This window comes from Petromyzon marinus, chromosome 19 (genome assembly GCF_048934315.1).
Source record: "Petromyzon marinus isolate PM22_M1 ecotype Great Lakes invasive population chromosome 19, UKy_Petmar_22M1.pri1.0, whole genome shotgun sequence".
Taxonomy (NCBI): domain Eukaryota; kingdom Metazoa; phylum Chordata; class Hyperoartia; order Petromyzontiformes; family Petromyzontidae; genus Petromyzon; species Petromyzon marinus.
In genome coordinates this window covers 10,795,955-11,758,405 of record NC_133685.1, presented here as the reverse complement: position 1 = coordinate 11,758,405, position 962,451 = coordinate 10,795,955, and the positions used below count along the sequence as shown (strand labels likewise).

The 962,451-nt window shown below is 43.1% G+C and overlaps 17 protein-coding genes, 2 long non-coding RNA genes and 117 other non-coding genes across 174 annotated transcripts; 10 read left to right on the top strand and 126 right to left on the bottom strand.

Moving 5' to 3' along the window:
- Window positions 1-20,444: 20,444 nt before the first annotated feature.
- LOC116943723 (uridine phosphorylase 1-like) lies at window positions 20,445-38,242 on the bottom strand. 2 transcript variants are annotated; one of them, XM_032956838.2, is made up of 8 exons: window positions 37,419-38,242; window positions 35,579-35,633; window positions 29,640-29,757; window positions 28,791-28,952; window positions 27,051-27,165; window positions 25,795-26,004; window positions 25,210-25,356; window positions 20,445-23,547 (listed from the first exon to the last, which is right to left on the bottom strand). In XM_032956838.2, the coding sequence occupies exons 2-8, from the start codon at window positions 35,623-35,625 to the stop codon at window positions 23,363-23,365; spliced, it is 984 nt and encodes a 327-aa protein (XP_032812729.1). In that variant the 5' UTR covers window positions 35,626-35,633; window positions 37,419-38,242; the 3' UTR covers window positions 20,445-23,362. The 2 variants fall into 2 exon arrangements, with proteins under 2 accessions (XP_032812729.1, XP_032812727.1); XM_032956836.2 differs by lacking the exon at window positions 37,419-38,242 and adding an exon at window positions 37,280-37,403.
- Window positions 38,243-54,662: 16,420 nt separating this feature from the next.
- Window positions 54,663-71,180, top strand: KYNU (kynureninase). Of its 2 annotated transcripts, none has more exons than XM_032956831.2 (14): window positions 54,663-54,772; window positions 56,245-56,436; window positions 57,451-57,577; window positions 58,383-58,465; window positions 59,483-59,544; window positions 61,145-61,216; window positions 61,761-61,835; window positions 62,776-62,922; window positions 63,563-63,661; window positions 65,775-65,848; window positions 66,385-66,437; window positions 66,598-66,683; window positions 67,710-67,934; window positions 69,009-71,180. In XM_032956831.2, exons 2-14 carry the CDS (start codon window positions 56,247-56,249, stop codon window positions 69,123-69,125), a joined length of 1,410 nt encoding a protein of 469 aa, XP_032812722.1. In that variant the 5' UTR covers window positions 54,663-54,772; window positions 56,245-56,246; the 3' UTR covers window positions 69,126-71,180. The 2 variants fall into 2 exon arrangements, with proteins under 2 accessions (XP_032812722.1, XP_032812721.1); XM_032956830.2 differs by having other exon boundaries at window positions 54,733-54,829.
- Window positions 71,181-76,726: 5,546 nt separating this feature from the next.
- LOC116943728 (prostaglandin E synthase 3-like) lies at window positions 76,727-89,853 on the top strand. Its single transcript, XM_032956843.2, has 8 exons — window positions 76,727-76,883; window positions 80,702-80,812; window positions 81,278-81,347; window positions 81,526-81,624; window positions 83,550-83,639; window positions 85,004-85,060; window positions 85,379-85,427; window positions 89,546-89,853. Exons 1-8 carry the CDS (start codon window positions 76,861-76,863, stop codon window positions 89,563-89,565), a joined length of 519 nt encoding a protein of 172 aa, XP_032812734.1. The 5' UTR covers window positions 76,727-76,860; the 3' UTR covers window positions 89,566-89,853.
- Window positions 89,854-101,367: 11,514 nt separating this feature from the next.
- On the top strand, window positions 101,368-118,179 carry LOC116943724 (rho-related GTP-binding protein RhoN-like). Its single transcript, XM_032956839.2, has 6 exons — window positions 101,368-101,767; window positions 103,076-103,394; window positions 108,406-108,496; window positions 113,712-113,821; window positions 114,517-114,624; window positions 115,572-118,179. The coding sequence occupies exons 2-6, from the start codon at window positions 103,131-103,133 to the stop codon at window positions 115,923-115,925; spliced, it is 927 nt and encodes a 308-aa protein (XP_032812730.1). The 5' UTR covers window positions 101,368-101,767; window positions 103,076-103,130; the 3' UTR covers window positions 115,926-118,179.
- Window positions 104,772-137,808, bottom strand: LOC116943731 (uncharacterized). 2 transcript variants are annotated; one of them, XR_012942214.1, is made up of 4 exons: window positions 137,555-137,808; window positions 136,390-136,444; window positions 131,803-131,983; window positions 115,017-115,884 (listed from the first exon to the last, which is right to left on the bottom strand). It is a non-coding gene; the product is annotated as an uncharacterized LOC116943731 (long non-coding RNA). The 2 variants fall into 2 exon arrangements; XR_004402993.2 differs by lacking the exon at window positions 131,803-131,983 and having other exon boundaries at window positions 104,772-115,884; window positions 137,555-137,801.
- A 321-nt stretch (window positions 137,809-138,129) lies between these two features.
- SLC35F5 (solute carrier family 35 member F5) lies at window positions 138,130-161,524 on the top strand. Of its 2 annotated transcripts, none has more exons than XM_032956827.2 (15): window positions 138,130-138,305; window positions 143,837-143,951; window positions 144,656-144,824; window positions 145,665-145,808; window positions 146,109-146,177; window positions 147,049-147,136; window positions 148,236-148,429; window positions 149,348-149,429; window positions 150,013-150,100; window positions 150,220-150,284; window positions 151,399-151,503; window positions 153,596-153,755; window positions 154,272-154,362; window positions 156,448-156,602; window positions 158,515-161,524. In XM_032956827.2, exons 1-15 carry the CDS (start codon window positions 138,215-138,217, stop codon window positions 158,588-158,590), a joined length of 1,692 nt encoding a protein of 563 aa, XP_032812718.1. In that variant the 5' UTR covers window positions 138,130-138,214; the 3' UTR covers window positions 158,591-161,524. The 2 variants fall into 2 exon arrangements, with proteins under 2 accessions (XP_032812718.1, XP_032812719.1); XM_032956828.2 differs by having other exon boundaries at window positions 138,172-138,738.
- A 412-nt stretch (window positions 161,525-161,936) lies between these two features.
- NUB1 (negative regulator of ubiquitin like proteins 1) lies at window positions 161,937-200,359 on the bottom strand. Of its 2 annotated transcripts, XM_032956826.2 has the most exons (16): window positions 200,245-200,359; window positions 187,063-187,172; window positions 179,772-179,905; window positions 179,099-179,260; window positions 177,731-177,798; window positions 177,419-177,489; window positions 176,982-177,131; window positions 175,397-175,488; window positions 174,703-174,809; window positions 174,122-174,308; window positions 173,353-173,460; window positions 168,771-168,923; window positions 167,796-167,990; window positions 166,166-166,255; window positions 165,365-165,524; window positions 161,937-165,029 (listed from the first exon to the last, which is right to left on the bottom strand). In XM_032956826.2, exons 3-16 carry the CDS (start codon window positions 179,895-179,897, stop codon window positions 164,860-164,862), a joined length of 1,839 nt encoding a protein of 612 aa, XP_032812717.1. In that variant the 5' UTR covers window positions 179,898-179,905; window positions 187,063-187,172; window positions 200,245-200,359; the 3' UTR covers window positions 161,937-164,859. The 2 variants fall into 2 exon arrangements, with proteins under 2 accessions (XP_032812717.1, XP_032812715.1); XM_032956824.2 differs by lacking the exons at window positions 187,063-187,172; window positions 200,245-200,359 and adding an exon at window positions 181,843-181,948.
- Window positions 200,360-200,762: 403 nt separating this feature from the next.
- LOC116943710 (uncharacterized) lies at window positions 200,763-306,807 on the top strand. 9 transcript variants are annotated; one of them, XM_032956801.2, is made up of 36 exons: window positions 200,763-200,897; window positions 239,185-239,227; window positions 240,641-240,732; window positions 251,302-251,359; window positions 253,828-254,039; window positions 255,038-256,043; window positions 256,238-257,704; window positions 258,810-259,031; window positions 260,860-260,894; window positions 263,314-263,375; window positions 264,485-264,630; window positions 266,136-266,237; window positions 268,147-268,432; window positions 270,045-272,793; window positions 273,370-273,884; window positions 274,774-275,103; window positions 275,791-275,977; window positions 276,777-276,951; window positions 277,243-277,421; window positions 278,684-278,845; window positions 280,250-280,453; window positions 281,755-281,891; window positions 282,282-282,429; window positions 284,221-284,366; window positions 285,074-285,249; window positions 286,904-287,039; window positions 288,347-288,632; window positions 292,169-292,305; window positions 293,064-293,169; window positions 294,244-294,451; window positions 296,821-296,954; window positions 298,395-298,550; window positions 299,225-299,374; window positions 302,250-302,371; window positions 303,558-303,695; window positions 304,399-306,807. In XM_032956801.2, the coding sequence occupies exons 4-35, from the start codon at window positions 251,352-251,354 to the stop codon at window positions 303,672-303,674; spliced, it is 10,206 nt and encodes a 3,401-aa protein (XP_032812692.1). In that variant the 5' UTR covers window positions 200,763-200,897; window positions 239,185-239,227; window positions 240,641-240,732; window positions 251,302-251,351; the 3' UTR covers window positions 303,675-303,695; window positions 304,399-306,807. The 9 variants fall into 9 exon arrangements, with proteins under 9 accessions (XP_032812692.1, XP_032812693.1, XP_032812689.1 ...); XM_032956802.2 differs by having other exon boundaries at window positions 200,803-200,902; XM_032956798.2 differs by lacking the exon at window positions 200,763-200,897 and adding an exon at window positions 204,091-208,192.
- A 12,241-nt stretch (window positions 306,808-319,048) lies between these two features.
- Window positions 319,049-328,789, top strand: PSMC5 (proteasome 26S subunit, ATPase 5). Its single transcript, XM_032957084.2, has 12 exons — window positions 319,049-319,339; window positions 321,084-321,155; window positions 321,273-321,342; window positions 321,970-322,067; window positions 322,178-322,234; window positions 322,429-322,659; window positions 322,803-322,929; window positions 324,374-324,564; window positions 325,021-325,119; window positions 325,857-325,967; window positions 326,614-326,700; window positions 327,966-328,789. The coding sequence occupies exons 1-12, from the start codon at window positions 319,298-319,300 to the stop codon at window positions 328,017-328,019; spliced, it is 1,239 nt and encodes a 412-aa protein (XP_032812975.1). The 5' UTR covers window positions 319,049-319,297; the 3' UTR covers window positions 328,020-328,789.
- A 565-nt stretch (window positions 328,790-329,354) lies between these two features.
- LOC116943837 (thioredoxin domain-containing protein 6-like) lies at window positions 329,355-347,610 on the bottom strand. Of its 3 annotated transcripts, none has more exons than XM_032957082.2 (18): window positions 347,462-347,610; window positions 346,099-346,140; window positions 345,694-345,751; window positions 344,951-345,054; window positions 342,036-342,107; window positions 341,463-341,579; window positions 340,757-340,853; window positions 339,662-339,744; window positions 338,353-338,445; window positions 337,331-337,485; window positions 335,982-336,241; window positions 335,169-335,313; window positions 334,882-334,989; window positions 333,719-333,870; window positions 333,151-333,295; window positions 332,366-332,604; window positions 330,580-330,990; window positions 329,355-329,440 (listed from the first exon to the last, which is right to left on the bottom strand). In XM_032957082.2, the coding sequence occupies exons 2-18, from the start codon at window positions 346,129-346,131 to the stop codon at window positions 329,373-329,375; spliced, it is 2,340 nt and encodes a 779-aa protein (XP_032812973.1). In that variant the 5' UTR covers window positions 346,132-346,140; window positions 347,462-347,610; the 3' UTR covers window positions 329,355-329,372. The 3 variants fall into 3 exon arrangements, with proteins under 3 accessions (XP_032812973.1, XP_032812974.1, XP_032812970.1); XM_032957083.2 differs by having other exon boundaries at window positions 330,754-330,990; window positions 347,466-347,605; XM_032957079.2 differs by having other exon boundaries at window positions 347,466-347,604.
- Window positions 347,611-347,904: 294 nt separating this feature from the next.
- VPS8 (VPS8 subunit of CORVET complex) lies at window positions 347,905-377,967 on the top strand. Its single transcript, XM_032957078.2, has 45 exons — window positions 347,905-348,171; window positions 348,534-348,602; window positions 348,720-348,847; window positions 349,896-349,992; window positions 350,579-350,611; window positions 351,410-351,464; window positions 352,680-352,804; window positions 353,287-353,373; window positions 353,756-353,823; window positions 354,616-354,769; window positions 355,295-355,354; window positions 355,987-356,094; window positions 356,494-356,574; window positions 357,402-357,572; window positions 358,706-358,780; window positions 358,900-358,935; window positions 359,992-360,082; window positions 360,447-360,493; window positions 360,623-360,712; window positions 361,156-361,202; window positions 361,715-361,937; window positions 362,364-362,453; window positions 362,856-362,907; window positions 364,344-364,386; window positions 364,597-364,669; window positions 365,539-365,658; window positions 366,822-366,893; window positions 367,858-367,977; window positions 368,698-368,837; window positions 369,431-369,515; window positions 370,017-370,115; window positions 371,065-371,154; window positions 371,407-371,456; window positions 371,733-371,880; window positions 372,137-372,226; window positions 372,594-372,654; window positions 373,580-373,680; window positions 373,915-373,996; window positions 374,221-374,303; window positions 374,465-374,545; window positions 374,875-375,044; window positions 375,411-375,570; window positions 376,195-376,251; window positions 376,621-376,698; window positions 377,113-377,967. The coding sequence occupies exons 1-45, from the start codon at window positions 348,103-348,105 to the stop codon at window positions 377,266-377,268; spliced, it is 4,215 nt and encodes a 1,404-aa protein (XP_032812969.1). The 5' UTR covers window positions 347,905-348,102; the 3' UTR covers window positions 377,269-377,967.
- Window positions 377,968-379,117: 1,150 nt separating this feature from the next.
- Window positions 379,118-394,967, top strand: TMEM41A (transmembrane protein 41A). Of its 3 annotated transcripts, none has more exons than XM_032957093.2 (6): window positions 379,118-379,414; window positions 383,150-383,307; window positions 384,504-384,657; window positions 387,516-387,677; window positions 389,453-389,591; window positions 392,572-392,782. In XM_032957093.2, exons 2-6 carry the CDS (start codon window positions 383,204-383,206, stop codon window positions 392,607-392,609), a joined length of 597 nt encoding a protein of 198 aa, XP_032812984.1. In that variant the 5' UTR covers window positions 379,118-379,414; window positions 383,150-383,203; the 3' UTR covers window positions 392,610-392,782. The 3 variants fall into 3 exon arrangements, with proteins under 3 accessions (XP_032812984.1, XP_032812983.1, XP_032812981.1); XM_032957092.2 differs by having other exon boundaries at window positions 379,247-379,414; window positions 383,153-383,307; window positions 392,540-394,967; XM_032957090.2 differs by having other exon boundaries at window positions 379,248-379,414; window positions 392,540-394,967.
- Window positions 394,968-395,987: 1,020 nt separating this feature from the next.
- LOC116943840 (uncharacterized) lies at window positions 395,988-474,714 on the bottom strand. Of its 4 annotated transcripts, XM_032957087.2 has the most exons (15): window positions 473,556-474,713; window positions 468,966-469,090; window positions 457,869-459,400; window positions 430,359-430,542; window positions 422,894-423,085; window positions 419,176-419,334; window positions 418,431-418,589; window positions 417,791-417,899; window positions 417,233-417,342; window positions 416,497-416,613; window positions 416,199-416,237; window positions 414,468-414,575; window positions 412,020-412,524; window positions 406,761-406,828; window positions 395,988-405,516 (listed from the first exon to the last, which is right to left on the bottom strand). In XM_032957087.2, the coding sequence occupies exons 3-15, from the start codon at window positions 459,370-459,372 to the stop codon at window positions 405,192-405,194; spliced, it is 3,579 nt and encodes a 1,192-aa protein (XP_032812978.2). In that variant the 5' UTR covers window positions 459,373-459,400; window positions 468,966-469,090; window positions 473,556-474,713; the 3' UTR covers window positions 395,988-405,191. The 4 variants fall into 4 exon arrangements, with proteins under 4 accessions (XP_032812978.2, XP_032812979.2, XP_032812977.2 ...); XM_032957088.2 differs by lacking the exon at window positions 468,966-469,090 and having other exon boundaries at window positions 457,875-459,400; window positions 473,556-474,714; XM_032957086.2 differs by lacking the exon at window positions 468,966-469,090 and having other exon boundaries at window positions 473,556-474,712.
- A 6,510-nt stretch (window positions 474,715-481,224) lies between these two features.
- On the bottom strand, window positions 481,225-537,199 carry LOC116943842 (uncharacterized). Of its 4 annotated transcripts, none has more exons than XM_076068168.1 (20): window positions 535,823-537,199; window positions 527,570-527,646; window positions 509,903-509,956; window positions 507,900-507,935; window positions 505,869-505,928; window positions 504,199-504,240; window positions 502,449-502,520; window positions 498,336-498,404; window positions 496,888-496,974; window positions 495,913-495,946; window positions 495,711-495,748; window positions 493,875-494,009; window positions 491,701-491,854; window positions 491,366-491,541; window positions 489,875-489,997; window positions 488,962-489,000; window positions 487,837-487,935; window positions 486,442-486,639; window positions 485,946-486,061; window positions 481,225-485,200 (listed from the first exon to the last, which is right to left on the bottom strand). In XM_076068168.1, the coding sequence occupies exons 1-20, from the start codon at window positions 536,406-536,408 to the stop codon at window positions 484,972-484,974; spliced, it is 2,424 nt and encodes an 807-aa protein (XP_075924283.1). In that variant the 5' UTR covers window positions 536,409-537,199; the 3' UTR covers window positions 481,225-484,971. The 4 variants fall into 4 exon arrangements, with proteins under 4 accessions (XP_075924283.1, XP_075924282.1, XP_075924284.1 ...); XM_076068167.1 differs by having other exon boundaries at window positions 527,570-527,655; window positions 535,823-537,195; XM_076068169.1 differs by lacking the exons at window positions 527,570-527,646; window positions 535,823-537,199 and adding exons at window positions 514,729-514,839; window positions 515,903-516,101.
- Window positions 537,200-543,778: 6,579 nt separating this feature from the next.
- Window positions 543,779-584,869, top strand: ESPL1 (extra spindle pole bodies like 1, separase). Its single transcript, XM_076068151.1, has 29 exons — window positions 543,779-543,987; window positions 545,379-546,539; window positions 546,934-547,047; window positions 547,911-548,031; window positions 549,245-549,390; window positions 549,797-549,990; window positions 551,132-551,377; window positions 552,274-552,427; window positions 554,781-554,922; window positions 555,280-555,419; window positions 555,939-556,073; window positions 556,579-556,698; window positions 558,477-558,648; window positions 560,300-560,446; window positions 561,129-561,285; window positions 565,991-566,100; window positions 566,613-568,244; window positions 568,793-568,957; window positions 570,127-570,376; window positions 572,836-572,990; window positions 574,983-575,128; window positions 575,607-575,729; window positions 578,382-578,549; window positions 579,082-579,279; window positions 580,708-580,812; window positions 580,951-581,066; window positions 581,318-581,401; window positions 581,947-582,111; window positions 583,189-584,869. The coding sequence occupies exons 1-29, from the start codon at window positions 543,916-543,918 to the stop codon at window positions 583,388-583,390; spliced, it is 6,840 nt and encodes a 2,279-aa protein (XP_075924266.1). The 5' UTR covers window positions 543,779-543,915; the 3' UTR covers window positions 583,391-584,869.
- LOC142925171 (uncharacterized) lies at window positions 568,158-570,326 on the bottom strand. Its single transcript, XR_012942252.1, has 2 exons — window positions 570,213-570,326; window positions 568,158-568,971 (listed from the first exon to the last, which is right to left on the bottom strand). It is a non-coding gene; the product is annotated as an uncharacterized LOC142925171 (long non-coding RNA).
- A 3,060-nt stretch (window positions 584,870-587,929) lies between the features above and the next one.
- On the top strand, window positions 587,930-661,247 carry ZMYND11 (zinc finger MYND-type containing 11). Of its 12 annotated transcripts, none has more exons than XM_076068156.1 (17): window positions 587,931-588,150; window positions 602,492-602,715; window positions 618,622-618,729; window positions 636,291-636,429; window positions 639,101-639,262; window positions 640,406-640,483; window positions 641,097-641,117; window positions 643,635-643,727; window positions 645,573-645,660; window positions 645,950-646,005; window positions 649,484-649,561; window positions 650,101-650,219; window positions 651,641-651,875; window positions 653,063-653,182; window positions 654,616-654,921; window positions 655,277-655,462; window positions 655,654-661,247. In XM_076068156.1, exons 1-17 carry the CDS (start codon window positions 587,959-587,961, stop codon window positions 655,780-655,782), a joined length of 2,334 nt encoding a protein of 777 aa, XP_075924271.1. In that variant the 5' UTR covers window positions 587,931-587,958; the 3' UTR covers window positions 655,783-661,247. The 12 variants fall into 12 exon arrangements, with proteins under 12 accessions (XP_075924272.1, XP_075924271.1, XP_075924270.1 ...); XM_076068155.1 differs by having other exon boundaries at window positions 636,270-636,429; XM_076068158.1 differs by having other exon boundaries at window positions 587,934-588,150; window positions 636,270-636,429; window positions 653,114-653,182.
- Window positions 661,248-665,989: 4,742 nt separating this feature from the next.
- PTPN23 (protein tyrosine phosphatase non-receptor type 23) lies at window positions 665,990-697,843 on the bottom strand. 3 transcript variants are annotated; one of them, XM_076068153.1, is made up of 26 exons: window positions 696,580-697,843; window positions 692,767-692,841; window positions 689,643-689,770; window positions 688,848-688,924; window positions 687,545-687,594; window positions 686,350-686,481; window positions 685,693-685,773; window positions 685,093-685,224; window positions 684,914-684,961; window positions 684,185-684,241; window positions 683,479-683,540; window positions 682,624-682,703; window positions 681,544-681,658; window positions 681,170-681,235; window positions 680,294-680,439; window positions 679,186-679,277; window positions 678,387-678,591; window positions 677,959-678,113; window positions 677,137-677,288; window positions 675,683-675,862; window positions 672,191-674,855; window positions 671,244-671,428; window positions 670,351-670,455; window positions 669,565-669,703; window positions 667,970-668,089; window positions 665,990-667,285 (listed from the first exon to the last, which is right to left on the bottom strand). In XM_076068153.1, exons 1-26 carry the CDS (start codon window positions 696,973-696,975, stop codon window positions 666,620-666,622), a joined length of 6,309 nt encoding a protein of 2,102 aa, XP_075924268.1. In that variant the 5' UTR covers window positions 696,976-697,843; the 3' UTR covers window positions 665,990-666,619. The 3 variants fall into 3 exon arrangements, with proteins under 3 accessions (XP_075924268.1, XP_075924267.1, XP_075924269.1); XM_076068152.1 differs by having other exon boundaries at window positions 665,990-667,288; window positions 696,580-697,842; XM_076068154.1 differs by lacking the exons at window positions 687,545-687,594; window positions 688,848-688,924; window positions 689,643-689,770; window positions 692,767-692,841; window positions 696,580-697,843 and having other exon boundaries at window positions 665,990-667,288; window positions 685,693-685,813; window positions 686,350-686,468.
- TRNAF-GAA (transfer RNA phenylalanine (anticodon GAA)) lies at window positions 696,976-697,048 on the bottom strand. The gene has a single exon. It is a non-coding gene; the product is annotated as a tRNA-Phe (tRNA).
- On the bottom strand, window positions 697,809-697,881 carry TRNAF-GAA (transfer RNA phenylalanine (anticodon GAA)). Its single transcript has one exon. It is a non-coding gene; the product is annotated as a tRNA-Phe (tRNA).
- Window positions 697,882-698,783: 902 nt separating this feature from the next.
- On the bottom strand, window positions 698,784-698,856 carry TRNAF-AAA (transfer RNA phenylalanine (anticodon AAA)). Its single transcript has one exon. It is a non-coding gene; the product is annotated as a tRNA-Phe (tRNA).
- A 4,736-nt stretch (window positions 698,857-703,592) lies between these two features.
- Window positions 703,593-703,665, bottom strand: TRNAF-GAA (transfer RNA phenylalanine (anticodon GAA)). Its single transcript has one exon. It is a non-coding gene; the product is annotated as a tRNA-Phe (tRNA).
- A 488-nt stretch (window positions 703,666-704,153) lies between these two features.
- On the bottom strand, window positions 704,154-704,226 carry TRNAF-GAA (transfer RNA phenylalanine (anticodon GAA)). The gene has a single exon. It is a non-coding gene; the product is annotated as a tRNA-Phe (tRNA).
- A 1,609-nt stretch (window positions 704,227-705,835) lies between these two features.
- TRNAF-GAA (transfer RNA phenylalanine (anticodon GAA)) lies at window positions 705,836-705,908 on the bottom strand. Its single transcript has one exon. It is a non-coding gene; the product is annotated as a tRNA-Phe (tRNA).
- Window positions 705,909-706,396: 488 nt separating this feature from the next.
- Window positions 706,397-706,469, bottom strand: TRNAF-GAA (transfer RNA phenylalanine (anticodon GAA)). The gene has a single exon. It is a non-coding gene; the product is annotated as a tRNA-Phe (tRNA).
- Window positions 706,470-707,517: 1,048 nt separating this feature from the next.
- TRNAF-GAA (transfer RNA phenylalanine (anticodon GAA)) lies at window positions 707,518-707,590 on the bottom strand. The gene has a single exon. It is a non-coding gene; the product is annotated as a tRNA-Phe (tRNA).
- A 1,046-nt stretch (window positions 707,591-708,636) lies between these two features.
- Window positions 708,637-708,709, bottom strand: TRNAF-GAA (transfer RNA phenylalanine (anticodon GAA)). Its single transcript has one exon. It is a non-coding gene; the product is annotated as a tRNA-Phe (tRNA).
- A 1,047-nt stretch (window positions 708,710-709,756) lies between these two features.
- On the bottom strand, window positions 709,757-709,829 carry TRNAF-GAA (transfer RNA phenylalanine (anticodon GAA)). Its single transcript has one exon. It is a non-coding gene; the product is annotated as a tRNA-Phe (tRNA).
- Window positions 709,830-710,876: 1,047 nt separating this feature from the next.
- TRNAF-GAA (transfer RNA phenylalanine (anticodon GAA)) lies at window positions 710,877-710,949 on the bottom strand. The gene has a single exon. It is a non-coding gene; the product is annotated as a tRNA-Phe (tRNA).
- Window positions 710,950-711,996: 1,047 nt separating this feature from the next.
- Window positions 711,997-712,069, bottom strand: TRNAF-GAA (transfer RNA phenylalanine (anticodon GAA)). The gene has a single exon. It is a non-coding gene; the product is annotated as a tRNA-Phe (tRNA).
- Window positions 712,070-728,706: 16,637 nt separating this feature from the next.
- TRNAF-GAA (transfer RNA phenylalanine (anticodon GAA)) lies at window positions 728,707-728,779 on the bottom strand. The gene has a single exon. It is a non-coding gene; the product is annotated as a tRNA-Phe (tRNA).
- A 1,017-nt stretch (window positions 728,780-729,796) lies between these two features.
- On the bottom strand, window positions 729,797-729,869 carry TRNAF-GAA (transfer RNA phenylalanine (anticodon GAA)). Its single transcript has one exon. It is a non-coding gene; the product is annotated as a tRNA-Phe (tRNA).
- A 1,017-nt stretch (window positions 729,870-730,886) lies between these two features.
- TRNAF-GAA (transfer RNA phenylalanine (anticodon GAA)) lies at window positions 730,887-730,959 on the bottom strand. The gene has a single exon. It is a non-coding gene; the product is annotated as a tRNA-Phe (tRNA).
- A 1,017-nt stretch (window positions 730,960-731,976) lies between these two features.
- Window positions 731,977-732,049, bottom strand: TRNAF-GAA (transfer RNA phenylalanine (anticodon GAA)). The gene has a single exon. It is a non-coding gene; the product is annotated as a tRNA-Phe (tRNA).
- Window positions 732,050-733,066: 1,017 nt separating this feature from the next.
- TRNAF-GAA (transfer RNA phenylalanine (anticodon GAA)) lies at window positions 733,067-733,139 on the bottom strand. Its single transcript has one exon. It is a non-coding gene; the product is annotated as a tRNA-Phe (tRNA).
- A 1,017-nt stretch (window positions 733,140-734,156) lies between these two features.
- Window positions 734,157-734,229, bottom strand: TRNAF-GAA (transfer RNA phenylalanine (anticodon GAA)). Its single transcript has one exon. It is a non-coding gene; the product is annotated as a tRNA-Phe (tRNA).
- Window positions 734,230-735,246: 1,017 nt separating this feature from the next.
- TRNAF-GAA (transfer RNA phenylalanine (anticodon GAA)) lies at window positions 735,247-735,319 on the bottom strand. Its single transcript has one exon. It is a non-coding gene; the product is annotated as a tRNA-Phe (tRNA).
- Window positions 735,320-736,336: 1,017 nt separating this feature from the next.
- On the bottom strand, window positions 736,337-736,409 carry TRNAF-GAA (transfer RNA phenylalanine (anticodon GAA)). Its single transcript has one exon. It is a non-coding gene; the product is annotated as a tRNA-Phe (tRNA).
- Window positions 736,410-737,427: 1,018 nt separating this feature from the next.
- TRNAF-GAA (transfer RNA phenylalanine (anticodon GAA)) lies at window positions 737,428-737,500 on the bottom strand. Its single transcript has one exon. It is a non-coding gene; the product is annotated as a tRNA-Phe (tRNA).
- Window positions 737,501-739,608: 2,108 nt separating this feature from the next.
- TRNAF-GAA (transfer RNA phenylalanine (anticodon GAA)) lies at window positions 739,609-739,681 on the bottom strand. The gene has a single exon. It is a non-coding gene; the product is annotated as a tRNA-Phe (tRNA).
- Window positions 739,682-740,698: 1,017 nt separating this feature from the next.
- Window positions 740,699-740,771, bottom strand: TRNAF-GAA (transfer RNA phenylalanine (anticodon GAA)). The gene has a single exon. It is a non-coding gene; the product is annotated as a tRNA-Phe (tRNA).
- Window positions 740,772-741,788: 1,017 nt separating this feature from the next.
- TRNAF-GAA (transfer RNA phenylalanine (anticodon GAA)) lies at window positions 741,789-741,861 on the bottom strand. Its single transcript has one exon. It is a non-coding gene; the product is annotated as a tRNA-Phe (tRNA).
- Window positions 741,862-742,878: 1,017 nt separating this feature from the next.
- Window positions 742,879-742,951, bottom strand: TRNAF-GAA (transfer RNA phenylalanine (anticodon GAA)). The gene has a single exon. It is a non-coding gene; the product is annotated as a tRNA-Phe (tRNA).
- A 2,108-nt stretch (window positions 742,952-745,059) lies between these two features.
- TRNAF-GAA (transfer RNA phenylalanine (anticodon GAA)) lies at window positions 745,060-745,132 on the bottom strand. Its single transcript has one exon. It is a non-coding gene; the product is annotated as a tRNA-Phe (tRNA).
- A 1,017-nt stretch (window positions 745,133-746,149) lies between these two features.
- TRNAF-GAA (transfer RNA phenylalanine (anticodon GAA)) lies at window positions 746,150-746,222 on the bottom strand. Its single transcript has one exon. It is a non-coding gene; the product is annotated as a tRNA-Phe (tRNA).
- A 1,017-nt stretch (window positions 746,223-747,239) lies between these two features.
- On the bottom strand, window positions 747,240-747,312 carry TRNAF-GAA (transfer RNA phenylalanine (anticodon GAA)). Its single transcript has one exon. It is a non-coding gene; the product is annotated as a tRNA-Phe (tRNA).
- Window positions 747,313-748,329: 1,017 nt separating this feature from the next.
- On the bottom strand, window positions 748,330-748,402 carry TRNAF-GAA (transfer RNA phenylalanine (anticodon GAA)). Its single transcript has one exon. It is a non-coding gene; the product is annotated as a tRNA-Phe (tRNA).
- Window positions 748,403-749,419: 1,017 nt separating this feature from the next.
- Window positions 749,420-749,492, bottom strand: TRNAF-GAA (transfer RNA phenylalanine (anticodon GAA)). Its single transcript has one exon. It is a non-coding gene; the product is annotated as a tRNA-Phe (tRNA).
- A 1,017-nt stretch (window positions 749,493-750,509) lies between these two features.
- On the bottom strand, window positions 750,510-750,582 carry TRNAF-GAA (transfer RNA phenylalanine (anticodon GAA)). Its single transcript has one exon. It is a non-coding gene; the product is annotated as a tRNA-Phe (tRNA).
- A 1,018-nt stretch (window positions 750,583-751,600) lies between these two features.
- TRNAF-GAA (transfer RNA phenylalanine (anticodon GAA)) lies at window positions 751,601-751,673 on the bottom strand. The gene has a single exon. It is a non-coding gene; the product is annotated as a tRNA-Phe (tRNA).
- A 2,108-nt stretch (window positions 751,674-753,781) lies between these two features.
- On the bottom strand, window positions 753,782-753,854 carry TRNAF-GAA (transfer RNA phenylalanine (anticodon GAA)). Its single transcript has one exon. It is a non-coding gene; the product is annotated as a tRNA-Phe (tRNA).
- A 1,017-nt stretch (window positions 753,855-754,871) lies between these two features.
- Window positions 754,872-754,944, bottom strand: TRNAF-GAA (transfer RNA phenylalanine (anticodon GAA)). Its single transcript has one exon. It is a non-coding gene; the product is annotated as a tRNA-Phe (tRNA).
- Window positions 754,945-755,961: 1,017 nt separating this feature from the next.
- Window positions 755,962-756,034, bottom strand: TRNAF-GAA (transfer RNA phenylalanine (anticodon GAA)). The gene has a single exon. It is a non-coding gene; the product is annotated as a tRNA-Phe (tRNA).
- Window positions 756,035-757,051: 1,017 nt separating this feature from the next.
- Window positions 757,052-757,124, bottom strand: TRNAF-GAA (transfer RNA phenylalanine (anticodon GAA)). Its single transcript has one exon. It is a non-coding gene; the product is annotated as a tRNA-Phe (tRNA).
- A 1,017-nt stretch (window positions 757,125-758,141) lies between these two features.
- On the bottom strand, window positions 758,142-758,214 carry TRNAF-GAA (transfer RNA phenylalanine (anticodon GAA)). The gene has a single exon. It is a non-coding gene; the product is annotated as a tRNA-Phe (tRNA).
- Window positions 758,215-759,231: 1,017 nt separating this feature from the next.
- TRNAF-GAA (transfer RNA phenylalanine (anticodon GAA)) lies at window positions 759,232-759,304 on the bottom strand. The gene has a single exon. It is a non-coding gene; the product is annotated as a tRNA-Phe (tRNA).
- A 1,017-nt stretch (window positions 759,305-760,321) lies between these two features.
- TRNAF-GAA (transfer RNA phenylalanine (anticodon GAA)) lies at window positions 760,322-760,394 on the bottom strand. Its single transcript has one exon. It is a non-coding gene; the product is annotated as a tRNA-Phe (tRNA).
- A 1,017-nt stretch (window positions 760,395-761,411) lies between these two features.
- TRNAF-GAA (transfer RNA phenylalanine (anticodon GAA)) lies at window positions 761,412-761,484 on the bottom strand. The gene has a single exon. It is a non-coding gene; the product is annotated as a tRNA-Phe (tRNA).
- A 1,017-nt stretch (window positions 761,485-762,501) lies between these two features.
- Window positions 762,502-762,574, bottom strand: TRNAF-GAA (transfer RNA phenylalanine (anticodon GAA)). The gene has a single exon. It is a non-coding gene; the product is annotated as a tRNA-Phe (tRNA).
- A 1,017-nt stretch (window positions 762,575-763,591) lies between these two features.
- On the bottom strand, window positions 763,592-763,664 carry TRNAF-GAA (transfer RNA phenylalanine (anticodon GAA)). Its single transcript has one exon. It is a non-coding gene; the product is annotated as a tRNA-Phe (tRNA).
- A 1,017-nt stretch (window positions 763,665-764,681) lies between these two features.
- TRNAF-GAA (transfer RNA phenylalanine (anticodon GAA)) lies at window positions 764,682-764,754 on the bottom strand. Its single transcript has one exon. It is a non-coding gene; the product is annotated as a tRNA-Phe (tRNA).
- A 1,017-nt stretch (window positions 764,755-765,771) lies between these two features.
- On the bottom strand, window positions 765,772-765,844 carry TRNAF-GAA (transfer RNA phenylalanine (anticodon GAA)). The gene has a single exon. It is a non-coding gene; the product is annotated as a tRNA-Phe (tRNA).
- Window positions 765,845-766,861: 1,017 nt separating this feature from the next.
- Window positions 766,862-766,934, bottom strand: TRNAF-GAA (transfer RNA phenylalanine (anticodon GAA)). Its single transcript has one exon. It is a non-coding gene; the product is annotated as a tRNA-Phe (tRNA).
- A 1,017-nt stretch (window positions 766,935-767,951) lies between these two features.
- Window positions 767,952-768,024, bottom strand: TRNAF-GAA (transfer RNA phenylalanine (anticodon GAA)). The gene has a single exon. It is a non-coding gene; the product is annotated as a tRNA-Phe (tRNA).
- A 1,017-nt stretch (window positions 768,025-769,041) lies between these two features.
- On the bottom strand, window positions 769,042-769,114 carry TRNAF-GAA (transfer RNA phenylalanine (anticodon GAA)). Its single transcript has one exon. It is a non-coding gene; the product is annotated as a tRNA-Phe (tRNA).
- A 1,017-nt stretch (window positions 769,115-770,131) lies between these two features.
- Window positions 770,132-770,204, bottom strand: TRNAF-GAA (transfer RNA phenylalanine (anticodon GAA)). The gene has a single exon. It is a non-coding gene; the product is annotated as a tRNA-Phe (tRNA).
- Window positions 770,205-771,221: 1,017 nt separating this feature from the next.
- Window positions 771,222-771,294, bottom strand: TRNAF-GAA (transfer RNA phenylalanine (anticodon GAA)). The gene has a single exon. It is a non-coding gene; the product is annotated as a tRNA-Phe (tRNA).
- A 487-nt stretch (window positions 771,295-771,781) lies between these two features.
- On the bottom strand, window positions 771,782-771,854 carry TRNAF-GAA (transfer RNA phenylalanine (anticodon GAA)). The gene has a single exon. It is a non-coding gene; the product is annotated as a tRNA-Phe (tRNA).
- Window positions 771,855-772,871: 1,017 nt separating this feature from the next.
- Window positions 772,872-772,944, bottom strand: TRNAF-GAA (transfer RNA phenylalanine (anticodon GAA)). Its single transcript has one exon. It is a non-coding gene; the product is annotated as a tRNA-Phe (tRNA).
- A 1,017-nt stretch (window positions 772,945-773,961) lies between these two features.
- TRNAF-GAA (transfer RNA phenylalanine (anticodon GAA)) lies at window positions 773,962-774,034 on the bottom strand. The gene has a single exon. It is a non-coding gene; the product is annotated as a tRNA-Phe (tRNA).
- A 3,325-nt stretch (window positions 774,035-777,359) lies between these two features.
- Window positions 777,360-777,432, bottom strand: TRNAF-GAA (transfer RNA phenylalanine (anticodon GAA)). The gene has a single exon. It is a non-coding gene; the product is annotated as a tRNA-Phe (tRNA).
- Window positions 777,433-778,449: 1,017 nt separating this feature from the next.
- On the bottom strand, window positions 778,450-778,522 carry TRNAF-GAA (transfer RNA phenylalanine (anticodon GAA)). The gene has a single exon. It is a non-coding gene; the product is annotated as a tRNA-Phe (tRNA).
- Window positions 778,523-785,868: 7,346 nt separating this feature from the next.
- TRNAF-GAA (transfer RNA phenylalanine (anticodon GAA)) lies at window positions 785,869-785,941 on the bottom strand. Its single transcript has one exon. It is a non-coding gene; the product is annotated as a tRNA-Phe (tRNA).
- Window positions 785,942-792,197: 6,256 nt separating this feature from the next.
- Window positions 792,198-792,270, bottom strand: TRNAF-GAA (transfer RNA phenylalanine (anticodon GAA)). The gene has a single exon. It is a non-coding gene; the product is annotated as a tRNA-Phe (tRNA).
- A 1,049-nt stretch (window positions 792,271-793,319) lies between these two features.
- Window positions 793,320-793,392, bottom strand: TRNAF-GAA (transfer RNA phenylalanine (anticodon GAA)). The gene has a single exon. It is a non-coding gene; the product is annotated as a tRNA-Phe (tRNA).
- A 1,050-nt stretch (window positions 793,393-794,442) lies between these two features.
- TRNAF-GAA (transfer RNA phenylalanine (anticodon GAA)) lies at window positions 794,443-794,515 on the bottom strand. The gene has a single exon. It is a non-coding gene; the product is annotated as a tRNA-Phe (tRNA).
- A 1,042-nt stretch (window positions 794,516-795,557) lies between these two features.
- TRNAF-GAA (transfer RNA phenylalanine (anticodon GAA)) lies at window positions 795,558-795,630 on the bottom strand. Its single transcript has one exon. It is a non-coding gene; the product is annotated as a tRNA-Phe (tRNA).
- A 1,048-nt stretch (window positions 795,631-796,678) lies between these two features.
- Window positions 796,679-796,751, bottom strand: TRNAF-GAA (transfer RNA phenylalanine (anticodon GAA)). Its single transcript has one exon. It is a non-coding gene; the product is annotated as a tRNA-Phe (tRNA).
- Window positions 796,752-797,800: 1,049 nt separating this feature from the next.
- Window positions 797,801-797,873, bottom strand: TRNAF-GAA (transfer RNA phenylalanine (anticodon GAA)). The gene has a single exon. It is a non-coding gene; the product is annotated as a tRNA-Phe (tRNA).
- Window positions 797,874-798,921: 1,048 nt separating this feature from the next.
- Window positions 798,922-798,994, bottom strand: TRNAF-GAA (transfer RNA phenylalanine (anticodon GAA)). The gene has a single exon. It is a non-coding gene; the product is annotated as a tRNA-Phe (tRNA).
- Window positions 798,995-800,043: 1,049 nt separating this feature from the next.
- On the bottom strand, window positions 800,044-800,116 carry TRNAF-GAA (transfer RNA phenylalanine (anticodon GAA)). Its single transcript has one exon. It is a non-coding gene; the product is annotated as a tRNA-Phe (tRNA).
- Window positions 800,117-802,272: 2,156 nt separating this feature from the next.
- Window positions 802,273-802,345, bottom strand: TRNAF-GAA (transfer RNA phenylalanine (anticodon GAA)). The gene has a single exon. It is a non-coding gene; the product is annotated as a tRNA-Phe (tRNA).
- A 1,048-nt stretch (window positions 802,346-803,393) lies between these two features.
- TRNAF-GAA (transfer RNA phenylalanine (anticodon GAA)) lies at window positions 803,394-803,466 on the bottom strand. The gene has a single exon. It is a non-coding gene; the product is annotated as a tRNA-Phe (tRNA).
- Window positions 803,467-804,515: 1,049 nt separating this feature from the next.
- On the bottom strand, window positions 804,516-804,588 carry TRNAF-GAA (transfer RNA phenylalanine (anticodon GAA)). Its single transcript has one exon. It is a non-coding gene; the product is annotated as a tRNA-Phe (tRNA).
- Window positions 804,589-805,077: 489 nt separating this feature from the next.
- TRNAF-GAA (transfer RNA phenylalanine (anticodon GAA)) lies at window positions 805,078-805,150 on the bottom strand. Its single transcript has one exon. It is a non-coding gene; the product is annotated as a tRNA-Phe (tRNA).
- A 1,048-nt stretch (window positions 805,151-806,198) lies between these two features.
- Window positions 806,199-806,271, bottom strand: TRNAF-GAA (transfer RNA phenylalanine (anticodon GAA)). The gene has a single exon. It is a non-coding gene; the product is annotated as a tRNA-Phe (tRNA).
- A 1,048-nt stretch (window positions 806,272-807,319) lies between these two features.
- On the bottom strand, window positions 807,320-807,392 carry TRNAF-GAA (transfer RNA phenylalanine (anticodon GAA)). The gene has a single exon. It is a non-coding gene; the product is annotated as a tRNA-Phe (tRNA).
- A 1,048-nt stretch (window positions 807,393-808,440) lies between these two features.
- On the bottom strand, window positions 808,441-808,513 carry TRNAF-GAA (transfer RNA phenylalanine (anticodon GAA)). The gene has a single exon. It is a non-coding gene; the product is annotated as a tRNA-Phe (tRNA).
- Window positions 808,514-809,561: 1,048 nt separating this feature from the next.
- On the bottom strand, window positions 809,562-809,634 carry TRNAF-GAA (transfer RNA phenylalanine (anticodon GAA)). The gene has a single exon. It is a non-coding gene; the product is annotated as a tRNA-Phe (tRNA).
- Window positions 809,635-810,682: 1,048 nt separating this feature from the next.
- TRNAF-GAA (transfer RNA phenylalanine (anticodon GAA)) lies at window positions 810,683-810,755 on the bottom strand. The gene has a single exon. It is a non-coding gene; the product is annotated as a tRNA-Phe (tRNA).
- Window positions 810,756-811,803: 1,048 nt separating this feature from the next.
- TRNAF-GAA (transfer RNA phenylalanine (anticodon GAA)) lies at window positions 811,804-811,876 on the bottom strand. The gene has a single exon. It is a non-coding gene; the product is annotated as a tRNA-Phe (tRNA).
- A 1,048-nt stretch (window positions 811,877-812,924) lies between these two features.
- TRNAF-GAA (transfer RNA phenylalanine (anticodon GAA)) lies at window positions 812,925-812,997 on the bottom strand. The gene has a single exon. It is a non-coding gene; the product is annotated as a tRNA-Phe (tRNA).
- A 1,048-nt stretch (window positions 812,998-814,045) lies between these two features.
- Window positions 814,046-814,118, bottom strand: TRNAF-GAA (transfer RNA phenylalanine (anticodon GAA)). Its single transcript has one exon. It is a non-coding gene; the product is annotated as a tRNA-Phe (tRNA).
- A 1,048-nt stretch (window positions 814,119-815,166) lies between these two features.
- Window positions 815,167-815,239, bottom strand: TRNAF-GAA (transfer RNA phenylalanine (anticodon GAA)). The gene has a single exon. It is a non-coding gene; the product is annotated as a tRNA-Phe (tRNA).
- Window positions 815,240-816,287: 1,048 nt separating this feature from the next.
- Window positions 816,288-816,360, bottom strand: TRNAF-GAA (transfer RNA phenylalanine (anticodon GAA)). The gene has a single exon. It is a non-coding gene; the product is annotated as a tRNA-Phe (tRNA).
- Window positions 816,361-817,408: 1,048 nt separating this feature from the next.
- TRNAF-GAA (transfer RNA phenylalanine (anticodon GAA)) lies at window positions 817,409-817,481 on the bottom strand. The gene has a single exon. It is a non-coding gene; the product is annotated as a tRNA-Phe (tRNA).
- Window positions 817,482-818,529: 1,048 nt separating this feature from the next.
- Window positions 818,530-818,602, bottom strand: TRNAF-GAA (transfer RNA phenylalanine (anticodon GAA)). The gene has a single exon. It is a non-coding gene; the product is annotated as a tRNA-Phe (tRNA).
- Window positions 818,603-819,650: 1,048 nt separating this feature from the next.
- Window positions 819,651-819,723, bottom strand: TRNAF-GAA (transfer RNA phenylalanine (anticodon GAA)). The gene has a single exon. It is a non-coding gene; the product is annotated as a tRNA-Phe (tRNA).
- A 1,048-nt stretch (window positions 819,724-820,771) lies between these two features.
- On the bottom strand, window positions 820,772-820,844 carry TRNAF-GAA (transfer RNA phenylalanine (anticodon GAA)). Its single transcript has one exon. It is a non-coding gene; the product is annotated as a tRNA-Phe (tRNA).
- A 1,048-nt stretch (window positions 820,845-821,892) lies between these two features.
- TRNAF-GAA (transfer RNA phenylalanine (anticodon GAA)) lies at window positions 821,893-821,965 on the bottom strand. Its single transcript has one exon. It is a non-coding gene; the product is annotated as a tRNA-Phe (tRNA).
- A 1,048-nt stretch (window positions 821,966-823,013) lies between these two features.
- Window positions 823,014-823,086, bottom strand: TRNAF-GAA (transfer RNA phenylalanine (anticodon GAA)). The gene has a single exon. It is a non-coding gene; the product is annotated as a tRNA-Phe (tRNA).
- A 1,048-nt stretch (window positions 823,087-824,134) lies between these two features.
- On the bottom strand, window positions 824,135-824,207 carry TRNAF-GAA (transfer RNA phenylalanine (anticodon GAA)). The gene has a single exon. It is a non-coding gene; the product is annotated as a tRNA-Phe (tRNA).
- Window positions 824,208-825,255: 1,048 nt separating this feature from the next.
- TRNAF-GAA (transfer RNA phenylalanine (anticodon GAA)) lies at window positions 825,256-825,328 on the bottom strand. Its single transcript has one exon. It is a non-coding gene; the product is annotated as a tRNA-Phe (tRNA).
- Window positions 825,329-826,376: 1,048 nt separating this feature from the next.
- TRNAF-GAA (transfer RNA phenylalanine (anticodon GAA)) lies at window positions 826,377-826,449 on the bottom strand. Its single transcript has one exon. It is a non-coding gene; the product is annotated as a tRNA-Phe (tRNA).
- A 4,413-nt stretch (window positions 826,450-830,862) lies between these two features.
- Window positions 830,863-830,935, bottom strand: TRNAF-GAA (transfer RNA phenylalanine (anticodon GAA)). Its single transcript has one exon. It is a non-coding gene; the product is annotated as a tRNA-Phe (tRNA).
- A 489-nt stretch (window positions 830,936-831,424) lies between these two features.
- Window positions 831,425-831,497, bottom strand: TRNAF-GAA (transfer RNA phenylalanine (anticodon GAA)). Its single transcript has one exon. It is a non-coding gene; the product is annotated as a tRNA-Phe (tRNA).
- Window positions 831,498-832,545: 1,048 nt separating this feature from the next.
- On the bottom strand, window positions 832,546-832,618 carry TRNAF-GAA (transfer RNA phenylalanine (anticodon GAA)). Its single transcript has one exon. It is a non-coding gene; the product is annotated as a tRNA-Phe (tRNA).
- A 1,048-nt stretch (window positions 832,619-833,666) lies between these two features.
- TRNAF-GAA (transfer RNA phenylalanine (anticodon GAA)) lies at window positions 833,667-833,739 on the bottom strand. The gene has a single exon. It is a non-coding gene; the product is annotated as a tRNA-Phe (tRNA).
- Window positions 833,740-834,788: 1,049 nt separating this feature from the next.
- Window positions 834,789-834,861, bottom strand: TRNAF-GAA (transfer RNA phenylalanine (anticodon GAA)). Its single transcript has one exon. It is a non-coding gene; the product is annotated as a tRNA-Phe (tRNA).
- Window positions 834,862-837,031: 2,170 nt separating this feature from the next.
- On the bottom strand, window positions 837,032-837,104 carry TRNAF-GAA (transfer RNA phenylalanine (anticodon GAA)). Its single transcript has one exon. It is a non-coding gene; the product is annotated as a tRNA-Phe (tRNA).
- A 2,170-nt stretch (window positions 837,105-839,274) lies between these two features.
- On the bottom strand, window positions 839,275-839,347 carry TRNAF-GAA (transfer RNA phenylalanine (anticodon GAA)). Its single transcript has one exon. It is a non-coding gene; the product is annotated as a tRNA-Phe (tRNA).
- A 1,608-nt stretch (window positions 839,348-840,955) lies between these two features.
- On the bottom strand, window positions 840,956-841,028 carry TRNAF-GAA (transfer RNA phenylalanine (anticodon GAA)). Its single transcript has one exon. It is a non-coding gene; the product is annotated as a tRNA-Phe (tRNA).
- A 1,048-nt stretch (window positions 841,029-842,076) lies between these two features.
- TRNAF-GAA (transfer RNA phenylalanine (anticodon GAA)) lies at window positions 842,077-842,149 on the bottom strand. The gene has a single exon. It is a non-coding gene; the product is annotated as a tRNA-Phe (tRNA).
- Window positions 842,150-843,198: 1,049 nt separating this feature from the next.
- TRNAF-GAA (transfer RNA phenylalanine (anticodon GAA)) lies at window positions 843,199-843,271 on the bottom strand. The gene has a single exon. It is a non-coding gene; the product is annotated as a tRNA-Phe (tRNA).
- Window positions 843,272-844,320: 1,049 nt separating this feature from the next.
- On the bottom strand, window positions 844,321-844,393 carry TRNAF-GAA (transfer RNA phenylalanine (anticodon GAA)). The gene has a single exon. It is a non-coding gene; the product is annotated as a tRNA-Phe (tRNA).
- A 1,608-nt stretch (window positions 844,394-846,001) lies between these two features.
- On the bottom strand, window positions 846,002-846,074 carry TRNAF-GAA (transfer RNA phenylalanine (anticodon GAA)). The gene has a single exon. It is a non-coding gene; the product is annotated as a tRNA-Phe (tRNA).
- Window positions 846,075-847,122: 1,048 nt separating this feature from the next.
- On the bottom strand, window positions 847,123-847,195 carry TRNAF-GAA (transfer RNA phenylalanine (anticodon GAA)). The gene has a single exon. It is a non-coding gene; the product is annotated as a tRNA-Phe (tRNA).
- A 1,049-nt stretch (window positions 847,196-848,244) lies between these two features.
- TRNAF-GAA (transfer RNA phenylalanine (anticodon GAA)) lies at window positions 848,245-848,317 on the bottom strand. Its single transcript has one exon. It is a non-coding gene; the product is annotated as a tRNA-Phe (tRNA).
- A 1,048-nt stretch (window positions 848,318-849,365) lies between these two features.
- On the bottom strand, window positions 849,366-849,438 carry TRNAF-GAA (transfer RNA phenylalanine (anticodon GAA)). Its single transcript has one exon. It is a non-coding gene; the product is annotated as a tRNA-Phe (tRNA).
- Window positions 849,439-849,926: 488 nt separating this feature from the next.
- On the bottom strand, window positions 849,927-849,999 carry TRNAF-GAA (transfer RNA phenylalanine (anticodon GAA)). Its single transcript has one exon. It is a non-coding gene; the product is annotated as a tRNA-Phe (tRNA).
- A 1,048-nt stretch (window positions 850,000-851,047) lies between these two features.
- Window positions 851,048-851,120, bottom strand: TRNAF-GAA (transfer RNA phenylalanine (anticodon GAA)). The gene has a single exon. It is a non-coding gene; the product is annotated as a tRNA-Phe (tRNA).
- A 489-nt stretch (window positions 851,121-851,609) lies between these two features.
- Window positions 851,610-851,682, bottom strand: TRNAF-GAA (transfer RNA phenylalanine (anticodon GAA)). Its single transcript has one exon. It is a non-coding gene; the product is annotated as a tRNA-Phe (tRNA).
- Window positions 851,683-852,730: 1,048 nt separating this feature from the next.
- Window positions 852,731-852,803, bottom strand: TRNAF-GAA (transfer RNA phenylalanine (anticodon GAA)). The gene has a single exon. It is a non-coding gene; the product is annotated as a tRNA-Phe (tRNA).
- A 1,048-nt stretch (window positions 852,804-853,851) lies between these two features.
- On the bottom strand, window positions 853,852-853,924 carry TRNAF-GAA (transfer RNA phenylalanine (anticodon GAA)). The gene has a single exon. It is a non-coding gene; the product is annotated as a tRNA-Phe (tRNA).
- A 1,049-nt stretch (window positions 853,925-854,973) lies between these two features.
- Window positions 854,974-855,046, bottom strand: TRNAF-GAA (transfer RNA phenylalanine (anticodon GAA)). The gene has a single exon. It is a non-coding gene; the product is annotated as a tRNA-Phe (tRNA).
- Window positions 855,047-856,095: 1,049 nt separating this feature from the next.
- TRNAF-GAA (transfer RNA phenylalanine (anticodon GAA)) lies at window positions 856,096-856,168 on the bottom strand. The gene has a single exon. It is a non-coding gene; the product is annotated as a tRNA-Phe (tRNA).
- Window positions 856,169-857,217: 1,049 nt separating this feature from the next.
- Window positions 857,218-857,290, bottom strand: TRNAF-GAA (transfer RNA phenylalanine (anticodon GAA)). Its single transcript has one exon. It is a non-coding gene; the product is annotated as a tRNA-Phe (tRNA).
- Window positions 857,291-858,339: 1,049 nt separating this feature from the next.
- On the bottom strand, window positions 858,340-858,412 carry TRNAF-GAA (transfer RNA phenylalanine (anticodon GAA)). The gene has a single exon. It is a non-coding gene; the product is annotated as a tRNA-Phe (tRNA).
- Window positions 858,413-859,461: 1,049 nt separating this feature from the next.
- TRNAF-GAA (transfer RNA phenylalanine (anticodon GAA)) lies at window positions 859,462-859,534 on the bottom strand. The gene has a single exon. It is a non-coding gene; the product is annotated as a tRNA-Phe (tRNA).
- A 1,049-nt stretch (window positions 859,535-860,583) lies between these two features.
- Window positions 860,584-860,656, bottom strand: TRNAF-GAA (transfer RNA phenylalanine (anticodon GAA)). The gene has a single exon. It is a non-coding gene; the product is annotated as a tRNA-Phe (tRNA).
- A 2,171-nt stretch (window positions 860,657-862,827) lies between these two features.
- TRNAF-GAA (transfer RNA phenylalanine (anticodon GAA)) lies at window positions 862,828-862,900 on the bottom strand. Its single transcript has one exon. It is a non-coding gene; the product is annotated as a tRNA-Phe (tRNA).
- Window positions 862,901-865,071: 2,171 nt separating this feature from the next.
- On the bottom strand, window positions 865,072-865,144 carry TRNAF-GAA (transfer RNA phenylalanine (anticodon GAA)). The gene has a single exon. It is a non-coding gene; the product is annotated as a tRNA-Phe (tRNA).
- A 23,482-nt stretch (window positions 865,145-888,626) lies between these two features.
- On the bottom strand, window positions 888,627-888,699 carry TRNAF-GAA (transfer RNA phenylalanine (anticodon GAA)). Its single transcript has one exon. It is a non-coding gene; the product is annotated as a tRNA-Phe (tRNA).
- Window positions 888,700-894,229: 5,530 nt separating this feature from the next.
- TRNAF-GAA (transfer RNA phenylalanine (anticodon GAA)) lies at window positions 894,230-894,302 on the bottom strand. Its single transcript has one exon. It is a non-coding gene; the product is annotated as a tRNA-Phe (tRNA).
- Window positions 894,303-894,789: 487 nt separating this feature from the next.
- On the bottom strand, window positions 894,790-894,862 carry TRNAF-AAA (transfer RNA phenylalanine (anticodon AAA)). The gene has a single exon. It is a non-coding gene; the product is annotated as a tRNA-Phe (tRNA).
- Window positions 894,863-898,999: 4,137 nt separating this feature from the next.
- LOC116943843 (pre-mRNA-processing factor 40 homolog A-like) lies at window positions 899,000-929,596 on the bottom strand. 3 transcript variants are annotated; one of them, XM_076068148.1, is made up of 27 exons: window positions 929,462-929,596; window positions 928,254-928,352; window positions 927,721-927,861; window positions 927,072-927,140; window positions 926,693-926,723; window positions 926,459-926,481; window positions 926,265-926,345; window positions 925,433-925,543; window positions 925,211-925,331; window positions 924,916-924,943; window positions 922,234-922,593; window positions 921,901-922,003; window positions 921,030-921,094; window positions 917,459-917,623; window positions 914,987-915,095; window positions 914,301-914,451; window positions 913,530-913,663; window positions 912,532-912,646; window positions 911,941-912,032; window positions 911,227-911,343; window positions 909,516-909,653; window positions 906,758-906,853; window positions 904,743-904,829; window positions 903,859-903,964; window positions 903,677-903,738; window positions 902,961-903,116; window positions 899,000-900,234 (listed from the first exon to the last, which is right to left on the bottom strand). In XM_076068148.1, exons 1-27 carry the CDS (start codon window positions 929,462-929,464, stop codon window positions 900,103-900,105), a joined length of 2,895 nt encoding a protein of 964 aa, XP_075924263.1. In that variant the 5' UTR covers window positions 929,465-929,596; the 3' UTR covers window positions 899,000-900,102. The 3 variants fall into 3 exon arrangements, with proteins under 3 accessions (XP_075924263.1, XP_075924264.1, XP_075924265.1); XM_076068149.1 differs by having other exon boundaries at window positions 903,865-903,964; XM_076068150.1 differs by having other exon boundaries at window positions 929,471-929,562.
- Window positions 929,597-962,451: the final 32,855 nt, after the last annotated feature.

Sequence of the window (962,451 nt, the reverse complement as noted above, 5' to 3'; positions counted from 1 at the left end):
CCTCAGGAGTGAGCTCTCTACTCGAGCGAGGCAGCATTGGAGGCTTGGTTTTAGCTCAGCTCAAGGCTCACTTTTTGTCGAGGAGTTTCCACCAGTAGCGGCGTGAGCAGGCAATTGCAAGGGATGCACCTTTACCTTCTGTTACATACTGAGCATTGCTTGACGACGAGATTGGTGCCAGCAGGTTCTGCACTACACAAGACAGAGGAAAGTGGAAACAAATGACGCAATGTACAAGTGTTTCAGTTTATTTTGGTATAGCCCTGTGAGCCATTCGGCTCTTGAATCGGGTGCAACCACAACAAACAAAAAAACAAAAACACGAACAAGAAAAACATCTTAAAGTGACTATGTGTGACTGTGCAAAGTGGACACCTACGGACCATCTTGACGTATCGTGATGATGATGATGTTGTTGAAATACTGTACCGTAGTGTGAATTTAAACAACAGACATCAGTGGGGGAGGATCGAACATCCTTGTGCAGTTAGACATTGGCTGTTAATAGAAAAAAAATGGGCTTAGGCAGAATATTCGTTGAAGGGATGGTAACCAGTGGTTGAGACTTACGCCTGAGTGACAGCCAAGAGAGATGGATGGGATGATGTGATCAGCACGTGTTGGAAGTGCCCGCGTGGATTATTCCAGAGATGGGCAAAGGGTTAGGGAGGTCGTTCATCCAGCAGTGGAATGATCACGATTATACTAATCGAGTTTGATTATGCTCCTGTATAACTACGACAATCCTAAAACTTATTAAAAAATGTATTATTTGGGCGGCCAAAAATAATTACAGTCCTGCAGAGACTCATAGGTAAGGGTCAGCCTTGACATCTGTGAAAAATAACTTCATAGCTCATCGGATTCCTCCAGTCTAAATACAGATTCTGAGCCTAAAGTTGTGCATTGCTTTACAAATACTGTATCGGGAATAAATCACTTTCATCAGTGAACCAAGGAATTTGCCTCCCGTGGAGTGTGACGCTAACGCCGATACAAAGCGAGGATTATTTCACAATTTTTCGTCACGCTGGTCAGTGTGGGTTCAGGCTGGGGAGCGTAGACCGTTGACGTATCCCAAAATACAATGGAATTCACTACACTGCCCTCTGCTGACAATATATCCTCGCAGCAGCAACGCACGTTTTATGCATGGTGATCACCCGTGCTCGCACTTTCCATGCTTAAACCTGCTTAGCTAGAAAAAAACATCCAATGAGACCCACCTCATTCAGGCGTGATTCGATCATACGCTACGAGCACAAACCGCACTAATATCGGGTAAAATTTATTTTTCTTTCTTCAGGAGCGGCGTGGTCAGCACAATGGAATTGCAATATTGAGGTCACCCGTTCGATCTCTCAGACTGGCAGTTGAAACAATGGGCAAGTTTTTGTTGTTTTCATCCCATCGCCTCTGTCGACCCAGGAGTATAAATGTGTACACCACAAGGCGATCGGCAGGTTGCTTGTAGTGGGATAAATTGTGGGTAACTCCCAACTCTTCCAAGGAATCTGGTCAGCTTGGAAGAGGTAGAAATGCCCTCTCGAGCTCTCTCTACAGCAGTGCTTCTCAACCGGGGGTACGCGTGGACCCGTGGGGGTACGCGTGGACCCGTGGGTGTACGCGTGGACCCGTGGGTGTACGCGTGGACCCGTGGGAGTACGCATGGACCCGTGGGAGTACGCGTGGACCCGTGGGTGTACGCGTGGACCCGTGGGAGTACGCATGGACCCGTGGGAGTACGCGTGGACCCATGTCCCAGGGGGGTACGTGAGGTGATTTATAAATGTGTGACATTATATCATGCATGAGAGTCATTGGTGAATAATCATGGAAGAATCTGCCAATATAGGATAACTACGAGAAATGTAAAATCCATATGGTAACCTAGAACGATATAAACTACCTTTCTAATCTAATTGATCGTAAACAATGCGGTTTCCAAGAGTAACCAGCGAGCACGAACATGTTACGTTACGCGTGCTGGAGCGTCCGTTGAATTTTTTTCGCTTGCAGTTACTCGCTAGTTAGGAAATGGACAATTGGTTAAAATATTTGCATTCATTTTTCATGCTTTTATTTCTCAGAAGCACGACATTCAACGAGGGGGGCACAGTAGCCAAAACAAGGTTGAGAACCACTGCTCTAGTGAAGGCTTCTTCTGCTAGCAGCTTCGCGAGCAAGCAATTTCAGGGCTAAACCTTTACCTTTCATATACTGCACGTGTGTGTGTCTCTCTCTTCTCCTGTGTGTGTATCTCTCTCTTCTCCTGTGTGTGTCTCTCTCTTCTCCTGTGTGTGTGTCTCTCTCTTCTCCTGTGTGCGTGTCTCTCTCTTCTCCTGTGTGTGTGTCTCTCTCTTCTCCTGCGTGTGTGTGCGCGAAAGAGGTGCAGCCTGAAAACCACTAAGATCTTGACCCAAACCCTCTGGTGTATCTACCCTCTCTGCCTGTGTTTGTGTTACCCTTTGTATACGAGTAGACGAAATTGATCTCCCTCGCTAATTCAATCACAAATATAAGAAATGGTCCTTTTAACTTAATGAAAAGGAACTGTTTGACATTTGACCAACATGCCTATGGGACCTTTAAGAAGATCTCGTGCTAAGAAAAAAAAAGGTTTTCAATAGATTTTTGATTAACTGGTGTACGGCCACCGAAATAGCAGCATCAATTTATTTTACCAGTCACCCTCATCCATACACCAATTACACTACCGGATTGCTCCTTGCCAGTTTAGTCCAAAAGCGAGCTTTTCCCGGGGCATCAAGAGGCTTCATTAATCTACAACGAACATTCATTAACGGACATTAATCACAGTAATGCGCCAATCACTGACAATTCTCCACCTGAACATACAATGGCCTTTTGCGGACAATTTCGTGACGCGTGACAACCATTGCAGCTCGCTTGCGCGAGCAATCTTCGACACACGTGCAAAATGCACTGCTGCGTATTTCAAATCGTGTGTTTACGTTCACACTTCTTCCGATGACGTTTCGCAACCGCATTTGTTTGGCGCAATGCATCCATTCTGTTTAAACTCTGCCATTATTTACGTCTTGTTATGGAAAACTATGCCCTGTTTTGCCAACTATATATTCCTATGCTGCAAAAACGGGGGGGGGGGAGGGATAGGCTTTTCGTGCTATTCAATGGGCCGGAGCAGAGATTGGGACTGTGCCACCCAAGGTCGTAAAACTTTAGTAGGTTGACTGCCATGCAATAGTCCCATAAACATCATGTATGGGTAGTTGTGACCCCTGCTGTGTAAAGGATAAAAAGGCCGCGTGTAGGATTTTCCGTAAGTGAAAAATGTCTTGCGCAGACATGTTCAGGAGACACAGATAGTGATGCTGCTCCGTGACATTGTTGATGGATTCTTCCTCTCAAGACAAGATGCAAATAGCATGCTTGAATTCATCTCAGGAAAAAAATACAAGTGTATATTAAATCAAATATATAAACGCGCAGTCATATCTAGTCCTTTAACCCTTAAACGATCCATATCCTGTCCCACCAGGGTCATGGAGTCATATACAGTATAATATTTCGCCTGTACCGTGAACTATATATTATACTGGAAGTTATATATAGCGGGTCACTTAATAGGAAACCAGGCTGAGCCCGGCATAACCTATCATTATTTCTGCTGGTATTTGTAAGCACTAATACCTGTACTTGGCTTTATTTCATAGACTAATGGATAGGATTAAAGGATATATTATTAGAGATTACGGCTATTATGAGCATTTAAACATCAAGTGATGTACTAAACAGTGGCACGGCACTCAAAAGTCCATATACACTGCGCTCTAACTTAATAAGTGCTAAAGACTTCTAACAGCCAAAGACTCGGCCATATTGTTGCTTGCTCATGCCACTGCTGGTCACTCGAAATGAATGTAAGTATACAGCAATGAGTTACTCATTCATTAATTTACAGCCCTTTTTTATTAATTGCTGAATGGGGCCTCCCCAAAGCCAATGTTGTTGGTCCATTGATTGTTATTTAACTATACTTCACCGTGCAGGTCAGTGCATGTTTATGAAGGTGGCGGGAAGGGGGCAGCACAGGTTCAGATATAATTTACCACTGATGTTAGCCATGGTCCGGAATCACACTCGGGTTTGTGGGTTCATAGCACATTGCATTCATCACTGCGAGTCCCCATCCCGCATAGATTTTCACAACCACGATAAAAAAAACAATGTGAAAATAATACATTTTGAACCACATTATCACAGTTTTAGTTCTAGATGTATATATCATGGCCACAGAGATCTACATAGGGTTTGAGGGAAAAACATCCACCCTAGCATTTTACACGACTTATTTTCAATTTACCTCTACCTCCCTCTGTCCATCATCAGTGCACATATCTCTTGAGTCCCCCTCTCCTTCAGGCACATTGTCACCAACGCCCACATCTGAGCCACCCATGCTGCTAGACGTGCTGCCGTATTCACACGTAAAGGCCCTCTGTGAAATCTGAACCACTGTGAGTAATTCATTATCCGCCAGAAGCTCAGAGGTTCCAGACTAAGTGTTCATCCTTCCCTCTCGGTGGCTTTGGCAGGCTTAATAAAAAAATGGTTCATAATCTGGTTGAGGGCTTTTATCTAAAAATGTTGTGTTGTCCAACATGTTATACGGAAAGAGCATTACACGTAATGTCCTACTTGTTTGTCTCTATTTAAAAACTACATTTAAAGGGTTGCTGCCATGGTCTCTTTATCGTTATTTGATGGATGAAGGCTTACCAATGCTGTATTGGTTGTATGGGTTATTTGTCCATACTTCATTACACTTGGCAGTGATGTTAACCGTGGCAAGAATTCGAACTCATTGCTGGGTTCATGATACAGTTGGCTGACCGCTGTGCCACCCACTGTGCTCTATTATTTTAATTTAATTACCGCATTATACTGAAAGTACACTTATACAACGGTACAACAAAGGGACAGTGTGTTCCCCGTCACATGACCCCCATAAACATGAATGCACATGATCATACGGGTGTTCTTCAATATATATTAAACTGTGGCTTGTCTAGTCCTTAAGCGTAGGCTATGGCGGTTGTTATTCAAGTACAAAGCCCACTACGCGCCCGTATGCATGCATTAACAAACATTCCCAAACATACCCATGTATCCGCTCCATGTCCACACTGCACAAAACGGTAGCACACTGATAACTGTAACTACTACCACTAATACGGATGCCCTTGAGCCAATGGCCCAAAAATGGTTTACTGGTACCACCCAGGGTGGCAAAATTCTAACAACGATTTTATTCAAAGCATTTTATATTTAGATCACAAATATGCCTCAAAGCAAGGTCACCGTGATAGCTTTAAATCGAAAGAGATTGTTAAAAAAGGACACTGTAATATGTTTAACAGAGAATAACATTTTACAAATATTCTTTGGGTCTTTCGGTAAAGTCACGTAGATAGGTTTAAAGAAAATAACAAAAATAACTAAAAAACTACGACGTTTCGATCGCAACGCAAGCGGTCGTTATCAGGAGGAAAAAAGAGAGGAAAGCTGCTGAGGCAGATTGTTTTAAAGGTTTGAAATGGGCGTAGCCCAAGGGTCATAAACGAAGTGGGCGGGGCTATTGAGGTTAATGTGAGAAATTAGCATGTTAATGTAAGATCAGAGGAAGACCTCCACAACGAGCGCGCGGAGGTGGCTATGTTAACGTGAGATAAATTAACATGCAAATTTCACTGAAATTATGTCATATAACATCACTTATATGACGTCACTTCCACACTTTTATGGTATCGTGTGACATTGGGGGACGTCATTATTGTTAGCACAAAAAAACATTTGACATTAGTACATAATGAAAATCCCAAAAGTTCCAAAATTGCCCTCACCCAAAATCTTATTTTTTTTTTTATTCAAAACTCGTAAAGAGTGGATAATGGTAGTCATTTCCACCCCAGGTCATACTGACCAATCTCCCTAATCCTGGCTCATGGGCTAATACCGTGTGCATCTGTAAACTGCGACTGTTATGAATCATTAGAAATTAAAGACCACATTTTAGGTCTCACGCATATGTACGTGGGAATACACGCACAGTCACACACTTGTACAACATTAATCACGTGCGCACTCCTACAAATACAATCATATCTACACATAACCATTTACTAAGTGGTTATGAGCTATCTATGGCTCTTAAGGCAATGTGTCTCAGCATATTTCAATAGTTTGAATAATTCAGGCTAATGTATGCCACTACAATTTAGTTCTTAATTAGTTGTTTCCAGAGTGTTATTATCATTGTTAAATCATATTACTGTCATTGTCTTTTAGAGGAGCGAGCAAGAATGATCCTTTCTGAGCCTCAAAGCATTTTAATAAAGTGTAATAATAGTAATAATAATATCACAAACGATTCTGAGATGATTCAGAATCTATGTATTTTAAAGTTTGGTATAAAAATGCCAAAAGCTTGCAATGTGAATCAACGACCATTTTCATGGTTGTGTTGTAGCAGTTCATTACATAGACTTTCAACAATTAAAGCAAAACGAATACTCACAAAAAATAAGTGCACCTAATTTCGATGAAGGGGGGAGGGGTAACGGTGGCATGCACTGCACGATGAAGCTAGTGGTCCGTGTATGATTCCCGGCAGTGACTAATGGAAGTGGCAATGATATCTGCATTATTCCTGCTCCCCGCACCCCCGTCTTTCATCAACCCACACAGACTAGGTTCGCTAAGTTACGGTCAAACAACTCCACGATTACATGATGTGTAGATGCCTTCATCCAGCAGTAAATTGACGAACAGCTGTAGATTATTACAATTGGGATGAACAAATTCAAATAATTGTTGATGTTTTTTTTATATAAACACACTAAATCTAAACTTCTATAGAAATTCAGTTCATTATTGCGCGAAATTTTGTGGAAATATTTACAAAAACTGGACAATCTCATAGATATGTAAAATAATCTTAAAAATTGTATTCAATTTATTTGCAGCTAAACAACCTTGCAGCATGGGAGGCCTTTATATAGCAATATGTTGACAATGAGCCGCACATATCAAACCAAAGCAGGCGAGGTTCAGTGCAAAGGGTTTACACTGCTGCTTTAAAGACGAGTCTGTGGTTCATTCATTGCACTACTGGTAGATGAATTACTTTCACCATCAGCATCTAAAATATGCCATCGTGCAGTGCACAAACCCCACGAAGACAAGACGAGGTTTTTTGTAGCCTCTAAAAGCTTTTTGGGGCCAAGTAAGGAGCCAATGTGGATGCTAACTTGAATGAATATAATCGGTGGGATATGGTGGAGGGGTTCTAGACAGCACTCATATTTAGTTTACAAATGCTGTACTATGTACTCTACATGTGCACATGCAGAACCTCAAACAGGCCTATGACGTATCTAAAAAGGAGTCCATACAAATCGATATTCAGGTTAAGGCGAATCTATATATTTTTTTTATTACGTTCAGTAAAAACATGCAATAACTTGTAGGTAGCTTGTCTCCACAGGTGTGCCCATGCTCAGGTCACATCCCTCTTTATGTCCCTTTTCCCTGTCCCATCTTAAATCTTCTAGAACAGGGGTAGGCGAACCTGTGGCTCCAAAGCCGCGTGCGGCCCTTCACGGCCTGCTTCGTGACAATATGTATGTGTGTGTTGCATTACGGCTCTTAAAATGTCGAGTGTTTTGCGCTGACTTCGAAAAGAAAAATGCCTCTCATTGGCTGCAGACCCTCCTGTGCCCTAGAAGCTTCTCCCAGTTCTCCTCTTCAACGAATCACCCCCCCCCCTTCCAATCAGTTCTCTCATCACCGCCTTCAACGGTCCCTCATTTGCCTTTCCCATTCTCCTGGACTTTTCACCCCTTCGAATTCCTCCAACCAACCCGGTGCACACGCTCGGCGCTAAGCCAATTGGTGCACCGTGCACCCCCCACACACATCATCCCGATCGCGCGCATTCCAATGTTGTCCAGCCGACAGCTGGCGAAGACAGCGGCATTTATTTATTTATTGCCGGGTTCACCGGCGGCCTTTCTTTAATTATTTCGACAAAGCCCACCAGCGGCATTTATTTCATTACTTCGGGTTCACCTTTCGGCGACCCTTGGTTACACATTACACCTGCGCATGGCCATGTGCATGCACAGAGGGAAGCGGTCATGGGCCTCCCCTAGGTCGACTCGGCCTCAAATGAGTACCTGGTGCGGTGTGTAGTAAACACCGCCCACTGGGGAGACAAAGGCGGCCGGGCATCGTGCTGGCCACCCACCCCCTCGTGTGCCGTGTCCGGCCTTCATAGATGCTACTCGGTGACCGCACTTGCCCCAACAGGCTATACGGGGGATCTTTAACTGTGTCTTTGCACAGAGTGAGCATATGTACGAGTATGCTGGTATGTACATCTGCAAGCTCTTGTTGTAAATCCACTGCTGGATGAGGGCCTATCCACACTGTTGCGGGTCATGGGGGTCATTTGACAGTGCTTCACCACGTTGGTCAGTGGGGAACATCGATGTGGGGTCACGGAAGTACAATACAACAATGGATGTTCGTTCATTGCCCTATGCTGCCCTGCAGTAGCCTCTATAACAACCTACATGGTGGTCCTACAACCAAGGGACTATTCTCGCTCAACGCTGCTTAGCTTCTGAGATCTCACGAGATCGCGTGCATTCCAAGTGATTTAGTCGAATGCCTGCTGGCATGCTGGCACACGAATAAAGAATGACCAAAGTACACATGTGTGTTATCCATTATAACACAAAACATTCTCCAGTCATCTTTGAAAACACGTTAGTTGATTTTGTATTGATATATCTGCGAGCGATATATGAATTCTACAACTGCCCAGTAAACATGGGCCAATGTTGGCATGTGGTTGGAACCGTTGGACCAACGTTGGCCCAACATTCCACATTTACTGGGTGTATATGGTGTGAATGTGTTCATGTAGAGTCTGTGCACATTCACACACATTCAGTTTCAGTTTCATTTATTAGGTATAGCACTGTGAGCCATGGGGCTCTTGACTCGGGTGCAACCGCAACAAACAAAAACATGAACAAGAAACATCTTAGAGTGACTACGCGCAACAGAAAAATCCAGGAAAAAAAACAGCAAAGTCTTCCAGAAAAAAAAGCACCGTATATCAACGCTGTGTGCAAAAATCACAGTGGGATGCAAGTCAAACAATAACAACCATAAGGCAATTTAGATTAAAGTTATCCGGCTAACTCTGTACTTCAACAAACAAACATGGCTAAAGCATACGTTTTCGAAATCACCAAAACAAAGCTATAAAAACAATGTAACAGTGATCATAGGAACTGTGATTCAAATTTAACGCACGTGTACTTTCGTTTATACCAAAGAATACGGTCCAACGTTTACAACAGTTGGATAAACAATAAGAGGGAAACCTGAGCGCATGTTTATTTGAGACAGACGTGAAAATACATTTGATGACATAATCCACATTGCCATTGCCTTACACTCTTACACCACATACATACCTCCTATTTTAATGTAATAATAACAGTTCCTTTGATGAAGCGCCTTTCATTGAACATCTCAAATCGCTGCACAAGACATCGCAGCAACCATTCAGCATAAAAATAACTCATGAAACTAAGCGTATGCAATAATACTCTAAACTAAGCGCACAACTTCAATCTATCTGTGATGAACGCTGCACTTTCCGTCATCTTCATGCAGGGAGCGCTGCAAACCTACGCGCGCCCCCTACATGAACGACGGAGGCGCAGGGACAGACGTTCGATTACGTTGGAATCGATCTGCATACGGCGGTCTTCTCGCACGGCCAGCTCTATGTCGCCTTATCTCGATCTCGCAATCCCAAACAGGTGAAAGTCCGCATACGAACCCCCAGCAAGGCCAACTACTTAATGACGAGAGAAAATTCGCACGAAATGTCCTTTTCAATGAAGTCTTCCAGATGTAAAATGATATAAGCTTTTAATGAAGAAATACAATTATCTAATTCAAAACATAAAACAATTCAAAGATGTTTCATTTTAAAACTTCAAAACGGAGCATCGGGTGCTTGCGTGCATGCGTCGTTCGTGTGCATTTATTTGTGACTTTCCTGGCAGAAGGCCGTAAATGGTTGTGAGGGGTGCCACAGGCGCCCCCAAACGTGTTCAGACGTGTTTTAAAATTGTCCACAGACTCGGAGAATTTGAGATCTCGTGGAAGGGAGTTCCAGAGTGTGTGGGCTGCTGCTACACGGGACGCAGCTCAGTCGCCCATCGACCGAAGCCTCTATGACCTGGCAACGCAGAGACGATCTGCATTCGCAGATCTTAAAGTCGCCCAAGGGGACGTGTGGGTGCAGCGCGTCTCTGACGTAGGCTGGTGGAAAGGTGGGGTTAGAGCTTTGTAAGTTCGCAATAGGATTTTAAACTGAATCCTCTATGAAACTGGAATATGTATGTTGAAATTGTTTTACACGGTACGTAGCCAACCGTGCTAATCGAGTTGGAAGCGAGTGAAGAGAGGGCATTTGTGTGAGGTCAGGATGGAATGAATTTCCGTGCCATCTAATTCAAGTCGTGTCCTGGTGTGTGAATCCAACCCCCCGCCCCCACCGATAATTTCTAATTTTCTGGGTATGCCGCTGATCCTCGCTATCTTCAAATCAAATTAATCCACATCCTCGTAAGTAATTTTCGTTACGAAACCTCTACAATAGCACTACCACTCTTTTGTGCACCATATTGCTAGCGTCATTTCAATTCCAACTGCATTCATCGGCCCTGCATAGTTGAGAGCTACACACAACATATGACAGAGTCGGCAAGGTAAGGTAAAAGGTAAAAACAACGAGCCTACCTTTACCCTACCTTTTACCTTACCACAATACAATCAATCTACCCTTACCTTTTACCCTTTAGCAAGGTAAGGTAAAAGGTCAAAAGCAACGAGCCTATCTCTACCCTACCTTTTACCCTTACCCCATACGAATTACCCGATTACAGGGTAATTAATGAGGTACTACACATGAAAAATGTTTATAACAGGTAAATGCTAGGTACAGCGCTTTATTCATCTATATATAAGGGAAATTTGTGAATATGTGTGTCTGTTCGAAATGTTTAACATACTTCCCAACATGCAACAAACTTGAAATTTGGCATGTAGGCAGCTTTTCAGACTGTACACAATGCAAAAATTATAAAAATAGACTTTTGTATTTGGGGGGGGGGGGGGCGCAATAATGGATACATTTTGCACGGCAAGTGAGCAGTGACGTCACATTTGTGATGTCACCCGCATGCGGCAGCGTCACGCTGTGTGCCTGCTGACGTCACGCATCCCCCCCCCACACCCTCCGCGTAGGCCGTGTTATTAATCCAAGACAAGAATCCAAGTCTCGGGCGAAGCCGGATAGTAAAGCTAGTATAGAATACTCTAGATGATTCCAATTTTAAATGGAGGTCATGGACTGCGCCATGGAGCTTTTAGCGAGCGGTAAACAAGGTATTTACCGGGTAATACTTCGCGCTACCTTTACCCTACTGGGTAATTCTTCCGCGCTACCTTAACCCTACCCTTTACCTTACCCCTTAGCATGTCGACACATTTACCTTTTACCCGGTAGAAAGGGTAAATTACCTTACCTTGCCGAGGCCTAAGAGCGGCCCTGACTCCGTTTTTGAAAACATTGCCAAGAAGTGATTTCAATGATGTAAAGGTAGAGGGCGCTGCCCTGGACTTACATGCTTATGCCAGTGTTAGCAGAAAGGCCTCCACTAAAGGAAGCTCTAGAGAGCCCCCCTAGAGAGTATTTGGTATTTTCTTCAACGCTGACCAAATTTCTTAGAAGATGTTGAAGTGCCCATAATTTTACCCACGAAACGCAATCTGCCGATTGACGTACCGGTGTAACTATTATGTTGGGTGAACAGAGGCCAGTGGTTTGAATACAATTTCCATTGTTTTAACTGCCTCACTGGGAAAACAAACTGGTGACCTCTGGCTTGTAAGTCCAGTCTGTGCTTGGCCATACCGCACCTGCTAGTCAGGGTGGGTTGGTGAAGTGGAGGAACCCAGGATTGGTTTAGATATCAGTCACCTCTGATGTTAGCCTTGGCCAGGAATCGAACTCAGGTCGCCGGGCTAATACAGCAGTGTGCTGACCATTACGCCACCACTCTACCCCTTTGGTGTCATTGTCATTGTCAAACTAACAAGTTGAAAGTTCTGTATACCCTTTATAACAAATCAAACGAGGTTGCCATAGCATAGCAGTATGTACTTCCATTCCAGGAAGCTATTTGTCATTCAATCCATCAGACAAGGCGACTGGTGGTGATGCCTGCTGTACGCATGATACAAATCACACAAGCTACATTAAAGCAAAATTATTTTTGAATTGTTCTCAAAAGACGGCTTATCTACTCCACATTTCAAAGTACAAAGTATAGCTGATATAAGTTATTAAAAGTACACCATTACACGGTCATTTTATTCAATTAAAAAAAAATTCTTTGTGTTTTTTTAATGCAGATTTTTTTAACATTCGTGCCACAAAGCGCAACACAAGTGTAACATGTGATGGAGTTTATCATCTAACAACGGATACATGGAATACCCCATCGCTCAAAAGTGGACTCCCACCAAAATCTCTAGGCCCTGTTCTTGCAGACGGCAATAATGAGGGGCTGGGAGGATAATTGCCCGTTCAGCCTGGGATGTGTTGCGCATTCGCATGCACACTTGCATGCGAATGCGCTGCGACATGCACAGAGACAAAGGAGTCTTTGTTTATAATGCACTAAGTTAGACTATAGGGGCAACTGCTACGAAAGATGGCCTTCTAATACTGACAAGCTGCTTGATGACAAGTCTGTGGAGCCTACAGTGACTTATCTATTTGTCTGTCCTAGCACCGATGTGAAAACATCTGCACACATTTTACGTATTACTTACCTCTCGCGATTCCTAGAAATCACTCATGCGGCCAGGTGTACATATTAGTAGATATACACAGATGTCCATAGGTGGGAATCAGTGGGGTTGTCGTGCAGTGAGATGAAACAGCATGTTATGCTTCTTCACAAACACCCAAGCTTATTCTTTGCTCACGTTCTTGTTCTGTAAATTAGGAAGTTACGTACCCGATGACGTAACTTTTTCGCATTATTGATGAATATCTATGAAAGCCTCAGGCTTCAGACTACTTTTTCAAGAGCGTCAACAAGCCAGGCTCAGATATACACATCAGCGACACACTCAGCAGAACTACACCAGCAGATGGGATGTCCAGAGTAGTGGCTGAGCCACACACCATCTGCAGCGTGCAATGGGAGCAAAATGACACAGCACAGATCAATCAGGCAGAGTGAGAATGTCACTGACCAGCAGTTGCGCCAGATCGTGCAGCTGTGGTGCCGCTGCAGCGGAGCCGCTCCAGCGGAGCCGTACCCACCGCCACGACGCCGTCACCGATGCCTCGGATTTCCCGCCACTCTCCCGGGGCCGGTGCCTTCTCAGACGTCCGCGTTTCGCCCACTGCACAGTCGTGAGGCCGCCGCAGCAGAGCCGCTCTGCCGAGGCCGTGCCCACCGCCGTGAAGCTGCCACCGGGGGATGCCGACGCCGACGCTGCGCCACCCTCGCCGCCCCACCCCCCTTTCCCCCCCTTTCCCCCCCCCCCCACACGAACGCACACACGCCCCACGTAGAGCCGGGAGGGGAGGTCACCCGGCCGATAGGTTTTTTTCCAGAAGTCCCTAATGGGATCGAACTTCATGGTTTCCTGCGGCCGAGAAATTAGGGGATCTTCCCCCCAGAGCTGACATGCACTGCGGCGCCGTGACCTAATATTAAAGTTGCATGGTCACGGCAGGGGCGGTCGGGCCACTACGGTTGGAACCACACACACACAAGCACGGGTCAGTGGACTGGTAGCGGGAAACCACTGCGGTGACGTCACCAGCGCTAGGATCCGCACATCAAAGGACACGGGTGCGGAACATGGGGGCGCCACGGAATGCCTTTGTGATAGGTAGGATAAAAGGAGGCGATTGAGGCAGTATTAGAAAGTCCTTCTTCAAGATCATCGCGGTCCCGGGAGCAGCAGAGTCAGCCGTCCGAGACGTCCGTGGGACGCACCCCAGCACTGCCAGGCTCGTACCTTTAAAGAGACAACTCGCCACCTCGTCCCCCTACAGCGCTCAGCGCAGCAGGGTGGAAGTGAGTGCGAGGGAGAGAGACGGAAGTTTGTGTTTTAAATCCAGGGTAGAGAGCGGGGCGAGCGGTAGGAGAAATTGAATCGAAGACCTCCGAGGGATAGACTAGCATCCACTGACCCACACCATCCCACGTAGATTAAACTGGTTACTCGCAGCAAATAAAATCGCTAGCAGGGGGGATAAAACTGCATCGTGCGGTCTTTGAGAGTGTGGAGCATGCTTGGTGTCCACGCATCTGTACGATTGTCTACAGTAGCGTTTAGCGCTCGCGTACCTGCGCAATCACTTACAATAGTGCTTAGCGCTCGCGTACCTGCACAATCACTTACAATAGTGCTTAGCGCTCGCGCGCCGGTGTGACTGTGTTGCGATCGCTCGCCTGCACGAGTGTCTATAGCGAGGTAGCGAGCGACGCGCCAGGCGTGCACATATTCGCGCGGCGGTTTAAACGGCCCCTTTAAATCAGAACGCAGGGATCCCCCTTTAACCAGCGTAGCGCGCTGCAAGCGTAAAGCGCACCGCCCCGCTAATAGAAATATGCCAACGCGGGCAGCAACAAAGTCAGGGGTACAGGGAGGCGAGGGAGTGGAGGCCGGTAGCCCGGACCCCACAGAACTGCCGGGAGGTAGCGGTACGAGCGTCACGGGGAAATCGGGGGACAGCGACCCCGACAATTCGGTGATGGCGGGGGACGGTAGCCCCCACACAGCACACTGCAAGAGATTAACGTCTGCAAGCACCGATGTCCATTCTTCTGAATGGATGGCCAGAGACGAAGAGCGAAACGTCGATCATTTGTCAGATAATATTTAATTCTTCGGAGACAAACTAAGTGTACAGAATGGGATTCTGTAAGCTCGGGTCATTATATCCAAACCATTGTGGCTGAAGGTGTTAGCACGTACACATTCGAGCCACGTTGGAGAAGCATGCTCCAGGCAGGCACGCAGCACTCTATCCTGGCCAAACATGCAAGGCGAGATCTAAGCCATAGTCAGCGACTGTTATACCTGTGACGAGCATGCACATGTGGAGCAGTAAGAATCTGTGGGGGACGCGGGCCCCCGGCTCCCCCTCCGGGGGAGGGCTGATCTCGGGAGGGCTGCGGGCTCCGGACTCCTCGCTCGTGTGAGAGCTGCCGCTACTCAACTCCTCGCTCGCGGGCAGAGGGCTACCGCTCTCCGGCTCCTCTCCTCGCCCCTCGGGTCCGCGGGTCCTGTTTGGGGGGCATAGCTCAGGGCTGGCAAGAACAGGGTTGTGTGAGCGACGTCTCCGCTCACGCAACCCCGCGTACCACTCGCACGCGCTGAACCGGGGGTCAGGGGTCAGAGGGCAATGACGTCCTTCGCACACGCCTCGCCACCGAGGGCAGGCAATGGAGATTGTTTAAAGGGCTGCGGAGCGGGGATTTGGAGTTGGGTTTTAGGGCGACACACCAATCGCACGCGCGGGACGGGGGGGTCGGGGGTCAGAGGGCAGGGACGTCACTCGTACACGCGTAGCCGATTGGGGGGGGGTTGTTTTGGAGATGATTTAAAGGGCTGTGGGGGGCGGGATATTCGGGATTGTTGTTAGCCCGCACGCAGCAGGGCGGGAGTCCGGGGTCACAGGACGAAGCGCGCTCTCGCGGAGTCCTTCGGGCGCGGCGTTTCTTCTACCGTGACACCGCGCGCCGACCACACGCGTTACGGCGAGCGCACACACCACCACACCCTTTCCTCGCGCTCGTAGAAACCACACGAGGCTGTTATCGATCACGAACGATTTATTCCCGGCTTGCTCTGCGAGCTACTATTACCAGAATCAGTCCGAGTCAGCAGGGCAGGTCTAACCTATCTCCCGATGGTCTAAACCCGATCTACCTCGTCCCCTTGGAATTAAACTCCCTAGGATCTTACACTAAATCCCAATTCTCTCTTGCGTACTCACGGTTCGGCTCGGATGTACGGGAAGTCGTGGAGAGGCGAGGCTGCACGAAGTCCTCGCCGGGAGCGGGGCCTGGCTGTGCTGAGACTCGTCTCACGGACGATCCAGTGGCCGGCAAGGCGACTACTCTGATCCCTGACTTGAGAAGAACGCGTGACTCCCTTATCCCTACCTTCTCTCGCCTTTTATTGTTCTCTACATCAAAGAGAATTCGGCGCTGATCCGCTGGCCTTCCCGGCCAATCAGGTGGCTCGGATTTCCCGCCACTCTCCCCAGACCGGTGCTCTCTCAGACGTCCGCACTTTTACCTTCTACATCAAAAGGGACGACCGCGGGGCTGCTGCATTGGTGCACAAGCACATTTTCCCAACCAATCAGAGGGCCGGCCCTGTTTTCCCGCCGTTCGTGGCTCCGCCCCCCTACCTGCCTGCTAACCCGTGTGTGTTGTGGGTGTTGTGTGTGTTTTCTACCCGCGGTGGCTCAGCAGCCCCGTCGTGACCACGTGATTACCACCCAAGTCATGGCGCCGCGGTGCAAGTTAACCTCGGGGGAGATCGCCCAATTCCCTGGCCGCAGGAAACCGTGAAGATTAGTCCCATGAGAGGGCTTCTGGGAGAAAACCTGTCGGCCAGGTGACCTCCTCTCGGGGCTCAATGTGTGTGTGTGTGTTCATGTGGGGGCTCTATGTGTGTGTGTGTTCATGTGGGGGCTCTATGTGTTTGTGTGTGTGTGTTCATGTGGGGGCTCTATGTGGGGTGTGTGTGTTCATGTGGGGGCTCTATGTGTGTGTGTGTTCATGTGGGGGCTCTATGTGTGTGTGTGTGTTCATGTGGGTGCTCTATATGTGTGTGTGTTCATGTGGGGGCTCTATGTGGGTGTGTGTTCATGTGGGGGCTCTATGTGGGGTGTGTGTGTGTTCATGTGGGGGCTCTATGTGGGGTATGTGTGTTCATGTGGGGGCTCTATGTGGGTGTGGGTGTGTGTTCATGTGGGGGCTCTATGTGGGGTGTGTGTGTGTGTTCATGTGGGGGCTCTATGTGTGTGTGTTCATGTGAGGGCTCTATGTGTGTGTGTGTTCATGTGGGGGCTCTATGTGTGTGTGTTCATGTGGGGGCTCTATGTGGGGGTGTGTGTGTGTGTTTATGTGGGGGCTCTATGTGGGTGTGTGTGTTCATGTGGGGGCTCTATGTGTGTGTGTGTTCATGTGGGGGCTCTATGTGTGTGTGTGTTCATGTGGGGGCTCTATGTGGGCGTGTGTGTGTTCATGCGGGGGCTCTATGTGTGTGTGTGTTCATGTGGGGGCTCTATGTGGGGGTGTGTGTGTGTTCATGTGGGGGCTCTATGTGGGGGGGGTGTGTTCATGTGGGGGCTCTATGTGTGTGTGTGTTCATGTGGGGGCTCTATGTGTGTGTGTTCATGTGGGGGCTCTATGTGTGTGTGTGTTCATGTGGGGGCTCTATGTGGGTGTGGGTGTGTGTTCATGTGGGGGCTCTATGTGGGGTATGTGTGTTCATGTGGGGGCTCTATGTGGGTGTGTGTTCATGTGGGGGCTCTATGTGGGGTGTGTGTGTGTTCATGTGGGGGCTCTATGTGGGGGTGTGTGTTCATGTGGGGGGCTCTATGTGTGTGTGTGTTCATGTGGGGGCTCTATGTGTGTGTGTGTTCATGTGGGGGCTCTATGTGGGCGTGTGTGTGTGTTCATGTGGGGGCTCTATGTGTGTGTGTGTGTTCATGTGGGGGCTCTATGTGTGTGTGTTCATGTGGGGGCTCTATGTGGGGGTGTGTGTGTGTGTTTATGTGGGGGCTCTATGTGGGTGTGGGTGTTCATGTGGGGACTCTATGTGTGTGTGTGTTCATGTGGGGGCTCTATGTGTGTGTGTGTTCATGTGGGGGCTCTATGTGTGTGTGTGTGTTCATGTGGGGGCTCTATGTGGGTGTGTGTGTGTGTTCATGTGGGGGCTCTATGTGGGTGTGTGTGTGTGTGTTCATGTGGGGGCTCTATGTGTGTGTATTCATGTGGGGGGTGGTGAGGCAAGAGCAGTGTCGGCCCCGTCGCTCGGAGGTGGCGGCGTCGCGGCCACGGCGTCGACAGAACGGCTTCGCTGCTGCGACATCACGAATCCATGACGTTGCACAAGAGACCAACATGACCCTGGCAGATCGTCAACAGGAGCTTTGCAGCAACGTTGGCTGGGATTCTCTGCTGATTGTTGACCACTCAGACTTCTGTGAACTGTCGTCGCTGTGTGCCGAGTCGAAAGTTAAGCAGTGTAAGGCACAGTTTGCGCATCATAGCCAGCCAACCACTACTTAACTTCTATGATGCAACGAGATACATTTATGGTCTTGGTTTATTTCCCCCAATTTGCAACGCCCCTTGACTCAACCTGAGCACCACAGAAACAAACTTGGCAATCCGGTGATCATGGCCTTGTCATGCAGCACTCGTAATCCATCTTTCCACTCTTCGGCGAATGCCAGTAATCTCTGCCTTTCTCCATCCAAAACTCCAACTGACTCCTTGCCATTCCCATAAGCTAATTAGATTCCCTCAGCAGATCCATCTCTTTTATTTCTCTCATCCTCTCATTGATCCTAATCCACTCTCTCTTTACCCACATCTTTGACTCGCTCAGGCTCCAGAGGTTGGTGCCTCTCCCCTGAAAAAATGGGAAGCAATAAAAAGATTAGTGCAGTGTATTTGAACCCATTTCCCGAGTTTTAGTTCCCAGCTACGGTTATCATCAGTGGAGAGTGATATCTGAATATGCCTTGGCCCTCCTCTTCACCAACCCGCACTGACCAGCATGGTGAAGTATGGTCAAACATCTCCCACAACTGACACGGTGTTTAATAGGCTTCATCCCACAGCCGATTGAAAATGCGCTCGCCACAAATTAACCGCAATACTTTGCTGATCTTGCCAAGGAACATAAATCATCACGCAAATTCCAGTCATCCTCGCAGCGGCTTTTGGCTTACCATCAAACAAAGACGGTCACTGCATTGCACGCTTTTAGATGTGCTTTTGCGGCCATCTGGAAAGCTCTTTCGATATTAGGAAGCCACTGGACCTATGCACTTTAAAATCTCGATTTAAAACGAATTTCTTAAGAACTACTTTTTGTGTTTAGCTTGTTGTCCTTCCTCCACACCTCCAATTGGCATGGTTGTCTACGTACGGTGTTAATTAAGTTCAACATACGTACATGCATCACAGAGATAACCACTTCTCCACCAAGCACACAACTATTAACCATAATTACAATGTTAATCTTAACAGCCACAATACTACGAACAATAATAATCCGTTAAATGAGATAACAAAGATAACCAACAAACAGCATCACCCTTTGGTCTTCCATTTTCGTCCTCTTTCGGCACCACAGCATCAACCACATCACAAAATTTATAACACCATGAATATTAACAGCGACAGACCACACCTGCCATTTTTTTCCCTTCACGTTTTTTAATTCAAAATGTACAATATAATACATGTCATTACCAACATCACATTGTGCTGTCAGGGTCACGGGGTGAAACGAATCAATCTTTTAGAACTCCCTCCATCATCAAAGCGTTATATCACACCAAGAAATAACTCCAGAGGATGACACCATGGATTTACTTCTGGAGTCTCTTTGAATTAGAAAGTCTATCTTGACCGACACTACATTGCACTCCGTTCTTTGTAGAAAGTGTCTCCCTGCATGACACACATGAATGTAATACTTTAGCTACGAAGTCTGCATCTTGCCAAATTAAGTTAAACATTGAAACCGATCGTATTATTGCTTTGCGCACTCATGAGCGAACTGAGACCATCAACAACACGCACCTGAGAACCCAGGGTAAATGGGCGACTTCCCAAATTAGAACCCAGCCTCTCAGCAGTGTTGTTGGCTCAGTGTTTAACATGGCCATTACGATTAACCCGAGTTACTAAGCCACCTGTATTGCTCTATACACAGAGTGAACAATGTATGGATACCTAACTCACTCCTGGGAGGTTTGTTCCGTAAAATTAGTTTTCTCTCAATTTCTGTTGATTATTTCAGTGGCACATCTATAAAATGGATCACCCTGTGCTGTTGGAATAAAAACTGGGTTTGCACGACTGCAGTACTGTACGTAGCGTTTACAATTATGAAGTGTTTTCAGGTTACACGACTTGTTCTTGTTTTAAGAATATGGAGTGAAACCTGCAGTACAAGCTGAAAACACATCAATCGAAGCACATCAACAATGATGATGTTAAATTCAGTCGTGAAAAGTCTTAAGCAACTGGATAGGAGTTTTATTCAAAACAATTTGATCAATACATTGGCACATATTAATAATGTCTTTGAAAACGAGGCAATTTTTTCAGGTCGTGGAGGGTTAATGAAGATTATTTTTGCATAAAACTACCACGTCGCCCAACCGAAAAACAAACATGAATCATTGCATTGGCTACGGTTTAACTGAATCTGATAACACATCAGACAGCTATAACAACAGGTTTTCGCGAACTTACAGAAAAAAATCCATTGTGTTGAGATATACTCCGTAACGCATCCCCCATGCAAATGCAGGCAATACATAACCAACATACATGCAGCCCCGTACATAAAGTGAGGGAGGTGTCACGCCAAAGATGACATATGCATGTACCAGACAGTACGTTTTGTGAAAAGGCCTTGAAGCACATTGAAAGCAAAAGCTTTAAATCTCTCCGGCTATATCGCCAAGGTTGATGGACGTTTAATATCTACTTTAATAAAAACGTACACACATCCAGGTACAGCAATTGATTTCGCTCCACTGTTGTCTGCTGTCCACGTCGTATCCCCAAAGGCTGTTGTGCATGGTGGTCACCCATCCAAGCAATATCCAGGCTCACATCTACTTAGCTTCCGAGATCAGACACTATAAAGTACAATGAAGGTAATTTGGTCGTAATCGCTTCAATAAAGCTAATAATGTACAGCGCTTTGTAAAGCCAGGCATTGGGAAAGGACTTCCCATACCATGCTGTGTCAGTCGTGGGTATTGTTTGGCCATACTTCACCAAACTGGTGAGTGGGAGTTGAAGCGAGCATCCCTGACAGGTGAGGATATCACACGGATTTGACGTTAGCCGTGGCAGGGGACATTGCAGAGGACATTGGGAGAAGTGCAATGTAGTTTACATATATTACATAAGATAGAGTGCCACGATAAATAAATAAAAAAAGCTTAATAATACAGGTTGGCTAAATCCGTCGAGAGAGGCTTACTGAGTATTCATCAGTGAATGCATTTAATTTTATGCCTGTATCGGGTGAGCAGCCAAAATACAGTGCTTTTTGCTATTTGTAGCGTATCTCTATTCAGTTAACCATCATTTAAAAATCATATTACCCCGAGTTGCCTCCAAAGTGTTAATTGTTGCGTTCATAGGCTGCCTGGGTAGAATCAGTATGGAAAGGCCAACGCGGGCAAAGCAGGGAATTTAGGGTGGCGTTTAACATTTGACAAGGAAGGTCAAAAAATGCATTACTTTGAGAAAATTACTGCTGTGGAATTTGACATCCCAAAACGCCTTCATGGCACAAATAGAAACGTATCAATGTATCCATAAGTACATTCTGAGTAAAATGATTAACCTCCACGTGTCTTTGCCTCACTAGCCGATATTGCAAAAGGTTTATATTTGAGAGCTTGACTACTGTAGGCACACCATTTAGTCCGTTTACAAAAACAAGTGCCCTCTGGAGAGACGGAGTATACTCTATCTACGCTGCAAAACAAAATCATTAAAGTAACCCCGTCATGAAACTCGAGGCGAGTTGCGGTGACAACAACAGGAATATTCAGAGGTGAATGGAGAATAACAGTACAGTAGCAAAGTATGTTTGCAGGGAAGAATCGAGTTGAAAACTAGAAAACGAAGCGTCGTCACCCACAAGACGATGGAAAGGGTGCCAGCATTGGCACAAGTCCTTCATTTTTACCATTTGCATCTTGCCGTTCAGCCCTACATCAATCTCAATAATAGAAATTGGAGTAAGTAGTACTTGGCAATATTAAATAGAAAATCTATGTTATACTTTAAATACCACTGATTACATACATCCAATGTAATAAAACTTGTTGTCACACTAAAAGTCCGCAACCATCCCAATATAAAATCAAGTGTGCTATGCACCACGACAGAAGATTATCGGTCGTATATTAGTGCAGTCCCCTATATATATGTACATATTAAGATATTTTCAGTTAATTCATGAGTGTTTATATGTGGGAGGAAATTAGAGCACCCAAGGAAAAACTCACGCGTGTAAGAGGGAAACACTCTTCCCCATACACGGTAGATGGAATTGCTAAGAGCCCGCATTAACTGCACTGCCTTCTCCTGGAAAGCCAGGATATGGCACCTTGGCACTCACGGAAGTTTCACAACATTGCAGCTTTGCAGGATAAATAGGTAAATTCTGGGTTAGAGGTGACCGCCACCACCACCCTGCTGTCTGTCTGTACACATAAAAAATATATATTAAGTGCATAATTGTTACATTTTTGTTTTGTGCAAAATGAGCCATCCATAACATTCATGGATGCTCTTGTTAATAACATCAGACAACCAGAATTATGTGGTTTAACAGGCCTAATTTTGCCAATGAGACTCACAAATTCAAAACCAGTCCAGAATTTGCCTGACAAAATGGTGCAAGTAGAAATGTTACGATATTTTTTTCCATAAACAGACAGATTGCTGTGTGTTTAATAATTTATCTCGAGCTCAGTTTTCAGCAACTCAATCGGAAGGTGGGAGGACGGTGGATCACTCTTTGTCATCTTGAATCAATTAAGTACAACACATTTGTGGGTTTATCAATTGACAGCTATTTTAAAGTGGTGGGCATCGCAGGATTTGGGACATTCAACACGGGGTGACGTCACCGCAGTGCAAGCCCAGCGCAATGCGGTGCCGGCGAGTGATGACAACGATGTCATCATCAGCGGTACTGACCGTGATGATGATGATGATGACATCGTTGATGCAATGAAATCCTGAGCTTCAAATGCACGTGTTGAACACTCACGCATAGAAACTATTTCTTGACGCAATTTACGTGCAAAATGTGTTCAAATCGAACTAATCAACGATTTAATTCACCAGCGATGACAGATTCACCAATTCTTGCAGCTGCAGCCGTGCGCCTTTAGCCGTCAAGGTGCTGCGTGCCCGGGTGCGGCGCAGTCTCTTCGTTGCTTCTCGAGGCCGGAGAGCCGCGTGCGGATCAGCTCTACGACGAGATGCTGGGGGCGGCGCGCGAACTCAGCCAGGACGTCGTGTGGACTGCTCACCTGGTCCCCCGCCAGTCGATCGAGGAGCGTCACGCACACCACGCCCGCTGCCACAGCAACAACCACACACAGAGCACTACTATATATGTGCAGTGCTCTGCTACGAAGCACACAAGCTGCACCTCCCCTCTTATAGACATCTGTCAATACGCTTCTAAATGAAGGCATGACCTCATGACGGTATATTAGCCATAGCCGGGTTTCATAGCGCACGAACGAATTCTAGCCTGCTCCCTCTTTCTCGACCTAGATTGACACCTCCTCTGATGTGTTTTCCACTTGTGTCACTTATCTTGACGCCAACTTTTTAGCCTTCTTCATTGCATTCTACGCCATCTCTTCATATCGTTGATTATAGCGCAGTTCTCCAATCCAGAATTTTGGAAAACATCTTATAATATCGACCAGAGAATCTCCTGGCCAGACTTTCCTTCTGAAATGTATTTTCTCACTTCATGCAATCAGCGTAGCTATTCTATTTATGGCGCATTGGTATCTACGGATGAAATGTGCCTTAAAAAATATTATTCTTTACAATTATCCTTGCAAATGGTTTTAATCGTTTCTAAATGTTGTTTTTTGTTTAGGCAATGATTAGGTACGGTATGTAGAACACCAGCACTCCACGTCGCAGTTTCAGGCGACGCGCAATGAGTGATTTTGCGGAAGTGAATTATATAAATACCAATGCTGGCTCGTTTTCAAACCCGGTTCTTCTGCATAACAGCTGCGTGTATTTCGTGCTACAACCTGGTGGAGGATGCTCTGTTGAATCCACTCTCTGAGAGTACAAAACTATAGTGTAATTTGCTGTTCCCCTAAAATATAACCACGTGCCCGCTGATACTGCAAAGCAACTGCAGATGCCCATCTGAAGCTGTTTTACTTGTAATGGTATATCTCATTTCCTTCCACCAGGACCTTTCGGAACACATGCTTTGCCCCACGGCTATAGCCGATTCACCTCCAATCCGATGAATTGTCGCAAGTGAAGGTTGTAATTAGTTCAGGGATTCAACTGTTGTTTTGTCTCCTAGTTGACCCTGTCATTTGACTTGATTTGAAGCTTTCGTGACTGCAGGAATCCACACTCTTTGGTTCTTTCGGTAAAGTCACGTGGGTAGAAAAATAAAATGTTATTTTTTGTTTCGTAAAAATGTTCTACCTACGTGACTTCACCTCTCATTTTTATTCTCGTTTTATCTGGCTCGTTTGTACAGTAACATTGGAATATAATAAAAGTTACATTGGAATATTATTTGATAAAAAAACATTCCAAGTCAATGTGAATCAACAGGTGGATGCAGGCCATGGGAGACATTTTTTACCATAATTCACCATGCTGGTCCATATGGCTTGATAAGGGTGGGTGGGGAAAGGGCAGGACCAATTCTGACATCACTTTCCAATGATGATAGCTGTGGCTGGGATTCTAACTCGGGTCAGGGGGTTCATAGCGCTACTGTACGCGCGAACCACTCTACCCTCCGCTCCACCATAAATCACAAAAACTAATCTCACACATACAATTCAAACTTTTACAATCAATGTTCACCTTAATCGACTAGCCGTTGCTTCGCTACACCCTGACGGCTCAAGTTGCACGTGTCTCTGAGTGTGTGCTGGGCATGTAGGATGTTCTGCTTTCGTGCGGTGCGCATTCATCTCTCGTGCCCCCACCCCCGTGCTGGGTTGAAGACGGGACGCACCTTGCAGACCGCTGAGACGGCACAGCACGGAAAACACGGACGACTCCATCTCGATGTTGCACACCCCCGCTTCGTGCGCCGCGCGCAGATACACCAGCTTCTCCTCGTGGCTGTACGTGCACACGGCACCGTCCAACCGGGCCTGGCCTGCACACGAAGAGTCCGCCAATTTAGCTTTCACGCACACACGAACAGAGGCACTAGAACGGTGTGGAATGTAATGATCGACGCAACAGTAGAGAAATGCTGCTGCAAGTTTCGTTGGCCCAACGGCCTCTGTAAAAAGGGGACTGGGCGGGAAGGAGACGGAAGAAGATTAACAATAATCTCACGTGACCAAATCACCCGAATGCAACCCGACCTCATCACATCTCAGAAGCTCAGTAGGGTTGAGCTCGGATAGCACTTGCGATGGACAAACACCAATGCCCAGCAGGTTGTTATAGGCTGCTTGGCACTCTGACCTCTGAGCCGCCTGGCCACCTCCGACGATGGCGTAGCCTTAACAATTCACCCCCCTCCCGCCACCCTCCCACCCAACTTGAGGCTTACGGCCTCTGTTGGTCACCGGTGTCATATCCGCACCCTCGTAGAAGTCGTGCGTGCACATGGTGTTGCCCAACACGGTTTGGAAGCCGCCCACGGCGCGGCCACAGGCGACCAGCTCGGCAGCCAGCCCGGCGTGCAGCTCCGTGCTGCGCACCACAGACTTGCCCAGCACCATCTGCTCCATCTGAGGCTGGAAGCGTGCGTCTACAGCCGAGCGCGACACCACCACCGTGCCGGGCTCCAGACCTTCAGCACGACCAGGAGGTGCAGGGAGCAAGCGGTTATTCAATTGCAGTTGCGCGGCTGTATTTTTCCATGCCCTCGACCGTGCGTGTGGACCAGAGGATACATGAAGGGATTTCAAGACGTAGTTTTGCGATATCCGTTTGAGCGGGCCGTTCTCTCCGCATCAATAGTGTGGAAGTGGCAGTGATGAAGACGGTCTGTGTGTGGTGCTGCTCAATCTGTCCCAACTCGTGTTTCTGTGCTGTTTGTGTTGAATAATGTCAATTTATTTCATTTTTGCGATGTTTTTGTGTACTGTTCACACGCTTGCGGTTACCTTGAAAAGCACCTAGAAATACTCTCATGACTTAGTCGCCTAATAAATTGCTATTATAAAAGTAATTTGTCTAACCTTGTTCACACACATTTCTCCCACTTCTCCATTGTCAAAGATATTTGTTGTGTTAACGAAATGTCACCTGACTGAAAGGATTTGATTAATTTAAAGGGCTGCAAAATATGTTTCAGTACTGTAACTCCCCCACTAATGTAATATCTTGCCTCTCCCGTGGATCCTATTGCCCCAATGTCCAGACCTTCAAGTACATAGAATGAATAAATGAATAAAGGCATATATTAATAAATAACGTGTGGTGACAATACATAGCTTCTCGAAGTAGATTTCTTTTGTAGAATCATCCAGGGCCGGAAGACATTTCTGGAAGCTTTGGCGCGTCACTGCTCATCATTTACTTATTCATCACGTTACTTGTTTATTTATTTTATATCTCTGCCGACTCCTCCAGGAGAGCTCCCCCACCCCTGAAATTCTGAACGTTGGGGCCATAGGATCCAGGGGATAGTTGGACACCAAAACTAGCAATAGACCAATGTTCACGACTTATAATTTCACCTGAAAGATCGTGAACTTCTAAAGCATACACGGGTCAAACGTTTATACATTTCTCCCCATAACCCTCACTCCATAGCGGTAATTCACCCGAACAGGACGGTTTTATTGTAACCCTTAGTTCTTAAGTCACTGCGGCAGAGAGGTGTTGTCATACCGAGTCCACCCGACGTGCCGATACGAATGACGGTAACATCACGGCAACGCGCGTGGTGCAACAGCTTTATTAGCTCATGCAGCAAAATGGACATGGAAGGGACCCCCATGCCGTGCTGTACTCACGAACAAGCAGACACGAGACAAACACACACAGACACATGGGTGTAAGAGCACGCATTGGTGTGGGCACACACAAAGCAAGGATCACTTGAGTAATTATTATTGTTAGAGTAACGTGCCAAGTGTGTAAGTATGCATGAACCATTAAGGTCCAGAGGTCGCTGTAGTCGATGCCTTTGATGCCATCACATCCTGCCTTTGATTCCTTCCTTCCTTCTGCAAGATCCCACAGCTGTAATAAAGTTAACACCTACCTTTCAAGGTCTGTTCCTAGAGTATCACATCTTCTGGAATTAGGTCCAACCTCTGGGTGTCCACTCCAATGCCTACCTAGGACTACCATATTGCCTGGCTACTTGCTCAGTTTAAGTGTTGAAAAACCTGCACTGCGCCACTGATAAGAACACCATGCCATGTATAGCAACTGACATAACTTGGCACTGAATTTATTTTTCCATGACACATGATACTGTTGCATAATTTACCAACAAGTTGCTCTTTTATTTTTATTACCCAGCAGTGAATTGACAAGAAGTTCAACTGAGAGAGAGGTTGTCACTGCGGAGGCAATGTGTCTAATTCCCAGTCATAGATATTGGAAGCCATGGACACATGCTATTAAACTTAGCCTCTGTGTGACAAGCTGTATTTTAAATCACATTTGAGTAGGGTAAGTGTGGTGTCCCTTAACACTTATTACAAACTGCCTGTATATATTTGAGATATAGAACCTACATAGTTTGCGTATAGTGAGGTAATATGAACATTTTTTTTAAGGAACGAAACAGGAGGATTTCTCCACAAATCTGGCTGTTGCCTGATGAAGCTAGTTCTAAATACTGGTGAAACGTCGTACTCAGATTGTAAATGTGAACTTACTCTCAAACAAACCAGTGTGCTGTACTAGTAACAAATTGGCATGTTCTGTTTACGTGACAAACCTTTCTAATTGGCTGTGTCGGGTGGTGGCGGGTTTATCGACCCATTTATATTTACGCGATCTAACAAAAAAAACCTATATTATGGATAATATGAATATGGTGAGTTCAGAGATTTATGAAACTTCCGTATGAAATATTGTGCGCCTAATATAAACTGCCTCCCTCACACCCCAGAGGTAATGCTTGCTTCTCCATTTCCTTGGTAAACATTCCCTAACTAAGTCACTGATTATGTGCATGGATTCATGTAATGATATCAATTCTATAGCCTCTTACTGTACAGTCAGGGGGCAATCGCAGTAATTATAATCTAGAGGCTGTACAAACACTGACCCTCGCTGTCTATTCCTGTTGTTGATTCACGGCACACAGCGGCTAGAAACTATAACATGTTTCCAATGCAGCGGTATATATCGTACGGGTAAAATATGAACAATTCAACTCAATAACTAAAATTCAGACTTTGAAAGTCAATTCAGACTTTGAAGTAAATTTTCGATTGAACTAAAAGGTTAACTTTGAGCCACGCTTGTACAATGATGGTGTTGATTATGATGGTGATCGTCATCATAACCAATTAGCGTTCACTCTATCAATACTCACTCGTGGGGACAGGCCCTCGTACGGTAAGTCGCAGTGATTAATGTGGTGGTGGTGTCGATCACTGGTGTTCTTACACTGGCTGCCAGCACGGGTCCCGCCTTGTACATGCTGTAGCGGTCATTGTTGCCACAGAGGTTGATGATGGGATCCTGAACCGTCTCCGAGAGGGCGAGTTTCGTGCACAGAATCCCGACAAACTCGCGCATGCGGGACGCGCTGCCTCCAACACAAACAAACTGGAACACACAGAAACAGGAATCAATAAGTATTCTATATATCAGGGAACATAGCATTTCTCATCTGGCAAAACAGGACGTTGCTCTTGTTAAGTATAAATCCCCGTCAGCACGAACTCTTTTCTCCGTAATCATGGGAACGTAGCCTTTAACTTCTTTTCCACTGCGCAACCGGCTCGGCATGACGCATACCAAGTGGAGAAGCCACTTGTACTGTCAGAAGTCCACACTGGCTTGGCTCAGATGGGTCATTGGCAAAGGAGTAAAAGTGTAAATAGACCAATCCTCCTTGAAGAGGCAAATTTTCTCGGCTTCAAATCCGACTGACCTGCAGCCCCCGCATGAAGGGGAAGGCACCCATCTTCCAACCACCCAGGACATCGATGTCACTGTGATACCCACAATTTAATGCAACCCATATGAATATATATTAATTGTACATCATCTACCGTAAGTTAATATTTCCCAAAAATGTACTTTTAGAAAATAAGCTATTTATATGTTAGCAAGTTGGATTGTGAAAGGCGAAGTGTTGACAAAGGGCATGGTGTTATGTACATAATCTGTTAAATAACTTTTATAATTAAATATTTTAATCTCTGCCACGTGAAAATGTGCACTTGCAATTTGGATTGCACGAGTAAAGTTCGTAGAGCAAAAACCGCCAGTGCCACCAAGCAGCATCACCTTAACGTCTCCAAACATGGCGGGGAGGTCATGGGTCAAAGTTCCCAGGCCGAGGTGATACAGCACATCCTCGGCCATCGTGTGGACGTGGAGGTTGGGCACCCGCACAAGCCCAATTCTGGTTTTACATATACACAAACACACGCGGGTAAACGCACCAACCATTGTATCAGTGTGCGGTATTTAACTCTGTAACTTTCATCCATTGCCCGTGTGTCGATAGTTCAATGTTAATGTGCCATTTTATTGAGGGACTACTACTCTGTGGCATCTTGTTGTGGTCTGGTACTCTTTTGTTGTTGTTTTTGCTGCCTTGCCCAGTCTTGATATATCTGACTTAATTAATTTCGTATTACTTATATGTAATGCCTTACCATTGTCTCTATGTTGCACTTCTATCGTTTTTTGTTTTGTATGTCGTTGTAACTTGCTGGCCCGCCCATACAAGACATCTGTGAAAAAACTTCTTCATAGCTCATCGGATTCCTCCAGTCTCATTAAAGATTCTGATTCTGCGTGGTATATGTTACATTACGTGACATAAAGTACAGCAGTTACTTCTCTGACGGTGGGCAGGTCGTATTCCATAACCGAGCATTGTCCCGCGATCGGGATCACCCATTGGTTAAAGATGCATGCGTGTGGTCAGTTAGGTGTGACTGGGCTGTGATTGGCTTAACTTGCACGTGTTGGAAAGTGGATGATCACTCACAGAGACGCATAATTACCGCCTTGCTCGTGATTGGCGGGACTTGCACGTGTGAAGGGGAAATGACTCATCTCCTCGGCTGATTATTAATTTCCCGCTCACCATTGGTCAATTGTGCGTGCTTTTCAAATCAAACAGCTGATTGTCCGGAACCATGTTTGCAGAGATGATTTGGAGCAATTAGGTAGGCAGCCAGTTGTTAATGCCTGAGAGTGTATCTGATCTCCCATTGCCTGGGGACGGCTCGGCTGTGTATAAAAGTAAAGCTCAGAGGCTTTACATAAATGAACAATTTACCCGCAAGTTAGGTACGTTATCAGCCGCCGTGGAGTTTGAAGGCGCATGGTCGACTCAACATCCCGCTGGGATGTGCCTAGCGTGTACGCTCGGAACAAACTCCTACACTGGCGCTGTGGAGTTGAATTGTGTCGTTTTGATATATATATTTTTACCAGGGTTCTTGGACGTTATAGGAACTGCCTTGTGGACGACGATTAAGTGCAGCTGGGCCAAGCAAAAGGGCCCCGAAACGCTGCTTGTCCCCCTTGGCTCCGCCATGTGGCAAGGCGGGAGCGGTGCAACCGTGCGCTACCCAGCTTCCGATTTAGCGTCGTTGGCTACGTACGGTGCGATAGAAGTTCTACATCGAGTAACATCGCACAACTTTCAAAGCCGACACCCTTGTTGCCGTGGATTCCTGAGAATCATCGGTGACCTGTCCCGCTAGAGGTTTGTGAGTAATGCTGTTGTGGGTAGGTGCCTGGCGTAAGTGGTGCAGAATTGTGATGAGGTGCTGTGGGGTGCCGTCTGGTAGATACAAGTACGCTGAACTTATTTTGCACCGTACGTAGCCAACCGTGATAATCGGAGGTGCGTGGTAAGGACTACAAGCTAAACAAAGACGTTAGAAAAGAATGCGTTTTCAATTTAGGTTTAAATGTGCATTGCTCCAGTAGCTTTCCTAATATCGGAAGAAAGAGCGTTCCAGACGGCCGCAGAAACGCATCTGGAAGCACGCGGTGCAGTGACCGTCTTTGTTCGATGGCTTGCAGCCGAAAGCCGCGTGATGGTTTATGCGCCTTGACGAGATCCGCAAATGGTGTTGTGGTTCATTTTTGGCAAGCACTTTGTGGGTGTGTAATGAGTTCGACCTTGTAATGTAGGTGGCGCGCGAGGTCACATCGCGATTTAACACGTGGGAGTTGAGCGGTGTAGGGGTTACGGTTGAAGGCGAGTACGGTATAGTGGGCCCTCGGGCACCACCGTGAATATCTAGAACCGGGTAAAAATCACAAGTGTGTGTGCGTAACCCCCAGTGTTGTCCGAATTTTTAGTTTGCCTTCCTCCACATCTAGAAGGCCATCTAAAGCGGCCTTTGTGTATCTCAGCGATGGCTGAAGCAAAATTATTTCGGAGCGTGTGCGAGTCTGGGAATGTACGAGAACAGAGGTCTGCAACATGTGGCTCGGCAACCGCATTGCGCCTATTTTAAGGACTGCTTAGTTGATGCATTGCAGCTCATGAAATGTTTAGGGGTTTTTTTACACAGATTAGAAATATTTAAAAAATTGCTCTTATTTTGGTTGCCGACCCCCTGCACTAGGGCATAGGTGTGAGTCTGCTCTGTAATTATGTGAATTTAGCTTAGGAGCCGTCCATAAATGACATCACGCGATTTTGGACTTATGTCCCCTCCCCCTCCCCCCCCCCCCTTATCACAAAAAGTCAGCCCCCCCCAAAAAAAAAGACGTCAAAGCTCTGCCCCCCCCCCAAAAAATAAAACATGCTTCAAATCGCTTAAACTATTGTCATTGTAGTGCGTATTTAATGTGGCGCTGCACTCTGATGTCGGAGAAAACATTTATTAAAACGTCTATTTAATTAAGTAGAACTTGACTATATTTAAAGTTGCGCATTTTTACGTGACGTCACATTTCTCAAATCCCCCTCCCTCGTCACACATCGTCACAAATGTCTGAGCCCCCCCCCCCCCCAGGTGCGTGACGTCATTTATGGACGGCCCCCTTTAGATCCATTGCACTTCCCTGGAAGTGTAAATATGACTGCACTGCCCAGTGTAAACCCTTGATGGTGGTCCGTATACAAACTAAAGATAACCCCCCCCCCCCCACTCCGTCCATCATAAATGCATAAGTGACCTGGCTGATCATATGACGCACTGACATCAGCAACAAATGCACTATGCATGTTATAGAATACAGTAAATGGGCTGCACACTCCAGCATATCGTGTCGTGTTTTGGGGATATTTACGTGCCAGAAAAAAAAAGACATGAACCTATATATACAGTAGTGCATCTGGATAATCCTTTGGCTGGGGAGTTTGTGATTTAGAAGCCTGCGGGAGCGACCCCGCTTGTTTGGTTCTGCTGCTAGGGACGACTGCGCTGGGCCGCTCTTTTTACTGCAGATTGTTTTAGATAAAGATTACTTTAAAGCAAGACCATTATCTTCACCTCTATTGCTCCCTTGCGTGCATGGGTTTTCTCTGGGTCCTCCAGCTTCTGCCCACTGGGTAATAAACACCTTGAAATAAAAACTCTATGCAAGTTCCTGCCTTAAAATGGGCTTTTACTACCCGGTGTGGTTTACCTGGATAAATATTTATTGGTGATTATAAGTTAATAATGAAAAAAACACTTAGATTTCCTGCGAGAAACTTGTGGCTCATTTGCAACGATTCTGCAACTCCTGGTATATAGACTCAACCTTTTTATTTTACCAGGTAAGCCCCACAGAGCTATATAGCTAGGATTGAAGCTTTCGTGACTGCAGGAATTACTATACTCATTGGTTCTTTCGGTAAAGGCACGTGTGTAGAAGTAACATTAAAATAGATCACAACGTTTCGAACGCAACGCAAGTGCTCGTCCTCAGGTGAAAAGGTCGTAAATCACACAGCGAGGGAACACGCAGAGCACGACAAACTGCACGACAAACTGCACGGAGTTTGTCGTTCTCCGTGTGCTCTGTGTGTGATGTCCCTCTGTGTGTTCCCTCGCTGTGTGGTCTACGACATTTTCACCTGAGGACGAGCACTTGTGTTGCGTTCGAAACGTCGTGATCAATTTTATTTTGTTTTTATTTTTTTATTTTATTTCTACATACGTCACTTTACCGAATGAACCAATGAGTATAGCTATATGGGCTGTTTTTCAGAAGTGACCTGCCCACAAGTGATAGCTCAACGAAGTGGCTTATGTGGACATTTATAGCAGCCAAATAATCAACATATTTCTAAAATGTGGAGGGGAGAAACACCAGAAAGGACCCGGAGAAAAATCCACGCGACCACGGGGAGAACATTCAAACCCCAAATATACAGCAGGCGTCAGGGTTGAGAATCGAACCCATGACCTCCTGTGTACCAGGCGAGGTAGTTAACATCTCACCACCGTGGCATTACTTAATGCATTAGACTCAATACAGTACAGATACTATAACATTTATTTAAAGCTGTATTAAATAACTGATTCTACAAAAAAACAAACTAACACCTAAGTTAATGTTAATGCTGTCGCAAATCCGCAGTCAACAAAGATTCCATAACAATGCCTTCTAAAGTCTTGTGGTTCACCAACACGGGTCACGAACTACAGTTTGTGTGATTAAATACATTTGGTTTTGTGACTGCTATGTTTGATCATTGCTGATACGAGCTGCTGGGCACACAACATGGAAATGGGCGGTGAAATTGGCGAGGAGCAGCACTTGTTGTACGGTTTCGAGACAAGAAGCTGCCGTGGCTAACACTACAGGTGCATTAACAATCGAGCAAAATGCACCATCTCGCTTCGAAGTGGAGTTTTTAATAAATAAAAAAATCCAGTGACGTTATTCGCAACACACTCGGCCATGCGTGTGTGTGTCTCCGTCACGTTTCAAATTTGACTAATACGTAAAATTGCCGACGAATTCTTTTAATTGGGTACAACCACGGAGCAACATTGTCCCCTACAACTCGAAAACATCAGTGCAGTCTGTGAGACAAGACCTTTGTGATGGGATGAACATCACACGTATTAAGTTATTTTTGTTTATTGATTTTAACTGATCTAACACAAAATATGTTTTGTTTAGCATAGCGTCGTTCATGCAAACTGTATCTCAATTGCCGTGGGAGCACAGGCAAGCTTGCAAGGTAGCCAGGGCGCTGAGCCCACGCCATCAATTGCCCCGGCTCTATGGTCCACTACATTAAGATGTTTTCAAACAATTAATGATAATTTTTTTAAATGTGTGGCGGCCCTCGCAACGATGGATTATTGGCGAAAGTGGCCTCCTGAAAAGAAGTGAAGAACACTGATTTAGGTCGTGACCTTCCTGGCAGAAAAATAGTTCGGCGCCCGGCACGCCACGTTCCAAACATCTCCTGCTGTGGCTGGCGTTACATGCATACTCCAGTCTACCCGGAAGGCAATAAACTAAGGCTCGCTTACAAGATGTGTCATACTGACCAAGAAGAACAAGGTTGTAATATCCAACGACACGTTGTATCCAAGTCATATTTCGCATGCATTGTCTATCAACTTACTGAAATCAATATCAATTGGCATGTTTTGGTCACGTGACACGTTGATATATTTGGCCGTGTTGGGTGGAGGAGGGTGTGCGACAATAATTATGGCATTATACTCGCGCAATCTGACCCAAAAAACAATTAAGAACCATAATCCATGATACAGGGTTTTTTTTCGGGTTAGATCACGTAAATATATACATGTTCTAGATTTTAAGCTTTCGTGACGTCGTGATTTAATTTAGTTTTCATTTATTTTATTTTACCTACGTGACTTTACCGAAAAAATCAAAGAGTATATGTAAATGTGTCACTAAACCCGCCACCACAGCAATTTGTAAGGTTTGTCACGCAAACAGAACGTGCTAATTCGCTACTAGTACAGCACACCGTTGTGTTGGAGAGCCCAGCCACAACATCTACAATCTGAGTACGACGTTTCAACAGTAATTACAACTAGCTTCATCAGGCGATAGCCAGTTTTGTGGAGAAGTCGACCTGTTTCGTTCCTTAAATAGCGGCGTAGATGTGGTGACATCACTCGTGTGCCCTTCTTGTGCGAAGATGGGGGGGGGGGGGGTTAATGAATGCATATTTATATGGTAATCAATGTACATTATGCATAATTGGCGGAAAAAATGTAGTTCTTTAATTTACAAAATAATTTATAAATGCGGAAAGCAATACTCACTCTGTACTTGAGTTTTCCTCTTCATTCTGAGTGAGGATTGGTGACATTTTAGGATCTGTAAGAACAAAAACAAATACAATATCCCCGTATAGCCTAAACAGACTGAAGGAGGAAGTGCTGTGAGCGAGTGGCATCTATAAAGACCGGAACGCCAAACGAAGGACTGTGTGGTCAGCACCACGCACAGTCGCCTTTGTCTCCCTAGTGGCGATGTTTTAACACACCGCACAAGGTACTCATTTGAGGCTGAGTCGACCTAAGGGAGGCCCAGGACCGGTTCAGATATTCGTCACCGCTGTTGGCCGTGAGCGGGAATTGGGGTCGCCTGTCGGGTTTATGAAATGTGCCCTACACCGAGACTTGCATCGCAACTGCTTCAGTCAATTGTGGAAACAAAGCACTCGACTAGGACATTTGAAGTTTCGCTTCACGCCACAAACTACTGCAAGCTACAAGAGGAAAGAAATCCCTTGAACTTTTCATTCCACCTGTGGAATGTCAAGCATGTCAGCATTAATATTTTATGTAATTCGATAGAATATATGGGTATACTGTATATGGCCCTGCTGTCGGTCTATATTGTTGTGGTATATATGTGTATACGCTAATTTACATAGATCCCGTGTTACAGGTATAAATTAAGTACATTTGAATTTTAAACAAATTATTAAAACGGTAAAATCATGACAGATGAAAGATGTATACGCATGAAAAGTTTATATGATCAAGTTCACAGCTCAATATAAAACGGATTTTTGTTTTTAATGAAAATTAAGTGTAATACAAGTTTTGAGTGGTGTTGTGGGGAGCGGTAGTGCAGTGGTAGCTACCCGATAATTACTAGCAAAACGTCACAGTACTCAAAAGTAACTAATTGGGACGTTTTGTTTACGTGGCAAAACCCTTACTCTTTGACTGTCGTGTGGTGACCGGTTAACGACACATTGGTAAGTTTTGATTTAAAGCTTTCGTGACTGCAGGGATTCATATTCTTGGTTCTTTCGGTAAAGTTACGTGAGTTTACCGAAAGAACCAAGAATATGACACATTGGTACTTACCCGATCTAACCAAAAAAACCTTCATTGTGAGCGACACAACTCGGCAACCTCAGTTCAATTCCCGGCCATGAATAACACCATTGGCAAGTGATATCAGAGCCGGTCCGAGTGTACCCATCCCCGTTATAACCAACTCGTGATGACAAGTGTAGTGAAGTATGGTCAAACAAGCACCCTGTAACTTGTCACGGCATGGACACATATTCACGCAGCCAGCAGGCTGTCAATTATGATGTTAATACAATGCCGGCAATTACATAACTGCGAATGTGTGTACTGCGTATGTGATGAACGCACTTTCCTTACTTGAGTTTAGCACTGTTTAACATTGTATTCTCACGACAGTTTAAAATATTGTGTATATATTTACTATGAACATGTAGCACTTGTGTGTTCAGTTATACATTCCCACCCCCCCTCTCTCTCCCAAAAACAAACGTTACAATTACGTAGTATTTTTTTTGTGAACAATTCGATAAATAATGTATAATGTTCATCGACACGTTGTGCCAAAAACAAGTCCACGTAGTTGGGGGGGGGGGGCTTTTAACACAAAGCCCCCCCCCTCCTCCTCCTCCTCCTCCTTCCAAGCCCCTCAATACAAAATAAAGTGAGCTGTCACTCCGGTCTTTTGCCACGTACCTGACTGTAAGACGACTGACCTGCTGGCGATCACGCGTTCTATTGCGCAAGCAAACCGGACTACTCGGGTCTTTATAGAGACACCACCCTTATGACACACACACCAACTCACAAAACCACATCATTCACGCGTACTGACCGCTTCACGGATCCATCTCGTGACGCTCTTACAAACATTCCAACGCAACCCCCCAATAGAGACACTCCCCTCCGCTTCACGAGGCAATCGATAGTCCCCATTGGTCTTTGAGTGAGAGGTGTGTGAGCATCGTGAAGCATCTTTGCAGCCACTGAGCTAGTCCGAGTGGAGGTTTGGCCAGTCGTGACGTTCCAGTGCAGTGCTGTAATATGAAAGGAATTTCCTTGTGTGCTTTAGGTCATGGGCGTCACTGCATATAGGCTATGCCTTTTTTTGTGTGTGTGTCAGTTCAATGCTGAATGAACGCAACCCCGCGTCGTACGGGCCGCGGTGGGGGTTATTTGACCATACTTTTTACCACGCTGGTTTAGTGTGGATTGCTCAGGGCGAGAAGCATAGATGTTGGGGGATAGTCCAGTACAACGATTGATCGCCTTCACCCACACCCCTGCACTCCCCACAGCTGCCTAATGGGCACATAACCCCGAAGTCTATGGATATCGGTGATGCACGGTGGTCGTCCATGTAGGTAACGATCCAGGCTCAAAGCTGCTTATCTTCCGAGAATTGACGAGCTTGGGTTGCATCAGAGATGATTTGGTCATAGGCTATATACAGTATAACTAACATTCTCGTAGAATCTCAAAGCAATGAGTTATAAAATAACTAACCGAATTAAAATTAGTTTAACTATTATCAGGAAATAGTTAATTATTTAGGTTTTTCAGGTTACTATCCTCAAATGAAAATCTGTTCATCCTCAACCATATATTTTAAACACCAACCCACGTTACAGTCCTCTATATATCACAGATTAATCGCAAACATGTGCAGACTTCTGTCAACTCACTGCTGGATTAACAAAAGGTGCCCATGTGCGATGTTTGTGGTGCGTGAGGTTGATTGCTGGGGCTCACTGTGGGTTTCGTGAAGGCGCTGTGCCCCAGGAAGACGAGGTTCACGTTTGAGTACTGAGCCATGCTGGTGAAGAACGGAACTAAGGAACCGTGGAGTATAATCAGGTTCAAGTCACAAAGCAGTTGAACGATCTGACGAAGCCAAAAAACAAACTTCTTCTTAACCGTTGGCCACATCCTGTTAACTTTAGTGACGCACATTACTGGTGTCACTACGGTGTATACATTTTACATCTCGGGGGAATTGCCATGAATCATTTTCTATATATCGAAGGTTCAAGCGTTGGGCACGTCTTTGGCATGTATCTCTCACATACTGTAGCAGTGTCAGCTTTTTGGATGACCGTATTCTCCGAATAAGGTTTTTCCATGTCCCCTGTTTTCCTGTATTTTAAAGTAAAGGTTGGTCTTCCGTCAAATAATATAGTAGGTATTTGTGTGTGCCCAGATCTGTATAACGTTTATTCACACCGGACACAGGTTATGAGTGTGTCTTGTAATCTGGATAATACAATATATGTATTTTTTATCTGCTTTCGACTCAATGTTTCTCTATCATCTGAGATTCATGGGTTAATCATAGCGCTCTACATGTACCACTGTGTCCACTACCCACATCTGCGACCAATTATTAAGGCTTACATAACCGGTATAATTCTAAGACACTAAAATGCACTACAGTAATCGTGTTTGTAATAGAATGGCTGTATTATCACTTGACTTAAAGCTTTCGTGACTGCGGGAATTGATATTCTTTGAGTCTTTCGGTAAAGCCACGTAGATAGAAACAATTATAAAAATTAAAAAAATCACGACGTTTCGATCGCAACACAAGCAATCGTCATCACTAGGCCCCCCCCACTTCGCTGATGACCCTTGGGCTACACCCATCTCGAACCTTTATAACATCCTACCTCAGCAGCTCTCTCGCAATTGTTTCACCTGATGACGATTGCTTGTGTTGCGATCGAAACGTCGTGTTTTTTTTTTCTATCTACGTGGCTTTTCCGAAAGACCCAAAGAATATGTATTTTCACTTTAAACAGGAGTAACGCACTGCATGTAGTACTCTAGTGAACACACTGCGCTCCTTAAACAAGTGACTAAGTTCGATTCCTAGATTACAGCTCAGGTCAGTGGCAATTCATATTCTGAAGCAGTCCCCTGAGCCCCGTGAAGTATGGTCAAACTCGGAGCCTTCATTCGCGGAATGTTATGCATCAGTAAACTCGTACATAATACAATTAACTTATTTTATTTAGTATGATGTATATACGAGAAACAGATCACACATCCACGGAAAACATTGGATTCCTTCATCTACTAGTGGACAGAACATGGCTGACGACTAAATGACGAAGTACATCAGGCCAAATACGTTGATAACATTAAACATTGAAAAAGATCATGCTTTAATCACAACCACTAACTGAGGGCAGTCAACAAAAGAGCAGTGGCACTTGTGCAAGGGGAATGGCAAACTAGAATAAAGATCATTAAACGAGAGCGTTGGGATTACACGGATTATCGTTAACGCAATGCTGGTCTATACACACGCAACACGAATGTAAATAAACACTTTCAGTTGCTGAAAACCCGTGGCACCGTGCTCCAGAAATGCAATACAATTTGGACGTATCGCGTCTGAGGTTGATAAAAAATAAACTCACCACTTTATTCGTCAATGGGTCCATAGGCGGAGCTTGACTTCTATATCTGGGGGGGGGGGGGGGGAGTCGCGGGGGAGTCGCTTTGTCCCTCACATTGTGAATCTCGGGTGCATATAATCATTATTATTTTAAAATCCTAATTGTGAACTGCTGAAAATAAGTTAATAAATGTGCCCAGATTAACATGAAGGCATTCGCGATCAATATCTTCCGTAGAGGTTTTTTGCCTTAGATATTGCATGAATATAAATGTGTCGTTAAACCCACCACCACCCGACACAGCAAATTAGTGATGCGTCCAGTTTAGGAGGGAAGTTGCGCCCCCCCCATCCCCCGTGTCAATAACTCTGCGTTATTGACGTGAATGGTGCGTTAAGTTTGTTTCGTGAATTGTACTTGTGCCCCACTGCCGACGCAGCGGTGTCACCGATTTATTGAAAGTTTGGAGATTGAATCTCCAACTTAATCAATCTACAACTTCAGCTCGGAAAGCTTACGAACCGACTGGAGCCTTGGGTGTTGTGCGGATGTGCGCACACCACCGTCAGGCGGATGTCACGTCGCATTGGGGAGCAAGTGCTTCAAAAATCTATCGTTCTGTACTGCGCCTTCAAACCCGCACTGACCGGTTTGGTCAAGTTATGGTCAAATGGGCTATTTGGAGGTCCTCAGCCAGCAGCTGATTCCACAATAAAAAGAAACCGGGCTGTAACATGTACACGCAGCGTACAAATGCGACAGCATCAGGAGACGGGGCGTACAGGGCAGTGGGACACTCGTATGCTGGGGGTAAGAAGGCGTCAACATTGTATTGTTATAGACTTAAATAGTGAGTCACTAGCAGAGGAAAAGAGGAAGGTCAGCAGATGGCCATTGCAATATGGTAGGGCAGTAATGGTATTGTTACGACAGCCAAGGACACATTCAATGTCAGGACCTTAGTATATTTAGTAATGTGCCATGAGGAAGGGTCGTTTCCCAACGATGCCGAATACCTTTTTGCAATTTAATGCAGTGTTATTGACGACTGTGAGTTTTTGTCGTTTGGGTTTGTGGACCACTGCCAACGAACCAGCATCACCAAATCATGTTTCGTAACAACAATAGATTGTAAAACCAACGTGCGCCCTCTCTGGGTCAGCGTTATGACCCTCAGTTAACTCCGCAATCCATGCCGATACATGGATGTCATTACTCCAACATAACAAACTTACCGTGCAGCAGTTGGGTCTGGACCTCCTCAGTAACACCGTTTTGCAGAGCTGTAAATGATCGAAATGTCCACGTGCAGTGCCGGCCTTTTTTTTCAACCAACTGTTGTATGGAGTGCTTCTCCACCTCCGTGCGGCTCTTGTGGAGTTCTTTGACCTCCACTACCCTGGCCATTGCGGGATAGTGGAGGCTGGGAGAATGGACGTTGGAACATAGTACAGTCCTGTACAACACATTATGAATCTCGGTTGTATATAATTATTGAAAATAAGTTAATAAATGTGCCCAGATTAACATGAAGGCATTCGCGATCAATATTGTCCGTAGAGGTGTTTGCCTTAGATATTGCATAAATATAAATGTGTCGTTAAACCCACCACCACCCGACACAGCAAATTAGTCAGGCGTCCGGTTTGGGAGGGAAGTTGCGCCCCCCCCCCCATCCCCCGTGTCAATAACTCTGCGTTATTGACGTGAACGGTGCGTTAAGTTTGTTTCGTGAATTGTACTTGTGCCCCACTGCCGACGCAGCGCTGTCACCGATTTATTGAAAGTTTGGAGATTGAATCTCCAACTTAATCAATGTACAACTTCAGCTCGGAAAGCTTACGAACCGACTGGAGCCTTGGGTGTTGTGCGGATGTGCGCACACCACCGTCAGGCTGATGTCACGTCGCATTGGGGAGCAAGTGCTTCAAAAATCTATCATTCTGTACTCCGCCTTCAAACCTGCACTGACCGGTTTGGTGAAGTTATGGTCAAATGGGCTATTTGGAGGTCCTCAGCCAGCAGTGGAATCCACAATAAAAAGAAACCGGGCTGTAACATGTACACGCAGCGTACAAATGCGACAGCATCTGGAGACGGGGCATACAGGGCATGCTGGGGGTAAGAAGGCGTCAACATTTTATTGTTATAGACTTAAATAGTGAGTCATTAGCAGAGGAAAAGAGGAAGGTCAGCAGATGGCCATTGCAATGTGGTAGGGCAGTGATGGTATCGTTACGACAGCCAGGAACACATATTCAATATCAGGAACTCAGTATATTTAGTACTGTGCAATGAGGAAGCGTCGTTTCCCAACGGTGCCGAGGCGGTCACCATTCCGCGGCGACCCGAGGGCCTCTTTCCGGCCACAACAGCGAGGCGCGGATATGATCGCAAACAGCACTCAGCACTCTCCACAAGACTGCAACGATGACGGGGAGGAGGCCACGATGGCGGGGAGGAGGCCACGATGGCGGGGAGGAGGCCACGATGTGGGAAGGAGGCCACAATGGCATGGAGGAGGCCCTGATGGCGTGGAGGAGGCCGCAATGGCGGAGAAGAGGCCGCGATGGCGTGGAGAAGGCCATGATGGCGTGGAGGAGGCCGTGATGACGTGGAGGAGGCCGTGATGGCGTGGAGGAGGCCGTGATGGCGTGGAGAAGGCCGCGATGATGGCGAGGAGGCCGCGATGATGGCGAGGAGGCCACGATGGCGGGGAGGAGGCCACGATGGCGGGGAGGAGGCCGTGATGGTGGGGAGGAGGCCGCGATGGCGGGGAGGAGGCCGTGATGGCGGGGAGGAGGCCGCGATGGCGGGGAGGAGGCCGTGATGGCGGGGAGGAGGCCACGATGGCGGGGAGGAGGCCGTGATTCACTCACTCAGCTTACACTGACTCAGCTTACACTGACTCACTCACACATCATACACTCGCACAACCACTGACCCATTCACTCATCATACAATGATTCACTCATCATACATTCATAATACGCTGACTCTCTCACACATCATACACTCACTCACACTACCACTGACTCACACATCATACACTGACTCACTTATCATACGCTGACTCACACATCATACACTCACTACCATTGACTCACTCATACATCATACACGGGGAGTGTCATGCTGACAGATATGGCTGCAAGTTTGTTTATACATGTTATGTGAATCGTTTATTGTTAAATTTGAATCAAAGTCCCTATGATTACTGTTGTTACATTGTGTGGGGGCTACCGTCCCCCGCCATCACCGAATTGTCGGGGCCGTTGTCCCCCGACTCCCCCGTTACATTCATACGACTACCCCCCGGCTCTTCTGTGGGGTTCGGGTTACCGACCTCCAACTCCTCGCCCCCCTGTGCCCCTGACTGTGTTGTTGACCGCATAAGCATGGCTCGATTAGTGGGGTCGTCTGCTCTACGCTTCCGATGCGCTACGCTGCTCGGTGGCGGACGTACTGCTGTGGGCACGCCCGCAAAGCAAAACCCCGTCCCGCAAGTGAACAAACGGGTACGGCGCGCCGATGCGTGACTCCCGCATGTGAACAAACAGGTACGACGCGCCGATGCGTGACTCCCGTACGTAAACAAATGGGTACGGTATGCCGACGCGTGACTCCCTCACACGCACGATCTACGCGCCCAGGCAATAACAAACCCGACGCCGCTATCTGCCCAGCCCCGTACACCAATCATACTCGAGGGAGTTGAGGTCGGGGGTGAGAGGGCAAGGGTGTCTGCCGTGCACGCGCCGCTGATTGGGGGGAGTCACTCCGCTCCGATTTAAAGACCGTTTAAACAGCCGCACGTATACGCGCACACCAGGCGCTTAGCTCTCTGCTTCGCTATAAACAACCGCGCATGCACGCGGCCGCAAGACACTCCCATAAACAGTCGCACAGGTACGCAAACGCTAAGCACTCCCATAAACAGCCACACGGGCACGCGAGCACCAAGCACTCCCGTGAACAGTCGCACAGGTGCGCGGACGCTAAGCACTCCCGTAAACAGCTGCGTAGGCACGCGCACGCTAAGCACTCCCGTAAACAACCGCGCGTGCACGCGAACGCAAGACACTCTACCTTTCTCTTCACACTCACAAAGAGACCACACGACACAGTTTACTCCCTACTGGCTATTTTATTCTCCGCGAAAGTCCTGTTAAACTATGTGGGTTTGTGTGGGTCAGTAGACGCTAGCCTGTCCTTCGAGTATCCTAGATTAAATTTATCCTGCCTATTGCTCCACTTTCTACCCTCGATTAAATAGCCCAAACTCACCTCTCTCTTACTTACGCTTACTTCCACTCTGATGCACTGGAAGTTGTAGAAGGGCGATGCTGTGGGTCGTCTCCGTAGAAGATCGTGCCTGGCTGCGTTGAAACTCGTCACACGGACGATCCGAACGTCCGACTCCAATGCTCCGTGGACCTCGATGACTTGAAGAACTCTGCTTTTACTTCCTCAATCACCTGCATTTTATCCTACCTATCACAAAGGCATTCCGCGGTGCCTGCACTTGCGCACCCGTGCCCTTTGATATTCGGATCTACAATCCCACCTATAACAAAAGGCATTCAGTTGCTCCTGCGTCCGTGCCCCCCTGTCCAATCAGAGGCCGAGATATTCCTGTCCCTTTGACATTCGGATCCCTAATCCTACCTATAACAAAAGGCATTCAGTTGCTCCCGCACCCATGCCGCCCTGTCCATTCAGAGGCCTGGTTATTCCTGTCCCTTTGTTATTTGGATTCCTAATACTACCTATGACAAAGGCATCCCGCTGTTCCTGCACCCCGTGCCCCCCTGTCCAATCAGAGGTCTGGATTTTCCCGCCCTCGGATCACCACTCTGGTGACGTCACCGCAGTGGTTTCTTGGACGTCCACTCTCTGTTCTTTCCGCTACTCGTCCACCGACCCGTGTTTCATGTGTGTGCAGTTTCACTCGCGGTGGCTCAACGACCTCTGCCGTGACCACGTAACTTTAATATCAGGTCACGGCGCCGCGGTGCATGTCAGCCTCGGGGGTAGGTCGCCCAATTTCCCGGCCGCAGGAAACCATGAAGCTCTACGTGGGGTGTGCATGCATTCGTGCGAGGGGGCGGCGAGGGGCGCGCCGCGTCGGCGCCGTCACTCCCCGGTGGCGGCGTCACGGCGGTGGGCACGGCACCGAGGGAGCGGCTCCGCTGCAGCGGCACCACAACTGTGTAGAAGGTAAAAAGCGGACGTCTGAGAGAGCACCGGCCTCGGGAGAGTGGCGGGAAATCTGAGGCACCGGTGGCGGCGTCACGGCCGTGGGTACGGCCTCGACGGAGCGGCTCCACTGCGGCGGCACCACACAGCCCCCTGAGGTGCCAGTCCCCGTCCCGGGTTGACTGGAGCACCTCGTCTGGGTTGCCCCTACAAGGTAGCGCCGCAGGGTCCGCGGGACTCGTCCGGCCCTCGTGGCTGGCCTCGGCGGTGGTGGCTCCGTCTCTCGGGGTTCCGGCGGTGGTCTGCTCCTCCACTCCAGTGGTTCTCTCCGGTCCTGGGTACCTGCGGGCTGGGAGACAGACTCGGGGGTGGTAGGGTTCAGGGGCCGTCGTCCCCGTCTCTCCTGGCTCAGGTCGGGACCCCCTGGGGCCCGGGGCTCTGTGGGGCCCATATACTGTGCGAGGCCCCCGGGTATGGGGGGTGTGGGGACCCCGGGGTCTCGGGGTCCTTGAACGGGTTCTCCCTCGCTGGGGCCGCCCTCCATGGTTTTAGTCGCCGGATATTGACCACCATCTCTCGGCCTCTCTCTCCCCCCAGAATCAGTACTGTCCAGGGGGAGATCTGTCACCCTACGGTCCAGGGTCCCCGCCAGTAGGTGGTTAGCTTCCCCGCCTGCCCGGCCCCGACGCGAGGGGTGTGCAGCCATACCTTAGAGCCCGCTGAGTAGAAGGGGGGCTGAATTCGGGGTCGGGCGCCCTGCTCCTGCCGCTGGTGTGCGGCCTCGCCTTGCGGGTAGGCCCGGACCCTAGCTCCTCGTGGGGTCTCCATCAAGTGCTCCACGGGGCGGCTCCCTTCCTCCCATTGCGGCGGAGGGACACCGAACAGCGGATCTGTGGGCAGGCGAGACTCGCGACCAAACATCATTAGGAATGGGGTCTGTCCCGTAGATGTGTGTACTGTGGTGGCATAGGCGAACAGAGCGTAGGGGAGGTGTTCGTCCCAGTCCCATTGATTTGCGGCCGCCATGCATTTAAGCTTCCCGGCCAGAGTCTGGTTCATCCTCTCCACCATCCCATTTGCCTGGGGGTGATACGCCGTAGTTCAGTCCTTCTGGATCCCGAACTCCCGGCACAGCGCCTGGAATAGCTCTGCCTCGAACTCAATACCCTGGTCAGTAATGACTTGTTCGGGGATCCCGTGCTTCAGTACGTAGTGCTCTACGAATGCTCGGGCCACCACGAGGGCTGTCTTATCGGGGATGGCTACCGCTACGGGGTAGCGTGTGAAGTACTCTACCGCTACGAGAATATATCGGTTTCCCCGGTGGGAGCGCGGGAATGGCACTTGCAGGTCGATCCCGACCAGCTGATTCGTTCGACTGACGCGGAACGGTCTCAGGGCTCCCTGATATCGCGCTGGTTTCGGCCCGCATTGCTGACACGCGCGGCAGCCCTGTACCCAGGCGGCCACGTCTTGTGCTAACTTGGGCCATAGATACTGGCGACGCAGGGTCTCCCGAGTGCGCCGTTCCCCGTCATGGCCCCCGAGCGGGTGTTCGTGCACCAGTCTTAGCAGCTGGGGTCGCACCTGGGCGGGAACGCAGATACACCCTGGCTGGCCGGCTTCGGTTAGCTCCTGTACCACCCCATTCTGTACGCACAACCGGGCATACAAACCACTCCAGGGTCCTGGTAGGGCGTCCCTCTTCTCCCGTAGGGCCGCTTCCACTACCGCCAGATCTGGATCCCGCAGCTGGGTCCGTCTCAGCTGCTCGTCGTCCAGGCCCGGGAAGACGCAGCCGACGTCCTCCTGGATCCGATCGGGTGGGGTTGAGCGACCCGTCGGGCCCCGAGGTGTGGGCTCCATGCCCGCCGTGTGGCCCTCCGGGTCCCGGGTCCCTCCTGCCGGGGTCTCTGTGGCACATACTGCAGTCTCTCATCGGAGGAGGGTTAGTCTCAGCACGCTCCTGGAGGCCCGCCACCTGCCGGCAACAGCCCCCGGTGAAGCACGGGCAGGCTTCCTCCGTTCTTGTCTTGGCGCACACCGCGGGCCGTCTCGACAAGGCGTCCGCGTTCGCGTGCGTCCGCCCTGCTCGGTACTCAATTTGCAGGTTATACTCCTGCAACTGCGTCAACCATAGGGCCATCTGCCCCCGTGGTTCCTTGAACGTAAGGAGGAACTGCAGGGCATAATGGTCGGTGCGCACCCGACATTTCCTGCCGTACAAATACAGTCGGAACTGTTTACACGCGAAGATCATGGCATACAGTTCTTGACGGGTCACGCAATAATTCAGCTCGGCCCCACTCAGGGTCCGACTGGCGTATGCGATGACTCGCTCCATCCCACCCTGCACCTGTGATAGCACCGCGCCCAGCCTACTGCTGCAGACGTCGGTGTCTAAAATAAAATCAGTGGTGAAATCGGGAAAAGCCAGGGTGGGGGTGTGGGTGAGGTGGTCTTTGAGGGTGGTGAAGGCCGTCTGGCAGGCCTCCGTCCACTGATAGGGGTTCTTAGGGGAGGTGAGTTATGTGAGGGGGCATGCAATCTCGCTGAATCCCTTTACAAATCGACGATAATAGGTGGCGAGCCCCAAGAATGATCTGATCTCCGTCAGGTTCCACGGTCGTGGCCATTCTACTATGGCGCGCACTTTCTCTGGATCGGTGCGCACCCCTGCTTCGCTTACTCGGTGTCCGTAGTACCCCACCTCGCGCTGCGCAAGGTAACACTTACGTGGCTTGAGCTTGAGATGGGCTGCTTGTAATCGCTGGAACACCTCTCGCAGCCTGGACCAGTGTTCAGACAGAGATCTACTGAACACTATCACGTCGTCCAGGTAAATCAGGCACTGTTCCCACTGCAAGCCCCGCATCACCAACTCCATCAACCGCTGGAACATCGCGGGAGCGTTAGTGAGTCCGAACGGAAGCACTCGAAACTCAAACATTCCCATCGGGGTGGTAAATGCGTTTTTTGGCCAATCCTCCTCCGCCATCTCCACCTGCCAGTATCCGGACGCCAGATCGAGGGTGGAAAAATACCGTGGTCCTGCGAGGCTGTCAAAGGTGTCGTCGATGCGTGGTATGGGGAAGGCGTCGCCGAGGGTGACTGCGTTCAACTTTCGGTAATCAACACAGAATCGGGCCGACCCATCCTTTTTCGTCACTAGCACCACCGGGGCAGACCAGGGGCTCGCCGAGGGCTGGATTATGTTATCATGTAGCATATCCGCGACTGCCTCTTTGATCTGGGTCCGTTCAGGCGCGCCCACTCGGTATGCGGGGAGTTTGATGGGTCGGGCTGCACCCGTGTCAATTTGGTGCTTAACAAGGTCTGTCCGGCCCACATCTGAATTGTGCTCACTGAACACGTCGGCGTACTCCTGCAATAACCCGTGCAGTTGGTCGGCCTCCCCCTTAGGTAAATCTGCCCAAGGTACATGTAACGCATCATGCAAGGGGACGATCTCGGCCCGGGGGGTCGGGCCGACTCGCCAGGCCAGGTCCTGATTGTCCTCGGGGCGGCCAGGGTCCTCCGCCCAGAGGGCAAACACCGAGTCGTTAGAGTGTCGCGCGTGCAGGGGGTGTATGGTAGCTACCGTGGTGCGTCGTCGTAGCATTGCCGGGGTACTGTGTGGGTTAAACACCCGCATAAACAGTCGGCCCCCATCTGCGTTTAGCAGCGTGGCTGACCCCACAACTCCATACCGCGCCGCCAACTCCGGGTGAGGAGTTAACATTACCTTGCCCGATGGTCGATGTGTGGGGTCGGTGGAGGGGGTTGCCACTGGCACCAGCATCTCGGCGAGTGGCCCGATGGTGACGGCCGACACCAGGGTGGCGGCCACGGGTGTGAAGCGAGGGCGATTCCGCTCTCGTCCTAGGAACGGAATTCGCTCCCCGCTGCCTTCCACCATGGCGCATCACTGGCGGGGCTGTACGTTGAGCCTCAGCTTCTCCAGGAGGTCCGTACCTGCAATACACTCGTGGCACAACACACTCGAGACGTAGAATTCCTGTGTGCACACCTGGTGTCCGAGACGGACCTCGAGGGAGATCCTTCCCAGCAACCCCATCCCGGCTCCGCTCGCTGTGTGCAGCGCTCAATCCGGGGCCTGCAGGTGGCTCACGTCAACCCCGAGCATGCTGCAGTGTGTGGCGCTCAAGAGTGAGGCTACGGCCCCCGTGTCCAGTAGGATCTGGGTGCGCTTCCTGTTCACCTGTCCTTCTACCAGTGACGTGGCCCCCGTGATCCCCGCCACCAGCTCCCATAGCCAGTCGCCCGTCCTCACCGCGTCCTTGGGTGTCGTGGTCAGAATCTGTGCGGGGGTCACTCGCTCACCATTATTACTATCGTCGTTTTGTTTCGGGACCTCGTCGATTGCACCCCTAGGTGGTCCACTCTCTAGGGGGCGTTGGCGTTTAACCCTGGCGCCTGTCTAGCGCGGGCGATCTGAGGACAGTCTCTCACGAGATTCCCTCGACGGTCGCATAGGTAACTCGCTTGGGAGAGGGCGGTGGCTCCGTAGGAGCCCCCCTGCCCGCTCCCTCTTTCCCCTCCGGCACGCCGCTGCCCAGACTCTGCCTCTAGTCGGGCCACCCTTCCCATTAGCCCCCCTATCGTGGAGTGCAGATCCCCCATTTCTGACTGAATGGTCTCCACTGTGGACTGTAGTTTAGTCATGTTCTGGCTCGCTTCCTCACGTACGTGGGTCACCTGGCCGGCTACATCCTTCATGCCCATCTGTATCCCCGCCACCCATCCCGGGGTTGTCTCATGGGATACCAGAGGCTCCCTTTCCCGGCCCCTTACCGTCCTGGTGAGCTCCTGTTCTTCCTCTTTCTCCTCTAGGGACAGGCTCGCGATGGTGCGCTCTCGTCCCAGCCCCCAGAGCTGCGCGCGTTCCCTGGAAATTCTTTCACATTTACGCGCACGCTCGACAAGGGCGTTAAAGGGAAGATATGTACAGCTCATGTCTGACTGCCACCACGACGTGCGAGCTAAGTATCGCTGGATCTTCTCGGCGGCAAGCTCCTGAATTACCTCTGTCGTGTACCCCGGGTGTGCGATCTTTGTTAGCTCACGCACATCCTTGGCATAGTCACACAGGTCCTCGCCGGGTTGGCGACGGCGTGCCTCCAAGGCTGCTTTTGCCCCCTCCTCATCACGCGTGCCGAAATGCAGATCAAGTCAGTGCATCAGCTCCCCTAGCTGTGTTTGTGCGCTTGCGGGTAGGGCTTCCACAAAGTCGGCTGCCCGCCCATCCAGGTTCATAATAAGTTGGCGTAACGCCTGCGCGTCCGTCCACCTATTAATCTCTTTAGCCCCTATGACGTTGCGAGCGAATGCTTTCCACGAAGGGGTCCCCCGGCCGGTAAATATATGCATTATTTTTGCGTGGGGTAACGCGGGGGTTTGTATCGCTTCTGACGCAAAACTGTGGGGGCTACCGTCCCCCACCATCACTGAATTGTCGGGGCCATTGTCCTCCGACTCCCCCGTTACATTCATACTACTACCCCCCGGCTGTTCTGTGGGGTTTGGGTTACTGACCTCCAACTCCTTGCCCCCCTGTGCCCCTGACTGTGTTGTCGACCGCATAAGCATGGCTCGATTAGTGGGGTCGTCTGCTCTACGCTTCCGACGCGCTACGCTGCTTGGTGGCGGACGTACTGCTGTGGGCGCGCCCGCAAAGCAAAACCCCGTCCCGCACGTGAACAAACGAGTACGGCGCGCCGATGCGTGATTCCCGCACGTGAACAAACGGGTACGGCGCGCCGATGCGTGACTCCCGCACGTGAACAAACGGGTACGGTATGCCGACACATGACTCCCTCACACACATGCTCTACGCGCCCAGGCAATAACAAACCCGACGCCGCTACCTGCCCAGCCCCGTACACCAATCACACTCGAGGGAGTTGGGGTCGGGGGTGAAAGGGCAAGGGTGTCTGCCGTGCGCGCGCCGCTGATTGGAGGGAGTCACTCCGCTCCGATTTAAAGACCGTTTAAACAGCCGCACATATACGCGCACACCAGGCGCTTAGCTCTCTGCTTCGCTATAAACAACCGCGCATGCACGCGGCCGCAAGACACTCCCGTAAAGAGTCGCACAGGTACGCGAACGCTAAGCACTCCCGTAAACAGCCGCACGGGCACGCGAACGCCAAGCACTCCCATGAACAGTCGCACAGGTGCGCGAACGCTAAGCACTCCTGTAAACAGCTGCACGGGCACACGCACGCGCACGCTAAGCAGTCCCGTGAACAATCGCACAGGTGCGCGAATGCTAAGCACTCCCATAAACAGCCGCGTAGGCACGCGCACGCTAAGCACTCCGCCTCGTTGTAAACAACCGCGCGTGCACACGAACGCAAGACACTCTACCTTTTTCTTCACACTCACAAAGAGACCACACGACAGTTTACTCCCTAATGGCTATTTTATTCTCTGCGAATATCCTGTTAAACTACGTGGGTTTGCGTGGGTCAGTAGACGCTAGCCTATCCTTCGAGGATCCTAGATTCAATTTATCCTGCCTATTGCTCCGCTTTCTACCCTCGATTAAATAGCCCAAACTCACCTCTCTCTCTTACTTACGCTTACTTCCAATCTGATGCGCTGGAAGTTGTAGAAGGGCGATGCTGTGGGTCGTCTCCGTAGAAGATCGTGCCTGGCTGCGTTGAAACTCGTCACACGGACGATCCGAACGGCCGGCTCCAATGCTCCGTGGACCTCGATGACTTGAAGAACTCTGCTTTTACTTCCTCAATCACCTGCATTTTATCCTACCTATCACAAAGGCATTCCGTGGTGCCTGCACTTGCGCACCCGTGCCCTTTGATATTCGGATCTATAATCCCACCTATAACAAAAGGCATTCAGTTGCTCCTGCATCCGTGCCCCCTGTCCAATCAGAGGCCGAGATATTCCTGTCCCTTTGACATTCGGATCCCTAATCCTACCTATAACAAAAGGCATTCGGTTGCTCCCGCACCCGTGCCGCCCTGTCCATTCAGAGGCCTGGTTATTCCTGTCCCTTTGTTATTTGGATTCCTAATCCTACCTATGACAAAGGCATCCCGCTGTTCCTGCACCCCGTGCCCCACTGTCCAATCAGAGGTCTGGATTTTCCCGCCCTCGGATCACTGCTCTGGTGACGTCACCGCAGTGGTTTCTTGGACGTCCACTCTCTGTTCTTTCCACGGTGGCTCAACGGCCTCTGCCGTGACCACGTAACTTTAATATCAGGTCACGGCGCCGCGGTGCATGTCAGCCTCGGGGGTAGGTCGCCCAATTTCCCGGCCGCAGGAAACCATGAAGCTCTACGTGGGGTGTGCGTGCATTCGTGCGGGGGGGCGGCGAGGGGCGCGCCGCGTCGGCGCCGTCACTCCCCGGTGGCGGCGTCACGGCGGTGGGTACGGCCTCGACGGAGCGGCTTCGCTACGGCGGCACCACAATTGTATTTTATAGCTTTATTTTGGTGATTTCTAAAACATATGGTTAAGCCATGTTTCTTGCGGAAGTGCGGAGTTGGCCTGCGGACTTGAACCTAAATTGTCTTATGGTTGTTATTGTTTGTCTTGCATCACACTGGGATTTTTGCACACAGCGTTGTAATACGGTGTTTTTTTCTGGAAGATTTGCTGGTTTATCCAGGATGTTTCTGTTGCGCGTCGTCGCTTTAAGATGTTCTCTGTTCATATTTTGTTTGTTGCGGTTGCACCCGACTCAAGAGCCGCATGGCTCACAAGTCACAGGGCTATACCTAATAAATGAAACTTGAAACTTGAATACATTTTTGCAATTTAAGGCAGTGTTATTGACGACTGTGAGTTTTATGTCGTTTGGGTTTGTGGACCACTGCCAACGATCCAGCATCACCAAATCATGTTTCGTAACAACAATAGATTGTAAAACCAACGTGCGCCCTCTCTGGGTCAGCGTTATGACCCTCAGTTAACTCCGCAATCCATGCCGATTACATGGATGTCATTACTACAGCATAACAAACTTACCGTGCAGCAGTTGGGTCTGGACCTCCTCAGTAACACCGTTTTGCAGAGCTGTAAATGATCGAATTGTGCACGTGCAGTGCGGGCCTTTTTTTCCAACCAACTGTTGTATGGAGTGCTTCTCCACCTCCGTGCGGCTCTTGTGGAGTTATTTGACCTCCACTACGCTGGCCATTGCGGGATAGTGAAGGCTGGGAGAATGGACGTTGGAACATAGTACAGTCCTGGACAACACATTATGAATCTCGGGTGCACATTAATAAATGTGTCCAGATTAACATGAAGGCATTCGCGATCAATATTGTCCGTAGAGGTTTTTTGCCTTAGATATTGCATGAATATAAATGTGTCGTTTAACCCGCCACCACCCGACACAGCAAATTAGTCAGGCGTCCAGTTTGGGAAGGAAGTTGGAACATAGTACAGTCCTGTACAACAAAAACATTCTCCATTGCCCTTTGCTGCGAATGTAGTCCCGCAGCAGCTGAAGACGCCAGTTTAATTATTTATTTATAAACACTGTCCACGCTCAACCCTAGGGGCTTAGCTTCCAGTTAATTTGGTAATATGCAAACTGTAAATTGTTTATACAATCTGTTCAGACTTGTTCAATGAAGGTAATGTAAATCCTACCCAATGAATAGCCAATGGGAATGGCGATAAGTGCTTTGCTATTAAGCCAGTGTGTTGTAGGACGTTAACTTTGGGTTGAAAGGTCTGCTAGAGTGTGAGCTTTGATGTCGATCATCTCTAATGCCAGAAATATTTGTTGTATTGTACTATGCAGGAATGGAAATGGCTGCAAAGACAAAAAAAGTTAAGACAACTCCTGTTATCCGCGAATCTGTACTGGAATCCGCGACTCAAATTATCCGCGGGGGGGGGGGGCTGTAGGGTCCACAGAAACTGTCATTATCCACGGCTTTTCAATTCCTGTATTTCGGAACGGTTTCCAATAAATCTGCCAGTTCTTTTTATTGCAGATAAGTGGAGGAAAATTGCCGATAACCTCACGGATAATAGGATACACGGTATTGGTTCCCCCATATCACCATGGATTAGGGGAGTTCTGTAATGACCAATGTTGGTTTTGGGCTGTGCCATGTCGTAGTTTTGTGCCAAATTATGTTCATGGACTCTCCACCACCCAACACGATTTTTTTTCCCGTTTACAAAGATATTATTTATACGTGCCGCTGTATTGATCAAATTCTGACCAACAAAAAAGCTTAACCACCGGGTGGCTGAAGAGTGGTTAACGACGTTTTCTTTACTTCCACCCTGTGCGATGCCCGCGCGTTTGCAATTGTGCACTTTCAAGTTTTATGTCGGCACATTCTTGACGAAAAATATTTGTTCCCCTCGTGAGATGTTGGCGTTGGATCGATCCGCGTAAAACACACACACACACCACCACCACCCACGGGCATGTTCACCGCAAATGGATGAACTGGTTGGAACGGGCGTGGATTCTGGACGGCAGACACTCGCCCGGGGGGCGGATTTGTGATAGCCAATCGGGTCGCCGCCACACAGCGTGGTTTCCCAAGCCACGTTTTGGGAACCCACCGGTAATCATACACTGCGTGGGTCAGTTGTTTGGTGTTTTGAGTAAGACACAGCTCCAGGTAACCGTCGTTGCTGACTCTTTTGTTCAAATAGCTTGTTGCTCTGTGTGTGTGTTTGCTTTCTGGACATTGTTCGGGTGGGGGGGGAGGGTAATTATGAATACAATTCGATGTAATGCACGTCTTTGTGCAACAATGGAGTGTTGAGATGAATGTCTCACCAATGCAAATGATGTTCTCGGATCGACTTGTAAACGTACCAAAGCGTTGAGCTCACCGTAATCCAGTGTGTTACTATTTCACGTTTAATATTTGTTGAAAGAAAACTGCAATGACGGAGAGAGTCACCTATTTTTTGTTAAAATGTTCCCCCCGTTGTGTTTGTCTCACGTTAATAAACGCTGGGACTATTGTTGTAAACTAAAGTTCTCAACCGCATAACGATTCGTGCGTGAAGGCAACCAACATGTGAATATAACGTCGTTCGGTTCCATATAAGCAAGAGTTTGGAGTAAACGTATCAACTTAGTAATAAACAACACATTGTTTAACATGCACATGCTCTGTGTTGTCTAAATCGCGTGCAGGTCACGTGTATTGTTTAAAACTAGTTCTGATTTGTTTTGCCTTATGGTGTAGAGAGAGGATCGCGTTGGCATCACATTCCACAAAGGCATTCGCTTTTAAAGGGGTTACACAATTGAAGATTGTAAAGCACGCCCATACATGTACCGATAAATGCACATAGACGGTAAATTGGCGTTATAGACATTTCTCACGTTAAGTTTAGGTGGTACTCGGCATGTATTTGGTTGTATTCTTTGGGTCTTTCGGTAAAGTCACGTAGATAGGTTCAAAGACAATAAAAAACTACGATGTTTCGATCGCAACACAAGCCGGTCGTCATCAGGAAAATCAGCAAAATGACCACCGCTTTTGTGTGCGGTCGAAAAGTCGTAGCTTTTTTTTGTTTATTATTTTCTTTGAACGTATCTACGTGACCTTTACCGAAAGACCCAAAGAATATGAATTCCTGCAGTCACGAAAGCTTTAAGTCAAGATATATTTGGTTACTCACGGAAATCGTGCAATGAATATGTAGTCTAGTACTGTGATGCGACTGCTAACCTACGTGGGAATGGACATGCAACGTGTCAAGGTTTCTCTGGCAGTAATTGTACTCGTAAAAAGAATGCAATCTCTCGCACATTGGGCACACGACCAACACCAGTGACGATTATCTGGACCGGTCCTGGGCCCTCGCATCGGTCGACTTGGCCTCAAACGAGTACCTGGTGCGGTGTGTAAAAAAAACCAACAACACATCGCCACTTGGGAGACGGCAGGGCATGGTGCTGTCCACCCAAACCCCTCGTGTGCCGTTCCGACATTCATCGGTGCACGTCAACAGCACTATGCCCCCCAACAGTCTGTTAAGGCTTTCGGGGGTGATATTTCTCTCCGTAACTCTATAGGCATGCAGCAGCAGCAGCAGGGGACCAAGCGGTGGGATGAAGGGCATCCGGCGACGAAACTGCAACTTATGGCGACCGCGCTGACCTGCCCTGTGACCTCACGCCGTCTCGCCGAGCACCTTGACGCGACGGACTCCCTCCGTGGCTTCCGCGAATCCTTCCACGTGCCCCGTATGCGCGACCTGTCCGCCGGTGAGATGGGGCAACCCCAGCAAGGTGCTCGGTTCGTCACCTAACTGCACGCCAAATGCTTTGGCTGTGTGTGACTTATAATCATGTCGCGTCCTTCACCTCTTTTTTTTTAGGGGGGGTGGTGGTGGGGAGGTCAATAAAGTTAGTCTCGCCTGTTTGGGGAAGTCCGTAGCGGGGAAAAGTCAAACGGAGCCAGTGTCATAACAATGTGGACTTTGTACCATTGCATCACTGTCACTAAACGAGACGAACGCTACACCGTGTTATAGCAGGGAAACTGACTTTTTTGTTGTTGTCAACTTTGGTACAGATGCGGTTGTTCGGCAACAAACAAATATGATCAAAAGTCAAGATTCAGGATCGCGATTCAGTTCATGTTTGGATTATTGTGTCTCTTTTTTGCTGGCTCAATTTCTATTCTTTCTCGTTTTGACTCGTATGTACAGTTCGCATTAAATGGAACGGCGTATAATTTCCAAATGATTTGCATGAATTGTCAATGAGCAGGTCTCGCACACACACAATATGCAGTGAGTCTACGGATTGGTTTTAATCCATGACTCGTTACATGCGTAATATTAATATTAACCCTGTCTATAAGATGGGGACTGGGTTAAGCATCTTTCACTAAATCAGGAGTGGCCCACGGCCGCATAACGCCGAGCACATTGAAACGACCCGCAAACGGAATTTACCCGTCACTGCAAGCACACCTTAGCTCTAATAATCTGATATAAGAGGGGAATATTTTCAACTTGGCAACACCACGTTTATAAAATCAGCAAGCTTTGTCACTTCTCTTCACACTTGGTCGTCATGCACAACATTTTTAGGGTCATTGCATGACGCTAAGGTGCGTGTTCATGCCTGGCCCTGCCAAAGGGATTTTAAAAGTCCTATTTAACCCTTGGTAAAGGAACGTTTCCCCACCCCTGCATTAAATAATTAAGCGTCAATCAAAAAAAATATATAATTGCTACAAAAAACATCTGTCCTTGTGTTCCCCCGTGCTAGTGGACAAGTCACTGCTGGAAGGAGACATGGACCAGGAGTGCGTGTACCTGGCGGGAAACTCGCTGGGGCTGATGCCGCGTGCTGTCCGCACTGTTTTGGAGGAGGAGCTGCACAAATGGGCCACCACGTGAGTCTTCTTCCTGCCGTTTTTCATCCAAGTGGGGGCTCTGCCATTCCCCCCCGTGCTCCATCTGTTCCTTTCTTGGGCCACCACATTCACCTTCATGCCACATCCCTCTATATCCTGGCTCACCACTTAGAGCCACCTCTTTCTCTGCTCGCCTCACAGTCTTCACCTTAGTGCAACGAGAGTCGCTCGAATGGGAGTCGCTCGAATAGGAGTCACTCATAGAGCTACATTGAGATCTCCGTAACTTATTGTCGAGAATCTTTTTTTTTAATCCTTGATAAATCTGATGAGCTATGAAGCTCTTTTTCACAGATGTACATTAGTATAGAGTTACATAGCGATCGATAGTTACATAGAGACTCATAGAGTTACATAGAATAACTCTGTTAGTTTGTTCTCCTTTCCCCGCACCTTCGATTAGCACGGTTGGCTACATGCAGTGCGAAAGAAGTGTAACATACATTGTGCTTTCATTTTAATCATCTTGCTTCTGAAGTGATTTTCTTATTTTCTTATGACATGTCTGAGCTGTCGGAGTTACATTTCTTTCAGCTTCTCTGAGATGGGCCCAACTTTCGCCTTCTTCCCTCATCTCTCAGTTTCTGACCCCATCTAAGTCGAGTGATATCTGATAATCATCTTGTCATTCTCATTTCTGTGGTGTACATCAGCTGTTCTTCCCTGGGGTTTAGAGTCCAATATTGCTCACGTGAGTACTTGTCTGAAAATTCCATAACTCTCCGGCTTCTTTCCCAATTGCAATATTTAGAGTTTCACGAAGCCGGTGTGTGCTGCCTTACAGGGGGGTGTATGGACACCATGAAGGTGCCAGGCCCTGGGCTTTGTGCGACGAGATTCTCACTGCCAACATGGCCACAATCGTAGGTATGACAATGCATTGCATGGCTCACACCTTTATATTTTACATAAATTTGCCTTGGCTCATTGAGGTTTGATAATTTTTTGTTCAAAGTATAATGCATAATATAGCATGCATGGACTTGTGACCGCGAACAAAACCAACACTGTATGTTACATTGTTGAGATGCTTTAAGCAATCTAGCACGTTTTACTGTTTGGAGCTGCTGGTATGTAATGGCTAGCACATGGGACAGGATGCTGTATGCTCGGGGTGCGAGTCACAGGACATCCCACAAAATAAAAATCCAAACAGTCCCGGCCACGTTTATCAGCTGCCGCTGAGCACCATATTCACATCCATGCTCAGCAGTAGCCAACAGCACGAGAAGCCCCTCTGCATGTTGCTCGTTAGCCAATCATGCACGGATAGCAGACCCGACACATAGCGCGGGAGACTTGATGACATCACAGCCAACCCAGGCTGTGATTGTCTGTTGGCTGAAGAGCTCAGCTTTGCAGAAATGCCTTGTGAATACATTCATAAAGCGTTGCTTTGTATCTGGCCAAGTTTGAAAATGCGAATCAGTTCTCTCATGCCTTACTCGTAGGTTCCATTGAATGTGCACCGAGATCGCTTTGGCAGCCACGACAAGTGACTGCAACGACACCTGAACAGTTCCCCCCAAGGGTGGCACGTCAATGGGGCACGCTCGTTACCTACCGTGCACGTGCAACCCTACTCCATAGCGCCATCAAAATATGTTGTAAAGTCTCGCTCTAGCTCTGAGCAGCCAAGACTTTTGCACACACGTGGAGGGGGTAGTGAGAGGCAAGTGAATTGGCTGGGTGTGCGAATTCCCAAACGGAAGCCACGGTCACTTTAGTCGTCATGCAGGTAACTGAAAGGGCCGGTAATCGCCGGCCACCTATGAATCTCACGGATTTTGGTGGCAGCTGCTGGCAAAAGCGCCTATTATCTGCGGTTCTGAAATGTGCATAAGTAAACTCGCAACACTAACAGTTGGACGTGGTGACGTTCAGGAGCGGAGGCCCATGAGGTGGCGGTGATGAATGGCCTGTCCATTAACCTGCATCTTCTGATGGTAAGAGCTGCACTGGTTCAGGGTTTAAGGTGGCTTCTAACTTGTAAGTGAGGGTTTATTGGTTTTTGGGGCGGTGAAATGGCCTAGCATCGGCGCGTTCGCCGCTTCTTGAAGAGGGTCAAGGTTTGAATCCATTAACCGCCTGGTTATTACTGCAGGTGCGTTAATAATAAAATATACGCCATCTGCATTAGGGTGGAGGTTAAATATAGCGTGACATCTTTGGCAAAAGTAGGGCATTTAATCAGGTGTCATGATTCACATTTGCTAAATTAGAAATTACCCACAAATACATTGGGGAGCTTTTTGTGTAAGATCGCGTAAATATAGACGTGTCGATAAACCCGCCACCACCCGACACATTTAAGCAATCTAACCCAAAAAAAATTATTATGGATAATATTGGTCGTGAAAGCCGACGTGTTAAACTAATCCATTCAGCAAGTATCGCCCCCTATTGGCAGACCACAGAGCTTGGTCAGTTGTTGGCGCCCTGCTGGCTGCCTTTCCACGTGTCTGGCATCCCATGCCTCCGTTCGAAAACTGTGTACACGTTACAAATTGCGCAGCGTTGCAAATTGGATTAGTGACGCTCCATAAAGTAACGCATAATATTTATATGAACAACGCTGAAAACTATCTTTGTGTGTTTGTGAAGGGAAGTGCCTTCGTTGCTAGCGCAATACGAAGTGACCTTGTACTATTCCAGGCAATGTACCACACAAGTAGGAGATGGAACCTGAATGTGATCCATGCCTCCCCTATGTTGACTTGGCCAAAAAATGTGTGGTTTCAAGGTTATTTGTTTTAATCAGGTGAGAGCTCAAGAGACCAGGATTGCCTTATTTGCAAGAGTGCCATGGGCCACCGAAATTAAAAAGCAAAACAGCACAGCGATAAAGCAAAACAACTGTTACATGCAAAATCGGAAAAATCTCACAAACTTAAATCAATGTATAAAAAAACTTCCCTGTAGCGTAAATTGTTTAGGGTAAAAAAAATTTCGATTGATCATAGCATCATTTCATTTATACTTTTGAAACACTGCACATATATAAGGTGGCTACTATACTAATATGTAAATGGAATAGGATTATTTGAGAAATGCAATTGCAAGTGAGGTTATCAACAAAATGAGAGCTCAGCATCAAATCGTGATTTAGATGTCAGAGTGACCATGAACATTTGTGAAGCGATGGATTTCCAAGTGTTTCGAACATTAACAGAGAAACATGCCCGCTGAGTCTACACTGAGTTTATGGGCATCTGTGCAAGTCTATGGGTCTCTGTGTGTCTACTTGAAGTGATGGATTCCAGATGTTTGGGCCATTATCAGAGCATGAGTGAGAATTGTGTGAGTTTTTTTTTTACCTCGGTGCAGTGCGCTTTAGTGCTGTGAGTAGCTGGTCCCATGTGTTAACATTAGCACTCGGAAGTCAAATGCAGCTGCTGGTTATGGTGGTGGATCCACCACCTCCTCGTGTGTTATGCAGAACCTAACGGATACTCGCCAGCAGTGCTCGCTCCGACCGTCTATAAGGTCACGATTGAGGCATCAGCCTTCTCTTATATTGTGTGATTTCACGTGTGTACCTTTCAGCTGGCATTTTATAAGCCCACTGCACAGCGATACAAGATCATGCTGGAAGCCAAATCGTTCCCATCAGACTATGTGAGTAATCGTTTTCGTTGTATATTAACGATGAGCGCTGTAACAGTGCATTGAACGTGTGCGAACGCAGTTTATTGATTATATATTGGGAGGGCAAGGTGCTTGGCAGGGCCCGTCTCTACTTGTCAGTCCTGCGCCAGGGACAATCTTTACATAGCACGTGTAAACAAGCGCAGCAGCAACGTGTGCCGTGTTTTAACGGTGCCAACAGCACCCGAGGTGGCCAGGAGATGGCAGCGTCATCCCTCATCAGCGCGCATTCTCGTGGTGCTCGGGTTTCCTCCCACATGCCACTCAATGATATTGGTCAAACATCGCCTCAATACAGGAGCCTCTCTGAAGAAAAAGAAGAAGAAAAAAAACCTTGACCCATTAAAGCCTTCGTGAGTAAATAATTGGCGCACTATTATTCCCGTTGTAAGCAATGGGTGGTACCGTTTTCAGTTGCGGCGATTATATTGTGTTGCGTGCTTCACTTCCCCGAAGCACTTTGCTCACCCACCGCATCTCCACCCCCCACCTTCTCACCTCGCCTCCCAAACAGTATGCGATGGAGTCTCAGATTCGACTGCGTGGCCATGACCCAGAGAAGACCATGCTGCAGATATTGCCTCGTCAGGTCAGCAGTCATTGTTGCTGGAGAAACACGTATTGTCCCGTGGGAGGTGGCATTTTGAAGGGGTAAATGTTTTTGCGCGTGTGTGTACGTTGAACTTCCTTCGCACCGTTATGTAGTTAACCGTGCTAATCGGAGGTGCAGGGAAGGACAACAAACTAAACAATAGAAAAGTGAATAAATACAAGAGAATAATTCGAGATTGGAGTCCATTAAATCAGTCCTCCCATCGTTCATGTCATGGGACATTACGAAACCGATAAACAGGATCACAATCGCGGTGATTGCTGCTTTCTAGAAATAATATTTTGCTTGTGTAGTATTTTATTAATTGTTGCCAGCCTGCCCATACGTTTCTGTCCGATGACTTTCTCAAGTTTACAGAACTTGTAAGAGTCGATTTAGGGTTACATGTTGTCTACACATCCATTGGCAGCATGCACACTCGTCTGCCTGCACACCCCTTGCACTGTTGACAAAGCATGTAGACCATTCACCTCACCTCCAATCAACCCTGACCCAACATTTAAATCAATTTCCATGATTCACATTCATGGCTCGATTCTGGAATTTACTTGTTTTTGTTTTCCCCTTCTAATTTTATTACCATATCATTTGTATTGTTTCCCATTTATTCTGTCTCATTTTGTAACATTTTGTTTGCTCAATTGCCTGAATGTAACAGAATATAATTTGAACACCATTTGCATAAATTATAAATAATCGGTTCTCACGCAATGTGATGCTTGTATCACGAACGTAAGATTAGCACGGTTGGCTACTTACGACGCGAAAAGAAGTTCGACATACATGCAATAATATCTTCAGCGAAATCGTCACGTGCCCGCTGCTCACTCGTGTACTTCTTAATGAGCGAACCACCCCATGCACTCTCACCGCAAACTTCCCAACTCCGCTTCCCGCACCTCCTTGCCCGGCTTAGGGGGAGGAGACACTGCGTCCTGAGGATGTGCTGGAGATCCTGGAGAGGGAGGGAGACTCTATCGCCCTGGTCCTCTTCGGTGGCGTGCAGTACTACACGGGACAGCTCTTTGACATGCCCGCCATCACCCATGCTGCACACACCAAGGTGCTCACACATGCACGTGCCTGCGTGCATTGTGAGGAGTGGAACGTGTCACCCTCCCCCACCCCCTCCAGAGATTTTCCAAGTTGTCGCAATTAAGTTTTTGTGGTTCCATCTACGAATTCATTTTTTTTATATATATGTATATATGTTGCGGTGAACGATGGCATCTTGTTGAAGCAGGAAAACTCTGAACCAGTTTAGTGGGCTGTTCAATGCTGTTGGGTAAAACCCCTTGACAAACACTGACAACCCATCCAGTGCAGTACAGAAAAGTTCTACGTAGTGTATTCTACATTTTTGCGGTAGATTGTGTATATTGACACAATGAAGTAACCAGACAAGGCAGTAGCTTAGCGTTGTTGGCATGGGCCCTGGTACAATGAATGAAATTGACCTCCACCGTCTATCCAATTTTTCCCTTCTTGATAACGTAGCGTCTGGGCCCCTCCTGGCCCCTGGGCCCTGGTGCAGTTGCACCGCCTGCACGCTGGATAGCTACGCCAACTGCCAGACACAAGGCTCTGCGCACGAGCATTTCCCGCGGGGTCGCCGTGTGGTTTCCGCGTGTATGTGTTTTGAAATTCTTTCGCACCGTACGTAGCCAACCGTGCTAATCGGAGGTGCGTGGTTGTAAGAGCAGGGCTGCCTGGTGGGGTTTGACCTTGCGCACGCCGTGGGGAACGTGGAGATTTTCTTGCACGAGTGGCAGGTGGACTTCGCCTGCTGGTGCTCGTACAAGGTGAGCGCTCGCCTCGTCCCCCCCACTCGCCGACATCCTGGCTCCTCTCGTATAGTCGCCGTACAGTCGGCAAGCATCAACTCCAGCACAATGCTTAATCCTCTTGTGCATGAATTAATTAAAATCAAGACCAAAGATTTGTTGTGGTTTCATGTGGCTTTAGGAATCAAAGGGAATCCCCGAATGCATGTACAGTATATCTTATTGTTGTCCACCTCGGGATACGGGGAGCAAGAGACTGATGATGATGACCTCGATGGATGTGATGCATGAGTGGGTAAAGGAAAATTCATTATTAAATCGTGAGGATAATTTCTCAAGGGACACCTGGACCTATTAAGCATGCGTCTTTATATGTATAGGCAGGTGCCTGCAGAGATATATTCTCTCTTCAAAGACATGCCTGTCTCTCATAAGGATCAGCTTTTTTTTTATATATAACAGTGTCTGTGTGAAGCTGAACAGATACAATCTTTACTTTGCAAGTTTAACCTGAATGTAACAGATGGAAGATAACTTTAGAACTGTACTGGAAATGTAAGGTAATAATAATCATTCAAATTCCAGTTACAATTACAGGTAAAATCAAGAGGTTTGAGACGAAATACAGTGATAGGGTTAGACAAAGCAGACGAACGTTTAGACCAGGGGTGGGGAACCTTCTTCCTGCCAAGGGCCATTTGGATATTTATATAACATCATTCGCGGGCCATACAAAATTATCAACTTAAAAATTAGCCTGTTATATTTGGTCAAAGATTTAATTAACTCGCCCCTAATGCGATGGCTGGAACTGCTTCTCTTTGGCGAGGCGTGTGATGTTAGCTGGTATTGATGATGTTAGCTGGTGTTGATGATGTTAGCTGGTATTGATGATGTTAGCTGGTGTTGATGATGTTAGCTGGTATTGATGATGTTAGCTGGTGTTGATGATGTTAGCTGGTATTGATGATGTTAGCTGGTGTTGATGATGTTAGCTGGTATTGATGATGTTAGCTGGTGTTGATGATGTTAGCTGGTGTTGATGATGTTAGCTGGTATTGATGATGTTAGCTGGTATTGATGATGTTAGCTGGTATTGATGATGTTAGCTGGTATTGACGATGTTAGCTGGTATTGATGATGTTAGCTGGTATTGATGATGTTAGCTGGTATTGATGATGTTAGCTGGTATTGATGATGTTAGCTGGTATTGACGATGTTAGCTGGTATTGATGATGTTAGCTGGTATTGATGATGTTAGCTGGTATTGATGATGTTAGCTGGTATTGATGATGTTAGCTGGTATTGATGATGTTAGCTGGTATTGATGATGTTAGCTGGTATTGATGATGTTAGCTGGTGTTGATGATGTTAGCTGGTATTGATGATGTTAGCTGGTGTTGATGATGTTAGCTGGTATTGATGATGTTAGCTGGTATTGATAATGTTAGCTGGTATTGATGATGTTAGCTGGTATTGATGATGTTAGCTGGTATTAATGATGTTAGCTGGTATTGACGATGTTGCTACTCGAAACTGCTTGTCCAGGTTTGCTCCTAGATTTATTGAATTTCCAGTCCCGCCTGCGGTTGCCTTGGCAGGGCCAGACCAAATGATTTTGCGGGACTCATACGGCCCGCGGGCCGGACGTTCCCCACCCCTGGTTTAGACGCTTTGAGAATAGACCCCAACAGATGAAAGTCCAATATACTTTTTGTATTTTTTCCCCCTCACAATTATTCGTATTGTGCTCTCGGAGTCATGCTATGAGACGAGGTATCTATTCGGAACTGTGACATAGCTGTGCATCACCCGGTGTGTTTGAAGACGGCTTCCCTCAGAGGTCCCTTGGAGTATGTTTTCCCCTATGTGCCCTGTCACAGAGATTATTGTTTTCTAACAGTGAGGACAAAATGTTAATCCTCAAAGCTGTACATTTAAATTTAAGAAAGTAGTTTAATGTGTTAGCTCGTTTGCGCACTTATTCCTAGCTGTGCTGAGCCTATCAGCTCGCTACACTTGAAGACTTGTTTAAATGATGGGTGTCTGCCCAGATTTGAACCGGGACCTCTCCCCGAGTTGCTCCACCGGTTGACGTTGCAATAAGTGATTGCTTTTTCTTGTTGTTCAGTACTTGAACTCGGGGGCTGGAGGGTTGGCCGGAGCCTTCATTCATGAGAAGCACATGAATACGATCAATCCTGTGTAAGTGTTGCAGACACACACACACACACAGACAAATGTCCCCCAGATAGCCTTATAGAGACTGTTTGAGGCAAGTGATGTTCATGAGCAATTTTCAAAGCTGGCATGATGCACAAAGGGATGGTATGGCCAGCACCATGCCAGGCCACTTTTATGTCCCCGTTACTGATATTCGCATATGGCATGAGAAACTTTTTTCAGGCTGAGTCGACCTCAGGTATACCAAGGTCAGGTTCTAATACCACTTGCCATTGATGTTATCCGTGGCCGAGAATCAAACTCTCGGATATCTGGATTCATAAATCAGCATGTCAACCACTGCACCACCAGTCCCCATGAACTAATGACAACAATAATGCCGTGGTAAAGTATAAGGTTGAGTCAGTGGAGAATACAGAGCATAGTAATTGAAGTAATCATTGACCGCCCAACCCTGTGCTATGAAGAAGGGCCAATGCCTGAAACGTCAGCTATTATATATATTTTGTTCTTTTGAGGCCACACTGTTTTTAACAAACGTGTTCCTCTAATTGCAGGCTCATTGGCTGGTGGGGTCACAAGTATGAGACCCGGATGAAAATGGACAACAGTACATGGCTCAGCACACACGGCCACACGCACGCCAACATGATCACACTCGGCACGCACCTCCATGCCTATCTGTGTCGAAATGCCGGAACACCGTGCAGTTGACACCGAGTGCGGTTGTGCCTCAATATGTCCAACCTCTTTCTTATCTGTGTATCAAGAGTTGCAGCTGAGTGCTGGAGTAAGCGGTTTCCGCATCTCCAACCCACCCATCCTGCTCGTGTGTCCGCTAGAAGCCAGCTTAAAGGTATACATTTACTCTATACACTCAATGGCATCCTGTGTATATTCTAGAATGGGCCATGTGCTCCATAAGAGGTTTTTTTAGGTTAGATCGTGTAAAAATAAATGTCGTTAAACCCGCCACCACCCAAAACGGTTAATTAGTAAGGTTTGTCACGTAAACAAACCATGCCAATTCGTTACTAGTACAGAATACCAGTGTGTTAGAGAGTAAACCCACAACATCTATAATTCGAGTACGATGTTTCACCGGTAATTACAGCCAGCATCATCAGACGATGGCCAGAGTTATGGAGGAATTCTCCTGTTTCGGTCTTAAATTGAGGGGGGTAAATGTGATGTCGTCACTTGTGAGCCAATCTGGTGCGTAGACCAGAGGGGGTGGTGGTTAATGTATGCATATTAATTACAATGCATGTCCATATGCATCTCTATTCACCATGCAGCTTGCTCACGGTCTCAAGGTTATCACTCTGGAGACGGATAACAGCATGCTGTAGTGCTAGTGGCACCACCACTTTGTGCTACGTAGGGGTTTCAATATCCCCCCCCCCCCCCGCTTTGCCCACCACCCCTGCCTTAAATGTAGCCTTTAACAGTCGCAGGTATCAAGTGATGAATCCATTACATACAACATATACGAATTAAACAGCCTTGATTCTTACACAAGGACTGTGGCGCATAACGTGAGCTTAAGAGTCAACATGAATCCACGAATCAATGCATCCCCTGCACCCATAATCTTAAGTGTACATTCGTATTAAATGGAAAAAAATGTCAGACAACAAATGGCTGATCAGACTTATAAATGTGAGGACAGGACCTTCTATCAAGAAGGTCTGCTTCATTCCATCCCAAGTGCCAGCCAAACTTTTTTTTTATTGCGATAAAAACGCGAGCCCGGTACAATACGCCGATCAACATCTGCCAGCCTCGACTGTAATTGGTGCTCACTCGCCGCACGTTCTCTCACAGTCCGAAAGGTAAAACAGGGCCCCGGTTGCCCCCTTGCACTGATTTGTAACCACAGATCTTCGTGGAGGCTAGCATGCCTGCGCTGCGCGCCAAGTCGCGACTGCTCACCGGCTACCTGGAGCTGCTACTGCTCACGCTGTTCGCCGAGAGCCCCAAGGGAGGTGCGAGCGTGCGCCTTATCACGCCCAGCGATCCCGAGCAGCGCGGCTGTCAGCTGTCGCTCTCGTTCTCCATTCCCATCGGCGTCGTTTACCATGAGCTCAAGCGCAGGGGCGTCGTTGTGAGTGGCTCGCGTTCGCTTCGCACACGCGCACTCCGCATACAGCGGGAGCAGCAGCAACAACAACAACATCGACCGCCTTTCACCACCACATGGCTGTTATGTCACCATAGTGCTTGCGCCAGGCTGGGCACATAACTTGAGACCACATAAAGTGTCAAAGGTACACTTGGTAGACGTTTGCGGGACAGGCTCGGGGTGTTATGGGTTAGCGGACTTGAGATGATTGACTTTGTGTACATTCCTTCAAACAAAGACAAAAATATCCTGTATAGCCCGAGTGGCGATGTTTACACGCCACACCAGGTACTCATTTGAGACTTGGTCGACCTAGGGGAGGCCCAGGCCCAGTTCAGACACTCGTCACCAATGTTGGTGGTGAGCGGAAATCGAAGTCGGGTCACCAGTTTTGTGGCGCAGCATGCTAACCGCTGCATTAACGCTCCATTCCTCAAATAATGACAACAACCCCCCGTATAGCCTTTAACAGACTTTTGGGGCAAGTGCTATTAGCGAGCACCTATAAAGGCCGATACGGCATACGAGGGGGTGGGTGGCCAACACCACGCCCGGCCGCCTTTGTCTCCCCAGTGACGATGCTTACACACCACACCAGGCACTCATTTGAGGCTGAGTCGACCTAGGGGAGGCCCAGGACCAGTTCAAATATGTACAATGAAGAATAACTTTAAAAAAATAGCGCTGAGCCAGCAACCGACATTTGCAAGCGATGAGGAAATAATGGGCTTTATGAATGCTTACATTGCCTCGGATGCTTTAATGCTGTCATTGATAATGATGTTGCAATATTGGACATGGTTATATACGATTGAACATGTTAATTCTAGAAATTATAACAATTTTTTTATATATTAATGTTAATAATGTTGATATTGATCATTATAATGATAATAACTAATCTTTTCCCTCTATCCTCAAATCATTATCCTCTGCACCACCTCCCCCCTCCAACCTTTGTCCCCTCTATCCCTGTTGCCTCCGTCCCTCACCCTGATCCCTCACCCCGGTCCCTCCCCGTGTGTCCCTGTGGCCATCCTCCATGTCTACCGGCAGTGTGACATGCGGGAGCCGTTCGTGTTGCGGGTGGCCCCAACTCCGCTCTACAACTCATTTCAAGACGTCTGGCGTTTCGTGCACACCCTGGCAGAAGCACTGAATGCCGTCCAGTAGTCGCGGGTACAAATCTCGCATAGGACCGGGGATATGGGGTTCAAGATAAGTAGCATGCAGTAAATCATAACAAAGTTCACGATCTAGACGATTGCAACCTGTTCTGTAGGTCCAGGAGAAAATCTGGAACCTTGGCAAAATGTAGAACCCGAGTATTATGTAGAGGTAGCAGAAGATACAGTTTATGACTTGGGGCAGTCATTCAAAATGAAACCTTTTCATTGACACTACATGAGCCGTTGATCCAGATTCCAGATAGGAAACTTGCGTAACATTACACAGGGCTAATTTACAATGTTACCGAATTTATAGAGTATAGAAAATCCTGTACACAAGTTGTGGACTTAAGAGTAAGATACTGCCCAAAAAAAACAAATGTTTGATCTTGTTGGTAAGAACCACCACAAGCTGCATGGCCCAGGCTGCCCAATGCGCATTTGAAGATTAACTAATGAACAACATACTTTATAGAGTTGCAGTCAAGCGTGTAATTATAGTGCTCTCGTAATTTCTCCTTATGTATCTCCCATTATAATATGATTCCATCACAGGAGCACTATAATTACACGCTTGACTTGCAACTTTAAAGTCTTTTGTTCAGTAATGAAGCTTCAAACAAAGTTGCCGGGGAGCCCAGGATGTAAGCCTCGGGTTCATATTTTCAAGAAAAAAGCTGTTTCCCTTTTTTAGGGTTAGATGTTCCTTCGAATCAAAATTTCAATTGGAGGAATTTATACATTAATTATAGATAATTTTATATACATAATCAAGATCAAGATGTTGCTGAGGCCAATGCCAATGATGATCAGCTTCACCTCGCCAACGCTTTCCGCCCTCTGCCACGACTACTAAGGTCTGACCTGACAGTCTCCCACCGTCCGCTCTTAGGTATTCTCCTTGGTCACTGGATTCGTGCGAGAAAATAAGTTGCTAGGATATGCAAGTAAGTTAGTTTGATGTCAACAGTCTACCTCTCCCCGCTCCCTTCTGCCTGTTTATGTGAATAATAGCCAAATGTGATACAATGCAATACCGATGTATGAAGCACCTTCATACGATTACATCTCGAGACAAATGAAGGAAAAGTCAATATCTGAAAAGTTTTAAGAAGAGGGAACTTTGTACGTTTTTTTTTGTGCGCAGGAAATGAGGTGGAGAGTGCTGTAGACCCCAGAGAGCATTGAGAGTGCGCTGTAGCCATGTGACTAAAAACTTCGTACACATACAGTCAGGGTTTAGCATGGGGCTTAAACGGGTGTTTGCACATGCTTAATTAAATACGTATTATATTTCATTAAACGAAAACTAAGATAGGCTTAAATTTTGATTTAAAGCTTTCGTGACTGCAGTAATTCATATTCTTAGTTTTTTCGGTAAAGTCACTTTGAAGGGAAGCAACAAAATAATAAAATATTTATAAAACAATAAAAAAATTCTCACGACGTTTCGACCATAACTCAAACGGTCGTCTTCAGGTGTGTTGGTTTGGTCGAAAACGTCGTGAGAATTTTTTATTGTTTTATATATATTTTATTATTTTGTTGTTTCCCTTCAACGTAACTTTACCGAAAAAAACTAAGATTATAAGATAGGCTTTGCGAGACAAAATGAATACATGAAATAGACATGAAATATTGACAGACTGTGAGTTAGCAGAAGTTCCTGTGTGTCGGTGAACCGACTGTTAAAACATCCCGTTACCTCGCGGGAATTAGATGTTGACCGCAAGGGCATATTGTGCTCGGTTAAATAAAGTGGCAGTATTCGTGCAATATTTACCTGAAATCTGATATTCGTGTCATAGTTACAATCTGAGTGTTCGGTTTAAGCCGTGATTGTCACGTGTGAAGTTCAACCAACTGCACCTTTATGGTAACTGTAAATCTTCACTTGTTATATTCGTATTGGTGGTAACTCTAGGTGATGAGTGACCGGCAGCTGTATTGGTGTCAGCGTTAAAGCAGTGAACGGCAGTAGTTCGGTATTTTATCGCGTAATTATGCGTATAACAATTAATGAATTGTCAAGATTAAACGGCACGTTTTGATTCCTGAATCGATGTTGTGTTTTTGTTTGATATTTACCGTATTTGTTTGCATTATTTGGTATGTCCGTATCTCATGTACTCTCTTGTTTGATCAATTAGCCTAAAGGCAACATACAATTTCAATATATTGTAAAGAATCGATTATTACACGCATGATTATATGCACACATGAGCATAAGAATGAATGTAACCAACAGAGTTACGTGACCAACCAAGGCTTAATTTCAGAGCAGAGAGCTGTAGCCAGAGATCAGGCGACACGTGTTTTAAATCGCCTGGTTTGACATTGGAATCGTGTCCCAGATAACATGAGAATCATTGGTAAGATTTAATACCTACTATCATCACCCAGGAATGTCTGTCCTTAACGCTCGTGACGTCACTCCACATCGACCAGCCCCGCTCATTGATATTCATGAGCAGGTGATATCCTCCAAATGGACACCCCCTTCACCCAGCCTCAATAATCATGAACAGGTGACGTCACTCCACATGAAGCACCCTCCCCCCCTCAATAATAATCATGACTAGGTGACGTCACTCCACTTTGAACAGCCCCCCTCAATAATCATTATAAGGTGACGGCCTCTAAATGGACGTCCCTTCATAATAATTAGTGGCTGACGTCACTCCACATGGGGGGCCGAGGCGCCTCCTCCCCCCTCAGTTCATTTCAGTTTATTTATTTTGGTATAGCCCTGTGAGCCATTGGGATCTTGAATCGGGTGCAACCACAACAAACAAAAACACTAACAAGAAAACATCTTAAAGTGACTATGTGACTGTGCAAACAGAAAATCCATGAAAAAAAAAACAGCAAAATATTCCTGAAAAAAGCCCCGTGCACCAACGCTGTGTGCAAAAAATCCCAGTGGGATGCAAGTCAAACAACAACAACCACAAGAAAACTTAGATTAAGGCCATCAGTCTAACTCCGCACTACAACAAAACAAACATGTCCAAACCAAAAAACGTTTCGAAATTACCAAAAAATAAAGCCATAATTGCAACGTAACAGTGATCATAGGGACTGTGACCGAATTTTTACAATAAACTACGTAAATAACATGTAACACCAAATCCTAGAGCCATAGCTGGCTGCATGAGTTACTCCACAACAACAGAAGCATCAGTCGGAGTATCAAATTTTTCAATGCACCTTTAAGATCAGCACGCTAAATCAAAATACAGATAATATTTTGCAGCGTCATCCGGAGCCAAACATTTTATTTTACGCCAATGAATAGCAGTGGCAGCTAGGGGTGTACAACTCCTCTAGAGCAGTTTTGAGAGAAGATCTCATTGGTAGCGATTCAAGTTGCAGTTTATTGGCAACAGCATTCTAGACCTTGGGGGCATCAATAGCAAAAGCCCTTCCTCCAGTTTTTGTACGGCAATAGGGAATGTTAAGCTGGTAAATGAGCGAAGAGGTCAAATTTGTTATTTGAAACAGAGAGGAGATCCAGCAGGTAGTCTGCGGATTTTTTTGTAAGTACATCGTGAATAATTAAGATCTGGTGCACAAGCCGTCGAACATTAAGAGATGTTAAGTTTGACCCAATGTAGAGATCACAGTGGTCAGAATCAGAATCAGAAAGGGTTTTATTCGCCATGTAAGTTCACACCGATACGGAATTTACTTTGGCAGGATGGTGCATACATTCAACATATAGGAATCTAAAATCTTAAATAAGTTTTAAACAAGTCTTACTATAATAAGGGTTAAAAGTCTAACACCAAGGGGCTGAAGTATATAAAATTAAATAAATATCGAATATAAAATAGCTTTAAGATATAATTTAAAAATAAAAAATACAAATAGGGTAACATAGTTAATATCGGCAAGGTGTCGTTATGTAGATCAAATGTTAAAAACAGTGTTAGCCCTTGGCCTTGTTTAACAGGCCAGCAGCAGATGGGAAGAAACTGTTTTTATGGCGTGAGGTTTTGGTCCTGATGGACCGAAGCCTTCTGCCGGAGGGGAGTAGCTGAAACAGAGAGTGTTCAGGGTGGGAGAAATCGGCCATAATCTTCCTCGCTCGCCTCATGGACCTTGTCGTGTGCAGGTCCTCGAGGGTTGGTAGATTGCAGGCAATTACCTTCTCAGCAGAAGGTGAGACCTATATGGGCAGTTCAATGTAAATCTTAAGGCCGAGTGACAGATGGAATCAAGCTTCTTCAGTACAGTACTTGGGGCTGATTTATACACGATGTCACAGTAATCAAGTAGAGGGAGTATGGTAGCTTTCATCAATTCCAAACGGAACATTGGGGGGAAGCAGTGCTTGTGTCGATACAGAAAACCTATTTTTATTTTTGTCTTTTTACCAATATAATCAATGTGATCTTCAAAATTCAGTTTTGAATCCAGGATGACCCCAAGATACTTATAGATCTTGACTTGCTCTATTTGATAATTATTCAAGGAATGTAATTGGGGAAAAATAACTTCCTGCTTTAGTCCTGGTGAGAAGCATAGCACCTTGGTTTTGGAGGTATTCAGGACTAGTTTAAGAGCAACTGGCTGATGTAGTTTGTTGAAATCACCCTGTAGCTTCGTAATCACGTCATCCAGAGAGCGGCCAGCAGTAATCAGTATCGTGTCATCTGCAAAAAGATTTACCCTGGAATAATCCAGGTCAGTGCCCAAGTCATTGACATAAAGAGAGAACAAAAGGGGGCTGAAGATGGAACCCTGTGGAACCCCTTTCGTTATCTTAACACTGGTTCTCCAACCATCTGTGAATACAGCTTGGGTGAGAGAAAAGTGGTTATTTTGTAACAATTTTACTGCGTTTTCGGAAAAACCGAGGCAACTTAGTTTACTAAGCAGGGTGTTGTGGTCTACTGTATCAAAAGCTTTGGACAGGTCTAGAAAAAGACAGGCACAGTACTGCTTATTATCAAGGCTACTGTAAATGTGATTCAGAGAGTCGAATGCAGCAGATGTGGTGCTGTATTTTTTTCGGAACCCAGATTGTTTTAGATGTCGTAGATTGTTGGTGGACAGGAAACTGCTAATTTGGTTGTTCAATAATTTTTCAGAAATTTTCATCAACTGGGACAAAATTTAAATAGGTCGGTAGTTATTTGGATTATCTTTAGGGCCCCCTTTGTGAAGTGGACAGACATAGGAATGTTTCCATTCTAGAGGAACTGATGCTTCTTTGATGGATAGGTTGAAAATATGGGCTATAGGTTTGTATATTATGTGACCAACAGTTAGTAGAGCAAAGACGGGAATACTATCTGCTCCGGTAGAGGAGGACCCTTTGAGGTAGGACAGTTGTTTCAGAACATTACTTTCGTGGATTGGCTGGAAACTAAATTCGTTTAATGTTTGGACAGGGGTGTAGGAATTTGCATGAGCAAGTGTGACTCCCAATACATTATCAAAAAGATTACCAGCTTCAGAAAAATGAAGGTTAAAATTGTCAACTATTTTTTTGGGATCTGAAAAATATTCCCCATTTCGGTTAAGCTTAACGGGTAGATTGTCTGTCGGCGTCAACTCACAACCCTCACTACAAAGGCAGAACCCTCACGTCACGCGATCTCCGGAACGCTGTTGAGACATCAAAGGGGCCGTCCATAAATGACGTCACGCAATTTTGGACGTTTTTTGACCCCCCCTCGTCACACGGTGTCACAAAAAGTCAGCCCCCCCTCAAATATGACGTCACAAAGCTCTGCCCCCCCCCCCCCAAAACACATAAAACATGCTCAAATCGCTTTAAACTATTGCCATTGTAGGGCGTATTTAATGTGGCGCTGCACTCTGATGTTGTAGGCGAAAACATTTATTAAAATGGAGGCGTTGGAAAGCTGAAATTTAGCATAAAATTAACTTGGAAATATTCAACGTCTAACTAAAACTGCAGATGTTCAGAATATTATATTGAAATTATCTTATTATTATCATATATTACAAGTAATTATAACTATAAAAAATACTTGAAACTTTGGAGTAGAATGAGGCAAAATGGAGAGTACAATTATAACGATCACATATTCATTCCACAGAATGAAAAGCCCTGGTAGAATGATTAAAATAAAAATGTTGAATAACTAAATTTATGCTTTTGCATTCTCCGATGGAGAAGCAAAATTATCCTTCATGGAATAAATTAAAGGTGACCTTAGTAAATTTAAATAATCAAATAGTTAATAATGAAAATTAATACAAATTAGTGTTGTTTATATTAAAAGTTGCGCATTTTGATGTGACGTCAGATTTCTCCCCCCACCCCCCTCGTCACACATCGTCACAAATGTCTGACCGCCCCCCGCTCCCCTAGGTGCGTGACGTCATTTATGGACGACCTCTAAGTGTATGTAATTTATGTTAGCGTAATAAGTCAAGAAACATGTAAATATGATCATTGGTCAGTTCATCAAGGAAAGCCACATTAAGTCATCGGTGACTTATTCAGGAGGATCCTGCATTTGGGTTTTTATTATAAGATGTTTTCAGACAATTCTTGATGGGCGTTTATACAACATTCAATTACTGATGATCCTGTTTTATGCAAATGGGAAGAAACCGGAGCAAACCTACGCACCGGTACAGATATAAATATGGCAATTAGCCCACTTGCTGTACTGGTGGCTCACACATTGGTTTCCTTGGTTAACCCATCATTGGTGTGAGCCACCAGCTCTCGGCTCCACTGCTAGATTCTAGGCTTGCGGTGTGCACCACCGCCGCACGGCTCAGTCTGTTGTTCTCGCTTGCACAATCCCGGCTAGCTGACTCAAAAACGCAACATGTGCTTGTTTTAAAATAAATAATGTTATTGTACTCCCACACGAGCTTATTGATAAGGACACAATTTTAGCGTATGTAATACAGCACTTTTTTTTATATAATTTCAAATTCATAAGCTGTTGGAAGAAAAGGAGTGCACAAACGTGTAAATAACAGCTTCCTGGAGGGAGCATATCTTAAAATCCCACAGCAAAATTACTACCAACTTCCTTGCTGCAATTGGAAACACAAAGGCACACCACCACTCTTTGCCCTTACACTGAATTTAGCAGTTGAGAGAGTTCCTCAGGAATCCAAGTCAAGCAAGTGTGTCCGCACACCACGTCTTTCTAATACTTATCCACGTGAATTCTATGCAAATTATGCTATTGATTATTATACGGTATTTGAACGCACAAAAAGGCCTTGATGTGCGTGTTTTCTTTGCGTGTGCTGAGTAAATGTGTGCTCTTCGTATCGGATTGTAGCAACAAAGGCTTTTCGTTTCCATTGTTGACCGTGAAAAGAGGTTATTGCACTCTTTACAGAGATGCGACGCTGCGTTTGAGCAAAGGGCCCGAAAAGTTTGAAACGTGTTTCTGAAGTCTGTGGTTTCCTTGGTTAACCCATCAAATTTTAAGTGGCCGATGTGTCCTTCCACTATGCCCGTCTAGACATTTCCAACTTTCCCTAGAGATTTCCTAACTTAGGTTCAACCGAGATTCGAGCACCAACTAATGCCCCACGAACTTTCCCCCCTCCTGGACCCCACTTGCTGGACGCTTCTGGAACACCGTAATACCCGTCCATGCACCCACCCTATCGAGGCCATATAAGACGTTAGCCACTAACCACTGGTGCCACCCCCATTCACATTCACATCTACTTTTAGCAAACGGCGGAGTGAGCGAAGCTCACAAGAGCCAAGGACAACGTCGGTCATGTCGAACCCGGAGGGCAGCAGGTAACAAAACGCGCTTTGTACTAGTTAAATACTATACACACACACCCACAGCCCTGTTGGTGAGTCCACTGCTGAATGATGCTATCCTCACGTCGCGCGGTTCGTGGGTTGTTGTGAACAATACTGCTCGGGTTTGGGGAAGGCAGGGGAGGCATAGCGAGAATATGACACTACAACACCATGGGTTTTACTGTGTCGCCCTCTCCTAACAAGATACAGTATCCAACACGTGTTGTTTACGTGCTGGTAACAACCGAACCCTCTCCAGACCCAAACCGGATTGATCAAACGTGCCCCATTTGAGCGATTCAAGAGGTTGCTGGGTGGACCTGTGGGCAGGACTGAGTGCATCTGCACAAGATACATTTTTGTGAGGTTGCTTAATCTTGTAATCTTGTGTTTCTGAAATTCATACACGGTCTATACTGGGAAGTCCCGCTCCAGTGGGAAAATACAATTTGCAGATAGAAATACGACGTCATAACAACGCTTGAATAGAGCACGTGGAATGCGCCCGATCTCGTCAAATCTTGGAACCCAAGCAGGCATTTGTGCCTGGATAATGTTTGTTTTCATGCGTGACCACCATGGATATACGTTGGTATATTTTTTTACTCAGTGGTGGGCAGCATCATCCATTGTTGTACCGTACTTCTATGTACCCACGTCTATGTTCCCCGCCGTTGCTAACTTCCACATCCAGCAATGGATTGAGAAATGACATTCCACGAACATTACTCGTTCAACAGCAGATTATACGAAGAGACATCTACAATATTAAGAATGACATTTTAAACATTCTTGTTTATTGACTAATCCATGATTTAACTAGTTATCAGATTTAAATTGTTTCTGGTTCATCTTCTTTGGTTCGTTCGGTAAAGTCACGTAGAATAAGAATAAAATAATAAATTGATAAAATAAAATAACACAATAATATTCTCACGACGTTTCGGCCAGAGACTGTCTGGTAGGACAGCGCTGTCCTACCAGACAGTCTCGTCCCTTCACCTGATGAAGGCCGCTTGTGTTGTGGCCGAAACGTCGTGAGAATATTATTGTGTTATTTTATTTTATCAATTTATTTTTTTATTCTCATTCTACGTGACTTTACCGAAAGAACCAAAGAAGATGAATCATTGCAGTCACGAAAGCTTTAAATCGAAATTTGTTTCTGGTTATTTGTTAGGCTTTTCATCATTTCATCATGATTTCTAATTTCGGACTGATATTTAAGAGTGTACTTAACCAGCCTCAGACTTTGCAAATTCCCTTGTACCAACCATGTGCTCCGATGCTAAATTTAGATGGTGGTGGTGATGGTATGCACCATCTGTGACTTGCAAGCTGTTCATGGTGGGTGGGTGTCGGGGTGTGATAAACACGTGGGGAGTTGCAGCCAGTGTCGAGGCAAGTGGGTCATGCAGAGAGAAATTATAGTCCCTATGGAAATCATTTTATTGCAGCTGCTGTTCAACTATGGTTGAATCCTCTATTTACAGCCCTTTGTCAATCTACTGCTGGCTGGGGGACTACCCACCCCCGTGTGGCTCATTCGTGGGGGCGATTTGACCATACTTCACCACCTGGGCCAGTGTGGTTTGATAAAAGCAGGCAGTATTGACGTGAAAGTGTATAAATACAGAATAACTATTTAATTGCTGCGCTGCCCTTTAAAGGACACAACTATTTTATTTTATTTTGCCAGGTAAGGCTCACTGAGCTATATCGGTATTTTTGCTGCCCATCACATAGCCTGGCAAGCCCCATGACAACATCCAAACACTATCCAGGTTCAACCCTGTGTAGCTTCTGAAATTTGACTAGATCAGGCACGGATCATTTTAGTAGTAATTCAATTACCGTATTTTTAGTTGATGTATCCAATGTCAATGAACAGTGCCCCATTTAGAAGGGGTTGAATTGCAGTATTTTGTGGTCTATGTTTTTTTACTTGTGAATGAGAGGGTGCAATGTTGTGCACTGCTTGCGGGCAACTCCCCACTGTGTTGCTCCTGCATGCTTACGGGAAATGTTATAAGCATTTTCCCCCTAAATGTAAGCATGTACTATGGTGAGTGAGCGCACGGTGCTGTCAACTTGGCAAGCTGTCAGGAAGTACACTAAACATTTTGAACAGACACATATATTCATCAGTGGCGAGTGATATCTGAACTGGTTCCTGCAACCCACCACCAACCCCCATTGATCAGCGTGGTGAAGGTAGGGTCAAACAGCCCCCATGATTTACAGAGCTTGGGGAGGCCTTCATCCAGTATTGTACTGACAAAGGACTGTGCATTATTACGAATTTTCTTCATATACTGTACTAGCTTTCCGACTTGGATTCACCACGCCCGGCCGCCTTTGTCTCCCTAGTGGCGATGCTTACACACCGCACCAGGTAATCATTTGAGGCTGAGTCGACCTAGGGGAGGCCCGGGACCGGTTCAGATAATCGTCACTGGTGTTGGCGGTGAGCGGGAATCGAACCCGGGTCGGCGGGGTCGTAGCGCAGCGTAGCGCTAACCGCTACACTACAATGCGTTACGCTTCCACACACAGACACACACACAGACAGACAGACACACAGACAGACACACACACAGACACACAGACACAGACAGACACACACACAGACAGACACACACACACAGACAGCACGCTAACCGCTACACTACAATGCGTTACGCTTCCACACACACAGACACACAGACAGACAGACACACAGACAGACACACACACAGACACACAGACAGATACACACACAGACACACAGACAGCGCGCTAACCGCTACACTACAATGCGTTACGCTTCCACACACACAGACACACACACACAGACAGACACACACAGACACACACACAGACACACACACACAGACACACACAGACACACAGACAGATACACACACAGACAGCGCGCTAACCGCTACACTACAATGCATTACGCTTCCACATGCGAGGGTCACGTGACAGATATGACGTCACAGCTCACTTGCCGTCCAAAAAAAAATCATTATTGAGCTCCCCCCCAAAAAGTCTATCTTTATAATTTGTGCATGGTGTACAGTCTAGAAAGTACCCACATGGCAAATTTCAAGTTTGTTACATGTCGGGAAGTACACTAAACATTTTGAACAGACACACATTCACAACTTTGCCTTTTATATATATACACGTGGAGATATGCAGACGTGTGTTTGCTTGGTTAAATGAACCATGATTTCAACAGTTTGCATACATATTGTATTTCACCTTTGTATTTACCTCGACTCTTGTCTGTTCATCTGTGAGTAAAATATTATCTGGATACCAAACTTGTGTGTTTGCCGGTTCACCTGCCATATTTGGTTCACATATGGGCTTACCTGTGCACTCCCTGGCACGGCTACCTGCTGATTATATGTACACCTGCATATGAATATGGCATTCAGTGAAGACTTTCAGATGATACTTGGGCTTGTGCGTAAAACAAATGGAGGTGGTGATGGCTTAATAAGTATGGATGAAGATGATGATGGCTCTGTGAGAATGGATAATGATGATAATGGTTGATAATGACCTAGTGTAAGTATGGATAATGATGTTAATGATGGAATGGTGAGTGTGGATGTTGATGGCTCTTGAAGATAATTATTACGTTCATTTAAGTGTGAATGATGATGTTCTTGATAGCGCTCTACATGTACATGATTATTATGAAAATGATCCACGTGATTATCCGAACCTCCAATTAGCACGGCTGGCTATGTACGGTGCGAAATAAGTTCCAAATAGTACATGCAATATACGATAATGGCTTTTTTTATTATCAGACCGGCACTGACAACGTGGTATGACCGTAAAGAGTTTGTTATGGTCGACTTCAACGTGGGAGAGAGTCGCGATGTGAACGTGGAGTTCCAGGATTACAAGATCATATTCAGGTACGAGCCACCACACAGAACCGACTCTGGCAGCAACGTTATCACCACCATGACCATCAGAAGCCATTTTCATAGTCCACTGAAGGATGGACGCTAACAAGTGTTTGCCCTTTGCCAGTTTCAGAGTTTGCAGTTTACCATGTATTTTTTCACAATGAGTTCTAATTATGTAACTAGGCCCCATCAGGTATTATTACATTTTGCCTTTGGCTGTTCACGCGTCACCTTAACGGTTAACACGAAGGCATATTAACATTTTATATATCATTCTAGATTTAGTTGAATCGTATCACCAACTACAGTTGCATTTGCAAATGTGCTTCGCGAACGCTAATTATGAATGCTTTATAAAAATGAAATTGAGGATGATGATAAGGGGGGTAGTGTTATTTTAATTAAATTTCCACTTGAATGAGTGTATTATGAATTCATTAAATAACTTCACTGCTATCATTTTTTTATCAGCTGCGTGGCTGGTGATGACAACATACGCTACTACAATGAGATCGACCTTTATGAGAAGCTCATACACTTGGTGAGACACGCATGTGCTCACGAATACGGTAACAAATGCATGTGTGCACACGTGCACACATTAATAGCTCTTGTGCAAATGCACATGCGCGTGAATACTCATGCATGTCCGAGTATATTTTTTTGACGAACAGAAAATATTTTCGATCCTCTATCACCACCCCCTCTTTTCCACGCAGGACTGTCGTTTCAAGGTCTTTGATCGCCACATTCACTGCACGCTGAGGAAGGCCAAAGGGGCGATTGATTGGATACGTCTCACCAAAGACAAAGAAAAGGTACATTTCAATACAAAACCGACATATTGGCCCTTTGAAATGACATATATAGTCGCGTTCGAGACGTCATTTTGATAAGTTATTCTTCTTTGACAAGAGCCCGGTAAAAGGCACGAACCGTAATAATGGAGCGGAGGGGGGGGTACAGAAATTCTGCAGACCGAAGTCTGAACTCGATGCTCCTGGGTTCTTCGAAGGGGGAAGGTTTCGCTCAATGTTGACTGTTAAGAAAATTAAATTGTGCTTGGGCAGCACGCATCGCTGGAGGCGACGGTGGTAGGGAGGGTGAGATCATCAACTACGTGGCAGCCGAAGGAGGCAGTGTGCCCGAGAGGACCTCCACCTTGGAGATGCGAATGGTGAAATGGACTCGTGCACAGATGCTGAGTGGATTGTAGTATAGCAGGCCTGTGAAGGATGTTAGCGATTTTTGTGGAGGCCTCCATCCAGCAGTGGATTGATCAAGGCTGCTGCTGATGATGATTATGGTGGCGTGCTGTCTCGGTGATTACCGACTCATCGTAGAGAAGCATTGATCTAGGGGTGGAATTCATTTGGATGAATCGCTGGTGTCCGGGAGGCTCAGAAGTCAGGCAGCTCAGCTGGAAGCTCTGAGAACCTTAAGATTTAACTCGTGTGATGATGAACATGAGTTATCGGGTGTGGTGAACAGATGGTGTAAGCATGTTCACAAATGACCACACAGAAAGAAAAAAAATTCCAATCTAAAATGCAGTCATTCTAGATTTGAAGTTTTCGTGACTGCAAGGATCCATACTCTTTGGTTCTTTCGGTAAAGTCACGTAGGTGAAAAAATGAAGATTAAAAAATCAAAATAAATCACGACGTTTCAGAAGCAACACAAGCTTCCGTCATCAGGTGGGACAACCACAGCAAAATTACTACAGTAAAAATTACTACAGTCATTTTTGTTCTTGCTGTGAATGTCCCACCTGATGACGGAAGCTTGTGTTGCTTCCGAAACGTCGTGAATTATTTTTTATCTTTTCACCAACGTGACTTTACCGAAAGAACCAAAGACTAAAATTCAGTGTTTTTACTTCATTGGCAACATTTCAGCTTTCTGAACTACAAATAAAATATTGGTTTGACCATCATAAAACGAACATTTATGTGATGAAGACACGTGGAAAAGTGAGCACCTCGTGTGTGGATGAAAACGTTCATGGAAAGAGATCTCAGAAGTAGTGTGATAATTCCTTTTACGGGCCATTCTTTTACACACGAGCCGATGTACGACTTCAGTGTGAGTTCTTAATGGTTACGTAGTCTCGTGGCATGATGACAGTCGCATACTTTGAATACACTTGGGAGAAAGACAAAAGTAATGGAAACACCTTTCGATTATAATGATGACGATTAGGGCTCAATTACAGTTGGAGCTGTCTGGAGCTGAACTCCAGAAAATTTCCATCCCCCGGATCCCAGGGGGATGGTTGGCTTAAAACAATATTCCTTTATAATTTGTATCCTGATTTTGATGATAATTAAGTATTTTAGCCACTTAGCATTATACCACTCACTATAACCACTTGCCACAACCCAATCACCATTTCTAACACAGGGGGGGGGGGGTTGGGTAAGATCGGGGAAATATAAATGCGGAGTCAAACCCGCCACCACCCAACACAGCCAACTTGTACGGTTTGTCACGTAAACAAAACATGCCAATTAGTTATTAGTTCAACACATCGGTGTGTTGGAGAGCAAATCCACAGCATTTACAATTCAAGTACGACGTTTCGCCGGTAATTACAACTTGCAACCAGCCACACCAGGCGACAGCCAGAATTGTGGATAAATCCTCCTGTTTCGGTTTAAATTAGAGACCCGATTAACCCCGATCGCCATATATTCTATCTCGAGTCTGCTTCGACATCATTTGCTTGCATCTTTGAATTTAGCCCCCCTGGCTGAGCACCGACTTCGACAACTGGCGGGACTGGCGGGAAGAGAATGACGAGGGGATGGCGCGCTACGTCGACTTCCAGAAGGTGAACGAGCAGGCCGGGGAGCGTGGAGATCAGAATCAGAATCTTTACTTATCCTGGAGGGAAACCGATGTCCAGTAAAGATAAGCCAGGGCTCACTGGGGACCATAGGGGAACACAGAGGTTTCGTCTCTACATAAAGGAGACCATCTAAAAATATATTATTGACTCTAGATTATCTGTGGGGGGATTATCCAGCTTGCAGCTTGCTGGATAACCGTCTTTGTGATTTGTACATATACGTTTTACGTGCACTCTGGTTTCATTGTTAGCTGCTTCTCACTCTACTCAGATGAGTGCCCTTGTGTCGATTGCTTTAAGAAACAAATAAAACAGGTGACGCGTGATATATTTTCACCCCCATTCTATGTTGGTATGCAACGAATATGTCTTTGTAACCCTAATTTGCATTTTTGTTGTCGCACTATTTCTGTTTTTGCTTTATTCGGGCCGCCCCTCCCCAATCCAATTACTGTGGATAATGAAGAGTTAACTGTAGAATTATATAATCTTCATTACGGTGGGGCACACTATTAACCATCTTTAGTAAAGTGTCAGCTATGTTTGTAAGTTATTTTGACTTAGCCACGATGAATGCACAAGTCACTAATTGCTTTTTCAACATCACAATGGAGGAAATGGAGCATCGTTCTCTGTATCTGCTATGACAACTCATGAAATAGATTTTCAGTTCATATTAAATCTACCAACGTTTTCTGAGAGGCTCAACCAGGACACATGGTGGCTTGGCAGCCCCTCCCACCATCAGCCCTGCCCACTCTTAAATAGCCACCCCCACTGAACCACTAGCTCTGCCCAGAGAGAGTGTCCTCACTCTCTGATGTCAGCCCAGCCTACTGGTCATAGGCACCACCTCTGAAATCTCACCTACTGCTCAGGTAGCTCCACCCTTTCGTGGGTTGAGTGCAAGGCTCAAACATTGAAACTCGGACCATTTCACACATCTTTCAAATACTTTGGAAAAACGGGACAACCTTTCTGAAAACAGAGGGACTGTCCAGGCCAAACCAGCACATGTAGTAAGTAGCTTTAGTTTCCGTGGCCTCTCAAAGCGCACACACGACAGCTGATCATTGCATGCTAGTCCCAGCTAGAATTATTTTCCCGATTGTCTTTAATGTTGCTTGGCATAAGATACTCTTGGAAAAATGTTTCCAGCAGCATTTGTTTAAGGAGGTGCATTCTGGACCAGTTTTGACATTCCGTTTCATTAGCGGTCTTTAAATAAAGCCTTCTGAGTTGCCTATAGAGCAGTCACGTATTGGCGATGATGATTCACGCTACTCTGTACAATTAGTTTGTGATGTTATTTGTGACTCTTCTCTGATTGTTTTTTGTACTGACAGACGCTCAAAGAGATAACAAACAAAAACAGGGTAGTTCCGACAATGGATGATTTGGACGTGAGTACCGTATTTTATTGTGAAATTTGTGAAGTGCCATCATTCTGTCATCCAGCCAGGCCAACCTGCAACTCAGCACAAATTCCAGTTTGACTCATTTTACTTCCTCTGACGTACCATGTAACCTTTGATTGGACAACTGTTAACACTCATCAGTTTGTATTGAGGCTGAACTGCATTCTAGCAACCTGAATGATAATGTTTCTGATTTAATTTGCATCTGTGATTTTATAAATCCTGTTGTATAATGTATTATTTCAATTTCAGGATACTGTGCATAGAATAATGAAGTTTAATACAATTATTAATATTTTTCAGGATGATGATGAAGATGTATTATCGACACAGGCTTCAGATGAGTTCCCTGGTATGTATATAATGCATGGTGTGAATTACTTTTCACGAATTACTCAGAATATGCCTGGTCTTGTCAGATCTCAGAAGATAACAGACCTGGGCCTGGGCAGTGCTTTGGTCAGTGAGAACCATAAATAAACATCGTATCATGTGGGGCAGCAGGGCTACATGGTGGGTAGCAGAGGGAAGTGCAGCACAATCCACTGTTGTACCATATTTTCTATGTTCCAGCGTCTGTGCTACCTGCCATCACCAATCCGCACTAATCAGCATGGTGGGGTATGGTCAAATAAGCCCCCATGGACCTGCTGCGCACTGTGAGGTTGTCATCCTCATCAGCAGTGGCTTGACAAAAATAACTGCATGTGAAACCATTTCTAACCACTGCACCATTGATCTCCGCCCAGGAAATTGACAGCTATCTAAAAATGTAAGCTTCACAATGGATGTGTACCCCACTTAAGAGCAAAGTTTAGTGTCCATCACACCCTTGAAAATTCTGTGTAAACACAGATTCAAAGCTTAGATTATGTAACAACATAGTATCATATACTGTCGTGTACGAGTGCTGTACATTATATGTAGTCATCTCTCCAGTCAGCAGCAGGGGTGCTGCCGTGTTTGTTTGTGGAGAGCGATCTGGACTTGCAATTCAAATGTCACCGGCTCTCGTTCTGCTGACGCAGCAGTTGAAACAATGGTGCAAGTTTATTCATTCCTTTTGTCCCTGTTCACCTAGCAGTGTAAATGGGGACACCACAATTAGTTGATCGGCAGCATGCGGTGGGGTAATAAAGTATGCATGCCCCTACCACTTCCAATGTGTCTGGCCAGTGTGGAAGAGCAGACCAATCACCCACTGGAGGAGCTCCCTGGAGTTCCCTTCTACCAGGCGTGGTGTAAGCAAGCAATTGCAGGGCTGCACCTTTGGCTTTTTTTTTTACAAACCCGCAGTATAACCCAGGGCACATTCCTGTAATTTTATTGGCAGATTTCCTCTGGTGGTGTAAGATGTGGGCACGCCTGTCTCTTAACACCAACTCCGTGTCGGGGTGTAAGAACTGGTCAGACTCCCCTGGAAAACAGGTGGTAGAGTCGTGCTTCATCTTCAGTGGCAAAATGCATTAGAGTTTGTGCTAACATTAATTCGATGTCACAGAGTGTTCATTGGCGAGAGATGGCAATTACCTCCTGGTAACAGGGCCCATATTGAGAGCATTTAAATTGCCTGGCTGCTGTGATATTGCACCCTACTCCGCATAGCTCTGTGACCAGCCCGTTTAAAGAATGTGTGGTTCATACTGTTGTGTATTATTACACTTCAAAGCTATCGCCAAAGCTATCACCTGATCACATCAGACCTCGGAAGCTAGGCAGGGTTGAGCCTGTATGGTGCTTGGATGGGTGATGGCCATGCACAGTCAGGTTTCTCATAGGGCTGTGGGGGCTATGTTGTCGACTGTTCAGGAACATACATTGTTGTACCGTCCTTCTATGCGTCCACGTTTATACTCCCCACATTAATCAACCCGCATCAACCTGCACTGACTATCATGGTGAAGTATGGCCAAATAATCCCCACGATCTGCACGGCGCGGGGATACTTTAATCCAGCAGTCAAACGGCAATATACTGCAAATTGCACATACAAATGCAAAGCATCCCATGTCATGCCGGAACTATGAAGGTATGAAAAACTGATATTTCTCGAATAAATCCACATGACCTCATTAACCACACCCTTTCCTGGCCTTAGCCAAAAGGCTGGCTACTACTTTGGCTAATTCATATTCCATTGTGTTGACACAGACGATTGTGATCTCACCCTTCACGTGTAGACCCACCTCGTGACTCCCTCCCCCTTCCCTTGCCTGCTGTGTGCGGGGCCCCTCTGACACGAGCTTGTCGGATTGAGCAATAATGTGCGTCAGTGAGTTGTTAAGTGTAACTCCTTAGGCTCTGGTGCGCCATTTCGACAAAAATACAGTGCAGGACAAACGCATTCCGGTAAAAATAGGCTCGCGGCCGACCTGGGGTCTTGTCTACGCACGTCTTTCAAAGAGTTGCTGGTTCAGTTGCGTTTATAACGGTTGGGTCCACGCCCTGAAATATTTGGCAGCTTACTCGCATTGCAATTTGAGCCGAAGGGCAATGGAACTTGAAAGTGATTTTATCATGGGTGGCCTGTATGGGCCGAGAGGGCTAAGACCACGTGGCTCAACTGCTACCGTGAAGATCCTGGGTTTCAGTCCAGTGTTTAGCCACCCGTTATTAAAACGGGTTCTCAAGCGTAGCGAGATGCACACATTGTTTTCTTCATATAAAATGTTGGTGGTTTCTCACATCAATATGTCATTTATCAGCTGACGAAAATATGTTGAGCTTGATTCCTATGTGGTGGACATGCGAGTAAGCGTTGATAAGAGGCAATTTAAGAGATCTTGGAAGTATTTCTGTGAAGACATTTTCCAGAGACCATGCCCGAACATGTGATTGTCCACTCTCTGCTTTCTGTGAGAGCTCCAAATGGAAATATGTAATTGTTTCATGACGTGACGCCGCTAGCACCATTCGAAAGTAATTCAGAGCAAAAAAATGGTTATATCAGTGTTAAAATTTCTAGCTTTGGATGCAAATGTGATCTTTTAGGTGGGTAGTGGCAGCGGCACGTGGCCTATAATCCAGCACTATGGAGGTGATGGTTGATAGATCACACAAATGTGAAACTCCCTTGATGTGGGTGTCAAGGAGCCTTACCCTGGCTTGCCAAGAGAAGCTGGAACAGCAAATGGACTAGTCTACATGTGTATCCATCTGTTTCGGGATAGAATGTTGCCCCCTCGCTTGCATGGATTTCCTTCGGGTGCTCCAGTTTCCTCCCACTTGTAGGAACACTCGATAGGTGTTCGTTGAAAAAATTAATAACAACAAAAACAAACCCCTTTTTAGGATCCTCATGAAAAAGAGTCCTTTGACTCGGTGTGACTTTCCTTGGATAAATAAGTAATTATAATATTTTGTATCAACATCTGTAACTCGATCAATGCAATGTACAACTATCAAAATGCCTTAACAATTCATAAAATTCAAAGTAACTTTTGTATATAGAGCAGGACATATTAATTCACGTTCATTTGAGGGGGGACAAAGTAAATTCGGTTTGGTATTCATGGTGGTGCTTGGATGATACAATAACAAACTGTCACCTGAATATTTGTTTCCAAGAATCTCCGTTATACTCGTATTAAAAATAATCTATGCCTCGAGTTTCCTGTTGTGCGTGGCTGCGGGCCGTTGCCGAAGCTAGCTGGGTTACTGGCCAAATGTGATTTTTTTTTGAGTAACTAATAATCATTTAATTGAAGATCAAAAGACAGATAATGGAGACCCCCCCATAAAGATTGTAGTAACATACAGTAGATTAACACGGTTCATCTATAATTGCTCTAATTTTGCAACTGTCTTCCTATTAATGTAATTCTTGGACCAGAATATTTTATATCATAGACAATAGAAACATTCTCACAGTTCATTAAATTTCCATTTTATTATTTAAAGAAGCAGATTACCTTTAGTGCTCCGAGTATACAATTGTGAGAAGAATATGAAAATTACAGTTCTTTTATTTTTCTATTCACATTTAAATATTAAAAAATGCCCTAATGTGAACACAGATGAAGTACACATTAACTATCACGTAATTTCCCCAGCTCCTTTAGGCCGCATTTTCATGTTTATAAAAAAATATTTTTCAAATACAGACGAAGTGTTTGTACAATGCACATATCTGATAATTGGTAAAACTGGAAAATCTGGACCTCTGGTGACGCCGTGAGGACTGCCCGAACGTGACCACATTTTCCCTGTAACCACAACACAGTGTTTAATGGTGTGTCGTTTAAGTGTGTCGTTTAATAGTGTGTCGTATGTTCTCAGTAACAATTACATTGCTTTTTTTCCAAATGAGCAAATGGCCAGTACGGTAGAGCGACAAGGTGTCTCAATAGCATTACAAGCATGGACATAATTATGACCCTTTCAAGGTGAAAACAAAGCGCACAATATTGAGGTATTTTGTTATTTTGACTGGGTTTTAAAGTTGTCTGTATTCTGCTCTGTTCATTACAGATCTTCCAAAGTTGGAGTGAGACTGGGATGAAAAGAAATCTGAAATCGAGGACTTGAGGTGTTTGGGGGAGTCAGAAGTTGGTTGTGGGGATTAGGCTAGAGGAAGTGGAATGAGAACAATGAATTTTGTCCACGATTCTACCTGTGTGCTCAACGCTGAACAGCTTTGTGTGAAGTCAAAATGTCTCTCAGTGACAACTGGAAAGTATATATCTCTGTGTTTTAGGTCCTGCTACAAATAACGGTTGAATATGTTAACATCTGATATGTAAATAGAGTACGTTAATAAATTTATACGTAAAAATGCATACCAGAAGTGTTTTTTTTTATGTACTACAATAAGTGTTGTGGTATGAATACGTGTTTTTAAATACTATTAGATATGTGTACACCACATATGCAAACGTGAAGGGAGTACTTGCCTTCTGTTGTGTGGAGCAATATTTTTCTTACTGTGATTAATTTAAAGTCCCGCTGTAATTAAATACACCTTCGGTTTACATGAATCGTCATATACATTCTTCAGTCCTTCTCAGTGCCCATTTTATTTGCATGTCTGCTTGCGGGAATACCATCTATTATACACGTCATATGAGCATACCTGTACAGAATAACCCTGTAGCAGTGACGTGCGGTGAGATCAATGGCTGGGGAGTCACTGGCTAGTGTCAGAGCCAGATTCACACACTGAGGGGGGCGTGTCCTCACTGAGGGGGGCGTGTTAGACACGTCCTCCTTAGTAAGACAGATGTGATAGCTGCCTCCCCTGGTTCTTTTTCATTGCAGTTTCATGACGAGACCAGCGAGCCTAAATGTCTTTATACACATACGTGAAATAAGTTACCTGGAGTATGGAAGGTGAGGGCATGAAATGAAGGGGTCTACAAACATTACATTGGTGACATACTGAGATAGTAACAGGCACGCGCGTATTGCCCGCGTTCCATCCAGTTACTGAGGGGTTGCTCAATCAGAGGGGAGGCTGAGCTCATCGCTGCCTCACCTCTCGTCTTTTCCTGTATTTGCAGCGGAGCTCCGTAAATTTGGCGATTTTGACTATAAAAATGATTGGAATCGTACAGAAATTACATTTATAACAGATCAGTGGAAAAATCTTAATATTTATTTTATTCGATATATTTTTTTACTTTTTGTAACAGCTATTTTCATTGGAGTATGACAGGTGAGGCTCTGCCTCCCCTGCCTCCCCTGACCGCATGTCCCTGCCCTGTAGTAACTGTACCGCATATGGTGATATCCTTATGTATGTATTTATATATGGAGAACTTATTTCGCACTGTAATGATAATTGAGTACATTTGGTATTTGTGCTATTCTAATTGGGCAGGGCTATCACAAATGAGCTGTGTTTCAAAGACACATAATCTCCATGTAGAGAGCGATGTTGCTATGTGCAATTCAAATTGAGTAATTTTCAGGTATAACCAGGGCAGCCTGATGGATTCGAAATGAGAACCTCTGCAACAAGTGCCACAACTCGGCCATGTCACCGTTTTCATATACCAATGCATTTCTATATCCGTTCATTTCCTTTATCTATACTGTATAGCCATGCAGCCACACGGTGCAATCAAATATTGTGTATAGCACTGTTTAAATATATCGTATTATATACACACAAACATGTACATATGCAATTGTAGTGTCGTAGGTCCATACTCTTTGGTTCTTTCGGTAAAGTCACGTAGGTGTAAAATAAATTAAGTCACGACGTTTCGGGCGCAAACACAAGCGTCCATCATCAGGTGGGAAAACCACAGCAAGAAACAACTGCTGCTGTGGTTTTCCCACCTGATGATGGACGCTTGTGTTGCGCCAAAAACGTCGTGATTTAATTTATTTTATACCTACGTGACTTTACCGAAAGAACCAAATAGTATGGATCCCTGCGGTCACGAAAACTTCAAATCAAGATTGTCGTAGGTCTCTTCTTCCTTCTGCTCGAGGCTTGTGCGGGGGTGGCGTGCGTCGCACACACACTCAGTCGGAGACGAGGTGGTCGCAGGAGGCACCATCCTCTACTTTTATTGTTGTTGTTCACGCCACCAACTCCGGCCCCCTCTCTCTCTCATGACCACGCTGCCGCACGAACCGGCCCAGACACGACCCTGCCCATGTTGCACCGACGGCGTCGACCGGGACAGCCAACCACTGTCCGGCCGCGCAATGCCCGGGTGAAGGCGGTAAGCAACAAAGGCGGTTGAAGACAACAGCGACGACGAGACGAGTCCACTCCCATGACCGGCAGCCCGGAGCTCTCGCTCTCCACTGCTTTTATTCCCCTCGGCGCGGCTTGGCTCCGCCCTAGCCGTGCCTCCCTTCTGGAACCCACCAGAGGGTTCCAGGGGTTTCCACACGAGGTCTACCGTGACCCTTGCCCCAGTTCCTCCGCCCTGCCGGCACACACGGCGTGTGCGCTAAGTGCCCAGTTGCAGCTGCTGTACAACAGCGCTATGTCACTACACAATTATGCTCGGTATATGTACATGTATAAAAGTGACACTGGTGGGTTCATCACTTGCATGGATCTTTTCAGGGCCATAAAAAAAACATTTCGTAATAGACAAAGATCAACTGCGCACAGGCTGAGAGCCAGTTCTCAACGCCCTGGTGAAACTCAAGTATCTCAGGGATGTCACTGAGTGGGTTCAGGGCTGTATCTAAGCAGCCTGGTAAACGGCAAACACCAATTTAGTTTGATTAAACATCTGACAGGTTGATTCATCAGGAATTAATTAATTATTTGGAAATTATGGACGAGAACAATAAATGTGGGTGCCCATCAAGCGTTAGGACCGAGTTATTTTATTTTTGCCTTTAGTCTTGGACATGCTAGCCGCATAAATGCAAAGGTAGGCCCCATAGTGTTTACGATTTGCAGGCAATGTGGTTCTATGCGAGACAGCAAGAGTCCTGTGGGAAGAGTGGACTGATAACCTGAAGGGAAATGGCTTGAAAGTAAATGGAATGTAGACAAAATACACGGTGGCAAAGTTCCGTCTCGCGGAACGTGAAGTGTTTACATGTGATTGTAATCAGCTGCAGAATGCAAATGTTTTAACTAGGATCAGTTATACAGGGCCGATGGTGAAATGGATAAGGAGATCAGGACAAAAACAAAAGCGTGGATGAAGTCGAGGAGTTCGTGGTGTGATGCGTGACAGGTGCCAGTCTGGCTTAAGGGGGCGACATCTCCAAAGCAGAGATAAAAAACGGTTATAAACTACAGAGAATCGTGATGGTGTATGAGGAATATGGAAGAGCAAACATTGAACTTTGCGGAGAAGATAATGCTGAGGATGGATGGCGGATGTATGAAGATGAAGGTGTGAAAGTGGCACCACTGCAGATACATTTATAGCGAGGAGGCACACATTGGAAAGGGAGTACTGTACAAAGCACGGTGTTAAAACAGAGGAGAGCAAGAGAAAATCCAGAAGGAAGGTAACATTGCTCGTGCAAACAGAGCTAGGGTGGCGCTGTATTCAACAGGTGTTGATGAACATTACTGATTGTGTGCTATGAGTATGGCCTTCTTGTGGTACATGATGTTTAGTATAGCCTGCATATTTGTTAAATGGAACTTATTTGTTATTTGTGTCCGTGTTGCAGCTTAATTTGTATTATGCTCTGCGTACGCACCCTTGCGAAATTATGACAATCGTGATACGTGGGCTTTCGCGACCAATGTTATGATTCGTAATTATTCACGTGAAAACGTTATTGATTGGTGGAAGACGGTGTGTGACACACATCTTACTTAAACATTTATTTTTTATAAAGATTATGGTTCATGTGGAGCATGTGTGTGTGTGATGTGTACGCTGCCCAAATGAGAGAGATTGATTTTCGTTGTTGGAGGGACACAATTGGAAACCCATCAGAGTATGTTTTCCTAGGGCTATACCATGATCAAAATAATCAAATCAATAAAACTATTCAACTTTGTATTTTATTTTTCCAGGTAAAACCCATTTAGCTACATAGCTCTTTATCAGAAGCGACCTGGCCACAAATAATACCTCAACGAAGTGGCTTATCACGTGGAAATTTGTAGCAGCCCAATACTCTAAACGCGTGATGTTGATTCTAAATGTGAAGAGAAAACCGGAGGACCCGGAGAAAAAAAATACAGGTGACCATGCACGGGGAGAACATGCAAACTACAAATATCACAGTCAGGGTCGGGATCGAACCCGCGATCTCATGTATACTAAGCAAGGTATCGATTTAAAGCTTTCGTGACTGCAGGGATGCATTTTCTTGGTTCTTTCGGTAAAGTCACGTAGAAGGAAAATAATAAAATAATAAAAAGAAAAGATCATAAAATAAAATTCTCACGACGTTTCGGCCACAACACGAGCAGCCGTCCTCAGGTGAAGAAACACCGCTCCGACAGCTCTGTTTCTTCACCTGAGGACGGCTGCTTGTGTTGTGGCCGAAACGTCGTGAGAATGTTATTTTATGATCTTTTCTTTGTATTATTTTATTATTTTCCTTCTACGTGACTTTACCGAAAGAACCAAGAAGACTAAGCAAGGTAGTTAACATCCCACCACCATGGCGAGTGAGTGCATAGGAAGACAGCTTATAATCCATGTATATTGCCTGCTTTGAACTTAGACCTGAAACATTGAACACTGATAAATAATAATGGACAGAGAACGCGTGCGCCACAAGACTTCACCAATCTGCACTGACCAGTGTGGGGAAGTATGGTCAAACAACACCCATGACTCGAATGAAACGGGGAGACCTTCATACACCAGTGAATTGACAAAGGTTAGTGTTGTAAATTAAACAGAAATAAAAAAATATATATCCCACATACCCGTATCTCTCAAGTGCATGGCCGCTTAATCTTGGCATTTCCAACGTTTGTAATTATAGAATCAAATCGTTGTCTTTGAAGACCCAAGTGTAGTAAGCAGTGCACGTCACCAAAATGTGAGTGGTCTCGCTGAGCAATAGGTTGAGGAAGAAGAGGTTGGTGATTCAATGAGTGGTCTCGCTGAGCAATAGGTTGAGGAAGGAGTTGGTGATTCAAGGTTTATGACCTGTACCCTTAAAGTGCTTCAACAGCAAAACAAAAACAAAAAATCCCAAACGTCAATGTGGATGATACACACTGGCACAACAGAAATGCTTTTTTGTGTTTAGTTTGTTGTCCTTCCCCTCCACACCTACAATTAGCACGGTTGGCTACGTACGGTGCGAAAGAAGTTCAACATACATACAACACGCGAAACCAACATACAGTACTTACACATCATACTTCCTGCATCGTGGGCTGTTGTGAGCAGCGTATGTACGTACTGCGTATGAGCCCGGCGGCTGGACTTGTCCAGACCAAGCCACCTTTTACATTTTCTCCCACTGCACAACAACGACGCTCATTCATTTATACAGGTGAAAGAGATGGATAGTGTGTGTTGTATATTTACGTGTGTAAAAAAAAAAGTATTCATCAATTTATGCTGGTCAAAAAGTTTTGAGAATAGTTTTCTATTGCAGTCCTTTATCAATATACACGTGCATGGGTGCCTTCACAGGCCATGTTAGTCAATGTAAGTTGGTAAGTCAAGTATATCATGTATATATATGTTGAACTTCCTTTGCACCGTACGCAGCTAACCGTGCTAATCGGAGGTGCGATTAGGTTGTGTATGCCAAACTTCTTATGATTTATTAACCTCATGCCACACCGATCTGCCCATTGCGCATGCACTGGCTGACAGACTGCAACCAAAGGCATTAAAGCCTTTATCCTCAGCCCAGACAGGTACACAACCCTACATTTATGGCCATTGCCGCACAGCATGAAAATCCATGTCATATGCCTGCATGAAAATGAAACATCACTTTGAAGAAGCAATACTGGATTGAATTAAATAAGGTGAATCTGTCCTGTTTGCACTTTCACGTAGCTCAAACGTGAATCAAATGAATGTATTTAGGGTGACATGGGAAAATTATTCTTCACTACAAGCCGGGACACATCAGCCTACCATCTCATCAGCGAAACATTTCAGCTGCAGCAAGGAGATTTAAGTCAGCAGTCTTAATGTCTTACCATCACAATAGGCTAATAGTAATTGTGTGTCATCAGTTAGCCAATTATACTGCAACTTTTAATAGAAATGTATGCAGGCTTTCAAATCACAATACGATGACCTACATTGTAGTGTCACATTTGGGCCTAGAAGAGAATATATGTTGCTAGAGGAAAGAACCAAAGGAGAAATAAGATTATTTAAAAATAATAATAGAGCAAATCAATTGTGAAATTAAGATTAACTTCACAGATGCACAGGAGGTGACATCATCAACATGGGAGGCGTTCGTCAGCAATAGAGACTGCAGCAGACAGCAGGAGCGATGATCACCAAAGTTATGACGTAATGGAGCATTTTGCTTTGTCAACAATAGAATCTAACGAATCCCATGCTTCACCACACCCACATTTTGCTGTGATGTCATATTCGTTCATATCACAGTTTAATCTGGCCGAGCTTTGTCCTACATGTGCACAGGAATGTGGCTTAATTTATGGATTTTTTTTTAACAAGGACCGGGAGTGTTGTATGGAAATTGCGAGAGCTAATTTCATCAATTGTGATTCACAGCAGCGATTAAATTCAATACGGGATTTGTTTCCTTATGTTTACCATATAAATTGTGTCGTCTTTAATTTATTCTTCCCATTCATACAGTTTTGTCCACTTTGTAAAACTAAATGTAATATTGGAATATGATATTTCCATATTGAAAAACAATGAATCGTAGACGTGTGACTTGAACTATATGTAGTGTCGTTGGTCTCGTCTGCCTTCTCGCTCGAGGCTTGTGTGTGTGTGTGTGCGGGTGGCGTGCGTCGCACACACACTCAGTCGGAGACAAGGTAGTCACAGGAGGCACCGTCCTTCCCTTTTATTGTTGTTGTTCACACCACCAACTCCTGCCCCGCCTCTCTCACGACCACGCACGACCCGGCCTAGACACGACCCTGCCCACGTTGCACCGACGGCGTCGACCGAGACAGCCAACCACTGTCCGGCCGCGCAATGCCCGGACGAAGGCGGTAAGCGACAAAGGCAGTTGAAGATAACAGCGACGACGAGACGAGTCCACTCCCAGAACCGGCAGCCCGGAGCTCTCGCTATCCGCTGCTTTTATTCCCCATCGGCGCGGCTTGGCTCCGCCCTAGCCGCGCCTCCCTCCTGGAACCCTCTAGAGGGTTCCAGGAGCTTCCACACGAAGTCTATCATGAACCTTGCCCCAGTTCCTCCGCCCTGCCGGCACACACACACCGTGTATATGCTCAATGGCGTGTGCGCTCAGTGCACACCTGCAGTTGCAGCTGCTGTACAACAGTCAGTGCGATGTCACGACATGTGTATTGCGAGCTTTCAGAATCGATGTTAACTGAATCAATGCAAAGGCTTTTTTGTCTTGATTGTGCTGCATCACTCTCAAATGTGTGTGTTGAGCTCCCTGAATCTGCCAGCATTTGGAGCGAATCATCAGACATGCCGAATAAGATGCGGTATCATCTGAAAGCACATCTGAGAGCTAATCAATGCATACCTTGAAATGATATGGGAGAAAAGTCAAACAGCAAATGCAGATTAGACAATAATAATAATAGGTGAGGTCAGGGCACGACCTTTTTCCGAACAGGTATGTATACAGAAAATTATATACCAGCAACGTTTTACCAATGACACATCACGGGAAGGGCAGTAAAAACACGCAAATAATGCATGGGGGGAAATAACCGGAAAGAGAAGACAGGAAAATTAATGGGAAATAAGAGGAAATGGGATGGATAAGGAGTGCAAAAACGGGATCAATGGTTCAGGAAAGACGAGGATAGGGAGGAAGTGACAGGCAGGAAGGAGAGGAGGGGGAGAAGGAAAGAACAGGCCAATACTGCAGGGATGAGAGAGACGGAAGGAGCAAGTAGGTGTGATCAGCATGGAGCAGTGCCTGTTTTCACAGAGGGTGGGGAGAGGGGAGGAATTCAGAGTGGGGGTGGTCACGAAGAAGTTACGTGATTTCCAGGAGACTTGAGCTGATTTAGATATATATGTACCTGATTCATGTGTTTTGGTGAATGTCAGCTTCGTCTAATTTTGGTGAAAATAAGCCAATACGAACAATGGGACAAATTGCTATGCCAGTTTGTTTCAGCGATTGAATGAAGATGTGAATATGTCTATGTATAACGAATTATTGAAAACCTTGTGTGGTGCTGTTCAAACAATGGACTCATGTGCTCCAGCTACTTGGTCCGCAGTTAACTTTTCTGCTAAAATTAGTGCCGTTTATTCATGGAAATACAGTAGAAGTTTTAGGACCAATGGAATATAATCGCTCCTTCAAAATTGCGGAGCACTAAAGACCACAGCAGTGCAGTACTATATAAATGTTTTTTTAATGGTATTTTATCAAGAAGGTATTTTCAACGTAGTGAATGCAGATGAGAACTATTTATTTTGTGATTCCTGTACCAATGCATTGCATAACTGTGAAAGGCATTTTTCTCCATATGCATGCTACCAGGATCTTCACTCTTTAAAAAAAAATACCGTGCACATGTATGCCATATTCCAATCAATACTTTTTAATGTAAAATAATACAGAAAAGCGAGTCTCAGTTTCCGTGTGAATTCAGTTCTCTCGTAGAAAATCATCATAAAGTATTGCAGTAGGAGTTATTATTTCGTGAATGCCACAGATAAAGACTTAGTTATTGTGTAACATTGCTGACGCATTTGCATTACACGTAAGCATACTTAGAAAATGTGAAGAATGATTGGGTGGCAATGCGGCGCAGTGGTAACACCGTGCTCCAACCCTGACTCGGAAGTCTTTATGAGTGGAGTGTGGACGTTCTCTCCCCGTTATGAATGGGTTTCCTCCCGTAGCTAAAATATACAATGCGATTGCTCTTGGCCAAACATCCCAATATCGCAGAACCCTCCTGTAGCTTTCCTGGGGAAATAAATAAGTAAATATGATTATAACTTTCATGACCGACAGATGCGGTGTGAGAGGCTTTCATAGTAGGTCGTGATGAGGCACAACCGGTTTATTACTGGTGAAAGTTTCAAACTGCACCAAGATTTTATTGTTTCCCTTCAACGTGACTTTACCGAAAGAGCTAAGAATATGCACCAAGATTTGTCTTTTTTTTTAAACCAAATACAAAATTGCGTAATTTGCATGGTATTTGCTTCATACACAACTTACTGGTCATATTGTTTTTACAACTTTTCAATACAAATAGTGGTGTTGTATCAGCTGCTGCTTGAATGAAACCACATTTTTTTACTCTTTACTGCAGTTTGTGAACGGTTTATGTCATAGGCCTGGATCACCAAAGCACCCGAAATGTGCCCAATTTCTTCAGGTCTCGGAAAGCTAAGACGGTTTAAGCTTGGATAGTGATTTAACGAATTATTCGGTTATGCTGGTGCGTTGGCAGTGGTACATAGAGCATAATTAACAAATAAAATGACACATTCATCAATAACACTGCCTTAAGGGAAATCAAATATATGTAATAGGGAACGTGGACCTTCTTAGAATGTGGATAGGTGACCGCCACACATTTCACAGGTGTTGTAGGCTGCTGTGGAGCGACGTGGTGAAAATAAAAACAGCCATTGTATTCTACCTATATGCTCGAATGTCTATGCCTCCCCGCGTTCACCAACGTGCACTGACTCGCGTGGTGAGGTATGGTCAAGTAACTGTCCACGATTCTCATAGCGTGGAGGCCCTCGTTCAGCAAGTGGAATGACGTTAAGTGCTGCACGTGTGACAAAGTAAAACTGCAGCCCTGCAATTGCTTGCTCACACCACTGCCGATGGAAGGACCTCTTACGAGAGGGAGCTTTAGAGAGCCACTCTAGAGAGTGTTTAGACTATTCCTCTGCACTGGCCAGACGTTTCGGAAGAGGTGAAAGTACCCACACCACTTTACCCCACCGCACGCGACTTGCCTATTTGACTAACCGCGGTGTGCTTCGTGTTCCCGTTTACTGTGCTACTGCTCAGTTGGAAGAGACCGCAGAGGCGGAGGAATTTAAGAAACATTTCAAATGTTATGGAACTGGCTGTATACACATGCGTATGATGTGATATGGGGGCTATGATTTGCATATGATACGTCCGGTGGAGGGTGGAGCAGGTGGGAAGGTGCCTCCTCTTCCTGAAGGCGCTAAGAGCCACAGGTGAGTGTCTGAGTGAGAGCCACAGGTGAGTGTCTGAGTGAGAACCACAGGTGAGTGGGTAGGTGATAACCACAGGTGAGTAGCTGAGTGAGAGCCACAGGTGAGTGGGTGAGTGAGAACCACAGGTGAGTAGCTGAGTGAGAACCACAGGTGAGTGTCTGAATGAGAGACAGGTGAGAGGGTGAGTGAGAGCCACAGGTGAGTGTCTGAGTGAGAGCCACAGGTGAGTGTCTGAGTGAGAACCACAGGTGAGTAGCTGAGTGAGAACCACAGGTGAGTGGCTGAGTGAAAGCCACAGGTGAGTGTCTGAGTGAGAGCCACAGGTGAGTAGCTGAGTGAGAACCACAGGTGAGTGGCTGAGTGAAAGCCACAGGTGAGTGTCTGAGTGAGAGCCACAGGTGAGTAGCTGAGTGAGAGCTACAGGTGAGTGGGTGAGTGAGAACCACAGGTGAGTGTCTGAGTGAGAACCACAGGTGAGTGGGTGAGAACCACAGGTGAGTGTCTGAGTGAGAGCCACAGGTGAGTGGGTGAGTGAGAGCCACAGGTGAGTGGCTGAGTGAGAGCCACAGGTGAGTGGGTGAGTGAGAGACACAGGTGAGTGGCTGAGTGAGAGACACAGGCGAGTGGGTGAGTGAGAGCCACAGGTGAGTGGGTGAGTGAGAACCACAGGTGAGTGGGTGAGTGAGAGACACAGGTGAGTGGCTGAGTGAGAGACACAGGTGAGTGTCTGAGTAAGAGCTACAGGTGAGTGTCTGAGTGAGAACCACAGGTGAGTAGCTGAGTGAGAACCACAGGTGAGTGGCTGAGTGAAAGCCACAGGTGAGTGTCTGAGTGAGAGCCACAGGTGAGTAGCTGAGTGAGAACCACAGGTGAGTGGCTGAGTGAAAGCCACAGGTGAGTGTCTGAGTGAGAGCCACAGGTGAGTAGCTGAGTGAGAGCTACAGGTGAGTGGGTGAGTGAGAACCACAGGTGAGTGTCTGAGTGAGAACCACAGGTGAGTGGGTGAGAACCACAGGTGAGTGTCTGAGTGAGAGCCACAGGTGAGTGGGTGAGTGAGAGCCACAGGTGAGTGGCTGAGTGAGAGCCACAGGTGAGTGGGTGAGTGAGAGACACAGGTGAGTGGCTGAGTGAGAGACACAGGCGAGTGGGTGAGTGAGAGCCACAGGTGAGTGGGTGAGTGAGAACCACAGGTGAGTGGGTGAGTGAGAGACACAGGTGAGTGGCTGAGTGAGAGACACAGGTGAGTGTCTGAGTAAGAGCTACAGGTGAGTGTCTGAGTGAGAACCACAGGTGAGTGGGTGAGTGAGAGACACACAGGTGAGTGGGTGAGTGAGAGACACAGGTGAGTGTCTGAGTGAGAGACACAGGTGAGTGGGTGAGTGAGAACCACAGGTGAGTGGGTGAGTGAGAGACACAGGTGAGTGAGTGAGAGACACAGGTGAGTGTCTGAGTGAGAGCCACAGGTGAGTGTCTGAGTGAGAGCCACAGGTGAGTGGGTGGGAGGGGTTCAGTGGCAGGGAGGGAGTGCCGCTTGCGTCATCCTCGCCAAACAAAAGAGCAGCCAGCTCAACGCGTTGTTCATTCCTACCGACCGACACGTGGTGGTTGTGCGTCTACCCCCAATGCTCTGTTTCCGCCACGGCGATATCTTTGTGTAAGGGGTGGACTGTGTCCAGTGAAATAACCCTTTTCCCATCATATTGCGTTCGTGTATATTCATACGCGCGTGCGTATGTGGTCTTCAAATTTGGCCGAAGTGTTGTAAGTTATTGTGGATAAATTGGCTTTTGCTTCTCGCTCAGATAGGTGGATGCTACACGCCGTTGGTGCGGCTTGTATATTTTTTTTTTAGTGCGGTACATCGCGCAAGGGCTCTAGAGATAGGCATGAACTGAACGTTACCTATACATCAAGAATAGTTGACGACATTGTGGACCTCAAAGCGTCCGTATTTGAACAGGTAAGCTCGTGATTGCAACGAGTGATGTATTTACTCATGGCGAGGCTTAACCACATTGCCGTACGTGTGCTGGTAAATGCAGACATGTTTGACGAGAGCACATCTGAACGTTGCCATTTCCAAAATGTAAGAAGATGAACGTACAGACGACATAGATTAAATGCGATGATCCGCCTGCCTTCGAGTGTCAATTAGCCGAGCAAGCAACGCTCATTGCTTCGGGTGGTACAATTTCTCTTGACAGTAATGTTGTTTTCGCCTGCACGGTTAACCGCAACAAACTTCACATGCTGTAATAATTACAGCAAGGTGGAGACATTCACGAAACGTATTTAAGCAATCGTGTCGATGCCACCGCAGCGTTTGAACGTTGCGGACCGCCGGGTCCACTTGCGATGCTATTGTTGCGTAGCGTTGTAAGCGGCCCCAAAATCCATCTTTCCTTAACTAACGTTGCTCATCTTGCCAAGTCCATTGTAAGTATTAATGTACGGCGCTAGTTATTACAGCCCTTTTGTCAATACACTGCTGGATGAGAGATGTCAGTTGACCATACTTCACCACGCTGGTCAATGTGAGTTGGTGTATGGCGGGGGAGCATAGACGTTGGTGAATAGTACAAGACAATATATGTTTCTAGGGTAATTCGTTGGCACACATTTGTTGACGACTACAACGGGACATCGGCACGGCTTGACAATGTAGGACACACCCCTTGGGTGTTCGTCAGTGTTGGCCACAAAGAGCAAAATTGTTTAATTAACGGCAGTGGTTGAGATATAAGGACCGGGTATTGAGAGCCACAGGTCCAAGTGATGACAAGATTGGATATAATAACTTCTTTAAAAAAAAAACTGTAGCAGTGTCATCGTTTTTCACTGAAAAGGCCGCACGTGTTTTGAGAGGTGGCGTTACAGAAGAATTGAATGAATAAGCTACAGTGGTGTGATAACAATTAAGATGTTGACAGAATGGCTACAATCAATAGTGCGACTAATAAGTCCGTTTAGAAGGAAGGTGTCGTGCAGGATATACCCCAAGGGCTCGGCTGGAGATACGACGACGATGACTCTTAAACGGAAAATGGGAGGGAGGAGGAGGACGAACATTTATTATTTGGCTCGGACTCTCCATACGAGAGATGCTGTGGATGACGAAAGATGGAAATCAGTTGAATGAACGATCAGCTTTCAGTTTAGGAGAATGACACTCGAGTAACGCAGTGGATTTCCAACAAATAGCGTGGACACACGCCTTCACGCACATATTCGGCATTCAAGAACTGGCCATCGGCATGTGTGTTCGCAGGCTTCTGGACGCATCTCGGCCACTCCGCCTGGTCGGCCCGACCGGCCCGACCATCATGCAGCCACCAATAACCGGGGAACTGCGTCGTACAGCAAGCACGAGCGCCGGTGTCCGAAACAGAGAGGGCGGCGCGGGCAGCAACATCAGGAGGTCGGGTCCCAGCCGCTTCGGAAGCAGCGTGACGATGGTGCATGGACGAGGTTCGTCCGGGTCTGGTGTGGATGGGTCGGTGGTGACCCGCAAGGTCATGCTCGTGGGTGATGTGTCCTGTGGGAAGACGGCCCTCCTTGGAGCGTTGGCAGGGGACCCTTTCAGACAGGTGAGAGACAGCGACCCGTGTGTATGCGTGGCTGCGGGCATACATGGAATTTATTTTTTGGGGGGGGGAACGGGAAAGGAATGGACTACCGTACCCACAGATGCCGGGGAATAAACGGGAGATCTCTGGAAACTACGGCCCCCGAATGTTTATATTCAATAATTTTACAAGCCTTTAATCAAAAATCACGTGCCTTGCTTGGGTTTTTATTGAAGTAAGCTTTTGAGAGCCGCTGCGTTGGTTTCAATTTCGGGGCCAGGAGGTTCGGTTTTAGGGCTGGGGACATTTATGCCTATGGCTGATTATCTTCTGAATAATATTGGTCGCGAAAGCCTACGTGTTAAACTGGCTGATTATCTCTCGCCGCATCATGGGGAGATAGTGCAGTCATCGCAACCTCGGTACAATTAATCACTGGGAGATCATTGTATGGATAAACCTTTACTATAGCTGGTGGAAAGTCTATTGGGGTTTCCGTTTACAAAATTAACAGTTCTAGATTTAAAGCTTTCGTGACTGCAAGGATCCAAAGAGTATAAATTAACAGTTATTGGTGTCCTTTACAATACCCAATGACATTTTATAAAAAAAAAATATTTTGTTGGATAGTTTAACATGGATTCATATATGATCTTGTTATTGAGTGACGTACGTTATAATAATGTTCTAGAACAATGGTCGGGAACCAAAATAACAAGAAGAGCCATTTCTTTCGAATTCGGTTAAAAACTCAATATTTCAAGAGCCGCAAAGCACGTGAATACGAGACGGGGTGGTGGTCCTAATAAATAACGTCACGAAGCAGTCCTTAAAGAGCCGCGGGCTGCCGACCCCTGCTCGAGAAGGACCAGAAATAATACATTTGGCACAATTATTGTGTCGTCTACGCTTTTAATTTAAAAAAAAATGCCAAAACTCAATGATTCAAAAATTGTGCCTCTTCAAAAAAATTCCGACCTAAAGATCGTTGTTACTCAAAAGGGATCCGTTGTAAATTCACCTGCCATGGCGTGTGGGCAGATGTTGCTACTGCTTCCTACCTACACTCGTCCTGGTATTTGGTGTATTACACGTGAGAGTAATTGGTCCCGCTTTCACATACATGGATTACATTGAAAAAGAGTTCTGTGATTGATTGATAATTGAATATACACTATAAACGCATGCTTATGATTTATATGAGACGATGTAGAAAGGCATGTTTATACTGTATGCATATTCTCATGCAGTTCCTGATATTGTATTGCAGTGCAGTATATTGTGTACTGTATATTATATTCAGTACACACAATGTAATACGACATGTATGGCAACATAATAAGGGAACAAGAATCTGCTCTGGGCTGTTTGCTCTAAAAATCCAGGGTGTGACGGAGCAAAAAAAAATACTTTTTATTTGGCAATCTTACATTTTTTTCCGGTGACATAAACGCTCCTGTAGCTTTGCGTACATGCATGAAAGGGTATGTAAAACTGAAATAGACATAGGCTGCGTCACGGGATAAATTCCATTAACAGTGTGATTGAGCAGTGGCTTAACGGTTAGCACACTGCTAACCAGAGAACCCGATGACCTGAATTCATTCATGCCCGGGTCATTAGTGAGAGTGATAATTGAACTGGTCTTTGGCACTCTTTCATCACCAGTGTGATGCGGTTTGATCGATAACAGCGTGGGTAGGCCTTGATCCAGCAGTGGATCGACAAAGGGCTCTACAAGAATTACTCGTACGGTAATAAATTAGACCACCAAGTAACAAAATACTATGCCATGCCTTGAGCAATGTGTTCATAAGAGCATCCGCCTATCTCGTGTAACCTGCTCATTGTTTACCCAATGGGCAGTAGCTGAGATAAGCAATTGCAATGGCCTGGCCCATGTGCCTTGTTTTGTTGAAGTAAATATTGACGTCACAACCCAGAGGTCAGCATAACGTGGCGGCAGTAATATGACTTTACAAGGAATTTAATATACCCCAGTGCTAATGTGCAATAGTGCATGTCCAGAAACTACTAGAAAAACATCTTGCCAAGTTAAGCCAACATTATTGCACTCTACTGCAGCGGCAGGCCCATCAATCCATAACTGCATATCATTGTATGTTATGTCTGATGTGTTGGCATATACGGTACAGTAGTTAAGAACTTATTCGTTAATACACCAATTCTAAAATTGCGTTTCCAAAGTTTAAGCCCATGACTTGTTTCTGTAAAAGCAAATATGTACCATACTTCGGATTATAAATAAGACTATGTACAGTAAGACTGACCCCAAAATTGTGCCTGGTGTTTAATAACGTTGTTTAAATATGGTCATATATGTACTGTACAGTATATACACACACCCACTGGATTACAACCCAACTTTAGCAATAAACTATGGTGGAGGGGAATAATGTGCATCATGCCATCCGGATAGAACAGGAGCAAGTATCCTGTTAACCATGATGTTACCTTATTTGTCATCTAAGTGCATTTCGATAAACTATATATTACTGTATCTCATTGGGTTATTTTACCACTGTATTTAAAAATACGTCCTGATGTACATTACATGCAATTCTATTTTTGGTAAATTGTTATACTGTATATAATATCCAAAACAGCATCTCTTAAATGCAGTACAATATTGTTGCAGTTATGGATTATGGTCATTATGATTTTAATGACATCTACCACAGTTCTACCCATAATGCAATGTGCCAGAAACGCTATAATTTTACAATTAATACACAGTTAATGTCATGCTATAATTTGTATGCTTAAGGTGTATGTGTTATGCTTATAGTAGCTGCTAATAAGTAACTACAGTATTCGTATGCCATTTTAAAAACTGTCCATCAGCAAAACATTTTTTAAATGTGATAGTCCATCTCTTATCCACTTATCTCTTTGACCTCGCAATTTATGGGCCATGAAAAAGAGTCATTGCCCAAAAAGTTGCCTGTTACAGTATATGCAAGTATTTTCATTTTAAGGCTGTGTTATTGATGAATGGGTGAGTTGATTTATTATTTGTGCTTGGGGCACCACTGTTAACAAAATATCACGAAATAATTTTCTTAGGAATGAAATTACACAACAGTACAATAGTTCACTCCGTTGTCTCTGTACAATCTTTAGATTTACAGTGGTGTATACAACATCTGATTTTTACTTACAGTATTTGGTTAAAATATGCCAATTATGACAACTTAAGTACAAGAATATTAGGGCCACAAGTAAAAATCAATCTTGTGGCCCTATTTACCCGCGACTCCTATTAGGGGCCATCTATTTAGTACGTACGCATGGAGGGGGGAGCAGGTGGGAGGGGGGGGGGTAAAAAGTCCGCGTGCGTACAGGGAGGGGGGGAAGGGTCAAGTTTTGACAGATTTTTGCGTACCTACTAAATGGATGGCCCCTTATCTATGGCATTTGTATAGGCTGCGAAAACTCCAATTATTCACGGTTAATAATCAAAATTCCTAATAATCAAAACATTTCCAAGTATAACAGGAATCGCATGGAACATTCATCCTATTCACACATTTACCTTGTGGATAAGAGTCAAATCGTAGGTTACATCGTGGCTATTGGTCTCCCGTATCGCCACGTATGAGAGCAGTGGTGACATGGGAGACCATGGTGGCTAGGAGATGTTAACTCCCTCGCCTGTTATACAGGAGGTCGTGAGTTCAATCCTGACCCTGACGCCTACTGCTGTATATTGGAGTTTGCATGTTCTCCCCGCAGTCGTGTCAATTTTTCTCCGGGTCCTCCAGTTTCTCCCTCCACATTTAAAATTAACATGCATTTAGGGTATTTGGCTGCTATAAATTGCCACATGATAAGCCACTTAGTTAAGCAATCATTTGTATCCGGGTCGCTTCTGACAGAGAGATGGATAGCTCAGTGAGCCTTGCCTGGTAAAGTTAAACATACTTTTAATTCAATAGTTTAGTTCTTCTATATGTAAAGCGTTGAATAAGCGACTGACTGGTAAGTTTAATTAGTGGGTAGGTTTGTTAGTTCGTTACATTTTTTAGTGTACAATGCAGACATGCTGAGTGATGCACTATTACTTCCATGCAGCTACCTTCTTTTTAGTTTGGTAGAATGTTACAGTAGTTACACAGCATGTTTGCTGTTTGATCTAACATGTGGTCAAAAACTCCCACAGCCTTTCATGGGTTTTGAGATCATTTTAAATCGAGTAAATGTCACACAAGCCTTAAGCAAACAGCACATCATCCACGTGTGTGATGAGCACGGTTGGATACGTATGGCGGTGCGAAATAAGTTCAACGTGTACATATTTTAGTATACTCTGTTGGGTCACAGGATGGACTCGGTCGAGTAGAACATGTCGAAAAAAACATTGCCTTCTTTGCTGTATGAACAGACAATCAACACGTGTCAATAACACTGCCTTAAAATAAAAAAATGGTCCTTAAAAGCACATGTTTACGTGCTATTTACATATTTTTCTTCTTTAATGGCCACAGTCTTATTGATGAATGTGAGTTTTTTTATATGTTGTGCTTGTTCACCACTTTCAACAACGGGCAGCATCTGCAAATACTGTGTTTGCTCTGTTGACGAGTAATGATTTCACATGAAAGGCTTGCCAAGTCTCATGCGGTGGGGTGGCCTTTGCTACACCGAGGAAGAAGGACACATCATACTTTCGGCACTGTGTTGAAGCGTTCTTTCCAAGTGGCGGCACTGCGTTCGTTCTGTGCTCCACGTTTCACAGCGTAAAAAAAGTGATACATTTATTAAACACAAATGCCGAAATGAAAAGCCACTCGTGTATGTGCAGATCCACAGTGGATGTTAGGGCCACAGCCCTCAGCATTGTCCCCAAGAACAAATACAGCTGACTGGCTGAATTCTTGTAACTGTGTGTTTTTTATTATTAAATAATGTATGATTCACTCAGTGCAATGTTGCTGTCTCTACCCTCCCCTGGTTGTTGCTCACCACACATAACCTGCCCCCACCCAACACACCACACCACCTGCCACAGGGATATGTGCCCAGCGTGTTTGACAGCCGTTCGGTGACCCTGAATGGAACGGACGGCCGGAGCGCAGACATCTTGGTGTTGGACAACTCAGGTGTGTATGGGTGGCAGCTGATATTGTGGGTTTAGCCAGAGCCAAAGCTCTTAAGTGGTGTGAGTGTGAGGGGGGGGGGGTTCATGGCTGCACACCGACTCACATTTCCATGATGGGGAAATTGTTCTTGAAAAGAAAATGCAACCAAAAGAGCTGTTGGCAATTGGAGATAACCTACCCATGTCACCCTTGCAAAAGAGGCAATGTTTCCTTTGCCTCAGTCGGTGTATTTTGTTTCCTGGTTAAATGAACAACAACAACTCACTGGGTTGTTGGATACAAGTTTGAAGCTTGATCCATCAGAAAATCTCCACTCGGACATCACAGCATAGCGCACCAGTAACACCATTTGCATTGACTTTTCAAAGGTATGGAAGAGATGTTACAGTGATGTCACTATACAGTCGTGTTTCTCAATTCCTAGATTTGTTGGTGTACTCCTTTGATCCATTGTTAGGAAAGAGTTGGTGGATCAAACAGATTTCTGACACCACCGAAGTAGCTGAGCTGAAAGGTGTCCAGGAGATGAGAATAGAAAATACAGGTAGTCCCCGACTTACGACGGGCCCCGACTTACGATACGGGTAGTCCCCGATTTACGATGGTCCGACTTACGATATTTCGATCTTACGATGGCGATAGCGATATGACAAAATTGTAAAATATTTTTTAATTTTGCGCGGCAGGCAAACGCAGCAGCGTACGAGGTACGATACTGTAACTTTATCATTGGCATCCTCCTCTTCCGACAGCTAAGTTAATCTTCTTTGGTTCTTTCGGTAAAGTCACGTAGAATGTCGTCCCGACAGTTCTGTTCTTTCACCTGAAGAAGGCCGTTTGTGTTGTGGCCGGAATGTCGTGAGAATTTTTATCGTCTTATTTTTATTTTATTATTTTATTCTCATTTTACGTGACTTTACCGAAAGAACCAAAGAAGATGATTCCCTGCAGTCACGAAAGCTTTAAATCGAAAAACTAAGTTAATGTAGCCATCAACAACCTAACATAGTTCAAGTATGCAGACGACGGACAGAATCTTGGCGAGTAGAGTAGAATATGAAACGTTACGATACGTTCAATGCATGTATGATACATAGCTTTAGCGATTTCATTTTAGGGTTGCCACGATACGATACATACGTTCAATGCATGTTAAAAGTTTTTATAGCAGATAGGATTGTTTCCTGAAAAATCTTTCGATGAAATTGCAGTTCATATAGGTAGGCAAAGATTTGACTTTGTTTTTTACTTAAAATTTGACTGTGCAATACAGTGTTGTAATTAATAAATACATACAGTATATAGTTTATACAGTATGGTACTGTAAATTGCTCTGTTTTGCTAAATTATCACCATTCTTTAAGACTCCTGGGTAGGCTAGGTCATTTTCGACTTACGACATTTTCGACTTACGGATGGGGTCGTCGTAACGTATCTCCATCGTAAGTCGGGGACTACCTGGACTTTCTTGACATCCATATTCGTGGAGTTTTGAGTGTTAACTCGTATAATTCATGGGTGTTCTCTGGGTAACCCTCCTCCATTGTTGTCCAACACTTTACTCGTGAAATTGGCTGAGGATCCCAATGCAGGAACCTCCTAAAAAGTATTGAGACGCATTAAGGCTTACCTGGATAAAGAAAAAGACACTTATTGTGATTAACGAAGCTTCAATCTTTGTGTTGTGTTGATGAATACAAATCGGGGTGCTTGTCTAAGTGTTATTCGTTTTTTGAGTTGCACTTTCTTAAAGAATGTTGCAGTTTCATTTGTGGCTGCTATGAGTGTAACATCTTCACCCCAGCTGTCATCCTTTTAATGTTCTTACGTGCAGAGACAGGCCAAACTATCGTGTGGTGGATGCCTTCCAATTTGAGGGCTCGGTGTAAGTGCCTACTAGGCATATTGTATAACAAAGCGCTAATGAGTAAAGTGTATTTGTACACATTATGTGTAGCACTGCTGTATTGGGTATTAAGTACAATTTATTTAGTATTGTCATGATGATATGGCACTCGTGTAGAGTGCAGTCTTGGAAGGAAATTCAATATAGAATTCATGTTTAGTGCAGTATAGCATTGTCCACAAACCATGTGTGGAATGTAAATTTAAGTTCATATCAACCAATATTTTGCTGTCACTTTTAAAATGTATTTAAAATCGGGGACACATGTTGGTAAGGATTTGCATTTTACATAGCACATCCGTGCTAAAGTATCGCAAAGCACTTAAGTGACTGAAACATCAGTTATTTATCCAGGACAGCCTTACTTTCAGGATTCTTTGAAATAGCATACTCCAGTGGGATATGAGGCCGATTTATATATATATCATTAAGGAAAGCTTTGCCATTAGAAAAAAAACTCGAGCGTCCACAAAGAAAACCCACACACATACACACGTGCGGGGGATAACACTCAAATATCCACACAAATGGGTTAATTAATCCACTTGCTATACTGCCTATCCTGGCCGTCTTGTAGCTCGGCATGTTTTGTGAATTACACAACGCTGTTTGATCCACCAACCCTTGCCATTAAAGTTGTGGATTATAGGTGTGCCCTTGCCATAACTCAAAACACCTAGAATGTGCCCAGACCAGTCCCAGAGCAGTCGCGAGGACTAGGCATTCCTGTAGGACGTTTCTTGTGGTTGTTGCTAATTCTAATATCCATTAGGTATACCGTGTAGTTCACCGATCTCTCATACCATTAAGACGGCGCTTTGATGTGCTAATATGTGATAGGAGACAAATTGCAGGAGTGGCTTAGAATGGCTACAAACGGTGTGGCAGATGAATAGCCTCATAATGCAAAGGGCTGCAACGTGAGAGTCTTGAATTTCACCTACAGTGACCTCAACAGGCGATGTGTACCCACTGTACGGTTATTATGTGTGGTACATACTGTACATATGCACACTTGACACACGCGTATTATTTACAGATGAGCTTGCATACATCTCAGCAGTGTTAGCATATCCAGTTCTGCACATGTGTAATTTGATACGAGTAATGTACGGACGTATGTTAAAGCATTATTCATATTAAAGGTTGATGATAGCACCGATGATGCAATGCCTGTTGCCAATTTGTGCCTTGCGTTTTGGGGTCGTGACTATTGTGTCTGGAAATGTGGGAACTTTTGTAACAATTATATTTTCTTGAAAAATAGTGATGAGCCAGTCCCAGTGTGGTAATGCCTGGCCCCAGACAGGACAGGTCACAGAGTGTTTTAAAGGTTTACTCCGAGGAATAATTGTAATTTATTGAGTTTTACACTGCCATACATGTTTAAAAAATAATATTTAAATTAATTTCGATTTAAAGCTTTCGTGACTGCAGGGATTCATATTCTTGGTTCTTTCGGTAAAGTCACATAGAAGGGAAACAATAAAATGATAAAAAATAAAAATATAAAACAATACAATTCTCACGATGTTTCGACAGCAGCACAAGCAATCATCATCAGGTGCTGCGGTTTTTCACACCTGATGACGATTGCTTGTGTTGCAGTCGAAACGTCGTGAGAATTTTATTTTTTATATATTATTATTTTATTGTTTCCCATCTAAGTGACTTTACCGAAAGAACCAAGAATATGATATTTAAATATTCCACGTGTAATGTTTTGGTACTTTTAACAGGGTGTCTTGTGGCTATACATGATAAAAAAATCATAGGCCTGTATGAACCCACGAACCACAGGTTGAGAATCAGTGGTATGCCTGCATGCTATATATAGTATGTGTGCATACTATATACATACTATGTAGTATGTACTGACGTTGTTATAGTACAGTATGCATATATACTGTTATAGCAGTGGTTACAAACCTCTGGTCCATAGACTAATTGTTGTCAGCAAGGCCGTGGGAAGTGGTCCGTGGAACTGTTCAGCTATTATGACTTAAGTAATTAAAAACATATTCGTGCATGGTGGTCTAGTAAACGATTTTTTGAGGGTCAACGGTGATCCGCGGGTTGATCAAGATTGGGGGACTTCAACTATACACTGTATGTAGTATTATATATGTATAAAGTAGTGTGCACTTTATACTTTACAACGATAATTTGATTTAGCCAGGTAAACTTTGCCGTGGCTCAATACTGTTTGAGGATGGCCCTGAATTTATGTTTGGCCATTTCCTTTTCCAGGGGGGATTTGGGGCTCACTGGTGGCGAGATGTTATTGCCCTTGCTTGGTATGCAGGAGGTCGTAAGTTCAATCCGCCCCTGACGCCTGTATATGTTCTCCCTTCCTGTGGCCACGTGGATTTTTCTCTGGGTCTTCCGATGTCGTCCTCCAGACTCATAAACGTGTGTTTAAATTATGTCTACTATACACTCCCACATGTATGATGATATAAGCCACTTTGATGAACTGTGGCCAGGTCGACTGGTAAATACAAGTTTATATACTGTATATAGTTTGCATGTGGAGAGAACTGGAGTCATACAAGAAGATAACACTTGTATGACTCCAAGATAACACTCAAAACTATATTTAAGAGCCAAGGAGGGTTCATGTGCCCACTCGTCGCCTGGCCACTACTCGGGCCAGTGAGTTCAGGAGTTCTGTGATCCACCAAATCATTGCCTTAAATCTACCGAGTTAGAGGCGTTGCACCGCCATGCCTGGTGATGTTTTTGTTTTTGCTGTACACTTTTTGCATTTCTACGGCCATTTTAACTTTTCACTGCATGTTCTACATTAGAACAATGTACATTACACGCACTTTTATGCGCGCACTATGCTGCAATGCATTATGGTTCACACTTCAATTAAATCCATATTATTTTTCTACCCACAATATTAGTACATAGGAAATATTCATGTAAAAGGCTACAGCAGTGAGGCAGTCACCCGAGTTTGATGCCCGGCCATGGTTAAAATAAGTTCCAAATGGTATGTGAACTGGTCCTGTTGTGACCGGCATGATGAAGTCATATGACCGACGTTGCATCCGCTCCTCTTTATTCAGAGGTAGATTGACAAATGGCTGTACATTGTATTATTATTTGTATTAGCATGCTTGTCGGTGATGGTGTTTACGGACCACGCGTACGTGTGTACCATTGCGTATTTCCGCGTCGTTTTAACAGAAACAAAATGTTACATGCTATCACAGCACCACTCTTCTATATATTAATCACGGCGTTGAAAGATAAACTATGTAGTTGCCCTGTGAGCTGACCCTATGCTCACTCCTGTAGGTTCCTCGCACTACGACACCGTGCGACCACTCTCGTACCAGCACGCTTCCGTCGTGCTGCTGTGCTTCGACATCAGCCGCCCAGAGACGCTTCACAGCATCCACGTAAAGGTGCGAGATCATGCATGCCTTGTTGTCCGAGTGCATGTGCCTGTGTGTGCGGCTTAGGGAGAGTGGTAGCGTAGTGGTTAGCGCACTGTGCTATGGACCAGCGACCTGCATTCGATTGCCCTCCACGGGTAACATCAGTGACAAATATGTTAATTGATCCTGTGACTCCCCTAGGTTGACTCAGCCATAAATTAGTATCTGGCATAGTGCTGGCCACGAAAATTGCTCTAGTACCATGCTGGTATGCAGTGCTTTCTTGCGGCACTTGTCACAAAAGTCGTTATGGCCATATGGGAGATCGTTTTCTTTTAGTTTATGGGAGGTAGGGACATCTGTGCACTCTTATGTTAGTTATAATGTACGAATTTTTTTCTGAACAATGTAAATATAAATGTACCCTATATTATCATTTGTGTCCCTGGCCTCTCTTGAAAAACACCTTTTTTGTCTCAGTTGCCTCACCTGATTGAATAAAAAATAGTATGCATGATGACAGAAGTGTTTTTTTTGTGATGTCACTAACGGACGTGACGATGGTGGTAACAATTACGGTATTTTAAACGTGCCTTGGTGGTAATGATGACATTTATTTCCCAAGCCTTTTAATACTAATAATAATGCCAATGCTGGTAATGTCTGTATGGTCGTACTGATAATACAGATGGTAATAACATTGATGATGATTGTGCTTACAGTGGCATCGAGAGGCCAAGTCCCACTGCCCAAGTGCCCACCTGCTGCTTGTCGGGTGCAAATCGGACCTCCGTCTCTCGAAATCCCAGAGAATGGTGTCTCACCACCAGGTGAGTCCCCTGCCCTGCCCTTCTGCACGGCGAATGACGCCACAAGCTGCGTCGCCACATTGGAACATTCCAGCGGATGTTGCATCATGCTGATGGGTGCGTCATTATGTCCTCGGCCTCATAGTCAACCAATTTGGTTACGAGTTCATCTCGTGAGCGAATACAGTGACGCGGGCATTTTCTTGGTTTCTCACTGTCTTTCAGTTGGCTTCACGAGCTAGCTAAATTACAGCAGTACTTACTAACAGCAAGTCTGTTCCAAACACAAGATGTATTATGGCACAGTGTACAGTAAGTCAAAGTGCAAACGTGAAATGTGTCAATAAACACGGAGTAATCAAATTGTGGCAATCAAAACAATCGTACACGTTAGTAATACACGCGGTATATAGTCATTTAACGTGGTTTATGGTTGAGTACGGGAGCATATGGCATTGAATCAGAATCATTGTTTCCCTGCCTGCCTGCTCCCGCATGGAACTTGGACTATATATTGTGGGTTTGTATTTTGTACGTGCATTAGTGATACAGAAATGAGAATACTGGGTCTGGAGAGGGGGTCTGGAACATAAGCCCTTTCTTTTAATATGTAATTCTGGGTTCACTCTGCACGGATACGCTCTGCATGGCCTGTTTTCAGAAAGCTTCCCCCCATGCAGAGCGAAGGACACGTGTACAGGACACGATCAGTGTATGGTAGAGGGGCTGGCTTCCAGTAAATGAAATCTGAAGTTGAAATGCTAGTCATTTGTTCAAGCAGCATGTCATCGTTTGGAGTTCTGCAAAATTATGAGACCAACTGTCGATTTCTAAGGGTTAGGAATACTGTAAATTGTGCCACCAGAGGAACATAGCATTTTCACCACTGGCTCAGGACTGCCAACAGATGTGTAACACTCATTTAATCATTAGGACTGCTGACCAAGATTGCCATGCATGTTTTACAGGCATCGGAGTCGGCCACGCAGCTGGGGGCTATGTGTTACGTGGAGTGCTCGGCAAAAGACAATGACACGAACTCTGTACGTGATGCCCTGCTGAGCCCGACCACTGCCCAGAAGATGCGCAGGCAGCACCAGCAGAGAACTCCCACTGACACTGGCTGCAGCAGCAGTGCAGATGCAGCGGGCTCGAGTGTGGCCGAAGGGACACGCGAGCCATCGACGTTCAAGCGCACTGCCTCAAAACGACTGCTGCGTCGGCTGTCCCTGCTCAGGGAACGGCAGCCGCCCCGAGCTGCACCCCAAGAAGCCCCAGCACCTGAGGTTGAGAGAGACAAGAAGAATTGTGCCATTATGTGAACACTGTGCCCCTCTTTAATGCTTCCCTATTATACTTGTATGTCAGGCTATGTAATCTACCGTTGTGTAAATTTGTGAAAATGTACAGTAATTAATACATTCTACAGTAGCGATAAGTTATGGAATCTGGAGTCGTACGAGTTTCGACTACAATGATATTCCCTGTGCTTTATTGGTGAATGTGTGCCCTGAGACTCGTCAGTACTGCCCTGGCTGTCCCAGGTGTCCCTGGGACTCGGCGTTGGTGTTGGTTGTCTCATCTTGAACACCACCGCCCCAAATCACCCTCCATGGTCGCATACTTTTTCTCATTTTTGTAAAGTGTCTTGATGTGGTTGAATTTAGATGCATTATAAATAGTTTTTTTTATAACTCTTGTTACATCTTCATTTGTATCTGTGGTTGCAAGTTTATTAATGTGATGCAAACTTTATTTCGTGAAAGCCTGCGAGTTAAACTTCCTTTCTGTACCTAACTAAGTACAGCCTAAGTACATATATAGAGTAATAGAATACAGTATTTTATAGCACAAACTTTTTGCACTACACTTTTTATATCAAGAAATAAAATAAACATATTTATATAAATGATTTAAAGCTTTCGTGACTGCAGGGATTCATATTCTTGGTTCGTTCGGTAAAACGTAGAAGGGAAACAATAAAATAATACAAATATAAAACAATAAAATTCTCACGACGTTTCGACTGCAACACAAGCAATCATCATCAGGTGTGAAAATCACAACAATAAAATTTGAAAAAAGTGATGATTGCTTGTGTTGCAGTCGAAACGTCGTGAGAATTTTATTGTTTTATATTTTTATTATTTTATTGTTTCCCTTCTACGTGACTTTACCGAAAGAACCAAGACTATATATTTATATTAAGTTATATAAGGCAATCATTGTTAAAATTATTAACGTGTACAAGTACATGTTGAAAATCCACAAACTGCTGTATTTAACTGTACCTTGAATATAACATTTAATATATATAGAATTGATACTTGACAGCAAGGCATGACATTAGGCATTATGGATAAGTGTGGAAATAGGTTATATTCACACATTTCTGATTGCTTTTGAAACAGTGTGCTTTGTCAGGACTCTTAAAAGTAATCGGTTAGAATTGTAATGCCGTGCTTTTGATGAGGTAGCAATCCAATATCACGAAATAACTATGTCATGAGTCACTATACATTTTAAACCGGCATGCACCAGAAATAAATAAGGTAATACAAATCGTACATCCTTAAAAACAAATTCTGTCGTAACATGTGATTTGAAAAAAGTATCAACTGCTTATTTATTTGCTTTTCCATAGTAAAATAAATTTTGTTCTATTTTTATATTTTCATCCCAGTTATCTGCTTCAACTATAGTTTTCATACCATTTAAAGTAAAAAATTTAAACAAGACAATGTTTGCTTACATGCGGAATAGCAGGAATTACCACGGAAAGAAGTTTACCTTCTTTACAGTCATGCTCCATATTGATGTTAACTAGCATGGTTGCGTGATGAAAATTGCCGAATTTTAATATTTTGTTGCTATGGCGTCACTATTACACAAATACGCTCTTATTTTAGCCAAACATCAATATGGCACGGCTTACTTTACTGTAAATTGGTAGGCATGTCGATTCATTTGTCACTTGCACACGGGTTCACTTTCATGCCTGTGCATTAATTTTACAAAATTGGACGATTTAACTGGATGCACATTTATATTTCATTGGAGAGCACATTACGGCTTCTTGTTGTTGAGGTTGTACATTGCGACCAATGTTGTCTAAATGCAACCCCTGAGCAGAATTTACGTTAATTTTTCCAATTTGTAAATGTAAACTCACCACACTTTAGGTGCTATGAAATTGAGCTTTACATGTTTGGCCCACTCACCTCTGTGGGTATTTTATTGCTGAAAAAATGCAATGCTTGTACCATATTTTTTGTTAAACGTGTTCGTGAGCATGATAGCTTATTCTGGCGAAGCTCGCTTTTTGGTTGTTCAAAATTGGTTGTTCAAAATTGCCCAATCACTGGAAATAAATACTGTACATTATTGCATAAAAGCAATTGAGTACTACATGGGCATTTTTTCTTATCAATCAGGGGACTCCCATACTGTACAGTATTTCCAAGGCACTTTGGTTACCTATACTGTCTGTATTGTATCAACCAAGTATACTCCACTATGTAACTATGCAAGGGTTGTGCAGGCTTTTCATGCTAAATATAATTTATCTAAGACTTTTCCAGTGTCGTACATTTGCCATGAGCTGAGTACCAATTCTCACATTTTTTTCCGGGTCCTAAGAATGGGTACTTTATGAAATGTAAATTTTACTCTTCACCATGCTGGTCTCACGCTGTCACCAATCAGTTGCAGACCCCAGTCGGGAAGTAGTGGTCCTCAGACATTGCCAGACCGAGATTATGATGTCCGATTCCAGTCTAAATCGTGTGCGTTTCGATCAGCGCAGGCCTGCCCCTGGGTCATGCTGCCACCAGGAAACATTAACACAAGATCAGTGCTGCCAGATGGCTTTTGTTGAAAAAAAAACATCGAAACCTTTGGCCAAAAGAGTCCAAAAGGGTACGTTTTTACCAAAGTGGAGCCAAAATAAATAAGATTTCAAATTAGTGCATGGCTGTGTGTATTATACACTTTAGATGTATAAAATAACTCAACATTTGCAAAAATGTAGCCTTGCATCAGATTTTAAATATATTAGTATTTATTCATTATCATTTGAGACATTTACAGACTACAGTACCTAGAAACTGAAAATGAATGTCTAAAAGTGCCTCCATTTTGGCATGTCAACATTTACATGAGTATAAGGACACATGACCACCAAGTCACCTTTTCTTTAGCTTAATTTTAAGGTGTGTTTCAAGATGTTCAAAGAGTATTTGCCGTCAATATAACTTTAAAACTAGGTAGGGACTTTCTGATCACTTCATTCAGCATATGGATCAAAGAGCATACGCTACATAAACATTCCACCAGCTATTTGGCAAACAAATGAAGTTGTTTTCCCATTGCGTGGCAGAGGCTTTCGAGCACTGTACAGGTTTTCCCTCACTTTTTATGCGAGTTCGGTTTTTGTGATCTCGCGTATATGCGGCTAACTTATTTTACCCAAAATTCGCGACCTGCGATTTGAATTCGTGATGAAAATCGAACTGCAAGACGTTTCTGCAGTGGGAAAGTCCCGCCGGAGGTGAGAAATATGGTAAAAAGTTGCTCGACACGTGTAGGACAGGGACCTAAACACAAGCTTATCTCCTCAGTTCCTGCCCCAACTTCAACCCACACCAGGCAGTGCGGTAAAGTATGGTCAAACAACCCCCGCGACTGATACGTTGGGGAAGTCCCATCCAGTAAAGGATGGTCAAAGGGCTGTTATATTAAAATATTCATAACCAAAGCTGTCTAAAAAGAAACATTTCTAAAACTCAAAGTAGGGAAATTTGCAAGCAAAAATCTCTGAAGTCGTTGTTGCTTTATGCATGTACAGTAATGTATGGCAGGCTGTCAACTTCACTCGCAGTAGGACACAGCCATTAGCAAGGACAGCACAAGAGTTTATTTTATCACATGCAAAGAATGATCATCTGTCAACCACAACCCGAAATCACTAGCATGTGTGTTTTGACAAGTGTCATGGATTTTATACGCTCCATTTATGGTTTGGTATTGATTGGAATGTATAATGCAGTGTAGTGACGTAGCCTACAGGTTACTGGGCCTTTATTAGTAATTTCTTCTGCACGGCATCCATGCGACAGCCTATGCTCCCTCAACGGTTGACAACTGCTGATGTAAATATACATGTTAATTAGTGTCATGGAATTATCTGCTCGGATTAACAGGTGTAGTGTATTTCACGGATACACACACTAGAACTTGGAGGCAACACGTTTATTATAGCACCCCAACAGGGTAACTGCATAAACGTACACTTGGTTAACTATACCACAACCGGGTAACTACATAACCGGGTCAGTCAGTAACATACTGCCTGAACCACGAAGCCAAGCGTAAAGACCGAAGACCAAAGATCGAGGATCAAAGAGATGTAGCGCTGACGGGTTCCATTCCAACAGACAGCCGCGATCGCTCTCGGGCCTTCCCTTTTATACTCCCGAGCGTGGCCTCGCTCCGCCTTCAGCCACGCCCCCTTCTGGATCTTTCCAGAAGGTTCTCGACCAAGCATCACGTGTCCATCGAGCCCCCGTTTGGGCCTCCTCGCTACCCTGTCCTGCTCACGTGCCCTCGGTTCACCCAGACTGTCTCGTCCTTACTTGCCCGCTCTCAGACCGTCACCAGATCTATGCCCCCGAGGGCCCGCTTGCATGCCATAGTTACTCTGGTGCCAGAGAGAGGCTCAAGACACAGTTCCACTCTTGTGACAGTAGCTGGCGCTAAACACCATAGTGACTCCATTTACGTCACTACACAAGTATTGAGATACTGACACCCAAGCGTATTGAGTACGTGTATAAGATAATGGCCCATTCACTAACGGTGTGCATGTGCAGCATTTCGTAAAGCCGTTGCTGGATGAAGGACTGTCTCCATGCTGTGCAGCCTGCTGCGTGGGTTACGTGACCATACATTACCATGCTGGAAAAGTGTGGGTTAGAAAGTCGCAGATACGGTACATGTGTAGTGACACATAATGGGTCACTACGGCGCCTCGCGCCAGTTCCTGATAGAGAGGGGAACTGGGAGTGTAGTAGCCCTCTATGCCAGCAGGGTACGCTATGTCATGGAAAGGGTCCCGAGGGGAGCATGGTTCTGGTGGCTGGCAGAGAGGGGGCATCTGAGGATGTAGCAGCCCGGTTGGCTGTCAAGGGCACATGACAAGACAGAGAAAGGATGTGGGCCAAAGGTGACAGAAGGGACACGTGGTGTGGGGCCCAGGACCTTCTGCTGAGTTCCAGAAGTTTTCGTGCTCAGCATCGTGGGTCAGGCAGTACGTCGACTGACCTGACCCGTTTATATAGCTACCCCGTGGTGGTTACTGGTTATGTAGTTATCCTGTTGTGGTTACTGGTTATGTAGTTACCCCTTTGTGGTCGTAGAATAAACGTGTTTCCTCCTGAATAAGTGTATCTCTCAAGTGAACCCACTACACATGGGTTTAGACAGAGTTCAATGGATTTGGCTGCACTGCCCTCTGCTGATCACTAAAAAGCACAGCACTGCGCAGGATTCTTTTCCTCGTGTCCTGCCACCACAGTCCGGTATGTTAATCCAGTATTGGACACATGGTGATATGGCCTGGTCTATAGCTCTGGCGAGGTCCTCCACGTTACACACACCAATATATGCCCCATGGTTTGTGTTTCACCACAGTCGTATGTGTCAGTGTCGTATTGTTTGACCTGTCCACTCCCATTTGAAGGCGATTTAAACAATATCCAGGTTTAATAATAGGGGTTTTCCCCTTTTTTCTGGCAACAAAACTGAAACCTTTTTACAAGGATTAATGTCTGCATTAACCACAATACCTGCAGTCAAAATGCAAACAAAAAACATACTATGATAATATATGCATTGTCCTTGAAACTGATTGGTCCACACCAAGGGACGGCTTTCTTTTGAGCCTCGACCCAATTGGTGCTCGACCAATCAGTTTCAAGGACAATGCATATATTATCATAGTATGTTTTTTTTTGCATTTTGACTGCAGGTATTGTGGTTAATGCAGACATGAATTCTTGTAAAGAGGTTTCAGTTTTGTTGCCAGAAAAAAGGGGAAAAACCCTATTAGTATATTTTGGTACTGGCAAAGGAGGTCTAATGAAATATCCAGGTTGACTGTGATCTTTCTCTGCACCAGTGGCGAGGAGTTTGGAAATGTTGATGTGCAGACATCCATGGCTATTGCCGTGTCGCATTCGCCACATTTCCAGTCGTGTAGACATCAGCGATTCAATTTTAAGTGGTTCCGTTGTGGTGAGGAAGCCTTTCCGTGATTCCAGGCGACTTAAAGCTACGTTGTGGTCATGTAGCGGATTGCCTATAGTGTCATCAACCTATTGTGGTCCTTCCACTTTTGCATGATACCACTCGCCTGATGTCCGGTAAACCGATTCCAGCGAGCACGTAAGAGCTTGTTACTTTTATGCATCCGGTATTGAATTAATCGGCAGCTGTAATTGAGCACAGGGTCAATATTCTTTACGTGAGCCAATAATATCCCACTCCGGACATGCATATTCAGTCGTAGAATAGCAACATGCGTGTGCTATTGTCAGTTTAACACGTAGGCTTTCGCGACCAATATTATTCATAATAAAGGATTTTGGGTTAGATCGCGTTATTTATAGATGTGTCGTAACCCTCCACCACCGGACTCAAATTAACAGAGCACTGAATGCCAAATCACGATCGCAAAGCAACACTGCTGAAGGCGATCAGATTGTTAAAACAATTAAAATGTCATATATCTCAGGAGTAACTGCCAAATTAGCCCGTGTTTTGCAAAAGCAAAACATTACAGTAAGATTTGGTACAGGACACAAAATTCAAAAACTAAATTTCGATTTAAAGCTTTCGTGACTGCAATGATTCATCTTCTTTGGTTCTTTTGGTAAAGTCACGTAGAATGAGAATAAAATAATAAATTGATAAAATAAAATAACTCAATAATATTCTCACGACGTTTCGGCCACAACACAAGCGGCCTTCATCAGGTGAAGGGACGAGACTGTCTGGTAGGACAGCGCTGGAGTGAAAGAGCCACGTTCAGATCACAACCTTTAAGCTGTGTGAGAGGAAACAAAGCGCCTTGACAAAGGAATTAGCATATAATTTAGCATTGAAATGGCTGAGTGATTAGCTTGTGACTGGTCACAGAAATAGCTATGTTAAAAGTTAAAGCATACACATCCGCAGAGGCACCCCTTGACAAAGGAATTAGCATAGAATTTAGCATTGAAATAGCTGAGTGATTAGCTTGTAACTGGTCACAGAAATAGCTACGTTAAAGTCAGAGCATACACATTCACCGAGGCACTTAGTACAAATCAAACAGGAGAATTTAGCATTGAAATAACTAGGCGAATTAGCATTGAAATAACTGAGTGATTAGCCAGTGACTGGTCACAGAAATGACTATGTTGAAGTCCAGGCCTACACATCTGAGCTATTCACAGTACTATATAGTGAACCAATAAAAAAACTAAAATATAAATTACCTTAATGTTATCAATAAACTCTATATTCTCTAATCAGCTAAGCTACCAACAATAAGTCGTTATATATTACAATATATATAACGACTTATCTATATTCTCCAATCAGCTAAGCTACCAACAATAAGGCACGTGACCAGGACAGGGTAGCGAGGAGGCCCAAACGGGGGCTCGATGGACACGTGATGCTTGGTCGAGAACCTTCTGGAAAGATCCAGAAGGGGGCGTGGCCGAAGGCGGAGCGAGGCCACGCTCGGGAGTATAAAAGGGAAGGCCCGAGAGCAATCAGCTAAGCTACCAACAATAAGTCGTTATATATTGTGATATATAACGACTTATTGTTGGTAGCTTAGCTGATTGGAGAATATAGATAAGTCGTTATATATTGTGATATATAACGACTTATTGTTGGTAGTTTAGCTGATTAGAGAATATAGAGTTTATTGATAACATTAAGGTAATTTATATTTTAGTTTTTTTTTATTGGTTCACTATATAGTACTGTGAATAGCTCAGATGTGTAGGCCTGGACTTCAACATAGTCATTTCTGTGACCAGTCACTAGCTAATCACTCAGTTATTTCAATGCTAAATTCGCCTAGTTATTTCAATGCTAAATTCTCCTGTTTGATTTGTACTAAGTGCCTCGGTGAATGTGTATCCTCTGACTTTAACGTAGCTATTTCTGTGACCAGTTACAAGCTAATCACTCAGCTATTTCAATGCTAAATTCTATGCTAATTCCTTTGTCAAGGGGTGCCTCTGCGGATGTGTATGCTTTAACTTAGCTATTTCAATGCTAAATTCTATGCTAATTCCTTTATCAAGGGATGCCTCTGCGGATGTGTATGCTTTAACTTTTAACATAGCTATTTCTGTGACCAGTCACAAGCTAATCACTCAGCCATTTCAATGCTAAATTATATGCTAATTCCTTTGTCAAGGCGCTTTGTTTCCTCTCACACAGCTTAAAGGTCGTGATCTGAACGTGGCTCTTTCACTCCAGCGCTGTCCTACCAGACAGTCTCGTCCCTTCACCTGATAAAGGCCGCTTGTGTTGTGGCCGAAACGTCGTGAGAATATTATTGAGTTATTTTATTTTATCAATTTATTATTTTATTCTCATTCTACGTGACTTTACCGAAAGAACCAAAGAAGATTCAAAAACTAGTATCTTGCACTAAAGGCGAATTACCTAAATTATCAACAGATGGTGTATATCGGATTAATTGTTTATGTGGCAGATGCTATATTGGACAGACGGGACGTAACATCAGCATAAGACTAAAAGAACACCAAAGAAATATTAAATGATCTCAAACACAACTGTCGGCAGTGGCAGAACCTGCTTGTCAACAAGGACACTCAATTGATTGTGATAACGTTGAAGTGTTGTGTAAAACTAATTATTACTGGTAAAGACTAATTAGAGAATCCATTGAAATTGAGAGAAATAGAAATAACTTTAATCGCTCTGACAGCTACAGGCTTAGTGCAGCTTGGAAGCGTATTATTAAATAATACATATTACAATTTCTTATAGGGGAAACACATACTAATTAACGGATTACTAACGTAGCATATAATCGCAATAACACACATTACAACTAATTACTAATCTACAACTCATTACTAATCATAACCATTAATTGATTACCAATCGATTATCAAATCACTGCACCTGAAATGAGTTAAATGATGACGTCACCCTGCTGCTCTATTTAAGACCGGGAGCAAGCGAGGGCTTTACCATTCTGGCGAATTGCCCGATGATGCTGGATGTAATTACCAGTGAAACGTCGTACTCAAACTGTAAATGTTGTGGATTCACTCTTCAACACACCGGTGGGCTAAAGTAGTGAACTATTTGTCTTTTGTAAATGTGATACGTTTTTGCTGATTGGCCGTGTCGGGTGGTGGAGGGTTACGACACATCTATAAATAACGCGATCTCACCCAAAAACCTTTATTATGCGTGTGCTATTGTGTTGGCTCAACCCCCATGTTGAGTTTGAAAGCTTCCCGAGTATGTTTGAAACTAAACAATGTTTTTTTTTTATTTTACCAACTAAAGCACACTGCACTTTATCGCTCTTTTTCAAAAGCAACCAGGCCATTTATGGCAGCCAAATGCTCTCTAAACGCATGTTGATTCTTAATGTGGAGGGAAAAACCCAGAAGACCCGGAGAAAAATCCACGGGGAGAGAGACAAGCAAACTCCAAATACAGGCATCAGGGTTGGGATCGAACCCACAACCTCCTGTATACCAGGTGAGGGAGATAACATCTCACCACCGCGGCATGTTCAAGGTGGTGGATTTGCCTCTTGCCTTCTTCTGATGTTGCATTAAAGGGAAAGTGTGCAGTCTAACGGCACTCCAACGTATTGAGCGATGGGTACCCTGTATCAGACCTTCTGGCTGTTGTAGTTTTTGTTCTGATTTATGTTTTACTTTAGTCATTGGTGAACCCAGGTTTTTCTTGCAAATAAGACATCCCCGGTATCTTGAGTTCTCAACATGGTTAAACAAAGTCAACGTGACACTTATCTGGGTCGGCACGTAATTGGTTCTTGGTGTAGTGTAGACGAATAAGCCAGACTTTGCAGATTAATTACTGGGCTTGGGCAGTGATACGATATTAAAAAAAACGAATGACTGGTGGTATTAGATTGAAGAGTAACTACGCATCCTCGTGGTAGGCCGTTTCACTATCGTCACCAGCTGCTCTACTTCCTGCATAATTCGACGTAGAAACGTCGTCTCCATCGTTGAGATCCTCAATTGTTATGAGGTGGTAATCTGTGGCCATGTTGTACATTTGAATGAGCCTCCCGGCGGTTCGTCGTGTCGTTCGCTGCTGTCAGGTCAACACGGCGCCTGTTGTCAGACCATTCTCAAAGCGTTCTTCGATATACAGGGTGGTCCAGATGTCTTGTGACCCCCATTCATTCTCTTAACCTTATAATTTTTTTAAAGTAAGGTTGATGAAAAGCAGAAATTAATATGCAAAGGAAAACAATGTTAGGGGTATTTTAATCGGGGGTCGCATGACATTTGGACCACCCTGTACAGTATTGAGCGATGTTGTGTGCATTACTTTCCTCTATAATACAGGTTTTTTGGGTTAGATCGCGTAAATATCTAAATGTGTCGTTATACCCGCCACCAACCGACACCCCAAATAGCAAGGGTTGTCACGTAAACATAACATGCCAATTCGTTGCTAGTAGAGCACACCGGTGAGTAGGACGTTTCGCCAGTAATTACAACCAGCTTCATCAGGCGACAGCCAGATTTGTGGAGAAGTCGACCTGTTTCGTTCCTTAGAGGCGTAGATGTGATGACATCACTCGTGCGCTCTTCTTGAGCGCAGTGGGGGGGGGGGGGGGGGGTTAATGAATGCATATAAATAAATGACTATGGGTATCCATTTCCACTTGAGTTACTTATATGGTAATCACCGTAAATTATGCATGCGCATTATGCGGGGCCATTTATCTTGTACTTCCTGTCCATTGTGTGTACTTAAATAGCCGTACCAACGGTAATCCCTATTGAAGTATGGTGGCCTGTATAGGCATGAATTTTAACAATGAATTATTTGATGATTCGCTTCTAAGCAGCACTAAGTCTGTAGCTATCCAAACGGTTACAATGATTTTTATTTCTCTAAATTTCGATAGATTATCTCATTAGTCTTGGCCAGTAGTAACTCTTTTTACCACCATAAATGTCCAGGCTGACACTTGCTTGTCTTTCAAATTACACTATTTAAAATTATTTGGTGATGTTGCGTTGGCAGTTGTGGCCAAGCACAACTAACTCGACACATCACACTGGCCTTAAAACACATTTGCCAGGCGGTCGGTGGTGTACACCTCGAATCCAGCACTGCGTGGAGACGACGGTTTTGTAGATCACAACAAATGTTGCAAAATTTCCTTCCCGTGAGCGTCGAGGGGCACCTGCCAATAACCCCGGCACGCCAGGGGAAGGCGGTATGGCAAATATCTATGAGGGCTCCACCTGTTCCGTCTGTGTGGGATTGAGTGTTTCCCCCTCGCACGCGTGCGTTTTCTCTGGGTGCTCCGGTTTTCTCACACATGCAACCACTAATTAATTGGCATATACCGTAACATCTTAATGTTTAGAGGGCCGCAGAGCTTGGGTAATTCGTTGGCAGCCGGCCTTCCTTCATGCCTGGTTTCTCACGTCTCCCGGGTCATTCTCACTCTTTGAAAGTCAGCGAATATTGCGTCCCGTTACAAGTTCAAACACTTATAACAGGGGAACAAATAGGCAACGTTTGAGGCAATGACCCTTCTTCATAGCACATTATCTTACACACTTCGCTTGCGTTGCAACCACTGCTGCTGACATTACGCACTCCCGGGGGGAAACAAATCCCTTGTGGTTGAAGGGGATGGTGTGAAATATTTTATTACATGCTTTTATTTTAAACACTCTCTTTGTTGTATCCTCAACTCTGTCTGTTGTATGCTCAACTCTGTCTGTTGTCGTAGCCTGAAATCTTGTAACTCAATTTTAACCCACTTCCCAATGTCATATCGACTGAAAACTTGGTATACCTATGTCATACTGACGACAATACTATATTATATCATTAAACATATTTATTTTGAAACAATCTTTTTTATATGTTATGTTTCGGCTTGGGTCTAATTGTCCACGCTCAACTGACGTTGGCTGTAAATCACCAAGGTCCCCTTACGTTGTGGCAAACTTCGGGGCCACTTCCTGGAGTCGTGGAGTTCTGACATTACTCGCTCAGTACATTTCATTAAAGCGTGTTTTAAAAAAAGTTTTTTTTTAAATATTAATTATTTTATGTATTTCTTCGTTAAGGCATTGACGTGCTCAGGGTGCCGATTGTTAACTCTGTTGATTTATTCATTTTGTTGCGGCTGTTCGTGACCCGCTCAAGATTCGGTTGCTTTCGACCATGCGCGCGGCCACTTGTAACTCAACATCTCCTAATCTCACTTCTGCACGTTGCATTTCACCGCGTCGGCTGCGTTCGCGTATGATGACCATTGCGGGCTCTACTCACGCGATCTAATCCCCCCAAACAAAAACGCCAATTGCGAATCATAATATCGGTCGCGAAAACCTACAACGGTGCTGGTTATATAAAGTTTTTACATTTCTCGGAGCGCTGTTAAGCCGATTGTCTATCGGAGCGTTTCTATTGGTTGGGACCGTGAGCGAAAACAGCCAATCGAGTTCGTGTTTACGTCGGCCACGTGGCAACGTCACAATATTTCTTTATGCTGCAGGAGGAATCCGCTGAGCCACGAAGCTCTTTGTTTAATACAGATGTTCAGTAGGGGCTGGTCGGAACGTTTACAACAATACAATAAAAGCGGACATGAAACAAAAGCGGAGACGTGCAAGTGGCCGAATCTTTGCCCATATATGGTGTCATGGCGCCACAGGGGGAACGTTTTAGGTGTTTTAGATCGCGAATTGCGATCCTGCCCCCATAACATCGATTCTGGTCTGTCAATTCGCCGTCCGCTAGAGGCTGTGTTATCTGGACATTTTCCGCTTTTATTGAAAATAAAACGCGTTTATTTTAACTTAAAACCCGCGGTTAACGGAGCAAAACTAAGGGGTTTTAATGAGATGTTTGCTGTCAGTCATTCTAACACGAGACGAGACTGCTATGCTGATTCGCTATACAAAAACATATTTTGTATGCCTTTAAAAAAGTGTTTTCACAATGTCTGATTTCATCATAGCTGCGTTTAAGTGTATTCTGATGCTGTATTTCATAATAAATTGAATTCTGTTCGGTTTATATTAAACTTTATTCAGTGAGTGCACTAACGACTATTGTGTTCCAATATTTTATTTCGTTTTAACTTGATTCTGTGAGTGTTTGTTTTTGTGTAATATTTCATCGAGTGACTGATGCAAGGCTGCAGGCCAATGTCAGATTTGATCAAAGCTGCGGATGTGTATTCATGTGTTCTATTTAATTTTTAACATCATTATTTCAGTATCTGATCTTGTACAAACCTTCATTCACCGAGTGCACATAAGACCAATGTCCATATAGTTTTTTGGGGTTTGGATTGTGTACGACGTTTCGCCAGTAATTACAAATAGCTTCATCAGGCTTCATCAGGTGCCTGATTAAGCTATTTATTGTTACTGGTGAAACGTCGTACTCGATCTAACCCAAACAACCTATATTATGGATGATATTGGTCACGAAAGACCGTTGTGTTGTGATGTTCTTTTCCTCCTTAAACTTGATACTTGGAGTGTTCCATTTCATATCTCCATATATATAAAAGGCAAAGTTGTGATTATGTGTGTCTGTTCAAAATGTTTAGCCTACTTCCCGACAAGCAACAAACTGGAAATTTGCCATGTGGGTACTTTCCAAACTGTACACCATGGAAATTTTTTAAAAATAAACTTTTGTTTGTTTTGGGAGTGGGGGGGGAGCTCAATAATGCATTTTTTTTGCACGGCAAGTGATCTATGACGTCAAATCTGTCACGTGACCCTCGCATGTGGAAGCGTAACGCATTGTGGTGTAGCGGTTAGCACGCCGCGCTACGAACCCGGCGACCCGAGTTCGATTCCTGCTCACGGCCACCACCGGTGACAATTATCTTAACCAGTCCTGGGCCTCCCCTAGGTCGACTCAGCCTCAAAAGAGTAACTGCTGTGGTGTGTCAACATTGCCACTGGGGAGACAAAGGCAGCCGGGCGTGGTGAATTAAGTCCCGGGCGAAGCCGGGTAGTAAAGCTAGTCTATTATAAAAGCCCGGCATTCCGTTTGTTCATCAACTAAATTATAAGAGCCTTTCAGAAGGACTGGATCAAAAAGTTACAGAAAGTGGACCCCCCCCAAAGATGTGGGGGTAAAAAGTTGATCCAACAGGGTTCCAAAAATTGTCGACTGCCTCGACCCCTCCAAAAATAAATGTTTGTATTTGTAGGAATATATGCCTACACATATATGCAATAGAGTCGATAGTATCTGGACACATTGAGGGGGTGAAGAAGAGGATACTAGCGGGGGCGACAGGCGAGTCGCAAAGCGGTGAGAAACCCTCATCAGGAGCTAGAATTTCGGCGGCCAAAGATGAGTCTTAAGAGAGGAACGAAAATTGGTTAGTAAAGTTGCTTGTTTAATGTGAATTGGAAGTTTATTCCAATGGAGGGGAGCCATGGGCGGCCGAAATTATTGTAAAAAAACATTCAGTGAGTGCATGCAACACCATTGTATTTAGACGTTAACTTTTTGTCAGTTTTTCATATTGTAGTGACATAGCACTGACTGTTGGACAGCAGCAGCAACTGCAGGTGGGCACTTAGAGCACATGCCGCTGAGCATATACGCGGGTGTCAAGATAGACCTCATTTGGAAGCCCCTGGAATCCTCTAGAACAGCGGTCCCCAACCTTTTTGGCACCAGAGACCAGTTTCGTGGATGACAATTTTTTTTTCACAGACCGGGGGGAGGGTTCATCATTGGGTCTTTCCCCCTTTTCAAAGAAGCTCTCCAGCGACGTTTGTTTTTTACTCATTTTGGCTACTAGGGGTTAGAGCTTGTGGGCTTTACCAAAACTGTGACTGAGACAAGTGCTCAGTGCGGGAAAGAGGCGCAGACGGAAGTGGTGAATAATAAAATCATGGGCGGGCCACGAACGGACTCACCGCTCTCACCTCCTGCTGTACGGCCCGGTTCCTAACCGGCCACGGACCTGAACCGGTCCGCGGCCTGGGGGTTGGGGACCCCTGCTCTAGAGGGTTCGAGAAGGGAGGCGCGCCTACGGCAGAGCCAAGCCACGCCGAGGGGAATATAAGCAGAGGAGAGCGAGAGCTCCGGGCTGCTGGTTCTGGGATTGGACTCGTCTCGTCGTCGCCAGATCATTGCGCGGCCGGATTGTAGTTGGCTGTCCCGGTTGACACCGCCGGTGCAACACGGGCAGGGTCGTGTCTGGGATGGGTCATGCGGCAGTGTGGTTGTGTGTGAGAGAGAGGGGGCCTGAGTGTTGTGGAGGGGTGTGTTGGAGAACCAAGCCACAACATTTACAATCGTGGCTTGGCTCTCCAACACACCGGTGTGCTGTACAAGTAACGAATTGGCATGTTCTGTTTAGATTTAAAGCTTTCGTGACTGCTAGGATCCATACTCTTTGGTTCTATTGGGTAAAGTCACGTAGATGAAAATAAAATAACAAAAAATAAAATAACAAAAAATCACGACGTTTCGGCCACAACACAAGCGGCCTTCATCAGGTGAAGGGACGAGACTGTCAGTGAGGACAGCGCTGTCCTCCAGACAGTCTCGTCCCTTCACCTGATGAAGGCCGCTTGTGTTGTGGCCGAAACGTCGTGATTTTTTGTTATTTTATTTTTTGTTATTTTATTTTCATCTACGTGACTTTACTCAATAGAACCAAAGAGTATGTTCTGTTTACATGACAAACCTTACTAGTTAGCTGTGTCGGGTAGTGGCGGGTTTAACGACACATTTATATTTTTACGCGATCTAACCCAAAAAAAACCTGCATTAAAGATTAAGAAAACATTAACTATAACCAAAGAGTATGGATTCCTGCAGTCACGAAAGCTTCAAATCAAGATTAAACATTAACTGTAGGTTTGCTATACTTACAGCTGGCTCCAATGTCCAGTTCACTGCTGCCACTTGCTGCCGATGTCGGTGCTGCTCGTGCAGCTGTAGGTACTGCTGTTGCAAGCTGTTGGTCCTGCTGCTGCCGCATGCAGTTGTTGGTTCTGCTGCTGCGGCTGTTGGTTCTGAATTGTGAACTATACTTTCTCATCGCAAATTTTACCTGCCATGAGATGGTAATGCTTTGATGATATATTGTGTAAAGCAATATTAAATTTTACCTAGAAATAACACAAGTCCAAATATTGTTTTTCAAGCACCTTCCCCACGCATCACTAATGCTAATGGGCATCATCGCTAATTCTCAATCGGCCAAGTCACAGTGCATTTCTGCTCTTCGCAACTGGATTACAAATATCGAACAATTTCTATAAAAAAACATTTTAGTACATTTTTACATTTAGCGCTTATCGTAAACCTTTTATGACAACAAATTATAAATAAACACCAAGGTCTGTCATTCTGTCATTGTGATTAACGCGGCACGGATTGGTTGAAGTGTGTCACGTGACCGCGAGTGAGCAGCCAATCAGAGGCGAGCCCCTAAAAAACATGTACGCCCCCCAGGTGATGTTGCGCCGTAATAAGGCGCTGTGGGCAGCAGATCTGCCGGCACGCTCACGGGCCGACAGGGGTGGGGGCTGATGAAACCCCCCCCCTCCATAAGACCCCTTAAGATAAGAGCCTTCCACCCCCCCCCCCCCCCCCGTAACCGGAGGTTGACACCCCAGAGCCCCCAGGGGTGGGGGCTGAGGGGGACGGAGACCTCCCCCACCACTTCCTAAGACCCCTCTAAATAAGATCTTCCAAATAATCCTAACAGTTCTTTCAGTGATTAATAAGTCATAGCTCCTATAGGTGAATGAAAATATCACAACTAAAGTTTAAATACATTTTCATTCATTCACATTAAAATTACATCGCGGGATCGTCAAAAAAGGTATGTAGAGTGAAAACTTTAAGTGAAAGCCACGTAAAGCCGCTGTTATTCGACTTATTGAAAGTCCTCAAGTACAGCAAAGCTGTGGTTTTCACACCTGATGATGATTGCTTGTGTTGCAGTCGAAACGTCGTGAGAATTTTATTGTTTTATATTTTTATTATTGTATTGTTTCCCTTCTACGTGACTTTACCGTAAGAACCAAGAATACACAGCAAAGCCGTTCGCGTTCTTTTTACAGTACTCTACAATAATACTTTTCAATAATGCTTTTGACGGTAAACCACACACGTGCACTACACACACATCTATTACGTACGTACGGACATACACACACGGTTCTAATTACATTAGTACTGTAGTTTTTTTGGTGCTTAAATACACTGCTGGATGAAGGCCCACTGCATGCTGTGCGAGTGGATCGCAAGAATTTACTCGACTAGTCTGTTGGGGGCCGCCGCAGGCTGTGGTTGTTGGGGGGCGCCCCCGAACAACCACATACTATTTCTCGATTTGAAGCTTTCGTGACTGCAAGGATTCATACTCTTTGTTTTTTTTCGGTAAAGTCACGTAGGTAAAATAAAATAAATGAAAACAACTAAATTAAATCACGACGTTTCGGAGGCAACACAAGCTTCCGTCTTCAGGTGGAAACCGTCACAGCAAAATTGCTGTATCAAGTGAAGAGAGCTCTAAGATACCCGAGATTATATAAGGTTAAGGGGGTGGGGGGGGAGGAGCCAGGAAGGGCCGTGGGGGGAGCTAAGTTAAGCCGCCTTTTGTTATGCTGCAGGGGGTTAGGGGGGACGGAGAGGCGATGGCGAGCGGTGATCGAAAACGAGCGCAACCAACTGGAAGAAATGGAAATGGCTGTACCAAATTCGCGAGCATAAATCAGATTTGAAACACGGCAGAACGAATTATTCGGCCGTAGCTGATCATTGTTTCAACACAACGGGTTCTCATGACATACAGTACCCTGGTGTCTACAAACTAAGTTGCCTCTGTGATAGTAGTTACATTGGAGAAACCAAACGACATGTCTCGGACCGCATTCGTGAACACAAAGCAGACCTTAAACACGGTAGGACCAACACCTCGGCTGTGGCAGATCACTGTTATAATTCAGTAGGCTTACATGACATTGACTTCTCCAAGACAGAGGTTCTTTGCAAGCCATCTGGCTACCATGAGAGATTCGTTCATGAGGCTATCCACATATACAAACACAGAGACAATTTCAACCGAGAAGATGGATTCTGGCTAAGCAATCATTGGAAGGATTTGATCAACCATTTCGGGTCTTAATTGATTGTTCACGCTTACGGTGGCTTTCAGACAGCATATATTAATTTTTCGTATCCCCCCTCCTCTTTTCCGAACATAGATGGACTCGTCCATCTAAACAAACTGTCAAATCGCTATCCGTGGTGCTAACGTTTAAAAATAAATACAAACTGCCACTTCTTTCAAATGTTTCTTGCCGTTGGTTTTCACACCTGATGATGACTGTGTTGCAGTCGAAACGTCGTGAGAATTTTATTGTTTTATAAATATTTTATTATTTTATTGTTTCCCTTCAACGTGACTTTACCGAAAGAACCAAGAATATGAATCACTGCAGTCACGAAAGCTTTAAATAAAAAATCTCATGATATTGTTTTCTCCGATACCAAAGTACTCTGCAAACCTCCCGGATACAACCAAAGATGTGTCCATGAAGCCATCCAGATATACAAACATAGACACAACTTCAACCGAGAGGATGTTTTTAAATTGAGCAATCATTGGAAAGATGTCATCAACCAAGTCAAACTTTAGCTGCCTTATAATTGTGCAGCCATTTCCATTTCTTCCAGTTGGTTGCGCTCGTTTTCGATCAGCGCTCGCCATCGCCTCTCCGTCCCCCCTAACCCCCTGCAGCATAACAAAAGGCGGCTTAACTTAGCCCCCCCCCCACGGCCCTTCCTGGCTCCTCCCCCCCCCCCCCTTAACCTGTATATAATCTCGGGTATCTTAGAGGTCTCTTCACTTGATACAACAATTTTGCTGTGACGGTTTCCACCTGAAGACGGAAGCTTGTGTTGCCTCCGAAACGTCGTGATTTAATTTAGTTGTTTTCATTTATTTTATTTTACCTACGTGACTTTACCGAAAAAAACAAAGAGTATTAACCACATACTATGTTGTTTGGGGGCCCCTATGGCGCTTATGGCGCCCCCAACAACCTAGTTTGTAATAACAACAATAACATGGTATTTTTTTTATATATATGTCTGCATGTAAACATATCGTGCAGATTAATTGCAAACATTAAACATGTGTGAAAATGCTCTGAAGCCGTGATAGGATTAGTTTAAACGTACTAATTACAGATCAAAGTGATTCGATTATTCATCTATTGATGTAAATGATTGGTGACGCAAGACCAGTTTCAGAATTGACGGTAACGGTCTACAAATGGTAATGTCGACTTTAAATAAATTCGAATAACTATGGTAGTGTGCTAGAACCTACAAACGTAGATGTTCACTACATGCGAAATGGGTGACAGCAGGTTCCCAATAAGTGAGAAATTTTTAACAACAAAGATGGGCACTTTCCAACTAGACGACCTTACGTTTCGTGTGACGAGTCTTCTGGGAAATGGTGTCATGACATTCTCCCACAGGCAGTGGTGTAAATGCTGCCGAATACGCTCCTTTTCAAAAAGGTAAGCTGGTTGGGTCCAACCACACGCCAAAGTAGTCACAAAGGCGGCAAAAAGGACACAGTCTGAAAAATTTGCTTGCCGCTGTACAATGGCTTTAAATTTGACAATTTGCTCAGTGGAGGAATTGTTGCATTTTGCAAATGTGCTGGACAGCTATCGTGTTGTGTTTTGCGTCAAACCATCCGAGGGCTGTCATACACTTTACACACTAGTCCGTTGAGGCCTGTATATGTTTGAAAGGACAATCCAGTGGTTTCCACGCAAATTCCACAATCTGAACAAACTCTGCCTTGCATACACCGATTTCGCATTTGAGTAGGCGCTCCTTGAAATGAGGGCAAGTCTGTAGATCCGTCTATGGTCGAATTGAAAATCTTCGGCAAAGCCATGACCTTGTCAATTTCGATGTCCATCAACCAATAGGCAGGGTCAAGTAATTTGTGGATCTCCTCTGTTTTAAATACACATTTACGCATGTCCGAGTATTGGCTGTAGCGGTGTGGGCACTGCCTTGATAGACCGCTCTCTCTCTCTCTCTGGCATTCCTCAAAGCTTTCAGCCCATTGCTGAGCATCCTGTCATCCCTTTCCAATAAAATGTCCTACCCGTGATCCATCTGCGTTTTTGTCAGCACACCCAATGGCCAGAAGAACCATAACACCACTGCAGAGCTTCGTTTTTCGACGTCGTTCACACAGAAACGAATCCATTTTTCTGCCATTTGAAAAAAAAAAGCTTCTCTTCCACGGCTTGAAACGTTTCTGCGTGTTTTTTTTTAATGAAATATTCGCTGTCTACCTAGCAGAAGGGGCATGCTGCTTTGCTGCAATTTTTTTTTTTTAAATGTCCTCATGTGTCCAACCCATTTCTATATGCAGTTTAATGATGTGTGTGTAGACCAAAACAATAAACGTACCTGTACTTTCCTCGCAGCGCGGTGTCGTTGGTTAATTCAAAGGTTCGAAGCGTCTCTGGAAATAAACGTGCCGTGGTCAACAATCGCCATACAAGGTCTTTCTTGTCCGACTCTTAAGCAAAGCGACGATGCACAAACATACAGCGCCGTACAGATAGGCTCGAATGTGCAGACGTTATAAGCACGTGCTCATACAAATAAAACATTTCAAATTTAAGCACAACAGTAGTACTTACTGGGTAAAAATTTAAGATAAAATCGAAGTTAAAGACTGTACTTACTGCGTTAACTTTAATATGAAAACGGGCACAGTTTTAGGGGCCGTCCATAAATGACGTCACGCGATTTTGGACGATTTTTGACCCCCCCCCCTCTCGTCACACGGCGTCACAAAAAGTCAGACCCCCCCCCCTCAAATATGACGTCACAAAGCTCTGCCCCCCCTCCCCACAAAAAAATAAAACATGCTTCAAATCGCTTTAAACTATTGTCATTGTAGTGCGTAATTAATGTGGCACTGCACTCTGATGTTGTAGGAGAAAACATTTATTAAAAAGTCTATTTAATTAAGTAGAACTTGGCTATATTTAAAGTTGCGCATTTTGATGTGACGTCACATTTCTCCCCCCCCCCCCTCGTCACACATCGTCACAAATGTCTGACCCCCCCCCCCTTAGGTGCGTGACGTCATTTATGGACGGCCCCTTAGATGAAATCGAACATTGTTAAACACTGTACTTGCTGAATACATTTTAATATAAAAACGGACAGAGTTTAAGATAAAATCAGACATAGTTAAAGACTCTAAAATTCCGCGGGCAAATCATTGAGCAAAATAAATTACATGTAATCAGTAGCAACGATTTATCAATAACTTGTCATCAACGGCAACAATTAATTGCTGGATCGAGATGATCACGAAATCAATAACATTTCATCAATGGCATCGATTGATGGATCGAGATGGTCACTGAATCAATAACATGTCATCAATGGCAACGATTAATTGTTGGATCGATATGGTTACGTCACGGTGAAGTGACACGCCCCCCCCCCCCCTTATGTCCCCTTACTTTGATTGGCTAAGCGTTGCTTTTATTTCCCGTCCGATTTAATCGTATTACAAAGTATTAGCGAAGGTAAAAAAAAATCACTTTAAACACACCTGATGATGATTGCTTGTGTTGCAGTCGAAACGTCGTGATAATTTTATTGTGTTATTTATTTTTTTATTCTCATTCTACGTGGTGACTTTACCGAAAGAACCAAGAATATAACAAGGACACCATCAACCAATAGCGAGCACGGCTCGCTTGTACGTGCTACGATTTACAAAAGCCAAGCCCGTCAGGTTTGGTGGGGGGGCAACAACAACAACAAGGAGGAGGAGGAGCAGAAGACGCGAGAGAGGGAGGTGGAGAGAGCGCGTCGGCGCGTGACGTCACCGGGGGTGGGGTGAAGCGGTGGGCGGCCATCTTGGTACAGGAAGAGGGCAGCGCGCGCGTCGGGTTGGACTCGGCCGTGTCGCGCGCGTGAGCACGTCGAGGGGCGGGGGGTGGAGCAGGGGGCGGTGGTTTACCGTGGGGGGAGGAGTCACCGGGGGGAGGAGTTACCGGGGGGCGGTGGTTAACCGTGGGGGGAGGGGTTACCGTGGGGGGGGTCAATATGGGGGGGGAGTTAACCATGAGGGGGGTGTGGTGGTTACCTTGGGGGTGGGGTTTCGGGGTGTGGTCTCCTCCCTTAGCAAGATGGCCACTGTGGTTTTGTGCACACTGTAAACGTGTTCACGGGGGTGGTGCTGGTGGTGCTGGAGGATTGTCGAGTAATGTTGTACAGTTCGGGGTTTTTACTCCCTCTTCACCGCCACAGTTTCTGTCTCGCCGCCGGACGCTACAGGAAGGGAGGAAGCTCACGAGGTACTAATTACGAAGTTTAACTGCGCTTGGTTCTGCTGTAATACGTTAAAAACGTTGATTTCGTTAAAACCCACACGTAGGTTTTTGTGGCATTACCTTGCTGACAACGTCAACATATGCACACTGCGGGCGGTGGGGGAGTGAAAGCCTACGGTAGCAGGGACTCCCGTCTTGCTGCGTCCTTCCCCGCAAGAAAAAAACATTCAGCGAGAAAACGAAATCCGTTCAGTGACCAAAAAAAATGTAACTGCGGGTGAAATTCTACAAACTCGTTGTTTCAACGAAGATGCAGCGATAAAGTAAAAAAATAAACCACACCGCAGACAACGTTCAGACGTTGTGTGGGGCTCCGACCGTCGCATACGAGTGCTGATCGTGATTATAATGGAGGAATAATAAACAAAACAAAAAAATACTTTAAAGTTGCCGCCAGGTGAGTAATTCGTGTCACTCTAGTGATTTTAATTGTGGTTTGTCTCGCGCTTTTTAAAAGAAAAAATAAATTCCAGCGTCAGTGAAGCGACATCATCGGTCGCTTCCTCGTCATTAACGATTCAAACTTCGTGGTGGGGACATCGTCACAAGTTCACCTGTGTATCGAGCTCTGTGGCATTGAGCCCTCGTTTATTCATGTGGCCATCATATATTCATCATATGCATCATCGTCGTCGGTCACGGTCAATCCACTCCTTACGAAGGCACCTCCCAAGCAGACGCGCAATCTCTCTTACCGGTTCTGTTATGCAATAAGTCGATACTGTTGTTTTTAAAACAAACAAAACAAACACCAATATTTGTCCGTGATCACGTCACCCGGAATGTGTCAGATCTTTGCAGCGAGGTATGGTCCGAGGCCCGGATAATAGCGCTTGGGGAGAAGTCTAAAACAGGTTGTTGTTGTTGTTGTTGTTTTTTAACTGGCTTACGTGATTGGCGGCAGCAACACCCAGTGTTGTGTTCCACTCGTATGTAGAGCACTCACCAGCGTGGTGAAGTATGGTCAAACGGCGCGGGAACGGCCCTCGTCCAGCAGTGGATTGACTAAAAGGGGGCCGTGCGTGCGCGCAGTATAATAACGTCCATCGGGAATACGTTTCATAGTTTAGTTTCATAGTTTTCATTTATTTGGTATAGCCCTGTGAGCCATTCGGCTCTTGAATCGGGTGCAACCGCAACAAACAAAACAAAAACATGAACAAGAAAACATCTGATAAATGTCACGCTACCGTCAATACACGCGTCCATTCGTTTTAGGTTGAAATCAATTCGTAAAACAGAAACAAATAAACTCAACACATTCGTCACTAACACTGTGGCCTTAAAAGGGACGAAAACAAAAATAACAGGCGACGTTTCCCGCATCGGGTACAGTCCACAATAACACGCCGGGCCTCGAGATGCACCCAGCCTGGCACAAGCGCCGACGTCACCACTGTCAGTGTCCCTTGGCGTCCGTTGTTGTTACGTCGTGAACGCTAAGGTCGTGCGTGTGTCCGAACCTGTTCCGGCCATCCCCTCGGTTGATTTACCCCTCAAATAATTAACCCGGTGGGCTGCGTGACCGTCAGCATTGGGGAGACAAAAGCGGCCGGGCGTGGTTGTTGGTCGCATTGGCCCCGTCCACTCTATGTCGCGTGGCCATTCCTAATAGGTGCTCACTAACAGCGTCTGTTGTAACAATATGTAAGCCAATGGGGGGGGGGGTGGCATGTTTTATTTTGAGCTTTGTGTTGTACCAACAATTAGGTGTAAGAGTACTGTACAGTTTATGGGTGCCAATATCGGCGCTGTGACCTAGGTTCAATCCCTTATCATGATGTAGAGAGAACACCAATTACAATGCCGACGTGCCTAACGCGTGTTGTTAATGTGTTGAATGAAATATGATCGGTTTAGCATTAATTAAACATAGTAAGCAGTTCGGTCTTGATTTGAAGATTTCGTGACTGCAGGAATTCATACTCTCTGGTTCTTTCGGTAAAGTCACGTGGATATTTTTTTTTTCTATCTACGCGACTTAAGCAGTTGTTTTCTAGCCAAACGGCGAAATAGTTTGTCGTTCGTAGATGGCGAATGTTATCTCCCCAAGTGGTACAAATTTCACCTTCATATCGTAACCAGATCACCCGGTACACATCCAATCTTGACAGATCTCAGAAGCAAAGCAGGACTGAGCCTTTATGGTGGCTTGGAAGGTTATTAACCCAGCATCGGACCCAAGTTGTCATGGGATGCTTCAGGGGCTGTTTTACATTGCGGACCGAAGAGGTCGGTTCAGAACAAAATATATATTGTTGTACTGTACTTGTATGCTCTCACGTCTATGCTCCCCACCTTCATGAACTGTGAATAAACAGCGTGAAGAATTTGTGATACAATCGCACGACTCGCAGCACGTGGGGAGGGGCCCCCATTCCGTAGGGGATTGCCATAAGGACTGTGCATTGACATTACTGTGAATACTCTGGTTCTATTCGGTAAAGTCACGTAGGTAAAAAATAAAACAACAAAAAATCACGACGTTTTGGGCCACAACACAAGTGGCCTTCATCTGGTGAAGGGACCCAACTGTCCAGAGGACAGCGTTGGAGTGAAGAAAGCCAAGCGCAGGTCGCCTCCTGTGAATGTCTTTTTTGAACTCAGAACGTCTTGACTTACCACTTCATACTGGATACTTACATGTTTGCATGTCAGGGACTTTCCGTTTCCGCACAGTTGCTCAATGCGGTAGAAATTATTTATTCTTATGATTGGAATCTCGTTCCAGAGTCGAACATAACAATCGCGATTAACTAAATAAAACCTGGTGCTCATTTTACTGGTCTCTTAACTGGTGTTGAAGGTGATTATGTAACTAAGCGTGACCTTAGTTGGGATGTGAACTCTGAACCTCGGTATTGTGGGGGAATATACTTTGTAAACTAAGCTATATTCAGGCATACATGAGCAGTGACGTGTAGGCTTTTGGGTTGTGCCTCGCCTAGGTCGACTCGGCCTAAAATAGCGTGATCAACATCAACACTGGAGACACCAGTGTTGATGCGTAGTGCCGATTCGACTACCCCATTCATTTTCTGGTTTGAATTGACATTGATATGTGCTTGCAAACGCAACTTAATCCATTGAAGCAGTGTGTAGATTGCCGTGTACTTTATACATGCGTAAGTAGAACAGGTCTTACAGGATGAAGACAATGGAGGACGTGTATTTTTTGCATAGCCGTGCCTTTTATGTAAAATACGTGCGAGCTGCACTGTTTAATTGCAAAATAAATGACGAATAATTCGTAGTGAAGAGCTTTGCGATGTTTGTCCTATCTGGGACAAGCTTGAAAATTACTGGACTGTATAGCAGCCCCAATATAGCTCTCATGGATGTTTATTCATTATTCAAGCAGCTACATTTTCCACATGAGGATTGGAAGAGACATTGCCGTTTTTAAAATAATCCATTTAGCAGACAACAATGTCAACCCAAGGGGTCATCATGCATCACCAGTGAAATATGTGGTTTGTATAGTTTGTGAAGCTCATTAATCACAATTGCAAAAATATATGTTGTACTGTATATGTTCTTTTAAGCCAAGAAACTGTTTCTTAATGCGTATTCTTAAATGTTTATAAAAGATATATTTCATTTTGTATGTGTAGTGATGCTTTTATTTAATACGTTTCATGCGTTGTATTTACTTCCACGTGGATGTACAGTTCTTAATTAGAGCACGATTTTCTTGCTTTTTCACTTGGGCGTGTTACCCATGAGTCACATCAGCTATTTAATTTCTTCCCACTCTGATAAGTTTCAATCGTCAGCAGGGTGTGTCCTACCTTTGTACACTTGTTGGAAGCAAACAATCAAGTCTGCTGTGTTAGATTGGCAGTTTTAGCCGACCTTGCGTGATGTTGTAAGCATGCTTGCCACTTAGGAAGCAGATATGGATGTATGTTTGTTGAACTTCTTTCGCACCATACGTAGCCAATTGGAGGTGTGGATATCTGTGATTCTGTGTTTTAAGGATGCATATGTTTTCATATGTATCCTTAAAACTCTACGACATCATTATGCGCATATTCTTGGTTCTTTCGGTAAAGTCACGTAGAAGGGAAACAATACAATAATAAAACTGTTAAACATTAACATTCTCACGACGTTTCGACTGCAACACACCTCATCATCAGGTGTGGTTTTCACACCTGATGATGATTGCTTGTGTTGCAGCAGTCGAAACGTCGTGAGAATTTTAATGTTGCATATTTTTATTATTTTATTGTTTCCCTTCTACGCGACCTTACCGAAAGAACCAAGAATATGAATCCCTGCAGTGACGAAAGCTTTAAATCAAAATCATTATACTCTACAACAATCCTTTGTGCAGAGGCGCATGGGTGGTAGTCCCTTACACTGTAGCCTGTCATATTGACGCCGCCTGTCACTATGCACTGAATTGTATTTCATTAAGTATTTTCTCAGGTAAATGTCAAGGAATAAGCCTGCAAGCTAACTCTGTTTTGATTCATGGGTGAGACATTTTTTTCGAGGTACCTGTTTGTAAGTTCTGTGTTTTTTATTCCAAATGGTTTACATTTGACCTGTTATGATGCTTTGATTGAATTATTAAACAATCCATGCAACTCATCATCTTTAAAAATCTAGTATGTTCGATTCGTGTATGTTGTACAGTGGTACCTCGGTATACGTCGCTAATTCGTTCCAGAAGGTAGGAGGACTTACACCGGAAATGACGTCTACCAAACGAATTTTTCCCATAAGAAATAAAGTGAAAGGAAATAATCCGTTCTAGAGTATAAGAAATGATATTTTATTTGGCATATTAAACATTAATAGGGTTGTATAACATAATGTAGACACTACTTATTACTAAAATGCATACATACATTGAAAAAAAATGCATAAATAAATTAAAATAAATTGAAATAAAAATATAGCAAGGGTTTTTTTGATGTAAAGCTTTCGTGACTGCAGAAAAGCACGTTGAAGGGAAACAATAAAGTAATAAAATATATATTTTATAATTCTTTTATTGTTTCCCTTCAACGTGACTTTACCGAAAGAGCTAAGAATATATATAAATATAGCAAGGGGTTTGTGCACTGAACGAGATGTACAGGCAGACTGCGGAGCGACGCTTTGTTTCCGTCGTGAACGGGGTCTACGCGGGACGCGGTGACTCATCCAGACCCCCATCCAAGTTCTAGCAGGCGGCGCGTCGTATCCCAAGCGAGACGTATCCCAATAAATAAAAAAATATCGTCAAAATACGACGTACACCAAATTCGACGTATTCCAAAGCGGTCGTATACCGAGGTATGACTGTGTATGCATTCATATGAACCTTTTAACCACCAGTGGTGCTTTAGTAACTAAAGTGTTTTAAAATCGGGATCCTGGATCTTTAAAGTTGTGAAAATAGTACGGGGGAAATTTGCTACATAACTAATTTAAACTCCGTTACAAACTGTGCTCTGTCTAGTCCTAAATCTGCAATCCCTTTTATCTCCCTGTGTTTCTAGGGACATTTTCTGCATATAAGTTTGTTGGCCACAAAGTGCCGAAATGTAATTTTCAAGACATCCCGAGAGCCATCGGCACGGCCTCTCACACTCACAAGCTGAGTGTTGCGTGCAGGTAAGAGATTGCTTGTTTAGTGCCAGCGTTGTGCGCACCAAGTTTTTTTTTAATCAACAAATGTTAAGCAGTGCACGGGAATTAGTTTATTAAACCCATGTATTAGCATTATTAACATTGTAGCATTATAGGGCATAACAAACTGCTTACCTGGTTCGAAGTTTTCGTGACTGCAGGAATTATTCCTTGGTTCTTTCGGTAGGCCTATGTGTGTGTCTCTCTCGTTTGTCTCTGTGCGAGTCTCTCTCTGCTTGTGTCTGCCTGTGTGTCTATGTTTTGTCTCTCTCAAATTTAGCAATCTTTGGAGGAACATAATCAACCAGGTGGGGTGTTGACTTGTGTTGGCCGACTCTGTGTTGTATTGCATTATATTTCCATGTTTTTACTATGTTTTAACTCATTAATTTGTACCTGATGATGGTTGCTTGTGTTGCAATCGAAACGTCGTATTCTATTCTGTTTATTTTCTTTCTTTCTACGTGACTTTACCGAAAGAACCAAATAATGCTTACTCGGTCTTCTGTAATGAACTCGGCCTCTCAGCTTTGCTGGCTCAGCATACGACATAATTCCCCTGAGCCAGCCTCGCCAACCACCGATCCCGTTTGATCATTTTATGCGTCGATCAATTGCATTGTTTCCCTTTAATCACATCAACTGGCCAAGTGTACCGGCCACATGGCTGTTCCGTGTGTTGGCGGCAGCCGTGCTGGGCGGCGCCGACCGTTGCTGGGGCTGGCGGTGATGCAGCGCGCCTCCCCTGTCGCCGCCGCCCCCCCGGCACTCACCGCGCCACGCCGCCGCATGCTGCTCGGGGTCTTCATCCTCCTCCTCGTCGACATCATCTGGGTCGCCTCCTCTGAGCTCACCTGGGTACGGATGCGATGATGGAATGACGGCGAGCGGCACTCGACCTGAAGTGTGCCCCAGAGTGGGCCGACTTGTCGCAGTTGGCATGCCAATCATTGTTTTTGCTCTCTATTATTACAGTGGAAAGTCTGACTGAGTGTCATGACTTTTGCAGGAGGGTCCTACCAAGTTTTCAAATGAGGGGGCAATAGCTGCGATGTAGATTCCAATTGCGTAAATTTTGCGGATCATTTTTCAAATTTGGCAAGTTTGGACCATGACGCCGGCAGGCAATGGCACTTACGCTTGTGAATGATGGTGTGGGATTTTTAACGTAAGTGTGAAGCAGATTACCTTTATTTTTATGGTTACCACGCCCGAAATATTAATCGGGGTGGACGCTGGATTAAAACAGTGAGCCTCTGCAACAAGCAGCGAATGTGTTTTAGCTAGTCCATGTGTTATAGCTAGATTGCCCATGACCAAATCACCCGGGATGCACCTGACTTTGTTAGATCTCAGAATCCAAGCAGTTTTGAACCTGGATAACGCTTGGTTGTGTGACTACCATGAATAATAGGTGTTGTAAACTGCAGGGCTACGTGGTGGACAAAAGACAGCGGACAAAAGACAGCGATAGTCCACTTGTTGTCCCGTACTTCTTTGCTTCATTGTTTGTTGCCCTTGGCACTTACCTGTGCCACCATAACCTTCGCGGTGTAGAGGGGCCCTCTTCCAGCAGTGGATTGCCAAAGGGATCTGTACACTACAGTTTATTGGTGTGAGAATTGCTATTTCAGAATTGTGTTGTGTTGTCATTGAAGTACCACTAACAAATGTGTGTCTGTGTTTGCGGATCCGCAGTATGCTTTCCGCACATTTGAGAAGCCCTTTTTCAGTACATTTGCCAAGACTTCCATGTTTGTGGTCTACCTACTTGGGTTCCTGCTCTGGAAGCCGTGGCGCGAGAAGTGCATGCAGGGGGTCTGCTTGGCGCACAGCGTTCCGGTAATTTTCCGACATGAACAGTGCGGCCCATTTATTTGTATTTTTTTGTTATTGCCTCTTTCAATGGCAGACCCATACATTGGGCATGTTTCTATATTCACTTTCACCACTTTGTTCCAAAGTTTTACCATGTGTCAAAGACCTTTTCGGTCTGGTGGGTATTGATGGCTGGTAACTTCATAAATACTCTCCTTATGCATGTTTTGATTTGTAGTGGCTGTTGACACAAAATTTAAAGAACTTTACTCATGTGCACTGTTACTCCTGCTGCTAATTTGTCTTTGTTGTTTTCTTTTTTAGTTTATTGAGACGGATGTTGGTTGCATTAGCACCAAAAGCCGCAGTGAAGCCAGCGCCAATTCCTTGTTGGTACGTGTGCAAGCGTGCGCTTTAATTGCACTTGTCCCAACAGCATGTGTAAGGCTAACAGGGGCATCTTTGTTTTTCCGAGAAATTATGGAGCACGAATGGGGGTTATCCATTTATAGACACCCTACAAAAATAATTTGGAGAAGGGATGAGTTTCAGATGTTTAAAAAACTACTTTTGGATTTTTAAGGATCATTTCAGGTCATGTACTCGTGCAAAACGTCTTGCGAACAATAGTAAGGTCACCTGATGCCATATCAGTAACGTCCCTTTTTGTTTTGTATCTACGTCCTGATATTTGGATTAATTAGGGTATTGGCAGCACATCCCTCTGAGAGAAATTATAGAGAACTACATTTTAATTCAAAGCCTCAATGTTGTATATTGATTCATTAGTTTAACATTCTCCTCTGTAAGATATGGAGCCATCGCTTTCACAATATTCATTCACCGCTTGAGCAGACAGGAAGAGGGTCATTATAAATCAGTGGCATATCTGTAAATGTTTCACGCTGTAGTTCTGTACTGCCCATAATTGGTGCCGAGAAAAGAAAAAGGTCTCACTGTCAATGGGCTAAAAATGGGGATAATTCCCTTTATAAGCTTGAAACAAAGAATAAGTCATCCCTTGTACAGTATGTGTGAAGATGCATTATCATAAGCATTTAGACATACTAACCCATGACTTTTTTTGGCTCAAAAGATTGTTTTGCAGCAATTCCATCTTATCCAGTTCAATAAGGGTGTTCTGTAATCATGTATGAATGCTCGTGTGTCTGTGTGAGGATAGTTCAGTGGTCGCTTGTGCCTGCTAGGCGACATACATCTAGTTTATTGCTTATATCTCTCCTCTCCCTGTTGACCCTCATAGGGTGAACCACTGTACATGCCCGTGAATTTTAATGACTCCAGTGGAGAACAAAGCAACAGCGTTGAGGGCAATGATACAGAAGATCCTGGTATGAAGAGCGAGGGCAAACATGCAATGCATACCCTAACATTTCCCTTTAATGCATCTAAATAAAGTGTAGCCAATTTTAACGGAAGTTTTCGCTACCTTACTCGTATACCTAACTCTAAATACATCATCGCAATATATTTAATCCCTCCCCGATTGCTGAAACTTTATTTCACTGTAACTTCCTTCCTGTATGTCTATACGGTACCAACATAACCATAACCTCATGACTACTTAACACGTACCCTAATACTGACACTGCTTAACTTTAACTGTGACTCTATTTCTGTTCCCAACTATAAGAGCAACCATATCCTCAAAACACACTTGACAGTAACATGATCACTCTACCTAACTATAATCACAACGTGTATACTCTACCAGACCATAACCCTAACCCTCACTTAACAATACAATTGACCTTAACGCCACTTTGACCTGAACATGACATTTATACTCTACCAAAATCTTAATCTTGATATTTTGCTTGTATATCTTTAATCAAGGGTGCTACCATGCTGTCAGCGTTAGCACAATAGATTTGCGATCCAGAGGTCAAAGACAATGCAAATATAAGTGATTGTTTTGTTTGCATGTTCACCACAAGTACGTGTGGTTAATGCAGACTTGATTACTTGCAAAATGTATCTATTTGGTGTTTGAATATCTGTACACCTGTTTTATTGCCAGAAAGGGTAAAAGCTATTCTTATTTTCTGATCGAGATGTTGCTGGTGTGTTTCTATCTCCCAGCACAGCATTTTAACAATGGTGCATTTTATTAAATTTCCCCCCCCCCCACCAGTCTATGTCCACCCAGCTGTATAAATGGGTAGGTCGTGTGTAGTGGGGTAGAGAGTGTGGGTACTCCTACCTCTTCCAAAATATCTTGCCGGCATGGAAGAGCAGGCGAAATACTCTCTAGAGGAGCTCTTTTGAACGCCCTCTAGTGGAGGCGTTTCCACCAGCAGTGACGTGAGCAAACTATTGCAAGGGTGCATCTTTACCTTACACCCTATACCTTACCTTTCACTCTGTACCTTAACTGTGACTAAGATGGCCACCTTAAGCACTAGCATTAAATCTGACTTCTGCAATCAGGCGACGCCAAGAGGCCACGCGTGCGCTTCAGCAAGCTGACGGAGGTGCGGCAGCTGCCGTCGAGGGATGCGCTGGCTGCCAAGCTGTCACGCATGTCCTACTGGGCCGGGAGAGACCACGAGGCGGCCATCCGGGCCGCGGGCAAGCTTCCTGTGGGCCAGGTCGCCAAGATCAGCCTGCTGTTGTGCTTTGTGGTGGGTCACAGAAGGTCCCCTCCACTGGAGGAAGCTCCAGAGAGCCCTTAACAGAGGCAGTTTTCATCCACTCTTTAACGCTGACATTTAGTTGATCAACTAAATGTTGCATACCGATGTTTGTACAGCTTTGTGGACTGAGATGGGGGGGGGAGGGGGATTTAATAAACTTAAAATGCCACGCTGTTAGAACTGGCAACCTCTTAATTGGAAGTTCATAGCGCTCACCATTACACCAAGTAGCATCTCTTTCTGTAAAGCAGCAGGATAAATAAGGCCGCTTAATCTAATAAAACCTTGGATTGCGAGCATAATTCGTTCCGGAAACGTGTTTGTAATCCAAAGCACTCGTATATCAGTTGTGATCACGTGATGCTCGGCAGACAAAGCGTATACGTGCTACTCGTATTGCAAGACCTCGCTCGTTTACCAAATTAATATTTATTTAAAAATTTTGCTCGTCTTGCAAAACACTCGCAGACCAAGTTACTCGCAATCCAAGGTTTTACTGTACATCTATTATGATTTGATAAACGTACATGAGCAGCTCTTTGCCATCCACTGCTGGTTGAGAACCTCCTCAAGTTGTGCACATCGTGGGGGTTATTTTACCATGCTTCACCACGCTGCCCAGTGTGCGCTGGTGAAGGTGGGGAGTATAGTACATAGGTGTGTATAAAACGTGACTGAACCGCCTATCATTGAAACATTCTTGCTGATCTTTGTGTAATTAACAAAACAGTTAATTGTCAATGCAAGTTTATATTTTCCCAGTTAATTGTCAATGCAAGTTTATATTTTCCCAGCATCAGTTGCTCGGCTTTATAAAACATGGCGGTGGATAACAAAATGAATAAAGCTGTGTTCCGACAGGTTGTAGCTTTCTGAGTGTGTCTGTGTTTGCTCTTTTTTTTGCAGTGGTTCATGGCCAATTTGTCCTTTCAAACAGCACTGGTAAAAACCCAGGTCGCCATTGTGAACATTCTCACCTCTACATCTGGTAAATGCTTCACTCGCATATCCACATTTTTTAAAAGAGCATCTGAATAAGCAGTGCGCCAATTAGCAGAGCTCCATCAACAGGTCACAATGGATCTCATGTGCTAAATGTTAAGGTGTCTTGTTAAAAGAGATACAATGGCATTGTATGTGAAGGACGTTTATTAAACAAGTTATTCTGGTGATACTGCAAAGCCAGCAGTGGAGGAGCACTGAAAAACCCAACACGTTCATCAACACAATAAGACTTTTTGAACAATGGCCATTTTACATTGCCTGAAATGTCGTCTATTATATACCTTTCCTCCTTAAGGCAGTAGTATTAATTGTTTTCATATCTCATATTGGGCTTAAAATGCAACAAAGATACCTTTTAAAACATGCATATGCTATTAATATGGAGCTATGATATTAACACATCGACCTGGTTCATGAGATGTATTGGGCCTGCCTACTTTGAAGCCACCCAGGAATGTTTGCATGGCTTGTCTGTGGGTGTGCTTGTGGAAATGGGGAGTTTTGGTGCATGTGCCGAGCCGAGGTTTTTTCTTATCGATGTGTAATTGTTGCCTGCATGTGTTTAGGTCTGTTCACGCTGGTGCTGGCTGGTGTGTTCCCCAGTAACAGCGGAGATCGCTTCACTCTCTCAAAACTGTTGGCTGTTGGCCTCAGGTATTGTCTTGCACATGCATACTTATGTTGTGTTCATACTCCCAGGAGTGCCTCCAAAAGTATTAACCAGACCAACAAGGGGATCAAACCAACTGCGGGGGGTGTTTTTGTGTGAGCAGTATTGGTGGCGAGGTGCTGGTGAGGGTGTCTCTCAGCACACAGCCAGGAGACAAACAAGAGCTTGGTGAGAAATGCACACAACCCACACAGACACAACACATACGAAGTTCCCAGTGGAGCCTTTAACAGACTGTTTGAACAAATGCTGTTAGCGGCACTGTGCGCCTAGATGCATGAACACCTGCGCAGTTAAACACCTAAACACACACACACACACATCTGCATGCACTATTGTAAAACATCAAGCATGAATTTGCTACACACCCACATATATGTGTAGTGCTGTATTTAACGTGCATATTTCAGCGAGCCCTATGAGTACAAGCAAAACCATACATAACAAGCTTTGACATGGAACACCATTGTTTATTTTAATACATACAATTTTCTATCTTAAGTCTATATAAAAATCTGAGTGTCACTGTATCAGTTACAATTGTTTAAACTTAGTGGCACATTCCGTAGGTAATTAATAATTGTGAAAACATCTACAACTCGCCTTTTTCCCGTCCAAGGACGGGTGTATTGCAGTAAATCTGAAACTTGCAAGCGAAAAGCAGACCGCGACGTGATATTCATTGCGTGAATGCGCGTGCAGTTTGTAAGGGCGCGGTGACACCGACCTATTTAATTTTAAGGTTATAATCCCTTGTTCATCACGACGTCCTTTTTACTTTGATGTCTCAACAGCGTTACGGAGATCACGTGACGCGAGGGTTCTGCCTTTGTAGTGAGGGTTGTCAGTTGACGCCGAGGAGGGGGGAGGAGGCGCCTCGCCCCCCCATGTGGAGTGACGTCACCCGCTAATTATAATGAATGGGGGGGAGGGGGGGTGTCCATTTGGAGGACGTCATCTGTTCATGATTATTAATGAGGGGGGCTGGTCGACGTGGAGTGACGTCACGAGCGTTGCACACAGACATTCTTGGCTCATTATAGTAGGTAATAATAATGGGGGGCATATCCATTTGGAGGACGTCACCTGCTCATGAATATTAATGAGGTGGGCTGGTCGATGTGGAGTGACGTCACGAGCATTAAGGACAGACATTCCTGGGTGATTATAGTAGGTATTATATAACAGGAGGCGAACTTATTGAAGGATGTGTGTTCACGCATGTGCACGTATGCAGGCAAGCACGTGTACTCGTTTTCCTGTACCGTTTGGCTCTGTGCAGGCTTCGTGTGCTCTTTGGCGGGCGCGGCACTCTACGCAGTGTACGTGGTGATTCTCAAGAGGCGGGTAGAGAGGGAGGACAAGGTGGACCTGCCCATGTTCCTTGGTAAGTTATGTACCCGACCTGCTACTGGTCGCGCTGTGACAGAAAAAACAATGGATGATGCTGCATGTATATGAGATGAAGCTAGTTGTAATTACAGTGAAACCTTGGATTGCGAGCATAATTCGTTCCGGAAACGTGCTCGTAATCCAAAGCGCTCGTATATCAAAGCGAATTTCCCCATAAGAAATAATGGAAACTCAGATTATTTGTTCCACAACCCAAAAATACTGTATTCATATAAAAATGATTAATGCAAAATACCTTTTTATATTTTTATTTAAATTTTATAAAAAGTAATCAAATTTATTAATTGCATTTAATCGTGGCTGGTGTGAGGGAGACGAGAAAGAGGAGGAGGAGGGTGATTGTGTAGGACGACTTTCACTTGCAGTACAGTTACTAAAGAACAGTCACTACACTTGGACACAAAATTTAAAAAAATAATTTACGCACACACACGTGGTTACAACACTATACTGTAGTAAACAGTATACACGTGGTCACAACACTATAGTAAACAGTATACACGTGGTCACAACACTATAGTACTGTAGTAAAAAGTATACACGTGGTCACAACACTATAGTACTGTAGTAAACAGTATACACGTGGTCACTACACTATAGTACTGTAGTAAACAGGACACATGGTCACAACACTATAGTACTGTAGTAAACAGCATACACGTGGTCACAACACTATAGTACTGTAGTAAACAGTATACACGTGGTCACAACACTATAGTACTGTAGTAAACAGTATACACGTGGTCACAACACTATAGTACTGTAGTAAACAGTATACACGTGGTCACTACACTATAGTACTGTAGTAAACAGTATACACGTGGTCACAACACTATATTATAGTAAATGGTATACGCTCGCACGGATGTTGACTATACGAGTGAGGCACGCCGGCTGAGACCGAGCATGGGAGATGATTACCCACAATCCCGCAGCGAGAGAGAGAAGAACCATTGGCTCAGTTATGATCACGTGACGCTTGGCAGACAAAGCGTATACTGTACGTACTGCTCGTATTGCAAGACATCGCTCGTTTATCAAATTATTATTTATTTAAATTTTTGCTCGTCTTGCAAAACACTCGCAGACCAAGTTACTCGCAATCCTAAGTTTCACTGTACTGGCGAAACGTCGTATTCAGATTGTAAATGTTGTGGCTTTGCTCTCAAACACACTGGTGTGCTGTATATAGTAACGACTTGACATGTTCTGTATACATGACAAACTTTACTAATTAGGTGTGTCGGGCGGTGGCGGGTTTAACGACACATCTATATATTTACACGATCTAACAAAAAAAAACCTGTTATGGATAATATTGGTCGCAAAAGACTACGTGTGTACCTGGTGCGGTGTGTAAGCATCGGCATTAGGAAGACAAAGGTGGCTGGGTGTGGTGCTGGCCACCCACCTCCTCGTGTGCTGTGCCAGCCTTCATAGGTGCTCGCTAACAACACTTTCCCCAATAGTCTCTTAAGACTATATGGGGGATCTTTGTGTTGAGCAGTAGTGTGCCTTTATTAAAATATGCTTGACTCTTAATCTCTACTCCACTGCAATCACAGCAAAGCTGCTAGCCAACATTTTTAGTGCATCTGCCAATCATCTCAAGTCAACCCATGGCACCTGGGTCTGTTCCCTGACCCTCCTGCCAGCGGGCCTTCGACACTTCACGTGGCCTCAAAGTGCACCTAGCATGGCACAAGCGCCGTAGTTACGTCACTATCACTTAGTGGTGAACGGAGGTTGGTTATAGTTGTGTGTAGAAATACAGTTGCCTCATACACATGAAGTAATAAAACGTCAGTGGTAGTGATAAGCACTGGACATGGGTTAAGCCACAAGAGGCAGGACAGGCTGTTTGACCTTGCAGATTAGAAATGCTAATGATACTGAGACTTTACCCCACAACAAGCGATTGTACCATTATTGATTCACCCCCAAAATAAGGCCGAGTGGACTGGCAGTGGAAAACGTAAATTTGCCAATGTTTTCGTTGTGCTGACTTGGAGATGTAAATTAGCAACACTGCTTCGTTGTGTCTGTGCGTGTTTGTGAATGTGCAGGCTTTTTGGGATTGTTCTGCATGCTGTTCTTTTGGCCGGCGTTCTTCCTGCTGCATTATACGGGGCTGGAGCCATTCGAGCTTCCTAGCCGCACAGTCTGGCTCTGCCTGCTGCTCAACGGCATTTTGGGCACTGCCATCACTGAGGCTCTCTGGCTCTGGTCAGTATAAACATCGCACACACACCGTGGTGCATTAATGCACAGCAGGACACAGAGTGCAATGGTGCATGTGTGACGTTCATTAAATGGATCTGGTTTTGCCTAATTAGGTAAACTTAAAAAAATGATTACGTACATTGTTACTGTTTTATTAATGGAAGCATTAATGTCATAGTTATGTATTACTTGACCTTTTCCTTTCTTTAGAAAACGTCTATATGTATGTTGACCTTATTTCACACCACCATACATAGGCATCCGTGTTAATTGGAGGTGCAGGGGGAGGGACAACAAACTAAACACGAAAAGCAGTTTTCAAGAAATTAGTTTTCAGTTTCGATTTAAAAGTCCATCGCTCGACAGTGGCTAATACAGGTATACAGGGGATCTGGCATAATAATACCTCGTTTCACCTCTAAAACAAGTTAGACGGAGCTTGTTTGCTTGTTTGCACGTGTAAGTCTGTGCGACCGTTCATTCCTCCATACATGTTGCGTGTGTGCTCGCACCATTCAGGGGCTGCTTCTTGACGTCATCGCTCATGGGAACTCTGGCGCTCAGCCTAACTGTACCCTTGGCTGTCTTAGCCGATATTTTCTTCAGGAAGGTGAGCCGTGGGTTTCACTGGGGTGGGTGGAAGCGGTTAGAACCTTAAAAGGAGATGCAAGAGAAGAGAGTTTATCTTGTAGGTGTGTACGTAGGCTGTAAATCCTACGGTGTCTGCCACGAGTTTAAGGATTCGTTCATGAGTATAAAGACTAGTTGCTGTTAAACAGGCATCATTGCGCCCTCCAGTGACGTAACTACGTAGACTTATTCTTGGTTCTTTGGGTAAAGTCACGTAGAAGGGAAACAATAAAATAATAAAAATATAAAACAATAAAATTCTCACGACGTTTTGACTGCAACACAAGAAATCATCATCAGGTGTGAAAACCACAGCAAGAAAATTTGAAAAAAGTGGCGTTTTTTTTAAACAGCACCACAGAGAGGGATTTGGCAGTTATTCAGATGGACGAGTCATCTATGTTCGGAAAAGAGGAGGGGGGAGACAAATAATGGATGCGGTCTGAAAGACACTGTAAGCGTAAACAATCAATTAAGACCCAAAATGGTTGATCAAATCCTTCCGATGATTGCTAAGCCAGAATCCATCTTCTCGGTTGAAATTGTCTGTGTATGTATATGTGGATAGCCTCATGAACGAATCTCTCATGGTAGCCAGATGGCTTGCAAAGAACCTCTGTCTTGGAGAAGTCAATGTCATGTGAGCCTACTGAATTATAACAGTGATCTGCCACGGCCGAGGTGTTGGTCCTACCGTCTTTTAGGTCTGCTTTGTGTTCACGAATGCGGTCTGAGACATGTCGTTTGGTTTCTCCAATGTAACTACTACCACAGAGGCAACTTAGTTTGTAGACGCCAGGGTACTGTATGTCCGGAATCAGATCTTTTACAGACGGAACCAGATCACGGATTTTATGTAATGTGTTGAATCGGACCTGGATCTTGTGTTTGTTCAAGATTTTGGAGATATTTTTTGTGATCCCCGCAATGTACGGTAAAGTGATGGTTTTGAAAGGCTCCTCAAGAGGGTCCTTCTTCATGGTAGGAGTAATAGCTTTGCGGATTGTGTAGTCGGAGTAACCATTAGCCTTAAGAGCTTGGTGTACGTGCTTGAGTTCACTGGTTATGTGTTCCTGGTCGGATATGCATTGGGCTCTATGGTGCAGAGTCTTGATGAGGGAATTCTTCTGAGATGGATGGTGGTGGGAATCCGGTTTCAGATGAGCATCTTTATGGGTAGCTTTCCTGTAGACAGAATGGCTCATTGAACCATCAGGTCTCTTTTTTATTAGGACACTCAACAAAGGTAGCTTGCCATCTTTTTTGACTTCCATGGTAAATCTGATGGCTGGGTGTATGGAATTGATATGGTCGAGGAATTGGTCTAGAGCAGGCCGGCCATGTGGCCAGATGACAAAAGTGTCATCCACGTACCTCTTCCATAAGGTTGGGCGCAGAGTGGCAGTCTGGATGGCGTTCAGTCTCAAATTTCTCCATGAAAATGTTGGCTACAACCAGAGATAGGGGGGAGCCCTTTGGGGTGCCCTCAGTTTGTTTGTAGAAAGTTTCATTCCAAGTGAAGTATGTATTGGTCTCACCAAGGGGGGTACCTCAGTGTTTAGTCCTTGATGAACCAAGTCTTCAATGATTGTGATGGTGTCAGGTACAGGAACTTTGGTGAATAAGACTTGTGATATGTATGCGAGTGAATTTTCATTGATGTCACTAGGGTGCTGTAATGTGTTTGGGAGCCTGAAACACAGCCTAGGTGCATAAGGTATATATGTGGGACAAGAGCTGTTTGATTTTTGTAATGAAGCTTACACATTGAGGGGGTTGACATGGAAATTAATCTCTGTAGTTGATGTGAATCTATTTTCACTGTATATTTTACATTAGAAAAGTGAATATTAACTGAGTAAACAGGAAAGTTTAATGACTTGTTTCTTGAGATTACCTTGCATTTATTTACAAATGTGGAAATGGTATTTTTGAGCATATATACGAAATCAGATTATACCTAATGAACACAGTGATATGAAAGGATGCGCAGGTAAGCAGACGTGCATCTGCCGAGTCTTTAATGATGTGCACCGACGGAGGGATCCACCCCATGTCCGTGCAGGTGCAGTTCACGTGGCTCTTCTTCCTGGGCTGCACACCCATCTTCCTGGCATTCGCGGCAGCGGCAACGCTCTGCCACTACAACAATTGGGACCCCGCCACAGTGGGCCTACGCCGCATCTTCGCCTTCCTGTGCCGGCGGCAGCGCATGCAGAGGTGCAGCTCTGACACACAGCAGTGCAACGATAGGAGCTTCCCCGTGGCCCACTCTGTTAAGTGAGAAACCACGACAAATGCCATCAACGTGGCGACTGATCATCGACCTCCCCTTCTTCAGAGCAACAGCTAAGGAGTGCAACATTCCCACATGTGTTAACGATCGCTAATTTGCTGAACACATGTATGTGGAACTTCTTTCACACCATACGTAGCCAACCGTACTAATTGGAGGTAAATACATCTTCATGTACAGATGACTGCAGGCCTTGGGCCTGTCAGCCAGGCTTACAGCTGACATGCCACTTGCCTGTGGTTCTTCAGTCTTTGAGATCCAGTTGGTATGAACGATACTATACAATACTAAACTTTCATTTTCACTTCAGTTTAGGTTTTGTACTTCCTGCTTTATTTTGTGGAAGATGTAACTATAAAATAAACAGCTCATCTTGTAGATGCGTATCTAGGCTGTGTTCTTTGCTGTATGATATAAGCTCGAAGTTTCTTTCATGAAAAGGAAATACTTTAAAGTTATGTCCTAGCAATGTATTATGGCACTTGTGGAAATTCTATAGGTGAGCATGTTAGGCAAATTCCTCCCAAATGAACAGTGTGCCCTCCCATTCAATGGCTCTCCTTCAGGTGAACGGAGAGCTGAACTTGATTAGGTGCTTTCGTGACTGCAGGAATTACTCTTTGTTTTTTTTCGGTAAAGTCACGTGACTTTACCGAAAAAAGCCAAAGAGTGAACGGAGAGCTGTTGAAATGAAAGAGGTTACCAAGGCCAATGTCTTCGATGTCAGCACGTCACCATTTATGCCACATGCCATAGCAGCCGCTCATTGTAAATGGGTGCCCCTCTATATGAGTGTGCGTACTTTGGTTCTCTATTTACTTTTGTTATGGAATTGCCAACGTCACTAGGGATGTCACAGGTGCTGTCACAGGTGATGTCACTAGAGCACAATAATGCAGTGCCTGACTATAATTTAAAAGTCTTTGTCATGGGACCTCCTTTGCCAGTACTAAAATATGAGAATAGGGTTTCCCCTTTTTTTCTGGCAACAAAACAAGTGTCAAGATGTTAAAACACCAAACTGAAAACCTCTTACAAGGAATCATGTCTGCATTAACCACAATACTTGTGGTCAGAATGCAAAAAAAAACACTGATATATGCATTGTCCTTGAAACTGATTAGTCCACACCAGAGACAGCTTTCTTTTGAGCCTAGTCTCAAAAGAGTGTTAGACCAGAGGACGCTAAAAGGCGTACAGCACAAAGACAATGCACTATCAGAGTAATGAGAGCTCTGGGTGAGCAGCTACATCATGGGCCTTTGCCATTACCAAAATATGCGAATAGGTTTTCCCCTTTTTCCTGGCAACAAAACAGGTGTTAAGATTTTGATTTAAAGCTTGCGTGACTGCAGGGATTCATATTCTTGGTTCTTTCGGTAAAGTCACCACGTAGAAGGGAAACAATAAAATAATAAAAATATAAAACAATAAAATTCTCACGACGTTTCGACTGCAACACAAGAAATCATCATCAGGTGTGAAAACCACAGCAAGAAAATTTTGCTCTCCGTGGTGCCAACGTTAAAAAAACCGCCACTTTTTTCAAATTTTTGCTGTGGTTTTCACACCTGATGATGATTGCTTGTGTTGCAGTCGAAACGTCGTGAGAATTTTAATGTTTTATATTTTTATTCTTTTATTGTTTCCCTTCTACGTGACTTTACCGAAAGAACCAAGAATATAGGTATTAAGATGTTAAAACACCAAATTGAAACCTTTTACATTAACCACAATACTTGTGGTCAGAATGCAAACAAAAAACACTCTTGATAAATATATGCATTGCACCTTGTTTTAAATATCACCATTAGTGGTGTGTGTCTGTGCCCGCAGGACGAGTGACCCCGAGCAATGTGAGAGCCTCATACCCCTGCAGACAGTGCCAGCCCCCGGAGGCAGCCGCGCGTGACGCCAAGTGACGCTCAACCAATGCTGATACAGCCACAACTCTCAACTTGGATGCAGAGCTGTTCCGTGTTATGTTGGATGGGCAGACGTGCGGGCGGGAGAGGACAAACCAAAAATATATTCCCTCCTCTTGAAGGACTGCTCCAGTAGCAAAAAATGCCAAATTATATATATAGATATAAATGTGCGCGTGTGTGTATATATCTACAGTATATATAATAATACTTTCAATCAAAGTGAGCGACTCGGTGCATTACCTTCTGATGAATAATATTCAGCAAGTTATTTATTTAACAATTTATGTAAACAATCGAGTCGAGCAGCAATAACTTCGTATATATAACATGGTAAATTAACCTGGAAATGCTGCTTTTTTTGCCAACTACGAATTAAAGTTGCGTGGTAAAACATTGCTGAAGAATTGAAGAACATTGACAGTTCAAAAAATAAAACATTCTTAGGCAAGTCTCAAAATACTATAGTTTTAAGCTTAGTGAAACAAGGTACAGTATTGTCACCATTATTTCTGTTAGGTATAAGGGTTTTTTTTCTTTAGTTTAGCTGGAGCAGCCTTTTAAGACCTGGTACACTGGAAAAGGAGAGCAATGGTGCTTAATCTTTATGGTATATGTTAATATTTGTTTGCAGTGTCGAATGTCTTCCTGGATATATAACTGCGAGATACATAAACAAAGAGCCTTTTCGCTGTGTTAACAATAGATGTCTTAATTATTTTAAAGACCTCAATCTAGACTGCTTGATTTAAGCTGTGCAGACTTACCATATTATTGTCAACATGGCTTTTATTTTTACGCGAGGTGCGAATCTGGTTTTACTGCTATGAATATCTGTACAAGTAAATTTGTACATCGATATATTAATACGCTGTGACTAGCACCCATTGTCACACTGGCATTTTAAAGTTTGTTTTTGCTTTTTTAATACTAGCGCATTGTAAGATGAAGTGGAATAACATTCTCAGGTTTTTAGTGTATAATACCACCGCTGCCTGCAGATGGCACAATTTCCTGTGCATGTATTCACGATTCACATAACTGAAAATAACTGGAAAATGCGTTCATGTTATGATGATTCAAGTACCTCCTGAGAAACTGAAGCCATGTTGATTACTGCGACAGCAGAGTCCAACGTGTTTTCTCTTTTTGTGAATAATTTTGCTGATGAAATAATATGCTACATTTGATGGTTGACATGCACTCGTTTTTATTTTTAAAAGACCATGGTATACTCTTGTACACCATAGTATTTTACGTAATTGTACTTTGTTCACAGTATACCATGGCACTTTTATATAGCGAGGATTTATTGTTAAGGTTTACAGGTTTTTTTTTACATTTTATGGGAGCTCATTAAAGATGGAGATGTGCTTTGGCCTTTCACAATATATTCTTATAATGGGATTGTGTTTTTCAAGACTGCTTATCTCCTGAAACCTTAGTGTTTCTAGAAATGTGGTAATATTTAATTAGTAGTTGGTGTATAGCTGAAGGATGGGGTGCACACAAGTTAAAAATCTTCTGGTCCAATTTTACCAAAATTGTGCAATTATTTAAATTAACTCTGCATATTCTCACTCAATCCAAAAGGAATGTAGTTAACCTTCCTTTGAACTGCAAGCTGAATGGGATGTTGGGAAAACATGTTCTCTTCTGAGCACACGAGGAGGAGTTTAGTAACTTAATGACTGGATATGTTCATTTGCTTTGTAAATATATTTCTTGAGGTGTTTAAGATGTCACTGAATGGTGAGCTTCAGCAAAAGCACAAGTCGGAATATTTGTTTGCTTATATCCACGATGCCTTGCTCATGCTGGTATGATCACAGCATTTGTAATATTCTTTGATCTACAATGTTTTTTTTTAAAGTTAAATAGCATTTACTGCTCTTGGAATATCAAAATCCAACGGTAAAATGAGCTAAAAACCAGTTATTTGATTAAATGTTCAACACAATATGATGTTCTAAAAGAACACTGTCCTTTGTTGAATACAAACACCGTAAGATTACATGTAATTTAGATGATCACAAAACCAAGTTATTGCTGCTTTTTAACTTAGAAAGTGATGTTGCTGCATTGCCTTAAATTCGTAAAATTCAGAAGTCATGTCATGAAGTCATGTCATGAAATGTGACAGACTATTGTAGGAGTATGCTGCTGTGAGACAATGTCCTGTTTACTTCCCCACTAACCCTGTGCTGCAACTTGATGGCAGATGCTTGTTGACCGTGAATCTAAATCTGGACTTGCCTTGTACCAACCATGTGGTCTTATCCGATTAATAATGCACATGTTTTAGAAAGCAGTCTTTAACCGATTCACAGTAAAAGAGTGGGGTCAACAAGAGCTCTTATTTTAATCTCGGTGTGTACAGTTGGCAGCTCAACTAAGTTATAAAACTAGCAAAGTGGATGTATAAAATGTAACACGTTTTTAGATCACACTGGCCTGTCTTATGGACACCACAAAATTGTTAACACGATTCATAAAAAACGTATAATTGCTATTTTTAGGTATCTAGTTTTAGGAATGGATTGGTCTCATTGTGCTGGCCCAGTAGCACAAAGTAACAGCTATGGACTGGCTGTTATGATTATCTTTTAAGGATAAACCAGTATATAGTGCTGCTGTGTTGTATTGTTGCTTATCAGCCACAATTTTAAATGTAAATAGCTGGTGTTACTTTGGGTTCATAATGCACGTGAAAATACAGAAGCCGTGTTTGCATTCTCTATTGTGCAGGCAATTACGCCCAGTCGGTAATGAATTACTAGATCAGGTATTTAAATATTACATCAGCATTGTAAGCAAGCTGGGTAGAAATGCTTATCTTCCCAAAGCTTCCAGTCCCAAAAATGGTGTTTTATTAAGGTATTGGAATGTGCCATTTTTTTTATTAAATCTCACTACGTGTTGTTTTGATGCGTTTTTATACCTTATGGCCATCTTCGGCTTTGGACTAAACCACTGAAAGTAAGCATAAGCTGTTGGGGCATAACCATTGTGAGCAAACCGGTACACTGAAAGATGGGCACATTTAATGGTGTGTAGCATGTACATATTGAACACAGTATTGCACAAGTTAACAAATGCACAAAACTGAAGTTCAAAGATTGAGTCGCTGAGCTAGAAAAAAAACATTCGTGTTGCCCAGATGATGGTGGTAGCATCCATTGCTTTTTGTGATCCGACTGCCAACATTGAAAGCCCGGCCAGAATTATCTGGCCTAATTACATTCCAGGGTTCTGGACTCGACCCTTAAGTCAGTGCTTTTCAATCTCCCTGTGCTCGCCCATAAATAATAGATGTTTTCAATTTCCAGTAACCACCTTTGTAAATTAGATATTTTATTATCATGGTTCTCAAACAAGAAAATCAAACATCACAGCAGCAGTCATTTAAACAAGGTACTGTAACATTTTGCGAGGAATCCTTAATTTTTTTCTCTCTCTAATGCAACATTGAAAATATTCTTGAAATGTGATTGCTTTATAACATTTAAAACCCTTGAACATTGTCCCTTTAGCAGAAAAGTATGCGTAATATAATCAAGGTGCCTATAATAGTGGAAAACTGGACAAATGAGGCATTCCTATTTCGTCATCTGCATACCCCAATGCCTCCAAGGTTTTGAATGAGCAATATCACCAGATAAGTTATTTTATAATCATTATTCAAAGTGTACTTAGTGTTGAAATTTGTTTATCAGCACTTTCATAATATGCTCCTTTGTCAGTCCACTGCTGGATGAAGGCTTCCCCATGTTGTTAGAAATGGGGGTTGTTTGGCCATGGTTGAATCAAATATTACTTTGACACAATTGTATATGAAGCACAGCTGATGTTTTCAGCTTGTCACCAACTGGGCACCAAGATTTTCCAATTGATATATATTGTAGGCCTAATTGTCACATTGAAATTTCAATGCATTGAATGATTAATGAAAATCACATCAGTTTATAGAATGAAACATCTGTTGCACATAGGACAAACTATTTTGTGCTGATTCTAGATTTGAAGCTTTCGTGAATGCAAGGATTCATACTCTTTGGTTTTTTTAGGTTAAGTCACGTAGGTAAAATAAATAAATGAAAACAACTAAATTAAATCACAACGTTTCGGAGACAACAAGCTTCCGTCTTGTGTTGCCTCCGAAACGTGACTTAATTTAGTTTTATTTTATTTTACCTACGTAACTTTACCGAAAAAACCAAAGAGTATTTTGTGCTGGCAAAAAAGTGTCTCATATCTGAAAAATGGTAAGTAGTGCTTTGATTGCAAAAACATGGGTTTATGTAAACCACTATTCACTTTTATGCTTGTTGTGTGCCTCTCCATTGGGGATATGGTCACATGTACCCAAGTTTCACCTGAACTTGACACTGGAGAATAACGATTCACTCCCCAACGCCACCAACAATGCAATTCATCTTGATAATTTGGGATCTTCAGTCAAGTATATTTTTATTATCTTGTCCATCTTATTTGTTCCAGCTCAATTATTTTGGTGTACTCTTAGCCTTAAAAATAATTGGTATCTAATAACTACATACTTTACATTTATTTTTAGTCATCAGTTCTTATAGATGCTCAATTCAACGCACGCACCTTAAAATTAAGACTTTATTTTAAGCTGTCACTGAATCGTTAGACGTTTAACCTCATCCAATAAAACTCAACCAAGAAAGTTAACCACCATCACAGTGGAAGACCATGGGTTAAGTTAAGTGGCTGTTTTGGAAATAAAAGGATGATTTTGAAACTGCTGTTTTTAGTTATCCAAAACATTCATGAAATAAAATGAGAATTTATTTTAAAAAATTATACAAATGAACATGACTGTTTATTCTCCATTTAAACATTTTAAAAACCTGAAACCTTGTTTTACATTGTTGTCTGGGTTAGGAACTGCCTTGTGTTGATTTGTATAGGTTAATTAGTACCTTTGATTAATTTTGAAGACATTGTCTATTTTCTCATCCTTGCACTAATTTCAGGCATTTGCACTCCCATTGAAATAAAATGTATGATTTGCAAGGGAAACCTGAGTATTCGCAGATACAGCCTTTTAAATTTTAATAATTTGCACGGGTAATATTCAAATGATGGATTCAAACTTAGAGGCAAACTTGTCCAGTATTGTATATTAGGCTCACCTTACAAGCATGTGAATATTCTTTGGGTTTTTCGGTAAAGTCACGTAGATCGGTAAAAAAAATAACAAAAAACTACAACGTTTCGATCGCAACACAAGCTGTCATCGTCAGGAAAAGGGGGTTAGCCTCTAAAGGCAAACTGTTTATAAAGGTTTAAAGATGGGCATAGCCCAAGTGTGTCAGCAACATGGGCGGGCAGCTAATGTTAATGTAGGGTAAAACAACGACACCGGCAGTGGGTCTCCACCAATCAAACGGCCGCCAGGCAAACATTGCATCTCGCTCCACGCTGTTGACGGTGGAGGTTGCTGCTAGAGGTGATGGTAGTAGTGGGTCATGATGGTGCTGGTGGTGGGCTTCCACCAGTAAAGGGCTACTGCTAGTGGTGATGGTAGTAGTGGGCAGTGCTGGTCCTGGTGGTGGGCTTCCACCAATTAAAGGGCTGCCAGGTCTAAAATGGAAACATTACAGCCAGTTATGACTTAAACTGGTTGATAACGTCCTTCCAGTGATTGCTAAGTTTGTACCCTTCTCGGTTGAAATTGTGTCTATAAATATGGATGGCTTCATGAACGAATCTTTGTTGATAGCTGGTGGGTTTGCAAAGTACCTTCGTCTTAGAAAAAGCAATTTCGTGTGAGCCCACCGCATTAAAGCAATGATCAGCCATGGCCGAGGTATTGTTCCTACCATGTTTCAGATCTGCCTTATGTTCACGGACTCAGTCCGAGACATGTCGCTTAGTTTCCCCAATGTAACTACTGCCGCAGACGGAGTTTAGTTTGTAGACGCTGGGGTATTCCATGTCGGGGATCACATCCTTAGATCGAAACGCCGTAGTTTTTTGTTATTTTTGTGAACCCATCTACGTGACTTTACCGAAAGACCCAAAGAATATGAATTCCTGCAGTCACGAAAGCTTTAAGTCAAGAAGCATGTGACTGTTTAGTAATTCCCTCTAGAAACCAACATCCAATATGAAAATCTAATTACCGACTCCCATGTAAATTGTCCCTGGTGTCCAGCACTCTGCACACCAAGCCATCCGGCCACTGAGCTGCTTGCATTGAAGGTCTTCGTTCATTTACCTTGTGTCAGGGTGTGCGAGCTTGTGCTAGAAGGGTCTGGTACGTTTGCAGGATCTCGGCCTCTTCCTGCAGGGTACTGTCCAGATAGTCTTCCTCATGCTCCGGGACATCTGCTGTCACCTCTTCCATTGCCTCGCGTTCACTGCGAGCTTCTTCTTCTGTCCTCACCCTTCCGTCTGAGCAAATACAAATGTCCATTTAAGCCTGCAGACTGATGAGGTAAGTGCTCTCAATGTCAGCATGGCACATGAGGTATGACCAGCACCACGTCATGAGAGCCTTTTCAAGTGCTAATATAGACTTTAATCATGACTAACTAAATATGCAAGGAGCCCATGGAACCACTGAGACCAGAAGCGAGAGGTCCTGTGCCATCGCTTAGTACGGCTCGGGTCTGCTTTCCAACAGTCGTGGAAACCAGCAAAGGTCATCGCTCTGCTTAATCACCAATTACGTCACAGCTATTGTCATTGCCATCTCCACATGAAATGTGCATCACTCCGTCCATCACCTGTGGGAGTGGTGGCTGATGATGAGGAGGAAGAGGAAGATGTGGAGGGGGGCAGCACCCCTCCGGACGTGACGAGAGTATCCACCGCACGCTGAAGATTCCCGCGCGCGCTGCGCAGAGCTCTCTCTGCCATCTCGTAGTCGAACCCGAGCGCCATCACCTGCAGTGATGTGGACGTTAAAATGTCTACAGCAAAAATTCTTTCACACCTTAATGTTCAGCAGTTGTCAATAAAAAAAAAATCACCATTGTGATCAACGGCTAAGCCTCCCAAGCTGGAAAATAAGTTGTTGATTCATGTGAACCAAGCATGGTGCCAGCTACCAATATTCTACTTCAGTGCAAGGAACATGTGATGCATACCATGGATCATGTATCAATTAATGCTACTTATAATTTGAAGACAGCTAAGTTTTCAGTGTTGGTTTCTAGTTAATAATGTGGTATTTTGGTTGTTTCGGCCACCTCTCTGCCTCTGATAAAATTACAACAATGCCCTTCCCCAAGAAAAGCATCACTGAGCCTCATGACTTTAGGAGGAACAGATGACCCCTTAAGCACACTACAACTTGAGAACCCAGGTAAAATTACAGGAGGCTGAAAGCTGGATTCAAACCCCTGTCTCTCGTGCCAGCTCTGTGTTCTAAGTCACCAGCTGCATGATTCTACAGTTTTTGAAAATGTTTGTTTCAGTAAATGAAATGTTAGGGGCCAGTCATCACTCGTTGCATATGATTACGTTTTGGATCAGCACTCATCCTTTTCATGACGTTTGGATAGTTTTATGTGATGTGTTATCACCTGGAGGAGGAGCTCTTCAGTAACCTCTACAGATTCTTCATCTGCGTCATTGTCCGACAGAGCCAGTAACTCTGGGTGGTCTTCCAAAATCTGGACATGCATGCATATACAGCTTACACTTACTCATGTGCACAAAAAACACCTTCCACCATGCACTACAAAGGGCAGTGAATTCACCACGGTATATGTGCCAAGCTACGCGCGCCTTAACCTGCAGTATGGAAGAATACTATCATCACTGCAAGAGCCAAGGGAGATTGACTCCCTTGAGTCTGGATCCAATAATCAGTGTTTGTACGCCACGGACTCCCCCTATTGTATTGGAACTACTTGGTGCTGTTTGCTGCTCTAAACAATATTAGTTTATCTTACACTGACACTGCCACAGCATCACTCACTGCCCTGCAACATCAGTCACACTCCTGCATACACCGAGACCTCAAAACTCACAAGTAAAATACATCGTGCATAGTTCACGCCTGACCCGAATGCAAAAACGCTTGAAACGCAAAGGCAAAGATCCCCCGTATAGCCTTAACGGACTCTTGGGGCAAGTGCTGTTAGCGAGCACCTATGAAGGCCGGCACGGCACACGAGGGGGTGGGTGGCCAGCACCACGCCCGATCGCCTTTGTCTCCCCAGTGGCGATGTTTACACATCGCACTAGGTACTCATTTAAGGCTGAGTCGACCTAGGGGAGGCCCAGGACCGGTTCAGATAATCGTCACTGGTGTTAGCCGTGAGCGGGAATCGAACTCGGGTCACCGGGTTCGTAGGGCAGCGCGCAAACCGCTACACTACCGTTCCCCACGTAAAATAAATTGTGCATAGTCCACACTTGACCCGAATGCAAACACGTTTGAAACACACCCACCTATGCACACACGCCTCCTTCATGTATGGATAGAAGTGCATTCTGACCCATTCACCCGTGTCTTAATGAATACAATGCTTGTCACTTTGATGAAAGGGAACGGTCTGATATCTCAAGGACAATTGTTTTAATAAAACGTTTGCGATTTTCCCAGCAATGACTCACTCCGAGCAAAGACTCACTCCCCAAGGACGTTACTATTGGCTTGCAGAATATTTCAGCTTGTGAATTGTCATGCAGGGCTGGCGTGCCTGGAACTCTAGTTTGAGTTCAGATTAAACAATTACCTTTCAATGTCAAATGAGAATATACAGTATGCCAACTTCAATCAACGGCACATTAAAATATTAAACGAAATATTGTCAAAGTGCCCCCATGCTCAAATGAGTACAATATAGGGCTTGTCTCCTTTGGAAGCTGAACCAGTGGTGGAATTTCCACATTTCTATGGCAAGAACCAATATTTCAATTGGGACAACCAGTTCAGCAGGGTCACAGTTGGTTGCAAATATCGACTGGGATTAAACAACTGCATTTTCTATCACGGATAATTATTTGAACCGTGGATTGCTGCTCATAAAAAAAATGCTTTTACACCTTCTTCGATCTTCAACATATTTCATGGAGAGTCCCATCCAATGGCTCGCACTATCCCACCAACTGACCCCGTTTCTTCCTGTCCATTTCCCCCTGCAGCATCCATCAGCTTAGCGCTTTGGGAGGGGTGGGGAAATAAAACATGCGGGTTTGGGGCACCTGCAGAGCGTGGTGAACGTCGTTGTCGGCCTGCCGGAGGGCCTCTGCGGCGGTGCGGCTCGCGAATCCCATGGCCCTGAGATTGCGCAGCGACTCCGTGTCCACCCAGTGGCCTCCCGCCGTGCGGCCGTAGCGGCGCACGCGGCGTGCCTGACGCCTCTCTTCGCGCTCGCGCTCGCGCATCGCCCGCCGCTCCTACGCGCACACGCACGGTGGCACGGCTATAGTGTGCAGGCGGTGCAACTGCACCATAGCCCAGAGACACAGGCGCCGGATTGCAAATGGGAGGAGAGAAATTATATACTGTGTCCCAATTCTTTCCATGGACCGCAAAGCTCATGTTTTGTGCACAATATTCTGCCACACACACAAGTCCAACCCATCTACCCATTCTATCAATTTGATTGTGATTGGGGGTTTTTTTTATTATCATGTACAACCCTTGATGGACATCTGTGAAAAATAGCAAAGCTCACAGTCTAAATAAAGGTTTTGATTCTGATAGAGATTGATGATACCTTTCCACTCTGGTCTAGTGGATCGGTGAAGGGGATGCCCAGGCCCTGTTCGGATATCACTAGTCACTAAAATTAGCCATGACTGGGAATGAAACTCATAATATGGCTGGGTCAACAGCACAATCCGTTATCACTGCGTCACTGCACTAAATTGTAAGTAATGGATTCTGACAAACGTGATGTGATGCATGCATGCATGATGAAGCTGACATGAGAGTGTATTGTAACCTATATGATATTGTTTCTTTGCAAGGCAAGTTGGTTCATGCATGCATAATGAGGCTTGGGGTCATGGTTGGTGACACGTGCATAAAGAGCTACTTTGCTGAACAGCAAGTTGGAAGACAGTAATGCAAGTAGCTTGCACATCTATCTGTACTGAGCTTTGTGTGGTATATCTTTTTTGTGCAGGACACTCCAAGAATAAATCCCGAGACTCTATATGGTTATTACACACCTCCCGTCTCTGTATGACGTGTGTGGCAGCCATCTCCAAGTTTCCCTCACAAGCCCGCAGCCCCAGACGAGCCTCCTGAGGCGTGAAACCCAGAGACACGAGGTGGGCCAACTTCTCCCCGTCCACAGCCAGCCGCGACAGCAGCGTCTCTGCCTGCAAGCAACACACGTGGCCAGACAAGGCAAACGCGAGTAATGCACCAGGCACATCATACACGAGCGTGATACACCAGGCATGCCATGCATGTGTAATATGCCTAGCATGCGTCCTGAAAAACATTACCCCCGAGCAAAGCACTGGGGTATAAGTTAAATTCATTGGAGGAGTGCACCATATTTTGCGTTGCCGATGCTGCTGTCCACAAACACTTGGCTTGTATTTGGTGGCCATCCATATAAGTAACTAGCGGGAAGTACCCGGCGTTGCCCGGGCAAAAAAGACACACACACACATCGACTTAAACACAGACATCGACCCACACACACAAACACATCGACTTACACACACACACACAGACATCGACCCACACAAACACATCGACTCACTAAATCAACCTACACGCACACACATATGGACTTACAAACACATATTTACTAACACACACACATAGACTTACACACACAGACATCGGCTTACACACACATTTGAAATTTTCTATTTACTGAGTTTTTAAAGATTCGTTTTTTATGTACGTCATGTTAGGGGAAGAACCAAGGAAGAGGGGAAATGCAAACAATTGTTAATGCACCTTTGAGGGTCAGCACACTGTAATCGAAGGTGAAGGTCATACTTAACTTGTATATGCCTTGTATTGAATGCTAAGAGTCATAAGTACATGGTTAATTGTATAAAAAGACGTGTATTTGTACTGTGGTCTTTGTTACTGTTGTTTTTAATAGTTCTGAAGTAAGGCCCTTGAGGAAGCACAGACGGTCTATAATTTGTAATACATAAATGGGGTGAATGGGGAGAAGGGAGGGAGGACAGGTAATGGCCGAGGCGAAATAAGAGCAGCGCGCGGGCGGGGCCGCAAACAACCGCTGGCAGCCAGACCGCCGACAGGACACTTGGCAGGCACGGAGGCAGGCAGGAGACTTGGGGATGGAGCGATGAGATGTGGGACAGCGAGGAAGCCGCACTGCATGAGCGCCTTCACCAACAGTCGCCGGCAGCCAGGCCGGCGAAATGGTGGCCAGCAGGCGCGGGTGCAGGCAGGAGACCCGGGAAGAATAGCGATGTGAAGGCCGCACAGGGCGGCGAGGTGTGGGCGCGGCTCTGCGAGCACCGGCCGACAGCCGAGCTGCCCCCCAGCAGGCGTGGGGTAAAGCAGCACACGTGGGAAGGGAGTTGCGCCCCCAACCAAAGCAAGAGCCTCTCCAAAGTAATGAAACACAAAATAGGGCCTCCCCAAAATAATGAAACTGCTACTTATTGCTGAGCCGCACCCACCTATCAAACAGCCTCTTTGTAAACAATGTTTCTGGTCTTGCCTGCTGGTGCAAAGTAATGTAAATATTTGTCATTGTCTACACGAGAGCATCCAACATAAAGTTGGCCATGAGAAAAGCACGGAGTTTACAAAATCAGTCACACCACTGTTAAAGATTGTCCTTGAGCAAGGGCGTGCAGGTTGTCCCTGTAGGGCGTTGGTAGTCCGATAGACGTTAGGTCTTTTCCACCAATGGAGTGAAGTTTGTCTTCAAGGAGGATGAGGGCCTGATTAAAGATGACATCAGAAAAGGTGACGTCGAGGTTTGGATGTTCACGTAGAGCTCTTTGGAGGATGTCCTCACTCATGCCCTCTTTGTATTTTTGCCAGAGTCCCATGGGGTTAGATGGGCTGCAAACTTGAAGAATTATGCAGAAGAGCAATCTTAGTTGAGAAGGGGACTAACAGAAGCTTCTGTCATAGCTTTATCAAGATGCTGATCATCTTCAAGAATTCCACGAACATTGCAAGCTTCCCTGTATGTTTGACAGACAACTCCTTCCACTGTTTTGAGGTCTATGAAAGATTTGCGCCCTTTGACAACATGGAGAAGCATTCGGAGAAAGTAACACCCCCGATTTTTGGGATGAACTGTGTAGACTCTTCCTAAGGCATCAGATTCACCATCACCAGCACGTCGCTTCCATTGCTTTTTTAGCAGTCCATGTACAGTAGGAGGGAACTTCATGGTAGAGCAGGTTGTCAGCAAATGGGTCACTTTGGCACAAAACAAAGAACGCCATCAGGGTGGTATCTTGTGGAGCCAGGGCCTGTTGCCGGGAATTTCTTTTGGTGAAGTAGATGCGTTGACCATTTTCGAGGATGGGGAAGCCAAAAATTCTCCAAATGGCCTCATTGCCGCTGATGTATCTTCGTTGGCCAAAAAGTTTAACCTCATCCACACTTTGCCCCTCTTTTTGTAAGGCAAAGACAGCCATGTCAGAGCCTTTGTTGATGCATTTGCAAAAATATTTGATGGCTTTCACAGAATTGCAGAATTCCACATTAATGTGGGCCTCAAAGATCTTTCACAGAAGAGGGCAGTAGGGAACGATAGACCGGGTGTCAACCTTCATTTCAGAAGTTAGTGCCAGGTCTGAGCGTTGTTTCAAATCCACCATGCTCAGTATTTCTGCGACGATATAGAGGATAGCCATCATGGCCTGAGTGTCTTTCTTGGTACACCTGCGGTCTTGCATACATGGCGAATTTGGATTGAACTCCCCACATCGGCCATAGACCATTTGCTTGCAGACCATATCAAATAGGGCAGGGTCTTGATGGGGGTCAGGTAAACTGAGGGAAAAAAGTATTTGATCCCCTGCTGATTTTGTACGTTTGCCCACTAACAAATAAATGATCAGTCTATAATTTTAAAGGTAGGTTTATTTGAACAGTGAGAGACAGAATAATAACAACAAAATCCAGAAAAACGCATGTCAAAAATGTTAGAAATTGATTTAAATTTTAATGAGGGAAATTAGTATTTGACCCCCTCTCAACTGCATGGCAGTTGGTTTATGTACGTGACAGTAACGAAAGAAGCAATGTGTGTGATGTTAGGGAAAGTTGGAAATAAGTTTAATGAATGCGTTAAAAAAGTGAATTAATAAAGTACGTTGACGACATTGTTGCTGGCATGTTGGTTTGTAATTTGTCCAGCAAATGCGAAATGGAGACAGTTATTAAATTAATGGTGATGCATTGAAATATAATTTGCAGAAGCGTTAATAAACAGTGTAAAGAATAAATAAATTTGAGTCCCCGGAGGCGATGTTAACTGCACATCACAGCAGGTTATCATTTGAAGCTGAGCCGACCTAGGGGAGGCTCATGACCGGTCAGATAATGGAAAGTTTGTGAGGCAAAAGAGACAATGGCTGTACTTTGTTGTCTTAAGTGAAATAGAAGAGTTAGTATGCAAGGGAAAAACGTGCGTAACATGTTGTGTATGTACTTCATCAAACACCTTATATATAAAAAAACGTGAAATAAATGTAAGCAAAGTGATGAAAGTTATTGACAAAGTCCTGCTCAGAACAAGAAAGTTTGTGGGCAAAAAGACGCATTGGCTGGACTTTGTTGTCTTAAGGAAATTAAATATAACAGTTAGTGGCCAGATGAAAAAGCGTGTTACATGGTGTATATTAATTGTCATAAAACATATGTTAATGTGTACGCTGTATTCTGGAAAATTAAGTAATAGAAATGAGAGAAATAGATGTATGTTTGAAGGGAGCTTTAAATCCGTGTGTGTTACCTTGGGCAGTGTCCAGACAAAAGAGAAATCCCCCCTCACCCCCACGGAACGTGTGTGAGTTGGTATGGGCGCGCGCGCGCTAAATAATAAATAAGTGAAACAGCACTAAATCGCTCATTAAACTGCTTTAAAGGTGACGGACGCGAAATGGGAATAGCGCTGGCTCAGCGCGGGGCTTACGCGCGTGCTACCTGGCTACTTTTTTTAAACGTAAACCCCACGGTTCGCGAGCCAAATCCTTCGCAAAAGTTTGGGCCGCACACACAGACAGGCAAACAATGACATTTATAGGTTAGATACCTGATAAATGTGGGGTGGCCAAACTTCTTGACACTATGAGCTGCATACCAAAAAAAATATTCATATGGCCGAGAATCACAAGACACAAATCAACTTCACGTGGGTTGGTCACGCCGTCGGTTTGCCCGCGCTGGATGGCTGTGGAGTTTTGAATAAAGAGACCTGCGGAAAGGCCCCGGGAGTACTCGCGTCCGGGCTCTGCTGGCAGGGGCGAGTGGCCCAAGGCTGCTCTCACTTCCGTAGATTTTTCCTGTTTCCAATAAAGTTATATTGAAAAGTAAAATATGAGCTGTGTCTTCAGAGAGCCACATTTGAACTGCCCAGGAACTGCACGTGGCTCACGGACTGCGGTTTGACCACTGCTACTATACATTTTCTGATGAAATCTGACCACTTCATGAAACTCCAAGACATATGTGTGCAAGCTGCAAATATGGAAGTGGTCCTGCTTACAGGTAGCTTCACAATGGGAAGACGAACATATGTGATCTAGAGGGAGAAATTGTGGCTGCGTGCATACCTGCACATCTCACCTGGCTGAGATGATGTATTGCCTGCTCAGAATTACCCTGATGATACCACACGATGCCCTGCAGCAGGTACAGACGAAGGAAGAGTGCCTGCTCACGCCCGCTGCTCCCCTGTTCATGGACACACACGATGCATTCTTAAAATACCTATATTTGTGCTTATCTATATTTTATTTCAATTGTTTTATCGGCATTGTTACGATACCAAGAATCCATTTGCAACTCTTGCAGAGCAGTGCATACATCTTGTGTTAGAGAATGACCTATGGAAGCACTTATCAAAAAACTACTTCTTAGACTAAATTATTATCCACCCATTAGGTTGTACACTTGCCCCACTATGAAAAAAAGATCATCACATGGCAGCCAACCGACTTTTTTAAATTCTAAAAGCTCGAATTTTAGCCCAATTTGATTTGATGGTTTATTTCGTGCAGTCATTATTGACCAGGCTCAGACCATCAGCTCTCTTCATATGAGAACTTAGTGTAGCCACGCATGGCTACCACAATGCAACCTCAGAATCTCAGCAGTGTAAGAAGCTCAGCGCTCCAATTGCTGAACCACCGCAGCCACCTACCTCAACATGATAATGCATTGGTAGTGGTACACAAGGACAAAAAAAAACAAAAAAACTAAACGCATTCGTAAAAAACACTGCCTGATAATGAAAAAGATATAGGAGGCGCCGTTTGAAACTGACGGCCCTTTTTCACATTCGTTTTTTGTTTATACATGTTGTGCTGTGTAGTGGCATGTCACGGCCACATGCCTTAAGGGAGTAGAGCCTCTCCAGGTTGACCCCGTAGCACTTGTTGAGCGTGGCTTGCGCCGACACCAGGCGGTCGTGGGCATCGGGCAGCGCGTCGAGGCTCTGCAGGCGAAGGTAGGCCCACACCACGTCCAGGCACAGCACCGCAAAGTTGTCTACGGCCGACAGCAGCTCCGAGCGGCACTGCCTGAGAAACAACAACGCTTCGTTTTTTCAGCCTGTTTTTTAACACTGCCTGGCCAAGTGCTATAAGCAAGCACTTGTTATTACAACTGACACAGTACAAGGAGGTAACAATACTGCACGTGGCCTGCATCTGCAGTTGATAATCTGCATTCGCTCATTTTGTTAACATCGAGTTGCCACAGAGAGTTGGACAATAACAAAAAAAACACAGACGTGTCACTAGGATTGTACATATGTATGCTGAACTTCTTTCATACCCTACGTAGCCAACCGTGCTAATCGGTGGTGCGGTTTTAATGGAGCAAGGTGCCAAGGTTTCCCACGATCTAATGAAGCTACATAAGAGGGAATGATCTATGTCTGCTTGCATGTCTGTGGGTGGCGGACAATCGCACTTGAACTCCCGGTCGGCGTCCAGCAGGAGCAGCAGGGCGGATGAATGCTCCCCCCGCTTCAGCATTGCACGGCCCTTCTCGTGCAGCGACATGGCCAGCATGAGAGCCTGCACACAGCCACAGCACCCATACAACCACGACGATATAAAATAACCATTAATATTCCATGCGGATCACGATCATTTACCCAAATAAAATCAAGCAAAACAAAAAACATGATTTAGCATGAATAGAATTGGCAAAATATTCCGAATGCAAGGACCCGTTTGACAGAAACTTGTAAGATCCATTGAAGTGTTCTTGGATATATCATGTACTGGGATATTACAAACTACTGGGACAAGTACTGTTATAGAGCATCTATTAAAACCAGATAATAGCAAATAATTGTGTTACGTCATAAAAAATGTATGTTGAACCCCATCGTATCAGCTACTGATTTTTAAGTGAAGTCAGCTTTGTGGGGAAAGGCAGACCAAGTTCAGATACCACATGTTATCTCTTTTCATTCCAGGAATTAAACCTGGTTTACCAGGATTGTAGCACATTATTGTGACAATTACACCACCACTCTCATATACTCACACACAACTGATGATAATGCACCAATCACACTCACAATACATGATTATTTGCAGATGCAAGATGAAGCTCAGCAGCAACTCTAAGACCCTTCTCTGAGTGATGACTTTACCTTTTTCTCTTGCTGGGGGATTTGAATGGGGTTCCCCTTTTGATCAGCAATCTGCAGATATGGTGTGTTGGCTGGAGCTTCCATGTCATCATCTGAGCATGCATGCACACGCGCACAGCAGATATAACATGGTTCAGGACGTGGTGTTAATGGAATCACATTACAGTGAACAAGGTCACATTCTGATCCATGTATGGTCTGATTATAGGTAATTAAGTGTGCTAGTTCATGTCGCGCGATTAATTTTGTAAGGAATGTGGGCGAGCATGAGTCACCACTGAAAACACTGCTGCTTACAATCTGAATTACCTTAATTAAAATTCAATAAGTAATGAAATCCACTTATTGTCTTTTTACAATTGGAAGATAAGTAAAAGAGTGCATTATTGCCAAATGGATAAGTTGGTTGTAAAATCTTACAAAAATTTACGTTTTTTTTTACTTTACACAAATACTGAATATATTGTAATAACAGCATACAAACCTACATACACTTTGGAACTATATTAGGAAATAGCAGCCTCTTTACCAAATGGGGTCACAATTTACATTAAAATGTTAAGCTGTCAAAGCTCACTGAATAATCTACAGCACGCTTTGACTTTCCGAGTGCATGCCCAACCGACGTTTAATTGCCACTCCCCTTGAGCCATTTATTCATTTAAATGGATTGCAAATTAAGGAAATGTGTGGAATTTCTGTTATCACCCAAAGGTCAAATCAGGCCATCCCCAACTGTGGCCGTAGGACTGCTTTCCTAGTCTGACAGTGGTTCGTGGATTACAAGTGTATCTTTGAAATACTGGGTGGGGAACGGTGGCAAAGCGGTTAGTGCGCTGGGCTACGAACCCAGCAACCCGGGTTTGTTTCCCGCTCATGTATACCAACACCAGTGACGATGATCTGAACCGGTGCTGGACCTCCCCCCTAGGACGATTCAGCCTCAAATTAATACCTAGTGCAGTGTACAAACATCTCCAGTGGGGAGACAAAGGCGGTCGGGCGTGGTGCTGGCCCACCCACCCCCTCGTGTATTGTGCCAGCCTTCATAGGTGCTGCTAACAGCACTTGCCCAACAGTATGTTAAGACTATGCGGGGGATATGTCTTTGTTTTTGAAATACTGGGTTAATTTAGGGGTGAAGTGATCTGGCAAACCTATTTTATTAACAAGGTCCTGTTATTTCCATGAAGACAAAACCTGAGCCTGGTAATAGTTTGTATTGTTATTTATAGTGAATTTATATAACAAAGCACCACTGAAACCATTGAAAAATATCGCAAGCCAATTTTTTAAACACGCAATCCAATGCTATGGAATTTACTGTTTAGTGGGAGTATGAAAACCTGGACTACCTGGTGCATGGCATTCATGAGCTGCGTGGAGATGCAGCGAACAATAATTCAATGTTGCTTTCCATGTAGTTACATTTTTAAGTTTCGGGAACGCGATTATTAACCAAAATTACAATTTTCAGGGGTCCACGAAACACCCCCATTATATTAGGACACGGTATATCCACACACATTGTTATGAAAACGCACTGCAACGAGTCTTAAAAGTGCCCAGTCTATGGCAACAGTACCTATGTCGGCCAGAAGCTGTGCACCCTGCCGTGTTCGTGCCAGCCTCAGCTGCTGCTCCTCGTTCTCATGAGCCTGGCGCTCCGTCAGCATTAAAGGCACAACCATGATCTGGGCGGCAGGGCGAACACCTTGCTCCTGCAGACTCCGGCCTGCAACCACACATACCACACGTACACAGCACACATACTGCAACTATAGCCACTGCACAGCGATGTCACTAAATAGCATGGCATTATACCTTCCTATGCCTTAAATGCAGAATTGTTACCGACTGCCAATCGTCATGGACCTAAATAACCCCACCTTGGTCCAGTTTTACACATCCATTAATCATACCACATATACAATGACCTTGTTGCCCAATTCACTCATGAGTTGTTTTTGCACATGAATGACCAACACAATCTGAGTATGTGTATTCGTTATTCTCTCTTACCATCTTCTATGATGCGGCCAGCGGATATAAGCTTCAGGTTGACAGAAGGGATATCGCACAGCTGGCCTATTCTGTATGCGAGGTCAAGATGTGATGGGAGAATATACAAAAATTCAATGTTAATGGTTTAATCATTTTTACCAAGCATAATTAGAATTGCAAATGTGACATATAACGCTCATTGATGATAAAAAAAATCATAAAGGGAATGACCAAGTGTGATGTATCCTGAACTGTGACTGCATTGCCTTCTGCATTTCACAGCTCAAAAGTGCACGTGAAGTGACCGAGCGCAGTGCTGCAAAAGCTCACGTTGCCTTGAGCTGCTGGCCTGTGATGTCGAGCCTCGTTTCGAGTGACCCCGTCTCAAGTCGGCCACCCTAGTAAACAAACCACAGCATGCCATCTTCATTCTCATCGTCACCATCTGTTCTCATGATACTGTAGAATGTCAATTAAAGATATATTTCAACTGGAGCAGGAATGTGGTTATCATTTGTTAGACAATATATATGCTACCATTTTTATGACTGGCACAACATCTACTATGATGAGCAATGTAACACACATATTGTGTCTATTTATCAGAGTCCCTCAGACTAATGACCAGTTACCTGAACAAAATAGTTGGAGGAAAACTACTGGAAAATAATGAAATTATGTATATCTTTGGAAATAATTGAAAGCAGACTGAGAGGAGTCAGTTTAACACGTAGGCTTTCGCGACCAATATTATTCATAATAAAGGTTTTTGGGTTAGATCGCGATCTAACCCAAAATCTAACCCAAAAACCTTTATTATGAAGACTGAGAGGAGTGATGGCAAAAAGGCAAATAAAGGCGAATAGGAGTGCTTTTGGAAAATTGTATTTGACGATGAAAAGCAGTATGCCCATTTGCCCAAAAACACACATTTTAAATCAGTGCACATTACCTGCTGTGACATATGGATAAGAAACATGTAAGATGATAAGTACAATGGAAATATTCAAAACACAAAAAAATTATGCATCCTAGAAATTACACTGCGTGGCAGATAGAGGAAAACATAATCAACGAGACAATGAATGCAAATCAGAGACATCATATTGGCTATTAAGAACATTTGGAACGATACATCACTAGAAGACATGATGGCTTATGGATGACAATGGTGAAGGGATGACAGCCGAAGGAGATACGTATTCAAGAGGGACATTACAAAGATGGAGTGATGAGACTAAATCATGTGCAAAAGCAAGATGAATTGTGGCATTGCAAGACTGACAAGTTAGGCCTTGAGGCCTTTATCCACCAGTCCATAGATCACGGTTGCAATGATGATGTCCCAACAAATAGTCTCACGAGTAGTTTATTCTTAGCCTTACCGTACGCATTCAGTTATTTTTAACTCCATGACTTTCATACCATCACCGCTGCTGATGCCTTGTATTATGCAATATGACAGTAAGTGAGCAATGTAAATAATTAAACGCATCGGCCATCTCCGCACGTCGATTAAATCTTGACATTTTACTTCGTGTTCAGTTACGGTGGTTGTAGCTCTACACTGAGAGAAAAATAATCCATATTCAATAAACACTGGGCATTTTGCAATGATGTCCTTGCCCTACACTTTGCTCTGTGCCACGTTTTTCCGATCTGCTCTTTTCCCTGTGCTGCAATGTGCGCGTTATTAACCCCAGGTCTGGCCATGCGGTATCGGATAGTGGCGACGCCGGACTGCTTGAAGGCAGCCTGCTCATGGAGCCTCCGCAGGGCATGCAAGCGCAGCGTCTCCAGGCTTCCCAGCACCATTGACAGCTCCGCACTCAGCTCAGAGCTGTACCGTGCTCCCAGCTCCTGCCCAACACAAATACACACAACAAGGGCCACACACATGCAGAGGAGTGTATCAGTTATTAATGGAGCAGAGCACTACACAGCACGTAAATACCAAAAAACAGAACATGTAAAAAGTATATGGTCTACATTGTCAACAGAGGGCAGTGCAGCCAAATAGCCCTTGTATTTGTTGTAATGTAGCTTTATGCTCCCACATCTATGCTCCAGACCTTCACCAATCCGCACGGACTAGTGTAGATAAGTGTGGTCAAATAGCCACTATGATATTCACGCCATGTAGAAGCCCTCATCCAGTAATCTACTGACAAAGTATCCGTAAGATGTAAACAAATATATGGCTTTCCATGGTCCGTACTTAATAATAATTCTCAAGGATTCGAAAAAATATGACCTCTTGCTGTATTAAGAATATCAGTGTCGAGGAATGCAACCCGAGACATTTGCAGACCTTGAGTGAAATGCAATGTACACCAGAACTGAGGTGTATGGAGCAGTGCAGTGCAATTACCTCCAAGGCAGCACCAGCTCCTCCACTGTCAGTGTAAGGCTCAAGCCACAGCTTCACCCCGTCCCTCCTGAGAGCATCCCGCACACGCACCTGCAAGTGCTCCTCCAGGAGAGAGCCTGCCTCCATCTGTGGAACTGGACAGGGGGCAAGGCAATGCAATGTTTAAATTTTTATTTTAATAGAAAAAAAACAAGGGGGTGCGCCGAAGTGGCTCAGAGGTCAAAGCGTTGAGTGGGCACTGCCGAGATCTTGGGTTGGAATCTTGACAGTTGTCTACGATTAAACTGGGTTCTCGGGTGTAGTGAGTTGATGGTCTCAGCACGGTCACCAATGACTGCACACAGAATACCATCTTACATTTGATTTTCCACTTAATTTGGCATACAGGGCCATGCTCACCCTAAATGGGCACCCCCAATTGTGAGGCTAATGGTGCCACCTGCAATTCTTTTTGGAATAAGTCTTGAGAAAAATTGCTTCAGTGAGGCACGCTGGTCTGTGAGATTTAAAAAAAAAAAAATTCTTCTTTAACGACGTGATATTCAGAGCAAAATTGTAACAAAAATGCATGGTAAAAAAATCCAAAACATTTCCAGTGGAGTGTGGACCATATTTATGTTTACATGAACATTCAATTAACGAAAAACAAAATATGTATACGGGCAACAAGTTGATGAAGGTATATATCAAACATAAATAGTAGACAATTACACATTTAGGGAGTCCATGCAAAAGCATGGCCCAACAAGAATAAGAAAATGGGTTTAGCTCAAGGAAAGAACAAAGTAATGGAACCATCGAAAGGAATCGCTGAAGTTTTTGACAAGTTTGAAAGGGCAGTCTAAAGTGCATCATAAAAACAACCAGTCAGCCAAACAACATCTGGTGAAACCTTTCACAAAGGACAGGCAACTGTGAAAACAGGTCAGCACGTGGCGGTGTTACAAATGCAGGGGGTACAAGTGTGGTGACCGGTTGCTGGTATTAGTTCAACCTGAGAAACATTATTTCCACATTGTTTGGGGTTGATCAATTGTTTTTTATATATATTGATGCTGCATTACGGGAAAATGAAATATGGTTTGGTGCTTTCGAGTTTTGAGTCGTTGGCAAATATCATGTAGGTTCAAGGTTTGGGTTTATAAAATATCTCAAATGAAAATTCATCTTCACTTGCGTAACTTTAAATGGCACACCGAAAGGGTGAAAAATGTGTTTTATGCAAACATCCAGAATCCAATTCTATGAAGCGTTTGCTTTAGTCCAGCGTGAAGTGTGGTCACACAACCCACAGAACCCTCATCCTGCAGTGGATTGACAAACGGCTCTGTGCACGTTACTGCTTTAAATGATCAAACCACTACGTAGAGGTTCCCAGAAGCCGAGCAGAGTTGAGTGTCACACTCGGAGACATAAACATGAGGCACCAAGGGGTACTATTGTTATAAGATGCGGGGCTACCCGGGGTAGAAGCGAAGGGCACAACTGCAACCAGCAATGTTGACCTGTACTTCAATGCTCCCCCCGTATACAGTCTTATGCTGATAATAGCAGCAAAAAAAAGATGACGTTTTGCGTAGAATTCTAAGCCAAATATTAGACGGGGTCTATATTACTGATAACATTTTAAGACCATTCGTCAATTAAAGTTATTAGATGAATATATAAGACAGTTTTAACTAAACATTACATTTCCTCATACATTTTTTTTGCAATTCCAAATGCAAGATCGAAAATACAACACCCCAGCACAGCACAAACACGACACTGAAGCCGTTCACAGCCACAATACAGAACTACCACGATTAGTATTATTGTCGGCAACGCAGTTAATCATTATTAGCGCCCTGTTATTGTACGACGCGGTTAATTAAAATTACATTGGACTCGCCACTGTACGTACAGTGGCGAGTCACGTACATTTGTCGCAGATGCGCTGAAGCGCAAACTGCGACACGCGACACTTGCTCTTTCGTATCGCGAATCATTCTCGTATCACTCGCAATTCACGAATTACAATAACCGACGATTTAAGCGACGCTTATTTATATATATTTTTAAACCGCGGTACCTTTTTTGTGCGCGTGTGAGCGGAATATCGACCCAGAGCTGCGCGCACGTGGACAGTACGCACGCTTGTGATTAGCATATTCATGAGGAGGCGCGGCCTCGCCCTGCTATCGGGCCAATCACAGCTCGGCACTCAAATGCATTGGGCGTTTTGACACGCCCCTTAGTAGCATAGTCATTGCCAGCGTGTTTTTATTTCTCTCGTGTCAGTGCTACCTACCTTATCACAGACCAATTCAGAGCTTATTGGTCACCCCGTACCCCTTATAAATCTCAACGTTCATCCTGCAAAGTCGCCATCACAAGGGAGAAACACAAACAAACAGACAAAAAATAAATGTTTGCCCGTATTAAAACGGCTGTATACGCCGTTTGGGACCTGAAAGTTAATTTTCCCTGTACAAGAATACGGGTAACCCGTATGGGTTGACTTCGGTATGCATTCGACTTACGAACTTTCAGAGATACGAATAAACCTGTCCGTAGGTCCAGTTGCCTGTTCGGACCGAGAGTTGTAAGTTCAAGTAGATGCCGGTGGTGACATCTACATCTGCAGAACATGAAGAACCGGTGGCATCTACTTCTACAGAAGATTATTTCCCGTGTTTAGTGTACATGCCGTATAACATGTTTGGAATCGATAGGAGTGAAGTTGGCCTTATGAACAGACCTCTGGAACCTAACTCGTTAGTAAGTAGAGAGATCCCTTATTCAAATCAGCATTCACTCTGCTGATCTTTGGCAAGCAAGAGTGAAATAGCTTTCAATATACATTACAGTATGTATCTTTCTACATCCATACAGAAACATAAAAAACGCAGTTTCAGTCCATCAGCCCTATTGCCTTTTCACACCAAATATTATCAAGCAGCATTTTATTTCGCAAGGAAACTATGGACTGGTTTCGAATTTCGATATTTCTGGTTTTCATGACCAGTCAGGCGTGTTAAAATAATGCTGCTGGATTATAATATTATTATAAATATTACTCTATGTGAACATATGGAATAATGAACATGGAATAAGGATGAAACCTTGATTCAACAAATGCTGCTTGATAATATTTGTCTGGAAAGCCAATAGGCTGATGGACTACATTTCCACTAACTAAATTTTAAAAATGCTTTTTTTTTATTTTACGTTTTAGACCAGTTATATTTATATCATGGGACCTTTTTTTCGCCTTTTGGCATTCTCTGGTCTGACACTGGTGAGATTAGGCCACAAAGAAGGCTTTCTGTGGTGTAGGCCAATTAGTTTCAAAGACAATGCATATATTATAATCACAGCATGTTTTTTTGCATATTCACCACAAGTACGTGTGGTTAATACAGACTTAATTCCTTACAAAATATATATTTGGTGTTTGAACATCTTAACACCTGTTTTATTGCCAGAAAAGGTATTCTTAATTTTCATACAGTTCCCTATTCCTGTTACATGTGAAGCTCGTACCGATACTTGCTGTGGGTATCTGCAACCAATGTCCATAAAACTCATTAGGCCCTTCCTGCTGAAATAAATAACATATTTAATTATTCTCAATAGAGGAGTGTTAAAATATCCAACGTGCATTGAAATTGGTACCAGACGTGTAGAGGCTTTGAAATAAAATGTTTTCTCTATAATTTCCCGTAACATTTTAGTGCGGTATTTGCGGGGGCCGACGTCCACCACACCGTCCTGGCTAGGCAGGTGGGACAACGACGTCCGCCCCTTCGGCTCCCTCCTCCACCACCGCGTTGGTCGGCTCGAGCCGGGCCCCCGCCGACCGAGTGATCGGGCCCCCCACGCTAGCGCCCTCTCCGAGGGAGATACTCGTGCTGCTGGCCCGAAGCCACACGGAGTTAACCCACACACCAGCGGACGCCACGGCTAACGCAGCGGACAGCGCGGCACGCTAGCGCCAACACCCGCGAGCGATTAACCCACCGAGCGCTCGTGCCGCGGCTCCGCATCCACTCTCGCAGCGCGTTTTCGCACGCAGTCGCTCCACACACAAATCACAGACACCACACCGATGCTCTGTGCTAACTTGTATTCGCGGCGCAAATACACACTACCTGGGGGAATATTTTGCGAGAAGAGCCTAGCACTTGCAGAGTTGCTCCGAGGCCGTTGCACCACAGTATATACAGATCACCTTGCATATTCCCAACACATTATGTATGTAACGTTATACAATTAGTGTTTAGAGGTGGCCAGGTGGTTCAAAAATCGCAGGGCTCATCTGGCACGGCTGAGATCCGAGGTTTAAGTCCAGACAGTTGCCCGTGCTTTCAACCAGGTTCTCAAGTGTAGCTGAGATGGTGATCTCAGCCTCGTCACCAATAATTGCACTAAAACACACTCTCACGCTAAATTTGGCTCTGAACTTAATTAGGCTAAATTCCAGCGGGTAGGAAAATGCTGCAATACTTTGTGGACCATAGGTCACTTAAATAATCTGAGGTAGTTCTGTAATATTCTCTTCTGTGGGACGTTCTCTAACCCAAATAATTACACTGCTCTGTTGAGAGATGCAAAGGAATACCTCTTATGACATGACACCAATAGTATGATCAGGATAACATTGGTGTGAAATGATACAAATTAAAACATAAGCAATTTAGGCTTAAAATGCATCTGCATATTAAAATATATTTTATACAACATTGTTATTTCTTGTTTCGTTCTGTAGCTTTGAGAATTAAATAATACACCACGACCTAAGCTTGGTTTATTCAGCCTGGACAACTCTGGCGCGTTGCTGACAGCCTACCCAGCCTATTATACTTCTTGTTTTTCCGTATTGGCAAAGAATGAACAAATACATCAATTAACAAATGGCAGACTATCGTTTACTCAGAGAATGTGAAACGTAATTTAGAATCAGTAAATGTTTGGCATGCACACATATACGGTACTTTACAGTGTTATTCATCATCATCATCACGATCCTTGGGCAGATAGCCCGTAGGTATCCAATACACATTTCGTCATTTGTTTCCACTTTCCTCTCTCTTGTGCCAATATGCTCAAGCAGTGCACAATTTTCTGGCAACAATATCTTATGATGTCGTTAAGCCATTCTCCGAAGGGGTCTTCCTCTCTTCTGGTTCCTTCCATTTTTCCAAACAACACACTTTAAATGCTCCTGTTGTTGTCCATTCTCTATATGTGTCCAAATAGTGCCAATTTACTTCTCGTCACTGCCTGCATAAGGTCTTCTTCTCTGTGCAACCTTTTTTTTACTTCTACGTTGGTCACTCTTTGGATCCAGTTTAGATGCAGTATACGCCTAATTATTGTACCCACAAATGACAAAAAATGATGATTCATTGCAATCATTGTCTCCTACTGCGAAAATTTGGTAGGACAATCCTGAAAAAAGTCATGGAACTTATTGACACTTTCCTGGATAAATACTATTTTGTTTTGTCTTGTTAGATATGTTCACGATTGTTTTAAATTATAAGACTACATTATGCTGCGCAGACACTATATATCATTCAATATTCAAAAGCGATTTTCTTAAAAGAACATTAAACAACTTTATCACGAGTAAAATAAAAGTGTACATTTTATTTTGAGAACAGCATTATTGATGAATAAAATCAGTCAGCTTTCACACATATGTAACATACACGCCTAATTTGCCCAAACCCACTCTCTGCTTAAAACACTTCACTAGAGATATCCGCAGGTGCCTTCGCGCGGGGAATAGAAAACTGACAAGCCCCACAGCTACTTAATGAGGCTGAACATCGGGTGACCTGAAGCGTGCGGGACACAGCCATTCCTTAATGATCTGGGTCTGCAAGCGTGCCGGAGGGGAACTCAACCACTTACACTGAAAATGCAACGAGATGACACGGCTGGAAGACAGTGGGCACACGGCACAAGAATACTATAACGAGTCGAGGCAACTGGATGCCTTCCTGAGAGTGGTGCTGCCAACTTTAGCCAGGTTTTTGCGATGGCTAGCAATGAATTTTCGTCAAAGTGACTTGCGACAAAATTAAACACCTTCTGGGATGATCACATTTATTGCAGATTTGAGGGCGATTGATTCCTGGTGTGTATTAGGGTTTACGCATTAGTTTACTACGTGTAATATGGAATAAATGGTCTAGGAACATTGTTCAAAATTACTTTATAAGTTCTACTTAAGTACATCTAGTGACTTTTTAAGGTTCGTTTGGTGACTTTTCTCTTTAAGGAATTGGTGTGTCCTGCGAGTGTACTTCATCCTACACAGTCACAGCATGCAAGGGTTATGAGAGAAGGATGTTATTCAATAAGATTAATCACCTGCGGATGCCCTTAAGAGATTTGAGCGTGGGTGCTAGCCTTCGGGAGCTGAGCTTTCTTGAGGTGACTGCAATAATAAGCATGGGCTTATTTCACTGATGTTCAACCCTGGTATATCAGAGAATAGCTGGCAGTGAAGATGTGTTCATATGTTATCTGTTATCTCAGCTTCCATTGAGTTACCACTTCAAAATTCCCATTGCGTAAAATTGATGGTGCAAATAACATAATAATGATGGCAATAAATGCCAGCATGAAGACATGTATGCTTGGAATGATACTGAGAGACAGAAAAAATAACGCATGGATCAGGGAGAAAACACAAATCATGGACAACATATTAACATATTGACAATTAAGAAGAGTAAATGACCTCAAGCAAGAGACATTGCTCGACAGAAAGATGGCAGATGGGAGAGACTTTAGTAAATTGTGTGTTTGCAACGACGAAGGGCCAATTCCTCAAATGTCGCAGATTATTTATGTATATTTTTGTTCTTTTAAGGCAGTTTTTGACGAACGTGTAGAGTTGTTTTTCTAATTGTGCTTGTGCACCATTGCTAATGCAGCATCATCAAAGTATTTGTCCAAGCTTGTGAGAGACTCGCGATGGAATTCCAGCCAAAGGAGAGAATGGAGCTAAGAGGACTGTGGAGATGGAGTAATGAGATATGTGCAGGAGTGAGATGGATGGCAGCAGCACTGGACTATGACGGATGGTGACAGCATGAGGGAGGCTTTCATCCAGCAGTGGATAGACAAGGGCTAATGATGATGAATGTCAGCATTAGTTATAATTCCAGCATTTGTTTTTATAATAGCTGCATTAATATTGGAAGCACATGTAATGGTTCAAAAACTCCCATTTGAATGTCAACGTTACCTCTTGCAATGCGACATACTAAGTGGGCTGGAAGCAGCCTCTTACCGAAATGGTGAAATTGAGGATATTTTTGGAGCAGCTCAGCAGTGGGGGGCGTCACGGACAACTCGTTCCATCCTCACCCTCTCCTCCAGCTACTGCATGTGCTTGTGTATCTGGGGGGGGAGGCAAAGTAAGCATGGCTCATACCCATCCGTGGGCCAATGGGTACAGACTGCAAACGTTGGTACATTGTGCGTCGATCGTGCAACTTGCTTTCGTGAAAATGTTCCCAAATCCACGTGGCGCTTGGACGCGCACACAACAGCACCTCCAAGCGTTCTGTATGCACATGAGCGTGGCTGCACACTGTGACTTGATTTATGCAGGATACTTGATCATTTGGCTGCAAATCAGTCTTTTCCCCAAATAACTCCCTGTTCAGCCTGGGGGGTAATGAGGGCACTGATAATAATTGGTGTCCCCTGTAAAATAAAAAAAATAGCAGGAGCAGTGGGGAGGGGGTTGTGTCATCATTGCCTCTTTGATATTTGCCAGCAGCAATTGGTTCCTTCCACTTGAGACTGAAGCTCCACGTGTGCCAAGACCTTGAATATATTATAACAAGACAAAGATAGGACCACTATCTAGATTGCACCATATATATGTGCTAATCACACAGCAAAGTAAAATAAGCATGTAAAAGTATAGTGATTTATCATGTTATTCCATGAAGTGTAACAATTTTGGTCACAATTTTAACAAATTCTTATTTTGTTTTAAAGCTTTCGTGACTGCAGGGATTCATATTCTTGGTTCTTTCGGTAAAGCCACGTAGAAGGGACTTTACCAAAAGAACCAAGAATATAAATTCTTATTTAATTGTTTTTATTGTTCCTCTCGTTGGCTCAGTTGGTTTATTTTGTCTCATTCTCTAGATTAGTCTAAATTACATCATAAGTTAGACCATGGAAACTAAAAGTGCCTCCTACTATATTTATGGGTGCACTAACTGAAGAAGCTCAAAGCAGTTGAAGTGAAATGTCGTAAATTGGTGTTCAATTCAGTCGTGAACTTTCTTAAGCCACCAGCGAGCTTTATTGTTCGGAATTTCTTAAACCTTTGCACCGTGAGTAGCCAACAAGACAATCTTGTTTGGTGGTAGACGGTATACAGTATATATATAACTAATCCATTGCTTAACCCAAAAATAAATATGAATCATAGTCTTGGCTACCACAATCTACGTTTTAAGTATACAGCATTTATATTAAGTATACAACATTATTTATGAGTTTTCATACTGTAGGAGTTTTTTTGTTGCTCCAAATGGTGCTAACGGCATCGTGTAATTTGCATTTGCAATGTCGCAGGTAGCAGAGAGCGGTCACAGAAGAAGATGCCACAGAACAACGACTCAAGAGGCCTCGTTAGCCGCACAAGGGGCACCACTTTTAATTCCCTGCAAGGCTTGTTCTTTGAATGTCAATTAAACGTATATTTAACATCTCAGAGCTGTAATCCGGCAACTGCTGTAAGTGGAGAAAAAAAAAACCTCATATGAGACATGTTTTTTTTGGCGCATTCATCGGTGACTGGACTGAGAATGTCAACTTGTCACGCTACACTTAACTAGGGGCGGCTGCCCGGATACATAACCAGGATGTCAGTATTGTCAGTTTTAGTGCTCTAAACCCTGCGCCGTCATGCCACCTCTAAAGAGTTTTCCATAAGTAGATGAATGTGGAAGAGCCCTGGGAATTTAGCAATGCCTCCTACCACCGGCAATCACTGATGATCGGGTGTCACCGTTTGTGTTGACGTGTTTGAGTGTGCATTCCAACATTAACATGTACACAAGAGGTGACACAAACGTTTGACACTCAGCCTGAGCAAAAAGCTGCACGCTGTTCAACAATATTGGTTCTCAAATGATAAACTAGTGTCCTTCTTTTCCATGCTGCATGATAGCATGATTTAAATGCTGACATTTCCTCAAGAACGATAGGCTACTGCTGTAAAAGTCATTAACAAAAAACTGCAATTGAATACACTGGTTGAAAGAGACAGACCTTGATCAATGTGTCCACAATCGATGTGCCCCGTGCGTCAGGACCCTGACTTACGTTCACTTGGGGAGGCACAACAACAGCCGCCATTCACCGCTAAGTGGCGGTGACGTCACCACGGCGCCTGTGCCAGGCCAGGTGCACTTTGGGGTCACGTGAAGTGTCGAATGCTCGCTGACAGGTCATCGGACAGACCCAGGTACCAGGGGTAAACTGACTGTTATGACTGGCAAATGCATTAGCTGTGCCCCCTTATGTGCCAATTTGCTGTATTTTATCCACCCGGTGCTCCGCGCGTTCTTGTGAGCGTCGCTCCTGTTGTTGGAGGGCAACTGCCTCCAACTGCCAAGTAGCGTCCTTCACGAGCCCCCTTCATAGAGGCTGATCTTGACACAGCTGGTACAAGTCTTCAGAAAGTTCACTCAGCTCCATATCATCCTGTACCACATCAGTCCATCTCTTCTGCAACCCGTGTCGTGGCCGTTTAGCCCCCTTTATCCAGGCAAACATTAACTGTTTGGGCATGCGGTGGCTGGGCATGCCACCACCAACGCAGCCAGCCTTGCCTTCCGGAGGAGCTCACTGATGGGAATGTGTCCAGATCTTTTAAGGATTCATGAACTCCTCACACAATTCAGCCTGGTTATACCCAGGATGGATTGTAGGCAGGCCAGCCTGAATGTGTTTAATCGGCGCAGATGTTCAATTTCGAGGGGTCCATGTTTCATTGACACATTGACCAGCGACACACACGCTCTTGACATCACCACTGTTTATGCAGCAGTGTGAATGAGAGCAGGTGGTGGCCGTCTTGCGAGTAATATAGCTGTATTTGATTGCAAGCGTGTACCAACAGTGCCTCCTGGCCAATGTTTACATGCATAACCATGGGCAAATCACTGCTGTTACCGTGCAGGTCCAATCACTGAAGCGCACCACGGCAGCACCTCGCAACGTCACAATCAAGCGCATTTTTTTATTCAACAAGCCTCTTGACGATGACGGGCTGGTGCCATGTGACCTCTTGATATCCGGTTAAGTTCGTTTTCTCCTTCATATATCCATTCATGAGCACATCTTTACTAATCCGTTTAAAATATGTCCTACCCATCACAAATGCATCTCAAGATGCCGCACAAAGAAATCGTACAAATATAAGAGTATTTATCTTATGGCAAATATTAAATGCAGGCCGGGATAAAAAAATATATACTGTATCTAGAATTTAGTACTCTCACAGAACCCATTGTATGTGTAGCGCCATAGATGGAACGGTACCTCGTACCGTCAGGGGAGGGGCTGCAGTGCCAGCCCAAGAGAGGAGGGGCTGCTGGGGGCTCAGGATCCCCAGACAGCTAAGCCCCTCGGCCCCCCAACGGGGGGGTGGGGGGGGCTGTGGGGGTTCTGGGATCCCACACAGCCCCACCCCTCAATGGGCAAGGGGCATAAAAGGGGACCTCCCCAGCCAATCTGGACCAGTTGAAGACCGAAGCCGAAGACCAGCAGGATAGGACCCTGAGACCCCTAGCCCCGCTGTCCTTATCAGGGCCGGGACTCTGTGGTGAGACCCTGGGAACCCCTGGCCGCGACGTCCTTGTAAGGGCCGGGTCCACTGGGCCAGTGGTCGGAACTCGCACCCTGGCTAGGGCGAGTTAGAATAGCCTCCCCCTAGGCACCCATAGCCGGAGGACCCTGAGTGTAGTCCTGTGTTAGGGCACGTTAGCCCAGAGGCAGTACCTCCCTAGACAGTGGTGTAGGAGGACCCTGAGTGTAGCCCTGTGTTAGGGCACGTTAGCCCAGAGGCAGTACCTCCCCAGACAGTGGCTGTAGGAGGATAGTAACCCTGTTACTGTCCCCCTACCCTGAGTGTTCTGGGACTGTACTGCCGAGTGAGGTGTTTTAATAAAGTGTTGCCTCCAAGAACCGTCTCCGACGTCTCCTAAATCCACACTACTACATATGTATTCTTATTATATATAACCTCCAGATGTCACCAGACCGTGCAGAGAACCAGGTCTCCACCTCCACCAGTCAACCACCTCCACCTGCAACTACAAAGAGGGTGGGAATCAGCATCGATTCCCCTTTCTTTGCGTTATGTGTAGTCATACCCACTTCAGGATATGCTCAAGACATCAATCGCAAGAAGTAGCCGCATTGGGAGGAAATGGTTGTACATGCAAAGAAACAGATCCACAGACGGTGTGTCCCAGTGGGCACACCACAGTCTAAATGCCTCAGAATGCAGTTGTTATGATGTTGGATTTATGATAGTTTACATATTTGATCACTGCCCTGGAACTAGTCAGCACCTGCTCAGGTGATCCGCTGTAGGGTTGCAGATGGCCCCTGAAATGGACTCCACATATCGGAAAAACCATGCGGTTGAGTCCAGGAAAACATCTCCCATGTAACCTGCATCAGCCTGTGAAAGCAGGGTGAACCCCGGAGATTCGTCATTGCTATGGCTGTAATGTTGTATCAATGTTGTCCAAATGGACTAAGTACACTTTGGCCAACGATAACCGTCATGTCAGAAAACACAAAACACATTCTGCACCGCAGAATCCTGCCTGACCTTTACAAAGTGCAGTTCCCAGCTCCACCGATTACAGCATGCACTCATGGAACAATTAAATTACTAACATTTATTATGGTTACATTACAGTTGAAACGAGAATGTTCCAGACCCCTACGAACAGCATACAGTAAGGGGTGACCTCCCATCGTACAAAGACTGATGGTACTTTGATATTCTATTTTCGCTTGTTAACCCAGGAAAGCCTCACTGAGCCTCAGGAGGGTCTTGCCAAGTTTCACAGTAGGGGACGATGTCGCTCAGTATGTCATCCTAAATGAGTCATTTGCAGGTACATTTTCAGCATTGGGATGTTTTGGCCAATAACAGTTACGTTGTATGGGAGTAAACCTGAGAACCTGAAAGAAACCCATACAGAATAGCGGGATAGCATACAAACACAACAAAGAAAGGCACCCAAGTCGAACCCAAGCGCTTCTTGCTGTGTGTTACCACTGGTGGTATGGGAGCCGTACAGATCAGACACCAAAGTAGGTGCAAGATGATGAAGCATTTTAAGTGATACAATATTGTACCACTATTAATTTACCCTCGCAACATACATTTTGTTATCAACGGACTACCACTTGGTTCTAAGCCTGTACTCTGAGTACATGCATGCACAGCACCATTCGTCCAAATATACACACTTCGTATACTTCACATAATGTTGAGCCACGTTTCTTTGTTTCCAGCAGGGGGATTCACAAACCAAGATAATAATGCAGGACTCTTTGGTTATATTGGGTAAAGTCACGTAGGTAAAAAAATACCTACGTGACTTTACCCAATAGAACCAAAGAGTATGGATCCTAGCAGTCACGAAAGCTTTAAATCTAGAATAATGCAGGAGTTTTTTTTTTACAAAAACATATTGGCCTCAAGGATTTATTGTGGAGAGACAGATGTATGAAAGAGACTTACGGACCGCTTAACTTTGATGTTTATATTTCCCACGATATTAATGATTTTGTTGCATCTGATTGGCCGGGCGACTTCTTTACAGGCGATCATGCTGCGTTGATCAGTCCACCCAGCATAAGACACCCAGCCAGTGGTAGCCACAACCTCTCCCAGTGATGGCCATGCTCTTCTGACTGGATTGAAGGAAGTATTGGCAAGTCTGTAGTAAACCACCCCCAATTATCTTATTGGTCCTCTCTGATTGAGCTGCCAATCTCACACATGTAAAGCGTGGCTTTTAATGACCCTCTGTGAGCGTTTTGCATGAATAGGCACTCGTGAAAATAAGGTGCTAAATTAATATGAATTATTTTTTTGACAATTGTGGTTTGCTGTGTGAAATGGATGACTGCAAAACACGTAAGTGTCTTTTACATTTTAACAAAAACATTTTTTTATTATAAGTTTAGACTACAAGCTGGGTGTTTATGAGTATGACTGTGCTGTAATATAGTATGGTTCAATGCTTTTATTTGGCTTAAAGGTTGAAAGAGAAAATGATTAATTCCCCTGAATGATGCCAGTGTCGGAAATGTCCTGACGAACATTATACACTGTGGACAGAATGTTAGTCCATTGTGTGTATTAGCATGTGTATCTGTGTTCTTCGTGTATTGTAGGGAACTGTGGTGCACTACGAACCGAGCGACCCGAGTTCGATTCCCACTCACGGGCAACACGAGTGCCGATTATCTGAACTGGTCCTGGGCCTCTCCTTGGTCGACTCTGCCTCAAATTAATACCTGGTGCAATGTGTAAAAATCGCCCCTCGGAAGACAAAGGCGCCCAGGCGTGATTCTGGCCACCCACCCCCTTGTGTGCGGTGCTGGGCTTCATAGGTGCTCGCTAAAAGAGCACTTTCCCCGACAGTCTGCTCAACAGTCTGCACAGGCAAGGATATGTTTGTCTTTTTGTGTATTTTGGAGGGCTGCCAAACCCAAACGATTGAGAACCACTGACCCCATGGGCTACATTGAACAATTGAGCTTTCGCTTTTTAAAGCATCTCTCCCAACTGGACATCTGTGAAAAAGAGCTTCATATCTCATCGTATTTCTGCAGGATAAATAAAGATTGTGTTGTGCGTTGCCTTCAAATATTAATTTAGTGACAGGCTTCGCTAATAACCCACATATGCCATTAATGCATTGCTTTTGTAGCATTGCATCACATATGGTGTGTTCATGCCCTCCCTCCATAAAGAGCATTGGTTTGGCCGGGTGAGCCATGGGCATTTACAGTGGTGTCGATCTGTTCTTTCCTTGTAGGGGGAGGGGATTTGCAGAGGAGGGATGGCAGAGTTGCCCCCTTATCCCACAGCTCTCCCTTCTCTCCATCCATTGCACTGGATTCAAGCCCAGCCTTGATCTATTTTTGCACGACGTGTACTCTGTCTCCACCAAGCTGCCCTTACAAGGGAAGGTGTTTGGGAGGGTGTGGGTAAGGCACCCAAGGGAGAGTGTGTGTTTACGTATGTTTATGTGTGTGTGGCGTATGTACGTTGTGGAGTGTTGGCACGGTGGTACGCATGCGGTGCTACAATTCCGACAACCTGGCTTTGATTCCTAGACGTGTTAGGGTTAAGGTTTTGGCTACCCATAGGTCAGTAGAGGTTTGATGTTAACACCAGGGAAACAGAAGGGAAGACGTAGTGTGTTTGTTTCGTACACGCATCTTTGATGCGTGAGCACCTGAGCGTTTGTCAGCCTGTGTGCGGAAGCTTGCGCGCGTGCATTGTTTGGTGAGCGCGAGTGGGATCCCATGGGAATGCGCACATATATGCGTGAAAAAAAATATGGTAATATTTGTTGCTATAATTAATTTGCTTAAGGGGCACTTGTATTCTCCAGTTTGGTACAACATGTATAATTGTTACAGTGTCACACCGGACAAACATTCCAAGTCAAATAGCAGCAGATCAGGTCTGGATGGGGTTCAATGCGTTTTAAAGTCCAGCTGAACTCGTGAGCAGCTCGTTTTTCTTGGGAGACCAATCTCATAAGTTGCTTATATTTTGATTTAAAGCTTTCGTGACTGCAGGGATTCATATTCTTGGTTCTTTCGGTAAAGTCACGTAGAAGGGAAACAATCAAATAATAATATTTTCTATTATTTTATTATTAATAATATTTTTTTATTATTTTCTTGTTTCCCTTCTACGTGACTTTACCGAAAGAACCAAGAATATAAGTTCCTTATAATTACTCTTAAATTAATCACTGCATGTTTTACGCAATTGTTTGTTCCACTTATATATATTATGTTTTAAAGCTGTAATTTGGAATTTAAATCTCAGTGTGGTTACGTTGCAACGATACATTGTTGTTAACCATTTTTATTACTTTATGGAAATACTGTACAGTAGACTGTGGAAAATAAACATTACTTGAAAAAGTTGTGCCACCCTTACAGCCCATGGACAAAGTATGTTTACGAATTATTTACTGATTGGGCCAGTCGTGCAGTGGTTAACGCACTGCACTGTGACCCTGCCTACCTGAGTTTGATTTCTGGCCACAGCAAACGTCGAAGAAAATGTATACCTGTATATTAATCAATTCTGTGGGGGAGGCGTCAAATGACCCACATTTCCATCGTACGGAAGAGGCCTTCATCCAGTAGTGGATTGACAATGTACTGAAACATATCGCATAAACACTGCGCTACAAATGAGTAAACACTGTATGCATGTTGATGTCAAGGCTGATAATGTAGGTATATTGAAAAAAAATAGATAAAGTAATAAAAAGGTTTTTTTAAATGTTAAATTAATATGCTAAACTTCCGGAACACTACTGAGGATGATGTGATCTGCATATTAGCAACGTTTGCTTTGATAGTTATTAGCCTACATGATAGGGTTTTCATTACGGAAGTACAGTATATATATAATTCTGATGGCTCTATCCATCACTGCTTGCCACCAGATTGCTGCTCTCATTTAGTATAGGCTCACTTTTTATTGACTGCAGGATATCAACGTTTATGTTTGTGCCAATTGAAATTACACTCTAGTTATGTTGTGTAACTTTTCATTCTCACGCACATTAACCCCGCTGATGTTTTTGGGTAATGCGTCCTTGTTATTTTTTATAGCAAGGTCTCTGTGACAAAAATATGCCATTTCTCTATGGGCTGTCACTTGGATCCACAAAAATATTACAATTCAATGAATGTTCTGCTTTATCATGCACGATAAACATCAGTTCCATTATAGCCATGGAGGTAAGATCAATGAACAGGTAAAATTGAGCCCAATGACATAGCTATCGAGTATGCAGGCGGTGCAACTGCAACAGAGGGCCCACGTGCTGGATATTGGACAAGGAGCCCCAATGCTTTTAAAGCACATGGGCTCATTCCAACCACACTCCGCCACTGATTACGCTGTTCATTCCAACCACATTGTTATTTACATAAGGGATGAACACAACCAAGGTTTGATCGTTACAGTAACTGCATTTCTTCTTCAATGGGCATACTTATTTTAGAAATAATTCAACACATTCATCAATAATACTGCCTTAAAAAAAGCATATGTGCAGTACGGTTATAGGCAATGTTTTGGGCAATGTCCCTTCATAGCACACACATAGAGAGGTCAGAAAGATACAGTTAACAAGGATTGTAGAATCTTGACTTAAAGCTTTCGTGACTGCAGGAATTCATATTATTTGGTCTTTCCGTAAAGTCACGTAGATAGGTTCAAAGAAAATAACAAAAAAACTATGACGTTTCGATCGCAACACAAGCGTTCGTCATCTGGAAGAAAAAAACCGCTTGCGTTGCGATCGAAACGTTGCAGTTTTTTGTAATTGTTTTGTTATTTTATTTGACCCTATCTACGTGACTTTACTGAACGACCCAAGAATGAGGGTTGTAGACTGCACTTAACACTATGGGACCACCTGATTAAAATAAAATGTTTAAAAACGTCTCTGATTGCTAGTTTTAAAATGGTATATGAATGGTTTCCTAATACGTAGTAGCTATCGGGTAACAGGCAAACCCTCCCATAATAATTTTGGAGTCAAAGGCCCCGTTAGATCAGTCAAGAATAAGGCTCTGATGAACCTCCATTTAGAACCGAATTTTTTACTGCTGCTTTATTGAAAGAAAGTGCTAAGCCACAATTTACATTTTCTTTAATGGTGCTGTAAATTGTGTTGTTTAGGGTGTGTTCTCATTGCGATGAGATGAGCGGGAAAGAGACTGAAGGGGTAGCAGGAGGGGTGGTGCTGGGTTTTTTCGGCTTGTTCGATGTTAAGGAGCCAATTGCCCTGGTGTTGTTCCTCAAAGACAGATTCGTAAAGTGGGATTGCATACTGTTCTATAATACGCACAATTTTGTACCCGTGGCCACATACCACGGAAAGGGGAGTAGATTCAAAGATATAATGTATGGACACATAAAAAGGAGGTGGCTATTCAGAATTCACGTGATTTATGGGAGGCTTTAGCTGGTTTAGAAATATAGGAATTATCATGATCAGCCACGGTCAATCCACTGCTGGATGAAGGCTTACTCTAAATCACCACCATCTCTCACATTCCGGCAATGCAAAAATACTGTCAGAATCTGTGCACATTTAAACCTCACAATGCCCAACTAATTTGGGGGAAGACCCTATCTGGTTATGGGAGATGTTAGGTATAGTGTCACTATTTAATCAATGCACAGCTACTCAAGTTGATTTACATTTGCACGTAATTCATGCCAAAAACACTTTAATTAACATTAAACTAACATGTAACTAAATATTTATTATGTAATACTCGTATATACATTTTAAAACAATGACCATAGACTTTCACCCGGCCAACTAGTATCATCATCAGCCATGGCCAATCCACTGCTGGATGAAGGCCTCTCCAAGCCACCACCACATTTTACGATCCTGCAATTTTATAATCTCACCTAGCACTCACACACGGACCGATGTCATTGCCCAATCTCCTCGACGGACGTCCTCTTGGATGCGTCTCCAATATTTGGCGGCAACTCTGTTATTATTCTTGACCATCAGCCATCATCCCCTGTCGCGTCGTGTCCTGCCCAAGCCAAGCAAGCTAAGTTCAGTGAAACTCTTCTTATCTTCGCTGATGTGGGGGACACAATAGGGGGGGGGGAAGTCCAATTAACAGCGATTAACCGCGGAAATTGCTTATTTTATCCTTGCGAACAAGCTCGTGTAGATGCAGATAATTGCGTGAATTTTGCCACGAGTTCGAGAACACTCTACTTATCATCCACGCTATCGTGCGGATATAATCTGGATGAATGTAGCACTTCTGTAAAACCGTGTTCAGGCAACTCATCGGCGGATACTAGAAATAATTGTCTGCATTGACAGGTGTATATTTGTGGATAAGCCCTGACAGTGAAGTCGGATGAGTTTTCCCTCACTTGTGGGTATTGTAAAAAAAAGCAGAAACAAGAGGGGAATAATAACATCTAGTAATAGCAGGGCATATAGAAGAAGTTTCAATTTACCTATGTTATTAATCACAGCATATTCTACGGAGAAGAGGTAGCTGTAGCCTTTGTCAATCCATTGCTGGAAGAGGGCGTCCCCATGTAACGTTGGTCATAGGAGTTGTCAGACCATACTGGAACATACTGGAGGGTGGCGTCCACGACCGGTTCGTTTTTCACTTGCCCCCGATGTTAGTTGTGACCGGGAATACAACTTATGTGGTAAGGCTGATCGCGTAGTGTGCTCACTATTGCGACGCCACACTCCCACACTAAATATATGCATCCTGTGTATATTATTCACGTGTAAATTGTGTATACTTATAGGTTACCTTCTATACAAAAGTTTGTAATATAACTAGCATAAACAATGAATAATAATACTGTTAATACCAGCGTCAATAAAATATGTAAACTCTTCGTTCATTTATGGCAATTATGGTACCTCCTCTGTGATGCGGCACGAATGAAAGGTTGTTTTATTTACCTCTTGTCATTGAATTGTGTTTTTTATCCCCTCCATCGGCTGTTATTGTTGAAACATAAATGGCCAGAAATGTCTCATTATCAAAGCACGACGAGCCATTCCCCCCACCAGTGGTCCTGAATCCTGCAGTCCGAACCATTTAAATTCAGAATTTGTGCCCATGACAGGGATTCGCCGGTTAAAGGAGATGACCTGAATAGCTGGGAGGATTCAGGCCCATTGAATGAATGGATGGATTATTCATGCATTCATTTTTATTTATCTAAACCACCACAATAAAACAATTAGAGGCTATTAATAATCACGTTTGTAAGACTAAGTTTTCCCCTTTCTGGCAATAAAAAAGGTGTTAAGATGTTAAAACACCAAACTGAAACCTTTTGAAAGGGAATCATGTCTGCATTAACCACATATACTTGTGGTGAAAATACAAAAAGAAACATGCTTTGACAATGCATATACTGTCAGAGCAGTATACATATACTGCATATACTGCCATTGCATGTTTTTTGTTTGTATTTTCACCACAAGTATATGTGGTTAATGCAGACATGATTCCTCGCAAAAGGTTTCAGTTTGGTGTTTTAACATCTTAACACCTGTTTTATGGCCAGAGGGGAAAACCTATTCTTTTATTTTGATACTGGCAAAGGAGGTCCCATAATAAAATCACGTATGTGTTTTTTTAATGGGAGGCCGGACAGGATGCCATTGCAGCATTTACATTACTGTACTGATAAAATAAAATAGAAATATTGTGAAAACCAAAAATACATTAACCAGTAAAACAGATGCAAAATTCTGAACAAACATATCAGAAAAGCAAAAGTTAAATACGAAATATAATAATGCACTTATACTGCACACATGTAAATACATATGTAACACTGATCAGAAGCGGGGTTCGTAGTTTTTTTTTCTATTTGCTTAATAGCGATAGAAATAAAGGTACCCACGTGTCAATCAAGTACCAAAAAAAAGCAACGCATTCCCCAATGACGATGTGGCCCTAAATATCTAAAAAGTAAATAGGCGACAGCACATAGAGAGGTCAAAGCGATAGAGGAATGCGGTTGAGTATTTTTTTTATTTGTGCTTGTTTACCACTGCCAACGCAATAACACCAAAGACTTTGCCAATTTCGATGCAGTCATGTTGGACCGAGAATGCTTATGATTGAATATAGTTCCAGGAGAAAATAACAATTATATCCAGTCCCAATAATACCAACAATGACTCACCTTGCACACAGGTGCCATGGAAATTTGAGTTTGGCAACAGCACAGCTGCGCCATGCTAATGAAACCCCAAAGGTCAAAAAAACTCGCATCCACGGTGGCTATTTTTGAGCCAGACAAATGTGAAATGTAGCGTGGGTGCGCGTGCCCGTGTCTGTGCCCGTGTCTGTGTGTACATGCAAACCTGCTAGTGTGTTAATGCGTCCGTGTCCACTCGGAAACGGCATGTGCGTAGCAAGCTCGCGTGTTTAATAAGCCAGGAGGGTGGGCTGCTGGGGGTGGCACGCGTGGTGGACATCGTGACTGGGTTGGCGGTGGTGGCGGCGGCGGCAGGGGAACGAGTGGGTGGCGGGGTTGCGGTGGAGGAGCTTTTGGAAGAGAGGAGGAGGCGGCGGCGAGGGGAAGGGATTGGGTGAGCGGGGAGGGTTAACTCTTCACCTGCTCCGTGCCGGAGCCTTAACGCGACGGACACACCACTGCTCGTCGTCAATATAGCGAGCCCCTACACACACGGGAGGTGGGAGGTACAGGGGAGGGAGAGAGAGAGAAGGGGGGAGGTCAAGAGAGTGAGAGAGTGAGCGAACCAGCCCCGCTGTGCGGGAGGGGGTGGGATAGGGAGGACACGGAGCGAGCGAGGGAGGCAGGGAGAGAGTGAGTGAGCCAGGGAGTGAGGGAGTGAGGCAGCGAGTGAGGCAGTGAGTGAGTGAGGCAGGGAGCGAGCGAGGGAGGCAGTAAGTGAGTGAGGCAGGGAGTGAGTGAGGCAGTGAGTAAGTGAGAGAGGCAGGGAGTGAGTGAGGCAGGGAGCGAGCGAGGCAGGGAGTCAGTGAGCGAGGCAGGGAGCGAGTCAGCGAGGCAGCGAGTGAGTGAGTGAGCGAGGCAGGGAGTGAGAGAGCGAGGCAGCGAGCTCGCTCGCACACCGCCTGCCAGTGGCGGCGTGCTCCCGGCGTTGCGCAGCATTGCCGCAGCAACTCGGCCGTCCGCTTCTGCCGTGAAGAGGGCAGAATCCGCAAAACGTCTTCTCTCCTTCACGTCTCGCCCCGCACGGAATACCACGCAGATTTATCAGGAGCTGCCTGCCGCTCCACCTAAAGGTGAGGTGAGAGAGATTGGGGTGCGGTGTGTGGGGGGGGTGGTGGGTTCCAGATGATATATTAGCGTGAGATTTGGGGCTGTGCAACGTTGGTCCACGTCGTTTGACCCAACATTGGCTCATCGCAGTTTGTTAATTACGTGGGGGGTTTCAGTGATTTGACAGAGAGAGAGAGAGTTGGCGAGAAACAGCTGACATCACACCCAAGGTGAATTTATTTGGTTTGATGGTTTGTTTGGATCGTCGCATGATGCCTTGAACATTTTATTATTTTTTTGGGGTGAACTCCAGCGCCTTCATCTCTGGCATTATTAACTACCGTGTTTAATTTATCAGTGGTCGAGATGATAACCCGAGGACTGGATTATTGAAAGCGCCAGGATATAAGCTGTCTGCGAAAATAGTCGTGGCAGTGGTTATAAATGTGTGTGTGCTTTTTAACACGCTTTTATTTAACTCACTCTGTTGTTGTATCCTCAAATCTTGTAACTCAATATTAACCCACTTCCCAATGTGGTATCGACTGCAAACTTGGTATACGTATGTAATACTGATGACAATACTATATTCTATCATTTAAAATAAAATATTTTTAAGCAATCTTTTTTTTATATGTTATGTTTCGGCTTGGGTCTAATTGTCCACGCTCAACTCACGTTGGCTGTAAATGACCACGGGTCTCCTTACGTTGTGGCAAGCTTCGGGGCCACTTCTTGGAGTCGTGGTAGAGTTCAGTATTTTTTAATATTATTTATTCTTACGGCTTGGTTGCAGGGATTGTATGGAGCGCAAAATCACTGGTTCCCCACTCTCGTATTCCTTCTGGACGTTCGCTTTACTGGAGTCGTTATAAGTTGACAAAATGTAGGTAATTTGTATATGTTTCCTAGCAGAAGGTGTGGAAATCACTCTCCGCAGTGTGCGCATGCACACGCAGTACTGATGTTTACGCAACAGTTAGCTAATGGGAATTGCAAGAATACGGTTAATTAAAGTTTTTGCTCCTCTTTAATACTTTTTGTTACCCTTAACTCTTCCTAGCACGTTACTTTGCCCGTGTCAATCATAGGCGCTCTGTGCACGTGTTTAGTAAGAGGGATACATTTTATTCCTATTGCATTATGAACTCCAAGTCCCGTGAGTTCGACACCCGGCCACGGCTACAATGGACAGTGATATCTGAAACAGACACTGGCCAGAGCCCCACTACACCAATCCACAATGTACATCGTGGTGAAGTATGGTCAATCAACCGCTGTGGCCATACGGAGGCCTTATTCCAACAGTGGATTGACAAGGGGCTGTAATTGATTATTACCACGAACGCGACTCTGATGATGCTGAACTATTTTACTTGTTAAAGCGGACACTGCAATAGTCAGCAATGTTTTGCTGTTGCACTTATATGTATTATACGGTATAGGGATATGTAATGTTTAGCACAGTGCAAAATAATATACCTTTCATGGTAATACAGTAAATATAAAAATGTGCAATTGGTTAACAGTGTTATGTCATTGTTTAGATTTCAGGCAATATTACAGAGTTGGGACGAGGGAATAGACTACCATTGCAGATGCAACTGTTATTGATTTTTATCTGGCACATGTTGAATCCGATGCATTTATTATCTTATTTTGAAGCATATTTTTCCCACTTCATCACACGTCATTGACTCCTTTGAGCAATATTTGAGGGTGCACACCTGTGATCCAGCTGTTTGATTACAAGTTGTTGCGTGGATCATGCAGAGATTTGTGAAACTCCCATATGCTGTTTGGCTATGAAGTGGCCTTGTGGCAGTAGAGCAAATGGGTTCACAAATCTATCTGTATGGACCTTTGAGAGTTATCTGCTCATATACGTATGTCATTTTTATTCTGGTTATTTCGGTGCATGTCTTGTGTTTTGCCTGTAGGTTACATTGTTCTGTCTCTGGCGATGTTGAAAGTGTAACTCTGCTTCGCGTCCTGTGTTGAATTGTCTGAGAATTATCTGACAATATGGGGCTTGATAACAGAGTGCCTGGGTGTTCAAGAGTGGACACCTGCATCAACTGGGTCATTCATTAGTCTTCCATTGCCCCAATCGTAGGAGACTGAGGACACTCGAGGCAATTCTCAGGAGAGTATCATGTGCTTGTGGGGGGGGGGGGGGCAAATACCCAAGAGGCACGTGATGATAGAAGGGAGCACGAATATTAGCTGTGGTTAGGAATCAAACTCAGGTCACAGGGTTCATAGCGTAGTATGCTAACAGCTGCAATTTATAGAAGGGGAGTGAGGATTACAACTATATCTTTATTTATTGCTCTCAATTTCTGTCTCCAATTCCACAAGGTTTGATTTGCTGCAGTCCGTTTATTTGATGTAGCAGTATTCAAATCATGAAGGCGTCTCTATGCATACCCAGCAAATTTAGCCCCCCCCCCCCCGGTTTCTTCACCTCCCCATCCAATGCTATGGCTGGTAGAACCATACAGCTGCTGGGAAGTGGGAGACAGTTCATTAAGTGCAAAACATTGATGAAAAGGTCTTTGACCATACTTCACCACGATGGTCAGAAGAGGTTTGTACAGATACCTGATGGAGGAATGCACCACGGTCATGCAGGCCACCCCCCAAAAACCGCAGCTGGTCACAGAGATTACTTTGCAACAGCTATTATGTCAATAAACTACTTAAAAATTACAAAATGTATGATAATTTCGACTGATCCTTGGTAAAAGATTAAAATCCAAAAAGAGGGAAAAATGTGGAATTGGAAGTTACCACTTTCAAAATAAAATCACCAAAATTGTAATAATCACTGAAAGTGAGGGCCACTTAATATAAAAAAGAGAGCAAGCGATATTAAACAGCATGAAGAATTGATCTTTGTTTCTTTCGGTAAAGTCACGTAGAAATAAGAAAAAATAAAATTACATAATATACGACGTTTCGATTGCAACACAAGCAATCATCATCAGGTAGAGGAAACACATAACCGCAGACTTAAGGTCTGTATATATCTGCGGTTATGTATTTCCTCTACCTGATGATGATTGCTTGTGTTGCAATCGAAACGTCGTATATTATGTAATTTTATTTTTTCTTATTTCTACGTGACTTTGCATAATATACGACGTTTCGATTGCAACACAAGCAATCATCATCAGGTAGAGGAAACACATAACCGCAGATATATATACAGACCTTAAGTATATATCTGCGGTTGTGTTTCCTCTACCTGATGATGATTGCTTGTGTTGCAATCGAAACGTCGTATATTATGCAATTTTATTTTTTCTTATTTCTACATGACTTTCCCGAAAAAAAACAAAGATTAATTCCTGCAGTCACGAAAGCACCAAATCGAGCATAAAGTATATATATTATTGGTTCTTTCGGTTAAGTGATTGCTTGTGTTGCAGTCGAAACGTCGTGAGAATTTTATTGTTTTATATTTGTATTATTTTATTGTTTCCCTTCTACATGACTTTACCGAAACAACCAAGAATATGAATCCCTGCAGTCACGAAAGCTTTAAATCAAAAGCATAAAGTACGTTGAAGAAAACGAGATATAAAAATGGATGATAATGCCAACCAAAATATTTAATATAGGAAACTCAACCAAACCATTATAAGAGAATGCCAACATACATTGAGAGACACAAGACAAAAATGATTGCCACTGTAATACCAGGTAATGGGAGCATGGAAGTAGCAAAAATGATATTGATTGCTAAAAATAACAAACAGTAGCCCTTAGAGAGCATGATGAAAACTTAACGGATGACAGAGACAAAATCGTATTTATTTTTTCAGGAATTCTATGCTGCATGGCAATAAAATTCACATAGGCTACGAAACAAATCATCGTCGTTCAGGTAAGGAGGAGGATGTTCCAGATGTCGCAGATGTTCCAGAATTGCAGAAGATGCCCTTTGTTATATAAAAGGGATAGCTCCCCGACCAAAGTCTTATCTGCTGGGTTCTTTTGAGGCACTCTGATGTCTGCCCACATATCCACATTAAACGAGGGGAATTGGCCAAGTATCTCAAGGCAGAGCCTTTCAGAAAATAATGCCTGATACTCATTGAAGAATTCCCGAGGATACAAAGGCAGTGATGTTATTACAGATAATGGGGGTGTTTTAATACAGGGCAGTGGTTTAGTATTTTGTCTCGATCTGACTACTGGTGCTGAAGGTATATGTTCTATCATATTTATGTGTGGAAGTAATGATTCCGAATGCTTTCTTTTGAGCCGTGGTTCTTAGAAATGAAGAACGCGCTCATATTGGGTGCTTATTTTTACTCGGACAGCTGCGGCACGATGGCTCAGCGGGTCGGCATTTGTCTTTCAAACAGGAGTAGGGCATTGAAATTCTGCCACATGATTCTCTTGACGATAGATCGATCGCTGATCTGTCATAAGGAGCTGTCACCTGCTTGGAAGGCAGTGGCTAGTTTTCCAGATGTTCACAGATATATATTTTGTGGATCTGGTTACAATATTAAAGTAACTTGACTTGCATGCAATTTCAATTGTTGCTATAATGAAATAAGCTTTAAGTTCTAAATTTAAAGTCCATCACTTCTCCCCACAGCCCATCTTTCCATCGATTACTAATAATCTTCATTCGATAGTAAATAAGATAGTGACAAGGTAACGCAGGCACAGTACAGTGCTTGTTTAGTGGTGAGAATTAATATTGACTGTGCTGAGGGAAGCATACGAATACTTTTATAAAGAACTGATCATTGCTTACAGGACTATGATATCAAATGGCTTTGAAGAAATGTATTTAATTTTCAATTGCTGCATAGCACTGTGTTTAAGAGTCATGTCAGTCCAGTGTTACTGCCCATGCCATCTGTTTGTTGCTGTAAAAAGCAAAGGTGCATCCCTGCAATTACTTTCTAAAGCCACTGCTGATGGAAGGGCCTCGACTAAGAGGGAGCTCTAAAAGCGTATTTGTTCCACTCACTTTGACGAGATGTGTTGGGAAGATGTGGGAATACCCATACTTTACCCCACCACATGGAGCCTGCTGACCGACTATTTGTGGCGTCACCAATTGTACAGTACTTCTGGGTGGACAGAGGCAGGGGGGATTCATAAAACGTGTCCATTGTTTCAACTGGCATGCCGGGAGGTCGAATTATGAGTAGACTGCAAGTCCAATGTGCTACCCATTACACCACAACAGCATCTGTTTGTGTGCTGTATCACGTGACATACACGCATCATAGCCAGTCAAGTTTTGTATTGCATCTTCCACAGTGAACGTGTCTCAAGGCACACGCCAGCCAGTGTGGGCGAGAGGGTCAGGCAGCAGCCTCCCAGTAACGTTGGGCCAACGTTGGCCCAATGTTTCATGTTCACTGGGCTGGATCTTCAACTTATGCTGCAACCAAACCTCCCCGTCAGGCTTACGTTTCACTACAGCATTTTGTCATGGGTGATGTTTTAATTGGGTGCTCGCAATGCCCATGGATGTATGTTGAACCCATTTTGTACCGTACATAGCCAACTGTGCTAATCGGAGGTGCAGGGGAAGGACAACAAACTTAACACAAAAAGCAGTCATAAAGAAATGAGTTTTCAATCTCGATGTTTTAAAAGTGCATAGCTCCAGTGGCTTCCGAATATCGGAAGGAAGAGCATTCCAGACGGCCGCAGAAGTGCATCTGAAAGCGCCGCGCGATGCGATGACCGTCTTTGTTCGATGGCCAGTCAAAAGCCGCTGTGCGGATGACCGAAGTTTGCGTGATGATTCATGCCACTCGACGAGATCGGCAAGATATTGTGGTTCATTTGTGGCAAACACTTTGTTGTGTAATGAATACGACCTTACAATATATTCGAGAACATTCGCAATTTCGAAATATCGCATCGATTAAGAAAAGTAAGTGGGCTTGGGGAGGACACGCTACACGAAGGGAAGATGGCTGATGGTCGATAATAATGAGAGAGTTACAGCCAAGGGAGCCAACATGTGCAAGAAGATGTTCACTGCAGAGACAGAGCGATGACATCAGCTCGTGCGCAGAAGCTATATGTATGGGCTGTTGCGATTCCTCACATTCGTGTGACTGTGCAGTTGAAGCTATATATTATAGTGGATTTATTGTGTAGCGATTTAAAAGATATTACATCAGCAATCGTGCTGAATCAATGTTACTTTCTCAAACTGCTCTGCGGCAATGTCTCGTGGTGAAATGAGTTAAAGTTCCTCCGCTGAGCGTCTACGGTATGTGGCGTCTAAACTGCCAAACAACTCCGCAGGAATCACAGTGGCTTAGGGAGACCTGAATATGGCAAAGTATATCTCTTGGTTAATGATGATTAGCAGGTTGATATGACCAATGTGCCATAATGATGATCAGTCTATTTTACATGAATGAATGAAACAAAAACAATTTAGAATCCTTTGTCATCCCATTGGTGGATTAAGGCCCTCCACATGCTGTGTGAGTCACGAGGGGATCATTTGACCATGCTTCACCACTCTAGTCAGGACGAGTTGATGAAGGGGTGCTTCCAGGGTCAGTTCAGATATCACTTACCGCTGATGTCAGCCATGCCCAGAATTCATAGTGATATTGCTGAATTCAGAGCGCCGCGGCATGCAAACCACCGTGACACTCCTCGACTCTGCAAACATTCTAAAGCTATTGTATTGCAGACAGTGTATCCTCCAGCAATGTTAACACATTTTGCCATGTCCATAGCAGAGGGAGCCCAGGAAACTGTCTTCGGTGGTTATTTTAGAATGTGACTGCATTGCGCCCGTTTGTCTGGCTGGCTGTTTGACCAGATGGATTGTTGGCTGATTTTAAAAATGTTGTTCCATCCATCTGACTCGGATGTCTATCCAGCTGGCTATTCGGCTGTCTGTCTTCTCTGCTGTCTGGCTATTGGCCTGGACGTGTGTTGTTCTCTTCCTTGGGAAGATGAAAACTAGAAATCTAAACACTGCCGTCGTACGGCCAGCAAGTTTGCTCAGCTGTTGCAATTGCCCTAATTTGGTGGCGGAGTTGTTGGGCCGTTTAGACGCCACATACCAGAGACGCTCAGCGGAGGAACTTTAACTCATTTCACCACGAGACATTGCCGCAGAGCAGTTCGAGAAAATAACATTGATTCAGCTTCGATTGCGGATGTAATATCTTTCAAATCGCTACACAATAAAACCATTATAATATACATTTTCAACTGCCTATGTGTGAAAGTGCTGTCAACTGGATCTTCGTCTCGTTCCTGGAGAGGCGCTAATAAAACATGCCCGTGGCTGTTGGTGGAAATTGTAAGTATTTCTGTTTAAGATAATTATTTTTGGCAAGTTATGTTTTCTATAGTTTTTTTGAATTCATAATTTGGTCAAGTTGAGATTGTTAAGCACGCTCCTAATGGCAGGATATCTTCACTTTAATTTTAAGCTCACAGATTGGGGTGCATTGTCTGGATGCTAAATTTAATCGCAACCCCCTATTTAGAATTTGCACATACCAATAGTTGATCTTTATCAATGTTTTTTTTATTCTAGGGACGAGTATTTTTTTGGAATATACAAAAGTCCGCGGTTTATGAGAGCTTTGATGACTGCATACGTTATATGAGTATTTTTCCCTTTCATAGTCTACGATAGCCAGGAATAATGGTAATTGATATTGAGTTGTATTTTTTATAATCTCATTGATAGCACTTTATTGTATGTGGGCAAAGGAAGTTTTTTTTAAACTCCAGCGTGCGAATGTTGTCGAAATTGTTCGTTATTCAACTCTCGTTGCTCTTTGTCAACGATGTACAGTATATGCGTGTGATCTAAGCTAATGGATCTGTGATAATTCACTGTGTAACAAAAAATGTTTGTTCCTGGGTAGTAAATGTTATTTCCTAATTGCTTATGCTTCAAAAGTACAGAAAATGGCTATTATTCCCCACAAACTTAGCTTTTGTGACCAGGACAGTGATATTTTGAAATTGACCTATTTTCACTGAGAAAACGTGGTGTGCATTTGTGTCATTCGTTCACATGAAGTCCTGATCACAAAAGCAACGTTTGTGGAGAATAATAGCCATTGTCTATACTTTTTAGGCATAAGCAACTAAAAAATAACCCAGGAATAAAAAATATATTACATGGTGTATAATTTCAGTCAATGCTGTCTCTCCTTTTGAATATAAGAATAGATGAGGCATCATTCCATGCTTGAGGAATTTCACATTTGTGTGTAGAATTAAAAAAAATAGTATTCTAATTTTGATCACACTTCTATGAGAATAATGTCCACGTTTATTCGGTATGCTGCAGAAGCTTTCCATGTTTTTGTACAGTGAAGGGCAGTGAATACTTATTTCTTACCTGGATTACATGCATTGGCGAGGTGGTAACTGCCTCGCCTGCCATACAGGGTTTGTTCCCGACCCTGAAGCCTGTATATTTCGAGTTTGCGTGTCCTCCCTGTGGTGGCTTGGATTTTTCTCCGGGTCCTCCGGTTTAGAAACACACGTTTCGACTATTTAGCTGCTATACATTAACACGTGATGAGTCACTTCGTTGAGCTATCATTTGTAGCCAGGTCGCTTCTGAAAATGAGCAATATAACTCAGTCGGCCTTACCTGGTCAAATAAAACATAGTTTAGTTTTGCTATAGAGACGTTTAAAGCAATACATTGCAAAGAGGAGTCAGATAAGGAGATACACTCTCTCCGAACGGTGTTCACGGCAAGATTAATATATATTTAATAGACATTTTCTGGGGAAAAAATGAATTGGAGAAAAATTCGGGGAAAAAAACGTAATAGAGGAATTTTAATCTGATTTGCTGACGACAACATTTTTATAGCAACCGAATGGAAATTAACGTCGAAAATAATTTGCAGAACTTAACAAAGAAGGCTGCATATAAATACGAGCGAGTTGACATCCCAATGTACTCAAGGAGGAAAGTTTTCAATCAATACGTGTTGCCCGTTTATGACATATGGGTCCGAAACACGGACACTGCCAAAGGAAATGTAACAAAGACTGAAAAATGCACATGGAAGCGTGGAGAGATGCAAGATGGGAATTATACTTCTCCGCGTCAAACAGGAACACATGTTACCTGTGAACAAACACGAATTCGAGACATCGTATTGAATTTAAAGAAAAGCAAGTGTATTGGGGAGGGCACATTGCTTAAAGGGTTGACGATCGATTGATGAGACTGGCAATGGGGAGGCAGCGATAGGTAACGCACCTGAGAATGCAAAAAAAAAACGGAGATGGAGCGATGGGATCAGCTGACGCACGGCAGCGAGTTGGATTGTGGCATTGCATGACCACGGTGGATGGCAATGACATGGGGAGGCCTTCATCCAGCAGTGGATTATCATGATGGTTGATAATCATGGCTCATGGACAAATCCTTTATTTACATTACCTAAGGACGTTTATCACTAGCTAAAATTTACCAACATTTCCCATTGTAAAGTGTAAGTGATTTATTTATATATTAATATAAGCTAAATAATTGTAAAACACATATAGGAGTATCATACATTTATATGATATATATGTTGATGTATGCACTGTATTTGCACGTGTGTGGAAGTTGTATGTTTGTGCATGTGAGGGGAGCGGTATTGCAACGGTTAGCGCACTGCCCTACGAATTTGGCCGTCCGAGTTCGATTCCCACTCACGGCCAACACCAGTGACGATTTTCTGAATCTGTGCTGGGCCTCCCCTAGATCGACTCAGCCTCAAATGAGTACCTAGTTCGATGTGTAAACATCGCCACTGGGGAGACAAAGGCGGCCGCGCATGGTACTGGCCACCGACCCCTTGGTGTGCCAGGCCGGCCTTCATAGGTGTTCGCTACCAGCACTTGTCCCAACAGTCTGTTAAGGCTATACGGGGGGTCTTTGTCTTTGTGTTGAGCAGCAGTCTGTGTGCCTTTCTTAAAATATACTTGACCCTTAATCTGTACTCCACACCAAAGCTGCCAACAATTTTTTGCCTCCATATCTGTTTGTGGCCTTTGCGGCTAATTGAATGATTGGGATTATTCCAAGCAATTAAGATGAAATTGACAGGTCACATTCACGCCTTTAAAATGTCAGTGTGACTTGATCTTGGTAGGAAAGGATATGCATGTGTACACACAATATTAATAAACAACCCTTTATCCATCCACTGCTGGATGAAGGCCTCATTGCGGCTTAGTAAAGCAAAGAGGCCAGGAGTGGTTCATATCGCCACTGATGTTAGCCGTGGCCGGGAATTGAACATTACCACACAGTTTGATATAGTATGTGTGTGTGTAATGTCTTCCCAGTTAGAATCATACTGTAAATATATATTAGTTCCCTATTACAGATTATATTATTTTGGGTTTAGCGATGACACATTGGTTAGCGAATATCCCTCGAAACCTGGTGACCTGAGTTCGATTCCCAACCGAGGCGAGCGAAATCTGAACCCATCCTGAGTGCCCCCCCCTTTTCAACCCACACTCACCAGTACGATCGAACACCCCCCCCCCTCGTGACCAACATGACAAGAGTGGGAAGACCTTGATCAAAGGGCCGTAGCAAAATATTTTCTCTGATTGATCGTTGGTTTTTGAAGGCTGTCAATGCTGGGCAAGCGTCATCACGTTTTCTCTGGTGCGGTGTCAATTCTACTATCACTGGCTTCTTCATGGGGGGGGGGGGTGGAGTGGCGGGGGGTAGAGAAATGAGTGAACAAGGTCAGATACATCACACCCATACGCTGGCACTTGTCCTTTCTTTGCAGGCTGAGCCAGCATTGAGTCTTCTTCTTTCCTACGGCTGATGTAGACGCAGAACAACAATCTACAATTTCACATTCAGGTGGTCAAGCCAGCAGATAACCACGTCAGAAGTAGCGGAGTGTATCACTGTGATGTCGCCTTCATATTTGTGGAGTGGGCATTGCGTCGTTATACGTTGTATGGTCCATTCTGGATGACCACAGTCGCACACTGGATAGTTTTTAATTTGACATTTATGCATCAGGTATCCGCATTCTGCTATGGTTTGTGCGGATGTGATTGAGGCTGGACCATGAGCTTCATGGAAGATCAAACCCAGGGATCTTCTGCGTTGGGTCTTTCACAAGGCAGTTCATGGAAGTGCATTGCTATAGCTCCAAGACTTCATAAAGTCGAAGTGCAACGATACATTCATGCATCGATTAACATCAACTCAGGATAGAGGTCAAGGCCCTGCAATTAACTTGCTCACTCCACTGCTGGTGGAAGGTCTCCGATAGAGGTAGCTCTAGAGAGCCCCTCTAGAAGTGTGTGTAAGAAGCGATGGTTTTCAATACATATATGTTGCATGTAAAGAGTTTACATGCTCCCCTGTCACCAATCGAGGCCGCCAAAGTGTAATCATAAATAATAATAATACAGTAATCTAATCGTGACGTTGATCGCGGCAGTTCATGAACTTCTCCGGGTCTTGTGTGAATCGTTACACCCTTAACATGAGGTGTTTACATTCTAGAGGATGAAACAGGAGCTGTAACCGTAAAAGTTGGAAAATCATGGGGTCACAGGGTTGGGGTTAACATTCAGCAATGCATAACGCAGCCGTTCCCAAATTTTGTTTCACCCCCCCCCCCCACCTCCATTTGTATCCCCATTGTGCTATCGCGATCATGTCACGAGATGAAGTATCCATTCGTATCTCACGCAGAGGAGTGCAACCGTTCATGTTAGATTGCAGCCCACAGGCAGCGAATAGCACAGAGCCAACTTTGAAATTTCTTAAAATTACCTTTTTTTTACACAGTACGGTGTAACACTGTCCCGACTGCCCTGCCACATGACAGTAATGTTCATCGCACGGCAGTGAAACTGATATTTAAAAAAACATATCTCAAAAAGCTAGATCAAGAACCACATGTAATTGTTTTTTTTCTGCAGTCATTGGTGACCGGGCTGATACCGTCAACTTATTGCACAGAGGCCTGGATTCGAACGCAGAATCTCAGTGTTGCTAACTCAGCACTTTGACCTCTGAGCCACTTGGCCGTCAGCAGCAGTTCCCAACTTAAAGCCTGTGGACCCCTTTAAAGCTGTGGATATTAAGAGGGTCTGTGGCAGGCAGGGTTCTGCAAAGAGCTGATGGGTCAACTATTGCAAAAGAGGAATGAAAGACAAGACAAAGATCCCCGTATAACCTGAGCAGTTAATGCAGACATGATTAGTTGATGCAGGCATGATTAGTTAATGCAGACATGATTAGTTGGTGCAGACATGATTCCTTGAAGAAGGTTTCATTTTGGTGTTTTAACATCTTAACACCTGTTTTATCACCTGAAAGGGCAAAACCTATTTTTTATTTTTTGATACCGGCAAGGGAGGTCGCACGATGACTTATCAGACTGTTGGGGCAAGTGCTGTTAGCGAGCACTTATGAAGGCCGGCACAGCACATAGGAGGGTGGGTAGCTAACAACACACCCAGCCGCTTTTGTCTTCTAAGTGGCAACGTTTACACATCGCACCAGGTGCTCATTTGAGGCTCAGTCGACCTAGGGGAGGCCCAGGACCGATTCAGATTATCGTCACTGGTGTTGGCTTTGAGCGGGAATCGAACTTGGGTTGCCAGGTTCGTAGCACAGCGTGCAAACAGTTGCACTACCGCTCAAAGTAGGGATATATATTATTGATCCACACACAATGCTCATTTCCAGGGCTTACATTAGGCTGCATCTGTCTGGGTCACTGACCCGAAAAATATTTCCACACCTAGCGCACTACGTCCACCATATCTCTGGCTATGGCTACCATTCACGTGCCTGATTCAGTCTACCAGTGACCCGGAAAAATATCCAGTGAGACATTAAGAAGCCCTGGTCTGTTCCAGACCCTCATCTCTGGCAGTGATGACTGATGATGATGAAGCCATTAGGTATTAAGGATCTTAAGTGATTCCCGTCACTTCGAAATGTTCTCCTTTTACCACGTAACAATTAAAATGTTCAAATTAACAAATGTTTGCATTGAAATTATTCGTACATTTCCAGAAATAAACTTTACAACAATACAATCTACATTTACAATAATTCATCGGAACATGTGAATATCAAAGTTATGGTTATCAATGCTTTCCCTAGAGTTATTGTCAGAGCAGGGTGCGACATCCCATTGAGGGCACCTGCAGCACACCTTCACATTCTCTTGACAACGTTGTCAGCAGTGGGCAGTGCAGTGGAGCAAGAATCAATAATTGTACTCTACTTATATGCTTGGGTGTCTATGATCCTAACTTCACCAACCCGCACTGACCTGCATGGTGAAGTATGGTCAAATAACCCCATGACCTAAAAGGTGTGGAAAAGGAACTCATCCAGTAGTGGATTTATAAAAGGGATGTATATGCAAATTTTGTTCTTTGAATGGTGTTGCAGGTTCTTGAGCATTCACTGAAGCAGTCAGTGTGTATATTATGGTTAATACACCTGCAGTATTAACCAGGGCAGCCTGCCAGATTCGAACCGTGCATGAACCACTGCAATAATTGGCGAAGGCGCTACTTCTGGGCCACATACAAACCAAATATTTTTGGCAATTTGTTATATTATCACCCATAATCCCCCGCGACATCACATATACTGTAGAGTTGTTTTTGTAAAAATCTACTTTTGCGCTGAATGGGCCCCACATGGTTACTGGGTAGTTCCTGCCTATAACATGTGGCAGCCAAGCAGTGTTTGTTGAACATATCTGACTGTAGTTACGTTGCCTGCTTTAGCAAATGCTGTTGGAAAACACTGGTCCAGAACACCCTCAAGTTGATGAACTTAAAGCTTATTTAATGTAATGTGGAGAGACATACTTTGGTCCGTTTATTGTACATACAGTACTGCATTGCAAGTTTGTGAAGGGCCACTGGGTGTGTGATACAGGAAATGTGCTGTAAACACAATTATGGCATGTCTATTCTTGCGCGTGCAAATGGCACTTGCGTACTTGTGTGCATTCATTCTGTACCGATAATATTCGGAATCAATGGAATCGGGCACAATACAGCAGAGCACGAGGCATTTTCTGTGTGTCCTCGTCCATGGCCCGCATTACGCGCCTGCTATTTTCATTTGGGTGCAACCCTAGTGTGGTGCTGTCTAAATTTAGTGGCTGATGAGGCTGAAGACACTTTAAATAGTTTCACAGTTACTTCATGGTCCCGTGTGGCACTGTGTGTTCATGTTTGTGTGCGTTGCTGTGAGTGGGCAGTGGTAGTGTAGTGGTTAGCATGATGCGATACGAACCCAGCGAGTCCGATTCCCGCTCGCGGCCACCACCAGTAACCATTATCTGAACCGGTCCTGGACCTCCCCTAAATCGACTCAGCCTACAATTAGTACCTGGTGCGGTGTATTAATATCGCCACTTTTAGACACAAAAGTGGCCAAGCGTGGCGCAAGATGTTAACTACCTCGCTTGGTGTACAGGAGGTGGTGGGCTTGATCCCGACCCTAACACTTTTTATATTTTGAGTTTGCATGTTTGTTTCCATTCAGGCTGTATGGAGGACCTTGTCTTCATTTTTATCGTTATGAGTACCGGTAATAGGGCCATGCGTGTGTCTGTATGTATATATGCATGTGCTGCATGTTGCGAGAATGTGAATGTGTCAGCTGGGTATATGAGTGAAGGAATGCGTGTGAGTATTTGCTGAGCGGTGACGTGATGGTCGGTGGCTTGCGCTGTAATTCCAGTTCATTAGGATTGATTTGTGGCCTTTCACACTGGTGGGGATTGGCATCACAACATGGTCTGGGCCTCCCACCCCCACATTGACACAACCTAAAATGAGTATCTGCCGGTCAGCACTGGGGAGACAAGGGTGACGGGCAGCCACAGCCCTGATCCCCATCACTACCCCCATGTGCTCTGCTAGCATTTACAGATGCTCCCCAACAGCACATGGCCCATCAGTCTGTGCAGGCTAAAAGGGGATATTTGCCTGTGTCTTTGTCTTGGGGAGCGCTACGAACCCGACAGCCCGAGTTCGATTCCTGCACACGGCCAACAATCAGTGACGATTATCTGAAACGGTTTCGGGCCTCCGCTAGGGCAACTTAGCCTCAAAAGCAGTACCTGGTGCGATGTGTAAACATTGTCACTGGGGAGACAGATGCGGTCAGGTATGGTGCTGACCACCCACCCCCTTGTGTACCATGCCGGCCTTAATAGGTGCTCCTAAACAGCATTTGCTCCCAAAAAGGGTGTTTAGGCTATCGGGGGGAGCTGTGTCTGATGTGCACACGTAACTTTGTTTATAAATGTCTATGTGCATCTGTGTCCACTGGCCTTTACATACGTGGGCACGTAGCTTTGCACTGCACGACGAATCCCATCCACCTGGCTCCAATTCCCAGCAGAGGCCACCCCAGGGTCAACCACTCCAGAAATGGGCACCCGTGGAGATGCCCTCATCAGCTCTGCCCAGACAAAGGCTGTTCGATGGCATCCCCCACCCCCTTCATATGTCACGCTGGCCATAATAGGTGCGAACACCACTTGACCCGACAGTCCACACAGGCCAAAGAGGGGATGCGTGAATCTATGTCATAGTTCCCTATGTGTGTGCGAGTGAGCGAATATGTATTTACGTATGTTAGTGTGTATGTATGTGCCATAAATGGGATATAGCTCAGCTGGTAGAGGAGTTGGGTTCTCAAAGTTTGATTCATGAGTTCAAGCCAAGGTCGACCTGGCCCATTCGTTATGCATCTGCGATCAGTAGCATTCTAGCGAGGACTGGGGGATGCTCAACTCCAACGGCAGTCTTTAGTCGGTGGTGACAATTCCACCTTTGCATGGTAGGTACCAGTCTGTTCAGAGGACAGCCACTGTTGATTGCTCACTAGGCCTGTGGTACGATGAATCTTTAACTCCATAAATGTATGTATTATATTGTGGTCAACCTAGTTGTGTCGAGTATCAGCCAGCATAATGTGAAGTCACTACAAAAGCTCTACTACTGACAGTAACTCTCACACGTGATTAGATACATGTGTTAAGAGTATAAATATGACCTCAAATCTATGAAAAGCAGATGGGTTGGTACACCCTTACCTCCCACCTATGACCACATCTAAGCTAAGCAGGTTGAACCTGGACAAGCAGCGCAGCTAAATCTACTGTTGTTCTGCACTCCCCTCGCCTCCACCAACCCGCACTGACCAGCGTGGTGAAGGATGATCGTACATACCTCACGGCCCAGAAGGCGTGGGGAGGTCCTCGTCTCGCAGCGGATTAACACAATGGTCTGTACATGTACAACCCAGAAAGTGATTGTCTAGCAGATGGTACTCATTTAATTGATCTCAGAGAGGTGATGTGCTCAATAGACTGGCTGGATCTGTACATGTACAACCCAGAAAGTGATTGTCTAGCAGATGGTACTCATTTAATTGATCTCAGAGAGGTGATGGGCTCAACAGACTGGCTGGATCATAATCAGCTTCACCTCGGCTCGAAACTCAGATTCGCGTAACAAAGTTCGTTGCTTCCTTACCAAATGCGCCTTTGTGATAAAAAAAAATACTGACAATGACTCGACAACCTTTTGTCAGTCCATTGCATCAATCATTGGGGTTGTTGACCATACTTCATTACGATGGTCAGTGTGGGGTACCGACAATTGGTTCAGATATCACTCACCACTGATGTTAGCCATGGCCGAAAATTCAACTCAGGATCAGCGGGTACATAGTGCAATATGTTAACAACTACATCGTTTCACTACCGCGTAGACTTTTATAGGATTAGAAATACATAACAGGCTAATATTTTCAGTAATTTGTAATACATGTGAAAATGCTGACCATTCTATTCTCAATGTCCGAGAGGCGTTCTGTTGTCTTTCCTGAACAAAATAAATAGTCATCCTCCGCAGGAAATGTTAAACCAACAGCAGTGGTTTATGTCTTGTTGAGTTGTAAAGATACCAAGACACGTATCACGTGCTGTTGTGGCTGTGGCCAAGTTTAGCCGCGTGATGTTGTGTTGAATTGTTGAGCCACTTCTCAAAATATTATCAGAGCTTTGGACTTCGTAAACAACGTGAGTCTTATTAGTTAGGCGTGTTTCAGAAATTAAGATATTCAAACAAACAATATTTTGTTGTTACAATTAAATTAATAAAAGTAACCACTTATTTTTTTTATCCTGGATGCGAAACACTCCATCCAGTGATGGTGGTCTCTAAAACACTCCCGGCATCTCCGATTGGCGCGGTTGGTTACGTACGGCGTGAAAGAAGTTGAACCTATATACGTGATTTCAGGAACCTCGTCGTGTGTGTTGTGGAGAGGGGTTCATAGGATTAGAGGATAGGATGAGAGAGCTTTGAGCCATGGACCTGCCTTTGGGGAGAAAACTGAAGATTAAGATCCTTCCTTGAAACAAATATGATCCATTTGTATTACACGGTTTTACAGAGTCTGTGTTTGATTAGAAGTCAGCAATTGTTGATCTGAGCGAATGATCGACTTCCTAATAAAGACTGGCGTTTACAAAACCATCCCCTTAACAATGTTCCTTTTAATTTAAACAGCAAGCATCGTGTGACCATGCTCTCTAATTGCAATGGATCCATGTAGATTAGCAAAGAGATTACACTCGGACAAGGATAAAGGGAGGTGGAGGAAGCTCACAGAGATCCGCTGGATTTCTATCAGTAATTACTGCAGACGACAATGTGCTAATTAATTTGGAGGACACCCGTGGAGTCGCTCTGGGTAAGAAAGGGTATAAACATTACATAGTTCATATTTCATCAAATTATAAAAAAAACACATGAAAACTGAGGATTGATGCCTGGCGTGCAGTTATTATATCACCATACCGCATACTGCTCAAAGACAATTATATTATTATGGGTATAGAGTGATTTTTCTTTTTTTTTAAACAAAAATATGCACATATATACGCGAGAGAAATATTTGCATGCACAGCTGAAAAATGTAATATCTCAGTGCCATTTTGCCTTCGGTGACATGTTTTTGCTCTCCTTCCACAGCAAGAAGAAACAGTGAGTCATCGCTATTTCTGTAGTCGCCATAGGAAGTGTCTACCTCTGTGAGCTGTGGGATCTACGATGGTACCCCAGGTGCTTGTTATTAACAGGTATCCTCTTAGACATGCGATAATCTCTTCAAGTAGCGTAAATAATGCTACTGTTGTCGCAATATTCTTTTCTCAATTACATTCCAGTGGTGCGGTCACGAGACTGAATTTACATTTGCAGCTCTCCCAGTTAGCAGTGGATCACCCTGTGTCAGAAACTGGCTTTTGGAAGAAACCCTTCTTTGAAGTCAATTAAATTGGATCTTTAGCCACACTTGGGGAACACTTTTTGTGTTATTGCCATTATTGCTCTTCGAATGCCAATCAATCCAACATTCACATTCTCAGCTGTATTGTTTTAAAATTAACTGAAAAACGAAGTTTAATGTTACGGGTGTTTTTTTATGCAGTGATTGATGACTGGACTCAGACCGTCAACTAAATTAATAAATAAAAACCTGGTTTAATTATATGTAGCGTGCCTGGATACGAACCCAGGATCTCAGCAATGCTGGCTCAAGCGTTCTGACCCGTGAACCACTCAATCAATATTGAGCATCTATGTTTGAACATTTGTGTTATAGGCACATATGAACACGCCCAGCCTCTTTGTCAATCTGGATTGGGGCCTGTTCACGCCGTGTGGTTGTGGGGGTTGTTTGACCTTGTTCCATCACGCTGGTCAGTGCAGGTTGGTGAAGGAGGGAAGCATAGATATGGAAGCATAGAAATACAGCCCAACAATGCGTTGTGCTTCTCTCCCACCTGCTGCCTACAACTTTAGCCCTGTAGCCTATAACACTGCACGGTGGTTGCCCATCTAAGCACTGTCCAGGCTCCTGCCTGCCTAGCTTATGAGATTTCATGAAGTTGGGCATATTCTGGGTGATTTAGCCATGGGCTTCATATGATGGTGTTTGGGGAAATTAAGGGCCATGCAGTTTGGTGTAATCTTGCATCGCCAGTGCACTTGTGTTTGCTTCCGTGCAAAGAACGTTCAGCATTATTCGGTGCTACTTTTTTTCTCTCTCCCTACCATTTTGAGTCGATCACTTCCACGCAGTTTCCCTGCATTTCAGTTTGAGTCACTGCTCTGATTTCCCACTGCAAGTGTGATGCCGTTTTGCTCGTGACGCAGTGCAGTGGAGGTCAGGGCAGTGGCGTGCTTACTGAGGCATTGCTAATCTCCCAGTTTGCCAGTCAGCGGATGCTTGTTAAGAAGGATGCTCGGCTTTATTTAAAAATTCCCACTGCATACCCTGCGCACCCCCCCCCCCCCCAAATTGCCCGGGCACTTCCACAACATCCCCATCTCATTTTCCAGTCACATCCATCGTTTTGCACTTGCAGCTCGTGCGTTGGGCACAGCGATTCTGATAATCGTCCAAGCAAAGTAAGAATAATCAACAGCAACAACTTCAAAAATAACTGAGTTTAGCTATGGTAAAGGAAGAATACCTGAGGAATATTGCCGCGGATGGCGGTGGTGATGCACTTGTGCAGGTGCAGGTTCGGGGACGTTGGCTTTTACACGCCGGGTAAGTGCGCAATGAACGTCAGTGGCTGGCACACGCACACGTTGAGTGGTTATTAATCCACTGCTGGATGAGGGCTTTCCCCATGGCATACGGGTGGTTGGGGGTTTGTTTGACCACACTTCACCACGCTGGTCAGTGCCGGGGGGAGGGGGGCGGTTCGTGTACGTGGCGAGCATAGCTGTGAGAGCATATAAGTACAGTACAACAATTGCTGTTGCTCCACTGCCCTCCCACGTAGCTCTACAGCCCATAATACCTGTCTTTCATGCTGACTGCCCATCTAAGCACTATTTAGGATCAATCAAGCATGCTGAGCCTCTGAAATTCATCGCGATGTGGCAACTTTCATTGGCGTGTAGGGTTCATTGCTATGTTTGTTGGGTGTGAATGAGTGCTATGCGCGTGCTCTCTTCTGCATGGGCACGAGCTGGTGTCGGTAGTGAGTGAAACATGCATGTAGTGGATCGTGCGCAACACTTAAACTGAGCGTAGCCAATCCTTTGTGTCTGAAATCGGCAAAGTCATGTAAATGTGGTTAATTTTAGTCTCCTCCATTAAACCATCGTACCAAGCAATTGCCCCATGTCTGCTAAATGCCGTTTCTGCAATGAACGTGCAGAGATTGGAAATGTCCTACACCTAATTACATGTTATATATAGTTTTGGGCACAAATAACATTGCACACGAATGAGGGCAACCATTAGAAAGGTCCCGATGTTCAATGTTTACACGGATTCCCTGCGTGTCGTTTGATTCTAATAGAAAGGTAGCATCGTAATCAATGCACTTTCACAACACATGGCAATGCAATACAGATGAATGTTCTGCTCTCCATACGATTACTTCGCACGGCATGTCCATTGGTAATGCACTGATGTAAGAGTGTCTAATGTCATGCCATCTCTGGCCACCTTGTTAAATATATACCCCATGTAACCCACATAACCACCTCCTAACTAGACGTTTTGGCAACCATTTCTGCACCCCCCCCTTCCCCCCACCGCCATTCTTTCCCCCCACGGCTCCCCTTCCCCTCACAGCCCCCCACCGCCCCCCCCCCCCGTCACTCCACTGCCCCTCTTCCCCCACGTGCCCACCAAATATTTGAGCCAGACAGATGCCACTGCACTGCTCACTTCGTCTCCAGCATTTCGCACCGAGTGGTGTGGCCAATGTCACACCGCAGTGTACATGCCAGGCTAGGTGCACTTGGAGTGCATCTAAGAGAGAGTGGGTAGGGTTTGCAACCTCTGAATTTAAGAAAAACGGGGACGAAAGGTCAAGCACGAAAGCATTGCACTTCAGAGTCATATATTATCTGGCTAACAGGTGCTTGAGAAAACGGTATCAAATGACGCACGCTATTTAAAGAGTAAAAAAGAATGAAGCAAAATAAATGCTTGCGGAGACCCATCTGAAAGAAGTACTGTCTAAAATACATATAATCGACAGATGGTAAGCCTGTTACGGGTGGAGATGGATCACCGGACCAGAGATCATAAAACAGCCTCGGGTTTAAAGAGGACGTTTAAGTCCATTCGTGTGGAGCTTCGAGGTTACATCCCCTCCCATATTTTTTTCGCACACAACAAACACCCATAAATAAAGCACGTCAACCATCGCAATGCAGGACGCCCCTAAAACGGTATCGAGGTTCAAGGAGGCTTTTGTGGACATATAAAGGGGAATTATTGTTATAACAGATGGGGAGGAATGCATCGGCTGTGGCCACACTGTGGAAGCTTACTGCATTATATCCGCTTTTTTGCTCGGCTTGCACATGTGAAGTGTTGCTCTTCTGCCTCTTGATGTTGCTGTTGGGTGGCATCATTTAAATGCCCTTCAGTATCACTTTCTGCAGAAGCTGAAACGTATGCGTTGATGGCACCTATGGAAAGTTATTAATTAAAGGATGTACCATGTCTTAAGTCAATGGTTCTTAACCAGGGGGTGCACGCACCCCCTGGGGATGCGAGATGCCCTTTCTAGGCATGCGAGACGTGGCCAGATTTCCTTAGAAGGTAAATAATTGAAACACAAATTGAGCACGGGCACGTCAGTACAACTACTTTGTTTCATCAAAGCTACTTGTTTATTAACATTTCATGTTATTTTTACGATTGAGAACCAAAGTGGTGCAAGGCTGCGGTAAATGTTAAGAACCACTATCTTAAGCCATCCCAAATGAATACATTTACAATTGTTACCCCACCCACTACATAGCTTAGTTTTTTTAGTTCAGTTGCCTTATATAATAATTCATAGCCTTTTGTCAATCCACTGCTAGATGAAGGCATGCTCACACCGTGTCGGTCATGGGTGTTGTTTGACCATGCTTTACAGCGTGGGTTGGTGAAGTAGACGATGGGGGAGGGGGGTGCCCAGAAGTGATTAAAAATCACTCTTAGGCTTGGCCAGGAATCAAACTCAAGCGACCGAGTTCATAGTGGAGTGTGCTAACCACCGCGCCACCACTGCAACCCCAGTTGCCTTATGCAGTGCAAATGCTCGCGTGTGAATTATTGCGCTGTGTTCACGGCGGTGGGTGCAGTGGTTGTTGGCGAATATTTGAAGCAGTCCTGGGCCTCCCCTAGGTCGACTCAGCCTCAAAGGAGTACCTGGTGCGATGTGTAAACATCGCCACGAGGGAGAAAAAGGCGGCCAGGTGTGATGCTGGCCACCCACCTATTTGTGCCCCATGCCGGCCCTCATAGGTACTCACTAACAGCACTTGCTCCAAAAGTCTGTTAAGGCTATACGGGTAATCTTTGTGTTCATGGTTACTGGCTGCATCCCGATGGGAGGTGTTCACCCATCCCAGCCTTTGCCTCATTAATATGCACGGGTTAAAACTATAATGGTCATAATTTTCCATTAGCGAACCAAGAGTGCTGACTGTTGTCTCACATGAACGTGGCGATAATTATGGTTTGCAGCTGTGTGCACCGGCTCTAGCCTGCAAAGCCTAAATGCTCGTCTGAGTTAGCATTTGTGGCTGGGAATGAATCCAACCCGGTGACCATGTATGGATGTCGTTGGTTGTTTACGAGGCATTGCTGTTTGGGATGCGACCGTGATGTAATGGTTAGCACACTGGTAATTGCAACCAAGAGCTTGCCAAGTTCGATCTCTTGGGGCGCGGCAGTTGAAGAAAAGTTCCTAAATCCCTCTGTGTCTATCCACCCAGCAGTATAAATTGGCACACCAGATCACGCGTGGTGATGTGCTAATTTCGGATACTCCCACTTCTTCCTGGATGTCTGCCCAGCATGGAATAGTAGGCCTGTTACCCTCTTGTAGGGATCTCGACAGCTCCCTTAGGTGGAGATGCTTCTGCCAGAATTGGCATGAGCAAGCAATGGCAGGGCCGCACCTTTACCATGTACTTTACTGGTGAAAGGGCTGGACTTTAACAAAGCTATTCTAAAATTAGCTTCTGACATTTGAGCTTGCAAAAGGAGGGTGGTTGAGTTGAATGTAAAGATAGCGTAAAATAACTTCGAAGTTCAGAATATAACATTTTGTCGCTGTCATCAGATGACGAAATGTGCAGCGGACACCTACAGGCGATCTGCCTATGGCTCGTGATGATGATGATGTAATTGGGGGGGGGGGGGGAATGAGTTTGTGAGGGATTGGACAGATGTGTGCAGAATTAAGGAGGTCAAGTTAACCGCCCACAGACGGTGGAGTGGCACCGAGGGGCTCGGTGCGGTGGTGTTGACGATGAGACCGCAAGAAGAGAAACCAACACCGGGTGTCAACTTGGTCAAGCGGAAGAAAGAAATGTCCAGGTGTGGTTAGCCTGTGGTGGGTATCTATGGGATCCTTTTTTTTTGCCAGTATCATCTGTGATGGGTACTTGGTACTGCGCCAGGGCAACAATATCTGAGATACTTGTGGTTTCATATCTACAAGTAGTACGAAGCATGGGGTCTCTCCTAGGTTTACTCAATCTTGGCAAGCTTTCCTTCTCGAGGATAAGAATCTCATCAGTAGGTGTGAGGCTGGTGCTGAGAATTCGGTGTCTAGTTACTGGAGACGTCCCGTGAACAGGCATCATCTTGAAAGTGAGCAATGGGCGGCCGATGCACGAAATAATGGAAATAATTCACGAGCCGTGTTCGGTACAGTAACGCGATGTTCAAAATCAGCAGAAAAACTTACACACCTCGCGTTTTCGAGGGCTTCGCTCGTAACCACGTGCTCAATGTGTGCATGGCCGTGTGTTCTGCCACCGCATCGTAAATGAGATATTAACGTAACAGCGGACGTTCGATTCAACGCGGCATGCCACAGCTTGGCGCCGTCACAAAAGCAGCCCGTGCATATTGCGTGATAACGTGTCGGAGCATGCACAGTACACGTGTGTTTTTCTCAGTTAAGAAAACAAGTGAATGCTATCGCTGTTATTTCAGTTGTTCGTTCGAGTGTTTCCCCACCCCCAACACCCATAAAAATTTAACAGAATTCAACACTGCATGCAAATGAATGCTGTGATTAAAAATAAATATATTTATTACATAGTGCAATTACAATGTTATACCGAGTTGTCGTGCTTGGGATTTTACAAGCATTTGCAGATAATAAGAAGCTGTTATTTTTTTCATGAAATGTATAAAGTAGCTAAAAATTTAACTGGAAGTAAGATGTCACCTACTCAGACTATTAACATGGTTAATCATATCAACACTGCGAAGACAAATGTAGCTAGGCATAGTGCTAACCATTATAATCTCTCTGTGCATTGTGGCAATAGGACCTCTGTCAACAGTTCATAAGGACCAATGAGAGATCTTTGTGTGCTTGTCTGTGGGTTGCGTATGTGGGATGCACGTGACCATGCCAACCATACTCATCGGAGGTAATGCTCACAGTTCCCTGGATGACTGTTTAAAATTGGTTTCATGAGAAAAAAGTGTTATTCTGAGAAGGCACGTACCTAAATCCACGAAAAAAATAATTATGTTGTAGTGCAGGCAGTCATCGACTTACGGACACCTGACTTGTGAACGCCGTAAGTAAGTCGAGGACTGCCACCGTACAGGTGTCGTGAACGTTTTCTTACGGTAGTACTGGTCAGAACCGGGGAAGAGATTTCTCACACAAAGCAGCGCTTTCTAAGCTCAAGACAACAGCACCGCCCACATGAAAGCCCGTCACACGCACTGCGCGGGGTCAGTCCAGCAAGTGGAACGAGAAATGTCTGCCCTCCGCCTGCACTCAGTGGGACGTCTCTGATGCCCACACCTGATGTTGGGTTTTCCAACTCTCGGGGCGTCCTTTTGTACTCTTGCCGCTGCCCCCCCTCCCCCGCCTCCAAACACATTTGTTTATCATTGTTTAGCAGAGCACGCCACATTTAGTCACCAAATATATACGGAGAGCCACGAGGAGCATTTTAAATGGACTGCCTTCCCAACTGCGACCTCACACAACCCCCCTTGTAATTGTGTGGCACATTTTTAATTGCTGTCAGGTATTTTTTGTTTAAGCTTATTCCGATCTCTCTGTGGAGGCTGACGTGTAAGCAGAGTGTGGTACATAATGCGTTTGCGTCTCTTGTCTGAAAGAAAAAAAACTGCATGTGCTTGCACTATGCTATAAACGCAAGCGTGCCGTGTGTTAATTTGTGCACACGCTGAATCGAGCCCATGACATTGTTCACCGGTATACCATTGTGTGCTGGTGTCGAAGAAAAATTTGGACAATTAATGGAAAATTGCAGTAATGTACGGGGACATTTTTCCCATTCATGATTGCTTGCCAGGGCTCACCGCCCATGCTGAGTCTCAAGAAATCCGTGTGCAGCCACAACTGTCACAAGAGAGTGCTTTCTGTATGAATGACGGAGATGACATGGTGTTGGCGATTGTACCTGTCAAGCGAAAATTGTGCAAGCAAGGCATCAGTTCTTGTGGCTTGGCTGGAAGTGGGGGAGGGGTGGGGAGGGGGAAGCGGGCAGAGTAGGTTCCGAAATTTCAAGCTTTTAAAATAGGATCCTAGATTAACAATAAAAAAATATATTGAATGTATTGTCTTTGATGATTATCAATAAAATATAAATTTTCAGGGTCTCAATGAGAGTCAGATAAGCCCTGCTAAGCTCCTCTACCTTGGATCCACCATCGGGTCCAATGACGCACACTGCCAATCTAATTCCCACTGTGTGCGATGAAGAAGCGCCACTGCCTGAAATGTCACCTAAAAGATATTTTTTCATTTTTATTTAAGGGCAGTATTATTGATGAATGTTGTGAGTTTTTTTGTTTTCCGTGCTTATGCACCACTGTTATTGCAGTGTCACAAACACATTGTTTAATTTCTCAAGGTGAAGTACATCAAGTTGCAGCTTCTGTGAACGATTGAATAAAATAACAAGTAGATATAATAAAACAAGTGTTTTTTTTTACTGTCACCGAGCGGAAAGGAAACTCTGGATGTTTTGGCCGACTTTCATTCTTTAGAGAACATTGAGGTTTACAGAGAGACACAAATAATGTTGGTAAGGTACGTTTTGGTGTGGTAGGTGATGTTAGATGAAGGAGAGTGGAAATCTTCTGGTAGAAATCCCAGAGCAAATCAAACACCTCTCTGACCCAATTCAAGCAATGCCCTACCACCAATAATCTCCCGTGCCGCTACTGAGTGGGGTTATCTCCCTGCCACAGTCTACTGCTCACATGCTATTTATACATGAGTCTGTGTGGCACCTCTGAGTGGCTTAAAGCTGTCCAGTCAAGGTTGCTGCAATTTAAAACTATCACCCCACGTAACTCCCACTCTCCCCAAATCACCTTCCTCTGAATAATTGTCCTTTTGTAACCTCCGTATATTTTTTTCCAGCACGTTCAAATGCAGCCTTTGGGTGGTGTCGATTTTTATTTTACTTTTAAGGTCAATTGAGTTCATTCTATATTTGAAGTTTTCGTGACTGCAGGGATCCATACTCTTTGGTTATTTCGGTAAAGTCACGTAGTAGGTATAAAATAAAATAAATTAATTTAATTTAATTTATTTTATTTGATACCTACGTGACTTTACCGAGAGAACCAAAGAGTATGTCAATAGAGTTGTAATGTAAAAAAAATATACCGTAGTCTCTTTTTAAAGCTGTTGGAAAACTCCAACACCAAGCTATACAGCTTAGCTCTGTGGAGCAATCAACATCTCCTACTGACAGCAGAAGAACACATTTCAGCAGGTGAGAGATTACCATGACAATAATTTACAATGTGGATTCATATATCATTGGAATATATGGTTTTCTCAAGATATTATATAAAGTAACAGGGCCAGTGCCACAAGGTGAAGTCACGTAGAAAGAAATCAATTAAATAATAGAATACGACGTTTCGATTGCAACACAAGCAACCGTCATCAGGTGGAACTAAATTTGAGAGAGAGACAAAACACAGACACGGAGACACACAGACAGACAAGCAGAGAGAGAGACACAACATAGACACTCTGTGTAATTCCTGCAGTCACAAAATCTTCAAATCAAGTTTGAACCACCTCTACGGGGAGGATGTAAGTTTGTTTTCTCTCTCTCTCTGTGTCTGTCAAATTTCACACTTAACTTCTAATTTAGCAATCTTTGGAGAACGTAATCAACCAGGCGATGCGTTAACTGTGTGTTAGCCGACTCTCTGTGTTGCATTGCATTACATTTCCAAAAAATAGTTTGTTTTCTCAAACTGCCTATTTCTCTCTATAACATTTACCAGGCTCTCATAGGTCCATTCGCTCTTTCTCTCCCTCGGCCGCTTCGGGGTTCGGGGTGGATTTCCACACAAGTCTCTCTAAAATATACCAGGCTTGCTGGGTCTTTCTCTCCCCCGGCCGCCGCGGGGTGGATTTCCACACAAGTCTCTCTAAAATTTACCAGGCTTGCTGGGTCTTTCTCTCCCCAGGCTGCCGCGGGGTGGATTTCCACACAACTCTCTCATTGACATGCTAATTTCTCTGCTCCAGCAAAATCCACCTCTCTCTCTGCCCCCCCCCCCTCTCTCTCTATTTAAGGCCTCGACACAGAGGCATTGGGTCTCTCTGTGTCTATGTTGTGTCTCTCTCTGTGTGTTTCTGTGTTGTCTCTCTCTCTGCTGTGTGTCTGTCTGTGTGTCCCCGTGTCTGTGTTTTGGCTCTCTCTCAAATTTAGTTCCACCTGATGACGATCGCTTGTGTTAGCACCACGGAGAGCGATTTGACAGTTTGTTTAAAAAAAAAGCCACTTTTTTCAAATTTTCTTGCTGTGGTTTTCACACCTGATGATGATTGCTTGTGTTGCAGTCGAAACGTCTTGAGAATTATATTGTTTTATATATTTTTTATTTTATTGTTTCCCTTCTACGTGACTACCGAAAGAACCAAGAATATGAATCCCTGCAGTCACGAAAGCTTTAAATCAAAACAGAAGTACCTGTTCATAAAAAATATAATGAATAGATATGCCTGCAGATAATTTGATTCAATCTATGCATATATTCCAATGTGATGGATGTATGGGTGTAGCACATGTATTTAATTGGTTATGTTATACGTTCTCGATATGAAGCTTTCGTGACTGCAATGATTCATACTCTTTGGTTCTATTCGGTAAAGTCACGTAGGTATAGAATAAAATAAATCACAATAAATAACAATGTGTGCACCAAACACTTACTTCAGCATGAATTCACTGACACATGTACGAACACCGCACTGAATACATCACATGTGAATTAATGGCAAAAATGAGCCTCGGGAAATGGAATGCTTGGCATGCAATCCGAGAACAGTTATAGCTTACACAGATTATACTTTGGTTATATACATAACTAGCTGTACTACCCGGCTTCGCCCAGGACTTGGATTCACCACGGGTGGCCGCCTTTGTCTCCCCAGTGGCGATGTTCACACCACACCAGTTACTCGTTTGAGGCTGAGTCGACCTAGGGGAGGCCCAGGACCGGTTCAAATAATCGTCACCAGTGGTGGCCGTGAGCGGGAATCAAACTCGGGTCGCCGGGTTCGTAGCGCAGCGCGCTAACCGCTACACTACAATGCGTTACGCTTCCACATGCGTGGGTCTAATGACAGATTTGACGTCACGGCTCACTTGCCGTGCAAAAATCTATGCATTATTGAGCTCCCCCCCCCAAAAAAAAATATACAAAAGTCTATTTTTATAATTTTTGCATGGTGTACAGTCTGGAAAGTATCCACATGGCAAATTTCAAGTTTGTTGCATGTCGGGAAGTACGCTAAACATTTTGAACAGACACACATAATCACAACGTTGCCTTTTATATATACAGAATTATAACTTTGTCATTATCAGTCATGATCTGTCGACTACTTGGTGAAGGCATTCCCACACTATCGGCATCCCTCACACACAATGTAGCTCCTGCACGTGTGCTGATCTCATTGCTTAATCTCTGTGGTGGTCATCCTCAGTTTTATTTGGCTGTCATTCTGTTGCCAGTCTCATTCATCGACCAGTATTTATTCAAGTGCCGTGTTCTGGCCAAGCCCAATTACTTTTACTAACAGTTTGAATAATGTAACTAACCTGCATGTGCCCATTAATCTACGTGTGCCCCTTTCTGTCTCCTAATGTAATTTCGAGAACGCATATCCGTTGTAGGTAGTAACTAATACATACTTTAGACAAGGGTTAGTTTCATTACAAAACGATTAAACACATATTTACATTTATGCGGCTGACGGAGCTAAATAATTGCTTTATTTTTCGATGTTGAAGTGGAACTTTATAGAAAACACTTTACCCGTGGCACACCACAGGAAGGGAAGTGGACTCAGTTGTGCGAAAGGACAGACAGGGCAACACGACAGACAAAGAGGATGTGGCTCAATCTGAGCAACAGGAAGAAAGAAGGAGTTCCAGGAAGGAACGGGAGGAGGGGGAGAAGGAATGAACGGGCCAAGGCCTCGGAGATGAGAGGGCAATGATAGATAGAGAAGGAAATCGCAAGCAGAATTGATCTGGACGGAGCAACGTCTGTTTCCACAGGGGGCGGAGAGAGGGGAGGGATTCAGAGTGGAGTGGGGGGGGGGTCACATATAAGTTACTTGATTTACCGGAGGCTTGAGCTTTATATTTATATATGTTATCATGCTTCGGGCAACTGCTTGATAGGTACTGTATAGCATACTGCAGATAGATTAGTTGACTGCCGTATATGGCTGAAAAGAAATGCTCTTTTCGTAACCTGTGCCATTGGTCAATTAAAGCTCGGTGCTCTAATCGCGACACAAATCACTGGCGCCGCACTCTACAGTAACGGGATACGGGCATCGATCGCTGTAAATGGAGCATGTGAATAAAATCCCTGTGCGAGGCACTTTGGCCACTTTTGAGAGCTCACCAGCCCATTCTGCCAGCGTTATCGCTGCTGCTGCTGCTGCGAGAGAACAAAATATCCAATGTATAGTTTATCATTTACCTTCACTGCTGTATGCCCTTACACGTACACGCGAACAGCCCCTCTGCCAATCCAGTTTTCGACGCACGCATCGTGACTGTAAGAATCAATGTTAACGTATGACTCGTTAAACGCCTTAGAGGTAATGTAGCCACCGCCAAAGGCACAGCAATTACCATGGTCACTGGTGATGATATTGGTCACACTGCAGCAGGTCCTCACTAAGCCTGAACCATCACAACAGAGGGTCAGGCCAGGTTGCACATGTACATTTATTCTGTTGAACCACTGCTGGACGAATGCCTCCCCCATGCCGTTTGGATCGTGGGGTTTATTTCAGGTTGGTGAAGGCAGGGTGCATAGACGTGATATCATAGAAGTACTCCTGTAAAACGATGGAATTTGCTACGCTGCCCCCTGTCTGCTCTGAAGTCTATGACAACCTGTTGTGCCTGGTGGTCACATGTCCAAACACTCTCCTCCAGCTTCTGAGATCTGACAAGATCAGGCACACTTCACGTAATTTGGTTATAGACATGCCTTTAATAAATACAGTTCTGCACAGATACACATTTTATTTCCATATCGTTCATCCTAATTATATATTTTTTCATTCAGCCTAATCTATTTTATGCTCCTGAAGAAATTACTCAAATGTCAACGCTTGATAAACACTCCACCACAATCATACAATTGCCATTATAACTGCCTCAGCTAAAAAAAAAAAATCTATAAGCTAATATTTATGGAAATTATTGTGCTCTGAATGAGTGGTACTGTTGCCCGTACAGTTGTGATGACAATGAAAATACTGTAGGCCACACAACACGAACTTTTAAAGAACTAAGAAGCAATGTGTTAGTTTAGGATGTTAGGGAAGGGACATTGAGGTGGTTGAGGCAGTCAATTGTGCCAGGAGTGGCGGAGTGGTGCATCGCTGTGATGAGACGTCCATTGTATTTGTTATACTTTCCACGGTCTGTTCTGGCTGACCACAGCAGCACAGAGGAGAGTTTTTAATTTTCCATTTAATGTTCAAGAAAATCATGCGCGTTGTTTCTGTAAGGCCCTGTTAGTGTACGTGTATGCATGTGCAGTGTATGTTTGTGGAAGGTATCGGTAAATTAGCCCTTTGCCAGGTTCTAGGTTAAAGGATTAGCCTGCTGGGGCATCTCCCTCACGACGCAGCTGCAATTTCAGGCTTAGAAGCTTCCCACGCAAGAGGCGTCGCCACAAAGTGGTGCACAAAGATTAAGTGTAAAATAACAAAATGTTATGCACACACGCAGCTTTTACCTCCTGTGTGTGTAAGTGGGGAGCGGTGGTGTAGCGGTTAGCGCGCTGGGCCTCCCCTAGGTCGACTCAGCCTCAAATTTGTACCTGGTGTAGTGTGTAAATATCACCACTGGGGAGACAAAGGCGGCCGGGCGTGGTGTTGGACACCAACCCACTCGTGTTGCCGTGCCGGCCTTCATAGGTGCTCGATAACAGCACTTGCCCCAACAGTCTGTTCAGGCTATACGGGGGATATTTGTCTTTGTATGTGTGTGTGTGTATGTTACGGGTGTATTACAAAGCGGTGTGTGGAGTACAATGCCAGCGAGAATAAATGTGTGCTTTCAGGAGGCTGGTTTGTGACAGACAGCGTGCGTGTGTGTGTGTAACAAAGACGTGGCTTGTCTGCCTTCCCCTCGCAATGGATCTGTGCCAATGGAAGTTCATTTGGGCATCATGAGAAAGAGTGGGAGAGAAAGCGAGTGCAGCGGTGAATGCGATAGAGAAGCTGCACTTGTTATGCTGGTTCTATAACGCACGGATTGACCGTGCGCAGTCATTTTTCTTCCCATAATTATTCACGTTTGAGTGTGCACGTGTGTCGTGCTGGAGGTGGAGATGCGGATAGCACAGGTCACATCATCAGTAAAGTGCTCGCTGCTGCTATGCATTACCAGTGAGCTGACGTTGCCATTTCTGATCGTGCACATTGTGCTTGTGTGGACTTACTCTAGGTCAACTCAGCCTAACATAAGAAGTGTATTGAATTCTGCGACACTAACAAATATAAGTATTGAAGAGAAACAGGCAAGCGTTTGAGGTATTTGCCCTGCTATTTATCCCCTTTGTGTTCTGTGCCCACTTTAAGAGTCACTTGACAAAGCGTTACAACTTATTGGCCAGAACGATGGGAATTTTGTTCACAAATGTGGACGACTTTCCACGGTTTTGCGATTCACGCGCGTCTGATGCCATTACAATAACATGTACTTGACGCTCCTTCTGAGGCCACAATTGTAGAATGGCTCAAACTGAGCAGGATTAAAGTGCGGCGGCAAGGGCAGAATCAACCAGAGGCCGAGAGCCTCCACAGTTAATGTGGAAGCGTTTTTGTCATTGCGCGGGTAGTGGTTTGGGCGGAGAGTACCGAGAGAGGGCCCACGCCACACCAATTCACGTCGCATGTTTGTGGCCTTCATTCTACAATATTTTTCTACGGAAAGATTAGAGTGGGTTTTTTTTTTTTTGGGGGGGGGGGGGTGTCGCACTCACTGGAATGGAGGCAGGCCACATGTGTGAAGAAAGTGACAGTGACGTTGACGATGATGATTGTGAAAATTGTGAAATCTGCATAATGCTGAATTTCTGCAGCATCCCAAAAAAACCGACAGAATTTGTGCTCCGGTATCTTTATAGAAGTAATGTGGTTTATGCAGGGTAAAAATAGGGTTTGCTGTTTTTTATGTGTATGAATGTGTCCTCTGTAGTCCGTTGAAACTTGACTTGTCAGTGGGAATTGCATTAATTTCAAATGAACAAAATGAGACATTAAGAGAATGGGTCAAGTTGCAATTTCGAACGTAATTATTTTCACAAGAGGTTGTAGATTATTGAAATAGCTTTTATGTGCGTGACAAGGAGGCAGACTCAGGCGCGTTCAAAAGGGTGCTGACTAGGTTTGACACGAGAGTAAATTAAGGGTGAAACGACAGCGATAACGTCTGAATGTTCGGGAGCAATAGATTAGAGTGGCTGAGATTGGCTCCATAAAGGGATTAGCCAGATGGGATAGTGTTTTTCTATTCTCATTCTATAAATTAACTTTGTATTTTTTTTATACGTCATACTTTTACTTTCCATTCCCGCATAAAAAAAATAATAATGTCTCGTCTCCCCAACAATTATCACACAACCGGACAGGAATAGGAGCCGAAGCCATTTACACTGCCGACAGACTTGAAAATAAATCAGTTTCACACATTTTTAAGTATGTATTTAAATCTCGTGCCACCATTAATGCGTGCATGGGGTTTGCGCAAACACACTCGTATATAAAATAATATTCTTTCACCAAAAATGTCGCCTCATTCACCATTAAGGGATTTTTTTCTCTACATTTCTCTCTACACCTGTGCCCTCCTTCCGTGACCTTTATGTCATATCGCAGGTTTAGATTACGTCTTCACTTCCTGAGACCTGGAGATAAACTGCTAACACATGGATTTATGATCCACCCACACAATTTTGGGCCCGAGGCATTTAAGGTTCTTGCCTGGTCCCCTTGTTTGTGTCACGCGTGAAGGCTGCCTCAGTGTGATGCCAAATTCTCCAAACAGCTGCCGTGGAAAGCAGCTTGTGGTACGGAGGATGGCGGTCGAAGCGGAACAACTGGAAATTGGGCACGGCTAATACTCGTTACGTAACGCGGAAATAAAGTTCAGCGGAATATATCGGCAATAAAGGCCTTATTTAAATTTGCTTCGCATATTCATTCATTCGTCGTCATCATCATTATTATCAGCCATGATCTATCTGCTGCTGGATGAAGGCTTTCCTAAGCTATCGCCATCCCTCATGGTCTCGCGATGCAAGAATTCACCTGGCTACTGCACACATGATGATTTTATCGCTCCATCTCCACAGTGGGTGTCCTCTATTGGCTGCCACCCCATCGTTTGTCGAAGCCACATATCCTAAGCCGAATTATTTTTGGATGTACAGGTAGTCCCCGACTTACGACGGTCCTTATTACGATATTTCGATATTACGATGGCGATAGCGGTATGACAAAATAGTAAAATATTTTTTATTTCGCGCGGCAGGCAAACGCAGCAGCGTACGAGGCACGATACTGTAACTTTATCATCGCCATCCTCCTCTTCCGACAACTAAGTTCATGTAGCCATCAACAACCTAACATAGTTCAAGTATGCAGACGACGGACAGAATCTTGGTGAGTACAGTAGAATATGATACGTTACGATACGTTCAATGCATGTATGATACATAGCTTTAGCGATTTCATTTTAGGGTTACCACGATACGATACATACGTTCAATGCATGTTAAAAGTTTTTTTTATAGCAGATAGGATTGTTTCCTGAAAAAACTTTCTATGAAATTGCAGTTCATATAGGTAGGCTAAGAATTTACCGTGTTTTTTACTTTAAATTTTACTGTGCAATACAGTATTGTAATTAATAAATACATACAGTATATAGTTTATACAGTACGGTACTGTAAATTGCTCTGTTTTGCTAAATTATCACCATTTAAGACTCCTGGGTAGGCTAGGCCATCTTCGACTTACGATATTTTCGACTTACGATGGGGTCTTCGTAACGCATCTCCATCGTAAGTCGGGGACTACCTGTACCTATGTTACTGTATGTCTCTAACTTTCAGATGTTCTTATATTTTCTTCTTTGCACACCTTTCAGCTTGTGTTTCATTAATTTATTGGCAATAATTTACGTGTCTGCTCTCAGTTGTGTATGGGTTCATGTCCAAATTTATTAACTGCTGTTGCAGTTAGATTCTGTATGAATCAAAATTGCATTGTAATTATGTTGTATTTGTTGTGTGAAAGTGTGTTTATATTGAATCGTGTGGTTTTACCACATTGGTGTTTTATCATTTATCTCTCCAATGTGTAAAGAGCCATAGCATACGTGTCATGAATGAATTTGTTCAGCTTTATCAAACTTACAAGACCTGAATTTTAAAACCATGTATCCTTGTTTGGAAATACAGTACTGCGTATATATGTTACACACCTTTGGCTGGGCTCTATCTTATGATTTATATTTTACTTAAATTAATACCTGGTTCATTGCGATCAAAACTCATCTCGAGAGAATGGTAGTTAGTGGCTGTCCGTGGTGCTCATAACAAGCTACTGAAGACGACCGCTTGTGTTGCAATCGAAATGTCGTAGGGTTTTTTTATTATTATTTTTATTTTCTTTGAACCTATCTACGTGACTTTACCGAAAGACCCAAGAATAGCTTGTAGAACACGATCCTGGACATCTAATCGGATTCCTCCAGTCTGAGTCTGTCGGGTTTTTCCATGAATTCCCATATTCGTAATTCACGCGGCTGTTCGCTTTCGTGCCACGCGTGCCACCGACGTCCGTCTTGACGCACGCGCGCGGCGGTCACGTCACCGTCGCATCCCGTGTCTCGCCACTCCGTCTGTGTCTGCACACACTTGTCGTTATTGTCAGAATTGTTGTTGTTATTCAGGTACATTTCATCGTCGACTTCGTCGTCATCGTCATCCCCGTCATTGAATGTTTTTTTTTTAATAACTTATATCATGTACTCATTTGGAAATGTTCGCAACAACATCCAGCAGTGTATTTATATCAGAGTGGTGCCCACAACGATTTTGATTACGTGATGTTAAATATCTACAGTCCGACATATACATTTATTGTTCAACGTCGAAAATCGAAACGTGAGGGTGTTTCTATTTAGATTTTGAGTATGTAAAATTGTAAACTGTGGTGACTGGATGCAGAATTATTGGGAATGTTACGGAATATTCTTGGTTCTTTCGGTAAAGTCACGTTGAAGGGAAACAATAAAATAATAAAATATATAAAGCAATAAAATTCTCACGACGTTTCGACTGCAACACAAGCAGTCATCATCAGGTGTGAAAACCAACGGCAAGAACATTTGAAAGAAGTGGCGGTTTGTAGTTATTTATTTATTTTTAAACGTTAGCGCCACGGATAGTGATTTGACAGTTTGTTGGTTTTCACACCTGATGATGACTGCTTGTGTTGCAGTCGTGAGAATTTAATTGTTTTATATATATTTTATTATTTTATTGTTTCCCTTCAACGTGACTTTACCGAAAGAACCAAGAATATGTCGTGATATATTATTATTATTTAATTTAATTTTTCTACTTATGTGAATTTACGGAAAGAACCAAAGAGTATGGATTCCTGCAGTCACGAAAGCTTCAAATCAAGAGTAAAACAAAACAATTTTAGAAAGAGGCGTTATGTTCTGATATATATTTTTTTCAATGCAGTATAGTAAATAAAAATATGAATGTGTTCTTTGGTGCAGTACTTCGTGTAATGTTTCATGAGTTTGATTAAGGGCCATGGCCAACATCACTGATGAGTAATAACTGATCCAGTCCTGTGCTTCCCCTATTCCCCATGTAGCACTGACCAACATAGTATAGTCAAATAACCCCCATAATTGACACGATGTGCGGAGAGGCCTTTATCCAGTCATAAATTGGCGAGTAATTAAAATACATTTGTACGTGGTTAGCCTATTGTCGTGACCCGAGTTTGATTCCTAACCATGGCTCACATTAGTGGCGAGCGATATTTAAATTTGACCTAAACCTCCAACCTCACTCCCCTTTACCAAAATCCATCGACCACTTTGGTGAAGTATGGTAACCCACGCGACCAACACAGTTTGGGGAAGGCTTGTATGAAGCAGTCAGTGGATGAACGAATCCCCGCATTGGGCGTACCACAAGTTGTTAATTTCTCCACGGCTCATGCGTCTACCCTTCTCTTGATTCTCCGATTTCACATTAACATAACACTTGAGCCACGCACACTTCGTTCTGATACCAGGACGCTTGGGCTGCGCCCATTTTAAACCTTTAAAACAGCTCGCCTTTCGTGATGACGGTCGCTTGTGTTGCGATCGAAACGTCGTAGTTTTTAAAATTATATTTTTAACCTATCTACGTTACTTTACCAAAAGACCCAAAGAATATGGTTAATACAGTATATATATAAAACATACTTTACTGCAGTACTAAAATAAACCAGAATATTTAATGTATAACTTGTGATGAGTTTTACACTCACGCTTGCATAATATTAACCTACTTGGAAAATACAGGGTGTTTAAAAAGATGGACCCGATTTGAAATCTCTATCTCTGCAACCACGAACCGCCCATGAGTAAAACTCTTACCACTTGAAAGGGCGGAGCATAGAAGGCGGGGCATAGAGAAGGCGGGGCATAGAGAGGGCGGGGCACAGAGTTTCAAATGATTACCGCTAGATGCCTCTCCCAGCGCACAAACAGCCCCTAGTCTCAGTCATTGGCAAGACGGTGACCCCGCAAACACAAGGGGCGTTTTGCGTTCTGCAGTTCAGCAAGACTGAATCCGTTATTGCGGTGCAGCGTGCGTTTCAACGGCGTTTTGGCATTGATCCGCCGATGTCAAAGAGCGTTCGTCGTTGGTAGCAACAATTTGAGGAAACAGGCTGCTGTTGATGTAAGGGGTAGAGCACTGGGCGACCACACACCTCAGAGTAAAGCGTGAGAAGAGAGGCGTTTGGGACGAATTCAACTATCGTCTCGATGTTGTCCGTACAGCAGGTGGAGGGCACATAGAGCATTTATAAAATGGTTAGTAAAACTTGATAACTTATTAAACCGTGTGTAACTTTTTGTGTAATTGTAACATGTTGCTTTGAAATTGGGTCCATATTTTTCAAACACCCTGTATTAAGTGAATAATTTAAATAACGTCTGTAGTAATATTAAAAGTTAGTGCTTCTCTTCGTCTGTCTTTTTGTATGTGTGCATATGTGTACACGTGTATTTGTACCTGCAATAATAATAAGTACTTAACCACATAGGTCAATGTGAGTTATCACTTTCCACCAATGTTAAGCCATGGCCTGATATCGAACTCAGGTGACTGGGTTGGGGATATGTCTTTGTTGTGTGTTGGTGAAGGTGGGTAGCATACACAGAGCATAGAAGTACAGTAGAACGATGATGTTGCTGCACTGCCATCTGCAGCCTAAATCAACATGTCATGCATGGTGGTCACCCATCCAAGTGCTATCCAGGCTTTTAATAATGGATGAGATCGGGCACATTCCACGTGATTTGGTTGGAGGCATTTGTATGTCTTTACTTATATGTATGTGTGTCTGTGTTCCCACAGCTAGGACAAACCCAGAGCCAGCCCCTCGTGCCTGCCCATTCAGGTATGGAGGATTACATCCGTTTATTTTCTCACTTCTTGGTCAAGATATGTTGTTAACACACTTGGCCCAGGTCACATGTCTGATGCACAGGGCCATTCCAATTGCGTGAACAGTGGCACAATCTTCCCACCTTCGGTCTGCCTTGCAAATCTAACTTCATTATTTTGTTTCAAAATACACTTTTTTGAGAGTATATTTCACGACCGAACGTGTGTGCGTGGTGTGCACATGGTTTTGACCCAACCCTGCCTTGTGTGTGATATTTGCTTTCACGAGCACTCACAATATCTACATTTTCTCCTGCATTGCATGTATAGACATAGGGGCACCATGTGATACAGGATAAGAATGAATGTGAAGGTAAACTGTGCCGCAGTGATTTGCCACGAGGAGGATTTTTCCCATTATTTATATTTTTCAATTTTAATGTTATTTACTACTTTTGTTCCATTGTACGGTCAGTGCCATGTCATGAGACAAATATATGTCCATTCAGAACAGGACATGTTCGTGAATATCCCGTGGAAGATTATATCACAGAATTACTTCAAAGATTCCTTCGAGTGACCTTGCATCCACACTGGGGGTATTGCACTTTCCCATGCACCCTGCTGCAGATGTTTGTCCCTTGGCAGTCAAACGGAACCTTTTATTTCTCAGAGCTGGAATTTTGTCAAATTAGGTGAAAAGCCAAATCTAAAATGATGGTTCAATTTGTGCAAGCATTAGTGACTGGCCTGAGACCATCCATTAACTACACTTGAGAACCATATTTAATTGTGGGTGGCTAAAGGTTTCAAACCCAAGATCCCAGTGTTGTCAGATCAGTAGTCCACTCCTTGAGCCACCCAGCCACAAAAACACATGAAGTTGGTTTGGCATTTTACATAGTATCTTAGGCCAGAACATTTTTCACCATCCTTTATATGATTCAACAGTGCAAAGTGTTGGATAACAATTGCTGTAATGTATGCAATAAGGGAAGTAGGGATGTGTTCCCAATTTTGGGATGAATCTGAAAAATGTGAAAATTGGGAGTAAGTAAAACATTTCTGACAATCCGAATTTTGTTGTTTTGGATTGGCCCGAAATATTGACATCATTGGAGACTAATTTCCAAAAGGAAAGATGTATGGATTGCCTTGCCTAGTGCTTCTATATGTATTCTGTCCTTTGTATGTATGTTGAACTTTTTTCGCACCGTACGCAGCCAACCGCACTAATCGGAGCTGTGCGGGAGGGACAACTAACTAAACAGAAAAAGTGGTGCGAAATAAACACGTTTTAAATTTCGAATTTAAAGTGGCACAGTTTCAGTGGGCTTCGAATGTCAGAAATGAAGAGTGTTCCAGACGATTGCAGAGGTACAGCTAAAAAAAATACAGTTACCTGGTTCCACATTCAATCCTGCAGCTGGGCAGGAGCAGAGGAGAACGACTCACAACTCGTGTTCAACAGTGACAGAAAAAGCCCCATCGCCGGGAGCCCCGTCCTGTCTGGTCGAGGTGAGACCCTAACCATGTCGATGGAGCCAAGTGTGCGTTTGTCTACAGAATAACTTGCTCTTGCCTGGATCGTGGTAGCATTGTGTGTGTTTGTGTGTCTGCGCCATTGGTCTTTCCCGATCTCTCGGCCAACATCAGTGATGATTATCTGAACTGGTCCTGGGCCTCCGCTAGGTCGATCCAGTCTCAAATGAGTATTTGGTGCAGTGTGTAAACATTGCCATTCGGGAGACAAAGGTCGTGGTGCAGGCCACCCACCCCCTTGTGTGGCATGCCGGACTTAATGGGTGCTCGCTTACAGCACTTGCCCCTTCAGTCTGTCAAGGCTATACAGTGGATTTTTGCGCCATATGTGCAAATGTTTTGTTTCTATTTTTTCATCATTCATGTATCATGTCAGATTTCGTATTAAATCCGATATTTACATCCACATTGTGCCAAATCCAATGCAGGCAATACATGGTTAAAGTGAGTGTATTTATTTATTTAATATGATACACTGTCATTAAAAAGAAAAACTAAGAAGTTTAAACATTTATGGGAATGATACTCAGTATAGAAATGAGAGATGTAAAACTCCAGCAAATTATACAGAAATCTCAGCCACATTTTTAATTAAAAGTAAAATGTAATTACTGTACAGTGGATCATTCTGACACAAGTCTGAGTTAAATGCTCACCAATTAATTGTATAACTCTTTTAATCAAATTAATCTTCATGCATTTCCACATTTTTTTCCCAATTAGAACAATTTAGCTTCAACCGCTTGTTTTGGTAAACATGGAAAAGCAAGATAATGTTTTAGGGCTGAGGACAAAGGAGGCGTGTGATAACCTGGTTATAAAAGCCTGAAATATAAACACGTATCTGAGATTATCCTCTCACCAAATCACTCAGAATGCGCACAATATCGTTAGATCTCGAAAGCTAAGCAGGTTTTTACCATGGATAGCGTTCGAATGGGTGGCCACCAACCTTTAGCAGGTGTCATAGGCTGTAGGGCTATGTGGTGGGCAGTGCAGCAAGATCCATTGTCGCACTGTATTTGTACGCTTGCACGTCCAATGCTGCCCGCATTCACCAACCTACACTGACCAGTGTGGTGAAGAATGTTTAAGTGACCACAACGGAATGGGGGTAGACCGTCGTCCAGCAGTGGGTTCACAACAGTGGCGGTGCCTGTGTCCGTATACGTGGACAGCACAATTGAGACGAAAAAAAAGGCAGCGCATACAATTCAACCCCCTTATCAATTTCTCCACCTGTGACCTGTAATTTAACGCTACGCATGTGTGTTCTTGCCTGCACGTCCTGCCGCGCTGGATTTCACGCTGAGCGGGAACCAACCCTCCCCGTGCTTCTGACTGACGCGTTCACCCGCGGCCGAGTCTCGTCCGTCCGTCCGCCGGTCACGATTGCGGTTGACCCGAGAAGAGGCGTCGTTACGTGCGCGCGTTGTGCGTGGGTTGGGTTCGCGTGCGTCATGTCGTGTGACTGTCTCGCCTTGCGCCGGGTGATTTGATCCTTACCTTCATGGCGGTACCCCGGGGTACCGAATAATACAAAATGGCCGAGGAAATTAAATATTTTATTTCTGGGACACTTTTTTTTTCCCAGGGGTGTTACTTAACTCCGCGACTGGGGTACAAATCAATTCGAAATCAGTGCTACTCCGCGATGTCGAAACGCCAAATATTAACATAAAAAAACAAATCTGTTTTCGAAAAATTTCAACTTTCAATAGTGCATCGTGTACAGCTCGTCGAGATGAGTCGATTGCCGCATCGCCGACCATCAACAGACTAAAAATGACTGCATCACGGACATTATGCGAGGTTCATTTGTGGAGCTACGTGATCTGCTTTAATGGCCGTGCTCTCTATCACATTAAAGAGGGGGGGGGGGGGGGGTGTAATGGGCAGCGTGAGAGTTGTGGCAGCAGTTTTCATAATCTCTCTCGTCTCGGTGACGTGAGACGAGGCAGGAAAGCCAGTCCTGTTGGTGAGCCATCGCTTAAATGTGTTTTTGTTTCCATGTGTGTCCTATTATCGTTTAGCGAAGATCGTTTTGATCAGCGTGCGCTACTCTTTATAACGAATGCGGTTCTAAGGCACGGACATTGGCAAAGACAATGGAATTAAAGGTGAAGAATACGCAAAGACGCCTGGAGAGGCACATACTTGGAATTATACTGACAGGAAAATAAACCCATGGATTATAAAACGCACGCAGGTTAGAGACGTGCATTTGGTTATTGTTTAGAAACATAAAGGGCTGGAGTAGGACAGCTTACTCGAAGATTTAATGGCGGGTGGTGAGACATGACAGTGGCAGCCAAAGAAGAGATGGAGCGACGATATGCAGATGGAGAGGTGATATAATTGTGTGTGCGGTTACAAAATGGATTGTTAGATTGCTGGACCATGAGACATAGCATTGGCTTCAGAAGACCTTCGTCCCGAAGTAGATTGACCATGGTTGGTGATGATGGTGTGCTATGTGCGTCATGTTTGTGAGGCAATAACCTTTAAACAAACAAAATATATACATCTAATTATATTGCGAGTGTGCCACATACTACAGTTGTACCATGAGGTGAATGAAGATCATTTAGCGGTCGCTGCACGGACCTCAGTCACAGAAGGAACTGTTAATTTGTATTTCACCAAATGTATTGAAAGTATTTTTTGGCCCTCGGTAAGGAAAGGTTTCTGCACACCTGCCGTATGAACGTGTATGATTTAGCTCTCAGTGCTGCACTGTGTTAAGTTTGGCCATATTTCTGAGAGGTCTAAGACTAAAAGACCGTGCACTACTCTAGAGCGCACAGTGCACTCTCAGGTTGCTACCCAGAAAAAGCAGGATCACGGCTTTGCTGATTTTCAGCAGCAATCAGGTCATATGATAGATCTTTTGTGATAGGGGGGACAGTTTTGCCACCTCTTTGTCGAGTTGAGACAGTGTGCGAGAAGGGGGACGTTCTGTATAAAGTAACTTGTAGAAAAATTTCGCCATATCTTCCGATATTTCCCTCCACATTTAGAAAAAACCCGTTTAAGAGTATTTGGCTGCTATAGATTTCCACGTGATAACCCACTTTGTTGAACTATCATTTGTGGCCAGGTCGCTTCTGAAAAGAGCTCTATAGCTCAGTGGGCCTTACCTGGTGAAATAAAACGTACTTTAGTTTATGTAGATCAAAATCCAGTTTGAGTATCATTTAACTATATAAATCCTCACTCACCCTATCGTGACCTGGGGCAAGATACCACATCGTCCCCTGGTTGCCCCCTACCTGCCCCCTACACTCACTGGTATCCATCCCTGCACTGTTCCACTGCCACACACTTCTCTTGTCACGCGCTTTCTATTACTCAAACTCAAATTCTAAATATTCTTTGGGTCTTTCGGTAAAGTCACATAGATAGGTTCAAAGAAAATAACAAAAAAACTACGACGTTTCGATCGCAACGCAAGCGGTCATCATCAGGAAACAACGACCGCTTTGTGTTGCTATCGAAACGTCGTTTTTTGTTATTTTTGTAATTTTCTTTGAACCTATCTACGTGACTTTACCGAAAGACCCAAAGAATATGAACTCCTGCAGTAGCGAAAGCTTTAAGTCAAGATCAAATTCGCAATGTTGTGGTTTCACTCTTCAAACACACCGGTGGGCTGAAGAAGTAACTAATTGGCGTTTTGTTAACTTGACACATTTTTTTACTGATTGGCCGTGTCGGCTGGTGGAGGGTTGCGACACATTCATACTTACGCGATCTAACCCAAAAGCTTTAATTATGAATGCTCTAACCCTGTCCACCCCCCCGCCCCCCCGAGCCACGAACATCGAATTTTAACTCCCCGTCTCCGCCCCACACTGCGCGCGTGGCGAACAGAGTTGTTTATTTCACGGTTCTGTGTGCAGCGTGACACTGACACTTGACACCGCGAGGAACAGGCCCTTCCCATAAAAACGGACACATCAGCTGACCGCCCATGACAGTCGGGGTGGTGGAGTGGTGGGGTGGTGTGGGGGCTCTTTTGGCCATCAAGTGCAAGAGCCTGGGACATCAGGAGCGGCCATGTGCAGCACCAGATTTTTTTTGACATGTAGTGGGGTCTTGTATGTTTGTTTGTTATTACGGCAGTAAAGCATTGCTATTGTTATTATCGATCAGGACTAAACAAGCACAAGGCAATATTTGTGCGGGTTGTGCGAACTGGACCCACGAACTGCACTCCCGTTATACTCTTTGGTTTTATTCGGTAAAGTCACGTAGGTAAAATAAAATAAAACAATTAAATCACGACGTTTCGGAGGCAACACAAGCTTCCGTCTTCAGGTGGAATAGTCACAGCAGAAAATCTGTGTAGAGTACACAGCTCTGAGATGATCGGGTTTATATCTAGGTTAAGGGGGGGGGAGGAGTCAGAAAGGGGCGTGGGTGGGTAGGAGGGCTGAGTCAAGCCGCCTTTTGTTAAGTTGCAGGGGGTTTGGGTGGAAGGCTGTGGTGGACTGCCAACACATGCGGAAAAAGCATCTAAAGTTTGGCATACCACCAATGAGAATTGCTGTACAATTAAAAGGTAGCTAACGTTTGACTTGATTTATAACATCTTTCCAATGGTTGCTTAATTTGAAACCATCCTCTCAGTTGAAGTTATGTCTGTGTTTGTATATCTGGATGGCCTCGTGGACAAATCTCTGATAATAACCGGTAGGTTTGCAGAGTACCTTGGTATCTGAGAAAACAATATCATGATCACCCACAGCGTTGTAACAGTGATCAGCCACGGCAGAAGAATTCGTTCTGCCGTGTTTCAAATCTGATTTGTGCTCGCAAATTCGGTCAAAGATATGTCGTTTTGTCTCCCCGATATAGCAGTCACCGCAGGTACAACTCAATTTGTAAACCCCGGGGTACTGTAAGCCAGGAATAACATCCTTTACGGATGGGGTCAGATCACGGATTTTGTGTACTGTGTTGAACCGGACCTGGGTGTTTGTTTAGAATTTTGGAAATATTTTTAGTAACGACTGCTATGTATGGTAACGTGATGATTTTGATCGGAGTGTCAAGTGGTTGTTTCTGTATGGTGGGAGAAACAGCTTGGCGGATGGTACGGTCAGAGTAACCGTTCATCTTGAGGGCCAGATGTACATGTTTTAATTCACTGGCCAGGTGGTGTTGGTCAGAAATGCAATGAGCCCTATGGTATAACGTTTTGATGAGATAATTCTTCTGAGTCGGGTGGTGGTGGGAATCAGGTTTCAAGTAGAAGTCTGTGTGGGTGGGCTTCCTGTAAACAGAATGTCCCAAAGAGCCATCAGACCTTCTCTCAAACAGAACATTCAAGAATGGCAGCTTGCCATCTTTCTCCACTTCCATGGTGAATTTGATGGAAGGGTGTCTGGAATTGATGTGGTCTAGGAAAAGGTTCAAAGCTGGGAGGCCATGTGGCCTTAAGACGAAAGTGTCATCCACATATCTCTTCCACAGGGAAGGACTGAGGGTGGATGTCTGGATGGCGTCTGATTCAAATTTCTCCATGAAAACATTGGCTATCTCTGGTGATAAGGGGGAACCCATAGGGGTACCCTCATTTTGTTTGTAGAAGGTGCCATTCCAAGTAAAGTAGGTGTTGGTGAGGCATTGCTTAACCAACGCAGGAACATCGGGGTCCAGTCCATGTTGGACCAGATCTTCGATTATTGTAATGGTATCAGGTACCGGGACATTAGTGAACAGAGAAACCACATCAAAGCTGACGAGGATATCGTCAGGAGACAGTACAATGTTCTTATTCAAACGGCTGCCCATTCCTCCTAGATTCGAGCTTTGATTTTTCATAAAACAGCCAACCCCCTCCAAAAAAATGTCTTTGCCCCCGGGTGCCTATTTATGTTAAATAATTAATGACTGCTCTGTGTTATCACCGCATCGTGCCGTTTTGACAATACAGTTATAATTAAATGATTAAAGTTTAAACAGCCCATAAAAAAGTGTAGTTACCGTATTTGGCAAAAAGGCACAGTGGTACATGATTCAATATTTTATCACTAAGAGACCTTGAAAAATATTTATTGGAAGAACCAGTTTCCTTATGTGACATGTGACAGAATAATGTGATTTGTAAGGGGGGGCCGATAGGAAACTTCTTACGGCCTCGTATATATTGTCTGCTAACCATATGTCCATTTGCTTGTCTGTCCATATGTTTCATGATAACTGCAAATCCCTTCAACCAGTCACCATGAAATATATCACGCAGCTTACCAGTACCTTTCCCCAGGTCTGCATCATGTTTGGCAATATTGGTAAGACAGTACTTTTAAAAAGCACTAAAATGAAAATAAGATTGTGTTTGGTATGGTCTTGAACAAGAAAACAGAACAAAAATTGAAAAATTGTGCAAAGAAGCACGGAGAGATGCATTATTGGAATTACATTCAAAGACCGAATAGGGGAACTAGTGTATTAGAGTATTATAGAACATGTGCAAGTTAAATACACCATTCAAACTGTAAAGCAAAGTAATTGGGCTTGGACAAGACAGGTCGCCAAAGGGATTGTAAAAATGGAGTGACACCCTCGGACTAGGCCGCATCTGAAAGTCTGACTACCGAGGAGATGGAGCAATACAGAACCATGAGGGATGGTGACAATCTGGGGCAGGCCTTCATCCAGCAGTGAATTGATCATGGGTGATGATGACGTTTCATACCGATGTGATTAGTGGGAGAGTATGTAACAAATTGATCACATTGGGTGTAAGTGCACCTGCTTATTGTGTTGTCTCTAAAGACATTTGGACGTTTCCGTGTGCACACTGCTGCGTGCATATTTCAACAAAATATTTGATGATGCTGCATTGGCAATGGTGTACAAGTACAATTTACAAAAAAAGCTCAATATATTTATCAACAACACCACTCCCTTAACAAAAATAATATAATTGGCAACGTTTCAGGCAATGGCCCTTCTTCATGGCACATAAAATCCCGAACAAAATCGAGGCTACTCTTTTCACTTTCCCGCGTTTGTTTTACATTCGAACCTTCAGGTTTATCAGTTAACAGACAGTCGTGGTGCACGTTTTACCAGTCACGTATTGAATGATCCCTAACTCATACATGGCCGGAGAAGCTGAGCAGATATGGGCAGTTGAAATGTGGAGTGTCATGAGAACCTGACTTTTTAAAATCCACGTTGTTTGGTAAAGGCATGCATAGAATCATACACTGCAGTGCTGCATCAAATTAAATTGTATTGATCAAATGATGGAACTTTTTATTCTATAAAAAAAGTTCTTGGTAACTAAATTGGAAAATATACGATGATTATTGGCCAGGATACCTGAGAAATTGTGTTTAAATACATAATCTCTATCAATAAAGCCATCATTGCCTTAATTTAGTATCGTCGGCTGCTGGAGGCTGCAGGTCTTCTCCTGTGGCTTTGAAGATAGTATCTTCTGTTGGCTGAAAATTCGTTGCTTATAGCTCTCTCCATCTGTTGTTGCCTCTTCAATTGAGATGTCCTCCCCAAGTCCACCTCTTTTATTGCTTGTGAATGTGATGTCTTGAATTATTATTTGCGCTCCTCTTCACATGCTCCTCCTCGTGTGCCCTCCAGTTATTCCAACCGCGTAGTTTTCCAACGGCAATTAAAACACCATAACTCAGAGTATTTATGCGCTGCAGGAATGAAACACAAAAAAACAAGGGGGTGTTTTCCGTGCCTATTTTGCGTCAGGTGGAACACAAAGCAAGCTCGTGTTGGCATGTCGAGTTTATTCATGGGGTTGGTTGGAGCAAATGGAATGCTGTTTGCTAGGCTTAGCTGAGCCGAACAGAGATTGCCAACCAACCCGTTTGAGTCGCTGGAACCTTCCTCAATTTTCCTCTCCCAAAGAATCAAGCAGAGCCAGAGGATTCGGGAATTGCTGTTGCATGTATCCTTATGCAGACACTAATATACCGCTAATAATTCGTATAGGAAGGCAGCCCAGGAAAGGTCCTTGCTCCAGCAGCGCACGTCAGCTTTTATGCAGCGTCAAGGAGGCAGCAACGACATCACAACAAGAGCCCGGCTGAGTCCGGGTGAGGGTGGCAGGCACAGGACTGGAGGAGCGTGGTGGGAGAGACGGGCCAGGGAGCTGAGAAGTGAGAAGAGGGCGCAACCAGGCGCCTCTGCTCAGCCAAACCCCGTCTGCTTCAAACGCTGCTGTTGTTGTTGTTGTGTGATGTACCTCTGTTGCTAGTGCCGCTGCTTTTGCCCTAGGAGGGTACTCGTGTACGGTGGGAGTGCTGTACACTCCAGGTGAGCGTGGAGAAGCGGCCACTGTGGCGTACGACAAAGGGGGTCTACTGTAGTGAATGGCTGGAGGGCGGCCATGAGCATGCCACTGTTTGGCACCGGTGTGCGACCCTGAGCAGAACTTAAAGGACCTAAACCTCTGTATGCTCGTGTTCCTGTGCCTGGGCAAAGGGGTACAGCAAAAGTATTGTCTGCTGGTGTGTGTGTGTGTGTGCGTGACGGGTTTGCTTAGGGACTATGTGTGAGTGAATCTTACCTAAGTGGCAAATAGCAAGAGGTCTGTTCAGAGTGTGATTCTGACGGGATTGTGTATGGTTTAGGTGTGTGTGTGTAATAGTTTAGGCAAGGCATGGTGCCACCTCTGTTTCTTGGAGGATGTGGCAGTGGCCACGACTACTCCACCTCCCTTAACATGGCTGAACCCAAATAAATTGTTCAGACCCTTTTTACTGGCTCGGCCCTGGTCTGTTGTCCGATCACCCACCAGGGCACAAGTCTGATACCCCATGCTCTACCTACCCCGATCGACTTCTTTTGTATAGTGATGCCAAAATTGTTAACCCAACGTCACATACTCTTTGGTTCTATTGGGTAAAGTCATGTAGGTAAAAAATAAAATAACAAAAATCACGACTTTTCGGCCACAACACAAGCGGCCTTCATCAGGTCGCTTGTGTTGTGCCCGAAACGTCGTGATTTTTGTTATTTTATTTTTTACCTACGTGACTTTACCCAATAGAACCAAAGAGTATGGATCCTAGCAGTCACGAAAGCTTTCAATCTAGAACCAACGTCACGTCCTATTTGCGAGTGTAATAGCTTTTTTTGACGGATGTATTTTTTGCCCATCAATTTCAAAACTTTTTTTTTTCAAAAATACCGCTCACACCAACAAAAGAGTGTTTTTTGTTTAAAACTCGGTATGAATTGGCATGCCTACTCCGTCTCGATATTATCAACGCACAAAAAGTCTCTCTGCCACCCAATTCCATCTGTAGGGAAATCAAATAGTGCAAGCAAGCCTCCTTTATTACGCTGATAGAAGTTTTCAAAGGGGACTGTATTTAAAATAAAACTGATGAACCTTGAAACCGCAATGCAATTCATATGCTCGCCAGGCCACTTAAAAAAAATGTGAATTCTAATTTTTTTCTCATTTATTTCGATAAGACTTTACTTCTCGCCACCAAGCCCAGTAGACATTTGCGACACGGGGTCCACATGTGATTTGCATATCACAGACGCTAATAATAAACTGCCGTCGAGGCACGTGGTGATTCTGCCGCCAGGATCCACGCTCGGCTCCACAGCGTGTGCCCCTGCACGTACACCCACGTCTCATAAGCCGTGCCGTGCGGCGCGTCGCGTGCTGCTTGTGCTCTGTGATCCATTTGAGGCACGGAGTGGATCGACTCTGTCGCCCCCCCCACGTCATCTGCCTTAATTGCTCATTAATAGCGGCTTGCCACGCGCTAATTGTTCCTCTTTTTGGGCTAAATCTGCAGTGGCGAAGAACAATTTTCTACTTGCAGCAATTAACACCTGCACTGCTGCTACACTCCTTCGGGGAATATTCAAATTGCGGTTCTGTAATTGCTAGAAAGATATATAATGATCCATTGAAATTCGATCGATATGTAAAATTAATTATAAGCTGCATGAAATCAGAACGCTTATTTGTTATTCAATAATTGAGTTGGTATCCACCCACTAAAATGATTAAACCAGACACGCAACTGCAGAGATGTATCTTTTATGATGTAACTTCTAGCTACGTGTGTGTGTGTTTATACATGCACACACTTATGGCTGCCTTTGTGCCTGCATATCCGTGTGAGCACGTGTGTCTCTGCGGCGATCTTTGTGTTCGTCTCTATTAGGCTGTGTGTGCATGTGTGTGTGTCTGCATGCGTGTCTGCTTTTAACGCAACTGGCTTACACCCGTGTGTTCGAATTTAATCGGCTATATTTATACGGCCCACTTGTCTGCTGTCAGGGTTCGGTGAACTGATCATCGCCAAAAGGCCTGCTAAATTAAATAAGATTAGCACTTAGGCTGAGCAGCAGGCTCCCAAAGACTCTGCAGTAAAAGTCCCGTAAATTAGTGAGGAGCCTCTTGGACTAAAGTCATTATGGTGGGCACGGCAGTCCCAGAGTGCAATGTGTGCAGAGTTTGTTTCTCATGTGTGTATGTATAACCCATTATCATGTCTAACCCATTGCTGTGTGTGTGTATGTCATGTTTAGTGTGGGAGCTTTGCCAGCTGTTTGAAGGAGAGCAGTGGGTGCAGGGTGACATGCTCAGGTAGGGCACACCGCCTGCCTGAACGCACCTTTTTTGAAAGGATTGAGCACTCTATCTCCAACACTCTGATGTCCTGACAGGAGTTTAGTGGGATAAGTGGTGCACTGGCTGAGGGTTAAGTTATGGACCATCATTCCTATTTCATGCTGGTCTCTATTATGCTTTAACGCTTGTGCTGGGAGTGTGCGTTGGGAATCCATTGCATTGAATTACATCTTTCAATTTCTTGACACAGTCAAGATGGGAGAATCAGATTAGATCTCAAAATGTAATAACCATAAACCTGACTATAACCCTAACAATCCTAATCGAGTTATATACCAAATAACCATGAGCTTTAACCCATATCCCCAACAGTCTAACCTCAGCCATTGTTCTAACAATTGTGTATAATTCCCACCTTCACAATCATTTTCGATAGCTTTTAACAACCTAAAATTTCACAAGAATGTTGCAACGACAGTTGTTTAGAAAATGGCCCATAATAGAGGTCAATGTTACATCCATCGCGTCTCCTATGGGTCTTTCAGAGGACCTTAGGCAGCGTCCTGTAATAATCACTGTCAGCAATTGGAGCGTACGCTTCAGCATCACTGCCCACAAAGTTCCTGAGAGTGGACGCAGGGTCTAATCTGAAAAGGACTTTTGGAAGTGAGTCTGGGCAGTGGGCCCGGTCTCAGAACCCTGTGGGGAGGCCCCTGTGTTCAGTTGACCTCACATTGAGGCTGCTGCTTTAAGCACACGTGCACAGAGACTTCACAGAAGAACAAAACAAATCAAGTCCACAATGGCAAGTACAATCTCAAAATATCTAATGTTCATCAAGGTTGCGGCACTTACTTTTTCAGTGCGGTTTTAAGCACGTACAGGGATGTTATTTGTGTATATTTTGTATTTGCGTCTTTGTGTGTGCAAGTGTCGTTTGGAGGGGAACTACGAACCCAGCAGCTTGCATTCGATTCTCAGCCACGGATAAAGTCAGTGGAAAGTAGAAAATTAGTACCTGGTGCAGTAAAAGACATCAGCACTGGGGAGACAAAGGTGGCCAGTGTATAATTCTGGCCACACTATCCTCTTCTGCACCATTCTGGACTCAAAAGGTGCTGATTAACAGCGTGTTCCCCCAACAATCTTAATAGGATGTGGGTGAACCTTTGTGTTTTAGAGAGCAGTTGTGTCCTGTGAAGTATACTTCCTACATAATCTCGGTTATTTGAGTATTGTTGCCGAAGATGTGCACTCACAGCGGGAGTTAAAATCTAAGCCTGGTCTCAACTTGGCTTTGGTTAACTGAGCCTAAATTTAGCAATTGCTTATGGTGTGGTCAACATCAGCAGGAATGAGACAAAGGTGGCTAGGTATGTCCTGGCCCCAGAATGCACTGTGCCAGTACTTTAACATATGCTCAAAACAGACTTTGTGACAACAGTCAATGAAGTCTAAAGGTAGATCTTTTTCATCTTTGTTTATAAAGGGACCTTTATTTTTGCGTGTGTACACATATATATGTATATGTGGGTGTCATTGTGTGTATACATCTACGTTCATAAAATCAACAAGGTTTCCACACTGCACAATGAAGCCGGTGAACTAGGTTTGATTCTTAGCCACAGCAAACATCAATGGTGATTGCTATGAGCCAACCCTGGGCCTGCTTCAGGTCGACTCGACCTGAAATAAGCAACTGGTGCTGTGTGTGAACATCGCCATTGTGAAGACAAAGGCGACCGGGCATGGTGCTGGCCACCCACCTCTGAGTGTGCCGTGCCCGCCTTCATAGATGCTCGCTAACATAATTTGCCTCAAAGTCTGTTAAGGATATACGGGGGATTTTTGTCTTTGTTTGTATTGTATACCTGGGAATAGTTTCAAATGTGGCTTTAAATTCCTATGAAGAAGGTGCTGTTGAGTATAAACAGAATGAGGTGATGCTGCCTCAGACTTTACAAAATTTTCCCAACACATTTTGGCTGCCACGCTGCAATAAACGCCGCCTGTTGAGTATTCATCAGGGGGTTCGAATATACTTTGAATATGTATACTTGCAAGCAAATTTTTTTTTATACGTGATCTCTTTAAATGTTTTTAATTAAAACTGATAATGTAAAATTACGTTTGTAATTGACCTTTAACTGTGCATCGGTAAAACGACCGATGTTTTCTTTTACATTGCGGTGGGGCCGGTCGGCTTCTCTGATTGGAGGATGTGTCCAGGCACGCGTTACTTTTTGTGACCTCCTGTGATTATCCGAAATGGCGGTCAACGCACTTGGGCAGGGCACCTCGGAATCCCCGATAAGTTATTTTTGTTGTACTGCAGCCCAGCGGTCAAAATGCATTGGGGGAAAACATTCCCTGCTTGAAGCCGGTACCGTCTGCTACTATTTGTGCCCAGGACCATGTTCTTAACGTGGATGGATGTGTTGCCCCATTGGCCGTGTACCCACGTGCATTGTGCTTTGTTCCAGGAGGGCGGTACTGCCTCCCAGCTCGGAGCGTTGGGCGTGCGACGCGGCTGTTGAGGCCAACCCGGGAGTCTCGGGGTCCCTGGTCGGTGGGGGCTCTAAGGGTGCGGGAGTGGTAGCCGGGCTGGTGAGCCAACGCGTGCTGCAAGAGGAGGAGGAAGAGGGCCCTCGTTATACACGCGGCTCGGACAGCGAGGGATTCAGCCCCCGTCCTGGTGACAATCATCACCATCATCATCATCAACACGTGATCTTATCTAACGTAGATTTATAGGGCGCCTTATTACAAGGCGCTTTACAACTATGATAAAATTGTACATCAGATGGTCGTGGTTGAGATAAAGCGTGGGGGGTTATTAAAAGTGGTGATGTTAGTTATAGTGACAGGAGAATAGGTGGGAGAGGTTAAGGATGGGTTTGGGTAGGGGTAGTGATCGGGGTAGTGATAGGGGTTGGGGTTGGCTTGGTCATAGCTGGGGGCCGGGGGCACGGAGTGGCAGTAGCACGATGGGCTTGGGGAGAAGTGGTGGGTAGTTTTAACGAAGGAATGGAAGCAGGTTATAGTGAAGATGGTTGTTTTATAGTGAAGTGGGAGTTTGTTCCATTGTCACCATTGCCCTCATTGTGATCATCTTTATCCTCATCGCATGTATGATGATGGAGATGACAGGCTCCATGCCTCCAAGTCAAGCTTGAACTTTAGTCTGTGAAATTGTGTGCAGTACACATTTTATTACAATTTTAATGATGTATATTGTGCATTAATGTTGAAAAACCACTCAAATATGCCGGCAATCATACATCATCATAGAACATTGAAATATTAATCATAGAGCGTTCAACCGTTTACCACACATCCTCTTCTCGTAAGCCATGCCCATTCTTTACAGAGATCCTTACAAATGACACCTGATTTAAAATCACAAAAAGGCATGACCAAAGTTGTCATGGAAAAGGGTTTCTGATATCATGAGGGTGTACAAGCTAATAAAAATGCAAACCAGAGTTTGGTCTGCTTGAATTCACTGATGTGCCATTGTAGGATGATGGCATCTGGCCATCTTGTTCCAGGCTCAGAGTGCAGGCGATTATCTCTTCCCCAAAGCTTGCCTTGTATAAGCACAGACTTTGAAGAACCAAAGCACACCTGTGCCCGCAGGGTGCGCAATCTATTAGACTCTGATCCCTCTCCCATGCTGTCCCGACCCTGCAGTGCGGCGCTCCGACCGAGAGGAGGCTTTCTGTGCCCCTGCGCCGCACAGGGCCAGCATCGAGCGCCACCCCGGGGCACCGCGTCAGCCACCCCGCAACCCCTTCTCGCCCGGTTTTGCCTCGGAGCCGCCGGACCCCACCGCACGATCCGAGCGCATCGCTCGCTACAAGGCAGAGCGCCGTCAGCAGCTAGCCGAGCGCTACGGCATTCCAGCGGACAGTGACTCGGAGAACGACCCAGTGTCCAAGTACGCGTGGCTGAAGCAGCAGAGGGTTGGCGGTGCCGCCGCCGCTGCCGCCACCGCCGCTGCTGCTGGTGCCAGCGTCAGTGGTGGGGCGGGGATATCGGAGCGGGAGAAGAAGGTTCTGGCGTCGTTGTCGGAACGAGGGCCGGCACCAAATTCCCGGCACCGCATAGCCGGGCGGAAAGAGGTGCAGTACACGGGACCGTACCCAAAAGCGACCGACGGTGGTGCTGTGAGTGACGGCCGAGGGAGGATGCTCCATCACCAGCATCACCACCAACATAACCATCATCAGCAGAAGCAGCAGCAGCAACCGCAGCAGCAACCGCAGCAGCAGCAGCAGCAGAGAGGCAAGCACGGGGACACCATGGAGGCGTCAGAAAGAGCAAGGCCGGCACAACCGCGATATGCATGGGAGGAAGAAGGAGAGAGGTATCCACACACTGCCGCTCCACCTTACCAGTCTACCGCTGCCCCTCCTTACCATCAGGTGACCGCAACCCCTTACCAGCCTGCTGCTGCCTTTTACCAATCAACAGCCGTTCCTCCTTACCATCAGGTGACTGCCCCTCCTTACCAAGCAGCAGTCGATCCTTACCAGCATATGGCAGCTCCTCCTTATCAAATGGCGTGTGATCCTTATCAAGCCGTGGCCGCACCCCCTTACCAGCCGACTGCCGCCACTTATCCAGTGAGGGCAGTTCCGTCCTCTCCTCCATCGTCCCCAATGTCGCCGGCTTTCAGCCCCTACGAGGGCCACAGGTGAGCAGCAGAGAGTGGCTCGCACACCCCGCGCGGAACAAGAGTGCGTGTCCAAACGTGCCGAAGTGTGCCTATGCGTTTGCATCGGTTTGAATGCGGTTGTGCGCGACGTGTGCCGATGTGTGTTTTGTTTGCGCACTGGCAAGCACGCTTCTCCACGTGCATCCCTTTACGTTTTGTGCTGTGAACTGCAGAGCCAAACACAGACCCCTTCGCCGTGACGACGGAGGCAAGAGCGGCCATGACAGTGCCGCCCCCTGGAGACAACCGGGCTACAAGCACGTCCCCGTGCGCATCGTATCCCCACCGCAAGCCGGGGCCTCCACCACCGCCAGGCCTTGGCACCAGCGGCCACAGCAGTTCACGGAGCAGCCTCTGAACTTCCGTTCTGAGCCTCGCACCCAGCAGAGGCAGCAGCAGCAACAGCAGCAGCAGCCACCACCTCATTACCAACACCACCACCATCATCAACAGCAATACCAGCAACAACACCAGCCACAACACCAGGAGCAACACCAGCTACAGCACCAGCAGCAACAGCAGGAGCAACACCACTCTAGGCAGCCTCACTATCATGCTCAAGCTGTGTCAGCCCCACCTGAAGTCTGGAGCCCCAGCCGGCAGCAAGATTACCGGGCCCCTCAGCAACGAGCGTCCTACAGCAGCAACCAGACAATGAGCCCGTCGACAGAGCAGCCGGAGCACTACCGCGGTCTCGCTCACCGGCACGATCGTCCGGCTGGCTCGGAATTTTATGCTGGCGGACCCGCAGCCGGTGCGGTGCGGATCCCGGGCAGCGCGGGTAGTGTGTTCCGGCCAGTGGTGAGCGCGCGCCGAATGGCGATGGCAGAGCGGGCCACGCAACCAGAGCCAAGGACACCACCGGCCACGACGCCTCCACGGGCCAGCTTCGATGACTTCAGCCGCTCGGACGACGAGCAGTACGAGGTAGGAGAGGAGACGGGGGACGATATTGCTCTGCGGAGAGCGCAACGAGAGAGGGAGGCGGCCAGAGATGGGCGAATGGAACTAGAGGCCGATGAGAGCGTGACAGAATCTCCGCCGCTGCAGCCTCAACCGACCGCTCGCCTCCTGAAGAGCAGGAAGGCCGTGCTGCCCTCCGAGGTGCGGCGCCAGCAGCAGAAGATACCGTCCGACGAGGGGAAAGCGAGGTCCGGCCAGACGCCCGATGGGGGCCTGAGGGCAAAGCAGTCACCGTCGGCTCGAGGAGACGGCGAGAGGGAGTACGTGGGCGGTCCTGACGACGAAGGAGACGGCGCCGGAGCCGCGCGATGGTGGGGCGAGAGGAAGGGGGCGCAAACGGATGCCCATGGCGGGGTCGGCGGACCCGTGATGCGCAGCAGCTCTGAGATTTGGGGCGGGCCGCCCCACTTGTCGGCAGGGAACCTGGTCAGAGCGAGGCCGATGCGGAGGGCGACCCAGGAGGCCTTCCTGACGACGGCGGCGGCGGCAGGCGCCCGTGCAGAGAGGGGCACGGCCGAGGGGCGGGAGTGTGAGCGCGGTGGCGTGGACTGGCTGGGCACCGATGGCTACACGGGGGGCAGGCCGCCACCACGCGAGGGTTTGTTCGAGTCGCCCCCAGAGCCTCGGGCCCGCAGCAGATCCGTCGACTGGAATGCGGCGACGGCGAGGGTGAACGTGTAAGTGGCAGTAGTCCGAGGGCAGCGAAATGAGAAGTGCCCCGCTAGACAAGTCCTATATCCACTGATTTTACCACTTGCTAAACGCGAGTGTGAATGCAATTAAGGGTTTGAAGGGCAGTGCAGCGGTGCAGGAGTTGGCGCATTGCACCTTCGATCAGGGGACCAGATTGTCTACGTGCACCAGCTTCGCGAGGGGCTGTGTGGGAGTTTGAGACAATATGCGAGAAGGAAGTGAAGCAAGGTGGCATATAATACAAGACTGATGTGATTATAAAAAATGTCTCTTGAGGTTGCCTCGTAGCTCAATGGTCAGTGGTCCTGGAATTCAAATCTGCGGAGGTACCCAACGTTTCAACTAGCTTCCGAAGTATAACAAATTGATTGTCTCAAACAAGTTACCAATGACTAAAAAAAAAAACTCGTAAAATGTTTCCTTTATCAGCATACATTACAGACGAGAACATTTTAAAACGTCAATGTGAATGCCATACGACCAATATATCTCTGTAGCCGGTTGTGTGGTGTGTGGATGAAACGTCGGCACTTTAAGGGATCGCAGTTCAGTGATGTTTTCTTCCAATGGCTGTTCTCCAGCATGGGGTGATGCACGGCTTTGCTCGAGTTCAGAATTGGCCGTTTGTCTGATGATGCCAACAGCACAAATGGAATATATTTAGGTGAAAGACAAATACAACTGAAAATGAGTAATGAGTTGGCACTCATCCATGTTGGTGGTTCTAAGCCAATGGTAAAGATATTCATTTGTTTCCATGGTGGGAATCACTTTCTGCATAGAACAACCACTCTGGATATTCAGGACATTTAACGTTTAAATTGAGCAAAAAGAAGCTCGTGAAAAAAAAACCCATAGACAAATCTAACTGTTCTAGTGATGACAGCTTTCACACAGTACGTAGCCAACCGTGCTGATCAGAGGTGCAGGGGAAGGACAACAAACTATCGAGTGAATCATCCTACATCATGCCGAACAACAGGCAGTACAACCATAATGCATATATCGGATAGCACGATTACAGCAACCGACGCAGTTGTATAAAAATACAAGTCTTCTTGTGGGTGACTCCGGTTTTGTCTGCTGCAGTGAGGCGCGACCTGGAGGGCCCATGTGGCATGCCGAGGCTGGGAGGGGAGTGGGCGCCGGGGGCGGTGAAGGCGGCGTGGGCGGTGAAGGCGGCGTGGGCGGCAGGGTGGCTCCGGCTCAGCGCAGGGCCCGGCGCTACATCACGCCGGGGGACGACCGGCGGGCGTCCGACCGCTTCCGCACTCAACCCGTCACCTCGGCCGAACGGCACCAGACAGACAGGCGCGTTGCACCCCCGCTGATCCGCGAGATAATAAGCGGTTGTGGATTGTGAATGCTGTGTGGAGAGGTCAACACCATCTACTGTTTTCTATTTCTGCGTGCCATGTGCCGATGGCCCATTTATAATTGGCATGCGGGGACGATTTATAACAATGCGAATTTTTCTACCAGCGGGCAGTTGCTGGAAAAATATATTTATATTTATTTTAAAATAATATTCATGAAAATATATTTTTACGTCAAATATTTCTGCTGCTTTTGTGAAGTTTAACATTCCTTTTTGGGCGTTTTGTACAAATGATCGTTCTACTGGTAAGCTGCATGCATTTCATGCTACTTTTAGATGGAGGAAATTCCAATGAAGGTGCTCTCCCTTGCATTCCAGTTACTCAGCGACTTGAATTTGTAAAATCTTACACGGACTTTGTAGACTTCCAAAGCCATGCCCAAATTTTTGCACTCATTATCGCTATCTCAAAATACTCTCTGGTTCTTTCGGTAAAGTCACGTAGATAGAAAAAATAATAAAAGAAAACACGACGTTTCGGTCGCAACACAAGTGTCCGTCTTCAGGTTATAAAAAAAATGACCGAAACGTCGTGTTTTCTTTTATTATTTTCTACCTACGTGACTTTACCGAAAGAACCAGAGAGTATGGATTCCTGCAGTCACGAAAGCTTCAAATCAAGATTATCTCAAAATAGTTTGTACCGACATCGGACCACAAGCCATAGGCATGTCTGGATTTGCCCTCACTTGTTTTTCTTACTGGGTCTAAAGGCCACAGATTTCTGTTGCTGCTGGTTAATTGGGTGCTGAGGGGCGATGCCTGCTATGGTGGCTATCAGGCATTGTGGTAAGCATGATTTATTAGTGAGCAATGGGGAGACCTCGAGGTGACTGGGTGTTTGAAGCAGCTCATACCGTGTCAGATCACTGAGCCGAGAAAGCTGAGATCCTGGGTTCAAATCCAGGTTTCTGCCATCTATAATGAAACTGGGTTCTTGAATGTAGAGAGTTGATGGTGTCAGTCCAATCCCAAATGAATGCCAAAAAAAATTACACCAAACCTGGTGTTTTACATCATTTGCCTCATGACAAACAATCTTTCCAAGATCTATAAAATCTGTGCCTCTAGAATCGAGAAAAGTGTTTTTTTAAGTGCAAAAAAAGAAACAAATACAACAACTAAACGGCATTGGTTATATATTCTTGGTTCTTTCGGTAAAGTCACGTTGAACTGAAACAATAAAATATATATAAAACAATACAATTATCACGACGTTTCGACTGCAACACAAGCAGCCACCATCAGGTGTGAAAACACATGCATTGGTTATGTTGTAGAATTAGAAATCCCGAGTGTCAAGTAGCAGTTGGTGCCACGAGTCATCGAGGGCTGCCTGTGCAGTCTTGCTTTGTTTCCAAATTAGACCCCGGGCCCTGCTGGGCTGATCCAGAAACAGCCTGAATGTCGCCCCGAATGCTTCGATAGACACGTGGCTCCATCGCCTCGGCCTTTCCCCCTCTGTTGCTCCCTTTCCCTCTCCGGCTGCAGGAAAGTGATTCTAACAATAATAATCATTAAAAGTTCGAATACATGTGTTATGTTATGATATTCCAAAGTAAACTCAAGTTATTTTTGTAAATGTGTTTTTAAGCACTCGTAGCGCAGTATCAACGGAGCTACGCAGCCCACTCATAGCAGGCTACATGGCCCGTTTGATCCTTGCTTAGCCAGGTAAGGAATGCCATGCAAATATCCGGCTTGTGCACTCATCAGTGGTGGTTGCAACGCGGCGTGTGTAACCCTGGCTTATGTCTGCAGCAGGTCTTGGCAAGGGGATGCCGATGACAATGCTGGTGAGTGCCACCACTCTTCAACACTGGTTTACCCACACCTCACCTTCACAAAAACCTTCTTGTACACAGCACCGTAGCACCCAGCACTTGTGGAAGCCCATATGTGGAATACTTTTAAGTTAGCGTATACCATATTCCGCATGGAGAAGGAATATGCAAATGTATATCGCATTATATATTTTCTTTAAAAGGTCGACTCATATTGAAATGTTAAATTGGAACTTTTAAATTTTCACTGAAATACGTTGTATATATAGGCATATTTTGGAATATTTTTGATAAATGGAGAAATATTTACCGTAACACAATTGAAAATGGAAACAAACATTGTTTTGAGGTATATTCCATTTTCACTTCATTCCATTTGATAATCTATCACATTTCAATCTGTCAATCCACTGTTGGATGAAGGCCTCAACACTCTGTCAGTCATGGAAGGTTGCTTTACCATACCCCACCATGTTGACCAATGCAAGTTGGTGAAGGGAGCTCCTGACATTGGTTCAGATATGACTCACCCCTGCACCACCACTCCCCCACATTGCACAACATGCACTCTTAATCACTACTATAAGTACACATGTAAACATCATATTTAAAAACACGTGAATTTAAATAAAGTATGTGATGCATTTTTAAATATCGGGGCACGTGTTTTCTACCCCCATCTATCAAAATATATTTTTAAAATCTTGCCAAATATATTTTAACGGTATGCTGCAATGTGTTTTGAAAGCATTTTTTCCACAGCTTTAGATTTTAATAATATCTTTTCTGCGTGAGATATGTGTTCTGTCTGTGCATGTGGGAGAATGTGGTAGCTGAGGATTAGGGAGTTAAAACAATGAAACTAAAGACACTCTTGTCTGCTGTTAACAATACTGCATTTCTTACATTTGCACACGGCTATTTGGCATCAAACCATATCAAATATACTTCGCTAAAATGGTTTTCTACTTGCCAATTTTAAACGTGCTTTCACATCCTATGCTGCATTACGGTTGAAAAGTGAAGGTCAAAGTGGAACCCCGCAAATGTTTTTTCTCACTCCACTGCTGGTAGAAGGGCCTCATCTAGAGTGGCATCAGAGAGTTCCACTGGAGGGGATCCTTGCCTTATCCTTGCACTCAACTTAAATATGTATGCCAATTAAATATATATGCCAATTCATCAGTTCAATAAGTAGGCTGTTTAACACGCTGACACACAACATTTACAATTTACTCGAATTGTAAATGTTGTGGGTTTACTCTTCAACACACCGGTGTGCTGTACTAGTAACGAATTGCCATGTTTTGTTTACGTGACAAACTTTACTAATTGGCTGTGTCGGGTGATGCAGCTTTATATATACAGTGAGGGAAAAATGTATTTGATCTCCTGCTGATTTTGTACGTTTGCCCACTGACAAAGAAATGATCAGTCTATAATTTTAATGGTAGGTTTATTTGAACAGTGAGAGACAGAATAACAACAAAAAGATCCAGAAAAACGCATGTCAAAAATGTTATGAATTGATTTGCATTTTAATGAGGTAAATAAGTATTTGACTCCTCTGCAAAACATGACTTAATACTTGGTGGCAAAACCCTTGTTGGCAATCACAGAGGTCAGACGTTTCTTGTAGTTGGCCACCAGGTTTGCACACATCTTCAGAGGGATTTTGTCCCACTCCTCTTTGCAGATCTTCTCCAAGTCATTAAGGTTTTGAGGCTGATGTTTTGCAACTCGAACCTTCAGCTCCCTCCACAGATTTTCTATGGGATTAAGGTCTGAAGACTGGCTAGGCCACTCCAGGACCTTAATGTGCTTCTTCTTCTTGAGCCACTCCTTTGTTGCCTTGGCCGTGTGTTTTGGGTCATTGTCATGCCGGAATACCCATCCACGACCCATTTTCAATGCCCTGGCTGAGGCAAGGAAGTTCTCACCCAAGATTTGACGGTACATGGCCCAAGTATTAAGTCATGTTTTGCAGAGGGGTCAAATACTTATTTCCCACAAAATTCAAATAAATGTATAACATTTTTGACATGCGTTTTTCTGGATTTTTTTGTTCTTATTCTGTCTCTCACTGTTCAAATAAACCTACCATTAAAATTATAGACTGATCATTTCTCTGTCAGTAGGCAAACGTACAAAATCATCAGGGGATCAAATACTTTTTTCTCTCTGTATATATTCCAATTCATCTGTTCAATAAATAGGCCGTAAACACGCGAATACACAACGAAATACAATGGAATCTATTGAAGTGTTCAGTAAATGCGGCGTGTTATTGCATTTGTTATTGTATGTGTTAATAATCAATGATGGCTTGGATCGGCTTGTTCCCACAGAAGTTTATTGTTGTTGTGCATTTTGCTCCACTTTGAAACAGCTTGTATGTGTTCAATGCAAACCGTGTCTGCTATTCTACTAGAAACGGACAATATTGATGACAAGGCCAAGCTCAGTGTGGCTGCCAAGCGGTCCTTTTTCAAGGTTTGATTCTCCTCGATTATTACCACCGTGCCTTTAACCGTTGAGGAATTACACAGCTTTTAGTTAAGAGAATGACTACTGTGAGGTTAAATACACTGAAAATAAATACGTAAACTCCACCACCTGCTTCCAATACTCAATTATGGAACAGTCCAAAAATGAACACTCCCTCAAGGAAAACCAAATCACTGCCCTTGAAAAGTGAAGCCATTAAACATGAAATGACTGCTGCCGGAGCCAACATAACCACCAGTGGCAATGACCTATGGTTGTCCAATGCATGCATTAAACTTTAACGGCATGACAAATGTGGAGTAGTAATGCTGTACCAACATCACCGTCATCGTTCGCCTCCAGTGCACGACACATTGAGCACGATCCACGGCCCACGCCAGGTTAATGGGGAAGCGTATTGGGTGGCTTTGCAACATTGGCACACGCAGAGTTAAGTCCGATCGGGGATGTATTTTGCAAAATTAGAAAGGGAAGGTGATATTTGTCCTGATTAAATATTTATTATTGACTCATAATTGAACGTTAGCCGGGTCATTAGGGATAGAGCCCTTGCTGTTATCAAAGCAAGTCATGGGACCTGTAATGCGTATATTATAGGAAGAGTAATCCACAGCCCTTTATCAATCTGCTTCTGGATGGAAGCCTGACCACGCAATGTCGGTCATGGCGGTTGTTTGACCCATATCACCTACGTGACTTTACCCAATAGAACCAAAGTGTATGGATCCTAGCAGTCACGAAAGCTTTAAATCTAGAATTGACCCATACCACGCCACACGGCTCCGTGGCAACTGGTGAAGGAAGAGAGGCCCAAGACCGGTTTGTGTATCTCTTGCCACCTATATTTGCTGTAATTGGGAATCAAACTCTCAGTCGCCGAGTTCATTGTACAGTGTACTAACCACTGCCCCACATGGTGCAATTGGCACAAAAGCCATAATTCTTGATTTTTATAATCTCATCCATCAGCATGACGTTCATTGCTCACACAAAAAAAATCACGTCTCCCTCTTCTTTCATGATGTCACCTTGTCCTTCACCTCTTCCTTACCCTTCTTCCCCCTCCTCCTCCACGCTCCTGGCCTCTCCCACAGGAGCTGGAGAGAGCCGCGTCCCAGGAATCTCCAGCCTCTCCGAAAATGCGCTCTCGCAACCCGGCGGTGGAGCGACGTCTGCAACGCCGGCTGCACAAGCGCGCGTTCACGCAGCCCATTGGCACCCCGCCGGGCTCGCCTGCCAGGTGGGGGGTGGTGGGGGTATGAGGGGTTGGGGGGTATGGGGGGGGGGGGTCATCACACGTCATCCGCCTGTGTCTACGTCAGGGGTCGGCAACCAAAACAAGAAGTGGAGACATTTTTTTTTTCGAATTCGGGAAAACCAAAAATGCAATCTGTAAAGAGCCGCGATGAATGTGAACACGAGACGATGGTCCTTCATACACAACATCACGAAACGGTCCTGAGAGAGCCGTAACGCTGCTCCGGAGCTGCAGGTTGTCGACTCCTGCTGCACGTGGACGCAGCAATAATCGCCATGATCCAGGCCTTCAACTTCCCGCAGCTGGGCAAAGGCTTCCCACATTTTTTTATTGTTTCTTCTTCGTTTCGTTGTTTATGTCCAGTAGCGGCCTCCCTGCTGTCTTCCTCTGTCTTCTCTTGCATTATCCTAGATAAGAGGGATACAATTTTACCCACTCTGTCGGCAAAATCGTATTCCTCTCTCGTCAGTATTTTTTTTATGATGTGAGTTGCCTGTGTACACTCGATTTATTTTTCTTCAACGACAGCATCAGTGGCCCCTGTTCTTTTCATTATTGTATAAATCCTTAACCCTAAATAATAATGATGATGAGATGGTTAAAGCATTCTGATACAATCCCACATTATGGTCACGGCTTGCTTATATGAATATCGTTATTTGTATTATAATTGTACTGAATATGAGTTCTCTCCTAAGATGTGACTAATGAACAGTGATGCCCATATTTATAATTTTTAAGAGCCCATTGAGAAACGAAAGCCTATTTTTCAAGGTAGGTCTCGGTTTAGATACGTTGAACAAAAAAAGGAAGCGCATTACAGTGCAGATCACAGCATTCCATAAATTTACAAAAGAAGTTACGAAAGATATCAGAATAAATGTGCAATATTATTGATATAGTAAAACCTTGGATTGCGAGTAACTTGGTCTGCGAGTGTTTTGCAAGACGAGCAATTTTTTTTAAATAAACGAGCGAGGGTCTTGCAATACGAGTAGCACGTATACGCTTTGTCTGCTGAGTGTCACGTGATCACAACTGATATACGAGTGCTTTGATATACGAGTGCTTTGGATTACAAACACGTTTCCGGAACGAATTATGCTCGCAATCCAAGGTTTTACTGTATAGTGCAAACAATTGACAGGGTATAAATTTGAAACGAGCGAATATAATGCCGTGTACATCATGACACAGGTGGCCAGGAAATGTGTGCTGCTGGTTCACCTATCCAATCAGTATATGATCTATCTTTCTGAATTTGCCTGTCTCACTGTGCTGTTTTTTTCTTTCTGTCTCTCCATGTCTATGTCTGCCTGCCTATCTGTCCCCTCCGCCTGTCTCTCTGCCTCTGCTTTGCCTAACTGTCTTTATTTTCGCCAATTTGTCTATGCTTATGTTTGTATCTGTCTGCCTGTCTGTCTGTCTGTCGCCTCTTCCAATCCCTATTGCCTGCCCCCTTTATCTGTTTCCCTTGTGGCCCAAAGTGGAGCTGGCTTATTTGCTCAGGGCACAGCCAGTGGCAGCCCAACAGCCCAAGGAAGGAGCAACAGCCCCATTCCAGTCGAACCTGAACCCCAGCTGACCAGGTTGGCTGACAAAAATCATCGTGCAAGACTTTTGAAAATGAATACTGTGTGTGCGCGTGTTTGTGTGATGTGAGTACACCAAAGTGAACCTGGTGGTTGAGGTTGGATTCTGCCCATACACTCCCGTGGTATTCAGGGTTGCTGAAATGGTTTGGATACTCTCGGGACAAAATTCCAGATGAGGAGGCGCTCTATGAGGCCATCTTAGCCCTTTGCTAAGCTCTCGTAGATTTCAGGCCCGAGGCAAACTGCCTGTGGCCTGTCCCTCCATGTGTCCTTGTCAGTACCCTAAACTGGCATGGACCTTCCCTAGGGTGTCTCAGAACAAAATGAGTATCTGCTGCAGTTTGGTCAACAGCAGGATTTGGAAAACAGTAGGTGGGTGGGTGCTTGTCAGCGAACTGAGCTGGGATTTAACAAGGTATATATAAAATAAGCTTCTGGTCTTTCATGATAGGAATATAGGAATGTAGGCGAAGCATGCTTGCAATCAGATGACCAAATGAGGTGCGCAAATCGTAAGCTCAGAACGGAGCATGGCAATAAAGTATTATCGACATAGCTGGCGAAAGGAGGTGGCAATGGATAGACTGAGGAGAGCAGATTAACAAGACAGGTATTGAAGTGGCACCTCGATGTTGGTGAACAAAGCGTTTGGCCCGAAAGCCACATGGAGGCGACGAGGCTGTGAGTAGCACACCTCGGAGGTCTCTGTCAGCTGCGCAACTACTGCGGGTGCTGGCAGAAAGAAGGAAGTGGCAGTGATGCGTGGTGGCATCAGTGGTATCTAATATGGTAATCCTATAGCAAACATTATTCGATACCTAAAAATCGCACACTCCTGGCTTTGCTATTCCTCATCGAAGACGCCGGTCTGACCATCGACTGCATCGGAAGCATGAACAGGCCGATGCGCACAACTCCTTCAAGACAAGCGAAATTGCGTAAGTGGCCATGCAGCCAAAACTATAGACCATATCGGAAACCACTGTTGTCTGCGCTCCTTCACCGGTGGAGGACGAATAGCAAAACTACATGAACTCTCTCCTGAAGCCCTCCTCATGGCGAGCAGATCCCGACGTTGGCATTTTATCTCCTGAACACATTGCCACATGCAATAATAGAAACAGGGCGCGAAGGTGGGTATGTTGTTTTTTTATTTGGCTGTGTGCTCACCCACTCCACACACCCCAACAACAACTGCCTTTCGCCACGAAGTGGTGGTGACATCACCATGGCGCTTGTGCCAGGCTAAGTGCAATGTAATGTCACGTGAAGTGTCGAATGTCCGCTGGCAGGAGGTCATGGGACAGACCAAGCAGGTGCCATCGGTTGACTGACTGAGATGACTGGCCGATGCACCACCTGTGCCCCCTATTGTGCCACACACCCCACAAAAGAAAAACAAACACAGACTGTTGGGGCACGTGCTGTTAGCGAGCACCTATGAAGGCCAGCATGGCACACGTGGGGGTCGGTGGCCAACACCATACCCGGCCGCCTTTGTCTCTCCAGTGGCGATGTTTACACACCGCACCAGGTACTCATTTGAAGCTGAGTCGACCTAGGAGAGGCCCAGGACCGGTTCAAATAATTGTCACCGGTGTTGGCCTTGAGCGGGAATCGCCAGGTTCGTAGCGCAGCACGCTAACCGTTACACTACCACTCCCCCATCCACACACTACACACACACACACCCCCCCACACACACACACCCCACACACACACCCCACACACACACACACCCCCCCACACACACACACCCCACACACACACCCACACACACACACCCCCCCACACACACTCACACCCCACACACACACCCCACACACACACCCACACACACACACCCCCCCACACACACACACACACACCCCACACACACGCGCTGCTGCTGCTGTGCTCGCAGCACGGGGAGCAAGCCCGAGATTGTGGCGCGTGCGCGGGACGAGGACGAGAGCCAGTCGGACGGCGCTCCGGACACCAGCACCCTGACGCTGACCGAGAAGATGGCGCTGTTCGACCGCCTTCTCCGGCCCGGCGCCGCGGGGGCCCCGCCGTCCCCCGCTCGCGGGCGCTCGACCCCCAGCGACGACGCGGCTCCGGGGGCGCCAAGGGACCGGCTGGTGTCCAGGAGGCGACGCGGTTCGTCTCGTTACCAGACCCAGCCCATCACCATGGAGGAGGTCAAGCAGGTGGGGTTGCTTCGGAGTTCTCCCACGGCACCTGCCGCTTCTTGCTGCAGACGTTTATTTTTGTTCGCAGCTGCGTTGGCATAGCTCTTTTCGCTGTGTGTTTTTACGGTTGTACCGAGTGCCGTGAAGCTCCGCTGCACGTGGTGGCGAAACGTCGGAAATCGTGCCAAACGACACACGATACAACGCAAATAGTTCTTGCAGGTTATATTCGGATTCCACTCACTTAAAGCTCTTCGCTAAATGTCCCAAACATAAACGGTGGTTGTTCTTCAGAGAAGCTGGTCCCCATCATGGGAATGTGGAATGTTATCCCACTCACTCAGGAGTGGTATAACATTCCACATTTTATTGAAATTGTGCTTACGGCATTGTGTCATCAAATAATCCATTCAGACCACTTGCAGAGCACCACGCAGCCCATGCATTCAAGAGCCGCATGCGGAAGTAGATATCTGGAGCAATTTGTCTATTTTTTTCCACAAATGGGTCTTCCCCCGAGATGGCATTGCCCTAAGCTGAGTGGCCAAATAGTTAGATACATTACGTTTACACTCGAACAAAACCCCATTTGGACTACATACAGTATTTACTAATCAGCAGCTGTGGGCATATGCTATATATCTTGAGCATGACCCTGAGCCTAGAGCACACCAGGACTCCAAATACAAAAAAAGAATGACACCGGGGGCATAATATGTGCTAATGAATTAAAATAAATTAAGATCCATATACATATCAGTTATATTTAGCATTATAAAGACATGACTCAAGTGACAGGTAACCTAATCAACCATTACTTTTATGATTTATTTTGCACCATGTTAACTTTAGATACTCAAAGATGCCAAGCAGAACAGCCTATCGGTTCAAAGACTCAATAAATCAATGTGTTAAAGTTTGAGTTCCTCCAGGAGTTTCAAAGGGAAGGATGATTTAAAATCTACTGCAGTGGGTTGTAAATGATAGGGCATTCCGTTTACGCGCTGAAATGATCTCCAGGTGCAAAGTGTATAACTAACTGTCCAGATAGAATAATATTATTTAAAGTGTAGAATTAACTGTTCAGATAGGGTAATATTATTTATGGAAATGTGTAGGTTGAGGTCACCGTACTCCCAACAAAGGTTATTGCAAAATTCACAACTACCTAATTTTTTGTACCTCGGGGAACAGTTATTATCCATCCACTTGTCGATACTACAGAGGCCCCAGCTGCTCATTAACATTTATTTACAAAATCAGGAAACGCCCGGCATGACCCGGTTGACACGGAGTGTTTGTGGAATCACCCTTTTTACAATATGAATAATACAAACTATTTCTAATGCTCACACATTTTGTAAATCAATACAAACTCCCATCGCTGCTACCCTCATCACCATCTCTGCAGATGTAACTAAGACTCTAATCATCACCACCCCCTTCACCATCACCCAGTTACAAGCCCTGCCAACATCACTACCACTCCCAACACGACCACACCCATCATCATCCCTACCGACATCACAACCACTCCGATCACTTCCATTCCGCCGTCGACATCCCTAACAACATCACTACGACCGGCATCGCTACTCACCGTGTGACCTCCATGGCCTCCGCTTCACAGGCAAACTCGGGGACCCTCACACCGTCCTCGCTCGGCTCCAGCAAAGCTGAGAAGTCCCCACCACTCCCTGACGAGCCGCCGATGTCGCATCCCCGATCGCCCAGCCCCGGGACTCCGAGATCCTCGGGGTCTTCTTGCACGCGGGATTCGCGTGCTCAAGCGATGGAAAACCCCTTTAAAACCGCCCCTAAGCACCACGCCGACAGCGCGGCAATGAACAGGGGCTCGGAGCCCCAGTGGTCTCAAGTTGACAACGCAGGGAGAGGTGAAACGAACGAACGGGGAAGGCCGCAAGAAGACAGAGAGGCATCAGGTGGTGGGAGAGTGGAAGAAGCAGTGAAAGATGACTGCAGGCAAACCGGGCGAGTGTCAGGGCGCGCCAATCGCGGGGACGTCAAGGCAAGAGATGTCCCCGGGAGTTCCGACAGCACGGCCAGAGGGAGTGTGGAGAGGATGAGTGCGGAGGAGAGCGTGGATGTGGCTAAAGATATGAATGCACAGGAGCTGGGAGAGATGAAGAGATTGGAGCAAGAGACCGGTGCCAGGAAAGGCTCAGGTGGAAGCGTTCGCCGACAGCTAAGTCAGGAGATTCTGGGCACCCAACTGAGCACAGGGGTGGATGAGGGGGTGGGAAAGGAGGAGGATGTAGAGGAGAAGGGAGCAAAGAAAGTCATGGAGAGGGAGACAGAAAGACAGAGGGAGATAGAAAGGCAGAGGGAGATAGAAAGACAGAGGAAGTTAGAAATAGAGGAGACAGAAAGACAGAGGGAGATAGAAAGGCAGAGGGAGATAGAAAGGCAGAGGGAGATAGAAAGACAGAGGAAGTTGGAAAGAGAGGAGATAGAGAGGCAGAAGGAGATGGAAAGGCAGTGGGAGATAGAAAGACAGAGGGAGATAGAAAGACAGGAGATAGAAAGACAAAAGGAGATCGAAAGACAGAGGGAGATAGAAAGACAGAGGGAGATAGAAAGACAGGAGATAGAAAGACAAAAGGAGATCGAAAGACAGAGGGAGTTAGAAAGACAGAGGGAGTTAGAAAGACAGAGGGAGTTAGAAAGACAGGAGATAGAAAGGCAAAGAGAGATCGAAAGAGAGGAGATAGAGAGGCAGAGGGAGATGGAAAGGCAGTGGGAGATAGAAAGACAGAGGGAGATAGAAAGACAGGAGATAGAAAGACAAAAGGAGATCGAAAGACAGAAGGAGTTAGAAAGACAGAGGGAGTTAGAAAGACAGAGGGAGTTAGAAAGACAGAGGGAGTTAGAAAGACAGAGGGAGTTAGAAAGACAGAGGGAGTTAGAAAGACAGAGGGAGTTAGAAAGACAGAGGGAGTTAGAAAGACAGAGGGAGTTAGAAAGACAGGAGATAGAAAGGCAGAGAGAGATAGAAAGAGAGGGGATAGAGAGGCAGAGGGAGATGGAAAAGCAGTGGGAGATAGAGAGACAGAGGGAGATAGAAAGACAGGAGATAGAGAGACACAGGGAGATGGAAAGGCAAACGGAGATGCAAAAACACAAGGAGATAGAAAGAGAGAGGGAGATGGAAAGACAGAGAGAGGCAGAAAGACAGAGGGAGATAGAAAGACAGAGAGAGATAGACAGACAGAGGGAGATGGAAAGACAGGAGGCAGAAAAACAAGAGATAGACAGACTAAAGGAGGTGAAAAAACAAAAGGAAATGGAAAGACAGAGAGAGAGAGACAGACAGAAGGAGATAGACAGACAGAGGGAGTTGGAAAGACAGAGAGAGATAGAAAAACAGGAGATAGAAAGGCAAAATGAACTAGAAAGACAAATGGAGATGCAAAGACAAAAGGAGATAGGCAGACAGAGGGAGTTAGAAAGACAAAAGGAGATAGAAAGAGAGAGGGAGATGGAGAGACAGAGAGATGTAGAAAGACAAAATGAAGTCGAAAGACAGAAGGAAATGCAAAGACAAAAGGAGATGGAGAGACAGAGGGAGCTTACAAGACAGGAGATAGAAAGGCAGAGGGAATTGGAAAGAGAAAATATAGAAAGGCAGAGGGAAGTAGAAAGGCAAAGGGAGATGGAGAAGCAGAGGGAGCTGGAGAGGGAATGGGAGATGAAAGTGAAAAGAGATGTGGAACGACAGAGGGAGTTGGAATGGGAGAGTGTGGTGAAGGAGAGGGATGAGTTTGAAATGGAGAGAGGGAAGCAAAAAAATGAAATGCAGTGGAAGACAGACAGGAAAAAGGAGAATAAATCTAAAATGGAAGGGGAGAGAAGGAGAGGCGACGATGAGAGTGAACGCTACCGTAAGCACGTGGCCGAGGGAGTGGAGGAAGAAGTCGTAGACCGGGCGCTGGATAGGAGGGGGTCGGAGAGGACGACGCAGAGACAGACTGATGAGGTGAGGTCAGAGAGGGTGCCCGTAAGGAAGGCGGAGAGAGGTGCGCACATTCATGTTTCTGACAAGGAGCTGGGAACGGCTGTCGACAAGCAAATTGTGACGGGGCTCGGATTGGAGGAAGTTGAAGAGAAAGGAACTGGGCAGAGCGATAGGAAGGAACAGGTTGATTTCGAAGCGGAGATAGGGGTCACTGGTGCAGGAGAGAGACCGTTGAGGCAGCAGTGGGCCGAGCAAAGAGAAAAGGGCATTGAGGCACAGAGAGTGACCGAGTTGACGGCCACAGCGGACGACGCGAGAGTGAGACCCTCATCGCTGCTCACTAAGACAAAGGGGACCGAGGAGGCCATGGAGATGGAGAGCGTGCAGACGCCGGCTACTGCTGGTGCGTGAGGCATGGGAACCTTCCAGTCATGTCTGTTGCCTCTGTACCCACTCACCCGTTCATTTACACAAACATCAATCCATTGCATTTACCTAGGAGACCTCCACCTCTGGTCAACTCACCTGGAGTGAACCCCGTTCTAATTGAATCTGAGGATCTTAGCAGGGTGCCCCCTTGATCGAGCTTAGATGGTTGACCACGGTGCGGAATTTTATTTTTCTGCGGGACTATGTGGTGGGCAGCAGAGGGCGGTCCAGCAACATTAGTTGTTGGACTGTACTTCCACGCTCCTTTGTCTGCACTACCTGCCTTCACCAACCTGCACTGAACATTGTGAAGTACTGTTAAGAGAAGTCAAAAAAATATATATTTTATATATGTAGATTATCAATAATACTAATATGACATTATGCAGGAAAAACAAACAACTCATCTTGTCCATAAAAGTTTGTATGTTGCTAATCGGGTGCTTTCCAGGTGTTTGGCCACATGCTCCTATCTGGATGTGTATGAATCATTGCCCATGTCCACGTATTAACAGTGAGTTCCCTGTCTCTTGAACCTCTCGCCCGGCAGACGTAGACGCATTGGGCCCCGCTCCATTGCAGCAGGGCATCGGCAATGCCACGTGCTCGGCCTTCCAGCCGTGGCAGCGTCCATGCCACCACGTGGCGGCCAAGCCCTGGGTTCCCAACGTCGCTTCGTCACCCACAAATGCCGCCGCGAGGCCCTGGGTGGGTCCCCCGACGCAGGCCACTACCGCCCCGTCGCAAGCACATGGGCAGTCGCACTCATCACCCAAGCCCTGGGTAGCGGCCACGAAGCAGGGGGCCGATCGACAGGGAATGCAGCCGCAGCAGAAGGAGCAGCAGGGAATTGTACCGCCCCAGAATGAAATGCCAAAGCAGCAGGGAGTGCCACAGCAGCAGCAGCAGCAGAAGCAGCAACCGGCTCTGTCCCTACTGCAGCTGCCGCAGAAGCAGCCGCCCCCAACATCACCCAAGCCGCGAGTGCTGCTCGTGTCCGTGCCACAGGAGGGGCCTCTGTACCGGGCATCCCCGCAGACCCAGTCCACCGGCCCGTCACACCAGGTGACTTTGTGCTTATGCTGCGTGTGCTGTCAAAAGCATGGAAGTGCGTATGTGTTTCTGGATAATACTGTCTGTATACTAGGCACGTGAGCGTTGAGCCTGGATAGTGCTTAGGTTGTAATAGGTGGTGGGGCCAAGTGGTGGGTAGCAGATGGTCTGTGAAGCAAAAGCCAATCAAATCATGAGTACATTTGGTATTTTCACCATTCTTATAGCACAAGCCCTTCACAAAGGCACTTTTTGTGCTGTAGGTTCAGTGTTGCTTGTACAATCCCAAATTGAGTATTTTGCCGGTAAATTTTCTAATTAGATTTTTTTTTTCCAATGTTGAATTGCACTTCTTTGCTCCCATGTCTCTGCTCCCTGCCTTCACCAAACCTGTACTCATCAGAGTGGTGAAGTATTGTTAAACAACTCCCGTAACCCACACAGTGTGGGGAGTCCTGTTATCCAGTAGTCGGTCGACAGAAGGGCTTTACTTGCACTGATGTACATGAGACATGTAAAGATTCAACTCTCCTTAGCTCCCAATTCCCTCCCCGTCCATCCTTTCGGGTTGATGAACAGTCATGATTTGGGATCATTAATCAATTAGAATAAAAACTAATTTTTTCGTCTAAGTTGCCTATCTCTCATTTGTATTGTCTGTGATCTTCGGTTTGTCTCGGTCCCATTTGGACACGAAGTCTAACATTCACATATAACTTACATAAATTATATATATATTTTTTACACAATCCGATGCATGCATTATTTGTGTCAAAAGCGAGTGACTCATAACATGTCTACTCCTACTTACGTACTCGTGCTTGTATATGGTGGGAATGTGTGGCGTGGGGGAAGCCTGTGAATGCTGTGTAAATCAAAATGAATGATGCTATCATTGCAGCCACAGGGCCCGGCCATCCCTCAGGTGTCTCCTCAGCCCTGGTTGGAGCCTACGGGGTCATCGTCCAGGCTGTGGGGACACCCGGCCCAACAGCACTCGCCCCTCCCATTGCAGCAGCCACCCAGCCTGGCTGAGCAGTCACAAAAGCAGCAGCAACAGCAGTGGCCACCCATGCAGCGCCATTCTCAGCAAATCCACCTGGCACCTGGGCAGGAGTCTGAGCCACTGCTCCCAGAACAGCAGCAGCAGCAGCAGCAACGGCCAATGAAACAGCCACGTGCCCACGCACAGCCCTGTGATATTGGCTCCTCCAAGGCTGAACTTCCCCAGGTGAGTTATGTGGCTTCACCTTTCGCATGAGGTACTTTAGGGATTTTGTGTGCCTAACTTCATCACTGACCAATTGATATTGCTTAGTGTGACATCACTATTGTGAAAATAGCTGATAACAGGAGCACAGTAGGCTCGTGTGAGGCATGATATTAGATTAATCCCATTCGGGACATTGTCCTGCTTTAGATTAATGAATTAAATGACATTGTGTAGAGGTGGCCCAAGGGTGGAAGTTATTTGCTGGAATCTGGGTCACAGCCACTCAAGGTAAAACCAGGTTCTCCAGGTATAGTGCGTACATTGTCTCATGCCAGTTATAAATGACAAACAAAATAAACATGATAAGAAATTTGGTGTTTCACTTCATTTGGTAAAAATGAAATTTCCCTGTAGCTGGTCATGTAAAAGCACAGTGCCTCTTTTGTGAAAAAGAAGCCATTTGTAATTATCTCAACAGTGGTTCTGTGAGCTCTCTTTTTATGGGCCATTCCCCAACACGGGATGATTCACTGTTCTGTCACAGTTCAGAATAAATACTTCACATGTTGACATGCTGCTGATCACACAATTGGAATAAATTTGGGATTTTTTTTTATCCAAAAAATTATATTGTGCATGCTTGCCATTAATGGCATTCGCCATTGCACCAAATCAGTGTGGGTTTTTTTATCCTGCTGTAAATAGCAGGAGGCGCGAGTGGCTGAAGAGAGGAGCGACAAAGGAATGCTGACAGTCGCCGACCGCAAGCAACTGCTGACGCAGAGGGAGGAGGGACGCACGATGCGGGGAACGGCACCAGGACCCTCCGCCCCGCACGGACACCAAGGCCGCTCCGCACAGCCGTCACCGGACCGCAGGGCGGCACAAGTCGGTACTAATCCCTCTGAACTCATGGCATCGTAGTTAGAGGCACCGCTAGAATTGGCGAGGTGTATGTACGTTGAGCTTTTTTCGCACCGGATGTAACCAACCGTGCTAAATCGGAGGTGTGGGGGAAGGACAACAAACTAAACACAAACTGCGGTTCTAAAGAAATTAGGTTTAAAGCTAGTTTTTTAAGTGCATAGCTCCAGTGGCTTCCTAATATGAGAAGGAAGAGTTATTTTTAGTTCACAGTTTGGCACAGAGGGTAATTCTGTGTCAGAGACACTGAGCCCACACTGTTCAGATCCTGGGTTTGAATCTGGGTTTTTAGTCGCCCATGATTGTATCGGGTTCTCCAATGTTTTCAGCTCAGAAACAATGATGTTACAATTTGTTTCTCACTTTATTTTGTACATTCAATATCTGAGAAAAAAAGGTTAGAATGAGATGAAATTAACACTCTTTTCAGGGCATGTGAAAGGTATGCTCCTATTTTGTATAAGAGGTCTATTGAGGTGACATCCAAAGTAGTTTTGTGATGTTATCCTGTGGTGCTGTTCTCTGAGCATTGCACGACATTCACTGCTCGCTATGAGCAGTGCTTTTAGGAGGCAGTATAACAATTAGGTGTCAGACCTAACCATGCATACTTTAGTACAAACCCTTTCTACACATGGATTGTCCCCGTGCACTTAATGTCAATAACTTCTCAGCTGCCGTATGCCAAGTAAAAACTTTAAACCTGTTGGACGATTTTTCTGTTTAAATCTTTTATTGTTATTTTTGCAATTATAATTCTATTACAGAGAAGGTTCGGTCACATATCCGAATGGCCCGGGATGCGGTTGCCAGGGATGCGGTTGCCAGGGAGGCAACTGCCAGAGACGGAGGATTTTACCTGCAAACGGGCCGAGGGGGCTGGGCTGGCTCGGAGTTTAGCGATGAAGACTTTGCCTACGTGGCCAACGTGCACACACCGCGGTGAGCACACGAGCAGGCGCGCGGGGCCTACAGTACGTGCTTCGGTACTTCAAACCCGTGCTGACAGAATCCCCAACGCGTGCCTTGTAATCGCACCCAGGTCACCGGATTCATCGCACGGTGCACTGATCGTTGTGCCACAACTCCGCTGCCAAAATAAGTGCTTGATGATATCACGAGTATTTACGGTGCATGACGATGATAAAGATGGATCCGGCAAAAAGCGCGAGGTTCGAGGCTCTCGTCGCCACTGGTTTGAGCGCCTCGATTTGTCTCCGCGCTTTGTTCCAGGCTGGACTTCAGCCTGGCGGAGCACAGGCGGGCCGTGCGCCCGCTGCGCCGCACCGTGCCCTCCCGCAATCCGCTGCGAGTGCTGGCCGCACGCGCCGATGTGTGGTCCGAGGACGTGGCCCTGGGCCTGGAAATGAACAGCCCTCCACGGCCCCACACCGCTTGCCACGCGCGGCCTGGTGAGCCGAGCCCCCGCCGCGGCATCGTTAACTATCGTGGCCATCGTCGGGGTCATCACCGTCGGTATCACAGCAAGTGTCGTCATCATCATCGTAGTTGCCAAAGTGGTTGTCAGTATCGCCATCTTCTTTAGCATCATCGCCTTCATCGGCGTCGTCGTCGTCGTCGTCAGCATCATGGTGGTCATCAACGCCATTTTCATTATGATAGTGATCGTCACAGTTATCATTATCACCATCTTCATCGTCAACATCATTACTATCTTGGTGATTATTGTCATGACCCTTTACTATTGCGATCATAATAGTTATCACCATCAGCAGTGTGACCATCAGCACCATCATCTTCATGATAACCAGCCTTTAATTATGGTCACCAATTGTCACAATAATGCTAGAGTCATGAAAATTATATTATAATCGACATTACAAGTGTGTTGATAATCATCAGCATCATCGTAGTAACTTAAAATGTATGATCATTATCAACATCAGCATCGACTTTGTTTATGTAACACTTGTCAATGTGTATATGAATGAAGAGAGAACCATACAAAGTTTCATATTGTGGGGGTGGGTAGAAGGGGGGCTAAATACATGACAAAATAATGCTGCGAAATAAAATACAATTTATAACTACTGTGTTATGCTGGGTAATAAAATGTACCACCTCAAGCCAACACCGTAACATGTATAAATATATGTGCCTTATACATGATTTTTATTATAACGGAGCGAGCAAATTGAATTCCTAGTAAGTTTAGTGCCATTCTGCTCACTGGAAACCATAAGGCCATCACCAAGCATAATGCGCAATATGTCGTCTTGTGAGAGGGGGCATTTAATGTAAAGTGAAGTATTTATCAGCTTCATGCCAGGATAATGCTTGACATTGTGCTTTTAGGGAATGCACAAAACAATATTTTCTCAGATTAATTTGAAATTGTCAAAAAGGGTCTCTGCTCAAATGGTCAATAGAGTTTGCCCTTTTGTTTGTACCTTTGGTAGCCCTGAGCTAGAAGTGAAAATTCCACATTTCCATGGTAAGAGTGAGTCGTGCCAAAAGACTACTCATTTGATTGACCCTCGAAGGATGATGGTCTGAGTCGAGCTTTGATTGAGATTTGAACTTTGTTGCTTCTTGACCACTTTTAACGCCACGCAGCCCGATGACGCATTAGATCACCGATACACGATGCACAAAAGGCAGGGATTGAGGTGACTTCCAATTGGGTGCCGTTAACCAGCGCTTGTTCCTCCAGCGCTGTTGCTCAAACCATCCTCGGAGTTTATTGAGCCTGCGAGGGGGACCGCTAACCAGCGGGGAGAGCCCATGGAGTCACACACCGCAGCACCCCCACCGCCCCCCCCACCGCCCCCACCACCACCCCCCCCACCACCTCCACCCCCACCTCTTCCTGTCGGTATGCTTGCACGGTGTGCCTGTGTGTGTGTGTTTGCGTGTGATCATGCCCGCACGCTCATTAACCCGAGCGCTGCTCCGTTTTAACCAAATTGTCCTAGCCCGTGGGTGGCTTTCTGTGATTTTTTTTCTTTCTCCCCTCTCCTCGCGTCCCTGCAAGTTTCACGCTCTGTGAGTTTAACTCGAGCCACGTGGAACGTGTGTGTGTGTTTTTGAACAATGCATGCTTGTTTAATGCGTAACTCGTTAACGTGCCCCAGCCCCAAGCCTCACGCATTGCCTATCGAAGCAACTCGATATCCCGTCATACTTGCCAAGTGCTATTTGTGGAAAACAAGTCATCTGCATTTGTCATTCGCTTTTTTTTAACATAGAAAAAAATAAATCGGTGGGTTGCAACTGTTTTGACCATGGTGCGACGGCAATGTTACGAGTTTGGCGGGGGGGGGGGGGGAGGATGCTACCTGACTCCACTGTGTCACAGAGGGCTCCAATGTGGGGCAGTGGCACAGAGGTGACACTGTTTCTTGGCGACTGTGCCAATTCTCAAAGGTGGCACACAATGCAGCCTTGTGTAATGTTATGCAATTGACACGGGGATCAATTGCCCTCCTCAGATTACTACAATACGCTCATTTGAGTGTTTCGTTTTTGAAGAATTCACTTCAGTTCCGATCGAATGAGCATTAATGACAAAAAATAAGGGGGTTTGTTTTGCCTGTAATAAATCAAACGTTATTGATACCAGAGGCCAGAAAGCTACCCCATTTCCTTCAGCTATCAAGCAACGTCCAGTGGTGTCTCACTCCCCTCGGCGGCAGCATTTTTTCGCGGTATTTAATCAGCTGAAACGTTCCAAATATGACGTGCAATTTTTTTTATGAAGTGAAAATTTGAAGGGAATTAATAGTAATACGTAATTTTTTTTGTACAGTTTAAATTAAGAAAATTAGCTCCGAACACTTTCTCCACCAACATTGCCATCACTCACATGGTTTTCTAGTGCTAGGGCTAATGTCTACCGTTGGCTCTCTCACTGTGACACGTAGGGGGCATGATCACCCCCCCCCCCCCCAAATGAGTATAACTGGAGCCACAGGATGGGTAGAAACGCAATGTCCCTCTTGTGGTTCTGCTTATACTTTTTGTGACAGAGTGGATCTTGAAATGATATGAGATGAAAGATAATGTACCTCCTCACTATTTCATGGAAAATAACTTATATATAGTAAGTGGTTTATTTTTTACATTTTGAGCAAAACAACTGCACTGTTTTTTCTTTTTCTGAAACGTACAAACGACCATAGTGTGAATGGACACACGAGCATTTAGATGATACTGGCTTTTGTTGATAATTGCGTTTGATATTTGGCCCGACCGACGCTCACCAAACCACCGGACTCAGCGTGGACATCGGCCAGCCAGCGGCCAGTCACGAAGCAGCCGCCCCTCGTTGCCCCCGTGGCTCCACCGCCACCTCCAGCGCCAGCAGTGGCCCCAGCAGTGCCTGTCGTTGCCATGGAGACACAAGCCGTGGCCAAGACACGCAGCAGCAAGACCACCACGGCAGCCACCCCTTACAAGCGAGTCATGCTGCTGCAGGTCAAAGGTCAGTCGGTGGACAATGGATGGTTGCCAACTTGTTTTAGAGTTTACATTCGGGAGCATCTCAGGAAGGTCCGATATATCCAGTTCACTTGGCAGGAACTCACGTTAAAGTGTCTCTGGCGCCTGATCAGTACCACGATTTTAAGTCTTGGTAGCGGGAGAGGGCTAAATGACCCCATGATGGAGGAGGGGGGGGGCATTAGGGGGCCAGGGTTGAAGAAGCTCAGGGGCAGTTACTGTGTGGAGGAGCTGTAGCCGAGAGGATAGCAGCTTTGAATCCATTCTCCGGATATAGTTTTAATTCAACGTCCTTAGCTACTGCAATTCTCCACTGAGCAATACGCCTAACTTTTTAAACTTGTTTTGATTCCATCTCAACATTACTCTACACTATTAATATTGGGGAGCAGTGGTTAGTGTGCTGCACTATGAACCCGTGATCTGAGCTTGATTAACGTCCAAGGTTCATATTATTGGTCAGTGGTATCTGAACTGGTCTTGAGGCCTCACTTCAACAAACGCTTACCAATATAGTGAAGTATGGTCAAACAACTGCCATGACCAACATTGCATAGGCAGGCCATCATCCAGCAGTGGATTGACAAAAAGCAGTAAATTATTGTAATTTAAATTATTCATATTATTTAAGCATACAAAAACGTGTTGATAATAATTACTTACTAAAACATGAACAATTAAAAATTAAATGGAACAAAAGACGAAAAGTGTGCTAAGAAGTTTGAAATTACACTTTGAGCAGGACACACCACTTGAAGGGGTGATGATGTATATGTATGTATGTTGAACTTCTTTCACAACGTACATAGCCAACCGTGCTAATCGGAGGTGCGTGATGGCCAGTGATCAGGACTCATTAAGGAGTGGCAGTCAAAGGAGGGAAAACACCTGAGAGGGCATCACAACTGAGATTGAGCAATGAAATCGGTTTGCGTGCAGGTGCTAAATAGATGAATACACCACATGGCTCGGGAAGGCCTTCATACAGCAATGTATGTTGAACTTGTTTCACACCTTAGCTAGCCGTGCTAATCGGAGGTGTGGTGGATCAATCGTGACGAATACTTTTTAGTGTAAAAAAAGGTTAATTGGATTATAAACCCATCTTGAGAGATTTTTAATAGAGGGCGGGTGGGGAGTATCAAACTACTGGTTGCCCCCTCCTCTCTACCCCCCCGTCCCAGAGTCTGCTAAATTTGGGGGCATCCCCCCCCCCCCCCCTCCTCTTTGCCACTTGTGGCACCACCCGAGAAAAATTCCATTTTGTGTGCTGCTCACACTTAGGCCGAAGCCACATTCAGACACGGCTTGTGGAGCCCAGAGCCACCTCCCTGAACAGCGGAGACTGCTTCATTCTGGTGACACCGCATCACTGCTACCTGTGGGTGGGACACTTCTCAAACCCGGCGGAGCGCAACAAGGTGAGGCTTAAGCGCGCGTATGAGCGTGGGTGTTTGCACAGCAGTCGGTGGGAGGCAAAATACACAGTGGTTGGCGCACCACACTTCTTCTGCTCGTGGTAACTCATACGGTCAATTCTCGATTATCCATTTGCGGATTATCTGGGTTGCAGATTAACCGAGCATGCAAAAAAAGAGGGGAAAATGTAATATGGTATTCCTCCCTCATTTGTCACTTTTGCATCTGCGCTGCTTCGATTTTTAGCTGGTGCTTACTTGCGACTGGGTGACCAATTACCTGAAAAGGCAATCAAATCAGATGCACATTCTCGGATTTCACCCCATTCTGTGTGCGTAAAACAATGAAGACGTGTTTATAGCCTATGTTCTTCTATTATCCACGCTGGCCAGGCCGCGGAGCTCGCCGGATACATCCAGTCTCGCCGCGACCTTGGCTGCCGAGCCGGGAGCGTACACGTGATCGAGGAGGGTGTGAACTGCGACAGTGGACGTGCGCGTGGATTCTGGGCCCACCTCGGTGGCTTCACGCCCTACCAGGGTGAGGCCAAGGGACGACGGGGACGCACGCAGCCATCGTTGCCATGTCAGAGCATTGAGCGAGAAGCTGCTGAGATATTGACCGCCTAGTTGGGTTTTTGCGGCATGTGCTGTATGGCTCTCCGATGTGTTTTCAGGTTGTACCGCTTTTCTATTCAGCATGGTGTCCGGCGTTTCATGATGTTCGACTGAGTGAAACGTTGGAAATCAGGCCGAACAACATGTGGTGGTACAACTCCAAAACACGTCACAAAGCTATCTCAGCCATCATTTTTTCAATTAAGTTATCATATCTGAACAATTGATGGACTCTTCCGAGTTACCTTTGAATGAAAAAAATAATATAAAATTAAGTTTCTCGCATAGTTTGATACAGTTCAACTCTTGAGGATTTGAAACATTTTGGCTGGATTGCTATGCATTCAACAGGGCATGTGGCAAGGTGCACGGCTCATTGTTGGTAAGAGGCAATTGATGGGACCCCAGAAGCAGTTATTTGATGTCATCTTCCAGAAACTCTTCTCTAACATGGGCTCTGATGCTTTGCCTTTTGCAACCATTGCATATAGAAAATGTTGTATCATCTCACTCATGGTATACTGCAATTAAAATATTATTTGGATAAAACATTTTTTTGCGTAGAAATGTATGTAAAAAGTCCTTTAAATGTTGTTCTTGGTGTGTCATTTTAACACTACTTTCAATACACCCTTGTGTTTAAGCAGTGGTCCACTGGTTAGTGTGCTATGCTGAATTCACTGCGACCCAGGTTTGATTGCTGGCTGACTGCATCATCAGTGGCAAATAGACTGAACTTGATCGAAACCTCCCCTGGGTTGATTCGTCTATAAATAAGCACTGTAGGCGGTGTGTTGCAGTCAACACCAAACCAAGAACTGGCCCACACATCCCCTCATATGACACGCAGGTCTTAAATGTGCTCACTAACAGAGCTTGCCTCAGCAGTCTTCCCTAGCTAAACACATGTTAGAGATTTTTGTTAGTATGTATGAGGTTGTGTGTGCATGTTTACGTGTTTGCGTGTGATGTAGTATGTCAACCCACAACACCTATGTCTCTAACTTGATTTCCTGGTAGTGGGTATAGGCCATGCCGTATGGCTTGAAAATGAAACAATCCTTGCACCAGTGTCGTGGCGTGCAGTGGGTGTTGGCTGCATTTGTGTCTGGGAGAGCTGGGCTATTCGATCACCGTGTTTAAGTACTTAAGAGTAGAATACGTGACCGATTTATCCGTCTAGTTATCGACTTGCATGATATGTGGATGCACACACTCATGTTGTAAATGTACAACAATAATCAGAAAATTATGAAGGGTTAAAAACTTTTTTTATTTGGCCATATTTTTTTGCGTGTTTTGAAACGGCTGTACGTCGTAATGACCTGAAAACTCTATTTCCCTGGACAAGAATAATGGTAAACCGTATGGGTTGACAGGCATGTCAATGACAATTTTTAACAGTTAATTGACGAATCGTTTCAGATATCTTTATTCTTTTTCCAGAAACTGCCTGATGAAACTGGTTGTAAATACCAGCGAAATAACGTACCCGATTGTTAAACGTAGTAGATCGCTCTGCAACACAGAATGGTGTGCTGAAGCAGTAATATATTTGAACATTTGTTCAACAGACAACCCTTACCGATTGGCCATGTCGGGTGGAAGAGGGTGCACAACGCACATTTTACTCACGCGACCTGACCCAAAAATCAATTGTGAATGGTCCAGCTTCAGTTGGTGGGTTAATGTGTTTTCACGTGCATCGCGGTAGCGTCGGGAGGCACGGAGGAGGACGAGCTGTACGAGGGCGTGATCGCCGAGACCAACTGCATCTACCGCATGGTGCACGACAAACTCATCCCTGAGGACGGCGCCTGGGGCCGCGTCCCTACGCAGGAGCTGCTGGAACCCAGCGACGTACGCTGCACCGCTCGCCGCTCACTACTCTCACTACGCACCGCTAACCACACCATGCTGGACACTGCAGATCACTCACCACGCTCCCCATAAGCTGCCACATGCTGAACACTGCTCGCCACACGAGGCTGCATACTGAACATCACTCATTACACACTGCTGAACACCATTCACCACACTCACCACACACCACTGTAAGTAAGCTTGGTCTTAAATTTCAATTTAAAGCTTTCGTGACTGCAATGATTCATCTTCTTTGGTTCTTTCGGTAAAGTCACGTAGAATGATAATAAAATAATAAATTGATAAAATAAAATAACACAGTAATATTCTCACAATAATATTTTATTTTATCAATTTATTATTTTATTATCATTCTACGTGACTTTACCGAAAGAACCAAAGAAGAAGCTTGGTCTTAACCATGGAAATGTTGGATATCCACCTGTGGCTCTGGGCAGCTACTGAAGATGGGTGCCACCTAATATGTAAGCAAGGAGACGTAGCCTCACACTTAAAAAATATATATGAGATGTACTTTCTGCACTGCCTTTGAAAGTTTTCAGTATGAAATGAATTCTTACAACGTTTGGTGGGAATGATGCTGAGTTGCGATAATTTTAGGCACGTTATAAATCACTGGGCCTTAAGGCGTGCGCGTGGTCGCAAATGATGGAGCTCGTCATATCCACACCCACACGCGGCAGGTGCTGGTGTTTGACTTCGGCAGCGAGGTGTACGTGTGGTGTGGGCGTGAGGTTCCATCTGCGGCACGTGCCGTGGCCTTCCAGCTCGCCAAACAGCTCTGGAACGGCACCTTCGACTACACCAACTGCGACATCAACCCCCTGGATCCGGGGGAGTGCAATAGCCTCATCCCACGGTGGGCCACGCCGATGCTCGACCATCTCTCCAAAAGCCAGTCCTTGTGTCGCACTTCCGAACTGTGGATCGTTTATTTACAGCTCGGTGGCCGCGCATTCATTATTTTAGAGCTGGTGTAATTGCCTGTCACATTTCGATTTAAAGCTTTCGTGACTGCAAGGATTCATCTTCTTTGGTTCTTTCGGTAAAGTCACGTAGAATGAGAATAAAATAATAAATTGATAAAATAAAATAACACAATAATATTCTCACGACGTTTCGGCCACAACACAAGCGGCCTTCATCAGCGCTGTCCTACCAGACAGTCTCGTCCCTTCACCTGATGAAGGCCGCTTGTGTTGTGGCCGAAACGTCGTGAGAATATTATTGTGTTATTTTATTTTATCAATTTATTATTTTATTCTCATTCTACGTGACTTTACCGAAAGAACCAAAGAAGATGCCTGTCACATGACGGGTTCATTAAATTGGTATTTAAAGATTGTATTGAATTCATTCAAATATTTCGCTGTATATCATATTTCGTGTAAATTGTGCTGTTGAATCAGCACTTTGATGTTGGTTGGATTTTTGCATCTTGACAAAGCAACACAAAGTTGTCCATGGGAAAAAAAAAACAGGTTCGTTGAGATGAAGTCCAACATACTCAAAAGTGTGTCCTTGTAACTTATGACAGTGATAGAAATTCCAGGAATGATTGTAAACTGTCTTCGCTTCAGAATAATGGTAAGTTCACATTAGACGTTGCCCCGATCAATTCTCGAAATGAAGACAAAATCTCCACGATTGATTCTGCAATTAGTTCAGCCACGAAATTCCGGTGCATTTCACGAATCACCAGTTGCGTGCCATTGCATAATCATTTTTTTGGGGTTGAGATTTCGAATCCGCATTACAATGGTTCTTTTTTTCAAAACCAATTTATGAGATGGTATTCCAGAAGGTGTTAGCGTGGTGCAGACATTCTACTGGATAATTTGTGACATCACTCGGATTCAAGTAATTACCCAGCATTTCACACACCGTGCAGAGAGTCAGGCATTAGGCACAGATCACTAAAACTATATGTATAATGAGTTTGTGAGCGAACTTGGGGGTTCACGTGTGCACAGCGATGGATGTGAAGACTTATTCAGGGTACATTCCCTTTTATTCCCCAACTCCAACTTGAAATCTGTACACGGGAGAATACCACACTCAGCTCTCAGCCCACGTGTCACAGCACATGCGTGTTCGCCGTCGCTCCCTCCAGGAACCCGATGGCTTCACGCCAGCACAGGGGTGGGGCTACGGCTCGCGCATGCCTGCAGGGGGGGGCAGGGCCTCAGCATTGCATTGCCTATGCAAGTCAAATACTTATGAGGCCTGACCAGCAATCTTACCTATGGATGTAATTTATTGCACCCTGATGTGAATTTTTTGTGGTGGGGGGGGGGGCAGGGGGCTTATCTCAGACCCCCTACTTAACACTGTGCCATACTTACATTCAACTTGTGAGCCAAAGTAGTCACATCAGTATTAAGAAACTTGTCCTTTGTTTAAACTGCTGTGCTGGGAGATCAGAACGGTGTCCTCTGCATTGCATGTCCAGTGTGCTAACCATTACAATATGACAGCAATTAATTCGCACATTTCTGTCCGCTGTTGTGCAGGAAGGGTCGCGGCCGTCCCGATTGGGCCATATTTGGCCGCCTGATCCAGCATAGCGAGACCATCCTCTTCAAGCAGAAGTTCCTCGACTGGTTTGATGCAGTGCCCTCGGGTGGACCTCCTCGTGATCCTGACAGGGTGAGCCTTGATCACCTTTGCTCCTCCCCTGCATATTTCCTGCCCTACCATCCATGTAGTAGTGAGCACAGTACACTATGACTCCCATAAACCTGCAATTAATTCCCAGCTATGGATAAATTCAGTGGCAAATGATATGTAAACCTGTTTTCGGCATGCCTAAGCCTTAAATTATCACCAAGCGTGGTAATTACGAACAGTACTTGGAAGACAAAGGTGACCAGATATGGTGCTGACCACAAAATCTTCTTGTTTTCCATGCCAATCTAAATACGTGCTGTTGAACATCAATTGCTTCAACAGTCTTTATGGCTACATGGGGGTATTTGTGGTAGTAGTCGTACTCTCTCACGTGGAGCACTCATGATTTGTGCACTGTGCCACGATCACGATTACCTGGGTTCAATTCCAGGCCATGCACGACGCCTTTGCCCATAGCTTGGGCCTCCCATAGGTTGACTCAACCTAAAATGGCGACCTATCATGATATATGCGAAAAAATCTGCATCGAGCGTAGGTAGTTGGGCATGTGCGATTATGACGACACGATCTTACCTCGTCATGTGCCGCAACGTTCTTAATGGGTGCTCACTAACAGCACTTGCCCGAACATTCAAAATGAGCAACGTCCATCTCTTGACGCCCGTATTGATTTAGAGTATTTGGCTGCCGTACATTTGTAGTGTGTTGCAGAGGGACGCACACACTCTAAGTTGGAGGCAACACGTTTAATAAACAGCTCCGTAACACTCCGGGTTCTCCAACTAGGTGTGGCTATCGACCGCTATGTGCGTGTGAGCTTAAGCTGTACGAACGGGGTCAGGTAGCACACATGCCACCTGACCCACGAATCTCAGCTAAACTACACGACGAACGAGGAGCAGGCAGCGAAGAGCGAAGTCCTCTCCCCAAAAACGATCCCCGAATCCCCTCGGCGCTCCCCCTTCATTTTCCAAGCCGCGGCCTCGCTCCCCCCTCGGCCGCGTCATCGGCCACGCCTCCTGCTGTATCAAGCCCGGGCTCCCGGCCTCCGGTCACGTGTCCCTTAAGCCTCCAATGGAGGCTCACGACGCTCAGCGGCACTCCAGAACCCGAGGCTGGCGCAACAGCACAGTGACCCTTATTTGCGTCACTACGCATTTCTACGTGATGGGCCACTTCGTTGAGCTGTAATTTGTGGCCAGGTCGCTTCTGAAAAAGAGCTATACAGCTCAGTGGGCCTTACCTGGTAAAAAGTAAATAAATATAGAAATTATGTGATTTCGACGAGGCCATATGAAGGCTTCTGATTGGTGCGTTCCTTCCAGGGTGACACCCAGCCGCCCGAGCTGCACCCGTGCGACATTCGCCTGATGCTCATCGAGCCCTCCGAGTCCCAGGACCCGGCGGGTGCCGCAGAGGCCCCTCTGGAGGGGCTAGGACCCGGCAGGGGGGCGCGGGGCGCCATGGGCGGCCGTGACATTGCCACAGCCGGCGTGGACGTGTGGCACATCCTGGACTGCGACTACAGCCGCGTACCTCAGTCGAGCGTGGGCCAGTTCCACGAGGGTGACACCTATGTGCTGAAGTGGAGATACGTGCTGCTCGGCACGGGTGAGGGCACGGCTTTGTGTGCTAAACACCGGGTGTGTAACGACGCGTCAATTCGTCCACTGAAACCCCCCATCCCTTCTGCTCACGGTGCATGCTCGGAATCGTGGCGCGCGTGCAATAAGAAGGCGCGTAACAATGTGGCGGCTGGATTGTTTGCAATTCGTGCGGATGCTTTGTGAACATTCACTTCAGGGCAAAATAGCGAATGAACGGGTACAAACTAGATGGTCAAAATGAGAAACAGCGAATGTGACACAAATAGCACCAACTGTTGAAGCGTACGACTCTGAATCGTTACATTTAATTGAATTTCTGGAGGAGTGGATTGTTACATACCCACTTTACATATGGTCTACTTCTAGGATGCATTATGATTCTATCATAACCCCATCTGCATTGGAGCTTTTATGTAAATAAGTCTATTTTACCTCTGAATTGCTCCATCTATATAATGCATCTATAAATCTACCATATTCATACTACTACAATGTTACCATAAATGTGTTCAATGGTAATTTGCACCATATAATTGGGTCAGAGGTGCAGTGGTGACCATATGCTATAAGCTCACTGACCTGAGTTCGAAACCTCGTCACAGCTAAAATCAGTGGTGACCGATATATCTGAACTGGTCCTCAGCTCTAACCACTTTCTCCCCACGAACCTACACTGACCAGCATGGTGAAGACTGATCAAACAACTATCATCACCGACTTGTGTTGGAGGCCTTCATGCAGCAGTGGGTTGATAAAAGTGTGAATATTATTTAATTATTAATGAATAAAATAACTATTATAATTGCACCATACCTCTCATAGAGCATACTTACTCAGTATGCCTAATACATATTTCACACATACAGTGTGGGAAAAAAAGTATTTGATCCCCTGCTGATTTTGTACGTTTGCCCACTGACAACGAAATGATCAGTCTATAATTTTAATGTTAGGTTTATTTGAACAGTGAGAGACAGAATAACAACAACAAAATCCAGAAAAACGCATGTCAAAAATGTTATAAATTGATTTGCATTTTTAATGAGGGAAATAAATATTTGACCCCCTCTCAATCAGAAAGATTTCTGGCTCCCAGGTATTTTTTATACAGGTAACGAGCTGAGATTAGGAGCACACTCTTAAAGGGAGTGCTCCTAATCTCAGCTTGTTACCTGTATAAAAGACACCTGTCCACAGAAGCAATCAATCAATCAGATTCCAAACTCTCCACCATGGCCAAGACCAAAGAGCTCTCCAAGGATGTCAGGGACAAGATTGTAGACATACACAAGGCTGGAATGGGCTACAAGACCATTGCCAAGCAGCTTGGTGAGAAGGTGACAACAGTTGGTGCGATTATTCGCAAATGGAAGAAACACAAAAGAACTGTCAATCTCCCTCGGCCTGGGGCTCCATGCAAGATCTCACCTCGTGGAGTTGCAATGATCATGTGAACGGTGAGGAATCAGCCCAGAACTACACGGGAGGGTCTTGTCAATGATCTCAAGGCAGCTGGGACCATAGTCACCAAGAAAACAATTGGTAGCACACTACGCCGTGAAGGACTGAAATCCTGCAGCGCCCGCAAGGTCCCCCTGCTCAAGAAAGCACATATACATGCCCGTCTGAAGTTTGCCAATTAACATCTGAATGATTCAGAGGACAACTGGGTGAAAATGTTGTGGTCAGATGAGACTAAAATGGAGCTCTTTGGCATCAACTCAACTCGCCGTGTTTGGAGGAGGAGGAATGCTGCCTATGACCCCAAGAACACCATCCCCACTGTCAAACATGGAGGTGGAAACATTATGCTTTGGGGGTCTTTTTCTGCTAAGGGGACAGGACAACTTCACCGCATCAAAGGGACGATGGACGGGGCCATGTACCGTCAAATCTTGGGTGAGAACCTCCTTCTCTCAGCCAGGGCATTGAAAATGGGTCGTGGATGGGTATTCCAGCATGACAATGACCCAAAACACACGGCCAAGGCAACAAAGGAGTGGCTCAAGAAGAAGCACATTAAGGTCCTGGAGTGGCCTAGCCAGTCTCCAGACCTTAATACCATAGAAAATCTGTGGAGGGAGCTGAAGGTTCGAGTTGCCAAAGGTCAGCCTCGAAAATTTAATGACTTAGAGAAGATCTGCTAAGAGGAGTGGGACAAAATCCCTCCTGAGATGTGTGCAAACCTGGTGGCCAACTACAAGAAACGTCTGACCTCTGTGATTGCCAACAAGGGTTTTGCCATCAAGTACTAAGTCATGTTTTGCAGAGGGGTCAAATACTTATTTCCCTCATTAAAATGCAAATCAATTTATAACATTTTTGACATGCGTTTTTCTGGATTTTTTTTGTTATTCTGTCTCTCACTGTTGAAATAAACCTACCATTAAAATTATTGATTGATAATTTCTTTGTCAGTGGGCAAATGTACAAAACCAGCAGGGGATCAAATACTTTTTTCCCTCACTGTATCTATAATTTATCACATGGGCGCAAGTGTGTCAGCTTCATCATCATCTTACTTCATCAAGTTCAATCCAACACCCATCAAACACAGATACGCTTCCAGTCCTGTACTTTATGACGATGTCTTGCTTAGAGAAGAGACTGAATGTGCAACAGGCACAGATTATTATAAATCGATGTCTTAAGTTATTTTAGCCACTCAAACGTGCCGGTTGTTGCTGGCTGCTGAATTTCTTTGATTGCCACCGCTACGGCGGTGAGATGTTTACTACCTCGCCTGGTATACAGGAGGGTCGTGGGTTCGATCCCAACCCTGATGCCTGTATATTTGGAGTTTACATGTTCTCCTCGTGATCGCATTGATTTTTCTCCGGGTCCACCAGTTATTCCCTCATTTAGAAACACGCGTTTAGAGTATTTGGCTGCTACAAATTTACACGTGATACGCCACCTCGTTGAGCTATCATTTTTGGCCAGGTCCCTTCCGAAAAAAGAGCTATACAGCTCAGTGGGCCTTACCTGGTAAAATTAGTTTTAAATAAATTTTGATTTAAAGCTTTCGTGACTGCAGTAATTCATATTCTTAGGTCTTTCGGTAAAGTCACGTTAAAGGGAAACAGTAAAATAATAAAATATATAAACACCGTTTAAAAATGAATAAATAAATGCAAACCGCCACTTCTTTCAAATGTTTCTTGCCGTTGTTTTCACACCTGATGATGACTGTTTGTGTTATGGTCGAAACGTCGTGAGAATTTTTATTGTTTTATATATATTTTATTATTTTATTGTTTCCCTTCAACGTGACTTTACCGAAAGAGCTAAGAATATAGTTTTAAATAGTTTAATATGGTCTCGATGGGCAGCGGTTGACTTACGCGCCCCAGCGTTTACTCCGCTTCGCAGTCGCAGGTGGAACCGTGTTTTATGCTTCCCAGCAGGAGCGATCGCAGCTCTGCCCGCGCGTGTTCTCTGCGCGGGGAAGTTTCCGCTCGCGCCGTGTGCTTGTTTTAACGCGGCCAACGATCGTGTTCCTGTGGTGGGCGGTGCTCATGTCCGCCGGGGGACGCGCAGACTCCCGCGGACGCGGCCCCGCGGCCGGCATGGAGCGCTGCGCCTACTTCTTCTGGCAGGGCCGGCACTCGACGGTGGACGAGAAGGGAACGACGGCACTCATGGCGGTGGAGCTGGGGGAAGACCGGGGACCCCAGGTCGCTCCTCCTCAACTTTAATCATTGTCACTGTCAGCAATAAGAACAATCGTAGCAATGGTAGAGCCACGGGATTCTTTTTTTTTGTGAGAGTACTGCAATGGGATATTTGGCCAATTTTATCAATACAGTGTTTGTGAAATGAATCAAGGGTACTCGGCGGGGGGAAAAAAAATTAACAAATACAACATGACAACACTTAAAGCTCCACACAGATGGATTCAAGAATCCATGACTGTACTGCCAACTCCTGGCCATCTGACAGCCTAAGCCTGCAATGCTTGATATCTACAGGCATTTTCTTTTCATTCACCTATGATACCACACTCCATCTTCCTCAACTAATAAGATCTGACTACACCGAGCACATTCAGGGTGATTTGGCCATAGGTTAGATATCACTGTCATTATATCTCTTGACAGGGCCACAATGCTAAAACAATGACCCATGTGCGGGTTTGGGGCGTGAGGAGTGCTGGTACAATGGTCAGCGCAATGCATTATTACTGATCTAATAATCGACTTGAGTTTGAGAACTTGTCCTGCGCTTCCCCTAAGTGAACTCAGCCTTAAATGAGCACCTTGTGGGGTGTGTAAATAGCAACACTAGGGAGACAATGCTGGTTGGGTGTGATTCAGACCACACCATTCCTTCACGTGCCTTGCTGAACCTTCATATAATTTTGGCAGGAGTTACCTCAACAGTCTGAATGGATACATGAGGGATCTTTGTCCATTGTTTTTTGTGTGTTTTGTAGGTTCCAGTGACCCAAGGCAGAGAACCTCCTTCTTTCCTGCAGCTCTTCCAGGGTGGGATGACTGTGCATGCTGGTCGGAGAGAAGAGGAGGAAGCTGGGACCCAGGGTCAGCGGCATTATTTACTCACACTGCTATGCGTGCACCTACATCCACACTCACATGCATGGAGTGCCTACATTTATCTGCTTACCTCTATCTCCTCCGTGAAGCAAAAAAGGGAAATCACGTGTGCATTTTAGGCTCAGCATGTCTAAGGTGTGCCTGTGTTGAAATGACCTGGAATGTGTACCTGATCCTGTCAGACCTTGGTAGCTAAGTATGGTCGAGTCTGGAAAGTGCTTGCGTGAGTGACCACTATGCATAAAACAGGGGACAGACACTTATGTGGAGCTATGTTCTGGGCAACAGAAACATCCATTGTTGTACATTACTGTACTACATTACCAAGTGTGCTGTAACTGCCTCCAACCAACCCCCACGACCCACACAACTTGGAGAGGTCATCATCCAACAGTAAATTCATAAAAAGGGGGATTGTTATTTATTTATTATTATTTTAATATTCCACCATGATTCTTCTCTAGTTTCTGTAGTTTTTTTGCATACTGACGTCATACCTCCCTTACATTGAATAAATTTCTGTAAGTCACTCTTCACATGGGCGTGAGTGTCATTATCATTAGCATACTTACTTTTGAATAAATATTACCACAGGTATGTACATCGTGGCTTTGTGAAGTATGGGCAAACATTCTGAATGACTGACCGGCATAGAGAGGCCTTGATCCTGCAGAGGATTCGCAAAAGGGCTGAAAATTCGTTTGTGCTTGCCACAAATGATCCGCAATATCTTGCTGATCTTGTCAAGGAGCATAAACCTTCACGCGAACTCTGGTCATCCTCGTAGCGGCTTTTGGCTAGCCATCAAACAAAGACGGTCACTGCATCGCGCGTTTTCACATGCACTTCTGTGGCCGTCTGGAACGCTCTTCCTTCCAATATTAGGAAGCCACTGGAGCTACGCACTTTTAAATCTCGATTGAAAACTCATTTCTATACAACTTATTTTCTGTGTGTTATTTTGTTTTCCTTCCCCCGCACCTCCATACATGTATAATCGTTATTTTAATTAGTTGCACCATAATCACCACAGATGGCATGCGCACGTGTCTGTGTTAGGTGACTGGCGGCTATACTGCGTCCGGGGCGAGGTACCGCTGGAGGCGCACCTGCTGGAGGTGGCGTGCCACGTGAGCAGCCTGCGCTCGCGAGCCCACATGCTGCTGCTCAACGTGCACCAGGCGTCCATCCTGCTGTGGCACGGCTGCAAGGCTCAGCCATCTGGCCGGCCCGTGGCAAAGCAGGCAGCCAAACGCATCGGCGAGCTGTGAGTGCTTGTGTGTGCTGCGTGCGTTTGTGTGGAGCACCGCGGTGGCGAGATGTTAACTACCTCACCTGGTATGGAGGAGGCCTGATATCTCTATATTTGGAGTTTGCATGTTCTCTCTGTGGTCGTGTGGATCTTTATCTGGGTCCTGTGGTTTTTCCCTCCACATTTAGAAACATGTGTTTCGTGGATTTGGCTGCTATAAATTTCCACATGATAAGCCACTTCATTACGCTATAATTTGTCGCCAGGTCGCTTTTGAAAAAAAACTATATTGCTCAGTGAGCCTTACCTTGTAAAATAAAAAGTGTATTAGTGTGTGCACGTGTACTGATGTTTGCTCTGAGCAGGTATCAAACCCGGCGATCAGAGTTTGATTCCCGCTCACAGCCAATATCGGTGACGAATATCTGAACCCGTCTTGGGTCTCCCCTATATTGACTCCGCCTTAAGTGAGTCCCTGGTGTGTTGTATTAAACAACAGCAATTGCCATGGTGTAGCAACAGCACCATCTCATGTGCTGTGTTGACCTTCATAGGTGCTCGCGAACAATTCCTTTGACTGCCTGTGTAGCCTATATGAGATGTGTTTGTTTGTTTGGTGGTGAGCGGTAGTGTAGTGGTTAGAGAACTGCGCTTTGAACCCAGAAACCCCAGTTCGATACCCAGCCATAGCTAACATAAGTGATGATTATCTGAATTAGTCCTGGGCCTGGATCAGTGCCCAGGTTAGCTCAGCCTTAAATTAGTGCTAGGAGCAGTATGGAATACATCAGAACGGGTGAGATAAATGCGGTCCGGCATTAAGCTGGTCACACAACCTTCATAGGTCCTCAATAACAAGACTTGCCCCAACAACCTGTATAGGTTACATGGGGTATGTATGTCTTTGCATACATGTATGTATATGACAAATGATCCCTGTATATCCTTTAACAAACTGTTAAGGCAAGTGCCTTCAGCAAGCAGCTATTAACGCTGGCATGGCGTCGAGAGGGTGGTATGGTATGGTCAACATTGTCAGTGGAAAAACAAAGGTAGCCATTTTCAAGTTTCAAGTTTCATTTATTAGGTATAACCCTGTGAGCCACGCGGCTCTTAATGTCGGGTGCAACCGCAACAAACAAAATATGAATCTACATTGCAGAAAACTATTACACCACAACCAGACCAAAATAAAGCTACAAAAACAATGTAACAACAGTAATCATAGGAACTGTGATTTTAAATTTAACAATAAACGATATACATAACACGTACGACAAAACCTGCAGCCATAGCTGGCAGCACGACACTCCCAGTGTATGGTGTGTGAGTGAGTCAGCAGCAGCGTGAGTGAGTGTATGATGTGCGAGTCAGCGTATGATGATTGAGTCAGTATAAGGTTGAGTGAGTGTATGATGTGAGTCAGCGCACGATGTGTTAGTCAGCGCATGATGAGTGAGTCAGTGTATGATGTGCGAGTGAGCCAGCAAACAATGAGTGAACCTGTGTATGATGAGTGAATGGGTCAGTGGTTGTGCGAGTGTATGATGTGTGAGTGAGTAAGCGCATGATGAGCGAGTCAGTGCATGATGTGTGAGTGAGTCAGTGCATAGTGTGAGTAAGTCAGTGTATGATGTGTGAGTGAGTCAGTGTATGATGTGTGAGTGAGTCAGTGTATGGTGTGTGAGTCAGTGCATGATGTGTGAGTGAGTCAGTGCATGATGTGTGATTGAGTCAGTGTATGATGTATGAGAAAGTCAGTGTCGGCTCCCTCTGCCCGCGCCATCGCCCCCCCCCCGGCTCCGTCGCCCCCCCTGGCTCCGTCGCCCCCCCCCCCAGCTCCGTCAGCCCCCTCCTGGCTCCGTCGCCCCCCCCCCCGGCTCCGCCCCCTGCCCCCCCCGGCTCCGTCCACCCCCCCCCCATGGATTCGTGATAGAGGCCTCATTAAACCCTCCTGTAGAATGACAGCTTTAGTAGGTAGGTGCTTGATAATAAATGGCACCTGTTCTGACAGTTAATATTATTTAATGCTAAATGACAATAGCAATGTATTTTTCTGTATGTATGTGTATCCACAATATTATCAGCCTTGACATATTCCCTCCCTTGGCTGCCACTCTATCATTAGTCTCAACCACCATCCATTATCTCCTTTAGCGACAAGTCTTGCACAAGCTCACTCACTAGATTGCATATGTCCTCTAATCCATGTGTTTCTCTCTCTCTCTGTCTCTCAATGTATATGCAAGCGTGCATATTTTCATCTTTTGTTCCATTTTCTTCCTCGACGTTCCCATGTTTCTCATCCGCGTGGCATTGCTAACCTTGTCGACCTCATTGCAGCTGACCCTAACGTAGCTGCCACTGGTGGTGTGTGCGTGCAGGTGCCCGCTGGAGGCAGGGCTGCACAGCAGCAGTCGCCTGAACATTGAGGAGTGTGAGGAGGGGGCTGAGCCCACGGCATTCTGGGATGCGCTTGGGCGCCGCAACCGCAAGGCATACGACTGCATGCTGCAGGGTGTGTGGCGCACGACCCTACGCCCCATTCGTCTACCTGCGCCCCCACAACCTTACCTAAACTAAACTATTTTTTATTTTACCAAGTAAGGCCCACTGAGCTATGTAGTGCTTTTTCAGAAGCGACCTGGCTACAAATGATAGCTCAACCAAGTGGCTTATCATGCGGAAAGTTACAGCAGCCAAATACTCTAAATGCATGTTTCTAAATGATGTGGAGGGAAAAACCCGGAGGACCCGGAGAAAAAATCCATGCAACCACTTGGACAGAGACGTGCAAACTCCAAATATACGGTCGTCAGGGTTGGAATCGAACCGACGACCTCCTGCATACCAGGCGAAGTAGTTAACATCTTGCCACCACGGCGCCCGGTGGCGTAGCATGATTGGCATGGGCTCTCACTCAAGGAATTAAATGGAGCCCCCTGTCCAATGTCCCACACTTTGTAGGCCAGTTCCTGGATCCTGCATGGCCCCTGGAGCAGTTGCACGTCCTGCACACTTGATAGCTACGCCACTGCTTGCGAGTCATCCTTGTGTAATGACGACTTGACACACTTCTCTTAAGATGGCACTGTAATGAAGACACGTGCACTTGACATCAGGCGGAGATCCCCACTGCAACAGCCCCGAGTCTCCCGCGCATCTCCCTTATTTATCAACACGAGGCCACGCCCCCTTTCTAGATCATTCTCCCTGACTCTGGACGCTGGCTCTACCGGCAGACTCCACCGTCCTCTTCCGTCACCTGACCACGCTTCCTTCTCGAACATTCCCGTAGCCACCAGTCCCTTCCCACTCACACTGATACACATGTCATTACCTCCCGTGGCCACTAGTGCATTCGTATTGCAGGCTGACCCCTCACATCGCATGCAGGCTCTATTGACATTACACTTTCACATTCATCCTTCATTTCTGTTTACAAGTGCATCCCTTTCTATCATCTTCTCTCTCTCTCTCTGCATCCCAAAGTACTTGCTGTGTTGTATTCTTGTTCATGTCTGTGGTGGTTGTTGTGGCCATCCATATCTTTATCTACCTGTGTCTCAGCCTTTTTCAATCAGTGTCAATGTATGCTTCTCAAATATGTTCATGCTTGTATGCATGTGTACTGTATGTTTATGTGTGTGTATCCCGTTGTATTTGTGTGTGTGTGGGGAGTGGTGGTATAATTTTTAAAGTGCTGCTCTACGTACCCCACAACCCAAGTTAATGTCCCGGCTAGAGCTACTATCATTGTCAAGTGATATCCGAACTAGTGCTTCGCCAAGGTGAACAAGCCATACAATAACTACCTGGTCCACTGTGTAAATATCGGCACTGGGGAGATGAATGAGGCCCGGCGTGGTGTTCTCCAAACCGACTCCCTGCCTTGTGCCGGCCTTAATAGATGCTCTCTCGACACGTGGGATCTGTGTGCGCGTGTCTGTGTGTGCAGACCCAGGCAGGTTTAACTTCACCCCGCGGTTGTTCGGCCTGGAGGTGTCGTGTGGCCGTCTGGTGGCACGGGAGCGGCTGTACGCGGCGCGCATTCCCGGAGCCGTTTGCTCCACCCCCTTCCTGCAGGACGAGCTGTACAGCGGCAGCCAGCCAGGTGTGTGCGTGCGTTTGTGAACAACATTAGCCGATTGTGTGTCCATCCCAAGTCAGCCAGGCCTATGTGTGTACATCAGCACCGCTTAGTCGTGTATATCTCCCAGCTAAGCTACGCGTGTGTATCTACGGTACGAGTCATTGGCGCTTTGCACTGGGTTGAATATGAATAATTAATTGGATGCTTACCACGTTTTTTATTTTGGTCTGGATAAATGTGAGCGTGCTGCGCTATGAACCTGGAAACTTGAGTTTGATTCCCAACCGCTGCTAATAGCAGTGGTGAGTGATATCTGAACTTGTCCTGAGCCTCTTCGAAGTCGACTCAAACTTAAATTAGTACCTAATGCGATATATAATCAAGTGGTACTGAGGAGACAAAGATGGCTGGGTGTGGTAGTGGCCACACGTTTCAAGTTTCAACATCAACTCATGTGCCCTATCCATCCTTAACAGGTGCTCTCTAACACCACTTGCCCAAACAGTATATATGGTTGCAGTGCATGCTTATCTAGATTGAAAACTAATTTCTTTATAACTGCTTTTTGCGTTTAGTTTTGTTGCTCTTACCCCGCACCTCTGATTAGCACGGTTGGCTACGTACGGTGAACAATACTTTCCACAACAGTCTCTATGGCTATAAGTTGGCATTCTTATCTCTGTGTGTGAGTGCAGCCCTGTTCGTGGTGGACAATCACCAGGAGGTGTACCTGTGGCAGGGCTGGTGGCCCAACGGGGGTGACCCCCACTCAAACTCTCTGTCTCGCCATCTGTGGCACCAGGCCCGCCGAGCTGCCATGCAGACTGTCCTGAGCTACTGCACAGGTGCGCGCGTGTGCAGGGCGACGTGCTGAGCATGTGCCCCACGTGGCCTTTTATAATTGTGCATTCATATGGTGATCACATGTCTCAGCATCTCAAAGCACCTTACATGACATCTCATCTCAGCCATTCAAAGGGGACCCCCAATGGCAGCTGTCCCTGTGCGGCACAATGTGACGCAGTGCCTGCCTGCAAATGGGTATTAGTCTGCCAGTAGGGGACAATAATTCCGGTGTGTGTTTCCAAGTAACTAAAATCAGGTAGCAACAGACAACATTGATTATTGTACATCATATAAGAATTAACCCGTTGTTTTTAAATTGAGCCAAAGACATAGGAACACAGAAAAAGAGATGATGATAGGGAGTTGCAAAGCCAGCAAGAGTACAAAACGTGAGAACCATTTTTTTTTATATTGATGAAGGTTATAAGAATCCTGCTTAGAGAGGACACAAGATAGTTCCAAAGCCAATAACAGACAGCTTGGATTATAGCACACAGTGCTTCATTTTAAACAGAACAGTCCAAAACGCTGTTTCAGGACATTATTTTGAACTTGCCTTTTGCCCGTCCAATGACGGGTGTATTGCAGTAAATCTGAAACTTGCAAGCAAAACGCAGACCGCGACGTGATATATTTATTGCATCCATTCGTGTGCAATTTGTAAGGTCGTGAAGACACAGACTTATTTCATTTAAAGGGTTATAAGCCCTTGTTCATCATAACGTCCTTTTTACTTCTATGTCTCAACAGCGTTACAGAGATCACGTGACATGAGGGTTCTGCCTTTGTAGTGAGGGTTGTAAGTTGACGCTGAGGAGGGGGGAGGAGGCGCCTCGCCCCCCCCATGTGGAGTGACGTCACCCTCTAATTATTATTAATGGAGGGGGATTCCATTTGGAGGACGTCACCTGCTCATGATTATTAATGAGGGGGGCTATTTGATGTGGAGTGACGTCACATGCTCATGATTATTAATGAGGGGGGGGGGGTTCTTCTTGTGGAGTGAGTCACCCGCTCATGACTATTAATGAGAGGGGGTCCATGTGGAGGACGTCACCTGTTTATGATTATTAATGAGGGGGGCTGGTAGATGTGGAGTGACGTTACGCGCGGGACACACAGACATTCTTGGCTCATTGTCGTAAATAATTTTAATGAAAACCGCACTGACAATATGGTGAATCCATTGATGAATGTCCTTTTATAAACCTGTTCAAAAGATTATAACAGTATAAGGTGCAATAATCTAGCATTATTATGTATGAAAATATTTTCATAATCTAGTGGTCGTACCTCATGCCAATAATCGTGAACTTCAAGCCAGCATATCAGCAGTCTGGATTTTTTTGTTGTAAGAAATTAAGTTATGATAGTTCAATAGATACGATTGAACAGGTTTTCTTCCATTGACCAAGGGTATAGCAATGTGGGAAAAATAAACAATGGAGATTACAAAGTAAAGTGGCACGAGGTAAAAAGGATGAAGAAAAATGTCATAGCCTACAATGTGATGGTTAAACAAACTATGCAGTGAGGAAATGTTCATTTTGATAGAAAAAATTCCTTGACATTGGCAGAGTATCACATATTTTTTGTCCTTTCTCTGCACCTCCAATTAGCACGGTTGGCAATGTAGGGTGTGAAAGAAGTTCAACATACTTACATACATTGACTGTGGTAGTCGTGATACAAGAGTGATGCGCAGGTGAGTCAGCAATATTGAGAGAGTGATTGCAATTAATCATTGAGCACAGTAGCATCAATCAACTGAACTTATGCACGTTGCATTGTATGAAGCAGAGACAGGTACGAACCCGTGGCACCAACCGTGGTAGGAAGTGGGAGCATGTGTTACCAACTCACACTAGACGGCGTACGTACACATTCATCATTCGTTGCACTTGGAAGTGAATAACTAACTAGCACGTATCGTTATCTTTATGTATATAATAGCAATATCATGATTTATGTATATAATGGCAATATCATGATTTATGTATATAATAGCAATATCAGGATTTATGTATATAATAGCAATATCATGATTTATGTATATAATAGCAATATCATGATTTATGTATATAATAGCAATATCATGATTTATGTATATAATGGTAATATCAGGATTTATGTATATAATAGCAATATCAGGATTTATCTATATAATCGCAATATCATGATTTATGTATATAATAGCAATATCAGGATTTATGTATATAATAGCAACATCAGGATTTATGTCTATAATAGCAATATAATCATTTATGTATATAATAGAAATTTCAAGATTTATGTATATAATAGCAATATCAGGATTTATGTATATAATAGCAATATCAGGATTTATGTATATAATATCAATATCAGGATTTATGTATATAATCGCAATATCATGATTTATGTATATAATAGCAATATCATGATGTATGCTCTCTGTTCTATGCCTTGCAATGATTAAGGGTCACAATTCGATTCAAGATTTATTTTCCTGCCTCTTTATCTTGTTAAAAAATCGAATACTGCCTTGTTTGCATTCTCTCTTGTAAAAAAGAAAATATGTTCTACCTAATTTAGTCCTTTATCCTAAATATTTAATTTAGTATATAATTTGTGTAAATCATAAACCATTGAGTTTTACAAGTGCGATTCTTTGCATGTATCGTGAGAGCTCAAATCTAATTTAATTGATGAACTGAAAAATTGTTATATCCCTACTATACGTTATTATTATTATTGTTGTTGTCTATGAAGCCTAATGACTTTTTCAGTAGGCCCCTTGCCAAATTTTCTCAGGAGGAGGTGATGTTGCTATGTGTAATCTAAATTGAGTTTGTGTGTGTTTGTGTGTGTGTGCAATGCCATGTATGGATGTAGCGAAGTCCCCAAGCCACCCCCCCAAGGCATACCTGATCCACGCCGGTCTGGAGCCCCTCACCTTCACCAATGTGTTTCCTTCCTGGGAACATCGGCAGGATGTCGCTGAAATCAGTGAGAAGGCAAGCCCTGCACCACCATCTCAACCCACCATCGCACTGCCTGACGCACGCTTTTGGTCCAAATGTAATATTGAAGTTGCCTGTGTGGCAGCAGTTGACAATGATGACTGCACTGTATTGATGATTCCCAATGAGAAGGAAACCACGATGCAGTTGGGTAATTTTCCTGCTGCTTTATGAAATAATATGGCCACACTTTTGACTCTTTTTGGTTGGTCTGAATCTGTGGGCGCCAAGGTGACGAGATGTTATCTCCCTTGCCTGGTATGCAGGAAGTAATGGTTTCAATCTGACCCTGATGTCATTATATTTGGAGGTTGCATGTTCTCATGATACAAGCCACTTTGATGAACTATTATGTGTGACCAGGTCGAGCTAATAGCTCAGTAGGCTTTACCTTGCAAAATTAAATATTTAGTTTTTACATGCATTATGGTTTTGTCACGTAACATGCAAGGCATAATGGGAGGACCGATCCAGTGGTTATCGCTCTTTTACTGTCGAGGAATCTCGTTGATTATGTATTATTACTCTTATTTGGTAATACCTCATCTCAAATTTCTGCCTGATTAGTTTCCCATTTACAGACTGTATTATAATTGGTTTATTGTAGGGTTATTTGACAACCGGTGAGCCCATACCATTTTCAGAATCGATTACAGGTTATGAAAATCACTAACCGGTAATTGTTTCCAGTGGAACATTAGCAATTAATTCACCTTTACCTTTTAACTGAGAAACGAGGGCAAATATACCACTCGGCAACCTAGGCCACCATGTGAAATTACTTGTTTGCCTGCTGGTGGTGCAAGGGCCTCCATTAGAAAAAAAATGTGGTCCACTCTTCCGCGCTAACCTGATGTCTTGCCAATCGACTCTGGTGTACCCATTTATACTGCTGAGTGAACAGAGGTGGGGGGGGGGGTTAAGAAACTTGGCCCTTTTTTTAACTGATATTAAATAGAGCCATTGACCACTAGGTTGTGCAAGTCCAGCGAAATATCCACGTAAACCATGGCAGCTCCCTTTTTTTCTCAGTTAAAAAGTCAAATATACTTGTTTAAGGCTGTCCAATGCAGTTTTTTTTAAATGCAGTTATTTTAATGCAGTTACCAGAAACGCAGAACAGTTTTTACAACTCTAGTTTATTGTCTCTGCGGTGTTGACTCCCCGTGCATGGCCACAGAATGTGCAGGCAAGCAGCCAGATCACGCTGGTGCAGGATGTGCTGGAGGCTCTGAGCCATCCTGGCACAGCGGGCCGGCCCTTACCTGTGGGGGCCGAGACCCAGCCAGCCACATAGCCCCACAAGCCCGACACAGAGGTGGGTGACCATTGCTGTGTGCAGTAGAGTGAGAGAGACATACATAAAGAGCCTAACAATGAAGAAAGAAATGTTCCGTGTTTTTTGCAGTCCGAATGTGACTTACCCTTTTTTTAAAGGAATGTTTGCCCTATAATCCAGCTCATTGGAGGCAATTGTCAGTCGATGACATGTAATTATTAAACTCTGAAATCTGCTGAGCTATGGGGTTGCCAATACATGTCAGTACAGAAAATGGGTTTGTGAACTCGTTCATGCAGACTTTTGAGCATTATCTCCTTGGATATGTGGTATGTCTTTGGCTAATCTGGTTTCCTCCCACATGTAAAATTTTTAATAAAATAAATTAACCATTCTCATGCAGGATGCTTTTGAAAATGTCTTGAGACTCAGTGAGGCTTTTAAGATAAATATTTGACCTGATTAATTAATGTATGATTGATTGTAAATTTCTTCTTGTACTCCGGTCTTTGTGATCTACCATGGTGTACCTTTTTCACATTTAACAGTCTTCTTAATTAAAATAGAATTAGGTCCTTACACATTAAACCGACCTGACTATTGCTGCATATGAAGACCTGCAGCATAATGGTTCGCGGTGACTGGAGTTTGGGTAGCCCTGAAATAGACGAATAAGAAAGTTTTACAGATGACCTTCAAGGCTTTTTACCTTTAATCTGCATTGTGTACGTGTGCTTGGCAGGTATACGCAGGAATGCCACAGTCAGAGTTTTCTGCCCTGCCACTCTGGAGGCAGCAGGGCTATCGTAAAAGTCTGCCTGCTTACCTGAAGACCCAACAGAGACGAAGTCCTTACCCTGCCTGGACGACTGTGCCTGTTCACACATTGGATCCCAGAGTTTGCACCTAGGTCCCACTGTCATGAAACAAAAATTTTGATGCGTTTAGAGCTGCGGTGATTTGTGTGTGTGTAACTGCGATGGAAGGCTGTTCTGGAGAGTATGTGAACCAGTTTATTGTCAGTGGGCATTTCACCTGTGGTGTTGCTGGCACTGTTATGGTCCTGAAACAATATAGTGAAATTGAACCCATGCCGTAGTTTGTATTTGAATGACATCTACTAGCCTTGTGTATGGGCATGTACACACGAGCACAAATACACTTACATTGATATGTTTGTAAATACATTTTGGGGGAACTACACAATCAACTGTGGATTTGTTCAACCACCAGGATATAGCATTTCAACAATGGGCAGCTTGCTCCTAATTTCTGCAAACGTCATTCTTTACGCACCTGCAGAGCATTGATTTATACGCCATAAGTGAATATCTGCTTTTTCATGGGTAAATGGGATGATAATTTTTTTACCCTAAGTGTGTACTGTTCATTTTATGTGACATTTAGCTTTGCCCATGAATTACTGTGCAGTATCCACCACCTGAAGGACACAGTACCTTGCTGAAAAAAACAATGGCCCCTTGTATGGCCCAATGTGTCTACAATGCTGTATTTTCATTTTGAATATTTAATATTTTTGTGTGGGTTGTTTTTGCTTTGTGTACAGTATTTGTCACAGGGATAGTTCAGTGTTAAACCACAGTGTGTAAGCATGGGTGATTGTTAACCCAGCTGTCATGTACAATAGTTAACAGCTACAAAACTATGACCGCAGGGTTCAGTAGGCATTACCAAGAAATTGAGATTGTTGATCGTCAGCCCCTTATTTGATGGCCTTATGAGCACGAAAACATGGTTGACGTGCGAGTTTTTGAATGTGTTTGCCATTAAGCTGGCATTTAAATGCACTGACTGGTGGGGGCAGTGGCTGTCTTTCTGGCAGTTTAGAAGGCCCAACTTCCCATATTTGAATCTTGACTTAAAGCTTTCGTGACTGCAGGAATTCATATTCTTGGGACTTTCGGTAAAGTCACATAGATAGAAAATAACAAAAACAATTACAAAAACGACGTTTCGATCGCAACACAAGCGTTTTTTTTTTGCTTCCAGATGACGAACGCTTGCGTTGCGATCAAAACGTCGTAGTTTTTTTGTTATTTTCTTTTAACCTATCTACGGGACTTTACCGAAAGACCCAAGAATATGAACTCCCATATTTGGGCAATATAAAGTTAATATCAGTGATGCAAGTTACAATATATACACGATTTATCACGGCTACACACATTGTATATAGTTTAATTTTAGGAACAAATTTGGGACAAATTTAAAAGTGAATAAAATAAAATATTGTTTAGTATGGCCTAGTCAGCTTAAGTAAAGCGTTGCAAGGCTCCCTTTGCAACGTAAATTGCCTTGTACAAAATCACGCACTTACGAAAAAGTAACGATATCATGTAACTTTTTGTTGTGTATAAATCAACACATCTGTACAATAAAATGAGTTGCAGTCAAGTTGATTGTACAGTACTTGAATACGTACTGTCGTTAAGGTTTTAAATATATGGGTGAACATTGTGTAAGTGCACTTGCGTAAAGCATCACAAGGTAGTATGCTTTACACTCTGGCTGGCCTGATGGCTCTTTATGAAATCTAACGTTGAATGTCATACAGTAATTGAAATTCATTTAATTCGCAATGTGGTGCATTCTTAAATTGATCGTACAGTAATTCACTTGCGTATTGAGTACAAGCATTACAAAATGTCCAATCTGTGCAGGACTTACATGAAGCCATTTTAAAGAGGCAACTTGGTGTTAAATTTGGCAATGGACTGCAGTAACGAGTGTTCAGTATGTTTGAAACTCGCAAAATAGACTGGCTTTTTTAGTGTTTTACTCTTTTGCCAATTTGAATACTGTACTGGATCAGCTGAACCCCATTTTAGAACTGTTTTGTAAAACTTGCATTGTGAAAAGGTAAGAAAGGAACTCCTACATTTTAAATACAGCACTGTATTGTCTACTATGTACATGAGTACAATTTTAGAATAGCACATGCAGATTTTGGAAACAGTGTTTGTATAAAAACTGTGCCTTTTATAATTGTAAAGCATAAGACAACTGAACAGCTTTTTTGCATTTTATTTGTAAACTGATTTATCTATGCAAATGACGTCTGTGCATATGTAGTAACGCAAGGTGTGATGTGATGCTTACGAGTGATTAATAAACATGCATGTCAACCCGTCACTGTGTGCATGTCGTGTTGCAAGAGTTGATGACACGTTTAATCATGATGAAGGTTTTTTTTTGGGTTAGATCGCGTAAAAATAAATGTGTCGTTGACTCACCACCACCCGGCACAGCCAATCAGTAAGGTGTGTCACGTTAACAAAACATGCCAATTAGTTACTACTTCAGCACACCGGTGTGTTGGAGAGTAAACCCGCGACATTTACAATGTGTGCCAATACTCTTGAATTTTGACGGCCTTATTCTAGCTCCTGTGGAGGAGGGCTTCTCGGCACCTCGCCCGTCGTCCTCACTGATGTCCTCTTCTTCCCCCCTTGTGTACAGATCCTACTGACTATTGTATGTCGGGTGTTTAGGCACAGGGGTTGGGGGGGGGGTCGCGATCTGCACGAAGTATAAGAAGCAGCGCACTACGATTACTACGCACACACGGGGGTCTACATCTCACACTACATAAACATGGCCCTGTACATTACATACAGGGTGTTTCAAAATAATGCACCCAATTTCAAAGCAGTATATTTCACGATGGCAACATGTTACAATTACACCAAAAGTTACAAACGGTTTAATGGGTTATCGAGTTTTACTATCCATTTTATAAATGCTCTATGTGCCCTCCACCTGCTGTACGGGCAACATCGAGACGATAGTTTAATTCGCCCCAAACTCGTCTCAAAGTGTCTTCTCTTCCACTGAAGTCACCGCTGCCGTGATTCTGTTTTTGAGGTCATCCAGATGAGTCGCTAATGTATGGCACAAAAACACCACGGGTCTTTGGCGTATCCCCACAAGAAAAAGTCGCAGGGTGTGGTGATGTCTGGGGGTGATCTTGGGGGCCAAGAGTGTAGCGCCAAGTCTTGGGGTCCTGTGCGACCTATCCAGCGTTGAGGCAGTGTTGGCTTACGAATGACTGAGGCTAGGGCAGGGGTGGGCAAATTTTTTGACTCGCGGGCCACAATGGGTTCTAAAATTTGACAGAGGGGCCGGGCCAGGAACAGACGGATGCAGTGTTTGTGTGAACTAATATAAATGACATGTAAAAATCATTACATGAAAGGATTTGGCCTTTAACAGGTAGCAAAGCATTTATTTGCAAGGCAATTTAACAAATTGCACGAACATGAACAATACAAAAACATGTCGTAACTCCCGGTCAAAGTGCGCCATCTAATGGGGAAATGGGAGCATTACAGGTGAAAGGTAAAATTGAATAATAATAATAATATTTGGACAAGTTCGGCGGACCGGATTAAAAAGCCCAACGGGCCGTACTTTACCCATGTCTGGGCTAGGGGCTGTTTGTGCCCTGAGAGAGAAGCATCTTGCGGTAATCATTTGAAGCGCCATAGGCTGCTCATGGTTGCAGAGATACAGCAGAGCGATTTCAAATCGGGTCCATCTTTTTAACCACCCTGTATAACAGGGTGCTTCAAAAATGTTAACACGTCTGAGAATTTGCAACAGTACCACAAGAAATGTGCCTCCTGGCTCTTGACTACTGCCGGAAGAAGATTCCAGGCCACGTGTTGACAATGATGACGGACAAGTGGGAGACTCTTTGACTTTTTGAAGCTATTAACATACATTTGTTATCATATTACAATGTATTATCCGTTCTTTTTCCATTAAATAATGATAGTCCCATATAAGTTTAAACACATTTTTTAGCATCATTTCTATCATTTTGGTGATCTGTGCCTAACACCTGACACTAAAGGCTGACCGAAACTGAATTCTGGTTTCGGCCACAACCGAAACCAGACCGAAAGTTAAAAAATTAACTTTCGAACGAAGCCGAAAGTTTAACGACACTTTCGACCGAGACCGAAACAGAAAGGTTTATAACCGAAGTTACCGAACACAAGATTGATGAAATATGTAATGATGCAATGCTACTTTAATGAAAAATAAATCTAGAACTAATCATTCAGAGCCTGCAGTAAGAGTCGCTACATATCAAATCTTTAGGTGTTACTTACTTAGTAATTATATCCAAACAAACGAATGTTGTAGTTAAGAAACAACAGTTTTTCCGCATTCAGCCAGACAGGCTGCCGTCTGTTGACCGGTCGTATCTACATTAGCAGACCATGGGTTGCTGCTGTAACCTCGCTCCCAAGCTGCTGCTGCTGCTGACGTGTGTGTATATGTGTGTACGTGTGTTTGTGTGTACGTGTGTGTGTTTGTGTGTACGTTTGTGTGTGTGTGTGTACATGTGTTTGTGTGCAAAGACTGCCCTAAATGACATCATAACAACAGTCTGGACCACTGGACGGGTTCCGCATCTCACTCCTCAGTGTGCCGGGAAAGGTCCTGGCAAGGATTATTCAACATCGCCTTGCCAGGCACGCTGATGAGAGGCTTGCGGAGCCCCAATGCGGTTTCAGGAAAGGGCGGTCCTGCACAGATGCCATATTTTCTGTCTGTCTGCTACAGCAGAGCTTTAGGGAATTCCAACAAGACCTACATCTCTGCTTTATTGACCTGGTCAAGGCCTATGATACAATCAGTAGGCCTGGGCTCTGGGTTGTTCTTCATGCTTTTGGAGTACCTGACCCTCTGCTCACGATCATTAAGGACCTTCATGATGGTGAGCGGGCCCGGGTAAAACTACGTGGCCGGGAGTCAGAGCCATTCCCTGTACACCTTGGGGTACGACAGGGATGTCCTCTGGCTCCCACATTATTTAACATCTATTTTGACCATGTAGTTCGTGAAGCCTTCAATAGCTGTACCGGGGGAATCTCCATATGGTACATATATAATGGGAGGCTGATCGATGCCTGGGTGCGGTCAAGGGATGGCTCCCTATTGCTCAATCACGTTATGTATGCTGATGATTTGGTAATAGCTGCTCATTCAGAGGAGGAGTTGGAGATGCTGCTGCTGAGACTGGAGTGTGCCACTAGGAGGTGGGGCCTTACCATCAGCCCGACCAAAACTAAGCAGCTGCCTGGGTATTTTGTACCATCGGACACTCCACCCCCACAACTCCCAATCGGTGATGGGGCAGTTGTGGAGAGAGTAGAGAGTTTCCCATACCTGGGCAGTGTGCTTAAGACCGGCTCCAGTTTAACAGCAGAGGTCTCACTCCGAATCAGTCGAGCGGCAATATCTTTTCATCGGTTGCGTAACGCTGTGTGGAAGCTACCTGGTCTGTCGCTCCGCACTAAGCTTCAGGTCTTCTCGGCCACGGTCATTTCCTCCCTTCTCTACGCTTGCGAAACGTGAACCCCCCTAATGGAACATCTTCGCCGGTTAGAAACATTTAGGCTGGCCTGCCTACGATCCATCCTGGGTTTAACCAGACTGGATTGTGTGAGGAGCTCACAAATTCTTGAAAGATCTGGGCAGGGTCCCATCGGTGAGCTCCTCCGGCAGGCAAGGCTGCGATGGCTGGGTCATGTAGCCCGCATGCCCAGCCACCGCATGCCGAAACAGCTTTTGTTCGGCCGGATCGAGGGGGCTAAGCGGGCGCGGCACGGCCTAGAGAAGAGATGGAGTGATGTGGTACAGGAGGACGTGGAGTTGAGTGGACTTGCCGATGACTGGTACCAGCGGTGTCAAGATCGGCCTCTGTGTAGGAGGCTCGTGAAGGATGCCACTGGGCAGTTGGAGGCAGTCGCCCTCCAACAACAACGGAGGGCGGAGGAGCGACGCTCAGAACAACGAGCGGAGCGCCGGGTGGCTGAAGCACAGCAGGTTGGCACAGTAGGGGGCACAGGTGGTGCATCAGCCAGTCATCTCAGTCATCTCAGTCAGTCGACCCGTGGCACTTGGGTCTGCCCCGTGACCTCCTGCCAGCGGGCGTTCGACACTTCACGTGGCCTCAGGGTGCACATAGCCTGGCACAAGTGTCGTGGTGACGTCACCGCCACTTAGTGGCGAACGGCGGTTGTTGTTGTGTATTTGTGTACGTGTGTACGTGTGTGTGTACGTGTGTGTGTGTGTGTTTGTTTGTACGTGTGTGTGTGTACGTGTGTGTGTATTTGTGTACGTGTGTGTGTGTACGTGTGTGTGTGTTTGTGTGTACGTGTGTGTATTTGTGTACGTGTGTGTGTTTGTGTGTACGTGTGTGTGTTTGCAGCCTATCGGATTGCCTAGCGCCGACTGACCGGCCGATAGGCAGAGTGATAGACGTAGCACTTAGCGTTACATTCTAAAAATAGATCTTTGGTTGACGAATCACGACCGAAAGTCAATATCAGACCGAAAGTTAAAAATTTACTTTCGGCCGAAACCGAAACGTTGCCGAAAGAGGCAATTTGCCAACTTTCGGCACCGAAACCGAATTTCGGTCGGCCTCTACCTGGCACTATACGCTGTGTGTGATGCTGGGTAGGCTCCGTGGATTGTCATACAATTATTAAATATTCGTGTGTTTTTCACGAAAGGTTTATTAAGATTGTTACTTATTTATTTATTACAAGAATATTCAATTTTTTCCGAAAATATACCAGCGCCGCTTTTGATAAAAGCCAAGTGCGCCCCTGCTTTTGTATTTTATCTTTTTATTTTGCACACCATTCCAGAATAATAATAATTTTTTCGGTTAATTTGTGTGTGACAATAGGTTTTTTTTTGGACATGGAATAGAAATGGATATAAAGAAGCAGAATCACTTTTCATTTGAATTCAGTGCAGTTTCACTTCGATGACTTTTGCTCACGCTTATCATGCAAATTTGTGAATGTCTTCATTCCCAGAATTGATCTGGTACCGTCTGATGTGAATTTACCATTTATTTGTAGGCGAAAACAGTTTCCAATCATTCCTGCATTTTATATCACTATCAATAAGTCACAAAACTTGTTTTTTTTCCATGGACAACTTTGTGTTGCTTTGTCAAGATGCAAAAATCCAACCAACATCAAAGTGCCGATTCAACGAAATTAATTTCAAGGAAAACTTTTGGGAGATGATCGTCAATTTACACCAAATGTGATATATGGATAATTTTTAGATTAAATAAATTGAATATAATCTTTAAATTGTATTTTAATTTAATTTTATGAACCCGGCCAATTACACTAGTTAGTTAATACTTCAGCACACTGGTGTGTTGGAGAGTAGATCCACATCTAAAAATTGTGAACAAATTGTAAACCCAAAACATTATTCCTAATTTGCACGTTTTGTTTACGTGACAAACCTAACTAATTGGCTGTATCGGGTGTTGGTGGGTTAACCACACATTTATTTTAATGCGATCTAACCCACAAAAAACGTAATTATGAATATTGGTCGCGAAGGCATTCGTGTTAAACTGAGAAGTTTAATCTTCAAGGCAATTAACGGTAGAACAGTAAAATGCAATTGTGCGCACTGAACTTTGAATAAAAAAAAATACTTAAAACGCAGCCTGCATTGCACACACGCACTCTGAGATCTCAATATTAATTTTAAAATCGGCTCTGTGAACGCAGCCGCTGGGGTCGTGACGGGTTTCATATGGCCCTGTTACGTTTCCCATTCTGCAATAATGTGCACCGATGCCTATACAATTATTGAGGGCGACATTGGCACGTAAAATAAAGATTGACATGGCTCATTGTTTATCGCGTTTAACAATCATCGGGTGCGTGCAGCGTGGAACGAGCTTATTTGTTTTTGAATGGGGAGGAGTAAATCGGTAAACGACGTAGCGAACTGGAGTTTGGGAAACCCTAAATACCGTAAAGGGAAATGAGCCAAAAGAGGAAGAGCGAGGAGAGAATGTCTTCACGACGACATTAGAGATTGGTGACAGGGCAGACGTAGCTACTACTTGAGCACAGTGGGACAAGACGGAGGAAAACTGGAAATCAAATTTCAGTGTTTCAGTTTCATTTATTAGGTATAGCCCTGTGAGCCACGCCGTTCTTGAATCGGGTGCAACTGCGACAAACAAAAACGTGAACAAGAAACATCTTAGAGTGACTACGCGCAACAGAAAAATCCAGGAAGAAACAGCAAATTATTCCAGAAAAAACACCGTATTTCAACGCCGTGTGCAAAAATCCCAGTGGGATGCAAGTCAAACAATAACAACCATAAGATATTTTAGATTAAAGTTATCAGTCTAACTCTGTACTACAACAAACAAATATGGCTAAACCAAAACGTTTTCGAAATCACAAAAATAAAGCGATAAAAACAATGTAACAGCGATCATAGGAACTGTGATGCAAATTGAACAATATACGATATACATAACATGTACGACCAAACTTTGCAGCCATAGCTGGCAACATGAGTCACTTCATAACAGCAGGAGTATCTGTATGCACCTTTTAATATCAGCACACTATAAACACATTCCTGCGGAGGGAGCTGGTAGGAACGTTGGGTTGCTCGGTCAATGGCCAGGGTCAACGGCGGCACCACGTGGTGTATTCCGCAAATATGCCCGACTGTGAGGGCGGGCACAAGCCGGCGTGAGTAAGTTAAACGTTGAGTTTTATAAGGGCCATCAACCGCCATTTGCTACTAAGTGGCGGTGACGTCACCACAACGCTTGTGCCAGGCCATGTGCACCTTGAGGCCACGTGAAGTGTCGATCGCCCGCTGGCAGGAGGTCACGGGGCAGACCCAAGTGCCACGGGTCGACTGACTAAGATGACTGAGATGACTGGCTGAAGCACCACCTGTGCCCCCTACTGTGCCAACCTGCTGTGCTTTAGCCACCCGGCGCTCCGCTCGTTGTTGTGAGCGTCGCTCCTCCGCCCTCCGTTGTTGTTGGAGGGCGACTGCCTCCAACTGCCCAGTAGCGTCCTTCACGAGCCTCCTCCACAGAGGCCGATCTTGACACCGCTGGTACCAGTCATCGGCAAGTCCACTCAGCTCCACGTCCTCCTGTACCACGTCACTCCATCTCTTCTCCAGCCCGTTCCGCGCCCGCTTAGCCCCCTCAATCCTGCCAAACAAAAGCTGTTTCGGCATGCGGTGGCTGGGCATGCGGGCTACATGACCCAGCCAACGCAGCCTTGCCTGCCGGAGGAGCTCACCGATGGGACCTTGCCCAGATCTTTAAAGGATTTGTGAGCTCCTCACACAATTCAGCCTGGTTAAACCCAGGATGGATCGTAGGCAGGCTAGCCTAAATGTTTCCAACCGGCGAAGATGTTCCATTAGGGGGGTCCACGTTTCGTGTGTAATGCTGGGTAGGCTCCGTGGATTGTCATACAATTATTAAATATTCGTGTGTTTTTCACGAAAGGTTTATTAAGATTGTTACTAATTCATTTATTTATTACAAGAATATTCAATTTTCTCCGAAAATATACCAGCGCCGCTTTTGATAAAAGCCAAGTGCGCCCCTGCTTTTGTATTTTATCTTTTTATTTTGCACACCATTCCAGAATAATAATATTTTTTTCGGTTAATTTGTGTGTGACAATAGGTTTTTTTTGGACATGGAATAGAAATGGATATAAAGAAGCAGAATCACTTTTCATTTGAATTCAGTGCAGTTTCACTTCGATGACTTTTGCTCACGCTTATCATGCAAATTTGTGAATGTCTTCATTCCCAGAATTGATCTGGTACCGTCTGATGTGAATTTACCATTTATTTGTAGGCGAAAACAGTTTCCAATCATTCCTGCATTTTATATCACTATCAATAAGTCACAAAACCTGTTTTTTTTTCCATGGACAACTTTGTGTTGCTTTGTCAAGATGCAAAAATCCAACCAACATCAAAGTGCCGATTCAACGAAATTAATTTAAAAGAAAACTTTTGGGAGATGATCGTCAATTTACACCAAATGTGATATATGGATAATTTTTAGATTAAATAAATTGAATATAATCTTTAAATTGTATTTTAATTTAATTTTATGAACCCGGCCAATTACACTAGTTAGTTAATACTTCAGCACACTGGTGTGTTGGAGAGTAGATCCACATCTAAAAATTGTGAACAAATTGTAAACCCAAAACATTATTCCTAATTTGTACGTTTTGTTTACGTGACAAACCTAACTAATTGGCTGTATCGGGTGTTGGTGGGTTAACCACACATTTATTTTAATGCGATCTAACCCACAAAAAACGTAATTATGAATATTGGTCGCGAAGGCATTCGTGTTAAACTGAGAAGTTTAATCTTCAAGGCAATTAACGGTAGAACAGTAAAATGCAATTGTGCGCACTGAACTTTGAATAAAAAAAATACTTAAAACGCAGCCTGCATTACACACACGCACTCTGAGATCTCAATATTAATTTTAAAATCGGCTCTGTGAACGCAGCCGCTGGGGTCGTGACGGGTTTCATATGGCCCTGTTACGTTTCCCGTTCTGCAATAATGTGCACCGATGCCTATACAATTATTGAGGGCGACATTGGCACGTAAAATAAAGATTGACATGGCTCATTGTTTATCGCGTTTAACAATCATCGGGTGCGTGCAGCGTGGAACGAGCTTATTTGTTTTTGAATGGGGAGGAGTAAATCGGTAAACGACGTAGCGAACTGGAGTTTGGGAAACCCTAAATACCGTAAAGGGAAATGAGCCAAAAGAGGAAGAGCTAGGAGAGAATGTCTTCACGACGACATTAGAGATTGGTGACAGGGCAGACGTAGCTACTACTTGAGCACAGTGGGACAAGACGGAGGAAAACTGGAAATCAAATTTCAGTGTTTCAGTTTCATTTATTAGGTATAGCCCTGTGAGCCACGCCGTTCTTGAATCGGGTGCAACTGCGACAAACAAAAACGTGAACAAGAAACATCTTAGAGTGACTACGCGCAGCAGAAAAATCCAGGAAGAAACAGCAAATTATTCCAGAAAAAACACCGTATTTCAACGCCGTGTGCAAAAATCCCAGTGGGATGCAAGTCAAACAATAACAACCATAAGATATTTTAGATTAAAGTTATCAGTCTAACTCTGTACTACAACAAACAAATATGGCTAAACCAAAACGTTTTCGAAATCACAAAAATAAAGCGATAAAAACAATGTAACAGCGATCATAGGAACTGTGATGCAAATTGAACAATAAACGATATACATAACATGCACGACCAAACTTTTCAGCCATAGCTGGCAACATGAGTCACTTCATAACAGCAGGAGTATCAGTAGGAGTATCAACATTTTTCAATGCACCTTTAAATATCAGCGCACTATAAACACATTCCTGCGGAGGGAGCTGGTAGGAACGTTGGGTTGCTCGGTCAATGGCCAGGGTCAACGGCGGCACCACGTGGTGTATTCCGCAAATATGCCCGACTGTGAGGGCGGGCACAAGCCGGCGTGAGTAGGTGAAACGTTGAGTTTTATAAGGGCCATCAACCGCCATTCGCCACTAAGTGGCGGTGACGTCACCACAAGGCTTGTGCCAGGCCATGTGCACCTTGAGGCCACGTGAAGTGTCGAACGCCCGCTGGCAGGAGGTTACCGGGCAGACCCAAGTGCCACGGGTCGACTGACTAAGATGACTGAGATGACTGGCTGATGCACCACCTGTGCCCCCTACTGTGCCAACCTGATGTGCTTTAGCCACCCGGCGCTCCGCTCATTGTTGTGAGCGTCGCTCCTCCGCCCTCCGTTGTTGTTGGAGGGCGACTGCCTCCAACTGCCCAGTAGCGTCCTTCACGAGCCTCCTCCACAGAGGCCGATCTTGACACCGCTGGTACCAGTCATCGGCAAGTCCACTCAGCTCCACGTCCTCCTGTAGCACATCACTCCATATCTTCTCCAGCCCGTGCCGCGCCCGTTTAGCCCCCTCGATCCGGCCGAACAAAAGCTGTTTCGGCATGCGGTAGCTGGGCATGCGGGCTACATGACCCAGCCAACGCAGCCTTGCCTGCCGGAGGAGCTCACCGATGGGACCTTGCCCAGATCTTTAAAGGATTTGTGAGCTCCTCACACAATTCAGCCTGGTTAAACCCAGGATGGATCGTAGGCAGGCTAGCCTAAAATTTTCCAACCGGCGAAGATGTTCCATTAGGGGGGTCCACGTTTCGCAAGCGTAGAGAAGGGAGGGAATGACGGTGGCCGAGAAGACCTGAAGCTTAGTGCGGAGCGACAGACCAGGTAGCTTCTACACAGCGTTATGCAGCTGATGAAAAGATATTGCCGCTCGACTGATTAGGAGTGAGACCTCTGCTGTTAAACTGGAGCCGGTCATAAGCACACTGCCCAGGTATGGGAAACTCTCCACTCTCTCCACAACTGCCCCATCACCGATTGGGAGTTGTGGGGTGGAGTGTCCGATGGTACAAAATACCCAGGCAGCTGCTTAGTTTTGGTGGGGCTGATGGTAAGGCCCCATCTCTTAGTGGCACGCTAAGGGCACCACAGGGTGACCAGCCCCTCCCCACCCAGGCCCTCCCCACCCTCCCCACCCAGCCCCTCCCCACCCTCCCCACCCAGCCCCTCCCCACTTTCCCCTTCCCACCCAGCCCCTCCCTCCCCACCCAGCCCCACCCTCCCCACCCTCCCCACCCAGCCCCTCCCCACCCCACCCAGCCCCACCCTCTCCACTCAGCCCCACCCTCCCCTCCCCACCCAGCCCCTCCCCACCCTCTCCACCCAGCCCCACCCCTCCCATTTTTGGATCCACGACGGACGGACGGACACAATAATCCCCTGTGGGCTGATGGTGTAGTAACCAGGTGGTTCCTACACAGTATCAAAACTCAAGATCATACTTTGTCATCCGGAACGATACATTTGATTTCAGGCCACTGAATAGGGGTGCACAACTCCTCTAGAGCAGTTTTGACTGAGATGCGCAGCGGACAGCTACGAGGCTGTCTGCCCCATGGATCGTGACTGTGCTGTTGATGAGTTTAACACATAGGCTTTCGCAGGCACCCCGAAAGAAAACAACCTTTAACGCGGATTTATCACGATGAGTTCAAATGGACCTGCCATTGGGGTTGTAGACTGGTCATTTCCTTGTCAGTGGGCAGACGTGCAAAATCGGCAGGGGATTAAATAATTTTGTTCCCCCACTGTAGAGAGTTCGCGTCGTTTTGCTGGCTTCTGTGTTTTTTTTTTGCTACACGGTCCGTAGTTTTCGTTGCCTGGCCACAGGAATATTTGCTGGTTTATTCCAGGATGTTTCTGTTACGCGTTGTCGCTTTAAGACGGTCTGTGTTCAAATTTAGTTTGTTGCGGTTGCACCCGACTGCTCACGGGGGGGGGCTATACCTAATAAATTAAACTTGAGTCAAAATAAAATAGAGACACGTAGAATGGAGATAAAGTAATACAAATAAAACAATAAAATAAAAATTATCACGACGTTTTGGCCACAACACAAGTGGGCCTTCTTCAGGTGAAGAAACAGGACTGTCAAGATGAAGGCTACTTGTGTTGTGGCCGAAACGTCGTGAGAATTTTTATTTTATTGTTTTATTTGTATTATTTTATCTCCATTCTACGTGACTTTACCGAAAGAACCAAGAAGATGAATCCCTGCATTATGAGACCTCCTTTGCCAGTAAAAAGATATAGTAATAGGTTTTACTCTTTTAACTGGCACAAAAACTGATACCTTTATTCAAGGCATCATGTTTGCAATAACCACAACACAAGCAGTCAAAATGCAAACAACAGAGACAACTCTGATAATAATATGCGCTGTCCTTGAATTTGATTGGTCCACACCCGAGACGACTTTTCTTAGAGCCTAGTCTCCACTGGTGTTGGACCAGAAGACGCCAAAAGGCATACAACTCAAAAACAGCGCACTATCAGAGTATTGAGTTGTACGCCTTTTGGCGTCTTCTGGTCCAACACCAGTGGAGACTAGGCTCTAAGAAAAGCCGTCTCGGGTGTGGACCAATCAAATTCAAGGACAGTGCATATTATATTCTTAGTTTTTTCGGTAAAGTCACGTTGAAGAGAAACAACGTGACTTTACCGAAAAAACTAAGAATATGAATTACTGCAGTCACGAAAGCTTTAAATCAAAAGACAGTGCATATTATTATCAGAGTTGTCTCTGTTGTTTGCATTTTGACTGCTTGTGTTGTGGTTATTGCAAACATGATGCCTTGAATAAAGGTGTCAGTTTTTTGTGCCAGTTAAAAAGGTAAAACCTATTACTATGAATCCCTGCAGTCACGAAAGCTTTAAATCTAAATAAAATAGAGAATTCGTGGCTCAGCACAAGCGACTCTCGGAATCACATCACTGCCATCGATTCCGATACAATGGAAGTCCCTATGAGTAATCGATCCTAGGGAATCGTACCGAGTTCCAAAATCGATTCCCACTCAGCTATATAAACAAAACGGCGAACGCGCGCCATTGCCAGACGCGTCGAGGTTGGCGTCAGCGAGTCGCTTGCGGATATGTCACCTTACAACTTATAAACCACTGATTTTTACGCGCGAGCGCGCGCGGGAGTGGGCAAGTGAAAACATTGGCTTTTCAAGTTCACTCTCTGTTGCGCGTGTGTGTATATATTTAAAAAAACCCCACAAATCTAACGTGAAGTAATAAAAAGTCGAGTTTACGCAGTGACGTCACTTCCAGTCATGCCGGCAGCGATGGTGATGGGCGGCGGAGAGCAGATGAGGGTAATTTTGACTTGTTTTTGTGTGTAAAATTACAACTAGTTGTGTCACTTCCACTCGCGATTAAGGGTCGCCTGCGCGTTAATTGTCGCGTCTAAGCGCTGCGTTCGTTTTATTTTGACGCGGGATGCTGCGGCGGGTGGGTGGGTGTTGGGTGGAGCGGCGCGCGGTTTGGTGTCGGAACGTGCAGAGTCACTGCCTTTGGACTGCGCCAGGCCGCAAGCGAGAGAGCGTTGTAAAACCGTGGCATTCAAAGATAATTATCGTTGTAAATTGTCATGTGGTTTTTTTTAAAAGACACTTTAACACGTCCTATTTTAGTGAAACAACGCGTGTGGTTTAGTCTTTTTTTTACGCTTGATATTTTTGGTAGGTCTGGGCCCCATCGCGTGAATGTGGAATTGCCACCCACCACCGCTTTGGCTCCATCTTGCCTGGTTGAGCTGTGATATGGGCGAGGGGGGGACTTCACTTCAGTTTGTCTCTTGAGTTTAACCACGAAAGTTACTCGGATAAGAATTGTGGGGTCCATTGCTTTGATTTAGTAAAAGAGCACTTTGTAAATCCGAAGGCCTACAATCTCGCCTTATTGGGCTTCGGGGGTTGTTTGACCATACTTCACCGCGATGGTCAACGCGTGATGTGAAGTTGGTTGTAATCGCCAGCGAAACGGGAGTCAAATCGTAAATGTTGTGGGTTTACTCTGAAACACATTGGTGTGCTGAAGCAGTAACTAATTGTTACGTGGCGACCCTTACTAATTGGCTGTTTGGTGGTGGCGGGTTTAACGACACATATATACGCAATAAAACCCCCAAACACCTTTTATTATTGATATTTGTAGCGAAAGCCTACGTGTTATACTGAAGGTGGTGGTGGGGGAGTCCAATACCGGTTCAGCTGTCACTGGCCAGGAATCATAATTTGGGTAGCTGGAATCGTAGCCAGTGTGCTAATAACTGCGCCACTGGTCCCGTCTGGGATCATCAGCGACGCGAATCAAAATAAACTCAACTCTGGCAGGAACTGTTATTGTACATGCATTTATTTGTATGCAAGGATCTTAATGCCCTCGACGTGAGGGCATTGAGGTCCTGGTATGTTGTACAGTACTTTATTTACTCTGCAATTTGCCCTGGAGGGCTCAACGGTGAGATACATATTCTTGGTTCTTTCGGTAAAGTCACGTAAATAAAAAAATACAATTGAAATGTAAAATAATAAAAAAATATAAAAAGAATAAATTGAAAATAAAAGCAAAAAACCCACAAAAATAGGGAGGCATTTCAATTTGACAAACTTTAACCACTGTAAAGTTGACTAAATGACGATATAGGGAGGTGGTGTCCTTAGTTTACATTTATGGTGTTGATATCCCTGTAGTTTTACTTTTTCCCTAAGTAACCCCAGTGGAGATGAATGTTGCTTGGTGTGAATAGGGGAGACACTTTGATTTGGCTGCTTCAGAGTGATGGTGCAGTTTAATTTGTGCTCACCCTTTGAGCTCAACACGAGTATAAATTTGAGGGAAGGCATTTGTTTTGGAATGTAGAATATCCACCACCGAGCTCTGAGCTGCATTCAGAGACAAGTATTACCCAAGTAGTTCATGCACATACAGGCTTCATTGGAGCAGGGATACTGACCGTTGATGTTTTAAATACAACCACATGTAAAAACAGCACGTGACCATTGCACATTCGTCAAGATACAAACTGGAGGCTTACTGACGTGATGTTTATTTCAGATGGAAACAGATGATGTCAAAGGGGGTGATGGCCTTCGTCAGTATTACCAGACCAAGATAGAGGAGCTACAGGTAAAGCTGGAGATTTACATTTTGCTTGTGCAATTCACACCAGTGTGAAATGTTTTTAAAGTGCCATCACTCAATTACATGTTTTGGTTGATTATTTTGCGCCGTCTTTATCTGCAGTTGGTTGTGAATGAGAAGAGCCAGAACCTGAGACGACTGCAGGCTCAGCGAAATGAGCTCAACGCTAAAGGTCCGTTTAGTTCACGACTGTTTTTATACGAATCAAGTTAATGAAATATATATGCTTTAAATTTATTCATTGAGCAGTAGTGTGTGCTTGTATGCTATTTCTGTGGTTCACTTGTGTTCATTAATGGTATGGTTGATCTGTCACATTTACAAAAATGGCACCTTGCTTATTCTAGAATCTGAAAAAATATACATGTCAACTGTAGTGTCCTTTAGACAGCGAAACCTAGGTGTATTATAAGGTTATATAGAAGTTTTCAATAATCTTATTGCACATTCTTTGGGTCTTTCAGCAAAGCCACGTAGATAGCAAAATAATCCAAATAATAACTAATATCACGACGTTTCGATCGCAACACACCTGAAGACGATTGCTTGTGTTGCGATCAAAACGTCGTGATATTGTTATTATTTTTTCTATCTTCGTGGCTTTAGCGAAAGACCCAAAGAATATGAATTCCTGCAGTTACGAAAGCTTTAAAGTCAAAATCTTATGACATTTGTGAAATGGAGTATCGTTTACTATATTTGAGCTTGTCGATGTTGTGTACAGTATTGATGCAACGACCTTTCTCCAACTTTTTTTTATTGGTGACCTCCCCACTCTTCTCTCTGCCCGTTACCCCAGTACGCATGCTGCGTGAGGAATTGCAGCTGCTTCAAGAGCAGGGCTCGTATGTTGGGGAGGTGGTGAAGCCCATGGACAAGAAGAAAGTTCTTGTCAAGGTAATGGTGCAGTAATCAGTTGGGCATGGTTTTTAAATGATAACATTTAATATTTTATTTAAATATTTCAAAGCTTATTCCTCAATTTTTGTATTCACAACTCCCATCAGGTTCATCCAGAAGGCAAGTTTGTTGTGGACATTGACAAGAACATAGACATCAACGATGTAAGTAACAAAAATAATGATCAATCATTGTTGCAAGTCTTTGTCGTATATTTTTGTGAAGGGGATAAAAAACATTTCAGAAGCTGTTTCTCCCCAAATGTATGAAGCATTGCATATTTGTCACCGACAAGAACATTTTACTTCAGTCCTTTAGGCCTGCATGATGAAGTCCTTTGGGATTCTCTTTTGTTCAGGTGACGCCAAATTGCCGTGTGGCACTGCGCAATGACAGCTACACGCTCCATAAGATCCTTCCCAACAAGGTGGACCCACTGGTATCTCTCATGATGGTGGAGAAGGTTCCCGACTCAACCTACGAGATGATAGGCGGCCTCGACAAGCAGATCAAGGAGATCAAGGAGGTGATCGAGCTGCCTGTCAAGCACCCAGAGCTCTTTGAGGCACTCGGCATCGCACAGCCAAAGGTGAGACCTACAATCGTCTTGTGTCCTTTATTTAATTACGAATGGCTGATAATACCCAGATAAGAAAGGTCGGCCATTGTATTTACATATTTGTTGAACACAAGCACCTGAACAACAAATAACTCGCTTGTGCATCTGCGCAGGGCGTGCTGCTGTATGGACCGCCAGGCACAGGGAAGACTCTGCTGGCGCGTGCCGTGGCACACCACACAGAGTGCACCTTCATCCGTGTGTCGGGCTCTGAGCTCGTGCAGAAGTTCATTGGAGAAGGTAGATAAACGCATGACCGCTGTTTGGTCATCTTGTGGGAGTGACACTCGCTGTATTGTGGTGCAAACAGATCTCACTACTAGCGGGAAGTACCCGGCGTTGCCCGGGTCAAAAAAATATTTCAAACCTACTCTTAAAAATCTTAACAGCAGTGCATACTGACTGTGGTGGTACCTGCTATGATTACAGCAGTGCATATACCGACTGGTTGTACCTGCTATGATTACAGCAGTGCATATACCGACAGTGGTACCTGCTATCACTACAGTAGTACAATGCTGATTCTATAGCAGTATTTATCGACTCTATAGCACAAAGTACTCACCTGACAGTGGTGTGGTGAGGCCTAGTCCCGTGCAGAGCCTCCGGCCTCACCTAGATTGTCCAGCCAGCCGAGGTGGCAATTTGGCGGGCTAGCTGCTACCCCTGACCAACCCCGACCACCCCCCCCCGCCATGATCTCCCCGGCCGCTCTGCAGTAATATCTACGGCCTACAGTGGTAGCATCTACAGACTGTATAGTAGTAACTGCACGCATCAGGGTGGGGGGGACATCACAGTGAAGATTTAAGCTCAGCGTTTAGTGTATTCTAGCATTATTAACGCGAAAGAAAATGTCCCCCTCACTCCCACCGAAGGCGTGTGACTTGGCATGGGCCGTCCCCCCCCCCACCAAAGGCGCGTGAGTTGGTATGGTCGTGCATCATAAATAAATAGAGAGATGGCACACAAAAATCGCACTAAATCGCTAATTAAACTAATTTCAAGTTGACGTGAAAAAGTAATAGTTTTTGTTCACGGCAGGGCTTACGGCGTGGTACCTGGCTATTTTTATTTAACGTAAACCCCACCGTTGGAGAGCCAAATCCTTCGCAAGCACGCGAGCACACACAAAGCCACACACAAACCCACAAACAGACAATTTTTGACTTTTATATATATGTAAACAAACCTCAAGACCACTTGGTCTAGGTGTTTATATCCATGTATGGAGAGTGATTGCATAATAGTTTGGATCCTAAGTTTTGATCCCGGTGGTCTGGTTTCAGTTCATGGCCATGTTGAACACTGCTAGCAAGTGGAATCAAAAACTGCCTTGGGTACACCCCAAGTCAATTCAGCCTAAAATGGGTACTCTGTGCCATTTCAAAAAAATCAAGATGAATTGATTGTGCAGGTAAAATATATAATTGTCTATTGTAGCATGCTGTTAGTATTTTAAGTGCTCTCTCATGACACTTTCCTAGTGTTGCTAAACATTTCTATGTGCATGTTGGTGAATACAGGTATATATTTTTTTGGGGGTTAAATATCCATTTTCTCTGCCTCTACATCATTATTTCTTACGGTCCCTCGTGGTGTTGTCCCACCAAGCGCCTGTTGTGCTATATTCCCATGTACCTGCCTTCCCACAACCGGCATCGTGTGCCTGTACATTGGCCAGGGTCCCGAATGGTACGCGAGCTGTTTGTGATGGCACGCGAGCATGCACCCTCCATCATCTTCATGGATGAGATCGACTCCATCGGCTCCTCCCGTTTGGAGGGTGGCTCAGGGGGTGACAGTGAGGTGCAGCGCACCATGCTTGAGCTGCTCAACCAGCTGGATGGGTTCGAGGCCACCAAGAACATCAAGGTGTGAGTCTTAGAAGTGGCTCCAGCAGTGTGACCATTCCATATATCTGAGAATTGGCTTTCACAATAATAAAACAATCGTATTCAATTGACATGTTTGTATCATGCCAACATACTAAATCATTTGCAGACCCTGAACAGTGACTGCTAATAATCTCTTGTACAAAGAAAAGCATTCAGCCATGAACGTTTTAATGGAGCAGCGCATTTTATTTTAGGGCGACTTTAAGAGGGGAAAAAAAACCCTTTGACTTGACCAGCAGCTAATCAATTTGCATCAGCACTGCTGTGTAACATGAGCTAATCCCAAGAGCTTTAAAAGGCATTGTATTTTTAATGACTAAGCAAGTGAACTTCATGGAGTGCCTGCCAATAATCTAGAAACAGCAGTCGATTGTACAGGAAAGAAAATGAAGCGGGAATGTCTTCAAAAAAAGCGTTTTTCTTTTTCCCTAAGGTGATCATGGCAACAAACCGGATCGACATCCTTGACCCAGCACTGCTGCGGCCTGGACGCATTGATCGCAAGATTGAGTTCCCTCCACCCAACGAGGAGGTAAAGGAACAATGTAAAAGAAAAGGCATTTAAAATTAAATAGCAAAAAGTATTTTAACCTATATGTTTATCTGGGTAGACAGCGCGTGAGAATGTTATTACTTTGTTCACTATACTTGCTTAATGTATTATGCCACGTTAACAAAAAATAGTAAAATCTGTATCATTTGAAGGCGAGCCTGTCTGGTGATTAGTTTGCTAGCATACTCCAAATAATTTCGTACAGTGAATTAACACTAAGTTTACATTGTTTAATTAAACACTTGTATATAAGTCACACAACTTTACTATTGTCTAAATATTTACAGTTTAATAACACTTCATAATTACTACAGTTTAATATAAAGCTGAGGTTTAATGGCCGTGATAATAAATGTTTTAATTAAGCATACATTTCAAATTCTTCTTAGAAAGGTATTGTCCATAACTTACAGCATGAAAAACACCACTCCCAAACCATGTGGTAGACTGGTTTATACAATTGGTAAACCCATTCCCGTGGGTGCCTTGTGCAGAATGATAGCAGAATGACAGCAGAATTCCATGCTCTTCCACAGACAGCTTTATTAGTGCAACAGCAGTGTTCCAGATGTAATGTTTTTATTTTATGTTTGCCAAGTGTTTTTGTCATTCTGACTTTGAGAAGTTTTACTGTAAAAAATCATGAAATACATTTAGCTCCGAGGTGTGGGCTGCCACTAATGTGTGAATGGCCTTTTGTCCTTTGACTCCACCAGGCCCGTCTTGACATCCTCAAGATTCACTCCCGCAAGATGAACCTGACACGCGGCATTAACCTGCGCAAAATCGCAGAGCTCATGCCTGGAGCTTCTGGTGCCGAGGTCAAAGTAAGTATCCACTTGCATATACATGCTGACATTAACGAGACTACGTCACCACAATATTTCAGATCCTTCCACTGGCTCCCTATACAATCTCGGTTCAACGACAGGTGTTTTGGCTGTCTCCAAGATCCTCCATGTGGATTCGCCCACCTTTTCATCACTTAATGTCCTACTGCTTTGTACTTGATCTTAACTGCAGCATTTAAGGCCTCCTGTTGAAATCACAAATCAACTTGTATAAAATGGGGGGTTCTTTTTCAAAGGTTATACCCATTGTCTAGAATTTCCTTTTCATAACCATTGACAATGACAACCCTTTTCTGTTAAAATCTAGGCTAAAGACCTTGGTTTTCTCCCGAGGAAGTGCAATCAATCACCATATATTACCTCCCTTTGCCTTGTAGCCTCCAATAAATAGTTTTTCCCATGTACATCCAATATCCATATTCCCTACCTTGGTTGTGTTTTCAGATACTGTCAGATATATAGCTTCTGTTTAAATCCACATTGCTTTGTACTCTATATAATTTTCTTAATCTATAATTCAAATTAAAGCCAAGAGCACTGTGGCAATGCCCTGCAACATCGGTTGATGGTGGAATTCAAACGTTTGTATGGAAGTTTATTTTTTGCGTGCTTTCGTGTGAAGGGTGTGTGTACGGAGGCGGGGATGTATGCACTGAGGGAGCGCCGCGTGCACGTCACGCAGGAAGACTTTGAGATGGCCGTCGCCAAGGTAAAGCTTGATGTCTTGCTGCTCTGGAATCCTGCTTTCATTCACATTCGAATTATAAATCAATTGGTCTGTCTAGTCTGTTTCTGAGCACCTACGTACCTACCACGTGATTCTCGCCACCACGGAGATGTTCACTACCTCACCTGGTATACAGGCCGTGGGTTCGATCCCAACCCTGATGTCTGTGTATTTGGAGTTTGCATGTTCTCCATGGTCGGGTGGATTATTCACGGGGTCCTCCAGTTTTTATCTCCACATTTAGAAACATTTGTTTAGAGTATTTGGCTGTTATAAATTTCCACAAGCCACTTTGTTGAGCTGTCATTTGTGGCCAGGTCGCTTCTGAAAAAGAGCCATAAAGCTCTTACCTATTCTTTGGTTCTTTCAGTAAAGTCACGTAGATAGTAGAAAAATAAAAATAAAGTGAAAAAAAAAACACGAATGTAGACTAGCCTGGTTCTTAATCAGAGTGAGCGTACTGGCAGTCTATAATGTATTATGTAGCCTGATTCTTAACCTTGGTGAGTGTCCTGCAGTCTATAATGTAAACTGTAGCCTGTTTTTTAAGCTGGTGAGCATATTTATTTTCCTGATGACGACTGCTTGTGTTGCGATCGAAACGTCGTGGTTTTTATTTTAATTTTATTACTGAAAGAACCAAGAATAAGTCTACATTATAGACTGCCAGTACAGTACGCTCCTTCATTTTAATAACCATTGCTACAGTCTACATCATAGACTGCCAATATGCTCACCAGCTTAAAAAGCAGGCTACAGTCTACATTTTAGACTGCCAGTACAGTCACCGAGGTTAAGAACCAGGCTACAGTCTTCGTTCGACTGCCAATACGCCCACCGAGGTTAAGAACCAGGCTACAGTCTTCGTTCGACTGCCAATACGCTCACCGAGGTTAAGAACCAGGCTACAGTCTACATTAGTTTTTTAAATTATTTTAAAATATTCAATATGAATTTCCTGCAGTCACGAAAGTTTTAAGTCAAAAGCTCTTACCTGTTTAAGTCGTTTAGTTTTAAGTTCATGAGCTTTTTAGTTCTTGTCCATACCGCCATTTTTGTTACGAATGAGTGCATAACCATTTTATATATTACACTGTATGAACATTTTCTAATGTTGATGCATTTTTTGTTGGTAAAGAAGTCAAATTTCACTAGTGTGCATAAAGCTCAAAGGCTTGTCTTATAGTCATGAGTAAGTTTACAGCTGCTGCCAGCACTGCATTAACTCAAGTGTTTTTGTATTACAGGTCATGCAGAAGGACAGCGAAAAGAACATGTCCATCAAGAAGCTCTGGAAGTAGACCGGTGTCGGTGGGCACCCACTGCTGTGACTCCCCCCTTCCCCCCGTGCCAGTTGTAACCATCAACAGTTTCCTGCCTGTCGGTGTCTATACACAGGTTAACTACAGTGAACACAAATGACCATGCCCTCTGCTTAACATTTTAAAACAATGTCGACATGCAGGAGAATTGAAAGGACGTTTGGAGAAAAGATAAGATGTCTCATCTTTTTCTAAATTTTGGCAAAGATCCATTCTGAAGAGAAAATGATCTGTATTTTTTTGACTTATTGTATTTTTTTGCTGTTATCGAGGGCCATACACTAACTAGCACTGACCAGCTTGGTGAAGTATGGTCAAACATGACCTACATGATGTAGGGATGCCTTAAGCAAATTTATAAAGTTCTATGAATTTATTGGATTAATGCGTTTAATTGACACCCATTGCAGACTTCATAAAAAGCGCATATCTTGCATCTTTCATTGTAGTTAAGAATGTTATGGCTATAAGCCTTAGGCTATTTCATGATTGCATCACTTGTATGCAAGACCATGCCTAATTAATGTTAGGATTCAGATGAATTATTTCTTTGCTGGTTAACTTTTCTTGGTTTTTGTCATTTAACAAGAATGTGTTAACTTTTTGATGGCACGTGATGTTCAGTTTGTGGTTTTGACTTTTGAAATGCTAAAAGTATTGTAATTGGATTAGTGCTTTAAAGGTTCAGTCTAAAATTGGTTTGTTTTCTATTGGTAACTGAAATAATAATAAACGTGTCTGGTGACAAATCTGGTGTATGTGTGTAGATTTTACTATCACTTACTATCCACCTGCCAAGATATGTTTTGCATGTTGCATAAATCAAGTGTGCATTTGTCCATATGTATCTTATGTATGTTGAACTTCTTTCACATCCTACGTAGCCAACCGTGCTAATCAGAGGTGCAGGGGGAAGGACAACAAACTTAAAAACAACATTTGAGACCTGTGTGAAATCCATTTGGCTTGGTCATAGTTTAATGACAGTTCATCTCAAAAGTCAGTGCTACTTATACATAGTTCTAACATGCAAACCAGTCTATAAATAGCAACTTTAAACACATGTTGGAAATTATGCAATTCACATTTTAGCATCGTATGATGGGGTTTCAAAAGAAATTCAGAAAATGGGTGAAAAAGACCGCATTATTGTTTACTTGCATCCAGGTTCAAGCACAAAAAACACGAGCAGTTAAAGTGAGATCATTTTCAAGCCACGTCACCCATTTGTTTTCTGGAAGAAAAAAAAATAGAGTGTTTTTATTTGAGAAATTAACATTTGTGTAATATTTCTTTCTGATTTGTATACTTTACCTGTGCTTTGAAGCCTTCCTATGGTCCACCCTGGGATGCCGTTTCTGGCTCCTCTCCATTGCCTGTGGGTGGCTCTGCTGAGGACTCTGCAATGACGATACCAGGAGGGAAGTTTACTTTGAGAGTCGATTTCAGCATGCATGAAACATTGAACACAAGCATCCCTCGTCCTATATTTTAGACCCCATTCTATCTACAAATTGATGTCGAGATTTGATATAATTCAACTGTTACAGGAATAGCCACGTGGATTTGTTCCAGATCTCATTGGGCAGTCGTTCAATATGTTGGATGGTCTGAGATGTCGCACCACAATCACAAACTGGACTCAATGTTCCATTTATGGAGAAAGTGTCCAAAGTCCTGTTAAAGATAAGAAATACAGTATATTGTTGCACCATTTAGAGCATTGATTTTTACAGAAATGAGGCAGGATTTTGTTTTGCATTGCTGGCCCAACATTTGTATGAGGGATCTACAGTCTACAGTACTATTTTGGCATTTGCAATCTGTGAAATCCATTTGGCTTGGGACCACAAAAGAACTTTGCATTTAGAGCCCCAGTGGTCTCCAGCAATCTGCCAACTGCAGTCTGGTCAGCTGTAACAATCTGTGCTTTCAAGACCAGACCATAAACATTTCTATTGAGTTGAATTTATATACATTTTCTCGGTGACACCCATGCTTCTGTTTTTTGGTTAATATGGCACGTACATCTTAGATTGAACTTCACTGAAAGTGATCACAAGCTATTTCCTCCCATTTGCTCAAAAATACCAGTAGCTGTTAGATGACGGAGCAGTCAAGGCGGATATGCCGACAACAGATAAGCAAATCATTTAATCTGAAGACACTGCCCTCAATGGCGTTTCCTATGGGAACCTCCACATCTCAAATGTCTGATGACAAGGATCACTTGAATGCTTGGCATGTTCACACAAGTTAATATCTCCACGTTCAGGAATCGGTCTTTTCAGAAAAATTGGTGGAATACAAGAGATGCGTAAAATTGCTTTAAATCTAGCATATTGTGGCTACTGTACCATACTGTGACAAGACTAGTTTATATAGGTTACCAAACATATTTACTAGAGTCGAGCCAATTTATTAACTATAACACTTAACCTATGTTTAACAGCAGATGGTTAAGTGCTGCATTTTACTCATAACATCAAGGAGTTTTATAACTTTGTAAAATGGCAAAGGTGTTAAGTGTTTTTTAAACCTGTGTGCGGTTGCTTTTGCTCTTCATTCTTGTCTTCGTCACCATCTGCATCACCCACTCTGCCCTCTTCAGCATTCATATCTTTATCATCTTTTCTGTTGCCTGTGCCCACTCTCTTTAACTCTGATTCCCCATCCCTGCCACTATCATCTCCACTGCGAATGCTCTCATTACCTTCCCTTGAAATAGCCCTTTCCTTCTCTTCTCCATCCTTCTTTAGAGCCTCCTCCCTTTCGTTTTCTCCATACACCTTATTTTCCTCTTGTGTTATGTCCTCAGCATTATCATGTGTGTGTCCGTCTACTGCATCCTTCTCAATGGCTCTCTCGCCATCTTGCTTCTCTGTGCTGTCCTCCTCTGTATCGTCTCTGTATTCTGGCGGCTCCACTTTATCCAGGTCCGGTTCCATTCCTACAAAAGCATATGTGGCACAGGGTGTTAAGTAAAGGGTCGTTCATAAGTGTGGACGTTCGTAAGTCGGACAATCGTATCTCGGGGACTGCCTGTACGCCAGATCACTGCTGTGACAGGGCTGCAATCCATAAAATAGGCAGACAGCTTTAGTGGGTTATACGATGCTTTGGGATAACTACTCGTTGAACAATGAGAAGCCTATATCAGGCACTACAACATGTATTTATGAACCTATCTGTGCTGAATTTGAATATTATTCTCTTACATTAATAGTATTTTTCCAGGTGATCTATTTTTCACCCAGATGCAAATATGCCGAAGGAGATTATGGCCAAACCTCGCAACCTGGACCCTCCTGATAAAAGGATTAAATATTAAATTATTTTAAACCTATATATACATTTTCATTAGTTTTGTCTTAATTTTGAGCAGTTGGAACAAAATATGTCCAATACGAGCACCAAGTATAAGTTATGTAACAATGCACTTTATTAATTGACAAATTGTCACAACTAGATAACAAAATGTGAGTCATGAACATTTTATTTTCCATTGTGCATGTAGAAATCAGTGGTATGAAAATATGAGTCAAACAATTGATTCCTATATGCACGATTCTATTCAGTGTGTAGTGGATTCACCTTAGTCGCAGACGTACTCATTGGAGGCAACACATTTATTAATACCAACACATTAACACAAAGGGGTTACTGCCCCTTTACCAGATAACCTATGGTGGTGGACCACCAGGCTAACTACGTTAGTTACTGGGAGTCGCTACAACGGATAGGACCCTCGCTGGGGTCCTCGTCCACGTGTAGGTGACTTCTTCTAGAACGTAGATCTTCAGATGACGGCAGCAACACTGAACCCCGGTCCCTGTGCGGATCCTGCTTTGTATACTGCTGGGTCGTGGCTGGCCCCGCCCTTGGCCACGACCACCTTCGAGAAACTTGTCGTTTCTCGACCCTTCCTGTAGGATCTTACCCTGACATGTGACCACCCCCAGGCCCCCCCACCTGGGGCCCCTGTGTAGATCTTACTGGTCACGTGCCTCCCAGGGTCGGCCAGATTGCCATGGCCTCGGGTAACCTCATCACATGGGTGACACTCTCACACTCCCTCCTGTAGGAGTCAGCAATGCACGCCACGCGTGGTGCCACTGAGCGCTATCCCAGCGCTCGCCGTACCTCGCTAGAGCCGGCATTACTCAGTGGCATTCACGATGTCGCTACATACGTGATGCCCGCAATGTGAGTACATCGCATGCCGTGCCTCTCTAGGGCCGGCACCACACAGTGACACCCGCGATGGCACTACGAGTGCATAGATCAATGTCAATCGATTAATCAATAAATCATTATATCCTTACCTAGAACAGTGCCATCTGGGGAGAAGCTGATGTCACCGAACAGTAAGTGGATGTTCTCTTGGGCATGGTGCAGGTTGGAGGCACCATGCAGTGCGTTCTCTAGCAAGCTGCGAGCAAAGCGTGCGCGCAGAGACTCGGGTGCCGTCTTGCGTGCCACGTCCGGGTCGGCTGGCCCCATGAGTCGCCTCCATTCCTCCACGGCATCCTCACGGTTGAGCACCAGCATCAGGGAAGGCCCCCTATTTTGAAGCCATACATGTAAGGTGTATCCATTTCACTGACCAAAACCTGCTGACCTGTCGCACTAACTTTTTTTATGGGAAGGAAATGAACCCTTTCCCGTTATGATGACGTACGTCTATGTCGTATTTTTTTCTTCCGATTCCACTCCAATGACATACATGTATGTCATTGGAACGGAACCAGAAGAAAAACTAAAATAAACAAACTTTCTCGATACCAAGGCTCCCACAAGGCCATGTGGGAGGGTGTGTGGCACAGTTTGGTGCCAACTATCATAAAGTGCAGTCGTGTTGCTACAGTTCTGTGTGGTGAGTACAATGGGAGTGACCCAACAGTGCAATCACTAAAGAGTACCTGACTATGAATGAAGCCACAAATTATTGTTAGACATGCTGTAATACACAGCCTATGTATGTATATACAACATGGGAGCTATTTTATTTGGGGTTGCAACTTCCTTTAATTTATAGATTTCACTGACAAAAAGCATGTCTTTGTATCATGTATCACTTGCAGTTCAAATCAACAAAAGGCCTCCCTACCGTGACATAAGATCAACGAGCTGGGGGAAGAAAGCCTTGTCTCGGTGCTCGTGGTAAAACTCGGAGGCCAACTCTTGCGACAGCTCCACCTCGCGCATCATGGACACAGTGAAGCCAGCGTCGCGTATCGTGCTCATGATCTCCTCTGTGAAAAATCAGTCGAGCGCATGGTCACTGACGGAGGTTCCGCAGATGGATATCCATGTATCGCGTGCACATATGACATGAATGTATGTTGTGCACATATGACATGAATGTATGTTGTGCACGCTAATGTCAACACAATAAATATAACACATTTACTCAGTGCATGAGATGAGTGCGTGCAAAAATGTAGAATAAAGTAATGAAAAAACAACGCTATATCCTGTGCATTCATTGAATTGTGAATGGTGACCGTAATATCGCTGTGATGTCGTGAAGTAAAACAAATGATGGTGTATACTTTGACCTTCCAAGGGCCTTTTAAATGCAGAACTTTGACCATCACAAGCCTAATTAAATCCAAACGCACACTTTTCAAAGCGCGTTAATGTCATGGTTGCGTGTTGCGATTCACATTAATTACCCTTGTGCTGTGGCAACACATCCGGCTTGATGACGGCCAGCGTTTGCTGTTTGGGGAAGAAGAAATCCAGCTCCTTCTTCGCCTCGGTGGGCGACGCACTGCCATGCAGCTGGTTGATGGGAGCGGCGTCTGAGACGAACTGTGCACGGAGGCTGCAATGCAGGTGCATAAACAGGTACCATGATGGGGTTCCCTATTGCAATGGGACTACAATAGCAGAATTCACTCACTGCTCCGTGTACTGCAACAAAGATGTATAGTTTACTCTCAGTGGTTATTTTACCCCACAATTCTTACACCACTGCTATTGCTGTTTTGACACAGTAAGTCTAAATAGGCAGTGAGGTATAATGCCAGGGATGAGTTTCAGATTTAAATTTCCGATTTTCTGTTTTTTAAGACCAATTCTAATTTTGTGGGACATTCAGATAAAAGTATACAAAAATATCACTGCCCGCACACTTGCAGGATATACTGCCGGGATGGAGGGTTGGTGGTGGGGGGTAGACATGATGTCAGCACACGAACCCGGCTCAATGCTGTGGGATTCGGGTGACATCTTAATGCAGATGTACACAGTGACGTTTCCAATGCGTACCTGCCTGCCCACATGGCAGCCAGAATTCTTTTTTTTTTTAAATCGTTATTGTTTGACATGAAATCTTATTTTTGTAACCATTAAATTGTGATATTTGTAGATTGTTTTACTTTTTTTATTATAATTGAAATAATATTACATTAACATGCTGTTAAGTCACATTTTTATATGAAATATTACGAAAATTTTTCAGATCATCTAATATTTTGTATCTAGGCTGATTTTTGGATTGAGAACATATCAATTTACTGCTCCATAAAGACCTTCCCATGCTGCGTATGCCACGTGAGTTAATTGACCATATTTAACGACACTAATCTGTGCAGGTTGGCGAAGGAGCATTGTACAAGAAAACAATGGATTTGCTGCACTGCCCTCTACTGCCAATATTGCCCTGAAGTAGCCCAAAACACCCGAATTATGCATGGTGATCACCCATCCAAGAGCTATCTAGGCTTATTCCTGCTTAATTACTGAGATCGGATGAGTTAAGGTGCATAGTGAGAGATTTGTTCTTAGGCATATCCTGAGTAATTCAGCCGTGATCCATATTCTGGACACCGACCTCTGGGGAGCTGCTTCCTTGGCCACCTGCAAGTCCTTGGGCCCCAACATGTCCCTCCAGCCCTGTACAGCATCCTTCCTTGCGAGGGCCAGAGCTAGCACTGGCCCGCTGACACAAAGACAAATGCAGTCGAAGGTTTGGTACGCAGTCAGGAAGTTTTGTACAGAGGTAAAACGACACAATTAATCTTACTGGACCAAGGCACCACGTTTTAACGACAATGCATTGCTTTAATCATTACAGCTGCGGTGAGTTGATTTCCAGCGGAATAAAGAGGGTTAGGTCACCTGGTCATGTGTTTGACGAGTGTGCCGAAGTAGTCCTGCCCCTCGTGCTCTCGGTAAAATTCTCTCGCCTGCTCCTCAGTCAGTATCACCTCCTTCTGCATTGCGATGTGGAAACCAGCTTCTTTGATCGCTCCCAACACTGTGTCTGCCATGGTATTAAAAACAGGAGTGCTGTTGCTGCTGGGCTCGCTCTGTTTGAACTCATTTGCTGCCTGGTCTCTATCCTTTGATAGGGATGTGCAAAAACTTCTGAGATAAAAATTAAGAGCATCATTGTTTGGAAGGACAGGGTATGCAGAAACATACAATTAATGTACTTCAGATTTTGCATTCAGCTGCAATATTTAAGGCATTATCTTTCAAATTCCCTCTTGTGGAGCAGTTTTTTCTTTAAAAAAAAGATTAGTTCATCCAACCTAAAAAAAGCAATGTCTTTCCTCTTTTACATTTAACATTCGTGTACCATGTTACTCAGCATGCAGAGTTTTCTGTTACTTACCAATGCGATGCACAATTTAAATACTGTATTTAAATGACCTAAACCAAACAATTGCCACGTGTGTGAACAATGCAATCACACCCAAATAAAGTAATTTTAATTAACCAAGGCTGCGGATACCTCAAATCTAAACAAACCACTGCCATACTTCTATTACTGTCACGGGTCACCTGTAGTCCCAATGACAATAGTCCTCTTCTAATAAAAAAAATCCTCACAGATTATTCACAATGAAGTTTCAAATTTGAAACCTCTACATTTTGCCTTTCTTTCTCAACGCCCTGCTTCTCAATGAATTAATACGCCACAGTTACCTTTCTTCTCCTTAAGCAGGTCTGGGCGGATGAGTGCGAGAGTCCTCTCCACCCTGCTGCCCTGGCGGCTGTCACCACGTGGTGTTCCTGGGGCTGCCCTGTCCACCCATGAGCACCGTCCATCTTCAGGCTCTGCCCGCTCGCCCAAAGCGCCTCGGAGATTTGGGAAGAAGAAGGCCAGCTCGCGGCTCGCCTGTTCCTGGCTGCTGCTGCCGTGCAACGCGTTGAGCGTGGTGTCCGTGCCGTACTGCGCCCGCAAGCTGGGTCAGCAAAAGACAATAAGCAGCATCTTCCATTTGGTTTCTCTTTGCTGATTCAAATTTTGTCATTTGCATGGGTAGTGACATATGAAGGCAAGGATTGGTAGATCTTGCAGACTTGTGAAACGTCTAAACCTACTCAGCTGAGGTAATCAAGAGGTAGCAGGAAACAAACGTGGGTTGTGAACCTTTCGGTACGAAACTTTTTGTGTTATCCCCCCGTATGTACAGCCTTAACACCCTGGTAAATGAGATGTATCTCAAGGGATTTTCCAAGTGAAACTTTTTAAGAAATAATAATGAAAAAGTATACATGAGCTTCACTGGATAATTTAGTTTCTTCCCACATTCAAAACACCATTCAATTTAATTGGTGAAAAATCAGAGCCAGAAGCCTATTGATAAAGAGTCTTAAGACTTGCTGAGGCTTTTCTGGGAAAAATATTTGACATTTTAAGACATGATCATGCTCTGGGCAAGGTTGACCTACTGTACCGATATATATATTATAAGCACACTAAACAGATATATCTGACAATTATTATGAAATATTTTTAGAGCTTACAAAACCAAATTCACACTTAAAGTAAATGTACGCTTATTCTTGGTTCTTTCGGTAAAGTCACGTAGAAGGGAAACAATCAAATATAAAAAATATAAAACAATAAAATTCTCACGACGTTTCGACTGCAGCACAAGCAATCATCATTATTGTTTTATATTTTTATTATTTTATTGTTTCCCTTCTACGTGACTTTACCGAAAGAATCAAGAATATGAATCCCTGCAGTCACGAAAGCTTTAAATCAAAATTTAAACATACGCTCTTAAAGAAACATTGGATTGTGCTTGAAAAAGTACAATATATTTTGAAGTGCCTTTGAGATGAAGTTTTACCATTATATTTTAAGTGCTTTATTCAACAGACAAGAGTAGCTTGAGACACAGTGCATCATTACAAGTAGAACAATCAAAATGTGCATGTAAGAGGTGTTAGACAGTTTCCAAATGAAGAGTGAATGCTGCTTGACTGTGACCAAGCCTTTAAGGGCTGGATTCCCTAGTCTGTGATGAATGTGGGTTCCCCACCAATCTGGTTTCTCAGCCTTTGCCACCTCCAGGTCCGTGGGGCCGATGAGCTCTCTCCATGCGGGAATGACGTCAGTGGCCCCGTCGGGCCGAGACAGCATCAACACGTGGCACGGGCCACTGGACATGAATTGCACCAGCTCTGCAAAGTTGGGCTGCCAACACAACAGAGTCAAACATATGTTAAGCAAACACTTTGGGCAATACCACTCCTTCATTCACAGCAGACATATGGTAAAACAAACGTGCAGATTGTGCAAAGAAACATGCAGTTTAAAAATAGTTTTCTCCCAATTTATATTCCAATCATGGTGTTGCCATAACACATTTTTATTCAATTATCACAGTGAGAAGTTCACCGCCCTGTGCCAGAGTACAGCTGCAGAATATTATGTTACTTAATGACTTCTTAAGTCACATGAATTCAATACTTTTTTAAACACTATGGGCAAACATAATCTTAGTTCTTTTGGTAAAGGCACGTAGAAGGGAAACAATAAAATAATAAAAATATTATTATAAAAATATTATTTTATTGTTTCCCTTCTACGTGACTTTACCGAAAGAACCAAGAATATGAATCCCTGCAGTCACGAAAGCTTTAAATCAAAACTATGGGCAAACCTTTAATATGTCCTGTAAAGAGTGATTGTCCTGTAAAGAGTGATTTTTTTGTCCTCAGAGCTGGAATATGCATAATTAAGTGAAAACTCCACACACTTATTTATTGGTTGTGCATGTTATTGGTGACCATACTAAAATAATTAAATCACAAGGCATGATAACCTGTTTAATTTGTTTTGAGGAATTCATTGTTTCATTTTGAAAGAACTTGACAGTTTCTACATGGTGAGGACAATAACCTGTTTTAGTTGAGGGTAACTGTCTGGATTCAAACCCAGATTATGAGCATAGCCAGTTCAGCACTCTGAAATAGTATTAGCATCCCCAACAATGTGCCGACCTTCTTCACAATGCAATTATGTGTATATTGTGTGTCCAAGGGTGTATGCATGGGATACCTCTCCTGAGCGATGCTGGTAGAAGTCACGTGCTTCCTCGGGCAGCAGTGTCCTCTCTTCATGAGCCACAATCTCAAACCCAGCTTCTTGCACCTATCCCAGACATTGCCATATAAAGCATCATCACAGCCAACATTGGAAACACAGAAACCATGAAGACAGGCTCTTTGGAAAAAACCCAGTCAATCACTCCAGGTTATTGTCCACAACACGTTTAAAAAATTTAACATTAATCTTGATTTGAAGCTTTCGTGACTGCAGGAATCCATACTCTTTGGTTCTTTCGGTAAAGTCACGTAGTTATCGAAACAACGTTTCGATTGCAACACAAGCAATCTTCATCAGGTGGTAAAACCACAACAAGAATGTTTTTTTGCTGAAGTGGGAGAGAGAGCTGCCGTGGCAATAGGTTATATAGGTAAGAAGGGGGGAGGAGCAAGGGGGGAGAGAGAGAGGGGGGGTAGGGGGAGGGGAGCGCTGTGTGAGCGCTAGGGGAAGAGAGGACATGAGGCTGGGGGGAAATGGGCGGGGCTGGAAGTGGGAGGCTGGGAAAGCTGGGGATGCGGGGGGAAATTAACTCGGAAAAATACAGAAGACTAGTACCCGTCATATATGATGGAAACAACCATAAACAGTTAAGGTTTTACCTGGTTAATAACATCCTTCCAATGATTGCTCAATTCGTATCCATCTTCTCGGTTGAAGTTATGTCTATGTTTATATATCTGGATGCCTTCATGAACAAACCTTTGATAGTAGCCCGAAGGTTTGCAGAGTGCCTTGGTCTCGGAAAAAACAATATCATGCGAGCCCAAAGCGTTATAACAATGGTCAGCCACGGCAGAGGTATTGTATTGACTCCAGGGTATTGTTTTACCACCTGATGAAGATTGCTTGTGTTGCAATCGAAACGTCGTGATGTTTTATTTTATTTCTAACTACGTGACTTTACCGAAAGAAATTAAACATTAGTTGTATTTTATATATATGTTTATGCAATATTGATGAAACTTTAAAACATGTATTTTCACAGAAATCAGGAGATATCCCTGATGGTGTGAATTAAGTAACACCACATTTCCCCATCAACTGTTAATTTGGTAGTCAGGCTAGGTGTGCATGTCATCTGCATTTGTAAGTGGTTCTGAGATTGAGCAATGATTAAGGGAGCAAAAGGAACCCACACAGCATCTATGTCAATGCGGGAAACAATGGACATGAATTCAATGTTAATATTTTGAGTGTCTCAGAGGCTCACATTGGCTGCTTTAAGAGTGAAATCCTCTAAGATTGGCACATGCATCGTTACCTTCATGATGATTTCCTCCACTTTCCCCTTAGCGACCACGTCTGGCTTGATGAGGGCCACAGTGTATGGGTGGCTCGTGAGAGCTGCAAACAGGAATGAGCATCAACAACATACTCAGTGCCCTGGAACAATGCGACCACATCCACACGTAGCCTGCTGCTTAGATCCAATCTCATATAAATCAATTTTAATTGAAGAATTCAAAATAATGCTAAGCAAACATATCTTAGGTTTAAAATCAATGAGAATTGCCAGTGAAGTAATTTGTCTCTAACAAAAAATGGAAAGATGATTGCCTGAAAAAATGTACCATGTACATTTACTGCAATTTGTTCAACTGGATTTGGATTAACTGTAAAATAAATGCACATTTATTTAACTGGGAAGCCTCACGGTGGCGAGATGTTAACTACCTCGCCTGGTATACAGGAGATCGTCGGTTCAATACCGACCCTGGCGGCTGGATATTTGGAGTTTGCATGTTCTCTTCGTGGTCGTGTGGATTTTTCTCCGGGTCCTCCAGTTATTCCCTCCAATTAAGAAACATGCGTTTAGAGTATTTGGCTGCTACAAATTTACACGTGATAAGCCACCTCGCTGAGTGATCATTTTCCCTCCACATTTAGAAACATGCATTTAAAGTATATGGCTGCGATACATTTCCACATTATGGGCCACTTCGTTGAGCTATCATTTGTGGCAAGGTCGTTTCTGAAAAAGAGCTTTACAGTAAAACCTTGGATTGCGAGTAACTTGGTCTGCGAGTGTTTTGCAAGATGAGCAAAATTTTAAAATAAATATGAATTTGATAAACGAGCGAGGTCTTGCAATACGAGTAGCGCGTATACGCTTTGTCTGCCTAGTGTCACGTGATCACAACTGATATACGAGTGCTTTCATATACGAGTGCTTTGGATTACAAACACGCTTTCGGAACGAATTATGCTCGCAATCCAAGGTTTTACTGTATAACTCAGTGGGCCTTACCTTGTAAAATAAAAATAGTCATATTTTTCATGAGACTTCTGCAATGTATCTTGGCCAATTCATTTTTAAAGAGTGTTTTGCACTTCTTGTGTAAATATGCACCCTCACCCTCTTCCCCTTCTTCCTCTTCTTGATCTTGCTGTCCCCGAGAGGTCTTTATATCCCAGTCATTGTCCTCCATGCTCTGCAGGGCAGTGTCTTGCACCTGCAACCCAAATTGCCCATTAATTTATACAACTCTCACTTAAACGTATATGCGCAATTGATTCATATTTATCTGTGATCTGACAGTAATTATAAAGATGGAAATAGGATATTCACTTCATGTCCAACTATAGTGTAGTTTCCAACTATCAGTCAATATGGCTGTACTCTGCTCTCAAGAAGGCATCACCTCAAAGATTATTCTGATATATGTTTCTAAGACTGTAAATGATAACAGCAGCTATGCTTTTGATTGTCATTGTACACTCCGAACACATTTTATTTATTTAAGTTTGATTATTCATCTGTTTTACTCAAGCTCTGTTCTCTTGAGTATACATTACTAATTCTGTCCTGGAATGTAACTGCAACTGGGCCATGGCATCTCTATGGAACCGTCCGTAAACCTGAGCAAATGAGAGCAATCCATTACCTCTCGAGGGCTCGTTTGGTAATTATCAGTCCTGCTTTAATACAAAAATTAGTTGAGAAAGTTTATGGAACTTTAGCCATATTGTCAAGTGGGAACACATTCCACTCGTTTACAAACCTACAACGCTACTCCTTTAAGTGTAACAGGAACATGGGACAAATCTCAGCTACTGCTCACCACCAGGCGCTCGCCTCCTTCCTCCAGAACTCGCTTTTCAGCCTGCAGCTGTGCCAGGATTTTCCGCTGTAGAACGGGAGCATTGGCGCCACGCACTACATCCACGAGCTCCCCGCCCTACGTGATACATGGGTCAAATGGGTGTGAAAATGTATCTCTGAGCTGAAAATTCGAAGCATCCAAATTCAAATGTGTTTTGGAATATATGGTTGTATGATATTTATATATACTGGAAATGTTATACTTTTTAACTATTAAACACAAATTAAAAACAAGTATGACTCACGCCTTTTGGCGTCATGGTCGAGCACCAATTGGGTCGAGGCTCAAAAGAAAGCCGTCCCGTCCCTTGATGTGGACCAATCAGTTTCAAGGTCAATGCATACATTATCATAGTATGTTTTTTGTTTGCAATTTGACTGCAGGTATTGTGGTTAATGCAGACATGAATCCTTGTAAAAAAAGGTTTCAGTTTTGTTGCCAGAAAAAAGGGGAAAAACCCTATTATTATACTTTGGTACTGGCAAAGGAGGTCTAATGATGAAGTATGACTCAATCCATAAAATAACTTACAGCATGAAAGAGGAAGGTTGGCTCACATTTCCCCCTGTACTTGTCGAATGCCTCCACACTGTCAGCTTCTGCCTGTAAATCGGATGCCACTTAAATCATAACATGATACAGTGAGGGAAAAAAGTATTTGATCCCCTGCTGATTTTGTACGTTTGCCCATTGACAAAGAAATGATCAGTCTATCATTTTAATGGTAGGTTTATTTGAAGTGAGAGACAGAATAACAACAACAAAAATCCAGCAAAACGCATGTCAAAAATGTTATAAATTGATTTGCATTTTAATGAGGGAAATAAGTATTTGACCCCCTCTCAATCAGAAAGATTTCTGGCTCCCAGGTGTCTTTTATACAGGTAACGAGCTGAGATTAGGAGCACACTCTTAAAGGGAGTGCTCCTAATCTCAACTTGTTACCTGTGTAGTGGAGTAGAAAGGTGCGTATTGCATGGAAACAGAGACAGTGCGGGTTATGTTGGGTCAGCCTGTTGTGAAGGCAAAGTCATTGGGGTTATGTTGGGTCAGCCTGCAACGAAGGCAAATACAGTGCAGGTTACGTTGGGGCAATTAAGCTGGGAGAGCCAAGGACGGCAGTGATTGGTTGGGGCTGTTGCCAGGGCTGGAGAGGCGTCTTGAAGTCTGGCGAGAAGCAGGTGTACGGATCACGTGGGGTGCCGTTGGGACGCGGACTAATTAATTTGTGCGTAATGAGAGCGGGGATAAATTGGGGGGTCCGCAATTGGAGCGGGAGTTGGAGTTGGGAGCTGGACGAGGCAAGACATGGAGTTTGGAGGAGAGTTTGGAGACAGAGTGGGGGACGGAGTTTGGAGACAGAATTGGAAACAGAGTTTGGAGACAGAATTGGAAACAGAGTTTGGAGACAGAATTGGAAACAGAGTTTGGAGACGGAGTTGGAGATGGAGTTTGGAAACAGAGTGTGGAGTGAAGCTGAAGAAGAGAAGCAGCTAGCAGTAGAGAGAGCGTAACGATAGCAGAGCTGAAGTAGAGAGTAGCTAGCAGTAGGGAGAGCGTAACGATAGCGGAGCTGAAGAAGAGAAGTAGTTAGCAGTGGAGAGAGCATAGCGATAACGGAGCTGGAGATGAGAATAGCCAGTAGTGGAGAGAGCGTAGTGATAGCGGAGCTGGAGTCGCTGGGTGCGGAGTCGCTGGGTGCGGAGTCGCTGGGTGCGGAGTCGCTGGGTGCGGAGTCGGTGAGTGCGGAGTCGCTGGGTGCGGAGTCGCTGAGTGCGGAGTCGCTGAGTGCGGAGTCGCTGAGTGCGGAGTCGCTGAGTGCGGGGCAAGCGAAGTAATCGTGGGGAGTGGAGAGACAAAGGTGGCGAGCGAGTCGAGTGAAGCACGACAAGCGAGCCGTGGCGACCAGGATACTGTAGAATGTGGAGGACATGCTGAGAGTTGTAAATAAAGCGGTGTTCGAAGAAAGACAGAAGTTGTCCGAGTGAAATCGAACACTACACCTGTATAAAAGACACCTGTCCACAGAAGCAATCAATCAATCAGATTCCAATCTCTCCACCATGGCCAAGACCAAAGAGCTCTCCAAGGATGTCGGGGACAAGATTGTAGACCTACACAAGGCTGGAATGGGCTACAAGACCATTGCCAAGCAGCTTGGTGAGAAGGTGACAACAGTTGGTACGATTATTCGCAAATGGAAGAAACACAAAAGAACTGTCAATCTCCCTCGGCCTGGGGCTCCATGCAAGATCTCACCTCGTGGAGTTGCAATGATCATGAGAACGGTGAGGAATCAGTCCAGAACTACATGGGAGGATCTTGTCAATGATCTCAAAGCAGCTGGGACCATAGTCACCAAGAAAGCACATATACATGCCCAACTGAAGTTTGCAAATGAACATCTGAATGATTCAGAGGACAACTGGGTGAAAGTGTTGTGGTCAGATAAGACCAAAATGGAGCTTTTTGGCATCAACTCAACTCGCCGTGTTTGGAGGAGGAGGAATGCTGCCTATGACCCCAAGAACACCATCCCCACCGTCAAACATGGAGGTGGAAACATTATGCTTTGGCGGTGTTTTTCTGCTAAGGGGGCAGGACAACTTCACCGCATCAAAGGGATGATGGACGGGGCCATGTACCGTCAAATCTTGGGTGAGAACCTCCTTCCCTCAGCCAGGGCATTGAAAATGGGTCGTGGATGAGTATTCCAGCATGACAATGACCCAAAACACACGGCCAAGGCAACAAAAGAGTGGCTCAAGAAGAAGCACATTAAGGTCCTGGAGTGGCCTAGCCAGTCTCCAGACCTTAATCCCATAGAAAATCCTTGGAGGGAGCTGAAGGTTCGAGTTGCCAAACGTCAGCCTCGAAACCTTAATGACTTGGAGAAGATCTGCAAAGAGGAGTGGGACAAAATCCCTCCTGAGATGTGTGCAAACTTGGTGGCCAACTACAAGAAACATCTGACCTCTGTGATTGCCAACAAGGGTTTTGCCACCAAGTACTAAGTCATGTTTTGCAGAGGGGTCAAATACTTATTTCTCTCATTAAAATGCAAATCAATTTATAACATTTTTGACATGCGTTTTTCTGGATTTTGTTGTTATTCTTTCTCTCACTGTTCAAATAAACCTACCATTAAAATTATAGACTCATCATTTCTTTGTCAGTGGGCAAACGTACAAAATCAGCAGGGGTTCATGATGTTCTCCAAATATATTTCGGCGATTTTGATTTAAAGCTTTCGTGACTGCAGTAATTCATATTCTTAGCTCTTTCGGTAAAGTCACGTTGAAGGGAAACAATAAAATAATAATAATAATATATGTTATATAATTTTATTGTTTCCCTTCAACGTGACTTTACCGAAAGAGCTAAGAATATATTTTGGAGATGTTTTCTAAAACAGCTTCATTTCAAGGACACACACAACTGCATACCGCTGCGAAGTGCAGTAAGTCATCTCCCAGCTCATTTTTTATTTTCCGGAACAGACTCATCACAGCTTTGCAGGGTCCACACCATGCTGGGTACACGTCTGTCACTGCAGTGGCAAACAGAACAGCACTGCATAGTCAGAAGAGATGAACAAGTGACTTAACCTCAAAAGGACTGCAATGTGCAAAACAACACATCTTTTTTCGTAGAACAATATACATATAGTGCAAGTTGGTTTAGATTATACCAGAATTATTATATAGTATGGCAAGTCCTCGCTTAACGCATGTTAACACGCCTTTTCGCTATAACTTTTCGCACAACATAGAACGCGTCCGCATATAACGTGCCCATTATCACGCGGTTTTTTAATGGTCGACAATGTACTTTTTTGAGAAGCGTGGCTGAGCGATACGATACAGTATGTGGAATGATACCTCAGTTATTTATCCAGGCATCTTACTGTATGTGCACACAGTATCCTGCTAAACTTTCTCCTTACGTTATATATGGGGAAATTGTTTTTGCTTAACGCGGCCCTATTCAGGAACGCATCTACCGCGTTAAACGAGGACTTACTGTATTTAATAGAACTGTTCACCTGATGACAAATGGAGTACGGACTTGACGTACTTTGAAATGTTTGTAAATGAACTCATGACGTAGTATACAATGTATATGAAAATACATTGTCCTGTTTGCATGTGTGAATCATGAGATTGCAGAAAGGTCATGGAGTTGTCACCTATTAATCCTCTCAATGCCATCAACTCATCCCACTGTTCCTGGTTGGAGATGAGCACCTGAGGAAGCCCAAAATCACACATTGAGTTTATATTTACTGATTTGTGACACGGAAAGGCCTCGGCATCCGCAAAGGGTTAGCTTTTTTTAAAATCTGCTCTTAAAGTTGAATTAGCGAATTTAGATACAATGTTTATATCGGAGGAGGGTGAGGTTCCCTGTGGTCGACTGAACATTCGGGAGAAATTTTTAATTGTTTCGTAAGATAAATCCTGTACTGTTAACATACAGAACATCCAAATACTTTATAAAATTGTACAAGAATACAAATTGTGTACTGGCTTTTAAAAATAAAATTAGGTCCAACAAAACTAATCAAAGAAATTGCCAAAATGTTTATTTTTACCTGCAGTTGTATTTCCTTCTTTTTGGCTGCCATTCCAAGTTGCTGTTGTAAAATACAAACGTATCATACACGCGCGTAAGTGTGATTTACGGAGGTCATGTTTTATATACACGCTATAAAATAGCAATTATGCACAACCATTGAAATAAAAATAAATAAACATTGTGTTCAAGAGACAACTCCCCCAAAAAAGCAGCTCTTGCAGATACAGAACGTCCCGAGCTGACACCGCTACACGGACGCATTGCAACTAAGGGCGCCAGAATGACACGCTCGACCGCATCTTTAAAGTACTCTACAGTATTACTTTCTCATGAATGACAACTTCAAATGTACAGCCTGGCTAAGTATCTACAAGTAGTAACGTTGTTATTTATGTAACCAGGTGATGAAATACGGGCTCGTAGAGACACATGGCGACCTGGGATACGTGAAGACATTTTTAATACAACTGAATATTTAAACATACTCTTTGGTTCTATTGGGTAAAGTCACGTAGGTGAAAATAAAATAACCAAAAATCACGACGTTTCGGCCACAACACAAGCGGCCATCATCAGGTGAGGGGACGAGACTGTCCTCCAGACTGTCCTCCAGGCAGTCTCGTCCCTTCACCTGATGAAGGCCGCTTGTGTTGTGGCCGAAACGTCGTGATTTTTTGTTATTTTATTTTCACCTACGTGACTTTACCAAATAGAACCAAAGAGTATGGATCCTAGCAGTCACGAAAGCTTTAAATCTAGAATTGAATATTTAAACAAATTATGACTTTAATAAAAACTCATACCTGTCAATCACTTATCAGTGCCCTACCTTATTACAGACCAATTCAGACCTTATTGGTTACCACCCCATGCCCAGATAAATTTAATAGTTCATTCTACAAAGTCCCATCACAAGGGAGAAACACAAATAGACACAATTATATTTTTTTGCCCGTATCGAAACGGCTGTACGCCGTATGGACCCGAAAAGCGTACGGGTTAACACGGCATGACAAACTACTTTATTTAAATTCTCACGATTATTATTTTGTTGTTTCCCTTCAACGTGACTTTACCGAAAAAACTAAGAATATGAATTACTGCAGTCACGAAAGCTTTAAATCAAAATTTACTTTATTTAACTCTAGATGTGCACAAAGTTGGACACAGCCCAGTAGCAACGGCGAACTTCAATTGCGCATGTGTTTTAAATGTACTCGAAACCTGATGCGATTACAAGACGTGAGCTATTGCCTCTGAACCGCGTCTGCCAATAGTTTATGAACTTCGCCAGCGGTGAAACGACGACGATTGACATTAAACAAGCGTGCAACACAAACAATATTCATCACCGCAACAGCAGCACGACGTTAACTTACTTCCTATTTGATTGCTGTTGTTATGATTGTAAGTAACAATAATTATTGCCGTTGTTGTTAAGAGAGTAAAAGATTCTCGCTGCGAAATTAAAAAAAAAACTCTTTTGACTCGGCGTCGCCGTCGCTTGGCAACCGCGTCACGTGACATCGCATCAACGAATTCGATTGGTTCACGCCGTGCGCTGCCCGTTAAACTATCCCCCCTCGTGGGGGAAACGCGGTCGGCGCAATGGTTCCGCTCGCCGATTTATCAACGCGTTGCCGTGTCGTCTGTCATTTCGTTCCTTTAATGTGTAACCTTTCGTGAGTCGCAAGGGCAGACGCAACATTTGAACTCCCCCCCCCTTTTTTTTGTCTAACACGTTTGCTTTGATTTAATGAAGAACAAAAAAAACATTGGGGGAGAACGCGGTGCGGAACTTGAAATCGCTTCAACCCACTGTTTCCGGTCCGGGCAATGTTCAAGGAAGAGGCAGCGATCAGCTGCTTGGGGTCAGGGGTCAGGAGTTGATCCCCATGTCAATATCGAACTCGCGTACGACAACGGCACCACAGCAGCACAAACCAGCAGCTTTAACTATCACTAACCAGCAGCACTCACCAGCAGCATAAGCAGCAGCACAACCAGCAAGAGGCACGATATGTCCTCCGCAGAGTCCAGCCCCAGCCGCTGTGCGTCTTTGGCTGATCTGACGGACGACATTGAGGAGGTGGGGGGGGCCTCGTAAACGCAATGAGGGATGTTGCGTTCGTTCTAAATATGTAGACATTGACGTCCTTTGTTTAACCAGGTTAAGAGCCCGTTGCGGTAAATTGTCTCGTGATCGACGTCCTTTATTTAGCCTTGTCAGAGCCCATTGCGATGAATCGTCTCTTATGATTGACGTCCCCTATTTAACCGGGTGAGGTTCATTGACTGTATCTCTGAACGATGTATTTTTTTTGTCAGGTGAAAGCATTCAGGCTGTGGAATCGGTTAATAGAAGTATCTGAGCAGTCCTATTTTCATGCAGGTCTAATGCACTCGAATTGCAATTCCGCACGCGCAAGCTCTATTTTCTCTGTGATACAGCTGGATGACAAAGAGTTTGACCTTCCTCAAGTGGACACACCACCCACATTGGAAAGCATTCTCAACGAGGTTTGTCGTAAAGCGCACATCAACACAGCCTGTGGGCCCGTTTTGTGAATTTTGTTCTGTTATGTTTGAGGTATACGTGGAGCTCTTTAAGTACGGCAGTGCCACATTGTTGTGCAGGATGACGAGGAGGAGAATCCTTTCCAGCTGGATGACCCAGCGCTCTTCCTGGCCGACGGTTCGGACGCTTGCTCCGTGGAGACGTCCTCACTGGCCAGCACAGACAGTGGCGACCGGCCCTACTCCAGGCACGCGCATCCTTGTACTATACAATGTGGAATATATATTTTTTTTTAAATACATCAAATCTAACTTGTGACCACATATCAAGACGTTGTACATAGGGATAGCCACATATATAGGGTTTGTTGAAGAGGGGTATTTTTGAGGGCAGTATATCGATGATAGAATGGGACGGGCCAGAGGAGGATTTGCAATAACATTGTGCGATACATGCAGAAGAACACACAAGGGATCGTTATATCTCTTGTGTCTTCACACGAGATACGACTTAAGACGTTAAAATGTATTTAATTTACACAGCGTGACGAGACAGTAATGCGCGTGAGAGACGCTATTAGCATGATTTTGCGTTTCTTAAATGACTTAATTGCTTTACACAGGAAGATGAGTAGAGGATTTAAACAAGGGAATGGATGCAGCAGTGCAAACAGGCAGAGGAATTGAATTCCGTACATGAGCAGCAGGAAGAGAAGTAACTACCAATCACACATTGAACCAATATGGACTGAAGATTTTAACGGAATGCTTGATTTGCTTGAGCAGACAGCACATAGTGGAGGAGATTGATATTAAATGAGAGAGGTATGTGGTTGCCGATCCATGGAAGATGGTGAAGATGATGATGCTATCGGTCTTATAATTGATGCAGGACTGTACATGAGTGATTGTTTTTTTCTCAACATCGGCTTTTGGAGGAGCAAGATACATCAAGGCCAATTTCCTCCAACTTTTCTAGGCTTCCACTTTAAACTTGATTTCTTTTCCCAACTAAATTATTGTTCAAAACGTCTTGGTCATCGTATACATATGGCAACTTGTGAAAAGTCTGGTAACCCATTGGTTATATTGACACTCATTTATAATGTTTAATGAAACATATACATTTGCAGAATTTTATTAGGATCTGAAATGTTATCATAAATTTAAACATTACCTTCAGGTCTCACAATATTGGTAAAAAGTTAAACCAGGTATTCCAGTGACTGCTTGCTTGTGTTTGACTGGAATCCTGTGTATGTGCGTGTGTATTTGTGTGCCCACTTCTCACCCCAGGAAAAAAAAGAAGGCAGAGCAGAAGAAACCTTTCCATGGCTCGGTGCTGAAACATGTCATCCTCAAGGGCGTGTCTTCCCAGATTGTATCTGCGGCAGTGAGTCCAGTGTTATTGTAATAGTGGCTGGTGGGGTTATGTTAATATAAATACTGAGCCTGTTTGTACCTCGATACTGAAGTTAGCTAATCTAGCTTGATTTGTGCTCTCCCACCCACTAACAACATTAAGTAGGTTAAATAGTCACCATTACTATCAAATGTCATGACCAGTTCACTTCTGAATAAAGGCTCCTCGTGTCTTTGCCATCTCTCTCGGTTATTTAATGTAAACGCTTTTTCTGCTCATGCGCTAATCTCATTGCTCAATCTCCATGGTAATTGTCTTATTGGACTATTTCCTTCTTTTCAATACAATTCCGTTACTAATCTTATCCATTGGATTTTATCTATTTCATTGTATCATACCCATGCCTGCTTATTTTGTTAAATCAATAGTATTTCTCTAATTTGAGTATTAAGAGGTGCGAATTGTTATATTCTTTCATTTTATAAGACATGCCCATTACAACTACAAGGTCCGATCATATGAAATGTTTAAACAGTACCAAGATTAACATGAGCTACTCTTTCATAGTTATTACTTTTTATATTTTATTAATTGTGTGCTATATGTTTTATTTTAGGACCGAGTCGAAGCTGGACTGCCAACTGCTATGGTATGTATGGTGTTTAGCTTAAAATAGTCACGAATTTAAATATATATTTTTTGGGTCTTTCGGTAAAGTCACGTAGATAGGTTCAAAGAAATTATCAAAAAATAACAAAGAATATGAATTCCTGCATCACGAAAGCTTTAAGTGCATTCATGTAAATTATATAAATGGATTGTATAATGTTTATTCATTTGCATACCCAACAGAACATTTTCTACATTATTGAATTAAACAAATCCAAATAGAACATTTTGTTATATGAAGAACTCGTTTATATTTTCTCTGACATTACTTTTTAAGTTTGAACATGGTTGAAACAATGCGGTGAGTTGGTTTAGCAATGCTGCACTGTGGTTTAATGAAAACAGGTTTTCTCCATGTCCCATGCATTTCCATGGTACAGACCTCACTGCCTTGAGCCTCTCCTTAAAGCTGACTCAGCCATAAATATTAAGTACCAGTTGTGATGTAACAGCAGAGAGGGAAAGGTACCCATGCATGCCTTGTGTGCCAACTGCACCTTGGGACTTGAGTTTGATTTCCAGCCACAGCTATCATCAGTGGCAAATATCTGAATTGATCCTGGGTCTCTCCTAGGTCGACTCAACCTTAAATGAGTGCCTGGAGTGGTCTCTGAACATCAGTACTCGGATAACAAAGGGTGCCAGGCGTAGTGATGGACATGCAAGCTCTTCTTTCACTTTACTGGTCTTATTAGATGCTCACTAAAGGCATTTCCCGCAAAAGTTTGTTGAAGCATCTTCAGACAATATTTGTGTGTGTGTTTTCATTATACCCTAGGCTGTCTCCAATGTGATCGCAGTGGGCACAGCTCATGGGTTAGTGCTAGTGTACGGTAAGTTCAGTGTCTATTTAATTCACTTTCATTTGCTGTTAATCCCATTAACATTGTAAATGCAAATTATGAAACGTAAAAACAGCAACTCATAATGTGTCCGAAGCTAGCGGTAGTGGCTTACACTTTCAAGATCTGCTGCCACAGACTCCAACAACTGTCCAAAACGTGCTTTGACATTGCAGCACTTTTGCAGTGTAAGCCTCACAATGTTGATCAATGCTCTACCCTTTTGTGTGCTTCCCTTTTTGTCGGAACGATGAGTAGGAAGAGGTAAGCTCACGGAATGCTCACAGCCTAACATTGATCCATTTTAGCTGCAGCCCAGACTGCTCATCGTAACCGCTCTTCTGGGTCAACTTTTCAAGTTTACCAATCTTCAGATGCATACTTTGTTTATAATTTAATTTGCATCTGTAAAGGATTGGTGGATGTGGGAAGCTGTACTGAGTTGGGTGACCATGACAGATTAATTAAAACCATGCCTTGCCTCTGCTTGCTGCTCCAGTAGCTTGAGTGCTTGATACAACTTAGCTTACTTCTGGGTTACTGACTTTGCTGATAAGCATATGGTCATGAGCATCATGCCCGTGGCATGTTGAATTTGTTAGCCTGATTTGTAGTAATTGTTAACATGAGGACTTGAATATGGTTTATTTTGGTCTTAACCAGGTGTTATTTATTGCTCTTTTGGCCTTGGTATTGTGTGCATCAGATGCTAACAAGGTATAATTACAGGTTGGCATGTTGGAATAAGTGCTGCCTGCATCATTCTAGGCATGTAACATTGCATAAATTTGGTTAAATCCGAATCTTACACTCACAATTCATACATTACATTTCGTGTGTAGAATTGATAACTCACAAGTTATTCAAATTTAATGTACATTTTATGTTTTTTTTTCTTTTTGGCTAATCTAGTGAACACAATTCTACAAACGAGACACTACAAATGAGATAATAAAAACAAGAAAAAATAATTGATGAATGGAATTGCAATCCCAAATCTTAAAAATGCATTAATTTTTTTTTGCAGGATGCATCGTTACATGCCTATAAGCTATCATGGCCAGGTGCTACGAGTTAGCTTGTTGGGTTGCTGTACGTTAGATCTTTATCAGGCGTTAAATGTCATTGTGTCGGGCTGGATATTGTATACACAAATCTCTAACCACCTGTTGTCTGTTTGCTGTGTTGGCCTGGGTTCTATATCAGACCCTAACCAGGCACTGAAGCTGTGTCTGGGCAGCACAGCTATAGGAGCACAGTATGGTGCCGTCTCTGCCCTCGGTATCAACCGCGACTGCACCCGCCTTCTTTGTGGCTTTGCCAAGGGGCAGGTGATTTATATTAGCTCATGCAGTGCTTGCGTGTTGGTGGTGCCACTTCTATATGCCACCCATCGTATGTCTTCATGATTTGAAATTCCTTATGCACATTGTATGATCAAGCGAAAACATCCAAGTGCGTTGTATCTTGGCCACAGGCCGATTCAAGTCCAATTAAAGGCTTTCAAACCATTGTCATGATCACCACCATAGCACCCTAGTTATGTCACTATATTATTTAAAACTGAATTGTAGTGACAGCACTAGTGTGCCAAATTTATGTTTTTGACATTTGTAATTGTTTCATTATAATATTGCGTATATGTATATCTGGATGAGATGTGTTTTTGTTTGTCTCTTCATTTGTGTCAGACAGTTCTGAACATATAGCCTCTTAATGTATATACAAGATAAAAGCTCTTTTTTATTGTCTTTCTTTACATGGTTGCTGGAGTGTGCTGATGTGGATGTGTGGATATTATGATAACCCACAGATCACCATGTGGGATCTGATCAATGGAAAGCTTCTGCGAACAATAACGGATGCACATCCTCCTGGCACAGCTGTTCTGCACATTAAGGTTAGTCCTGCCAGCCTACATGTAACCGTGGGTCATCATGACGAACAATTACGTGACTGGGAGCATTATTTGGGTAATAATTTGAGAGATTAAAGTGTACGGAAAACAGCTTCTCGCCTCCAGCCTAAAGTATTGTTTGAAGGTTTGAGCTATTAGGATTATATATTGATTGCATTGAAGAGGCTAAGATGTATGAATTCAGTACTCAGGCATTTGATGCAACAGCTTTCTGCCATGACCTCAATATTTCTTTGTGAAGTTTTGATATCATTATATGTATGTTGATATCTTAAAAATAAAAAAAAAATTGTCAATTGTTCTTCTTGGTTGAGTATGATAAGTTGTACACTTTTTAGATTTTTGAAAGTGGAAATGTTCTCAGTTCACAGATGATCCCACTTTAGCAATCTGCAATGACAGTGGGGGCTCTGTCTTTGAACTTGCTTTCAAGTGGGTCCCTTACACACATGCACATTATCATACTTCTTTATGTTAAATGTCATACTCTTTGTAACTGAATGCAATAATAATACTAATAACTTAGAGTACACTGCTGGATGAAGGCATTTCTACTCCTTGTCAGTCACAGGGGTTTATTTGACCATGCTTCGCTATGCTGACCATTGTGGGTTCGTGAAGGGGGGGTCCCAGGACCAGTTCATATATCAATCGCCGCTAAGGGGCCAACCATTCAGTACGTACGCAAAAATCTGTCAAAACTTGACCCCTCCCCCCCTCCGTGTACGCACGCGTACTTTTTACACCCCCCCCACCTGCGTACATAAGCTTGACGCAACCCCCCCCCTCGAATCCTATAAAACGGCCGATATTTAATCCACGCATAAACGATGAAGGATTAATAATATTAACGTGTTTAAGCAAACAGATAGTCCACCGCCGGACTATCTAACTCATTTGAAGGCCAATGTAGACAAATTATTATCGAGGCTTCACCCCCCCCACCCCCCCGTTTCCTATGCGCACACATTTGGGTTAACCCCCCCCCCCTCCATGCGTACGTACTAAATGGATGACCCCTGACGTTAGCCATGTCTAGGGTCGAACTCAGTTTCTAAGTTCATTGCACAGTTCGCACACCATTGCACCAATTTCCCCCCCCCAGAATGCAATACAATGATTCACTATTGCAAAACACCCTGTGATGTCTCGTTGAACGGAGAGGAATACAGAGCCAAGGAGATGTACACGACGAGTTCTGAGTTACTGTCCTCGCCTCTGCAGGAGGGTGATGGGCGTGCGGACGTGCGAGTCGCGCTGTTTGTTCAGTGGCGCGAAGGGGGAGGTGTGCTGCATCCAGCCGCTGTGGTTTCCCACCAACCTCAAAGAACACCCCATGTCACAGCACTTCCTTCTCGCCATGGCCTCTCTCACGAAGGTGTGTGTGTGTCTGTGTGCAGAGAGGACATGCAATGTGTCCATTCAACGTTTGTGATATACTCACGCAAGCCTGGTGTTTTATGTGTAATATCGGGCAAGATGTGTCGATTTAAATGCATGTGTAACACCAGCCTGTTCTGTGAATTGTCACAGTTTTGGGTCATGATTCGTTTTAGAAATTATTTTTCGTTTTGTGCCATCTTCTGCTGTTTGTATTGTGTGGTCTAATATGTTCTGTCTTGGATGTCTTATCTTGTATGTTCCATTGGATCAAATATAATGTTGAGTTTAATTTGTAGAAATCGTATATCATCATTTCTTACATGCATGATGGATGCATGTATTGTCAGTATACGAATTTTCATAATTGAATTGCTACATCCTAGTAATTATTACAGACGGGATTTGCTTGGTATCAAAATATGTATGCATGTTGAAGCAATATGCACGCACGTTGAAGGATTGTCACCATTAGTAATATTTTCATGATATGTTTTAATTAAAATATTTCATATCCTTGCAGATATTAATAGTTGGACTGAAGCCATCCCTCAAAGTGATGCTGTCTGTGTCCTATGGAAAGGTAAGTTGTATGTGCATTTTTTATAATATTGAAAGTACAATTTGGATTCTATAGCATCTAAATGCAAACACATGTCAAGACAATATAAGAAACAATGGGAGATGGCATCTCTTGGAAAGAAGGAGTATTTATATTATAAAGCGAAAAAAACATTTTTAGGCTACGTTAATGTGGAAGGTCGTGAGCCTGGACTTGAACAGTGGCATGGAGTTGAGAGCACTGGCGACTGGGAGGCTCCAGAGGTCAGCAGAGGAACAAGAGTGAGCTCCCACTCAGGGAAGTTTGACTGGTGTCTTTGATAGACAATCTTGGTTGCTGGAGCGGAGAATGCTTAAGAGGTAGAGTGATATGTGCTCATGGATGAGCTTAGAAGATAGTGAGTGCGATCCTGAAGTTGATCCAGAATTTGATTAAGAGTCAGTGAAGTCCGGCAGTGACATTTTGGATGATCTCGATTTGGTGATAAGGGATTTAGGGAGGCCGCAGAGAAGAGAGTTGCGCACATCAAGTTAGGATGTGATGAAGGAACGGACGAGGGTCTCGTTGCTGATTTACGCGAGTTGCAATGTACATTTTCTCTCGTGCTGGTGGCGTGAGTAATGTTGTGGACATGTTGCAACCCTTTACCTTAGACGAACCCGGCGAGCGTGCCGCTCATGGCATGGCACTTCACTTTGGTGAATGGCTCAGCAGACCCTGTGCTCGCGTTCTGCAGGGGCTCCGTCGTCCACTTCATCCTAGTGGGTACCCGGGTCCTTATGCCTCCCGCCCAGGCTTGAGATTACGGTTTCTCTTTTTCTTTGGCCTCGGTTGACTCAAAGAATGGAATGTTTTCCCACTTGAATCGATGCAACAGGCAATTCAGAAGCCGACTCGGCAATCCATTTTGAGCATTATTTGAATTTCTAACCAATTTGGCCAAATGGAATGGTCCATTAAGCCTGATAAAAAAATAGTACTATAAATAGCTATTTTACAATACAAATGATTGAGTCTATAGGTTTCTAAAATGTGTGAGTTTTTTCTTGGCGATTTCTCATTTTCTTTGTTGCCCATCATGTCTTTGCCTCTCTGTTTTATTTTTTTATGTCTCTCCTTTGCTCTTTCATTTTTTCTGACATGCTCTCTCTCTCCTGCAGGCCAGCTGCCGAGACTCTGACAACATCCACTTCAGCAAGCAGAGGGAGCTGCACCTGAATTATGAGCCCATCAACCTCACAGTGAGGGCAGCGCATACACGTGGCATTAACAAGTTGAGCACGTCCACAACAAGGATGGATGAATAAGCTAGGGGATTGAATGGTCGCACACATTCTAGTGTTCATATGTGATTTATATTGTTTTACATGAAATCAAAGGTACGGGGCTAGCACTAGTATACAAGCACCAACCTATAGATTTTCCCATTATAAGGTGGTAATCATTACAAATGTGTATGTTTTATGTAGATTTAATGTGGAATATGTTTTGTGTAGATTTCATTTTGAATGATTTCTGTATTACACAAGGTTTGCTGACAAATAGCAGGAAGGTGCAACTTCCATCATACTTTGCATGCATGTCACGTGACCACTACATAGCATGCACGATACTCTCTATCTAAGGCACAAGCTCAACAGAGCTGACGATGTGGCCTTTGTTTAAGCCACACTGAACAAGAGTAGTCACATAGCATGCATGTTATGCACGATGGGAGTCGCACCTTCCTGATGTTGATGAACAAATCTTTGTGTGTTGTTACATATATTTATATCCAACCTGTACACATCGTCCTATTATGATAGATGTTCTCATTATTTACAGAAAGTACTGGATATGAATCGGTTTTATATTCGTTATTTTTGTTTAATAATTATCCATGATTGTAATGTGACCTCATCTAACTCCCTACACTTGAGATCCTGGTTTATTCAAACCCGTGGCTCAGCCGTGTTGGTTCCACGGGCATTATTATGCTGCTGCCTGTGTCACCTGACCATTTGTAAGATGGCATTGTAACAAAAAATGTTTTTAACAAGTGCTGTTGGTGTATGCACCCACCCTACAGTGGATGAACTCACGCGTGCTGGCCCTACTGGATGACACGGAGACTCTGCACGTGGTGGAAAGAGCGAACCAGGAGCAGCTGGAGGCTCTGGACATAGCCAGCCTCCAGCTGGTCTACAACTCCAGCCACTTCAAGTCATTGGCCACAGGCGGCAACGTTAGCCAGGCCCTGGTAACCAACCCACAGCCCCGACGAAATTATCATGTACATTATCGATGTACCTTTCGGGGCATGTATTGTGTCAAATGTTAGGACATTTGTCATTAGTTTTGTATAAAACATCTTGAGTTTTGAGAAGATTTATTTACATTTTACATTTTTCTCCAGATATATGAATATGAGACTGAACTCCTCTTAGTCGGCTCTCCCCAACAATTGAAAAACTGGTACTTTTCAGCCTCGTTATTGATGGCCAGAACTTTTGTCCGAAGCAAGATATTAGTAATCTTGGTGTGATATTCTATCCGTCCCTTTTCTTCGAAGCTCATGTTCGTTAATAATGTGAAAACCTATTTATTTCACCTCAGAAACATTACTCAAGTGCGCAAACTCCTTACACCGGCTGATTCATGCACTTGTTCTCTTGCGAATCGATTACTGCAATGCCTTGCTGGTTGGTGTTATAAATAAGTTCCTTCGTAGACTACAAATTGTTCAGAAATGGGGCAGTTCGGGAGCTCACCCTAACTCCATTACATGACCACATTTCTCCGGTTCTCCTATTACACTGGCTTCCGGTATTGAAACAAGTAAAGTTTAAGAACCTTCTACTAATTTTTAAAGCCTTGCATGGGCTGGCACCACCATATATTCACCAGTTAATTCATCCCTACACCCCCTCTGTGCGTACCTCGATCCCGGCTGCGTTGCTGAGGTGAGCGGACATTTGCTTTGTCTGCACCACGGTTGTGGAATTCCCTACCATTGGAAATTAGTTTATCCGATAATGTGGATACTTTTAAGTCTCGTCTTAAAACACATCTTCAGTCAGTTTATTCTGTTTCACTTCTCCGCCTCTCTTAACTTTTCGTTATTCTTAAAAGGCGCCTTGAGACGTTAGTGGAAGGCACCATACAAATTCATGTAAATTATTATTAAACATATGTACATATCACATGCATTTCATGCAATTTTTACCTCAAATTATAATGGTTTAACCTTTTGCCCTAAACTGTATCCTTTTTAAGGCATATAAGCTCCATATTTGTTTAACTAAATAAGGTTAAAATTTGTAAGTCTGACACATTGTACAGTTTTGTATTTTCGTGCACGCAATATTATTTGCGTAATTGAAACAATTACAGGCACTTGTGGGAGAGAAGGCATGCTACCAATCCATCTGCAGCTTTGGAGGGCAAGTGCTTTACCTGGGAATAAAAGTAAGTTCTCCCTCTCAAAGTTTTGAAATGTTATACAGTTATGCAAAATAAATATTTCCAAATTTCTGGTTAAGACTAAACAATATTCATGTCTACACGTGTTATTGTTTTCCCCGCAGTCAGTTCATGTGATGTCGTTGCGAACTTGGCGAGAGGTGAGTCGGATGTATTTCACTGTATCATTTATGTCAGAGAGAGTGGTAGTACAGTCCTTTGCGCACTGCACTATGGACCCAGCGAGTGATATCTGAACCAGTCCTGGGCCCCACTTTTACCAAAGCGCACTAACCAGTGTGTGCAGTCTGATGAAATAGTCCCTATGACCAACACAGTGTGAGGAGGCATTAATACATTAGTGGGTTTATAAAGGACTGTCATTAGTATTGTAGATTGCACATCACCCTCATCATCATCATCATTGAGCATGTCAGGATTCAATGATTAAGGTGGATTCTTTGGCTCATGATAAACAAATGGAATTTGGCATGTAAGAATAGATTATCTTCAAATCAGCACTTCATTGGTTGAGATGAACGTTGCAGCAACCATTAGACTCTACATTCATCATGGTGGCAAAACATGATTGATTCTCTAATCAAATCAAGATGCAGAATTGTGACAATTTATATAATTCTGAGGGGATTCATTGGTATTAGCCCGATCAATATCATCATCATTCAACCACTACCACACTAATAACAGTTATCAACATATTTTAATTGCCACGTTCACTGTTATATATTTCTTATGTTGATGTTCAAAGTGTTTTTTTACATTTATTTTGGTTAATTGTATAAACGTTAAATTTTGATTTAAAGCTTTCGTGACTGCAGTAATTCATATTCTTAGCTCTTTCGGTAAAGTCACGTTGAAGGGAAACAATAAAATAATAAAATATATAATATATATTTTATTATAATATAATATATATTTTATTGTTTCCCTTCAACGTGACTTTACCGAAAGAGCTAAGAATATGTATAAACGTTCTTTTTTTATCCTGTAAATTAATGTTACATCATTATGCCACTGTGTAGCATAATTAAACTAAGTCTGTCACATCTATTGCTGCACATGGGGGCAATCCAGTGTTTTGCAAAATGACTCCGGTGATGTGGAGCCCACCTTATAGTCGATAAGGTGTATATTATAAAATGTGCCAGATGGAGTATTGTGTATGTGCGCCTGTGTGTATGTGTGACCTTCTGCAGAGGGTGGACCTGCTTGTGCGGCAGGAGAGGTTTCCAGACGCCTTGAATCTGGCCTGGTCTTTCCACCAAGGCTCTGCAAAAGCCGTTCTGGGTGAGTGAGCGAGTGAGCGAGTGTGGAAATTTACCTATTTTGTGGCACTTGTTCTTGTAATATATGAGCTTCACATTTGCTTCCCAGGACTGGAAAGTAAAATGCATAGTACATGCAACAAGGCTGGAATATATTTACATTAAGAACACGATGATGCTTTGAATTACTCAGTAGGTTGCTGTTTCGTTTTGTCGTCCAAGAGCTCATCAAACTACTTTAGTTTAAAACAAGAAATGGAACACTTTCCTCGGCTAAAAGCATGACTAACGAAATCACATTTTATACTTTACAATGCTGTATTCAGTATAGCGGTGGCTGATACCAGCTGGGTACCTTGTGTAACACTGTGGTCTGCTCTGTTCAGGTTTGCCAGTGAACATTGCCAAGAGAAAATTATTGGTTGCAGATAAGGTGAGCGGATTGAAATTTTGGTATACGTAAATTCTATTATGCGTGGTGTTTTGCAACGCAGGTGTTCTGTCCATCCTTTCACTGTTGAATTGCTGTTGTAAAAGCTGACTTGATTTATTCTGGCTACAGATGACAGATATGCTCATGCAGTATGTGATGATCTCCATGAAAAAATGCCCTGAGCCAGGCAAGACACAAGCTCTGGAAAAACATTTCCAGGTACATTTCATCCTGCTCTATTGTTATTAGATTAAATTACATTCGAACACCACTATCACATTGTGTACCACATATGTAGTTTATTGAAATAAAAATGCCATTTGATTGATTGTCCTTCAGATAAAAATATTACTTCGTGCTGCATGGCAATAACTGCGTTCTGATCTTTCTTCCTCTGGATATTTACAAAGTGCTCTCTGGTGCTTTTTATATTTTCTTCAAACAGCATCGCAGAAACCACATTCAGCTAACTTTTCAAAGGAAGTACACTGTGTCCCTCTGTCCTGAGAATACAACCTCTGGGGGACAATAACCTATCTCATGTGCATATTTGTGTTTTGTTAGAACTAACTATGGAAATGAATACTAGAATACATATTGCTGCTGGCAATGTTACTGCAACATTGATTGTATTGTGCACATGGTTTCTCTGCTCTTTGCAGGAGGTGGTTCCTCTGTGCATCGAGTACTGCCTTCTGCTGGGCAGGACGTAGGTTTATGCACTGTTTACTGAATATGCATTTGCAAAGATCTTATATAAAAAGTGCCAATGTCATGGTTTTAATTATATATTAATGCTGTTACTTCTATATCACTGAAAGATTTTGTCAACATTAGCATATTAGCATTTCACCTGATCTATGTAAAAAAATATATATGTGTATTTATATATTTTACATTAAAGGTGATGCAGACGTTATTCCCTACTCTACACAATTATTATTGTTTGTGGCGTTGCATAGTTGTAATGGGCCCTGCTGCAAGGAATGGAAACCCCCTGTCCAATTTCACACCTCTGCACACCCCCCTGGCCTGTGCCCTGGTGCGGTTGCACCGTATGCACATTGGAAAGCTGTTCCACTGTTGGCTATGCCCATTTCGCTTCATTGTAATTACTTCATTATAATTGCTTTGTATATTGCTTTAGAATTCCCCTAACATTTAGGTTCAGGACAGTGAAGGAGGAAAGACTCAAATGTGTTCCCTGAACCTTGCTTGCAGGGACTTGCTCTTCACCCAGATGTATGAGCAGCTTGGGGAAAGCTCAGTGGCGCGGGGCGTGTTCCTCGAGAGCCTGGAGCCCCACGTCCTGGGTGACCGTCTCACCAGCATCACCCCGCAGGCCATGCGTGACCTCATCTTGCATTACCAGGGCCAGGCACGCATGGCCACGGTGGAGGCGTGCATCCTCCACATGGACATCACCAGCCTCGACCTCCAGCAGGTACAGCTCTGACTTAATCTGTGGCTGTTGGCACTGTCAGGATTGGTCTGTAGTAATTGGGAGTCCATCCTCATCAATATAAGTTCTCAGTACTGACCTCCATTATTAATAGCAATGGCTCAACCAATTAACTACGTTCACGTATTCATGATAACCATTAAAGAATACCATTCTGCCTTGGCCTTCATAGATTATATCTGTTCATCGTTTGTTTACCCATTGACATTGGCAGTATTAAACTTCCACCAACTGAAACTGTTGGTATATCTTTAGATATCACGAGTGCTGATATTCATGTTCATAAATTTATTAGCTTTATCCAAGTGAAACCACATTGAAATTAATTCAAAATGAAGAATATACATTGATCTTGTTTGTCGGATTCGTTTTTAGACTTCAGTCTTAGTTTGTTTCATTTTTCTGAAGGTGATTAGCCTTTGCTGGTCTCATGGCCTGTACGATGCTGTCATCTACATCTACAACACGGGAATGAATGATTACGTCACGCCCATCAAGGTATGTGTGTGCGACATCTTTTATACTTTGTGAAAATATAATTAAATTGTTTTGTTAAGATATGCTATATTTGTAGTCTTAATTGAACGTGATGCAGAAGTGATTCCCTGCGTCATGTCTTACTAGTTTCATGCCAGAACTATCCTATTACCAGTGTCGATTGTTTTTGAAAAATGTTATGGCGTCACTGGCAATTTTGATTTAACAAAATTCCTTTGACTTGGGAAAGTACCTGTAAATGGCACCTATATCAATAAATGTTTCAAATATTCTAAACAATTATATTGTTATTCTTGGTTCTTTCGGTAAAGTCACTTTACCGAAAGAACCAAGAATATGAATCCCTGCAGTCACGAAAGCTTTAAATCAAAATTTAATTATATTGTTATTTGTATTTAATAGGAGATCTTAAAGGTCGTACAGAATGCACTCCGCACTGGTCGTCAGCTGCCTGGTATGTTACATTATTGTGTGGCGCATTTACATTAGAATATCGTATTTCAGTTTCACATAAATATTATAGGTTTCTTAGTATGAACCCTTTTGGTATGTTTTGTGAAGATTCTCAATGTACTATATTATCAGTGTATATATCATGGTGTATACCGATGTACAGTAATGCCTCGGTGAATGAATCCTCCAGGAACGAAGCTCCTTCATAACAAAGTCGGCCGTGGAGGGTCCTTTCGCCTTCCTATTTTTTAAAAAACATAGAAAAATATCTTCAGAAATCATGCAAATCGATTCAAAAGAGTGAAGTTTTAAGCGCTGCGCAGGTCCTGTAAACACGACAAAGTGGGGTTTCATTCATGAACATTCTCAGCAGCCAATCAGCAAAGGTCTTCTTCCTGAGTCTCCCTCACTCGGCACAATCAGCGGTGCGCTTCGCCAGTCTTTCCTTTCCCGCCCACCATTGCTCGAGCTCCTCGTGTTGGTAAAAAGTGATTTTATTTTTTGCAGTGATGAAGTGATTTTAATATCCCCATTGTATCATCCAAACGCCCATCTAGTGCTAGTGGACTAGAAATGCAGCGTAAATCTCTTGCGAAACAAAAATGTAGATCGTAAGAGGCTGGAGGCGGGAGAGATGAAAAGTGAAGTGGTGGGTTTGTTAGGGTTGTTGCAATCCACCTTAAAGACCATTTTAAACCAAGCAGACAAAGCGAAGATTACTGTGCAGCAACGTTTTTCCTATTGTACCCCCTTCTCTGAAGTCCTGGAATGCATCCCTATGCCTCCCATGTTATATCTACCTTTGGTAACGAAGTTTCTGATAACGAAGTGACTTCATGGAACGCATCTACTTTGGTAACCGAGGTAATACTGTCGAGTGTGAGTTGGAACAGCTACGCTGAAAGTGTGCACAGAATGTGCCAAACTACATATTGTAAGGGCGTCAGACAAGGAGACACACTTTCACCAAAATGATTAAAAGCGCAAATATTTTCTGACTGCTTAATGAATACACTGTATTATCGAGCATAGCTTATAATAATGACATGAACCTTATGGTGGTACCCCGGTGTACCATAGTACCCCGGCTCTCACATAATGTCCGTGATGCAGTCATTTTTAGTCTTTTGATGGTCGGCGATGCGGCAATCGACTCATCTCGACGAGCTGTACACGATGCACTATTCAGAGTTGAATTTTTCGATGACAGATTTTTTATGCTAATGTTTGGCGTTTCGACATCGCAGAGTATCACTGATTTCGAATTGATTGGTACCCCAGTCGCGGAGTTAAGTTACACCCCTGGAAAAAAATAGTGTCCCAGAAATAAAGTATTTAATTGCCTCGGCCATTTTGTATTATTTGGTACCCCGGGGTACCACCATAAAGAGCATATTCATGTTAAATCTGATGAATCACACAACCATTGTTGCTTAGGTGACAAGGTGACTGCAGGCAATAAGCTCCTGGTCTACTTAAGGTGAGCCGACACACGTTTTATTGTGCAATTCTACACAATGATGCCGATTAAAGCCAGTGATATTCAGAGTCATGTAGAACACCATCTAAGAAATCTAAATACAAATAAATAAGGTATCTACAATTGCATGAACTCTACTGTGTGCTTGTGGTTACACCCTAAATAAGTATATCTAAGCAAAGACACTGCTGTACCATCTTTATTGTGCAGCTGCTGCCTGGTTGGCAGAGCTTACCCAATGGGTGACATTCCCAAGAACCTGGCACCCACCGTCAAAAAGCAGGTGAGATCAGAAATGTAAATGAGATGTAAATGTGCATGGCGTTAAAGGACTTTGTCAATACACGTCACTAGTGGCAGAACAAGTGGAAGTCAATTAATTGAATGCATTCGAAACTATGTCGATCATGGAGATGGAGCCATGAAGTTGGTTTGTGTACACGTGCTAGGTGGATTATTACTTCGCAAGTACATTAGAAATAACTGAAGCTTGGGGATGCCTTTACCCAGCAGTGGGTTGACTGTGTCAGATGATGTAAATGTAAATATGAGGTGTAACTGAGATGATAAATGAGGGTCCGTGGTCATTGGAGGCACGCCTGGCTATGGGCACTTCAACACTCACTCAGGCCTTGAGCCTCTGGTCGACCGGGACACTACGTGTGACCGGTTGTTGTAGATCACGATGTTCACCCATGCCAGTCACACGTGTTAGTAGTATTATTATTATTATCAGAAATGGAACTTAAATGTCCTAATGACAAATGAATGCGGACCAGCTCATGTTCTGCACCTTTAATGAGGGATGTATAAAAGAAGAAAATACTGTGATAAGGTGAAGGCAGCAATGTGCATTCAAATCAGGTATTGTGCAGTCAATGGCTAAGAATGTTGTAAATATGTCAAAGCTTTGTTAGTATTTGTCCATATTACATCTTTGATGTGTTGATGCGCAGTGGATAAGCGTCAATGTCCATTGAATTTTTGGAGTTCACATTAATTAACTACGTGGTTATTCAGGTTGGGGTTTCTCAATTGGATATTCAGTGTCAGAGACTGATAGCTGTACTGTGGAATAACAACAGAGCAGCCATTACAGAACAGTCTGGGTTCGATGTTGAGTCTGCTGACTGGTGGAGGGCATGTGGCCAGGTGTTTGAGTTTGTGATCAAGCTGCACTCGGATGAGGCGGAGGTGCAGGAGGAGGTCTATCCGTGCGTCCGCACGCTGCTGCACTTTGACACACGGGAGTTCCTCAATGTGCTCACCCTGGTGAGTGCCGAGGCACTGCCTACCAACCTGTGGCGAGAACCCCGTAATTATCTGCTGTCTGTGGAGTTGCTATACAGTAATAGTATGCTATGATTTACAATAACATTTTAATTTTTAAAGTGGCTTCATGTGACCGCATCCCTGTGTGCTGTACAAGTAGGATGTGCAGGGAGTGGGAATGGGTAGAAGCTGAGGTACCGAAAGGGCAGAATTAATAATTTATCTCTTCCCCCAAATAATTTTAAACGATGTTAATATTCTGGGCTTGTTATTCGATTTAAGAATTTGCTCTTTTGTATTGGTTTTGACCACATCTTTTGTATTTTCTTCTGCTTTGTAGAGTTTTGTTTGCTGCATTATCTAAATGTAACACAGTACATTGAATGTCTTCTTCTAAGCGTGAATGCCCATCATTGCATAGGATCAGCTACCCATATTTACTTTCCCGATGTGGTTTTATTCTGTGCTCCTAGAGTCACGTCCACTGCTGTCATATCTCAACCACATATCCCCCCCTCCCCGTCTGCACTGGTATCTGAAACACTTTCTGAAACACGTCTATTCTGAGACATGTAAATAATCGATTCACATAGTACATTTTGGTACACACTTAAGCATTTTTAATAGATGAATCAATGCGTGTGACAGCTGCCCTGCAGCCTCCTGCATAGACATGTAACTGGAAGATGAAACAATAGTATGGCAAGGCACCAACACTTGATGAGAGACAGTTGGAGGTAGATGATCAGAGGCTACAGCCTCTCCAAGAGAGTTAACCTATGACATGAACACCTACATTAATGGTCAGCATATCCTGATATTCATATCAAACTATATATTTTTATTTTACCAGGTAAGACCCACTGAGCTATATAGCTCTTATATGGTGGCAGTCACCTTTAATCCAGCACTTTGGAGGTAGCGTTGATAATCAAGCGGGGCCATCAGTACGACATAGCCAGCAGTACAGCAATTAGGGTGCTGATCTATTTGTATAGATGTTTGTGTTATCTCATTATATGCCCTCCCCTTCTCACTACTCTTTAAAGAAGTGGATAAACATCCAATCAATAATATGGGATTGATAAGGGAACGTTATCAAGTAGCGCTACTGCTGCTATGCATTCTGTATGTTGAAAGGGTTCTTGATTTGGTTCCCACAGACGTTTGAAGACTTCAGAAATGACAAGCAGGTGGTGGAGTACCAGCAGCGCATTGTGGATGTCTTGTTGCAGGTGGAAACCTTCGTACAGACACAAACACCAATCTTCATCTGAGTTCAGCTCAGCTATATTAAACAAATGACCAAATTTACAATCATTCACTTCTGCCCATGGAGGATAATGCATGGAAGAATAATAATTTCAACTTGTGCCACATAGTATTCTCTAACTCTCGAAGACAGAGAGCATGAGGAATTAGACAAGTGGGAAAGGCAGCCAGGTGGTGAGCCAGTACCATATTCTCCCCCGCAAGCTCTGCGGTTCCATATATATGAAGGTGTTATTGGCCAATTCAATATTTACATGTGGGAGGAAACCGGAGCACCTGGAGAAAACCCACTCATGCGAAGGGACAATACTCTATCTCATACGAAGAGAACAGGTGGAATCCAAATTTGCTGTACCACGTTCTGGCATATCAGGGTATGGTACCTCGATGCCCATGGGAAGGGAGTTTTGCAATGTTTATGTGATCCATCAACCCTCCCCTCCGGAGTGTTGGATTACAGGCGTGCGTGTCCACTGCCCTGCTAACTAATTTAAAGAGAAGCTGGTAGCAGCTCTAACTTACTGCCATACAAGCAATCAGACAGACCCCGTTTGGCAGTAATGTTGAGATAAGGAAAACCATCAGCAGTGACCATGTGTAGATAAACAAGTGTTGAATGTAGTTAACATTCGTACTGGGGAGATTAAGATAGCTCGGCATGGCTTTGGCCAAACTACCCCTCAAACGGCGGTCTGGTCCTAAGAGATGCTCATTCACATCAATTGCCAAACAGTCGGTACATATAGGTGATTGATGTTTTTGCGAGTAGGTATGTGTTTGCGTTTGTGTGTGTGTGGCACAAGCGCCGTGGTGACGTCACCGCCACTTAGTGGTGAATGGCGGTTGTTGTGGGTGTATTTTTTACCCGTGTGTGCATGCGCATGCATTTGTGGATTTCTATGTGTGTGTGTGTGCGTGGGTTCTCAGGTGATGGTGGAAGGGAAAGGCTTTTCCCCATCACAGGTAGGGTCCCTCTTCACCTTCCTGGCACGGCAGCTGGCAAAGCCAGAGAACACGCTGTTCGTCAACCGCCACCTCTTCGACCAGGCAAGCATGAGCCTTGAGTAACCCCCGGCATAGGAGGCTTGTGTTGATACACACTAATTTCCTATTTTTAGTCACCGTGAAAGCGTGAGAAGCAGAGCTATGTGAGAAAAAACACTTCTCAAAAAAAGCATTGACTGACAGGGAGAACACAACTAGAGCTTTTGGAGAAAATAAATACACTAGCATTCTCAATTTGATGTGAAAAGGTATGGGTGAGGGTTAAAATGCTGTGCATACAGAAAAATAGCAAATGTATACTAAGCTCACACAGAATGTATATTATATTAGACATTAGAATTACCGTATTCTCCGTATTATAAGATACTCCGGAAAGTGAGATGCACTACAAACCTGTGGCCGGTGTAAATACGGTATGCTAATTTTGTAATACACGGCCACACACCTACCGGATTATAAGACATCTTCCCAAATCTTTGCTCTAAAATACAGGGAAAAAAAGTGTTTTATTACCTGGAGAATATGGTAAGGCATAAAGGTGAGGAAACAGAGAATACCCTGGTATTTCACAGGCAACAGCACCACTTGTCAAAACAATTATACATATCCATCTTTTTCCATATTTGATCATACAATTCCCAATGGATTGTCATTTTAAACAATAAATGTAAGATAGTCTAGCAGCAGCCGACCCATGTTGTGTATCCTTGTGGCCTGTGACCTCTCATCCCCATCCCCCAACCACACTTACTCGGGGCGCAGGTGCTGGAGTTCCTGTGCGGCGCGGACGATGACTCACGGCATGCTGAGCGCCAACAGGCCCTGCTGGAGCTGCTGCAGGCAGGGGGCACGGTCCACTTCGATGAGAGCAAGCTGCTGGCATTGGCAGAGAAAGCCAAATTGTGAGCGTGCAGCACAAACGTTGCATTTACGTCGCTGCGCTTGTATTTATTTCGTCAGCTTTTAACTCTGGTGCCATTTGCAGAGCAGAGCTCTTGCCACTAAAACACCTGAAACTTATAACCGCCAGCTGAATGACACGGCCTGCCGAGGAATAATGCCACACACAGGGCTTCCCGACATGTTTCATTCAATTAGTATCCTACCTGTGTGTAGATGTTTGCATGGCTCTATAATTGATGCTCTTTCTCTATGCACTGGCTATCAATGTTGTGTTTAAGTGGCACACATCTATCGTTTTTTTCCCAAAACTCTCAGCGGTCCTTATAACGATTTACTGTTTCAAAATATATTCAAATGTGTATCCATGTTGCTTAACATGTTGTCTTATTCATAATAAAGTGATACAAACTATGTAGAGCAGTAATTTTAAATATACAGTTTTGTATTGTTTTATCAAGACCATAATGTAAAGTGTTTGCTGCTGATGTGTATTCATTGCTTAGATTAATCGGAAAGGATTTTCATGTTTACTCGCGTAACGTTAGCTACTCCGAGCGTTTAAAGCTCATCCTTTGTTCGTGTCTTTGCACAGCTACCTCGTGTGCGAGTTCATGTTTGAGAAGAAACAGATGTACGACCAAATCGTGATGTGCTACCTGAAGGATGAGGCCCGGAGGGTTCGTTCCGGTTGCTAACACCAACACACGCTTGCTTGTACAGCCGAGGGTTGCGTAACTTGCCATGTGAAGACATGTAGCAAACACACCTTTCCGAAACACATTTCCACCCAAGCCTGTACATACTTACATTGAAATATGCATACATTTATATGCCCGAAATATCAGTTTGTTGTATTCCGCACAATGCAGTCTCACTGTTAGATCTTGTATAGCAGATGAGGCGCATGCCTCTTTTGTGCCTATCATCTAAACTATACATTATAAATGCCATCTGTTTCTAAAATTGCAGTTAATTGACTTTTTGAAAAAAATGTTACGATAGTATTAGAGGCAAGATATATACTTCTGGGTTACTTTAAATGTGTAGAAATATCCATGTATATCAATGAATTCAGACACTCTGGAAAGATCAACATCCTGATAAAGAGGAGATAACTCGGTTTTCATTTTTTTTCTGTATGAGGAGCTAACTCAGAATTTTGTGTGTCCTCGCTGCAGGAGGAAGTTTTTAACTTTGTCCACAACATCCTGTCCATTCCGGGCTACAGTGAGCAAGAGAAAGCTCTCGTACATCAGAAGGTTATGGCGAATATCCAGGTGACCTCGCTTAACAAGTTCACCCTGCTCACCAGGAGAATAATTCTCACAATACCTCAGCCACTATTCCATAGCACAGTTTCGCCAATTGACGCAATTGGCGGGACCCCGGGGTCCCATCACTGCCCCGGGGTGGGAAAAACCGCGTAGCGACACAAGTCTTGCCTTACCGACAACAAAACTAGTGTCAATCGATTGGCCTCGGCGAGAGCTACTCGGGGCACTAAGTTTCGTAAAAAGTTGAAAAATTACATAAACACGTTAAATTCACTGCGGGGGCGGGCTCGCCTTGGCATAGAAGCTGAGGATCGACGGCTGACCGGAGGGCGTCGTCGTCGCCGCGCGCGACCGCGGCGGACGCCCCCCGGGGCTTGCGTTTGGCCGGTGGGATGGCGCCCATCGTGTTGATCGCCGCCTGCTGGCGCTTGTTGGCGCGAGTCTGGGCGGGCGGCGCGTTGCTGTTGGGATCACGAGTGGGTGGACTGAAAAATAATAATTATTGACCTGATTTTTGCGGGACCCCGGGGTCCCACCAAATGATTCAATTGTGCTACTGCTGCTTGTATTACAGCTGCTAACGCTTTTAATAAATGTGTTGACTGACAATGCGCATACTAATGTTATAGTAACCGCTCCCGTTACTGCTGTTACTGCTAATACTACATCTATTAAGCTCACATTGCTTCTATTTTACACCTGATATATTTACTTGTTGGTTATATTTGTATGACCTGGCACCACCGATGGAAATAACTATCGCCATACAGAGATGTTGCACTCGCAGGCTTCACTCCCACCTGCACCTTTAAATGAAATAAATATCATAAAATGTGAAATCTCTCCGCACGGTCTGTATTGCCACCAAGAATAAGATGCCAAAAAGTTATTACATTGTGGTGCCTAAATCTGTACATTTTTAACTCATGAATGTCCTGGGTCCTCTGAACAGGAGCTGGTGTCCATTAGCCCACAAAAGACAGCCGACCTGGTGATCTCGGATCTCTCCGAGAGTCTCACTGGCATCTTGGCTCTTCTAGAAGTAAGTGGTGTCAAACACATCATTATACATGCACACAAGCATGCAGGAGCCTTCGTTTACACACTCCTGACCTTAACCCATAAATGTTCTCTATATGCAATTTCCTCCAATAGCACTTGACTGATACTATTTATGCTAAACGTGCAAATTGCATTTTTACACGTGTTATCTAATGATTGAAAAAAATCCACAAGCAAGTAGACAAACAGTGGCAATGATTGTCATAATAATAATATATTTGTGTAATTTCAGGGCCATCCTCGCTTGCTGTTTGGATTTTTACAGTGCATTCTAGAAACAGGGTGAGTTATTGAACTGCACATTGCATTTTTTGCAAACATTGCTGGTATATATTTTATATATGTGTGTTGAATTGCAATATATACACTTGCAGAAAAACTGCAAGCGAATACAAACTTAAATTGAGAGTTTGACATTAATGCTCATTGTTTAATATTATGCAAATTAGTTTTATGTACTGCAAATTTAACACACAGCATTTATATGTAGATATTAATTACTGTTGTGTTTTTACATGCGTCTGTGTGTGTGCGTGCGTTGAATTGTGTACGTGGTAGGGAGACCTCTCCGCTTAGCCGAGATGCCCTATCTGCCAGCTCGGACGTGAATGAGCGCTACATAGACCTGCTGTGCCAATTCAGTCCTGAGAAGGTCCTCCCTTTTCTGAGAACTTCGGAGCAGTACCGCATCGACCAAGCCATCAAGGTAAGGCCATCTTTGCTCTGTTAATATTAAGAACAGTATGAATTCTTCAGCACTCCTAAGACATGTACCGCCTGAACAGATCCCTTTCCGATTGATGGTTGGGTCTCTAAAGGCTTCTGTGTATTGCTGTGTTGAGCTAAAACAAATCTCTTGAGTCTCAGTATAAAGATAGCATTGATCACGATAATTATGCATTCTGAATAATGAAGAATGCCACTGTGCCATATGTTGCCATGTGTTTGTGGGAATGTGATAGCTTGTGGAGGAACATGGGGTGAGTAGTGCCTTGGCTTACCTCCTGGAGAAGAGCAATGATGTCCAAAGAGCATTCTCCATCATGCTGCAGGTAAACAAGTCACTCACTTGTGCATCCGATCCCTTCCCCCGTCTTGCCACCACTTAAGATGTATTTGTTTAGGAAGTGCTTTTTTTTCATTATGGACATTTTACCATGCAATAATTGTCTACTGGATGTGCATTGGGCTATGCACCATAATTCCTCGATATCTAATCTGTGCTCACTGGTGAATTGGATAAGAAGGATTATGTTCATGCATCGATTAGGGTGTAAAGAAAGCTGTAATATAATAACATTCCAGTATTGATGTTGGATTGTAATTGTAATCAGTTTTGTAATATATACTAGTTTTATTCACGAGTGAGAATTCCCCTGACTGATTGATTTAGATTTTAAAACTATTTTATTATTGCAGATTTTGAAGGAAAAGCTTGATCTTCTTATGCAAAGCTTGGGTACAGCAAGCAATCAGAAAGGTATGCGTTTCTTTACAACATCAAATATTCATACACAGATACAAATATTCAATATGACTAACTTTTGTGGTATATCAACATCTAAGGTTGGTTACTTAATTGAAAATGGAGTAATTTATGAAGTGACATTTAAATTATAGCTATAAATGAGTATTTAAATGAAACTATGAATCAGTGTAAGTGCAGTGTGTCATGGGGGTAACACATGAATGACTTTGTCTGATGAAACCATTACTGCTATTGGCATTCTTGTAAAAGGTTGTGACCTCCACTTTTGACTGAAAGAATGCATTCATTTGCATCCAAAATATATTTGAGCGTTTATCAGCAGTGTATATGATAAGAAATAGGATAGGTGTTTTTTATGGAGGTGACCTATTCACATTTTAATCACACAATTGTTTTTCCTACCCATCCCCCCACCACCCAATTTGATCCTGATTGCACTGTTCGTGTCATGTCTTGAGACAAAGTTTATTTTTAGTTATTGCAAAAGCAGTGTTCACCCTTTGTGTTATAGAACGGCCCACGGAAGCAGTTATCACAGAGTTACCTCTGAGAATCATACAAGTGACCTCTGCTAGACACAATCGGGGGCAGTACATTTGCTCCCACCCTGCGATAAAGAGTAATGTTCATTGCATGATTGCCCAGAGCTTAAAATGCCGCCAAATTAAGTGCAGAAACAAATAAATGTAATGGTTTTTGCAATGTGCAGCCGTTGATTGGGCTGAGACCATGAACGCCTAGATTCTAACCCATGATCTCTGTGGTGCCAGCTCAGCCCACTGACCTCTGACCCACTCATTCACCTCTCAATCACACTTGTTTCTTTAATATTTAAGAATTGGAGTTGTAATGGAAATAAGAAGGGTTCTGTCTCGTGCTTAGTGGGTGCATTCTAGTATCTCCTCTGTGAGTGCAGCAGTGGACCAGCGCCTCCTTGAAGGGGTACAGACAGCACTGGAGGATGTCACCCAACTGTGTCAGCGCAACTCAGGGCACCTGAGCGCCGAGGAAAGGGAGGTGTGTGCTGCTGGCACCGCAGATATGCCTGCACTCTATCTAAATCAGTCCTACAATCTTGCACAGAATGTGTAAGCTGTGTGTGCATACTTGTGGATGAGCTATGTATTTAACTTTAAATGGAATATTTTTTTTACATTTCTGATTTTAAAAACTAATGACATTTTTAATCTACTGGCCTTTCTTCAGTCTCCCATTAAAAATGATATTTTAACTTATGCTTGATTTTCGCAGGGGCTTTGGTTTCCCCTTCTGGAGGTGATGATGTCACCGCAGAGGGAAATTAAAAAGATGACGTCGTCTGTCATTGCCGAAGGTGAATGTTGCAGCAGACCCGATTATTGATACAATTTGCATTTTATTTACATGGCAAGAAGTTTAACCTAGGTTGATGGACTTGCAGTTCTGTACACTGATAACATATCTATCTCCACCTTAGTGCCACTGCACACCAACAAAAGCACAGACATAACATGTGCAGGAGTAGAGGTGTCCACACTAGTTTGTATACCAGTGTTTCCCCCACTATTTGTGCTATAGAACTGAAGAACCTCACCAAGCAGTTGCTGAACAGCATGATGGGGTTCCTGACCTTGCCCGCGATCCTGCAGAGGATCATCCAGGTGTGATACGTACTTGTGTCTCCACATGCTTTAGGCTCAGAATTGAAAGGCATCTTTTTACTGTAAAACATTTGGGTCTCTCTATGGCCCATTTAAGATGTGTTTATATCAAAGCTACAGTTGAGCTATATATGTGACCTGATGTTTCTTGATTGCTGTAGGACCCGATTTACGGCTCTGGCCGATTTGGAGAGATCAAGGAGCTGGTGCTTGGGATGTTGGACACATTCAGCTACGAGCAGGTGAAAGGGACCCCAAACTTATTGAATGAGAATATAACCCATCTCTCAAAAGTACACTGCTCATTTGGTGTTGTAGGACTTTAGGATTAACCCCAACAAGGGGATGTTTTTGTATAGTACTCATTCATCTCATTGTTGTCTATTCATTTGAGGGTTGTCGTGTACCACGTCTCTCCACTTCTCCCTCACCTCCCCCAGCTTCGCTGGATTATGACGTATTGTATGAAGGCAATATCACATACCATTTCTTCAATATAGGTCCTAAATAATACCCTTGCACCACAGTTCAATGCTTTGTGCCGCATCTTGCCATGGTGTTTGACTGGCAGACGCTTCTGGAGACGACTACAGGGTTGCTCAACCAGGACCTGCACTGGTCGCTGTCACAGCTCCGCAAGGCCGTGTGCCGTGGCCTGCACCCACGGCACGATGCCTGCGGGGTGTGCACCCAGCACTATGGCCGCCGGCAGAGCCCTGGTCAGCGCGTCATCATCTTTGGGTTTGTATTGCCCCTTGCTAAGGGTTATTTCACTCTCAAGGTGACATGGCAATGATTTAGTTTGCGTGTTCATGGTGAGGCGCAACTGTGCATCATGAACATGCAGAGCGTGCGTGTGTGGGTGAGTGAGACTCCCTGCCTTTCGTAGTTCATTTTTGTGCAGTTTAATTGTTAAATGTCATTTTGTTTTTATAGTTATATTTTTTCTAGGCACTAGTTTCCTTGAACATTCAGTACCAGCAGCAAATGTTCAGCTGTATTTTGGAAAGGAGAGGAGCCTTGATGTATTCATATACTAGACATCTGCGAAAGAGAGCTTCATAGCTCATCGGATTTCTCTGGGGTTTTTTTCCATGGCCGGGTCAGTTGTGGACACGTCTACCACGAGGACTGCTTGCGAGGCACTGGTTGCCACAATGCCGGTGAGGGCCAGAGCAACTGGAGTTGCTACCTGTGCAATGCAAGCAACCGGGATGGAGGAGTGATCGCAAACCAGGCGCACGCACGTACCACCTCTCTCGCGCAGGTCAGTCCATGGATTTGTATTGTAAAGATCTCTCCCCACTGTATGGTCTTACGCCAAAAGGTGAAAAGGTGCTTGTTCGCCTTTTGGCGTTCTTTGCTTTAACACTGTCGAGACAATGCCATAAAGGAGGCGGTCTCTGGTGTAGGCCAATCACACGTCAAATCATGTTTTTAATGCATGTTTTACCACGATCATGTTTGGTCAATGCAGATTTGATGCCTTGCAATAGGTGTCTACTTGGTGTTTGAACATCTTAACACCTGTATTCTTACCAGAATAGGGTACAGCCTATTAATTTTTTCATCATCTTGTCCATAGATATGTGTAAACTGTTTCCTTATAATTTGTTCGCAGTAGTTTTTGGCAAATGAGGAATTTTGAGTAGAGATGGGATTTCAATTTCTAAACCCATGCAATATATTTCTTTAGTGGCAATTGCTGTAACCAACAGCACTTTCAAAATATCCTCTAAAATTATGTATGCATGCATTACAATATATTTATTGAGGACTGTAAAATATATTAATGTGCATATTAATGTTAAAAGCAGATCACTTTAAATTAAAAATATTACAGCGTATTATACGGTGATGTTTTATTGCACACTTAAATGTGTCATTGCAGATAAGAGTTGCATCTGCAAAAGATGAGAAAAAAGCCACAACAAAGGCAAGCAAAAAGGTCAGCTTTTGTCCAAAATTTCCACGTGTTTTATGTCATTAATAATTGTCAGCTTTTTGAACAAATCTTTATAAAAGACGGTAGTCACATGCAATTATACATCCAATTTTAGCTTTTTTAATCAGTATAAATGTATGTTTACCATCATAGCATTATGCTAATTATATTTCCCACATTTCACATTTAGCCATGTTATTCACATTGCATTGCATCCATCCATCAATTGATAGACATACATTAGCACTATAGAGGGGAATTAGAACTTGAGTTTTAATGTCTTCTGGTACAAGCAAATACAATATGTAAAGTGGTCTTTCATTAATCTAGCAATGCTTTTAGAATGGTTGATGAGGGTTAAGTTTTTTTAAGGTGCCTGAAGTGGTCATGGATCCTGAGCAGTTCAGGTGTTTTGATGAGCTACAGAAGATGAACAAGGGGCGTTCTCGGGTGAGTCTTCTAATTGTGTGTGTTTGCAAACATTTCTGAGGGTTTTCCATGTGGGAGGAAACGGCAACCAGAGAAAATCTATGCATTCCAGGGATTACTGTACCACTGAAGGTTCTGTATACATGAATTCTAGCATATGTTTTTGTACTGCCATCTCCTAATCGTCTCAGCCCAGCAGTGTTTGGAATTTCACATCTGTATGATCCACCAAAACTTTGCCTCAAACATTCTAGATTACAAGGGTGTACCACTGTGTTTGGCAGTGAATGATGAGCAAGGGTACGTTGATTTTTCGGAAGTTCATGCACAATTTAAGTATTAAAATGCCATAGTCTGTAGCCAGACATTTAGAAGACACACATGCACACATTTAGAATAGTCTTTTAAGAAATGGTTTCTGTCTCCAATGTGCAGATCGCCATCTTGGCCGAGTTGTCCAAGAGCCACTCTGACTCGGAAGGTGCATCGCACCGTCCCCTCTCCATGGTGTCGTCTCCGGTTGGCCATGAGAGTGTCTTTCAGAACGAACATTTCCAGCTGCGGCTGGATGCACCCCCACCAAAGGACTGAGTCAGGCGATCTCCAGATTAGCATTTTGCACTTCGTTGTTTTCACAGTTAATTAACAGTATAAACTAAACTATTTTTTTTTATTTTACCAGGTAAGGCTCACTGCGCTAGGTATCTCTTTTTCAGAAGTGACCTGGCCACAAATGATAGCTCATCGAAGTGGCTTATGTGGAAATGTATAGCAGCCAAATACTCGAAACGCATGTTTGTAAATGCAGAGGAAAAAAACGGAGGGTCCCAAGAAAATTCTACGCAACCATGGGGAGAATATGCAAACTCCAAATATATAGGTGTTAGGTTTGGGATAGGATCCACGACCTCCTGTATACCAGGCAAGGCAGGTAACATCTCACCAATGCCGTGCCTCAAAGGTCGCTTGAAAATTATTAATTTAAAATGGCTAAACCTTTACTGCATATTGTCATAAAATCGCATATGAAATGCCCTATGAAGTTCTGTTCTCATTGTATATATTTCCATGTTATGTACAGTCGTACATTTTGCTGTAATGGTCCCTTTGATTAAAGTTGTACATTTGAGCAATTTGCTGTATTTCTGAAATTCTTCTGGATGAAAATTTACTTTGTGCCATATGGTGGTTTAAACTAACTTGATGTAATAGAGGTATTATTTTTAAGTTGTACTGTTCTTTCATTGTTATTCCGGAAATAAAATGCAACATTGACAATTCGAAGTTCAACAGCTATGTGGTCATTTGTCGTTTTTTTTATTTTCAGCTATTGTAATCTTTAAAAAAATTACAAGGTTATTTTCTTATGAGAAAAAAAATCTATGCCAAGTGGTAAATACCGCATTTTGGTTTATCTTGTAGACAAATAATATGCAAAAATGGTCTAAATGTGGGAAGTTGAAAACTCAGTTTTGTTCATATTTTCATCGAGCATAAAATATTTCAAAACAACTGAATTACATTATCACGACAGCCATACCTGTCAACCTATACGGTTTACCCGTATTTGTGTACAGGGAAATTTAGTTTTGAAGTCCATACGGCGTACAGCCGTTTCAATACGAGCACATTTTTTTGGCTTTGTGTTTCTCCCTTGTGATGGGACTTTGCAGGATCAACGTTGATATTTATAAGGGGCACGGGGTGACCAATAATGTCTGAATTGGTCTGTAATAAGGTGGGGCACTGATAAGGGTTTGATAGATATGCGACAGCTGTAAAACAACAATTGATCTCACAAAATGTGTGGTTTTTTTGGACTTTAAATAGTTAAAATACAACACATGGGGCATCAACTAGCCCCTTGCATCTTCTTAATTCTTTCGGAAAAGTCACGTAGAGTGGAAATAAAAAAAAACGTAATAAAATAAAATTATCACGACATTTCGGCCACAACACAAGTAGCCCTCTTCAGGTGAAGAAACAGGACTGTCCAGAAGACAGCGCTTGAGTGAACACTGCCAAGCAAGTGCAGCGTCTTTTAAGCTGTGTGGGAGGAATTAACATGTGAATAGGGACAAGTTTCGGAACGGAGGAGGGGGGTGTACAAAAGGATACAACAAAACTGCCACGGTGCTCTGTCCTGTGTTGCGTTATAACTGTGCTATGAACTGGACTACTATACAATATTATACCTTTCAATCTAAACTACATGGTATATCATATCCATAGACAAATTCCACCTTTGAATTATCCCTATTCACATGTTAATTCCTCCCACACAGCTTAAAAGACGCTGCACTTGCTTGGCAGTGTTCACTCAAGCGCTGTCTTCTGGACAGTCCTGTTTCTTCACCTGAAGAGGGCTACTTGTGTTGTGGCCGAAACGTCGTGAGAATTTAATTTTTATCACGTTTCGTTTTTTTATTATTGTATTTCCACTCTACATGACTTTACCGAAAGAACCAAGAAGATGAATGAATCCCCTGCATTCACGAAAGCATTAAATCGAAATTTGCCCCTTGCAGTTCACACAATGAACCACGAGGGGACGCTCGTGCGCCTTACCTCCGTCTGTGCACTGTCACTCGGTACTTTAACCCGAGCGCTTCCGCCCCTTGCCGATGTAATTTTACGAGAGAAGATATCCCGAGACCTTAACGTGAACGGAGAGAAGAGACATTGATTCTTAACCAAAGCGCAGTGAGACAGATCATTATTCTCAAACGCACAGGAGGTAAGTCATTAGCTGTTCGGCTTGTCCATCGCAACAGCGGCTATGGCAAGCCAGCATGGTACTTATTATTACACGCTGTGGTTTTACGTGTATTGTTTCAAGCTGTGTGTGTGTGGTAACAAGGTTATTCTGTGCTCTTTGCCCCCCACACTCCTCCACCCCCTTTTTGAAACCCACATCGAACCACACGATGGCCAGGGAACACACGAGGTCGCATTAAGTGAAGGGTTAACGCTTCACGCCGTCTGTAGCACACAACGTGGATAATGTTATGATGTACAGTATAGTCTCTCTCTGTGTGTTTGTGTGTATATATTTAAACGTTGCATCGATACAATACTGTGCACAATTGTATCAGAATTATCGTTTGGTTTGGTCATCTAACCGTGCAGTTAAATGTGAACGTGCAGAGGTCAGTGCAGAGGTCAGCGCGTGGTTGTACAGAACTTCTATGCGCCTTCCGAGCCAACGCCGCTCGCGTTCCACCAAGCCACCAAAGCGCAGGGTGCTCCAACAGAAACATGCGAACGCTTATAGGGAAACTATCGTTTTTAATGGGAGAAGCAACGGACAACCACACCGTGACGCGATAACAAATGTGACGTTAACAGCTTCAAAAGAGCCCCAAGAGTCTCCCACTCGTTCGCCAGCGTTGTCAACGCACGCCTGGAATCTTCTCCACGTGGTCTTCCGAGTCCACAGGCAGCAGCAGCAGCACATTGATGCTGTGTAGGAACCTCCTGGTTACTACACCAGCAGCCCACACGGGATTATTGTGGCCGTCCGTCCGTCCGTCGTGCATCCAAAAATGGGAGGGGTGGGGCTGGGTGGAGGGTGTGAGGGGTGGGGCTGGGTGGGGAGGGGCTGGTCACCCCGTGGTGCCCTTATAAAACTCAACGTTTAACCTACTCACGCCGGCTTGTGCCCGCCCTCACAGTCGGGCATGTTTGCAGAATACACCACGTGGTGCCGCCGTTGACCCTGGCCATTGACCGAGCAACCCAACGTTCCTACCAGCTCCCTCCGCAGGAATGTGTTTGTGGTATTGTTGCAAATTTCTCAAAAGTGTTCACATTTGTTTTTTGAAGCACCCTCTAAAATCGCCCTGCCGAGTCCGCATGAGATTGACAACAGGGCTCTTAGCTCGCCGTAACGCGACTGACTACGGTGGTATCAATATTCATGGTGCGTTTTTTTTGCCAGTATCAAATTATGAAAGAAATAGGTTTTAATCTTGATTTGAAGCCTTTTCTGGCAATAAAACAGGTGTTTCGGTGTTCGAACACCAAATATAAACCCCTTTGCAAGGAATCACGTTTGCGTAAACCACACGTACTTGTGGTGAACATGCAAACGCCATGCTCCGGTAGTATATGACATTGTGTTTTAAACTGGTTGGCCTACACACCAGAGATGGCAGCCTTCTCTAGGACCCAAAGTCTCACCAGTGTCAGACCAGAGAACGACGCCAAAAGACGAGGTATAAATGCCCTGATAGTGCATTGCCCTGGTACTAGTCGCCTTTTGGCGTTCTCTGGTATGACACTGGTGAGACTAGGCTCTCAAGAAGACTGTCGCTGGTGTAGATCAAGCAGTATTAAAGACAATGCATATATAATTATCAGAACATGTTTGTGTTGGTGCTTTTTCATACATTAATGGCGTTTTGCATACAATGAGAGTCGGTGTACAATGACACGTTTCAAGTTTTATTTTATTTCACCAGGTGAGAAGTCCATACCTGTCAACCTCTTATCAGTGCCGACCTTATTACAGACCAATTCCGACCTTATTGGTCTCCCCGTGCCCTTAGAAATCTCAACATTCATCATAACAAGTCCCACCACAAGGGAGAAACACAAATAGACGGAACATTTTTCTTGCCCATATTGAAACGACTGTACGCCGTATGGACCTGAAAACTCAATTTCCCCTACACAAGAATACGGGTAAACTGTATGGGTTGACACGGTATGGGAGAAATCTTAAAGAGACCAGGATGAGTCTCATTCACAAGAGTGACACTGAGGCATGAGTTGGCCAATGGGAGATGGGGGCGATTGCTGCTGAATATAATCCCAATTGAATAACACAACGTATTGTTATCACTGCAGTGCGGTTTAAGTTGTTTTAAATAACTTTAATTAACTTGTAGTGTATAGTATTTACAGATACACCACATCTGTGCATACATATATATAAACTACCCTATACAGGACTGATGTGGAAAGCAGGTAGAAAAGATATACTGTTGGTAAATAAACGTAAGCGGTCCATAATAGAGGTTTTTTTTGGGTTAGATCGTGTAAATGAATCGATTGGCGGTAGCCCGGGTCACCGCAAACTATTGGTGGGCCGGGCATAGTTTAAGGTTTTTTTTTTTCCTGGGAGCATCGCTGGTACCACCACCCTGTCCTGCCGGAGGGCGACGCTGGGAGCGATGACGACGACGATGTCGATCCCGCCAGCACGACCGTGACCGCCGGCCGTACCGAGAGAGCGCCCGGTGCGCCATTGCCTCCAAGTGGTCTCGCTCCCAAAGACAAGGGGGGTGGCCGCCCCCGTAAGAAGCAGAACGTGCTGGGGAATGACCAGACCAGCATCCTGATGCACTTTCAAAACAAGCGATCAACAGCCGTTGCCATGCACAAATACCCCAGCAGCCCCTCTTTTTTATTGGGTGTTTTGCGTGTTTTTTATTTCCATATTTGGCGTGCGTATCGGGCTCAGTGACATCTCCCGTCTTCATAGGCCTTCTGGTTTCGGAGTTATGGAGGTTCTAGCACCCCCGGGTCACCGCCAATTGATTCAAATGTATAAATGTTTCGTTAAAACCCGCCACCACCTGACACAGCCAACTAGTAAGGGTTGTCACGTTAATAAAACATGCCAATTCGTCACTCATACAGCACACCGGTGTGTTGGAGAGCCAAGCCACAAAATTTACAACTTTTACAAACGTAAACTAGTTTGTTTTATCACGTACATTAAAATGTTGTAAAATGTTTTGTCCACCAGCCCTTGTGAGCCTTCGGCAGCAAAATTTCCCAGCAAGGCTGTTCCACGATTTGGGACATACATTTCATTTATTACACTTTAAAGACGTGGGTAATCATGGTAGTCTAATCATGAGATGGCTTTTTTTACTTCAGCAGGGACATCCAACACTTAGGACTATAATGCAGATAAAAAATGTGTCCCCGTTTATTATAATTATGGGGAAATTGTCAGAGTAACTTGGGGTGGTGGACATACTCTTACTAACTTCAGTCCACAGCATTCCTATGTGTGATACAATGACTTTATTGCATAAGAAATCCATAAGTTCTAAAACCATCAATATTGTGCAATAATTTAAATAATATGCCACGTCATATACTGTTTTATTAAGATTATTTTGAAAACTGACTTTAGGTTGCAGAATCTGTGGAACTACCCACCGGCAATCATTTGAACACATTATTTATCATGGTCACATTCAGCAGATTGTGGCCTGATAATATATAGCACTTATGTACACACATACAGAGTATGCATTGTGCAGTATACATTCGCCATACCTGCATATGCGTGTGTGTGGTTACATGTGTAAGTGTATGGCAAATGCACTATGCCATACAGTAATATGACGTGATTAAAATATATTCTCTGGCAGTAGTTATTTCCTTTAATGCGTGTCAGCATTGTCTATTGTCATTATTGGCGTAACAGTCATGGTGTCTGTTGTCGATGCAGCAGCAGCAGCAGGGTCTCAAGAAGGCCGGCAGAAGGAAGAGAAGGGGGAGAAGGATGTCACTGGGATACTACTTTGGTCCCCTGCTCATGTTTGCTCTGGCAAGCGGTGCTCTCTACCACCTGTCCTCCAAGCCACCCGGCTTCTCCAACACGACCGAGTCAGTGTGAAACCCAGGCTCATGTTTTTGTAAATTCATAACACTGAGCTAGCTTTGTAATTCATAATCACACTGGGGACAGTGCCCGAAGCGTTTGCCTTTAATATTTTGTTCTTGTGTAATGTGTTAATGCAGAATTTTTGTGCTTTAAAAATATATATTTGAACTGATGCACACTGCCAATATAAATCCATCTGGTAACCTAGAGCGATATAAAAGGCCATTCTTAACTCATTGACCGTAAACAATATGGTTTCCAAGAGTAACCAGTGAGTGGGAACAAATTACGTCATGCATGCAGAGCATCCGTTGATATATTTTTTTTATTCGCTGATAGTTACTAACTAGTTAGGATACTTCAAAAAATTGACAATTAGTTAAAATATTGATGTTCATTATTCATACGTTTATTTCTCAGAACCATTTTGGGTCAGGCAAGGGGGTTACTCAGTTGAAACAATTCAAAAAGGAGTACAACAGTGGCCAAAGAAGGCTGAGAACCACTGTACTAAATAGATTAGTTCTCATTTTATGAAAATAAGAAATGTCACTTGTGCTAATTTGCAGTGACAATTTTTTGCTACATGATCTTTGTTCAGTCCCGATACAAATTGTCAATTGCGCCTAATCAAAAAGATTTGTAAATTATAAGAATATTGAGGCTCTTGGTAGTACAAAGCCCCTGACAAGGGAGCTCCCAAATTCATTTAAAATTTGACACCTCTGCATGTTTTTTGAGAACAAGGTACCAACAAAAAACTCCACAATAGTAGGCTTGTTCTGAAGCAAAGTGCGAATTTTGCAATAAAATTATTGAAGTAATATATTCCGCTTTAAAACAAGTTAATTCATTTTGCAGGGCACGAGTGAATTGTATGGTTCTTACAAGTTAAAAATACACATTTCCACAACACCGCATGATTGTTTAACATCATGTACAGGGTGGGTAAAAAGTCCCCTTTATATGTCCAGTAGATTAATGTAAAATGGATATTGAGATTTCCAACCGATCCTGCATAGTACTATGCACATGTTTAGTCCTGTTAATCTTCTCTCAAATGAGTGTCTCCTCACTCTTCAGTTTTTCGCCATCTATGCTCACCACCTTTACTAATCCGCACTCAATAGCATATTGAAGTATGGCCACGTAACCCTGTGTAGTACATGAACCTTTGTTCTGTTATGCCCTATGGCAGTGCCATAAGCTTCCCATCAAACTTGGAGGAGCTGCAGCAGCTGGCAAAGGTGCTCAACTCTTACAAGGCCGAGCAGACAGGTTATGTGTTGCTGCTCTTCTGCTCTGCTTATCTGTACAAGCAGACCTTCGCCATCCCTGGCTCCGTATTTCTGGTGAGTCAGCTTATATTTTTAACAAATGCTCCCACATAGCCCCAATGCCCCATCAACACATGCTTTAAAAATATTAATATCTCACAATTAGCATTAAAATAACATGGCAAGTGCTGTTGGTGCACACCTATTGAGGTTGGTGTTAACAATGTGGTGGTGTGGTCAATGCCTGCCTTTGTGTTTCCAAGAAAAATGTTCCCACAATCCACTAGATATTCATTTTAAGTCTTAGTTGACCTCGAATAAGCCAAGGATAAGTTCACACCCAGTGTCCCATTAATTCAAACTTGGGTTGTTATGATTGTAGTACAGTGGATGAACTGCGCACTCCACTGTTCCTCACAGACACACTTGAAGGTCTTTATATAGCCACACAGACTGGGCAATTGCTGCAAACAGGAACCTGTTAAAGCTGGTAAAACACAAGGGAGCGGTGAGGCCAGTACCATACCTGGCTGAACTTGTATCCCCAATGCTGATGTATGCATGCCACTGCAACCACTGCTCCAGCACTGCCAGCACACAGACACAATCAAAGACAACGATTTCCTGTATAGCCTTAACAGACTTTTGGGACAATTGTCATTAGCGAGCACTTTTTTAAGGCAAGTGCAGCGCATGGGGTGGGGGGGGGTCACTGACCAGCATCATGCCTGGCTGCCTTATTCTCCCGAGTGGCGATGTTTACACATTGCAACAAGGTACTAATTTAAGGCTGAGTCGACCTACGGGAGGCCCCATGACTTGTTTAGATAATTTTCACTGGTGTTGGCCATGAGCGGGAATTGAACTCGGTGGCTGGGTTTGTATTGCAGCACTCTAATCGCGACACTATTGCTCGTAATTCGGGAGTGGTGAGGCCAGTACTATACTTGGCTGGACTTCTATTCGCATTGCTGATGTCCGCATGCCACGGCAACCACTGCACCACCACTGCCAGCACGCATGCACAACAACAACCGCCATTCACCACTAAGTGGTGGTGACGTCACCACGACGCTTGTGCCAGGCTAAGTGCACTTTGAGGCCACGTGAAGTGTCGAAGGCCCGCTGACAGGCGGTCACAGGACAGAGCCAGGTGCCATGGATTGACAGACCGAGATGACTGGCAGATGCACCACCTGTCCCCACTACTGTGCCAACGTGCTGTGTTTTAGCCGCCTGACACTCCACTTGTTGTGAGTGTTGCTCTTCTGCCCTCCGTTGTTGTTGGAGGGCAACTTCCTCCAACTGCCCAGTAGCCTCCTTCACGAGCCTCCTCCACAGAGGCCGATCTTGACACCACTGGTACCAGTTATCGGCAAGTCCACTCAACTCCACATCCTCCTGAGAATAGGTTTTCCTCTCTTTTCTGGCAACAAAACAGGTGTTAAGATGTTAAAAACCAAACTGAAACCGTTTACAAGGAATCATGTCTGCATTAACCACAATACTTGTGGTCAGAATGCAAAAAAAACATACTCTGATCATATATGCATTGTCTGTGAAACTGATTGGTTCACACCAGAGACAGCTTTCTTTCGAGCCTCGTCTCAAACGGTGTTAGACCAGAGGACGCCAAAAGGCGTATCTTCCTGTAGCATATCAGTCCACTTCTTCTCTTTCCCATGCCACGCCAGCATCCTCTGTCCAGCCAAACAAAAGCTGTTTGGACATGTGGTGGCTCGGCATGCAGGCTATATGCCCCAGCCAATGCAGCCTTGCCGAACAGAGGAGCTCAATAATGGGACTGTCCAGGTCTTTCAAGGATTTGTGAGCCCCTCGCAAAATCCAGCCTGGTTAAACTCATTATGGGGCAAGGTGGGGATGACCCTGCTGGGACTGCAGTGCCTCAAATATTGGAAAAAGAAGAAGTAGTCACCCCTGTGAGTGGCTGGCTGAGGTACCATCTGTTGATGATGTACAGATAGCAATCCATAGTCTGAAACCAGGAAAGCTGCTGAGGGAGGGTGGTGTTTGTGTGCAGACTGCCCTATATGACATCATTACAACAGTCTGGACCACTGGACAGGAAAGGTCCTGGAAAAGATTAATCCACATCACCTTGTCAGATAGGCTGAGGAGAAGCTTGCGGAGACCCAATGTGGTTTCAGGCTGGGGCGGTGCTGCACAGATGCCATATTCTCTGTACATCTGCTACAGCAGAGGTGCAGGGAATTCCAACAGGAATTACATCTTGCTTTATTGACCTGGTCAAGGCCTATAATGTCATCAATAGGTCAGGGCTCTGGGTTGTTCTGTGTACTTTTGTAGTGTCTGACTCTCTGGTCATAATCATTAAGGACCTTCATGATGGTGGGCAGGCCAAGGTAAAAATATGTGGCCAGGAGTCAGAGCCATTCCCTGTTTACCTTTTGGTGCAACAAGGATGTCCTCTGGCTCCTACGTTATTTTATATATTTCTCAACCACATAGTTCAAGAATATTTCTATGGCTGTGCCGGGGGAATTTCCATCTAGTATGGCTCCCTATTGGTCATACAGGCACACACGGGTACACATACATGCATGCACTTATGTCTCCAAGTTTCAATCTAATTTTAGCCCACTACTACTGATGGCTCCTTTCGTTATGTAGACTGGGCTTAGTATACCTTTTAAATTAAATGTGTAATTCTTAACGAGGTTAGTAAACATGTCACATGCATTTGTCCACATTGTACATTTGTAAGATTCATAATTCAGACAAACTGTACATCTCATTCCTTCTGCTGGAATGATTCAGCATCAAATGTTATCTGCCCCTTAGGCACGCTGGCTGTATTTTTATTAATGAAAGCCTTGTGAAACTCTTGAGTCTGTTTGGATAAAATCTACTCATGTTAATGTAACACTGGTGGCGGTGTGTGCGTTGGCAAGAACGTCCTGGGAGGCGCTCTCTTTGGCTTTTGGCGAGGTCTGCCCCTCTGCTGTTTGCTCACAGCCTGTGGGGCTACCTGCTGCTACCTACTGTCCCGCGTGTTCGGTAAACAAATCATCATCAGCAAATTCCCAAGCAAAGTCGAGGCCTTGCAGAAAAAGGTGAGCATGACTAAAGGCAGTCAATCACTGAAGTGTAATGAGACATGACACTTTGCAGCATTTTCTTTTATGTACAGTAAAAGCTTGGATTGCGAGCATAATTCGTTCCGGAAACGTGTTTGTAATCCAAAGCACTCGTATATGAAAGCACTCGTATATCAGTTGTGATCACGTGACGCTCGGCAGACAAAACGTATACGTGCTACTCGTATTGCAAGACCTCGCTCGTTTTTCAAATTAATATTTATTTTAAAAAATTGCTCGTCTTGCAAAACACTCGCAGACCAAGTTACTCGCAATCCAAGGTTTTACTGTAATGTTACATGAAAACGTATTGTTTTTGTTGACAACTGATCACTACATCAGGCTGTAGTCAATTGAGCTGCATGGTGCCATAATAAAACTTGACGGGCAAATATAACATGTGACATTACTCTCAATTTTTCTTAAAAATGCTTTTAAATTGAGCCAACTTCTTTGGAGCCAAATATGATATTGTTTTATAAAGTATGTCAGCAATAATCATTGTTTGCGTTTTGTTATAATTGTTCTCAAAATATACATGGCATGAAATAAAATACGACATTGGTGATCTTTTGGCTCTTGTCGTTGGACTGTGTTGTCTTAACCATCATGTTACTACAAACAACTATTTCGTTTAAATTCATTACAGGCAGTCCTCGCCGTCGGGACACACAATGCTTTCCTGGAAACCCTGTCATAAATCGGATCGTTGTAAATCAGACTGTATTTCCCATAGTATAAACAGTAGAAACATCACTTGCCAATGTGTTTCTCCTTTTATCAGACATTTAATAGGGTTTAATATATACATTTTCTACAAAAAAAACACTCAAAAATAACAAAAGTTCCACGCGAAGTCACATCGGAAACCAGACTGACTGTTCAAATGTGTTGGGAGTCATGTCAGAAGATGTGTCGTAAATCGAGTTTCTGCGTCGTAAATTCATGGTGGCATTATGTATGTATGTATGGACTTCCTTTTCACGGTACGTAGCCAACCGTGCTAATCGGAGGTGCGGCAGAAAGTCAACAAACTAAACACAAAAAAGCAGTTCTTAACCAATGAGTTTTCAATTCAGATTTAAAAGTGCATCGCTCCAGTGGCTTCCTAATATCAGAAGGAAGAGCATTCCAGATGACCACAGAAGCGCATCTGAAAGCGTGTGTTGCAGTGACCGTCTTTGTTTAACGGTTAGCTAAAAGCACTGCGAGGATGACAAGCCTCGACGAGGATAAACCTCAAAAATGTGGATCCTCGTAAATCGGACCGTCGTAAACTGGATACCACCTGTATTTGGATACCACCTGTATTTGGATGCCACCTGTATTTGGATAGCAATGGTCCAACCCTCATGATCAGCGAAGAAGGATCTTCATTTGCTGAGCCATGAAGATTATGCCTTAGGCAAATGGATACAAATCAATTATTGGCATAGAAAAACCCAGTGAAGGACTCTTACTTTGCCAGTACTCTGGTATTTTGCTAAATTTGCACAGCTGCCCACCACTAAAAGGCCTTGATAATAGCCCACCATTAAAAGGCCTTGCTTATAAATGTGTAGCTGTCACTAAAATTAATTGTACATAATTCATGCATATATACAAGTCTCCATTGTTGCAACCGACTAATTAATTGAGTCCATGAAATGCATTCGTTAAAACAACACAGAATAATTAGCATGTGGTTTCACACTCGTACGTTTATTTTATATAGATGTTAATTGTGTGTTTGTAATTGTGTATATTTCAAGGTGGAAGAAAACCGTGAGAGCTTGTTCTTCTTTCTGCTGTTCCTGAGGTTCTTCCCAATGTCCCCAAACTGGTTTTTGAACATCACAGCTCCCATCATTAACATTCCCATCAAGCATTTCTTCTGCTCTGTGCTAATAGGTAAGCAAGGCTGATGACTGAGCTTAAAGTAAGATACAATACATACAAATATAAAAATGTTACAACTGTAAGGTTTCATTCCTCGTTGGTTCCACAAATAATCAGAATGTTTTGGTCATAAATCGATCAAAGAGTGGATTATTTTTTGCGTTATATTTCGATTTTTTTTACGTCTCGTACAGTTATGTATACTTCACGAGCACAAAGGTAGCACAAGAATTTCAATTGCATATACATTGAATAAAACAGTACATTTTCAAATGCACAATCTGATGCTCTTGAGTGTACATATGTTAATGACACAATGCATATGTCCAGTACAAACATTTTAATAAATATGCGCCTCGAGTTTCCTGGCTGGCTGCTGGCTGAGCTACCCCTTCACCCCAACAATAACTCTGCTGCGAGTGGCTTCTGCGGGCGTTACAACCGCAACTCGCTGCGTAACTGGATAAATGGGACTTTCCGCGCAACAAAAAAACCCATTCAATTGAATTTAAACGGCAGAAGACGTTTGGAAGGCAAATAATTATAATAGATGGCGACACCGAAGAGGTGGGAGTAACGAATTGAAAAGACTGACAAGGTTCCTTTACAATGGCTATAACTTTAACATTTGTGCATTTTCATTACGTCAAGAAACTGATTTATTTTAGTGTTCCGAGTACAGGATTGTGAGGAGCAAGGGAGGAGCCACAGGGGGTGCTGGGGGGGGGCTCAGCCCCCCCTGAAATTTTGTGAAAGTCGGTAATCGGGATAACCGGATGTCCGGCTGCTGCAAAATGCTGCAGGCTGCCACCTTGTGCTGTCACCTTGTGCTGTCACCTTGTGCTGCCCTGCAGGCTGCCACCTTGTGTGCTGCCCTGCAGGCTGCCACCTTGTGTGCTGCCCTGCAGGCTGCCACCTTGTGTGCTGTCCTGCAGGCTGCCACCTTGTGTGCTGCCCTGCAGGCTGCCACCTCGTGCTGCCCTGCAGGGTGCCACCTTGTGTGCTGCCCTGCAGGCTGCCACCTTGTGCTGCCCTGCAGGGTGCCACCTTGTGTGCTGCCCTGCAGGCTGCCACCTCGTGCTGCCCTGCAGGGTGCCACCTTGTGTGCTGCCCTGCAGGCTGCCACCTTGTGCTGCCCTGCAGGGTGCCACCTTGTGTGCTGCCTTGCAGGCCTACCACCTCGTGCTGTCACCTTGTGCTGCCCTGCAGGCTGCCACCTTGTGTGCTGCCCTGCAGGCTGCCACCTTGTGCTGCCCTGCAGGCTGCTTGAGCGGCAGCCTTTCGAACTTAGCGAACTTATTAGCCACATCAGCGGCTTCGACCTATTAATAAACTCCGCGTTCAAATCCAATAAAATTCGTTTTATACATTTGTGGCGCCCATTGTAAAACATAAACACTTGATATCTCAGAATATTGAAGTCAGCCCCCCCCCCAAAGTCAAAATCCTGGCTCCGCCCCTGGTGAGGAGGGTATGATCATTATTTACCATTGCACAGCAGCATGCTCTCTACGAGTAAGCTTAGAAATCAAGAACTGAAAGGCAAATTCAGGAGCACCGCTCCTGTGGCGTCTACGCAGCATGACAGCCAGACACCTTGAGGACTTGGCCAGGTCAGGCCACCGTAGGTCAGCACGAGATCGTGAACTCCAAACCCGGTGCTCTTTTATGGAGCCAGTTAGGGAGGGTCTCAGAAAACAATCGTTTTGTGAAAACAATCGTTTTCTGAAAAGACATTCCCACCAATTATATTTCGTTTGTCCGATCAGCGTAATTTTAAATAAAATAATTTCCTTTGGGAATTCTGCAGCTAGCAGTTGCATTTGTCTTGTGCACAGAGGACTGACCTTGAAGATTACTTCAAAGAACTCATTCTGAAGTTAGGTCATTAGGCCTGATTCATAATTAATTTAGACCTTTTTATCCATACGTGGACACATCTTTTAATGCTCTCTAAATATTGTTCATCGCATGTCAATAACATTGAGGATGTTTAGTTTTAGAGCTTGAATAAGCTTAATTCATATTATTGGTTCTTTCTACGTGACTTTACCGAAAGAACCAAGAATATGAATCCCTGCAGTCATGAAAGCTTTAAATAAAAAGCCTAATTAAGTGAAAAAACAAATATAATGAGAGTTTATTTTTGTAATTGTTGGCGACTTAACTAAGACCATCACTTTGCTTCACTTGAGAGCCCGGTTTTGATCACAGTTGACTGAAACCTGGATTAAAGCTCAGGTTTTTCAGCCGTGTTAGCTCCAGCCACCTCAAGTAATTTTTAGCAGCAGTTATAAACTGCTGCGTTGCCACTCAACTTTGTTCCTTTAATATTTTAAATAATATATCACGAGTTTCTGTTTTGAGTGGTTTCTGTCTTTCATTCGACATTAGTGTCATCATTTAGTACAACGATTTTAATCTTTACCCTATTATTTATTCTACGCTTGTTATTTTTACGTGCTTATTTGCTCGACTTCAGCTGTTATATTCGTCATCGTTAGTACACAGGTTTCCCCGTCACTGTTGAGATTGATCAGCAATGTATGAAAACAAACAGGTCCACAGTTTTATTCAATATCATTAATTCTAATCATCGGAAGCATGCATTCGCTATAGGTCATCATTTGTCATTCCGATTTGTTATGTAAACCTTTGCAGTGATGTATAGGGAGGCGCATAAAGGAAGGAACCATCATCTTATGTCTGTTTTATCAGCTCATTAGTGACGACGTGGCTGAACAAATTTCTACCATGGTTCTTTTTATTTAGCTGGTGTTGCTGCTTCGATCCATCTCAGTATTTCTGTTTGCTCTTCAAGGAAGAAATTAGGAAAAAAAAATTTTCCAAAATGTTTACATCATCGTCTACAAAGCATTGGGTCTGGCACTTTGATGCGCACCATACTATCCCAAACGGATTTTAACGAGTGGACAAAATGCCCCCTAATTGTTCCGCAGGCCTGCTGCCATACAACTTTATCTGTGTGCAGGCGGGTTGCATCCTTTCCGAGGTGTCTTCCCTGGATGACGTCTTCTCCTGGGCGACCATGCTGCAGCTGCTGGCCATTGCACTTGCGGCGCTGATGCCCGGAGCTCTCATCCAGCGTTGCAGCCACAGGCGCCTCAAACCTCTCGCCGGGGGAACTGACAATGGCCTGTCCATCGAGACACACAAATCCAAATAAAATGAGACTCTTCCTTGTCGCCCTCTCCTACTATTGTTTCCTCCACCCTTGAAACCAAGTGAACAAACCAGCTGGTGGAACCTAATGCCAAAAAAAGCAAATAGGTGGTGTTGCCTCTATGGAGGTTAAACCTATTCTGTACTCTGAGGGTACTTGTCTCACAACTGAATGTAATTTAGATTTGTTGCCCAAATGGATTCTGACATTGGTGATGAAGGTGTCTATTTTGTAGAATGAGAATTAAACGAAAGAGGGATTGTTTGGAATACTGAGCAAGGAATCATTCTGCAAGGCAGCTTCTGCAAATGCATCGCTTGTGGCATTTGGTCGTTGGTTATAATTTTGAAATGGCACAGGTGCACAGTAGTTACTCGAACAGTGTTGTCTGGAATGGACAGTCAAAAATCATTGAGAACGTGACAATACAAACGTGTATGTACGATACTCTTCACGTTTAACAATTATTGCATTTGTCACTGTGCTCATGTTACTATAGAATAGTATGTGATTAATACGTAAAATTGTGAATTCAAGATAAGTTTAGGAGTTTGTACAACTTCATGATCACATTCTCTCAATGCTTGACCTGATGCTGTATATTCACACACTGTGTATGTACCTGTGCATATGCAAACTACATATGATTTTAAGACGTAAATAATTTAAAGGGTTTTTTTACATTTATAAATCCAACCAATTATGATACTTAGAATGTATGACTAATTTTGCACTCAAATTTCAAACAAGTGTATTATAAGAATTCAGGCTGTGAGGAGGGTGTAATTATTTATTGCATCAAAGATGCATTTAATTGTCTCAAATTTGGTGGTCACAATTCACTTTCCAAATCCACTCTTTGTTTTTTGTTCTTGTGCATGTGGAATCCATACCAGATGCAGGGTGCCATGAAAAAATTGTCGAGCAAATGTTCTGAAACTCACAATTGTAGGCTCTTGTGTACTAATGGGCGTGAAAATTGCATTGCTTTCTTAAATCTTTGTTTTTAAATTCTTCCTGATGTTAACTCCTCTCACTGATGCTTGACTACTCACATTGGCATTGCACTACTATTTCAGACATTACATTTTCATTTTGGAAAGCATAATAGGGTACGTATTTAAATTCCATGTGGTGGTCCCTAAGGTCTGGAATAACCGAGTGAAATTGTTTGGGATCTAAACGTCCTTGTTCTACATTAAATCACCTTTGGATCTCAGATTTACTTTCAAGTGTATGTGGTTTGAAAACGTAAGTTATCATAGTTTTTGTTTGTGAAGCGTTATTCTAGCCTTGTATTTTGTTGTCCTAGAACCATTTTGATTGCACGACTTTGTCATTAGAAACTTGACCATGTACAGTTGAATCTTTATTGTTCTTGGTGCTTTGCTGTGACCAGGTGTCTGGTGGAACCAGGTCTAAATCGGCAATGAGCATGTATTACTCAATGGGGTTTACCTGCGCCAAAGTAAAACCAAATATAGTTGTGGTCAAATGAAAACTAAAGTTAAAATTCCTGTATTCAAATTATTGCTTTATCATTTAATACTTTGAAAACTAGATATGTAATAAACATGACAATTGTTGAGTGTTCCCTAAGCTTTGTTTTGGTAAACACTGTCAAACACATAGGATTTAAATGTTTCCAGAATACAATAAAACAACTACAAATGACATTAATTCAATTATTACGGTTATTTTACATTATTGACAGCATACTAGATGAAACAACACGAAATATAATAAAAAAAATTCCGCTTGCCAATCCATGAGGGCAGCAACTTCACGATTGAAATAATTTATTCCTATTGATTAATCAAATAAATTGCAATACAATTTATATACCTCTGCAAAAGTAATAGCCACATGAGGCAACAAAAACATTTGATGTGGGTGGTAATTTGTGAAGTTAATTATCATCTTCACTCACTGCATCACATTTGCATTGCTGTGAGTTTCCTGTGTTTTAGAGGCCAGATTCCTGGCGCTGCCATAACATAGCTGTCAATTAAATTGTTTCAATAATCATTGCATATACTGCGAAGTGAAATGCCAGCTAAGTTAAAATGCCAAATAACTTTATGCCTGATACATTTTAATGGTAGGTTATTGAAACATGATTGTTATAAATTTGACTGCACTTTATTTAGCTGTGTATTGTCACCCTCTTAAGAGATCTTGCACATTAAAACATCTAAAATATATGGAATGCTATTCGCGTTTTTAAAGGACTGTATAACGATGCAATGTTTTATTGTACTCACAATTGGGATTACACCGATCATTCATTACCCCCTACTGGCAATTGCCCATTTTGCAGGCCAGTGCCGAGTTGCCTCGTGCTGCATAGTGACAGCTGTCACTGGGGGTGCCCTAATGTATGAGATGTGATGCAAAGCGGTTTAAGTTGCTGGGGAATTTAAGTGCCAAATAAATGAACAGAGTATTAATTTTCCAACATTCTGGCGAATTGCCCGATGATGCTGGATGTAATTACCAGCGAAACGTCGTACTCAAACTGTAAATGTTGTGGATTCACTCTTCAACACACCGGTGGGCTAAAGTAGCGAACTAATTGCCTTTTGTCAACGTGACACTTATTTGTTAATTGGCCGTGTCGGGTGGTGGAGGGTTACGACACATTTATATTGGTAGGAACGAAGTTGTAAACTGAGTGTACCAGCCTGCAATAGATGAATGTGTCCGTCCGTCCGTCCCCTTTCAATACTTTAACGAGGTGAAATCTCGTGCTGTTGGGTGTAAAATCAGCAATAGACAGCGCAGAGACTTGTCCTACCAGCCCACCCTGCAGGGACCTGTTAAATAACGCGATCTAACCCAACAACCTTTATTATGAGTAATATTGGTCGCGAAAGCCTACGTGTTAAACTATTAATTTTCCAGCTGTCTTGGAGTTGTCTTACGAGTCCATGGACATCCAGAGAGAGTTGAACACAGTATTCACGGTACACAGGTGTACAGGATAACTTGTGAATGGAGATGTAATGCATTCCATCATATGTTATAGTGTTTCCTCTTAGGAAACTAGAACAATTCGAATATATTTGTCCATATCAGTCGAGGCCAGTACGTTGTCGTGCCATGGATGAGAACCACGTTGGGCGGGACTCGCATTTTTTTTATGCAATACAGTGCTATAATTCCTAATTTCAATGAACACCTGAAGGAAATGGATCCACGTTATTGAAATGCAAGAGACAACGTGTTTTCTCAAGTTTATTTTGTATTGGATACAGTGAGATCATGCAATGAATGTTTTCCTTAAGTTAATTATATACACATTTGACAATAACCTACAACACAGACCTCCACTGTGTTCATAACAGTAATTAATTTATACAGGTGTCTCCTTTTAATGAAGTTGACGTTATTTTTTAAAAAAAGGTTTTCAAATAATATTTTCCAAATAAAGTGCATTTAAATGTCACAGTACAAAATAAATAGATAAATAAATACACTGCATAGAATTTCAAAGATTGCAAAATAAAATATTTAAAAACAGCACATCCAAATATATGTTTCTGTGCCATTTTAGTTGTTCACATGAATGTAAATAATTTAATAAATAACATACAGTCTTTAAGATCAATTCCATACATAATGCACATTTATAAATAGTGAATCTATACTGCTGGGGCGTTGGTAGAGGCAGTTGGTACAGACATGCTGAAGTGTCTTCTAACACAACTGTGTAGGTTTGATTGGTGATGAGAGTGACTGACTAATTCTCTGTAGGGATAATTAGTTGTCTGCAGTTGCAACTCTATGAGCAGTTTGGCTCGTCTTTTTAATTATGCCGTGAGTTGGGATTAAGTCGTCATAAATTGCAGGTGCATCTTGAAACATAGCTGCAAAAATGGCAACATGAATGAACTGTGGAATCTTCACTTCTCACAAACTGACCCTCTGCCCTTCAATAGCACACAGGATAAATCCAATTTAACGTGCATTGAACATTTAACATTGCAAAAAATAAAACAGGAAATACTGTAATCTGTTTTCTATTTGTAGGACACATTATTAAATTGTGCCTTCACGTAAATTAAATCATTTGTGCACTATTGAAGGGCAAATGGTATGTAAATAAGTTATCAGTGCATTGATCAGTCAGCAGTATTATTTTTGACTGGTGGTGCATTTAAGGTCGTGGCTGTGTTGTATGCTGAAGGCATAGTGCCTTATTTCATCCCAGTGTCCACAATCATCTTTAAAACTAATATCTGTATCATCCTGCAGAAGTCTGTTACCAGTCTACCCGGGTATTACTGTTATGGGTTGCATTAAAGAGCAAGAATTAGGCAGGTTATTGAAACCTTGGAAAACGTTTGTACTCGGAGCCAGGCTAAGGTGATGAGAAAGGCTAATTCACTATTGATTCAAATATTTGTAGGGCTTATGAATATCAATTTTTATATAATTATATGGAAGCCTTATTTCATAGCCTCCTTAATGTAATTTATATTTAGATTATTATTTTTAAAATGCAACACTCTTTCATTCCTTTCTGCAACTCCAACAATCTGCATTAACATTTTCTCAACATAAAAATGAACCCTGGTCTTTTTGTGAATTATTCTTGTACAACACAGCGCCATCTAAGCTGAATTAAAAGTCGCTCCGAGGCAGACCCGGTCACATAAAATATATTCATGTAGAGGAGCTCTATTAATAATAAGCTTCTTTACAAGGAGGTCTTTAAGTTGTATTAACAATCTGTGTAAATAAACTTGCTAAAAATGTATTTTAAGCTTTGTGAAAGATCGTTGAGTATTTTTTTCTCATTTTGGTGTACATTGAAGTTTACCCTATGTCCTATGCAATCTATCGGTACTGTATTTAAAAAACACATTTATTCTTGCAGTTTAACCATCAAGAGTGAGTTTTTTTGTTCCAGTAGGAACCCAGTAGTATTGGTCCCAGGTTATATGGTAAATGAAGTTACCATATTACTTGAAAATCTCATAATAAAAATATATATTGTAGACAACATGAACCAAGCTTAAGATGTGGCCTGCGTGTGAGACTGAGAATCAGACACTGGGATTAAATGCATTCCATTACAGTAATCATATACCATTTTCAAATGATATTGACTTTGTAATTATACATCTGGCAATGGAGACAATTCCACGAATATGTAGCTCTTCAAAAAACTGTATAGATGATTGAGAGTTTACAAAATAATGTCCATCACTGGATATTGTACTAGGGAAGGAACAGAGAGTATTTTAAGTCCCAAATGCATAATTGTCAACAAGGCTGCATTTATGTCAAGATGTGTGCCCGTCAGGGATTGGCAACATTCAGTACTTGTATTGGTAAATGCCACTGCCTAAATGCCAATAACATGTTATGTTAATTCATAATGCACAACCCTGACAGAATGATACCCTATTGGCAAGAAATACAAATGTGGTTTGGCTAAACATCAAACAAACCCAAGCCTGTAAACAAATACATCTCCCTTAGCTGCTATGGTAGCATTTATGATGCTTGTTCAGAGCTCAAAATATTTTTTTACTTATATTTTTATTTTATTTGATCAGGTAAGGCCCACTGAGGGATATAACTCGTTTTCAGAAGCGACCTGGCCACAAATGATAGCTCAATGTGGCTTATCATATGGACATTTATAGCAGCCAAATACTCGAAATGCATGTTTATAAATATGGAGGAAAAAATCTGAGGACCAGGAGAAAAATCCACATGACCACGGGGAGAACATGCAAACTCCAAATATACAGGCGTTAGGGTTTGGATAGAATCCAGAACCTGTATACCAGGCGAGGTAGTTAACATCTCACCACCGTAGCACCCCAAATCTAATTTGGACTTTCCTTGACTCGTTAAGATGTTTACTTTTAGTTCCAGTTAAGCATGTATACCAATCCTACGGCAGACCAAGGTATCACATAAATAAGGTAAATACATGGTGGATGAATCTCTGATTGAAATGGCATCACATTTGAGGATACAAGTATTGTATGAACCTTACTTTTTTTCTGCATCTTATTGTACTGTAAAACTGATCCACTTAAGGAAATCCCTGAAGTCGTCAAGTAGATACAGGGTTCAACTAAAAACTCCGTAATCCAGAGCAAAGTGAGCCATCTCGGGTATTCCTTAAAGTGGGTGTGCATTTGCAAGTTCAACGGATGCCTGGTTTGACCGGTACAATGGAAAACTCGGGACCGGTCAATATGCTCCCGAATGTGGAGTTAAATTAAACCTTGAGTTGAATACCGGTGGTAGTGTGTTTACAGCATTAGTGAAATGGTTGTTTAAAAAAAAGAAACATTTTTTTTTACGGAATTAAGTGCACTTCCATTAAAGCACAGCAAGTAGCGGTCACGTATAATGGACCGTAATGTATATTGTACAGCAATAGCTTTATAAATGGAACGTTTAAAAAATGGAACAAAAATCCCTTTAGGTTGCTTTTAGCCTTATTTTTGCAATGCGTACCTAATCAGTGCTGTTTTAGAACTGAGCGGCAGAGTCGACAATGATGAGATTGGAGGGAGCCTTTTTTTGGAGACGAAGTAAAACCTTGTTGTGGATTTCACGAAGAAGCCTCCAATGTGATTTCCAGATGACCCGCCAGACTAATGTTAATTGAGATTATTTAAAAGCATTATGACAACGGTGATGATGTCGCACGCCAGAGCACGTCCACCGCAGCATCCGCTGCGCAAATGGCCGTATGCTATAATGTAAAACATCCTTCACAGAGGTCAGATCAAGCCAGTGGCAAGTCCACTCATCACCGGTTCTTGTAAACAAAATCAGCAGTCCAATACCTGTCCAGCTATGTTTACAAGACATTTTCTGTCAGTGAAAAAAAGCCGTTACTTATGAAACTACAAGGGACAATATTTGTTTTATCTTATGACAGGCTCCCCATAATGCCTTAAAAATGAGCTGTCAAGGGGAGCTTAAATAAAATATATGCCTGTCCCTTCATTATCGAGACACTGGCTTCTATCACGCTCACCATCGCACATTTGCTGATAAGTGCACTGTAATTACATGCTCTGGATAAGTGAGGGTATGCCTGATGTTTTGGTATATTGTGGGATGTGCTCTGTTAAACAGAGACAATTTTGACCACAACACATCTCTATGAGGATTAAAGAGCTATACACCCGGAATCTCCAGCTTGCCGCTTCCACCCCACCACACCATTGAAAAACAGAACTGAAATAGCACTGGGTACCAAATAGTAGTACACATGATATCAAGCTCAGCACATTTAAAATCTGCAATTGTACGAGTGGTCAAATCATACTACGGTACACTATGCATACCGTATGCGAGCAAGGTGTGTTCAAAATGTTTTGGGAATGGGACGTGAACAGTTTGCACAATTTTTTCTTTTATCAATTAGCCTACAGCAACAAAAGTAACCGCTATTATTGGCGTATAACATGACATAGTGCATTTATGGAGCTAACGAAATCAAAATAAAGCGATAATTTCGTCTGAGCATTTTCATTACGTCAATTCTCAAACCATTTTGATCACAACTTTGCGTACAGTATATATAAAGCAAGTTTATGGAATAAGCGTGACAGCATGCGAAAACATGGTGGAAACTTTACAAGCCTTCAGCCACTTAGTCTCCCCGCTAAGATATTGAAAATCTGTACACGGTTCATGAATGTTTGAGAGAATTGCCGAGAATCCGCTGGTATTCAGTGGGATCCACAGCCACAATCGCATTTGTTATCCAGCAAGTGGCGTTACCTTGATACTGATCTTTTTTGTGTATTAGCTGAACGGCTGTATTTATACACGTACATGTACTGAATATATACGCATACTGTACACGTTTCAAAAAACGCTAATGTGCCTAAGAGACAGAAAATGAACTACTCAAGACGATTGCGGTGAATTCCGTTGTATAAACTGAAGCACCCATAGCTAGGTTACTGTATTTGTCATTAGTTTTGCGATTTTTTAAAATAATTTTGTACACAGTTTGATATATAGATACGCAATGACGAGCACTTTACACGTATAATATTTTTTTCTCTTTTGCAACTTCACGGCGAAAGGTATCGGGATGTTATTTTAGTGGCACGTTGATTTGAAACGTAATCAGGTGAGACGTGACCTCACCGCAACCGCGTTACAATGCACAGGCAGGTAGCCTGCTTTGATCAAATTAATGCTCGTGCATACTATTCCATGTTGATCGCTTTCCCTACCCCTTGTCTGACCAGCCACTTTATTAATAAGTGGAAGCCATCAGGGAGATCTGGGACAAGCTGGCTGTATTTCACAGGCAACATTGAACCACGTTCATTCTGGCCACGGAGATATGTTGTGTCGGTGGGCAGCTAAGCCAACATGTAGTTGAGGATGTGAAGGTAACATTGAGTCAGTTGGGCTTATCTTCAACACGTGTGAACAATACGGTCCACGTTTTGACATCAGGTTTCTAGTGCGAATCACGGTCTTATTTAGAGTTTAACCCTTGCCCTAGCAATGAAACTGGGTGCCAAACTTTCCTGTAAATATTCTATACCAATCTCCTGGGTACTCTCAATGGTCTTTAAAGCCCCTGTAGCACAATTTAATAAGATTGTGCTGTGGTAATTGTTTATGACGATTTATGTATTCGTAATATTGTGTCCAAATATTGCACGAGTATTTTTCTTTTAAAAAATCCATGTTACTGTCAGCGTCATTGGGCTGTAAGATTTGATTGCTTTGTTGTTTTCACTCACAGTCACACTGACTCGAATCCACTGAAATACCAAGATTCATGCCTCTAAGACGAAGCTTCTGTTAAAACGGGAGTGACTTTATAAGTACGGATGACTTGGACCTAAACAATGTTTTCATTGAGCTTGTGTAGCATAGTGCCAATGCCAAGGGCCCAATTCTCTGCCCAATATCTCCTGGCAATATGAAAACGGTCTCTCAGATACATTGTTTGGTTTGCCATTAAATAATTTCAACCAGAACTCCGAAGCTGTGCATGGTAAAGGACACCACAACCGACGCGCATTTCCATCCTCAAATACATTGTTAAATATCATGGTGTCATTCAATGGGTTTCCAATAAGTAGAAGGAATAACCCGCAGAAATTATATCATATAAGGTGAATAACTGACTGTTTTCCAATAAGGAAATGTCTCTTTAATGGCTACGTTAGATTTAATTCATTTTGAGTTGCATGTTCTACAATACAGAAAGTATGAGTTAAAATGAAAACCGTTATGGCTTGGAATGGTTTCATCACCATTACTCTGTTGTTATCATCTTGACAAATATAAGTTTATGAACTCCATGCATACATTTTGCATCATCCACATTACCACTGGATGGATTTTACTTCTGCACTGTCACAGTCGTTCATAATGCCCTCGTATCACATAGCACCTCAGTTGATGAAAACCAAAACACAAATTTGGACAGGTTTTCAAGTTGAGTGCTACATGCACATCCTAAGATCGTAAACATTCATTTTGCAGGCCAGAAAAAAAATTACGCCTCGAGAAACTTTCGAATTGGCAAACGCATGCTTCAAATTACAAAGAGCTCAGGAACATGGGCGTTACCGTGTACTGTCGTAATTCGACACAGGCACTGTTTAATCATGTTCTGAAGCCAGTTTGTCTTTGGAGGAATGTAGCTGTCAAGTTTTTCAACGGTGCACAATTTTATTCGACCAATCTCACCTGCAGATGATCTGAGTTCCAATAAACTTTAAAGCCTTGGGGTTTATCAAATTTGTATATGCCCGCAAACTGGGAAATTAACAAGGTGAATTATAAACATAAAAGCACCTTATAAACACATTTCTGATATAATTAGTGTGAAACACACTGTGTTGTTTTTTGGAAAATATTTTCCGTTTTATGTAACAATCCACAGATACATCCTGATTCATAATCCAGCTGATGCCAGTTTGGTGTGTGACTTGAGAAGAGTGGTAGACTCAAAACATTGGGTTGATGTCCATTGATTAGATGTTGAAATGTACGAATGCACCCATTTCAACATTCTGCTGTGTCCAAGTCCATGTTGCAGAACTTGGAAACAAGTAGAAAACATTTGTGTCGTGAACCATTAATTCAGTTTAAATGTATTGGCCACGTTGGTGAAGGGTCAATAGCAGGATATTATTTACTGCATTGCTGTGATGGCTTTAGGAGTTATTGGGAATGGAATCACGCATGCCTTCTTTATCATCCACCGTGCGTTCTTCAAACCACATAAATGATACCTGGTGACCCAGAGGTAGTGCTATCGCATTTGAGTTCGAAGTCACCAGTTCCAACGAAATGGCCTTTATTTTGGCCATGTCACATTCACAATATCAAAGCATGCGTTAGCTTTTCCAGGAGTGAATCTATGCATGCACAAAGTGCTGCTCCAACATCAGTACAGCAGCTGGTACGTATGGACTGCTGTTGTTTACGCAGGGTCAAAAAACACATTCTGCATTAACAATGAGCAACAAAAGAAAGTATTAATTCAATCTTCAAAACTTGCCAATTTATAATAACACAAATGTGATGTGCAAAAGAAAAAATCCTCAGAACTCTGCTAAACGTCCGCGTTTGAGAAAACATAGTTGTCATCAAGCCCATAAGATGGCATAAAAATAAAAAAATTGTGCTGCTAATGGCTAAATTGGGCTGTTACTACTGTACTGATAGAAAGTATTCATAATTTAATTGCATTTCGCATCCCACTTTTCCATGCTGTCATACCTTCCATGTTTAGTGTGTAAATTGGAGTGCTGTGTGTGCATGCACGTGACCTAAATTTTCTCTTTAATTCCTCTGCACAATTAAATCGGAAATTTATCCAGCTCTCTATCCCATGTCTGGTGCAAGCCAAAGAATTACATGGAACTAATCTCCAAAATCAAAGAGCACTGGCCACATTTGATGTGAGCCATCTGGATTTTTTTTACAGTGACATTTAACCACCTCGTGTGCAAGACACAGCAGGACACCTGAAATGCTGTATCCATTCCAAACAAACACCGGAATCCAGTCCATGATTTTGCTGTGCACCTTGTATAATTATATCAGCATTTGTCATTTCTTGCTTCGTTTGTAATGCAGGCATCTTTCTGTTAAATCGTCTCATCCAACATCGAGCCAACTAAAGCAAACAGCCCACCTATCAAGAGAATGGCTTGGGCCTTACTCAACCATGGCTTACTCCGGTTGAAGGAAACGTTATGGCCAGCACCCATACCAGCAGCCTGAAACGTTATTGCATTCGTTGTAATTGGTCATGCAAAAAAAACATTATTGGGACCACATATATGGGACACCAGCATCCAGAGGCAGTGGTGGGCTTGAGGGTAAGTGCCTGGAACATTAAATAGTCAACTACAATATATAACAGCCTACCCGATGACATTATTTGTTTGGCTAATTATTAAATATTCAATATAAACTTCCTACATTGAATTAAACAAATTAAGGCTATCTTTGCAAACTTGGAATTTGGATGAATTCTAGCTATTGTTTTTATTTTTATTTTATTTTGGATCTTTAACGTTTCCTTTTCAACAGTCGATACGCTTTGGTATAGGTGCAGCCCTGCAATTGGTCGCTCACGCCACTGTTGGCGGAAGGGCGTCCACTCGAGGGAGCTCGAGAGAGCCCCTCGAGGATAATTTGGCGGACTCTACCACACTGGCCAGACATCTTGGAAGAGGTGGCAGGACCCCTCCTGAAAAAGAGTCATGGATTCAGTGAGGCTTTTGTGGGTAAACAGGTATCATAAATGAATAAATTGTCGAAGTACCCACACTTTACCCTGCCACACACATCCTGCCGATCGATTGTAGCGTATCCATTTATATTGCTGGGTGGACAGAGTCGAGGAGGATTTAATAAACTTGCACCAACGTTTTAACTGCTGCACTCTTCTGGAAATCAACTGTCAACCAAACACTTTGATAGATCTAGTACCCAGCCTACAACTTACATTTATAGTAGTGCTATTTACACCCTGTCAAAGGAAAGCCTTAAATAAAAAAAACACATGATTATGCAATTAAATGGGTGAGCATCCAGCAATGTCACTTCTTTAAACCTGGCTCAAACATGTCATATTATTTGAGTATTTCATAGTTCCTACCAAAAAGTCCACCACTGGCCAGGCAGACATAATAAATTCAGGTTTTTCCCGACTCGCCAAACAAGGTTTGACAGAGAGCCGATAAAAATTAATATAAATCCCTTTAATAATTTAAATATTCCAAACAGACATCAGCAATCTGCGAAAGCATTGCTTGGGTCAGGGAAACATGAAGTACTATTTATTATTCTGCTGGTCACATTTGTTGCGTTGGCTCAGTATAATGGCCATGGCCATATGAGGACTTCTTGTCACAATGGATCTCGCTCAGCTGGCAGCACCTGCCCAGTTAATCCACATCCAAGTCGACGAATCCACGGCAGACGCTCGCTGTGGTCAGCTTCGCAGCAGTACCGCCGGCAGTGCGACCAACCGCACTGTGACCCCTACCACCGCTGGCACTACCAACACCACCACTGCCCCCGGCGCCACCTCCAACGAAACTGCCGCCGCCGCCGCCGCTGAGCTCGGTGGAGCTGGTGAGTGCCGAGGCCGGGAGGTCGCTCTCCACGTCTGTGGCAGCCCCGAGCGAGTGCTCCGATGACCGCTCCCGCTCCTCCTCCGAGGCCGAGCTGTGGCTGTCAGAGGCTGAGCTGCTGGCGCCGAGAAGGGACCTGCCCCATCACGGTGACACGTGGTCAGAATTGGCGAACGATGGCAACACGTGTCTGTGACCAAAGCTTCGTAGGTGGTGTCGGTGGACTGCCAGATGTCTACTTGGTGGCCAGCAGTCCAGCAAATGGGTTACTGATCTGTTTGATTTCAAATTAGCCTCGTACATGCATAGGTTAGAGCCTTGCATTCCAGTTCCTCTCGCACAGTTTGTACTTAATTGGCATGCCATGATTTACCCAACAAAACCACCCTTCCCAGGGATTCCTTGCATTCAAATCATTCAGGGTCACGATTCGATTCTAGAATGGATTATTTTCTGGGTTGTTTTCACCATCTCATTTGTACATGAGAATATCAATTGCATACAATTGATGTTTCACTATACAATTTTTTATAAATTGTATAGTTAAATAATCAAATCTTACACACATGATTAAATGCACGTATCATGAGCGTAAGCTTTAATGTATCTATGTATTTTGCATGCCTAGTACTCAACAAGAAATTTGCTAAACATCCCACTGGTTGGCCGTTCTGATAGCATCTTGAGATTTGGTGAGGCTTTCCTGGAAAAGCTCCGTTATTGTTGTGGATGTGCCCATGTCTCCATAGCTAGTCGGGATAGGAGTGGTGCTATAGCAACCTATTTGCCTATTAATTAGTATACGGCTTTATATATTGTATTTATATTTTTAGAACCGTTGATATATGCTGCATAAATACAGTGTACATTCATAAACAGTAGATTAACAATAATTTACAGCGCTATGTCTCATTTACCGCATGGATGAAGTCCTCTCTGTGCCATTTGGCTGTGGGTGTTTATTTGACCATACTTCACCATTCTGGTCAGTGCAGGTTAGCAAATGAGGTCGCCCATGACCCGTTTAGATATCACGCGCCTCTGGCTGGGAATCAAACTATTGTCACTGGGTTCATCGTGCAGTGAGCGAGCCGCTGCACCACCACCCCAACCCTCTTATCTATGAGAAAACAATGGCAAAGAACAGACCATGGAATACATTGCTTCTCCAAAATTCCAAGGGGTCGTTATAACAACTCCTAACATTAATACGTTGGGCACCGGGAAGCAGAAAGCAGTGACAGGATTCCAAGGTGATTTGGAACACAAGAAATAAACAGGCCATTTGCTGAACTCGGCATACTATGCTCGCAGGTATATAATAATAAATACATTAGCAAAGCATATCGTTATTTTAAACAAAGCAGCTAATCAATTCACCTTGTTTTGTGCAGAAAGTCTGCTTCACTTTCCACCTCCCCTTCTTCGTCCGTGGTCTCGCCGGTGCCCTTGGGGTGAGAGCACACGGCAGCGCTGACGTCAGACAGAGCACCAACACCTCTGCACCCCCCCCCCCACACCCCCTGAGGACCACCCAACATCAGGTCTCGCACGAATGTGGTGAAAGGGATGAAGCCGAAAGAGGGTGCACGCCTTTCTGCGATAAATGTCGCCCGTGCTGCATGGTCCGTCACATTCGGGAGTGCTGTTCCGGGGCTTCCGAAAATCACTTTGAATTCCTAAGTTGGCACGAATGAAACGTGATCGCTTGTGAACAGTGGAAATGTAACGTGACAATCAAGTCTCTCGCCAAATGTGTTAGGAGGCTGGTGGAAGATCCCAATATGGGGCCTCTCTGCTTTTATGTATGTGCCGAGTGTATATTATTATTATTAGATAAATCCTCAATAGAAGATAATTATTACTCTTTGGTTATTTCAGTAAAGTCACGTAGATAGAAAAATGTCTAATAGATCACGACGTTTCGATAGCAACACAAGCCATCGTCTTCAGGTGAAACAATACAGCAGGCTGACTGCTGAGGCAGGAGGAAATCAAATAAAGATAGAATATAATTATTTTTACAAATGTTTCTCTTCTTTGTTCAGTGTTTACTTTAAAGTTGAATTAAGTAAACCACTTCTGAAGAGACACATCCTTTCCCCCACAAGATTTTGTAAATTATAAGCCTCTTCCTAATAACCTTACGAAATTGACTGGAAAAGCTTTGGCAAATCAGCTTGAGGATTACATTTTTTAAAATGAATTACAGAAAAGTTTCGGTCTGGCTTTTGCTCAGGTCATCGTACTGAGACCAATACAGTCGTGATCTCCTGCAGTTTGCCAGCACCAGACAACCGTCTGTTTATGAGTTGATTAATCTTTCTGCTGCTTTTGACATTGTGGACCATAGGATATTATTGGAGACAGAATTACATTGGCCTGATAGGTTTTGCTGTGGAATGGATTTATTCTTATTTATTACACCGACGGAGATTCGTCTCTCTTTGAGACAGTATTCATCTCAGACAGGTGACATGAAGCATGGAGTTCCACATTACCCCATCCTTGGTCCCCTGCTTTCCAGTGTACATTTATACATCGTTGGATACATTTTTAACATATGACCTTGGCTTGAACTGTTATGATATATATCGTGATATTACATGTGTAATGAGCGACTTCCGCGACACGTCGTGTAGAGGGTACTTATTTTATTTCTCACACTGGGCACAACACAGGCTAACACTTATTCGTCTCACTCTGAGCACAACACTTAGATATCAACGTCTCTACTGGCTACGCACAGCCGATCACTCGGTGTGGTCCCCTCGCCCTCACTCGGCCACGTCGCTGGCTGGCGGCGTGACGATGATGGCGATGGAAACCCCGCAGGAGATCAGCGACGCAGCCAGGAACCAAGAATCCACACACGAACCCCAAGCCCCGGGTCCGCGCCCCCTTATATCCCCCCAGGCGTGGCTAGGCCCCGCCTCCGGCCACGCCCTCTCGTGGAACCCTCGAGCAGGTTCCCGGAGTATCTCGGCTAACCCCAGCTGTTACCTTCGCCCCAGATACACCTCCTTCTCTGATTGGCTGTTACTATAACCGTGCCCATACCCGTGCTTCCCTTTCCCGGCCAGCAGATGTCACCATGTCATTACACATGTATTAAACTGAACACATTCATCAATAAACATGCCTTAAATGGAAAAAAAAAACATCATAGTTGACGTTTTGGCAATGGCCCTTCTTTATAGCACATAAACGAATCATCAGCAAATAATGTAACCAACTATATTGTTCTTTTCCTACTAAACCACAGACGGCAGTCTCTATGCTACCGCAGTGTCTGGATCAAATTTCTTCATGGATGTCTATAAATGATCAGAAACAAATTAGAATTAAAGGGGGTGCTATTCGTGTCCTCTAGTTGCATCTTAGCTTACCCCCTCCCCACATTGAAATGCCCATTGGTCATAATAATGTTGACTACATCCAATATTGTGGAAAATGTGTATCAAACGGAACACATTCGTCATTAGCTCTGGCACAAAGGCCTCTTTTTATAATTTGATTAATATTGCCAAATCGATATCCATTCTATCTGATACAGATGCTGAGATTCTGGTTCATGCATTTTTTATTCCTTGGAACAATGGAGTTTTTTTTCTGGTCTTTCTGTTACGAAATTACATAAATTCAACTATGCTACCGCAGTGTGTAATGGCAGGCGGCGTGACGATGATGGCAATGGGACCACGCCGAGTGATCAGCTGTGTGTAGCCAGTAAAGACGTTGATATCTAAGTGTTGTACTCAGAGTGAGAAGAATAAGTGTTGGCCTGTGTTGTGCCCAGTGTGAGAAATAAAAGAAGCACCCTCTACACGACGTGTCGCGTGACTTTACCGAAAGAACCAAGAATATGAATCCCTGCAGTCACGAAAGCTTTAAATCAAAATTTAACCGCCTCTACGGGGAGGGTTTCCACATAACTTTGAGATCCTTCAACAAACTCCGGGATAAGAAGGCTCAGCTGATCGAGTCTCTCACCTTTCTGAAGAGATGCCGCAACTCTGGGGTAATACCAATCACATTCACACTGACCTCTGCTGCTGTAACGAATTATTTCTAGAACTAGCTTAGCTCTTATTTCAGAAAAAATCAGACTTATACGCACCGAACTATATCAGTTAGACAAGACACTCTACAAATCACACTTATCATTGACGGCAACAATGTCCACATCGAAATGGGAACATGTAGACAATATGACTGCCTCTTCAGCTGCCACTGTCGACCAAATGTAAGGACAACCTGATTTCCAAATTTAACTTCCTCTCCAACAAAAGACCGCACCCACATACCAAAAAGCTAGACGTTAACAAAGTCGTAATTAATCGCAGTAACAGTTCTATTTCCGATGGTCTGAAATCCGTGTTAGCTAAAGGGCTAAACTTTGCAGTCACACCTAAACACATACCAGTTAATGATATCATTGCCCAAGTAGACGTGGCTCTCAAGGGCCTGGGTTATATCGCTGCAGACGTAGCAAGATCTGAAATCGCTGCAACCCTCAAAAACGCTAAGATGCCAGCTAGCAACCTCAGCAAAGATGAACGTTTTGAATTATATGAATTTAAAAAGAGGGATGACATTTTCATCCTCTCAGCTGACAAGGGCAATGCCACTGTCATCATGGATAAAATAGAATATAACAACAAAATTCAAGAATTACTCAACGATGGCAGCTATACAAAAATAAAAAGAGATCCCACCAACAGCCACGTCATACAAACCAACAAAATCATTTCTGATTCAACCGCATTAATTGATCAAACCAAACAGTTCTCGTTGAAACCTTCTGCTGCCAGGCCACCAAGATTATACGGCTTACCAAAAATACATAAAGTAGATACACCCCTTCGTCCCATCGTCTCTACTTTCAAGTCCCCCACCTACAAACTGGCTCATTTTCTGTCTGGAATCCTGCAGCCTTTCACTGGAAAAACCACCTCTGCGGTACAAAATTCTACTCACCTGGTATCGACAATCACGGGTATTTCCCTGTCCCCAGACGACCTGCTTGTCAGTTTTGATGTAGTTTCCTTATTCACCAAAGTTCCTGTACCTGACACCATCGCAATCATTTAAGACTTGGTTCATCAAGGACTAAACACTGAGGTACCCCCCCTGGTGAGACACTGCTTAACCAATACATACTTCACTTGGAATGGAACTTTCTACAAACAAACTGAGGGCACCCCAATGGGCTCCCCCCTATCTCCGGTTGTAGCCAATATTTTCATGGAGAAATTTGAGACGGACGCCATCCAGACTGCCACTCTGCGCCCAACCTTATGGAAGAGGTACGTGGATGACACTTTTGTCATCTGGCCACATGGCCGGCCTGCTCTAGACCAATTCCTCGACCGCATCAATTCCATACACCCAGCCATCAGATTTACCATGGAAGTCAAAAAAGATGGCAAGCTACCCTTTTTAGATATACTAATTAAAAGGAGACCTGATGGTTCAATGAGCCACTCTGTCTACAGGAAAGCTACCCATACGGATGCTTACTTAAAACTGGATTCCCACCACCATCCATCCTAGAAGAATTCCCTCATCAAGACTCTGGACCATAGAGCCCAATGCATATCCGACCAGCAACACATAGCCAGTGAACTCAAGCACGTACACCAAGCTCTTAAGGCTAATGGTTACTCTGACTACACAATCCGCAAAGCTATCACTCCAACCATGAAGAAGGACCCTCTTGAGGAGCCTTTCAAAACCATTGCGGGGATCACAAAAAAGATCTCCAAAATCTTGAATAAACACAAAATCCAGGTCGAATTCAACACATTACATAAAATCCGTGATCTCGTTCCATCTGTAAAAGATGTGATTCCGGACATACAGTACCCTGGCGTCTACAAACTAAGTTGCCTCTGTGGTAGTAGTTACATTGGAGAAACCAAACGACATGTCTCGGACCGCATTCGTGAACACAAAGCAGACCGAAAACACAGTAGGACCAACACCTCGGCCATGGCAGATCACTGGTATAATTCAGTAGGCTCACATGATATTGACATCTCCAAGACAGAGGTTATTTGCAAGCCATCTGGCTACCATGAGAAATTCGTTCATGAGGCTATCCACATATACAAACACAGAAACAATTTCAACCGAGAAGGTGGATTCTGGCTTAGCAATCATTGGAAGGATTTGATAAACCATTTCGGGTCTTAATTGATTGTTCACACTTACGGTGGCTTTCAGACCGCATTCATTATTTTCGTCTCCCCCCTCCTCTTTTCCGAACATAGATGGACTCTAACATTTTAAAAAGCACGCCACTTTTTTTCAAATTTTCTTGCTGTGGTTTTCACACCTGATGATTGCTTGTGTTGCAGTCGAAACGTCGTGAGAATTTTATTGTTTTATATTTTTATTATTTTATTGTTTCCCTTCTACGCAAATTTACCGAAAGAACCAAGAATATAATTCAAAACATTGCAGCCAGAATGCTTTAATAATTAATAATTGAGACATCAGGTTCATCATTCCGACATTAGGTTATCTTATTTACTTACAGCCATCATTGAGTGGTTGTGGTAAAGTAAAATTGTATGTAAGAGGCAGGATATAAGTATCAGACATTTGGATTATGGATCTCTCTGCTCAACATACCTTGGTGTTTATACGCCCCTCATGCCTGCTGCTCTTTGAAAGCTGACCTGGGCAGGTCCTGCAGCCTCCTGTTACCACACTGGAACTTGCACCATCACCAGCACTCTCTCCATCACCACCACCAACACCGCCATCACCACCAGCAGCTTGCTCTTCCAGTCTCAACGATGACCCTTCTGTTACTGCCACGGAGCTGACGGGATCTTGGCTGGAGCCACTGAGGCGGTCGGAATTCCTGATGTCGGGGCAGCTCTGTGTCTCAGCATTGGGGCCCAGACAGGGCATGGAGGAGTGCTGAGGGTCCGTGGTGGTGGCGTCGCCGTCTGTCGCCGGCCGTTGCAGCAGAGCTGCCTTTGCGTCGAGGTGCCCGCTGCCCTGCAGGCTGTGGGCAGCCACCAGCTGCTGCCGCAGCTTCCCAACGTGTGAGCGCGGCGACCGGGCCTTGCCCTGCGGCGACACCGAGTCGAGGCTGCGCGACATGCCCTCTGACCCCAACACGTCCGTCCTGCAGCAGAGAAGAGAGGGTTAAAGTTCACAGTTACTTTTGTGGTGACTACTGTGTCGGGACTGTATGAGCGTAGGGACATATGACGTCACTACCATGATGGCTCGGTATCGGGCTGTAGGCGGGTGTCACGGGGGTCGTGTCAGTCCGTGGCACTCCGCGTGAACCCAATAGGATACGTGACCGGATAAAGGGGGGCCAGCGGCCCCAGGGGGAAGCTTGGGGGTCACGTGGTTGGGGGCCCAGACCTTCCCGAAGGATCGAGAAGGGGGGCGTGGCCTGGGGCGGAGCCGGCCACGCCGGAGCGGTTATAAGCAGGGTGTGAACAGGGAGCGGGGATGTTCTACTCTGAGATGAAGATGCCGTGAGAAGTCCTCAAGTCTCCGATCATCGTTCGTGACCAAGCAGGCGTCCCCCTGCCTTGGTCACGCTGTGTAATGCTCCCGAGTGTTAGTGAAGAGTAGGAATGGTGGTCACCACCTTACGTGTAGTGTCCGTGTTAATGTTACGTGTTAATAAATAGTGTTGCCTCCAAGTTAAATATGCGCCTCAATCGAACCCATTACACTTTCATATCCACGTGCCTGTGTATCGGAGTGCCTCGAAATGAAAGCTTGGCGCATCACGTAGATTTGTGATTTTTTTAAAGCCTGAAAATTTGCATGGTGGCATGAGAAGGCAGTACAGCAAATGGGTTCATGAAAACGGTTGTGTGTGGGCCTTAGAATGTCACCCACTACATGTGTGGGGGGTTTTGTTTGGGCCCCTCCAGTTACCTCTCACATGTAAAGCCCTCATTGATAAGGAACCGACAAGACATCCCAAAGCAGAACCATGTTGAAAAAGAGAATTGCAACTCATTAAGCCATCCCTGGATTTAATAAAGAATAAATCACTTCATACGGTAATGCTTGTTACCACAAGCACATGAATTCTGTTCTCCTATAATGCATGTTTTCAGAGCATGAATTGGATATAATGCGATGAATGTATTAGGGAACATATTTTTTATACAACGCATGCGAATTGGATATAACACGATTGAGTGAACAAAACCACGTTACACGAGTAGGAATAAGCAGTTGTACGGCTGCCTCGGCGTAGCATCACACAAGGCAGGATGCTGCTGGATGCTTCTAGATGCTACCCAAGCACCCTTGTCTTTGTTCAGCCTACATACACATCTGAAGTGTTTTCGCGGACTGTGCTTTACCCAAAATTCAAAATCATTTATTATATAACGCGATCTTTCAATAACGCAGCATTCGGCAGAAACGCAACAACCGTGCTACAGGACAACAGACTATACATCTAGAATTAACATATAATGTAACCTCATATAGTCACACGAACAAGGGGGGTGGGGGGTCCCTTTTCAATCGTTAAGATGATGGGTTTGTTCATTTGTTTATGGCTCATTGTTATACATCACGTAATAATTATAGTGTAACGATTTACCCCAGCCCCTTGTTAATTTGATTATTTGCTGTGAGTCAGGGTCACGGTTTGGACTTGAAGTTAAGCAAATGCATATGACAAATGTGCTTTGATAAAATATATATCGTTGATTGCACACATCATTACCTATAATAATAATTTGTATTATTCATAACATTAATGATTGTATTTGGAAAGCATCTACAATACAGCTGCATCTAAGGATGCCCCATCAAAATGGGGGACAACATTGGGGAAGAAGGTGAAGCATAGGGAGGTGACAAAGGGTGACAGATTAAAAGGCAGGGACACATGGGAGACAGGAGACGGGGGAACAAACAATGGCATGACCCGAGGGGATGGTGTCAATGGATTTAGCATTCCCATCCTGTCCCAACCAGTAGCCCCCCCCCCCCGCCTACAGGGAGTGAATTATGTGGGTCCCAACTCAACGAAGCCCAGTCTGAACCGCTCGTGATAAATACATTCTGAATCTGCCACAGTACCTTCGGAAGTGCAGCCGCCCCTTCTTCCGCGTGCTGGAGTGAGCCACAGGATGGTCCTTGTGCTGTTTGCTGATCCTGGAGTAGACTTTTGCCATGGCCTGCTCTTTCCTGTGTGAACAACAGTACCAAACTGCTCAACGAGGTGCTCTATAATATATTACAGTATTTGAAAGAGAATCTGTACTGCCCTTTAATAAAGCACCGTTAAAGAAATGCCTCCCCACACCGTGTCAGTCATTGTGGTTGTTTGACCATACTTCACCGTGCTGGTCAGTGCGGGTTGAAAGGGGGCGCCAAGGAGTCATTCAAGTTCCTGTCGCTAATGATTACTGTTAGCCGTGGCCTGGGGTTGAACTCAGGTAAGAAGATTCATAGTGAACTGCACTGACAACTCACTGCGCAAACCATTCCACTCAGTAGGTAATATGATATTCTATATGCGTGATGTGATTCTAATATCCACCCACGTAAATTGTAATTCATAGGGCCAAGCCAGTTGGTCGGTCCTATTTGTCTCCATTTCTTAAATGGGCACTGGACATTGTTCATCTGCTGGTGGTGTAATTACACATTCAAAGGTGGCCAAGTGTGGCGCTGACCAACCTATCCTGTCTTGTGCCACGCTGGTCTAAATAGGTGCTTGCTAACAGCACTGGTTCCAGGGTATCTTTGTGAGTGTTTGTGTGGGTATGCGGGCATTTTATGTGTTGGTGTGTATGCGTGCACGTGTGTCCAATTTGTGACCGCTGTTGATTGGGTATATCTGGCTCCACCCCTGGCAGATGGCATAAAAAGGTTCTGTAACTTATTGCTCAATAAAAAAAAACACTAATATGTAAACATGACTTCTATATGTGTGGTGTATAGACAGACTAAATCTACATTGTAGTAACAGTATACAAGCAATGCTACCAACTAACATTCATAGGCTTAAAATGCACAAGTATTAAGAAAATAAATGTATAATAATGCAATTATTTTTTAATGACATACAAATTACTGTAGAATAATATAATATTCATATATATTTTTAAAAGAAATCCATTAAGGTTTAAAGCACCATTCGTAATTTGCAATGGCTAAGCGACGATCGCTTCTGCGAGAGGGCCTTGGGTAAACGACAGAGAGACAACCTTGACGTTACAGGCAAGGGCCACCTTGGACAGCCATGCAGCTTAATATGTGTAGATGTTTTTCGTTCAAGAACGCAACAGTCGCAAGCAATGCCCGTAATTTACTCTAAATACATCATGGCGGTTTAACCGATGGACGACATTCGTCAATACACTGTCGTCGCACATGCAATAGTCCTTTGCCAGTCTTGCGCCACCGGGCAGACTCACGGCCTGTTCTAGTGGTTGCCTGTGGGGTTAATCCTTTGCATTATAAGCGGACCCACGGGTCAGTGCCGGGTTCTGCCGTCTAGAGGGAGGGCAGATGGGTCACTGCTGGGGGCCCCTCCCCTCGAAAGTGCTGCTCTACTAAAAGTGTCCCGGATCGATTGGGGGGCCAGGTCGCTGCAAGGGGGTTATCGATGCTGGGGCTTGGGTTTCCATCGCCGGCTAATGCTCTGACCCCGACACCTCCATGAGGTTATGTCAGTCCAATTGTTAATAGTGAACTGAAGTGATGATCACCATTACATTATTGATATACTGTAATAACAAATGATAATGGTTGCATCAGTGTTGTGTATGTATGTGCATGTTTTTTTTTTCTTCCTTAAAATACCTTTCAGTGGCCTTGCTTTTTTTGTTATAGAAGTTGTTGCTGATGGGTTGGTCACATATGCAGGATGGAAGAGGGCAGGTTACAAAGACAATCGTTGGAATGGCACCCAAGGGTCAGTGACTAAAGATATTACGTAAAGGCACGTGGTGGTGTAGCAGTTAATAAACACATAGCAGTAATAACCAGGGTGGCCTGCCAGGTTCGAACCGCGAACTTTTGCAACAAGCGGTGAACGCTCTACCATTGGGGCATGTCAACGGCCCATAAAATAACAGCTGCACGTTGCCTGGTCTCTCACCTGTTGAGCTCCTTCTCCCTTGTCTCCAGCTGCAGCATCAGGGTGCTGAGCTCCGCATACAGCCCATTGGCACGCTCCAGCTTCTGCTCATAGTGCTCCCGTATGTCCAGCGCGTGCCTGGGGGAAATATTCACATGGCCGGTACTGAAGGTGTGCACGTGGCAAGCATTCGTACATGCATGCATAGTCAGACCTTCATTGTGGATACTTGCAGATTGAGGTGCACGGGGCTGTAAAATTTAATTGCTGCTGCCCAGGTGTTGCACATGTTATTACTGATAATTACATATATTGTGTGTTCATTCAAATAAAGCTCTTACAACAGAGTAAGTTGTTTACAAAGTCTAAACTTTTGTAGACTGCCTAACAAAAAGTTTAGGCTACCTGAGTCGTGCAAAATGAAGCGCAAGTCCATGGGCAATCTCTGGGACTTTTCTTCCTTGGTACCTAGATTCTGGAACTCTCTGCCGAAGGCTATCGGGGAGTCCGGTTCGATTGGGATTTTCAAGTCCTTCTGCCTTAAAACATTTCTCTTGCAGAAGGCGTTTTCTATTTTAACTCAGCCACTTCTTACCCAACTCCACCGTCATTTTCTAGCATAGCCAGGGCACATAGAGAGTTCCACGAAACCACAGGGCTAGCACAGTGAAGCCATAGGGAATATCAGAGGGATAGCAAGGCTGAGACCAGCGAGAAACCAGGATGGCACAGAAAAACCACAGGGCTGATGAGGTACCTGAGTTCCTGGCGGCGCCGTGATATGAGCTCCTCGTCCAGTCGATGTATGCTGGCGCCCTCCGTGCGAATCTTCTCAAACTGACTGCGCACCTCCTCGCGCCACTCAGCCTGCCAACCACACACGTAGGTGCAAATGTGAGGCTCATCACCGGAACAAAAAAAATGAGGTTACAAAAAAATCCAATCAAAGCCGTTTCGTCTTGTCGTATGAGTCATTGCCACTGTAGCTCATGACGCATCAGTAAAAAATAGCTTTCCTTCCAATGAATCATACATTGTGTCCTAGATGAGACATTGCCAACCTTTTGGAATGAGTGTTGAACATTTGACACAAATAGCAGGTCATGCGTTTGCCACATTTGAAAAAATGTATCTGATTGAGCTTTACCGAAATAACAAAGTGAAATCTGTAACATCTAAATTGCTCTGCCCTCTGCAACAATATGACATCGATTTGACGACTATGCCAAATACGTATTTTTTAAAAAAGCCTACGTACGTACTTTGTGTCACACACACAGCTGTCCCTCAATGACCGTGAGGCACAGCAAGGCACCTGTGAGTGGAAGAAGGTCTCCAGGGGTGTCGACAGAACATCGGCCGCGGCAATCTCCAGGTGGAGCAGGATTTGACGGAAAGACGGCCGGTTCCTGGGCTTGCTGTTCCTGCAAGTCCGGGTGCATGGCCATTGTCAGCTGGCTAGAAACGGTTCGTAACTCAATTGGGACAAAGTGGACACATCGTGACCCATTTAGTCCAGCCGCTCATGTGTATCCAAGCTTTGTTCACGCAAGTTGAGTAGTTTATCCATAAACTGTGAATGTATAGAAGCAAGTAATGCAATTGGTATGTTTTCAGTACAGGAATACAGAAATATGTCTGACTTCTCTGTGGTTCGCCCAGCTAGAGCTGAATATAATTCCCGGGTTTAATTATAACTGTTGTTGAGGGGATTCTTGCCAGATTTTTGGGGCCCTTAAAAGGCTATTGCTGAGATCCTGCAAGTTAAATAATGAACCCAGTCATGCTTTCTTAAATATTGAGGTCAAAATCAACGTACAAAACATCAGCCCATCTAGAAACACTTGTCAAGCCAGACCCAGCAGTACATAAAATATGATTTTACAACGTGACTCGATCACTACTATCTCACTGCCACTCTCTATAACCGGCCTGCTGCCAATAAGCATCCATACCAGCATTGGGTGAGCAAAATCTTGAATCCCTCAGGACAGGAGGCAGGAATGGGCAGGTGAAGACTGTTGCTGCCCACACCCCAGATGATGGCTGATGAGTCAACGTCGCGATATGGGATCTCTCCGGTGAGCAGCTCCCACAGCACCACGCCAAATGACCTGTGACCATCGCCACCACCACAGCCACCACAAACCACTGTCACCACCAATGGCGTCACTGCAGTAAACACTGGTATCATCAGACAGTTGCCATAAATCTGTCAATTTCCTGATGATGCTGGTTGTATGTATGCATGCATCTATGGGAAACTTTTTTCGCACCGTACGTAGCCAACCGTGCTAATTGGAGGTGCGGGGAAAGCGAATTTTCGTACCTTATTGTTATATGTTGTAGATTCAACTCCAACACACCAGTGTGCTGATATAGTAACAAATTGGCATGTATGTTCTCTTGATAATTTTATTCATTGGCAGTTATATGGAGGAGAGTTTATAACACAAAAAACAATTATGAATCGTAATATTGATCACAAAAGTCTAAACAAGTTAAACACTGGTTTAATTTTTGGTTTGAAGGTCTAAAATGAAAAATGATGGCCACCAACAACTATAAGTATAGGAGATAAGAACGTACACATTTTTTTTTTTAAATGAACAAAGCTACAGGAACTGTGGAAAAGACGTGATGGAGAGGGAGTTCCAAAGTCAAATAGCACAAAAGATAGCGGGCACGCTCGTCGCTCACCAGATGTCCACCTTCTCAGAGACTGGCTCATTGCGGATAACCTCGGGTGCCATCCACGCCACGGTGCCGGCGAACGACATGCGTGTGCTCTTCTCGCGCATCTCCTTGGACGTTCCAAAGTCGGAGATCTTGACCTCGTCGTCGTGCGTAATGAGCACACTGTGGGCGGGGTACAGGCACGCCACTGTGCTGTCAGCTAAACGTCCGACAGTTTTCTGACTTGCCGTTAAATGTACAGGTGTGTGAGCGTCTTATCTAAGTGCGGAGTGGTGGTGCAATCGGTAGCGTGCTGCGCTACAAATCCAGCGGCCCGAGTTTGATTCCCGCTCATGGCCACCAAACACTAATGATGATTACCTGAACCTTTCCTGGGCCTCCCCTAGGTCGACTCGGTCTCAAATTTCTACCTGGTGTGATGGCTGGGCATGATGTGCCCAAGGCACCCCTCGGAAACTTGTTTGCCTTAATAGGTGCTCGCGAACAGCACTTGCCCCCAACAGTCTGTACGGCTACAAGGGAGGTATTTGTCTGTTGTGGCTTCCGCAAGTTAATTGCAGCAGTGGGTACTCATTTCAAATTAAGCTGAGCTGGGGACGCAATGCTCTGCTTTCAACAAACTTAACCTAAGGGAGACCCTCAGTGGGTGCTCATTTCAGGCTTAGTTACCTTTGTTGAGGATGGTTAAATAATGTTGCAGAACATGCTAATTAATGATGATGAATATACATTCATGGAAGGCAGTTAGATGTCAACCTAAAAAAAGTTACATCCTCACGTTGATGTGTTAATTAGAGCCAATTAATTGCCGATTACACCTACACATTAAAATTTCGCTCTAAGCTTCATTGACATTTACGTCTTAAATAAGACACTGAAATTCATTCACGCTTTTGTGACAATGGGCATTTAATTTTAGTATGCAAATTAGGTTAATTATAATGCCAATTAAAAGTAAAATTGGGTATATTTCTCTCAACTAAAATCCTTTGACCTTTATCCAGGCAAACAAAGGGGTCCTACAAAAATGCAGTGATTAAAATCGAGACATGTTTTAATCATATACAATTATATTTAAACCTTTTTTGGCGTTCACGGCGCAGTGGTCGCATTTGAGAATTTAATAACAGTGCCATGATAAGAATAAAATGCAACCTGAAATCCAAAATTCTCATGACTAAGTGCGATACAGTCTGTACACTGATAATTATTCGTATACCAGGTAAGGGAACGCCAAAAATAATATACATGCACTGACTATATACATCACTGTTGTGGGTTTATTCGAATTTTTGTTACAATAATTCAACAAAAATGTAAAAAATAAATATATTTTTACTTTTTTCACTTGTGTTTTCATAATGCATTTTGGTTTGTAACCTCAATTTATCTGTTGTTTATCATTTAATGTCGTAATAGTTTATACTTGCAAAGGAACAGGGCTCTACATATTGGTAAACATTTATTGAAATGTAATTGCTTTACAAATCACAAAAAGCCTTCTTCTTAATTTTCTAACAACAAAACCCAGTGGTGGCTGGTCTATACGTGGCATTAATATGGCTCTTCACCTGAAAATGTACTTTAACAAATAAAATATTTAACTTATTTTAAATGAATATTTTAAAAAGCTATTAATAAGTGTTTAAAAAAGTGGCTGATTGAAATCATTTACACTTCCGAACAGATTTTGGGTAGAATCGATTGAAAGAAATTCCATACTTTGAAATAAATTCATGGCGGGCGTAATTGTTTGCAAAGGTTTTGCCAAATTCCCATTGGCCAATTCTAAGTTGTGGCCTCGGGGGCGATCTCAGAGACGCTCCAACCAATTACCATCCATCATTCCAGTACAACATTAAAGACATTCAGGTGAAGTTGGGTCAAAAATTAACTTGTGTCTGTGGTGCAAGAGAGAAGGCAGAGCATAGTTCATTCAAATGCCATCAAAGTATATCCAGAAAACGTTGCAAAAAGTTTGTTACAAGGAATCCCGGTTTCAGAGGGAGGACAGATCAGATGTAATTGCGATGTTTAAAAATGCAGCCATTGTTTTTCCATTTTCACGACTCGCGGCCTCCACACGTGTCATTTCGGTTAAATCACATTAAATATTTGATCTGAAATGTTCCATGAAATGCAATTTTGAACAGAGGTCATATTGTGATTGCTTTTAAAGTTTAAATGAAAAACATTGGTATTTGTGAATGTCATTTCATAGCCTATGGGGATACAGTCAGGGTCACTGATGAACGGTTTTAACATGAGTTAGAGTCCCATATGAACCAGAATGCAGGTAAAAAATAAAACAAGCTGGGAATCAGATTTTTGAAAAAAATTGTTCGTAATATTTAATCCCACCTTATAAATTCTAAAAAAAAAACCTTCCGTATTCATGTAATCTTGTGCTTTTAGAATATTCACATTAAATCTTCACTTAAAGCTTTCGTGACTGCAGGAATTCTTACTCTTTGGGTCTCTCGGTAAAGTCCGACCATCACCACCTAGCCAGTGAGCTGGAGCACGTTCGCCTGAAGACGATTGCTTGTGCTGCGATCGAAACGTCGTGATTTTTTTGTTCTATCTACATGACTTTACCAAAAGACTAAAAGAGTATAATATTCACATTGCATAACTAAATACCAACATCATTAAAAAAAGATGTACACGTTGAATTCATCAATCCCTCCTTTGTGCCTGCCTGTCCACTGTGCTAATTGGTGCCTCGTTATTAAACAAGAAACTAATTTTCTTCTTTTTGGCCAAATGTTCTTTTTGCTTCGGCCAAATGCTTGGACGCAGCATGGATTGCCAGCTGTCATGCAGATCCTCTCAAGCCAAACTAAAAGTCAAGCCAATGTGGGCCCTCTCCAATGTGGGCCCTCTCCAATGTAATTAAGTAAGTCAGAGTGCTGTCGCGCCAAGGCAATTAAGAGTTCTCCTTGAGAATAAATGTTTGCATGGTGCCATATTCTGTCCTTAACCTCCTATAAGTTGGCAAAGGTTCAGCATAATGGGGGCATAGGCTGTATGTGTGGAACTAATATCACTATTTTATTATCCTAGTAGCCTAAGTTCGATTCCGAGGCATTCCTAAACTTGTATTTGGCCTTCCGAAGATCAACTCAGCATTGAAATTAGCAGCGAATGTGACACGTGAATAAAGGCAGTTGGGTGTGGTCTCACCACCGCATGCGTACCCTGTTGACCTTATAATAGGTGTTTGATTGGTGCTCACTTACAGCACGTGGGTCTCTGTCAGCAAGCATTGGCCACTTCACATGACCTCAAAGCGCACCCAGCTTGGCACGCAGTGGTGAATGGTAGCTATTTTGTGTGTGTATGTTGCATGTGCATTTCTGTGTTCGTGTATGTGTGTGTACTGGTGTGTTTTGGGGGAGTGGTGGAATAGTGGTCAGTGCACTGCACTATGAACCTGGGTTAGAGTCCCGGCCATGGCTAACATCAGTGGCAAGTGATATCTGCATTGGTCCTGGGCCTTCCCTTCGGTTCATACATGAGTAGCAAGTGCTGTAAACATCAGCACTGGAGGTGACAGGGCATAGTGTTACCCCAACCACCCCCCTCGTGAGCCACGCTGGCTTTCATAGGTGCTCACAAACAGCACTTTCCCCAGTGGTTTTTACGAGTATTGGGGGGGTTTTTGTCTTAAGTGTGTGTTTTTGTGTGCACTCTTGCACGGGCTGCCCTTCTTTCTCACTTGGGCGACTTTAGGTCGCGGTGTATGATCTTGTGCAGGTGTAGGTAGCTCATCCCACGAGCAATGCCCCGCGTCCAGCCGACCAGCAGCTCGGGGCTGATGCGACGGCCGGCACGCAGGACCTCGTACAGCTGACCTTGCGCGCAGTACTCCATGATGATGCAGTAGCAGGGAGCGTGCGTGCACACACCCCTGCGCACACACAGCCACGCAGCCACCAACCACCTGCGATTAGCACGGTTGGCTACGTACGAAATAAGTTCAGACGTACGAGAATAGGTTTTCCCCTTTGTTCTGGCAACAAAACATGTTGAAAATAACCGCCTCTTTTTTTCAAAATTTTCTTGCTGTGGTTTTCACACCTGATGATGATTGCTTGTGTCGCAGTCGAAACGTCGTGAGAATTTTATTGTTTTTTATTTTTATTATTTTATTGTTTCCCTTATACGTGACTTTACCGAAAGAACCAAGAATAACAAAACAGGTGTTAAGATGTTAAAACACCAAACTGAAACCTTTTACAAGGAATCATGTCTGCATGAACCACAAGTATTAACCACAAGTATTGTGAAGGATGTCATTCAAGTACTGTGAGTACTGTGAAGGATGTCGTTCCTGACATGCAATATCCTGGAGTCTACAAACTAAGTTGCACCTGTGGTGGCTGTTACATTGGGAAAACGAAACGACATATCTCTGACCGTGTTCGTGAACATAAGGCAGATCTGAAACACGGCAGGACTAATACCTCTGCCGTAGCTGACCATTGCTATAACGCTGTGGGCTCGCATGATATTGTTTTTTTCCGAGACCAAGGTGCTCTGCAAACCTTCGGGCTACTATCAAAGGTTTGTTCATGAAGCCATCCAGATATATAAACATAGACATAACTTCAACCGAGAAGATGGATACAAATTGAGCAATCATTGGAAGGATGTTATTAACGAGGTAAAACCCTAACTGCTTTGTAGTGATTGTCGTCTATCATATCTGCCGGGTACTACTACACCACGTGGCGCTCGCCCTCCCCCTACCCCACCCCTCCCTCTCCCCCCTTGCTTCTCCCCCTTTATTACCTATATAACCTCTTACCCACGTCAGCAAACAAATATATTGCTGTGGTTTTCCCACCTGATGATGATTGCTTGTGTTGCAATCGAAACATCGTGATTTAATTTCGTTTATACCTACGTGACTTTACCGAAAGAACCAGAGAGTATGGATCCCTGCAGTCCCGAAAACTTCAAATCTAGGCAGACATGATTCCTTGTAAAAGGTTTCAGTTTGGTGTTTTAACATCTTAACACCTGTTTTGTTGCCAGAAAAAAAGGGAAAACCTATTCTCATAATTTGGTACTGGCAACGGAGGTCCCATGAAGTTCAAACTTACATTCATACCACCAAGCCCGAGTCAGATACTCAACTCTTAGATTTCCTTTGAGGACCACTTTGCGACATTCATTACCCTTAATTTATAATAACAATAAAAACCTTCACCCAAGAGGGCCTCACTGAATCTTTCAGGAAGAGTCCTGTGTTGGTATGTATGGCGAATTCCACCAATTGAGGCTTGATTTCATTTCGGGATTGACAAATGGCTGTAAGTTAGTAGTATAGTTTTTTTTTAATAGACGGTTTGGAAAAATAATAATATTGCCAATAATTTACCCAGTAAGCCCTCACTGAGTTTCAGCACTCTTTTTCAAGAGGGTCGTTCTAACATTGGGATGTTTGGACATTTCCATGAGTAAAGTGTTTGGTATGTGGGAGGAAACCGAAATACCCAGAGAAAACGTATGCGTGTTAGGGAACAACACTTAAAGGTCGACATGGAAAAGATTCAATTGCACAGATGGAACAATTTCACGGAATATTTTTGCGGATTGAATATATGTGTATTGAATACCTCTGTGGATGTAATATCTCTGTGGATGTAATATGTCTGTGGGTTGATTCCATTGCTGCACTGCTACCTTCTGGCTACCTCACAACACTCGAACAACACTTTTGATATGTCCTGGTGGTCTGTATCCAAGTCCTCACCAGGCCCAAGCCTGCTTAGTTGTCTAAGTCTTCTGGACAAAATGAATATTTAAACACGTATGAATTAGGGACTGATTTTAAAGGTCATATTTGGTGAGTGACTCACAGTGTATGCTATCCGTGGTGCAATAATAATAATACACACACTGTTAATAGGAAACTGTCAACTTTGTCAAGAACATTCATTTTCTTGACAAAATGTTTGGTGTCAGATTAAGCTTCTAAGTGAGGTGGTTCGTTGTAGCTGGAAATGTATGTCCACAGCCATGCCCCATGCCAGCTGTGGTTATGTCAGCATGAAGACAGGCACATCCATGCCTTTCAACCTACAAGTTCAGCCCATAGAGCTCCAACAGATGACTGTCTAAGTCTATCTCTAACTACTTGACAGCACTAAACGCAGATGATTCTAGCTACTCACTCCTACATGTACTTCCAGACACAATTAAACGCACACTCCCACAGATTACTTTTTGAAAAATGTCGAATCAGCAAAGTCCTGTAAGGTCTAATGATCGTATCTGGATTCGAATTACCCTCATCCATTTCGCCTTGATGACAACATTAAAGTTTGATTTAGAGCTTTCGTGACTGCAGGGATTCATATTCTTGGTTCTTTCGGTAAAGTCACGTAGAAGGGAAACAATAAAATAATCAAAATATAAAAAACATTAAAATTCTCACGACGTTTCGACTGCAACACAAGCAATCATCATCAGGTGTGAAAATCGCCACTTTTTCAAAAATTTCTTGCTGTGGTTTTCACACCTGATGATGATTGCTTGTGTTGCAGTCGAAACGACGTGAGAATTTTAATGTTTTTTTAAATATTTTTTATTATTTAATTGTTTCCCTTCTACGTGACTTTACCGAAAGAACCAAGAATATGACAACATTAGTTGTGTTCAAGGTAACATAAAAATACGTAACAGGTGTGTCACAAGAAGGCATCCTGAACACATTTCCATACGCAAGACTGGAATCGTTTTTTCCATAGAATATAACCTAGAGATGCAATCGTGTGCATGCACACAGACCCTTGGAGTAAGTGAGATTAGCGAGCACCTATTATCAGCAGCACAATGCACTCGGGATTCTGTGGCCAACACCACGACCAGCTGCCGTTTTCTTATAAGAATTTACACACTGCAGCAGGTACTGTATTTTAGAATGAGTTGACCAAGGGTAGGACCAGAACAGCTTCATATAACCCAAGCTAAGTATAAAAACATTTAACCCAGGTCGCCGTAACCATATAGCAGTCCAAACCAAAATACCACCACCACTCTACACATATTAGCACACCCATGCCATGTAACGTGCACGCGTATACCACAACAAGATGTGGGCACACACACTCAGCTAATAATGGCAGTGAGAAATCTTCCTGTGCTTTGGCCTCACTGCATTTAGGCTGCATTGTAAGGTGGCTGTGAGTAAGCACATCTCAAGGGAATCGCGTGCACGTACGCCACTACGAATTTGCACACGCACATACGAGCTCGCATCAGTGCCCGCATAATTTATAAAACCCTGCACAGCACCACTAACATGCAGATAAAGTGCCCCAAAAATGCCATGGACTGTGTAAAAAATGTTGGCCTTTTTGTTTACTTCATGTGATCGTACATCTTTGTAATCGTAATAATGTGACAATCACTGTATATCGTGGTATAATATTACCAATGGACCGAGTGATTAATCTGGTATGGATACAAATTGGATTTATTTTTGGAAATCCTTAAAAGCCTGGTATTCTTTACCAGATCTATAGCCGATTGGTGTTTTTGATTGACCTCAGATTTCTAGCCACTCATGTGCTCTGAGCTTAATTGTGCCTAATAGACTGTTAATGCGATTATGTCAGCTTGACTGCTAAAGCGCAGCGTATGCAGCAATGTATGTACAGATGCATAATTTTGTTTACGTGTAGATCAGTGGACAGCCAAATCGTGCATTAGGGATCTAAGGCAAGAAACGGTTAGGCCCTATTGTTAGGCCCTAGGTTTTAGTCCCGTGTAGGCTAATAATAATAAAACAGATTGTGATCATGTATTAGTGTGAATAAGTGATTTTGTACATTGCATAAGACAATTTTCATTATCAGTCACAACCTATCCACTACTAGAAAGCTCCTGGCCTAAAATATCTGTGGATTTAATAAAAAAAAAGTCATAAAAACATGTTTAACAAAATTATAGGCCTTGCTTAATGAATGTTTACACAAAGTATATATCTCAATTGTGGATGAATGCCACAATATTTTTTTCTATTAAGAAAGGGAGAAATAACTGATTTGAAGAATTACAGACCATTTAGTCTCCTATCACGTAAATATAAATGATTCACGAAGACCATAGGAAAGTGAATCATGATACATCCGAAATTGTGCTTAACAATAAATAACACGCTCTTAAATATAATCACCTTAACTAAAATATAACTGACATATTTTAAAGATGTCATAACAAAGCTTATTTATTTCTGCATATATTATTGAGATATGGGACATCGTTAAAATCAGATAAAGTAAACTCATTATTTATATCAGCCAAAGATGTACCCTGGCGCAAGCTTGTATCCTTGTGATTTATGATCAAGTGAAAGATGGGTGAGATCAAACGACTATTTTCGCGTGGCCCTGGAAACTTGACGGTCTTTTTGGTGTGGTCCCTCTTGGCAGCAGCTACTGACGCGCGCGTCTCCGCGATTAGAGACAGGGCGAGTTCCGAGCGGGACTGTTGGCCAGAAACGCAGACGAGAGAGAGAGAGACGCATCCAGCAACTGCGCGCACTCCAAGCAGATTAAAGTGTGTGGGGGAAGGGGGGGGGGCCTGTGGGACTGCTAATGGACATGAAGGTTGGGTGATCAATTATTTCCTTTTCCAAGCGACCTCGCCCATCATCCGACGTGCAATGCGCTACCGTGCAGCCGCGAAGAATACATTAACGCACAGCAGAGTTTTGACGCGAGCGTTGCGCGTCTGCCCAATCTAACAGAATCATGTTGCTGCTGCTGTCGAACGCTAATTACAATGGAAATCTCACGTGCTTTTGTTTTTTGCTCCAGTCGCTACTGTTGTATTAGCTGTTTGTACAGCGTAAGCCTGCTTCATCTTCGGGGCAACAAACCGTACCGCTGGATTTAAGCGAGCGAACGTTAGCCTAATGGGTGTTGGCGGGTTTTCAAATATTTTAATGTTTTATTTGGCGGCAATTTTTGTTTAATTGAAACGCATATTTGCGTAAATGCACAAAAAAAAACCCTTTTTAAATTACGGAGGATTGAAGATAAATCACCTTAAATAATTTAACATAATGGACCTACCCTTTAATGAATACAATCTCAAACACTCGGCTCGTGGCGCCGATTTAAATTCTCCCTTTTTATTTTGTCCTCATTTTCTCGCATTGCTCTGAGACTGCAGGTTTTTTTTGTTGCAGTAAGTAAATTATGTCGATAAACTGCTCGCACCAAACGCAGCAAAAGCACCGACCGCTCCACAGACAGTGTGCGAGTCTCTGCACCCGGTCTACAACAGACAATCTGCCTGCAGGTAAACAGCTGAAATTGTGCCCGTAAAAATAAAATGCAACAAAAAACACAATTTATGATTCACCCTTAGACCTGGGTTCCCCTTATCACAGTCTGTCAGTAACTACGCGGTTCCGGAAGCAATGCCTCTACGTTTTGGGCCCCCACTATGAGGCGGAATGGTTTAGTCTCATGATAACCCATGTTTGCCAATATAACCAATGAGGAATTGCCTCAGTCACTCAGTCACACTGCTACTCTAAACGGGTTTTAAAAAAAAGTGACACTTGAATATGAATGAGTCTTGGCCTGCTTCTGCTTTTCTCAACGTATCAAACTGTGCATTAATAACGGTCATTAATACTGATATCCCACTAGCCCCATTTCACCGTTTTTTTTTTACTAAGTCATGCAATCAAACATAATTGTGATTGCTGGTAATGAGATATCAATGTAACGTTTCCTAAACTTTTTGAAACTGACCAGAGTCCTCAATGTTACATTGTGCTCGTATATTTCCTTTCATATTAATGTCAGAAAACCTCACGAAGCCCCATTTGCTTATTTATAACGAAGCTGGCATAAGTACGCAATTTTAATTTGCTGCTGTGTGTAGCAGCTGGTGCCATTGTCCTATAAAGTGTTTTAGGTTACTGATCATGTAGTCAGGGTCGATTGTTTGTTGGCTCCAAGTGTCCCTTCTGCACGTGCGTGTACAGTTCTTTGCTCAATTCACTGCTGGATGAGGCTTTCTTCACAGCTGCGAGGGGCATGAGGAATATTTGACCATACTGCACCATAATGGTCAATGTGCATTCGTAAAGGTTATATTGTGGGTGCATCGTGGCACAGCACAGCAAATATTTTTGCAGTACTGGCCACTGCTTCACATCACGTAGCCCTGCAAGCCCTATGACCATCTGTCTGCGCATGGTGATCATCCATCCAATCACTCTGCTTAGCTCGTGAGATCTGAGGAGATCGGGCACACGATGGGTGATGTGGCCACAGACACATACAGTGCTGAATATGAGAACATGATTACAGATTGCATAAAAACTGAGAACATTATCTGGTGGTCCAAAGTGATGAGTCCTTGATGTGTGGTGGGATAAGAGAAGCGTGAGCAGTGGTTATAAAAGTCAGTCTGCGGTGCTGGTGCACGTGGCTTGGTTTGGTCAATCCATACCATCAACTTTCGGCATATCTCATAGCCACAGCTAAAAAATGGCGTCACGGTGGTGAGATGTTAAATACCTCGCCTGGTATGCAGGAGGTCATAGGTTCAATCCCGACCCTGACACCTGTATATTTGGAGTTTGCATGTCCTCTCGGTGGTCGTGTGGATTTTTCTATAGTTCCTCCAGTTTTTCCTTTCACATTTAGAATTAACATGCATTCATAAGATTTTGTCGCAATACATATACACATGATAAGCCACGTAAATTTAGACTTAAAACGTTCGTGACTGCAGGAATTCATCTTCTTGGTTCTTTTGGTAAAGTCACGTAGATAGTAAACAAAAATCGAAATTAAAAGCAAAAAACCCACGACATTTCGATCGCAACACAAGCGGCCTTCTTCAGGTGGAGAAGACCGCTTGTGTTGCGGCCTTCTTCTGAAGAAGACCGCTTGTGTTGCGATCGAAACTTCGTGGGTTTTTTGCTTTTAATTTCGATTTTTGTTTACTATCTACGTGACTTTACCGAAGGAACCAAGAAGATGATAAGCCACTTCATTAAGCTTTCATTTGTGGCCTGGTCGCTTCTGAAAAAGCTATATAACTCAGTGGGCCTTACCTAGTAAAATAAAACAAAAAGAATATCGTATAGTATGCATGATGGAGGGTGCATACTAGGTGCTTAGTGCTGGGTGCTTTATACATACTTGAACGTGATGATGTTGGGGTGCCTGAGCTTGTGCAGGTGCTTGATGTCGGTCTCCTTCTGCTCCCGCACCTTCTTGACAGCCACGTGCTCTCCGCGGAACTTTCCCAGGAAGACGGCGCCCTGCGCGCCGCTGCCCAACCACTGCAGTTCCGAGATCTCCTCAAACGGCACCTCCCAGCTGTCTGCTCCATGTGGAGGGGGCACGGAACAGGTTCAGGAGGTGTGCGAGCACCTAGGACCTTTGGCCCGTTGAGGCCATTGTACTCCTGGGCAATATTAGGCCACTCATCACCAGCAATTGTTACCGCATCCTGCGCTGTTTATTTCCATAAAGAACTCTGTCAACCAATGCCATTGCCATCCAAGCTGCAATAGTTTATTATTATCATCAGCCATGGCCGATCCACTGGTGAGCAAATGCATTCTGTAATGTAATGATCCATCTAGCACCTGCACCTGCACGTGGGCTGATTTAAATCTCTCCCTCTCCCCGGAGGATATCCCCTCAGATGCGTTCCATGCTTTGGAGGTCACTCTGTCATTATTCTTGCCCATCGGTCATAATCCCTTCGCGTGACATGTCCCACCCAAGCCCACGTATTTCGGTTGAATTTCAATGATGCCATTACCACGCATATGTTCTCTGATCAATGTGTTCCTCCTTATGTCACTCAATGCAATTCTATAGTTGTTAATGGCAAATACAATGCTGGTGAAGACTGCTGGTGGTACACGACACTTCTCATATATGTTGAATGCATGTATGCATGTCCCCACGTGGAATACTGCGTGTGTGTATGTGTATTCGGACGGACAACAGTAAGAATAATTTAGGCTTGTAATGCGCACAATGTTCAATCTCTCTTGAAGAGAGGGTACGGCTCGGAGGCACGAGGAACCACAGACGAGAGGGAAGGTAGCGCAGCTGTGAGCCAGCACTGCCAACAACATCCCCAAGCTTCTGACATCTATTCTATTATACTATTTTACTACCATACTATTCTTTTTATTTAAAAAGGTAAGGACCACCGAGCTACAAATAACTTTTTTTTAAAACGACCTGGCAATCACAAATGATAGCTCAACAAAGTGGCGTATCATTCGGAAATGTATTGCAGCACAAATACTCTAAACGCACGTTGATTCTAAATATGGAGGGAAAAACCAGAGGACTCGGAGAAAAATCCACAGTACCACGGGGAGAGATACATGGAAACTCCAACTATACAGGTGTCAGTGCAGAATCGAACCCACGACCTCCTGTATACAAGGCGAAAGTGAGTTTCACGTAATCATTTTGTTTTATTTCTGAATCACAAACCCTCGCTGCCTCCGCCGGTGCTGATTGCAGGTTTGCACCGCCACCGCCCCGGCATGCATGTGTAATGACTCAGATGACGAAGTACTCGGAGCCACTTTATTAACACAGAACAATCTAGGTCCGGGATTCGTGCTTAAAGTTGAAGCTGTACTTTTCCCTCCAACGTCCCCTCCCCTTGTGCTTCTGCCCTTTTATATCATTACAGTCCTATTTCTCGAATGTTCCCTCTATTTCCCTTAGCCAATCCCTGTCCTTCCCCTCTAACGGATCGCAACCACCACCTCTGGGCTCCACTCCGTTTCTCGCCTATTCTCATTCAAACTCTTTTCTCCAATCACTTCAAAAGCCTAACTCCCGACCAATCCCTGTGGAGGGCCTCTTTCCGCCAATCGGAGACCTTGGTTTAACTTCGAATAGCCGTCAGGCTGCACATTGGTTTGGGGTCATGTTTCGGTCATTACACTTGCATGCCCTTCTTTGTGCAAATCCCTATGCAGCTCCACATCAAACGGTTTGCGCGCGGTGTTGGCTCAACCAGCGGTGCGCTAGACCTGCCCGGGAGGAGCCTGCAGGCAATGTCCCGCCAGCGCACGAGAGCACTTACATTCAGCACATTCTCGTCGGGGCACTAAAGGCGAACAAAACATAATTAATGAGGGAATCCAGTGCTGGAGAAATACTACCGTCTAATGGGTTACACATAATTATCTAAAGTGCTTCTGATCTGCAGTGGACGCAATGGTACCCGCTTCATCAGGGCCGCGCGGGATGAGAGTGACACACTCGTGGCAATGACGGTGGCTTCCTTGCACGCCATGGACGTGTATTTACTCGGTCGTCACATCTGGCTCAGCGTACGGTGGCTTCTCACAGAGTGGACGATCAACTTGGCAGATGGAGAGGGGATACCGCAGAAGGCGAGCGGAGGTGGAGGGTAAGGGGTGGGGGGGTGCTTTGTATGCAATTGGAAGCTAGAGGTACCATAAAGATGACAAGTAGTCTCTGCTAATCGCTAACTTTAATGGCGATTATTTGAATCAGTACTGGGTTGCCCATAGGTCGACACTCAACTTTAAATTAGTACCTGGTATGATGTGTAAACATCATCCAGGCATTGTTTTGGCCACTCCACCCCATCGTGTGCAACACTGGACTTTACAAGATGCTCAATAAATAGCACTTGCCCTAACAGTCTGCCCAGCTTTAGAAGGATCTTTGTGTTTGTTTACTATATATAGGATATAATAAATCCATGTGACCGCTGGATAAAGCCATTAAAACACACTTAAACATATCTAAATATTGAGTTATTCTCATCAGTATACAAATAATACCTACATAACTTAGGCAACATCTATCAACAATTTGTTTAAAAAAATATCTTACAAAGATTGTATCTGCCAATTTAGCAATTATCGAGCATGCTATGTTCAATGCTCGATGAAAACCTCTCTATCCTGGCCCCATTGCCTTTAAATTTGCACAGCTCCAAATAACCTCATTCATTTCAAGTGCCTCAATTTCATATCTGCATTTCCCACTCGGCAGTCGCACTAAACATGCCATCCATATAAATGGCGACGTTTACTTATCGATTCCACAGATTCCTTACGGTGCTTGCGATATGCAACGTTGAACGATGGTAAATCATATACAGCGCTGATGAAATTTTAGTTGAACTTATTTTTCCCATCAACATTCCAGTTTGGCGCATGCCTGTAATCCAGCACTGTGGAGGTGAGGGTTGGTGGATCACACAAATGTTGTGGAAACTTCCCCTCCTGTGGTCATCGAAGTGCCATACCCTGGCTTGCCAGAAGGCAGTACAGCAAACATGTGAATTCCACCTCCTGTATGGGAGAGGGTGTTAAGAGAGTGTTGCCTCACATTTGTGGGGTTTTTGCCGGCTGCTCAAGTTTCCTCCCACATGTAAACGCTCGTAAATTGGCCGATAACATCTTAATATATAGAGAACCGCAGAACATGGAGGGGGGGGATTTGTCTCCAGGTCCCGCTTGTCTGTGGTTCCTCACGCGTCTCTCTCTTCGAGAGTGAGCGAATGCTATGCAGTGCGTTACAAGTTGAAATCATTATTCAGTATCTGAATATCTATTTATGCTAGAGGAATCTGATGAGCTATGAAGCTCTTTTTCAAAGATATCCAGTAAGTTATATAATCGGCATGGCTGCTAATGGAGTGATTGATTCTGGGATGTGAAGTCAGGCTAAAGAGCAATTTAATTATTTTAAAAAAGGTGTGCAAAATGAATGAAAGTGAAGAAGACTTGGATCTAGCATTGTGTGCACATAAAATGTGGTGGGTTTCTTTTCTTCTTCAACATTGAGGGTCATTGTTCCAGTATTATCATTCATCATTGCAGAAGTTGAATTCAAAAAGCAATCTGCATAATAAGATGGTCTTATTGCCTGACAACCGTGGAATCGTGTGACTGCTGTTATTGCATTTTTAAACTGTTTCATTTTCAGACGAAAAAAAGGTGTGAATTTTACCTGCACCGCTTACCTCAGTACGTATGGCATAACATCTCTGTTCAAATTATTGTACCTCACATTGGAGACCAAACTGAAATTGCTGCACAGCATTGCCAGACAGATGCATGATTCGAAACTCTCAACCCCGACAATCCAATGGCTTTACTAACAAGTGTGCAAAACCCACAAAGCTACCTACCCAGCTCTTCAACAATTAAAAACAAATTAAACAAAAAAAATACTGCATGTTCATAGGCACGCATTTGTGGATGAGTCTTTTTGTTTATCTTAACACATGTATTTATGGAAGCTTTAGCGTATTTATTTTTAGAGATCAGCCTCCTTCCCTACGGCAACTCCCACAATCCTTCATTAAAATGCCAATTATATTGGCGTGTTAAAGGGCAAGCACAGTGCAGTGCTTAAAAATGAGGGTATGTTAATCCAAGCCCCCTAGAAATCTGTGCGATCACAGGATACAAAACACACAGACACATTCACACACAGTGGGTTTATTCCAGCCTGTCAAACAAATGCTATTTTTACACCGCTCAGCCTATCAAGACAGCATTATTCTCAATTCACATTTTAAAATGAAGCCCTTCACAATTTGTGGAAGGGCTTCATTTTGCTGCCATGGCATTGACTGCTATCTCTGCCAACGATAGAACCATTTCCTATATTCTTAGATTGGCCAGTGGTAGAAATATGCAGATGTCTGCTCTTCAGGCCCTTATCTTGGCCCAGAACCGTGCAATTCAATGGTTATTGCATCCGAACAATGATGGGCACTGGTGCTCTGGATGATTCGAGTTCTTGGGTTTCAGGGGGGACCTGATTTAAGCTAAAGGAGCTTAATTAAAGTTCCTCGTGGGAATGTAAATTTTTCTCCTCCATCAAATGTTGTGCCTTCAGGCATATTAAGTGGCCCCTGCTGTTTGACGATACCAGCAATTTGCTGTGCATTTTTCCTTCTTGAGGTCGACCGGATGGTGCTGCAACGGCAGCAGCAAAGCATGCGCCTCTAAATTATTGTCCATCGTCTGTCCACTGCTATCTGAGCACACGCCTGTAATCCACCACCGTGGAAGCGAGGGCAGGGTGGATCGCACAAGTGTTGTGAAATCCCTTTTCCGTGGGTGTCGAGGTGCCATAACCCTGGCTCACCAGGAGAAGGCAGTCCAACAAGAAAAATGTGAACTCTACCTGTTCAAATTGTATGGGATAAAGCGTTTCCCCCTCACTCGTGTGGGTTATCTCTTAATATTGAGAGGACCACAGAGCTTTGGCAACTGTTGGTGCCGGCTCATCGTCTGACTACCTTCTTGATTGTCTGTGGTACCTCGTGCCCCTCTATGAGAGTGAGCAAATACTACGAAGCACATTACAATTTGACAAATATTATACAAAGGCCTCCTCAAGCCATCGCTGTGGCTCATGGTCACACAATACAACAGATTATCTACCTCCTGCACATGAGCTGATCTCATTGCTGCATCTATGTGGTACACATACTTTCATACTGTGAAGGGCAGTGTTTACTTCTTCAAGTGTGAAATCTGTAATTAATTTCTCTCTCAATTTATTTATTTATTTATCGAATATATGAATTCGTCAAAAGTATAAATGATAATAAAAAAACAAATACAAGAACACAACAGGTACCCTGAGGTTGCATGACAAAATTTACAAACCACCTATCAAAAGGAATTGGTCATGGTGAGATGTTTTCACCAGATTTAATCACGACAATATTACTCGTAAAATATGTTTTTCGAAGATTGCATGGGGGAAATCAAGGAATAAACATTAATGGAGAAAACATGAACTCTCTCAAATGTCTTGATGTCATATTCATTATAATAATTAATGGCAATGATTTGCAGCAAATTATTGACGAACTCAATCAAGATTGACAAACGCAAAGCCAACGTGCACGTTCGCAAAACGAATGTAGATATCTACTGGAGGAACGGCATCTGGAATGCACATCAGAATATGTTCACCAAGGGCAGGTGTTGAAGGTCGACTGCCATAAAAAATTATGCAAGAGAGAGGTGGACGACAGTGGATTGCGGCACGTTTGGAAACCCGAAAACTAACTGAGCTAGGGCAGGAAACAATTATGCAAACTAAAACGAAGCAAATTTTTTTTTAGCAGTTAAGACTTTACTGAGCTAAATATATATTTTTCAAAAGCGACCTGGCCAGAAATGATAGCTCAATGAGGTGGCTTTTGTGAACATTTATGGCAGCCAATTACTCGAAATGCATGTTTATAATTGTCGAGGGAAAAACCAGAGGACCCGGAGAAATACCCACGATACCACGGGGAGAACATACAAACTCCAAATATAAAGGCATGAGGGTTGGGATCGAAACCACACCCTCCTGTATACCAGGCAAGGTGGTTAACATCTCGCCACCGTAGCACCACAAAGGATGATGGCTGATGGTTGAGAGTAATGATGGAGTTGCAACCAAAGGAGAAAGCGTGCCCAAAAGGATATCCACCATGCAGATGGAGCGATGAAACCTGCTTGTGTGCAGACGCTTAGATTGACTTTTGTATTGTGAGAGAATGAAAGGAGGAGGCCGTTTTCCAGAAGTGGATGGAAAATGGCTGATGATGATGAAATGAGAGTACACATGAACAGGTTAATACTCTTCCTTAAATGCCATTTACAGGATGTACCTATGAAAAGCTCACTAAGTCTCAAGAATATGTTTTCAGTTACGTCCTGATGTTTGGTCAATGCCATATTTGAGTTTTTTGGTATATGAAGAAAAAACACTGGAGCACAATACACAGAGAAATTGCATGAGCACAATGGGGTAACACTCAATCTTCTGCACATATAGAATCAATAATCCATTGCTGTACGATCATCTCCTGGCCATCTCACATCCCTCTCGAAAGCAACCTTGCACACATGCTGTTAACGTTGCATCCGATTAAGTCAGTTCACCAAAAGTATGCCTCTATTTAATCAATGACAATGCCATTTTATGCTGTTATAGCCAGGGCCCTTATATAAGACAATTATTTGTGTTCAATCCCAATCCTGACGCCTGTATATTTGAAGTTTGCATGTTCTCCCTGTAGTCGTGTGGATTTATCTCTGGGTCCTCTGGGTTTCTCCTCCACATTTAGAAACGACCGTTTAGTGGATATGGCTGCTATAGATATCCACATGATAAGCCACTTCGTTGAGCTATCATTTGTGGCCAGGTCGCTTCTGAAAAAGAGCTATATATAGCTCAGTGGGCCTTACCTGGTAAAATAAAAAATGTGTTTTTAATTCTATGTAGGTGTGGTTGATAACGTAATTCCCAGAGACCCCGATAGCTGTAAAAATAAACTCCCGCTGAATGACTTCGCTCAAGTAAGAGCAAGTGCCTCGACAACTTCTGCAGTGTCGCTGGACAATGCTGATGCACAGAAGCTCAATAAAGCAATCAGAGAGTGCAGGTAAATGAGCTGTATGCCGCTTAATGGAGAAACCTTAACAGAAAAAGATCCACAATAAAACAAAGAGAAAGCCCCTTGTAAACAAGTCGTATGTTGGCTAATGGAACAACGCCACGCAAATATTTTCAATTAATCGAGTGAGCTTCTTCTCGAGAAGCCCTATGCTGCTTAAACGTGATACCATCTGAAACAGTAAGTGAGTTTTAAAGGTGATAAACTGGACCAAATCAAACTGCCACGATAAAATATTTGCATTTGTGCAGAGCCGTACTAGTTGTTGAGTGTGTTCAATGTTAATTCCATAAGCGTCAGCCATGATCAATCCAATGCTGGGTGAAGGACCCCCTAAGCCGTCACGATCTCTCACATTTCTGAAATGTAACAATCCACCTAGCATCTGCACATATGCTGATTCCATCTCTCTCCATATCTCCCTGGCCCAAGCTCGAGTTAAATATTCGTAATATAGGTAAATAATGGTTATATATCAATAATTAACTTGAGTTATTGGATATTTTTTTATTCTGATATTTTTCCTCCTAATATTTCATTTATTAATTATTACGGGATTTTGGTGTTTTTTTAGATACACACATACATAGGATAATATTGGTGAACAGGGTTTTAACTGTGACGTGGGTGCACAATTACCCACTTTCCTGCACTCATTGGATTACTGAGCCTTGGCCATTGCCCTTATTATTATTATGGGCCAAGTGCCCTGCCATGATGTAATTCTTAATTGCATTCTCATTAAGATGGAAAGCAGTGCCACGTTCAAAGCCCCCATTTCAGACATCCAAAATGTTTGATCCAAACAGCACACAGCCAAGCCGTCCCACGGGATTATCAACTCAGATCTCCAAAAGAAAGGGAAGTTTTGGCCCGGTCAATACTTGGGCAGGAAATTGCAAATGAACTAAAACACTATCGTGGTTGAGCGGCATCATTCACCCACAGGTATCGATCCAGGTCAGAGTTCAGTCGGTGTCTCTGTGCAGCGCGGTCAGCGCTTCCAGGCAGTACTCGCATTGTGGCAAAGTTCATCTTTCTGTTGTGCCGCTGAGTAGCCAAGTGGGCAGCTACTTTGCCAATGGGCAAGTCTTCACTGACATGGTCACTGGTTTAATCTCCACAGCTGCCTCGCAAATTTTTTTTGGTAAATTTACAATTATGGGCCATCTGCCGTAAACTGGAAAGTAAAGAGAGTGTGACATCATCATAAAGAGAAGCCAATGTGTGCAGGTGTCAGAGCTGAAATCCAAAATTTTAAAATTATATGCCGAAAAGTAAACAAGAGAGCCAGAGTAATTTCTGGCTTCGTCAAGATGCGTGGATTGAGCGATTTAAATTGATTCTTATGCCCATGAAGCATGCACTTGACTCAAGAGTGTAACATTATTGCGTTATGTATATTGAACGTCTTGCGCACCATACGTAGCTGACCATGCTAATTGGAGGTGCAGGGGAAGGACAACACATTTAATTGACGCACATTTTATGCGAGTAACATGATGGTCTTGCATTTTTGGTTAACGGGGTGAGAAAAACTGTACGAAAGAGATAGCGAAGTGGAAAACAATACAAGTGAGATGTTAAAAATAAGAAATGATGCTGTTTGAATCAAATTGTAACCACCAATTGTGGCAATGCATTTAATTGCTTGGGAGGCGAATGATTTGGCTTCACTCGATTGCATGGGGCGGTGATCATCCCACATTCAAAGCTTTAAGCCAATGGTGGAAATTCCACATTCTCATGGCAGGAGAGAGTGCTCCCACAGCTGACAGCTACTGACTTTTCCACAAAGTTATACTTTGTGAAAAGTCAATAGCATTGTGGAAAAGTTAATCTTTCTGTTGATAATTGTCTCTGGTGTGGACCAATCAATTTCAAAGACAATGCATATACTATCAGAGCATGTTTTTTTTTGTTTGCATGTTCACCACAAGTATATTTCGTGAATGCAGACATGATTCCTTGCAAAAGGTTTCAGTTTGGTGTTTTAACATCTTAACGCAACTGTTTTATTGCCAGAAAGGGTAAAACCTATTCTTATATTCTTATAAATGTATAATATAAATGTATGGCACATTTGGCTGGACAAAAAGGATAAGTTGATGCCCATCTGAGTTTTACAAAAACTATACACTTTGGATTTATGTTGAATATAAAAGTGACTGCATAGCAAGATTCTGTATAGATACGGTGGATGTATTTAATGTACAGAGTGAAGCAGTCATAGGGCAGAGGGAAACAATGTCGGTTTTGGGCCTGGCACATTTGGCTGGAAGAATGGCGAACCAGACTACGGGCGGGAACAGAGTAAGAATGAGACAGTTCCCACTGAGTGAAATTTGATGAGTGGCTTATACAAATAATTGGTTACGGGAACAGAGAGTTCAGATCGCTGGGACATAGGGTTCCAGCAACCAAGGGGAGTAAAGCTAGATGAGAGGGTAGAGATAGGAGAGCACGTGGAGGGGAGTCGTGTGGAACGAGAGGGGAGAGACAGGCAGGTGTAGTCCCGTGGAGGAGAATTGACACTTTTGATCGCGAGCTGCACTCTCTATCTACTGCACCACCTGGTGCAGGGGTCGGCAATCTGCGGCTCCGGAGCCGCTTGTGGCTCTTAAAGGACTGCTCCATGACGTAATTTATTAAGGACCACCGACTCCTATTCACATGCATTGCAGGCTTTTGGAATATTGAGCGGTTTTCTTTTTTTACCGAATTCGAAAAAAATGTCTCTACTTGTTGTTTTGGTTGCTGACCCCTGACCAAGTGGGACACAGATTCCGTAAAATAATTCTGATAACCAATCTAAGGAATTAAACTGAAGAGGATCTTATCCGGTTAAATGGAGGAATACCAACCAATGCAATTGCAGTACATTCTACTTCTTGAATTTTAAAAGATCCAAAGCACTGTTTAATAAATATCAGACTAATTTGTCCCATATGACCCCCCCCCCCCCCCCACTGCAGCTGAAATAAATTACCCCTAGCCAGCTACACACCACCTGCATGGATAATTCGTTACATACATTTCTCCCAGTGCAGAGGCTGCATTTCCTAGTGCAAGGAACATATGGATTTCAGTGGGTATTTCCAGTATAACACGTTTCATGTTAACAAATGGCTAAATGAATAGTATCTTAGATCTCTCTTATGCCCACGAGCAATTCCTCTCTGTATTCTGCCCTCCTGCTGATAACAATGCAAATTTTGTCTTGCCTCTATGTTTGCACGTTACTATCTGCTTTTTTTTTTGTAGAGGATTCTCCCTACAATGTTAGGCTAATGCATTACTTATTGCGTATATTTGAATGCGGGAGGGCAACTGAATACTCAGAAAATATCCGCACGCATACGGGAATATAACATTTAACATTCCTACAAATGAGACCAACAATAGACTTGCTGTGCTGCTTTTTTGCCGGCTACCTACCTCGTCGCCCCATACGCGCGTGCGGTCACGCGCCCGACGATCCTCTGCGAGTCACAATGGAATGGCATTGCAGAGGATGTCCACCGAGACGATGGGTCCAATACTATAGAGCCGTGCGCTCGGTGGACTATTATGCCGCGGGAGGGTGAAAGGTGGCGGCGACTTGGGCAGGCCTTCATCCTGCACTGGATTGACCATGGCTGATGATGAACATCTGTGTATTCCACCAATCCTGCCTCTATGGTGTTGTATCACGGGCATGCACGTCCAGGCCTAAGCATGCAAAATGAAGGTGTTGTTTGCAGCAGCAAAGCGGTTGTTATACTCGACAAAGGAAACACGTAGCACGGTGTCTTAAAACACTTCTTTCAAATGCAGCAAAACAATCCGTATAGCCGATGAGAGTGTTATTTAATACATGTACAGCACATTTTGTAAATCCGCTGTTGAATGAGTGCCTCCCCACACCAAACTTCACCATACTGACCCGTGCTGATGCCTATTGCATCTGTGTTTTTGAGCAGGTGGATCACCCATGAAGGCACTATCCAAGCTCAAATCCCGTTTAGCTTCCGAGATCGAGTGCGTTCCGATCATAGGGGTGTGAAATTATCAATTCAAATTTCGAGTCATGCGTCAAAACAAGTTATTACCCGTAATTAAAATATATATATGGCGGAGACAATAATCTTACGTTTGCAGCTCTTTTAACCAGCCGTGGAAGTTCCGCATACAGTACAGTACTTCTTCTTTGGTTCTTTCGGTAAAGTCACGTAGAATGATAATAAAATAATAAATTGATAAAAGAAAATAACACAATAATATTCTCACGACGTTTCGGCCACAACACAAGCGGCCTTCCAGCGCTGTCCTACCAGACAGTCTCGTCCCTTCACCTGATGAAGGCCGCTTGTGTTGTGGCCGAAACGTCGTGAGAATATTATTGTTATTGTATTTTATCAGTTTATTATTTTATTCTCATTCTACGTGACTTTACCGAAAGAACCAAAGAAGATGAATCATTGCAGTCACGAAAGCTTTAAATCGAAAAACTACAGTACTTATTGTGGCAGGGCCATCATTCGCATAACAACCTCCATTGTGTGCAACGCTGAGGCGTGTGTACAGATGGGGGAACGGTAAGAGCAGAGGGCCCTACCTTCACAGGTGACTCTCTACCTCTTTCAAAAACCAACCACAAACATTGGGAGGAGTGGTGGGGTGGGGGGGTGCCGGTGTGCCTAAACGTAGCGAACGACGGTGACTAAAGTGCCACCGGTCGGCATCATCATAAAGGCAGCGCGCGGGCGATGCGCATGACCTCATCCCGCGCGACCCTGTGGGATCGGAGAAGGGCCGTCGCTAAAAGTGGAGCGGTGAGTCACGCGCCCCGCTCCCTGCGTGGACAGCGCGCTGCCGCTGACGTTGGGCGCGCAAATTTGGCAGCACGAATCGTGGCGTCCTCGCCATCGCTGTGGCACTCGAGATCTGAGCTCCCGTTCACACCCTGAGGATGCTGGATGTGAATCCTCAGCGAGCTATCCGTTACCCTTCGATTTAAAGCTTTCGTGACTGCAAGGATTCATCTTCTCTGGTTCTTTCGGTGAAGTCACGTAGAATGAGAATAAAATAATAAATTGATAAAATAAAATAATTATTTTATTATCATTCTACGTGACTTTACCGAAAGAACCAAAGAAGATGTATCCATTACCCGTTCAGACGTTGTCAAATTACCCTCCAACGAGAACACCAGTGCTGCTGCTGCTGAAGCACTACTAAGATTTGGTCACGTTTGATTCGCGTGACACTTTTATTAATTGGCTGTGTCAGGTGGTGGAGGGTTTACGACACACGTTTTTTACACGATGATCTCACCCACGAGACACCGATTATGAATCATAATATTAGTTGTGAAAGTCGACTTATGAATTCAAACTGCAGGGATTAGGGTGAAGCGCTGTGATATTACTCGTCGCTTCGTGTTAAAATTGTTGTTTAAAATGGGGGTCAACGGATATTGTCATGGAGGAAAAGGTTTAAAAAAATTACTTGAGCTTTCTTTTTCAGAGAAAAACATGTCCATAGTGTTACATTTAAATTTCTACAGTGAAATGTGAGAAAGATATAATACCATGTTCGTGTATGTAGCAGAAACATGTTACTGCATTTCAAAACACTGCACATAAACGGTGGGCATGTTTATTTTGGAGGGGGCGGCACGTCTGTCAAGGGTCTTGAATCTGGAATTGAACAGTGACAGGAAGTCAACAGCCCAGATAGCTGAAATTTCTAGACATGAGTGCAGCAGAAGAGAATAAGCAATCTCCTACTCGAAAAAAGGTTGACTGATGGCTTTGACAGAACGCCTTGGTTGCTAGTTAAAGAGTGGTGGAGACGAGAGTGAGATGAGAGAGGCATGCAGAGGCGAGTCTACGGAGGATCTTGAGGATGGTGAATGCGATCTTGACATGAATCTGGGATTGGATTGGGAGCCAGTGGAGGGATTGGCGTATAGGTGCGATGTGATCTCATCCATCTGTGCAGGTGAGAAATCTGGCATTGGCAATTTGGATTATCTGTACGGTAGTCTGGAAAAAAGGCGAAGCCATAAAGAAGATCATTGTAATCGCTGGGACGGGATGTGATGGATGTATCAGCAGCTGAGGTAAGGAAACGGTGGATGCGAGGGATGTTGTGCAGATGGGAGTGTGAGGTCTTGCAGCGTTGAGATATGTGGGAATAGAATGAGAGCTGATAATTAATCAATTACAACTCCAGAGTGTCAAACACTCTGCCAGTTAAACGCCAGAGTTTGGGAGGTGCACACTCAAATTGGAGACTTTGCCAAGAGTACAATTTCTGCTAATATGTATTTATATTTTGGCAACATTATCTGGAGTAAATCCAAGCAGAGATTGCATCTAGGCAGGATGTGGCAGTATGAAGTCACACTGAGTCCATAGTTTCAATGGCCAATCATTGAAATGATTACATTTTAGGGGTCATATTTAGAGTATATCTCATCTTATTCGTATCATTAATATCAGCAAAGCAGCTTTCGTGTGTTGCACAGGTGTTATTAATCATATGCTTTAATGGCCCAAGTTAAATGTCTTTACAATTAAAAACAAAACGTGTGCATTTGTGTTGATAACACATCAAATTATGGAGCACTTTCAATTAACCTTCACTTCTGAAAGAGGCAATGAAATCAGGAGCATATACATCCAGTAGATCCAGGGTCCATACAGCCTTTAAACTGTTGACCAAGTTATGTTCTATCATACTACACGGCCCTGTGCGTGTATTTTTCCCATGGTAACAAATTCTGTCTGTGCAGATGGTTCGTGAGCTGCAGTGCTTTGAATCCACTTATTTGTAATTGAGCAGAATTGCAGAATTGGGTTGCATTTATTGACGATCTGAGCGTAAACTGATTATATTTACAAGAAATGCTAAGGTGCATTGCTAATGCATTTCAGTGAAACAATTAATAAATGTAATACGTGCAAGTACCGGTGGAGCGTTGCATTGCAGCCATCGTTAAGCGGATACTGTTACAACGGTGACACATTGTGTGGCTAGATTAAAACAATAATCACGTACGCCGTTGTTGTATGAAAGCCACAATCCCACTGTGTTCCCTACTCCAGAGCACTGATCAAACATGCAGTGTAATTAGAAATTATTCTCTTTGAAATGGCCGTTGAGGCCCATGTGCAAAATACTGACATGATCACAGTTGTTGTACTCATAATTAAATCTTGAAACCTGAAGCTGATTGACTATGTAGAACTCTAAACTGTTATTACTGTTATTATATTACCTTACAAGGTCGCGCTAACTACACACAAGGTGCTTGCCACAAATGAACCACGATACCTTGCTGATCTCGTCAAGGAGGACAAACCATCATGAAAACGCTGGTCGTCATCCCTGCAGCGGATTTTGGATAAACATCGAACAAAGTCAGTGGTCACTGCATCGCCCGCTTTCAGATGCGCTTCTGCGGCCGTCTGGAACCCTCATCAGTCCGATATTAGAAAGCCACTGGAGCTATGCACTTTTAAATTTAAATTGGAAACGCATTTCTTGACAACGGCTTTTTGTGTTTAGTTCGTTGTGCTTTCTCTCCACCCCCCCCCCCCGCACCTACAATTAGCAAGGTTGGCGATGTATTGTGCGAAATAAGATCAACACAAAACATATGTTGTACTGACGAGTTTTTGGCCCTCAATATGAGGTGGAATGGTTTTATCCTCATGATAACCTATTTTGCCACTACCAGACGAAGGCCTCTGAACTTTGTGTCCATACCTCACAGTGGTGCGATGCCACAATCCTTCATGATCCTGCACGATAACTGATGTCACCGCACCATCTCCGCGGTGGTAATCCTCATGGGCATGGACTTTTCTGTGGCTGACATTTCGTCACCAGGCTTGTCATTAGGCCCTTCCCAAGCCTACTTTTCTTAACGGTTAACATCATGCCTATAATTTGAGTTTGTTCTCTGAGTCATGCGTACCTCTTTAATCCCAAGCTTGCATCTCTCCATGCTTGTTGGCACACATTTAGGCTTTTGGTAATTGTATTCTGTCGAAGTTCTTGTTTATAATCCACATGTCTTGGCTGTGATATGCACTGATTGAAAAGTTGCTTCTTTAGTCACATTGGTATGTTGCATTTCATTGTCGAGTGGTGGTGGCGCATGTCTGTAATCCCATACTGCGAAGGCAGTGAGGGTTAGTGGATCACACAAATGTTGTGAAACTCCCTTCCCCGTGGGCGTCGAGGTGCCATACCCTGGCTCGCCAATAGAAGGCAGTACACCAAGTGGACTAATCTCCCATCTATTTCCATCTGTGCGCTAAGAATGTCTGGGTATGATTGGTGTGGACTATTATTATTCATAAACATAATTAGCAATGTTCAATCCACCACTGGATAAAGGTCTCCCCAAGTCGTTTCCATCACTCACGGTTCTGTGATGTTAAAAGTCACCAAGCACATGCATACAAGCTGATTTCATCGCTGCACCTGCCTCAGTGGGTGTCCTCTAGGACGCGTTCAATTCTTTGGCTGCCACTCTATCACTATTCTTGACCTTAAGCCATAATCCCTTTTGTTGGAATGTTTTGCCCAGACCCACTTACTTGTTTTTCTTAACAGTTTGAATGTCTTTCACCTGCGCATGCTCTCTGAACCATGTGTTCTCCTTTCTGTACCTCAATTAAGCATGCGTCACTTTTTTCTTCTCGACACACTTTTCAGTTTTGGCTCCCATTTTTTGGGTTAACGACCGTGGAGTTTCTGAACAATGTGTCATAGTAATTAGTATGCAGCGATTGAAAACGTTATTCTTGAGGCACATTTGCACGTTACTTTTCATGATCATGTTCAGCTTTTAAAAAAAGCAATGCACCCTGCTACCATCCACTATTTCATTAATTTGCTTCTGTTCTGCCTTCAATAGCTGTCTTAAGTGCACATTCTGCTGTGTTTTCTACGTGTGTCCCTGTGACAGATGTCTCCAAATTGTGACGAATGTATTGTTTATCGTTGTTATTATTAGTATTAAATTACAGAAATTGAAATAACTGTGCATCCTTCAGCTTGAAGGTCAGCCTTCATGCTTGCCACTCCTCTTCTAATGTGGCTTTGCAGAACTTCTCCAGGGTTCAGAGAGAACAGAGTTCTAATAACAGAAAGATTCGTTTTTTTATCCTCAAATCTTGGCGGTATGGATTTACTCAAACGCAACAGTGTGTGGCAGCAGCTTGCAACTAATATTTACAAAGTACCTGATTCATTGTGTGTTTTTTATATGAAGCACTCAAGAGGAATTTCTCTTCCCTGCCTGCATTAAGCTGATATATAATTGCTGCTCTTGCAGCCAAAACCATTACTGCCACTTGTATGCGTTTTACATTCGTTCTGTATGTCATCCCTAAATAGGCCCGGTGGTATAATAAGCTGCTCACTGCCCTGATCAGCAGTGGCACATCAACAGAAGGTAGGTCAGGCCCAGAATACTAAATAAACGCACAATCGGAATAATCCACGGCTCACTGCTGACACCTATCAGCATTACGCGTAAGACTCTCATGCTCACATCAGTGTGTAATATCGCAGAGTAAAAGGCACACCGCGTCCGTCCAGCAGGAATATTGGATTTGAATCATTGCGGTACGACTATATCGTAGATTTTTTTTTACTATTTTTCAGCATTGCTCGCGTTCATCACAAAGGCCTGGGATGGGCTGTAGTTACAGATGAGGAGGAAGAGATATCATGCAACTGGGACGTTTTCACATTACATTATTCTATTATTCTCACCACGGAAAAAGTACGTGCACGACTTTACCCACGTGCTTTCAATTTGGTCTTCAGCCTCTGCAAAATAATATCTTCGTAAAAAAGCAACACAGGGCTTAATCCATCTATCGTGGACACATGACACATATCTGGCCAGGTGGCTCAGCGATTGAGTGAGTGACTCATGTTTAGAAGGTTGCGGGTTCAAATCCTGTTAAGGGGTTGACACAACCCATCATCCCACTCTGTGGGGAAGTGAACAGTGGTTGTTCTATGGATAGACTAGCTTGGGGCTGTAATCAGAAGATGAGCATCACACAAATTCTCATTTGAGTAGGAACTAACTTTGACTCTTTATTTCCTGTTCCTGAGTTAAAACTCAAAGTTATTGCTACTCACGCTTTCTATTTTATTATTGCTCTTAAATATGCTCAATGGGAACATCGTCAACATAAGTACTTTGGATTTGACAATAAATATAACATTGGGCAAGTTTATCCTTGACCTGGTGCTGGGTGTTTCAGTGAGTGGATAGGTGAGTGTGTTGATGAGTGGGTGAATGAATGGGTGGGTGTGGCAGTGAGTGGATTTACCAGTGGGTGAATGAATGGGTGGGTGTGGCAGTGAGTGGATTTGTCAGTGGGTGAGTGGGTCAGTGGGTGAGTCGGTGGTTGTGTCAGTGAGTGGGTGGGTGAGTAGGTCAGCGGGTGGATGGGAGGGTGGCTAGCAGGGAAGGGATAACAGTGTTGGTGGGCGGGCGAGGGATTTGCGGGAGGGGGATGGTTGGTCTCCTCCCGTCGCCAGATGGCCCTTACATCCCCATGGGAATCTCACCCAGGCGACGTGTAGATGAATCGGATTGAATCAGGGAGTGGACAGCCGGGTGGCGCAGACTCGTGTCTCTGTTAACCTCCGCGTTTTGTCCAAACAGCCTCCCAGTACAGCGTCCCCAGCCATTGTCAAACCACATTCATCGTGTGTTTGTGTGTGTGTATACGTAGAATATGCATATAATGTAAAAGTGCTCAGCGTCTGATTTAGGTATAAATGCAGTGCAGTGTACTATATACACTCTGCATCCAGAAATACATTATACATCAACAAAGAAATCCTGAAAATGTCAGATTGGATTTTTTTAAATAACCTACACTTAATATTTATCACAAAATGCAGTGCTTAGAAACCTGGAAAGCAGAGCCACTTGAAAAATACCGCAGCATCAGTTCCATTTAAAAACATCTTTTGTAATAACCATATTGCATGAAAAGGGAGTACGTAATGAGTTTAATAACGCACCATACCATTTGAATAAATCCATCTTTCAGTATTAACAGCATGTTGTCTCACATAGTGCTGTGAGTGCACTTGCGTGAATAATTAATACACATCATATTAATATTGATTTGATATGGGGAGCACACTGACAGGTTTATTAGACGAGGTGGAATTGTATCTACGTATACTGTATAAATACTTTGTGTAATTTTGCGGAATCATAGGTTATTGGGTTTGTAATATTGTTGGAAAGTGTTTGATATAGGGCCACATTTATTTGAGAAAGCAGGAGGAAATATTGTTTAATAAATTGCACATTCTGTTAACAGCAACATTTACAATTATATTCACATCTCTAATAGTCTGCAGATAATTATAACTGAGATACATTCCAAGAAATGAGTTATCTGCAATTTACTGAAGGTCATGTAAGTACATACCAAGCAAAATGTAATACTGCAGCCCTGAATAATCCACCATGGTTTACTCAGCCTATAATAGCTCTCTGATGCAGTTGCGTGCCAGCAAAAGCACTGGGTACACAAAGGTAGCCAGTGACATCCGTTGGGCTCGTCCCACCATCCCAGCGATAGCTGTCGGGGAAAGTAGCCACTAACAGTAATCGTTCCAGCAGGTTAACCATTTAAATCAGTGGCGTAGCTCGGCTGAGACAAGTGCGGTATGAATTGCATTGCATTTTGAATTGCTTTTCAAATTACCATAGTCTGCACGTGCGAATGTTCTCGCAGAATTGGTTTTACAGTGTGTTTAATTGCAGACGGCTGAATCAATCTTGATGCTGCACTGCTTTGTAACAGTGGTTTTTCCAATTCCAGCTAACTGGGCTGATAACAGGAAGACCATATTTGTTTTTGCGTGTGGGAGGGTGCTCATCTGCACGTGCGGAATAAAATAACTAGCACCACATGTTCACACTTGACCGAGGTTCATTTTTCTCTTCAAGAGGTGAAAACAATGCCCCACTTTAGTTGATTGGATGCCAGAGTAGGCGAGATGAAGCCGAGCTGTGTGGATGGGGAGTGGTCCTGAATCTCGAGCTTCTCGTAGAGTTCACAACAGCAGACAACACTTTGTCTCCGTCTCACCTTGCGCATATGCGAGTACAAACAGAACTGGTGTAAATTGTTCTTGGTTTCTGCGAGGCCACGGCAGTTTGTATCCTCACATTCGTGCGCTCAGGACTTCGAACTCACTTTCATGCAAATGGGCTGTGAAGGCATCATCGACCAAATTGCGTAAACGAGGATGTGATATTGTTTTCGGCATGAGACTATTGTGCTCCAGTGTCTTGCTTGAAGTTTGAGAATTGAGAATTGCACAAGTCCGTACTAATTGTCCGGGCGTTCTCACTTTTTCCAATTCGGTATTTCAAAAATATTTTATTTTTGCCTCAATTGTCTCAAGGCAACACAAGGTGTATTAATGTAAATGATGACTTAATTAAGGTTTAAAATGACAACAAGTATTTTGACTTTAAATACAGGTGTGAGAATTCTAGATTTGACGTTTTCGTGGCTGCAATGATCCATACTCTTTGGTTCTTTCGGTAAAGTCACGTGGGTAAAAATAAAAAAAATAAAGTTAATCAAATTACGACGTTTCGGAAGCAACAAAAGCCTCCATCATCAGGTGGGATAGTCACAGCAAGAAGTAATTTGCTGTAGTGGCCAAGAGCTGCTCGTAACAAGGATAATTATATAAGGCAAGAGGGGGGTGGGGAGGAGCCAGGGGGGAGAGAAGTAGAGGGCGGGGAGGGGCGGGTGTATAGGTGTGAGAATCTTCATCATTCTTATAGTGTGGAGTTGATCAGAAACATTTAAACGATCACGTGGGCGGCTTCAGGGGTAACCCGGTGAATATAAATTCTGCCGATGAGTGATCGAACTGAGCAGTGGCATACTGTGGTCCATGGTCTCGAGATGGGTGATATTGCCTTATTTGCCGTGTGGTGTTTTTAATAGGATTCAATACAGATGATTGTGACGTAAATAGTTGCACTGTAATGATGATTGTAATAATTTGGACTTGTAACGCGAAGAGTATCCACTCAATCTCGTGGAGAGGGAACGACTCAGACACTCCCGTGCAGTGCGAAGTGGTTGTTACCCGCAGCAGCCTATCAAAAGGCTGCTTAACCCAGCCCTCCCACCCAGCCACGCCCCCTTACTGACTCCTCCCCCCTCCCTTAACCTATATATAATCCCGGTCGTCTCTGAACTGTGCTCCTGACACAGATATTCTGCGTTGACTTTTTCCCCCTGAAGACGGAAGCTTGTGTTGCCTCCGAAACGTCGCGATTTAATTATTTTCTTTTATTTTGCTTTATTTTATCTACGTGACTTTGCCGAATAAAACCAAAAGAGTAAGACATAAAGAAAGCCACGAAGTTAGCCGGCACCAACAATTTCACGAGTTTTTCTGTCTATTTCATAAGGTGTTCTCGGGCCAATTAACAATGATTATGATTGATGATGAACATGACAGTGATGGTAATTATTGTGATAAAGATGATGCCGAGTGTCATCAGTGGAGTAATAACATATACCATTATCGGGCAATCACAACTCCTGGCCAGGAATTCTCTGACCTCAATTTTATCCTATGACGATTGTTTTGTTCGTGACTGTTAGATGTGTTTCGTGTTGTTCGTGACTATTAGATGTGTTTCGTTTTGTCCGTGACTGTTAGATGTGTTTCGTGTTGTTCGTGACTGTTAGATGTGTTTCGTGTTGTTCGTGACTGTTAGATGTGTTTCGTGTTGTTCGTGACTGTTAGATGTGTTCGTGTTTTCCGTGACTGTTAGATGTGTTTCGTGTTGTTCGTGACTGTTAGATGTGTTTCGTGTTGTTCGTGACTGTTAGATGTGTTTCGTGGTTTTCGTGACTGTTAGATGTGTTTCGTTTTGTCCGTGACTGTTAGATGTGTTTCGTGTTGTTCGTGACTGTTAGATGTGTTTCGTGTTGTTCGTGACTGTTAGATGTGTTTCGTGGTTTCCGTGACTGTTAGATGTGTTTCGTTTTGTCCGTGACTGTTAGATGTGTTTCGTGTTGTTCGTGACTGTTAGATGTGTTTCGTGTTGTTCGTGACTGTTGGATGTGTTCGTGTTGTTCGATATAGCCGTGCGGGTCGTCTTCAGAGTAAATAAAATCACCCCATTGTAACATATATGCGTGAAATGCCATAACAATTCCGGGCAACCTTTGAGAGGCTTCTGGGAGGGGGTCTCTCTGGTAAAGGTGCCCAGTGTGATTACTCTTTTGAGGTTTCTCCCCTGCTGAGACTCCCTCTAGGTGTCCACCCCACCCACAGCCTAATACCCATTAACCTCTCACAAATAAACACGATGGTCCCCTGCTTAGCTCTACAAACCATCGGGGCAAGTTATGTTTGCAAGCACCTATTCAAGCTGACGTGGCAGATGAAGGGATGGTGGCGCCAGCCCTATCGATGCCCCGGACACCTTTATCTTCCTATTAATGGGATATCTATTCAACTTCTATACCACCAAAAATAACATCATCATTATCATCATCATCATCGCCGTCATCGTCGTCAGTTACGGTCAATCCACTGCTATATAAATGTCTCCCCTATCCACTGGTATCTCTTATGATCCGACGATGCATGAATCAATATAGCAACTGCACACGAGCTGATTTCATCTCTCCATCTCCTCGGTGAACGTGCTCCCTGACGCGCTCGAATCCTCGACCGCGACTGTCGTTACTGAAGCACACCCACATATGCCCCCCTTTGTCATCATGGATAAATAGATAAATAAACAAGAGTAGCACGTGACTGTGGTCTGAGTTGCAGGTTGCCACGACCATTGGGGGAAACATTTTTGACCGTATTTGAGATGATGCTGCCACTTCAGTATAACAAATAGAAAAGAGGGAAAAAAAACTTTCCATTGAATTTCAACTCGGGCATTTTTTTCGGGTAAGTATTGGATGTGAACCCCGCAATAGAATTAAGTACTCATATGACGTTTACAATGTGCACAATATTAAATGGAATTTAAATCAGAAAACATCTGTCATGTTTTTCTAATAAGTACATAATTATTACCATCTGATGACTGAGTCGAGCAGTGGCCCTTCGATGCAAACCGGGGACCTGAATTCAATCCTCACCCATGGCTAATGTCAGAATTAATCGATATCTGAACCGGTCCTGGGCATCTGCCCTCTTCACCAACCCGCACTGACCAGTACGGTGAAGTTTGGTCAAACAACAACAACCAACACGGCAAGTGGAGGCATTCACCCACACAATTGGATTAAGAATCTGACAAAACATATTACTGTTATTAATTTGATGGCTGTTACAATTTGCCATATAAGTCTTAAACTTGATTAACAACTTTTAGCGAAACAACAAATGAAATCAAAGTATGTCAGCAGAACTCCCTGCCAGCAGCAAATAGACTTTTTGGCTTAAGAGTCCAATAGCAGTAAGTGCATGTATCTGGCTGAAATCCATGCTGATAGCATTGTTCCCGGCAACAGTAGGGATGGCCGTGCCAAATATAATAGGACAAATGCATTGGCCTCGGGCATGAATACAAAACCACACAACTTCGGGAGCACAGAAGCACGTGGTACAGCAGCAAGCTGTCCACCACACTCCATCACGCAGAGTGCGGTGTCCTGCCGTTGCACACAATAAATCTTTATAATACGTGTAATACGTGTATACTTGAGTGCAAGCATGCGTATATGTGCACTGTGTACACTATTTCAAAACATATTGGCGAGACATTAACTAGAAGTTGCGGTAACTTAAAGTTTTTTTGTAATTTGATCATTTCATTTCTGAGTATCCAGCTTCATGTATTGATTATGTGCAGTACTTTAATAAAATAAGTGCTCTGGTGATTTTTGTTTTGGATGACTACTGCATTTAAAAATGTAGCGTTTAGTTTGAGTCTTGCTAACTTTTACAATGTAATATGCTCACAAACTTGTGACGAATTTTATACACTGTTGGATGCGTGCTCTCCCCATGTGCTGCAGGACATGGGGGTTATTTCACCATACTTCATCACGCTGGTCTATACAGGGTTTGTGAAAGTGGGGAGCATAAGTGCAGCAGCAGAGAAGTACAGTACAACAAGAGATGTTGCTGCCCCTGCAAAATAAATGATACAATCATGGCTATGGAGTGAGACATGGGTGTTAGTATGTGGAGATACTGTGTAGAATGATGTTGAACTTCTCTGGCACCGTCCGTAGCCAACCATGCTAATTGGAGGTTCGGGGGAAGGACAACTAATCACAAAAAGCAGTTTTTAAGAAATGCATTTCCAATCTAGATTTGAAAGTGCATTGCTCCAGTGGCTTCCTAATATCGGATGGAAGCGTGTTCTAGATGGCCGCGGAAGTGCATCTGAAAGTGTGCGATTCAGTGACCCTCTTTGTTTGATTAGACAAAATCCGCTGCGAAGATAACTGGAGTTTGTGCATGGTTTATGCGCCTACATTTAGTCGTTACGCATGATTCAACTGAGACCGACAGCTCACACACAACGTTTTGATATGACTCAAATAGACATTCGTGGCTCGTGTAGATAATGAACAAAACACGTGAACAGACAGCACCATCTCCCAACATGGGTGCCCTTCTCACTGCTCCTTCAGAATTCTCGGTGGCCGAATCCCTAATCCCAGACCACTGAATAAGTGAATAAGAGAATGGATGCAATTGGGAAATTAATGTCTCATTTGTGTGGGCAGCAGCATAATCATGACTGACCGCGTGCCTCGCCCGTTGGATAAATGCTTTATGGGGAGGAGGATGATGATGCAGGTGTTGTGCAACTCTGCTCCGCCGTGCTGCAGCAAATCACCAGCGCGTGGTGCCTCTGCATGTACATACTGACGTAGCCTCCGGCGAGGGCAGCGGTGACGCATGTGCCACTGGGGCAAGGTCGGGGGCATGGAGAATGGGATGATGGGTGGTGACCGCCATCCCATTCTGCAATTAAAACGAGGTTGGCTTTCCCTTAGCCTTACCCGTCATCTTCGCCTCTCATGCTTCATCTCCATGATTAGTAGAAACCATGTTGACTCCATGCTGGCACCAGGCTGGATCAAAGAACGCACATCCCCATGGCAGCCCATTTTGGCTGAACCGATCCTGTTGAGTTACCGGACTGGACTACCAGGGGCTCCATTACACACTTTGTGCTACGTTCACAAGGCCAGGCCAGCTAGCTGGCCTAGTTCGTGGAATAGTATAATGCAACCCACGTGCATGTTAAACTTTGTTTAAAAAAAAAAGTACATTCACGGCGCTCTGACCATGGAGGTAAGGGTGGAGTGCGGAGAAGAGGAGACAGAGCGCGGGAGGGGTCTAGACGATGGAGTAACATGGTTCTAGGAGTGTTGGGACAAGAAATGAGCCATGTTGGCTTAAATCAAGTACGGTCCACAACAGCTGAAGTCTGTTTTCCAATGGTCATGTTAACATAGCAATAAAACCAGGTGAGTGTCGCATTGAACTGTGATGTGGCTTAGTGGTAGTACATTCGCCACTTTTTGTAGAGTTTTACAGTTCTAATACAGCGGTCACCCTGATTATGAGTGCGGTTGTAATGGTAATACGCGCAATCTGACATAATTCGCAAGAGTAGGCCATTGTATGCCATCTTCAGGATCTAAATTTGAAAATTACCCACACATTACTCAATTGAGATTATACATAGCAATCGTAGCCCCCCTATTGACAGACTAATTGTCCAGGTCACTCTTGCAAACAAGACTCATCGTAGTCTATTGACTTCTCCTCACCTGGTTAAACAAAATGAACTTTAAACTTGAACGGGATCAACAGGCAAATGAGAAACCTGCGCTGTGATGTCACTCACTCGACTACCTGGCAGAATGACATCAAGCAAATGTCTTTTAGCGTATTCCCTTGTCCAAATCATCCAGGATGCACTCCATCTATGCTATGATGAGTGATCACCATGCTTAACAGGTATTGTAGGCCACAGGGCTACGTTGTGAGCAACAGAGGACAGTACAGCAAAATCCATTGCTGTAATGTACGTCTCTACTGCCACACCTATGCTTGCCACCTTCACCAACCTGCAATGCCCACGATGCACCCATCAAGCCTGAAGTGGGGCGAAGTGGTACACTCAGTACAGAACACTGTTCCGGGAATTACTTTGTCATGCCACATCAATGATGCGGTGGTGTGCAAAACGTACGTGCGAATAGTGCTTGCGTTACCACATGCACTGAAGGACGGTGTGTAATCTTGTTATGGATAGGCAAAGTTCGTACTCTAGTGGTAGTGCCTCATGCCAATAATCCTTATTCCAAGCCAGCCTAGCAGTATTCCCGGAATTATAGCGTGAGAAATTAAGCCCTGAGTACAATGCATACACTGCATACACTTTAATGGATTAGATATGATCAGGTCACATCAAAGCAGAATTATCACCCTGCTCAATCAAGCAATAGGGCAGTGCACATATGTTGGCAACCTTGAGTAAATGATGTAAATTCCACATTCCCATAGCAATGGTCAGTCTCTCTATAAGTTGATGACTGTTGTGTTGATTATTTATGAAAGAACGTCTCATTAAGTCTGACTATTCTTTTTCAGGAGGGTTCTCCATGGGATATTTGGTCAAATAATATTTTAACATGTTTTAATATGTAACGAAATATTAGAAAATCCAGAGAAACCCCACTCAAATGCTGGCGGAACATTCAAACTTAAATGGATCTCCGAGAAAGTTTGACACCCACTTGCTGTGCTGCTTTCTTTGAGAACGTCATTATCCTACTTATCAGTGTCTAATTCTGAAATGTATCATAATCAAAACCTATACACGAAATAAAAGCATTGTATTTTATGAAGCCATTGCAAAACAAATACCCCTCAACATTGGCGTAGTAACTAAATTATCAGCTTAGGGGGTGCGCCAATCGGTCAGGAGGGGCCCCAATATTTGATTTGCGCATTTGCCGAAGCCAAACGTTGCCGCTCTAATTAAAATTGTAAGTAAAATTTGGATCGTAAATTAAAGTATTTTCATTAAAATGCATTTCAACCCCGTTTTTATTCCATTACATTGTTTAAAACATATCTCATGGTCACTGGCTGAGCCAGTGGGGGGATGGGGGTGGGGTGGCACGTGCCCCCCCCAATGATCCAATCGAAATCCCTAATTTCGATCGGATCATTTGGGGTTTATTAGTAATAAATCGGCATTTTGCGACCCCCACTGCCACTGTATAGCATATTATTATGTGCCAGGGACGCTATGAGATGATAGGACAATAGTCTGAGTCCATAATTGGCAATAAGTAACGGCAAAGCAGTTATAAGCGACTCACAAAATTGTGCGCAGTTGCATATACAGTAAACGACTTCCCTGAAGGCATTCACCTTCAGCGAGCGCGATGCCGATCACACATGGTTCGAATTCGACCCTCGATCGATGGCTGCACCATCGCCGCACACGCGTCGAATAAAAAACTAGAGACAAGTCTTTACTTACTAACAACTCCTATCATTTTTCATTGCTAGAGGAGTTGCCCCCCCCTACCTGAAAATCCTGGCTCTGCCATTGCTCACGGTGATTGTCAAGGGGGCCCCAACTCGCAGCTTTGGCCACCAGGGCGGGCCAGGGCACCCCCTGCCCCCACGCTAGTTGCGCTGCTGCCTGCCATGAAGACCCTGTCTAAGTCATCATTGCGCCAGCAAAGGAGTTGCCCCCTGAGTTAGGTTGCGTGCCATTCATTGTATTGCGATGTAAGCCCTGCTCATGCCATCACCAGTGGCCTGTGCTACCCTGTTACAAGTCTGGGAGCACGCACCCGTCTAGGCAGTGTTTATCTTCACCTATCAACACCAAACCCTTGCAAATCCTTCTAGCTCATTCCCGAGGTGAGTTTCCCTGCCATTTATATCGCTCACCGGCAGCTGTCAAGCTGCCAGTCAGGAGGCCCGTTTGCTGAAGAGACACATGACTGAAACGCACGTGATGTCGGAGTAAATAGAGCCAGGTTTGGCAGGGTCAACCAGACGGAATTGAGACCCATGAAGCCCAAACCCACTTCACTGTTGGGACCGCAGTGTGGGACACAAACCCACCACACTGTGGGACAAATGGGAGGGATGAGTTAGCTCACCTTTACCTTGCTGCTGCACCTTGGGCTCGGCCGTGTAGTTCCTTCCAAAGATGTGCCACACAGGTCGCAGACACCCGAAGAGTCCGTCCAGGATCCCACCGCCCGTCGAGCGGTTCTGCAGCATGCGTATCCGCACTCCAGCACCAGCGGCGCCACCGGCGGTTGCGCCGACTCCAGCTCGGCGCGGCTCCTGCCTCACCGGCCCCGGAAGTACTTCCTTCCCATCGTTGTCATCTTCGTCGTCATCGTCGTCCTCGTCCCCGGCATCGCCCGATGCCGTGGCCTCTCCCCCTCCTCCGCCACTGCAGCCACCAGCTGTCCCCACTGCCTTGTAGTAGTCGTCGTCGTCGTCATCATCGTCGTCCTCGCCTTCCCGCACGTCCTCGTACGGGTGCAGCAGCTTGTGCGTTATCTGCATGCAGTCGTCCTCCACGATGGCCGGCAGCAGAGCATGGTCTGTCGTGGGCACCGCAGCTGCCTCCTCGGTTTGCGTGTCTAGGGTCGAGCAAGGCAGGATGGGCTGGGGTGACCGGCGGTGGTGATGGTGGTGCTGATGGAGGTGGTGGTGAAGGTCACTCGCTTCCTTGCACGGGTCTCCGAGGTCGGGCTCCTCCTTGGGGTTGGAGGCTTCCGAGTGGCGGTCCGAGCAGTCGTCGATCTCCTCCAGGTACTTGATGATGCTGCTGCGCGAACGGAAGACGTCCGAGTGGCACTCGTGGAAGATCTCGTGCTCCGAGGATTCTCCGCTGGCGCTGCTGCGGTGGCGCTCCTTGCGCGTGTCGTGCAGCAGCAGGCTGTGGTCCGACTCGCCGCTGGCGCTGCTGCGCACCCGCTCTTTGCCCGATGAGCACGAGTCTGACCGCGACTCCAAGCGCCACTTTCGCTGGTCTGTGTCCCCGCTGCTGCCGGCCGCCTTCCAGCGCTCTAGGTCAGATATGAGGCCCTGCTCCGCACCCCCGGTCATGCTCCTTCGCATCCTGGGCCCACCGTACGTCCTGAGGTCTGAGAGTAGCTCGTCCTCCTGGCTGTCCTTGGAGTCGCCACCTCCGCCACTGCCCTCATAGCTCCTCCTGCGTGCGATCTTCGTGCAGAACTCCTGGAAGCGTTTGCTGTGCTCGGAGTCCTCGACTGCATCACTCCGGATCAGCTCCCTCCGGAGGGGCCGAAGCTCGGTGGATGAGAAGCGGCTCTGCTGGAAATAACGACCCTTCTTGGACCGCGTGTGCCTCTTCCGCATCGGCTGGAAGTCAAAGCAAAACTCATCGAGGTGGTCACTCTGCTCCGACTCCTCATCGTTCGAATGTCTCCGCGGTTTCTCCACGCAGGGTTGCTCCGTCGACAGTGGCGGCTCGGTGCTCTCCGCATCACCACCGATCGCCGATTCTCTGATGGCGCTCGGTTCAGGCAGCTCTGTCCCTACTGCCGGCTCAGGGGGCAGCAGCACCACCCGGCTCAGGGTCTCATCCTGCTGCATGGCCATTATGGCTGTCGGGCAGTAAATCATACCACGTCAGGCCAGAGGCATCCCTAACCTGGATGGAACAACGACAGGAAGTAACATTGCACACGATGTTAAAACGCATTACAATTTACCCAATAAAGTCTTACTGGGTCTCGAAAACTATTTCTACATCGGTCCTGATTGTGATGTTTGGCCTATTCGTATGAGGGTTGAACACTTAAAAGTCAATGCAATCTTGTTAGAATGCCTCCTATAGGCATATTTACAAGTAGATGTCGCATGTCATCTCTGCATGTTCCACCAATCCTGTTCATTGCCCTCAGACTTTGCCATTTGTAATTAACAATAGTTCCTTATTTTATTGCATTTTTACTTTCTAGATATAAATGTTCAAGCATTTATTTATGGATAGTTCCTTAGTCTATATTGGATCATATCTTGCCTCGGTAAAAAAAAATACAGCAATACCTTTTGAAAGGAACCCAACAACGTGTTGCAAAAATAATATACGAAGGTGACACTTTCACCACACCTCCTTCTTGATATGTGCAATAAAAATGACTACCAGTAAGAAAAAAAATACATACATTTGACCAGAGCATTTTAGCCTATTCCGAGCCACAAGCTGACACCCAGTTTCATGCAGGGCCTTATGGAGCTCAACCACGAGGGCCACCCGCACAGTGCCGTTCCACATGCCTCCTTATTGTTCATATTTTTGTCACCATTCAGAGCAGCAGCCATCAGTCGAAGCAATCACACTACTGACAGTATCTGTAAAACGCACGTTGACATATTCCCACCTCCCCCACCCACCCGCCCGTCCGCCTGTCCGCCCGCCCGCCTAACAGGAGAATCTGTTTAATTCGTTACTGCTCGAAGGTGATTTTCTGTCTTATTTGCATCCGCAATGCTGGGGCCGGGGGGGGGCTTGGTTATGCAAGATGCTCCTATTCGCTGGCAACCAGGTCTGTGCCTGTCCCACGGGACCGTGTAGCCGCACTGTACGGTATAATAATGAAGTGAGAATCCCATGGGAAGGAACAGGAAAATAGCGCACGGAGCCCAACGCGGCTCCAGATGGGCATTTATCTGTGACTGGTCGGCACCGCCAAGAGCCATGGCGATGCGATAATGGCAGAGCATCGAGCACGGCTGCGCGAGGGTTATCCCCAAATGTTCTGCTCCAATGACAATCTCGTGCCGTATGGGACGGTTAAACCGTCGTGTGTATACATGTGACAATTGTACGGGCATTTACGAAATGAATTAACATTATGGTATAAATGTGAACATTCATGCACTATGTGTATGCACATCACTTACACATGTGTATGCATATATATGTGCATATGAACACATATATACATCTAATTTGGTTAGCTGGTTAACTAATGTCATTGTATCCTCGTAGCTATTAATATTTACATTGCGTATTGGTTTGCCATGAGAGATACTTAATTGTTTTTTATATCAGGACATAGGTCGATGAGTGATATTAATACTTCTCATACCAGTTTTAGAATAGCATATTCTTGAGAAGGGGCATATGCATGCACATATGCATGCACATATGCATGATAGCGTGCAAAATAACAAGCTAAATTGTTAATTTGCATGCAAATTAATGTACGCGGGCACCCATATTTATGGAGATTGTATGTAGATGCACTGCACAGGGATTGCCTTCTGACCTTAACCCAAATAAGACTGATCTTAATTGAATGCACCTGCTTGGGCAATAAATGATCAGGTTTTATGAAGCATTAAGGGCAGGAATTTTTGTTAAAATAATGCGACCATATCACCATGGCATTGATTGAAGACAAGAACATTGAACAGGTCTATCTTTTGATTATGCAAATAAAAAATATATTTATTTTACGTTTACTGGATTTTTTTCTTCAGTTGGTAATTATTCCAGGGAATAATGAAACACATACGGAGGAGAGTTGTGCTGGGCACAACACTATACTTGATCCACTGAGATACTGGGTGAAATTCCAGACAGCCACTGCCTGCGATTTAAGCTTGGGTTTCAAGATTAAAGAGTCGATGCTTGTAGCCTCGTCGATAATATTCGGAAAAAAAATACATGAAGTTTGGTTGTTCACTTAATTTGGCTTCAATTAAAACTCTGAGAATTAAACACAGTTTTACATGGAGTGAACCGTTTTTTTGTTCTATGTAGCAGGGTGTGCGGGACTGCACACTCGAGTGTGTACATAAAAAGGTCACTTTAAGAGCTCTCAGAAGTAATCCTGTCCTAACCCCTTCTGTGTGTAATTCTCCAATGTGGCATGATGATGCACTGTTGTGCAAGAGTGAGATGACACTGATAATACAATTGGAGTAAAATTATGGACAAAGAACATGAACAAATATTTCAATAATCACTGCTCGGTAAACAGAGCCGCACGACTCTCAGTTATAAAATCACAATTTCAAACCAAAGTTATCTCAGCACTTCCTCATTCAAATAAGTAGGGACTCATAAGGCTGCACCATTTAGCGAGAAATGGAGTGTTTTTTTTCTATGGAGAGATTGGTCCTCACCATATTTCTCAGTTAAACATTTTTAAGGATCACTTGAATTCTGCATGGGCAATGAGAACTGCAATGAGCACTGCCCAGTGCTCATTGCATATGTAGTGTTTATAAATACGAATACATTTCTGAGGAGGCACACTGTTTATTGTAAGTCCTTAACACACAGAGGGGTATCCGGTTCCCTCACCCGATACCCTAAGGAGGTACAGCCTCCGGACTCAGCGTAACCTACACACAGGTCTCCTTGATACCTAAGGAGGTACAGCCTCCTAGCTTGGCGGGACTTGCACATCTACCGCTACCCTATCCCAGAGTCCTCCGGCTGGGACCTAGGGGAAGCTATCTGACCCACCGCTGGCCCGGTGGGTCCTGACCACTGGATACGCCGAGCCTTAGCCCTCAGAAGGGCTGGAAGGCTGGGTCCAGGGTCCTAGCTAGTCTTCAGCCCGGGCTGCGGTCTTCGTGTAGGGAGAGAACTCCCCGAGCTCTGCGCGGTTACCCTTCTTATACTCGTTCGTGGCCAGGTACAACCAATCACACATCCCCACGTGGAACCGTCTGATTGGTTTTCCCCAACTGTGGCTACGATCCACTTCACCTCGTCTGACCCCAACCGTTATGTACACCGAGGTAACGCTGCACTGCCTCCTTGATACCTGGTGGCAATGCAGGTTACCGCACAGTGCGTAGTTAACACCTCTACATAGGCACATTTGGCATTTTGTGCACAAATTGCAATGTGTGAATGTGCATTCTACCAATTGCATTAATGGATGCATTAGGAAGTTTTATCAATGGACCGGTTTAGAAAGTAAAGTGCATGCAGCAGATGACCCGAGGCAGAAACAAGTTTCAGAGGATTGAAAATAAAAGAAGGATTCCCACAGAAGACAGCAGGCTCATATGTCAGAGGAAAGCAAGACCTTTGGAAGGCACGACTTCAAGCTGAGCTATTATGTGTATAAATACACAAGTGGCTTTTATTTTGACCTTCGAGCTGAGTCAATATAGGCTGGATTTTAGTTAAAAAAGCAAGATGCCCAGAGTGCTTGAGCATTTCTTGTGCTCGGTCACACTTTGTAAATGGGCAAATAAATACAAAATTCGATCAAATCAATACATCAATGAAACAGTAGTGTTGGAGTGGGGCAGTTCACTCTGAGCTCACATGCGACCACATACACGCGCTTGCGGGCGGGCCTGTGGTCCGGTGGTCCTTTAACTTGAAATTGAAGAAGCGGTGCAGGATTTAGCAATGGGCCCGTTTTGCATCATCAGGAGATGAGCACACACTGCAGGCTTGAATTGGGACAATTATCTTACGAGCTATTATTGGTTTGCGTAGTCACGAATACCGGTTTTCAGGAGCGCATTGTGCCTGTTATATAATAACGCAGCGGTAGACAAAGGAAACTAGTGGCTCATTGCTGTCCCACCGAATACCTTCCGAACCCACTGATGTGCTGCTCCTCAGAGCAGGCCGCTCTGCTTTGTCATCATGGACAGTGGCAGCGATAAGAAAAGGCAGCCAACTCCTACCAGGCACTCCAATTTGCCTAAACCAATTTGCGAACAGATACTGTTGATATAGAGGCCCTCATATAAATAGCCATGTCTTACGATGTACTTACCATTCTATTTTCTGATATATGCAGATTCTCGTGCCCCAATTTATTATGCAAAGTTTAACTTAAATTACTTAGCCTCCCTAGAAATGAGGGTTACAAATGTGTATGTATGATTCATAATTAGTTTATTTTGGGTTTAAATCGTGAATTTATAATGCCGGTCTATTTAACCATAACCCCCCCATCACCCAACAAGCTAATAAAAGCAAGTATTCACATGGCCGAATATGCGATTTTATTTGGTTATTCACCAAACAAAATGTTGAAAAGCAAGCACACTTGTTTTACAAGCAGATGCATGCAGTCCAATAGAGATATCAATAATGACATGATTGCTTTGTAATGTCTTTCATCAAATGTGGATTTATGTTAAAGCGATTACATTAAAACGCGAACAATTGCAGGAATAAAGCGTTTTTTGAAAGCTGAATTTCGTTGATAACAGCAGCAATGTGCTGGAAGTAGAAAGTTTTCAATTAGTGCAAACTGTCAGCTGTGACGTATCAATTAGAAACATAAACACTGACAAAAAATACTGAACAAAAGCTGAAAAGTGCACAAAGGAGTATGGACATGATGCATTACTTCGACTCACACTGAAAAATAAGGAGCACATCGAACAGGAAACAGACAGAAATCAAACAATATTAAGAAAAGCACTGTAGATTGGCTGGTGCTCAACACATCGCTAAAAGGATTGCAGGCAATAGATAGACTGGAATGGCAGCCAAAGGACAACCACTGCAGAGATGAAGTGATGAGATCAGTTCATATATAAATGGATTGTATTTGGAGGTCATGTATGTATGTATGAACTTATTTCGAACCGTACATAGCCAATCATGCTAATCGGAGGTGCGGGGGAAGGACAACAATCTAAACACAAAAAGCAGTTCATCAATGGCGACTATTGCTGCTCATGTTGCTGCTGCTTATTATAAAGAAGACGATCAGTCCAGCAATGGTGGGCCTGATGATGATAAGAGGCTGGACTTTTGGAGAAAGCAAATAGACGATCGTCCATGAAGATGGTAGGGTGTATTGGTGAACACCAAGCTTTAGAGGGCTCTTGGATAAACACAATTGGCTGCCATATTGTGCGTGCATCTGTGCCATCCAGAGTACCACTGCTGTTAACACACATTCTACTCAGCTGAATTATTTAAAAGGGCCCTCTCTTCGCTAAGTCGATAAACACTCATACGCACACACGCACACACTCAAGTGTACACGTATGCATGCACTGCACAGGGTGGCATGAAATAATAATCATACATTATGGATGGGGTGTTTTTTTAATACTTATACTCTCGTAAATTGCAGCAATCTTCTTAAACTTTCTGACACTATACACTGCCCATCCACAATTATGTTCCTAATTAATCCATGCAACATTAGATATTGGAGGAAGGTAGAGTTCGTGTGGGTTGTAGGGTCAATTTGTAACCCTCCTTTTTGAACATTTTAGATGGGAAAAGGTGCAGAGGTAATGTCTGTAAATGTGATCGTAGTTTATGCATACATAGTCTTATTTTGCATGAATTAGAAATAATAAGAGTTTCTTTCAGCTAAATCTGAGTGAGAGTCTGGCAAAATGCTATCATGTTTGAGAGGAATATCTAGGTATACATCCTGTAGGAGTATTCCAAATAAAAGAGCCAGTTTCATAGCAAAACTGAATGATAAAGGAATTTCAGATGTTTATTATATTCTTGGTTCTTTCGGTAAAGTCACGTAGAAGGGAAACAATAAAATAAAATATATATAAAACAAGACTTTACCGAAAGAACCAAGAATATGAATCCCTGCAGTCACGAAAGCTTTAAATCAAAATGTTTATTATATTTAGTATAATCAACAGAATGTCCAAAATTGTTCAGTATTGTGTTCTGCTAATTTACGTTCTTAAAAAAAAAACATAAAGATCAGGCTTTAAAAAAACAATATACTCAAATTGTTACAATTCTGTGTGTTGACGCTCATGCCCTCTAATTAGCCATAATGTGTTTTGATTCGTTAAATTGATATTTTAGTGCAGGGTATGGGAATGCTCTAAACACAATGACAGCGTTCTGTAAATGTTCCCTGGTTAAACATCTCCCTCCGTGTATCTCCAGTCATTTGTGCATCACATCCTCTGAACAAAACAGCCATAATGTGTGGCAATGAGGTAGAGCAAAAAGCACTGTTATTTTTTCTGTGGTGGAAAATGCATCCTGTGTGTGTGATGGATCTGGCCAAACAGTCATCAAGAGCAGTAGAGCGTGGGATTCTGTCACAATCCCATCAAGTCTACACCTGGGGTCACTTACCATGTGGGTAGATTTTAGATATTTAATGTAATGATGCCTCAATAATTTCTTCTGTTCAAAAAGGAAGACAAAGAAAAGTCATTTGAAGATAATTACAAACCCATGAGCTTCTCGACACAAGTAATGGAGAATGAGAGTAATGCTTCATTTAGAAGCCAAACAACCACGATAAATAGATGGTTTTAGAGGCAGGTTTCTTCCATTGACCACACACGTACAATAAATCAGATTCTAGAATAGACAAATTGATATCAAGTATCATTATACGTGGCTTTTGTAGACTATGAAAACGAATTGTATTCAGTGGAACCAATGCAATCATCCAAGCACTCATAAATCAAGGACCTTGAATGATGTAGAAATGCTCAAATCCATTTCTAAAGATGGAGAACCAACAATGATATTACATACATTCACAAAATACAAATAAGAAGTTGAGTTAGGCAAGGATATACTTTTTCACCAGCATGGTGAAAAATTAACGATCAGAGCAATGGTTCGAACTTCAGCAAATTAAGAACTTAATAACTTAACGAGGCTGAAAATTAGGGCTCAAGATAAATACGAAAACAAAAGTCATGTACAACAAGCTTTCTTAAACAAAACAATATAATTATTGTAGGAGGAACACACAACACAGTATGTATATCTCTAGCAATTATTGCAGGCAGGCCAGCATCAAAATGATGAAATTTGGACTGAGTTGTTTTTGGAAAATCTTATTTCATACGATTGATTTACAACATATCAATGTGCCTAGAAAGGACAGAATTCGGTAATCGCATATTACCTGCCATGGCATATGGTTTGGAAACTTAGACTTTGACAAACATGGTACGAAAGCTTTAAAGTATGGAAAGATGCATGCTGGGAATTACACTGAGAGACAGAAAGAAAAATACAGGGATCAGAGAACAAAGAACGATTATAGAAAAGTAAATGGTCTTGGGCAGGACATTGGATGAGGCTGGTAACAGAAAGGCAGCCAAAGGAGGGAAACATTCCGATGAGGACAATCAGTGGGAAGTGGAGCAATGAGATCAGCTTATCAGATCAGAATCTGTATTTATCCTGGAGAAATCCAATTAGCTATGAAGCTCTTTTCCACAGATGTCCAGTAGTGTGAGATGTATTGTGGCATTGTAAGAGACGGGAATTATGTCTTCACCCACATGATGGTATGTGTGATTGGGGAACTATCACGTTGTTTTATTTCCTCATCATCACATGGTGTGATTTAAAGATTCGTGTTTTTTCTCTCTCGTAATTGTGTGTTCAAAGGCTGCACATTTTACAAATAAAAATGTTACCAGTGCGCTGCATGTCACAGTGGTGAGACGTGCAAACACCCATGCCATGGTCATTAAAACAGCCCTGCATTGGCTGCTGGTTTATTAATGATCTTGTCACTGTCTGACACTTTGCTCAACTGGCTTTGTGCATGCATGGTGTGTTAATGTCACAAGTGGCATCTTGAAAAGTGCAAAGTTAATGCATGTGTCTACCGATGTTTGATTGTAATGTTAATTTAAGAAGTTTAAAAAAAATGTTTTTACGATAATCTTCAATTATCCCACATTGCAAATGGAATTCTATGGAACAATGGAATCCATTGGTGTGCAGATACGAGGTGGATTACTACATTACAGGATTGTGAGAGATGGTGTCTGCTTAGCAGTGGATTGACCATGAGTAATGATGCTGGTGGCTGATCTGTCAGCGACATGGGGGTGCACCCCACCTAAAAATCTGATTTACAAAATACAGTTTATGTAATTTAAAAGAAAACAAAAACGTGTATTTTTATAATTATAACAACACAATTACAATATTTTGTTTAAAGAAAACAAAGACGTGTAATATATTTTGTTATTAACAATACTATAAAAAAGAACTGTAAAAAAAATGTAAAGTTCTTTTCCAAAGAAATTCGGATAATTAAAAAAAATCCTTTTTTTTGGAACTTAAAAACAATTCTTATAGAATAGATTGTCATATAATTTATTTAAATCGACACCATCTATATATGGGGGTGGCACCTCGAACTGCCTCAGGGAGAAAGCATTTACGGCATCTCCATGGCCAGTTCAAAACCCGACCCCCTTCTTGAGTGCCAGCCATGGAAAAATTGGGAGGCAAGAGGGCTCTCACGAATTACGCCCCTGGCCAACAACGAGCTGCCATTCTAAACCATTTGAATCGAGATTGCCCGATGCAAATAGACTCCTCCCTCAATGCATCTCCCATCCAGGTGCAAGAAAAGTCGAGGCTCTTTACTGGATGTTACTCTCTTGTTAGTATTGTCTGCCTTGTGAGCGCCGGGACAATTGTTCTGTCTCGTTTGCCTTCTCTGCTCGTCATGTTTTTGCTTTCTCGTTGGTACTGTGTTATCTGCACTCACCATCTTGCGCTGTCTAAATGCTGTCGTCTGTACTTTTTGTCCGCATCTCTCCATCATGTTTGTACTCTCTCGCCTGTTCTGTCTGACTTGTTTCCGTTGCCCAGTTTGCACTATTTGTCGAGTTTGTATCGTCCATCTTATTAAAAAGGGGAAATTATCATAAATTATCGTAATGGTCGTAAAATCATATTGTACGATATCCCCTGGCTCCACCAGCCGCTCCTGGTCTCTTTGTAGTATTTTAGTTTCTCATTCATGCTTTTTTTAAACTTTGCACCAATATTGTTTTGTTCCGCAGTCTCTTACTGTAATTTCATTATCACCAAGGTATAATGTTGAAAATGAACGTGCTTCTCAATCGATAACATCAACGTCACTGACTGGATGACTGACAAAAGTCGACCATATGCATCTGGCCTGTCTCTTACTTATCTCTCATGTATCTTCACACAGCATTTGTTGACGAACTGCAAGGGTTACAGTGATTTAATTTATTCAGTGTTGTTCTGTTTACCGTATCTAAAGTCCATACACTGATTCGGCATTCCTTTTAATTCGGTCTACAGAAAGGAATTTCAAAGCAGCCGCCAGTGAAACACTGCTCTCTGCATTCTTGTCTCACCAATGGTGGACCTGCTGTGCCCAACACAGATTATGGCACAAAAACAAAATGCAGGCTGCAATGTTGCCGACCAAATCTGCTGACAAGCAGCGGCTGTGAAATCCCTGCTTGTGGGAACTCACCATTGATGATCTCGAGATGGTGGGACAACTCTTCCTTTTTTTGTTTTCTCCGGAGCCCAGAGCCAGTATTTCAGTGGCACTTACTCGGCAATTACGCGGACATTGGAATCCCGCAAGCTTCCCAGCTTAGGGTACATAAAAAAAACAGACGTGTTGGCATCAGTAGGTATCATGGAACAGGTGTTTGACTACTTTATGTCCACGGAGAGAAATGCTGATCTCTGGACAGGCTTAAGTCGGTGTTGTCCATGGAGGGAGTGAGGGTTGTCTCTTAAACATTCACGTGGTGGGTTGAGCCCAGCTACAAAACAAACTCGTCTGACATCCAGGTTCAATAAGGTAAAACAAAGGTAGGGTTTTTTTTCTTCGTTATGCAAGGACCTATGTGCCTTTGCTTCTACCCCTTTTGCTTGAATAACATCTATGAATTAAAGCCACGGGGTGGATCTGCGGCACTTTGGGTGTCTGGGCACCTGAATTCGATGATTGCCCAAACCCACGCTGATATTCACCAACCCGCACTGACTAGCGTGGTGAAATTATGGTCAAACAATCCCCGTGCAAATTATTATTATTGCTGAAGCGCATTGGGCTTCATTTATGTATTTCTGGACAACAACTGGTTGAAAGCAGTGGCAATTTGGCCATTTGTTCTACCAAAAGCTGATAGAAACAACCTGAAAAATTACACAAATAGGCAAATGTCCTCAATCACGTGCAATTAAATAACACCAACATACAGCCTGCACTTAGCCTAGAAAGAATGAATATTCTGTTTTGAGGTGAGGGAACCAAGATAAATATTAGTTCCACGTTGGTGATAAAGATCAAAGGTGATGGGGAAGAGATGGATATGATTGGGCTTCCCATCAGGGGCATATGAATCTTGTTGCAGGCATCTCCTTCCACTCCAAGGAGTTGTTTGGAAAGAGACTCCTCAATCGATAGCAGCACAAGGCCCAGAAATTATTGATGGAGAGATAATGTATTTGGTTACCATCGTAAGATAATATTCAGCCCTTAGCTCCTTCAAAGCCACGGTCGGTAGGGGCAGTATGCAGAAAACGTGTACACAAAATGCACAGAAAATATATTAAAACATATTTGGCCTAAATCTGTTTTCTTTCAGATTCCCTTTGCGCTAGAATGTGGATCGTAAAAAAACAACAAAACTATAGCAAATTGAATTGGTTTGCTTTGTTAGTTTAACTTTAAAAAGCTGAATTTTAATTGCAGATGCGAACTAGTGTGGGGTAAAAAAAACCCTCAGGCCTATTCTAGGAAATAATTAAAGCTGTGCAGTGCCTTGCACATTTACAGAATGCCACTGCACCAGAAAGCACATTGCGGTAGAAGCTGGACATTCATTGTTAGACATTGCCGGATCTGATGTCAACCAGCAAATAACCTTGAATCCACACATCTGTTACATTGAAATCACTGTTGGATGTAAGTTGTGATGGATGCACGTTGAACATCTTTCGCACCGCATGTAGCCAACCGTGCTAATTGGGGGTGCCAGGGAACGGCAACAAACTAAACACAAACATCAGTTCTAGAGAAATTAGTTTTCAATTTAATGATGACTGATGACTAAATTGGGAAATTTATACATTAGCTGCACTGACCATCCTAGTGAGGTATGGTCAAACAATCCACATGACCGACACGGCATGAGAAGGCCTTCATTATTTGGGCTGTTAATGATTACTTTATAATTGATTTACGTATACTTTTCCACTTTTAAGTGCTGCTTGAATAGATTTCTACGAAAACGTATCATCTATGCCTTTAGGCTTTATGATGCCAGTATCCATCGCTGTTTTTCAGCAGGCATGTTACTGGTACGTGGTCATAACGTGCTGTCTTTGTGAGGACTGACGCCCTTTCCCGTTGGCATTTTACAAGGTCCCACAACACTCCCGTGCAATGCGAGACTAACTAACGGTGTGACATTGTCGTTGGTGCGAGTTAATGCGCTTTGTAAAAAAAAAATGACAATATTTAAACTAGGGCCTCCACTGTAAACCCACTGTGTCGGTTTAATTGAACTGCTGTCTAAAAGGTATTGAAAACAATGTTCTAGTTCACACACTGGCTGCATGCTTCTTGGTAGAGAAGCTGTACGTGTGGTCATTGATTGACAGCGCGAAGCAGCAGCACCACATAAGTAACCTCGATAAGGACTGTTAAATAACAATCGTTTTGATCGGCAAGGATGTCCTTCACACATGCAGCATTTACGCGCTACCTTAACCACATATTTAGAAATAACACAGCGTGCTTAAAAAATGCGTGTGCTATATGCTTATCAGCGCTTCTCCTGCCTTTGGCATTTCCCCGCTCACTTCTAATCAATCTCATGTCTGCATTCTGCTGATGCACGCTGTTTGAAGACTGCTTAGGAAATTGAAAATAAAATAATGAATGGAACCCATTATTTAAAACGAGGTGGGAGCCAATTGTGAAACACATACATCAATCTACATTGGCTTTCTTGAGCACACATTTATTTTGTAACTAATTTACGAACTAAAAACAAATTGCAGGGTCGCATTTTATTTATAAACACAGGGATGTGATGATTCCTTGATGTGATTGGGCTGGTATCAGGTTCGAGTCCCAGTAGAGGTGATGGTCACATTATGCTTGTTTGTGGGGAAAAGTGTGGATATCTCCATGTATTTCAGCCTATCTAGCCAGATGTTACTCAAAATAGTGCGTATCCATCATTGGGATGGCACATTCGCTTTTGTAATTATGTATATAATCGCTACATGCACATCATATTGATTGGCCATATAGACAATTGGTACCGAGTGAGTGACCAATGTAAATTGTGATGGTCCGGTCACTCTACAAAGTTGAAAATGGGCACAGCTGTAGCCGAGTCTATGCCCGTAAATGAAGTCGTCTGAAAACCAAAGTTGGTTCAATTGGGATGTAAAAAAATTACAGCCCGGAGGTTTACCGGGTTCACTCATAGCACCGGCTCAGCGTGAGATTGAAATTGCTTTTAAATGTCATACTAAACACTGAAAAATATATGTTACCCATCATCAGTGAACCAAATAGTTTGCCTCCCATGGTGGGATGTGATGGAAAAGCCTACTGCTGGTTTAAAGTAATTTATAGAGTCTGTGCATATCTACGACCTAATCATCCTTAATGCACCCAATGTCATTGCATCTTTGCAGGCAAGACAAACTTAAGTCTGGTTAGTACTTGTATGGATGGACCACCAGGGGCTTGCCAGGTGTTATAGACGTGAGGTGGCCAGGAGATGGCAGTGTTGAGGGTTAGCCTCTTGTATGCGTGCTGAGTTTTCTCATAGTTCTCCCGTGTCATCACATATGAAGCTAAATGCTGATTAATCTAAAAAAAGTATTGAGATTAAGTAAGGCTTTCCTGGGTAAATGGTATAAGTATACCGCACGTATGTGTGTTGAACTTTCGCACTGTACGTAGCCATGTAGTATACAGAGTATGCAATTGTGAGGTGGTGAAAGTATTTTCGAACGTGAATTTTAAATGCACCCCCAGCCTCTCATATAAGTATTTGATTCTTGCTCATTATTCTCAAGACCTTTTTTGAGCACCCAACATGTACAACATTTGTGTATGTGTGCAAGGACACGCAATATTGTAAGTACTATGTGTAGCGTATTGTTTCGGCACTGTCACGTTCTTGCATATAATTCTAGTCGAGTGGTGTTTAGGCTAGATTAAACTTCACTAATATGAAACCCGCTGTGCACCAGATTGTATGTCCCATGTTCTCAAACCATTACTACTGTACTTCTCTCCCAGGCTCTGGAATTACAAGGGAATTTACAGTCAGAATAACCTCAGGAGTGTCACATTATCCTTAATTATTTCTTTTATAGGAATAGGTTTTACCCTTTTAACTGGCACAAAAACTGACACCTTTATTCAAGGCATCATGTTTTCTTTTATGCTGAAGTTAGCCCCCCCCCCCACCACTATCCAAATACGTTAAGTAATGTCAGTTGGGTGACCCAATGAGGAATATTTGCAAAATACAATTTCATTACATAGATATTCTCAGCAGCTCTCCCGCAATATTTCTCACCTGATGACGATTGCTTGTGTTGCGATCGAAACGTCGTGATATTGTTATTATTTTTTAAATATTTTTATCTATCTACGTGACTTTAGCGAAAGACCCAAGAATATGAATTTCATTACAATTTTAATGTAACATTTAAGGCTATATCACGTATGTCTGGCAACGATTAGAAATCTTTAAAATTGCAAACATGTTCACACAGCTGTGTTTGTCAGCCCCTCAAATAGAACATTCTCTATATAACGGCCCAGCATCCTGTATTTCATCTACACTAACCAGCATAACTGCTGCTCAAGAGCCGACCTAGGTCTGACTGATAACGCTGGCATGAATGAATGCTGCCAAACAAATAATACCACACTTAGCAATTAGCGGCTGCGTCAATCGCTAATACAAAAACCCTGTGCCGTTGCAACGCGTTTATTTTCCATCACAGCTCGAGTGGAAACGTTACAAATCTGTCAACACAATAACAAACGAAAAGGGGCTTTTTGCCTCACCTTGTTTTAGTGGCTCACGCTGTCTGCCCGGTGCCCGAAAGCCCCGCACTTACGTGCCGACCTCCCTCCCTCTCTCTCTTCTCTCTGTTCGCCCCTCCGATTTCCCACGGCGTCAATGTCACCACCACAAAGTCGGTATCATCCAGCAGCAGTGGACGTTGCCGTCAATGCAGCGGCAAGGGTGGGGTTGCGATGAGCAAAGCCACCCAAATGACCTCTTGTTCGCTCGGGTCTCTTCTCAAACACGCGTGCCTTTGCCCCTGTAGATGTTGGAGCGACGGAGGAGATCTCTGGCTGTTGCGATGCGATCCGAGGTGCAGAACATCGCTGCCGTTGACCTTGGAGTGTCGAGGCGGCAGCAGCAGCAGCAGCAGCTCGCTCCTCTCTGGGCTTCTCAGCGTTTCGCTTGCGCAGGATCTCCAAACCAACGAGACACCGACCGGCCCGTGGCGTCTGAAGACTCCGGCCGCTCCTCCAGTGACGCGCAAATTGGCATCTATCTGCTCGGGGTGGGCACGTGCCGCCTTGTCCTTCCGCACGTCGCCCTTATGTCCGGAGCGCCCTTGGGCATAAAGGGAACTCAGTAACGAGGCGGTTGCGCGTTTCCTTGGTGGGAAATCATCCACTCAACGAAGGGGCTTGCTTGGTCACCCGGAGCCTCCGCGAGAGACTGAGAGAGCGATATTTATTTTTTAAAAAAAATGCCGTTCCGCGTTTAATCCTTCGCACCTCCCCAGTTGCGCAATTCAATCTCTCCGTCTGCCTGTCAGTCCATTGAAATGAACGGCTTGTTTGGCATTCGCACTTGAATATCGCCGCCGCACGATGGAGAGAAGAGTGGGGCGCCTCTCGGGCTGTTCATTTGTTTTTCAGCGATCGCCGTCGAAGATTTTAAATTGCCCGTTCGGTTTGGGGGTTTGGGGGGTGGGGTAAGGGAGCACCTCCGCTGGCTGAACGCTGCTGCTGCTGCTGCCACCGCCCGCCCCTTCGCGAGCCAGCAGCACGATCACGGAACAACAACAAAAATCATCGCGGCGGTGACACCGCCGAGCAGATGTGAAGTCCGCCCTCCCATCCCCTCCCTGCCCCTTGCATTCTGTGCGTGCGGCCAATGGGAGGAGCGCACAGCGGCCTCGCTCCGCCGAGCCCCGTGGGCCGTTTTCCCCAAAGGGCCCCCAAAGCGGGCCAGGCACCACCACCACCACCCCCTCCAGGCACCCCCCGCGGTTGCAACGTCAATTTGTGATGTGGGAGATTTTGAACGGAACGTTTGCATCGACTGCACCGTTTTAATTGGGTGGCGCGCGGTTGCAACGTTTGCACACACACACACATACAAAAAAGAGAAAACAATTTGGGAGATGGAACAACGATGACAACAACTAAATATACATCGTACAATTATAAACGGCGGTGGTTGAGAAATCAATGGATTTTTAAAATGTATATTCTGACTGTTATTGTAACAGTGGTAAGAACAGAAGGTTGTTTCATTGAGTTGGCTTTTTTGAGTGTGTCTGTCTGAGGTTGCACATATTACACGTCTTGAATATGCGTACTATATTTAAACCGCGTTCACACTGGCAGCGACTCTGCTTGATAAAGCAATCCTGCTGCCTTGCCAATGAGAGATATTAAATACATTTCTCAGGTAGGGCTTATTCTCAAAACATCTCTTAAAACATGAATTATTGTACGTTTAATCAGAATTATATATGGTATTGGAATTAAGAAAATTATTTTTTATGAATAATCCCAATTATTGTCCTCTCACAAGTTTCATATATTCACACCAATTGGCCAAGTTTCTTAAGTACATAAGTATTAAATTACATTTGGGCAGAGGTCTTCGTTAAAGGCGGCATAGGTACCATTCGCATTACCTACAGTAACTACCCGTGCATATATAACATGTGCGAATCTACATATTCACTGTGTAGGTTTAATTATTCCGTTCGTGTGTGTCCATGGCCAAACAAAGTTTACCACTCATCTCCAATTATGTTCTTAATATAGTCGAAGAAATTCTATATTCCTATGGCAGGAGCCAGTTTATAAATAAGATAGATATTTTGTATGAAGTGCATGCATGTATATCCTACGAACCTTGTTTAAAAATTAATTAATGTTTTGTTCAGTTTAAATTATAGCAAGAATATACAATGAATAGTACTGAATTGCAGTGTTTTATTGAATGTATTGATTTTTGGGCTAGGCCACAATGATCTGGCCAAATGTTTCTTTAAGACCCTCAACCACCCGACAGTCAAACAAATCAATTTGTGTACACGTGTTTAATGGAATAATCAACATTTTTTCAGCTGAACGGTAATTTGAAGAACGATTTTTAATGAAACGTTTAGCAATTAGATATCAAGTTAAATTTAAAACTATATCAAACGTCATCAGGACAATATCCAGGAAGTCATAATAAAAACCCAAAGGTCTTAACGTCACACATTTGGTCAGATCAATACGTGGCCTAACCTAAAAATCAATAATGAATCTTAATATTCGCTGTGAAAACCTATGTGCTAACACATCCAATAAAATAGCAGGAGAGATAGGTTGCATCAAATTACATGTTTCAACCATGAACATTTCCCAGCTCAATGTGTTCATCTTTAGAAATAATCTTTTGGAATCCAGGGAAGTTCATCCATTGAAAGGACACGTTTAATGAGATGAAGGCCTTTCACACGAACGAGTGATCATCAATATCAGCCCCACAGTTTTAAAGTAGTAGAATTCAGATGAGTTAAGCCCTGCGACTTTGCTTCATGCAGAATGTAAGTAGATATTGCAATATATCACATAGCACACTTCCATATTAGCTGCACACGCAATAACGTAATATAATATTGAATGTCTAATTCATCACAACAGCAGTGCACCCGACAGATCCGGTACTAATGTAATCACATTTCAACTTGCATGCGTTGCAGGTAGATGCATTGTGTCGTCAGGCGATCTTGAACGTGTTTTTTTGTAACCTGGAGCCAAAATGTATCGTACAGTATTTTAAATTACAAATGAGCTCCTATTGTCCCCAACACAGATCTTGGCAAATCCAGACAACAGATAATTATTTATCCTCATCTGCTTAACAAGTATATGCAGGGCTTGTTTGTGGAACACATGTGCGAATTTTGAAAATAATTAAACGTAGAATGCTAGGCTGTATCTGAGGCATCTTTTATTGTTCTGCAGAATGGGCTGTAAATCCACACATCCTCTGTTGTGTCTTTCTGTATGTCCCCTGGTCTGTCACACTGTCATTTTTCTGCATCTTTCACATGCAGCTATCTCTCTGTCTATTTGCCTGCGTCTGTCTTCATCTCTGTGTCTCTCTGGTTATCCTCTGTATAGCCATCGCAATCACCAGTTGACAACGATGAGCATTGCCAGTAAGTATATCAGTGCATTGCCGTGATTTCCGGTGGTGAAGGTGATCCACGTCCCTTGCCATCGCTGTGGGATTTCATATTTCATCGGAGCACTCTAGTTTTAAAAGCCCTGTGACTCATGATGCCATAAAACAGTGCTGTGAAGCAGCCTCCCATGACCTCTAGTGGTCATGTGTGGTCAGGAGCATTAGGATCAGAGTCGGTGCAACTCGTGTTTTCTTGCATAGAGCTCGGAGGATGAATTGACTAAAAAATGGAATCGGCACATTTTTTGTGATAAATTGCTCGGGTTCCCTTTAAAATTGCCGATTGACCTCACATCCTACCTAGCGAAGGTGGGAAAACCCGACAAGCCACACCCAGTGACGTCACCAAGCCCCGACCACAATCTTCCGTCCAGCAGCACATGTGGAAACAGAGGCGGAACTTTAGTTTTTTTCCAACTGTGTTATCGGATCAGTCGAGTAAAGGCATCATGCCATGATAAACTCTTGCAGACCTGTACATCACCCCACGCTAGGTATGTGGTGTCACGGAAGGACATTTTGTAGAATTACTTCTGAGATCCCTTAAGATTACCTCTAGTGACCACTTTTATCTACAGTGGAGGGTGTGACATTATCCGTATGCCCTGCATGGGGAAATGTTGATCAAATGGCAGTCGACCCAATATGTTTAATTCTCAGATCTGAAATTTTGGCTCAAATTAATTGATACTAATAATAACTCAACACTATTTTTGTGCAGCCATTGGTGAATGAGCTGAGACCATCAATTCAATGCACTTGAGAATGGCTTAATTACAGGTGGCTGCCCAGATGGGAATCGAGGATCGGAGTAGCGCTGACTCACTTCGTTGACCGATGAGCCATGCTGCCACTTAAAAGTAAGTGCTTACCTAATTCCATTCATTGTGCCCCCCCCCCATCTACCTTTTGACTGAGCTTACCTATAGTTATTGTCAGTTTAACAGCTTTCTCAATCCATTTCATATAATTGTTATTCATGTTTGTTTCATTTTTCTTTCTCAATGCCTATACAAAAAATCCCTGCTGCAATTCCAGTCACAAGGCAGCGTGTCTAGCAATATCCTCTAATACCACGGCACTCGACTGCATTGCCAGTCCAGAGTCAGTAGTGAAAACTCCACATTTCCATGGTGGAGCCAGCCTCTTAGCAGGATTTACCACAGTTGACTTCCCACACGTGGTCCCCAATTTTTACGAACCTCAAAGTTACTGTGGGGTGGAGCAGTAGTGCAGTGGCTTGCGCACTACCCCCCAAACCTGCCCACCTGAATTTAATTCTCAGCCATGGCTAACACCAGTGGTGAGTGATATCTGAACTCTTCATGCCCCTCCCCCCTCTCCACCAACCTGCAATGACCAGTGTGGTCAAACTATGATTAAACAATCCCCATGTCACATGTGACATGAGTGTATGAATAAAGGGATGTAAATTTAAGTCATATTAAAAGGGAAAATGGACCGAGTTCGTCACTCGGCAGATTATCCAATTGGTATACAGTATAAGTAGTATACCGTATGATTACAATATCCTGTTTTCTCCGCTGTCTTAAAGTGTTTTCTAAAACAGTATCCCCTATGTTATACAAAAATAATATGCAATTGCAATGTGCTCTTTGTTGTTCATAAAATACGTTTTAAATGTACCTGGAGCCTCATACTTAATTCTTTGCTCGATGATTTTAAGTCTTGTCATTTATTCTCGCAACAATTTTGAGCAGCCAGCATCTTCACAACGTGTATGCGTGTGTAGTGACACAGCGCCGACTGCTGTCCAGCAGCAGCAACTGCGGTGGACACTTAGCGCACACGCCGTTGAGCATATACACGGTGTGTGTGTGCCGGCAGGGCGGAGGAACTGGGGCAAGGGTCACGGTAGACCTCGTGTGGAAGCCCCTGGAACCCTCTGGTGGGTTCGAGAAGGGAGGCGCGGCTAGGGCGGAGCCAGGCCGCGCCGAGGGGAATAAAAGCAGTGGAGAGAGAGAGCTCCGGGCTGCCGGTCATGGGAGTGGACTCGTCTCGTCGTCGCCCTCGTCGCTATCACCTTCGCCCGATCATTGCGCGGCCGGCTGTCTCGGTCGACGCCGTCGGTGCAACGCGGACAGGGTCGTGTCTGGGCTGGGCTGTAGGGCAGCGTGGTCGTGAGAGAGGAGGCCCGAGTTGGTGGTGTGAACGAGATAGAGGAATAAAGAGAGAGAGAGAGAGACAGTGCCTCCTGCAACTGCCTCGTCTCCAACTGAGTGTGTGCGCCGCACACCACACGCACACACGCCGGGATGAAGGACACTACACGTGTATACACACTGTGTAAATACAGTGTATACACAGTGTGTATACACACAGTGTGTGTACACACTGTGTGTATACACTACACGTGTATACACAGTGTGTATACACAGTGTGTATACACACTGTGTATACACACTGTGTATACACACTGTATTTAAACACAGCTTACATACTGTACTAGATGGATTATTACTATTATTATCACTGTCTAGTGCATGTGCCTGTTGTGGGGTAACACCAACTGTGCTTTGGCTTGGTTGCCCCGTCCCGTTGTGTGCAAATGCTAAGGTAATGGAGGTGAATAGGTTAAAGGTTAAAGATGCCCACAGTCGTGCTCCACTCTCTTGGGGGTCATAGGTTTTTTTTTATTGCAGCTGACCCAGATTACAACTTGTCAAGGTGCCCCTAATTCAAATCTGTAAACGATGAGAAAACGACAGAAACAAAATGTGTACACAAACAGAGTGCGTATCTGTGTGCTGTTTAAACTGTTCATTTTACACATTCTTGGTTCTTTCGGTAAAGTCACGTAGAAGGGAAACAATAAAATAATAAAAATATAAAACAATAAAATGCTCACGACGTTTAGACTGCAACACAAGCAATCATCATCAAATTTTCTTGCTGTGGTTTTCACACCTGATGATGATTGCTTGTGTTGCAGTCGAAATGTCGTGAGAATTTATTGTTTTATATTTTTATTATTTTATTGTTTCCCTTCTACGTAACTTTACCGAAAGAACCAAGAATATGAATCCCTGCAGTCACGAAAGCTTTAAATAAAAATGTGTTCCTTTTACCTCGTTAAACGCATACAAAAAGTATATCCTTTGTATGCATAAGCTGCTAAACTAAATATTGTACTCCATCATGCCTTCCTATTTATCCAAACAAATGTTATCATGTTATGTAATCTGCATTGATTTGACTGAAGAGTCGAGTATAACGTCGCATATCCGACCCCCTGGGGACTGAGGCATAGGCGGATACGTGAAAAGGTCGGATACATGAACGTCTAAAAAATATGACAGTTACAACCACCAGACACAAATAAGTTACTTAACAAAAACAAAATGCAACTGCTTTAAATGTAGCCACACGCTTTGCTACGCTGAGGAAGCGAGTGAATGTACACGGGATGCAGATTATGTCACCGTGTGTCAGTGCAAAGGCCGGATTTGTAAACATCTACAAAAAAATTTACAGTTACACCGTGCACACATACAGCACTGGGTGTGGAAAATTAATTGGCGAGGGCAGATATGTGGAGGTCGGATACGTGACGTAAAGAACAATAATCCCGAATGTCTGATTTTATTCAGCCAAAATGCGTCCACTAGGCAGATTTATGGAGTCAAAGAAACGTGAAAATTATTCTTCCCCTTCACTCTGCGCTTCCCAATCCCCGCTTGATGTTTCAACTTCCGCTGGCTGTTAATACGTTTACAAATTGGTTTAGCACCAAGGGTTTTTTTTCTCTTCAATTTTATTTGCACCTTTAGCGTTGAATGAATCATGTGATAATATATCACTGCTATATTCAGAATTTGCAGGAATGCCGACTAAAATGTCACTGTGGTTGCATTACCACAGAGGATGCATTAATCATCGGAATGCTATATTTATTTTGCTTTTAAAAAATACACATGAAATACGTATTGTGTATTCTTTTACACATCCATGTGCATTTGACAGTGGCGATGTTGGTTCACACACACTGCACTGCAGTCCTGGTTTCCCCGGTTTGATTCCTGGCTCCACACACACTGGTGTCAATTGGTATCGAATCAGAGCTGGGCCTCCCCTGCAAATATTACACATCACCAAATGCGACTATTGTAGTGGTTGTGCCCCTGACACATTTAGGTGGTGGAATTTGAGCAGTTATAATTCCTTGCAAGCTAGCATAGTGGCGGCAATTTGGCATGAAATACACAAGACGACCAGTTTTTGTCAACTGCAATTTATTAGTGTTCAGGAAAACATATACTGGACTTACACGGAATTCCAAAACTGGACTCAATGAACGCCACTCACAGGTATTATATCACCCAATTCTACGTAAAAGTATACAATTACCGTGTAGATGGAGAACACAATTCTACAACACAATCTTGTTTAACCTTACGAAAATTCTTGGAATTGCAGCACTATGTAATAAAGTTAGCACCTTGTTTTATTTTCAGCAAATGTATGTCTTAGAAAATTGCAAAAACACAAACATATCTACTGACCTATTCAACAAGTTATTGTTTTGAGATTTGAAATTGTACAGAATGGGCTGTGGTGATATTGTTCGAGGGTTTCTGTCTGTAAGGTTTCCACCCGCAACAAACTCACACCCAGAGCCCATAGGGGCCAGTGCCTTCGCAAGATGAGCGTTTATTGAGAACATATTGACATTTTACTTATCTTCTCAAAACAATGTTATTTGTGGTGGCATTGAAAAATCCAACAATTTAATAGCACAGATTACCATTTTGACAGCAGTTTTAAAAATAAATAGATTGCTTCATCCAGCTTACGTCAGTCGTTGGTATATTTTCAGAATTGTGGCAATGCCATGATTTTTGCGGATGTAATTTTGTGAGCGACAAGACAGCAGTTCGGCTTATGGAAGTTTTTTTGCTTTTTTACTTTACAAATACCAAGTCCGTGTTTTCAGGGCTGTCATGGGATTCATTCAAACTTGACAAGACTTCCAAATTTCATCAATCACATTGTTGTTGTTGGCACACCAACATGATATAACAGAGCGTCTGTTTTAAGCCGGTAGATTTTCCAACAATAAGCAATAAAACAACAAAGTTCTGCCATTACACTGCCTGCCCTTTACACACAAGAGTGTAAATATTTCCATTTGTAAATGTTCCTTCAATTGGCACTAATGCAATCTTAAAAATAAATCGCATGTTCAACAATTGGCTGTATTTATTGATCGTCATGGAGAAATATGGCAGCGAATCGTTCCCAAAGGTGTGCTTTAGCAATTTGGGCCACTGTAGCACTCGATTTCACAACTGCGACCATTCGCAGTTGGAACCAATGATTCCATAACACTACCACAATCATGGACTCTCAACTAACACGATGCAAGGCCGAAGCACTCCTGTGTCCTGCGGAATTTAAGTTTTCCACGGCAAACTTTATCTCCACCACATGTAGGGCATGCGCCATAATGACGGTAACACGTAACAATGGTCTTCGTGAACTCTGACCTTTCTTTAACGTCCCGTGAAAATAAAACGAGTAATATAACACCAATCAGGAACACCGTCTATATAATATCTCCTCTACTTTTTAATTAACAAAGTCATTTTTATTTGTTCATAAACAGGGTTTTTTTTTATATATGAAAGCGAAATTTTGTTGCTGTGAATTTGAGGCAAAATGGTTTTAATAGATAGCTGTTACTGTACTAACTCTTGTTTTTTTCGGTAAAGTCACGTAGAAATAAGAAATAATAATAAAATTGCATAATAGTAATTACATAATAGTAATTACATAATAGTAAAATTACATAATAGTAATTATGTAATTTTATTATTATTTCTTATTTCTACGTGACTTTACCGAAAAAACCAAGAGTCATTCCTGCAGTCACCAAAGCACCAAATCAAGCTACTGTACTTCCTTGTGGAAATGGTACAACTGGCTACAGTTTTGCTGATGATCACAAAAGCAAGCAAGCAAGCGATAAAAAAAAACATCTTGTTATGCTGTGCTGGAGACATCCGGACTTAAGGAACGTAAAGAAGTTTGTCATAAACGAACATACCACTTTAAATTCAACTATTTTAACACTGAGTTAATGTGTTGTGGTTTATGGTGCCCATATAAACGAGCCCCTTAGACTGTAATGATATCCAAATCATTTCTCTTTTTTTGATATGGACAGGACGCCAATGGTATTTTGTAAAACATTCAACTGAGTGAGGCTGTTGTAAATGCAAGACAACATTTTGAATCTTTCATGGTACCAAATTGCCAATTAAAATATGAAGTATCATTTCTCGAGCATAGCATGTACGGTCGATCAACACACGTCTTTGCAATACAACCTAGGCAGCATTTAAAACAGGTTAAACATCGAACATACTTCAATGTACACTTACTTAATGTGTTCACCATTGCATAGGACTTTTCATGTCATATTCTAACTCCTGTGCCTCGGCATAGCCTGGTAAATGTCGGCACTGAATGCCAACTCAACCAAAACAACGCAGAGACACTTATTTATTACAACAGCTTTTTAGTTTTACGAATGTGACTGGTACCTTTGATTTTGGCATTCGTTGTTATTACTCAAAGATGATGAATTCGTATTCAGTGGAAGAGTGACCCAAGGCACAGTGAGCTAAAACTGATATTTCACAAGGCAATAGGAGATAACTAAGAGCACCCTGTAGACAACACAACATTATACTGGCAAACAAAATGCGGAGTAAATATACATCCGTGGTTTTCAGTGCATTTATTTTTACACTGCAGCACCATCAGTGGCCTCCCATGTCTACCCAGCGGAGTAAATTGTTCACACTTCGTTCATTATTAATCCTCCACGCCGTTGTTTTTGTTTAATTTCTCACCTATGACATACGTGGCAGGCTCTCATCTGTGGGTGGGTGGGGGGGGGGCATGTACACTACCTGTGAAGCATAATCAGGCAGATTTGTGCAGCTACTTGCTGTGTGTATTAATATGTAAGGTCTGCGCATCATTGTGGGCATTTCTCGTGATTTTGTTGTGAGGTTGGAACATCTATCGCACCGGCGTGTATTGTTTGCAGGATATTCTGGATCGTTCATGAGGGTAGGGTCTATGCAACAAAAAAATAATGCTGTTCAGTGACCAAGCGTGGTCAATAATATGTGTGACCGGATTGAAAGTGCAAAGAGACATCACGACCTCCCACACATGACATGAACTAAAAACAGAAAATATTGCAACCCAAAAGGTTCCCTTTTGCACGTGTGCAGTGACATACAGCAAATGACTTACACCACTCGTCCTGTACCCGTTAATATAACTGCCCACACTTTGTCATGTAACCTACAATGCCCTTTATGGAAATGCAACACAAGGACAGATAAGGCTCCTTGCACGTGTGCAGATCTCTCTGCTGGATCCAAATGGCAACTGTGAAAAGCCTATTTGAGCCCTATGTGACAGGTGACACAGTGATATGATAAAGCTATCTCCCTCCTGATGACATACAGCACAGGAATACATTATTGTTGAGTAACAAATGGATGATTTATTGTGATTCCTTTGCACTGGGCAGAGTCAATGAGATGAATACTGAGGTTCTAACCGCCTGATTTTCCCGAGACCTACGTGAGATGGTTACTCTGATGTTCCTGCAGTAGGAAACTGATGTGGTTACGTGATGAGATGGTTTCTCAGAGACCCGAATTTAATTATTTTCAATAAATCCATGCAGGAGACAGGCAACAGGATGACTCAATGAAACTAAGATCTGAAATCCATGATTACAAAAGATCTGAAGGAGACAGTTGCTCTTATGTTCCTGAGTAAGACCACCGTTAAGATGACAAGATGATTAAGATCTCTCCCGGGGGTGGGGTGAACATCTGACACAAACGGTACCATTTTTTCTGAGCTTCCGAGGACACCCTGTCAATGAGAACCCCCGCTTGCGCTCCACTCAACTCCGCCGCCGCTGGGCACCATCTACTTCTTCCGCTTGCCTTGCTGGCGCAGGTGGTGCCGGTAGCTGTTCTCCACGCACAGCACTACGAAGTGGCTGGCGCAGTGGTGCGTGTGCTGATCCAGCAGCCGCCCTGACTGCAGGGCCGAGGCCTGGCCCACGTCGTCGCTGCTGCTCCGCCAGCCGGTGCAGCTGTGGCCATTCTTGTGGCGCCCTTGCTCGTCCGCGCCGTGCCACACCAGCTTGAAGGGCCTGCAGCGCACATCGGAAGCGCATGTCAGAATCATGCGCCAATAGCGGGCCAAGCGCTTTTTGGGACTAAAGCAAATCATTTATTTTTTTTCATTTTCAGGTGGTAGGGTTTATGCCCTGCAAAAAAAAATGGCAATTCAGAACCCGATATTGATTAAATAAGTTCAACAGAGTTAAACTCTGAAACATCTCTCAGTTATTGATTTTGGTTGCAGTGCCATTTATCATTAACATTAAAATGATATTGGGGCTGGGAAGTCCTAGGCCTCCTAGGAGACTGCATGCATCATTAGTGGGGATTCACAAAGGCAAAGTAGTTAGCAAAGTGCCATGGGATCTAGAAAGACAAAGAAGGATCTATTCTGGTTCCACATGCCAGCACCTGCCTTAACTTTCTTGGTCTTGCTCCAGACAGTTGTAAAATACGCTGTGTTCAAAATGTATGGTTATAAAACACTGCCTACTATAATCATGACTCGTGAGGAAGACCCACTGCTTTAGCCAACTAACAAAATTTATTTTTCCAAGTAAGGCGGTTTATAAAACACTCCATTAAAATGGGAAACTAAGGGGTAGGGTTGATGGATCATGAGACGATTTTGTTGTACTTCCACCTGTAGGCAATAGGTGGTATCTATAGGCGGCAGTACAGCAAGTAGACATTCAACTATCCATGTGAAGTGGGAGCATTATCCCCTCCTATTTGTTTGTATCGGGCCTGCGAGGTCATGAAATCAGTACTGACCACTTGGAGTCTGTGAGCACGTTGCCCCCGTCGAAGGAGTAGATGGGCGCATTTGGGTTGAAAGAGGCCCCATCTCCAGTGAACAGACTGTTCCAGTTGAAGAAGAGCAGCTCGTTCTGTCAACAGAGACAATGGCGATGATGGCACAATTCATCGTTATTCTCTTCTCTTCCGAATGGCCTGCACATGTGCAAGACAAAACTTGGTCCAAGTGTGAGGGTCAACGATGCCACCTGCCCACCTTTAGAGATCGGCCTATGGAAGCATATTGCACCAAATTTCTATGTTATCCCTCCACATGCTAAGAAATGATGATTTCATGGTAGTGAAATATTGATTTTATTCTCAGAGCTGGCCATTGGTGATCAGTCTGAGGATATCAACTCGCCATACTTTAAAACTCAGTTTAATCATGGGTGGCTAAACTCAGCATTACTGGCTCAGTGCTCTGACCCATGAGCCAATGGGGGGGGGGGGGGGCTCCTCCCCCGCTCACCTTAAGGTTGAGGATGGGCACCTGGGAGGCCTCATCACGGTCCACGATGGCATGAAGGTCCTGGTTGGGGGAGGCCAGGAAGGCCCGGAAGGTGCCGGCAAGGCCGGCGCTGCGCGCCTGGCGGAAGCACAGTGTGTCCGCACCCCGCAGGCCGCCCATGCTGCCCATTATCGGCGTGTTCAGGGCTGCCATGTAGAGCTGCGGTGCAGGACCAGCAGGGTGTTGCGGCGTGAGGGTGACATTGTGAACAGCACACAAAGGAATATGAAATGTCAAAACATGTCAAAGTGATTATTTTACTGAAATTAAAAAAAGGAGGCAGAGCTAAGCCAGTGGTGTACATCGCTCCATTGTACGACCACTATTGACTTAATACAAACAATGGTACTCATGTCATCAACCCCAGAGGGATGAGTTCAATCAACCCCCATCTAAAATTTGAATTCTGTCTTCATTTTTGGACCTATTTGCTCTACCACTGAGCCATTGGAAGGAAGGTGAGTATGCATCAATCACCATGTCACACGTGTAGGTGTGGAGTGAGTGTGCGAATCGTGTTAAATTGCAAAATATTTTAAGCCCATCTTTTACACTTAATCACTAGTCACATTTAAAGTGTTATTTTGGAGTGGATGCCCGAGATCATGAAATATCCTTCGGGAACTCTTACAGCCCTGAAATCCTCACACGTTATTTCCGAAAACGGCCATAGAAAAGGGCATTTCAGAAAGAGGTGGATAGCCTTAATTTATATCCTGATAAGATCTCATAGAAATCAAACACCTCATATTCATTAGACACGAGTTTAAATGTATATGGCAACACAGCTAAATTTGTATTTATAAACAAGATAGCATAATACAACATAGAGCTACTTTTGTTATCTGTAGACTCACCGTTTAATCATAATCGCAAAATAGCACCCTTTTATTCGAATGACTTTTTCCCCATGTGTCTATCGTCCTACATATACAGATAACAAATAAACTCAATGTGCCATGATAAAGAGCCATTGCCCGAAACGTCGCCTGCGATATAATTTTCCTTTTAAGGCCGCAGTGCTATTGACTAATGTGTTGAGTTTCTATGTTTAATCATTTGTGTTTGCGCAACACTTCTAATGCAGCGGTATCACCAAAGAAATTTGTTTGAAAGCTAAATTCATCACATGAATTAGCCTGAACTGATTAAAAACCCACGTATAACAGATCCAGGCTGTAACCGTCCACTCATTACGCTCAGGTTAATCTGAAGGTGGCTGGCCATGATCATTACCAGCCACCAGATGTTTCGGTATCACTGCCAGGCACGGACAACAACCGCCATGACCCTCGTAGCAGCATGCAGAGCATGGCGACGTAACAAAGGCCCTGGCTGCAGGTTGGACTCACGTACAGCGTGCGAACGTCCATTTGTCCACAGTGTTTTTCCGCCGCTTTGCGCTGCCAAGCCCTGATCAGACACCTCTGACTGGTGATGTACGTAGGGGAGGAACTGCATGGACATGGAGTGGGGAAAGCAATTGATATGAACGTTACGATGCATCAGTTCATTGATTAAAATAGATTTTTATGCTCATGATGCATAGATTGAATTGCGAGCGTGAGATGTGATTGTTGTAAACCAATGTTGCATCGAAGTTAACGGAGCCGACTGGACAATACAAGTGATACAGACATTTCAAGCAAGATAAACAAGCGATATAGTTAATACAAATAGTATGCACAAGACGATACAAATATAAAAAAGTACAGGCGAGACAAATAAGGCAGTACAAACAAGACAAGTTTCATACAAATGACACGAATAGTACAAGCAAGGCAATATAAAAACAGACAATGTATATGAAATCCGCAGTACAAACAAGACACTACCGATGAAACTGCACAAATGAGACGGAAGAAATGGGCAAACAAGGCAACGCGAACACGGGAGTAGAAGCGTGATAGGCGGAACTAAGTCAACAGTACGAATGAGATGAACAATACAAATGAGAAAGTCGATACAACTGAGACAGAGCAAATGAAATAGTAGGTTAGGACGTGCCGCATATACACGACAGGTAAAACAAACAGGGACAGGACACAATTGATCATTTAGCTAAAATCACGATAATTCATCATGGACTCACGGTGGCTGTGTGGGGGAGTATGGGGTGGTGTTAAATACCGAGAGACCTAACAGTTACAAATGTCAATAATCACTATCATCATTGAAACTCAAGTGATTTCCTTCAAGTTTTAGTGCTAAAGTAAAACAAACACATGACTTAAAGCTTTCGTGACTGCAGGAATTCATATTCTTAGGTCTTCCGGTAAGGTCACGTAGATACGTTCAAAGAAGATAATTAAAAATAACAGAAAACTACGATGTTTCGATCGCAACGCGAGTGGTTGTCTTCTGAAGACCGCTTGCATTGCGATCGAAACGTAGTTTTCTGTTATTTTGGATTATTTTCTTTGAACCTATCTACGTGACTTTTAATCGAAAGAGCCAAGAATATAAAACAAACACACTTACCAATTTCTCGTTGAGTGTGTTTGGCTCAAATTCACCAATCTGGGGGAAAGGGAAACACATTGTTAAATCACATATACATGTTTTACTTTTAATACCAAAAACTTATCTGGTGACAGTCGAGAAACACAAGGACCAAATTATAAATTTCGACAACGTTCTTTTTCACCAGACATACAAATGCAATTGTTTTTTTTTATCTATAAGTGATTTTCAGAAGGTAAAGAGCATTGAAAAGAATGGTTGTAACTCACAATAGTGGATATTTCTGTAATTCCTTTTCCCATCGAGAAATTATAATACATCTCAAAATATGCAGTTCGGCTATTATTGATGTATAATAAAAAAAAATTGGCTATTGCCACTTGGTACAGCATATTCCTTGGTTCTTGGGATTAAAAACAAATATGTTCATTGCATTACCTCATTAATAAAATAACGGCTTTATATTAATCTACTGAACATTACAGTTAATTATTACCAGCTAAATGCAATTGCTTTGATTAGCACATGGCCTACTGAAAATAAAGAACTGCTTTATCTATATTGAATGGTAAAATTACACTCGACAACAAAACAACACCAAGTCTGTATAAACATCCACAAATTTGTCAGTGGAATTTGAATTTAAATTATCCATATTATCTAACAGTGTGGTGCGTGGTTAGCGCACTGCACAATGGACCCGTTTCCATTCGTGGCGAGTGATATTTAAGCTTGCTCTGGAACTCCCCCCCCCCTCCCGTGCCCCCTTCACCAATCTGCACTGACTAGCATGGTGAAGTATGGTCAAACAACCCCCGTGAATGACATAGCCTGGGGAGGCCTTCATACACTCAAAGATTGACAACAGGCTGTCAATTATGTTTCTAACCAATAATGACTATTGATTGGCACAGCACAAAAATAAACTTACTGCCAGCTTTCTCCATCCTCCAGGCACACAGAAGTAGAGATTTCCAGACTGGGTCACATAAGCCAGGGAGCCGTCTCGAGCCCTGTGCGAGACCAGCTCATGGTGGTTCCCGAACACAAGCACCTGCGGTACACACGTGACCGCTCCGTGTGAACATGCGCACCCATGTCACGAAAAGAAGGATAATGTTGGAGTTTCTATGCCGCCCGCTGCACAAGAAAGATCACGATACTTTAATTTGGTTTTCATTAGGAATTGCTTAGTCAGAGGCCAGTGCTTGGCTGCCAATTGGGAGGTTGTATTTTGAAATCCCAGAGGTGAACTTAGTCCTTCATTCCTTTGATATTGATTCAATGATATATAGGAAGCCAAGAGTGGTTTTCTTTTGGAGAAAATAGCCCGGCCATAGCAATTTGGCTCAGGGCAACAAACAGAGGTGACCACCACTCCATTCTTATATGAGTGGGTCAAACGCTTCAATTTTGAATTGACGTACAACAATATTTGACGTTAAATTGTGAGGTTTAAGTGTTCGTTGGTCGCGTTTGTCTAGAATCGTTGAGTTGGTGGTCTAATTGATGCAATGGCCACGTTGTTCTAGAATCGTTGAGTTGGTGGTCTAATTTACACAATGGCCACGTTGTTCTAGAATCGTTGAGTTTGTGGTCTAATTGACGCAATGGCCACGTTTGTCTAGAATCGTTGAGTTGGTGGTCTAATTGATGCAGTGGCCACGTTGTTCTAGAATCGTTGAGTTGGTGGTCTAATTGACACAATGGCCACGTTGTTCTAGAATCGTTGAGTTGGTGGTCTAATTGACACAATGGCCACGTTGTTCTAGAATCGTTGAGTTGATGGTCTAATTGATGCAATGGCCACGTTGTTCTAGAATCGTTGAGTTGGTGGTCTAATTGACACAATGGCCACGTTGTTCTAGAATCGTTGAGTTTGTGGTCTAATTGACACAATGGCCACGTTGTTCTAGAATCGTTGAGTTGGTGGTCTAATTGACGCAATGGCCACACGTTAAGTTCTTTGAGCTCATGATTTGGATAATGTTAAGAGCTTTTGTACATGCAATGCACACCTTTGTGTGTTGTGAAAGCTATATGGGGTTCAGTGATGGCAGAGTGGTTAGTGCATTGCACTATAAAACTGGTCATCACAGTTAAATTTCCAGCCATGGGGAAATAACTCCCCATGACCACAACATGCCGTCAGGATGCCTTCATCCAGCAGTGAATTTTCGTAAAATAAATTGCCTTGAGTATTATTCAATGCTGCTAAATTACATATTAATGCTAAATTCTTACAATGACTCATTTATTTTTGCGTGTATTTAATTATTTCCACTGACAAAAAAGTTCCCAAAAGAAAGCGCAGCATTTCTTCTCAAATCAGGAGAAGACAGGCATTTGCCAATATTGGAAGAAGGCAACTGCCGGTTGTTATAAATAATTGCTGAGAGTAGGGAGCCTAGGCCTGGCCTACCCCATTCCCAAGTGAACTTTGATCGCAGGACAAGGTAGAGCCATCAGGCCCCTGAGGGCCTTGAGGTCCATGTGGCCCAGGAGGGCCAGGTGGCCCTGGTTCGCCAGCAGAACCAGGGAAGCCAGGGGGCCCTGGCATTCCGTGCTCCCCGACGTGGCCTCGTGGTCCAGGTTTTCCTGTCCGTGAAGCAAAGCACACAGGCAGCAACTGTCATTCTTCCGCATTCAGTGCATGCCCCTTAAGTCTCAGAACAAATTCTCAGTGGCACAGTGGCAAAGCAACAGCTTCATTGAACAATGCAAACTAATCCATAGATTTGGTTGGATTTGACTTACCAGGCACACCTACTCCAGGATTTCCCGGAGGCCCTTGGGCACCAGGGAGCCCAGGCTGCCCAGTGGGACCCTCCAGGCCATAGCCTGGCTGCCCATTAGCTCCTGGGGTCCCTGGTATCCCTGGGGGGCCCATCACTGAATCTCCCTTGGGGCCCTATGGGATGCCATAGTTGCATAACAATTTTCACAAAGGTCACGGTTGTAAACTGTAATGGGGATGAGAAAGGTCAGAGGCAGGGATATAAAGAATGCTGCACATTGATGTTGAACAGGTTTGGGCCTGCAAGCTCACACCACTGCCAGCGACATCGACATCTAAGACAGTTCAATATTCATTAAGATGTCTGAAACATTATCAAATTGCCTTGCAATATGAAAATAATAGCTCTCTTTAAATTTTATTTCCTCTCTGTAAAATTGAATTTAAAATGTTATATTCTGATTTCATAATTAGGGCTAAACAAATAATATATTATTAACAGCTCCTGCACGGGAAAGAAGACAAAAGGACATTGCAGATACAGTATCGACTAACTACATTCCAATTGTAATGTAAAGGGCTTAAATGCACCACAATCTCAGGACACTTAGTTGTAAAGTTTGAGATGAAATTAACTTTAAGAGAGACGATACGTTTTATGTATGCAAGGAAAGGAAATTGACACATACTTAATAAATAATTACATCCACAATTAAAGTCAAATAATTAATCATATGCAGAGGATACAAAAAATACTGAATAGGGGAAGAGTTTATTTTTGCCGATGACGACGATAAATATTAACAGGCAATGATAAAGAAATTATCATGAAGAAATACAATTATACATTTCCATTTCGAACTCCAAATACTTTCATTTGGAACATTTGCAGCTTACAGCTCACCACCTTGTGTCAGACAACATCCCTAGAAGATGATGTTACAAGTGTGTTTAAACTTGAATAAACTTTTTTCATCCACACCTTTTATATGTCCTGCAAAATGTGTTCATTGCAATTTTTAAATCTTAGAAACACAATAGCTGAAGTAGGAATAAAATCAAGTTTTGCTTGAGAAGATGTTTGTAACCTACATCACCTGTTTGTATCACCCCGTCGATATTAATATTGAATAAATAGTAATCAAACAAACATTTATTTCGATTCTCAGCTGAATTATTTCCCAAATGAAATGAAAAAAACCCAAAATATTTCGTATGATTTTAATGTAGCTATTGGTGACTGGGCTGAAACCATCAATCCAATGCACTTGAGAAGCTGATTTATTATGAGTGGCTGCCCAGATTCAGACCCATGATTTCAGGGATATGGGCTCAGTGCTTTGACCCCTGAGCTACCAGACCACCTCTTAAAAGGTTAAGAGGTAATCAAATATTTAACACAAATGTATATACTTTGTAATTGGGAGAATTGAGTAGTGCTGTCATGAGCTTGATTTGAGAGGGTCTGTTTTTCACAATGTCTATAATGATGCTGATCAGCTTCAGAATGATAACCATTGATTATAACCATAATTATAAACTAGATTTGGTTTCCATCTGTTGAGATATAAAACTGCATTGATGTCGGTAGACTGATAGATGCAGATTGTTTGGTTTTGTATATCCCTCTTCCCCTTCCCTTTTAAGTTCTTCTTTAATTTATTTTCACAGTTTCCACATTTGGATGATTTATTGCAAGGGCCTCAACTCGGGTTCTTGGATTCATTTGTTTATTGTGCATTCTGTTTTTTATGCTCTCGGTAAAGGTGCAGACCTGCAATGACTTGTTTATCACCACTCCTGACCAAAAGTGGTGTCCACGAGAGAGAGCGTTAGAGGGTCCCCTCTGGAGGGAGTTGTGGCCCACTTTTCCACACTTGCCAGATATCTTGGAATAGGTTTTATTCGCCACACTTTATACGAACACAAGTTACCGGCGGGATGACTAACTGTGGTGTTCCCATTTCTACTACTGGGTTGACAGAGGCCGAGATGATTTGAGAAACTTGCACAATTCGTTCAAATGCTGCGCCGGGGAGATTGAACCGGCGATCTCTGAATTGCAAGTCCAGCGTCATACCCATCACACTGTGGGACTATCCCATTAAAATGGACGTAAATCACTTTTTTTTAAAAGAGAGATAGTAAAATATGAGCGATAACAATATGTGTCATGTGTGAAAAGTTTGCTCACCACGGGCCCCATACGGCCTGTAGCTCCCTGAAGGCCTGGCATTCCCGGCTCACCCCTGGGGCCTGCGACATAGGAGCCGTGTCCCTCTCCTGGCTCCCCTTTCAAGCCCATCCTGCCGGGCTCTCCCTTCTCTCCCTGCGTACAACGGGCACGGAATGAGCAGCCGAAGGTCAGCGTAGGCGAGAGCGAGCAGGCAGGGCAGCTGCCTCCCCTCCTGTGGTAATTTGTATAAATCATCTTAAGTGATATCAACCCTTAGATTACAATCTAGATTACTGTAGTTGTAAAGTAATGGGATATTTTCACTGGAGTGGTTTTGTGCAATCAGACATTTGATTTGAAAATGTTATATTTTTGGGAAAAAAATTCACCCATTTTTATCCCGATTGTGCTATCGGTAGGTATCATGTCAGGTTAGACAATGACCCACAAGAATGGATATTATAAAACTACCTCTGAGATCCCTTAATTGACCTCTGGTCCGCACAATAGTGGCAGCACTTTCGTACCCACTTTGCCATGTGATATGAATGTTTGTTGCCGTGACAGTCAAGTGATATTTCAATTCTCAGAGCTGGAATTCAGCCAAATTGAGGACAAGACCAAATTCTATATGATGGGATTTTTTTGTGTGCAGAATCTCAGCCTAACGTTCTGACCCCTGAGCAACCCGACTATCTCCCCTCTAAAAAAAATCAATATTTTACGTACAATACCGACTATAATCACCCAGGAATGGTCTGTCCTTAACGCTCGTGACGTCACTCCACATCAACCAGCCCCCTCATTAATATTCATGAGCAGGTGACATCCTCCAAAAATGAGCCAAGAATGTCTGTGTGCATCGCTCGTGACGTCACTCCACGTCGACCTCATTAATAATCATGAACAGGTTACGTCCTCCACATGGACCCCCCCCCCCTCATTAATAATCATGAGCAGGTGACGTCCTCCAAATGGACACGCCCCCGCCATTAATAATAATTAGCGGCTGACGTCACTCCACATGGGGGGCCGAGGCGCCTCCTCCCCCCTCCCTCGGCGTCAATTCACAACCCTCACTACAAAGGCAGAAGCCTCACGTCACGTGATCTCCGTAACGCTGTTGAGACATCAAAGTAAAAATGACGTCATGATGAACAAGGGATCATAACCTTAAAATGAAATAGGTCTGTGTCACCGCCAAACTGCACACGCATTCATGCAATGAATATCACGTTGCGGTCTGCTCTTCGCTTAGAAGTTTCCGATTTACTGCAATACACCCGTCCTTGGACGGGCAAAAGGCTAGTGTTTAATATTTACATAGAGGTTAGATCTACTATTTACAATAGACTTTCCCCTGAAGCTACCTCTTACTCTCAGACATTTCTGGGCACAATAATGAGCTGGTAAGGGGCAGTTGCATTGCCTTGTAGTTGTTGGAGTGAACGGTAGTGAGATTGCGCAGCCACAAAAGCATTGGGCATGTGATTGCACCCCTACAATGGCAGTTTAGCGGAAACATCACTGTAAAATTCTTATTTTAGAAATCAATGGATACATTTCAGAAAATCAAATGCAAAGCAACTTTGCAAAGTCGCAAATGTTTTAAGATAGTTTATGAAAAAAACACTTTACAATACAATACTCTGCTCTGTAGGACAGATGCCTGAAACATTGGCCTCATTTTTACCTGAAAATGTTAAGGCAACATTCAAGATGATGGTGGTAAAGTATTATCAGCCTGCACTTTCTACACCACTCAAAACAAGGCTGCTCAAGCGCAGTCTAAAAATACACATTCAGCAGCGGATACACAATGACTGCCGCTGCGGTTCATGATAAATGACTTACTTTATCACATGGACAGCTGCGTGTGTTTCTTGTCAATTCTAAAAACACAAAGAAATTGTACTTATCAGTACAAAGCTATGCGCACGTGTACTTGTGCTTAATTCCAATAAATGTTGCATGCGGTGTATAGAGGGCTCTTGCAGCCAATAACAGGAAGATGACTGAGATGTAACGTGCAGTCATTAAATTAAGTAAAACTTACCCATGTCAGAGTCCTTTGAGGTTTCCTGCTCCATCTTTTGGAACAATAGAGTATAAAGCAAACATATGAACAACTTAGCAAGAATAAACACAGGTAGGAATGTAGATTTCACAGCACAATACCTGCCACACTAATGAGATGTAATAGAGTATGCATTGTACACTTTTGTGTAGTGATAGCTTGGTGAATGAGCTTTTTTTTAGTGCAGGCGTTATCGATGAAAATTACTCAAATCCTGGCTTATGAATTCAAACCCGCTGGTGATAACAATTAAATTATAGTGCGAAAATCATCTGTCATCATGGTAAATAGTTCTTTACGTATTCACAAAAGGCAATACAGGAATACCTTGGACTTTCGTCTGGTTAGGGACCAGAGCATGGACGAATGTCAAAGCAGAGCCTTTATTTAGCTTGCAAATTAATTTTGGCCGGCGAAAAACGTGCATGCAAATAACTACAGTAAATATTAAACGTACATGCAAATAACTACAGTATCTATATAACACATGCGTGCGAAACTTAAATAAACAGAAATAAAGGAAACGTAAGAATAAATAAACAAAACTAAATAGATAAACTAAATGACACCTTGAAAAATATTTAGTCTTGCGTAAGTAAATACTGTAGTATTATACACAAAATAACTATGAATTGTTTACAGTATAATCACAGAAATAAGTACAGTATTAATAATATATGAATAAACACAAATATAAGAGATGCTCACTGAACGACTTCTATTCAAAGACTGAACGAAAAAGATGGCGAGTGGCGTGAACGTCGTGGAAGGTTTTGGGTTGAAATCGGACGAAAGAGGAAAGCACGTGGACTAAATTTGAAATGTGATTACAAAGTCAAGTGGACGAAAGTCAAGGTATCGCTGTAGTTGTCTTGAATGAATGACCTATTCAGGTATTGCCATACAAGTGATCGCACAATGTGGTCAGGTGTGAATCAAGTAGGAGCCTCTTACCGAGCTGAATAACACGGGGACACCTGGAGGTCCAGGAGGTCCAGGAGGACCTATTGGTCCAGTGCGGCCAGGAGGTCCTGGCAGACCCTGGACACACAATGGGGGCCGCACAACCACACTAATAGGCACACATGACCGGGCCTGCACTCACTCACAGGTCGGCTTCTGCACGTGAATGAGCGGAGATCGAGCGGATGATGCCACCCGAATGGGGAGAAATGCATAAGTGAAAGACACGAGGTGTTATTATTGTGCCAGTGTGTTTTGATATACTGCATCGAAGATTGACCAATAGATATGCTAGGTATCTTCAACCTGCGTTGAAAATTGGGGAGGCTTTCATCCAGCAGTGGAGAGATCATGGTTGATGATGATGATGATATAGGTGGGTGTCAATCTATAGTCCAAACCTTAAAGTAAATCATAATGATTTACATACCCTTGCCAATTCAATGGTGATGGTCTCTCCACTCGACACCAATCATGGAGGTTGTTTGACTATACTTCTCCACCCTAATCAACCATATACAGTATATGCAAGTGAGAAGCCCATTCAGATGGAATCTAAATGTAGGTGGGTATCAATCTATAGTTCAAACCTTAAAATAAATTATTCTAATTTACATCTAGCAATATTGATATGCTAATTTCCTCGCCTGGTATGTAGGAGGTCGTGGGTTCGATTCTGACCCCGACGCCTGCTGTATATTTGGGGTTTCCATGTCTCTTTCCCTGTTGTCATGTGGGTTTTTCTCTGGATCCTCTGGTTTTTCCCGCCACATTTAGAATCAACATTACATGTTTAGAGTATCTGGTTGCTCTGAATTTCCACATGATAATGCCACTTCGTTGAGCTGTCATTTGTGGCCAGGTCGCATCTGAAAAAGGGGCAATATAGCTCAGTTGGTCTTACCTGGTAAAATAACAAAAATAGTTTAGTTTGAGGGCTCACGGAGTTTCATCTCCACCCCTCCGCTGCTCGCCCCGGAAAATCTCCCTGTGCCCGCACCCCCAACCTCCAACATTGCATTATTATTTATGCTTGTTCATCTAGGAAAGCCCTTCTGAGTCTCAAGACTCGATTTCACGATGTTCCTATGTGTAATCCCAATTGAGTAATTGGCACCTATCCATTGTGTGATTTCAAATGGGCCTCGGCATGCACCAGTATTGTAAATGCTAGAGTGGATAAGCATCGTAAATGCTAGGCCACATTCTCGTATGAAAAATAAAATATAAAATCTCACAATTTTTGCCTTGTTCTCATGAAATGCATATCACAAGCTTTCAAATGCCACTCTATTTGTTGAATTTGGTGTTATGTTCGTCGGCAAACTGGCATACAAATCATAGCAAAAGATATGTTCATAACGATGTGAATAAATCAATGGTGCAATGTTTCATGATGAAACGGCAAACGGTTACAAAGTGGCTTGTAAATCACTCACGCCCTTTGAGCCTGAGCCCAGCCCAGGGTCTCCTTTCTGACCCTTGAGTCCCTTCGTCCCAGGTATTCCCTGCACACACAGCCCAAGCAAACAGTAAATGACACACGTACACTCTATGCGCACACACACACACATGCGATCAAAGGTTGGTTACAATCAGTCGGAGCGTGGTGAGAAAATTCTAATCATCATAATCATCAGCAGCAGTATCAGCCTTGATCAATCCACTGCTGGATGAAGGACTCCATAAGCCATCAATTTTTCTCATGGTGCCACGATGCAACAGTCCATCTACCAACTACTCATGGGCTGATTTGATGTTTCGATTTAAAGCTTTCGTGACTGCAGGGATTCATATTATTGGTTCTTTTGGTAAAGTCACGTAGAAGGGAAATAATAAAATAATAAAAATACAATTATCACGACGTTTCGATTGCAACACAAACAATCATCATCAGGTGTGAAAACCACAGCAAGAACATTTTTGAAAAAAATTCTTGAAAAAAACGCTATTTTTTTCTAAATTGGGCAGGACACGCCATTTAGTGGCCATTTAGTGGCGTGTCCTGCCCAAGCCCATTTACTTTATTTTCTTTTTTTCATTGAACAAGAGCCGGGTACAGGGCACGAGGTGTAAGGGGAGGGGGGGGTACTGATGTTCCGCGGACGACAAGCCCGAGGCCAGGTGTTCACGGGACAGGAGAAAGGGAAGGAGGAGGTTGGACTGCCTGCCCTACTCACGTAGGGGGCAACGATCAGGATCATGGTATTTACTCCATGCCTATCCATGGAGTGGTATATATCAAGAGTCTGGGTCCCCATTTATTTTTCTAAAGTAAATGCCATCAACTTGCATGTGCCACCTAATCCATGTGTTTCTTTTTTCTGTTTCTCATAATTTTGTCCCACAACGGTAATAAAATACATATCTAAATTCGAAATTGTTGTACAAAGCCCTTTCCTGTTCGTTTATAACTACCAAAATCAATTCTGTTATTTATGGGTAGGATTCAAGAGTACTATGGAGTCTTTGATTAACCGAGATGGAAAGTTGCCACAGTCCAATGGCAATAATTCTAAATTGTATTTATTAAATCATATTTAGCCATCATGAAACTATGCTCTGCTCTTTAGTGAGTGTTGAAGATAGGGCGGTGAATTTATGTTCCATTGCTCATGGCTGAGATATGAGCATTACCCCAATATTAATACGCAAAAATAAAATTTAAAGCAATGGCCACTTCTAGTGTGTGTCGTAATCCGATGTTTTGTGCCGGGCTTGGAAGGGTTCCCCTTGTTTCGACTACAGCACTGCAAGGCAATAAGACATTCCAAAGAAATTAAGGGTAATTTAGCATATCCATGAACGCGATCAATATATCAGTTAATACCGTGGCTCAGTTAACGCCGTGGCTTCTTCTCACGTGTAATATTACACGCAGCTATTTTTTTAACAAGTGCAGCCAGGAGGTGGCGTGTGTGAGGCCAAAAGGCTCATTCCTCCATCTTCCTGGGTTCACCGGTGCGCCGCGACGCAGACCGGAGGTCACGTGTGTGATCGATTGCCTTCGACGTGAGTCACATTCAAGAGTCGCAGAGGTGAAAGGTCAACATTGCATTAATGCACAGCGCAACACGAGGCCACTTCATGGCCCCGCGTGGAGGAAATTCAGCCCAGTACCACACTGTGTATATTATTCTTTTGGAATATGTATTGTGTGGTCTTGCAATGTGTACATTTTAATAAGCAGTACCGGGCATTTTGTGAGTTCAGAAGTGCATTTCAGCTACTTTTAAGATATGGATACTCATTGCTGTAATCATGAAGTAGATTTTTTACTTCGACATATTTTATCAATCAATTAAGACTCTAAGTTAGAGATATATAATATCTCCACGTTTCTTTAGAAGGGAGAAAAGCTCATAAATTAGCACGGTGTTGGAGGTACCCCAAACAAGCTGACTTTTCATCCATGCTGAGATAGCAGTCGTGCATTTAGTTAAATGTGTGTCCAAAACCATTAACTTATTTTATGCACTTTTAAATCAACATTGAAAACTCATTTCTTTACAATTGATGTTTGTGTTCAGTTTGTTGTCCTTCCCTCACACCTACAATTAGCATGGTTGGCTACATACAGTTTAACACGTAGGCTTTCGCGACCAATATCATACATAATACAGGTTTTTTTGGTTTAGATTGCGTAAATATATAAATGTGTCATTAAACCCGCCACCACCAAACACAGCCAATTAGTAAGGGTTGTCACGTAAACAGAACGTGCCAATTCGTTACTAGTACAGCACACCGGTGTAATTGGAGGGCAAAGCCACAACATTTAAATTCTGAGTACGACGTTTTGCAGGGAATTACAACTAGCTTCATCAGGCGACAGCCAGATTTGGGGAGAAATCCTCCTCCTGTTTCGTATTTAAGGAACGAAACAGGCGGTAGTGGGTTTAACGACATATTTACGCGATCTAACCCAAAAAAACCTGTATTATGGCTACATACAGTGTGAAATAAGCTAAGCATACATACATACCTACACTGTATGATCCGTATTTTTTTAAACTATAGATAATAACCTACAAATTGACACCATATATGTATTATTAAGGTGACTTTGACCTTTTTGCTGAGTTTCACTAATTTATGGGAATGCCCTACTCATTTTAAGTGTACATCTTTTCCAATAAAACGGTGTGCGGTGTGTTATGTTGTGATTCAGCTAGAATTAACTAATTTTAACTTCAAACAAATTAGTTGGCCACGTCGCTGCATCGGCAGCGGTGCACAAGCACAAAAAACTCAAGACACTAATCAATAACACTGTGGCCTTAAGAGAGAAACATTTGTAATAGGTGATATTTCGGGGCAATGGTCCTACTTCATCACACACACACATTGTATATACATTTTTATATAAATGTTTAATTTGAAGGCCAAAGTATTAATGACGATTGTGTTCAGCTTTTTGTCATAGGCGAGTGGGATAAAGCATTGTCTCAAACGGGGCTCAAACCCACTGCCTTAGCGCTGCTTGATTGGTGCACTGACGAGGTCACACACTCGCAGAGCTGCCAAGCTCCTGCAACGATAACATTCTCCAGCAAACACACACTGCTGACTGAAAAGCTGGAGCTTGTGCTGTAGACCCTTGCAGAACAATTACTACTGCCCAGCCCAACTCTCCACCCAGAGCATCTTGTTATTGCAGTCAATTGGTTTTGTAACTTCTGTGACGCTAAATGCATATGCATCCTGCTCAAACAGTGTACTCACCTGTTTAACACGTAGGCTTTCGCGACTCACCTGATATTATTTTCTATACCAGTATTTTATAACCATTCAAGCCATTGCTTTATCAGGAAATAGCATAATTTATCTGACTGCTTAATGATTACTGCTGTCCATATGTAATTAATAGGCTTGTGTGGAAGTTCTTATCACATCAATGTGATAATAATGTATTATCACAGTTATAATGTATTGTTATCACAGTAATATTTCAGAGATGAAAATGTATTAAGTTGATGCATTTCCAAGAATTACAATGGACACTAAGACTAACGTTGGAGCCAAAGGTTTGTGTATGGTCGATTAAGATACATTGTACCCAATGACTTACACTGCACTCAGAATGTTATGTTGTCCTTTAGACTAACAATTTCATCATATACTTACATTGGATACATAAACTTAGAGGGGTTCCATAGACTAATATTGGACCATTGACTTATAAACCAATATAGGACTCAAAGACTCTACATTGAATCCATAAACTGATCTTAGATTAGACCCATAGACTTAGCCCGGGAAATTCAATTATATTGGACGCATGGCTAAAATAGGGGTTATCGAAGTACACAGGACCCAGAGATTTACATCACGTCCATCGTTTAACACTGGACCAATTGGCCAATATATACTTATTTAGGACATATATACTATCATAGGTCCTATATAGACTAATAAAAGGACCATATACTTTTGAGACAGCCGATTTCTCTGGGGTCATTTTGAGACCTTAGGAGCCACACCTACAAATGTAAACGCTCCATAATTACTTCTGTATTTGTGTCAATCCATCCAGTTTGGTTGATACTTACAGAGATCCCGCTGATACCTGGCAGTCCTCGCTCTCCCTTGGGCCCAACAGGCCCAGGAGGCCCAGGAAATCCCTACAGCAAGCATGTTTTGGAGGTGAAACACTGCACAATGTTCCTTATGCATATTTATTCATAAACACATGACGGCCCATTGTTCCAAGATATCTACATTTTACGATGGAAATTTCTGAAGGAAATTTAGGTGACATGCATGCCACTATGAACCTGTCATCCTGAATTTCATTCCAAGCCATGGCTAACATCAGTGGTCAGGGACATTTAAACCAGTCCAGGGTCTTTCACTAACTTATAGTAAATTGTCTTCAGTCTTTCACCATCTGATAATAAATTGACAATGGCTGCATATGATTATTTTATTATTACAATTAAGAAAAGGGTCAAAAAATTTTTCTTACTGTTATAACTAGCCTTAATAATTATCAGAGGATGATTTAAAGATGTCCTCGAGACATGATATGAAAAGCATGACAGCAATTTACATTGTGATATAAATATTACTGTATATATATAGACAGTAAATAAAAAATAAACTACAAAAATCATGCTTGTCAAGACGTGCTGCATTTTAGTAATCATTATGGGTATGTTATGATACAACTACTGTATATAAACACACAATTATAACTTTACACAAGGATATAATTATTACTAACTGTTCTGCCCCACGGCAGATATGGGGGTGTGTTTACATAGGAACTTCCTGATATGGTGTTGAGTTTGGTCACGTGACCAGGAAGTTATGATTTAAGATTCTCTAAGTCAGCGGTCCCCAACCTTTTTGGCACCAGGGACCGGTTTCGTGGAAGACAATTTTTTCACGGACCGGGGGGGGGGGGGGATCATCATTGGGTCTTTCCCCCTTTTCAAAGAAGCTCTGCAGCGACGTTTGCTTCTAACTCATTTTGGCTACTAGGGGTTAGCTTGTGGGCTTACCAAAACTGTGACTGAGATAAGTGCGCAGTGCGGGAAAGAGGCGCGGACGGAAGTGGTAAATAAAATAATGGGCGGGCGTCATCTGGTCCAACACCAGTGGAGACTAGGCTCTAAGAAAAGCTGTCTCGGGTGTGGACCAATCATTTTCAAGGACAGTGCATATGATTATCAGAGTTGTCTTTTTGTTTGCATTTTGACTGCTTGTGTTGTGGTTATTGCAAACATGATCCCTTGTATAAAGGTGTCAGTTTTGGTGCCAGATAAAAGGGTAAAAACCTATTACTATATCTTGCTACTGGCAAAGGAGGTCGCATAATATAAAAGTTACTTGTAGTTGGATAAGTCGAGCCAGACTTGTGCCCATGTAACTTTAATGTGATCTTGAGAGCAAGGATGAAGAAGTATCTCATCCACAGTTCAGTGTTATAAGCAGCACTATACATTTAAGCTGCAGTATGGTGATTACATAATGTGACCTTATTTAACACAGTAGCTTATTATCTTGTTGTATCGCTATTCAGTGCTAATGTAGGTGCTTGGTCCATCCAGGACCTATTTTTGATAATCATTTTATCTAAGACAATGTTATGATGCTGCAGTATTCATTCATTGTATTGATATTGCAAGTATTAATAAATGCTGAATTTTGTGCTGTTTATTCATCAGTTTTACCTCGTTCTATTCATGAAATGCGTCGGAGTCGGATGTTCACCCTGGATCTGAAAGTTTATTGAATGCGAGGTTAACTACTTGGATAGTGGTGCAACGCAGCGCACAGCGAGGCCGAGACACTAACCTTAATCGATGTACTTGGTTTAGCCCCAACCGAACTTGGGATCTGAAAGAAACATTTAATTAAATACATTTTTAACAATCTTTGTTCTGATGCAAATGGATGTTTTTACATATGTACAAAAATACACCTGAATTATTATATACTGTATACAGTCACAGTAACTTGTTGCAAAAGAGACAACTCTGATAATGATATTGGCACTGTCCTTGAAATTGATTGGTCCACACCCGAGACGGCTTTTCTTAGAGCCTAGTCTCCACTGGTGTTGGACCAGATGACGCCAAAAGGCGTACAACTCAAAAACAGCGCACTATCAGAGTATTGAGAGCTCGGGGTAAGCATTTACATTATGAGACCTCCTTTGCCAGTAGAGTTGTCTCTTTTTGTTTGCATTTGACTGCTTGTGTTGTGGTTATTGCAAACATGATCCCTTGTATAAAGGTGACAGTTTTGGTGCCAGATAAAAGGGTAAAAACCTATTACTATATCTTGCAACTGGCAAAGGAGGTCGCATAATGTAAACTCTAAACGCATGTTTCTAATTGTCGAGGGAAAAACCGGAGGACCCGGAGAAAAATACACATGACCACGTGGAGAAAGAACATGCAAACTCAATATATAGCCTCAGGGTCGGGATCGAACCCACGACCTCCTGCATACCAGGCGATGTAGTTAATATCTCTGACCGGTGAAAGAAAAGCAGCCAAGTGATGAAACGTGCCTGAAAGAACAACCACTGATGTGGGGAGATGGAGTGATGAGATCAGCTCTCGTGCAGGAGTGACACGGATTATGGCTCACCAAGATCACCAGGGATGGTACTAATGTGAATAGGCATTAATCCAGCAGTAGATAAATCATGGCTGTTGCAGAAGCATTCTTTAAAAAAAGAACGAATGAGAGTTAATATATAACACAGGGTATGTATGTTTGTCTGTTCATGATGGTATTTTGAAATGGGTTATAACATAATAATTAAATAGTGAAAAACGTCGTATTCTATGATTTAATTTATTTTCTTTCTACGTGAATTTATCGAAAGAACCAAAGAGTAATTAAATAGTGATTTATAAATCAACTGTAATGTCAATACCAAAAACCTGCAAAAACCCGTAGATTGCTCACAACAACTCTATGCCACCTCTAGATAAAGGGAGAATGACTAAACAGTTTATAACCATATTGGGCATGGTTATACCAAGAAACGTTTGCAAAAGTCCTTTATAAAATGCCACACAATGGCACAGTAGGAGTCGGTTTGGCAACGATCTTGCTCAGCATAAAGGAATAAGTTAAACGACATTTTTCCAAGTCATGTGGAAACCCAGGCTTCATACAATAGTGGCAGGCATTAGATAATAACTGCATTAACTACAGTATATTATAATATTATTAGACATTCATGGTATGGCCCAATAAAATATTTTATAAAATATACATAAAACAATATATTGAAGAGTATTTTTAAATTAAGTTGACGGCTTGTTACAATCACTCTAAACATTGTACAAGATTACAAGATTTCAGATTGATGTCCTGACAATTAGCAAACATAAGACTCCACCTTGGCCTAAAGTGCTATGTAGGCATTTGGGCAATCCAGCCACCCACATGGAAATTGAAGTCACAGATACAGGTCATACAGAAGAGGGTAAACAACTTAGCGGTACCTCCACGACACTTCCAGGAGGTCCAGGGGGCCCGGGAAGACCTTTCAAACCGTGTGGGCCCTGAAATACAAATGCCACTAGTTAGCTTTACAATAATGGCACATGGCAGGGTATGGCAACCTCCGGCTCTGGAGCCGCATGTGGGGCTCTTTAAGGACTGCTTTGTGACGTTATCTATTAAGGACCACCCCGTCTCGTATTCACATGCATTGCAGCTCTTGAAATATTGAGGGTTTTTTTTTATCCAATTCGAAAACATTGGCTTTTATTATTATTTTCGTTGCCAACCACTAGTATAGTGTCATGTTCTTTTTTTTAGTCGGTGCAATTATGAACAATAGCCATATCAGACAGTACATCTAGTCGACATCATCATTGGTTAACTGCAGCCCAAAGACTCAGTTCTACAAGGTGTGTGGTGAAGTTAGGAGATGTCCATGCACTCGGAATTTGAAGGCCTGAAGACCAGAATCTGTGATTTCGCCGACAATGTGTTCAGGGAGGCAATTCCCTATCTGGACAGCAGAGTGAAGGGAGCTTCTGTCCAGGGAGCGATGTTCTGACAACTGGGGGGCAAGGGCATGGTTTGGCAGGGTTGTGGACGATCGGGTGGCACGGTGTCTTTCGTATGGGGGTGGAAGCATGGCCTGAAGATCTGTGGGGCAGTGGTTGGTGTGCATTTTGTGATAGCAGTAACTTGCCGACGATTATGCAAGATGTGGATGGTGAGTTGTGTACTGGCGGTAGCTGTTGTCGGGAGGGTTGAGTGAGGTAAGTTGGTGGGGCTTTCATACAGCACAAAGAGGCATACTCCATGATGCTGTGGACTTGAGCTTTGTAGACTGTGGTTCGGCCCTCTGTGTCAAGTTTGTTGGCTATGTTTCTCAGTACACCCAGATTCTGTCCTGTTATGATGGAGATGTTTTGACCATGTGAGCTTGCTGTCAATGGTATCACCGAGGATCTAAAGCTTGTTGGTTGATGCTAGCTGACAGTCACCAAAATACGGGTCCAGCTTGGATGGAATTCTCTTCCGAGATAATATCTTGGTCTGGCACATTGATGGTTCAAAAGTGATCTTCCATTTGTCTGCCCCGATGTTCATTTTATGAAGATCCCTGTTCAGGCGACCTGCCACTGCATTGCTTTCTGCAGGTGATCCTATTGGAGCATAGAGGGTTGAGTCGTCAGCATACAGGTACAGCTAGTTCTCGCAGGCATCGACCAGGCCATCAATGAAGATGGAGAAGAGAAGTGGACCGAACATTGATCCTTGTGGTACAGAGGCATTGATGGGAGAAGGTTATGAGGCCTGGCCGGACAATACAACTCTGATGGATCTGTTGGAGAGGTAGCTCTGCAGCCATGTCAGAAGTTGTCCAGATACCCCCTTGGAGCAGAGTTGGGCATATAGGCCGTTGTGCCACACTTTGTTAAAGATTCCTTTGATGTCCCGAGCTATAGCACAGACTTCTTCCCCCTTGTTCAGGGAGGTGTTCCACCTCTGCCACTATCCACTTAGCATGAAACATTTCTTCACCACAATCGATGGTGCGTTGAACTGTGAGTACGTTCACCTCTTTCCAAGCTGTTTGGCCAGCATGAAAAAGTAGGCCAAAACACCCTCGAGAGGGCAATTCCAGAGCTTCTACAAGTGGAGGTTCTTTTGCCAAGCAGTGATGTGAGCAAGCAATTGCAGGGCGGCACCTGTATCGTTCACATGTACTTGACTGAAAAATGCATTGTTCCTGAATTAATTGACTGATAGGCAAGTATGCCTGGCACCCAGTTAATGGAGAGAGCAATTTGTTGGTTGCAACATACAAATTAATCAGAGGCCCGATACGCCTTCAATCCAATTGGGTATTAACAGAATACAGCTTGCATGGAATGGAAGACGCTCAAGTGGTGCCAAATGCATACATTGCTAGCTTAAGGAGATTGGTGCATCACGATCCAGAACAAATGCTGTGAGCCTCTTGTACTCATTCAATTACGTGATGTAGGTTGTGTCATTAATTCAGTACACACCTGAACTCCGGGTGAACCTTTGCTTCCCTTTGGCCCCTGAAAGAGATCATTAGGTACATAAAATATTAGTGAGTTTCCCCATCATAAAAGAGACACAGTCAGATGCATAAGCACAATGCCAAATACATTTTGCAAGGAATGCTGTGCCTACATGGATAAACAGCCCTATAGATTTTGATGAGAACAAAAACTGTTCAATTAATTCCTTGACATTGTCTGTACAATATTATATGAATGGCTCTATGATATTTATTTCATGGAAGAATTTGTAAGTCTTTTGACATTCCCTTCATATTTTCATTTCACTCTGGCTGCTACTTTGGAGTAAATTAACAAATAGGTATTATTTTTTTAGGTATGCAGTGGCAAGGTTTGCATAATAGCACTGCTTGCTTGGCTGATTAATCAATGTCCATTAATAATAGGGTTTTTCCACTTTTTTCTGGCAACAAAACTGAAACCTTTTTACAAGGATTCATGTCTGCATTAACCACAATACCTGCAGTCAAAATGCAAACAAAAGACATACTATGATAATATATGCATTGTCCTTGAAACTGATTGGTCCACACCAAGGGACGGCTTTCTTTTGAGCCTCAACCCAAATGGCGTCATCTGGTCGAGCACCAATTGGGTCGAGGCTCAAAAGAAAGCCGTCCCTTGGTGTGGACCAATCAGTTTCAAGGACAATGCATATATTATCATAGTATGTTTTTTGTTTGCATTTTGACTGCAGGTATTGTGGTTAATGCAGACATGAATCCTTGTAAAAAAGTTTCAGTTTTGTTGCCAGAAAAAAGGGGAAAACCCTATTATTATATTTTGGTACTGGCAAAAGAGGTCTCATGATGGCATTGTCCATTACTTTGTAAATATTGTCTGTCTACCTTTGCCTTGTGTAACTACACATGGATGTGCATCCATTCTACTACAACAGATCCAAAATGCGTCTGCACGTTTCATTTACAACCTACCACACTGCTCCGGCACCTCTGCCCCTCTTATAGAAATGCATCTGGCTCCCCATTTACTTCTGCTGTCTGTTCAAGCTCCTTACGCTAGTATATACATCTCTTCATGGCCTTGTCCCACCTTACCTCGCTTCCCTCGTCTCATTTGTCCCCCCCCCCCATCCCCCCACTCGCTCTGGTCTCCATCTCTTCTACTCCTAACCATTCCCCCCTTCTCCTTGTCCACAATCCCGTTTCCTTACTTCCCCCCTTTGTAATGGAATAAACTTCCCCTTCACGTTAAGCGAGCAACCCACCCTGTCTAGTTTTCACTCCTACGTCAAGACTCACCTCTTCTCCATGGCCCATCCTTCCCTCCATCCCTAGGTACCCCGTAATTCCCATACCCACTAACTTCCCTCCCCACACCCCATCTCTATTGACCATATCACTTTTATCTATCCTCATCGTACCACTCGTAACCCTTGTAAAGGTCCTTGTATAAAGGCGATATATTAATATAAGATGAGTATGGTTCATTGCATGGCAGTCAAACCGATCATTTAATTCTCAGATCTGGAATTTAGCCAAATTAAGTGCATCACTAAAATTAATTAGATGGATTTTTATTGTGCGGTCATTGATGACTGATCTGAGAAAATCAACTCGGTACACTTGGGGACCACGTTTAATTACAGGCGGCTGTCTGGATATGAACCCAGGACCTCAGCTGTGCCAGATCAGTACTCTGACCTCTTAGCCACCCAGCAATCTGATCGATTTGTAAAAATGTATTTTTTTTATAATTGTAGCAATTATTGCTTTTGAAATACATGTGGTAGAAGGGTTTAAAAACCAGCAGCCTACCATTTAAATGAGTAATGTCAAGTATGTAAATGTATTATTGAACTCACTATTAAGAAAGTATGACAAGCACAGGCTGTCCATGCTCCTCACTGGTGCAAGGGTAGCATACGCAGCTGAGCAAACGCCTTGTTTAAAGATACTTTATGAAGGTTTTGTTGGCTATGCCAAAGCGGTTGGGATGCTCACCTCTGCACCCTTTAATCCTTGCTTTCCTGGCATCCCTGGTGGCCCCCTGATCCCCTGAAAAACATAGAAAGCAAACAAACAAAAGGCAGTGCCACATCATTAACGGCTTGAGTAGGGTACGAATATAAGATTATAATAATAAAATGGGATCAGTTTTGGCAATTGCTCACACTGAAAAACAAAGACCTTTGCCCCTCAGCTAACCCCCACACCACTTACAAATCTAGTATTCATCAGTTTCCAGAGTATTTACTTTCCCAAACATCAGCCATGCCACCAAACAATTCCTTAGCACATTGATTCGTCTTAGTACACAATTACCAACCCCGAATCTTTCAACTCGTGATTTCTTAGAGTTATTAAACACATTACCTATGGTCGTTGGGAATTAGTTTCAAGGATCTGCAAGACAAGCTTAGCTTTGCACTCTGCTATAGCTGTTTCTATAACTGCGCAAAAAAATTCAATTAAGCTGCTACGTTATTTTTATAAAGAGGTCTATTTTTTTGATAGCTTTAAACTGTTGCAATAGCAGCTGTTAGAACTTTTATGGAAGACCGATTTTCTCACAGAATATGTGACTTTTTACAGCTGACAGATAGTAGGCATAAGGCGCAGAGCACACTTTGACTAATGCTCATAAAATTTGTTCTGGGATGTTTGTTGTTTGCAGTTGAATTTGTGAAACAATTATTGCCCAAAACAGAGGTAGGCTAACTTTTTTTTGCCAACAATGCACAAACTATCTGTGTCAGGGTGGAATCTTCTTAGCTTATTGTTAAAATAAACACATAATACACTATGCTTCCTGCATGTTAACTTATTGAGCTTAATTTTGAGAATAATTTAAAAGTATAATTGTTCAAATCAATTTATAGGCTCGTTGCAGGAAAGTGGCATTGTTAGATCCTCACGGAATATTTGGTTGAACCTCAGTTCTCCTGTTTATGTCACAATCATTTATTAGGTTCACAAAAATCAGCCTGAGACCCATTTCACTGGTCTCTAGCAACTGCATTTCTCGGTGCTATTTACAAAAGGTTTTATCTGATGTTCTGAGGGCGTTGGGTTACTCGCTATAAACGGTGGTGAATAAACCACAACATTTTTGCAGGTCGCAGTATGAACTTAACAATGCCACAGAATACAACACTGACATTTTATAATTTTAACACCAACCCACAGTTTCACAGCTGACTGATGTTGATTTTAAACATGACACATGTCGATGGCCAAAGGTAATGATGACATCATGAGTTGTTTGTAACGTCTGGGCAGGTGGTAACATCAGTGCCCAACTGCGATAGGAAACTTACTGTATAACTGTCATAAAGATATTGCAACCACATGCTATCAGTGTAACAGCCCTGTCAGGTATTTTAAATTTGAATTTCACAAGAGCGCATTTTAACGAAAATTACTTGAAACACGAAACAATGCAGAATCTCAATATTTATGTAAACAAGCTTTTTAGCAGTGGCTTCCAACCTTTTTGGATCGCTGTCAACTCTCACCATATAGTAAAAAAATATGGTGTCTTGTGAAGATAATCCTAGCGGCAACAAGAACGGGGACTACGACTCAAGGCCTTGTGGCGCACCTTTCTTCTGTGATCCACAGATTGGCAACCACTGCTTTAGAATATTCCCTATTCGTGTAGCTCAACCCCATTGCAGTTGTAGATGTCTGATTGAGCTACGGCAGCTCATGCGTTCATCACGCTGCTCTTTGTGACCTTTGCACGACATACGCAGCAGCTGTGCATGGTGGTGCATGTGTGAGCCTGTAAGAAACTAAAGCCACGGTGTGGATGGCAGAGATGGGTAGTCCTGATTTATAATCGGTACATGCTCCTATCTCACTACTAAAGGCATTTGAAACTAAGTGAGAAGCTTGGTACGCAAATATTTATCTCATTCTGAAAGACAAGTTTTGGATTAAGGGTAATATGCACCAAACAGTATAATATATACTTTAAAATAATAATGAAATGAAAAGTGCTTTGTCAATTAACTGATCGATGAAGGTCTCCCCATGCCATGCCCTTACGTGACCGCCGGTCAGTGCAAGGTTGGCGAAGTGAAGGGATGCCCATGACTACTTCAGAAAAATACTTGTCAGTGATGTTAGCCGTGGCCAAGAATCGAACTTAGGTTGCCAGATTCACAGCAGCTTTACTGCTTATGCATGTGTAGTGGTTCACACCAAGGGAGACGAAGGCTTCTTTGGAAGCAACACGTTTATTTAACAATTCAGCCCTAAACACAAAGGGATATCTCCCCTTCCACAGATAACCTAGGGAGGTAGTCCCTCCGGGCAAGCCAAACCTGGGGAGGCTATCTTAGACCGGACCCCGACTCGGGTCCGGGTATTGTCTTCGGGGCTTTTCTTCCAGGTGACGATTTCGTGTCTTCATTCAAACAACAGCAGCCGGCCCCGTTCAGGGCTCCGGCTTATATTCTCGGTGGCGGGCTCGTTCCGCCCTTAGCCACGCCCACCTTCTGGAAGCTCCCAGAAGGATCTCTATGGGACCTGTGGTCCCCCAGCCCCCTCTTTGGAGGCCCCCCCCAGCCGGTACCTCCAGTCACGTGTGCCACAGGTTCACTCAAGAGTGCCATGGCCCCTTGTGAACCCCGCTCCATGCCCGACACTTTCGCCCCCTAACCTCTGGGGGCTGGCACTGCATGCGGAGTGCAGTGCCATCCATCCCTGACAGGTCATCTCAGCCGGCCCCAGTGCAGGGCTGACAGTGGTGTGCACGCCATATCTCGTGCCTCACACAGACCGGCTCACACCACAGGCAGTGGCATCCCACGATGCCACTACACGTGTATGTTGAAACTATACTATATATATATACCATGGGGAGTGGTAGTGTAGCGGTTAGTGCGCTGCGCTACGAACCCGGCGACCCAAGTTTGATTCTCGCTAACGGCCAACGTCAGTGACGATTATCCGAACCAGTACTGGGCCTCCCCTAGGTCGATTCAGCCTGAAATAAGTACCTGGTGCAGTGTGTAAACGTCACCACTGGGGAGACGAAGGCGGTCAGGCGTAGTGCTGTACACCCACCCCCTCGTGTACTGTGCAATCCTTCATTGGTGTCCGCTAACAGCACTTGCCCCAAAAAGTATGTTAAGGCTATGAGGGGGATCTTTCACATATATACCATAGAAAGATCTTCCATTTAGCCATATAGACTGTTGGGAAAATTTTCTGTTAGAGAGGGCCTAGTAAGGTCACCATCATTCATAGTCTCACAATCCATCAATCTATATAGCTGCTATACAAAGCTGATCTCATTGCTGCATCTTTGCAGTGGTCTTCCTCTCCGGTCTGTGTCCCTCCTTTGGCTGTCACTCCACCATGAGTCTCGACCACTGATAATCATCCTTTCTAGCAATGTGTCTGACCATATAACTATTCAATAAGACGACCTTTTGCATTTGTTCTTTGATCCATGAGCTCCTCTTCCTGTTGCTCGGTGTCGTTCCAAGCATGCACCTCCCCATGCTGCTTTGCACACTTTTCGGAATTTGTTAAATTTTTTATTGTCAGTCTTCATGTTTCCGGTCTAATGTCATGACGGTAAATATGCACCGATTGAAAATTCTCTTTAGGTACATTGGTGCGTTGCTTTTTATTATCAAGTGCAGATTTCCAGAAGCACTCCAACCTGCTCTCGCTCACATGAGATATGTACTGTACATGTTATCGTCATTAAAGTCCAAAATGCAATTGTACACAAGTGAAAAATAAAGCGAGTTAAGTGTACATTCACCATTTATAACCGATCGACTCCACAACAGCTGTGTGACACCGCACCACACGGGTGGATTGAACCTGTGCCTCTGTCAAAATGCTCATGCATGTGTGGGCATGCATCGACTCTGCTGTGAAATTCTCCACGTAATTTGTGAGTCTGCTGCAGCAGTTATGCTTGCTGCCATTAAGCTGTGTTTCCCCAGGAGGCGTCTCCTAGTTTTTTGTGAGCACAAGTTGACAATAAAATAAGGTTCAGGCTTGGACTTTGAGGCTATAACCACTCTTGTAACCACCCTGCAGATGGTTTGAGTTGATAGATGGTGGTGGAAAGTGTGCTTAGGAATAAAACATTTTTTTTGTTAACGGCTGTCTCGTGCCGCTGCTGATGGAAGGGCTCCACTCGAGGGAGTTCTACAGAGAGAGCCCCTCTAGAATGTATTGGCCTACTTTTCCATGCTGACGAGATGCATTTGAAGATATGGGCGTACCCACACTATACTCCAGAGCATGCGACCTGATAATCAACTTCCGGTGGGGAGGGGGGGTGATCAAATTAATCCATCATTTCTACCACGCTGGGAGAAGGAACTGATCCGACAATCCTCTGGACTGTCCAGTGTGCGAAGGATTACACATGGCAGTATCCCTATCGCTATGTAGTATAGCCTAAACTACTATATATGTATTTTTACATTTAACTTTACCAGGTAAGACCCACTGACCTAAATATGTATTTTGTCAGAAGCGATCTGGCCACACATAATAGCTCAACGAAGTGGCTTATCATGTGGAAATGTAAAGCAGCCAAATACTCTAAACGTATGGTTCTAAATGTAGAGGGAAAAACCGGAGAACCCGGAGTAAAATCCACGCGACCATGGGCAAAATATACAAACTTCAAATATTCAGGCGTCAGGGTCGGGATTAAACCCACGGCCTTCTTGCATACCAGGCGAAGGAGTTAACATCTCGCCACCGTGGCACCCCATACATTTCCAGCCAGCGCAAACATTACCAGGCACACTCTCTTGTTGGAGAACCCAGTCAAAAAGTGAACTTACTTGTTCACCCTTGATGAGAGGAAAGTCCTTGGTTATTTGTCCTTTGGGTTGAAGCTTGCTGGGTATAGAATCGCCTACTTTCACTGTAGGAAGTACCGTTATTTTCTTTCCCTGTGCGTGTTAAACACATCCCACCGTCACCCGAGGGAAACACTGCACGCTATATTGTGAATGATTGGTCGTTCATGTCTTGGTCAATTTGCACAAAATTGAATAATTGCTGTCTACTTCTGCTAGATCACGTGGTGTACGTAACGATTTGAAAATTTGAAAATAAATCACAAGAAATCACAATATGAATGACATTATCTGCAGGTAAGCGTAATCCCATTAGGGGTCATTTCTCAAATTGATCTGAGCGTGGCTTTTTTCACTCCAGCGCTCCTCCAGACAGTCTCGTCCCTTCACCTGATGAAGGCCGCTTGTGTTGTGGCCGAAACGTCGTGATTTTTGTTATTTTATTTTTTACCTACGTGACTTTACCCAATAGAACCAAAGAGTAATGGATGGTGGGTTTTGTTCAGCTAATGTCACTGAATTCAATGTGGTATCCTTTCATGAGTTATGTCCAGTGCTTAATTTCAGTCAGAGCAGTGTGAAATGCTGTTACATTCATTGTTTCGGAATGCTACATCCATCTCGCCAAAAACATATAATTGTTATTATGGGTAGTGCTCCAGTGCTTATACCAATAATCCCTACTCCAAGCCAGTGTAGAAATTGAGTGAGAAATCAAGCCCTGATTGTTTTCCAGCACTGACTGAAGTTCCTTCTAAGACACTATAAAGACTGTAAAGTAAATTTATTTTTATTTTATCAGGTAAGGCACACCGAGTTTATAGGTCTTTTTTCAGAAGGGACCTGGCCACAAATGATATCTCAACAAAGTGGCTTATCATGTGGAAATTTATATCAGCCAAATACTCTGAACACATGATTTTAAATGTGGAGGGAAAAACCGGAGGACCCGGAGAAAAATCCATGCAACCACGGGGAGATCATGAAAACTGCAAATATACAGGCGTCGGGGTCGGGATCGAAACCACGACCTTCTGTATACCCGGCAAGGTAGTTAACACCACGCCATCGCGGTGCCCCCTAAAATACCAGCCAGCACAAAAACCTTGCCAGGCATTCTCTCTTGTTGGAGAACCCAGTCAAAAAGTGAACTTACTTGTTCACCCTTGATCAGAGGAAAGTCCTTGGTTATTTGTCCTTTGGGTTGAAGCTTGCTGGGTATAGAACCGCCTACTTTCACTGGAGGAGGTACCGTTATTTTATTTTCCTCTGCGTGTTAAACACATCCCACCATCACCCGAGGGAAACACTGCATGCTATATTGTGAATAGGCCTCGGCAAGGTGAGGTAATTTACCCTTTAAACCGGGTAAAAGAGTAAAGGTATAGGGTAAAGGTGTCGACATGTCAAGGGGTAAGGTAAAGGGTAAGGTAAAGGGTAAGGTAAAGGTAGCTCGGAAGAATTACCCGGTAGGGTAAAGGTAGCGTGAAGTATTACCCGGTAAATACGGTGCCTTGTTTACCGCTAAAAGCTCCGTGGCGCAGTCCGTGGCCTCCATTTAACAAGTAATGTTTTAAACAAAACTTTTTTAAACACGCTTTAATGAAATGTACTAGTAATGGCAGAACTCCACGACTCCAGGAAGTGGCCCCGAAGCTTGTAACAACGTAAGGGACCGTGGCCAATTACAGCCAACGTCAGTTGACAGTGGACAATTAGACCCAAGCCGAAACATAACATATAAAAAATAATGTAAAAAAATATATTTTTTTATTTTTAATGATAGAATGTAGTATTGTCATGAGTATGACATAAGTATACCAAGTTTGCAGTCGATACCACATTGGGAAGTGGGTTAATATTGAGTTACAAGATTTGAAGATACAACAACGACAACAACAGACAGAGTGAGTTAAAAGAAAGCGTGTAAAATTGGAATCGAGAGTATTCTATGTGAATAAAGCGCTTTACCTAGCGTTTACCGTTATAAACCTTTTCCATGTGTAGTACCCCAGTAATTACCCTGTAATCGGGTAATTTGTATGGGGTAAGGGTAAAAGGTAGGCTCGTTGCTTTTAACCTTTTACCTTACCTGCTAAAGGGTAAAAGGTAGGGTACAGTGATTGTATTGTGGTAAGGTTAAAGGTAGGGTAAAGGTAGGCTCGTTGTTTTTTACCTTTTACCTTACCTTGCCGAGGCCTAATTGTGAATGATTGGTCGTTCGTGTCTTGGTCAATTTGTACAAAATTGAATAATTACTCTCTACTTCTGCGAGATCACGCGGTGTACATAAAGATTTGAAAATTTGAAAAGAAATCACAATATGAATGACATTATCTGCAGGTAAGCGTAATCCCATTTGGGGTAATTGCTCAAATTAATGGATGGTGGGTTTTGTTCAGCTAATGTCACTGAATTCAATGTGGTATCTTTTCATGAGTTATGTCCAGTGCTTGATTTCAGCCAGAGCAGTGTGAAATGCTGTTACATTCATTGTTTCGGAATGTTACATCCATCTTGCCAAAAACATATAATTATTATTATGGGTAGTGCTCTAGTGCTTATACCAATAACCCCTACTCCAAGCCAGTGTAGAAATTGAGTGATAAATGAAGCCCTGGTTGTTTTCCAGCACTGACTGAAGTTCCTTCTAAGACACTATAAAGACTGTAAAGTAAATTTGTTTTTTTATTTTATCAGGTAACGCCCACTGAGTTTATAGGTCTTTTTCAGAAGGGACCTGGCCACAAATGATACCTCAACAAAGTGGCTTATCATGTGGAAATTTATAGCAGCCAAATACTCTGAACACATGATTTTAAATGTGGAGGGAAAAACCGGAGGACCCGGAGAAAAATCCACGCAACTACGGGGAGATCATGAAAACTGCAAATATGCAGGTGTCAGGGTCGGGATCGAAACCACGACCTTCTGTATACCCGGCAAGGTAGTTAACACCACGCCATCGTGGTGCCCCCTAAAATACCAGCCAGCATAAAAACCTTGCCAGGCATTCTCTCTTGTTGGAGAACCCAGTCAAAAAGTGAACTTACTTGTTCACCCTTGATCAGAGGAAAGTCCTTGGTTATTTGTCCTTTGGGTTGAAGCTTGCTGGGTATAGAATCGCCTACTTTCGCTGTAGGAAGTACCGTTATTTTCTTTCCCTGTGCGTGTTAAACACATCCCACCGTCACCCAAAGGAAACACTGCAAGCTATATTGTGAATGATTGGTCGCGCGTGTCTTGGTCAATTTGCACAAAATATAATCATCACTGTCAACTTTTGCTAGATTACACGGTGTACGTAACAATTATGAATTTGTAATAAAAAAATAACAATTGCATAGTCTACAGGTGAGTGTAATCCCATGAGGGGTCATAATTCACATTCATGGATGGTTGGTTTTGTTTAGCAAATGTCACCAAATTCAATGGGATATTTTGTAATGAGTTATGCCCAGTGCTTGATTTCAGCCAGAGCACTCTGAAACGCTGTTCCGGGAATTGTTTTCGCATGCCACATCCTTCTCGCCAAAAACATAATTATTATTATTATGGGTAGTGCTCTAGTGATAGTGCCTTACGCCAATAACTCCTACTCCAAGCCAGCCTAGTGATGGAGTGAGAAATTAAGCCCTGGTTCTGTTCCAGCACTAACTGAAATTTATTCTATGACACTATAAACCAAAAACTCTTACTCAGAACTATTTCCTTTTATTTTACCAGGTAAGGCCCACTGAGCTATGTAACGCTTTTTCAGAAGCAACCTGGCCACAAATGATAGGTCAACAAAGTGGTGTATCATGTTGAAATATATAGCAGCCAAGTACTCTAAACGCATTTTTCTAAATGTGGAGAGAAAAACCAGAGGACCCGGAGAAAAATCCATGCAACCACGGGGAGATCATGAAAACTGCAAATATACAGGCGTCGGGGTCGGGATCGAACACACGACCTTCTGTATACCCGGCAAGGTAGTTAACACCACGCCATCGTGGTGCCCCCTAAAATACCAGCCAGCACAAAAAACCTTGCCAGGCACTCTCTCTTGTTGGAGAACCCAGTCAAAAAGTGAACTTACTTGTTCACCCTTGATCAGAGGAGAGTCCTTGGTTATTTGTCCTTTGGGTTGAAGCTTGCTGGGTATAGAATCGCCTACTTTCACTGGAGGAGGTACCGTTATTTTATTTTCCTCTGCGTGTTAAACACATCCCATCATCACCCGAGGGAAACCCTGCATGCTATATTGTGAATAGGCCTCGGCAAGGTGAGGTAATTTACCCTTTAAACCGGGTAAAAGAGTAAAGGTATAGGGTAAAGGTGTCGACATGTCAAGGGGTAAGGTAAAGGGTAAGGTAAAGGTAGCTCGGAAGAATTACCCGGTAGGGTAAAGGTAGCGTGAAGTATTACCCGGTAAATACGGTGCCTTGTTTACCGCTAAAAGCTCCGTGGCGCAGTCCATGGCCTCCATTTAACAAGTAATGTTTTAAACAAAACTTTTTTAAACACGCTTTAATGAAATGTACTAGTAATGGCAGAACTCCACGACTCCAGGAAGTGGCCCCGAAGCTTGTAACAACGTAAGGGACCGTGGCCAATTACAGCCAACGTCAGTTGACAGTGGACAATTAGACCCAAGCCGAAACATAACATATAAAAAATAATGTTTAAAAATATATATTTTTATTTTTAATGATAGAATGTAGTATTGTCATGAGTATGACATAAGTATACCAAGTTTGCAGTCGATACCACATTGGGAAGTGGGTTAATATTGAGTTACAAGATTTGAAGATACAACAACGACAACAACAGACAGAGTGAGTTAAAAGAAAGCGTGTAAAATTGGAATCGAGAGTATTCTATGTGAATAAAGCGCTTTACCTAGCGTTTACCGTTATAAACCTTTTCCATGTGTAGTACCCCAGTAATTACCCTGTAATCGGGTAATTTGTATGGGGTAAGGGTAAAAGGTAGGCTCGTTGCTTTTAACCTTTTACCTTACCTGCTAAAGGGAAAAAAGGTAGGGTACAGTGATTGTATTGTGGTAAGGTTAAAGGTAGGGTAAAGGTAGGCTCGTTGTTTTTACCTTTTACCTTACCTTGCCGAGGCCTAATTGTGAATGATTGGTCGTTCGTGTCTTGGTCAATTTGTACAAAATTGAATAATTACTCTCTACTTCTGCGAGATCACGCGGTGTACATAAAGATTTGAAAATTTGAAAAGAAATCACAATATGAATGACATTATCTGCAGGTAAGCGTAATCCCATTTGGGGTAATTGCTCAAATTAATGGATGGTGGGTTTTGTTCAGCTAATGTCACTGAATTCAATGTGGTATCTTTTCATGAGTTATGTCCAGTGCTTGATTTCAGCCAGAGCAGTGTGAAATGCTGTTACATTCATTGTTTCGGAATGTTACATCCATCTTGCCAAAAACATATAATTATTATTATGGGTAGTGCTCTAGTGCTTATACCAATAACCCCTACTCCAAGCCAGTGTAGAAATTGAGTGATAAATGAAGCCCTGGTTGTTTTCCAGCACTGACTGAAGTTCCTTCTAAGACACTATAAAGACTGTAAAGTAAATTTGTTTTTTATTTTATCAGGTAACGCCCACTGAGTTTATAGGTCTTTTTCAGAAGGGACCTGGCCACAAATGATACCTCAACAAAGTGGCTTATCATGTGGAAATTTATAGCAGCCAAATACTCTGAACACATGATTTTAAATGTGGAGGGAAAAACCGGAGGACCCGGAGAAAAATCCACGCAACTACGGGGAGATCATGAAAACTGCAAATATGCAGGTGTCAGGGTCGGGATCGAAACCACGACCTTCTGTATACCCGGCAAGGTAGTTAACACCACGCCATCGTGGTGCCCCCTAAAATACCAGCCAGCATAAAAACCTTGCCAGGCATTCTCTCTTGTTGGAGAACCCAGTCAAAAAGTGAACTTACTTGTTCACCCTTGATCAGAGGAAAGTCCTTGGTTATTTGTCCTTTGGGTTGAAGCTTGCTGGGTATAGAATCGCCTACTTTCGCTGTAGGAAGTACCGTTATTTTCTTTCCCTGTGCGTGTTAAACACATCCCACCGTCACCCAAAGGAAACACTGCAAGCTATATTGTGAATGATTGGTCGCGCGTGTCTTGGTCAATTTGCACAAAATATAATCATCACTGTCAACTTTTGCTAGATTACACGGTGTACGTAACAATTATGAATTTGAAATAAAAAAATAACAATTGCATAGTCTACAGGTGAGTGTAATCCCATGAGGGGTCATTATTCACATTCATGGATGGTTGGTTTTGTTTAGCAAATGTCACCAAATTCAATGGAGTATTTTGTAATGAGTTATGCCCAGTGCTTGATTTCAGCCAGAGCACTCTGAAACGCTGTTCCGGGAATTGTTTTCGCATGCCACATCCTTCTCGCCAAAAACATAATTATTATTATTATGGGTAGTGCTCTAGTGATAGTGCCTTACGCCAATAACTCCTACTCCAAGCCAGCCTAGTGATGGAGTGAGAAATTAAGCCCTGGTTCTGTTCCAGCACTAACTGAAATGTATTCTATGACACTATAAACCAAAAACTCTTACTCAGAACTATTTCCTTTTATTTTACCAGGTAAGGCCCACTGAGCTATGTAACGCTTTTTCAGAAGCAACCTGGCCACAAATGATAGGTCAACAAAGTGGTGTATCATGTTGAAATATATAGCAGCCAAGTACTCTAAACGCATTTTTCTAAATGTGGAGAGAAAAACCAGAGGACCCGGAGAAAAATCCATGCAACCACGGGGAGATCATGAAAACTGCAAATATACAGGCGTCAGGGTCGGGATCGAACACACGACCTTCTGTATACCCGGCAAGGTAGTTAACACCACGCCATCGTGGTGCCCCCTAAAATACCAGCCAGCACAAAAAACCTTGCCAGGCATTCTCTCTTGTTGGAGAACCCAGTCAAAAAGTGAACTTACTTGTTCACCCTTGATCAGAGGAGAGTCCTTGGTTATTTGTCCTTTGGGTTGAAGCTTGCTGGGTATAGAACCGCCTACTTTCACTGGAGGAGGTACCGTTATTTTATTTTCCTCTGCGTGTTAAACACATCCCACCATCACCCGAGGGAAACACTGCATGCTATATTGTGAATAGGCCTCGGCAAGGTGAGGTAATTTACCCTTTAAACCGGGTAAAAGAGTAAAGGTATAGGGTAAAGGTGTCGACATGCCAAGGGGTAAGGTAAAGGGTAAGGTAAAGGGTAAGGTAAAGGTAGCTCGGAAGAATTACCCGGTAGGGTAAAGGTAGCGTGAAGTATTACCAGGTAAATACGGTGCCTTGTTTACCGCTAAAAGCTCCGTGGCACAGTCCGTGGCCTCCATTTAACAAGTAATGTTTTAAACAAAACTTTTTTAAACACGCTTTAAATGAAATGTACTAGTAATGGCAGAACTCCACGACTCCAGGAAGTGGCCCCGAAGCTTGTAACAACGTAAGGGACCGTGGCCAATTACAGCCAACGTCAGTTGACAGTGGACAATTAGACCCAAGCCGAAACATAACATATAAAAAATAATGTTTAAAAATATATATTTTTATTTTTAATGATAGAATGTAGTATTGTCATGAGTATGACATAAGTATACCAAGTTTGCAGTCGATACCACATTGGGAAGTGGGTTAATATTGAGTTACAAGATTTGAAGATACAACAACAGACAGAGTGAGTTAAAAGAAAGCGTGTAAAATTGGAATCGAGAGTATTCTATGTGAATAAAGCGCTTTACCTAGCGTTTACCGTTATAAACCTTTTCCATGTGTAGTACCCCAGTAATTACCCTGTAATCGGGTAATTTGTATGGGGTAAGGGTAAAAGGTAGGCTCGTTGCTTTTAACCTTTTACCTTACCTGCTAAAGGGTAAAAGGTAGGGTACAGTGATTGTATTGTGGTAAGGTTAAAGGTAGGGTAAAGGTAGGCTCGTTGTTTTTACCTTTTACCTTACCTTGCCGAGGCCTAATTGTGAATGATTGGTCGTTCGTGTCTTGGTCAATTTGTACAAAATTGAATAATTACTCTCTACTTCTGCGAGATCACGCGGTGTACATAAAGATTTGAAAATTTGAAAAGAAATCACAATATGAATGACATTATCTGCAGGTAAGCGTAATCCCATTCGGGGTAATTGCTCAAATTAATTAATGGTGGGTTTTGTTCAGCTAATGTCACTGAATTCAATGTGGTATCTTTTCATGAGTTATGTCCAGTGCTTGATTTCAGCCAGAGCAGTGTGAAATGCTGTTACATTCATTGTTTCGGAATGCTACATCCATCTTGCCAAAAACATATAATTATTATTATGGGTAGTGCTCTAGTGCTTATACCAATAACCCCTACTCCAAGCCAGTGTAGAAATTGAGTGATAAATGAAGCCCTGGTTGTTTTCCAGCACTGACTGAAGTTCCTTCTAAGACACTATAAAGACTGTAAAGTAAATTTATTTTTTATTTTATCAGGTAACGCCCACTGAGTTTATAGGTCTTTTTCAGAAGGGACCTGGCCACAAATGATACCTCAACAAAGTGGCTTATCATGTGGAAATTTATAGCAGCCAAATACTCTGAACACATGATTTTAAATGTGGAGGGAAAAACCGGAGGACCCGGAGAAAAATCCACGCAACTACGGGGAGATCATGAAAACTGCAAATATGCAGGTGTCAGGGTCGGGATCGAAACCACGACCTTCTGTATACCCGGCAAGGTAGTTAACACCACGCCATCGTGGTGCCCCCTAAAATACCAGCCAGCACAAAAACCTTGCCAGGCATTCTCTCTTGTTGGAGAACCCAGTCAAAAAGTGAACTTACTTGTTCACCCTTGATCAGAGGAAAGTCCTTGGTTATTTGTCCTTTGGGTTGAAGCTTGCTGGGTATAGAATCGCCTACTTTCGCTGTAGGAAGTACCGTTATTTTCTTTCCCTGTGCGTGTTAAACACATCCCACCGTCACCCAAAGGAAACACTGCAAGCTATATTATGAATGATTGGTCGCGCGTGTCTTGGTCAATTTGCACAAAATATAATCATCACTGTCAACTTTTGCTAGATTACACGGTGTACGTAACAATTATGAATTTGAAATAAAAAAATAACAATTGCATAGTCTACAGGTGAGTGTAATCCCATGAGGGGTCATTATTCACATTCATGGATGGTTGGTTTTGTTTAGCAAATGTCACCAAATTCAATGGGGTATTTTGTAATGAGTTATGCCCAGTGCTTGATTTCAGCCAGAGCACTCTGAAACGCTGTTCCGGGAATTGTTTTCGCATGCCACATCCTTCTCGCCAAAAACATAATTATTATTATTATGGGTAGTGCTCTAGTGATAGTGCCTTACGCCAATAACTCCTACTCCAAGCCAGCCTAGTGATGGAGTGAGAAATTAAGCCCTGGTTCTGTTCCAGCACTAACTGAAATTTATTCTATGACACTATAAACCAAAAACTTTTACTCAGAACTATTTCCTTTTATTTTACCAGGTAAGGCCCACTGAGCTATGTAACGCTTTTTCAGAAGCAACCTGGCCACAAATGATAGGTCAACAAAGTGGTGTATCATGTTGAAATATATAGCAGCCAAGTACTCTAAACGCATTTTTCTAAATGTGGAGAGAAAAACCAGAGGATCTGGAGAAAAATCCCTGCCACCACAGGGAGATCATGAAAACTGCAAATATACAGGCGTCGGGGTCGGGATCGAACACACGACCTTCTGTATACCCGGCAAGGTAGTTAACACCACGCCATCGTGGTGCCCCCTAAAATACCAGCCAGCACAAAAAACCTTGCCAGGCACTCTCTCTTGTTGGAGAACCCAGTCAAAAAGTGAACTTACTTGTTCACCCTTGATCAGAGGAGAGTCCTTGGTTATTTGTCCTTTGGGTTGAAGCTTGCTGGGTATAGAACCGCCTACTTTCACTGGAGGAGGTACCGTTATTTTATTTTCCTCTGCGTGTTAAACACATCCCACCATCACCCGAGGGAAACACTGCATGCTATATTGTGAATAGGCCTCGGCAAGGTGAGGTAATTTACCCTTTAAACCGGGTAAAAGAGTAAAGGTATAGGGTAAAGGTGTCGACATGCCAAGGGGTAAGGTAAAGGGTAAGGTAAAGGGTAAGGTAAAGGTAGCTCGGAAGAATTACCCGGTAGGGTAAAGGTAGCGTGAAGTATTACCCGGTAAATACGGTGCCTTGTTTACCGCTAAAAGCTCCGTGGCACAGTCCGTGGCCTCCATTTAACAAGTAATGTTTTAAACAAAACTTTTTTAAACACGATTTAAATGAAATGTACTAGTAATGGCAGAACTCCACGACTCCAGGAAGTGGCCCCGAAGCTTGTAACAACGTAAGGGACCGTGGCCAATTACAGCCAACGTCAGTTGACAGTGGACAATTAGACCCAAGCCGAAACATAACATATAAAAAATAATGTTTAAAAATATATATTTTTATTTTTAATGATAGAATGTAGTATTGTCATGAGTATGACATAAGTATACCAAGTTTGCAGTCGATACCACATTGGGAAGTGGGTTAATATTGAGTTACAAGATTTGAAGATACAACAACGACAACAACAGACAGAGTGAGTTAAAAGAAAGCGTGTAAAATTGGAATCGAGAGTATTCTATGTGAATAAAGCGCTTTACCTAGCGTTTACCGTTATAAACCTTTTCCATGTGTAGTACCCCAGTAATTACCCTGTAATCGGGTAATTTGTATGGGGTAAGGGTAAAAGGTAGGCTCGTTGCTTTTAACCTTTTACCTTACCTGCTAAAGGGTAAAAGGTAGGGTACAGTGATTGTATTGTGGTAAGGTTAAAGGTAGGGTAAAGGTAGGCTCGTTGTTTTTACCTTTTACCTTACCTTGCCGAGGCCTAATTGTGAATGATTGGTCGTTCGTGTCTTGGTCAATTTGTACAAAATTGAATAATTACTCTCTACTTCTGCGAGATCACGCGGTGTACATAAAGATTTGAAAATTTGAAAAGAAATCACAATATGAATGACATTATCTGCAGGTAAGCGTAATCCCATTTGGGGTAATTGCTCAAATTAATGGATGGTGGGTTTTGTTCAGCTAATGTCACTGAATTCAATGTGGTATCTTTTCATGAGTTATGTCCAGTGCTTGATTTCAGCCAGAGCAGTGTGAAATGCTGTTACATTCATTGTTTCGGAATGTTACATCCATCTTGCCAAAAACATATAATTATTATTATGGGTAGTGCTCTAGTGCTTATACCAATAACCCCTACTCCAAGCCAGTGTAGAAATTGAGTGATAAATGAAGCCCTGGTTGTTTTCCAGCACTGACTGAAGTTCCTTCTAAGACACTATAAAGACTGTAAAGTAAATTTGTTTTTTATTTTATCAGGTAACGCCCACTGAGTTTATAGGTCTTTTTCAGAAGGGACCTGGCCACAAATGATACCTCAACAAAGTGGCTTATCATGTGGAAATTTATAGCAGCCAAATACTCTGAACACATGATTTTAAATGTGGAGGGAAAAACCGGAGGACCCGGAGAAAAATCCACGCAACTACGGGGAGATCATGAAAACTGCAAATATGCAGGTGTCAGGGTCGGGATCGAAACCACGACCTTCTGTATACCCGGCAAGGTAGTTAACACCACGCCATCGTGGTGCCCCCTAAAATACCAGCCAGCACAAAAACCTTGCCAGGCACTCTCTCTTATTGGAGAACCCAGTCAAAAAGTGAACTTACTTGTTCACCCTTGATCAGAGGAGAGTCCTTGGTTATTTGTCCTTTGGGTTGAAGCTTGCTGGGTATAGAATCGCCTACTTTCGCTGTAGGAAGTACCGTTATTTTCTTTCCCTGTGCGTGTTAAACACATCCCACCGTCACCCAAAGGAAACACTGCAAGCTATATTGTGAATGATTGGTCGCGCGTGTCTTGGTCAATTTGCACAAAATATAATCATCACTGTGTACTTCTGCTAGATTACACGGTGTACGTAACAATTATGAATTTGAAATAAAAAAAATTACAATTGCAGAGTCTACAGGTGAGTGTAATCCCATGAGGGGTCATTATTCACATTCATGGATGGTTGGTTTTGTTCAGCAAATGTCACCAAATTCAATGGGATATTTTGTAATGAGTTATGCCCAGTGCTTGATTTCAGCCAGAGCACTCTGAAACGCTGTTCCGGGAATTGTTTTCGCATGCCACATCCTTCTCGCCAAAAACATAATTATTGTTATTATGGGTAGTGTTCTAGTGATAGTGCCTTACGCCAATAACTCCTACTCCAAGCCAGCCTAGTGATGGAGTGAGAAATTAAGCCCTGGTTCTGTTCCAGCACTAACTGAAATTTATTCTATGACACTATAAACCAAAAACTCTTACTCTAAACTATTTCTTTTTATTTTACCAGGTAAGGCCCACTGAGCTATGTAACGCTTTTTCAGAAGCAACCTGGCCACAAATGATAGGTCAACAAAGTGGCGTATCATGTTGAAATATATAGCAGCCAAGTACTCTAAACGCATTTTTCTAAATGTGGAGAGAAAAACCAGAGGATCTGGAGAAAAATCCCTGCCACCACAGGGAGAAAGACACGCAAACTGCAAATATACAGGCGTCAGGATTGAACCCACGACCTCCTGTATATCAGGCGAAGTAGTTAACATCTCATCACCATAGGGTACTACGGTGGTGAGATGTTAACAGCTGGTGAGAAAGTAACATCATGCCCAGCCTCACCTCTACATGTGCTCACCTGTGTTGCTGAAGGCGTGCTTGATGGTTCTAAGTCTCCCTTAATGGGGGGAAGCTCTTCCTCCTCCGACTTGCCCCCTGAAGGCCCTTAGAAACACGGAAGGGGTTTTGATTAATACAGGACTCACGCAAGCATTACGCGGATTACGATGGTCCCACATTCACACTCAGGGGCGTTCTCTCCCTTATTGATAGTCTCTGACTGCCGGCGGCTTTCAATATTAAATGAAGATGAAACCCTCCATTTGTATATAAGGTGGCATTCTAAACACCCTCAATCACGATGTGTTTGTCTTTACACTTATAATTTGAGCACCAATAGTAGTGTAGTGACATCGCGGGATGTCACTGTGTAGTGCCGGCCCTAGAGAGGCACGAGGTGTGTTGATAGATAGCGCTGGATGGCATCACGCTTGGCGTACAGTGCCAGCCCTACATGAGAGGGTGTGGGAGTGCCGGCCGTCGGAATGGGGTTACTATAGGCCGTGGCACTCTGGTTGACCGGAGAGGACACGTGACCAGTTAAGTCTACACAGGGTCTCCAAGTCGGGGCTCGGGGTGGTCACGTGGTCTGGGTCCAGATCCTGCTCGAAGATTCTGGAAGGTGGGCGTGGCCAAGGGCGGAGCCAGCCACGCCGCAGAGAATAAAAGCCGGGTAGCCGGGTCCCCCAGAGGGACCGGTGTTGTTGTTCATCTTGAAGGAACCTTCGTCTACGTCCTACGTTCTACCGAGTCTCCAACACGTGGACCTGGACCCGAGCTGTGGTCCCGGTCCATAGTAGCTAGTTACGTTGTAATTAGTGTAGTTAGCCTGGTGGTCACCACCATAGATTGTTATTCTGTTAAGGGGCAGTTACCCCGTGTGTTGGTGTTAAATAAATGTGTTGCCTCCAAGAGTACTCTTTGGGTCTTTCGTTAAAGTCACGTAGATAAAAAAAATAATTACAAAATCACGACGTTTTGATCGCAACACAAGCAATCGTCTTCAGGTGAAAAAATACAACAGATGAACTGCTGAGGCAGGAGAAATATAGCGGGAGAGCTGCTGCAGCAAGAGGTTATATAGGTTTGAGATGGGCGCAACCCAAGGGTAAGTGGGCGGGGCTAGAGATGGAATTTGCATGTAAATGTAAGATCGGAGAGCCTGATATACCTCACAACTACGGTGCTGAAGAGGCGGCCATTTTTTCTTCTTTGGTTCTTTCGGTAAAGTCACGTAGAATGAGAATAAAATAATAAATTGATAAACTAAAATAACAATAAAATTCTCACGACGTTTCGGCCACAACACAAGCGGCTTTCATCAGGCGGCCATTGTATTGCAGGAGATTAGCAGGCCAATCTGTTAATGTAACCCCACGATTACGGTGCTGAAGAGGCAGCCATTGTATTTCTAGAGATGAGCACGTCAATGTGAGACGGCTCCTGCAACAGCGACTGTGTTAATGAGAAGATTGGCATGTCAGTGTCAGAGAACCGGGCACAACGCCACCTCGTGGGCAACAAAAGCTGCGGCGTTGGCTGCTGCACTCTGAGAGACCAGCATGTCAACGGAAGGGAACCATCGCAATGGTGGACGTGCCAGTGAGACATTCAGCTTATTAAACAACGAGAGCCACCGCCACATCGAGGAAAAGGGAGCAGCGGCTATGTTCGTGAGACATTTAGCCTGTTAATGTAAAAACATTTAACAAGGTAATGTAACTCAGAGAAGGAAATAGCTGCTAGTACCGGCAGGTAGGATGAAGCATCACAGCCAGTTATAACTTTACCTGGTTTATAACGTACTTCCAATTATTGCTAAGTTTGTACCCATCTTCTCGGTTGAAATTGTGTCTATGTTTATATATCTGGATGGCTTCATGAACAAATCTTTGTTCATAGCCAGTGGGTTTGCAGAGTACCTTCGTCTTGGAGAAATCAATTTCATGTGTGCCCACAGCGTTAAAACAATGATCAGCCACGGCCAAGGTATTGGTCCTACCGTGTTTCAGATCCACATTGTGTCCATGAACACGGTCTGAGATAAGAGTACATCTGTGACTCAGTTGAACTCACTACAGTAGTACATGAGAGAGCAATATGTTTTTTTTGCAGTGACTGGTTGGTGATGATTGCTCGTTGCCAACACCTATTAACAGATGGCTGAATAACAATATTTTTCATATGTTAGCACATCACTTGATTTATTTAAATGTGTTTGTATTCATTATCAAACAACTACTGGGGTACTGGAGGACGTTTGTTCGTCTGTCTTTCCACTTTTTAGCTTCCCAGCCAGAACTATGACAAAGGAGAGCCTTTGTAAAGGAAGCCTTCCTGTGTACACATATGTGGGGGCCAGACCAATACCAAAGGCGGCACCGTTGATAGTTATATAGATGATTTCCTCCTTTATAAATGGGGCTACTGTTCTAATGTGAATACAAATGTTAAGACAGGAATTCAAACTTATTAATAATTCTAACAGGGCACCATAGTATGTGTAAATTTGTTTGTGCATGGGTATGGTTTGCGGTTACCGCGCTGTGCTACGAACCCCGGCGACTCGAGTTCAATTCCCGCTTATGGCCAACACCATTAACGATTGTGAACCATTCTCGGGCCTCCCCTACGTCGGCTGAACCTAAAATAAGTACCTGGTGAGGTGGGTGTGTAAACATCTCCACTAGGAAGATAAAGGCGGCCAGGCGTGGTGCTGGGCACCCACCCCCTCGTGTGCCATGCCAACCATGATAGGCGCTCGCTAACAGCACTTGTCCCTAGAGTCTGTCAATGCTATTAACTACTATGAGCCAATAATGTCTGTGTCCCGCACGTGACGTCACACCAGTCCCCCTCATTCATAATTATGAACAGGTGACGTCCTCCAAATGGACACCCCCACCATTAATAATCATTAACGGCTGACGTCACTCCACATGGGGGGTCGAGGCGCCTCCTCCCCCCTCCTTGGCGTCAACTGACAACCCTCACTACAAAGGCAGAACCCTCATGTCACGTGATCTCCGCAACGCTATTGAGACATAAAAGTAAAAAGGACGTCGTGATGAACAAGGGATTATAAACTTTAAATGAAAGAAGTCCGTGTCACCGCGCCCTTACAAACTGCACACGCATTCACGCAATGAATATCACGTCGCGCTCTGCTGTTCGCTTGCAAGTTTCAGATCTACTGCAACACACCCGTCCTTGGACGGGCAAAAGGCTAGTATGGGGGATATTTGTCTTTTCTGTGCATGTGCATACTAATTATGATAATTATAATGCTAAAACAGTCGTGTATAATATGTTATTCCACTGCTGGATGAGGGCCTCTCTATGGCATGTGGGTCATGGGGGGGTTATTTGTAGGTTACTGACGGCAGGAGGCATAGACGTGGGAGCATCGGAAGTACAGTCCAACAATGGATTTTCCTGCCCTTCCCGCTGCTGTGCCGAACTTAGTCCGCCAGATGTCTGTGACAACCTGGTGTGCATGGTGGTTACCCATCCAAGCCCTGTTCAGGCTCAGTTCTGAGATCTGACAATATTGGGTGCATTGTGGGTAATTTTGGCCTCGGCGTGCATGTGTTTGTAAATGCAATGTGAATGCAAAATAACTCATTGAACTTTCAAGCAGAGTTCTTTTGTGCGATGCGGGTGTGAATGAATCCAAATTCTTTAGGTTTTCTTTTCTTACACACTTCACTCAAAAGTGAACTTGGCTCACTTGGAGACAACAAAAAATGTGTGAATAAGCCAAAGCCTCTTTCACACAGGGCTCTGCGCTGCGTTATAGCTTTGTGAGTTCTTCGGATTCGTGATGGGAGCTATGCTATTCACGTGTGCTGCTAGCAGCTGCTTCTTGGCGACAGCGATCCAGGGTGGTTGTGTCCTTACACGCACGCAGCTTAACCACAAACCCGGTCAGGTGATGTGTGGGTTTGACAGTCCACAACTTTAAAAAGGATAAAAAGGAATAGAAAAAATGTGACAGGTAGCCCTGCGTGTCGGCCCGCTTGCTACTGGGTAGGCAAATTGCAAGTAATTGGCTAATTCGATTTCAAATCTGAAAGGTGTTTGAATTGTATGTCATCATCGTCGTTGCCAATAATTTTCAAGAGATGAGAAGTCTGTACTTGGTTCATAACCTATATATTATTCATGAAATGATCATAAACACCAAACCACAAGAACAGTAAATGGTCCCTTCCTTTATAATTCTCACTGTGATAGGAATCCGCTTTGTTGACCTGAGCAGTTTCATCCGTTATCAAAATTGTCACAAGATACAAATGAGGTATAAAAAATAAACCAATTACAAGTCATTATCTGACCGTGCAAAGTGTCTGTTTGTTGCATTGGTGGGTTTTACACATAGTTTTTGTTCCAATAAAGACTCTTGAAATTTAGTGGAACCAAACTGTTTACACTCAATAATAACAAAATGTATGAGGCATTGCCTTAAACCAATTGCAGTGTTCTCAATGCTACTTTACTAAGCACACAGGCATTGAGCCTTGGTGAGCAATCGTGATGGCCCAATCTGGCATTTTAATATTTATGGACAAAATTCTTAATGTGGTCATGACACGGATACACTGGTCCTCTGCATTTCATAGGGATTTTAAAGAATATCCCTTCGCAAATGAGTCATCGTACCCTTAGCTGATACTACTTCCCACAGTAAGGAGTTGAAAAATATTTAAATAAGCTGATTCTGAACAACAATGCACGTGCATTTACCACCATATGCATAAAATTCACCATAATACACCGCTATATGTGTTTCATAAATAATACAAACAAATGTATAAAGTGACAGTGATGTCATTTTTGTGTGTGCTCCCAGTCCCCACAGTCCAACCATTTATTTCAAGAGTCCTAGGCCACCTCAGGTGATATAACTTCAGTGGTTCTATTTTATTTGTGTGGAAAACACAAGTGAATTACGTGATAAGCATTTGAAATTAGTGGGTTATCAAATGATGGACTCTTATTCACAATATAAATAACTTGATGAAACTAAAGTATTGCTACCTTAAGTGGTACAAATTTATGCTCTGGCCCATGGCCTCATTTAAAAAACTATTTGAATGTCCCCTTACATGCCAATTGCATGGCTTTTACAGCCACAAAAGGCAGCTATTAACTGCTCTATGTCCCAAAAGCAGTCATCCTGGCAAGGAACATACCATGCACTGATCCATTCATCACCTTGTCAAGGTGCCTATTGTAAATAGTCACGTGTGAGCAAATTTAGAGGCGTTAAGGTCAATGGTTGAGAAAAGAAGATGTGTGGTTTTGGGGTGGTTGGCTGCCTAAGCATGGGAAAATAATGTGAAGCCTTTTGTCTCTTTGCTGGGCCATTTTAAGAGACACAAATGTTGTTGTTTTTTACCACACAGTAAATACCCGTATATAATCTTTTTTTTTTTGGAACAGTGATAATGGTAAGTTAACATTTCTTTTAGCTGCAATGCAAACGCTTAACCCTTCAAATCCTCATCGGTCTAATAGTAAATTTTGATTTAAAGCTTTCGTGACTGCAGTGATTCATATTCTTGGTTATTTCGGTAAAGTCACGTTGTTTCCCTTCAACGTGACTTTACCGAAAGAACCAAGAATATGAATACGGTCTAATAGTGTTTAGAAATGGTTCTGTTTCAACGGGCGTAGCCTTTGAAAGCCCGCGTTAGCACCACGCGGGTGCCTGCCGAGGCTTATACCCTTCGGGCACACGCTCTTTTATAACAAAACTCACAGCACACCACCGTTCCTCGTCTCCCACGCAAAAATGGAAAAAACGCGCGTGCCCAAGTGCCCCTGGGTGCGGCGGCTTAGGCGAGCGCCGTTGATGCCGGAGCATTCCATATTGCAAGGGCGGATTGAAACGAGTCCTTCTCTAACCACAGTAACGCAGGGACGGGCCGTATGGTTGAGCCATAGTGGTTTGGAAAACCAGAATGCGGTTATTGCCACCATGGTTCCTATAAGGCAATCGTGCCATCTTGCAGATGGCTTGTCATTCTGTTGGCACGCGTAAATTTGCCATTCATCATTTACTATATAATGAAATGTACGTTTTCTAGTTATTTCTTAACAGTATTAATTACCTGATGTAACAGTGTCGAGGCATATACTGTATGCTTGAACTGTGATACCTTGACATTTGAAATATTTCTGCATCTCCATAACAACTATACGTAGGTTGGGTTTCACGTGAATACACAATTCCAAGTTTATCAATCACACAATTTTACTGTTGTGCATAGCACAGTAACGTTGTGTTGTTATATTATATCAAAACACAAAAATTTATTGCTAGATCCTAACTTCCAGACAATGCAGACAGATATAACAACGTGCATGTTTACATTGTTGTATTGTACGTACTTGGGGTGGAGGGGTGTTGCGGCGGTTATCAGACTGCTATGAATCCGGTGAAATTAATTTGATTACCGGCCACGGCTAACATCATTGGCGAGTGATATCTGAACCTGTGTCCCCCTTCCCCCATAACTTTACCATCCCTCCCCTAACGGTGAAATATGGTTAATCTCTGCTCCCCCATGACCTATACTGCATGGGGAAGCCTTCATCCAGCAGTAGACTTATTTATTTTTAGTTTATTTATTTTGGTATAGCCCTGTGAGCAATTCGGCTCTTGAATCGGGTGCAACCACAACAAACAAAAAAAACAAAAACACGAACAAGAAAACATCTTAAAGTGACTATGTGACTGTGCAAACAGAAAATCCATGAAAAAGACAGCAAAAAATTCCTGAAAAAGCACCGTACACCAACGCTGTGTGCAAAAAATCCCAGTGGGATGCAAGTCAAACAACAACAAAAACACAAGAAAACTTAGATTAAGGCCATCAGTCTAACTCCGTACTACAGCAAAACATGTCCAAACCAAAAACGTTTTCGAAATCACCAAAAAATAAAGCCATAATTGCAACGTAACAGTGATCATAGGGACTGTGACCGAATTTTTACAATAAACTACATAAATAACATGTAACACCAAATCCTATAGCCATAGCTGGCTGCATGAGTTACTCCACAACAACAGAAGCATCAGTCGGAGTATCAAATTTTTCAATGCACCATTAAGATCAGCACGCTAAATCAAAATACAGATAATACTTTGCAGCGTCATCCGGAGCGAAACATTTTATTTTATTTTACGCCAATGAATAGCAGTGGCAGCTAGGGGTGTACAACTCCTCTAGAGCAGTTTTGAGAGAAGATCTCATTGGTATCGATTCAAGTTGCAGTTTATTGGCAATAGCATTCCAGACCCTGGGGCCATCAATAGCAAAGGCCCTTCCTCCAGTTTTTGTACGGCAATAGGGAATGTGAAGCAGGTAAATGAGCGAAGATCTGAGGTCAAATTTGTTCTTTAAACAGAGAGGAGATCCAGCAGGTAGTCTGCGGATTTTTTTGTAAGTATATCGTGAATAAATAAGATCTGGTGCACAAGCCGTCGAACATTAAGAGATGTTAAGTTTGACCCAATGTAGAGATCATAGTGGTGAGTCCTAGAGGGCTGTAAATTATTCCTATTGTTAAATATACCTTATACACGATGTGACTGTACCGAAAGAACCAAAGAGTAATTCCTGCAGTCACGAAAGCTTCAAATCAAGTTTAAAATTAATTGCGTTTATGAAAATGAAGTGAAGACCACCGTTCATGAATTGAAAACGTGTTAATCCTGCTGACACTATGAACAGCTTTTTTACGGATACGTAACCCACCACACGTTTGTGTTACAGAAGGCTTTTATGCGTGGTAACTCTATCAGGCCGTATATATCTTACTTTTTTTGCATGCTACTACATACAGGCTAATTTGACAGCTCATGCTGGTTGTGATACAAGTTCATATAAATGTTAGAGATCTTATCCACTCAACTCATAAAGGTTGTACTGCACGTACCTTTTGCATATTGCTTCAGCACAAAAAAAATGTGCATGGAAAGCTTAGATTGTTATTTTGACATCTACTACACTCATTCTAAATCTAATTGAGGTTTACCAGCTCAAGTCCTGTCTTGTGATGCCGTAATCACACACATTACTAAAAAAAATTGCTCTCTTTAACGACACAATCACAATGGCTTAGGGATACTGGAAATTATTTTGTAAGACAACACGGTGTGTATACCGTATATTAGCATAAGTAGGAGCAGATCATATATATGTATTTAAATTATAAACGTGCACTCCATACTCATTGATTCAAACAATAAACAAATGCATACCTTCATTCTCATTCTCGTCATCTCTACCAGCTATGATTCCGTTGTCACCTTTGACCGGTCCGCTGTCTGTTGTTTCATCCGAATAGTCTTCATCATCGTCATCTTCGATTGGGTCTAGATTATCTATGTCTTCATCACCAATATTCGTGTTTCCGTTCTCATCTCCATTTTCTTCTTCCTCCTCCTCCTCCTCCTCCACTTCTTCCAATTCATCATCTTTGTTTTCCTCTTCCACTTCTTCTTCCCCTTCAGCTTTCCCTAAAGAATCGACCTTTTCGTCAACGTTATCGTCGTAATGTTCCTCAAGGTAATCTTCATCTTCGTCCTGTCCCTCATCTATTTCATCCGTCTCGTTCTTGTCCAAATCGTCCTGGTTTGTTTCGGTCAAGTCGTCTTCAAGGTTATATTCGTCTTCTTCATTGAACGACGGATCTGTAGGTGCGACAGCGGTTTTTTCGCCATCCTTCCCCGTCTTTGACAATGCAGGTGCTTTTGTGGGGACCTTGAATACACTCCACCACTGCGCTGATACTGGAGGAAGAACGATCAGACATAGAAAAATCCAGCACAGATTAAAGCGCTTCATGTTTAATAACTCATCTGTGACACAGCACAGGCTTTGGTCGCGGACTTGAACAGCTCCGAGAAAAGTCCAAACTTCGCTGCTGCGAGCCTTGATCTTTGGACCCGATGAATCGCTAACACACCCACGCGCGTTGCCAGCAACCACCTTTTATGTCGGCTTTACAAAACCCAACATTTCTTTGGTGGTGGGAATTTTTACTCAACACCGCTTGCGTCGCTCTGCCTGGCTTAGCAAACAGCGGAACCTTGCTGCAGTGATTGATATATGTGAGCACTTCCCAGATACGACTTGTGGTTTACATGCTGTACCCTCCCAGATTAAACCAATTCTCGTGGTGGAGGAGAGGGTGGGGGGGAATCCCTCGACTTGGAAACACGAGTCACGTCTAAGAGATTTCGCAATAGGAGCCCGTGCCAAGATGTTTTGTAAATAGCGCCACGTTCGGATGCTTCGTGTTTGTCAATTGTTTCTAATGACCGTTATGTGTCCAAAGCGAACGGATGTTAAGCATATGAACCAAGTAAGAATTTTCAATATTTTCCTTGTGTGTATTACAACTACACGAACGCCGGTCAAATATTTTATCTTCGTAATAGAGAAACACGATCGTACACGTGGACACGACATGAACCTTCAACAACGATCAGCTTTATGTATGATTTTTACATGGCAAACATTGTTTAGTCGATATTCCACTTTTATGTCACAACTAAATGTCTGTTGTATTGCTGTTATGTGTACTTAGAAACATTGTGCAACAAATTCTTATCAATAGTGAATGCAAATTGTCAAAAGTTTCATTTTGATGTGTGAACAATTGAAATTTTTGATCGGGCAAGTACAGCATTTAATTTATGTATGTCATTGACAGTAAATGCTGTAAAGAGGCAACTATGGGATGTGAATGACGCATTTTCCTTCACCTTTGTGACCTAAGCAATCAGTCACCTCAAAATTATGTCTGGAAAATACTTTTTTTTACTTTCTTTCAAAATCACAAAGGAGGTTATCTTATTGACACAAAAGATTTTCAAACCCAAGGCTTCACATTTGTAAACAAAATTATCATGTTTTTGTGTGAATTCATTTATGATCTATTCCACACTGATGGAATGGTATACGTGGAGTGAGGGCAAAAGTTTGAAGTTCAGATTACACGGTAGTCCTGTGAAGGAACGGTGAAACGCGGAATGGAGTTGAACTGGCTACAAAATAAACCAGGTGAGCCACTCGCTGAGAATGGCCCCACAACCACCGCACCCAAAACAAAGTCCACCAAAAAGTAGCTACTTGAACACGAAAATCACTTGGTGAGCAAGATATTAAAATACGTAAAGTATATGAAGCGATTTCAGTGTGCAGGTTTCAACATGCATAAGGCATGTGGGCGTATATAGGCAGGGTTGGTTAATGTTAGAATATGATTGTGTAACATTGTCACTTTCATTCGAGGATTGCAATGTTTTGGTTTCATTTTATAACTGTTTCGTTTAATTTTACTGTCTTATTTTAGTTTCATTTTAACCATGCTATGTGAACCGTTGTGGAACTTTGTACATGGTAAAAAGTTTCAAAAAGTCATTTTATGTGTTTGCACAGTGGGTTAAGTCAGGTTCCTGACATGTAAAGTTTTTTTAAAGTAGGAAATGAAAAGGCGATGTAAACATTATATACATAACAATTGTGATATCCCAATTTGTCTCCACGAGTCACGTGACAACATATACTGTGTTGCATTAATTTTGGGTTTATTATATCAACGTGTAAAGTAATGCTGCATGTGCAAATTAGTGTGTACCTACCATTTCTGATCCTTAGGGATTTTTTTTTGCCACCATAAGCCAATGCAAACAAATATACACAAAGCAAGAGTATGTCTGGCACAGAGTACTGGTGCCATTACACCTCTACCTGCTCTATATATATTTTAAGTGCACATCATTGTATGCTGTCACTATTTTACGTGATATTTTTTTGCTCATGGCTCTGAGTGGATAAAGCATAACCAAGATTTTAATGGTTTTGAATGTCTATTTCTGCACGCCTAAATTCCCAGACCATTGTGCACGTCTCTGCATGACAATACCGCTTTCAATACTGTAACACAAATCGAGGCTTATGTGTTCCATATACTGTACTGTACCAGTAGCTTTCAATTTGTGGGCTGTAGGTCACGGTTTGCACGGCCGTAGGAAGTGGTCCTCAGAACTTTTGCAGAAACGATTTATTTTATACAAAACACCATTTTTTTTTTACTGCCCAAAGCACATACATTTTATGAATCAATAAAAATGCAAGTTTGTAGTTTTTATGGCTTATTCATGAACATTTTATAGTGCTTATAGAATTAAAAAATTTGTATTGGTGCACTGTGGTCTGCGGGTCCAGAAAAGGTTTTGAGCCACTGCTACATACAATACAATATGCATCAAACCTGATGAGACATTTCTAGAATGGATTTTATGGAAGCAGAACCAAATTCACAGTGTTAATGCCTCTATTGATGAATTATCACTGTCGTGTCGTGCACTGCAGCAATTTCTTTGTCAAATGTCATAGAGTCAAGTCTGTAAACACTTGGGTTCATTTGTTTGAATGACATGCCCTGTGTTGCACTTCACTGGGTTTTTCCTCAGGACTAATTCCTGAAATTGGCCGATTTAATAAAAATGCCAATGGATCATGTGTGCAGTAGATTGCTTGGCTCATAGCTGGTACTACAGCATTCTGATGAATTTGCCCAAGGGATGGAATCAGGTTACTGAAATTTCATCTCAGTTTTGATTAACTGAAATGTATCTGCTAACACTGTAGACAAAGTAGTCACAGAATGGTTACCCTGATTACAATCCTATTGGACAATATTCTTACTCATAAGTGAGTTGCACTTAAAATTAACGATGCACAATGTCGAATTTTCAGTGTCTTTTATTCAACTATAATAGTGCAGCATGTTGTGACCTGTATCTGTAAAACTTTATTCAGTGGTTTCCAGGTCAAACGATAAATCATTTGATTGTTGTCCATCTACCTGAAGATGTCTTGTGCTGGATGCTAAACAAATCAAAGATAAGTTGTTGGGATTTGAGCACAGGTGTTTGAGATGAATGCTGGGAATGTTGTGCCAGAACAGGATAAGCAATTAATCAGTTCAAAAGAGAACATGGCAGGTAATTATTGTACTGATTGCATTTCGTGGAAAGTGTGCAGGTTGAGAGGGCCGATTGCCAAGGTAGATATTGGAGTGGTCTTCATGGACCTAGTGACCAAGGGGAACACCTTAGAGTAGATGGTAGGATGCTGTGAGGACAGACCTTGGAGATAGGGTGTTTACTGTGCAACAGCTGTGGGTAGAACATGTTGGCAAGGTGTGGTGGCATCAATGAATTTGGTCATGGTGACATCTTCATCTTGATGAAAGAGAATGAAAAATAGCCATCAGGGATGCAAAGATAATAAACACTTTAAAAAAAGACGGAGCCCAAATAAAGAAATTAGAAATCAAATTTGTATTTCATGTACAACCCCCAGAATGTCGGAAATATCTTTGTACATAGCAAAGTCAACACAATAAGTTATCACAGGCTGGTGCATGTTTCACTTATACATTGCCAAAGAGAGGACATGTCTTATTATAGGTAAAAACAAGCCAGTTACCATCAAGGCTTGTTAAGGAGATATGGGATGCTAACTACAGAGATGGAGCAATGGGATCAGCTCATGTGAAGATTTGTAAAAACAGGCCCGTGGTGAGCAATGACATGGTTGAGGTCTTCTTTGAGGAGTGGATACTTGGTTGTAACTAAATTGGGCGAATTCCAAATCAAACAGTGTTAGACCAGAGGCAGCCTAGTCTCAAACAGTGTTAGACCAGAAGCGTCCTCTGGCGTCCTCTGGTCTAACACTGTTTGAGACTAGGCTCTAAAGAAAGCTGTCTCTGGTGTGGACCAATAAGTTTTAAAGACAATGCATATACTACCAGAGCATGTTTTTGTTTGCAGGTTCACCACAAGTATCTTTGGTTAATGCAGGCATGATTCCTTGCAAAAGGTTTCTGTGTGGTGTTTTAACATCTTAAAACCTGTTATTAAGGGAGGTCCCATAATGTAGTCCTGCAGTGATCTTCCACGGTCGTTCTCTTACAAGGTGGTGTATGTCTGAGATGCATAATCAATTTTTTACATGGCAAAATGTTAGCATATTTTCCACATGAGATGAATTTTTCTCCCTGTATTTTAAATAAAAACAATTGTGGGTTCGTCTTATAATCTGACACTGGGCACAAGTAGTGGGGTGCATGTTATTTTTTGGAGCGTTTTATAATCCAGGCAATATATTATCCGGATGGAAATGGGAGGGAAGCTATAGTATTTTTGTTATGCTTTGTATAGTTTTGCGTCAAACTCGGACCATTATCGTAAATAGCGTGGGCCCTTGCCTATAACACATCTGGCAGTTCACCAGCATTGGTTCAAGCCTGCCTCACGGCTAATGAGACTGAATGTTGAAGTCGGTCCATTTTTCTTGTATTGCTGCTGAAATTATGCACTCCCAGAAAGGCTGTGTGGCTGAAGGGATGTGTAACCATATACTGTACAGGGATTCCTCTACTTAGGAACACTCGACTTACTTTCAGAGAAACAAATCTGTCTTTATGTCAAATTGCCTGTTGAGATCGAGTCGTAAGTTCAACCGTCGCGCAATAGATGGCGGTGGCATCTACATCTGCAGGACATAAAGAACCGGTGGCATCTACATCTCCAAGAGATTATACAACTTTTAAAACCATTGCCTGTATTTAGTGTACATGCCGTTAGGCGTGGTTCGTCCACGAGGGCCGTTGGGGCGCAGCCCCACCAAGCAACTTGAGATGAGAAATTATTTTTGGACAACTTGAGATGAGAAATTATTTTGTAATAAAAATACTTTTCTATAAAACATTTTTTTATTCTTTCAACGTGAATTGCCTAATGAATGTAACATTAAGTTGTTCATATTAGAAACCGCTGCAACACCACAGTCTGATTTGTGCCTCGGGGAGGTCTCTGGACAGCTGTTCAGGTGTCCGAGTGAGAGATATCCTTTCAGTCATTGCGATTCGCTTTGCTTTTTAGCCACGCCGATTGAGACCCATTCAGGGCAGTAAAAAAGGCGCCCATGGTTGCAATGACGTCATAACACGAGGTTGCACTGGGTTGCAATGACGTCATAACACGAGGTTGCACTGTGCAAATATAGCAGGTCATGGCTTTTGGCAGTGTCAAAGGGGTTGTGTGGTGTGGACAGGAGGGTCATGGGGACAGCATGAGTGGTTTGTTTTGTTTCGTATTGTTTATGAATGCCTACCGTTGGTATATAAGACGGTTACATAACTTTCACGGGAAGGCCAATAACACGACGAGGTTTTTTTTTATTAGAACACATTTTCAGAGGTCATTCACAACAGCCCCACCGAGTTGAAATGTCACGAGCCGCCACTGCATGCCGTACGCGTTTGAAATCGACAGACATCTGGAACCTAACTCGTTCGTAAGTAGAGGAGTTCCTGTACTTTGTAACGTGGAGGAACCGGTAGCCTATCCTTTTGTATACATAACAAAAAATCAGCAGCGGAAAGAATACCAAGAATCGCACAACAAATACCAATGCACGCCATTGGCCACGAAGTGAGGGTTGCGTCACCACGGTGCCAGGCCAAGTGCACTTTGCGGCCAACGTGGAGTGTCGAAGGTTGGTTTGCTGGCAGGAGGATCTCAGGAACAGACCCTGCAGGTGCAATGGGCTGGGGGCCATCCATTTAGTAGGTACGCAAAAATCTGTCAAAACTTGACCCCTCCCTGTACGCACGCGGACTTTTTACGCCCTCCCACCCCCCCCCCGGATCCTATAGAACGGCCGATAATTAATCCACGCAGAAACGATCAATGATGAATAATATAAACGTGTACACCATTGGAAACCTCATTTGCCAGTAACAAAATGATAATCGGTTTTTTACCCTTTTACCTGGCAACAAAACTGACACCTTTTTTTTACAAGGAGTCATGTTTACATTGACCACAATACCTGCGGTCGGAACGCAAACAAAAAACAATAACTGATAATGTATGTGCCACTGTCCTTGAAACGGATTGGTCCACACCCGAGACAGCTTTCTTTAGAGCCTCGTCTCACACGTTGGTGTTGGACCAGAAGACGCCAAAAGGCGCACAACTCAAAGACAATGCACCATCAGAGTATGAGAGCTCGGGGTAGGCATTTACACCATTGGAAACCTCATTTTGCCAGTAACAAAATATGTTTTTTTTACCCTTTTATCTGGCAAGAAAACTGACACCTTTTTTTTTACAAGGAGTCATGTTTACATTGACCACAAACGAACGTCAGTTTTGTTGCCAGATAAAAGGGTAAAAAACCAATTATAATATAAACGTTCATAGTAAAACGTGTTTAAGCAAACAGATAGTCCACCGCCGGACTATCTAACTCATTTGAAGCCCAATGTAGATAAATTATAGAGGCTTCACCCCCCTCCCCGCTTCCTATGCGTACATTGTCAGTAGACCCCCCCCATACGCAAGCTAGGCATTTAGGTTAACCCCTCCATGAGTACGGACTAAACGGATGGCCCCTTGGCCGACTGAGATGACCGCTAGATGCACCACCAGCTCTACCCCCCCCTCTACCGTTGCCAACTTGCTACATTTAATCCGACACTCCGCATTGTTGTGAGCGGACGCTCCTCTCTGCCCTCCGTTGTTGCTGGAGGGCGAACCCCGCACACTTTTGTTGTTGTTGTTGTCTCAACCAAAGACAACATCGCCTGTCGCCTTACAACAAAAGGGAGCCGCGCCGCACGTCGTCACCGCGCGGAGCAACGGTTCGCCTCGGGCGACGTCATCGCGCACGGCGTGACATCACCGCGCGGAGCGACGGTTCGCCTCGGGCGACGTCATCGCGCACGGCGTGACGTCACCGCGCGGAGCAACGCTTCGCCTTGGGCGACGTCATCGCGCATGGCGTGACGTCACCGCGCGGAGCAACGGTTCGCCTCGGGTAACGTCATCGCGCACTGCGTGACGTCAACGCGCGGAGCAACGGTTCGCCTCGGGCGACGTTATCGCGCACGGCATGACGTCACCGCGCGGAGCAACGGTTCGCCTTGGGCGACGTCATCGCGCATGGCGTGACGTCACCGCGCGGAGCAACGGTTCGCCTCGGGCGACGTCATCGCGCACGGCGTGACGTCACCGCGCAGAGCGACGGTTCGCCTCGGGCGACGTCATCGCGCACGGCGTGACGTCACCGCGCGGCGGGAGACGTCATCGCGCACGGCAACCGCCGCGACGGCGTGACGTCAGCGCGCTGCCGCTCGGCCGTTGGTCACGTGGCATCGGGCGGAAGAATTCAAAAACTTTCTCGGCGGAGGCTTCCTCCTCCTCCTTGTCGTCGTCGTCTCTCCACCCGCGGCCTTTCGTCGCCTCCGCTTTCTTTTTTTACAGACAAAATGAGCATCGTGGACGAGTTAAAACGCGCGCGGAGCGAGGCGGAGCTCAGGGCCTTCCTCAAGAACTTCGAGGTTGGTGAGCGCGGTTCCAAGAAACAAAAACGCAATCCGAGAGCTCGCGGGGTTCACGGTTTGCGTCTTTGTGCAGTCGACATCGATGCTCCAACATGCGCAAAGTCTACAGTGCCGTATATCTCTTTATTATTAAGTGTTCCCTCACAGGGTAGTAGCATTGGCGAATGTGTCGAGATTGTTGTACTTGTTAATGTGTTTTTTTTTAACTATTCTTAGCTCTTTCGGTAAAGTCACGTTGAAGGGAAACAATAAAACAATAAAAATTCTCACGACGTTTCATTAACGGTGACGATTCTATTTAGGTGTAGATTGGTTTTTGTGTCCGGTCCTTTAGAGGCATAAATTTTTACAGAAAAAAATTGTACTTGGGAGTCTCATTAGCAGAGTGTGCCATGTTACAAGACGCCTATTAAAGTTTACGAGTTTGCCTGCTTAAGCAAATACTGTTTCAAAACATTGATACAGAAGGCCCAGGGGCTTTATATAGGCCATTATTTTATTTTCATTTAGCCGAACAGACCCTTGTCTTATTATCTACATTCCACCGTGATGATGAAAAATACATTTGGTTACATTTTGTTGATTTGGTTGGTTAATTTATCATACAAATGCATATGGTTCACCCATTTATATTTTAAAGGCAACGTACACAAGATACAGACATCTTGCAGATTGAAAGTTGTGTTCATCACCAATATTCTGAAGCAGAAGATTAGTGTTGGATACAGCCAATTCTTAAAGTATTGAGAGTACATTTTTTTGATTCCGAGATTGTGTTGTCTTGGTGAGATCTGGGACTGTTTTTGCTGCTGTTTACCGCCTTTTCCAAGCTTGAGAATTGATGCAATTTTAACTTGTGTACTTTATTTTATTTAAGGAGCGCCACGGTGGTTGAGATGTTTATCTCCCTCGCCTGGTATCCAGGACTTGGGGGTTCGATCCCTACCATGGGCGCCTGTATATTTGGAGTTTTCATGTTCTCCCCGTGGTCGCCTGGATTGTTTTTATCCGGGTCCTCTGGTTTTTACCTCCACGTTTAGAAACATGCGTTTAGACTTTAGATTATTTAGCTGCTATAAATGTCAATGGTAAGTCACTTTGTTGAGCTATCATTTGTGGCCAGGTCGCTTTTGAAAAGTAAGTTAATACCGCAGTGGGCTTTGTCTGCGAGGATGGATATGGTTTAGTTTTATTTGTATGTGTTTGATTTGTTTACCTTTCTTCTACTTTGAGAATAGGTTTTTCCCCTTCTTTGCACTCCTATTTGTTTTTTTTTGTATTGTTGCAACCTTCTTACCCGCCCGATTTGATGTCTGTTAAAAATAGTTGGATAACTCATCAGATTCCTCCAGGATAAATAAAGATTCTGATTTCGTTTCATTCTCCAGGGAAGCCTGCGTCCGTCCTTGAAGAGCACCGCTACGTCGGCGAGTACAGCTATCAAGACAGGAGATGTGTGCGACTCCGTTCTGCGAGAATGTCTCCATCATCTGGCCGATTGCAGCCACTCTGAAAAAAACCTTGCCTTGATTTCCTGTGTGGCTGAGCAAGCCTTTAAAGGTTTCAAGGTCCTAAGTCCAAAGAAGGACGTTCCGCTATATTTGGAGAAAATCCTCCTGAACCTTATTCAGAAATTGCGTAACTGTGGCCTGCACTCAAGCCTTGTGCTTTTCTCTGATCACATATTCAGCTCCCTGATGAGGTGGCGGGAGGTCTGTGTGCAAGACCATGCACTCTTGAAGGACTATGACCTCATCGCCAGATACAGCTATGACTTATTGGCAAGGGTTGCAACACAGATTGCACAGCAGGACCCCAGCAAAGTAGAGCCGTCCCACTGCCAGGCAGTCCTGCTCATGCGACTCAGAGCCGTGAAGTTTCTTGTTCTCATTGAGGGGCTGGGTAGGAAGAATGCCGGCTCGGGCGAGCCTCTCTCGGGCTTCTGCAGTCAGAGCATGAATGCAGCCCTGCGCTACAAGAGGGACAGAGCCAAGCTGACAGCGCTTGACCTGCGCTTCCTAAGCGACAAGTACTACTCACCCCTGATGTCCCTGTTGACTGATGTGTTTGCGCAGGACACAGAGCAGTACAAACGCTTGCTGTTTGATTTGTTACTGCAGCAGTGCAAGCTGATCTGTGTCTCGAGCATCACTGCGGCTGAGGATGGCAGTGTAGCGTCTGAAGTAATGAGCATAATGAAACAGCACTTCATATCGAGTGGGCCCTCTGGCCAAGACACTTGGTGTCTGCCTGCAAAGCTTTGTTCATTGGCCCTTGACATGTGGAAGTCATTTCTGATGCCTGACTTTCAGTCTGTTACTTCAGATGTATTTGGCCAGTTGGCCAGGCAACTGCAGGGTGTTGCCTCGACGGCAAAGGCATTTTCTGAGATTGTGGATAGCTGTGGTGTTGTGATGACCACCTTGGAAAGTGTGATTTGTGCCAAGGAAGGGCATGCATTTGGGAAGTTGTTTGATTGGAGTACCATTTTCCACTTTCATGACTTAATGGAGGAATTCGTCAAAGTGATTGAAGTACAAAACAAAAGGGTGAGTACTACACACATTTGCAGTGTTATATGAAAGCATCATACATGTAATTATCTTGTCCATGTAATTTCTATAATCTGACTATGTGCCAGAGAGTAAGGTTGGACTCCTTGCAGTCAAATGTTACTATCCGGCTAAAATTACATCAGGTGCCACTGCAATATCTAGATCATGTTAATTTGATTTAACTGTTAACTGCTGAAGCAAATGCTTGATTATAATGAGGATATGGGGATTTAAATGTAAATATTATCTCTGGCTTACATCAATAACTTATCACTAAATGTGTTTGATGAAATGTATACTGTACAGATGCTACATTTTTAAGTTACAATGTTTTGCATCAAATATTACAAAGAGTCCATTAAATGGGAAAATAATATTATTTCTACAGCTTTTAAAACAGGATGGCGTGCAGCAGAAGAAACTACAGCAGAAGGTGCACAGCACCCTTATGCTGTTCATCACACTCGTGGAAAAGCAGCTTCCCCACTTGCTCTCCATTGAGGTGTGTTTTTATGCTCACTTTGACATGCTCAAAGTGAAATTAACACATGACCTTAAGAGCTTTTTCCATAAACCCAAGGGAGTGTTAATTTTATCGAGGTACTTACATTGAATGTGCTGGTTGGCCAAATGGCAGTAAGGTTATAGTGCAAAGCTCGCATTTAGAAGGTTGCAAGTTTAAATCTCGGTTCGAGATTTGAGGACGAAAACTAGTACTCTTGCGGAATATAAACTCTGGTAATCCTATTTATGGGGAGCCGCTCACTGCTATGAACCTTGCAACCAAAGTTTGATTCATGGCCACAGTTCACATTAGTAATATCTTAACCTTTCCTGGCTACCCCTCCTCCCCACCTTCACCAGCCCACACTGACCAGCATAATGAACACTGGTCAAATAACTCCCATGACCTATACAATTGGAGAAGGTTTTCATCCAGAATTGGATTGACAAATTTTAGTACTGTCCTATGGATATACTTACCCCTGCCATAAGTATGTGGCCTTTTAGTTTGTTTAACATGTAGGCTTTTGCGTCCAATATCATCCATAATAGAGGTTTTTGTAAATATATATCGTTAAAAACCCGCCACGACACAGCCATCTAGCAAGGTTGTCACGTAAGCAGAACATTCCAATTCGTCACTAGTACAGCACACTGGTGTGTTGGAGAGCCAAGCCGCAACATTTACAAACTGAGTGACGTTTCGCCAGTAATTACATGATGAAGCTAGTTGTAATTACTGTAAATAAAAGCGATTAATGGTTCAAGAGGATGAAAGAAAGTGGATAGGAACGATGGAATGGGCAACATTCTCATTAGTGGCATGTGGGTGACATATACCTTGCCATATCTCCTCGACAGGTGGATGCAGCAGGTGATGGTGTGGAGAGGCTGGTGAATTTGTTGGAAGCTACGCTGGAAAAGATTGAGATGAACCTCTCTGTGCTGGAGGCACTTGGACAAGATACCTCATGCACCACTGGTGAGACCTTGTTTTATTCCAGGTGTTTTATGCAAAGCAATCTGTATATTTTAGCATCGAAATGAAATATTGCCCTTGCTTCGGCATGTATGTTGAACCTCTTTTGCACCGTGCGTAGCCAACCGTACTTATTGGAGGTGCATATTGCACATATATTATTTTAAATCTAAATGCAACCCCAAAAAACGAAACTTATTTTGTTGATACGATACTAACTAGTCTGTCCCATGTCCAGCTGAAGTTTAAAGCTTTGTTGATCAGAAAAAAAACTTCAGAATTCCGTATAAGTACACAATTATTAGATGGATAATATACAGTTGTAACTTCCTATACAAGTGTAGTGGCCTTATTGACGTCGGAGACTGTTCATTGGAGGCAACACTTATTTATTACAGACGCTTCAATTACAGTGGTGAATCTGATACTTGAAGAGGTAACGGCCTCTTCACCCGTACTCTATAGAGGGAATGTTCCCCGAGCTTTAGCCCACGCTAGCTCCCTGGTTCCCTCTATCCTGGTCCTCTCTCAGGAGGCTATCTGACCTGGCCCAGCTTCGGCGCAGGTCCCGATCACCAGCCACATGAGTCTGGCCCTCAAAAGGACATCGGGCCTCGCGGCTCTGGTCTCGCACCCTGGCGTGTTTTGCCTGTCCCTCAAAAGGACATCGGGCCAAAGGAGTTCCAGGGTCTAGCTAGTCGATCTTCTTTCTTAACTGGCTCTTCATCTTGCTTCAGTCAAACTGCCTCTCAGCTCTCTGGGTCCCACCTTTTATACAGTCCCTCACTGAGGGGTGGGGCTGGGAGGGATCACAGCATCCCCCACAGTCCCCCAGGGTGGTGGCTGTAGCGGACGGGTTTGTGGCCACCGCTCTACAACCACGTGTCACCCTGCCGTAACACCTCTACACAAGTAAATATATGAACAGAATACTTTTTTTTTGTATTTAACATGTCACATGCATGGCACGTCTCGACTCATTGCAAGTTTGATAATTATCTAGAACATCATGTTAGAATGTATATTGACACCAGTGAATGCAATAATTCCTTAATTAACACCAAAATTCAACCGTCCAATAACTTTTGCGTGTACCCAAGCGAGCATATGAATACAGTCGTATCAACAATACACATAAATGGACTACTTGAAGATCGACAAATATAGACCTTTTTGTGAGTTATGTAATTGTGCAATGACTGGTATGGTATTATAGGTGCGGCGGTGGGAGCCTATCAACTATCCCGCACGTTCTTAAAGCAAGACCTGTCATCCGAGACTGTGGCCCTGGCCACGGCCGCCTACCGTCTCATGGAAAGGGCCCTCAACTTGTCCACACAGCCCAATACTCTCACTGGAAAGGTAGGTGCCTGCTTCTGTGAAAGCCGCTTTTTGTTTCCGTATTTCTCTGAATGGAGTTTTTATTTGAGTGGGTGAGGAAACAATACTCGTGCATATATCGTCAATTCTAGATTTGAGGTTTTCGTGACTGCAAGGATCCATACTCTTTGTTTCTGTCGGTAAAAATAAAATAAAACAAAAGTGAAAACAACTAAATTAATTAAATCATTTTGGTTTTATTTTATAAAAAATTTACTTACGTGACTTTACCGAAAGAACCAAAGAGCATATATCGTCAATTAGAAGTACAATTGCATTATGGAAGATCGCCATCAACAATGCACTGAGAATAGTAAATAATAATGATAATGATGTACCTGTCGTTTCCTAATGATGATGCTTATATGAATGCCGTGTGCCAATCCAGTTTGTTGCATTTGCAAGTCTACTAGTGGAGGTGTACAGCAGGGCGAGACGTTTTGAGGATGCCATGGCAACAGTGGCTCGCAGCTGCTGGCTCCTCGTGGGTGACCTGCACGCCTGCCTGCCGGCCCTCGTCAGCCTCTGGGTGCAAGTGAAGGCCGATGCTGTGGGTGCTGGCCAGGCGACTATCAAATTGAGGTGAGTGGTCATCAGTGATGGGTACGTAATAAAGTTCAACGTCCCATAGCCAACTTTTACATATCCACCCTGACCAATTAACCGTTTGGTGCAGTATTTGTTTGTGGTGTGCCATATTTTATAGATGATCAAATATCCAACCTTTTTGCATGCCCTCTTGTGCCTCAATCCCCATCGAAACTGATATGCGACATTGTACTGAAATAATAATTTGGCATGTAGCGATGCATCGCTTAATATTAATTAAGGCGTTACAGCTAAGATAAAGGATTTATCATGTAATGCACTTTAAAACTCTCTCTAATGGACCGAACAGGAACACGTTTTTTGAGCACTGTGTAGTGAGTACTTAAACCTGGCGATTTGGTTCTAACTCCATTGTGACCAAATATATGCACCTTGTATGGTTATGTGATGTTAGCGTTTCATAAGAACATTTTCAAGTTTGAAAGCAACTTAACAAACTGTTTGTCATTGCGTTGTGCTTGAAATTATCTTCGTTTTCATTTTGTTAGTAGCTTAGTGTTATGGTTGGGGTCTATTATGGTTCGGGTCTATTAATAATCTGATGGTGAGAACACAACAGTGGGACACATTCTAAAGGGTCGATAGTTTGATTCCTGCAGCAGCCTTGTAATTACCAAAGTGTGCTTTTTGCTGCAAAATAGGTGTTAAAATCCTTAAACACCATTCACATGAGCAGTGGTATGTATGATAGGTTGGAATTAACAACATTGTGGAAATATCTTGGATTTTCGTGACTGCAGGAATTCATATTCTTTGGGTCTTTCGGTAAAGTCACATAGATATGTTCAAAGAAAATAAAAAAACTAGAATGTTTCGATTGCAACACAAGCGGTCGTCATCCTGATGATGACCGCTTGTATGCTGCGATTTCTTTGAATATCCACTTTTTGTTATTTTCTTTGAACCTATCTACGTGACTTTACCAAAAGATCAAAATAATATTCTGGAAATAATTACACTAGTGTGTCAAAAATTAATGCTCCAACAATTGATCTTTTTGCTTATGAGTATTAATGTCCTGTTAGTAGATTACAACAATTAATAATTTTAGTCCATTATTATTTCACAATCTTACATGCGTTGGCTACGGTCTAATGCCGCTCCGCTGTGTCAGGACTCTGCGGGAGGCCCTCTCGGATTACGAGGTCGGAACGGACGAGCTGCTAGTTTTGCTGGACGAGGAACTGCGGCAATACAAGGCGCAGCATGTGGACGCAACCCAGGAGCGCTACAATGTCATCTGCGACCTGCTTGAGCTGTGTCCCGAGGAGGAAATCGACCGCGGCTTGGACAGGAGCCTGCACCTGATTCGGCTTGCAGAGTTCTTATGCTATAATGACGCCATCGGGCAGGCAGAGTGGTGAGCACCGCAACTGTATTCAGTGTCTTAATGTAAAGTGGGCACATCTTTATTATCCGAATGTCGGCCTTTTCATTCGAACACTTGGGTACCAATGTTTGCTTGTGCTTTCCCCTGTGAAATTGCGGGAATGGGCATTGCGATTTAAAGGAAGACAATTCAAAGTACATATAGCTCTTGGCTTGTAGCTACATCCTTGGGCTCTTCGTTTCACATTGTCAGACTAGTTAGAAGTGTCATGAATGAAAAAATACTTGAACGTGTTACACTCCTTATGGAACTCTTGTGATATCACGTGATGTTTCTGTGATGCCACTCCTATGTATATTTAATGTCAGTATCTCGTGTATACTGGATGAATATCACCTTAAATTTGTCCAGATGAGTTAGCAAGGACATTATCTCAATTGATGTGTTGTGGATATTTTCATTGACTCCATTGAGTTTTCATGGAAGGTATGCTCTAGTCGGTGCATCTGCAATCGTATGCTGCAGTTTCTCTGACTATCTTCTGAATGTAGTGTGGGTGAATCTCCCATGATAAGTGCAGATTCAATTTCAGTTGACAAATCGCATTGAATATCAGTAGCAATGCAAATATGTCAATGAGGTTATGTAATTGGAGCCTTATGATAGAGTACCTGAACGCTATTTTAAAAACCTCATCATTGATTGATCTTCTCACTTGTGTGAGACAGCGAAGAAACACAGCCCAAGTATGCATATTCCTTAAATATACATTCCAACATGCATTTATGATTGACACATGCGTTTTCTTTGGACCTATTCAGTGGTAATGTGCTCAGTCAGGTCTAGAGAACTTGAGGTGACATTGCAGAATGCAGCCTGTTAAGGCCGGTGTTGAATGCCACCTCTAATACGGGCGCCTGTCTCAGCTCGGCACTGGACTGCGCCCAGGAGGCAGTGCGGCTGCTGGACTCCATCACTGTGGAGTGGTGGCCGTCATCGGAGAAGGAGCGCTACACGGACATTAAGGCCACCGCCAACCTGTGGCTCTTCATCTGCACGCTGGAGGCCACTGCCAAGAAGGTGCATACTCGAAACCAACTGCATATGGAGAGAATGTGTTGATTGGTATTTGGTGGGGTGTGTGCATGTTTGTCTTTTTGTAAAGTGGGGAATGGTAGTGTAGTGATCAGTGCACTGGGCTACGAACCTCATTTCCCAAGTTCGATTCCGGCTCATGGCCAACACTAATAATGAATATCTGAACCAGTCCTGGGTCCCCTCGGTTGACTCGATCTCAAATGAATACCCAGTGTTGGCCACCCATCTCCTCGTATGCTGTACTGGCCTTTGTTAGGAGCTCGTTAACAGCACTTACTCCAACAGTATATTTAAGGCAATAACGGGGGATCTTTGTCTTTTATGTGTATTCTACTAGCAACTGGTAATAGACATTGCCCCCTTTCCATTGACTTTAATATCATTACAAAAATGTATCTAAGAAATTGAGATTTTGAACATAGCATGTTATATTTTGATTCAGCACCCTGCAGGACCTCCATATTCAACCATTCATAGGCCGACATGAAAAGCGTAAACGTTCATAATTTTTACTCCTAAATTATGGGGAGCCCAATTGAGAAATGTGTGTTTTGGATCTTAGCAGATCTCAGCACAAGATCTGCTATATTTGTGCCAAATATAGACTTTGTGCTTTGTGGTAATTTAGATTTTTTTTTTGGCGGGGGGAGGGTGTGTTATATTTGGCAGGCCATTCAAACACTTTATTTTACATATGTAGGGAGTTCAACTGAGTCGCAGACGTACTCTTTGGAGGCAACACATTTATTGATACCAACACCAAGGGGTAACTGTCCCTTCACCAGATAACAACCTATGGTGGTGGACCACCAGGTTAACTATACTAATTACACCGTAACTTGCTACATGACCACCAGGCTAACTACACTAATTACACTGGGAGTAGCTACAACAGACAGGACCCCAGCTTGGGTCCAGGTCCACATGTTGGTGACTCTTCTTGGACGTACAACGTAGACTCTTCAGGATAACCACAGCAGCCGGTCCCTCTTGGGGACCCGGCTTATATCTTCCTTGGTGTGGCTGGCTCCGCCCTTAGCCACGACCACCTTCGAGAGCCCTCGAGCAGGATCTCGGCCCTGACACGTGACCACCCTTCGCCCCCACTTGGGGGCCCTGTGTAGACTTTACCGGTCACGTGTCCTTCGGGGTCAACCAGAGTGCCATGGCCCTTAGTAACCCCATTCCCATGGCCGTCACTCTCACACCCTATCTTGTAGGGGTCGGCACTGCACGCAGAGCGTGGTGCCATCCAGCACTGCCAGTCGGTGCGCACCGAGCCCCTCTAGGGCCGGTACTGCACCCACATACACGTGGTGCCCGCGATGTCAATACATCGCACGCCGTGCCTCTCTAGGGCCAGCATTACACAGTGACATCCGCGATGTCACTACACATTTGAAAATATGCAAATTGGGGTTCAGCACCTTTCACAATCCTCAATATACATATTTGTCTCGACCTATGTTTAAAAAATTGAAAATAGAAAGTAATTTCCTTCCCTTTTTGCGTACCCAAAATAGAATTGAAAAAACCTTTCAATTTTCAGTAAAAATAATATACTCGACTATATCAAATAGCAGCTTTATAGACCTTATCGACCCTTCAAGAAATTTGTAATTTGTCACTTGCTCACAACAGGCTATGTATCATTCGTTTCATTAATTTGCAATGGTGTTTTAATGTTGCTTTTTATTAGTACAGTTGGCTACATATGGAGTGAAAGATGTTCAACATACATAATTATTGTATATTGCTAAGTTATAATTTCATCTTGGGATTTGCTTTTAGAGGGCAGTAAAGTCCATGTGATATTCAAAAGCAAGGCCATTGTGTGGTGGAGTTGGGATCCATATATCCAATATAAAATATTTTGAAGTGGTGAACATGAAAATAAAGTCTCAATTTAATATCTGGTAAAGTGTCACTGATTACAACATTTAACTCTGTTGGAAAGGTGAAAACTCGTTAAGAATGATTTGGACCATCATCTGTCTGGCATCAATAGAATGAGTACTAATTTATGGAAAATGAGCAGTGGTCACCCTTTGTATAAAATATTCATGAAAATAAAGTGAGTACTGGCAAAAAGGGTCCCATAGATACAATTTCATGGACATGTTGAATTTCCAACACTGGCTGGCACAAGGTCACAAGCTAGCTTAAGTAATACATATGCTTACTTCAGAAGGAAACACTGACTGTACTGTTACTTGACTTGTGGTGGATGGACATCCCTGTGAATGAGTGCATTTTTGGCGAACTGTCCATCACAAATACTGTAAAATTCAGCGCTGTTGCATTGAGCCTTCACCCTGAGCCATTTGTCGTGTAGGCCACGGAGAGAGAAGAGCGTCTCGTGCGTGTTGCGGACCCGGTGCTCGAGGTGAGCGTCAATGACTTGGATGTGGAAGACAAGCATGGCGAGGACCCAGGCCTACACTGCCACATGCTCTTCAACATCGCCTCTGACAAGCGTGAGTACCTTCATGCTGTCGGCCCACTCTGCTGAGTTGTTTCTGGATTAGCAGTCTGGTTGAGGGGAGGGCTCCGGATTCTAAAGTTGTGTATTCTAATTTTAGTGAGTTGACTTGGCTCAGCATCTGTTTGTCTATAAAATGTGTGCTATTTTATCACCACCACTTAGTGGAATCAACAGTGAATATGTTTAGAAGTTGCTTGTTTCCTACTCTAGGAATGTTAATTATTCACACTGGCTCGGGACTGCAATTGGAGTAGAGCACGGTCTATCGCAAGAGAGGGCAAGGAGACACTTCTCTACAGTTTAACCGGATTCACAAGAGGGGGCGCCTGTGATTGTGTGCGATCTCCAGAGGCTTGTACCCCACTGGATCGGGCCTTAGAGCTGTGGCAGAACTTACTGGGGGGCTCCACCCTCCCAGCCCTTAACAACAGCCAACAGACCCTGCTTAACATCCGCATGATGACCGAGCTGTACCGCCTCATTGACAAGGTATCGCACGCCACTCTTTGCAGATTCATCCCAAGACATGGTTACCAGCAAAAGACTATCCTCACACTTGCCCAATAGGCTAGCTTGCTTAGTCAATGTTTCGATTCTTGTAAACAAGTGGTAATTTCTTCTGGGAGTTACTAAGTTGCACTAATCTGCTGTAGAGTGGTTTGTTAAAAGCCATTTAGCATCACTGTCTGCACAAGTATAACATCGTGTCTCAAAGGCGTAGCCTATATTCTTTGTTTGAAAGTAACGTAGTGTGTACCACTTGACACAATTCATATACTATCTATGAACGATAACAGATTGCCCTTGGAAAATAAGCTGTGAATCTCGGTTGGCTTACTCGTATTAAAAAAATTGAAGAATAATCAAAGAAAAATGTCAGATTTTTTGGCCATGCAGTTGCTAGAAAATGTTTGGCAGGCCAAATAATGATACTCTCTTCATACAAAGGTAATCACAAATACATTTGACTATGCTGTTTACATGTGGGTGGATCTCTCATCTTAACAGCCACTACAAGCACTCAAGAGCTGCCTGCTGCAACAACAACTGAGTGGCTGGTTGGAAGATTGGCCTGGGAACATAATGGCCGGTTGTCTGGCTGCACGCCTCCTTCTTAACTTGGACTGCCCACAGCATGCACAGGTGCTTATATTTTGTATAGCACCTTACCAACACGTTGATCCATGCTTTTATGGATGTTTATTCCAAACTGCCAATCATTTATAAAATAGTCAATTATATTTTTATGAAGCATCCACACACTTCAGTCAGTGAAATATTCTTTGGTTAAGTAAAATGAAAAGTAATCAGGTATTTTTTTTATCTTTGTCATTTCTTATTTTAGCAAAAAATTTAGAATAAAAATGTTAATAAAATTTCAACATATAATAAGATTGATTCATTACATTTCACAGCTTCGATTATCATGGTTGGCTACGTACGGTGCGAAAGAACTTCAATACATACACTATTATACAATTTTTTTTATAAATGTTCTTTTCACAGGTGATTAAACTTGAGCTTATTTTCATATCATCCAAATTATAAATAAACACTCCTTTATATATCTTCCTCCACACAATGATTGTTGAACTAACATATGAAGTTGTTTAACGTAAAGGAAAACCTGTTTTCTTTTTATTTTCAGGTGTTTGTGGATGAAGTTGAGTCGAGAATGGAATCAATTTCCAAACCAGATGATAAATTGTCTGTACTGGAGAAGAATGTCAAATTAACCAAGAGCCAGTTCCTCTATGCCATGGGACAGGTATGCTGTGTGACTCAGATACTCAGAGTGATCTCTTTAATCTGATCATAGGAGCCATGTCATTGAGAAACTCTTGAGTTTGATTTTTAGAATGAGCAAAGTTATCTTAATATAGGAAAACTTCATCTTTTTTTCTAAGAGACCATTCTAGTGGAATTTTATTTTTGTACTTAAAGCTATGGATACAGACGTACATTTAAATGAATGGAAATTTGCATAGGCAAATAACTTCCACATTTCTTATAATGTAATCATGTCATAGGTCATTGGATGCTGTTAATGATTGATATTTGGCAATAGACAAAGTTGATAAATTTCAGCTGAGTATTGCCATTTCATGTTTTTGAAGAGGCTAGATACAATGGGATTTGATGTTTATATTATACCATTGTGATTGAAATTATTTTAGCTGTTACTCAATTAAGAGGTCTGCAAAGTTGGGCTCAAGATAAATTATACAAATAAGTCCTATACAACAATTTAGCTAAACAGTCAGACAAGTCTAGAGAGCGACAACTGTATAACAATAGATTATACATACGTAGGACCGTTAATGAAGGCAGACCAAAATTAACTTCAATTGGAGGTGGATGAAAGTGGGTGGGGATTTTTTTTGAAAAGTTGAGTTTAATAATGAAAACAACATACGAATGCACCTAAGGAAGAACGTTTTCAGTTGGTGCATATTACCAGCTATGACACATGATCAGAAACATAGATATTGAGAAAGAAAATTAAACAAACTGAAAAATAAACCTGGAGAGATGCATGCTTGGACTTGCGTTGTGAGATAGAGAAAACATGCACGGGGAAATCTAAAGAAATTAGAGCCATGATTTAAAAAGTAAGTGGACATAGGCAGGGTGTGCCGCTAGATGAGATGATGGCTGTACTCGAGACTAGTAATGGAGTGGCAGCCAAAGGATGAAATAAACCCAATATGACATGACATTTTCGAGGTGGAGTAATTAAATATGTTTATATGTAGGTGCTAGATGGATTTTAACATTTCAGAAACATTTGAGATGGCAGTAGCTTGGGGGATTGATCGTGGCTGATGATGATGCATCATTTAAACGTAACAATGTTTTCAATTTAAAAAAATCCCTCACTGGTGAGGTTCATGCGTTCTTCCTGAGATGAACGCTAAATAAATCTCACATGAAGCCTTGGTGCATATGATCAGGCAGGCTAGCCAGCGGAGAATGTGTAGACTTTGCAAGTAGTGTTGAAGAGGAGCATGTCTTGACTAGATTATCGTATTTGTTGGTGCCAAAAAATAAACCACATTATAATTGAGCCTTCCATTGGGGTTCTCGTGAATGAGATACAAAGCTCCAAGGAAATATCTTGCTAAAATATATTCAATACTTTGAGTAAATTGGAAATCCACTAATAGTGCATATCCTCTATTGCATTAATGCGTACTGGTATGCTTATTAGTGTGCTTGCTTGCATGCGTTTTTACCTTGTGTGCATTTCGTGGATTGGTATGGATGATGTGAGCTCACTGCACGTAAATATTTGCAACGCAGGTAAAATGCGTGTCCATGCATACCAGTGGCAATTTGTAACAGGATTTGGCTTTCGCTTGCAATAGATTGACTTGTCCTAAAATTTATATCTGGTGTATTACATTTACGCAGCACTTGGGAGCTATAAAATTCGATGGTTGGGTGTGAGACTAACCTTGCTGCCTATAATAGTTTATCTCCAAAAACACTTGCCCAGCAGATTGCAAGGCTAAACAGTATATACCTATGTGTGTCAATGTGCAGGTAGAGATGGGATTCTTGCTGCTGTTGGAGATCCTGGAGGATCCCAACATCTGGAGACCATCTCGTATCTGGTACCTTCTGAGATCACGAACCTATACCGTGGCCTCCCTCTACACAAACCTTCCTGGCAACCAGCTTGCTCAATCTGAGAGGGAGCGTCTGCCACAGCTTGGTGAATGCTTAAGCCCCTGACACTGCGTGAAGTCTGGTCTTGCTGTAGTTAAGTTACACAACAACTGGCTCTGAACATTTGATCGATGGCTGATTACACTGGTCTGCAGCCAAAATGCTTCTGAATGAGAATGAAAATTATGCTTAAAATTGTTGCTTGACTTGGGAATGGTGGAGGATAAGTGAGTTATAAAGGGAAGGGATCTCAATTTAATCCAGAAATAACGAAAATACATCTTTGACTGGATCTATGAATATATATAGTGTGTTATACGGAGGCACACACTGGAGTTGGAGGCAACACGTTTATTTAACGACCCAACAGGTCTAACTACATAAACGTACACTGGTTCTACATCTAGGTGATAACTACACAGTTAACTAGACCACAACGGGGTAACTACATAACCGGGTCAGTCAGTAACACAATGCCCGACTCATGATGCCGAGCGTAACATCGAAGACCGAGAACCGAGGATCGAAGTGACGTAGCACCGATGGGTTACATTCCAACAGAGCCCATAACCCTCTCGGGACTGCCCCTTTATACTCCTGAGCATGGCCTGGCTCCGCCCTTGGCCATGCCCCCTTCTAGATCCCACTAGAAGGCTCTGGCCCTTATCACCTGTCCCTCGAGCCAGGTGCCCTCTCGGGTTTACACAGAGTATAACGTCCTCACTTGCTCTCTCCGACCCTCACCAGAACTATGCCCCCTCGGGCCTGCTTCCATGCCATACTCACTCTGGTGCCAGAGAGAGACTCAAGATGTACATTTCCACTCTTGTCACTGACTGGCGCTAAACACCATTGTCACCCATATAAGTCACTACAAATACATCTATGATTAGGTTTGGACAGTACTTGCTTTGTGAGCAAAACAATGAATGATGCAATCTGAACCTGGTATTACATCATACATGATATGAATTGCATCATGTTATTCCTAGAAGTCATGGATGATGCATCATAACTAGGCTTGCATCCCTCTGCTGAACAAATTGCCCTATATCAGCTCTAGAAATCATAGTGTTGTGCTTTCTTATTTGTTAGTGTTTGATTTTGCAAAGGGACACATTTCTGTTTAGCCAAAGTGAGCAGAGATGCATCTTACTTGTGTGAACAAAGCAGACAACCAATGACAAAATAACATGTCATTCACATAACGATTCCACATTTCCCCTTTTATTAAAATAATTAAATAAATTTGGGTCTCTATTCAATCTAAATATTAATTTGCTTAATTAACCTAAAGGAAACTTGTATAAAAGGTGAATACATCCTACCTCTTATCTATTACACATACAATAGTGTTGATCTTTACTTGCAGCTTGTCGTTTTCAGTGTCAACGATTTAATAAAAAACATGTTACATGCATGATTTGATATGCGTATCAAGTGTGTAAGAATACATTATAATCAATGCATTTTAACATGACAACTCTTCTGCTGATAGTCTGTTGGACAAAAATCCAGCCAGGTTCAGTCTTAATACAAGTGTTGTGTTTTCTTTGGTGGCGATCCTTTTATCTGTCTTTATCTATCTAGCTGCACTATCATGTATACAATTTTGCGCAACATGGCATCGTTGGGCAGGTAGCTGTTTCTGAAAAATGCACATTATGTGACTTGGGAATGTGTCTTGCACATTGCAGATCTAAGGAGCCCACTGGTAGCAGTGAGTGTTGCCCACCGTTTGCTCACTGGCCTTATGCAAGCCATTCTGGGGCCCTCCTTCAACAATTCCCAGGGCTCCGACAAGCCCAGTGGCACTGCTACCACCAGCATTTTCATCGACCAGGGTGAGTGGTCGATAGCAGTGACGTGCTAATTGTGTGGCATCTTTATGGAACACCGTGACACTTTCGCACCTTCCTCACATAATTAACTGCCCTACCCCATTTGCTTTATGCACTATTTTGGTAAAAATTACAATGGTTCAAATATGACCACTGGGGAAAAAAGGCTATTCCTAGCTGTTTTTTCCTATGTAACATAGTATGATTCAAGGCTCTTATTATGAGACACATAATGATTAATTGCTTCCTTGATTTAAATTGTTTGTTATAATCATGATACATGCTTTTAACCAGGCTGTAAGAGTAGTCTTTAGTTTACAAACCTTGCAAATATGCAAGTTACGTGCTGTTATTACATTTAGGAATAAGTAATACAACAATAGGCAGAATTTACAAGGAATGCTGCAAATGAGGCATTAAACAATATTGTTTTTGGGACCCTGGATCATGACAATTCATTGAATTGCATGGGAGTGGGAGGGTGAATTGCCACATGCCTACCTATTAATGGGGAGAGCCATTGCTTGTTACTTAGTTTCCTTAGCCCAAGTCTCATGCCTTATTGTCTCATTGGGCCCTAATCTGGTTATAGAGAAATTGAGTTGGTGAATGAAGTCGTTCTTTTGAATCGTGGTCACTCAAAGATTTCCCCTGTGTGCATGCGCGTTCCACGTTCTCTCACCAGGGGATAACGTGCTACTCAAGTGGACGGTGCTCACGGAGCTACTGGACGTGTCGCGTCATCTAGTGTCACTGCAGGCCAAACGCGGTATTGTGCTGGAAGCCAAGAGCTTCTGCTTTGAAGCGCTCAAGCTGACCACCAAGCTACAGCTCACACGCAGGTTGTGTGCGCTTTTGTTTTGTGTCTGATGCCACATGGGACATTGGTGACCAGGTGACAGCCTCTGTGCAAGGCCACTTGTGAGACTCCCTATCTGGCTGGAATGGCTACTTCCTATGTTGCAGTTTCCTGGCAGTACAGTCATTGGGTTTATGTTTACATCTCCTCTCTGAACTGTCCTATGTTTTTTTTATTGGAATACATCTCTCCTTAATCTCTTAGATTATTAATGCATCTCCTCTATGCTGTCTTGTCAAGGGACCTCGTGCCTATGTTACCTATAAAAGGCATTCTTTGTCTGTCCGTCTGTCTGTCCATTTGTCTGTCTCTCCGTCTGTGTACGTGCGCTTACGAGGGATTTGGCTGTCTAACGGTGGGGTTCACATCGAAAAAAAATAGCCGGGTACCACGCCGTAAGCTTCGTGCTTGGTATAGGCTATTCTGTTTTCCCATTCGTCAACGTTAAAGTAGTTAAAGTAACAATTTAGTGATATTTCGCATTATTTATTTCCCACCACCGCTTAAGCTGCACGGGGTTGCCCCTGGCAACGCATGCGTGCACCGGTGGAGGGTGGGGAGGGATTTCTCCTTCGCGTTCAAAATACAAAAAAAATACACGCAATGCTGAGGTAAATTCATCAAAGTGTCATGTCCTCTTCTCTCCCCCCCCCCCACCCCAATGTGTGCACTTACTACTATAGGGTCGGTAGATACTAATTTTATAGCGCTTGGATAGTATTATTGTAGCGCGGGCAGGGGGATGGTGGGCGGGGGTAGCAGCCCAGCCCCCAGCCTTGGCCGGCTGGGCAATCTAGGCGAGGCTGGGGGCTCTGCACGGAACTAGGCCTGACCACGGCACTCTGTCAGGTGATTACTTTGTGCTATAGAGTCGATATATACTGCTACTAGCGGGAAGTACCCGGCATTGCCTGGGGGAAAATATATATTTGAAAACTTCTCAACTTAAAAACATAACATATACAAATGAAAATAAAATTTTGATCATTACCTCATTAATTAAAAATGAAATAAAACCCAACGCGCAGTGGAAAAAAAAAACTTACGCTCGCGCGCCAAGATTCAATTCTTTAAATCGCGCAAAGGAATCGAAGGTTGTAGATTTCTTTAGAATCGGCCTATTCCCGTTTAATCGATACCAAAAACGCTCACCAGATATCGATTCTCGCCAGTCCTGTATGCGGGTTGACGCCACACACTTCATAGTCATTTCCCCCCCCCCCCAAAATACAAAAGTCTATTTTTATACTTTTTGCATGGTGTACAGTCTGGAAAGTACCCACATGGCAAATTTCAAGTTTGTTGCATGTCGGGAAGTATGCTAAACATTTCGAACAGACACACATTCACAAATTTCCCTTTTATATATAGATAGATAGAAGATAAGATAGTCAGCATGTACTACTGTAGTGAAAGCAGGTACCACCACAGTATGCACTGCTGTAGTGAAAGCAGGTGCCACCACACAGATGCACTGCTGTCATCATAGCAGGTACCACAATCAGTATGCACTGCTGTAGTGATAGTAGATACTGCTATAGAGTTGGTAGATCAGAATCAGAAAGGGTTTTATTCGCCATGTAAGTTCACACCGACACGGAATTTACTTTGGCAGGATGGTGCATACAGTCAACATATAGAAATCTAAAATCTTAAATAAGTTTTAAACAAGTCTTACTATAATAAGGGTTAAAAGTCTAACACCAAGGGGCTGAAGTATATAAAATAAAATAAATATCTAATATAAAATAGCTTTAAGATATAATTTTTAAATAAAAAATACAAAATACAGATACTGCTATATAGAGTTAGTAGATACTAAAACAGTCCGTATATATCACTACAGTCAGTAAATACTGCTACAGTCAGATACTACTATACAGTCAGTCGATACTACTACGGTCAGTAGTTACTAGAGTCAGCAGATACTACTATACAGTTAGTAGCTACTACAGGCTCAGTAGATACTACTGTACAGTCAGTGAATACTACTACGGTCAGTCGTTACTGCTACAGTCAGAAGATAGTACTATAGGGCCAGTAGTTACTACAGTCAGTAAATACTACTAAACAGTCAGTAGCTACTACCGTCTCAGTAGATACTACTGTACAGTCAGTAGATACAACTACAGAGTCAATAGATACTACTTAGTTGTATGTAGGGGATAAAGATATTTTGGGGGGGGGGGGTCGACAGTTTTCGGAAACCTTTCAGATCAACTATTTACCCCCCACTTTCTATACCTTTTTGGACTTGTGCAAGCCTCTTATAATTTTGTTGGTGGCGAAATGGACAAACGGCCCACCGGGCTTTCACAATACCCTAGTATCTGTGTATGTATATGTAAGGTTTTTAAGAGAAGTATTGAAATATATTTTTCGCCCAGGCAACGCCGGGTACTTCCCGCTAGTCTGTTAGAAATGTTTCTCTTATCTATGCCCCCATATCCATTCCTGTCAACTCACGTGTCATCTAAATACATGCATATTCACCATACATCTCTATCTTTAGATTTGAAGCTTTCGTGACTGCAAGGATTCATACGCTTTGGTTTTTTTTTCGGTAAAGTCACGTAGGTAGAATAAAAGTAAAATAATCTAATAATAAAACAACTAAATTATATCACGACGTTTCGGAGGCAACACAAGCTTCCGTCTTCAGGTGGAATAGTCACAGCAAGATAGCTGCATCAAGTGAGGAGCTCTGAGACACTCTAGCTTATATACAGGTTAAGGTGGGGGGAGGAGCCAGGCCGGGGATGAGGATGATGATGAGGTGCGGGGCTAAGTTAATCCGTCTTTTGTTATGCTGAGGGTTCGGGGGATGCGGTGGTTCACTGCAAGGGCAGTGAAATCAGATTTGAAACACGGCAGAACGAATTCTTCGGCCGTAGCTGATCATTGTCTCAACACAGCGGGTTCTCATGACATTGTTTTCTGCGATAGCTGCATCAAGTGAGGAGCTCTGAGACACTCGAGCTTATATACAGGTTAAGGTGGGGGGAGGAGCCAGGCCGGGGATGAGGATGATGATGAGGTGCGGGGCTAAGTTAATCCGTCTTTTGTTATGCTGAGGGTTCGGGGGATGCGGTGGTTCACTGCAAGGGCAGTGAAATCAGATTTGAAACACGGCAGAACGAATTCTTCGGCCGTAGCTGATCATTGTCTCAACACAGCGGGTTCTCATGACATTGTTTTCTCCGATACCAAAGTACTATGCAAACCTCCCGGATATTACCAAAGATTTGTCCATGAAGCCATCCAGATATACAAACATAGACACAACTTCAACCGAGAAGATGGTTTTAAATTAAGCAACCACTGGAAAGATGTCATAAACCAAGTCAAAACTTTATCTGCCTTATAAGTGCAGAGCCTTTTTTCCATTGCCCTCGTGCAGTGAACCACCGCATCCCCCGAACCCTTGGCATAACAAAATACGGATTAACTTAGCCCCGCACCTCATCATCATCATCCCTGGCCTGGCTCCTCTCCCCCCTTAACCTGTATATAAGCTCGAGTGTCTCAGAGCTCCTCACTTGATGCAGCTATCTTGCTGTGACTGTTCCACCTGAAGATGGAAGCTTGTGTTGCCTCCGAAACGTCGTGATTTAATATAGTTGTTTTATTATTATATTATTATATTTTTATTTCACCTACATGACTTTACCGAAAAAAACAGAGTATCTCTATCTTTCTTTTCTCTTCTCGTATCTCTTTGTATCTAACTTCTTATCCCACTGCACCTCTATCCCTTATGTATCGTAAATTCTCGGGCCATAGCTCATCAGTCCATGCTAAGAGCCATCGTAGGCCACAACTGTTCCCACTGACTGCCAATTGTATATTGGCTGAGGAAAAAAAAACTAGACAAATGTTTCAATAACATTGTCATGAAGTGAAAAACATATAGCAGGCAACGTCTCAGGCAATGACCCTTCTTTTTTGATGTGCTATGAAAAAATTCCGTTTCTCAAAATGGCGCCCATGAATATAAATATTTTCCCTTTTAGGGCAGTGTTATGCATGAATGTGTCTAGTTTTTGTTATTTATGCTCCAATGCAAATGCGGTATTACAAAAAAGTGACCCAGGGAACATCTGGTTGTTTCTGAAAAGTAGCAAAGATGTTCAGTAGGGGGCACTATCCTCTGTTCCACAGGTGAGCTAAAGCTGTAAGGGATACCCGTGAAATAGGATACCTGTATTGAGCTCTCTTGCACGTTTACGTTGCTGAAAATAAAACTGCTCTGGTGCCAACACGTGCAATGCGGAGGAAAACCTCACTGGATGTGAATGGTGTTGACCACACCTAAAAACCATTGAATTCAACAAGGTTGTAAATGGGACCTTGTTTTATTTTTATTAACGGTGGGGGTGGGTGGTTGTGTGTGCATGTGCGTGGAGCGGTGATATTGTGCTTATCACATTCTGCTACATACCTGACACTTGGGTTCAATTCCCTACCTACCATAGCTGATATCAGCGTCGAGTGATATCTAAACCGCTCCTGGGTCTTTCCGAGGGTGACTTGGACTTAAACGAGTACTGTATCTGTTATCGTGTGTTAACGTCAGCAGCAGCTGATTGCTGGCCACATGAGCCCCTCGCACTGTGCTCGCTAGCAGCACTTGCCCCAGCCGCCTGTGTCGGCTATGAGGTGGATCATTGTCTTTGTGCGAATTGCAGGTGTGCGGAGCTGCTGATTGTAAAGGCAAGCCTGGAAGTGCAGAGGGGTGAACTGGAGGAGAGCAAACATGAATTGAAGCAGCTGTCTTTTCTGCTTGAATCCTCCCAAGGTGAGCCATACTTACTCCTTTACTAAGAAAAATGAGACCAATAAAGATAAACAATTGCATAATGTTACAAATACAAATAATGTAAACACTGCACAGTTTCACAGTAAGGTATAATCTGTTTATCAACCAATAGTCCTTCCATTGCTCGTTGTTCTCATGTTTTTGTTTTTTTCTCTAACCAAGAGCTCATTTACGAATGCAAATACTACAGTAGAGATGTAGTATTTTTCTTGAAACAAACCTTGAGTTTCAGATGTACTTTATTAAACCAGAGTGGAGAACCCGGACAGCATGATAATGTAACTTTTTAAAACGGAGCACTCCTAAAACGCTTACAAGATTAATATGCATTATAAGCAGGAGCTTAAAATGGTTCCACAGGGTGTAAACCAATGAATGTTCAGTGAATTCCATAATGTGTGATTATGGTGAAAATGGATTATGGTGTGATTAATTTTTCCAGGTGTATTTAAAAAATTACAATTCAGCATGTCTGTTTTTCTGCTCTTAAGAGTTTGGGGCTACCAAGAAAGCAGGTGCTGATTTCAAGTTGAAGAAGCTCCGTGGCACAGCCAAAGCTGCAAGCAAACGCAGCCCAGTCGCAGAGGAAGAACAGGAGAAGGAGTCTGAAAACCAAAGTTTTATCAAGTCTGTTCCTCTGTCGCTGGTGCATGGGCGTGAGCCAAACATCACCGGGGCAGATGGGATAAGCAGCTCTCCTGGGCTGGCCAAGCAGAAGAGCCGGCTGCCACAGGTCCACAAGGCTCAGTGCGCCTGCACCAAATGCCGTGATGTGGTGCTGTCGCTCATCACTGCCGAGTGGTTCCTGACACAGAGCCGCATGGAGGATGCACTTCAGAACGACACCGTGAGCCGGCGCTTCCTGCTCGCTGCACTTCAGCAGGCTGCTGCCCTCAAGCAGCGCGGTGCTGCCATGCTGCACGAGATCCTTGCGGGGAGACCAGGTGGTTGGCCGCTGCTACTGAAAAACGCTGCTTTCCAGATGACACACGCTGTGGAAGCAGCGGCGCGACTGGAATTGGCGTTGAGGGGTCTGAAGGTCGGCTCGTTTGTCGGCGTGGCCGAGAACGTGCAGAAGGGCCTGCAGGTGTTCCAGTCGACTGATCTGGGGCTGGCGGATGCCCATGACATCAAGGCCAACTTGTTGATTGTCAAGGCCATCATGATGCTGTTGCAGCTCTCCCTCAAGCAGGACTGTAGTGTGGCAGAGCTCTTTCAAAGCTCTTGGGCTCTGAACACCATGATCACACCCTGTGAAGAGGAACCCGATTTACCATCGGTCAATAACACGGAAACTTCCACCTCTACTACCGTGGCTTCCACTGGCATTATGAAGCCACCCCCATCAGTGCAAAAAAAGAAACGGGAGTTTCCTCAGACGCCTAATTTTGGCTTCAAGACTCCGGCACGCAGCACAGCATCCAGATCGGCAATAAAACCCAGCCAGGGCTTCTTTGTGTTGGAGGATTCGAATTCGCCCATATGTCCTGTTCCCCCCTGCGTTAAGGCTCAAAAGAAGGTAAAGACACGTTTGAGGATTGTGACGTTTAGCGACAGTGACGAAGACTCTGAGCTGCCCAGACACCAGCAGGTGGCTGCATCTGATGGAGGAAGCAGCAGTGCTAAAGTCAAGGAGCCTTTCAGCATGTTTGTACCAAAGCCCAAAGTTCCAACTAAAGTCCCACCTTGCACAGTCAAACCAGCAAAGGATGAAAAACCAACAGCGAGAGCCCAACCGACAAAAGCAGCCTCTTCTGCGCATGACGGCAGTGCAACGTTGGTGAAGCTGGAAAAGGTGGGCAGAGGGCAGACGACACAGAGCCAGCCCAAAAAACAGCTGAAATCTGTGGAGACAACGGCAAAGGCAAAAGGCTCAGGGCGGATGGCATCGGCTGTCCAACAAGAGAAGCCTATGAATGACGCTGAAAGGAAGGTGCTCCGCAAGACCAAGCAGGCAGGCAGGGCCACGGTCGGAAGGGGCCACGATGCAGAGCGGGAAGAGTTGCGCCAAGGGGACACGGACGAAGTTTGGTTGGACCTGGATCAAAGCATAGAAGTCATTAGGGCACTGGATGAGGATTCACCACTTGATAAAAGAGTTACGCGCAAGGTCAAATCTAAAAGTAAGTATCGGAACAAAACTATTATGAAATTCATTAATTTATAAATGAACATTCTTATGAGGTCTAAGCAGTGTGAAATTATACCAAGGCAAGTCATTGATCAAACGCTCATGAAACTGGTCCAGTAGTATTACAGTAGTCGTCGGATTCAGGGGAAATTATAAAGGGAATATGCAATGAAAAATACAAAACTGTATCTCTTGTAGTTATGTAAGTTCTATTCAAATTAATCAATGGATTGCCAAAAACTTGGTGCGAGAAGCCAAAGGAAAAACAATATTTGTAAATATGCTAATCTAATTTTGCTTTGGCAGCTAACCATCATTCTTCTGACAGTTATCCATCTGAAATATGCTAATATATTGCCATGGCAATGACCTGAAGAGTTCCCTACTGATATAATTAAATAGTTACAAACGCACATTGGAAAATCTTACATAATCCAAAGTACATATCCACAAGGAAGAACAATTAATTGTTTTTGTTATTGAATTTTTAGATCGCGATTCAGGCGATTACCTCGCTTACAAATTTACGATGATTTCCAGTCGCAGAAACGAAGGTGGCAAAGGTTTCCAGAGCACGGAAGACACAGGACAGGGAGATGGAGGTGGTGCGGCGACAGGTCCCCACCGAGCCAGACGAATACACCGCCCCAGAGCGGTCGGTGCAAGCGCCGGCCCCACTGCATGTCACGAGGCTGAACACCAACGGTAAGTCTCCGAACCTGAGTGAGAGTGCACCAGCGATGCATGCATTTGTTTCGGAGGCTTGGAGAAAACGTTGGTTGAATAAGTAGGGGTGAGAATAAATATGTGCACGAGACATCCATGAGGTTCCTAATAAAATCAGAATATAATGCAGATGTTTAACCTCCCTGCGCTTATTTGATTGCTATTTCTTTCGTATGTTTGAGTTTTCTATTGGAACATTTGTGTCCTCTGACTTGATGAAGACTTGGCCAAATTTGCGAAGCAGAATCCTTAAAATAAACATGTGATGTCCAGTCACATCAGTGTACAGTTAGCATGTTGCGAAACATTGATCAAGGAGCATTCTTACACTTGTGATACATCCATCAAAGCAGGAATGTAATTTACCATTTCTTATTAATATTTTGTAAACGATTAGATCATGGAAACATTGAAGGTTCATGGAGATCTTGTTGCCATTATTGACTTCACATTCACCACAATAGCCAAATACTTTTTTAAAATTAAACCATGACCCTGAATTATGACACTTTAATTGTTGCAAACCTAAAACTTGGTGACTGATCAGCAGCGGATAATTTTCAAATTCACTTATTTCCTTTGCTGCCAGTATGAGACAACATTGTTAAGCAACATTTTGCCAATTTCTCGGCAATAGTATACACGTAAAATGTTTGTTACATTTATCACATTTTACTGTTTCTGTGACTATAGTTTCTTAAAAGCGTATCAACGTGCTCTCGCTTGTCTTTAAATAAAGTACACGATTGAATGAAAGTTACATTTCTGAATACCTTGGATGCATTTTCCCCTGACCTTCCTCCCCTGACCCCCACCTCCGCTGCACGTCACGCTGCTCGGCACGTGTGTGACGGGCGCGTGTGTGTATCTGACAGGCACGTGTGTGTATCTGACGGGCACGTGTGTGTATCTGACGGGCACGTGTGTGTATCTGACGGGCACGTGTGTGTATCTGACGGGCACGTGTGTGTATCTGACGGGCACGTGTGTGATGGGCACGTGTGTGTATCTGACAGGCACGTGTGTGTATCTGATAGGCACGTGTGTGTATCTGACAGGCACGTGTGTGTATCTGACGGGCACGTGTGTGAATCTGACGGGCACGTGTGTATCTGACGGGCACGTGTGCGTGTGACGGGCACGTGCAGATGGCAGCCTGTCCCTGGAGGCGGCGCGGGACGTGCTGCTGGCCGCGCTCGAGTGCATATCACACAACCCGTCGGGCGCGTCCTACCGCGTGCTCGCCCAGCTGCTGGCTCTCCACGCCGGCGATGGCCTCCGGCTGGGAGACGGGCACAGCGAGAAGGGCGCTGGCCTCGACACCGCATGGCTGCACAATGAGGGCCTTTCTGTCACCCTGCGCCACCAAATGATCGCCAATGTCACTCGCAAGATCAGGTTAGCTGGCTCATGTCTGGCATGTGCCCCAGTTTCCTCACCCACAATTGATTCTAATTTAAATGTAATGATAGCTTCATCACCGTCATGAGGCCTCCTTTGCCAGTACCAAAATTTAATAATAGGGTTTTTCTCCTTTTTTTTCTGGCGACAAAACTGAAACCTTTTGCAAGGAATTATGTTTACATTAACCACAATACTTGCAGTCAGAATGCAAACAAAAATCAACACTGATAATTTATGCATTGTCCTTGAAACTGATTGGTCCACACCAGAGACAGCTTTCCTTAGAGCCTAGTCTCATACGGTGTTCGACTAAATGACGCCTTTTGGCGTCATCTGGTGTGGACCAATCAGTTTCAAGGACAATGCACAAACTATCAGTGTTGTTTTTTGTTTGCATTCTGACTGCAAGTATTGTGGTTGATGTAAACATGATTTCTTGCAAAAAGGTTTTAGTTTGGTTGCCTGAAAAAAGGGGAAAAACCCTTTTATTAGCTTCATCACCATCATGAATTGTATTTATTTAAAAATTACTACTAATACGGTTATATAATTCTAGATTTAAAGCTTTCGTGACTGCTAGGATCCATACTCTTTGGTTCTATTGGGTAAAGTCACGTAGGTGAAAATAAAATAACAAAAATCACGACGTTTCGGCCACAACACAAGCGGCCTTCATCAGGTGAAGGGACGAGACTGTCTGGAGGACAGCGCTGGAGTGGAAGAAGCCACGCTTAGATCAGCGCTGTCCTCCAGACAGTCTCGTCCCTTCACCTGATGAAGGCCGCTTGTGTTGTGGCCGAAACGTCGTGATTTTTGTAATTTTATTTTCACCTACGTGACTTTACCCCATAGAACCAAAGAGTACGGTTATATAATTTAATGATACGATGGGATCGAATGTAACGTAGTTGAACAGGTAACGTGTAACTTACATTAGAGTTATTTATTGACATGGCATCAACAAAACTCTTGAAATATTAAAGATGTATAAGAAGAAATAGACTTGATTTGAAGCTTTCGTGACTGCAGGAATTACTCTGTTTTTTTTCGGTAAAGTCTCAGCCTTACCTTCGCTGCCTATTTAAGGCGACTTTACTGTGTGCTTGTCTCTGTGCTGGTTCGCTCTTCTTGGATGTCTGTGTGTGTGTGTGTGCGGTCTGTATTTTGAGTTTCATACTTAACTTGCAATTTAGCAATCTTTGAAATAACGTGATCAACCAGACTATGCGTTAATTGTGTTTTGACCGACCGTCTGTGTTGCTTTACATGGTTACAAAAATTTTGCTAAACCCTGTTTGTCTGGTATGCTTCTCTCTCTGTGTCCCCTGTTGTATCTGTGTCAGTTCCCCCTACTTGGGTGTCTGTATATACATCTGAGGTTATGTGTTTCCCCTCTCCCAAATTTAGCTCTTCTGTACCTGATGATGGCTGCTTGTGTTGCAACCGAAACGTCGTACGCTATCATGTTATTTTATTATTTCTTATTTATACGTGACTTTACCGAAAAAACCAAAGAGTAAGAAGAAATAGGTTATGTCAACTTTATATTCTGTCTCATCTGAGGAATGGACATAACTTGCCAATTGGCACATGGTAAATTTGCCTAAATGAAAGTTTACAATTTTTGCTTGATTTAGTAATATTATTGGCACACTATATTCAACAGGTAACTAATAACATACTGTGCACTCCTAAAGGCCCGAGAGACCAATTGTAAATTTAAAGTATTGAGGCCCACTGTTCATATCTGTAGCTGACACCAATCTTTTATTTTAATGTGTAATCTTCCAATTATGCACAAACATTCATATAATTAGGACATGTATAATATCTGTTCTACATACGATTCTGCCTTACCTTCTAATAATATTACACTAATTAAATATTTTGTCCATGCACATGCTGCGTTTTAAAATAACGATTGCTTTAAGAGCACCTCAGATTAGCACGATTGGTTATGTATGGTGCAAAATAGGGTAAAAAGGCTTCCTCTTATTTTTAATGAAAGCATTTTGGACACGAGAATGAAAAAAATCTGTTTGTAATAACTTCTATCCACTGCTACAATACGGAAGTATTGTAAAAATAATGCATAAATGACAGTAAATTGTCACCATTGGGTTAAGTAGATACAATTATATGTTTTTCAATGTATAGTTAACACAAGTTTTGCATAGATATAGAGCAATTTTGAAATAATCTACAACACTTCTTGATAGAAACACAATAGATAGCTACTCGGTCATACCAAGTAAACATTCCCTCCGTTCCTGTTGTACACCAGATTGTGATGATACCAATCACACATTGCATTACCTCCCTCACTGCCTCGTGGCTTTGATTACAGACTCCACTGCTTGTGTGTTGACCCATGCCACGCTGCAAAGGAAAGAACAAGTCCAGCATGCTCTGAATTAACTGGTGGTGCGGGTGTGTGTGTGATTTGACTGCAGAAAGGGTGAAGGAGAGGCAGTGCAGTGCGCCCCGGGCTCCAGGGATGGCCACCTGCAGCAGATCTTGCCCCTCTTCAACTTCCAGCCACAGTTTGCGGCAGGGATGCGCCAGCGGGCGCAGGAGTTTGCAGAAGCTGTTGACCTTATTCCTGATGGTAACGATGCATCTGTCCATGCTAGAAACGCAGTTCTGTACTGCTCAAGCACGGGAATGTGCCCATTCACTAGTTACATTTAACTGAAATTATATATTTTTTAGCTATTGAAAGTGTCTGCGCTATCAAGTAAAACTGTCTATACCCACTGGCAGAGCCGGGGGGTGGGGGGTGGGGGTGGCACGTACCCCCCCAATGATCCGATTGAAATCCCTAATTTCGATCGGATTATTGGGATTTATCTATAAATATAAAAGGGAAAATGTGTCTGTTCAAAATGTTTAGCATACTTCCCGACATGCAACAAACTTGAAATTTGCTATGTGGGCAGTTTCCAGACTGTACACAATGCAAAAATTCTAAAAATAGACTTTTGTAAAAAAAGTTGTGGGGGGGGGTGCAATAATGGATATATTTTGCATGGTGAGCGGTGACGTCACATCTGTCATGTCACCCGCATGCGGCAGCGTCACGCAGTGTGCCTGCTGACGTCACGCATCCCCCCCCAACCCTCCGCGTAGGCCGTGTATCCCGCACAAATGCGCGGCTGGGGGGGGGGGTGAAATAGGTTACAAACTTTTAATTTGCTATGTGGCTAGCTCCCATACTGTACACAATGTAAAACGTATAAAAATAGACTTTTGTATTTTGGGGGGGGGGGGGGAAATGACCATGAAATGTGTGGCGTCAACGCGCATACAGGACTGACGAGAATCGATATCTGGTGAGCGTTTTTGGTATCGATTAAACGGGAATAGGCCAATTCTAAAGGAATCTACAACCTTCGATTTGCGCGATTTAAAGAATCGAATCTTGGCGTTCGAGCGTAAGTTTTTTTTAATTAATGAGGTAATGATCAAAGTTTTATTTTCATTTATATGTTATGTTTTAAAGTTTTGAGATTTTTTTTTATATATTTTTCCCAGCCGGGTACTTTCCGCTAGTTCGTAATAAATTGGCATTTTGCGACCCCCACTGCCACTGTAGCATATTATTACACGGCAGGGACTCTATGAGATGATAGTCCATAATTGGCAATAAGTAACGGCAAAGCAGTTATAAGTAACTCACAGAATTATGCGCAGTTGCGTATACAGTAAACGACTTCCCTGAAGGTATACCTTCAGCGAGCACGATGCCGATCACACATGGTTCAAATTCGACCCTCGATCGATAGCTGCGCCATCGCCGCACACGCGTCGAATAAAAACCAAGGGACAAGTCCTTACTTACTAACAACTCCTCTATCATTTTTAATTGCTGGAGGGGTTGCCCCCCCCTACCTGAAAATCCTGGCTCCACCATTGTCTCTCCCAGCAAAAACATCTAAATACTTGTGCTGTTAATTGCACAGAAAGTGCCTAAAATATCAACTTCATGCCAACGTTATTGATCGTCTAAATTTCTACTTCAATAGAATAAAAAAATAAGCAGACTGAGGTGTAGTAATTGTTGATATATGGTCCCGTGGGCAGTAAACATTGTTTAATGTCCCACTCGCATGCGCATAGTGTACACAAGTGTTTGTTCTGCTGCCATGATTTATAATTCGATATATATAAAAAAAAATCTGAGTAATTACAAAATGTATATACCTCAAAGTACATCAACACAATGCGTATTGAGTCTGGGATTACTTTATTTTGACTCGGGAGCATTTCGCTTATTAGGTGTAATGGCTCTTAAAAGCTTCTGAAATCTAATATTCAAGTAATACATTTTAAAGATACCATTATAAGTAGGATTTTTTTATTTTGACATTAACTTACATCACTGCCTAGCTCATGAAATATGCATCTCATACAGCATTAGAGGGCGAACATTGAAAATGTCTTACAAGTGCCAGTGCTGACTAACTGTATCTGGTCGACAACCAGCACAGACAGGCAGCTGGACAACGTAGCACCCTCGATTGATATTTCCTGTATTGAATACCCAGTAGGCTCTGGCCTGCCCTACTTAATGCTCACTGTGGATGTTCGTTCTGTGCAGGAGTGGTAGTCTGCACGCTTTCAATCGTCAACCTTTTCCCCTGGGACTTGCGCAAGATTCGTGATGTTGGGGAGTTGGTGCTGCTCACTCGGCTGGAGCGTGGAGTCAGACCCATCACCGTGCGCTTGCACCCTGGAAAAGACCAAGTAAGGGGTGTAGTGGTTCTGTAATTAGGAGAGTTCATTTTAATCACCATGATAAAGGCTCACTTTAATCAGAGATCACATTAGAATTATGTGCCAATGTCTGTATTCATTACCAATATTGAGGCAAATGGTTGGTATTTGGTTTGGCCATTTTATCAAGATGGGAATCTTGTTCCTGAAATGAAAATTGACCAACGAAGCTTAAAAGTGAGTGTTGATATGGAGAGCAGTTTGTGTTCGTGGCACAGGAACCACCTAAACACCAACCCTAACCTACTAGTCAATCAGTTGCTAGTTCTTGCTCCCTCACTGGCCCTAATCCTTCGTTTAACAACACTCATGGTGCTTCAGTAAGCCTAATTATTTTTTGGTTAATTTTAATGTTGGTGTTTATATCATAACGTTTCCCTCAATACATCACCCTCCTCCCATACTTGGCATATTTCTGCCACGGTGCTTCAATCTGTCTCCTTTTCAGGTAGGGCTGGACTGGGTGCTGGCAGAGTTTGACTCGATTCTGAAGCAGCAGGCAGTGGTGAGCAACATGACGGAGAAAAAGCTGTGGTGGCAGCACCGCAATGAGCTGGATGAACGCATGCAGGTTGGTCCTACCGAGGGAAATGGGGGCAATGAAGTCGTACTAACCTGCTGATAAAATTAAATCGCATGTATAGGGGATTGTGTTGAAGGGAAAAAAAAAGACTAGTGAACAACAAATGAGAAAATTAAACCGCGAATGAAGCCATTGCTGGCTCGGTCGTCGCCCGGTCAAACAGGACTGCATTCTTTGACTGAGAACCGAGACAGAAATAGGAAGTGCTATTGGAAAACAGAAAAAAATATTTAGCGAATCTGAAGGTTAAGATGGCATTAGAAACATGGAATGTAAGAACATTAAATCAATCGTGATCACTATCCTTGATGATGCGCGTACTTGAAAAGATATAAATTGGAAATGATTGGTTTCTGTGAAACTAGATGGGAAGGCAAGGGATTGTTTTATGATGATCATAGGGTACTAGCCTCGGGCGGAGAAGTTTGAAGGCACCGAGATAAATCTTGACTTAAAGCTTTCGTGACTGCAGTAATTCATATTCTTGGGTCTTTCGGTAAAGTCACGTAGATAGGTTCAATGAAAATAACAAAAAGTAACAAAAAAACTACGACGTTTCGATCCTATAAATGTGATTTTACTGAAAGACCAAAGAATATAGGCACCGAGATAATTGCATTAGTGTTGCAGCCCAAAGCAAGTCAGGCCTTCCGTAGCCTTTAACCAAAAATCTCCTTGTATGCTGAAGACAAGGATCAGGAGCAAATTTGGCGCAAAAACGATAATACATCGGCAGCAACTTCCGATGAAGAGATAGAAGTTTTGCAGTGCTATGCAGCGAGCCATACAAAAAGTCTCAAGAAAATACCTTTTGTTAGTGATGGTAAATTTCAAAGCAAAAGTAAGATCGGATTGGACTTCCTTGGGGTTGAGCAATGGGCAGATGAAAGAGGAGAGATTGTTATAACGATTGTTTAAAAAGACATGGAACCGTCTAAAAATTAGTATTACAAGAGCAGCTGAACAATAATTTATATAAAGACCTTAATCTGTGTCTCAAAAACCTCTAGGGTACTTCCCAACAAGGTAGAAAGCTGAAATTGTGTCCATAAGTAGCTTTTCGGACGTAAACAACAAGATAAATCTGAGGGGTTTTTTTTTTCATTTTAAGACCCCCAAATCTCGATTTTAAGTGTCACATGAACATGTTTGTGACATTCAGAAACCGTTAAAAATATGAGATTACCATTTTGTATAGTTTGATAGAGCGTTAAACAGCAAATAAAATTCAAGCGAGAACCATTGTTCTATCTTTTGTTTTGAGATATTTCGGATTAAAGCGGTTAGGAAAGAAAAAAATACGCATTTTATGATGTTTAAATCTTAATCATTCGAAAATGGTAAAAGATAGGAGTTTCCCCTCAGAGTATTACGTTTGTAGTGACATCACGGATGTCATTGTAATGCCGGCCCGAGAGAGCACGGTGTGCGATGTATTGACATCGCGGGCACCACGTGTATGTGGGTGCAGTACCGGCCCCAGAGGGGCTCGGTGAGCACCGACTGGCAGTGCTGGATGGCACCACGCTCTGCGTGCAGTGCCGACCCCTACAGGATAGGGTGTGAGAGTGCCGGCCATGGGAATGGGGTTACTAAGGGCCATGGCACTCTGGTTGACCCCGAAGGACACGTGACCGGTAAAGTCTACACAAGGCCCCCAGGTGGGGGCTAGGGGTGGTCACGTGTCAGGGCCGGGAACCTGCTAGAGGATTCCAGGTGGTGGTCGTGGCTAAAGGCGGAGCCAGCCGCGCCACAGGATAAAAACATGTGGGGCCAGGGTCCAGTTCGTCGTAGCTAATTCCTGTGTAATTAGTGTAGATAGCCTGGTGGTCCACCACCATAGGTTGTAATGTGTTAAGGGGTAGTACCCCGTGTGTTGGTTTAATAAATGTGTTTCCTCCAAGAAGTGCGTCTGCGACTCAGTTGAACTCTCACGTTCATTCATTTTTGTTCTTTACAGTGAGCGGTTTCCGATGGGTACCTCTTTAAATATAAGAAGTTGAGCCAAGTCGTCAACTATTTGTGTTTTTTTGCGGAAATTTGTTTTGTAGCAGTTTGTGTCTGATCGTCGATAAAAGATAAAAATAAATCATATCAGGTTCATTATATTTTTCGATTTAAAGCTTTCGTGACTGCAGGGATTCATCTTCTTGGTTCTTTCGGTTAAAGTCACGTAGAAGGGAAATAATAAAATAATACAAATAAAACGTAACAATAAAAATAAAACATATTTTATTATGTTTTATTATTTCCCCTCTACGTGACTTTACCGATAGAAATAATAAAATAATGAAAGCCAACAATAATGATAAAAATAAAACATATTGTATTATTTCCCTTCTACGTGACTTTACCTGAAAGAACCAAGAAGATTCATTATATTTATTGAACTTTTGCCTGGCGAAGAAAGGCTTTATGAACTAGTTGGATATAAAAGGAAAACAATGTACGGGTTGAATACAACAAACTGACCCGAGATATAAAACGAGGTTAAAAAGGGGCAAACATAAGGTGTCTAGAAGCAGAAGAGTATGCGAACAGGGTTGGTACCCTAATATCTTACAATTTCACTTTTAAAATAAATCTGGTAGACACCATAAGTGGTGATTGCGGTGTGTGTGTGTGTGCGCGCGCGCACAGCGGCTGTTGACGGCACTGGAGGAGCAGGTGCTCGGCTGCTGGAAGGGGCTGCTGCTGCCACCAGTGATGCGCAGTTCCCAGCTGGCGGAGGTGCTGCACGAAGAGGCGGAAGCTCTGAAGCAGCTTCTGTCAGACAAATGCCCACACATCAGCTATGAGCTTCTGCAGGTTGGTCGATTTGAGATGAGTCATTGATGAACTGTGTTTCCAAGGTAGTGTTAAGCCCCACTTACCTGATGCCATTTTGGTATTTGGCTTGTTCTGTGGCAGCAATACCTTCAACTTTAATGACAACAATACTTGGTAGACATTTGATTTGTATTCTTCAAGCAGATGAGACTGAAGAGACTTTCTTAAAGAGGTTATGGTTTACAAAAAATAAAAAAAATTCAAATATATGCTTAATAAATTGCAGTCCGAGTAGAGATATTTTCTTAAGTACATGCATTGTCTGAAATGGACATACTTGATTGGTTTTATCTCTTTTATAGCACCCTGAAATTTCCAACATCTTGGTGCCCAGAAAAATAAGTGCATTCGATAATATTGATGTTAAAGTAGCATTTCCAAAGTATTTAAAAATGCAAATAGTTAATGACATCTCATTGTCCAACAATGAACAGTTAAAAATGTCACTTTTTAAGGCCAACGCACAAATCGTGACATGACATTTCTGCATTGCTTGGCCGCGTGAGTGCAGGTGGTCTTGTCCGCGGCTGACAGCTTGAGCAAGAAGAAGCTGCGTTCACTTGCCGATGCTCTGTGTCCCCACGAGGACTTCCTGCCGAGGCTGCAGGAGGCTGTTGCCCGTATCCGCAGTACCCGCATTGCTGCTGCTGCCGCCGCCACTGCTAGCACCACCCAGCATCCAGGCTCCACCGTCCTCATCCTGGACAAGGTGGCCACTGAAACTCAGCCTTGCGCATCGCACTCATGCTGGTTTTGTCACTGATGCAGCGGACAGGGATTAGACTGCTGCTCGTAGTCGACTGCCTTATACAGGACATTGCAGACCATTTTAATCGGTGTTGAATCCCAACATCAGCTGTTTGTCATTTACGTTTCTGGGTCATCTGATGGATATGAGCTTGAGAGATGCAGGTAGACTAGTGCTTTTAGTTTTTTGAAAATAATAGTACTAAGAGCGCAAAATAGGCAAAGCTCCCCAAAGGTGGCTATCAGCCAGTGTTGGAAATGCCACATTCCTATGTTGGAGTCCGGTCTCACTTAATGTGTAGCCACTCTTGTCCGCATAAATATTGATCCGTGTTGACCCCCAAATCAGGTTAGAATTTGGAACCTTCCAATCGTGAGTTGAACATTCTCATCTCGGCACCGCCGACTGAATTTATCAAGAACACATGAAAATGAATATTCTCATTACGCTTGACAAAGCACATGGTAATCACCTCCCCAATAACATAGGTGACGGATTTATAATTTGCCGAAATGTAGAAAACCTTAATTTGTATATTCCTGTGGATTCTAGATAACCTGGGTGACAATAGTGCTTATTTCACATTCATGGACAACTTTTCAACCCTTTATTAATCCGAGGTAGACAAAATGAGCACCACATTTTGTGACGTTAAGTGTTATTGTCTTTGTGAGTGACTGGCACTTACCAAATGAATATAAAATTTCCATCACTATCTTGGGCCCATTAACAGAGATGAACACTACAGTGCCCATTTGAGGTTGAGGAAAAAGCAAAATTAGTTTCCTCCCCGTGGTGTCACAGCAACCTTTGTGAATTAAATAATGCAGCTTTAACCCCATCACACTAATAGCCAGATCTTGTTAAATTAACATTTAAAATGTTATTGCATATATCAAATGACCACTTGCTACCCTGTAGTCCAGTACTACCAGCCTCCAATGATCCTGACTGGTGTGAGTGTGGTGTACATACGAAACCACGCATAATTGGTGTGCTTCACGTTCTCCAGTAACCTTCCCCCACCCTGTGCTCGGTGTGGATGGGTCATCTTGAGATCCAGGTAGCACAGCCAGTGTCTCAGCTTGTCTCTTGCAGTGATATTTGGATACAGTTAGGAAAATAATTGTCTGCCCAATATTAACAAAAAGAGAATACAGAAAAAAACGAAACGGTATTTATTTAAAAAATTACGAACGTTTTTTCAATTTCAGTGCAGGAAAAACTACGACTTTGCTATCTAATAACAGCTGCAATAATGAGCACAGTACAGGCGCATTATGGTGCCCAATTTAATATATTTGTGTGTTTTTATGCATGCATAAGTGTCCGAGTGTTGTGTGTTTATGGTGCATAAGCTTATCTGTACGCATGCACATATGTCCACAGAACCTGCAGAAGCTGCCTTGGGAGAACATTCCCCTACTGCGAGCAAGTAGCGTCACACGCATGCCCTCTTTGGCCTTCCTCCTCGCTTCCGCGCTCTCCACCAAGGTGTCACAATGCCCACCCCCCCCCCCCCCCCCCCCGGAGTGCTGATACACTATTTGTACATGAATAAACGTAATAAATATAGCAGCTTACAAACTCCAATGTGTTCACATATATTTTGTTTTTGTGTCTTTATCCCAGTACGTGAAGAGTAATGTTTTTAATTCCAAAGTGGACGTGCGGAACACATTCTACCTGCTCAATCCACAAGCCAATTTGTCCAGCACGGAGAGCACTTTCCGGGACTGGTTTGAAAGGTTCGTTGTTCATTTGAATTTAGTTTAGTGCATATTTTGAAGCTGTCACTTTTAAAATAAAATCTTTATTTACTTTTTCAATATAGTGTTTAATGTGATGAGCAATTGCACGTATGCTTTCTTTATTGTTTTAGGCTTTTATAACTTTTCAACTTATGTGTTGCCATTCTGCAACCAATCATGATATTGATGATGATTTGTTGTTTGTCCCGTTATATCTCCCTTTAAACTTGGATTTCATGGGTCTGCAGTGAAAAGGACTGGGAGGGTGTGACAGGAAAGGTCCCAACAGCAGAGAAGATCCAGGAAGTTCTTACCAAGAAGGACCTGTACATGTAAGAAGTATTCAAAGCCTTGTATAATAACTTGAAATGTTACACTGCACACAATACACTGACACTTTGTAATGAAATGCGTGACAGTGTAATGTACATGTATTTGTGCATTCAGCAGCAGGATACTTTGCTAGACTTGTTTCTCAGATTGTGATCAAACCAAATCATTTCCCTAAATATGCGCGCAATGCATTGCTTAAATGCTCAAACATGTTGGGGTCATTCAGTATGAGGTAGGGTTGGATTATATTTTAGAATTTAAACTTTGCCCTGAAACTTTAGTAAAATTCAGTCAGAGGGGCATCTTTAGAAACAGCATTGCAAGGTAAGTGCAATATTTAGTTGAAGTGAATCTATCATAGTGAGCATAAGGCCTTTGTAATGAGTATAAAGTCGCAGGTTTTTTTTCCGTTTGACTTTAATTAAATGTTTTTTGGGAACACACCTTGTGCGAAGTTCAGAAGTACAGCAGAGTGTAGCTGTAAGATTGACAGGCCACATCACAAGTCCACATTACAAACGTGCATCTCGGCCCACGTGTGCAGTTATGCAGGACATGGGGCGGGAGCCCAGATCTTCAAGCCACACGCGATTCCGCGGCTCGACTGCCGTGCTGTGTCACTACTCTTCGGTTGCAGCAGCGGCGCTCTGGCGATGCGCGGCACCCTAGAGGCGTCGGGCATTGCCCTGAACTACATCATGGCTGGCTGGTGAGTGCACGTGACATGGAAAATATACTCTTCCCTGGAGGCTTACAGACTATTGGAGCAAGTGTTCATAATAATACGCATCTAATAAGGGCAACAAGCACACGATGGCGGTGTCAGTGGCCAGCAACTTGCCCAGACAGATTTGTGTCCCCAGTGCTGATTCCTGACACTGTACTCGGTGCTAATACAGGGCTGACTTTAACTATGGCAGGCCTAGTACAGGTTCACACACTAATTTCCACTGATGTTCATAACTGGGAATCAAGCCCAGATGTCCAAGATTGTAGCTCAGTGCACGAATTACTGTGCCACTGCTCACACTTGCATTTTATGGAGAAACAGAATAGTGTGTTATTTATCAGAGGTCGCTATATTAAGTGCCAGTTCGTGTGAAGTCAAGTCGTATTATGGAGATAGTCTCCTCCTCGATAGGAATCTGGAATTTCCATGACTTGTTGAAGGTTCATACTCTTAGGTTTTTTTTCCGGTAAAGTCACGTAGGTAAAATAAAAGAAAAGAAGAATTAAATCACGACGTTTCGGAGGCAACAAAAGGTTTCTGTCTTCAGGTGGAACAATCACAGCAAGATCGCTGCATCAAGTGGGGAGGCTCTGAGAGCCTTGAGCTTAAATACAGGTTAAGGGGGGGGGGGAGGAGCCAAGTAGGGGACATTGATGGGGTGCGGGGCTAAGTTAATCCGTCTTTTGTTATGTTGAGGGTGCGGGGGATGCGATGGGTCACTGCACGGGGGCAATGGAAAAATGAAGACGGAAGTTTGCGTTGCCTCCGAAACATCGTGATTTAATTGTTTTCTCCACCTGAAGACGGAAGCTTGTGTTGCCTCCGAAACGTCGTGATTTAATTATTTTATTTTATTTTACCTACGTGACTTTACCGAAAAAAAAGTTAAGAGTATGAATCCTTGCAGTCACGAAAGCTTCAAATCTAGAATTGTTGAAGGTTACCTTTAGCACGAGTGATAACCAATTGCCTGCTTAAGCAGCCATGCTGTTAATGTAAACAGTTTTAAAAACACATACTTTGCATGCCACCTCATACCGCTTCATCTGTGTGCAGTCCTTGCATTCTGGGGAACCTGTGGGATGTCACGGACCGCGACATTGACCGCTACATGGAGGCACTGCTGCGCACGTGGCTGAGTGCACCGCCTGGAGCTTCCATCAGTGAGCACATGGTCCATGCACGCCAGGCGCCACGCCTCAAGTTCCTCATTGGGGCAGCTCCCATCCTCTATGGCCTGCCTGTCCTGCGCAGATGACCTCCCTGGATGGTGCACTTCTTCTCCTCCTACCATCCCTTGATGTGTGTACCACGTGCCACATCTTGACCTACTTTTATCAACTTGTCCTCCAATCCCTTGACTGGTAGCCGAGACTAAAAACAGCAAAGCCGAATGAAGACGGTCATATTGAAAGCCATATGGAGAAAATTGTTTAAATGGATGGGGTTATACCAAAGGATTCATGGCAGCTTTGCAAAAAAGCTTATCAAAAGCTGCACATGAGATTTACCTTTCCTAAGCACACAAAAACATACCCATATGTGTAGTGTATTCAGATACCCTATCAAACGACAGGCAAATAACATTGGCTCCTCATAATAAAAAGTGTTGTTTTAGGAGAATAAGAAAATCATACATTATACATGGATAATTGTAAAGGCAAGGTGTTCATTGTTGTTTTACCCTGGGCACTGCATTCTACTTTTAAGCAGTGCTCTTCACCTCTTTAGACTCTCTCCTTGGTTGTGTTGTCACCACCCCTAATGCTTTGCAATGGCTGTAGTGGTGTGGATTCATTGAAACGATGAGGTTAGTCTGGCAGGCAGTTATTTCCCTATAGCTGGAGCATGAAATAATGAGCACTACATCTGCTGTTGATACTGCATTGCATTAATGGTACTGTGTCCTGGGGCTACCTGGCTGTTGGAGTAATATGACCCCTATGCTCACACTTAAAGGCCAAACATCTTTCACTGCAATGCTCTATATGCAGTGTTAATGTTGTAGGTTGTCACTATGACTAAATAACATGTTTGTAGTGTATGTGTTAGTTCTACAAGAGATAGTCGATTGGTATTAAAAAAAAATGCATTAAATTTCACGTAAAAATGATCAAAGCCAGTAAAAAAAGTAAAATACGGGGATCCCAATTTGCCACCTAACTTGTTTAAGTGACTGAATTTTCAACCTGTTTTGTTCGTTTGATAACCGAACATAATGGAGAGCAGTGTGAATAGTAGTTATGTAGACCACATCACTTTGTTGCCGTTATAATTCTCTGCAATCCTGTGGTGTTTCAAGGTCTCCCTGTAAAAAGGGCTATTAATGGGCACGTGTCTCATTATTTTTACCATCAATCTGCAAGTGTGCCATCAAGGCTATCAAGTATGATGCTGCCTTGCATAGTTCACAGCCAGGATTCATGTAGCAAGACTGAAAATGGATGTAAATTTGTCATGTATTTGATTTCCGCTGTTACATCCAGTATATCTGTACACGATTGCTAAGATCATTTTATATCACCAAATGTTTTGATTTGTGTGAACTGAAGTAATTGTGTTGCATAGATAGGTTCTTTGTAAATAATTCAGGTAAATGCCATATTTGTGGTGCTATTTATGTAAAGTTGATGGTGGTATAAGTTGTGATGCCCTGTTTTTTTAAACCAGAAATTGACAATTCCCTCCAATGAATACAATGTTGTAATATTTTAATAATAAATTAATGTTTACTTTATCTTTGTGGTTAACTGTAATTTGATATGTATTTTCGTGACTAGTATTCACAACGAGCATAGGAAGAGGACATGTGGGAATCCTGTTGCAACATTTAAATTTCTCATGTATGTTGAATTTTTGCACCGTATGGAGCCAACTGCTCATCGGAGGTGCGGGAAACAATGAAGCCAGTTGAACACCTGGCACAATATGGGAATTCATATTCTTAGCTCTTTCGCTAAAGTCACGTTGAAGGGAAACAATAAAATAATAAAATATATATAAAACAATAAAAATTCTCACGACGTTTCGACCATAACACAAACGGTCGTCATAGCGTGAACTGTAATGTTTACTTGCTTTGAAAAATCAACTTTGTGTTGAAATTGGCCTCCATAGGTTCCTGTTCTTATCTCAATGTCATATTTCCAAAAGTTATTTTGCAAAAATGAACAAAAGCTACATTCTACACCCTTATTGATGACGATAACACTTGAAAATCAATTCAATTGACTTCCTTAAAGATCCAAAAAGATTCCATTGAGTCTCATGCTTGTTATTCAATTGTAGTGGGTTCCCACGGAGACCAGAGATGTAGCTTAGAGGCAACACGTTTATTGAAATATCGTAACAAGGCCCCTTTACCCCCGCTACCTGGGGAGGTATGGCCTCCGGGCTGACGTGCCCTATCACTGGGACTACGGGCTCTGAGTCCTCTGGCTAAGGGTGACCTAGGGGAGGCTTTGCTGACCCGACCCAGCCAAGGTGCGGGTCTCGACCACTGGCCCGTGCTCGGCCCCGGCCCCGGCCCTTAAAAGGACGTCGGGTCCCGGGGGTCCCAGGGTCCTAGCCTAGCTGGTCTTCAGTCTTCGTCTTCGGACCACTGCCTCGAGCCGTCCTGAGGTCCGTCTTTTATACCCACCTCGGGGACTCTCCACCCCTGGTACCGTCCCCTTTCTGGAACCTTCCAGGGGGCTCTGGAACAACCCCCCAACCCCTACCTGGGGTCGGGGGGGGAACTCGGCCTCTCAACGGTCCGGCCCTCTCTCTCTGTCTCAGGGTGGCACCTCCTACAGACCCGTGCCCGCAACTACATAGGGCGGCGTGTGCTATGTATTTCGACGCTACACAATTACAGCACCTACAATCAACAGCTGCATTGACATTTAAAATGAATCGCGACTTGTTTGCTAATGCTACTTGGTTTTATTTCAAACCCCTTTCATCACAGGCAAGGTGGTACAATGGTAGTGTAATCGAGGATATAGATGTTTTTGCTGCTTCTCTGGCTGTAATTAAGCAGTGAATGGGTGATTAATGACACTTGGTTAATGAACGCACCTGGGAGTTGGATGGTATTTTGTGGCAAATGAAACTAGGTTAAAACTTCATGGATATGTCGGGAACCTCCGTCGTATTTTATAACTTAAAGAATCATGTCTGTTGATGGCCACTTGTCATTTTGGGCCAGTGCCAATCAACTGATAAACACCAGTTTTGGACTGAATTTGTGAGTCGGCAATCTCAGCCACAATGTTTTCTAAAGGCGCAAGCTACAGTCGGTGCACATTCAATCACCGATGTCTTGACACCTAGATAATAGTATCGTTGAAAACACATTTAGGGTCATAACATTACTCGAAGGTCACGTAAATGTTTAAAGAGTTTCTTTTTAGTAGGTAACATCTTTGCAGACGAAGAATAAAACAACCGATGTGTATTTTGCTCAGACTCCAAGGGATATTTGCCAACTGGATGTGGAGGTTCTTCGTCGGAACAACGGTATTTGAAATGCTTCCCAACTTGTTAATGACCCAATCTGAAACGGAAAAGTTTGTTTCGTTTCATTAACCACTTTGAAACAAACGTATTCTGCTTGCTCAGGAGCTCCGGCATCTGTGTCCATAATCTGTGCCCATGCTTCATGGGAAATGCGGCGACTGTGCACTGGACCACAGTTGGGAGTGCAGGGGTCAGGCAGTGTTGCCACTTGTCTGGGTTTGTAGTTAAAGCAAAGTGCCTCTTGTGACATTAAGTTAGTCTCGTTTTGCGTTTCACCTAGCCGGGCCATGTTACATCGTCCAGTCGTTCAGCGTCTCCGCTTTGTCTACGTTTTAAAGTAGCGGTAGATCTCACACCTAGAGCACATCCGTTACATGACCAAGGGGCATGTCTCGGCGTACAGCCGTTTCAATGCGGGCAAAAAAAGAGTTGTCTATTTGTGTTTTCCTTGTGATGAGATTTATAAAGGGCACGGGGTGAATTGGTCCGTAACAAGGTGACACTGATAAGGGGTTGACAGGTATGTGCTGTAGGAGCTCTAGAATATAAAAAATATATCTGGCGCACCGCCAGTTAAAAACATCACCGCTGTAGGAAAATGACTGAGCCCGCCAAGTGGACGTCGTCAGTCGTCACGCATCCATTTACAGCATATGGGAAAGTCATCACGTACATCACTTGGGGGCGAATGACAACTTATCCACGTCACCCCACGTTCAACACGTCACAGCCCCAACTCATGTGCGTCATCGCGTATTGCGCTTGCCAGCAACGCGGTGACGTAACCGCGCACAGCCCGAGCCAACAACGAATAGCTTAATCTCAATTTCTACGAGCCACCAGAGGGCTTTCAGGAGCCAGTCTGTATAGTTTTGTTATTCCTTCGTGAAAGGAGCGCAGAATGCAGTGGTTTGCTATATACGGTGCACAGTTTTGTGATACACGGCTCCAACCGCACGACCGTGTGGGCTGGCTTGTGTTTTTTTAACTTTCCATGGCAGCAACTCCTAACAACATCGCGAAACCAATCGTGGTGCAGTTGCGTGACGTCATTACGCACGAGGCGAGGGAGGCCGTGGTGGTCTCGCGCGCGCAAATACGTCACCGCGTACGCCGCGGAGGAGTTTACGCGGGGTGGGTGGGTGGGGAGGAAAACGTGCGGACGTCGCGCGCGCGTGACCTCATCACGCACGCAACGCGGGGCGGAGGGTATAAGAGGCGTGGGGGGCCAAACGTTGATTGTGGCGCGGCGCACGCGCGCGCGCACCCCCCCCCCCCGCGGTTCAAGCGGCCACCGTCCACCGGCCACGTCACCGCGCCCCGGTGATGTCACGGCCGCGTTTAAAAACACGACGACGACGCCGAGACGCGGGCAGGCGGGCGGGCGCGCGAGCCGCCCCGAGCCGCCCCAAGGCGTACACGCGCGGCCCACGGCAGCGGGCGAGACCGTATCGTCGCCGCGAGCCGAGTGCGGACGACGCGACGCGGAGGAGCAGCCCGTGCGCCTCGCCTGCTCAGGTGAGGGGACGCTGCCGATCGTCGATCGCCGCCGCCGCCGCCGCGTTCGTCGTTGCGCTGCCGCCGTGAACATGGCGGAGGCGGCTCCGCGTCTCGCTCTGGGAGGGACGAGTCCATTATTGACTGACCGGGGGTGGTGGTTTTTTTTTGCTTTCTGCAGATATTTTTGTTAATGTTTTACTACCTTTCATTGAAAGATTTTCCTCAAAAAAATGAATACTTTTGGCAGCCGGCTCTCTTTTACTCATTGTCGTTGAGCGTCTTATTTTTGCCGCCCGTTTTCTTCCCACGTCACACGTTGGAATCGCCCGGTCAAAGGTCACCCGCTTGCGGCCGTGACACTGAAGATATTTGTTTTTTTATACTCTTTGGTTCTATTCGGTAAAGTCACGTTAGGTAAAAAAAAATAAAACAACAAAAATCACGACGTTTCGGCTACACCACAAGTGGCCTTCATCAGGCGAAGGGACCGGACTGTCCAGAGGGACAGCGTTGGGAGTCAAATATTTGTTTATGTTAAACATTACTGTGGTGTAATTAGTCGGATATTTTTTTTTGTTTTTCCCCCCCCCCCCCTGCAAAAACTCGTTTCTGTATGCGTCGGGAGTGGTTAATGTTGAATTCGTAGCGTGCCGTTACGGCCGTGTGTAGTTAAGTGTCCGCCGGCTGTTTGTTATGGCGCTGTTGGATGTCCGTGTTGAACTACTTTTCCGTTGTTACAAGTGGGAACAGTTGACCGGTCGAATCTTCTTTCCGTAAGACTTGGCAATAAAACAACGAAACTCCACCACTCATTTAAGTTGTCCAAAAGATGAAAAAGGTGCATTCAGATTATAATCTCAATAAATCGGAGGCTTTCGTTTCAACAGTCAAAAGTAGCGTATTAATTTTAACCTATTGCCAGTACGGTACTGTTGACCGATAAGAGGCCCTAACACTTGTGTCGATTTTTCGCCGGTGCTTTTTTTTAATGAAATGGCAGTAACTTAACTTTCCTGGATGGTTGTTTCACCGGTTTTTTTTGCAAGTGCTTATTTCAGGCTGCCAAGCAAAGGCATGCACTGGGCTAGAAACAAACCAGGTGAAATTTCTATAACAACTAAAGTGGTTTCCCCATTTAAATTTGACTCGGGACTGTACGTTGAATTTGACTCGTGACTGTACGTTGACATGTCAGATGTGCAGCTAAACTTGCAATGTTGAAGCTAATTCAGCACATCGCCAATGATGTAGTTAACATGTGTGGCACTTTGCACCGCCATGTGAAACATACCCAATTTTCCTGCAAACGCATTTTTACCAGAATTATTAGGCCACTATAAAGTAATGCAATATGGGTAATTGTTGATACGGCAAGATTGCGCCCTTCTCATTCGTTTAATAAAAGCGATTCGGTGATTATCTGAAAACAGGAAACCCTGCACGTAATTAGTCAAATGTAGTGATTGTCAGGTTGAATGTTTTAGTCCATATTGTGGGGGGCTTTTTAGTGGCTGTTACATTGCAGCTGACCTTATTGGTGTTAGGTTACTCGTTATGAGATTTATTATTTTCTCGCGAACGTTTTTTGCAACAGGAAGTCGGTGCAAGGTTACACAATTGTTCTGTTGCAATGGCCCAGCAGTCGAAGCTGGCTGAATCAGTCGTGTATCAAAAACATTGAGTGGACATTTTAAATTCGTGTATGTGGCTATTTTGAGCTTGCGTTAATTTGTGAAAATACACTCGACGCTTTTGAACAATGAATTATTTCAAAGTGAAATGCAGTATTCTAATTGCAGGTACAGTATGTTGGTATTAATATGCGAGGGACATATGAACCTTATTGCGGGAAGTCAAAATCGTAATTTATTAATTTATGGCGACTCCGTCCCACCGCGCATGTAAACGCCGCGACTCACCTGGCGCGAATGCACTCCATGCTCGGGTATGGGCATCATCTTTAGACGTATTAATCCAAATCTGCTCAAACTGCCTGCACGACTTAAGTCCTTTATGCATAATACAGTGAAACTGCTCTCTTATCTTCATTATAATTTGTGACCTACCAATGTCTGCAGCCAGGATCAATCCATGACAATCCTATTGCCTGCAGATATTTAACAGATGAGATTCGTTGCACCGTTAATTCCTCTTTGATAATACTTCTCCTATCCGTATGCATCTGTGCAGATTGGCTTAACCGCAAAAAAACCTTAGTCCCTACATACTGCTCGTATCAATGCGGATAAGAGGAGCGGCGACCCACTACTTTGACTACTTTGTAGAGTAACATTGGTATGAACGCTTGTTACAATATGAACAGCGCATTGAAAAGGCGTACTAGTTTATGTACTGGTTACAAAGTGTGTTTACAAATCCACACTGAGAAACACGATGATTGACAGAGGGGTGTAAATATTTTTTTCGATAGTGTATTTAAATAGAGGTACTGCAGGTAAGTAGTTTTAAAGGCATAGTTTAACAAGACAGCAGTTGCTACCCATTGGTGAAAAAGAGCAAAGTTTTTATTTACGTTATAATGTTTATGTGAGAGCCGGGTGCTTATAGGACCCGTCATAAGGTTCATATATAGTATTGGTGGCACGTTATCAATGGTTAGATACATTACAGTATTATAGGAAAACCTGTGCCGTTGAATTCCGTACTTTGATTGAATGCGAACTGCAGGGGTAAATTATGTTCATGTGTCTGACCCTGCTATGATGTTTATCGGGGAATGGTTAAATGCAATTTTAAACAGCTGTGATGCAGAGGACTGCAATATTTGTGCTGTGCATGTTGGTAGTGATTCGATGCATCGTGTTCAGTTGATATGACGGTTACGATATTGTACAGATGTACTTGCTTGCTCTAAGTGTGCACTGATTTCGAATGTGTTTATTATGCACATTGTATGCCGCTGGACTCCCAATTGGATTCCTCGTGCACATTGCGTAGTCCAAAGCCAATTCAATGAACAATGTGCCTATTTAGCATAATTGAAAAAAAATATTCAGTTGACATGCAAACTTCCATTTATTTTAATTCAACATGTTTCATGTCATGCTTTGCAGTTTTGAATATGCTTAGTACCTTAATTATTCTGGAACATTTTTACATGGTTACCAAAACCAGTCATTATACTTGTTCTCCCACAGTCCATTGCAGGTCACAATTGTGCACTAAGGTCACTTAACCCATATGACATTCTTGGGACATCTCAAATGGGTCCTTATAATTAATAATGGATGTGTGAAAATTAATTTCTTGAGACCTAACATTTTTAAGTCTTTATTTAAGGAATACTAGCAGTTGAGATGGGCTGCTGAACAAAAGTGATCAAATGGAAAAGGCGAAGCATCACCCTCAAGGGGCTCACCACTGGGAAGATGAAAATTTATATTGGGACATGAATGAGTGAAGATGAATTGCAGCTGCTAAGGGCTATAGATGAGTGCAGAACTGTGAATTGATGTTATAATATGTACAATTACAACATTTGGGTGGATTCAATCTGTGGTACAGCCACGTGGGCATACACATCAATGGGGGGATCTGCTCACATGTCAGAGTTTGGATATGGAAATACCTTTTGCATGAATTCACACCAATACTTTTGTAAAACTTTCACTCAGTCGTGAACAAAAAACGACAAATTAAGCTTAATATATATTTTTATGCATGCTTATGTAAGAACATAAAATGTGTAATCTACTTAAATGATCAAATACTCGAGGCATTATAAATAAGAATTCTGACCTCTTATTTGTTCTGAATGTTGGTGAACAAGACATGCCGATGCTAAGGTAAAATTATTGATGTATAATATTACATTAAATAGTTGCATTAAATAGTCTGAATAATTTCCTTCTGGGGTTCATTGGGGTGGCTCCATCACCCAGAAGCTGATTGACAAAACGGCTGGCTCTTTTTCAGTGGTTTCTAATTTTGACAGACATAAACCCATGCCATTTTTTTCCAGAAAGTATACTTCTCTATAAGAAGTGATGACTCTTTCAACTGCTTACTGCATTGTGAGTTAGCTTAAGAGGTTTTGCACCTAGACATGCTGTACTGCATTGGGAGCAAGTGTAGATTCCAACAGTGAATACAGGTATCCCTCGATTTATGAAAGGAATGCGTTCTTCAATAAACATGCTTAAAATTAAATTTCGTAAATCTGAATGGCTTTTCTCATTTGATTTAACACCAATAATTATGGATGTTTCCAACCCTTCTAACCTAAAAATATACACCTATCTCATGTTTCACAATACAAACGTAATACTAAAGAACATACATATAATGATTGAGTAATACTTAATTTAAAACACAATTTATCTTTTTCAGGGAACTTGCAAAAATATTTGCATGTTGGAATAATCTGAAAAGTGATGTGGAGGCATTACTGGGGCACTGTAGGGATACCGTGACTGTCGCGGGTGGATGACGCAGACTCCCTTATGGTTCTTGCTTGACTTCGTGGCGCCTGCCGTAGTGAAATTTTGTTTACATGGAAATTTGATTTCGTTCATCGAAAAGTGTCTATAATTTGACAATTGCGTTAATGCAAAATTTCATAAACCAAACGTTAGTAAATCGAGGGATACCTGTTTGCATAATTATGCATCTCATGGCATAAGCTGCTCTGGTTTAACTTCATTGTAGTTTATTATTATCTAATTCATCACATTGCAATTAGTCCATTTATATTCTGAGGTAAAACGTTGAGTTATGATAAGTAGTAGTACCATGATGTGAAATTAGGTCATGCATATTTAAAATAATATTGCCCGAAAGGATTTGCATTTACAATCTGCTTAGATTTTTTTGTTATAATGGGAGTGTTTCATTTTCAACCTGTGCTTTGGTTAAAAAAGCTCAGGTCGTTTTGTTCTCCTCAAAATGTAAAATGTCTCCACCGCACTTCATTGCATGTATGCTTGCACGACCAGCAACATCTGATCACTGCAGCGCATATGCCAATCAATGAGACGTTTGGTGGCACTGATCATAGGCACCAAATTCGTTGATACTGCTTAAGCGCTCTCAAATCGGTAGCTATTAATCTGGCTTGATTATACTTTATAAAAAAAATTCCCCTGTCATTTATTTTTCTTTGTTACGCGGTCGGTGCAAGTTATTTTATCAGCCATTTTTTTCCACTGTTGAATGAATGCCTCCCCCTGTCATCGCCATCTCAGGGTTCAGTGCTGCTACCATTTCCTGCATGTAAACTATCTCCATCATAGAGGTTTTTGGGTTAGATCGCGTAAATATATAAATGTGTCGTTAAAACCCGCCACCACCCGACACAGCCAATTAGTAAGGTTTGTCACGTAAACAGAACATGCCAATTCGTCACTAGTACAGCATAACGGTCTGTTGGAGAGCCAAGTCACAACATTTACAATCTGAATGTTGTGGCTTGTCCGTCCAACACACCGTCGTGCTATGCTAGTGACGAATTGGCATCTTCTGACCTTTACTAGTGGGTGACATTGGTCGCGCAAGCCTACGTGTTAAACTAAGCTGATCTCATAGTTCCATCTCTGCAGTGGTCATCTGATTGGATGTGTTCTGTCCTGATACTGAATGGTAAAAAAATTAAGAGGTGGTCATGTGGCTCACTGTTAATATCATGTCAGCGTACTGAGCTGACACTGCTGAGATCCTAGGTTTAATCCACGCAACCTGTCCATGATTAAAATTATTTTTCAGTGTTCGAGACGATGATCGCAAGAGCTGTCACCGATGGCAGCACAAAAAGATTACACGTTGATTTTCACTTAATTCTGCTCATTCCACTGCTGACAATTAAAATATTATTTATTTGACATGCAACACCCTTGTTGGACATAAGAGGTGTGTCCTGAGTGTGAATGAAAGTCTTAAAATTATCAGTAGTTCCGTGATGTCACCTTGAAGACAAAGTGCATAAGCAGTATCGTCTATTATTGATACAAATGTGTCTTCTGATCTTTGGATACAAATAATCCACAAGACATTTTCACAGAGCGGTGGAACCTACTGAATAAGGATCCAGTGACAGAAACAACTTGGCCTATGTAGTGTATATAGGGTTAAAGGTTATGCTCTAGAGAATGGGGTGTCGGGTTCCTGTTAACTGTGCGTGAGAGCTTGATAAACTTGCAGGTGGAACTTTGAATGCTGCCCTTTATTTTGCCATGCAAAATAAAGTGCGAGTACAATATTGTAAAATGTATTCGATACAGTTCTTCACTTTTTGAGCATGTTATATATGGTGTGCTTAAATCCTTGTTTGGTTCATATATTTTAATACTAATGTAGTATTAATAAACAAGTTGTGGTTATTTGACATGGATTTCCGAGTTTTTTTGTACTCTACAGTTGAAATGAAGCCAGAAACACGTTGTGTGAGTTTTGTTTTGTAAGTGCCATTTATGCATATAACCAGAAAAAGTAACGGCCCTGAATGGTTTTAAGCCAGATTTGAACCACAGTGGCCTTGCATTGAAACATCTATTAAACGTAAATATACTGTAATGAAGTGACTACTATAGCAGAGACGAATTAACACATTGTAGATGGTGCCAGGAGCAGCCAAGTGCATAAGCATGATTCAAAGGCATTTGAGGTGGTGATTTAAGTCCTTGCAGGAATGAACTTGCGGTTTGAGCCTTGTCGGTGCTTGTGTGGATAATGTGCATGTGGATACGGTCACATTGCACACGTATGTCCACCTCCATCATTGGTCTGGTTTAACTTCATTGTAACTGGCTTAGCACTGTACTCAAGACAATCACTCTTTATGCAATTGCCTTTTGTTGGAAAATTTGGTCATTTGTAAGTTAAGGCTTTTTTTGTTCGCTAGACTTAACATTAATTCTAGATTTGAAGCTTTCGTGACTGCAAGGATTCATACTCTTTGGTTTTTTTCGGTCAAGTCACGTAGGTAAAAATAAAAATAAAATAAATGAAAACAACTAAATTGTCGCTCGCACATGTAATCCAGCACATTGGAGAGCAGGGTTAATGGATCAATACGTTTGTGAAATTTCCCAAGTTGCTGGGCGGAGGTGGCGAGGAGATGCCAATAATGCCGTTGGGGCCACGAACCAACAACCTGTGCGGACCTTGGAATGCAATATCTTCATGTTGAGGGTTTCTATAGCTACTGCTGTTCTTTACCACATGTAAAACATTCCTTGAAAATAAATAGCAAAACTTCTCAATGCAGAACCCTCCTGAAAGTCTTTGAGACTCGGTCCAGCCCTTGCTTCATCGTAGAATTGAACTGCATTTGCAGTGTTCAAAATCAGCATGTAAACGACTGCACCACTGATTCTCTCGGATACTGTACCACACTGTAATTTTCTGCAAGTTTAGTTTCCAGGTTCCTTGCCCATGTAATTCTTTTTGGAAATGAGGAAGGCACGGCACATCGGGCCACATATTTGCGGTCGAATCAGAAAAAAAATCTCTAAACAAAGTGTGCACCTTTTTTGCTTGGAGGTTGTGGGCAGCGTTGCTTGACGGTAATAACTGTAAATAAAACAAAAAAACCGCTTTATTCCAAACGGTTTACAAATCTTTGCATGTTGACTGACGGGAGATAAACATTTCAGTAAATCTAGGGGTGCTAATTATTTGATTAGATTTTTGGCATATCTTATTTTGTTCTCCCTAAAATGTTGTTTTATGCTGCTTAAATATATTTATAATTGAAAGTGGGAAAAACGACTGCCTGGTTATTTGTTGGTACAGTGCAAAATCTTATGTTTTATATAGAAGTAAAACACATGCATGACTTAAGTACTTGCTTAACTCTCATGCCACTGCTTGCAGAAAGGGCTCATCGGGAGGCTATTTTGACCCATTCTTTCACGCTTACCAGGCATTTGAAGATGTGGGAGTACCCACATTTGACCCTACCATATGTGAGCTGTCAATGCAACTAGCTGGTGTTACTGCTGGGTGGACAGGATGGGGGAATTGAGCAACGTACCCATTGTTTTAACTGCCTTTCCGGGAGATGGATCCATGGAGACCTCTTAATTGCAAGCCCAGCATGCTCACGATTATATGTTGTGGCAACTGGATTGTTAAATAATAACTTTTCCTTCAGCAATCCTGAAGCGGATCTCTCAAGTGTTCATTTGGGTTCTTTAATGTTTGTATTTGAGAGATTGTAATCAATTGTTCTTGGTCTTATTATGACAATAGTGCAATGCTCTTTAAAGCCTAAAAGTGAAATGAACTGATGTAAGCCCTGCTGGAAGGCTTCCCTGGGTAGGAAAAAAATACCCTGTTCAGGGTGAATTGCCAATATTCTGCAGGTGGTCCCATGATCACCATTTTCCTCTTTCACAGCTGAAAACGCCAGACGTCAGCTAGTCGCGTAAGCAGCCACGTAACCATTGTGCACATTAATTTGATTTCCACTGGTGCATTCTGACGTTCTGTTAAAGCTGCAATGTTTAAATACACATTTGAAAGTATGCTTGCTTTTTTTGGTGGGGCGAGGGGGGTGTGTGGGAGTGGGGATGGTCGTGAAGTGGTTAGCATACTGTGCTGTTAACCCATTTTCCCGAGTTTGATTCCTAGATACAATCTTGAGTGAATTCTGAACTGTTCCCGGCTCTCCCCCCTACACTAACCTGGAATTTATCAGTACAATGTACTGATAAAAGTATAGTCAAACAGCCTCGCCATGACTTAAAGACATCGCAAGGCCTTCCTCCACCACTTAACTGATGGTTATAATATTTTCGTTTAATCTTTTATGATAATGTTTATGTTTAATAATTTTTTTGTCATTTGAAATTTGGATGGTATTTTTTGGTTAATTATTTTTATTTATGAAATTGCCTTCCAACTACAGTACATACATTTATTGTGCTGATGACCATAATATGCCGATATCACACTGGGGATAGTGTCCTTGCTCATTAAGGGCTACCATGAAGAAATGTAACTCACTGTTGACCTGAGAAAGTATTGAGTTAATTTCAGACCACATGCTTATTGAATGGATCTATTGATCTGTGTGGCTTAATCATTGTTAGACTGATACCTTTGTGAAGGTTAAGGTAATGGTATCACTCCATGCAGCACATACTGAATACAAGGTAAGGGTAAATCTGCAATGTTTTTTTAAAGAAAGTCGCTTGAATGTGAATACTCAATTGTGATGCAGTGCATTTAAAGTTTTAAACATTAAGCCCTTGTCAGCCTGCAGGGGTGTTTAGAGGTTCAATTAATTGTGTGTTTTACGTGCAAGGTGCTACACTGAAATACATTGGCCATGACCTTCCAGAGAGCTGGAATATGGCGATGTGCTTTCTTGATTCGTGGTTTTGGTGTTTGTGGTGAAACGCTTCTCTTTTGCTTCACTTGGCTGTTCTTCTTGAATCTTTGTGCCAAGAAGCACTGCGCTTTGCTCCCTCATTACCATGCGTGGGGAATAGACATGTCGCAAACCAGCGTGTGCAGCAAAGCAGACAAAAAACATATGCACCCCGGACCAGCTATGTTGTGGCAAGAATGATGAATTGTGCTTTAATACTCACAAGTCAGTTGCGGTGGAGAAGCGTATGGAGGCTGTGTGTGCTGAACCCATCACTGCTGTATAAAAAAAAAAAATGTAATACAGCCCCTTATGATGTTTTTTTTTCTTTTGGGGTGCTTATTTGTTTTACTGCTTTCATTTCAGTTTTTCTGTTAATTTGACTATATTAATATGCAATCTATATAATTAATTTCAGTTCAGCAGAGGGCAAAGTACAGTGTTGTATATGTTCCACTTTAATCAGATGGAAAGGCTTACAATTATAAGATGCAGGATAGCTATTCTAGATTGAAAGCTTTCGTGACTGCTAGGATCCATACTCTTTGGTTCTATTGGGTAAAGTCACGTAGGTAAAAAATAAAATAACAGCGCTAGTGCTGTCCTCCAGACAGTCTCGTCCCTTCACCTGATGAAGGCCGCTTGTGTTGTGGCCGAAACGTCGTGATTTTTGTTATTTTATTTTTTACCTACGTGACTTTACCTAATAGAACCAAAGAGTATGCAGGATAGCTCTTTAACATGACTGCTGGGGTCACGAAAAATAGCCCCGATTTGTCGCTCAGACATGTCTGGTTTGGCAGTGTAAAGGGCTTGCACTTCCCCCACTAATTGTGCACCTGACTTTCATCTGCTCTTGAGAGAGCACTATCGGGAGCCTGCTGAGCAGAGGCTTTCTTCTCCTTCGTGTCTTATTGTCGTTTGTGGTAGTCTGCTACGCGGTGTCCCGAAATCATGATACCGTCTACTTAAACATTTTAACACATGGTGTTGAAGCACCTTCTGGCGTGCTTGCTGAACATTTACTTTTCTCTTAATGGGAAATGACATGTATTATTATTATTGCTTTTGTCAATGTGCTCCGACCAGAGCTAACAATAACCTGATTATTGTGGCTTTGGAAAAGTTTTCTTTTTTTAATTCTTTTATACCCAACCGTTTTTCATTAAATAGTAACACAATTGTAAATATGATACTGCATTTTAATACCTTGAATGTCCCTTTATCTCATGGAATTCTGTCAGTATACGCATGTAAACGTTTTTCTATTGTAGAACAGGCTGTGGTATAAGTTTCTTAAGGATTTCCCCCCCCCCCCCCATTTTTTGCTTTCAATACCTGTTGGTGCAAATCCCGTGCAATGATCCTGTGAAAAACTTTCATTATGGCACCGACACAATAAACCCTTCACTGCTACCATTGGCCTTTGTCATCCGAGCTGCTTGCTTCCTTGTCAGATTCTTGCCTCCTCTGCAGACCTGCTCCATTTTTTTTTAAATCTCTGCTGGACCGGAGCGCTATTTTGTCACTATTCTTGTGTTCACACATCTCATTGTCCTGCCCGTTTTATCAAAAAGTCAAAGGTTCTCCCCGCTCAAACAAACAGCAGGTTGGTGCTCGTCTCCCATTGGCACTTCTGAGTCAGTGTTGGAAAGCCTACAGAACCTCAACATTTATCATGAAAGGAAACTACACTTCACTATTTATATTTTCCCCACTGAGCTACATAGCTCTTTTTCAGAAGCAACCTGGCCTCAAATGATAGCTAATGAAGTGGCTTATCATGTGGAAATGTATAGCAGACAAATACTTTTAAAATCATGTTTAAAAATGTGGAGAGACTAACCAGAGGACCCGAATAAAAATCCACGTGACCATGGGGAGAACATGCAAACTCCAAATATACAGGCGTCAGGGTCGGGATCAAACCCACGACCTGCGCATCAGGCGAGGCATTTAACATTAATTGTTGGATGCAATGCTGTTGGATGGAATGGGTTCCTGGTATACTGTAAAGTTTGGTGCTGGTAGTTTGGTGTTCTTTCTTGTTTGTTTTTTAATGTACTGACCTGCCCATTTATGGTCCTGTCATATTCAAGGGGTATTAATATAAGCGTGTGTTTAGTGACTGCACTGTACTGAGTATACAGACTTGGGCTAAAACTAGGTACAAAGCTTCTAGTTTAATAATTTGAAATATTTTTTCGTTCTTGTCAACAATTCTTATGGGTGGCTATACCAGTACTGCTCCCAAATATTACCATTATAATCAAATTATGTGCATTTTGTCACGATTGATAAAGATTGCTATAAACCTTGTTGCAAATACACACAGATTGCAGGATTGTTTGACTGTTGTGACCTTTTAAACTTGGTAAGCACCATGTTTGTCGCTTTGGTAATTTATCATGAGTGTAAGTGTTGTCAGGTTTGATCAGACTCTTCAAACGTTTTCATTGGTGCAGATGACTATGGACAGTTTTTTGTCAAGATTGTGTCTTTGACATTCTACATTTTCATTAAATGACAGTTAGGTGTGAGGTGTGTTTTATGGACTGAAAAAATACTTGTGAGAGTGTATGCACCATATTTTTTAAATACTTGGGCTCCAAATTTCTGTTGGATGGAGACTTATAGATTTTTTTAATCACTGAAAGAACCAAGAATAATTCAACATTATAGAATGCCAATACGCTCACCAAGCTTAAAAACCAGGCTACAGTCTACATGAATGTTTTTAAAAATATTTAGTTTTTTTATTCTCTTTATTTTAATTTTTCTATCTACGTGACTTTACCGAAAGAGCCAAAGAATATGAATTCCTGCAGTCACGAACGTTTTAAGTCAATAGTTTACTACTTATCAATAATTTAATATTGTAACTCTTATTTAGTTTAACACGTAGGCTTTCGCAACCAATATCTATAATCGAGGTGTTTTGGGTTATATCACGTTATTATATGTGTCGTTAAAAGTTGTAATTACTGGCAAAACGTCGTACTCGGATTGTAAATGTTGTGGCTTGGCTCTCCAACACACCGGTGTGCTGTACTAGTGACGAATTGGCACGTTCTGTTTACGTGACAAACCTTACTAATTGGCTGTGTCGTGTGGTGGCGGGTTTTAACGACACATTTAAATATTTATGCGATCTGACCCAAAAAAACCTCTATGAACGTTTATTTAATCTGGGTCAGATTTCTACAGAAACAATGCAAAAAGTTATCTAAACATTTTTTGTATGCTGGTGGCCATCGTTTTTGAAGTGACTGATGTGGATGTGTGTAATGGGGAAAAAGGGTGGTAGAGAAAGCAGTGTAGGTACACCACTGGAGGTGGAAATGTGTAACAGAGATTGCAGCTGTAACCAATGGAATTTTTTTTATTTTTAGTGGGGATGGAGTTTCACTCGGCACTATTTATTTTTTTTGTCTTGTATGGGTAGTTCCATTTTGTGGTGTTGCCGACTGAGGGTACTTGACCTCTTTGACTGCCTTAAACGGCACCCATTACTACTTCAGCAACATCACTTGCACACAACCTGGACTTCCAGCACCAAGAAAAACGACCACTATTGTAGTTCATCTACTAGGAGCCATTTGATTGCAAAGAAAATATATATTGTTTATACTATGCAAAACATGCTAAAATGTATTCTGTTGCAACATTAAGCCAAATACTTTGATACTTATTCCCAATGGTAAATTTATTGCTGTCGGAAATATGAAAGTTTTCCAGGTGGTTAATTTGGCTCTGACACCAACACACCGTGGCTTATCCTGCCAAGGGGGCACCATGTGCCCTTTGTCGAGTGAGCAGGTATACACTGCTTTGTTACACTGTATAATGTGCTCCCAATGCATTCGAGGAAGGCTGATGTTGGGCCCGGACTTTCAACTGTTGATTCTTGTAGTTTTTTGTTATTTTCTTTGAACTATCTACGTGAATTTACCGAAAGACCCAAAAAAATAACTGTTGATTATTGCATGGTACTTGCAAACAATGATGCTTTACTTATAAAGCACCCAACCAACTAACCTGGGATTCATAGCTTCGTTGTGCCTGCTTTGTCATTGTTAATTAACAGAATTATATCGGTGTTCACTTTTTTGATTTATAATGTCCTCTCTTAGTCTTAAGTGAGATGCCAACCCCGTCACTAAAACCTCAGTCCCTCACCTGATAAAATATGTGCAGCCTTGAGGTTTTTAAATTTGTCATAAGTAAAATGGCTTGTCTAAGATGCTTTAGAGAACTCTAGACATTGTGCAATCAACAGTTATAAAGTGTCATTGTGTGGGATTTTCTAAAAGGTCACTTAGACATTTGTTTTTTTGTTTAAACATGTTGAATAAGCAAACACTTGTGGTTTTACTTGGTATAAAACGCAGTGCTGAATAGGGATAACAGAATGGGGAGTGCGAGTTATAAAAACCCTTCGACCTTTCTTCCTTTGTATACGAATAGATAATATAAAAAATGGGTCTGGTTAATAGTGGTTAATGCTGTCTATACAGTGTGACCAAATGCTCTGTTGAAAGTCCCCAATCACAAGAGCCGCATCTCAACTGTTGCTCTTGTGTGTTTATCTTGTCTCGCATACTCAATGAAAGTTGTGTTTACATGTTTTGCATTAAAGAGTAATGCATTAAAGGCGAATGGCTCATCCTGCAAAGCCCATGCATCTTCAGAGACTCCAATAACTGCCAAATTTAGATATTCCTCTTGTTGAGGAAAGTCAGGTAAAAAATTACACTGGCAATTTCCTTTTGCTCTTTCATTCTGTTACTGCGTGCGCTCATGTTCTTTACCCTATTTGAACAGTGCCATGCCGTTTTTCAGTGGGATTAAATCTTATTTTCATTTGATAATATTATCGTGCCTAGTAGATTGGAGTACAATTTACCAAAAGGACAACGACGGGAAAAAAAAAAAACCTTAAGTCGTTCTCATTTCACACGCGGCAAATTGCATCGTGCCGTGTGGGCAGCGACGGCCATTTTTATCTGGCTGTGGCTTTTGTTCCAGGGCGGCAGCATGGTGCAGCTGAGCAAGCGGCGGCAGTCGGACCCTCAGGTCGTCCAGCAACTATGGAAGGCCATCGAGGTGATTCGCAACCAGAAGCAGATCGCCAACCTCGACAGAATCTCCAAGTACGTGTTGGCGTGCGCTGCTGTGCCGATGGGGTTGGGTTTCCCCGTCTCCAGATCCACCGTTGGGCATTCATCACAAACAAAAGCAAGCGCATCAGCGTACGTACACGATCACGTCCGTGCAGGACACCTGAAGCACTCTCATTCCAGTGCTGTGAGCTCGGGCACTTGCTCTCACTGGCAGCGCACAGACACGGACACGTGCACACTGCTTTGCATGCGGGCAGCGTCTCAGCGTGTGAATGCCGCACACGCATAATGGCATTGCTGATGAGCAGAGTGCAAACGCATTCAGGCTGCACTGTCTGCATGTTCACCCTGTCTATAGGCAACGAGTATATGGACTTTGGTCATTTATAAATAGTACACTTGCACGCATGAACTACGTACACCCGGGCTTTGTTCACTCAGGCATTATACATAGGCACTGCATATGCATGTTGCCATCGCTCATTCCCATGTCTATACATGAACAGTAAAGGTACAGCGGTCATTTACACAAGCAACATGAGACATTTAAAAAAAAAAACGCACGGAGTGTGCACAGCAAACTCCCTTTCAATGCACGTAACTATTGGGTAAGCACATGCTTAATTTTTAAGCCAGTTAGATTTTTCACCGCTTCAAATGAAGTGCAGAGTTTCTGGTTATGTGTCTTGAATACAGATTGTGATTTCTCGTCTGATGCTGCTTCTCTCTGCGCATTATATGTTAATTTGCTTATGTGTATCTCAAAATGAGGTTGTATGCATGTGATCAAGGCTTGCGTGTTTGTTGCTCGGTTTATCTTAAACACCATTTGATTTAGGTTGAATCAAAGAAATATTTAGAGGGTACAAAAAATTGTACACAATTCACTGTTCAATCGTTGTCACTGCAGTAATTACTATATGAATATTAATGATGCTATTTTAGTCTTGCACCGTTTCCCACAAAAATAATTTGGCCAAGGATGTTCTTGGCATAATTTTTAAGATTGGCCTTCAGACACATTTTGGATGCAACACCAGCTAAAGTAAAATTAATCGGATGGCTTAATTTGCATATACAGGCTTCATTAGTTCAATTTGCATATATGTAGATTAGACTAATGAAATTAGTCTTTCAGTTGTAGTGTATATATTTAAAGGTCAAGCGTGTCTTTATATGCATTCACTGTCTCCTAAAAACATGTCAGCAATTAGATTTTAAAAATATTAGTATTAATTACACGTCAACAGAAGCTTGCTGGCTGCCATTTTGAAGAACCATGGACTCATTATTGTGGACAGTGTCTTATAGAAAACATGCCACCATTAACAGAAGTGGTTCATGTTAAAATTGTTTCCGTAAGAATACTCTCCAGACATTCAATCTTTGTGTAGTCCTATTCCAACAGCCACTGGTGAAACACGGCACAGAAGAATGCCATTGCTCAAACCCGTGTCACTGGCTTTCACTTGCACAGATTATAATTATTGCTATATTTTTTCCCTGACAACACATTGTTTTAATGTACATGCACAGTAGCCCATTTTGTCAATCCACTGACGCATGACAGCCTCCCTTATGCCCTGCACTTTGTGAGGATGATTTTACCATACTTGACCATTCTGGGCGGCTTGTGGGTTGGTGGAGATGGGGAGCATATATGTCGAAGCATAGTGCAGTGCAACAATGGATTTTTTGTTGCACTTTCCTCTGCTGACATGTAGCCCCACAGCAGTCTATGTTGTGCATAGTGGTTGCACATACAAGCATTATCCAGGCTTCACCCTGATATGCATCCTAGATCTGACGAATTTGGGAATGTTCCAGGTCATTTGATCATACACCACCCCACACGTGTTTCAGTTTAATGTAACTTATGGCTTTGAAGCAGGTCATGACTAACTGATTATTTTAAACAAGTCATCAATTTCATTACTCCTTGTCACCAGAACCAATATTATCCCAATTTGAATTTAGTTAAAATATACCACATGCAGCTCTAAAAGGCTCACCAAATATTGTTTGCCAAGCATGTTTTGCCAATCGCATGTATTCCTGCTTCAAAAGTTAGTTTTATGGGCAACAGTTGTGATTGAGCAATGTAAGATAGAAACATATGTCACAAGGTTTGTTGAACTAAAAACTGTTGAAAATCCCCCTGTTTGGATTTTTTTTGTCAGAGAATAACTTTTTTGCCCATACGAATTTCTTTCCTGACAGTCGCCCATAAAAGTTTTGCGGCTGGATCTTGGACACACATTAAAAAAAAATATTATTCGTGCGGAGGCGCTCCTTGAAGTACATTTTGATGGGGGAGGGATGATTACTTCCTGTGACTGTTAATGAGAAAAAAAGCGTTATCTATCGAGTAACTGTTTTCTAGTACACGTATATTTATAGTACTGTGGAACTTAGCATTTGAATTAATCGAAAAACGTCATAGCTGCCAGCAATATGTTATATTTAAACATTCTGAAATTGTAGCATAGCTCCAGCGTGGTAGTTTTGATTGAAACATGATTTGTTTAGAATTGTTTCAGCCAGTTACTGTGAAATGCATGAGCTCACTTTAAACTTGTCAAGATAACACTGTCACAATGCTGTGTAGAATCTTGGCCAGCTTTAAACAGGGAAAACATTGGTATGTTTAAATATTTTGATAAGTGTTTTGATATTGGTGGGTGACAAATAGAGACCTTGAATTGCAATGTTGCTTTCAATGTACATTTCCCCAGGTATTTTTCAGTGGTGTATCTATAAATGGTTCCCCATGTATATTTATTACTATGTACAGTAGTAATAAATGTACCTCGTGGTTTGCTGTTGAGGTGAATCCTGATAGGTGGTTGTTCCTTCGCTGTGTAGTGACATCGCGGATGTCACTGTGTGATGCCGGCCTTAGAGAGGCACGGCGTGCGATGTATTGACATCGCGGGCACCACGTGTATGTGGGTGCAGTACCGGCCCTAGAGGGGCTCAGTGAGCGCTGACTGACAGTGCTGGATGGCACCACTATCTGCGTGCAGTGCCGACCCCTACAGGATGGGGTGTAAGGGTGGCGGCCATGGGAATGGGGTTACTAAGGGCCATGGCACGCTGGTTGACCCCGAAGGACACGTGACCAGTAAAGTCTACACGAGGCCCCCAGGTGGGGGCTAGGGGTGGTCGCGTGTCAGGGCCGAGATCCTGCTCGAGGGTTCTCGAAGGTGGTCGTGGCTAAGGGCGGAGCCAGCCACACCAAGGAGGATATAAGCCGGGTCCCCGAGAGGGACCGGCTGCTGTGGTTATCCTGAAGAACCTACATTCTAGTCCGAGAAGAGTCACCAACACGTGGACCTGGACCCAAGCTGGGGTCCTGTCCGTTGTAGCTACTCCCAGTGTAACTCGTGTAGTTAGCCTGTTGGTTACGTAGCTAGTTACAGTGTAATTAGTGTAGTTAGCCTGGTGAAGGGGCAGTTACTACCCCTTTGTGTTGGTATCAGTAAATGTGTTGACTCCAAAGAGTACGTCTGCGACTTAGTTGAACTCGCTACAATTGTGGAACATCACTGCTATATTGCAAGTAAATGAAACATGTCTATTATTTCATTTTTTAACCCTTGGCAGTAAAGTATAATTATTCATGCTTCTTTGTGCACTTAATGGAATCAATGAGTGAGGGTACTGTCTAGCCTGTGTGTGTATTCACGCAACTTATCGGCTCTTTAATTTTTCATTCCTCTAAGAAGAAAATTACTTTATGAATGTCTTGGTTTTGTGTAACATAGGGGAGTAGTAGTGTCGTGGTTCATGCATTCTGCTATGAACAGGGTTACCTGGGTTCGATTCTCACTCGTGACCAACAGTTGCGTTAGCCTGTTCCGGTCCTGGGCCTCTCCTAGGTTGACGCATCCTTAAATGGATACCTGCTGTGGTGTGTAAACATCACCACTGGGGAGACAAAGGCGGCTGGGTATTAGGCTGGCGCTCATAGTTGCTCACTTACAGAACTTGCCCCAACAGCCTTTATGATGATTGCGGTATCTTTGTTATATGTTGTGGGCAGGTAGCTTTTGCACACAGAATGACATTGTTTGCCATGTAACAATGTTGTACTGGCCACAAAAGTAATGTTTGGACTGTTAGTGCTTAATTAATATTAGCTATGGAAATTGACCGGTGCTGAACTAATGTGCCGTGGATGTCGTAATGGCTAGGGAGAAACGAATTGCCATCCACCTTGTCGTAATTAGACAGACTTTTGTATTCTGGGAGTAGTGGCAAACTTAATGAGCACACTAAACCATTGTTTCTCAGCCTTTGGAGATTGCCCAGGTCTAGTTTTTGTTCAGTCTTATCTATTGTATCTGTGTGCCCACAAGTGTATTGCCCCAATTAGCATGTGAATGGCTAGGTTGTCTGCATACAATGTCACATTGACTGGCAGAGAAAGCTGGCCCTTGATGGTCTCTAGCTTCTTGGTTTAAAGAATAAATGTGGTGAACATGGCATCTCTGTGCCACTTCCAAGCATCCCAATGTCAACAACTTGTGCTGCTTTCTACTGAAAATGTATCAACTCAAGTAATGGGTTTATTGTGTGGTTTATGTGCTTGCCCGCTAATGAGTTGTATATTACTTCAAATCTTTTGTTTCACAAATTAGTTTCTAAAATACATTTTCCATATTTCAATCACCATAAGCAGGTACATTTGGCAATTGGGGTATACCAACGTGATTGCAAAAAAATGTTGGCTTACCAGCATTGCAAAATGTAACTTTGTTCTCCGCAGAAATGTTGCTGTGAAATTTGTAATATAAATGTTAGTTTGTAAATGAAGTTTGTTGTTATTGTGATAGCTGGAACTTTGCCTCCTCTGCTTTGGAATATATTAAATGATTGGGCCATAATGGAGTTGTTTCATCAGGTTTAAAGTGCTTTTCTGTGGCCTGTGATGGTTTCCTACTGATTTTAACTTGGCCTGAAAAGTATACTCCTCTCATTCGAGTTACTAAAAGTATACCACAGATTTTGCCTTAACTTTCATGACTGCAGGAATTCATATTCTTGGGTTCTTTCGGTAAAATTACGTAGATAGAAACAATAATAAGAAAAGATCACACAACACAAGAGATCGTCTTCAGGAGGACGATCGCTTGTGTTGTGATCGAAACGTCGTAGTTTTTATGTTTTTTTTCTATTTTTTTCTATCTACATGACTTTACCGAAAGAACCAAAGAATAAGTATACCACAAGTTACACTAAACTGAACCCAGTGTTCAGCCACGCGTGGTGCTGATTTTACATTTGTAGGGGGTCGTGAAACAAAAGCTTTGCACCTATTTTGGTTTATTCTAGCTATCATCTTAGGCTATGACTTAACCCTCACATTTTTAAGCATTTATTAAAGACATTTTTGTAGCTTTGGCAACCACATCAGTAAGTACAGAGAAGGAATGAGGATTAAACTGTGCTTTGTATACGAATTCGCTTTTCGAGGCACTTTGGGAGAGTGGTTTCTTTAAAATGTTGTATGCAAGTATGCTAAGCGAGAGTTTGTTTTATAAGTTGTCAGCAGAGCAAAACAATTAGCACCATATGCCTATTTGATTGCACGCAATTGTGTGGCTGTAGGTGGGGGCAGTATTCTGTTTCTGCTGTTCTCACCAGGGAAGTAACCCAAGGACAAGAGCATTAATCAGCATTCCAGCTGGACGCTTCCTTGGTGAAGGGCAACAACATAGAGCCTCCGGTGGAAATAAAACAAAAAAAATGCCTCATTACTTGAAATGTAAATGCTGGTTAACTTTTTAGCCTTGGGGGTTGATATTTAATCATGAATTGCAACTCAAAGACTTAAAAGCACATATATATGTTTCAATGATGAGTTTTCTTCCGGGATTTCTTTTACAGATGTTTGCAGTCCCAGAAGTATGAATTCCATGGAACCTACTCGCTTTAGGCAGGCTAATAGATATCTCAATATTTTGTAACAGTCTGCTTCATTTATATTGCTCTACCGGGGACCTCAATGCCTGCTGAATTATTTATCTGTGCTCACACTCTTAACAATGTAATACGTCATGCGTCAGATCCTTAGGATTCACCATGTGTTGCCTAAGACTCAAAGGGCTAAGGCAGAAATGCCGAGAATCCTGTGCATATTGCACTGCATGGTTGTGTGCTCCGAGCTTGGCTGGTGCATGATCCTACTTCATCTTCCAATTGGGCCACACAGGTAACGGCAACATTAATCATGGACCCAGCGAATTTAGAAACTCACTTTCCACTTTGTGCAATATTTAACATGATTTATTACTTCAGCATTCTCTTGCTGTGGTTGTTCCACCTGATGAAGATTGCTTGTGTTGCGATCGAAACGTCGTGATTTGTTTTATTTTGTTTTATTTCTACCTACGTTACTTTACCGATAGAACTAAAGAGTAAAGGACAAAGTGCCTGCCATTGTGCTTGTTAATGTTACACACTTTAAGCAGGAATTGTATATCCATTTTTGATTAAATATATCTTCATTGCTCTTTGGTTCTTTCGGTAAAGTCACGTAGAAATAAAATAAATAATAGAATACGACGTTTCGATTGTAATACATGCAAACGTCATCGGGTATGAATGAATGAGAAAACAAACCTAGTAAACTTAGAAATGTAATGCAACACAGAGAGTCGGCTAACACAACAGTTAACACTTTACCTGGTTGATTACGTTCTTCCAAAGATTTCTACATTTTAAGTTAATTGTGAGAGAGAGACAAACACAGACACGGAGAGAGACCCATACACAGAGAGAGAGACGCACATGGGGGAGAGACGCACATGGGGGAGAGACGCACATGGGGGAGAGACGCACATGGGGGAGAGACGCACATGGGGGAGAGACGCACATGGGGGAGAGACGCACATGGGGGAGAGACGCACATGGGGGAGAGACGCACATGGGGGAGAGACACACCTCATTGGTGTACAACTCCTATGGCTTTGCACAGCTGCAGGCCGCGTTTGCTACATGCTCCTATTTTCCCAGCTCTGTCTATTCCAGGAGGCACAGTTTTCCAGAGATCTTAAGATGTCTTGCAGTGATCAAGTACAGTAAAAAGCTAAGGCCAAAGATTTGCGCACTCCTAACAACAAAGTTAGTAACCCCAGTGGACAGTGAACACCCATGTGACGGTGTTATCGGATAACATTTCCACCCTTCTAAACTCTCCAGAACGCCAAACATGGGAAGCAACACCAAGTCAAAAAAACACCATGTTGCTCCCCTCGTTCATCCGATCACTCCCCAATCCTTGTACCCCCCCGCCCCCACCTTGCTAAACCCCGTCACTTCCCTCCTCTTTCCCACCAAGAAAAACAACCAAAAAAATCCAGCTTGAGGCAGAGCCAAGAAAATCCATGGGGCCGGCAGCGAAGCAGATGAGCTGTTGCCGCCATTCAGCCACCATGGCCTCCGGGCTGCATCAACATTCTGTCTGGTGTGCGTGTTCTCCCACCTTCTTGCATTTTCGTTTTTCTTGAAAAATCATTCTCAGAGTCACGTAATTTATGGTATTGTTAAACAATATTTTTTGCAAACGGTGGTTAGCACATAGTATTCCCTCGTTATTCACGAGCTTGCTAACCGTGATTTTTGCCTATCCGCAAATCGCATCTGGAACTCTACATGACTGCATCAAGAGAGAGGAAAAAAATTATTTAAATAAAGTGATGAGTGAGAATGTGATGCGAGAAAGTGATGTGCAGCATCATCATAATTTCTAATAATTAAAATTCATGACACGCATTCCATTCTAGGAACCCAATTTGCATTTAATTTATAAACTTATTTAATACTTTAATATATATTTATATTTACATTATGTTTATTATTTGTGGACCTATATTTTTATGTAATTTTCTATTTACGAGCATCTCCGGAACGTATCCCTCTCGAATAATGAGGGAATATTGTACTGCATTATGAACCCAGCAGCTGGAGTTGAATTCCTAGTTTGGGCTAACACCAGTTGTGTGTTATCTGAACTGGTCCTACACCTACCCATTTAACAAACCCGCCCTGATTAGCATATGTGTACATATGTATGTTGAACTTATTTCGAACTCTACATAGTCAACCACGGTGAAATATGTTCAAACAACTTCTATGACAAAGTAGTGGGATGGCCTTCATCCAGCATGGAATGATAAAGGGCTGTAAATTAAATCTAAGGTAGTATTCTGTGTTCACTGTGCCATAAGTGACAGTGAACATCATCCATGCTCTATTTTTTCCATCCTGCTACCATGCCTCCAATTTTATTTTTTGGTTTGATCACTGACGGAAGTGGTCAATGTGTTCCAACGGACTTTGGCACTGTAGGACAGGTGTGGGCATGATAATTGAGCTTCTCTTGTTGGCCCAGAGAAAATGTTAATACGAAATTCATCACTTCATGTCGTGCTAGAATTCTGTCCTTTGGTAGTGAAGGGATGCACCTTGCGTAATATCAACTTGTGAGCTAAATATTTAAAGTTATTAAGTTTTAAATTCATTTTTTTTGAATTCCTATATCTACAAATTCTGCCAAATGGACAGATGACATCACTGCTCTTGTTCTGCTGATGTTATTCTGCCCAAGCTGCACAACTCTTCATTTTATTACACATACTTGTAAGTCCACCTGATAAACAGCTGTATACCAATACAGGATGAAGGCTGTGTTTTTATAATTCATACTTTTAAAGTATGAAACCTGCAGCCCTCTCTGCCAGCATGGTGTGCTATGCCATGGTAAATGGTCCCGAAGGAGCATGGTTCTAGCGGCGGGCAGAGAGAGAGCATGTGAGGGCGTAGCAGCCCGATTGGCTGGCAAGGGCACGTGACAGGACACGGCCAAAGGTGACAGAAGGGACATGTGATGTAAGGCCCAGAGCCTTCTCGGGAGTTCTAGAAGGGGGCGTGGCCGAGGCGGAGCTAGGCCATGCTGAGGGGCATAAATGGGAAGTCCCGAGGTCCGATCCGGGCTGTCTACTGGAATGGAATCCGCTGTGCTACGTCTCTTCGCTCTTCGGTCTTTGGTCTTCACGCTCGGCATCGTGGGTCAGGCAGTGCGTTAACTGACCTGACCCAGTTATGTAGTTACCCCGTTGTGGTCATAGAATAAATGTGTTGCCTCCAAAGTCAAGGGTGTTCCTCACGTGAACCCACAATAGGTGTATTACATTTCCTCTTCAGTAACTGGGATAAAGGCCACTACTGTTGTCCACTATTCCTCGACTTGTCAAAATGCTTTAATATTGTTGACCATTTCACACGGAGGCTTTCTCGACCAATATTGTTCATAATAAAGGTTTTTGGGTTAGATCGCATTATTTATAAATGTCGGAACCCTCCACCACCCGACACGGCCAATGAGTAAAAAATGTGTCACGTTGACAAAAGACAAATAGTTCACTACTTTAGCCCACCAGTGTGTTGAAGAGTGAATCCACAACATTTACAATTTTTGAGTACGAGGTTTCGCTGGTAATTACATCCAGCATCAGCGGGCGCTTTGCCAGAATCGTGAAGCCCTCCACCTGCTCCCGGTCTTAAATAGAGCAGCAGGGTGACAGCATAATTTAACCCAATCAGGTGCAGTGATCAGAGGTGGAGGGGGGGTATTGTAATTATATAATAGATTAGTAATCTGTTCATTGTTATGATTAGTAATCAGTTGTAGACTAGTAAACAGTTGTAATGTGTATTATTTAATAACTGAACCACCCAATCACTATACACAATCATGTGCAGAAATCAGAGGTGGTAATTATATACTACGTTAGTAATCAGTTAAATCGTATGCGTTTCCCCTATAAGAAATTGTAATACGTATTATTTAATAATACGCTTGACCATGATATTCTGCTCACAAGCCTTGGTCAACTCACATTTTCAGATGGTACAATAAAATTATTTCAGAGTTACCTCTCAGACCATTCTCAAAAGGTACATGGTGATAACGTCTCGTCCAGAAATATTAAAATAACAAAGGGTGTTCCACAGGGTTCTGTGCTGGGTCCAATTCTGTTATTTTTAAACAATCTTGGACTAAACTTAAATTACTCAAAATTAAATCTGTTTACTGATGACACTGTCATGCTAGTAACTGGTAAATCTCCAATCAAAGTAAAGCAGTATCTCCAAAATGATATCCACTTGATTCAATATAAATTGTTATCACTCAAATTTCTCCTAAATTGCAAAGAAACGATGATCATGCTCTTTTCCTTCACCTATTACGGATATCAGAAACAGCATCGTTGAACAGAGTGCTTAAAATACTTGGGTTGGCGGAGTAAACTTACATTGCAAACACTTACTGATCATATCTCAAAGGAAAGCAAAGAAAAAATTGGGGTTTTATACAAAAACAAATATTGTTTTCCCATTCAATTGCCTGCAAAGTGTTGCAGCTATAATTTTACAACTTTTTGACAACTGTGCTGCTTGCAGATCAGCTACAGGACCTACCATTGTTACCTATACTTAAATCCAGTCTCACATCGCTTTATGCAGGAAGAAATCTACATTGGGCCTTGTTCATCCATAAAATACTTGTTGGAAAATGTTCACTATACTGAGCTAATTCATTTACCCCATTGTCAAACCCAAGAAACCTAAGACGTCCATCTAATTGCCTTTTAACTATCCCGTGAACAAGAATTGGAATAGGTGAAAAAGCCTTTGCCATTGCAGCACCAACGTTTTGGAACCTTGTTTCCTCTGTCAACATCGTAAATCTTCCTTCAATAAATAAACCTTATGGCGGGATCCCGGGGTCCCATAAGCCCTCGGCTCTCGCCTAAATTGCGTTGCGTCGTCATTTTGTCTGTTGAAGGCGAACAATACGGCAATATATTCCTCTCAACGAGCTCTACACTATGTGCTAATCAAAGTTTCAACGTTTTGTTTCTTCTGCACATTGGTCCTCGCTGCTATTGGACGACATGACAGCAGAATGATCCGCGCGAGGTGGGTCGCGGCGTTTATGTCCGCGGTGGGACGGAGTTGCCAAAAATAAATAAATTAATATCGATTCCTACTTCCGTTTATTCGGGACCCCCGGGGTCCTGCCATAAGGTTCAAATATCCCGAAGTAGAAAATGAGTAATGGATGCAATGACATTTGCAGATGTGATTTGTAACTTTGATCTTTATCAATAGTTATTTTGTTGTGGGACTGGGTGTTGTCTTGGTGTGGTCTGGGTTTGTTTTTATTGTTGCTTTATTGCCTTGCCCAAGCTTGCATCTAGTGTTGAAAAATCGGCAGGAATGTATGTGCTTATGCAATGTGTGCTTGTATACTTTATTTTTACGTATTTATTTTCAATGACTTGCTTACATTTTTGTTTACTTTGCACTCCTATTGTTTCTGTAATTGTTTGTTGTTGTAACTTGCTGACCTGTCCCTACTGAACAGCTGTGAAAAAGAGCTTCAAAGCTCATCAGATTGTTCCAGGATAAAAAAGATTCTGATTGTGAATGGACATCACCAATGGGCTCTTGTTTGCTTGAATATCTTAAAATCAGCCTGGGTTATGGCCATTAGCTGTTGTGTAGGTGAACTGTGTTAGTATGTATAATGACTCTTACACATTCATCTTGCTTCACAGAGGAGCATGGCACACCATCCACTGCTACGGTGAAGTGGTGGCACGGAGTGTGTGCATATCCGTGGATGATTGTTTCAGCTTCATCTTGTCTCCTGGGGTTTGCTGCAATGGCCTACCTTTGCTGGTTTGTGATGCACACCAAGGTTGGGCTTGGTGCATGTATTTCTAAGAGGATTTGGGTCTTAACGTGTATTAAATGCTCATTCGGTGTGAATTAATCCCTCCTGTTTATGGCGAATTAGTGTTGAAATTAGAAAGAGATGGACTTTTAATCGGTGCAATGAGAATACGTAAAAAGCATTTTTGCACTTGATAGAAACACTCAGCATTTTGGTCAAAGGGAGCAGTGGATTCAATCCTCAACATCAATACTGAGCTGCGATTAACTGTTAAGACATTTTGCCAGAATTTGGTTAAATAACGAGGACATTTTCCTATTGGAACTGTATGCTATCAGACGTGTTCGCTATTTTCTCCATCTCGCATTATTCCTTTTCACTTGTGGCCTTATGTGGTTAATAGATGGTTCCTGCTGCAGCTATAACATCCTGTTATTCCTTCTGGTTAACCACAGCCAGAGGTTAACGGAGCACTTCGGTCCACTCAGTTTGTTCCAGGGACTCTGGGTGCTTCAGCACTTTCTGCACCTATCAATAAGCTGCATACAGACAGCACCTTTATCTGTCTGGCCTCACTGTGTTAATCCAAGGCCATAAATTGCCTAAGCTTCAAAGTGATCCATTGTCTTGTACCCTTCATTTGTCCTGTGTTGGCTCTTGCAGGTGTTGTCATTGAGTTTGGTTTGAGTGGGTGTCCTTAGATTCTGCATCTGAGCTTACACCTCCGACTTGTGTGCATCAACATAGTGCAACCCAGCACCAGTGTAAGCGTCCGGTATGGTACGCAGTGACAATGCATGTATCCAAGTCGACCGCTATTGTAAGCCAATGTTTACTCTTAAGCCCGATGTATATATGGCCAATTTTAGTGCAATAATATTTTTTGCATTGTGGTAGTTGCCACATTATAAAAAAAATGAAGTGACACATTTTGAATGCTGCTCCCCTTAATTTTATTTACCAAGGAATGGCAGCTTCTTATAATTTCAAACACTAGTTATGTGACTACTCTGTAGTCCAATATTTATTCATCAAGCACACTTTTCAACAAACTTTTTCCCCCCTTTGGTTTCAATATTGTTTGCCAATGCTGTACGGAGTCTTGATAGTTGCTTGTATTAAAGTATTGCCAGTGGTCATTGCTGGCAACTGTTGACCCAGAACATTGTCCTCGTTTCTACTTTGGAAGTGACGAGTGTCCGCAGGCAATCTGTCAGTGCTTTCATCCATTTGGATGAGTACGAGCCCAGAGCAAGTATGCTTCAGGTGTTGTTGAAATTTTTATTACCACAAGGTGTAATTTTATTTTGTTGAGATCCTTCAGGGTAGAGCACATTATTATGCAGAATCTGTTGACTAACAGGGAAATATTGATGTTTTTGAAGATGGAGCTACAAACTGGTTTAATTTAAGCTCTGGCATTCTTAAGCTTGGATATTTATTCTTTTCCTGTGACTTTCCCTGCTTGATTGACAGCAAGCTGCAGTTTGTTCACTTTACTTCTACAGGGTGGGCCATAAGTAACTACCTGATTTGAAAGTGCTATTTTGTGTTAAATTATTCTGTTTATTTTTTTGCATAAATTAAGTAGAAGATTGGGAGTTTATGATGAATCGGTAAACACCTCAGCAGCGTGCAAGAATAGTTGAAATTTATTTCAGAAACAATTGTTCAATTATTTCAACAAAAGGAGTTTGTGCTTTTCTTTCATTTTTCAAAAGTTATAGGCAAAACATATCAGGTAGTTACTTATGGCCCACCCTGTATATATCATCCATTAATGTGGTATTGTGTGCGAATGGAATGCTTGTTTGCGTGCCATTGTGTATCATATTTAGATCTCCAGTACAAGAGGAAACATTTTCTTGTTCATTCGTGATTAAAATGAAACGGAGAAGAAAATGAGATCGTTTGTGTGGAACAACGTTTGGCTTTATAACTGTAATATATTAGTGCTTTAGGCATAATTGTTGAGTATAGATACACTCTCAGTTTGCTAATTCAGCCACACTAACTGTACCTTCGTTATCTGCTCGCCTGGGGGAAAGTTGATTTCAATTGACAAATATGGTGCGTTCGTGGCTGTTAACATACAGCAGCATAATATTCTACTCCTCATCATGCTGTCTGGTACAACCTTGCACGTTTTTTAGGACTAGGATCACCGTGCATGGCACCATCAACCATGATCTATCCACTGTTGGATGAAGGCTTCATCAAATCGTCACCATCCCTCATGCTCCCGTGATTCAACAATCTTACCCAGCTCCTGCACATGAGCTTTCCATCTGCCTCTGCCATAACATTTGTTTTGCGTATGTAACCCACCTTTTGTTGCAACTCAAGCAGTCTTTTTTTTACCACGAGCCATTCATGCCTTTCTAAAGATGTACCCTGACCAAGTTCACATTTTTCTTTCTCCCATAGTTACCATTATATATATTTATTATTCTTTGATACTTGCATTTTTATGTCTGCCAGTATTATTCCAAGTATGCACTTTTTTTTGTTCCAATAATTGTCAGCCGTAGGTAACATGCACTCATTGAAATGTTCTTATTTGCCCACATTCATATGTTTATTTTCACTGCTCCTTTTTGTAAAAGTACTCTAACCTGATCTCACATCTTTATATTTAATAATATACTCCTGGTATGACTTCAGTAATTCTCATTAGGTATAAATACTCTGTTTTCAGCTGTCCTTCCAAAAATATATTTGTATGTAACTTATGATTTACTCATAATTAGTTTGAGCCTTTGCTGAATACATTTGACAAAGTAAATTGGCGCACTCATCCAAGCTCTCAATAAGAAGGCCTAAATAAAAAATATTTCTAAATTACAGAGAATTTGTAAAGTTGAAATAGCTGCACTTAAATTGCTTGAAGAACGTGACAAAATACATAACAGGAGGCGTCAGGCAAGCAGATGTGATCTCACCAGTTATTCAGTAGCATAAGATGTTTTCTGAAACATTGTTTGGAGAAATAAAGGCGTAAATTTTTTTTGTAAATAATGTCAGATTAAACAATGACAGTCATCATACCAACCAATGGAAATTTAATTTCAGCAGATCATTGAAGAACCTATTAAAGAAGACTGTAAAGTGCACGTTGACTAATCATACGACTACAATTTCAGACACTTTTATTTCTGGTGACTTATATAACACACACAGGGTTGTGGGATGTTTTGTAGGTTGTTGTGACCTGACGTCCAAACTAAACCGTTTCAATAGTTATCGTCCGCAGAGCACATTAATTGGTTCATGTGATGCATGATGCGCGCGTGCCTTCTGGAAAATGTTGGTTGGCTCATTATGACTGCACACGGACGATCGGTCACGCTCCAATGTGTAACAACACCCGTGCCTGGGATCGGTGCGAAATCATTACTGACCGCAGGCCGTGCCCTTTTGTTTAGCTTGATTTGCTGCTCTCACGCCAGAGATGCACCCGCTATCTGTTGCTGGGCTTGCACTGTGAACGCGTGTGGTGCTGAGAGATACGTTTGTGTCGTCAATCGAGTGATGAAAGCTGGCCTCGCTGTGGAGGCAGGAATGCATGTGTGTCACACGATGCCTCACGGGTTGCTCGTTTGGCTACTGGGCACGGGAGGGCCCTGGCTGACGGTCACTGTACCGCCCCGTGCGTGCGAGGCACTTGCCAGGAATGTGGTGTGCATTGGGCAGCATAGAGGGGGAACGTGCCCTATGGGTGGGTGGGTGTGTAGACTTGTCCTCATTTTCAAAACATTCACGTGACATGACAGATATTTATATCAGTCCGCTAGTTTTAGATACAAGATACTTACAGTGCTTTGGCAGATTTTTTTGCAGCAGTTCTTGTTTCCACAATTTGAACTCTTATTTTAGCACGTAAAATGTTGTTTGTGTAAATGTATTAAAAACATCGATGTGTTATTGTTTTTTACCACTTTTTAATAATTTTCAATCAAAGTTGGCATTTTAAGAATTCTGTATTGAGAAAAAAAAATGTTTTAATGAATTAACATAACAGTAAAATGTTAACTGTGTGCGTTAAGTGTTTCTCATGCACACTAGTCGGTCGGTCTGTGCAGTGAGTTTTTGTTGCAAGGCAAAGCGAGGTGCCAACCATCCCCAGCCCTCCGCTTCCCCCAGCCCCTACCTAGCTTATCCCCCCTCCCCATCACCTCTCTAAGGACAGGAATGCTTCTCAGCAGGGATAACACAATCGCCCCCACCCCGCTGAGCTTGGGCAGGGGTGGGAAAGTATAACGTGAAGGTAACTTGAGCCTCTGCAGGTTCTACGTGGAACAACAGGAGAGCGAGTCGAGGATGGCCAGTGGATGGGGCCGCGCTGCCGGCCGAGGGTTAGAAGGCTCCGACACTCCAGGCGGGCACAAGGCCAGGTATCATTTAAGCGCACACTGTAAGGCAGGGAGAGTTCGCAGGTGACAATATCAATGTGTATTTCTTCCTTAAATTTTTTGAGGAGGTGCAAATGTCTGTACACACTCACCCACTTTGGATGTTGTGTGTAGAAAAAAGAACGGTCTAGTAATTGCAATTGTTTTTACACAATAAATAGCAATTTTAATAATGTATTAATGGTCCTTTCCACTTTTCTGTCCTTCCCACCCTCTACAATTGGTTTCTTATTATTCGTGCATGTGCTTACTGCTGTTTTTATTGATGCTTAGGAACTGTGGTAATCTGGTTCATTTACCTTGCTGTGCGTGAAAGTGTACAGCTCCTATTGCTGCTCTCAAGTGCATGCGTGCTGTGCTCGTGAAATTACAATAATGAATAACTCCTGGGGCCACGCAATGTTCAGATTGTAAAATGATCTTATTGTATCGCAGACCTTTGGTCATTCTAACCTGGCTACCAAGTCTTGACCAATTGATATATGTGGCCCCCTAGGACCTCGAGTATTAGAAAACAATAATTGGATCAAATTAGTTCATTGAAAAAAACATGCCACAACCTGCAGGATGTGTCCCCCTCACCTATTGCTTCTCAACTTGCTTTAGTCTTGCTTGCTTCTACGACATTTTATAACACGTTGGCAGCACTGCCGTCGAATATATTCTGCCGCGGCACCAAAGCTTCTAACAAGTCACTGCCACTCCTATCAAGCCATAATGATAGAACCTTTTGTCTTCTAACATCACTCACATGAATTGCACAATTGTACCTCCATTTATGTTATTACTAATTAATATTTTTGTATTAAGTTTAATCAGTTACTCCTAGTGTAGTGTGAGCACTACACTTTCCAGAAGAAATGGTATATGACCTGAGTGCCATGGTCTCCTGCCAGTCCTCAATGGAGATCTGTAACCCCGGGATCTAGAGAACTGGCACCTGCAACTGCCTTTCCGCGTCATTCATCGTGATTTCACGTGGCACTCGGTCAGATCATACAGACCTGTACTTGGTCAACAAGAATAAAGAATAGTGCAGAAGATCAGTTGGTTAGCAGTTTTCAGTTTACATTATCATAGCTTCGGAGCATATGCATTTAATAAGCGTGCTCTGGTGGGATTCACGAACATGGCTTGCTCCCAATTTGGCTGTTTTGCTGGGTGTTGTTTTCATTAAAAAGAGCAGTCCGCATACACGCCATTATTTTGGGGAATATTTCTTATTGAAAATGTAATCTTAAAGAAATAAGTAATGTGAACAATTATGAGTTGGTATTGTACCACGCCACAGTGTTGTGTTTGGTTAGCATTGCTTGCGTGCATTTTCACCGGTAATAACTAGTTGTTGAAGCTACCTGGGCTTGAGCCACATTTGTGCCTTATTCTGAAACAGCGACTTCAAAGCTCCGCTAAGTGCAGGGCTGAGCTGAGAGAGGAACCACAGAGCAAAGTAAGCCCTTGACCACGTGGCAGCCTGGACTTCAGGGGATGTCATGTTTGCTTTAAAGGAGCTCTTGGCTACGATCATAAGGGACGTTGCCTCGGGGGAAGATCTGTAGAAGGCACAGGAGGGCTGACCTTCCAGATCTAATGGAAGCTCCTAAGGTTGAGGAGTGCACATTCAGGGTCTTCTGTCCTGGGGCAGTTGTTTGTGATCGTCTGAGAGATTAAAAAAATTGGCCTTGACTTTTAAGCCTTGGCTGGTAGTTCGCTGGAAGCATTGTATATGACTCTGTGGGAGCTTTGCAGGAGGCCGTCTCCGGGTCACATTATTTAACATGTGCATTCCACCCATGAAATGGCAGCCTTATGGGCTTGTACATCAGGAATCTCCTTGCAGTTCATCTGGAAGGTGGCAACCCCAGGAAGGTTTCCTATTCATTTATTGAGCACTGTTGGTTGGATTACGTTAGCTTCATTGAAGGTGTCTTTTGGCAGTGCTGTTTTGTCTGTGGCTGTGCTATAGAGGAGTCTTCTATCTTTTGTAAATGTGCTGATGCATATCCAATCTGTATGGCATCATGGGAGTGGTGGTCACAGCGTAATATAAAGTATTTTTTTTATTCTTTTCCCGTAAATACGTGTTCTGTGTATACGTCACAGTCCTTCCCATTTTTAATTGCTGTGGTTCTTGGTGCCGATTTTTGGGTCTGGGTGATATCATCTCTGGTGACGAATGGTGGACACTTCGGCTCCCAGGGCGTTGCCATACCTTTAGGCAAATGCTGTGCTTACACCAGGCTCTTCGTCAATAATTAAATAATGTAATTAGTACGTACATTTGGGCACATTAATGTGCGATTGTTGCAAGTGTTGGCAGATGACAGTAGGTTCTGTCAGTATGGAGTCGTAGGAATGGCAAATGTACAGAAATTTATTTTTACATGGTGAGTAAAAAAAATAGAACGTTTGCATGTCTTTGCATTGGCAATTGTGATGACCAACATTTGCAGGAATTTGACGGACATAAGGATATGTTGTTACAACTTGAAACGTAACAAGCAGCAATGCAGCAAAGCTTTTTCCTTTGATTTGTCGGCTCAATTTGGCTACACTTCATGGACAATTTCCTGTTTGACCATGGCAAGTGGAGGTGATGGAAAATATCGTTGGCTCATTTTTCATATAAAAGTGGTATTTAATGAATCTTTAGTAAGCGGGTGGGAACTTTTATGCAGAAAATGTGCACTAATACGAGACCAGAATAATGTCTGTGTTGCACAAAGAATAGAAATAAAACAATAAGGGCAAGCAACAATCGACAAATTAATGATTGCACAATTTAGTTAATTTAACGTATTTATTGCAACATATGACGGTAACTTTTTTTGCTCAACAAAAGTGCATTTGTATTTCACAATGCAGTACATCTGCACAATTTTGCATTCCATTAGCTGTGACTTGCTTCTCTGCGCTTCATGTTTCCCTTGATGTGTTCAGCGTGTGCGCACCTTAATTACAAAGAAATGCAAAGGCATTTTGTTTGAAAATGAATTGAATGTATTAAGGAAGTTTTTTTTGTCATAATGTACTTTATTTCAAAACTCTTTTAAGTTAAATATTTTACAGGACAACTCTTATCCACGGTGATTATACTAAATAATAGCGAAGCTGCTACCGAATACTTGCGATTTGTTCACGGATGAGAAGAAGTGCAAGCGCTTTGTTACTTGGGTACCATTACCACATCTGATGGATGGTGTTCTAGAGAAATTGGAACCAAAATTGGAATAACCAAGGTAGCCTTCAGAAAGATTAATTAATTTCTAACCAAATGTCTTTGCTGGAAAATTTAAGAAGTAGATGATTAGGTGAGTAGTCGTGAGAGGGAACGGCTTGCTCACAGAGGTGGTTGAGGGAAGATTCTTCAAGAAAAGACCAAGAGGAAGGTAAAGAACACTGATGCCTGAAGCTGTTCCACAAGGACGGACGTGAGGGCAGATGAAGATAACGGTGCAAGACAGAAACAGAGGAAAGCATTTTACCTGGGACCTATCTACGGACAGCACAATGAATGAACTTCCTATGAAATTATAATTAAATTGAAACATAATTACTAATGTTTTAGAGAATTAGATGTTATCATGGTAATGAAGCATGTAATTTACCTGACTTGACAGTTTACAATAGCTAAGCTTTAGGGATTCGCTTTTTATTTATTTTAAGGATCACATAATTTTGCTTTGTGTAAATCGAGTTTATCTAAAAGTTTTGTTGTATTTTAAATCGTGAGGTACACTTGAAGGACATATGTATGGTACCAACTTGTTTCTGTACCAGTTTTTAAATGTACTGCTTGAAAAGCTGTAACTGGTTCATAGCATCATTGTTGGTTTAAAAGTGATTCGTCACTGAGAAAAAATAGATACGGTTTTTTTTAAAGAAAAGGTTTGAGAGGCAACATTTTTAAGACATTGTAACCCAATAGATTTTGTGCAGTGGGTTATAGTGATGGGTATGATATCAGTATCGTGCTCCAATTATGATAAGCACTAGGTATAATCTCCAGTGAATAGAAATGTTAATTGTATCCTGATCACAGTAGCACCCTTAGTCAAGCAATCTGGATTGTTCATATATTTATAAAAAAATATATCTATATTTCTAGATTTGAAGCTACTCGTGACTGCAAGGATTCAAACTCTTTGGTTTTTTCGGTAAAGTCACGTAGGTAAAATAAAATAAATGAAACCAACTAAATTAAATCATGACGTTTCGGAGGCAACACAAGCTTCCGTCTTCAGGTGGAACATTCACAGCAAAATAGCTGTATCAAGTGAGGAGCTCTGAGACACCCGAGATTATAAACCATCCTCTCGGTTGGTTTTAAATTGAGCAACCATTGGAAAGATGTCATCAACCAAGTCAAACTTTAGCTGCCTTATAATTGTACAGCCATTTCCATTTCTTCCAGTGGGTTGTGTGTACTCGCTTTCGTGCAGTGCACCACCGCCCTCGAACCCCCTGCAGCATAACAAAAGGGGGTTGTACTTGCTTTCGTGCAGTGCACCACCGCCCCCGGAACCCCCTGCAGCATAACAAAAGGCGGCTTAACTTAGCCCTCCCCCTCCCCACCCACGTCCCTTCCTGGCTCCTCCCCCCCCTTAACCTGTATATAATCTCGGGTGTCTCAGAGCTCTTCACTTGATACAGATATTTTGCTTTGACTGTTCCACCTGAAGACGGAAGCTTGTGTTGCCTCCGAAACGTCGTGATTTGATTTAGTTGTTTTCATTTATTTTATTTTACCTACGTGACTTTACCGAAAAAAACAAAGAGTATATCTATATTTGCTTAATAATAGTGCTTTATTTGAATAATAAAGAATACATTTTAGTAATATGTGCCAACTTTTGATAGCGTCTGCTTCTCTTATGAAACATATTTAATGTAAATTTCATAGCTGTGAATTGGTAATTGTGATGGTCACACCAGCTGTGGACACTTTGGATAAGCGACGGCTGGCTCGTTCTGCTAATCAACTGGATTATTGATCATTCCTCACATTCAGCTACATGGCACGAGAATGGTTATAGCTTGCTTTTAAAACAGTGGCTATTCAAGGGAGCCTATGAAAACACCTGGAATGTCACTCTTCTGGACTGTAAATATGGTTCTTGCCATTGACCATGAGTAACCAACAGAGGTACCCTTGCATGTGTACTTTCTGCTAGCAGTAGTCACGGAAGCAATCTTGAAATACACGCTGCCACATCTACAACAGTGCTGAGACCTCGAATATGTTAAGATAGTAATCGTTAACATTTGCATTATATTTGTAGAGGGAAGTCGTAGCACTGTGGTTAGCACACTGTAGCACTGAATCTGGCAATCTGAGTTCAATTCCTGGCCAAGTGATGTTTAGGTTTAAACAATTTTGGGAATATGCCCATTTTTCGATTGATCTGAAAATATGACCACTTGCATGGTCATGCTTTTTCCACCAGAAGTGAATCCATGTGGCATCAGGTTATGTCCCATTTCCTAGCACCAAGACGCAGTGATCTCTTACATCACATAAATTAACTGAAAAAAAATCTGAATTTACAAAACGTCTAAATGATAACATATGAAAGGGTCTTTAAGTTGTCTTTTTTGCAGATGCATTACCCTTCGTCCTGTCTGGGGGTTGGAAACGTTTATGGAAATGTTAGCGTGTGAGTGTAGCCCCTGCAGCTACAAAGTGACTCGATGTCCTGGATGTCGTCACGGGATTTTTTGACACCCACAAGCGAGTGCTTGGGTCATCCCCTGTGAAGGACAAGCGGCTGTTGAGATTAATGTTCCTGGAATTTGCCACCGGAAGGCATTAAATCAGGGAACAGGCAGTAAAAAGGCAACAAAAGGCTTGGGCAAAACAATGAAAGGATTAGCAAGCAACTCAGCCTGCACGTTAAAACAGTTATTCTCTATAGTTGGAAAGAAATAATTAATGGACCTATGCTGCTGTGCCATGATGGGATGCGATGTCTCTTTTGTGCATCCCCGGATTAAAAAAACACAAGAAAAGGCAATTGGTACTGAGTTTAACATATGATTAATATGCCATTAAAACCTAATAAGTATTTAATTGTCATTTTGTGAGCTGTACTGCTAATATTGTTGGATTCACATACTGGGTACAACTATTTATTCCATATTATCCTTGGGGTAAATGTCACTTATTGAGGGTTTGGCATTACAGCCTCAAGTCCAACTTGAGCTCATGATGTTTTCCACTTTATGTTTCTAAATGGTTTTTCCCAATTTATTCTGGCCGCAGGTTACGTGGGATTAAATCCCATTATCAAGCAGAAATCAAGAGCATCTGCCTATTAAAATATTTTGCACGATGATTTCTAATTAAAATAGTAACAGTGTCAGTAATCCATTATTGTAACTTCATGTCATGAGAAATAAGTTATGTTTGGCAAAATAATGATTTCATGATCAAGTCTATGAATAGGTGATGACGTGTATTTTTCTTCGTAGCATTTTAACTTTCTCCACGTACGGGTTTTTTCAGCGTTGTCCCACTGTTACTAACATATCGACAGAGGCGATTCCACATTGCCACGTCCGATGTTGGAAAAATTTCAAAAGTAAAAATTACTTCACAAAGCACTCTGCTCCAACGTTAGCGAGTTAACATTGTCAAGCAGAGCAATCAACCTAGATGTTTACTCTTAGCATATGCAAACATGTAAACGCTTGTGTTGATGTCCCTGTAATAGTATGCCCCTGGCACGTTGCAGCTTGGTCGTTTTGGCTGGTTATGGCACCGTGTTAAAAGCCTACCCACACATTCCTGTTGGATTAAGGCTGGCACCAAGTACCATAGCCACAGCTTTGTTAACCCCTATGTTTAACATGTGGAGAGCCATTTGAACATGTACTTGCTTGGCCATACTCATTCAGCTTCATCCCCTTCTTCTGTTGGAGTTAATTGCAACATTTATAGTGCACGCTGTTTTGTTTGGTTCAGGTTTGCATTTCCCAGAGGTTTATTTTCTGGCAACATTATTTTAATGTTCATCTATTGGGTCCCTTATTAACAAGGTGATGAAATATATCCATTGAGACGTGAAACATTTCCTCTTTTGCAAGGGTGATCTGGGAATCTGAAAACAATTGTTTTGTGCTCAAAGGTATAGTGGCTGTGTTCATATTTACCTGCGAAAACTGAGCTGCTATACGTTATTGGAATCTAAATGCACAACTGCAGTAGGTTTGGTATGTAAATAGCATTTCCAATCTTGTGGAACTTCCAACTTCAGCATTGCATTATATGGTTTGGGGACTAGGCAGTGCTGTAGTGAAACTCGATCTACACTTGCATTCTTAGGAGCTAAGCCTGCGGTGCAATGTTATTCCTGGCTGGTTAAACATTCTTCATTAGTTCTTATAAATATCTGGCTGTGTTAAACCTTTGTAATTTATTCCATTCCCAGTAATCTGTTTGGTATTGGGTGTGCCTGGGTACAGATTGGATCGGTGTTCTATTTGGGTGTTAACCATTGCAAGTTACTGTGGAGCCTCAAATAGCATCACATTACCCTACTTATGTCTTATGGACTTCACTGCTCATCTGGGCAAATTTGAACCCATGTTTATTTTGTAGTTTGCTGTGATGGATTAAATAGCATGCACCTTCTGCAACTAGGCAAAGGTTATTTTAACATTTGGATATAGCCACCTTGGCTCTTTCCAGAACACAATGGCAATGAAGATTTGCATTCTTTTTTAGCCCTAACATTGCTTCTTGGTGGCAGCAGTGAGTGGTGTATGGTTGTGTGACATGTGCAGGTCCGTTAATAAACTTGAATATTCACTGCAATGTAGTGAAGCTAAAGTTTGTTCAATACAACATGCCATTGGTGTGCGTTGACTACATGATGGTCTTACTTATTCAGTCTCTCGAATACAGGAGCCAATAATGATGAGAATTTTTGAAGCAAGGCACATTTCATTGTTTTCCAATGGCCCTTCATAGCATTATTTTTTTTAATGCAGTGTTATTTATGTTTTTTTTGTTAATTGTGCTTATGCACCACTGCCAATGCAGTGTCATTAAATAATATTCTATGATATGCAGGTCGCTAGCTTATCACCATTTTCTTGCATTGGACCAATAATACAGTGCAGTTTAAGTCGATCAGCTATAATGTGCTGGGAAAAGGTACCACAATCTAATACATTATCTCGCCTTGGCATGGCTTTTCTAACTATTGCAAACTGAAATGAGTGACTTGTTGAGTTCATTGACAACAGGAACAGTTTTGCAAAGTCTGTTATGAGTGAATTGTATTTAAAATAGTCTTGGGTATCATTGGCATGTGTGCACCTATTGAATTTATAAAGAATATCTCTGCTTCAATCCATGCGGCAGGTGATGAAAATACACCAGGTTCTTGTGTATTCAGTTTAATTTATTTCATTTTAGAGGTTTTTGGGTTAGATCGCGTAAATATCTAAATGTGTCGTTAAAACCCGCCACCACCCGACACAGCCAACTAGTAAGGGTTGTCACGTAAAAGAACATGCCAATTCGTCACTAGTACAGCACACCGGTGTGTTGGAGAGCCAAGCCACAACATTTACAATCTGAGTACGACGTTTCTTTCAATTTCGATAGACTATCTAATTAGTCTTGGCCAGTAGTAGCTAGTTTTGCACAACACTTCAACATTATAAAAATCAATTGAGTGTCCTTGTTGGCACGCGTGTTCTGCTACTGCTGACAGTTGTGTTTGGGAGAACTTAATATTTATCTGATGTTCTTTTAGTCTCGTGCTGATCATTCGTCCGAAATTGAAAGAAATCAAAATAAATTTAACCGTTCGGATAGCTACCGCCTTAGTGCTGCGTGGAAGCGAATCATCAAATAGTACATTATTTAAATGCATTCCTACAAAGGGCAGCATACTTCAATAGAGATTACCGTTGGTAGGTTTATTTTAATAAAAACAATAGACAGGAAGGACAAGTTCAAAGGGCCTGCATAATGCACATGCATCATGTACGTTGCCTCAGTAACCCCCCCCCACCCCCACAATGTGCAATAGAGCAGAAGTGTGATCAACACATCTACACCGCTATATAAGGAACGAAACAGTAAGACTTCACAAATCTTTCTGTCGCCTGATGAAGCTAGTTGTAATTACTGGCGAAACGTCGTACTCAGTTTGTAGATGTTGTGGCTTGGCTCTCCAACACACCGGTGTGCTGTACTAGTGACGAATTGGCCATGTTCTGTTTACGTGACAACCCTTACTAGTTGGCTGTGTCGGGTGGTGGCGAGTTTTAATGACATATATTTACGCGATCTAACCAAAATAACTCTTATAGATGATATTGGTCCCGAAAGCCTACGTGTTAAACTTGAATTCATTTTACTTTTACTTGTGTTAAGTCTTTGGACTGATGGCGGAGAGTTGGTGCTTACTTGAAAGGTCTTGGTCTAAGAGGATAGACCTCCACGCATAACACTTGGCCTTATCTTGACACAGTAAAGCCTGAACATTTTTAAACGGCTTAATATTTATTGTAAGGAATGGATGAGATGTGCTTTTCCCAATGGTTTTTACAGCCATTTTGACATATTTTTAATTGGTGCTTTAATGAATGGCAACACTGTGGCTTTTTATCATCGAGCTGAACGATTTAATCAGACGGGTGCCCCCCCCCCCCAGCCTTTTGATAATAATTTTCAATCGTCAAAATCAGTGACAAAAAGGTTTGGCATATAAAGACCAAGGTTTCAAGCTAGGTTCACGGGTTTAATGGCGAGTCTTTTCCCACAACCATGTACGTTTGCGCAGCCTCGCTGAACACCGTAGCCGGGAATGTCTCACTCCATTGTGTGGAGCTTCCAAGGTCAATTGGAATGTCGTGCGCGGCTCGCAGCTTCCCACTTTTTCATGTAGCACACCACGGTGCACGTCTAATCCAGTGGTACCGCGCTGTAGCCTGTACGCTCCCCCCCGCACCCCCCGGTCTGCCACGTTGCTCGTGAATGGATTCTCTGAGACAACCGCCTCTGGCCCTCGAACGTCGAGTTCGCCTCATTCCGACCACTTGATCACCTCGTCCCCCCCCCCCCTCCCTACCGCGCCATGCTCTGCCAATAGTGTACCAGTTGCCGAGGTAACCACAGGCGGTCGTCACGGAAACCGTCGTGCCTTCAATGGCCGACCGCCGTGAAGTGTGCCCATCACGAGAGGCACGTTTGTTTTGCGCGTGAAAATGCGGTGCCCTGCTTTGTGCACTCACGTGGCCAGATGGTTCGTGTTTGTCCGTCGCCGCACGCCATGTTGAGGCAATGTTTGCATGTCGTACAGTGGAGGGGGAGAGCTCTCTTGATGGAGCCGGCCGGCGAAGTTCATCCATCGCTCGTCGTGGTGTTCAAAGTTGCCTGAGCACTTGGTTGAGGTGTGTCAGAGATGGAACAGTGTTCACAACATATTTATAGAATTGAGCGACCAGTGTCGTTGTTATTAGACATCTCATATCCCTCCCGAGTTATGAGTGTGCTGTGTTAATGCCTTAACACGTTTCGTTCATGTTTTTATTTCTATGATTAAACGCTTTATAATAGTACACATATACATAGATCAACAAGAATAACATTTCGTTCACGATCATTACTGGTAGTCTGAAGTGCTGTGAGGCAAGATTGAGACTGGATTGAGTAGAGTGCGGTTATTTCTGGGTTGATTTATATGTATGAAAGAGCAGTAAAAAATATATTCCTATTATTTCCTCATTTCGCTGGAGAGAGCAGCTGAATTGTTAAACATTTACACATTAACTCTACCCAATAGTTTACAAGTTTTAAATGTATATATTATGCATGAATTAATTTAGATATGAATCATTTTTGCACCTCATGAATATTAAGAAATTAGATTTTTTTTTAAATTGTTACTCGAGTGGTGTTATTATTCCATAATTTGATAACGTGATCAGTAAACTAACATTTATCAAGATCATCCACTTACGACCAGGTGAGGCACCACCGGGACAAAAGTCTCTTTTGCAGAGAAGACCTGGCTCTGTGGTGGATATGTGAGGGGGTGCCGCTTATTTTTTACGGTGTTCCTCCGCAGGAGCCATGGCCTGACACTGTCATCTGAGCATGTTCCAACTACAGTGCACCAGCATTCTCTCCAGCCAGAACTTGACAGAAAATGTCACTCGAGTGCTTGGTTAATGTCCAGGTGTGCCAGTGGGGAGGTAGGACTATCATTGCTGCCAGCGACCGTTTTTTGCCAGGCTTTTGCAAAACCAGCATGATGGGGAGTTGGAGCGAAATGCACCATTATCAGTCAGGGCGGCGTTTGTGCCACACTCGCCCTCCGGGTCCAGCTGCTTACCCGAGTGACTCGTTTGTAAGAAACCTCGGCAGACTGTGTTCGCTTTGATATGTCTGGCTCACGATATACGGAAGACGTGTGATGTTGGCATGCATACCTGTCACATGCATATATGTGAATCTGTGTACGGGCAGTCCTCGAATTACGAGGACCTTGATAAAAAAAAAACGTTTCACCGTAAGTAAATCAAGGTGTGCCCACCCATCTAAGCGTGCTAGGTGCCTCTTTACGACTTGAGTTTTTTTGCTGTTGGATGCAGTGCTGTAGGATGGCTTTCAATAAAAGTTTATCGTAGGTCCAGGTATAAGCTGCATTCCATAGAATATAATATATACCTGAGTGCCTGGCACATGAGGATGGCAGGGTGGCGCAGTGGGAAAGTTGCGCCTTGGATGACGACAGGCCTGGGTTCTATTCCAGACTCCTGCACCTTTCTGCGAGTTTGTATGTTCTCCTGTTGTTCTGCATGGGTTTCTCCAGGTTCTCAAGTTTTGTTCATGGCGAATAAAAAAAACCCCAGTGTAACTGCTCTTGGCCAAACATTCCAATGTTGACAAAATACCTGAAAATTATTGAATTGGGATCACACAGCAATATTGTCCCCTTCCTGAAAAGTATTGACACTCCAGAAGGATTTTCTGGGTAAATAAGTGCAATAATAATAAAAACAATAATTTAACATACAGCCAGTGATTTGAGTGTTATCATGTGTTGGTGGGGTGGGTGGTGACTCATTTCGCAATAAAAAATGTGTTCTCAAGATATTCATATATCTGTAAGTTTTTGTTGAAAAGTGTGCAAATGCTTAATCTAAACTTTTAATGCTTTAATTTTTTTCAATAAAAAATTGTCAGTCTTACCTTAAAATCTATCCAAAACCTCAGGTACGAATTAATATAATGTTGGCTCCTAGAAAAAAAATCCTTACATTTGTATTCCATCCTGGTGTGTTTCTAACACTTGCTTCCCCCACTGCTTAACCTTTTGTATAGATCACAACATCAGTTATGTAGTATGAAATTACTATACCTTGTTGCAGCATAAGAAAATCCCAATTGCAATAGATGTACCTAAACATCAACTGCAACATTTTTGCCATCTAAAATAAAATATAAAAAATTTCCCTTGCCTAGATCCCAATATAACATGACAGTATTTTTTGTCAGTAATAGGCCTATATGGTATTTAATTGGGCAACAAATTATGGTTGGTTTAATTACATTTTACTGCAATAATTCTAAAGCCAAATCCCTTGGAAATGAAATAATATATCTACGAATATTCATGCCTGCAGCAAACTTTCTTACATGCACAGCTTATGAAATAGCACATGAAATCTGGAAAATCATTCCACACGTGTTTACAAATAAAAAGCATCCCGAACTGGTCATCCTGTGTTGGTCAGAGGTGGAGACTTGCCCTGACAGATGTTGTTAGGAACACAACCAGTCGCAGTGTCGTGGGAGTTGCAGATGCAAGTGTTAAGGAGCATACAGGTGGCCTTTACAGGGTGCTGCTTGAGTCTGGGAATGTAGCTGTTGGCGCTGCTGTTTAATTTAGTCACACTGTTTGCATGCCTGCTCTTGGCTGCCACGAATACCAATGGCAGCGTGAATTGTATGAGATTTCCTGCCACTAATCTACACACTCTAATCAGCTGCTGGAAGTCAAAGCAATTAAAGCTCTAATACAGGTGTCAGTAACTTTCCCATGTTAGGGGGTGTTTATTGGAATCATTTGCTCATGAAGGCTGCCGAGGCACTCTTTTGTAAAATCAGCTATTACAGAACTAAACCTGGTTGATAACTTGAGGATCCGATAACTATATGTTATTTCTTTCTGTTATTTGTAATTTTCTCTGATTCTTGCATTATGTAATTTCTACGGAAAAATCTTGTGGAATGTGTTTTCATTGCGTGGTTAACTGGCCTTGGTGTTGGTCCACTAACATTTAAACGCATCGCAAACATTTGCGAGCCATCTCTATAGGTGTAGAGAGTTCAGACGGAGAATAATTAAATATAAAGTCACTCAACCTGCTGGCAGTTATTGCCCATGTTAACGATTAATGGAAAAGCACTGGAAGCGTTTGTGGGAACATGTCAGGCATGATGCATGCCACATTATTTTTCCCCTCCGCTCAACTTGCGACAAATCTCTCTCAGGAAGCGAGGGACCAACAGAAGAGGCTTTCTTCTTGTGGATAAAAATATGGCCTTAATTATGCTATGAAAACGAGCATTGCTGATGGCAACAGTCCGGACTTTGTTCTCAATACTCAGTGACTCTGAATCTGCATGCAAGTGAGAATAAGCATTTTTGGTCCAAGAGGGGAGGATCACACATTAGTGAAACTCTGAAATCTGATGGGATGTTAGATGGCCAGGAGATTACTTTACAGCAATGGGTTTTGAATCCACCTGAGTGTTATCTCTGTGTACGTATGGGTTTATATAGATACTCTAGTTTCCTTCCTTGTGCAAAACATTAGTTAATGGGATTCACCAATCATCTTAAAGCAGAATTATCTTGGAATAGTGTCCTGATACTTGAGCCTTGTTGAATAAATAAATCTATGCCGGTCCCTGACCAATTGCTATATTTATAAAAGGTCATATTTTCTATGGCATTTTGGACAGCTTAATATCAATGCAGCTGTGCCACCCTATGATATTGCAAGCATCTTTTTGAACGTCTGTTCTTGTTTGTCCATTATGATTTTTGCCAACTCTACTCATCTCGGCTCCCTTCACAAGAGTACACATTAGCCATGAGTGGCATATTTAATGGTATGATGTTAATAACACCAGATTTAACAGTAAAATTTCCAGCATTTAAATGGGTGTTAAAAGTTAAGGACTATTTGAAAAATAACTTGAAAGTGATTCCACTTCAACGGTGACAGCTGCAGTGATTAAAAAAAGGCTAAGAAACCAATATAGGCTTAATGGTACGTTCAAATGGAGATGCATATTTTAAACCAAACTGATGCCCCATTGCGCTAGAAAGCTGTGCTGTTGTTCTTGCACCATGCACACAGGATATCCCAGTCAACACTGAATATGTAGTTTACACTTTGGAGCTTTGCATCAACAAAATAATTGTGGACCTTTGTGTAAAGCCAAAGGTTTTACCCAGCTGTACAGAATCAATGTATTCTGTGTGCATGTGGTCTTTATTCATTGGTTGATATAAAAGGAATGTGTGGCAGCTACAGTGAGGGGAAAAAAGTATTTGATCCCCTGCTGATTTTGTACGTTTGCCCACTGACAAAGAAATGATCAGTCTATAATTTTAATGGTTGGTTTATTTGAACAGTGAGAGACAGAATAACAACAAAATCCAGAAAAAAACGCATGTCAAAAATGTTATGAATTGATTTACATTTTAATGAGGGAAATAAGTATTTGACCCCTCTGCAAAACATGACTTAGTACTTGGTGGCAAAACCCTTGTTGGCAATCACAGAGGTCAGACGTTTCTTGTAGTTGGCCACCAGGTTTGCACACATCTCAGGAGGGATTTTGTCCCACTCCTCTTTGCAGATCTTCTCCAAGTCATTAAGGTTTCGAGGCTGACATTTGGCAACTCGAACCTTCAGCTCCCTCCACAGATTTTCTATGGGATTACGGTCTGGAGACTGGCTAGGCCACTCCAGGACATTAATGTGCTTCTTCTTGAGCCACTCCATTGTTGCCTTGGCCGTGTGTTTTGGGTCATTGTCATGCTGGAATACCCATCCACGACCCATTTTCAATGCCCTGGCTGAGGGAAGGAGGTTCTCACCCAAGATTTGACAGTACATGGCCCCGTCCATCGTCCCTTTGATGCGGTGAAGTTGTCCTGTCCCCTTAGCAGAAAAACACCCCCCAAAGCATAATGTTTCCACCTCCATGTTTGACGGTGGGGATGGTGTTCTTGGGATCATAGGCAGCAATCCTCCTCCAAACACGGCGAGTTGAGTTGATGCGAAAGAGCTCCATTTTGATCTCATCTGACCACAACACTTTCACCCAGTTGTCCTCTGAATCATTCAGATGTTCATTGGCAAACTTCAGACGGGCATGTATATGTGCTTTCTTGAGCAGGGGGACCTTGCGGGCGCTGCAGGATTTCAGTCCTTCACGGCGTAGTGTGTTACCAATTATTTTCTTGGTGACTATGGTCCCAGCTGCCTTGAGATCATTGACAAGATCCTCCCGTGTAGTTCTGGGCTGATTCCTCACCGTTCTCATGATCATTGCAATTCCACGAGGTGAGATCTTGCATGGAGCCCCAGGCCAAGGGAGATTGACAGTTCTTTTGTGTTTCTTCCATTTGCGAATAATCGCAGCAACTGTTGTCACCTTCTCACCAAGCTGCTTGGCAATGGTCTTGTAGCCCATTCCAGCCTTGTGTCGGTCTACAATCTTGTCCCTGACATCCTTGGAGAGCTCTTTGGTCTTGGCCATGGTGGAGAGTTTGGAATCTGATTGATTGATTGCTTCTGTGGACAGGTGTCTTTTATACAGGTAACAAGCTGAGATTAGGAGCACTCCCTTTAAGAGTGTGCTCCTAATCTCAGCTCGTTACCTGTATAAAAGACACCTGGGAGCCAGAAATCTTCGTGATTTAGAGGGGGTAAAATACTTATTTCTCTCATTAAAATGCAAACCAATTTATAACATTTTTGACACGCGTTTTTCTGGATTTTTGTTGTTATTCTGTCTCTCACTGTTCAAATAAACCTACCATTAGAATTATAAACTGATCATTTCTTTGTCAGTAGGCAAACGTACAAAATCAGCAGGGGATCAAATACTTTTTTCCCTCACTGTAGGCCTAGGAATGTAGCTGAACATATGTGGCCTCATGTTTGCCGACTTCGTTCCACAAATGCAATGTGGAATTTTTATACGTTTAATCTTGTATTCATTTAGTTCAGATGTACACGTCTTTGTGTTGCGTGTGTATGTGGCATAATGTAAATTAAGATGTGTTTGACTTGAAGCTCGTTCCTCAGTATTTGGTATTATAGTACTAACGTTTTTCGCCAAATGAGAACACTGCTGTGAAACTTATTTTTCTGTGTACTTTCATATTCCCTTTACTAACACATAATTTAAATTAGACGGGTATGTCAAATACTTTCACTAACCTTTTGAGGATGATTTTGATGTCAAACTTGCTCTTTAAACTATGTCGGCATCAAGAAAAAATAAAATCTTTTTGAGTAACACTTTTTAATGGCTGTCGAAAATGTGATTGTCAATTTGACAGGTAATTTGTGACTCCTTTGCATTTTGTGCGTATATGTTGCGTACGCGGTGTGCGCATATGCGTTTTGTGGAGTGCGTAGCAGCATTGCAACCTGAACCCAGGTGAACACCCGAGTTTGATTCTTGGCCACGGTTAACATCATCAATGAATACACCAAAACCTTGCCCATTGCGGGGTTTACGGTCTTGAAAATAGCCGCAATATGGAAATCCGCGATCTGCAAACGCAAAGGCATATCGGAAACTAGGGTTCGGTTCACGGTTCGTAATACCCCCTCCTTTTGTATGGTAACCCAAAACATTAAGTGGGAAGTATTTTGAATGTAAAATATTTTTTAGATTCTCTACAGTGTTAAATATAACATGTACAGTAAATTGATTGGATTTAAAATATGAATGTAGTGTACAGTATTGTATACCTTAAAGTAAACCTGAAAATAAAGATAAGGTTAATGACATGTACAGTACATATGCAGTTTAAGGAAGAACAAGGTAAAATACTTGCTTGCTATGAATGATGATGATGGAGTGTGTATTCTTCCATGGAGCATCATCGCGAGCAGTAAAGTTGGAGTACAGTATTTTTTTAGATGCGTTTTTTACAGCAATCTCGCAGTCAAAACGACGAATAGTCTAGCCACAGGTGTGTGATCGGCGAACTGTACCTCAATACATTTTGCGCAAATAGTCAAATCCACGATGGGAAAACCCGCGATGGGCAAGGCTTTTATGTACCTGATAGTGTATAAACATCATCACTGAGGAGACGAAGAAAGACAAGTGTAGTGCTGGCCAGATGAACACCTTGTACGTCGCCACTTTTAAGAGGTGCTCACCTACAGCACTTGCCCCAACAGTTTATGTAGCTGACATGGGGGATCTTTGTCTTTGTGTGTATGTTGACATGAAGGCACGTGGCACGCATTTACAGCATGCATCCCAAGGAGACGTCTCGTCAGCTGGGACTGGCTGTGAAGGATGGCCTGATCGTGGAGACTATGACTGTCGGCTGTAAGGGCTCCAAGCTGGGCATTGAGCAGGAAGGATATTGGCTGCCTGGGGAGGACAATGTAAGGAACTCGCCTACTGCCTTCTATAACTACATTTCTTTGTTCAGCAAACATTTATCTCGCATTCATGTCTACCAAATCTCCCATTGTCACCCAAACAACCTGATGAGAACTTGTGTGTGTGTATATATGTGAGCTTTGTGTCTATTCCTCTTGTTAATTGTCAAGTCGACTGGGCTTTCCTCATCACCGTTATCGTCAGACAATGTACTGCTGAATGAAGATCTGTCCAAGCCGGCACCACCATCTCACGATCTTGCGCTATAAAAATTAGCCTCGCAACCTGCACACGAACTGATTTGATTGCTCCTCCCCCCCCCCCCCACTGTCGTGGACGTCCTGTCGGACACGTTCCCTCCCTTGGCTGCCACTCCATCGTTAGTGTCGACCACCGGCCATCATTCCTTTTAGAAAAGTATCTTGCCCAAGTCCACATTTGTTAACAGTCAAAATTATGTCTTTAACCTAACTGTTTTCCAATCCATGTGTCTCTCATTCTCGATTTCCAAGTGTGTATTTATTCACACTTGGAAATCGAGTGTTTCATTTTCTTAATCTGATCCATTTGCCATAGCAGGGTAATATGCACTGTTTATTAACTTTTTGTACAAGACTTATTTTGCGCATTCATCTTGAGCAAACTTTTGTAGCCTTAAGTTCCTATTACACATTACAATGATTGTCGTCGGAAAATATGAAATGGTTAATATTTTCTAATATTTATGTATTTGTCCAATCTAATTTCCTGTATGCTTATTAAACCGTCGCTAATGTCGATTTAGATTGCATTTATTTGAGTTGAAAAACATTGAGTTTTTTATTTAAAGCTTTCGTGACTGCAGGGATTCATATTCTTGGTTCTTTCGGTAAAGTCACGTAGAAGGGAAACAATGAAATAATAAAAATATAAAACAATAAAATTCTCACGACGTTTCAACTGCAACACAAGCAATCATCAGGTGTGAAAACCAGCAAAACTGCAACACAAGCAATCATCATCAGGTGTGAAAACCACAGCAAGAAAATGTTCTTGCAATCATCATCAGGTGTGAAAACCACAGCAAGAAAATGTTCTTGCTGGTTTTCACACCTGATGATGATTGCTTGTGTTGCAGTCAAAACGTCGTGAGAATTTTATTGTTTTATATTTTTATTATTTTATTGTTTCCCTTCTACGTGACTTTACCGAAAGAACCAAGAATATAAACAATGGGTTATGGCAGGGGTATCACAGAACAATGTTTTGAACCACATATTAAGCTGTGTTTGCAAATTCTCTGTCTTGGAGTATTTTATTGAATAAATTAAACATTGTTTTTTCCAAAAGAAGACTTTGCTGTTGTTGAAACCCAAAAGGGGCAATTCTGTTGCAGTTTTCTTGCTTGGATCCTTGCCAATTTAGCTGATGGCCTGAACTTCATTTAACGCTAAATATGGAGTGGCAGCATTACTCTATTTTTTATATTCAGAACATTAAACATTTGTGGTGGGTTTTTTATATTAATACTCTGAAATTTCATTGTTTTGGTTTGAAAATTTTCATTGTCCAAATGTTAGGTTTGTCTTGTTCATTTAACAAGGCGATTATTAAGGTGACGGGTGGTTCAGCGGGTCAGACTGCTGAGTTGGTACCTTCCTGAGGTCCTGGGTTCAAGTCCAGGCAGCCTCTAATGATTTCAACTAGGATCTCGAGTGTAGCCAAAATTTATTGTCTCATTTCAGTCACCAACGGCAACATATATACACACAAAAAAACGATCTCACGAATGTGATTTTTTCTACACTCAATTTGGCAAATTTCCAGCAACTTGTAATAATTTAATTAGCTATTTGACTGTCCGCATGACGAACATTACTCTTGGTGGCAGGGTGGGTGAGAAAGTGCTGTGGTTACATTAGGGGATCTGAGAGGTAGCTCTTTAATAGCAACTTCTGTGCGAAATTCTCTCACACGAAGGGTTGAACTGCTCTTCGAGAGATCTGAATGTATACTCTGTCTCATGACATGACCCAGATAGGACTTTTGAATGAAGAAAACAAATAATAAAAACAAGGCAATGAAATGCATCTTCTTGCTTATTTGAGTTAATTGTGTCATGTTTTCTTATGAATGTTGATTTCTGCATTTCTATTTTAGAAAATATACAGTTTATAACAGGGGGGGGGGGGGTATACACGTTTCCAGCCACCCAGTTCATCTAATTTCTGGTGAAACCTAGTTGTATTGCAAGGTGTAACTTTAATTGTAGTAGCCATAACTTTGTCGTATTTTTTTATTCCTAATTTAAAAGTAGATATTTTTTTTACATGGCAAATAAATCTCAAGTGACTTCCTGATTATCGGTTTTGAATCTCACCTAAAATTAGCATGATGTTGTGGCAGCCAATGAGAAATGACACCGGTTATTGTGAACTTAGGAAAGAGTGGGCCATGTTAAACTAAGAGACAAATCAGGAGATGCATGTATAGACGTGTAATTTAGAGGCATCGTGACTGGGGTGTAAAAACAGCTCATCTCTGATTCCAGTGGCAGTTGGGGGGGGCGTGGCATTTACATACTTATTTTTGTGTTTAGTTTATTGTCCTTTCCCCGCACCTCCGATTAGCATGTTTGGCTACGTATGGTGCGAAAGAAGTTCAACATACGTACATACATTTGTCATCTGGTAGCCCGAAGAGGAGGAGACGAGCGACTGGTACTGCTTTGAGTGCCACCAAGCTGGCGAGGTGCTTGCGTGCGAGAGCTGCTTCCGCGTGTATCACCCGCGCTGCGTCCCGAGCGAGATGGTGCCCGGCGATGCCGACACGCGCTGGGCCTGCCCCATCTGCCAGGTCCTGTCACGCACCGCACGGTCCATCACTGGCGCAGCGCCGTGCCACTCATTTGCATGCAAAACGCCAGCACCGCCCTCTTACAGCAGACGAGTCTGTGTCCATTAATGTGGTCAGATCCAATGCATTCTTCACTGGTTCGTTGAATTAAAGTCATGCTTATACTCGCAATCAATTATTCAAATGTTGCTTGTAAGAATTGTTTTCAGTTTATGCGACCGATCCTGCATATTTTTACTTGTCTAAATAAATGACAACGTAAGATCTTGCATACAAAACGCTAGCGCCGCCCTCTTGCAGCATACGGGATGAGTCTGTGCCCATTAATGTGATCAGATCCAAATCAATCTTCACTGGTTCGTTGAATTAAAGTCATTCTTATGCTCACAATCAATTCCTCAAATGTTGCTTGTAAGAATGTTTTTCATTTTATGAGAACGATCCTGCACGTTTTTACTTATCGATCCAAATAAATGACCGTAAGATGTAGAGATGACAGCCGCAAGATATGAAAGACTTTATAAAATAGACTGGAGGTTCACACAATGTGCAATAAATGCGAGGCAAAGAGCAATTGAGGACGATCATGAAATGAGACGATGATACAGATGAAGCAGAGAGCATTCACAAGACCCAAAATTCTGCCAATCTGCTTACATGGGATTGGAGGGGGTTAAATTCTTACATACCTTCTACATTACTACATGGTATGCGTTCACATTAGGCATAGCCATGTTGCTGCTGGTCACGTGGGAAAATACCAATCGCATCTTGGTTTATCACCTCACCTGAGTGATTATTTCATTGCAACATCTCTTTTTGGTCATACAGTATTTCCAAGTTATAATGTAATTAATTGAGAAAAAAATAAAGCTGTGAATTGAGCCACATTGTACCTATTGGATGTAACTTTTGCCAACCTCGCACCATCTCACTACCTCGCCACTTGCACAAATGACGGCTTTCTGATTGATCGGTTCTCGAAAGGCAGGTGCTGCTGTGTGGAGCTGGGAAATGCCATCTGAGCTGCCGTTCTCCCTTGGTTGTTATTTGTCATTGCCCACAGCACCTCGTAAATGTCCCTGCCCTATGGGACTGTCAACTGTTACTAATGGGACCATTTTTGTTGTATGTTATACGCAGAGTTTCAAGCAGCGGAATTGGCCCAAGCAGGAGCTCTGCACTTATCTCAAGTTTGTGGTACAGCGCATGAAGGAGAAGGTGAGAACTTTGAAATCTTAGTCACTCATTTGTTCATGACTGGGAGCCCCTTGTGAATAATTTTTGCAGTTTTAACTCCATTTTAAATATACTTTGTGATTTTTTTGGAAGTGGGCCACATTGTATGAATGGCTTTGGGAACGTTGAAATAATTTCTATCCCAGTTGGCACCAACGCAACGATCACATTGACACATTGCTAATCTTTCTGTGCAGTTGCTCTTTATTTTTGAAAAGCATTAAATTATATGTGCGTCATTGGCAGTGCTTGACAATTTTGTATTTGCCAGAATATTGCGTTCTTTCGGGTGGTGTATGTTGGGAGAGGTATTCGAGCATGAGAATGGAGGGTGGGGAATAGCTAAGAGAAATTCCCTTTTTAATACGACGACCAGCGCACCAAGCATCATCTATTCTAAGAAGCCACTGCTTGCATGAAATTTTGATTTACAAGGGGGGCCGGCCCTGCTTATGACCAGTAATGCCTTAGGTGGTACAATAATGCATGGCACGGGAACGATTGCTCACGAATTAAATGTCAACTCCGCTTACTATCGTGTGTGTTTGTGGATCCCGAGAGCTTGACATTAAGAGGTTTCCCGCTGTATTTTCAGTCCTCAGACATCCAGCAGAAGGTAAATGAAATGCTGCACCCCCTTGCAGCCACATTATTTGGCTTCATATTGCTGTGTCTGATGGTTAACCCCTTTTCACCTACTGCATTACAGTGAAACCTGTGTAATTGCCTGGCCAAATCAAGTTACCAAATCTAGGGGGGGGCTGATGGAAGTCTTTATATATGCATTCAGTGGTTTACTTCTGTAATTTTAGCTACACCTGACTCCGTCTTGTTTTGGTTGGTCCCTGTTTTAACCCATGAACAAAAACAGAAACACTCATGAGTGAAATATTCTATGCCTGTGTCATTGTTTTTAATTTAGGGCCTGCAGCTGTGACAGAAATTGGCTGGAAAATGTCATGCCAGTGTTTAGCCATTCCTGAATGCTTTCTTTGGCCAAATGCCATGTTGCTGAGCTGGAATTGATTTCTGGGAGCCCAGGTGCCATGAGGCAATCCTTAGCATATAGATTGTGATGATATAATGGTGGACATTTGGGTATCTCATCCTTTTGTTCTTACGATCTTTTGCCATGCTTTTATAGCAACATTGGGCCCGCACTTTACACAACTGTTATCCATACCAGCTGCAGTGTTTATAAGCTGAATCTCTAACATTGTGACATTTCGATCATCCTTTATTGCAGAAAAAAATATTTCTGACATTAATTTATGCTTTTGTTCTGCATCAATATATTAAAACCACACTTTGGTTTCAAGGCTTTTCAAAGTGTAGGTAAGGGCAATACTAGTTGGTGTGGATATGATTAAACAAGTCTGCCTCTTGAACTAACGTCGTAAACTAATTTGCAATCTGAAATGTGGCTTTGAACTTGGGTTGCTCATCTCCCAGGCAGCATGTTGGTATTGGGAACGATATTAATCAACCATTGGATTTGTGCAGAGTATTTTTTGTGAAATTAATTCGCAACCAAAAATCAATGCTTTCAAATTTGAAAATGGGTAAGCATTTACGAAATTGTCTTTCAAAAGTTGTTTATCTTGCATTTAACAATGCTCTTTCGTTAAACATACTCTTTACTAGCATCCCACATCACTTTTTCCACTTGGGAGCTCATTGGCCATTTACTAACGTTATTTCCACACGGCTTTCTGTGCTGCTCACAGTGCATTTAAATGCATCATGGTTTACTTCTGCCTTGACCAAAGACAATGGATGTAACTGGGTTGAGGGGGGAGGGTGTACTTCGAATGGAGAGAAAATTACACATTTTCACTATACTTGTCCACAACACAGAAAAGAAATGCAGCTAAGTGTAGTTTCAGCATCGCAGTTATTTTTTTTTAAGGAACACAGGATACACAAATTTAAAACGCACACGACAGTTGGCAGCACGCCACCCATTGGTGCGGATGGAAGCTTTAAAATAACATAATTAAAAACTCTTCCCTTCCTGTGCGTACATTCTGCAGTTACGGATGGGCAGATGTGCCGATTTCCCAATGCTGGGTGAAACTGTGGCCAACCAAAGCGTAGCGGGGTGTGGGGGGGGGGGGGATAAACTGCAGTTGCATCCACACTTTTGGCTTAAGTGAAAAGTGTAATATTCTCTGTTCTGAGAGGCAGTAGTGGGTCCTGAAAACAGGTGGGTGCTCTATGCATACAGACATTCTCTTGACACAGGTTTCACAACTTTTTATTTGTATATATCACTTCCCTCCGTAAGGTATTTTGGCAATAGAAGATGTAATTTAAAGTTTGTTTTTCGGGAAAAATGTGGTTAAGCCTGCATCATATTTGTCTTATGGACACTTTAATGGATCCATGACATTTAGTCATGTTTGCCTATATTTACTGAAATTTCATGAACGAGTTGTGAAATATACACTACTCTCAAATACATTACATTGTGTTTAGCATGTGTGTTACTTATGTTGTAGTATTAACTATGCGAGAGGCATTTTTTGCAAGTAATATTGTATGACGTGTATTTGCATTTAAACAACAACGTATTATTACCTTTATAAAAACCATGTTTCAGATTGTGTAAGGCTGCATAATAAGTAACACAATGCATAAATCGTACATTGCTTTCACAATTTATAACATTCAAGAAAAAATCCTAAATTAATGCGCTAAAGAGCATACATTGTTTATTGCGATGACCTAAACGTGTGCTAACTTGCAAACAGTTTATCCTGTAAAGGTCCATTATGCCAAATCGAGTTGAACATCACAGACGCAGGTGTAACAAGGAATTTATCTTTTACTTCACATTTTTCTTCGTGACCTTTTCAGTTCCATACATAATTTGTCAATGTACTCTTTATTCCATTCTGTGATCATTCCCTTCTGATTTGCACAATACCTTTACCCCCACTACCTGTTCTAAAAAAGTGAGCACGGCGAACGGCTCGTCTTTTTCTGCATGCCGATTCACTTTGGGCCCCCAGAGCACAGATGGCAGCAGCAGCAGCAGCGATATGGCTGTGGGTAGCATCCCCCCCAACACCCCTCTGTCCCTGCCCACTACGTCTTCCCAAGCCCTAACAGTGCTCGTGGCTGTGTGCAGTCCCCAGACATTTACAAGAAGGTGAACGCCACAGGCCACCCGCTGTACAGGCGGCTTGTGCACACGCCGATGGACCTGTGCTCCATTCAGAAGGTAACCATGCAGAGTTGCCTGCTTTGCCTGCTTGCCTGTCTGCCTCCCTGCCTTGCCTGCACAGGTTGTTTGCCCTGCAAAATGGGACGCTCGTTGCCGTTGCAGGAAGGAAGTTGTGTGTGTGTGTGTTTTTTGGTGACATGGTCTGACATACTCATTGGTTCTTTCGGTAAAGTCACGTAGATAGAAAATGAATAGATCACGTGACGTTTCGATCGCAACACAAGCAACCGTCATCAGGCGAGACAAACACAGCAGGAGAACTGCTGACGCGTCACCTGATGACGGTTGCTTGTGTTGCGATCGAAACGTCGTGATCTATTAATTTTCTATCTACGTGACTTTACCGAAAGAACCAGAGAGTATGGATTCCTGCAGTCACGAAAGCTTCAAATCAAGATTGACATGGTCTGAGTTTATTTAAAATAAGGTAGGAAGAAAATTGTCCATGCGCATGGGTTTTATGACACATTCCAATGTGCATTTGTCCTCAGAAGTAAATCATTAGCAGTATCAAATCTGTTTGCTCTCGATTTGAGTTTCCAAATTTTTGTCAAGCCCTTGATCAATTTGACTAGTTTTCAATAAGAAAAGTTGACAGTTTCCTGTGTTAATGCAATAGCTTTTTCGGTATACCTGTAACCATGGTGGGGGGGGGGGGGAGTGAAATTATTGCTCTTGTAGAGATCATCTGATACCTGCTGTATAAAGTTATGCTGCTACTGGGAGATGTATCTCTGGAGATGTAATTGAGTGGTTCGGAGTTTTATGCCATCTCGGAGTACTAGGATTTTAACCTATACAGCTGCTATTTAGTATATATATGGAATCAATATAGTTTCTAAATGCAGTGAGCCAATGATACCAATGAATGCTAAAACAAAAATCTGCATTTGGTGTATACCAGTTAGGGGCCATCCATTTAGTACGTATGCATGGAGGGGGGAGGGGGGGTTAACCCAAATGCGTACGCTTGCGTATGGGGGGGTCTACTGACAATGTACATATGCAATAATTTGTCTACATTGGCCTTCAAATTAGTTAGTCCGGCAGTAGACTATCTGTTTGCTTTAACAAGTTAATATTATTAATCCTTGATAATTTCTGCGTGGATTAAATATCGCCGTTCTATAGGATTCAAGGGTGGGGGGGGGGGGTTAAAAGTATGCGTGCGTACAGGGAGGGGGGTCAAGTTTTGACAGATTTTTGCGTTCGTCCTAAATGGATGGACCCTTATGACGACTCATGTTATTGAATTGCTGGGCATGTTAATGTTGTCTCTTTTGTGGATAAAAAGATGCCTTTTAATGGAACTCAAGAAGTAGTTTTGTGATGTAATTTTCCAGAGCGTTTCACGTGAAAAAATATTTTTCTCGTATGATCCGAAGAGTACAGTTGTCTAATACAATGTGAGCAAAAAATCTATTTGTTTTGGAAAACATAGAATTCCGAAATATTGTTTACTAGTGATGGAAAGCACAAAAAAAATCAAGCATCGTGGTGCTTATAATATTTGGTTATTAAAATTATATCTTGCGTTGGATCTTGTGTAATTGGTTGACATGGCTGCTGACCATGTGTTTTCATTGAGCTGCTTGCAGTATCGACTCGAGTGATCAGAGTATCTATAGAACATCTGCTCCTCACTTTGCTTCTGTCAAGCAGTTCCTGTGTCGTGGGGTTAAACTTGGAGCACCTTGTGTCCTGATTTAGAGCCAGACTCGGAGGTGATGGTGTCAGCATATGGTTGCCTTTTTTAAAGCAGTGACTTGAGAATCGATGTAAGGTGATGGCCTTGGTTGTTGTGCCGTGTGTGTGCGCTCATGACTCGTGCCCTGGCTTCAGAATGTGGAGTTATGCAAGTATCGGACGGTGGATGAGTTCCTGAGTCATGCACAGCTCTTGCTGCATAACGCCGTGCTCTTCTTTGGAGGTGTGAACAGGACATGTCACTTTTTTATGCTTGGGATTAAGTTAACATAATCTAGCAGCGTGTAAACTACAGACACTGCTTACCCATATATGGTCCAGCTTTGTACCAATCTACAGATGACGCATATACACGTTTTGTTTCCTATAGATGTAAATTAAGATATTTTGTCCCTTACGTACGTTACCACATTTACATATATAATGTCTTGCTTGGCTTTGGTTTATTAAAGGTGTTCTTGTGTGACATATAGTTCATTGGAAGTGTATTTTTGTTATGTCTTCTGCAACAGAAATAAGTCCTCAGGCTGAAGTGTCCAAAATTCTCTACCGGGACACAAAGCATGAGGTGGGTGTCCTTGGTATTCTTGTTCACCTTCCCTGCATTAGCTGAAAGTAGTTTGCGCACCCATGTATGAATGTAGCAGATTGTCTCTGAAGATGCTAAAAAAATCCATACACACTTTAGCCAGTCCCACCTTTATAGCTAACAGAGCTGCTTATATTCTACCAGGAAAACCACTGTATTGTTAGAATATCGTAAACTTTTCTCAAGTGCACCAGAATTTTGATGTTCAACAGCAAGGCGTAAGGTTAACAACTGGTTGCTTATAACCTAATGTGCATGGGCAGCTTTCCCTGTGAGCTAGTTCATAGTGCAACTAAATGGGCCCCATGTCCAACAGTACAGGATCCAGTTAAGAAATATATTCATATAGCACTTACAGAATGTCCATTAGCCAGTGGTGTTAAAGCTAGGTATGAAAATATATACCACAAGCATTGCCTTCGAACTATTTAACCCATAAATGTCATTGTTTGTTTGTGTGTCTGTCCGTGTTTGTGTGCGGCCGGGGGAGCGATAGTGTAGCGGTTAACGCGCTGCGCTATGAACCTGGCGACCCGGGTTCGATTCCCGTTCACGGCCAACACCAGTGACGATTATCTGAGCCGGTTCCGGGCCTCCCCTAGGTGGACTCAGCCTCAAATGAGTTCCTGGTGCAGTGTGTAAACATTGCCACTAGGGAGACAAAGGCGGTCGGGCGTGGTGCTGGCCACCCACCCCCTCGTGTACCGTTCCAGCCTTCATAGGTGCTCGCTAACAGCACTTGCCCCTACAGACTGTTAAGGCTATATGGGGGATCTTTGTCTTTGCTTTGTGTGCGGCCGAAACTTGCAAAGGATTTGGCTCGCAAACCGTGGGGTTTACGTAAAAAAAAAATAGCCAGGTACCACGCCGTAAGCCCCGCGGTGAGCCAGCGCTATTTGTTTTCCCATCCGTCAACTTTAAAGTAGTTAAATTAGCGATTTAGTGCGGTTTTTGTTTATTTATTTATTACAAAGCACGCGATCGACCGTACAAACTCACACGCTTTCGGTCGGGGGGACGGACCCTACCAAGTTACACGCGTTCGCATGGGGTGAGGGGGACATTTTCTTTTGCGTTAAAAATACACAAAACGCTGAGGTAAATTCTTCAGTGTGATGTCCCAGCCCCACCCCGATGCGTGCAGTTACTGCTATACAGTCGGTAGATGCTTCCACTATAGGCAGTAGATATTGCTGCAGAGCGGGCAGGGGGATCGTGGCTGGCAGGGGGGGGGGGGTGGCAGCCCAGCCCCAGCCTGCCAAGGTACCACCTCGGCCGGCTGGGCAATCTAGGCAAGGCCGGGGGCTCTGCACGGGACTAGGCCTCACCACGGCAATGTTAAGCCATATTTACTTGTTTTCGCTCAACTCATGTAGATAGAAACCTATTATTTAAATAATCACCTTGCAAATAATACATTTATTGTTTGTGTGCGGACAACTAATATTTCTATTTCTTGCTTCTTTCGCTAACCTCATGTACATAGAAAACTATTGTTATAAAATAAGTTTGGAAATATTAAATGATTAATGTTTGTGTGCTGACAACTAATATTTCAAAATTAAGTTGCTAAATATTCAAATATTAATGTGTGTTTTTATGAAGCTGCGCCAGTGTACTGGTAGTCTGTAATGTGGCCTGTTGCCTGCTTATTAATTAAAGTCAGTGCACTGGCAGTCTATTATCTACACTGCAAATATTGCTATTGGACAGGGTGAGTGTATGCCAGTCTATAATCTGTTTCCTGCTTCTTTACCTCGGTTAGTGTACTTCCAGTCTTTCATGTAGACTAGCCTGCTTTTTAAGCTGCTGACTGTATTGCCAGCTTATGATGTCGACTTTAGCAATGCTTCTGTAATTGAGTCAGCATACTGGCAGTCTATACTCGAAACTGTTGCCTGCTTCTTAACTTAAGTGTTCATACCGCTGCTCTATAATGGAGAATAATTCTCGCTTCTTCAATGCATTTCTCTTGTTTCGTTTGCTCACGTCACGCTATTTACTGATATTTAGTACTGCGATGCTGATTTCTATGTTATACTGCTTGATACGTTGGACTTTCTTAGCTACAGCCGATTACATTTTGTCTATCATTTTGTTACATTGGTGGAAAAAGCTCCTCCGGCAGACAAGGCTGAGCACATATATTTGTGTTTTCAGACTAACAAAAGTGATATCACTCTTGCCACATTACACCATTTTGGTGATTAAACAGTGGAAGTAACATCAAATGGAATCTGATACACATGCAGTGTATACAACAGTCCTGCAAATAATAAATTATTTGCAAAAATGCATTTAACTCCTTGCAGTAGATGCAAATTATTATTTGCATCTACTGCAAGGAGTTAAATGTTAAATGCATTTTTTAAAATCTATTTGTGTTTACATAGATTAATACCTTAGATATTTGGCTAACTATCATTATGGGACCTCCCTTTCCAGTATCCAAATATAAGAATAGGTTTTACCCTTTCTGGCAATAAAACATGTTAAGATGGTAAAACACCAAACTGAAACCTTTTGCAAGGAATCATGTCTGCATTAACCACATATACTTGTGGTGAACATGCAAACAAAAAAACATGCTCTGATAGTATGATGCATTGTCTTTGAAACTGATTGGTCCACACCAGAGACAGCTTTCTTTAGAGTCTCGTCTCAACAGTGTTAGACCAGAGTACGCCAAAAGGCGAACAGCGATTCGAACAGAAAGGGTAAAACCGATTCTTATCACTAAATATCAGACACAATTTCAACCGAGAAGATGGTTTCAAATTAAGCAACCATTGGAAAGATGTTCTCAATCGAACCAAACATTAAACAAATTTTCAATGGTACAGTATATTTTTTCAAGTAGTGGTACCCCAAACTTTCGCAGCTGCTTAAATTCCCCTTTTCACACCATCAATATGTAAACTCCCCCTCCCCCCCTCGCCGGTCTGCACATGTTCACCCCCTCTACACCATTCATCATGCTAAGTCCGCCAATTGAATGCTATTTTTATGCTAATTCCTTTGTCAAGGCACCTTAATTCCTCTCACACAAGCTTAAAGGTCGCGGTCTGAGCTTGGCTGTGTTCACTCCAGCGCTGTCCTCGAGACAGTCTGGTCCCTTCACCTGATGAAGGCCAATTGTGTTGTGGCCGAAACGTCGTGATTTTTGTTGTTTAATTTTTTTATCTACGTGACTTTAACGAATAGAACCAAAGAGTAATATCTACATATTTAAAATGTATTATCTTGTGGATCTCCTTGAAATTGTCAGGTTGGGAACCGCTGGTATATGTAATATCATCTGAGGATCGGTGGGCATGGATGTGTGTGTGCACAGCAGCATGACAAATAAACCCAATGGTGTTAAATGTGTATTTTATAATTTGCATTTCTTGGAAATGTGGGTAACCATACAGGGGAATGAAGTTCATGCTAATTCATTATTTTTCCCCCATTGCAGGTGGATGAGATGCTGCTGTGCAAGATCTGTTTTTATATGTCCAATGCCCGGCCGGAGAACTGGTTCTGCTACCCATGCGTAAGTCAGCCCTGCTCTTAGGTTGAGATTTATTTTGCGCGCATGCCATGTGCCAGCATGCCAGCAATGTGAATTGATATTTTTACATAGGAATTACAATACAATAATTACATTCCTACAAGAATTGCCCATGGTAGAATCATGGGATTCAAATACAATTTATGCAGAAGTGAGCCAGCATGACTGTCAACACATTTAATATGTTATAACGGTCATACAGTATCTCTGAGTATTACATTAGCATACTTCCACTGCAGCACTAATCATAATCTTATATGTCTTTGTCTTGTGCTATGGTGGTGACTATGTCGGTGCAAAATGACTGACAAATCTGGCCTATGGCCAAGCCTGGCACAGACCTCGCCTAACCCTGGCACGAGTGTCGTGGTGACGGTGGCACTTTCGCATTTGCGAGAGACTGCTGTGTAGCTGTTGCGGTGCTTGTGGCTCGCTCTCTTGCGTGGTTCGGAGCTGAACAGGCTGTGCCGGCTCTTCCTCGATGACACTGCTGCTCTTGCTGGGCTCCTGCTCCTTTGCAGAATCCACCGCACAAGCTTGTGTGGGCGCGCATGAAAGGCTACGGCTGCTGGCCGGCCAAGGTGATGCAGCGTGTCGACGACCGCGTTGATGTCCGCTTCTTTGGGCACAACCACCAGCGGTGAGGTCCTGCAGTAGGCTTCTGTTGGGCTGGGTTGGTGACGGCACATGAACTTATAACAAAATAAATAATGCTGCCTTCCCACATTTGTTTCCGTGTAATAAAAACAAAGTATTTTCACATTATCGGCTTCACGGCCTTCTGGGATTGCATATCATCAGCCGAATTGGTGCAATGCAATTATAAATTTGAGTGGTTTCTAAATTCCAGTGTCTCGTCAGCAGTCAGACATGCTTGAACCATTCATTATGGCCGGTGAACTTTTTTTCCCGCTGTAAGGTATATTCCATTTGCGATCTTGTAATGATGTTAATACATTGCTCATTGGAATACTCCGCGAGTAGTTCTGTCTCAATGGCCTCTGGGAGATAACATCAGAGAACGTGTTTCTGAGGTATTTTTACCTGTGCCTTGCTAAGTGGGCACCTTCCCACATGCCCTGTGCTCAAGGTGATTGTCGCATGGCATGCAAACTGAGCTCTTTTAAACGTTCATGCTGGAATAAGATGAATTCTGTTAAAACCAGAAACAATGTTCAGCCTGGATTCTCAACCACCTTCCGGTATGCTTTGCACATTCACCCTGTTTTAAGCGTAACATTGTTAAAGCTTTTGAAAATGTATGGAACTCTGTGAATGCATAGAGATAAAGTTCAACAGCTTTATTTGTTAACAATACGTTATTATATAATTAACAATTTCGTTCAATGTTTGGTGCTTGGAAAAAGCCATCAACTGGCCACCTGCAGAAATAATAGAAATACTCCTCTTCTGGGTTATTTCGGTAAAGTCACGTAGAATGGAGATAAAATAATAAAAATATTACCAGAATAAAATTCTCATGACGTTTCGGCCACAACACAAGTAGCCTTCCTGTGTTGTGGCCGAAACGTCGTGAGAATTTTATTCTGTTATTATTTTTATTATTTTATCTCCATTCTACGTGACTTTACCGAAAGAACCCAGAAGATGAGTCCCTGCAGTCACGAAAGCTTTAAATCGAAATAGAAATACTATTTCATAGTTATTTAGAATTATATTTAACCAATCACAGAAGTTTACAGAATTAATCATTATGTTTTATATATTATCAATTTATACAGGAATTATATTTTAGGCACCATCATCAGTCAATGAGTCAATGAAAATATGAAAGCTAAAATACACATAGTTAATACGTAGTTTGTTTAATGCATTATATTACAAGTCCCCAATAAAAGAGCTACTGATCTTGTAGAATAACCAAGTTTCTACTTCACTGAGCTAAGTAATAATTTCTGAATGAATGCTGCTATTTAAGTACTTTCTAAGATTCTCAGAAAGTCGCCAGTAGCCGTTGGATGGGATGTCGCGAACGTACTTGTCACCGAATAGCAGTGACATGCTGTGGGCTCGTGGTGCTGTGCTCCTCCTCCCGCTCAGGGCGTGGATTCAGGAGGAGTTCGTGCGCGACATCTCGGCCGGCATGCATGAGCTCGTGATCAAGCGCAGTTCCGGCTGGAGCAAAGCGCGCACGGAGCTCGAGCGGCACCAGGAGTTTGTGCGCAGCGGCAAGGTGTGGAAGCTGGGCGATGGCGAGCAGCGCTCCTCCGACGACGTGGAAGTTGGCATCTCCTCATCCTCCATTCCCTCCATCTCGTCCACCAGCTCTGAGCAGGTGTGCACCATGGCAGCCCACTGGTGGGACCCATGTCGCGCGAAAATACACTGACCCGTGGCAACAGGGTCTAATAGTGAAAGTTCAAGTGTCAACTTGCTCAAATTTACATAAGGCACAATCCTATGTCGGTGGCCTTGGAAGCACTGCTTCAGGGTGACCGCTGTTGGGCTTTATCAACCCCTAACCAGGGATTTGAAATTGTAGCGTTCTGAACTACATACATTTTAAACACATTTAGCTGGCAGGATAATAATATAATAAACGATTGATTCATGACAAATTGAGGAGGAAGGAACACAACTAGAAGGAGGTCTCATGGTTGTCAAGAGGCACCTGGTTCCTGGTTATTCACAACTTGGACCTTGAGCCTCAAGTCCCATGGGACATTTGTGGAGATCATGACGACCCAGTGCCGGTCCACACGGTAATAATAGTCATTTAAAGTAAAGCAACATTGAAACGGTTGTTGATTCTCAAGTGTAGAAGCACTCGTAACTCTAGTCATTAAAACAACATACAAAGTGCACATCACAATCTCATATGTGGTAAATTAACTATTGTACTTCGAAAAAGACATTTGAGGAATCGTAGCCATGGCCCAAAGGCAGTGTATTCGCCGCTTTTTGCAGAGGTTCGCAGTTCAAAATGCATGCGGTCTGCTTCACAGTGGTCGTTAAAGATCGCTTAATGACATTTGAAATAAGTAGGTCATTGTGTGCCAGCGTCTTGGGTCCAAATTTGCCAAATTCCTAAAATGACCCACAAATTGCTCAATTTGGATTACACATCGTAGGCATCGCCTTCTACTAGCAGACTAATGCCCATTTGCAGGCCAGGTGCTGAGCCATCTCCTGTCACGCAGGGACCACTGCCACTGGGGGTGCCCTTTCAAATGTTTGCTCTCAGATTCCTTGCATAAAGGGTGCTTTATCAAAGACAAATGATTTAAATATGATGTAATTGATAGCATTTTATACTAAGTAACTGCAAATGTTACACTTTATACACTCGGAGTTGATTAAACAGCATTAGAAAAAAAACAGTTTCACAAAGTGAATGGTTGAGTGAATTCCACAAGTCTAAGGACCTTAAAATATGTATGTGTTTTTTACAATGCCACACATTGTGACACTTTAACCACGTCTGAACTACGCACAGTCAAAGTCGATGGTTTTGTATTGCAGTGCTCCACGCTAAGGTGTAAAGTCATGCTGTACAACCTGTCTTGCATTCAGGCAAGGCTGCAGCATGAACCTAAAGCTAAGAAGCCAAAACTTGCCAAGTATGACTCCAACTGCAAAGAGGTATTGCCTAAGCACGTGCATGGGAGTGGTCAGGAATCAGGTGTTGGCACATTACACTGATTTATCCATTCACGTCCATGTAATTTCACCTCGCGTGCACACTTGTTGGTGTTTGTATTGATGGGCTGCCGTATGCTAAATGTACATCATTATATCAATTCAGAATTGTTGCATGGCCACCTCACGTCAGGTGATCCTGAACAGCATGGTCACTTCTGGGTATAAATTGTTCTGCTATCCTATGCACCTCATTCAGTGACTAATGAGGGAAACTGGACATTTCAAAAAGAGTGATGGTAACTTCTGGAAATTAAATTGAAATTAATGAATTATTGCAGTTCAAAGTCACGTTGTTTAATAGATCCTGTAGTGGTTTAGTGGTAGCGGTAATGTTAACCAATTACGTACAACGGATGTGAATCGATTAACGTTTATGAAAACCGGGTTTAAAGTACTGAAAGCCAATTTAATTTTGTAATTATATAAACAAAAATGCCACAAACTTAAAAATAATTTATTGTTAAAAGGAAATACCACTTACAGCCTAATGCATTTAAGGACAGCTTGGAATTTGCAATAAAATTAGCGAATCACCTGTCAAGTTCTACTCAAGCTGAAATAAGGTGGCATACATAGAAAGTTATAGATGTGTTGATTATACAGGTGATTTGGTGGAGGCCTTTATCCAGCAATGGATTGATCATGGCTGATGTTCAGATGCCTGTATGGGCATGATTGTGTAATTGTGTTTATTGCACATGGTCATGACATGCTTGTATGCCTTGTTCTGTGTTTATACGTTGTAGGATGCTGTACACGGTGCACGCATTTGCATGCGTCTATTCATGTACTATTGTAATTACATCTTGCCTGTCTGTCATGTATATATGAGTACACATTTGCATGCCTACATAAGTGAGTTGAAAACATGTGGTATACTCTAACCATCATAGAATCCTTATGAATGGCAACCCTATCTGGCAATTCCTTGCACTTCGATTTTAGTCCCCAAAGTATGCCTTCATTTTCTGAAACCTTTGCTCTGAAATTTGACTTGTATTAAAATGAAGCAACATCCTTCACTCCGTTTTAAAAAATGGCAAAAAATTACGACAAACTTGGCAAACATTGACGCAATATCACAGTCAAGTGTTTATACGCGCACACGAGTGTGGACCAGGACAAACCTTAGTTTATGGCCATGAATTTCACATTCCTAATGAGAGTAATTCCTAATGAGGTTCAGTCCTTCCATAAGACAACATTTTAACTTGCCAAAGTGCTACTTCCATAAAAACTCTCAAGTGTCTGACCTGCACACTGTGGTCAGAATTTAAACTCTTCCCCCACCCAGCGTGACTGCAGCGCCAATGCTGATGCCGCATTAACTGGCCGGTCGTGCGTGCCCTGTGCATCTCTTGTCATTTTCACAGCGCTCCTGCGCGCCGCGTCAGAAGTGTGAGGAGGCGGAGGTGGAGATGGAGTGCGTGAGCTCCAGCCAGGAGGTGCCGCAGGCCGCGCCTCCCATTGAACGCCTCTCGGTGGGCACGCAGACGCGTAGGGCCGGTAGCAGCGGCGGCACCAAGACACTGCACCGCGGCACGCAGACCAGCTCGGACTCGCCCTGCCACAACATGTGCCATGAGAAGTACAGCAAGATCTTTAACGAGTTCAAGGAGCGCATGGAGGGCGACCACAAGCGTGACACCGAGCGGCTCGTCCGGGAGGCTCTCGAGAAGGTGAGGATAGCAAGAGCGGGGAACAGTGTTTTATTGTAGTTCTTGCCTCTTCGTGTGTGGTAAGCCTTGGTGGACTTTCGACTGCATTGGCTGAGAAGAGAATGTTGTTGTGAACCACCCACGTGCATCCCCGTGTAAAAATGAAAGTAGATGTGGCAAGCAAACTCCAGCAGTTTCTTGTCCCACAGTCGCGTGAAGGACTTACACGGCATGATAAAGTGGCCAAAGTGCAACTGCATTTTTCTGAGTCGCCCTCGTTGGTGTTCTTTCCATTAAACGGGGCCGTTTTTTTTTCTGCGCACACAGCACTTGTTTAACACATACGTTCTTCTCGGCATCTGTGCCACGTGCACAGCTGCGCAGTGAGCTGGATGAGGACAAACGAGCAGCGGTGACCAAGGCTGTGGCGAACCTGCAGGCGGAGATGGACAAGAAGTGCAAGCAGGTGAAGGAGAAGTGCAAGGAGGAATTTTTGGAGGAGATTAAGAAGCTTGCCACGCAGCACAAGCAGATGATTTCGCACACCAAGAAGAAGCAGTGGGTGAGTGAGCCATCTAGCTGGTTGCTTTTTGCCCGTTACGCACATTTGTGGCAATTCACGCGAGCCTGTCATCGGTATATTCCAGGCTGGCTTACATTATTGAGTGACTGTTGTGGTCTGTGGGTGGTCAACACTCCGTGTTCCATCTTAAGCGGTATCTAAAGCTGAACCTCATATCTGTGCGTGTGCAGTGCTACAACTGTGAGGAGGAGGCCATGTACCACTGCTGCTGGAACACATCGTATTGCTCCATCAAATGCCAGCAGGAGCACTGGCACTCAGAACACAAACGCACTTGCCGTCGCAAACGTAGAGACTAAACTAGCCAAACAGGAGGCCTCTCCATTCCTCATGCCACCATTCCCTTACCCATGTTTTAATATTCACAACTTTGGAGGAGGCTTTTCCAAACAAATATACCTTCCCTAAAAATATTTAAACTGCACCCACACCAACATTCATCCTTGACAAACACAAATTGTATAGATTGGAAATACACATTTTAAAAAAGAGTCTTGTAAGACCTCCTAAGAACTAAATATCCATAGAATTATTTGGGGGTTTAGTTCTTATTCAATTTTAAGGGGTTTAAAGGAGCTAAACAATGAGTTTTAGTACACACGTTAAACTCGGTTTTCATAGTTGATCATGGACACTCTCCGAGTGGATACAATTGAACACTGTCATGGGAACCAACTGAATATTCAGTAAATTATTAATTATGCTTTTAGTTCCAGTAGGGGCTCTTCAGGGGGTGATGGGAAGCCTCTATTGCATCAAATGACTTCTGCTCCCATTTCCTCGGTGAGATGTATAACCAAGCCAGTCGGAGAGGGGCAGGTAACACATACTGCATCTGCGAGTAAAGTACGGTCTAACAGGACCGACTCAACGGATAACAATGGCAAACACAACCCAGGCATTAAAAGCACAACTGTGCATTTAACTAACCGATTCTCACACACGCAAAATCATTATCCTAATTCTTGAAGAATTAGCCTTTTTCCTGGGATGGAGGGACGGACGCAGAGTCTCTCATGACAAGCTATAAAAAAAACCTCATACTTTGGTCACAAACACAAGCTGATTGGATACAATTGAACCAATACCATTGAGTTCCCTGACTGCTTTTTCACTGGAATAGTGTTCCAATGTCTGTGTTCGAAGCATATACTGGTGACCAGTCATGAAAACCAGATTTTACGCAAGTACTAAAAATCGCTTTTTCTTGGGTTCCTGTTTAATCATAACCAACGTATGAAGAATTTAAGCTAATCTCGTAACAAGTGGGATTATCTATTTGATTTTATTGAAAGGGCATTTTGCTCTTTGCAAACTGATTTTATTTTGAAAGCCAAAGGGAATTTTATATCAGTACTTCAGATAAAGGTTATGTTCCATTTTTATTCCACTGAATTTTTTTTTTACCCACAACTTTAAATTAATTGCATTTCAGATTCCATAGACAGAGCAAAAATATCGTTCCACAGCACACTGCATAATACCTTGGCTTTTTAAAAAAATATTTAAAATTAAACAAAAATGTGTTTATATTTCATATTCCCCCCCCCACCACATCTTATGAATTTAGGGTTGGGATGATATCACTTCTCCTAGTGCATATACCGGGGAATTAAAAGTGTAATCCTGGATTCTTTGATCAGTCTGTCTGTCAACCAGAATTTTGGGTTGGAAAAGTAATTCTGTGAAATGCACTTTTGCTGGGCCCTATTTAATCTCTTTATCCTTTTCGCACTTAGTTTTGATATGAACATCATTCTCGTGTGTTCCACCAGCCTGTCCCATGATAAGACTTTTTTTGTATCTTTTTGCCTATGTGCATTCTCAACTTGCAATTACGAAAAAGCTTAATAAAGCACACAATTGCGGCAAGTTCTCGATTGATCAAAATACTGTGGCAACTAGGTTTTTGAATCGATTTTTTTCTTTCAATAATCATTTTCAGAATTATGGATTGCAAATTTTGTAATCAATAATCAATTCGTTCTATTTTTAGTAACGATTTTATCGATTTGGTGCACGTGAGCATTTAAACTGCACGGTGCGTTCAAATGCGGTTGGCCACTGCCAGCAATCACAAGGCATCAGCTGCAGGGTTCATAAGTCTCTCTGGGGTACAGATAGAACAGATGCAAAGGCAAACGCAGGGCTTGAGCTTTTAGGTGTGCCGATATGTGCGGCAATCCGAAAATCAATATTTTATTACAATCTTTTATGTGCATGCATAATGTGCATGCAATTATCCATAATGCTCAGAAACCGAAACAACCTTAGGGAGAACTCACTAGGATCTCAAGTCTCTTCTTTAGGGTTCTCTGTATTCAACAAGTGACATCGTTACATTGTAATACAGGCTTAAAATTAAAAGGTAATAGTAAATAAGTAGAAAACTAAATTGTAGTGAACCAAAAGTAAGCCAGTCCTGTTCTTGAGGGTTTATTTGTGCACAAACGAGGTTCTTTCTAGTGGTACGGCAGAGTAATGCTATCACTGCGTGATAAAAAATTAAAGATTGGGAGCCAGAGCTGTTTTGTTGGACACTTACCAGCATTGCCTGTATGTGCAGTAGACAGAAGCCAATGACGCATTTCATAAAGGTGATAGGCCAGCATTCTGATGCCATGACATTGTAATGCAAAAAAAATAATAATACAGTCACATGCTCTGGTAAAGTTATCCCTTGTGTAAAGTTTTAACCAAGTTTTATATACATTTTATAGCAACCTATTTCAATATTTGACATCTGTACATATAAATGTGTTAAGTCAGTTTTGTGTCCAGATTTCTGAAGTGAATACATTTGCATGGGTGATGGTCCCTTTAGTATTAAGTGTGAATATGTGTATTATATTGAACTCCTATGTTTAATATTTTTCACCAGCAGTGCTTTAACATATGTCTATCACTAATATGTATCTTTTTCCTTTTTAAAAATTATTTTAACCTTTACATGCTCAGCTTTGTTTTTAACATTTATTGCACTATGCATAGACATTTGAGCCTCAGGCATAATTGATTAACTTGTCTTGAATAGATTAATGCTCCGAAGGGTGACTAATTTAGCGGCTGCCACGTCACTCGAGTTTGACAATCTTTGGCCTTCCCATGCCAGTGCCTCTTAAACACACTTGACAGGTGGGAGCTCACCCCTCCCCATAGGAAGGGCGGTGGCCCCCTCACCTCTGGTCCAGAGGGGAGGGGCAGGAGTTCCCGTACCTCTGATTAGTTGTATGGGCTGGTGCCCAGAGTTCTGTTTAGGTTCCGTGCATTTATTGTAGTTGGTTGGCAGTAGTACCAGGAAAAGGTGTCTTGGGGCAGGTAGCCTCTTCCCAAGGGGATTGCGGGTTTTATCTGCAGCATGCTGGCCATACTGGACAAGTCGAGGACTGCCGGCAGATGGAATTGGCTGGGCATGGTGTATGCTGGTCTGAAAGATATGGCTGCACATGTGGTTAGGTGAGGAGAGGCGTGGTGGAAGCTGCTGACAAAAAGGACAAAGGGAAAAAAGCCAACACTGCAGGATCAGACCTTTTTATACTCAGGACAAGATGGCCAAGATATGTTTTGGAGGCCACCACGCTGATAGCCAGCCAAGACTTTTGTGGAGGTCTTCAAGGCGCTCCATATGCAGGCCCTCTTAGTGGCGCCTATAGTGGCAGTCGTATGGACCAGTTAATAGCTCTCCCTGATCCGAAGCTTCACGGGACCTCCACTAGTTAACGTGGCGGGAAAATTACTGTGTGCGAAAGCCTTTAAGTTTATTGGAATATGGTTGGTCAAGACCGATGCCAGTCTTGTTGGCTGTTCCACCAGGGTAGCTCCGTTCCCCAAAAAAGTCATGTGTTGGAATTGGCTCTTGGGGGGATTTGTTCCATCGATTTTTAAAAAAAAAGTATGTTAGCAATGAAATGTGACATGCTATGTGCGGGAGGTTGCATGTCACCGGGTTCACTGATCATTGTATCACTGGAAAATAGCTGTGTGACCAGAGGTGAGGGGGCAGCCACCTACCAAATGCTTTTATATTTCCACGGTTTTGGCGCTGGCACGGGAAGGAGTTTTAAAGATGATCAACCGGGTATGGGGTGGCGGCCACCTGTTAAAAACCGGGCTTAACGTGAGTACTAAAGCCCTGTATATAAATGAAGCTTTCAGCTGCTGTGCTTTAGGAAGAGGGACCACAGAGCTAGTGAATGGGCTTAAGGGCACCAACATGAAAATCGCCTCTTACCATTGCAATTTGCTTTTAATAATCTTGACGTGATGACCGGTATCATCCCAACCCTGTTTAAATATAAAACTTAGTTAACATTACTAATGGCTCAAATGCTCTGATAAGACTCCTTACCACTCTTGTTTAAGCAGCAACTTGCTTCCCTTGTCTGAAAATGAGCAGCGATTGATTATTCTGCACACGTGAAACAACGTTGATGAACAGCAGTAGAGCCATTCCTGCAGCTTTTGTTTTATTGTACGAACGCATCATGTATATAATTACTGTATATTCAAATATGCTATTGGGCACGCCGCGAGATTAAACTCTTTCGCAGGGCATGATTTTGCCTACTGCAGATTTTCCCTGCACCTGTGTTAAAGGTTTTGAGAAAGACGTGCAAGTGTTGGTGACGAGCTGCAGTGTCGGGTTGTGGGTGTGAATAGATCATAACGGTGCCACGGAGTGTTCAGACTCTGATGAGCATCAATTTGGGTTGCCCTTTAATGCTGCCCAAGGATGATGAGGCCATCTGACAGGCATTGCCCCCCCCCCTTTTGACGTGAGAACTTGTAAAATATCTGCTGCCGTTTTGGCCCAGAGAAAGGCACGATTGTAACAACTACAATTACACCTATAACAGTTTTAATGATCCTAAATGTATCAATGCCATTGTGGAGAAATATTTTCTTTTATATAGTGTTTGTTTTTTTGTAATGCTTACAATGAAAGCAAAAAGTTGTTCGAGGCACCTGGGTAGACTGGTGTTCCTTGGTTTTGCTTGATTAAATAACTCGTTTTCACAAGCATGGTCCTCAGGTTGTCGCCCATGACAATAAAAACATTACAACAATTTTACACCATGCAAAACAACGTGTAATATTTTTTTGTACTTTACCACCAAATAGAGCTTACTGCAGAGCTCTTGTGAAAACAAACTTTTATTCACATCGCCCTCCGAAACCATTCCTCATTCACTGCCTCCAAACCGTCCTGAATGGAGAGTGTATAAGTTAATGTATTTTCTTGCTTTTATTTTAACACCATCGTATGTTATTTTGGAGTAAAAAAACATGTAACCCAGCTTTGTAAATGCTATGTATTGATCAACTTCCAGCTGTATTTAATAAAAGCTTTATCGTGCGATTGCAATATTTTCGCTCCTTAAAGCAGATAGGTGTGTGATTTGTGCATCTGAGCTATCCCATAGTAGGTGTCGTAAGGCATGCGTTCATCAGTCCTCTGCCCTTTCCTGCCTGTCGCGGTAGGAAGGTTCAACATTTGAAGAGGGAGAAAGCTTCGCAAGTGTAAAATAAATGTACCTGCTTTTGCTCCACTGTTTTTTTTTCAATTAAGCCAAGTTGATTGCATTTCCCAATAAAGGTAGCTTGTTTTTGATTTAAAAAATCAATCACCACTCTTCGCGTAACCGCTTTTAACGCAGTTGTGTACCCTGTAATTTTGCGCAGGTTAAGTTGCATTCTGTATTCTGGTTTTCATGACTGTGCCTGTTCCAAACCTAGTAAAATAAATGGTTAACGGTGAACATAAGCACATGTGTGGCTGTTCCTCTGCACAATCCCAGAAGTTGCTCAGTGTTTGAAACGTTTTATCTATTAACAATCGAGGTGACCAGGTGTCTCTGGGGGTAAGATAGTCCTCGTATTGAGCTAGCACCCCTGAGGGACTCGGTTTGAATCTGGGCAACAGAAAAAAAATCACCTAATCCTGATTATTCTGCTGCACTTCTCGGCACTTCTCAGTCATTGATTCCATCCCATGCCAAACATAGAGCAGGAAAGTATACGATCTTTATTGTCCGAGTGAAGGTCCTTCCTCGGTCTCGTACTGTAGTATCACCAAGGAGTACTGGCATCACATTTGTTCACGGAACACTAGCCATGGTGCCTCCAGTTAAAACGTTCAAACCTAACAGATTATCCAGCATGATAATTTTAAGGTAAAATGACTGAGCACACGACATCCAGAATATACATTGCCAATGAGCTGTCAACAGTTTTGGGCAAAAGGGAATACATTTTATTAAAATTTAATGCCAATACCATTTTGTGTCTGTACCTTGGTGAGGTCTGTAGAACTGTCTGAATAACTCATCAGTGGCCAAAATGGTTATGCAAAACACCTGGACTTTGGTTCATTGACCCTTTTTTCTACATCAATTTGGCCCCCCACGCACGAGTCTCCTTTTCATTACATTGAGTATTCCTGCAGGGCCGCAGAACGTTTGCAGAGAAAAGATTGTGCCTGCCCCTGTCCCCTGAGTTATCCTGCCATCCACCCACGAATCATCACGCTGCTAACAGTTCTGCTTGCACTTTTTCAGCTCAAACGCATTGGCAGCGGATACATTCCCGATTAAATGGAACAAGGGCTGTCTGCATGCCTTCCCCACCCTGGCGTCTGATCCCCAGGGTCATTGCCAAGATCAGGAGGAACAAAGAATCGGTATTAGTAATCACTGATGATGTCCAAGACCACCTATGCCAGCCTGGATGTTGCCAGTCTTGGAGGATCTTTTTCACAGGAGCAGCAGACTGCTTGGATGTTGAGAGGGTGAAACTGGCTTCTAGTGTTCCCCGATCAAGTACAGATGCTCTTGCGAAGGTAAAGCTAGCAGTTCATGGGCAGGGTAGATGCCTGCAACTGAAATACTTTTACACACTGGTGTGTCCAGGAGGTCAGAACCTGTTTGCGTGCAACCTAGCAATAGCTAACCACCTCCAGGAGAAATTCCAAGGTGGCCCGTTTGAGTGTCTGTTAAGGTGCACTGATAAACCATTTTGAATATTTACCATCAAGTGACCTATATTCCAGCGGTTCAGCCCCCTATTCTTCTAAGGCTGCCGAGGGCAATGTGCCAGCTTGGATGTCTCCATTGCACCTTGGTGTTGGATGTCTTCACAACCACATTGAGCCCATGTCCATGACAGCTCTTATTGACTCAAGACTACAGTGAGGGAAAAAAGTATTTGATCCCCTGCTAATTTTGTACGTTTGCCCACTGACAAAGAAATGATCAGTCTATAATTTTAATGGTAGGTATATTTGAACAGTGAGAGACAGAATAACAAAAAAAATCAAAAAAAAACGCATTTCAAAAATGTTATAAATTGATTTGCATTTTAATGAGGGAAATAAGTATTTGACCCCTCTGCAAAACATGATTTAGTACTTGGTGGCAAAACCCTTGTTGGCAATCACAGAGGTCAGACGTTTCTTGTAGTTGGCCACCAGGTTTGCACACATCTCAGGAGGGATTATGTCCCACTCCTCTTTGCAGATCTCCAAGGCATTAAGGTTTCGAGGCTGACGTTTGGCAACTAGAACCTTCAACTCCCTCCACAGATTTGCTATGGGATTAAGGTCTGGAGACTGGCTAGGCCACTCCAGGACCTTAATGTGCTTCTTCTTGAGTCACGCCTTTGTTGCGTTGGCCGTGTGTTTTGGGTCATTGTCATGCTGGAATACCCATACACGACCCATTTTCAATGCCCTGGCTGAGGGAAGGAGGTTCTCACCCAAGATTTGACGGTACATGGCCCCGTTCATCGTCCCTTTGATGCGGTGAAGTTGTCCTGTCCCCTTGGCAGAAAAACGCCCCCAAAGCATGTTTCCACCTCCATGTTTGACGGTGGGGATGGTGTTCTTGGGGTCATAGGCAGCATTCCTCCTCCAAACACAGCGAGTTGAGTTGATGCGAAAGAGCTCCATTTTGATCTCATCTGACCACAACACTTTCACCCAGTTGTCCTCTGAATCATTCAGATGTTCATTGGAAAATTTAGATGGGCATGTATGTGCATTCTTGAGCAGGGGGACCTTGCGGGCGCTGCAGGATTTCAGTCCTTCACGGCGTAGTGTGTTACCAATTGTTTTCTTGGTGACTATGGTCCCAGTTGCCTTGAGATCATTGACAAGATCCTCCCATGTAGTTCTGGGCTGATTCCTCACCGTTCTCATGATCATTGCAACTCCACGAGGTGAGATCTTGCATGGAGCCCCAGGCCGAGGGAGATTGACAGTTCTTGTGTTTCTTCCATTTGCGAAAAATCGCACCAACTGTTGTCACCTTCTGACCAAGCTGCTTGGCAATGGTCTTGTAGCCCATTCCAGCCTTGTGTAGGTCTACAATCTTGTCCCTGACATCCTTGGAGAGCTCTTTGGTCTTGGCCATGGTGGAGAATTTGGAATCTGATTGCTTCTGTGGCCAGGTGTCTTTTATACAGTAACAAGCTGAGATTAGGAGCACTCCCTTTAAGAGTGTGCTCCTAATCTCAGCTCGTTACCTGTATAAAAGACACCTAGAAGCCAGAAATCTTTCTGATTGAGAGGGGGTCAAATATTTATTTCCCTCATTAAAATGAAAATCAATTTATAACATTTTTGACATGCGTTTTTCTGGATTTTCTTGTTATTCTGTCTCTCACTGTTCAAATAAACCTACCATTAAAATTATAGACTAATCATTTCTTTGTCAGTGGGCAAACGTACAAAATCAGCAGGGGATCAAATACTTTTTTCCCCTCACTGTATTCCTAGTGGCCATTGCATTGGCCAGGATCGAGGCGCTCCAGTTCATCTTCCCAAGTCATTCCACTGGACAAGGTGCTTCTAAGAATATCAACTCGGTTCCTACCAATGGTGGCGTCTGCTGAAATGCCTGCTGCCGATTTTTGTCCGAACTGGAGGACGCTGCACACATTGGATGGACCAGTGGTGAAATTCTACCTGCTGATGGATAAGACTGGTGACTGGCTGGCCACAACATGTAGTTTTTTTTATCTGACAGATTAACTGTTGCTAAAGATAACCTTGAGCTGTAAAAAAAAATACATGTACTGTAGTGGAAAACAAGTTCACTTAATCTTCTTGGTTCTTTTGGTAAAGTCACATAGAATGGAAAAAAAAACATGAAATAAGATTCTCACGACGTTTCGGCCACAACACAAGTAGCCCTTCCTCAGGTGAATAAACAGGACTGTCCAGGAGACAGCGCTTGAGTGAACATTGCCAAGCATGGAGCGCGTCTTTTATGCTGTGTGGGCGGAATTAACAAATGAATTAGCATGTGACCCAGCACCACCACCGGATCGGAGGAGGGTGGCGGCTGGGCACACAGAAAAAGAAATAAAAAGAACAGCCACGGTGCGCTGCTCTGTCCTGTGTTGCGTTATAACTGTGCCATAAACTGGACTACTATACAATACAATATTATACCTTACAATCTAAACTACATGGTATAATATCATATCCATAGACAAAATTCCACCTTTGAATTAAACAATGTGTTACTATACACTACCCTATACTTTAGACTATAAAATATTAGACTTGTAACTTTACACTGTCTTATTCTATCAACCCTACTATATACCACACTGCTGTATATTCACTATACAATTACGATACTATATATTGCCTTATGAATTATGTTAAACATTACAATGTTATACTATTTATTATTATACCGAATGCTATAAACCATACCATTGACCGTATTTTACGGTGACCTTCAGACCGCAGTCCTTTTGCTGGCACTGCCTCTTAATACCTTTCACACGACGGTCAATGGTATGGTTTATAGCATGTGGTATAATAACTAGTATAACATTGTAATGTTTAACGTAATTCATAAGGCAATATATAGTATCGTAATTGTATAGTGAATATACAGCAGTGTGGTATATAGTAGGGTAGATAGAATAAGACAGTGTAAAGTTACAAGTCTAATATTTTATAGTCTAAAGTATAGGGTAGTGTATAGTAACGCATTGTATAATTCAAAGGTGGAATTTTGTCTATGGATATGATATTATACCATGTAGTTTAGATTGTAAGGTATAATATTGTATTGTATAGTAGTCCAGTTTATGGCACAGTTATAACGCAACACAGGACAGAGCAGCGCACCTTGGCCGTTCTTTCTTTTTCTGTGTGCCCAGCCGCCACCCTCCTCCGATCCGGTGGTGGTGCTGGGTAACATGCTAATTAATATGTTCATTCCACCCACACAGCTTAAAAGACACAGTCCATGCTTGGCAATGTTCACTCAAGCGCTGTCTCCTGGACAGTCCTGTTTATTCACCTGAGGAAGGCTACTTGTGTTGTGGCCGAAACGTCGTGAGAATCTTATTTTATGTTTTATTTTTATGTTTTTATTTACATTCTACGTGACTTTACCGAAAGAACCAAGAAGATGAATCCCTGCAGTCACGAAAGCTTTAAATCGAAAGTTAACTTACTATAAATTAAAGGTCACACAAATGCAAAAAGCAGCTTTACCATTTAATGGCTTTCAAAATAATATTCAGTTTTAAGTTTGGCTGGCCATTAACACTTACCACATCATGACAAGTATATAATTAATTCATTTACTGGTCCCATTGATTGTTCAAAGACTTCTATAAAGTATTCATATAGCAGAGATAGCTTTTATTCATCTGGAAGCACATTTACATATTCCTACAAAGTATGTTAAGCAGACTCAGAAGAAGGAATTGTGAGTGCTAATATTGACTGTTTAATATTGAATCGTTGATTTAGCATAATACAGACTGCAATCGCATTAATCACACAGGCATATCGTATGTGAAAATGCATCAAGTATCACGCAGTTTGCATAAACAGCAAAGTTGCACCTCTACATATATATATTTAGTGTGGTGCTTCTCTTCCTATCACTTCCTCTACAGGCTCCATCATGGCTCGAATTTAATCACGGACACTTAACAAAAAGAACAAGACAGCAACCGTCACCCAACTCGCCTCCTTTCAGCAAAGGCATTCAAAAACCCACCGCTGTTTTAACTGCAGCTCAAGGGAGCAGCAGCATGTCACAAGTGGGGCAAAGCCCCATATAGACGAGTCAACCGCACCGAGAAACTCCGGACGCACATTCACGTCTACTTCTTGCCAAGGCTCCACAGAGCGTCCAGCTTGCTCAGTGGGTCATCAGGCCTCTCTGGGGCCTGTAGGCCCCCGCCAGCCTGTGGGTGCGTGAAGCTTTGCCGAGTGATTTTCTGCCTCCCCCCCTTGATGTTCCCGTCGAGCGTGAAAGCCTCGGGGCTGAGAGTGGCCAACAGGTCCAGCGTCGAGGCTCCGCTGACATCGCCGACCGCCCCCTTGGCTGCAGCTATGCCAGGAGCGTGTGCTGCTTGACGCCCGACACCATTGCTACGTGGCTCACCAGATCGTGCTGTCTCGGCTCCACCGTTAGTAGACTCAATCGCAACCGACGATGGCGCCGGTGTTGGGACAGCCTTGATCGTTGTGGGACCATCCTCCTGCGCGCAAACAGCAGCAGCTGTCGCGGCAATGTCGCCGTTCGCTGGTGGGAGAGGTGCGTCAACAACTACCTCGTCGGCAGTGCATATCGTCGTTGAGGTGTGCGGGGGATTGCCTTCGCTTGAGGGGGGCGAGGGAGTGGCCGCTGCTGGCTCTAGGGAACTCTGTGGAGGAGATGGGCAGGTCTTTATGCTGAGCCGCGCCACCGTGGCCTGGATGGAGCTGAAGGAGAGGTCACCACCCAGCACTATGTCCTGAGAGTCCTGCCGCACTGGAGCTGCCGCCTGCTGGGGGACCCATGTGGGGAAGCGCAAGATGGATGGACGCAGGAAACAGGTGCTGTTAAGCTTGAATCGGTAGCAGCCGCGTTGAGCTACTGTTGACAACTTGTTGTAAAACACAGGCACTACGAGTCATTATATTATCATTGTGAGCCAATCTCAATTCATTGTTGGCATTGTCTCAGATTCACCGTGCTATACAAGCAGGTGACCCATTTGGCTGCCTTGCTCCAATATGCATTAGTCCCTGGGCTGCCACCTAGTGTTTCAATCACAAATTACAGTCAAGGGCCTGGGTGGAGGCCATGGGTCACTGCATATGAAAATTGCTTATTTTGCCCTGATTGAGTGATTGGTAATTAAAAATCCAACCCTCTTGTCTCCATCATGGCAGATGGACAAAAAGACAAGTGATGGTTATGCAGATTGGTAATTGCACTGCATTAGGGCTTGCACAAAGGCAGTGGTGCCTCCAACAGGGCAATGGCACCCACAAACTTGATTTTAGTAGGTAAGGCCCACTGAGCTATATATAGCTGATTTTTCATAAGCGACCTGGCCACAAATGATAGCTCAACGAAGTGGCTTATCACGTGGAAATTCAAAGCAGCCAAAAACGCTTAAACGCACGTTTCTAAACCTTCCGCGCCGTACGTAGCCAACTGCCCGAGTCTGAGGTTATGGTACCTTCTGGCTGGTGGTGACTGGGTGCTTCGGCGCAGCGACGCCGCTCACGTAGATGCCGTGCCGCTGCAGGACCTGCTCCGTGTGGCGCAGCACTACCTCGTAGCAGAAGCGCAGCTGAAGCTGGTGGAGAGAGCACAGATGAACGCTTCAAACAACTGCTCACAGCAAGAGTCATTTTTGCCAGAGTAAAATTGGATATGGCGTCAGCGATCATGCCCAATGGTAACATCCGAGTACCATAATGAAAAAGACAACGGTTAATTATCAAGGTTTGTACCTTGGCAAACTACGCACCTGACAAATGTAGCTGGACATGATGGATAAAATAAATCAATGTGAATCATGCAGATTTTTTTTTTACTCCAAAACACACTAGGTTGTGAGGAGGCAAGGAGATTGTAATATAGCAAGTGGGTTTTTTTAAACCCTTCTGTATGGACCTTGAGCATTATCTCTTCATATGCATGGGTTTTCTCATACTCCTGTGTCCTCTGAAATGCAAAATACTTCTTGAAATTGAACTAGCCACTGCAGGAAAACAGTCTTCATTATTGATTTAAGTAAAATATGAATTAAATATATCATGAAGCTCCGGTCATCGCACAGCGGCTTTTAGCTAACCATCGAACAAAGGCGGTCACTACATTGCGCGCTTTCAGATGCACTACTGCGGCTGTCTGGAACGCTCTTTCTTCCAATATTAGGAAACCGCTGGAGATCTGCACTTTTAAATCGAGATTGAAAACAATTTCTTTAGAACTGATTTTTTGTGTTTAGTTTGTTGTCCTTCCCTCACACCTCCAATGAGTACAGTTGGCTACGTATGGTGCTTAAGACGTTCAACATACATAAACTCTGCATTCAGCAAATGTTATATATTGTTCATCAATCAGTCATTCAAAAGGAAAGCCTAATTGAATATTGAGATTCTTTTTCAGGAGGGTCTACATAGAAATGCTTCGCCAATCCCATATTGAGCAGCTTGCAAGTAGGATGAATACCAGAGAAAAGAAACACCATAAGAGGGACTATACAGATCAGCAATTCATATTCTTAGCAGTAATAAAGGGAGGGAAATTTTAATAATCCTACATAATACACTAGCATAATATGACTGAGACCCCCCACCGCCTACACATTCCACAAGGAGTGACTAACCCCATATCTGCATTTGTCATCAACATGCTAAATTCTTCTCTTGATATGTAAACTCCTTTGTCAAGGCGCTCTCCTCCTCCCACCCAGCTTAAAATACGCTGCCAAGCTTAGCAGTGTTAATCAGGACGCTGTCTTTCCAACAGCTCTGTTTCTTCACCTGAGGACGGCTGTTTGCGCTGTGGCCGAAACATCGTGAGAATTTTATGTTATTGTGTTTTATTTTTATTATTTTATTCTTTCCCTTCTACGTGACTTTACCGAAATAAACCAAGACTATGCATCCCTGCAGTCGCGAAAGCTTTAAATCGAAATCAGCAATTCACTTACTCCATTGCCATCTACATTGCACCTTGCAGCCTTAACCTGATCTCCTCTCAGATTACTGTTGTGATTTTAGCGTTCTCAGGAAACATTTTTGGTGGCTCTCCTGCAGTCACCTTTTCCTGGATCATGTGCTTGCGCTGCTGCCTCATTCGCTGCACGAGTGTCGTCAGGTCGGGCAAGCCCTTGCCAGCCTCCACCTCCTGCACTGCCGCATACGCCAGGCAGAAGGCGCCCGTGCGACCCACGCCCGAGCTGCACACATGACAGTCGCCCACTCGATTCACTTGGTCATTTAACCAGTACCCGATTCACTCAACCGCGCAACAAAACAGCTACTCATTCTGACACAACGGTGCATTCGACCAAGTCATTCCCATATGTTGATTAACTTAATAAATGCGTCAGTCGCTCAAACGTTAAGGCACTCAAAACGTGGCTCGTGGCTCAGCTGAGGATTAAGCTGCACGCGAGTGGCTCAGCCAAGGCTTGGTTCAGGCTCGGCTCGAGGAAATACCGTGCAGTGAGACCGAGACCATAATCAGAGCCACCTGAAGTTAAACATGGCTTTCAGCCAGAGCCGAGCCTAAGCCCCTTTTACAAACTGTCAATCAACTACTCAACTAAGTCACTTATTCAGTCAGTAACTTTGTAAATCATTTAGTTACTCAATTATCAGTCGTTCGTACACCAAATTATTCGCTCAACAAGTTAGTCACGCAATCTTTAAACGAGTCATTAACTAAACCCCTTAATCATTCAATCTCTTATTCCACGCCAGATCAGTTAACAATGTATCACTCAAAAGTCACTCATATAATCAATCAACCGGTAACCCAGTATCTAATGAGCAGTGCATAGCATGTATCTTATATATGCAATTCACACAGAGGAACTCGTACCTGCAGTGCACAACTATCGGCATGTGCAGAGGCCGCTGGTGGAGGTAGTGGCCGTGCACCTCGGCGATGAAGTTCAGCAGGCTGCTGGTGCTCTCTGGCAGGCCCCTGCAGCATCGTATTGATTGACATAAGCATTCAGCATAGTTGAGGGAAACTATTTAACTTATTGCCCCTTGAGTAGGTGATTGACATTCAAATTCATGACTTATGTGAAAAAAAAACTCTATTTAAATTTTTCTATCAGTTGAAAATAAAAACTTAACTGGGAATAATAAGAGAACTCACGCTAATTTTAACAAATAGTTTCACGAGCTACGCGACCAATATTGTAAAAAGTGGAGTAAATCTTGTAACCATTTTAACTTTCTTTATCACCATAGGATTGCTAATAGTCATCTATGTATCCATCAGGCCTGGTTGCACCATTGCTAACACTTGACTCAAATCAGAAGGTTGCGGAGTTCAAATCTCCGTTGGCCGTAGGGATAAAATTATTATCACAATATAACAATGTAAAACGCACGATACGTGTATCGTTGTTTTAATATAGAAGTATTGCCATATTTGCGGCAACCACACTTAATACCCAACAAATGTTACGCTTCTCACCCCATAGCCATTGCGTGCTTTCAGATGCACTTCTGCGGCCGTCTGGAACGCTCTTCCTTCCAATATTAGGAAGCCACTGGAGCTAAGCACTTTCAAATCTAGATTGAAAAACGAATTTCTTGAGAACTGATTTTTGCGTGTTTAGTTTGTTGTCCACTCCCCCCCGCCCACACATCCAATGAGCATAGCTGGCTACGTACAGTGCAAAATAAGTTAAAAAAAACATACATACAGAAACAAGTGGGCGGTACCCCCCCCCCCCCGCGCGCCCGTGCAGCACTCACAACTCCGGCCAGCAGTGATAGTGCAGGTGCACCACCGTCCGGGTCAAGCTCTGTCCCCGTAGCTTGAGAGCGAACATGCGCTCCGTGTACGACGGCGCCACCTTCTGCGAGGTGAGCGACACCATCACGATTCCCTGCGCCATCTGCTGCCCCTTCTCCGTTGGGAAGTAGCGCAGCACACGCTGCTGCATGGTGGGAGATGCGAAGATGAGACACGAGTCCCACACCTGCCATCACTGCTCGTGACTCAAAGGCCCGGCATTTCATCCGGTGAAGCAATTGGGTTTTCAGTGAGCTTGGATAACCATCAGAAGTGGCTGAGTTCAAATCCTGGTCAAGGGTTGACTTAGTTCATCATCCCTCTGGGGTCAATAAAATTTGTATTAATTTAGGCAAACTTAACAGTGACCATGCACTAAAAAGAATGGTAACCACCATAGGCATAAGCATAGTTTCACCACTGGATCAAAGCCATGATTAAGACGAGCACTGCCTCATGCTCACCTGAGAAGACAATGCTTTTCTGTGTAAGAATGTACCTTAACAGTGTATATGAATACATTTATTCATCCTCAAGGACTATCAAACTGCTATTTTTTGTATGCAATTGCAGTCATCCATTTTAAAAGACTTCAATTCTCAGCATAAGGTTAAAGAGCCGATTAAATGTTTTTAATCGAGAAATAGGTTTTCACGTCAGCAATGATGATCATCACTCAATATTATCATAGCTATTACCATCACAATCATCACCATCACCGCTACTGACAACACATTCATTCTCACTGCCACTAACAAGATAACAACGATAGCCACCATTACACAGTACGAAAAAATCCGTCTAAGTGTTCCATCTCATGTCCCACGTTAAACAGTACCCATCTCTGCAGTTGCTAAAACGTCCCAATTGCATTTGTGCACGTGCACTGTGCAGGGTGGGCACTGACCTTCTCCAGCTCTGGCTCCGACACCAGCATGACGATGATTGCGATCTTCTGCTCGTACACCATGAGCCAGAAATCAGCTGCAGTGCTCGCCAGCGGTGCTTGCGTGGCGATGATGCGGGGACAGTAGGCAGACAGCTCCTCAATCATGCTGGCGTTTATGTAGTCATCCTTGCCGGATGCCAGCACAACGCGGTTCTTGTCAAAGGGCATGAAATCAGGGTTCCGGTTTTTCATGGTGTAGCACCTGGCGATGGAGATGGAGAACGACCGCACATCCTTCTCCTGCAACTCCTGCAGCTCCTTCCACTTGCGTTCGAGCAGCGTCATACCACCGCCATCGGGAAGGCTTTCCATCGATTCCACCATCGCCTTGAATCTCTCCGTCTCCTTCACCAGTCTCCGCAACAGATCTTGCTGCACAAATGGATCCCTCTCAATGATCTTCACCCCTTTGGCCACCATGTCAGCTCTGGTGGGCTGCAGCAGCGGCTGGGAGTTGCGTGTCTGCAGGCTCGACTGCTGCCCATCAAATGAGGTGGAGAGCAGGTCATCCGTGGCCGAGCTCTGCTGCTGATAGGGGCCGTGTGAACCAGCACCAGAAATCTGGATAGAGGAGCTGCCGGTGCCACTGCTACCACCACCACCTGCACCGGACAAAGTTGTCGTTGTACCCGGCAATGCTGGCCTCGTGTTGGGAGAAGAGGGGACGGCGTGTGAGGGTGCAGTATGAGATGTTATTCCTGCAGATTGCTGGGAGGTGCCCAACGGCAGGGGCAAGTTGGCAGGGGGTGGTGTGGTACTGGGGAGGGGAACACCGCTCACCGGCGGTAGAGGTGCGGTGGTGGCCGTCGATGGGACTATACCACCCAGCGGTGGAGGAGTGGGCGTGGGAGCAGGATGGAGCGTTCCAATGGGTGGTGGGGTTGGGGTGGGTGCTGGGTGAACCATGCCGCCGGCTGGTGAGGTAGGCACTGGCGTCGGCCGTAATACGGCACCAGGGGCCGGAGGGAATGCTTGAAGCTGTGCGTTGCTGGTTGGAGGTGTAGGGGTTAGAGTGGGGTGAATTATCCCCCCCGTGACTTGACTCTGTGCTGCATGTGGCATAACCCCTGGCTGTGTGGGGGCATGCTGCGATGTACCAGTGGATGGCATTAAGGGGGAAATTCCAGCAGATAGGGTCACTTGCGTGGGGTGAATAGAGCCGGGGTAAAACACAGGCTGAGCAGTTTGGGATGAAGACACCGGGATTGGTGGATTAATTTGATGTTGGAGAGGGTGGGCGTTCGAGGGCTGTGCATGAGGCATGTTGAACTGTCCGCCCTGCGGATTGTGCACGCTGGGTTGTACGTGCTGGTACGCAGCTGGCCCTTGCTGACCCTGCTGAACCACAGGGCCCATGTACGTGTGGCCCTGCTGGAAGTTGCCACTGCTAGGAGCTGCTTGATGCTGCGGTGCAAAGCTGCCCATAGGCAGGGTCCCTGGTGCAGCGTGCGGTGGGAGAGGACCGGCTGGATGAATTGCACGCGCATCAGTTGGGTTCATCTGCCCTGTGCCCGGTTGAGCGACAGTGTATGGATACGGCTGGGAGCCAACGCTCGGGGCAGCTGGGCGAGGCGGAGCATGTGCTTCATGCTGGGAAGCGACCATGCAATGTGGTGCCGGTCCCAGAACTTGGTATGGATCGGTTCCAGGCAAAGGTGCACTCCCTCTAAACTGACCCGGAAGCGGAGGGCCGTGCCCATACTGCACTGGCTGTGGCTGTGAGGACACGTGCAGGGGCGACTGCATGTATGGCGCATGTGCCCCATGGGCCATGTGGGCTTCTGCTGGCGTCGCCTGCCGGTAGCCACCCTGTCCTGGTGTCGGTTGCTGCTGCGGGAGCGGGTGATGCTGATTGTGGGGTGCACTAGGGTAACCACCCTGTGGAGGAGCCGTGTACTGTGGGTGCCGCACAGCATCTTGGTACGGTGGGGGCACGTGGTAGGGGTAGGCTGGCAGGCGAGCAGGAGGCTGCATGGGGCCGTGTTGATATGGCACGGAGGTAGCCGGGGCAAAGCCCCCGCCTGCGAGGCTAGTGGGCAGCGAGGACTGACCACCGGCAGCCACAGGGGGAGCTTGGGGGCCGGCATAGGGGGATGCGAAGGGGGGCACCGAAGGCAGGGACCCAGAGGAACCCATAGTTGGGTGGGGCCCATTGTCATATCTGGGCCCAGCAAAATGCTGGGGTGTCCCCGGGTGTAGAGGCTGTGCGTATCCAGGGGAGAAAGCCATCTGTGGACCAGAGGCTACGGCTGGATACGTTGGCAGGTTCGGGGATGGGGCTGAGGGTCGCTGTTGCGCCCTATCCCTGGATCCCGGGACTTGAGGTGTGCGACGAGGCGATGTGTGGTGGAATGGCGGGGGTGCGTAGTTGGCGTAACGGTGGGCACCGTGGGTGTCCGGAAGGAGAGCCGAGTTAAGCCGAGGCAGTGAAGCCTCCTCCAGGGCTGTGTCCGCCATTATTAACCGCAGCACATCTGGTGGCAGGCTCTTCAGGTCCTCCGGGAGGTCGGACATATCGATATCCCCCCCGGTGTCGAGAGGAATGCCAAAGTCAGGTTTGTCTGGCTCTCTCATGGGAGGCTTAGGGGCTGTAGGGCGAGGAGGCGGCTTCTTTTTACTTTCCCTGAGGAACAATGACATGAATGCAAGTTATAATTCTCAAAATCATACATTACATTATCATCACTACATGTTGTCTCTTGAAACCCCAAGTCAACCTTCATTCTTGCAGAAGGTGACTTCACCACTGCTGCCCAAATTTTCTGGAATTACAACCCATCAATTCTAGATTTAAAGCTTTCGTGACTGCTAGGATCCACTCTTTGGTTCTATTGGGTAAAGTCACGTAGGTGAAAATAAAAAAATAAAAAAAATTTCATTTTATTTTCACCTACGTGACTTTACCCAATAGAACCAAAGAGTATACATCAGTTATCTGCAGTGTAAATCCCTCTGTCCAACTCCTCTATGTTTCCCCATAATACACATCTAATCATATTGAAGAGCATCTTAAAATGTAGTTACAATTAGACTATATGTACATTTTACTCGCATTTCATTTTCACTTGTGATAATGCAGATCAATTCGTATTTTCTTATGTCGCTATTCATTAAACACGCATTACTACTGGATGCATATATATGAAAAAAAATGTCAATACTTAATCATGTGGCCAGGATACAGGTCATTAGATGCAGAGCAGGCCTCCCATTTGTATGAGATTGAGTGGATAAGTCATAACTCTTACATGTGCAATTGAGGCAGCCTCTTTGCTCAGGGGGCAAATCCCTTTGCATCCAAGTTGGGGAAGAGTTATGTGGCAACAATTGTTACCGAATGACTTCAATCGTGACAGAAGAACCTATCTAAAACTAAAGTTTCAAATTCTATGAAGAAAACTCTTGTTTTCTGCATATTTTCGCACTTTTCCATTAAACAAGTTCACCCACCTTTCCAGGATCTTCTGCCTCTCTTCGTCCTGCACACGGCACACGGACTTCGCACGCTGTAGAAGCTTGGTCACTTTCCCCTCCAGGTCCTTGTAAAAGTTAATTCCTTCCTCTGACTTCTTTATCAAGTCCTCATAGGCATCGTACGATGAGACCAGCGCCTGCACTGCATTATTCCATCTGTAAAGTACAGTGAATTATAATCAGAAGTGTATTTGCCAAGTAAAGCCCATTGAGTTAAGGTGCTCATTTTCAAGGGGCATTGGGTTGGCATACAACAAAGCATTCCAAAATTACAGATGAATTTTTTTACAAATAAACTTCATAGCAATTATGTTGTAAAATTACATTCACGCTTAAACCTGAATGATTTTAATAGTTTAAATGAGGGCAGAGATGGTAAAATGGAGATGTCAAGAGACAAAACTCAGTGCTTCCAAAACTTTGGGGCAGCTACATTAAATGTCTGTGATCCAAACTGTGTGTGAAATCTAGGAACTATTAAGAGAATCAGACACGTGTTGCAGATTTTTTTGGATTATCTAATGGTAATAACAAGTGAGACAAATAAAGAGATATATGGACAATAGCCTTGTAAATCTTATTCTTTAGTATGGCTGATGTAGATTCACAGCAACAACTACAATTTTACATTCAGGTGGTTAAGCCAGACAACGGCATCAGAAGCAGCGGAGTGTATCGCTTTGATGTCTCCTTCGTATTTGTGGATTGGGCATTGCATCATTATATGTTGTATGGTCTGTTCTGGATGACCAGTCGTACACTGAAAAGTTGATATTTTTCCACTTGTACATCAAGTATTCGCATCTGCCATGGTTTGTGTGGATGCATTTTAGGATAGACCATGAACTTCATGGAAGATCAAACCCATGGATCTTCTGCATTGGGTGTTTTACAAAGTGTTTGAGTTCTTTTGAATGCTATTCAGCTCTCCAAGCTTCATCGGGGTTGAACCCACATTGTTGAAGGTTACGCGCATGGGTCCAAAAAGGATAGTAAATTAAAATAGTCCAGTGAAAATGTATTTTGACGCCAAAGAACATTTTCTCAGCCATGGCATAGAGGTCACAGTGATGTATCCCATATGGACCATCAATTGCGAATCCTAATGTTAACAAATCACAACCTATCCTTTTAGGTATATATGCAAATAAGGGCCAATTCGAGACGTTTATCTCATTTTCAATAGAACCAAGTCTCCCTTCTTCAATCAATGACAAGGCACTCGGCCAGTACTGGAAAGTAGTTTTGTTAATTCCTGAGGAATTATGGACTAAGTCGGCTCCTTAATATTCTTTATTGCGAGCCAGAATCCTTAAACATAGACGCCTCCCAGCTGAATAACTGTAATTACTTTAGACGATTAAAATATGTTTCATGTTTTATTTACACTGAATATGTTACACATGCCAAGCATGAACAGTTGCACTCACTTGTAGTCAGCTTCCTCTGATGCTTTCCTGACCAGGGCATACTTGGCATTGGCATCTGTAAGGGCACGCAAGATATTCTCCTGGGCGCTGAGATTCTGGTCAATGTACACCTTGAGTTGATCGTACTTCTTCATCTCTTTGTTGAACAGCTCCTTAAAGTCAAAATGATACTTGATTAGCCTTATCGACTTATGGACAAGGGTTGGATAGCAAGCAGTTATTAAGGCCACCATGGTGCATAAGTGTTATGTCCATACCTACGCCCAGCCATACACATCACTGCAGAGCTCATGTTGACTACAACACATTTCAAGCCATGCCAGCCTTCAAGAGGTTTTTCCCAGATTCAGTGAATGCCACTGGTGATGTGCAATGTTTGAAGTTGAAGCTGGGTTTCCAGGATTGTAGTGGTGTTTCTAACCATTGCAACAACTGCCATTCGCCACTAAGTGGCGGTGACGTCACCACGACGCTTGTGCCAGGCTATGTGCACGCTGAGGCCACGTGAAGTGAACCATTGCCCCACCACTCTCACACACAGTTCTAAGGCTATATGGGTGGGTTCTGGTAGAGAACACCTACTGTGTGGCCAGCAAAACACATAAGTAGTTGGTATGGCCAGGACTATACCCTACAACACACACTTGTACACAACAGAGCAACGGACAACAAGTTGAGTCCATCTAACAGATGTACTGCAAATCACAATCCAACCAGAAATCCTTTATGCATGGCTTCTACTCTTTGGCTGCGGAGTGGTCTCTTTACAAGCACAGACGCGTGTAATTATCGGACACCGGGCTGTGCTGCACTGTCACCCACCCGCACGCTGCCAGGTGCCGCTGTGACGAGCACGCCTGTGATGTCGTCGCCCTGCACCACATCACGAATCTGGTGCTCCAGTGCTATCCGCTGCTCACGCATCTCCCCCACCTTGCGCAGCATCTTCTTCAGGTTGTCACCTACAGTCTCGTCCGCTGCACCCCCACATACACACGAGAAATTCAGCCACAGCATTGTATAGGATTGTGTAGGATTCTTGCTTTATTTATATTGACTCGTTGGTAAGCCACTGGCCGTGTCTGTCAGTAAGCTGAGTGCAGAGCTCAACAGCAAGCAGAACATGCAAGTGTGCCACAGCTGTTGAAAAGTGAGGGCTTATTTGTACCAAGGTCTTTTGGTAAACCAAGGTTCATGGTTAAACCAGGGTTCATTAGTTAGCTGGGGGTGTGTGTGTGTGCAGGACTTGCCTGTGGTGGTCGTGGGTATGGGTAGGGCAGCGCGGAGCTGGTCTAGAGGACCGCTCATGAGACGAAGGTTGCTGATGTGTAGGTTCATGGCTTTGCGTAGCTCCATGTTGGTGACGCTCGCCTTTTGGTGTGCCTCCATGTACTTGCCCCACTCCTTGCTCATCTCCTTGATGATGTTGGACAATGGCCTAGGTCCAATAACCTCCTAGAGATGATGGGCATAGGAGAGTGGAGTGTTGAGATTAATTGATACTTTCCGAAGTCAAGTTGAAAGTTTCCCTCTGTAGAAATAAATATTAAAGCAGCACTCTGTTGCTATCCCTGAGCTTGTGGTGGTAATTTCACCTTCTCATGGCAGAGCCCACTTCCTACACAAGTTGGCCAGATGCTTTTCCACAAACTGGTACTGATATTATTGAGCACAACGAAAATATACCGAGTCAGCCTCCAACCACAATTTGAAATAACACATTTTTATTACGAGTTACACAGTAACCAAATAATACAAATGTACGATCAGACAATCCAAAACACACAATTGTTTAAAAATAGATAACAAGTCAATTGAAACACATCCTCGGGAAATATGTATCCAGAGTATGATCTACTGAAAAAGCTTAAATCTTTAGCTGGTATCAGTAGGTACATAGAAACACTGCATACAATAAACAGAATTTAGGCACATACACGCGATTCAAATTTCTTACGTAAAGCGCAGCTGTGCCTTCGTACGATTTGCTGTGGTTTTAGAGGCTCACGCTGCGGCACAGCTGCCCATGTGCGCGTGGGAATCTCTAACCTGGAAGATGTTCTCACTCTTCTCGTCCTCCTCAAGCTGATCCTCGATCTCCTTCAGTGAAGCCTCAACGTCTGTGAATACGCTCGACAGTGCTACACACGCAAACACAAAGGTCCTGCAATTAGTCGGATACACCCGAGTGGCAAGGGCTGTTCGTGAGCACCTGCGAGAGCACCTGCGAGGGCTAACACAGGAACTGAGGGAAATGCAATGCCCCACTTGGATGGCTACCTCTGTTGGTCCTCATTGCTGGCAACGATTCCAGGTACTTATTTAAGGCTTAGTTAATCTTGGGAAGGTTCAAGACAAGTTCAGATATCAATGTCACTGTTGATGTGCATGTTTGGAAATTTAATCCAGGTGATAGTGGTGCAATGACTACTACAAAAAAAAATCCCCTGTATAGTCTTAACAGATTGTTGGGGCAAGTGCTGTTAGCAAGCACCTATGAAGGTTGCCATGGCACATGAGGGGGTGGGTGGCAAACACCATGCCTGGCCGCCTTTGTCTCCTGAGCGACAATGTTTACACACCACACAAGGTACTCATTTGAGACTGAGTCGACCTAGGGGAGGCCCAGGACCGATTCAGATAATCGTCACTGGTGTTGGCCGTGAGCGGGAATCGAACCCGGGTGGACAGGTTCGTTGGTAAAAGTGGGGAGCATAGGCGTGAGAGTATAGGAGTCACAACAACATTTTTTCTGCACTGCCCTCTGCTGCCCGCAACATATCCACACAGCCAATAAAGCACTTTTGGTGCATAGTGGTCACCCATCAAAGCATTCAGACTAAACTCTGCTTCACTTCTGAGATGAAGAAATCAGGTACATTCTGAGTGATTTGGTCATAGGGCAGTAAATACACACACACACGTTTAAGCACAGTACCAGCACACAATGACTTATAAACAAAGCCATGGGGGAGTGTTTTAGGGCCATGCAAATGAGCTTGCGTATTTCCAATATGCTAACATCTACAAAGTGCAGTATAATTGATCAGCGGTTGGATGTAAACCACAGAACGCTGGTTTCAGAGAGTGAGTGTGCCGACCACTTGGCCACCTGGCAGTGGACATGGAGATCACAGTGGTTGGTGGGGATGGTTACTCTGCATGGCTTGCACGATGCCCTTGATGGCGTCGGGCCGTACGCTGAGCGCCGCACACTTCTCCATGAGTGCCTGTGGGATGCGGTCGTATGCCGGGGGGCGCTCCAGCTGCTCCAACTCAATGCCCAGCGAGTCCATGAAATGCCTGCACAACAAACCCGGCTTAGCACAAACCACCGCCTGCCACACCACTGGCTTTAGGAAACTCAGGTTGGGTACTAAAGGTGATCACAATACCTCTGCAAAGACCAGTAAGATTGAATAACACTTTGAAAGGGAGCAATATACAATGTATTCGTGCAAAGATAAATCTGATTTAATAAACAATTTATTTCAGGGCAAATCTAAAATTTGGTATTTAAACAATGATTGCAATACATCTGGCCACGCTTGCAAAAGTTGTGTAAGGATCTGTATAACAAATAGACAAAAAGGTGACATTAATGAAAAAGGTAACATTGCGAAAGTACTTGCTATATTAAAGTGTTCAATGATATGGACGGAATAAAAATGTACAGAAGTTATCTAAGTACTACTTGAACAGCAGAAATACCACATCAAAACATTCACCCAGATAGACTGTTAGGGCATGTGCTGTTCATAATAAAGGTTTTTGGGTTAGATCGCGTTATTTATAAATGTTTCGCAACCCTCCACCACCCGACACGGCCAATCAGCACTAATGAATCCCAGCACAGCAAAAAAAAGGCATGGTGTGACCATTGCCTTTATATTCCTGAAGATGTTTATACACCACACCAGGTACCTAAAGCTGAGTAGGCTAGGGGAGGCCTACATATTTAGACACCATTACTGCTTTCCACTATGATGAAATAAGAACAAACACACATAGGAGTGACATAAATCCAGCTTACTGTAGCTCCTTATTCTTTTCTTCGATTTTCTCTCCCACCTCCCGCAGCATCTTGGCCTTCTCCTCACTGTGACACATACAGGAGAGAGAATGTACATTTACTGCTGCGTTTCTCGTGCCTATATGTGTGCTGTGCATGCCTGTATGAATATATGAATGTAATGAACAACAAGTGGTACTCGTGTATTTTTGTTCCCGATGATGCTGATATTAAAAGTGATGGTGATGCTAGGGCTTATATTATGGTGTTGACGATGCCACTAGTGACAACAGTGCTTGGTCTTTTACGAATGTATGTTGAACTTCTTTCGCACCGTACATAGCCAACCACACAAATCAGAGGTGCGTCATAGCGATGACAGTGGTGGTGGTTACCTGTAGAGAGAGGAATCCTTGTGTGCCTCCATGGGCACGAGACGAGCAAGGATGTCAGGTCCGGTAACACTGGGATCCGTGGGCTGGAAAGGCAGGGCCTTTACAAGTGGTGCGCCTGTTGGTACATGTCATATGCACAAACTGTAACACGTACAATTGCACTGCCATTAATTATGGGCCTTAAAATCTGCAGTGTAAAAAAGAAGCTAGCTTGCGTAACAATGCATTTGAACTAGAGGGAAGATACCAACGATGCAAAAAGTAAGTTTGTTCTGCTCGGCTGTAAAGAGTATGTATGTTATAGTCTTGAAAAATGTGTTGCTTTGTGCTGGCACCTTAATGCAATTCTAAAAATATTTTTTTATTCACATTTAGTTAGCAAGACACCTTTTGCAAAGAATAGTAATGTACCGACTGTAATGTTGTTGAAATGGAGGAAGATCAGGCTCTTGCTGGCTTATATATCCGCATTAATTTCTTCATGTATTGCCAATACTTAATGCACACGTTGTGGAACCCCTTAGCATATAATGACCGAGTTGCACCATGACATTCATGAAAAATTCAAATTGGTCATTACGACCTGAAACAGTAATTTGTAAACACAATGTTGGTCCATTGGGCAGCATAAAGATGGAGGCCTAATTTTCGCAATTATTGCTCAAACGAATCAACATCAACTGCCCCACCCTCTATTTTACAACGGGTCTGCTCAACATGGTTCAATGAAACCATTACGGTGAAACGGTTGGTCAGGTCAACACTCACGACCAATAGAAGTAACGGAAGATTGTTACCGCTACCACAGGTTCCATGAGACTGGTAGGGGCATAGCATTGCAGGTGTTTTTCTTCAATGGAGTCAAGCAAGAGAGGAATACAATGAGTAACAATCTTCATTAAATGTCTCGATCCCATTTGTATTATCTTGCATTGAAATGGTAGGCACTTCAATCATACACACTTGAAAATAAATTATATGAATGAAAATTACATATATTTATCCATAAATGTGTTCCATGACAGTAATAAATAAAAGGCCAGTGAATGGGTCAAAAGTAAAAAAAAAGAATGAGATTACCTTTTACTGCTGGAAGGTTGTCCAAGCTTGGAACGCTTTCATGATAAATAAAATCATTGTCCTTCTTTGCAGAGTTATACCTGAAACAATACGTGCACGTTAAACAATGCAATAACATTCACGTTCTGCCTTGCTGTCGTGATGGACTGGAATCATAAGACTGCGGCGATAACAAGTGTTCAGACTTGTTTTTCAATGAGCCTGGTAAATTCATTACCCTAGCAGCATTTCAATGCAACGATGCCATGCAGTGCGCAACATTTTCTGAAAACATGGTTCCCGCTCTTGAGCTCTAGAATGCCAGATACCATGTCTGGTTGCCTTTGTATTCCCAGTACTAACATTGACACTCCACCAGGTAATAGTTTTTGACCAAGTCTTTATAAGTGGGGTTCATGCAATCAACCACTAGGGGCATAGAGAGTTAAGCTTGGAAAGTACTTGGATTGATGGCCACCATGAAAAAGTAGGCTGTGGGCTATATTGTCATCAAAGGGCAGTGAAGCAAAATCTATTGTTGTACTGTACTATTCCCCAATGGGGAGGGCCCTCATTTAGCAGTGGATTGATAAAAGGACTTCAAAATTACATTGCAATAAGAAAACCCCACACTACCACACACCCAAGTGTTGGACTAAAGCAGGGGTCGGCAACCTATGGCTCGCGAGCCAGATGTGGCTCTTTTGATGACTGCATCTGGCTCGCAAATAAATCTTAGCTGACATTTCTTTAGTTGTATTCAGTGTTAAAAAATATTATATGGCTCTCACGGAAATTTATTTTATGTGGCTTTCATGGCTCTCTCAGCCAAAAAGGTTCCCGACCCCTGGACTAAAGGATCAAGGAAACACATACTTTCCGCCAACAACGTCCATAGTGAACTGCAGGGCTTCGTTAAATGCTGGGTCTTGCTGGCCCTGTCGTGACGATAACAACACAGTGACAATGCAAATGACGTATCTACAAATTCTAAAAACGATAGAGTAGGATGGAAATATATGCAATAACCACAATAAATTTTAGCATGTGAGCCATTAAGTGCATCCATGCACGCTGCATTTAACGTTCTACTTTTGCAGTTGTTGAAATAAAAATGAGAGAACAAGTGTGCTATTAATGTATAGATTTAAACAGTGCAGCTTGTATTTATTTGGAAATGTAAATTGTCAATTTTAATGAATTTTTCAATAAATATTGTCATAATTTAAAAGTATCCCTTTCATCATTTTCTTATACTATTTTATTTACAGCCTTATGGTAATTAAATGCTGGATAAAGGCCCCTCAACTCTGTATTGGTCATGGGGTTGTTTAACCATACTTACCATGTTGGTCTATGTATGCTGGTAATGGCGTACAGTGGTCATGTCCAGTTCAGATATCAGGAGCCAGTGAAAATAGTTATGGCTAGAAATGAAACTCCGGTCTAGGGTTCATTACGGAATGCGCTAACCATTGGGGTGATTGATCCCCACTTCATTAACATATAGAGCAAGGTATCAGTCTGATAAAAACTAAACAACATTCCTTTTACACATTGCAGCCCATGTTTATCAACTAACCTTGGCACATTTGACAGCCTCATTCAGCTTATCCAGGGCACTCTGGTAAAATGCAAGCTGCAAAAAACGAATGCAGGTAATCATGAGACAAACCACTCAATACATTTCACAACAACCAAATAAGCTATAGAGATTACAATTAGCAATATAAATGTCACATTATATCACTACGTAACACAATTTTTGTTCCTGGGTACTAAGTGTTTTTTTTTTATTGGTTATGCCTACAAAGTATATAACATGGCTATTATTCCCCAACAACTTTGCTTTCGTAACCAGGACTTTACGTGAACGAAAGACACAAATGCACACGTTTTCTCATTGAAAATAGGTACATTTCAAAATATCACTGTCCTGGTCACAAAAGCTAAATTTGTTGGGAATATCTATTTTCTGTATTTTTGAGGAATAAGCAATAAGGAAGTAACACTTACTACCCAGGAACTAAAAAATGTTTGTTACACAGTGTTATTAATAGAGTGGACTATTAAATTTGCTTGTGTTCTGGTCACAAAAGCAAAGTTTGTGGGGGTATAATAGCCATTGTCTGTACTTTTGAGGCATAAGCAATTAGGAAATAACACAACCCAGTGAAACATATTTTTTGTTACAAAGTGAATTATTCACAAACACAATTAGATAAACATATGAACAATATATTAAAATTATTAGCAAACACAGAGTTGTCATTTCCAGTACATTATAGGCAACAATACTGATAATATTTACCCGCTCTCCATACTTCTGCTGTTCATCTGCCTGCTTCCCCATGTACAGCTGCGGACATTCACAAGTGAAACATTGTTTTAGGCCCAACAATGAAGCACGTTTTCATTGAGAAGCACAAACCTACATGTAATGTCAGACAATACACAAGAACCCCCAAAAATTTACAAGTGGGCACGTACATTGGCTATGCAGCTAAAGTATGAGATCTTGACTTGGATCTGTTTCTTCCACTCCTTCTGTTCTCGGCCAAGGAGGGAGGAAACCTCATGGTTCTCCAGGAAATGACACGCCTCCTTGTAGTACTCTGCCACCTGTACATGATCAAATACAAAGACAAGGAAGACACATGTGCAGCTTGAGCAATGAGAACATGTAAAAACTGTGCTACATGAATGTTCAATTGATTAAAGACCATGCTTAAAGTCAACACTCATATTAAAGTACCTACACCCGACAAGAAACAACCCTGGAACTGGGCAATTCGGCTATTGTACTCAGCAAGACCTTTGTAAAGATATTCCTGAGTTGTGAACAGACAAATGTCAGGGTTATTTGAAGAGCTGTGTTTGTGTGGCTGAATTAAGCACAATCACTAAATTTTATAAGAAACTGCATTGCAATAGTTGATGACCAGGTCAAGATTTATTGATCCTGGTTATAAATACGAACCTCTTTCATAAAAAAAAAAACTTGCTATGTTTACGTTGTAGGCAGAACTATGCTGTAGGCATTGGCTCCGAGCCATCCAGCCACCTTCACGATATGCATAAGCTGTATACCTGTGCACTGATGCGAGCAATGAGGAAGCTCTTGCGGTTGTCCAGCATGGACTTCTCCAGCAAACACTCCTGCGCCTGCCCCTGTGCAGACCATACGAGACAAACAATGCACAGCAGATGCCTTCGCCAATTATTGCTTTATGAGACGTGTTTATACAAAATATGCACTCCGTGAAGAAAGGTAGCAATTTTTTTTAAAATAGAAATTCTCAATGTATAAAACTTTATTTATGCAAGTATGATGCTACCACACAAGCTTAATGACAATGACGTTATATTAATATAATTAATTGAAGTGCCTTTTGTAAAAAAAAAATTCAGAGACAAGTGATTAAGGAGTTTAAGAATACTGATGATGCACATATCCAATAGCAGCCATTACCCACTTTACTATGATTCCAATGCCATTACATGTGTCACAAAAGGTGCACTATAATTCACTCTAAATCTGTGCTAAATTCACACACATTCAGCACACAATACAAATGCAGTTTCCACACGATGGTATGCAAAACGTGCAAAAGTTCCCATATACGACTCGGTGAAAATTTTTCCAAATTTTTCAGTTGTTTTATCAAGATCTGAATCCATCCCACATTGTAAAGAGACTATTTCTGGTTGAGATGCTTTGGCCAAAGGCAGTGCCATGTGCCTCACCAACATGAGGGTGATGTAAAGGTTGAGAATTCCCAGACTCATGTCCGCACTGTAGGAATGGCTGAAATGGTCCCGTAGATATGTGAACGCGCCTGCCGCACACTGGAAGTGTGTGCATGACACCTTCATTCCCTGTGCAGCGGGAAAAATATATATATGCAGCAATCACTCTCAGGGTGTCTGACAAAAATATGAACTGTTTGCTGTATGGTAAGCACTACCGAGTTGACTACAGTGTGGTGTTTAGGAATAAGCCACACATTTGATAACTGGCAATAATACATTGGCATATTTTTATCCTCTATGGTCTATACAGCCATGTAAATTACATGTGACGATCAAACATATGCATGAATTAAGATAAGAGAGTAACACATAGGCTTTCGCGACCTATATAATCCATTCTAGAGGTTATATGGGTTAGATCACGTAAATATAAATGTGCCGTTAAACCCGCCACCACCTGACACAGCCAATAAATAAGGTTAATCACGTAAACAGAACATGCCAATTCGGTACTAATATAGCACAACAGTGTGTTGGATTGTAAATGTTGTGGATTTGCGCTCCTACACACCGGTGTGCTGTATTAGTGTAGTGACATGGAATGGGTCACTATGGCGCATAGCGCTGGTTGCTGGCAGAGAAGGGGATCTGCTGTTGTAACAGTCCTATCTGCCAGCAGGTCATGTGATACGTGGGAGAAAGGGACGTGGGGTAAAGGTGATAAAGGGGGCACGTGAGATGAAGCCCAGGAACCTTCTAGGAGGATCTAGAAGGGGGGCGTGGCCAAAGGCGGAGCGAGACCATGCTGGACGTATAAAAGGGGGACCCCGAGCAAGGTTCGGAGTGGATCCCGTCGTGCTGCTGGAGTCTTTGTCACCGTCTTCACCTCCTTGGTGTTGTTAGGCAGCCTGTTAGCTGTCCTAACCCGGGTGTAGTTACTCCCTGTACCTGTGAAGGCTCTAATAGAGTGCCTCCTACTATTAAGTGTCTCTGAGTGACCCACTACACTAGTAACGAATTGGCATGTTCTGTTCACGATCTAACCCAAAAAAGCTATATTATGGATAAGATAAGATAAACTTTTCATGAAAACGCTCATTGTGCGTACTCACGTTACCTGTGTGCCGACTGATAACAGTTAATGTATTGACAATGTCTGCCAAAATCTTGAAGCTAGTGCAGTTCTTACCTCTTCTGATTGTCTGCTGTCCATGACTCCCAGCAAGGAATGTAAGGCACCTGAAAAACCCAAACAATCTTTTGTTGGTGTGTCACATATATTCCAAAAACAAATGGCAGTAACACCATGCTAATGCAATAACCCAAGTGTCTCTGCAATATAGTAACGTAAATAAAAAACATTATACCAATTTCTGACCGGGCATGTCAATGGCAATTGGAAACTGGAGCTGGTATAGGCCTCTGCAATTTTATCAGCAAGTTTCTAACAAAACAGCCCAAATATGAACAATATATCATGCAGAACACTTCACATGACATTAAAATATAAACATGGGAGCATACACCCATTGTCATGCATTATAAGCAGGATAAATGGAGCAATCCACTCTTGAATTTAAAGTGCAATAGAATATTCACTAAAAGTTGCATCTTCATGATGACTGTTATAAATGATTGAGCAGACACATTAACAGATGTATGATGGTGACTGGTGATGGAATGTTAGCCAAAGGAGGCAGCACATCCAACAGGGCGACGCTCCACAGAGAAGGAGCAATAAGATGAGCACATTCCCAGAAGGTATATTCATCCATCCGGCAGTGAATAGACTGGTTAATCATAACGGTTCACTTTCATCAAAATAATAACTGCACTAAAAGGGGGCCCCCCTTTGTGTGAATAAGCAATTTAGTGGCCTGTCGGACATTTCTAAGCAAACTGGTCAGAGGAAAGGAAGATAGATAAAAGTGTGCTATGTGTCAAGTGCAGGTAATAAAGTGACTGGTGTATACACGTGTAGTGTAATAACGCAGGCTGCTGACAGGGAAGTGGTACTGGCAGCAGGAGGCAGTACACACATCAGCAGAAGGAGATCGAAGGGGAAGCCCAGAAAGGGGTCTATATGGAAGCCCAAGAACCTGCTAGTAGGTTCTAGAAAAGGGGGCATGGCAAGGGTGGGGCGAGGCCACGCCAGGTGGATAAATAGGGGGCCTGGGACGGGGGCTCGGGGCTGTTGCTGGAAGTGGATCCCCTCACTGTGTCGCTGTTCGTCACCTTCGTCGCTGCCGTCTCAACCATCTTAGACACCGCTGGCTAGACAGCCTGCCAACTGTTCTAGCCAGTCAGGGGCGTCGAAAGAGACGGATGTGTGACTGACGTGTAAGCACGTTGGGCGCTTGTAGCTCCCCGACATGTAGAATAAAGAAGGTGCCTTAGGAATCCTGTCTCCGACTGAGTCACGAAACACGTATGTTAAAGGCATATGTTAGTAACCACTTAATATTAGAATAATCATAGCATTTTCATCTTACCCAGATTATAAAGAATAGCAGCTTGCTCAAAGTGTATGTCATCATATTTCACTGCCTTTCCGGTGAAGATGTCTTTCCTGCAAATGCAATTGAAAAACATGTTAGTGCCTGACATAATTGATATGCCATGAGCAATGTGCCAATTAGTTCAACCAGGTGAGAACATGTTGAAATTCATTATCACTTTTTGCAAAACTGACTATTGTACAATTAATGTATTTAACTTTCCTTTAATCAGTCTGTGTCTCCTGCTCAAACAAGCAATGAAACAGCACAACTCCAATGGTGGTCTTGAACCAGCGGTGGAAATTCTGCCATGAGGGTGGTCACTCCATGGGAAGACTACAATTAGTTTCCTACCGAGTATTACTCAATAAATCCACACAAGAGGAATAACAGGTCGTCTCCACCCCCAACTTAACTTTCGCTTTCAGACTACAAGCACTCTTAACGAGTGTGCCATCTGCCTGAATACTGTATTTTAATTCATAATTATTATGTCAGTTATATCATTAGCTTATGACTAAATAGACCCAATAGCACACAGCCTGGATAATGCTTGGATGGGTGACTAATATGCATGTTTGAGGCTTCTGTGGGATATATGGTAGGTAGTAGAGGGCAACCTGCCTTCACCAACCAAATTGAAGCAATGTATGGTCACATAATCCCCACAAACTGCATGGAGTGGGGAGGCCCTTATCCAGTAATGGATATTACATTTTGGGTAAACTTGAATAGCAATGGTCTTAAACTGAGATACAGAGGTTCAGAAGGTATGAGAAGAATACCCACCAGATGACGGTCACGGCTGCATCCTGGCCCTCCCCCATGGGCACACGGCTCTGCAGATAGTGCAACTGCCCAAAGTACTTTCTGAGCGTGCTGCAACCCTCAAAGTCCCGTGTCACCGCCACTGCGCTCTGCACTCACAAATGCAGGTCCGCAACGCACGGCACATGCTCAATCCAAATCCGAACATCAACTACCCATGTTAATGTCTGAATTACAATTGTAATTATTTGTGCAGATGCATGTAGGTGATGTATATGCAAGTGCAGATCTGTAAGAGAACAGTAAAAAAACACAATAACACTAAATAATGTAATTTATCATTGAATTAAAAGACTTCTTGATGAGTCCCTTTCATTGGGATGCTTTTGTCATTGCCCTATTAGGAGTGTTTTGTATGTGGGTGAAAGACAGTACCCGGCGAAAACGGAATAAGAGAGGATAATGTTCAATGGTCCAAACAGACAGAATCATGAACCCTGTGTATTAATTATAGCTATCTTATGGTTTAGCAGATTTAGAAGTCTCAAACATACAGCTGAGCTGTCTATCCAGCATAAAATATGGTTTATTTAATCACAAACACCTATGACACATTTGCTGGAAAAATGTATAAGTTCAAATAATCAAGCAGGCAATATAGGGTGAATGCTGCACAGCTCTGGAATTGACAGAAGGGCCAATTTGCAGGACATGAGTTAGCAGCACGGCAATGTTGTGCATGGTATCAGTGATTGATAACAATACAAATTCGGACACCAAGGGAGCCATTAAAATATAAAAGGATAAGTAATCCAGCCAGGAAGGTTAGAAAAAGACTCAACCATGAGCAAACTGTAAACAGCCATAGTCACGGTGCGAAAGAAGTTCAAAATACATACAACAGATTACCTTTTTAATGAAAATTCCACTCAAGTGTATTTACCAATTGAACGTAAATATAAGACAACCATGCAATGCTAGTATTAAGGGCTCTATACGGATATATGAGATGTGTTCAATAGATGTGATTGTCCAATACCTTGCAACTAGTAGTGTTATATGTTAATTGGTCTGCATTTAGGTCTGAGTCACAAGTGCTGAGCTATGGCCAGCGTAGGTCAATGTTGTGTAAAGAGCACATTAGAGTAACAAACTAATCAACCTCTACTACCTCAGCTTTAACATCAAGCCACATTTTTCAAGTTCTACCGAGGAACGTAAGTAATATCTTGCCATTTTCAATGAGTATTTAAGCTTTGTATTATGTGCAGTTGGAGTGACATAAATGCACACAATGGGATGCAAAAAAAAAAGCACATTTTTATTTTCAACCCATGTTATTTCGTTGTGTCTTCAACAACGAAAGTCATCAAGAATTTGATTACACTTTTTTCAAAAGGGAGAAAATTAATTCCATCACAGACAACATAATGAAACATTTCCCCTACAAACACATGAGGTGGACTCCACTTAGTGTGCCTCACAAATCGACCTCGGGTGGGTAAAGTATCTCCACCCAGGGGAGATAGATTATCTAGGCTGTGTCATCCGACATCAACTCCCAATGGAGGAAGTGACAAAGAATAACTCACTCCAACCTTTGTCCAAAACCATGGTGTCACCAGGTGACCACAAATATCACGCATTACGTATGAATGTTCAAAATAATACTTTTAAGCGATGTATTTCTTCGAATTTGTCCATTGGGGACATGTGACCTAAAAAGGTTATTAGTCTTAATGGTTTTGTATTAAAACTTATTTTGGATGTTTTTCTCGTGTAAATGTACACATTCATGAAAAAAACAGGGCAAAGGGTATATTTAAGGAAAAACATCTATTTAATGTTTTTGGTTTAAGCATTTTGATGTTAGTTTAACACATAGGCTTTCGCCACCAATATCATCCATAAGCGGTGTTTTGGGTTAGATCGTGTAAATATGTCGTTAAAACCCGCCACCACCCGACACAGCCAACTAGTAAGGGTTGTCACGTAAACAGAACGTGGCCAATTCGTCACTAGTACAGCACACCGGTGTGTTGGAGAGCCAAGCCACAACATTTACAATCTGAGTACGACGTTTCTCCAGTAATTACAACTAGCTTCATCAGGCAACACCAGATTCTCCAACACACCGGTGTGCTGTACTAGTGACGAATTGGCCACGTTCTGTTTACGTGACAACGCTTACTAGCTGGCTGTGTCGGGTGGTGGCGGGTTTTAACGACACATTTATATATTTACGCGATCTCACCCAAACAAAAAAACTATATTATGCATTTTCATGTTGTTTAGATGGAAATGTACGTATACTTCTATATTTACATACATTTACGTAAAACAGGTTGCGTGTATGGAGTATGATTGTTGGGCTGTATGGCTGCCTGTGCATTGAAGTTGAGTTTAGCTGCTGGTTATGTGACAGCAGGAAAGAGGTGAGCAAGTCAAAAATATGGCTCGGGGAAACTACTTTTACAAAAATAAAACCCTGGTCATTCAAAACAAAAAAAATGCCTTCATGTGCAGTTAGAATGATTTGGGCCAGGGGTTTTTAAAGAAAAATATTTTGTTCAATAAAATAATCTTCCTCATGCGAAGTGGTTTGAATGTTGTTTTTGGATATTTTGGAGGTTGCATTTAGGTTACAGGACAGGGGGAAGTTAATCATATTTAATGTCAGAAAAAAACTTCCCTCATGTAAACAACTAAAAAAGGTGGAATATCCTAAATGCTTAGGACTTTATAATTTATGCTTTTCTACTCCCCAATGTGAAAATGTGTACTAAAAAAGACGTGACTTTCAACATAATTTAAAGATTTAAAATACTTCTTGCAAGCAGGATATGAACATCGTTTAATGCAATTGTAAAATAACAATAGGACAGATATAGTAACATTGACGTTTTTATTTCAACATACTTGAGCTCAATAATACAAATGTACAAAATATTTAAAGGATAAAAGAAAACATTAAAGATACACTGTAAACATTGAACATTTTTAAACTATTAAGTAACAAAAATAATTATTAAACAATGTATACTTCTGTTTGTGTTTACTGTCATTATCCAAACGCGAAAAACAAAATCAAATTACATGAATAATAAAACTGGAGTACAAAGTGAGTAATAAGCATGCATCTTACGCTTCGCAACTGTTCAAACTTCCTGAGCTCTTCATTGTACTTGTCTGGTTCCTCTCCGTAGTGACCAAAAATATACTGTAATGACACAGAAATGATTTAGTCCACAAAAGTAGAAAGATTATGATCAACAGATCTGTGGCATCACGTAAAATGGAAAGAATGTAAGCAACGCATAAATAACTTACATTACTTTGTCAATCTACTGCTGACGGCCTCCTCAAATCGTATCAATGATGGAAGTGATTAAACCACACTTCACCATGGTGAAGGGGGGGGGGGCCAAGACCAGTCCAGACATCACTTTTCAGCGATGTTAGCCATGGCTGAGAAATTAGGTTGCCAGGTCTATAGTGAAGTGCTGCTAATCAATGCATCAGCGATCCACTCATGTCTTATTTTTAATATTCAGTACTCCTGAAAAGGGAAATCGATTCGGCCACCTAAAATGTGGCAATGGACTGTATTGATAAGAAAATGTCTTATTAATTTCATGGTTGCTGAACTAGACCGGCTCCCACCATAGAAATATGGAATTTGCACCAAGTCATGTCTGCCAACAGACAATGAGCTGCAGTTGATTGCTCGATTTTAAATTGTGAAGCGTTAACTTTACCATTATGAAGTAGTAAATATTGATTAACAATCTTCTCAGGTTGCGGCAGAGGCTTACGTCTCAGTAAATATTCTGGAATGTGGGCGGTGACAGCAACAGATTCAAGCAAAGCCTTAAACCGTTAAACTGTGCCATACCTATCAACTCCTTATCAGTGCCTACCTGATTACAGATCAATTCAGACCTTATTGGTCACCCCGTGCCCTTATAAATCATGTTCATCCTACAAAGTCCCATCATAATTGAGAAACACAAACAAATAGACACATTTTGTTGCCCATATTTAATCGACTGTACGCCGTATGGACCTAAAAACGAAATTTCCCTGTACATGAATATGGGTAAAGTAAACCATATGGGTTGGCAGGTATTCTGTGGAATGGTGGGCTAAGCCTGTTGTAACTTGTAAGTTGGATTTGCTAAGCACTCTTAAAGAGTTGTTGGCACTGTCAGAAGCACTAAATTTGACATCTTATGACCAATGGCCGGCTCTTGGAAAAGAACCTGTGATATTTGCATTCGTCTTGGCACCGAACTCGCATAACAGCATACTAACACATCTTCACCGTCGATATTTTTCACCACTTTTTTTTACCAGGTAAGGCCCACGGAGCTAAATAACTCAAGAAAGTGGCTTCTACAGTGAGGGAAAAAAGTATTTGATCCCCTGCTGATTTTGTACGTTTGCCCACTGACAAAGAAATGATCAGTCTATAATTTTAATAGTAGGTTTATTTGAATAGTGAGAGATAGAATAACAAGAACAAAATTCAGAAAACCGCATGTCAAAAATGTTATAAATTGATTTGCATTTTAATGAGGGAAAAAAAGTATTTGACCCCCTCTCAATCAGAAAGATTTCTGGCTCCCAGGTGTCTTTTATACAGGTAACGAGCTGAGATTAGGAGCACAATCTTAAAGGGAGTGCTCCTAATCTCAGCTTGTTACCTGTATAAAAGACACCTGTCCACAGAAGCAATCAATCAATCAGATTCCAAACTCTCCACCATGGCCAAGACCAAAGAGCTCTCCAAGGATGTAGACCTACACAAGGCTGGAATGGGCTACAAGACCATTGCCAAGCAGCTTGGTGAGAAGGTGACAACAGTTGGTGCGATTATTCGTAAATGGAAGAAACACAAAAGAACTGTTAATCTCCCTCGGCCTGGGGCTCCATGCAAGATGTCACCTCGTGGAGTTGCAATGATCATGAGAACGGTGAGGAATCAGCCCAGAACTACACGGGAGGATCTTGTCAATGATCTCAAGGCAGCTGGGGCCATAGTCACCAAGAAAACAATTGGTAACACACTACGCCGTGAAGGACTGAAATCCTGAAGCGCCCGCAAGGTCCCCCTGCTCAAGAAAGCACATACACATGTCCGTCTGAAGTTTGCCAAAGAACATCTGAATGATTCAGAGGACAACTGGGTGAAAGTGTTGTGGTCAGATGAGACCAAAATGGAGCTCTTTGGCATCAACTCAACCTGCCGTGTTTGGAGGAGGAGGAATGCTGCCTATGACCGCAAGAACACCATCCCCACCGTCAAACATGGAGGTGGAAACATGCTTTGGGGGTGTTTTTCTGCTAAGGGGCCTGTACAAATTCACCGCATCAAAGGGATGATGGACGGGGCCATGTACCGTCAAATCTTGGGTGAGAACCTCCTTCCCTCAGCCAGGGCATTGAAAATGGATCGTGGATGGGTATTCCAGCATGACAATGACCCAAAACACACGGCCAAGGCAACAAAGGAGTGGCTCAAGAAGAACATTAAGGTCCTAGAGTGGCCTACCCAGTCTCCAGATCTTATTCCCATAGAAAATCTGTGGAGGGAGCTGAAGGTTCGAGTTGCTAAACGTCAGCCTCGAAACCTTAATGACTTGGAGCAGATCTGCAAAGAGTAGTGGGATAAAATCCCTCCTGAGATGTGTGCAAACCTGGTGGCCAACTACAAGGAACGTCTGACCTCTGTGATTGCCAACAAGGGTTTTGCCACCAAGTACTAAGCCATGTTTTGCAGAGGGGTCAAATACTTATTTCCCTCATTAAAATGCAAATAAATTTATAACATTTTTGACATGCGTTTTTCTGGATTTTGATGTTGTTATTCTGTCTCTCACTGTTCAAATAAACCTACCATTAAAATTATAGACTGATCATTTATTTGACAGTGGGTAAACGTACAAGGTCAGCAGGGGATCAAATACGTTTTTTCCCTCACTGTAATATGGAAATGTATAGCGGCCAAATACTCTCTCAAACGCATGTGTCTAAATGTGGAGGGAAAACAGGAGAACCCGGAAACAAATCCACGCGACCATCGGGTGAACATGTAAACTCCAAATATTCAGGGTCGGGATTGAACCCACGACCTCCTGTAAACCAGGCGAGGTCGTTAACATCTCGCCATCGTGCCAAGATGAACTAAAACTGCATTCTAAATCGACAGCACAGCGTGTTTCAAATCAAGTAAAACCAAGCTACCCATTAGATAATAAAATTCGTAGAGCTTTGCTTTAAAATAAAAAAGCAAAAATCTCTCATCAGCGGCACGGCGAAAGAGTCAACGCTGCCGTAGGATAACGTCAACAAAAGCCGAGGCGGGTCATTTGACGCCACCTACTGGAATTTAACTTGGTACAGTACCAACAACATCCGCTACTGAACGTAACATTTAAATGCCCAACATTGCCGCTGCTAGGTTAACGCAACACGCTCATTTAAACCCGCGTTCACGATGCGTCGCCATGCCACACGCAATTTACTTATAATCCATCTCCCACGCAACGCGAATTCCGCGGTTTCTGCTACAGCGCGCGCGAGCATCACTTTAAAGTATTTTTTAAATCACTTTAACATAGCTTCAAACTCACACGGGACAACCAGAGACAACCCGAATAAGGTGTGTATAGGAACTACGCAAGAGTTGTGTGCTTATTTAGATCTCGTCTCGCCTTAGTAAACAGGTAAACCATCACGATCGAGCCACAGCTGCGTCAACTTCGTGGCGGCCCAGTCACCGTTCGACATTTGAGCCTCGGTCTCGCCTAGCGGAGCCGCCGGGGAACCCCGCCTCTCGCAGGGTGACCATTAATAAAGGAGGTCAACGCCGCAGGATCACAACGGCGATGCGAGGTGATCGGGGGATGATTAAAAGGGGGCGCTTGCCCCGTCTTTGCCGCACGTGTCACCCTACCTGCTTCACGGCGTCGACGAAGGGGAAATCATCCGCGATCTTGAGCTCCAGCGAAATCATCGGCATCCGCGGAACCGCCTCCATGTTGCCCTGCCGGAAGCGCTCACCTCCTCTGCCGGATGCGACGTCACCGCCGTCGCGACGCGCGCGGCGTCTCGTGACCGCCTTGACGTCACCGACGTTGGGGGAGGGGGAGAGTAGAATGGCGGCTTTGTCCTCTTCGCCTACATTTTTGGCCGTGCTCAATAATAAGCAGCCGTTTGACGAACTTAAACGTTGGAAGAAAAACAATGGTATGTGATATAAAATATATAACGTGTGCGATATTGTAAAAAAAAAAGCAAATGTGTGAAAACTGTTCTCAAGTTTCACTAGAGAAAAAAAAATAATGCGCATTGCCGAAACCCGGGATTGAACCAGGGACCTTTAGATCTTCAGTCTAACGCTCTCCCAACTGAGCTATTTCGGCTCCCACGTGTAAGCGGCCGTCAGTGGCCAGGTTATCGTAGCGACAACTCCGATCCACTGCTAACGCTCAGCACCTCCGGATGAGTTATTGCCTACGGTGCAATAAAACAGGTCCCCTGCAGGGTGGGCTGATAGGAACATTGGAATTTTGCGCAATTTTATGACATTGTTACGTAAAATTGTGCAAATTGAGAGCGTCTTCCCACCTTTTTGCCCTCAAAATCGTTGAGGGTTCTTCGGACAAATTAACCTCTGTAGAGGAATGGAATGGTGAAATCCTTATTGACTGAAATCTGCTAATTTTTGGAGCAATGTTAAGGGCTGGGCCGAAAAATGACAACAATTGCATTTTAAAATGAGGAATTGTTTCCCGATATACGGTAGTATGGGGCTTTTGAAAGGAGACGGACGGACGGACACATTAATCTATTGCAGGCTGGTACACTCAGTTAATAACTTCGTTCCTAAATTTTGATTTAAAGCTTTCGTGACTGCAGTAATTCATATTCTTAGTTTTTTCGGTAAAGTCACGTTGAAGAGAAACAACAAAATAACTTCGTTCCTACCAGTATAAGCTCGCATATGCACACGAACCGATGTCATCGCTCAATCTCTTCGGTCACCAAAGCCTCCAGTTATAACCGTGCACAGCCGTGGATGATGGGCATCCACAAGCCATACAGATTGTGTGCGTTATTAAACCACGCATCACCACATTGGTTTGTGTGGCGTCATTAAGTGGGACAAAAAAAATGAAACCATGCCGAAACCCGGGATTGAACCAGGGACCTTTAGATCTTCAGTCTAACGCTCTCCCAACTGAGCTATTTCGGCTTCCTGCTTTGGTAAGGATTTAGTTGCCATGTCATACTGGTAGGAACCTCATTGCTACACCAGCCCGCAGGGGATTATTGTGTCCGTCCGTCCGTCGTGCATCAAAAAATGGGAGGGGTGGGGCTGGGTGGGGAGGGGAGGGTGGGGAGGGGCTGGGTGGGGAGGGGCTGGGTGGGGAGGGGCTGGGTGGGGAGGGGAGGGTGGGGAGGGGAGGGTGGGGAGGGGCTGGGTGGGGAGGGGCTGGGTGGGGAGGGGCTGGGTGGGGAGGGGAGGGTGGGGAGGGGCTGGGTGGGGAGGGGCTGGGTGAGTAGGGGCTGGGTGGGGAGGGGAGGGTGGGGAGGGGAGGGTGGGGAGGGGCTGGGTGGGGAGGGGCTGGGTGGGGAGGGGAGGGTGGGGAGGGGCTGGGTGGGGAGGGGCTGGGTGGGGGGTGAGAGGGGTGCGGGGTGGGAGGGGTGGGGCTGGGTGGGGAGGGGCTGGGTCGAGAGGGGCTGGTCACCCCGTGGTGCCCTTATAAAACTCAACGTTAAACCTACTCACGCCGGCTTGTGCCCGCCCTCACAGTCGGGCATATTTGCGGAATACACCACGTGGTGCCGCCGTTGACCCTGGCCATTGACCGAGCAACCCAACGTTCCTACCAGCTCCCTCCGCAGGAATGTGTTTGACGTACCAGTTTATAGAGATTATCACAAGTGGCTCAATGAGTAATCGATTGAACAAAGATGCACATTGCAATTCATGAAGCATCTGTGCACGATGTGGTGATGAAAAATTAATGCAGGAGCTTTTTGTCACTCCACTGCTGGATAAAGGCCTCCTCATGCTGCACTGGTCATTGGGGTTTATCAAAGTGAACAACAATGGGTAGGACCACTTGGTGAAGTTAACAAAAACATGTCCCATGCCAATACCCGGGATTGGACCAGGGACCTTTAGATCTTTAGTCTAACACTCTCCCAACTGAGCTATTTCAGCTTCCTCCTGCAGCATTGATCTAGTTGCCATGTTATTGATGTCCCAGTTTGGTAGAGATTATCACAAGTGGCTCAATGGGTAATCTGTTGACCAATGATGCACATTGCAATTCATAAAGCATCTGTACACCATGTGGCGATCACAAATAAATACAGGATCTTATTGTCACTCCACTACTGAATAAGGGACTCATGCTACACAAGTTATTGGGGTTGACCCAAGTTATTCAATTAGTTATTCAATTAGTTGTCATGCTATTGTAGTGGCAGTTAGAATAGAGAGCATGACAAGAGGCTCACATGGTTATTTGCCATTACCAATGATTCTCAATTCCAGTTCCTAATGAATATGTGCACTATGTGGTGATTATAAATACAGTGAGGGAAAAAAGTATTTGGTCCCCTGCTGATTTTGTACATTTGCCCACTGACATTTTCTTATCAGTCTATAATTTTAATAGTAGGTTTATTTGAATAGTGAGAGATAGAATAACAACAACAAAATCCAGAAAAACGCTTGTCAAAAATGTTAGAAATTGTTTTGCATTTTAATGAGGGAAATAAGTATTTGACCCCCTCTCAATAAGAAAGATTCCTCGCTCCCAGGTGTCTTTTATACAGGTAACGAGCTGAGATTAGGAGCACACTCTTAAAGGGAGTGCTCCTAATCTCTGCTTGTTACCTATATAAAAGACACCTTTCCACAGAAGCAATCAATCAATCAGATTCCAAACTCTCCACCATGGCCAAGACCAAAGAGCTCTCCAAGGATGTCAGGGACAAGATTGTAGACCTACACAAGGCTGGAATGGGCTACAAGACCATTAGGTGAAAGCCCTCCCCGTAGAGGTTATCAATTCTAGATTTGAAACTTTCGTGACTGCAAGGATCCATACTCTTGATTTCTAAATTCAACCACCTATCGAAGAAGAACCCAGTCCCACATATAACAAAAGTAGACGTTAACAAAATCGTCATTAATCAGAGTAGCACCCTGATTTCGGACAATCTGAAAACAGTACTGGTTAGAGGGCTAAATTTTGCTGTCACCCCGAAACATTACTGTAGATGATATCATCTCTCAGGTCAATGTGGCCCTTAAAGGCATAGGACACATCCAAGCAGACGTTGCGAGAGCTGAAATAGCCACTATTCTTAAGAATGCTAAGAAATCCATTAGCAACATCAGCAAAAATGAATGCTCTGAACTCGCGAATTAAAAAAAAACAGAAGTGATATAGTCATCCTTTCAGCCGACAAAGGCAACGCTACTGTAATTATGGATAAAGATTCGTACAACAAAATCCAGAACCTACTCAACGATGGAAGTTACTCAAAAATAAAAAAATGACCCTACTAATAGCCTAACTTTAAAGACCAACAAGATCATCACAAGTTCGACCTCCCTAATCGAACCAACTAAACGTCCCTCCTTAAAACCTTCTGCTGCAAGACCGTCTAAATTCTATGGTCTCCCCAAGATTCATAAAGAAGGCACTCCACTACGACCCATCGTATCCACGATCAACTCCCCTACCTATAAGCTAGCACGTTTTCTGTCAGATACCTTGCTACCTTTCACTGGCAAGACCTCCTCAGCAGTACTTAACTCAACTAATTTGGTCTCTATGGTCAAAGACGTTGTACTGTCCCCTGACGATATCCTTGTCAGCTTCGATGTGGTCTCTTTGTTCACCAAGGTCCCAGTACCTGATACCATTGAAATAATTGAAAATTTGGTCCAACATTGACTAGACCCCGACACACCTGCACTGGTTAGGCACTGCCTCAACAATACCTACTTTACTTGGAATGGCTCCTTCTACAAACAAAATGAGGGTACCCCCATGGGTTCTCCCTTATCACCAGTGATAGCCAATGTTTTCATGGAGAAATTTGAATCAGACGCCATCCAGACTTTCATCTTCAGACCTTCCCTGTGGAAGAGATATGTGGATGACACTTTCGTCATTTGGCCACATGGCCTCCCAGCTTTGAACCTTTTCCTACACCACATCAATTCTAGACATTCCGCCATCAAATTCACCATGGAAGTGGAGAAAGATGGCAAGCTACCATTCTTGGATGTTCTGTTTGAGAGGAGACCTGATGGCTCACTGGGGCATTCTGTCTACAGGAAACCCACCCACACATATTCCTACTTGAAACCTGAATCCCACCACCACCCAGCTCAAAATAATTCTCTAATCAAAACGTTATACCATAGGGCACATTGCATTTTGGACCAACACCACCTGATCAGTTAATTAAAACACGTACACCTGGCCCTCAAGAGAAACGGATACTCTGACCGTACCATCCGCCAAGCTGTTTCTCCCTCCATACAGAAACAACCACTTGATACTCCGGTCAAAACCATCACACTACCATATATAGCAGGCGTTACTAAAAAGATCTCCAAAATTCTAAACAAACACAAGATCCTGGTCCGGTTCAATACAGTACACAAAATCCGTGATCTAATCCCATCCGTGAAGGATGTCGTTCCTGACTTACAGTACCCCGGGGTTTACAAATTGAGCTGCACCTGTGGTGACTGCTATATCGGGGAGACGAAACGACATATCTCTGACCGAATTCGCGAGTACAAATCAGATTTGAAACACGGCAGAACTAATTCTTCTGCCGTAGCTGATCACTGTTACAACGCTGTGGTTGATCACGATATGTCGTTCCTGACTTACAGTACCCCGGGGTTTACAAATTGAGCTGCACCTGTGGTGACTGCTATATCGGGGAGACGAAACGACATATCTCTGACCGAATTCGCGAGCACAAATCAGATTTGAAACACGGCAGAACTTATTCTTCTGCCGTAGCTGATCACTGTTACAACGCTGTGGTTGATGACGATATAGTTTTCTCCGATACCAAGGTTCTCTGCAAACCCACGGGTTTTCATCAGAGATTTGTCCACGAGGCAATTCAGATTTACAAACACAGACACAATTTCAACCGAGAGGATGGTTTCAAATTAAGCAATCATTGGAAATATGTTCTAAATCAAACCAAACATTAAACTAATTTTAAATGGTACAGTATATTTATTTAAGTAGTGGTATTCCAAACTTTCACAGCAGCCTATTTTCCTTTCACACCAACATTATGTAAACTCCCCCCCCACCGTGCCGGTCCAGTACATCATTTTATGCTAATTCCTTTGTCAAGGCGTTTTTTGTTTCCTCCCACACAGCTTAAAGGACGCGACCTGGGCTTGCTGTCTTCACTCCAACGCTGTCCTCTGGACAGTCCAGTCCCTTCACCTGATGAAGGCCGCTTGTGTTGTGGCCGAAACGTCGTGATTTTTTGTTATTTTATTTTTTACCTACGTGACTTTACCGAATAGAACCAAAGAATAAGCTATTGAAGTGCCTGTTAGAATAGAGAGCATAACAAGAGGCTCACATGGCTATTTGCCATTACCAATTATGCTCAATTGCAGTTCCTAATGAATATTTGCACTATGTGGTGATAAGAAATACATACGGGAGCTTTTTGTCACTCCACTGCTGGATAAAGGCCTCCTCATGCTGCACTGGTAATTGGGGTTTATCAAAATTAACCACAATGGGTAGGAAAACTTGGTGAAGTGAGCAAAAATATGTCCCATGCCGAAACCTGGGATTGAACCAGTCTAATGCTCTCCCAACTGAGCTATTTCGGCTTCCTCTTGCAGCATCGATTTAGTTGCCATGTTATCGACGTCCCAGTTTGGTAGAGAGTATCACAAGTGGCTCAATGGGTAATCTATTAACCAATGATGCACATTGTAATTCATAAAGCATATGTGCACGATGTGGAGATGAGAAATAAATACAGGAGCTTTTTGTCACTCCACTGCTGGATAAGGAACTCATGCTACACTAGTTGTTTGGGTTAATCAAAGTTATTCAATTAGTTGTCACGCTATTGAAGTGCCAGTTAGAATAAAGAGCATAACAAGAGGCTCACATGGTTATTTGCCGTTAACAATTATGCTCAATTGCTGTTCACAATGCATTTGTGTACTATGTGGTGATAAGAAATACATACGGGAGCTTTTTGTCACTCCACTGCTGGATAAAGGCCTCCTCATGCTGCACTGGTCATTGGGGTTTATCAAAGTGAACCACAATGGGTAGGACCACTTGGTGAACTGAGCAACAATACGTACCATGCCAAAAGCCATGAATGAACCAGGGACCTTCAGATCTTCACTCTAACACTCTCCCAACTACGCTATTTCAGCTTCCTCTTGGAGGATTGATTTAGTTGCCATGTTATCGACATCCCAGTTTAATAGAGATTATCACAGGCGGCTAGATGTGTAATCGATTGACCAATGATGCACATTGGAATTCATCAAGCATTTTTGCACTATGTAGTGATAAGAAATAAATACAGGAGCTTATTGTCACTCCACTCCTGAAGGGCCCATTGCTACACAAGCTATTGGGGCTGACCCAAGTTTTTCAATTAGTTGTCATGCTATTGAAGTGCCAGTTAGAATGGAGATCATAACATGAGGCTCACATGGATATTTGCCATTTCCAATGATTTTCAATTTCAGTTCCTAATGAATATGTGCACTATGTGATCATAAGACATACATATGGGAGCTTTTTGTCACTCCCCTGCTGGATAAAGGCCTCCTCATGCTGCACTGGTCATTGGGGTTTATCAAAGTGAACCACAAAAGGTAGAACCACTTGGTGAATTGAGCAAAAACATGTCTCATGCCGAAACCCGGGATTGAACCAGGGACCTTTAGATCTTCAGTCTAACGCTCTCCCAACTGAGCTATTTCGGCTTCCTCCTGCATAATTGATTTAGTTTCCATGTTATTGACTTTCCAGTTTGGTACAGATTATCGCAAGTGGATCAATGGGTAATATATTAACCAATGATGCACATTGCAATTCATGAAGCATCTGTGCATGATGTGGAGATAAGAAATAAATACAGGAGCTTTTTGTCACTCCACTCCTGAAGGGCCTATTGCTACACAAGCTATTGGGGATGACCCAAGTTTTTCAATTAGTTGTCATGCTATTGAAGTGCCAGTTAGAATAGAGAGCATAACAAGAGGCTCACATGGTTATTTGCCATTTCCAATTATTTTCAATTTCAGTTCCTAATGAATATGTGCACTATGTTGTCATAAGACATACATATGGGAGCCTTTTGTCATTCCCCTGCTGGATAAAGGCCTCCTCATGCTGCACTGGTCATTGGGGTTTATCAAAGTGAACCACAATAGGTAGAACCACTTAGTGATTTGAGCAAAAATATGTCCCATGCCAAAACCCGGGATTGAACCAGGGACCTTTAGATGTTCAGTCTAACGCTCTCCCAACTGAGCTATTTCGGCTTACTCCTGCAGCATTGATTTAGTTGCCCTGTTATTGACGTTCCAGTTTGGTAGAGATTATCACAAGTGGCTCAATGGGTAATCTATTGACCAATGATGCACATTTCAATTCATAAAGCATCTGTGCACGATGTGGAGATAAGAAATAAATACAGGAGCTTTTTGTCACTCCACTCCTGAAGGGCGTATTGCTACACAAGCTATTGGGGATGACCCAAGTTGTTCAATTAGTTGTCATGCTATTGAAGTGCCAGTTAGAATAGAGAGCATAACAAGAGGCTCACATGGTTATTTGCCATTTCCAATTATTTTCAATTTCAGTTCCTAATGAATATGTGCACTATGTTGTCATAAGACATACATATGGGAGCCTTTTGTCATTCCCCTGCTGGATAAAGGCCTCCTCATGCTGCACTGGTCATTGGGGTTTATCAAAGTGAACCACAATAGGTAGAACCATTTGGTGAATTGAGCAACAATATGTTCCATGCCGTAACCGGGGTAGAACCAGGGACCTTTAGATCTTCAGTCTAACGCTCTCCCAACTGAGCTATTTCGGCTTTGTGCTGCGTAATTCATTTAGTTGCCATGTTATTGACGTTCCAGTTTGGTAGAGATTATCACAAGTGGCTCAATGGGTAATATATTAACCAATGATGCACATTGCAATTCATGAAGCATCTGTGCACGATGTGGAGATAAGAAATAAATACAGGAGCTTTTTGTCACTCCACTCCTGAAGGGCCTATTGCTACACAAGCTATTGGGGCTGACCCAAGTTTTTCAATTAGTTGTCATGCTATTGAAGTGCCAGTTAGAATGGAGATCATAACATGAGGCTCACATGGATATTTGCCATTTCCAATGATTTTCAATTTCAGTTCCTAATGAATATGTGCACTATGTGATCATAAGACATACATATGGGAGCTTTTTGTCACTCCCCTGCTGGATAAAGGCCTCCTCATGCTGCACTGGTCATTGGGGTTTATGAAAGTGAACCACAAAAGGTAGAACCACTTGGTGAATTGAGCAAAAACATGTCTCATGCCAAAACCCGGGATTGAACCAGGGACCTTTAGATCTTCAGTCTAACGCTCTCCCAACTGAGCTATTTCGTCTTCCTCCTGCAAAATTGATTTAGTTTCCATGTTATTGACTTTCCAGTTTGGTACAGATTATCGCAAGTGGATCAATGGGTAATATATTAACCAATGATGCACATTGCAATTCATGAAGCATCTGTGCATGATGTGGAGATAAGAAATAAATACAGGAGCTTTTTGTCACTCCACTCCTGAAGGGCCTATTGCTACACAAGCTATTGGGGATGACCCAAGTTTTTCAATTAGTTGTCATGCTATTGAAGTGCCAGTTAGAATAGAGAGCATAACAAGAGGCTCACATGGTTATTTGCCATTTCCAATTATTTTCAATTTCAGTTCCTAATGAATATGTGCACTATGTTGTCATAAGACATACATATGGGAGCCTTTTGTCATTCCCCTGCTGGATAAAGGCCTCCTCATGCTGCACTGGTCATTGGGGTTTATCAAAGTGAACCACAATAGGTAGAACCACTTAGTGAATTGAGCAAAAATATGTCCCATGCCAAAACCCGGGATTGAACCAGGGACCTTTAGATGTTCAGTCTAACGCTCTCCCAACTGAGCTATTTCGGCTTACTCCTGCAGCATTGATTTAGTTGCCCTGTTATTGACGTTCCAGTTTGGTAGAGATTATCACAAGTGGCTCAATGGGTAATCTATTGACCAATGATGCACATTGCAATTCATAAAGCATCTGTGCACGATGTGGAGATAAGAAATAAATACAGGAGCTTTTTGTCACTCCACTCCTGAAGGGCCTATTGCTACACAAGTTATTGGGGATGTCCCAAGTTTTTCAATTATTTGTCATGCTATTGAAGTGCCAGTTAGAATAGAGAGCATAACAAGAGGCTCACATGGTTATTTGCCATTTCCAATGATTTTCAATTTCAGTTCCTAATGAATATGTGCACTATGTGGTCATAAGACATACATATGGGAGCTTTTTGTCACTCCCCTGCTGGATAAAGGCCTCCTCATGCTGCACTGGTCATTGGGGTTTATCAAAGTGAACCACAATAGGTAGAACCACTTAGTGAATTGAGCAAAAATATGTCCCATGCCAAAACCCGGGATTGAACCAGGGACCTTTAGATCTTCAGTCTAACGCTCTCCCAACTGAGCTATTTCGGCTTACTCCTGCAGCATTGATTTAGTTGCCCTGTTATTGACGTTCCAGTTTGGTAGAGATTATCACAAGTGGCTCAATGGGTAATCTATTGACCAATGATGCACATTTCAATTCATAAAGCATCTGTGCACGATGTGGAGATAAGAAATAAATACAGGAGCTTTTTGTCACTCCACTCCTGAAGGGCGTATTGCTACACAAGCTATTGGGGATGACCCAAGTTGTTCAATTAGTTGTCATGCTATTGAAGTGCCAGTTAGAATAGAGAGCATAACAAGAGGCTCACATGGTTATTTGCCATTTCCAATTATTTTCAATTTCAGTTCCTAATGAATATGTGCACTATGTTGTCATAAGACATACATATGGGAGCCTTTTGTCATTCCCCTGCTGGATAAAGGCCTCCTCATGCTGCACTGGTCATTGGGGTTTATCAAAGTGAACCACAATAGGTAGAACCATTTGGTGAATTGAGCAACAATATGTTCCATGCCGTAACCGGGGTAGAACCAGGGACCTTTAGATCTTCAGTCTAACGCTCTCCCAACTGAGCTATTTCGGCTTTGTGCTGCGTAATTCATTTAGTTGCCATGTTATTGACGTTCCAGTTTGGTAGAGATTATCACAAGTGGCTCAATGGGTAATATATTAACCAATGATGCACATTGCAATTCATGAAGCATCTGTGCACGATGTGGAGATAAGAAATAAATACAGGAGCTTTTTGTCACTCCACTCCTGAAGGGCCTATTGCTACACAAGCTATTGGGGCTGACCCAAGTTTTTCAATTAGTTGTCATGCTATTGAAGTGCCAGTTAGAATGGAGATCATAACATGAGGCTCACATGGATATTTGCCATTTCCAATGATTTTCAATTTCAGTTCCTAATGAATATGTGCACTATGTGATCATAAGACATACATATGGGAGCTTTTTGTCACTCCCCTGCTGGATAAAGGCCTCCTCATGCTGCACTGGTCATTGGGGTTTATCAAAGTGAACCACAAAAGGTAGAACCACTTGGTGAATTGAGCAAAAACATGTCTCATGCCAAAACCCGGGATTGAACCAGGGACCTTTAGATCTTCAGTCTAACGCTCTCCCAACTGAGCTATTTCGGCTTCTGCTGCGTAATTCATTTAGTTGCCATGTTATTGACGTTCCAGTTTGGTAGAGATTATCACAAGTGGCTCAATGGGCAATATATTAACCAATGATGCACATTGCAATTCATGAAGCATCTGTGCACGATGTGGAGATAAGAAATAAATACAGGAGCTTTTTGTCACTCCACTCCTGAAGGGCTTATTGCTACACAACCTATTGGGGATGACCCAAGTTTTTCAATTAGTTGTCATGCTATTGAAGTGCCAGTTAGAATAGAGAGCATAACAAGAGGCTCACATGGTTATTTGCCATTTCCCATGATTTTCAATTTCAGTTCCTAATGAATATGTGCACTGTGGTCATAAGACATACATATGGGAGCTTTTTGTCACCCCCCTGCTGGATAAAGGCCTCCTCATGCTGCCCTGGTCATTGGGGATTGTCAAAGTTAACCACAATGGGTAGTACCACTTGGTGAAGTGAGCAAAAGTATGTCTGATGCCGAAACCCGGGATTGCACCAGGGACCTTTAGATGTTCAGTCTAACGCTCTCCCAACTGAGCTATTTCGGCTTACTCCTGCAGCATTGATTTAGTTGCCCTGTTATTGACGTGCCAGTTTGGTAGAGATTATCACAAGTGGCTCAATGGATAATCTATTGACCAATGATGCACATTTCAATTCATAAAGCATCTGTGCACGATGTGGAGATAAGAAATAAATACAGGAGCTTTTTGTCACTCCACTCCTGAAGGGCGTATTGCTACACAAGCTATTGGGGATGACCCAAGTTTTTCAATTAGTTGTCATGCTATTTAAGTGCCAGTTAGAATAGAGAGCATAACAAGAGGCTCACATGGTTATTTGGCATTTCCAATTATTTTGAATTTCAGTTCCTAATGAATATGTGCACTATGTTGTCATAAGACATACATATCGGAGCTTTTTGTCACTCCCCTGCTGGATAAAGGCCTCCTCATGCTGCACTGGTCATTGGGGTTTATCAAAGTGAACCACAATAGGTAGAACCACTTAGTGAATTGAGCAAAAATATTTCCCATGCCGAAACCCGGGATTGAACCAGGGACCTTTAGATCTTCAGTCTAACGCTCTCCCAACTGAGCTATTTCGGCTTCCTCCTGCATAATTAATTTAGTTGCCATGTTATTGACGTTCCAGTATGGTAGAGATTATCGCAAGTGGCTCAATGGGTAATATATTAACCAATGATGCACATTGCAATTCATGAAGCATCTGTGCACGATGTGGAGATAAGAAATAAATACAGGAGCTTTTTGTCACTCCACTCCTGAAGGGCCTATTGCTACACAAGCTATTGGGGATGACCCAAGTTTTTCAATTAGTTGTCATGCTATTGAAGTGCCAGTTAGAATAGAGAGCATAACAAGAGGCTCACATGGTTATTTGCCATTTCCCATGATTTTCAATTTCAGTTCCTAATGAATATGTGCACTGTGGTCATAAGACATACATATGGGAGCTTTTTGTCACTCCCCTGCTGGATAAAGGCCTCCTCATGCTGCCCTGGTCATTGGGGATTGTCAAAGTTAACCACAATGGGTAGTACCACTTAGTGAAGTGAGCAAAAGTATGTCTGATGCCGAAACCCGGGATTGCACCAGGGACCTTTAGATGTTCAGTCTAACGCTCTCCCAACTGAGCTATTTCGGTTTTCTCCTGCAGCATTGATTTAGTTGCCCTGTTATTGACGTTCCAGTTTGGTAGAGATTATCACAAGTGGCTCAATGGATAATCTATTGACCAATGCTGCACATTTCAATTCATAAAGCATCTGTGCACGATGTGGAGATAAGAAATAAATACAGGAGCTTTTTGTCACTCCACTCCTGAAGGGCCTATTGCTACACAAGCTATTGGGGATGACCCAAGTTTTTCAATTAGTTGTCATGCTATGGAAGTGCCAGTTAGAATAGAGAGCATAACAAGAGGCTCACATGGTTATTTGGCATTTCCAATTATTTTCAATTTCAGTTCCTAATGAATATGTGCTCTATGTTGTCATAAGACATACATATCGGAGCTTTTTGTCACTCCCCTGCTGGATAAAGGCCTCCTCATGCTGCACTGGTCATTGGGGTTTATCAAAGTGAACCACAATAGGTAGAACCACTTGGTGAATTGAGCAAAAATATGTCCCATGCCAAAACCCGGGATTGAACCAGGGACATTTAGATCTTCAGTCTAACGCTCTCCCAACTGAGCTATTTCGGCTTCCTCCTGCGTAATTGATTTAGTTCCCATGTTATTGACGTTCCAGTTTGGTAGAGATTAACGCAAGTGGCTCAATGGGTAATATATTAACCAATGATGCACATTGCAATTCATGAAGCATCTGTGCACGATGTGGAGATAAGAAATAAATACAGGAGCTTTTTGTCACTCCACTCCTGAAGGGCTTATTGCTACACAACCTATTGGGGATGACCCAAGTTTTTCAATTAGTTGTCATGCTATTGAAGTGCCAGTTAGAATAGAGAGCATAACAAGAGGCTCACATGGTTATTTGCCATTTCCCATGATTTTCAATTTCAGTTCCTAATGAATATGTGCACTGTGGTCATAAGACATACATATGGGAGCTTTTTGTCACCCCCCTGCTGGATAAAGGCCTCCTCATGCTGCCCTGGTCATTGGGGATTGTCAAAGTTAACCACAATGGGTAGTACCACTTGGTGAAGTGAGCAAAAGTATGTCTGATGCCGAAACCCGGGATTGCACCAGGGACCTTTAGATGTTCAGTCTAACGCTCTCCCAACTGAGCTATTTCGGCTTACTCCTGCAGCATTGATTTAGTTGCCCTGTTATTGACGTGCCAGTTTGGTAGAGATTATCACAAGTGGCTCAATGGATAATCTATTGACCAATGATGCACATTTCAATTCATAAAGCATCTGTGCACGATGTGGAGATAAGAAATAAATACAGGAGCTTTTTGTCACTCCACTCCTGAAGGGCGTATTGCTACACAAGCTATTGGGGATGACCCAAGTTTTTCAATTAGTTGTCATGCTATTTAAGTGCCAGTTAGAATAGAGAGCATAACAAGAGGCTCACATGGTTATTTGGCATTTCCAATTATTTTGAATTTCAGTTCCTAATGAATATGTGCACTATGTTGTCATAAGACATACATATCGGAGCTTTTTGTCACTCCCCTGCTGGATAAAGGCCTCCTCATGCTGCACTGGTCATTGGGGTTTATCAAAGTGAACCACAATAGGTAGAACCACTTAGTGAATTGAGCAAAAATATTTCCCATGCCGAAACCCGGGATTGAACCAGGGACCTTTAGATCTTCAATCTAACGCTCTCCCAACTGAGCTATTTCGGCTTCCTCCTGCATAATTAATTTAGTTGCCATGTTATTGACGTTCCAGTATGGTAGAGATTATCGCAAGTGGCTCAATGGGTAATATATTAACCAATGATGCACATTGCAATTCATGAAGCATCTGTGCACGATGTGGAGATAAGAAATAAATACAGGAGCTTTTTGTCACTCCACTCCTGAAGGGCCTATTGCTACACAAGCTATTGGGGATGACCCAAGTTTTTCAATTAGTTGTCATGCTATTGAAGTGCCAGTTAGAATAGAGAGCATAACAAGAGGCTCACATGGTTATTTGCCATTTCCCATGATTTTCAATTTCAGTTCCTAATGAATATGTGCACTGTGGTCATAAGACATACATATGGGAGCTTTTTGTCACTCCCCTGCTGGATAAAGGCCTCCTCATGCTGCCCTGGTCATTGGGGATTGTCAAAGTTAACCACAATGGGTAGTACCACTTGGTGAAGTGAGCAAAAGTATGTCTGATGCCGAAACCCGGGATTGCACCAGGGACCTTTAGATGTTCAGTCTAACGCTCTCCCAACTGAGCTATTTCGGTTTTCTCCTGCAGCATTGATTTAGTTGCCCTGTTATTGACGTTCCAGTTTGGTAGAGATTATCACAAGTGGCTCAATGGATAATCTATTGACCAATGCTGCACATTTCAATTCATAAAGAATCTGTGCACGATGTGGAGATAAGAAATAAATACAGGAGCTTATTGTCACTCCACTCCTGAAGGGCCTATTGCTACACAAGCTATTGGGGATGACCCAAGTTTTTCAATTAGTTGTCATGCTATGGAAGTGCCAGTTAGAATAGAGAGCATAACAAGAGGCTCACATGGTTATTTGGCATTTCCAATTATTTTCAATTTCAGTTCCTAATGAATATGTGCTCTATGTTGTCATAAGACATACATATCGGAGCTTTTTGTCACTCCCCTGCTGGATAAAGGCCTCCTCATGCTGCACTGGTCATTGGGGTTTATCAAAGTGAACCACAATAGGTAGAACCACTTGGTGAATTGAGCAAAAATATGTCCCATGCCAAAACCCGGGATTGAACCAGGGACATTTAGATCTTCAGTCTAACGCTCTCCCAACTGAGCTATTTCGGCTTCCTCCTGCGTAATTGATTTAGTTCCCATGTTATTGACGTTCCAGTTTGGTAGAGATTAACGCAAGTGGCTCAATGGGTAATATATTAACCAATGATGCACATTGCAATTCATAAAGCATCTGTGCACGATGTGAAGATAAGAAATAAATACAGGAGCTGATTGTCACTCCACTACTGAATAAGGGCCTAATGCTACACAAGTTATTGGAGTTAACCCAGTTATTTAATTCGTTGTCATGCTATTGAAGTTCCAGTTTGAATAGAAATCATATCAAGAGGCTCACATGCGTATTTGCCGTTAACAATTATGCTCAATTGCTGTTCATAATTCCTTTGTGCACTATGTGGTGATAAGAAAGACAGGAGCATTTTGTCACTCCACTGCTAGATAAATGCCTCCTCATGCTACACTGGTCATTGGGGTTTATCAACGTGAACCACAATGGGTAGGATCACTTGGTGAAGTTAGCAAAAGTTTGTCCCATGCTGAAACCCGGTATTAAACCAAAGACCTTCAGATCTTCAGTCTAACGGTCTCCCAACTGAGCTATTTCGGCTTCCTTTTGGAGCATTGATTTGGTTGCCATTTTATTGACGTCCCAGTTTGGTGGAGATTTTCACAAGTGGCTCAATGGGTAATCTATTGACCAATGATGCACATTTCAATTCATAAAGCATCTGTGCACGATGTGGAGATAAGAAATTAATACAGGAGCTTTTTGTCACTCCACTCCTGAAGGGCCTATTGCTACACAAGCTATTGGGGATGACCCAAGTTTTTCAATTAGTTGTCATGTTATTTAAGTGCCAGTTAGAATAGAGAGCATAACTAGAGGCTCACATGGTTATTTGCCATTTCCCATGATTTTCAATTTCAGTTCCTAATGAATATGTGCACTGTGGTCATAAGACATACATATGGGAGCTTTTTGTCACTCCCCTGCTGGATAAAGGCCTCCTCATGCTGCCCTGGTCATTGGGGTTTGTCAAAGTTAACCACAATGGTTAGTACCACTTGGTGAAGTGAGCAAAAGCATGTCCCATGCCGATCTTCAGTCTAACGCTCTCCCAACTGAGCTATTTCGGCTTACTCCTGCAGCATTGATTTAGTTGCCCTGTTATTGACGTTCCAGTTCGGTACAGATTATCACAAGTGGCTCAATGGGTAATCTATTGACCAATGATGCACATTTCAATTCATGAAGCATCTGTGCACGATGTGGAGATAAGAAATAAATACAGGAGCTTTTTGTCACTCCACTGCTGGATAAAGGCCTCCTCATGCTGCCCTGGTCATTGGGGTTTGTCAAAGTTAACCACAATGGTTAGTACCACTTGGTGAAGTGAGCAAAAGCATGTCCCATGCCGATCTTCAGTCTAACGCTCTCCCAACTGAGCTATTTCGGCTTCCTCCTGCAGCATTGATTTAGTTGCCATTTTATTTACGTCCCAGTTTGGTAGAGATTATCACAAGTGGCTCAATGGGTAATCTATTGACCAATGATGCACATTGCAATTCATAAAGCATCTGTGCACGATGTGGAGATAAGAAATAAATACAGGAGCTTTTTGTCACTCCACTCCTGAAGGGCCTATTGCTACACAAGTTATTGGGGATGTCCCAAGTTTTTCAATTATTTGTCATGCTATTGAAGTGCCAGTTAGAATAGAGAGCATAACAAGAGGCTCACATGGTTATTTGCCATTTCCAATGATTTTCAATTTCAGTTCCTAATGAATATGTGCACTATGTGGTCATAAGACATACATATGGGAGCTTTTTGTCACTCCCCTGCTGGATAAAGGCCTCCTCATGCTGCACTGGTCATTGGGGTTTATCAAAGTGAACCACAATAGGTAGAACCACTTGGTGAATTGAGCAAAAATATGTCCCATGTCGAAACCCGGGATTGAACCAGGGACATTTAGATCTTCAGAATAACGCTCTCCCAACTCAGCTATTTCGGCTTCCTCCTGTGTAATTCATTTTGTTGCCATGTTATTGACGTTCCAGTTTGGTAGAGATTATCGCAAGTGGCTCAATGGGTAATATATTAACCAATGATGCACATTGCAATTCATGAAGCATCTGTGCACGATGTGGAGATGAGAAATAAATACAGGAGCTTTTTGTCACTCCACTCCTGAAGGGCCTATTGCTACACAAGCTATTGAGGATGACCCAAGTTTTTCAATTAGTTGTCATGCTATTGAAGTGCCAGTTAGAATAGAGAGCATAACAAGAGGCTCACATGGTTATTTGCCATTTCCCATGATTTTCAATTTCAGTTCCTAATGAATATGTGCACTGTGGTCATAAGACATACATATGGGAGCTTTTTGTCACTCCCCTGCTGGATAAAGGCCTCCTCATGCTGCCCTGGTCATTGGGGTTTGTCAAAGTTAACCACAATGGTTAGTACCACTTGGTGAAGTGAGCAAAAGCATGTCCCATGCCGATCTTCAGTCTAACGCTCTCCCAACTGAGCTATTTCGGCTTCCTCCTGCAGCATTGCTTTAGATGCCATTTTATTGACGTCCCAGTTTGGTAGAGATTATCGCAAGTGGCTCAATGGGTAATATATTAACCAATGATGCACATTGCAATTCATGAAGCATCTGTGCACGATGTGGAGATAAGAAATAAATACAGGAGCTTTTTGTCACTCCACTCCTGAAGGGCCTATTGCTACACAAGCTATTGGGGATGACCCAAGTTTTTCAATTATTTGTCATGCTATTGAAGTGCCAGTTAGAATAGAGAGCATAACAAGAGGCTCACATGGTTATTTGCCATTTCCAATGATTTTCAATTTCAGTTCCTAATGAATATGTGCATTATGTGGTCATAAGACATACATATGGGAGCTTTTTGTCTCTCCCCTGCTGGATAAAGGCCCCCTCATGCTGCCCTGGTCATTGGGGATTGTCAAAGTTAACCACAATGGGTAGTACCACTTGGTGAAGTGAGCAAAAGTATGTCTGATGCCGATACCCGGGATTGCGCCAGGGACCTTTAGATGTTCAGTCTAACGCTCTCCCAACTGAGCTATTTCGGCTTACTCCTGCAGCATTGATTTAGTTGCCCTGTTATTGACGTTCCAGTTTGGTAGAGATTATCACAAGTGGCTCAATGGGTAATCTATTGACCAATGATGCACATTTCAATTCATAAAGCATCTGTGCACGATGTGGAGATAAGAAATAAATACAGGAGCTTTTTGTCACTCCACTCCTGAAGGGCCTATTGCTACACAAGCTATTGGGGATGACCCAAGTTTTTCAATTAGTTGTCATGCTATTGAAGTGCCAGTTAGAATAGAGAGCATAACAAGAGGCTCACATGGTTATTTGCCATTTCCCATGATTTTCAATTTCAGTTCCTAATGAATATGTGCACTGTGGTCATAAGACATACATATGGGAGCTTTTTGTCACTCCCCTGCTGGATAAAGGCCTCCTCATGCTGCCCTGGTCATTGGGGTTTGTCAAAGTTAACCACAATGGTTAGTACCACTTGGTGAAGTGAGCAAAAGCATATCCCATGCCGATCTTCAGTCTAACGCTCTCCCAACTGAGCTATTTCGGCTTCCTCCTGCAGCATTGATTTAGTTTCCATTTTATTGACGTCCCAGTTTGGTAGAGATTATCGCAAGTGGCTCAATGGGTAATATATTAACCAATGATGCACATTGCAATTCATGAAGCATCTGTGCACGATGTGGAGATAAGAAATAAATACAGGAGCTTTTTGTCACTCCACTCCTGAAGGGCCTATTGCTACACAAGCTATTGGGGATGACCCAAGTTTTTCAATTATTTGTCATGCTATTGAAATGCCAGTTAGAATAGAGAGCATAACAAGAGGCTCACATGGTTATTTGCCATTTCCAATTATTTTCAATTTCAGTTCCTAATGAATATGTGCATTATGTGGTCATAAGACATACAAATGGGAGCTTTTTGTCTCTCCCCTGCTGGATAAAGGCCTCCTCATGCTGCCCTGGTCATTGGGGATTGTCAAAGTTAACCACAATGGGTAGTACAACTTGGTGAAGTGAGCAAAAGTATGTCTGATACCGATACCCGGGATTGCACCAGGGACCTTTAGATGTTCAGTCTAACGCTCTCCCAACTGAGCTATTTCGGCTTACTCCTGCAGCATTGATTTAGTTGCCCTGTTATTGACGTTCCAGTTTGGTAGAGATTATCACAAGTGGCTCAATGGGTAATCTATTGACCATGATGCACATTTCAATTCATAAAGCATCTGTGCACAATGTGGAGATGAGAAATAAATACAGGAGCTTTTTGTCACTCCACTCCTGAAGGGCCTATTGCTACACAAGCTATTGGGGATGACCCAAGTTTTTCAATTAGTTGTCATGCTATTGAAGTGCCAGTTAGAATAGAGAGCATAACAAGAGGCTCACATGGTTATTTGCCATTTCCCATGATTTTCAATTTCAGTTCCTAATGAATATGTGCACTGTGGTCATAAGACATACATATGGGAGCTTTTTGTCACTCCCCTGCTGGATAAAGGCCTCCTCATGCTGCCCTGGTCATTGGGGTTTGTCAAAGTTAACCACAATGGTTAGTACCACTTGGTGAAGTGAGCAAAAGCATGTCTCATGCCGATCTTCAGTCTAACGCTCTCCCAACTGAGGTATTTCGGCTTCCTCCTGCAGCATTGCTTTAGATGCCATTTTATTGACGTCCCAGTTTGGTAGAGATTATCGCAAGTGGCTCAATGGGTAATATATTAACCAATGATGCACATTGCAATTCATGAAGCATCTGTGCACGATGTGGAGATAAGAAATAAATACAGGAGCTTTTTGTCACTCCACTCCTGAAGGGCCTATTGCTACACAAGCTATTGGGGATGACCCAAGTTTTTCAATTAGTTGTCATGTTATTGAAGTGCCAGTTAGAATAGAGAGCATAACAAGAGGCTCACATGGTTATTTGCCATTTCCAATGATTTTCAATTTCAGTTCCTAATGAATATGTGCATTATGTGGTCATAAGACATACATATGGGAGCTTTTTGTCTCTCCCCTGCTGGATAAAGGCCTCCTCATGCTGCCCTGGTCATTGGGGATTGTCAAAGTTAACCACAATGGGTAGTACCACTTGGTGAAGTGAGCAAAAGTATGTCTGATGCCGATACCCGGGATTGCACCAGGGACCTTTAGATGTTCAGTCTAACGCTCTCCCAACTGAGCTATTTCGGCTTACTCCTGCAGCATTGATTTAGTTGCCCTGTTATTGACGTTCCAGTTTGGTAGAGATTATCACAAGTGGCTCAATGGGTAATCTATTGACCAATGATGCACATTTCAATTCATAAAGCATCTGTGCACGATGTGGAGATAAGAAATAAATACAGGAGCTTTTTGTCACTCCACTCCTGAAGGGCATATTGCTACACAAGCTATTGGGGATGACCCAAGTTTTTCAATTAGTTGTCATGCTATTGAAGTGCCAGTTAGAATAGAGAGCATAACAAGAGGCTCACATGGTTATTTGCCATTTCCCATGATTTTCAATTTCAGTTCCTAATGAATATGTGCACTGTGGTCATAAGACATACATATGGGAGCTTTTTGTCACTCCCCTGCTGGATAAAGGCCTCCTCATGCTGCCCTGGTCATTGGGGTTTGTCAAAGTTATCACAATGGTTAGTACCACTTGGTGAAGTGAGCAAAAGCATATCCCATGCCGATCTTCAGTCTAACGCTCTCCCAACTGAGCTATTTCGGCTTCCTCCTGCAGCATTGATTTAGTTGCCATTTTATTGACGTCCCAGTTTGGTAGAGATTATCGCAAGTGGCTCAATGGGTAATATATTAACCAATGATGCACATTGCAATTCATGAAGCATCTGTGCACGATGTGGAGATAGGAAATAAATATAGGAGCTTTTTGTCACTCCACTCCTGAAGGGCCTATTGCTACACAAGCTATTGGGGATGACCCAAGTTTTTCAATTATTTGTCATGCTATTGAAATGCCAGTTAGAATAGAGAGCATAACAAGAGGCTCACATGGTTATTTGCCATTTCCAATTATTTTCAATTTCAGTTCCTAATGAATATGTGCATTATGTGGTCATAAGACATACATATGGGAGCTTTTTGTCTCTCCCCTGCTGGATAAAGGCCTCCTCATGCTGCCCTGGTCATTGGGGATTGTCAAAGTTAACCACAATGGGTAGTACAACTTGGTGAAGTGAGCAAAAGTATGTCTGATGCCGATACCCGGGATTGCACCAGGGACCTTTAGATGTTCAGTCTAACGCTCTCCCAACTGAGCTATTTCGGCTTACTCCTGCAGCATTGATTTAGTTGCCCTGTTATTGACGTTCCAGTTTGGTAGAGATTATCACAAGTGGCTCAATGGGTAATCTATTGACCAATGATGCACATTTCAATTCATAAAGCATTGTGCACGATGTGGAGATAAGAAATAAATACAGGAGCTTTTTGTCACTCCACTCCTGAAGGGCCTATTGCCACACAAGCTATTGGGGATGACCCAAGTTTTTCAATTAGTTGTCATGCTATTGAAGTGCCAGTTAGAATAGAGAGCATAACAAGAGGCTCACATGGTTATTTGCCATTTCCCATGATTTTCAATTTCAGTTCCTAATGAATATGTGCACTGTGGTCATAAGACATACATATGGGAGCTTTTTGTCACTCCCCTGCTGGATAAAGGCCTCCTCATGCTGCCCTGGTCATTGGGGTTTGTCAAAGTTAACCACAATGGTTAGTACCACTTGGTGAAGTGAGCAAAAGCATATCCCATGCCGATCTTCAGTCTAACGCTCTCCCAACTGAGCTATTTCGGCTTCCTCCTGCAGCATTGATTTAGTTGCCATTTTATTGACGTCCCAGTTTGGTAGAGATTATCGCAAGTGGCTCAATGGGTAATATATTAACCAATGATGCACATTGCAATTCATGAAGCATCTGTGCACGATGTGGAGATAAGAAATAAATACAGGAGCTTTTTGTCACTCCACTCCTGAAGGGCCTATTGCTACACAAGCTATTGGGGATGACCCAAGTTTTTCAATTATTTGTCATGCTATTGAAATGCCAGTTAGAATAGAGAGCATAACAAGAGGCTCACATGGTTATTTGCCATTTCCAATTATTTTCAATTTCAGTTCCTAATGAATATGTGCATTATGTGGTCATAAGACATACATATGGGAGCTTTTTGTCTCTCCCCTGCTGGATAAAGGCCTCCTCATGCTGCCCTGGTCATTGGGGATTGTCAAAGTTAACCACAATGGGTAGTACAACTTGGTGAAGTGAGCAAAAGTATGTCTGATGCCGATACCCGGGATTGCACCAGGGACCTTTAGATGTTCAGTCTAACGCTCTCCCAACGGAGCTATTTCGGCTTACTCCTGCAGCATTGATTTAGTTGCCCTGTTATTGACGTTCCAGTTTGGTAGAGATTATCACAAGTGGCTCAATGGGTAATCTATTGACCAATGATGCACATTTCAATTCATAAAGCATCTGTGCACGATGTGGAGATAAGAAATAAATACAGGAGCTTTTTGTCACTCCACTTCTGAAGGGCGTATTGCTACACAAGCTATTGGGGATGACCCAAGTTTTTCAATTAGTTGTCATGCTATTGAAGTGCCAGTTAGAATAGAGAGCATAACAAGAGGCTCACATGGTTATTTGCCATTTCCCATGATTTTCAATTTCAGTTCCTAATGAATATGTGCACTGTGGTCATAAGACATACATATGGGAGCTTTTTGTCACTCCCCTGCTGGATAAAGGCCTCCTCATGCTGCCCTGGTCATTGGGGTTTGTCAAAGTTAACCACAATGGTTAGTACCACTTGGTGAAGTGAGCAAAAGCATATCCCATGCCGATCTTCAGTCTAACGCTCTCCCAACTGAGCTATTTCGGCTTCCTCCTGCAGCATTGATTTAGTTGCCATTTTATTGACGTCCCAGTTTGGTAGAGATTATCGCAAGTGGCTCAATGGGTAATATATTAACCAATGATGCACATTGCAATTCATGAAGCATCTGTGCACGATGTGGAGATAAGAAATAAATACAGGAGCTTTTTGTCACTCCACTCCTGAAGGGCCTATTGCTACACAAGCTATTGGGGATGACCCAAGTTTTTCAATTATTTGTCATGCTATTGAAATGCCAGTTAGAATAGAGAGCATAACAAGAGGCTCACATGGTTATTTGCCATTTCCAATTATTTTCAATTTCAGTTCCTAATGAATATGTGCATTATGTGGTCATAAGACATACATATGGGAGCTTTTTGTCTCTCCCCTGCTGGATAAAGGCCTCCTCATGCTGCCCTGGTCATTGGGGATTGTCAAAGTTAACCACAATGGGTAGTACAACTTGGTGAAGTGAGCAAAAGTATGTCTGATGCCGATACCCGGGATTGCACCAGGGACCTTTAGATGTTCAGTCTAACGCTCTCCCAACTGAGCTATTTCGGCTTACTCCTGCAGCATTGATTTAGTTGCCCTGTTATTGACGTTCCAGTTTGGTAGAGATTATCACAAATGGCTCAATGGGTAATCTATTGACCATGATGCACATTTCAATTCATAAAGCATCTGTGCACGATGTGGAGATGAGAAATAAATACAGGAGCTTTTTGTCACTCCACTCCTGAAGGGCCTATTGCCACACAAGCTATTGGGGATGACCCAAGTTTTTCAATTAGTTGTCATGCTATTGAAGTGCCAGTTAGAATAGAGAGCATAACAAGAGGCTCACATGGTTATTTGCCATTTCCCATGATTTTCAATTTCAGTTCCTAATGAATATGTGCACTGTGGTCATAAGACATACATATGGGAGCTTTTTGTCACTCCCCTGCTGGATAAAGGCCTCCTCATGCTGCCCTGGTCATTGGGGTTTGTCAAAGTTAACCACAATGGTTAGTACCACTTGGTGAAGTGAGCAAAAGCATGTCTCATGCCGATCTTCAGTCTAACGCTCTCCCAACTGAGCTATTTCGGCTTCCTCCTGCAGCATTGATTTAGTTGCCATTTTATTGACGTCCCAGTTTGGTAGAGATTATCGCAAGTGGCTCAATGGGTAATATATTAACCAATGATGCACATTGCAATTCATGAAGCATCTGTGCACGATGTGGAGATAAGAAATAAATACAGGAGCTTTTTGTCACTCCACTCCTGAAGGGCCTATTGCTACACAAGCTATTGGGGATGACCCAAGTTTTTCAATTATTTGTCATGCTATTGAAGTGCCAGTTAGAATAGAGAGCATAACAAGAGGCTCACATGGTTATTTGCCATTTCCAATTATTTTCAATTTCAGTTCCTAATGAATATGTGCATTATGTGGTCATAAGACATACATATGGGAGCTTTTTGTCTCTCCCCTGCTGGATAAAGGCCTCCTTATGCTGCCCTGGTCATTGGGGATTGTCAAAGTTAACCACAATGGGTAGTACAACTTGGTGAAGTGAGCAAAAGTATGTCTGATGCCGATACCCGGGATTGCACCAGGGACCTTTAGATGTTCAGTCTAACGCTCTCCCAACTGAGCTATTTCGGCTTACTCCTGCAGCATTGATTTAGTTGCCCTGTTATTGACGTTCCAGTTTGGTAGAGATTATCACAAGTGGCTCAATGGGTAATCTATTGACCAATGATGCACATTTCAATTCATAAAGCATCTGTGCACGATATGGAGATAAGAAATAAATACAGGAGCTTTTTGTCACTCCACTCCTGAAGGGCCTATTGCTACACAAGCTATTGGGGATGACCCAAGTTTTTCAATTATTTGTCATGCTATTGAAGTGCCAGTTAGAATAGAGAGCATAACAAGAGGCTCACATGGTTATTTGCCATTTCCAATGATTTTCAATTTCAGTTCCTAATGAATATTTGCACTATGTGGTCATAAGACATACATATGGGAGCTTTTTGTCACTCCCCTGCTTGATAAAGGCCTCCTCATGCTGCCCTGGTCATTGGGGATTGTCAAAGTTAACCACAATGGGTAGTACAACTTGGTGAAGTGAGCAAAAGTATGTCTGATGCCGATACCCGGGATTGCACCAGGGACCTTTAGATGTTCAGTCTAACGCTCTCCCAACTGAGCTATTTCGGCTTACTCCTGCAGCATTGATTTAGTTGCCCTGTTATTGACGTTCCAGTTTGGTAGAGATTATCACAAATGGCTCAATGGGTAATCTATTGACCATGATGCACATTTCAATTCATAAAGCATCTGTGCACGATGTGGAGATGAGAAATAAATACAGGAGCTTTTTGTCACTCCACTCCTGAAGGGCCTATTGCCACACAAGCTATTGGGGATGACCCAAGTTTTTCAATTAGTTGTCATGCTATTGAAGTGCCAGTTAGAATAGAGAGCATAACAAGAGGCTCACATGGTTATTTGCCATTTCCCATGATTTTCAATTTCAGTTCCTAATGAATATGTGCACTGTGGTCATAAGACATACATATGGGAGCTTTTTGTCACTCCCCTGCTGGATAAAGGCCTCCTCATGCTGCCCTGGTCATTGGGGTTTGTCAAAGTTAACCACAATGGTTAGTACCACTTGGTGAAGTGAGCAAAAGCATGTCTCATGCCGATCTTCAGTCTAACGCTCTCCCAACTGAGCTATTTCGGCTTCCTCCTGCAGCATTGATTTAGTTGCCATTTTATTGACGTCCCAGTTTGGTAGAGATTATCGCAAGTGGCTCAATGGGTAATATATTAACCAATGATGCACATTGCAATTCATGAAGCATCTGTGCACGATGTGGAGATAAGAAATAAATACAGGAGCTTTTTGTCACTCCACTCCTGAAGGGCCTATTGCTACACAAGCTATTGGGGATGACCCAAGTTTTTCAATTATTTGTCATGCTATTGAAGTGCCAGTTAGAATAGAGAGCATAACAAGAGGCTCACATGGTTATTTGCCATTTCCAATTATTTTCAATTTCAGTTCCTAATGAATATGTGCATTATGTGGTCATAAGACATACATATGGGAGCTTTTTGTCTCTCCCCTGCTGGATAAAGGCCTCCTTATGCTGCCCTGGTCATTGGGGATTGTCAAAGTTAACCACAATGGGTAGTACAACTTGGTGAAGTGAGCAAAAGTATGTCTGATGCCGATACCCGGGATTGCACCAGGGACCTTTAGATGTTCAGTCTAACGCTCTCCCAACTGAGCTATTTCGGCTTACTCCTGCAGCATTGATTTAGTTGCCCTGTTATTGACGTTCCAGTTTGGTAGAGATTATCACAAGTGGCTCAATGGGTAATCTATTGACCAATGATGCACATTTCAATTCATAAAGCATCTGTGCACGATATGGAGATAAGAAATAAATACAGGAGCTTTTTGTCACTCCACTCCTGAAGGGCGTATTGCTACACAAGCTATTGGGGATGACCCAAGTTTTTCAATTAGTTGTCATGCTATTGAAGTGCCAGTTAGAATAGAGAGCATAACAAGAGGCTCACATGGTTATTTGCCATTTCCCATGATTTTCAATTTCAGTTCCTAATGAATATGTGCACTGTGGTCATAAGACATACATATGGGAGCTTTTTGTCACTCCCCTGCTGGATAAAGGCCTCCTCATGCTGCCCTGGTCATTGGGGTTTGTCAAAGTTAACCACAATGGTTAGTACCACTTGGTGAAGTGAGCAAAAGCATATCCCATGCCGATCTTCAGTCTAACGCTCTCCCAACTGAGCTATTTCGGCTTCCTCCTGCAGCATTGATTTAGTTGCCATTTTATTGACGTCCCAGTTTGGTAGAGATTATCGCAAGTGGCTCAATGGGTAACATATTAACCAATGATGCACATTGCAATTCATGAAGCATCTGTGCACGATGTGGAGATAAGAAATAAATATAGGAGCTTTTTGTCACTCCACTCCTGAAGGGCCTATTGCTACACAAGCTATTGGGGATGACCCAAGTTTTTCAATTATTTGTCATGCTATTGAAATGCCAGTTAGAATAGAGAGCATAACAAGAGGCTCACATGGTTATTTGCCATTTCCAATTATTTTCAATTTCAGTTCCTAATGAATATGTGCATTATGTGGTCATACGACATACATATGGGAGCTTTTTGTCTCTCCCCTGCTGGATAAAGGCCTCCTCATGCTGCCCTGGTCATTGGGGATTGTCAAAGTTAACCACAATGGGTAGTACAACTTGGTGAAGTGAGCAAAAGTATGTCTGATGCCGATACCCGGGATTGCACCAGGGACCTTTAGATGTTCAGTCTAACGCTCTCCCAACTGAGCTATTTCGGCTTACTCCTGCAGCATTGATTTAGTTGCCCTGTTATTGACGTTCCAGTTTGGTAGAGATTATCACAAGTGGCTCAATGGGTAATCTATTGACCAATGATGCACATTTCAATTCATAAAGCATCTGTGCACGATGTGGAGATAAGAAATAAATACAGGAGCTTTTTGTCACTCCACTCCTGAAGGGCCTATTGCCACACAAGCTATTGGGGATGACCCAAGTTTTTCAATTAGTTGTCATGCTATTGAAGTGCCAGTTAGAATAGAGAGCATAACAAGAGGCTCACATGGTTATTTGCCATTTTCCATGATTTTCAATTTCAGTTCCTAATGAATATGTGCACTGTGGTCATAAGACATACATATGGGAGCTTTTTGTCACTCCCCTGCTGGATAAAGGCCTCCTCATGCTGCCCTGGTCATTGGGGTTTGTCAAAGTTAACCACAATGGTTAGTACCACTTGGTGAAGTGAGCAAAAGCATATCCCATGCCGATCTTCAGTCTAACGCTCTCCCAACTGAGCTATTTCGGCTTTCTCCTGCAGCATTGATTTAGTTGCCATTTTATTGACGTCCCAGTTTGGTAGAGATTATCGCAAGTGGCTCAATGGGTAATATATTAACCAATGATGCACATTGCAATTCATGAAGCATCTGTGCACGATGTGGAGATAAGAAATAAATACAGGAGCTTTTTGTCACTCCACTCCTGAAGGGCCTATTGCTACACAAGCTATTGGGGATGACCCAAGTTTTTCAATTATTTGTCATGCTATTGAAATGCCAGTTAGAATAGAGAGCATAACAAGAGGCTCACATGGTTATTTGCCATTTCCAATTATTTTCAATTTCAGTTCCTAATGAATATGTGCATTATGTGGTCATAAGACATACATATGGGAGCTTTTTGTCTCTCCCCTGCTGGATAAAGGCCTCCTCATGCTGCCCTGGTCATTGGGGATTGTCAAAGTTAACCACAATGGGTAGTACAACTTGGTGAAGTGAGCAAAAGTATGTCTGATGCCGATACCCGGGATTGCACCAGGGACCTTTAGATGTTCAGTCTAACGCTCTCCCAACTGAGCTATTTCGGCTTACTCCTGCAGCATTGATTTAGTTGCCCTGTTATTGACGTTCCAGTTTGGTAGAGATTATCACAAGTGGCTCAATGGGTAATCTATTGACCAATGATGCACATTCCAATTCATAAAGCATCTGTGCACGATGTGGAGATAAGAAATAAATACAGGAGCTTTTTGTCACTCCACTCCTGAAGGGCCTATTGCCACACAAGCTATTGGGGATGACCCAAGTTTTTCAATTAGTTGTCATGCTATTGAAGTGCCAGTTAGAATAGAGAGCATAACAAGAGGCTCACATGGTTATTTGCCATTTCCAATTATTTTCAATTTCAGTTCTAATGAATATGTGCACTATGTTGTCATAAGACATACATATGGGAGCTTTTTGTCACTCCCCTGCTGGATAAAGGCCTCCTCATGCTGCCCTGGTCATTGGGGTTTGTCAAAGTTAACCACAATGGTTAGTACCACTTGGTGAAGTGAGCAAAAGCATATCCCATGCCGATCTTCAGTCTAACGCTCTCCCAACTGAGCTATTTCGGCTTTCTCCTGCAGCATTGATTTAGTTGCCATTTTATTGACGTCCCAGTTTGGTAGAGATTATCGCAAGTGGCTCAATGGGTAATATATTAACCAATGATGCACATTGCAATTCATGAAGCATCTGTGCACGATGTGGAGATAAGAAATAAATACAGGAGCTTTTTGTCACTCCACTCCTGAAGGGCCTATTGCTACACAAGCTATTGGGGATGACCCAAGTTTTTCAATTATTTGTCATGCTATTGAAATGCCAGTTAGAATAGAGAGCATAACAAGAGGCTCACATGGTTATTTGCCATTTCCAATTATTTTCAATTTCAGTTCCTAATGAATATGTGCATTATGTGGTCATAAGACATACATATGGGAGCTTTTTGTCTCTCCCCTGCTGGATAAAGGCCTCCTCATGCTGCCCTGGTCATTGGGGATTGTCAAAGTTAACCACAATGGGTAGTACAACTTGGTGAAGTGAGCAAAAGTATGTCTGATGCCGATACCCGGGATTGCACCAGGGACCTTTAGATGTTCAGTCTAACGCTCTCCCAACTGAGCTATTTCGGCTTACTCCTGCAGCATTGATTTAGTTGCCCTGTTATTGACGTTCCAGTTTGGTAGAGATTATCACAAGTGGCTCAATGGGTAATCTATTGACCAATGATGCACATTCCAATTCATAAAGCATCTGTGCACGATGTGGAGATAAGAAATAAATACAGGAGCTTTTTGTCACTCCACTCCTGAAGGGCCTATTGCCACACAAGCTATTGGGGATGACCCAAGTTTTTCAATTAGTTGTCATGCTATTGAAGTGCCAGTTAGAATAGAGAGCATAACAAGAGGCTCACATGGTTATTTGCCATTTCCAATTATTTTCAATTTCAGTTCTAATGAATATGTGCACTATGTTGTCATAAGACATACATATGGGAGCTTTTTGTCACTCCCCTGCTGGATAAAGGCCTCCTCATGCTGCCCTGGTCATTGGGGTTTGTCAAAGTTAACCACAATGGTTAGTACCACTTGGTGAAGTGAGCAAAAGCATATCCCATGCCGATCTTCAGTCTAACGCTCTCCCAACTGAGCTATTTCGGCTTTCTCCTGCAGCATTGATTTAGTTGCCATTTTATTGACGTCCCAGTTTGGTAGAGATTATCGCAAGTGGCTCAATGGGTAATATATTAACCAATGATGCACATTGCAATTCATGAAGCATCTGTGCACGATGTGGAGATAAGAAATAAATACAGGAGCTTTTTGTCACTCCACTCCTGAAGGGCCTATTGCTACACAAGCTATTGGGGATGACCCAAGTTTTTCAATTATTTGTCATGCTATTGAAATGCCAGTTAGAATAGAGAGCATAACAAGAGGCTCACATGGTTATTTGCCATTTCCAATTATTTTCAATTTCAGTTCCTAATGAATATGTGCATTATGTGGTCATAAGACTTACATATGGGAGCTTTTTGTCTCTCCCCTGCTGGATAAAGGCCTCCTCATGCTGCCCTGGTCATTGGGGATTGTCAAAGTTAACCACAATGGGTATTACAACTTGGTGAAGTGAGCAAAAGTATGTCTGATGCCGATACCCGGGATTGCACCAGGGACCTTTAGATGTTCAGTCTAACGCTCTCCCAACTGAGCTATTTCGGCTTCCTCCTGTGTAATTCATTTAGTTACCATGTTATTGACGTTCCAGTTTGGTAGAGATTATCGCAAGTGGCTCAATGGGTAATATATTAACCAATGATGCACATTGCAATTCATGAAGCATCTGTGCACGATGTGGAGATGAGAAATAAATACAGGAGCTTTTTGTCACTCCACTCCTGAAGGGCCTATTGCTGCACAAGCTATTGGGGATGACCCAAGTTTTTCAATTATTTGTCATGCTATTGAAGTGCCAGTTAGAATAGAGAGCATAACAAGAGGCTCACATGGTTATTTGCCATTTCCCATGATTTTCAATTTCAGTTCCTAATGAATATGTGCACTGTGGTCATAAGACATACATATGGGAGCTTTTTGTCACTCCCCTGCTGGATAAAGGCCTCCTCATGCTGCCCTGGTCATTGGGGTTTGTCAAAGTTAACCACAATGGTTAGTACCACTTGGTGAAGTGAGCAAAAGCATGTCCCATGCCGATCTTCAGTCTAACGCTCTCCCAACTGAGCTCTTTCGGCTTCCTCCTGCAGCATTGATTTAGTTGCCATTTTATTGATGTCCCAGTTTGGTAGAGATTATCGCAAGTGGCTCAATGGGTAATATATTAACCAATGATGCACATTGCAATTCATGAAGCATCTGTGCACGATGTGGAGATAAGAAATAAATACAGGAGCTTTTTGTCACTCCACTCCTGAAGGGCCTATTGCTACACAAGCTATTGGGGATGACCCAAGTTTTTCAATTATTTGTCATGCTATTGAAATGCCAGTTAGAATAGAGAGCATAACAAGAGGCTCACATGGTTATTTGCCATTTCCAATTATTTTCAATTTCAGTTCTAATGAATATGTGCACTATGTTGTCATAAGACATACATATGGGAGCTTTTTGTCACTCCCCTGCTGGATAAAGGCCTCCTCATGCTGCACTGGTCATTGGGGTTTATCAAAGTGAACCACAATAGGTAGAACCACTTGGTGAATTGAGCAAAAATATGTCCCATGCCGAAACCCGGGATTGAACCAGGGACCTTTAGATCTTCAGTCTAACGCTCTCCCAACTGAGCTATTTCGGCTTCCTCCTGTGTAATTCATTTAGTTGCCATGTTATTGACGTTCCAGTTTGGTAGAGATTATCGCAAGTGGCTCAATGGGTAATATATTAACCAATGATGCACATTGCAATTCATGAAGCATCTGTGCACGATGTGGAGATGAGAAATAAATACAGGAGCTTTTTGTCACTCCACTCCTGAAGGGCCTATTGCTACACAAGCTATTGGGGATGACCAAAGTTTTTCAATTAGTTGTCATGCTATTGAAGTGCCAGTTAGAATAGAGAGCATAACAAGAGGCTCACATGGTTATTTGCCATTTCCCATGATTTTCAATTTCAGTTCCTAATGAATATGTGCACTGTGGTCATAAGACATACATATGGGAGCTTTTTGTCACTCCCCTGCTGGATAAAGGCCTCCTCATGCTGCCCTGGTCATTGGGGTTTGTCAAAGTTAACCACAATGGTTAGTACCACTTGGTGAAGTGAGCAAAAGCATGTCCCATGCCGATCTTCAGTCTAACGCTCTCCCAACTGAGCTATTTCGGCTTCCTCCTGCAGCATTGATTTAGTTGCCATTTTATTGATGTCCCAGTTTGGTAGAGATTATCGCAAGTGGCTCAATGGGTAATATATTAACCAATGATGCACATTGCAATTCATGAAGCATCTGTGCACGATGTGGAGATAAGAAATAAATACAGGAGCTTTTTGTCACTCCACTCCTGAAGGGCCTATTGCTACACAAGCTATTGGGGATGACCCAAGTTTTTCAATTATTTGTCATGCTATTGAAATGCCAGTTAGAATAGAGAGCATAACAAGAGGCTCACATGGTTATTTGCCATTTCCAATTATTTTCTATTTCAGTTCTAATGAATATGTGCACTATGTTGTCATAAGACATACATATGGGAGCTTTTTGTCACTCCCCTGCTGGATAAAGGCCTCCTCATGCTGCACTGGTCATTGGGGTTTATCAAAGTGAACCACAATAGGTAGAACCACTTGGTGAATTGAGCAACAATATGTCCCATGCCAAAACCCGGGATTGAACCAGGGACCTTTAGATCTTCAGTCTAACGCTCTCCCAACTGAGCTATTTCGGCTTCCTCCTGTGTAATTCATTTAGTTGCCATGTTATTGACGTTCCAGTTTGGTAGAGATTATCGCAAGTGGCTCAATGGGTAATATATTAACCAATGATGCACATTGCAATTCATGAAGCATCTGTGCACGATGTGGAGATGAGAAATAAATACAGGAGCTTTTTGTCACTCCACTCCTGAAGGGCCTATTGCTACACAAACTATTGGGGATGACCCAAGTTTTTCAATTAGTTGTCATGCTATTGAAGTGCCAGTTAGAATAGAGAGCATAACAAGAGGCTCACATGGTTATTTGCCATTTCCCATGATTTTCAATTTCAGTTCCTAATGAATATGTGCACTGTGGTCATAAGACATACATATGGGAGCTTTTTGTCACTCCCCTGCTGGATAAAGGCCTCCTCATGCTGCCCTGGTCATTGGGGTTTGTCAAAGTTAACCACAATGGTTAGTACCACTTGGTGAAGTGAGCAAAAGCATGTCCCATGCCGATCTTCAGTCTAACGCTCTCCCAACTGAGCTATTTCGGCTTCCTCCTGCAGCATTGATTTAGTTGCCATTTTATTGATGTCCCAGTTTGGTAGAGATTATCGCAAGTGGCTCAATGGGTAATATATTAACCAATGATGCACATTGCAATTCATGAAGCATCTGTGCACGATGTGGAGATAAGAAATAAATACAGGAGCTTTTTGTCACTCCACTCCTGAAGGGCCTATTGCTACACAAGCTATTGGGGATGACCCAAGTTTTTCAATTATTTGTCATGCTATTGAAATGCCAGTTAGAATAGAGAGCATAACAAGAGGCTCACATGGTTATTTGCCATTTCCAATTATTTTCAATTTCAGTTCTAATGAATATGTGCACTATGTTGTCATAAGACATACATATGGGAGCTTTTTGTCACTTCCCTGCTGGATAAAGGCCTCCTCATGCTGCACTGGTCATTGGGGTTTATCAAAGTGAACCACAATAGGTAGAACCACTTGGTGAATTGAGCAAAAATATGTCCCATGCCAAAACCCGGGATTGAACCAGGGACCTTTAGATCTTCAGTCTAACGCTCTCCCAACTGAGCTATTTCGGCTTCCTCCTGTGTAATTCATTTAGTTGCCATGTTATTGACGTTCCAGTTTGGTAGAGATTATCGCAAGTGGCTCAATGGGTAATATATTAACCAATGATGCACATTGCAATTCATGAAGCATCTGTGCACGATGTGGAGATGAGAAATAAATACAGGAGCTTTTTGTCACTCCACTCCTGAAGGGCCTATTGCTACACAAGCTATTGGGGATGACCAAAGTTTTTCAATTAGTTGTCATGCTATTGAAGTGCCAGTTAGAATAGAGAGCATAACAAGAGGCTCACATGGTTATTTGCCATTTCCCATGATTTTCAATTTCAGTTCCTAATGAATATGTGCACTGTGGTCATAAGACATACATATGGGAGCTTTTTGTCACTCCCCTGCTGGATAAAGGCCTCCTCATGCTGCCCTGGTCATTGGGGTTTGTCAAAGTTAACCACAATGGTTAGTACCACTTGGTGAAGTGAGCAAAAGCATGTCCCATGCCGATCTTCAGTCTAACGCTCTCCCAACTGAGCTATTTCGGCTTCCTCCTGCAGCATTGATTTAGTTGCCATTTTATTGATGTCCCAGTTTGGTAGAGATTATCGCAAGTGGCTCAATGGGTAATATATTAACCAATGATGCACATTGCAATTCATGAAGCATCTGTGCACGATGTGTAGATAAGAAATAAATACAGGAGCTTTTTGTCACTCCACTCCTGAAGGGCCTATTGCTACACAAGCTATTGGGGATGACCCAAGTTTTTCAATTATTTGTCATGCTATTGAAATGCCAGTTAGAATAGAGAGCATAACAAGAGGCTCACATGGTTATTTGCCATTTCCAATTATTTTCAATTTCAGTTCTAATGAATGTGTGCACTATGTTGTCATAAGACATACATATGGGAGCTTTTTGTCACTCCCCTGCTGGATAAAGGCCTCCTCATGCTGCACTGGTCATTGGGGTTTATCAAAGTGAACCACAATAGGTAGAACCACTTGGTGAATTGAGCAAAAATATGTCCCATGCCGAAACCCGGGATTGAACCAGGGACCTTTAGATCTTCAGTCTAACGCTCTCCCAACTGAGCTATTTCGGCTTCCTCCTGTGTAATTCATTTAGTTGCCATGTTATTGACGTTCCAGTTTGGTAGAGATTATCGCAAGTGGCTCAATGGGTAATATATTAACCAATGATGCACATTGCAATTCATGAAGCATCTGTGCACGATGTGGAGATGAGAAATAAATACAGGAGCTTTTTGTCACTCCACTCCTGAAGGGCCTATTGCTACACAAGCTATTGGGGATGACCAAAGTTTTTCAATTAGTTGTCATGCTATTGAAGTGCCAGTTAGAATAGAGAGCATAACAAGAGGCTCACATGGTTATTTGCCATTTCCCATGATTTTCAATTTCAGTTCCTAATGAATATGTGCACTGTGGTCATAAGACATACATATGGGAGCTTTTTGTCACTCCCCTGCTGGATAAAGGCCTCCTCATGCTGCCCTGGTCATTGGGGTTTGTCAAAGTTAACCACAATGGTTAGTACCACTTGGTGAAGTGAGCAAAAGCATGTCCCATGCCGATCTTCAGTCTAACGCTCTCCCAACTGAGCTATTTCGGCTTCCTCCTGCAGCATTGATTTAGTTGCCATTTTATTGATGTCCCAGTTTGGTAGAGATTATCGCAAGTGGCTCAATGGGTAATATATTAACCAATGATGCACATTGCAATTCATGAAGCATCTGTGCACGATGTGGAGATAAGAAATAAATACAGGAGCTTTTTGTCACTCCACTCCTGAAGGGCCTATTGCTACACAAGCTATTGGGGATGACCCAAGTTTTTCAATTATTTGTCATGCTATTGAAATGCCAGTTAGAATAGAGAGCATAACAAGAGGCTCACATGGTTATTTGCCATTTCCAATTATTTTCTATTTCAGTTCTAATGAATATGTGCACTATGTTGTCATAAGACATACATATGGGAGCTTTTTGTCACTCCCCTGCTGGATAAAGGCCTCCTCATGCTGCACTGGTCATTGGGGTTTATCAAAGTGAACCACAATAGGTAGAACCACTTGGTGAATTGAGCAACAATATGTCCCATGCCAAAACCCGGGATTGAACCAGGGACCTTTAGATCTTCAGTCTAACGCTCTCCCAACTGAGCTATTTCGGCTTCCTCCTGTGTAATTCATTTAGTTGCCATGTTATTGACGTTCCAGTTTGGTAGAGATTATCGCAAGTGGCTCAATGGGTAATATATTAACCAATGATGCACATTGCAATTCATGAAGCATCTGTGCACGATGTGGAGATGAGAAATAAATACAGGAGCTTTTTGTCACTCCACTCCTGAAGGGCCTATTGCTACACAAACTATTGGGGATGACCCAAGTTTTTCAATTAGTTGTCATGCTATTGAAGTGCCAGTTAGAATAGAGAGCATAACAAGAGGCTCACATGGTTATTTGCCATTTCCCATGATTTTCAATTTCAGTTCCTAATGAATATGTGCACTGTGGTCATAAGACATACATATGGGAGCTTTTTGTCACTCCCCTGCTGGATAAAGGCCTCCTCATGCTGCCCTGGTCATTGGGGTTTGTCAAAGTTAACCACAATGGTTAGTACCACTTGGTGAAGTGAGCAAAAGCATGTCCCATGCCGATCTTCAGTCTAACGCTCTCCCAACTGAGCTATTTCGGCTTCCTCCTGCAGCATTGATTTAGTTGCCATTTTATTGATGTCCCAGTTTGGTAGAGATTATCGCAAGTGGCTCAATGGGTAATATATTAACCAATGATGCACATTGCAATTCATGAAGCATCTGTGCACGATGTGGAGATAAGAAATAAATACAGGAGCTTTTTGTCACTCCACTCCTGAAGGGCCTATTGCTACACAAGCTATTGGGGATGACCCAAGTTTTTCAATTATTTGTCATGCTATTGAAATGCCAGTTAGAATAGAGAGCATAACAAGAGGCTCACATGGTTATTTGCCATTTCCAATTATTTTCAATTTCAGTTCTAATGAATATGTGCACTATGTTGTCATAAGACATACATATGGGAGCTTTTTGTCACTTCCCTGCTGGATAAAGGCCTCCTCATGCTGCACTGGTCATTGGGGTTTATCAAAGTGAACCACAATAGGTAGAACCACTTGGTGAATTGAGCAAAAATATGTCCCATGCCAAAACCCGGGATTGAACCAGGGACCTTTAGATCTTCAGTCTAACGCTCTCCCAACTGAGCTATTTCGGCTTCCTCCTGTGCAATTCATTAAGTTGCCATGTTATTGACGTTCCAGTTTGGTAGAGATTATCGCAAGTGGCTCAATGGGTAATATATTAACCAATGATGCACATTGCAATTCATGAAGCATCTGTGCACGATGTGGAGATGAGAAATAAATACAGGAGCTTTTTGTCACTCCACTCCTGAAGGGCCTATTGCTACACAAGCTATTGGGGATGACCAAAGTTTTTCAATTAGTTGTCATGCTATTGAAGTGCCAGTTAGAATAGAGAGCATAACAAGAGGCTCACATGGTTATTTGCCATTTCCCATGATTTTCAATTTCAGTTCCTAATGAATATGTGCACTGTGGTCATAAGACATACATATGGGAGCTTTTTGTCACTCCCCTGCTGGATAAAGGCCTCCTCATGCTGCCCTGGTCATTGGGGTTTATCAAAGTTAACCACAATGGTTAGTACCACTTGGTGAAGTGAGCAAAAGCATGTCCTATGCCGATCTTCAGTCTAACGCTCTCCCAACTGAGCTATTTCGGCTTCCTCCTGCAGCATTGATTTAGTTGCCATTTTATTGATGTCCCAGTTTGGTAGAGATTATCGCAAGTGGCTCAATGGGTAATATATTAACCAATGATGCACATTGCAATTCATGAAGCATCTGTGCACGATGTGGAGATAAGAAATAAATACAGGAACTTTTTGTCACTCCACTCCTGAAGGGCCTATTGCTACACAAGCTATTGGGGATGACCCAAGTTTTTCAATTATTTGTCATGCTATTGAAATGCCAGTTAGAATAGAGAGCATAACAAGAGGCTCACATGGTTATTTGCCATTTCCAATTATTTTCAATTTCAGCTCTAATGAATATGTGCACTATGTTGTCATAAGACATACATATGGGAGCTTTTTGTCACTCCCCTGCTGGATAAAGGCCTCCTCATGCTGCACTGGTCATTGGGGTTTATCAAAGTGAACCACAATAGGTAGAACCACTTGGTGAATTGAGCAACAATATGTCCCATGCCAAAACCCGGGATTGAACCAGGGACCTTTAGATCTTCAGTCTAACGCTCTCCCAACTGAGCTATTTCGGCTTCCTCCTGTGTAATTCATTTAGTTGCCATGTTATTGACGTTCCAGTTTGGTAGAGATTATCGCAAGTGGCTCAATGGGTAATATATTAACCAATGATGCACATTGCAATTCATGAAGCATCTGTGCACGATGTGGAGATGAGAAATAAATACAGGAGCTTTTTGTCACTCCACTCCTGAAGGGCCTATTGCTACACAAACTATTGGGGATGACCCAAGTTTTTCAATTAGTTGTCATGCTATTGAAGTGCCAGTTAGAATAGAGAGCATAACAAGAGGCTCACATGGTTATTTGCCATTTCCCATGATTTTCAATTTCAGTTCCTAATGAATATGTGCACTGTGGTCATAAGACATACATATGGGAGCTTTTTGTCACTCCCCTGCTGGATAAAGGCCTCCTCATGCTGCCCTGGTCATTGGGGTTTGTCAAAGTTAACCACAATGGTTAGTACCACTTGGTGAAGTGAGCAAAAGCATGTCCCATGCCGATCTTCAGTCTAACGCTCTCCCAACTGAGCTATTTCGGCTTCCTCCTGCAGCATTGATTTAGTTGCCATTTTATTGATGTCCCAGTTTGGTAGAGATTATCGCAAGTGGCTCAATGGGTAATATATTAACCAATGATGCACATTGCAATTCATGAAGCATCTGTGCACGATGTGGAGATAAGAAATAAATACAGGAGCTTTTTGTCACTCCACTCCTGAAGGGCCTATTGCTACACAAGCTATTGGGGATGACCCAAGTTTTTCAATTATTTGTCATGCTATTGAAATGCCAGTTAGAATAGAGAGCATAACAAGAGGCTCACATGGTTATTTGCCATTTCCAATTATTTTCAATTTCAGTTCTAATGAATATGTGCACTATGTTGTCATAAGACATACATATGGGAGCTTTTTGTCACTTCCCTGCTGGATAAAGGCCTCCTCATGCTGCACTGGTCATTGGGGTTTATCAAAGTGAACCACAATAGGTAGAACCACTTGGTGAATTGAGCAAAAATATGTCCCATGCCAAAACCCGGGATTGAACCAGGGACCTTTAGATCTTCAGTCTAACGCTCTCCCAACTGAGCTATTTCGGCTTCCTCCTGTGCAATTCATTAAGTTGCCATGTTATTGACGTTCCAGTTTGGTAGAGATTATCGCAAGTGGCTCAATGGGTAATATATTAACCAATGATGCACATTGCAATTCATGAAGCATCTGTGCACGATGTGGAGATGAGAAATAAATACAGTAGCTTTTTGTCACTCCACTCCTGAAGGGCCTATTGCTACACAAGCTATTGGGGATGACCAAAAGTTTTTCAATTAGTTGTCATGCTATTGAAGTGCCAGTTAGAATAGAGAGCATAACAAGAGGCTCACATGGTTATTTGCCATTTCCCATGATTTTCAATTTCAGTTCCTAATGAATATGTGCACTGTGGTCATAAGACATACATATGGGAGCTTTTTGTCACTCCCCTGCTGGATAAAGGCCTCCTCATGCTGCCCTGGTCATTGGGGTTTATCAAAGTTAACCACAATGGTTAGTACCACTTGGTGAAGTGAGCAAAAGCATGTCCTATGCCGATCTTCAGTCTAACGCTCTCCCAACTGAGCTATTTCGGCTTCCTCCTGCAGCATTGATTTAGTTGCCATTTTATTGATGTCCCAGTTTGGTAGAGATTATCGCAAGTGGCTCAATGGGTAATATATTAACCAATGATGCACATTGCAATTCATGAAGCATCTGTGCACGATGTGGAGATAAGAAATAAATACAGGAACTTTTTGTCACTCCACTCCTGAAGGGCCTATTGCTACACAAGCTATTGGGGATGACCCAAGTTTTTCAATTATTTGTCATGCTATTGAAATGCCAGTTAGAATAGAGAGCATAACAAGAGGCTCACATGGTTATTTGCCATTTCCAATTATTTTCAATTTCAGTTCTAATGAATATGTGCACTATGTTGTCATAAGACATACATATGGGAGCTTTTTGTCACTCCCCTGCTGGATAAAGGCCTCCTCATGCTGCACTGGTCATTGGGGTTTATCAAAGTGAACCACAATAGGTAGAACCACTTGGTGAATTGAGCAAAAATATGTCCCATGCCAAAACCCGGGATTGAACCAGGGACCTTTAGATCTTCAGTCTAACGCTCTCCCAACTGAGCTATTTCGGCTTCCTCCTGTGTAATTCATTTAGTTGCCATGTTATTGACGTTCCAGTTTGGTAGAGATTATCGCAAGTGGCTCAATGGGTAATATATTAACCAATGATGCACATTGCAATTCATGAAGCATCTGTGCACGATGTGGAGATGAGAAATAAATACAGGAGCTTTTTGTCACTCCACTCCTGAAGGGCCTATTGCTACACAAGCTATTGGGGATGACCAAAGTTTTTCAATTAGTTGTCATGCTATTGAAGTGCCAGTTAGAATAGAGAGCATAACAAGAGGCTCACATGGTTATTTGCCATTTCCCATGATTTTCAATTTCAGTTCCTAATGAATATGTGCACTGTGGTCATAAGACATACATATGGGAGCTTTTTGTCACTCCCCTGCTGGATAAAGGCCTCCTCATGCTGCCCTGGTCATTGGGGTTTGTCAAAGTTAACCACAATGGTTAGTACCACTTGGTGAAGTGAGCAAAAGCATGTCCCATGCCGATCTTCAGTCTAACGCTCTCCCAACTGAGCTATTTCGGCTTCCTCCTGCAGCATTGATTTAGTTGCCATTTTATTGATGTCCCAGTTTGGTAGAGATTATCGCAAGTGGCTCAATGGGTAATATATTAACCAATGATGCACATTGCAATTCATGAAGCATCTGTGCACGATGTGGAGATAAGAAATAAATACAGGAGCTTTTTGTCACTCCACTCCTGAAGGGCCTATTGCTACACAAGCTATTGGGGATGACCCAAGTTTTTCAATTATTTGTCATGCTATTGAAATGCCAGTTAGAATAGAGAGCATAACAAGAGGCTCACATGGTTATTTGCCATTTCCAATTATTTTCAATTTCAGTTCCTAATGAATATGTGCATTATGTGGTCATAAGACTTACATATGGGAGCTTTTTGTCTCTCCCCTGCTGGATAAAGGCCTCCTCATGCTGCCCTGGTCATTGGGGATTGTCAAAGTTAACCACAATGGGTATTACAACTTGGTGAAGTGAGCAAAAGTATGTCTGATGCCGATACCCGGGATTGCACCAGGGACCTTTAGATGTTCAGTCTAACGCTCTCCCAACTGAGCTATTTCGGCTTCCTCCTGTGTAATTCATTTAGTTACCATGTTATTGACGTTCCAGTTTGGTAGAGATTATCGCAAGTGGCTCAATGGGTAATATATTAACCAATGATGCACATTGCAATTCATGAAGCATCTGTGCACGATGTGGAGATGAGAAATAAATACAGGAGCTTTTTGTCACTCCACTCCTGAAGGGCCTATTGCTGCACAAGCTATTGGGGATGACCCAAGTTTTTCAATTATTTGTCATGCTATTGAAGTGCCAGTTAGAATAGAGAGCATAACAAGAGGCTCACATGGTTATTTGCCATTTCCCATGATTTTCAATTTCAGTTCCTAATGAATATGTGCACTGTGGTCATAAGACATACATATGGGAGCTTTTTGTCACTCCCCTGCTGGATAAAGGCCTCCTCATGCTGCCCTGGTCATTGGGGTTTGTCAAAGTTAACCACAATGGTTAGTACCACTTGGTGAAGTGAGCAAAAGCATGTCCCATGCCGATCTTCAGTCTAACGCTCTCCCAACTGAGCTCTTTCGGCTTCCTCCTGCAGCATTGATTTAGTTGCCATTTTATTGATGTCCCAGTTTGGTAGAGATTATCGCAAGTGGCTCAATGGGTAATATATTAACCAATGATGCACATTGCAATTCATGAAGCATCTGTGCACGATGTGGAGATAAGAAATAAATACAGGAGCTTTTTGTCACTCCACTCCTGAAGGGCCTATTGCTACACAAGCTATTGGGGATGACCCAAGTTTTTCAATTATTTGTCATGCTATTGAAATGCCAGTTAGAATAGAGAGCATAACAAGAGGCTCACATGGTTATTTGCCATTTCCAATTATTTTCAATTTCAGTTCTAATGAATATGTGCACTATGTTGTCATAAGACATACATATGGGAGCTTTTTGTCACTCCCCTGCTGGATAAAGGCCTCCTCATGCTGCACTGGTCATTGGGGTTTATCAAAGTGAACCACAATAGGTAGAACCACTTGGTGAATTGAGCAAAAATATGTCCCATGCCGAAACCCGGGATTGAACCAGGGACCTTTAGATCTTCAGTCTAACGCTCTCCCAACTGAGCTATTTCGGCTTCCTCCTGTGTAATTCATTTAGTTGCCATGTTATTGACGTTCCAGTTTGGTAGAGATTATCGCAAGTGGCTCAATGGGTAATATATTAACCAATGATGCACATTGCAATTCATGAAGCATCTGTGCACGATGTGGAGATGAGAAATAAATACAGGAGCTTTTTGTCACTCCACTCCTGAAGGGCCTATTGCTACACAAGCTATTGGGGATGACCAAAGTTTTTCAATTAGTTGTCATGCTATTGAAGTGCCAGTTAGAATAGAGAGCATAACAAGAGGCTCACATGGTTATTTGCCATTTCCCATGATTTTCAATTTCAGTTCCTAATGAATATGTGCACTGTGGTCATAAGACATACATATGGGAGCTTTTTGTCACTCCCCTGCTGGATAAAGGCCTCCTCATGCTGCCCTGGTCATTGGGGTTTGTCAAAGTTAACCACAATGGTTAGTACCACTTGGTGAAGTGAGCAAAAGCATGTCCCATGCCGATCTTCAGTCTAACGCTCTCCCAACTGAGCTATTTCGGCTTCCTCCTGCAGCATTGATTTAGTTGCCATTTTATTGATGTCCCAGTTTGGTAGAGATTATCGCAAGTGGCTCAATGGGTAATATATTAACCAATGATGCACATTGCAATTCATGAAGCATCTGTGCACGATGTGGAGATAAGAAATAAATACAGGAGCTTTTTGTCACTCCACTCCTGAAGGGCCTATTGCTACACAAGCTATTGGGGATGACCCAAGTTTTTCAATTATTTGTCATGCTATTGAAATGCCAGTTAGAATAGAGAGCATAACAAGAGGCTCACATGGTTATTTGCCATTTCCAATTATTTTCAATTTCAGTTCTAATGAATATGTGCACTATGTTGTCATAAGACATACATATGGGAGCTTTTTGTCACTTCCCTGCTGGATAAAGGCCTCCTCATGGTGCACTGGTCATTGGGGTTTATCAAAGTGAACCACAATAGGTAGAACCACTTGGTGAATTGAGCAAAAATATGTCCCATGCCAAAACCCGGGATTGAACCAGGGACCTTTAGATCTTCAGTCTAACGCTCTCCCAACTGAGCTATTTCGGCTTCCTCCTGTGCAATTCATTTAGTTGCCATGTTATTGACGTTCGAGTTTGGTAGAGATTATCGCAAGTGGCTCAATGGGTAATATATTAACCAATGATGCACATTGCAATTCATGAAGCATCTGTGCACGATGTGGAGATGAGAAATAAATACAGGAGCTTTTTGTCACTCCACTCCTGAAGGGCCTATTGCTACACAAGCTATTGGGGATGACCAAAGTTTTTCAATTAGTTGTCATGCTATTGAAGTGCCAGTTAGAATAGAGAGCATAACAAGAGGCTCACATGGTTATTTGCCATTTCCCATGATTTTCAATTTCAGTTCCTAATAAATATGTGCACTGTGGTCATAAGACATACATATGGGAGCTTTTTGTCACTCCCCTGCTGGATAAAGGCCTCCTCATGCTGCCCTGGTCATTGGGGTTTATCAAAGTTAACCACAATGGTTAGTACCACTTGGTGAAGTGAGCAAAAGCATGTCCCATGCCGATCTTCAGTCTAACGCTCTCCCAACTGAGCTATTTCGGCTTCCTCCTGCAGCATTGATTTAGTTGCCATTTTATTGATGTCCCAGTTTGGTAGAGATTATCGCAAGTGGCTCAATGGGTAATATATTAACCAATGATGCACATTGCAATTCATGAAGCATCTGTGCACGATGTGGAGATAAGAAATAAATACAGGAGCTTTTTGTCACTCCACTCCTGAAGGGCCTATTGCTACACAAGCTATTGGGGATGACCCAAGTTTTTCAATTATTTGTCATGCTATTGAAATGCCAGTTAGAATAGAGAGCATAACAAGAGGCTCACATGGTTATTTGCCATTTCCAATTATTTTCAATTTCAGTTCTAATGAATATGTGCACTATGTTGTCATAAGACATACATATGGGAGCTTTTTGTCACTCCCCTGCTGGATAAAGGCCTCCTCATGCTGCACTGGTCATTGGGGTTTATCAAAGTGAACCACAATAGGTAGAACCACTTGGTGAATTGAGCAACAATATGTCCCATGCCAAAACCCGGGATTGAACCAGGGACCTTTAGATCTTCAGTCTAACGCTCTCCCAACTGAGCTATTTCGGCTTCCTCCTGTGTAATTCATTTAGTTGCCATGTTATTGACGTTCCAGTTTGGTAGAGATTATCGCAAGTGGCTCAATGGGTAATATATTAACCAATGATGCACATTGCAATTCATGAAGCATCTGTGCACGATGTGGAGATGAGAAATAAATACAGGAGCTTTTTGTCACTCCACTCCTGAAGGGCCTATTGCTACACAAACTATTGGGGATGACCCAAGTTTTTCAATTAGTTGTCATGCTATTGAAGTGCCAGTTAGAATAGAGAGCATAACAAGAGGCTCACATGGTTATTTGCCATTTCCCATGATTTTCAATTTCAGTTCCTAATGAATATGTGCACTGTGGTCATAAGACATACATATGGGAGCTTTTTGTCACTCCCCTGCTGGATAAAGGCCTCCTCATGCTGCCCTGGTCATTGGGGTTTGTCAAAGTTAACCACAATGGTTAGTACCACTTGGTGAAGTGAGCAAAAGCATGTCCCATGCCGATCTTCAGTCTAACGCTCTCCCAACTGAGCTATTTCGGCTTCCTCCTGCAGCATTGATTTAGTTGCCATTTTATTGATGTCCCAGTTTGGTAGAGATTATCGCAAGTGGCTCAATGGGTAATATATTAACCAATGATGCACATTGCAATTCATGAAGCATCTGTGCACGATGTGGAGATAAGAAATAAATACAGGAGCTTTTTGTCACTCCACTCCTGAAGGGCCTATTGCTACACAAGCTATTGGGGATGACCCAAGTTTTTCAATTATTTGTCATGCTATTGAAATGCCAGTTAGAATAGAGAGCATAACAAGAGGCTCACATGGTTATTTGCCATTTCCAATTATTTTCAATTTCAGTTCTAATGAATATGTGCACTATGTTGTCATAAGACATACATATGGGAGCTTTTTGTCACTCCCCTGCTGGATAAAGGCCTCCTCATGCTGCACTGGTCATTGGGGTTTATCAAAGTGAACCACAATAGGTAGAACCACTTGGTGAATTGAGCAAAAATATGTCCCATGCCAAAACCCGGGATTGAACCAGGGACCTTTAGATCTTCAGTCTAACGCTCTCCCAACTGAGCTATTTCGGCTTCCTCCTGTGTAATTCATTTAGTTGCCATGTTATTGACGTTCCAGTTTGGTAGAGATTATCGCAAGTGGCTCAATGGGTAATATATTAACCAATGATGCACATTGCAATTCATGAAGCATCTGTGCACGATGTGGAGATGAGAAATAAATACAGGAGCTTTTTGTCACTCCACTCCTGAAGGGCCTATTGCTACACAAGCTATTGGGGATGACCAAAGTTTTTCAATTAGTTGTCATGCTATTGAAGTGCCAGTTAGAATAGAGAGCATAACAAGAGGCTCACATGGTTATTTGCCATTTCCCATGATTTTCAATTTCAGTTCCTAATGAATATGTGCACTGTGGTCATAAGACATACATATGGGAGCTTTTTGTCACTCCCCTGCTGGATAAAGGCCTCCTCATGCTGCCCTGGTCATTGGGGTTTGTCAAAGTTAACCACAATGGTTAGTACCACTTGGTGAAGTGAGCAAAAGCATGTCCCATGCCGATCTTCAGTCTAACGCTCTCCCAACTGAGCTATTTCGGCTTCCTCCTGCAGCATTGATTTAGTTGCCATTTTATTGATGTCCCAGTTTGGTAGAGATTATCGCAAGTGGCTCAATGGGTAATATATTAACCAATGATGCACATTGCAATTCATGAAGCATCTGTGCACGATGTGGAGATAAGAAATAAATACAGGAGCTTTTTGTCACTCCACTCCTGAAGGGCCTATTGCTACACAAGCTATTGGGGATGACCCAAGTTTTTCAATTATTTGTCATGCTATTGAAATGCCAGTTAGAATAGAGAGCATAACAAGAGGCTCACATGGTTATTTGCCATTTCCAATTATTTTCAATTTCAGTTCCTAATGAATATGTGCATTATGTGGTCATAAGACTTACATATGGGAGCTTTTTGTCTCTCCCCTGCTGGATAAAGGCCTCCTCATGCTGCCCTGGTCATTGGGGATTGTCAAAGTTAACCACAATGGGTATTACAACTTGGTGAAGTGAGCAAAAGTATGTCTGATGCCGATACCCGGGATTGCACCAGGGACCTTTAGATGTTCAGTCTAACGCTCTCCCAACTGAGCTATTTCGGCTTCCTCCTGTGTAATTCATTTAGTTACCATGTTATTGACGTTCCAGTTTGGTAGAGATTATCGCAAGTGGCTCAATGGGTAATATATTAACCAATGATGCACATTGCAATTCATGAAGCATCTGTGCACGATGTGGAGATGAGAAATAAATACAGGAGCTTTTTGTCACTCCACTCCTGAAGGGCCTATTGCTGCACAAGCTATTGGGGATGACCCAAGTTTTTCAATTATTTGTCATGCTATTGAAGTGCCAGTTAGAATAGAGAGCATAACAAGAGGCTCACATGGTTATTTGCCATTTCCCATGATTTTCAATTTCAGTTCCTAATGAATATGTGCACTGTGGTCATAAGACATACATATGGGAGCTTTTTGTCACTCCCCTGCTGGATAAAGGCCTCCTCATGCTGCCCTGGTCATTGGGGTTTGTCAAAGTTAACCACAATGGTTAGTACCACTTGGTGAAGTGAGCAAAAGCATGTCCCATGCCGATCTTCAGTCTAACGCTCTCCCAACTGAGCTCTTTCGGCTTCCTCCTGCAGCATTGATTTAGTTGCCATTTTATTGATGTCCCAGTTTGGTAGAGATTATCGCAAGTGGCTCAATGGGTAATATATTAACCAATGATGCACATTGCAATTCATGAAGCATCTGTGCACGATGTGGAGATAAGAAATAAATACAGGAGCTTTTTGTCACTCCACTCCTGAAGGGCCTATTGCTACACAAGCTATTGGGGATGACCCAAGTTTTTCAATTATTTGTCATGCTATTGAAATGCCAGTTAGAATAGAGAGCATAACAAGAGGCTCACATGGTTATTTGCCATTTCCAATTATTTTCAATTTCAGTTCTAATGAATATGTGCACTATGTTGTCATAAGACATACATATGGGAGCTTTTTGTCACTCCCCTGCTGGATAAAGGCCTCCTCATGCTGCACTGGTCATTGGGGTTTATCAAAGTGAACCACAATAGGTAGAACCACTTGGTGAATTGAGCAAAAATATGTCCCATGCCGAAACCCGGGATTGAACCAGGGACCTTTAGATCTTCAGTCTAACGCTCTCCCAACTGAGCTATTTCGGCTTCCTCCTGTGTAATTCATTTAGTTGCCATGTTATTGACGTTCCAGTTTGGTAGAGATTATCGCAAGTGGCTCAATGGGTAATATATTAACCAATGATGCACATTGCAATTCATGAAGCATCTGTGCACGATGTGGAGATGAGAAATAAATACAGGAGCTTTTTGTCACTCCACTCCTGAAGGGCCTATTGCTACACAAGCTATTGGGGATGACCAAAGTTTTTCAATTAGTTGTCATGCTATTGAAGTGCCAGTTAGAATAGAGAGCATAACAAGAGGCTCACATGGTTATTTGCCATTTCCCATGATTTTCAATTTCAGTTCCTAATGAATATGTGCACTGTGGTCATAAGACATACATATGGGAGCTTTTTGTCACTCCCCTGCTGGATAAAGGCCTCCTCATGCTGCCCTGGTCATTGGGGTTTGTCAAAGTTAACCACAATGGTTAGTACCACTTGGTGAAGTGAGCAAAAGCATGTCCCATGCCGATCTTCAGTCTAACGCTCTCCCAACTGAGCTATTTCGGCTTCCTCCTGCAGCATTGATTTAGTTGCCATTTTATTGATGTCCCAGTTTGGTAGAGATTATCGCAAGTGGCTCAATGGGTAATATATTAACCAATGATGCACATTGCAATTCATGAAGCATCTGTGCACGATGTGGAGATAAGAAATAAATACAGGAGCTTTTTGTCACTCCACTCCTGAAGGGCCTATTGCTACACAAGCTATTGGGGATGACCCAAGTTTTTCAATTATTTGTCATGCTATTGAAATGCCAGTTAGAATAGAGAGCATAACAAGAGGCTCACATGGTTATTTGCCATTTCCAATTATTTTCAATTTCAGTTCTAATGAATATGTGCACTATGTTGTCATAAGACATACATATGGGAGCTTTTTGTCACTCCCCTGCTGGATAAAGGCCTCCTCATGCTGCACTGGTCATTGGGGTTTATCAAAGTGAACCACAATAGGTAGAACCACTTGGTGAATTGAGCAACAATATGTCCCATGCCAAAACCCGGGATTGAACCAGGGACCTTTAGATCTTCAGTCTAACGCTCTCCCAACTGAGCTATTTCGGCTTCCTCCTGTGTAATTCATTTAGTTGCCATGTTATTGACGTTCCAGTTTGGTAGAGATTATCGCAAGTGGCTCAATGGGTAATATATTAACCAATGATGCACATTGCAATTCATGAAGCATCTGTGCACGATGTGGAGATGAGAAATAAATACAGGAGCTTTTTGTCACTCCACTCCTGAAGGGCCTATTGCTACACAAACTATTGGGGATGACCCAAGTTTTTCAATTAGTTGTCATGCTATTGAAGTGCCAGTTAGAATAGAGAGCATAACAAGAGGCTCACATGGTTATTTGCCATTTCCCATGATTTTCAATTTCAGTTCCTAATGAATATGTGCACTGTGGTCATAAGACATACATATGGGAGCTTTTTGTCACTCCCCTGCTGGATAAAGGCCTCCTCATGCTGCCCTGGTCATTGGGGTTTATCAAAGTTAACCACAATGGTTAGTACCACTTGGTGAAGTGAGCAAAAGCATGTCCTATGCCGATCTTCAGTCTAACGCTCTCCCAACTGAGCTATTTCGGCTTCCTCCTGCAGCATTGATTTAGTTGCCATTTTATTGATGTCCCAGTTTGGTAGAGATTATCGCAAGTGGCTCAATGGGTAATATATTAACCAATGATGCACATTGCAATTCATGAAGCATCTGTGCACGATGTGGAGATAAGAAATAAATACAGGAACTTTTTGTCACTCCACTCCTGAAGGGCCTATTGCTACACAAGCTATTGGGGATGACCCAAGTTTTTCAATTATTTGTCATGCTATTGAAATGCCAGTTAGAATAGAGAGCATAACAAGAGGCTCACATGGTTATTTGCCATTTCCAATTATTTTCAATTTCAGTTCTAATGAATATGTGCACTATGTTGTCATAAGACATACATATGGGAGCTTTTTGTCACTCCCCTGCTGGATAAAGGCCTCCTCATGCTGCACTGGTCATTGGGGTTTATCAAAGTGAACCACAATAGGTAGAACCACTTGGTGAATTGAGCAAAAATATGTCCCATGCCAAAACCCGGGATTGAACCAGGGACCTTTAGATCTTCAGTCTAACGCTCTCCCAACTGAGCTATTTCGGCTTCCTCCTGTGTAATTCATTTAGTTGCCATGTTATTGACGTTCCAGTTTGGTAGAGATTATCGCAAGTGGCTCAATGGGTAATATATTAACCAATGATGCACATTGCAATTCATGAAGCATCTGTGCACGATGTGGAGATGAGAAATAAATACAGGAGCTTTTTGTCACTCCACTCCTGAAGGGCCTATTGCTACACAAGCTATTGGGGATGACCAAAGTTTTTCAATTAGTTGTCATGCTATTGAAGTGCCAGTTAGAATAGAGAGCATAACAAGAGGCTCACATGGTTATTTGCCATTTCCCATGATTTTCAATTTCAGTTCCTAATGAATATGTGCACTGTGGTCATAAGACATACATATGGGAGCTTTTTGTCACTCCCCTGCTGGATAAAGGCCTCCTCATGCTGCCCTGGTCATTGGGGTTTGTCAAAGTTAACCACAATGGTTAGTACCACTTGGTGAAGTGAGCAAAAGCATGTCCCATGCCGATCTTCAGTCTAACGCTCTCCCAACTGAGCTATTTCGGCTTCCTCCTGCAGCATTGATTTAGTTGCCATTTTATTGATGTCCCAGTTTGGTAGAGATTATCGCAAGTGGCTCAATGGGTAATATATTAACCAATGATGCACATTGCAATTCATGAAGCATCTGTGCACGATGTGGAGATAAGAAATAAATACAGGAGCTTTTTGTCACTCCACTCCTGAAGGGCCTATTGCTACACAAGCTATTGGGGATGACCCAAGTTTTTCAATTATTTGTCATGCTATTGAAATGCCAGTTAGAATAGAGAGCATAACAAGAGGCTCACATGGTTATTTGCCATTTCCAATTATTTTCAATTTCAGTTCTAATGAATATGTGCACTATGTTGTCATAAGACATACATATGGGAGCTTTTTGTCACTTCCCTGCTGGATAAAGGCCTCCTCATGGTGCACTGGTCATTGGGGTTTATCAAAGTGAACCACAATAGGTAGAACCACTTGGTGAATTGAGCAAAAATATGTCCCATGCCGAAACCCGGGATTGAACCAGGGACCTTTAGATCTTCAGTCTAACGCTCTCCCAACTGAGCTATTTCGGCTTCCTCCTGTGCAATTCATTTAGTTGCCATGTTATTGACGTTCGAGTTTGGTAGAGATTATCGCAAGTGGCTCAATGGGTAATATATTAACCAATGATGCACATTGCAATTCATGAAGCATCTGTGCACGATGTGGAGATGAGAAATAAATACAGGAGCTTTTTGTCACTCCACTCCTGAAGGGCCTATTGCTACACAAGCTATTGGGGATGACCAAAGTTTTTCAATTAGTTGTCATGCTATTGAAGTGCCAGTTAGAATAGAGAGCATAACAAGAGGCTCACATGGTTATTTGCCATTTCCCATGATTTTCAATTTCAGTTCCTAATAAATATGTGCACTGTGGTCATAAGACATACATATGGGAGCTTTTTGTCACTCCCCTGCTGGATAAAGGCCTCCTCATGCTGCCCTGGTCATTGGGGTTTATCAAAGTTAACCACAATGGTTAGTACCACTTGGTGAAGTGAGCAAAAGCATGTCCCATGCCGATCTTCAGTCTAACGCTCTCCCAACTGAGCTATTTCGGCTTCCTCCTGCAGCATTGATTTAGTTGCCATTTTATTGATGTCCCAGTTTGGTAGAGATTATCGCAAGTGGCTCAATGGGTAATATATTAACCAATGATGCACATTGCAATTCATGAAGCATCTGTGCACGATGTGGAGATAAGAAATAAATACAGGAGCTTTTTGTCACTCCACTCCTGAAGGGCCTATTGCTACACAAGCTATTGGGGATGACCCAAGTTTTTCAATTATTTGTCATGCTATTGAAATGCCAGTTAGAATAGAGAGCATAACAAGAGGCTCACATGGTTATTTGCCATTTCCAATTATTTTCAATTTCAGTTCTAATGAATATGTGCACTATGTTGTCATAAGACATACATATGGGAGCTTTTTGTCACTCCCCTGCTGGATAAAGGCCTCCTCATGCTGCACTGGTCATTGGGGTTTATCAAAGTGAACCACAATAGGTAGAACCACTTGGTGAATTGAGCAACAATATGTCCCATGCCAAAACCCGGGATTGAACCAGGGACCTTTAGATCTTCAGTCTAACGCTCTCCCAACTGAGCTATTTCGGCTTCCTCCTGTGTAATTCATTTAGTTGCCATGTTATTGACGTTCCAGTTTGGTAGAGATTATCGCAAGTGGCTCAATGGGTAATATATTAACCAATGATGCACATTGCAATTCATGAAGCATCTGTGCACGATGTGGAGATGAGAAATAAATACAGGAGCTTTTTGTCACTCCACTCCTGAAGGGCCTATTGCTACACAAACTATTGGGGATGACCCAAGTTTTTCAATTAGTTGTCATGCTATTGAAGTGCCAGTTAGAATAGAGAGCATAACAAGAGGCTCACATGGTTATTTGCCATTTCCCATGATTTTCAATTTCAGTTCCTAATGAATATGTGCACTGTGGTCATAAGACATACATATGGGAGCTTTTTGTCACTCCCCTGCTGGATAAAGGCCTCCTCATGCTGCCCTGGTCATTGGGGTTTGTCAAAGTTAACCACAATGGTTAGTACCACTTGGTGAAGTGAGCAAAAGCATGTCCCATGCCGATCTTCAGTCTAACGCTCTCCCAACTGAGCTATTTCGGCTTCCTCCTGCAGCATTGATTTAGTTGCCATTTTATTGATGTCCCAGTTTGGTAGAGATTATCGCAAGTGGCTCAATGGGTAATATATTAACCAATGATGCACATTGCAATTCATGAAGCATCTGTGCACGATGTGGAGATAAGAAATAAATACAGGAGCTTTTTGTCACTCCACTCCTGAAGGGCCTATTGCTACACAAGCTATTGGGGATGACCCAAGTTTTTCAATTATTTGTCATGCTATTGAAATGCCAGTTAGAATAGAGAGCATAACAAGAGGCTCACATGGTTATTTGCCATTTCCAATTATTTTCAATTTCAGTTCTAATGAATATGTGCACTATGTTGTCATAAGACATACATATGGGAGCTTTTTGTCACTTCCCTGCTGGATAAAGGCCTCCTCATGCTGCACTGGTCATTGGGGTTTATCAAAGTGAACCACAATAGGTAGAACCACTTGGTGAATTGAGCAAAAATATGTCCCATGCCGAAACCCGGGATTGAACCAGGGACCTTTAGATCTTCAGTCTAACGCTCTCCCAACTGAGCTATTTCGGCTTCCTCCTGTGCAATTCATTAAGTTGCCATGTTATTGACGTTCCAGTTTGGTAGAGATTATCGCAAGTGGCTCAATGGGTAATATATTAACCAATGATGCACATTGCAATTCATGAAGCATCTGTGCACGATGTGGAGATGAGAAATAAATACAGTAGCTTTTTGTCACTCCACTCCTGAAGGGCCTATTGCTACACAAGCTATTGGGGATGACCAAAAGTTTTTCAATTAGTTGTCATGCTATTGAAGTGCCAGTTAGAATAGAGAGCATAACAAGAGGCTCACATGGTTATTTGCCATTTCCCATGATTTTCAATTTCAGTTCCTAATGAATATGTGCACTGTGGTCATAAGACATACATATGGGAGCTTTTTGTCACTCCCCTGCTGGATAAAGGCCTCCTCATGCTGCCCTGGTCATTGGGGTTTATCAAAGTTAACCACAATGGTTAGTACCACTTGGTGAAGTGAGCAAAAGCATGTCCTATGCCGATCTTCAGTCTAACGCTCTCCCAACTGAGCTATTTCGGCTTCCTCCTGCAGCATTGATTTAGTTGCCATTTTATTGATGTCCCAGTTTGGTAGAGATTATCGCAAGTGGCTCAATGGGTAATATATTAACCAATGATGCACATTGCAATTCATGAAGCATCTGTGCACGATGTGGAGATAAGAAATAAATACAGGAACTTTTTGTCACTCCACTCCTGAAGGGCCTATTGCTACACAAGCTATTGGGGATGACCCAAGTTTTTCAATTATTTGTCATGCTATTGAAATGCCAGTTAGAATAGAGAGCATAACAAGAGGCTCACATGGTTATTTGCCATTTCCAATTATTTTCAATTTCAGTTCTAATGAATATGTGCACTATGTTGTCATAAGACATACATATGGGAGCTTTTTGTCACTCCCCTGCTGGATAAAGGCCTCCTCATGCTGCACTGGTCATTGGGGTTTATCAAAGTGAACCACAATAGGTAGAACCACTTGGTGAATTGAGCAAAAATATGTCCCATGCCAAAACCCGGGATTGAACCAGGGACCTTTAGATCTTCAGTCTAACGCTCTCCCAACTGAGCTATTTCGGCTTCCTCCTGTGTAATTCATTTAGTTGCCATGTTATTGACGTTCCAGTTTGGTAGAGATTATCGCAAGTGGCTCAATGGGTAATATATTAACCAATGATGCACATTGCAATTCATGAAGCATCTGTGCACGATGTGGAGATGAGAAATAAATACAGGAGCTTTTTGTCACTCCACTCCTGAAGGGCCTATTGCTACACAAGCTATTGGGGATGACCAAAGTTTTTCAATTAGTTGTCATGCTATTGAAGTGCCAGTTAGAATAGAGAGCATAACAAGAGGCTCACATGGTTATTTGCCATTTCCCATGATTTTCAATTTCAGTTCCTAATGAATATGTGCACTGTGGTCATAAGACATACATATGGGAGCTTTTTGTCACTCCCCTGCTGGATAAAGGCCTCCTCATGCTGCCCTGGTCATTGGGGTTTGTCAAAGTTAACCACAATGGTTAGTACCACTTGGTGAAGTGAGCAAAAGCATGTCCCATGCCGATCTTCAGTCTAACGCTCTCCCAACTGAGCTATTTCGGCTTCCTCCTGCAGCATTGATTTAGTTGCCATTTTATTGATGTCCCAGTTTGGTAGAGATTATCGCAAGTGGCTCAATGGGTAATATATTAACCAATGATGCACATTGCAATTCATGAAGCATCTGTGCACGATGTGGAGATAAGAAATAAATACAGGAGCTTTTTGTCACTCCACTCCTGAAGGGCCTATTGCTACACAAGCTATTGGGGATGACCCAAGTTTTTCAATTATTTGTCATGCTATTGAAATGCCAGTTAGAATAGAGAGCATAACAAGAGGCTCACATGGTTATTTGCCATTTCCAATTATTTTCAATTTCAGTTCCTAATGAATATGTGCATTATGTGGTCATAAGACTTACATATGGGAGCTTTTTGTCTCTCCCCTGCTGGATAAAGGCCTCCTCATGCTGCCCTGGTCATTGGGGATTGTCAAAGTTAACCACAATGGGTATTACAACTTGGTGAAGTGAGCAAAAGTATGTCTGATGCCGATACCCGGGATTGCACCAGGGACCTTTAGATGTTCAGTCTAACGCTCTCCCAACTGAGCTATTTCGGCTTCCTCCTGTGTAATTCATTTAGTTACCATGTTATTGACGTTCCAGTTTGGTAGAGATTATCGCAAGTGGCTCAATGGGTAATATATTAACCAATGATGCACATTGCAATTCATGAAGCATCTGTGCACGATGTGGAGATGAGAAATAAATACAGGAGCTTTTTGTCACTCCACTCCTGAAGGGCCTATTGCTGCACAAGCTATTGGGGATGACCCAAGTTTTTCAATTATTTGTCATGCTATTGAAGTGCCAGTTAGAATAGAGAGCATAACAAGAGGCTCACATGGTTATTTGCCATTTCCCATGATTTTCAATTTCAGTTCCTAATGAATATGTGCACTGTGGTCATAAGACATACATATGGGAGCTTTTTGTCACTCCCCTGCTGGATAAAGGCCTCCTCATGCTGCCCTGGTCATTGGGGTTTGTCAAAGTTAACCACAATGGTTAGTACCACTTGGTGAAGTGAGCAAAAGCATGTCCCATGCCGATCTTCAGTCTAACGCTCTCCCAACTGAGCTCTTTCGGCTTCCTCCTGCAGCATTGATTTAGTTGCCATTTTATTGATGTCCCAGTTTGGTAGAGATTATCGCAAGTGGCTCAATGGGTAATATATTAACCAATGATGCACATTGCAATTCATGAAGCATCTGTGCACGATGTGGAGATAAGAAATAAATACAGGAGCTTTTTGTCACTCCACTCCTGAAGGGCCTATTGCTACACAAGCTATTGGGGATGACCCAAGTTTTTCAATTATTTGTCATGCTATTGAAATGCCAGTTAGAATAGAGAGCATAACAAGAGGCTCACATGGTTATTTGCCATTTCCAATTATTTTCAATTTCAGTTCTAATGAATATGTGCACTATGTTGTCATAAGACATACATATGGGAGCTTTTTGTCACTCCCCTGCTGGATAAAGGCCTCCTCATGCTGCACTGGTCATTGGGGTTTATCAAAGTGAACCACAATAGGTAGAACCACTTGGTGAATTGAGCAAAAATATGTCCCATGCCGAAACCCGGGATTGAACCAGGGACCTTTAGATCTTCAGTCTAACGCTCTCCCAACTGAGCTATTTCGGCTTCCTCCTGTGTAATTCATTTAGTTGCCATGTTATTGACGTTCCAGTTTGGTAGAGATTATCGCAAGTGGCTCAATGGGTAATATATTAACCAATGATGCACATTGCAATTCATGAAGCATCTGTGCACGATGTGGAGATGAGAAATAAATACAGGAGCTTTTTGTCACTCCACTCCTGAAGGGCCTATTGCTACACAAGCTATTGGGGATGACCAAAGTTTTTCAATTAGTTGTCATGCTATTGAAGTGCCAGTTAGAATAGAGAGCATAACAAGAGGCTCACATGGTTATTTGCCATTTCCCATGATTTTCAATTTCAGTTCCTAATGAATATGTGCACTGTGGTCATAAGACATACATATGGGAGCTTTTTGTCACTCCCCTGCTGGATAAAGGCCTCCTCATGCTGCCCTGGTCATTGGGGTTTGTCAAAGTTAACCACAATGGTTAGTACCACTTGGTGAAGTGAGCAAAAGCATGTCCCATGCCGATCTTCAGTCTAACGCTCTCCCAACTGAGCTATTTCGGCTTCCTCCTGCAGCATTGATTTAGTTGCCATTTTATTGATGTCCCAGTTTGGTAGAGATTATCGCAAGTGGCTCAATGGGTAATATATTAACCAATGATGCACATTGCAATTCATGAAGCATCTGTGCACGATGTGGAGATAAGAAATAAATACAGGAGCTTTTTGTCACTCCACTCCTGAAGGGCCTATTGCTACACAAGCTATTGGGGATGACCCAAGTTTTTCAATTATTTGTCATGCTATTGAAATGCCAGTTAGAATAGAGAGCATAACAAGAGGCTCACATGGTTATTTGCCATTTCCAATTATTTTCAATTTCAGTTCTAATGAATATGTGCACTATGTTGTCATAAGACATACATATGGGAGCTTTTTGTCACTCCCCTGCTGGATAAAGGCCTCCTCATGCTGCACTGGTCATTGGGGTTTATCAAAGTGAACCACAATAGGTAGAACCACTTGGTGAATTGAGCAACAATATGTCCCATGCCAAAACCCGGGATTGAACCAGGGACCTTTAGATCTTCAGTCTAACGCTCTCCCAACTGAGCTATTTCGGCTTCCTCCTGTGTAATTCATTTAGTTGCCATGTTATTGACGTTCCAGTTTGGTAGAGATTATCGCAAGTGGCTCAATGGGTAATATATTAACCAATGATGCACATTGCAATTCATGAAGCATCTGTGCACGATGTGGAGATGAGAAATAAATACAGGAGCTTTTTGTCACTCCACTCCTGAAGGGCCTATTGCTACACAAACTATTGGGGATGACCCAAGTTTTTCAATTAGTTGTCATGCTATTGAAGTGCCAGTTAGAATAGAGAGCATAACAAGAGGCTCACATGGTTATTTGCCATTTCCCATGATTTTCAATTTCAGTTCCTAATGAATATGTGCACTGTGGTCATAAGACATACATATGGGAGCTTTTTGTCACTCCCCTGCTGGATAAAGGCCTCCTCATGCTGCCCTGGTCATTGGGGTTTATCAAAGTTAACCACAATGGTTAGTACCACTTGGTGAAGTGAGCAAAAGCATGTCCTATGCCGATCTTCAGTCTAACGCTCTCCCAACTGAGCTATTTCGGCTTCCTCCTGCAGCATTGATTTAGTTGCCATTTTATTGATGTCCCAGTTTGGTAGAGATTATCGCAAGTGGCTCAATGGGTAATATATTAACCAATGATGCACATTGCAATTCATGAAGCATCTGTGCACGATGTGGAGATAAGAAATAAATACAGGAACTTTTTGTCACTCCACTCCTGAAGGGCCTATTGCTACACAAGCTATTGGGGATGACCCAAGTTTTTCAATTATTTGTCATGCTATTGAAATGCCAGTTAGAATAGAGAGCATAACAAGAGGCTCACATGGTTATTTGCCATTTCCAATTATTTTCAATTTCAGTTCTAATGAATATGTGCACTATGTTGTCATAAGACATACATATGGGAGCTTTTTGTCACTCCCCTGCTGGATAAAGGCCTCCTCATGCTGCACTGGTCATTGGGGTTTATCAAAGTGAACCACAATAGGTAGAACCACTTGGTGAATTGAGCAAAAATATGTCCCATGCCAAAACCCGGGATTGAACCAGGGACCTTTAGATCTTCAGTCTAACGCTCTCCCAACTGAGCTATTTCGGCTTCCTCCTGTGTAATTCATTTAGTTGCCATGTTATTGACGTTCCAGTTTGGTAGAGATTATCGCAAGTGGCTCAATGGGTAATATATTAACCAATGATGCACATTGCAATTCATGAAGCATCTGTGCACGATGTGGAGATGAGAAATAAATACAGGAGCTTTTTGTCACTCCACTCCTGAAGGGCCTATTGCTACACAAGCTATTGGGGATGACCAAAGTTTTTCAATTAGTTGTCATGCTATTGAAGTGCCAGTTAGAATAGAGAGCATAACAAGAGGCTCACATGGTTATTTGCCATTTCCCATGATTTTCAATTTCAGTTCCTAATGAATATGTGCACTGTGGTCATAAGACATACATATGGGAGCTTTTTGTCACTCCCCTGCTGGATAAAGGCCTCCTCATGCTGCCCTGGTCATTGGGGTTTGTCAAAGTTAACCACAATGGTTAGTACCACTTGGTGAAGTGAGCAAAAGCATGTCCCATGCCGATCTTCAGTCTAACGCTCTCCCAACTGAGCTATTTCGGCTTCCTCCTGCAGCATTGATTTAGTTGCCATTTTATTGATGTCCCAGTTTGGTAGAGATTATCGCAAGTGGCTCAATGGGTAATATATTAACCAATGATGCACATTGCAATTCATGAAGCATCTGTGCACGATGTGGAGATAAGAAATAAATACAGGAGCTTTTTGTCACTCCACTCCTGAAGGGCCTATTGCTACACAAGCTATTGGGGATGACCCAAGTTTTTCAATTATTTGTCATGCTATTGAAATGCCAGTTAGAATAGAGAGCATAACAAGAGGCTCACATGGTTATTTGCCATTTCCAATTATTTTCAATTTCAGTTCTAATGAATATGTGCACTATGTTGTCATAAGACATACATATGGGAGCTTTTTGTCACTTCCCTGCTGGATAAAGGCCTCCTCATGGTGCACTGGTCATTGGGGTTTATCAAAGTGAACCACAATAGGTAGAACCACTTGGTGAATTGAGCAAAAATATGTCCCATGCCGAAACCCGGGATTGAACCAGGGACCTTTAGATCTTCAGTCTAACGCTCTCCCAACTGAGCTATTTCGGCTTCCTCCTGTGCAATTCATTTAGTTGCCATGTTATTGACGTTCGAGTTTGGTAGAGATTATCGCAAGTGGCTCAATGGGTAATATATTAACCAATGATGCACATTGCAATTCATGAAGCATCTGTGCACGATGTGGAGATGAGAAATAAATACAGGAGCTTTTTGTCACTCCACTCCTGAAGGGCCTATTGCTACACAAGCTATTGGGGATGACCAAAGTTTTTCAATTAGTTGTCATGCTATTGAAGTGCCAGTTAGAATAGAGAGCATAACAAGAGGCTCACATGGTTATTTGCCATTTCCCATGATTTTCAATTTCAGTTCCTAATAAATATGTGCACTGTGGTCATAAGACATACATATGGGAGCTTTTTGTCACTCCCCTGCTGGATAAAGGCCTCCTCATGCTGCCCTGGTCATTGGGGTTTATCAAAGTTAACCACAATGGTTAGTACCACTTGGTGAAGTGAGCAAAAGCATGTCCCATGCCGATCTTCAGTCTAACGCTCTCCCAACTGAGCTATTTCGGCTTCCTCCTGCAGCATTGATTTAGTTGCCATTTTATTGATGTCCCAGTTTGGTAGAGATTATCGCAAGTGGCTCAATGGGTAATATATTAACCAATGATGCACATTGCAATTCATGAAGCATCTGTGCACGATGTGGAGATAAGAAATAAATACAGGAGCTTTTTGTCACTCCACTCCTGAAGGGCCTATTGCTACACAAGCTATTGGGGATGACCCAAGTTTTTCAATTATTTGTCATGCTATTGAAATGCCAGTTAGAATAGAGAGCATAACAAGAGGCTCACATGGTTATTTGCCATTTCCAATTATTTTCAATTTCAGTTCTAATGAATATGTGCACTATGTTGTCATAAGACATACATATGGGAGCTTTTTGTCACTTCCCTGCTGGATAAAGGCCTCCTCATGCTGCACTGGTCATTGGGGTTTATCAAAGTGAACCACAATAGGTAGAACCACTTGGTGAATTGAGCAAAAATATGTCCCATGCCGAAACCCAGGATTGAACCAGGGACCTTTAGATCTTCAGTCTAACGCTCTCCCAACTGAGCTATTTCGGCTTCCTCCTGTGCAATTCATTAAGTTGCCATGTTATTGACGTTCCAGTTTGGTAGAGATTATCGCAAGTGGCTCAATGGGTAATATATTAACCAATGATGCACATTGCAATTCATGAAGCATCTGTGCACGATGTGGAGATGAGAAATAAATACAGGAGCTTTTTGTCACTCCACTCCTGAAGGGCCTATTGCTACACAAGCTATTGGGGATGACCAAAGTTTTTCAATTAGTTGTCATGCTATTGAAGTGCCAGTTAGAATAGAGAGCATAACAAGAGGCTCACATGGTTATTTGCCATTTCCCATGATTTTCAATTTCAGTTCCTAATGAATATGTGCACTGTGGTCATAAGACATACATATGGGAGCTTTTTGTCACTCCCCTGCTGGATAAAGGCCTCCTCATGCTGCCCTGGTCATTGGGGTTTATCAAAGTTAACCACAATGGTTAGTACCACTTGGTGAAGTGAGCAAAAGCATGTCCTATGCCGATCTTCAGTCTAACGCTCTCCCAACTGAGCTATTTCGGCTTCCTCCTGCAGCATTGATTTAGTTGCCATTTTATTGATGTCCCAGTTTGGTAGAGATTATCGCAAGTGGCTCAATGGGTAATATATTAACCAATGATGCACATTGCAATTCATGAAGCATCTGTGCACGATGTGGAGATAAGAAATAAATACAGGAACTTTTTGTCACTCCACTCCTGAAGGGCCTATTGCTACACAAGCTATTGGGGATGACCCAAGTTTTTCAATTATTTGTCATGCTATTGAAATGCCAGTTAGAATAGAGAGCATAACAAGAGGCTCACATGGTTATTTGCCATTTCCAATTATTTTCAATTTCAGTTCTAATGAATATGTGCACTATGTTGTCATAAGACATACATATGGGAGCTTTTTGTCACTCCCCTGCTGGATAAAGGCCTCCTCATGCTGCACTGGTCATTGGGGTTTATCAAAGTGAACCACAATAGGTAGAACCACTTGGTGAATTGAGCAAAAATATGTCCCATGCCAAAACCCGGGATTGAACCAGGGACCTTTAGATCTTCAGTCTAACGCTCTCCCAACTGAGCTATTTCGGCTTCCTCCTGTGTAATTCATTTAGTTGCCATGTTATTGACGTTCCAGTTTGGTAGAGATTATCGCAAGTGGCTCAATGGGTAATATATTAACCAATGATGCACATTGCAATTCATGAAGCATCTGTGCACGATGTGGAGATGAGAAATAAATACAGGAGCTTTTTGTCACTCCACTCCTGAAGGGCCTATTGCTACACAAGCTATTGGGGATGACCAAAGTTTTTCAATTAGTTGTCATGCTATTGAAGTGCCAGTTAGAATAGAGAGCATAACAAGAGGCTCACATGGTTATTTGCCATTTCCCATGATTTTCAATTTCAGTTCCTAATGAATATGTGCACTGTGGTCATAAGACATACATATGGGAGCTTTTTGTCACTCCCCTGCTGGATAAAGGCCTCCTCATGCTGCCCTGGTCATTGGGGTTTGTCAAAGTTAACCACAATGGTTAGTACCACTTGGTGAAGTGAGCAAAAGCATGTCCCATGCCGATCTTCAGTCTAACGCTCTCCCAACTGAGCTATTTCGGCTTCCTCCTGCAGCATTGATTTAGTTGCCATTTTATTGATGTCCCAGTTTGGTAGAGATTATCGCAAGTGGCTCAATGGGTAATATATTAACCAATGATGCACATTGCAATTCATGAAGCATCTGTGCACGATGTGGAGATAAGAAATAAATACAGGAGCTTTTTGTCACTCCACTCCTGAAGGGCCTATTGCTACACAAGCTATTGGGGATGACCCAAGTTTTTCAATTATTTGTCATGCTATTGAAATGCCAGTTAGAATAGAGAGCATAACAAGAGGCTCACATGGTTATTTGCCATTTCCAATTATTTTCAATTTCAGTTCTAATGAATATGTGCACTATGTTGTCATAAGACATACATATGGGAGCTTTTTGTCACTTCCCTGCTGGATAAAGGCCTCCTCATGGTGCACTGGTCATTGGGGTTTATCAAAGTGAACCACAATAGGTAGAACCACTTGGTGAATTGAGCAAAAATATGTCCCATGCCGAAACCCGGGATTGAACCAGGGACCTTTAGATCTTCAGTCTAACGCTCTCCCAACTGAGCTATTTCGGCTTCCTCCTGTGCAATTCATTTAGTTGCCATGTTATTGACGTTCGAGTTTGGTAGAGATTATCGCAAGTGGCTCAATGGGTAATATATTAACCAATGATGCACATTGCAATTCATGAAGCATCTGTGCACGATGTGGAGATGAGAAATAAATACAGGAGCTTTTTGTCACTCCACTCCTGAAGGGCCTATTGCTACACAAGCTATTGGGGATGACCAAAGTTTTTCAATTAGTTGTCATGCTATTGAAGTGCCAGTTAGAATACAGAGCATAACAAGAGGCTCACATGGTTATTTGCCATTTCCCATGATTTTCAATTTCAGTTCCTAATGAATATGTGCACTGTGGTCATAAGACATACATATGGGAGCTTTTTGTCACTCCCCTGCTGGATAAAGGCCTCCTCATGCTGCCCTGGTCATTGGGGTTTATCAAAGTTAACCACAATGGTTAGTACCACTTGGTGAAGTGAGCAAAAGCATGTCCTATGCCGATCTTCAGTCTAACGCTCTCCCAACTGAGCTATTTCGGCTTCCTCCTGCAGCATTGATTTAGTTGCCATTTTATTGATGTCCCAGTTTGGTAGAGATTATCGCAAGTGGCTCAATGGGTAATATATTAACCAATGATGCACATTGCAATTCATGAAGCATCTGTGCACGATGTGGAGATAAGAAATAAATACAGGAACTTTTTGTCACTCCACTCCTGAAGGGCCTATTGCTACACAAGCTATTGGGGATGACCCAAGTTTTTCAATTATTTGTCATGCTATTGAAATGCCAGTTAGAATAGAGAGCATAACAAGAGGCTCACATGGTTATTTGCCATTTCCAATTATTTTCAATTTCAGTTCTAATGAATATGTGCACTATGTTGTCATAAGACATACATATGGGAGCTTTTTGTCACTCCCCTGCTGGATAAAGGCCTCCTCATGCTGCACTGGTCATTGGGGTTTATCAAAGTGAACCACAATAGGTAGAACCACTTGGTGAATTGAGCAAAAATATGTCCCATGCCAAAACCCGGGATTGAACCAGGGACCTTTAGATCTTCAGTCTAACGCTCTCCCAACTGAGCTATTTCGGCTTCCTCCTGTGTAATTCATTTAGTTGCCATGTTATTGACGTTCCAGTTTGGTAGAGATTATCGCAAGTGGCTCAATGGGTAATATATTAACCAATGATGCACATTGCAATTCATGAAGCATCTGTGCACGATGTGGAGATGAGAAATAAATACAGCAGCTTTTTGTCACTCCACTCCTGAAGGGCCTATTGCTACACAAGCTATTGGGGATGACCAAAGTTTTTCAATTAGTTGTCATGCTATTGAAGTGCCAGTTAGAATAGAGAGCATAACAAGAGGCTCACATGGTTATTTGCCATTTCCCATGATTTTCAATTTCAGTTCCTAATGAATATGTGCACTGTGGTCATAAGACATACATATGGGAGCTTTTTGTCACTCCCCTGCTGGATAAAGGCCTCCTCATGCTGCCCTGGTCATTGGGGTTTGTCAAAGTTAACCACAATGGTTAGTACCACTTGGTGAAGTGAGCAAAAGCATGTCCCATGCCGATCTTCAGTCTAACGCTCTCCCAACTGAGCTATTTCGGCTTCCTCCTGCAGCATTGATTTAGTTGCCATTTTATTGATGTCCCAGTTTGGTAGAGATTATCGCAAGTGGCTCAATGGGTAATATATTAACCAATGATGCACATTGCAATTCATGAAGCATCTGTGCACGATGTGGAGATAAGAAATAAATACAGGAGCTTTTTGTCACTCCACTCCTGAAGGGCCTATTGCTACACAAGCTATTGGGGATGACCCAAGTTTTTCAATTATTTGTCATGCTATTGAAATGCCAGTTAGAATAGAGAGCATAACAAGAGGCTCACATGGTTATTTGCCATTTCCAATTATTTTCAATTTCAGTTCTAATGAATATGTGCACTATGTTGTCATAAGACATACATATGGGAGCTTTTTGTCACTTCCCTGCTGGATAAAGGCCTCCTCATGGTGCACTGGTCATTGGGGTTTATCAAAGTGAACCACAATAGGTAGAACCACTTGGTGAATTGAGCAAAAATATGTCCCATGCCGAAACCCGGGATTGAACCAGGGACCTTTAGATCTTCAGTCTAACGCTCTCCCAACTGAGCTATTTCGGCTTCCTCCTGTGCAATTCATTTAGTTGCCATGTTATTGACGTTCGAGTTTGGTAGAGATTATCGCAAGTGGCTCAATGGGTAATATATTAACCAATGATGCACATTGCAATTCATGAAGCATCTGTGCACGATGTGGAGATGAGAAATAAATACAGGAGCTTTTTGTCACTCCACTCCTGAAGGGCCTATTGCTACACAAGCTATTGGGGATGACCAAAGTTTTTCAATTAGTTGTCATGCTATTGAAGTGCCAGTTAGAATAGAGAGCATAACAAGAGGCTCACATGGTTATTTGCCATTTCCCATGATTTTCAATTTCAGTTCCTAATAAATATGTGCACTGTGGTCATAAGACATACATATGGGAGCTTTTTGTCACTCCCCTGCTGGATAAAGGCCTCCTCATGCTGCCCTGGTCATTGGGGTTTATCAAAGTTAACCACAATGGTTAGTACCACTTGGTGAAGTGAGCAAAAGCATGTCCCATGCCGATCTTCAGTCTAACGCTCTCCCAACTGAGCTATTTCGGCTTCCTCCTGCAGCATTGATTTAGTTGCCATTTTATTGATGTCCCAGTTTGGTAGAGATTATCGCAAGTGGCTCAATGGGTAATATATTAACCAATGATGCACATTGCAATTCATGAAGCATCTGTGCACGATGTGGAGATAAGAAATAAATACAGGAACTTTTTGTCACTCCACTCCTGAAGGGCCTATTGCTACACAAGCTATTGGGGATGACCCAAGTTTTTCAATTATTTGTCATGCTATTGAAATGCCAGTTAGAATAGAGAGCATAACAAGAGGCTCACATGGTTATTTGCCATTTCCAATTATTTTCAATTTCAGTTCTAATGAATATGTGCACTATGTTGTCATAAGACATACATATGGGAGCTTTTTGTCACTCCCCTGCTGGATAAAGGCCTCCTCATGCTGCACTGGTCATTGGGGTTTATCAAAGTGAACCACAATAGGTAGAACCACTTGGTGAATTGAGCAAAAATATGTCCCATGCCAAAACCCGGGATTGAACCAGGGACCTTTAGATCTTCAGTCTAACGCTCTCCCAACTGAGCTATTTCGGCTTCCTCCTGTGTAATTCATTTAGTTGCCATGTTATTGACGTTCCAGTTTGGTAGAGATTATCGCAAGTGGCTCAATGGGTAATATATTAACCAATGATGCACATTGCAATTCATGAAGCATCTGTGCACGATGTGGAGATGAGAAATAAATACAGGAGCTTTTTGTCACTCCACTCCTGAAGGGCCTATTGCTGCACAAGCTATTGGGGATGACCCAAGTTTTTCAATTATTTGTCATGCTATTGAAGTGCCAGTTAGAATAGAGAGCATAACAAGAGGCTCACATGGTTATTTGCCATTTCCCATGATTTTCAATTTCAGTTCCTAATGAATATGTGCACTGTGGTCATAAGACATACATATGGGAGCTTATTGTCACTCCCCTGCTGGATAAAGGCCTCCTCATGCTGCCCTGGTCATTGGGGTTTGTCAAAGTTAACCACAATGGTTAGTACCACTTGGTGAAGTGAGCAAAAGCATGTCCCATGCCGATCTTCAGTCTAACGCTCTCCCAACTGAGCTCTTTCGGCTTCCTCCTGCAGCATTGATTTAGTTGCCATTTTATTGATGTCCCAGTTTGGTAGAGATTATCGCAAGTGGCTCAATGGGTAATATATTAACCAATGATGCACATTGCAATTCATGAAGCATCTGTGCACGATGTGGAGATAAGAAATAAATACAGGAGCTTTTTGTCACTCCACTCCTGAAGGGCCTATTGCTACACAAGCTATTGGGGATGACCCAAGTTTTTCAATTATTTGTCATGCTATTGAAATGCCAGTTAGAATAGAGAGCATAACAAGAGGCTCACATGGTTATTTGCCATTTCCAATTATTTTCAATTTCAGTTCTAATGAATATGTGCACTATGTTGTCATAAGACATACATATGGGAGCTTTTTGTCACTCCCCTGCTGGATAAAGGCCTCCTCATGCTGCACTGGTCATTGGGGTTTATCAAAGTGAACCACAATAGGTAGAACCACTTGGTGAATTGAGCAAAAATATGTCCCATGCCAAAACCCGGGATTGAACCAGGGACCTTTAGATCTTCAGTCTAACGCTCTCCCAACTGAGCTATTTCGGCTTCCTCCTGTGTAATTCATTTAGTTGCCATGTTATTGACGTTCCAGTTTGGTAGAGATTATCGCAAGTGGCTCAATGGGTAATATATTAACCAATGATGCACATTGCAATTCATGAAGCATCTGTGCACGATGTGGAGATGAGAAATAAATACAGGAGCTTTTTGTCACTCCACTCCTGAAGGGCCTATTGCTGCACAAGCTATTGGGGATGACCAAAGTTTTTCAATTAGTTGTCATGCTATTGAAGTGCCAGTTAGAATAGAGAGCATAACAAGAGGCTCACATGGTTATTTGCCATTTCCCATGATTTTCAATTTCAGTTCCTAATGAATATGTGCACTGTGGTCATAAGACATACATATGGGAGCTTTTTGTCACTCCCCTGCTGGATAAAGGCCTCCTCATGCTGCCCTGGTCATTGGGGTTTGTCAAAGTTAACCACAATGGTTAGTACCACTTGGTGAAGTGAGCAAAAGCATGTCCCATGCCGATCTTCAGTCTAACGCTCTCCCAACTGAGCTATTTCGGCTTCCTCCTGCAGCATTGATTTAGTTGCCATTTTATTGATGTCCCAGTTTGGTAGAGATTATCGCAAGTGGCTCAATGGGTAATATATTAACCAATGATGCACATTGCAATTCATGAAGCATCTGTGCACGATGTGGAGATAAGAAATAAATACAGGAGCTTTTTGTCACTCCACTCCTGAAGGGCCTATTGCTACACAAGCTATTGGGGATGACCCAAGTTTTTCAATTATTTGTCATGCTATTGAAATGCCAGTTAGAATAGAGAGCATAACAAGAGGCTCACATGGTTATTTGCCATTTCCAATTATTTTCAATTTCAGTTCTAATGAATATGTGCACTATGTTGTCATAAGACATACATATGGGAGCTTTTTGTCACTCCCCTGCTGGATAAAGGCCTCCTCATGCTGCACTGGTCATTGGGGTTTATCAAAGTGAGCCACAATAGGTAGAACCACTTGGTGAATTGAGCAAAAATATGTCCCATGCCGAAACCCGGGATTGAACCAGGGACCTTTAGATCTTCAGTCTAACGCTCTCCCAACCGAGCTATTTCGGCTTCCTCCTGTGTAATTCATTTAGTTGCCATGTTATTGACGTTCCAGTTTGGTAGAGATTATCGCAAGTGGCTCAATGGGTAATATATTAACCAATGATGCACATTGCAATTCATGAAGCATCTGTGCACGATGTGGAGATGAGAAATAAATACAGGAGCTTTTTGTCACTCCACTCCTGAAGGGCCTATTGCTACACAAGATATTGGGGATGACCAAAGTTTTTCAATTAGTTGTCATGCTATTGAAGTGCCAGTTAGAATAGAGAGCATAACAAGAGGCTCACATGGTTATTTGCCATTTCCCATGATTTTCAATTTCAGTTCCTAATGAATATGTGCACTGTGGTCATAAGACATACATATGGGAGCTTTTTGTCACTCCCCTGCTGGATAAAGGCCTCCTCATGCTGCCCTGGTCATTGGGGTTTGTCAAAGTTAACCACAATTGTTAGTACCACTTGGTGAAGTGAGCAAAAGCATGTCCCATGCCGATCTTCAGTCTAACGCTCTCCCAACTGAGCTATTTCGGCTTCCTCCTGCAGCATTGATTTAGTTGCCATTTTATTGATGTCCCAGTTTGGTAGAGATTATCGCAAGTGGCTCAATGGGTAATATATTAACCAATGATGCACATTGCAATTCATGAAGCATCTGTGCACGATGTGGAGATAAGAAATAAATACAGGAGCTTTTTGTCACTCCACTCCTGAAGGGCCTATTGCTACACAAGCTATTGGGGATGACCCAAGTTTTTCAATTATTTGTCATGCTATTGAAATGCCAGTTAGAATAGAGAGCATAACAAGAGGCTCACATGGTTATTTGCCATTTCCAATTATTTTCAATTTCAGTTCTAATGAATATGTGCACTATGTTGTCATAAGACATACATATGGGAGCTTTTTGTCACTTCCCTGCTGGATAAAGGCCTCCTCATGGTGCACTGGTCATTGGGGTTTATCAAAGTGAACCACAATAGGTAGAACCACTTGGTGAATTGAGCAAAAATATGTCCCATGCCGAAACCCGGGATTGAACCAGGGACCTTTAGATCTTCAGTCTAACGCTCTCCCAACTGAGCTATTTCGGCTTCCTCCTGTGTAATTCATTTAGTTGCCATGTTATTGACGTTCCAGTTTGGTAGAGATTATCGCAAGTGGCTCAATGGGTAATATATTAACCAATGATGCACATTGCAATTCATGAAGCATCTGTGCACGATGTGGAGATGAGAAATAAATACAGGAGCTTTTTGTCACTCCACTCCTGAAGGGCCTATTGCTGCACAAGCTATTGGGGATGACCAAAGTTTTTCAATTAGTTGTCATGCTATTGAAGTGCCAGTTAGAATAGAGAGCATAACAAGAGGCTCACATGGTTATTTGCCATTTCCCATGATTTTCAATTTCAGTTCCTAATGAATATGTGCACTGTGGTCATAAGACATACATATGGGAGCTTTTTGTCACTCCCCTGCTGGATAAAGGCCTCCTCATGCTGCCCTGGTCATTGGGGTTTGTCAAAGTTAACCACAATGGTTAGTACCACTTGGTGAAGTGAGCAAAAGCATGTCCCATGCCGATCTTCAGTCTAACGCTCTCCCAACTGAGCTATTTCGGCTTCCTCCTGCAGCATTGATTTAGTTGCCATTTTATTGATGTCCCAGTTTGGTAGAGATTATCGCAAGTGGCTCAATGGGTAATATATTAACCAATGATGCACATTGCAATTCATGAAGCATCTGTGCACGATGTGGAGATAAGAAATAAATACAGGAGCTTTTTGTCACTCCACTCCTGAAGGGCCTATTGCTACACAAGCTATTGGGGATGACCCAAGTTTTTCAATTATTTGTCATGCTATTGAAATGCCAGTTAGAATAGAGAGCATAACAAGAGGCTCACATGGTTATTTGCCATTTCCAATTATTTTCAATTTCAGTTCTAATGAATATGTGCACTATGTTGTCATAAGACATACATATGGGAGCTTTTTGTCACTCCCCTGCTGGATAAAGGCCTCCTCATGCTGCACTGGTCATTGGGGTTTATCAAAGTGAACCACAATAGGTAGAACCACTTGGTGAATTGAGCAAAAATATGTCCCATGCCAAAACCCGGGATTGAACCATGGATCTTTAGATCTTCAGTCTAACGCTCTCCCAACTGAGCTATTTCGGCTTCCTCCTGTGTAATTCATTTAGTTGCCATGTTATTGACGTTCCAGTTTGGTAGAGATTATCGCAAGTGGCTCAATGGGTAATATATTAACCAATGATGCACATTGCAATTCATGAAGCATCTGTGCACGATGTGGAGATGAGAAATAAATACAGGAGCTTTTTGTCACTCCACTCCTGAAGGGCCTATTGCTGCACAAGCTATTGGGGATGACCAAAGTTTTTCAATTAGTTGTCATGCTATTGAAGTGCCAGTTAGAATAGAGAGCATAACAAGAGGCTCACATGGTTATTTGCCATTTCCCATGATTTTCAATTTCAGTTCCTAATGAATATGTGCACTGTGGTCATAAGACATACATATGGGAGCTTTTTGTCACTCCCCTGCTGGATAAAGGCCTCCTCATGCTGCCCTGGTCATTGGGGTTTGTCAAAGTTAACCACAATGGTTAGTACCACTTGGTGAAGTGAGCAAAAGCATGTCCCATGCCGATCTTCAGTCTAACGCTCTCCCAACTGAGCTATTTCGGCTTCCTCCTGCAGCATTGATTTAGTTGCCATTTTATTGATGTCCCAGTTTGGTAGAGATTATCGCAAGTGGCTCAATGGGTAATATATTAACCAATGATGCACATTGCAATTCATGAAGCATCTGTGCACGATGTGGAGATAAGAAATAAATACAGGAGCTTTTTGTCACTCCACTCCTGAAGGGCCTATTGCTACACAAGCTATTGGGGATGACCCAAGTTTTTCAATTATTTGTCATGCTATTGAAATGCCAGTTAGAATAGAGAGCATAACAAGAGGCTCACATGGTTATTTGCCATTTCCAATTATTTTCAATTTCAGTTCTAATGAATATGTGCACTATGTTGTCATAAGACATACATATGGGAGCTTTTTGTCACTCCCCTGCTGGATAAAGGCCTCCTCATGCTGCACTGGTCATTGGGGTTTATCAAAGTGAGCCACAATAGGTAGAACCACTTGGTGAATTGAGCAAAAATATGTCCCATGCCGAAACCCGGGATTGAACCAGGGACCTTTAGATCTTCAGTCTAACGCTCTCCCAACCGAGCTATTTCGGCTTCCTCCTGTGTAATTCATTTAGTTGCCATGTTATTGACGTTCCAGTTTGGTAGAGATTATCGCAAGTGGCTCAATGGGTAATATATTAACCAATGATGCACATTGCAATTCATGAAGCATCTGTGCACGATGTGGAGATGAGAAATAAATACAGGAGCTTTTTGTCACTCCACTCCTGAAGGGCCTATTGCTACACAAGATATTGGGGATGACCAAAGTTTTTCAATTAGTTGTCATGCTATTGAAGTGCCAGTTAGAATAGAGAGCATAACAAGAGGCTCACATGGTTATTTGCCATTTCCCATGATTTTCAATTTCAGTTCCTAATGAATATGTGCACTGTGGTCATAAGACATACATATGGGAGCTTTTTGTCACTCCCCTGCTGGATAAAGGCCTCCTCATGCTGCCCTGGTCATTGGGGTTTGTCAAAGTTAACCACAATGGTTAGTACCACTTGGTGAAGTGAGCAAAAGCATGTCCCATGCCGATCTTCAGTCTAACGCTCTCCCAACTGAGCTATTTCGGCTTCCTCCTGCAGCATTGATTTAGTTGCCATTTTATTGATGTCCCAGTTTGGTAGAGATTATCGCAAGTGGCTCAATGGGTAATATATTAACCAATGATGCACATTGCAATTCATGAAGCATCTGTGCACGATGTGGAGATAAGAAATAAATACAGGAGCTTTTTGTCACTCCACTCCTGAAGGGCCTATTGCTACACAAGCTATTGGGGATGACCCAAGTTTTTCAATTATTTGTCATGCTATTGAAATGCCAGTTAGAATAGAGAGCATAACAAGAGGCTCACATGGTTATTTGCCATTTCCAATTATTTTCAATTTCAGTTCTAATGAATATGTGCACTATGTTGTCATAAGACATACATATGGGAGCTTTTTGTCACTCCCCTGCTGGATAAAGGCCTCCTCATGCTGCACTGGTCATTGGGGTTTATCAAAGTGAGCCACAATAGGTAGAACCACTTGGTGAATTGAGCAAAAATATGTCCCATGCCGAAACCCGGGATTGAACCAGGGACCTTTAGATCTTCAGTCTAACGCTCTCCCAACCGAGCTATTTCGGCTTCCTCCTGTGTAATTCATTTAGTTGCCATGTTATTGACGTTCCAGTTTGGTAGAGATTATCGCAAGTGGCTCAATGGGTAATATATTAACCAATGATGCACATTGCAATTCATGAAGCATCTGTGCACGATGTGGAGATGAGAAATAAATACAGGAGCTTTTTGTCACTCCACTCCTGAAGGGCCTATTGCTACACAAGATATTGGGGATGACCAAAGTTTTTCAATTAGTTGTCATGCTATTGAAGTGCCAGTTAGAATAGAGAGCATAACAAGAGGCTCACATGGTTATTTGCCATTTCCCATGATTTTCAATTTCAGTTCCTAATGAATATGTGCACTGTGGTCATAAGACATACATATGGGAGCTTTTTGTCACTCCCCTGCTGGATAAAGGCCTCCTCATGCTGCCCTGGTCATTGGGGTTTGTCAAAGTTAACCACAATTGTTAGTACCACTTGGTGAAGTGAGCAAAAGCATGTCCCATGCCGATCTTCAGTCTAACGCTCTCCCAACTGAGCTATTTCGGCTTCCTCCTGCAGCATTGATTTAGTTGCCATTTTATTGATGTCCCAGTTTGGTAGAGATTATCGCAAGTGGCTCAATGGGTAATATATTAACCAATGATGCACATTGCAATTCATGAAGCATCTGTGCACGATGTGGAGATAAGAAATAAATACAGGAGCTTTTTGTCACTCCACTCCTGAAGGGCCTATTGCTACACAAGCTATTGGGGATGACCCAAGTTTTTCAATTATTTGTCATGCTATTGAAATGCCAGTTAGAATAGAGAGCATAACAAGAGGCTCACATGGTTATTTGCCATTTCCAATTATTTTCAATTTCAGTTCTAATGAATATGTGCACTATGTTGTCATAAGACATACATATGGGAGCTTTTTGTCACTTCCCTGCTGGATAAAGGCCTCCTCATGGTGCACTGGTCATTGGGGTTTATCAAAGTGAACCACAATAGGTAGAACCACTTGGTGAATTGAGCAAAAATATGTCCCATGCCGAAACCCGGGATTGAACCAGGGACCTTTAGATCTTCAGTCTAACGCTCTCCCAACTGAGCTATTTCGGCTTCCTCCTGTGTAATTCATTTAGTTGCCATGTTATTGACGTTCCAGTTTGGTAGAGATTATCGCAAGTGGCTCAATGGGTAATATATTAACCAATGATGCACATTGCAATTCATGAAGCATCTGTGCACGATGTGGAGATAAGAAATAAATACAGGAGCTTTTTGTCACTCCACTCCTGAAGGGCCTATTGCTACACAAGCTATTGGGGATGACCCAAGTTTTTCAATTATTTGTCATGCTATTGAAATGCCAGTTAGAATAGAGAGCATAACAAGAGGCTCACATGGTTATTTGCCATTTCCAATTATTTTCAATTTCAGTTCTAATGAATATGTGCACTATGTTGTCATAAGACATACATATGGGAGCTTTTTGTCACTCCCCTGCTGGATAAAGGCCTCCTCATGCTGCACTGGTCATTGGGGTTTATCAAAGTGAACCACAATAGGTAGAACCACTTGGTGAATTGAGCAAAAATATGTCCCATGCCGAAACCCGGGATTGAACCAGGGACCTTTAGATCTTCAGTCTAACGCTCTCCCAACTGAGCTATTTCGGCTTCCTCCTGTGTAATTCATTTAGTTGCCATGTTATTGACGTTCCAGTTTGGTAGAGATTATTGCAAGTGGCTCAATGGGTAATATATTAACCAATGATGCACATTGCAATTCATGAAGCATCTGTGCACGATGTGGAGATGAGAAATAAATACAGGAGCTTTTTGTCACTCCACTCCTGAAGGGCCTATTGCTACACAAGCTATTGGGGATGACCAAAGTTTTTCAATTAGTTGTCATGCTATTGAAGTGCCAGTTAGAATAGAGAGCATAACAAGAGGCTCACATGGTTATTTGCCATTTCCCATGATTTTCAATTTCAGTTCCTAATGAATATGTGCACTGTGGTCATAAGACATACATATGGGAGCTTTTTGTCACTCCCCTGCTGGATAAAGGCCTCCTCATGCTGCCCTGGTCATTGGGGTTTGTCAAAGTTAACCACAATGGTTAGTACCACTTGGTGAAGTGAGCAAAAGCATGTCCCATGCCGATCTTCAGTCTAACGCTCTCCGAACTGAGCTATTTCGGCTTCCTCCTGCAGCATTGATTTAGTTGCCATTTTATTGATGTCCCAGTTTGGTAGAGATTATCGCAAGTGGCTCAATGGGTAATATATTAACCAATGATGCACATTGCAATTCATGAAGCATCTGTGCACGATGTGGAGATAAGAAATAAATACAGGAGCTTTTTGTCACTCCACTCCTGAAGGGCCTATTGCTACACAAGCTATTGGGGATGACCCAAGTTTTTCAATTATTTGTCATGCTATTGAAATGCCAGTTAGAATAGAGAGCATAACAAGAGGCTCACATGGTTATTTGCCATTTCCAATTATTTTCTATTTCAGTTCTAATGAATATGTGCACTATGTTGTCATAAGACATACATATGGGAGCTTTTTGTCACTCCCCTGCTGGATAAAGGCCTCCTCATGCTGCACTGGTCATTGGGGTTTATCAAAGTGAACCACAATAGGTAGAACCACTTGGTGAATTGAGCAAAAATATGTCCCATGCTGAAACCCGGGATTGAACCAGGGACCTTTAGATCTTCAGTCTAACGCTCTCCCAACTGAGCTATTTCGGCTTTCTCCTGTGTAATTCATTTAGTTGCCATGTTATTGACGTTCCAGTTTGGTAGAGATTATCGCAAGTGGCTCAATGGGTAAAATATTAACCAATGATGCACATTGCAATTCATGAAGCATCTGTGCACGATGTGGAGATGAGAAATAAATACAGGAGCTTTTTGTCACTCCACTCCTGAAGAGCCTATTGCTACACAAGCTATTGGGGATGACCAAAGTTTTTCAATTAGTTGTCATGCTATTGAAGTGCCAGTTAGAATAGAGAGCATAACAAGAGGCTCACATGGTTATTTGCCATTTCCCATGATTTTCAATTTCAGTTCCTAATGAATATGTGCACTGTGGTCATAAGACATATATATGGGAGCTTTTTGTCACTCCCCTGCTGGATAAAGGCCTCCTCATGCTGCCCTGGTCATTGGGGTTTGTCAAAGTTAACAACAATGGTTAGTACCACTTGGTGAAGTGAGCAAAAGCATGTCCCATGCCGATCTTCAGTCTAACGCTCTCCGAACTGAGCTATTTCGGCTTCCTCCTGCAGCATTGATTTAGTTGCCATTTTATTGATGTCCCAGTTTGGTAGAGATTATCGCAAGTGGCTCAATGGGTAATATATTAACCAATGATGCACATTGCAATTCATGAAGCATCTGTGCACGATGTGGAGATAAGAAATAAATACAGGAGCTTTTTGTCACTCCACTCCTGAAGGGCCTATTGCTACACAAGCTATTGGGGATGACCCAAGTTTTTCAATTATTTGTCATGCTATTGAAATGCCAGTTAGAATAGAGAGCATAACAAGAGGCTCACATGGTTATTTGCCATTTCCAATTATTTTCTATTTCAGTTCTAATGAATATGTGCACTATGTTGTCATAAGACATACATATGGGAGCTTTTTGTCACTCCCCTGCTGGATAAAGGCCTCCTCATGCTGCACTGGTCATTGGGGTTTATCAAAGTGAACCACAATAGGTAGAACCACTTGGTGAATTGAGCAAAAATATGTCCCATGCCGAAACCCGGGATTGAACCAGGGACCTTTAGATCTTCAGTCTAACGCTCTCCCAACTGAGCAATTTCGGCTTTCTCCTGTGTAATTAATTTAGTTGCCATGTTATTGACGTTCCAGTTTGGTAGAGATTATCGCAAGTGGCTCAATGGGTAAAATATTAACCAATGATGCACATTGCAATTCATGAAGCATCTGTGCACGATGTGGAGATGAGAAATAAATACAGGAGCTTTTTGTCACTCCACTCCTGAAGGGCCTATTGCTACACAAGCTATTGGGGATGACCAAAGTTTTTCAATTAGTTGTCATGCTATTGAAGTGCCAGTTAGAATAGAGAGCATAACAAGAGGCTCACATGGTTATTTGCCATTTCCCATGATTTTCAATTTCAGTTCCTAATGAATATGTGCACTGTGGTCATAAGACATACATATGGGAGCTTTTTGTCACTCCCCTGCTGGATAAAGGCCTCCTCATGCTGCCCTGGTCATTGGGGTTTGTCAAAGTTAACCACAATGGTTAGTACCACTTGGTGAAGTGAGCAAAAGCATGTCCCATGCCGATCTTCAGTCTAACGCTCTCCCAACTGAGCTATTTCGGCTTCCTCCTGCAGCATTGATTTAGTTGCCATTTTATTGATGTCCCAGTTTGGTAGAGATTATCGCAAGTGGCTCAATGGGTAATATATTAACCAATGATGCACATTGCAATTCATGAAGCATCTGTGCACGATGTGGAGATAAGAAATAAATACAGGAGCTTTTTGTCACTCCACTCCTGAAGGGCCTATTGCCACACAAGCTATTGGGGATGACCCAAGTTTTTCAATTAGTTGTCATGCTATTGAAGTGCCAGTTAGAATAGAAAGCATAACAAGAGGCTCACATGGTTATTTGCCATTTCCAATTATTTTCAATTTCAGTTCTAATGAATATGTGCACTATGTTGTCATAAGACGTACATATGGGAGCTTTTTGTCACTCCCCTGCTGGATAAAGGCCTCCTCATGCTGCACTGGTCATTGGGGTTTATCAAAGTGAACCACAATAGGTAGAACCACTTGGTGAATTGAGCAAAAATATGTCCCATGCCGAAACCCGGGATTGAACCAGGGACCTAACGGTCTCCCAACTGAGCTATTTCGGCTTCCTTTTGGAGCATTGATTTGGTTGCCATGTTGTTGACGTTCCAGTTTGGTAGAGACTATCACAAGTGGCTCATTGGGTAATCTATTGACCAATGATGCACATTTCCATTCATAAAGCATCTGTGCACGATGTGGAGATAAGAAATAAATACAGGAGCTTTTTGTCACTCCACTCCTGAAGGGCCTATTGCCACACAAGCTATTGGGGATGACCCAAGTTTTTCAATTAGTTGTCAAGTGGCTCAATGGGTAATATATTAACCAATGATGCACATTGCAATTCATGAAGCATCTGTGCACGATGTGGAGATGAGAAATAAATACAGGAGCTTTTTGTCACTCCACTCCTGAAGGGCCTATTGCTACACAAGCTATTGGGGATGACCCAAGTTTTTCAATTAGTTGTCATGCTATTGAAGTGCCAGTTAGAATAGAGAGCATAACAAGAGGCTCACATGGTTATTTGCCATTTCCCATGATTTTCAATTTCAGTTCCTAATGAATATGTGCACTGTGGTCATAAGACATACATATGGGAGCTTTTTGTCACTCCCCTGCTGGATAAAGGCCTCCTCATGCTGCCCTGGTCATTGGGGTTTGTCAAAGTTAACCACAATGGTTAGTACCACTTGGTGAAGTGAGCAAAAGCATGTCCCATGCCGATCTTCAGTCTAACGCTCTCCCAACTGAGCTATTTCGGCTTCCTTTTGGAGCATTGATTTGGTTGCCATGTTGTTGACGTTCCAGTTTGGTAGAGACTATCACAAGTGGCTCATTGGGTAATCTATTGACCAATGATGCACATTTCCATTCATAAAGCATCTGTGCACGATGTGGAGATAAGAAATAAATACAGGAGCTTTTTGTCACTCCACTCCTGAAGGGCCTATTGCCACACAAGCTATTGGGGATGACCCAAGTTTTTCAATTAGTTGTCATGCTATTGAAGTGCCAGTTAGAATAGAGAGCATAACAAGAGGCTCACATGGTTATTTGCCATTTCCAATTATTTTCAATTTCAGTTCTAATGAATATGTGCACTATGTTGTCATAAGACGTACATATGGGAGCTTTTTGTCACTCCCCTGCTGGATAAAGGCCTCCTCATGCTGCACTGGTCATTGGGGTTTGTCAAAGTTAACCACAATGGTTAGTACCACTTGGTGAAGTGAGCAAAAGCATGTCCCATGCCGATCTTCAGTCTAACGCTCTCCCAACTGAGCTATTTCGGCTTCCTTTTGGAGCATTGATTTGGTTGCCATGTTGTTGACGTTCCAGTTTGGTAGAGACTATCACAAGTGGCTCATTGGGTAATCTATTGACCAATGATGCACATTTCCATTCATAAAGCATCTGTGCACGATGTGGAGATAAGAAATAAATACAGGAGCTTTTTGTCACTCCACTCCTGAAGGGCCTATTGCCACACAAGCTATTGGGGATGACCCAAGTTTTTCAATTAGTTGTCATGCTATTGAAGTGCCAGTTAGAATAGAGAGCATAACAAGAGGCTCACATGGTTATTTGCCATTTCCAATTATTTTCAATTTCAGTTCCTAATGAATATGTGCACTGTGGTCATAAGACATACATATGGGAGCTTTTTGTCACTCCCCTGCTGGATAAAGGCCTCCTCATGCTGCCCTGGTCATTGGGGTTTGTCAAAGTTAACCACAATGGTTAGTACCACTTGGTGAAGTGAGCAAAAGCATGTCCCATGCCGATCTTCAGTCTAACGCTCTCCCAACTGAGCTATTTCGGCTTCCTCCTGCAGCATTGATTTAGTTGCCATTTTATTGATGTCCCAGTTTGGTAGAGATTATCGCAAGTGGCTCAATGGGTAATATATTAACCAATGATGCACATTGCAATTCATGAAGCATCTGTGCACGATGTGGAGATAAGAAATAAATACAGGAGCTTTTTGTCACTCCACTCCTGAAGGGCCTATTGCTACACAAGCTATTGGGGATCACCCAAGTTTTTCAATTATTTGTCATGCTATTGAAATGCCAGTTAGAATAGAGAGCATAACAAGAGGCTCACATGGTTATTTGCCATTTCCAATTATTTTCTATTTCAGTTCTAATGAATATGTGCACTATGTTGTCATAAGACATACATATGGGAGCTTTTTGTCACTCCCCTGCTGGATAAAGGCCTCCTCATGCTGCACTGGTCATTGGGGTTTATCAAAGTGAACCACAATAGGTAGAACCACTTGGTGAATTGAGCAAAAATATGTCCCATGCCGAAACCCGGGATTGAACCAGGGACCTTTAGATCTTCAGTCTAACGCTCTCCCAACTGAGCTATTTCGGCTTCCTCCTGTGTAATTCATTTAGTTGCCATGTTATTGACGTTCCAGTTTGGTAGAGATTATCGCAAGTGGCTCAATGGGTAATATATTAACCAATGATGCACATTGCAATTCATGAAGCATCTGTGCACGATGTGGAGATAAGAAATAAATACAGGAGCTTTTTGTCACTCCACTCCTGAAGGGCCTATTGCTACACAAGCTATTGGGGATGACCAAAGTTTTTCAATTAGTTGTCATGCTATTGAAGTGCCAGTTAGAATAGAGAGCATAACAAGAGGCTCACATGGTTATTTGCCATTTCCCATGATTTTCAATTTCAGTTCCTAATGAATATGTGCACTGTGGTCATAAGACATACATATGGGAGCTTTTTGTCACTCCCCTGCTGGATAAAGGCCTCCTCATGCTGCCCTGGTCATTGGGGTTTGTCAAAGTTAACCACAATGGTTAGTACCACTTGGTGAAGTGAGCAAAAGCATGTCCCATGCCGATCTTCAGTCTAACGCTCTCCCAACTGAGCTATTTCGGCTTCCTCCTGCAGCATTGATTTAGTTGCCATTTTATTGATGTCCCAGTTTGGTAGAGATTATCGCAAGTGGCTCAATGGGTAATATATTAACCAATGATGCACATTGCAATTCATGAAGCATCTGTGCACGATGTGGAGATAAGAAATAAATACAGGAGCTTTTTGTCACTCCACTCCTGAAGGGCCTATTGCTACACAAGCTATTGGGGATGACCCAAGTTTTTCAATTAGTTGTCATGCTATTGAAGTGCCAGTTAGAATAGAGAGCATAACAAGAGGCTCACATGGTTATTTGCCATTTCCAATTATTTTCAATTTCAGTTCTAATGAATATGTGCACTATGTTGTCATAAGACGTACATATGGGAGCTTTTTGTCACTCCCCTGCTGGATAAAGGCCTCCTCATGCTGCACTGGTCATTGGGGTTTATCAAAGTGAACCACAATAGGTAGAACCACTTGGTGAATTGAGCAAAAATATGTCCCATGCCGAAACCCGGGATTGAACCAGGGACCTTTAGATCTTCAGTCTAACGCTCTCCCAACTGAGCTATTTCGGCTTTCTCCTGTGTAATTAATTTAGTTGCCATGTTATTGACATTCCAGTTTGGTAGAGATTATCGCAAGTGGCTCAATGGGTAAAATATTAACCAATGATGCACATTGCAATTCATGAAGCATCTGTGCACGATGTGGAGATGAGAAATAAATACAGGAGCTTTTTGTCACTCCACTCCTGAAGGGCCTATTGCTACACAAGCTATTGGGGATGACCCAAGTTTTTCAATTAGTTGTCATGCTATTGAAGTGCCAGTTAGAATAGAGAGCATAACAAGAGGCTCACATGGTTATTTGCCATTTCCCATGATTTTCAATTTCAGTTCCTAATGAATATGTGCACTGTGGTCATAAGACATACATATGGGAGCTTTTTGTCACTCCCCTGCTGGATAAAGGCCTCCTCATGCTGCCCTGGTCATTGGGGTTTGTCAAAGTTAACCACAATGGATAGTACCACTTGGTGAAGTGAGCAAAAGCATGTCCCATGCCGATCTTCAGTCTAACGCTCTCCCAACTGAGCTATTTCGGCTTCCTCCTGCAGCATTGATTTAGTTGCCATTTTATTGATGTCCCAGTTTGGTAGAGATTATCGCAAGTGGCTCAATGGGTAATATATTAACCAATGATGCACATTGCAATTCATGAAGCATCTGTGCACGATGTGGAGATAAGAAATAAATACAGGAGCTTTTTGTCACTCCACTCCTGAAGGGCCTATTGCCACACAAGCTATTGGGGATGACCCAAGTTTTTCAATTAGTTGTCATGCTATTGAAGTGCCAGTTAGAATAGAGAGCATAACAAGAGGCTCACATGGTTATTTGCCATTTCCAATTATTTTCAATTTCAGTTCTAATGAATATGTGCACTATGTTGTCATAAGACGTACATATGGGAGCTTTTTGTCACTCCCCTGCTGGATAAAGGCCTCCTCATGCTGCACTGGTCATTGGGGTTTATCAAAGTGAACCACAATAGGTAGAACCACTTGGTGAATTGAGCAAAAATATGTCCCATGCGGAAACCCGGGATTGAACCAGGGACCTTTAGGTCTTCAGTCTAACGGTCTCCCAACTGAGCTATTTCGGCTTCCTTTTGGAGCATTGATTTGGTTGCCATGTTGTTGACGTTCCAGTTTGGTAGAGACTATCACAAGTGGCTCATTGGGTAATCTTTTGACCAATGATGCACATTTCCATTCATAAAGCATCTGTGCACGATGTGGAGATAAGAAATAAATACAGGAGCTTTTTGTCACTCCACTCCTGAAGGGCCTATTGCCACACAAGCTATTGGGGATGACCCAAGTTTTTCAATTAGTTGTCATGCTATTGAAGTGCCAGTTAGAATAGAGAGCATAACAAGAGGCTCACATGGTTATTTGCCATTTCCAATTATTTTCAATTTCAGTTCTAATGAATATGTGCACTATGTTGTCATAAGACATACATATGGGAGCTTTTTGTCACTCCCCTGCTGGATAAAGGCCTCCTCATGCTGCACTGGTCATTGGGGTTTATCAAAGTGAACCACAATAGGTAGGAACACTTGGTGAATTGAGCAAAAACATATACCATGCCAAAAGCCAGGATTGAACCAGGGACCTTTAGCACTTCAGTCTAAAGCTCTCACAGTTTAGCTATTTCAGCTTTCTCTTGCAGCAATGATTTAGTTGCCATGTAATTGACGTCCCAGTTTCGTAGAGATTATCACAAGTGGATCAATGGGTAATCTATTAACCAATGATGCACATTGCAATTCATGAAGCATCTGTGCACGATGTGGAGAATATAAATAAATACAGGAGCTTTTTGTCACTCCACTCCTGAACAAGGGCCTATTGCTGCACAAGCTGTTGGGGCTAACCCAAGTTTTTCAATTCGTTGTCATGCTTTTGAAGTGCCAGTTAGAATAGAGATCATAACATGAGGCTCACATGGTTATTTGCCATTTCCAATGATTCTCAATTTCAGTTCCTAATGAATGTGCACTATGTGGTCATAAGACATACATATGGGAGCTTTTTGTCACTCCCCTGCTGGATAAAGGCCTCCTCATGCTGCCCTGGTCATTGGGGTTTGTCAACGTTAACCACAATGGGTAGTACCACTTGGTGAAGTGAGCAAAAGTATGTCACATGCCGAAACCCGGGATTGAACCAGGGACCTTTAGATCTTCAGTCTAACGCTCTCCCAACTGAGGAATTTCGGCTTCCGCCTGCAGCATGGATTTAGTTGCCATGTTATTGACGTCCCAGTTTGGTAGAGATTATCACAAGTGGTTCAATGGGTAATCTATTGACCAATGATGCACATTGCAATTCATAAAGAATCTGTGCACGATGTGGAGATAAGAAATAAATACAGGAGCTTATTGTCACTCCACTCCTGAATAAGGGCCTAATGCTACAAAAGTTATTGGGTTTGATGCAAGTTATTCAATTCGTTGTCATGCTATTGAAGTGCCAGTTAGAACAGAGAGCATAACAAGAGGCTCACATGGTTATTTGCCGTTACCAATTCTGCTCAATTGCAGTTCATAATGCATTTGTGCACTATGTGATGATAAGAAAGACAGGAGCTTTTTGTCACTCCACTGCTGGATAAAGGCCTCCTCATGCTGCACTGGTCATTGGGGTTTATCAAAGTGAACCACAATAGGTAGGACCACTTGGTGAATTGAGCAAAAATATATACCATGCCAAAAGCCAGGATTGAACCAGGGACCTTTAGCACTTCAATCTGAAGCTCTCATTGTTGAGCTATTTCAGCTTTCTCTTGAAGCAATGATTTAGTTGCCATGTAATTGACGTCCCAGTTTCGTAGAGATTATCACAAGTGGATCAATGGGTAATCTATTAACCAATGATGCACATTGCAATTCATGAAGCATCTGTGCACGATGTGGAGAATATAAATAAATACAGGAGCTTTTTGTCACTCCACTCCTGAACAAGGGCCTATTGCTGCACAAGCTGTTGGGGCTAACCCAAGTTTTTCAATTCGTTGTCATGCTTTTGAAGTGCCAGTTAGAAGAGAGATCATAACATGAGGCTCACATGGTTATTTGCCATTTCCAATGATTCTCAATTTCAGTTCCTAATGAATGTGCACTATGTGGTCATAAGACATACATATGGGAGCTTTTTGTCACTCCCCTGCTGGATAAAGGCCTCCTCATGCTGCCCTGGTCATTGGGGTTTGTCAACGTTAACCACAATGGGTAGTACCACTTGGTGAAGTGAGCAAAAGTATGTCACATGCCGAAACCCGGGATTGAACCAGGGATGCTCTCCCAACTGAGCTATTTCGGCTTCCTCCTGCAGCATGGATTTAGTTGCCATGTTATTGACGTCCCAGTTTGGTAGTCTAACGCTCTCCCAACTGAGCTATTTCGGCTTCCTCCTGCAGCATGGATTTAGTTGCCATGTTATTGACGTCCCAGTTTGGTAGTCTAACGCTCTCCCAACTGAGCTATTTCGGCTTCCTCCTGCAGCATGGATTTAGTTGCCATGTTATTGACGTCCCAGTTTGGTAGAGATTATCTCTACTCTAACTCCAGCGCTGTCCTACCAGACAGTCTCGCCCCTTCACCTGATGAAGGCCGCTTGTGTTGTGGCCGAAACGTCGTGAGAATATTATTGTGTTATTTTATTTTATCAATTTATTATTTTATTCTCATTCTACGTGACTTTACCGAAAGAACCAAAGAAGATGAATCATTGCAGTCACGAAAGCTTTAAATCGAAAATTTTCACAAGTGGTTCAATGGGTAATCTATTGACCAATGATGCACATTGCAATTCATAAAGAATCTGTGCACGATGTGGAGATAAGAAATAAATACAGGAGCTTATTGTCACTCCACATCTGAATAAGGGCCTAATGCTACAAAAGTTATTGGGGTTGATGCAAGTTATTCAATTCGTTGTCATGCTATTGAAGTGCCAGTTAGAACAGAGAGCATAACAAGAGGAAAAAATGGTTATTTGCCGTTACCAATTCTGCTCAATTGCAGTTCATAATGCATTTGTGCACTATGTGATAATAAGAAAGACAGGAGCTTTTTGTCACTCCACTGCTGGATAAAGGCCTCCTCATGCTGCACTGGCCATTGGGGTTTATCAAAGTAAACCACAATAGGTAGGACCACTTGGTGAATTGAGCAAAAACATATACCATGCCAAAAGCCAGGATTGAACCAGGGACCTTTAGCACTTCAGTCCAAAGCTCTCATAGTTGAGCTATTTCAGCTTTCTCGTGAAGCATTGATTTAGTTGCCATGTTATTGACGTCCCAGTTTCGTAGAGATTATCACAAGTGGATCAATGGGTAATCTATTAACCAATGATGCACATTGCAATTCATGAAGCATCTGTGCACGATGTGGAGAATAGAAATAAATACAGGAGCTTTTTGTCACTCCACTCCTGAATAAGGGCCTATTGCTGCACAAGCTGTTGGGGCTAACCCAAGTTTTTCAATTAGTTGTCATGCTTTTGAAGTGCCAGTTAGAATAGAGATCATAACATGAGGCTCACATGGTTATTTGCCATTTCCAATGATTCTCAATTTCAGTTCCTAATGAATGTGCACTATGTGGTCATAAGACATACATATGGGAGATTTTTGTCACTCCCCTGCTGGATAAAGGCCTCCTCATGCTGCCCTGGTCATTGGGGTTTGTCAACGTTAACCACAATGGGTAGTACCACTTGGTGAAGTGAGCAAAAGTATGTCACATGCCGAAACCCGGGATTGAACCAGGGACGCTCTCCCAACTGAGCTATTTCGGCTTCCTCCTGCAGCATGGATTTAGTTGCCATGTTATTGACGTCCCAGTTTGGTAGTCTAACGCTCTCCCAACTGAGCTATTTCGGCTTCCTCCTGCAGCATGGATTTAGTTGCCATGTTATTGACGTCCCAGTTTGGTAGTCTAACGCTCTCCCAACTGAGCTATTTCGGCTTCCTCCTGCAGCATGGATTTAGTTGCCATGTTATTGACGTCCCAGTTTGGTAGAGATTATCTCTACTCTAACTCCAGCGCTGTCCTACCAGACAGTCTCGCCCCTTCACCTGATGAAGGCCGCTTGTGTTGTGGCCGAAACGTCGTGAGAATATTATTGTGTTATTTTATTTTATCAATTTATTATTTTATTCTCATTCTACGTGACTTTACCGAAAGAACCAAAGAAGATGAATCATTGCAGTCACGAAAGCTTTAAATCGAAAATTTTCACAAGTGGTTCAATGGGTAATCTATTGACCAATGATGCACATTGCAATTCATAAAGAATCTGTGCACGATGTGGAGATAAGAAATAAATACAGGAGCTTATTGTCACTCCACTCCTGAATAAGGGCCTAATGCTACAAAAGTTATTCGGGTTGATGCAAGTTATTCAATTCGTTGTCATGCTATTGAAGTGCCAGTTAGAACAGAGAGCATAACAAGAGGAAAAAATGGTTATTTGCCGTTACCAATTCTGCTCAATTGCAGTTCATAATGCATTTGTGCACTATGTGATGATAAGAAAGACAGGAGCTTTTTGTCACTCCACTGCTGGATAAAGGCCTCCTCATGCTGCACTGGTCATTGGGGTTTATCAAAGTGAACCACAATAGGTAGGACCACTTGGTGAATTGAGCAAAAAATATACCATGCCAAAAGCCAGGATTGAACCAGAGACCTTTAGCACTTCAGTCTAAAGCTCTCACAGTTGAGCTATTTCAGCTTTCTCTTGAAGCATTGATTCAGTTGCCATGTTATTGACGTCCCAGTTTCGTAGAGATTATCACAAGTGGATCAATGGGTAATCTATTAACCAATGATGCACATTGCAATTCATGAAGCATCTGTGCACGATGTGGAGAATAGAAATAAATACAGGAGCTTTTTGTCACTCCACTCCTGAATAAGGGCCTATTGCTGCACAAGCTGTTGGGGCTAACCCAAGTTTTTCAATTAGTTGTCATGCTTTTGAAGTGCCAGTTAGAATAGAGATCATAACATGAGGCTCACATGGTTATTTGCCATTTCCAATGATTCTCAATTTCAGTTCCTAATGAATGTGCACTATGTGGTCATAAGACATACATATGGGAGCTTTTTGTCACTCCCCTGCTGGATAAAGGCCTCCTCATGCTGCCCTGGTCATTGGGGTTTGTCAACGTTAACCACAATGGGTAGTACCACTTGGTGAAGTGAGCAAAAGTATGTCACATGACGAAACCCGGGATTGAAGCAGGGACCTTTAGATCTTCAGTCTAACGCTCTCCCAACTGAGCTATTTCGGCTTCCTCCTGCAGCATGGATTTAGTTGCCATGTTATTGACGTCCCAGTTTGGTAGAGATTATCACAAGTGGTTCAATGGGTAATCTATTGACCAATGATGCACATTGCAATTCATAAAGAATCTGTGCACGATGTGGAGATAAGAAATAAATACAGGAGCTTATTGTCACTCCACATCTGAATAAGGGCCTAATGCTACAAAAGTTATTGGGGTTGATGCAAGTTATTCAATTCGTTGTCATGCTATTGAAGTGCCAGTTAGAACAGAGAGCATAACAAGAGGAAAAAATGGTTATTTGCCGTTACCAATTCTGCTCAATTGCAGTTCATAATGCATTTGTGCACTATGTGATAATAAGAAAGACAGGAGCTTTTTGTCACTCCACTGCTGGATAAAGGCCTCCTCATGCTGCACTGGCCATTGGGGTTTATCAAAGTAAACCACAATAGGTAGGACCACTTGGTGAATTGAGCAAAAACATATACCATGCCAAAAGCCAGGATTGAACCAGGGACCTTTAGCACTTCAGTCCAAAGCTCTCATAGTTGAGCTATTTCAGCTTTCTCGTGAAGCATTGATTTAGTTGCCATGTTATTGACGTCCCAGTTTCGTAGAGATTATCACAAGTGGATCAATGGGTAATCTATTAACCAATGATGCACATTGCAATTCATGAAGCATCTGTGCACGATGTGGAGAATAGAAATAAATACAGGAGCTTTTTGTCACTCCACTCCTGAATAAGGGCCTATTGCTGCACAAGCTGTTGGGGCTAATCCAAGTTTTTCAATTAGTTGTCATGCTTTTGAAGTGCCAGTTAGAATAGAGATCATAACATGAGGCTCACATGGTTATTTGCCATTTCCAATGATTCTCAATTTCAGTTCCTAATGAATGTGCACTATGTGGTCATAAGACATACATATGGGAGATTTTTGTCACTCCCCTGCTGGATAAAGGCCTCCTCATGCTGCCCTGGTCATTGGGGTTTGTCAACGTTAACCACAATGGGTAGTACCACTTGGTGAAGTGAGCAAAAGTATGTCACATGCCGAAACCCGGGATTGAACCAGGGACCTTTAGATCTTCAGTCTAACGCTCTCCCAACTGAGCTATTTCGGCTTCCTCCTGCAGCATGGATTTAGTTGCCATGTTATTGACGTCCCAGTTTGGAAGAGATTATCACAAGTGGTTCAATGGGTAATCTATTGACCAATGATGCACATTGCAATTCATAAAGAATCTGTGCACGATGTGGAGATAAGAAATAAATACAGGAGCTTATTGTCACTCCACATCTGAATAAGGGCCTAATGCTACAAAAGTTATTGGGGTTGATGCAAGTTATTCAATTCGTTGTCATGCTATTGAAGTGCCAGTTAGAACAGAGAGCATAACAAGAGGCTCACATGGTTATTTGCCGTTACCAATTCTGCTCAATTGCAGTTCATAATGCATTTGTGCACTATGTGATGATAAGAAAGACAGGAGCTTTTTGTCACTCCACTGCTGGATAAAGGCCTCCTCATGCTGCACTGGCCATTGGGGTTTATCAAAGTGAACCACAATAGGTAGGACCACTTGGTGAATTGAGCAAAAACATATACCATGCCAAAAGCCAGGAATGAACCAGAGACCTTTAGCACTTCAGTCCAAAGCTCTCATAGTTGAGCTATTTCAGCTTTCTCTTGAAGCATTGATTTAGTCGCCATGTTATTGACGTCCCAGTTTCGTAGAGATTATCACAAGTGGATCAATGGGTAATCTATTAACCAATGATGCACATTGCAATTCATGAAGCATCTGTGCACGATGTGGAGAATAGAAATAAATACAGGAGCTTTTTGTCACTCCACTCCTGAATAAGGGCCTATTGCTGCACAAGCTGTTGGGGCTAACCCAAGTTTTTCAATTAGTTATCATGCTTTTGAAGTGCCAGTTAGAATAGAGATCATAACATGAGGCTCACATGGTTATTTGCCATTTCCAATGATTCTCAATTTCAGTTCCTAATGAATGTGCACTATGTGGTCATAAGACATACATATGGGAGCTTTTTGTCACTCCCCTGCTGGATAAAGGCCTCCTCATGCTGCCCTGGTCATTGGGGTTTGTCAACGTTAACCACAATGGGTAGTACCACTTGGTGAAGTGAGCAAAAGTATGTCACATGCCAAAACCCGGGATTGAACCAGGGACCTTTAGATCTTCAGTCTAACGCTCTCCCAACTGAGGAATTTCGGCTTCCGCCTGCAGCATGGATTTAGTTGCCATGTTATTGACGTCCCAGTTTGGTAGAGATTATCACAAGTGGTTCAATGGGTAATCTATTGACCAATGATGCACATTGCAATTCATAAAGAATCTGTGCACGATGTGGAGATAAGAAATAAATACAGGAGCTTATTGTCACTCCACTCCTGAATAAGGGTCTAATGCTACAAAAGTTATTGGGTTTGATGCAAGTTATTCAATTCGTTGTCATGCTATTGAAGTGCCAGTTAGAACAGAGAGCATAACAAGAGGCTCACATGGTTATTTGCCGTTACCAATTCTGCTCAATTGCAGTTCATAATGCATTTGTGCACTATGTGATGATAAGAAAGACAGGAGCTTTTTGTCACTCCACTGCTGGATAAAGGCCTCCTCATGCTGCACTGGTCATTGGGGTTTATCAAAGTGAACCACAATAGGTAGGACCACTTGGTGAATTGAGCAAAAATATATACCATGCCAAAAGCCAGGATTGAACCAGGGACCTTTAGCACTTCAATCTAAAGCTCTCATTGTTGAGCTAGTTCAGCTTTCTCTTGAAGCATTGGTTTAGTTGCCATGTTATTGACGTCCCAGTTTCGTAGAGATTGTCACAAGTGGATCAATGGGTAATCTATTAACCCATGATGCACATTGCAATTCATGAAAAATCTGTGCACGATGTGGAGAATATAAATAAATACAGGAGCTTTTTGTCACTCCACTCCTGAATAAGGGCCTATTGCTGCACAAGCTGTTGGGGCTAACCCAAGTTTTTCAATTAGTTGTCATGCTTTTGAAGTGCCAGTTAGAATAGAGATCATAACATGAGGCTCACATGGTTATTTGCTATTTCCAATGATTCTCAATTTCAGTTCCTAATGAATGTGCACTATGTGGTCATTAGACATACATATGGGAGCTTTTTGTCACTCCCCTGCTGGATAAAGGCCTCCTCATGCTGCCCTGGTCATTGGGGTTTGTCAACGTTAACCACAATGGGTAGTACCACTTGGTGAAGTGAGCAAAAGTATGTCACATGCCGAAACCCGGGATTGAACCAGGGACGCTCTCCCAACTGAGCTATTTCGGCTTCCTCCTGCAGCATGGATTTAGTTGCCATGTTATTGACGTCCCAGTTTGGTAGTCTAACGCTCTCCCAACTGAGCTATTTCGGCTTCCTCCTGCAGCATGGATTTAGTTGCCATGTTATTGACGTCCCAGTTTGGTAGTCTAACGCTCTCCCAACTGAGCTATTTCGGCTTCCTCCTGCAGCATGGATTTAGTTGCCATGTTATTGACGTCCCAGTTTGGTAGAGATTATCTCTACTCTAACTCCAGCGCTGTCCTACCAGACAGTCTCGCCCCTTCACCTGATGAAGGCCGCTTGTGTTGTGGCCGAAACGTCGTGAGAATATTATTGTGTTATTTTATTTTATCAATTTATTATTTTATTCTCATTCTACGTGACTTTACCGAAAGAACCAAAGAAGATGAATCATTGCAGTCACGAAAGCTTTAAATCGAAAATTTTCACAAGTGGTTCAATGGGTAATCTATTGACCAATGATGCACATTGCAATTCATAAAGAATCTGTGCACGATGTGGAGATAAGAAATAAATACAGGAGCTTATTGTCACTCCACATCTGAATAAGGGCCTAATGCTACAAAAGTTATTGGGGTTGATGCAAGTTATTCAATTCGTTGTCATGCTATTGAAGTGCCAGTTAGAACAGAGAGCATAACAAGAGGAAAAAATGGTTATTTGCCGTTACCAATTCTGCTCAATTGCAGTTCATAATGCATTTGTGCACTATGTGATAATAAGAAAGACAGGAGCTTTTTGTCACTCCACTGCTGGATAAAGGCCTCCTCATGCTGCACTGGCCATTGGGGTTTATCAAAGTAAACCACAATAGGTAGGACCACTTGGTGAATTGAGCAAAAACATATACCATGCCAAAAGCCAGGATTGAACCAGGGACCTTTAGCACTTCAGTCCAAAGCTCTCATAGTTGAGCTATTTCAGCTTTCTCGTGAAGCATTGATTTAGTTGCCATGTTATTGACGTCCCAGTTTCGTAGAGATTATCACAAGTGGATCAATGGGTAATCTATTAACCAATGATGCACATTGCAATTCATGAAGCATCTGTGCACGATGTGGAGAATAGAAATAAATACAGGAGCTTTTTGTCACTCCACTCCTGAATAAGGGCCTATTGCTGCACAAGCTGTTGGGGCTAATCCAAGTTTTTCAATTAGTTGTCATGCTTTTGAAGTGCCAGTTAGAATAGAGATCATAACATGAGGCTCACATGGTTATTTGCCATTTCCAATGATTCTCAATTTCAGTTCCTAATGAATGTGCACTATGTGGTCATAAGACATACATATGGGAGCTTTTTGTCACTCCCCTGCTGGATAAAGGCCTCCTCATGCTGCCCTGGTCATTGGGGTTTGTCAACGTTAACCACAATGGGTAGTACCACTTGGTGAAGTGAGCAAAAGTATGTCACATGCCGAAACCCGGGATTGAACCAGGGACGCTCTCCCAACTGAGCTATTTCGGCTTCCTCCTGCAGCATGGATTTAGTTGCCATGTTATTGACGTCCCAGTTTGGTAGTCTAACGCTCTCCCAACTGAGCTATTTCGGCTTCCTCCTGCAGCATGGATTTAGTTGCCATGTTATTGACGTCCCAGTTTGGTAGTCTAACGCTCTCCCAACTGAGCTATTTCGGCTTCCTCCTGCAGCATGGATTTAGTTGCCATGTTATTGACGTCCCAGTTTGGTAGAGATTATCTCTACTCTAACTCCAGCGCTGTCCTACCAGACAGTCTCGCCCCTTCACCTGATGAAGGCCGCTTGTGTTGTGGCCGAAACGTCGTGAGAATATTATTGTGTTATTTTATTTTATCAATTTATTATTTTATTCTCATTCTACGTGACTTTACCGAAAGAACCAAAGAAGATGAATCATTGCAGTCACGAAAGCTTTAAATCGAAAATTTTCACAAGTGGTTCAATGGGTAATCTATTGACCAATGATGCACATTGCAATTCATAAAGAATCTGTGCACGATGTGGAGATAAGAAATAAATACAGGAGCTTATTGTCACTCCACTCCTGAATAAGGGCCTAATGCTACAAAAGTTATTCGGGTTGATGCAAGTTATTCAATTCGTTGTCATGCTATTGAAGTGCCAGTTAGAACAGAGAGCATAACAAGAGGAAAAAATGGTTATTTGCCGTTACCAATTCTGCTCAATTGCAGTTCATAATGCATTTGTGCACTATGTGATGATAAGAAAGACAGGAGCTTTTTGTCACTCCACTGCTGGATAAAGGCCTCCTCATGCTGCACTGGTCATTGGGGTTTATCAAAGTGAACCACAATAGGTAGGACCACTTGGTGAATTGAGCAAAAAATATACCATGCCAAAAGCCAGGATTGAACCAGAGACCTTTAGCACTTCAGTCTAAAGCTCTCACAGTTGAGCTATTTCAGCTTTCTCTTGAAGCATTGATTCAGTTGCCATGTTATTGACGTCCCAGTTTCGTAGAGATTATCACAAGTGGATCAATGGGTAATCTATTAACCAATGATGCACATTGCAATTCATGAAGCATCTGTGCACGATGTGGAGAATAGAAATAAATACAGGAGCTTTTTGTCACTCCACTCCTGAATAAGGGCCTATTGCTGCACAAGCTGTTGGGGCTAACCCAAGTTTTTCAATTAGTTGTCATGCTTTTGAAGTGCCAGTTAGAATAGAGATCATAACATGAGGCTCACATGGTTATTTGCCATTTCCAATGATTCTCAATTTCAGTTCCTAATGAATGTGCACTATGTGGTCATAAGACATACATATGGGAGCTTTTTGTCACTCCCCTGCTGGATAAAGGCCTCCTCATGCTGCCCTGGTCATTGGGGTTTGTCAACGTTAACCACAATGGGTAGTACCACTTGGTGAAGTGAGCAAAAGTATGTCACATGACGAAACCCGGGATTGAAGCAGGGACCTTTAGATCTTCAGTCTAACGCTCTCCCAACTGAGCTATTTCGGCTTCCTCCTGCAGCATGGATTTAGTTGCCATGTTATTGACGTCCCAGTTTGGTAGAGATTATCACAAGTGGTTCAATGGGTAATCTATTGACCAATGATGCACATTGCAATTCATAAAGAATCTGTGCACGATGTGGAGATAAGAAATAAATACAGGAGCTTATTGTCACTCCACATCTGAATAAGGGCCTAATGCTACAAAAGTTATTGGGGTTGATGCAAGTTATTCAATTCGTTGTCATGCTATTGAAGTGCCAGTTAGAACAGAGAGCATAACAAGAGGAAAAAATGGTTATTTGCCGTTACCAATTCTGCTCAATTGCAGTTCATAATGCATTTGTGCACTATGTGATAATAAGAAAGACAGGAGCTTTTTGTCACTCCACTGCTGGATAAAGGCCTCCTCATGCTGCACTGGCCATTGGGGTTTATCAAAGTAAACCACAATAGGTAGGACCACTTGGTGAATTGAGCAAAAACATATACCATGCCAAAAGCCAGGATTGAACCAGGGACCTTTAGCACTTCAGTCCAAAGCTCTCATAGTTGAGCTATTTCAGCTTTCTCGTGAAGCATTGATTTAGTTGCCATGTTATTGACGTCCCAGTTTCGTAGAGATTATCACAAGTGGATCAATGGGTAATCTATTAACCAATGATGCACATTGCAATTCATGAAGCATCTGTGCACGATGTGGAGAATAGAAATAAATACAGGAGCTTTTTGTCACTCCACTCCTGAATAAGGGCCTATTGCTGCACAAGCTGTTGGGGCTAATCCAAGTTTTTCAATTAGTTGTCATGCTTTTGAAGTGCCAGTTAGAATAGAGATCATAACATGAGGCTCACATGGTTATTTGCCATTTCCAATGATTCTCAATTTCAGTTCCTAATGAATGTGCACTATGTGGTCATAAGACATACATATGGGAGATTTTTGTCACTCCCCTGCTGGATAAAGGCCTCCTCATGCTGCCCTGGTCATTGGGGTTTGTCAACGTTAACCACAATGGGTAGTACCACTTGGTGAAGTGAGCAAAAGTATGTCACATGCCGAAACCCGGGATTGAACCAGGGACCTTTAGATCTTCAGTCTAACGCTCTCCCAACTGAGCTATTTCGGCTTCCTCCTGCAGCATGGATTTAGTTGCCATGTTATTGACGTCCCAGTTTGGAAGAGATTATCACAAGTGGTTCAATGGGTAATCTATTGACCAATGATGCACATTGCAATTCATAAAGAATCTGTGCACGATGTGGAGATAAGAAATAAATACAGGAGCTTATTGTCACTCCACATCTGAATAAGGGCCTAATGCTACAAAAGTTATTGGGGTTGATGCAAGTTATTCAATTCGTTGTCATGCTATTGAAGTGCCAGTTAGAACAGAGAGCATAACAAGAGGCTCACATGGTTATTTGCCGTTACCAATTCTGCTCAATTGCAGTTCATAATGCATTTGTGCACTATGTGATGATAAGAAAGACAGGAGCTTTTTGTCACTCCACTGCTGGATAAAGGCCTCCTCATGCTGCACTGGCCATTGGGGTTTATCAAAGTGAACCACAATAGGTAGGACCACTTGGTGAATTGAGCAAAAACATATACCATGCCAAAAGCCAGGAATGAACCAGAGACCTTTAGCACTTCAGTCCAAAGCTCTCATAGTTGAGCTATTTCAGCTTTCTCTTGAAGCATTGATTTAGTCGCCATGTTATTGACGTCCCAGTTTCGTAGAGATTATCACAAGTGGATCAATGGGTAATCTATTAACCAATGATGCACATTGCAATTCATGAAGCATCTGTGCACGATGTGGAGAATAGAAATAAATACAGGAGCTTTTTGTCACTCCACTCCTGAATAAGGGCCTATTGCTGCACAAGCTGTTGGGGCTAACCCAAGTTTTTCAATTAGTTATCATGCTTTTGAAGTGCCAGTTAGAATAGAGATCATAACATGAGGCTCACATGGTTATTTGCCATTTCCAATGATTCTCAATTTCAGTTCCTAATGAATGTGCACTATGTGGTCATAAGACATACATATGGGAGCTTTTTGTCACTCCCCTGCTGGATAAAGGCCTCCTCATGCTGCCCTGGTCATTGGGGTTTGTCAACGTTAACCACAATGGGTAGTACCACTTGGTGAAGTGAGCAAAAGTATGTCACATGCCGAAACCCGGGATTGAACCAGGGACCTTTAGATCTTCAGTCTAACGCTCTCCCAACTGAGCTATTTCGGCTTCCTCCTGCAGCATGGATTTAGTTGCCATGTTATTGACGTCCCAGTTTGGTAGAGATTATCACAAGTGGTTCAATGGGTAATCTATTGACCAATGATGCACATTGCAATTCATAAAGAATCTGTGCACGATGTGGAGATAAGAAATAAATACAGGAGCTTATTGTCACTCCACATCTGAATAAGGGCCTAATGCTACAAAAGTTATTGGGGTTGATGCAAGTTATTCAATTCGTTGTCATGCTATTGAAGTGCCAGTTAGAACAGAGAGCATAACAAGAGGCTCACATGGTTATTTGCCGTTACCAATTCTGCTCAATTGCAGTTCATAATGCATTTGTGCACTATGTGATGATAAGAAAGACAGGAGCTTTTTGTCACTCCACTGCTGGATAAAGGCCTCCTCATGCTGCACTGGCCATTGGGGTTTATCAAAGTGAACCACAATAGGTAGGACCACTTGGTGAATTGAGCAAAAACATATACCATGCCAAAAGCCAGGATTGAACCAGGGACCTTTAGCACTTCAGTCCAAAGCTCTCATAGTTGAGCTATTTCAGCTTTCTCTTGAAGCATTGATTTAGTTGCCATGTTATTGACGTCCCAGTTTCGTAGAGATTATCACAAGTGGATAAATGGGTAATCTATTAACGAATGATGCACATTGCAATTCATGAAGCATCTGTGCACGATGTGGAGAATAGAAATTTAATACAGGAGCTTTTTGTCACTCCACTCCTGAATAAGGGCCTATTGCTGCACAAGCTGTTGGGGCTAATCCAAGTTTTTCAATTAGTTGTCATGCTTTTGAAGTGCCAGTTAGAATAGAGATCATAACATGAGGCTCACATGGTTATTTGCCATTTCCAATGATTCTCAATTTCAGTTCCTAATGAATGTGCACTATGTGGTCATAAGACATACATATGGGAGCTTTTTGTCACTCCCCTGCTGGATAAAGGCCTCCTCATGCTGCCCTGGTCATTGGGGTTTGTCAACGTTAACCACAATGGGTAGTACCACTTGGTGAAGTGAGCAAAAGTATGTCACATGCCGAAACCCGGGATTGAACCAGGGACCTTTAGATCTTCAGTCTAACGCTCTCCCAACTGAGCTATTTCGGCTTCCTCCTGCAGCATGGATTTAGTTGCCATGTTATTGACGTCCCAGTTTGGTAGAGATTATCACAAGTGGTTCAATGGGTAATCTATTGACCAATGATGCACATTGCAATTCATAAAGAATCTGTGCACGATGTGGAGATAAGAAATAAATACAGGAGCTTATTGTCACTCCACATCTGAATAAGGGCCTAATGCTACAAAAGTTATTGGGGTTGATGCAAGTTATTCAATTCGTTGTCATGCTATTGAAGTGCCAGTTAGAACAGAGAGCATAACAAGAGGCTCACATGGTTATTTGCCGTTACCAATTCTGCTCAATTGCAGTTCATAATGCATTTGTGCACTGTGATGATAAGACAGGAGCTTTTTGTCACTCCACTGCTGGATAAAGGCCTCCTCATGCTGCACTGGTCATTGGGGTTTATCAAAGTGAACCACAATAGGTAGGACCACTTGGTGAATTGAGCAAAAAATATACCATGCCAAAAGCCAGGATTGAACCAGGGACCTTTAGCACTTCAGTCTAAAGCTCTCACAGTTGAGCTATTTCAGCTTTCTCTTGAAGCATTGATTCAGTTGCCATGTTATTGACGTCCCAGTTTCGTAGAGATTATCACAAGTGGATCAATGGGTAATCTATTAACCAATGATGCACATTGCAATTCATGAAGCATCTGTGCACGATGTGGAGAATAGAAATAAATACAGGAGCTTTTTGTCACTCCACTCCTGAATAAGGGCCTATTGCTGCACAAGCTGTTGGGGCTAACCCAAGTTTTTCAATTCGTTGTCATGCTTTTGAAGTGCCAGTTAGAATAGAGATCATAACATGAGGCTCACATGGTTATTTGCCATTTCCAATGATTCTCAATTTCAGTTCCTAATGAATGTGCACTATGTGGTCATTAGACATACATATGGGAGCTTTTTGTCACTCCCCTGCTGGATAAAGGCCTCCTCATGCTGCCCTGGTCATTGGGGTTTGTCAACGTTAACCACAATGGGTAGTACCACTTGGTGAAGTGAGCAAAAGTATGTCACATGCCGAAACCCGGGATTGAAGCAGGGACCTTTAGATCTTCAGTCTAACGCTCTCCCAACTGAGCTATTTCGGCTTCCTCCTGCAGCATGGATTTAGTTGCCATGTTATTGACGTCCCAGTTTGGTAGAGATTATCACAAGTGGTTCAATGGGTAATCTATTGACCAATGATGCACATTGCAATTCATAAAGAATCTGTGCACGATGTGGAGATAAGAAATAAATACAGGAGCTTATTGTCACTCCACATCTGAATAAGGGCCTAATGCTACAAAAGTTATTGGGGTTGATGCAAGTTATTCAATTCGTTGTCATGCTATTGAAGTGCCAGTTAGAACAGAGAGCATAACAAGAGGCTCACATGGTTATTTGCCCTTACCAATTCTGCTCAATTGCAGTTCATAATGCATTTGTGCACTATGTGATGATAAGAAAGACAGGAGCTTTTTGTCACTCCACTGCTGGATAAAGGCCTCCTCATGCTGCACTGGTCATTGGGGTTTATCAAAGTGAACCACAATAGGTAGGACCACTTGGTGAATTGAGCAAAAAATATACCATGCCAAAAGCCAGGATTGAACCAGGGACCTTTAGCACTTCAGTCTAAAGCTCTCACAGTTGAGCTATTTCAGCTTTCTCTTGAAGCATTGATTCAGTTGCCATGTTATTGACGTCCCAGTTTCGTAGAGATTATCACAAGTGGATCAATGGGTAATCTATTAACCAATGATGCACATTGCAATTCATGAAGCATCTGTGCACGATGTGGAGAATAGAAATAAATACAGGAGCTTTTTGTCACTCCACTCCTGAATAAGGGCCTATTGCTGCACAAGCTGTTGGGGCTAACCCAAGTTTTTCAATTCGTTGTCATGCTTTTGAAGTGCCAGTTAGAATAGAGATCATAACACGAGGCTCACATGGTTATTTGCCATTTCCAATGATTCTCAATTTCAGTTCCTAATGAATGTGCACTATGTGGTCATTAGACATACATATGGGAGCTTTTTGTCACTCCCCTGCTGGATAAAGGCCTCCTCATGCTGCCCTGGTCATTGGGGTTTGTCAACGTTAACCACAATGGGTAGTACCACTTGGTGAAGTGAGCAAAAGTATGTCACATGCCGAAACCCGGGATTGAACCAGGGACCTTTAGATCTTCAGTCTAACGCTCTCCCAACTGAGCTATTTCGGCTTCCTCCTGCAGCATGGATTTAGTTGCCATGTTATTGACGTCCCAGTTTGGTAGAGATTATCACAAGTGGTTCAATGGGTAATCTATTGACCAATGATGCACATTGCAATTCATAAAGAATCTGTGCACGATGTGGAGATAAGAAATAAATACAGGAGCTTATTGTCACTCCACATCTGAATAAGGGCCTAATGCTACAAAAGTTATTGGGGTTGATGCAAGTTATTCAATTCGTTGTCATGCTATTGAAGTGCCAGTTAGAACAGAGAGCATAACAAGAGGCTCACATGGTTATTTGCCGTTACCAATTCTGCTCAATTGCAGTTCATAATGCATTTGTGCACTATGTGATGATAAGAAAGACAGGAGCTTTTTGTCACTCCACTGCTGGATAAAGGCCTCCTCATGCTGCACTGGCCATTGGGGTTTATCAAAGTGAACCACAATAGGTAGGACCACTTGGTGAATTGAGCAAAAACATATACCATGCCAAAAGCCAGGATTGAACCAGGGACCTTTAGCACTTCAGTCCAAAGCTCTCATAGTTGAGCTATTTCAGCTTTCTCTTGAAGCATTGATTTAGTTGCCATGTTATTGACGTCCCAGTTTCGTAGAGATTATCACAAGTGGATCAATGGGTAATCTATTAACCAATGATGCACATTGCAATTCATGAAGCATCTGTGCACGATGTGGAGAATAGAAATAAATACAGGAGCTTTTTGTCACTCCACTCCTGAATAAGGGCCTATTGCTGCACAAGCTGTTGGGGCTAACCCAAGTTTTTCAATTAGTTGTCATGCTTTTGAAGTGCCAGTTAGAATAGAGATCATAACATGAGGCTCACATGGTTATTTGCCATTTCCAATGATTCTCAATTTCAGTTCCTAATGAATGTGCACTATGTGGTCATTAGACATACATATGGGAGCTTTTTGTCACTCCCCTGCTGGATAAAGGCCTCCTCATGCTGCCCTGGTCATTGGGGTTTGTCAACGTTAACCACAATGGGTAGTACCACTTGGTGAAGTGAGCAAAAGTATGTCACATGCCGAAACCCGGGATTGAACCAGGGACCTTTAGATCTTCAGTCTAACGCTCTCCCAACTGAGCTATTTCGGCTTCCTCCTGCAGCATGGATTTAGTTGCCATGTTATTGACGTCCCAGTTTGGTAGAGATTATCACAAGTGGTTCAATGGGTAATCTATTGACCAATGATGCACATTGCAATTCATAAAGAATCTGTGCACGATGTGGAGATAAGAAATAAATACAGGAGCTTATTGTCACTCCACATCTGAATAAGGGCCTAATGCTACAAAAGTTATTGGGGTTGATGCAAGTTATTCAATTCGTTGTCATGCTATTGAAGTGCCAGTTAGAACAGAGAGCATAACAAGAGGCTCACATGGTTATTTGCCCTTACCAATTCTGCTCAATTGCAGTTCATAATGCATTTGTGCACTATGTGATGATAAGAAAGACAGGAGCTTTTTGTCACTCCACTGCTGGATAAAGGCCTCCTCATGCTGCACTGGTCATTGGGGTTTATCAAAGTGAACCACAATAGGTAGGACCACTTGGTGAATTGAGCAAAAAATATACCATGCCAAAAGCCAGGATTGAACCAGGGACCTTTAGCACTTCAGTCTAAAGCTCTCACAGTTGAGCTATTTCAGCTTTCTCTTGAAGCATTGATTCAGTTGCCATGTTATTGACGTCCCAGTTTCGTAGAGATTATCACAAGTGGATCAATGGGTAATCTATTAACCAATGATGCACATTGCAATTCATGAAGCATCTGTGCACGATGTGGAGAATAGAAATAAATACAGGAGCTTTTTGTCACTCCACTCCTGAATAAGGGCCTATTGCTGCACAAGCTGTTGGGGCTAACCCAAGTTTTTCAATTAGTTGTCATGCTTTTGAAGTGCCAGTTAGAATAGAGATCATAACATGAGGCTCACATGGTTATTTGCCATTTCCAATGATTCTCAATTTCAGTTCCTAATGAATGTGCACTATGTGGTCATTAGACATACATATGGGAGCTTTTTGTCACTCCCCTGCTGGATAAAGGCCTCCTCATGCTGCCCTGGTCATTGGGGTTTGTCAACGTTAACCACAATGGGTAGTACCACTTGGTGAAGTGAGCAAAAGTATGTCACATGCCGAAACCCGGGATTGAACCAGGGACCTTTAGATCTTCAGTCTAACGCTCTCCCAACTGAGCTATTTCGGCTTCCTCCTGCAGCATGGATTTAGTTGCCATGTTATTGACGTCCCAGTTTGGTAGAGATTATCACAAGTGGTTCAATGGGTAATCTATTGACCAATGATGCACATTGCAATTCATAAAGAATCTGTGCACGATGTGGAGATAAGAAATAAATACAGGAGCTTATTGTCACTCCACATCTGAATAAGGGCCTAATGCTACAAAAGTTATTGGGGTTGATGCAAGTTATTCAATTCGTTGTCATGCTATTGAAGTGCCAGTTAGAACAGAGAGCATAACAAGAGGCTCACATGGTTATTTGCCGTTACCAATTCTGCTCAATTGCAGTTCATAATGCATTTGTGCACTATGTGATGATAAGAAAGACAGGAGCTTTTTGTCACTCCACTGCTGGATAAAGGCCTCCTCATGCTGCACTGGCCATTGGGGTTTATCAAAGTGAACCACAATAGGTAGGACCACTTGGTGAATTGAGCAAAAACATATACCATGCCAAAAGCCAGGATTGAACCAGGGACCTTTAGCACTTCAGTCCAAAGCTCTCATAGTTGAGCTATTTCAGCTTTCTCTTGAAGCATTGATTTAGTTGCCATGTTATTGACGTCCCAGTTTCGTAGAGATTATCACAAGTGGATCAATGGGTAATCTATTAACCAATGATGCACATTGCAATTCATGAAGCATCTGTGCACGATGTGGAGAATAGAAATAAATACAGGAGCTTTTTGTCACTCCACTCCTGAATAAGGGCCTATTGCTGCACAAGCTGTTGGGGCTAACCCAAGTTTTTCAATTAGTTGTCATGCTTTTGAAGTGCCAGTTAGAATAGAGATCATAACATGAGGCTCACATGGTTATTTGCCATTTCCAATGATTCTCAATTTCAGTTCCTAATGAATGTGCACTATGTGGTCATAAGACATACATATGGGAGATTTTTGTCACTCCCCTGCTGGATAAAGGCCTCCTCATGCTGCCCTGGTCATTGGGGTTTGTCAACGTTAACCACAATGGGTAGTACCACTTGGTGAAGTGAGCAAAAGTATGTCATATGCCGAAACCCGGGATTGAACCAGGGACCTTTAGATCTTCAGTCTAACGCTCTCCCAACTGAGCGATTTCGGCTTCCTCCTGCAGCATGGATTTAGTTGCCATGTTATTGACGTCCCAGTTTCGTAGAGATTATTACAAGTGGATCAATGGGTAATCTATTAACCAATGATGCACATTGCAATTCATGAAGCATCTGTGCACGATGTGGAGAATAGAAATAAATACAGGAGCTTTTTGTCACTCCACTCCTGAATAAGGGCCTATTGCTGCACAAGCTGTTGGGGCTAACCCAAGTTTTTCAATTAGTTGTCATGCTTTTGAAGTGCCAGTTAGAATAGAGATCATAACATGAGGCTCACATGGTTATTTGCCATTTCCAATGATTCTCAATTTCAGTTCCTAATGAATGTGCACTATGTGGTCATTAGACATACATATGGGAGCTTTTTGTCACTCCCCTGCTGGATAAAGGCCTCCTCATGCTGCCCTGGTCATTGGGGTTTGTCAACGTTAACCACAATGGGTAGTACCACTTGGTGAAGTGAGCAAAAGTATGTCACATGCCGAAACCCGGGATTGAACCAGGGACCTTTAGATCTTCAGTCTAACGCTCTCCCAACTGAGCTATTTCATGGATTTAGTTGCCATGTTATTGACGTCCCAGTTTGGTAGAGATTATCACAAGTGGTTCAATGGGTAATCTATTGACCAATGATGCACATTGCAATTCATAAAGAATCTGTGCACGATGTGGAGATAAGAAATAAATACAGGAGCTTATTGTCACTCCACATCTGAATAAGGGCCTAATGCTACAAAAGTTATTGGGGTTGATGCAAGTTATTCAATTCGTTGTCATGCTATTGAAGTGCCAGTTAGAACAGAGAGCATAACAAGAGGCTCACATGGTTATTTGCCCTTACCAATTCTGCTCAATTGCAGTTCATAATGCATTTGTGCACTATGTGATGATAAGAAAGACAGGAGCTTTTTGTCACTCCACTGCTGGATAAAGGCCTCCTCATGCTGCACTGGTCATTGGGGTTTATCAAAGTGAACCACAATAGGTAGGACCACTTGGTGAATTGAGCAAAAAATATACCATGCCAAAAGCCAGGATTGAACCAGGGACCTTTAGCACTGCAGTCTAAAGCTCTCACAGTTGAGCTATTTCAGCTTTCTCTTGAAGCATTGATTCAGTTGCCATGTTATTGACGTCCCAGTTTCGTATAGATTATCACAAGTGGATCAATATGTAATCTATTAACCAATGATGCACATTGCAATTCATGAAGCATCTGTGCACGATGTGGAGAATAGAAATAAATACAGGAGCTTTTTGTCACTCCACTCCTGAATAAGGGCCTATTGCTGCACAAGCTGTTGGGGCTAACCCAAGTTTTTCAATTCGTTGTCATGCTTTTGAAGTGCCAGTTAGAATAGAGATCATAACATGAGGCTCACATGGTTATTTGCCATTTCCAATGATTCTCAATTTCAGTTCCTAATGAATGTGCACTATGTGGTCATTAGACATACATATGGGAGCTTTTTGTCACTCCCCTGCTGGATAAAGGCCTCCTCATGCTGCCCTGGTCATTGGGGTTTGTCAACGTTAACCACAATGGGTAGTACCACTTGGTGAAGTGAGCAAAAGTATGTCACATGCCGAAACCCGGGATTGAAGCAGGGACCTTTAGCACTTCAGTGTAAAGCTCTCACAGTTGAGCTATTTCAGCTTTCTCTTGAAGCATTGATTCAGTTGCGATGTTATTGACGTCCCAGTTTCGTAGAGATTATTACAAGTGGATCAATGGGTAATCTATTAACCAATGATGCACATTGCAATTCATGAAGCATCCGTGCACGATGTGGAGAATAGAAATAAATACAGGAGCTTTTTGTCACTCCACTCCTGAATAAGGGCCTATTGCTGCACAAGCTGTTGGGGCTAACCCAAGTTTTTCAATTAGTTGTCATGCTTTTGAAGTGCCAGTTAGAATAGAGATCATAACATGAGGCTCACATGGTTATTTGCCATTTCCAATGATTCTCAATTTCAGTTCCTAATGAATGTGCACTATGTGGTCATTAGACATACATATGGGAGCTTTTTGTCACTCCCCTGCTGGATAAAGGCCTCCTCATGCTGCCCTGGTCATTGGGGTTTGTCAACGTTAACCACAATGGGTAGTACCACTTGGTGAAGTGAGCAAAAGTATGTCACATGCCGAAACCCGGGATTGAAGCAGGGACCTTTAGATCTTCAGTCTAACGCTCTCCCAACTGAGCTATTTCGGCTTCCTCCTGCAGCATGGATTTAGTTGCCATGTTATTGACGTCCCAGTTTGGTAGAGATTATCACAAGTGGTTCAATGGGTAATCTATTGACCAATGATGCACATTGCAATTCATAAAGAATCTGTGCACGATGTGGAGATAAGAAATAAATACAGGAGCTTATTGTCACTCCACATCTGAATAAGGGCCTAATGCTACAAAAGTTATTGGGGTTGATGCAAGTTATTCAATTCGTTGTCATGCTATTGAAGTGCCAGTTAGAACAGAGAGCATAACAAGAGGCTCACATGGTTATTTGCCCTTACCAATTCTGCTCAATTGCAGTTCATAATGCATTTGTGCACTATGTGATGATAAGAAAGACAGGAGCTTTTTGTCACTCCACTGCTGGATAAAGGCCTCCTCATGCTGCACTGGTCATTGGGGTTTATCAAAGTGAACCACAATAGGTAGGACCACTTGGTGAATTGAGCAAAAAATATACCATGCCAAAAGCCAGGATTGAACCAGGGACCTTTAGCACTTCAGTCTAAAGCTCTCACAGTTGAGCTATTTCAGCTTTCTCTTGAAGCATTGATTCAGTTGCCATGTTATTGACGTCCCAGTTTCGTAGAGATTATCACAAGTGGATCAATGGGTAATCTATTAACCAATGATGCACATTGCAATTCATGAAGCATCTGTGCACGATGTGGAGAATAGAAATAAATACAGGAGCTTTTTGTCACTCCACTCCTGAATAAGGGCCTATTGCTGCACAAGCTGTTGGGGCTAACCCAAGTTTTTCAATTCGTTGTCATGCTTTTGAAGTGCCAGTTAGAATAGAGATCATAACATGAGGCTCACATGGTTATTTGCCATTTCCAATGATTCTCAATTTCAGTTCCTAATGAATGTGCACTATGTGGTCATTAGACATACATATGGGAGCTTTTTGTCACTCCCCTGCTGGATAAAGGCCTCCTCATGCTGCCCTGGTCATTGGGGTTTGTCAACGTTAACCACAATGGGTAGTACCACTTGGTGAAGTGAGCAAAAGTATGTCACATGCCGAAACCCGGGATTGAAGCAGGGACCTTTAGATCTTCAGTCTAACGCTCTCCCAACTGAGCTATTTCGGCTTCCTCCTGCAGCATGGATTTAGTTGCCATGTTATTGACGTCCCAGTTTGGTAGAGATTATCACAAGTGGTTCAATGGGTAATCTATTGACCAATGATGCACATTGCAATTCATAAAGAATCTGTGCACGATGTGGAGATAAGAAATAAATACAGGAGCTTATTGTCACTCCACATCTGAATAAGGGCCTAATGCTACAAAAGTTATTGGGGTTGATGCAAGTTATTCAATTCGTTGTCATGCTATTGAAGTGCCAGTTAGAACAGAGAGCATAACAAGAGGCTCACATGGTTATTTGCCCTTACCAATTCTGCTCAATTGCAGTTCATAATGCATTTGTGCACTATGTGATGATAAGAAAGACAGGAGCTTTTTGTCACTCCACTGCTGGATAAAGGCCTCCTCATGCTGCACTGGCCATTGGGGTTTATCAAAGTGAACCACAATAGGTAGGACCACTTGGTGAATTGAGCAAAAACATATACCATGCCAAAAGCCAGGATTGAACCAGGGACCTTTAGCACTTCAGTCCAAAGCTCTCATAGTTGAGCTATTTCAGCTTTCTCTTGAAGCATTGATTTAGTTGCCATGTTATTGACGTCCCAGTTTCGTAGAGATTATCACAAGTGGATCAATGGGTAATCTATTAACCAATGATGCACATTGCAATTCATGAAGCATCTGTGCACGATGTGGAGAATAGAAATAAATACAGGAGCTTTTTGTCACTCCACTCCTGAATAAGGGCCTATTGCTGCACAAGCTGTTGGGGCTAACCCAAGTTTTTCAATTAGTTGTCATGCTTTTGAAGTGCCAGTTAGAATAGAGATCATAACATGAGGCTCACATGGTTATTTGCCATTTCCAATGATTCTCAATTTCAGTTCCTAATGAATGTGCACTATGTGGTCATAAGACATACATATGGGAGATTTTTGTCACTCCCCTGCTGGATAAAGGCCTCCTCATGCTGCCCTGGTCATTGGGGTTTGTCAACGTTAACCACAATGGGTAGTACCACTTGGTGAAGTGAGCAAAAGTATGTCATATGCCGAAACCCGGGATTGAACCAGGGACCTTTAGATCTTCAGTCTAACGCTCTCCCAACTGAGCGATTTCGGCTTCCTCCTGCAGCATGGATTTAGTTGCCATGTTATTGACGTCCCAGTTTCGTAGAGATTATTACAAGTGGATCAATGGGTAATCTATTAACCAATGATGCACATTGCAATTCATGAAGCATCTGTGCACGATGTGGAGAATAGAAATAAATACAGGAGCTTTTTGTCACTCCACTCCTGAATAAGGGCCTATTGCTGCACAAGCTGTTGGGGCTAACCCAAGTTTTTCAATTAGTTGTCATGCTTTTGAAGTGCCAGTTAGAATAGAGATCATAACATGAGGCTCACATGGTTATTTGCCATTTCCAATGATTCTCAATTTCAGTTCCTAATGAATGTGCACTATGTGGTCATTAGACATACATATGGGAGCTTTTTGTCACTCCCCTGCTGGATAAAGGCCTCCTCATGCTGCCCTGGTCATTGGGGTTTGTCAACGTTAACCACAATGGGTAGTACCACTTGGTGAAGTGAGCAAAAGTATGTCACATGCCGAAACCCGGGATTGAACCAGGGACCTTTAGATCTTCAGTCTAACGCTCTCCCAACTGAGCTATTTCGGCTTCCTCCTGCAGCATGGATTTAGTTGCCATGTTATTGACGTCCCAGTTTGGTAGAGATTATCACAAGTGGTTCAATGGGTAATCTATTGACCAATGATGCACATTGCAATTCATAAAGAATCTGTGCACGATGTGGAGATAAGAAATAAATACAGGAGCTTATTGTCACTCCACATCTGAATAAGGGCCTAATGCTACAAAAGTTATTGGGGTTGATGCAAGTTATTCAATTCGTTGTCATGCTATTGAAGTGCCAGTTAGAACAGAGAGCATAACAAGAGGCTCACATGGTTATTTGCCCTTACCAATTCTGCTCAATTGCAGTTCATAATGCATTTGTGCACTATGTGATGATAAGAAAGACAGGAGCTTTTTGTCACTCCACTGCTGGATAAAGGCCTCCTCATGCTGCACTGGTCATTGGGGTTTATCAAAGTGAACCACAATAGGTAGGACCACTTGGTGAATTGAGCAAAAAATATACCATGCCAAAAGCCAGGATTGAACCAGGGACCTTTAGCACTGCAGTCTAAAGCTCTCACAGTTGAGCTATTTCAGCTTTCTCTTGAAGCATTGATTCAGTTGCCATGTTATTGACGTCCCAGTTTCGTAGAGATTATCACAAGTGGATCAATGGGTAATCTATTAACCAATGATGTACATTGCAATTCATGAAGCATCTGTGCACGATGTGGAGAATAGAAATAAATACAGGAGCTTTTTGTCACTCCACTCCTGAATAAGGGCCTATTGCTGCACAAGCTGTTGGGGCTAACCCAAGTTTTTCAATTAGTTGTCATGCTTTTGAAGTGCCAGTTAGAATAGAGATCATAACATGAGGCTCACATGGTTATTTGCCATTTCCAATGATTCTCAATTTCAGTTCCTAATGAATGTGCACTATGTGGTCATTAGACATACATATGGGAGCTTTTTGTCACTCCCCTGCTGGATAAAGGCCTCCTCATGCTGCCCTGGTCATTGGGGTTTGTCAACGTTAACCACAATGGGTAGTACCACTTGGTGAAGTGAGCAAAAGTATGTCACATGCCGAAACCCGGGATTGAAGCAGGGACCTTTAGATCTTCAGTCTAACGCTCTCCCAACTGAGCTATTTCGGCTTCCTCCTGCAGCATGGATTTAGTTGCCATGTTATTGACGTCCCAGTTTGGTAGAGATTATCACAAGTGGTTCAATGGGTAATCTATTGACCAATGATGCACATTGCAATTCATAAAGAATCTGTGCACGATGTGGAGATAAGAAATAAATACAGGAGCTTATTGTCACTCCACATCTGAATAAGGGCCTAATGCTACAAAAGTTATTGGGGTTGATGCAAGTTATTCAATTCGTTGTCATGCTATTGAAGTGCCAGTTAGAACAGAGAGCATAACAAGAGGCTCACATGGTTATTTGCCGTTACCAATTCTGCTCAATTGCAGTTCATAATGCATTTGTGCACTATGTGATGATAAGAAAGACAGGAGCTTTTTGTCACTCCACTGCTGGATAAAGGCCTACTCATGCTGCACTGGTCATTGGGGTTTATCAAAGTGAACCACAATAGGTAGGACCACTTGGTGAATTGAGCAAAAAATATACCATGCCAAAAGCCAGGATTGAACCAGGGACCTTTAGCACTTCAGTGTAAAGCTCTCACAGTTGAGCTATTTCAGCTTTCTCTTGAAGCATTGATTCAGTTGCGATGTTATTGACGTCCCAGTTTCGTAGAGATTATTACAAGTGGATCAATGGGTAATCTATTAACCAATGATGCACATTGCAATTCATGAAGCATCCGTGCACGATGTGGAGAATAGAAATAAATACAGGAGCTTTTTGTCACTCCACTCCTGAATAAGGGCCTATTGCTGCACAAGCTGTTGGGGCTAACCCAAGTTTTTCAATTAGTTGTCATGCTTTTGAAGTGCCAGTTAGAATAGAGATCATAACATGAGGCTCACATGGTTATTTGCCATTTCCAATGATTCTCAATTTCAGTTCCTAATGAATGTGCACTATGTGGTCATTAGACATACATATGGGAGCTTTTTGTCACTCCCCTGCTGGATAAAGGCCTCCTCATGCTGCCCTGGTCATTGGGGTTTGTCAACGTTAACCACAATGGGTAGTACCACTTGGTGAAGTGAGCAAAAGTATGTCACATGCCGAAACCCGGGATTGAACCAGGGACCTTTAGATCTTCAGTCTAACGCTCTCCCAACTGAGCTATTTCGGCTTCCTCCTGCAGCATGGATTTAGTTGCCATGTTATTGACGTCCCAGTTTGGTAGAGATTATCACAAGTGGTTCAATGGGTAATCTATTGACCAATGATGCACATTGCAATTCATAAAGAATCTGTGCACGATGTGGAGATAAGAAATAAATACAGGAGCTTATTGTCACTCCACATCTGAATAAGGGCCTAATGCTACAAAAGTTATTGGGGTTGATGCAAGTTATTCAATTCGTTGTCATGCTATTGAAGTGTCAGTTAGAACAGAGAGCATAACAAGAGGCTCACATGGTTATTTGCCCTTACCAATTCTGCTCAATTGCAGTTCATAATGCATTTGTGCACTATGTGATGATAAGAAAGACAGGAGCTTTTTGTCACTCCACTGCTGGATAAAGGCCTCCTCATGCTGCACTGGTCATTGGGGTTTATCAAAGTGAACCACAATAGGTAGGACCACTTGGTGAATTGAGCAAAAAATATACCATGCCAAAAGCCAGGATTGAACCAGGGACCTTTAGCACTTCAGTCTAAAGCTCTCACAGTTGAGCTATTTCAGCTTTCTCTTGAAGCATTGATTCAGTTGCCATGTTATTGACGTCCCAGTTTCGTAGAGATTATCACAAGTGGATCAATGGGTAATCTATTAACCAATGATGCACATTGCAATTCATGAAGCATCTGTGCACGATGTGGAGAATAGAAATAAATACAGGAGCTTTTTGTCACTCCACTCCTGAATAAGGGCCTATTGCTGCACAAGCTGTTGGGGCTAACCCAAGTTTTTCAATTCGTTGTCATGCTTTTGAAGTGCCAGTTAGAATAGAGATCATAACATGAGGCTCACATGGTTATTTGCCATTTCCAATGATTCTCAATTTCAGTTCCTAATGAATGTGCACTATGTGGTCATTAGACATACATATGGGAGCTTTTTGTCACTCCCCTGCTGGATAAAGGCCTCCTCATGCTGCCCTGGTCATTGGGGTTTGTCAACGTTAACCACAATGGGTAGTACCACTTGGTGAAGTGAGCAAAAGTATGTCACATGCCGAAACCCGGGATTGAAGCAGGGACCTTTAGATCTTCAGTCTAACGCTCTCCCAACTGAGCTATTTCGGCTTCCTCCTGCAGCATGGATTTAGTTGCCATGTTATTGACGTCCCAGTTTGGTAGAGATTATCACAAGTGGTTCAATGGGTAATCTATTGACCAATGATGCACATTGCAATTCATAAAGAATCTGTGCACGATGTGGAGATAAGAAATAAATACAGGAGCTTATTGTCACTCCACATCTGAATAAGGGCCTAATGCTACAAAAGTTATTGGGGTTGATGCAAGTTATTCAATTCGTTGTCATGCTATTGAAGTGCCAGTTAGAACAGAGAGCATAACAAGAGGCTCACATGGTTATTTGCCGTTACCAATTCTGCTCAATTGCAGTTCATAATGCATTTGTGCACTATGTGATGATAAGAAAGACAGGAGCTTTTTGTCACTCCACTGCTGGATAAAGGCCTACTCATGCTGCACTGGTCATTGGGGTTTATCAAAGTGAACCACAATAGGTAGGACCACTTGGTGAATTGAGCAAAAAATATACCATGCCAAAAGCCAGGATTGAACCAGGGACCTTTAGCACTTTAGTGTAAAGCTCTCACAGTTGAGCTATTTCAGCTTTCTCTTGAAGCATTGATTCAGTTGCGATGTTATTGACGTCCCAGTTTCGTAGAGATTATTACAAGTGGATCAATGGGTAATCTATTAACCAATGATGCACATTGCAATTCATGAAGCATCCGTGCACGATGTGGAGAATAGAAATAAATACAGGAGCTTTTTGTCACTCCACTCCTGAATAAGGGCCTATTGCTGCACAAGCTGTTGGGGCTAACCCAAGTTTTTCAATTAGTTGTCATGCTTTTGAAGTGCCAGTTAGAATAGAGATCATAACATGAGGCTCACATGGTTATTTGCCATTTCCAATGATTCTCAATTTCAGTTCCTAATGAATGTGCACTATGTGGTCATTAGACATACATATGGGAGCTTTTTGTCACTCCCCTGCTGGATAAAGGCCTCCTCATGCTGCCCTGGTCATTGGGGTTTGTCAACGTTAACCACAATGGGTAGTACCACTTGGTGAAGTGAGCAAAAGTATGTCACATGCCGAAACCCGGGATTGAACCAGGGACCTTTAGATCTTCAGTCTAACGCTCTCCCAACTGAGCTATTTCGGCTTCCTCCTGCAGCATGGATTTAGTTGCCATGTTATTGACGTCCCAGTTTGGTAGAGATTATCACAAGTGGTTCAATGGGTAATCTATTGACCAATGATGCACATTGCAATTCATAAAGAATCTGTGCACGATGTGGAGATAAGAAATAAATACAGGAGCTTATTGTCACTCCACATCTGAATAAGGGCCTAATGCTACAAAAGTTATTGGGGTTGATGCAAGTTATTCAATTCGTTGTCATGCTATTGAAGTGCCAGTTAGAACAGAGAGCATAACAAGAGGCTCACATGGTTATTTGCCCTTACCAATTCTGCTCAATTGCAGTTCATAATGCATTTGTGCACTATGTGATGATAAGAAAGACAGGAGCTTTTTGTCACTCCACTGCTGGATAAAGGCCTCCTCATGCTGCACTGGTCATTGGGGTTTATCAAAGTGAACCACAATAGGTAGGACCACTTGGTGAATTGAGCAAAAAATATACCATGCCAAAAGCCAGGATTGAACCAGGGACCTTTAGCACTTCAGTCTAAAGCTCTCACAGTTGAGCTATTTCAGCTTTCTCTTGAAGCATTGATTCAGTTGCCATGTTATTGACGTCCCAGTTTCGTAGAGATTATCACAAGTGGATCAATGGGTAATCTATTAACCAATGATGCACATTGCAATTCATGAAGCATCTGTGCACGATGTGGAGAATAGAAATAAATACAGGAGCTTTTTGTCACTCCACTCCTGAATAAGGGCCTATTGCTGCACAAGCTGTTGGGGCTAACCCAAGTTTTTCAATTAGTTGTCATGCTTTTGAAGTGCCAGTTAGAATAGAGATCATAACATGAGGCTCACATGGTTATTTGCCATTTCCAATGATTCTCAATTTCAGTTCCTAATGAATGTGCACTATGTGGTCATTAGACATACATATGGGAGCTTTTTGTCACTCCCCTGCTGGATAAAGGCCTCCTCATGCTGCCCTGGTCATTGGGGTTTGTCAACGTTAACCACAATGGGTAGTACCACTTGGTGAAGTGAGCAAAAGTATGTCACATGCCGAAACCCGGGATTGAACCAGGGACCTTTAGATCTTCAGTCTAACGCTCTCCCAACTGAGCTATTTCGGCTTCCTCCTGCAGCATGGATTTAGTTGCCATGTTATTGACGTCCCAGTTTGGTAGAGATTATCACAAGTGGTTCAATGGGTAATCTATTGACCAATGATGCACATTGCAATTCATAAAGAATCTGTGCACGATGTGGAGATAAGAAATAAATACAGGAGCTTATTGTCACTCCACATCTGAATAAGGGCCTAATGCTACAAAAGTTATTGGGGTTGATGCAAGTTATTCAATTCGTTGTCATGCTATTGAAGTGCCAGTTAGAACAGAGAGCATAACAAGAGGCTCACATGGTTATTTGCCCTTACCAATTCTGCTCAATTGCAGTTCATAATGCATTTGTGCACTATGTGATGATAAGAAAGACAGGAGCTTTTTGTCACTCCACTGCTGGATAAAGGCCTCCTCATGCTGCACTGGTCATTGGGGTTTATCAAAGTGAACCACAATAGGTAGGACCACTTGGTGAATTGAGCAAAAAATATACCATGCCAAAAGCCAGGATTGAACCAGGGACCTTTAGCACTTCAGTCTAAAGCTCTCACAGTTGAGCTATTTCAGCTTTCTCTTGAAGCATTGATTCAGTTGCCATGTTATTGACGTCCCAGTTTCGTAGAGATTATCACAAGTGGATCAATGGGTAATCTATTAACCAATGATGCACATTGCAATTCATGAAGCATCTGTGCACGATGTGGAGAATAGAAATAAATACAGGAGCTTTTTGTCACTCCACTCCTGAATAAGGGCCTATTGCTGCACAAGCTGTTGGGGCTAACCCAAGTTTTTCAATTCGTTGTCATGCTTTTGAAGTGCCAGTTAGAATAGAGATCATAACATGAGGCTCACATGGTTATTTGCCATTTCCAATGATTCTCAATTTCAGTTCCTAATGAATGTGCACTATGTGGTCATTAGACATACATATGGGAGCTTTTTGTCACTCCCCTGCTGGATAAAGGCCTCCTCATGCTGCCCTGGTCATTGGGGTTTGTCAACGTTAACCACAATGGGTAGTACCACTTGGTGAAGTGAGCAAAAGTATGTCACATGCCGAAACCCGGGATTGAAGCAGGGACCTTTAGATCTTCAGTCTAACGCTCTCCCAACTGAGCTATTTCGGCTTCCTCCTGCAGCATGGATTTAGTTGCCATGTTATTGACGTCCCAGTTTGGTAGAGATTATCACAAGTGGTTCAATGGGTAATCTATTGACCAATGATGCACATTGCAATTCATAAAGAATCTGTGCACGATGTGGAGATAAGAAATAAATACAGGAGCTTATTGTCACTCCACATCTGAATAAGGGCCTAATGCTACAAAAGTTATTGGGGTTGATGCAAGTTATTCAATTCGTTGTCATGCTATTGAAGTGCCAGTTAGAACAGAGAGCATAACAAGAGGCTCACATGGTTATTTGCCGTTACCAATTCTGCTCAATTGCAGTTCATAATGCATTTGTGCACTATGTGATGATAAGAAAGACAGGAGCTTTTTGTCACTCCACTGCTGGATAAAGGCCTACTCATGCTGCACTGGTCATTGGGGTTTATCAAAGTGAACCACAATAGGTAGGACCACTTGGTGAATTGAGCAAAAAATATACCATGCCAAAAGCCAGGATTGAACCAGGGACCTTTAGCACTTCAGTGTAAAGCTCTCACAGTTGAGCTATTTCAGCTTTCTCTTGAAGCATTGATTCAGTTGCCATGTTATTGACGTCCCAGTTTCGTAGAGATTATCACAAGTGGATCAATGGGTAATCTATTAACCAATGATGCACATTGCAATTCATGAAGCATCTGTGCACGATGTGGAGAATAGAAATAAATACAGGAGCTTTTTGTCACTCCACTCCTGAATAAGGGCCTATTGCTGCACAAGCTGTTGGGGCTAACCCAAGTTTTTCAATTAGTTGTCATGCTTTTGAAGTGCCAGTTAGAATAGAGATCATAACATGAGGCTCACATGGTTATTTGCCATTTCCAATGATTCTCAATTTCAGTTCCTAATGAATGTGCACTATGTGGTCATTAGACATACATATGGGAGCTTTTTGTCACTCCCCTGCTGGATAAAGGCCTCCTCATGCTGCCCTGGTCATTGGGGTTTGTCAACGTTAACCACAATGGGTAGTACCACTTGGTGAAGTGAGCAAAAGTATGTCACATGCCGAAACCCGGGATTGAACCAGGGACCTTTAGATCTTCAGTCTAACGCTCTCCCAACTGAGCTATTTCGGCTTCCTCCTGCAGCATGGATTTAGTTGCCATGTTATTGACGTCCCAGTTTGGTAGAGATTATCACAAGTGGTTCAATGGGTAATCTATTGACCAATGATGCACATTGCAATTCATAAAGAATCTGTGCACGATGTGGAGATAAGAAATAAATACAGGAGCTTATTGTCACTCCACATCTGAATAAGGGCCTAATGCTACAAAAGTTATTGGGGTTGATGCAAGTTATTCAATTCGTTGTCATGCTATTGAAGTGCCAGTTAGAACAGAGAGCATAACAAGAGGCTCACATGGTTATTTGCCCTTACCAATTCTGCTCAATTGCAGTTCATAATGCATTTGTGCACTATGTGATGATAAGAAAGACAGGAGCTTTTTGTCACTCCACTGCTGGATAAAGGCCTCCTCATGCTGCACTGGTCATTGGGGTTTATCAAAGTGAACCACAATAGGTAGGACCACTTGGTGAATTGAGCAAAAAATATACCATGCCAAAAGCCAGGATTGAACCAGGGACCTTTAGCACTTCAGTCTAAAGCTCTCACAGTTGAGCTATTTCAGCTTTCTCTTGAAGCATTGATTCAGTTGCCATGTTATTGACGTCCCAGTTTCGTAGAGATTATCACAAGTGGATCAATGGGTAATCTATTAACCAATGATGCACATTGCAATTCATGAAGCATCTGTGCACGATGTGGAGAATAGAAATAAATACAGGAGCTTTTTGTCACTCCACTCCTGAATAAGGGCCTATTGCTGCACAAGCTGTTGGGGCTAACCCAAGTTTTTCAATTCGTTGTCATGCTTTTGAAGTGCCAGTTAGAATAGAGATCATAACATGAGGCTCACATGGTTATTTGCCATTTCCAATGATTCTCAATTTCAGTTCCTAATGAATGTGCACTATGTGGTCATTAGACATACATATGGGAGCTTTTTGTCACTCCCCTGCTGGATAAAGGCCTCCTCATGCTGCCCTGGTCATTGGGGTTTGTCAACGTTAACCACAATGGGTAGTACCACTTGGTGAAGTGAGCAAAAGTATGTCACATGCCGAAACCCGGGATTGAAGCAGGGACCTTTAGATCTTCAGTCTAACGCTCTCCCAACTGAGCTATTTCGGCTTCCTCCTGCAGCATGGATTTAGTTGCCATGTTATTGACGTCCCAGTTTGGTAGAGATTATCACAAGTGGTTCAATGGGTAATCTATTGACCAATGATGCACATTGCAATTCATAAAGAATCTGTGCACGATGTGGAGATAAGAAATAAATACAGGAGCTTATTGTCACTCCACATCTGAATAAGGGCCTAATGCTACAAAAGTTATTGGGGTTGATGCAAGTTATTCAATTCGTTGTCATGCTATTGAAGTGCCAGTTAGAACAGAGAGCATAACAAGAGGCTCACATGGTTATTTGCCGTTACCAATTCTGCTCAATTGCAGTTCATAATGCATTTGTGCACTATGTGATGATAAGAAAGACAGGAGCTTTTTGTCACTCCACTGCTGGATAAAGGCCTACTCATGCTGCACTGGTCATTGGGGTTTATCAAAGTGAACCACAATAGGTAGGACCACTTGGTGAATTGAGCAAAAAATATACCATGCCAAAAGCCAGGATTGAACCAGGGACCTTTAGCACTTCAGTGTAAAGCTCTCACAGTTGAGCTATTTCAGCTTTCTCTTGAAGCATTGATTCAGTTGCCATGTTATTGACGTCCCAGTTTCGTAGAGATTATCACAAGTGGATCAATGGGTAATCTATTAACCAATGATGCACATTGCAATTCATGAAGCATCTGTGCACGATGTGGAGAATAGAAATAAATACAGGAGCTTTTTGTCACTCCACTCCTGAATAAGGGCCTATTGCTGCACAAGCTGTTGGGGCTAACCCAAGTTTTTCAATTAGTTGTCATGCTTTTGAAGTGCCAGTTAGAATAGAGATCATAACATGAGGCTCACATGGTTATTTGCCATTTCCAATGATTCTCAATTTCAGTTCCTAATGAATGTGCACTATGTGGTCATTAGACATACATATGGGAGCTTTTTGTCACTCCCCTGCTGGATAAAGGCCTCCTCATGCTGCCCTGGTCATTGGGGTTTGTCAACGTTAACCACAATGGGTAGTACCACTTGGTGAAGTGAGCAAAAGTATGTCACATGCCGAAACCCGGGATTGAACCAGGGACCTTTAGATCTTCAGTCTAACGCTCTCCCAACTGAGCTATTTCGGCTTCCTCCTGCAGCATGGATTTAGTTGCCATGTTATTGACGTCCCAGTTTGGTAGAGATTATCACAAGTGGTTCAATGGGTAATCTATTGACCAATGATGCACATTGCAATTCATAAAGAATCTGTGCACGATGTGGAGATAAGAAATAAATACAGGAGCTTATTGTCACTCCACATCTGAATAAGGGCCTAATGCTACAAAAGTTATTGGGGTTGATGCAAGTTATTCAATTCGTTGTCATGCTATTGAAGTGCCAGTTAGAACAGAGAGCATAACAAGAGGCTCACATGGTTATTTGCCCTTACCAATTCTGCTCAATTGCAGTTCATAATGCATTTGTGCACTATGTGATGATAAGAAAGACAGGAGCTTTTTGTCACTCCACTGCTGGATAAAGGCCTCCTCATGCTGCACTGGTCATTGGGGTTTATCAAAGTGAACCACAATAGGTAGGACCACTTGGTGAATTGAGCAAAAAATATACCATGCCAAAAGCCAGGATTGAACCAGGGACCTTTAGCACTTCAGTCTAAAGCTCTCACAGTTGAGCTATTTCAGCTTTCTCTTGAAGCATTGATTCAGTTGCCATGTTATTGACGTCCCAGTTTCGTAGAGATTATCACAAGTGGATCAATGGGTAATCTATTAACCAATGATGCACATTGCAATTCATGAAGCATCTGTGCACGATGTGGAGAATAGAAATAAATACAGGAGCTTTTTGTCACTCCACTCCTGAATAAGGGCCTATTGCTGCACAAGCTGTTGGGGCTAACCCAAGTTTTTCAATTAGTTGTCATGCTTTTGAAGTGCCAGTTAGAATAGAGATCATAACATGAGGCTCACATGGTTATTTGCCATTTCCAATGATTCTCAATTTCAGTTCCTAATGAATGTGCACTATGTGGTCATTAGACATACATATGGGAGCTTTTTGTCACTCCCCTGCTGGATAAAGGCCTCCTCATGCTGCCCTGGTCATTGGGGTTTGTCAACGTTAACCACAATGGGTAGTACCACTTGGTGAAGTGAGCAAAAGTATGTCACATGCCGAAACCCGGGATTGAACCAGGGACCTTTAGATCTTCAGTCTAACGCTCTCCCAACTGAGCTATTTCGGCTTCCTCCTGCAGCATGGATTTAGTTGCCATGTTATTGACGTCCCAGTTTGGTAGAGATTATCACAAGTGGTTCAATGGGTAATCTATTGACCAATGATGCACATTGCAATTCATAAAGAATCTGTGCACGATGTGGAGATAAGAAATAAATACAGGAGCTTATTGTCACTCCACATCTGAATAAGGGCCTAATGCTACAAAAGTTATTGGGGTTGATGCAAGTTATTCAATTCGTTGTCATGCTATTGAAGTGCCAGTTAGAACAGAGAGCATAACAAGAGGCTCACATGGTTATTTGCCCTTACCAATTCTGCTCAATTGCAGTTCATAATGCATTTGTGCACTATGTGATGATAAGAAAGACAGGAGCTTTTTGTCACTCCACTGCTGGATAAAGGCCTCCTCATGCTGCACTGGTCATTGGGGTTTATCAAAGTGAACCACAATAGGTAGGACCACTTGGTGAATTGAGCAAAAAATATACCATGCCAAAAGCCAGGATTGAACCAGGGACCTTTAGCACTTCAGTCTAAAGCTCTCACAGTTGAGCTATTTCAGCTTTCTCTTGAAGCATTGATTTAGTTGCCATGTTATTGACGTCCCAGTTTCGTAGAGATTATCACAAGTGGATCAATGGGTAATCTATTAACCAATGATGCACATTGCAATTCATGAAGCATCTGTGCACGATGTGGAGAATAGAAATAAATACAGGAGCTTTTTGTCACTCCACTCCTGAATAAGGGCCTATTGCTGCACAAGCTGTTGGGGCTAACCCAAGTTTTTCAATTAGTTGTCATGCTTTTGAAGTGCCAGTTAGAATAGAGATCATAACATGAGGCTCACATGGTTATTTGCCATTTCCAATGATTCTCAATTTCAGTTCCTAATGAATGTGCACTATGTGGTCATTAGACATACATATGGGAGCTTTTTGTCACTCCCCTGCTGGATAAAGGCCTCCTCATGCTGCCCTGGTCATTGGGGTTTGTCAACGTTAACCACAATGGGTAGTACCACTTGGTGAAGTGAGCAAAAGTATGTCACATGCCGAAACCCGGGATTGAACCAGGGACCTTTAGATCTTCAGTCTAACGCTCTCCCAACTGAGCTATTTCGGCTTCCTCCTGCAGCATGGATTTAGTTGCCATGTTATTGACGTCCCAGTTTGGTAGAGATTATCACAAGTGGTTCAATGGGTAATCTATTGACCAATGATGCACATTGCAATTCATAAAGAATCTGTGCACGATGTGGAGATAAGAAATAAATACAGGAGCTTATTGTCACTCCACATCTGAATAAGGGCCTAATGCTACAAAAGTTATTGGGGTTGATGCAAGTTATTCAATTCGTTGTCATGCTATTGAAGTGCCAGTTAGAACAGAGAGCATAACAAGAGGCTCACATGGTTATTTGCCCTTACCAATTCTGCTCAATTGCAGTTCATAATGCATTTGTGCACTATGTGATGATAAGAAAGACAGGAGCTTTTTGTCACTCCACTGCTGGATAAAGGCCTCCTCATGCTGCACTGGTCATTGGGGTTTATCAAAGTGAACCACAATAGGTAGGACCACTTGGTGAATTGAGCAAAAAACATACCATGCCAAAAGCCAGGATTGAACCAGGGACCTTTAGCACTTCAGTGTAAAGCTCTCACAGTTGAGCTATTTCAGCTTTCTCTTGAAGCATTGATTCAGTTGCCATGTTATTGACGTCCCAGTTTCGTAGAGATTATCACAAGTGGATCAATGGGTAATCTATTAACCAATGATGCACATTGCAATTCATGAAGCATCTGTGCACGATGTGGAGAATAGAAATAAATACAGGAGCTTTTTGTCACTCCACTCCTGAATAAGGGCCTATTGCTGCACAAGCTGTTGGGGCTAACCCAAGTTTTTCAATTAGTTGTCATGCTTTTGAAGTGCCAGTTAGAATAGAGATCATAACATGAGGCTCACATGGTTATTTGCCATTTCCAATGATTCTCAATTTCAGTTCCTAATGAATGTGCACTATGTGGTCATTAGACATACATATGGGAGCTTTTTGTCACTCCCCTGCTGGATAAAGGCCTCCTCATGCTGCCCTGGTCATTGGGGTTTGTCAACGTTAACCACAATGGGTAGTACCACTTGGTGAAGTGAGCAAAAGTATGTCACATGCCGAAACCCGGGATTGAAGCAGGGACCTTTAGATCTTCAGTCTAACGCTCTCCCAACTGAGCTATTTCGGCTTCCTCCTGCAGCATGGATTTAGTTGCCATGTTATTGACGTCCCAGTTTGGTAGAGATTATCACAAGTGGTTCAATGGGTAATCTATTGACCAATGATGCACATTGCAATTCATAAAGAATCTGTGCACGATGTGGAGATAAGAAATAAATACAGGAGCTTATTGTCACTCCACATCTGAATAAGGGCCTAATGCTACAAAAGTTATTGGGGTTGATGCAAGTTATTCAATTCGTTGTCATGCTATTGAAGTGCCAGTTAGAACAGAGAGCATAACAAGAGGCTCACATGGTTATTTGCCCTTACCAATTCTGCTCAATTGCAGTTCATAATGCATTTGTGCACTATGTGATGATAAGAAAGACAGGAGCTTTTTGTCACTCCACTGCTGGATAAAGGCCTCCTCATGCTGCACTGGTCATTGGGGTTTATCAAAGTGAACCACAATAGGTAGGACCACTTGGTGAATTGAGCAAAAAACATACCATGCCAAAAGCCAGGATTGAACCAGGGACCTTTAGCACTTCAGTGTAAAGCTCTCACAGTTGAGCTATTTCAGCTTTCTCTTGAAGCATTGATTCAGTTGCCATGTTATTGACGTCCCAGTTTCGTAGAGATTATCACAAGTGGATCAATGGGTAATCTATTAACCAATGATGCACATTGCAATTCATGAAGCATCTGTGCACGATGTGGAGAATAGAAATAAATACAGGAGCTTTTTGTCACTCCACTCCTGAATAAGGGCCTATTGCTGCACAAGCTGTTGGGGCTAACCCAAGTTTTTCAATTAGTTGTCATGCTTTTGAAGTGCCAGTTAGAATAGAGATCATAACATGAGGCTCACATGGTTATTTGCCATTTCCAATGATTCTCAATTTCAGTTCCTAATGAATGTGCACTATGTGGTCATTAGACATACATATGGGAGCTTTTTGTCACTCCCCTGCTGGATAAAGGCCTCCTCATGCTGCCCTGGTCATTGGGGTTTGTCAACGTTAACCACAATGGGTAGTACCACTTGGTGAAGTGAGCAAAAGTATGTCACATGCCGAAACCCGGGATTGAAGCAGGGACCTTTAGATCTTCAGTCTAACGCTCTCCCAACTGAGCTATTTCGGCTTCCTCCTGCAGCATGGATTTAGTTGCCATGTTATTGACGTCCCAGTTTGGTAGAGATTATCACAAGTGGTTCAATGGGTAATCTATTGACCAATGATGCACATTGCAATTCATAAAGAATCTGTGCACGATGTGGAGATAAGAAATAAATACAGGAGCTTATTGTCACTCCACATCTGAATAAGGGCCTAATGCTACAAAAGTTATTGGGGTTGATGCAAGTTATTCAATTCGTTGTCATGCTATTGAAGTGCCAGTTAGAACAGAGAGCATAACAAGAGGCTCACATGGTTATTTGCCCTTACCAATTCTGCTCAATTGCAGTTCATAATGCATTTGTGCACTATGTGATGATAAGAAAGACAGGAGCTTTTTGTCACTCCACTGCTGGATAAAGGCCTCCTCATGCTGCACTGGTCATTGGGGTTTATCAAAGTGAACCACAATAGGTAGGACCACTTGGTGAATTGAGCAAAAAATATACCATGCCAAAAGCCAGGATTGAACCAGGGACCTTTAGCACTTCAGTCTAAAGCTCTCACAGTTGAGCTATTTCAGCTTTCTCTTGAAGCATTGATTCAGTTGCCATGTTATTGACGTCCCAGTTTCGTAGAGATTATCACAAGTGGATCAATGGGTAATCTATTAACCAATGATGCACATTGCAATTCATGAAGCATCTGTGCACGATGTGGAGAATAGAAATAAATACAGGAGCTTTTTGTCACTCCACTCCTGAATAAGGGCCTATTGCTGCACAAGCTGTTGGGGCTAACCCAAGTTTTTCAATTAGTTGTCATGCTTTTGAAGTGCCAGTTAGAATAGAGATCATAACATGAGGCTCACATGGTTATTTGCCATTTCCAATGATTCTCAATTTCAGTTCCTAATGAATGTGCACTATGTGGTCATTAGACATACATATGGGAGCTTTTTGTCACTCCCCTGCTGGATAAAGGCCTCCTCATGCTGCCCTGGTCATTGGGGTTTGTCAACGTTAACCACAATGGGTAGTACCACTTGGTGAAGTGAGCAAAAGTATGTCACATGCCGAAACCCGGGATTGAACCAGGGACCTTTAGATCTTCAGTCTAACGCTCTCCCAACTGAGCTATTTCGGCTTCCTCCTGCAGCATGGATTTAGTTGCCATGTTATTGACGTCCCAGTTTGGTAGAGATTATCACAAGTGGTTCAATGGGTAATCTATTGACCAATGATGCACATTGCAATTCATAAAGAATCTGTGCACGATGTGGAGATAAGAAATAAATACAGGAGCTTATTGTCACTCCACATCTGAATAAGGGCCTAATGCTACAAAAGTTATTGGGGTTGATGCAAGTTATTCAATTCGTTGTCATGCTATTGAAGTGCCAGTTAGAACAGAGAGCATAACAAGAGGCTCACATGGTTATTTGCCCTTACCAATTCTGCTCAATTGCAGTTCATAATGCATTTGTGCACTATGTGATGATAAGAAAGACAGGAGCTTTTTGTCACTCCACTGCTGGATAAAGGCCTCCTCATGCTGCACTGGTCATTGGGGTTTATCAAAGTGAACCACAATAGGTAGGACCACTTGGTGAATTGAGCAAAAAATATACCATGCCAAAAGCCAGGATTGAACCAGGGACCTTTAGCACTTCAGTCTAAAGCTCTCACAGTTGAGCTATTTCAGCTTTCTCTTGAAGCATTGATTCAGTTGCCATGTTATTGACGTCCCAGTTTCGTAGAGATTATCACAAGTGGATCAATGGGTAATCTATTAACCAATGATGCACATTGCAATTCATGAAGCATCTGTGCACGATGTGGAGAATAGAAATAAATACAGGAGCTTTTTGTCACTCCACTCCTGAATAAGGGCCTATTGCTGCACAAGCTGTTGGGGCTAACCCAAGTTTTTCAATTCGTTGTCATGCTTTTGAAGTGCCAGTTAGAATAGAGATCATAACATGAGGCTCACATGGTTATTTGCCATTTCCAATGATTCTCAATTTCAGTTCCTAATGAATGTGCACTATGTGGTCATTAGACATACATATGGGAGCTTTTTGTCACTCCCCTGCTGGATAAAGGCCTCCTCATGCTGCCCTGGTCATTGGGGTTTGTCAACGTTAACCACAATGGGTAGTACCACTTGGTGAAGTGAGCAAAAGTATGTCACATGCCGAAACCCGGGATTGAAGCAGGGACCTTTAGATCTTCAGTCTAACGCTCTCCCAACTGAGCTATTTCGGCTTCCTCCTGCAGCATGGATTTAGTTGCCATGTTATTGACGTCCCAGTTTGGTAGAGATTATCACAAGTGGTTCAATGGGTAATCTATTGACCAATGATGCACATTGCAATTCATAAAGAATCTGTGCACGATGTGGAGATAAGAAATAAATACAGGAGCTTATTGTCACTCCACATCTGAATAAGGGCCTAATGCTACAAAAGTTATTGGGGTTGATGCAAGTTATTCAATTCGTTGTCATGCTATTGAAGTGCCAGTTAGAACAGAGAGCATAACAAGAGGCTCACATGGTTATTTGCCGTTACCAATTCTGCTCAATTGCAGTTCATAATGCATTTGTGCACTATGTGATGATAAGAAAGACAGGAGCTTTTTGTCACTCCACTGCTGGATAAAGGCCTCCTCATGCTGCACTGGTCATTGGGGTTTATCAAAGTGAACCACAATAGGTAGGACCACTTGGTGAATTGAGCAAAAAATATACCATGCCAAAAGCCAGGATTGAACCAGGGACCTTTAGCACTTCAGTCTAAAGCTCTCACAGTTGAGCTATTTCAGCTTTCTCTTGAAGCATTGATTCAGTTGCCATGTTATTGACGTCCCAGTTTCGTAGAGATTATCACAAGTGGATCAATGGGTAATCTATTAACCAATGATGCACATTGCAATTCATGAAGCATCTGTGCACGATGTGGAGAATAGAAATAAATACAGGAGCTTTTTGTCACTCCACTCCTGAATAAGGGCCTATTGCTGCACAAGCTGTTGGGGCTAACCCAAGTTTTTCAATTAGTTGTCATGCTTTTGAAGTGCCAGTTAGAATAGAGATCATAACATGAGGCTCACATGGTTATTTGCCATTTCCAATGATTCTCAATTTCAGTTCCTAATGAATGTGCACTATGTGGTCATTAGACATACATATGGGAGCTTTTTGTCACTCCCCTGCTGGATAAAGGCCTCCTCATGCTGCCCTGGTCATTGGGGTTTGTCAACGTTAACCACAATGGGTAGTACCACTTGGTGAAGTGAGCAAAAGTATGTCACATGCCGAAACCCGGGATTGAACCAGGGACCTTTAGATCTTCAGTCTAACGCTCTCCCAACTGAGCTATTTCGGCTTCCTCCTGCAGCATGGATTTAGTTGCCATGTTATTGACGTCCCAGTTTGGTAGAGATTATCACAAGTGGTTCAATGGGTAATCTATTGACCAATGATGCACATTGCAATTCATAAAGAATCTGTGCACGATGTGGAGATAAGAAATAAATACAGGAGCTTATTGTCACTCCACATCTGAATAAGGGCCTAATGCTACAAAAGTTATTGGGGTTGATGCAAGTTATTCAATTCGTTGTCATGCTATTGAAGTGCCAGTTAGAACAGAGAGCATAACAAGAGGCTCACATGGTTATTTGCCCTTACCAATTCTGCTCAATTGCAGTTCATAATGCATTTGTGCACTATGTGATGATAAGAAAGACAGGAGCTTTTTGTCACTCCACTGCTGGATAAAGGCCTCCTCATGCTGCACTGGTCATTGGGGTTTATCAAAGTGAACCACAATAGGTAGGACCACTTGGTGAATTGAGCAAAAAATATACCATGCCAAAAGCCAGGATTGAACCAGGGACCTTTAGCACTTCAGTCTAAAGCTCTCACAGTTGAGCTATTTCAGCTTTCTCTTGAAGCATTGATTCAGTTGCCATGTTATTGACGTCCCAGTTTCGTAGAGATTATCACAAGTGGATCAATGGGTAATCTATTAACCAATGATGCACATTGCAATTCATGAAGCATCTGTGCACGATGTGGAGAATAGAAATAAATACAGGAGCTTTTTGTCACTCCACTCCTGAATAAGGGCCTATTGCTGCACAAGCTGTTGGGGCTAACCCAAGTTTTTCAATTAGTTGTCATGCTTTTGAAGTGCCAGTTAGAATAGAGATCATAACATGAGGCTCACATGGTTATTTGCCATTTCCAATGATTCTCAATTTCAGTTCCTAATGAATGTGCACTATGTGGTCATTAGACATACATATGGGAGCTTTTTGTCACTCCCCTGCTGGATAAAGGCCTCCTCATGCTGCCCTGGTCATTGGGGTTTGTCAACGTTAACCACAATGGGTAGTACCACTTGGTGAAGTGAGCAAAAGTATGTCACATGCCGAAACCCGGGATTGAACCAGGGACCTTTAGATCTTCAGTCTAACGCTCTCCCAACTGAGCTATTTCGGCTTCCTCCTGCAGCATGGATTTAGTTGCCATGTTATTGACGTCCCAGTTTGGTAGAGATTATCACAAGTGGTTCAATGGGTAATCTATTGACCAATGATGCACATTGCAATTCATAAAGAATCTGTGCACGATGTGGAGATAAGAAATAAATACAGGAGCTTATTGTCACTCCACATCTGAATAAGGGCCTAATGCTACAAAAGTTATTGGGGTTGATGCAAGTTATTCAATTCGTTGTCATGCTATTGAAGTGCCAGTTAGAACAGAGAGCATAACAAGAGGCTCACATGGTTATTTGCCCTTACCAATTCTGCTCAATTGCAGTTCATAATGCATTTGTGCACTATGTGATGATAAGAAAGACAGGAGCTTTTTGTCACTCCACTGCTGGATAAAGGCCTCCTCATGCTGCACTGGTCATTGGGGTTTATCAAAGTGAACCACAATAGGTAGGACCACTTGGTGAATTGAGCAAAAAATATACCATGCCAAAAGCCAGGATTGAACCAGGGACCTTTAGCACTTCAGTCTAAAGCTCTCACAGTTGAGCTATTTCAGCTTTCTCTTGAAGCATTGATTCAGTTGCCATGTTATTGACGTCCCAGTTTCGTAGAGATTATCACAAGTGGATCAATGGGTAATCTATTAACCAATGATGCACATTGCAATTCATGAAGCATCTGTGCACGATGTGGAGAATAGAAATAAATACAGGAGCTTTTTGTCACTCCACTCCTGAATAAGGGCCTATTGCTGCACAAGCTGTTGGGGCTAACCCAAGTTTTTCAATTAGTTGTCATGCTTTTGAAGTGCCAGTTAGAATAGAGATCATAACATGAGGCTCACATGGTTATTTGCCATTTCCAATGATTCTCAATTTCAGTTCCTAATGAATGTGCACTATGTGGTCATTAGACATACATATGGGAGCTTTTTGTCACTCCCCTGCTGGATAAAGGCCTCCTCATGCTGCCCTGGTCATTGGGGTTTGTCAACGTTAACCACAATGGGTAGTACCACTTGGTGAAGTGAGCAAAAGTATGTCACATGCCGAAACCCGGGATTGAACCAGGGACCTTTAGATCTTCAGTCTAACGCTCTCCCAACTGAGCTATTTCGGCTTCCTCCTGCAGCATGGATTTAGTTGCCATGTTATTGACGTCCCAGTTTGGTAGAGATTATCACAAGTGGTTCAATGGGTAATCTATTGACCAATGATGCACATTGCAATTCATAAAGAATCTGTGCACGATGTGGAGATAAGAAATAAATACAGGAGCTTATTGTCACTCCACATCTGAATAAGGGCCTAATGCTACAAAAGTTATTGGGGTTGATGCAAGTTATTCAATTCGTTGTCATGCTATTGAAGTGCCAGTTAGAACAGAGAGCATAACAAGAGGCTCACATGGTTATTTGCCGTTACCAATTCTGCTCAATTGCAGTTCATAATGCATTTGTGCACTATGTGATGATAAGAAAGACAGGAGCTTTTTGTCACTCCACTGCTGGATAAAGGCCTCCTCATGCTGCACTGGTCATTGGGGTTTATCAAAGTGAACCACAATAGGTAGGACCACTTGGTGAATTGAGCAAAAAATATACCATGCCAAAAGCCAGGATTGAACCAGGGACCTTTAGCACTTCAGTCTAAAGCTCTCACAGTTGAGCTATTTCAGCTTTCTCTTGAAGCATTGATTCAGTTGCCATGTTATTGACGTCCCAGTTTCGTAGAGATTATCACAAGTGGATCAATGGGTAATCTATTAACCAATGATGCACATTGCAATTCATGAAGCATCTGTGCACGATGTGGAGAATAGAAATAAATACAGGAGCTTTTTGTCACTCCACTCCTGAATAAGGGCCTATTGCTGCACAAGCTGTTGGGGCTAACCCAAGTTTTTCAATTCGTTGTCATGCTTTTGAAGTGCCAGTTAGAATAGAGATCATAACATGAGGCTCACATGGTTATTTGCCATTTCCAATGATTCTCAATTTCAGTTCCTAATGAATGTGCACTATGTGGTCATTAGACATACATATGGGAGCTTTTTGTCACTCCCCTGCTGGATAAAGGCCTCCTCATGCTGCCCTGGTCATTGGGGTTTGTCAACGTTAACCACAATGGGTAGTACCACTTGGTGAAGTGAGCAAAAGTATGTCACATGCCGAAACCCGGGATTGAAGCAGGGACCTTTAGATCTTCAGTCTAACGCTCTCCCAACTGAGCTATTTCGGCTTCCTCCTGCAGCATGGATTTAGTTGCCATGTTATTGACGTCCCAGTTTGGTAGAGATTATCACAAGTGGTTCAATGGGTAATCTATTGACCAATGATGCACATTGCAATTCATAAAGAATCTGTGCACGATGTGGAGATAAGAAATAAATACAGGAGCTTATTGTCACTCCACATCTGAATAAGGGCCTAATGCTACAAAAGTTATTGGGGTTGATGCAAGTTATTCAATTCGTTGTCATGCTATTGAAGTGCCAGTTAGAACAGAGAGCATAACAAGAGGCTCACATGGTTATTTGCCGTTACCAATTCTGCTCAATTGCAGTTCATAATGCATTTGTGCACTATGTGATGATAAGAAAGACAGGAGCTTTTTGTCACTCCACTGCTGGATAAAGGCCTCCTCATGCTGCACTGGCCATTGGGGTTTATCAAAGTGAACCACAATAGGTAGGACCACTTGGTGAATTGAGCAAAAAATATACCATGCCAAAAGCCAGGATTGAACCAGGGACCTTTAGCACTTCAGTCCAAAGCTCTCATAGTTGAGCTATTTCAGCTTTCTCTTGAAGCATTGATTTAGTTGCCATGTTATTGACGTTCCAGTTTCGTAGAGATTATCACAAGTGGATCAATGGGTAATCTATTAACCAATGATGCACATTGCAATTCATGAAGCATCTGTGCACGATGTGGAGAATAGAAATAAATACAGGAGCTTTTTGTCACTCCACTCCTGAATAAGGGCCTATTGCTGCACAAGCTGTTGGGGCTAACCCAAGTTTTTCAATTAGTTGTCATGCTTTTGAAGTGCCAGTTAGAATAGAGATCATAACATGAGGCTCACATGGTTATTTGCCATTTCCAATGATTCTCAATTTCAGTTCCTAATGAATGTGCACTATGTGGTCATAAGACATACATATGGGAGCTTTTTGTCACTCCCCTGCTGGATAAAGGCCTCCTCATGCTGCCCTGGTCATTGGGGTTTGTCAACGTTAACCACAATGGGTAGTACCACTTGGTGAAGTGAGCAAAAGTATGTCACATGCCGAAACCCGGGATTGAAGCAGGAACCTTTAGATCTTCAGTCTAATGCTTTCCCAACTGAGCTATTTCGGCTTCCTCCTGCAGCATGGATTTAGTTGCCATGTTATTGACGTCCCAGTTTGGTAGAGATTATCACAAGTGGTTCAATGGGTAATCTATTGACCAATGATGCACATTGCAATTCATAAAGAATCTGTGCACGATGTGGAGATAAGAAATAAATACAGGAGCTTATTGTCACTCCACATCTGAATAAGGGCCTAATGCTACAAAAGTTATTGGGGTTGATGCAAGTTATTCAATTCGTTGTCATGCTATTGAAGTGCCAGTTAGAACAGAGAGCATAACAAGAGGCTCACATGGTTATTTGCCGTTACCAATTCTGCTCAATTGCAGTTCATAATGCATTTGTGCACTATGTGATGATAAGAAAGACAGGAGCTTTTTGTCACTCCACTGCTGGATAAAGGCCTCCTCATGCTGCACTGGCCATTGGGGTTTATCAAAGTGAACCACAATAGGTAGGACCACTTGGTGAATTGAGCAAAAAATATACCATGCCAAAAGCCAGGATTGAACCAGGGACCTTTAGCACTTCAGTCTAAAGCTCTCACAGTTGAGCTATTTCAGCTTTTTCTTGAAGCATTGATTTAGTTGCCATGTTATTGACGTCCCAGTTTCGTAGAGATTATCACAAGTGGATCAATGGGTAATCTATTAACCAATGATGCACATTGCAATTCATGAAGCATCTGTGCACGATGTGGAGAATAGAAATAAATACAGGAGCTTTTTGTCACTCCACTCCTGAATAAGGGCCTATTGCTGCACAAGCTGTTGGGGCTAATCCAAGTTTTTCAATTAGTTGTCATGCTTTTGAAGTGCCAGTTAGAATAGAGATCATAACATGAGGCTCACATGGTTATTTGCCATTTCCAATGATTCTCAATTTCAGTTCCTAATGAATGTGCACTATGTGGTCATAAGACATACATATGGGAGCTTTTTGTCACTCCCCTGCTGGATAAAGGCCTCCTCATGCTGCCCTGGTCATTGGGGTTTGTCAACGTTAACCACAATGGGTAGTACCACTTGGTGAAGTGAGCAAAAGTATGTCACATGCCGAAACCCGGGATTGAAGCAGGGACCTTGAGATCTTCAGTCTAACGCTCTCCCAACTGAGCTATTTCGGCTTCCTCCTGCAGCATGGATTTAGTTGCCATGTTATTGACGTCCCAGTTTGGTAGAGATTATCACAAGTGGTTCAATGGGTAATCTATTGACCAATGATGCACATTGCAATTCATAAAGAATCTGTGCACGATGTGGAGATAAGAAATAAATACAGGAGCTTATTGTCACTCCACATCTGAATAAGGGCCTAATGCTACAAAAGTTATTGGGGTTGATGCAAGTTATTCAATTCGTTGTCATGCTATTGAAGTGCCAGTTAGAACAGAGAGCATAACAAGAGGCTCACATGGTTATTTGCCGTTACCAATTCTGCTCAATTGCAGTTCATAATGCATTTGTGCACTATGTGATGATAAGAAAGACAGGAGCTTTTTGTCACTCCACTGCTGGATAAAGGCCTCCTCATGCTGCACTGGCCATTGGGGTTTATCAAAGTGAACCACAATAGGTAGGACCACTTGGTGAATTGAGCAAAAACATATACCATGCCAAAAGCCAGGATTGAACCAGGGACCTTTAGCACTTCAGTCCAAAGCTCTCATAGTTGAGCTATTTCAGCTTTCTCTTGAAGCATTGATTTAGTTGCCATGTTATTGACGTCCCAGTTTCGTAGAGATTATCACAAGTGGATCAATGGGTAATCTATTAACCAATGATGCACATTGCAATTCATGAAGCATCTGTGCACGATGTGGAGAATAGAAATAAATACAGGAGCTTTTTGTCACTCCACTCCTGAATAAGGGCCTATTGCTGCACAAGCTGTTGGGGCTAACCCAAGTTTTTCAATTAGTTGTCATGCTTTTGAAGTGCCAGTTAGAATAGAGATCATAACATGAGGCTCACATGGTTATTTGCCATTTCCAATGATTCTCAATTTCAGTTCCTAATGAATGTGCACTATGTGGTCATTAGACATACATATGGGAGCTTTTTGTCACTCCCCTGCTGGATAAAGGCCTCCTCATGCTGCCCTGGTCATTGGGGTTTGTCAACGTTAACCACAATGGGTAGTACCACTTGGTGAAGTGAGCAAAAGTATGTCACATGCCGAAACCCGGGATTGAAGCAGGGACCTTGAGATCTTCAGTCTAACGCTCTCCCAACTGAGCTATTTCGGCTTCCTCCTGCAGCATGGATTTAGTTGCCATGTTATTGACGTCCCAGTTTGGTAGAGATTATCACAAGTGGTTCAATGGGTAATCTATTGACCAATGATGCACATTGCAATTCATAAAGAATCTGTGCACGATGTGGAGATAAGAAATAAATACAGGAGCTTATTGTCACTCCACATCTGAATAAGGGCCTAATGCTACAAAAGTTATTGGGGTTGATGCAAGTTATTCAATTCGTTGTCATGCTATTGAAGTGCCAGTTAGAACAGAGAGCATAACAAGAGGCTCACATGGTTATTTGCCGTTACCAATTCTGCTCAATTGCAGTTCATAATGCATTTGTGCACTATGTGATGATAAGAAAGACAGGAGCTTTTTGTCACTCCACTGCTGGATAAAGGCCTCCTCATGCTGCACTGGCCATTGGGGTTTATCAAAGTGAACCACAATAGGTAGGACCACTTGGTGAATTGAGCAAAAACATATACCATGCCAAAAGCCAGGATTGAACCAGGGACCTTTAGCACTTCAGTCCAAAGCTCTCATAGTTGAGCTATTTCAGCTTTCTCTTGAAGCATTGATTTAGTTGCCATGTTATTGACGTCCCAGTTTCGTAGAGATTATCACAAGTGGATCAATGGGTAATCTATTAACCAATGATGCACATTGCAATTCATGAAGCATCTGTGCACGATGTGGAGAATAGAAATAAATACAGGAGCTTTTTGTCACTCCACTCCTGAATAAGGGCCTATTGCTGCACAAGCTGTTGGGGCTAACCCAAGTTTTTCAATTAGTTGTCATGCTTTTGAAGTGCCAGTTAGAATAGAGATCATAACATGAGGCTCACATGGTTATTTGCCATTTCCAATGATTCTCAATTTCAGTTCCTAATGAATGTGCACTATGTGGTCATAAGACATACATATGGGAGCTTTTTGTCACTCCCCTGCTGGATAAAGGCCTCCTCATGCTGCCCTGGTCATTGGGGTTTGTCAACGTTAACCACAATGGGTAGTACCACTTGGTGAAGTGAGCAAAAGTATGTCATATGCCGAAACCCGGGATTGAACCAGGGACCTTTAGATCTTCAGTCTAACGCTCTCCCAACTGAGCGATTTCGGCTTCCTCCTGCAGCATGGATTTAGTTGCCATGTTATTGACGTCCCAGTTTCGTAGAGATTATTACAAGTGGATCAATGGGTAATCTATTAACCAATGATGCACATTGCAATTCATGAAGCATCTGTGCACGATGTGGAGAATAGAAATAAATACAGGAGCTTTTTGTCACTCCACTCCTGAATAAGGGCCTATTGCTGCACAAGCTGTTGGGGCTAACCCAAGTTTTTCAATTAGTTGTCATGCTTTTGAAGTGCCAGTTAGAATAGAGATCATAACATGAGGCTCACATGGTTATTTGCCATTTCCAATGATTCTCAATTTCAGTTCCTAATGAATGTGCACTATGTGGTCATAAGACATACATATGGGAGCTTTTTGTCACTCCCCTGCTGGATAAAGGCCTCCTCATGCTGCCCTGGTCATTGGGGTTTGTCAACGTTAACCACAATGGGTAGTACCACTTGGTGAAGTGAGCAAAAGTATGTCACATGCCGAAACCCGGGATTGAAGCAGGGACCTTTAGATCTTCAGTCTAACGCTCTCCCAACTGAGCTATTTCGGCTTCCTCCTGCAGCATGGATTTAGTTGCCATGTTATTGACGTCCCAGTTTGGTAGAGATTATCACAAGTGGTTCAATGGGTAATCTATTGACCAATGATGCACATTGCAATTCATAAAGAATCTGTGCACGATGTGGAGATAAGAAATAAATACAGGAGCTTATTGTCACTCCACATCTGAATAAGGGCCTAATGCTACAAAAGTTATTGGGGTTGATGCAAGTTATTCAATTCGTTGTCATGCTATTGAAGTGCCAGTTAGAACAGAGAGCATAACAAGAGGCTCACATGGTTATTTGCCGTTACCAATTCTGCTCAATTGCAGTTCATAATGCATTTGTGCACTATGTGATGATAAGAAAGACAGGAGCTTTTTGTCACTCCACTGCTGGATAAAGGCCTCCTCATGCTGCACTGGTCATTGGGGTTTATCAAAGTGAACCACAATAGGTAGGACCACTTGGTGAATTGAGCAAAAAATATACCATGCCAAAAGCCAGGATTGAACCAGGGACCTTTAGCACTTCAGTCTAAAGCTCTCACAGTTGAGCTATTTCAGCTTTCTCTTGAAGCATTGATTCAGTTGCCATGTTATTGACGTCCCAGTTTCGTAGAGATTATCACAAGTGGATCAATGGGTAATCTATTAACCAATGATGCACATTGCAATTCATGAAGCATCTGTGCACGATGTGGAGAATAGAAATAAATACAGGAGCTTTTTGTCACTCCACTCCTGAATAAGGGCCTATTGCTGCACAAGCTGTTGGGGCTAACCCAAGTTTTTCAATTCGTTGTCATGCTTTTGAAGTGCCAGTTAGAATAGAGATCATAACATGAGGCTCACATGGTTATTTGCCATTTCCAATGATTCTCAATTTCAGTTCCTAATGAATGTGCACTATGTGGTCATTAGACATACATATGGGAGCTTTTTGTCACTCCCCTGCTGGATAAAGGCCTCCTCATGCTGCCCTGGTCATTGGGGTTTGTCAACGTTAACCACAATGGGTAGTACCACTTGGTGAAGTGAGCAAAAGTATGTCACATGCCGAAACCCGGGATTGAAGCAGGGACCTTTAGATCTTCAGTCTAACGCTCTCCCAACTGAGCTATTTCGGCTTCCTCCTGCAGCATGGATTTAGTTGCCATGTTATTGACGTCCCAGTTTGGTAGAGATTATCACAAGTGGTTCAATGGGTAATCTATTGACCAATGATGCACATTGCAATTCATAAAGAATCTGTGCACGATGTGGAGATAAGAAATAAATACAGGAGCTTATTGTCACTCCACATCTGAATAAGGGCCTAATGCTACAAAAGTTATTGGGGTTGATGCAAGTTATTCAATTCGTTGTCATGCTATTGAAGTGCCAGTTAGAACAGAGAGCATAACAAGAGGCTCACATGGTTATTTGCCGTTACCAATTCTGCTCAATTGCAGTTCATAATGCATTTGTGCACTATGTGATGATAAGAAAGACAGGAGCTTTTTGTCACTCCACTGCTGGATAAAGGCCTCCTCATGCTGCACTGGCCATTGGGGTTTATCAAAGTGAACCACAATAGGTAGGACCACTTGGTGAATTGAGCAAAAAATATACCATACCAAAAGCCAGGATTGAACCAGGGACCTTTAGCACTTCAGTCTAAAGCTCTCACAGTTGAGCTATTTCAGCTTTTTCTTGAAGCATTGATTTAGTTGCCATGTTATTGACGTCCCAGTTTCGTAGAGATTATCACAAGTGGATCAATGGGTAATCTATTAACCAATGATGCACATTGCAATTCATGAAGCATCTGTGCACGATGTGGAGAATAGAAATAAATACAGGAGCTTTTTGTCACTCCACTCCTGAATAAGGGCCTATTGCTGCACAAGCTGTTGGGGCTAATCCAAGTTTTTCAATTAGTTGTCATGCTTTTGAAGTGCCAGTTAGAATAGAGATCATAACATGAGGCTCACATGGTTATTTGCCATTTCCAATGATTCTCAATTTCAGTTCCTAATGAATGTGCACTATGTGGTCATAAGACATATATATGGGAGCTTTTTGTCACTCCCCTGCTGGATAAAGGCCTCCTCATGCTGCCCTGGTCATTGGGGTTTGTCAACGTTAACCACAATGGGTAGTACCACTTGGTGAAGTGAGCAAAAGTATGTCACATGCCGAAACCCGGGATTGAAGCAGGGACCTTTAGATCTTCAGTCTAACGCTCTCCCAACTGAGCTATTTCGGCTTCCTCCTGCAGCATGGATTTAGTTGCCATGTTATTGACGTCCCAGTTTGGTAGAGATTATCACAAGTGGTTCAATGGGTAATCTATTGACCAATGATGCACATTGCAATTCATAAAGAATCTGTGCACGATGTGGAGATAAGAAATAAATACAGGAGCTTATTGTCACTCCACATCTGAATAAGGGCCTAATGCTACAAAAGTTATTGGGGTTGATGCAAGTTATTCAATTCGTTGTCATGCTATTGAAGTGCCAGTTAGAACAGAGAGCATAACAAGAGGCTCACATGGTTATTTGCCGTTACCAATTCTGCTCAATTGCAGTTCATAATGCATTTGTGCACTATGTGATGATAAGAAAGACAGGAGCTTTTTGTCACTCCACTGCTGGATAAAGGCCTCCTCATGCTGCACTGGCCATTGGGGTTTATCAAAGTGAACCACAATAGGTAGGACCACTTGGTGAATTGAGCAAAAACATATACCATGCCAAAAGCCAGGATTGAACCAGGGACCTTTAGCACTTCAGTCCAAAGCTCTCATAGTTGAGCTATTTCAGCTTTCTCTTGAAGCATTGATTTAGTTGCCATGTTATTGACGTCCCAGTTTCGTAGAGATTATCACAAGTGGATCAATGGGTAATCTATTAACCAATGATGCACATTGCAATTCATGAAGCATCTGTGCACGATGTGGAGAATAGAAATAAATACAGGAGCTTTTTGTCACTCCACTCCTGAATAAGGGCCTATTGCTGCACAAGCTGTTGGGGCTAACCCAAGTTTTTCAATTAGTTGTCATGCTTTTGAAGTGCCAGTTAGAATAGAGATCATAACATGAGGCTCACATGGTTATTTGCCATTTCCAATGATTCTCAATTTCAGTTCCTAATGAATGTGCACTATCTGGTCATAAGACATACATATGGGAGCTTTTTGTCACTCCCCTGCTGGATAAAGGCCTCCTCATGCTGCCCTGGTCATTGGGGTTTGTCAACGTTAACCACAATGGGTAGTACCACTTGGTGAAGTGAGCAAAAGTATGTCACATGCCGAAACCCGGGATTGAAGCAGGGACCTTTAGATCTTCAGTCTAACGCTCTCCCAACTGAGCTATTTCGGCTTCCTCCTGCAGCATGGATTTAGTTGCCATGTTATTGACGTCCCAGTTTGGTAGAGATTATCACAAGTGGTTCAATGGGTAATCTATTGAACAATGATGCACATTGCAATTCATAAAGAATCTGTGCACGATGTGGAGATAAGAAATAAATACTGGAGCTTATTGTCACTCCACATCTGAATAAGGGCCTAATGCTACAAAAGTTATTGGGGTTGATGCAAGTTATTCAATTCGTTGTCATGCTATTGAAGTGCCAGTTAGAACAGAGAGCATAACAAGAGGCTCACATGGTTATTTGCCGTTACCAATTCTGCTCAATTGCAGTTCATAATGCATTTGTGCACTATGTGATGATAAGAAAGACAGGAGCTTTTTGTCACTCCACTGCTGGATAAAGGCCTCCTCATGCTGCACTGGCCATTGGGGTTTATCAAAGTGAACCACAATAGGTAGGACCACTTGGTGAATTGAGCAAAAAATATACCATGCCAAAAGCCAGGATTGAACCAGGGACCTTTAGCACTTCAGTCTAAAGCTCTCACAGTTGAGCTATTTCAGCTTTTTCTTGAAGCATTGATTTAGTTGCCATGTTATTGACGTCCCAGTTTCGTAGAGATTATCACAAGTGGATCAATGGGTAATCTATTAACCAATGATGCACATTGCAATTCATGAAGCATCTGTGCACGATGTGGAGAATAGAAATAAATACAGGAGCTTTTTGTCACTCCACTCCTGAATAAGGGCCTATTGCTGCACAAGCTGTTGGGGCTAATCCAAGTTTTTCAATTAGTTGTCATGCTTTTGAAGTGCCAGTTAGAATAGAGATCATAACATGAGGCTCACATGGTTATTTGCCATTTCCAATGATTCTCAATTTCAGTTCCTAATGAATGTGCACTATGTGGTCATAAGACATACATATGGGAGCTTTTTGTCACTCCCCTGCTGGATAAAGGCCTCCTCATGCTGCCCTGGTCATTGGGGTTTGTCAACGTTAACCACAATGGGTAGTACCACTTGGTGAAGTGAGCAAAAGTATGTCACATGCCGAAACCCGGGATTGAAGCAGGGACCTTGAGATCTTCAGTCTAACGCTCTCCCAACTGAGCTATTTCGGCTTCCTCCTGCAGCATGGATTTAGTTGCCATGTTATTGACGTCCCAGTTTGGTAGAGATTATCACAAGTGGTTCAATGGGTAATCTATTGACCAATGATGCACATTGCAATTCATAAAGAATCTGTGCACGATGTGGAGATAAGAAATAAATACAGGAGCTTATTGTCACTCCACATCTGAATAAGGGCCTAATGCTACAAAAGTTATTGGGGTTGATGCAAGTTATTCAATTCGTTGTCATGCTATTGAAGTGCCAGTTAGAACAGAGAGCATAACAAGAGGCTCACATGGTTATTTGCCGTTACCAATTCTGCTCAATTGCAGTTCATAATGCATTTGTGCACTATGTGATGATAAGAAAGACAGGAGCTTTTTGTCACTCCACTGCTGGATAAAGGCCTCCTCATGCTGCACTGGCCATTGGGGTTTATCAAAGTGAACCACAATAGGTAGGACCACTTGGTGAATTGAGCAAAAACATATACCATGCCAAAAGCCAGGATTGAACGAGGGACCTTTAGCACTTCAGTCCAAAGCTCTCATAGTTGAGCTATTTCAGCTTTCTCTTGAAGCATTGATTTAGTTGCCATGTTATTGACGTCCCAGTTTCGTAGAGATTATCACAAGTGGATCAATGGGTAATCTATTAACCAATGATGCACATTGCAATTCATGAAGCATCTGTGCACGATGTGGAGAATAGAAATAAATACAGGAGCTTTTTGTCACTCCACTCCTGAATAAGGGCCTATTGCTGCACAAGCTGTTGGGGCTAACCCAAGTTTTTCAATTAGTTGTCATGCTTTTGAAGTGCCAGTTAGAATAGAGATCATAACATGAGGCTCACATGGTTATTTGCCATTTCCAATGATTCTCAATTTCAGTTCCTAATGAATGTGCACTATGTGGTCATAAGACATACATATGGGAGCTTTTTGTCACTCCCCTGCTGGATAAAGGCCTCCTCATGCTGCCCTGGTCATTGGGGTTTGTCAACGTTAACCACAATGGGTAGTACCACTTGGTGAAGTGAGCAAAAGTATGTCACATGCCGAAACCCGGGATTGAAGCAGGGACCTTTAGATCTTCAGTCTAATGCTCTCCCAACTGAGCTATTTCGGCTTCCTCCTGCAGCATGGATTTAGTTGCCATGTTATTGACGTCCCAGTTTGGTAGAGATTATCACTAGTGGTTCAATGGGTAATCTATTGACCAATGATGCACATTGCAATTCATAAAGAATCTGTGCACGATGTGGAGATAAGAAATAAATACAGGAGTTTATTGTCACTCCACATCTGAATAAGGGCCTAATGCTACAAAAGTTATTGGGGTTGATGCAAGTAATTCAATTCGTTGTCATGCTATTGAAGTGCCAGTTAGAACAGAGAGCATAACAAGAGGCTCACATGGTTATTTGCCGTTACCAATTCTGCTCAATTGCAGTTCATAATGCATTTGTGCACTATGTGATGATAAGAAAGACAGGAGCTTTTTGTCACTCCACTGCTGGATAAAGGCCTCCTCATGCTGCACTGGCCATTGGGGTTTATCAAAGTGAACCACAATAGGTAGGACCACTTGGTGAATTGAGCAAAAAATATACCATGCCAAAAGCCAGGATTGAACCAGGGACCTTTAGCACTTCAGTCTAAAGCTCTCACAGTTGAGCTATTTCAGCTTTTTCTTGAAGCATTGATTTAGTTGCCATGTTATTGACGTCCCAGTTTCGTAGAGATTATCACAAGTGGATCAATGGGTAATCTATTAACCAATGATGCACATTGCAATTCATGAAGCATCTGTGCACGATGTGGAGAATAGAAATAAATACAGGAGCTTTTTGTCACTCCACTCCTGAATAAGGGCCTATTGCTGCACAAGCTGTTGGGGCTAATCCAAGTTTTTCAATTAGTTGTCATGCTTTTGAAGTGCCAGTTAGAATAGAGATCATAACATGAGGCTCACATGGTTATTTGCCATTTCCAATGATTCTCAATTTCAGTTCCTAATGAATGTGCACTATGTGGTCATAAGACATACATATGGGAGCTTTTTGTCACTCCCCTGCTGGATAAAGGCCTCCTCATGCTGCCCTGGTCATTGGGGTTTGTCAACGTTAACCACAATGGGTAGTACCACTTGGTGAAGTGAGCAAAAGTATGTCACATGCCGAAACCCGGGATTGAAGCAGGGACCTTGAGATCTTCAGTCTAACGCTCTCCCAACTGAGCTATTTCGGCTTCCTCCTGCAGCATGGATTTAGTTGCCATGTTATTGACGTCCCAGTTTGGTAGAGATTATCACAAGTGGTTCAATGGGTAATCTATTGACCAATGATGCACATTGCAATTCATAAAGAATCTGTGCACGATGTGGAGATAAGAAATAAATACAGGAGCTTATTGTCACTCCACATCTGAATAAGGGCCTAATGCTACAAAAGTTATTGGGGTTGATGCAAGTTATTCAATTCGTTGTCATGCTATTGAAGTGCCAGTTAGAACAGAGAGCATAACAAGAGGCTCACATGGTTATTTGCCGTTACCAATTCTGCTCAATTGCAGTTCATAATGCATTTGTGCACTATGTGATGATAAGAAAGACAGGAGCTTTTTGTCACTCCACTGCTGGATAAAGGCCTCCTCATGCTGCACTGGCCATTGGGGTTTATCAAAGTGAACCACAATAGGTAGGACCACTTGGTGAATTGAGCAAAAACATATACCATGCCAAAAGCCAGGATTGAACCAGGGACCTTTAGCACTTCAGTCCAAAGCTCTCATAGTTGAGCTATTTCAGCTTTCTCTTGAAGCATTGATTTAGTTGCCATGTTATTGACGTCCCAGTTTCGTAGAGATTATCACAAGTGGATCAATGGGTAATCTATTAACCAATGATGCACATTGCAATTCATGAAGCATCTGTGCACGATGTGGAGAATAGAAATAAATACAGGAGCTTTTTGTCACTCCACTCCTGAATAAGGGCCTATTGCTGCACAAGCTGTTGGGGCTAACCCAAGTTTTTCAATTAGTTGTCATGCTTTTGAAGTGCCAGTTAGAATAGAGATCATAACATGAGGCTCACATGGTTATTTGCCATTTCCAATGATTCTCAATTTCAGTTCCTAATGAATGTGCACTATGTGGTCATTAGACATACATATGGGAGCTTTTTGTCACTCCCCTGCTGGATAAAGGCCTCCTCATGCTGCCCTGGTCATTGGGGTTTGTCAACGTTAACCACAATGGGTAGTACCACTTGGTGAAGTGAGCAAAAGTATGTCACATGCCGAAACCCGGGATTGAACCAGGGACCTTTAGATCTTCAGTCTAACGCTCTCCCAACTGAGCTATTTCGGCTTCCTCCTGCAGCATGGATTTAGTTGCCATGTTATTGACGTCCCAGTTTGGTAGAGATTATCACAAGTGGTTCAATGGGTAATCTATTGACCAATGATGCACATTGCAATTCATAAAGAATCTGTGCACGATGTGGAGATAAGAAATAAATACTGGAGCTTATTGTCACTCCACATCTGAATAAGGGCCTAATGCTACAAAAGTTATTGGGGTTGATGCAAGTTATTCAATTCGTTGTCATGCTATTGAAGTGCCAGTTAGAACAGAGAGCATAACAAGAGGCTCACATGGTTATTTGCCGTTACCAATGCTGCTCAATTGCAGTTCATAATGCATTTGTGCACTATGTGATGATAAGAAAGACAGGAGCTTTTTGTCACTCCACTGCTGGATAAAGGCCTCCTCATGCTGCACTGGCCATTGGGGTTTATCAAAGTGAACCACAATAGGTAGGACCACTTGGTGAATTGAGCAAAAAATATACCATGCCAAAAGCCAGGATTGAACCAGGGACCTTTAGCACTTCAGTCTAAAGCTCTCACAGTTGAGCTATTTCAGCTTTCTCTTGAAGCAGTGATTTAGTTGCCATGTTATTGACGTCCCAGTTTCGTAGAGATTATCACAAGTGGATCAATGGGTAATCTATTAACCAATGATGCACATTGCAATTCATGAAGCATCTGTGCACGATGTGGAGAATAGAAATAAATACAGGAGCTTTTTGTCACTCCACTCCTGAATAAGGGCCTATTGCTGCACAAGCTGTTGGGGCTAATCCAAGTTTTTCAATTAGTTGTCATGCTTTTGAAGTGCCAGTTAGAATAGAGATCATAACATGAGGCTCACATGGTTATTTGCCGTTACCAATTCTGCTCAATTGCAGTTCATAATGCATTTGTGCACTATGTGATGATAAGAAAGACAGGAGCTTTTTGTCACTCCACTGCTGGATAAAGGCCTCCTCATGCTGCACTGGCCATTGGGGTTTATCAAAGTGAACCACAATAGGTAGGACCACTTGGTGAATTGAGCAAAAACATATACCATGCCAAAAGCCAGGATTGAACCAGGGACCTTTAGCACTTCAGTCCAAAGCTCTCATAGTTGAGCTATTTCAGCTTTCTCTTGAAGCATTGATTTAGTTGCCATGTTATTGACGTCCCAGTTTCGTAGAGATTATCACAAGTGGATCAATGGGTAATCTATTAACCAATGATGCACATTGCAATTCATGAAGCATCCGTGCACGATGTGGAGAATAGAAATAAATACAGGAGCTTTTTGTCACTCCACTCCTGAATAAGGGCCTATTGCTGCACAAGCTGTTGGGGCTAACCCAAGTTTTTCAATTAGTTGTCATGCTTTTGAAGTGCCAGTTAGAATAGAGATCATAACATGAGGCTCACATGGTTATTTGCCATTTCCAATGATTCTCAATTTCAGTTCCTAATGAATGTGCACTATGTGGTCATTAGACATACATATGGGAGCTTTTTGTCACTCCCCTGCTGGATAAAGGCCTCCTCATGCTGCCCTGGTCATTGGGGTTTGTCAACGTTAACCACAATGGGTAGTACCACTTGGTGAAGTGAGCAAAAGTATGTCACATGCCGAAACCCGGGATTGAACCAGGGACCTTTAGATCTTCAGTCTAACGCTCTCCCAACTGAGCTATTTCGGCTTCCTCCTGCAGCATGGATTTAGTTGCCATGTTATTGACGTCCCAGTTTGGTAGAGATTATCACAAGTGGTTCAATGGGTAATCTATTGACCAATGATGCACATTGCAATTCATAAAGAATCTGTGCACGATGTGGAGATAAGAAATAAATACTGGAGCTTATTGTCACTCCACATCTGAATAAGGGCCTAATGCTACAAAAGTTATTGGGGTTGATGCAAGTTATTCAATTCGTTGTCATGCTATTGAAGTGCCAGTTAGAACAGAGAGCATAACAAGAGGCTCACATGGTTATTTGCCGTTACCAATGCTGCTCAATTGCAGTTCATAATGCATTTGTGCACTATGTGATGATAAGAAAGACAGGAGCTTTTTGTCACTCCACTGCTGGATAAAGGCCTCCTCATGCTGCACTGGCCATTGGGGTTTATCAAAGTGAACCACAATAGGTAGGACCACTTGGTGAATTGAGCAAAAAATATACCATGCCAAAAGCCAGGATTGAACCAGGGACCTTTAGCACTTCAGTCTAAAGCTCTCACAGTTGAGCTATTTCAGCTTTCTCTTGAAGCAGTGATTTAGTTGCCATGTTATTGACGTCCCAGTTTCGTAGAGATTATCACAAGTGGATCAATGGGTAATCTATTAACCAATGATGCACATTGCAATTCATGAAGCATCTGTGCACGATGTGGAGAATAGAAATAAATACAGGAGCTTTTTGTCACTCCACTCCTGAATAAGGGCCTATTGCTGCACAAGCTGTTGGGGCTAATCCAAGTTTTTCAATTAGTTGTCATGCTTTTGAAGTGCCAGTTAGAATAGAGATCATAACATGAGGCTCACATGGTTATTTGCCATTTCCAATGATTCTCAATTTCAGTTCCTAATGAATGTGCACTATGTGGTCATAAGACATACATATGGGAGCTTTTTGTCACTCCCCTGCTGGATAAAGGCCTCCTCATGCTGCCCTGGTCATTGGGGTTTGTCAACGTTAACCACAATGGGTAGTACCACTTGGTGAAGTGAGCAAAAGTATGTCACATGCCGAAACCCGGGATTGAAGCAGGGACCTTTAGATCTTCAGTCTAACGCTCTCCCAACTGAGCTATTTCGGCTTCCTCCTGCAGCATGGATTTAGTTGCCATGTTATTGACGTCCCAGTTTGGTAGAGATTATCACAAGTGGTTCAATGGGTAATCTATTGACCAATGATGCACATTGCAATTCATAAAGAATCTGTGCACGATGTGGAGACAAGAAATAAATACAGGAGCTTATTGTCACTCCACATCTGAATAAGGGCCTAATGCTACAAAAGTTATTGGGGTTGATGCAAGTTATTCAATTCGTTGTCATGCTATTGAAGTGCCAGTTAGAACAGAGAGCATAACAAGAGGCTCACATGGTTATTTGCCGTTACCAATTCTGCTCAATTGCAGTTCATAATGCATTTGTGCACTATGTGATGATAAGAAAGACAGGAGCTTTTTGTCACTCCACTGCTGGATAAAGGCCTCCTCATGCTGCACTGGCCATTGGGGTTTATCAAAGTGAACCACAATAGGTAGGACCACTTGGTGAATTGAGCAAAAACATATACCATGCCAAAAGCCAGGATTGAACCAGGGACCTTTAGCACTTCAGTCCAAAGCTCTCATAGTTGAGCTATTTCAGCTTTCTCTTGAAGCATTGATTTAGTTGCCATGTTATTGACGTCCCAGTTTCGTAGAGATTATCACAAGTGGATCAATGGGTAATCTATTAACCAATGATGCACATTGCAATTCATGAAGCATCTGTGCACGATGTGGAGAATAGAAATAAATACAGGAGCTTTTTGTCACTCCACTCCTGAATAAGGGCCTATTGCTGCACAAGCTGTTGGGGCTAATCCAAGTTTTTCAATTAGTTGTCATGCTTTTGAAGTGCCAGTTAGAATAGAGATCATAACATGAGGCTCACATGGTTATTTGCCATTTCCAATGATTCTCAATTTCAGTTCCTAATGAATGTGCACTATGTGGTCATAAGACATACATATGGGAGCTTTTTGTCACTCCCCTGCTGGATAAAGGCCTCCTCATGCTGCCCTGGTCATTGGGGTTTGTCAACGTTAACCACAATGGGTAGTACCACTTGGTGAAGTGAGCAAAAGTATGTCACATGCCGAAACCCGGGATTGAAGCAGGGACCTTTAGATCTTCAGTCTAACGCTCTCCCAACTGAGCTATTTCGGCTTCCTCCTGCAGCATGGATTTAGTTGCCATGTTATTGACGTCCCAGTTTGGTAGAGATTATCACAAGTGGTTCAATGGGTAATCTATTGACCAATGATGCACATTGCAATTCATAAAGAATCTGTGCACGATGTGGAGACAAGAAATAAATACAGGAGCTTATTGTCACTCCACATCTGAATAAGGGCCTAATGCTACAAAAGTTATTGGGGTTGATGCAAGTTATTCAATTCGTTGTCATGCTATTGAAGTGCCAGTTAGAACAGAGAGCATAACAAGAGGCTCACATGGTTATTTGCCGTTACCAATTCTGCTCAATTGCAGTTCATAATGCATTTGTGCACTATGTGATGATAAGAAAGACAGGAGCTTTTTGTCACTCCACTGCTGGATAAAGGCCTCCTCATGCTGCACTGGCCATTGGGGTTTATCAAAGTGAACCACAATAGGTAGGACCACTTGGTGAATTGAGCAAAAACATATACCATGCCAAAAGCCAGGATTGAACCAGGGACCTTTAGCACTTCAGTCCAAAGCTCTCATAGTTGAGCTATTTCAGCTTTCTCTTGAAGCATTGATTTAGTTGCCATGTTATTGACGTCCCAGTTTCGTAGAGATTATCACAAGTGGATCAATGGGTAATCTATTAACCAATGATGCACATTGCAATTCATGAAGCATCTGTGCACGATGTGGAGAATAGAAATAAATACAGGAGCTTTTTGTCACTCCACTCCTGAATAAGGGCCTATTGCTGCACAAGCTGTTGGGGCTAACCCAAGTTTTTCAATTAGTTGTCATGCTTTTGAAGTGCCAGTTAGAATAGAGATCATAACATGAGGCTCACATGGTTATTTGCCATTTCCAATGATTCTCAATTTCAGTTCCTAATGAATGTGCACTATGTGGTCATTAGACATACATATGGGAGCTTTTTGTCACTCCCCTGCTGGATAAAGGCCTCCTCATGCTGCCCTGGTCATTGGGGTTTGTCAACGTTAACCACAATGGGTAGTACCACTTGGTGAAGTGAGCAAAAGTATGTCACATGCCGAAACCCGGGATTGAACCAGGGACCTTTAGATCTTCAGTCTAACGCTCTCCCAACTGAGCTATTTCGGCTTCCTCCTGCAGCATGGATTTAGTTGCCATGTTATTGACGTCCCAGTTTGGTAGAGATTATCACAAGTGGTTCAATGGGTAATCTATTGACCAATGATGCACATTGCAATTCATAAAGAATCTGTGCACGATGTGGAGATAAGAAATAAATACTGGAGCTTATTGTCACTCCACATCTGAATAAGGGCCTAATGCTACAAAAGTTATTGGGGTTGATGCAAGTTATTCAATTCGTTGTCATGCTATTGAAGTGCCAGTTAGAACAGAGAGCATAACAAGAGGCTCACATGGTTATTTGCCGTTACCAATGCTGCTCAATTGCAGTTCATAATGCATTTGTGCACTATGTGATGATAAGAAAGACAGGAGCTTTTTGTCACTCCACTGCTGGATAAAGGCCTCCTCATGCTGCACTGGCCATTGGGGTTTATCAAAGTGAACCACAATAGGTAGGACCACTTGGTGAATTGAGCAAAAAATATACCATGCCAAAAGCCAGGATTGAACCAGGGACCTTTAGCACTTCAGTCTAAAGCTCTCACAGTTGAGCTATTTCAGCTTTCTCTTGAAGCAGTGATTTAGTTGCCATGTTATTGACGTCCCAGTTTCGTAGAGATTATCACAAGTGGATCAATGGGTAATCTATTAACCAATGATGCACATTGCAATTCATGAAGCATCTGTGCACGATGTGGAGAATAGAAATAAATACAGGAGCTTTTTGTCACTCCACTCCTGAATAAGGGCCTATTGCTGCACAAGCTGTTGGGGCTAATCCAAGTTTTTCAATTAGTTGTCATGCTTTTGAAGTGCCAGTTAGAATAGAGATCATAACATGAGGCTCACATGGTTATTTGCCGTTACCAATTCTGCTCAATTGCAGTTCATAATGCATTTGTGCACTATGTGATGATAAGAAAGACAGGAGCTTTTTGTCACTCCACTGCTGGATAAAGGCCTCCTCATGCTGCACTGGCCATTGGGGTTTATCAAAGTGAACCACAATAGGTAGGACCACTTGGTGAATTGAGCAAAAACATATACCATGCCAAAAGCCAGGATTGAACCAGGGACCTTTAGCACTTCAGTCCAAAGCTCTCATAGTTGAGCTATTTCAGCTTTCTCTTGAAGCATTGATTTAGTTGCCATGTTATTGACGTCCCAGTTTCGTAGAGATTATCACAAGTGGATCAATGGGTAATCTATTAACCAATGATGCACATTGCAATTCATGAAGCATCTGTGCACGATGTGGAGAATAGAAATAAATACAGGAGCTTTTTGTCACTCCACTCCTGAATAAGGGCCTATTGCTGCACAAGCTGTTGGGGCTAACCCAAGTTTTTCAATTAGTTGTCATGCTTTTGAAGTGCCAGTTAGAATAGAGATCATAACATGAGGCTCACATGGTTATTTGCCATTTCCAATGATTCTCAATTTCAGTTCCTAATGAATGTGCACTATGTGGTCATTAGACATACATATGGGAGCTTTTTGTCACTCCCCTGCTGGATAAAGGCCTCCTCATGCTGCCCTGGTCATTGGGGTTTGTCAACGTTAACCACAATGGGTAGTACCACTTGGTGAAGTGAGCAAAAGTATGTCACATGCCGAAACCCGGGATTGAACCAGGGACCTTTAGATCTTCAGTCTAACGCTCTCCCAACTGAGCTATTTCGGCTTCCTCCTGCAGCATGGATTTAGTTGCCATGTTATTGACGTCCCAGTTTGGTAGAGATTATCACAAGTGGTTCAATGGGTAATCTATTGACCAATGATGCACATTGCAATTCATAAAGAATCTGTGCACGATGTGGAGATAAGAAATAAATACTGGAGCTTATTGTCACTCCACATCTGAATAAGGGCCTAATGCTACAAAAGTTATTGGGGTTGATGCAAGTTATTCAATTCGTTGTCATGCTATTGAAGTGCCAGTTAGAACAGAGAGCATAACAAGAGGCTCACATGGTTATTTGCCGTTACCAATGCTGCTCAATTGCAGTTCATAATGCATTTGTGCACTATGTGATGATAAGAAAGACAGGAGCTTTTTGTCACTCCACTGCTGGATAAAGGCCTCCTCATGCTGCACTGGCCATTGGGGTTTATCAAAGTGAACCACAATAGGTAGGACCACTTGGTGAATTGAGCAAAAAATATACCATGCCAAAAGCCAGGATTGAACCAGGGACCTTTAGCACTTCAGTCTAAAGCTCTCACAGTTGAGCTATTTCAGCTTTCTCTTGAAGCAGTGATTTAGTTGCCATGTTATTGACGTCCCAGTTTCGTAGAGATTATCACAAGTGGATCAATGGGTAATCTATTAACCAATGATGCACATTGCAATTCATGAAGCATCTGTGCACGATGTGGAGAATAGAAATAAATACAGGAGCTTTTTGTCACTCCACTCCTGAATAAGGGCCTATTGCTGCACAAGCTGTTGGGGCTAATCCAAGTTTTTCAATTAGTTGTCATGCTTTTGAAGTGCCAGTTAGAATAGAGATCATAACATGAGGCTCACATGGTTATTTGCCATTTCCAATGATTCTCAATTTCAGTTCCTAATGAATGTGCACTATGTGGTCATAAGACATACATATGGGAGCTTTTTGTCACTCCCCTGCTGGATAAAGGCCTCCTCATGCTGCCCTGGTCATTGGGGTTTGTCAACGTTAACCACAATGGGTAGTACCACTTGGTGAAGTGAGCAAAAGTATGTCACATGCCGAAACCCGGGATTGAAGCAGGGACCTTTAGATCTTCAGTCTAACGCTCTCCCAACTGAGCTATTTCGGCTTCCTCCTGCAGCATGGATTTAGTTGCCATGTTATTGACGTCCCAGTTTGGTAGAGATTATCACAAGTGGTTCAATGGGTAATCTATTGACCAATGATGCACATTGCAATTCATAAAGAATCTGTGCACGATGTGGAGACAAGAAATAAATACAGGAGCTTATTGTCACTCCACATCTGAATAAGGGCCTAATGCTACAAAAGTTATTGGGGTTGATGCAAGTTATTCAATTCGTTGTCATGCTATTGAAGTGCCAGTTAGAACAGAGAGCATAACAAGAGGCTCACATGGTTATTTGCCGTTACCAATTCTGCTCAATTGCAGTTCATAATGCATTTGTGCACTATGTGATGATAAGAAAGACAGGAGCTTTTTGTCACTCCACTGCTGGATAAAGGCCTCCTCATGCTGCACTTGCCATTGGGGTTTTTCAAAGTGAACCACAATAGGTAGGACCACTTGGTGAATTGAGCAAAAACATATACCATGCCAAAAGCCAGGATTGAACCAGGGACCTTTAGCACTTCAGTCCAAAGCTCTCATAGTTGAGCTATTTCAGCTTTCTCTTGAAGCATTGATTTAGTTGCCATGTTATTGACGTCCCAGTTTCGTAGAGATTATCACAAGTGGATCAATGGGTAATCTATTAACCAATGATGCACATTGCAATTCATGAAGCATCTGTGCACGATGTGGAGAATAGAAATAAATACAGGAGCTTTTTGTCACTCCACTCCTGAATAAGGGCCTATTGCTGCACAAGCTGTTGGGGCTAACCCAAGTTTTTCAATTAGTTGTCATGCTTTTGAAGTGCCAGTTAGAATAGAGATCATAACATGAGGCTCACATGGTTATTTGCCATTTCCAATGATTCTCAATTTCAGTTCCTAATGAATGTGCACTATGTGGTCATAAGACATACATATGGGAGCTTTTTGTCACTCCCCTGCTGGATAAAGGCCTCCTCATGCTGCCCTGGTCATTGGGGTTTGTCAACGTTAACCACAATGGGTAGTACCACTTGGTGAAGTGAGCAAAAGTATGTCACATGCCGAAACCCGGGATTGAAGCAGGGACCTTTAGATCTTCAGTCTAACGCTCTCCCAACTGAGCTATTTCGGCTTCCTCCTGCAGCATGGATTTAGTTGCCATGTTATTGACGTCCCAGTTTGGTAGAGATTATCACAAGTGGTTCAAGGGTAATCTATTGACCAATGATGCACATTGCAATTCATAAAGAATCTGTGCACGATGTGGAGATAAGAAATAAATACAGGAGCTTATTGTCACTCCACATCTGAATAAGGGCCTAATGCTACAAAAGTTATTGGGGTTGATGCAAGTTATTCAATTCGTTGTCATGCTATTGAAGTGCCAGTTAGAACAGAGAGCATAACAAGAGGCTCACATGGTTATTTGCCGTTACCAATTCTGCTCAATTGCAGTTCATAATGCATTTGTGCACTATGTGATGATAAGAAAGACAGGAGCTTTTTGTCACTCCACTGCTGGATAAAGGCCTCCTCATGCTGTACTGGCCATTGGGGTTTATCAAAGTGAACCACAATAGGTAGGACCACTTGGTGAATTGAGCAAAAACATATACCATGCCAAAAGCCAGGATTGAACCAGGGACCTTTAGCACTTCAGTCCAAAGCTCTCATAGTTGAGCTATTTCAGCTTTCTCTTGAAGCATTGATTTAGTTGCCATGTTATTGACGTCCCAGTTTCGTAGAGATTATCACAAGTGGATCAATGGGTAATCTATTAACCAATGATGCATATTGCAATTCATGAAGCATCTGTGCACGATGTGGAGAATAGAAATAAATACAGGAGCTTTTTGTCACTCCTCTCCTGAATAAGGGCCTATTGCTGCACAAGCTGTTGGGGCTAACCCAAGTTTTTCAATTAGTTGTCATGCTTTTGAAGTGCCAGTTAGAATAGAGATCATAACATGAGGCTCACATGGTTATTTGCCATTTCCAATGATTCTCAATTTCAGTTCCTAATGAATGTGCACTATGTGGTCATAAGACATACATATGGGAGCTTTTTGTCACTCCCCTGCTGGATAAAGGCCTCCTCATGCTGCCCTGGTCATTGGGGTTTGTAAACGTTAACCACAATGGGTAGTACCACTTGGTGAAGTGAGCAAAAGTATGTCACATGCCGAAACCCGGGATTGAACCAGGGACCTTTAGATCTTCAGTCTAACGCTCTCCCAACTGAGCGATTTCGGCTTCCTCCTGCAGCATGGATTTAGTTGCCATGTTATTGACGTCCCAGTTTCGTAGAGATTATTACAAGTGGATCAATGGGTAATCTATTAACCAATGATGCACATTGCAATTCATGAAGCATCTGTGCACGATGTGGAGAATAGAAATAAATACAGGAGCTTTTTGTCACTCCACTCCTGATAAGGGCCTATTGCTGCACAAGCTGTTGGGGCTAACCCAAGTTTTTCAATTAGTTGTCATGCTTTTGAAGTGCCAGTTAGAATAGAGATCATAACATGAGGCTCACATGGTTATTTGCCATTTCCAATGATTCTCAATTTCAGTTCCTAATGAATGTGCACTATGTGGTCATAAGACATACATATGGGAGCTTTTTGTCACTCCCCTGCTGGATAAAGGCCTCCTCATGCTGCCCTGGTCATTGGGGTTTGTCAACGTTAACCACAATGGGTAGTACCACTTGGTGAAGTGAGCAAAAGTATGTCACATGCCGAAACCCGGGATTGAAGCAGGGACCTTTAGATCTTCAGTCTAACGCTCTCCCAACTGAGCTATTTCGGCTTCCTCCTGCAGCATGGATTTAGTTGCCATGTTATTGACGTCCCAGTTTGGTAGAGATTATCACAAGTGGTTCAATGGGTAATCTATTGACCAATGATGCACATTGCAATTCATAAAGAATCTGTGCACGATGTGGAGATAAGAAATAAATACTGGAGCTTATTGTCACTCCACATCTGAATAAGGGCCTAATGCTACAAAAGTTATTGGGGTTGATGCAAGTTATTCAATTCGTTGTCATGCTATTGAAGTGCCAGTTAGAACAGAGAGCATAACAAGAGGCTCACATGGTTATTTGCCGTTACCAATTCTGCTCAATTGCAGTTCATAATGCATTTGTGCACTATGTGATGATAAGAAAGACAGGAGCTTTTTGTCACTCCACTGCTGGATAAAGGCCTCCTCATGCTGCACTGGCCATTGGGGTTTATCAAAGTGAACCACAATAGGTAGGACCACTTGGTGAATTGAGCAAAAAATATACCATGCCAAAAGCCAGGATTGAACCAGGGACCTTTAGCACTTCAGTCTAAAGCTCTCACAGTTGAGCTATTTCAGCTTTCTCTTGAAGCATTGATTTAGTTGCCATGTTATTGACGTCCCAGTTTCGTAGAGATTATCACAAGTGGATCAATGGGTAATCTATTAACCAATGATGCACATTGCAATTCATGAAGCATCTGTGCACGATGTGGAGAATAGAAATAAATACAGGAGCTTTTTGTCACTCCACTCCTGAATAAGGGCCTATTGCTGCACAAGCTGTTGGGGCTAACCCAAGTTTTTCAATTAGTTGTCATGCTTTTGAAGTGCCAGTTAGAATAGAGATCATAACATGAGGCTCACATGGTTATTTGCCATTTCCAATGATTCTCAATTTCAGTTCCTAATGAATGTGCACTATGTGGTCATAAGACATACATATGGGAGCTTTTTGTCACTCCCCTGCTGGATAAAGGCCTCCTCATGCTGCCCTGGTCATTGGGGTTTGTCAACGTTAACCACAATGGGTAGTACCACTTGGTGAAGTGAGCAAAAGTATGTCACATGCCGAAACCCGGGATTGAACCAGGGACCTTTAGATCTTCAGTCTAACGCTCTCCCAACTGAGCGATTTCGGCTTCCTCCTGCAGCATGGATTTAGTTGCCATGTTATTGACGTCCCAGTTTCGTAGAGATTATTACAAGTGGATCAATGGGTAATCTATTAACCAATGATGCACATTGCAATTCATGAAGCATCTGTGCACGATGTGGAGAATAGAAATAAATACAGGAGCTTTTTGTCACTCCACTCCTGAATAAGGGCCTATTGCTGCACAAGCTGTTGGGGCTAACCCAAGTTTTTCAATTAGTTGTCATGCTTTTGAAGTGCCAGTTAGAATAGAGATCATAACATGAGGCTCACATGGTTATTTGCCATTTCCAATGATTCTCAATTTCAGTTCCTAATGAATGTGCACTATGTGGTCATAAGACATACATATGGGAGCTTTTTGTCACTCCCCTGCTGGATAAAGGCCTCCTCATGCTGCCCTGGTCATTGGGGTTTGTCAACGTTAACCACAATGGGTAGTACCACTTGGTGAAGTGAGCAAAAGTACGTCACATGCCGAAACCCGGGATTGAAGCAGGGACCTTTAGATCTTCAGTCTAACGCTCTCCCAACTGAGCTATTTCGGCTTCCTCCTGCAGCATGGATTTAGTTGCCATGTTATTGACGTCCCAGTTTGGTAGAGATTATCACAAGTGGTTCAATGGGTAATCTATTGACCAATGATGCACATTGCAATTCATAAAGAATCTGTGCACGATGTGGAGATAAGAAATAAATACTGGAGCTTATTGTCACTCCACATCTGAATAAGGGCCTAATGCTACAAAAGTTATTGGGGTTGATGCAAGTTATTCAATTCGTTGTCATGCTATTGAAGTGCCAGTTAGAACAGAGAGCATAACAAGAGGCTCACATGGTTATTTGCCGTTACCAATTCTGCTCAATTGCAGTTCATAATGCATTTGTGCACTATGTGATGATAAGAAAGACAGGAGCTTTTTGTCACTCCACTGCTGGATAAAGGCCTCCTCATGCTGCACTGGCCATTGGGGTTTATCAAAGTGAACCACAATAGGTAGGACCACTTGGTGAATTGAGCAAAAAAGATACCGTGCCAAAAGCCAGGATTGAACCAGGGACCTTTAGCACTTCAGTCTAAAGCTCTCACAGTTGAGCTATTTCAGCTTTCTCTTGAAGCATTGATTTAGTTGCCATGTTATTGACGTCCCAGTTTCGTAGAGATTATCACAAGTGGATCAATGGGTAATCTATTAACCAATGATGCACATTGCAATTCATGAAGCATCTGTGCACGATGTGGAGAATAGAAATAAATACAGGAGCTTTTTGTCACTCCACTCCTGAATAAGGGCCTATTGCTGCACAAGCTGTTGGGGCTAACCCAAGTTTTTCAATTAGTTGTCATGCTTTTGAAGTGCCAGTTAGAATAGAGATCATAACATGAGGCTCACATGGTTATTTGCCATTTCCAATGATTCTCAATTTCAGTTCCTAATGAATGTGCACTATGTGGTCATAAGACATACATATGGGAGCTTTTTGTCACTCCCCTGCTGGATAAAGGCCTCCTCATGCTGCCCTGGTCATTGGGGTTTGTCAACGTTAACCACAATGGGTAGTACCACTTGGTGAAGTGAGCAAAAGTATGTCACATGCCGAAACCCGGGATTGAAGCAGGGACCTTTAGATCTTCAGTCTAACGCTCTCCCAACTGAGCTATTTCGGCTTCCTCCTGCAGCATGGATTTAGTTGCCATGTTATTGACGTCCCAGTTTGGTAGAGATTATCACAAGTGGTTCAATGGGTAATCTATTGACCAATGATGCACATTGCAATTCATAAAGAATCTGTGCACGATGTGGAGATAAGAAATAAATACTGGAGCTTATTGTCACTCCACATCTGAATAAGGGCCTAATGCTACAAAAGTTATTGGGGTTGATGCAAGTTATTCAATTCGTTGTCATGCTATTGAAGTGCCAGTTAGAACAGAGAGCATAACAAGAGGCTCACATGGTTATTTGCCGTTACCAATTCTGCTCAATTGCAGTTCATAATGCATTTGTGCACTATGTGATGATAAGAAAGACAGGAGCTTTTTGTCACTCCACTGCTGGATAAAGGCCTCCTCATGCTGCACTGGCCATTGGGGTTTATCAAAGTGAACCACAATAGGTAGGACCACTTGGTGAATTGAGCAAAAAATATACCATGCCAAAAGCCAGGATTGAACCAGGGACCTTTAGCACTTCAGTCTAAAGCTCTCACAGTTGAGCTATTTCAGCTTTCTCTTGAAGCATTGATTTAGTTGCCATGTTATTGACGTCCCAGTTTCGTAGAGATTATCACAAGTGGATCAATGGGTAATCTATTAACCAATGATGCACATTGCAATTCATGAAGCATCTGTGCACGATGTGGAGAATAGAAATAAATACAGGAGCTTTTTGTCACTCCACTCCTGAATAAGGGCCTATTGCTGCACAAGCTGTTGGGGCTAATCCAAGTTTTTCAATTAGTTGTCATGCTTTTGAAGTGCCAGTTAGAATAGAGATCATAACATGAGGCTCACATGGTTATTTGCCATTTCCAATGATTCTCAATTTCAGTTCCTAATGAATGTGCACTATGTGGTCATAAGACATACATATGGGAGCTTTTTGTCACTCCCCTGCTGGATAAAGGCCTCCTCATGCTGCCCTGGTCATTGGGGTTTGTCAACGTTAACCACAATGGGTAGTACCACTTGGTGAAGTGAGCAAAAGTATGTCACATGCCGAAACCCGGGATTGAAGCAGGGACCTTTAGATCTTCAGTCTAACGCTCTCCCAACTGAGCTATTTCGGCTTCCTCCTGCAGCATGGATTTAGTTGCCATGTTATTGACGTCCCAGTTTGGTAGAGATTATCACAAGTGGTTCAATGGGTAATCTATTGACCAATGATGCACATTGCAATTCATAAAGAATCTGTGCACGATGTGGAGATAAGAAATAAATACAGGAGCTTATTGTCACTCCACATCTGAATAAGGGCCTAATGCTACAAAAGTTATTGGGGTTGATGCAAGTTATTCAATTCGTTGTCATGCTATTGAAGTGCCAGTTAGAACAGAGAGCATAACAAGAGGCTCACATGGTTATTTGCCGTTACCAATTCTGCTCAATTGCAGTTCATAATGCATTTGTGCACTATGTGATGATAAGAAAGACAGGAGCTTTTTGTCACTCCACTGCTGGATAAAGGCCTCCTCATGCTGCACTGGCCATTGGGGTTTATCAAAGTGAACCACAATAGGTAGGACCACTTGGTGAATTGAGCAAAAACATATACCATGCCAAAAGCCAGGATTGAACCAGGGACCTTTAGCACTTCAGTCCAAAGCTCTCATAGTTGAGCTATTTCAGCTTTCTCTTGAAGCATTGATTTAGTTGCCATGTTATTGACGTCCCAGTTTCGTAGAGATTATCACAAGTGGATCAATGGGTAATCTATTAACCAATGATGCACATTGCAATTCATGAAGCATATGTGCACGATGTGGAGAATAGAAATAAATACAGGAGCTTTTTGTCACTCCACTCCTGAATAAGGGCCTATTGCTGCACAAGCTGTTGGGGCTAACCCAAGTTTTTCAATTAGTTGTCATGCTTTTGAAGTGCCAGTTAGAATAGAGATCATAACATGAGGCTCACATGGTTATTTGCCATTTCCAATGATTCTCAATTTCAGTTCCTAATGAATGTGCACTATGTGGTCATAAGACATACATATGGGAGCTTTTTGTCACTCCCCTGCTGGATAAAGGCCTCCTCATGCTGCCCTGGTCATTGGGGTTTGTCAACGTTAACCACAATGGGTAGTACCACTTGGTGAAGTGAGCAAAAGTATGTCACATGCCGAAACCCGGGATTGAAGCAGGGACCTTTAGATCTTCAGTCTAACGCTCTCCCAACTGAGCTATTTCGGCTTCCTCCTGCAGCATGGATTTAGTTGCCATGTTATTGACGTCCCAGTTTGGTAGAGATTATCACAAGTGGTTCAATGGGTAATCTATTGACCAATGATGCACATTGCAATTCATAAAGAATCTGTGCACGATGTGGAGATAAGAAATAAATACAGGAGCTTATTGTCACTCCACATCTGAATAAGGGCCTAATGCTACAAAAGTTATTGGGGTTGATGCAAGTTATTCAATTCGTTGTCATGCTATTGAAGTGCCAGTTAGAACAGAGAGCATAACAAGAGGCTCACATGGTTATTTGCCGTTACCAATTCTGCTCAATTGCAGTTCATAATGCATTTGTGCACTATGTGATGATAAGAACGACAGGAGCTTTTTGTCACTCCACTGCTGGATAAAGGCCTCCTCATGCTGTACTGGCCATTGGGGTTTATCAAAGTGAACCACAATAGGTAGGACCACTTGGTGAATTGAGCAAAAACATATACCATGCCAAAAGCCAGGATTGAACCAGGGACCTTTAGCACTTCAGTCCAAAGCTCTCATAGTTGAGCTATTTCAGCTTTCTCTTGAAGCATTGATTTAGTTGCCATGTTATTGACGTCCCAGTTTCGTAGAGATTATCACAAGTGGATCAATGGGTAATCTATTAACCAATGATGCACATTGCAATTCATGAAGCATCTGTGCACGATGTGGAGAATAGAAATAAATACAGGAGCTTTTTGTCACTCCACTCCTGAATAAGGGCCTATTGCTGCACAAGCTGTTGGGGCTAACCCAAGTTTTTCAATTAGTTGTCATGCTTTTGAAGTGCCAGTTAGAATAGAGATCATAACATGAGGCTCACATGGTTATTTGCCATTTCCAATGATTCTCAATTTCAGTTCCTAATGAATGTGCACTATGTGGTCATAAGACATACATATGGGAGCTTTTTGTCACTCCCCTGCTGGATAAAGGCCTCCTCATGCTGCCCTGGTCATTGGGGTTTGTCAACGTTAACCACAATGGGTAGTACCACTTGGTGAAGTGAGCAAAAGTATGTCACATGCCGAAACCCGGGATTGAAGCAGGGACCTTTAGATCTTCAGTCTAACGCTCTCCCAACTGAGCTATTTCGGCTTCCTCCTGCAGCATGGATTTAGTTGCCATGTTATTGACGTCCCAGTTTGGTAGAGATTATCACAAGTGGTTCAATGGGTAATCTATTGACCAATGATGCACATTGCAATTCATAAAGAATCTGTGCACGATGTGGAGATAAGAAATAAATACAGGAGCTTATTGTCACTCCACATCTGAATAAGGGCCTAATGCTACAAAAGTTATTGGGGTTGATGCAAGTTATTCAATTCGTTGTCATGCTATTGAAGTGCCAGTTAGAACAGAGAGCATAACAAGAGGCTCACATGGTTATTTGCCGTTACCAATTCTGCTCAATTGCAGTTCATAATGCATTTGTGCACTATGTGATGATAAGAAAGACAGGAGCTTTTTGTCACTCCACTGCTGGATAAAGGCCTCCTCATGCTGCACTGGCCATTGGGGTTTATCAAAGTGAACCACAATAGGTAGGACCACTTGGTGAATTGAGCAAAAACATATACAATGCCAAAAGCCAGGATTGAACCAGGGACCTTTAGCACTTCAGTCCAAAGCTCTCATAGTTGAGCTATTTCAGCTTTCTCTTGAAGCATTGATTTAGTTGCCATGTTATTGACGTCCCAGTTTCGTAGAGATTATCACAAGTGGATCAATGGGTAATCTATTAACCAATGATGCACATTGCAATTCATGAAGCATCTGTGCACGATGTGGAGAATAGAAATAAATACAGGAGCTTTTTGTCACTCCACTCCTGAATAAGGGCCTATTGCTGCACAAGCTGTTGGGGCTAACCCAAGTTTTTCAATTAGTTGTCATGCTTTTGAAGTGCCAGTTAGAATAGAGATCATAACATGAGGCTCACATGGTTATTTGCCATTTCCAATGATTCTCAATTTCAGTTCCTAATGAATGTGCACTATGTGGTCATAAGACATACATATGGGAGCTTTTTGTCACTCCCCTGCTGGATAAAGGCCTCCTCATGCTGCCCTGGTCATTGGGGTTTGTCAACGTTAACCACAATGGGTAGTACCACTTGGTGAAGTGAGCAAAAGTATGTCACATGCCGAAACCCGGGATTGAAGCAGGGACCTTTAGATCTTCAGTCTAACGCTCTCCCAACTGAGCTATTTCGGCTTCCTCCTGCAGCATGGATTTAGTTGCCATGTTATTGACGTCCCAGTTTGGTAGAGATTATCACAAGTGGTTCAATGGGTAATCTATTGACCAATGATGCACATTGCAATTCATAAAGAATCTGTGCACGATGTGGAGATAAGAAATAAATACAGGAGCTTATTGTCACTCCACATCTGAATAAGGGCCTAATGCTACAAAAGTTATTGGGGTTGATGCAAGTTATTCAATTCGTTGTCATGCTATTGAAGTGCCAGTTAGAACAGAGAGCATAACAAGAGGCTCACATGGTTATTTGCCGTTACCAATTCTGCTCAATTGCAGTTCATAATGCATTTGTGCACTATGTGATGATAAGAAAGACAGGAGCTTTTTGTCACTCCACTGCTGGATAAAGGCCTCCTCATGCTGCACTGGCCATTGGGGTTTATCAAAGTGAACCACAATAGGTAGGACCACTTGGTGAATTGAGCAAAAACATATACCATGCCAAAAGCCAGGATTGAACCAGGGACCTTTTGCACTTCAGTCCAAAGCTCTCATAGTTGAGCTATTTCAGCTTTCTCTTGAAGCATTGATTTAGTTGCCATGTTATTGACGTCCCAGTTTCGTAGAGATTATCACAAGTGGATCAATGGGTAATCTATTAACCAATGATGCACATTGCAATTCATGAAGCATCTGTGCACGATGTGGAGAATAGAAATAAATACAGGAGCTTTTTGTCACTCCACTCCTGAATAAGGGCCTATTGCTGCACAAGCTGTTGGGGCTAACCCAAGTTTTTCAATTAGTTGTCATGCTTTTGAAGTGCCAGTTAGAATAGAGATCATAACATGAGGCTCACATGGTTATTTGCCATTTCCAATGATTCTCAATTTCAGTTCCTAATGAATGTGCACTATGTGGTCATAAGACATACATATGGGAGCTTTTTGTCACTCCCCTGCTGGATAAAGGCCTCCTCATGCTGCCCTGGTCATTGGGGTTTGTCAACGTTAACCACAATGGGTAGTACCACTTGGTGAAGTGAGCAAAAGTATGTCACATGCCGAAACCCGGGATTGAAGCAGGGACCTTTAGATCTTCAGTCTAACGCTCTCCCAACTGAGCTATTTCGGCTTCCTCCTGCAGCATGGATTTAGTTGCCATGTTATTGACGTCCCAGTTTGGTAGAGATTATCACAAGTGGTTCAATGGGTAATCTATTGACCAATGATGCACATTGCAATTCATAAAGAATCTGTGCACGATGTGGAGATAAGAAATAAATACAGGAGCTTATTGTCACTCCACATCTGAATAAGGGCCTAATGCTACAAAAGTTATTGGGGTTGATGCAAGTTATTCAATTCGTTGTCATGCTATTGAAGTGCCAGTTAGAACAGAGAGCATAACAAGAGGCTCACATGGTTATTTGCCGTTACCAATTCTGCTCAATTGCAGTTCATAATGCATTTGTGCACTATGTGATGATAAGAAAGACAGGAGCTTTTTGTCACTCCACTGCTGGATAAAGGCCTCCTCATGCTGCACTGGCCATTGGGGTTTATCAAAGTGAACCACAATAGGTAGGACCACTTGGTGAATTGAGCAAAAACATATACCATGCCAAAAGCCAGGATTGAACCAGGGACCTTTAGCACTTCAGTCCAAAGCTCTCATAGTTGAGCTATTTCAGCTTTCTCTTGAAGCATTGATTTAGTTGCCATGTTATTGACGTCCCAGTTTCGTAGAGATTATCACAAGTGGATCAATGGGTAATCTATTAACCAATGATGCACATTGCAATTCATGAAGCATCTGTGCACGATGTGGAGAATAGAAATAAATACAGGAGCTTTTTGTCACTCCACTCCTGAATAAGGGCCTATTGCTGCACAAGCTGTTGGGGCTAACCCAAGTTTTTCAATTAGTTGTCATGCTTTTGAAGTGCCAGTTAGAATAGAGATCATAACATGAGGCTCACATGGTTATTTGCCATTTCCAATGATTCTCAATTTCAGTTCCTAATGAATGTGCACTATGTGGTCATAAGACATACATATGGGAGCTTTTTGTCACTCCCCTGCTGGATAAAGGCCTCCTCATGCTGCCCTGGTCATTGGGGTTTGTCAACGTTAACCACAATGGGTAGTACCACTTGGTGAAGTGAGCAAAAGTATGTCACATGCCGAAACCCGGGATTGAACCAGGGACCTTTAAATCTTCAGTCTAACGCTCTCCCAACTGAGCGATTTCGGCTTCCTCCTGCAGCATGGATTTAGTTGCCATGTTATTGACGTCCCAGTTTGGTAGAGATTATCACAAGTGGTTCAATGGGTAATCTATTGACCAATGATGCACATTGCAATTCATAAAGAATCTGTGCACGATGTGGAGATAAGAAATAAATACAGGAGCTTATTGTCACTCCACTCCTGAATAAGGGCCTAATGCTACAAAAGTTATTGGGGTTGATGCAAGTTATTCAATTCGTTGTCATGCTATTGAAGTGCCAGTTAGAACAGAGAGCATAACAAGAGGTTCACATGGTTATTTGCCGTTACCAATTCTGCTCAATTGCAGTTCATAATGCATTTGTGCACTATGTGATGATAAGAAAGACAGGAGCTTTTTGTCACTCCACTGCTGGATAAAGGCCTCCTCATGCTGCTATGGTCATTGGGGTTTATCAAAGTGAACCACAATAGGTAGGACCACTTGGTGAATTGAGCAAAAACATATACCATGCCAAAAGCCAGGATTGAACCAGGGACCTTTAGCACTTCAGTGTAAAGCTCTCATAGTTGAGCTATTTCAGCTTTCTCTTGAAGCATTGATTCAGTTGCCATGTTATTGACGTCCCAGTTTCGTAGAGATTATTACAAGTGGATCAATGGGTAATCTATTAACCAATGATGCACATTGCAATTCATGAAGCATCTGTGCACGATGTGGAGAATAGAAATAAATACAGGAGCTTTTTGTCACTCCACTCCTGAATAAGGGCCTATTGCTGCACAAGCTGTTGGGGCTAACCCACGTTTTTCAATTAGTTGTAATGCTTTTGAAGTGCCAGTTAGAATAGAGATCATAACATGAGGCTCACATGGTTATTTGTCATTTCCAATGATTCTCAATTTCAGTTCCTAATGAATGTGCACTATGTGGTCATAAGACATACATATGGGAGCTTTTTGTCACTCCCCTGCTGGATAAAGGCCTCCTCATGCTGCCCTGGTCATTGGGGTTTGTCAACGTTAACCACAATGGGTAGTACCACTTGGTGAAGTGAGCAAAAGTATGTCGCATGCCGAAACCCGGGATTGAACCAGGGACCTTTAGATCTTCAGTCTAATGCTCTCCCAACTGAGCGATTTCGGCTTCCTCCTGCAGCATGGATTTAGTTGCCATGTTTTTGACGTCCCAGTTTGGTAGAGATTATCACAAGTGGTTCAATGGGTAATCTATTGACCAATGATGCACATTGCAATTCATAAAGAATCTGTGCACGATGTGGAGATAAGAAATAAATACAGGAGCTTATTGTCACTCCACTCCTGAATAAGGGCCTAATGCTACAAAAGTTATTGGGGTTGATGCAAGTTATTCAATTCGTTGTCATGCTATTGAAGTGCCAGTTAGAACAGAGAGCATAACAAGAGGTTCACATGGTTATTTGCCGTTACCAATTCTGCTCAATTGCAGTTCATAATGCATTTGTGCACTATGTGATGATAAGAAAGACAGGAGCTTTTTGTCACTCCACTGCTGGATAAAGGCCTCCTCATGCTGCACTGGCCATTGGGGTTTATCAAAGTGAACCACAATAGGTAGGACCACTTGGTGAATTGAGCAAAAACATATACCATGCCAAAAGCCAGGATTGAACCAGGGACCTTTAGCACTTCAGTCCAAAGCTCTCATAGTTGAGCTATTTCAGCTTTCTCTTGAAGCATTGATTTAGTTGCCATGTTATTGACGTCCCAGTTTCGTAGAGATTATCACATGTGGATCAATGGGTAATCTATTAACCAATGATGCACATTGCAATTCATGAAGCATCTGTGCACGATGTGGAGAATAGAAATAAATACAGGAGCTTTTTGTCACTCCACTCCTGAATAAGGGCCTATTGCTGCACAAGCTGTTGGGGCTAACCCAAGTTTTTCAATTAGTTGTCATGCTTTTGAAGTGCCAGTTAGAATAGAGATCATAACATGAGGCTCACATGGTTATTTGCCATTTCCAATGATTCTCAATTTCAGTTCCTAATGAATGTGCACTATGTGGTCATAAGACATACATATGGGAGCTTTTTGTCACTCCCCTGCTGGATAAAGGCCTCCTCATGCTGCCCTGGTCATTGGGGTTTGTCAACGTTAACCACAATGGGTAGTACCACTTGGTGAAGTGAGCAAAAGTATGTCGCATGCTAAAACCCGGGATTGAAGCAGGGACCTTTAGATCTTCAGTCTAACGCTCTCCCAACTGAGCGATTTCGGCTTCCTCCTGCAGCATGGATTTAGTTGCCATGTTTTTGACGTCCCAGTTTGGTAGAGATTATCACAAGTGGTTCAATGGGTAATCTATTGACCAATGATGCACATTGCAATTCATAAAGAATCTGTGCACGATGTGGAGATAAGAAATAAATACAGGAGCTTATTGTCACTCCACTCCTGAATAAGGGCCTAATGCTACAAAAGTTATTGGGGTTGATGCAAGTTATTCAATTCGTTGTCATGCTATTGAAGTGCCAGTTAGAACAGAGAGCATAACAAGAGGTTCACATGGTTATTTGCCGTTACCAATTCTGCTCAATTGCAGTTCATAATGCATTTGTGCACTATGTGATGATAAGAAAGACAGGAGCTTTTTGTCACTCCACTGCTGGATAAAGGCCTCCTCATGCTGCACTGGCCATTGGGGTTTATCAAAGTGAACCACAATAGGTAGGACCACTTGGTGAATTGAGCAAAAACATATACCATGCCAAAAGCCAGGATTGAACCAGGGACCTTTAGCACTTCAGTCTAAAGCTCTCACAGTTGAGCTATTTCAGCTTTCTCGTGAAGCATTGATTCAGTTGCCATGTTATTGACGTCCCAGTTTCGTAGAGATTATTACAAGTGGATCAATGGGTAATCTATTAACCAATGATGCACATTGCAATTCATGAAGCATCTGTGCACGATGTGGAGAATAGAAATAAATACAGGAGCTTTTTGTCACTCCACTCCTGAATAAGGGCCTATTGCTGCACAAGCTGTTGGGGCTAACCCAAGTTTTTCAATTAGTTGTAATGCTTTTGAAGTGCCAGTTAGAATATAGATCATAACATGAGGCTCACATGGTTATTTGTCATTTCCAATGATTCTCAATTTCAGTTCCTAATGAATGTGCACTATGTGGTCATAAGACATACATATGGGAGCTTTTTGTCACTCCCCTGCTGGATAAAGGCCTCCTCATGCTGCCCTGGTCATTGGGGTTTGTCAACGTTAACCACAATGGGTAGTACCACTTGGTGAAGTGAGCAAAAGTATGTCGCATGCCAAAACCCGGGATTGAACCAGGGACCTTTAGATCTTCAGTCTAATGCTCTCCCAACTGAGCGATTTCGGCTTCCTCCTGCAGCATGGATTTAGTTGCCATGTTTTTGACGTCCCAGTTTGGTAGAGATTATCACAAGTGGTTCAATGGGTAATCTATTGACCAATGATGCACATTGCAATTCATAAAGAATCTGTGCACGATGTGGAGATAAGAAATAAATACAGGAGCTTATTGTCACTCCACTCCTGAATAAGGGCCTAATGCTACAAAAGTTATTGGGGTTGATGCAAGTTATTCAATTCGTTGTCATGCTATTGAAGTGCCAGTTAGAACAGAGAGCATAACAAGAGGTTCACATGGTTATTTGCCGTTACCAATTCTGCTCAATTGCAGTTCATAATGCATTTGTGCACTATGTGATGATAAGAAAGACAGGAGCTTTTTGTCACTCCACTGCTGGATAAAGGCCTCCTCATGCTGCACTGGCCATTGGGGTTTATCAAAGTGAACCACAATAGGTAGGACCACTTGGTGAATTGAGCAAAAACATATACCATGCCAAAAGCCAGGATTGAACCAGGGACCTTTAGCACTTCAGTCTAAAGCTCTCACAGTTGAGCTATTTCAGCTTTCTCGTGAAGCATTGATTCAGTTGCCATGTTATTGACGTCCCAGTTTCGTAGAGATTATTACAAGTGGATCAATGGGTAATCTATTAACCAATGATGCACATTGCAATTCATGAAGCATCTGTGCACGATGTGGAGAATAGAAATAAATACAGGAGCTTTTTGTCACTCCACTCCTGAATAAGGGCCTATTGCTGCACAAGCTGTTGGGGCTAACCCAAGTTTTTCAATTAGTTGTAATGCTTTTGAAGTGCCAGTTAGAATATAGATCATAACATGAGGCTCACATGGTTATTTGTCATTTCCAATGATTCTCAATTTCAGTTCCTAATGAATGTGCACTATGTGGTCATAAGACATACATATGGGAGCTTTTTGTCACTCCCCTGCTGGATAAAGGCCTCCTCATGCTGCCCTGGTCATTGGGGTTTGTCAACGTTAACCACAATGGGTAGTACCACTTGGTGAAGTGAGCAAAAGTATGTCGCATGCCAAAACCCGGGATTAAAGCAGGGACCTTTAGATCTTCAGTCTAACGCTCTCCCAACTGAGCGATTTCGGCTTCCTCCTGCAGCATGGATTTAGTTGCCATGTTTTTGACGTCCCAGTTTGGTAGAGATTATCACAAGTGGTTCAATGGGTAATCTATTGACCAATGATGCACATTGCAATTCATAAAGAATCTGTGCACGATGTGGAGATAAGAAATAAATACAGGAGCTTATTGTCACTCCACTCCTGAATAAGGGCCTAATGCTACAAAAGTTATTGGGGTTGATGCAAGTTATTCAATTCGTTGTCATGCTATTGAAGTGCCAGTTAGAACAGAGAGCATAACAAGAGGTTCACATGGTTATTTGCCGTTACCAATTCTGCTCAATTGCAGTTCATAATGCATTTGTGCACTATGTGATGATAAGAAAGACAGGAGCTTTTTGTCACTCCACTGCTGGATAAAGGCCTCCTCATGCTGCACTGGCCATTGGGGTTTATCAAAGTGAACCACAATAGGTAGGACCACTTGGTGAATTGAGCAAAAACATATACCATGCCAAAAGCCAGGATTGAACCAGGGACCTTTAGCACTTCAGTCTAAAGCTCTCACAGTTGAGCTATTTCAGCTTTCTCTTGAAGCATTGATTCAGTTGCCATGTTATTGACATCCCAGTTTCGTAGAGATTATCACAAGTGGAACAATGGGTAATCTATTAACCAATGATGCACATTGCAATTCATGAAGCATCTGTGCACGATGTGGAGAATAGAAATAAATACAGGAGCTTTTTGTCACGCCACTCCTGAATAAGGGCCTATTGCTGCACAAGCTGTTGGGGCTAACCCACGTTTTTCAATTAGTTGTAATGCTTTTGAAGTGCCAGTTAGAATAGAGATCATAACATGAGGCTCACATGGTTATTTGTCATTTCCAATGATTCTCAATTTCAGTTCCTAATGAATGTGCACTATGTGGTCATAAGACATACATATGGGAGCTTTTTGTCACTCCCCTGCTGGATAAAGGCCTCCTCATGCTGCCCTGGTCATTGGGGTTTGTCAACGTTAATCACAATGGGTAGTACCACTTGGTGAAGTGAGCAAAAGTATGTCGCATGCCAAAACCCGGGATTGAACCAGGGACCTTTAGATCTTCAGTCTAATGCTCTCCCAACTGAGCGATTTCGGCTTCCTCCTGCAGCATGGATTTAGTTGCCATGTTTTTGACGTCCCAGTTTGGTAGAGATTATCACAAGTGGTTCAATGGGTAATCTATTGACCAATGATGCACATTGCAATTCATAAAGAATCTGTGCACGATGTGGAGATAAGAAATAAATACAGGAGCTTATTGTCACTCCACTCCTGAATAAGGGCCTAATGCTACAAAAGTTATTGGGGTTGATGCAAGTTATTCAATTCGTTGTCATGCTATTGAAGTGCCAGTTAGAACAGAGAGCATAACAAGAGGTTCACATGGTTATTTGCCGTTACCAATTCTGCTCAATTGCAGTTCATAATGCATTTGTGCACTATGTGATGATAAGAAAGACAGGAGCTTTTTGTCACTCCACTGCTGGATAAAGGCCTCCTCATGCTGCACTGGCCATTGGGGTTTATCAAAGTGAACCACAATAGGTAGGACCACTTGGTGAATTGAGCAAAAACATATACCATGCCAAAAGCCAGGATTGAACCAGGGACCTTTAGCACTTCAGTCCAAAGCTCTCATAGTTGAGCTATTTCAGCTTTCTCTTGAAGCATTGATTTAGTTGCCATGTTATTGACGTCCCAGTTTCGTAGAGATTATCACATGTGGATCAATGGGTAATCTATTAACCAATGATGCACATTGCAATTCATGAAGCATCTGTGCACGATGTGGAGAATAGAAATAAATACAGGAGCTTTTTGTCACTCCACTCCTGAATAAGGGCCTATTGCTGCACAAGCTGTTGGGGCTAACCCAAGTTTTTCAATTAGTTGTCATGCTTTTGAAGTGCCAGTTAGAATAGAGATCATAACATGAGGCTCACATGGTTATTTGCCATTTCCAATGATTCTCAATTTCAGTTCCTAATGAATGTGCACTATGTGGTCATAAGACATACATATGGGAGCTTTTTGTCACTCCCCTGCTGGATAAAGGCCTCCTCATGCTGCCCTGGTCATTGGGGTTTGTCAACGTTAACCACAATGGGTAGTACCACTTGGTGAAGTGAGCAAAAGTATGTCGCATGCCAAAACCCGGGATTGAAGCAGGGACCTTTAGATCTTCAGTCTAACGCTCTCCCAACTGAGCGATTTCGGCTTCCTCCTGCAGCATGGATTTAGTTGCCATGTTTTTGACGTCCCAGTTTAGTAGAGATTATCACAAGTGGTTCAATGGGTAATCTATTGACCAATGATGCACATTGCAATTCATAAAGAATCTGTGCACGATGTGGAGATAAGAAATAAATACAGGAGCTTATTGTCACTCCACTCCTGAATAAGGGCCTAATGCTACAAAAGTTATTGGGGTTGATGCAAGTTATTCAATTCGTTGTCATGCTATTGAAGTGCCAGTTAGAACAGAGAGCATAACAAGAGGTTCACATGGTTATTTGCCGTTACCAATTCTGCTCAATTGCAGTTCATAATGCATTTGTGCACTATGTGATGATAAGAAAGACAGGAGCTTTTTGTCACTCCACTGCTGGATAAAGGCCTCCTCATGCTGCACTGGCCATTGGGGTTTATCAAAGTGAACCACAATAGGTAGGACCACTTGGTGAATTGAGCAAAAACATATACCATGCCAAAAGCCAGGATTGAACCAGGGACCTTTAGCACTTCAGTCTAAAGCTCTCACAGTTGAGCTATTTCAGCTTTCTCTTGAAGCATTGATTCAGTTGCCATGTTATTGACATCCCAGTTTCGTAGAGATTATCACAAGTGGAACAATGGGTAATCTATTAACCAATGATGCACATTGCAATTCATGAAGCATCTGTGCACGATGTGGAGAATAGAAATAAATACAGGAGCTTTTTGTCACGCCACTCCTGAATAAGGGCCTATTGCTGCACAAGCTGTTGGGGCTAACCCAAGTTTTTCAATTAGTTGTCATGCTTTTGAAGTGCCAGTTAGAATAGAGATTATAACATGAGGCTCACATGGTTATTTGCCATTTCCAATGATTCTCAATTTCAGTTCCTAATGAATGTGCACTATGTGGTCATAAGACATACATATGGGAGCTTTTTGTCACTCCCCTGCTGGATAAAGGCCTCCTCATGCTGCCCTGGTCATTGGGGTTTGTCAACGTTAACCACAATGGGTAGTACCACTTGGTGAAGTGAGCAAAAGTATGTCGCATGCCAAAACCCGGGATTGAAGCAGGGACCTTTAGATCTTCAGTCTAACGCTCTCCCAACTGAGCGATTTCGGCTTCCTCCTGCAGCATGGATTTAGTTGCCATGTTTTTGACGTCCCAGTTTGGTAGAGATTATCACAAGTGGTTCAATGGGTAATCTATTGACCAATGATGCACATTGCAATTCATAAAGAATCTGTGCACGATGTGGAGATAAGAAATAAATACAGGAGCTTATTGTCATTCCACTCCTGAATAAGGGCCTAATGCTACAAAAGTTATTGGGGTTGATGCAAGTTATTCAATTCGTTGTCATGCTATTGAAGTGCCAGTTAGAACAGAGAGCATAACAAGAGGCTCACATGGTTATTTGCCGTTACCAATTCTGCTCAATTGCAGTTCATAATGCATTTGTGCACTATGTGATGATAAGAAAGACAGGAGCTTTTTGTCACTCCACTGCTGGATAAAGGCCTCCTCATGCTGCACTGGCCATTGGGGTTTATCAAAGTGAACCACAATAGGTAGGACCACTTGGTGAATTGAGCAAAAACATATACCATGCCAAAAGCCAGGATTGAACCAGGGACCTTTAGCACTTCAGTCTAAAGCTCTCATAGTTGAGCTATTTCAGCTTTTTCTTGAAGCATTGATTTAGTTGCCATGTTATTGACGTCCCAGTTTCGTAGAGATTATCACAAGTGGATCAATGGGTAATCTATTAACCAATGATGCACATTGCAATTCATGAAGCATCTGTGCACGATGTGGAGAATAGAAATAAATACAGGAGCTTTTTGTCACTCCACTCCTGAATAAGGGCCTATTGCTGCACAAGCTGTTGGGGCTAACCCAAGTTTTTCAATTAGTTGTAATGCTTTTGGAGTGCCAGTTAGAATAGAGATCATAACATGAGGCTCACATGGTTATTTGCCATTTCCGATGATTCTCAATTTCAGTTCCTAATGAATGTACACTATGTGGTCATAAGACATACATATGGGAGCTTTTTGTCACTCCCCTGCTGGATAAAGGCCTCCTCATGCTGCCCTGGTCATGGGGGTTTGTCAACGTTAACCACAATGGGTAGTACCACTTGTTGAAGTGAGCAAAAGTATGTCGCATGCCAAAACCCGGAATTGAAGCAGGGACCTTTAGATCTTCAGTCTAACGCTCTCCCAACTGAGCGATTTCGGCTTCCTCCTGCAGCATGGATTTAGTTGCCATGTTTTTGACGTCCCAGTTTGGTAGAGATTATCACAAGTGGTTCAATGGGTAATCTATTGACCAATGATGCACATTGCAATTCATAAAAAATCTGTGCACGATGTGGAGATAAGAAATAAATACAAGAGCTTATTGTCACTCCACTCCTGAATAAGGGCCTAATGCTACAAAAGTTATTGGGGTTGATGCAAGTTATTCAACTCGTTGTCATGCTATTGAAGTGCCAGTTAGAACAGAGAGCATAACAAGAGGCTCACATGGTTATTTGCCGTTACCAATTCTGCTCAATTGCAGTTCATAATGCATTTGTGCACTGTGATGATAAGAAAGACAGGAGCTTTTTGTCACTCCACTGCTGGATAAAGGCCTCCTCATACTGCACTGGTCATTGGGGTTTATCAAAGTGAACCACAATAGGTAGGACCACTTGGTGAATTGAGCAAAAAATATACCATGCTAAAAGCCAGGATTGAACCAGGGACCTTTAGCACTTCAGTCTAAAGCTCTCACAGTTGAGCTATTTCAGCTTCCTCTTGAAGCATTGATTTAGTTGCCATGTTATTGACGTCCCAGTTTCGTAGAGATTATCACAAGTGGATCAATGGGTAGTCTATTAACCAATGATGCACATTGCAATTCATGAAGCATCTGTGCACGATGTGGAGAATAGAAATAAATACAGGAGCTTTTTGTCACTCCACTCCTGAATAAGGGCCTATTGCTGCACAAGCTGTTGGGGCTAACCCAAGTTTTTCAATAAGTTGTCATGCTTTTGAAGTGCCAGTTAGAATAGAGATCATAACATGAGGCTCACATGGTTATTTGCCATTTCCAATGATTCTCAATTTCAGTTCCTAATGAATGTGCACTATGTGGTCATAAGACATACATATGGGAGCTTTTTGTCACTCCCCTGCTGGATAAAGGCCTCCTCATGCTGCCATGGTCATTGGGGTTTGTCAACGTTAACCACAATGGGTAGTACCACTTGGTGAAGTGAGCAAAAGTATGTCACATGCCGAAACCCGGGATTGAAGCAGGGACCTTTAGATCTTCAGTCTAACGCTCTCCCAACTGAGCTATTTCGGTTTCCTCCTGCAGCATGGATTTAGTTGCCATGTTATTGACGTCCCAGTTTGGTAGAGATTATCACAAGGGGTTCAATGGGTAATCTATTGACCAATGATGCACATTGCAATTCATAAAGAATCTGTGCACGATGTGGAGATAAGAAATAAATACAGGAGCTTATTGTCACTCCACATCTGAATAAGGGCCTAATGCTACAAAAGTTATTGGGATTGATGCAAGTTATTCAATTCGTTGTCATGCTATTGAAGTGCCAGTTAGAACAGAGAGCATAACAAGAGGCTCACATGGTTATTTGCCTTTACCAATTCTGCTCAATTGCAGTTCATAATGCATTTGTGCACTATGTGATGATAAGAAAGACAGGAGCTTTTTGTCACTCCACTGCTGGATAAAGGCCTCCTCATGCTGCACTGGTCATTGGGGTTTATCAAAGTGAACCACAATAGGTAGGACCACTTGGTGAATTGAGCAAAAAATATACCATGCCAAAAGCCAGGATTGAACCAGGGACCTTTAGCACTTCAGTCTAAAGCTCTCACAGTTGAGCTATTTCAGCTTTCTCTTGACGCATTGATTCAGTTGCCATGTTATTGACGTCCCAGTTTTGTAGAGATTATCACAAGTGGATCAATGGGTAATCTATTAACCAATGATGCACATTGCAATTCATGAAGTATCTGTGCACGATGTGGAGAATAGAAATAAATACAGGAGCTTTTTGTCACTCCACTCCTGAATAAGGGCCTATTGCTGCACAAGCTGTTGGGGCTAACCCAAGTTTTTCAATTAGTTGTCATGCTTTTGAAGTGCCAGTTAGAATAGAGATCATAACATGAGGCTCACATGGTTATTTGCCATTTCCAATGATTCTCAATTTCAGTTCCTAATGAATGTGCACTATGTGGTCATAAGACATACATATGGGAGCTTTTTGTCACTCCCCTGCTGGATAAAGGCCTCCTCATGCTGCCCTGGTCATTGGGGTTTGTCAACGTTAACCACAATGGGTAGTACCACTTGGTGAAGTGAGCAAAAAGTTTGTCACATGCCGAAACCCGGGATTGAACCAGGGACCTTTAGCACTTCAGTCTAAAGCTCTCACAGTTGAGCTATTTCAGCTTCCTCTTGAAGCATTGATTTAGTTGCCATGTTATTGACGTCCCAGTTTCGTAGAGATTATCACAAGTGGATCAATGGGTAATCTATTAACCAATGATGCACATTGCAATTCATGAAGCATCTGTGCACGATGTGGAGAATAGAAATAAATACAGGAGCTTTTTGTCACTCCACTCCTGAATAAGGGCCTATTGCTGCACAAGCTGTTGGGGCTAACCCAAGTTTTTCAATTAGTTGTCATGCTTTTGAAGTGCCAGTTAGAATAGAGATCATAACATGAGGCTCACATGGTTATTTGCCATTTCCAATGATTCTCAATTTCAGTTCCTAATGAATGTGCACTATGTGGTCATAAGACATACATATGGGAGCTTTTTGTCACTCCCCTGCTGGATAAAGGCCTCCTCATGCTGCCATGGTCATTGGGGTTTGTCAACGTTAACCACAATGGGTAGTACCACTTGGTGAAGTGAGCAAAAGTATGTCACATGCCGAAACCCGGGATTGAAGCAGGGACCTTTAGATCTTCAGTCTAACGCTCTCCCAACTGAGCTATTTCGGTTTCCTCCTGCAGCATGGATTTAGTTGCCATGTTATTGACGTCCCAGTTTGGTAGAGATTATCACAAGGGGTTCAATGGGTAATCTATTGACCAATGATGCACATTGCAATTCATAAAGAATCTGTGCACGATGTGGAGATAAGAAATAAATACAGGAGCTTATTGTCACTCCACATCTGAATAAGGGCCTAATGCTACAAAAGTTATTGGGGTTGATGCAAGTTATTCAATTCGTTGTCATGCTATTGAAGTGCCAGTTAGAACAGAGAGCATAACAAAAGGCTCACATGGTTATTTGCCTTTACCAATTCTGCTCAATTGCAGTTCATAATGCATTTGTGCACTATGTGATGATAAGAAAGACAGGAGCTTTTTGTCACTCCACTGCTGGATAAAGGCCTCCTCATGCTGCACTGGTCATTGGGGTTTATCAAAGTGAAACACAATAGGTAGGACAACTTGGTGAATTGAGCAAAAAATATACCATGCCAAAAGCCAGGATTGAACCAGGGACCTTTAGCACTTCAGTCTAAAGCTCTCACAGTTGAGCTATTTCAGCTTTCTCTTGAAGCATTGATTCAGTTGCCATGTTATTGACGTCCCAGTTTTGTAGAGATTATCACAAGTGGATCAATGGGTAATCTATTAACCAATGATGCACATTGCAATTCATGAAGCATCTGTGCACGATGTGGAGAATAGAAATAAATACAGGAGCTTTTTGTCACTCCACTCCTGAATAAGGGCCTATTGCTGCACAAGCTGTTGGGGCTAACCCAAGTTTTTCAATTAGTTGTCATGCTTTTGAAGTGCCAGTTAGAATAGAGATCATAACATGAGGCTCACATGGTTATTTGTCATTTCCAATGATTCTCAATTTCAGTTCCTAATGAATGTGCACTATGTGGTCATAAGACATACATATGGGAGCTTTTTGTCACTCCCCTGCTGGATAAAGGCCTCCTCATGCTGCCCTGGTCATTGGGGTTTGTCAACGTTAACCACAATGGGTAGTACCACTTGGTGAAGTGAGCAAAAGTATGTCGCATGCCAAAACCCGGGATTGAAGCAGGGACCTTTAGATCTTCAGTCTAACGCTCTCCCAACTGAGCGATTTCGGCTTCCTCCTGCAGCATGGATTTAGTTGCCATGTTTTTGACGTCCCAGTTTGGTAGAGATTATCACAAGTGGTTCAATGGGTAATCTATTGACCAATGATGCACATTGCAATTCATAAAGAATCTGTGCACGATGTGGAGATAAGAAATAAATACAGGAGCTTATTGTCACTCCACTCCTGAATAAGGGCCTAATGCTACAAAAGTTATTGGGGTTGATGCAAGTTATTCAATTCGTTGTCATGCTATTGAAGTGCCAGTTAGAACAGAGAGCATAACAAGAGGTTCACATGGTTATTTGCCGTTACCAATTCTGCTCAATTGCAGTTCATAATGCATTTGTGCACTATGTGATGATAAGAAAGACAGGAGCTTTTTGTCACTCCACTGCTGGATAAAGGCCTCCTCATGCTGCACTGGCCATTGGGGTTTATCAAAGTGAACCACAATAGGTAGGACCACTTGGTGAATTGAGCAAAAACATATACCATGCCAAAAGCCAGGATTGAACCAGGGACCTTTAGCACTTCAGTCTAAAGCTCTCACAGTTGAGCTATTTCAGCTTTCTCGTGAAGCATTGATTCAGTTGCCATGTTATTGACGTCCCAGTTTCGTAGAGATTATTACAAGTGGATCAATGGGTAATCTATTAACCAATGATGCACATTGCAATTCATGAAGCATCTGTGCACGATGTGGAGAATAGAAATAAATACAGGAGCTTTTTGTCACTCCACTCCTGAATAAGGGCCTATTGCTGCACAAGCTGTTGGGGCTAACCCAAGTTTTTCAATTAGTTGTAATGCTTTTGAAGTGCCAGTTAGAATAGAGATCATAACATGAGGCTCACATGGTTATTTGTCATTTCCAATGATTCTCAATTTCAGTTCCTAATGAATGTGCACTATGTGGTCATAAGACATACATATGGGAGCTTTTTGTCACTCCCCTGCTGGATAAAGGCCTCCTCATGCTGCCCTGGTCATTGGGGTTTGTCAACGTTAACCACAATGGGTAGTACCACTTGGTGAAGTGAGCAAAAGTATGTCGCATGCCAAAACCCGGGATTGAAGCAGGGACCTTTAGATCTTCAGTCTAACGCTCTCCCAACTGAGCGATTTCGGCTTCCTCCTGCAGCATGGATTTAGTTGCCATGTTTTTGACGTCCCAGTTTGGTAGAGATTATCACAAGTGGTTCAATGGGTAATCTATTGACCAATGATGCACATTGCAATTCATAAAGAATCTGTGCACGATGTGGAGATAAGAAATAAATACAGGAGCTTATTGTCACTCCACTCCTGAATAAGGGCCTAATGCTACAAAAGTTATTGGGGTTGATGCAAGTTATTCAATTCGTTGTCATGCTATTGAAGTGCCAGTTAGAACAGAGAGCATAACAAGAGGTTCACATGGTTATTTGCCGTTACCAATTCTGCTCAATTGCAGTTCATAATGCATTTGTGCACTATGTGATGATAAGAAAGACAGGAGCTTTTTGTCACTCCACTGCTGGATAAAGGCCTCCTCATGCTGCACTGGCCATTGGGGTTTATCAAAGTGAACCACAATAGGTAGGACCACTTGGTGAATTGAGCAAAAACATATACCATGCCAAAAGCCAGGATTGAACCAGGGACCTTTAGCACTTCAGTCTAAAGCTCTCACAGTTGAGCTATTTCAGCTTTCTCTTGAAGCATTGATTCAGTTGCCATGTTATTGACGTCCCAGTTTCGTAGAGATTATCACAAGTGGAACAATGGGTAATCTATTAACCAATGATGCACATTGCAATTCATGAAGCATCTGTGCACGATGTGGAGAATAGAAATAAATACAGGAGCTTTTTGTCACGCCACTCCTGAATAAGGGCCTATTGCTGCACAAGCTGTTGGGGCTAACCCAAGTTTTTCAATTAGTTGTCATGCTTTTGAAGTGCCAGTTAGAATAGAGATCATAACATGAGGCTCACATGGTTATTTGCCATTTCCAATGATTCTCAATTTCAGTTCCTAATGAATGTGCACTATGTGGTCATAAGACATACATATGGGAGCTTTTTGTCACTCCCCTGCTGGATAAAGGCCTCCTCATGCTGCCCTGGTCATTGGGGTTTGTCAACGTTAACCACAATGGGTAGTACCACTTGGTGAAGTGAGCAAAAGTATGTCGCATGCCAAAACCCGGGATTGAAGCAGGGACCTTTAGATCTTCAGTCTAACGCTCTCCCAACTGAGCGATTTCGGCTTCCTCCTGCAGCATGGATTTAGTTGCCATGTTTTTGACGTCCCAGTTTGGTAGAGATTATCACAAGTGGTTCAATGGGTAATCTATTGACCAATGATGCACATTGCAATTCATAAAGAATCTGTGCACGATGTGGAGATAAGAAATAAATACAGGAGCTTATTGTCACTCCACTCCTGAATAAGGGCCTAATGCTACAAAAGTTATTGGGGTTGATGCAAGTTATTCAATTCGTTGTCATGCTATTGAAGTGCCAGTTAGAACAGAGAGCATAACAAGAGGCTCACATGGTTATTTGCCGTTACCAATTCTGCTCAATTGCAGTTCATAATGCATTTGTGCACTATGTGATGATAAGAAAGACAGGAGCTTTTTGTCACTCCACTGCTGGATAAAGGCCTCCTCATGCTGCACTGGCCATTGGGGTTTATCAAAGTGAACCACAATAGGTAGGACCACTTGGTGAATTGAGCAAAAACATATACCATGCCAAAAGCCAGGATTGAACCAGGGACCTTTAGCACTTCAGTCTAAAGCTCTCATAGTTGAGCTATTTCAGCTTTTTCTTGAAGCATTGATTTAGTTGCCATGTTATTGACGTCCCAGTTTCGTAGAGATTATCACAAGTGGATCAATGGGTAATCTATTAACCAATGATGCACATTGCAATTCATGAAGCATCTGTGCACGATGTGGAGAATAGAAATAAATACAGGAGCTTTTTGTCACTCCACTCCTGAATAAGGGCCTATTGCTGCACAAGCTGTTGGGGCTAACCCAAGTTTTTCAATTAGTTGTAATGCTTTTGGAGTGCCAGTTAGAATAGAGATCATAACATGAGGCTCACATGGTTATTTGCCATTTCCAATGATTCTCAATTTCAGTTCCTAATGAATGTACACTATGTGGTCATAAGACATACATATGGGAGCTTTTTGTCACTCCCCTGCTGGATAAAGGCCTCCTCATGCTGCCCTGGTCATGGGGGTTTGTCAACGTTAACCACAATGGGTAGTACCACTTGTTGAAGTGAGCAAAAGTATGTCGCATGCCAAAACCCGGGATTGAAGCAGGGACCTTTAGATCTTCAGTCTAACGCTCTCCCAACTGAGCGATTTCGGCTTCCTCCTGCAGCATGGATTTAGTTGCCATGTTTTTGACGTCCCAGTTTGGTAGAGATTATCACAAGTGGTTCAATGGGTAATCTATTGACCAATGATGCACATTGCAATTCATAAAGAATCTGTGCACGATGTGGAGATAAGAAATAAATACAAGAGCTTATTGTCACTCCACTCCTGAATAAGGGCCTAATGCTACAAAAGTTATTGGGGTTGATGCAAGTTATTCAACTCGTTGTCATGCTATTGAAGTGCCAGTTAGAACAGAGAGCATAATAAGAGGCTCACATGGTTATTTGCCGTTACCAATTCTGCTCAATTGCAGTTCATAATGCATTTGTGCACTGTGATGATAAGTAAGACAGGAGCTTTTTGTCACTCCACTGCTGGATAAAGGCCTCCTCATACTGCACTGGTCATTGGGGTTTATCAAAGTGAACCACAATAGGTAGGACCACTTGGTGAATTGAGCAAAAAATATACCATGCTAAAAGCCAGGATTGAACCAGGGACCTTTAGCACTTCAGTCTAAAGCTCTCACAGTTGAGCTATTTCAGCTTCCTCTTGAAGCATTGATTTAGTTGCCATGTTATTGACGTCCCAGTTTTGTAGAGATTATCACAAGTGGATCAATGGGTAGTCTATTAACCAATGATGCACATTGCAATTCATGAAGCATCTGTGCACGATGTGGAGAATAGAAATAAATACAGGAGCTTTTTGTCACTCCACTCCTGAATAAGGGCCTATTGCTGCACAAGCTGTTGGGGCTAACCCAAGTTTTTCAATAAGTTGTCATGCTTTTGAAGTGCCAGTTAGAATAGAGATCATAACATGAGGCTCACATGGTTATTTGCCATTTCCAATGATTCTCAATTTCAGTTCCTAATGAATGTGCACTATGTGGTCATAAGACATACATATGGGAGCTTTTTGTCACTCCCCTGCTGGATAAAGGCCTCCTCATGCTGCCATGGTCATTGGGGTTTGTCAACGTTAACCACAATGGGTAGTACCACTTGGTGAAGTGAGCAAAAGTATGTCACATGCCGAAAACCGGGATTGAAGCAGGGACCTTTAGATCTTCAGTCTAACGCTCTCCCAACTGAGCTATTTCGGTTTCCTCCTGCAGCATGGATTTAGTTGCCATGTTATTGACGTCCCAGTTTGGTAGAGATTATCACAAGGGGTTCAATGGGTAATCTATTGACCAATGATGCACATTGCAATTCATAAAGAATCTGTGCACGATGTGGAGATAAGAAATAAATACAGGAGCTTATTGTCACTCCACATCTGAATAAGGGCCTAATGCTACAAAAGTTATTGGGATTGATGCAAGTTATTCAATTCGTTGTCATGCTATTGAAGTGCCAGTTAGAACAGAGAGCATAACAAGAGGCTCACATCGTTATTTGCCTTTACCAATTCTGCTCAATTGCAGTTCATAATGCATTTGTGCACTATGTGATGATAAGAAAGACAGGAGCTTTTTGTCACTCCACTGCTGGATAAAGGCCTCCTCATGCTGCACTGGTCATTGGGGTTTATCAAAGTGAACCACAATAGGTAGGACCACTTGGTGAATTGAGCAAAAAATATACCATGCCAAAAGCCAGGATTGAACCAGGGACCTTTAGCACTTCAGTCTAAAGCTCTCACAGTTGAGCTATTTCAGCTTTCTCTTGACGCATTGATTCAGTTGCCATGTTATTGACGTCCCAGTTTTGTAGAGATTATCACAAGTGGATCAATGGGTAATCTATTAACCAATGATGCACATTGCAATTCATGAAGTATCTGTGCACGATGTGGAGAATAGAAATAAATACAGGAGCTTTTTGTCACTCCACTCCTGAATAAGGGCCTATTGCTGCACAAGCTGTTGGGGCTAACCCAAGTTTTTCAATTAGTTGTCATGCTTTTGAAGTGCCAGTTAGAATAGAGATCATAACATGAGGCTCACATGGTTATTTGCCATTTCCAATGATTCTCAATTTCAGTTCCTAATGAATGTGCACTATGTGGTCATAAGACATACATATGGGAGCTTTTTGTCACTCCCCTGCTGGATAAAGGCCTCCTCATGCTGCCCTGGTCATTGGGGTTTGTCAACGTTAACCACAATGGGTAGTACCACTTGGTGAAGTGAGCAAAAAGTTTGTCACATGCCGAAACCCGGGATTGAACCAGGGACCTTTAGCACTTCAGTCTAAAGCTCTCACAGTTGAGCTATTTCAGCTTCCTCTTGAAGCATTGATTTAGTTGCCATGTTATTGACGTCCCAGTTTCGTAGAGATTATCACAAGTGGATCAATGGGTAATCTATTAACCAATGATGCACATTGCAATTCATGAAGCATCTGTGCACGATGTGGAGAATAGAAATAAATACAGGAGCTTTTTGTCACTCCACTCCTGAATAAGGGCCTATTGCTGCACAAGCTGTTGGGGCTAACCCAAGTTTTTCAATTAGTTGTCATGCTTTTGAAGTGCCAGTTAGAATAGAGATCATAACATGAGGCTCACATGGTTATTTGCCATTTCCAATGATTCTCAATTTCAGTTCCTAATGAATGTGCACTATGTGGTCATAAGACATACATATGGGAGCTTTTTGTCACTCCCCTGCTGGATAAAGGCCTCCTCATGCTGCCATGGTCATTGGGGTTTGTCAACGTTAACCACAATGGGTAGTACCACTTGGTGAAGTGAGCAAAAGTATGTCACATGCCGAAACCCGGGATTGAAGCAGGGACCTTTAGATCTTCAGTCTAACGCTCTCCCAACTGAGCGATTTCGGCTTCCTCCTGCAGCATGGATTTAGTTGCCATGTTTTTGACGTCCCAGTTTGGTAGAGATTATCACAAGTGGTTCAATGGGTAATCTATTGACCAATGATGCACATTGCAATTCATAAAGAATCTGTGCACGATGTGGAGATAAGAAATAAATACAGCAGCTTATTGTCACTCCACTCCTGAATAAGGGCCTAATGCTACAAAAGTTATTGGGGTTGATGCAAGTTATTCAATTCGTTGTCATGCTATTGAAGTGCCAGTTAGAACAGAGAGCATAACAAGAGGCTCACATGGTTATTTGCCGTTACCAATTCTGCTCAATTGCAGTTCATAATGCATTTGTGCACTATGTGATGATAAGAAAGACAGGAGCTTTTTGTCACTCCACTGCTGGATAAAGGCCTCCTCATGCTGCACTGGCCATTGGCGTTTATCAAAGTGAACCACAATAGGTAGGACCACTTGGTGAATTGAGCAAAAACATATACCATGCCAAAAGCCAGGATTGAACCAGGGACCTTTAGCACTTCAGTCTAAAGCTCTCATAGTTGAGCTATTTCAGCTTTTTCTTGAAGCATTGATTTAGTTGCCATGTTATTGACGTCCCAGTTTCGTAGAGATTATCACAAGTGGATCAATGGGTAATCTATTAACCAATGATGCACATTGCAATTCATGAAGCATCTGTGCACGATGTGGAGAATAGAAATAAATACAGGAGCTTTTTGTCACTCCACTCCTGAATAAGGGCCTATTGCTGCACAAGCTGTTGGGGCTAACCCAAGTTTTTCAATTAGTTGTCATGCTTTTGAAGTGCCAGTTAGAATAGAGATCATAACATGAGGCTCACATGGTTATTTGCCATTTCCAATTATTCTCAATTTCAGTTCCTAATGAATGTGCACTATGTGGTCATAAGACATACATATGGGAGCTTTTTGTCACTCCCCTGCTGGATAAAGGCCTCCTCATGCTGCCATGGTCATTGGGGTTTGTCAACGTTAACCACAATGGGTAGTACCACTTGGTGAAGTGAGCAAAAGTATGTCGCATGCCAAAACCCGGGATTGAAGCAGGGACCTTTAGATCTTCAGTCTAACGCTCTCCCAACTGAGCGATTTCGGCTTCCTCCTGCAGCATGGATTTAGTTGCCATGTTATTGACGTCCCAGTTTGGTAGAGATTATCACAAGGGGTTCAATGGGTAATCTATTGACCAATGATGCACATTGCAATTCATAAAGAATCTGTGCACGATGTGGAGATAAGAAATAAATACAGGAGCTTATTGTCACTCCACATCTGAATAAGGGCCTAATGCTACAAAAGTTATTGGGATTGATGCAAGTTATTCAATTCGTTGTCATGCTATTGAAGTGCCAGTTAGAACAGAGAGCATAACAAGAGGCTCACATCGTTATTTGCCTTTACCAATTCTGCTCAATTGCAGTTCATAATGCATTTGTGCACTATGTGATGATAAGAAAGACAGGAGCTTTTTGTCACTCCACTGCTGGATAAAGGCCTCCTCATGCTGCACTGGTCATTGGGGTTTATCAAAGTGAACCACAATAGGTAGGACCACTTGGTGAATTGAGCAAAAAATATACCATGCCAAAAGCCAGGATTGAACCAGGGACCTTTAGCACTTCAGTCTAAAGCTCTCACAGTTGAGCTATTTCAGCTTTCTCTTGACGCATTGATTCAGTTGCCATGTTATTGACGTCCCAGTTTTGTAGAGATTATCACAAGTGGATCAATGGGTAATCTATTAACCAATGATGCACATTGCAATTCATGAAGTATCTGTGCACGATGTGGAGAATAGAAATAAATACAGGAGCTTTTTGTCACTCCACTCCTGAATAAGGGCCTATTGCTGCACAAGCTGTTGGGGCTAACCCAAGTTTTTCAATTAGTTGTCATGCTTTTGAAGTGCCAGTTAGAATAGAGATCATAACATGAGGCTCACATGGTTATTTGCCATTTCCAATGATTCTCAATTTCAGTTCCTAATGAATGTGCACTATGTGGTCATAAGACATACATATGGGAGCTTTTTGTCACTCCCCTGCTGGATAAAGGCCTCCTCATGCTGCCCTGGTCATTGGGGTTTGTCAACGTTAACCACAATGGGTAGTACCACTTGGTGAAGTGAGCAAAAAGTTTGTCACATGCCGAAACCCGGGATTGAACCAGGGACCTTTAGCACTTCAGTCTAAAGCTCTCACAGTTGAGCTATTTCAGCTTCCTCTTGAAGCATTGATTTAGTTGCCATGTTATTGACGTCCCAGTTTCGTAGAGATTATCACAAGTGGATCAATGGGTAATCTATTAACCAATGATGCACATTGCAATTCATGAAGCATCTGTGCACGATGTGGAGAATAGAAATAAATACAGGAGCTTTTTGTCACTCCACTCCTGAATAAGGGCCTATTGCTGCACAAGCTGTTGGGGCTAACCCAAGTTTTTCAATTAGTTGTCATGCTTTTGAAGTGCCAGTTAGAATAGAGATCATAACATGAGGCTCACATGGTTATTTGCCATTTCCAATGATTCTCAATTTCAGTTCCTAATGAATGTGCACTATGTGGTCATAAGACATACATATGGGAGCTTTTTGTCACTCCCCTGCTGGATAAAGGCCTCCTCATGCTGCCATGGTCATTGGGGTTTGTCAACGTTAACCACAATGGGTAGTACCACTTGGTGAAGTGAGCAAAAGTATGTCACATGCCGAAACCCGGGATTGAAGCAGGGACCTTTAGATCTTCAGTCTAACGCTCTCCCAACTGAGCTATTTCGGTTTCCTCTTGCAGCATGGATTTAGTTGCCATGTTATTGACGTCCCAGTTTGGTAGAGATTATCACAAGGGGTTCAATGGGTAATCTATTGACCAATGATGCACATTGCAATTCATAAAGAATCTGTGCACGATGTGGAGATAAGAAATAAATACAGGAGCTTATTGTCACTCCACATCTGAATAAGGGCCTAATGCTACAAAAGTTATTGGGGTTGATGCAAGTTATTCAATTCGTTGTCATGCTATTGAAGTGCCAGTTAGAACAGAGAGCATAACAAAAGGCTCACATGGTTATTTGCCTTTACCAATTCTGCTCAATTGCAGTTCATAATGCATTTGTGCACTATGTGATGATAAGAAAGACAGGAGCTTTTTGTCACTCCACTGCTGGATAAAGGCCTCCTCATGCTGCACTGGTCATTGGGGTTTATCAAAGTTAACCACAATGGGTAGGACCACTTGGTGAATTGAGCAAAAAATATACCATGCCAAAAGCCAGGATTGAACCAGGGACCTTTAGCACTTCAGTCTAAAGCTCTCACAGTTGAGCTATTTCAGCTTTCTCTTGAAGCATTGATTCAGTTGCCATGTTATTGACGTCCCAGTTTCGTAGAGATTATCACAAGTGGATCAATGGGTAATCTATTAACCAATGATGCACATTGCAATTCATGAAGCATCTGTGCACGATGTGGAGAATAGAAATAAATACAGGAGCTTTTTGTCACGCCACTCCTGAATAAGGGCCTATTGCTGCACAAGCTGTTGGGGCTAACCCAAGTTTTTCAATTAGTTGTCATGCTTTTGAAGTGCCAGTTAGAATAGAGATCATAACATGAGGCTCACATGGTTATTTGCCATTTCCAATGATTCTCAATTTCAGTTCCTAATGAATGTGCACTATGTGGTCATAAGACATACATATGGGAGCTTTTTGTCACTCCCCTGCTGGATAAAGGCCTCCTCATGCTGCCCTGGTCATTGGGGTTTGTCAACGTTAAACACAATGGGTAGTACCACTTGGTGAAGTGAGCAAAAGTATGTCGCATGCCAAAACCCGGGATTGAAGCAGGGACCTTTAGATCTTCAGTCTAACGCTCTCCCAACTGAGCGATTACGGCTTCCTCCTGCAGCATGGATTTAGTTGCCATGTTTTTGACGTCCCAGTTTGGTAGAGATTATCACAAGTGGTTCAATGGGTAATCTATTGACCAATGATGCACATTGCAATTCATAAAGAATCTGTGCACGATGTGGAGATAAGAAATAAATACAGGAGCTTATTGTCACTCCACTCCTGAATAAGGGCCTAATGCTACAAAAGTTATTGGGGTTGATGCAAGTTATTCAATTCGTTGTCATGCTATTGAAGTGCCAGTTAGAACAGAGAGCATAACAAGAGGTTCACATGGTTATTTGCCGTTACCAATTCTGCTCAATTGCAGTTCATAATGCATTTGTGCACTATGTGATGATAAGAAAGACAGGAGCTTTTTGTCACTCCACTGCTGGATAAAGGCCTCCTCATGCTGCACTGGCCATTGGGGTTTATCAAAGTGAACCACAATAGGTAGGACCACTTGGTGAATTGAGCAAAAACATATACCATGCCAAAAGCCAGGATTGAACCAGGGACCTTTAGCACTTCAGTCTAAAGCTCTCACAGTTGAGCTATTTCAGCTTTCTCTTGAAGCATTGATTCAGTTGCCATGTTATTGACGTCCCAGTTTCGTAGAGATTATCACAAGTGGAACAATGGGTAATCTATTAACCAATGATGCACATTGCAATTCATGAAGCATCTGTGCACGATGTGGAGAATAGAAATAAATACAGGAGCTTTTTGTCACGCCACTCCTGAATAAGGGCCTATTGCTGCACAAGCTGTTGGGGCTAACCCAAGTTTTTCAATTAGTTGTCATGCTTTTGAAGTGCCAGTTAGAATAGAGATCATAACATGAGGCTCACATGGTTATTTGCCATTTCCAATGATTCTCAATTTCAGTTCCTAATGAATGTGCACTATGTGGTCATAAGACATACATATGGGAGCTTTTTGTCACTCCCCTGCTGGATAAAGGCCTCCTCATGCTGCCCTGGTCATTGGGGTTTGTCAACGTTAACCACAATGGGTAGTACCACTTGGTGAAGTGAGCAAAAGTATGTCGCATGCCAAAACCCGGGATTGAAGCAGGGACCTTTAGATCTTCAGTCTAACGCTCTCCCAACTGAGCGATTTCGGCTTCCTCCTGCAGCATGGATTTAGTTGCCATGTTTTTGACGTCCCAGTTTGGTAGAGATTATCACAAGTGGTTCAATGGGTAATCTATTGACCAATGATGCACATTGCAATTCATAAAGAATCTGTGCACGATGTGGAGATAAGAAATAAATACAGGAGCTTATTGTCACTCCACTCCTGAATAAGGGCCTAATGCTACAAAAGTTATTGGGGTTGATGCAAGTTATTCAATTCGTTGTCATGCTATTGAAGTGCCAGTTAGAACAGAGAGCATAACAAGAGGCTCACATGGTTATTTGCCGTTACCAATTCTGCTCAATTGCAGTTCATAATGCATTTGTGCACTATGTGATGATAAGAAAGACAGGAGCTTTTTGTCACTCCACTGCTGGATAAAGGCCTCCTCATGCTGCACTGGCCATTGGGGTTTATCAAAGTGAACCACAATAGGTAGGACCACTTGGTGAATTGAGCAAAAACATATACCATGCCAAAAGCCAGGATTGAACCAGGGACCTTTAGCACTTCAGTCTAAAGCTCTCATAGTTGAGCTATTTCAGCTTTTTCTTGAAGCATTGATTTAGTTGCCATGTTATTGACGTCCCAGTTTCGTAGAGATTATCACAAGTGGATCAATGGGTAATCTATTAACCAATGATGCACATTGCAATTCATGAAGCATCTGTGCACGATGTGGAGAATAGAAATAAATACAGGAGCTTTTTGTCACTCCACTCCTGAATAAGGGCCTATTGCTGCACAAGCTGTTGGGGCTAACCCAAGTTTTTCAATTAGTTGTAATGCTTTTGGAGTGCCAGTTAGAATAGAGATCATAACATGAGGCTCACATGGTTATTTGCCATTTCCAATGATTCTCAATTTCAGTTCCTAATGAATGTACACTATGTGGTCATAAGACATACATATGGGAGCTTTTTGTCACTCCCCTGCTGGATAAAGGCCTCCTCATGCTGCCCTGGTCATGGGGGTTTGTCAACGTTAACCACAATGGGTAGTACCACTTGTTGAAGTGAGCAAAAGTATGTCGCATGCCAAAACCCGGGATTGAAGCAGGGACCTTTAGATCTTCAGTCTAACGCTCTCCCAACTGAGCGATTTCGGCTTCCTCCTGCAGCATGGATTTAGTTGCCATGTTTTTGACGTCCCAGTTTGGTAGAGATTATCACAAGTGGTTCAATGGGTAATCTATTGACCAATGATGCACATTGCAATTCATAAAGAATCTGTGCACGATGTGGAGATAAGAAATAAATACAAGAGCTTATTGTCACTCCACTCCTGAATAAGGGCCTAATGCTACAAAAGTTATTGGGGTTGATGCAAGTTATTCAACTCGTTGTCATGCTATTGAAGTGCCAGTTAGAACAGAGAGCATAACAAGAGGCTCACATGGTTATTTGCCGTTACCAATTCTGCTCAATTGCAGTTCATAATGCATTTGTGCACTGTGATGATAAGTAAGACAGGAGCTTTTTGTCACTCCACTGCTGGATAAAGGCCTCCTCATACTGCACTGGTCATTGGGGTTTATCAAAGTGAACCACAATAGGTAGGACCACTTGGTGAATTGAGCAAAAAATATACCATGCTAAAAGCCAGGATTGAAACAGGGACCTTTAGCACTTCAGTCTAAAGCTCTCACAGTTGAGCTATTTCAGCTTCCTCTTGAAGCATTGATTTAGTTGCCATGTTATTGACGTCCCAGTTTCGTAGAGATTATCACAAGTGGATCAATGGGTAATCTATTAACCAATGATGCACATTGCAATTCATGAAGCATCTGTGCACGATGTGGAGAATAGAAATAAATACAGGAGCTTTTTGTCACTCCACTCCTGAATAAGGGCCTATTGCTGCACAAGCTGTTGGGGCTAACCCAAGTTTTTCAATTAGTTGTCATGCTTTTGAAGTGCCAGTTAGAATAGAGATCATAACATGAGGCTCACATGGTTATTTGCCATTTCCAATGATTCTCAATTTCAGTTCCTAATGAATGTGCACTATGTGGTCATAAGACATACATATGGGAGCTTTTTGTCACTCCCCTGCTGGATAAAGGCCTCCTCATGCTGCCATGGTCATTGGGGTTTGTCAACGTTAACCACAATGGGTAGTACCACTTGGTGAAGTGAGCAAAAGTATGTCACATGCCGAAACCCGGGATTGAAGCAGGGACCTTTAGATCTTCAGTCTAACGCTCTCCCAACTGAGCTATTTCGGTTTCCTCCTGCAGCATGGATTTAGTTGCCATGCTATTGACGTCCCAGTTTGGTAGAGATTATCACAAGGGGTTCAATGGGTAATCTATTGACCAATGATGCACATTGCAATTCATAAAGAATCTGTGCACGATGTGGAGATAAGAAATAAATACAGGAGCTTATTGTCACTCCACATCTGAATAAGGGCCTAATGCTACAAAAGTTATTGGGATTGATGCAAGTTATTCAATTCGTTGTCATGCTATTGAAGTGCCAGTTAGAACAGAGAGCATAACAAGAGGCTCACATGGTTATTTGCCTTTACCAATTCTGCTCAATTGCAGTTCATAATGCATTTGTGCACTATGTGATGATAAGAAAGACAGGAGCTTTTTGTCACTCCACTGCTGGATAAAGGCCTCCTCATGCTGCACTGGTCATTGGGGTTTATCAAAGTGAACCACAATAGGTAGGACCACTTGGTGAATTGAGCAAAAAATATACCATGCCAAAAGCCAGGACTGAACCAGGGACCTTTAGCACTTCAGTCTAAAGCTCTCACAGTTGAGCTATTTCAGCTTTCTCTTGACGCATTGATTCAGTTGCCATGTTATTGACGTCCCAGTTTTGTAGAGATTATCACAAGTGGATCAATGGGTAATCTATTAACCAATGATGCACATTGCAATTCATGAAGTATCTGTGCACGATGTGGAGAATAGAAATAAATACAGGAGCTTTTTGTCACTCCACTCCTGAATAAGGGCCTATTGCTGCACAAGCTGTTGGGGCTAACCCAAGTTTTTCAATTAGTTGTCATGCTTTTGAAGTGCCAGTTAGAATAGAGATCATAACATGAGGCTCACATGGTTATTTGCCATTTCCAATGATTCTCAATTTCAGTTCCTAATGAATGTGCACTATGTGGTCATAAGACATACATATGGGAGCTTTTTGTCACTCCCCTGCTGGATAAAGGCCTCCTCATGCTGCCCTGGTCATTGGGGTTTGTCAACGTTAACCACAATGGGTAGTACCACTTGGTGAAGTGAGCAAAAAGTTTGTCACATGCCGAAACCCGGGATTGAACCAGGGACCTTTAGCACTTCAGTCTAAAGCTCTCACAGTTGAGCTATTTCAGCTTCCTCTTGAAGCATTGATTTAGTTGCCATGTTATTGACGTCCCAGTTTCGTAGAGATTATCACAAGTGGATCAATGGGTAATCTATTAACCAATGATGCACATTGCAATTCATGAAGCATCTGTGCACGATGTGGAGAATAGAAATAAATACAGGAGCTTTTTGTCACTCCACTCCTGAATAAGGGCCTATTGCTGCACAAGCTGTTGGGGCTAACCCAAGTTTTTCAATTAGTTGTCATGCTTTTGAAGTGCCAGTTAGAATAGAGATCATAACATGAGGCTCACATGGTTATTTGCCATTTCCAATGATTCTCAATTTCAGTTCCTAATGAATGTGCACTATGTGGTCATAAGACATACATATGGGAGCTTTTTGTCACTCCCCTGCTGGATAAAGGCCTCCTCATGCTGCCATGGTCATTGGGGTTTGTCAACGTTAACCACAATGGGTAGTACCACTTGGTGAAGTGAGCAAAAGTATGTCACATGCCGAAACCCGGGATTGAAGCAGGGACCTTTAGATCTTCAGTCTAATGCTCTCCCAACTGAGCTATTTCGGTTTCCTCCTGCAGCATGGATTTAGTTGCCATGTTATTGACGTCCCAGTTTGGTAGAGATTATCACAAGGGGTTCAATGGGTAATCTATTGACCAATGATGCACATTGCAATTCATAAAGAATCTGTGCACGATGTGGAGATAAGAAATAAATACAGGAGCTTATTGTCACTCCACATCTGAATAAGGGCCTAATGCTACAAAAGTTATTGGGGTTGATGCAAGTTATTCAATTCGTTGTCATGCTATTGAAGTGCCAGTTAGAACAGAGAGCATAACAAGAGGCTCACATGGTTATTTGCCTTTACCAATTCTGCTCAATTGCAGTTCATAATGCATTTGTGCACTATGTGATGATAAGAAAGACAGGAGCTTTTTGTCACTCCACTGCTGGATAAAGGCCTCCTCATGCTGCACTGGTCATTGGGGTTTATCAAAGTGAACCACAATAGGTAGGACCACTTGGTGAATTGAGCAAAAAATATACCATGCCAAAAGCCAGGATTGAACCAGGGACCTTTAGCACTTCAGTCTAAAGCTCTCACAGTTGAGCTATTTCAGCTTTCTCTTGAAGCATTGATTCAGTTGCCATGTTATTGACGTCCCAGTTTTGTAGAGATTATCACAAGTGGATCAATGGGTAATCTATTAACCAATGATGCACATTGCAATTCATGAAGCATCTGTGCACGATGTGGAGAATAGAAATAAATACAGGAGCTTTTTGTCACTCCACTCCTGAATAAGGGCCTATTGCTGCACAAGCTGTTGGGGCTAACCCAAGTTTTTCAATTAGTTGTCATGCTTTTGAAGTGCCAGTTAGAATAGAGATCATAACATGAGGCTCACATGGTTATTTGCCATTTCCAATGATTCTCAATTTCAGTTCCTAATGAATGTGCACTATGTGGTCATAAGACATACATATGGGAGCTTTTTGTCACTCCCCTGCTGGATAAAGGCCTCCTCATGCTGCCCTGGTCATTGGGGTTTGTCAACGTTAACCACAATGGGTAGTACCACTTGGTGAAGTGAGCAAAAAGTTTGTCACATGCCGAAACCCGGGATTGAACCAGGGACCTTTAGATCTTCAGTCTAACGCTCTCCCAACTGAGCTATTTCGGCTTACTCCTGCAGCATGGATTTAGTTGCCATGTTATTGACGTCCCAGTTTGGTAGAGATTATCACAAGTGGTTCAATGGGTAATCTATTGACCAATGATGCACATTGCAATTCATAAAGAATCTGTGCACGATGTGGAGATAAGAAATAAATACAGGCGCTTATTGTCACTCCACTCCTGAATAAGGGCCTAATGCTACAAAAGTTATTGGGGTTGATGCAAGTTTTTCAATTAGTTGTCATGCTTTTGAAGTGCCAGTTAGAACAGAGAGCATAACAAGAGGCTCACATGGTTATTTGCCGTTACCAATTCTGCTCAATTGCAGTTCATAATGCATTTGTGCACTATGTGATGATAAGAAAGACAGGAGCTTTTTGTCACTCCACTGCTGGATAAAGGCCTCCTCATGCTGCACTGGCCATTGGGGTTTATCAAAGTGAACCACAATAGGTAGGACCACTTGGTGAATTGAGCAAAAACATATACCATGCCAAAAGCCAGGATTGAACCAGGGACCTTTAGCACTTCAGTCTAAAGCTCTCATAGTTGAGCTATTTCAGCTTTTTCTTGAAGCATTGATTTAGTTGCCATGTTATTGACGTCCCAGTTTCGTAGAGATTATCACAAGTGGATCAATGGGTAATCTATTAACCAATGATGCACATTGCAATTCATGAAGCATCTGTGCACGATGTGGAGAATAGAAATAAATACAGGAGCTTTTTGTCACTCCACTCCTGAATAAGGGCCTATTGCTGCACAAGCTGTTGGGGCTAACCCAAGTTTTTCAATTAGTTGTAATGCTTTTGGAGTGCCAGTTAGAATAGAGATCATAACATGAGGCTCACATGGTTATTTGCCATTTCCAATGATTCTCAATTTCAGTTCCTAATGAATGTACACTATGTGGTCATAAGACATACATATGGGAGCTTTTTGTCACTCCCCTGCTGGATAAAGGCCTCCTCATGCTGCCCTGGTCATGGGGGTTTGTAAACGTTAACCACAATGGGTAGTACCACTTGGTGAAGTGAGCAAAAGTATGTCGCATGCCAAAACCCGGGATTGAAGCAGGGACCTTTAGATCTTCAGTCTAACGCTCTCCCAACTGAGCGATTTCGGCTTCCTCCTGCAGCATGGATTTAGTTGCCATGTTTTTGACGTCCCAGTTTGGTAGAGATTATCACAAGTGGTTCAATGGGTAATCTATTGACCAATGATGCACATTGCAATTCATAAAGAATCTGTGCACGATGTGGAGATAAGAAATAAATACAGGAGCTTATTGTCACTCCACTCCTGAATAAGGGCCTAATGCTACAAAAGTTATTGGGGTTGATGCAAGTTATTCAACTCGTTGTCATGCTATTGAAGTGCCAGTTAGAACAGAGAGCATAACAAGAGGCTCACATGGTTATTTGCCGTTACCAATTCTGCTCAATTGCAGTTCATAATGCATTTGTGCACTGTGATGATAAGAAAGACAGGAGCTTTTTGTCACTCCACTGCTGGATAAAGGCCTCCTCATGCTGCACTGGTCATTGGGGTTTATCAAAGTGAACCACAATAGGTAGGACCACTTGGTGAATTGAGCAAAAAATATACCATGCCAAAAGCCAGGATTGAACCAGGGACCTTTAGCACTTCAGTCTAAAGCTCTCACAGTTGAGCTATTTCAGCTTTCTCTTGAAGCATTGATTCAGTTGCCATGTTATTGACGTCCCAGTTTTGTAGAGATTATCACAAGTGGATCAATGGGTAATCTATTAACCAATGATGCACATTGCAATTCATGAAGCATCTGTGCACGATGTGGAGAATAGAAATAAATACAGGAGCTTTTTGTCACTCCACTCCTGAATAAGGGCCTATTGCTGCACAAGCTGTTGGGGCTAACCCAAGTTTTTCAATTAGTTGTCATGCTTTTGAAGTGCCAGTTAGAATAGAGATCATAACATGAAGCTCACATGGTTATTTGCCATTTCCAATGATTCTCAATTTCAGTTCCTAATGAATGTGCACTATGTGGTCATAAGACATACATATGGGAGCTTTTTGTCACTCCCCTGCTGGATAAAGGCCTCCTCATGCTGCCCTGGTCATTGGGGTTTGTCAACGTTAACCACAATGGGTAGTACCACTTGGTGAAGTGAGCAAAAGTATGTCACATGCCGAAACCCGGGATTGAAGCAGGGACCTTTAGATCTTCAGTCTAACGCTCTCCCAACTGAGCTATTTCGGTTTCCTCCTGCAGCATGGATTTAGTTGCCATGCTATTGACGTCCCAGTTTGGTAGAGATTATCACAAGGGGTTCAATGGGTAATCTATTGACCAATGATGCACATTGCAATTCATAAAGAATCTGTGCACGATGTGGAGATAAGAAATAAATACAGGAGCTTATTGTCACTCCACATCTGAATAAGGGCCTAATGCTACAAAAGTTATTGGGATTGATGCAAGTTATTCAATTCGTTGTCATGCTATTGAAGTGCCAGTTAGAACAGAGAGCATAACAAGAGGCTCACATGGTTATTTGCCTTTACCAATTCTGCTCAATTGCAGTTCATAATGCATTTGTGCACTATGTGATGATAAGAAAGACAGGAGCTTTTTGTCACTCCACTGCTGGATAAAGGCCTCCTCATGCTGCACTGGTCATTGGGGTTTATCAAAGTGAACCACAATAGGTAGGACCACTTGGTGAATTGAGCAAAAAATATACCATGCCAAAAGCCAGGATTGAACCAGGGACCTTTAGCACTTCAGTCTAAAGCTCTCACAGTTGAGCTATTTCAGCTTTCTCTTGACGCATTGATTCAGTTGCCATGTTATTGACGTCCCAGTTTTGTAGAGATTATCACAAGTGGATCAATGGGTAATCTATTAACCAATGATGCACATTGCAATTCATGAAGTATCTGTGCACGATGTGGAGAATAGAAATAAATACAGGAGCTTTTTGTCACTCCACTCCTGAATAAGGGCCTATTGCTGCACAAGCTGTTGGGGCTAACCCAAGTTTTTCAATTAGTTGTCATGCTTTTGAAGTGCCAGTTAGAATAGAGATCATAACATGAGGCTCACATGGTTATTTGCCATTTCCAATGATTCTCAATTTCAGTTCCTAATGAATGTGCACTATGTGGTCATAAGACATACATATGGGAGCTTTTTGTCACTCCCCTGCTGGATAAAGGCCTCCTCATGCTGCCCTGGTCATTGGGGTTTGTCAACGTTAACCACAATGGGTAGTACCACTTGGTGAAGTGAGCAAAAAGTTTGTCACATGCCGAAACCCGGGATTGAAGCAGGGACCTTTAGATCTTCAGTCTAATGCTCTCCCAACTGAGCTATTTCGGTTTCCTCCTGCAGCATGGATTTAGTTGCCATGTTATTGACGTCCCAGTTTGGTAGAGATTATCACAAGGGGTTCAATGGGTAATCTATTGACCAATGATGCACATTGCAATTCATAAAGAATCTGTGCACGATGTGGAGATAAGAAATAAATACAGGAGCTTATTGTCACTCCACATCTGAATAAGGGCCTAATGCTACAAAAGTTATTGGGGTTGATGCAAGTTATTCAATTCGTTGTCATGCTATTGAAGTGCCAGTTAGAACAGAGAGCATAACAAGAGGCTCACATGGTTATTTGCCTTTACCAATTCTGCTCAATTGCAGTTCATAATGCATTTGTGCACTATGTGATGATAAGAAAGACAGGAGCTTTTTGTCACTCCACTGCTGGATAAAGGCCTCCTCATGCTGCACTGGTCATTGGGGTTTATCAAAGTGAACCACAATAGGTAGGACCACTTGGTGAATTGAGCAAAAAATATACCATGCCAAAAGCCAGGATTGAACCAGGGACCTTTAGCACTTCAGTCTAAAGCTCTCACAGTTGAGCTATTTCAGCTTTCTCTTGAAGCATTGATTCAGTTGCCATGTTATTGACGTCCCAGTTTTGTAGAGATTATCACAAGTGGATCAATGGGTAATCTATTAACCAATGATGCACATTGCAATTCATGAAGCATCTGTGCACGATGTGGAGAATAGAAATAAATACAGGAGCTTTTTGTCACTCCACTCCTGAATAAGGGCCTATTGCTGCACAAGCTGTTGGGGCTAACCCAAGTTTTTCAATTAGTTGTAATGCTTTTGGAGTGCCAGTTAGAATAGAGATCATAACATGAGGCTCACATGGTTATTTGCCATTTCCAATGATTCTCAATTTCAGTTCCTAATGAATGTACACTATGTGGTCATAAGACATACATATGGGAGCTTTTTGTCACTCCCCTGCTGGATAAAGGCCTCCTCATGCTGCCCTGGTCATGGGGGTTTGTAAACGTTAACCACAATGGGTAGTACCACTTGGTGAAGTGAGCAAAAGTATGTCGCATGCCAAAACCCGGGATTGAAGCAGGGACCTTTAGATCTTCAGTCTAACGCTCTCCCAACTGAGCGATTTCGGCTTCCTCCTGCAGCATGGATTTAGTTGCCATGTTTTTGACGTCCCAGTTTGGTAGAGATTATCACAAGTGGTTCAATGGGTAATCTATTGACCAATGATGCACATTGCAATTCATAAAGAATCTGTGCACGATGTGGAGATAAGAAATAAATACAGGAGCTTATTGTCACTCCACTCCTGAATAAGGGCCTAATGCTACAAAAGTTATTGGGGTTGATGCAAGTTATTCAACTCGTTGTCATGCTATTGAAGTGCCAGTTAGAACAGAGAGCATAACAAGAGGCTCACATGGTTATTTGCCGTTACCAATTCTGCTCAATTGCAGTTCATAATGCATTTGTGCACTGTGATGATAAGAAAGACAGGAGCTTTTTGTCACTCCACTGCTGGATAAAGGCCTCCTCATGCTGCACTGGTCATTGGGGTTTATCAAAGTGAACCACAATAGGTAGGACCACTTGGTGAATTGAGCAAAAAATATACCATGCCAAAAGCCAGGATTGAACCAGGGACCTTTAGCACTTCAGTCTAAAGCTCTCACAGTTGAGCTATTTCAGCTTTCTCTTGAAGCATTGATTCAGTTGCCATGTTATTGACGTCCCAGTTTTGTAGAGATTATCACAAGTGGATCAATGGGTAATCTATTAACCAATGATGCACATTGCAATTCATGAAGCATCTGTGCACGATGTGGAGAATAGAAATAAATACAGGAGCTTTTTGTCACTCCACTCCTGAATAAGGGCCTATTGCTGCACAAGCTGTTGGGGCTAACCCAAGTTTTTCAATTAGTTGTCATGCTTTTGAAGTGCCAGTTAGAATAGAGATCATAACATGAAGCTCACATGGTTATTTGCCATTTTCAATGATTCTCAATTTCAGTTCCTAATGAATGTGCACTATGTGGTCATAAGACATACATATGGGAGCTTTTTGTCACTCCCCTGCTGGATAAAGGCCTCCTCATGCTGCCCTGGTCATTGGGGTTTGTCAACGTTAACCACAATGGGTAGTACCACTTGGTGAAGTGAGCAAAAGTTTGTCACATGCCGAAACCCGGGATTGAACCAGGGACCTTTACATCTTCAGTCTAATGCTCTCCCAACTGAGCTATTTCGGCTTCCTCCTGCAGCATGGATTTAGTTGCCATGTTATTGACGTCCCAGTTTGGTAGAGATTATCACAAGTGGTTCAATGGGTAATCTATTGACCAATGATGCACATTGCAATTCATAAAGAATCTGTGCACGATGTGGAGATAAGAAATAAATACAGGCGCTTATTGTCACTCCACTCCTGAATAAGGGCCTAATGCTACAAAAGTTATTGGGGTTGATGCAAGTTTTTCAATTAGTTGTCATGCTTTTGAAGTGCCAGTTAGAACAGAGAGCATAACAAGAGGCTCACATGGTTATTTGCCGTTACCAATTCTGCTCAATTGCAGTTCATAATGCATTTGTGCACTATGTGATGATAAGAAAGACAGGAGCTTTTTGTCACTCCACTGCTGGATAAAGGCGTCCTCATGCTGCACTGATCATTGGGGTTTATCAAAGTTAACCACAATGGGTAGTACCACTTGGTGAAGTGAGCAAAAGTATGTCACATGCCAAAACCCGTGATTGAACCAGGGACCTTTAGATCTTTGGTCTAAGACTCTCCCAACTGAGCTATTTCGGCTGCCTCCTGCATAATTGATTTAGTTGCCATGTTATTGACGTTCCAGTTTGGTAGAGATTATCACAAGTGGATCCATGGGCAATCTATTGACCAATGATGCACATTGCAATTCATGAAGCATCTGTGCACGATGTGGAGATGATAAATAAATACAGGAGCTTTTTGACACTCCACTGCTGGATAAGGAACTCATGCTACACTAGTTATTTGGGTTGATCAAAGTTATTTAATTAGATGTCATGCTAATGAAGTGCCAGTTAGAATAGAGACAATAACATGAGGCTCACATGGTTATTTGCTATTACCAATTATGCTCAACATCAGTTCCGAATGAATATGTGCACTACGTAGTGATAAGAAATACATACAGGAGCTTGTCACTCCACTGCTGGATAAAGGCCTCCTCATGCTGCACTAGTTGTTTGGGTTGATCAAAGTTATTCAATTCGTTGTCATGCTATTGAAGTGCCAGTTAGAATAGAGAGCATGATAAGAGGCTCACATGGTTATTTGCCATTGCTAATTGCAGTTCAGAATGCATTTATGCACTATGTGGTGATAAGAAATAAATACACAGGACCTTGGTATTACTCCACTGCTGGATTACCGCCTCATGCTCCACTAGTTATTGGAGTTGATTCAAGTTACTAATTTAGTTGTCATGTTATTGAAGTGCCAGTTAGAATTAAGAGTATTAGAAGTGGCTCACATGGTTATTTGCCGTTACCAATGATTCTCAATTTCAGTTCCTAATGAATATGTGCCCTACGTGGTCATAAGAAATACATATGGGAGCTTTTTTCACTCCACTGCTGGATAAAGGCCTCCTCATGCTGCACTGGTCATTGGGGCTTGTCAAAGTTTATCACAATGGGCAGTACCACTTGGTGAACTGGCATCAGCACCTTCCGGGGGTCCACCAATGGCTCCCACTTCACATTGAACCTCCCCACAGAGAACTCGGTCCGCTGTGGCCAGTCCTGCCTGTGGTAGTGCGCCTTGGTTTCCCTGCTGTCCCAAAGGCAAAGAAAGCAGGGAAACTTGGTAAAACCGCTTCGGAGAACCATCAGGAATGCCACCATTTTGAATTCTCAAATGACCTACCAGCCGTATTCATCATACTTCAAGGCATCCAGCAAGGCCTTGATGCTGTTGTACTCGTCTGAGGTGCACCGAGTGAGCCAGGTGAAGAGACGGGTACTTGTTACCATTATGCAGCAGCACGACTTTGAGGCTCCTGGATGAGCTGTCAATGAAGAGGCGCCACTCATTCTGTTTACAGGCGATTCCGATTGCCTCGTACAGACTGGTCACATTGTGGCAGCATAGCCGATCTTGATGGGTAAAGAAGCTGCACAAAGCATAGTGATGCTTCCTCTGATCTGCGACTTGCACACATCAAAAGCTCAGCATTGGGCTTGGTGAGACCAAGATCTCTGATAAAGTCGTTGAGATGTTTTTAGTTGGGGTAGTATGGGTTTCTCTCCTCAGCTCCACCTCTAAAATTGTCATCTGGATCTACGTCTTCCTCGCTCTCTGACGTGCTGCTCTCTTCTAAAGACGTCTGCTCTCTCAAGGAGTGGGCACGGGGAGCTCATGGCATGTGGCACTGGGGCGATGAAGGTCCAGATACGTTTGGCAGTGTCCACCATGCAGAAGAACCAGTTGCTTGAATGGTCAGTGGGTTCCCACCGAATTATTGTGATAGCAAACTTCATGGCTCTTTTCCCCTGTACCACCCTCCAAAAATACATTTATTTCACCCATGACTAATGTGCAAGAGATTCTCGCAACATTTTTCATTGATATATTTTTCAATAGCATTGAAAATTTTAAAACATTTAAACATTCAAAACTTTTAAAATTTGAACAAATTTCATAACATTAAATTCCAAGCAAAAATTGTCCATCTTACCATCCAGTTTTTTTGCATTGCTCGCAGGTGACATGAGGTGCCCAAGGTTTGTCTTGATCCCCGACAGGCATGCTGAAATATGCCTTGTAGGCCTCACACATCTTAGCAGATGCTTTCAGTGTACTTTTTTTGCTCGTCTTGATAAATTGGCCGCAGACATTGCAAAATGCATGTGCCGGATGCTTGCAGTCTCTTGATGCCATCTCAGAAAAATGCATGTATGTATCCACTTAGGCTGCTGGAACTAAACTGAACTGGTGGCTTTAAGGCCCCTGTATTTATACTATTTATATTTCTGGAAAGTTATAGAATGTTCTAGAAGTTACTCCAAGTTTACTCGACCTGAACTGGTGGCTTTAAGGCCCCTGTATTTATACTATTTATATTTCTGGAAAGTTATAGAATGTTCTAGAAGTTACTCCAAGTTTACTCGACACCATCTCTGGTGTGTTCTGGAAAATAGGTAAATTTCAAAACATCACTGTCCTGGTCACAAAAGCAAAGTTTGTGTGGAATAGCCATTTTCTCTACTTTTGAAGCACAATCAATTAGAAAAGAACACTTATTACCCAGGAACAAATAATAAAAAATGGTTAGTGTCATAAATAAATACAGAGGACCTTTGTATCACCCCACTGCTGGATAAGGGCCTCATGCTGCACTCGTTATTTGGGTTGCCATGGTATTGAAGTCAGTTAGAATAGAGTATAACAAATGGCTCACATGGTTATTTGCCGTTACCAATGATGCTCAATTGCAGTTCATAATGCATGTGCACTGTGATGAGCAATAAATACCCGAGCCTTTTGTCACTCCACTGCTGGATAAAGGCCTCCTCATGCTGCACTGGTCATTAGGGTCTGTCAAAGTTTACACAATGGGAAGTACCACTTGGTGAACTGAGCAAAAATAAGCACCATGCCCAATACCAGAATTGAACCAGGGACATTTAGCTCTTCAGTCTAACGCTCTGGCAATTGAGTTATTTCAGCTTACATCCACACCCCTGCTTTATTAGCCATGATAGCAAAGTATTATCTTCTTTGGTTCTTTCGGTAAAGTCACGTAGAATGAGAATAAAATAAATTGATAAAATAAAATAACAGAAACCTCCCGTGGAGCAGAAGGGCAAAATTATTGTGTTATTTTATTTTATCAATTTATTATTTTATTCTCATTCTACGTGACTTTACCGAAAGAACCAAAGAAGATGAATCATTGCAGTCACGAAAGCTTTAAATCGAAAAGCAAAGTATTACTTAATGTCGGAATTATTACTATAATCGTCATCAGCTGTGGTCAGTCCACTGTTTTGCACAGGCCTTGCCAAACAGATCATGTTCCTGAAATGCAGTGCTTTATCTCCACAATACTTTTATCACTCCATCTCTTTAGTGGATGCCCTCGGGACACGCTCAATTTCCAGTTTTCATTATGTAGTGCTTTATATCAATCTACTGCTGGATGAGGGCCTCCACAAACCTTGCAGATTGTGGAAGTTATTGACCATTCCTCACCACTGATCAATGTGGCTTCGTGAAATGACCAAAACCTTTAGATGGAGTAAGGCTTCCCCCCCCCGCCCCAACGAGCTTTCAGCTACTGTAGACATGTCAGTGGCGAGTGATATGTTAACCGGTCCTGCTCATATGACACCTCACCAAACCTCCACCCACCCTTTCCTTCACAGTACTACCCGAATGGTGATATACAGTCAAACAACCTCCATGATCGATAACGGAGTCTGGAGGCCGTCATCCAGCATTGGAATGACAAGAGGAATAGAAAAATCACTGTAAACGATCAAAAATATCACATAATTGCAAACTAATGATATATTATATTCTTGATTCTTTCGGTAAAGTCACGTAGAAGGGAAATAAAAAAATAATATTGTTTCCCTTCTACGTGACTTTACCGAAAGAACCAAGAATATGAACCCCTGCAGTCATGAAAGCCTTAAATAAAAATGTAATGATATATTGCCAAATAAATAAGTGTAAAGTGCTTTAGTTACGATTTTTGAGGTCATATTTCATGCAAAACATGGTAATTATAAATGTTGGTCAGTATACTGAACAAAACACCCAACAATTTACAACAGAATTCCCATTATAATTTCAGATAAATCAAGCAATGAACAAGGATCTAAAGTTTGTGAACACCCATCACGGCAATAGTATGTGTTGTATCCCGATTAAACTGTCAAAACACCTTTTAAATATTTTTTCGAAAATGTTTATTTTTCAACTAAACAAAACGTCAACTTAACGCAACTGGAACCAACGTTTGAAAAATATTTTTCTAAAAAAACAAGACTGCTGCCTCTCAAAACAAAATATGCCAAGTTGCCCACACCTTTTGGTGTCATCAAAAATTTAAGTTGCAAAATAAACATTACACAACAGCAAATCGTGAAACAAAGAATTAAAATTTCGGTCTTAAAGCAAACACATTAATTTAAAACACCTGTAAGGGCGATTTTTACATGGCCACTAAATGATAGGATACAATGATACAAAAACGGGGAAATGTATTAATGAAAATATATTTTTGTACTCGACAGAAACAATGTGCTATTCAAGGTAATAGTCATTTGGTGACGCACCACCTCATTCATATTTTGTTGCTTTTCAAGTGGAACTTTTTATAAGTACCAAATAAACAGCAGTGACAGGATGATGTTCACCTTGGTCGCAAACGCAATATACAATTCAAATTGGTGAACGATAAAAGCTGCAGGAAATATTTAACAAGCAAACCTCTAAATTGTCAAGATTACTTAATGCAGCACAACTTTTCCGGTTGAGAAATGTTTATTATTTCCGAGCACTCCTCATACACGACTAAACACCAGTTTTAAAAGGGGATTTTAACCGAGCAGAAACCTTCCACATAGCCCAGATGACACTGTAATAAAATAGAACAGATCATACTTTTCGTGTATGTGGCAAATGCATATTCACATCACATAAAGGAAAATTACTCCCATATTTGTATTAATCCAATGTGGTTCCAAATGCTAAGCATAGCAATTGTCTTTTTTCTGATCATTGGATCATCACTTAAGTTGGCTGTGAACTTGATGGATGTGGAAGCAGGAAAACCAGCACCAATAGCTACGATCCAAAGCCAAACGTGCCCACACCTACCTCAGTTTACAAGTAGTCATTTCTCAGAATGCACGGCTTCCCTTGGAACATCTCGGGTGTTCCAATTAGAAAAATAACTGCGTTTCTGCACAAAAAACATTTCCTGGAGGACCATTAGGGGTGCCTATGTTGTTGTAGGCGCCAGTGCTGTTGATCTGTTGTCGCCGCTGTGTTCACGCGTCGCGCCCGGTCCCCGTGGTGTCGCGCTTGCGCCTGGCATCATCGGCGAGCTGCTGCAGCAGGACCCTACGCCGCTTCTCGAGTTCCCCCTCGCTCAGCTCACTCTCCGAGGTGTCCCACCCCGTCTGAATGCGCAACATAAATTTATAAAAGCAATGCTCACTTGCAGTAGCCCTCTTGGGGCAGAGGCAATGGCGGCATGGGATAATAGTTATAGATCTTAAATGAAAGCGAGGAAACATCCCGATAGAACTCTGGTAGACAGAAGATAATGTATGATCAGAAAAAGGCCTCTGTGGTGGCACACTTCTGCTTCGAGTCACTTCAATGAGCCTCTCAGGAAACACTAGATGGTGATCCTTTTATGCTGTTCAAAGTAATTTACCCTTTCGGCAATCCATTGCTGGATGAGGACCATGATGGTGAGAATGTGTTGGTGATGGATGGGAGCATACAGTGAGGGAAAAAAGTATTTGATCCCCTGCTGATTTTGTACGTTTGCCCACTGACAAAGAAATGATCAGTCTATAATTTTAATGGTAGGTTTATTTGAACAGTGAGAGACAGAATAACAACAAAAAATTCAGAAAAACGCATATAAAAAAATGTTATAAATTGATTTGCATTTTAATTAGGGAAATAAGTATTTGACCCCTCTGCAAAACATGACTTAGTACTTGGTGGCAAAACCCTTGTTGGCAATCACAGAGGTCAGACGTTTCTTGTAGTTGGCCACCAGGTTTGCACACATCTCAGGAGGGATTTTGTCCCACTCCTCTTTGCAGATCTTCTCCAAGTCATTAAAGTTTCGAGGCTGATGTTTGGCAACTCGAACCTTCAGCTCCCTCCACAGATTTGCTATGGGATTAAGGTCTGGAGACTGGCTAGGCCACTCCAGGACCTTAATGTGCTTCTTCTTGAGCCACTCCTTTGTTGCCTTGGCCGTGTGTTTTGGGTCATTGTCATGCTGGAATACCCATCCACGACCCATTTTCAATGCCCTGGCTGAGGGAAGGAGGTTCTCACCCAAGATTTGACGGTACATGGCCCCGTCCATCGTCCCTTTGATGCGGTGAAGTTGTCCTGTCCCCTTAGCAGAAAAACACCCCCAAAGCATAATGTTTCCACCTCCATGTTTGACGGTGGGGATGGTGTTCTTGGGGTCATAGGCAGCATTCCTCCTCCTCCAAACACGGCGAGTTGAGTTGATGCCAAAGAGCTCAATTTTGGTCTCATCTGACCACAACACTTTCACCCAGTTGTCCTCTGAATCATTCAGATGTTCATTGGCAAACTTCAGACGGGCATGTATGTGCTTTCTTGAGCAGGGGGACCTTGCGGGCGCTGCAGGATTTCAGTCCTTCACGGCGTAGTGTTACCAATTGTTTTCTTGATGACTATGGTCCCAGCTGCCTTGAGATCATTGACAAGATCCTCCTGTGTAGTTCTGGGCTGATTCCTCACCGTTCTCATGATCATTGCAACTCCACGAGGTGAGATCTTGCATGGAGCCCCAGGCTGAGGGAGATTGATACTTCTTTTGCGTTTCTACCATTTGCGAATAATCGCACCAACTGTTGTCACCTTCTCACCAAGCTGCTTGGCAATGGTCTTGTAGCCCATTCCAGCCTTGTGTAAATCTACAATCGTGTCCCTGACATCCTTGGAGAGCTCTTTGGTCTTGGCCATGGTGGAGAGTTTGGAATCTGATTGATTCTGTGGACAGGTGTCTTTTATACAGATAACAAGCTGAGATTAGGAGCACTCACTTTAAGAGTGTGTTCCTAATCTCAGCTCATTACCTGTATAAAAGACACCTGGGAGCCAGAAATCTCTGATTGAGAGGGGGTCAAATACGTATTTCCTTCATTAAAATGAAAATCAATTTATAACATTTTTGACATGCGTTTTTCTGGATTATTTTGTTTTTATTCTGTCTCTCACTGTTCAAATAAACCTACCATTAAAATTATAGACTGATCATTTCTTTGTCAGTGGGCAAACGTACAAAATTAGCAGGGGATCAAATACTTTTTTCCCTCACTGTACATATAGGAGCATAGTACAGTACAACAATTGATTTTGCTGGACTGCCCTCTGCTACCTGCAATACCACTTTTCAGCAGCCGATAACACCTGTTTTATGCAGTCGCTGTCCATTCAAGCGATATCTAGGCTCAACGCTGCTTCACCTCCAAGGTTGAAAGCATTCACGTGATTTGGTCACAAGTGTTTAGCATTTCATGCATTACTTTATTTTTAATAACTTCTTATAAACCGAACTTCGAATGGCGTTGTAAAAAAGAAAAGGTTATATAGGGTATTACATTCCACGAGTAATTTGATTTATACAGGAATATTTAGTTTCTAACCGGGTACATGGTTTTATGGAGAGATGAGTACACATCCAAGAGAAAGAACATGTTAGAGGAGCTGCATTTTACACATTCAAAAGGCATAACCACGTCAGAAATAATGAATTATCCAGAGTAAACATGACTGTAGTGTCTGAAAAAAGCAAATTTGGTCCTCCACTCTTTTTGTTTTCCAGAATGTAATAGGAATCCATTGAGGCAGCAAAGCAGGAGCACATGGAAACACTTGGTCCATACAATAAACAAGCTACTATGCTTACAAAGGAACAAAATAGGACCTATTTCCTATATTTAGCATCGTTAGAGTAGATGTGCACTGTGCAAAGCACAATTCAGACGTTAGAAGCACAGATTTGCAAAGGAATTTAGAGAAAAAAAATGAATCGAAAGAAATTATCTCAATAGGGGGCACCATGATAACGTAGAGAATAAAAATGTTGCCAACAGCATCACAACATCACAACCATTAAACCTACCTTGTCCTTTTTGCTGCCAGAGCGCTTTGGGGATTTGTGCGAGTCTGTGCGTTCCTTCTCACGATGCCTCTCCTTATCCTTGTCTTTGTCCTTGTCTTTGTCCTTATCCCGCCGGTCCCTCTCCTTTTCCCTCACTTCCTCTGACTCGACCGAGTTCTGAGAGATTGCATGTGGAACAGCTATTAAGAGCTGATCGATATATCATTCAGCACGCTGTGTGTCTGAACTCCTGCTCATTTAGGCAGAATTGAATCCATGCCAATAGAAAATATAACCTCACCTCTAAACCCTGGTTAATATTGCATAAGCTATGGAAGGAAACAGTGGACTGCAATACTGGCTCATAAATCTTTATTCAAATACACCAAGTATATATTATGCCATGAATTTTACAGGCTAGGTATTTTCTTTATGCTAAACAAGAACTTGACAAATATCAACGATACTCAAGATATTTCGCGGTACAAGCTTGGGCAGACAACTTCATAAAAAACGGATGCCTAAATCGGCATTTAAAAGGCAGGATTAGAGCTGAGATTTTTAAAGACTATAAATCATGTGCACTGTAATTAATGCTTGCAGAATACATTTTAAAAATAGAAAACACAAACATTGGCACATCACCATGTCCATGACAAGCTAATAATGCTAACAAAGCATGATAATCCCACAGCCAACAGGCATTATAAAGAACACGTCACAAAGTCACGACTCACTGATCTGTGTCTTCTCTTTTTGTTCTTCTTCTTATGTTTCTTTGATTTCTTTGAGCTGCGGTCTGATGGTTTTGAAAATAGCAACAATAGAAAAAGTTAATTATTTTAACATGCTCTCAGTTACAAAGGCAAATGGTGTTTTGAAACAAGGAGTGATAGCTCGGCAAATAATTGGTACTTAAATTCACCAGATTCAGCGCTGCTTGAGCGCTCGGATGGAGACTTGGAACGAGATCGCTTCTTCTTTTTCACGCGGTGGTGATGATCGTCTTCTTCCGACTCAGACCCCTGTGTGTATTCACTCTTGTTACATTTGTGCATGGCAACAGCATTTGAGTTGCAGGCAAGATTTACCAATATGCGCACCCTCTGATTAGCACGGTTGGCTACGTATGGTACCAAATAAGTTCAACATACATATGGATGTTTATAAAAGGGCATTGCACTATTCCACCAATAGAGAACAACACAGGGCATCCTGACAAAATTACGTGCTACCAGAATAATGAACAAAAAGTCTACGTTCAATAGACCAGATAATTTTAATATAATTTTCAGCTCTTTGTCAATCGACAGTTGGATGAAGGCTTCCCCATGCTGTGTCAGCCATAGGGGCTACTTGACAATACATAATCGTGTAGGTTGATTAAATCAGGTAATACGACTGGTTCAGATATCACTGGCCACTAATTTTAGCCATGACCAGGAATCGATATTCAGGTTTCAGGGTTCATACTGCAGCACGCTAACCACTGCACCATCGCTCCACTGTAAACAACTCTGTGAACGTAACTCAATATAAATACACAGGTTCGGTGGTTAGTCAGGCAAACTAGCAAATAAATGGAAATAGAAAAGATCCCTGTTTAAAGTACTTATCATAAAAGTATATTGAAACAGTAATACCCTACATTAATTCGTTGACACAATTGGATGGAGCAATAATTTTATTTCGTGTTCATAAAATTCGTTAGCAGCTAAAATTAAACCATACAATACCGTGCAGTGGCATTGAATGTATGTATTTCCATGACAAGATGTACATGGTGTGAGTGTATCTTCTCACCGAGCGGGAACGAGAGCGCTTCCGATGCTTCTTAGATTTCTTAGAGTGCTTTCGGCTGTGTTTGGGGTGGTAGTGCTGGCACTCCACCTGCATCACAAGGCATCAGTAGCAGCAACATCAAAGAATCGGCATCTCTGTAACAAAGATCCCCATTATAACCGCACAAACTATGAGGGTAAGAAGTTCTGTTAGCGGTTGAGTATTCATATCAGAATTGTGCACAAGGGAGTTTTACACCCATTTCCCTGGTCTGACCCTATTTGTCTCTCCAGCGCTGATGTTTACTCACCATATACTTTAATATTAACGGTTCACTTGATGTAGGTGAGGTGCAGGAAAGGTTAAGATACCACTTTACACTGATGTTATGTGTGGCTGGCAAATAAACTGGTAATTGAGCTCATAACGATGAGTGAACCACTTAATTCAACTACAGGGACAATCACCTTAAAAGTTTGTAAAAATAGATTGCAATTACAAAATTTGACATCACAATAAATTAGCAAATGTCAAAGTTTCAGTCTCAAATTGATCAACCAAGAGGCAAAATTTACATCTGAGAGTAATTAGTCGATGAATTAAATGTCCCAATGGAAAGAGATGATGATTAAAAACATGTCAATACCACTAATTCAAAACCACTTCTGCATTGCACTAAAAAAGGTTTGGATTATTTTCAAATACAACAGATGCTGTGTTCAAAATGTTGGCAAACAACAGTCGGTAAGGTGTTTTGTCTGGCAATGTTTACTTATTAAAAATATGGCTATTTTGGGACTTGAGATTACCACTCAGTTTGGCTGCGCCTTCATTGGGCTCCTGACTTAAATAAGCCTCACCTAATTTTAATTTGGTACTTAAAATGTTTGTGAACCTCCCTCTGGGAATGCGTCGTTTTTAGTTGATTCAATTAACATTTTTTATGCAATATTTTTGTTTTCACTTCCATGAGGTATTCTCAACTAATGCAACTGCCAGGACCACATGGCAAACAACCGGATTTGCTTTTGGCTCACAAACCTGTAATTAAACGGGGGAGTGCTGGCACAATATTTATGCAATATCCTCATCTTCTGGGAAGCTGGATGTTCAGACGGCATTAATCACTTCCAAACTTGGAGGCCTTCTACCAAACATTTAAAGAGATGGATGCATTCTATTCTTGCATATGGCAATATGTTAAGGATGGTGATTGCACGGTCCCAGAAGGGGTATTGGGACTTGAGTTGCCCTATCCTATTTTGATCCATGCATACTGGTTTAGCACAGCACAGTAGTTATTGTGCCTTCTCCATGTAACAGTGAAATAGGTGTTCGTGTCAGACTCAAGTTTTATTGGCTTTGGATATTATTTGTTCTGATTTCACATGTTTGCATATCCATGTGATGCTTTTGATGGCAATCTTTTTTGTGAATGTATGTTGGCAATTAACAGTAGCAGCTCAAAATTAAGTATCAGATGCAATCACTGAACAAAGGCCTTGTAATTTCATGAACATAACACAAATGAACGAATATCCAATACAAGTCCTATTCTTCTGGTGACGTGTGAATGTATGCAATGCATCTATTTTGTCTTTCTGCTATAAAACCATTGTATGAGTAAATGTATCAACTAGTTAGAACAATTCAGTTAGCCCAACATACTATGAACTCAGTGACAGTAACATTTCTGCTCCTACATAATATTAACAGTAGCTTATATTTAACCTGGACTGGGTGTCTTTTAAGGTTGACTCAGCCGAAAATAAGTTCCTGTTGCATTGTGAACATCAGCAAAGCAAAGGAAACTGCAGCCAGGCACAGTACAGATCACTATACACACCCTTCTGGGCCATGCCTGTAATGCTAAATGTAATGATCCATCTTTAACGTGCATCCTATGCAAGCAAATGTATCAAAGTGTATGCAATAATTGAAACACCATTCATGTACGGGGAATTATATGTTTTAGGTGTGCATATGTGTGCATGCAAAGATGTATTAACCCAGCACTGAGTAGAGGGAGCACACACCTCCAGGGCCCCCACGTACTCCTTGAAGAGGCGGATGCGCTCTGACTCTACAGTGATCTGGTCAAAGGCTGAGTCATTGACGAAGCGGTCTCGCACCTTGAACACATGCACAGACACACACAACATTAAGGACACGTATGTATGAACTTATTCTGTACCATACGTAGCCAACCGTGCTAATCGGAGGTGCGGCGGAAGGACGACAAACTAAACACAAAAAGCATTTCTTAAGAAAAGTTTAAAATCTAGATTTAAAAGTGCATAGCCCCGTTGGCTTAGTAATATCGGAAGAGCGTTCCAGACGGCCGCAGAAGCGCATTTGAAAGTCACGATGCAGTGACCGTCTTTGTTTCATGGCGAACCAAAAGCCGCTGCGAGGATGACCGGAGTTGGCATGATGGTTTATGCCCCTTAATGCAAACAGCAGCAAGTGGTGTCCATCACAATGGCAATGTGGAAATTCCCCCACCAACGAATCTCCCTTGTAAAATAGCCAAGCAACTGGCTAAATGGTATATAATCTGTGTAACAAATTAAATAAACCTCCAGAGAAAAATGCTGCAGCAAGGCTCGCTTGAGCTGGGTGATGCTTTTACTCATTTATCGACAAAAGACAGGAAAGGTTCTCATGTGCTGTACATTTTTTTACGATCTACACAAAAAATATCCATACTCTCTGCTTTTTTCGGTAACGTTAAGAGCCAGAGAGAGTATGGATTCCTGCAACCACGAAAGCTTCAAATCAAGACTAAAAAATATCCATTTCAAAACTAGTGTGTGCACTTGATTTAGCGTACCTAGTTTATATTCGCATTCAAAGCATGGAAGGCCAGAGACAGAAGTGGGCAGGGCTAGTGATGTTAAAGTGATACATTTGCATGTAAATGTAAGATTGGAGAGGTACCTCCACGACGACGAAGCTGCGGAGATTGCCATTGTATTGTGAGAGATTAGCATGTCAATGTAAGATCGCAGAGCCACCGCCACATCGAGGAAAACGAGCAAAGGTGGCTGTGTTAGTGACACATTTAACCTGTTAATGTAAATACATTTAACCTGTTCATGTAAACCAGAGTCGAAAATAACCAGTTTTAAGTGATAACTGGCTGTGATGTTTCCATCCTACCTTCCGATGTTAGTAGTTATTTTCGACTCTCTGGTTTTACATTAACAGGTTAAATGTGTCACTAACACAGCCACCGTTGCTCGTTTTCCTCGATGTGGCGGTGGCTCTGCGATCTTACATTAACATGAAAATTTCTCATTTAAACATCACTAGCCCCACCCACTTCGCTTATGACCCTGAGGCTACACCCATTTCAAACCTTTAAAACATCCTGCCTCAGCAGTTTTCCATCTATTTTTTCTCCTGATGACGATTGCTTGTGTTGCGATCGAAACGTCATAGTTTTTTATATATAATTTATTTGAACCTATCTATGTGACTTTACCAAAAGACCCAAGAATATCAGTTCTAATTGTTTTAAGCATGTCTTTTGTAACAGTATAAATTAAATTAAACCTGAAGACCCATTTAAAACACACATGTGCAATGTGTCAAGTACAACATGAATGAATCCTGGAACACAACAATACAGAGTATACATGCTGAAAAACACACAGCTGACAACTTGTACACAACCATGCACTGCATCAAATTAACATGTACAAGTACAACTTGTAAGTGAACATAAACAAGGCCATAATCTTGAATAAGCAATGTTTTGCTAAAATCCAATTACAAATATTATATGGCACAAAGACCAAGCAATATCTACCAAGAATAATATTTAAACGTATCAATGCGTAACAAAATGCAATGGACCGAATTGTTTGTGCTGCTTTCCTGCGTGGCTGTTGACTGTGAATAACATGTCCCAAAGAACTATGCTGGACACAGTGACATCTAATTTATATTTCTCTGCATTATGCTGCTTCAAATGGCAAGTAAAGCATCACAAATCAGAGTTCGGCATAGCAGTCATGCACACAACAAGAAGCCAGTGCAGGCACTAGAGTGCATTGGTGCAGTCTTGTATCAAAATTGGCTACAACGCGTTTCCAAAACATGTGATATAAGACGTAACTATGTTGGTGCTGAACACAATGCAGTTATAAAAGCTCAATGTATGTGTAGACAATTTAATAGGACATACTTCACAATCAGTGTTTTACAGATACTCAAGATGGCTATGGTATTAACAGGAATTCCGTTATATGAGCCTATAATGCATTTTGTCCAAAGGGCACTAGACTAATAAGGAATGGCTGATAGTTCATATGAAGATAATAAATATATCCCTTTAATTCCATAACAGCTCTGATAAGAGAAAAGAAAATGGCACAACAATCCAATTAATTGTTGTTTCTGCAAGCAGTGCTTCCCATTTAAATTACATGGAAGTAAATTTTAACAATTTAAGAAACTCTGAAGTGTCTCACTTTATAGACAATAGTGGGCAAAAAGATGTGAGTATGAGAAAGCTATAAAGGACAGCATTTCTAATTTACTAGCGGCCGCATTCAACTTTCAGCACATTGTGGAAAGTGAAGTGATCATCCCATTGATAAAGTACCTCCAACCAGAGTAATGTGGAATTTCAAAAATTGGCTATCACCACCAACAGATTTAAGCACTGCATCAAGATCAGTTGAGCATGGTTACACTTTTGACACATTAAATTGACATGCAGCCAACAAATCGTCTTGGGGCAAGGATTAGACAATTAACTGTGGAAATGGCGACAATCTTGCTCACATCATCCCACTTGGAGTCGTGTTCCAGAGGAGGGGTCGCCTGCTTCAGCATGTTGCGGAATGCAGCCTCCTTTCTTTTCTGTTTGCGGGCCTCCTCCTTCTCGCGTTCTTTCTCACGCGCCTCCGCTTTCTCAATCAGCTGCATTCATTCAGACGCCATTACACAAAATGTTTCTGGGTTTGCACCTTTTGCCACGCAAGCCTGTAAATGGGTGTTTAGTCAATAAGTAACCTGTTGGGGCTTATCAACAACGGTTTCCCATTATCTCATTGAGCTGCAGATGCCTTCATATTTTATAATGCAACAATACTGAGCAATGAAAATATGTAAATTTAGAGATACATATTAAATTTAGACTTAAAACTTTCGTGATTGCAGGAATTCATATTGTTGGTTCTTTCGGTAAAGTCACATAGATAGAAAACCAAAATCTAAATTAAAGGCAAAAAAACCCACGACGTTTTGATCACAACACAAGCGGTCTTCATCAGGTGGAGAGAAAAGAGACAGGCAAGCTTCCAAATGTAGCTGCTTATAAGGGCTCCAGAGTGAGTGGGTGGGGGAAAGGGCTGCACGAGCAGACAATGGGGGGGTAAGGAATATTCATTTGGAGGTTTGCCTGCCTCTTTTCGCTCTACCTGATGAAGACCGCTTGTGTTGCGATCGAAACGTCGTGGGTTTTTTGCTTTAAATTTAGATTTTTGTTTTCTAGATACAGATTAACCAAGCGCGGGCCCATTCCATAGTTTCCTGCCTGTCAGGAAGTTTGTGACCCATGGTGCCATGGTAATACATCTCGCAAGGACAGAGGCTCCTCATGGTGCCTTAACTTACATCATGCAATTTACCAAAGTGGAGCACCAGATGTGTTTAATGTTTCATAAGGACTCGGCACACTACTACCTGAGTGACGGAAAAATGGTGAATGTAAAAATCCTCATGGAGAGTAATTTAAAATCACTTTTTGGGTAAATCAGCCAAGTGGACTGGGATGCTGGCAGGCGGATGTTAGCATACTCTTGTATAATCTACTGAGTGACTATTTTTTCCCTCAGAGCCACCTGCCAATAAAGTTAGCTCCAGCAAATAACGATAGAATAGATACTTGAAAATTGCACACGTAAAATGTGCCATGCAAATCATAGGTTAAGAGATTAGGGCACAATTCAAATGGCATTAAATTATCCTTCCAAAACCAATATAAAAAAAGATAAGCAGCACTAGAATTATATCATATTGCAAATATGCTATTATGAACGCATACTCAATGATTAAGAATAAACCCAACAAGATCTGGTCATCAGGTGACATAAGTACCCGATTTAAAAATAACTTAGCGACCAACCACTTGGTCCTTGAGCCATTGGACAAAACATCATACACCACCCATGTTGAGAGTATGCAATGGGCTTCTTGAGACCTTTTTTCAAGTCTAGATCACATATATAAGTGAAAAATGTGGTTGAAGGGTACTGTAGTATGTATTATAGTGAAACGTTTGTTTTTGGTGTGGGGGGACACACGAATATGATGAAACAGTGCAGGAACATTACAGGAAATATTAACTTCATCTATAAAACAAACAGTATATATACTAAGTATTCTGGTCATGGCAGGTAGCGTTTGCCTTGGCTTGTTGGCTCCCTGAACAGTTTGGTGTATAAACCCAGCCCATTCGAATCAGGAAAAAAAAATGTTTTGCGAAACATACACTGTTGAACGCGAGCTTCACGTTTCCTGCGTCCAGTGTTACAGCACGCTTGTCAGAGCTGATGAGGGATGCAAACTCCTCAAACGTCGTTTTCACCTCAACCATGAAGTTCTTGTCCTTTGAACAGGAATATGGGTGGGTAGAAGAGGACAAACAGCTCGGATGACCAACACGACAGTGTCACATTTGATATTGCTGTTCTGCTTTACAGTTGGGTACCTTATATAATCTATAATAATCAAGTATCTATAATATAATATAGATACTTGCCAAGCTGTTGATAATTCATAATTTAGAAGCTTACGAGTATAATTGAGACCGGGATGATACATTATGGCACCACTACCTATTACATCAACCTCTGCCACATGGTGGAAAATAAAAATTATTTACATACATTAATATTGTCTGCAATGCTTCCGTATTAAAGAGAGAACTGATGCTAGCCTGAATTATCAATACAATACATGTAAATGTATCTTTTAACTATGAAAACAAGGTATTACTTAAAAAATCCTATTACAAATAGGCAGCACAGCTTGTATTTTTGGCAACATAACCAGCTTTTGGTGGCAATTACCTCCATTCGTGGGGGATCAATCTCTCCATAAGCCAACCAACGTTTATTTCCCACAGTAGTATAGTGAAAAAGCAGGTAGACAGTCACAACTTTTATACTAGTATAGGAGATGCAAGCCTGCTGTCACTCAGTACCTTGAGCACATCCTTGATTATTTTCTTCTCCTCATGGTAGCGAGCTTTGAGGTCCTCCACGTAGAATTTGAACAAATCCAGTGGTGTAGAACCTGCAAGATGCAATGAATAAGCTGCCGACTTGAAAATCAGATGAGATGCATTTGTATATTCTCAATTCACTCTGGCTCACTGCTTCACCTCTGGCCATTACAAAGTGTATGGCATAGCAGCTGGGCACGACTCTCGAACACAGCTGCTGGGGTAGCTTTGTGATGCAAGTGCTATCAAATTTTCATAGTCCTCCAATGAAGTTATTTTATGAACAGGGTAGACTCAATTATTGAACCAGAAAAATCAAGGTGAAACTTTACAAGCAAGCGAGATTCTAGAGAATGGGGAGCTGACATAACAGCTAAGCGATGAAAATTCACATTGGAAAAAAAGTAGCAGTGGGACATCTTAAGTAAGCGACAGCCAAGCAGGTGAGGAAAATAAATGTAAAAAGTTTGACTGAAGACAGATGAGATGCAGAACAAGTGAAGGAGATCTAACAGAATAAAAAGTGGAGAGATGAGTGAACAGGGGGTACGGCAATTAATCATGTCTTACCAGGCTGCCCCAGCATCCTGGAAAAGCGAATGTCTGCACTGACGGCCGGGTACAGATCCATCCATGTAGACATGGAGTGCAGCTTCCCATTGTTGTGCAACTCATCCAAAAACAGCTGTACAGGAGAAAGCAGTCACGCAGAGTATCATACCGTAAAGAATGCAGCCCAGAGATAGTAGCAGCATTACTACATGAATATAATCTTGATTTGAAGCTTTCGTGACTGCAGGAATCCATACTCGTTGGTTATTTCGGTAAAGTCACGTAGGTATAAAAATAAATAATAAATCTCGATTTTAAGCTTTCGTGACTGCAAGGATTCATCTTCTTTGGTTCTTTCAGTAAAGTCACGTAGAATGAGAATAAAATAATAAACTGATAAAATAAAATAACACAATAATATTCTCACGACGTTTCGGCCACAACACAAGCGGCCTTCACCTGATGAAGGCCGCTGATTGTGTTATTTTATTTTATCACTAACATGGCCACCGCTGCTCCCTTTTGCCTCGATGTAACAGTAGCTCTCGCTGTTGAATAGGCTGTATGTCTCACTGGCACGGCCACCGTTACCGTGGTTCTCTTGCGTTGATACGCTGCCCTCTCCCTGTGCAGTAGCCAACGCCGCAGCTTGTGTTGCCCACAAGGTGGCGCTATGCCCGGTCCTCTGACACAGACGCTATCTTGCCATTAAACTCGTTTACATTGACATGCCCATCTCTCCCTTTAACGCAGCTGCTGTGCGTGCGGCGACGGGACTCCTTTCCATCTCCGGCCCCACCTACTTACCCTTGGGTGACACCCACCTCAAACCTATAAATAATCTCTTGTTGCAGCAGCCCTTTCTTGTTTAGCAGTTAAACTGCTGTATCTTTCCACCTGATGACGATTGCTTGTGTTGCGATCGAAACGCCGTGATTCATTATTTATTTTTCTACCTACGTGACTTTACCGAAAGAACCAAAGAGTATACATGAATATAGTGTCAGATGCCACACCTGGAACAGTTCACGGTTTTTGCGTTGCATGCGGCGCTCTCTCAGTCGGCCCTTTTCTTTATCCTCCTCTTCCTCTTTCTCCAGTGCACGGATGTGCTCCTCAAAGCATATCAGTGCATCTTCCTTGTCCATATCTGTGCTCCAGAACCGGTATGGTGTTCATGCGCACAAATTGACAATCATACAATGCACAACACGATGCTGAGGTGAGTGTTTACTGGAAATAAGAGCGTGCCAAAAATAAAATTAGTGTCAAAAATACCCGCTTGGGTTAGATAGAAAAGCATGCTTGGAACAACTTGTTTTAACTTGCTTCAATTGGACAACACAAATGACAACACTTCCGAGAGTACAGTTAAATAACAGAATTAAAATGTGTTCCTACTCAATAGGATGGAACTAATCTCCCCTGGGACATCACAGGCAGTTATAAAAATGTCGCATTCCTGCAGTGTGGGTGATTCTCTCCAAGGTAGCAACTGACAACTTTATATTGATCCCAGCAAAATCATGGGCTCAGAAAAAACTTGGACCACAATTTTAACCTGGACCACAATTTTAACCTGGACCACGATTTTAACCTGCACCCTTTCTTCTCATTGTTTGTCTGGTGCATTACCAACACTGCCACCCACACACAGAATACCAATACAGAGAGAGAAAGGCAGCATCTAGGAAACGCTACTATACAAGTTGCATTAGGCTTGGTGGAGTTATAATTGAGAGAAAAAGGGTATACGGCAGCAAGAGGAGATTAAACAAGGGCCTCACTTTGCAACTCCTCGTCCTCCGCGAACGTGGGGTTGTCCATAAGGTGCTGCTGCGCCTCGGACCAGGTGGTGCGGAATGTGACGCTTGTCATGCTGTCAAGGATGCTCTTGAGTGCCTGGATGTTCCTCTTACGTAGACGCTTGGCCTCCTCCTGGTCACACAGCAGTGGACGCGGTGGGTGGACCATAGAGTGGATTAACAACATATATTTGAGCAATACAAAATGTGCATGTTAACAAGAACATGGGAACATCATTGGAGAGCCAGAGCTCGGGAATGATGTGATCTGAGAGAATGAGCCAACTTTGGTCAATGTAAGAGATTCTCACTTGTCTATGACAACTCGGTAAAGTGACTGCCATTATTGAAATTCATTCTGCTAGTGACCCAGTGTCATTAAATCTCAATTTTATAAAAAAAATCATGGGGTTCCCTTACAAATATCAATTAAACAGGTTTTATGTTTTTTATTTCTGTTCTAATTTTTTTCTGGCAACACCAGCAGCCTCTTTAAAGCTACAGGTGCCTGTTCAGGTGGTGATGGAGACTCAAGAACCACCTGGACCAAGATACAAATGCACACTAGCAGTACTTGGTTCTGTGCTTATTGAGAAGCAGCAACACAAATTTGTTGAGCAATTTGTTAAATAATTTTTGAAAATTGGTCTAATTGTTTTGTGACTCACCTTCTCCTTCTTGGCCAGGAAGAAGATGACATCCTCATAAATCTCGTTGCGATCCCGCTCCTGCACATTGTTCCACACCTCCATGCTCCCGAACATCTGCTCTGCCTTCCTGTAGGGTCGAGGGTTGTGTTGCAGCCATGGATTAGCGTTAATTGGGACATTTACACAACCAGTCGTTATAGCTTGTTCCATCTTAACAGCAAGTTAGATTTTTACAATAGCAGTAGTCCATGTCTGCCAATCAAATATGATATGCGCATTGTGAATGTATGACATGTGGGTGCTTGTGTTTATGACAATGTATTTAGCACTTCTTTTGTACCATACGTAGACAACCGTGCTCATCGGAAGTGCGATTTAAATTGAAACAAAGGGTCCTTAAGTACCTACACATCTTTTTTTACAAGTGCTAATCAACAAATGTTTTGAATAATAGTTTCAGGCATTTATGTCTGATTCATTTGTGCTGCAAATGGCCACTCCACAGGGGAGGCACTTGAAATAGATTTCGGTCTATGAAAAGTAGCAGGTTACATTTGTTTGTGTACTTTTTTAAAGCACTTTTTTTCAAAGTCACAACAACAATCACTGACGTGAATAATTTATTGTATAAAGTGGGAAATTTCCAAATGCCGATTTTTTTAAATGTCAGTCGAGGTGACTGTAGCAGCAATCGTAAAACAATTTATTTACTTAAGCCAAATGTGACACCTTTATTGCTGTAAAATATGAAAATATCTTAAAAAGGAAGGAAACATCAAGTTTTTCATGAAAAGAAACGCAATGACTTTTCATATTTTTCACAATGCTGTGCAGGTTAGCTATGCAAATAAATAGTTATGCTCATATTTCTAACAAGTTTTTGTTTACGATTAAGTTGCATTATAATTGTATGGGTGAATATTTGAAATTATCACATTCAATGTATGTATATTCAATTTATTTCCCACCGTAAGTAGCCAACCGTGCTACCGATCAAGCAGAAGATTGAGAATGGCTAATACTCATGATTATTCTAATACAAATAGAGATATATGTATTAATAAAATGCAAACTCGAACAGAATGTAACACTGTCCAAGGGAGACAGATCAATGCCATAACGATGCTCGGAAAAAAAACCCATGGATGATCACCACTCGCTCAGTACAGCATTTGGACAATGAATTGACAAAAACGTTATTTGAAAGTTAGCATGCTCATTTCTCAAGCAACGTAATGCATGCTAAGTGGGTGATAGATAGTGCATTCAGCTGAATAATTACCAAAATGCATCTGATCAAAAATGCAAACAATAACCTATCTTTATAACAATTTGATTCAAGAGTGGCATTAACGATGTTATGGACATTTTTTTAAAGTCTTAATTACAGCGATAATAGAATGGGTTACTGCTATCGCATGCCCATCATTAAATTAGGAGCCATAATATATCTTACCCATGCGTCTCAATTGTCTAAAAAAAATGGGACGTCAGTTTCAGACGCTCGAACCCAAACTGCTGACGGCAAGTTTGTGCTTCAGAACTGAATGGCAAGTAATTACAGCTGGGCCATACACCCATATCTCCATATATATAAAAGGCAAAGTTGTGATTGTGTGTCTGTTCAAAAGGTTTAGCGTACTTCCCAACATGCAACAAACTTGAAATTTGCCAGCGATTGTGAGAGACGGACTGGATTTATTTATTTAACTTAAACGGACGTAATTATTTAATGGCATTATGATTCTGTTCAAGCGTTAATTTAGATCAATTACTTAATACAGTATAAGCATCAGGCGCTTCAGAATGCTTAAATGCAGCACTTAGTCTATAGCTATCAACCTGGAAGAAGTTAAGAATTTTGCAATTTTATTTATTCAATTGATTTTTTAATTCAAGCACATGTATTAGTATAAAGTGTGATTAAAACAACCAATGAGCTCAGATATGTAAAGAATACACTTATCTGGCATTATGACAAAAACTCATTCAGCAATTAGAATTCAGCAGGCCAAATTTGTGATGGGGGATGCATATTTATAATTGACAAACCCACACGATCTCACAAAAAAACACATTTTGACTCAATGGTTGTGAAAGCCTCCATAATAATTGAACCCTTTTTTCACTCCCATTTTATCTTGAGAGTTGAACACCTGCTTTTGCTCCAGCCCATATCCAGCACCCTCCCTTTTCATTCCCCACTCTACCCACCTAATCGCCTCATTTCATTAATTACAAAAAAGGTAATGGGACACTTGCATATCAGCAAATGGCTTACCTTACTTGGTTAACCAATTGTTAGAATTAAAAGTGGTGATTATATAAAGAGACCAGCCACCGTCATGAGAATGTGGAACTTCGAACTTCAAGGCCAAACGTGGAAATGAGCATCACTTAATACTCATTTGAGCATTAAGACAATGAGACTCAAGCTGAGCTGTAATATAAAACGGTAAAAAGTGTTGCATTGGGACCCTTGTCGCTCACCTGTATTTCACATACGAGTTGAGCTTCTCATGTGTCTCAAGGAAACGCTGCAACCGATCCTTGGCCTCCTTGGCCCTGAGCCGTGCTTCCTCTTTCTCCTCCTTGTCTCGCTGGGTCTTGTATGCGTTGTATGCCTGCTTCTTCTCACTCAGCTTAGGCAGGGCGCTGGGGGGTAAACATGCATAAGCAGACAGAGGCATGCCCACCCAGAGCCATCATTGATCCACTGCAGGATGGCCTCTCTTATCCATTGATATCCCTCATGATCTAGTTATACAACAATCGATCTTGCTCCTAAACATGAGTTGAACCTATTTAACAAAACTCAACGTTGAAATCGGTCCTGAAGTTTGCAAGCTTACATATACATTTTATTGAAAACATTGGTCCAGAAGGCATATAGGCTAATGGACCTACATGTTAATTCATGTTATTGTTCATAAAGCACACTTCTTTATATTTAAAACAACCTTAATGACAATAATCACAACACCTGTGTCATTTTGTTTCAGACATGATTGTAAGCACTATTGTTATTGTTCAGGACCGAGTTGTAGGCAAATGATTCATACATTACAATGTCGCAATTAGCGTCAAAGTTTTTTTTTTATTTGTATTACCACTACTTATAACTCCTCAGCAAGCTGGCACTGGAAGTATATGAACAAACATTAATGGTTTTCGTAACGTAACTGAAAGAAAATGTGAGTTCAGTGAAACTCCTGTTATCCAACGCAATATGCGTGTTCATGGAACCAATTATTTGCATTAACGAAAAACTCCTCTGGTCCACACAAAGCCACAATGTGGATTAGAAGAGGAATTTTTACTGCTACTTCCACTCAATTCCTCTGACTTTCACAATGGCTATGGGTAAACATAGCAGTAAAGTAACTTCCAAGACCGCTACCAGGTGCCTCCTAGCCATGAAAAAATGTGGCTGATGCTGCTCTAGTGTCACTGTGACCTTAATCATCATCACGAACTAATGTGTAAACACACTTCTGGATGAAGGCCTCCCAACTTCGTCACTATCTCTCAGTCCTGTGGCGTTACAGTCATACTCACTCCTACACATTAACTAATCTCATCACTCCATGTACGCAGTTGTTACCTTCGGCACATTTACTTCATCATCATGTGCAGACCAAATACTACAATAATGCACAGCTAGAGACCAAAGTCACGCACGGCAGATTGCACTTAAAAACTGCAGGAGAATACTGGCCAGCAACCATGCACATAAAAAGTCCAATCACCATTACTATTATTATTATTATTCATCATTATCAATCTATGGCAACACACTGTGGACAAATGTGTATAGGATTATTTTTACACATTATTCCTCTTATTCATGAAATAGCCACAAACAGGAACTGCGAGTGGTGGTAATGCGAGCCGCAGTTGAAGGTGAATAGGATACAATTTCAATCATTTGCCAATTACTTACTTTCACTTACTATCAACAAAGTAGCTGCGGATAATAGGAGCAATCTATCAACAATACAGTGAGGGAAAAAAGTATTTGATCCCCTGCTGATTTTGTACGTTTGCCCACTGACAAAAAAATGATCAATCTATAATTTTAATGGTAGGTGTATTTGAACAGTGAGAGACAGAATAACACAAAAATCCAGAAAAACGCATGCCAAAAATGTTACAAATTGATTTGCATTTTAATGAAGGAAATAAGCATTTGACCCCCTCTCAATCATAAAGATTTCTGGCTCTCAGGTGTTTTTTTAAACAGGTAGCGAGCTAAGATTAGGAGCACACGCTTAAAGGGAGTGCTCCTAATTTCAGCTTGTTACCTGTATAAAAGGCACCTGTCCACAGAAGCAATCAATCAATCAGATTCCAAACTCTCCACCATGGCCAAGACCAAAGAGCTCTCCAAGGATGTCAGGGACAAGATTGTAGACCTACACAAGGCTGGAATGGGCTACAAAACCATTGCCAAGCAGCCTGGTGAGGTGACAACAGTTGGTACGATTATTCGCAAATGGAAGAAACACAAAAGAACTGTCAATCTCCCTCGGCCTGGGGCTCCATGCAAGATCTCACCTCGTGGAGTTGCAATGATCATGATAACGGTGAGCAATCAGCCCAGGACTACACGGGAGGATCTTGTCAATGATCAAGGCAGCTGGGACCATAGTCACCAAGAAAACAATTGGTAACACACTACGCCGTGAAGGTCTTAAATCCTGCAGCGCCCGCAAGATAAGCCTGCTCAAGAAAGCACATATAGATTTTAAGCTTTCGTGACTGCAAGGATCCATACTCACAGCTTAAAGGCTGTGGTCTGAGCTTGGCTCTGTTTCGCTCCAGTGCAGTCTTAGAGACAGTCTGGTCCCTTCACCTGATGAAGGCCGCTTATGTTGTGGCCGAAACGTCGTGTTTTTTTTCTTCCTACGTGACTTTACCGAATAAAACCAAAGAGTAAAGCACATATACATGCCCGTCTGAAGTTTGCCAATGAACATCTGAATGATTCAGAGGACAACTGGGTGAAAGTGTTGTGGTCAGATGAGACCAAAATGGAGCTCTTTGGCATCAACTTAACTCGCCATGTTTGGAGGAGGAGGAATGCTGCCTATGACCCCAAGAACACCATCCCCACCGTCAAACATGGAGGTGGAAACATTATGCTTTGGGGGTGTTTTTCCGCTAAGGGGACAGGACAACTTCATCGCATCAAAGGGACGATGGACGGGGCCATGTACCGTCAAATCTTGGGTGAGAACTTCCTTCTCTCAGCCAGGGCATTGAAAATGGGTCATGGATGGGTATTCCAGCATGACAATGACCCAAAACACACAGCCAAGGCAACAAAGGAGTGGCTCAAGAAGAAGCACATTAAGGTCCTGGAGTGGCCTAGCCAGTCTCCAGACCTTAATCCCATAGAAAATCTGTGGAGGGAGCTGAAGGTTCGAGTTGCCAAACGTCAGCCTCGAAACCTTAATGACTTGGAGAAGATCTGCAAAGAGGAGTGGGACAAAATCCCTCCTGAGATGTGTGCAAACCTGGTGGCCAACTACAAGAAACGTCTGACCTCTGTGATTGCCAACAAGGGTTTTGCCACCAAGTACTAAGTCATGTTTTGCAGAGAGGTCAAATACTTATTTCCCTCATTAAAATGCAAATCAATTTATAACATTTTTGACATGCGTTTTTCTGGATTTTTTTGTTGTTATACTGTATCTCACTGTTCAAATAAACCTACCATTAAAATGATAGACTGATCATTTCTTTGTCAGTGGGCAAACGTACAAAATCAGCAGGAGATCAAATACTTTTTTCCCTCACTGTATAATCATAATATAAATGAAAGTTGACGAAAAAATATTCTGGCGAAACAAATACTTAAGTCTCAGATAATAATGAAGGGCACATCTCAGATAAGGAGTTCCACTGTAGATTAATATTCATATTACAATTACTGTGATTACATGGTAAACACTGCTACACAAGTTGCAGTTATTTTATTTCCATAGTTAGGGCAACTGCAGACTTCAAGAAATAAACACAAGAGAGGCATATATTTTCTTTCAATGTGAGGCCATACCTATATCTGGGATCATTGATGATCATTTTCATGGCTTGCTCCCACGATGCACTTGCAGGAACTTTCTGCAAACCAAGGGACAGAATCAACATGAACAATTCACTTATTCCACTCTTGTTTTTTACTCCACAAGAAGAAATAAAAATGTCAATTTACAAAATGTCACAACTTCTAAATGGTTAACGAATTTAGCATGCTCGAGGGCAGATCCAGCATGCAAATGACTAATGGGGACAAAACAGGCATTTTTCGGGTTTGGTATTAAAAATGACAATTGCAAAACTATTATTCTGGCCATGTGGGAATATGCTCCGATTTTAATAGAAAATCATCAATTTGCAAAGCCAAAATAAACATAAGCCTGGCCGCCATCACCATCCATGTTTAACAAATATGGAACAAAATGCACCCCAAAAGTAATTAACTGTAGGCAGATAGTAATTGACTCTTCACTAGTTTTACAAAATAGCTTTAGGTTTATAGGAAGTAAAAACATAACGGCATCTCATGTACTGCGCAGTCAAGGATAGATGATGTAAAGTGATCAAGGAACATACAAAAAATTCAGAGATTTAATCATCAAATATGAAACAGACAGGTTGTATATCAGTCAAATGCAATGGAAACGCGATACATTATAGCAGTGATTTCCAAGTAACCTAGTGTCAATACTACAGCTTCAGCTATATAAAGCATCAACTATATAAGAAATACATAATTTTCAGACCATAAAAGCAATTGTTGATAATGAAAAATCTTCTGATGCATGGTCTTTCGGATGTTTCATTACAAATAATTATCTCAGCGTATGTACAAAACTGAGTTAAAACATTGCCGAGTAACAACACTGCTCATTGTCTTGGCACATTACCTTGTCTTTCAGAAGATCCTTAAAGGCCTGCCTTGCCTCTTCTTTGGTGTTCCAGGTGTAGACTTTCTTCTCCTTTTTCTTCCTGCCATCCTCTTTCACAACACTGAAAGTTTACAAAGCAGGAGGCAGAGAAAAGTCCAAATTTGTAAAGAACAAACCATATCGAACAAGTGCCTGATGGAAGCTTTGCATTTGTGTTGCTTCATATTTCTATTGCCTATTCACAACTATCGCACTAGGTGGCCTCAGTTCACCTGCATGCATTCACTTTTTTCATCATGAATAAAAAAACAAGACAAACACCTACAGTAATGCAGGCTTTACAGCGCTCACCTGCCAATCACTTGCTCCACAATAGCTTCTGCACCTGGAACGACTTCACCGGGTATCACGGCGACCATTCCAGTCGGCGCTCCAATAACTGTTCCCATGACAGGGGGAACAGTTGCGGTGGCATTCCCCATGGCAACTGCATTGGCAGAGGCAGTGGCTGTGACTGCGCCGCCAGCAGCGAGAGAAACACCGTCTTGCTGTGGCGTGCCATCTGCGGAGGGCGGCAGGGCGGATGTGGTTCCGGCCGCGGAGGGGGACGCACCATTCTCCACAGGGGAGCTCGTGCCCGTGGAGCCGGGTGTGCCGCTGGCCGCCTGCACAGTCGTGACAGCCGCTGGAACGGGCAGCTCCATCTGCCCCCTGTGGCGCACGGAGAAAAACGTCAAAGGGTTTACTGACACTGGATCTTGGTATGAACTGCCATCTCTGAAGTTTTTGGCAGGTTTAATAGCATCGGCCAATTCGTCGACAACTGTACCAAAACTACTCGTACCATCATCATTAGACCTCCTTTGCCAGTACCAAAATTTAATAGGCAACAAAACTGAATCCTTTTTACAAGAAATCATGTGTGCATTAACCACAATACTTGTGGTCAAAATGCAAACAAAAAACACTTTGACAATATATGCATTGTCCTTGAAACTGATTGGTCCACACAAGAGACGGCTTTCTTTTGAGCCTCGTCTCAGGAGCCTCGTCTCAGGACAATGCATATATTAGTGTGTTTTTGTTTGCATTTTGACCACAAGTATTGTGGTTAATGCACACATGATTCCTTGTAAAAAGGTTTCAGTTTTGTTGCCAGAAAAAAAGGGGAAAAACCCTATTATACTCATACCATATTACTTATGCTTTGGCGGGTGGCGCGTGGGCAAGTGCGTTAAGCCGGGTTCATGCGTCACGCTGTTATGCCTCCCCCCACCCATTCTCCATCCTGGTCATGTATTTGATGCTAATATGCAGGTCGTACTTGTCTAAATAAAAATAATTCACAGCCTTTTATCAATCCAATACGAGTGCTGCAACGACTTGCAAACCTCTTGACTGTCATACACAGGATAGGCAAAATCCCGAAAGAATGGAAGGCAGCAAGACTCACCCTTCAGCTACAGGACCACATCCCTCTTGTCCTCCAACTCCAAGCGGATGGAATGTGCCATGCTTGCCAAGCCCTCCCCCATTATCGACCCCGACTGACCTCCCAAACAAGTCAGATTTTTTTTTTACCAGCCTGTAGCTGCTGTGAATAAATTGTTTACTTTTCCACCCTCAGAAGTTGGCTTTCAATATTAAGAGAAAACCATAACTGCAACAATTCACCTCTCCGTTGCCTATGACACCATTTAGCATTATGGCCTGCTGCTGAAGATGGATAAAATCATCAGATGCTATTTTACTGTACACCTCATCGCGGCGATGCTCAGCAACCATAATTTCAGGGTACACCTTGCTAGTCAAGGCAGCCGCAAGGGAAATGCAAAAAATGGCCTCCCTCAAGGCTTGGGACCAACTCGTCATTATTTAACATATAAAAAGTGATCTGTCATTTACATCTCACAAGTGCAAATATGCAAATCACAGCCCATGCTGCACAGGGCACACAAACCTATAGAACACCGTCAATACTATAAGAGTTGATTTAGTTCTACTGGGGGCATACTTCCATCGCTGGAGAGTCTGACCTTCAAGCCCAACATAAAACATACCTGTGAAAAGACCAAATAAAGTATCGCCCTGCAACAGAATCTTGCAGCAATGACCTGGGGCATCTCAGCTGACGTGCTGCAAACTGCCGCCCAATCACTGATTTACTCAGTGGCAGAGTATAGTGCTTCAGCCTTGTTTGGGAGCTAGTACACAAAACTGCTACATGCACAATAAAAAAATGCAAAAGCATCATAACTTAAACACCACTCCATTGGCTCCCAGTTTTGGTCAATATCCTGCCACCACATACCCAGAACTACGCAAAATGCAAGGGATTTTACATGTGATCCTGCTAAAGACAGAAAGAATGTATGCAGTCCAGGCACAAATTAATGTATAGACAATTGCCTTCAAAAGCAAATCTCATGCAAATTACAGCATCCTTTGATTGTCAAAATTACATTGCCATTCTTGAGTGAGCTCTTTTGAAATGGTGGCTATCACAACGCTGTATGCAAAATTTGCCCTGGTACGACTACTGGCAAGCTGGCAAAACATTAGAAAATATACAACTAGCCTTGCCTCTATAACATAAAATATTGATTTTCTCGGAGGAAGATCAATAATATTCAATGCAAATGGTATATACATTGTAAGGATGTAAGGCTTTAAAAAAGTATTTTTTTTAAGTATTTGCTCTACAATATCAAACAAGTGTTGAATCTATGAACAGCGGTTCAAAACTTGAACTCCTTTCTACACACGTATTAAATTGAAGAGCATGGCTGATACAGGTTACTGTACTAAGACATTCAAATGGAAAAAGTACACATTTTTACACATCCTATTCTGAAATGTTTTATTGACCAAAAGTACGTACAAAAAGTTAAGAACCATAATGCTTAAGAATGTTACTACATGATCTTAATCTAAATAAAAATAAGCCACCTATAACATTTTTAACAAAGTAAAGATGATATATGAACAAACTGGGCACATTTTTTAAGTAAAATGCAATCACCGTGCACTTACCCAGAATCTTCATGGGCCTTTATCATATCTGAAACAAACAAAACATAAAACTCATTTAGCTCAGTTAAATGTGAAAATCCCTAAAAAGATGAGTATCAAATGGATAGTATGAAAATGGGAGGCCAAAATTAATTTGGTCAGTTGATCCAATAGCAAAAATTAGCAACTTCAATCGGAAGCACACACAGGAAGATATCTATTTATGTAATAATCTAAGTCATTATTGAATAAGTAAACGCATATAACATTCAGCAAACCAACTATAAATGTAAACAATTGTTTAACATGTTCTTACTTTCCAGGTCTTCAAGTTCCTTGGGTTTGGTCCAGCGAGATTCTTTCGTCTGAGCATTGTAAAAGTAAGGCTTGCCTGTGTCAGACTTATATTCCTTCCAAGGGCATGAGGCCACCAGCATCTGTGCCCAGAGTAAAAAAAGTTATTTCAGTATGTTGTGGCAATGCACAAAAAACTGTCTGTTTAAATGCAGCATTAATGTACAAAGGTGCAGTCTCTTACCTCTCCAGGGGATTTGAGTTCTAGGGGCTTCTCCCAGGTGGACTGTTTGGTGTCGCTGTTGTAGAAATAGGTCCGTCCATCTGGAGACTTGTGCTCTGTCCATAATGATTTCTGCACAAGGCCAGAAGAGACCGAATCCCTATTTTTATGTGTTTGCAGGTACGACGCTTTTTGAATTATAAACAACACATTGCCATGACAGAAATTGCTGGGGGAATAATTAAAATAACTGCTTTACAAAGTACATATTCTCCTTATTTTGATCCTGCCACCAATATTCAAGGAGAAATTATTACTACAAACTAAATTCAACATCCTTATCTAACAGTTTAAGCCGTAATATGCTGTTATGCTCAATCCCCAAACTGAATAAATTCAATCCAATGTTCATTTTCCATCAGGAGATGGAAACATCTAAATCTAGGCAGGAGTCAGCAACCAAAATGACAAAAGCAATTTTTTTCGAATTTTGAAAAAACAAAAAATGTTTTCAAGAGCTGCAATGCATGAAATACAAGACACATGCAGCTCTGGAGCTGGAGATTGCAGCTCCCTGCTCAAGAAGAACCGCAGCAGATAGGCGAGAGGGCAAAACTCGAGAATAATGCCTGACAAAAACTGCCCAAAGTATTTTCCACATGATTGCGAGTCACAAGCAGATTCAGAGTAGACATCACAATGAGTTGAATAACTGGCTTTTAAAATTGCAGGCAAAAGGACCGTTGAAAGAAAGTGTTTGAGTTGATTTAGAAAATATGACATTTCAATATAAAACCCCACAGTTTATTTTTTATTCTCAAATTGCAATTTGATGTAAAAATAACGGGAGCACCTTTTTTTGAGTCTCTTGCTGTGCTGGAGAGTTTCCTGCAGATGCAGACTGCTGTATTGCAGCTACCGCAGGATTCACAGCCTGGGTGAGGAAAAGCAGAATTTTCAAATACTGTAAAACGGAAAGTAAATGTTTCAGGCTTAAAGAATATTTTTTGTTTCATGTGCGATTTGTAAAAGTAATGTAACACTGACCTGGACAGCTGGAGCACCCGGTCCTTAAAAAAAAAGAGACAAAAATGTAACGTTTTATCAGGCAAGAGGCTTCAAATGTTGAATGTAAATGTGAAAGCAAAATATAAAAAATGCAACATGTTTTTGATTAAATGGTATTAACATTACATGTCCATTTTTTATATCTAGAGTATATTTAAATAATTCTCCAATAAAGTTAGCCAACCATAAACTATATGCATTTATGTTACTTACCAGTACTTGTATCAGTGGGTGTTACAGACCCCTAAGGAGAATAAAACAAAGTTACAGGTGAATACCTATGCACTTCTTTAATTATAGACATTCCAATAGAGATGTTTGATATAACAAAACGTCAGGTAATAACATTGTATTGTTTACACAGAAAAGCCTCCAACAATATTACTAACATGATAAACAATAATCCTATGTGTAACTTGGATATCATATCCAAAGTATTAAATGTTCAAATGTATTAAGAATCCGTTTAGAAAATAAAAAAAACAATAAAAACTCTCCACTTCCAGGAGTGAATATACTTTAAAGAAGAAAAACTAATTTATGTTGAACACCAAACCACTTAACATTATGCACGAAAAAAAGTAAAGCTTACCGCAGCTGCAATGGGAGGAATATTTGGCATTCCCTGCATCATCATCATAGGCGGCATCATACCAGGCATCTGACGAATACCAACAGAACACCACATTTGCTATCACATGTGGCTACATTCATGATTTGTATACAATCACTGAACACTTGGCTTTCAACACTGTGCTTTCAAAGACACATTACCAGATCATTTCTGCCAAGCATGAGGATACACAAAGTGTTATTCAATAAACATCGGCATGTTGAAAACCACTAAAGCATTATTTCACGAGCATTTCAAGTACATAGATATTTTCATCATAAATTAGCACGGTTGGCTATGTACAGTGCGAAAGAAGTAAAAAATATATACACACATAACATCTTTAATTTGCATACCATTTAAGGAACAGTTCTCAACCTCCAACTATTGTGTCCCTCACGATCCAGCTTTCCATGTTGATATCAATATTCTCCAATCAAACGCAAATTAGGTAGTAGTAAATTGCACGCATCTGTTGATGGGCAAAAATGGAAATCAGAACCAAACGGTGGTGAGGATGTTGAAATTTGTTTAAAACCATTAAGGAGTTATTCACATTTTTCCATGTCCTACAATGCATTTGGAGGACATGTGTCGGTTGCATCTCTGTAATGCTCTTTGTTTTTACCTGGCCCATAGGTGGGGGCCCTCCAATGGGTGGCATCATAGGAGGCATCATGCCAGGCGGCATGGGAGGCATATTGGGGGGCCGTTGTCCCATCGGTGGCATGCCCATCGGAGGGAAGGGAGGAATCCCTGGAGGTGGCATCTGAAAACAAACATTGGTGTAAGCCTTGGTATAAAACACTTTACCTATGCTGATTTGAATGCATTTACGAGTCGAGTGCTTGTAAATATGACGATATTTTTCCATTATCATTATTGCTACTGTATTGGCACAAGGTGCATTGATGTAGGGTAAGTAAAATAACCTCAATTTACAGAGTCTACTGGCAAAGGTTACACTGCTAGCAGAGTAAATTGTAAACATTGGCAGCAGAGAAACACAATAAACCCACAAATGAATGCGGAAATGCAGTTAAGTAATGCTGATGGCATACATTTGTGGCATTTTAACTCTTTTCAACTATGGCTGAGAGTGTTGGTTGGAGGGTTAAAGGCAAACAAAGCTCTAATTTCATAAAGATACACCGTACTCACAAAGGGTGGCGGTACCATGGGGGGAGGGTTAGAGAATGCAGGGTGCTGTTGCCCAGGTCCACTAGCCGACCCAGGCGTGTTGTTACCGTCCTGGTTAGCCTGCAAAAGAACATGAGGAAACCCCCATAGCACGATGTCAACTGTATAGAGAAACGTCGTACTCGGATCGTAAATGTTGTGGATTTGGTCTCCAACACACCGGTGTGCTGTACTAGTGACGAATTGGCCATGTTCTGTTTACGTGACAACCCTTACTAGTTGGCTGTGTCGGCTGGTGGCGGGTTTAACGACACATTTACGCGACCTAACCCCCCCCCCCAAAAACCTATATTATGGAGTATTGAGACCCGGCAGGATAACTGGTGGTATACGCCGACTACTATAATAATACACACGTACGATTGATGTTTCCCTTATGATTCGCGTGAGCGCGTTGTGGCGTGGTGATTATGCGTTTACAGTTTGAGACGCATATGTGACCATTCTAGGTACGGTTCTGATTATACGTCCAATGACGGTTTCAATTATTCTTCTGACAATGCTTTTGATGCTTCTGATTGACGTTCACGAAGGTATTCTCACCTCCGATTAGCAGGGTTGGCTACGTACGATGCGAAAGAAGTTCTATGTCCATATTTCTGATTGCAACGATGCTTCGGACAATGGTTTGTGATGATGCTGTCTGATTATAATTACGCCTGCGACCTTTGATTGTGTATGTAATTATAAGTGTGCGATTGATGAGGATGCCTTCTGGTGACACCTCTGATGACAAAGACGCGTCTGACTAGGATGCTTCTCTTGATAAATAATCTCAACCTTCACACAACCATTCATTTGCCCTTAATTCCCAACAGCCTTACACCGGTCACGAGATGCACGCGAAAACTCCGCAATCAATGATGTATCCGTGGGAGTACACCAATCAGACTCTTACAGCAAGGTAACACGCGTAAGCATTGTTCCATTCTTAATTCAGCCTCAAGCCCCAACACACACACACCACGCAATTGCACCTGTGGGACTAGACCCTAGGCCCGAACTCGGCCTTTCCGCCTGGGACCGAAACGCGGCACCGCGCGACTCAAAACCACGCGGAGTTTGAGCGCCGCGACAAAGGCGAAACGTTTGCGCGGGGCGCCCAGGAACAAAAACTCCTTGCGGCCCTCTGCCGACCTCCCCACCCCCATGTCCCGTCGAACACGCACCATGCTCACTCGGCTCGCTCCACGACGAAGCCTCTTCTCTCACTCCTCCTGCTTCTTCTTCCTCTCCTTTCAAAGGCGCGAGGCCCGGGCGCCGCAGGTGGCCAGTAACACCGCTGCCGATTGGTCGGCGCGGCGTCACGTGGTACCAGGACTCGGAGATGTCGACCAACGGGGTGCGTTATTACTGACGCCATCTTGCATCGCTTCGAACGTGCCGGGTGACGTCACGTTCAACCGTTTGTTTTGCCCCATGCAAGATGGCCGCCATAAGCCGAGTGTAAGCTTACTCAGACTTATACTACAAACTATACTTTGTAGTTCTGTACTAAATTGTCTCTCTTATACTACAAACTATACTTAGTAGTTCTGTACTAAATTGTCTCTCTTATACTACAAACTATACTTAGTAGTTCTGTACTAAATTGTCTCTCTTATACTACAAACTATACTTAGTAGTTCTGTACTAAATTGTCTCCCTTATACTACAAAGTATACTTAGTAGTTCTGTACTAAATTGTCTCTCTTATACTACAAACTATACTTTGTAGTTCTGTACTAAATTGTCTCTCTTATACTACAAACTATACTTAGTAGTTCTGTACTAAATTGTCTCTCTTATACTACAAACTATACTTAGTAGTTCTGTACTAAATTGTCTCTCTTATACTACAAACTATACTTAGTAGTTCTGTACTAAATTGTCTCCCTTATACTACAAAGTATACTTAGTAGTTCTGTACTAAATTGTCTCTCTTATACTACAAACTATACTTTGTAGTTCTGTACTAAATTGTCTCTCTTATACTACAAACTATACTTAGTAGTTCTGTACTAAATTGTCTCTCTTATACTACAAACTATACTTAGTAGTTCTGTACTAAATTGTCTCTCTTATACTACAAACTATACTTAGTAGTTCTGTACTAAATTGTCTCCCTTATACTACAAAGTATACTTAGTAGTTCTGTACTAAATTGTCTCTCTTATACTGCAAACTATACTTAGTAGTTCTGTACTAAATTGTCTCTCTTATACTACAAACTATACTTTGTAGTTCTGTACTAAATTGTCTCTCTTATACTACAAACTATACTTTGTAGTTCTGTACTAAATTGTCTCTCTTATACTACAAACTATACTTTGTAGTTCTGTACTAAATTGTCTCTCTTATACTACAAACTATACTTTGTAGTTCTGTACTAAATTGTCTCTCTTATACTACAAACTATACTTTGTAGTTCTGTACTAAATTGTCTCTCTTATACTACAAACTATACTTAGTAGTTCTGTACTAAATTGTCTCTCTTATACTACAAACTATACTTAGTAGTTCTGTACTAAATTGTCTCTCTTATACTACAAACTATACTTAGTAGTTCTGTACTAAATTGTCTCTCTTATACTACAAACTATACTTAGTAGTTCTGTACTAAATTGTCTCTCTTATACTACAAACTATACTTAGTAGTTCTGTACTAAATTGTCTCTCTTATACGACAAACTATACGATGTAGTTCTGTACTAAATTGTCTCTCTTATACTACAAACTATACTTAGTAGTTCTGTACTAAATTATCTCTCTTATACTACAAACTATACTTAGTAGTTCTCTACTAAATTGTCTCTTATACTACAAACTATACTTTGTAGTTCTGTACTAAATTGTCTCTCTTATACTACAAACTATACTTTGTAGTTCTGTACTAAATTGTCTCTCTTATACTACAAACTATACTTAGTAGTTCTGTACTAAATTGTCTCTCTTATACTACAAACTATACTTTGTAGTTCTGTACTAAATTGCCTCTCTTATACTACAAACTATACTTAGTAGTTCTGTACTAAATTGTCTCTCTTATACTACAAACTATACTTAGTAGTTCTGTACTAAATTGTCTCTCTTATACTACAAACTATACTTAGTAGTTCTGTACTAAATTGTCTCTCTTATACTACAAACTATACTTAGTAGTTCTGTACTAAATTGTCTCTCTTATACTACAAACTATACTTAGTAGTTCTGTACTAAATTGTCTCTCTTATACGACAAACTATACGATGTAGTTCTGTACTAAATTGTCTCTCTTATACTACAAACTATACTTTGTAGGTCTGTACTAAATTGTCTCCCTTATACTACAAACAATATTACGTAGTTCTGTATAAAATTGGTGTCGAGTGATACATCGTGCCCAAAGCGAATACATAGAATCATAAACTCATGAAATAATTGTGTGTGTGTGTTGAGCTTCTTACGCGAAGCAACGTTGCCAACCGTGCAAATCAGAGGTGCGGGATGTGTGATTAATCATCCATAATCTACTGCTGGATTAAGGTCTTCACATATGTAAACTACATGGTGGTGGTGCTCGCCTGTAATGTTGCACTAGAGGCAGTGAGGCTTGGTGGATCACTGCACACATTTGAAACCCCCCATGAGCGTAGAGATGGTGCCATACCCTGGCTAACCAGGAGAAGGCAGTACAGAAAGTTGACTAATCTCCAGCTGAATCCATCTGTTGCTTCCTTGTGCTTTGGTTTTCTCTGGGTGCTCCGTTTTCCTCCCACACGTATAAACACTCATCGATTGACTGAACACATCTTAAAATAAATAAAATCTCATGCAAGACCCTTCTAAGACTGGCTTTCCTGGAAAAAATGAATAATTATGAATATAGTATAAAATTAATATCAAATTACCTTAGTCTTACAAGAACCCTACGAATCTTAATGCTTAATTTGTAATACTGTGTGCCAAGACATTAAGACTGAACATAGTAATATATGTGCCTTGGACGGGGCCTTAAGCTTTTAACCATAAATTGTAATAATTATAAGTGGTCTCCAGTCTTTTTCTTGTCATGTACCCCCTAACAGCCCTGTCACAGTGTCTACTGCTACATATACGGTTCTGCACATAATTAAATTATTGAAACTACATTTACATGTACAGTAGAACTTCATTAGACCACTTTGGTATGAGGGGACCATATTGCGGATCCTATAATTCAGGGGTCCCCAACCCCCGGGCCACGGACCAGTACCGGTCCGTGGCCTGTTAGGAACCGGGCCACACAGCAGCAGGAGGAGGTGAGAGCGGTGAGTCCGCACGTGGCCTGCCCACATTATTTTATTATTCACCACTTCTGTCCGCGCCTCTTTCCCGGACTGCCCACTTGTCTCAGTCACAGTTTTGGTAAAGCCCACAAGCTCTAACCCCTAGTAGCCAAAATGTGTAAAGAACAAACGTCGCTGGAGAGCTTCTTTGAAAAGGGGGAAAGACCCAATGATGACCCCCCACCCCCGGTCCGTGAAAAAATTGTCTTCCACGAACCTATCCCCTGGTGCCGAAAAGGTTGGGGACCGCTGCTATAATTCACACTGTGGAGGTTACACCTGCGATTCGCCAAAAAAATTGCGCCAGTTCGGTGTACCGTCGATTTAGGGGAGGGGGGGTTTACCATGAATCTAAAAACAAAGCAGATCATATAGCAAGTGCAGCACATGACTTGCTGCTAAATGTATCTGCATATAGCAAACCATATTTCGAACACCTAATTGAATCAAATCTGCCATATGGATATATGTTAAGAATTTACCATTTTTTTTAGACTTAATATCCTTGTTTAAAAAATGCAAAAGCTATTTTTCTAGTCTACAAATCATGTAAGCAGAGTTAGTCTGTGTGGCGTAAACCAAAAGATAAATTGCAATATACGGATGTCCTTGTATTCAAATGCTGCATAAATTGAGGGGTATGCATACCATAGGCTGCACTCTATTTCATGGTCATCCTGCATTTCGGAAGTTACTGATAGCATTATTCCATTATGGGCAGGACACATCCCTAAACGTGACGACGGGCCAGTGGGTGAGAATATTAGGACGATAGCATAAGCTTGTGTTACCTGTACTCATTATCGCCCTCAATAAAGTAGGCATCAGTGCACTTGGCGAAATAATGGGACCAGTACAGGAGTATCAAGAATAAATAAACTCGTCACGACCTGAGAAACTAACACCGACTGAGCAAAATAAATTGCAACTGCATGAAAAATGAAGTGCAAACGTGCGCTATAGATAGAAGAAAAGTAGAAAAACATACACTTTTTTTTCGTTCTTACATTTAATTAATTAATGAGTGTTTGCATTTGGGACTAAACTTTTCGGTGGCTTCATCTTCTTGGTTCTTTTGGTGAAGTCACGTTGAAGGGAAATATGTTTAATTTTTATTATTTTATTATTTCCCTTCTACGTGACTTTGACCGAAAGAACCAAGAAGATGAATTCCTGCAATCACGAAAGCTTTAAATCGACATTTTAGGTGGCTTGTTGGCACAGTCGGGAGCACAGGTGGTGCATCTGTCAGTCATTTCAGTCAATGCATGATACAGTACCTGGGTCTGTCCCATGACCTGCCAGCAAACATTCCCCACTTCACGTGGCCTCAATGTGCAGCTAGCCTGGCACAAGGACCGTTGTGATGTCACATACAAAGACAATGAGAAAGTGTGTGATATGTTGGCTAAAATGCCTTGTTAATTATAGTTCGATTTTATTACCAGGTTTTTGAGAACCCTTTGATTGGATACGTCTTCAATAGCACTAAAGCTATTGTAACTTTTTTTTCTTCTTTGGTTCTTTCGGTAAAGTCACGTAGAATGAGATTGAAATAATAAAGTAAAACAATAAAATTCTCACGACGTTTCGGCCACAACACAAGTAGCCGTCCTCAGGTGAAGAAACAGGACTGTCCAGAAGACAGCGCTTGAGTGAACCCTGTCAAGCTTGACAGCGTCTTTTAAGCTGTGGGAGGAACAGAGAGCCTTGACAAAGGAGCATGTAACTGGGAGATTAGCATTGCGGAGTGCGAACGAGCTGGGACTGGAGGAGGGGAGTTTACATATAAATTAGCATGTAACTGGGGGATCAGCATTTGGTGTGAGGGATTAGCACCACGGCGAACGACGAGCTCGGACCGGGGGACGGGGGGAAAGGAGTTTACATATAAATTGTAACTGGGGGATTAGCGTTGGTGTGAGGGAGAGAAGAGCACCAAGGAGAGAAAAAATGGCGGTTTTTCCCATCTACTCAACAACCAGCACCAAGGACAGCGACATTCAGGCGGACGGGTCAATCCATACTCGGAAGGGAGGAGGGGGGAGGGAGAAACAGTCACAATGCCAGCGAAAGAGCTGCGGTCTGACCGTCACCGCAAAATACAATTAATTAAGAACCGAAATGGTTTAAAACATCTTTCCAATGGTTACTAAGCCAGAATCCATCCTCTCGGTTGAAATTGTCTCTGTGTTTGTATATGTGGATGGCTTCATGAACGAATCTCTCATGGTAGCCGGTTGACTTGCAAAGAACCTCCGTCTTGGAGAAGTCAATGTTATGTGAACCCACTGAATTATAACAGTGATCTGCCACGGCAGAAGAGTTCGTCCTGCTGTGTTTCAAGTCTGCTTTATGTTCGCAGATGCGGTCCGAGATATGTCGTTTGGTTTCCCCAATGTAGTTGCTACCACAGAGGCACTTTAGTTTGTAAACGCCCGGGTACTGTATGTCTGGAACAGCATCTTTTACAGATGGAACCAGATCACGGATTTTATGTACTGTGTTGAATCGGACCTGGATCTTGTGTTTATTCAGGATTTTGGAGATCTTTTTAGTAACCCCTGCAATGTAGGGTAAGGTGATGGTTTTGAGTGGCTCCTCAAGAGGATCCTTCTTCATGACTGGAGTGATGGCTTTGCGGATTGTGTAGTTGGAGTAACCATTAGCCCTGAGAGCCTGGTGTACGTGTTTGAGTTCACTGGCAATGTGTTCCTGGTCGGAAATGCATTGAGCTCTATGGTATAGAATCTTGATGAGGGAGTTCTTCTGGGATGGATGGTGGTGGGAATCCGGTTTCAAGTAAGCATCTGTATGGGTATCTTTTCTGTAGACAGAGTGGCTCATTGAGCCATCAGGTCTCCTTTTAATTAAGACATCCAAAAAGGGTAGCTTGCTATCTTTTTCGACCTCCATGGTAAATCTGATGGCTGGGTGTATGGAATTGATGTGGTCGCGGAATTGGTCTAGAGCAGGCTGGCCATGTGGCCAGATGACAAAAGTGTCATCCACGTACCTCTTTCATAAGGTCGGGCGTAGAGTGGCAGTCTGGATGGCGTCAGTTTCAAAATATTCCATGAATACGTTGGCTACAACCGGAGACAGGGGGGAGCCCATTGGGGTGCCCTCAGTTTGTAGAAAGTTCCGTTCCAGGCGAAGTATGTGTTGGTTAAGCAATGTCTCACCAGGGGGGTACATCAGTATGTAGTAGGTCTTCAATGATAGTGATGGTGTCAGGTACCGGAACTTTGGTGAACAAGGACACCACATCAAAACTGACAAGCAGGTCGTCTGGGGACAGGGAAATGCCTTTGATTGTCGATATTAGGTGAGTAGAATTTAGTACCGCAGAGGTGTTTTTTCCAGTGAAAGGTCGCAGTATATCAGCAAGAAAACGTGCCAGTTTATAGGTGGGGGAGTTGATAGTAGAGACGATGGGACGAAGGGGTGTATCTTCTTTGTTTATCTTTGGAAGGCCATATAATCTTGGAGGTCTGGCAGCAGAGGGTTTCAACGAGAACTGTTTGGTCTGATCAATTAATGCTGTTGAATCAGAGATTATTTCGTTCGTTTTGGTAACCAGGCTGTTGGTGGGATCTCTTTTTAGTTTTGTATAGCTGCCGTCATTGAGTAGTTCTTGAATTTTGTTGTTATATTCTGTTTTGTCCATAATGACAGTGGCATTGCCCTTGTCGGCTGAGAGGACGACAATATCATCTCTCTTTTTTAATTGGGATAATTCAAAGCGTTCATCTTTGCTGATGTTGCTAGGTGGCAACTTCGCGTTTTTGAGGGTTGCAGCGATTTCAGATCTTGCTACGTCTGCAGAGATGTGACTCAAGCCCTTGAGTGCAACGTGTACATGGGCAATGATATCATTAACCGGTATGTGTCCTGGTGTGACAGCATAGTTTAGGCCTTTAGCTAAAACGGATTTCAGGCCATCAGAAATGGAACTGTTACTGCGATTAATTACGACTTTGTTAACGTCTATCTTTTCGGTGTGTGGATCCGATTTTTTGTTGGAGAGGTGATTGAATTTGGAAATCAAATTGTCCCTACATTTGGTTGACAGTGGTAGCCGAAGAGGTAGTCATTGTCTACATGTTCCTAATCTGATGTAGACATTGTTGCTGTCAATGTTAAGTGTGATTTGTAGAGTGTCTTGTCTAACTGATCAAGTAACATTTTATTTATATTGATCATCTTTATGAGTTCCCATGACATCCCGCTAACAAAAGACAAACGGACAGCCAATCAATCGTGACTGCATTCAACTTTAGTTGAATCAATCGTGACTGCATTCAACTTTAGTTGAGAAACGTGAATAAACCCGCACTTAAGTATACATAAAAAAAACATCAACACATTTTAAATAAACATTGCCTTAAAATAAAAATGTATAAAACAAGATAAGTTTCAGGCCTCACTCTACCTATCTAGTCTCTCTATGTGCTGTAAAGAAGGGCCATTGCCTGGAATGTCATCTATTGTATATATATATTTTTTTAAATTTTAAACAGTATTATTCACGAATTTGTTGGGGTTTTTGTTTGTTACTGCAGTATCTTCAAATGATTTATAAACTTAAGCTTGTCATAGACAGCTGTGATCATCAGACTGACATCATTTTTAATCGGGCCCATCAAGGATCATGTAAAGAGGCGAGCAACATCAAAGACAATATTTGTGTTTATATGTGAAATTGCAGCTGTGTGTCATTGCACGGGAAACCCACCATTATCTTAAAAAATGCATGTTCAGAATCGTAAGTGATGGAAATATTTTTAAAAACAGACTTAACATTTGATCTTGATGAATTTTTTCCCAATCATAAAGCTCTATTTCCATTTTTTGGCAAATGTTATAGTCCTTGTAAATACATGAATTTGGTTTTCATGCAATTCTTACAGAGCACAGGCTTTCACGAAGCCACTATGGTTATGCTTAGTAAGCTTTAGGGAACGTTTTTGTCTTGACTCTACTCCAGAATTAATGAAGACTGTTTCTGCCAGTTAACACTCGCAACTCAAAAAAACAAACGATGTACACATTACAGGACATATATATCAATGCTTTATACCAGATAACATGCTATGCATATCGGCAACATAGCAGATACACAGTCATATTCAACTGTGAAACCTCTCAAATCCTGACATGGTTAGACAGCAATTGAGTATGCCAGAAAGGTTCCCTCAGATACACATTGAAACAAAGTGACCAGAACACTCTTTGCACGCTAATTAAGCTGTGCGCATTAGGACATGATATTCTGTGGTCATTCACTTAATTTAATAATAAAAAAATGTATGTTCAATATACATCAAGCTAAAGTGACCAGACTACTTAGTATAATTATGCAAATAGTAAAACCCATGCCCTTGGGCACTTCATTCTATCATGTGGCTCTGCTCGTGGTAATATTGCATGCTCTAATTTTGTTTATTAATGTTCTACAAAAAGCAATTTTCTCGAGTACCATATATAGATACGAAAAATAGTTCCTAATTGTATTGTAAATGGGTACTGGAAATATAGATCTTTCAATCGTTTTTAACAGTGAAATTATAAAATTTTATCCTCGACTTACGAACGGGTTACGTTCTTGGGACACGTTAATACATCTATGTGTTCGTATCTCGGAACTCAATATTTAATTGTACTTAAGGTCAGTGTTATAAAATGTGTTATGGTTCAACAAAAAAGGGAAGCCTTTTTAAACTCATAAAAAGAATAAATATTGTACATGTGCATTTAATCCTGTAATGCATACTGTACAGTAAATAAAACAAAGTAACATGAAAAGAAAGCATCTTTAATTTTACTGATGCTGGATTGCTTGTAAGAAGGGGCGTTTCTAGGAGGATGCTGGGACTCATTACATCTCTTGGAGGATTGCTCCACTGCACTTCAGTTCGTTAGTACAACCATACTTCCGTAAGTAAAATGGTTAAAAATAATAACATCTTATGGAAGTTCGTAAGTGTGGATGTTCATAAGTTGGGCTTTCATACCTCTGGGACTGCTTGTATTTTTAATTATTGTAAATGCATAAACAATTATAAAAATATTCTATGGCATTAATTTTGAAATGTAGTACTGTACTCTAATAAGTGTGGTGTCTTCTTCAGTCCTACCATAAAATATCCTGAACCTTACACCTGTTTCATAGTGATGGTGACTCATGTTTCATTATCAGAATGTTTTAAGTAAATATTTACCTAATGGTCATTATTAAGCGTTAATGAAATGTAAGCATTTGGTTTAATTACATGTATATTGAGTATTTTTTTAAAATAAATTTTGAATTGGTTTGTTGCAGAATACTGGGCATCCCCTATTGCAGAATGCTTCTCCCCGACCCTCAATTAGTCTGTCTTTAAAAGATCTGTGTACATTGATTCAACTGTGAAGGGTTTAGTCTTGCAAAACTTTTACTAATTAAGTGCATTTTAGAGGCTCAATTTCTACATTACTCGATAGACCCTATTGTATCCTATTCTATTATTTTTTTCGGTAAAGTCACGTGACTTCACCGAAAGAACCATAGAATATGGATCCCTGCAGTCACGAAAGTTTTAAGTCAAAACCTGTTGTATCTTGTTGTATTTTTGGAATGAATGTGTAGTGTTGTGGATTCTGGAGACGTCGGACGCAAGTCTTGAAGGCAACACTATTTATTCAACACAATGTCCAGCAGTACAACCCGGCACACTCAGGGCAACGGCCCTTCTATTTCCCTTGCCTAGGGAGGTACTGCCTCCGGGCTAACTCTGCTGATACGGGACTGCTACTCTAGGTCCTCCCTCTATGGGTCCATAGGGGAGGCTAATTTAACCCGACCTAACCAGGGTTCCAACCACTGGCCCGCTCAGACCTGGCCCTTACAAGGACATCGGGCCGGGGGTTCCCAGGGTCTCACCACTGAGCCGCACAGAGTCCCGGCCCTGACAAGGGCAGCGGGGCTAGGGGTCTCAGGGTCCTAGCTGACCAGTCTTCTTGCTTCTGTCTTCAACTGGCCCCGAGCCTGTAGAGAGGTCTGGCTTATATACACCTCCCCACCTGAGGGGCGGGGTCCCGAGGGATCCTAGGACACCCCGCAGCCCCCCACCCGTTGGGAGGGGCCGCAGGGGATCCCAGGACACCCCACAGCCCCCTCCTGCTCTGGGGCTAAGGATATTGTGACTGCCCCTACTGGACTATGTCAGCCCTTACAGGTAAGTGTACATAGTTTGTTTACGTCGCTACACATAGCTCATACACGCCCTTACATCACCCCCCCCCCCCTTCGTAGCACACAGCCAACCCGGCTGTAACCATTCTAACAATAAACTGGAGGATAAACCAAAAACAAGCGTATGTGTGCCTCACTGAACGAACGCGAGCAACAATACAAACCACGCGAACCCTCAAATACCCCAGCCCACCTGTACAAGGGAATACCAGAACATATGTACAGTGAGGGGAAAAAGTATTTGATCCCCTGCTGATTTTGTACGTTTGCCCACTGGCAGAAATTATCAGTCTATAATTTTAATGGTAGGTTTATTTGAACAATCAGAGACAGAATAACAAAAAAATCCAGAAAAACGCATGTCAAAAATTTTATAAATTGATTTGCATTTTAATGAGTGAAATAAGTATTTGACCCCCTCAATCAGAAAGATGAACTCGTCCATCTGAACAAACTGTCAAATCCCTCTCCGTGGTGCTAACGTTAAAAATAACCTCCACTTTTATCAAATTTTCTTGTTGTGGTTTTCACACCTGATGATGATTGCTTGTGTTGCAGTCGAAACGTCGTGATAATTTTATTGTTTTATATTTGTATTATTTTATTGTTTCCCGTCTATGTAACTTTACCGAAAGAACCAAGAATATGTACATAGTTCGTTTACGTCGCTACACATAGCCCATACACGCCCCTACAAATGTATTAATTTGTGGTGTTGAAGAATAATTGGGCTATTAATAAAAATAATGAAACTATCCAAAAAAAGAACAGCTCCATCATGAATAATGCACAGTACTACAGTGAAGTGAAAGGAGCATATGGGAGAGCACGCACAAACTCACATTTTCCTTAGATCTTTGGCATAATGGCTTAAAGTGCATGTAATAGCAATGTTTCATATTGGCCTCATAGGTGTAGGTGATTACGTGCTTTTTTGCGTGGGCTTTTATGCACTTTTACGAGGAAGACTTTCTCTGATGTATAATTTTAATCAGCCATCATCAGCAGCAACATAAGTAGCAGCAAGAGTAACCATAACAGCATCATTATTACAGTTATCAAAAACATCTTGATCGTCATCATCATCCTTGTCTTGATTTTGCTTTCATCATCAGTCATTAAATTATGACTCTCCTGAAAAATAGTCCTTCGACTCAGGGTGGCTTCCTGGGTGAATACATTTTTTCGTAATATTTTTTCTTATTTTAAATTATTATCTGTTTCATGTGTGCTTTTCTCCATTCTGCCAGTTGTCACAAAGGTAAAAGCAGTTTTTATATTTTTTATCGGTTCGAGGCACCAAATATGCACACAAATTGTCATGCAGGATGAGCCACATGCACTCTCAGGACTCCGTGCAAAAGCTCCACTCTCAAATCATAATGTGATTCTCCACGATAGCCGAAGATATCCACAAAGTGTAAAACCTTTTTAAGTTGGATTAATTGACGGGGGAACCTTGGGGTCTGCTGTCGATAATAAATTGGACAGTACTATTGTGCATTTTAAGTAATACGATTAATGTATGCTATTATTAGCATCTAAGGCATTAAATGAACACTTAATAACGTGCAACTATTTACTAAAGGTTTACACTTTAATATACAAATTTTAATTAAAAAAAACTACTGTATATTTTACTCTGAGTCACTCGAAACTCTCAGAGATTTGGCATCTGTGTTTGGGTGACATTGATTTGTACCGTGATCTGGTGGTATTGTTTTGAACTTTATCTCCATATATGTAGAAGGCAAAGCTGTGATTATGTGTGTCTGTTCAAAATGTTTAGCGTACTTCCCGACATGCAACAAATTTGAAATTTGCCATCTGGGTACTTTCCAGACTGTACACCTTGCAAAAATGATAAAAATACACTTTTATTTGTTTTGGGGGAGGCGGGGGAGCGAGCTCAATAATGCATATATTTTTTGCACGGCAAGTGAGCTGTGACGTCAAATCTGTCATGTGACCCGTGGATGTGGAAGCGTAACGCATTGTAGTGTAGTGGTTAGGACGCTGCGCTACGAACCCGGCGACCCGAGTTCGAATCCTGCTCACGGCCACCACCAGTGACGATTATTTTAACCGGTCCTGGGCCTCCCCTTGGTCGACTCAGCCTCAAACGAGTAACTGGTGTGGTGTGTGAACATCGCCACTGGGGAGACAAAGGCGGCCGGGCGTGGTGAATCCAAGTCCCGGGCGAAGCCGGGTAGTAAAGCTAGTTATTAATAAAACATAGTAAATTTAGTTTTATAAAGTGTCTGTCAAATTGGTAATCTCAAAGCTCTGTACATCAAAGGTAAAAAAAAAACCTAACAAGTAAAAACCCAATGACAATGTAATCAAACCAAAGATAAAACAAATATAGAAACATATGTAACTGACTTAGTATGTATACTGCACATTTTTGACAGATCTCGGCTGATTGAGTTATACTTCTGAATTTGGTCTATGGAAAAGATAGCAAACCTACATCAAGGAGATGAAGGCTGAGGCTTATTGGATTTGGAAGGCTAGATTTTCTCATAGGCTTGAAAAATTTATTATGTTGACACAATTTTGAAAACAGATATGGAACGAGAAAGAGCACTCACAGAGCACATCGGGTCCAATGAAACGGATTACCTAAGTTCATACAACTAAAGTACAGTAGGAGTATATAGCTTTAGAATAGCTAGTAAGAATAACTCCAATAACAAGTTCTCAAAAAATGAAATGTGGATTACCTGCCATCGCGAACAAAATTAATATTTGAAAAGGGATGGTTTATATAGCTGTGGGTCAGTCGAAAGCAATCTCAAATTTTCTGCAGGTTTTAAGATTTTATTTAAACACCCAATCCCCAACAATGTTCAGTACAGAAAAAAACCCAGTTTTAAGCTTATCAGGAAGCGAGTTCTGTACGTATCGAAATACGCAGTTCAAAGAGTCCCAGCCATTTACTCCTGAACATGCATGGCGCACCACCGGTTGCTTTGGATTACAAATTTATCATGGATTAAAGGAGCCACTAGCCACATCACTTCCCCTGTAAAACGCAATTTTGTGCATTCACGGAATCGTGTGGCTAATTCCTCCTGTAATCCACGGCACACCACGTTGGCTCCTACCAGTCATAAATTTTTAGTTGTTTTAGAATGTATACTCAAGTCTGGCTTTGAGATATTTAATATATATGCATATATGTGGAAACTTTTCACTGTTTTTGGCTCCACCCGAACTTCAAAATAACCCCACGACCAACGTTGGACCATTTCATGAGAATGGATATCTGCAATGCAAAATAGCACTGAAATGCAAGACAATATATGGATCTGATGTCTAAGTCTCTGAATACACCAGACACGAGACCGTTACTTTTGTTCTGTTGGACTGCAGTCTCCATCGCAGCAATGTTTACTACACCTGTCTCGCTCTACAGATCGCCCTTTGCTGTCGATCATAACGCTCTGATCTTGAACGCTCACTGAGCTCAAGTTGTATACAGGCGTTGGCTTCGCTCTCAATACCTGACCCAAAAACTCGGCAGAATGTCCCACTAAGTCAATCACCGTGCGTGTGCGCTAACAATCGCCTGCACCGCACTGTCCGGCTTCATCTAATCCTGGTGCATCTCTTTCTCCACTTCTGCCCGTCACGCACTCCCTGCAGCTCGGCAGGCCCTTGTGCCGCCGTTCATGCAGTATAAGTGGGTCAAGGTGGGGTGTGGGGGGGGGCAACAGGGGAGAGGGTTAACCGTGCGAGGTAGAGAGGTTACGAGTACGCTAAACCCCTGCGTGAGGTGGTGACATGCAGAGTGATTTCCCCCTGCTTGCAATCATTCGCCAGGCTGGTACAGCACAACACTTGCGGGAGGAGGGGTACCCCCCCCCCCCGTATTCCTCCTCCCCCCCACAAGGGGGCTCTGTCCGAGGCGAGTGCGGCTCGGGGGTGCCGCTCCACCCCCAGCCACCCACCATGCCCCTCTCTGGGGCTCAGATGAAGAGTTGGCCAAGCTCCCACGTATGGAGAGTGAGTCAGAGGAAGGTCCCGAGTGACAGGGCTCCCTCTGATGTGCGGGGGGGGGGGAGGCCACAATCCTTCGCCCAGTGGCAGTACGGCTAGTGCCAGGGGTCGGAAATCAAAATAACGAGAAATTTGTTCCCGATTCAGTACAGGTATCTGTGTGTTTCCCTGGCTTTGTCTACGTGCATCTCAATATGTACTTATGTTGCTCTCTCAAAGCTTCCTCTCTCAAAGCTTACATTGCCGATTCTCATTATCTTCCCTTCCCCTGTGCCTCCGATTAGCATGGTTGGCTATGTACGGTGCGAAAGATGTTGAACATACATTCAATGTCTTCCCTTATTATTTCCTAACCTCTACTTACCCTCGATCATGGTTATCCCTTGCACGCCCCTGCTATCAATATATATTAGTTTATACTGTTATTAGGTTATGTTAAGGACCTTGATTTAATGGCGCTATTTAGTGAAACACAATGCTTATGTATAAAGCAATTGAGAGGCTATATCAGGGGTCGGGAACCTTTTTGACTAAGAGAGCCATGAAAGCAAAAAATTTGGAAATTTATTTCAGTAAGAGCCATATAATATATTTTAAAAGTGAATTCAACTAAATGTCAGTATAATAAGCCTCTGAATTTATTCTTTTAAATAATGTTGTTATAACACTCACCATTAATGCGACTTCTGGTGCTGCATGGATTTGCTGATGTCTTTGTAGTCGGGTTGGTACTTTGTAGTCGGGTTGGTACTTGGTGAGGTTAAGCTTTATGCAAGCGTTGAGGCTTTCATCCGTTAAACGTGATCGTAGGTTGGACTTGATGTTTTTAAGATGTGAGAATGACTGCTCACATGCATACGTAGATCCAAACATGGTCAATACAGCAATACTCACACGCTGCAGTGTGTGGTATGTGACAGGAAGCGCGTTCCAAGTTTTGAGAATCAGCTGGTCTTCGGGTTGGAGTTTTTTCATTTCTGTCCACATGTGCTTGCTCGCCAACTCCGCTTTCTGTCGTGTGATTCTTTCCAAATCTTCATTCAGTGACTTGAACTTATTCACCCACATGTCTGAGGCCTTCAGGTCAGCCACTTCTGCTTCAAAATCTCTGACGGAGACACCAGGGATGTAATTCAGGTCGGCTGTGTTCAGTGAACACTCGTTTGGATGGGTGATGAACTTAAAAAGACGAGTGTGCTCACGAAATTCTCCAAAGCGTGCTTTGAAGGACTGTAGGAGACTGGATGTGCAGCCAGCTAGCTGGTGGAGATCAAGGTTTTGAATGGGCTCACTTGCTGTGCATGCATCTTTAAATTGGCTCAGTTTTTCAAAATGTAGTAAACGACCTGTTTCAAGATCCGTGATGAAAAGCTCCAGCTTGTTTTCAAAAGCAAATACAGCTTGTTGAAGGGATAACACTGTATTTCCAATGCCTTGCATTTTCACGTTGAGCTGGTTCAGATGTTCAGTCAGATCTACGAGATAGTAAAACTTGAGGAGCCACTCGGTGTCGGCTAGCTCAGGATGCCCGACGCCTTTCATTTCAAGGAAAGTCCGGATTTCGTTCAGGCAAGCCGCAAAACGGCTAAGCACCTTCCCTCTTGACAACCAACGCACATTGCTGTGCAAAAGCAGACCAGGATAGTTATTTACAACTTCATCCAGCAGTGTTTTAAACTGGCGATCATTTAAGGCTCGGGCAACAATAAAGTTGATCACACGAATGACCAGCGACATCACTTCGCCAAACTGCCTGTCACACATCTGAGCACAAAGTGCCTCCTGGTGTATAATGCAATGGAAACTTAGGATGGGTCTATTTTCATGTTCACGGAGAAGCGCCACAAATCCTTTGTTTTTCCCCACCATACACGGAGCACCATCAGTACACACTGAGAGAAGTTTATCCATAGGTAGACTTTTTTCTTGAGCAAACTCCATGAAAGACTTGAATAAATCCTCACCTCTTGTGGACCCTTTTAATGGCAGAACAGCAAGACTTTCTTCGCGCAGTGTGTCACCAACAGCATATCTTGCAATCACGCTGAACTGCGACAAATGGCTCACGTCTGTTGACTCATCCAAAGCCAGAGAAAAGAACGGCGCTGCATTTATGTCCTTCACTTGCGTTTCCTCCACTTTGTTTGCCATCACGATGGTACGATCATGAACAGTTCTTGCCGACAGAGGCATGTCTTGTATCCGTTTGATTATCTTGTCTTTGTTCGGAAGATCATCAAAAAGTTCATTGGCTACATCCAGCATGAACGTTTTAGCATACTCGCCATCTGTGAATGGTTTTCCGTTCCTCACTATTGCTAAAGAACCAGCAAAGCTAGCCGAATTATAGTCACCTTGCCGGGTCCATACGCGGAGTTGCTGCTGGCTAGCTTGCACCCTGCTCAGAAGCTCTTGGCACGCTTTCTTTCTGCTGTCTCCCGCAGGGTATTTTGATGTGCCGCTTTACATTCGACCGTTTCAACGATGTAATTTTGTCATTGCAAATTAGACACACCGCAGAACCCGCTCTCTCCACAAAGGCGAATTCTTCGGTCCATTCGTCCTGAAATGTACGATACTCGTCGTCTTTTTTTCTTTTCGCCATCTTCTTCGTCGAAGGGTTAGCTTTGAGCTAATGACCGAGCAGACGCAGTCTCAGACTGATTCAAAAGGGGGCGTTTACCTGTTTTACCCAGCAACGGCAAACGTAGGCCAGTATCATCCAATTAAAATAATGGACAATTGCTCCTGCAGCCCTGAACAGGACATGCGCAGTGAAAAATCGATGGATGGATTAAAACAAGTGAGAATATTTTGTTTTATCTGCGAGCCATATGCAATCATCAAAAGAGCCACATCTGGCTCGCGAGCCATAGGTTCCCGACCCCTGGGCTATATGATAAAGGGAGGTGACACCACAACGGGGAACTGCAGGGATGAGAATCCTGACTTATGGTGCTGAATGTGAATGTTATCAGCACCACAGAGTGGACAGAGCCCCACTCCTACAGCTCGTGGGTGCGAGGTGGAGTGTGATCGGTGGACAGTAATATATTTAATGAAATTGTGTTACCCATGCTGGGTACAAAATATACACGATTTGACAATTCTATCGTTGAGCATCAGGAAATACACAGACCACACACGTCGTCTCAACCACTGTAACTTAATGCAGATTGATGAATTGTACTTTGATATTTTATGATTGAGTCAACAACATCTCTAATTTATGTAACCCAGGGAAGAATGGGAAGTGTTCCGACTTAGATTGAGGTAGAAGGACAAAAGGGAGATTTCATAACTAGCGGAAAGTACCCGGCGTTGCCCGGGTCAAATTTATATTTTAAACCTACTCTGAAAAATCGAACAGCAGTGCATACTGATTGTGGTGGTACCTGCTATGATTACAGCAGTGCATACCGACTATGGTGGTACCTGTTATCACTACAGTAGTACATGCTGACTCTATAGCAGTATTTATCGACTCTATAGCACAAAGTACTGACAGGACAGTGGCGTGGTGAGGCCTAGTCCTGTGCAGAGCCTCCGGCCTCGCCTAGATTGTCCAGCCGGCCGAGGTGGCACCTTAGCTGGCTGGGGCTGGGCTGCTACCACTGACTCCTCCCCCCAGGCACGATGGCCCCGGCCGCTCTGCAGTAATATCTATGGCCTATAGTGGTAGCGTCTACCGACTGTACAGTAGTAATAACTGCACGCTTCGGGGTGGGGGGGACATGAGACAGTGAAAAATTTAACTGAGCGTTTAGTGTATTTTATAGGATGTTTAACGCGAAAGAAAATGTCCCCGTCACTCCCACCAAAGGCGTGCGACTTGGCATGGGCGTCCTCCCTACCAAAGGCGGGTGAGTTGGTATGGTCGTACATGCGTCATAAATAAATAAGAAAGTGCACAGAAATCGCACTAAATCGCTAAAGAAACTAATTTAAAGTTGACGAATGTGAAAAAGGAATAGCGCTTGCTCACCGCGGGGCTTACGGCGTGGTACCTGGCTGTTTTTTTTTTACGTAAACCCCACTGTTGGAGAGCCAAGCTCGCGACCACACACAACACCCGCCACAAACCCACACACAACTTTTGACTTTTATCCATTTAGATAAAGGTTTTTGGGTTAGATCGCGTTATTATAAATGTGTCGCAACCCTCCACTACCCGACACGGCCAATCAGTAAAAAATGTGTCACATTAACAAAACGTCAATTAGTTACTTCGTACTCAAATTCTAATTGTTATGGATTCACTCTTCAAACACACTGGTGGGCTGAAGAAGTAACTAATTGGTGTTTTGTTAACGTGACACATTTTTTACTGTTTGGCCGTGTCGGGTGGTGGAGGGTTGCGACATAATATCGCGATCGAACCCAAAAGCCTTTATTATGAACTAGCTTTACTACAAAGCCGAAATAAATCAATTTAACTAAATCGGATGTTTTCACTCAAGGAAATTCAACCTTAATCCACTTATACGTAAGGTTGACTTAGGCAACTCGGGAAGGGAATGACGTGGCGACAGCATAAGCTGTGCAAATTTCATGACGTTAAATAATCGTCACCAGTGGTGGCCGTGAGCGGGAATCGAACTCGGGTCGCCGGGTTCGTAGCGCGGCGTAGCGCTAACCACTACACTACCGCTCCCCCCACACCCAAACGCGTGCATGTCCCTAGATCAGTGGTTCTTAACCTTGTTGGAGGTACCGAACCCCACCAGTTTCATATGTGCATTCACCGAACCCCTCTTTAGTGAAAAATAAAATGTGATTTTTTTCAAATTCAAGACATAGATATGTTTTTTACTGGTACACAAAATGAGCCGTGCATGAACATTACCTTGTTCAAAGAATAAAACCAACACAATGCATAAACTCACAACAAATTACATACCTGGAAATCAATGTGACTTCTGCTGTTGCCTTTGAGAGATCAGTTCAGATATGCGTGGCTTCACCTTGGCAAGTGCCACTCTCATGTCATTTTCACAGCAAAGTCTGTTCCTTTTCTTCGTTTTTATGTCCAGCATCCTCGAAAAGGATTGCTCACAAAGATATGTTGTAACAAATGGTATAAAAAAAATCCAGGGCTTTCTTAGCAATAACTGGATACTTGTTCATTTGTCGACACCAAAACGTTGAGAGCGTTGTTGTTCTGAAGAGTTGCTGTTGAACCTGGCTCTGCTGAATTTCAATGATTTCGTCGAGGAATTCATCATTGACATCTGCTGTTTCAACAGCAAACGTGAACGGCTGTCTCACCCATGCTGGATATGACTCTCTTGTAGGGAAATATCCGTCGAGAGACTTTGCAAGCTCATCTAAGTGCGTGGCAATTGTTTGCTTCAGTTCCGTGGATACAGAAATATCTCCGATTCCAGACACATCTTCGATCTTACTTGCACAGTCGTCCAGAAGCGGGAAGTTTGCGAAGTTATTGTTCTCTGTTCGTCGTTTCCATAACGGTAGCTTTTTTTGAAAAGCCTTCAGGTGTTCTTCCGCTTCCATGATATTGACTCCACCACCCTGCATCTGCTGATTGAGATGATTGAGAGCTGCGAATATATCAGCCATGTACGCTAAAATGAGAATGAACTCAGGATTTTTGAAGCAATCTGCATGGCAGTGTTGGTGCTCTTGCAAAAACAGGGCTAATTCCACACGCATGGCAAAAACACGATTCAGCACCTGTCCCCGGGATAACCACCGAATATTAGAATGGAGCAGAAGTACCTCAAATTCAGAGCCCATTTCTTTACACAGCTCACTGAAGATGCGGTGCCTCAGAGCACTTTTTCGCACATAGTTCACACATTCCACCACAGTTTTTAATACTTCTGCCATTTTTGGAGGTAAGGTTTTTGTTGCCAACGCATGCCTGTGCAGAATACAATGCGTCACAATGATGTGTGGTGCATCGGCCTTTACTAGCGCACCAAAACCAGACTTTCTTCCCAGCATGACTGGAGCTCCGTCCGTACAAACTGCAGAAACCATATCCCATGAAAGATTGTTGTCTCTGAAGAAGTCATCCACAAGCTTCTTCACATCGGCTGCCTTCGTTGTTGTTGTAAGAGGCTTACAAAATAAAAACTCTTCTTTTATCATGTCGTCTTTCACATAGCGTACAAAAACAGCAAGCTGGCTTAGATCAGAAACGTCTGTGGTTTCGTCGAGTTGAAGGCTGAATTTTGCCGGGCTTGAAATCAGATCCGCGACTACTTGAGCCAAGATGTCTTTACTCATGTCTTCTATTCTGTCACTGACGGTGTCATTTGAAAGGGGAATTTGGGATAATTTACCTTCGGCCGCTGTTCCGAGTATCAGATTCGCCATCTTTAATGCAGCTGGTTTCACAAGTGTTTCACCAATGGTGTGTGGCTTGCCCTGCTTTGCGATCAGGTAAGCAACTTCGTACGATGCTGTCAGGATCGGTTTGTTAACAGGTACAAATCCAAGAGCAGGCAGAGTGGCCCTTTCATCGAATCTGGCTCTCTTCACCCTGAATTCAGCAAGTGTTGTGTTCTTGTATTCCCCGTCTCCATGCAGCTTCAAGAAGTGTTCCTTTAGTTTTGCCGGTGCAAGACTAGAGTTGCTCAACTTGGCGTTGCAAATCATGCAGATAGGACGCTCACTCCCATCACGTTCCGTGATACATGAGAATCCATGTTGTACATATTCGTCCGACCACTTTCTTCTTTTGCCCGACATAGTATGGATAAAATATTAAAGAAATCACACGACGTACGACAACAACAGTCACACGTTGACTACTGAGTACGCACTAAATTCCCCGCAGCGCTGATTGGCCAAGCAGTGTAGCATGATCATCTGCAGCCAGTGATGGCCAAGCGGGCCGTGTGTGTCATCACAAATTTACACAATAATTCAAGTGTGTCCGGACCTCCGTGGCGGGGGCTCTGCCGAACCCCTGAGATCGACTCACCGAACCCCTGGGGTTCGATCGAACCCAGGTTAAGAACCACTGCCCTAGATACATATACACGCGTTTGCAGCAGACACACAACTTTCAGGGTCCGTACGGCAGTCAACGACTGAAATAATAACCCAATGCTGCGCGAAGAACGCCTTAGACCTGCAACACATTTGTATTTCACTTTACCCGCGATCAGCAGGCACACTCTGTTACGCTTCCGCACACGGGTCACATGACAGATGTGACGTCACAGTTCACTTGCCGTGCAAAATCTATGCATTATTGCGCCCCCCCTCCCCCCCCCCCCAAAATACAAAAGTCTATTTTTATAATTTTTGCATGGTGTACAGTCTGGAAAGTACCCACATGGCAAATTTCAAGTTTGTTGCATGTCGGGAAGTACACTAAACATTTTGAACAGACACATAATCACAAATTTCCCTTATATATAGATAATACTGGTCAGAAAGCCCCCTACCTGTTAAAGGGAGACTTGTTAAAGGAGACGAGAAATGTCCTAAGTGTGGACTTAAATAGGGGACGAAAACAGCAGCGCAGATAACCAAAGGGTGAGCAATTCACACAGCAGGGGCAGCGGACAATTTACTATTAGAGGAATGTAAATACAGCTATGCTGATGTATGCTTGATGTATTGAATTTTGGAAAAAAAATTTTTTTGAGAATATGTTAATATGAATGTTGAGAGGCACAAAGACGTACGGCAACACGTGGTACATGCCAGATGTTTTGCCATAATAACGACAAAGTGTTTTTAGTGCACAAGAACTGTCTGTCATGTTTTGAGATTGAAATGGGCAGATGGTTTAGCTTCCGATAGATGTCACTATTATAGCCCTCTGATGTGTGTTCGTTTTCTACTGTGTATTCGGCATGATGTCTGACGATACGCTATTCGTACTGAAGAATAAACTCCTGGAATGTGGAGCAAAATGTCGGGCTTGGTTCCAAACAAGTTTCAGTTTATTAATTTTGGTATAGCCCTGTGAGCCATTCGGCTCTTGAATCGGGTGCAACCACAACAAACAAAAAACAAAAACACGAAGATGCAATACATTCCAAAAAACAAGAAGATGCAATACATTCCAAAAGACATCATAGAGCTACATATACAACACAACTGCAAACACATATACAGTGGTATATGCCACTTTTCAAATGTAAACACGGAAATGGTGCACACACGTACACACACATATGCTTAGACATTCAGGTTAAATTACTGCAGTGAAGAAGAGGTCTATCGTGGTCTTAGAAAGTTTTTTTCTTCTTTGATGTAATTTGATGTAAATGAGCAGAAAACCCAGTGAAGACGAAACATTTAACTTTAATCATGTCACCTATTGAGTGTGGCAGCTGCACCCATTGGACCCTGAATAAGAAATGGTAATCATGCACCGGGCTTTGATCATTCCTTTTAAATGTGAAACATGTTCAAACTTTCCTCCCCTGATGTCGTATCCAATTACTTCCATGTCTGTCTGTGTGTTGACGAACCCTGCAATGAATTTGAATCGCGTACTGTGGGGTTTACATTTTTAAAAAGTTCCCAGGTACGACGCGATAAGCCCCATGGTGAGCCAGCGCTATTCGAATTTCGCATCCGTCAACTTTAAAGTATCATCGGACCTCCTTTGCCAGTACCAAAATATGAGAATAGGGTTTCCCCTTTTTTTGGCAACAAAACAGGTGTTAAGATGTTGAAACACCAAACTGAAACATTTTACAAAGAATCATGTCTGCATTAACCACAATACTTGTGGTCAGAAAGAAAACAAAAAGCATACCATACAGTACTCATTGGTTCTTTCGGTAAAGTAACGTATGTCGAAATAAAATAAGATTTAAATAAATCACAAATACATTTTTAGATAAATCACGACGTTTTGAACGCAACACAAGCGCTCATCATCAGGCGGAAATGGGGCAAAACACATAGCGAGGGAACACACAGAGGGACATCACACACAGAGAGCACACAGAGAACGGCAAACTGAATGGAGGCAAATACAGCAGGAAGATGGGAGACGCGAAATCAACAAACCTTATAAACATAATGCGATGCAAACCAGTCGGCCAACAACACAGACACCACGCGGTGATGGTAGTTGTGGTGGTCTCATCGTGTGTTTTGTCTGATTTGACTATAGTAGTTACTACTATAGGCAGTGGATACTTCTATCGTCAATATTTACTACTATAGAGTCGGTAGATACTTCTATATAGTCGGTAGGTACTACTATAGTCAGTAGATAATACTACAGTCAGTGGATTCCACTACAGTCAGTATATACTGCTGCACAGTCATTAGTATTAACTATAGAGTCAGTAGATACTGCTATAGAGTCAGCAGATACTGCTATAGAGTCAGTAGATACGACTGTAGAGCCAGATACTACTGTAGAGCCAGATACTACTATAGATTAACTAGACACTCCTCTATTGTATATAGGGAGGTCAGAAACCTTTAAATCAACTATTTACCCGCCACTTTCTATTACTTTTTGATTCAGGACTTCTTTGAACCTCTTATAATTTAGTTGATGGACAAATGGACAGACAAATGGAACGCCGGGCTTTCACAATAGCTTAGTACTTGTGTATGTATATGTTATGTTTTTAAGACAAGTTTGCGAAATATATTTTTCCCCCAGGCAATGCCGGGTACTTCCCGCTAGTCTTACCTATACAAGTCATTTTTTTGTCTGTCTGTCTGTGTGTGGACGAAACTTGCAAAATATTTGTCTCGCAAACTATGGGGTTTACATTTTTAAAAGTTCCCAGGTAGCACACGATAAGCCCCGTGGTGAGCAAGACCTATTCGAATTTCGCATCCGTCAAATTTGAAGTAGTTTAATTAACAATTTAGTACTATTAATTATTATGTTACGCCGCTGAGCGTGCGCCTAAGCACGCATCTACGCAAGCCCAACAAAGCTGAGCCGTGGTTGCCCCTAGCAACGGACACGTGGTGGCCGGGAAAAATTATTCGCGTTAAAAATGCAAAATAAATACACACAAGACTGAGGTAAATTCCTCACAGTGTCATGTCCTCCCCCCCCACCCAAATGTGTGCAGTGGGTGGGGGGGGGGGTGCGGGGTAGCAGCCCAGCCCCAGCCTGCCAAGGTGCTACCTCGGCCGGCTGGGCAATCTAGAAGGGCCGGGGGCTATGCACGGGACTAGGCCTCACCACGTCTCTGTGTGTGCGGTGTCTGTGTGGTGTCTGTGTGTGGTGTATGTCTGTGTGTGTGTCTGCTGTATGTGTGTGTGCAGTTCCAGCCTTCGTAGGTGCTGTGGTGTCTGTGTATGGTGTCTATGTGTGTGTGTGTGCTGTCTGTGTGTGTGGTGTCTGTGTGTGCTGTCTGTTTGTGGTGTCTGTGTGTGTGTGGTGTGTGTCTTTGTGTGTCTGTGTGTGTGGTGTGGATACTACTACAGTTAGTAAATACTTCTACAGTCAGTAGATACTACTATAGAGTCAGTAGTTATTACAATATATTACTACCGTAGGGTCGGTAGATACTACTATAGGCAACAGATAATACTACAGTCTGTAGATACCACTATAGTCAGGATATACTGCTGTAGAGTCGGTAGATATGACTATAGAGTCAGTAGGTACTCCTATAGTCAGCAAATACTGTTATAAAGTCTGCAGTAGTTACTGCTATGGTCAGTCGATACTACTATTGAATCAATAGATACTACTATACAGTCAGTAGATACTACTATAGTCATTAGATACTACTACAGAGTCAGTAGTTACTGCTATAGAGTTGGTCGATACTACTATAGAGTCGGTAGATACTACCGTAGAGTCGGTAGATACAACTATAGTCAGTAGATAATACTACAGTCAGTAGATTCCACTACAGTCAGTATATACTGCTGCAGAGTCAGTAGTAATGACTATAGAGTCAGTAGATACTGCTATAGTCAGCAGATACTACTATAGAGTCAGTAGATACGACTATAGAGCCAGATACTACTGTAGAGTCAAATACTACTATAGAGTCACTAGATACTACTCACTCTTTGTATGTAGGGTGTGTAGGTATATATGTATACGCGGGGGTAAAAATATTTTTTGATGGAGGGAATCGACATTTTCCAGAAACCTTTTAGATAAACTATTTACCCCCCTAATTTCCATCACTTTTTGGACGTCTGCAAGCCTCTTATAATTTTGTTGATGGACAAATGGATAGACAAACAGAATGTCTGGCTTTCACAATAACTTAGTACTTGTGTATGTGTAGTGTTGTTCACCAACATGGAGGCACACACTCTGGACTGGGAGGCAACACTTTTATTTAACAACTTCTCTGGCGGGTAACACTGAGGTGATATGGCTAACTATGTGGGTAGCGAGTTAACTCTAGAGTCTAGACAAAGACCTGGAGACGACGCGATGCGGGACCCAGGCTTGATTCCACAGACAAGCGTGGCCTCGCTCCGCCTTCGGCCACGCCCCCTTCGAGACCTTTTCCGAAGGATCTCGAACGAGCATCACATGCCCCACTCAGGCTACCACGTCCTCCCTTGTCCTCTCTCTGGCCATCACCAGAACTATGCCCCCTAGGGCTGGCTGACATGCCGTACTTACTCTGGTGCCAGAGAGAGGCTCCAGATGCACTCCTGTAACACTAAATCAATCTTGAACAGTCCTTCTTGATGGTTTGCACCATGTAGATCTCAGACAGTCTTTCTTGAATGTTTCCACCATGTAGATCTCGAGCAGCTGGTCCAATGGTTTCCATGATGTCGATCTCCAACAGTCAGCCCTGATGTCATCCATCTGCTGTCGTTCTTCAGTCCCCTAGTCAGCGCCCCGACCACGGGCCTCGCTCCCCCTTATATACCCGCTCGGCCATGCCCTGGTAACTTCCAGAACTTTCCCCGAGTAGATCCTTCCAGCAGACTCTACCATCTTCTATTTCCCATTTTAAAACCTTCCCTCGTACAGTACCCTGCACCTGTTTCCACCCATCTTCACTGACCCCAGTATAACCCTTGCCATGTGCAGTCCCATGCACGTAATTATTGATTGGTTTTCTCAAACATGCAACATTCTTTACTCGGAACTGGCTAAACATCTCAATGTAGAATTTTAAATTGTCTTAAGACTCCTGTATAAAATAAAGTAACATTAATGTGGAAATTATTCACCAGAATTTAATAAGGAACATCTCTGTACTGAATGGGCCAGCAGTGAATGCTTAGTAGCTCCTTATTTTCCATAATGGAGTTGTTCTGGGTTTATATCACATACATATAAATGCGTTGTTAAACCCACCACCCGACACAGCCAAATAGTAAAGTTTGTCACGTAAACAAAACATGCCAATTCGTTACTAGTTCAGCACACCGGTGTGTTGGAGAGTAAACCCTCAACATTTAACGACATTTATATTTACGCGGCCGAACCCAAAAACCTCTATTATCGATAACATATGTCGCGAAAGCCTACGTGTTAAGCTAGCATTGATGATTCCTGGCACACTAACATTAGTCTCCAATATCAGCAATGGGGGAAATCACGATGTACTTGGCCTATTCTATCTAGTTGGGGACCATGCCCCAGTTGCCACTACAGTACTTATTCGCTGTAGCACAATGAATTCACATGGAATCATTACTTTTTAAGTTGGCCAACATTGGATAAAAGGGCCAGCTGCTCATTAATTTTACCAGCAACAAAGAACCACTACTTTGTTAAGGGGCTAGTAGTAAATACATACAATAACTCTTTATTAATTTGGGACGATTAATTTGAGGATTTACTATTTTTGACATACGCCATCACTCTATTAAGATTTTCCTATTTGCCTATAAGTCGAAGTAATCCACATCATGTCATCCAATTGAGCACGATGAGAAAATTGAGACTACATTGTGGAAGAGACGCAGATGTTCACTGAGTGAGGACAACCCAATCCTTTCTTATCCTGCGAGGAATGATGTAAAAGGTGATAAGTACAGAAACATCAAACCACACTGCAAAGCACTCAGATATAGGACTCTACATTGTTTCCTACGCAATTTAGAGTTGGAAAAAAAAGTATTAAACATGAACATATGCAACCGATTATGTAAAATGAGCGCTATGCTGGTCTGTGTAAAATATATTTTAGTTTTGAGAAAGTGCATGTCAATAAACAGGTTACATTATATAATGTAATAGCGGGAAGTACCCGGCGTTGCCCGGGTGAAAAAGATATTTGTAAACTGCTCTAAAAAACATAACAAATACATACACTAATACAGAAAAGTGTAATATATAAAGTATTTGTGTATAAATTTTACGTGTTTAGGAGAATACAAGATAGTGTAACAAAATAAAAAATGTTTGGTTAGACCCCACTGGCAATGTTTACGACACATCGCAGCAGGGTCTCATTTGAAGCTGATTCGATGTATAGGAGGCTCATGACTGGTTCAGATTATCGTCACCGGTGTTGTCCATAAGTGGGAATCGAACTGGGGTCGCCAGTTTCGTGGTGCAGCGCGCTTACTACTACACCATCGACACACACACATCACCTGATACACACACGGACTTAAAGAAACAGACATCGATCCACACACACAAACACATCGACTTACACACAAACATACATATGGACTCAAACACACACATCGACTCACACACACATAGCGACGTACACACACACAGCGACTCACACACGCACATCGACTTAAACACATACATAGGCTCACACACACATGGAACTACACACACACGTATGGACTGACACACACACATATGGACTAACACACATATGGACTCACACACATGTCTCTTGGAAGCAACACGTTTATTGTAACATTAAGGAACATAACACAAAGGGGTAACAGCCCCTTCCACCCGATACTCTAGGGAGGCATCTCCTCCGGACTAACTTGCCCTTCACTCTGGTTAAAGCTCTAACCCTACACTAGTTAAGCATTTAACCCGACCTTAGCCAGGGGTTCGGGTTCTGCCCTTCGGGCTCTTCTCTTTAGGTCTTCAGGTGGCTCTTCAGGTCTTCAGCTGGACGATGACTGCCGGACCCGTTCAGGGGTCCGGCTTTTATACATGGTCCCATCTCACTCCACCCCTAGCCATACCTCCCTTCTGGAACTCTCTAGAGGGGCCTGGAGTATGACGACACCCCCCAGCCCCCTCTTGGGGGTCTGGGACCTGCACCTCTGGTCACAATCCTCCCTGGGGGTTACTTTGGCCCAACGGCCCGACTCATCCTACTTAGCCTATCTTCCGCCCCCTGTTGACACGTGGCCGCTACTACAGGTAAGGAGTAGTGGCGATTACACAGCGCTTAACAATGCCACATTTGTATCCGTATATATTTTATATGTTTGGAGATTTCAGGGACACATCGTGCCTGTATTAAGTAAACATGGCTATAACATGGATTTTAGTTGAGTTAAAAGCTCTCATGCTACTTCGCAATAAATCCAAACTGATGTAAAGCTTGATCCACTTCCTAAGCGTGTATACGGTACACACAAATAAATGTACCGTAGTTATGTTGATGCTACACTCTTGTGTGGTAAAGTCATGCAATTTTTTGTTAAAACGTCATACCACATGCGTGAGCTCTCTTTAAACTATGCAAAAACACAAAGCCAAAGATCCCTCATATTATGTTACAGACTGTTGAGAAAAGTGCTCTTAGCGAGCACCTATGAAGGCTGGCACGGCACACGAGGGAATGGGTGGCCAGCACCATGCCTGGCTCCTTTGTCTCCCCAGTGCTGATGTTCACACATCATACCAGGTATTTAATTCAGGCTGAATCGACCCAAGGGAGGTCCAGGAACAGGTTCAGATATTCGTCATGGTTATTGGTTGTGAGTAGGAATAGAATTTGGGTCGCTGGGTTCAGATCACATTCCACTAACCACCACACTACAGCTCCCCCTTGCACTACTTTAACTATGGAAGCATTTTCAAACATACGTGATCGGTTCACTGAGAGACACACTAACTCACGAGGAAACACGTTTATTCTATGGACCACAACGGGATAACTACATAAACCGGATCAGGACAGTCAGCACACTGCCTGACCCACTATGCCGAGCACGAAGACCGAAGACCCAGAGGGAGATGTACCACGGAGGACTCCATTCCAGCAGACAGCCCCGACCCAGCCTCGGTACCTCCCTTTTACACCCCCCAGTGTGGCCTGGCTCCACCCTTCGCCATGCGCCCTTCTGTCACCTTTGGCCCACATCCTTACCTTGGCCTATCACGTGCCTTTGCCAGCCAACCGTGCTGCTACGTCCTCAGATGCCCCCTCTCTGCCAGTCACCAGAACTACGCCCCCTAGGGACGCATTCCATGACATTGCATGCCCCCAGTTCCCCTCTCTGTCAGTAATTGGCGCTAGGCGCCATAGTGACCCATTCTATGTCACTACATCACCACCCCACCCCCCCTTTATAGTCGTCCCAGCTAAACTCCATACCTCAAATAACAGGACGATCTACCTTCAAAAACAAATTCCAATAATAACGATAAAAACAATAACCGTCGACACGAACAATACGTACACTTACAGAAGAAGATAAAAAAAAAATCTGCGAACATACAATAACCAACCCGACCCCCAGACAATGTACACCACCCAACACACATCAGCGTGTCACAACCCACGAGCACAGGAAGGAACCAGCTGAACCGGGAACACAATCCGGCTCGTGTATGCGACCCCCGACAGACGGCATTGGGATAAATAGGACGCTGGAGGTGGTTTATTTAAAATAGACAGATTTTGAACAGGTCCTCGTCGCCAGATCCTCAGGTGGGGCAGGAGCAGTTCCCCCGGGGGTCCCGGGGACGACTTGAAGATGGCCTAATGGGTGCGGCCCCTCCCAGGAAGAAGGAAAAGCAGGAGGAGAAGGAGTGGATGCTGGCCGCTCCACTCTCCTCGGCTGGCTTCCAGTTGGTTCAACCGGTAGTTTCACGGGTGTTACGTGCTGGGATCTTGTGTACTCCGGAGAAGCGGAGGTCGGTAGAGTGGAAGATGATGCCGTCGTGGAGAATTTCCCCTGGTCGGCGCGGCATCCCCCAGAGATGTGACTCGGCGGGCCGCACTTAAAACTGACGATGGGAGCACTCCTTGGACGAAGAAGAGTCCTACTCCATATGGTCTCGCTCCCCTCGCCGATCTGCATTGCCTTTCCCGCGAGAATCAACGTTGACTGATGCACAGACTTGGGGGGACTCTGTGCCTTCAGGCGCCTCCGTATTTCCCAAAAGTCCTGCGCAAGCAGCCACCCCAACTCGCTTCTGCAAATTAAAGTGTGCATGCATGCATTGCGCAACCTTGAGTGAAGATAAGTCATCCTCTTCCATGGGGGGCAGGGAAACATTCAATTCTTGGGCCAGCGTCAAAATGTGCTCCAGCACCAAAGAGTCCAACCCAGCTTGCTCCATCTTGGGGTAGACGGCTTGCGCCAGTGACATCCATGCGCTGCGGAAGGCAAGGGGCATCTCGGTCTCCCCGTCTTCGCATAGCAAACTTCTGCCACACATTGGATGGTGGGTCAAAGATAGCCACCATCTGGGCGAATGCGTGCCGCAGCGTCACTCTGTCTTTTGGCAGGATTGCGTAAAATTCCGCCAAGGCGTCGTCGTCCAAGGTGGTCGGGAGCGCCCATAGCGCCTCCACATCGGTCCATCCGGCCAGTTCGCAGATGGCGATAAAACGCCGCTGAAATGCCGCCCGATCACCCCCTGTGGCAGTAAATTCTCTCACAAATGGCCGCCACTTCTTAAGGGATGGCACTTCCTCGCGCGAGTTTTGTGGGAGATCCAATTTGGCGGGAGTCGTTCTGCGCCCAGCCGGAAAGATGGCGACCACCCGCGTGGGCTGGAGCTCCCCCGCTTCCCGCGCTCGGCAGCTAACAGCAGCGGGGCTGTCTGGACGTGGCTCTTGCACTACAGTATCTTCCTTAGGCTTCTCCATTTCCAACTGCGCCACCATTGCTGCTGCTGCTGACAACAGGTCCACGAGGCAGACACTGCGCATCCGGCGTGCTTGTCCCGATGACGGTAGCGCGGAGACGTTGGTTTTCTCCTGCTGTTTCACCGGGAGAGCTACCTCAGGAAAATTATCTGGGGTCGCAGTCCTCGGAGCTGTCTGGGGAATCACCTCCCCGCTGTCTTCCTCATCCAAAGACACTATGGCGATGTTTTTTTCTCGTGAGTATCGCACACCACGAGACGTTTCCGCTAATTATTCTAAGCATTTCTGACACCAGATGTGGTGGGTTCACTGAGAGACACACACTAACTCAGGAGGCAACACGTTTATTCTATGGACCACAGTGGGATAACTACATAAACCAGGTCAGGACAGTCGGTACACTGCCTTACCCTCTATGCCGAGCACGAAGACCGAGGGGAAGACGTAGCACGGAGGACTCCATTCCATCAGACAGCCTCGACCCAGCCTAGGGACCTCCTTTTTATGCCCCCCAGCATGGCCTGGCTCCGCCCTCGGCCACCCCCCTTCTGGAACCTACCAGAAGGTTCTGGGCCATATCCCACGTGTCCCTTCTGTCACCTTTGGCCCACCTTTAACCTGGCCTATCACGTGCCCTTGCCAGCCAACCGGGCTGCTACGTCCTCAGATGCCCCCTCTCTGCCAGCAACCAGAACTACGTCCCCTCGGGACCCGTTCCATGACATTGCATGCCCTACTGGCAGAGAGAGCGACTACACTCACCGTTCCCCTCTCTATCAGTAACTGTCGCGAGGTGCCGTAGTGACCCACTCTATGTCACTGCACATACACTGACATAACATTATTTTTGAGGGCTTAAATTGATAAGATAGAATAAAGCAATGTCCATAACACTCTTTAAAATTTCCCAAGACATTTTAAAAGTTTGACAACCGTACTGAAATTATGGAAGATATTGGAAATTTGCATATGGTTATTATTTATAATAGCACATCAGGACTGTCAGATTAAAAAAATTTGTGAAATAAAAGAAACAGGACTTATTTTTTTAACTCAATACTAAGTAATACTTCACCAAACACAGCCCCTCCATCCACTTCATCTCCCTATTAATACACATTTCACCATTGCCTTCATGTAGGTGCATAGCCAACGCAAATGTAAACATTTCATAGTGAAAAAATGCATTTCAATTATAAATATTGATTTATACAATTCACCATTTGTTTCCTGGCTGGACGAATCAACGCAAATAAATGTCCATTCGGGTTTCCAGCAGAACAGTAGGGGGAAACACTCCAATCCATCTTGCCACATCAGAATAATGTTCATATTATGATAGTCACATTGATGTTTTCAATTTAGCTACATTACATGCAGGACCAGATTACATGTCACAGGTGTTTTTGTTGTTGTCCAGTCATTGGTGACAGGGCTGAACAACCATCAACTTACACACTTGAGAACCCGGTTTAATCACAGGTGGCTGCTGGGATTGAAAGCCAGGATTCTCAGGTGTACCAGCTCATTGCACTGACATGAGCCACACGGCCACCTCCACTCTTAAGACACATTTGTATTCTGAAAAAGCAAGTTGGGGCTTGAACCTAGAATCGTGGAGGTGTTGGCTCAGAAGGAGCATCAACCCCACGAGTCTCCTTTTTTGTGGCTGCCTTTCAAATATCTGCTTTAAT

What these genes read in the sequence shown, in the direction of transcription:
- TMEM41A (XM_032957092.2), top strand. Translation starts at nt 383,204, where the DNA reads ATGTCACTGGGATACTACTTTGGTCCCCTGCTCATGTTTGCTCTGGCA. An exon ending in GGCTTCTCCAACACGACCGA is followed by an intron (nt 383,308 to 384,503) that starts GTCAGTGTGAAA and finishes GCCCTATGGCAG; the next exon opens with TGCCATAAGCTTCCCATCAA. An exon ending in CTTCTGCTCTGTGCTAATAG is followed by an intron (nt 389,592 to 392,539) that starts GTAAGCAAGGCT and finishes ATTGTTCCGCAG; the next exon opens with GCCTGCTGCCATACAACTTT.
- LOC116943724 (XM_032956839.2), top strand. Translation starts at nt 103,131, where the DNA reads ATGCAGCCACCAATAACCGGGGAACTGCGTCGTACAGCAAGCACGAGC. An exon ending in CAGGGGACCCTTTCAGACAG is followed by an intron (nt 103,395 to 108,405) that starts GTGAGAGACAGC and finishes CACCTGCCACAG; the next exon opens with GGATATGTGCCCAGCGTGTT. An exon ending in GAATGGTGTCTCACCACCAG is followed by an intron (nt 114,625 to 115,571) that starts GTGAGTCCCCTG and finishes CATGTTTTACAG; the next exon opens with GCATCGGAGTCGGCCACGCA.
- PTPN23 (XM_076068152.1), bottom strand. Translation starts at nt 696,975, where the DNA reads ATGCGCATTATTTTTTTTTCTCTAGTGAAACTTGAGAACAGTTTTCAC. An exon ending in TCGTCGACGCCGTGAAGCAG is followed by an intron (nt 692,842 to 696,579) that starts GTAGGGTGACAC and finishes GTGTCATTACAG; the next exon opens with TATATTTTTGGTCACTACGG. An exon ending in CATACCCACGACCACCACAG is followed by an intron (nt 678,114 to 678,386) that starts GCAAGTCCTGCA and finishes GTGGGGGTGCAG; the next exon opens with CGGACGAGACTGTAGGTGAC.
- LOC116943840 (XM_032957087.2), bottom strand. Translation starts at nt 459,372, where the DNA reads ATGATTTACTGCCCGACAGCCATAATGGCCATGCAGCAGGATGAGACC. An exon ending in CCCAACATCATCACGTTCAA is followed by an intron (nt 423,086 to 430,358) that starts GTATGTATAAAG and finishes GTGTGTGCGCAG; the next exon opens with GGGTGTGTGCACGCACGCTC. An exon ending in AGACCTTCTTCCACTCACAG is followed by an intron (nt 417,343 to 417,790) that starts GTGCCTTGCTGT and finishes TGTGGTTGGCAG; the next exon opens with GCTGAGTGGCGCGAGGAGGT.
- LOC116943710 (XM_076067964.1), top strand. Translation starts at nt 220,464, where the DNA reads ATGGCGGTGGTGATGCACTTGTGCAGGTGCAGGTTCGGGGACGTTGGC. An exon ending in CCTCGTGCCTGCCCATTCAG is followed by an intron (nt 239,228 to 240,640) that starts GTATGGAGGATT and finishes TCAATCCTGCAG; the next exon opens with CTGGGCAGGAGCAGAGGAGA. An exon ending in GGGAAGACCGGGGACCCCAG is followed by an intron (nt 292,306 to 293,063) that starts GTCGCTCCTCCT and finishes TGTGTTTTGTAG; the next exon opens with GTTCCAGTGACCCAAGGCAG.
- KYNU (XM_032956831.2), top strand. Translation starts at nt 56,247, where the DNA reads ATGCAGCAGCAGCAGCAGGGGACCAAGCGGTGGGATGAAGGGCATCCG. An exon ending in CCTGCTGGTGCTCGTACAAG is followed by an intron (nt 63,662 to 65,774) that starts GTGAGCGCTCGC and finishes CTTGTTGTTCAG; the next exon opens with TACTTGAACTCGGGGGCTGG. An exon ending in ATGAATACGATCAATCCTGT is followed by an intron (nt 65,849 to 66,384) that starts GTAAGTGTTGCA and finishes CTCTAATTGCAG; the next exon opens with GCTCATTGGCTGGTGGGGTC.
- SLC35F5 (XM_032956827.2), top strand. Translation starts at nt 138,215, where the DNA reads ATGTTGTACAGTTCGGGGTTTTTACTCCCTCTTCACCGCCACAGTTTC. An exon ending in CCTCCTCTGAGCTCACCTGG is followed by an intron (nt 144,825 to 145,664) that starts GTACGGATGCGA and finishes GCGGATCCGCAG; the next exon opens with TATGCTTTCCGCACATTTGA. An exon ending in GCCTGCTGTTGTGCTTTGTG is followed by an intron (nt 148,430 to 149,347) that starts GTGGGTCACAGA and finishes TTTTTTTTGCAG; the next exon opens with TGGTTCATGGCCAATTTGTC.
- ESPL1 (XM_076068151.1), top strand. Translation starts at nt 543,916, where the DNA reads ATGAGCATCGTGGACGAGTTAAAACGCGCGCGGAGCGAGGCGGAGCTC. An exon ending in TCAGCTATGAGCTTCTGCAG is followed by an intron (nt 578,550 to 579,081) that starts GTTGGTCGATTT and finishes GCGTGAGTGCAG; the next exon opens with GTGGTCTTGTCCGCGGCTGA. An exon ending in ACCAAGAAGGACCTGTACAT is followed by an intron (nt 581,402 to 581,946) that starts GTAAGAAGTATT and finishes CCACGTGTGCAG; the next exon opens with TTATGCAGGACATGGGGCGG.
- LOC116943842 (XM_076068167.1), bottom strand. Translation starts at nt 536,408, where the DNA reads ATGAAGCGCTTTAATCTGTGCTGGATTTTTCTATGTCTGATCGTTCTT. An exon ending in GCAGCTGTCCATGTGATAAA is followed by an intron (nt 494,010 to 495,710) that starts GTAAGTCATTTA and finishes CGTTGTACGCAG; the next exon opens with GGAGAGAAGGGAGAGCCCGG. An exon ending in TGCCCATCCTCAACCTTAAG is followed by an intron (nt 486,062 to 486,441) that starts GTGAGCGGGGGA and finishes CTCTGTTGACAG; the next exon opens with AACGAGCTGCTCTTCTTCAA.
- LOC116943843 (XM_076068148.1), bottom strand. An exon ending in GGAACTTGAAGACCTGGAAA is followed by an intron (nt 924,944 to 925,210) that starts GTAAGAACATGT and finishes TGTTTGTTTCAG; the next exon opens with ATATGATAAAGGCCCATGAA. An exon ending in TCCTGGCCAAGAAGGAGAAG is followed by an intron (nt 914,452 to 914,986) that starts GTGAGTCACAAA and finishes CTGTGTGACCAG; the next exon opens with GAGGAGGCCAAGCGTCTACG.
- LOC116943837 (XM_032957082.2), bottom strand. Translation starts at nt 346,131, where the DNA reads ATGGCAGCCAAAAAGAAGGAAATACAACTGCAG. An exon ending in TGGAGGAAATCATCATGAAG is followed by an intron (nt 338,446 to 339,661) that starts GTAACGATGCAT and finishes TGTCTGGGATAG; the next exon opens with GTGCAAGAAGCTGGGTTTGA. An exon ending in CTCGTTGATCTTATGTCACG is followed by an intron (nt 332,605 to 333,150) that starts GTAGGGAGGCCT and finishes GCTTCAAAATAG; the next exon opens with GGGGCCTTCCCTGATGCTGG.
- LOC116943728 (XM_032956843.2), top strand. Translation starts at nt 76,861, where the DNA reads ATGTCGAACCCGGAGGGCAGCAG. An exon ending in GATTACAAGATCATATTCAG is followed by an intron (nt 80,813 to 81,277) that starts GTACGAGCCACC and finishes TTTTTTTATCAG; the next exon opens with CTGCGTGGCTGGTGATGACA. An exon ending in GGCTTCAGATGAGTTCCCTG is followed by an intron (nt 85,428 to 89,545) that starts GTATGTATATAA and finishes TGTTCATTACAG; the next exon opens with ATCTTCCAAAGTTGGAGTGA.
- NUB1 (XM_032956826.2), bottom strand. Translation starts at nt 179,897, where the DNA reads ATGGAGGCAGGCTCTCTCCTGGAGGAGCACTTGCAGGTGCGTGTGCGG. An exon ending in ACCGCATGGCCAGACCTGGG is followed by an intron (nt 177,799 to 179,098) that starts GTTAATAACGCG and finishes TTTGTTTACTAG; the next exon opens with GGTGGCCGACTTGAGACGGG. An exon ending in ATCAGCCACCACTCCCACAG is followed by an intron (nt 165,030 to 165,364) that starts GTGATGGACGGA and finishes GTATTTGCTCAG; the next exon opens with ACGGAAGGGTGAGGACAGAA.
- LOC116943723 (XM_032956838.2), bottom strand. Translation starts at nt 35,625, where the DNA reads ATGTCACCAATCCTCACTCAGAATGAAGAGGAAAACTCAAGTACAGA. An exon ending in CCATGTTTGGAGACGTTAAG is followed by an intron (nt 28,953 to 29,639) that starts GTGATGCTGCTT and finishes TGTGTGTTCCAG; the next exon opens with TTTGTTTGTGTTGGAGGCAG. An exon ending in CGGCACGTCGGGTGGACTCG is followed by an intron (nt 26,005 to 27,050) that starts GTATGACAACAC and finishes GTCGTGCTGAAG; the next exon opens with GTCTGGAGCCCGGCACGGTG.
- ZMYND11 (XM_076068155.1), top strand. Translation starts at nt 587,959, where the DNA reads ATGTCACGGCCGCGTTTAAAAACACGACGACGACGCCGAGACGCGGGC. An exon ending in ACAAAAGCAAGCGCATCAGC is followed by an intron (nt 602,716 to 618,621) that starts GTACGTACACGA and finishes GAGCCTCTGCAG; the next exon opens with GTTCTACGTGGAACAACAGG. An exon ending in TCCGGGAGGCTCTCGAGAAG is followed by an intron (nt 654,922 to 655,276) that starts GTGAGGATAGCA and finishes CCACGTGCACAG; the next exon opens with CTGCGCAGTGAGCTGGATGA.
- PSMC5 (XM_032957084.2), top strand. Translation starts at nt 319,298, where the DNA reads ATGCCGGCAGCGATGGTGATGGGCGGCGGAGAGCAGATGAGG. An exon ending in GCGGCGGAGAGCAGATGAGG is followed by an intron (nt 319,340 to 321,083) that starts GTAATTTTGACT and finishes TGTTTATTTCAG; the next exon opens with ATGGAAACAGATGATGTCAA. An exon ending in TCCCTCCACCCAACGAGGAG is followed by an intron (nt 325,120 to 325,856) that starts GTAAAGGAACAA and finishes TGACTCCACCAG; the next exon opens with GCCCGTCTTGACATCCTCAA.
- VPS8 (XM_032957078.2), top strand. Translation starts at nt 348,103, where the DNA reads ATGTCCTCCGCAGAGTCCAGCCCCAGCCGCTGTGCGTCTTTGGCTGAT. An exon ending in CCCAGATTGTATCTGCGGCA is followed by an intron (nt 349,993 to 350,578) that starts GTGAGTCCAGTG and finishes GTTTTATTTTAG; the next exon opens with GACCGAGTCGAAGCTGGACT. An exon ending in GTACCACCTCTCTCGCGCAG is followed by an intron (nt 375,571 to 376,194) that starts GTCAGTCCATGG and finishes GTGTCATTGCAG; the next exon opens with ATAAGAGTTGCATCTGCAAA.